The sequence below is a fragment of the Sphaerodactylus townsendi genome, linkage group LG13 (genome assembly GCF_021028975.2).
Source record: "Sphaerodactylus townsendi isolate TG3544 linkage group LG13, MPM_Stown_v2.3, whole genome shotgun sequence".
Lineage (NCBI taxonomy): Eukaryota > Metazoa > Chordata > Lepidosauria > Squamata > Sphaerodactylidae > Sphaerodactylus > Sphaerodactylus townsendi.
Genome location: NC_059437.1, coordinates 18,645,518 through 19,798,950, shown reverse-complemented (window position 1 = coordinate 19,798,950; position 1,153,433 = coordinate 18,645,518). Strand labels below are relative to the sequence as shown.

Below are 1,153,433 nucleotides of genomic sequence, written 5' to 3'. Positions count from 1 at the left end.
TTTCTGTGCTGGCATGGAATCCCTGCCTTCTACTTCTACTCTTCTAAGAATCATTAGGTAACGTATTACCCCACAACAACCCCCATTCCCTTCTCTATCATCCAATCTATCTTTCAAACCTGCTTATATTCTAGGAAACTTGAATGTATGTGCTTTTGTGCCTTATTGTGTGTGTGTATTTTTGAACAAATTTATATAAAACGTTTAAATTCAATTTGGACTCTTGCTTCTCTGTGGAATATTCATTGCCAGAATTCCTTCCCCGTATTATACAGTCTAAAAGATCCCCTCTTGGCCCCTCTTGCTGCCAACGTGAGTGCTCATTCCCCTTTGCTACTTTTAAAACCATATGTGTGCTGTTACACTTTTAGCAGCTGGTGGAGATTCCCTTCAATAAAACCCTTACCCCTGTTAGGCCAGTAACAGTATACCCTTTAATCCTTGCTTGGTTGGTGTTTGCTGCAATACTGTCCTGCTACCATCTGGAGTGATGGCACTGCAGTTCAGTTGGTATCAATGTAGAGCTCCTTTTGCTTAAAAACTAGAGGGAGTAAAGCACCTGGGCATTACTGCCAGAGTCCCTAGTTTAAGAGGCCCTTACATGTTGTTTCTTATTCAGCAACAAAATCTCTGTAGTGGAAGTTGTTACACAATAAGGATTAAATTCAAAATAAATAATTCTGGACCAGTTGAAGCTTCTGGGCCAACCTCAAGAATAGCTCTGTGCAGAGCAAGTTACAGTAGACTATCCTGGAGGTGACTGTTTCACGGATCACCATGGCCTGTTTGGGGTTCCAACAGGAATATTAATGTTTCAGTGATCACAAGGAGTGCCATTGAGCTTCTCATTGGATCCTGTTACCCCACAGGTAGTACTTTTGTCTTATACTGAATCCAGTTATTATCTAAGGTCAAGTCTTTCCTCCATTTCCTTTGAAAGCTCAGCTACTTCTGATGTCAGAAACTGGAAAAACAGCACAGAAAAGAAGAGGTTGCATCCTGTTATTGATACTGAAAGGAAGGCCCCTTTCAGATTGCCATTCTGAACTGGATATTATCCGTTGTTGGCCCAATTCTGAGTTTGGCAATATAGGGAAAGACATTTCATTCAGATTATTTCAATCTAGCTATGATCCATCTATAAAGCACTCTGAAGCACTCTGGCTATTTCAAACAATGCTGTGCTTTCTCCCACACCTTTTTACATCGTGTGTTCTTTTTCAGCTACTTTTTTCCTTCTAAGATTAGTGCTGCAGTGCTATAGCATCATGGCAACCCAACACATTTGAATGCTGGCGATATAGCAATTCATTGCTATGTCACCAGCATTCAGATGCATTGGGTTGCTATGGTGCTATTGTGTGAATCTTAGAGCATTAAAAGAAAGCTAAAAAAGAATTCACTGCAAAAATACATGGGGAAAAAGTGGTCTTTCTTGAAACATTGTGAACATTTTAAACTGCAGCAATTCAAAAGTGCAAAAAAGAAATGAAAATGGGACAAAACCGTTTTCATTTAAAAAATGGCTGAGCCCCAGGATGCCAACAGGACATAAGCAAATATGCCTTAAAAGATCTTTTAAAAAATCTGTTAGCAGCCAGAAGCTAAAATGGCTGTGTTTGAAATGACAAAAACTCTGTTAGTAACTGGCTCCTCAAATGGATTATAAGGACAGTTTGAAAAGGTTCATCGCCTAAGTGGGCCAGATCCTCATGCTATGTTAAAACATTGTGTGCCTTCTCAAGTACACCCTATTCCAGGGATCAGCCAAACAAGAGGGCTGCCCCAGTCACCAAGCCAAAAGAAGGCAAACTCTGATGGACCAGTGGAAAAATAAAGATTTATTGATGGAATACTAAAAAACCTCTACACATTTCACTGTAGCTTCATCAGAGGGTCTGAAACATGATTTGAAAGCAACATTAAAATCATCTGAAAACAGTCAAAATAAAAGATATTAAAATTAAAAGAAACAAAGTATCCCTAATACCTTGGGTATTGAAAGCCTTCGACAATACATTATCCCTAATACCGTTAAACCTGTGAGCATCTTTGAAATGTTGAGAGAAGACAGTGAACACTACGTTAAGATGGCAGTCATTTCTCTTCCAGGTGTTACCAGTAACTAATACCATAACATGTTTTACACACTGGTGAAAAGATACCAGCAATTTTGTTTGGCAAGGCAAGAAACCAAGAATATAATATAAGAATTGACAAGATACAAAAGAGAGAGGAGGTTTAACTCTGCCAAATCTAAAATTGTATTTTGATGCAACTGTATTGGTGTGGATCAGAGAACAGGTGATTTTGAATAGTACTAGACTGTTGGACCTGGAGGGGTTTGATAGAAGATTTGGGTGGCGTGGTTACTTGTGGTACAATAAAGCAAAGATTCATAAAGAATTTACAAATCATTATGTTAGAAGGAGTCTGCTTTGGGTATGGTAGAGATATAAAAGATTTATTGCAAATGTTTTCAAGAAAAGAAGTGAATATGCAGGAGAAATGGCTTGCTTACAGAGAATTGTTGTCATACCAGAATGAGAAATGGGAATTTAAACCACTGGATGAATTAAATGATATAGTTAAAATTGATTTCATTATTATCAATTACTAGAAACATCCAAAGCAGACAACAAAAATACAGGTTTTGCCACACAGATAACAGAATTGGAAAATATTCTATGTATAAATGATAATAAATTGATTACTAAAACATACAAGATATTATTAAAGTGTGATAATGAGGAAGAGGGAGTAAAATCAGTGAGGGTAAAATAGGCTACAATATGGGGAGAAGCATACACATATGGGGAGAAACATACAGAGGGCCACTCCCCACTCACCATAGGCCGCGGGGTCACCTCTTTAAAAGACACGAGGAGGATGGACGTTCCCCACGTCACCAGCGCCCACTGCACAGCTGCCCTTAATTTGCCGCTCTCCCACCTCCTTGTCGCGCGGCAAATTAGGTCCTCTGAAAAGAGCAACATTTTCAAAAACCCCGCAGGTGCCGCAGGGGGGTGGGGAACCTCGGCTGTTTACGCGCAGCTGATTCGCTCTGACGCACAGCTTCTGGCCAATCAGGAAACAGGAACCGCCATGTTGTTTAGGGAGGGTATCCCCGTCAGAAAGTGCTCGGAAATTGAGATGTGTGCACAACAAGACGTGCCAACATTGCTCTTTTTTGCTCTTTTTTGCTCGAGCTCCACTGTTTTGCAGCTTGGCAAAGTGCCGTTGAGCACAGGGTTGTCGGCGGTGTAAACCGAAACCGATATTTACTTTCATTTTTCTGCCCAAGCAATTTGCAACAGGTAGTGACGTCAGCATGTGCAGACGTCTTAAAACAATGCGTTCAGCTTATCCAAACGAACTTTTCGGGTCAGCCAATCAAAATGGAGCCCCGCCTTCGGCTGGCTGCAACTCCCACGTGTAAATGATGCACACGCGTGCCAGCCAATCAGAACGCTCGATTGCCTCTTTGACTCTTGATGTGGAACCCCGCACTATTTCCTGAATGGAAAATTAGTGGGGAACAAATGTCTCCGTTGTCAAAAGCCACGGAGGCTTTTCTACGAGGGGTCGCTGCGGGGTTGCACTCAGACGAGGTAAGTGGGGAGTGGCCCACAATGAGCTAAAATATGGGCAGAAGTGGGAAAGATTATGGAAAAAAAGATTTGAAATGTACACTTGTTATAATAATTGTTTTTATAAGATGATGTATAGATGGTATTTAACACCAAAAAATTGTCTAACATGTACAAGGGAATATCAAACAAATGCTGGAAATGTCAACAATAGGATGGTCCTTTTTCCTATGTGGTGGACATGTAAACAGGCAAAATTGTTTTAGGATATGGTTTTAAAAGAAATGCAAAAGATTTTGAAAATAACAATTGGGAAAAAAAACCTGAGGCATTTCTGTGGGGGTTGATGGTGGAAAGTATTCCTGGTCAATATAGAACACTTTTTATATATATGACAACTGCAGCAAGGATTTTACATGCATACAAACGGAGGGACAAAAACATTCCAACAAAACAAGACTGGATCTTGAAAGTCACAGAGTATGCAGAGATAGCAAGTCTGACGCCTGTTATAAGAGACAAGAATACGGACAATTTTCTGAAAGCAGACTAGCAGACCACTAATTGAAAACATATACAAATAGCAGACTACTAATTGAACTAATACTAATAGCAGACTACTAATTGATCATATACTAATAGCAGACTACTAATTGAAAACATATACAAATAGAGAAACAATGGCAGGATTCAAGACTTAAATGAAAACAGCGTATTAGATTAAGACAACTTTATAAGAAGGAGTAAAAAGAGAAAAATGTAGCTATTAATTATAAGCATGGAGTTAGATTTATGCTTGGATCCTTAGTGAGGTAGCTGGAAGTTACCATATATATGTGTAAGTGTTTATATAGGTGTTTTTTTCCTTTTCTTTTCATTTAGTATTATTATTATAAGGGGGAGGGGACAAAATAGGGATCTTTTCTTTATCTTTCTATGTATGTGCTATTTAGATGTGCAAAATAAATAAAAATTCTCATTAAAAAGATGGCTGTCATAGGGTGGGATCAATCATAATGAGGCTGACATGTTGACTATGTCCCATCTCAAAATATTACAAGGTTCCACAACACATAAAGGGATTCCAACTTAAGCATCTTCCTATCATGGAGGCAGCTGTTTCTGAATGGGTGCTCTGCAGACCCAAATGTGATAACTGCCAGGTTATGCTGAAGTACTTCCTGCTTCACTTAGGTGGAGAAAGGAAAGGGTGATTTCTTTGTTTTTATAAGACACTTTGGGGAAAGAGCAGGTGGGCATCAAAAAGCAATCTGAGGGTGCTTTGGTGCCCATACTGGGATCAACAATTTGATGCATCATTTATATGGATCCAGGTGGATGCCAGTCTTCTTGGATTTGCATCAGTGGGAGAAGCACAACCTAATAATTGCTGCCCCTTCTTACAACTAATATGTAATTACAATGAACATATACACTTCCTCATTTATCACACCACCTCTGTCCTCTTTTTCTATTAATGTCCTTGTACCAAATTTTAGATCGCAAGCAGGGACCTTTTAGTCCATAAAGCACCATACAGATAGATAGTACATTAAAAATAATAATTTGTTTTCAAATTATTTCTATCCAACTTCCAAACCATCCAGTCCTCTTTGACTCAAAAAGGGCTGTACTAGAAAAGAAATCAATTGCAAGCACACAGCAGGCAGAGTGGGAATAGAGACAATGGTCCATTCTGCACAGCTGAAATACAACCTGAGGATGCCTAAAAAAGGGGCCTTGGGAAAGCACTCGGCACAGCCTTTTTCTCACAATGTCCTTAAAAACCCTTATTTCTTTTCAAGATGTCTTTTAAAAAATGCTTCAAAGTGCACCTTTCTCCCCTGAGCCGCCCGCAAGATGTCTCCTGCCTGGCTGTGCAGAATGCAGAACTCAGGAGGCATCTTACGTTTCTTACCCGACTGTTTTGCTCTCTGGTCAGTTTCACCCTCAGTTTGTGCTTGACATTTTGTGTGCCATGGAAGGGATTCTTCCTGCCGCCATTTGCGAGGATGCTTGCTTTGCACAGAAAAACTGTTGTCCATGGAGGGCAGGTCTACCCAAAGCTTTTGAAAGGGAGATAGACAAGTCTTCTGAATGTCTGAGATTCTTCTATTTTTGTCTGCATAGCTACAGAGATAGCTCATTAAAAAAAAAACCTAGAAAAACTATGTATTGCTGGAAATGGCAAGACGAGCTGAGTACAACTATGTATTTTGGGGCTGCAAAGAAATCCAGGATCGGAGCCTGCGAAGCAAACGTCCTGGGGCTACCCTCAGCAAATAGAGGCAGGGAGAATCCCTTCATGAGCAGACAAAATGTTGGGTGTAAGCAGAGGGTGAAATTGACCAGAGACTAAAATGGTCGGGTGGGAAACAACCTCTTTCCCCTCTTATGCCTTTGCTGCACACACTAGGAGACATCTCTTTTTAAGACATCCCCCAAATGTCTTATTTTGGGTGTGCAGAGATAAAAAAAGGCAGTCTTCTCTTTTTAAAAGATGTCCTACAGATGTCTTTTTTTGTGCTGTGAGGAATGGAACAACGAGTAACAACATGGGCCTCCAACATTTTCCCTGCTCATGCCAAATAGAAAAAACCCAATTTATAAATCCAATGAATGAATACTTCCAAATCAAGTCCAACTCTTTAAAAAAAGCTATGTGAAATAATAGTTGATATATATTCATAATCACACATACACAGACCCTACAAAATTATTATATTAACAAGAAAAGGGCCACTGAATCAAATTGGGTCTTTCTAGTTGCATTTGTGTGTGTGTGTGTGTGTGTGTGTGTGTGTGTGTGTGTGTGTTGTGTGATGAAATGTCTTGCCAATTGCAGGTCATATAACAAAATACAAAGGTCCACCTTCATGAGAGGCAAGCACCATCTCACCTACACAAACACATTAACACAGAGACTGTTAGTACAACATTACTCGATGACTTCAATTAAAAAAAGAAAAGAGTGAGAACTAATTTAAAAGGTTTTGTAATTTACCCACCTGCTAAGTATAGCAAGGGGAGTCTTGCCCCAGTGGGCAGCAATTTCACATACCATATGTGTTCCATTACCTAACCACCAACTGTTCTGAATTCCATAATATATTAAACACAACAGGAAAAGATTGTTGTGGTGGTTTAGCCCTCATTTTGAACAGGACTATCTCAAATTCCAGAGGAAGGGCACAGTTCAGAAACAGTGTGACTTCGTTGTGCTTTTTCTCGGACCAGAATGATTTGGCTAATCTTACTGAAATTCTTTCGACACCCCTCGGAAGAATTGCTGCAGATGTGTCTTCTGAAAAGAGTCCTCCAAATTGAGCTCAAATTGCACTCAGGGTGAAATTCAGCAGCAACACAGAAATGTGGCAAACCTCCCTTAAACACAGTTGAATGGCCTGGCAGAATTCCTTTATGCTCTCCTTTCCATTTTTTTTTATGCCACATCCTCACAAAGAATGTTCAAGGAACTCCGCAGTATCCAACAAACCCACTGCAGCCCCAATAGAGAGGAGGAAGACAGCAGATGCTGCAGCAGCATCTGAAAACCAGCTTTTCCCCACCCACCAATCCTCCAGAAGGACTGCAGAAGGCTAGGGGAAGATAACCTAAGGCTGCCTTAAGAACCGAGACCTGGGAAAGGAGTAGCCTCTCTGCCAGCAGTGATTGTTGACCTCCATTAATGAGTTTGCCTAGCAACTCCTTGGAGAGGTTATATCCATCTCTATCAGTACTGCCAAAAGTAGTCTTGTGATTCTGGGATGCTGGACAAAAGTCCAGGATAAAGCCTCTGAATAACTGCCATCCATCGGCAGTCTCCCCCACCCACCAGTCCAGGCAAGGCCCTCACCTTATCCTATGCAAGGTGGACAAGAGGCACTCTGCTGTCAAAAGCTTGCTGCCTGAGCACCAGATGGATCCACCATACTATAAACAAACAGGGAAGGTGCAACAGAAGACCAGAAAAAAAACCCAACCTATCAGCTAGTATCCTAGTACTGGAATAACATAAAACCAAGTGTGAGTTACACAAGCTATAAAAATTGTAGCAAGAAGCACTGAAGTATTGAAGCATCGATTCAACAAATAACTCAGAAAGGGGGGAAACCCCTCATAGCAGCCATGAATCATTTTAAGGGGGTGAGGGCAGACAAACATTGTGGTAAAGGCGGGGGGAACTGAAAAATGTTTTACAAGCATTTTAGGTGAGTTGTGCAGAAAAGGTCTCAGTCCCCTTGCCCATGCTAATTTAGATATCAAGGGATCCTATCAGGACAGACCTCAAACATGATGTGGTTCAGACTCCCTTATAATTTCTCAGGGTTTTGAACATTCCTATTCTTACAGTCCAATCCTAAACAGAGTTACACTATTCTGGGAATTACTCTGCTAAAGGTTGAAATGTGTAATTAGTGGGCTGGCAGCCTTCATGCCTCTCATTCCTTCTCTTATGTTCTTGGGTCAATGTTTCTGCTTTAAATGGTCTCTAATCCTAACACCCATTCTTGGCTCACTGAGTACTCTCTATTCCTGCATCTAGTACTCTAGAACTTGAGCCTTATGGCCTGAGGGTCTAACCTGATAGGAGTGTATATTAGGGTTATCAGTATGAATTTTCAAGATTGACCAGATGGGCCTGGTATAAATAAAATACTCATATATAAATAATAGCATGTAAAAATATATATTTTTCTAATTTTTTTAATTGGTCTTCTGCCCTTGCCAGGACAACAGGACATTGCTCAGTACCTCAGGTGTGTTTGTGTGTCTATTTATTTTAATTTACATCATTTATTCCCTGGCTTTCTCCCAAGTGGAGACCCAAAGTGGCTTACATGATTCTACTGTCCTCCATTTTATCCTCACAGTAATCCTTTGAGGTAGGTTAGGCTAAGTGGGTGTGCCCAACCCAAAGTTGCCTAGCAAGCTGCTGAGGCAGAGTGGATATTCAAACCTGGCTCTCCCAGATCCTAGTTCCATACTCTAACCATTCCGCTACATGAGGTTACAGATCAAGGCCTTATCTGGTTCTCAATTCCATGTGGTCCAAAGCTCCATTAAGTGGCTTTAAGGACTCTATATTGATGCACTTCCAGATTTGAGGACTGCCAGCCACAGACTCAGCATGGACTTGTCAACTCACCCGTTATTGTTTTTTTTCTCCTTTACATTCATTCTTTGTTTAACGCTTGCTGTTCACTAAGAGTAAAAGGACTTGTAACCTGACAACACTAGAAAAGGAAAGTCCCTTCAGCCTCCTGCAAAGTTTAACCATAGGTGGCCCTCTAGCTTGTGCCCTTGAATGAGTCATTGATGTTAAAATATATGAAAAGCTTCAAATGCACTCAAGCTGTTACCTGCAAATAATGAGCAAGACAGCACCATGAATCACAGGAAACCGAGAATGGCACTTCTGACTGTGGAAATATTTGCAAAGCCCTTTTATATTAATTTCCTTTGACTAGTTCCAGCCACAGCTTTAATACAACTGATGGTCCCATGCTTTTATTTTTAGCTAATGGCATGGTTTTATTTCCAAACAGACCCATGGAGTTCCTCTAGAGCAATTATTATCTATCATGTTAATCTGCTGTTAGACTGTTGCAGTTATAAGGAGCTGGATCAAGAAGCACATTCCCAAAGACTTAATCTAATATTTAAGTATGCTTCTTCTTCTTCTTCTTCTTTTGCACATAGGCACAAAGCAATAAGGAACAAAGGAAATGTTGCTTATCATAACCCCTAACTTGAATAATGCCCATTCATAAATATCAGAAATGTTCCACATCTGAACTAAATGATTCCTATATTTAGAAGCAGTTGAAAACCTTCTGATATGCTGTTTGGTTCTAGGACTTCACTTCCTCACTTTGATTTTCTAAACAGAAGAAGAGAAAGAGTTTGGATTTATACCCCACTTTTCTCTTTCGTAAGGAGACTCAAGGAGGTGGGCAGCCCCATCCACACCTGGATGGGATGGCACTCTACTGCCTCCAATGGGGCTTTCCAGTAGCGCAGGGAAGTCGGGAAAGCCCCCAAACTCCCTGCCACTGGAAAGCCCCCATAGGGTTTAAAGGACATATACTACCAAAAAAAGTGGGTATGTCTGAGGGCTGGTGTGCTGTGCAACCAGCCCTAAACCCTGGAAGGGAGCCAACTAACATTGACCCCACCTCAAGGAATACCCCTGCCCCCCATGTTGGAGTCCAAGCAGGATGGCAGCACAGGGCCACCATGGCCCAAATATCCGGGTTTTGTGGTGGGGCTGTGGAACATGCAGCCACCAGTGCACCAACTGCGGGACATGGCCTTCACCAGGGTAAGTGCCTTGGGGAAGGCTGTGCCACTCCCTTAGAGCCCTTTCAGTCCCCCCCCACTTTGGATGGGGCTAATACAAACTCCTTTCCCTTCCTTTCCCCACCACAGACACTATGGCCGTTTCTGCACGGGCCCCCAGGCGCCTCCACGCTGGCAAGAATTCTGCCGGCGTGGAGGCGGAGGCCGTTTGCATGCAAGCATGCGGACGGCCTCTGGAGAGGCCGGCAGATGGCAGGGGTCGGAGGACTGCGTGGGCGGGGCTTCAACAGCCAGCAGGCCAACGACGGGGACAAGGTGAGTCGAACGGGGAAGGGAAACAGCGTGTTCCCGGCGGTGCTGTTCGCACCGCGCCGCCGGGAACACGCTGTTGAGGGAAAAACAACCCTTTAAAGGGTTGTTTTTCAGGGTGGCTTGACACTGCCCTGGGGGAGGGGGAGCGACGCCTGGTCGGCGCTGCTGCTTAGCAGCAGCAACGCCTGTGCGAATGGCTCCCTGGGAATGGCATTTTTACCGTTCCCAGGGCGCCATAAAAAGGCCGTGCGGAAACGGCCTATGTGAGGTAGATGGGGCTGAGAGATGACATTTTTCCTCCTATGGCTTCTTAGAAAACTATTTGAAGGTTTTGTCTGTTGGTTTGGTTTTGTCTGCAAGACCAGTGGCCCTGCCAATAATCCAGAGGCATTTCCTGCTTCTTTGTGTTCTCTCCTGTCCTCTTTTTCCTTAGCTCTGGCTTATGTATCTGAGCCATATTACTGCTTTCAAGATGAGTCCTTGTTGTGGGCCTCTCTCAAGCACATCTTTTTTTAAAAAAAAATCCAAACTTGGAATGTTAGTGAAGGAAAGTATAACAGTAATAATAAGGTAGAAATAGGGACGGTAGAAATAGGGAATGAAAGCAGAAACAAAAAGTGCTGGAATGCCAGGATTATTTTGCCTTTCACAATTTAAGATTCTAAAGGGAGATATTAGCCTTTCCAGGTTGTTCCATGTTCCTTTGCAGCCTTAACAATTTATGACCCTCCAGGCCAAAACTAAGCTACCAGTCATTTGTGGCAGCATATGAGAAGCCAGATAAATGCTCCTGTACCCAATTTTTGCTGCTTGTTTAGGATCATAAAATATGCAGGAAGTCAAGCACATATTTAGGAGACATTACAAGAAGAAGAGAGTGACAGTGGATCCATAGGGTTGAGAAACAATGGATGGGAGGCACACAGACAAGCAAGGGCATGCAGACCTCTATGGGAGATCTCTCACCTGCTGTACTTTCTGCTGGCCGCCAATCAGCTGATTGACAGGATGGAATGCTGGGCAAAATGAGGGGGCATTTATGCTGTACCAATGCTATGATGTCACATCCAGAATAATGCAGAAGTGACATCACTGTATCAGGAGAGACTCTAGCATTCAACCAAAACTTTTATGTTTAAGTCATAGAGTTTGGGATTGATAGTACAGTGAGGCCCCCACATAATGACATCACTTGTGGGATATGCCAGAAGTGACATCATGGCATTTGCGTGATGATGAAAAGGTAAGTCCCCACAGCTGGCAAACTCCCACTGTTTGGCAGCCACAAGCTAGCAACCGATATAAGGAAACATCATAGGGAAAGAAATGAAAAGAACAAAGGAGAAATGGCAGGATTCCCTACCAAGGATGATTACATCGAAGGATCAGACGTTGAGGGAATACTTCCCAGACAGTTTCTTCCTTATCACAATGTCAATGACATTGATGCTTTCATGGGAATCATTTCTTTCTTTCACTTTTGTGTGAAAAGTCACATTGTAACATTTTTAAAAAGCAAAAAACAAAACAGGAGTATGGTAAATCTCAAGGCCCCTGTGCCTACCTCCCATTTCAGTGACCATAGGATTAGACTCTTGCTTGGTAATCACTCTCAGAATTGGTATTTACATTCCCCTTTGTATATGCTGCTGTGCCTGGTAGGAAGAAGGATTATCCCTCACTTTGAATTTTTATACCGGTAGTTTTAAGACTTCAGAAAATCATGTCATGTCCTTCCGTATGAATTATAGGTTACAGGCAAGATCCCAGGCACCACTCGCATTATACTGTAATCATAACTAACAGCACATTACACGACTATGCGTGGGATGAGTCCTTAAGACTCAAGGTCAACCGCTCCTTCACTGGGTCTGCAGGAGTTTGGGAGCGTAGAATCACTTTGGTCTCTCACTCCACTAAATCTTTTAAACCTCAGCACTGTCATTGCTGAGAAATCAAGCCATATTGCATCTCTCAGATACAGCCTCCCTAATGCTTTGGCCAAAGTGTGCTCTTGAAGTGTGGAATCATAAATGTCAGTGTGATCAAAACAATTACTATTAATGTACAAAATTATTTCCCCCCCCCCCCCCCCCCGCTCTGCACACTGGTTTTTCCTTCATCTGAATTCCCTCCCTCTTGCACTAACTTTTTAAAAAATGAAAATTGTGCTTCTCTGTAGACCCATTGATAATGTAGGGTTTTTCACAAGCCAGTTCTGTCTCCCCACTTTCTGATAGGAAGGCACAAAGTGGTTAACATGGTTCTGTAAGTGTTGTGGCTGGCCACGTAGGGTTTCCAACTCAAGGCCAGGTAATTCCTGGAGATTTGGGGATAAAGCATAGGGAGGGGAATGACCACACCAGGATATAATGCCCTAGAATCTACCCTGCAAAGCAGCTATTTTCTCAAGGTTAACTGATCTCTAGAGTCTGGAGACCAGATGTAATTTGGGGAGAACTTAAGGAACCACGTGGAGGTTGGTAACTCTATGGCCACATCTTTTTGAGCCTCACAGTCTGCATTGTAGAAACAGGCAACTGTTCCTTATGTCCTCTGTTTTCATACCTATGCATATTTTGTTAATGACTTTGATTTTGTTTGGTCTGTTGGTTTTAGAGATCCATTTGCATCACAGGAATATTGCAGGGTTTTCACACGGAATAAGCAGTGTCTGTGTGCAGATGCATTTTAAACAAATTGGGATGGATCCAGACAAAACTGGAACTTTCTTCCAGTTATCCCTTCCTGACCTTCCTCACTTCATTCCTCAGTGTCCCCTGTTCCCAGAAACAGCATTTTATGGACATAGGTGGACTGCAATGGGAAAGAAGAGGCAGGAAAGTTTCATTCCTCTGATGAAAATTTTTGTCTGGACCCAGTCCATAACGTCTAGTACTGCTTTTATTGGAACACAAATAAAGCTGGAATACAGTGCAAAAACTCTTCTGTGAGTTCAAATTATACAGAGACAAAGGGGTCTCCTGGTCTAAACAGCAAGATTGAGGCGGTCTGCATTCCCAAGGTGGTTACTAAGTAGACTAGTCTCTGGAGCTAAAAATATTCAAACAGTACTGCCAGGCCTCAGAGCTGGAGGCAGCTAGAAACCCCTTATTTTAACACTGCTCATTCTTCAAGAGAAAAACAGCAGAGGTGCCCAGGTATCCTTCCATGCTAAGAGGTATGGTAGATCATTTTTCTTCATTCACTGGCCTAATTAATTCTACGTTGTATCGGATTTCTTGTTTTAATTCCGAGTTGTCAGACTGTAGTCACTTTTGAAATGATACATTCCACAAGGTTAATTGCATCATGGAAAGACCAATTTTTAGTTACAGGGAGAGTGACTTTTAGCTGATGAAAATGGAAAGCAGAACCTCCTGGCTTCAGCTGAAAGTGCAGGGATGTTCAGGAAGTCTGTACGTCAAAAAAGAGAGAGGATGAAGATGTTTTCTGTCTAATTTTATCTATTAGCAAAACTTCACAGCAGTTCTAGATGGCAGCAGCATCTGAGTGGAAGATCCCAAATGTCCCCAGGAAATGAAAAACAGGACTTCCAGAACCCTGAGATTTTTCAAGGGGAGGTATGTAGAGATAAAACAACACAGACAGAGATCTCTGTCAGCTCCTGGACTGGAAGTTACACTGGCCATTTCAGCGCAACATTTTTAAACATTTTGAGCAGGAAATAAAATATTTCCTCTGAAGAGTTCCACATTGCTTTTTCCCCTTTGGTTCTGAACACATTTTATTTCTAGCCTCAAAATGTTTTCAGTGAATGCCCTTTAAAATCAATTATTTAAGCTGAAATGATTCTTTAAGCTGTGCAGTCCCTTAAGACGTTCCTCATTCCTTTCTGCTGCCCTGGACTTCCTCCTCCTCAGCACCGCTTTGTGAGTTCACCCTCTCCATTTTCCTCTCACCTGTGTCTCCTAGTTTCTGTGAGTTTCTCCTCATATCTGTTATTTTGGGGGGCTAATCCTTGAGGCACCATTATGAATTGCAGCACAAAGCTGTGAAGCCTGAAAGCATAGATTCTTCAATGAATTCCAAAAGGGAGGACATATAATGGCCGCCAGCAGTGGTGTAGAGGGGGAAATGGTGCCCAGGGCAAAATGGCATTTGGGCCCCACCTCCTGTGCCCCTGCAGGGCCCCACCCCCACACCCCCACTTATCCAAAAAGAAGTCAGTGAAAAAGCAGCCTGGCTGGACTGCTGCCCAGCCCTGTAACCTGGCCCTGCCAGGTTGCTCTCGGGTGCAGGGTCTGGCTGGTGGGGTGGTGTTGGACAGGGGCACCCAACAGTTTCTGCCAGGACTGGCAAGGCAGGGTGAGGGGGATTGGAAAGGGGTGTGGGGGTGATTTTCCGCCCCTACATGACCTCAGTCGTGTGCACCTGGGGCGTGGCGGCCCCCTGCCCTGTGGTAGCTAAGCGACTGGCAGCTAGGAATCAGTTTGAGGGAGTCAGTGCATACAAACATCACGCTATAGAGAGGGAAGAAATGTTTTCAAATTATTTCAGGAGATTTGTGCAGAAAGGGCCACTGTGAAGCACCCTACATGTCTCCAGTCATAGGAACTGAAGGGTAGCCCGGAGGCCAAACAAATCATAAAAAATCTTTAGATCTCCTAGGAACCATCCAATGAGGCAGATTGCCAGAAGAGCCCTCAGAACATTTTTTTCTGGGAGTTAGTCCCACTAAGTAGACTTGAACAGCATCCTGAGTATATCCACTTAAAATGGCATTGTGAAGTGCCTGTCATTGCACCTAGTAGTACTTAGTATCTAACTGTCTAGTGAGGGAAACAGGAAGTATTTTTTTCCTGAGGCAAGCTGCTGCACAAAACAAGATGCCGCTGGCCTTTTGACAGGAACTGAATAATTTGATAGGATCAGTGGGAAATAAGAGAGGAATTATTCACATTTGTTTTGCTTACTTATTGATTTATTGAGCTTATAGCCTGTGTGTGAATATTTTTTTATTGTGGAATTCTGACACTTTTTATTTTATTGTGTGGCTAAGTTATATCTTCTGCTGTTCAAGACTAATGCTGCAGTTATGAGGTTGGTAGAAAGTTGCCTCAGAAAGACTGAAGACCGCTTTCCTGAATTTTCCAAATTAGTTGCATTACATTCCCTAGCATGTAATCCAGGTAGAAAAATCATCTAATGAGGAGGAGGCAGATATGGACTGCACTGAGACAGTGGGGAGTTACCTCTTCTCATCTAAACTATTTCCCCCAAGATCCCCCCCACAAGGTGCCCCCTTTTAGGCTGCTTCAAATAGAGAGTGAGAGAGAGAGTGAGAGAGAGAGAGAGAAAGAAAGAAAGAAAGAAAGACAGAAAGAAAGAAAGAAAGACAGAAAGAAAGAAAGAAAGAAAGAAAGAAAGAAAGAAAGAAAGAAAGAAAGAAAGAAAGAAAGAAAGAAAGAAAGAAAGAAAGAAAGAAAGAAAGAAAGACAGACAGACAGACAGACAGACAGACAGACAGACAGACAGACAGACAGACAGACAGACAGACAGACGGAAAGAAAGAAAGAAAGAAAGAAAGAAAGAAAGAAAGAAAGAAAGAAAGAAAGAAAGAAAGAAAGAAAGAAAGAAAGAAAGAAAGAAAGAAAGAAAGAAAGAAAGAAAGAAAGAAAGAAAGGTCCTCATATTGCGTCTGTCTTGTTGCCATTCTCAAGCATTGCCATCAAACATCTATACTGATTGTCCTTTTCCATTCCTCTACATTTTAGTCTTTCCCGCCTTTTATTTCTTTTTTAATATATTATTTTTCCAACTATTCATACAATAAATATATGATAAATAAACAAACAGTTAAGGAAAACCTGTTATTTACAGGCTAGGATATTGCTACATTACATTGTTTGTTCCACATGAAATAAAACTTGAAGCCATATTTTATCAGTATTTTGCATTTCCTTCTCCTTTTGAAGTGTTATGAGTCAAACAAGTATATAATAACCTTTAACCATGTCTATAAATGTTCTTTGTTGGGATCATCTTTAATTTTACTTCTAGTTTCCTCTTGGACCTTTGTCTGTACAGCAACATAGATTACTGATGAAATCTAATACTATTTTGCAACAGAAATGTTGGATGCAGCATTTTAAGTGGGTACATTTCCCCTTTTAAGATTTCTGCATAAGATCAGAATTGGGAAAGGAGAAGGCAGTGCAAAAAAAAAGTACCATAACAACTTCAGGGAAAATTGCATTCCCTTTCCCCTTTTCTAGACTGTACAGACCTTGCCTAAGGCAACTTGTTATTTTCAAAAGCCCCCAACAGCCTACTGTGAAATGTATTTGTTGGTTAAAGGCATAAAATCAATACTTCTCATCACATTGACATGGCACAGTTGTGTAGGTGTGCATGTTGTTAGAGCATCTGGTTCCTTGGTTGGCTCATTAGGTTGCCAATGTGTACAACCTCCAGTCGGTCATATAAGAAAAAGTTCATACCATTCCAGTATAAAATATACCATTGATAATGGGAGACTGGTACTTATGTTGATGCAGTCTTTGATGTGCAAACAGCAACATATGTCCCACAAATTTTCTCTGTAATAAAAATAAACTACTGAATTCCAAAAGTAAATAAGCTCTAAAGTAACTCAGTGGTGGTTTCTGCACAGCACACTAATAATGTGTGTGACATGTTATTGATAAACCCAGTTTCCCCTGTTAGCCTTCACACTGGAGTTTTCACCCCTCCAGGAAGTAATTACAGAGGCTCATTCTGCACATGCAGAATAATGCACTTTCAAACTTCTTTCAGTGCTCTTTAAAGCTGTGCGGAATGGCAAAATCCACTTGCAAACAGTTGTGAAAGTGGTTTGAAAACTCATTATTTTGCATGTGCGGAAGGGGCCAAACAGTTTGGGTTGCTGTGGCACATTTGGGGTCTCCAAAAAGATCACTAGTTTAGCAATTTTTGTAAAATATCGGTTGAGGACCCATTTGGGGGGAAAGCCCTATGCAAAATTCTTCCCCAAAATGGGATAAATACCTCCCTCGGCCCATTATATTTGGGCTGTGTGGATACCACCAGTGATTGAGAAGACAACAAAGTTTACATCAGGCCCAAGAACCATAAGGAAGAAGAAGAGAGGCATGAAATCACTATGAGATTATGGGATTTCTACCCCATCTCGTATTCTTGGTACTAGATACGCTTTCCTTACAGCTACCAATGTACTCACAGGGCAGAGACCTCTGAGATGAGATCACATCTGTGCAATCTGGTTTGCCAAGTGCAGATTGTGATGACCTCTGATTGCATCCATGAGTACAGTATAGCCCCTCCTGAAGAAGTGGAAGTTGAGGATCACTGTGGATCCCCCAAAATAGTCTTGCCAAATCAAAGAAAGAAATGATACCAAAAGAAATCTTCACTCGGGGTTCCCATCAGTCTGACACAGAGGTTTCTTCAGCAACCCTAAAACTCCCATGCCCTTCAGGACTACAGAGGACATAAGTGTCCAGACTACCAAGATTCCTGGGTTCTCCCAACACTTGGAGGAAGATTTGTTGGTGCTAGCCTCCCTCAAGCCTGTTCAGCAGACCAGCCTAGCTGGTCCTTGGCTACCTCTGGATGAACCTCTGGGGGAACAGAGACAGATTTTAAAGACTCTTGACTTACTTTTTCCACCCACATCCCACATTCTTCAGATCTGTTTTTTGTCCACATGACAGCATGTACTCTGGGAAACCCAGCAGTATTCTGGTTCCAACTTCAGCAGAAGTGCCTCTATCATAGGCAAATCAGTGTTCAGTTCTGGTGGTGGGCACTACAACTCCTTTGTACTGTGTGCACCACTTGGCAAAAGGGGTGTCATGTTTCTTGGGCATACTGTACCACAGCTCCAATTCCAATTCTTATGGGAAGTCAACACCAAAACCTATTTGTCTTTAGGATTACACCCTTCATGCCTCAATTCTTCCATTCAAAAGAGTGCTTGAGAGTAGTTCCTGGTTTTTGAGAACCTTGTGAAAGGTCATTAGCCTTATTAAGGTGGGTGCCATGATGTGTTCGAATTCAGTTTTCTTTCATACTACTTTTGATCTTCTTGAGTGCTTCATGAAATGAGAAAAGGATAATAATCTTAAGGCAGTCACCAATCTTGAGACCTTTAACAACAGCTGACTCTGGTTTTAAAAAAAGGTGCCTTCTTTCTTCATTTCCTGCATTCACTTCCTCCAGAAAGCCATGGGGAATAATACCTTGATTTCCTTGAAACACAACTGATCATCTTTGAAATAGAATGACAGTAAATAGAGCCCAGCAGAAGAAGCTTAAGTAGTGCAAAGAACTTTCACCAACCATGCCTTGAATATGCGATAAACAAAGATTGAACCACAAACCGACTGGCTCAAAAGAAAAGAAAAGGGTAATCAATGCTTCTAAACTTTCATATATAGGATCTATAGACCTTTCCCTCAAATATGTTTTAGACTGACATAGTAATTGACTTCATCAGTCTTGAAAATTGTCACTGCAAGTCAGACAGGCTGCCTGCACAGTTCCTGCAGTTAGAAAATAACATTAGCAAATGCTTATTGGTAAATGAAATTTTTAGCTACAATTTATTCCATAGAGGGTATTTTATTTTTATTTTAAACATGCACTCACAAAATGAAATCAGCAGACCAGAAGAAGAGAACATAAAAAGTTTAACTCAAATGAAAAGTTACTTAGTAAGAGGAGATCTACAAAGTCCCTAGGCTCTCACAAGCCACCAGCCAAACATTTCCAAACTAAGAAATAATGGAAACCCTCATGAAAAGTAAGCCTCAACCAGGCTTTGATATTTTTCTCTTTTTTGAAGTTTTTTTTTATGTTTGTGAAATTGATTGCAAAGGTGGTGTAGCACCTAAGAGTGGTGGTCTCTGGAGAACTGGGTTTAATCCCCCACTCCTCCACAAGAGCTCGAATCTGGTTAACTGGGTTTGTTTTCCCTGGTTGTCCACAATAAGCCTGCTGGGTGACCTTGGGCCAGTCACAGTTCTCTGAGAACTCTTTCACACACAAGGCATCTGTGGTGGGAAGAGGAAGGGAAGGAGTTTGTAAGCAATCTTTGAGAAAAATGGGATATAAATCTAAACTCCTCTTCTTCCACCCACCCCCCTCCTCCTTCACTTCTTCTTTGATTAACTTTTAATAACAAGACATAGTATGGAATGCTTAACTTGGGGCTCTTAGCTGCACAGTGTGACTGTTGTGAGATCTCCTCACACTTCTCTGTTCACACACAAAGAGGCATTCACTGCCTGTTTTGCAGCTTGCTTGCTGAAGTCTCAATGGGCCTCTGATTTTCCTGGTTCTCTTAACTTCACCCATCAACTCCCTCTTAAAGGCACAGATCTCATCACACTCAGCAGTTGCAAGAGAAATTGTGGTTATATCAATATACCTGTGATTGTAGTTACATCAATATTGCAGCCCTTTTTCCAAAAATAACTCCCCCCCCCCAAAAAAAAAGAGGCAAAGCAATTCCCTGGACCACACTCGGCTGAAGAAGAGACCATGTCCTAGAACTGATAACTCTGGTTGTTTCCACACAGCGACAGAAATGAACCTCCACCAGCATAAATTATGCCAGTGGAGGCTTGGGCGTGTGAGCATAGCATGTGAGCAGCCCCAACTTTCTACCCAGCCTGAGAGGTGGCTCCGCACAGAGCTGCCTCTTCTTTGGTCCCCTCCACTGCTGCCCCTTCTTTGGTCCCCCTAGAGGGACATGCCTACACTACCCTCCAACCTCCAAGGGTCATAGGGCAGCGTGGGCATGTCCCTCCAGCCCTCCAGAGTGATGCTGGAAGAAGAGGGGAGGGGAGGGGAAAAGCAGTGTCTTCCCGCTGGTGCAGTTCGCACCACGCCGGTTTGAAGACGTCACTTTTTAAAAACCTCGCTCATCGAGCAAGGTTTAAAAGTGGTGCCTTCGCACCACTTGGGGGGAGCCAGGACGGCGCTGCTGCAATGCAGCAGTGCCTCCTGTGCGAACAGCACCCCAGGGACCATTTTGTTCCCATCCCTGGGGTGCTGTTTTTTGGCCGTGCAAAAATGGCCTCTCCCACCCACCCACCCACCCCCCACACACCCTTCCTAGTTTTCAAATGCAATACAAGACAACAATTTTGCAGTGATTCTGTGTTTATATCAATATACTATATAACAAAAATTAAGTAATAACAAATCTGAAAATGGAGAAGGGGAAAGGTGTACATGGGAGTTCATGTGAATAGGAGCGGCAGGTGGTGAGCAGAGGGAAGATTTCTGGGGTAAAGCCGTACTCACTGACAAATCTCCCCCACTCTGGAAGTAAAGAAAATTAGAGTCACGCTTCAAATGATGTCGCTTTATGTAGGGACAATGGAAATTGAAAGTGGGGCTTTGGAATTACATCCATACAAGAAATCTTGGCGCAACAGACATTTGCCCCTGCCCCGCAGCAGATATTTGGTGCATTATGGGTCATAGTCTAAAACCTATAACTTCTTTAGATGTTTGATAACGTTGATGCTTCCAAATTAATTCCCAAATAGGAATTTTCCCTGGCATACACTGTTTCAATCCAAGCTGTTGATGTCATGGTATGAAACTGCAGATATTTTTGACCATTCTTCTTTGATGGTTACCCTACATTTTTAGGATGATGTGCATTACAGATTCATTTGGAGACATAATCATGGAAGTACCATGGAAGTACAAATCTATGATGCAAACATTTCAATTGATAAATGAATCCTATATTTATTACTGGCCAGTTGAGCATGTATTTGTGGCTCAGTCTTCTCAGCCATGATGGGAAAGCTTCAGAGGCAGTGATTAGCCTCTAATATTAATGATAATCCAGGTTAACTTCAAACTGCTGGAATATATAGTTGTTCATTCAGTTCCAGATGTACAAGACTTATGAGTTAAGAAGAAAAGCCCACATCATTTCCTCATGGAACACAAGTCCTTTGGTAATATTTCTTCTGCTTGTCTGGTAGCAAATCTCTCAGTTTCTTATCCAGCTATGTCCTAGAGTATATGCCTACTTCCCTCTATAATTTCCAGCCTGCCTGTACTTTTTTCTATTCCTATTGTACATATTATGTGTACTTATTCCTGGATCACCCTGTTGTACTCTGAAGGGACAATCAAGACACTAATAACATGACTCCTCACACCTTCCACTTAATCAAGGCACTAATAACATGACTCCTTACATAAGAATATGTCAGTCCTACCATGGCAACCTGATTCCACCTGCAGTCATTAAATGATGAATGTATTGATTAATCCATTCCATAACAACAGGAATGCTTCAGAGTAAGAAATATAATAACCATGGTTCATGTTATCCTTACATCAATAGATTGAAAAAAATACATACATCTGCATATTTGCATATATGAAGAAGAAGAAGAAGAAGAAGAAGAAGAAGAAGAAGAAGAAGAAGAAGAAGAAGAAGAAGAAGAAGAAGAAGAAGAAGAAGAAGAAGAAGAAGAAGAAGAAGAAGAAGAAGAAGAAGAAGAAGAAGAAGAAGAAGAAGAAGAGTTGGATTTATATCCCCCCTTTCTCTCCTACAAGGAGACTCAAAGGAACTTACAAACTCCTTTCCCTTCCCCCCTCACAACAAACACCCTGTGAGGTAGGTGGGGCTGAGAGAGCTCAGAAGAACTGTGGCTAGCCCAAGGTTACCCAGCTGGCGTGTGTTGGAGTGCACAGGCTAATCTGAATTCCCCAGATAAGCCTCCACAGCTCAAGCGGCAGAGCTGGGAATCAAACCCGGTACTTCCAGATTGGAGTACACCTGCTCTTAACCACTACACCACAGCTGCTCCTGCTGCTCACATATGTATGTGTGAAAGAGAATTTAACCTCTCATTTTTGTCATCCACTTATTTAAAATCTCCATTTAGCCATGAGGTTAATTGAGTGACTTAGAATCAGTCATTGTCTTTCACCCCAACTGTCCTGCAAGTTATTGGGAGCATAAAGTGTCAGAGGGAGAATGATGACTACTACCCAGAATTCCTTGGACAAACATCCGGATAAAAATGAAATAGATCATCAGATTGGCCCATGAGATTTCTAATGGCCTTATCCCTTGTCCCATTTTACCCAATCCATTTTGTGCACTCTGCATTTTGCAATGAGGTCAGTAATGCTACCTTTCTGTCTTCTGATAACCACACAATTAATGCATGTAATTATTGTTGTTTGACCACAGTGTCTGAACGGAGTCAGAATAATCTACCATTAGTCTTTAATTGCTAAGTGGCTGTATTGTGAAATATGTCCATTAGGAGGAGATTCACTGACCATTTCTGTGATTGTGGTGATGGAAAGTGCCATGAAGGCAAGAGATGTTCAGGAGTGGTTTGTCATTGCCTGCCTCTGCATGGGCTGAGAGAGTTCTGAGAGAAATGTGACTGGTTCAAGGTCACCCAGTAGGATTTATGTGGAGGAGTGGGGAATCAAACCCTGTTCTCCAGATTAGAGTCCCCTGCTCTTAACCATGACACCATGCTGGCTCTCTGTGGCCGTTTCCGCACGGGCATTTAATGGCGGCCTGGAGACGGCAAAAACGCCATCTCCAGGCCACCATTCACACAGGGGGTGCAGCTGCATCGCAGCCGCACCGCCCTCGCGCCGCCTGACCGCCACGAAGCCAGCATTTCCCCAGAGCGCTCGGAAGCACTCTTGTTGGGGAAACGCCGCCTCGAAGCCGCTGCTGAGCGAACGGCAGCGGCTTCGAGATGCCTCCCCCCCCTCCTCACTCCCGGCACTTACCTTGTTCCCGGGCCTCCGGCGCGTCGCCGGAGGCCCGGGGACATGCCCCCCTGCCCTGCGCCGGGTCGGCCGGGCGCCGGTGCTCTGTGACGCCGGCTGCCCGGCTCTTTCTAGGACCATCCGTGCGGACGGTCCTAGCATCGTCGGGTCGGCGTCAAGAACGCCGACCTGGCCGTTTCCGCATTCGTGCAGAAACGGCCTGTTATTGTGATCCCTTTGAATTCAATGGAATAAAGTGACAAGAGTTCTGTGAAACAATCTGTTTACAAAAAATGAGTCTGAATGCTCAGATATTCTCCCTTCCTTCTCTTCCATTCCCATGCTTGATGATATTTAATTTGCCGAGAGGTAGGAATTTAGATGAGGTAGGCTATCTGAAGGGATCCAACAGCTGATGAACATGTGAATAAACTCCACATAAGTCTTCAAGTAAGTTTCAGATCTTCTTGACCCTGTGGAGAAACAGCATCTGCCACCGGGTGGACCATTGATGTAATCTGAGTCCACAGATGCTATCTGTCTACATAAATAATGCTCATGTCACAAGTTTACCTAAACATGCAGCACATCAACTCTGTTTGTTGACTGTAACTTCTCAGACTGCAGGAGCAACCCCAAACCAAACTCAATGTCTCTGCATATAAAGACCGAGCAAATCACAAAAAAGTCTAGAACCCTTTTCTCTTCAATCTTAGTCCCCTGTGTTTATGGTTGTTCTTTATTTGTTGTTGTTTCAAGGGAAGGGGGTCAGGAATCCCATTCTACCTCTCAAAAATCTCTCCTTTCAGGATTCACTTCACTCAGACATTTTTCATTGTAGCTCTACGGTCCCCCAACTGGCAGTCTGACAAAGTCCAGGAACAGTGTTAATTCTGGTGTTAAGTCCTCCACCACTCTCTGGCCTTCCTGTACAAATGTGGTGCTTCGTTTGTTTGACTTGGAAAGGGGCCACTCACGCAGTCTTTAAATGTGCCAGGAACAGAAGTATAAGGCAGCTACAGCTGAAAAGGAACCATCTCTTTAAGAGATGCAGCAGCATTTCACTTCTAGATCCTTCTGAAAGATTAAAACAAAGAAAAGGAAGCAGCAAGCTGGCAACATTCCTGTGCTTCCTAGCCCCGCACTGAACATGGCTCAACCTTTTTATAAGGATCAAACCTTCCTCTACTCCCTCTCTAAAGCCACTATCCCTTCTTTAAGAAAAAAAAATAACAAACTCTCTCAGGTAAGGCTGTGGGAGCTTGTTTTTATCCCTGGAAGAAATTCCACTCCAGAGTTACACAAAAGAAAAGAAGAGAATAACGAAGAGGGATGAAATACTTGTGTTCCTCCCACCCCAGTAATTCAGACATCCAAAGCTATTCTGAGAGAGGCAAAGAATACACCAGTTAGTTCAGAATGCTGTAGAATGAAGTTCAATTCTATAAATGGGGCATTGCTGAGATTCAGATATGTCCAAATCCACAGCTGATGTTAGAACCTGTTAAGGAAAAAAGGGCTGGTGAGTTTGATCTAGAGAGGAAATGGGCTTGAAGCTTAAAATTACATGGCCTTATATTAACTGTTCAAAGGAAATTGAGAGAGAGAGAGAGAGAGAGAGAGAGAGAGAGAGAGATCTTAACCATGTGTTATTTACCTGGTGATGATAGTTATACTTTGACAACATTTCAACTGCCTGTTTCCACATATTAAGCCTCTATTAAAGGGGCAAGACTCCCCCCCCCCTCCATGTTGCTGGGAACCATAATAACAAATGACTTCCTAAATTCTCTGTTGTGTTTCTGAGAAGATCCAGAGTCACATCTCCTATTTGCTGGTGGACTGTTATCTCATTTGATACAAGCTATTTTGCTGGGGTTGAACAAAGAGCCTCTAGATGGGCAGATAGCTTTCAGGTTTTTATGTAGGTACTACAGTATCTGTTTAACCCAACTTGTACATGATACAGATTCAAAGCAATACATATTCTGTGCTTTTTTAAAAAGAAAATCAAAAGTCTACAACAAGGTATCCCAAATTATGTAAGAAGGAAAGCAGAATTCTGCAACTTGTATAAACTACCGGTATTCAAATTGTAAATGTTTCTTGTCTTGCACAATTCAACACCTTCTCCAGCATTACTTATGTGATTTCAAGTATATCTTCACATGCATCAGGGTTAGTAACTTACTTTCAGAAATAAACAAGTCCAGATTCTCAGCTAAATTCTCTGTCCAGTGTGATATTCTGTTTTTTTAAATCAGCATTTCTATAGAGCAGCAGCACAGACACAGCATTCACATGTTGATTGAACCCAAGCAGGCATTGTGCTAAGTAATGTCAACTTAGTTCCGGAGTGTATTGCTATTAATAAGAAGCACTGGAGTTTCCAAAGAGGCTGAGCGGCACCGAACAATTTCCCTGACATTTTTGTAATAAGCAGGAACTTGCATTCCTTTGACGTGGAAAAGAGGTTGTGTCCCTATCAGTGGCTTGCCATGCCTTCTTGCTGCCATCCTCAGAAATTTACCTCGAGGCTACCTCTTTATTAAGTCTGAAATCTCCACTTGCAATTTGTTTTGCAAGGAGCCTCTCTCGTCTAGACCTTGAGGCTCCTGGATTAAAGGTATAGCATGCTATGTAAAGCAATAACTAAAGTTTAAAACACGCACAGTGAAATGCTGAGTTTTATGCTAACAAACTCAGGTGCAAGATGTACACATATGTATATCCTTTCTGACAATATTGTTCTCTTTATGGGTTCCAAATGAAGAAGAAGACCAGGAATTTATATCACTATAGGTGGTTCACACATGCATGTTCTATATGTGATTACGCAATGATCTGAATATGCAAATGGACCTCAGATGTTTCTAACATGATACATAAACTTGTGAGACTCATCAAACATGTGTTTTTCAAGTTTTTCACTTGTTCTGCTGCTAGTTATCAGGCATACAGTAATTGAGGGTGCAAAGATATTCGGTGTTTTAAATGCAAGAAAAACTTGAAGAAAAACTGGAAAGTACCAGCTGGCAAGCAATACAATACACAAAGTGGGGGCCAATGCAGTCAAGAAGCAAAGTTGGAGAACTAACACAGCGATGGAAAGCCCATCGAATTGGATGGGACCTTATAGAATATCTAGTCCAAAACTCTGCTCAATGTAGGAAACTCTGAACTAGAGAGAGTTGTCCAGCCTCTATTTGAAAGCCCGCTGGTAACTGGGTCCACTGGCCACTCACCCTCACTGCAGTTCTTATTAAAAGTGTATGCTCATATGTTTACCCATGAACCACTTGATATTTGAAAATGAAGAGAATCCACATGATGTTCATATGTGTTTAAATAATCCCAAAGATTTCAGGTGAGCCGCCGGGTTGATCTACAGTAGAAGAATAAGATTTTTTCTAATATCATCTTAAAGACCAACAAGACTTCTAGGGTATAAGCTTTTGAGATTGAAAGCTGCCTTCACCAGATACATCTGACAAAGGGACCTTTGATTCTGAAAAGCTTATACTGGAGACATATTTTTGGTCTTTACGATAACACTGGACTTGGATCCCAAAGTCTGTTTAAGAATCACAGAAAAGGCATTGTCTCTGCAGAACAGCCTGCTTAAAACTGCTACCCACTAGGCAATACACTTCAGTTCTGAAACTAAGTAGAAAGTGATCACTTTGTTCTCCTTGGCTGCATGTAATAGAAAAGAAGGCAGCCTCCATGTGACTCTTGGTTTTCTGGTATTGGCATTTTAATAGGACATCCTGAAGTTGCACGTTCTGGTGTGCCTAATGAACATGTGGGCCCTTAAGCACCACCTTGAGCTTCCAAACAGAAAGCTATTAAAATGCTGTTTTGTGAATACTGGGCTCTCAGCAGCCATTATAGCTCAGGTAAGAGTTGCATCTAAAACAGTTGCGTTTCATAACATGATATTTCTTCTTTTGCAACTGTGTTTATTAAACATTCCTAAAAACTATATACAGAGTACCTGAAAGTCCATGCAGTGTTATCTCTCCTCTGATAGGCAAGATACAGGGCTAGCCTCTGCATCTCTCATGGTGTGGCAGCTGTCAATGTCCAAGGCTTGTAGTGTAATCCACTGCCTCTGTACTCCAACCCACATGCCTCCCACATGCCCTTCTCCCACTGGCTCACTCACATGTGAACCCTCCTATATCACCCATGGTCCCAGAAGCACACACACTATTCAGTGTTGCTTAGAGGAAGGGCATGCAGGTAGTGAGGCAGTCAGGGGCAGGGTTCATGGATGGATAGGAGCACATGGACGGATGGGTTGTCACATTGTCAGAAAGGGGAGAGGACTCCATATACACTCTCCCTGGATGGATCCCCCTAAAATCTGAAACTGGCCATGGAAAGATGTGTACGAGCTAAGAGAGATGTGTGGAAACATCATAGAATCATAGAGTTGGAAGAGACCACAAAGGCCATCGAGACCAATACCATGGCATGCCATGCCATGCAATCAAAGCACTTTTGACAGATAGCCATACTACCTCTGTTTAAAAACCTTCACAGAAGGAGACTCCACCATACTCCAAGCAGGGTTTCCTTATAGTCAGGAAGTTCTTCCTAATGTTTATGCGAAAACTCTTCCTGCACTTTGAACCCATTACATTTTGCCTATGGAGAAGCAGAAAACAAGCATGTTCTATCTTCAATATTATATCCCTTCAAATATTTAAGCATGATGATCATATACCCCTTAACCTTTTCTTCTCCAGACTAAGCGTACCTAGCTCCCTAAGCTGCTCCTCATAGGCCATGGAATTCGGAACTTTAACTATTTTGGTCCCCCTCCACTGGACTTGTTCCAGCTTCTCAACATTCTTCTTGTTTTGTGGTGCCCAGAACTGCACACAGTATTCCAGGTGTGGTCTGGTCAATGCAGAATATTACATCCCTCAATCTAGACATTATACTCCGATTGATTCAGCCCAGAATTGCACTGGCTTTCTTGGCTGCTGCATCATACTTCTGACTCATGCTCAGTTTGTGGTCTATTAAGACTCCCAGATCCCTTCCACATGTACTGTTGTCAAGTCAGGTGTCACCCATCCTATATCTCTGTATTTCACTTTTTCTGCTTAAGTGTAGTATCTTCCATTTATCTCTGTTGAAATTCATTTTGTTAGTTTTGGCCCAGCTCTCTAATCTGACCAAGTCATTTTGAATCCTGCTCCTGTCCTCCAGGGTATTAGCTACCCTTCCTAATTTGGTATCATCTGCAAATTTGGTAAACATGCCCTCTATTTCATTATCCAAATCATTGATAAAAATATTGAATAGCACTAGGCCCATGACAGAACCCTGTGGCACCCCACTAGTCACTTCTCTCCAGGATGAAGATGAGCAATTGGTGAGCAGTATCCCCCTACCAAAACAGAAGCATAGCATATAGTATAAAAGCAAAGGTTATAAATCAAAACTTAAAGCACACATTTAATTCGAACCGTTGTTTCTCTGGATTTCTTCTCCTTTATCATCAGGATAAAATACAAAACAAAAGCTTTATCCATCAATCCCTTCCTTTCCCTTGCTCAGTAATTTGGTGACATCACTGTAAGAGTGGAGATCATAATCTGTTGGCCAGGCAACAATTGTGATGACACAGATGAAGTGGGGGGACAGTAATTGCCCAGAACAGGAAATTGTGGCAGGGAGGAGGGATTGTCCGCAGACAGTGAGTATTCCAATGCATTCCCCAGAAAGCACTAATGAAGAGAAACCTGTGGAGAGAGTTGAGATGAAGACACAGAAAGAGTAAATAAAATATGAACAGAGAAAGCTTTGCACATTAACCCTAAATCTACAGCAGAAGGTCTGAAGAGTTTCACTCAAAGCCACTCAAAGACAATCAAAACAATTCAGAACTTCCTGTGACCTCCAGCGTGCAAATGGAGCTCTTGTGGCTACTAGGAAGGTTATAAAATTCGGAGTACATAGGCATTTGATAGAATGGAAAGGTGGGACGCAAATAAGTGTCTCAAATAATTTCATTTCAATGGAGGAATCAGATCACAAATGCTGGACCCAGGCAAGCAGTGGGAGTGACATCATGCCTCTCAAGTAATTATCCAAAACTCTATGTTCACTATGGCCGTTTCCGCACGGCCCATTAACGACGGCCTGGGGGTGCTAAAAATGCCGCCCCCAGGCCGTCGTTCGCACAGGCGCCGCTGCTGCAACGCAGCAGCGGCGACCTGACTGCGCTTCCCTCCCCCCAGGGCAGCGTCAGGCCGCCCTAAACAACAACCCTTTAAAGGGTTGTTGTTGGGTGAAAGCGTCTTCCGGGCGGCGCTGTGCTAACTGGCTGGAAGATGCTGTCTCCCGCCCCGCCCCACTTCACGGTAACCTTGCTGCCGCTTCGTTGGTCAAGACTTCACCCATCGCCTCCGACCTCCAGGGGTCGGAGGGCATGCATGGGCTGCGACACCAGCAGGCGGCGACGGTGACACCGGAGTGGGCTGGGATCGGAAGAGGCTGCTCCATAAGTGGGAGCCGGCCTGCCGCCTGTCGGCCTCCGTCACTCGCTCATGCTAACTCTTACGGGCAAGTAGTTTATCCTGGCCATGCAGAAACGGCCTATGTTCTAAAGAGGCATGACATCTTTTTCTTTTCATTCTCCCACAAGCTGCTGGAATAAATATGGGCAATGGAGTACTAAGTGCTGGAAATGTTGCACCCCTAGTCGGCCTATGACCACCCTAAATCACATTCCTATGTACACTAGAATCTTTGGATGGGCCTGTTTTTTTCCATTAAAACTGGTGAGACAGGAGATCACCTTATACCTACAGCAAATTAGTAGTACTGAGAGAATATGGGTTGGGTCCAGATTAAAGTTTCCATCAGCAGAATGATACTTGCCTGCCTCCCCCTTCTGCCCATTGATCTCAATGAAATGCTGCTCATAGTGGTATGGGAGACCCTAAGGAGTAGCATAAAAGACCTGCCTCAGAAGGGAATCAGTGTAAATAGCCAGTTTAGTCTGCATCCAACTCTTTTTTTAATTGATTTTCTAGGGTTTTACCTACATACAGAAACAATGCTTACTTAAAACAAGGAAGAACAATGATAGGAATCTATACTTAAACCAAGTGTTTGTTTTCAAAAGTGCAAAAAAGTTTGCCAGCAATTATTAAAAAATGGGTTTTGTTGCCTCCCATCCCTTAAACTTATGACTTGTTAATCTCATTCAATACCATGATTTTGAATCCATGTTTTAACACTCATTATTGTAATATTTTTCCAGTTGAATGTTCTGGGTTTTTTGAGCTGCGTGGCCATGGTCTGGACCATGGCCACACAGCATGGCAAACGTTGTATTGCAATGAATTATTAGAGTAAATAATATAACAGAGTTGCAAGTGCATCGTTTTGTAGAAGTTTAATGGGTAACAAATGAAGTTACACTAAATATAAGAACAGCAGACTCTATCTATGCAAGTGCTCAGTCTGTATATCTGTGCAGTCTTACATGTGCCTGTGTGTCTGCCCCTCCTGTTTTTACTGGAAAAAGAAACAGATCTTTTCAGAAGCTCATGTGATTCTAGGCATGTGACTTCAGCAGTTAACTCTTGCTTGACTGAGTGAAGCAAGCACTTGTAATCCTAACAAAAACCCACACCACCCAGTTCATTCCGGCCATGAAAGCCTTTGATAAGACACTTCTCCAGTTGTTTGATATTAGTCTAACTATGTTTATTTGATTATTTTGCTCTATGGCATGCCACATTATTGAGTGTAAGGGTTTGTCCTCCTGTTCCAGAGAGCGGGAAAAGAGACAATTCCTCATATTAGAATCAAAAGGACCTTGTATGTAGTAAAAATTGAATAATAGTGAGTGACATCAAGATACAAGAGGCTTGATGATACTGCCAATTCTGAGACATGCCATCCTATATTATAAGCATCTTGGGAGACGAACAGCAGGAAAGAGTAGAGATTTGACTCCAGATCTTCCACATCCTAGTCTAACTCTGTAGTCAGTAGCTCTCTAGTTTCATCGCAGTGACAAAACATGATTGAACTGCTTCATGGAAATTGTCTGATTGCCCCTCCAGCCTGATGACCCACATTCAAAATCGTTGTTCAAAAAGCATATGAGCCTTTTGAAAAGTGTTTGCTGAGTTTTCTTGTGTTCATCATACATTTCAATACATTCCTCATTTTTGAATACTGGAAACAAAGGCCTTTTGTTTGTAACTGATGCCCAATATAGTGTAGGCGCTTCACTGTTCTACTACACAGCTTACCATTAAAAGTCATTTATGGCTGTCCCCCTACTAGAACATTGGTATCACTGGTGCAGATGACTCTTTATTTAGTACCTGGGGATAAGTTTAGCCATAATATCAGTGATTAATGACACTGGAGAGGAGCTCAAACACAAGAAGCATTTGCATAATATTTGACCTTGTGATCATTTAGCACCAGTCAGGGAACTGAGCACAGCTGTCCATTTGTCCTTACTCACTGGCACAGGATTTTTTTTTTTTTTGCCTTTGGAAAACAGAACAAAACAGGTGAGAGTTTTGTGATCTTTGTCTCACAGACTTCTAGACAGACGAGTTTGCCATTTCCCAGCATGAAGTTATTTACATGGCACAAAATGGAAGTATACTATCTCAATAATATGACAGAGAACTTAATGTCTTTCTGATAAACTCTTTTGGCAGCAATTTAGAAGTCTAGTTCAGGGTCAGATCTATATTTGTTTGATGGGAGGACAAGTGCATTATATATATATATTCTTAATATATATATAGATATACAATCAGTGCATATAATATACATATATAATCAACAACTCTTTAAAACTATAGATTTCAAGGGAAAGTGTTTTTCCCCCATCAAGTCATAGGCCCCTTCCTCACATGCAGAATAATGAACATTCAATCCACTTTCACAACTGTTTGAAAGTGGACTTTGGTATTCTGCACAGTAAAATCCAGCTTCAAAGTACATTGAAAATGGATTGAAAGTGCATTATTCTGCATGTGCGGAAGGGGCCATTGTCAATTCATGGAGACCCCATGGGGTTTTCAAGGCAAGAGACATTCAGAGATGGTTTGCTATTGCATGCCTCTTCATGGTCTGAGAGAGTTTGAAGACAAGTGTGACTGACCCAAGGTCACCAGCAGGCTTCATGGGGAGGAGTGGAATCTAACCCAATTTTCCAGATTAGAGCCGCTTTTAACCACTACACCTAAATCCCATGTCGATTGCATATCAAATCCATGCACACATCAGCAAGTCTACAAATCCTAGAGCTGAAAGGAGAAGACAGAAACCCATGACAAAAATATAAAGGATATAGGGAATTTGGAATCCAAATATCACACAAGATGGTCCTTTGCTTTGACCCAGCAACACCAGTTCTCATCTTCCTAAGTACCTGCCCTTGTCCTATATTCATGTTTCCTTAATTGTTTTGCTAAATCAGTGCAGAGCCTGTTTTGGGTCTATAAAACTTGTGTTCCATGTGTGTCTCGGAGAGAGGAAAAAACACTAATTATGTTCCTCATTTCTGCTTGAACAGTCCCATTTCCTTCCCATACTGTTTTGAACCGGCTCAGTCACGGTACCTGAAGACACAATTGCACTCCAAAGGCTACTATCATGTTCCTACCTTGCACATCCTTCAGATGCCACCCCCCACCTAGCTATAACTTGGTGGCACACATACACATATACATTACTAAGTGCTGATTTATTGATACACACAAAAAGTTCTAACAGGACAGATTCAGGGTAAAGCAATGGAACAAAAATGAATAATTGTGAGATTGATTGGCATAGGGAAGGGGGAAAAAATGTTGAAATGAAGTTCCATAAAATGTTGGAATTGGATTAGGATTCAGTCGAGAGGAAAATTGGGGGAGGTGGAGTTGAAATCATCCCTCATTTCCAACTGTAGCTAGCTAGGTGTCTTTGGAAAACCTGCAAACAGGGCAAGTGTAATGTAGACTCAAATAGGGAAAGCCAGACTAATGGCTCAATCGGAAGGGTCAGTGTGTCTGTGGTTGAATTGCTGTCTGGAGGCAGCACGAGCCTACACTGGTAGATTTGCCCTCCCTGGGGCGTTTGCCCCAGTAGAGGGGCAAATCCACCAGTGGGCAACCACTGTGGCCTGCTGAGATGCTCAGACATGCTGCAGAGCACCAAATTAGCATCCCTATGCTGCTGCCGGCCTTGCCTGCATAGTAGGGGCATTTGGGGGGGGGGGCATGGAAGGTAGGGCTTACATTACTTGGCTTCCACCCCGGGCTTTGCTTCTGGATACACTGGGGTTTGGACCTACACCACCCTTTTGGGTCCATTGAGACCAACGGAGAGCATTTTGGTGGCAGGGAGTTTTTCGTTTATATTTTGTCTTCCTTCGCTGCCAAAAAGCCCTCTGGAAATGGGAGGGCGGTTCCAAAGCAGCACCGGCCTTGGCTGGCGAGGGCACTGGGTTGGGCTGTAATACTGAGAAGGCCCAGGCTAAAATTTCTGCTTAGCCATGAATCTCCGTGAATGCCCAGATCCAGTCGATAAGGCTCACCTGCTTTAAGGCAGTGTCAAAGGGTATCAAGAACAGTATCAAGAATAGTGTCAAGAATTAGTATCAAGAATAGGGGAGAATAGTCATGTACACTGATGAGCAGTCCTTGTTGAATTGGTGGGGTATGAAAAAACAATAGATCACTTTTCCTGTTACAGTTCACCATCCCCTTTTATCCAGACGTATGTAGCTTCTGCACATGGGAGATCAATTTATGAGGGGGTGCTGATAAATTCTATGCCTGACCAAGAAATGAATGTCCTAGAGCCATAAAACTTACAGGCTATTCCACAAAACACTTGTCATATTGTTTCTTCAACCCTTCCCAAAAAAATTCTGATGACCGGTCACTGAAATACTGCTCTGCTGCTACTATTACTTCCAAATCATTCAAAAATTTCCTCCCCTTCAAACACTTTTGGGGGGGTTGGAAACAGCACATAGTCAGATGGGGCAAGATCTGGCATGCACATTGGATGATCTATACACCCCAACCCCAAATTTTTTCAAAACATCAATCATCTTGCCGGTTTTGCGAACAGCTGCATTGCCTGCAAACAGAGAACATCTTTCCGCAGCTGCCCTTGCTGTTTTTTTTTTTCTTTCGATGCCTCTTTTAATTGGCACAGAAAGTTAGAGTAGTATTCTGGATTAACTGAAAGCAGAGTCCTGAATTCATCAGGCAGGCTTGTAGCCAATTAGCAGAGCAGTGTTATTTACTGACCCCAGGAAAAAAAAATCACATTTCTGCAGTTTCGGAAGGCATATCAACACTGGAGGCTTACATCCAGTTTATGTACCAGTTTAACTGCAATGGTGTCCTCCCCTTCCCCGATCCTGGGAATTCTGGTTTGGTGAGAATAATGAGGACTGACTGTCTGGAAGCCCAGCATTCAGCTCTGCACCTGCTACCTTCCAGCTTCATGTGACACTGGGAGGCAGCAGGAATTTTTCGGTTTTGGATTTAATGGACCCATTTGGGGTGGGGGGGAGCCAATATGAGGATTCAGCTGGGGGGGGGAGTTGGTTGGGAGAGGTGGTTTCTCAAAATTTCTGGAAATATTAAACCCCAAACCTGAACAATACTGGGGGGAAATGTGCACCACCCAACTTAGAGGTATCTATTTTCTTTCATTTCCCATTGGCATTCAAATATTTCAGTACCCACCTGGCTGACAGCTTCTCCATATCCAACTGCACATGAATTATAAACCCAACACATTCCCTGGATATGCCTAGTGTCTCAGCAATTGTTTTAGCCAGGATTCGCTGATCTGCCATAATCAGGCCATGAACATAATCAACATTTTCAGGAGTTAAAACTGTTGAAGGCCTCCCAGACTTTGCTGCATGTTTGGTCTCAAAATCTCCATGCTGAATGTTGGCACATCATGTCTTCTGAGCAGAATCTGTTGGACACTTGTTGCTTAATGTCTGCATATACTCATGGACTGCCTTTGGAGTTTGCTTCTGCAGGAATAGGAACTTCATGATGGCCCAAAGTTCAACACTCAAAAATTCCACACTTTTCATTGGCATAGTTCTGTCAATGATCTGAAAAAAGCAAAAAAAAAAAAAACAGCCAGTGCTGCAATCATGCAAATTAACACTTTACAGTGTAAAAAAACACTTAGGCCCCTTCACACGCAAAATAATGTGTTTTCAAACCACTTTCAAAACTGTTTGCAAGTGGATTTTGCTATTCCGCACAGCTTCAAAGAGCACTGAAAGCAGTTTGAAAGTGCATTATTCTGCATGTGCGGAATGAGCCTCAGATTTTGAGAAGGGGATCACAGAGTTTTCAGCATCCCTCATAACTATCATATTATAAACACTGAGAGAACTCTCCTGTATAAATTTACCTATTTTTTAACATCGCCTAGGCTTATCACCATCACCATATCACCTGATAGTGATTCCCATATGTTACTTACACGTTGTATGGGTATACATAAACAACTATATGTTTCTTATATGTTTCTCAAATCTTTGTTGATGAATTGTTAGTGGGCCTGTTTCATTCCTCTGAGCTCTAGTCATTGGGAACGTCAATATTCATAGATTCAAAAACAAAGAAAATGGCAGCCATCTTTCCAAAACTTTAAAAAGCAAGTTTCTGTCCAAACAGTGACAGTGGCCATTTTGTCCCCATCATCATCAGAGAAGTGGAAGCACCAGGCTTTAGGGGTGGGGGAAGAGTTAAGGGTGCCTTGTGCTGTGCAACCAATGAGAGGACTAAGGGTTGAATCCCCACTTGAAATTTGCACGCAGATCCAAACCTGTTCGTTGTGAAACCGTGTCTTCTTCATTGGAGTTTCTCCCTCCCCACTGCAACGAGCACACAGCAGACACACCCAGTTGCAGAACTCTTAGCAATCCCCACTACCAGGCGAGCGCGCTTCGCCAGTCTCCCCTGATTGGCTGGCATGCCTTGATGGGGCGGGACCTTTTCCCACTGCAGAAACGTACATTGTAGGGGCGTGATAAAAAAAACCAGCGTGTAAAAGTTTAACGTTTAACTGTTTAACTGTGCAAACAGTTAATCGTTACCTGACCTGTATAAACCATTAGTGATTCAAAGTTACACGATTGACTGTTTAACGTCTGCGTCCCCTTCTGCTGGCCGATCGCAAAAGTGGAAACGAAACCAAGGAAAGGCTGCATGCGCAGCGCAGCTGATTGGTTGCCCGAATTCCACATCACCCTCCAGGGCAGGAAATGAGTCAGAGTTTCAACCCTCATCCCTCCCCTCGGATCAGCTTTGAACCATGTTAATGGGGTATATGCCACTTGCAACCAGGTCCTGCTGGAACTCAGATTAACGGGGAGAACGAGAAACAGAAACAGAATCTGCCACACAAGCAATGGGGAGGTCGTCCCTCAAACCTGGTTAGTTTGTGTTCTGAAACCTGGCTAAGATGGTAGTGAGGATAGATCAGAAGGCTATTTCCCCTGTTTGGTATGCTTTTCTGCTACAGGGCTCCACCCCTCTCTCCTTACGATTAGCCAGTTACTTCAAGGGCGAGCAGGACTTTTGGGGGGTCCCTGTCTGATTGGCTAGAATAAAGGGCCATTTTTGTCTGCTTCATATTTGTGTTTGGGGAATTGGCTTAACCGATTGGCCTGATTCAGAGGAGTCGATGAGGCCCAAAGTGGGGTTGGCAGGATATGTGCAGCTTGGATGCTCGTTGCTTAATTAGATTGACAAGCACCCAGAGTTATCTGAGGATGTGAAAAAGCACCCAAACCTTCTCCTGATGGCTGCATGGTCTCAGAGGGATGAGGGGGGTAATTCTTTGATGCTATGCATCAACACTTCACCTTTGTACTGTATGGTACAGGGGTAGCAACATGTCTCTGCATTAGTTCAGTGCAGGCAAGGAAAATCAGGCAGAGCTTATGGTCATGTTGAGCTTGAAGCCAAGTGGGTTGTCCAAATGCTCTTAGGGAGCCTACACCATTGGGGAAGTAAGTTTAATTATTTGTGCACTTTGGGTAAAAGTGGAACACTATCCAGTTCAAACTGGATTCTGGAAATCTGAAGTTAAGCAAATGGTATTCCCAGCATGGCAATGAAGTGTGAGGTTCAGAAAGGTAAAATAACACATGAAATCACTGTAGTTTGACAGACTGGGATTACTGTTTTAACCTAACCTGTCTGTTACTGCTTCACTTTCCTTAGAAATCAGTCCAAGTTGCCTTGAGATACTGTAAATTACTGGAAAACATTTACAGCTGCAACTAATATTCAACATGATCATTAGAAAACAGAATCCAAATCTTTTTTTTAAAAAAAAAATTAAACTGGCCTAAATAAGCAATAACATCATCACTTTTTTAAAAAAAGCACATTTTTGAACCTGGATTCCAAAAGAGGGTGATATTTTCTCCTTGGAGAAATTGATTTAAAAAAAATTGGTGAGAAGGAAACTCTCATTCACATGTGCACAAAAATAATAGTGAAGCAGAAATGAAGTGCAGTGATACCCAGTTAGCAAGAGGTGGCCAGAGAATGAATAATCTGATCTATAGGACCAAGACCACAACATCAAATATTTGCCAAAAAGTCTTATCCATCCCCACAGTGCTGCTTTCCATGGAGATCTGAAGAGGTAGCAACATAAGAGAATTCTAGGTATTTGTGGCCATCCATTCCCACTTAAGGGGACTCCTTGTGGGTATGGGCAAGGCTGGGAGTACAACCATCCTTGATCTGTAGTTCTCCCTGCCATACAAATGTAAAACTGTATTACTGGCATAACTGCTGCTGAGGAATGGGGCATCCCATTTCTTCTTGGGAATTGTGAGAGTGACTTCAGCAAGAGCTTAAACTAGGTTAACCTACAACTGAGTCTACCTCCTCTTCTCAGAATTGGCTTGTTAATCATAATAGCTCCTACCTATCAGCCACACCCTTGACTTTATATGAAGTCACTCACTTAGCACATTTTGTGAGGCTTTGGAGCTTTTGGACATAACTGTGGACCAAATTCAGTTTTTTGTGATGATAGGGCAGTGATGACGAACCTATGGCATGGGTGCCAGAGGTGGCACTCGGAGCCCTCTCTGTGGGCACACGCACACAGAATTCGTCAGGGGGGGCCCCGGAAACACACACACACACACACACACACATCTAGGCTGGCTTGGGCCACTGAGCATGACGTGCGCGCACCATGGTGAGCAGGAAGGACTTGGCTGGTGGGCCTGGTGCCTGTGCTCCATGTGGCTGCTGCCCGAGGGGGGGGGGGTCGCAGAGGAGGCAGAGCTGCTAGAGAGGCAGAGAGCGGTGCGCGCGGGACTGAAGGCTAGAGCAGGATGGCCCCTGCTCGAGTGGGGGGGGGAGGAAGAGGGAGCCAACTGTGTTTTTTTTTAAACTAAAACCTCAGCATTCAGGTTAAATTGCCGGGTTGGCACTTTGCGATAAATAAGTGGGGGTTGGGTTGCAATTTGGGCACTCGGTCTCAAAAAGGTTCGCCATTACTGTGATACGGCCACCATTTGTCCCCTTGCTGTATCATATAGCTGATACAAGGGAGTCACTCTTCCTGATTACCAGTAGATCTAGAAGAGATTTCTTTGCCATCATGCTTTATGTTTGCCAGTGCTTCAGCCATGACTATCAGAGCTACACAGTTTCCTTCCTTGAGGATCCTCAAAATCGTGGAACAGGCACTAGAAGTAGTCTTTTGCATGCACAGTTGATGCCAGATTCCTGGCCTGTATTATTCTGTGGTAAAACTTTTATATCCCAAGTCCAGATGTTAGATGCAAAAATGTTCAAAATTCTATGAGTGGATGCCAGTCTTCAGGTGGGACCTGGGGATCTCCTGGAATTACAACTGATCTCCAGACTACAGAGATCAGTTCCCCTGAAGAAAATGAATGCTTCGGATGGTGCACTCTGTGGCATTGTATCCCACTGAGATTCCTATCCTCCGCATGCTCCACCCCCAATCTCCAGGAGTTTCCCAACCTGGAGGTGGCAACCCTACCCCCCAGTTGATGCATCTACATTCATCTCCAACCTTATCATGATTATCAGCTTGGGTTGAATGCATCTTCTGATGTAAATAGAAACATGCTTCCTTATTCAAATCCATCAGTTGTTGGGTATGAGGACATACAAAAATGTCCTTGTTGTGGTTTTTTGTCCTCTCCTTTTTAATGTTTTAAGCCTTTTCATTCTAATCATTTTCATTGCTGTTCCCAAGTGGTTCTGTCTACAGCTTTCTTAAATGTGTGTGCCACTTGGTATATGCCATTTTGATGCCATTTATGTGCTATGGGTGCAAATTTTTAAAGAAAGGCATAGATGTCAGAGGTAACTGGCTTTCGTTAGCAGGGTCAAGAAAAAGAAGGTGGCTGAATTTTTTTTTTTTTGCAAGCACGAAGAACTGATGTCATAGATTGCAATCCTCTAATCGAATGATCTGACCACAAAAGCTGGTAGCATCCCTAATTATGTGTGACTATTCTATCATGGTTACAGCTGGATGGAGGCCTGTCATCTTCAATGCATATCCACGCAAAAAGTCCAGACTGATTGCAATGGCAGCTTGATAGAAATGCCATTACACAACAGCGTAGTTAGCAAAAAGAAGGAAATTGCTCAGAGAACTCTAAGCTCCAGCAGTCAACTTTTTATTCACATGGAGATCAGTGAAACACACAGTTCTTCCTTTAATTTTTTTTAAAAAAAATAAAATTCAAATGTAATCGATGTTGTTCTTACCACCAACCACGATAGCATATGCAATCCTCACCCTCCGGGCCATCCTTTTCCCTCTTATCTTCTCATTGTAGTTGATAACAAACACAGTGTATAATTGGACTCTGATTTTGTGTAAACTCGTTAAGATGTAGCTTCGGGTAAGCCAGTCAGAGTGCTTTTAACTCTTTGCTCTGTTTTTTAGGCCTTTTCTTCCACTCTGAATACAAAAATATCTGGGTCATAACACACCGCAGACAGACAAAATAAGCAGCAGACATTCTGGGGGGCAAAATTAGAATGCTTGCACAGGCCAATATTTTAATGGCAATTGGGAAAATAATCCAAGGTTATATTTACTTCTTGAAGAACAACGTGCCCTATATTGTGTTTTCTTAATTGCCTGGGATGCAAACAGAAAGACAATTACCTGCCCCACCACCACCTATTTGAATTACTGGCTGGAGTGGGCCACGGGGAATATGTGCAGCCAGTTTTGCAACATCTTCTCTGGCTTCTGTGGTTTCTAGGCCCAGTTTAAAGTACTGGCGTTGATCATTAGGGCTCTAAATGTCTGAGTTCAGGATGTATCAAAAGATGCCTTCTCCCAAATAAAACTACATGTTTATGTAAGGTCCTCTGAGGCCCTACTGTGGGTCTCCCACCATTCGAGGTGTAGTGGGTAGTCACGGAGGAAAGGGTCTTCTCAGCTGTGATACCAAATTATGGAGAGAGGATATGGCTCAATAGTGGAGCACAGATTGTGAAGAAATGCCCCCCCTTTGAGGTTCAAAGAGAACATTTTAAATATTTTTTTCTTTTCTCTGAGCAAACTGACAGCCACCCTTTAGAAATGCTAATACAGATAGTGAGAGACAATGGAATGAGTTAAGCCCCATCTCCTTCTCCAAGCAGATATTACAGATTTGGAGGACAAGCAACATAAGGAGGACAATGAAGCCCACAGGAGAGAGCTCAAGAGGGAGGAAAGGCTGCAGGAAGAGAAGCAGAGACATAACCTCAAAATGATGTGCCTGCAGGCTAAGCAAAGCAGGAAAATCAAAGTTACCCCAAAGATTTTGCATCGTACAAGGAGGGGGAAGACCCATTCATATATCTTGCAAATTTTGAGAAAGCAGTTATGCAGCGGGGCTTGTAGAGGCAGAGTCCATGCCATACCTCTGTAACATCCTAACTGGGGAGCTAGCTGCCATGTATCACAGTATGTCTAGGGTGGGTGGGGGGGAGGATAACTTTTAAAGATTTCAAAGCCACAGTGCTTAAAAGGTTCAAACTGGGGGCTGATCACTTGTGAAAGCAGTTTCAGGTCTTATCCCCCCAGCAATGCAAAACTTATTCAGAGTATGTGATAAAAATGAGTGAGATGGGAAGGAGATGGATGGAAGAAGCAAAAGCAACAGACTCTGAGGCTTTATTCCAGTTAATGGTGCTAGACCAGTTCTACTCCAAGCTCCCCAAGGAATTGAAATGTCTGGTAAAGGACAAACAGCCCAAAGATGCTGCTGAGGTTTCAGAAATTGCAGATGACTTGATGCTGAACTGGGAGGGATTGAACTGGAGGACTTCCCAGTTGGGAAGGTGAAGGGAAAGTGTTCCAAGGGGATGGGAAGATGGATTCTCAACCCAAAAGGGAAGAAGCTTCAGCTCATAAGAGGTTAAGAAAGCCCCTGATTTGGCTAATTGGAACTAGCACCAGGTTGGAAAATGCTTTAACTGTGGAGGTACAGATCACTTACAGACTGCCTTTCCACAGTTACAAGCAGAGACCTCCAACTGGTTGCTCCAAAAGCACCAGCCATCCAAAAGGTAAAAGAGGGGTGAGTGGCTATTGTTAACCATGAGTGCCTCTTTGCCACCATGGAGCCTGCAGAGACCTGTGGTGACTAAGTAGAGCCAGTGTGACTGAGAGACCAGTTGAGAAACAGCTCTTCACAACTCTCTCAGCTCGTCAGTCCCGCTTACCTCACAAGGTGTCTGTTGTGGAAAGAGGAAGGGAAAGGTGTTTGTGAGCTGCCTAATTCCATCTGCCAGCACCCCTCACAAAGGTCCACTGTGGATATCACCTGACAGATTCAAGCATGTCTAACAGAGTGTCTGTCCAGGGCATAGGGTAAGCATCTGAGATCCATTAACTGGAGTTACCATGGATTGGACAAAGGATCTTCTGAATGCAAAACATGTGCTTTACCACTGAGTTCAGCACCAATTCCATTTATATGCCTAGGGGAAAAAAGCAGCTGGAGATGGGGGTATATTTTTGTTCTACTGATCTTGGTTAATTTTGCTGGGCTATTAATTCTATTGAATATATGTTGTATTGTAGTTTATTTAATTTTTTAATGCAGTTTTAAATGTTTCACTATGGTTTTATATTTGAGAACTCCCTTGAGGCTCTTTTTAATATAAAGGGTTGGATACAAGCGTTGTAATAAATAAATAGTGAAGGGTCAGGGGTGGGAGTGAAGGTATGCCTTTGGATGATTCCATTTGTCCAGAGTGCCCTTTCCGCACGGGCCAATAAAATGGGGGAAAGGTAGATTACACGAACCTGCCCTTGCCCCAGGCCTTTTGCACAGCTGACTTTCCCGTGGACAGCCAGCCAGGGCATTAGCCGGGGTGCGCGCCTTTGCACGAAGGCACTTTTTAAAAACTTCCCTGCCTTACTTCTTTTTCCCTTCCTCCCCTTCACAGACAGGCAGGACTGACACCCCATTTTCAGTGGTGGTATCCAAAAATTTTAATAACAGGTTCCGATGGTAGTGGGATTTAAACAGTGGCGCCGCCGCACACACGCACCTCCAGGCCCTATTGGGCAGGGAGGTTGCTTTAGTAACCCCTTCTCGGCACTCAGAAAAAATTAGTAACCACTTCTAGAGAAGTGGTGAGAACTGGTTGGATCCCACCTCTGCGTGCTTTCTCTGTGTGGCTTCACAGATGGGAGCTGGGGAAGGGGTTTTTGAGAATTGCATTATGGCAATTCTCTTGTTTTAACACAGCTCACAGCCGTGGCCCTTTGCTTGGCCACGGCTGTCAGCCGCATTAAAATAAAAGAATCGCACATAATGCGATTGTTGTAAAACCCGAGTTGGGGGAAAAAACATGGAGTGGATCCGTGTTAGGATCAGGATCCATGTGAAGTTCCCCCCAACCCTCTGACACCCTAATGATATGGCCCTACTTTTCCCCTGGTTTATCCCAGTTTAATTGACCCATGTGGAAAGAGCCTAAGAGATGTTCTCAGACATTTAATGCATCTCATACATATTTTAGAATTATACCCATTAGCTTTTCAAATTGCATATGTCTTCACCTGAAGCAAACTTGCAACAATTTCCACTGCAGCAATTGATCTAGTCTTAAAATCAGATCACACTTATTTTCACAGACCAGGAATCAGAGACAGGTTGTACTAATCTCATGTCAGCTTGATATTGGGTTGGATCCAAGGGTGTCTTTTATTCATGAAGAAGCTTTGTTCTACTCAAAGAAAAGCTGAACACCAAGTGCTAGAATGTTGCATGAAGAAAATGAAACTAAACCCCAAAGCTGTTCTCACATGTGCACAAGAGCTTCTGCAACCTCTTGCACAAGCTGAAGTGTGAGAATGGTCATACAAGAACCTCTATGAATACTTGCACAAGTTCTTGCACAGATTTTTTTGTAAAAGCTCTCTTTTACAAAGCTCTCCTCTGATGGTTCCTGAAATCCAACACATTGCACAAATAATGTATGGCAAGTTGAAATTAGATGAAAATCCACAGATTACCATTCTGGTAAAAACAGAGCTACCATTTGAGCTTCACTCCTACAATGTTCTTCTGAGGCAAGAGAGTTAACTGAATGCACTGTGAAATGAACTCTCTTTTACAAGTGGACTGTGTTATTATTCCTGTGTTTTATGCATTTGTCGGACCAGCTATCCAGAATCGGTATGCTTCTCTTTGTCTTCACATTTGTATTTTACATATCCAACCTCTTCAAAAGAAGTCACACAAGGCCTTTAATTTTCCCCCTAATGAACATGCCCTTAGAGTACAACATAATCTGAATGTGATAATCTTTCTTTTCTTCCTCTCCCTCCATTACAGATCAAATTGCCTTGAAAACTGCCTGGTGTATGAAGGCAAAACTACAGCCGAAGATGAGAAGAGTGGGAGGAGGAGAAGATAACTGAGAGTATAAATTAGGAAACACTGGTCTGTCTATGAAACACAGGCTAGATGCACAGAGCAGTGCAACTATTTTGTTCTTTACAGAAAGCATCATAAGAGAAAGGATGGAGATAGAACAATGCATGTAAAATAGAAATGGCCCCACAATATATAAGATGATGCTGTTGTGCTGTGCCAGGGGAGTGCTTGTGGCTCAATAAAAGAGCACCTGTTCTACACAGAAAATCCCCAGTTCGATTCCCAGCATCTCATAATAAATGGATCTCAGGGAATTGTTGTTGGGACAAGAAAGAGTGCTTTCTTTCTGATATATTTTAGAGCCACTGCCTGAGAGGGTAGATGACAGAAGGCTAGACGAATTCAATGGTCTGATTTGATATAAGGAAGTTCCATACGATGCCATACTCTATAGTAATCTATCTGGATGAAGGATAGAATATATTTGATCAGTTTCCCCCACCCAAAACAAATGCTACTGCTTAAAACAGCAGAGTCAAGCCAAATTCCCATTTACCTTTCTTTTCAGTAAGTCTTCACAGCGCTGCACATTTTTATATTCCTGGCAACCAATGTTGTGACAAGAGAAAGAGGTGGCAGAACACATAATTCCTGTGTGTATGTGTATAAACTGCCATCAAGTTGTAGCCCACGTAGGATTTTCAAGGCAAGAGACTAACAGAGATGGTTTGCCAGTGCCTTCTTTTGCATAGCAACCCTGGAATTACCAATTTGTTTCCAGTCCCAATACTGTATCCAGGGCCATCCAGGTCAGTGTCAGGGTGGGGAGAGGGAGATTGCTCCTTGTATTCATCTCAGGACCAAAGTAGGTTGAAGCACACAGTATAGAGAGAAGAACAGAATTCAGCACACTGCTCTCAATAGTGTAGCACAACATTATATACATGGGCTTGTACATCTTCAGATCTGCTGAAATCCTGGAGAGTGGCTGCCAGTCCCAATAGACCATTTGCGACCAACATTTTGATAAGCGGGCAGTTCAAGATAGTCTGCACATTCCCTATAGTTTCTTGAATTCGTGCAAGATTGCTTTCTCTTGCAAGAATGTAGCCACCAGTTTGGTCGCCCTGGCAATGGGAAAACCAAAATAGCCAAATTCTCATAAAAATGGAATGCTGCCAGGAATTGTGAACTGGGTATGCATGGCTCGTCAGACTAGTTATAAAGGGGCTAAAGAAAGGAGGACAGGCGAAGGATTATTTTTTCTGGCTCTTCTTGTGTGGTAGGCAGCTTGCTTGCTGGTGGCAGGTGATGTGGGGGACACCTGCTCTGTAAAGTCTACTACCTGAGGCAGCTGCCTCTAGGTGTCTCATAGGCCGTAGTTCACCTCAGTATAAGGCAACTCATATAAACAGTCTTGTGGTTTTATCATGTATTATTATGGTTGCCAACTTCCAAATGAGGCCTGGAAATCCCCCAAAACTATATTTGCAATCCAGGCTACAGCGATCAGTTCCCTTGGATAAAACAGCTGTTTGGAAGAGTGCATTATGTAACATGATACCCCACTGTGGTTCCTCCTTTCCTCAAACCCCGACCTCTCCAGGCTGTACCCACGATGCTCCGGGAAATTCCCAACCTGGAATTGGCAACCCCATGTATGGCCAGCCCCAACACACACATGCACACATGCACACACACACGTGCACGCGCGCGCACACACACACACACACCCTCATTTTCAGTTTCATCTTGCTAATCTCACCACCCCAGAGGGGAGAGCCACACAGGATTATATAAATCCATTCACACCACCGAGATGGAGTGTTGTAACCCCAGAAATGTCTTGCTCATGTCAAATATTCCTCAGATGACTCTCCCCACATTGCTGCGTTTATGAGTAAATTGCTGCAGCCTGATCCAACGGCAACGGAAACTCAGTTGCCATCTTCATAACAGAGAAAGCATTCTGAAGAAGCAGATTTAGCCAGAAACACTGAACAAACTACAGGTGTCTTGTTTCCCCTTAGTGTCTCCTGCCAGCAATTGGAAACTTGGCAACCGTTTCTCCCTGATTAGCTTTTAACTCACACTTGAAGGGTTCAGAACAAAGTGTTTCAAAATGCCTATTTTAAAAATTTCCGTTATCTGTAACTTAGCAAGATCTGCACAGCACTGCTCCTGAAATGTGGCATTCTTTGCACGGAAGGTAATTGGATGAAGCCTTGGATTCAGTCCCTTCACCATTGTTCCCAAATATCACAGATCTTTCTAATTTAATCTACTCCCTTTTGATACACAGAAAGACCTTTCTTCGAGTCCTGGGTGATAATACGGCAAACACAACAGCTTCCTTCCATGCGTGAACCAGCTTCCTTCCGAGCAGATGAGAAACTGCCTTTTGTAAATTGTCTTCCCTCGAGTGATCCAAATGCCTAGCAGTAGGCCAGCGGGGAACTATCAGAAATAAGGGGTGGGACTCCCGGAGCCCGTGCTGCGTGCACAGTAGCTGAAGACCAGAAACCACTTAGCTGTTACATAAGATCAAAAGAGTCAAGCTTCGCCTTCTCTCTGTGAAGGTGAACAAGGGCCCTCAATGAACTTCCATTTCAAAGAAGAAGTAGGTGTTGACACCTTGCTAACACTGCTAGGGTGGCGGTGGAATTCTGGCAGTCCACAGAATATCTGCGGTGCTCTTCTGAGAAGTTTCGGTTTCCCCAGCCCTGAAATGATGACTCTTCTCAGTAATGGTAATCCATCATAATCTTTGGGTTTCTGAAAGCTTTTTTTTTCACCTCCTCTTCACACAAAGTAAAAATAGCAAAAGCACCAAGCGAATGACTTCCTTTTCCCTCTCTTTGTCAGGTGCTCTTTTGATGTAAATTCAAACACGATGGAAATTTGCTGCCGAAATCAGAAGCCAGGGAGCAATAAAGTGCACACAAGCAAAACGGCAAAGCGATCCAGGGAGATGAGAGCAGCAGACACCACAGGCGACAAGAGAAAGCTCAGGATTCATAAATGTATTGCTCCACTCCCAGGCAAAGGCGATCTCAGCAGAGATTAGGGATCATTTTGACTTGCTCAGCCTTGCTGGTTTCAACCTAGAAAACCCAGTTGCAATCTCACTTCTTCTGTGCAAATCCAACCCAGGAAGTCTTGAATCCCCCATAATTTCCTTCTCCTGAGGTTTTCCCCCATAAAATGTACACATTTGTCAGCATTCATGAATCAGCATCGTCTATGATGTACATTGTACAGATACATCATGTACATTTTTTCACCTGGCAAAGATGGTAAAAAACCAGGTGAGTCACATGTGTAATCTGAGCTTCCATTGATAAGGCGGCACCAGGAATCACAAGACTCCTGACAGTCGGGGTAGGAATCAGCTGAATGCCATCAAGAGTTGGCAATTGACACCCCCTTATCTGAGCCTCCCCAACCCATCCACAGGACATCTGTCTTCACTGGCTTTAGCTTCAGATAGCTCTTTTTCAACTTCTCTGCTCTAGCCTTCAGGCAACTGACCAACACACCTGGGGCAGAATCCAGGTGACTGCCCATGGAGGATCAGCAAGCAATATACAAACCTTCCCCCCAAAACCTTTCCCCCCCTATTCAGGCATACTTCTGCTGTCAAAGGTAAGGAGTATTCTGGGAGACAAGCCATGGACAAGGAAATAGTTAAAAGCCTTTCTCCCCCCCTTCCATTTCTTCTGCCACTCCAGTATTTCGGCATCCCCATTACCTGGCAGATATCAGCTTAGGAATTCATGTTTGCCTTTGAATGCACATTTATGCCATGAGAGTGCTAAAACATGGGCATTGTCCAAGTGCCCACTGCGGCAGCTTCTATAATACCTGCTTGACCTGCATATGTCTAAGCATGCGGCTAATTGAAAACAACTCCGCAAGTTCACTTGCCTTCAAATCAAGCTGATCTTAAAAAGGTTTCCCTGAACTTCCTGCCTGAAGAAAATTTCTATGTCATTATTCCACAGTCTTGCTTGTTTATCCATTTCTTGAAGCACCGATTCAGCTTTCGGCACAAAGCGGCTGCCTCTAACTAGTGCCTTTGCTACATGTGTCACTGTTCTCTCCCTGCCCTTTCTATTATACCAACTAATAAACAGAGAATTGGGAGAGGGAGGGGGGGGATCTGCCAAAATGAAAGAAAAGACCACATGCAGCTGTACCCAGAGCTGCCAACCTTAGTCATGAATGCCTTCTGAGTTCTGGCAATGAATTTTTTCTTGGTAACAACAGAGCAGTAGGCATCTTTTAAGAAGCCTTTTGTATTCCTTTAAAAAAATGCTTTAAAAGTTTAGGCTGGTGGCCCAGAACATAATGAACACATGTTTCTAGGTGACAACATAGCGACAAAACGTTAACCAGTTTCTGAACTGCAGACAGACTGCAGAGGGGGAACGGGAGGACATCTGTAATATGCTTGTGAGACTTCCAGCTCAAACTTGCACATATTTGCTCAGAAATAAGCCCAGCTCCATTCCATAGAATTCCCAATCAACAGCCAGGCTAGATGAGGCAGCAGGAGATCTGTAAGCGGCTCTCCTGTGGGGATTTTTAAAGTTAGAAGCAGCTGCAGGAAGAGGGGAAACAAATCAGTGCATATGGTATGTTTTTCCCCAAAGGGAAAATAGTAGATTCAGAGGGGAGAGAGAGAAAAGAGTTTGGATTTATACTCTGCTTTGTTCTCCTGTGAGGAGTCTCTAAGCGGCTGACAAACTCCTTCCCTTCCCCATAGCAGAAAACTTGTGAGGTAGGTGGGGCTGAGAGAATTCCGAAAAACTGTGACTGGCCCAGGGTCCCCCAGCAGGCTTCATGGGTAGAAGCAAGGAAACAAATCCAGTTCACCAGATAAGTGTCTGCCACTCGTGTGGAAGAGTGGGGAATCAAACCTGGTTCTCCAGGTTAGAGTCCATCACTCTTAACCAATACACCATGCTGGAAACCAGGAAAACAGCATGCAAAATAGCTAACATGCTTTCCCAGCACCAGAGTACTGATCTGATAACCACCCCCCACCCCAATTTCACATCTACTTCTTGGTCCTAAGCTTGCGATCACAAAGTTCAATCCTGGTCTCACTGACTCAAAAGTCACCTCCCTGTTCGTTTCAATGAGACTGACTCCCTCTGCAGATTTCAATCTTAATAGTTTATTTTGTTTCTGCATTTCACAAATGGAGATTACAGTTAAATCTTTCTAATGCCATATAAGAGGGCAGTTTGCTTTTGAAATGAAATTGGTCTGAAACGAAAGTAATGGTATTTGCAGGAGAAAGCAGCCTTGGAAAGGCAGTGCTGTGATCTTTTCAAGCAAAGTCTGGATCAAAAGGCACATGGACTGAAGCTCCATTTCTGCGTCACAGTAGCCTGTGGAGTATCCTTCTGGAAGCTGCCAGGTAACAGGAAAATGCCAGCAACAGCATCACCTAACTTGACATGAAGGGAATCCCAGAAGGCAGGAGCCAAAACATTCTTCTTGTTTCATCCCTTATGCAAATCTGACAATCAGCTGGTTTGGTCGTAATGATAGAGAGCTCTGGAATAGTGCTTAGGCATACATCCCTGATTCCCAGTGGATGCCCCAACATCCCAGTGGTGAACGTTACCACATTGCAGATGCCTATCCTTTAGTCCTGATTGGTTCCATAATCTAATTCTCTAGATTCAAAATTGTTTGTCCAGACCAATAATATGTTCTACTCCAACCCTCGGCCTATCAGTGGGGTGGATCTACCCAATCCACCCAACCCACTGATTACATTTAGATATTTATTCAAATATTTATACCCCAACTTTCCTTTGGGCTCAGGTTTGAGGACTTCTTCCAATCTGAAGTTACTTCCACTAACTTAAGTAGCTCTTCCATTGGAGAAAGATCCACTTAAGGTGGAGGGTGGTTCCTTAGGCTGGAGAAAGACCACTCAGAGAATGCAGTAATTTGCCCCAGTGACTGGGAGACCAGCTTTTGACTAGAAGGGAATCTCAGTTAAGGTCTCCAGGGACTCTTTCGAGTGACAGCATCAGGATAAGTTTGTGACACATTGTTCTCCTTTGTTATGTAAAGTTTCTGTTCCATCAGGGCCAGATAAGAAGGCCCCTGAGGTCTTTAAAAAACACATCCAACTCCAGCTCCTTCATGCTAGCCTTTCATGGGAGTATTCTTTATTCACCTTGACATTCCCTTTATTCCTAATAAGCCCCATCTCACAAACAGAATAATAGAACTGGAAATGTTACAGGAGAAGGCAACTAAAATGATTTGGGGTTGACAGTAACATTCCTGTGAAGAAAAGCAAAAGCTTTGGGAGGACTATTTTTAGTTTAAACAGCTAAAATAGAAGTTTATAAAATTATGAACAGGGAAAATACAGAGATTTCTGTTCTGACTCCCATAATGCTGAAGCAGTCAGTGAAACTGCAGGGTTGCCATTAAGTGCTGGTCTGGTTGAATTCCCCCAACTACTACATCCTTTTCCCAGCTGAGGAAGATTCACTTGTGCTTCCTCCAGGACATCATCCTGTTGTGTCAGTGTCCTGAACTGTGTCACATTACTTGCCGTTTCTCCAGATTCCGTTCCTGACCGGTGGCCTCCAGAGATGTGTTCCCCTCACAGGTGTCTTCAAGAACTTGTAAGCAAATTCTTGAATGGTCTTTCAAACACTCTTATTCATCACATTGCAATGCAATTGTCATGTACAGATTGAAGCAGTCACCCTAAGGGTACCAAACAGTGAATAATCAGAGGTCATCATCTTTATGGTCTGCTCCTGGAGCCATCCAGTGGGCCCCCAGAAATAGTGCTGGAATTATTATTATGAGTGCTGTGAATTTCACCAGGAACATGTCCAATGGTTGAACTTACCATGTTTGACTGTGATGATCAGATGCCAGTTGAACTGCTCTCTTCGGTTCACAGAGAATGACTGGAACGCCTGCCAAACAAGTTCATATTGAAACAAACAAACAAACCTGCATATGCACAAAAATGCATCCAATTCAAACTGATCATAGATCAGCAGTCATTAATGTTACTAAGGACTGTTTAGACGACCCCCAAGAAGTAGGATTTAAAAAAAAATCATGACTGATATGATACATGACCGGTTGATATGATTATGACCAACTCAACTATTTGAACAGTTATTTGCCAAGTGGTTCAGCAAGACCCTGGGAAGCAAAACTTAAGCAGGCTGGGTGAGAATGCTCATGTGTGAAAAGCCAGGTGTCCTGTACTGCACTGTTAGGAATAAAGGCCCATTCCGCACAACACAAATAAAAAGTTTTCAGAATGTTTTAAAAAATAATTTTGTGGTGGAATTCTGCAATTTTCTCTGCAAAATGTTTGGAAGTCGTTTTATTTTTGCTCCAGATGAAATTTTTTGAAAAATGCTAATTTAGCGACTTTTTTCCTGAAGTCGCTTTGAAAATGTTTGCTGATTTTTTTGACAAAGAGGAAATGTTTTATTTTTCATGCCTAATTGTCACAGCTCTCACTTTCCATTTATGAGCAGCTCATGCCCACTGGTTCTCATATTGAGTCTCTTCATCGCTTCGAAGATATCTCACTGCAGAAAAGAAAGGAAAAACGACACATATATGGAATCAGCAGTCAAGAATAGAATAGAATAGAATAGAATAGAATAGAATAGAATAGAATAGAATAGAATAGAATAGAATAGAATCTTTATTGGCCAAGTGTGATTGGACACACAAGGAATTTGTCTCCGGTGCATATGCTCTCAGTGTACATAAAAGAAAAATACATTTGTCAAGAATCATAAGGTACAGCACTTAATGATTGTCATATAGGTCTAGTAAGCAATCAGGGAAACAATCAGTAGTAATGAGAACATAAAATGAAAAATCATAAAATAAAATATAATAAACTAAAATGTCAGCACAGGCTATAGTCATACAGTCATAAGTGGGAGGAGATGGGTAATACAAGGAATGATGAAAAAAGTAGTGCAGTAATTATATAATAAATGCATATAATAAATAGTTTAACATTATCGCAGGGAATTCATTTGTTTAACAGGAGTGATGGCATTTGGGAAAAAAGCTGTTCTTATGTCTAGTTGTCTTCGGTGTGCAGTGCTCTGTAGCCACGTTTAGAGGGTTAAGAAGTTGAAACAGTTTATGTCCAGGATGCGAGGGGTCAGTGAAATATTTTCACAGACCCTTTTTTTGACCTGTGCAGTATACAGGTCCTCAATGGAAAGGCAAGGTTAGCGAAAGCAATTGTTTTCTGCAGTTCTGATTATTCTCCTGAAGTCTGTGTCCAATCTTGTTCAGGGTTGCAGAACCAAACCACACACAGTTATAGAGAGTGCAGATGATTGACTCAATGATTCCTCTAGTAGAACTGTATCAAGCAGCTCCTTGGGCAGTTTGAGCTTCCTGAGGAGTTGGTCATGAAAAGGAGAGACATTCTTTGTTATTCTTTTTAGCACAGTGACATTACTGATATTAGGTGACCATTTTAGGTCATGAAGATATGATGGAACCTAGAAATTTAAAGGGTCCTCTACTATTGATACTGTGTTGTCTAGTATTGTGAGAGGAGGTAGGATGGGAGGGTTTCTACCTGAAATCTACCACCATTTTCTACGGTTTTAAGTGTGTTCAGTTCTAGAATTGTTCCGAGTGGCTTTCCCACGAGGCTAGTTGTTCAACCTCCCGTCTGTATCGCGGTTTCATCGTTGATCTCAGATGAGACCAATCACTGTTGTTATCATCTGCAAATTTCAGTATTTTTAACAGATGGATCGATTTGAGAATGCAGAAGTCATTGGTATACAGAGAAGTGGTGAAAGTACACAGCCTTGGGGGGCCCCTGTGCTCATTTTACAGGTGTCTGATGTAATTTTTCCTAGCTTCACCTGCTGTTTCCTATTTATTTATTTATACTTTGGGCTTCTAGACCGCCCCATCCCCGAGGGGCTCTGGGCGGTGTACAGCAGATAATAAATACAATTTTAAAACATCATAAATAGACTAAAACTTATAAAAGCAGCGAAAACTAGCTAAACATTAGCATTTAAATGTAAAATAAATATAGGCATAGGTGCTAGAGTGGTAGCCCGGTGCTAATATTAAATTCTTCTTCACCCCAGGAGGAGCGCAGTGGGTCCTAGATAGATGTTATGAGGCCCAGATGTAGAGGCCAGTGGAGGAGACCAATAGCGGAAGGGGGCCAGCGGAAGGGAGCCAGCGTGGAGGAAGGGGGGGGCACCATCAGCGGACTGGACTCTCCAAGAAGGCAGTGGAACAGCTCCGTCTTGCAGGCCCTGCGGAGGCTCACCAAGGTCCGCAGGGTGAACAGCTGGTGGGAGAAGCGTTCCACCAGGCAGAGGCCAGAGCTGTAAAGGCCCTGGCCCGTGTGGAGAGCCAACCGAAAGCATCATCGAGGGCGGGGACCACCAGATGGAGTGGCCTCTACGAGCAGAAGAGGCCATGTAGAAGAACATATGGGGGGGTGATCTTGCGGTCCTTCGAAGATACGAGGGTCCCAGGCCGCGTAAGGCCTTAAAGGTCAACACCAACACCTTGAAAACTATCTGTTAGGAAGCTTGTGATCCACTTACAAATATGCTCAGGTACTGCTAGCTGATTTAGTTTGGTTAGAAGAATGTCCGGTCTGATAGTATTGAATGCTGAACTAAAGTCAACAAAGAGGACCCTTGCATAGGTCTTTGGCGATTCAAGATGCTGTAGGATATAGTGCAAAGCCATATTAACAGCATCGTCTGTCGATCTGTTTGCTCGGTATGCAAATTGCAAGGGGTCCAACAGTGGATCCGTGATGGTTTTCAAATGGTACATCACTAGCCAAAACGATTCATGTTGTGAAATGCTGGCTAGATGAGCTGCAAGCACAGGAAAGCTCCATGGGAACATTCTGCAAATGGCAGGTGACATCTGACATGGAGAATCCTGAAGCAGCAGCAATGGCAGGTGTGAGCTGCTGACAAACCAAAAGTGAGAGCTGGGGTTCAAGCAGGGGGAAGACAGACAAAACAGCATTTTCCTCTGGAACACTTTTTTTCCCATGCTATGAGGACAAAAAATAGCCAAATTAGTTCTGCAAGACATTGTATTTGTGTTGTGTGGAATGGGCCATAGTGAAGCAATGGGCTGAACAACCATGAATGGGGTTGATAAACAGATGAACATTCTGTTGAAAAACTGGCTCCCCTTTTGCGACTGGTAAACATGATATGAGCCATACTGGATAGAGTCTGGGCAAATATGATATATTTATTTTAAATATGTATACCCTGAACTCCCATCAAAAGTACTTCCAAGAGAACATACTATCATCATTAAAACAGTAGCTAAAATTAAGGCACAACATAAAAATCTTTTAAAATCAGCAACATGGTTAATCTTTAAAAAGAAACAATAAAAAGAGGGCCAGTGACATCTCAACACAATTAAAAAAAAAAAAAGCAGGGCTCCAAGTGAAACCAGCAAATCTAGCCTATTTGGGCATCAATTTCTGGTGCTAAGTAATTTAATTCACACTTGTTAAATATACAACAGTGTCAAGTGAAGAAAAAATGCAGCATTTGGTTAATATTTTTATAAACTTTTAAAAAGACACACTAACTGGGTAGATTTCACAGCTTGAAGGAATCTGACCTTAACTGATCATACAAAAAAGTGCCTCGGGGTGCCATAAACAACGAGAGTTGACGTAATATTGAAATTTGAGTTGAGCTGGGAGGGTTGGGCTATTTGCAAGTTTCTTGACAGCATTGAACCCCCCCCCCCCCGGTCTAATTTGGTGGTTTCTCCAAAGTCAGTTGAAACAGGGCAGAAGTATTTATGCACTGAGAACAAGGGAAACACATCCCAAAGACAGCTATGTTTTTCCAGTCTGCTGTAATTCAAATCATGGTCTCATCCCATTGCCAAGGCCCGTTATGCATGGAGCGTTTTCCTCGGGGCTCTTTGTTCTTCAGTGGGGTCACAGTAGCATCTTCCCACAGTAGCATCTTCTCTGTTTACACCTGAGTAGGTTCCCCAGGGTCTGCTGTGCGGCTTGCAGGCTTCAACATCTAGGCCACTCCCAGGAGTCGCAAGATTGCCAGCTTTGTTTTCAAAATCCTTTAAATTTTCATATTGTTATTGCTGGTTATATCGATATTTCTTTGCTATATTGATATTATAGTGTTATATATATATGTAATATATATATGTAGTATCTGTGTTATATCAATGATTTAATGGCTGGCTGTGTGCTTCACCTGATAGGATCTTTTTCACCACTCTCTCCAGGGCGGAAAATTGCCTGCCAGGCATGCTCTGCTCAGCTCATTCCTTGCTGCTGCTGGTGCCTCACCTCCTCTCTCTCCCTCTGACAGTTCTCTCTTTGTTGCTCCTTGGAAAAGCAGGGGGCAAGGATTTGGGGAGGGGAAAGAGGGGAAGCTCCAAAGCAAGGGGAAAATATCAGGGTTTCCATGCTTTCACTAACCATAAGAACATAAGAACATAAGAACAAGCCAGCTGGATCAGACCAAAGTCCATCTAGTCCAGCTCTCTGCTACTCGCAGTGGCCCACCAGGTGCCTTTGGGAGCTCACATGCAGGAGGTGAATGCAATGGCCTTCTGCGGCTGTTGCTCCCGATCACCTGGTCTGTTAAGGCATTTGCAATCTCAGATCAAGGAGGATCAAGATTGGTAGCCATAAATCAACTTCTCCTCCCGCTAAATCTGTCCAAGCCCCTTTTTGAAGCTATCCAGGTTGGTGGCCATCCTACCACCCTCCTGTGGCAGCATATTCCAGAAGCCACACACCAATCACACGTTGTTATTTGGCAGAAGAAGTGTTTCCTTTTATTAGTCCTAATTCTTCCCCCCCAGCATTTTCAATGAATGCCCCCTGGTTCTAGTATTGTGAGAAAGAGAGAAAAATTTCTCTCTGTTAACATTTTCTACCCATGCATAATTTTGTAGACTTCAATCATTATCCCCTACATTGCCACCTCCTCTCCAAACTAAAGAGTCCCAAGCGGCTGCAGCCTCTCCTCATGGGAAGGTGCTCCAGTCCCTCAATCATCCTTGTTTGCCCTTCTCTGCACTTTTTCTATCTCCCTCAATATTCTTTTTGAGATCGCGGCGTGACCAGAACTGGACACAGTACTCAAAGATGCTTTGGTCAGCACCACTGCTTTATATAAAGGGTATGACAATGCTTTGCAGTTTATTATCCAATTCCTTTTCTAATGATCCCCAGCATAGAGTTTGCCTTTTTTTTACAGCTGCCATGCATTGAGTTGACATTCCCATGGAACTATCAACTAAGAGGCCTAAATCCCTTTCCTGGTCTGTGACTGATAGCGCGCACTGACCCTGTAAGCTACGTCTTAAATGTTAGAGAGTTTGGATTTTTTGCCCACTATGATGTGCATCACTTTTACATTTTGCTACATTGAACTGACATTGCCATTTCTGGGAGCCCACTCACACCTAATTTATCAAGGTCTGCTTGGAGCTCTTTGCAATCCTTTCGCGGTTCTCACCACCCTACATAATTTGGTATCATCCTGCAAACTTGGCCCACCACGCACTACCCACCCTACACCAGGTCATTTATGAATAGGTTAAAGAGCACTGGTCCCAAAACGGATCCTTGGGGGACACCACTCTTGACATCTCTCCATTGTGAGAACTTCCCATTTACACCCACTCTTTGTTTCCTGTGTTTCCTCAACCAGTTTTTTTAATCCACATGGGAGGACTTCCCCTCTTTATTCCTTCACTGCTGAGTTTTCTCAACAGTCTCTGGTGAGGAACTTTGTCAAAAGCCTTTTGGAAATCCAAGTAGACAATGTCCACTGGTTCACCCCTGTCCACATGCCTGTTTACACCCTCAAAGAACTCTAGTAAGTTTGTAAGACAGGATTTGCCTCTGCAAAAGCCATGCTGACTCTTTCTCAGCAGGTCTTGCTTTTCTACATGTTTTATAATTTTATCTTTAATGATAGATTCTACTAATTTACCAGGAACAGATGTCAAACTGACTGGCCTGTAATTTCCCGGGTCCCCCCAAGATCCTTTCTTAAAGATTGGTGTGACAACCCCGGGGCTTCCGGGATCTGTGGTTCTGTGACACAAAATGCATCTGAAAGGAAATATCTGCCCCCTCAAAAAATGCTCCCTCACTACAGGGCAGAGCTGCAATGTATAATTGACCACAGATTCCGGGCAGACAGGATCATAATGGCAAATCCCTCCAATTCACTTTAAACATAACTTAAATCTAAAGGATTTTGTACTCAGATATTCACCCAGATATCCAGAAATAATTCATTGGGCCCAGAATCTGACAAAACCAGTGGTGCCCCAAACATGGTGTACCGAGACTAGTTGATAACGTCATTGATTCACATCACTATTCCAGCAATGCCCAGGCTGCTTTGTGAGGCTTTCTGACCTCTCTCTGGTATACACAAAATGGTAACCTTCTCCAGGATACTGACAGTAAATACTCAGGACTGGATCTGAAAAATGCTATACCTGAAATTCATTTGACTGTGGAAGTGTGACATCTCCACCCAGGTTATTAAGAAAGAGTATCAAAACTGCAGAGGAAGAGGTCCCTGAGACACTATTGCAGAGGGCAGAGTGGCCTGGAATGGTGCTCCTTCCGCATCACTGTGCTGGCTCCAGAGGGGTTTCAGGCAGTTGGGAAGGCCCCAAAACAAAGCAAGCAAGCAAGCAAACAGAAAACCCAGCCACTTGAAAAAAAAATATGTTGCTCAAAATGACTTATGCCAACTTTTGGGTGGCATAAGTTTGCAACCAACGAGAGGGGGATTTTTAAGCTTGAAACCCAGTGGAAGCTGACTAAAGTCATACCTTCAGCCCACCTTCCACTGTGCCGGTGTAATCTTGCACATTGGTGGAACAGCAGGGTTGCAAGTTCCTTCAGGTTCAGGCACCATGGAACTGCATGGCACCCATCTGCCTGCATGTTTGCCCTTTCTGTTTGTGTTTTTTGCCCCTTATGCCAGCGGGGTGGGCACCCATGTCAGCATAAACCTGCACTGCTTCCAAGACTCCATTTGCCGCCTCCCTCTGGACTGGGCTGTCAGATCCCATCCTGGAGACTCAAAGAAACAACTCATAATTGGAATAAAACACATTCTCTTTTCTACCCATATTTCTTTCTCTGTTTGCTGATACTGCACCAGATGCTACACAGATGACCATCTCGGCCTGCCACTATTTTCCATCTGCTTGAAGAACGTCTATGTTAATTTCAGCCATAGATAAATACCAGAAAGACCACTGTGGGGGGAAAAGACAAGATTTTTGCCACTTTAGGAAAGCAAATTAGGCTCAACAATGCAGGTGCATGTGGAAATATGATTCCCTATTACACTATGGTTGTGGTGGTTTTGTAAAGCATGGAGGACCAATGATCAGTCACAATGAGATTTTCTAGGGACTTAATAAGTAAAGTCACAAAGAAACAATACATTTGTTCCTTGCACCAAAGCAAGTAAAGTGGCTGGATTCTACTGCCCGATTGCGGTTAGAAACTTCATTATTATCATTGGACTCCGGACATAATGCCAAAGACAGAATGTGAGTTGTCTGAGCTGTTAAAACCTTTGTCTCTCTCCTAACCTCCATTAGTCCCAACCGCTGCTACTGCTACATCCTCATTTCATTAGAAAATTGCTGAAGAGAACAACTCTAATGAGTGATGCAATTGCTAAACACTGGGAGCAGCAAAGTTTGATTAGATTTATAAAGGGAGCTGATGAGTTGTCCTAAGCATGGCATTAATGTCGCAAGAGGCAAAGTGGTTTCAACGCTTGCCTTTGCTTGCCTCATTGATAATGGAAAGAGGGAAATAATGAACTAGATGTCTTGGACAGTCACGTATGAACCAGACTGAGCAAGGATATAACTGGACTGGGAAAATATCCACCTGTAATTTAGATCATGTAGGAATGGTCAGGCTGTGGAGACTCCAAGTGACCAATCATCATTGGTGTTTTTTAAAAAAATAATAATGGCACCCTTCTGTTGAAGAGGACTGAAATCAAGGTTCTGTGCCTCCTGGTCATGTTAGTTTGTGTATCACTTTTTGGTTTTATGAACATATCAAGATTCATAATCATAATTCATATTTAGCAGAATAATGCAACACAAGCAGAGTCAGCACACTATGAGTGAGATTTTATTTAAAAAAGATTCTGTACTAAATAATGCTAAATAGTGAGGGTATCCATGGGTGGAAAATAACAAATATCTTTTCTAACTACACTTCATTTTAACTATGTAGTGTCTGGTACAAGGGAGATCAGAAGTAAAAAATGACTGTCCAAGGAGAACAACGAACGATTAACCTTTTTCCAAAGCTCCCCTTTTCTGCGTATGTGACACAAAGCACATGTCCATCAATACCCAAAAGTCAAACAAGCATTTTACTAATTATGATAGAGACACCTACATTCTAGAAAGAACTTATAAACTAGATGCCCTATTTGTTACAAGCTAATTTAGCTCATCTAGTTGCAGCAAACAAACAGCAAATTAACTCTTTAATGAGTGAGGGGAAATGGCATTCACAAAATCCAACCTCATAGAAGGAGGAGGAGGAAGAAGAAGAGCAGCAGCAGGAGGAGGGGTTTGGATTTATATCCCACCTTTCCCTTTTGTAAGGAAAAACAAGGTGGTTTACAAGCTTCTTTCCCTTTCTCCCCCCACAACAGACACCTTGTGAGGTAGGTGGGGCAGAGAAAGTTCTGAAGAGCTATGACTAGCCCAAGGTCATCCAGCAGGAATGTAGGAGTGCGGAAACACATCTGATTCACCCAGATAAGCCTCTGCCATTTAGGTGGGGGAGTGGGGAGTCAAACCCCGGTTCTCCAGATTAGAATTCCCCTGCTCTTAACCACTGTCATAGCTCAGGCATTCTGTCTAAGAAGATCTAGTTAACAATGTATGCATATGGGCCCTGGCTACTCTTATTTTCTTGGTTCTCATTCCCAGCTAGGGTAGCTGTAAATTTAATCATGAATGCATTCAGAAGTCAAACATCATGTTTGAAGACATGCACTGACCACTTGGCCAGCTCAGTTCATGCTGAGCAACTGCAAACCCCTGCTGAACCAGTTTGCATCAGATTGCCACAAAAACTGTGCATGCTTAAAGACCAAACTGATTGGTGGCTATTAGCATGGCTGAGAACTACTTAGATGAATACCAAAGGGTAGGGTTTAACTGGCACGACATTTATTTTTTTACTCATTTATATGATTTAAGAATGACCTAACAGCCTATTGAAACAATTACCAGCTCAGCAGAGCATTTATGCAACAAGGATGGCGCATGAGAGCACACCTCTGTGAAAAGCTAGTTGCGCTATACAGCATCGGAATACGGTGAAACAACCTGCTGCACAATCAGGAATTGATTGACAAACTCTTGAACCAGTCATTAAATAAAATCAGGTCCTGTCTGCAACCACACTCTGTCAGCCTAGCCTACTTCACAGGGTTGTTGAGAGGTTAAAACAGTGGAGAGGAGATGTGAATGATGTGAGCCTCTTCAAGATCCTATTGGGGAGAAAGTCAGGATATAAATGACTGAAACAAACCAACCAATCAGCAGACAGGACATGACCCTTAGTGGTGGTTGTTCACGTATCACTAATCTCAGCTAGAAAAGATGGGCAGATGTCACTTACCTCTCTAATTCTGGGATTTTCTTGGAACTTTTGAAAAACACAGCACAGAAATACCCCAGCCACTGAGAACTGAGTCATTAACAACCCAATTCAGAAGGGGGGGAGGACCCATTTCTGGACCTGGTGCAACACTGCGCTGGCATGGCTTCCCATTCCACTAGGACGAGGGGGAAATGAGCAGGTGGAGGGGTGTGGCTTGGGGGTTCTCAAGGACTGGTTGGGAGGTGAAACCAACCTTAGTCAGCTTCCACTACCCACCCAGCTCCCATGTGCCGACAGAGCTGGCATCAGAGATATGCCATGTTTTTTGTGGTGTATCTTTATTATCCCTTTGGTGGATTTTTGGTGGCTGGTTTTTCTTCAGGCTTCCTGCACTGTGGGAAAGCTTTTTGGAGGGGACGGTGTGGCACCAGACCAGTGCTATTCCCGCTTGCCTATCCAATCTAGATTGGGTTGTAAGAATCAAAAAGGAAGATAACCTGATCCTTCTTTTTTCCACTATGAGGCCTGGAAGCATCCCAACTCAACCCCATTGCAAGCCCCCCCTCCCCAGCCTTATTAATTCCCCCTCCCCCAAAAAAACTTAACTCCCAATAACAGTGATAGGAAAAGGTTCTCCAAGCCAACAGGAATTTCTTACTATACCTTGATGGAGTTTCTGAATCAAAGGATACAAAGGATCCTATACTATCATGCTAAGGCACTTACATCTACAGTGATGTGATAGTAAGCCCATCATAATTCAGTGGGATTTAATTCTGTCTTTCAAGAGGTATGGCTATCAAGCCATCTCACTGAGTATTTATTTATTTAAAACATTCATATCCCCATCCAAAGGGATGGGGCGAATCTGCCCATGGGAGTGATGCACTGCCACATATTCTGGCATGCATCCGCCACTGCCCTCCCCGGTGGTCGGCCACAGCACAGGATGCTGTGGCTGCATCCCTGCACCTCCACAACCAGTGCACCAGGGGCAGTCCAGGGTGTAACTGGGGGAGGAGTCAACTGTATTTGGCTCCCTCCTGGCCATTCACCACCCTACACTGGCTTAAGCTGCCAAAAAGGCAGCATGTCTATACAGCCCCATCGAGGCTTCTCGGCAACAGGGCGGCTTTTTCTCTTTGCCAGCCTCCCCAGGTCACCAGGAAGCCTCTCCGGGAGCAGAGCATGGCTGCAGTGCCACAGCTGGCCACCTGGCCATGTGGATGGGGCTGCTAGAGAGCTTCAGAGAACTGTTCAAGGTAGATCACAAAATAAAACAAGATAAGATAATCAAAATGTAATTAAAACTAACCAGCATTAAAATACACCCAATAATATCCAGAAGCATTGCTTGCGTCACTCACTTTCCTAGATCTTCAATACCTGCCACCGTTGTACCAGAAATATCTGCATTTGAGCTTGGAGCCTTTTGCAGCAAAGGGTGTGCTGTATGTCTGAGCCATAGATCCTCAGCTGCCTTCTCCGCTTCCTAATACATACTATCCTCATTCAGAAAGAAAATCACCCTAAATGTAAGATGGTTCCCCTAAAAAAAATGAAATTATACGTAAAACCAAATGACCCTCAATTTAAAGCAACCCCTCCCCCAGATGGGAAAAGTATAACTGTTTTAATTGCACAGTAATCAATATACAATAAGTAATATAGGCAGCAGAAGGAAATGTTATCACTTTTTACACCTCTTGCATTGTAACACTTCACAAATAGTATTGACTCATGCTGTTTCAAATTTTAAAAGGCAAGAGACTAGTTTTTTACCCACCCACCCTGAGCCAAACTTACTAGGCAAAGCCTGTGATAATGACTGACCATCTGGCAGTGCTGCAGTCCTAAACAGAATTATGTCTTAAGCCCAACAAAAGCATTGGGCTTAGAAGGGTGTAATCCTCCTCCTTGAGATGGCACTGTTAAATCTCCACCCGCCCCCCATAATGACTTCTGTAAGGTAGGAATCACACTTCTCCAGGAAAACTGTGTTAGATCACCAATCCATCAATCCCTTCAATCCAGCAAGAGCATTTTTATCCTTCACTATCTGAAATGTCCACAAAATCATGACCACAAATTTTAAAGTGTCCACTAACAGCTATAGCTACTGTGAAAAACCTGGGGGCTTGGGGGGGGGGTCTCTCCTAGGAAGAAAAAGAAGCACTGAACTACTAGGCAACGTCTTATTAAAACACAAGGGAAAAGGGAAAAGCTGAAGTTAAATTTTGAGCCAGAAGTGTGGGTCAGTATCAGCAGAGGAATAAATCTACCTCTGCTATTCCTACTGCTTCTTATTATTCACCAGGCAAAAGACTGCAAATTCCAAAGCCAAAGCGCCCACCCTGTGATGTGCATCAGATTCATACAAGCTGAAAATATACTTGTAAAATTATTGGCATTTTTTAGGTACCGGTAAATTTCGGGTTAGGGTTTGGCCACTGGCCAGATTCAGTTTTTCTACCTTTTTGTTTAGGTTTTAAAAACCTAAACCTGAAAATTTTCAGTTCTCTCCATAATGGCTCCTCAAGTCTACATTGAGGAAAACTCGCAACTGAATGCAGTGTTGGAATGAGCCTAGCACAGCACTGAGATCTCTGTCTCTCCCCCCACCCCCTAACACCATCTCCCAAGTCCCAGAGGACTTGTGTTAAGCAGTGACAGCAAGGAGATCTGAATACTGAACTGAGCTGAGCCTAGTACAGCATCCAGATCTCTCCCCCCACCCCCACCCCACCCCCACCCCCCGCACCAGCTCCAAAAGCAAACAAAGCTGAATCATCTTTGGCTTTTTTCAGTAATTTAAAAAAAACTCAGAAAGGGGGGGGTTAGTTTTTAGTGATTTGGGTTTACTAAATCACCAACCCTAAATAAAGCTGTGCTGTAGTGAATGAAGACTTTACTTTTTCAAGAAAGCAACTGGACTCAAAGTGCCTCCCCACATGCTTGGGAGTTTAGGATCTATGTTTGAACAGAGAATATTTTACTTGGGCCCCAACTACTAGTGCTGCTGCTGCTGCTGCTGCTGCTGCTGCTGCTGCTTCTGCTGCTGCTGGTGGTGGTGGTGGTGGAGGAGGAGGAGGAGGAGGAGGAGGAGAGCAGTAGGAGCTTGAATTTATGCCCCACCTTTCTCTTCTGTAAGGAGAAACAAGGTGGCTTACAAGCTTCTTTCCCTTCCTCCCCCCACAACAGACACCTTGTGAGGTAGGTGGGGCTGAGAGAGTTCTGAAGAACTGTGACTAGCCCAAGTCACCCAGCAGGAATGTAGGAGTGTGTAAACACATCTGGTTCACCAGTTAAGCCTTTGCCACTCAGGTGGAGGAGTGAGGAATCAAACCCGATTCTCAAGATTAGAATCCACCTGCTCTTAAACACTACACCATGCTGGTTAATTATCAGCTTGGGTAAAAGCAATCCAAAAACTGTGCCAGAAAAAAATAAGTGAAGAAGTGTCCTCTCAGATTCATGCATGCACTCACAAAAGCCTCAAGCCCCTGTCCCAGCATGACACATCATGACAAGATAACCCCCTCTTTTTAGGGAACCAAGAAGAGTTTTAGAAAGTCATATTCCCTTTGAATAAATATTGTATATCTTGTTTTTGCTAGCACAGACATAGTTCCTCCTCTCCCTAGCCCTGTTTTAGTTTTTCCTCTCTGTTCTCAGACAGTTTGCAACTATTCTTTAGAATATTAAATTGATGTAAGACTGCAGAGCTGAAAAAAATAAACTGAGCTGACTTATGCATGGGGAACAAATGATCAAATAAGGCTTGTGAATCTAATAATTGAAGGCTTTCATCCTTAAAACCTGCCACCGTGTGAACTGCCTAGGTTTCTGCCCAGCAAAGGGCTGGGCATGATGTTCTCATTCTGCTCACCTTTTGATTTCAGGGAATCAAAGGTGTCCTGTTGAGCAGTGTTCTGTGAATGAGAATAAGGTCCGGAATAAATTGCTCACAAAATCCATGCCAAGCTAAGCCCTTGATGGCTCCCAGCGGCCACATATGCCTTTTATACAAAACTAGGCAATGCTCTGCCGACCTTATGGATCCATCACCCCTTCTCTAAATGGGTCAGCGGAGAACACTCTGGTTTCCCCTTCCCAAATGTAGACTAAACAGGGCATCATCTGTGCCATGCAAATAAACCTTATCACTGCAGTTGTGTTCCCGAGCTGTTGTTGTTTTTGTTGCTTTTCTCTTAGAAAGGCACTTTGACCTGTTAGATTTTTTTTTCTAATGCAGCAGCCAAGCTATTAACTATCTCGGGGACAACCTGAAACAAAACCTGAAATTAAGTAGTAGTAAGACTGACTTGCTTATAAATAACAAGCTCAGAATATGAATTTTCATTGTTTGTAATACACAATAGCCCTGACCTGAATAGCCCAGGCTAGCCTGATCTCATCAGATCTCAGACTCTGGCAATTATTTGGATGGAAGAGTTCAAAGGACTATTGGGGTCTTGGCATAAAGACAGACAGTGACACATCACCTCTGGACATCTCTTCCCTAGAAAACCCCTCCAGGGATCACCGTAAGTCAGATGACAGCAAAAAAAAATGCACAATTGTATTGCAACTTGTGCACTCTTGTGTGACATTCTTTTTCTATTTGTGCCTGAACATGTGTTGTGTGTGGATCATCCACTTCTGTACCCATCTAGCTGGCATTAATCAGACCAAGGAGCATATGTGGGACATGCTCAAAACTTAATTGTTTCTACACTGTCTTAGTCTTGATAACTTGAAGACTCTCTTCTGTTTGATAGCTGACACTGGCCTTTTGCACACATTTGGTTTCTTCAGGTCAAGTATGCATTATTTTTGGGTCAGATTCTCAATTCTGCACGTGCTCCGCCCTCCTTTCAGAACTCACTGCACTGCAGATCAAAGAAGTCCTGTGGTTTCCCAGACCAGAGAAATCATGATTCTTTCCCTGCCTGGTAAGGGAAAGTGAAGCAGAGCAGTATGCATTTTGCTTCCTTTGACTTTTCCACTCCTTCATGCCTTTCCCCACCCACGCAGGTGCAGTTTTGCTGGCATTTCTAAGGGATCAATAAGGCTCCTTTAAAAAAAAACACACACAGAGGCAATAGATCGAAGAAATGGCCATTGATAGAAAAGAAAAGAAGAAACAGCCAGCAAACAACCTTCTGAACCAGGAAGCAGGGAGCAGGCAAAATGATGGTGAGGCTTGGGGAAAACCTCCTCACATGTAAACAAAGAAATACAGTGAGACCTCACTGCGAAGTACACAGCCACACCCAAAACTGTCAGTGCACAAAGGACCATTGATACAATGCAGTTCCATGCAGAGTTTCACCACTCTAAGGCCGTTTCCACATGGGTCAAAAAAGCCAGTAAAACGAGGGTAAAAACAGCATTATGGGCGGGGAGTTCACATGACCACAGCTGCAGAAACAACACTGCAGCGATGCAGCAACGCTCCAGCTGACCCACAGCGATGTATTCGAAAATCGCTCAATGAGCATGCCTTTTCAACAATGGCTCTCCCCAGCCAGCATCGTACAAAGCGCCCGCCACAGACTCGGCCCCCCCACATCATGCTGCAGAGCCTGCCCCCCACAATGGCGGCCCACACTGGCCAATCCTGGCACCAAATGCCCACGACGTCTACCCTGGGGGGAAAAGAATGCTATTTGCAAAGCGCAGTTGTGCAAAGTGCCATGTTTCAGTCGGTGCGCTACATGTCCATGGCGCGCCTCCCCATGTGAACGCTCCGTTGCCGCAGCGTTGCCAATAACATCGACAGCACAATGCTGTAATTGTGCAGAAACAGCCTAAGACTGCTGATTTAAATGAGCTTATTGTGCAAGTAACTCTACAATAATACTGAACTGTTAAGAGCTATGGATTTGCTCCATCTGTGGTCATGGGTTATTATAACAGAAGTACTGAACTGTTGTATAGGTGACATCCTGAAGCTTATCTGTGTCAATTCCTGCCTGCCCTACAATTCTCAAGTGACATTGTGGCAATTCACATGTGCCAGAACATTTTTATAAATCAATATTGAACCATTTTTTTTCAATGATGCATGGAGGAAACACATCATGTGTAATATGAACAACAGAGATTAATCTACTATTGGTGGAAACTTTCTACCAGATAGTGGGCTTAGAAACAATGATACAAGACCAAAACAGATTGCTGTTGAGGTGGCAAACTGCAGGCCAGTGATAGAGTCTAGCTATCAGAAATTCAAAAAGGGGAAAGACCAATGAGTTTGGAAGTCTACAAGGGGAAGAGTATCAACAACCAGAATACCACTGGCCCAGCAGGAATGTTATTGTCTCAGATAGTTGACGGAGCCGATAAATGCAAAGCCAAAATAATATTGTGTGCTTACTGTTTTCATGTAGGGATGATGCTACCAGATTTCACAGCCTGGTTGTTTTGAACTGAAAAGAATTGTTTCTCTCCCATGCAAATCTAATCTGTGGGATCATATTCGTACGTTAAATTTACACATATATGACTAAGGAAGGGGTTGTGTTATTCTGTCTTTTAAATGACATATAATATGCAAAGTATTAAAAGAATGTCAAAATAGCATAAAAGAAACAAAAAAACACATGCTGGGAACATGAGGAACAAAAGTGGGTGCAAAGAAAGAAAGAAAGAAAGAAAGAAAGAAAGAAAGAAAGAAAGAAAGAAAGAAAGAAAGAAAGAAAGAAAGAAAGAAAGAAAGAAAGAAAGAAAGAAAGAAAGAAAGAAAGAAAGAAAGAAAGAAAGAAAGAAACCACCAACCAATCAGGGCATATTTCGACATCCACCATGACCAAGAAACACAACCTATGGCAGAACCATTTAGACAAACACAGCCTTTGTCATGGGTTAAATTTTCAAAAGCTGTGTTCATTTAGGGGGAAAATTGATATTTCATTTCCCAGTGGCAACTCCCACTACCTAGCCACAGTGGTTCCAAAATAAATGAATGTTTTCTACCTCATCACACTATTTCCAATCCTACCTTGCACTGACTATAGCCCTTATGACCTTTACTGACAATACCCCACAGAGGATTTCAAAGCTTCTTTCTGTACACATCCCGTAATGAACAGTTTGCTAATATTTTGTAAGCTGTAGATGCTATTTTTAATTTTCCCAGAAGTCTTTTCTTTAAGAAAAAGTTTCTCCCTGATCCAAAAAACACTGTGCTCATTCTAACAGGCGCTCAGCTTGAGGTACAAGAGTGTTCAGAAACAAAGGGGGGGGGCAGAATAAAGTTCCTCTCAACCTTATTGATGGTCTCAGAGTGCTGGACAGACCAGCAGAAGACTGTTTATCTGTTAAACTACGAATCCAGGGATGCTCTAGAGCAGTGATGGCGAACCTTTTTGAGACCGAGTGCCCAAATTGCAACCCAAAACCCACTTATTTATCGCAAAGTGCCAACACGGCAATTTAACCTGAATGCTGAGGTTTTAGTTTAGAAAAAACGGTTGGCTCCAAGGCATGTGTTACTGAGGAGTAAGCTTGGTGGTAGTCGGGGGCTTTGCTTTGAAGCAACCGTGCAACTCTTCCAACAGGTGAATCACGGCCCTGGGGGATTTACTCAGAAGCAAACCCCATTGCCAGCAACCGAGCTTACTCCCAGGTAAAGGATCGTGCTTTAGTTCTTCGCATGAAAATCAGTGAGATTTAACAGCGCTTAACAGGGTTACCTACACTGCTTCCCCAAAACTAGGTCTTAGGTTTAATGCTAATAATCAAGCCCAGTGGCCCAGGCAAGCCTAGATGTGTGTGGGGGGAGGCACTCTGTTTGCGCGTGCCCACAGAGTGGGCTCTGAGTGCCACCTCTGGCACCCATGCCATATGTTCGCCACCACTGCTCTAGAGCAAACAGCCAGGTTTTTATGCACGGTCATAAACTAGCGATCTTAATTTTGCTTTGCACTTTATCTTTTAATTTTTTTTAATATTTGTAACTTGTGCCATTAAAGGTTATCTATATCTATGAGAAACAAAGACTATGAACTGGTTCTGGTGGGTTTTCTGGGCTGTGTGGCCATGGTCTGATGGATCTTGTTCCTAACGTTTCACCTGCATCTGTGGCTGGCATCTTCAGAGGTGTATCACAGAGAGAAGTCTGTTACACACTGTGTCCAGAGAGAAGGAAATTTCTGGGGTTTGGCTACTCCGCAACAGAAATCAGAAGAGCTTTAAGACCAAGAGAAACCCAGAGGACTGAGGAGAAACAGCCCACCACAGGAAAAAAAAATATTTCTACCATACATCAAAGGAATCACTGATCAAATAGGGAAACTGATGAAAAAACATAACCTACAAACCATCTTCAAACCTACCAGGCAAATACAGCAGATGCTACACTCAGCAAAGAATAAGAGAGACTCCCTCACTTCTGAAGGAGTCTACTGCATACCCTGCAGCTGTGGAAACCACAAAACATAGGAACCACAAAACGTAGCATTCAAACTCGTATTAAGGAGCACGGAAGACACTGTCGGCTTAACCAACCTGAAAAATCTGCAGTTGCAGAACATGTCTCAAACAAAACTGGACATAACATTTTATAACATTTATAACATAACATTTTATTTGAAAACAGTGAAATTCTGGACAATTCAGAAGGATACTTTGTCAGACTGCACAGGGATGCAATTGAAATTCACAAACACTAAGACAATTTCAACAGGAAATAAGAGACTTTGAAATTTAGCAAAGCTTGGCTACCACTACTTAAAAACACCAAAAGCAAACCCCAAGGGCATGCTAAGTTCATGAACAATGGACTCCACCCAAACACAGGATTTGCATTCACCAATACTACTGCTGAGGCAGGGCATGAAAATGTGAATCACTCCCTGGACTGACAAGCCCCACCCGCAATTCAATACTATCAACCACATCTTTGCATAACAAGTTCCAGTCAGACACTTGCTGATTGGTTCCCCACCCTGGGACATGGACAATATTTACCCAAACATTTCCTTCTCGATGGACACAGTGTGTAACAAACTTCCCTCTGTGATACACCTCTGAAGATGCCAGCCACAGATGCAGGCGAAACGTTAGGAACAAGATCCACCAGACCACAGCCCGGAAAACCCACCAGAACCAGTTGAATCCGGATGTGAAACCCTTCAACAAATAAGATGCACCTGAATAACCAGGGGCAGCCATTGCTGCCGTGGTGAGCAACGCAGCAAGATAAGGGGCATGCATGGCCTGGTGGCAAGCTGCAGAACCGGGTGCAATGATTGGCTCCCCCCGAAAAAGGCGGGAGGAGCCTGGGTATATCTAGACGCCTTCCCCGGTCCAGCGCCCTTCCCGGGCGGCGAGAACCAGCAAAGGCGTGGGTCGTGTAATGTTACCCGTCGCGTAAGCGCTCTGGAAGGTGCATCAGCCTTTTCTTTCACCTTTCCTTTCTTAGCTGATTTTTTCCTTCGCTTCCTCTCGGCCTCCTCCGGCTTCCACCGTTTCAAGCCTTTTCTTTCCTTTCACCTCTTCTGGGCCGGGTCTCGCCGCCGCCATGGGGCCGAAAAGGGCCAAGAGCAGGGAGCCTACTGCAGAAGCTGGCGGTGTTCATCGGGCAGAAGCCCAGCGTGCTCGCTGAAGACGGGAATCCGAACCCAGACTGGCCCGGGGACGTCGGACGACAGCCCGGTCTGATGTCGAACGCAGCGAGCGCAGATTTGTCGCGACTCGAGCTTGTCTCCCATCGGCAGGAGGACGGACGGTCGGCATGGCGGGACAGTCTCCCTTAGGAGGGGCCCTCCGCGGTCCCGAGGGGAGTGCAGGCCCCGGCATCTTCCCGGCCCCGAACATGTCGGGCTGAAGTATGGGCACCGGATCCGTTGCGCTTTGTCTCAAGCAACCTGGCGGACACCCTGTTGCATCCTTTCACAAGTCTCGGCGGAGCGGCATGGCGGAAGTCAGACCCCACTCACCCGGGGGTCGGGGCCCCTGAGCCCACCGCGCCGGCGGTGGCATCGGAAAGCTTGGGCGCCGGCGGGGGCCTTCGAGCGGAGCAGCCGGATAGAGCTGCAAAATCTTTAGCCGCCGGTTAAGCGCCCATTATGCCGGGTGGATGCTGTCCGGCTGGCTCCCTCGGGGCGCTGAGGGTAGGAGGAGGAAGCGGCCGCCATGGGCGTTCCGGTTCTCCAGGCGCATCTAAGCTCTTCCGTCGCCGGGTGAGTCTACTGAGGATGATGACGCTAGCGAGGGGCTGGCCTTCGGGGAATTTTGGGTGCGGGGGAAGAGGGTGCCTGCTCTCCCACCCGTGGCTTGCTAAAAGCGCAGAGTATTTCGGGCGACGGCGAAGCGCCATCCTCGCCCAGCTTCAGGGACGCACCGGCGGCTTGACTTCCGGGCCCGGGTCCCACCCTCCCCAGGAAGCTCGGGAAGCGCAGCGCTGGATGGGTATTGCCACGGTGGGACATCTTTAAGTTCCTGCGGCGGGAGGGGAGTTGGGTTTGTCGGGCGGGAAGGCCGCCATAAAACGGAAGGACCCGGCAGCGGCCGAGCGGAATTTTAACAACTGGCTGGGGTGGCTTCACCGAATTCCTGGCCCCCATCGGGGCATGGCGTCTCCAAGTGGGCCTGGCATCTGGCAGCTCACATGGCTCCATAAAAGGCGGGCTCGGGCGCTATTGGGAAAATGCTGCCATCGCCACGACGAGGCTATCCGCAAGAACGCTTCGCGACAAGTGCTCTTTCCGCGACCTCATCCACCACCAAACCTGGATGGTCGTGGTCCAGCCCGCCATGGGAGGGGCTATGGATCCTCCTGTTCTTACAAAACCCGGCATCCTACCCGGGGCGAAGCAAATAAGGGGTTGCCGCAGTCCCACGTTGTGCTTACCAGCTGCAAAAATGTAGATTTGAGCACTCTTTTGCGTTCTTTTGTCCCAAACAGCCACAGCAGGACCAGCTGTCCTTAAGCCGGGCGGATCCTTTCCTCCTTTTCGGCAGGCTCGGTCGCCCGCCAGTGGGCCCTCCCACAAAGATGCCGGTGGCCAGGGCAGTGCTCCCGCCTCCGCGAAACACTGAGATGTCGGCTCAGCTGCAGTCTCGGGCTCCTACAACCGTTCAAGTGGGCCTGCTGTTGGAGCATGCAGCTTTATCCAGACAGGGGGGCTGCGCTACCGCTGGGGGGATGGTTTCTCTTCTGGCTTCCGTGATCCCATACCAACGCCCGGGCGAGGGCTCACTAAGCCAGCAATCTAAAATCTGTCCGCGATCTCCCTGGAGTGGTGGCTGATAAGCTCAACAAATGAAAACCGCAGGCCGGCCGTATTGCCATTCCTTTCAGTCACCCTCCTCTCCCCAACCTCAGGGTCTCCCCAATTGGCGCCGCGCCCCGCAGAAAGCCCCGGGGGAGTTTCGCTTTAATTCAACACCTTCTCCTACCCTCAAAGCGCATCTGCGTGAATCATTTCATTGACCCAGAGGCCAACGGTCCATTACGCCACCCTGGACGAAGCCATCCTCTGCATCAGGCAGGCGGCCCGGGGGCATCCCTAGCAAAGCGTGATCGCAAACCGCCTCTCCGGCTCCTGCTCATTTCCCCCTTGGACTTCGAAAGGGCATCCACTTCGCGGGCAATTGGTATGTGGACAAGGCCATGCCCATGGGCTGCTCCTTTGCCTGCACCGCCTTTGAGACTTTCAGCACTTTCCTTGAATGGGCTTTCAGGCAGCTGGGTGCCCTCCGGGTCTGGTGACCCATTACCTTGATGATTTCTTGTCATCGGCAGGCAGGGCACCCGGGAGCGCGAAAGGGCCCTTCAGGCTGTCCAGGTCCTGGTCGCCGAGCTGGCCGGGGTCCTCTTTGGCTCCCAACAAGACGGGTGAGGGCCCGCCACTGCCCTCACAGCTACCTGCATTCACCTGGACACGGTCCTAGTACGCCGTCACCCTCCCCGCTGACAAAGCTTGTAGCCCTTTCAGCCCCTGCTCCAGTCCGCTTTTCCTACTCTAAAATGCAGGGTGCTTCAACCAGTCCTTTTACTCGGCCACCTCAATTTCGCTTGCAGGGTGGCGGTTCCCGGCAGGGCTTTCTGCTCCCGGCCGGCTTATGTCCTTTGTCGTAATGCAAGTCCCCTGACCATCACATCAGGGTCTCCTGGGGCATGAAAGAAGACCTACAGGTCTGGTTGTCCTTCATCCGAAACTTCAACGGCATCTCTCTGTGGCAATCCGCTTTGCCACCTGGCCTGGAGCCGCAGGTGCACTCCTGATGCCTCTGGGGCTTTTGGTTTCGGTGTGTTCTTCCGGGGTCAGTGGGCGCAGGGCCTTTGGCCCCCAGAGGGGCACGCGCAGGGCATCACCAGGGATCTCCCTTTCTGGAGCTGTTCCCCATCCTGGTGGCGGTGCACATTTGGTACCTACCTCTGGCTTAACAAACGGGTGCCTTTCTGGTGCGACAACCAGGCAGTGGTATGCGTGTGGTAAACAGACAGTCGAGCACAGCGGCCTGCCTGGCCATGCGCTTGGCTCCGCACTTTGGTTCTTACCTGGGCTCTACTCCATAAATATCTCTTTCAAAGCTGCTTTCGCTCCAGTGGTTTGCAGAATGAGATTGCTGGATGCTTTATCTCGCCAGCAGGTGGATCGCTTTCCGCCGCCTGGCCCCCGGGGCGAGCCGCTCCTCGGGCGACAGTGCCGGCGGCCTCTCTGGAGCCTTTGGCAACGAGATCGCCATCACAGGTGTTTTGAACTCGCTGGCACCGCCACGCAGGTGGCAGGCAATAATGCATGGAGCCGCGGCGATTTCCTGAGCCGCCGCGCCCTCTGGGCGCCGGCTCATTCGGGCATGCGTGGACACTGGCCTCCTCCTCGAGTATTTGGTCCGGCTCCATGGGCAGGGGATGCACCTACCAAGCACTTCATGGGGTGCGCACCTGGCGGGCATCGCTTTACCGTGCAAGGTTTCCGGTTTTCCTGACGTCACCAGTTAAGGCTGCTTGTAGTCCTACCGCCTAGTGGCTGGGTGGCGGCGCGGTGGGCAGCACCAGACAGAGGGGATTCCTCAGGCTTTCCAGTCACTCAAGGAAGTGTTGAGGGACGGGTCACTGGGGTACTAGGGCAGGTGCGCGCTTTCGCTATGAGCGCTTTGCTTTTCGCCGCCTTTCCACCTGGCACACCATGCAGCGGGCTTTCAGGCCTGGGGAACTGGTCGCCTTGGCTACCAGGGATCGACCTTCTTCCAGCACTGGCGCTGCAAAGGGAACACCTCGGCCCTGTCGGGGACATGGTCTCACGCCATTAGCCGCCCCCCCCCCCCCCCCCCCCCCCCCCCCCCGGTAGAGAGCGTACCATTCAAAAACCGACTCAAGAGGGCAAGGGGCTTGGGTCACTATGCCGCCCTACCGGCGATGCCACCTGCCCCCTCCCCCCCCTTTATTGAAGTGGCTAATGCACAGGCCTCGGGTGGGTGGCATGCTCTTGGTGCATCGAGGATGGGTCCCCTCACCAGGTTCCAAAATGCTGGCGGTAAGTTCAGGGCATGCTTGGCTCGCCGGGCTACCGGGCCAGCTGGAGTTCGGCCTGCACTCGCCTTTTCAGAATAGGGGCATTAATATAGCCACGGCCGCGAAAGCAGCATGCAGAAGGCAGGGCCCCGGATGATATCCGCAGTTTGGGCAGGTGGCGGTCGGGGGCCTTTCGGGCGTACATTCGCTTCCACACCTGACTTGTTGATTTCCCTCCTCAGTGCCCTCCTCCAGGGGACGCCGCAGACTGTCTATCGGCAGGTGTGGGTCGTGGGGCACAGCCCTCACCGACAGAGTCGGGATTATGGCTGCAAGTCCGGAATGGGTTGGCATCTCGACTCGGGGCGACGTAAGAATTTCCTTGGATGGGGGCAGGGGCACATGCTTTTGGCATGAGCCAGAGAGCTTCCAAGGTCATTGAATACATTTTTCAGCTGGCTGCTAACCGACCTCCCTGGTCATCCACCTTGGGGAGGAAGATCTCCCCGCCAGGTCGGCCTGACTCATGCGCTTTGGCGGTGGCCGCCATCGCCAGGAGGTTTGCCAGGCACCGCCCTAATATGACCTTGGTTTGGTTCCGAGATGGTGCAGCGGGCCCATTGAGCCGAGCGGGTGGATCCCTCTGCAGTGGACAGGGCCTGCAGAAAAGTCAATAAGGCGTCACGCCAAGGTGGTGCTTCGGGGAGCGGTGGCAGAACAATTCGAAATCACCCGGGACGCCATGGACCTCTTTTTTTTCAGCCGGATGGCGTCCGCTTCTGTCCCAATCGGGGCACATGGACTTGTGGCTTCAGTCAGTTCAGCTTTACCCTCTTCGGTCCGGTGGTTAAGATAGAGACAGGCTCAGGCTTTGAGGAGCTTAAGGTGAGCCGCGGGTGGCAGCTGCAAGGCGGGGTGGTTTGCAGCTCTGCGGGCGTCGCGACGGGTTTGGTAACGGTGTCGCATTAATCTGGGGAGATGAACGAAGCCCTTCCGGCTGGGGCTCCCAGGCTTGCTCTATGAGTTTCCGGGGTAATGGCAGGCTACAGGCCGGGCAGGTCGGCCGCTGCCCGACAATCTCTGTGGGAGTGGGTTAAGGTTACCGTTAGGGCGGCCATATTTAGCTGCAGCCCGGTGCCCATTAATTCCCAGCAAGTTAACGGAGGGAAGATCGGCTGGGGCGGCTGCTTTGGGGCTCAGCCGGGTGCCCTGCTCTTCAGCAGGGCGTGGAAGTGTGGAAGCATTCATGAGTATGATCTCTGGGCTTCCCTTCCCGCCAGTTTCCCATCTCTATTGGGATGTGATGTACTAAATTCGCCTGCTTGCCCAGCTCTGATGGCGTTCTTGTTTATATGTTTGTTGTTTAATAAACGGGTTATGCCCATTCCCTCCTTTTCCAGCCTGTCGCCGTTGTGGTGTAATTTATTGAGCCGCAGGGAGTCTCTACCTATCTACAAAGCAAATAAGATGCACCTTGAATAACCAGGGCAGCCATTGCAAGGCGTTATGGTGAGCAAATCTTTGAAGCAGCAAGATAAGGGGTATGCATTGCAAACAATAGCCTTAAGGCTGGAAAGAAAAGAAAGAAATTTTACTAAATTCAGAAAATGGTTAGTATTAGAATATATTTGGGGAACAAGTGACATTGGATATTTTCGATATACTAACCAAAATAAGACGCGGCAAGACAAACAGAATAGAAATTTTGAAAAATATGGATAATATACGTCGGACTGGATGAAAGCAGTTCGAAATACTCCAAGAAAAAAAAAAAAAAAAAAAAATGGGAGAAGAGGCTTACAGCAAGAATGAACTTTACTGCTGCTTGTGTGTGAAAAAACTAAGAAGAAGCAATGGGGGGGTGGGAGGCAAGGGGGAAAAATGTATTGTTTGGAAAATGTGTATGGCGAAAAGAAATTATTATCATAAATTGTAAAATCTTCAAAATGATAATAATAAAAAAAAATTAAAAGATAAGGGGCATGCATGGCCTGCGGCAAGCTGCAGAACCGGTGCATCGATTGGCCCCACCAAAAAAGGCGCTGGAGGAGCTTCAGATATCTAGACGCTTCTTCCCCGTCCGGGCTTCCCGGGCGGCGAACCAGTTAGTTGGCGGCCCACCCACCCTCCCTGTAATTTAGGGTTGGCGGGATTTTCGGGTCCTACCGTCACAGTCCTGGCGGGTTTGCAAACGGTGTCGCGACATCTGGGGAGAGAACGAGCCTTCCAGCTGCCAGCTCCTAGCTTCTGCTCTATGAGGGCCGGGTAAAGGCAGGCTGGCAGGTCGCAGGTCGGCCGCCTGCCCTCGACACCCCAGGGAGGGCTGGCTACCGTTAGGGCTTAGCCATGGGCTTACCGTGCCCGATAATCTCAGCAAGCATCGTGGAGGAAGACAGCGCCTGGGCTCAGCCGTGCCCGCCTTCAGCAGGGGCGGAAAGTGGAAGCATTCATGAGTATGATCTCTGGGCTTCCTTTCCGCCAGTTTCCCATTCATTAATGCATGCACTGGCCACAGCTGTCACCAGCTCTGATGTATATAGTTCTTGTTTATATGTTTGTTGTTTAATAAACGGGCTGCGGCCCATTCCTTTCCAGCCTGTCGTTGTGGTGTACTTATTGAGCGAGGGAGTCTCACCATCTACAGCAATACAAAGACTATGAACATTTTTGAATGGGGGAGAAGGGAGACTGGAAATGGGAGATTAGAACTGGGGACCTTTTTTTGGTTAGCCATTGTTTGTATAGCATGAAGACGTTTGTGATTGGCAGCAAGCAACCCCTTTCAAGATAACAAGGCCATCATACAGATTAATATGCTTTCTGTTAAACCTCTGGATAGAGAAGAACTAGCTGGCAAGCTGCGTCACATACACACCACACATCTGCCATGGATTCCCAGCTGTTTACTGTCTTCATCTATCAAGAAAGCTAAAAGACGGCTAGAAAATGCCTATCTTTTAGAAGCTAAATAAAGCATCATAAGGCATTCAAATGCTGAAGGGCCTTTTGTAAGTTCCCTTTTCACTCCAGGTCAAGCTGGCCTGAGGTGTTGAATCCGTAGTTGTGAGGAGCTTAAGAGAGCTTGTCAGACAAAACTATAGACAGAATGCAAGTGAGGTCAAGGAGCTCAGTGGTAGGCCTTGCTCCCAAACATCACAGCTTCAGTAGACTGTCAGGACAGATCCTTGAACATATTTTATTTATTTCCATCGCACCTTTCTGTTTTTTAAAAAATATTTAAAGTGGCAAACAAATAGGAAATACCAGCATATCTAATTCTCAGTACAGCTCCATCTGTGGATATTTACATCTGAAGATAAATGATGTGAATATTTGTGTTATTTATTTATTTTATTTATTACATTTTTACCCCACCCATCTCCTGACTGACTCAGGCCAGCTTATAAATGAAAACATATAAAAACAATACAAAAATATAAATAGTATAAAAATATAAACACATTGAGCATTGACACCAAGATGGCAGAGGCCCCTTCGGCACACGCAGAATAATGCATTTTCAAACCACTTTCACAACTGTTTGCAAGTGGATTTTGCTATTCCGCACAGCTTCAAAGAGCATTGAAAGCAGTTTGAAGGTGCATTATTCTGCATGTGCGGAAGGAGCCATAGAAAAGGAAAAAACTACATAGTATTTATATGTAACAGATATTTATTTCCTGGATGGGGCGGTTTATAAATCGAAACAATAAATAAATAAATAAATAAATAAATAAATAAATAAATAAATAAATAAATAAATATAGCTGAAGATGCAGGTGTAGATAACAGGTAGCTTGATGGGTGGCAAGGAAGGAAGCAGGGAATAGGTGAAGGTATTGAGGCTGCCAGAAGGAAAAGAGGAAAAATAATGGGAAAGGGGAAAAAAGGGAAAGTGAGGTGTGTCCCCCCCACCACAAATCCTTGTAGATTCCCAACCATGCAACTGAGCCCAGTTCAGCCAGCATGCACAACTGGGCCACAGTTTTCTCGAAGAAAGATTTCCAAGGGAAATTGGAAAGCTAAAGACAAGCAATAGATACAAGTACATTGTTTGGTGGGTGAAAAGGAGAGAAGGAAGCAAGAAAAGCAAGAAAAGGGGAATGAGGCTACGAGGTCTTTCAAGAAAGGTAAAGAGGCAATAGAGGTGAAAATGAGATGCCCTACCACAAGTCCTTGCTATTCCCCCGCTTTTTTTGTAAAATACAGACATCAAATTAATATTATTTAATAGGCAGGCAGCTAGAAGGTGGAGAAGAGCACTACCTGTCTAAAATACCCTCCTTATGGTTGATAAGGTTGCATATGAGCCTTTCCATATCAGTTCCAACTGAATGAGCCTAGGCCAGGAGCAGCACCCAAAATGGTTCTGGTGGGTTTTCCAGGCTGTGTGGCCGTGGTCTAGTGGATCTTGTTCCACCTGCATCTGTGGCTGGCATCTGTGCCTGGCGAAATGTTAGGAACAAGATCCACCAGACCACGGCCACACAGCCTGGAAAACCCACCAGAACCAGCTGAATCTGGCCGTGAAAGCCTTTGACAGCACCCAAAATGTCAACATTCGATTCTGTCAATATTCCATTTTTTTTCTTAATCCAAATCTGTTCAGTGCCAGCATGTTTTCTTGTTTGATAATAGTTCCAGTTTTATTGTTCTATCTAGCTTCTGCTTTTATACTGTTTCAGTATTTATCTACCATCAATTCTAGCCAATTGGTGATCGTATTGAATTGGATGATATCATGATATGACATAAGCAACGGAGGGTAAGGACTGCACTTCCTGGATTAATCACAATGTGATATCATGGGGAGCAAAACAATGACATGATGCAACCAGTCCAAACTGAAAAGTATCCTACTGGCCCCATGCCACAAAACTATCCTTTTCACAACACAAACAGCAGATATTGAAGCACTGGAAAGGCCCTGAAAGAGGCCAATCTATTTTATCAATTGCTCTTCCTATTTTTTCTTTACATGTTATCCCACTGTTGCTGAGTTGAATTGTAGATTTCAGATTAAATCAGAAAGGCAAGGAAACGATAACTCCTGTCATCCAGGAAATTCTGGGCATGCACTAATAACAGCTTCCAGTGGCTGCAATTAGCTGAGAAAACCACCAGCTACCCAGACACAACTACACTTGCTTGTTTCAAACTGTTAACAAATTGCCAGGTAGGGTATTTGATGTGAAAGAAAATGAACATTGAGAGCAGAAGTTGAATTTTTGAGCATTTTATTTTGCAAACATTGAGCATTCCACTGTTTGTATGTAGCTACTAAATCAGCCAGATGTCTGTATTATCTTGTTGAGTATCATGGAAGGTTATATTCCATCCAGTTAAAAATGGGGGTAAATTCTCTGCTTCTATATCAGATTCAAACCAGGAGAGTACCAATTGCCTATCAACTTGCCTAAGCTATATTCTTAGCTTGTGATTGCTTTCCTTCACCACAATATTTTCTGGTCTTCATCAAAATGAATGAACAAACAAACTAAAGTATGCAGCGATACATATGAGCCCTGCTCGGAAGATAATATTTACACCTCTCTCTCTCTCTTTCCATCTCATTTAGTTTTCATTTTCCTTTATAGCTTTGCCATTCTGGTGAATATCTGTATCCTTATTCCTTGTACAGGATGGTATCCCTTCCTCACTCCACACGCAATTAAAATCTCTCCCCTGTATCTGATCCTGCCTATCTTCTCTGTTTCAACAAAAAACGATGGCATAGTGTTAATTATCTGAGAAAGCAGCCAAGGGAACAAATTTATTCCGCTGGGTGGCAGAGTTTTTTTTTTCTCTCTCTCTCTCTCCTTCATTTGCCTTCAGCTTCTGGTTTTAGCTATGTTGCGTATATCTTGGACGGATGCATTTCAAGAATTAAAGAAATCTTCCCAGTTGTTAAAGGAACTAAAGGGCAATCATAAACCTAGGCCGTTTCCGCACGGCGGCGGAAGCGGCTGGGTCGGCACATTTCGCGCCGCCCCGACGACGCTGGGACCGTCCGCATGGACGGTCCCAGAAAGAATTGGGATGACGGTGACGCAGAGCGCCGTCGCCCGGCCGACCCAGCATGTCTCCGGGCCTCCGACACATCGCCGAGGCCTGAGGACACGCCCCTTCGGCCCTGCGCGCCTGCTCCAGCGTCGCAGGGCAGGGGGGCGTGTACCCAGGCTGGGCGGCGCGAGGGCGGCGCGGCTGCGATGCAGCTGCGCCCCCTGTGCGAATGGCGGCCTGGGGATGGCGTTTTTGCCGTCCCCAGGCCGCCATATTCCGCCCGTGCGGAAACGGCCCTAGGAAACTGTCTTATGCTGGATCAATTTAGCAGTATTTTCTTCTCTGGCTGGCCGAAGCTCTCCAAGGTCTCCAGGCAAGAAAAGTATTTCCCAAATCATGTTACCCGATTCCTTGTAATGGGAGATACCAGGAACTGGACCTGAGATCTTTCACATGTCAAGCATCAGGTCTTGCTTGCTATATCACAGCAATGAGGAAAGAACAGCTCAAACTTATGAAATGGCCTTAGGCTGAGTCTAAGCAATTGCTCATCTGATTCAACATTGCCTACTCTGGGCACTTGCCTACTCTGGGCAGAATAATACACTTTCAATCCACTTTCACAATTGTTTGCAAGTGGATTTTGCTATTTCACACAGTAAAATCCAACTGCAAAATGCATTGAAAGTGGATTGAAAGTGCCTTATTCTGCATGTGTGAAAGTGCCCTAAGTCTGTCAGCAGTTCTCTAGGGTCTCAGGCAAAGAAAGATCCTTTCCAACAGCTGCTTTTTCCAGAACCTCTACCTGAAATCTTTTGCATGCCAAACATGTGGTCTATCATTGATCTTTTTTATGGTCCCTTTTATCATCACATTGGACTGCAGTGCGATGCAATTAAGCTTATAAACTATGAGTCCACTTTAAATCTAACCTCAGCAAATCTACTCACCAGGTGAAAAGCACGATCCATGAGCCATTAACTCTCAATCCCCACTGGATTAAACCATTGATCGTACTTATGAAGTCTAAGCAAGGATTCCTGAAATTGTTTCCTGTGAAATGTTTTGATCAGTATGATTGGCAGTGTGAGGATCTGTATTGCAGGGACCAAGGGAGTGGGGATCTGCAATGCCTCCCAGTGAGTTCTTCACCTGTATTTATGTACCATGGAATACCATGTCATTTGCAAAGTGGTTGGATCCCATCAGATTTTCCACTATCAAAAGAAGCAGGTGGGTGCTCTTTCAGTCATCAAAAAGGCTGTGATATAGATTGTGAAAGCCACATAAGATAGTAGTTTTAACAGGGAATCTGGGCAAGGCTGAGTAGGGGGGAAAAAACTCTAGCTGGACCCAATTCATTTACTCATGTGAGCAAATGTCAGCCATTTGCTTATGCAAAAAAAATGTAATGGGCTGTATTTTGAACACCATATGGATACAGTTTCCTGCATGCAGTATTCAAGCAGCAGTTTGATTAACATTTGCTAGAGATCCTTTAGGCTTATCCTGCATTCAACAGGGGGTTGGACTAGATCCGTGGTCCCCAAACTTGTTAGGCTTCTGCTACCTTGGCTCCCAAGCTACATCCCTAATGCCCCCACAACACACACACACATCAATGTACACACACCTTTTCCTTGGTATTGGGTCTACTGCAAATTTTTAAAAATTCTAACACTGTCAACACGCGTGTATTTCACAAATAAAATATGACCTAGTAAAAGTAAACCAATCTATCGAGCTGTTTTAGCAATATGAAAGGGTATGTTTTCATCTCACCTATTATGTCTTCACAGTTTTAATGGGATGAATGTGTTTGGTGCAGGGATATCAGCTTTTCAACTTCAGGCTGCAAGGCACTAAGAAGGAGTCTTAGATTCCCAAATGTTGGTAATTTTCAGCCTGATTCTCTGCTTGGAAAGAAGCTGAGTGATTGCACTGAAGTCCTGCCCTACTAGATATGATGTTGGGAAGGCAGTAAAGTACATCTTGACTTTGTCCCACAGTGAAAGGTACTGGCCAGGAAGGATATTTTGAGAGAACAATGTAAAGAGGGCACAGAAATTGAGTAATAAAGATGTCTTTGCTGGCTCTTTGCCTTGGCTTCTCCCCCATCCTGGGGCGCACAGCAACGAGAGTGCTGCTGCTTTTCCTTTAAAACTCACCAGTCCACCAGGATGGAAGGACAAAACTTTTTTTCCCTGTCAGCTGGCCCAGGAATCCCTGCTCTGCCCTCCTACCACCCCCAATTTCCTTACCACACCCTTGATGTTTCCACACACACACACACCCCACAGGGAGGCAGTACCACCCACTTTAGGAATCCCTTGACTAGATGGTCTATTTGGTTCCTTCCAACTCTATGGCTGTTACTGCACAGGCCAAACTCAATGAACTCAATGAACACCACTCAACGGACATCACTTTGGGGGGAGCCTTCACAGGTGCCACCAACAAATTGATGCGGTGGCACTCTCTCCCCTTCAAAATGACAAATGGCACCGGGTGGAAACCGGCATATTTCTCGTGGCCCTCCTGAATGCCTCCTACCTCCTGCCACCTTCCGTCACTTTGTGGAGGCCAGGGGACACGCCTCCTGGCCTCCAACGCCAGAGCCATTGCTCTGGCCACAGGGGCATGTTCCCTGGCCTCCACAACACAATGGAAGATGGCAGGAGGTAGGAGCCATTCAGGAGGGGCGCAGCCTGTGTGAAGGCTGCACCGCTGGCTGCACAGCCAGTGGGACCATTAATGCAAATGGTCCCAGAGGATGCATAGGCATAAACTGTGCCTATGCACCCTCACTCAGCTGGTCATGCAGAAACAGCCTATGATTCTATTATTGTACAGCCTCTAGGGGTCAAATTGTGCTCTCCTTTTCTTGCTCTCATCAAACAGAAATGAGAATTGTTAAGCAATGCCTGCTTGTTTGATTTTTTCCCCATTACTCTTACCCATGTCTTCATCTGCTCACTTCACTCTGGGTTCTTTAGTTTTCAGTGGCTTTGAAAGAGTCACTTTTCTAGGGACAGCTTCTACAGCATTGTTCAATTTCCCATCTATATGAGCAGGATGCAACTGTGTGGATCCAAGTCGCAAAAATGTGGACAAGGAGTGATTATTTTTTTTCCTGCAAAACAGAAACTAACTTTATCTGCCGAAAATCATGGAGAATTTCTTGCAGTCAAGTCAGTGTTACTGATTTTGATGAACAAGGAGGACCAGAGGGTTTAATGCACTGTTCCTTGAACTGGACCCAAAGAAGGAGAAATTAGCTTATTACAGGGTTCCAAAAAGGAATAATGCAAGACTTTGTAGTCAGCATATACCAGAGAGGATCTCAGTATTAGATACCCCAAATAAAATTAGGAAGTGAGTGAAGGAGAGAAGGTGAGAATGAAAGGATTGTAAACACAAATATTGTGTATAAAATAAAGTAAAAATATAAAGAATCCACATTAACAGTCCTACCCAAAGGGGGGGACCCATTGGCGTAGGTGGCATGGGCCTATGCCAGTGGATTTGTCTTCCCCAGGGCACTTGTCCCACTGGAGGAGTGGATCCATCAACAGATAGCAGCTGCCGCTCACCTAAACAACTAGATGCAGTGGTGTGTGCCACATCTGTGTTCCTGTGCCCCTTCTGCCTATGGTGTCATCATGGTGGCATTCTGGGGGTGTGGCTGTGGCAGAGCCAATGTTAGTTGGCTTTTACCCCTGCTTGCTGCTGGAAACACCAGTGTCCTGCTCCAGGACTTACAACACCTCTTTGGAGCCCTAAGTCCATAGGAGTCCTATGAAGGGTTTTCCATTGGAAGGGCTTGCCTTTTGGGGTGCCACTGGAAAGCCTTCCTGTGTCCTTGTGTGGCTTCGGCACCATGTCCAGCCACCCAGCCATTTGGATGAGGCTGTAACCACCCGAGAACTAATTCTCTAAGCACTCACACACCTATATGCACAAGCACAAAACTGAGAATGGGATGGGGATGAGGGGAAGAGACAAGAATAAAGAGGGAAGGATGTTCAGAACAGTGATGTTACCTCATCCCCTGCTTTTTACCACCACACCATTCTGGCTCTCATGGAAACAGACAGGATGTTTCCCTGGTAGGTTCACACTGATAGGTCATCGAAAGGGATGCCAGGAGCCAAGTGGGAGAGAACTCAGTGGTAGAACTTGGCTTACAAAACATCCCAGATTTGATCCTGACATCTCAAAGAATCTCAGATAGGAAGCAGAAATATTTTTTCTCTCTCTCTTGAGACCTGTAAAGCTGCTGCCAGTCAAAGTAGACAATACTGATCTAGATAGGTCAACGCCTTTATTAAGCTGAGACATGTCTAACTTCTGGTGTTGTCCTCAAAGCTGGTGGGATTGCTTTCCTCCACAAACAGTTATGGTGGAATTGCCTCATCCCATGAGCCTTGTATCGCTATATATATATGTTCAGCCCTGGAAAAGAGATTCTCTGTGCACATCTCACCCTAAAGAGGCTACAAAAAGTTAGACGGCCCCTGAGGCCATATTGCATCATCAATTTTTGTAGCAGAACTCATTGATTTCAGCGGGGTCTTCTGCTTAAAATTTGATGGCACAAAACTGGCCTCAGGTGCCTCATAACTTTTGGAGCCTTATCATGCCTGAGAATGAGAATGAACCTGTGCACATCAACCAGGTCCAAAGATAAAAAGCACATACGTGGCTCCTGTTCAGGGAGAGGGGGGAAGAATAACAGATTTATTACTTTGATGTTTCAGTTTTTTTGGGGAGGGGAAGAGAAGCAGTTTTGCCAAATTATCTCTCAGCTTCAGGAAAAGAAAAAAAAAGCTGCTATGGTATTTCTGCATGCTCTTTAGTTACACGAAGCTCAATTCCCTTTCATCCTGAAAGCATTCTGAGATAACAGAGTGGTATATTACATCTAAAGACTTTGGGTTTATGAAAGGTTGTCATAGGAGAAGCAACCCAAGACTGAAGATTTATGGAAATTGTCAACATTTCCCTATATGCACTGGAATTGAAATAGTTGCTGTTGCACATCAGGCAAATCAGCATCACCAAAACTGAGTTCTATTTCAGAAAACTTGCTGTTTTCTAACTGCAAAGCAGGGGGAAAATGTTACTTGTGATATTAAACCTCCCTTGTTCTAAGCTATATCACTATTTATCTATTGCTCTGTTTTGCTCTCTGGAATTTCTTTACTAGAGATACATAGCTTGGTGTTATCTAACAGCCTTAACCTATAGTTACTTCAGCTGTTATGATCCTAAAGTGATATTCAAGAGACATCGTATGAGTGGTTCAACCAGGCATGGTCATGATAATAACTGCAGCATTTATGAACGAGTCATTACCGATCAAACACAACAAACAGACCCTTCTCATCACCTTATCTGAAATGCAGTGCTTGTCAATGGTGTCATTAAGATCACTCAACTGTAAGTAATAAGGCAAGTTCATATCTACATGTTCCTCATTTGATAGCTCAACAGTGACAGCTGAATTGTGAACTGCATCCCTCAATGAACAATGTGTTTGAGATTATGTCTGTGGTGCTTGGTCTGCAACAGCTCATTCACACATGCAAATCCCTACTTGACATTGCAGTTATCTAGTGAAGAACTTGCGTATGAAGACCAGTTCATGTACTGTTTGCTAATCCGGTCATCTCATTTTGTGCGTGAAAGGAACCAGATTTAAGAATGCTCCCCCAAGTTGGTCAGGCCCTTGAAGTTTCTACCAGGCAGCCAATTACTTAGCAATAAATGCAGAGTTGGTACTTTGCCTTAGTGCTCAAAGTACCACCAGACACATCGAAAAAGGGACAACAGATGGCAACCAGCATCTAAAATGGGGTTTGACCAGCAGCAATAAAAGTCTAGCCTTTGTAGGGGGAAGCATGACATCTTCAGTACTCCATAGCTGGGAAGAACCTAATGAAAGAGCTTCCTTATGTGCCAATTACATCTTTATTTTATTTCATTTTATTTTTAAAAGCTGGAAAACATTCAGTGTCCTTCTGTGTCTTCAAAATTGATCCTTGTGATGCTGCAGATTAGGGCTGGTTGAATTCCTAAAGATCCAGCTTTTTAACAAAGAAAGAATCTCCTAAAGAATCTCCATCAAAAATTTCAAATTTCAAATCAAACCAGTGAATCAGAGAAGGAATAGGAAGGAGTGTCTTCCTGTCCACTATCAGGAACCATTTATTTGAGTTTGTGTTTTCTGTTAGTTATTCCTTTTTGTCCCTACAGGTGCACACGAAAGGTTCATCTGCCTATGCCTGGAACTGTGCAGCTATGTATACTAACACACTGGCTGCTCTTTCAGCATATTGAAAATAAAATGAACTAAGGCATTCAGAAGCTAGACTTTGCATGAAAGGAAGTTTTCAGTCACTAAGAAATAGATGATCAGTTGGAGGAGGAAGAGGAGAACTTTGGATTTATACCCCACCTTTCTCTCCTGTCAGACTCAACTCTTTCCCCTTATCTCCTGTAAGGAAACCAACCCCATTTCCCTTCCTCTCCCCACAACAGACACCTTGTAAAGTAGGTGGGGCTGAGAGAGTTCTCAGAGAACTGTGACTAGCCCAAGGTTACCCAAAGGCTTCATGTGTAAAAGTAGGGAAACAAACCTGGTTCATCAGATAAGATTCTGCCACTCATGTGAAGGAGTAGGATATGACTGACTATAAGATAAGACTATTCCATGTATAACAATGGATTCATCCACATGATATTCCAGGCCCTTTACTTCTGTCAATAGCACAGCTCACCCACCCTCCTGTCCCTCCAGTGGTAGATGTTTCAAAGTGGGAACCAACTGTCAGCAATAAGCCTCCTGAACAATGGCCTTGCCCACTTTTTCAGAACATGGGGGTGCCACATTGAGGAATGGTGTGAAGAAGGACAGGTGTCATGTTCTAGAGACACCTGTGTCTTCCAAGCCCCTGAGTATCACTATCCTGAAGGACAGATTTGCAAAGAGCATACTGAAAAAGTCTCACTCAGAGTGAAGTTTATATTCACATGGCTTCAGATTTAGATCGACGTCTTAACAAAGACTGGTTTACAAAAACAGCAGAGCAGTGCACATCCTTCTAAGGGAAATTACTCTTGGGCATTCACTTGTCACATTCTATGACTGCAAGCTAAAGCTAGATTTTTTTATCACACGTTTCAATGATGCTGATGAAGTTTGCTTGATGAACACATGTTCGTTCTTAAGTGGCGGCACAAGGGGTCCCTTTCTGTTAGCAAAAAGAATGAATGAGAGAAAGGAAAATGTAATTAGCATAACATGCAATTACCATCACATTGTGATGCCACGTTAGTTAGAGCATAAACATGTCAGTAGTTGACATTAAACTGCTCCCTGCATTCTTCTGAAATCACAACTTGATGCTAATGATCAAGCCATTGAAGGAATCTAGGAGTTCCAGTTGCTGATGCAAACCCCCCCCCCCCAAATCTTCACATCATGGCCTCTTTTCTCTTAGGGTTTTGCCATAATTCAGCTCTGTAGCCCACATCTGTGAGGTGTTAGTGGACTCTGAGTGCAGCATTTCTAAGATATGGGTCAAAGAATTTAGACAGCAATTCTGAGCAGGTCTACCCAGAATACTACTTGTCTATTCAAAGGCCCAGAAAAATGATGGCACTATTAGTCTCCCCAAGTTTTAGAGAACTGATATCTGTATAGGGTTAATACAAAGAACCAAAAGGGAAGTGGAGTATAGCGGAAACAGCACAAAAAACCAGCAGAATACATCCTGCTGCTAAATTAATTGCCAATGGGCATAGAAAAAGACATGATATCATGAATGCTCAATTTAATCACAGTAGTACAATCAGGAATGTGACAATCTATATGTATAAAAAGCTAACCGTGAGTTTGATGGGAACAGGTCATCTCCTAAACGGCTGTACCAAATGGCGTGAAATTTTCACATGCCATCCAATATGCCTCCTTCTGTGTTCTTAGCACCTTCCCCCACTGTGGGACCACTCCTGTGCCACGCAAAAACCAAATTTCCACCAAAACACAGCTGTGCATGCCCACCACTCACATTCGAACGCCTCCACCACCCGTCAGGCAAACTCGCCCGTGGCCCGCCACCACCCTCCCCCTCCACCTCACAATGCGCATGCCCAACATCGCATAGCACGCAATCTCCCAATGCACCCGCCCCATCCACTGCCCCTCACTTAACCACCCGACCGCTGCGAGCCACCATCTTTCCACTCCTACCTTCGCTGAGCCATGCGCCTGGGACCGGTCTCTCTCCCCTCAAACCGCCTCCTGCTCTTCCATCCGTGGCCCGCACACAGCCTCCCCCCAACCTCTCACGCTCCACTCACTGTGCAACAGCAACCGCCTCTTCCCCACCGCCTCTTCCTTGCCGAACAGGCCCAGCGCGAAGCTCTCCAACAGTGGCCACCCCAGCAGCTCCCCGGCCCGCTGCTTGCCCACCAGCATGAGCCTCACTGCCCTCCTGCACACTCCACTACCACCTTCAGTGGCACTGACCCATCCATGCCACCGCCGGCCACCTTCCCCACCCTCCCGCCCCCGCGCTTTCCCTGGCCCACCGGGAGGCGCAGCCCACCCAGCCAGTTCTTGCTCTGCACTGCACTGCACAGCGATGCCCCCAAGATCGCTCTCCATCCGGCTACTATCCCTCTGGACCAACACTAATTGCCACCTCCAAGGGAGAAAAGCAGCCCAGGGGTTTCAGGCCCCTGAGGAAGGTAAGATTTAGACAGCTGGGATGTGCTGCCAGATACCCCAACCTTCCCCCCAGCAGCCACACAAACTCATGTACTCTGCAAGATGGAAATGAATTGAGCTTCCAGCAGAGCGGTAGGTCCCACCGGGAGGTTGCCAGCCGCCCTCCCAGCCAGATTTCACAAGCTTAAGGAAGAGCCCCCCCCCCCCCAGATAACACCTCGGGAATCAGGGATGACTTTTACAGGTATTATCCTTTGGGTAGGACTGGCAGGTTCCGTATATTCCACTTGCCAAGCAACTCTTTTCACAATGGTGTGCCAGGGAAGGGGGTCTTTGCCCAGTAGGGGGATATCTGTGGGATGTTCTGCCATAAAGCCCAACTCCCTAAGCATTCATTTTCTCCAGGGAATCTGAACTACTCTGCAGGCTGCATATGAGTTGCGATTCCAGCAGACCTTCACTGTTTTACACTCATACCATGTCACCCCACTGCCCCACAGCAAGTGGTAAGTGGGGTCCTGCAGCAGCAGTGCCAGCGACCTAGGCCCCACATTTTTACCTGTTTGAAAAAAACAGACTGTGTCTCAAATCCTACTCAAGACTGTTCTTGAACTAAGGACACATGCACACATGTTTTTGCATGCAGGCAAACACACAACATGCATGTGAGAACACACATCCCCAGGATGAGATTGTGACAGATAGTGCCAACACAAATCTGTGTAAGGCAGTTTGCGAAATATGATTTGAGACAAGGAAATCTCCTGAAGTTCAAAAAATAATGTGATAGATGCTAATATCATTTAGACTTTGCAAGTAGTGAGTTTTGAATATATGTTCCCACTTTGCAGCGTAAAACAGTGAATACTAAAAACAGGGAATGGGGCAGTGGGGTGTTAATAGTTTGGACCATATTAGGCTCTGTATGCTAATTCTTGGATCTTTTATTAAAGTATGGAATGAACATTAACTATGAAATAAATGTGTGAGACGAACATTAATTGCTGTTACAAGATGCGAGAAAAGGGATGGGGGGAAAATAGGAACGTCCAACAAGATTTAAAAAAAAATCCTTTGCATGAGTTTAATTACAGAAACACTGACACAAGCAATTGGCCTTTAAACAAACAAAATAATCAATCCAAAACTTTACGTTTACAAAATGTCCCTTCAGAAGATGCCCCAATGTCTATGAATCTAAAAACAGGACCTCAAACAGGATGATAAATTAGGAAGCCCTATGCTTACTGTCCAATTTGAATTCTTTTGCATATGTTTACATTGGAAAGTACAGAGGAAAACATAGTGGATAAGATCCAGCCAGCTTTTTCCCTCAAGTTCACCTCATTCGCTTCCTTACCATAGCCATTGTCCCACAGGGCTTTTAAAGAAACAGCACCCATGAACTCTATTATAACCTTTTAGAATGGTCACAGCAGACTTCTTTCTTTTTAACCAGAAAAACTGGTTGGATCCAATTCAGCGAGGAGATGGAATGCCATAGAACATTACAGCATCTAGTTATGTAACTTTATCCATGTTTAATATTGAAGAAAGAAACAGTAGATATATAAATCTTACCCTGACCTGGATCACCAAGTCTAGCCAGTAATTAGTAGAATTAGGATGTTGTGGGTTTTCTGTGTTGTATGGCTGTGTTCCAGTAGTATTTTCTCCTGAAGTTTTGTCTGCATCTGTGGCTGGCATCTTCAGAGAATCATCTTCAGAGAAAATACAACCCAGAAAACCCACAACATCCTAGTGATTCCGGCTGTGAAAGCCTTTGACAATACATTAGTAGAATTTGTTAGTAAGGACTTTGTGCAAGCAATCGATACGCATGTATATAATGCAACACAGTCCAAAAGGTATAGTGATTTCTTTATTTGTATATTGTGAAGCCTTATCACATTTTCTTATCAAATGTGTAGTTTAAATGTGTCTTTGTACATTTTATTTAGAATAGACTTCTTAAAAATGTACTTGGAAGACATTCCTGCCTCCAATGAAGGAGAGACAAAACAAGCAATTCCCAGAAGTTTGCAATGCAGGAGGAGGAAGATGATGATTAACAGTCCAAGCCACTTGGAGGGGGAAGCTTCATGGAGACTAAGGATAATGTGGCAAAGGGGAGTGCTGAACTGCCTCCACAGTGGTTTTGATGGTGTAGGAAGGAGGAACATTCAAAAAAACTTCTGCTGCCCAAGCAACCCCATAGGCCAAACAAGTTTATACCATGCTTTTATGTGGTCTATGTCTGTTACCAGGGTAGGGAGGTGTTCCCATGCTGAAAGGCCAATGAAAGGCAACTAAAGAATGCCCCCAGCCTGCACCTGACTGCGCTGGTGTGCTCTCACACACTGATGGGACTACACGGCTGCAGACTCTTCCAGGTCTGGGTGCCATGGAGCTCCATGGCACCTGCCCACTGGCATCTTTGCCCTCTCTGGTGGTGTAGGTGCCACCTATTCTTGTGGGGTGAATAAATATGCCAGTGTAGACCTGCACCACTCCCAGGACTCATTTCACTCTTTTCTCCTAGACTGGAATGTAAGCAGATTTGATGTTTCCACACAACTGTATTTGTAATCAGTGAAAAAGTATGAACATTTGGATTCCTGTTTGGAGATAGTGTTTACAAATTATAGGTGCACAGTTGGTGTATGTGATGATTTATGAACTGTATTTATATATATATATTAAAAGAAACAAAATAGAATTGTTAGATTTGATTTATTGTATCACAGTGAATACATTTGTGTGTAATTTTGGATTTGGTACAGTATTTTGTCTTCTGATATTGCTAGTAAATCTGTACCAGCCAATCCTCCTTTTTTCTATAGATTTGCTGGTTTGTTTGTAATTTAATTTACAGGCTGCCATTCCATTGACAGCTTACAAGCATGTTCATGCGCAGTTCAGTATTGTAAAATCATAATTAAAATTCCCAATTATTGGTTGAGAATTTTTAGATAGTCAATGATTGGCTGGCTGATGGCTATGTGACTTAAATTGACTATGCTGAGCAGGAACATCCAAACCTACATGTCAGAACCAAAGCCTGACACTTGAAATAGATGATGACATCGACCTGCACAAGGGTGAGAGACGTGGATGCAGGAGAGTTTTCTTTGAACAATTCCAGTGCCACCTCTCAATCCAGGCTACCGTTTTCTACCAGGTGTGCAAGAGCACTTTACTAAAATGGACAAGATACAGATGGTGGGTGAGGGACCAGATTGACTAAAGGAACAGAGATGATGAGTTAAGAAACGATTGTCAAGGAGTCAAAGTGAAGGAACAGGTTTTACGGTTCTTCCAGAAAGCAGCAAGACCAAATGTCATCCTAATTTTCTTGGGTAATAAGTGCCAAAGCCTAAACCTGGCTTCCTTGGTACCCCTTCTCCTGTTTCTTTCTTTCTTTCTTTTTTTGAGGTTGACAGTTTCCCAGCTTATGAGGAATGAGCCATTTTGAAAGCCACAAGAACAGAAATAGAAGTGACCTTTAATGCCACTGTCATCCAGCACTCTGAAGAGCAGTGTGCGGGTCCTGAATTCAACCCACAGTTCTATTGCAGCAGAACACTAATGTTCCCTTAATATCTTTGACAAAAAGGGTGGGGGAAAGAACAGAATGTGGATGCTGCATTTTAGATGAAGTGGAGTTCTGTTAAGGTTGAAATAGGTTTCCCTGTGTACAGTGAGATTCAATTGTCAGTCTGGAAGTCCCTTGTATTTGATTTGCTTTGAGGATTGTGGTGTTTGATAAAATGGGGCACAACCTTCAGGAAAGTCTAGACAGAAAAGACCAGGAGAATGTTGGAGGATAATACAGACGGTTCAGCAAAAGGGTAATGGAAATAGATGTTGAAGCATAATTTGCTGAAGAGCATTCCTTCCACATTATGCTCCCAGAATTGTCCAGAATGTGGAAGGCATCTGAAATAACTTGAGACACAAGCAACATTCTCATCACATGGCTCATAGGAATGGCTAAGTGAAGATGTGCTATTTCTTTTAAAGAGTGGAGGGCCCTCATTTCTTTAGGGAATGTAACTGAAGGCCAGTTCACCCATTGCCAAAGCAGTGTGTCATATGACTTGATCAGCTTGCCTATCATCTGATGACTTGATGTCATCAAGGAAAGACTGAGGCACCAGGCAGCAAGGGATGACTGAGGTACCAGACAAATTGGCCATGCAGCTCCTCCCTAACACTCTCTAATTGCATGCTTGTGTTATTTTCAGTGTTGTAGTGCCAACAAAACACAGCGCCAATGACTATGCTCAGGTGTCAGTAGAGGGCAGGCTGTTCCATTTCAGACATCAATGGGAACAGGGGCGGGGAGAGGGTGCAATGCCCCAGGCATGCGCCTGAGCGGGGGTTTGGCATGGGCGTGGCGGGTCATTCCAGGGTGTTCTGGGGCAGGGACAGGTGGGGGTGTGGCAGGGACGTGGGGCACACGAGTGCCCCTGGTGCAGTTCCCCCTTGCTCCGCCCCTGGTTATTTTGTCCTACATATCACAGCGCCATACTTGCATTAGCCAATTTGCTAAACAATGAAATGCTTTAATTCCTGTTTACTGTGCTTTAAGAAATGTGTTTTAGTTAGTTTTTAAAACATTTAATGAGGTGCTTTTATAATGTTTGTTTTAACTGGGTGTTGTGGGTTTTCTAGGCTGTGTGGCCATGGTCAGAAGTTTTTGCTCCAAAAAAATTTGTCTGCATTTATGGCTGGCATCTTCAGAGGCATGTCAAGGGCAGCTATTCTGAGAGAAAAACAGCTTACTGTGACATGCCCCTGAAAATGTCAGCCATAGATGCAGGAAAATAGGTGGAAAATTTACCAGACTATAGAAACACACTTGGGAAAACACACAAATTCTGGCCTGAAAGCCTTTAACAATACTTGTTTTAATTGCGTGCAGATGGTGTAGCCCCTTCCCCGGCAAATAAACACATCAAACCAAAGCTTGGAAATAGATTGGGCCACAGCCCAATTTATTAATTAGTAAACATCAAACACTTAAGAAGCTGGGCAGACAAACGGATCGCAACATCATGCCGTCCCCAATCTCCATTGGGGCATTGGGCAGGAAGCCGGGACATCAATGCTGGGACATCTATAGCAGGAAACCTGACCTCTCTAGTCAGCATGGGCAATCCCATCTTGGCTCCAAGGATAAAGTGTCTTCAGTTTGCCAAACAGCTTTTTGGACCTGCATACCATTTCTTTTCCTGGCCTTTGCTATGCCTTTTTCTGGCCTGCCTACCATCCCTGTTCACCACCACTCCTCCATGCTGGGTTTGAACTGGTGTAGCTCCATCCTTGAGGACGCCCACTTGCTGATCTACCTGATCAGCAAGCCATGAGACATCAGTTCAGGAAGACTGTCAAGAGCACAGGTGCAAAGCCACTTAGAACATCATATGTTTGAAACTGCAAGTAACCAATGAGACTGTAAGATGTACTCAACTTGAGAGAAAATGGATACTGCAAGTCAGGCAAGCAATTTCCTGGAATGTTTTTTGTAAAAACTGAATTATGGCTAATAGTAATAAACTCAAAGGATCTGGATTTGACCATGCAAAATCTTTTGGGGAAAAATACCATGAGAGCTGGTCATAAGTTCTCATAAAAGGAGTTATTGATATATGGCGGCTTGCCACCATTGGTTAATGATCTGCTTTATCTTTACGTTTCATCTGTAATCAGTGAAATGGTGATTTTCTTTGATGTAGAGAAAGGCTGGCAACTTGTCATGAGATCACCTGGATGGCAGATTATAAGTGAGGCCTCTTTTCTAGCGTTTTGGATGATGGTGCTTGAGTGAGCGGAGCGTTTTTCTTTGCCATTTACTGTCAACAAGACGTATGGCATGTAACAATTACTGTATCCTGAACTTCAAGCAAAGCGAAGCTCTGTCCATTACCTGATGTGTGATGAGTGTTTTTCAAGAACCGAACACTGTGGTGGAGAAACAAGGCTTCCTTGTTGATTGATTTATAGCTCATCTTTGTGCTATTTTCAAAAGTTTTCATTTCAAAGAAATTCATCAATACACATAACAAAAAATAGAGATTTGTGCCTGCCAAGATTTTTGGGCCATGTCTTTATGGGAGTTTTACAATGGGCACAATCACAATAGTTATGGGTGTGATGACAGTTCTATCAGGAATGCTGTTTCTTATGCAGAGGCTTAACAACCAGTCCTATGCCCAAAATTGGCATCTGCACCGATAGATGTCAATCAAATGCATCTGGGCAACATTCTACATGAAGTGATTGTTTTGCATTAAATTGGCCTGAGTGAAAAACAGGTGACATTTAACATTCAGGATGGAAGCGGTGTTCCAGGGAGTGGGAAAATGTATGGTAAATTATTTATCTGTTGACAAACAACCTCCATTAGGAAGAATTACAATGGAAAGGTTTCAGATTGAAATGTAAAAGTTACAAAGCAGCATATAGTGTTTCATCTCACAACAGGGTACCTCTGGAGCCTACAGCAAGTCCACCCCACTGAGTTGTGCACATGAATGGGCTACAAGTGATGTTGACTCCTCCAGCAATGGCTCTCAACTGGAGAGGTTCACCCCCTGCAATCCCAATGTGGCTCAAGGGAATCCCCAACCGTCCACCAGCCTAGCAAGCACCTACTTACCAAACTGCAACAGATTCAGTTTGCCTTCCTTCCCCACAGGGGACATCTGCAGTCCAGAAAACATGAAGCTAAATGAGGGTAAGAGAAAGCAGAATGCAGAAGCCTAAAATAGGCAGAAGAAGGGCCAGGCAGCCAGGCAGTTGCCGCTCTCCCTGCCCAGCCAAATACCATGTGGGCCATCCACCAGCCCTGAGTCAAGTGCCCTCCCCTCCCCTCCCCCCCCCCACAATCCCCAAGTAAGTCTGAGGTCCTGGGCTAGTTGCTGCTATCTCTGATGTCTCCTTTTTTGGAACTGGAATGTAGATTGAATGGTTCTAGTAGGTGGTACATTGTTTTGTTGTCCATATTTTTTGGCATATTCTCATTAAGATTTTGCTGAACTCTGTTTCTGTGGTTTGAAATAGCTCTATTGATAGAGATTCAGATGATTTGTTTTTCCCCAGTTTCTTTGAGTGCAGCTTTCAGTTCACTTTCTAAAATTGCAGGTTTTCAGATTCTTCTTTGAAGGTTATCTGTCTTCTTTTAATCTCTTATTTACAGTTCCTCAGTGCATTGTTCCCATCTTTTCTTTATTTTATTCTGTTCAGTTAATGTATCTTCATGTTGATCTTTCAGCATGCCTAACCATGCTTTAATTTTCCTTTGATTTCATGGATCTTATGGAACAGATATCTTGTTCTTCCTTTTTTGTTGCTCTTTATCTCTTTACACTAGTTACTGTAATAATTCTCTTTGCCTCTGTGGGGTAGTTGCTGAAACACTGCATTTAGACTTCTGGTCTTCAAAATATTCAAAATGCTTTGCATGTTTTCTGAAAAATCCTGCAAGATGTGTCACTGTTATTGTCCACATTGCGCAGGTAGGGGAAGGCTGAGATGTGATGACTTTCTGAAAGTATCCTAGTAAGTTTAAAACCTGAACATTCCATGCACATACATAAGTCCCATCAAGTTGGGCATTCCAGCAATAGGTACATCATGTGATGCTGCTAATGCCAATTGTACTGCTCAGTCCCTGTTCCCCATGCTACTGTCGGAGGTTTACGTGGGTTGATGGAATGAAATCCACACTAATAACTGTATGACATGACAAGTAGATCAGGTGGATGGGGATGAGAAGAACCTGATGGTTCTGATCCTTTATGTGTTTTCCTGAATAATTTATGATTTATAATTAATTCACAAGTAACCACTGGTGGGAATTTAATCCTCAATGATGTTGAGAGGCTGAAGTATGCTTGGTAGAATCATGATTCTCAGAGCAGCCTGCAGCATGAATATTGCACCCACTCTGCCTTTCTGCCAAATCCACTAAGTAATTGTAGGAGACCATGGAACAGGATCTCTTACAGTTTTTCAGGCTTAGAGCCATGCAGAGGTTTCAAGACTTGACTCATCACGGTATGTCAGACAATCATATCATCCCGGTATGTCAGGCATTCAAAATACCTGAGCTGCCTTGAGGTCTTTCCTCATTCTGTTTTATATTGCTGGATATCCAGCAAGTTCATGACTGATCATGAAAAACTCTGGAGAGCACCTAGACCACATCCAAATCAGGCTCTGAGACTGGGTAATCCAGATGTCAGATCTATAGCTAATGTTCTTCAGATGTTCAGTGCAAAGGGAATTAATGAACTTGGTAGGGAGGGAGTATGATCATGGTGATAAATTCTGCCCTAATCTGTGTATGTGTATTGGACCCTATGTATGTTCTACACTCTCACAGAGCTTGGTTCCACTGGAAGATTTCTACAGACAGAAGGGATTTTCATCAGTGGAGAAAATCACCTTGGCCAAGCAATCCTTGACACACTTTGCAGCATTGGTTTGGGATGTAACCAGCTTCAGTTGCTCCACCTGTAAGAGGCATCACCGTGGGAACAGCCTATGGACAGGCTTATTGCAAGACATAATACTTATACCTCCCCATCATGGCAAGCAACCCTGAAAATCATGGCTCTGGTGGAATAAATATGGCACCCCAGGTTGTCCCATTTCTGACCCTCTTTCTTGAGTGAGGGTTAATGAACCTGCCATGGACTTTGATGGTATCACCTTGACTACCAAAGAGTTAGGTGTGGGTAAAAATAGTCTGAGTCCTTGAAATAGAGTTTGCATAGAGTTCTCAATCTTTCAGGTTGCCACCAACCCAGAGGCTGTTTTGACCCAAATCATTGAGCCAGTGTGGGTGATGCCCTCTACCATAGGTAGCTTCACCTGAAAGGTATTACCCTCCTCCACTATATCCAAGAGATTAGCACCTCTGGGAGCCTGGCCTGGTCTACATACTTCTTGTGAGATTTTGCCATGGCTGGTCAATGTTTCATGTTCCACAGAGTCATCACTGCAGATTCATCCTCTAACCCCAAGTCATAAGGAATCGATGCTGCAGACCTTGAGGATACAGGTATTGACTGGCTCCTGTGGGGTGCTTCTTCCTGGGCCAGTTGTGCCCTCTGTTGGTAAAGAGGCCCTGGGGCATCAGCCATGTAGGGTAGAGTGTACTCCCAGTCCACATGTAGAAATTTAGTCCTGAGTCCCAAAGGGTGGAGGTTAGTAGTCAGGTTGATAGTCATGGGCAGTGTAAGTCTCCTAGGGAAGGACTGAAGGGTGCTGATTGCCACACCTCTGGCTCTTGGGGAGGAGGTCACATGCACAGAGGCAGATGGAGAGTTTGGGGCCTTCCTTCCATTCTTGTCTAACATTTCTGTTGTCATGAGGGGGAGTGGAGGTGAGGTGTAAAGATTGATTCCCTTCTCCAACGGGTCATCCTTCTCCTGCTGGAGTCTTTTTGGCCTGGTCATTTGAGGGGATTATTCTGATCCCAGGAGAGCAGGCCTTTTTTGGAAGTCAGCATCATCTTCCAGAGAGCGTGACATGATCATATGCCCAGAATTTGACAAGTGTCTGGTATTCATTCAGGAGGCACTGAAAACTGCCTTCAGTTTTTGGTGGCAGCAGAGGTGGAAGGTTCCACGTCCCTAGATGAACCTTCTGTGGATTCTTCGGGCTGAAGCGCCTTGGTGCAGTGGGCCACTTTGGGCATGGTGGCCTTGTTCTTCTGCACCTTGCTAGAAAACCTGACACATGTCTTGCATGAGGCCGGCAAATGGCCTTCTCCCAGATGGCACCACACACTCTTTGTGGTCATCTGAAGGAGTAAGAGAGAAGCTGCAGGAGTGGCAAGCTTTTGTGGGTGCCATTTTGTCTCTCATGTGGTGGCATCCCAAGTTCTCCAAAGAACTAGCTCCCAAACTGAACAAAAAAAAACAAATAACACAGAACTACTCTAACTGGTAATTGCTAATGAAAAGAAAACCTAAAAACCACTAACTGTAACAAAAATATAGTCTGAAGGTAGAAAATATTGGCTAGGTACAGCTAACTCTCAGAAACACAACCACTCGTTTGCAGCGACAGAGTTCTGAAGTGAAGGAGTAGGCCTCTCATCCCTAGTCACATGATCTGGGTGGGAAAAGCAGATAGCCCAGGATTTGACAAGGGAGGGGAGCACTCACCTAACAGCTACGAGCTTTAAAATGCTAACCAAAAATGCTTCACAGCAAGCCTGCTCAGCGCAGTCCCACGTTGGGATTGCACAGAGACTACAATGATGAACAATCTACTTCTATACAAGCAGCTACTCTGCACAGGTGAAAAGTTGCTTGAGACAAAATTCGACAACCGTTGAAGTGATCTAAACAGAAGTTTGTCGGATGTGTAACCGAGAGAATCAAGCAAGGCAAGTTTGCCAGATAATCATGTTTTGTATCTAAGTTTGCAGCCTGTGGGAAGAGAACCTTCAGGTCAACACAGACAAGAGCGAAAACAGTTGTTCTCCTTTAAGTGACTTCTTGAAGTTATTTTTGGAAAAAAAGTGAACAACTTGGTCAAAAGGATTTTCTTCCCTGAAACACATTTTTTTTCTAATTCTGAGGTGTTATATTCTCTTACTATCGTGCTTATTTGTGTGCTTTTAAGGGACATAATGCTGCTATTTGTCCCAATATGTCATCTGGTTTAAAGCGTTCATATCAGAGATTATAGACTGTCTGCTTTAATTATTTCAGGGATTTTCCACCAGTGCTGAAAAGCAGTTAAGTGGGTAGTATTAAATTTCCTATGCAAAGGTCACTTTTTCTTTCACATGGATGCCCTTTTTTTGTTGAAATATGTACATAAAAATATGAACAAAGGAAATGTGTTACCCAAGTTATTTTTAAAGCAGAACAGGAAATAAGGAGAAAGATCAGTGAGCCGTACTAGCACATATGAAAGAAAACAAGTTTCTAGATTTAAACCCTGGTACATGGACAATTCAGATGGATAAGATGGGTGGTACAGAACAAAGAGACAGCATGGTAAACTCTTTGGTGGAAAGACAGAAACTATAATATGCTAGATGATAAACGGGATGAAACAGGGATGCAATGTAAAGTACACCAAGTAGATACAGGCAGGATGACTGAGGCGTAGTCTGGGTAATAACAACAATGACCATTTCACCCAAAAGCATGCCATAATCTCACTGTCTGTTAAGATGAGGGTTAGCTGGCTTGGATGCTCTTTGAGCAGAACAGCAGGGTACAAATTGCTGACATAAATGAAACAATAAGGCTAGGGAAACTGTCCCCTTGGATTGACAGGTGCTGAAGCACCAAAATTTGGCCTGCTATGCTGGTGGCACCAATGCACAATGGACAGTTTGGTGTAACATGTCCACTCTAGTGAGCTTCTATGGCAATGCAGAGAGTAAGATGGCCACCAGAATCCACAGACTGAAGTTCCTGCTGGCTTATCGTATCCATTTCAATCACAGTTACTCAATGGAACTGAGCATTTCAAACAATCCAAATAACATGGGAGGAGAAAAAACTGTGTAATTCCATTTTTAAACATACTTTCAAACTGGGATGAGGTCCTTACTCAATAGAAACAGAGTGGGTGATTTATGAGGAATGGCCAAGGAAGGAATAGACCTCTTTCTTTCCTCTTCTATCCTTGGACCTTCTTTGGCTGGTACAGCGGACATATTTTTGTGAGCAATTGTGGTAAGAAATAGCCACTGTTGCGCTCTCACTCATTCTCTTGCTGCTATGGGTCCCAAAATGCACAGCCTAATTACACAACACTTGGGACCTTGGTGGACACTTCTAGTGTCATTCTAAACTGGATTATACCCTGAAAAGCTCATTGAAGTCAATGGGCTTACGTACGTGTAGCTCTATATAGGACTGCATAATTAGAGCTATTTACTCTGTTGTAAATGAGTGGCAAATCTCATTGCATGGGGATGTGTGGAGACTCGTTCCAACAAAGACACTGACACATACTTGTTGGAAAAGAAATCGGCCGCAGCCCAAATTTATTAACATATAACAAAACTTTGAAGCTGGGCGAGCATAACAGAGCACATCCTGGCCCCCAGGCAGCAAACCTTCAAATTGGGAGGCCGGTCCCCTCGAAGAGGCCGGTCCCCGCCGACGCAGCCCTTTATAGGCTGCTCAAGGCCCCTGTCACGTGCCGGCACCCGGCCACGTGACAGCCTCAGTCGGCCGGCGGGGAAGGAGGCTTCCACTCGTTCCTCCCCCCTTGCAATGGCGCCTCCAGGCTGAAGCCTGGGGCGCGATTTATATCCAATCTGACAGTCAACATTCATTTGCAAAGTAATTCGAAGCTCAGTAGCAGAGAGGAGAAGAATAAGAAAATAGAAAAGGTTTCCCTTCGTTGCACCTTTGCAGGCTCTCCTTCACTGCCAGTGGGGACACCTGTTTCTTGTACATTCTCATGTATGTTGCCAATCCAATCCCTTCCTAAATCCTGCATCCTCATGAGAATGGATTGCAGAGGAGAATGAGGCTACTAACAACCAGCATGAAGAGTGAGGGTTTTATCTATATTTTCATCTCACTAAACGGCCATATTTCTACAGTACAATGACACTTGTGCTGCCTTCTTTATCACTGTTTTTAGGAGGTCCCCAAGATGGAAGTGGCATTCTTGGGATACATCCTGAGCAAACCAAAACCTCAGTCTTGCATGTATATTTTGGTGCTTCTATGACAGGTCCTTTACCGTTAGAAATAGTGAGCCTTCAAAGGGAAGACGACAAAGTATTGCCTGATCTCTTCAGATCTAGGAAATTTGGTGTTTGGAAGGAAGATCACCAAGGAAGACTCTGCAGAGGAAAGCAATAGCAAACCACCTCTGCTTCTCACTTGCCTTGAAAGCTCCTTGCTGGGGATCACCATCAGTTGGCTACAACTTGACAGCACTTGATTCCAACGGACAGTAAACAAAATATGTGGTCCCTCACATTCAAAGCCAGAAGCTGAAAACACAGATAATCCAGCATTTTGGAGGGGGAAATAACCCCCAAGACTTTTACCGGGTGCCTGTTCAATTCCTCAGCTATCATTCTATGTTATATGCCAGCCAGCTTGCAAGGCTGCAGAATGTAGCTAATCATTTATCAGGAGCCAGCTGGCTTGATGCTGGTAAGATGTTCTTTATTAGATAATTATTAGAAATTATTCACTGGGTCCAGCATGTTGCCCTTTGAGTAAACAGAGCACCCACATTAACATGACAGTGGTCATGATATCAGCTATGAAGAAGATATAAAGCTGGCCTTGATGCTGAAATCAGGCAGGAAGAGAGGAAATGAATATTGCTGCTGAAACTTTAAAGGCTAATGAAATATCTATTTATCTACCTGACTGATTATACGCTGCTGCTCTGCCCCGCACTGAAGGGAGATTCTTTTCGGAGCAGAGCCTCCATTACAGATGCCTTTTCCATTCACTCACACTCAACATGCAGCAATCCCATAATCTCTGCTGTTTGTGAGAGAGGGCAAAAGGGAACCTTTCCCCCTGCTTCCAAGGCCCTTTCCACACGGGCGGAATATGGCGCCCTGGGGATGGTAAAAACGCCGTCCCCAGGGAGCCATTCGCACAGGGGGCGCAGCTGCTTCGCAAAGCCGCCATTTTCCAACCTTGCCTTCCCTCCCCCCATGTCTGGGTGACCTACCTGCCCTGCGGCCCTGCGGGGTGTCGCCGAGGCCTGGGGACAAGCAGGGGGGCATTTCCCCTGGCCTCGGCGACACGCCGGAGGGCCGGAGGGCAGGTAGGTCGACCTGACGACGGTGCAGCTCTGCGCCGTTGTCCCGGGAGGTTCTGGGACCGTTCATCTACGCCGACCCGACCCCTTCCATCGCCGTGCGGAAACTGCCCAAGGGAAGATGAAAGAAATGACTGTGTGTTATTGTTTGATTTGTACTTTTTGGCTCCACCCCACCTCCTCCACTCTACTTCTGCCTTCCCTGGCTCATTCCGGACATGCAGAATAATGCACTTTCAAACTACTTTCAGTGCTCTTTAAAGCTGTGTGGAATAGCAAAATCCACTTGCAAACAGTTGTGAAAGTGGTTTGAAAACGCATTATTTTGCATGTGTGGAAGGGCCCCCTGATGATCAGGAGGGTTTTTAAAAACTTTTTTCAAATTCAAGCATTTGTATCATATTAGATCTATTGAAATAAAGATAGATCTAATACAGGAGTATTGAAATATCCAAGGAGTATCAAAATAACAAGCTTCTCTCTCGCTCTCTCCCCTCCCCCCCCCCCAATAGCAGCAGCAGCAGCAGGAGGTAGTATGTATCTGTGGAGCAGGGATTCAATATCAGTTTTAAAACATGGCCCCCTTCTTCAGAAGAGTGTGGTCCAAGGAATTGCTTTGCCTCTTTCATTGGGGGGGGGGGTGTTAAAGGGGCCATAATATAGATATAATTGCAATAACAGAAATATTGATATAACAGTAATTTAAATAGCTTTAACAAAGCCAGCAATCATGCAACTGTGTGCCCTTATGAGTGAATTGATAGGCAGAGTTAAGAGAACCAGGAAAAGCAGACCCAGGAGACTTCAGCAGGCAAACCCAGAAAATAGGCAGTGAAGTGCTCCCTTGCATGTAAACAGAGAAACGCAAGAAAACCCCTCTACAACCTGCTCAACTAAGAACCCTGCTCAACTAAGAACCCTGAGGTAAGTGTTCCATGCATAATGGACCTCTGTCTATATATCTTCCAAAATAATTGATAAGCTTATCTATTAAAAAACATAATCTAAAATGTATTTCACCCACCAAGGCAGAATCACATGCAAAAACAGATTCTAAATGCACAACCACTGCCAGTACAAATGATTGGTCAGGCCACACTGAACTAACTGAATGCATCTTTCCATGTAGAAGGAGTGTCGCCATCCCCAGCCGTGAGTTATGCTCAATTCACAGACCACGCACGCAATCCTGGATCAGATTAAACGTATGCAGTATACAGGGCCAGACTGTACTTGCTGCTTCTTCGGTCCTGAATCTAGAACTCAAGGCATGTAATTTGACCCTAGCACAGTAAGAAGCAACATTGATTGCTGGGATGGGAAAGAAGGAATTAACTCTTTTCCTTCTCTGGACCACATGCTGCTGAAGAAAGGGACTATGTGATAGATTCCCCCCTACACACACACGCACACACTCACAATCTTTCTCTTTCTGCCCCTGCCACAGCCAGGAAAAAATGTTTTAAAATGCAGTCTTGTTTGAAACAAAGTTGTAAAAAGCCCTCCTGATCATTGGGGAGGGCAGAAGCAGAGTGAGGAAGGTGTGGTGGAGACAAAAAGAGATTCTACTTGTATTGTTCCAATATGAACATTTAGAGAAGGAACCAGCAACGTGGAACGAGGGGGAAGGGGGGAGGCATGAATGGCAGTACAAAGGAGTGGGAGAGGTGGGGTGGAGCCAGAAAAAGCCAGAAAGAGACCCTGCTTGTGTTGTTCCTCTGCAAAGGACAAGGAGAGAGGCTTGTTTTTTTTAAAAAAAAAAACAGAAGCCTGTCTGAAAGAAAGTTCTAAAAATGCCCTCCTGACCATTGCAGGGGACAGAAGTGGGTGAGAGGAGACCAGAAAGAGACTCTGCTTGTGCTGTTCCTACTGATATATCGATGCAAGCATTTAGAGAAGCAGAGGGGCAAGTATGCAAAGCAGTGTGATGGTGTGGTGGGGGATGAGACTAGGCAGGCTGCAAGAGGTGTCGCTTGCCACAGGGAGTATAGAAAGTGAAAATGGGGCTTGAGGAAATACGTCTGTACAAGAAATCTTGTAGCAATGCATATTTGCCCCTATCGCACAGCAGATGCCTTGTGCGTAATTGGCCCATGAGCAATCTTGGCAATAGCTGTAATGGTATGCTAAGAAAAGGCCGTATAGGCAAATGGACAGTAGGTTGCCTCCTGAACCAGAAAATTACTCCAGAATGTTCTTGAAATACTGAACAAACAAATGGTTTTCTTTGATTGATTCCTCTCCACAGTAACCATAGGTAAGTGGATGTTTCCTAGTTCCACCTACCATCAGTATTCCAACCAATCACTACAATAAATATTATTTCTGTTTCAAAAAATAGAACTGTCATCCCTTTTAAATTTCTGTAATGAAGCTGGCATTAAAACATTGTTTCAAATCACCCCTCACCTCCCCCCCCCCCAAAAAAAGTTAGTGTGCCAAGTATATTTACGCTTGGGGAAGAATAGCAACGGGGATTGCATTAAAAAGTATGGGAGGAAAGGGGCAACAACACAGTCAGTGAAAAATACAGAGGAAAAAGATAAAACAGTAGTTTGTTAGCTACCCATAATTATATTTTTGGTTGCCTGTAGAAACAGCTCTCAACATATTAACCAATCGTCCTCATTTTAATTGAATTTTGTATTGCATGCATCTTTTAATCTTTATTGGATAATTAACTGATTGCTTGTTCAGTGGTACCCAAAGAGAATGTCTGGCTTTTAAATTAAAATGCTACAAAGAACATGGGAGCCTCCATTGGCTCCCCCAAAAATGACACACGAGAAAAAGAGGAATCAGCAATAGCCACTGGTATTGGAAAATACGTAATATGAAAAAAGAAAATCACTTTATTCAATTTTGCTGGAGCCAGTGGTTCTTTTATCTTGGGCTCCTAATGGTCGCTGCACATGGTTTTCGTCTGTAAGTGATATACAGGATTTTTGAAGGCTTACAGAAAACAAAGGAATAATGAAATTAAAAATTAAACTCTGAGAAGCACAGAGAGAGGGGAAAAAACAGCACCAAGAAAATAAACAAGAGCTTCATCTTACCCAGAGAGAAGTACCAATAGGCCGTTTTTCATATGTTCTAATTGTACGTTTTGAATGTTTTATCTACCTATTTTCTGCACTCGCCTCCTCATTTGTGTCTTTTATGCTATTTTTGCACCACTCATATACAAGATGCTATTTCATGGTAACAGTAGGAACCAACAATTTTAGTAGTAGAGTTATTTTGGAAACTGAGAAATCATAAATGAAACTCCAAATTTCAAATTGAACCAGAATAGTAATGCAATTCAATGCTCGTCTTTCTTCTAGGATCACAGTAATGGCAGCTTTGCTGGTCATTCAGTCTATCACTCCATTAAATGTGAAGCAGGTGAGTCAAAATAACTTCCCTGTATGATTTGGCACAAGCTAAGTGTTTCAATTAAATCTGGAACTGTGTGAACCTAACTGGCTTGCTAGCACAATACATATAAGAACCGCAAATCTTCTGCATCCAAATGAAGCATACATAGGTTAAAAAAACAGAAACAGATGAAAAGCTTTGTTTGAGGTTGAAGAGTTGGGATTGGAGGTGGATCACCATCTTAAAAATTTGAAGCTTCAAGTTTAATATTTGTCATCAACATCAGCTTAATGCAGCACTTCCTAGATGCTGGGCAATCAGTGCTACAGAACAACTTTAACCTGCTGAAACCAAAAGCCAAATTCAATTTCCATTAAGATTCATACAGGCTTAAAATGGTCTTGATTTTTTTTTAAAGAAACCTCTATTGTATTTGGTGTTATCTGACTGATTTATAAAACCTGTGCTTCTTCCTGAGTGACAAGCCAAGGGAAATTTCCTTCCACTCTCCCTTCCCAGTAGTACATGTTTAGTAGGTTTACACCTCGAGGAATTTAATTTCCCCTCCACGCTGTCATCTGTGTTTTGCATAATCATTTGATATACACTGTATTATTTACCTTACTTTACACTTTCAAAGCTTCAGCTTGATTTCCCACTGCTGGATTCACAGCGACCTCACTGTTGAAAACATAATGATGGAATGCTTGATTGTGTTTCTTTCCCTCTCCCCTACATTTCTCAAGAAGAGCTCAGAACTCTGAACACTTGGAGGCTGGAATGGTGTGGCTTTTGCTGTCAAATGGGGAGAGAGTACATGCTTCAGTTCCACTCTAGAATTTAATTCAGCGGCCTGGAACAGTACAGCTCTGACCCCAAGAAGCAGACAGTATGCCAAGGGTCATTGTGGGGTACATTAATGGCTGTGCCATCAGTAGGAAATGGAAAAGAGGGAGGAAGCAAATATGTTTCTCTTTTATGCTGTAGGCCAACCCTCCCTCCCTTCGTAAGTAAAGATGCTGACAAGCTGTATGTCCCGCAGGCAGATTAGCAGCTGTCTGAGCTGTACTTACTTGGCATCCAGATGTTTGCAACTGTGAGTTACCTCCCTGGAAGCTTCCTCATCAGATTTCCCTTGCAGCATTTGCAAGATAGGAGGGAGGGATGGTGGCAGCCCTTTCCCTCCCAGTGGGCTTTTAGATTACTGTTGTTCTCCACAATTTGGATGACAGCAAAGCTTCAGTTGAAAACAGCAGTTGAAAACAGCAAAGCTTCAAGCTTGGCTTGATAAATACAGAATGCTCATTTGCTGCTATAATAAAAGGGCCCAGTTTTAAATAAGAAAACCTGCATCTTTTGGCTTGATCGTACCGTTTAAGGGTGGATGTTGCTTCTTCAGAAAAGAATGACAAAACCGCACAAGCTCTTATATGTGCAGGTGAATATCATTCCCCACTGGGCCACAGAAAATCTTAGGTAAACAGGGCAGCTGTTTCACCAAGCACAGCAAGACACAAATCAACAGGAAGAAAAGAATGCTTGATGCATCAGAAACTGCTGGGAAAATTAAGACAGCAACATGCAATTACCTCGAGTGGAATTGTCTATGCAATGCAATCATCACCTTGACTATCATCAAAACTACTGCAGGAACTTCCAAGATAAAATGGAATTCTCTGCTCATTGATGACAGAAGACTGACAGTTATGGAGATAAGGAAGAGTGCACAGTCTAAATGGCTTCAAAAATCCAGTCCAGGACAGTAACCCATAAACTGAGATTCCCTGAATGTCTCTTTTTTCAACTGGTTCTTTTCCTAGTCACCATTCATTGTTCCTTGCACATCTTGACCTTTCAGAAGCTGCCAGTACTAAAATCAAGAGCCCATGTCTCAGTGCTGCTGATAACTGAATGAGAAGTCACTGGATAGTTTGCTGACCAGAATGTTCCCCTGGACAGTGAAATGTCTCTTTGTTCTGGAGTCGGCCACTGGCTGCCCCTGAACTTGAAGGGCTGTAAATATTTCCAGGTAACACTGGGAGTTTTCTTGGCCAAAACAATAGTAAGCAGCTCAAGCAGTTACCCCAGTACCATACAATCCTGTGGCCATACAAATATGAGTGCAGGAAAATGTCATATCAGCAAGAGCAAGGAAATGTACCTGTCCCACAGAGGAAATCAAGTCAAATCCTGTCTCATGAAGAAGTAATCAGCAAATGTGCAACTCTTCTGCCTACAAATTGTCTTCTGACTCCATGAGATCACCCTAAATCCAAGCTTGTGAGCCATTTGGCAAATATTTCAGCACATTTAGCAATTTTTGAAAATAATCAGATGAGACAATCAAGCAGCTTTCTTGTATTAATCAGCAAAGTTAGGGACATCTCCTGTCACAATCAGCATATCCCCTAGAGCAGCTCATAATAAAGTGATTTCTATGCCTCTACCAACTTCATAGGACTTTGACAGGGCATGAATGTACAAGATAAAAAACCAACGTTTGGACTGGCCATGTAGGGACAGCTTCTTCCCCAAAACTGTCCTCCACAACTTTACAACATCAGAGATTCAACTCAAAACAGGCAGAGGATGTATCCAATTTCTCCTTCCCCATCATCTTCTCTTCCCACAATCCTTCTCAGCCTCCATGCCAGATTTGCTTTCCAATCATTCTTGTACCATTCCCACCACCCCTTTGCCAAGCTGTCCTTAGCTCTCAGTTCTCTCCCTCTGCTGTGGGATTATCCAGCAGCCTGCATTACTCTTCCTAAAGCATACCCCCATGGATAGATTTGCTAATCCCTCTAGCCACTAGTGAGGGGTGAAGAGGAGAGTTGCCAGCTCCAGATTGGGAAACTCCTGGAGATATGGGGATGAAGCCTAGGAAGACAAGGATCTCTGTGGCATACAGTGCCAAAGAGTCCATCCTCTAAAGCTGTTATTTTATCCAGGGATATTTATCTCTGAAATCTGGAGGTGAACTATAATTCCACAAGTTGTGGTGGGTTTTCCAGGCTGTGTGGCCGTGGTCTGGTGGATCTTGTTCCTAATGTTTCGCCTGCATCTTCAGAGGTGTATCACAGAGGGAAGTCTGTTACACACTGTGTCCTAACAGACTTCCCTCTGTGATACACCTCTGAAGATGCCAGTCACAGATGCAGATGAAATGTTAGGAACAAGATCCACCAGACCATGGCCACACGGCCTGGAAAACCCACCACAACCAGTTGAATCCGGCCGTGAAAGCCTTCAACAATATAATTCCACAGATCCCCAGGTCCCACCTGGAGACTGGCACCCAGATCACCTTTCCCTTCTCTCTGGTCCTGAATTCAGCAGCATGCCTCAAACAGCCTTCTTTGCTGAATCCAACCTCCCCATTTTGGATTTCTCCCAATGTCTCTTCTCTCAAAATGCATACTCTGCAACCTTGAAGGGTGCATCTGCTTTTCTTATGCTGACACTTATCAAGCAGTCCCATGAATACACAAAGACATTTAATATTTTTTTCCAGGTTACTACAAAGTATAAAGTTGGGCTAGTCTTAAATGAATCATTTTGTTGCTCATAACCTGAATCCATTTCTTGTCTGAATCTAGTTGGAAGTATTTTTTCCCTCTACCATTAAACTGTCTTCTGTAGTCAATAAAAATCCCTGTATTGAAATGTCTCCCTTAATTTCCTTCAATATGACTTCCAAAGGCTCTAGTGTATAAACAGACTTAAAAGATCCCCCAACCTGAGTCAAAAGATGCATGTGTGAAAGCCACACATGCCCCCTCCCCCCCCCCCGCAATTTCCTGGGAAATACTATTGGGTTAGGATTAGAACCTAGACATGTCACCCTGTACCTATTTGCCAGTTTGGTTGCTTTCTTTTTTTTAAGCAAGTCTCCAGAAAAAAAGAAGGCAAAATGTAAAACTGTCCTCTGCCTATTTAACACAGTGAAAACAAGCCTGTTCCTCCATCCCTAGCCAATGAAGGAATTCACAAATGTGATTGACAGATAAGGGAAGCAAGCAAGAATGAACGCTTTGCTTCCCTATTGCCATAAACAGCTCTTTCAGAAACAGACTTTTCTCTGTGATATACCTCTAAAGATGCCAGCCACAGATGCATCTTTAGAGAAACGTTAGGAACAAAATCCACCAGACCACGGCCACACAGCCCAGAAAACCCACCAGAACCAGCTCCTTCAGAGTTTGCCTTAGTTGAAGGTCTACAGCAGCAATTGGTAGATCCATCTGTGTTGTCTGCTTGTTAGGATTTCATTATTTTCTAAAAATGAACAGTTTTAAGGAAAAGTATCCCATCCCTTTTGTGAACTGCTAAATTATCCCTCTAAAAACCAATAATGAAATAAAAATATAATCTCTTTAAAAATATAAGCAAATAGTGTTTATCAATTCCTTCTCCAGTTCATCGGTAAGATGGAGAGAAACAGAAAAAATAAAGTGATTTTTTTTCCACATCTGTTATTTGTCTTTGGAAACTGTACTGATTGGAGAGAATCTGTCATATCTAAGAATCTCAGTCAAAGCAACTGCTTTGCATTTGTTTTCTTTCTACACAAAATTTGAGGGTGTTATTTTAGCCAGCATTCAAGAACTTTGAGTTCCAGACTACCTTTGTGCAACTTTATTGTACATCAGGAGGAGACCTTGAAATAAACAAGTCACTGTCTCCCATAGGTGTGCTTTTAAGCTGGCTCGGCTGAAGGCATTCTCATCAAGGGAACTGAGAGGGCATTTTTACAAAACTCCGTTCTTTGATGGCCTATGGGAGTGCATGTCTGGGGAAATAGAGACTTTACATCATCTAATGCTCTTCTGTATGAAGTGGATTAGACCAAGAGTAATCTGGATTGCCCCAGTTCTGTCTTCCCGCTGAGCCCTGGTGGTATCCTTTCTCCTAGCAGACTCTTAACCCTGAGATAACTTATTCAGTTGTGAAATGTTTGGCAACCATGATTGCCTTGAAAGGCTATTAGCTGTCTTGTTTGTTTCCCCTTTGGACTACACTGTTAATTCTGGTTTAGCTGTAATTATCAGTCATTATTAGACCTATTCAAACTGTAATATGAATTATTATTGTTTAGGTGCTTCAGATCTTTGGTCGTAAAAGCTTAATAAATGATGATGATGACAAGCCACAATCAAGAGCCAAACTGAACAAGAGCTAGAAAATAAAAATCTTATTACAGAGGCCGTTTCCACACGGCCATGCTGGGGGTCGGGTCGGCGTACACGATGCCGACCCAACCCCCCCGGGACTGTTCGCACAACCCTCCAAAGCAGCCATTTCCTCGAGAGGAACTGATCTCTGTAGTAGTGATTCCAAGAGATCTCAGAGGCTGGCAGCCATTAACGCATGCTAAAGTGAGAAGAGTGTTAATTAAGTCTAGGGTTTGAAGACTTTAGAAAGAAATAAACAGAACCTTCTACAGAACAACATCTTCTTGTGCTTTAATTGAACTGATGGAGTACCAGACTCAGAGATCAGAAAGCACAGATCTTACTATGACTCCCTGTTTCCCTGATAAAGGTTGTTGTCCCAGCAAATCTTCATATGAGCAAAGGTAAAAGGAAGCTTTCTATGATCCTTTCCCAACTTTTTTTTTGTGTTGATTAATTGAAGAAAGTTCAAATGAACCAATAATGCAAACAATGTATGTAATATGCAAACCATAAACCAAGAATTTCAGTGGCTTGAACATGACCCTTAATGGGTTTGCAGAGCCTAACAGTTCAGCCTAGCCTGATCTTGCCAGAGCTTGGAAGCAGAGCAACATTGGCCTTTGTTAGTTCTTGGATGGTGAAACCACCAAGGGAGACTGGGGTTGCAGTGTAGAGGAAGACATTGGCAAACCACCTCTGCTCATCTCTTGCCTTGAAAACTCAATGGTCCTGGGGTCACTGAGAGTCAGTTGCAACTTGACAGGGCTTTACTATTATTGTTGTTGTTGTTACTGTTCTTGTTGTATGAGAACTAGCATGCCGTAGTGGTTACGAGTGGTGGACTCTAATCTGGAGAACTGGATTTGTCTCCCCATTCCTCCACATGAAACCTGCTGGGTGACCTTGGGCTAGCCACGGTTTTCATAGAACTTTCTCAGTCCCACCCACCTCACAAGATGTCTGTTGTAGGGAGAGGAAGGACATCAGTTTGCAAATCACTTTTAGATGTTTTATGGTTGAGAAAAGCAGGGTGTAACCCAAACTCTACTTCTTCTATATGGATTCAAATCCCACCTCAGTCATAAAACACATCGGGCCAGTCACTTAACCCACTTCACATAATTGTTATGAGACTATAATCGAGCAGTGGAGAGATGACTTCCTTGGAGGAAAGGTCAGAATACAATGTACTGATTAACATTGTGATACATTGTGTCTGGTTCCTGACTGTCGTTCTGTAGCTGCCAGTAGTCAAACTGAATCCTCTTAAAACTTTCACACAAATACTCTACAGTTCAAAAACATCATCCCAAGCAGTGTAAGCAGAGCTTAAGACTGAGCTGAGATACATTGTTTAAGATACTTCATCTGTTTAACCTTTGCCATATAAAATTTTGTGGTATTCAGTTCAGTAAAAAAGAAAATGGTAGAGGCTTTGTCAAAAAGGTTCAGAAATAGACTGTAAAGTAACCAGACACTAAGCTTTATTGAGAGGTCTTATGTCAGATGGTGCGGGAAAGTGCCATTGCATCTTGGCCAACTTATGATGACCCCATAGGGTTTTCAGGGCAAGAGACATTCATAGGTGATTTGTCCCTGCCTGCCTCTACACAGCATCCCCTGGACTTTCTTTGTAGTCCCTCATCCAAATACTAACCAGGGCCAATCCTTCTTAACTTCTGAGATCTGATAACATCAGGTTAACCTGAGCCATCCAGATCTTGACTTACATCAGATGCTTCATTAGAAATAGAAAAAAATATATAACTGTGCCACTGGATAAAAACTATATCAAATCCTGACCAACACTTCTACATTTTTAGGCATTTAAAATATTTTTTTTTAACTGGATGGACAGTGTTGTTAATGAAGTACAGAAGCTGGATATTTGTCCCATTCCAGTTTCCCCCTACACATACCCAACCACTAAACTCATAGCTAAAATTTCACTTTTTCTTGTCTCTTACTGTTGTGTACTAAGAGTTTTGCAAACATTCTGACAGAAGTGTCAAGATGGAGATTTTGGGAAATGTTGTAGATCCCAAGACATCTTCATGGGATCCAACCACTCATGATGATTTTGATCTTCAGGTGGTCCTGCAAGAATGTATTCCTGTTTGCCATGAATCATGCATAAGGATACCCTGAAAAAGCAGCAACAATGAATAAACAACCAACAGCTACATGGTCTGAACTGCTGCAATGGAGACCTAGGTGATTTCCTCACTGGCGATTAATCCTGGTATAGTCACCTGAAATATCCATTTTCTCTTGAGATCTCCTCACAGCCAAACCATAGAACACAGATCAATTTCTGGTGCTCCCCCCCCCCCATTTATCATGGGATTTTCCTAGATCTGCTTGTATATGCATCTTTTTTTGGGGGGGAACACTCCAATGGGAGCCAATAGGAGATGGGGGCTACACATTTGAGGGTCCATAACTTTGGCCCCCATGAACCAAACTTCACCAAACCTGGGTGGTATCATCAGGAGTGTCTCCTAAAGATACTCAGTCATTTTGGTGCTGCTAGCTTAACAATTGCACCCTTGACAGCAGGCATCCCCACAAGGGGCAGGACTAGACATCTTCAGTAGAAACATGCTGCAGTGAGGATGTTGGAACCTGGATGAAAAGGTGACGATTCTTTTGAAACTTTGTTGCATCTAGATTAAATTTTCAGTGGGAATTCGGCCCTAGTCCATCTTTCCCCCATCTTCACAATGAAAATCCATCCCATAGCCTCATCTAAATCCCATAAAAACTCCTTCTCTTTCCTCTCCTCTGGTATACGATCACTCCAGCTCATTCTGGGCCAGTCATGCCAGGTTCTTGAAGGCTTTGCTGTCACTCTGCCCCTTCTCTCTTTTTTTTAACCATTGTTTATTTGGTCAGCCTGACTCTGCCTGTTCTTGCTTGCTCCTCCCTTTCTGCTGCCCCAGTCTATACCAATTTTGCTGCTTTATTTCTTCTCTGTTATAAAGCAGGCAAGAAGTTCAATCCAAGAAAGGAGCATGGGACTTCAAGTGCCAGAGTACACAAGAATTTATGATGCACAAATTTAAACCCATCTCCTTTTAAAGTGTCTTTTCAGCCTGCCCCAAATTTTTTTTGCTGCATGTCACAGTGATCCATTACTAGATCAGCAGTTCTCAAAAGTGTCTTTAGCTGAAGATAAGGTCACAGTGCAGTCAAGTCTCATATAAATGAGTAACCAGTGTCTTGGTAGTCATATAAAATGTTGCTGTATTGAATCCCTGATATAGAGAGCACACATTTATAGAAACTCCATATTCCAGGTTACAGCAGCTTTGCTTTGCTTTTTTAAATTAAGAAATACAAAGAACTACAAAGTGTTATTGGCTTTCAAATGAGATATTGCAAGTTGTGGCATATTAACACTTTTTTTTCATGATGTTCACTGGATTGAAAGCATCAAGCAGGCTGGACTCTCAGACACATAATGAAACAAACAATATAACATGTCTGCAGAACTAATTCCATAGCACATTAGCCAGCAAAGTAAACAAGGATGATTCAAATTCATGAGCTTGTCAAGCCATGCAACTCTAGACATTGGATCTTTGGCCATTTGTCATGTCTCTTTACAGCACTGAATCACAAAAGGAAGGACACTAAATTCATAGCAGACAAATGATAACCAGGAATATTACAATGCATTAATTCTCTCAGGATGACAAATTCAGAGAGACTGAGCGAAGATGGGGATGGATATGAGATTGTGGCCATAGGCCCACCCCTGATCTATGCACACTGAATACAATTTGTGAACAGATACTTGTGAACTGTATCTGTGTAGGCTTTGTGTGTATGATCTGGGTCCTTGGAAAAGCAGTACTAAGAGTGCAGCACATATTTTGTTTTTATAGTGGTTTTTTTACAATGCTTTCTTTTGACCAGTAGATGCCTTTGTGGCCCTGATTGGGCAGATTTTTCTTGACAAATCTTGTAAATCAATAATTGCACTGTTGCCAACTCTGGATTGGGAAGTTCCTAGAGGTTTGAGGGTAGAACCAGGGGATGTCAGAGTTTGGGTAAGGGACCTCAGAAGGGTATAATGCCATGAAGTCCACACTCCAAAGAAGCCATTTCCTCCAAAAGAACTGATCTCTGTAGTCTGGGGATCAGCTGTAATTGCAGGAGAATAACAGAATGTCTGTAATTCCAGGAGAATAATGGGAAAGGGCTGCCAAGCCATTGGATTCTTCTGTCAATCAGAGATGATGGATCATATGGCAGTATAACAGTAAAGAGTCTTCCCCCTTCTCCATTTCCAGGATACAGCACATTTCACACCTTCACTAGAACATTTAATTTTAAAGATAGAAGCTACTTTGAAAACCCTCCATCTTTTACAGAGTCCTGGAAAACTAACACTTTTACTGTGCTATTATCGCAACCTTAAATAATGTATCATTACTGACTTCTACACCCCCCCCCCCCGAAAAAAGTTATTTTGAGTGAGACCTCATACCTATCAAAGGGAATGCACAATCAGATATATTTCTTAAGAAAAAAAATGAAGGCTCCTTTGAAAGTGTTGAGAGAGTTCGCAAATATTTCTATAAATATTTCATACATGTCTAAAGTGGCATTGCAAGAACCCACATTATGAATGTTTGCATTATAGTTATTTTTGCAATTTTAATGGTCATTTTTTTAATGCTCCCTCTTGCCCAATGGACTCATAAGGTGTAACTGTGCTTAGGATGCATTGGAGAAAATGTCCGTGTCCTGGCTTTCACAGAATTCAGATTTCCAAGAGCATGGAGTCAATTTTCTCCATGGTGGTATGCCAACTCTAGAATATATTTACATCAGCAGTACCCCTGGCCATTTCCCTCTTTGTATTTCAGCAACTGGCCAAAACCTTGCCACTCAAGAACCCATTTTATGTGTGCTGAAACCCTTAATTGCTTGATTTAATTTTATACTCACAGTTTCAGGATTTATTTGTTTACACCTGAACATGGAGTCCTGAAACACCCTAATGACCAACAGTTTTACTATAGCAAACACTTTTGTGGCTTCGTCAGATGCATGAAGCAAAATCATAGCACACAGAAAGATAGCGGACAGACCCACAGGGGAGAGGTCTGAATTTTCAGGATAAAGAACATACGATGCAAAAAAATTAATTCTATGAAAAATCTCCAAATGTGCAAGAACAGGTCAATAACCATTCACAACAATAACCATTCACAACAATTGTTGTGAACGTGATTAGGTTATGCAATGTACTGACATAGGTGTCTTGCCTGCTTAAACTGGTTAATCCAGTGAAATATACTGATGCATTCTGACTCAGAAATTTCACACTGTACTTTACCTTTGTTGTTCCTTTGCTGACCAATAGGGATGCGAAGGTTTCAAAATGGATTTGTGAGTTCTATTCGTGGAGGCTTTACACATTTTGTATGTTGTACATTGCTTCATGTTCAGCTTTGCACACTGGAACAATTAAAATGCTAAATGCCTAAATAGATTGAAGGGGAACCATCAACTCTGTTTCCAATTTTACTTTAGGTGAAATTTTGTAGCCACTGTGTTGCTTATAAATATGGATATTGCCTTGAAGATGCAAAGTTTGTATTCAGACATCACACTAAGCTGCTACTTGCCATAGCACAGAAAAGTATTGCTTGTATTCCTTGCACTTGTCTCCTTGCACAAAATACAATCAAGGATTCCTAGCCTGAAATAAACCGTGGTTTCTTGTTACATATAAATACAAGCACATGGGTAGACCAGAATTGGTTTTTATGGTCCACAAATGGTGGTTCGAAACTACAGTTTAATCCTCGTGTCTAATATTGGTTTATGGTGAATTCGCAAGATCCAGTTAATGCATACATTACTAGGAACCAGAGTTAGTTCCTGACCAGGAATCTTTGGTTCTTTGCAAAAGGAGAGGGGCACAGAAGGGATGATCAAGGAGAGCATATGCACACAAGAAAGAAGTCATGTTCTAGTTTGTAAATCCGAATGCAGTCAAGGTATTCTTTTTCTGCCTGTTGCGCTCCCAACCAAGAGTTCTGCAAAAAAAAAAAATACTGGCATTCTCACTCTCTGTCTTTATTGTTCTGTTTTCCTAGCCAACCAGTTGGCAAAAGATTCCTGAGTACACAGAGTATAAGCTTACTCCAGTTGCCTACACATCCTTTGCTTGCACATTTTGCAGAAACATCTGTGTTTGTTCACTTTCTAAATGATCAGCAGTAGTCCCCTGGGTGATCTAGATGTTGTAAAGCAGAAGAAAGAGCAAACATGAAAATCTTCAACAGAAACTGAACTGGCTCGAAATGGCCGTCATTCAAACAAACACACAGCAGAACCTATCTTGCTGCTTTAGGCCTGTGGCTTCTCACAGAGGATTCCTACGTTTCCAGAGGGCAGCTGGTTCCTATTAATATGAGCAAAGCAGCGGTTTCTCAAGGCAAGAGAAATCAGCCACAAATTGGACTGTTGTGCTCTTTGTCAAAACAAACAAAAAAACCCTTACTGAAATCCACATCTACAGATAGAATATCTTTCTGTGTGTTTTCAGTGCTTCCAGAGGTCATTTTGGTCTTAAATTGTACAAGCCATAGGTTTAAAGACCAGTTACAGATTGTGCAAGGGGAAAAAGAAACATAAAGCCAGTGTAATGTCAGCAACAATGGAAGTAGGCAGGTCTGTGTAAATTAACTCCATTTTGGCCCCTCCTCCCATGCAGATTTTGATTGGGTGGTATCACAGCAAACAGGTGGTTGAATTTACCCCCCTTGTTTTAGTACAAAATCCACAGCCCAATTCAGAGTAGGTGGGGACAGCACCACTCCAGCATTGCCCCTCCCTCTCCAAAGTATTTCCCTGCAGTGCAGGAATCCCAAAAAAGAAAAGAAAAACAATTATGCCAGCTCTGTCGGTGTACAAGGGCTGGGCAGGCAGTGGAATTCGACTAAGGACGGCTCTACCCCTTGGCCCACCCCTAGCTTTTGACTGTCAAAAGCTTATACTCTTAAAAAAATTGGCCTCTAAGGTACTACTGGACTCAAGTCTTGTTCTCCTATTGCACACCAGCATGGCTACCCTCCTGAAACTACAGGCAGGAAGTTACTAAAAGGAATCACTTACTACAAACTATATATGATTTTGATGAATGATCAGAAGACTTGGAAACCAATAAACATATCACATTGAGTAGAAAAAGACTGTTCTTATTCAACAGAGATGGCAGGAAAACTCATGTTTTCTCAAGTATGCTGCAGGGCAGGGATAGGGGTCGAACATCTCCTTCCTCTCTGTTCAGATCTTCCTTCGTCATCCCCGGTTGCTGTTCCAAGCAGAGCTCCTTGCCTTTGTCATTCAGGAAGGTCAACAAGGTAGCTTGCCTTCCAAAAGAAAGCAAGAAATCTTGTAATATATCTCTCCAGTGCCACTCCTATTGTTATCTGTTCCCTCTGAGCACAGATTGTAAATCTGAACTCAAACCAAGTCTCCAATATGGAATAAATAGATTTTAATTAAAAATAATCCTCCCAAACAGCCTCTTGCCTGCTTTCTGCTCCTCGTGATTCCATTTTCCTCCCTAGCTCAAAATATCCTCTTCCACTTTCCATTCAACATATTTTACATATATATAAAAAAGGTTGCAAATAAACCTGGGTAAATCTGGAGCTCCTTCACAATGATGTCTTCCTCTGTTATTTCCCATGCACAGCCTTTGTTAACTCACAATGTCCTTGACAGCTTTCAGAGCACACTCACGTGTTACATATCCCCCCCACCCCGATTCATTGATTTATGACTTTATACAATCCATTTTGGTAACAAACTGTGCTGGCTCACACTTGTATGGGTTTTGCTAAAATTGTCACCCACTCTTGAAATTGCACTTGGAAAGGAAAACAAATGCCATGAAGAAATGGAGAAAATGTTTCATCATCTGACACTGTGATCACACAGATAAGTGTAACTGTAATGACACATAAGGCCTTTTGCCATGTGGCTCCAGCCAGATCCCATGCATGGCGAATGGAATAAATCCATTCTGTGATGCTGTCTGTCTGATAATCCTCACATAAAAGGTTACTGTCAGACATATGCTATCTCTAAGACTACAATGCTGCTGATGCTAATGTTGCAGTAACAGATGGCCTAAAATATCTGACTAGAGTCTTACAGGGTGGTAAAAATAAAATAAATATTGGGAATTTTTCTGCTGTTTAGCAATACCCCCAGATATGCCATTTCAGGCATGCTGCATCATCCAGCCCACTTAATTGGTCATCTCAGGTTATATCACCAAGTCCTGCTTCTTTCCAAGCATCATTAGGTAAAGGTCAAAACAGTTACAACATAAAAAAAACCCTGTCCCACCAGTATTTAAATCTAATCTCCTGCCAACTTATCCACAACATCTCCAGAGACTTACATAATAGTATAAGAGCACACCATTGTTCTATATTTCTTTTTTTTTTAGAAATATTCCTGTAGGGGTGCAAGGAAAAGATTAAAAATCTAATAAACTGGCTATAGCCATTCAATTGTGATTGTGAATTTAAGTAAGGGTGCTCAACAAACAAAGAATTCCAAGCTGATATTCTTTGACCAATAGGAACCATGGGGAGAACTATGCTAACACATCACTGCCAACCTGGAGACGACCTGAAGCCGCTTCTACATGACAGACCGGATGTAATGGTGGAAAGCGCAATCAAGCTGCAGTCAATTTATGGCAATTTTATAGGGTTTTTGAGGCAAGAAACAAATAGAGGTAGTTGCAACCAGCAAGGGGCAAAAAGATGTCCTGAAAACAAAAGGAGGCCTAAGCCAGTGTTGCCAGCAATACTGCAATGTCACTTCCAGTGTGCACCAGAAGTGACATCGTTACATTACCAGTGACATGGGATTACTCTGGCATCTGGGCAAAAACTCTATGGTAGAAATTATTTTTTTTCTCTGAGTTTTGCTCAACTACCAAAGCGTCCCCACATTTCTGATGGTGATGAGGCTTTGCCACATTGCAATGCCAGCTTAGGCCTCATTTTGCTCCTGGTGAGCCCTCCCATGGACTAGCGGATTGGTGAGGATGGGAGGCTCCCCAAGTGGGAATTCCCTGCCCCTGGCAGGGACCTGGCAATTCTCAGCTTGTTGTTGCCTGCCTCTGTGTAGCAACCCTAGATTTCCTTGGTGATCTCCCATGCAAGAACTGAAGGGATCCGTCTTGCTTGCCTTCAGAGATAGCCTAAACCAGGGGTCTGCAACCTGCAACTCTCCAGATGGGCATGGACTCCAGATGTGCATGGACTACATGAACATCTGGAGAGCCACAGGTTGCAGACCCCTGGCCTAAACCATTCAGGTCGGAACAGGCCAGATGGATTGATAGCCAATTATGGAACTTTCTTTTTTCTGTCAAATTTAGGATTATGAACTCTGGCTAGGGACATTCCTAGAAATTTAGAGGTGATTCCTTAAGGGGGTAGAACTGACAGAAGGGAGAGACGTCAGGGGAGATAGGATGCTGTAGAGGCTGCCCTTTGAAGCTACTGGTTCCTCTAGGAAACTATTCTTTGTCCTCTGGAGAATAGTTGTAATTCCGGGAAAATTCCAGGCCCCATCTTGCAGTAAGTTAACTGAGTCAAAATGTAAAGTGCACGTACGTAGGAGCTGCAGAAAAGAGCACCCCACAAGACTCAGAACCTGAGGCTGCTATTACCTTTTTTTTAAAAAAAAATCCCTATAATATCTTGTAAATGAGGGAGAAAAGGAGATTGGGGAAATTAAAGAAGGACTGTGGCTCTATTTCATCAGGAAAAAGTAAACAGCTGTAAAAACGCCTCTAATGATTCAGCTTGTCATTTTTATCTGCTTCTTTTCAGACACATAGCTGGAACTGGGATGTGTTATCAAAAAATTAAATCAAAAATTAAAACATCAGGGAGTCTAAATGTCTGGTTTCAGGGACACAACAGTCAATATCATCTGTCTTTTCAATTTTCTGGAAGAGCTGGGTTTTTATTGTAACGTTTAGGAGTTTCAGTATAAAGTTACATACAACAAAAATTATCTCTCTTTTTTGCCTTGATCTTTTGAAAATTCTATCCTAATCAAAGCGCCTTTAACCAAATTAACAATAACTTTGCTTAGGAGTTGGAGAGCTGTACTTTGGAGAGGAATATTTGTTCTCCTGTGAACATGTCCCACTGAGATCTTTAGATGAGCAAATTTCTTATGCTTCCCTCCCCCTCAGAGGTGAGGTGGGCTACAGTAAGGAGTTATCTCCATTGTAGAATACTCTTCTCCTAGCAGTTAATCTGGTGACAGACTAGGGTTTCCAGATCCCTATTGGGGCAGTGGATCCTCTACTATGTGCCCCCCTCCTCCCAGAACTGTCCAGCTATCTGACAGGGGTCTTACCAGGTTTAGAATGAGGCCTAGATCTTGGTGTCACTGGCACAATGACATCCCTTCCAGAAGTTAGGCATTTGCAAGCCATTTTGCAGATAAGGTCCTGTCCCTCCACCAGGCCCTTCCAGCCATGTTTGATACAATAAGGGAACTGGAGGCCCCTTGACCATCTTCTGGTCCTTCTTTGGACCCCTTCAGCCTGCTTGGCCCAGCTGATGTGGAAAGGTCGCTGGCCGCTGTAAGATCTACCACTTGTTCTTTTGATCTCTGCCCTTCCTGGTTGGTGAAAGCCAGCAGTTAGGTGCTTCTGGGCCACCTGCTCCCTCGAGCAAGGAGTTTTTCCAGGTTGGCTTAAAGAGGCAGTGGTTTATTCACTCCTGAAAATACCTCAATTAGATCCTTTGGATCTAGTAAATTACCACCCTATTTCAAATCTTTAGTTTCTGGGTAAGGTAATTGAGCAAGCAATAGCAGATCAGCTCCAGAAGTTCCTGGATGATGCAAGAGTGCTGGATCCCTTCCAGTCTGGCACTGCTGCTGTTGTTAGATCTCAATATGGTAGATCATGACCTTTTGGTCCTCCGCCTTGCTGAGGTTGGTTTTTAACATCACCATGCTCCCCTTGGCAGGTTTGGTCTGGGGTTTTGGGGTGCGGTGTCACCAATATGTGGATGACACCCAGCTTGTGTTCACGATGATGGGGCATTTGACCTTGGTTCTGGGAGCTCTCCAGTTGTTCAGAGGCTGTGGCTGGCTGGTTGAGAGTGAGCCAGTTGAAGCTAAATCTGGCAAAGACTGAGGCTCTGTGGGTAGGTCGGGGAGAGAGACCGGCTGACTTTTGCCTGTCTACACTGGCTGGTGAGGCCTTGCATTTGGCTTCATCCATCAAGAGCCTGGGAGTGACTTTGGACTCAGCATTATTGTTTGAGACCCAGATTACTAGAACTGTCCAAGTGGCTTTCTGCCATGTGCAGCAGGCATGACAACTGACTCTATGTCTCTCCCGTTCTGACCTGGCCACAGTACTCCATTCAATGATCACCTACAGTTTAAATTGTTGTAACTCGCTCTATGCTGGCCTACCCTTGTCTGTGCACCAGAAACTTAAGCTTGTTAAGCTCACTGCAGCCAGGCTCCTTGCTGAAGCATCAAGTAGGGACCGATTACATCAGTCCTATACCAACTTCACTGGCTGCCGATCGAGTACTGCATCATATTCAAGGTGTTGATGTTAACCTTTAAGGTTGTGAGTGGTCTTGGATCTGCATACCTGAGGGACCACGTCTCCCTGTATTGCCCTGAAAGGTCCCTCTGCTCGTCTGTTGGAGGTTCCTGGTCCATGGGATATCCAGCTGGCCACTACAAGGGCCAGGGCTTTTATAGCCCTGGCCCCTACCTGGTGGAATAAACTCACGAGTGAGATCAGGGCACTGTGGGACCTGAATTGTTTCCACAGATGGAGCCTGTAAGGTGGAGCTTTTCTGCCAGGCATTTCCATCTGGCCAGCTGGCATGACCGGATTGTAACTCTCATCGGCCTTCTGTGGGCACAGCGGGGAGGGGGGGAAGTCACCATCTGAGCTCATTTTATTGGTTTTATGTATTTGAATTGTTTTTGTGACTGTTTTATTGTTCGCTGTCCTGAGCCCTGTTGGGGAGAGCAGGACGTAAATAGAAAAAATAAGTGACACATTACATCAGCAATGTCAAGGGAAACTTTCTAGTATTTAGGTAAAACAGACCATAGAGTTTTTGCCCAAATACCAGAGTGTCAATCAATGTTGTCAACATGATGACATCATTTCTGGAAGCGGTGTCATTGTGTTGGTGAAGTCGAGGTTTCGGCTCATTTTAAGCCTGATTACACTTTATTCACCCACCACTTCCTGGACAGTTGCCTGGCAACATTATGCCAAACTTGTATAGCAGCCTGAGAATATGCATAAACAAATTATCCTTCTGTATATTAAATCGGGCCATTGCTCCATCAAGATCAGTGAAGTCTGCCCAGACTGGCATCAGCTCTCCAAGTCTCAGAAGCTCAGAACCTCAAAGACTCAGAGGCCCTTTCCGCACACGCAAAATAATGCATTTTCAAACCACTTTCATAACTGTTTGCAAGTGGATTTTGCTATTTCTGTACAGCTTCAAAGAGCACTGAAAGCAGTTTGAAAGTGCATTATTCTGCATGTGCGGAATGAGCCAGAACCTCAGTCTCTTACATCAGCTACTGTTTGGTTCTTTTAAATATCTGGAACTGTACATGGAACCTTTTGCATGCCAAGCAAATAATCTGCCTCTGTGTAATGGCTATTACTGAAGAACCCTTTTCTTTTTAACCAGGCTTGATTATTTTTAGCAGTCTTGCATCCTTGAGTGCTTTAATTAATCACCCTGATTAGGTAGTGCTTTTTTTGCACTTATTTCTATTTTTTATATATTTTTTATAATTGACCTAGGGTCTTCTCACATGGAAGATTTCCCATGGTTCAAGTGTCAACCGCAGCAGTTTTTCACCAAGCTTCTGTTGTCCCTCTGTAGGTTTTGTCATTTGCTGGTGCTTTCCCACATGGGACAAAAGGTGGTATAATTTGACCACAGAGAAATAACAAAAGTATAGGAAGTCATCAAATGGAAACTGGGGATGTGAGGCTGTTTGGAGAAAATCATCTACAGGTCACTCAACTGTGGGAAAACCTGCAGGGGGGAAAACTTTTGTGTGTTAATGAGAGTTTGTTATGTTGCAAGTATTGTTTTACTAGCATTTTTATTTTGGTTTGTGAGTGCAGTCTAAGACAGAGAGATAATTAAGGACTTAGTTTACAAGTCAGGAATCCTGGGCCTTCAACCAGAAATCTCATTGCTGGATATTAATTTACTTTGCTACTGGAATGCCAGGTCAAGCAGCCAAGACAGATAGTGTAAGAAAAGCACTGAGAAGCCTCTGGATTTGTCCAGAGGTCTAGCATAACAGTGGAGATACTGGACAGCTGAACAGTTCTGCTTGCTTCATCTCAGACTCAAGTGAACAACCTACCGCTCTTCAGACAAAGCAACTGACCCCAGAGATCCTGGATTGAAGAATTTACACTCTGTGTCTAGATTTGGTTACCACCATCCATGGTCCTGACACTTCATTGCAATTGTCAAGTCACAGCTGACTTATGGCGACCCCTGGTGGAATTTTCAAGGCAAGAGACTTCAGAGGTGATTAGTCATTGCCTGCCTCCGTATCACCTCGAGTATTTCTTGGAGGTCTGAACGCAGGAAAAAATTGCAACAAAAATCAAAACCCTTCTTGCTACAACACCCTTGAACAAATATACTTCGACATAAGATTAGATAATAATCACAAACACCCACCCAAGAAGTTGCTAAGGTCAAGGCTGAAAGTATGCGATTGGTCACATATTACATAGCACATATTACATCAAAGAAATTTGTAATTTTAATAGACCCCATTTTACAATGTCAATAATTCATTTAATTATAACCCACCCCCTTCAAATTAATATTACCATCTGATACCTGAGCAAACCAGACAGAGGATACAAAGCTTATTTAGCCAGAATGAGATGCCAAAATGCAAAATATTTCATTTCCTTAGATATACTGGAATTTTACTCAAAGTAGTGCATGTACCCCTAATGCAATTTGTGCTTGTTTTTACATTCCTACACATGTTTCCATTGAAATATACACCTTTTTCATTAAATGCATATCACTGTCATAACATGATATAAACATGAAATATAACATTAAAATGGCATAACTGAAACAGAGCTAGATAAAAATTGGATATTTACCAAACAAAAGAGGCAGAATAATAATGGTGGCCTTCCTGACCATATGTAGGAATAAAAGGAAATGAAAAAAATGCATAACCGTATAACCCTAATTCACTTCAGATGCTGTCACAGCAGGCTCAGAACAGAAGGAGGTGGAAGAACGGACTTCAGTGAGGAGCAGTCTTAGATGAGTAGCTGTGTTGGTCTGCAATAAAAGAATAAGATTTCAGTCCAGCTGCACCTTAAAAACCAACATAATTGTCAGGGTATCTTAGGAAGTGACAAGTAGTCACATATTGAGATGTGTTGTCGGGCTATCTTTCTGCCCATGGCTGGGGAGCGGAGCAAGACCCCCATAAGAATGCATTAGTAAAAGTCTGCTTCTGACAAAAAATGGGGTGGGAAAGAGGGTATACATGAGAAATGGGAGATAGAAAGAGGAGAAAGGAGAAGAATGGGATGCAACACTGTGAAAATACCAGGAGTATGGCAGCAGGCAAACTCAAGAGCTTTTACAACCTCAAGGCCAACCCATAAATACTGCTGACCTGGAAACAGCAGGAGTGAAAGGGTGCAGAGATTGGTGCAATGCTGAGGGAATTCTTCCCATTAGGGTTACAAACTCTGGGTGGAGAATACCTGGAGATTTTGGGGGGTGGAGCCTGGGGTAAGCACAGTTTGAGAAGGGGAATGATTTCAACAAGAAATAATGCCATAAAGTCCATCCTCCAAAGCAACCATTTCCTCCAAGGGAACAAACCTCTCTCTATTGCCTGGAGATCAACTGTAATAGCAGGAGATCTCCAAGCTTTAATTGGAAGTTGGCAACCCTACTTCCCATTCTTGTCCTGAAGTAAGGGTGCCCTTGCAGTCACTCCAGGAATTCTAAAAAAAAAAAAAAAAACTCCACCAAGTGGAGCTGGGGCTAAGCTTTGGCATACCAAGGGAAGGGAAAAGCTCCCATTGAAAAAAGCAAGACTATTCTGTCTATCAGGCAATAGGCCCATGAACTCTATTAAAGAAGAGCTATTCCACCATGAATCATTTTAACTCATCTGTTACGTAAAGTGACATTTCTGTGGTAGCAGCAGGATGGAACCCCCAGGAGAGAGCTTCTCCCAAGACAAGGAGCCATGCAGTTTACAAAGGTAAACAGCTGACACAGGCTTTCCTCTTGCTTCACTGGTAACTGGAAAATGAGCAAATTATTGCATCCAAGCAGGGCAGAGTTTGTCTTGTTCCTTCCCACTCGTACCCACCCCCACCTTGGTTGAGCAGATAGCATTACCCAATCCAAAGACACAGGGAAGACTATAGCATTACCTTTTTGAAAATGCTTCCGTATCCTCCAGTCTTTTTCTGCACTAGTTTTAATATAATCAATCTGTACTCAGACCCAAACCACCAGCCACAACATTTCCCAGATAATCTTCAACATCCTAACAATAGCTTGAAGCATGCACTGTAAACCTCAATTGAAACATAGGGAAGGATGGCAAGAACATATGTTGCTCAGCACAGATAATGATCCAGATAGAATTTCCAGCTTAAATGTACATTTATCACCTATTGTGATGCTCTAAATGCACGAAGATTTCCACCTCCCCCCCCTTCCTGTTATCTGCTTTATATAATGGAGTTTTTATTACAATATGAAGTGGCGATCTATCTAGCTACATCTCTCCTGGAATTTGTAAAGCAGAAAGTAATAGAAAATACATTTACCTTCAAATGTCCTAAAACACGTTAAAATACACATAAATATATTCGGGATGATTTCTTTGGGGACAGTGCCAAGCAGCACCAGGAAAGGGATTCAGAGTCCATCAAGAGATGGACATCATTTGCATTTAAATGCATATGGAGGGGAAGGAAAAATAAGTTCTGATTGCGCCACAGATAATATCCTCTAAAGTTAAGCATGCAAAAGTAAAGGAAGGAATTGATATGATAATATTCCACCTTTTATTGTGGTCAGATTTTTTTAAAAAAATTATGTATTTAGTTGCTGTAAGTCAGAATAATACTAATATATGTATAATACTGTGTTTCCCCGAATATAAGACAGTGTCTTACATTAATTTTTGCTCCCAAAGATGCGCTATGTCTTATTTTCAGGGGATGTCTTATTTTTCTGTGTTCTGTTCGTCAGGCATGCTTCCAAACAAAAACTTTGCTACGTCTTACTTTTGGGGGATGCCTTATATTTCACACTTCAGCAAAACCTCTACTACGTCTTATTTTCCGGGGATGTCTTATATTCAGGGAAACAAAGTAGTACCCTGATCCAGATGGCTCAGGCTTGCCCAATCTTATCATATCTTGGAAGCTACGCAGGATAGGCCCTGGTTAGTATTTGGATGGGAGACCCCCAAGGAAACCTATGCAGAGGAAGGCAATGACAAACACCTCTGAACATCTCTTGTCCTGAAACCCCTGCAGGAAGAGTCACCATAAGTCAACTCCAACTTGAAGGCATTTCCCATATATATTGGTGTATATGGATATTATATGTATTGGTATTTATGGAAAGGCAACTCCTTTCTTTTCTTGCCAATTTTTAGTTGCATTGATTTCTTCCCCCGTTAGTTACACACAAGTGGTGTGTATTTTTTTCTCAGATAGACACTGCAGTGTTGCTTTGAGGCAAATGTGCCCTAACAGGCTGGTAGGAATGTGCCTGAGCCTCACACAAACATGAATATATTTCTGAATGATTTGAGTTTTCTCATCTCTGCTTTTTCCACCTGAAAAATCCCTATTCTAATTTCCTTCTCTGTTGTGCACATCAAGTCTAGGATTCTTCTATTTTCCACCCTTCTTTCATTCCTTGAACCAAATTTTCCTCCCAAATGGATGTATTTTAATGTTATTTGTGCATTTATCAATCGGTATTATACAAATGTTATAGACAGATGTAGCATGAACCTAATGCATAAAAATGTGCACATTGTTATATGAACCAAACAACATACAAACACACTACAAAAAAATCCAAGAAACCCAACATGGAAAGCAGAGAGCAGGAACTGCTGACAGAACTATAAGTAACTATAAAAAGAAATGAAATAATGAGCACTGGCCACCTCTTAAAAGATTCCCCCACAGACACTGGGCATGGACTTTTAAACTTCCTGTTGAACTGGGAGACAAGACAACAATGGTCCTTCCTGCCCATTCCTCATTCAACCTTTGATCCATCCCTTCACTGTAGCACATCTGGAGACCTGATGTGGTATAGAGGTTAAGAGCGGTGGGCTCTAATTTGTAGAACCATGTTTGATTTCCCTCTCCTCCACATGAGCACTGGACTCTTATCTGGTGAACTGGATATTTTCCCCTGCTCCTACAGCCTGCTGGGTGACCTTGGGCTAGTCAAAGTTCTTCAGAACTCTCTCAGTCCCACCTCCCTCACAAGGTGTCTGTTGTGAGGAGAGGAAGGGGAAGACATTTGTTAGTCAACTTGAGTTTCCTTGCAGGACAGAAAGGGTGGGTATAAATCCATTTTTTTCTGATCACCATGAAATATCTTCTTTTATGATTGCACATCAAACAGGCAGATTTAGGGGAGGTGTCTGGAGAGGGCAGAATCTGGTGAGGCAGCTTAGTGGGAGTCCAATGTCATTCCAGGGCTTCCATTTCTTCTCCAAGGCTGCTAGTTCCTCCAGGGAAACTAATCTCTGTACACTGAAGATCAGTTGTATTTCCAGATCTCCAGACCCCACCTTGAGGTTGGTAACCCTACGTCTTGAGGAAGGAAAATGCCTGGATCTTCCACAGATAAATGTGCATTCATTTTTATGCTTCAATACATTACCCAATGTGCATATCTTCCCTCTTTGGACATGCTGTATAAGAATGAGAAGAAAAGGCATGAGCAATTCAGCTCTCTTTTTGAGATTCAATGTGGTATACTGGTTAAGAGCATCAGCCTAGTATTTGGGAGATCCAGGTTCAAATTCCCACTCATGTCATGGAGGCTTGCTGGGTGATCTTGGACAAGTCACACACACTCAGCCTAACCTACCTCACAGGGTGATTGTGAGGACAAACTGAAGCATAGAAGAATTATGTAAGCTGCTTTGGGTCCCCACTGTGAGGAAAGATAAGGTACAAATGAATGAAATAAATCTTTTTTTTCCTTTTGGTATAGAGTGGCTCTTACTGACTTTCCAGTGGAAGCAAATATATGAGATTTTGGCTGACTCATCGTCAAAGCACAAGCTGTCAGTCCACATCCCAAATCTGATCATTGATACTAGTTGAATAATGAATGTGATCAAAATGGGGAAAATGGGGAAAAAATGCATATTCTTGTTGGAAAGATTTTTCCCACTAGCAAGACGTTGCCTTTTCCCATCAAAGGGCTGTAAAACTGTTTATCATGCTCAATAGTTCCTTCCATAGTTCAAAGAAATGTTTCAGATATTTTCTATGCTGGATGCTGTCACAATAAAAAAATTGATTCCATGTCTTTGTGGGGCGGGAGGGGCTATTTCTTCTTGTTTATTGTGGTTGGATTTTTTTTACTATTTCCTGGAGTTTCCTTCTAAAAAAGAATAGCCCTTAGAATCCACAATTGCTTGCACATAAATTCTTTTGCAGGTATTATATGAAGTGAAAGGCTGAGAGACTCTGGTGTGCTGACATTTAGATTCCTCTAATGGTGTTCCCTATCAAAGAGCATCGGAATGCTATTTTAGGTTCAAGCTTCAAATAACAACATCAACAAAAATTTCATTGACATTTGATTGCCTATCAGATTTTTTTTTCATTTCAGACATATTCCCAATTTATTACATACTGAGAAATATATTCTTGATTCCCCGCTCAAGAAAAAGGCCTTGTGTGATAATATTTCATGACAGCTGAATGTCAGTTCAATTGGCTTTTAATGTTAGGATATTAAATAGATAGCTATCAACTGTAGATAAGATCTACCTTTAAAATCAAAGAGTTACATCAGATATAGATATTTAGTGTTATTTCAAATACATACATACCTACACATTTGTTGGGCTCCCCCTGCTCAGTCTCTCCCGCTCATCTCTCTGACATTTTGGTGTGAGCCCTGTGACCTTCCTAGGCTTTAGAAATAGAAGCAGAGGGAGTTGTCTCACCATGTTTCTCTATTCCACAAGGACCAGCTCAAACAGCCTTGAATTAGGCCTGCTGCTCCTCCCCAGCCATCCACAGTAGTCTCCCTTTTAATCTCAAGGGTCTCCGCTCCGCCCTCACAGGTACTCAATCTCAGGCTGGGATTCCTAACCAGTGTCTTGGACAATCCCTGGCCAAAGAAGCCAATGATTTTCAGTACCTCTTCCCTTTGCCCCTTCATAAGAACTGGCCTGCTGGATCAGACCAGAGTCCATCTAGTCCAGCACTCTGCTACTCACAGTGGCCCACCAGGTGCCTTAGGGAGCTCACATGCAGGAGGTGACTTCCTTCTCTGACTCCTACTTTCTTGCAACCAAGGATAGCCACTGGTTCTCTGGACCCTTCCTATCTTGCAGGGAATCTGTCTTTCTCTAGCAAACTCATCCTGGCTAGACTGCCCCCACTGGAACCTGTCTTTGGGGCCTTATCAAACCGGGGTCCATCACACCAGCTCCAGACTTACTGAATGCCTTTTGGTGAGGCTGCTTTGTTCTCTGCCCCACTGTGGTCACCAAGAAGACACACAGGAGAGGCAGGCTCGGTTTGGAGCTATTTCCAGGCTATATATGGTTGTGAAAAACAGAGTCATCATCTGTTAAAGCTATTCCCAGGCTCTCAACTTTGTAGCTATATGTGCTCACTATCACTAGTGATGTAAAATTCTCTTTGGTTCAATTTAGAATCCACTCATTATTCACAAGAGAGCATTCCAAAGAAAAAGCTCACATTTTCTGAGATTTTTCTCTTGTCCTATAATGTAACCAAATCAATGCTGATGGTGCCATGTGTATTGGTGCCTAATTGTATTGTCCCTGGGAACTGTAGTTTCTGGCAACGGCCCTGAAAATCAAAACATTCATATTCTAAAAATGACCTAATGTTGAACATGTAGAACGGTATTAGCTGTAAGGTACAAGTTGGTTTCCCTTAGAAACGTGGTTCAGCGATGCATAACAGAAAGGGTAACAAAGCCAGTTCATTGAGTCTCTTACTTGTACAGCATATATGAAGCTTACATTGAGTTTACGTAATGAGATCCAAATATTTTCACTCTTGACTTGAAATGTGTCTGCCTTACTGCTGAGAATGTCTGACACATTTAGGCTTTTAATAGATTGCTACGATGGAAGTGACAAGCTGGTTGTGGTATGTTCCCCCCCCCCCCTTTGATTATTGTTTTCAGTTTGTTAAAAAAAGCATTTCAAAAGGTCATAGTTTTAAAGAGGAAAATTATCAGTTTGCAACTGAGCACTGATCCAAGAAATGCTAATTAATTGAAACAACTTGGTGTTACAGGAGAAGATGACAAGCAAATAGTGAATGTTTCTCAAGACAGACAGACAGACAGACAGGTCAAGAATTAAGTGAGGGAAAGTCTACTCACCTTTTCCAGTGTCCTTTTTACCCTTTCAGGAAAACAAAGGCTGATTTCTCATGGTCAAAATGCCCCATGGTAGATCCGGGAGGGTACCTGCCATGGCACTTTTTACCCTGATTCTAACTCCCCACTGCTCCCATGTTCTTCCCAGGATTCCCGGCAGGACCTGTGCATTATGCCCCAGCTGTTTCTTCACAAGGCCAGTGCTTTTCCATTTGGACTGCAAGCTCTTCCACAATGTCTTCCACGCATGTGCTGACAACCTCCGTTTCCCACGTTCTCACTTTCACTATTTTAGTTTGGAATGACTCTGAACCCAAAACAGGCACTGAGAATTGGCACCCTCACCACCCCCCCTTCTAAAATCCTTGCGGGGTGCAAGAGAATCGCTGTCCTCCACCCACCTCCTACTTGAAATCCTTGAACTAGAAGTACCGAGGAGTAAATTCTGTACCTTCTGCTTGCAAAGCATATCCTCCATCACTGAGTCATGGTGAGTCCTGAATAGTTCATTGCCAACCATTGTTGTCGGTTTTCTTTTTAAACGGCCCCCAAATGTGTCCATTGTATTCAATTGGACATCACACCAAGGATTGTTCCAAGGCATTCTAAACTTAAAGCTAAAATCATGAAGACTCTCAAATAAAAGAGGAGGAAGAAAAATTAAAAGCAGGGGTTTTTGAACCTAGTACTTTGTTTCCTATGTTTCTGGTTTTATTGATTGGAAGAAATCAATAGGTGACCTTGCTAATGAAAACGCTATTCAGTTACACATCTCAGTTCAATAGTCAGACTGAAAGGGCACATTCTTAGATCCTTTCATCAATGTTTGTATAGTCATCTCTTGCTGGTTTATCTGCTGTTTAGCACTGAGGCTGCAGGAAAATTAATTTCGCCATAGCTTGGAGATGTGTTAAGCTTTGATATCTGTGTTCTTTTGTGATTCATTTCTTCAAGGGGCATTCCAGATAAATTGTGCGCACGCACGCGCACGCACGCACACACACACACACACAAATAAAATCCCTTTTATTTAATCTGTGTATCTTTATTAAAATGCTTACGTTCCACCTTTCAGTCCAAAAAAAGAACCCTCAAAAAGTTGACCAAAATGCAATCAATTTAAAATGCAAATATAAAATGAACAGTGTTCAACCGTCTAAAAGCAATTAAACTTAAAAAATAATAATAACATATAACATGCTGGACAATACAGCTAAATAAAACAGCAAATGCCCCCCCCAAAAAAATTAAAACAAGAATTCAGATGGAATAAATCAGATTTTATTAATAACCCCTGCTAAACAAAACTGCCGTTAGCATTTAGAAAGTGTTGTATTGCAATTAATTAGCAGAGTAAACACTATAGCAGAGTTGTGAGTTGTCTTGTAGAACTTTAATGGACAACCAATGAAGTTATACTAAATACGGGAACAGCAAACTCTGTCTATGCAAGTGCTCAGTCTATGCAGTCTGTGTCTGTGGGTATGCCTCTCCTCTTTTGCTGGAAGAAACAGGTGGTTTCTGCATAGAATCCTAATAACATTTGTAACACATTTTAATTAACCCGATTACCCTTGTTTGCCTTTGCACTGGAGATTCCACCACTCCAGGAAGCGACTGCAAACAGTCCAGGTTGCTGTGGCTCCTTTGGTTTCTTCAAAAAGATTGTTCGTTTAGTTATTTTTGTAAAACCTGAGCTGAAAAAAAAATATAACGGGCTGAATTCATTTTAGGGAAGAGCCCTGTGCAAAGTTCTTCCCCAAAGCAGGACAAATAGCTTCCTCGGCCCATTATATTTGGGCTGTGCGGAAACCACCAGAGAGATCTTTCCAAACGTTCATATGATTCCAGGCATGTAACTTCAGTATTCTATCTATATACTCAAAAGTTAAGTCTTGCTCAACTGAATGAAGCAAGCAGGCACTTGTAAAATCCTAACAGAAATGCTATCAAAAATTATATCAGATGAGCTCATGGGAAGACATCATCATGGAGAAAATCATATTATGTGTCACCACACACAAACTTCTGAAAATAATGAAAATGTCTCCAGTTCATTTCTGAATATGGGCAGGTTCATACTGGAGAGTAGCATGGAACAGGCTAGTACAGTGGAACCTCGGTTTTCATCGATAATCCATCTGGGAAACCTCAGCAAAATCCGAAAACGACTAAAATTGAGGCAAACACTAGAAAGCAATGGAACTGCATGGGTCACCATTTGTTGTTGCAAAACTAGCGCGCTCTCACCTACAAAATCCAATTAAAACCAAAGCAAATAACAAACACCGAGACAAAATTTTCGGGGAAGGAATCAATGAAAACCGACGACTATGAAAATCGAGGTTCCACTGTACTGGCTATCACTATAAGCCTTCAAAAGTGTTAGTAGGCTTAACAATAAGAAATGTTTAGGCCTACTTTGGCCTTTGATCTTTGAAGGAATTACTTATATTTCCTTGCAATAATTAGGGATGGGTGAATACCATCAATGCTACCTTGGAACACATTTTACTTTCTAGAAACAATTTTCAGATGTCTGGTGCTCTACAATTATCCAGTTTCTTATCCTAGGAACCTATTTGTTCTTTCAGGGCTTCTGCATAAAACATTTTTAATAGGGCTTTCCTTCACAAGTAGGTCCTTCCCATTATATTACACTTGCAGACTCATCAGGCAATGTGGGAAAAGGAAACATACGAATCCATGATGTTCATGAGAACTGCAGCTATGGTTCGACATGACTTTGGGTACTTCTTTACGAACTGGAACATCAAGGATCAGAAAGTCTGCTGAGGTCAGTAAGGCTTAAATTAAGTTCTTATCATTAACTGGATAGAGATTGCTTTCCCCAGTACATTCCCCAAAGAACTTTGCTTTCAGCAAATAACAACTTACTGGTGGTCTCTGGCCTGAAACTTGATCAGCTATCCTCAACCAGGGCTGTAGCCTTTTGGCTTTGACCCCAACTGGTGGAGTGCTCTGTTTAGCATGACCAGACTCCTGGAAGACCTATTACAGTTTTGCAGGACCTGTAAGATGTAGCTATTCATCAGGCCTATGGTTGAAGGCTACAATGGTATCCAGTGGACTCCCTTTTCTTCCATTTTGGTGTAGTACAGTGGGTTGTATTGATGTTGTTATCCCTTAGATTTTTGAATGGTGCTGAGATATGTTGATAGGCATATTATTGGTTCTACTTTATTTTATTGTATTGGTGCCTGTAGTATTGTATTGGTACCTGTTGAGTCCTTCCAGGAAAGGGCAGTCTATAAAACTAATAAACAAACCAACAAATAAAATTGTACAGTCAAAAAAAGCATGAAACACTCCATTACAGTCTCGGTTTCTTATATGAATATATGCATGCTATAAACGTCGATGCAAGCCCAATTGCCAGGCAAATATACCTTGTTCAGACTCTCATGTGAACCAAATTCCTAATTAGTTCATCTTAACGTTCTCTAGCAAAGTTCATCATACGCATAGTAGTGCACCTTTGCATCTACACAGTAGACACTTGTGCATTGCAACTTGCAGCTTCTTTTGCACAGTTTAAGAACCTAGGACAGCTGTCTCCAGGGAAATCTCCCTTATCTTTATGTTGTAAACCTTTGGGCATGTATAGAAGATTCCCAATCTTCCAAACAAAATATAAATGGAATGAAGGAAAACCTTACAGTGTATGTATATGTGAATGCATGTGCTCACATTTCAGTCCTCCTTATCAACATCAAACTCCTTCATAATTTATAGGGTTGCCATCCTCCAGGTGGGATTTAGACATCTCCCAGAATTACAACTGATCTCCAGATGACACAGATCAGTACCCCTGTAGAAAATGGCTGATTTGGAGGGTGAATTCTCTGGCATGAAACTCACTGAGCTCCCTTCCCTCCTAGAACCCTCTACCTCCAAAATGTCTAAAAATTTCCCATCCTGGAGTTGGCAACCCTACATAGGCAGCCATTCTGCACTTCTGCTAATGGAGTATTGGAGAAGCAGGTCAGGTTGTTGCAGCCAGTTTATCCTCATCATTCATGTAAACTTGTGAGTCCACACCAGCAAGTCAAGGTTATAAATCTGCTTTATTTGAAGGTGGACTGAACTACTCATTTGCATGGTCTGGCTTTTGGACTTACCGGTATCAACTCTGGCTACAAACTTGGCCAGTGCTTCCATGGTCCTTAGTTATTATTGCCTCCATAGCCATATGTATAGCAAAGTGTCAGGCTTCATACCTTTCCCTGATGTGCTGTTAGATTCCTATGAGTTTCAAAAGATCCCTCCAGCTACAAAGCATGCAACCATAAGGTGGCCAGTACCAGATAACCCCATCAGACCAGATGTCTTAGGGTGCTTCCTGATTAGCCCTACCTATCCTGAGCAACCTATCTTATACCTGCCAAGTAGTTGTGGCCTAACTAATTTTCAATCCAGACATATTTATTTAAAGGAAAGCCCTGTCCACAGAGACAGCATGTAAAAAAGTGGCTATTGGTTAGCCGATCTGGCAAAAAACCAACAACCAGTCCTGCTCTGTCCTAAATATGGCAACTAGCGAGTTCCACACTACCCATAGGAAGCATAGGTGAGTTGGTCATAGTGAAAATGCTGTAGACACGAGGATGCAGCTAAAGAAAGCAGTCCACCACTGTCTCCTGATTGGCTGTCCAGATTTGTTGTGAGCCAGTTTCCTCTCATGCCTCATTTGAAGTTAATAGGGCCAAGGTATAATGTGCTGTGGAATGTCTCTTTGGGGGCTAATTCAGAAAATAAAAATTGGGCTTCCTCATAACTAAGGGTAAACCTGGGTTTTGCCATGTTTTTGTTTGATGGTTTGTTTTGCAGTCAAGACATATCCAACTTATGGTGACCCATGGTGGCAAGACACATTCAGAGCCTCCTTTGCAACCCTGGTCCCGCATCCAAATACTTGCCAGGGTCGACCCTGCTTAGCTTCTGAGATCTGAAGAGTCCAGGCTAGTCCAGACTATCTGTGTCAGGGGTTTACCATGTTACATAACAGGATCATAAACATCTCCAGTATTTGAGAAGGGAGGAAGATCCTTTACAATTTGAATCCCCCCTGTGTACACCTGACAGTCTCAACTTCCCATATATTTTACAGTTAAAAGTCTTCCTGTGCTGTATCTTACAGCAAAGTGGACCATGTGAGCTTTGGAAAGCCGGCAGGACTGACTAAACTGATTTCCTTGGTGACCTTTTCGACTGTCAGCTCAAAACAATTTAGTCTATTTTAAGTCATTTGAGAGTACTGTAAACATTATCCGTGGGGTTCAGGAAGGACTGTCTAAACCCTGACCTTTGAAGCTGGCAGGGGTGGGGGGAAATATTCCACTTTAAGCCATTTTAGAGCAAGATGATAAAGGTCTGTTGAAACAGAGGAATGTATTTTCTAAGAAGCAAAAAAGGAAAGCACAAACAAAGTCATTTTGTTTCATGCACGTATCCATATCTTAAAAACAAACACCACGCTACATTGCCACCACATGTGGCAAAGGCCCTTGCCGCACAGACACTTTAAAATGTTTCGAGGCAGGAAATACAATGCTTCCTCCAAGGAGTTCCAGATCATTTTCACCCTAAAGCGTTTTATTTACAGCCTCAGAATGTTTTAAAACAAGGCTGTGGCTAAACATGTGACAAGGTTTTAGGTGACTTCTATGGAAAAAACCAAAGTCTCCTACTCCTCATTGCAAACTGTTGCAAGGAGAAGGTAATTTGCATCAGGGAAGGAGTGGTGAACCCTTCTGCCAAGTGCTCTCTCCCTTCAGTTAATCACCTACCAGCTTTTCACCATGTGAACTTCCAGACAGGTTTGCAAGGTAGAACTCTATTCCTCTTCATCTTGTTCCCAGGGGATATTGCCCCCTCTGAAGTCATATGGCAGAGGAGAGTTGAACCTGACCAGTTTTAATGCTGGTGGAAAAGGAAAAAAGGATCACCTGTGACCACCCAAAAAGACAATGTTGGAGGCAGAGGTTATGGGACCTGCATATTTAAAAGTCAAGTGGAACAGGAGCTATAGTTAGGAGAGGGTTTGCTGAGACTGAGTAAAAAAAATGGCTGGAACCAATGCATATGTAAAATATGTAAGAGATAGTTGCTGACTACTACTGCTAGTAGAAATATTGTGAATCTCCAATTGGTCTGTGAGTCATTAAACATTCTGCTGGTATGTGGGCACTTCTGCCTCCCCACCCCGCCCCGCTCCGGCCAGCCATGCACTCAAGCTCTTGCTGCCCCATCCATTCTCCCTGCAACAGCACAGCAAGGGGAAAGGACACACAGAGTGAGAGACAGGTCAGGACAGGGGAAGACCCTCTCCACCAGCAAGCAGCCTCTCTGGCCATGAGCCACACAAGATGCGACAAAGAGACCCACATGTGGCTAATGAGCTACAGTTTGGCTACCCCTGTTCTAGATTCTAATCTGGCAATCTAGCCACTGCACCACATTGCCTTAGTTGGTCTCATCTGGGTATTTCAAAGCATGGAAACCTCCTTCCCACAAACCAACCAACAAGCAAATAAAAATCCAAAATCCATCCAGAGCCATGGCCTATAACATGGAGTGTCTGTACTTGCAAGCAAAGGGATTGATTTAATCTACTTAATTATGTTATTTGACCAGCCACTGCAGAACCCACCCATAGGGAATTTAAGTGCACACTGGTGCCCAGCAATCCTATGGTGATTAATAGTGGGAATATCACAGGCAATGGAAATCTGCAACCCTCATAAAGGCAATCTCAAGGGACTGTTCAGCTTGTGGAATGGCTGGCGTATTCACTTGTGAACTAGCATGTTAAGGATTTTATATGCAGATTAGCTATATTCTTGAGGTAACAAAACCTACATTGTATATCCTACGAGTAGCGCAAGACAGCCGCCTGCATTTGATATCAGTCTTTGAAGGGCCATTGAAGTTTTTTTCTTTTCTTTTCCGTCCCCCCACCAACGGTTCTTTTTGATATTAGGCTTTGTCTCAAGGAACCGGCATCACCATAATGATTTTCGCCCAACAAAATTCCCTAGAGACCATATTAGTGGTGAAACAAAATAAGACCTACAACTGTTATCAAAACAAGCTATCATGTAGCATTCAGGAAGCCGTCCAAGCACTTTGCGTTCCATCCCCTCAGTTGCGGAAATAATGAAACCTGAAACTGTGTTCATATTTCAGAGGTTAAAACTGGGGCTTCTTTGGGCCTGAAAAACAGATCCTGCTGGTATGATCGAATGATATTTAGCAGCATCCCCTGACAAAGGGCATTGCAGAACAAAAGCGGAGAGATCACAGGTTACTCTTGACAGCTTGGCTGTGATTTTTTTTTCACCTTAGTTAAAAAATGGAATGTTGGCAAAAAAATCAAAGAAAATGAAATTTTAATTATGTCATCCCAAGGGGAGGGAGGAAAATAAACCACAGATATGTGCAGACAGTTTGTGTTAACAATGAAATGGTGCTCTCTCTCTCTCTCTCTCTCTCTCTCTGTGTGGGGGGGGGGGGTGTCAGGCCAGAAGTCTATGGGTATATTTTGCTGGGTCATTGATTTTTTAGTCCTTTTCAATCAAATGGGGGTACCAGTGATTTTCTTGTATTGGGGGTATGAACAAGGGATTTCCCAAAAAGGCTTGTGTCAGTCAAGAGAAACTGGTACCTGCCTCCAAGCTTACAGGTTAAACATTTATTTGTTTACTTAGCAAATGTATATCCTGTCTCTCCAGAGACCCTGCTCTGAGCTAGCTTACAGCTAAGATAATACAAAAAAGACAAGATACAAACAGGAAGGGGTAGAGGGGAAGAAAGGCAAGGAAGATCACATTGACTGTGCCAGAATGAAGTCAGAACATATAACATCTGTGGCCCAGTTGATCTATTATTTCTAGTATTCTAGCTTGAACGTGGTGGTGCAGCTACCCAGTAGCTGCAAGTCCTCTGTCCCATCCACAGGCCCAGGTTTCCTTCCAATCACTTCTGCAGTCCCTTTCCACGTGGGCCAATAAAAGCAGCCTCTTTGCATGGCTGCCTGTCCCATGGACAGAAAGTATGTTGGCCAGCATGTCCGCCTTCGCACAAAGGCACATCATTTTTGTTCTTCCCTGCTGGCTTCCCCCTGACCCCCTGGACTATGATACAACCCATTTCCCCTGTGTGGCTCCACAAATGGGAACTGGGGAAGGGGTTTTCAAGAATCATGCCATGTGCAATTCTCTTGTTTTAATGTGGCTCACAGCCATAGCTGTTCACTCGGCTGGGGCTGCAAACCACGTTAAAACAAAAGAATCACACATAACACGATTCTTGAAAAACCCTGGTCTGGGGGAAAAGATGGAGCAGATCCATGTTGGATCAGGATCCATGCGAAGCCCCCCCACCCCCTCACACACACACACACAACCTGGGTTTTTTACCGGTGTTATCCCGGTTTAATTGGCCCATGCGGAAAGGGCCAAAGAGATGCAGGAAGAAACACTGTGGTGGCTCATTAAAAGGGCATCTCCTTGAGATGGTCTTTCTGGAAGAGAAAGGCCACAACTTCCCAACAGATATCTGGCTGCTAGAATAATTTAGAGTGCCTTTCTGCAGAATCTGAGCAACAGTTGCCAGTGATACAAAGTGCTGTAAATGTTTTTCCAGATATCAACCATCTCATCACAGCTTTAATGTGTTTCGTGGAACTTACATGTTGTGATTCATAGGTGAACTCACCTTGAATCATAACTTTATATCAAACTGCAAGTAGCATCTTACAACACTTGAAAGAAGTTCAGTTTTTAATCAGATGTTCTAAATTGGATCACAAAGCCTTTGCACATGAGTGTTCTGCAATTAAGAACTATGGATCATGTGTAGGGAAGGTTTTGAAATACCTAGGCAACTTTGTGGTGCCATGTTTACATCATGCATTGTGATGCACTGCCAGCATTTGGGTGATTAATTATTTATTTATTTATTTATTTATTTATTTATTTATTTATTTATTTATTTATTTATTTATTATGGGATTTATAAGCCGCCTCACCCCCGAAGGGCTCGAGGCGGCTCACAGAATAGCTGCACATTCAACAACAATCAACAAAACATATCAAATACAGGAGTGCAGCTTAATTCATTAAAACTTAAAACTATAAAACTTAATAGCAGTTTCAATTACATACCAGTTAAGATATCAAGCGCCCGATCTACAGGCCAACGGAGGGAGGGGATAGGTCGGCCCAAGATGGAAACCAGGGCCCGGCCAGATGGAAAACGGCAGCTTCAGTGGGGGGATTAAAACATCGATCCTGATCCAACTCAGGGTGGACTAAAAGGAAGTACTTATTTACTCAACAAGTAAATTAAATATGGATTTCACTGCCAGGGAATATAGTTGTGGTGATGTTATAAGGGTGATGTTATAAGGGTGAGGGCAGGACAAATTAATAGAAAACAGGACTTCTGCAACTAGGGGCAGAAAAATCTCAGGGTACCAGAGAAACAGAGATATACGGCCTATAGGGACATGGGGTTACCCATATCCCCAGGCACATGGTTTTTGATTATGTGGAGGGGGGCTGGGCCTCCCCATATGACAAAATGGCATGTGCCCCAGCCACTCGCCACTGAGTCCCACCCCTGCAAGAAGGCAGGGGGCAGGGCTCGGGGCTCAGCAGTGGATGGTCACAGCGCCCACTTGGGCCGCCTGCCACTGCTGAGCCCCACCCCTGTCCTCCATGCAGGCTGGCTTTTGTCCTCCCCAGGCCCTGGAGATGGCAGGAGATGGCCTGCAGAGAGATGGGCAGGCAGGGAGATGGGGGCAGGCAGGCACCTGGAGGAGGTTTGCCCCCAGGCACCATTTCCTCTCGATATGCTTCTGCAGAGAAGACAGGCCTTTACCTCCATACCCTGAGGACTCAGCTGGGGACACTTTGCAGCAGGAGAATCCTGTTTTAAAAAGAACTGTGGAGAAAACCCACTGTGAAGCAAACTTCTGTGAGGGAAGCACTGCATGCATAAATGCTAAGATCCTGCCCAGGTAAGCCAGAGGGAGAAACTCTCTGGTGAGGTCTGTTGGCTAGAACCCTGTCCCCAGCTAACCCAGGACAAGCTTGACTGGTCAGGGGTATGACAGGAAGTCAAGGAGGATTGGAAAGGTGCAGAAACCCAGGTGTGTGCAGAGGTCTCCCCAGCCGATATCCTGCCATGCTGTCAGCCCCAGCAAAGCCACCCAATGTTGTCTCATTCATCATCCCACTGGAACACAAAACAAGCCTCAGGTGGGTCTGGAGTCTGCTGGCTTACTAATGCCCAAATCACATTGAAAATGCTTACATCATTTTCTGTATCATCTGTGTAATTAATGTTAACATCATTTTAAGTTAATTCACACAAATGAGTATCATAATCAGGGTTTTCAGGTTAACACACACAAAAAAGTCAAAAATTATCCCTACTTGTTTTAAATTATGCTTCCCCTACCATTCACTATGGAGCATCTACGACTTTGTCTTCGATCCAGAAAGTTCCAAGCATGTGCCAGCAAGAGCTACAGAGTGGCTGCCTACTGGGGTGAAGAATGCTGCCTACTGCACAGACTCAAAAGCAGTACATTCACTTGAAATACAGTGCATTTAAAACTGCACACCGATCAGAACTTGGGCAACATGGGGAGAAAAAAAGAGATCTTACAAGCAGGGGAAATTCAGTTTCTCTGTGCATTATTAGCATGGTAAGTGTGTTTAAGGACTGTCTCCTAAGGGGGGAAAAAGAAGATATCAAGCAAATTCCATTTCAGCATTCACATATATATTTTCCAGATGGCATCCTTTACCAATATTTTGCATTATGGAGATTTTCATGGGGAGCAAGGTATTTTAAACTTGGCAGTTTAAAAGAACATATGGGATTTGTCAGTTTAGTTCTAAAATGTCTTTAAACTTCAAATGTTAAAAATCAAAATGATGGAGCTGATTTTTGAAAGTCATTGCATGTTGAGTGCATACAAACTTTTATTTCACCCACGCATGCCAGCACATGCAGTAACTCAGAGTGTCGTTAAAGCCTCTTTGCTTGATAACTTGCTTAAATACCTTATAATCTTATGGAATGGATCTTCCGTGTTTCTGTCAGGTCTCCCACATTATCAAGTACCATATAAATAGGTCCCAACCCTGTATACTGTCTGTTAGACCTGTTAAAACTGATTATTAGATTAATACAATGCACCATACACGGGGCTGCCCTTATAGTGTATCCAGAAACTACAAGTAGTATAGAGTGCTGTAGCGAGAATGACAGTTGGGACCATATATCACTCAAGTGCTGTTCCATCTACACTGTCTTCCATTTTACTTCTGGGTCCAATTCAAGGTTCTAATATTGGCCTTAAAAACCAAGTATGACGAGGACCAGCATACCTTAAGGACTGCTAACTCCCATGTGAGCCTTCCTGATTATTACAGTAATCTTTAAGGGATTGTTTTAGAAGTCTCCATCATCTGAGTCTAGATGGGTGACCACCTGAAAAAGGACCTTCTTGGTCATGCCATCAAAATGGTAAGATTCCCTCCCTAAGGTTATTCAGCTATCCTCCTCTATCATTACATTCTGACTTTTATTTTATTTGACACACCCTTACTAGTCCTCCATCTTGTTTATTATTTTAATTGTTGTTATATTTTATATCTGTGTCATCTGTCCGTCCGTCCGTCCGTCCGTCCATCCATCCCTATCCTCTTAAGTATTGTCCATCAGCTGAAATCTATGGATCCTTTGGTAGTGTATGAATTTTACAGTGGGGTCATGAGGATAAGGAGCACTTAAAAGAAAATGTGGGGTGCACGTCATGACACATTGAACTTTTCTATGAAATATGGCTGCCATAACCATCAATTCAGCAAAAATGTTCAGCTTTCCAGAGCAAGAGCAAGAAATATTTATCTGATTTAGTTCAGTGGTGTTATGTAGCCAAATATGATTGGTTATATAGCATCACGACAGTATCATGCTGGCCACCTGGTTCCCGATAGAATGGATCTTAGAGCAACAAAGCAGATCCCTCTTTTTGCATTTTAAAAATGATCACCAAATCAGTTGCCAATTGGGGCAGCCGCCAGGACTGAAATTGTGAAGTAGTGAAAATGATTCAAAAAATAAATATCTCAAGCAGATATTGGCTGTTCCCTTTTCTTTTTCCTCCTCCCTCTGTCCTTCACACTTGAAGCATAATTGAGGATTCTTAGTGGAATGCACACTCCATTCTCTGTGCAATATGAATGCAACTGAATTGGATATTGTTTTCTCTACCCGAAGAAGGATTCTAAACCAGGATTAAAACAGAGGTTAAACCAGGATTAAACCAGAAGGGAAAACAAACTCCTATTCAGATGGACATCTGCATTCGTACATTACAAAGAACTGGTGTTTGAACCAAATCAAGAATCCTTAATTGTACTCCTTGTGAGCAGTAAAAAGGGAGGAGCCTGGAAAATGAACACACAGGCATGAGAAACCCTTGAGGGCAAATAAGCCACTTTATGGCTCAGCACATAAAGTTTGCTCACAACATTTTATTTAGTTCTAAGGGGTACCCTTTGTGAAGGCAGGATCCACACATCACAGTTAGTTGGAGGGTAGATGCTTGCACTATTTCTCTTAGAAATGGGTTCATTGAAACAAGCCCCCAAGGGAGGAATAAAGATTAGTGTAGCAACAGACCTCCAAACTAGCATCCAGCTTTTAGACAGCCCCATTGTTTCTCCATTCAATAAACTGTGCAGCACAACGTATTGCTTCTCTATATTTTTTTCTCATTTCCCAACAGAAGTGCAAAGGTCCTTCTATCACAGTCACAGAAACAAGGGAGGATTGGTCTCCTGAGTAAGACAGGTAGGTGATTCTTCTTAATTACTAGAGCCAACAGATAGCCTTCCATGAAGAAGAAATCTCTTTAGCACAGACGTCTTGTGTATCTCAACAGAGGCAATGAAAATATAATTCTGCTGTGTTGTAGAGGCATTCACATATTTGAAAAGAGTGTTGTGTTTTACCCATCTTAATATTATGAGATAGTTCTACTGCCAGTTTAGGAAAATCACCTACACACAAGGATGCATAAATATTTTATTTAAAAAATTATATTCATTTTTGTACCCATTAATTATGAGCATTTCCATCCTGCCCATTTCCTTTGCTAGTTTTACCATTTTTGATTTCTTTTGTGCCATTTTTATGACACTTCATGGCTGGTGTATGTTATGTGACTTTTTAATCTATTGATGCACAAAAACAGACATCAATGTTAACATCCATTTGGTATTGAACTGCATTACTCTGGCTGGAATTTAAAAAATGTCCATCATTTTGTTCTCAGCTACTGTATAAAAAGCATCAAATCAAACTACAGTGTTCATGAAATTCAGTTCCATTGATACTCACATTATTATATATATTCCACATATGAGAAATCTACATGTCTGCTTCCTCATAGGGACACATGGTGACAAACATTTATTTGATCCCATTGCTGGGCATGGATTGATTGTGGTTTGACTCTCAACATGGAACAATTTTCAAATTTAGTTTAGCAGATAGTTCAAAATATCAAATGCTAATGTTAAAAGTACCGCCCAACACAATACTTATTAAAACTGAGGTGTGAAATGCTATTGTATATCCCAATCTTGTCAAATCTCAGAAGCTAAGCTAGGTTGGTACCCGAAAGGGAGACCTCCAAGGAAGACTCTGAAGGGAAAGGCAATAGCAAATCACCTCTACTTAATCACTTGCCTTAAACACTCCACCAAGGGTTGCTATAAATCAACTGCGACATGATGGCACTTCACATGGACACACACAAAGTAAACAAATGGTATGATTCAACAAAGCCAAATCCTAAAATATAATTCAGTAAGAACTGAACACATGACACACTTCTAGCCAATCGCCACATGTTCCATTCTTACTGAATTACATCTGGGACAAGAGAGGTGGAGAAAGAGCAAGCAAGATCGCCTCCTTCCCTCCCTCTCCTTTCTGAGCCCTTTCAAACTGAGACAGGAGAGGCAGGAGATGATCAACACCCCCCGCCCCAGTCTGAGCCATTTTGGGCTGGGACAGGAGAAGCAGGGGGACAGTGGGTGCAATCTTGCATGTCGGGCTTCTCAGCCCAGCTTGCTAGATCACTCCCTTCCCTGCCTTTCTTGTCCCTTCTTTGGAATCAGCTTCAGAGTCCATGTGTCCCAGAGAGTCCATGTGTCCCAGCTTCAGAGTCCATGTGTCCCAGCTTTCTTCTCAGGGCTCCCCCACAACTTCGAGGGGTGGTGCCCAGGGTGAGCCCCAGGGGCAATTTTAGCTAGATATGCCCCTGACTCTACCGATTAAAACAATATATACTTGTAATTATATTTTCTATTTTTTAAATTAGTTTGGAGGAGCCGTATTTGAAGATACACAGACACAAATACAAGAATCTCAACTTTTTGGAAGACCTGTCTCCCTCCCATTGAGAAGCACTGGGTTGACCTGCCCTCCACGGACTGATGTGCTAAGGTTCTTGTATTTGTGTCTGTGTAGCTATGGAGATAGCTCATCGGAAATTTTTTTTAAAAGAAAAACTATATATTACTGGAATCAGCAAGATCAGCTGAGTACAACGGTGTACTTTTGGAGCTGAAAAGTCACCCAGGATCGGAGCCTGCAGAGCAAACGTTCTGTGGCGACCTTCAGTAAATGGCAGCAGGAAGAATCCCTTCAGCTGCACACAAAATGTTGGACACAAACTGATCAGAGAGCAAAACGGTCAGGCAAGAAAAATAAGATGCCTTCTGAGCTCTGCATTCTGCACACCCCGGGCAGAAGATGTCTTGCAGGTGGCTTAGGGGGAAAAGGTACACTTGGAAGAGTTCTCCAAAAAAGACACCATGAGCTAAAATAAGGAATCCCGAGGATGTCTTAGGAAGATAGCTGTGTGCAGTTCCTTCCTAGGATGCCTTTTTAGCATTCCCCAGGATGCCTAATTTAGGTTGTGCAGAACTGACTCCTTTGAGCCTTATTTCTTTTCAAAATGAGAGAGTTTGAAGCAATGGAGAAGTCCTTCTCACAATAAAATATTCTGCATGAGGTTCTGTTGCACTGAAGTGTACGCACAACCTGCTAGAGCAGAAGGAGTCTGAGGCAATGATGAAAAAATGCAGACTTTGCAAATGCCAAATTGGCAGCCCCCATTTGGAATTTCATTGGTATGAGGAGATCATTATACAGCTACATTTGATTAATATGAATTTTAATGGGCAGCTGCCGTACTATTCTATGCTGGTGGAATGCCAAAGAAATGTCTGGGATAAGGTTTCTAGAAGGTTTCTTCGGCACTTAGAGGCTCAATTCTAATAGCTTCCCATGTTAAGCTGTTAGTTTTAGCAAAAAAACAGCATTGCTTTCTGCACAATTTATAGAAGATTGTATTGTTTTTACTTGTGCTGTTTAAAAAGACTTGGGTTCAGGTCAAAACACAGAATTCAGAATGTTCTTTAATGAAGGACAAGGCACTATGTACTTATCTTCCTCTAAAAATGGCTGAGAAAATAAAAAATAGTAGACCCTAAGGCCAATAGAAACAGTATGTCCCCCAAAGATTATTGTGGGGCACCATATCAAAAGGGATAATGGTAAATAAACTCTAATATAAATGCTGTAGCAGGGATAGACTTAGCCAATACACAACAAAGACAGCTGCCCTGGTCTGACCTACCTGAGAGGCTCCAATCAACCATTGTCCTGCTCTCTGACATGGGGCAGTGGGGTGGGAGGAGGAGAAGAAATAGATCAGACTCCTGCCATTTTCATTTGCATCCATCTCGTCTGGGGGCCAGGTCCCCACTCCCAGCAACATTTTCAGCAATGATTTAGGTTTGATTTTTTTTTTTTTTTAAAAAAAGAGGGAACTGTGTGAGGTCGAAATCCTGAACAGAGGATGAGTCCGAGTGAATGGCTGCTTAACTCACCCCATCCAGATGTTTAATTTCAATTTAAGATCTCCTGAGATCATTTTCTGCCCATGCCTGGAAAATATGAAACCTCCTATCTTTCCCCTGCAGTTCAAAAAGCTATTTGGGAAGGAGATTTTTGCACAAGACTGTTAAGAAGCTTTCTGTCTACATGTTTTGTATCCAGGATTCTAACATCCCATAGCTGATTTTCATTACAAAATTTGTGGTAGCTCCCAAACAGGAGTGTCTAACTTTTCATTGTTTTCTCAGGTACTTTCTGAAGTCAGTATGTGGCAATCCTCACATACACCCAATTTGGTTGAATGTGGATATAAACTCCTCCGTGACTTTTGCTGGGGACTTGCGCATAAATTTTATCTTCAGTAGACCCTGAGGTGATAGCTAGCCTTTTCAAAATGTTTGTCTGAAACAAACTGCTATCTCTGGCCATTTGCCAACCACACCTTTTTACAGTGCCTCCTGTTCTCCTGGGTATCCACTGAATCTTACTGAGGTTTCTTTAGCTAACGCTGTTGGTTTCAGCCTTAATCTTTTTAGACGTTAGCTTTTTCCCCTGTCTGCTGATTGCCTGTGGCGAGTTCCTGTAGTCAGGTATACAATTCGGAAGCAAGTGAAAATTAAATAACGCATTGGGTATTACTGAAACAGAAATGACAGGCAGAGCTTGACAGACTACAACAGTCTTTTTTATGTAACCAGAAGAAGTACTGGGTTAGCAAATGTAAACATAATGATCAGTCGTTATTTCAGTAGGTCTTAGGGAGCTAACACATTAGATGCTTCATTAAGTCGCCCCCTTTTTGGAACCAAACGCAGATGATTTTTTTAAAAAAATGACTGGTATCTAAAAAAAGAAGTGATCTCCCCACCAACCTTACTGATACTGCTGCAACCAGAAAAATCTGTGGAGACTTCCATCATGGGTAAATGATGTCATCAGCACATACTACTAAACTAGAGATCTTGGTTCACTGAAAATATGAGAAGTCTTGGGAGTCTGTGAGCTGTTTCAAAGCACCCATGGAAGGCCAGAATCTACAGTCCATGCTGTCAGCTGCTTACAACCTGGCTCAAATAAGCATCATGCTCATTTTGAGAAAATGTTCTTTTGATCAGTCGCAGTCCGACCATCACTAAGATGACAACAGTCGTTGAAAAACAATGTCTAAACAGAGTGGTTTAATTAGATACAAGTTTGGAACATGCTCTACTTGGGTTCTCTTTTCTTGTTCAATGTCAGGGAACAAAAAGCATCATTCACACTTCACTGGTGATATTTTAGACTTAACATTAAATTAAAAGTATGAAGGCTGCCGAATTAGACTGGAGTCTTTAAATAATACATGCCTCCTTTTGGCTCCTATGGTTTAAAATCTACATACCTCCTCCTTTGGCTTCTTCTTGCACCTGTTTAATACAATAAACTTCACTTGCCTTGTACCTTATTGTTTATAAACCTTTAAAACTGGCAGCTATTTGGGAGGAAAGTTTTTTTAATCAGTTTTTTCCCCTTTTATTAAGTCCATTCAAAAAAGGTAACTTTTGGGGAAAACAAAACAAAACAAAACGATTTATGGCAGGTGCCCACCACATCCTGGAGCTCTTTGTTTAATAAATATGTAAATCAATCAATTTATTGCTCTCCTCAGGCAGAGAAGTTGTATGAATTTATGAGTATCACTCCAAAATGTATGGAAGATATCACAAGGTCTACCAAGGGGCAAGCTGGGGTAGCAAAAAAAAAAAGCATTTACAGGAACAGCACTTGGAATCTGCAGATAATAAAATAAGGATGAATGCAGACCAATGACCATTTGTCATCCTCTTGGGTTCAGTTCTCAACTCCTGAAGTAGTGTTACACTTGGAAGTCAATGCCGTGATTTCATTTTTAAAAATATTATTTTAATAGTTCATGGTTACATATCGGGTTTTTTTCCCCTTTTCTTTTGTTTAAATGATGCCTACATGTTGCACTGGACATTTCTTGGAGAAGTTGTTTATTCTTAGTACAAATACATGAAACAAGCAAGCTTTGCAGTGCTGTTCTGGTAGGGGGTGTCACGGGGCACACAGAAGGCCAGATGGGTAATGCCTGCCCCACTGCAAACAGAGTGGTGGGTGATAATGCCGAACATGCCCCGAAACAAAGGCTCTCTGGCCAATTCTGTTTGAAGTTGCTAGAGCCTCACGGTGCATAATCAGCCCAGGTCTCAGCCACTCATGCCAGGTCCACCCTATGCAGTGCAAAGCAGTGTCTTGGTCTTATTGATGAACCTGGCATTGGACAACATCAGCGTGGAAGAAGGGTTTTCAAATCCAGCCCTTCCACTATTGTCTCTCGGAATGGGACAAACGTTAGAAGGGGTCTGATCATAGCTATATCTGGGGCCCCTTCTCTTCATATGCCTTCTCATACTGCTATATCTTGCATACCCCATCACCACCAGAATTCTGGATCAATTCCTCTAAACCATAGAGTTTGGGGTAAATGCTAGTGTGGTGATCATGCATGATGATATCTCTTCAGGGTCATGCTGGAAGTGAAATGACTCTGTCACCAGCAACGTGGCTGTGTCACCAGAGAACTCCCTCTCCACACAAGCTGATAAGTCTCTCCCACCAACTGCCAGCCTCAAGCTGACAACTTTGATTGCCAACTTCTTGCTGATAGTGGTGCACCCTCTCTCATGTTGTTCAGACGGCCAGTAGGAGATCTTATGGCAGTAAACTTACTCTGAGGCCTCCAGCATCTGAAACACAGTGACATCATTTCTGATGTGCACTGGAAGTGACATCATTGTGTCTCCAATGACTGTGGGGACACTCTGGTATTTGGTCATAACTGTGGTAAAAACAGCTTCTACCATAGAGTTTTGCCAGACACCAGAGTGTCCCTGTGATTGTTGGTAATGTAATGGTATCACTTCCTGTGTGTGCTGGAAATGACATCACTACACCTTGGATGCCAGAGTCTTTGGAGTACGTTTGGAGCCTACTAAATTCTCCACACTTCACTGTTTACCAGGACATCCTTGGTAACCCTACTGACAACCTTATTTCCCCAACGTGACAAATCATTCCCTGGTGCTGTTTCAGGTCTGACAAAAAGGCATAGAAGTAGGGATAATAACCTCCTTCCATGCACACTAAAAATGGCATCCCCACATTTTGGACACCAGAGTCTTTGGAGTAAGTTTGGTGCCCTGAGTTCCCACCCCCTCCCTGAGGCCTCACCTCACCAGTTTTCAGAACATCCCTGACAATGCTACTGACAATCCTATTTCTCCAGTATGGCAAATTATTCCCTGGTGCTGTTTCAGGACAATAAAAAGGCTTAGGGAAAGGCATAATCCAACCCCTTCCATGCATGCCCCAGTCCCAATCGAAATTGGCCTCCTACATGCCTAAGAACTGAGTTCCTGATACAGAATTCTCAGACCTTATCTGCTGACTGGATGCAGGGATGGACCTAGGGAAACTGTAATGTGTAACTAGGCCCTCAGCCCTGTGGTCACCAACTTCCTGAGACCTGATCATCAGTTAAAGCCTGTATGTTGTGACCACATATATATGCAGTGGTGGGATTCAAATAATTTAACAACCGGTTCCGGTGGTGGGATTCAAATACCGGTAATTTAACAACTGGTTGTTTACTAGCACCATTTTAACAACTGGTTCTGCCGAAGTGGTGCAAACCTGCTGAATCCCACCACTGCATATATGTATATAGTCACAGAATCTAAGGCATATTCCACATGGGTCAAAAACAGCGGTGTGAAAATGGTGTAAAAGGGTGTAAAAGGGTGTAAAAGGGTTTACACTGTTTTTACACCATTTTCAAACCGCTGTTTTTGGCCCATACAGAATCCACCTAAGAGTCTCAGGTTCAAATCCGTGCTTCACCATGAAGTTCACCAAATTATCTTGGACCAGTCGTACTCTCTTGCCTTAAACTATTTCATGAGATTAACATGAAGGCAAAATGGAGGAGTAGAAACTCATGCATACCATTGTAAGCAAGTGAGAGTAATGCACTATGGGTAGGTAATGCACTATGTGTAGGGTAAAATGCACTATGTGGGTTGGTAATCATGAAAACCTCTCCTTGAGTCTTTCTGAGGCCCTTTCCGCACGGGCCATAAATGGCGGCTTGGGGATGGCAAAATCGCTGTCCCCAGGCCGCCGTTCACACAGGGGGCTCAGCCATGTTGCGAGCCACGCCGCCGGAAGCCAAGCTCATCCCGACGCTTGCGCTTTCCTGGTAGCCGTGCTAATACACTTGTTGAGGAAACGCCGGCTGGAAGTCGCTGCCGTGCGAACAGCAGCGGCTTCCCGGCGCTTCCCCCCCCACTCCCTCCCTGTACTTACCTTGTCCCCGGCCCTCCGGCACGTGGCCAGGGGGGCGTGTCCCCAGGCCTCGGTGACGTGCCGGAGGGCCAGGGACACGCCGTCGGCCGGGCGCTCCATGGCGCCGGCTGCCTGGTTCTTTCTAGGACCATCCATGCGGACAGTCCTAGCGTCGTGGGGTCGGTGTCAGAAATGGCGACCCAAGCCCTTCCGCCTCCGTGTGGAAGCTGCCTGATATTGCTGTCTGACTTTCTGATCCACGTAGATTAGCTTCTCAGAACATGAAACAATCATGTTCCTTGCAGCTTTTTTACAGGCAGACCCTATTAACAAAACATTTTTGGAAAAGGTAACGGTAATAATAAAATGAGTAGAAATACAGAGGGGAAAAATAAGTGTCAGATATACCCTTTTCCTCAGTTAAAGTCATGTTTTTGATTCCGTACAATATAAAGGGCTCAGGACTTGCTTAGAAGAGATGAGTTATTGAAGTATTTAAAAAGACACAAGTTCAATATCAAAGAAAACTTGTCGGTGGGAAGGGCTCCTAATAGGACTAGGGAGTAAAAAGGCTCCATTTTCTTTTCCCTTACAATACTACTCAAAGAACTTAGAAAAATGTCACTCGGATTAAGGTGACAAAAATGTGCTTGAAAAGACAAAGGAATGCTACGAAAGTAGAAGGGCTCTACAATTGACAATGGCATAGATAAGTGGTTTATGTAGTTCAATAGAAAAAAGTGCAGGGATGATGAATAACAGGGGCATTGTGCGCTGAGTGATTTGCTACTACAAAAAAGAATATACACTGAAGAGGCAATAGAGTCTTACCACTTAATACGGTGATCATCACCGCCCAAATTAATATTCTGTGCTCAGATCTTAAGATGATGTTGAGAGTTCCATGGTGTCAACACAAGTAATTTATTATTTCTCCTCTCCTTCCTGCATGGGAGAATATAATTTTAAACTTAACAACAATATGTAATATTGTGGCCTTTCACATTATCACAAGGAACACTTCAACACTCATACAAAGCACTGGTCCATCTGTTTCTACTCAGATTGGCAGGGGTGCTCCAAGTTTGGAGGCAACACTGCTACTTGATCGTTTTTTAGATGCTGATGCCGAAGACTGAATTTGGGGGCTTCAGCATACAAAACATGTGCTGTAGCACTGAACCTCAGCCCCATTCATGATATTTTTTCTTGCTAACATTTGAAACTATGTGAGTGGAGTCAGTATTTTTTCTTGCTAACATTTGAAACTATGTGAGTGGAGTCAGTCATGCTGGTCCTTACTATTCAGTCTAAGAGATTCATATATTGTTCAAGTTGCCTATTTGTTCACAGACTCTCTCTCTCTCTCTCTCTCTCTCTCTCTCTCTCTCTCTCTCTCTCTCTCTCTCTCTCTGTGTGTGTGTGTGTGTGTGTGTGTGTGTGTGTGTGTGTGTGTGAGAGAGAGATTTTTCTGTTGCTTTGATATATGGACCATATTGGTGGTGGCTTGGACACACAATTCCAAAGTAGTGGGCAAGTTTTGCCCACAGCACAGTCTTGTCCTAAAGTGCAACATGTATCCTCTCCTCCATGTATGTGAATGACAATCCTTCACTTATTTTCAGAGAAATATTTGGGGCCACTATTGAAATAGAGGCCAAATGTACCCTTTAGCTATGCGGTTTCTAGAATATATTATTTTCCAATGGAACCGGCATGATATAATGGTCAGAACTCTGGATTAGAGTGTAGGAGTCCCAGGTTCAAATACTCACTCTGCCATGCAAGTCTGATGAGTGACCTTGAGCCAGTCATTCCCTCTTGACTTAAAGGAGAGGAAGAGTTTGGATTTATACCCCACTTTTTCAACCATAAGAAGTCTCAAAGTGGCTTATAAACTCCTTCCCTCCCTGCCCCCATAACAGACACTTTGTGAGGTAGGTGGAACTGAAGGAATTCTCAAAGAACTGTGACCAGCCCAAGGTCCTCGGCAGGCTTCATGTGGAAGAGTGAGGTGAAACCTTTCCCCCTTTGTCCACTAGCACCCTAAGGAAAAACTCCTTTCCCTCCAAAATTCTGTGTGTCACTTTCAGGGCTCACCGAGCAGTCCCTAATTTTGTAATACTGCTGTAGCATATATATGGGTTTCCCACCTTTATAAGAATGGACAATCTTCAACTCAGTATGTACAAAGGGCTATAAAATGTTTAGAGAACAAAACTCTTTTTTCTTTGCTGTCAGACTTTAAAAATTAAAGCACCAGAGGCTTCAGTTCTTTTAAAAGATAAACAAATAAAAAGAAGCATTTATTTATGAGAATAACAAAGATTTGACTATATTTATATGCTGTTTTTTTACACATCAAGGTTTCTCCCAGATAGCTTAAAAAGACATAACAATAAAACACATGGGGAGGAGGGGAATGGTTATATAACCAACAAAACATCATATTACCATCTACAGATTAGAAACCATATAACAGTCCAATGAAAATATTTCCACAAAAACTTTTATCTCAGTTGCCAGTTGACTTCGCTAAATGTCTGCTAGAAAAGAAACATACTAACCCTGTCAAATGACCTCAGCATCTAGCTAGGTTGAAATCAGCAGGTCATTTATCTGCATATTCTTTCTTGGGGTTTTTTCTTGGGTGATATTTTACTGCAAGAATGTGACGGACTCTTAGGAATTAGCTTTTATCGAGATAAATGAAAGCTCTCCAAGATGGTGACAACTGGTATTTGCCATATCAGAAAATCTCTCACCAATGCAGTAAATAAATACCAGTTATCATTACATGGGGCTGACCATTTCCTAAGAAATGCTTTCCATGAAATAAAAAGTAATATCATCAAGATTATATCACATGTAACATGAAAAAAGCTTAACTCTAGACAATGGCCCTTTATGTACTACCTACCCTGTGGCTGTTCGCTTTGTAGTATTCACCACCATTTTTTGTTTACAGCTGGGACTCTCCTTCTGCAAAGTGTCCCAAACTGAGCCAATCCCCCATTTCGTCCACCCTCTGCTTCCTGGTTCTCTCTGTGTACATAGTTTAGCATTCATTTGCTAGACCATTGTTGTATGTCATTTTCAGGGCCTATCATTCCAATGATAGACCTTCAGCATACAAATAAAAACAAACAAACGTTGTCTTGTTCTTCCTTGCTCTCAAGTTGGCAGGTAGTTTGCAAAGCAGGTGAGTTCCAAAAGCTCTTCGATTCATCTCTGCTGGCTTGGGGTGGTTGTGTCTGGACTTCAGGAAGAAATTCTTTTATTTTGGGCAGAGCACCAGAGCCAAGAAGTCACTGGGATTAGCAGAGGAGATCTTTGACTCACATTCACTCCCTGCCTCACCACTTACTCCCTCCTCACATTTTTTTTAATATTTGCAATTACAGTTCGCTGATTCTCTTTCTGTTGGTGGTCAGAAGAACCAGGGAAACTAGTGTTGAATGGACAGGGGGTGGGGGGTGGGGTGGAGAGAAGCAGGAAAACCGGAAGAAAGCAAAACACATGCTGTTTCCCTTCACTCTCCCTGCACAGGAACAGGAAAAGTCATGATTTCCAAAGTTTAAGAAACTACAGAGATTCCCTGATCTGAGGCGCAGTGAAGTTAGGAGATAATTGAGTGCATAATTGAGAATCCAACCTGAAGGGAATGAATGTTCAATGTGAAGGAAACCACAAGTGCATAAATGGCTAATATTAATGAGTATGGCTGCTTACTCCAGTACGGGCAATTCCCAAAGATTTTGAGGTGGAGCCTGGGAAGGACAGGAATCTCAGTGGAGTACAATGCCATGTTCTGATCTCTGCATTGCGGAGATAAGTTGTAATTCCAGTAGATTTCCAGGGCCCACATGAAGAGTGGCATTCCTAATCAATGAACAGCAGATATTAGATTTTTCTCCTTCTAACAGTCCAGCTAGCTGCAAGTGCAACTTCTTATAATGGTGACATATATAAGGCACTATTTGGAATACAGCATGACAGAAATAAGTGCTAAAAACAATGATTTCCAAAAAATGAAAACTCTAAAATTAGATGTTAGTTCTCTTACTGCTTAATCAGTGACATGGAATTGAGAAAGAGTAAAAACTCTAATTAAAAATCACTAACTCACATTTCAGCCAATCTAATCCTTTTCATTTGTCAACCTTTGAAACAACTGCTATCCGCCAGAAATGACACCTAAGCCTGCTAGCAGATTGTAATTACCGTTTTAATTTCTTGAGTTACAAAATTGCAAGTATTTCAGATTTTAATTAAAACTCAGGAGGAAAAGCAATAAGTGTACAGTAAAGCTCTCGATCAAAAATGCATATCTTACTTTGTGGGTGACTGCTTGTCTTTTTAGTAAGTTTATTTTGAGTTATAAATAATACAGAGCTCCCAGCTTTGTTGAATCAGTTCTGTTGAAGATGAGATATATGAGTTGTAACTACAAATAAAATATTACAAAACCATGAAAAATATATCATGTGGTTGATGAGAAGCTTGGGAAGTCTATTTTTGTGCATGGGGGGAAAGGCGTTCAAAGTCATGTTGGTTCAAAGAATGCAGCATGAAATGTCCTCATTTGCCTCAAGAAAGTCACAAAGGAACAGCTGGCATATTCAGGGTAGATTCACATGACCAGTAAGCACATGATAACTGTTTAATTTCCATACTTCATGGCAGCATTGTTATATAGCACGAAGTGCATGTGGAATCATAGTTGACCAGTGTTATATTGCTGTTCCAACAAACAATCAGAATTTGCAAAGCCTACTTCAGGGAGACTTCAAAGAGGAGATACAGAACAAAGTGCAATTTCACCCAAGCCAGATCTTGAAGAAAATGTAACAGTTTTGTCTGCTGAAAAAGGAAAGCCAAAAAGATCAAGCTTGTAACACTTTTCCCACATTTGTCATCAGATTCCCCTTGGAATATGATTTTTCAGGAAAGCCAAAATATCAAGGGGGTTTACACATGTAAAAAGATTTCAAGCGGGTTTACATATCGCTGACACAAATGGTTCCATCAGACAGTATTGGTTGCTGTCATGGACGAACTCCGGCTCCGCTTAGATAGAGGTGGTTTGGCGCTGCTGGTGTTGTTAGACCTCACTGCAGCATTCAACGTACTAGATCACAATGTTTTGTCCACCACCTTGCCAACATCAGGGTTCGGGGGTCAACCTTATACTGGCTAACACTAACCCCTCTGAGACTGGGGACAGCAGGTAACATTGGGGGGAGGGAGAACTCCCAGCGTCGCCCCATGGAATGTGGGGTGCCATGGGGCGATCCTCTCCCAATGCTTTTTAACATCTTCATGTACCCCCTGGCAAGTTTGGTCTGGAGTTTGGGGCTGCGGTGTCACCAATATGCAGATGACACCCAGCTCATGTTCACGATCGAGGGCAGCCTGTCTTCAGCCCCTGGAGCTCACCAGCATTGTTTGGAGGCCATCACTGGTTGTTTGGAGGCCATCGCTGGTTGAGAGTAGCTTGGCTGAAGTTAAGTCCTATGAAAACAGAGGTGCTATGGCTGGGCCATGGGGAGTGACTGATGGACTTTTGCCTGCCTACGCTGGATGGTGAGGCATTGCACTTGGCCTCGTCCGTCAAAAGCCTGGGTAGCATTTCACTATCTGCAGCAGGCACAGCAACTGGCCCCTTACCTTTCCCATACGGACTTAGCCACAGTCATCCATGCAACAGTCACCTCCAGGTTTGACTATTGTAACTCACTGTACATTGGCCTGTCTTTGACTGTGATCCAGAAGCTTCAACTCATCCAACATATGGCAGCCAGACTCCTTATAGGAACATCTAGCCAGAACCAGATCACTCCAGTCCTGTACCACCTTAATTGGCTGCTCATCAAGTGCCAGGTTATGTTCAAGATGCTAGTTCTAACCTTTAAGGCTATAAGCGACCTTGAGCCTGCATACCCGAGGGACCGCATCTCCCCATATTGCCCTGTTAGGACCCTCCGATCCTCGGAGAAGTACCTATTAGAGGTCCCTGACCCAAAACACGTCTGGCTGGCCTCTACTAGGACCAGGACCTTTACGGTCCTGCCCCCACCCCCCTCTGGTGGAACAGTCTCCCTAGAGAGACCAGGGCCCTGTGGAATTTTTCGAGTTTCTGCAGGGCCTGCAAAATGGACTTGTTCCACCAGGCATTTGGCCAGCCAGGCTGAAGAATGTTCCATCATCCTGGCCTCAAGTGGGTTCAGGGAGGGGGGCTTTTTATCACCATCTGTATCCTGTTGGGTTTTACTGGTTTTACATTTAACATTGTTATAGTATAGGTTTTAATGTTATTATTCTATTTTATATTAATGTTGTATGCCATCCTGAGCCCTTCAGGGGAGGGTGACTAATAAATTTAAAGAATAAAAAAGAGAGGTTTGCTATGATCTTTTTGATGATGGCAAAACAGTAATTGGATTATAGATGGAGAACTGCAGTTTATGATGTACAGTGGACTTTAAGAAGTGTGTTCCAGTTATAGATATTATTGTGAACTTACTGCTATTATGGATAATGTTTTGTATTCTTTTGCGAGCTGCTAGAGGAAAGGTAGCATACCAAATAATTCAAATCAATAAATAAAGCCAAGAAGATCAGCTGCAAAGACAAGGTGCTACTTCTACAGAACTGAGGTGGTTTACTCCAGATAGTAACATAGGATTAAAACTATCACTCTGAAAAAGTCTGTGCTAACAAACCATCCTGCCTTTTCTAATTAAACTGTAACTATTACAACCTGTTTTTGCATTCTGTTTAAATAACAATCCACAATCCACAATAGATTCTGTTTCTCTTTACCTTCCCATTTGCTTGAGCACACTTACATTAAGAGTTGAAAAATAGCAGTTGTTCTTCTAACAGGTGCTGTAACACCTGCAACTCCTGTTGCTTTACATTTATTGCACTTTACCGCAAGCAATACAAACCACTGCCATTTTGTAAATATTTGTCAGAGATCTTCTTTTTGAAAATATGGAAAATCTTTCCATCTGCAAGAAACCTTTACAATTGCTTGGTAGCAGAGGGAAGTGATAGATGAGATCAGCCAATGAAACGTAGTCATATTAGCCAAGTTCTACCTATTCTGTCATGAATGCATATGTGTAATTATGCAGATGGCTTTGGCCATTTACCCATCTTTTTGTTTTGTTTTTTAGGGTTTTTTTGCACTTTGCATATATTCTACATGATTGCACAAAAAAAATGGTCTCAGGCCTTAATGAAGGTCTAAGTACAAAGACTGTCTGTCTGAGTGAACATTTTTTGATATGAAAAAAGGAATTGCAAGAGGCTCCAAATGTTTCCAAAGAAAACTTCCCTCTAAGAAAACCCCCAGGTTTTTTTTTGCACTGTTTCACGTAGTTTTGTTACTCTTATGGCATCAATTAGCTGTATCATTTCTGTTGCTGCTGCAGCAAATACAGTCGACAACATAGCAGGTCCCCCAACACATTCCATGCCTCAGCTCCCCAAATTTGGGGGGACTTTTTAAAAAATGACAAATTTCTGGAGGACTATAACATTCTAATGATGTAGCCTCTGCATTCCCAACTTCACATTTTGCCAAATTTCTATCTAGCCCATTTCCTCACAGAGATATAAAGAGATATATCTCTGCAATGAAAAGGGCAAGATACTTCTTTTAAAACAAATACAACAAAAAGAAAAGCTGGCAATTCAGAGAAACTAGTAGATATTTCATCAGAATGTTAAAACACTATAGCAATATATCATTTGCTTTTTTTACAAAAAAGCCTGAAGAAGCCTTCTGATAGTAGGAGAAATGACAACTATGGCAGGTGATGAGGGGGGAAAATGGCACCAATGTACACGGGAGCTGCACAAATGTGTACCTTTCCATCAACATGGCATGCAAACATACTTTGTAGTCATTCTGAAAGAATATGCCAACCAAGTTTGGAAGAGATGGCACCAAAGTAAAAGAAAACATGGAAAGTGTGTGACTGGATGAAACTATTGTATGAATGCACACACAAAAAACATCCATTTTGAATGCCAAAACACAGCAAAACATCTGTGTGCTTTGGTGCCACTTTTTTTAAGGTTTTGTTTTCTTCAGCTAGCCATATGATCTACATCATCAGGATTCCTTTAGCCAACATGGCACCATCATGACACACATACCTAATCAGATCTGTCTCTGTGATAACACTACAAGAACCAGTCTTAAGTCTATAAAGTTGGGCTCATGAAAATCAGGCAGAAAAGAAACTGACTCTACTATCTGCTGCCAACTGTAAAAAAATGCAGTCCTAAAAAGACACACATTGATATGAGTTGATATTTACTACTTAGATGTCTTTGTCTGCTGTCCATGGCTGCCTAAAAACTTAGCTAAACACAGTCAGTGTTTGTATTTGCTTTACAGATTGCTCTGCCTGTACAGGTTCACAAAGCAGAGAAAGATATCATCCCAATCTGTTTATTTAAAGGATGCTTCCAACAGGTGCAAAGAGGGGATGAACTGTTATGAACTGTATCCTTGACATATAAGTCAGTTTAGTAACCTGACTGTAATTCTGGGGGCTATGTTCCAATAAATGAGAAGACTGAATTAAGTTTAGTATTGTTACCTATTATAAAGCACAAGCAGGTCTGGTAGCATAGTGCAAGGAACAGATTTCTCTAAAATGATTAAGGTGATCTGATCAGGAGCTTACCTCACATGTAAGTGAGGGCATCTGATCAGGTTAAATTCACCCAGTGATTATGTTCATGTCAAAGTTTTCAGCCTGTCCACATATAACTGAATATCCAAAGAATGGTCTCAAATCTGACAACAAAATTCAATGGTAGTGTCTAATTTGGCCTGGCTTTATAAGCTGTGTGCCTCGAAGATCCCTTGAGAAACAGCAGAATATAAATGACATGCTGAAAAAACTATTAATTGCCCCTCTTTGCATTCTTATACTTCTGGATGTTGTGGGTTTCCTTAAAGGAAACCTCCACAACAATTTTTCATTTTGCTTCCAGCCTTAATAGTTTGTTCTTTCTGTCACACATTGACTATACTATCAGCCTAGATACCAACAACAGCCTGAGGTCTTTGTAATACTGGTGCAATCCTAATTTATGCTACACACTCAACTGGAAAAAAACAACAACCACCACATAAAATTACACAAAGGTTTATCCTTAACATAAACCACGGGAATTAGTCTCAAAGCCTGTTTATCTGTCTGAATATGAAATGGGTGGCTTCCGATTTCTCTCCTTCCCAAGGGCGTTGTTAGATTTTAATTAACATTTGTTGTTAAGAAATTCTTGAATTAAGAGTGCAATGTAAGTGTGATTATTATTATGGGCTAATTATAACAGCCACTGTCATAATACCAATATTTAATTGCCTACAAATTATTCAAATCGGAATTTACTAAAGCAAGGCTGCCTGTGTTGGTGCCAATTACAGAACAGCTCTGGCTCTGGCTCGGCTTCATTCACAAGGAAGGCCAAGCACGGTCAGCAGACCCAGGCGGCTGATGCTTCTGGCTTGAGCCTCAAGGTCTGATATTTCTCGGGCTGTATCTCACTTGGGGAAGGTGTTTACTAAGCTGGTATAGTAATAGTAGTATAGCAGTTGTGGGATTCAGCAGGTTCGCACCACTTTGGCAGAACCAATTGTTAAAATGTTGCTTGTAAACAACCAGTTGTTTGCCTATTTTAAAAGCCTAATAAAGGTGGTGGTGGTGGTGGTGGTGGTGGTTGAACAACCAGTTGTTAAATTATTTGAATCCCACCACCGGAACCGGTTGTTAAATTATTTGAATCCCACCACTGTAGTATAGTATATTTAAGTTATATACCGCCCTCCCCCGAAAGGCTTGAGGCAGTGCACAACAGCATAATAACAATAGATAAACATAACATTGTAGAACAACCATCAATAATCGCATCAATAACATAGGGTCAATAAACATAGCATCATAAACATAACATCATAAATCATAACATAGCATCATGACTCATAACATTGTTCAACAACCATCAATAGACACATCAATAAACTGAGGATCATAACATCATAAACATAACATCATAAATGTAGCAACATAGACATAGTATTATAATACCAATACAGTAATAATAGAACATATAAAAATCATAAGTACCCTCATGATCTATCCTCATGATCTTTCCTAACCATAGTGAGGCAGTTACTGACATTACCAGCATTGAAGGTCCAACCATTGGAGGATTATTAGAGAAGATCACTAGCTCCAGCTTGGGAAATTCTTGGAGATTTTGGGGAGTGGAGCCTGAGGAGGGTGAGATTTAGGGAGGGGAGGGGTTCCAATGTAATGCCACATGTAATGCCAAAGAGGCCATTTTCTCCAGATGAACTGAATTCTGTTCCCTAGAGATCAATTGTAATAATAGGCGATCTCCAGCTACTGGCAATCCACCAATAGAAGTGAATCAAAACTATGTAAGAACATTTCATTTAATTCAACACTTTTCCATCTCACAATGGCCGTTTCAAGATGATAAGTTAAAAGCGGCTGACCTGGGAGGCGATAAAAACGCGCTGCCTCCCCCAGGCTTCGCCATTCGCATTGCAGGCTAGCGGGCTGCTTGCTTGAAACGTTAGCAGCGCTCGCACCTGGCTGCCCCTTCCTCTCCCACCTCAGGTGATGGCCAGGCGTTAGGCCGCCTTCTAAAGCTCAACAACCCTTTAAAGCGGTTGTTTTGAGGGAACTAGCTGCCTTCCCAGCAGCATCGGGTCGCGAATACCAGGCACTGCCGGGAATGCACGCTAGTTTCTCTTCCCTTTCCCACTCACCTTGTCCCCGTTGTCCTCAGCCTGCTGGTTTCTCCGAAGCCCCTCCCTCACTGTCCCTCCAACCCTGGAGGTCGGAGGGCAGCCTGAGCAGGGCTTCGGAGTGCCAGCAGGCCAACCCGTGACGGGGAACACAAAGGTGAGTGGGAAAGGGAAGGGGGCAGAGGCGACTTCCATGCTTGGGAACCGCATACAATTCGTCTTGTCCGCCCGGCCGGGTTTTCTCCTGAGGTCAAGCACGCGACGCGCCCTAGCGTGCTAACGGCGACTCACGCTACCCACGCACGGGCAAAAATTTCTTGCCGGCGATGGGGGGGTACCTTGAAGGGCCGTCGCGAAAAGCGGGCCAATGTGTTTTCATTGAATCTCTTCTACTAGTTTCACTAGTCCAAATCTTTTTAACTCTCAAATGGTACCAGTAGTGTTCTAGGTTAACTTTGCTGTGGTTTTCAAGCTCTCTGCCTCTACATTCTTCTGATGTAAATAGCATTAGTCCTTTTTTTTTATGGGTGACTGAATGTGGCAGCGTAATTTTGCCTGCACATTGCAAATGGAACTCTTCTTACAGGGCAGATTTTAAATCAATGAGGCTGGGCAAATAGAACTTTGATGCAGAAAACTATAGCAACCTCTGACAGGTCAATTGTTAGAAGCGGAATGAAAGCTGATCAGGTATTCCCTTCCACATTTCTTCCTTGTCTTTGTAGCTGCGTGATTCTTGAATCATTCAGATGTTTGAATTGTTGCCTCGAGAAACTTAAGAAGTTAGATGTTGCTGTACTGTCAGCTTGAGGACAATGGACTTTTGTTGCTCCATTGTGAAAAAAATGCAATTCTGACAATGAGGTACACTTTTCATATTTGAAATGATCAAATTCAAATGAGAATGTGAATGAAGATTATTTTCAGTCTGCTATTGAAATGCTTCTCAGATCTTCCCCCAACCCCCATCCATTGCATTGTGGGTCCTAACTTTCAGAAGTGATGTGGTTGGTTACCGCAAACCTATTTTTTTCCTGTTTAAGGATGAGAACATGTTTTATACTTTCATTATTTTTATAGTTGATTATATTTTTGAAATTTGCAAAGGTACATTCCTAGATCAGACCAGTGGTCCATCTAGTCCATAATCCTGTTTCACACCAGTTGTCATATGGACCAGCAAACAGAATAATGAGGCCCTGACATTGCCTCCTAGCACAAATATTCAGATGTTTAGTGCTTCTAAATACGGACATTTCCTTTAGTCAAGCCAACTAAGATCCACTGATGGACCTCTATGCTACGAATCTCCTTTTAAAATCACCTATGATAGTGTCCAGCATGATATAGTGGTTAAATGCAGTGGACTCTAATCTGGAGAACTGGGTTTCCCTGCTCCTATACATGAAGCCTGCTGGGCTAGTCACAGTTCTTCAGAACATTGTCAGTCCCACCTACCTCCCAAGGTGTCTGTTGTGGGGAGAGGAAGAGAAGGAATTTGCAAGCCTCCTTGAGTCTCCTTACCAGAGAGAAAGGCAAGGTATAAATCCAAACTCTTCTCTTTTTCCACTACTACATCCACTGGAAGTATATTTTACAATTTAATGTCCTGAATCTGAATGCTAGCAAAAGGGAATAGGGAGGAAAAGCTATTTATAATGGCTTTCTCAAGGTCATGCATTTTTTTATATAACCCTCTGTCTTGCCTAATTTTATCAGCTTCTATTTTTGTCTGTAGTTTTGTTTCTCTGATTTTCACTATCGGTTTGGTTAATTCATCTACCATTCATTAATTCCTCACATTTCTATCATACCCTGCTTGGAAAGGAGGGATCACAGGGTGGTGTTTTTGAATTGGCACATCAGTCATTTTTACCCAGGAAGTAGATTAGACTAAGGCTCTTTCCCCACTTTCCTTAAGCCCCGCGCTACTCTCCTCAAATAGCGCAGGGTCCAGCTCCCTTCCCCACTTCAGGGGCTGCGAGAACGCAGCTGCCCCGACGCTGCCTCTCTCCCGCCCCCTTGACGCGGGGAATTCCTGGCGCCTTTTGAAATGGCGCCTTTTGATGACCCCGCACAGAGCGCGGGGTCGTGGGGAAGCCGGGGCGCGTGCCAGGAATTGCCTCGGGCAAAGGTGAGTGGGGAAAGGGCTTAAGATGGAACGATTGACCCAAAGTCTTTCTCTGAGCTTTATGTCCCAAGTTGGAATTTGAACTTGTCCATGTTTCATGTGTGACTGTTCATCTTATATTGTGTATATGTGTGGCGCAGATTTTGTGTGGTATGTACAGTTACAGCTTAATTCATTTTTAAATAATAAGCATAATGTATAAACCTGATTTACATACATGAAAATTCCATTGAAATTTATATATGTTTTATGAGAAAATCCGATGCGAGGAAACAGAAAAGAGAAACCAGGATTTGCATTAAAGGAACAAGGCATGGGGATTGTTATATCAAAACGACAAACATCAGAAATTTGAAATTATTATCCCTAGTTATGTTGTGGTGCTTCAATTATGGAATGTCTTCCCTGCTGCTATTGACCTGGTATGAAGTCTGTTGAGTGTGAGGGGCCAGGTGAAAATGTCTTTAATTCCAACTTCGTTATGTATTGTTGATGGTTGATTCTGTATTATCTTCCTTGATAATTTTGGTGCAAGATGTAATATTAATCCAATTGTTCTGCTGCTGCTCTGAAATGGATCGGTTGCTTGTTTTACTTAAAACTTTTTTTTTGCTGTGACTTTTCCTTGCTGACTGATGCTGTTGATTTTATTGTGTTGGGGTTTTTTATTACTATTTTTTCCTGTTTCAATTGTTCTTAGTGTTCAAGTAAGCTTTTGGCTAAGAGTACAGGATAAGAATGTTTTAAATAAATAAATATCACTACAGAAAAGGACAGAATACTGTTAATTTGTAAACTATTTGGTAATGTGACTGTGTGAGTCCCCAAAAGCCACTCCACTCTATCTGAGCAGGTGTCCTGCGGTTGCTATTACAGGAGCAAGCAAGATCAGGGTGATAACAGCTGTAAAATGCAGGTTAGGGCTCAACAAGAATTTAAAGGCCACTGGCTGAACAACAGGAGAGTTGTACACTGGAACTGCAGAACTAGGCAGCTGAGAGAGGGCCAGAGCAAGGGAGAACTGTGCCCGGGGCACAGAAGCACCCTGCGCTCCCGCCATGCCCCTGTCTGCCCTGGAATGCCCCTGCCACACATTGGAATGCCTCCGCCATGACCCTGCACTGGCGCATGCCCAGTGTGTCGCACCCCCCCATCCCCTTGGTGCTACGCCCCTGAGCTGAGATGTTGCATAACAGCCTCAAAGTAGTAACTTTGTTTTTTGGTTTTTTTAATGTTAGCACTGGAAACCACACCTACCTTGGTACCTCAGTGGAGGCCCTGAACCAGGAAGCACTTAAAACAGTGTCTTGCCACCTGAACCTGTACTGGGGGAAAGGAGGCATCATGTAGTTCATGTCTAATATTTATAGGGGCCTTCCCACCACAGCATGCCTGCTGATCCACATCATGAGGGATAAATCCACAGTGGCTCCTTCCCATGCTTATGTCATCCCTGCCAAAAGTGGAATAATTTGGAGGTAGGAAGTACTTACAATGTAGGGTTTAATGACTTTGTAACATTACATTTCTGACATCTGTGCAGCACATGTAGAATCACACTCATGGACCTTCCTGTGTCATCCACTCTGCATAACCCTGACGGTCCCTTTTCCCCTATAAAAAGCTTCCTTGCCCAGCAGCCAGTGCTCAATATCTGTGAACACCTCTCGGTCTGTGATATTGTACCACCATGTGTTGTTCTTCTGCCAAAGCTAAGTGCGGGTCACTCAGTTCTGTTCATCGGACCATTCTGCTCCACGATCAGGTGACTATAATCCTTACTTCCCCAATTCCCTCATCCATTCCAGACCTATATCCTCACAACTGTTTATATCCTAGGACTGCACGTGTGTTCTGCTGGTTTGATTATTGTGTGCTTGTGTACTCCCATTATCCCTTAATAAAATTGTTAAACTTTATTTGCTGTCCTGCAGGATTTCTGGCAAAAGCTGACTTCTGTAAAACATAGGAAAACAAGATCTCAGGCTTGCCCAGCCTCTTGCTAAGCCTAGAGTCTGTTCTCACTAATTCCCCATTCTAAAAGGGAGAGACTCCCACCACCTTGGGTAACATCCCCAAACCCTAGCCTCTTCAGGCTCCACCTCCAAAATCTCCAGTTATTCCCAACCCATAACTAGCAACCCTACTTGGAATCCTATCAAGTGTCTCTAGACCAAACATCAGATAGATCTAGTTAGATACAATTCCAATTATCAGGAACGTCTGTGCTTAATCAAATCATGATTTGATATGCACATATCTTTGTATCATCTTTATTATTTTATAGGAATCTTTTTTTAAAAAAAAGCCTGGAATATGCAACCACTGTAGATTTAAAAATCTTCCTTTGGTTTTTATCCGTTGTCTGATTATTTAGAAAAGTTAATTAAAATCTTTTACTGATGACCTAAACTGTGGACAGAGAAAGGCATAATTCTTTGCTCAGACACTGAATCTAGGGAAATCCATTCAGGTATATTCAAGCTGACATCAAATCTAGCATTCCATGTGCAGATTCCTTTCAGATCTACAGGCTGTTGAAATACCTCAGCTGTTTTGCCTACGAATTTCTTGTTGTGACTGCCCCACAGTGGTTCAACCAAATATGAATAGAAGGTTGTTTTGTCATTCTGTCCCCCCTCCTTTCCCCATTTTATGTTTTCTGGTTCATCGGCAGCTGTGTGAGAAATAGAAAAAAAACTTTTCCATCTATCCAACCTGCAAGTTAATGATCTAAAAGTATAGACAAACATAGCTATAATCCCACTTGCTTTTTGAGTCCTAATTAAAGGCACAATACATTTGCCTTTTCAGTGGGCATGCTAGATTATCTACTTCTAAACAGGATTTTAGAAAGCATGAATTTGAGTGGTGCATGAATAAACTGGAAGCCAGCCTGATCAGACAGTCTGTCAAATCCCTGTAACATGCACATATCCCATATGCATTTCATGAGTGGTACCTTCACAGCAAACGTTCATGCTCATTCCTTTTTTCTAACCCATCCATACAAACAGTGCTGACTGTTCCTTCTGTACATAACAGAAAATGTATATATGAACAATCTGTTAACCAAGCTTGAAGCAAGCATAGTTTTTAAAGGGAAATTGAACAAATTAATGGAAAAGAAGAACAGAAGAGTTTGGATTCATACCCACCTTCCTTCCCTGTGAGGAGTTTCAAAGCAGATTATGAACTCCTTATCTTCTTCTTCCCACAACAGACCCTTGGTGAAGTAGATGGGGCTAAGAAAGTTCAGAGAGAAGTGCGACTAGCCCAAGGTCACCTAGCAGGATTGAAGTGTCTATCACACTGGCTTGCCTTTACAAGTTCCTGAGGGGAACAACAAGGAGATACATTGGCCAAGGTGCACCTGCTTGTCAGTCTTCTGGCCACTCTGAGGCCCTTTCCACACGGGCCAGTAAAAGCAGGGGAAAGGCAGGTTACATGAACCTGCCCTCACCCCAGCCCCTTTGCATGGCTGGCTGTCCTGTGGACAGCCAGTGTGTTGGCCGGGGTGCATGCCTTTTTTTCTCCAATGCCTGCCTTTTTTTCTTCCCTACTTGCCTGCTTTGCAGGCAAGCAGGACCGACTCCCCGAGCCATGATACAGCCCGTTTCCCCTGAGTGGTTCCACAGATGGGAGCCAGGGAAGGGTTTTTCAAGAATCTCAATATGTGCAATTTTCTTGTTTCAACGCACCTCACAGCTGCAGCCATTCGCTCGGCCGCAGCTGTGAGGCACGTTAAAACAAAAGAATCACACATATCACAATTCTCAGAAAGCCCGGGTTGGGGGGGGGGGATGAAAGTCGGATCCGAGGTAGGATTGGGATCCGTGTGAAGACCCCCTCCCAACCTGGATTTTTTTTTTACCAGTGTTATCCTGGTTTAATTGGGCCATGCGGGAAGGGCCTGAGAAACACCATGCTGAACTGGATGGAACATTGATCTTATCCAGTATGGCTAATTTATCGGAAATGCTCTACTCAGGATTTATTTCCCCATCCTCAAGAATTTCTGTCAATCTTATCTAGAGCCATTTAGGGACTCTCAAAATTAACACTGATGTTTGACCTGGCCACAGTTCTCATAGTTCTACAAACAGAGTTTAAGTAAAATTGGGGGGCTGAGAAGGAAGGAAAGTTGAGGAGACAGGGAGAACATGAGAAGAAAAGTACACAAGAAGAGCACAGCAGGATCAGACCAGTGGTCCATCTAATCAAACATCTGGTTTCACAGGGCCAACAAATAGGGAATAGATCCCAAGGCCTTCGCCTGAGGTTTCCTCCTAGCACTGGAGGTTTGTGGCCTCATCATCAACGTTTTTTGAAATATAGATCACTTTGAAAACATCAAATTCCCTTATCCTGGGAAAGCTGAAGTTTAAAAAAGTCACTTTTGTTCTTTGATGAGACCCTTTCTTCCCGCTGAATATAGACAATTTTGTAGTTGTAGCTGAAGAAGCATCTCAAAAGGCAATGAATATTTTTATTCTGTTTTTTTTCTATTGAAATATTTATATTTGACTTTTCCACAATCCATAATGACTCAAAATGACTTTCAAAACATTGAGGACCAAGCACTAGACACGAGGACAAATAAAATATGACCCTGAATACACAAAACAGGCGTCTCAATATTAATTCATCCCCAAATGGCCAGTGACAATAGGCTCAGCTACCATGTGCCCTGTTAAACAGAACAGATTTGCAATATCTCTGAAACCAGGCCATTATAGGAGCCCTCCTAACCTCCTCAGGGAGGCTGTTTCAGAAGGCTGGCGCTACTGCCAAAGAGACAGTATTTGAACTGTATCAAACCCAATAAATTCATGAAAGACCACAGTCCTTAGAGAGTTCTGAAAACATCTAAGTTGCTGCAAAAGTTCATAGTACCAGAGATGGTCCTTTAACTTTAACTGAATCCCTGGTCATATGGAGGGAAGCCATTTATTCCCAAGGGCTGAGAGGGAGAATGAACATTGGAAATAGAAAGGGGGGGGGGAATCAAATCTCCTTTCCTTCTGACCTTGATTTGCTGCACACAATTTAGTGATTCTTGTGTCATGGCTGTTATTCACTCAGATTAAAAGACCAGTGCACTTACTATTACATCTTTCATTCACCTCATCCTTGTGAGTCCAGTCTGTCAGCCCAGTGATGATCTGTGATGTTTCTGCACATGGGAGATTAGATAGACCTCACATGAGCTCTGGACAATTTTTTCCTCAGTAGCTCAAGGAAATGTGAACAATTCACTTTTTAACTTGCATGGCTCATGAAAAGAATGATTATAAGAGACCTATTGAAAAGCTAACTAATTTCAATGCACAGACATCAACTTCACCCCAAGAGGCTGGACCTAGAAAGACAGGAACCCACAAGGATAATCAGGCACAATAGCTCCAAGACTTCTCTCCTTACTACTGGGCCACACTGGTTATCAGATTATGGAGTGTCTACATTGGATTAACTTCCCTTTGTATTCCAAAGTCACTAGAGGTGCATCCATTAGTTAGACCCCTAAATACCTATGCATGTATACTAAAGAAGATTCCTATGTGAAACTCAGATTAGGAAGACTCCTAGGAACTTAGGCCCTTTCCGCACGGGCCAAATGAAGTGTCACAGGGATGGCAAAAATGCCATCCCTGGGAGAGAGTTCACATGGTCGGCGTTGCTGCATCGCAGCAGTGCTGTCCTGCCTTTCCCCGGGGCGGCGTGAAGCCATCCCTGAAAACCTCGCTCATTGAGCGAGGTTTTCAAAAAACTGTGTCTTCCCGGCGGCACAGTGTGAACTGCACCGCAGGAAAGCCACCCCTTTCCCGGCACTGCCACTCACCTGCCTCTCCAGCATCACTGTGGAGGACTGCAGGGACCTGCCCACGCTGTCCTCCGACCTCCAGGGGTTGGAGGGTAGCGTGTGCGGGTCCCTGCAGCCCTCCAGAATGATGCTGGAGAGGCAAATGAGTGGGGGAGGGTGACCGAGAGGTGGCTCCTCTCTGGCTAGGGAGGGAGCCAGGACTGCTCATGCGAGCAGGACCCACACCTCCACCGGCATAAATTATGCCGGTGGAGAAGAGCTGCCACCGCCGTGCAGAAAGGGCATTAGATTAGGTCTCAATCGGGCCCCAGGACCTTTCAGCTTGTGCTGGAATAAGAAAGGCAAAGATGATGTGGTGTCTGTTTGCAGATCAACACTGGGTTTCAATCTCTAATCTGGCTTTAGGCATTCCATGATGGCCTCAGGACATAACATCTGTGATCAAATGTGTCGGAGTTCACAAGCTTATTTAGTTCACCAAATAAGCCTCCACAGCTTAAGTGGCAGAGCGGGGAATTAAACCTAGTTCTCCAGATTAGAGTTCACCTGGTCTTAACCACTACATCATGTTGGCTCTCTTGGGAGCCATTCCAGCTTCTGCCACAGCTGCCCCCATCTCTTCCTATCAGTACATGTGACAGCTCTTTACAGATGAACTTCTTGGTAATATCTACTCAGATGGGTGGAATTATTTCTCCTCTCCCACAGCCACCACTAGTTGGGAGAAGGAGACACTTTCATCACTGGAGAAATGGACTGCATAGAACCTTGTCTAGTCTGGACAACTTGATAGGTGTGGACAGACCTGATCCAGACTGAATTGATATTGCTCCATTCTCTACCTGTAGCTTCGAAGGATACATCTACCTATGACTGCACCTGTTGCCTCTAGTCCTCAAAACCTTACTGGACTTCTCAGAGAAGCGAGCTCTGTCTCCATTAAACTAGTTTCTTGACTCCGGCCCTTGGATTTTCATTGGATTCCTTGAGCAGACCAGCATCGTCTTCTGACCTCATGACTGTCCCGTGTACACAAGGGTCAGTGTTGAGGGATTTTGACCTACTTCCAAGCCAAGACATTTTTAAAAGCTCCAGAAGCTGAAAATTAACAACTATGTTTCTTTTAAAAGTAAATCACAGAGGAGAAGCTGGGGGAAGGGAAAGGACAGAACCTCAGAAGAGAAGAGATGGAGATCAATAGTAAGAGACGAGGGAAGAATACATTGAACAAACCAGGAGCATTCCAGCAATTTTCTTGTGAAACATGGAGTGATGTGGACAAGGCCATAAGTGCACCACGAGGATTCCGAGTGACATAATAAACTGCTTAGGTGCTATTCTGTAGTTTATTACAATGTCAGAAAAATCCCTTAATAGGAGACTCCTTGTAATTCGTGGCAACCTACAATCTTCTCTCATTCTCTTGGTCATAGATGAGGGACTTGGGAGTCTTCAAGTTACCTTTTGTAGACAGAACTGAAAGATCACTGAGACTGTGATGTCACCCTTGGCCCTAGTAGGACTCCATCCAATAGCCCATTGGTTTTCCTGAATCTGGTAAGGCCATAAAAGCTTGGGTTTGGGGCTGGGCATGGAACTGATCTGCTGAAAAATCTAGCCCTCTTTTTTTGTTGTTTCCTGAATCAAAGAATCAAACCACTAGCAAAAATCAATATAAAAGAATGACATGGGGAATATTCACTTATTCCTTCCGCGGCTCCAGAACCTGTTCCTTTCTGTCCCCTACCTTGCATACTTTTTCATGAGCCTCCAGAGCAGAATCCTAAAAGGAACATAAAATTCCAGCCTAGACAGGTCTACTCAGAAGTACATCTCATGCAATTCAGTGGTGCTTACCCCTAGGAAATTATTCTTGGATTGCAGCCATAGCAACCACCATGACTACACTCTCAATGCATGTGTGTTCTTTAGTCCAGATCAAGAATTTCTGGCTTTCAGGCTGCTCTTTTCAGTGCTGATTTTCAGACTCTCATTCCAGATCAGTATGCCTTCCCACAGTCATCACGGAAAGTGGATATATACCAGAACACTCAATGGGACTTTTGAACTCTGTAATGTATCCAAAATGGGGTATGTAATAGCCTGAGATAATGGGTCCTTAGACCGAAAGAATGTTTTCCAAGGTTATTTATCTACCCAGATTTATCAGCAATAAAATGTCACACTCCTGGACTGCTTTGTTTCAAACTTGTTTGATTTTGAAACAGCATCCACTTACAGCGGCCCCATATGTAAGCTTATATGTGCATGAAACACAAACCAAAGGCATTCCATTTACTCTGCCCTTTTTAAAGACGTTTTTTTCTGTGTGTGAGTAAAAGAGTTTTAAATTATAAACTGATGAATTGTCATGAAATTTTAATTTTCAACTCAAAACACAGACTTTTAAATCTCTTCAATAACCCCCTACAATAACAATCTCTTTAATAACCCCCTACAGTAATAGTCTTTAATTGTGTTTTTAAAGTGTGTTTGAAGCCAAGAGGGGACAAAATTTGTTGCCTGCTTCATTTCAGTTCAAAAGTTAGTTTCTTTTATGGATTCCCAACAACTGAGACAAAACTGTGGGCATTTTTTCTCGATCAGAATCACAATAGTTGATAATAAAATTTACTGATGCCTTGTTTTGCCCTGTTCTGCATATGTGTGTGTGTGTGTGTGTGTGTGTGTAAGTTTGTGTGTGTGTGTGTGTGTGTGTGTAAGTTTGTGTGTGTGTGTGTGTGTGTAAGTTTGTGTGTGTGTGCATGCATGCATGCGCATGAGTGTGTAAATATATATGCCCCCATTTTATTCCAGTTTGAAATAGGTTAAGCTGGCAGAGAGGGACTGGTCCAAGATCACCCAGTGGGCTTTGTGGTTTCAAACCCTAATGTTCCCACCCAAAACTGGACGCTGTGGTGCTAGTAGACATAAAATAAAATGGCATATAACTACTTTCAGAGTGCCATATAAATGATGTAAAATATATAAATAACATTAAAATAATGAACTACAACAGAAATGAGATTCAGAAATTACTGAAGAAAATAGGTGAGGCACAAAATCTCACTTCAAAGATTTGCTACAACTAAATCATATTTGTACCTCTCTAATTTGGAGCCTCGATATATTGCCACTTTGGAACCTTGGGCTAGCCACAGTTCTCTCTGAACTCTCACAACCCCACCTGCCTCACAAGGGACCCATTGTGGGGAGGGGAAGGGAAGACAATTGTAAACTGCCTTGAGACTCTTTAAAGGTAGAGAAAAGCAGGGGATAAAAATCAACTCTTCTTCCCCAGAATGGGATGTCTGCAGAGTTTAGGATCTGCTGTTCAACTGCCTTTGGCTATTAGTGGCTCAGTAGTAATTAAGGGCTGGATAGAATAATCCCTTCTGCCTAGAACATTTGGGAGGAAACAGTCTTTCCTGGATTATTTCTTTTTTGGAAAGTATAGTGCCGTTCATGGACTCATATTGCCTGCAACTCCCCCTAGTGAGGCCACTATGAAAATTGCAGCCATTACTACGAAGTGTCTGAGCCACTTGAATCCCTCTTCTTCATTATCCCTATCTATTAAAATCTCCATAGGCAAAATGCCATTTTTAACAATGCTAGGCAACTGTGAAATACATCATATTCATCTAGGCAATAGGATCAAAAATAGCAAAATGCAACTTTGGGGAAGGGATGAGAAGAGTTTGCAACAGGAGAAATTCCAATTACTGTGATTATTTTCTTTTGACTGCCATTTGATGGAAAGTCAACAATCTCAAGGAAATACATTTGCTTAAAGTTCACAAGCAACTACTCATTTTGAGTAGCCAGAGTTCCTTCAAGGAGTGTGATTTCATTCTACGTGCAAAACACTTTGAAGAAATAAGAACTAAGGGGCAAACTACTGGGACTGGAATATCAGACATTTTTTTCCTGAGAAAGCTACTACGGGAGAGGAAAATAAGAGGTGGGGGAATTAATTCTTCCCCCTGTGCTAGTTCCCTGATCCAAAATGCCCTCGCCCCATGCTGCTTTAAGCAGTCACGGAGGTGAAAGAAGACAGACACAGTATGGATACCTGTTTTTGTTCTTCACCAGGGCATAAAGCAGCTTTTTGGGGGGAAGATTTCCAGATGAGGAACTGACAGAGTAGAGTTAATCTTCCCTTCCATAGCCCTGATGCATAATATCTCCCCTCATACATCATGGCTGCTATTTAAAAACAGTGAAAATTGCTGAAAGTCCATACCCTAGCCATGGCAAATTTGCTTCTCTCTAATTCTGACATTTCACCAGACATAGTTGACACAGTTTCAAACTTAACTACAAAATCATGAGGACTAGAAGTAGTGTTTTTTAAGCAGCCCAATCCAGCTGGGGGAGGGGGGAAGAATGGCCATAGAAGGTGGCATAAGTGGCATTTGCATGGGTCAAGACAGCAAACAGTGTGGCAGGTGGGCATCATGGAATTGTGCAGCATCCAGTCTGCATCCAGCTGCCACTTTCAGAGGTGGCCAAGGCAACTGGGGGCATTTCAGGGGCATTCCCAGAGGCTGAATCAATGTTAGTCAGCTCCCACTGAGTTTTGACCCAGGAACACCAGCGGTGGGGAAGTCAGACTTATGCACCCCTTGAGGGGGGGGGGCATAACTCCATTTTCCTCTATGGAGGGGTTTCGAGTTCCAGAAAGGTTTTTTTTCTTCTGCTTGTGAGGTAGGCACAGTGACATAGAAGCCGTACTGCCCACAGCCACCTCCTGGATCAAGATTGCGTTGTAACAGTATAATCCTAAACAGATCTGCACCAAAACATGTGAAGCTCTGATTTGCATTCTGATGTGGCACAGGAAAAGAAGGGTATTCAGCCTATCCAGTGTCATTTTTCTGATTTGAAAAAAAAACCCAGCAGGGGGAACTATATGTCTCAATGGGACATCTGAATTTGTAGCCTATGCTTACAGCACCCCACCTCAAACCAGGTAAATAGCACATTCTTTCAGGTCAGGAAAATTATGGCTAGGGAAGGATGAAGTTTCGTTTTTCCCCATGCCATGATCTTCATCTGAATCAGGGTCCTATGTACTTAAAATGAGCACCCAGTAGCATGATACGCTGCTGATAGTATGAAAGTTGAGTTGGACAACTCAGACCCAACCTGCAAAAACTGTGTGATCTAGTTGTCCCTTTAATTTGGCTTGTGCTGTAATATGCACAAATTACTGAATTCTGCACTAGATATTAAACACTGTGGCTGATTCAGCATGGGCCAAAAACAGTGGTGTGAAAATGGTATGAAAATGGTGTAAACCCCTTTGCACCATTTTAAACCATTTTACACCATTTCACACCGCTGTTTTTGGCCCATGTGGAATCCGCCTGTGTTTCTACGGAGCAGTTGAATAGAGACAATACAACATGCCTCTCCCTTTCCCTGCTTGTGATAACTATATAACTTTGGGTTTCCATGTGGAAAACCAATCTCAACTATATAATCATATGTAGTCAACTTATGTACTCAACTTATACAATCATGGGGAGGTACAAAGACCTAATGCAAGATATCTTTACCAGCTAAAGAGCAGATCTTATACATATATTATTGGGGGCCTTTCATAACTCAATTTTTGATTATGTAAAGATATTCTGAACGCTCCCTTGACAGATGTTTGTTGGTCTAACATATTACTAAAACACACACACACACTTCTGGTGAGAGAAATATAGCAGTTGCCAGTGCTTTGCACTTGAAAACAAGGGGGAAATATGTGGCTGTTTTTAACAAGGAAACCAAACAAAAATTAACAGTGAGTTGATTCACTATCTTGGGGATGCATTTGGTTTGCAAAGTGATATTTTCTACACCACTTAAAACATTCTGTGGGTTGGTATCTGCAAATGTTTCTTTGAAATATTAAAAGGGTGCTATTTTGTTGAAAAATCACCCAACGGACAAATTCAGTCACGTTGCGAACTGAAAAGATTATCCTGAGTTGACGAAATAGATTTTCTTGCACATTAATTTCATGACCGAACCTTGATATGGTAAACCATTATGGCCCTAGAAGGTCAATAAAGTACAAACCAGAGATGATGGATAAAGGGGGAAGAAGAAGATTCCTTTGCCTTTTTATAAACAAGTCCCAGAACTATGATAATACACAAGTATAGGAAATAAGAGGGAACAAGTCCCAGAACTATGATAATACACAAGTATAGGAAATACAAGGGAACAAAATAAGGAACAGTCAATGGTTATTGAGCTCAAATGCAAAAGTATTGGAACTTCAATGGGGTAGTAAAGGTATATCATTTTTGGTGAATGGTACTGTAAACTGCAGTGATTCCCAGTAGCTTCAGAAGACACATTCCCTCACCAATAACCAAAAAACCTTCTGAGTACTTAAAGACCTGCACACAATAAAATCCAGTCTCATCCCTGGAAACCTTCAGTCTCTGGAATGATGGTCTCCCTTGGAGTAGTGCTTTGTCTTACCTCATACTGAGGCCACTGTGTACAAAGAAGGAGTTCCATCCCAACTGAACCAATACAAGTTTCCACATCACCTGTGTCCTGACAGGTTCTGGCTCTCCTTCTGGACTTGTTGCTTCCTTTTGTCCAAGTTTGGCCTGTTCCTGGCTTGTTACTTCCGAGTTCAGGGCAGCTTAGGGGGTGGGGGTGGGGTGAAGAAGGAGTCGTTTGGGGATTTATTGTACATTGTTTCTTTTTTATTTGGAATATGTGAACTGCCTTGAGCCATGGAAAAAGGCAGGGTATAAATATTTACATACATAAATATAATCTGGTCTGTTCCTTCACTGAATCACAACTACCACCACAGGCTCAGCCTGAAGTTGTTTTGTTTTGCCTATGACACTTCCAGTTCACAGTAACTCACTTCCATAGGTGCACACTGGATGATGGTTAAGCCCTGGAGTAGCTGTGGTGGGCTCTTGATCCCAGGCACATACATTTGGAACACAACTGCACAGCACAAATAAGACATCTGGATGACATTTTAAAAAAGAGGTGACCTTTTCTCCTTCTTTTGTCCAGACAGAACAAATAAAACATCTTGGGGGTGTCTTACCAAAAAAAAAACAACTTCTAATTTTTTGCTTGGACAGCACAGGTGTCAGAAAAGAAAAAAAGGCTTTTCCCCACCCGATAGTTAAGCTTTCTGGTCTGTTTCCTCCTCAGCTTGCGCCTGACGTTTTGTATGCTGTTGAAGGGAGTCTCCCTGTCTCCATTTGCTGAAGGTTACCCCAAGACATTTTCTGCCCTGACATTTGTTCCAATCCTGAGCGCATTTTCAGCTCCAACAGTTTATTAGCTGCTCAGAGGACAGGTCTACCTCCAATTGAAAAGCATTGGGACCACAGAGGGCAGGTCTACCCAATGTTTCGCAATGGGCAATAGACCAGTCCTTCATGGTCCCAGTGCTTTTCAGTGGGAAGTGGGTAAATCCTCAGAGCAGCTAAGCATCTCAAAGTGTGTCTGTGTTTCCTCACAGACACCTCATCAATTAAGGAAAAAAAAAAGGTAAACTATATCTTGCCAGAACTAGCAGGGCGAACTGAGTACAACTATATACTTTTGGGGCTGAAAAGCCACCCAGAATTGAAGCCTGCAAAGCAAACATCCTGGTACAACCTTCAGCAAATGGAGGCAGGGAGACTCCCCTCAACAGCACACAAGCTGAGGAGGAAACTGACCAGAGAGTTTAACAGTTGGGCAGGAAAAAATAAGATGCCTCCTAAACTCTGCACAGCCAGGCAGCAGATGTTTTGCAGATGACTTGAGACAAAAAAGGTCCACCTTTTAGCATCTTCAAAATAAGACAGCGTGAGCTGAAATAAGACATCCTGAGAATGTCTCGTGGGGCCGGGGGGGGGGGGGGGGGGCTGAATGGAGTTCCTCACCAAGACACTTTTTTTTGTTGCAGCCTCAGGATGTCTTCTTATTTGTGCTGTGCAGAATGGGCCTAGGTTTCCCCACAATCAGGTGGATGTACACTCTTATCTTTCCAATGAAGGCTGGAAACTGAATCACAGTTGAGGTTTGATAAATGTTTTGCTCTTGCCAGAACAGAAATTCATCCAGGTTTTCTAGAATTACCAACCCCAAGGACTTCAGAAAATGGTGATTTTCAAAGCCAATCACACCCCTACCAACTGGCTTCTGGGATCTCACTGATGTCCATCTAGGGCCCTTTCCACACGGGCCAATAACAGCGCCCTAGGGACGGCAAAAACGCCGTCCCTTTAGGAGTTGTTCTCGCGATGGGGCATGCAGCGCTGCATCACAGCAGCGCCGCCCTCGCCTCCCCCCCCCCCAGCGGCGCGAAGCCGCTGTTTCCCAACCTCGCTCCCCAAGCGAGGTTTTCTGGAAACAGCAGCTGGAAGGCTACGCCTTATCCCCCTTCCCTAAATGGACTCTATCCTTCCTTGGCAACCTTCCGGCATCATCGCTAAGGCCCAGGCCTGGGGACACGCCCCCCTGCCCTGCGACTCCAAAGCTGTCGCGCAGGGCAAGGGGGCGTATCCCCTGGCCTGGGCGATGCACCGGAAGATCGCAGGGAAGGTATGTCATTCAGGCGATGGCGCAGCGCTGTGCCGTCTTCCTTGCCCCTTCCGAGACCATTCATGCGAACGGGTCAGGGGTGCATCGGCGTTGTGCATACGCCTCGACGCGACCCTCGAAAGCGGGCTACAAGCAGTGAAAATGGCTTCCTTCCAGGGGCTAGGTCACCATTCTCTTCTCAGCAGCTGCCTCTTAGACTCCTGTTGCACCTACAAACAGGGCATGTTTGCTTCTCCAAGAATGTAGTATCAAAAGGTATACTGCCTTTACACATGGGGGTCCCATTTAGCGATCATAGCTAATGCCTGTCAAGTGAATGAATTTGTATATTTCTTTTAAAGCCATCAGTATACTCTTTAGCAGTCAGTTCCATACACTAAATACAAGACAAGCTGTATTACACCATTAGCACTTTTGCTCTGCCTCAACAGCTTTGAAAGGCAGTAGGTCTCCCCCATACCTGACAATGCCAGAGGTTAAACATGCAAAGCACATGCTCAGCCACTGAGCCACAGCCCCTCCCCCTCTGCAATGTGCCATATTCTCTTTTGTCACTCTCGAATTGCTGCCACTCATCCAATCTCCCCATTCACTCAGCACTATTCATAATTTTATAAAACTTCCCTCAAGTCCCCTCTTAGTCATCTTGTTTTTTCCCTGTTCGCTTATATTTGCTCCTGCAGATGAGCATGCATAAGAAGGCAAAAGATCACCATTATAAACAGCTGCCTTTTTGCTTAGGGGGGAAAAATTGGAGCACTTCAACAACCTTTTGTCAATGGGCTTCTTCAAATCAGTGTCTCATTAGGATGCCGCATCAAACTAATCGAGGATTCTGGGCACATCCGCTGGCTGGAGAGTCTGCCTTCTCCCTCGCTTCCTCCACTGCATTTTGACAAAGCAGCTAAGATTACTCTACTTGGCTGAGATGGTATGGATGACTTCCTGGCTTTCACCATCTCCATTGTGCCTGTCAAGAAATCCCTTTGCTATTCGGATCTTGCTTCTTTCATAAAGAAGGGCAGAGTCACATTATTCATCCTCCATATCTGGAGGAGGCACAAAAGTTCTCGAGTCATAATAACAGAGTCGCCAGTTGCCAGTGATGTTGTCTGTGTAGAAAGACAGAAATACAGCAAGCCTCCCATCCACACCTTGCTGTTTCATTTCTGCCTCTGGAGATAGACTACTAAAGGCTATTGTACCACCAAGCTCTTTGTTGAGCATGGGAGGTATGTGTGTGTTTTAACGAAACAGGATGCAGTCACTGTGTCTTTGACATGTCCTTCAGCATGACTAAAAGCTATTCCCAACTGAATATAAGCCGAATAATTATTTGTCTGCTTTAACTAACAGGCATGTACAGCTGGCACCCTCAACACTACAATTTCAAGCACTGGCAAATAAGATCAGAGAACTGTAACTCTTGGATTGTACGCTGGGGAACATTATAGTGGTACAAGAAATTTGTTGGCATGCAATATGAAATAAAATTCGATAATTAAAGAGTTGAGCTCGAAGCACATATATACATAGCAGAGGCTGCAAACAGCATCCCTGCATGTTTTACTGTGTGCCAATCAGCCTCTGAGGGGAGTAGGTCACTGGCTGCATTCTTGTATCAGACTGCATTATGCAGCAGAATTATCTACCTACAAAGGAAGCTGCCTATTGTGTCTCTGCATGAGTCATTATTATGGGAATTTCTCCTTTAAAAGCATTCCCAGTTACTCTCACAGGAGATTCATGCAGAAACCCAGGATGATGGTTCTTCTGAGGACATTGTCTCCAATATTAAAAGTAAAACACTTGTAGATATAAGAGAGAAGAGCATTTCCAATTTTCATTTTTTTTAAAAAAAGGAAGCCTGTCTTAACTGTCAGAAGTTTGAAAGATAATACCTGGAAGTTAGCCTAGAGATGTAACTGGTTACTTGTTAGACTATTTTAATTGCTGTTTATGCCATTTCAAGTCAAATATTTTTGTTACAGTTTGTGGATAATGCTGCTTTTGTGTCCGGTTTTGCTCTGGTGCCACCACCGTGCCCCACCCCCCACTTAATCATGTTGCTGGGCCTTTGCCTACTGGCCCAGTTACCCCTGGAGCGAGGCAGGCACGGCCTCTACTCCTATGGAGAATGGGGCACAACAACAGCCCACAGCTTGCCAAATCACAGAGACCCGGCACAGGCTGCTGCTGCCCCCCCCACCTCCAATGGAACAAAGGCCGCACCTGCCTCTCTCTAGGGGGCCACAGGCCTGCCACCCCCGCCCCCTGGGAGCAAGGCAGGCGTGGCTTCTTCTCCAATGGAGGTGGGGGGCAACAGCAGCTGGCGCCGGGGCCTAGCAACTTGGCAAGCTGCAGGCGGCCGCTGCCCCCACAGCTCCATCAGAGCGGAGGCCGTGCCTGCCTCATAAGAACATAAGAACATAAGAAAAACCAGGGATGCCATTTCCCCAGTCAGGGTGGGAATCTTCCAGCTTGAGTTCCCATTGCTCACAACCACTCGAAGCAGCAACAAGGGCAAACAGAAAAAAAGGCAGTATTATGGGTATGAAGATGTCACTTCTGGGACCTGGAAGTGAAAGCAAGTAGCTCTAGGAATCGCTCTAGGAATCGCTGGAAACTCTTTAGGTTTACCTGACTACTTCCTTGCTGCTTGTTGCCAGGTTGTTTGACTGGTCAACCTGAGTAAAAAGAGTAGGCCCTTTAGTTACGAATGAATTTCCTACATAAATAATAACCAGAATTGTGGAGAATCCTCCATGATGTCCAAACTTTGGAACCTGTGTGACCAGCTGAGTGTGAAATCAAGATTTTATTTTGCTGAGATCCCAGATCTTTTTTGTTGTTGTGACTGGGGTGTTTTATCCAGTAGAATTATGAGTCCAAGAATGTGACTCATTAAGAGCCCCATCCAAAGAGGGGCAAATCAGCTCGTGGGAGTGGAGGGGTGGCCACACCAGTGGATTTGTCCTCTCCAGGGCATTTACCCGAGTGTCATATGACTGCTGCCCCCCTCCCTGGCAGTGGGACGTGATGCGGGATGCTGCAGCAGCATCCCTACACATCCAGCCATCAGCAGCAGCTACAAGTTGACACTTATGCAACCCTTTTGGTGGCTTAAGTGTATTGCACACTATGGCAGATTCTTGGTGGCAGGGAGGCCGTCACGCTTGTTCAGCCTCCAGTGCTGCTGGGTAACCCCTTTGGGAGTGGCAGGACAATGCAGCTGTGGCGTCATGGCCGACCCCCTGAAGCTGTGGATGGGGCTTGAATGTGTGAATCAATCTTTACAAAGCTAACTTTATTCATTGCTTTTCGTGATGAAATATCTTTTAGAAATAATTAAATACCCTTCCTCGAAATTTTTTTTTTAAAAAAAATTATTGTTCAATAAATAATGCACTCTTTAGGATAGATAAACATTGTGATGTTTGAATTCTTAATATTGTGGATCCAGTTGTGAGTCTAGATTTCTTTTCTGGGGGGAACTGCTTGCAAAATCTAATGGCCTATTATGTCCCAGTGATTCTATCTAATTCATTGAGAAAGGCAGGACGGGGGCTGTTATTTATCCAACCCGTGCATTCCAGCGGTGACCAACTGTTGGTTACCCCCAGTTGTTGAAAATGTATTCTGTTCTAGTCCCTGCAGAGGGAAAAAAAGTAATCAAGGAAATGAAAGACATTCTATGGATAACATTTTAAATGAATCTCTCTGTAATTGCTAGGTAGTGACATAATCTTAAACTAAAATAGCAGGTAACAGAATCCTTTCCGATTGAAAATACCTTTTAAAGAAAGAATGAAAAGCATAGGATACCTACAACAAGCTGTGCCTTGTTAGCATGCATTAGTCTGAAATTTATAGCTTCCTTGTAAAAGCTAATTTAATGTTACAATAAAGGTATTGTTTGTTCTAGCATTTTTGCATGTCTAGACTTCTCTTGGGGTCTATTTCTTTCTTTCTTTTTTCTTACCTAAGCTGTGCTGAAAAGCATAACAGAGAGACAATATATTTCCAAGTTCTCTTGGATTGCCATTATTTTACAAGTCATTAACCCCCAAAGACCTTTAAAGATGCAGAGAGCAGCACTGCATGGAACATGCAAAGTTTAAAAAGTTAATTTCAATGCACAATTTGAGTGGCCTTTCATTTCCCCCCATCAAGTGCCTTCAAGCAAGGATTGACGGGGGGGAAAAAGCACCTCTTGCTCTGGGCTGCTTTCTGCCTTGGTTGTTTGACTTTAAAGGCACATGACCTGTTTCTCAGGCCAGTTTTCAATGTTGTCAATTGATTCTCTTGTTTGGTTTGACTGCTGTCTTCAAACTGAGATATAAATGGTGCTGGAACATTGTACCACTAACTAAGCTTGGTTCTTTTGATTTGCAAGGCAAACCCACCTGACAGATTCTGTACCTTTGATCCAGCGATCTAATTCAGCAATATGAGCACTGGGGCACATGGAGAGCTTATCCTCCCACAGAATTCAAGGGGAGACGATGAATTGCTCCTTCCTCTGAAATTAATGTTTTCATCCATGCAAACAAGAGAACCATGTGTGTACACAATGGCACATGGTTTTCTAGATAACAGACATGTGGCCTTTCTCAAAAAGCACATGTCCTTTATGAAAAATAGTCTAAATGATTTATATGACATTGTCATGAATATTATTGTTATGCGACAACTTTATGATAATTGCATTATGTTCTTACATTAGATTTTGTGGATTTTTGCAGTACAATTTTATTTTCTCCTGATTGTGCTATTTTCTCAGTATTGTGAGGTAACTGAGAAGAGTTCTCTTTCTCGAAAAGTAAGTTTTCTAATTGTTCAAAGGGAATAGGATTGTTATGCCTATCCTATGTTACTTTTCAAAAAAATGCAACCTGTGACTTGGGAGTAGGTTGCATTGAGCACATTCTTACATCTGTGTAGAAATGAAGAGAATTGAACTATTAATGTTCCATATCTAATATTCTAAATCCTCTGGATCTAGTGAAGAATTGTAAAAAAAATCCAGTAAAAATATAAATATGAGATTTCACAAGGAAAATTTATGTTAGGGACTTAGTGCTTTCCTTCATAAATGATTTCCTTTGTAAATTCTGTGAGTTGAACCCATGATAATTTCTGTTGATGGCAGAATGGAATTTTCTCACTTCTGTTGTCCTGCTGTAGCCCAAAACATTCCTCCAAATGTTGTTCTTGGGGGACTAGCGACCCTAAAGACCAAGCTACACATTACATAGTATGTGTCCATCACAGAAATTCACAGCCATATTGGAGAGGAGAGTGCCCAGTGGGAACTCCATTTAAAAGCACCATTGAGTACCAGTTTGACTTGGAACTGTGGCTCTGTGGGAGGGACATTCTTACCTTCCCCTGTTACATTTTCCTAAGAGAAACAGAGTTGGGGGCAAAATTTTCCTCATGAGGGGGTCCAGAAGCAAACATTCAGTACACATTGAGATCCTTGGATTGTGCAGATTAGACCACCTGATATCATTTTGGCTTAGGAAAATCATGCAGGTGGAAATCAGAAGTCCCATGCCATGGTCTCAAGATGAATTGGACACACATGGCACTTATAAATGAGGTACCCACCAAAAACTTATAGCTCCAATATGGCTGCAAATCCCCATGGTGGACTCAGATACTTCACAATATATAGTCTTGCCATAAAGAACAGCATTAGAGGTGAAATGGAAGTCAACAGCAGAAAAGGACAAACTAATGAAAATGCTTCACTTTCGATCTTGGGATTTGCCGCTGGATCCAACCTATGTAAGAAAGTTTGACAAAAGAGAACATTTCTGTCTATGTGCAAGCATGCAAAGGTCTCTTAGATATCCCCTGTTGGCAAGAAAAACCTTATATTGGTGAAACAGATTAGAGCTGCTACTAAACTTCTCCCAAAGTGGAATCACTTTGAAACAAATACGGGACTTCTTGTTCAGTCAGGGACAGCAAGTTAAGGGAAAGCAAGTGTGGCGAAACGGGCTTGCTTTTGGCTGGCAGGCCCTATTTCGCACTCTGCACACCCCCAGGAGTTACCGACTTTTCCTGGGGAGGGCTAACTTTCTCTTTGGGTATGCTGCCACCACCTGATCATTTGAGGACTGCCTGCTGGGGAAGATCAGGATTTCCCAGCTTCCTTTCCAACTGCACGAGGCCCCTGCCTCAGTTTCCCCTTGGTTCCCCTCTCCTGGGTTCCACAGGGATTTCACTGGAGATTCCTGGAGGAAAAGCTGCTCAGCCTCTCGCTCTCTCCTGTTTAAATAGCTGCGGTCCAAGACAGTGGGGCATACGTGCGGGTACAGAGAACTCTTTCTCTCCACAGCTAAGGTTTTAAAAAAAAGTATTTATTAAAAAAAGAAAATGATTACCATATGTTTTAGCACACAACCAGATTTAGCAAGGGCTACAAAATAAAAGGAGATAAAAAACGCAAACTCTCTTTTCCTATCACTACAATACATACCCTGGCTAAAGGTGGTAGAACCAGCGAGGGTAGGTCCTTAAAGTTTAAAAATGTTGCCATTGGGTAAAGAGCCTTCTACATTACCTTGGCTGGAGCACATGGTCCAGGAAAATGGGATGCCGCCTTCCCAGTTCAGGCAAGAGCTCTGGGTTCTCCAGAGAGACCTTGAGCCAAGAGACTCCTGGGCACTCTCTCTTCCCTCAATTTATCAGGATCCCAGACCCCAACCTCCTTTGACTAGAAATCAGGCCAATTGGGTCAAGATATCATTTCCCTAGGTCAGGTAGCATTTCCTGATGTATCTCTTGGGATTTCTTAGTCCCTCCCAAATCTCTGGTGTACCTGGCTTTTCTGGAGAAGGAGAGAGGATGAAAGAAAAGGGAAACAGAAGGGGGGGGAAGGGAGCCATTTCTCCACATCTCCCTCCCTAAGATTCACAAGCTGGAGTAGCACCCTATTACAGAAGGGCGCCAGTGCTTAATCCAAGCAACGCCATTTGCAGCTAGATACACATTAGGATACATGGGCTACAGATATTCGGCTTCATGAGAAACCATGTCCTTCCTGGATATGGAAACTAAGCCACCAATACTGTTACGGCCCAGGCAACAAGTCTCGAATCTTTCATGTTGAATTCCTGAATCCTCCATGACCACCTCCTCCTGCAGCTTAGTGTTTGAGTTCCTTCCTCTTCATGGTCTGCAGTCATTGGGAGTGGGATGAATGGTCTGTCAAGAGGGTAAATTCTCAGCCTCCCCACAAGTAAGGTCTCAGTTTCATGTCCAGTGCCCATACAATTGCCAAACATCTCTTTTTGCACTGAAGACAAGTTTTTTCTCCTGCAAGGGATCAGTTTCAAAAAAACATCTCTCAAACCTGTGCAACACTGGACAGGATTATTTCCTTGTCTATAACCGCACACTTGCAGGCCACACCAGCAACTCCCACTCCTGAGCAGGTTCCCAGAGAAGTGGGCCAAAACATCCACTACAGGTGTCATCTGGTTCCTCGCCCTCCTCTCTCTCCTCTAGTCACATTCAACACCATCCTCCTCCCGGCAGGATATGAGGCTTCAGCATATTAACATGTACAACCTTGGTCTTTTTTTCCCAGGACTCCTTTCCAATGCCACTGCATGCAAGTAACATCATCCAGCCTATCCACAATCACATATGTCCTTCCCATGTCAGCTTCAGCTTGTCTGAGTGATAAGAGGCAGAAAACCATCACTTTGTCCTCTAACTCAAAAGTAATGAGGACCTTGTGCTGTCTTATCATACCTAACTGCTCTGTGTGGCTTGGGCCTTGGCTAGGTTTCTCCTGGAACAACACTCATCATCATCTTTTAAGCCGTTTCTCTGAATGACAGTGGGACATAATCAACCACTGGACTCCTTTGGTTCTTCTAGGAATCTTTCTCCTCTCCTCCCACCTTTCCTCTTTAATAGTGATCTTAGCTGCCCCTCTGACCCTTCTTTCCAAACATAGAGTCTGGGTAAAGGGGGAGAAACCAGTAGACTCTTAGTGGAACCTCCCTGTAGGCAAACAACAACTGTGGCAACTTCCTCAACTCCCAGTCCTGGGGTGAGAATCAACATATGTCCTCAGCATCCCTTTCATAGGGTCCCACTTGAATCTCCTCTCTGTGAGTCCATTCAACTGAATAGTGGTAAGCTGTAGTCTCCTAAGATGTTTCACCCCACAACACTTCCACAGACATTCCATCAACTCCGACAGGAAATTGCAGCCTCCCCTGGGTCTGTCAAGATCTCTGTAGGGAACCCTAACTGACAGAAGCGACCTTAACTAGAGCTTCCTCACACTGCTGGGGCATCCGTGGATGCCAGTGGTACTGCCCCTCAGGGTACCCAGAAGCTGCATGGTCCACCTCAAAGTTAGAATGAACTCCTCTTTCCCCTCTCTGTAGGTTTTGGGAAAAGGCCCAACTATGTCAATAATGCTCTACTCCTCCTGGAAATGCCTCTCCCATGATAGGGAGGTACTGGTAACGGTGCTCTTTGCCTTTGCACTCCCACTCTTGCCCACTCTCTGACAGATTGGACAGGAGTTACAATATGCCTCCCTCACATCCCAGCCAACTTAGGGCCAGTAGAAGTTCCAAACAGAAGCCTCTGTCTAAATCTCTTGTTGATACCTAGGATGCCCTGCACATGTGGATGTCATGTGCCAACTCCATAAGTCTCCTCCTATACTTCCTGGCATCACTACCAGGCTGCCTGATGTGGCATCCCCCTGCCAAGCTACCTTGTCTCCGCCCTGTGGCAAACCAAAGTCTATAGTACAACCTTCCCTAAGCTTCCCAGACAACTTGCCTCAGACAGGGACTCAGAGAATTCCACCACCTCTTTGGATCTATAGCCACTTGGCATGGAGGTGTGTTCCAGACTAGGATCACACTGAACCCTCTTTCAGAAAACCCCTTCTGGTGCGTGCACCCAAACATTCGGCCTATCTGCTCCTCTGAGCCAAAGCTAGCCCCAGCCCCTCTAGTTCTGCCTCTTTTGAAAACCCCTCTCAGCTTCCCTGCTGCACCTGGGGAGCTGCCCCCCTCTACCGTGTTACCTCTGTCTTGTTTCCACCACCAGAGCAAGACAGATACTCTTCTTGCCAGAAAGATCCACAGCCTTCCAGCTGTGTCGCTCGGGAGAACTGCCCCTCCTCACTGCTTTGTGCACACCCCACCCCTCAGTTTCTGAGATGGGTTTGCTCCTCCCCTTCCTTGGGTTATCTGGGCTCCCCTTCCCCTGTAGTACTCTGGGGCCCCCAAACCCTCCCCCCCTAGCAGGTAGGAGTCCCTGGTCTCCCTCAGAGAGACCCCTTTCCCCCCCCCACCCACCTCCAGGGTCTGGCACAAGTGGGTTACCACATTTACTGAGTACTGGCCTCCTCCCAGAAGGTCCCGCCAATCAACACAGGGTAGGGCTGGTCCTTTCATAACTCCCATTTCCAGAGGAGGCTCCACCAACCTCTCCCATCTCCACAGGCATCCTGTGCTACAGGACACAGCTCAGGCTCCTCACCAATCCCCCCCTGGATTTGAAATGATGTGTTGGGCAGAATATCAGACTCTGGACACCAGATCAGTTCTCGCACTAGGGTAAACAGAGGAGGAACCTGTGGTGTCAGCATTATTGGTCCCATGAACCAGCTGGCTGTCCCTCAGCCGCAGACTGGCTCCACACATAGTCACCCCCAGGCTTCTGCAGGGTTCCATTGTGGTAAAGAGGCACTCTCATGGTTCACCACAGCCACCCGCCTTCCTTACCTTTTGGGCTGGTTGGTGCTTTTGGAGGCGGTTTGGAGGTTCTACTTGCAACCTCAGTGGGCACGCCACCAGAAATGGTCGGTGCTCCTCACCAGATAAAGCATTTCCTAACCTGAGGTCACTGTTCCACCATTAGCCGTCAATCTGGGGCTTCTTTTAATCTCCTCTGCCGGAGCAGCAAGCAGCCCCCTTTCCCCGGCTTTGGTTGAGACTCCTGCTCTTCCCACCCCTCTGGAACTCCTTTCTCCTTCCCTTTCCCAACTGGGAAGTCCTCCAGTCCAAGAACCCTCCCCTGTTCAGCACCAACTCATCCCCAATTTCTGAGGCCTCAGTAGCATTTTTTTTGGGCCTCCTTTGTCCCTTTACTCAGACATTTCAGCTCCTTGAGGAGTTTGGAATAGAGTTGGTCTAGCACCAGTAACTGGAATAATGATTCAAAAGTCTCCCTGCTTTGGCTCTCTTCCCACCCATCTCCTCCCATCTCATCTCACTTCTATTTTCACCACACATATTCTGAATAATGCTTTGCATTGCTGGGGATAAGACCCGAAATTGCTTTTGGAAGTGGGTTTCAGCCCCCCAGTTTGAACCTTTTAAGCACAGTAGCTTTGAAATCTTTTTAAAAGCTACTTCCCCCATCCGCCCTTTTGGCATGCTATGCGATAGGATGGCAGCCAGCCCCCAGCAAGAATGCTACAGAGGTAGTGACATGCACTTTCGGGCCTCCTGCACCCCCCCACTGCTGCATAGCTGCTCTTTTCAAAATTTCCAGTAAGATATATGGAGGGGTCCTCCCCCCTCCCTGTGGCATTGTGCAAAGTCTTTGGGGGGTAAATACATTTATTTTCCCTGCTGTTGCTTTCTTTCCTGCAGACGCTAGCTGATCTCGGAGGTCATGCTTCCTCTCTGTTCCTCGCTGCATCTTTCTCCCTTTCTCTCCAGCATCTTTTCCCTCCCACTCAGCCTCTCCCAAGTGGCTTCTCTGTCTTCCTATCTCTTGCACCTTTTATGCTGTTCCTCCTGGATTCTCAGCCTCTGAGTTCTATCTCTTTCTTCTGCCTGAGTAGCCCTCAACTTTTCCAGTTCTTAACTCCTGGATCCGGGACTGCATCAGCTTGGGCTGGGGCTTGTTTACGGTGGTGAGAGCTGAAGCTGCCCCTGCTGCCATCAACTTGGTATTTCTTAGCAGGAGAGCCTTCATCTCATCTACAGACTTTGTTCTCACAGGATATATTCTGCTGCTTTAGGCATTCCCTCCTGAAGCTGTTGCTTCGGTCATTTTTTTTAGAATTCTCTACATGCCTCCTCTTAGCTCCATCCTAGCTAAACCACAGTTCTTGACCTCCTACTCCAGTTGGACCTCGAAAACAAAAACAAACTTCCATTGCTCTCTCTCTCTGTGTGTGTGTAAGCAGTTGCTCTAATCTCCAAGTTCCCTGTTTGCTTTTTAAATCACCAGTTCTCTGTTTGTTCTCATCCCACTGGCTGCCACCAAATTCAGCTATGAACGTGGCTTGCTTTTTTGGCTGGCAGGGGTCCTATTTCGTTCTCCTCTGCACACCCCCCCCAGTGAGCCAACTGACTTTCTCCTGGGGAGGGCTTAACTTCTCTCTTTTGGGTATGCTGCCACCACACTGGATCATTTGAGGACTGCCTGCTGGGGAAGATCAGGGATTTCCCAGCTTCCTTTCCAACTGCATCGAGGCTCCCCCTGCCTCAGTTTCCCCCTTGGTTCCTCTCCTGGGTTCCACAGCTAGGTAGCACTGAGATCCTGGAGGAAAAGCTGCTCAGCCTCCCTCCACCTCCTCCTGAAATAGCGTGTGCAAGACAGTGGGGCAGCATGGGTACAGAGAACTTTCTCCTCCACAGCTATAGTTTTAAAAAAAGTATTTACAGCATGAGAAAATGATTACCATATGTTTTTAGCACACACCAGATTTAGCAAGGGTTACAAAATAAAAAAGGAGATAAAACGCAACTCTCTTTCTTTTCCTATCACTCAATACATACCCTGGCTAAAGGTGGTAGAACGCAGGGTAGGTCCTTAAAGTTTAAAATGTTGCCATTGGCAAAGAGCTCACACATTGAGCCTTATTGGAGCACATGGTCTGGTAGAAAATGGATGCCAGCCTTCCCAGTTCACAGGCAAGAGCTCTGCTCCTCCAGAGAGAGACCTGAGCCAAGCAGACCTCGCCCCTCTCTTTCCCCCCTCAATTTATCAGATCCCAGACCCCACCCTCCTTTGACCAGGTCAGGCTGGGTCAAGATATCATTTCCCCCTAGGTCAGGTAGCATTTCCTGATGTATCTCTGGGATTTCTTAGTCCTCCAAATCTCTGGTACCTGGTTGGAGAAGGAGAGGATGAAAGAAAAAGGAAACAGAAGGGGGGGGGAAGGAGCCATTTCTCCACAGCAAGTTCACCTAAATTAAAGGAAACTGGGACATATTTGCTTAGCCAAGCTATCAAAAATGTTGATGGATGCTTTGTTAGGGATGCTTCCAAGAGTCTTGCCATTGGAATTACTTCCTGGATTCTGGAGTTTCTGAATGAAATTATCTTGTTTCTGGACTATAGGTGTTTTAACAAACCATTGTTCTTTTCATGTCTCTGGGCTTTGTTGAGACAGATGCAATGCATTCTATCCTACAGTTTTCAATAGGTACCTCTTTCAGTTCCATTCAATAAGGTGGGGAGGCAAAGATAACTTAGGGAGTGGTGTGGCCTTGTGCTGGTGCATTTGCCATCCCCAGGGCACTTATCCCAGCAGAGATGGCAAATGCGCTGATGGCTGCCCATTCCTCAGCCCCATGCTGCGAAACCTGGAAGTCTCACTTGTGGTAAGGCTGTGCTGCTATCCTGATCAGACACCTGGATGGGGGGTGGGGGCAGGCCTGGATGTTCCTGGGGTGGAGCTGACATTAATCATCTCCTTCCTGGGATTCACAGTGGGTGAGCTGAACCCTGGCCCTCAGACTTATGCCACCCTTTTGGTGCCATAAGTCCTGTAAGCCCTATGGGGCTTTCCAACAGTGAGAGGTTTTCAGAGCTGTTTCTTGAATCTTGTGCCACTGGAAAGCCCTCTTGGAGATGGGTGGTGGTGGTACCACACTGGTGTTGCATCTCGCTGCTTCCAGCTTTAAACAGGGCTGCACTTGAATGTATGCATATGTGACCAGAATGGGAGAACTCTGCCCCGCTCTGGTTAAAAGGACTAGTGAAATATTTCAGGATGGTTTAATATATCTCTAAGTCTAAGGCATCATTAAGATGCTAAAAGAATACATACCTTTGCTAGTCTGGCAAAGGGATGTCTTGTTTCTGCACAGCTGCAATTCAAATCAAGGATGTGCAAGAAAGGTGGGTTTTAACTCTTCTAGTCTTACTGGATTTCAGTAGTCAAAACTGGCTTTTCACACAATTGTTTACATTTGATAGGGGGAGGAAAGGTGTTCAAAGGATATAGCTTTTCTCTCTCTTCAAAACTGCTAGTAAAAGAGAAAAGCCTAATTCTAATTAGCAAAAAGAAAGAAGGCCCTTAAGGGTTAACTCCCCTCTTCCCTTTCTGCATGGCCCTAATGTAAATTGTGGCTGCACAGCCTCACAATGTAGTCTTTACTGAGATATCCATGACCTTTGCCCTGCCTATTTTGGCCCTAAATCAGATGCAAGTCATCTTCCGTTTGCTTCTTTCTCATTGTAATATGTTTTACTAGTGCCCATGCCCTCCAATTGTAGAAAAGCCATTTAGGAATTTTAAAATAATGAAATCATTTGATCAGGGTGCTTTTTGTCACCAACGTAAGAATATGTCAGAACTTATTGAAAGTATAATGTTCCTTTGTTTCTGGTCAGCATAATGCATTTGTTAAGTGGGTGCTGGGGGAAAAAAAGAGTTGTGATTTCTTTGCCGATTTCCTTTATTTTATTTTCTAGAGCTTCATTACTGTAAAGGAAGTGAAAGGTAATTACATTGTCATCAGCTAGCAAGCTCATTTACTTCACAAAACAATGTTTACATTCATGTCCCCCCTTTCCTCAAATATAATTAAAATCCAGCTCTTCGTCATTTCCGAGATGAGTTCTGCAAAGTCTTTGTGAAAATATAGGCAGTGCCATTAGCTCATAAGGGCAGCATCTTTTTGCCAAGTAGTAAGGATTTTTAACCACACATCTTCACCCAATTAGACATCTGGAGAAGTAAGAGATTGGTATCCTTCTCACTATTTGAAATAAGATTGTCTGGTTCTCCTGGGCAACCAGTGGGGAAAGTTATGTCATCACATCATCAATGTTGAGGCCTAGACCTCATGTTAAGCCTGGGAAGACCTCCACCGGCCAGCTGGATGATGCCAGGGCGATGGGGCTCAAAGCACTGGGATGAGGTGGTCTGAAGTAGGGCATCCCTAGTGGAGGTCTGACAACTCTAATTTGGAAGGATGTTACAAGGGTACCTCTGGGCTACCAAAAGAACAGAAGAGATGTGCGGAATCAGACCAAGTGTCCATCTAGTCCAGCATCTTGTTGCCCACAGTGGTCAAACACATGATGCAAAAGGTCTTGAAGGGAAAACATCCAAGCCTGTTCCAATTATCTCTCCTCTCCATCAGCCTCTCCACATGAAGGTCCCATTAGGCCATACTTGTTGATGGCCACCTTTGAGCCACTGAAGTATCTGCCCTGCAGGAATTTTGTGTACTCCCATTTGAAAGCAATCTAAAGATAATGACCATAATTATATACTGTAGCAGTAAGTTTCACAAGCTAATTTGGAACTGTGTGTAATAGACAAGCCCTGAACCTACCCATCTATTTTGCTGGGTGCCCTCATGCTCTCAATATTTACTAATCATCTATCCACAACATCTGATATAATTCTCCTAACCATTTGGAAATGATAGAATGTTGTTACAGATGTGAGCCAGGCAAGGAAACATTGGCAGTGAGTAATCAGCAATGGAATACTACTACATCTGCCCATAAAATGGCATCTACAGTGATGTTCAAGGAATGATGTTTGAGGAATCATCTTTATCATAAATGTTAGAGGAAATTCTAGAGTGTCATGTGGAAACAGCATCACATCATCACCAAATGCCACCCTCTTTAGGCACTGTCCTTAAAAACTTCCAGCATTTGCTGAGGCAATGCTGACTGCCCTATTGGAATATTATGCTGGCAAGGGGATGATCTTCCCTATTCAACTTTGCATGGATGTATCATCTCATATAAACTGTGGGCAATCCAGGTAAAGCAGACATGTGAGCTTCAGCTTACTCAGCATGCCATCATAATACCCACAGGGATGTGAGCAGCTGTTTTGCATGGGTTGCAAAGTAGCAGAAGTGAGATGTTGAGCTTATGCAAAGTAGAACAAAAAAGCTCTTTGCCAGTAGCGTACCATGGCGGAGGACAGAGAGGGCCACAGGGTGTCACATGGGGGGCTGCCCCTTCCACATCACTTGCTGCTTCACTCGCTTGCCGCCCACTGCTGGCCGCCATGCTCGCCAATCCATGTACCCTCGCACCACTCTCCCTTGACTCAGGAGGCTTTGACTGCCCAGCAGAGCAGCTCATCCATCACTTCTTCCGTCCACTGCCACTCACCACTGCTTCTGCCCACTGCCACCCACTGTTCGTCACTGCTTCTGCCCTCCCATTCACTCATCACCAGGGCAACCAGCAGGTGGCATCAGGCAGAAGCAGTGGCAAGTGGTGGATGGAAGAAATGGCAGGCGAGCTGCTCCACTGGGTACAGTCAAAGCCTCCTGAATTAAGGGAGCGTGGTGGAGGGGGAGCAGGCTGGTGGGCAGAGAAAGCTGAGGGTAGGATGGGGAGGAGAATCAAGTCATATCTGGATCAGATGGCTGCAGCCTCCGGTTGGGCTGGGTTTCGCTGATAAAGCATTCGCCCATAGCGTATGCTTCATGAAATGGCCACCGCCCCACCAAACCCTGGTAGTCCTTAGAGCTCTCCCATCCAAACAATAGGCAAGACTAACCCTGCTATGTTTCTGAGATCTGAGAAGATCAGGCTAGCTGGAACAGTGGTGTAGCGCCAAGAGGATGGGGGGTGCTCAACGCACCAGGCACGCATTGGTGCAGGGGCATGGTGTTCCAGGGGCATTCCAGGGTGGGGTGTGGTAGAGGCCCCGGGCACAGTTCCCCCTTGCTCCAGCCCTGAGCTGAAGCTATCAGGTCAAAGATGTCCTTTCTAACCCAAGCTTAATTTTATACACCTCTGTCTTCTCCCCCTCTTACGGATATTCTGTCTATATGGTGCATGTAAATTATGTCTCCATGCCATTGCACACGATGCAATCACATTTACAAAATCTACAGCAATAAGAGAGAGAACAAACCAAAACCAACCAAATAGAGAAAGAAACAAAATAGGCAACGTTTGCTCACTTCCGATCTATATACCATCGATTTATTTTTTCATGAAAAGAGGGAAGGGTAAGACTAAGCACAAAAACACATTTGGAAATCCCAAGATGCAATCTTGAGGCTGATGTAAATTGATTGTAAATGTATCCTCAAAATAATATTAGTAAGTGGGAAATAGGCCTGCTTATAGTAAGTGATGGGATATCTGAACCAGAATGCGTTTCACTGATTTTGTGCAGCACTGAGACTGTAATCCACCCCTCGCTACATGATGAATGAGTAGAAGGGAGGGGGAGTTAATATTGAAAGGAATACTGCTGTTCTTCGAAGGCCTGAGTATGCTTCCTTCATTTTCCTACTTTAAAAAGAATTTTAAATTCCTCTCCTCTGTCAGATAGCAAAGTTCAGACAAGAGAATTCTAAAGTATTCTATTAATTACTTTCTTTCGCAAGCTCTATATACTACAAGCAGATCACAAATCCCGACAAACAACCCCAGATACTCAAACTGTTAAAATAAACACTATCCATTAACTAGAAGCTACAAATCTTTTCTGCAACTGTAATCCCAGAATAGAAAAATGGATGTTTGTAGACGGGATCCGTCTTCTGATACTGAACAGAGCGGCAAGAAAGCACTTAGGAAGCCCCATTCTTTGTCACTCTTGCTTGCAAGTAAATCTTACTGAACTAAGATGTACTTCTGGGTAAACAAGCATAAGACTTGGGCTGTTAGTTTGATGTACTGATGATAGGGCAACTATGTTGGAGGAAACGGTGTGTGGATTGTGACTGCAGCATCATTATGGGCAGAATCCCAAGAACAGTGAGCAGACTTGCTAGCTATTACAGAAGTGTTGGATTACCACTAGAGTTCCCAATCTTCACATGTGACCTAGAGATCTCCCAAAATTACAAATGCTCTTCGGACTACAGAAATCAGTTACCTTGGAGATAATGGCTGCTTTGGGGGGTGGACTCTATAGCATTGTTTTCATTCATTCATTCAATCATTTGTTCATTCATTCAACTTTTACCCTACCCTCCCCTCCCCAAATTCTACCTGCATCAGGCTCCATCTTGAAATCTACAGGAATTTACCAACCAAGAGTTGACAACCTTAATTACTGCCAGGGAGATGCTGGTTCAAATCTCCAGTCAGACATAAAGGTTACTGGATAATGCTGGGCCAATCACCATCATTTTGACTGTCCTACTGCATTGAGCTGTTGGGAAAGTAACATGGAGACAGGCTAATTATGTATGCTACACTGAGAAATTTGGGGAAAGGCAGAATAAAATTGATATAAGGAGATATACATCTGTTTCTGACATGGTACTCTTTCTCCTTGTAGCAACTCATTTTCCCCCAAAGATGCCAACAAGTGTGGACAAAGCTACCAGGTCCCTTTTACATAGACAGGCAGCCTAAACTTGGGAGGGGGCAGCAGAGTGGCAGCTGGGGACAGAGTGGCAGTTCTGCCATCCTGCCTCCCAAGAGGCAATTGGTGGCATAGGTGCCAGGGGAGAAGGAGAAAATCCTTCCTCCTCTGGGGTAGTCCATAGTTCAAAAGTATGTATATCACCCTATTTGGCTGGCTTAAGTCTGCACTGGAGGGTTTTTTCCCTTAGCTGAAAATCCTTTGTGAACTAACTAAAGTTGTCTCTACCTCCAGGAGCACCCCTGGAATCCTTCCATCCATGCCAGTGCAGGCATTTGAGGCAATGGCTAGCCACCACAAGTGCCAGCTTTTGGGTTTGGCCACTGCAGCAGCTGGCCACTGAGATAAGTCCAGTTAGCATGGCACTGGTGGCATGGGAGCCAGCCCAACCCTTCCACCACTTCCAGTGTGGCCTCCTTTGGATTGCATCATTAGTGGGATGTTATTTATTTGCCCTCATGCCATGAAAAGCGTCAACTGCTCATTTCCATACATCCAACCACTGTTACAAAAGCAGAATATTTTGGCCATCCTGCTCCTGTTCCGCATTCTGCTCACACCAGAGATTTCTCCTTACTGCTTGTTCCTGGTTCAAAGCGCAGACCTTGTGGCTTCTGCTCCAAAGTGGGGTGCCCCAGGATACAAGCACATGAAGACACTGGGCCCAAGATCATTCACTTGCTAACAGTTGCTAACAGATCCTCAAATAGAGAAGCTTCAAAGGGAGATTAAAAACTGAGATACCTGAATTTATGTACATTCACAAGTTTAGAGCAATGGACACATCAGGATAAATGAATTCTTATCCCACCGCAGATGATACAGTTCTACCCCCAAGGTGCAAGGGGCAATGAGACTTTGCATACTGACCCTTTCTCCTCAACCCCTCCAACCTTCTGACTGTGATATAACAACTCAGATTTCTGTTTCAAATTGTATCTGACTAAATGAGCTTTGAATCTTTACAACTTAAGGTAAGGTACTGTGTGCAAGCACTGAATCATTACTGACCCATGGGGTGACATCACATTTCAGCTTTACTAGGAAGACTGTTTACAGGGTAGTTGGCCATTACCTTCCCATGTCATCTATACTTTACACCCAGAAAGCTGGGTACTAACTTTACCGACCTTGGAAGGATGGAAGACTGAATCAACCTTGAGCCTCTTGCCTGAACCCAACTTCTGTTGGGATCGAACTCAGGTCAGGAGCAGAGATTGACTGCAATAGTATAGCTTACCACTCAGTCCCATGGGAGTCTCTTTAAAGCTTAGAACCTTTAAAAGGTGGTTGGTCTCTGAGGTTCTATTGGGGGATGTCTTTGTGGGAGCACATTTGTCCAGTGCTCCTCCAGCTGCATTGGCTTCCAGTGGAGTACTGAGTCAGGTTCAAGGTTGTGGTGTTAACCTTTAAAACCCTGTGTGGTCTGGGACCGTTGTACTTGCAGGAGCACATCTCCAGATATACCCCTGAAAGAGCTCTTTGCTCCATGGAGAACAATTTATTGATGATCCCTGGTCCAAAAGATATCCACCTTTCCTTGGTGGAATGCTTTGTCGACTTATCACAGTTATGCAGGATCTGACTGTAAGACAGAGTTATTGTGCCAAGCTTTTTGGTGAGGGCACCAACAGCACTCCAACAGATCTTGCATCACTCTCTGGTCCTCTTGATTTTGAAAATGGTTAAGCTGCCATTGGCTTTCTTAAACATTCTTATTGTATAAGAAACTGTGTGGATTTTATGGTTGATATCCTTGTAAACCATCCCTGAGTCCACCAGGAGAAGGGCAGCCTGTACATCAAACTGTAAACAAACAAACAAATGTTCAAGGATTGGGGAGTTAGATCCAACTACTCCAATGTAGGGTGCCCCTAGCACCAACATGCATGAAATGGTACACTGGCTGAATACAGCTTCTGGCACCTAAAGCTTCTTTTAGAATCATCTACAGCCATTCATTTTCTCGGTATCCTAGGCTCAGCCTCTCAATCATAATTATTTTTAAATCATTTATTGTTCTGTGCTAAACTGTCTGCATCTTGGATGCAACTAAAATTTTGAACAAAGCCATATAAAACATATAAAATCAATTCACCCAATTCTGCTGTTTCCTGTGGTATCTGTGCTTGATCATATTCATAACTGTTTTTCTCCTTGGACAGTGCTTGGTCTAATGCTTGTTCTTAAAGTAGTAGTAGCTTTTGGGGGGTTGTTGACAAGATGTGCCAAAGCCACCTTGGGCTGAGACATATCCTTGCACTGAATACCCTGGGAGTGCAAGGACTTATCTTGAAAGGCCCAAGGAGCATCAGGCTAGTGAGAAGAGTGTGGAGGAAGAATTAGGTCTAAACCCTTACGTTTAAGGGTTAAAGAATATCTTTACCTGTTCTCAGCCACTGGTAGCCATAATGCCAAGGAAGTTCATAGTACAGTTAATTGTGAGCTCTGTATTTCTAAATCCTAGAAAAATGGAACTGCACACTTGTTTCAGATGCTTTTTTATGAACTGCCTATGGAAATTTGAGTCATCTTGGGGGGTGGGGGGAGGGAACATTTAGTCTCATGACTGATGCACAGCAACAATTAATTGAGAAATGGATGTCTCTTACAGCTTCTGCAACCTCTTGTGTTCTATGAGCTCTGTAGTTGCTTCAGTACATCATACACATGCCAGCAGTGGTAATTCTTCTCACAATTGTGGAAGCAAACAAAAATGTTGTCCTGCCAACAACTTTGTATGTGGAGAAGGGAAGACATCATTGTTTTTTATGCGTAGTTGTTTATGTGTTGTGCTGTTGAGGTGGGGAGAAGGGAGGGATATGTTCTTTTTTGGGGGGTGGTCCTTTTGACTTTATGAGCAAGTAAACAAAATGTCAGGATATTTCTTCCATAGATGTTTGAATAAAATAAAAGATAGTAACAGATGAAAAGCTGGAAACTGGGTTTGCAACAGACAGTGTTCTACACGAAGATCTGTCTCTTTAATGTCAGCTTGTTTTGCAGCAATTATCAGGTGATGTTATTTAACCTGATGCCATAAAAATCTTCAATCACCTGTTTCCATCAATCAAAGTCCTAATGTAAGGACAGGATTTTCCCCACCACCACCCCTTCCTAGTTGGTAACCTTAAGTAACAAATGTGAAAGGACAGTAGCTGGAGGCTAGATAGAAAGACTGAAAAGGGTTGGAGGATGAATGGAAGGCTTCCACAGGGTGTAAGGAATAACTCTATTGTCATCTTTCGGACTAAAGAACTTTGCAGGAATATTGTGAAGATAAATGGGAAGTCTGTACAGTGCCCTGAAATCTTCAGAAGAAGGTGATGTTTCTACATGAGGTAAGGAGTAAAAGTATATTGTACTCATAGAATTATTAGACTATGTGTGCTTAACAGCAGGTTATGCTATTTGTTTTCAAAGAATGTTTGGATTGGGTCTGGATAGTTTGAGAGGGGCAGAAGAGATGTTTTAGAGTCTAGGTCTCTGCAGAAAATGAAAAACTAAATGGGATGGCTGAGTACAGAGTGGGTAGGGACAGGGAAATGTAGGCAAGAGATAGGACTGTATCACTTCTGTCCCCCCGCACCCACAACTGGGGACCTGTATGTATTTCAAAGCTGAAGGAATGGCCAAAAATGTTAATGGAGGTTGTTTCGCCCAGCTTTCCATCACAAGGGGAAGTTAACATTGCACGTTTCTGTTGCACTTTTCAAGCAGTGCTGTTGTTTGGGAAGCAGACTCTATGGCTGTCCTTTGAACAACAGTTCTGTGCCTGTGGAGGAAAAAACCCTGCTGATTTTTGTATTGAAAAACTCCATTAAAGGTATAGGTGCACATAGGCCACATTTAGTGGGAAATCTACAGCATTAGTGAAAGTTGCATGCCTTGCCATTAGGACTTATGCATACTGAAAGATATGATAGGAAGGTAAAAATGTTGGTGGCAAACTGAACAGCATCACCATACATGGCAGACAGTGGATCCCAGTTCTGAATGTTTCATAGAATGAAAAAGCGAGCCAGCCTTCACACAGATAGGACACTATCTTCTGTCCCTTTTCTTTGCCTGTCATGTTGATTTTGTTGTTACTACACCATTTTCAACAAAAAGAACTAAGTAGAAGTGTAATTTCATCCGCTACATGGTGGACGGTCTTTGTTTCAGAGTTCTCCGCTTGAGTTCTAGTGCCTACCTAACAGAAATGGGTAGGCACTAGGACCCAAGCAGAGCAAACAAAGATGGTCCAGTATGTGGTGGATGAAGTTACAACTCTACTTTGGATGAAGTTACAATTTTACTTATCTCTTTTTTGTCGAAAAGGAGGTGTGTGTTACATTTCAAGACAGAATGTTCCACCTGCAGTACGATGTATTGCAGTCTTTTCTACTCTTTCAGCATCCTGCTGCCTCATTCTTCCATATGCAGGATTAATGGGTGTTTGTGAGTGTTTGGGTCTCCACCTGGCCTGAAAAACATCAAACAAATGAACACCTGTCTTTTTAATTGAGGCTTAATGTGTGTGGAAATGGACAGTTGAAACTTTTTCATGGCATGAAAACAAATATCCCATTTGGCATCTATTAAAGGGACAGGACACTTATCCAGGCCAGTTGGCAATCTTACTGAACACCCCATTGGGCAAGGGAAGGAGTAGGAATTCCAAAAGGCAAAGCAGAAAAGATTTGGAGTGCTGAAATGGAGATATTACAGGGTGATAAAACAGCAACATTGATGGTTTTTTGTTTGTTGGAAAAATTGTCCAGACCATCTTCCTCTAGAGAAACAGATTCTTTTTTTCTTTGTGTTGACCATGTATCTGTTAGTAGTAGGCAATGGCAAACCACCTCAGAATGTCTCTTGCTTTGAAAACGTTTGGGGGTTGCCATAAATCAGCTGAGACTTGATGGCCTTTCCCACCACTGAAGACGTTGAATGATTTCCTAAAAGGCTGTGATGCCTCACTTCCAGTGTTTGTGGTGATGGGAAGAAGAGTTTGGATTTATATCCTGCTTTTCTCAACTGTAAGGAGTTGTAAAGCAGCTTATAAACTTTTTCCTTTTCTCACAACAGACACCTTGTGAGATAGGTGAGGCTGAGAGAGTTCTGAAAGAACTATGACTAGTCCAAGGCCACTCAGTAGTTCCAAAGAAGTCGGGTGGAGAACCGGGGCATCAAACCAGGTTCTCCAGATCTTCATCTACTGCTTTTAGTCCCTGTACTACACTGACGTAGGCCAGATCATTATACCTGTGAAGGAGGACAACAGGTCTACCCTTCCCAACCTCATGCAAAAACAGCCATCTTAGTGGCTTTTCTTTCACACCTGTGGCTCAACAATGAGCTACAATAATGTTATATTTTAAGTCTATTTTTCCCCCTGTTAAAAATGCACATTGCCATTTTTTCTTTATCAAAAACCACCAGAAAGAGTTGGAGAAGCAGTGTGTAAATTCAGACTTTTGTGTCGAGGCCACCGGCAGAGTTTTCAGGAAACTAAGTCCCCACCAATCTGGACCCAATACCAATGACTCTTATTTCACTCAGATGTTGATAACATTAATGCCAGCTCTGCAGTAAGCTAGAGTGTACCCAGAAGTGGGATCCAACCAGTTCTCATCACTTCTTTAGAAGTGGTTACTAATTTTTTCTGAGCACCGAGAAGGGGTTACTAAAGCAACCTCCCTGCCCAATAAGGACTGGAGGTGCGTGTGTGCAGCGGCGCCACTGTTTGAATCCCACCACCATTGGAATCTGATATTAAATTTTTTGGATCCCACCACTGAGTGGATCCCCCCCTCCAATAGAGTTTTCACCCTTCTATTGAAGTCAATGGGCTATTGCACGGCAAATGACTTTGAAATAGAACAGGGTGCCGTTTCAGCCTGCAATCTTAATCACATTTACCATAAAGTAAGCCCCCTTGAACGTAGTGGGATTTACTTCAGAGTAGACACGCTTAGGGGTGCTCTGCAAGCCTGCCAGATGCAATCTGTAGGGCTGACACGGAAGTAAGGTTGCCAGCTGATCAGGGACAAGGTGCCTGCTTCTTGCTTTTCTGCCACCCACAGGTGCGACGCGGAAACCAGCCGGTGGAGCATTCCAGGGCAGGGAGCTGAACGAGATCACCTGCTTAACTGTTGTCACTCAAACAGCCTTAAGGGAACAGTGACAGTCGCTGGTTGGAAAGTTGGCAACCCTCCTTCTGTGTCAAGATGCCTTGGCTCACGAAAAACCCTCCAGCGCCTTTCAGCGTTTGCCATCCTCTTCCCAGCGTGGAGTCAGCGGTTAAGCAGGTGAATCGGGTTGGATTCCCTGCTCCTCCGTATGAGAAGCAGAGTTTTATCCGGTGATGAAACAGGTCTGTTTGCCCACTCTTCCATAGAAAGGCTGATGGGTGACCTTGGACCAGTCCCAGTTCTCTCGGAACTCTCTCAGCCCCACCTCCCTCCCAGGGTATCTGTTGTGGAGAGAGGAGGGGGAACGGAGTTTGCATGCTGCCTTGAGAGCCCTTAACAGGAGAGAAAAGCAGGATGCACATACAAACGCTTTTTCCGCAGGAGGAGAACTCTGCATACGCCCAGAGGCTTCGCCAGCTCCATCTCCGGCTCAGTAATGCGGGATCTCCAGCCAGGGCCCAGCTTTGCCTGCAGTCTCCTTCCTTAATCCGACGTTATGATTATTTCCCAACGAGCAATCCCGTACTGACGCTTTCCCCCGCAGCTCAAAGCAACGGCGGCGGCTTGCCGAGCTCTTTAAGGCGGGGGGTGGGGGGGTGTCTCACCCCCTCCCTCCTCTCTCCATCCCCTCCTCCTCTTTTCCCCACCGCCTCTCTCATTTGCATTTTCTCTTTTCTCCCCGCCCCTTTTGCAGTGATGTCAGCCCCGGCGAGGACTTGCTGCCAGTGTCGGCGGAAAACGGAGTTCAGACGGCGGCGGGAGCGCGGGACGGAGGCGGCCGCGGCGTGGAGTGGTGGCGGCGGCAGCAGCAGCAGCAGCAGCAGCAGCCCCGGGCGGGCGCGTGCGCGGATCATCAGGCAGCTGAGGGGGCAGAGTCGCCGGCTGAGCCCCCAAAGGGACTCTCCTCTCCTGAGGGAGGACTGGTCTCGCCTCTGCCAGAAGCTCCGTAGGGGGGGGGCCGATCCTGCAAAGAAGAACTTAGACTGGTGGGCACTTGATCACTGCAACCCCCCCGCCACACACAAGGAGGGGTTCTTCTCTTTGCTCCCCCCTCCCCAAGCTTTCCCCTTACTCCAAGTTGCCAGTCTTCTGCAGCAAGTTGGAAGCAACCAGCCGGCAGCTGCTGCCCGGGCTTGGCACCTTCCGTAAAGCACTCCGTTGGGAAGGGGGAGGATTTCGCTGGCTTGCTTCCCCCCTCCTCCCCAAGCTGACCAAGCACCCGACCTCTCCTCTCCCCCCGACTCCTTTCCCCACTAGCCGCCAAGCCCAGGCACACTTGAAGAATTCCCTCAAGTTAGGATCTCCTTCCTCGAAGATGCTCCGTGGGAAAGCGCTTGGCTTCTGATGCTCTCGCCAGCCTCGGGTTCCTCTTGCTTTTAGCCTGTCGCCTTCTCGCTCTCTCTTCTTCTGCTGCTTCAGCCCCTTTCCCCTCATTCAATATTTTTGACCAGACCAAGGATTTTTGTTTTATTTCCCCATGGGGCGCTTGGGGTCGGACTTGAAGACAGCGGGGAAGCATGGCTGAGGAGCTGCCCTAGCCGGAGATTCTCTCCCACGAAGGAATTCAAGGTAAGGCTTGCAGAGTAGGGTGGAGAGAGGGGCTGGGGAGGGTTGGCGAGGAGATTGGGGCTTCTTTTCCCTTCCTTAACCCCCACCCGACACCCCCTCCCTTGGCAATGCCAGCCAGCCATCGGCGGAGATGCCTCCGGAGAATCACTGGGTGGGCAAGGGAACCTCAAGTCTCCTCTGTTGCAGAGTGTGGCTGGCAGGGATGTCTGCAGCTGAGGGTTTTTATTTTATTTTATTGCAACCTTCTAGGTATGGGTGGTACACCAGTGGTTGGGAAGCACCCTGTCGCTTTTGGCAGGAAAGCAGGGAATCTGTCAGCGGGGGCTGCGGAGTGTTTTTGGGTCCTCCAGAGAGCCAGCCTCCTTGCTTTTGCAAAGCCACCCCATCACTCCAGTGGAAGCAGTTCAGGTTAGGGTGTCAGACAGGGTGGTGGGTGGTGGGAAGGCTGGGGCTGGGGGGTGGTGGGTGGGAAACCATATGGAGTATTTTATTGATGCAATTGTAATCTTGTAATGGAGACAGCATTAGATAGGGATTGCATTAAAAACCTGCTGGTGTGCAGGGAGGGAACTAAAAGCTGGCCGCTCTGGCTCTGCTCGGTTGTAAATGAAGTTCCCTGATTGAAGGATTCCCTTCAACTCCGATGATGGGCTTAAAGTTGCTGCGCATTTGGCTTATTGGAATGAGATGCAAAGCAGATCAGACAGGGAGGGAATAGATATATAAATATATATATGGGAAAAAACTCCTCCTGAAATACACACACACACATATATATAAATAAATAAATAGTTCTCATTTCCTTGAGCTTTGGAATTGGGAGGAAGGGTAATCCAGGCACTGCAGGGATTGAGCTGATATCTTTGTATGTGGACACACTGGTCAGGAAAGGGGAAAAAGGGGGTGGGGTTTACCTAGGTGGAGGAAGCATAAACCTGGCTTTTACCCTCATTTTTTTGGAAGTGCTAGAAGAGAAAGAGGAAAGGGAACAAGGTTGGCTTCTAGCATCTCTCTTTTGTAGGTAGGAACTGATCGTGGCTGGAGCTCGAGCTCGGCAACCTGCTGGCTGGTGCAGAGGAAAATGTGTAGATTGGCAGCAGAGCTGGTGGGTCTTCTCCCTCCCTTGTAAGCTTAGCATAATAATAACTTTAAAGAAGTTGTAATGTGTTGGAATGGGGGGGGGGAGATATTAACTTCTGCAGGAATGGGGGGCAGGGAGGGGGCGTGGACCCTGTTAAGACAGCATCTCTTGCAGACAGCTTGCACACTGGTGTTTGAGTAGGTCCCATGATGGAACCCTTGCCTCTTAGGTATGCAACAGACTTGCATCCCAGCCTAGACCAAACCATGAACTGTGGTCATGCTGCTGAAACAGGGGCCACCTCTGATAGATGGTGCTTACGTAGGAACCAATGGCTCAGTGCATGTAGCTGAATTTTGCTGTAAGGGCAAATATTGAACTCCCCTGCCTCCGTGAGGGTAAAATGGAAAGGTTCCGAAAAAGGAAAAACTTGCTCCAAACACACCAACTCGTTTCACATTATGACAAGATGAAAGGATGGATAGAACCTCGAAAGTTAGGAAGGCTAGCAAGTAGGAAAATATTCTTTTGATCACTAACACCTTAGGGGAAGACCCCCCTCCCCCCCAATATGAAGGCAATAGTATAAGAGAGTTTTTTAATGTAAATTTTTTTGGAGTAATCCTGACAATTTCCACACTAGCCAATAAACTAAGGGTCTAATGTTTAAGTTTGCAAGTTAGGCAAGATTCTTCATCGATCAGAGAGTGTAAGCTTGCAAATTATACTGAACTCTTCACTGGGGAAGACTTGAGCAGTAGAAAAATCTCTCCTATATCACTGCCAACAGAGCCATGTAGTTCTGCTCACCAGTGGGGACTGAGTTTAAATGCAGAGACTGCAGTGAATAAATTGAAAGAAAGCTTTACCAGCTTGTCAAAAGCAGTTAGTTTTCACATCTGAAACGTGCACGGGAGCTTGAGTTATGCCTTCATACTCCAATGCTTTCCAAACGGTAAATTTTGCATAAGATCAAGGCAACCGGGAGGAAGGCATGGGTTTATGTGAAGCAGGATGTTAGATAGACATAAGCGGGGGGGGGGGGGGGAAATCTACCAGTATTATATCTAGGGAGAATGTGAAACAAGTCCTGTTCTGTGCGCACGCACGTGTGTGTGTTAATTGCAACGGATGGGCTCAGAATATTAATGATTTAAATCATAGGGTTGCAAGGGTTCGCTTGATAGGCAAAAAAAAAACCTGAGTTCTTGTGAAGAGCATGCTAAACAGGAGAGAAGGTAGATATGAATCAGATCTGGATCAGAAAATAAAACTGAACATTATTTAAGTAAATGAATTGCTTTTTTTTTTTTAAAAAGAAAACAATGTTGGATCATCATCTTTCTTTTATGGGGATGAAGTCAGGTACCAGAGTGCCACTGTTCCTGCAGGAGGTGTGAATGTACTCTTATTTTTTGCCAAAAAAAAAAAAAAACACTTGTTAAGGCGTATGTCTCTTTTTATCCTCATTGCTTATTCAGATCTTGGTTTGCATTTTAATCCCCCTCTCTCTCCCCTCCCCCTCCCTTGCCAAGAGGTCTTGTTGCTTCATGGCTGCCTAGTTCTTCCTGGCAAGTGGCTGCTGCTTCCAAAAGTGAGCAGGAGGGTGCCTCGCTTATAATTAAAGGATAATTTATATTCAGCATAGAACTGTCTGCTCAGTACAGTTGGTTTTATACATCACGGCCTCTGCAAAATGGGTATGATCAAAGATCTGGACCTGTAGTCCTGTTAAGCATTTGTATTCTACGTGGGCCTAAGCAAGGTTCTGCCAATCCCTCTTGCTCTGCTGTAGTTAAGAACACATCAGTCTCCTTCCATTCCCACACCCATTTGTTTATAATCTAGCCCTACCAATTGGGCTCTGAGATTTAACCAGAATTAACTGATGGGTGTCGGAATGCAGCCTGTGCTATATGTGTGCATTCCTGTTTTGTAGGGTCTGTTTTTGATTGGAGGGGGGGCTTGGAAAGGCCACAGGTTAAGGACTTAGGGGTGAGAACGGGGGGGGGGGGGGTAATAGGACCTTTTTGAAGCTTCAGTTCTCTGTATGCTCTATGTATTCGCTTGATCCTAGAGCTGACAAGGCTTGCTGTCACTCGACATGTGCGTGTTGATGCTTTTCTGGGAGAAACAGAGCCATGCTACTTCAATGAAAGAATTAATGGGAGATGGGGACTTCCTCTGGGTTAGTTTGGGTTCACTCCTGGGATTTTGGTGGCATCACTTTTGAATCCTGCCTTTGATACTAAATTTGGGTATCCAAACAGAATTCAGGTGTTTCAGGACAAAGTAACCTCATTTGTGGACAGCGGCAACAAACTTAAGATTGAGAATACTTGGTTGTTGGTGCGCAATGTCATGGTCTCACAATGATGCCGCTAAGGGAGCCCAGCAAATAGTGGAGCTGCTCAATTGGTGGTTGAATGTCTGGATCCCCTTCTAGGAAGCATTCTGCTTGTAGACCTTGCTGTCCACGAGCTGTCCCTGGGGAGCCCTGTGCCTTTTGTTCTCTTAACCTTGCCACACAGTTTGCTAAGCATGTTTACTCTGAGCTCCATCCCCTTGGATTGAATGGGCTCCATATGGAGTGTGTTTTAGGAATGTTGCCTTTTATGGGAAGGGGGGAAAAGTGGAGAGTGACTTATCTCTTCACAGTGACCCTGCAAGGTCCTGTACCGCATCAAGCGAGCTATAAAGAAATGCAAAATGTGGAGAAACCATCTATTTCCTTCTTTGTATGCCTGTATGATCATAGTGGCACCCTGGGGCTTTATGGTGCAACTCTCTATGCATCTGTTTATACAGAAGACTTGCAATAAGCACACTATGGTAGGGATATACTAGTTCTTGGCATGAGGAGTGAGGATTCGGAGCATGGCTCCTTGTCGGTTTTACATAGTTCTTCCCTGAAGTTAAAGGTATGGTGAGAGTATTCCTCAGTAGATGCTTTCTTGCCTCCTTGCCTCCTGTGAGCTGTCTAGAGGTGATCTTGGTAGGTGACAGAGGTAAAGAAGTGTGACCTTTTGTGAGTAACACAAAATTGGTAAAGAACAGTGCTATGTGTGAAGAATATGAACTGCTAGCCATCTGGGATGCTATTTCGCAGGATGTTGTACATAGCCAACGAGAAATGCAGAGGAGGAGTCCATAGCTTTCATTCTTGAAAACCTTTGTCCTTGATGGAACATGCACCCTTGAGAAGAAGGTGATTCTTCGTGTTCAGATTTAGACAAGCAACTTTAAAGTTCTAGTACACGGATCCCAAACTTGTTTGTTTGGAAGTAAGCGCCAAATAAGTATGTTTGGTAACCGTTGTTGGTGTGCTGGTATTCCCATCATGAAGTAAACGGGATGCAAAGCCTCAAGTTGACTGCAGTCTTTCGTACATCTGTATGTGAACAAGTTGGCAGTGACGTCACTGATATTTACCATTTAGCAGCCATGGGGAGGACTGCAGGTATTTTGCTTCCTACAGTGGCAAAGAGCAAGCAACTGAATCTTGCTTCGGCTCTTCTTGAAGGCTCCTATGCTTGGCAGAATGAATGCCTAGACACAAAGGATGAAATATGGAACAGACAAATGTAAATTGGAAAGGTGCATTCCATTATCCCATTGGACTCTTGAAGGAGACTGCTTTTCATTATTCCGAATAGTTTGAAAGTCAGTCGCTTTCAATTATTGTCCGTGAGTTAGGTAGAGTGACTTGACAGAAATTGTATAACTTGCTATTACCTTCTTGCTCTTGTAAAATCCCTGTTAGCAGATTTTAAACCACTTGTAACTCTGTCTGGCATGTTGTGGAATGAATTAAAATGGTCCCAGCAGACTGTCAATTTATTATCTCCAGAGATTTTTTTTCTTTAAAATACACTTTTAATCCCTCCCGTCTGCCATTTTCTTTTTCTGGTTTGATCAAAGAATTTTCTGTAGCAACCCTCCCACATCTCTTTGCAAATGCAGATAAGAAGCAGATATGCAAGAGTAATTTATGTTCTGATGGAGAAACAGCATTCTGACAACAAACAGGAATGTCACCCAAAGGCAGAAGGAGACTGTTGCTAAAGTCATCTTTAAAGCCCATGTAATGTAAAGACTGTTGAAATTATTTCAGCTTCGTTTCTGGTGTAAAAAGGAGTGGCTCTAAATCCAGACATGCTTCCCATTATTAACTGGATGCAGAATTCTAAGTTTCTGGAAAGTTTGACACGGACCTTGATGGACATCTGAATACACTGAGATGTATTGGACCTCCATGAACAGCAACTGTGCTTACAGTTTCTGTTCTTTTCGGGGTGGGGTGGGGGGTGGAAATCCCTAGCAGTTTCTCGAGATGTCTCGCCTGAGGATGAACCTCCACATTTGCTTCAAGCGACAAGCCTTAATTGTGTCTTTGCTGTCTGGGAATAGCAAGCTTCGGTGCATTTATTCCGAGAAGGATGTTACTAAGTTGATACTGCAGACGTTGCTGGAGTGAGCCAGGGCTGCACAATTTAGCTGCATGGAGGCTTTGCTGAAGACAGAAAAAAACCAACCATATGTATAATTAAGTCCTAGTTTTACACTCTGCTGGCTTATTTGGAAATCTTTTTTATGCAGTGTGGACTATTGTCGATGAAATTTAATTTGGATTAAAATACATGGCAGGTTGAATAGCAGAAAACCTGCTGTGGCTCTTGCAGCGCAAAGGCGAATGAGCAAAACGCTGATGGTTGCGCAAAATGCACAGCTGAGAGTGTAGTCCTAGCATGGGGATGCTCAGGGAGTGAATGAGAAGGGTTCAGATTATCTCTGTCATTGGCTCACTCCAACTCTCTCAGATGCATTGCTGCTTGCTATGTGCTGACAGGTGTCATGGCACATAATGGCAGCATAAGAGGCAGTGTGGTATAATGGTTAGAGTACTGGACTAGGGTCTGGGAGACCAGGGCTGGAATCCCTACTCTGCCATGCAAGAGCACTGGATGACCTTGAGCTGGCTGGTCTTTCAATCTAGCCCTCCTCAGAAAGTTGTGTGCATAAAACAGTGGGAGTCAGTGTTGTAAGCTACTTGGGGTTCCCATTAAGGAAAAAATGTAAACTCAATAAATGAGGCCATCAGAGAGATGATGTGGGGGCAAGGACATTGGAATTATCTAAAAAGACTTGTTAGAAAATTCCTCATCTAGAACACCAGATGGCCTTCCATTCTAGTTCTTCCCCTTTCTCAAGGGAGCATGGCCTGCCTTGCGGAATTGTTGTAAGGAACTGAATCCAAAAATAACATGTGTGTCACTCTGATTTCCTTGGAGGAGAAAGGGTAAATCATAAAGTAGTAGAATTCCTGCAGCTTAGCCACTTGAAGATTTGCTGCTGTGGTGTATCAGGGTAATCCGGCTAGAGTGGGTATACAAGTTGGTAGAAAAACAAAGGTTGATTTTTGTGTAGGGGAGATGAAATTAGAATGACCCCCCCCCAATTTTCTATCCCATGAGCTTCATTTTAAAATCTTTTTTTTCTCAAAAAACCAGCTTCTCCAGCACCTGAACACCTTACTGCATCTATAACTTTATTGAATGCTTCGTATTTCCAATCCGGCATCTGGCAATTTCAGACAAATGAATCAATTGGAGTGCATCATCCAAGTTTGTGTTACATAGTGGTTTGCAATGTTGAGAAGTGTAAAGACGTTTTCAGATATTACAGTCAAACAGACCTGAAGCCTATCCTCTGTGCTTAACAATGTGTGCAACCTGTGATCTCCCAATAGGCTTAGTCACCATGTAGTGTCAGCAGGGCCAACATACACATTTAATATACTTGTACTGTCTGAACCCTGAATTTTTTAGAAGTTGTGTTCATGTGGACTGAGAGTAGACATTATGTAATTGCATACCCACTGAGCTTCCTCCCTTCCCATACCTCTGTCCTCCCCAAGCTCTTCCTCCATCTCCAGAATTTCCCAAACCAGATTTGTCCACCCAACCTCACATGTAGGGCATCTCTAGGGCAGTTGTGGTGCTTTGGTGTGACATCATACATCCCTTGGGACAAGGGACACTTGTAACGTTCTCCCTTTGTAATGTTTTTCTTCAGTTTACAGAGTTCTTAATTACTTCATCTTGCTTCCTGCCCTTTCTATGGGGGGGTCCAGTGTTTTTTTGTACAGAGCACTGTGCATATGTAGTTTCTCAGCTCATTTGCATTTCTCCACCACATGACCAATGATTTTTCGTCATCAAATGCACATCAATAAAACACTGCAGAAAAGCAGTCTTGATGTGATTATATGTATACCAGCATCAAGAATGTTTAGTAGTTTGCTGAGATGCACATGTGTTGCTATGTTCTGGAAAAGCTCTGTACAAAAAGACTCTTAATGCAAATATGAATATGATCACAAGATGAATGGCAAAACTTTTGCTGCAACTATTCATACTATCTAGGGCCCTTTCTGCACAACCAAGCTAAAATGTTTTGAGGCAGGAAATAAAACATTTTCTCCAAAGAGTCCCACATCATTCCCTCCCCCCCCAAGTTTTATTTCCAGTCTTAAAAACGCCTTAAATGAATCCTCTATTTTAGCAGTTCTCTTGTTGAAATGTTTTCAAAATGTTTTGACTTGCTAAGTGTATCTCTTTTAAAATGTTTCCCATGCTTCTCTGCAGTCCCCAGATTTCCTTCTTGGTGCCATTTTCTGTGCTCACTTCATTGGCTCACCTATTTTCATTTTTAAGAAGAGGAAGAGGAGACTCAAAGGGGTTTACAATCTCCTTTCCCTTCCCCGCACCCACAACAAACACCCTGTGAGGTGGGTGAGGCTGAGAGAGCTCTGAAAAGCTGTGACTAGCTCAAGGTCATATAACAATAATGATTAGGACTAGTGTACTAGATATCAATTATAAATGTGAAAATCCGGTTCTCCAGATTAGAGTGCACCTGCTCTTAATCACTTCGCCACTGCTGCTCCCTCCAAAATATTTTTTAAAATATTTTGGAGGGTCAAATCTTCAAAGCCTCATGTACACAGCCTAGGACAGTGATGGTGAACCTTTTCGAGACCGAGTGCCCAAACTGCAACCCAAAACCCACTTATTTATTGCAAAGTGCCAACATGGCAATTTAACCTGAATACTGAGGTTTTAGTTTAGAAAAAAAGGTTGGCTCCAAGGTGCACATCACTCAGGAGTAAGCTTGGTGGAAGTTGGTGGCTTTGCATTGAAGCAACTGTGCAACTCTTCCAACGGGTGAATCCTGACCCTAGGAGGGTTTACTCTGAAGCAAGCCCCATTGCCAGCAACCGAGGTAAAGGATCATGCTTTCTTCTTCCCATGAAAACCAATAGGGTTTAACAGCGCTTAACAGGGTTACCTACACTGCTTCCCGAAAACTAGGTCTTAGGTTTAATGCTAGTAATCTCCCTGAAATAATTACACTATTATCACATGATGACCTCTGGGCACGTGTGCCCACAGAGAGGGCTCTGAGTGCCACCTCTGGCACCCGTGCCATAGGTTCGCCACCACTGGCCTAGGAGAATTGCAGCACAGGGCTTTGAAGCAATGTAGCATTGAAGCCACAGGGGAAAAAAAATCTGGAACGATCACAAAATGGTGGCTAGGAATCGTTTCGGGGAAAGGAGGGAGTGTGTGTGGACAAATGGGGAGGAGATTGAAATGTTTTGTAAATATTTTGCAAATGTTTTCAATGAGTTGTTCGGAAATGGCCTAGGATTACCAACTTGATCTTGGGAAATTCCTAAAGATTTGAGGACAGTGCCTGGAAAAAGAAGAATTTGGGGAGGGCAAGGAGCTCAGCAGGGCTATGAGTCCATAGACCTGGATCTCTTAAGCTGCCATTTTTTTCCGTGGGAGCCAATTTGTGTACACTGGAGATAAGTTATAATTCTGGAAGAACTTCAGGACCCTCCTGGAGGTTAGTCTTCCTAACACAATAGTACAGTAAACCTTTATTAGGCATAAATAAGGAGGAACGGCAAAGCTCTGCAAGGGAGCAATGTGCATGTGCACATTGTTGATGGGGGAGAATGTGCAACTTCGTTGCAAGTTTACCCAAGCTATGTACACAATTCTGTACACAATTTGGGATGGAAATCCATTCATCATGTGGCTGCATATATCAAGTTTGATCAAGATGTGCACGTGCTCATCACTAGAATATGATTTAGTCTTGCTGATGCAATCTTTCAGTTGTATCAGTATTTTTTGTACTGTTCCTTTGGTGTGGACCTATATTGATAAAGGTAGAGCAAAAAAAAAACTATTATGCCTAATAAAGGTTAAAGTGTAGTGTAAGTGTAGTGTAAAAAAAACCCCCTCACAGTCTAACTTCAGAATTCAGTTTAGGCATTTCCCCCAGTTTATCTGGTTAGTTTTCTCTAATAGAATATAGCACAGGGTGAAATAAAGGAACAGAACAGGGGGAAATCCAGTCATCCATGTTGCTTTTGATTAGTAAGCATTCTGGTCTCGGTTTGCTAGGATTCTGCCTAGAGAACTCTCCTGTCGAATGGATCAGCAACATGAAGGATGATGCAGTAAGCAGCGTTTTTGTTTTGGCCCACAGCAGTTGGGAATGGAGTTGCAAGGAGGAGGAGAGGCATCTACCGAGCCGGTAGAGCTAGAGGGCCTTTTGCTCTTCATCTCTCCCTCTCCTCCTCCTTGCATTTGCAACATGGAAAAGAGTAAGACAAGTGTGTGTGGGGGGGGGGGGGGGGGGAGAGGAGAGCACTTCTCCTCCTCTTACAATGGAACTAGCCTAATTTTAATCTATTGAAATACTTTAAAATGGCTGGACATATAAGCAATGCCAACGATGGAGGACAGGAAGGGGGAAGGAATGTAAGTGGAACTTTTTTGCGTGTAGTAAAATGTCATCACCGAGTTACAGTTCCGGCTTGAAATGCCAATTTATTACGCTGCAGTGTGTTGAAATGGTTTGGGACTTCCATTCTGCTCATTGTAACTTGACGCAAGAGTTTTCCACTCTCTCTGCATCCACCAGAAGGGGAGAGATGCACTCCTGACAAGCTGGAGACGTGAAGACCAAAAGAGAAGGAGCAGTGCATTAAATGGAGTAATTGCTTTTACTGTGTCAGTCGCTTAAGTGACTCCTAGAATATGTATCTGGGCAGCTGGTTTTAAGCGAGGTTGCTTTATACGAGAGCACAGCAGTAGCACCAACATAATGAAACGTTTCCCTACAAGACTGCAGGAATTTCTCTCCCTTTACAATCCATTTCTCTTCTGTTTGGCAATTCTTACCACTTTGGCTGTGGCTTCTCAATTTCTGAATTCTCCTTCTTGGCTAACAGAAATTGCTTCTGTTTTTGGTGGCTGCTGTTCCTAAATGCCTGGAATACAAATGTACTTAATTAACAGGATGAATCATTTTTTAAAAAAACAAACACTTTAGCTGCGAAGTTGTCAATAGTGCTCTTTACTGCTGCGAGCAGAGGGGGTGGGTAAAAGGATGAGGAACGAGCTGTAAAGATGAATCAGCAGAGTGGTTCAAATTGGTCACTGTTGTGTAAAGGCATCGCAAGCATAGCCCAGTAATGTTCTGGGTGAATCTCCAGTTAGCATTGATCAAGCCGTTCTTGGCTGATGCCCAGCTGCACGAAGCTACTATGGGGTGGTGACCATGTTATTTTTTTTTTCTGGCAAAAGAGACTTTCTGAGAAACAGAGCTGCTTACTAGACTGGGAAAAAACATATTTAGAAGGGTTGCATCTAGCCAGGTTTTCTGTTGGTGATCAGGAGACAAGAGGGTCCCCTTTGACCACCAAAAAGTGCTATGCTGGGGATCATGAGCGATGCATGGACAAAAGCCATGTGATAGTAAAGTGGGAAATTTGAGTTTGCTGGACCAAACCTAGTGATTGTAAGCTTCTTGCTGTTTCTCTGCTCCGCCTCTTCTTACACTGTTCATTTTCGTACCTGACTTGGCTTCTGAATCATAGATAGAATGGGCCATGGCAGATATGAACAGGTACATCCAGTGGTGGGATTCAGCAGGTTCACACCACTTCGGCAGAACATATTGTTAAAACTGTGCTTGTAAACAACCAGTTGTTAAATTATTTGAATCCCACCACCGGAACCAGTTGTTAAATTGAATCCCACCACTGGGTACATTCCTAAAGCTTTACTAATTAAAAGCTCAATGGATAGCAGTTTTGAGGGAGATCTCATCCTGAGACTTTTTAGAGCCCTTGCCAGTTAGAATAGGTAGTACTGGGCATGGAAGATGAATGGTTTGAGTAGACATAGAGCCACCGTGGTGTAGTGGTTAAGAGCAGATGAACTGTAATCTAGAGAACCAGGGTTGATTCCCCACTCCTTCACCTCAGTGGCAGACTCTTATCTGGAGAGCTGTATTCTTTCCCTGTAATAGCTCTCTACGCATGAAGCCTGCTTCAAGGTGATCGCGGTATAGTTCAGGAATTCAGGGAATCCATGCGGCTCTCCAGATACCGAGGAACTACAATTCCCATCAGCCCCTACCAGCATGCGCTTCCAATTGGCCATGCTGACAGAGCAAGCTGATAGGGAATTGTAGTTCCTGAACATCTGGAGAGCCGCGAATCCCTACCCTGGTCAGTCTGATCTAGTATCTCAACGCTATCTGGAAAACTCTCTCAGCCTGTCCAACACCTCACGCCTTCAAATGCCAGTATTCACTTCGGGAGCGGAAGGGGAAGAGAATTTTGTAAAAAAGCTCCTTTAGAGACTCCTTACGGGGTGTTATAAATTAAAACCCCTCTCATCATATGCCCTTCGAGAAAGGCAGTGACTGGGGCCAGTTGCTTTGCAGCAAAGCCATTTCAAACCTCTCTGGCAGTTCTACTGTTAAAGAGCTTGAGCAGCGCAGGTGCGAAAACACCGGGCCCGCTTCCAATAACGGAGGCGGAAGTGGCTGGAATTCGCATGCGATTTTGTGTCCGCACTCGACAACACTGGGACCGCTCTGGCATGTAGATCGGTCCCAGAAAGAGGTCAGAATAACTTGGCCGCCAAGAGCCACGCTCGTCGAGCTAATACTGACCGGGCACTCCGGTGATTCCCCGGCATCGGCACGCTGAGGCCTCCGGAGTGACACGCCTTCTGGCCTTTCCCGCAGCCTGCTCCAGCATCGCAGGGAGGCGCGGTCCTCCCAGGCTTTCGACGGCGCATCGCCGGAGTCCCGGGGACAAGGTGGCGCAGGAGGGAGTGGGAGCTTATGCTTTAGCCACTGCCGTTTCGCATCGGTAGCGTTTCAAGCCAGCGTTGCCGCTGGAAAGTGCACTTAACTTGTGCGCACTCCGGAAACGCGCAGCTTGGTGCTCGGTCGAGGCGGCGGGCGCTGGCTTTCGACGATGCAGCGTAACACCTGCAGCTGTGAATGGCGGACCTGGGACGGCGCTTTGCCAGCCTCCCAGGTCCGCCATATTCACTGCGGTGGAAACGGCCTCCCCTTTCACCGCCTAAAAGCTTGCAGGAACCAGCTACGCCTACTCACTTGGTTTTACCAGTGGTTTGACCTATAACTCCTTAGCAGTCCTTTTATGCGTCTCCACGATGTGACATTCCTATCTTTGAACTCTTGATTTATTTATTGATGGATTGGCTGCCCTTCTTGTCAGTGAACTCAAGTCACATAAACGATATACAAATCAGCCACATCAAGGTGGCTGGCAGCAGTCACATAAACAATATACAAAGCAACCATTCTCAACAAAGAACATCAGCATTATCATTTTATGGTGCCCTAACTAGTGGTGGAGATCATCAGGGAGGAATGCAAACACAAACCCCTCAAAACCTGCTTTTTAATTAATTAATTCCAACCCTGCCTTGTCTGTGTGTGATAAGCCACTGGTGAAGCATGAATTCTGATCCTAAGCAAGCTGAAATGCTGATCTTGTGATTCAGACACATCTTGAACAAAGCTGATTATGCCTATTTGGGGTGGGGTGGGGAAGCGTTATCCCCATCGTGAAATGGGGGTGACTGTCGATATTCTGTCAGTGTGAGAGCAACAGTTTTTGTTTGTTTCTGATGAGGCTGCAAGATCAGGGGAGCTATACCTCTGTCATAGGTTCAGATAGCGCTTATTGATGCGAGTCTCGTCTCGTATAGAGATGCAGTAAGTTTGGAAACAGTTGTAAAATGATTTCCCTGCTTATTGCCTCGCTCAAACAGCCAGTGTTTCTGGGTAATTATATACACCCATTTCTAATTCTGCAGCTGTAGTGTACCAACCGTGGCTTGTTCTGGACAGTAAAACTGCACCCTGCAGTGAAAGTTGCAGCACTGTTGTGGTTGTGGCATTCACCTGCCACTTTCCCCTTATAAGGCTCCCCTCGCTAAATCACCACACTTCCCCAACTCTTCCTTCCATTTGTCACATTGGCATCGAAGTGCTGACCTGATAAGAATCTTGTTGAGCCCTCCTGCATCCTGGCGTTACACCTTTCCTCCCCGGCAGGTGGCTCATGGCTGGGCTCCCTGAGCTGTTAAAGGAAGGAGAAAGCTCTGTTGAAAAGCCAAAGAGGGGGAGGTGAGCAGAAAAGCTTAACATTGCTATTTTAAAAAAAGGCTCTTTGCTGCAGTAATCTGATTCCCCCATTGGCTGCGTGCGGAGCTTTCATACCCATACTCTGTAGTTCCATTTCTCCTTCGCATCAGAGCAAAGCAGGTTTTCCTTTGCCCTGGCTTAAAAAAAGGAAAGTTCTGGGAGTCCCATGAGTCATGTTTAGAAAGAGCATGATGTGGTGTGTAAGGCATGCTGTGTTCTACCTGAGGAGAAAAAAAAAATCCCTGTGTAGAAACAGTCACAGATGCCAAGACCTTTGAAGAGCAGTGGATGTAATCCCTAATATACTGAACAGTATTTCAGCTTCTTGGGGGTTCAGAACTGGATCATATGTTTAGTTATTCATTTAAGGATTGGCAAACATGGCTTTACTTGTTATAAGTTTTCATATTGGGTTAAGGACACCTTGTCATTTTCTCAGCATTCTTAAGTATTTGGTCAAACAGTGTGTGTGTGAGAGCAGAGGATCTTGTCTCATTTCCTCCGCATCGAGCATTCAGGGAGATTAAAGTGAAAGATTCTCATTTCTCCTAGAAACAAGTTATGTTCTGGGCCACCACAGTTGCAAAGCGTATTCATGATTTCAAGCTGTTTCCCTAACTGCAGTCATGTTTTGTTTTTGTTAGCAATTTTTTTTTGATGAAAAGATCAGTGCCCTGGTTTCCTAATGATACTGGATTCCCTTAGGGCAAAACTGTCTGTGGAATTTTCCAACCCCTGTGCTTTAAAATTATATGTGTATATTTGTGCACCTAGCAGTGAGGGAGAAGGACAGTAAGGGTGGTTTTAACAGGAATGCAAGTCTTTTTATATTAACGGTGGCTTTGGTTTTGCAGTACTGCTGTGTAGGAAATACCTCTAAATCCTGGAACTTACAAATGTCTTGAATGAAGCTGGTTTTTGGTTGCTTCCCTCTAACCCCCCCCCCCCCTTTGTGTTGTCCTCAGCACTTGGAAGAAAATATAGTAGGTCTCAATTAGTTATGGTGTGACAGAAATTCATAACTTAGCTCAGATTTTTAAACTGTATATAACTTATTTTTTTAATCTATCCCCTCCTTCAAAGTACTTAGTTCTTTCTGAATCCACTTTATCCCTGCCAGACTGCTGTTAGGTTGAAAGAAAGTTACTGGTCCCAAGTCACTCTGACTTTAATGGCAAGTAGAAGAGGTGAGTGGGATTGGGTGTATAAAATGACTAAACTGAGGCTGTTGTACTTTGGTCACATTATGAGAAGACAAGAATCACTGGAAAAGACAATAATGCTGGGAAAAGTTGAAGGCAGCAGGAAAAGAGGACGACCCAACATGTATGTGTTGGCTCAACTAAGGAAGCTACAGCCCTCAGTTTACAAGACCTGAGCAAGGCTACTAATGACAGAACATTCTGGAGGTCACAAATTCATTGGGTCTCCATTGGTCATAACCAACTTTGTGGTATTTAATACACACACAAAAAGCATATGCTGGAGAAGGGAGACAGTAGCTTGCATCTGATTCCACTGTAGGAAGCATTTAAGTTTCTCCTGACTCCTTGATGGATGGAAGTATAAATTAGGCATGAGTCAGAAGAAGAATGCCAGACTGAACAAAACTAATTTAGGGTTCTTGTATGTTCAGGGTTTAGCTCCTGTTTCTCTTTCTGTTAGCTGTGAACATAATGCAACGCCTCCCCACTTGCATCTGGAATCCTGATGGCTAGAAAGGAAGAGAGGAGGCTCTTCCTGGGACAGTTTCACTAGCTTGTCAATAGCTTGAGTGTGAAGGGGAAAAAATTATTTGAAGTTGGATCTGCTAATTTTTCTTTCTTTCATAAGATCCCAAACAAGGAAGGTTTGGAGACCAAGTTGCTGCATAGGTTAAAATCAGCCGGGTACTCTTTTCAGGTAAATAAGCCACCCTTTCCCCCAGATAAACAGTTGAAACTTGGTGTACTTTTTTGCATTAAAAATGCAAAGTAACTCTTTTCTCACATTTACAGAATGCAGGTTTCAAGCAGAACAATAAACCGTGTCTGAACTCATAGAAATATATACACATAGAGAGATTTTAGTCAGCTGACTTCAGTGACACATAATGTTTCACCCTTTGACTATTCTCCCAGCAATGCTGTCTTGTATGCTAGAATGAAAAGAAAATTCAACAGTCCCTCAAAACTTCATCCTAATGGAAGCAAAGTTACAAATGGGAATATGTTTCTCGTTGAAAGTACTTTTGAATTAAAAATATGGAACGGGTGGCATAATGCTATTGAAGTCCCAAGATAAAAGTTTAAAGGACAAAAAGAACCAGCCCTTAAGAAGTGTACCTGCATACCTCTGCTAGTTTTGCTAAGTTTACACTTTGAGAGACTTGCATTCCTATATTAGATTTAGTATGACTGTGATGAAAAGGCACACATATACACATTGCATTCTGAGTTTTCCCACCCAAAAGGAACCTGCATATAAACTAGGACTCTGCTATCACATGCTGATCAACCAAAACTTAGAAATGTCCCTGAACATTATCGTTGCAATTGAAATCAGTGTTAGTAGTAATATGAGGGTGTCTAACATTGTGTTGGTGTTCTGGTGCCTGGATACCTTTGTTTAGAGTTCAAGAAGCTGATAAGGGTAGAATGTCATAGATATTTTATATGTGACAAGGATGCTAACCACTTATCAGGATTCAGTACTAATCTTGCTACTGAAGAGAATTATAATGATGGGTCTGCTGTATTCTAAAGGGGTGTTTACACCAATCAAACTGTCTAGAGGAGGGCTATGTTCCAGTTCTTTATATTTAGAGTGATTCTTGTTTGCTTGCTGTTGTGCTTCAGCAATCCCAGGATCCAAAGTTTTCCTTTCATGATTATACAGTATTAGGAGATGGAAGCAAATTCTACATCCCTCACCTTAATTGTACTGCACATTGAAGAAGAAGAGTTTGGATTTATATCCCCCCTTTCTCTCCTGCAGGAGACTCAAAGGGGTTTACAATCTCCTTGCCCTTCCCCCCTCACAACAAACACCCTGTGAGGTAGGTGGGGCTGAGAGAGCTCCGAGAAGCTGTGACTAGCCCAAGGTCACCCAGCTGGCGTGTGTGGGAGTGTACAGGCTAATCTGAATTCCCAAGATAAGCCTCCACAGCTCAGGTGGCAGAGCAGGGAATCAAACCCGGTTCCTCCAGATTAGATACACGAGCTCTTAACCTCCTATGCCACTGCTGCTAGCCTCCAGGTGGGACCTGGGGATCCCCTGGAATTGCATCTCATGTCCAGACTATTGTTCCCCTGGTGCCTGATTGCATCTCATTTTGGTCAGCTCCGCTGCTTGATCCATTTCTCTCACTTCTGGTGTCAGAATGTGGCTTGGAGGAGGATGCCTCAAGCACACTAAGATGTGGAAGGTATATAAGGACATTACTGTGTGCCTCTTTAGCATGTGTGAAGAGTGTTGCTCCAGGTTTTTTTTAGTCAACAGGTTGGTGCATTTTTCTCCTTCCCAAACAATGTGTGTGCACATTGCTTACCACTAAGCCCTTAATGAACGATAACATGCATGAGGGAGAAGAGTGGGTTGGTGCCAGCAGGTTCCATATGCACATCCATTCACTCGAGCACATGTATATCACTTATGCATGTATACACATGTCCAAATAGAGTGCTGGTCATTGGGAGGTCTGGGGAAAAAGCAAGGTTCCCAATGACGTGGAGGGCATTGTCTCCATGTATGCACATGCCTGTGTTTTCTACATGTGTGTTTATGCTGTGAACCACCCTGAGCCCTCCGGGGGAGGGCAGTATACAAGTTTAATAATAAATAAATAAATATTGCATGGGGCACTGCTATGAGCCTACTTCTGCCCCCAAATCCGTTGATTGTCCTGTCTTAGGTGGTCAGAAAAAGGCAGATCTGTGTAAGTCGTGAGACTAGTAAACTCCTTTGTCTAGGCTGAAATGTTAATATTGCAAAAACCTGTCCAAGCCAGTGTTTGGTATGTTGTTATTAAGCACACACAACTGCTGACAGAGGAAGATTATTACTCTGGAGTGTTGGCAGGGAAGTGAAAGACAAGGTTGGCCAAGGGGTAGAATTTTTCACAGGGTCTTTGGATTGGGAGGCAGGAGAGACAAGGTGTAGGGAGCCAGTGAAACAAATGAAGAATGACATACCATGGTCCTCGGGGGGTTAGGAGGGCTTCACTGAAAACTCTCTTGCCCACTGCCATGAATATTCAGTCAGCCAGATCTTTGGGCTGCAGGCCTTTTGTTTGGTTCACAACTGCTGTTACCCATCCTGAGCTTTTACATTAAGGCAGGCATAAATAAATAAACAAATAAAAGGAAAATGAAATAACCTGTGAACTCTTTCCCATCTGTGCATGTATCTAATTTGTGTTCCCTGTGAGCGGAAAACAAAATCGGCAGGAACTGGCGCTTTTTTTTTTTACATTATTTTTCAGGCTGGCTGGATTTCTTGTGCATCAAGATTGCCTTTAAATTCACCCAGTAATTTCTCAAAATCTGACCTGGAGATGCCACCTGACAACAGTTAATTAGAAAGAGGCTTTCATTCTGTTGGTGTTTGTGTAACTCCAGTTTTATGTTGATGGAGGTTTTGTGTGCCGCAAGAGCTCAAAGCCCTAGATTATGCCAAGTTCAAACAGATGAGTGCTTGTTCAGCTTCTCCATGCATGGTAGTGACCGAGGTTGTTCAAATTCAGTTCCGCCGACATTCTGCTGGGATGCTTGAGGTTTGAGTAGAATACCGCAGCCCTTCCGACCCATCAGAGCATCATTCTGAATATTCCAGGAGCTATATCCAAGTCTGCAGTCCTTTTGTGGATTGTGCGGTGTACTTCTGTTTCAGGGATGATTTGGGGGGGGGGGGGCTGGGTTATGCTCATGCTGAGGCATTGAAGGTTCTGTACTCTCAGTATTTGTATTTTGTGATGTTTTAGAAACACAGGTGCACACCTTTTGTATGTGTTGCTCCTGTTGTTTCCGTCTCCAGATTCCTACTATTATTTCTTTTCCCCCTTGTCACAATCAAAACCCGCGAATCTCTATTTTTGCATCCTCTTGTTTCTTTATGGCAACTTTTCCTTCCAAAATAGCTTTGTAAAAATAGTTTGTCATATCAGCATTATATATACTCACTGTGTGTCACTCTGTGTATAAACTCCCAGGAAAATACACGCAGAGAAATACAAATAAGCTGACAAACCCACCGGCAAAAGTGGAATATTGCAACCCTTGACAATTGGTGAACATAAAAAGAAATGGAAATCCCCCCCGTCCCCGAATACCTCTGTATGGTTCAAAAATGACTCGACATTACAAGTGTTGCAAATCTCATGCTGCACTGGACACTCGTGACCACTCCTAGGTTCCTGCTGGGTGACCTTGGGCTAGTCACAGTTCATTCAAAAAACTCTCAGCCCCTCACCTCACAAGGTGTCTGTTGTGGGGAGAGGAAGGGAAAGGAGTTTGTAAGCTGTTTTGAGACACTGGGGTGCTGTGTGGTTTCTGGGCTGTATTCACGGCCATACAGCCCAGAAACCACACAACACCCCAGTGATTCCGGCCGTGAAAGCCTTTGACAATACATGTTTTGAGTCACCCTACAGGAGAGAAAGGTGGGGTATAAATGCAAACTGTTCTTGTCCCTGCATGTTATTCTCTGCCTTTGATGACACCAAGTCCTATTTTGTTGAATGACACCAGGACAACATTTGAATTGACCGAGAACTAGTATTTCATACAATGCATATTAACATATGATACTATCTGTCTGAAGAGGTGGTGTCATGATAGCCACTAGTTTTGTTGGTTTTAAAAGGGGGCTTGTAAAATTAGTTTAGTGAAAGTTGCTTTTAACGTTAAAGGCTGTTCATGAAAGCCAGCATGGTGTAGTGGTTAGTATGTCAAGTTAGGATACAAGAGACTTTTGTTTGGAACCAGCTCTTGCTGGAAGAACTTAAGAAGCTGCCTTCTTTTATTTCTTTCATTTGTATCTCACTTTTCACCTCAGTGGGGACCCAAAGCAGACTACAATGTTGTCCTCCATTTTGTTTTTACAACTGCCCTATGAGGGAGGTTTCTAAGTCAGACCATTAGTCTGGCAAGCTCAGTATTGTCTGATCAGGCTGGCATGGGCTCATGGGAAGTTTTTCACATCCTCTGGGCATATGTTGGGGTCACTATGGGAGTAGGGGAGGAAGGTTGTTGTGAATTTCCTGCATTGTTCAGGGGGTTGTACTACATGACAGGGGGGTTGTACTACATTTCTATGTTTCCTCTCTGATATTTTAAAATGGAGATGGGGATTGAAGCTGGAACCTTCTGGTGCAAAAAAAATGCTCTGCTACTCCCCAATGTATTCCCCTGTATGTGAAAATGTTCTTCATGGTTAGAGGAGACTCAAGTGTCTTGTATTTAGGCACACACAAAAAAGTGAGAATTGACTATTGGCCTACCACTGGTCGGCTGATAGTTGGGTATGAGGAACTACTCCTGCCTGTGTCCTTCTGTGAGTAGCTTCCTGTGGCGTCTAACTGGCTAATGTTCGATGAGAAAAGAAGAGGAGGAGTTTGGATTTATATCCCCCTTTTCTCCACCGAAAGGAGTTTCAAAACGGCTTACAACTCCTTCCCTTCCTCTTCCCAAAACAGATACTTTGTGAGGTAAGTGAGGCTGAGAAGGTTCTAAGAGAACTGTGACTAGCCCAAGGTCATATAGGATGCCTTGTGTGTAGGAGTGGGGAAACAAATTTTGTTCACCAGATTAGTCTGCCGCTCTTGTGGGAGAGTGGGGCATCAAACCCAGTACTCTAGATAAGAGTCCACCACTCTTAATCACTACACCATCCTGGGCCAGACAGAGATCTTGGGTTTGAATTAGTGTGACTATTTAACAATTCTTTATGGGTACTGACTGGCCGACATTTTTTTTTCCAATTATGGCTTAGCATTAAAGTATTTTGCCGGAAGCTTCTGTTTGGGTATGCCCTCAGTTTCACCTCTTGATGTGTAATTCATTTTTGAGTGAGCTGTGTTTTCGGGATTTATTGTATTATAAACTTTTTGAAAGAGAACTTGAAAGGAATAATTGGAGAAAAAAAGCTTTAGAGTAAGTGATTTAGAATAGGCTGGCAGGTGGCACCGTATGGCTGTTGCCGGATTAACGAAGTTCTAAAAGCATTGTCACTTTAGAGTATTGGATCTCTGTCATGATCCAGACACAGCAAGGCAAGTAGTCCTCACCTTTTTTGCTGAACAAACGGAAGAAGGGCAGTGTCAAATAGAAAGAGCTGCACTAATTTTCTAATCACTTTTGGACTCTGCGGTGATATATCAGCTAGAAGGGTTTAATTTGCACGTTTGCAAAGAAAGAGCCACTTTTCTGTGCAGTGTGTGTTTTTGAAGGGGGGGAATTAGAGGATAAGGAAGGGTAGAAGATCTAGCAAAATCTCAAAGGGATCATAGGGGATGACGATGAAAGAGAATTTTTAGAGGTCTTGGAACTCCTGAAATATACATCTGACAATCCAGAGTTAGGAGCTGTTGTGTTGAAGCAGCAGTTTATGGGATTTGATGTAGAAGTCCTGGAGGTGGCAGCTGCTCTTCATTTCACGTTCCCCATTCTGCTGGTGGTGGTTGGCTGAGGCTGCGGTTCTTGCCCCAAATGAGCTATTGTGCCATTTCTGTGTGGGAAGGAAGGATTGTAAGAGGTGAAGTGCAGGCTGCCAATTTGTTTTTCCTGCAAAGTGGGTTCTCAGTCTCCCATCCGCCTGGGCTGTGGAAGTGATCGTTCAACAACTCTGCGAAGCAGACGGCTAAGGATTGCTGGGTGAGTATATGCTGCTTGTTTGGATTCTGAAAGAGATGTAAAAGCGCTTTGTCATTTTGTAGCATCATGACGCGAGTTTCCCAGCCCCACTGCACTGGCTGCTACTGCTAAGAAACTGAGCTGAACAATGTGCAAAGAGAAGGGAATACTAAGGAAGGAAGGAGGCATATCCCTACCATGTAGCTATCCATTTAGGTTTGATAGAAGTATCCAACTTATCCTGCTAGTTTCATGCCTTCTGTCTTTTGTAATAAAGTTCCTACTTCTTGGCTGGATGCAGGATTCTTGAAAGGCTTGGTTTACAAATGATGGGGGTAGGAATTGTGATTTGTTCTACTTAACAGCAGTGGAGCTGATGTGTTTCACTGAAGGCATCTTAGTGCTGTTTATATTGTATGTGCCTTGAAGTTGATTGACAGGTACATTATAGAAATGGGAGGAAATAATTTTGTTGCTGAATTTTAGCAAGGTGTTTGACGTGGCATTATGGTGTTTCCTTGAGAGATTGGTGAAGACAGCAGGGGAGGGTGTCTTTTGACATGTTTGAATGGGGAGTTATGGGGGGAAGAACATTTGTGTGGGGTTGCTGAGTGAAAGCATAAGGCTAGTTGCTACTGAGGTGTTTACCAGGATGGGGGTTCTTTCTTCTGAACCTATTTTAGAGGAATTTGGGGGGGGGGGGGTTGGATATTTCCTGCTCCAACTGAATTATTACAAAAACCGTTCAAAGAATTTTCGTTTCCAGACTTCTGAGGGCTAGATCTTTGGAGATGTAGAGACAAATGGGGTTGTGTCCTTTTTACCATCAAAATTATTTCTGCCAACTAAAAAGCTGATGCAGTGTCAAAGCTAAGTGCCTGAGCCAAGCAGCTCCACATTTGATTCTTGCCTTTGGCAATGAATTTACTAGAAGCCATAGGCAATAAGAATGTACAAAATGAAAGAGCTGGATTTGGGTCACTTTTAAAAACTGGAGCCTGACTATTTAATACCAGGATTAAACAGGTCATTCTAAGAAATCAATTGGATGGCTGCTTCCAGTAGGAAACATTTCTCAGTGTCATTTTCCTTTCCACCTGTCCTTTTGGGTCAAATTCTCAGGAGCTGCACTCTTTCATCTTCCAGGGAAGCATTTTACTTATTTATTTATTTGCATCCATACTAGTAAAGAGTTCTGAAAACTTGCATTCTGCTCTGCCCCCTAAGTCTGACTTGTGGGTTTTCCCCTCATGAGAACTTTCTAAATTCCAGCTGTGATGGGGAAAGACAACCTTGAATGCTCAAAAGTAGGTTGGCAATCAAAGAGATTAGAGTTGTATACTAGATATTAATAGTTAGTAGAAGGTAACGTGTGTGTTTGGTCGGGTGATGCAAAAGGCCTACAGTGGTCATGGGGCTCTTTGAGTTGATGGGAACTCTCAGTGCATCTCAGTGAGCTGCAGAAAGACTTTGAGCATTTGCGATACATGATATAGCCCCACCACCATACCAGGTTTCCAGATTAGAACAAATTAGGATGGGACATGACATGATAGGGCTTTGTAAAAAGAATGTGCATGGTGTGAAAAGGGGGGTAGAAAATGTTCTTCCTGCACACCAACATGTTGGAGCATGGAGGCACACTGGAGGTGAAAGGAAGAATGACCAAAGGAAGTACTACTTCACATAATGCATGTTAATATGTGGAATTCACTGCTACATGATATAGTTGTGGCCATTAGCATAAATGGCATTAAAGAAAGTGTTGACGGATCAGTCCATCAATAGCCATTTATGCATTGGTGGTCAGAATCATCAAAATTAATGCTAGATCAAAGATGCTCCACCTGAAAAAAGGCAGCAGGTAGCCTTCCCAAATGGAGAACAAGGAAGCGGCAGGCAGACAAAATGGCTGCTCAGCTAGGGACACTTCACAGGGAGAGTCCCTGTGGAAAAAAAGCGGTAAAATCAAAACCCTGTGGAAAAAAGCGGTAAAACCAAAACCAAAAAACCAGTAAAACCCCACTGTGAAGCAAACAGCTGTATGATAAGTAGTGCATGCATAAATGACCAATTACTATTGTGATGGCTAATTAAAACCTCCATGTTCACAGGTAGCATACCATTAAATACTAGTTGCTGGAGAGGGCAGCATTTGAAAGCAATATATTCTATGTCTGCTTGTGGACTTCTCAGAGACTTTTAATAGACCACTGTGGGAAAAGTCATGTTGGACTGGAGGGGCTATTGACCTGTTCCATCAAGACTGCTCTTATATTCCCCAGATCAGAAAAATGGGGAGACAAGGATAAAATTATCTTGTTCACTTTTCTTGATGCAATTGTTTTTTAAAAAAATCTCAGGCAGGGAAGAATTTCATTATGTCCACGGCAACAGCTGATTATGAAGAAATACCATAGCCAGAGACATTTTGTGTAGGATATGCAACTTTCTTTTGTAGAGATTTAGTTTACTCAATTTACTAGACAAAGAGCCTCATCCAAGGGCGCTGGAATGCCATGCTGAATGCTGTGCCAGTGTCCCTGAGCCTTCCACTGCCAGCATAGAGGGGGTGGACCGGGGGACATGATTACAGTCTGCTTTCCCTTTTTCTGGCCTTTGCCGGCATTATGCCAGTGAGCCATTCCTTAGATTTAAGCTACCCTTTTTGGTGGCATAGGTCTATTGAGGCCAATAGAGGCTTCTCCATGGTGAGGAAGCTCTTTCACTTTTTGAGCCCAGGTGCCTAGCTCTTGGATGGGGCTGCCTGGGTTGAATCAGGAGGATTCCTTTGGACCCAGTTCTGTATTTCTCTGCATTCTCTCCTTTTCCAGACTGGAGAACCCTTTCCATGGGAAGTAAAATGTATGGCATTGTTGGAAATGGATGTTGCCACTCCCCCCTCCCCCCCAAAAAAAACCCCAGATATGATATTAGATTTCTCATTCTGGTGTTTCAGCCTGAAAATTACCATTTCTATCTTGCTTCTCCCTTGTATGACTTAAACTGGTGTTACTTTATTTTCACATCACTTCTTTTGTACCATATCTTCCTCTATAAAATGTAGTCACTTTTCAATGTTATTTATGCATCAGATAACAGGCATTTGTAGGTATAAATGCATATTCCATATCTACCACATGGTTGTCCCTCCCTTTCCTCTTAGTACCTCAAGGTGGTAAGTGGGGCTGTCCTTCGTTTTATCTTTGTCCCTATGAGGAAGAAAAATGAAATGGTGGAACGCGGGTTCATCCCTCACAGCAATTCTGTTTTGTATGCCGGTTTCCCCCCCTCTCGTTCTCCCTGGCAGCCAGACTGGAAACACTACCATAGGTAGTACTCATAGTGTGAACTATGTAGCCCACAGGGAAATTGCACAGTCTAATTTCTCTTACAACAACTTCATTAGAAGGCACTACCAAAATATCATTTGTTGTCAAAGAAGCAATCCCTGTTTAGGTTTTTAATGAATCTCTTGAGAGAATTGGCAGATTAAAAGGTAGAGTATATTGTAAATATCCTGTGAGGGTGACTGTTGAGGGGGACAAAAAAGATGGAACCATGAGTTGTGGGGGGAAGGAAAAGGAGGGGGAACACTCAGAAGTGTTAATTTAATGATCTTTTATCATTTGAAACCTTATGTTCAGTAGTATGTTAAGAAAGATTAAAAGGAACAGATTTAGCCTTTCTCTTTTTATGGGAAGAGGCAGAGACTTGTGATTTAAATAAGGTCTAGAGTCGACTTCAGAAGCCTCTTTCCTTGTTTTCTAGACCAGCAGAAAGCCTCATAATGAAAAAGCAAAACTTCCTTCTTGTGTAGTTCATCAACTTCAGCAAACTTTACTTGGCAATCTCTTTTTTCAAATTAAATACAAACTGAATGAATCGAATCTCTGAGGAAGCAGTGAATAAATCCTGAGAAAATACAGACTAATCCTCTTGCAAGCGAGCTATCTTCTTACTGTTTTAAAGAGAGAAAATGATGACAGATGGCTTCAAAAATCACTTTTTTTTGTTTGGGAAGAAAAAGGCTGTTACTTGATCTTCACTTACAAGGAGCCTTGGCTAGTGTTAACCAAGGTCTGTGTTTTCCTTAATCCAGGGTGGGCTGCTTGCTCCAGATAGAGGAAGAGATAAGTGAGCATGCAGGACACTGGCCTTGAAACGGCATGAAATCTTTTCTGTACAGCTGCCATAGATGCTCTGTATGGCCTGGAAGGACATCCATCACTTTTTAAAGGGATAGCTAGCAATCCTCTCCCTACTGTGGTGAGGTGATTTCAAATGGGAATACAGTTAAATGTTTCATGTGGAAAAAGTAAAGAAATGTTCCAACGTTAAGAACCTATCCCTTTTGTTTCAAAAGCAAATGTTCAGTCTTCCTCAGCTTGTTTATGGCAGAGGGGGGAGAAGGAATCAACACTTACATACCATATTTTGCTGGCATCATTATTTAAACTTTAATACCCTGTAAGCTTCAATGACAGCAAAAGGTGATCTGTGTCGGGTTGCCTCTAGGCCTTGAATGAGGCACAGTGGCTACACATCCAATGAGCTTGGTGGAATTGTGCTGCTTGTAAATAGTTCGAATGAATGACTGTATTCAGAGATCCTCACCTTGAGCCAGTCACACACACTCAGCCTCACCCCCCTACTAGGGATGTGAGATAAAATAGACACGGGGGAGAATATTTAATGCTGCTTTTCTCCCCCTTCTCTCCCATTTGGGGAGGATTTTTTTTTGGGAGGGGTAGGTATCCATACTTTTGGGCAACCATCTTATATCTGTGCATGGAGAGTGCTAATCTAAGTATACAATTCCAGGGGGGAAAGGGTTGAGTCCAGTGGCACCTTTAAGGCCAACAAAGTTTTATTCTCGGTAAAAATATTTAATGTCCATTCACCTTTCTTCAGATACAGTGGAACAGAAGTCACCAATCATTACATTAAGGTAGAGGGTGGGGAGGGTGTTGCCTGAAAGGGCTAGTTAGGGCCAATGTGTATAAGTAACTGAGGGCACTTTTGCACATGCAGAATAATGTACTTTCAGTGCACTTTGCAGCTGGATTTTACTGTGTGAAATAGAAAATCCACTTGCAAACAGTTGTGAAAGTGGATTGAAGGTAGATTGAAAGTGCACTATTCTGCATGTGCGAAAGTGCCCTGAGTATATAAGTAACACGGTGAAACCTGTGAAGCTCTGAGGAGTTGACATCACTGCCAATGTTAACATCATTCAGTTCCTGGGTATGTTAGTAAATTCTTTTATTGTGTGGTGTGCTAGTTTTTGCCCTTCACAAGTTTCACCATCTGCATTTATCTAATCTTAATACTCAGTTACTTATGCATATTGACCCTAACTAGCCCTTCCTGGCAACACTCTCTCCACCTTCTACCTATATATGATGGTTTGGCTCTGTGAGTTGTCAACATTGTGTTTTGGGACCCCCTGATGACTTGGTGTTTCCTTCTCCCTTGCAAAGTAAAATTTCATCATGATCTTCATTTGCTTGGTAGCTACCCTTAAATTATGTTGGAAGTTCTTCATAACTTGTAGTTTCTTACAGAAAGAGCCATCATGATATAGTGATTTAGAGTGGTCACTCTAATGTGGAGAAGCGGGTTTGATTCCACACAGATCCACATGAAGCCTGCTGGGTGACCTTGGGCCAGACACAGTTCTCTGAGAACACTCTAAGCCCACACAGAGTCAGGCAGTGGTGAAGCACTTCTGAGTGTCTCATGCTTTGAAAACCCTACAGGATCTTCATAAATCAGCTGATTGTACACACACACACAGTTTCTTGGCGAGAGCAAGGGCCAAAGAATCACAATTTAGTTTGCCATCAGTAACTGTGAACGATGGGCAGACATTCCCAGATATTTCCAGATTGGCCATTTGCCATTTCCCCACATCTGTGGAGATTTGAATGGAAATGGCTTCCACCTCTGGATTTTGTCCTATCGGTTGCCAAATCATGACATTTGGAGTAAGAACAGAGCATTTTAATAGTGCCCTCAAACAGTCAAGTTTGGATTGCTCGATAACCCTCCACCCATTATTCTCATTTTGGCCAGCAGTCTCGTACTGAGTTAATCTGTTTGGCTGATCCTGCAAAGGTTTAATTCCTTATTCTATGTGCATGCGAAGCACTTTCTGAAATGTTGATTCCTTCTCCCTCCTGTCACAAGAGCTTACAAGTTTTTAGGAAAGATGCCAGAAACTATGCTGGAAGTTTGGCAGCTATAGCCAAGTGTTAAGGTTAACAACTTGCAAATAGCTGCATGTTGCCATTATCTAAAAACCCTGCTGCTTGGTGAAAATGATGAGGTCCTAATAAGATTGCTGTCTCTTCTGCTTCTTTTTAAAACTCTCTCTGCTGCCATGCTGAACGTGAATGCAAAAGCCAAGATTTAAACACTGGGCAATCTCTATTGGGATATGCAATCCTGTTTGGACTTATTTGCATTTCCTCCGTGGTACCATAAAACCACCATTAGATGAGCAAGACTAAAGACTAGTTCAACATTTTGAGAGACTCTCGCCAAGATGCGTTGCAGTGACCTCCCCAGCGATGCATATTGGACATGCTTGCTTCAGTCGCATCCTCCACAGGCTCGCACAAACATACATGGTTGGTGTTAGCAGGGCAGGGAGCCAGGGAAATGTGCAGCCTGGTTCTCTCCAGTTCTTCCAATCAGAAGCTGAGAGGTTATCCCAATGGCCTTTGTGATAACCCAGGGTTCTTGCAGGTGACAGACCATGTCTTGGTGGAAGGGGTCAGGCCAAGCATCTCTAATTGGCAATGAGTCCTCTGCTGAGCATCAGGCTTCAGGATGTGATTGAGCATGCCGACCTCTGATACTTGCCCTAGTCTTAAAGGAATAAAATGTTGCTCAATATTTTGCAGGAGCTGAAAGGTCTTGTTTCATGCTAACATTTTTTTTCAAGCAGAATTTACCATAAACACTGGGCTAGATCAGACCTGTCCAACTCTGCCCCTCCATATGTTAATGGACTACAATTGCCACCAGCCCAGCAGGGCTGATGGCAGTTGTAGTCCATGAACATCTGGAGGGCCAAAGTTGGACATCCCTAACAACTGTTGCCACCAATGCAAATCCATAAATGCTGGTGCAAATGGAAGTGCGTGTGTAGTTCCATGCTTCTGCTTATGCAAAAGCATGTTTGGATTTCATATGCAGCACTCTGGTGTGTGGTGTGAAATATTAATTACTTATATTATTTATAGTCTACATTTCTGATGGAGAATCAAAGTGGATTACACAGTACAAGTCAATACAGCCAATGACTGGGGCATTCAATAAACAATGCAATAGTGTTTGTACTGCAGAATTTGAAAACAATTAGACATTTGAAACAATGTTGAAATAAAGCATAAGCATTTCAACACAGCATGTTATTCAGTGCAGAAATTACCTAGTAGGAACATACTTAGAGCAGCAGACAGCACACTGTCTGTATAATATAGTATACAATACCTATCCCTTTACTGAACCATCTTTTGGAATCATTTCCTTACAGTACACCCCTCGGATCTGTGTTTTAGAAAAACCCATCCTGAATAATTCAGTTTTCCATACTTTATGGATATCCAGGAGAGTAGGAGCCTTCTTAACATCTTCAGACGGGCCGTTCTGTAAAATGGGGGCCATAACGGAGAATGTGTACCTATGGGCAGTTGTTGGTTTTGCCCATTTGCAAGATGGCTTCTTCAGAAGGCCCTACTCAGGTGAGTGAAGCTGTCTTGATGGCACTTAGTAGGAAAGGAAGTTTTGCAGGTATGGGGATTCAGACCATGGAAATCTTTGTGTATTTATAGCCAGTCCTTGAATGGAGTCCGGGGACTGATCAGCAGCCATGGAGTAACTGCAGAAATGGAGTAATATGCAAGCTGAGCCTATGACAAGGTAGGGGGGCATTTTGGGGCTAGGCTGAGTTGGAAGAGCACATTTTTGGTCTCCACATTAACTTTCTTCTCCAGCAGCGATGCTTGATGCTATATTTGACTACAACAGTCAGATAGTGACTCTAGACTTTTATTGCATAACCAAGGGATTTGGATAGCAAGATATAGAGCTGGGTAACATTTTCATATTGATGACATCCAATTCCAAAGCCTCAAATGATTTCTCCTAAAGGAATTCCATATAGAATGAATAACAGGGATAAGATTGTGTCCCATGGAACCCCAGAAGACAATTCACTCAGAGAAGATAGCTTATGTAACCAAAACAGAGCTGAACCAGCAATATAATCTAGTTTAATGCATATATTGATATCTCATCTCTTCATTCTGTGTTCTAGGAAGCAACGTGTCTGTTGTGGTGTTGTTGTTTGTGTGTATTTAATGTTGCTTATATTGTAGAACTGCCATTGAAAAGTATTAAGAAACTTCAACTAGTACAGAATTCTGCAGCCAGAATGTTGACTGGAGTGGAGTACCATACCACTCCAATCTTGGACCTTCCGTGCTGGCTCATAATCTGTTTCTGGACACAATTCAAAGTGCTGGTGTTGATTGTTAAAACTCTACATGGCTTGATACCAGCATCCTTGAAAAACTGCCTGCTCCTTTATGAATGTACCAATCACCCCAGTAATGTTCTGAGACCCTGCCTCAAGTGATTGTAGAATGTATTCCCCCTGATCTGTAGAATCTCATGGCCAAAGTCCTCTTTTAAAGAACTGGTATTGTCAGTTTATTAGCCATGTTGTTTGGTTTTTACAAAACAAACTGTTCTTTAGGAACTTTGAAAGATTTTAGCCATTTTTGTGAGTCACATTGAAGAGATTGGTATGTGAGAGTTTATAATTTCTCAGTAAGGGAAAAAACGTGATTTCTGAAAGTGTTTGCCGATCTGTTGTGTGCTGGGTGGTTGAGTGGAGTGTTTGTGCTTGTTCTTTTGGCTTCAGGTGTGTAAAGTGAAGCATTTGGGAGGTTCTATTTCTTTTTCACTTTGCAAAATGTGGGTGTGCATGCATGGGCACAATTAAGGAAAATAAAGCACAACCCACTTGGTGTAAGGATACACATAGAAAATATGCTGGCGTGACAGATTATATCCATGCAGGCTTGTGTTAACTGGCCATTTTAGCCACACTTTCATCTGGTGAATTACCAATAAGAGAATACAGCAATACATGAAAGGATTGGTAGAATTTGTGTGTTCCTTCTGTTGCTATGGAATAAGCTAATAACTCTTGAGCACCCATGAATTATTACAAGACCAGCTGCGGTCATCTGTATCATATGTTTCTGAAGTGAGAAGCTTGAATGTTTCCCATTTGGTAAACTGACTATCCCCCCATTTCTAGGAAGAACTGGCAAGATGTTTTCTTCCTTCATTGACTTAGTGTTAATTTCACTGGATGTTTGTTTTCTTTTGCTTCCACTTTCAAGCCTTTAGTCTGTGCCTGCCTTTTATGGACATTTCTTACTGAATGTGACCAGAATGTTTCTGTATAGGACAGAATTGCCTTTCTGGAAACCTGTCTGATCCATTGTTTTTGTTCTTACATTGTGTTGTATCCTGCTACACCACTCAGTGTGGAGAGTAGGATATGATCCACAAGTTAATCTGTTACGAGGGGAGAATGGTTTGAGAAGCTGGAGAACAAAAATCAAGGGTGGTCTTTCGCAAACATCAAAAATGTCCTAAGCAAATGGTATGCCTTGTCTTAGAAGCTGGAGCCATAAAAGAATGATACAGAAAGATTAAATAAGCAACAGTGTGACAAAACATGTGACAAAACAACATAGCGTAGTATCTCAAGATAAGGGCCCAAATGAGTCAAGTGCTGGTAGTGAATTTGGAGGAAAACCTTGGTTGAGATCTTGGTTATTTTTAACTCTGTAGTTATAATTTTAAACTTGGAGCTTTTGGAGTAGTCAGTGTAAAGTGTGAACCCCTTTGCAGTTTAGATCTAAGTTAACCACATTTACAGTCATAAGCAGCAGTAATATTTTCCCACAGAAAGGTAAGGTTGCAGCTGCTCGAGCTGAGGCAATGTAAGGCAGCACCGACCTCTAGGCTAGTGTCAAGATAAGTGCTTAGTTTCAAGTCAGCAGCCCTGCCGGCACCTCCATTTTTTAGAGGTTGCTGTGTGAAAACCGTTTTTCTTAAAGTCTGATGTAGAAGAAGAAGAAAAAAAATCCCGGAAAAAACCTGGCAGCATTTCGAATATGCAGCCTTTGTTTCAGCCACTGGGGTCAAATATGCCCATTTACGCTCTTTCTAGGACAAATAACAGTTGTGCGCTTTTTGCTTGATAAAGCTGACAGACCTGGAGGCCTCATACTTGCCCTGTGTAAAGCTACCAAAAACCTTAACTCCCGTGCCTGCCTTCTACCTTGGAGGTTGAAGAATATTAACACTGTATTATTACAGAAGAATGTTCTCTCCAGCAGCAATTTTGAATTTGCCATTTGGAGGTTGGTTCTTTCATTTTTGTTTTCCTTCTATGATGGCACATTTCCAACCCAACACCTGTTAAATGAGTGCCTATCCTTTCAGAAGCCCCCCTTTTCTTTAAAATTGTTTTCTGATGTTTTTCAGGTTTTCTGCTTTTGTGTCATCTGTGTGTGAATGTTTTGGTGGTGGGGGGGAGAAAGACCTGCTTTCAGTCAGAAAATATAAGGCAAGGTAGAAGCGTGTTAGACAAAGAGTGCTCTGCAACTGGGGTTGCAAACTCCAGGTAGGGAAATTCCTGGAGATTTGGGGGTAGAGCTCGTGTAAGGATGGGAAGAGGTCTCAGCAGGGCACAATGGTATAGAGTCCACCCTCCAAAGTAGCAATTTTCTCCAGGGGTGATGATTAATGTAATCTGGAGATCATTTTTAATTTCAAGAGGCACTGTGGCTCAGCGGTAGAGAATCTGCTCTGGCATGCAGAAAGTCTCAAGTTAATCCATAACATCTCCAGCTTAAAAGGGTCATATATTATTATTATTATTATTATTATTATTATTATTATTATTATTATTATTATTATTATTATTATTATTAATTCAATTTCTATACCGCCCGATCCCCAAAGGGCTCCGGGCGGTGAACAACATAATATATAAAACAATAAGTAGGAGCAAATCCAGTACAATACAAAACATAGGCTCCGTCAATAAAACATCTTAAAATACATAAAAACAGCGGCTAACAATTAGCAGATTAAACAAGAGGCGTCCAAGGCTCAATTAAAACCCACCCCAGGAAGGGGGGACGGCAGGCCCCTCAATATGAGGAGCTCTGTTGTACCAGTGCCAGAGCAGGAGCAGTGGGGGGGGGGGCACCATATCAGCGGCTGGACACTCCAAAGGCCCGGTGGAACAACACAGTCTTACAGGCCCTGCGGAACTCACCAAGGTCCCGCAGGGCCCGGACAGTTGGTGGGAGGGTGTTCCACCAGGCCGGGGCCAGCGCTGTAAAAGTCCTGGCCCGTGTGGAGGCCAGGCGCATCATTGAGGGGCCGGGGACCACCAGCAAATTGGCCTCTGCTGAACGCAGGGGCCAAGTAGGGACATATGGGGTAATGTAACAAGTGATGTGAAAGATGTCTGCTTCAGATCCTGGTGAGCCCGGATCGTACTGATCTTAATGGACTAATGGTCCATAAGGTAGCCTCATATGGCCCCACCATATCCCACCAGTTTGTCCTATTTGTCAGTCTTTGAGCACTTTTGGGTTTATTATCTGCTGTACTATAAATGTGTGGCTAAAATATGGAGTACAAGGAAAAATGAATGTGAGTGAAAACACATGAGAACACGATCGTAGGCAGTGTTTCTGGGACTCTGAGCAAAGCTGATGTTGGAATTTGAGCCAGAAATGGCCTTGGTCACTCTAACTGATGATCTTCCTTTGCAAATTGACATACCAAGTGTGTCCCTGTTGATTTGCTTGGATTTCTTGGCAGGATTGGATACCATCAACTATGGTGTGTGGCACTCCTTTCTTCTGTGGTATAGATAGGGATATATGATGCTTGATTTGTTTCTTCCTTGCCACCTCCTGGCATTGCATATTTGGGATGCACATCCTCAGAGATACTCTGATGTTTTCATAATGTGTATGTCGAAATCCTCATGGAATGTCCCATACAGACTATTTAAAGGTAAAGTTTGTCCTCTGTGCAAGCACCAGGTCCTTACTGATCCATGGGATGAAATCGCATCATGGTGTTTACTAGGCAGGGCATGTTTATGGGGTGGTTTGCTATTGCCTTCCCTAGTCATCTACAATTTACCCCCACTCATTTTACTGACCTTGGAAGGATGGAAGGCTGAGTCAACCTTGAGCTGGCTACCTGAAACTGACTTCCATCAGGATTGCATGGAGAACTTTGACTGTAGTGTTGCAGCTTAGCACTCTGTGCCACAGGGCTCTTACAGGTTACTTACTATTGACATAAGTGTGCCTCATCTTCTCCATTCCAAAACACTGACATCTTCAAGTAGAATAATGCAAATTAGAATCGAGGTTGCAAATTGACCGGCTTAATTACATACACTTCCTCCCCTGTTCCCTCTTGGCAATAGTCTCCAGCTTGCTTCCTGTTTGGGACAGTTATTCATCACAGTGAATACATCGCTTTTGCACTGGTAAAGGTTGATGGCAGCATTCACATTCAACATTCACAGCATGCTGAATGATTATCAGTGAAAGCCATAGAATAAAGTCAGGCACGGAGCAGTGATTAGGTTAAATTTCTGCTGTGACAGTCTAGGCCTCAGCAAAGGTGGAAGTTGGCCTAAATTCACTGTGGCTCAGCTCAGCCTGAATTAAAGTTGTCTCTCTCTAGTCGAGGTCCGGGAACGAGACTGATGGCAATTTGCGTGTGAAATTGTGGTGATGTGAAGTAATGCACATTTGTCATGGTTCAGTGTGCTGCACAGGAGAAAATACTCCCTGTTTGGCTCTGTGTGTCTTTCTGGTCTATCAAGGCTGGTAAATTTCCCATTTTTGATACAATATGGTAAAAATGGAAAGCATTTTATTCACAAACACCCTCCTCCCCCATGTCTGGGTACATGAATAATTTAAAAAGGTTGCAACCCACAAATTATAAAATTATTTTACCAACACCTCCTGGAAAAGTATGCCTACTAGTATCAGTGGGGGAAAAATATTTATCTGTTTTTGCCAGGACAGTGATCAAATGTATCTGTTAATGTTCATTAATTTGCATTATTCTTCTGGAACTGTTTATGGAATATAATTGACTTGACTGTGGAGGGCTGGATTTGTTACACAGTAACCATAGTAACTTCTTACACTTCATTAGCACAAAATTCCAACTTATTGATAATTTCTCCCTTTCTTATGGTTTGACAGGCATATCTGTTCATGTACTTTGATGGATATATCTGTAGTTGATAAAAGAGCCTTTCCTCCAATTGTTATTCTTCAGCCACTTGTAAAGCGAAGCCTTTGCTAGATCTCTTGCAACACTAATACCATTAAATACATAGATACACTGGACTTCATGCAACAATCATCCATGTCTTGTCTGTTACACAAATGGATACTAGTAATTGTTGGGATACTCCCTTTCTCTCCCCTCCCCTTCTTTAAATCTGCCTTTCTGCTGTGCGGTGTCCCAAGTCCATTATTCCTTATGTCAAGCACCAAACGTGATGGTCTTCATTTATCAGGGCCATCAGCTGGGATCTGGTGGGACAGAATTCTGAGATCCCAGTCACTTTTAAGTCTTGGAAACCAGACAGAATTTTTATGTTTGGCTAGACGTTTGAGCCTACGGTAGTTTGCAAGTTATGTACTATTCATAATAGAGATGTGCATTCAGGAAAGCTGAACTGAAAAACAACAACAACTGAAACAATGCCTTACTGGTATTTTTTTGGCTCATGTTTCAACTGAAAAATGGTGTTTTAAAATGTAGCCAACAATCCTGATACTGAAAAAACTGAAAAAGAGGTTTTTTAAGGGATCATTTTGGGATTGCTGGCTACATCAGTAGAAAAGGGAGAAAAACCTGTTATATACACAATGCCTTTCCAAGAACCAGCACAATCCCAGCAGAACCAAACCAGAACCCAGGAATCCAACAGAACCACAAACCAATAAGGGAAAGCTTAATGAAACCAATATCCAACTGGAGAATCTCCCCCCCCCCAAATCATATTGGGGGCATTTTTGCTGGCCCAAACAAAGAAAATGCGATGTGCAGATGCCCTCCAAAACCCACTCTGGCAGTGAATGCCCCATAGAACCATTGTCAAACTACAGAATGCCCACATTTTAACATTTGTTTGTTAGTTTGTTTTCCCCTCATTTGGGAGTAATGGAGGATAAATGGGGGCTTCAATTTTGGAGGCTGGTAAGATTGGACTCCATGACCCAAACTTCATGAAACTATGGATTTCTTGTAAGGAAAGTCATTTGTTGTTGCCGTATATACTCATGTATAAGTCGACCCGCATACAAGTCGAGGCACCTAATTTTACCACAAAAAACTGGGAAAACTTATTGACTCGCATATAAGTCGAGGGTGGGAAATGCAGCATCAACTGAGGCATCAGTAGGTTAAATGTTTTTGAATATTTATTTCAAAGAAAAACAGTAAACTGGCTCTGTAAGTGGAAAAGAGGGTCAACAAGAACAATATGGTATCAACAATAACTTTAAAAGTACAAAAACCTTAGCTCAACCAGCAACCTAAGCTAAAAACACAGGAGTTAAAAATCCTTCAAAACTGGATTCCTCATCATCATCTGTATAGTCCAAAATGTAACCCAACTTAGATTTTAAGAGGGATTATTATCTGTAGAAATGAAAAAATCTACTATTAGCTTCCCATTGTAAAACAATGGGGGGATGGGGCATCCCCTTTGGGGGTCAATAACTTTGGATCCCCTGACCCAAACTTCACCAAACCTGGCTGGTATCATAAAGAGACTCTCCTGATGGGACCAGCCAGGTTTAGTGAAGTTTGGTTCAGAGGGTCCAAAGTTATGGACCCTCAAAAGGTTAGCCCCATCTACTAATAGCTCCCATTGAAAACAATGGGGAATGGGGGCACCTCCTTTGGGGGTCCATAACTTTGGACCCCCTGAACCAAACTTTACCAAACTTGGCTGGTATCATCAGGAGAGTCTTCTGAGGGTGCCCTGAAATTTTAATGCCTCTAGCATAAAAACTGCGCCCCCTACTGGCCGGAAAAGTAAAAACACAAAAAAAATTAATGACCCGTGTATAAGTCGAGGGGAGCTTTTTCAGCATTAAAAATGTGCTGAAAAATTTGACTTATACATGAGTATATACAGTACACAGCAAATTGTGCCCCTCTATATTAAAAAGCCCCCCTCCCCGAGCCCAAGAAAGATTTCTTATAGGCCATAATTGAGATGATCTTTTTCTGGACCACCCCCCACCCCAAAAAAATTATACTAGAATGGAAATTCAGGAGTATTTGGAAATCACAAAAAAATGGATCCAACATACCTGGATTTGCATCCCCTGTCTTTTTTTTTTTTGCACAACCGTAATCTATACACACTATGTGTCTTAGCTTAGTTTAAAGTGCCACAGAAAATTATTTCTCCATGCACACATTCAGCTGAGGGCCGTGACGGTGTACTGATTAAGAGCAGTGGACCCTAATCTGGAGAATTGAGTTTGATTCCCCACGTCTCTGCATGAGCAGTGGACTTTAATCTGATGGACTGAATTTGATTCCTTACTCCTACAGACAAAGCCTGCTGGGTGACCTTGGGATGGTCACAGTTATGTTAGGACTTTCTCAACCCCACCTACCACCCGAAGTGTCTGTTGTGGGGAGAGGAAGGGAGTTTGTAAGCTTCTTTGAGACTCCATACAGGAGAGGAAAGCACGGTATAAAACCCAACTCTTCTTCTTTTGATTGTTTTGGTCCGGTGTGTGTGTGTGTGAGTATAAGTTTTGTTTCTTTGTTCCTCTCTCTCGCTCTCTGACATTTTGTCAATGTGTGTTAATGTATTTTAGATTATACATGCACACACACATACTGTTTGTGTTTGAGGGTTCCCATTAAAGTTATTGAATGTTCCATATCAGGGAACAGAGAAATGAAACCTATATTTACAAACAAATGACTGCGAAGTTTTTAATTATTTGGAAAAGTTTGCAGGTATTAGGGTTGATGGGGCAATGCTGATTGGACCACTAATTGGGAGACAGATGTGCAATATCTGGGGAAGGCAAACAGAAAGTAGGCAGAGGTTTCCTCAGCATCAAATTGTCCGTACAGAAGAAATGGAGCAAGCTTGGGACCCTTACAGCAGCAACACAATGGGTCTGGTTGCCTTGGGGTCCTCTGATGTGCAGGATTCTGAGCTGAGGAGTCTGTCTCATTGCTTGGAACTTCCCCTTGCCCTCTTTGATCTGGTGGCTCAGGGAGTGGGCTAGTTAATGTCATACCCAACAAGCTTTTTGCTTCTTAAGAAAGATGATCCCAAGGATGTTGCTCTTCAGTTCTTCTTTTCTTTTTCCTGCAGAGGTTCTACTCTTTGCTTTCTGAGTAGGTTTCAAGGGTAAAATCTGAAGCCCAGCTGTACAAGAAACAGAGTTCTGTATCCTTAGCACATCACCTTAACCTAAGAAGGCTTTTTAACAAGATTCAAGGCCATTTGCCTGCAGAGTCTCCTTCCCATTTTGTGGCTTCCAAAGTGGGATGCATATCAAAGGACATTAAAAATAGATGAGTTAAAATGAGAGAGATTAAACTCTGTGTAACTACAGGCCTCTGATGCTTTTAACAGGGCTACACACAGAGATCAGCCACAGTATGCTAGAGATATTGTGTTATGGAAATTTTGGTTGATCATATTACCAGTAATATTACTTAGTGTACTTCCCTTGTTAGAAGCCCTTCGGTATTTTATATTTTCATAATTTTTACAAGGCACCTGGAAATCAAACCAGTATTGCCCTATATTGCAGATGGGGAAAGTAGCTTGCATAGCGTCATGTAAAATACAGTCCTAACCAGCACTGCACCGTTCTAAGTCCATTAAAGTAGATGGGCTTATAAGGGTGTAACTCTGCTTAGGACTGCACTAAAAGAGTTTATCGTAAACTTGAAGTGGTGGTACCATTACAGAAAATGGTTAATTCTCTCAACTAAATTAGCCAAGTGGCTATCTAGCACACAGTGCCTACCTCTGCCAGCAACCTTTGGGTTCACTGTCATGGTCACCCAAAGCCAAATGTGGGTGATTCATTGAGGGATGTCGTAGTTTTGTTATTGATTGCTAGATGGAGTGAGTGACAACTGAAGGCTGTGGCAACCTATGGGAGTCAAATCAATTGTTTGCCCATTTCCTCGCCCCCTATCCCTTGTTCTGTGTTAGGTGCCACTCTAACAAACTCTGTGTTTTATAGTGGAGTGTTGATACTGTATGCTGTTGTGATGCCTGGGCTCTGTTGGTGGGTTTTCAGTCAGGTCTGTGGAGAGGTGTATAGGAATGGCACTTTTGATGAGTCCATTTGGACTAAAAACTATTGATGAGACTCTGAATGGCTGCTGTAACTATCTGTCTTTTATGGACAATTGTTTTATTGTTTTATTGTATTTATTGTATTTTGGAATGCCAATAAAGGCTATCATGACTCATGACACAAAAAAAGTGGCTATCTAATGGTATAAATAAGAGAAAGAATCCAAATGTCTATGAGAAATACATTCTTGTGTGACCTGTGTTTCCACATAAATGGCCACTCCATGATATACTGTCAGATCTAAATGGAGACAATTAAATTCAGTGTCATTTTAACTTCTCCTCCTTCTCCTCCTCCTCCTCCTTCTCCTCTTCCTTCTCTTGGGTGAGAGGTTGCCTAAAATGTATTAGAACATATGCATGTCCTCCCACCACTGACAGGTTCAGCTTTACAGTTATTTAAATGATTGCATAGGTATAAATATGTAATTGCTGATCAGTGCGTGAATATAACATCTCTGTTGAGCTCCCTTCCTTCCCAGGAATCCAGGAATTTCCCAGCTTGGAGTTTGTAAAGCCTGGTGGCACAGCCAGTTCAAGGTGTCGCTTCCCCACCCCTGTTGTTAATTCCTCAATTTGCAGCTTTCTAGGTTATAAGTTTCTTTTATTTTTAATTTCTGTAACAGGAAATATACAATACTGATTATTCATTGCAACAAATCATAATGCCACGGCTGAGCATATATTAGCAGCTGTTAACAGTTGTTTCCCATCCTTGTAAACACAAAGGAGTGTTGTGGCATGGAGTGTTGTGGCACCTTAAAGATTGACAGATTTATTATAGCATGAATAATTGTGGAATTAGAATTTAACAGTAGATTTAATTGTGTTAGCCAGGCCTTAAACTGACACAGCTACAGCTGTTGGGCTACCGTAAGTCTTTGAGGTGTCACAATATTTCTTTTTATACAGCAGACTGATGTAGTTATCTGTCAGGAAGTAAGTTGTTTAATGTCTACCAAACCCTTCCATCAGGGCCTAGTGCAGGATTTTGTTTTCATCACCAGTGCTGAGTACTTAGAAGAAAAGGTATCTTGAGCACTTCAGGTATTTTCCTCATTACGGAATAACTGTGGTCTCTTGCTTCCCCACCCATTTAAGAACAAAAGAGCAAGTTGCCTCTGAGCAGCCACGGAGGGGGCGTTTTTAAGCTAACAATGAATAAACCAATTATACTAACGTGTTGATATGTCAATTACTGATTTAACCAAAAAAACCTTGCAGTACCACTGTGGAGAAAATGGCCACTGCAGGGACGGGGGCAAAGAAAATGGTGCCGATGTGGGTAGGATGAGGAAAATCCAGACTTCCCTGACCACATGGTAACCATCCTGGCTTCACCACAATTTTCCCCAAAGCATTACAGAAAGGAATGTTTGGTAAAGATCACAGGCAAGACTGGGAAAGCCAGGGAGGTTGAGGAAAGCACTTTTAATGTTCTTTTTTTAAAAAAAACAAACCAACCTTTTACCTAAATGATTCTGCTGGGCGGTCTCAACCTTTTGATTGTTTAAGGAAAAATAAATGGTTGGTGCAACAGTACTTGTGGATATTGTCCTGTGCTGCTAAGGTTGCCAACACCAGCTTTTTGAAATTCGTGGAGATCTGGAAGCAGACCTCAGGAAGGGGGAAGAGCTCAACACAGACATGATGCAGTAAAGTCCACCATCTAAATTTGCCATTTTCTCCAGGGGAACTCACCTCTGTAATTTGGAGATGAGTAGTAATTCTGGGAGAACTCTAGGCCCTACCTGGAGGTAGTAGCTTGTGTTCTCCAGCACATCCCTGTCTTGCAACATTCTCTTACCAAAGATCATTGCCCAAAGTCTTTCCCTAGCCACCACTGCCCTTGTATGAAAGCTCTCCTCCATCTGCTGTTTTGTTTGTATTTATTTACTCCCCAATAACTTGTCCTGCACTGATTTAAAAGCTGAGAGGGTGTTTGTTCATTGGGTTAACATAATTGTCCTACAATAGGTTATCAATAATGCAAGCCATACTTTGTCAGCTTCTGTGTGTGAAATATCATTGTGCAGTGCACAGCCTGCCTTAGTGGTCTCCTATGTTAATTTAGATGTACATGCACTGGAGATGCATCCTTGCCCTACTTGGAGATTTAACTGCTAGAGGCTAGGAAAAGGGACTGAACTCCATAGACTGAAAATTCTAGCAACCTGCACTAACACAGCTTTTAATCATCCATATTCCTAATGCAGAAAATAGGGCAGAACAGAGGAAGTGTACACCCAAGAAATAGGGGCAGTAAGCTAATCAGCTGTGTATGTCTAAATGGCCATAATACTTGAGGCAATGTAATACTGAATTTCAGTGTACTGGGTCAAACCGTCAAATTTAACCTGAGCTGGCCTTTTCTTTTCTTTTTAAAGAAAACTGTTTTCCAATTTTATTGCTAACTGCATTAATGAAAAAAGATCAGTAATTATATTTTCTATTGTAGTCCTTACTAAAGTACTGGTGAGTGACCCAAAATGTACTCTTAGATAGAAAAAAAATACTTTGCACTCTGCTTTCTCACCTCTGCCTTCACATATTGTAAAGTTCTCCTTTTTTATTGCTATCTACTGCAAGATTGTAGAACGTGAGCATTTTCGTAATAGACGTACTGATAAATGATAAATGAAGTGAACTTGAGAAAACAAACTGACTTGTGGTCAGTGTACCTATGAACTACCTGAGCAAGACCAAGCAGTTTCTAGTAGGTTCAAAAATCAGTCTTTTGGCAAGCATGAGGATCTGATAAACTATCGGGTTAGCTATTTTTTTCCTGTCCCCAGCTTTGATTGCCCACCAGAACTCCAGTAAAACCATAGAGTTTCTTGTGATACTTTGTGAACACTGCCAAGTTTTCTCCAGAAGTGACTTCATGCCATCACCTATCAACATTCTTCACCCCCCCCCTTCTGCACTAACTGGCACCCCTGCAGAACAAAGGCCTTCTCAGTGGGCATAAGAGACCCAAACCACTTCCAGGTTTGGAGGTCCCTAGTAACATGGAGGCTGCCAACCTGGGGATCCCCCGGAATTACAGCTAATTCCCAGACTGCATAAGTTGGTTCTCCTGGAAAAAATGGATGCTTTGGAGGGTGAACCCTGTGGCAATGTAAGCCACTGATGTCCCTGTCTTCCCTAGGCTGCATCCCCACATCTCCCAAGAGTTTCCCAACCTGGATCTGGCAACCCTAACCCTCCCCATTACATTAGGGCCTCTGAAGGGCCTCTGAACATGGACACTGTTGCTAGGTCCCATTATGTAAGCTATCCTGATGCTGTCTTGTCATGCATAGGACTGTAGGAGATGCCTTGCACTGGGCTGGAATTCATACATCTCAGATTATGGGTCAGATGTTGGTCTACATGCATAATGTTCAAGGATAGAGCATAACTGAGGGCAGGGGAAAAATAGGAAAACATTGGTGTTACAAACCATCAGTTTTTGCCAGTATCCCTAATATTAAAGTCCTGAACCCCTAGCAAATACCCCAATTTGCCCGTGGGGCCAGCTTGACCTGTTACAAAGGGGTTCTGCAAACTGCGGGAAATCCCCAATTTTGGAGAAACATCTTGCTGCTTTAACAATTTAGATACCCCCTCTGCTGGAAAATTTACCAACAACATCTACCCCTACACAAATGTAGCAAAAGAGGAAATGGGAGTTCAGGTGCAAGGAGACTCTGGTGAGGAGGTGGTTGCCATGATAGCAAGCAGTTGGCCACCAAAGATGTAATAGGTCTTCCACTCCCCTGCACTTTTCTTGGAGGTTTCCCACTTATTAACATTCTCCTATAGCAGTGGTGGCGAACCTATGGCACTCCAGATGTTCATGGACTACAATTCCCATTAGCCCCTGCCAGTATGGTCAATTGGCCATGCTGGCAGAGGCTGATGGGAGTTGTAGTCTATGAACATCTGGAGTGCCATAGGTTCGCCCCCACTGTCCTATAGTTAGAGTTTCCAGTCTCCACGTGGTAACTGGAGATCTCCTGGAATCACAACTGATCTCCAGGCTACAGAGATCAGTTTCCCTGGAGAAAGTGGCCTGTTTGGAAGGTGGACTCTGTGGCATTATATCACATTGAAGTCCCTCCCCTCCCTCTGTAGGTTCTACCCCCAAAATCTACAGGTATTTCCCAGCCCTTGATCATAGTACACTATTTTTAGTCTACAGTAACTGCTGCTACATCATTACATTTATATGCTTCACACACATTTTCCCAACTCCAGTGTAATCTAACCATTAGGCTGCTGTATCAAGGTTGGGAAGAGCAGAGTTCCAATCCATCAAAACATGAGGCTCACTGAGTGATTTGGTACCAGTTACTCTTTCTTTCTGCTTTCCTTCTGTCACCAGATAAAATGCGGGTTGGGATATTAATGTGTGTTGTCCCAAAATGCAGAAGGGCAGGGTCAGTTTGTCCAGTACACTGCATTGGCTTATGTTGCTGTTGTGTATATGTTGAAGGGGGGTAATTGGTGGAGGCAATCAAATGGAAATGAAATATGAGTACAGATGGCACATGAATCTTAGAAATAGAACTGTTTTGACACATTCCTTGTGCAGCATGTTCTGCAAAAATGTGTTTATCACAGTTATACACCGGCTGCCCCCATTCTTTTACTACTTTATTGTCTTTTATCTCTTTCTACCTCCCTGCTTTCCCTTCCCCTCCCACCCTAGTCATGCCACTGAATTTTGCTAAAATACTTGTTGACATCCATGTACATGTGCAAAAATATAAAAACAACAGTTAAAGCATATGGAGGATCACTGTGAGAAGAAGGATCAGTGAGGGCATGCCATACAAAATAAATTCTTTACCCACTGGCAGAAGCTGGACACTGAAAGGGACAGGTGAGTCTCTTTGGGAAGAGAGATTTCCAGAGTTTTGGTACCATGAAAGAAAAGGCCCTCTCCAAGGTGGCTGCCTGAAATGGAGGAATTCGGATTTTTCACCACTTTTCTCAACCATAAGGAATCTCACAGCTCAATTCAGGGGGGCATCAGGGGGGGATCTGCCTATGGAAGTGGCATGGGGCTGTGCCAATGGATGCTCTCCCTGGGCAAATCTGCTGGAGAGTGGCTGCTGCGAACCTCCACAGTGTACAGACATGGTGCGGCATGCTGGTAGGCCCTTTTGCCCCTCTGCTGCCTCGACCAACATACCGGGGGCATTCTGGAGGTGTGACTAATGTCGGCTCCCACCCAGCCTTTTCCTTTTGGAATGCTGGAGCCATGGCTTTGGGCTTATGCCACCCTTTTGGATGATGTAAGCTTATAGAGCCCAAGGGGTGGGGTTGGTTGTGAAGAAGCATTTTCTTGCCTCCCTATGCCACCAAGAATCCCTCTGGGAGGCGGTGGGGCAGCACGGATGTGGCATTGCATCCTGCCACTGGGAGCTCTGGATCGGGCTGCCCAAGTGGCTTACCAACTCCTTCCCTTCCCCAAAGCAGGCACCTTGTGAGGTAAGTGGGGCTGCGAGAGTTGTGAGAGAACTGTGCAGTGGTGGGATTCAGCAGGTTTGCACCACTTCGGCTGAACTGGTTGTTAAAATGGTGCTTGTAAACAACCAGTTGTTTAATTATTTGAATCCCACCACTGGAACTGTGATTAGCCCGCAGTCACCCAGCAGGCTGTCTGTGGAGGAATGGGGTTCTCCAGGTTAGAGTCTACAACTCTTAACCACTATAACACACTGAAAATCTCTCTATTTCCATTTCATCATCAGAAAAGTTGTCAGAAGCCTTCTATTGGTACACACAACCTTATTTGTAAATTTAACAGAGTCTGAAGGGTAGAAATATAAAACAGTCCAGGCTTTCAAATATATTTTCAATTTGAGATTTTTGTGTACAAAGAAACACTGAACATTGTATCCTTCCCCCCCCAAAACAACAACAACAACAACAACGAATAACATTTATGACCAGATTGCCACTGCGTACCAACTTTGAAAGTCTTGGAGACTATGAATAGGTGGGTGAAATAAGGGGTCACTTTAACAGTGAGTTGCAATCCCTAGGAGCTAGGTTGAAGTTGAACAACATTTGTGACACTACAAAAACATATTTTGTTCCCTTTCATGCCTTATGAGAGTGTAAAGCGTAAGACCAAGGATGAGACCATTTTTCAAGTTTGTACCATTCATGTCTACACAATGTTTGGCCCCTGAAGATACTAGAAACTAGACTATTTCTTAGGAAACCCTTCACTTATTTCTCTGTCACTTTAAAAAAATTCTCCAGGAACTCTGGCAGGTATCCATTTTATCCTCACAACTAACTGGTTAGGTTGCACGAAAGGGACTTATCAAAAGTCCCCCAATGATCCTTGTGACTGTGAGAGGCCTTGAATCTTGGGCATCTGTGGTCATAATCTGTAATTTTACCACTTCACACTATCACACACAAGTGAACAGAAGCATGAAAAAAAGTTCTTTCAAAATTAGAGGAGGATGTGATGATTAAAAAAACAACAATAACAGCAACAACAACATGCTGTCATTGTGCACAACTCTCGCCTTAAACCAAAAATGAAACTGCCCACTGTGCTTTACTCTTCCCAGTCTGGCAAGTGCGGGTTGTTTCTACATTGCCTTCTGCTTTTAGTAGTGTGTGAGCATCTTGGGGGAAAGCAAACATTGCCAGTGATGCATATGTTTTATTACTATTAATAATACCAATAATAGTGTTGCCTCTTTTGCCAGATTTGCTAAGAGTAGTATTTATAAAAGGGTGATGTTACTGGAATAATGCATTTGGGATACAGCTCATTACATTGTTAATGCTGTGATTGCGGGTACGGTCTGCCCCATGATTTATAGCCAGCTTCAGGCTTCTGGGGTTCAAGTAATTATGGTATAGATGCAGTGACAACATTAGGACAAGACTAGAATACTCAACTTACTGTCTGTTGTTGGTTGCTTCTAATACTGCCGGACTCTGCAAATCTTTCTAGATTTACATTTAATGCCATTAGATCTTAATCAAAGTACTTTGAATTTCTGATAAGTTGAGCCATTCCACAATTGTACCAGAATCTTATTTGGTGATATACATTTAAAAATCCATCTCATCAGTGTGTCTCTTTGACTGCAAAGCACACATTGATTGATGCACTACTACTGACTTCCAAAACTTCAGTAGGTTCCCATAGCAATCTGTCTCTTCTGTTCTTTACCCCTTTAAGCTTGATGATGGGAGTGGAAGGTTTAGCAGTAATGTATTTTAATCTGGTGGTGGTGACAGCTCTGGCACCCTGTGTGGCGAGTGGATATAGCTAATATATCCACAAATCAAAGATCCATCATGTGACATTGAGAGGCTTTGCTGTTTGTGTGTGATGTGGCATCAAGCTGAGATTCTGTTTTGTATAATGTCGCATGCTGTTTGTTGCTAATTTCATCTGTTAGGTTTTGCATGCTGATTTTATCAATACGTATCAATATCTATACTTGTGTGTGTATATATATATATATATGGAGAGAGAGAGGTCAAATAGTTGACCATTTTCTCTGAATTTGGGTTGATTTAGAATGCAGCTTTCCCTGGTTTTATAATACAGATTTTCATAGCTTGCACAACTTCAGTCCAGAAATTATGAATATTTGATAACTTGTGGAGCTGCTGGAGATAGCAAAGTCCCTGCCAAACCTCTGGCATGTCTCAGTTAAACCCTTCCTGCAATTCTAGTTTTACATATGCAGAGGGTGTTTTTCCCTTGCTCTCCTTCCACAGGCTTAAGGTATGTGGCCCAGGAAAAAAATGTACCCCTTGTATTCTGTCTGTGGTATACGTTGGGCATTCTTTGGAGTTGTTGACTGCCAGAGAAGATGGTGAATCCAGTCATGACAAGGCTTTGGTTCAAAAACGCTTCGGGTAGTACTGTAAACTGTGCCTGGATTATAAGGAGTACTTGAAGACAGACCAGACACTGCCTCCTGGTAGGAGTTCTGCTTTGCTTTTTAAATGCCACCTCCAAACAGTTGGATACATATGCTGTAAAGTAGAAGAACAACCCTTAGTTTGTCACAGATATATAATGGAACTACTTTCTCTGTGCCACACGCTACAATGTATGTTGCACCTGACATTGTGTCAAGCATTTCTCTGCCGGTGTGTGTCAGTGAAGAGAGGTGTCTCTTAATGCTAGATGCATGGAAATATCAGTTAAAAGTCTCAGTAGTCTCTCTCTGTGTGTACACACACACACACACGTATTACACATATTAAAGTCACCTCTTGTTCACAGTTTAAGGTCCTTTCTGCACAATCCAAATAAGACGTCCTGCACATGTCTTTAAAAAGCTGCCTCTTCATTTTTTGTTTGGACATCATGGACAAAAAAGGCATCAGAGTCAAAAGAAGCCTTTCCCCCTGCCCACCATTTCCTTCTGCCCGAGTTCAAAGCTCTCGTGCCTGACATTTTGTAGTCCTGCAGTGATTCTCCATGTCTATAGCCATTTACTGAAGGTTTCCCTGGGATTCTTGCTCTGCAGGGTCCGCTGCTGGGTGTCTTTTCAGCCCCCAAAGTACATGGTTGTACTTAACTCATCCTGCCGATTCTGCCAAGATATAGTTTTCCCTTTTTTATTTTCGATGAGCTGTCTTCAAAGACGTGCAGACACAATATGAAAATCGGCATGGATTCTGAAATCATGTCTGTGCGTCTTTGAAGATAACTCATCAAAAATAAAAAAGGGAAAACTATATATTGCCAGAATTGGCAGAGTGAGCTGGGAACAACCATGTACAACTTGGGCCGAAAAGGCACCCACCAGCGGAGCCTTCAGATCAAAATTGCCAAGGAAACCTTCAGCAAATGGCTTTAGGCACGGAGAATCACTGCAGCACCATTAGATGTCAAGTGTGACCAGTGAAGGAAACTGACAAGAGAGCTTCAATAGTCAGGTGGGAAAAATAAGATGTCTCCTCAGCTTCTGAGCTCTGCACAAGAAGCAGGAGATGACTTGCAGAAAACTTCTGAAAAAAGGTCCACATTTTAGAAACCTCAAAAAAACCCCAAACACCCCATGCCTTGAACTGAAATAAGGTGTCCCGAGAAGGACTTGGGGAAAAAGGTGTGCAGAGCTCCTCTCCAAGACACCCCTTTCCTGTCCCCAGAACATCTTTGTGATGTGAAGAATGGACCTAAATGTTTCATTTTCTACCTCCCCCCCCTTTTTTAAGCTTCCTGCTGTAAGAATAGTGGGTGTTTCCATGTAGAGGTTGCTTTATTAAAACATAAAAGGTGAATTGTAGTTTGTTTTTTAAAAACCCTTCCAACCCCTTCTCACTCTTGTTTAAAAGCCAAAGTGTCTATGGATGCATAGCTCTGGTCCCTTCCGCACATGCAGAATAATGCACTTCCAATCCACTTTCACAAGTGTTTGTAAGCGGATTTTGCACAGTAAAATCCAGCTTCAAAGTGCATTGAAAGTGCATTATTCTGCATGTACAGAAGGGCCCTCTGTGTATGTTCTTTGACTGCAGAATGTATCCGTGTCCATACATTTTATTTAAAAACAAAAGTAAAACTGAGATGCTAGTAGTGAAGCCTGCCTGGAAGTTTGGACCTGGTCTACTTTAAGGCTTTCAGGGCAATACAGAGCAAGAGGCTGGATGGGTGCCCACTGGAGTGAGTGTGTGGATGCAGTTTGCTTCAGCTCAAGCAGGATTGACCAAAGATATCGTTTGATTTTGGATAGCAAGGGAGCTGTTCTTTTCCAGCAATGCTGAACCAAGGAGGTGAACTGTGTATGCTTCATGCAATTTCATTCGCCAGGAGGAAATTCATATGCCATGCATTAAAATGCCAGAAGAAATATTCAGAGCTAGAATAAGTTACCCAAGTGTAGAGATGGGAAATCAAGGGTTTGAGGCAAATGCTGACCCTCTCTCTCAAAATGTGCCCTGTTCCATAATGGCAAAACCATCTTGACCCCTAGTAAAGTGACAATACAAAGACCCAAATGAAGAACCACAGTTCTCATTATTGCACTTCTAAGTTTTCAAAAACCAGGAAATTACAGACTGAATTGAGTTGTTCTGACTTGGAGGCACTCTCTTTTTTCTGCTCCCACCCCATTTCTTTTTGTTCAGTTATGGAGTAGCTGATATTGTTAGAATCCTGACGCTGAACAGAATTGCAGGTTTATCTTGGCCCCCAAACTTAATCGGATGGCTCTATGTCAGCCATTAGGAAGCATTATTAGAATAAACCTTGTGAAGTGTGGCATTTGCCTTGAGAAACTATGTGGGTGCTGACTTTGTCTTTTGTAAGCATAGATTTCCTGCACGTGACCCTGCTTTAACAGGGCTACAGTTTATCAAGGCACACAAGCAGGTTCTGACATCAGTGGGAGCTACCTGTGTTCTTAATCTTGGACTCTTGCTAGAGATTAAGAGCTTAAACACCGTAGTGTTGATAAGAACTAACTAAGTTGGTTGAACACTGATTGGGTCAAAGGGGGGGGGCAGTTCAGAGCATGCAATTTCCATTAATGGGGTAACCCCCCCCCCCCCAACAATAATCTGTTACATAAATGCGATCAACCTGTGAACTAAAGATCAGTCTCTGAGGTTGGTGGATTAGTATGAAAGTTTATTTGGATGCATAATTATTTGTTTCCAGTATTTATATGCCAAAACGATGCGTAAAATAATAATACTAACCTGTATTTCAGTAATCCACTTGTGGCCACATTCTCGATAAGAAACAAACGCCGGAATTTTTCCACCAGACACAGATCCTTTATGTGCCTTCCTACCTCAGCTGATTCACCCAAATTGGTTTGAGCATCAATTTGAGTCATTCTGTCTCCATCCCATTTGAAAAAACCCCAACAACCTTAGACAACCTTATTGAAATTCTCTGTGGGGCTTGCCATTGGAGTTCAGCTATTCAGGCATCTTTTTATTTTGACTGTCCTCCTCAAGTGGCACTAATAAGTTTCTCATAGGGTCCTGCATGTGATAATACCATGTGCAGATGCTACAGATGAGGTAAGAAATATATAAATGTTAGTTCCTGTGTGTAGTGCTAGGGTGAGTAGGACCTAAGATAGATGAGAATTCCTTCATGATGTATCTGTTGCTGGGCAATAGGGACTGAATGCCTCCCTGCATATATTCAAAGCTAACTACAGCTTTCTAAACCTGTCAGAATTCATCATGACTAATTGGAGTAGGTTGAAGACTTAAGTTTTCAGCCTTGGCATGCTGCACAAGGCGAGAGAAATGGGAGGCTGGCAATTACTAAGTTTGTGCCAGTCACAAAGACACCCAAGTTTGTTCATGATTCAAGTCTTTCCTGTGGCCTATATATGAGAAAGGGATATTTAAGTCAGAATTCTAGTGAAGTCAAAACCCTGATCCTTTTTTATTCCTGATTTTTTTTGTTACCTGCTGTGCTGGTGCAACATCCTTTCAGTGCTGGCTAACGTTCAGATGTGTGTGCTACCCTGAAGCAGCGTGTCTTAGCAGCAAACCCTCGGAGAACTAATTAAAAGCCTTTCTTGGGGAAAAAACCTACCATTCCTTCAAATAATTGGGGTTGACTGCTTTTTTCCTCTCCAAGATAAGGATTTACAAGTGTAACAATAGTGAGGACTAGCCCATTAAGAGGAAAGTAGTTTTCTCATAATTTGAGGAGATTGGAAATTCATTCATGGTCCCTCCCCCCCCCAAAGTAATGCAAACAAGTGCTATGCACATTGGCCTAGTTGGGAGGATGAATGGGAAAGTATACCTTAGAAATAAGAGCTGAATGTGGTGGGAATGCATCTTCAGGAAATCGAGTTCTTGAAATCTTGATTCATGATTCCATTCCCAAATGGCATTGCTTCCTCCCCCCACCATTCTATGGGAAATGCATCTTTAATAATCCGTGTAAAAGATGTATGTAAAGAAAGTGCTGAGGTCCACAAATATCAACTGAAAAATGAACACGCTGTTTGCTAAATAAACGGTTGTAAATCAGTTAAAATGTTTATATTAGTGGGTTTTCCCCTTGCTGTTCCCAGATAACACTTCAGATGAATGAATTGGCTGTTAACTTAGATGTAACAATTAGCTTGGGTGCCATTTTGGTTGCATTAGGTTATGAAATGAAATAGATTGAGACTTAAATGCAATATTGCTCAATTCTTACCACATTATTCCTTAAAGAGGGTTCCCCTCTCCCCAGAGTCTGAGACTCAGCTTTGTTTTGTATTTTCAGTAGAAGTGAAGTGATCAAAGGTGTGTCTACAGAGGTCTCCCCCCCCCCCCCCGTCATTAGTTTACGGTGATCTAAATATTAAGTTTCCAGGTGTCTTTTTGAGGGGACTTGCTCACTGATTCCTCTGATAAGGGTTTCTAATGGAACAAGACCTGCCAAGTGCAGCTTTAGGCTTGAGATGACAACACATCTGGTATATCCCTAATTAGAATGCAGAAGTCCGTTCCAATGACCTACAAGCAACAATATCACATTGAGTACTTCTGAGTACAGCAATGAAACATTCTCAAATGGCTAATGGGTGGTTAAGTTGTGAAAGATTTCCTGGATGAGTGGGGTTTTTTATCCTTATGATAGCATGTGCCAATGATGAAATGGTAAATCCTGATGACCTGAAAAGGGTTCAAGGGCATTCTTATCATTGTCTATGGTTCTTGGTTGTTCAGTTGTTTTTTAGAGGAGAGTTTGGATTTATACCCCACTTTTCTCAACTGTAAAGGGTTTCAAAGTGACTTGCAAACTGCTTTCCTGCTCTCCCTACTACAGACACCTTGTGAGATAGGTGACTAGCCCAAGGTCAGTCAGAGAGAACTGTGACTAGCCCAAGATCACCCAGCAGACTAACGTAGAATTGTTTGAGCGTTTCCTGGGTGTTATTCAACCCAGTCTCAGCCCTCCCTTCAGAGGATGGCAGGGTAAAAAGTCCAATAAATAAATAAATTGAGGAGTAGAGACAAAATCTGGTTCACTAGATGTCTTGCACTCATGTAGAGGAGTGGGGGATCAAACCTGGTTCTTCAGAGATCATCTGCTCTTAACGACTCCACCTCACTGGCTTTCACTTCAAATTGACTTCCTGTCAAACCTGTGTTTAATAGTTTTGAGACTTGAGCTTTTACTGAGGCAGAAGACCCTTGGGATGCCCAAATATGCCATTTATTCTCATTTCTTTTAAGTTTCTGTACATTATAGTTGAGAGAGGTTTTTGTTTTTTTTTTGGCTGTGTTTTCTCTGCTAGTTTTCCCCTTTTGCTTATTTTATGTGATTTTTTTATGATACGGCAGTTTTATGACTTTTTTTGACAATTTGTCATAATTTTTATGTAAAACCAGGCATCAGTTTTAGCATCATTTAGGCTCCTTCCACACATGCAGAATAAAGCACTTTCAATCCACTTTCACAATTGATTGCATGCGGATTTTGCTATTCTACACAGTAAAATCCAGCTGCAAAGTACATTGAAAGTGGATTGAAATTATTTTATTCTGCATGTGCGGAAGGTGCCTTATTGTAGAATTGAGTCGAAAAGATGGTTACAAATTTGTCCTGAACACTTAGGAGGTGGCAGGGGTGCGGGGACACTGCCACAGTGTTCAACGCAGCGTTCCAGCACCGGGGAAGGGAAAGCGGCAGTCGCGCGCCTGTGGAATTGCCCCTCCACCAGGGTGTAACCCTCCTATGTTTTATCCGCACAACAACCTCGTAAGGTAACCAGCTGTTGTGGATTTGCAGGCAGCGTGGGTTTTCTGAGCATTGCATTGCCAACCAAAGATGTAAGCGAACCATTTGGAGCAAAAACAGCCAGACCCCAACCACGTAGCCCAGAAAACCTACTACAGCTGGTTAATTCCACCCATGAAAATCTTCTTCAGTATACTTGTAAGGTAAGCTGGGATGAAGAGACTGTCTCATTGTCTTCCAGTAAGCTTCATAGCAGAATAAGGATTTGCACTTGTGTTTCCCTGTCTTACGCTGACACACTAACCACTATGCCCATTGACTTGTATGGCCCCATTATTATTATTATTTTGCCTCTTTCCTTGCAGCATGTTTTTGTCTTTGTTTTGTTTCATGTGGGGGGAAAATGGACCATGGGGGTTCTTTTTTCTCCAGGTTTCACATAATTAGTAAACCCTTAGAATACTCATTATAAATAGATCAAAGCTTTTCAATTCTTCGTTACAAAAGCAGTCATCTTAGATCTAACTTGAACTGCTACCTCGTCCTCCCCCCACTGTAAGCCCCGCTGTTTTGCCACTTTGTGTTCCCTTAAATTATTAACGTTGAAAATCTTAAATTATTCAGCATGCTAAAAAATCTCAAGGAACTTTGTTTCAGCAAAAAGAACTTTCACACTATTCAAGCCCTCTTAGCTTAACTAATATGCCTTGATTGTGGCTGTGATTTCTTTCCTATGTCTGATGTGTTGCTAACCTCTGCACACAGTGAGGAGACACTGCTGTGGGCACACTGAACCCCCTCTCACCCCAGCTGAAAGGAGACTGCAGGCAGGAATGCAGTGGGACCATCCAGTGGCTAGACTCAGTGACTTCAGAGCTAATTCTAGGTCTTCTGAAAGGGAAGTCTCACTGGTAAGAGCAGGATTGCCAATTCCTGGTTGGGAAACAGCTGGACATTTTTGTGAAGAGGCTTGGGAGGGTGGGGTTGCAGAAGGGGAGACATTTCAGCAGAGTATAAAGCCATGGAATATACTCTTCAGAGAAGTCATTTTTCTCTATATCTGTTGTCTGGATAACAGCTGTAATTCTGTAACACCTGGAGGCTGGTAACCTTAGGGACAGCTAGTTGAGTTAGAACTGTTTTTTTATGTAGATATATATGAGACTGATCAGCCCATTGTAACTTGCTTAGCTGACATCAAGGCTAAGGCCCCTTCCACACATGCAGAATAATGCACTTTCAATCCACTTTCAATGCACTTTGAAGCTGGATTTTACTGTGCAGAATAGCAAAATCCACTTTCAAATAATTCTGTTTGTGCAGAAGGGGCCTAAAAACAAAAAAAAGGAAAACAACACATGTGCAGGATCACTAGGCAAAACAAACTTTATTCATCTACTTTTTACAGCAAAATCATATCCAGATGAGCTGCAAACAAGGAAACCTCCTTGGGGAATCTTCACAGAGAATTTGCTGTAGCACTCAAAATGGCGGGCATGAGCAGCGAAAATGAAAGTGAGAGGTTTGGATGGGAGAAATAAAGAGTTCCCCACCTGCTTGTGTTTGCTCAGCAGGCAGGAAACATTTTCAACCTGGGTTGAGGGGGAAAAGATATCTAGTTTAGCTATTTTTGAATAACCTGGGTTGAGAAAAATAAAACAGTCTGAAGTTGTTTTGGGGAAGAGCGCTATGTGAAGCTCTTCCCCAAAATGTTTTTTAATAATGTCTTCAGGATGTTATATTTATGCTGTGTGAAATCCACCAAAGAAACACACAATTCAGTTGAGGAGAGGGCAGCCTTTATTCCCCTGACTTGAAGGTCCTGCAAAGCCTTGTGGAATACTGAAGATCCACACCTCACACTTTTCTGGGTGATGATTCCACAAGTATGGGGTGGCCACCAATGTAATTAATACAATGAGTATTGACAGAGGAGGCATAGGTGATAGATCCTTCTGGGTTCTCAGGCCCAAAAGCAAGCCTGACTTGAATATTATGTTAGGATTTAGACATTAATTCAAACTGATGACCCTGTGGTCTTTTCAACTGGAGACACCAGAAACTGAACTTGAGACCATATTCATATTCTGTACCACTGTGCTGTTGCCTCACTCCTAACATGTAGTTTTGATGTAAACCTAGAGGTTTGTGGATGGGTACATGCCGAATACCCACTTGATAGTTCTCAGGCTTTGTTCCAGACTTGCTAATCTGAAGTTCTGTGAACAGCCTTGGGCTCTTCTCATCATACCTCTTGGCTACTCATTACTCTCTCTCTCTTTCTCCTGGAGCCGGCTGACCTAAATAATTCAGAAGTAACATTGTCTGTTGGCATACATGACAAAACTTTGTGTGTACATACACTTTTCCATGATATATTGACTTTAATTCTTCATAGTAAGCGAACAGAGAACTAAGAAGCTATAGACACGGTTTATGTGTTTCAAGAAAAGTGTTTCTCTTTCCATGATAGGCAATTCTTTTCATGCCCATCCAAAGGCTTGCATGTGTCAAAAGAGCTACAATAATAAGTGCATGTAAGAATGTTGCTAAACGTTTTCCAACATAGTTCAAGCAAGACTGAATACAGGTTGAATGAAGTGTACAATGCATAATCGCTTGTATGTGTTCTCTTCAAACCCTTGTGAAGGACCTACAATGGTTGAAGTGGGGTGTGCTCATGTTTTCTGCGGAATGCGGCTGTTGAAATTCCCTTTAAAGTTCCCTTTAAATGGATAATAGGATATCTAATTGGACCTACCTGGAGATGTAGCCAGTGATAGAGTGTTCTAAAAATATTTAATCTGATGTTATTTGTACTGCCCCAATAAGTAGTGCTGATTTAACAAGCAGTACGCATAGATGCCCACACCACCCTAAAGAGAGGGAAGCATGACGCAACCCACCCTCCCTGCTTTTCACTGTCCTTTTCACTGGCCAGAAACAATCACAGGCTGACCTGGCCTAGACAAAAATCTAATGGTAAAACTCTTCTTGAACAATACCACTATATTGGTCGCAAGTTGGCTATCTCATTCAGTTTTGCCACCTCCAGTTGGCATCAACCCTTCAGGTTGATTCGATTACCTTCTACTTGAGTGGAGATGCCAGAGTTTGGACCATCTGCATACAAAAGCAGGTGATCTACAACTGCACCACATACCTCTCCCATCAATAAGACGAATAGGATAGAACTATTTTCTCTGATAGCTTATTTTCTGTGGTGGATTCTGCACAACATCAATATAGCAACTTTAGAACATTTTAGAAAGATCCATTTTGGCATTTTGTGTGCCTGCAGTGCATTGCCAGGCAAAACGGATCTTTTTTCACGCCTGCTGCACAGAGCTCTTGTCAGTTTTACAGTTGCGCCCACCATTTTGTGTGCTGCAGCAAATTCCCTGCGAAGATTCCCCGTAGAGGTTTCCTCTGCTTGCATCAAATCTGGATGTGATTTTGCTGTAAAAAGTAGATGGATAAAGTTTGTTTTGCCTAGTGATCCCATGCACGTGTTGTTTTTTTTTCCTTTTTTGTGTGGAGGGGGATTTTTCGAAACTATAGCAACACAAATATGCACATATTGCAGCTTTGATAATCATGTTGTCATAGCTTTGCAGACATCCCCCTCAAAACAAACAAACAACAAAGGGAAAACAACACGTGCATGGGATTGCTAGGCAAAACAAACTTTATTCATCTACTTTTTACAGCGAAATTGTGCATGGATGAGCTGCAAGCAGAGGAAACGTCCATAGGGAATCTTCACTGATAATCTGCTGCAGCACACAAAATGACAAGTGTGAGTGGCAGAAACAAAAGTAACAGGTTTCGATAGGAGAAATAAAGCATTTCCTGCCTACTTGTGTTTGCTCAGCAGGCAGGAAATATCTTCAACTTGGGTTGGGAGAGGGGGAGAAGATCGCTACTTTAGAGATTTTTGAAAAACCCAGGTTGGGAGACTGACCTCGTTATAACATCCTAAAGATGTAATATTTGTGCTGTGCTTAATCCACCTGTATTCAGCAAGATGGTGGATATGGTGATGTGCCATTTTTGTTGGCTGCAATCTTTTGGTGTCTCAGGAATGGTTTGTAAAGGAACATCATTGGTAGCTCAGGAGAACTAGATTGGATTTCCTGAAACTGGCTTTTAATGCCAATTTTTTTTTTAAGCAAAGCTGTGATACTGCTACAAGGGTGGGAAAAACCCTTCCCTCTAATACTATGTTATCTCTCCTGTTGCCTATTTATATTGTGTTGCTAAGTGAAACACAGCAGCATGGGTTTTTTTGAAGTGTGCATCTTACAGTTTTCTCTTCTTTAGAACTAGAAATTGCTTAACATTTAACTGGAGCCTCTATTTAACTACAATTCACAGTTTAAAACAGGCATTCCTTCTGTGTTGTAATTTATGGAAGCAGATCCACTTGATATGAGCTTGGGAGTGAAATACATTATTATGTGGGGAGATTGGTAGGTGGGGCTTGTTTAACAGACCATAGGCAATGGCAGTGTCTTATATAAATAAATAAAATATTGCATTTGCAAAAGATATGGTTAATTGCTAAAGATGGAGGGTACCAGTTATGGTGATTATTTTGTACAAGAACAGATAATTCATCTTCATGGCCTCAGTAGGGAAAGTGGTTCTACAATCAGTACTTACCGGTATATGAGCAGTCCCACACCTACATCCTCTAGTAAGTGAACTTGCTACTCTCCCATGTGGGACTGCACAGTGACCACAAAGATGAAAAACAGGGTTGTACTGACCTGTAATTGTTGCTCATCAAGTGGTCTTCTGATCAGGCACACATTCCTCCCTTCTTCCTCATTGTGGACTTCTGGTGATGGACTGACAGTGATTCCTGGGTGCTGATAGGACCGTGGTGGCGAACCTTTGGCACTCCAGATGTTATGGACTACAAGTTTCGCAGCATGGCCACTGGCCATGCTGAAGGGCTGATGGGAATTAGAATCATAATATCTAAAGCCAGCCTAATTACTTGTGATAGGAGAACTGACAGAGGAATGCTCCTTCCTCCTCTGTCATGTGGCTGTTTGGGCAGGAGAAGCCTCTGAGTTTGGAGTGAGATGGGGGAGTGGGGAGCACTACATGAAGTGCTTTGTTCCAGAAGCTCAGCCAAGGAGATCTGAGTTGTCAGCTTCTTGAACAATCTCCACTTCTCTCCATTTCATACCAAACTCAAATACTTTTTCTGCCCAACTGGCCACATGACAGAGCAGGAGGGAGCACTACTCGCTCAGTTCTACTATCACCACTGTGGAACCACTGACAGCCCCATCACCACAGTCCACAGTGGGGAAGGATGGAGGAATGCATGCCTCCACAGAAGGCCACTCAATGAAAAACTGTTACACCTAAGTGCAGCTCTGTTTATACATTGTCAGTACGCTTACTGGTGATGTGATTGCAGAGTATTTTAAGGAGTAAGCATTATTTTACCTCTTCCTAAAATCAAGAATCTGAACTACAGGGATAGCATTGAAACCAGGATGTTTGGATCAGAAGTCACTTTTTCTGGTCCAAACTGGTATCCTGATCCAACCCAAGGCATTTTCCTGAAGGTTGATTTGCAATATTCTTTTTTGTAATAGACCCAAGTTTCTCAGAGTATTTTTCCCCAGTCAGATGAGGTCAAGTGCATCCTAAAAGCACTGCAAGGGATGTGTGTTGAACCTGCCATTTTATACAAATACAGTCTCCGTACCTTCTCTTTGACCTGCTAACATCAAGGAAATACTGAGTGACTGCTAGATATTCCTTCCACATTTTCATGTTTGTTGTTGTGGTATAGATTGGAGTTTTGTAGTCCTTGTATGAGGAATGGGCATTACCCTTGGCCACACTAGCCTTCATTTGCAAATGCGTTAAATATTCTTGCTTTCGTCTGATTTGCTGCATTGCTATGAATCAAAATATTATAGTGTAACTTCCTGTCTCTGAGAAAGATCGATTTTATATGTAGGAAGGCACTGAATAGGAATGTACAAATAACAGTGCAAACCTAAGGAGGGGCTTGCAGCCGTGGCGTAGCCACCCCACCTTCTAAGAAATTTGCTGTGCCACAGCAAGCAAGCTGACAGGGTTGTTCCCCTGAACCCCCGTGGAACTGCTCTGTGTAGCAAAATGGGCTGTGCTTACCTTTTCGCCAGAATAAGAAGCATCCAATTTTCTGAATATCAGATTATCAAATGAAAATGTTTGAGAAGCAGTCTGCATTATTAAAAAAAATAAGAAGTACTAATCAAGACCATTTTAAATAAATTGTTTGTTGCAAGAAATGGTCCGCTTTGCTTCAGCCTTTGGCACTGCTAATGAAGGCATCTCAACAATTTAATCAGTAATGCACAGGTAGGCAGGAAGAACAGAAAAAAAGAGATATCTGCCACCTTATCCGCAGCAGTTAGTTAATTTGAACACTGGCTCTAAACACATGAGAAATGTACAAAGGAAGCCACAACCAGAAATTCCTTTATACAATCATATCAAGGTACTACCAAATTTTGCAGAGCATCTTTTCAGAGCTGACAGAAATGGGGTTGCTGCTAAAGTATTCTGTATTTTTCTCCTTCCCTGTCTCACTAGCTCAGTATTAGAGAAATTAAGCTAATGTATACCCCTAAATTAAGCAAAAAGATTTATACCTGCCGCTTTTCCTCAAGCTTCTAATTTTCCATCTGTGTGTAAAGATTGCCACATGGTTCAACAGTCTTAGGTCCCTCCAGGGCAGCAGAGAAGCTTTGCAATATTGTGACTTCCAGGGCTCATTGCTGTACTTCTGATTATGTATTTTACCCCCATTGCTCAATAAAGAATTAATTAAAAAATGGAACCAATGCACATGTTGTTCACTTTCTGCTCTTAAAACCTTCCTTGCCTTCCGCACTAAGGGTTTCATAGATTAGAATTAACTTCTAGTTTGTTGTGATGTCAGCATCAGGTACCCTATGATGGAGTGGATCCAAACTAAATTTCTGCTGAATCCATCTTTCCACTGCAGACTCCCTGTTTGGTCCCCTGTTTCTGTTGGCCCCCTGTTAATTATACTCAGAAAGTGGCTGCAGCTGTTGGCTGTCATGTAAATGCCAAGTAGATTTTGATGATCAGTTTACTTACACTGACAGGACATAGGTTTCATTGCTGGCGGGGGATGATGGGAACTGTAGTCCATAACATTTGGAGGGGCGTGAGTACCTAAGAAGAACATTTTGCTCAGATCAGAGGATTCGGGTTCAGTGGGAAGGGGAAGGCAAGAGATTCCTGTTCTGCTTTTGGAAAACTTAGTTTGGATCCAGCCTATCAGTTTGGTGTTTACCCTCTACATCAGGATTTTAAACCCTGATTAACATAAAATCTGCAATCCTCCTTTATTGACATCTGATTTGGATGTCAGGACCAACTGTGGTTAGATCTAAACCCATTAATCTTCAGTCTCTGCATGGGAAGAAGGAAGGAAGCCTGATCGCTTTCTGGGTTGTATTTTTTTTGGTCACTCTTGCCATGTTCTGTTTCTTGACATCTCCGTATGACTAGGGAGTCACATGGGGCCTACTCCATGCCATTCATGTGAACTGTGGTGGAGAGGGGAGAGACCCATTCTTCCTATGGCTGGAAATAGTGACCTTTTCCCTTAGATGCAGTAGAGATTCTCCAGTCAATGGTCAAGCTTTCCATAACGTAAGGATGCACTGCAGATTGTTTGTTTGCTTGCCTGTTAGGGTTTTTTTTAATAGGCCACCCTTCCCTGTTTGACAAGCTCAGCGCAGCTTACACCAATCAAGGCAACGTAGTAAAGACAATTGCAATACTAGTTTCAGCTAATGATAAATCAGCCAGAGGAGGAATAAGAACATAAGAACATAAGAACAAGCCAGCTGGATCAGACCAAAGTCCATCTAGTCCAGCTCTCTGCTACTCGCAGTGGCCCACCTGGTGCCTTTGGGAGCTCACATGTAGGATGTGAACGCAATGGCCTTCTGCGGCTGTTGCTCCCGATCACCTGGTCTGTTAAGGCATTTGCAATCTCAGATCAAAGAGGATCAAGATTGGTAGCCTTAAATCGACTTCTCCTCCATAAATCTGTCCAAGCCCCTTTTAAAGCTATCCAGGTTAGTGGCCATCACCACCTCCTGTGGCAGCATATTCCAAACACCAATCACACGTTGCTTGAAGAAGTGTTTCCTTTTATTAGTCCTAATTCTTCCCCCCAGCATTTTCAATGAATGCCCCCTGGTTCTAGTATTGTGAGAAAGAGAGAAAAATTTCTCTCTGTCAACATTTTCTACCCCATGCACAATGGTGGTAGTACTGTTCAAAAGAGTAACAGGCAAAGTTTCCTTGGCAAACTTTAGGCTACTTTGAATGGCCAGTTGTAATGCTAAGCTGACTTGTTCCACCAAGCCACTGTTTATAGTGGTTAGAGTTTTGTGCTAGGTTCTGGGAGACCCAGATTTGAATCCCTACTCTGCGATGGAAGCTTCGTGGGTGACCTTGGGCCAATCCCACACTTTCTGCCTAACCTACCTCACAGGATTGTTGTGAGGATACAATAGAGGAAAAGAGAATGATGTAAACTCCTTTGGGTCAGTGTTGGGAAGAAAGGAGGGGTAGAAACAAAAGTATGAATTTCCACAATTGTGCAGTGCAATCTAGGAGTGAAATCCTGACAGAATCATAACTTGCCAAGACAATTGGTGGAGTAGGCTAGATCCTGGCTTACTGGATGGTGTATGTCAGATCCTGGGCTATTAACAAAGGGATAGAAAAAGATATTTCGGAACAAGTATGAGGTTGTCCCTACAATTTGAGTAAGGATGGTCCTTGATGGCTGTTAACCAAGGCAACCCTGAGATGCTGTACCCACTTAGTCTTGCAGCACCTTGCCCTGCAATTCTGAGCACATGTCAGCAGCTACTGCTGCAGTCATTTGTCTAGTGTGATGATGATTGCCAGTGACTGGGCAGACACACAAGTAGCGTATAAACTTGAAGAACAGCTTATTTTAAATTGCAAACATATCATCAGTATGAGTGCTTTGGGGGTTTGACTAGAGGGGAAAGAAAAAGATTATGTTTTTTTTCCCCTGAATGCTATACTTGCTAGTGTTGCATCACCACTAGCTGTGAACTAGAAAATCCCACAGTTCATTGTGTTGTAGTGGTTACAGTGTCAGATTAGGATCTGAGACCCAGATTCAAATCCCCCCCTCTGCCTGGGTAGCTCACTGGGTAACCTTGTTCCCAATCACCCACTTAGCTTAACATACCTCTAACCTGGATGGTGCAGGCTAACCTGAACTCATCAGATCCAGGAAGCTAAGCAATGTTGGCCCTAGTGAGTACTTGGTGGCAAGACCACCAAAGATGTCCAGGGTTGTTTTGTAGGGTCAGGTGGTGACTGACCACCTCAGTTTGTTTCTCGCCTTGAAAACCCTACAGGGTTTACCATAAATTGGCTGAGGCTCATTCATTCATTCATTCATTCATTCATTCATTCATTCATTCATTCATTCATTCATTCATTCATTCATTCATTCATTCATTCATTCATTTGATTTATATCCCGCCCTATCCCTGAAGGGCTCTGGCCAGGTAAAAAGCCCAAACTTTTCACCACCACCTTAGATTGCTGTGTTGAGAGCAAAATGGAGGATGAAATAATGTTAGCCACTTTAGGGCGCTTTCTGCACATGTGCATCATGCCGGTGGAGGCTCGCTGCGAGTGGCCCCGACTATCCCCTCAGCCAGAGAGGCGACTCCGTATGCAGCCACCTCTGGTCGCCCCCCTCCACACACCCCTCCACCCCCCAAAGGTGCTTTGAATACTTGACCTTGGCTATGTAAATTAGTGAGGGTGGGGTTTTTAAAATTCCCCCCCAACACACACACACAAAATATTTGTCAGAGCTAAATAGCCTAGGAGCTGATAAAACTGAATATTATTTGGCTTTATCAACTGAAAGAGCTTCAACTGAATGCTGGACTCCAGCATTAATTTTAAGCTCTCTCCCCGGCGGTGCCCATTCCCAAGTCCCTGTGGACTTTGACTTGCGAAATGGCGAGAGTGATATTTCCATGTGAACTTGAAAAGCAGCAACAGGGAGAACTGATTTTTTTTCACGTTTGGGTTTTTAAAACTTAAAAAAAATCACAAAAAACCTAATAAAAGGTATTAGCCAATAGGTATCAGCTTTATTAGGCTTTACTGAAAATTTCCAGCTTCTAAGAACCCAAACCTAAAATTTACCAAGCACAATTGTTTGTGCTCAGCCATAATGTAAATGCTAGGAAACACTATTATCATTGTTCATTCTGTCATCGGTTTAAAAAATCAACCTTCTCAGTCGCAAGATGTGTGATTATTTTGTTGCAGGTGCTATATGAACCCAACAATGGGGGAAAAATAAATGCTACATTGCATAAAGCATGCTACTAAGGTTCACACTGCAGTGAGGGCGAGGGGAACAAAGGATTATTTATTTTGAGTTTGATTTCTAGCCCACCCATTTCTGACCAAGCCGGGTTCAGCGTTAAGTCACAACATAGTTCAGATTTCTAGATTATGATTAAAAGGTGCACATTGTGTAGTACCAAAACCCTAAAACATCCCCAGTGCCAATATTCTCATAGTGGGGTATCAGAGGAGAACAAGAAGGAAACTCAATACAGGGAAAGGAATTAATACTAAATTTGTAATGCTTAAAAAAGATCAGCAAGTCTAGTTGGCTGTGCTTGAGGAAATATGTTTAACATTAGGGACTGCATCTGTTACACGGTTTCCGTAACTCAGCAAATATGTCCAGTAATCAATTATTTAATTAGCATAGTTCTATAACTAGGCATATTTCAGCAAAAATCAATAAAGCAGCCATTGTGCATGCTAATTAAATACAGATCATTATAGCTCCAATTGTTGATGGAAACAACATGGTTGGTGAGACGGGGTGAGTTGGTAAATGTCTGAAGTTATCACCAGTTCATAGTAACTGGCAGGTCAAAGTTGATGATTATGAATGGGTGAGATGGGTCCCTTGGGGTGGGGGAAGAATGTGGGAGAAGATTTCCATGCCAGCAAAATCATTACAGCTCTTGTTTCTGCCGCTGTGGCCAAGCAATAATTTAGCTTTACACAGATTGCTAACAGGGGTCAAACATTTTACCCAGAAGAAACTAACAGGCTTCATCATTTTGCTTGTGTACACATTAAAACAGCACTCCTCTTCTTTTTCTTGCCTCCCTCCCCGGCTGAGGCTGCCTGCCCCAGGCCACTTACAATTGCTTTGAAAAGAAACATACCTGAGAAACACTGTATGCAGGGCCTGGCCCAGCTGTAAACAAAATGCTGTCTTCAGCTGATGTGGCAAAGTGTGTCATCTAATCTAGATGCATGATAATCCTTTCCAATGCTGCCAGCCTCAAACTTTTAAACAACATTGTTGCTGGGCATTATAAAGAAAGGTTCCAACAGAACTGGCTTGATGGGCTAATTCTCGCTTGTGTGAATCCATGTTTGCAGATAGAAAAACAATTTAGTCCACACTTTTCTCAACAGTTAGGAGTCTCAGAGCAACTTACAAACTTCCCTTCCTCTCCCCACAACGGACACCTTGTGAGGTAGGTAGGACTGAGAGAGTTTGGAGAGAACTGTGACTAGCCCAATGTTACCCAGTAGGCTTCTTGTGGCCAAGTGGAGAAACAAACTGGTTCACCAGATAGCTCTTATCCAATGCCAAAGAGTCTACCTTCCAAAGTGGCCATTTTCTCCAGATGAACTGGTCTCTGTCACCTGGAGATCAGTTGTAATAGATCTCCAGCCACCGTCTGGAGGTTAGCAACCCCATTGGGTAGATGGTGGGTATAACTATAGGGCCGTGGTGGCAAACCTTTGGCACTCCAGATGCTATGGACTACAATTCCCATCAGCCCCTGCCAATTGGCCATGCTGGCAGGGGCTGGTGGGAATTGTAGTCTATAACATCTGGAGTGCCAAAGGTTCGCCACCACGGCTATAGGGGTATCGCAGACTTCTGCAGGAAGTTGGAGGGTATGCTGAGGTAGGACTGAAATGGGAGGAACATTCACGATATCATTTCCTGGCCACTTCGTGAGTACCTGGAAAAAAGTCTGTAAGCAGGTGTGAAAAAAAATGCTTATTCAAAGTTCAGAGTAAATAGACAACCCAGGTTTCAAAACCATTGAGTCCCAACATACCTTCCAAATGACTCTTCAGCAGGGAAATGTTTAATTACCAGATCAACAAGACTTATAACACATTAAAACTGTGTTTAGCTTATAAAATGTGAAATGCCATAATTTCTTTATTTTTATATGTGTTTGTGTGTAATAACCTTGAAACATCAGTACTGAATGCAAATGAAACATAAGCAAATGTGCAAAACAAGATGTGCTAATTCCCACCCCCATTTTTGTTTGAAATCATGCTGTCTTGATGCCATTATTGTTTCTTATTTGTAACTTTTTTGGGGAAGTGAAAAGTACAGATGCTTCTGCAATCCACATTCTTGGATTTTGGAGTTTCAAATTGATGCTGTTTGCAAAATATAATTACTATATTGGGATTTCTCCACTGGTCAATAGTTTTAAAATTCCCACCTTTGTTATATAACTCTGTACACGCTGACTTGAGATTTTTCTGTTGATATTGTTCAGCATGTACAGCAGATTGGCAGAAGACAGAGAAGAGGATAAATTTGATTCTATAACTTCTGTATTTTCAAAAGAGAGCCTGTCAGTGTTAAATGTTTGTCAATACAGGGAAAGGGTTTAATCAGAGTGGCTTCACTTATTTCTAGCTCTGCAAATATCAAAACTGCTTTGCCTCTATTGTAATGGGCTGAATAAGAACAGATAAGGTTTCCCTATCTACCATCTACCTAAGGTTGATCAAAATGAACAGTGGTTATTTAGTCATGATACTGGTATTTGTGATCTTAACCAAGCTGGGTCTGTGTGAGATTTATATTTGTGACCTTGTGCTCAGTTCTGGTGTCTGCAGTTTGTTTATTCAGTTTTGTTATTTATACCCCACTTTCCTCCCCAAGTGGCTTACCACATTTCTTTCCCTTCCTTCATTTTTATCCTCAGAACAACAACTCTGTGAGATTGGTTAGGCTGAGAAAGAGTGACTGACCCAAGGTCACCTAGTTTAAAAAGATATTTGTTTAATGGTGAAATTTTAAATACAGAATTCAGTGGGGTAATGAGAACCAGGCATGAGACTTTTCGATTTTGAATGGGTTGCTACTGTTTGCATCTTTTCTTCTGTTCCTTCATTCATAGTTACATAGGCTGTTTCCGTGCGGCAGAATTATACCTGCGTAGAACCAGTTCCTTACAGTCCTGGTCTGTTTTATTCTAGCTTGTCCATTCGCATGGATGCCCATTTTGTGAAGGAATCCATTGAAGACTGTGAGGAAATGCTTAAGCTTGTTTTGCACAAGCCCGGGACGTTTATATTTATATTGCAAGCCTATCTGAGCATGCCCCTTGCGTCCCATGTTCTAAATCTGGCTGTTGTTTTGGATACGCTGCCGTAAGCTTATCTTGGAGCAATGCCCGGTGCCCTCGCGATTCTGGTTGGCTGGTCATTGCGTTTTGAGTGGCAGCTTGGAATGCCAATGTCGTGGTAGGGAGATCTGGCGGCTGGGTGGGAAGAATGAACTGGTTCTGCTCCCGATTGGTGTTCGCATGGTAGAAGACTCTAGCAGGGTCACCTTGGGATTTTTGAAAATAATCACCAATCTGGCTGTTTTTGAATACCCTGGGATGAGAGAAATATCACAGGGCAAATCTACTTTAGTACCGGGAACCGTGCGAACATCTTGGCTGCACAGGGATATTTTTCTTGCTCAATTCAGGATATTTTGATTTTGTGAAAACAACCTATTACTTTCTCTGTTCCTGAAGAACTTCATAGTTATTGCCTGAAACTAACTTAAACCTGTAAAGAAATTACTCAATGTGTAATTAACCTTTTATAATCTTTTCTTTTAATTAACACATTCACCACTTGTTTGACGATCTCCTTTAGTGTTTTAAAGAGAAACCACAGCTGTGGGAATGAGTGAAGTGCTTAATCTTTTAATTTCCCCATGCTTTCAATCATACCTGTTTGAGCTGTGCTGTTGTTACTAGCCATTTAAGGAAGAAGGGAAGACAGATTCCTGGATTGGTTTGCAAAACTGTGCTGGAATCAAACGGGTGAACATCTTCTTGTATGGTCCTGGGATATATCTTCAACCATCTTATCATTTGGCTGTAATTGTACTTCATAAAATCTTGGGAAGATCCCAACTGCTGTCCCAACATCTTGCCAGTTTTAACCTGGAGTGGAATTGTGCAGATCCTCAGGCACTGTTGAAAGGTTTCTCCTTCATTCTTTGTTTAGCAAAGAATATAATAGTAGTTTAAGAGCCGTATTACAAAGTTAAGTAAAATGTAAGATTTTATTAGTCTGTCTTAGCTGAATTGCTTCCTATAAACCTGTAACTCCTGTTCAGTAGTTCTATCTAAAGTTTATGTGGCTTTGTGTGCTAGCTCAGTTCAGTCTCTGCCAGCTCCCCAAGTCTCTCTTTGGTTTTCTGTATTGTTATGTTCTTATTCTTCCCTTTCTCTTGTTTCTGGAGCTCTTTGTTCTGCAGTGTTCGGTTTCAGTGGCCTCCAGGTCATGTCTCTCCTTGGAACTGTTTTGGTTTCATCTGAAACAGCTTCTAATATTTTTTTTTTCAGCAGGGTCATCTTCTTATCCTCATTGTTACTTTATCTGAAGAAGCATTTTTTTTAAAAAGGTGTAATTAAAATATATCTTCATGTGCACCTCAGCCATAAAGTGACTGCATTTAGAAGTCCTCCGGCAGGTGCAGCACCATTCTTTTCCATGCATTGCTTATTATAACTTTAGTGCTCACTTGTAGACCAGGCGCTGTATCTCATCAGCCTTTCCACTGGGGGAGAAATGGAGAGGAGTTTGACCACAGCACAAAAGCCAAATGGGGTAGGGAGTGTGGTAAGGAGGGGAGTTAGGTAAGGTTGGTTGGATCCCACCCCGTCTTTGGACTGTTACTCTGTTCTAAGACCATTGATGCTATTAGCTTCTGTCTGAGAGATGGACCAGTTCATAAAAGATGGGATGGAAATATCTTGAAGATTGTTTTAAAACAGCACAAATGAAACACAGTTCATTGTAAAATGTTGCTCATGGAAGTGATTCTGAAGTGAACTGGATCTAAGCTTGGTAAAGGGGTAATTGGCTGCCTCTTATTCTTCCTTCGAATGGTCCCATAGAAGGCAGTTGGAAGCTGGTGAGAAGGGTGCTCACTTGGACCTATACCCGATCCAGGAATAATGGTGATATGAGAGGAGCCATGACCTAGTTGGTAGAACATCAGCTTGGTTCAATCCTGGACATCTGCAATTAAACAAAAAGTTTTAGGTGGTAGGTAGTATGAAAGACAGCTAACCAAGAGAAAGCTGCTGCCAGGGCAGACAAGATTGACCTAGATGGACCAATAGTTTGATTCAGACAACTTCATGGATCCATGTCTATCATACATAAGGCCATAGCTAACTGTTGGCCTTATATTCTAGTTTTTGATGCATTCTAGTTTTTTTTTTATGGGGACTCATTCAAACTTATGATTTTTCTTAAGTTTGTATAGTCTAGCAAGAACTTCTGCACCTTACAATTCCTCCAATGGAGCAGAGAAACATAAAATTGATTCCAGCTCCAAGCCCTTTGCAAATGTTATGCCATATGCCTTGATGATATAGAATTCTAAGAAACAATGTGTTGTGCTTGAAAACAGGGGAGAGAAGTAGGAGAAGAAAGAAAAAGGAACTGGTTACTATGCTGTCTTCAATCTTGATTATTTTCCTGGGCATCACTGGAGAGGGAAATAATGTTAATCTGGAGCATCTCATCTATATCTTACAAAGGAGTGACAAATTCATGTAATGTGCCATAATGGTGACAAAACACACTCTCCAGTCTTATGGGCAAACACTGTGTCATTTTTCCCAATTACCGGTCTCTTTATCGAATATAGTGAGGGATGTAGAAGGTAACAAAACACAAGAAATAAAGCACAAACTACATATTTTTTCTTCAAAAACTACTCTTTGTACATCATCTGATTCCTTTGTAGCACATATCAGCCCACTGTCTGATTGCACTAAAATTGTTTTGATTCCCTCTTGTCTGTAATGAGGCTTTTCAGTGTCAAGCTTTTCACAAGTTTGATTTTTTAAAGGGGCAGCAACACCTTCATCTGTGGTTAAAACAAAGTAGCATTGACGCCATAGGACTGTATTAAGCCATCTACATTTTCCACACATGCAGTCAATCAAGGTCTGTGGTTGGGCCTTCTCCACGTTTTTGGATGGATTCTACTGAGCCTACTCCTTAACCATATATACTTGCTTATTTCTTCCTGGGTTGCTTCCTGCTGCTGTCCAGAGTGGAGCACTAAGAGAAGGCATATACTTTTCACTACTATAATTAATTACTCACATGAAGAGGACAATCATTAACTTCAAGGATAAAAGCCAAGGTCAGAGAGCTTAAGGAGGTGACCTTCTGTTGAGTGGTGGGTAGCGGCTGGTGACAACCCTGCAAAAAGATTGACAAATGAAGGGAGTATATTGGAACAAGATGGAAGTTCTGCTGCTAGGCAGAATGCCTGACATGGGGTTTGAGGTGCTACCCATTTCAGATGTGGTGCACTTCCATTGAAGGAATGGGTTCATGGATCTATAACACAGGTGTCAAAACTCACGTCCCTCCAGATGTTATAGACTACAGTTCCCATCATCCCCTGCCAGCATGATGCTGGCAGGGGATGATGGGAACTGTAGTCCATAACATCTGGAGGACCGTGAGTTTGACACCTATGGTCTATAAGTCCATTGTCTAGGGGTGCTCTTGGATCCAGGCCTACTGCTTAGATAAGCAGGTGGTATCTATGGCCAGGAGTGCCTTTTCCTTGCTTCAACTGGCTAACCAGTTTGGCCTTTTTCAGACAGAGAAGAACTGGCTGCTATCTGCATCTAGATTAGATTATTGCAATTCATTCTACATGGGATTACATTTGCAAAGAGTTTAGAAACTTCAGTTGATGTGGAATGTTGCAGTCAAGGTGTGTACTGGAATCAGTTGTATCTCTCCAGTCTTGGCCCATTTCCACTGTCTCCTAATTTGTTTCCAAACAAGTTCAAGATGCTGTTCCTGACCTTCAAGGGCCAATATGGTTTGTGGCCAACATGCCCGAAGGGTTGCCTGCTCCCTTATAAATGCACCTAACATTATGGTCATCTTTAGAGGCCCTCCTTCTGGTACCTCTGCCTGGTAGAAACCCAGGAGAGGGCCTTTTTGGTCATGGCACCAAAGCTCTGGAATTCTTTCCCCAGGGAAATTACTCCATCTCCTTTTGTTGCTATCATCCACCAGTGCATGAAGACTTTGTTTCATTTGGCATGATCTCTCTTCCCTAACCAACATTTCATTGCTTTTTAAATGTCTTGTATATATTGGTTATAAAAATGTACTACTGCCTGTTAAATGTTCATGCACTGTTCAGAAGGCCATTTTTTCCCCTTTATTTCTCTGGGAAACTTTCTATTCTGATTTGTTTATTTAATACCAGCTTTGCAAAGAAAGGTGTCAGTTGTAATTTTTTAAAAATACATATATGCAAATGAATCAATTGCATCTGATAGCTATGTATAGTGTAGTGCATTGCAATGTTCTCTACTGTATATCTTTTAGCTTCCTCATTGAATTTTGTGTGAGGGGCAAAGGGAGAATCAAAGGAAGAAGAAAAGGAGATTTTAAATTCCTTCTCTGTAGCTTTTTTTCATGTTCCATTCCATTATTACTCTGGGATTTAACCCGATGCTGTGATCCATTCTTTTTCAGTTGTTCAAGTAGGGACATTTCTAAAATTGGCACCTGTAACTTTTCCCCTAGTTTTCAATTCCATCAGTATACATTTTCGTTGTTACTTCCACTATATTTTCTACAAACATGTCTGTCAATAAACTATTCCATATGAGCCATCAATGTGAAATTATATGTAGAAAAGCACCAACATGTTTTTTTTAATAATTTGTGGATTTTTTTTAAAGTGATGTGCATAGATAGTCCTGTACAGTAGTTAACCTTCACACTACAGGCAATATGAGCATGCTGGGTGACTTTGGGCCAGTCACGTGCTATAAGTATTGTTGTGAGGATGGAATGGAGGAGAGGGCAACAATGTCAGCTTTGGGTCCCCACTGGAGAGAAAGCTGGGATATAAATACATTAAAAATTACAATTGAAGAATCATGTCACAGTTGTTCTCTTATAGTATTTCTTGAACACTGATGAAAGGAATGTGTACTATAACTTTGAAAACTGAAAATGATGGCAAACTGCCTTCATAGTGTGAAATTTGGAAAGAAAATAAAGTTGAGGACTCTTAAGGCATCTGTTCTGTTTTTTAAGCGAGTACTTTGGAACTTCAAAATAGAAATGGGAATTTTTTGAGGCCTGCCCTTCGTATTTATCCTAAATAACACTTGACCATGAAGAGAGGCTATCAGTCAAAGTAACTGACTGAACAGGAACTTAGACTTGGATCGCCCATATCAACACATGGCAATGCTTCACACTTGAGAAGGGAAATAGCTTCATGTTCTGAGGTTGGGAAAATCTTAAGAGACCAGATGGAACAAGAAAGATGCTCTTTTTTCATTGAGAGAACTCCCACTCAGCCTCGTTGCTCTGTAGTTTCCCATCCATATTTGAGAATACCAAGGATGCTGGTTTGTAACTGTTGTCATCTCCCGAGGAGAAGGAGTGTGTGCTCTACCTTGAGCCTGATTTCGGTCAGGAATGGTGGGATATAAATTTAATGAAACAAATAAAATAAAAATAAATAGTACTTTGCATTTATACTCTGCTTTTTTCAACCATAAGGAATCTCAAAGCAGCTTACAAACCCCTTCCCTTTCTTTCCCCCAACAGGCACCTTGTGAGGCAAGTAGGGCTGAGAGAGTTCCAAAGAACTGTGACTGGACCAAGGTCACCCATCAGGCTTCGTGTGTAGGAATGGCAAAGCAAATCCAGTTCACCAGATAAACGTCTGCTGCTCATATGGAAGAGTGGGGGATGGAACCCAGTTCTAACAGATTAGAGTCCACTCTCAATAATCAACCACCCCTTTTGCCTGTTTTACCACCCTCTGGGAGATGCTAGGTCAAGTTAAGAAGGTGTTCCAGGTCCCCCCTCACCCCCCCCCCGGGAAAAAAGAGCGTAGAAACACATCCCCATTCCATTTCTAAATGGAGCAGCTCCAATTGAAATGCTCAGCCATGAAATGGGCATGTGCACATTCAGCGAGGTAGTTCTGAGCAATGTTTCCTGAAGGCAGTGTGTAAACTCATGTATCTTATGGTAATTGCTTTGCCCTATTCTGCCTCCCTGAAGTCTTTGTAATTGCTCTTCTTCCTTTAAAACTAATGATGAACACCTGCAGTTTTAAAAATACTTGTTGCTGAGGTTGTTAACCCCATTGGGAGCGTCCTGTTTTAGAAGCTTACATACTTTTAGAAGCTTACATAGTGATTTCGTAAGAAGCAGCTCGTTGTCTTTCTTTCCTCGCAAGGCATCTGTCAAAAGCTGCTGGTTTGTGGACACAATGGGCCGAAGTGAGTGAAATGTTGGGGATTTTGTTTCTCTTTTGACATCTGTTGTCAGCTCTGTGTTCCTGCTTTTTTGCTGGCTGTTTTGAAGATTTGTATCGCGTGTGCATTTTGTACGGTGTTAGGATGTGAAATATTGATGCTGATACTTTCAGTGGATGTCATGGATTTGTATGTTATGATCTAGAGTATAGTGCTGATTCATAGATGCACAGATTAATGTTTTTAAAAGTGCATGTTTTAAGAGGGTGAATGGTGCTAGTCAGTGGTGCAAGAGTAATAAATTGCCATGCTGTTACACACAAAGGAAAATCAAAATCAAAACGGGGAGTTTGTGGCTGAAACTGCAGGGGTGAGGAATTGCAAGTCTTCTGTCATATTGGCTGATGGCTTAAAGGGAGGGTGGGATTTGGGTCTTAAACTTATATCCTGCCTTCCCAGGGCAGAGCTGACAACATAATTTTAGCCCCAAAGCAACCCATGAGATCACATAGACTGGGTCTTTCTGAAAGGCACTCCGTATGGGGTGGTTCATGCTTTACATAGTGTGCTTGCTGTAGCAAGATTGTTAAAGGTTGAAATAGAAACATATGTTTTCATATGGAAACCTTGGTTAATGGGATCTGAGATAAGCCCTGGGGTTTCTTCAAGGTTTTGTTTTGTGTGATGCAAATTTAGGAACTTGTATCATTAGTCACATAGCATGTGATCTGTGTGCTCACCTCTTTGATCATGTCATGTAACTGCATAGAGTGACACATCTTGATTGCACCCATGTTTTAAGGTCCTTTTTTTTAAAAAAATAACCCTGTATAACTTAAATTTACAGTATATGTATCTATTTATTCCCAGTCACTGGATAACCATGGATAGCTCTGGCCCATCTCAGTGTTCTTCCATCTGCTTTATTGTAAGAGCAATACTGTAGTGTGCACTTCAGGAGCATTTATGCCTTTGCACTACAGGGGAGATTGAATCAGATCTCTCTCTTTCTCTCTCTCTCTCTCTTTCTCCAACTGATTCAGTTTCCATAGTATATCTCTCTCTGTGTGTGTTCTTATAGCCACTCAGATCATGTATGTTTTGCCCTGCTGGTTTATTATTATTTTTTTAAAAACCCACCAAAAACAAATATGCATCAGATGGGCCAATCAGGAAGCTAACCTAAGCTGACTTGGGCACCTTTTAGTTGGCATCAAAGGAATTGCCATGAAAAATGTTAGTTCAAGTACATGAGTAGTGATTGGGTATTTCAACAAAAATCCAGGATGAGGCTACGGATTCATTGCTTACTCCCTGCCACTAGGGTCCAAGCGAAGAGTGGGTTTTCCCCATGTAAGACAGGTAGGAGATTCTGGTACTACTGGAAACAGATTGACTGAGCCTCAGAAGGGGCAAGTGTGAGTGGCCATCCCCACCAAGCTGACTGCCTGAGTCTCACAGACAGGCATGAGTAGTTGCTGCTGGCTGGCATTGTCCGTCAGATGAATGGGGTTGAGAGCAGGTGGGGCACAGGACAGGGGCAGCTTCCCATCTGTGTGTGTTCATTTTTTTGAAGACACCTCAACACCCAGGAGATTTAAAGTTCATTGATTTCACACTCAACCTGACTGAGTCCAGCTAGGAGCATTTGTATTTAAGGGCTCTATGTGAACTTTGTGCCATGATAGTGACTGTAAAACACTGAACCCCAGATTGGGCATTTATTTATTTGGCTTGTAGCTATTTAGTATTCCTGTTGGTCTCTTGTATATATGGTTAAGGGCATATGCACACTTATCACTTCATTTCTCTGTTTGCACTCACAGCTTTGTTAATTAAATAATTGCACAAGAGCCAGAAGCCTATTTTTTTTAGGTTTCAATTCAAAAGAGGAAACTTGCATGAAATTTACCTTCGCAGATGGCAAAACGGGCCATTTTTAAAAGTGACTGTGAAGAAAGTGCATCTTTTCCTTTAAATTTGCTTAGAGATCATTTATTTCGTATTTTTGGGTGTTTTATGAAGCAACCTTTTGGTTTTGCTATGTGGTGCTATTCTGTAGATAACGGAATTGGCTTTTACAAGGTCACATTCTAAACCAGACAGATAGTCTCAATTGCTCTAACCCTCATTGACTCTATTTGACACCTCATTGGTTAATTACTGATCAAATGGTCTAGATGAGTGAGTTCTATAAAACCTTTGACATCATTTTAGGGAGATTCATTCTAAAGAGATTCATTCATAAGGGTTCTCCTTAAGATTTTCTTATTGTTGTTCTTGCTATTATTCTCCTTTAGGCTGAATAGCCTTGTATTGTATTATTTTCTATACTTCGAACTGTCTTGAACTGTGAGAGAACTGGTTTTATTATTTCTTTTCCCTTCCTTTAAGTAAAATTTTAAAATCTCAGCTGTTTGAGAGTATCTGGATAAAGAACCCTGGTTTCTGTGCATTACTGGTAAGGTACCTGGCTTTGGGTAACCTTTTCACACTGTACTATACAAAAATTGATAGCAAAAGATATACTAGTAAACAACAGAGCCGAAGTATTCATGTTGACAGTGGATTTCTAAAGCTATGATGATGATTTCAGGGGAAATAGAAATGAGCTTGCAGTTATGTGCTTTCCTTGTTATTTTTCAGTGTTTTCTCTGATGTCTGCCCTCTTGGCCATGAGTTGCTGGGAAGGGTCACTTGTGTTTTTTAGCATCAGTTCTGGATCACAGTTCCCATGGCTGCTCAAAGTCAGCCGTTGTAATTAGTGTGGAATTCTGAGGCCATTGTGTTGTGGTTGTCACTGTCAGGTCCAACAGCTTTTAATTATCTTCACCTTTTTTCCCTTTAAAATGATCAGCTTTGTCAGAGCTGAATATGCTTTTATCCCTTTTTTTGTTCTCGAAATGAGGTGGCACTTTTAATATATGGTTAACTGCAAAATGCAGTTGAAATCTCTGAACGGTTCTTCAGGTTTCTCTAGATTGGTTGAACACAGCAGTCAATTCACAGTGCTCAGATTTGCCTTTTCTTTTCGCTTTGAAACTGTTCTTCAGTTGAAACAGCTTCCTGTTCTCTTTCATGTCATTCTACCCGCTTTGTAAAAGGAGTGGGCTAATTAAGGTAAGTTCATAAAGAGCCAGAATGACAGACAATTTCTGGATGCTTCATTGGACCAAGAGGGAAGGAAGAGTTTTGATCGCAAACTTTGGTAATTTGGGGCGAGAGCATGTCTATACAATTACGGAAAAAGCTAGGAAGTTTTGAAAGTCTGGAGACTTGCAGCATTTCAGCTTTGCAGAGCTCCTTCAGGACTGCAGTGATTCTTGCATATCATCTGCATGAAAACAAAACTAACCTGCTCCCCCGGCCAACTCTTGGGCTTACCCCTCCATTTTTTCTTTGCAGTTCTTTTAAAAAGAGCTTTTGTTTTAAGTTTATGTGCTGCCTTTAACTCTATTTAATGGCAATCCTGTTCATTAGACAACCTACCAGTACATGTTCGTGGCACAAGCACAGATTAAAAGAAGAGTTTGGATTTCTACCCCCTTTTTTTCTCTCCTGCAAGGAGACTCAAAGGGGCTTACGAACTCCTTTCCCTTCCTCTCCCCACAACAACCGCCTTGTGAGGTAGGTGGGGCTGTGAGGGTTTGGAGAGAACTGTGATGGGCCAAGGTCAACCAACACACTTCATGTATAGGAGAAGGGAAACAAATCCAGTTCACCAGATAAGAGTCAGCCATTCACGTGGAAGAGTGAGGAATCAAGCCCGGTTCTTTAGATTAGAGTCCACCTGCCTTTAGCCTCTGCACCACACTGGTCATGATGAACATGAAGTTCATTGACCATATTCTTGATGAGAGTGAAGTGCATGAAACCTACTTTTGAAGTAGCCGTTTGAGAGTATGCATGCACCAAGTATTTGCCATCCGCTTTAGAACATCTGATAAAAAGCGAACATTTTGTCAGCTGCTTAAGGAGGTACTTGAAGTTTATGATCAGTCAGGTGGAGGACCTGGTAGAGTCATGGAGTGAGGATGGAATCCCAGGCCCCCCTCTGTTTCCCTCACCAGATTGTTCACTCATCAGCTAGCCCATCTGCCTGCAGCACCTCTGCCTGTGAGATGCTCTCTCTCTTTAAAAAAATGTTTTGAATTTTTCTGCACACCTGCAGGTTTCTCAAACTTGCCATGAGATGTTCTAAGGCAATTTTTTTTTTGGGGGGGCACTCTGGGCAGTGGAGAACTGGGCAGGAGGTACACGCTCAATCTTTGTGCCCACTGAATAAGTTTCCAGTCTATTGACCCTGCCCTTTCATATTCCTGTCAGCTTGGTCAACGTGGTCTTTCAAACATTAGTTCCAATGGAAGTTCAGACTATCTTGTTGCAGTGCCGTCCTACTGCTCTTCAAGGAGCCTGACTGGCAACTGGAAGGTTTACACTCCTAAATCTGCATTCACATTTAATTATATATTTATACCCTGTTTCTTTTCGAATAGGAGATCTAAAGATGCTTCCAACGTGGGTCGCCTTTCTTCTGTTTTATCATCCCTGGGAGGTAGATTAGGCTGAGAATGTGTGACTGGTCCAAGGTCACCCAGCAAGCTGCCATGACAATTCAAAAATAGGTTTTCCAAAGCCTATCTCAAAATAGTAAGCACTGTACTACAAACAAACATGCACTATGTGTGTACTCTCCTGCTGTTTTACTGGAACTAGGCTATTACTTAATATGCTGTGAGGGGAAGAACAGCTTATAAATTAATTAATTAATAATAATAATAGATTTTACTGCACATACATTCCCCTTTTTTGCAATGAAGATTTTTTGTTGCATAAATACAGACACTTGAAAAACAGGGGTTCTTATGGCAACCTTCATCTACACACTTCTAATGACTAAAAAATAAAAAGCAGAGGTCTGGGGGGAGGGGGGAGCATCTCTCTCTTTTGCTGGTTCTTTTCCTGTAGCCATTGTCTGAGAAGCGTTGTGTGCTGGGGTTCTGAAGTGTGGGAGAGGTTGTTATCCCAAAGTGGGAGCAACAACAGATGGGTAAGAACCGAACAGATTCTCGTAGTGCCTCAGTGCATTATGAAATGGCCCAGGAAGGTGTGCAAAAACAGAAAGAAAAAAGGATTTTTCTAATGGGTGTGGGTAGCCTCTTGAGGGAATTTTTTTTGCGTCATTTGAAAAGTGAACAATGTAAACTGTAATGTGTCAAAATTGCTTGGGCTAGGTTTTTTTTTAAAAAACCCTATTGTCTGGAAGCTTTTTCCCGAGGCAAATATCTTGCAGCTTTTTCCAAATGGAACAATTATGGCTGGGTTGTCTTTATTCTTCTGATGCACAACTCACTGCCTCTAAGAGGTGGGACGTAGGCTGAGAATTTTTCAGAAAGGTAATTTCCTTTTTGCCAGTGGAGAAGAAATAACTACCGGGGGTGGGGGGTGGGGGTGGGGAAAGAGACTGAAAAAAAATCTAAACCTAAAAAAAGTAATTTTGGGGGCATTCACTTGAAGTGCTGATTGTTGATGTTGCTGAAAGCTTGGAGAGGGGACAAAAAACCTTATTCAATTGAAGACGTCTGCCCTAGTTACTTTAATATAAATAGGAAATGCACCACAGTAAAAGTGGACAGAGTGGACAGAGTTCATATACACCTGCGATGGCATAAAAACCATTTTGCATGGCATGGGTTCAAACTACATTTGTGTCTGCTTATGTGTGCATATAAACATTAACTACAGTCTTGCAGGATAGATCAATTGTCTGACTTTCCCACTCTGCAGCTGTTTGGGGAGAAAGGCAATCTATTGCAGAGATCATTCTCTTTCTCCCCTTGCCATGTGCACAAAGAAGGTTCAGATCTAGGGAAGTGCCTCCCACATTACTGCTCATCCCATGAAAGGAGTCAGAGGAACAGAATATTGCAGGTTGGCCCAGAGGATCTGCTTTTGAATTGCCAGTCAGCTGTGGCACTCACTGGCCTTTTCCACACAAGCCCCTAAAAATGTTTTCAAAACATTTTCAAACCCCTCCACCCATTTGTCCAAACTCACCCTTTCAATAACACTTCCCTGCCACCATTTTGTGGTTGTTCCATTTTTAAACTGCTTCTTAGATTTGTACTTATGAATCTTGTACCTATGAAAGCCTCCTGCTGCGATTCTCTAGGGGTCATGTCTATGTGGCTATGCAGATATGACCCCCCATTTAAAAAGTATTATGGAAATACAGCACGAGCTCAGAAATGGATGCTGACGAGGAAGTCTGGGGACTGTGCAGAGTTGTGGGAAACATTTTAAAAAGAGATTACACAGCAGGTGAAACGTTTTAAAAAAAGAATCGCTAGGTAACAGCATGCAAATAAAATGTTTTCAGGCAGGAAATAAAACATTTTGGGATAAAACCTATGCGGAACTCAATGAAGGAAACATTTTATTTCCTGCCTGAAAAAAATTATTTGTGTTGTGTGGAAAGTGCCACTAAGGGATCCTGGACTGGGTATTCTCCAATCAAAGCAAAAGAGAAGTCCAGTGGCACCTTGAAGACTGTAAGTACTTAATCAACATTTTGAGAATCAGCTAGATTATGCTGCGATAAATACTGTTAGTGTTTACTTTTGCTTTGTTTTGATACAATGGACTAACGGAGCTATCCCTCTGGAATTCTCTGATCTGACCTCACTTGCAGGTTATAATGAGATAATGAAGTAATTTAAATTAATCAGGGTAATTTGTATTACTCAGGTGGGTACCCTTGGGTAGCACACTTCAGAAGAAGTGGGCATGCACATAGAAACTTATCCCAAGAACAAAACTTTGTTGGTTTTAAAGGTGCAAGTGGGTTCAAATTTATATTACAGTCCCGTGCTCCTGATATGGCTGATTGTTTCTCCACACAGAAAACCAGATATTTGTAGGGTGGGGGAGTGGGGACCTTTTTTATATGCTGATTTTCTACTGCAGAATGTTGCTTGTTTGTTTTGAGGTGCATTCAACTTTTGTTGCGTCGGCTTGCTCCTTCATTACATCTGTATGAAAAGTGCTGTTACTTTTGCCACTGAATTCCATTGCTCTCTTGGGAGGAATAAAAGACTACTGTGATTCACACCCCTACCCCCAAGTGCTGAGAAACCTTTAAACAAATTGTGACTTTCAGATCAGTCAAGAGCAGTCATGAGATACGGTATCATCTGTATTTGAAAACCAGATTGCCAGATAACTGCTCTTTTAAATAGGACCTCCTTAGTTTCGGAAGATTATAACAAAACAGAATCTGATTCTCCTTTCTTCCGTATTTGTCACAGTTTCCTATAGGTCTTGCAAGTTTCATATGTTTGCCAGGATTGTAACACATCAGTCGAATTTTTTTTAAGGAGAAGTTTAAAGGATTGGGGGTTATTTATTAAAAAAAACCCTCAATAATTACTAAGAGTGGCAGTACAAAGTGCACGCTATTTATTCCCTGACTCTCTGATGTCGGTTTTTATGCTCATGTGATTTAATGTCAAATTAAATGTAGCCAAGGGCACTAGGGGGAAAGTATTTTGAACTCACAAAGAGTGCCATTCATTATCCTTGGGCTGTGAGGTTGAACAATTAGTGCTCAAATTCCATAATAGTTATGCGAAAGCTTTTATTATTATTGCTGTTATTACTTAGTAAACAAAAACATTAATAATCTAAAGACATTTATTTTGTAGCCTTTACAGTTGTGTGTAAGTTGCCATTGATTATTTCCCGAGTGCTCTTGTCATGTTTTGTACAGTAATAGCAAAGAAGCGGGCTTGCGATGGCTCCCTTAGGGAAAGGAAGACTTAATTATTTTTTTGCTTGCTGCTTGTGTGTATTTGCACTGTTCTTTGCAGGAGGACCACTGAAGGCTCACATCTGTGCTTGCATGCCAGCGCTTAGCCCTCAGATCAGCTCTGAAATGCTAGTGCCAGCATTTGTCTCTGTGTAATGTTGGTGTAATTTGGTGAGGCCCAGAAGTAAGAATTGATAGATCTGGGCTAAGTCCTTATCTTGCTGGTGCGGCAAGTCTTAGAACTGGGCTGCAGCATTCTAAGATGATTTTAATAATCCAGGGAAGATGCTTCTTAATGGCCTTCAGTTGTTGTTGTTCTGCTACATTTCAGGAACCCTCCCCTCTAGCAAAAACCTCATTACGCAGCATTTGTTTTTCTCTGGATTTTCCCCCCACCATATTTGTGTTTTTTGGTTTGTTTTCATTTCGCAAGGAGTCTGACTTCAGTTCTTATGTTTATTTCGATGCCTTTTCTGTTGTACATTTACCGTATATACTCACGTATAAGTCGATCCGCGTATAAGTCGAGGCATCTAATTTTGCCTTGAAGAACTGGGAAACCTTATTGACTCGTGTATAAGTCGAGGGTGGGAAAGGTCCATGGGGAGGTGGAGCGCTGAGCAGGCAAAGGAGCCGCAGTTGGGGGAAAGGAGCGCCCCAGAAGCCTTTGGGAGGCTTTTTAAAGAGGGGCAAGGTGGGTCTGGGGAGAGGGAATAAACTAGGGACCTTGGAGTGTGAACGGTATGGGAGGTGTTGGTGGAAAAGGCAGAGGAGAACGAGGCACCAGAAAAGCTGGCTGAAAGGGGCAAAGGCAGAGAAAGCACCGGTAGAGAAAGAAGCGGCAGAAGTCACTTCAATCAGCACCCTATTTCCTCCCTTCACTTCAGGCTGTAAGACTTGATTTCAGAGAAGCTGCCTGTTGGGCAGTCTGCCTCTGTGGTTTTTTTCTTAAAAGGGTAATGCTCCAAGGTTGTTGCTTAGAAGCCAATCTTTGCAGCATTGCCCCTTTAAGAAAAAATCATAGAGGTGCAGGCTGCCCAACAGGTGCAGCTTCTGGAACCAAGTCTTGCTACAGCCTGCCGGGAAAGGGAAAAAAGGGGTGAGTTAGTGAGGGGGCCTGCCAGTCAAAAGTGAAACAGAAAACTAAGCACAGAGAATGGCTGAAAGAGGGGCGGCAGAGAAGAAGGCAGATCAGAGCGAAGAAAGGACAGGGGGAACACCACCCAAAGAATAATTACCGTAGGAGTGGGACCTGGCAGATAAGTCGAGGGGGGCATTTTTCAGCCTTAAAAAAAGGCTGAAAACCTCGATTTATGCGCCAGTATATACGGTAGTGTGCCTGGAATGTTCAGTGTTTCAATCTAACCATGCCAGAGTTGTTGTTGTTTTGGAGTTGCGGGGCAGGAATAGGTGCAAGGTAAATTCAAACTACATTCGACCCTGAATAGCTTTTGGTTCTCTGGGAGATTAATTCATGTCCATATTCACATCAGCACAGGTCAGATACAGAAGTCAGCAGTATCAGCAAGATCTATGTGCAATAGTACCAGCCTTGAGTATAGATTTGCTTATTCCCCTCCTATCACTTGTACTGGAATGGTTTCAGAAAAGCCAAACTTGATTCCTCCTCCTCCAAGCAGCCCACCAAACCCGTCCACTCTGGCAAATTCTAAACCTCAATCCTTCCTTTCTATTTACTCCCACTTACATGAAGACTATGGTACTTGTAAGGTTGCTGGCCAGGTAACGTAGAGTAATTCTCCTTCCTTTGGATATTCCTACCTTGGATACTATTTCAGTAGTGTTTGAGGCATACCCTGTCATCAGGGGTGACAGGGTATGCCTCAAACACTACTGAAATAGTATCCAAGGTAGGAATAGTATCCAAAGGAAGGAGAATTGGTGCCCCAATCATAGGATAAGTGAGGGGAATGTTAAAGCAGTAATATTCATGCTGAAGGTAAAATAAATAGTGGACCAAACTCATACACTTGGTACACAGAGAATGCAAAGATTACATCTTGGCTCCGTTAACATTTCAAAAGTCTTCCTGAATGAAACCCAATATAAGTGTCCAAGGATCTGCTTTGGAGTAGGTTGCATGGTGATGTGAACCTACTCTCCCTTCTGCTTTCCTCTAATATTGAAATATGCATGACTCAGCCTTCACTCCTCAGTTTTTTAGAGGATGAAGTGAAACTTCTGTTTTCCCTGCCTCCAGGAAGGGTTGAAGCTCTCATCCCTTGGGTTTATACAAAAAAAAGGAAGAAATGGGATCTGACTTGATCACCAAGCCCTTTGAGCATTACTAAATTTTGTGTATCCTTCTGGATGAGTCATCAGCCTACTGCAGTGCTATTAACTTTGCCCGGTGGCTATTTAAAAGGCATTATTTTCATCCCTACTTTCAAAGTCTTGTGGAAGTGCTGTTTGCTTAATGATCTAGTGAGTGATCATCCATTTTGACAAGTTAGAAGGGCTGATAATATGGGATCTTAGCTGACAGTGGTCTGTTCTACACAGCACAAAAAAGACCTTTGTGGAATATCTTAAAAAGAGGCAACTGCTTCTTTTTACTCCACACACCAAAAGTAAGATGTCTGGGGGATGTCTTAAAAAGAGGTGACTGCTGGTTTGATTCCAGTCAGAAAAGTCATCAGAGCGGAAAAGAGTGTTTTCCCCACCAGATGGTTTTGCTCTCTGGCCAGTTTCATCCTCCACTTGTGCCCAACATTTTGTGTGCTTATGAAGGGATTCTCCCTACATCCATTTGCTGAAGGCACTGCCCCAGGATGTTTGCTCTGCAGGCTCTGATCCTGGGTACCTTTTCAGCCCCAAAAGTACATATATAGCTTTCCCTTTGCTTTTGGAGGAGGAGCTGTATTTGAAGATACACAGACACACGGGGAGAGAATCTTAGACACTCGAAGGTCTCCCATTAAAAGCACTGGCACTGAAGAGGACAGGTCTACTGCCCATTGAGAAGCATTACCCAATGTTGCTCAATGCGTGGTAGATCTGTCCTCCATAGTCCCAGTGCTTTTCAGTAGGAGTAATTTGAGCAGCTAAGATTCTCCTATGCATGTCTGTGTACCTTTGAATATTGCTTCTTCAAAATAAAAAAAATTAGAAAAACCTATATATTGCCAGAATTGGCAGGAAGTGCTGAGTACAACTGTGCACTTTTTGGGCTAAAAAGGCACCCAGGATCAGAGCCTGCAGAGCAAATGTCCTGGGGCAACTTTCAGCAAATGGAGGCAGAAAGAACCCCTTCACTAGCACACAAAATGTTGGGCGTTAGCGGAGGGTGAAACAATGTCGGGTGGGAAAAGTTAGATGCCTCTGAGCTCTTCATTTTGCACATCCAGGCAGGGGACATCTTGCAGGTGCCTTAAGGGGAAAAAAGTGCACTTCAAAGCATTTTCAAAATAAGATGGCTTTAGCTGAAATAAGCATCCTGAGGACATCTTGGGAAGTAAGCTGTGCGAATTCCTTTTCAAGATGCTTTAAAAAAAAGATTTCAGGACATCCTATTTGTGCTGTGTTATCCTAAGCAAAGTTACACCCATTGGAGTCAGTTGACTGTTGAACTCAGTTTCACAAGCTGGGGCAATCCCTGTAAGCCTCAAAAATGTGAAACCAAGATGGCTGCCCAGTAGCCTATTGAGTACCATTCTCAAGAAAGCCAATAGGAAATCCACCCACACAGGCTGTCCGATTGCAGGGAAATCCCTCTCCCCTACAACTGAAACCTTTGGACAGTACCCAGATGACCTTTGTAGTACCTCATAAACCCAGTCTTAGATATGTATACAACTCTGGAAGTGTTGAGTGCAAGATTCTGGGGAAATGGTTCATTCATGGGAACCTTTTGGAGGGAACCTTTCACAAACACTTTCCTTTCAAAATGGTTGATTACATATCCCACCACCCTCTTGTCTATGTGTTTGTGCTGTCAAGTTATAGCTAACTTATGGTGACCCCATAGGGTTTTCAAGGCAAGATACATTTGGTGGTGGTTTGCTGTTGCCTGCCTCCCTGTGGGCTGGGAGAGTACCGAGAAAACTGTGACTGGCCCACAGTCACTCCTAAACAAAAATGAGCTAGCAGAAGACCTTTCTCATGTTTTTCCTATGTATCTTTGAATATTTGGCCTGACTCACAAAGACCAAAGAATTCTGACAAGTTTTGAACTAGCTTAAACTTCTTTTATTTTGCTATCTTAAGTTCTGTGCTTCCCTTCCCCACTTCCTGATGCTTGTCAATCCTGTGTATGCTTAGGATATGGAATATGTATTTCTTCTCTTTGGCTTCCTTCCACCATGGGCTTGCTGCTCAACTAACACCATTTTACATGTCGGAAAGATTGAGAAGGAGGAAACAGTTGCCTTACTGGAGACAAAGGATTTTCTCTGTAAGGCACAAATATGCATATGGTCAGCTGGCTATTTGGGGGCAGTAAGCCAAGATTACAGTTAACATCCCACCATCACCAGTGATGGTAGTTTGGCCCAAAATCAGTGGATCCAAAATAGTAGGTATTGTACTTAAAACCTTGATAATCACCTGCAATTCACAGTGGATTCAGCATTCCTTTACATACCGGTATTCATTTCCCTTCTTTCCAAGCATTTAATGCAGTTCTAAAGTTTGATAAGGCAACTAATCATCAGTAAAATGCATCCAGTGTCATTGGTTGTCTTCTTAAGAGCTGGAGACATACATTCTCTTGTATATTAGCGCACCTTTGTAACCATCATTCACATTCCATTTACCTAGAAACACTTGTAGCATTTGATTCTGCTGATCTCAAATCTGGAAACAAGATCTAAGTGGTCATTAACTTCCCTAAGCAGGTTGAAGTCTATAATTTCCTTACTTTTGCTTCAGCTACTGTTGGTTTAACTTTCACAAATCCATGTTCCAGGAACAGTTCAAATGAGAGTTGTGGAGGATCTGAATGTCTTGCTTTGTTAGGAGGGACACTGGACAGATTATCTTGGAAGTATTTCCTGAGGTTTTTTTATACAATTAAAATATGTTGTCTTTCAAAGCTTAAATATATAACTTTTTTTAGCATCTGCCTTGCAAATACTGACGTGGTTACTTTATTCTGTACAGGAAAACATTATTATGTAGCTTATTAATGCATAAAGACAGAGCAAAACACGTCAAAAGGACTCAGTTCTCAAATCAACCTATTACCATATTGATGGGTCCATCTTTTCCTGACAGCCATTGCCTGTTTAAAGTATCTAAGCAACTTTATGACAGGTGAAGGTTATGATTCAAAGCCAAATATTCACAGGCAACTATAATTGGATTTAGTTAAACAAATCGGTTAATGGGATAAATTGTGTTTGTACTTTAAGAACTGCTTCATCTCTTATTGCTTCTAGTTTTGGCAATTCAACAGTTAACCAAAATGCTATTTTTGGAAAGTATATCCTGCTTTTCTGAAAAACAGAATTAATCAATATGAATGTCAAATAAACTTTAGGTCTGCTGAATTATCTTGGAAATGTTGCCGTATATCAAGCTGTTAAAATCTGCTTGCTTGCTTTTTTATTATTTTTAATTGGAACTTTAAACAGTCTTTTCAGAATCAAAGCTAGAGTCTATATACATATTTTATATATATATAAAATCAAGGTTGGATTTGCCACAGAACATCCTGTAAATAAATCAAACTTTGAGGCTGTTGCCTAGTAAAAGCATCAGAAGAAAAAAGGGTTTTGATCAGTAATGCAATTTCATTGGATAGCAAGGGTTTGATTCGGTTGCTTCATTCTAATTCTTTGCTTGAGATAAGGTTTACACAAACTTAGAGACACCAATGCTTAGCAACACCTTTGGCTATGAGTAATTTCATCAGTAGATTTCCTATGAGCTTTGCAATTATCATCTGTATTAGTGGGGAATATCCATTCGAAATCATATGGCATTTACACTGTGCATAGTATAGAGTTGGGTACGCTGTGCTTTGATATTCAAAAACAGCTAGTGAACCACAAGTTCTAGCAGTGGGAGCAAGGAAAGATATACTTATAAGTCCATTTGGGGGGTTGTAACATTGATAGGTGAACAGCTTAGCATTGAACAGGCAATTGCAGTAGGGGTCTGGGTAATGAGATATGCCAGAAAAGATTTCTTTTGGTGAATGGGAATAATTAGGAAAGTGGGGAAATGGTGGAATATTGAATGCAGGACTAGCTTCCCATTCTCAGACCTCATTCTGGTGCAATGTAAAGCTTGCTGAGATAACTTTCCAAAATAATGATGGAATTGTGCATTTGAAAGTAAAGTTTGTGTCACAATGCATTTTTCTAGGTTTTATTTATTTGGAAAAATGTGTGTATATAGTTCCATGATATCCCACCCCCCCAAATGATTTTTCTTTTTGGTGGTCATCAGTGAAAAACTGGTTGAATCCAACCCATTGGAAATCGTACTAGCTGGGATTTAATCTAGTTTGTGGGATATAGGAGGGGGCTATTACAAAATTCTAAGTGTTTAGCAGTTGTCAGTCTGCCTGGTTCCACATTTTTAAACATGCTGTCCCCCGGTAAATCCTTTTCCCTTCCAGATGTTTAGATGTGTCTCTTTATCATTCAGTTAAATTTTAAATTTCCCCTTTCACTTAATTCTATGCTGTGATGTTCTGTGTGTTCTTGCCCATGTCCGATATTTCAAGGCTTCAATTTGGGAGCTGTAGATAAGTGAGGGTGCTACGATACATGGGAATGACATGGCCCTGCCAGCATGTTTTGCCAACACGCACGAGAAACTTGATTTGCAATTTCGAGCCCATCCTTTGCAATAATTCCAGCTGCTGTTCTTAGTTTGAGTAGAGGGAAAAAATGAAAAAAAAAGAAATAAAGAAGTGTGAAGTACAGGAAATTGCAAGCGTATAAGGCAGTTTGGAAGACAATGAAAATCCCATTTCAGAAGAGATTGCGTCTCCCTTGGTTACTTTAACAAATGGACTACACAGGTTTGCAGTTTTGTTGACAGTATTTTTTTTCTCCTCATCTCTGCTAAGGTAAGTCCTTCTTTGAGAGAAGGAAGGGGGAAAACCATTCCAACTCTGATAGTGATGTGTCCATTTAAACAGCAGCAGCAGCAACAACAACAAAAATCACACTTTACCCAGGGAGGGAAAATTGTTTGGGTCTGACTGTTTGGAGAAGTAGGGAAGGATGCATACAGTGGTGGGATCAAAAATTTTTAGTAACAGGTTCCCATGGTGGTGGGATTCAAACTGTGGCGTAGCGCCAATGGGGCTGGGCGGGGGGGGGGGGCATAGTGGAGAGTAGCCAGGCATTCCGTGGGCCGAGGGCATTCCTGGGGGGGGCAGGGCTGTGGCAAAAGGATGCAGCTGCTGCTTGCTGGTCCTGTAGGCGGGAAGCTAATGCTGCCTTGGCACAGGCTGCCACGCACGCCGGTGCACCTCCTGCTAGACTGCCTCAAGTTCTGCGCGCTACTGCTGAGAGGAGGGGCAAAAATCACGTGGCAAAATCACCAATTAGTAACCCCCTCTCGGCACACACAAATAATTGGTAACCTACTCTCGGGAACCTGTGAGAACCTGCTGGATCCCACCTCTGGATGCATATGTGTTAAGTTTGATGTACCTGCACTAGTTTGCTGTACCTGCACTAACTATAGGTAAACATGGACAATCACCCCAATTGTTTAATTAAACCATGGTTTTAATTGATACCTATGTCTGGCCTTCACTAGGTTATATAAACCAGTTTCAAATTATGGCTTCAATGTATAGTCGACAGCATAACCATTGTTAAAAGTTCAGAAGTGGACCAAAACACCCACACATAGTTAATGATATTCTCAGTTTGAAAGCGTTAATGGCACTGAGGAAGGCTCGCGCCAGACCTTGCTACAGTGTCGTGTTCTGTAAGTCAAATGGAGGAGCAGCATGTTTTGGTATCTGTGGTTGTGTTATAAATGGTTACTTCAAAACATTAAGCATATTTTTTTCATAAGAGTGTGTTATTTTGCCTGGAGGCTCAAAAAACCTCAGAGGATGACCCTGAGAGAACTCTTCAGAATGTGACCATGAACAAAACACATGCTCCAAATCTCCCTCCACGGAAACTGTCAAAGTACATGACTATGTCACTGAGCCAAACTGGATCAAGTTGTAGCTATCCCAGCGCCCCAGAGAAAGGAACAGTCCTTCCGAATTTCAGTAATTGCCTTCTGCCCTACCTCAGTTCTCTTGCCCTGGAATTTCAATTGGATAAATTATTTCTCGATTCTTTTCCCAAAGTCACTTTAGTGCCCTGTTGCTGGCATGGAATTTCAGTGATGTGAGAAACAATTCTGCCACTTAGAGCCTATAAAGCACTTTGGGGATCTTTCAGGACGAAAGGTACCATATACTTAAATGGAACTATTAAGCAGGAGTAGTTGCGATATGGTGCCAGACTGTGGGTTTTTTTTAAAAAAAATGTCTATTGAAGAGAGGTGAAAACTTAACCTACTTTCCTTTCATTAGCTGCAGGAATAAAATTATAGATGAAAATGGAGCACAGTTTATTATAGGCAGTCTTTCCAATATGTTAACTAGAGGATCTTATATTTTTCATTTAATGAAAGGGAAATTATTTCTAGAGTTTCAAATCCTTATTAATTCCACCATCACAAATTAATGCAACATTTCTAAATAAGACCACGTACCTTTTAGGATGTTTTAAAAGCCTAATGAAGGACTAAAAATCTCATGGGATTGTCTTGATGGATTCATCCAGATTTTTTACATCTTAAAATGTCCATCTTGTTTATGCTCAGTTTCACTGTGTCTGCCATCATCTTTACAACCCCTAGTAAGAATGGTCACCAGTGAAGACATGGGGTTGATTCCTTCCAGGTTTCCCAGTTACAAAGAAGGGAAGAGAGTCCCATTTTGACTTCTGAAGAAAGGCTTTGCTGGGGAACATGCCTACAAAAGCCATGGAAGCCGGGGCTGCCTTGAGGTTGGAGCTGGACTAATCCCTTAGAAATTTTGGTAGGCGTCAACCTAATTTGTCCTAGATCAATTTATTAGAAATATTTCTTGAACAAATGCAGTTTTAATGGTGACACAGCAATACAAGAAAATCTGGAGATAGTCCATAGCTTCAGTTTAAGAGATCCTGAAAGTGTGACTTGAGATATTGACAAGTTGATTGGGAAGCTCCAACAAATGATGGGAACAAATATCCAGGATGTCATGAGAATTCATAATGAGGAATATTCAATAAAAGCATCATATGACTTATCCTTAGGCAGTCACTGCAGTGATGTAGTGTCAATTCAGGACTTGCTTTTCATGAAGAAAACACAAGTTTAGTGAAGTCAGCTGAAGTAGAGATGCTGCAAGCACATTAGTTGTCTTTAAGAAAGAAGAGTTACTGCTAAGTAGTATGAAGGAATACCTTTCTCCAGTACTGAGCATCTTGTGTCAGGTTTTCCAAGGGGAAAAAAATGGGACTTTGTACCAGGAACTTCCCACTCTGCACAGATACTCACAATATGTGTGTGATTACAATGTTATCTGAACTGGGTGATTAATGTAATTTTCTTTTGAGCACTTAACACGTTGCGCTTCAGCATGTCCTTATACGCAGCCTGGGGATTTTTTTAATGAAACTTTTTTGTATGCATATACTGAGGCCATATGTGGGTGCAAATGCTTGTGTTCCCTTGTTCAGACAACATGGAGACCATGCTAACATGAGGAACATAGGTGGCACACACTCCTGCTATGTATGGCTGCTGAGTTCCTAATAAGCATAGAAATAGTGGTGCAAAATGGTTTCTATTATAGATGAACATTTCATAGTAACAGTATAAATTTAATAATGACATGCCCGAACAGTTTTTAATACCATGTATTCAGATAAGGAATAATCAACTATTCTTTTTTTTGGCCTCCTTTTTGTACTTATTTTTGTCAAAAGATCTGGTTCCCCATTTTTCACTGTTGCTATGTTTGGTTTCATATGCAGTGAATACAGTATTTATATGTACAATGAAATCCAGTTTTTTATACCTATGACATACGTGTAATGTATAGGCCTGAATTGGTGATGCATAAAAATCAACATTGAAAATGCATGCAAAACTAAATGCTGTGAAATATCATGGACTGGATTATCTTGAAATCAAAATGTGAGGGAGGGGGTACAAGAATGAAACTCTTGAAATCACCCCAAATTCAACCTAATTAAAAAAATAGTTGTGTCCTATGTACTACACATTTCCTTCCTTGACTTCTGTTTCCTAAGGAGTGGCCAGCTACATTCTTCAGGGCAGGTTTGGAGGGCTGGAGATTATGTGGTAGATGCCTACATGGCCACATGGTGCTAGGTGAGAGGGAAAAGATGCCTGCAATGTCTGATCAGTTAAGCCTTGTGTTGTTGCTACTTCATCCTATCTCCTCCAAAATCTGTAGAAGATATGGATGGAAGTATAACATGGGATCTAAATGTGTGGTCTTTCTCCATACATAGAGGAATCCCCGAAGCTATCATTGGTTGCTTTGTTGCTTATAGACATCTGAATGTTACCATAGTCTTCATTGTCATACTGGATTCAAAAAGTTACTAAGGAACATTTGCAAAACTAAAGGGGGGGAAAAGACACACACACCCCACACTAATAAATCAGACTAATAAAATATAACTGGGAAGCAAAGAGCAGATGAAATCTAGAACAGCAATAGCATATGGTGATAAAAAGCTGATAATATCAGAGGAACAGATACTGACATCTATTGCCGATCCAGTGCTCTCCCGGAATGAATTGTTTTCATTTGCCAAGTGATGGCTATTAACCAAAGGCAAAGCAACAAGTTCTCAGGGAGGGAGTTGCACTGTGTCAGAACTTCTGTGGGGGGGGGGGGAACCTGTTGAGGGGGGACATCTTTGTTGACCTTGCCTTCTCTGTAGGTCCAATAATACAGCCTTCAACTTGTTCTAGGAATTAGATTTGATGCTAAGTTATGTTAAGTAAGCATGTAGTTCCTAGGGATACATATGTGTTACTTATGTGTTGAGTGAATAATCATAATGCTTGAGACCAGCTGCATCTTTCTCTACTCCTCCTTTCCCTGAAATAATTTTTTTTAAAAGATCATTGAGCCCCAAGGAAAAAGTTTTTCAGAGCCAGATTATTGCTCTGTGATTTGCAATGTGTCCTAATAAAAAATCTTACAATATCTTTTCCTGTTCTGATTTTAGGAGAATCTGTGGGCATCTAATTAACAGAAATGATTTGTTGCTTAAAATAATGCATGCAAGTTATTTTGTTTTATTTATTTATTGAGATTTATACCCTGACCTATATGGCGGTCTCAGGATGGCTTACAAAATTAGAAACCATAGTAAAACAGGCTGTCTTCATTTCATTGTTGATTTCTGTAATTTAGGGTGGGTAGGATGCTTTTAAATGACACAGTGATGCAGTGCATACATATGTGTGTATGCATGTATGTGTTTACATATGTATATATGTGTGTGTAAGTGTGTATGTGTGTATGCACTGCGTCATTGTGTCATTTAAAAGCATCCTATCCACCCTAAATTACAGATATATATGTAATAGAATAGAAAACATATATGTGTGTGTGTGTGTGTGTGTGTGTGTGTGTGTGTGTGTGTGTGTGTGTGTGTGTTTTCCATATTTCATTCTGAAAGAAATCCTGGACATACCAAGCAACTATGTGTAGATGATTTGGTCCATTTCTGAACTAAATAAAGGGCTTGCTTTTCATGTCCGTTAAAATTCCATTATAAGAAAATGCTGTAGCAGAGGATTGTTCCCTATGTATTGTCCCTGGATGCACTGTGTGTTTCATTTTAATAAAATAAAATAGAGCTCCATTTACTGGGCATAGAGAGAGGCTTTGGTAAAAGATTTGTTTAATAGTGAATGCAGTGAATGTTTCTTGAGCAGTGTATGTTTTTCTGGCTTACTACTTCTACATGTTCCTGCTTCTCCCAATGCAAGCTGAATTTGAGTGTGTGAAGGAAAACTAGAAGTCTTTCTCGCCGTTCCATTCCATACCAGCTAGATTGATTATCCTGATCTATCCTTAAATAGTATGTGGCCATACATGGTGGCTCAAAGAAGTGGTCCTTCTACATGGGTCTCCGACTGTGAAGAGCTCTGTTTCAAACTCAACTTTGAGATGAATTCAGTAGCAAATAAGCCACTGGTGAGACTGACAAAATAATCTGTGTCATGGGTATGTGTCTCTACTTACCGCATGGACACATACATTCAGAAATAGTTAAAGCTGCCAGGTTACTGCTAAGGTGTACTCTCATGTAGAATACATTGTAGCAGCCAAGACCTTGACACTTACAAGACATATATCTGGCCACGCATAGATTGAAAAAAGAGCACTTTTTGTTACTGTCATGTCAAGGCTGACTTATAGCAACACCGTAGGGCTTTCAAGGAAAGAGACATTTGGAGGTGGTTTGCCATTGCCTTCCTCCCTGTCACAACCCTGGTATTCCTTGGAGGTCTTCCAACCAAAATTTTGTTGGGGTCAGGACTGAGAATGTGTGATTGGCCCAAGGTCACTCAACAAGCTTCCATGACACAAATGGGGATTTGAACTTGGGTTTTCCAGACCCTAGTCCAAAACTTTAAACATTGCACCATGACAACTGCTTTTTAAAGAGCAAGCCAGATTCAGGAGTACATCTAGGCTCTTCATTTGTTCTGGTAGGGATACCAGTTCCCTCACTGGAAAATCCTTAGCAGAACTGTGGCATTCGCTTCCTTCTCTTCTGGATTACATTCAGCTTCTTTCTAGACACACATTAGAACATAGCTGCAATCCTCAATTGCTCAAAGTTCCAACATTCCAGTGTTAGCTATTTTCTGTCGCTGGCTGTTAATGCAAATGTTTATTTTATGTGACTCTATACATATGCCAGTGTATTACATTTTTGTGGTCATAGCATTAGTTGCCTTGAGTCCCTTTGGGGAGACATTGTTGAATGTAAATGTTAAACAAATGAAATACTAATTATTTAGATGTGCACCGTATGCCATTATCTAGAAAATTTGGAGCAAACCACAATTTAAAATGCCTGTAGAAAGCAAAAAAAAAAAGTTGTTTATATTTGTTGAAATTTCATTTGAAATAAGAGTGGGATACCACACTAAAAGTTTGCCCTAGGCCATTTCTACATGGCACAGTTATACCAGGTTACAATCGGTATTTTACAATCTGGGTCTATTTTATCCCAGTGTGGGGATAGACCTGAATGTATGAAATTTGTATTTAATCAAGGAGGATTAATTCACGCATGAATCCGGCGATTTCGGTTTGAATCCGTACGGCTCGTGTCAGAGTGACCAGAAGCCTGCATCTTATCAGCTTACTGTAGCAGAGATGCAAACGACTAAGAGAACTCAATGATCTTTTGGAATCTTGTAAATACAGGTTGACTATATGACAGAAGCCATATAAATTTATGACCTTTGTTTTGAAAACAGATGGGATATGGACCCGCAATATGGATAGTTTAAATCAATAACGGTGATTAGTTAAATTATTAAAAAGTGTTCTTCTATATAGTTAAATGAAACACAAACATGAAATGTAGTAGTGGAGATTTCCATATTTGCTTGTATGTTTGATCATGAATTCTATTGTCTTAGAATCGAAGGTATAATTGTTGTTTGAAATCTATATTTGTAAATCTATTTGAAGTTAAACTCATTTCTACAAATGGTAAAGAAAGGTTTATGATCTCATAAGTATGTTAAAGCCCTGGATACTACAGAGCCACTTAACTCTCTCTCTGAGAGCCATAACCAAGAATAAACAGGGTTATTGCCTGAAGATGTTTCTTCACTAGTTGCCCGCCCTCTCAGAGTATAATAGAGAGAAACAGCACGCACTAACAGGCACTTTACAGCGATGCAGATGGCGTAGAATATAGGCTGTCTTTATTAACATTGAAACCAGGAGTCAGATCTGAATTCAATGAGGTTCAACATGATTGTATCACGTGAAAGAGGCATGCCGAACTACTGATACCGTATGTGACGCTTTGTAATTTTTTGTGCCTATAAAAATTGGTCCCTTCGAAGCAAGGGGGAACACTTCTTAGACCTTAAGGAGGATTTTATTCCGGCCAGATTCTTATGCTGTCCAGTAAACTAATCTTCTATTTCAAAACTGTTTCTTGGGTGTTTGTTAATTCTAAGTTTTTCTTAAAACTAACTCAGCTGTGTAGGACCAGAGACTCACTTCTTCTGGCCCCACACCAGTTTCTCCCTTCACATGGTTGCCCATTTCTGTGACGGAATCGAGTGAAAACCGGGAGGAAATATCCAGTTTGTTTTGCACGAGCCTGGGTCTTTTGTATTTACATCACAAGCATATCTGTGCATACGAAAACATCCCCAGTGTCCTGCATTCTGATTGGCTGTTGTTTTGGGGCAGCAGCAGGGAGAAAACGAAGCCCCCTTTTCCAGTTCTGGATAGGGCCTGGCGTAGGCCTCAACACAGCAAGTGGCAGCAAAAAACAATGGGGCACAGCATCACATCACATTCCAACTCTCATTCTTACATTTTTGTGAAAAATGAGAGACTTCCCCCCACCCTGCCCCATGATATGTCCACTAACATTTGACCCACAGTTTACATCTTCCTAGCTATGTGCTCCAAGCAACCAGTACATGTACAAAAAAGAAAACAGGGACATTTTGGGACTTCACTCCTGATTAACCCAGGCGAAATGGCACCCAGTTGATACCATGAGCAGAAAATGTGCTTGGGGGACTGTTTCAGGAAGGGCAGGCTGCAACCATCATCAGCTCAGCAGAGTTTAAAATGGACATGACATCAGATGTGGAGATCAGGGAGTCGGGCAGCTGGGCAGGAAAAATAAACTGTTTCTGCTCCCGTGGTGTTTTCACGGTAGCGGGTCCAACCCAGGATTTTTGAAATGAATTTTCCAAATTGGTGATTTTTGAAAATCCCAGGATGAGGGAAATATGGAGCAGACCGTGTGAACTTCTTGGCCAAACCGGGATATTTCCCTTGCTCAACCTGGGATATTTGGACCGTGTAAAAACAACCAAAGCTCACCCTATAAAAGCTTTAAATCATGTATTTAAACTGAATCATGTATTTAAGAGTCTTTAGACTGAATTTAGTTATTGGTTGATTATGGCATGCAGAGAGCAGGACCAGCGGGCAACATTCCAAAGCCCAAACAGTTGAACCTTTTTAATGAAGTATTTCATACCATTGAGGCTACATAGACCACCGGAACCAATAGAGGAAGCAAAACAATGATGCAGTAGACATGACAACAGGATCTGCTCCTAAAGCTGCTTGTTTTTTAGTACAATAGGTTCCGCAGCACTGCATCATGATCACTACTGGGAAGCGTCCAACAGAAAGGAAGATCTTAAGTAAGTCAGATGCATACTCTTTTTTTTGAGTAGTGAGTGTGACAGGCGTTTGACCTTGAACCCTGTGTGTAAGCGACAATAAAGTAGAATATGATTCCAGAGTCTCATACCAGTCTCATTGCATAGCGCATAGCCTGAAAGGGTGGCGGCCACCCTGCCTTACACGGGTTGATGGGGTGTTATTGCAACGGCCAGCATCGCTCACGGAGCTCAATGCCACCTTCGCAGGTATTGAGCCCCTTATTACCAGTGTAGGTGATGCCTAGAGCTTTCAAAGGAGAGCGTCCGGAAGCCCTTTCGAATAGGTGTTACTGTTCGGCTCAACAAAACCTTCGTGGCATTACAACGTATGCAGTCCGCCAACCCAATGGAGGCTGAAATAAATGGACCCAGTGAAGGCTGATGTTCAGGATCATCCCTAAAGCGTTGTTTTTTCATCGCAGTTACGAAATTTGTTCCATAGTTTACATCACTGCTGGGCGCAACAGAAGGGTGATCTTTTGCCGAGTCGGATGCATACTCTTTTTATAGAAGGTAACAGGTGTTGACTCGGTCCTATTAAAGTGGACAAGAACAGAATATGATCCTCGAGTCTACAGTTTATTATATACCTTAGGTGGTAGGGACTTTTAATGCTATCTCTCGATGGCTGATGGGGCATTACTGGCAGACCCTTTATCAGCTCTCTGGGCCTGGGCAGTTATCTGGTGCACAGGTGTGAGCCTGTACCCAGTGTGGGGCGTTACCCACAGAGCTAAAGGGGAAATATAAGTCGACCTTTTGAATAAGTTGGCATTCACCACATCTTGCTGAAACTTTCCTCAGTTCGTGTGTGCGATGTGAATTTGCTAATATCGCCATTATTGTGAATTGCAATACTGGAGGCAAGGATGTTTCAGCTAACGTTCTCCATTTCTGCACCATTTTTCCCGATTTGTGGTGGTTCCTTTTCCGAAGATACCGCTATGTTGGCTTGTTGGGGATACTCACAGGTATTCTTTTGGGGTTCTGCACTGAGACACGCAGTGCACCCCCACCTCCCAAAACTGTTCCAGGCCTCAAAAATGAATGCAGTAGTCTAAAGTCCTCCTGATATGCTACAGCTGTGAACTAAATTAAGCACAGGAGAACTGAGAAGAACCTATGAGTCACGTGTTAATGTTGCACAAGACACTGGGTGGGGACCCTGGACCCAAACAATATGTGAAGAGACTTCCTGGGAAGAGAATCGAATACTGTATCCTTGGTCTAGAGATGGGCTATTCCACAGGTGGGGCATGGGAACTGTGTCTCAGGAGTGTTTAAGACCTTGGGAAAATGTTGGCTCATCTGAGATATATTTTTTTTAAAATCTTCTTCCTCGCCTCACTTGCAGAAGGATGACCAGGATGCAGCACCGCTTCAATTGGCGAAATAGAGCAGAATCGCGACTTTACCTTATTCCCGCAGCGCTCGTCGCTGTAACGCATCTCTCCCCACTCCTCATCTCCGCGAGTCAGCCGGCCCGAAACTGCCCTGGCTCAATCACCGGGCTTAGGAGCGCCTGATTCCGCTCCAGGTGAGGATAGCCAGACGGTGACGCGCCTTCACACGAGCCAGATAGATCACGTACCATTTTACGATTCTCCTATCCTCCGCCTCCCGAACTCCCCCCCAGTCCTCCCTCCGCCACCGACAGAGTTAACAATAAAGTGCCAGAACGACGAGACGTTAGGGAACAATTTTATCGCCTCCCGCTGCTGGCTGGTCTCCACAGATGTTACTTTCCGCGCTCGTCTTCGCTCTTACGCTTTAACGCGCACCGCCAGCTTGCTGCAACCTTAACTGAACTCCACCCTGCTCACCGTAGGCGTCGCCATACCAAGTCCGCTTTTGACTCCCGGCGCATCCAGGGACCACCAAGCTGGGTATCGCCTCGTCCTCGACCGGCGATCCAGAAGACACGCCCCAGGACACTTCGTCCGACGAACACCCGCGAGGCGGTGAGCTTGCAAAAAGCGGTGTTTGGTCGCCACGCTGCATCGGAACCGAAGTTTAACTAAAATGCGCAGGTCCCCTGAAGAGAAGCGAGCCGCGAAATTAAGCCGTCGAGGAGATTGTGCCTGCGCCCGCGGAAAAACGGATGGGGGGGGATATTGGAATCTTAAGGATCGGGGAAAACATCGACGACAATGCCTGACCCGGTCACCGCCTGACTGTCCGCCCCACGGTTCCACGGTTCATGAACCATTGCGCCCCCATCCTACCTCACAGATACCGGTGAGATACAGTTCGGCCGTCGGCACCGCCCCTGAGCTTGGCAATATTCTACCAGCTCCAAGAAGTACGGACGGAGAGTCACGGCTCACGAGGCTGGAAGCCACCATGAAATCCACCGGCTCCAGGAGCACTGAAACCATACCTTTCAGATGCTCCCGGTTTCGCACCGTATTCGGGTGCTTGTTCGCTTAGCAATGCCGCAACAGAGCGCCACTCCTGGCGCGCCTTCACGCCACCAGCTTTACGTAAGCTGGCTGCCAAACCAACTACTCAGATTGTTCCCGCTCGAGGCCGCCCTTTACGGTCAGCCTCGGAGGCACGGATCGGAAGCCCCGCACGCCGCCAGCCGCACCTAGAAAGTTTTCCTCCATCTCTGGGTGAAAGCCCTTTTCCGTAAGAGCCTGAAAGCGAATTTAGTACCAGCTCCAGGAAAAGCCAAGAAACAGGTAGGAGGCGAGAGCCCAAAATGAGCTCCCCAAAGGAGTAACGCTTCCATGGAGCGCCGAAAGTACCACACAGCAAGTCCCCTGAACCAGCCGGCATGCTGGCACAGCTGCATGGCTGGCCCCTCCGGGCTTGACGCCTGTGCCAGCTGAAAGCACTCTCCACCGGGCGTGGGAGACAGTCTCAGATGATTGCTTAACTGGCATCCATACTTCCTCGGGCGGAGGAGGAGTCTGGGGCTTACAACTCCTGAGGGAGTAGGGTCTCCCCTGAGGAGAGGCGCCACCTAGGAACTCAAAACACGCTGTTAAGGAAGGCTTTTGGCTGAGAAACTACTGTCTGCCGGGAAACTCCCACGGGCCTTCCTGTGCCCAGGACTAAGGAGGAGTACAGCAGACCCCTAAACGCCAAGGCTCCTGGGTAGCTAAAATCCATTCCCTCCTTGCAGAGACCCACAAGATGCACCTTTGCAGCCCAATTCTTGTTTCCCTCTACTCTAGGTTCTTGCTCAAATCCCAGTATGATTTTGCCTGGTCCCACTGTATAATTGCCGGTGCTGCTAAAGTGCTCTCTGCCTGCTTGAACAGGGGACTGTTCATCGCCCCCGAGACTAATTTAACACTGACCCATCCACCTCCTGAAACTGAATAAACATCCCACAGGAGTCAAGTTCACGAGCCTAGCCATGCCAGCTGATTCTTTTCTGGTTCTATGCTGTCTGCTAAGCCCACCCATGCCAACAGCCCTACAGCCAATATGGCGTGAGGCCCACACCACTGCTGCAGCTGGAGACACTTATCGGAGCTCCCCAGCCCAGGTCTGGAGCTCATGTAGAAGGATGTGGGAGTTCAGTGCCGGTGGACACCATGCGCCTGATGCGACGCCTATCAGGAGCAGCCGAGGCTCCACCAGTGCCTACCTGTGCTTGCTCCCACACTGTGTAGAGACAAAGAAGCGAGGATGGAGCTATCCCGCCCGCTTCTGCTTCAAGTCGCAATAGCTCAGGATCAGAAGCCACAGTCCTCCCATCTGCCTCAGAGCATCCATGCTCACCCTGTAGCTATATCCATGAGTTTGTGTGTCAAAACCACTCTTGGACCAGATGGTAAAGCCGCCATTTGATCACATCTCACCCTCCACTGGTTGTTTCCTAATTTCCACAGGAGAAACTGGCTTCCTCCCTCCCTTCTCTCTGTTTCTAATTAGAGGCGGAGGGCCACCATTGATCAGTCTCCTGAGACAAAAATCTGCCCCTGCCCCGATACTGCGAGACTGCTCTGTGGCCAGGTTCTAACCAGGGATGCCTACCACCAACGCACAAACTGCTTGGCACCCCAACAATGGCTACCTGTTTTCTGATCTCTATTCCTGCTCCTGGTCAGGGCTCTCGCGCAGTTTTGCCCGGGCGGCGGCATTCCTCAAGATAATTCGAGCCTGCTGCACCTTGAAGCACCATCCAGCCTTATTTAGCCACTGGCACTGGCAACTCCTCGGTGAAAGAAACCTTTCTCTCAAAAGGCAAAATTTGTCTCTAATTGCTCAGATTGCTTCATCCCTGATGCAATTCCATCCCCTGTAAAAGGTAGCTCCTTGAAAGCCCTCAGCAGCAATGACGCTGGGCCATCACAACCCCAGGATCAGCTCCCTGTCTCACCTTCTTCTGAGGTTCTAGACCCTCTACTTGACGCGACTCCCACATTTAGGCTGACTCCCACCAGGGTTCTTCACCTCCTGCCTCCCTTGTCAAACAACTTAAAGAAAGTGAGGAGCAGTAGGCGCCCTTGAGGTTTGCACATGCTTAACCCTACAGGCTGTAAAATGCCTTTCCTCCCATATTAAATCTCAAACATCAATTTATCCCACCTCCTCACATCCCGCTTCTGTAACTTGAGCTTTGATGGACCTCGCTCCCCCCTCAGAACCTGTGGTGTTTTAGTCCTTCCCAAGAAGCCCCTGACCTGACTGCCATGAGATAACAAACCATGGAATGTAGTCGGTGGAGGAAACCAACCCCATCCCGATAACCGACTTCGAGATCCTTCCGCCGGATCCAGCGAGGAACCGCCAACGCCTTAAAGATCCCAATGGACTTTGGGGAGACGCTGGCGCGCAAACCACCAGCTGTGGTTCTCAGCCGCTGAGCCGCGCCGAAGCATTCCACTCCCGAGATAATCCGAGAACCTCTGTGTCATTTCTTTATCATCACCACCCCAAATCACATCAATTATCCTTTGTCTTGCCGCCGCCTCCCGCCGGACATTACCCGCCACCCCCGGCAGTAAGCCACCGCATCCAACATCTGAGCAGTTCGCCGCCAACGCCTCATTCTTCGCCTGGCTAGTAACCAGGTGGTTGAGCTCGGTTGAGTCTTTGTTCGGCCCCCGCCCAGCAACCCTGAGATCTCCTCATGAATTCGGCCGTTCCCTTCATGAATGCCTTCCCATCCATCAGATACTTTGCGAGTTACCACTGTAACTGCTCGTCTAAACCCTCCGGTTGGCGCTTCTTCCTCGTCATCAAGACGTCGCCAAATCATTGAACAACGCTTCTCGCGATCGGCTCGCAGCTCGAGTCGGGGAACCTACCGCCCATTCTGTTCGGGTTATTGGAACTTCGTGTACCATACGGCGGAAGATGATTCCCAGTCGGAAAACATCCTGCCCAAGTTGGTTCTGACTCATGGAGGACGCGAACGTTATCTCATCACCTCGTCGGCACCCTTTATGCCGCTCAGTCGCCGCCCATTATCCCAAATACTCCGGTGGTTCCACCCCGAGCCCCGGATCGCCGCCGCTTCCGCTTCTGCTCTTTTCAATTCTCCTGCCCTTTACCGCGTTCGCTTCTCCTCCTGCTGCGAGTTCGCCCCAAATCTCCAGCAGTCCCCGACCTTCATTAACAAGCAGATCGACACCGGAGCCGGTCTGCGTTCGCTAAGTCCATCATCCCATCTCCGCTTCTGACGCCCGGCCTCCCAGCAGGAACTTCACTAAGCGCCACCCTGCACAACGTGGCCGCCATTATTTATTTGCTGTTGCCGCACCGTTAAGCAGATGAATCGCATGGATAATATGTAGTTGTTTTAATCTTTCTGATAATTCCCGTGCCAATTCACATGGCACGGAGCTGCGCGGCTGTATTCCCAATCTGAAGTGGCGATGTTTTTGTTCATTGTCAGCCCTTCGAGCTGGCTTTTCTGCCGGAGTGATGGCTGGAGTGCCAGCCGCCAGCTCGCAATTTGGCGAATTAAAGCTCGCCATTTTGATCTGTTTCCGTTTCAACGCGTCCATTGCCGCCCGTAACGGCAAAATGAAACCCCAGATTTCTACCCCAGAATCCTACCTGTTGCACGTTGAAAGCCAATAACTTGACTAAAACGGCGGAGGAGATGTGTCGCCCCCAACGCTTCCTTAGCTTCGCCCCCCCTGCCAAAATGTAAAAGGAGGATGGGTAGTGCACGCCGACCAGCAGTGCCAGAGTAGAACTGCATTAACGGACCCGCGCCTTGCCGGGTCGTATCGCACCCCTCTATCCCCCCATATTTGCTCAATCCGTTCGCGGTCACTCACCGGCCAGGGATACCGACGATCTTGTTCCAGGCGAGGATTAGTTCAGATCGCCAGACGCTTCTTCTCCCGCGACGAGCCAGATTGAGATCATGCATCATTATGGATGCGATCTCCCCGGACTCCTACCGAACTCCCCAGTCCTCCCGCCACCTGGCGAAGTACAAAGTGCTGTGAAATCCCGCAGACGGAGACCCGGCGAGGGAACACGGACTCCGTCTCCGCCGCTGGCGATCTCCACTTAGATGCTGATTCCCGCCTCTGCCTTTCGCCTTGATTAGTTCCTGGGCCCAATCCCGGGATGTAGTAGTGCACTGCCGACCCAGCAGTGCCGTGGTGCAAAAGTGGGGCATGCGCCGGACCCTGCTGAAGGCACTGCCGGTTGCAGCCGCACCCCCACTCCTCAGCCCCCACCATGAGTCCGCGGTGCGTGGGCACTGTCCCCGAAGCTCAATCTGCGAGGCGCCCAGGGACGATGATCTTGCCTGGCAGGACAGATTGAAGCTCCACAAACAGCGTGCGGCTCTTCTCCGCCGCGTAGCCAGATGGATCGGCATCACGCTTGGTGATCTCCCGACCTCACATCTCTCCGGAGACTCCCCAGTCGCCCTCCGCTGCGCCCCGATAGAAGTAACAATAAAGGTGCCAGGAACCGGCGCATGGTGGGAATTCGCTAGAACCACGGACCTCGGTCTCCAGCTGCTGGCGATCTCCCACCAGATGTTATCTCCACGGCGTCGTCTGCATTCGTTCTTGCGGCTGACAGCGTGGAGTGGAGCTACAAGCTGGTGCGGAAACCGGGAATCCTCGAACCCTCGCCCTGCTCACGCGTGCACCAGGGGAAGGGGCAGCGATACCCGAAGTCGCTGGATAAAGTAGCATCCAGGAGTTCCTGCGTTTGATGGTATCCTGTCCCTCTGGATGTCGAGCATCCAGAAGTGCCAGCGTCCTAGGACACTCTCTCGTCAGCGGAACGCACCCGGTGAAGTATGGGGAGCTTGCAAAAGCGGGGCTTATGACCTTAAGCACGTTGGCAGAACTGAAGCGTTAACGAGAAATCGGCAGGGGTCCCGGTAAAGAAGGGAGCTGCGCAAGGATTGGTTGAGGAGATGGAAGCTCTGAGTGTCCATAGGTACCCAGAGGGACGTGAATCTTAAGGACTGGGGAAACGCATGGGCGCTCTTACGCTGGAGAGCCTCCGTGGCGCCCGATAATGGCTACTACTGGCGATGGAGACAATGTTTTTGTCGCCATCAGCCTGCCTGAACCCTCTGACTCTCCCCTTGCTGTAGGCGTATCCTTCGATCTTTCACCTTCGAACTTTCGATTCTGGAATTTTCTCTGTATATCCACACTGGTGGGCCATGTCCTCCCTTCTCGCCCCTCGGCTCCTTCACCCATGTTCAAACTCTCACAGCGACAATTGCGCCCCTCCTGCTCCGCCTGCCTTTTCGGAAGCCACTGCACCTCCGTCCAGCGCCCGCGTAATGGCGGGTTTCAAAAACTCTGCGCCCAGAGCAGTATTAGCCAGTCTGCAGAAGAAAGAAACCCTGGCCGGAAGGCGGTACCAATATTCTTGCGTTATTGCCCCATCCACTTCACAGATACGAGGGAGGATGGATTCGTTGACTGGCCGAATTACCCGCCCCCCTGGGCGCTGCAATATCCTTACCCGAGGCTCCATAGCAAAGTAATGCGGACGTAGGAAGTCACCGCTAGCCCCTACGTAGAGGCATGCTGGAAACCATCGCCAAGGAACCACCTAATGGTTTCCAGATGACTGGAAAACCACCTTCGCGTGCTCCTGAGCCCTCTCGCAATTTGTGGTCTGGGAAAGTGGGTTCATGTGAAATGCTTCAACAGAGCAACCACCTCTGGTGGCCTACACCGCCCGCTCAGCTCTTCAAACCCGATGCTTTTGCCAACCCAGCGACCAGATTGGCCTGCCTGAGGCCGCGCATACGCGATTAGCCTCTGAGTCGCTTCTATAAGGCATTTATCAAAGGGACCAGTAGCGCCCGGCCAGCCGACGTTAGGTTCTCCTCCATCCGGCAAAGAAGCCCCAAGAGCCCTATGCTGAATTTGGCAGACAGGCTGGGGAAGCGCTCAAGAGGCGGGTAGATGGCGGGAGGGCCCAAAAGCGAGCTCTCATCGCCTGGCCCCACTACCATGGAGAGGCAGCTTCCATGTGGAGTGCCGCGGGGGGCAATCCGCGGGCCTATGGGCAAAAATCCTGAACTGGCCGACCCATGCTTAAAAGGCTTGCCAGGACGCGTGGGTCCTCCAGCCCACCAGGCTAGCCTCCTGCGCAGCACTCTCCACCCGGCGGAGACGGTCTCAGGATGACTGCTTTAACTGCGGCAGACCGGACACTTCGAAGAGAGTGTAGAGCAGCCAGGTGGGGGGGCCTACAACCCGGTGGAGAGGGTCCTCCCCCCCAGGAGGAGAAGGCCACCTAGAACCCGGTGCCGCACGTTGCCAGAAGGAGAAGCCATTGGAGAAAGCGACTGCCGATCGGAAACTCCAGCCAGGCGTCTCCCCAGCCAGGACCAGGAGGGAGGAGAGTACTGGAAACCTTGGATAGCCAAGCGCCAAGGCCCCTGCCAAAACCACCCCCACCTCTGCGTGGCATCTGGCTGGCATGCACCAGCCCATCTCCTTTAAGTTTCCCCCGCGAGGTTCTTATGCGGCTGGCCCAACCCAGTATGTGGCAGGCCCATCCCTACCCGGGACAATTGGGCTGAAGATTGCTGCCAAAGAGCCTCTGCCGCTGAACAGGGACTGTTCATGCCGTCCCCAGTGATCGACTCCACGCGCAAGGACCCATCCACCTCAGGTCTGGACAAACATCCCACAGGAGCTGCCGGCGGGCCAATGCGCTCAGCTGATTCTGCTTTTTATCGGCTGCCCGCTGCCGACCCAATAAAGGCTACGAGCCCCAGCAGCCAACATGGTGCAGCGTACACCACCGTGCAGCGGTGCGGAGACACCTATCGGGGAGCTCCGTCCATATCTGGAGCTTTCGCGTATAGAAGCGTCTTAAGTTCAAGGGGGGCCTGCGTGGACACCGGCTGATGTTACCGATCATCGGTAGCAGCGGTGGCCCGACCAGTGGCTTGACCGAAGTCAGCCATCTCTGGGGGGGGGTGGGGAGACAAACAGCGGAGACGGAGCATCCAGCCCAGCTCACGGTCAACAACCCAGGTTTCGGCGGCAGCTGCAGTCCGCCATGGTTCTAGACATCCATGTCAACCTCTGGGGAAGAGACCTCGGGAGTGAGGTTAAAAGCGACTCTGGTCTGCAGGATGGAGTAAAGCCGTCCGCGGATCATTGATTCCAATGGAATGCCTTCGAAGTTGCCTCCCTGAATTTCCACAGGAAAACTGTTTCCCTCCCCACTCCTCTTCTCCTTCTGTTTTACCGACCAGTAGAGGCGGGAGAGCCAATTGGCTGACTGGCCCTCCCTGGATTAAAAATCAGGGCCCGTCCTGATACCCGTAGCTTACTGTCAGGACAGACCTAAACTAGAGGATGCTGCCGCTTTTAAATTCACCCATAAACCGGCCAGGCACCCCAGCAATGTTGCTCTCCGGTTTTCTGACTTTATTCCGATGGCCGCAGCGCGACCGCTGGAGAAGGCGGTCTCCGGTGACGGACTGATCCCCAAAGATGAATTCGATCCACAAAAATTTTTAGCACCATCCAGCTTCCTGCATTAGCCACCAAGGTCGCGGTAAAGGTTGCTTTCCCCTTGCAAAGAAACCCCCCCTTCCTTTCTCCTTTGTTGTTAATGCGAGAATTTGCCTCCTAATTGCCTGATTGCTTCCCGGTTGCACCCATCCCCCCCAAAGGTGCTTCCAAAGCCCCCTTTGTGTTGCTGATTAAGCATGCATACCCACAATCCCCAGGACTCACCTGTTCACTCCCCGCCGAGGCTCGGATATTTTCAAGCCTTGGCCTTACCCTGATGGCGGCTCTGAAGCAATTCCCACCAGGGTAGCATACCACCTCCTGCCCTCCCTGTTAAAGCAACTAAAAGAAGAGAGGAGTGTGGCCCCAGGAAAGGTTTCGGTAAAGAAAGCAACCTTCACGGGCTACAAAACAAAGCCTTCTTCCTCCCATATTCAATCTAAACACTAACTTTCGATCCCAATCTCCGGCATCAGGCTCTAGGGCAGGCTTGGCGGGACATGCCCGTAACCTGGAAAGGGGTGTGTGTTTCAGTCCCTCTTCCTACAGGTTCCCGTGGACTCCGATTAGCCATGAGCAGGCCAACCCATGGAATGGCGCCAGGAAGAAACCAACCCCATCCCGGAGATGGGCAGCATCTCTAGAGGATCCCTTGTGATCCCAGCAGAACGCGCCGGTAGCCAGCGCCCAAAGATCCCGAATGACCTGGGGGGGAGGCATTCGGGCAGCCACCAGCCAGGCCTAAGCTCTGCTGCGCAAAGACCACCCGAGACACCCGAGAACCTCTGTGCGCTCTCACTGCGATCATCACCACCAGCTCAGCGACCACCATCAGCACGCGCAACTGCTCTGCCTGCCGATGGCGATCGGCCTGCCCTGTGGCTTTTCCGCCAGACCAACATCTGGGAGCAGTTAAGCTGCGCTGCCAGCGATCTCATCTCTTTCTGAGCCTGGGCGGAAGGTACCTAGGAGTTGGGAGCCTGCTGAGCTCCTGCCTGCTCCCGTCTGCAAAGCGCCGGAAGACTTCTAAGCCGAGGTCTGGGCTGAGCCTTGTCATGAATGCCTCATCCATCAGATATTCTATGGCGCTACCGACTGGGGACCCGTCGTCCAAACCCTCCCGGCTGGCGCTCTTTCCTTGTCTCACCAAGGTGATTAAGCTAACCCAACCGCGGAGTCCAGCACCTGCGCCAGCATCACCGGCCTTGGCCAGCGGGGAACCGGCCCGGGCCCACGATCGTCGGCTTCGGCCAGTTTGGAACTGCACACATGGAGGACATTTCCCGGTGTTGAAACATCCTGCTCCCCAGGGGTGGTTCTGAGACCTCGCGAGGGGAGAGGACGTTTAACTACATTCCGCCCGACTCCCTGCGGAGGAACTCTTTTAACTTGCCTCAAGTCGCCTCCACCATTGTCCTACAGGAAAACACACCCGGGGAACCCGGACGCGCCGCCGCCCGGCTCATACCTGCCTTTCGACCCTCCTGGCCAGACGACGGTGCCCTCTCGAAGCCGAGTTAAAAGTCTCCCCTCGCCAACTTCCCCTGAGTGGGAGTCCCGGTTCGCTTCCTGTCAATGCTAAGACTATTGGCGGCTGGCCTGTGCCCTGCGAAGTCCATCAACTCTACCTCCACCGCTCTGGATGCCCTGGCCGCGCACTTGTAGGCAGCAGAACTCGTCAGCGACCCACGACATTCGATGCAGCTATTGATTATTTGTTGTTATTTACATCCACCGGAGGTTGTGAGAATGTACATAATATGTGTTGTTTTTAATCTTTCTGATATTAATTTAGTTGATCCACATGCAGAAATTGTGAGCTGCAGAAGTTGTATCTAATCTGAAGTACGATGTTTTACACACCCCGGTGGTGGTCAGCCCTCTCTGGAGCTGGCTGCGGGGAGGATAGTTGAGTGCCATTGTGCAGCTCTGCATTGGTTTAATTATTGTGCCTTGTTATGGGATCTTGTTTTAGTTCAATGGTGTCTAATATTGCACTGTATAGCGATGTGTAAACCTCTAGCATTTCCCCTTACCCGCAACCAAGTTCTAATGTTGCACAAGCAACAGCCAACCTTGACCAAGCGGCGGAGGAGACAAGCGATCCCTTTAAATGCCTGGTAAGCGTTTTGACCCCGTTTTCTAAAATGTAAAAAAAAAGGAGGAGATGTAGTAGTGCACTGCCGACAACCCAGCAGTGCATTAGTAGAGGCGTTGGGATAACCAACCGGACCTGCCGACGCAAGTGCGCTGTCGCACCCACTCCTCTCATCCCCATGAGTCACGAGATTACCGGGAACTGTCACCAGGCTCTCCAATCACGAGAGTAGGAACAATGATCGCTTGCCAGGTGAGGATTTAGGCTCGAGCATCGTGCGGCTCTTCTCCGCCGCAGTAGCCAGATAGAATCCCATGCATCACATGATGATGATCTCCGACCTCCCATCTCCAGACTCCCCAGTCACTCCCTCCTACCGCCCCGATAGAGTAACAGCAAAGGTGCCAGGAACCCGGCAGGCGGAGACTTCGCCGAACCGCGGACCTCGGTCTTTCCGGCTGCTGTGATCTCCACAGGAGGAAATCGTTATCTCAGCGTCTCGTCTGGGTCACCGTTCTATGCATGACCCGGTGAATTAGAGCTACACTGAACATTGCTAGAAAAATCATTAGACTCTATGGACAATTCCAAGGTAAGTAAATGGCAGCCCATTTTTGCTCTCTTAACTGTGAGGTGTCCCATAGGGACTGTGCCACTGTTAATTTTTTCCTATGCTACTCTTCTCACACTCCGCAGAGTTTTTTTAAGAGGAAATAGATGGCACGCGTGACATTTCACTTTCTGTGAAAGTGCTCAAAGGGAAGACTGTAAAGAGAGGTGGTTTCTGTCAGAGAAGGGAAATCTTAAAACGTTCTCATTCAGAACAGCCAGAGAGCAAAGGACATTCCTCATTAGCATTTAAATGAAACTAAGGTTGGGGGGAGAAAAGTGATCTTTTTTTAAAAAAAAATTATACACTTATAATGTTCATTTGGGACTAATGAGATTAGAGAAGAGAGACAGCACTGTTGCTTTTCCCCCTTCACAGAAGGCTGGGTTGCCTAAGAACGTGGATCATGACTGTCCAGTTCAGATTTTACCACTGCTGTAACCTTGCTTCATTAGTCACACCAGACCGTGAATTTCTTAAGTATGCAGAAAATAAACACACAGAATCCAAAATACAGTGTATTAGAACCACACTGGCCTCATGCGTCCTTGGTAAACAAGAAATATAACAGTTGTGTGCACTTCATACAACAAACAAAAAATCATCCCATAAACCTAGACCCATGTAGTATCTTAGATTCTATGGGGAAAAAAACAAATAATCCCTGCTCCCTGGTTGCCATCTTGTAATTAACGGTCCTATTTTCCAGGACTACAGTAAGAATGCCCAAAGTAGTAGCGAAAGTACTTTGGGACATTTGAAAGTGCTCCCGTCTAGAGATTCCCATGGGTTGGCAGAAAATGTTTTTTTAGGCCAAGTCGGTGAGAGGGGAGCAGCTGCAATTGACAATGTAGCCCTGTTGGCTCAGGAGAGGCAGCAGCTTGCACAGAAATGCTATTGTTAACAATAAAAAATGGACACTGTGATTACTTGAAAATGTGTTGCTAAAATGACCTCCTCAACACTTATGCAGACTGAGTCCTAAACCCTTGTTCATAAAACATCTGTGGAAGATGTTAAGCTTTGAAGCTGGGCAAACTTTGAGAGAAGCCTTTCTGAAATACGGTGAACAACCATCCCTGCTTGCTCCTGGTTCATTTAAGAGGTGTAATGTGATGGAGCAGAGAAGATTGTCGAAGTGTTTATGTATAGTGATGGGCAAAATAAATTATCAGTAGTTCTGGGGTTCAGGCTTATTAGACCTGAACATTTTTTAAAACCTCCAAAAAGCTGAACTGGAGGCTCGGACTGGCTGGGTCCAGTGTTGAACTGTGGCCTGTCTCCTTAGGCCCCATGTACTTTGGAGGTAATGCATGCAGTTAAGTGCTGGGCCTGGACAGACTGCAGTTAAGTCAGCTCTCACCTGTTGTCTGAAGAGGTGGCATAAAGATTCCAAAAATGGGCAGTGCCAGGCCTTTTGTCAGGGCATGGCTGCTCTCTCCTGAGCTGGTTTTGCCTCTTGACTGAAACCAGTTCTGGCTTCTTGAGTGGGGTTTCTGCCTTCCTGTATGGGATATCTGGAGTAATACAGCCAGATGCTGGAGCTGGTTCTGAGTCAGGGCACATGGAGACAGCCCGGCACACTGTGGTGTTGCAATGCAAGGGAGGGAGAAGGGGGTGCAGGATGAGGTGAGTAGAGGCAAGTGAGCGAGAACCCCCATTCCCCCTTCATGTGGCTGCGAGGAGAGGCTGTGGAAGGAAGGAGAGAAGAGGTAGGAGTGGGGAGTGAAAGAGGGACCAGCTACAGGAGGAGTGGAGTTGCTGGTGGAGGATGGAGCAAATTCAGAAAGGTGGGAAGAAGCTGGGATCTGAAAGTGAGATTTTTGGGCAGGGTGGATTGGTGTGTATGTGTGGGGGGGGGCTACTGAAGACAGGGCTGAAAAAGATGGGATGGGGGAGTATCTCCCTCTTGGTGGGGTCAAATCCTTTAAAAGGAAGGACATGAGCAGCCCTTTGCTGTCCTTAGCACAAGACAAGGTCCCTAAGTTAAGTATCCAGCCTACATCATTGCTACCCCATTCTACATATGAGACAGTAGACTAGCTGGCCATTTGGTATGACCTCAAACATCTACTCTTGGTTTCTTGTATAGTCAACCTCAGTCAGTGCTTGTCTGCTAGCTCTTCCCTTCCACAATTTTCTGCTGAATCTTCCCTTCCACAATTTTCACATCCATTATCTGTGATATCATCAAAAAGCTTCCAAGTTCAGCAGAAGTTTTTTTTTTACTTTTTAAAAAATGTTGCAACTTTGAACACACAAAGTTAAATGTAACGCAACTAAATGTAGCACACTCTCCCACTCTCTCTCTTAGTTTTCACTGGCTTTCCTTTTCCAATAATGGGGAAGAACTATGAGATCTGGTTTCTTCGTGGGGGGACAAGAATTGTGCCAGGCAGATTATCAATAATTGAAAAGATTCCTTGGAGTAGAGATGTCTACTGTAGAGATGGTCTTCTTTTTGTGCCAATGCTGCATATGGATGGAGACATGTGTTTGTGTAAAGGTATTTCAAGGAACACTGGGTATTGCTTTGGTGCAGTTATCTAAAAATGGGTGACTGGTGTTTTTTGAGGGGGCAATTTTAGTTCTTTCCCCGGGCACCATTTTCTGCAGCTACACCTCTGATGAAACCTATTGTTCTGGAACCTAATCTGCCTTGGAAAGTTCTGCAAAATGGTCTATTTGTTGAATACCATTTTTGTGATTATCCCAGTACTGTAGGTTAGACTGTGAGATAACGATTGACCCATAAAAATTCATTGAGTTTCATTACAGAGAGGGAATTTGTATTTGGCCTTGCCACATCCCACTCTGATACTCTATTAATACTGATGCCACCTTGGCTGTTGCTCTTGGCAGCGTCAGGCAGGCCAAACGAAGCAGGCTTTTCTCACTGGAATTGAGAACCTCTGATTCTGGTCCTTCAGAGAGACAGCATCTCTCTAAATAGCAGTTTTTAACTGGAGATACAGAGGAATAGATAGAACTAAGCCCTGCTTGTTGTGTGTTCGGCGTGGCCGAGCCGAGCCAGCATCATAAACGTGAGTCTTTAATTCACTGTCTTGAGCAGATGAGAACAAGGGGCAGCAAATGATATGCACAATGTGCTCATTTTGAAAGGGACTTAAGATGACTGGAGCAAGATACCGATATTAAAATACATTTTTCCTAACAGTATTACAACTTCTAATCTCTGAATCGTATTTTAGAGGGTCAGCTTTGTCATCTGTGCGCGCTGCAAGTCAAAACCTCATTCAGCTGAGTTCCAGCAATTGTCCTCCCCCACCCCACATTTTTCAGCTTCACATTTTCTCTTGGCAGCCTGTTTTACAAATATATTACATGCTGGGAAGCTGCTCTCCAGGTAGGCAAACGGATATCTGTCATTTGTACTGGTGGATTTGAGAAATAGATGCTGCAATTTAAAGGAGTTTTTGAGTAAAGAATGCAGCTAGCAAACTGCCTTTAAGCTGTGATTAGGAGTCTGAAAAACTGAAATCTTAAGTTGTGAATGCTAAGACACAATCCCTGGAGAACAAATATCTTCTCCTGTACCTTGCTTGGAAGAATAGTTACAAAGTGTCCCAGAGTGAACCAGGTTTCTTAGACCAAGCTACACTTGCAGTCATTAATATCTTATTCTTGTTCACAAGATTTAGAGGCATATTTTTCTTCTACCCACTATTTCAGAAGCAAAATGTCATTAAAAAGCTTTTTGGTTAAACAGGTGTGATATTTGTGATATGTGATATTTCTACACACATTACTGACTGTGATGCTTGTAGTGCTGGATTTCCCCTTGTGTATTTTCGTCACTTCAAGATCGTTTCCTCCATTTTTGGTGGTTTATGTTGCTTATGCCATTGCAGTGCAAACAGCTTTCGCTACTAGCAGGGCAGTGTTTGGATTTAAAGGGAATTGTGATTATATAATTATCTGTATACTGGGAAAGAGTGAAGGATCGGATATGCTTGCTGGCTAAAAAAAAATAGTCCACAAGAAAAGGCATGTGGAGAACCTGCCAATCAGAGGGAAGTCTTGGACAGTTCAGATTGAAGGCTGACTCCTGCAATTGCATTTCTAAGGGTAAAGCCATCATAATTTGGTTTTTCTGACCCACTGAACTGACCCACTGAGTATTTCAATATGTGTCAGACTTATGGCTTGCGACTTCCTGAATATCACTGAAGTGTGAGCATGCAAAACTGGTCAGTTTCCACAGAAATCCCATCTGGTCAATTTCATCCATATTCCAAATTTATACTGCAGCCCTGCCTTGAGCTGTGGATTCTTTCTTGCATTGTGTGTTGATGCCAAGCTGTACCGCTCCATTGGTTTAATTGCTATTGGTAAAGTGCTTCTTTTTTAAAAAACGCACAAACACACACCGATCAGTGCCATTTTGCTGTGTTATGGAGTTTTTAATGGACTGTAGTTTTTCCATCCAGGTAAATTGAAGTAGACATCTTATCATCAGGGGGTGCTTCACCTTTTCTTCTATGCTTTTTGTCCTCATTCTGTGCATCTGATGCTCAGGCATGGGACATGGCTATTTACTTGCTAACGTGTGCTGCCCTCTATTTTCTGAGTGTTACTGGTTTATCGGGGAAGTTAATGTAGCATGTGATTATGAAATAAGTGACAGTCATAGTATATCTGAAATATTTGCACCTTAGTCACCTTCTTTTCCCTAGACACTGAGACGTGGCTGCATTGAGGAGGGTGTGGAGAAAATGAATGGCCTCGTTATCCTGAACACATCTATTCTGATGCAAGTAACATTGATTCAGTGAAGCGTGCGTTTATGGGCATGTGCGTAGGTCCAAGGCCCAATAGCTTATTTCTGTGTGTGTTTCTATCAGCCTTTCCTCTGCTGAAATCAATACTGTTTCCTTTCAATCAAGTGCAACTAGATTTATAGCATTAAATTTTAGGAAGATCCAAGCATATCATGTGCCTCTGTGATCGATACCAAGAGAACACAGAACTTGGTTGGGCGGGAGGGAGGGAGAATTCAACAGTTTGCACTTCTGATTATTACAGTTATCGGGAGAAATGGCAAAGTTTCAAACCTGGAAGCTCCATTCATAGGTCAAGGTGACAGCATGGGCTTCTTCCTTTGAAAGATGTTTTACCCTAGTTTCCAGGAGTCAAGGATGGGCATTATTCAACAGGTAAGGAAAGGAGCCACAAGTATAATATAAGATAGGAACTTGGAAGCCAAAGGTGTACGTGTTGTGATGGAGGGCTAATCAGGAGCTCCATTGGTAGGGGGGCAATTTTGATGTATATTGAATGAAGGGGTGTGTGTGTGTGTGTGTGTGTGTGTGTGTGTGTGTGTGTGTGTGTGTCAAACATTTCTATAAAGGCTAGTGGGATTTTTTCTTTTTTTTTTTGCTTTTTTTAAGGAGCCCGTTTTTTCTTAAGTCTGAGCTTGTGCAATCTCTAGATACAGTGTGGATGAAGTAGTTACAATATTGGGCCAGGATCTGAGTTCAGGTCCCTCTTTTGCTATGAACTTTGCAGGGTGATTTTTGGCCAGTCAATTTTGTTTCCACCTCACCTGTTTCACAGGTTTGTTGTGAGTATAAAATGGGAGATGGAGAACACTGAATACAACCATTAATTCCTTGGATGCAAGACATGGTACATGAAAGCATTCAAAACAACAGATACTTGCCCATCTTTCTTTTTCTCCAACTCTGGGATTTTAATAACTACTTTACTGTGAATTGGTTCTGTGACTTGTGTTATTTTTAGATACCCACCCACCCTAGCCCCTGCAAACAAATTCTGCTCGATCAATCAATCAAAGCATAATTATTCCTGTCTTCTGGGAAACAGATATCTTGTGCCTTCCCCAGATATGTCCTATGCAAATTAATCACATTAATTCTTGCTCCCCAGATGTTTTGCACTTTTCCCTCAATTCATTCAGGTGTATGAGATCATACCTTATTCCTGCAAAACCTTACTTTCCAAAGCTTCCCTTTTTGATGGGTGATATCTCCAAAATTTTCCCTTCATATCATGTTACCATTTGAGTGAACTAACTTGCTTGAAGTCAAACCTGTTCAATAGCCTGCAGGTGGACAATCATGGAACTCCTAATTTGAATAGCTTTCAAACAACTCTCTCCCAATTGAAACTGTTTGAAAACCTACCTGGGCTAGTTTCTTGTTTACACTGAGGTTCTTTTTTTAATGAGAAGGGAAATTCAGCCAGAATACCTTTGGTCTCATTCTCAGGTTATCCACCTGTCACCTTGAACCTTCTGAGAACTTACTGCAGAATAGTCCTGGCCAGTCATGTTGCATGTGTACATTATAGACAACAGGTTTAGCATTTTCCAACTCTAATTCATTGAATGACATTTGCCAGGACCAAGTGAACTCACTTCACCTATTTCTTTGACAAGACATCATGAAGGAAAGGCAGGTTGTAGCCAGCCAGATATTCCACTAACTTCTTGAACCGATTTGGGTGTCGGGGGGAATATCTTTTAATTAAGAAAATCTAGTAAATATTTGAGAAGACAAGAGGCTAGTCTCAGTTTGTAGACATCTAATTCCATCCTGGCCCAAGGACAAATTTTCCTCTTTGATTGCTGGTTTGGGAATGAGAGCTGAACACTGACGCGTGTTCACTCATGAAAACAGGTGAGCCACTTAAATAAAACATGTGATCTTTGGCGTTGGCAAACAGCAAAGTTTGTTGCTTGCAGGGAAACCCCTATTAATTTACTCAAATAAACCTGAACCTTTCCAACACAGGAAAAACTGTTTGTGGAATAATACCGCTAGCACCAACTTTCCTCTTTCTTTTCATTCCTGGATCCAATCCAAGAGGCATCCAAAATATATTCTATACTAAAGCCTGAATTTGACAGTATTGGATGCCTATGCCAAAATAACCCACTATTGCAATTTTAGTGTATGTGATCTTTGTGGATCACACATAGAGTGTTTTAGGAGATCAGTCATGGTGACATTTGCCCATAATTGGTTTGCCATTTATGTTTCTTGTGGAAGCATCCCCAAAGTTAGAAATAAACAAAATTGCCACAATCTACTTCGAAGCCAGTCTGTTCAAATACTTGGTAAAACCTAACCATCAATTTAACCATCAGCAACTGCAGGACAGTTTAAGGGAACATAACAGAACCTTTGGGTAGAGATGATGGTGAGGGGGGGACAAGGAGGTGATGTTATTGTTGTTTGGATCTATACCCAACCTTTTTCTCCTGTAAGGAGTCTGAAAACAGCATGCAAACTTCTTTCCTTCTTCTCCCCATAGCAGACCCCTTGTGAGAGAGTTCTCAGACTTCATATGTAGTAGCAGGAAAACAATCCAATTCACTAGGTAAGAGTCCGCTGCTCATGGGGTCAAGTGGGGAATCAAACCCAGTTCTTTGGATTAGAGTCCACCACTCTTAACTACTACACCATGTTGTATTCTGCATGGTGTTCTTCATTCAGTGAAAGGGAATAAATCCTAGACAGTGGTGGGATTCAAATAATTTAACAGACGATTAATTTAACAACTGGTTGTTTACAAGCACCATTTTAACAACTGGTTCTGCTAAAGTGGCGCGAACCTGCTGAATCCCACCACTCCTTATAGACCTTCCAAGTTCATGTGACAGCTTGGCATTCTTATATATTGTACTAAAATATTGTCCAGCCCAGGGACTAGTGAGGGGTGGGTAATAGATATACAGAAAGTAAGCAAGTAAATGGATATATAAATACAAACCCTTTGTAAAATACCGCCAGGGTCTGTCTGCAGCTGGTCAACTGATGATTAGCAGGAACATCATATAGAATCAGGCCAGTTCTCTTTGTCCCCTAGAACAGGGGTAGGGAACCTGCGGCTCTCCAGATGTTCAGGAACTACAATTCCCATCAGCCCCTACCAGCATGGCCAATTGGCCATACTGACAGAGGCTGATGGGAATTGTAGTTCCTGAACATCTGGAGAGCCGCAGGTTCCCTACCCCTGCCCTAGAAGAACTGGAATCCTCAAAACCAAGTCCCTTCTAGGGAAGCCACAAGCTCTCCATGCATCAGCATTTTTGCTCCTTTCCTTCACTGTGTGAACTCCCCTCGACTCTTTTTTCACCATTACCGTCTCTCCATCCTACGTTATGAATATCTTGGTCTCTCCCCCATCCCTTGTTCTGCATGATTTTCAACCTCTTTTCTGTCTTGCTTATTCCATGAGCCATATATCTAGCATTGCCACCCAATTTCTTTTTGAAGCAATACCAGAGGAGGAATGTGAAGGCTCCTGTTCACACAAATCATCTCTTGTAGTTTGGAGGGCTGGGGGAAAAATGATTGCAGGTTGCTTTGTTAAGCAAGCCATTTGCAAGCTGCTTTGTGCACTCATTGAGCCTAAAGCGGGGTGTAGACGTGCTATTTTTTCCCCTCCAATGGGAAATAGGGTCGCTCTGTGGAGTGTTGTCTCTTCCCCAGTACTCAGATATCCACAGAGGCATAGCTCCAAGGGGGCGGTGTGTGTGTACATGACACACCGGGTGTGTGCCCTTGTGGGGTGTGGTAAGAACGTTCTGGGGGCGTTCCGGGGCAGAGCGGGGACATTCCAGGGCGGGAAGGGATGGAGGACGCACCAGTGCACCAGGTGCTTTCTCCCCCTTGCTACGCCTCTGGATATCCATAGCTATGTGACTGGTCACAAATCATGCTTTCCCCAAAAGTGGGTTAATGCTGCTTTGCTGATATTGTGCCTTTCTTCCCTAGTGGAACTAATGGAAGAGGTAAGAGGGCTTTTTGCACAGGACCAGACAAACCTTGCCAGTTAAAAGCCTGTTCTCGCTTCTGTTGACAGCAATCCCCTGCCTGCTAACCCCTTGCATTTAATCAGAGCAGCTCTGTGCATGTTGGCACTCTGAGGCCACCATGTTATAGGTGAGCAGGTCTGCTTCAGTGGCCAGAGCTGCACCTGTTTCATAAGCGACTATTAAAAGTGCAAAATAGTGAAACAGAAACAACAACACACATAGAAAAAACACATACCCTGAACTGGAGTTGGGGAGCGGGAAGGAGCTCTTGTTCCTCCCTTAATTCAGAGTTTTCTCATAATTCAAAGCAAGACACAGAACTTGGGGCATGTGATCTCTGAGGTTTCAGTAAAAGCATATGTAGGACATTGAAGTCTGAAAGTATTTCAATAAAAGCAGCAAAATGTTTTAGGTGGGGAAAAAGATGAACACCTCTGTAAGTTTTTCTTGCAATTAATCCCACAGGTGGGATATTTTTTTCAGAAGTCACAACTATATTGAGTGCCCCCCCCCCAATTCTTTCATCTAGCAACTGGTACCCTGTTTCTAGATAACAGTTCCCTTTCCTTCTTCTCCTTCTGTGGCCGTTGGTCGATGCAGAAGCGGCCGCAGACACAGCAACTCCGGCTGTGGAAGTATTTTTTTCCAAGCGTTTCTCTCTTCTCCCCTGGTAGTTAAGTGGGCAGCTTGCATCTTGTCACAGTTGACACTTAAAGCATCTTGGCTGTGGAGAAGTCAATTGGATGAGATTGTGCCCCCCCCCCCAATTGAACCTGTAATCGTTGTTGTGTGTCAACATTCTTGACCTGCAACATGCACGGTGCTCTAATAAAAGATCAGTCTCAAGTCAATTCTTGCAATAGACTGGGAGAGAAAAGTCTCATGCTTTAGATCAACATAGCTCATAGAAGGTCATATTTGTATTGATTTAGCAATGTAGGTTCAAGATTAGTAACACAAACACAGGTGACCTGGTCTGGAGACTTGTACTGCAGGCAAAAGGCTGTTGGGTTTTCTCTGGAAAGAGCATGATTGCCTGTGACCCTTTTGCCCATACAGTCACACTGCCTGCAACGTCCTATTATGCAAATGAGGATGAATTACATCGTTAATTTACAAGCAAAAGTTCAAGCTTCCGCAAGAATTCCTGTGGGATGTCAGTCTAAAAATACCAAATGAGTCAATGGAAACAGAATTCATCACTGACTAGTCCAGTTTAACACCTTCTCATCTCTTGTACCCTATGCGGACAAAAGCTTGATTAATGTGGATTTTGGGTTGAGTGTTTTAATAGCTCATATTGCAACTGCACTGTGTCATGTGAATATATGAGAAGTATATCCAGCCCACAATGACATTGTGCTGTTTCAGTGGGAAAGATTCAAGCGCATGCTTATGTTCTGTCACACTGTAGAAAGCTGTAGAAAGCTGTAGAAATGGTAATTACCTTTCTGGGTTGATCTCTCTTTCTAGTAAAGACTCCTTCCTCACAATCATTTACCCCCGTTTTGCCTGTCCTTCCCTTCCCCTAATAAATACTACAACTATATGAACAAGTTGTATGAACACCACTTGATCACCGGCAAGTTAATAGGCAATTCTATATTTGTTTACTTAGGTGAAGGTCCCTAATTGGACTTATTATTCAGTATGGATAGGCTTGTACCCCACAACCTGTAGTCCTGAAGTTCTTCAAGACTCAGGTTTGTATTTAGGAGGAGATTTGAGCCACAAGGGAGAATGTCTTGGTAATTGCCTGAAAGGTGGGTGCTGTACTGGAGTCTGTAGTTTGCCCAGAAAGCATGACTTTAGAATTAACTGAGAACTGAACTTTTCACTCATTTTGATGGTCTCCTGTCTGGCACATGTTTATCCCATCATTCTTCAAGGGGTCAGAACAGTATCTGTGGCTTTCCTCTGCTTTCCAAATGAGTGGGGATTTGAACTGGGGTCTTCTGGATTCTTCGACTACTACTGTCTCCACTTGATTGCTACCCCATCACTTGCACACACAAAAAGTCATACATGTGTGGGTGGGGGTGATGCAGTTTATATTCTAAATCCACTTAAGGACTGGGAGGATCTTTCTTTCAGTAATCCAAGCCTTATTGCGATCTCTGGTGCATAAACTTAGGACTCTCAAGAAATCTTGTCTCCTGTTTTTCCCTGTGCAAATATCTGACAATATGATGCAGAGGCATGCTCTTGTTCTCGCTTCTGTTGACAAACCTCCAGTGCCAGGCGGCTGTGGTTTATCATCACCAGCAACTCTCTCTGGGATTATAGTTTTATATTATAGTGTCTGGTTCTACTTTCTTCATTTGAATTGGGTAGCAGGAGCCTGATTATCGTGTGTTTTGTTTTCTTGGTGTTTCCCAGGGAGCTTGTAATAATGCTGATTTTTTGTTAACATGAACTTTCACCCCCCCCCCCCCCCCTTTCAGAAACTAGGAGATGAGAAAAGGTAATATACATTTAGTGTGTACACACACACGGCCTAGCTGGTTTTTCTGCTGGTGAAAATGGAAGGCTTATGGTAGGGATGAAAGGACCTGCATGACAAAAAAAAAGCCACACGAGGCTAGAGATAGAGCAAAAAAGCTGGCTGGGTCCAGATCCTAAATCAGATGCACGGATTTAATAATTGGTATATCCTTGGTATATCTTTTTATATGTGGGATACAACAGTTCTGTGTAATGTGCAGGGTTGATGCAGGGTGACCGTGACTCTTGCCTACCTTTTCTCTCTCTCTCTCTCTCTCTCTCTCTCTCTCTCTCTCTCCTGGTATATGTGGGAGCATTTATTTCACTTCTTAATTTATTGCAGTTGTCCTATTCTTCCTCTAAGGAGCTCAGAGTGATATACATGGTGGTTTATCTCATTTTATCCTCCCAACAATTCTGTGAAATAGGTTAGCCTGAAAGAGAGGCAAGAGACTGATCGCCTCAAGGTCACCCCACAAGTTCCATGGACGACTGGATTTCCCCCTTCTGCTGTTGTTCCAGAATTTTTCTGTGCACTGCGTCCCACTTCTCAAAAATTTCTGGGATCAGATCGCTTGCAGTTTGCTGTATCTTTCTATTCCTTGAGACTGTTAGCACTTCTCTTCTCATGCTGTTGGTGCAAATGAGTATGATGAGAGTTGCCAGCCTCCAGGTGGGGCCTGGAGATATCAGGGTATTGCGATTGATCAGTTTCCCCTGGAGAAAATCGCAGCTTTGGCAAAGGGACTTTATGGCACTATATCCAGCCAAGGCCCTTCTCCCCCATCTGGGACCTGGCAACCATATTGAAATCACTGCAAAAAATGTCTTGTGATGCATCAATAACTGTGGTGGTTTATTTATGCCTATGTGTAGTCCTGTGTACTAGTAAAATGCCACCCGAGAAGAATCTTCATACTTCTGCACTATGCCATCATATTGAAGTTGCCTTTTTGCTATTTTTTAATTATTGGGCATTCACAATGGGTACCAAGAAGGTAACAAAAATAAAAGTAGTGGCAAACTGCCCATGTAGTGTTTAGTACAAAAAAAAGGGAATAACAGAACAGTAGACAATTTCCCTTTCATCAGTTACACTTTTGATACTAGTCAATTCACAACTCCAAAAGCCAGGGGGAAATTCAGAGGTTGGACATATCCATGAGTGATCAGGTAGTCGAGGCCCAGTGACTGATCAGGTAGCTGAGGCTCAGATCCAAGTCTAGTATTCTCTGTAGCGTTTTTGCCCAACACAAATGTTTCTCCTACTGAGGTCGTTTTTTAAAAAAAGAATAAGAGGATTTTGAATGTATACCTTGCATTTTTCTTCTGTAAAGAGACTCAAGGTGGCTTACAAACTCCTTGTCCCAAACTCTCCTCAAAACAGATACCTTGTGTGGTAGGTGGGTCTGAGAGAGTTCTGAGAGAACTGTGACTAGTCCAGTGTGCGAGATTCATGTGTGCGAGCAGGGAAACAAATTTAGTTCACCAGAGAAAAATCTGTAGCTGCCTGAACAAATTGTTAACAAATAAGATTTTGATATTTTATAGGTAGCTTTGAATATATTAAAAATGTTATAATTAAAATGCATGAGGAAGTATTTTGCATTTCATTTTCCAGTCTCAACACATTTTTGTTTTTGTTTCTGGTATTTCTGTATGTGCCACGTGTTGCTCTTCATTTTGGTATACCAGGTAAAACCCATAGCATATCCAGCTATATGATGTCAGGTAACATTGTGGGGAACTGCTATCCTTTTGGGGGGCTGTGTCGTTTCCGGGCTGTATGGCCGTGTTCTAGCAGCATTCTCTCTTGACGTTTTGCCTGCATCTGTGGATGGCATCTTCAGAGATGCCAGCCACAGATGCAGGCGAAACGTCAGGAGAGAATGCTGGCTACAACCCATGACAGGCTGTTTTAATCTAATGATTCCCGATACATACAATACATTGCTATCCTTTTGTGAAGGTTTAAGAATTGGATCCTATGACTTCTTTCCACTATGTGGGATATGATGGTATTATTCTGCTAAATCTTCGTTCAACACAGAAAGATTTCTTTCAACATAAAAAGGATTTCACTGAAGTCTTTCTTTGTAGACTTTGGGTTTTTTTTCCCTGTTGGACAAAGACCTGGTAGATTTGTGTCATAGAACCAACTTAGTGGGAAGGTGGCATGAGATCCAATCCTGATTTCTTCTGTCCATAAAATTTCAAACTGAGCATGCCTCCTATTGATGCATGATGCTGATAAGATGTGGGCATTTCCCCTCACTGCCATCCTTGCAAGGTAGGCTAGCACACTGGTGAACTATTCACAGAGCTAAGAAACACACTGAGGTTAGCAGTTTCCAGCAGGCAGACTTTAACAGCAAGCAGTTTACAGCACTCTTACATACTTCTCATTCCTCTCCCTACTTTCCTCCCTCCCTGACTTCCTCCCCTGTGTCCTTTTATCCCTCCCCAAAGGGTTCCCACCCACCCCTTGGGGCTCTCTGTTCCAGATTATTAGTGGTTGGCAGGCTGTCTGTTGAGCCCTGCCGACTCACGATTGCTCCCCCCCCCCCCCCCCCGGGCTCTGCACCCTCCTCCATAATTGCAGCCTGGCTTAGGCTGTGCCAGCCCCATCCCACTCTGTGGAAATGCTCTGTTGATTGCAGCTGGGTTGGGGCTGTAGCAGCCCCACCCTTCTCAGCTGAACAGCTTCTGAACCTTCTGCCCAGGTAGTCCAGCCAGTTCTCTGCAGTTTCTCCTGGCTTCTCACTTCCAGGAGATTCCTTTGTTTGCTGGTAAGAAGGGTTGCCAGTCCCTGGGCAACTGTCTGGGCAAGGGAGTGGGGTGGGGAAGACTGCAGAGTGATGGCAGCCCCATCCTCGGACATGAGTTTTCAAAAGCTTGCCTGTTTTATACTCCACACTGGCAGCTAATCCAGAAAACATATTGGAGAGATGACAAGATATGGCTGGCTGCGGTGGCCACAAGGCTGTGATAGGTTCAACTTGGTGATCACAGATTAGAGAGGCCTGGAAGAGACTGAATTGTTGATGGGCCACTGTGATGATTTGGTGTAAGGCAGTGTAAGGAATTTGGGTTTTTTCCCCCCTGCTTTTGCACTTTGTATGAAAGGTTTAGTTCATTCTACTGGCCATTCCACAGTGGTGTGGTTTTGTGACGGAAATCCAGGCCAGTCCAATCTCATCAGTTTTCAGAAGCTTAAGAAGACTCGGCGATGGTTAATACTTGGGTGGGAGACAGTCAAGGAAGTCCAGAATTGCTATGCAGAGGCAGGCAATGGCAAGCCACCTCTTAGCATCTCTTGCCTCAAAGCCCCTATCGGATCACTATAAAGCCATTTGCAGATCGATGGCATTTCACACACAGAAATCTCTATCTACAATTCAAGGTTCTGTTTAAAGACAGGGTTGCTATGTCTGCATTAAGAAATTACTTGCATTTTGGCTCTGAATCCCTACTCTGAAACGTCTGCCATGATTCCCATAGCAGATCTGCAATTGTTGCTGAGGCAGTTCATTTCTAAAAAGGTCTGGATATTTTTGGTGGGTATATATTACTCCAAATATAATATACAGCCAAATGGGGATGAATCCACGACAGATATGCTAGCATGAACTCTGTCAGCACCGCTCTGCCACTTAAACGCCGATTAATGCAGCACTTCACATCGATAAATGGCTGCCAACTTTAGTTCAATATTTTAAACTCACATTTCACACAATGATGGATTTTAAAAGTCTATGCAGCCTATTCACCACTGAATTTGTAACACAATGTATAAGTGGGTGTTCCACAATGAAAAGGATACAGATAAGACAGAGCTACATAAATTAGAAATTAGAGTAAAAATGATGGTTTTAACTGTAAATATTTACTTGGGTGAGAGAGGGCTGTTACGGCCTTAACAGGAGTAAGGGTTTTATTAAAGGGATTCTCCACCAGCTGCTAAAAAGTGTAACAGCACACATATAGTTTTTAAAAGTAGATCAATGGGAGATAGACACTCACGTTAACTTGGCAGTGAGAGATTTAGGAGATCTTTTAGAGCTATATCTACGAGAAGGGGAAGGGAATTCTAGCAATGGATATTCCACAGAGAAGCAAGAGTCCAAATTGAGTTTAAATGTTTATATAAATTTGGAACTTAAAAATACACACACAGCAAGACACAAGAGCACACACATACGATTTCAAGAGTTCCTGAGATACAAAAAAAGGTTTTAAAAGATAGATTGGATGATAGAAATGGAGGGTTGTTGGGTAATACATTACCTACTCGATTCTTGCAGGAGGGTAGAGAGTAGAAGGCAAGGGATTCCCATGCCAGCACAGGAATAACCAATGAAGAGGAGACAGAATCCATGTCTCAACACCACAGCAAGAGAACATGTGGCAAATGAGCAAAGAATATTCTTTACTGGAATTAAGCTGAACCTAACTATACCCTTTTGCCCAGGAAGAGGCGGGAGCTAGTGAGTTTTCCTTTTTTTTTCTAAATTCTCTGGAATTTCCCATGCTGGGCTTGGGGGGTGCTGAGGTCATTAGTCAGCTGGTCTACTGCTAAACCCGGGACAATGGGAGTCAATTGGTCCTAGATTAAGTCAGGAAGCACAGAATGGCTTTATGCAAAGTAACTCTGATTTTGGGCTGAGACATTAGACCGGGGAAAGGTGGGTGCTTTAGGAAAATTCATAACAATGGGAAGAGGAGATGCAGAGAAGCAACCATCTGTTGATGACTTGGTTTCCAGAAGAGATAGGGAAATGACAGTATCTGATCCGTATTCTTTGTTAACAGTATCTTTGCAAGGTGAGGTAATCAAGCATTCTAGTGACTCAAATGAGGCCTCCAAGTTATGCTGGAGTAACTCATGATCTTAGCTTTTGTTAAAGTAGTTTTGACCTTTGGACATGCTGCTACCTACAACCCATAGGAGTGCTTTTGGCAACTAGCTTTTGCCAATATGATTTTAAAGCAGAAATATATATAAATAATATTCTTGGGGTCCTTTGGGTCGTTACAGGGCTGTGCAGTTGGTTCCATATACTATGCAGCTCCCCCTATGTAAATTATTCCTGAAAAAAGATGTTACTGCTAGAAGCAAATTACCGCCAAACAGAAGCAAAATTAGGAGACCTTGTCAAGGAAGGAAAGCTACTTTTTCATATGGAAATTGGAAAGAGGGGGCATGCTTTGAACAAAATCTGCCATTCTTGTTAGTTGGTAAAATTGCTGTAGGTTTCGCAGGTTAGCCTGTACTTTCCTAGGAAGTAGCTTTAAAGGTGATGACAGTTATGAATATGTTTTCCTTGCTAGGGAGGAGAGACACCTGTCACATCAACTAGATTTGATTGAGAAGGTGGCATTCTGAGCAGGTTGTAGGGAACAGACAAACCCTTCCGCCATTATAAAGCAATCCACTGTCACTCCTACCTATTGCTGATGTCACAATTGTCGCTGTTTTATTGTCTAAGATTTGCATTTTTTAAAAAAAATACAAGTTTGGTAAAAAGAGAATTCTTATGCATAAGGCAAAGGAAATGGGGAAAAGGCAAAAGAAGCATTGCTGGGTATTGTCCAGAAATTGAAATATGCATGAGCACTCAGTGCAGTACCTTCGAGACATCAATATGGACTTGATCATTGAGAACTTGGGCAGGTACCAAGGCTAGCTCTTAGCTCATGATAGCCGATTGTGGTGGCAAATGCACTTTAAAGATTAAGTGCAGGCTAAATAGGAAAGGTGATGAGTGCCAGCCTGTGGCACAGGGCAGTTGTGGCTGACTCTCCAGTGGTCTCACATCTACAGCAGCTGATAAAGGTATTTCCTTCTTAGATGCGGGCTAGCCGATTCCTTGTTTGACACAAAACCACTTGCTCTTTGTTCCGCCCTTCAGAAGCTCCATCTATTACTTACTAATGCATTTCATCTGCTCTTGGCTGAGTTCTGCCAGACGGACGTCGTTCTGATTAGCTTTCCTTGCCAGCCGTAGTTCTCATATGAGAAAGCAGACAGAACTATCTGTGCTTTTACAGCCAGGAAGCAGTTTTGCTCTTGATAATCTTAGATGAAAGATGAAAAGGAGGAGTCTCTTTTTGAGGAACCTCCACATGTGCAAAAGCATCTTTGCAGAAGAGCAATAGATGGTGGATGGGTTGTCTGTGGAGAATCATCTGGTGTTGGGCAGGGCCCTCTGTCCATGGGCAGGACCATAAACCCTTTACGGATTATGTTATGTAGTCTGGATTATGGCACTGCACAAACTGAGAGCAACTGCACTGAAGACATACAGACTTTCAGTGCAATCCAAAGGGAGGAAAGGGCTGTGCAATTAGCACAACACCACTAGCATAGACGCCACTCCATGTAGCATAAGTAGCATCTACATCAGGGATGGAGGCACTTATACTGGCACCAGGGAGCCATGTAACTATGTGTCATTTGGACTCGAATGTTGCTGCTATGCTAGTGTGTCCTCTGGTGCAGGAAACTGTACCAGCACTGATGGGGGTGTTCCCAGGGATGGAGCCAACTATAGTCAGTTTCCTGAAGGCTTTCAGTCTGGGAACACCTCCTTTGGCTGTGGTGTACATAAACCACCAAAAAGGTGGGATTGCATAGGGTGGTTTACTATTGAGCTGGGGAAAGTTTACTTTCTTTTTCCATCACAGGAAAATGGCATCACCACAGATAGAATGGCTGCATTCAATCCTTGAGGAGAGTGGGCCATCAAAGGTGTGCAGGGATCATGGTGTTCCTTTCTCTTCAGTGTGGAAGTTCAAACATTCTGCTGTTTTCCCCGTCACCTTGACTGGCTGGCAACAAATGGTGGTTAACACTTTTGGTTACTAACCAGCATTAAACTGAAGCTCGTAATTCTATCTTTGTAGCCAAGAACACAAACTGTAGTCTTGAAGCATCATGAGAATCTGAGGAGTTTGGAGCATGTTTTTCATGGGCAAGGTTAATTTGTGAGATGTGAATTTAGCTGGGTATTCAGTGCAACCTCAGGACAGTCCTGTTGGTGAACAGAGTACCTTTCATACCATTCCTACTTCCCAGAACTCAAAAGCAACATGCATAAAGTTCTGAGGAATCATACCTTTATCAGACAGAGGTTTGCTTAGGTTGGTCTGTTTCCCTGCCAGTCATACCCTGGGATCTGAGGGAACTTCATCATTTCCATATTAGGTTGAAGTTCCTACTGTTGCCAGTGGATTGCACATGTTCAAAGAGCAATAGCTTTGGCTGGATATTCAACTGGATTGTGCTGGAAGCCTTGTGATTCTAATTTTTCCCAGTCCATAAAGCTTTCTGTTCAGGAAATCCATTTGTAGAAGCTTTGCATGGCTGTTCCCCCACCCCCACCCCCGGTGTACTAATGTTGATGGTACAGACTGTCCTGACCTGATTCACTGTCTAAGTATTTGCCCACACTTAGCCTTTCTCCCCTTATCCCCTTTACAAAATCCATCTTCTGGTTGCTGAAATTTTTGCAATGCAACTCTTTTTAATGAGCTGATGTGTCTCCTTTTTATTTTCCAGTTCTCCTTGGCATTTGGTTAGACAACTCCTTAGCCATTCTGGAGATGGACTTGCTTTCCGGGACTTACCTCTTGGCAGTCTTGTTAGCCTGCATCGTGTTTCAGTCTGGTGCACAGGAGAAGAATTACACAGTACGGGAAGAGCTGCCAGAAAATGTCCTAATTGGCAATTTGCTTAAGGACCTCAACCTGACCCTGGACCCTGATGTGCCCCTCTCTTCGCCTCTTCAGTTCAAGCTTGTGTATAAGACTGGGGACATCCCGCTGGTCCGCGTGGAGGAGAATACCGGAGAAATATTCACCACTGCCAGCCGCATTGATCGAGAAAAGCTTTGCTCTGGCATTTTAAGTGAGAATCGGTGTTTTTATGAGGTAGAAGTTGCTGTCCTGCCTGATGAAGTCTTCAGGCTGGTCAAGATCAGGTTCCTGATTGAGGATATAAATGACAATGCTCCACTTTTCCCATCCACGGTCATTAATATCTCCATCCCCGAGAACACAGCCGTCAATTCCCGTTACTCTGTCCCATCGGCAATTGATCCTGACATTGGAGTGAATGGCATTCAGCACTATGAACTCCTTAAGGTGAATGGTTCTCTCTTTTCAAAGGTTTTGCTGTGGCCTATGTTTCTTTGTGTCTCTCTTTAAAGTTTTTTTTTAAATAATGCAATTTACAGCATTGCTTATATATGCAATATATTATGCAATAAACAAAGGGAAGCGTTGGGAGTTAAAAAGTGGTGAGTGAAAATAAAAGATGGGGGAACTTAGAGAAAATAGTACATGGGTGTGAGGGAGAAGGCCAGTGATGAAGGCCATGAAGCAAAAATGATGAAGGCCATGAAGCAAAAAACATCTCTCATGTGTCTTAAAAATGTAATGTAATGTCCAATGTGCATCCCCCCCTTGCTTTTCTAGCAGTTCTGTATCTGAGACACCCAGAATGGTAGACCCATTTCTGATTGTCGGCTGCACCAAAGGAAAGGTTCATTTGCAGGTGGGCACATGAGCATTCTGCTGTTCATACGTAAGCAGCATGGTCTAGTGGTTAATCTGGAGAACCAGGTTTGATTCCCCACTCCTCCACATGAGGCCAGCTGGGTGACCTCAGAACTCTGTCAGCCTCCCCCCCCCCCCCGCACCTGACAAGGTGCCTGTTGTATGTGTGTGTGTGTGGGGGGGGGGAAATGGTGATTGTAAGCCATTGTAGAGAAAAGTGATGTACATAAAAAAACTAACTCTTCTTCTACATCTGAGACGTATACAGTATGGGAGGGAGAAAAGCATTCAAGACTCCCCTTCCTACCGTCATCATTCATCCTGCAACTTGAATTCCAATTACGCTGCATTTCAAGATGCAGCTCTCCCTTTCTGTGTATGGGGGGGAGGGGGGGATTATGATCCTATAATTTTGAAGTGTAGTCAGCTCAACCAATATGGGCAGTGTTTCCTTTCATCACTAGTTAGTCTACATATGCCGAGCCGTTGGACCTGTAAGAGCTGTGCGCTCAGACAGTTTTCAGACTGTGCAGCAATTTTGTATTTGTCTGTCAAGGAGAAGCCAGATGTAGAAATCTACTTAGTGAATGTGACCAGCAGCCCTGGCAGCGAAGCATATGAAAGCGAACATGGGAGCCCCGTGGAATAGAGATATGCACTGAAGCAAATTAACATTCTCGGAGAAGCAAAGAGGAGGCCCTCTGTCTGACTGGCTCGATCAGTCTGCTTTGGTAATGTTTGGGTAGGTTAATAATAAAGGGAAATGAAAAGTTATTCACACACAAAAAAGGCAACTGTAACGATGAACGTTGTCTAGAAACAGGCAGAGCATTTGACATTACAAATAAGAAAGCTTGCCCGTCTTGGGGCGAGTGGGGACAATCAGTTTCTTTCTTTTTTTCTTGATGAGGAGTCTCTGAAATGCAACAAATGGATTAATGGGAAGGGAAGGAATATGTTATCACCATGGAGAGGAAAGGAAACCAGTTAAGAAGGGCAAGAAGTAATTCTGCTTTTTTTGACTTTTGTACCCAGAAATCTTATGTGCAGGTTATTAATTATGTATTAGATCTGCTGATAGAATCTACTGCCATGTTATCTTATTTATGTATCTATTTAAAACATTTCTGTGCTGCCTTTTCATCCCAATTCAGGGTCCCCAAGATGGTGACCATTAAAACATTGAAACTAAATATCAAAACATATCTGACATTTAAAAATATTTAAAATAAACATATATATTTTATTTATTGAAAATATTTATTAGCTGCCTTCCTTATATATGGACCTCTTACGTTGTAGAAAAAATACAATAAAATATATAAAGTCCATATAAACATTTTTAAAAATTGCAGTTTAGGATAACTAATACATTAATCAAATGTTTTCCTAAACAAAATCATCCTCAGCTACCTCTTGAAGATCAGAAGTGAAAAGGCCAAGTACACCTCCCTGGTGGTGAGGTTGTTTCATAATTGTGGGGCTGCCACTAAAAAGGCCCTCTCTTGTGTACCCAGCAAACAGGTCTTTTTGATTGATGGGACAGTGAAGAGGGCCTCTTCCTGTGATGTTTCCCACGATGACTCAGAATCAGTTCTAAAGTTTATTTCATGTTCCCAGTCCATAAAGCTTTCTGTTCAGGAAATCCATTTGTAGAAACTTTGCATGGCTGTTTTTTTCCCCATGTACAAATGTTGATGGTATAGACCAGGGGTAGGGAACCTGTGGCTGTCCAGATGTTCAGGAACTACAATTCCCATCAGCCCCTACCAGCATGGCCAATTGGCCATGCTGACAGAGGCTGATGGGAATTGTAGTTCCTGAACATCTGGACAGCCGCAGGTTCCCTACCCTTGGTATAGACTGTCCTCACCTAGTTCACTGTGTATAGTGTTCTGACCACGGTGTGTGTGTGTGTGTGTGTGTGTGATATCATATAACAAACAACTATAGGTGTGCAGCTGCACAAATTGGTGGGTGATTACCTGCCATTAGTGGCCAGCTGAACACTTACCTCAGAAGGTGATAGCTGTTGGAATATAATGGAGGAGGAGAGAATGATGGTATATGGTTCTTTGTGTCTCCATTGGGAAGAAAAATGGAATATAAATAAAGGTCGAAGGGATTCTTATTCATTCTAAGGGGAATAAAAAAGGAAGTGGGGCATCCATCTCTTTCTGTAATTAACACGTTTCTACAACTGCTGGCACCAAAGCTAGGCTATACATCAGAGAAAGTTTTATTTTGATGAAGGAAGCATTTTCCCTCCTTTTTTTTGCATGTACAGACCTGCTTCCTTCATTGAAGTGAATGGAATAACTAGCATATGATGCCATTCTGGACATGCCCACACATGATTTTGACTTCAGGTGATTTTTTGTTTGGGTTGTTGTTTTTGAGGAGCAGTTCTTCCTAAACACTGTAATTTGTCAACTTATTCTTGAACCATTTTTTTAAAGTTCACTTCCAGATTTTAACTCTGAGAATCTTTTCCCCCTCACATTGCTAGCTGGATACTAGTTAGTTACAATAGACAGTGATGATCAGATAGCTTTTTTAAAATATCCCTTTATAGAGATGTAAGACTAGTACTTTATAAAATCTCCAATGCCAGTCACGATGAAGGAGCACACCCATAGCCCTGTGGGCAAGCAGAATATAGGTCTTTTAATATAGAAAAGGTAATAATGGGGAGAGCTTTATAAAGCATTGTTGTAAAGAAATCCCTTGGCAAAAGCAGTGTTGACAGAGTGACGTTTCTTCATCCAGAGGTCACTGTGATGGTTCCAATATTTTTTGAGAAAATGGTTAATATGTGAAGTTTGCAAATAAGTGGCATGAATTTTATTTTATTTATTCCCTCTAGAGTTTTACAGGAAAATGCATCATTTAAAAATTGGTTTATTCAAAAGGATAGATACTTTGGCATCATTGGGTAAAAATGTAATTTATCTGAACTGCATTTGATAAGGCAGGGTGGTCTCCCCGTTCTGCAGCTGCCCAAGACAGATTTATCCGGTACCAGCTGAAGGTACAAGAGGTCCTTTTTCACAAAGGAAATTCTATTCAGGAGAAAGTTGAGCCATTTAATAACTGAGGATGAGATGACATTAATGAGAATTCTGAAATAGCTGAGCTGCTAGATTGTTCTTTTTTTTTAAAAAAAGTTCTGACCTTTTAACAAGCAAAATAAAATATACAATGTGGGTATGTTAGAAGACGTGGAAGATGTTACCAACAGATGCAGAAGGGAAATTGGGCAAGAAGGTGTCTGTTGTGAGGATGGGAAGGGAAGGAGCTTTTAAGCTACTTTGAGACTCCTCAAGGTAGAGAAAACAGGGTATAAATCTCTTTGAACCAACACCAAATCTGACTGTGAAGATTCTGTCTTTGCTTATGGTGAATATGTTTAAGCTTGGACAGGATGCATGGATTGGAGATCAGTGGACTATATCTTGTTCCTCTGAGTCTGGATACTATGAAGTTTAGTCGGATTTAGGAGCAGAATATATCCTAAAAATGAACAACAACCACCTTCTTTCCCCAAAACCTCAACTGTGATCCAAAATTCACTGAAGCAGTGTTTTATTATCATTGCTTGTATCAGCACTATGGAAGCTCCTTACAAGTGCCTAGCCAGCACATCTAGAACTGTATGCCTCGCCTCCCGCAGCAGACTTGGTTGCCTTGCCAATACTTAACAAATGATGAACTTTTCAACTCATTAGCATCTCTGGAGCATTTTGCAACCAGTTTTTGTTTACAGACCTTCCTACATACTTTATCAAAACATTTTTCAGAATAAGTGTAACAGTACTTGCTGCCAAATGCTCACGGCTGGTGTCTTGAGATGGCAAACAGTTTAAGATGGGGCATGGTCATTTTGCAAGCCAACTGGAAATGTGCGTGCTCCCCAGCTTGTGTGGGCATGGCCTTAAACCGTCACATTGTCTTCCTACCCTGATCTCAGTGGCCGGAAATTGGGCCAGGTCACTGGATAGCCATTAACAGCCTATTTGGGATTTTGCTAGCAGAGTGTCAATAGGCACTGTTGCCTGCCTCCTTTATTCACACAGCATTTGCACATGTGCCCATGCCAGTCTTAGATTATCAGGCTGTAACTATAGGAAACGATCAAGGCATTTGGCAACATGTGCCCACTGGGAAACAAACTTCATTTGTGGTAAGAGAGAGAGGGAAAGCATGATTAGAGAATCGAGGCACACAAGTACAAAGCAATTTGCAAATAGTTCCAAAATAAACAACAATGCAGATTTAACTAGATCGTCTTTGAACTCATGTCAGCTCATTTGAACTGGGAAAACCACTGTGTCAGTCTGTGAGAGAAGAGAAGGAAAAATTTGGATTTACACCTCACTTTTCTCTCCTGTCAGGGAAACTCCTTTCCTTCCTCTTTCCACAAAAGACAACTTGGGAGGTAGGAGGGGCTAAGAGAGTTCTGAATGAACTGTGATCAACCCAAGGTCACCCAGCAGACTTCATATGGAAGAGCAGGTAATTCTGCAGGGCCTGTAAGACTGAATTGTTTCTTCAGGCCTCTGGTTGAGGACAGCAACAGTTTCCATCCTGCTGGCCCCCTCTTCCTTTTTTCTAGAACTGTGACTAGCTCCAGGTCACCCAGCAAACTTCATGTAGGAGCGGGGAAACAAATCCAGCTAACCAGATAAGAGTCGGCCGCTCATGTGGAGGAGTGGGGAATCAAACCCAGTTCTCTAGATTAGAGTCTACTGCTGTTAACCACTACACGTGCTGGTATAGTGGTTAAGAGCAAGTGGACTCTAACCTGGAGAACTGAGTTTGATTCCCCACTCCTCCACATGAGCGGCAGTCTCTAATCTGGAGAACTGCATTTGATTCCCCTTTCATCCACATGAAGCCTGCTGGGGTAACCTTGTGCTAGTCACAGTTCTCTCAGAACTCTCTTAGTCCCACCTACGTGAAAATATATCTGTTCTGGGAGGAGAGGGGAAGGTGATTGCAAGCCGCTTTGAGGCTCCTTAAAGGTTGAGAAAAGTGGGTTATGAAAAATCACCTCTCTCTCTCCCCTGTCCCTCCCACCACTTCTTTGGAATGGACAGGTGCAACCTGGAAACGAGGCATCTATTTATTTATATTTTGCACTCCTTAGTCTAGCTCCCAAGGCTGCTACCAATCAGAGATTAAAAACAACAATCCCAATTACATTGGAATCAATAATTAAAGAGCTGTGAGTCCAGCCATAAAACATGGGAGCCCAGTATAAAATCAATTACTCAGAGTAACTTAAAAGCCAGCAGCGTTCTCTTGAAACAAGCTGAATGCCAAAACACAGCAGATTCCCGCCCTAACAAAATCTGCCCAAATCCTGAGAAAACAAAAAGTGTTTTCACCTGGCGCCTAAAGCCCAACTGGTTTAGAGCCAGACAAATCACGCCAGGATCAATGGTCAGTGTGGGGTTGCAAGAGAAGGCCCTACATTTGAAATCCATCTACCTTTTCTTCCACCTTCCAGCTGAATATAGAAAAGAGCTTCTTTTAACCGACAGCCATGTAGGCATAGACAACATATGCAGACATAGAGGAACTTTCAAGTATTCTGGCTCCACAGGATTTTAAAGGATCTATGGCACTTTTGAATTTCACTTTCAAAGAAATCAGCAGTCAGTGCATATTTTTTCTAGGCTGGAATAATATGTTCTGCATGCTTTAGCCAGCAAATCGTCCCTGTGTTCTAGGACTAGATGAAACACCTGAAGAATCTTCAAAGCTAGCCCTCTATGGAATGTCTTGCGGTAACTTAACCAGAGGAGGGAAGGTGACATGGTTTAGCCCCATCTTGTCAGACTTTGGAAGCTAAGCAGGGTCAGTACTTACAAGGGAGACCACCAAGGAAAGCTTTGTAAAGGAAGACAATGACCAACCACATTGGCTCATTTTGTGCCTTGAAAGCCCCTTGCGTGGGGTCCCCATTAGTCAGTTGCAGCTTGACAGCTCTTCACACAGACACAGTATAACCAGGATGTAATCAGTGGATGGATCACTATGGCTTCTGCGGGCAATATGGCATACTAGAAACATTAAAATAGCATTGTGACTTGGAGGGAAAAACAATGGCGTACCTCTCCACCAGAAAGAGTTTCCTTCATTTCTGAAATCTGTGAAACCAGAAGGGTTTGCGATCTAAAATTATTTTCCTGGCTTTCTGTCATACTTTTGCACATGCAGAATAATGCACTTTCAATTCACTTTCACAATTGTTTTCAAATGGATTTTGCTATTTCGCACAGCAAAATCCAGCTGCAAAGTGCATTGAAAGTGGATTGGAAGTGCATTATTCTGCATGTGCGAAAGTGCCCATGAATGATCAGAATTTTTAGGGTTTTGTAACTACGATGTAATGATAGATGCTGGTTTAAGTGGCGTATTCACAAATAGCAGCCATTATAGCTAAATAGAATCTTTTACTGTATTTCTGGAATCACTTTCATCCCCCACATGAATGTCCAGTGTTCACTATCTTGGTGATGCTGCAAAGAAAAAGAGGAACTAGATGGACTTTAGTCTGATCTGGCAAGATAGTTGCTTAATTTGTTCTTAACTCAGGAAAGATGTTCTTGATGCAGGAACCCAAGGTAGTATGACTTGGGCACTTTCCCCTTATCTAAATATCAGACTTGGGCTCAGTTCTCTTTTAAAAACCTCTCTTCTTTAGCAAAGACTTTTATGTACAATCCCTTATCTCCTTGCATGTGTTTCTTCCTCTTCGTTGGCCTCCCTGATACTCATCCTCCATTTCTGAATGCTGCTTTCCTACTTAGCCATACAGTCTTCCAGTCAGAATCAACTCTTTTCAGAGCAAGCCCTGAAAAAGTGCACATCCTGGAATCCTCCCTGTGTTTCCCTTTTTCAAGTCACAAGCCCTTATCCTTGAGAATACATCAGAAATGCACAGTACTATATCGGCTGGGTGGATTTCTAGTAGCTGGGAGATGTTGTGTCAGCAGCCTACATGGCTCCTTGCTGCTCCCCATGATTAGTGGAAACAATAAAGGGTGCAAACTAAGTAAGTACATTTGCTTGACGTGCACAATTAATGTAGGTTGCAGAGTTCAACCTTCTAGTGGGTTAGAATGTGTGCTGCGTTCATTCAGAATGCTTTTTAAAAGGGAAAAATACATTAAACGTAGAATAAACATTACCCTTCCTTTAACTTCTAGGAAGAATATTTTGGGACAGACAGATAAACACAACCAGTTGTTTTTGTCGTGCCTCTCTAATTCAATCAGCAATATGATTCCCCACAGGAATATGCAGTAGACTCAATATATTCATGGACAGGCATGTCATGCTGTGATATCAATTCCCCACAATGATTATAACAGCATTTTCTCTTAATTTGAAGGATCTGTGCATCAAATTTATAGCTCCACTTGCAACTTTGTGCAGTTTTCCATCTCCAGGATAATTTTTTTTCCAGTGATGCTTTGAGCTATTTTCTAAGTACAATGCTGGCCCAAAGAGCTGGAAATAAAAGTGGCACTTTGCTTATAAAAGGATTAATTTGATTGCCTATTATACATTTAATATATTTATATATCTATATCTATATTGATTTATTGTTGGTGGTGGAACGTTTCTTGGCAGCAAGGCACCTTCCACTGTCAAAAACAAAATCCCTTAAGCAGCAAAACTCCCAAGGGATTTCTTTCAGTTTTCATATTTCTGCAAAAAAAAAAAAAAATCAGTTGATTTTCTTTGTGTGTGTGTGTGTGTGTGTGTGTGTGTGTGTGTGTGTGTAGGTGTAAGTGTAGGGCGGAGAGGTTCCCTCCTGTGGGCGTGTGTATACTCCATCTTGCTAGACTTTTATGCCACAAACTATAGGGTTATAATCTGATATTAGAACTCTTCCAGAGCTCCATCTGGACATGTCATTTGAATTGTCACTTGGGCAAAAAGGAAGAGAAGCAAAAAATGACACTGATATAGCATGATGGAAAATTCTGTTGTAGTACTGAGACAAGTTGTATCTTAAGGCAAAAATGACAAATTAATAATGTTTTCACACTATTGCCTTGGTTTTCATTGACTTTCCATTCCCTTGCTGACCCAAAATGATGGTTCAGTGGTAGAGTATCTGCATACAAGAGGTTCCCGGTTCAATCCCTGGCATTTCCAGTTTTCAAGGAAAATCAAGAAATAAGTAATGTAAAAGATACCACAGAGCCAATACAAATTAGGGCAGACATTACTGACCAGGATGGACCAGCATCAGTCATGTAACAGGTGAAATTACCCTCTCATACAGGAAACATTCCTTTTAAAACAGACTAATGGGAATGAAGGGTCTCTTTAGCTTTGACTTGTATTGACCATTAATTCACACAGCTATGTTGAGATGGCTTGTCAATTCTCTGTCTTTATAGGTTACAATTTTTTGAAGAAAAGTCAAGAGTTTATTTAATCCAATGAAATTTATTTATTCCTGTGTTAAGTGAAAATGTTGTATCCCGGCAAAACGGCATTCATGTTTATTTTTTAAAGATTCTTATTTAAAATCAGTTCAGTTGTTCATAAAGTGAGTGCATATGGTAAAACTACAATGATATAAAAATGTATTTGCATATGTAAATGAAATCAGAATTGAAAACCTCTAGTCTGTCTGTCTGTCTGTCAGTCTGTCTGTCTGTCTGTCATCTCCAATCTTGATCCTCCTTGATCTGAGATTGCAAATGCCTTAGCAGACCAGGTGCTCTGGAGCAGCAGCAGCAGAAGGCCATTGCTTTCACATCCTGCATGTGAGCTCCCAAAGGCACCTGGTAGGCCACTGCGAGTAGCTGAGTGCTGGACTAGATGGACTCTGGTCTGTTCTTATATTAAATTTAAAACAAAATACAGTTTCTCGGATTCTCACCAAAGTGCTTTCAGAAAGATTAGGGATTCAGGGGGGTTTGGAATGTGACTATGTTGTATAGGCTCAGTTACATGAAACTCCCATGACCTTATCAAAACTTTTTAAAAGGTAATTGCTACTGCACAGAGTTTACTTTGAGTCTGCTTCTAGCTGTTTTGTTTCAGGTGTGGACATGATGGTCCACATCTGTAGAGAAGCAGATCATAAGACTGTTTGGAAATTTAGCTTAAAATAGCCATTTGGAGTAAGGGAGCTCAGTGTAATCTTACTGCAAATAGTAGGCATCTTGGCTGTAATCAAAAAAATGATGCTTGGGCCAGTGCCTTTTCATGAAGTTGCCTTCTAATGAGTCAGACCATTGGCCTGTCATGTAATTATTATCTACCGGTATCCTGATTGACAGTTTCTACTGTAGGTGGGGGACATCTTAGATGGGTGTCTTCTCCACCAATAGCAAGGAGGCAGGAAGTGATGACATAATTTTGCCGTGTCACTTCCGGTTAGTCATCTCAAGGCCATTTTCCGTCAGTATTTTTTCCTGCCTTGCAGGGAGTGGTAGTGTAGTGAGAGGCTACTGAATTCCCAACATGTGTATGTGCGTGTGTTGGAGTGCTTGGTGACTTAAACAGACCAACAGCCATTATTAGGCATCCCAACAATAGAGAGAACTCCAATCCAACTCAAAGAGCCGGACAAGAAGATCAGTTCCCGCCTTTTCTACTTAAGACACAGACGCGCCATGGCCTCGGGCTCCTTTACCCCGCTGCGACCGAACTTCGCCAAGTCGGCAGCTGAGGGAACGCGAGCGGCAAAAGGGGGGAAAAACACGCCCAAATCGCTCTCCCCGTCGAGAGCGCTCCAGCACAAGAAGCGGAAAGAGCAGCGGGGCGCGCGGAGGGACCTCCGGCGCCCAAAAAGGCCAAAAAGAAAACGCTGCTGGGGAGCTCGGCGCCTTCCAAGGGCGCGGCCACAAATGGCGGCTCCCAGACCAGTTCCTCCAACCCCGTCAGGGCTGCAGAGTGCTGGATCGATCCAATGGCGGTCCCGTCGGTGACGGACGCCCAACGACAGAATCAGGTACCGGGGCCCCGGGCAGACAACGGGGAGGGGAACGACGCAGCTGCGATGGAAGTTCCCGCGCATTCTCAGGCCGCTAATAGCGACGACCTGACGATGTGGCAACGGGCGCCCCCTGCTGTCTTGGCCCAGTTCCTTAGAGAACAGATTGAACAGGCACTAGACGCCAGAGAGCAGCGTGCAGCAGCTTCCAGACCCAATGAGAGCACTCCCAGAGCCATCACCAGCTCTGTAGGGGAGGCTGCCTTAACCCAATATAGGGATCCTCTTGCTCTCCAAGAGGAGGAAGAAGAGGAGGTAGAAGGGGAGGAAGAGGAAGAAGGATCTAGATTCTCAGATAATGAAGAACCGGTCATTGAAAAAAGTGACCCTTCACCTAAGTTCTTTAAACAAGAGGATAGTCAACTCCTCATCAATAAAACCATCTCTGCTCTGGACCTCCAGGACCAGGCAGACGCAGAGGAACCGCCTGCCCCAGACAACACTAACAATCCTTCCAAACCCATTAAAGGGTATCCCAAGGGGAATACTGACTACTTCCCACAGGACCTGGAAACACAAAAATTCTTCCCGGTTCCTGAATATTTTGTCAAACGCATTCAAAGAGAATGGCTCAACCCTACCAGCCGCAAGGGACTGCCACCAGCATATAAAAAAGTTTATCTACTGCCACAACAGTTTCATACCATGCTGAAAGTCCCCACTGTAGAAGCCCTGGTTGCAGTCCTACACTCAGGTGCTCTAGTTGCTAAAGAGGGCGAAAGCAATATTAAGGACCCCTTGGATAGGCGCTCAGAAGCCGCCTTGCGCAGATCTCATGACTGGTTAGCAGCAGCAATCAAGGCACTCACCCCAGCATCCACGGTGGCCAGGGCATCCATGGTCTGGACCAAGAGGAGTTTAGATATGATACCGGCAGAAAACACTGCCATTAGAGAAGGCATAGAACGGGTACTAATCGCTAATGCATTTATAGCAGACGCCACCCTGGATGCCATTGCTATGGTAGCCAGAACCATAGCCTCTAATATGGTGGCCAGACGTAATACATGGCTACGCCCTTGGCAGGCAGATACTAAATCGAAAAATGCGGTGGCGGCCTATTCCTATTATGGAGAACAGGTGTTCGGGAAGGATCTAGAACAGGTTCTAATACAAACCAAGGACCAGAAAAAGGCTATGCCAAAATCAGTTAGACAGGACAAACCGACAGGCTCCCAGGGAGCCGCACGTAACACCTTCAGAACACAGAAAAGTCTGCTTAGATTCAACCGAGATGTCAATCGTAACACGTGGCAGAATCAAAACACCTTTCGCAATAAGAATTCCTTTCGTCCCTTCCAACGACAGGGCAAGAACTTTAAAAATGATAAATCCAAACAATGACTACCAGGAACATCTGGTGGGAGGGCGCCTTGCCAACTTCCAGCCAGCCTGGCAAGGCTCACACATAGATCAATGGACCAAACAGGTGATCAAATCGGGCTATGTAATAGAATTCCTGGCCTTTCCCAGGCCCACCTTCGTCCCCTCCCCACTCTCATCGAACACCAACAAGGCTCAAAGGGCCATTCAGGCTGTAATACACCTACTGCACATCCAAGCGGTGGAGCCGGTCCCTCCCCGGGAGAAATTCTCAGGGACATATTCGCACTTCTTTACAGTCCCCAAACGAAATGGGGACTGCAGAGCAGTGTTAAACCTCAGATACGTAAACAAATTCATTCGGTTACCCAAATTCAAAATGGAATCCCTCAGATCAATCACAGTAGCCCTGAGACACAAGGAATTCCTCACATCATTAGACCTGCAAGAAGCATACCTACATGTTCCCATACATGCAGCACACAAGAAATTCCTCAGGTTCACGGTAGGGGAAGCCCATTTCCAATTCAAAGCTCTCCCATTTGGACTAGCCACAGCCCCCAGAACCTTCTCCAAGATGCTACTAGGGCCCATCATACAACACAGAGAGGAGGGATTCACATACATCCCTACTTAGATGACCTGCTGGTAAGATCACAGACACGCCATGCGTCTGTCAAGGGGCTTACTAGACGTAGCAAAAGTGCAACAAACATTACACGAATATGGATTCCTCATAAACCTCCAAAAGAGCTCACTACTGCCAGCACAGAAAATTGAACACCTAGGGGCGATTATAAATACCAGAACAAACACTCTATCCATCCCAAGGGAAAAATGCACAAAATCCAGAAACAACAAAAATTCTGGCAACGCCCCGACCAAACCTCCTGCAACTAGCAAGCCTGCTAGGTCTGTTCATATTGGTCATAGATCTAAACCAATGGGCGCGACTCCACGCCAGACTGCTGCAGTTATTTCTAAGATGCTTTCAGCTAGACATCATCCTGAAAAGAGACAGGAAAATGTACCTCACACCGCAGGTCCGAGAAAGCCTAAAATGGTGGACCCGCCTAGACAATCTCAGACAGAGCAGATGCTACATGCACGAAAAAAGATTACAAATCTTCACAGACTCCAGCCTGTCGGGGTGGGGAGCCACCCTCAACCAGAACTATGTACAAGGGGCCTGGACAACACAGGAGGCATCTCTTCCCATCAACGTACTGGAGACGAGAGCGGTTTACCTGGCCCTTCAACATTTCCAGAAGGAAATCCATCTACAACATCTGATAATAAGAACGGACAACATCTCCACAAAGATGTATATAAACAACCAAGGTGGATCGAGATCCCCAAGGCTACACAAGGAAGCCCTGAAGGTGCTCAACTGGTCAGAACAACACCTATTGTCCATCGAAGCCCAGTATATTCAAGGAGCAAGAAACAACAAAGCAGATTGGTTAAGCAGACGACAGGTACAAGAGGGTGAATGGAAACTCAAACCTCAAATATTTCTGGAGATTTGCCAACAACTCGGACAACCCGAAGTGGATCTGTTCGCCACAGCACAAAACACCCAACTCCAGAAATTCATGTCCAGATATCACCATCACCAAGCGATAGAAGTGGACGCCATCACAGCCCCATGGCCCAGATCTCTACTATATGCATTCCCACCGTTCCCGCTGATCGCTCGACTACTACAAAAAATCAGGTCAGAAAGGGCCCAAGTCATACTGATCACACCAAGATGGCCCAGAAGGCCGTGGTACTCATCAATCATCGAAATGTCAACATGCCAACCTATAACTCTATCGGCACACCCGGACCTCCTGACGCAGGGCCCCATCAACCATCCGAACCCAGAATGGCTCAGGCTGACCGTTTGGCGTGTGAGCGGAGAAAACTAAAACAAAGAGGATACTCAGATAAGGTCACAAAAACTATCTTGGCCGTCAGAAAAAGGTCAACCATCAATATTTACAATGCCACGTGGAGAACCTTCGTCAAATGGGCGCAAATACGAGAAATTGACCTGGAAAATCCCTCTATAGGGAATATCTTAGACTTCCTCCAAAAGGGGTTTGACAGGGGTCTCTGCTGCGCGACACTAAAAAGACAGATTTTGGCCTTAACGACAGTATGCCAGTCCATCAATGGCACACCGATTGCCAACCACCCAGATGTTTCCAACTTCCTGAGGGGAGTGCAACTCTCACAACCTCCGGTCGCTCATCGGTTCCCATCCTGGTGCCTACATGCAGTATTGACGGCACTGACAAAACCTCCTTTCGAACCCATACAAAGCATTCCTCTGTGTTGGGTACGAATGAAGACCCTGTCCTCCTTGCAGTTACTTCAGCGCGCAGGGTCTCAGAACTTCGAGCACTATCAGTGAACGCAAAACTGTGCGTCTTTCACAAAGACAGAGTGGTCCTCCGTCTGGACCCAACCTTCATACCTAAAGTTTGCTCAAGGTTCCATCTTCAACAGGAAATTGTGGTCCCGAATTTCATACCTAACCCATCTCATCCCAAAGAAAAAGAATGGCATACATTGGATGTACGCAGGGCCCTCAAGGCCTTCATCATTAGGACCGAAGCAGTGCACAAAACAGAAACCCTCCTCATTAATGTTGGCCCACCTAATGTAGGCGCACTCATGTCTACAGCAGCTATAAGTACTACCTTAAAAGCTACAATCATCGAAGCATACAAAGCTGCTGCCCTCCCAGTTCCCCTGAGCATCACAGCGCACTCAATACGCAGTGCAGCAACCAACGCAGCACTCCGCAACCGAGCATCAGTGGAAGAAATATGCAAGGCGGCCACGTGGGCCTCCATATCGTCCTTTGTGCGCCCCTACAAAATAGACTCCTAGCACTCGGCGGAAATGGCCTTCGGACGCAGAGTGCTTGAACATATTATCGGGGACTTATAGAACCCTCCCTAATTGGGGACACTGCTTGGGGAGGCCCCATCTAAGATGTCCCCCACCTACAGTAGAAGGGTCCATTGAATACTTACTGTGAAGGGTCTTTCTACTGTAGGTAAGGGGGACATCTTGACCCTCCCTGGTTCTCATTAGTCCCCGATGGTGAAGTTCGGTGTTGAATGTTTGGTTGGGTTTACTCGGAGCCTCATATAGTTGTAAATAAGTTGTGTTAATTGTTTTCTATAAAGTTATTAGCCGGTCACTTCTATAACGGTTACATAGACTGCTAGGTCACGGAGGTACTGACGGAAAATGGCCTCGAGATGACTAACCGGAAGTGACACGGCAAAATTATTTCATCACTTCCTGCCTCCTTGCTATTGGTGGAGAAGACACCCATCTAAGATGTCCCCCTTACCTACAGTAGAAAGACCCTTCACAGTAAGTATTCAATGGACCCTTCTCTCCCCGATCCCAGACTGAGGTCTTTCACACTACCTGATCCTTTTGATTGAACATACTGGACACTGACCCTAGGACTATCTGCATGAAAAATAGATGCTCTATCACTGAACTACAGACATTCCTCTTTTTGTTGATTATGTACTGTGGCTTTAGGCAGAGAAGGATGTGATTAATTTAGCTGGCATCTATTTTTCTGTTGCAAACAGGTTACAACTGGCAGATGCAGTGCCAGTCGGAAATGAGGGTTGTCAGGTAAACACCCCAAGGTAGCAGCTTCATGTGGAGAGGTTATCTGCGCTAGCTTTTAGAAGTGTACTGGCTCGTGAGAATGTGGTGAGAATCCACCCCTAAGTCTGTGGAAGTCTCATTAGCAACCAGACTTTGTGGTAGGTATACTGATGGGGCTCTCTCTGTACACCTGTGAGACATTAGGATCATTCAGTCCACTGGTCTGAGTCTTGGAGCTGGAATGGAGTTGCCCATTCAAGGAGATCAGCTGGGGGATATTTCACAAGCTCTCACATAGTTAGATGGGATAAGGGCACAAACTGTGAGAGTTCAGTTCAGATTTATATTTATATTACCTGTTTCAGTTTAGATTTATCTCAATAAAATTGTGACCCATACACAATCCAGCTGCCTATGTTTCCATTCCAGGGTAGTGGGGAACAGTTACTGTCAAAGGAACAGTGGTGCCAATGGTGTGTTGTGTTCTTCCTTGCACACGTAGCTGGCAAGCAACAGCTTTATGTAGATACCGAGCTGGGATTATAGACTGCAACTGAGTTTGTGGTTAAATCTAACTTTATAACACCTCAGTTATGAAAGAAATCACTGTTTATGAGCCAAGCTTGCAACCCTGATTCAAATTGATTGGGCAATGGAAAATAACAACAGTGGAAAGAAGAGAGAGGGACATACAAAATTAATTTTTATGGCCTAGAGGATGTGATTTTTCTTCACCTTGCACCATCATGGCTCAGAGCTATGTATTGTTAATATCTGAAAAGGGGGAGGGAGAGGGAACAAAACAGACAATGGATGTTAGCGATTTCAGTTGAAAACACCACCCCTGTGGCATCCGTAACAGCCTAATGGAATAACTCTACTCTGACTTGGAAATAAATTGAATTCCCTTTACAACAGGCCTAATGTTTTTCCTCGAAACCTGCTGCCATTCCAACATGGGAGTATGTTTCAGTCTCCAGCTATCAGAAGGGGCAGAGGTAGCGAGCTGGTTGGGTCAAAAGAGAATTCTGACCATGGCTCAAACTGCCCCACTGGGAATTCATACAGGTGAAGTATCTCCTTTTGTACTGTGAACAGCAGAGAAGGGACAATGGAGTAGCATGCTGGCCCTTTAAGTAGGTCACCAACAGCCCAGGGTGGTTGTTATCAGCGTCCACCTTATGGGGAAAACAAAACCTGTCAACACAGAGCTCCCTCTGCTTGTAAACAGGCCCTTATTAATGCTGGCAGGACTTATTGAAAATTATGGAGTTTGACACAGATAAGATTAGGTAACTTCTGACTTCATTACTTCAGCGCTATCAAAGGCCTCCGGTAAATATGCAATCACCTGTTAATACCCCAAATATTATGCACTGTGGGATCCCATTGCAAGTAATTCTTTTTGAGCTTTCAGTGAAGGGCCTGTGTTCCCTCTAATGTGTTCAAATGGCTGGCGAAAGCACACACACTCTTCATATTGTCCAGAGACGGAAATGAAGATGAAATATATTTTAGGTTGTATTCCTTCGGAGCAACAGACGTGGGATTTCTACGCTGTCCTACTTTTTGAAATGAGACATCAAAAGAGAGGAGGAGTGTGTGTCCAGTGTGGATAGTACCACCTGGGGACCTCACATGACTTTACTGAAAATGATAATTCTGCTTCTATGAAACAGACAAAAAGAGATCAAAATTGCAGTGAGGCATACCTGTCAGCATAAGTCCTGCAGGAAGGCTGCACCGTTTTTAACCTCCCAACTCACGCACGATATATTGTGACTTACTAGTGCTGAAGACTGTCCCCATCGGTAACCTTGCAGCTCCGGGTGAGTCTGAAGTTATTGCGTCTGGGCTGTCCTGACTAGTTGGGGTCTGTGTTTGCCTCCGTGTCTCACAATTTGTGCAGGCTCGTCCTCTAGTAATGTTTAATGACGTTCACTGGTGTCCATGTGAACATGTTCTGTGTTGCAGAGGCCAAACGAGTGCCTCATTACAGCTCCAAGTTTCCATTCACAGTGCCACAATTTGGGCTCGCAGTTTCAGATTTTGCCACATCGCTTGTGCTGTTCTGACATGAATTTTTAAAGGGCCATTATTGGCTCTTGCCTGGCTTGTGAACTGACTGGTGCTGTGAGCAATTGAATGAGCTCTAGCAAAAGGAGCAGGGAGAGTTTCTTACTAGGTCTGAAAAATGACACCTGGAAGACAAATGGGAACTGTCACAGCCAAGCCTCCAAGGAATGCCTCACGAGCAGAATGGCTTTACATAGCTAAATCTCAGTGTGTTGCATCAAAAGGTTCATGCCCCGAAGGTGCTTGCAGGGGTTCATGCCTCTGTCAGGAGTCATAGCTGCTGCCAATCATAAACATCTTTCTCTCCTCAAGGGTCTGGGAGTTGCAGAGCAACTCAGGTCGGTTTAAACTTAGTGTGCCCGAAGCGGTGGCCGCCACATTTGGCTAATTGTAAGCTGTGGATGGCAGAATATAGGGGCTGGTCAACCAACATCTTTTCCTTTTTGAGAATGTTGACATACTTGAGCACGTTAAAATGAACCTCCACAATCAAAAAGGCAACTTTCAGTGGTTTTGTTTTATTGAAACTTAACACAAGGTCCCCGGTCTTATGCACCTTCTTTAAGCCTCATGTCAACACTTTGTCAAAATGATATGAATCAACATGGAGTTTCTCGTCAAGGACATTTGTGATCATCCCTTCTCTGCCTTGTTCTTTGAAAAATGAGATAGGACAATATGGCCTTAATTGAGAGTTTGCAGGGGATTTTTAGAATGTGTACTTACTGTGCTGGTTCTTAAAATTGGTGTATTTTTAAACCTATAGGTGTTGAAAACTTCTGCCTTAAGATGTCATCTGTGGCAATTGCTCATCATTCTGTTTTTAGAACAGATTTATGTAAAGGAGCTTCTCTGTATCTGTACATACAAGCCTGTTGGAGGGAGACAGTTGTATAACGTTAGGGCTTCTATGCTCTAGAACATTTCCCCAGAAGGGACACATTGATCCTGCCCATGCAGCATCCGTACAGTGCAAGGGGGTTGTGAATAATGCATTTAGCAGATATTTAATAGAGCATATTGTAATTTCCTCTGTTCATTTGACCACTTCAATGGATTGGAAGATTTGAAACAACCTGTTTTCCCAGTGATGCAACTCTGTGGAAACATATATTCTAGATGGCCCAAAAATATGCAACAGCACAGGTCAGGCAGCTTAAACAACCCATACCTGTAGCGGCATTTTAAATTTAAACAGTCTAGTCGTAGGTAGCCAGTTCTACACTTGCTCTGTGGATGTTAATATGTTCCTCAACACTCTGGTTGAGTTGCTCTTTTTATTAAATATAATATATGAACAATGAAACATAATGTTTGTCCATATGTCAATTTACCATGATTGCTCCTTGCTGTGTTTATCTTGTTCAAGTGTGTGTTAATGATAATTAGTGCTAACACTATAACACTAAAATATAGTAATTGGAAGTCATCATTTTACCTCCTCTAAATCTATCCATAAAAATTGAGGGGGGGGAGGAGTCCTGTCAGTGTTTTTCAGAGCTGAAAAACAGATCCCGAAAAATACCGAATAATTGATATTATTCCAACCACTTCAGCCCCTTTAAAAAAACCTGAGAGGAATCCCCCTTCCCTCTCCCCTCACTTCCGTGCTGGCTGGTTGGGTCTCAGAGGTGACAGGCAGCATGGAGATGAGGGCTGGGCTCGCCTCCAAATTCCATGTGACATACAACTGTTTGCCACCTGCTTTCTCCAAAACCAGCAGGGAGTTTAGAGGCCTCCGGAATTTTTTTTGAGTTTGGGCTTAATAGACCCCCCCGAATTTTGAATATCTGAAAAAGCCACCTCCCCACCCCAGAAGTATTAGTGTGGGGATTCAGCTTTTCAGCTTTTTTGAATATTTTTAAGTCCATTAAACTTGAATCAGAAAAATCCTGGGGAGGGATGGTACACACCCCTAAACGACAAATCTCAGCTACGTGAGCTGAGCGGCTACCACTAATAACTGTAGATGTGATGCATGCAATTAACATGTATATATGCACATAATCTGCATAAATGTAGTAAAATGTCAGACTTCGAGGGGTGAGTCAGCTGAAAATTAGAAGCCATGCCATTTTGAAAACAAAATGCAGTTCTTTTAATTTGCCTCCTTGTTTCAGTGTTTACTTGCTGCCAGCATCTGTTGTAATGTTCTGCCCTTCCCTTATCCATCAATGTTATCAAGTGGTTTTCTGAGCTTGGAGCAGCCTTCCTTGTTCTGTTCCTTCTCCTTGTTTGCCACTATGGCTGCGAAGCCCTTTGTCTAGATACAGCCTTAGAACCCGGAACTTAGCTCTCACTATTTGAAAAAGGGTTAGTGAAACACATGGGTGGTAAAGTTAGGGGACATATGGTTAGATGAAGAGGTGAGGTATAATGAAGCAAAAGTACCCATGATAGGTATATAAAAGGATCAGTTTTACACTGCAGTGCCAACATCTTTTGTCAGCAGATAGATTAAGAAAAAGAAATAGGAAAGGAAAGGAAGAAAGAAAGAAGCCATGTTGGAGAGCCTCTGCTTCAGGCTCCCACCACCACCAGTCACATCTGGCTTATGGCAGCTTCATGAAGTTTTCAAATTAAAAGACATTCAGAGATAGTTGGTTGTTGCCTGCTTCCATGTCATAATCCTAGTACTCCTTGGAGATCTCTCATTGAAATACTTGGCAGGGGTGATCCAGTTTTATCTTCTGAGATCTGGGGAGATCAGGCTAGCTTGGGCTATCCAGGTCAGGGCCAGAAGCTGTTTGTTATTGTTCTAATTTGCCATGCAGATAACTTATGGCAACCACTAATGGGGTTTTCAAGGCATGAGGTTAAAGTTAGGAAATGGATTGTCATTGCCTGTCTACATGTCATGGCCCAGGTATTCCTTAGAGGTCTCCCATCCAAATTCTATCCAGAGTCAGGATCAAGAGAATTGACTGGCCCAAGGTCACCTAGCAAGCTTCCATGGTGCGAGTGGGGACTTGAACCTGGGTTTCCTAGATCCTACTCCAAAACCTTAACCATTACACCATGCTGGCTCTTTGGCTTTCTTTACTGACCCCTGTATCAGCTGAGACCCATGGCTGCAAATGGGGATATATAAATGTATATTTTAAAGAAGAAAATGTGGCAGGCCCTTTTGATTTCCTCAATCCCATTTCCTTGTGTCCCAACTTGAAGTGTAAAGAATTGAGATTTTAGCCAGACATTTAAACATGGCAGTGGAAAGGGGCTTGGTGGTTGCTACAGGATAAAGTCAAAGGGTATTACCAAATTTCACAATGACTCAGAATCAGTTCTACAGTTTATTTCATTTAGCAGGATTTTTGCTCTGCCTTTCGGCCCTTACAGGGCCACCAAGGTGGCTAACAAATTAAAACTTACAAATTAAAACCTCTTCTTACAAGCTGTTGAAGCCAACACAGAAACATATCATTAAAACAATTTAAAACTAGAATTTAAAATAAGGATTATAGATTAAAACAGCTGAAACACTGAGGAGGAAGGAGGAATGACTGAGGAAATGCCAAGCAAAACAAAAGTCTTGGGCTGCTGCCAGAAGATGGCATCAGAAGGGAATAGACAAATCTCCCTGGAGAAAGAGTTCCAGAGCTTTGGTGCCATGATCGAGATGGCCCTCTCTTGGGTTGCCACCCACCCAGAAGGTGGATGCACCTGTAGCAGGGCCTCCAAAGATTATTGTAGTGGTCAGGCAGGTTTGTAAGGTATTAGATTGATCCCAAACCAGCACCAGTACCTTGAATTGTGTCCCAAAACAAGTTGGAAGCCAGTATAGATAAGCCAAGGCCGGAGTGATGTGACCCCTACAACTAAATCCAGTCAGTATCCTGGCTGGATCTTTCTGCACCAATGGAGGTTTCCATAAACTTTTCAAGGGCAGCCCCATGTAGAGCACATTGTAGTAACCAAAGCTAACTGTACCCAAAGCATGTATTACAGAGGCCAGATCTTTTCTTCCCAGGAAAGACTGCAGCTGGCTAACCGGTTGAGGCTGGTAAAAGGCACTCTTGGACACAAAAGGCACTCTTGGCCACCTGCTTGTCCAGCAGTAACCCTGTGTTCAAGAGCCCACCAGACAATATACTTGGTCCTTCAAAAAGAGTGCATCCCCACCCAGAACAAGTGACCCCCCACCCAGAACAAGTGAACCCTTAACTGCTGAATCAAACCTTCCACTCACCAATAGTATTTCTACCATGTCAGGATTAAGGCTCAGTTTATTAGCCCATATACACTTCAACACTGACTCCAGGTAGTTCAGATTTTTATTTATTTTTTCATGCTCAGGGCAAAACTATAGGTTTTTTTTCCATCTTTAACCATGGTAGTAGAATATGACAAAAATATTGCTGTTCAAAGTGATCCCTTATTTTTCTGTATCGTATTAAAATTAAAAAAATGGTTGCATATCACAGAAAAAAAAGAAATGAATGAGGAAATGGGAAACTTGCCAGCAAAAACTGGCAGGATGAAAATGGTCTTCCCAGCTGTGCACAGAAATTAAAAGAAATAACAACAAAAACCTCCCTCCATCTTCACCCCCAGTAAAGGCTCCCAGTGGTAGAGCACAGTGACAGCGGTGGTGAATGATGTGCATTTGATTTTCTAGAAGAGCTACAGCATCCATCTCTTGCTTACTTATGCTTTTTTTGTACCCGCTGTAGCAAATACGAAATTTAGTTTGGGGGTGAGAAGTTGTTCACAAGGGAAGGATTTTGCTGAAGGACAACATGGAATAAGAATGACTCCTCTTTTCTCATTAGAAAAAAGGACATCCACATTTTGGGGGTAAACTCTACCTCATCTAGCACTTCAGATCACTGAAGTGCAATTTATACAAGCAGAAAGGAATCACATCCATATATAGCAAATTCCACATTGGTTTTGGGTGTCTTGCTTCCTCAGCTGAAGAAATGGGTGTCTTTTACAAAGTAGAGGGCCCCATCTTTGTGGATTGCTGTGAAGGAAGGAAAAAGGTTAGTGGTAGCTGAACAGAGTGTGCTGCCTTAAGTCTCCCTCCCCAAAAGTCACCTCTTTCTGCTCCTGCGTAGCAGCTAATACTCCTTCCTGGCTCCATTCCCAGACATCATGAAGCAGCGTGGTAAGCTGCACATGCTGCCTTGATCTGCCTTGAATCTTTTTGCGGAAGACAAGCTATAAAGGCTGCTAAATACATGTCCCATGGGGCTTCTCAAATGTTCTAACAGAGTTTAGAGAAACCCTCTTCCCTAAAGAATTGACCCTATCTCTTATGGAGGCAACCAACATGTTTATTTCACATATGCCTGAGGCCTAGAGGTTCTAACTGCAACCTCTCTAGCAGCCATCTTGCAAACCCTTCTCCAATTTTTCCCTTCCCAGGGGATAAATGACCTCTCTTCCAGATACACATTCTTAACTCTTGCAAACCGAATCCTTTCAAATTAGAAAGCCCTGTTAGTTTTGTTTTGCTTTGCCCCACTGTCTGTCTGCACCCCCCCCACCCCCACCCAGAATTGACTGTATGAAGCCGCTGAATCACTTCACTGGACTTTGGATAAAAAAGGGTGACTAGTCAGAAAATAGTATGTTGAACAGATGTCATCAGTCCTCAGTGACATCACAATTTCAGATTGCATCACTCTTTTGAAGGATGAATGTAATGGTTAAGAATAATGTTTTTTGGTTCCAAAACCAACATGGAGGAATATTTGGTACCACTTTAAATGAGACAGAGTAAGCTGACAATGATGGCATCAGGCTCTTGTGGAAAAGAGGGAAGATTTGTTTCTGAAGCAGTCCCTTTGAATCGTATGGCTTCTCCTTCTCGCCAAGGCTATCATAAGGAACTTTGTCCAGACTTGACAGTACCGGTAGTGTGGGTTCATCGAGTCAGGCATCATAGTAATTGCAATTCATGCTTCTTGTCACTTAATACTGTGGTCCTTAAGGGTGGCTTAAGGCATCACAGCGGGGCAAACAGAAAAAAAATCTCATGTCAGATTCTATTATTTTAACATCCCTATAGGGTCCTGTCTAAAGACTGCAGTGAAAAACTTGGCTTTCAGACAGGGAGAGTTCAGGGACTTTGGGCAAGGGACAAATCAGTGTATCTTCCAACTGATTTTCACACTAACTGTCAAGGAACCAGAGTGTGTGGCTTGTCTTAACGTAGGAGAGGTGATAGGCCAAAGCTGGAAGGGACAACACTGTCAAGTGGAGAACCTTCAGTTCATCTATCTTATGTAGACATGGCATTTTGCCAATGTCCAGTCAGATCAAGTATACTGGGCATTATAGTTATGTTGATCTTTCCCAAGTGCAGTTGCAGGGGGAAAAAAGGTTTCTGTGCCAAAGTTGCTTGTAATTTAAATATATGAACTTTTCTGCATGGAACCTGTTTTTCTTTTTAACCTCCTAAAATTGGATTAAAGCATTTGTTTCCTCTGCAGGAAAGGCAAAACAATCAATAACAGCAGCATTGAGGCCCACACCTATAAATCACTAGGAAAGCCTGAACAGAAAACAAATTGTATGATACAACAGAATGATAGTACAATGGAGGGGTGTGTGTGTGCAGACATAGCCACTGACTTTTAACAACTGTGAAGTGCTGTTGCAAATGAAACATCATCACACAGCTATTACTTCATTTTTATCCTGCTCTCTGTCAAGGGTAATGTGACCATGAATACCTCTCCCTTCTGTTATCCCCCGATTTGGAAGATTGAAGGGGTATGGAAAGGGTGCCTGTCAACCTTGAAGTGGTGTGTGATATCTCCAAGAATCATCAGAAACTGTGGTAAAATAATAGAGTTTCCAATGATTCCTGGAGATGTCACTTCCTTCTGGGTCTTCCTGAAAGTGATGTTATGTGGTTGGCCCACCAGCCTATTCATTATTAAATAGGAACTGGCAGCCCTAGCTGTGAGGTAGGTTAGACAGAGGAACAATGACTAGCCCAGAGTCACTACAAGAGCTTTGTGGCTGACTTGGAGCTGAAACTGGGGTCTTTCTAGTCCTAGGCCATGACCTCAACCACTCTGCCAAACTTGTACAGCTTGGTGTATAGAGTTTAATAAAAAGGTAGACTTTGAAGTTGTTAGAAATTAATAGGTGAAGAAAAAAGAAGAAAATGAAAATTACTACACACTGTTAGTTTTCTATATTTTCTTCTACTTAGGAAAAAAAAAAGTTCTGAAATGTGCTTCCGGTGTGCATTCTTTTTTTTCCCTAGGGGAGCTACTGCTTGTGTAATGAGAAAAAAATGGTTTTGTTTTAAACAGAGTTGCCACATCGTTTAAACAAAAACAAAACAGATCAAGGCTCTGGACTTTACTCAAAGCCTAACAGTGCTTAAGTGTATGGAGGGGATTATACAAGAAGAAAATTGATAGGAAGTTTGAATTTTTGTTGTTGTTTTAATCTAGAGGCAAACTCTTGATATAAGCCATAATGGGTAGAATTGATAAGGCCTGGGGGAAAATGTGATTTTGTGCTGCTGCTGTTCAGTTGAATGGGTACTGACTGTTCAGTCTGCAAGAGAATTTCTTGGACATGGACATTTGACTTCGCAAACCGCAGTTATACAAAGGATTTTGGGGGGCGGGGGGTGGAATCTATTACTGCTTTTCCAGTTCCCTAAACTTTGCATTGCTGCAGTGAGTTATAGGTGGCTCCTTCATCTATAATTGTGGTGCTTTAGCACAATGAGTTATTGACAGTTTTTCCAACTGGTAACAGCTTTAGTGTGTTGTGCTACTGTGAGTTATTGAGAGATTTTCCCTGATAACTGCTTAACTCCCGGCATTTCGGCCCAGTTTATCAATGGCTGTTTCATGAATAACTGTCCGACTCTGCCTTTGCCATTGTAGTTATCAGCTGCTCCTTAAAGGGATAACTGCCTCCTGTGGCACTGCCCTGGGAGTATTTATGGCCCTTTCATTGATAACTGCCTGCCTTGTTTTTTCTTGGAAGGATTGCAAGCACGTGTGACAAAGGGGAGCTTCCATCATTCAAGGAGTGATGGATCTCGTTGTTCCAGCGCCCTGGACTTCTCTCCCTAGTCAGATTGGAAGATTTCTAACCTCAGATGAGACATCCAAGCTACATTTAACTCACAGGCATAACTTGTGATCTTTGGCTCTCTTTCATACTGTCTCCTGCACTGTCAACATTGTAAACTTCTTGAAGTGGGACTCTCTCTGCTGATGGAATTCCCTATGCACAATGATGACATTGTGTGAACAATAATTTTACATGAACTCTTTTAATCTCATTTCTCATGATGCATGCCTCATTCATTTCAACAAAATACTAGAAATTACAGTGCACTGACTATATTCCCCTCTGTGTGCATAGACTTACAAATTTATTGGTGGATCCCCATGAATTAGATTCCCATAAATTAGATCTTCCCCTGTATGTGACTTGAATACCACCACCACTGTGATCTTCAAAAATTTGTTTCCTTTATTGCACCAGAGACTTTGGGGGCTTCTTTAGACCGTGAACTGCAACGCTTACTGCGTTGCATAATGAATAGTCAGACTGGCACTGCCTCTCAAGTATTTAAGGTACAGGTCTTTCATATCACCTGATCTTTTTTAACTGGAGATGCCAGGAGATTGAACATGAGAACTTCAGCATGGAAACAGATGCTCTGTAATTAAGCTACAACCCCTCCCGAGGGGAGAAGTTTTAGCCAGATGAGAAATGAGAGGCATGCAAGGAGCACTGAATACTAATCCTGTCACCACGCTCAGCATTTTCATATCTCCTGTCTTTGCAGAGCCACATGTGCTATTGCAATGGATATTATTTTCTGGAAGGTGAAGCCTAGGTGCCTTGCTGTGCCTAGGATTTTGGAGAAGCCTCGCCCTTCCTTACTTTCAACTGCATTTTGTGAGCTGTCTTGCCAGAAGTTGCTACTACTGAGAGCAGAAGCACATGCAGGATTCAGCTGTTAAATAGCACAGGCCTACTCTTTTCGACGGGTCACATCCCCTCTGCGTGTAAGGAATGCACACTTCACCAGGAATCCAGCAGAACCATATACCTCTGCCCTCCAAGGGATATAACATCTCATGGCTGGTCTTTTGCCAACATTCTCATATTAGCAGAGCCCTTAGCACTGGATCCTGAGCGGTGGTGGTGGTTGTGGTAATTGTTGACAGTTGTTGGTACTTGAGGGTGGGGAAGGGGAGCAGTTGGTGGCTTTATTTATTCCAGTTTATTACTACTTCTTTTGAATCTGTTTGAGGCAGTTCTCACATGGAAAAAAATCATGGCTGTTCACAACTCTTGGCACCTCTGTCAAGGGAGACCTGGGCCCTGCAGGATGGAGTTGTTCCGCCAGGCCTATGTTTGACACAGCAATAGTATCTATCCATCAAGTGTGTGTGTGTGTGGAAAGGGAGGAAGATTTGAGTGGCTGCTATTTGAGGAATTGTACTTAGATTTTCTGGAAGTACCTGAATAGCAACAGAAAGTCTCCTGAGAAACTGCCCAGTCATTAGATACCTGCATTTGCTTAGTGTCCCTAAAGAGCTACTCAGCAAAAGCAGTGGACAAGAAAGATTAATCATCATAATGTGCCCCATTCTATCTAATCCAGGAGGAAATCCAGTCCAAAATTTTCTGAACTTTGGCTAGCATAAGAGAGTGATTCATTAAGAGATTAATTTCTGCACCAGGACTGTTCGTCTGTTTCATGATTGCTATTGATCCATGGTCTGATCTGAAGCCCACTGAAGTTGAACAGAGCATTTTGGCTACTTACCAAGGGATTTTGAGCTGTGATTATATTTAAGAATGATATTTTTTTTGGCGTTGTCCTGGCTGCCCACAGATTCTGAAACCGGAGGAAGCATTAATGAATAGAACCTGCAGTTTATTTTTTTAAGGTATAAATATTTATATCACTTGCAAGGTAGTCAAGACCATTTGTCAAATCCTTCAGCAGGAAAATGCTGCAATCAAGATGGAGGGATTGAAAGCTTGGAGTAATCCATTTTCCTGTGCTCTTGCACAACTTCATTCAATGCTTCATCCACACTTGTTACCATATATTTATTTATTTATTTATTTATTGTTTAAACTTTTATACCGCTCCCATCCCCGAAGGGCTCTGGGCGGTGTACACACAAAGTATAAATACAGGTAAACACATTGTTAAAACCCTTAAAACAGCGATAACAATAACAATAAAGGCTCAAAGCCAGCCCAATTTAAAATTCTACCCAGAAAAAAAAGAGAGGGGGGGAGGTGGAGAGTCATGTTGGATGGTAAGCCCAGGCATAAACCGGTTAGGGGCCAGCTGGGGGGGCACCATCAGCGGCTGGGTCCTCGAGGCCAGCGGGAACAACTCCGTTTACAGGCCCTCGCGGAACTCGTTAAGGTCCCACAGGTGAACAGCACCGGAGGAAGGTGTTCCCACCAGGCGGAGGCCAGGAGCCATTAAAGGCCCTGGCCGATGTGAGAGGAAACCAACCCATCGTGGGGGGCCAGGGACCACTAATAAGTTGGCCTCCATAGCGAGCAGAAGAGGCCGTGCAGGACATATGGGGTGATGCGGTCACCGAGGTACGAGGGTCCCAGGCAGCGTAAAGGCAGGTCCAACACCAATACCTTGAAGATGATCGGAACTCCACGGGAGCCAATGCAGCTGGCGCAGCACAGGCTGAATATGGTGGTAAATGGGCTGCCTGTGAGTAAGCCAGCGCCGCTGCATGTTGAACCAACTTTAGTCTCCGGTTAAGCGCCAAGGGAAGGCCAGCGTGAAGAGTTACAATAGTCTAACCTGGAGGTGACCGTTGCATGGATCACAGTGGCTAGGTCTGCTTTCGGGAGAGAAAGCCAGCCGTGGGGCCTATGGCGGAGGTGGAAAAGCAACCAGGTTGTATGGGCCACCTGGGTCTCCATTGAAGAGACGAATCCAGGTGGACCCCAGGTTGCTGCCCAGTGGCGCCAATATGGCCCCTCCCGCGGCTGACTGAAAAACCCACTCTCCCCTCACGGCCAAAACCAGGATCTCCGTCTTGATGGGTTCCAGTTTAACCTGCTCTGCCGCCAACCAACCAGCAACGCCTCCAAACAGTGCTGGAGAGCGCGGGAAGCGGTTACGCTCCCCCCCTCCATCCCAACAGAATGAGCTGCGTGTCATCAGCGTACTGGTGACAGGTCAGCCCAAAACTCCGGTACCAGTTGGGCAGGGGTGCAGCATATAGATATTAAATAGCGAAGCGGGGATAGTAAAACACAAGGGTACACACATAATCAGCGGGCACTTCGGGGAGGCCAAATCCCGCTACCTCACTTGCTGGCCTTCTGACCCGGAGGAGCGAGGCAATCCACTGAAGGACAGTGCCCGTGCAGGAGGCAGCCAGGCGGTGGGTCAAAGGTCGTAGTGCGACCACATCAAGCGGCTGCGGTAAGATCTGCTGTACCAGCAGCGCCCGATCCTTCGGTCAAGCTGAATACGGAGGTGTGTCTGTGGCGAGAACTGATCTCCGTCCCACAGCCTGCAACTGCGGAAGCGGACTGGAAGGGCCGAAAGCGATGTGTCATCCAGAAAACTTGAAGCTGCTCCAGCACCACTCTCTCAATTACCTTCCCCAAGCGAAGATTTAAAAGCAGGTGGTGGCCAGATCGGATCTAACGATGGTCTTTTAAGGTGGAAGGACCACTGCCTCCTTCAACCCATCCGGGAGACTCCTTGCTTTCGAGGGGAGCCATTGATGATACTCAACAGATGATTGTTAGCTCCTCCCTGCAAGGTTACAAGCCAGGAGGACACGGATCCAGAGGACAGGTAGTTGGTCTAACAGCAGCTAAGGTCCTGTCAACAGCGGCTTCAGAGAGCAGGGAAAACTGGGCCAAACAAGGGCCTGAGGAATGACAAGGGAGCCTCCAGTTAAGCTGATTGTAGCTAACGTGGGGAAAGATCCTGGCGGAGGCGGCAGGCACCTCCATAAAAGAGCTCATAAAAAAGCCTCACAGCTGATACTCAATTGTGAATTTGAGAACCTCTCCGATAGAGGTTAAAGTCGAATTATCTGAAATAATTGTGCGAGGCGAGAGCTGGCGGATGCGAGGAGGAGGAGAAGAAAGTCCTGCCAGCCGCCGTGCATGCATCTCATCAAACTTTCATAAGCGTCCACATAAGATGTTGGCGTGGCCTCGTCCGAGATTCCTCCACACTCGCTCTAGGCGTCTAAGCACCCGTTTCGTGGCGCAACTCCTCTGTATACCACGGAGCCTTGCGGGAACGAAGTAAGAAGAGCGCCGGGGGCAACAGCCTCGATGGCATGGGAGCCAGGAGGTTCCAGTCCTCCACCTGCTCATCGGCGTGCCGGTGGTACAGGGTCCATTAGAGCATTCGGGAAACCAAGTGGATCCATAAGTCTCAGCGGTGAACATAAATCAGCCATTAAGCCTGTAGACAGGAGTGTTGTGGCATGTCCATCCAGGACCCTCAGGGCATAATGGTGGGACCATGGCACTCTATCAATAGAGGATCACGACAAATTAACCCCGACCGAGATACCGTCAGCGTATGCCCGGCTTCATGGGTGGGGCCAGAATTTACTAAGGAGGCCACAAGCATTAAGCCATGGATGACACTAGGTCCGTAGCCACCGTACACGAGGCGGCGTCGACATGGACGTTGAAGTCACCCAAGACAATAAGTCTGGGGAACCCTTAGCCTTGATCTGGCCACCACCTCCAGCAGCCGTGAGCCGTCTCGATTAAGCTAGGCGACCCGGTACACCGGGAGACTGACCAACCTCAGGGCCAACCACTCGAAGCCGACGCATTCCATGCCGGTGATCTCCGGGACGGGATTTGTTGGGGCAATATCAGAAATTGTGGTCCCTTAAACCCCATAGCAACCATCATCAGTTTTTGTAATCCTCTGTTCTGAAACAGGTTGCAAGACTGAAACAGTTTTCTGATGGAGAAAGGGACTTACATTAAATAATTTCAGGGGTTTTTAATTATGGAGGGGCTGCTGAAATGTCTTGTAGCAAGCTCCTTCCCCAAGACAAACCCTGAAAGCTAGGTAAACAGGCAACATGTAGATGTGTCTTGGAACACCTTACCCCCTGGCAACAGAGGAATCTTAAAATCCAGTGGACCAGAGATTATGCTTGTGGAATATAAAGGAAACATCCAGAAGGACAAATTATATGTGAAAATTAGGCCAGTGAATAGGGTTGCCAGGTCTTCCCTGGTAACTGGTGGGGGATGGAGTGGAAGGGTTGCCAGACCCAGGTTAGGAAACTCCTGGAGTTTGAGGAATGGAGCTTGGGGAGGACAGGGATCTCAGTGGGATACAATGTCTTAGAGTCCACCTTCCAAAACATTCATTTTCTCCAGGGGAACTGATCTCTGTAACCTGAAGATGAACTGTAATTTCAGAAGGACCCCCATAAAATATGTTCTTATGTTCTTAGAGGAAGCCCATGTGCAGGAGAGAAGAGGGGGTCATTAAAAATACACCTCGAAAGGGGTGAAAGACAATAAAATATTGTGAAGGTAGCTGTCATTGAAACCGTGTTCTTTTAGTCTGCTTAGCGAATCAGAATTTCAGTGGCCAATCAGGAGCCCAGGTGGGCTAGAGACCCACCTGGTCCCACACACTTTCTAAAAACACTTGGTGGGTACCAAGGAAGATGTTGGCAGGTACCGTGCCCCCCATGGGTGCCTTGCCAGGGCCCCCTGGTTAAGAGGAATCTTCAAATACTATTAGTAAAGCTCATTGTACAAATAAATCTCACAATACTAGAACCAGGGGGCATTCATTGAAAATGCTGGGGGGAAGAATTAGGACTAATAAAAGGAAACACTTCTTCACACAACGTGTGATTGGTGTTTGGAATATGCTGCCACAGGAGGTGGTGATGGCCACTAACCTGGATAGCTTTAAAAGGGGCTTGGACAGATTTATGGAGGAGAAGTCATAAGAACATAAGAACATAAGAACAAGCCAGCTGGATCAGACCAAAGTCCATCTAGTCCAGCTCTCTGCCACTCCCAGTGGCCCACCAGGTGCCTTTGGGAGCTCACATGCAGGAGGTGAAAGCAATGGCCTTCTGCGGCTGTTGCTCCCGATCACCTGGTCTGTTAAGGCATTTGCAATCTCAGATCAAGGAGGATCAAGATTGGTAGCCATAAATCGACTTCTCCTCCATAAATCTGTCCAAGCCCCTTTTAACGCTATCCAGGTTAGTGGCCATCACCACCTCCTGTGGCAGCATATTCCAAACACCAATCACACGTTGCGTGAAGAAGTGTTTCCTTTTATTAGTCCTAATTCTTCCCCCCAGCACCTTCAATGAATGCCCCCTGGTTCTAGTATTGTGAGAAAGAGAGAAAAATTTCTCTCTGTCAACATTTTCTACCCCATGCATAATTTTATAGACTTCAATCATATCCCCCCTCAGCCTCTCTCTCTCCAAACTAAAGAGTCACAAACGCTGCAGCCTCTCCTCATAGGGAAGGTGCTCCAGTCCCTCAATCATCCTTGTTGCCCTTCTCGGCACTTTTTCTATCTCCTCAATATACTTTTTTATATGCTGCGACCAGAACTGGACACAGTACTCCAAGTGCGGTCGCACCACTGCTTTATATAAGGGCATGACAATCTTTGCAGTTTTATTATCAATTCCTTTCCTAATTATCCCCAGCATAGAGTTTGCCTTTTTTACAGCTGCCATGCATTGAGTTGACATTCCCATGGAACTATCAACTAAGACGCCTAAATCCCTTTCCTGGTCTGTGACTGATAGCACTGACCCCTGTAGCGTGTATGTGAAGTTTGGATTTTTTGCCCCATGTGCATCACTTTACATTTTGCTACATTGAACTGCATTTGCCATTTCTGAGCCCACTCACCTAATTTATCAAGGTCCGCTTGGAGCTCTTCGCAATCCTTTGTGGTTCTCACCACCCTACATAATTTGGTATTATCTGCAAACTTGGCCACCACGCTACCCACCCCTACTTCCAGGTCATTTATGAATAGGTTAAAGAGCACTGGTCCCAAAACGGATCCTTGGGGGACACCACTCCCGACATCTCTCCATTGTGAGAACTTCCCATTTACACCCACTCTTTGTTTCCTGTTTCTCAACCAGTTTTTAATCCATAGGAGGACTTCCCCTCTTATTCCTTCATTGCTGAGTTTTCTCAACAGTCTCTGGTGAGGAACTTTGTCAAAAGTTGATCTCTGGCTACCAATCTTGATCTTCCTTGATCTCAGATTGCAAATGCCTTAGCAGACCAGGTGCTCAGGAGCAGCAGCAGCAGAAGGCCATTGCTTTCACCTCCTGCATGTGAGCTCCCAAAGGCACCTGGTGGGCCACTGCGAGTAGCAGAGAGCTGGACTAGATGGACTCTGGTCTGATCCAGCAGGCTAGTTCTTATGTTCTTATGTCCCACCTGGAGGTGAACATCATTCATAGGGGAGATAGGGATTGAACCAAGGACGCTGTTTTAGTTGGGGGAAGTGGATTAGTCCTGGAATGCTGAACCATCTTCACCATTAGGTTTTCACCTAATTCTTAAAGTTTTGGTTATGTCTCCCAGAAAATCAAAATAAGAGACTAGAAGGCACCCAAGACCTAAGACACTCTTAACATGGGAATATTTGCTAGGCTCCTTGGATTTCACTGCTTCTACCTATGAAAGAATCTTATTATATTCCTTGGAGAGTCTAATTCTGAGCAAGTTTAACACTAGGAAAAAAAATTGCAGTTGATTAGTCTCCCTATTGTTGGAACAGTAGTATGAAGTTGCCTTTTATGGAGCCAGACCCATGGGATGGATCCTACACTAAATTTCTGAGGTTGAATGAATTTCTGTCTGCAGAGCTTCACTTTCTTGACTCTTCCTTTCCATCACAACCCACAATGGCCTCATTTGTCTTGTGGGGGACAGGGGACTCTCAAGAAAGCATCAGGGAGAGAAAGAGAGAGTTGCAACAGGAGATGGGAACTGATCCTCACTGCTGGCCTCCACCACAGATTACTACTCATGGAAATCTTTCATAGAATCAAAACTTACAAATCTCTCTATCCTTCCATTTTTATCTGTTTGTATATTAAGCTGATTCAGATGTTTTAATATAGTAATATTGTAATGGCCTGTGGATCCACAATAAAGTTGACTTGACTTGACTCTATCCTTCTACTGGATACTCTAATTGGCAGCTTTTCAAAGTCTCTCCCAGCTTCCTACTTGGAATTTTTTTTTAAGTGGAGAAGCCAGAGATTGAATCTGGGACCTTGTGTGTGTAAAGTGCACCTTCTGACACTGAACTATGGCTCCTCATTCTGCACGTAAGAGGGAAACCTTACTCTACAGATTCATTTTTCACCATGAGTCAGGACAATCCATTTTTTTTGGGAAACTGACAGCAGTATCAGCAAATGTTGTTACTAACCTTCAAGATCAAACAGATATCAAAGTTAAAATTATTTGGCTGTTATACTTTGTAGGGAACAAATATGCTAGAATCCATCTGGCATCTCTCTTCAGCATCTGTGGTTTCTGTCTAGCTAAGATGGGTTCTTTGCAAACCTTAACTGTTTCTTTTTCCTTCTGCAGATAATAATGTATAACTGCTCAGAACCAAATCAGAGCAAGTCTTTCAGTAAATGTGTGGGTATTGCACCCTTCCCTTTTATGGTTTCGGATCAACAAACCCTAGAGCAGGGGTGTCAAACTCTGTCCCCCCCAGATGTTCATGGACTATGATGCCCTCTATTTGGCAAGGGCTGATGGGTATCATATTCCATGAGCATCTGGAGGGCCAGAGCTTGACACCCCTGCTCTAGAGTTTATTTAGAAGACACCTGACAGTTACTTGTTGAAGTTGGAGAAGTGTGGATGAAGTCAGTGCCCAGGTGAAGTAAAAATGGAGAGATCATGATGTTGGTGGTTATAAATCCAAATATAAATTATGGGAGACTCCCAGATGTACATGCCCGAGATCTATAAGGAAAATCCCATGGGCAGTTCCCTAGAATGGATCCTTCTGCAGAACAGTGTTCATTTTTCTTTGTTCATTGGAACATCAGTTGCCCAGAATTCTTTCTGCAGAAAGCCCTCTGATGGAGCACATTCATCTCCCCACTGTTTGGATTGTGATATGGGGGGGGGGGGGTCTGCCAGGAATCTCTGCTGTGGCTCTGGCAATTCTCAGTCTAGCTCTGTGCATGGCACAGACTACAAGTATTTGTGGATGAGGCTCTGCTGTGTGATCGGAATTTTAATGACACTAACCCATTTCAGAAATAGGCCATTTGTTTCAGTTAAATAGTACCGACTACTTCCAATTAGGCCTTGTTACTGTGATCAAAGATTTTATCTGTCTTGTGTGTGTTAAGGAACCCCCTTCAGCATTTAAAAGTTAGAAACTCTTCGTCTTGCATTAATGGTGGGGAGTCTCCTATTACTGCTAATCTGATTTTTATTTATTTATTCAGAAATTAGCAAGCTTGGAATAAATAGGGGTGGGCGGGATAAACTCTTGAATTGCTTATTGTGCGCACATCCAGCGCACAAATTTATAAGACCAAATTAACTGGAATGCTACCGACAAGGATTGCATAACAGAGTCATTTAAAATGTAGGGAAGGGCAGGATATAAATTGCAAAATAAATAAATAAAATAAAAATAATACACAATTAAGTAGGTGATGGTATTAATAGAATTCTGGTTAAAAAATTGGGTTTTGTAGAATGTATGGGATTTTCTTTTTTAAAAACAGACAAAGAAACAAACACACCCTCTGTATGCAGTAAGTTACAACCTCATAAAGAGAGTTTTAGGTAGCCCAGTCTCTGATGCAAGGATTTATTATTTGACAGCGCTCCATCCTGCAGTCAATATTACCAGTGGCAGTTGAGTCTCAGCCACTGTGGTGCAAATGAACCATCTTATGAAGCAGAAATCCATCTTCTCTGAAAGATGGAAGAGCACAGCCAGTGCTGGTGCCTACTTGTCTGAGACCAGTGAGGTAATGGACAAGGTCTCTGTGATATGAGGAAATGGCTCCAGGAACAGAATGATAACTATAGTGAGTGGAGGTACTCTGTCATAATATGCCTACCAACTTCCAGCATACTGCAGCTAAAACCTACTCATCGTAGGGAAATGGGTTATAAAGTCTTTCTTTTCCCTTCGATTGACCAATTGTTGAGGGATAAGGTCATATTCCGTAGAGTCAGTGTGGTATAAGAGCAATGAACTCTAATCTGGAGACCATTTCTGATTCCCTACTCCTTCACATGAGTATTGGACTCTGATCTAGTGAACCAGGTTTGTTTCCCCACTTCTCCACATGCAACCTGCTGGGTGACCTTGGGCTAGTCACAGTTCTCTCAGACCTACCTACCTCACAAGGTGTCTGTTGCGGGGAGAGGAAGGGAAGAAGTTTGTAAACCCCTTTAAATTTCCTTACAAGAGAGAAAGGTGGGGGTATAAATCCAAATTATTTCAGGTTTTTGTCTTGTTTTTGTGTTTTTAATTTGATTGCAGTTTAAAAAGAAAATTTAGAACTTAAGCAAATACATACAATTATATCGGACATACTTGTGCGTTCTTTTTTTATAGTGTTTTGGGAGTACAGACCCGAGACCAGTGGTAGGATTCAGCAGGTTCGCACCACTTCGGCAGAACTGGTTGTTAAAAAGCCAATTGTTAAATTATTTGAATCCCACCACCGGAACTGGTTGTTAAATTATTTGAATCCCACCACTGCCTGAAACCTCTCTCGGTTGAATTCCTTCTTCTGCCCCTCTTCACTGAATCTAGCTCTTAAATTTGAACAATACACTGCAGCATCCCTAGAGGTTAATGATTGTGCTTCTTTTCACTATTCTCTGTTAAGAGGGTAAAATAACCCAGGATCCCATTTTTTGCAGCCTGCTTCCTTATTCCATTGGGTAGATTAGATCCAACCAGCTTTTCCATTATGACCGCTAAAAAAAGGCTATACTGAGGATTATGGGACCTGCACAGACACAAGCCATATGACCTGGGAGTGGAACAAGAAGGGGAATTAGGTGGGGTTTTGAGTGAAAAATCAGGCTTGATCCGACTCTGTGTATGCCATTTGTTTATCAGATAGTGAAGCAAGAGGTGTGCAGGATGCATCCTATTGCCATGCTAGGTCACCCTGTCCTGACCTGGATTACATTAGCTGATTTTTAGCTTTCAGTAAAGCTGTGGAACATTTTTATGAACTACAGGGGGAAAAAATGGCAGTTGGCACCACATACTATGAAAGCTATTCTGCAGCAGTTCTGTTTCTGACTTGCTGGAAGGAGAGGTTTTCCTCTGGTTGGTATGCAGTGATGCGACTGGCGGCATACGAGTTACAACAAAGCTGTTCAGAGATAACCCAAAAATGAGCTACAGAATTCAGGCCATGAAAGGGAGCTGAGCAAGAGTTTGACCCAGTTGGAGTTCCAGAGAAATGACAATAGGCTTGTCAATGAGATAATATCTGATTCCATCTCTCTGCATGTGTTTAAGCTTTGAAAGGATGCAAGGGCATTTTAATAGCAGGAGAATGGATGGACGGACAGATGGACAGACAGACAGACACTCTCTCCTGCACAGTAAATGTTAGCGTTTCTTGGTGTAGAAATTTTCTGTATTCAGAGGGAGCCCCCACCCATGTAGTCAAATGTATTCATAGTGCTGCAAGAATCAAAGCCCATCTATTTCTATTTATTGCCCCCAAGGTAGTGTGTTACATTGTCCTTCTGCATGATTCTGCAGGTCACCATATGCAGTTCAGGCTGTGCTGAGCTGCAAACAGAGACTGTAGATTGCCTTTTTTTTTAAAAAAAAAGCATCAGCAGAGCAAACGGCTCCAGAAAGAGAGAGCGAGCGCACCAAGTTGCCCAGTGGGGAGATCCTTTCTGTCATCAGGAGGCAACATGGGTCTGAAATGGACCTTCATCTTCAAAATTCTCTTTTCCCTGAGACTCACCAAAACCTGAGCCAGTGCCAATTCCTTATTCAAATGCTTTTTGCTGGGTTAGGATACAAGAAAAAATATCACACCTCTGCTTATCCCAGACCCTTCAGATAGAACAAATTATAAACCCAGTACAGAAACAGAACTGAGGCTCTTTGGCTTTGAAGAAAAGGGAGATGCTGTTAAAATTGTGTTTGAATCAGCAGATGCTGGGGATGCAAGTATCTTCTACTGAGTTGCCTTTGGTGGCAGATACTGGCTCCTTTAATGTAGCAGGACAGTATCCCATGGGCTAGTGCCCTAGAGGAACAAGCGCAACTGAGCCACACTGGTGGCAGACATATCAGCAGCGCCTTCTGTGAGCACTGATGTGCCCCTTGTCACTATGTGCCATGTGTGGTTACCAGTTCTGCTGTGAGCATGTTTTTGCACCCTCCTCATGTCCCAGTCCAGCTCAACTGGAAACGTTCTCCTGCACTGGAGCATTCTTTCCTTTTGTCACACCTCATTCTCCATTCCACCCTCCCTTTATGCCCGCTGTTAGGTGAATTGTCAAAGGTTTTCACGACTGAAATTAACTGGTAGTTTTTGCTCCTAACGTTTCACCCTCATCAGTGGCTGGCATCCTCAGAGGCATGTCATGGTAAGCCTCCCTCAGGCTATAAAGGGAAGGGCAGCCTCTAAATAATAATAATAATAATAATAATAATAATAATAATAATAATAATAATAATAATAATAATAATAATAATAAATTCCATGACACAGTTATTGAGACGTGCCCCTGAAATGCCAGCCATAGATGTGGACAAAATGTTAGGAGCAAAAACTACCAGACCATGGCCACACAGCCTGGAAAAACCTACAACAGCCTTTGCATGATTCTCCACCAGGGTACTGCTGCCATACCTGCATTCCTACAAAGCTCCCCACCACTGCCTCAGACTAAACAGAAGGTTCTTTCCTCCCTGGTTCTTATCTCTGCCGTTTAAATAGAAATGTCCCTTGCACAGCACTCGCAAGGGTCCATTCATCTCAACAGTGTAAGCCTACACAGAGGTAGCACTTGCAGGAGGGCAGCCTTACTCGCTAGCAGGTTGGAAAATGCTGATGATAAAAGGACGGGCAAAATCTGTTATCTCTCGTTATCGTCAAAAGCAGGCAATAATAGAAACATTAAATGCAGACATCAGAGAGAAAGAGCCATTAATCAATGCAAGGAGAGCAGGTTTCCTGCTTTTAATTTCATCTCGGGAAAGACCTTTTAAAACCACAGTTTGGGGATAAAGCCAATTAATTTGGCCAACACTGCTGCTTTTTGCTTCAGGAGTGCTTTATAAAATATGTTTCAGACTTGTCAAAGAAAGCTGAATGCAAATGGTTTTAAACGAAAACATCCAATATATTTCAATAAATTGGCATGTAATTGTGTATCTCTGTGTAAGGTAGGTGAACCAAGGTGTGTGTGTGTTTGTCTTGAACTTACTTATCTATCCTCCAAGGTGCTCCAAGCAGCATATGTGGCTCTGTCTATCTGTCTGTCTGTCTGTCTGTCTCTGCCTCTCTGGCCCCTTCTGCACATGCAAAGTAATGCACTTTCAGTTGACTTTCAATGCATTTGACGGCTGGATTTTACTGTCTGGAATAGCAAAATCCACTTTCAAACAATTGTGAAAGTGGATTGAAAGTGCATTATTCTACATGTGTGGAAAGGGCCTCTGTCTCCCACACACATAATCATTTGGTCTTCATAATGATTCTGTTAAGTAGTCTGGGCTGAAAGTGATTGGCCAGAGGTCACCCAGAGAAGTATCATGAATGAGCAGAGGTGTTAGCCTAGCTGTACCAGGCACTGTAACCATGAGAGATAATCTCTCTCTATCTTTCTCTCAAGCGTACATATATTTTCCAGACTTTAGTGGATGGAAGTTCTGTTGTCTAGGGGCCAGGTTTACTGAACTCCATTCCATAATAGGAAGGTTTGATGTCCAGAGTCTAGGTCAGTGGTGGCAAACCTTTGGCACTCCAGATGTTATGGACTACAATTCCCACAAGCCCCTGCCAGCATTGGCAATTGATGGGGCTGATGGGAATTGTAGTCCATAACAGCTGGAGTGCCAAAGGTTCGCCACCACTGGTCTAGGTCTATCCACAGTGATTTTCTCTGCAGGCAGACCACCTGCAGACCACTCTGGAAAGCCAAGCTAATTATAGAGTTAGAGTACAGCGTGATTGGCTCTCTGAAGCCCAGGTTACCCAGACTCAAGGTCTCAACCTTTCTGATCAGACTTTGTCTTGGGTCACTTTCCATCCAGGGAGACCATGCCTACTTCTGTTCTGCAAGAGGGCCATGAGCAAGCCTTGTCCCATAAGAAAACATATCTAGAGCTCGTCAAGAGAGAGATTGCACATAAGGTGTCCCTGGTTGGGGCCGCTGGCCTCAGTAATTTTATGCCAGAGTATAGATTCTTGTTGCCAGATCATCCTTTTTTGAAGAATAGACACAGATTAATAGGGCTAGTGTGGTGTAGTGGTTAAGAGCTGCATACTCTAATCTGGAAAACTGGGCTTGATTCCCCATTCCTCCATGTGAAGCCCGCTGGGTGACTTTGAGCCAATCACCGGTTTTTCTCAACCCATGCTGACAATGGCAAACCACCACTGAAGTCTCTTGAAAACCCTACGAAGTTGCCATATGTCACCCATATAACTTGACAGCATGCACACACACGCATACACACACGAATTATCAGCTGAAGCTGATTAAAAATGCTTCTTGCTTTGGAAGAGACTTGAGCCTCTAAACAAGGGCCAAGATACAGCAGCATCTGCAAGCTATGAACCTGCTTTTTGGGGGGAGTGCAACCTCCTCCAGGACAGGCAGACTTCTCAGTCCTTGCAAAACCAACAACCAGCAGCACCTCAGTCTTTTCTGGACTGAGCTTTAGTTTAACTGCCCACACATCATTCCCATTATCTTCTTCAGCAACATGTTCAGGACTTCCACAGACCAACTGACTTGGCTTTTAAAGAGCTGGGCATCATCTGCATACTGGTGGCACATCACTGTAAATCCCTGGACAGTATCTCACAGCAATTTTTTTTAAACAGCATCCTTCGTTTCTATGCTTTCAAATAGCATAATTTCCATAAAGTTTGGTTCACAGCTACATAACCTGCATTTTATAAAGGTTTTGTGTCTGTAAATGCGTCTGATAAAAAGTGCAAGCTAGCATTGTGGAGGATTTTTGAAAGAGATGGCTTCCAGGCTAAAACAGGGAAGGGGTGATTCTGAATCATTCACTTTCAATGTCTAAGTAAACTTTACATTTATTTTCATATGGTTTCAGCTGCTAATGCGAAGTGTGTGTTAGTTCTATGACTTTCCAAAGTCAGAGTATTTTTTCCTCCCGCCCCCCCCCCCCGTTTTAGCCAAGTACATTGTCAATTTTATCTCATCTTTTTCTTCTTTTCAGAGTTTTTGTGACATGACCCAGCACTTTTCTAGGCATCGTCTATAGAAAGTCATCCTGTTCCATTTTGTTTTGTCCTTTTTACTCCATTTTTACAGGTCAAGACATTAGAAGTCTAATCCAATCTCTCCCCCTCCCCATTTCTAATAGGCTCAGCCTGAAACCTGTCTTTATTCTGAACCCAGAGTTAATGGCAGGCTTACAAAAAGATGTAGGGAGCAACATGACGATTTGTCCTAATGTTAGAAATCTAGTACTGGATGAGATCTGCGGAAAGTCCAAACTGAGCCATCAAAGCACAAATTAGAGCTCCACAAATCTCATAGTGACTTAAAAAACACACACCTTTGATTTATAATTTTTAGGACTTTAAGATCTCACATGGACTTCCATATGCTGGCTAGAAGTTAAGAAGAACATCTACCCTAACTCTTTACATAACAGTCAAGTTTACATGGCCTGTTTGAAACAATGAGAATGTGGTTTAGCATATGCTATTTAATTCTGCTGACATTTTCTACATGCTTATCACCTATGTACCCAAAAACCATGTGGTCTAGACCAGTGGTTCTCAACCTGTGGGTCACGACCTCTTCGGGGGTCGAATGACCCTTTCACAGGGGTCACCTAAGACTCTTTGCATCAGTGTTCTCCATCTGTAAAATGGATAAATGTTAGGGTTGGGGATCACCACAACATGAGGAACTGTATTAAAGGGTCGTGGCATTAGGAAGGTTGAGAACCACCGTTATAGACAGATATTACCTTCTTTACATGTAAATTTTCATAAATCATCACTGCTCTCTCTACAGCTAGCTCTGACCTATGTTCACACATATGTAAAGATTTGTTCTAGCATTGTGCAGCTGCTTAACATGATTATAAATCATGCAAGTACCAGACCTACTGAGCAGGTTTGGGGAGAAGTCTTCACACTGGTTTAGGTACATGTGGGAACAACCCCAAGGTGACATTTAAGCATTTTTAATAACTCCTTCCTTTATTAGTGTCACCCATACTGGTGATGCTGACATGAGAAAGAATGACATTATTCTCCCCCCCACCCCAAAGTGTTCCTCTGTACAAACCTAACTTCATATGAACCGTATCTATATTGCTTTGACAACTATTGCTACTAAGTCAAGGAGATCCTCCTTGATCTGAGATTTAGTAGACCAGGTGCTTGGGAGCAGCAGCAGCAGAAGGCCGTTGCTTTCACATCCTGCATGTGAGCTCCCAAAGGCATCTGGTGGGCCACTGCGAGTAGAAGAGCGCTGGACTAGATGGACTCTGGTCTGATCCAGCCGGCTCTTTCTTATGTTCTTCTTATGTTTGTTTGCTACTGGCATCCCCATGCACAGTGCACAACATTGTGCAGATCTTTAAAACTTCTCTCTACTTGGTGTTCTCAAAGCTGAGAAATGATGCTCTCTTTCCTTTATGTTATTGTTCAGCCAATGCTTCAAAATAAAAGCTGGACATGAAACAAGAGAGGTTATTGCCAAAGAATGAGACCTCATCTTTGGTATAAGCACTGGTGATAACCCTGGTATAACTCTGAAATGCATACCAGGAAGACTCTGGTGTCCCTTCCTGTGTCCCTAGGGGAGTAGAGAACGAGAATTTCCTGGTTGAATTGAGCGGCACAATGGACGTTGGTTTATTGTCTTGCTTAAAACTAGGATTCTAATGAAAAGTCCAGTAGCGGTTTGGAATCTTTTTTTTTTACGCAAACAAATAAACTAACGTTATCAATTTACTTGATGTTGACACTGAAGCAAGCTACAGTTTCCTACAAACTAAGGATTCTTTGATTCTCTATACTACATGTGGAGCAGAAGTGCCATAGGAGGTTAAGAGCTCATGTATCTAATCTGGAGGAACCGGGTTTGATTCCCAGCTCTGCTGCCTGAGCTGTGGAGGCTTATCTGGGAATTCAGATTAACCTGCACACTCCCACACATGCCAGCTGGGTGACCTTGGGCAAGTCACAGCTTCTTGGAGCTCTCTCAGCACCACCTACCTCACAGGGTGTTTGTTGTGAGGGGGAAGGGCAAGGAGATTGTAAGCCCCTTTGAGTCTCCTGCAGGAGAGAAAGGGGGATATAAATCCAAACTACTCCTCCTCCTCCTCCTCTTCTTCTTCTCCTTCTCCTCCTTCTCCTTCTCCTCTTCTTCTTCTCCTTCTTCTCCTTCTCCTCCTCCTCCTCCTCCTCCTCCTTCTCCTTCTCCTTCTCCTTCTCCTCCTCCTTCTCCTTCTCCTCCTCCTTCTCCTTCTCCTTCTCCTTCTCCTTCTCCTCCTCCTCCTCCTCCTCCTCCTCCTCCTCCTCCTCCTTCTTCTTCTTCTTCTTGAGCATCTGCTTGACATGCAGTAGGTCACAGGTCCCTGGTATCTCCAGGTGATAAGAAAGAGGTGATGCAAAAGATCTCTGCCTGAAGCCCTCAGGCCCGTTCCACACGTGCAGGATAATGCACTTCCAATCCACTTTCACAAATGTTTGCAAGTGGATTTTGCTATTCTGCATAGTAAAATCCAGTTGCAAAATGGATTGAAAGTGCATTATTTTGCATGTGCGAAAGAGGCCTGAGAGTTGTTTCCCATCTGAGTAGACAAATAAGATGCACCTGAATAACCAGGGGCAGCCATTGCTGCCGTGGTGAGCAACGCAGCAAGATAAGGGGCATGCATGGCCTGGCGGCTAGCTGCAGAACCGGGTGCAATGATTGGCTCCCACCGAAAAAGGCGGGAGGAGCCTGGGTATATCTAGACGCCTTCCCCGGTCCGCGCCCTTCCCGGCGGCGAGAACCAGCAAGGCGTGGCCCCCCCCCCCCCCCCGTAAATTAGGGGTGGCGGGGTTTTTTTGGGCCTTACTGTCGCAGTCCTGGCGGGTTTGCAACGGTGTCGCACATCTGGGGAGAGAACGAGCCTTCCGGCTGGGGCTCCCAGGCTTGCGCCCTATGAGGGCCGGGGGGTGGGGCGGGCAGGCTGGCAGGCCGGCAGGCCGGGCCGCTGCCCGACACCCCAGGGAGTGGGGTTGGGTTGGGCCGTTAGGCGGCCATGGGCTTAGCCGGTGCCCGACACCCCAGCAAGCACGGGAGGAAGACGGGCTGGGGGCGGCCTTGGGGCTCAGCCGGTGCCCGTCTCCTCAGCAGGGGCGGGAAGTGTGGAAGCATTTAGGAGTATGATCTCTGGGCTTCCCTTCCCGCCAGTTTCCCATTCATTGGGATGTGATGTGCGACCCGTTTGCCGCCCAGCTCTGATGTAAATAGTTCTTGTTTATATGTTTGTTGTTTAATAAACGGGCTGCGGCCCATTCCTTTCCAGCCTGTCGTTGTGGTGTACTTATTGAGCGAGGGAGTCTCACCATCTACAGCAATACTGACCTTGATGGACCAAAAGTCAGATTCAGTGTAAGGCACCTTTCATTTATTAATGTGAAGGAAAGGAGAGTGCAAGTGGGCCTGGCTCCATTTCCTCATAAATGTTCATTGCGTCTGGGTGTCCTCCGAATGTATTTAAAAAAATGTGCATGAAGTACAGCTGTGCTTGCGACTCTATCTAGAAGGAAGACTTGAAAGGGGAAAGAAATCTATTCATCAAAATGTGTTTTAGAGAAAAGTGTGCTTCTCTGTCTGAAAGATTCTGTCATCACTTGTCAAACAGGTCTGAGTGACTGCTAGTGCATCCTGTCAGTAATCTGACAGGATATCTGAAAGGAAGTGGACTCGCAAGCGGATTCCCTGCGTATAGTAGCTGGAAATAATTGGATGATTTATCATCTCAATAGAGGTATAAGAGCCTCCCCCCTCTTTAATAATAATAAAAAAACCCTCCAACCCTATTGGAGTATTGTCTGGTAAGTGGCAATGCCGTGGATGGATTGTTAAACTAGGACTGAGGTTCAAATTTCCATTTAACTGTGACACCCCCTGGTAACCTTGGACCAGTCATTGGCTGATCAAGCACAAGGTGTTTGTTGCACAATGGGGACAAATGTCCATTGTGGCAAGATTTCTTGTACAAACATGTTTCCTCAAGCCCTACTTTCACTTGCCAGTCTCTTCACAACAAACAAGACCACCTCTAGGGTGACTTTCAATTTGCTTTGCTGTCAGAGTGGGCAGAGTTGCCAATGAGCACAGCTTGTTCCCTCTGGCCACGGCCAGCCTTTCCTTCGCTCTGCCATCCATGCCTTCCCCCTCACCCCTATTCCATGTTGTCAGCTCCCCTTCTTCATCAGCTTGTGGCCCAGGGAATCACTTTGCCTCTCATTTGGGTGGGGGAAGGTCATTTTTGGGATGGACTTGAGTATCCATATAACTTCAGCAACACTAATATCAATCCAATAGCAATGTAAAGGCTTTTACAAAGCCAGCAGTTTTGAGGCTACAGGGATGATGAGACCTTTAAGGCTGAGATAATGGGAAAAGTTAAGAGAACCAGGAACTGAGAACGTGCAGAGTTCAGCAGACAAGCTGCACTGCAGGCTGTGGGCTGCCTTCTCACATGTAAATAGAGAAATGTGAGGAGACCCCACTACAAGTCCACTACACAGTGCAGAGCCCCGAGGTTGGTGTTCCATGAATAATGGGCAATTTGTCATCCTAATATTTTTAAGATGATTGTAGAAGGGGCAAATCATAGATGCTGCCCTGAGGTCCTTGGAAGAGAGGTACAGTAAAAAGAGTGTCTCAAGCATAATGGGATGTTACCTAGGGAGGAAGGGAGCTTTCTAGGAATGGTATCTTAAGGAGCAACTCCCATGCTTTTCCTAATAATGTAATAGAAATTAGTTTGGACCAGGCAGGGACTCAAAACCCCTGCAGTGCAGACAGTGCTGGCCTTATCTTTTTACTTTCATAATGAGATATATATTTTGGCTCATCGGAGATTCTACAGAATCGATTCAATGAAAATCAGTCACTAGGCAGCCCATGTGAATTAGGAATTCCTAAGAGGTAAGGAAGTGGTGCACAAAAAGGGTATTCAATTTTGATTTTAAAATGCTGGCAGATCAAAAAGTGTCATTTTTTAAGAAACAAAGGAAGTCCAAATACTAATATTCAGAGTGTTATTACCTCTGAACATAGAAGTTCCATTTAGTCTAATGCCTCATAGCCACTGACGGATGTCGCTTTCATGAAATAGACTAAACTCTTTTTGGAGTCAATTAAATTAGTGGACATCAAAGCAACTTGTGCAGTGAATTCCAGTAGGTAGCATACTGTTTGGAAATACTAGGTGATTGGACAGTGAAGTGACACCCGGCCTATGTAATGTAGATTACTCTGGAAATCCACAGTAGTAGGATACGATTAGAAGGAATATCACTGAATATTGCTGTATTGAGAGGGGAGAGGAGAGATGATTATCTCCAAATGCACATTAAGCTTAAACCAAAAAACAGCAACTTGCAGAGCCTTGCTATGCTTTCTATCACTGCTGCCTTTCTCCACCCCCACTCTTCCTTGTTCACCTGAGGGAGTTCTTCCCCACCCACACACACCATTATATTGTTAGAAGATAGATAAAATTCCCTTTGAAAATCCCTCTTACTTTTCCAGTTCTTGCCCAAGAGAGTTCTTTCCTTTGACACTGTAAGGCTGAATATGGACCCTGTAAATTGATGTGTTCGTAGAAAGCTAAACCAAGCTGGAGTGGAAATGTGGCATTCCCATTCCCAGTTCTTGAGTGGCTCTGAGAATCTTTTACCTTGATTCCACTGTCTGCTGGACAAACATAGGTCAACTGTAAAGGCCTTTACTGCAATGCAAGAAAGATGGTGAGCTAAATTCTATTAGTCTTTTTGATACATGTGTCTGTGGGATGGAATTTTTAGTTTTTCCTTTTTCAAACATCTTGTAAGATCTTCTTGTACAGTATCCTGGAAGACTGCAGTCACCAATCCCAAGGGCCTTTCATACAGCTCTAAATGCATGGTTTTGCCCCCGGGAGCTTTTAGTATAAAATTTTAGACCAGAAAGACAAAGAAGGCAGTAGAAGGAGGTGACAATTACGGATGAACAGGGAACCATGCTCTTTTTGCCAGGTTATATGTGTGCAAGATTTTCTGGAGGAAAGTAGGCTTATGGAATTTTGTTCAAGACTCTATGGGTAGGGTGGCATTTGAGCAAGGACTTAAGAAAATTGAAAAGTGGCACTTCTAGTCATATATCCATCCTCTCAACCTTCCCTCCTCAAGTTACCATAGAAGTCTGAAAGTGACTTCATTCTATGCCAATTTTAGCAAACATATTTCAGTCCTAGTTTGTGTGGTAAACTTATTTGCAGAACCATTTCCCAACCAAAGCCACCACCATATCATTATATACCAAACTTAACTGGGAAGTAGATCCACCCAACTCTTCTGCTGGTGAAAAGGGGAGGCAAGCTTTCTTTGACCAACCAGGAAAGGTTATGCTAAACGTCATGGAATCTGCACAAACCAAAGCTGTGTGGGAGGGGGCTGTAGTTTGGAGCAGAGTGGGATTGAGTGGAAAAAATGGCTGGATCCAATCCTCCTCCTTTATCCTTCAGTGTTTTGCAAGACTGGCCTCCCCCTTAACTGTTTGATCTACAAAAAAAAATCTGCAGTATGTGTTAAACTAATCACAGGTCAGATAATGGGAGTGTGACAGTCATGACATTTTAAAACAAGCTGTGGTAATGCTCTACAGTTAAAACCAGGCCTGGCTTTTCATGGCTGCCCAGAATTAATGCCTGCAGATATAGGATGTTTCACGTCAGTGTTGATGAATGTGTAACCCCATTAGAGAAAGTGGCCCAATTAATTGCTGAGCTTCTCCGGGATGAGAAGCTTGTTTATTTGAGACTCTTATCCTTTTAATATCATTTGGCAAATCTGATTGGTTGTGCATGTCTTTCCCTTTAAATTACAGCAGCCACACATCTTCAGCAGATAAATCTTTCTTTCTTTCTTTCTTTCTTTCTTTCTTTTTGGCATAACAGCAATTATTCCATTGGAACTCTTATATGATGGCTCCTCCAAATGCCCAGATGTGAAATAATTTCCTGTGCATAATTCTAAAGCCTTGGATTAGTGACTCTCTGGCATTGAGACAGATGCAGACTGAGTAATGCTAAATCAGCCATTAATGTTAAATCAAGATGCAGTGCAGTCATATTGCTACCCTTTATCCAGAATCTACCCCTATTTCTTAGAGAGATTTTGGAAGAACAAAATCAGGGAGTCTTTTGGTTCCCTCCTCTATCAAATCTTCATTTCTACTAGAGCTTCTATGCTGAGGCATCCTCTAGATCAGGGGTAGGGAACCTGCGGCTCTCCAGATGTTCAGGAACTACAATTCCCATCAGCCCCTACCAGCATGGCCAATTGGCCATGCTGACAGAGGCTGATGGGAATTGTAGTTCCTGAACATCTGGAGAGCCTCAGGTTCCCTACCCCTGCTCTAGATTATCCAGTTAAAAGCCTTTTGTTTTGGTAACAGGATGCTCAGATATTAGCACAATAATGCAGAGGGCAAGTGCCATCTTATTCTGCCTTCTATTTTGCACAGGAAGGGACACTTCTTTTAAGATGGAGACTGCTGTGCTAACATGCACAAATTGTCTAAAAGCAAAAATAACCTCCTTTTTTCTAGAAAAGCCTTACTTTCTGTAAAGCAGATTTATGCATATTTAATTAATTATTTCACTGAAACTTGTAGATTTGCTGAGCGACAGGTTATTTTTTTGAGTCAACAATTTGAGTAAGAGGATCATCTGGTGAAACAGACCTGTCTGTTCAGTAGTAGTTGTGTAAATGTTTCACAAAACCATTCAGTCATCCACTGGCCATCCAGGAACTTGTCAGGTCTGCTGATACACAGTCAACACATAGCGATGGTGGCTGAGCTACTGAGAGAGTGTGGATCTGGTTTTTGAAGAAAGGTAATCTGATTATATGAATTGACTATTGGCAGGTAACATATTGGGTCAGAACCTGCAGTTTAAAGATCTGTGCTACAAATACTTGGTCTGCTGAGATTGTGGGTTGAGCTGTTTCCCCTGCACTGTGGGTGCCAGCATTTTAACCAATTCTACTCAAATTCTACTTAAATAGTGTTTGAACTACTAACTCCAAACCTCCTCTGTGAATTGTGTGGTGAGGAAGGAGATGATTCATCACTTGGAAACGGCTGTGTAGAGTTGCCTAAAATTATGCAGACTCTGCAAGGGCTATGAGTGGATTGCTTGACAGCAGCGTCATTGTTCAGTCATTTTGCCTTTTCTTTGTTTTAAGCAACCTGAAATCACTTTTCACTATTTAAAAAGTGGTCACGGTGTTTTGCTGTGACAAAATAAAGGGTTAAAGTATCCTTTGAGCATGTTCTACCTGCAGCCTTGACTGCCTGTGCTGATAAATGCCAACTGCACAAGCACGAAAACAGGACATCTATTCAAAATGCTTCTCATTATTAATTTACAAACATTATCAGAGTTCAAGGGAAGGGCATAATAAAAATGAGCATTATTATGCATGTGAAAATGCCTATTATTCGCCTGTTGTTTGTTAACCTGGACGTCATCCACTCACCATTGGATTGTGCTGTAACATTCTTTTGCAACTGGATTGTCCTGTCTGGAAAAGCCAGTCCAGTTGCAAATTATTTTGGTTGTGCGATGACACTACAATATGTAGAATCAGCCTGTATCAGCATTGCTATACTTAACTTAGGCCTCCCCCCTATTCACTAAAGTCTTCCTCAATGCAGGGACTGCTAGGCCAGTATATAATTAGGTGGCATCTTCTGAAATGGAATTGGAAAGGTATGCTTTTTGTTGAAGGAGAGGCACTTTCTGGGGGGTGGGGTACAAATCTAGGACCTGCTGTTTGCAAAAGATTTTTTTTTTCATTTTGATTGGCTTCAGGAACAAGTTGAACAATGGCATGTACTGACCTCTGGAAGTGCCTGTAGCGTCTCCACATACCTATTTGTGTTTGGGGAAAAAAGGAAGAGAAGGTGAATGGAGCTATGAAAAAGTGACTTTGTTTTATTTCATCCCTCCCCCACCCGAGCATGTGAAAACCACTCTTCACAAATGAAGACAGGAGTCTTGTCTTAGGATTGCGACTTAAATCAACATGACATGCAGTGAAGGTTATAAGCAGATGAAAGAAGAAGTAGATGAACAAGGGTGACAATAATCTCATGTATTGTCACTACAAATCATCCAGGTGTTTTTGTTGGAAAGAGAAAGAAATAGGCTCTTGTTTCTTGATCAGGAACATTGGTCTTGAAATAGACCAATACAGACTGTAAGTTCCACACACGGAGATGTGTGCCCCAATCCAGCAAGAGAGTTTCATAGTACAAGTACTCTGTATGCAATTCTCTAATGTAAATCTGGAGCTATGTTGGGATTCTCATCTGTGTCCCAGTGAACTGGCTGCGTTTGCCTTTTGATGTGGAAGGGGATACATATCTGTGTTGCCAGTTGGACACAAGTAGTTTCCCCCAGGTACACTTAGGTTGGCTGTAAGAAGAATCTGAATTTGCAGAATGCTCAATTATGAAAGCAAAATGCTTGTTTTCACAAACTTTAGGGCAATTCTGTTTTTATGCAGATTTTTCCTAGATTTGCATTGTGGAAATCAACACTTGGACATTAACAGCACAATCCAGATCTGAGGCAGACGGGGAGCCGCTCCACTTAATCCACAGGGCTTTCCTCCTTGATAGGGGAGAATAGAGATACGTCGTGAAAATCGCAGAGTTCTCTGCTGTGATGTACTGGGGCTGAGAAGGGTCTGGAGGCTGACTAAGCTTGACCCTATCCCATGGAACCCCCCTGGTATGCTGTCATAGCTGGGCGTGGCATGCAAGCCGAGCATCAGCCAGGTGGTGGTGGATTTACCCCTCTGCTGGTGTAAATACCCCAAAAGAGGGCGCTTACACCGGCAGAAGCCCGCACCACATCCAGAGGGATTCCCCCCCCCCCCTTGATTATGCTGTAAATCTAGGGCTTATTCTTAACATCTGAGCAATGCTATTGTAACCTGAAAATCTCTGTGGCAATTTAAAGTTGCTTCCATACGAGGTGTTTGGTCCAGCTTGGCTATGAAAGCGAAATGTACAGTTTCTGGCTTTTCCCTCTGGTTTTGCAGTGATCTTTAAAAATTGTTTTACTATGTTTTTATCTGTCTGTTTGTAGTTGTGGAAGTATAGCCAGGTGGATGTTATGTGAGTGGTATTGACTGGATATTTCCAAGTCCCTTCCAAATTGCCACCATTTTCCTTGCCCCAGTCCCCATGTTAGCTATACCTGCCTACCCTTATGTTACATGGAAGAGCTTTGGGAACTTTTTTTTGGAGGGGATTGACATATGACTTTTGTGTTATATTGCTAAAATGGTATCAATTGATTTTTTTTAAAAAAAAGAAAAACCCTTAACTGATGGTGTGTGTGTAGGGGGGAGGGAGGACACTGCAGAGAACAAAGCAGGGAAAATGCAGGGAAACCTAATGGTGCTACTTCAAATGCTTCTTAACAGCATTGGTGAGAACTTCATTGCCTTATGGCTGCAACTTATCTTGTGGTGTAACTGAACCTGCAGTTCTTTATTTTGTGTCATTTTTCCTCATTCTGAACTTCTCCTGTTAAATTGTATGTCATTTATATTTTTGTGCCAGTTGTACATAAATAGCATGCAGCATATAAATGGGAAAAAAACAAACTTATGCAAAATGAAATAAAAGAAACAACAAATGGGGAATAACTTCACTGTTAAGGAGAGGGAAACAGATTTCTCACAGTGTGCTCTTAAAGAGTTAAAATTGTTTGTGGCGGAAAATGCATCCACGGTTTAAACCCCACCTGACTATTATGGGGAGGGACAGTGGCTATTGGTAGAGTACCTACCTCACACTTGAAAGATGCCCAGCTTGATCCCTATCTTCTCCAGTTAAAGGAGCTTTAGTAGAAGATATTAGGGAAGGCTTGTGGTGCTGGAGAGTCAAAGTACACAGTACTAAGCTGGAAAGACCAGTAAAGGCCGTTTCATAGGTCATAGGTTTGCATATGTGAAATGGGGCTTCATTCCCAGAGAGGAATTCCTCCCCCCCCCCCGAAACTCTGTGCATACGCAGAGCGTTTGTTTGTGTTTAAGCCAGATAATAGCTGCATGGGGTTCTGACTGGAAACTACTACTCTCCCTAGTGGGAGAGGAAGGAGGGGAGGTTAACCCTTCCTTCTACTTTCTGAAGGAAATAGGGTTGCAGTAAAATGGGATTCTTCAGCAGCATGTGTTTTTATGACTGCAATCTTGCTGTAGTGATTGCATTGTTAGTTGTATGTAGTTTCTTTCTTTTTACAGCATTGTCTTGTAACTGTTGTCATTCAGGGTTGTTGTGGGGGGTGGGGGGTTTGCACTGTTTATGCTATGTCCTAAACGTGTGTCTGTGTCTGTGTGTGGGCATATTTTATAATCTTCCTTGTGTCTGGGCAAGAAAGGCCGTCTGTAAAGTAAATAATAACTGAAACCTTCTTCTGTAAAATGAAGCAGAGGAGAATTATGTAAGCTGCTTTTCTGTCCCTACTGGGGAGAAAGGCAGGGTATAAATGAAGTAAATAAAATAAACTCGGTTGGAATTTCCTCCATGTTCATATTTATGTCTTTATTTATTGCAATTTAGTTGTGAAGAGGAGCACAGGGCAATTATTTATTTAGGTGTCCCACTTTCCTTCTCACTAGGAACCCAAAGCAGCTTATTTATATTCATTTTCATAAGCTGCTTTATATATTATGGAAACATACCTGATCTCATACAGTCTCCGTCCAGATCTCATACAGCTGGTACAAACATTTTTTATATCCCTTGTAGGCTTGTGAGCCTTCTGGTAGGGCTTGGAGGTCTCCAAGAATTACAGCAGCTCTTCAGATCAGTTTCCTGTGGAAAACGGCTAATTCAGGCCCCTTCCACACACGCAAAATAATGAGTTTTCAAACCACTTTCACAACTGTTTTCAAGTGGATTTTGCCATTCCGCACAGCTTCAAAGAGCACTGAAAGCAGTTTGAAAGTGCATTATTTTGCATGTGTGGAATGAGCTTCAGATGGAATTATACCCTGCTGAGGTTTCTTCTCTCCCGGGACATTCCCTCCTCAAGCTTCACCTCCAAATATCCTGTAATCTCTCAACCCCAAGTTGATAACCCCAATTGCCTGCCTGTCTGTGTAGGTAGACAGAAATTTAACCATTTCCTCCTCCCCCCATAGAAATATTCTTGAACTGCTTTCATCTACACTGGAGAAAATTACAGGGACCTATACATTTTTTTCCAGTAGAAGTAAATGCAAAACAATAATGATTTTTCCCCTTTAACTATGTCCCCTCCTGCCTGTTCTTTTTAATAAAGCTGTCTTGGCAGCTAAAATCTCAAAAGAAACAAAAAAAATGGTTTAGAAAGAAATCCTAAGATGCAGTTGAGGCCTAACACTCATATCAAGTACATGATTCTGAGAGAAAGGAGCTCAGCACCATAGACTACAGATCTGACAGCACCCCTTAGACTCAGAAAAATACGGGGTACTTTTAAGAAGATGAATTTTTAGTGATATCAGATTATATTTGGGACATGAGAAAAAACAACCAGTTAGTTGGCCTTTTTGTGAGTCAGGTACTTGAAGTGTAAAAGAAAGTTTATTTTTTCCCTATGTCCCCAGCATTCTGTGATCACAATAGTAAACAGCCTTTATTTAATCAGTTTGTAGAATTCAATCTCATTTTGAAGTATTTTTAGCACTTACTGGTAACTCGGTGCCTCTTCTGGGCAATGTTATCAGATTTATAACTTTTGAAGCGTTGTTATTTATTATCTTCCAAGAGGCAGCCGAGTGGCACCTTCCAAGGAATATGTCAAGAGCCAGCTAGGCACATCAGATGATTCCTTCCTAAATAAATGGGGGAAAGTGGTTTTTTTTTTCACTTGCCTGACTTGAAATGATTTTCTGAGAAAGAGGATTTTCAGCATATGGTTTCCTTTGTTTATATGTTTGATTGAATTTTGCAGAGAGTTTTAAAATTCAAAAGTTTGCCGTGATGCTTAAACAATTATCAGTGTGTGCATCCCATAATGTTTACAAACTAGAAACTTCCTGCATCTTACAGTTCGCTTAATTTGTTTTATAATGTTGCAAAAAGATAGGTTGGTATGAATCTGGCTGTGTACACATGTCCATATGGCACATACATATACATTCTGGTAGGGCTACAATATTCTCAGGAATGTTGTCTTTGAAGGTGTATTGTTTGGTTTCATGCTTCTGTCCATAATAATTAAAGCTAATTTGTGTCAACATGTCACCCCTCCCCCCCCCAACTTCTGTTCCCTGGTGAAGAAGACAAAGTTTATTATGTAGAATATTTCCAGGGAAAAAAATCCAGAGCTCCCTCCCCCCACCCCCAGGGAAAAAAATCCTCTTTCATTTGGAAAGATTAACTATTTGGTAAAATTAATGGCAGTGAATGGATATCATTGCTATTACCATAAATATTGTTCAAGCTTGAGAGTTTTAAAATTGTGATTTATATTTGGGGGCAATTATCCCTAGGAATTGTGAGAGAGAGCACAAGGCATGGGGGCAATAAAATCACAACTACATATTGTAATCCAAATTTTTTAAAAAATATTGTAATCCAAATAATTTTTTTTAAAAAATGAATTCACCTGATTAACTGCAAAGGTCAAATCAAAATCAAAGCAGAAACAGCATAGTTGTTAAGAGTGCCAACTTGAAACCTTGCTTGCTTTAAAGCTCACTATAGTATGCCTTCTTAAACATGGTGTTGGTTTCAGTAAGGTGAGATCATCCATGACTTGAAGATTCCACATTCTCTGATGATCTCACCTTGTGGCTTCTTAGAGATGCCCAAGAACTTAGTGTGTAAGACAGTTTCCTGTGGAGGCTTCGAATAAATGCCATGGGCCAATTACGCATGGCAAGGTTTCCATGACTTCAAAAGAACTGACCAGGGAGTATTTGTTTCAAGGCATGTTTGGCATTATTACCCACTGCCCTGTTTGCAGCGGGGCAGGCATTATCTATCAGCTGTCTTTTTGATGCATCTGGGTTTTTTTCTTCCCCTTCCCCTTCAGGTGTCTAGTCCTTAATAGTATCGTTAATAGGGATCAGGTTTACGTTATGTCAGCTGGGATGCATATTCTATTTTAGAGATCCCTAAGTCTTTCTTTCTTTACAGCCTACCTCTCACAAAACTGCAATTTCCACCCGGTTCCTGGGAAGACAGATAGCTGCTAAACCAGCCTAAGTCTGTAATGTGGATAAAGCTGCCTTCTTGCCCAGTAAGCAGTGAGGGCAACACAAACAGCAAATCACACAAGCAGTAATAGCAACCAGGAACAATTAATAGGTTTCTAGGAGTTTACCTCTTACTAAAGAGCTGAAAATATTAACTTTTCCAGAAATTAAAGAGTGCTAAATTGTTGATATATGAAATGCAAACATCTTTAATTGCTTTACATATACATAAAAAGAGGGAGAGTTCAAAACAGGAGAACCAAAACACTGCATGCAAAATATAAACATATGCTGTATAATTACACATTGTTTGGTTTTGTGGGAGATGCAGCGTGGAAAATCTTTCAATAGTTTAAGGTTGCTATAAACTTTATTTGCTCTCCATCTCAGCCCTCTTCCCTGAACTCACACCATTGCATTGAAATAAACTTCTACATAATCCCAGAGAAAGCAAGAAATAGGTAGGTAGGTAGGTAGGTAGGTAGGTAGGTAGGTAGGTAGGTAGGTAGGTAGGTAGGTAGGTAGGTAGATAGATAGGTAGGTAGGTAGGTAGGTAGCTAGGTAGCTAGGTAGCTAGGTAGCTAGGTTGGTTGTGTTCATGTCTGGGTGTCAAAATGTCACTGCAAAAATCTTGCAACGTTTCTGCAATAGAAAAAGCTGAGAAAAAAATAAATTGATCATAGTTCATGACTTCACTAACAAGTGGGATAAAAATAATACACACACACTCACATATGTATACACATACATGCATATATATATACACACACACCCTCCCCCACCCCTAGCCATTCCTTGCCACCCTCCCTCACCCCAAGCCTCCCCTTACAACCTTCCTGCCATCCCAAGCCATTCCGTTCCATTCTCTTCCACCCCACCCCTCACCGTGCTGCCTGCCCTCCTCACCCCAAGCCACTCATCTCCATCCTCCTCCTATCTCAACCTACCCCAACCCACACCGCTCCAGCTTCTCCCACATCTAAGCCACAGACCCACACCCAGGTAACTATTGCACTGCGATCAGGGGGTCGGGGGATTCTGCAGCCCCTGTAAAGCCCATATATATATGGAGAGAGAGAGAGAGAGAAAGAGAGGGGAAATCTAAGTGGTTCGGAATGATATGCTGTTTCCCTAGTTCTCCTCCATTGCTTATTGGAAGTCCTTGTAGATTGGCATTGAACTTCTTCTTCTTCATAATAATAATAATAATAATAATAATAATAATAATAATAATAATAATAATAATAATAATAATAATAATAATAAAGGAATGCACATTCCATTTTGGTGAGAACAGCAGGCTACAAATGCTGTTAAATAAAATGTCTAGTACTTTTGTTGAAACATTCTGTCAACCCTACCTAGCTACAGAACTGGCTCCCTTGGGAAGTGGTTGCTTTGGATGAAGAACTGAATGCTGTTTGTCCCTTTTGAAACTTCTCCCCTTCACAGATTTCATCCCCAAATCGCCAGGAATTTCCCATCCTGGAATTGACAATCCTGTATTTGACCATACATCAAGGCCAATGAGTGAGTTGCCTGGTGATCAGCAAGGATGCCCTGGGACCTTCTCATTCAGGCCCCAGAACCAGAATTAAGGCTCTTTCCTGGTCCAGTCTCACCTCTTCTTGTGACAGAATGACTTTGAGTACGGGCAATATAATTTATATAAACATTAATGTGTTAATATCAAGTGTACACTACCAATGAGAGAGTTTGGATTGTCTGGAGTCCCTGCGAATGGACTTCCTGCTGCCATCCCTCCCCCACCTTTTGCCCAGCACGTCGCCCATCCCAGTTGCCCACAGGGCCCTACCTGGGAAGGCCAGGCTTTGGAATGGCTAGTAGAGTTATCCCAGGAGCATCCTGGGCATGGAGAAGAGTGACTTCAGCCTGTGTGCCTCAGAAGCCTGCTGTCACTGGGGAGTAGTGACCCTAACACTCTCTTCTCAGTGCACCATGGCTGGAGTGAAGCCATAGATGCTGGAGGGAGGGGCAGGACAGGAAAGGATCCAGCAGCTTCCCAGGTCCTAGAGCCAACGAATGCCACAAGCAGCAAAGAGCAGCCAGACGAGGGACTGGGGTTTAAAACCCTTCTGGGAGGAAGGGCCAGGGTGCAGGGGCAGGGGCCAAGGGTGGAAGCCAGGGGATGGGGAAAGCAGGAGGGTTGGGCTATAAGGGGTCCTGATGTTTGGGGAAGAAAAAGCTGGCTTGCTGTTGCCCCCGTGAGGGCCCTCTTTGCAGCCAATTGGGTTGCTTCCTCAACTCAAAAGAAGGCATCATACCCTGACTGAGGCCACAGAAAGTACCCCACATGCCACAGCAGGTGCACTGGGGAAGAAACAGGGGTCCCTGGGTGTGACACGGATTTATACCCCACTCTTCTCAATCATAAGAAGTCTCAAAGCTGTTTACAAACTTCTTCCCTCCTTCTCCCAACAACAGATAACTTGTGTGGAAGGTGAGACTGACCCAAAGTCACCCAGCAGGATTCATGCGGAGGAGAGGGGGAAAAAACCTGGTTCTCCAAGATCAGTGTCTGCCACTCATACATTGGAGTGGGAAAACAAACCTGGTTCCCCAGATCCGAGTCCATCTCTCATGTGGAAAATGGGGTGGGTGGGTGTGTGTGTGTCAAACCCAGTTCTCTAGATTAGAGTCACTGCTCTTAACCACTACACAATCTTGGCTCTCAAGTGGTATGCTCAATTAGCACCCATCGATTGAAACTCAGCTTGTCCATCTTTTTATAGCTGGCAGAGCAGGAGACTCTGTTCTGCTTTAAGTAGGCAAGTGGCATGACGTGGCCTCATCTTTCAGAATGCATGAAAATCCGAATTACACACTGGATAAATGACAGCAGGCGGAGGACCTGCAACCTTTATTACCATTGCCACATTCATGCTACTCTTATTTCGGAATGTGCTCGCATTTAATCTATTCCCGGCAGTCACTTGCTAGTGCTTTACAAATTGCACATTTTTACATTCACTGCGCTAATTTTGAATAAGGAAAAAAATAGATCTAGCCCCCTTCTCTTGGTAGCAAAATATAAGGCAAAAATCATTTTCAAATTGCAGCTGTTATGTGCATTGTTTTAAGAACCTGTGCTGTCAATTTTTTGATATTGCTCCACGTTACTTTTACTACTGCATTTGTTTGACACTAAGATGGAGTGCAATGGGTACAAAGAGCCTGAATGAATGTTCAAAATATTCCTGGTGCTTTCTACCTCTGTATTCATACAAATGTTTAGAAGCCTGTTGACATTTAAGCCCCTGGAACTGACCTTACCTGGAAAACCTACAAAACGAAACACTGATGGGTTTCCAGAATGTGCCAGGTTCCTCAAATGTGCCGGTGCAGCTTCCTTGCAATTGGGCACTTTTACACCTGCTGAACACCTGCTTTCAATCCCCTTTGTAACCAGATTTGACAGTGTGAAATGGTAAAATCCACTTGAGAACGATCACTAAAGTGCATTGAAAGTGGAGTGAAAGTGTACTGAAACTGCATTATTGAGCTTGTAAAAGAAATAGCTAGCAGAAGGGTGGATGAGAAAGAAGCTGCTGTTATAATATGTTGCCTGCCAAAGAGTTTTGTCAGGGGGGTTCCAGCAGATGTGGCCAGAACCACAGATGTTGAGGTTCGAAGGGGGCACAATTCAGATGGTCCTGGTTGCTTGGAGAACAGGACAAAGTTGCTGTTGGGTGCAGCTGGAAATCCAGCAACCTCTGAAGTGAAGGAAAGGAGAACTATGTGACCTTGTCCTTGCCACACTCTCTCTTAGGCCCCTTCCGCACAGGCAAAATAATGCATTTTCAAACCACTTTCACAACTGTTTGCAAGTGGATTTTGTTATTCCACACTGCTTCAAAGAGCACTGAAAGCAGTTTGAAAGTGCATTATTTTGCATGTGCGGAATGAGCCTTAGCCTAGCCTACTTCACACAATGGTGATAAAACAGGCCCTGAACTCCGTCAAAAAAGAGCCAGATATAAAGTGACAAATGAAGTGACAATAGTGGAAGGTATTCATTAATGGAGCCAACTTGTAGCTTGGGTACCAGGAGGAAGGAATGGACTTTTGGCGATTTGAAGGTTCAGGCTCAGGAATGGACTTTTGGCGATTTGAAGGTTCGATTACCTGCCCGCAACATGTGAAAATTTGGGGGCGATCCGTCCAGCCGTTTCCACGTTAGAGCATGAGTAACAAACTCATAGTTAGTTTTATATATATATAGATTGGTAGCTTTCCCCAGAATGGATTATGGCTGGCTTGCCCCCTTGGCAGCCTCTAGAAATTTTCATTGCATCCCCTTAAGTTCCATGGAAGTAGAAGGGGTATGTAATAAAAATGTTGATGCTAAAATGGTCAGTCCAATCCAGAGGGTGCCATGGCCAGCAATGACTCTGCTGCTGTGCTGCCAAGACTCCCCAGAGGGCTTTCAGGTGGCACAGGGCAGGGGTGTAGCCATAAAGGGAAAAAAAACCCTTGCTGCTTAAAAGCTCTCCATTGTACTGAATCGAATGGGTGGCATAACTCTTGAGGCCCAGACCACAGCATTCCCTGATCTGAAGACTGGAAGTGGAAGTGACTACAATTGGTTCCATGCCCCATGTTCATCTGTACTGCAAAAGTGCTGATGTGGTGTTGAGCACTGCATTTGGGCATTGCGTAGGTACTTTTGCACCTCTGTCAGGGCATGTGCCCCAGGAAGGGCAAATCTGCTGGCACGGGCCTTCACTGCATCTGGAAGCTGATTTGTCTAACCTGAATAGCTTTAAAAAAGGCTTAGACAGATTCATGGAAGAGAAGTCGATCTATGGCTACCAATCTTGATCCTCCTTGATCTCAGATTGCAAATACTTTAGCAGACCAGGTGCTCAGGAGCAGCAGCAGCAGAAGGCCATTGCTTTCACATCCTGCATGTGAGCTCCCAAAGGCACCTGGTGGGCCACTGCAAGTAGCAGAGTGCTGGACTAGATGGACTCTGGTCTGATCCAGCAGGCTAGTTCTTATGTTCTTATGTCTCCCACAGCCGGATTGGGCCATTAGTCATATGACTTGTTTTTTTTTTATGCTTGTATACTGCCCTCCCCCAAAGGATGATTGTGTTGTGTCAGAGTGAGGGCACTATGTGTCTGTGTACAGCGGTCCTTAATGGCTCTTGGCAGTTCTGGCTGCAATTATTTCCTACTTCCTAGCTGTAGAAACTTTTAGCATTCCCTTGCAGCATGGGTTTGTTGCCATAGTCACAAAAATCCCATGCTGCTGTTGTGCTTCATACATGAAGACACTAGTTGTGGATTCATTTATTGCAGCACAGGAGGTCACTCCACAGGCATGCAGAGGGCCTCTGTGTGCTCTAGCACCATTGTGTGCACAGAGGTAATTGGAATGGAGGCCATTGAACACTTGTTAAAGGGAAATGTTCAGTGCGCTCAGCAATATGCATTCCCAAGTAAGTGCGAATTGGTCTGCAGATTCATGGAACTGTTAGATATAGCCCTAATGGAACTGGCCTAGTCAGCATAGACTTAAGACTGTTGGAATCTGGAGGCTTTGTAACTTCGTTGGGTTTCATTTGTTGCAATTTAAATGTATGGTCAACTGACTAATTTAAAAATGATAAAGGTGTAGAGAAAAAAAAACTGATTCCCAAACTCCAGCATCATTCTTATAACGGATGTTTAAAAATATTTTCCCGCATTGCTAAATTCTATTTTTGCCAGGCTCTGCTGATTCTCTGCTTGTGAGATTCATTGCAGGATACAGCCCCCTGCACTTAATATTGAATTTTTTTTAAAAAAAAAATAGAATCATAAAAGTTGTGTAATTTCCTTTTTATAGTTAAAGCAATATTCTACCTACATACTGCTATCAGTATTTTATGCAGTTTCTTCTACTAAAAATTGAACAAGCAATCCAATGTGTTAGGACTGCACTTACTTCAGTAATTCCGATCGTCCATCAGATTCGATAGACCAATTATGTTCTATTGACTTATCAGCTGGTAGCTTAGATCCCCAAATGGGTACTTGATGTAACCAACCATTTTAATTGCACTTCTTCTAAGTCAATGCAACAATTTTTATTCAATTATTTAACGGAAGTGTTGATGTCCTGCATTTGGAACAAGAACTTCAAGTTCAACATGAATCAAAATAAAACCTCAAATTATGTTTCAAAAGCAACACAAAATAGTATGCACAGTAAATTGCTGAGGCCAATCAAGGCAGAACAATAAGAGGACACAAATTGGGCAGGTTCTGACACTGCAAACTAGAGTTTGTTCATTAAGGTTGTGTTTATGCACTCTACATCCACCAAGACTGAAGATCTTCAACAAACTCCACTCTGTTATGACATTCAAATGTGGGCACCCTGAGAAAGTGGGGTTAATTTCTTTCCCAGTAACAGAGGCTCATTCCGCACATGCAGAATAATGCACTTTCAAACTGCTTTCAATGCTCTTTGAAGTTGTGCGGAATGGCAAAATTCACTTGCAAACAGTTGTGAAAGTGGTTTGAAAATGCATTATTTTGCATGTGCGGAAGGGGCCCCAGATTTTTAACCAGGAAAAGAAACCGTTGTCAATTTCACTTCAGTCTTGCCTTGCCATATGAGGGGAAGGTGCACACAAATGTGAAAATGTGCCAGCAGGTTCATACCAACCACAAATAAATACTGAGTTCTTTTTGCACACTGTTTAAATTGAAAGAATATCAGCAGAAATCTATATAAAGGCAGCTATGGCATGCCTGCATTGGTAGAGTATCAACAAAAATTCATATCAAGGCAGCATGAACTCTCTGAAAAAAACCCTACCTTAACCCCTGAATATTTCCTTTTCTTCACAGCCTTGTCCTTTCCCATTTTGTGTCCTTTGGATTACTTCTGGGTTAATGGATCACACATAACACTAAACCCAGATAGGCAGATGCATTAGGATTTGAGAGGGTAGGAAGGTGTGATCCATCAAAGCAGTCCCCAACTATGGTTCCGTTGTATGACTGAATGGATGTCCATGTTTAGTCCAGCGTATATTTCTTCCCAAGGTAATATTGCACATCAGCATGTAGAGTTTCTTTACCACCCCCAGTGCAAGTGCTCATTACACTGAAGTGCTGTCAGTCTTACAGTAGGGTGTTGCTACTGGTAGATATTGCAAGCCCAGCCTTACATCTTAGCATGGCTGTTTAAGAGAGAGGGAAGAATGGTTTAAATGTTCCAGGCTAAGCCTGTTAGATTCTGTTTTAAAATATCTGATTTTAAAATATCTGATTTATTGTAACATTTTTAAAATATCTGATTTATTTAAAATATCTGATTTTAAAATATCTGATTTATTGTAAAGCATCTAAAGAAACTTTTTTCCCCATTTTTTATTTACATGGCAGCCCAAAACAGCTCCGAAAAGGACCTTTGGATCCATTACAAATGAACAGGTAAATATACAAAGATCTACGAAAGCTGGAAGAAATTTCTTGAAATAAATGTGTAAAATCCCTTTTGATTTTTAGTATGCAACACTTTGTCAAGGTACACTGTAGAAATTGGATCTTATTTCACATTTTGGGGTTGTGATCTGGAGCCTTGAATGTTGAAATGTGTTTTGAAAGGCAAAAATGTTATTAAAACGATATCCGTAAGAGATCCATATGTCAGTGTTTATTATCATGTTTCACACCTTCCATATTATTTGATTGTTGGATTTTGGGTTGCCTCAACCATATGCCTGGTGGAACAGCTTTGACTTTAGATGGTGCAGACTCCTTAAATCTTATTTCTGCTTTTGTGTGAATCATAGGTAACATTAATGACATTATGTTAAAGATACTGGTACTACTCTTTGTCAGATGTGTGTGTTAAGAGCCATCAACTTGCAGACAAGATTGAGCTATCCAGGGCTGTCCAGGTCAGGCTCCATTATTATATAGGCTTTTACTAAGATGCCTTGCGCTGGATTTAAAGCAGCATATTTTCAGCCCCTTTACTCTGAAGGAAAGGAAATAGCTTAAGAGAAGAAGCTGTCCATTCATCCCCCCTGCCCTGCTTTGATTGTAAAGCCACTGAAAATCTATATGCTGCTCTCCCCCCAACCTCTAGATTGGCAGAAAAATATAGCAGAAGTAGAGAAGGAGGCACACGCTTCCCTCATTTCTCTATTTGCACACAACTTGACAGATGCGCATTGATTATTCTGTCATTAGCTTCTGCAACTACAACACACAGATTTTTAATTCATGCAAAGACATACTCCATTTAGCTTTTCTTCAACAACCGCACATGACAAGAGACACATTTTTTTCATTACAATACATAAAATTTGATTTCAAAGAAAGCATAGCTTCAGTGCACTCACTGTCACTGGAAAGGTTTAAAGGGTAAAAAGGGGTGTGTGGGATATAAGAACTCTTGATGAAAATTCTTCATGCTCTTCTGTATGGAGACATGAAATAGGTTACTAGTAGACAGTCTACCGATGCAGGTTTTGAACTTAGCAAAAAACACAGGCCTTTGCATTCTATTGATATATCAAAATATTAACATGGAGTGCTTGGAAACAACAAACCTGTGTGCTCCAGCAAAAGCAGCAGGAAGTGGGGCATGGGGGTGAGCGAGTAATATGGGAAAAAATGAAGTTGAAATACTAAGCCAGAAATCTTGACTATGGAGTGTAATGAGATCTGTGCCTTTAAAAATAAGAATAAGTGCCTTTAAGAATAAATTGATGGATGGAGTTAAGAGAAGCATGCCCAGGAAGTTATCTGTGTGCACAGAGAAGGGAGTGCATCCTCATGTGTAAACAGAGAAATGTGAGGAGAGCCCTCTGTACAGAGAAGAGTCCTTCCATGGGCCATACTTTCTCGGAGGCAAAACTTAGTTTCTCAGGGGCCAGAGGCTCTGTGTTGCTATGCATAGATAGTTTAAAGCATGGAACAGTGTCCATGCAGTCTGTTTCAGAGCATTCATTGTGCAGTTCACAATGGTCTAGAGGACAGGTTCTACAGGGTCAGTACATTTTTGGATTGGAAAAAGCTATCTCTCTCACCAGTGATTCTGAAATTCTGTCTTTGATGAAATAGCCAAGAAGGATAGTGGTTACTTGAGAGAGTTTTTGTTTGGTCCCTCCTCCTGATATGCATTGTATCCCTTCTGCATTGTATCCCTTCTGGCCTACTTCAAACATCTCTCATCCCCATTACTGAGATGCTTCTTTATGCAAGCTCGTCTAAATGTCCTCCCCTCTGCAGTTCTCCATGGCAGATTCCTGCAGGTCCCATTACAAGCAAGAACTTGTCAAAGTAGAAACAACTGCTCATATACTCTTGTATTGTTCTTGCCACGCAGAACTCAGGAGTCTCTACATTGAACCTCACATTAATTCATGTCTTGCCACTTCTGACCAAGACAAGCTACGTCTGCTTTTGAATGACTGCTGCACTAAAAGAACTGCAGACATAGCAGAGTTTTTGGCAACAGCTTTATCAACAACTGTGCACTCCTGTTGATCACCTAATAACCTTTTATTGTTGTTATTGTTCGTCTGATTGTTGTTTTATTCTATGCCTAATCAAGGTGATGAATGAATGAATGATATGCATTGTTAAGTAGACCAACTGATGATGCACAGAGAGTTCCAAAATCCTACATCCATTGTAAAAGTACGAGATTAAGGCCTCTGCTCTAGAAACAATAAATCAAGTAGGGCATCCATTGGTTATTGATCAGGTCATCATTTCACATGCTATGTTAGCAACAATTAATAGGGACTATTGTAAAACCCACAGAGCCCGTGTTGATTGTTCAGAATCTAGATTTAAACCTAGGATTCCCGGTTGATTAGCTCCAGAACTGAATTTAGGACACCAGATATTATTATTTGCACACACCAAGTAACAGAAAAATATACCTGTTGAACATGTACAAAACCATTTTTGCTTCACTAGTGAGTAACTGCTCTATCTTCCACCACACACACTGTAATTAGAGTTGGAAGCCACCAGGCAGAGGGTGTATAGTCATTTTCACCGATAGGGTTTGAGGGTGGGGAGGAGTAGCATATTAAACCTCATGAATAAATAAATATTTGAGTCCACATGCAACTGGTTTTGATGCATAGGGGAATCAGAAGAGAGGCATTTGTAAATTAGTGTGTGTACTGTCCAATGTAAATTAGTGTGCGTACTGTCTATATTTGCATTGAACAATGCTTTGAGCACACAGTGTATTCAGTGAAAATACCCTTGTCATGTCACAACTGGAACTGAGTCCTCATGCACCAGCCCTACACGTTACACTTGAGCTTCCTCTGATCTGGGTTACAGGTGCACGCACACATAACCAACAGCTGCTGGTGTTCTTGAAAAGCAAACGGGAAATTGAATGCCCCTTATTGGTTTGTTGTCCAGCTCCAGTTCTCCGCCCCCCCCCGCCCCAATCCCTAATGCTCAGCATTTATTGCTCCTGTTCTCGCTTCTGGTGAAGTAGGGCTGGCACCGTTCCCTTTGGTGCCTGTCAGCAGCATTTTCTGTCACTCAGAGAGATTGCTATTGATGAATGCTAATCACTTCTTCCTCCTTAGGGGATGTATTTGCTGTTTCTTTCTCCTTTTCCTCCCCCATTGAAAAAAATCACATGCTCAGGGTGCCCAAAGAGATACCATCTCACTGGAATCAGAGTTGATTCCCCCACCAGCTGGATTCAAGCATCGTTTTTTTTTTGGCGTGCCCTGTGCAGAGAAAGATGTGTATTGTGGTGTCTATCTCCATGTCCATGCATTTGTTTTGCTATAACCGGGGCATGCGGTGTTCAACAAAACACATTTTGGGATCCTTATTATTCAGTGTGCAAATGTAATGGTTGCCTTATTTTTAACTCTTGGAATCTAATTTTCACTGCAGCCATGAAATGGGTTATGATGAAAAGAGAAACACTGAATTACCTTGATCTTGATTTGTTTCTAGTAATCGGTTGCAACGTGGCCATTTCTGAGTCAGAGCATAAATTTAAAGGCACAGGAATTAAATGTTGCGCAGAGGGAGATTCTGCTCGTGTCTGCTTTTTTGTTTGTTTGCTTGCTTTTGTTTTTGACCATTCATCTTATCACTGCAGCACATGAAAGAGGCAGATACATGATAAGAGAGAATGATCCGGGATGGGGAGAGCTGAGATAAACCTGACACAGAGCTAACAGTCCACACAGGTGCAGTTCATAATGTGCAAAGCTGCGGGAATGCTAGGGACTCTCACAACATTAAGCATTCAGCTAATAGCTGTGGATGGCTGAATCAGATCGTGGCTTTCCCCCTGCAGCCTTTCCCTGATTCAAAATGACTCCTCTTTCTGGAATGACTGTTTTCTTTGTGAGATTAAAACATGTGACTGCTAGCAGAGTACAATAATATTTTCGAATATGGAGCAAATGGCCACAAGAAGGGGCAATTTAAATAAGGTAAATAGCATTTCGGGTGGATAAGGTATTTCCCATTTGGGAGGGGCTGTGGTTTAGGGTGCTTTCACCCATGCCAAATAATGCACTTTCAGTTCACTTTCAGTGCACTTTGCAGCTGGATTTTACTGTGTGAAATGGCAAAATCCACTTGCAAGTGATCATTAAAGTGCTTTGAAAGTGGATTAAAGTGCATTATTCAGTACGTGTGAAAGCCCCCTTAGTGTTAAAGCATAAGCTTTGCAGGTAGACGGTATTAGGTTGGGCCTCTAGAACAGGGGTAGGGAACCTGCGGCTCAAGAGCCGCATGCGGCTCTTCTGCCCTTGCACTGCGGCTCCACGAGCCGAGCCGCTGGCCCCATCCTTGCCCGCCCTGCAGGCAGCAGGGCGGGCGCACCAACTGCCTGCGGCTGGATGGGCCGCACCATGGGCTTCCCCTCGCGCCTGCCCCGTTGGAGCGGGGCGGGCGCTTTCCCGGCGGCCAGCAAGGCCGAGCTGCTGGCCCCATCCTTGCCCGTCCTGCTGCCTACAGGGTGGATACATCCATGCGCTTCTCAGAATGAGCGGAGTAAAAGGTAAAAAAACCCCTATATATATAGTGTTATCTTTATTTCAAATGTCAAAAATTATTTGCGGCTCCAAGTGTTTTCTTTTCCCATGGAAAACGGGTCCAAATGGCTCTTTGAGTGTTAAAGGTTCCCTACCCCTGCTCTAGAATCACAACTTAAAAGGATTGTGTAATGTCAAACACCTCCACAAGAAGACCGGAAAATGGATTTTTTGCCTGTCAGAATAGACAGTACTGACCTTAATAGACTTTGAACTGTCTAATTCCATATCAAGCAGTATCACGTGCTTGGTGCCACATCCCAACCAGAGGGACTTGGTCTCAGTCAACCGAGGACTATGCTGTCAGAGTAACTATCCTATCTAGTAGGGTATCTCTAGCATCTGGATGGGATCTGAGTGTAATTGCAGGACCATATAAGGAGTATTTATAGTGTTTTAAAAAGGTGTGTGTGTGTTGTGCTGTGACCATTGCTTTAAGGCCAGGAAGGAATTCTAGCTTTGCTGCATTTAAGTCAGGCAAGGAAATAAATGTTAGTGAGGAAGTTTGGAACTCCCATTACGAAATTGCTGAACTACACACCTACCATGTAAGGAAGCAAAGAGTATCATAGCTTTCTGCCCTAGCATCTTAACTGGTCTTGCACAGAAGCCTTCATTTGGATAGTAATCTATTTTGTAGTACAGCACAGCTTTTCTTCCCAATAAGATGATCCTAGTGTCTTATCCCAACAAGGAAGGGTGAGTGGAGAAGATGTAAAACAGTCCCTCTACCATCCCCCTTATCTAAACCTTATTTCACACTTTACATTGTTTCACAGACCAGCTGGCATTTGCTGCACTATAGGTAATGCTTGTTTTCAGAGGCTCAGGAACCCCCGGTAGAGATGCTCAGTGGAGATGTGTTTGCTGACATTTAAGTTTCTTACATACTTCCTACACTCTTAGGAAGGAACTATACATGGCATGTAGTCCCATGATACATTTTACAGGTGGATTTTAATTCTATATGTTGTAACCACTGGGGCTTTGATTTAAAGGGGGAGGCCAACACATGGGGAGAGGGTGCCTGCTCCTTTCCCACTGGACTGATTTTCAATAAAACAATGATTCAATGCCCCTAATTTCTTTCCCTGTAGGCATAAAGTGTTGACATTCAGTAGGCAAATATTTCCAGCAGCTGCATTGTCAAAAGAATCACAGAACTACCTGGAACATATATTTCCATCGGCAGTACACAGTAGGGAGCGGGGGTGGAAGATTGATTTCTGTAAGTCTCCCTCAAGATTGGAGCAGTTTTGTTGAAAGACAATAGTTGAAATGGTTCTACTTAACACAATTCAAGATAGTTGACTGGTTGTGGTGGGTTTTTCCGGGCTGTGTTGAATCAGTTGAATCCGGCCGTGAAAGCCTTCGACAATACAAGATAGTTGAGTTTCTGTACCCAATTTCATTATCTCAAATCACTGATTCTGTCCATTAGCATTTTTGAACACACTTTCTAGTCATTTCCTCCAACCAGCAGCACCAATATCTGTCAACTTCAGCCTTCACAAATGCCAGGCCACTGGGAATTTCGACAGAGTAATCCCTTTGAAATTCCTTCTCAGTTGAAACAGCAAGACCAATGGAGGAAGAACCTCACAACACCAGGCCCCTCTTTGAATACAAATTCACTGGGTAAACTGTTGGCAGAATCATGATGGTAACTGAAACCCAAAAGCCATTGGTTTGGTCCAAAGAAGCCTGAAACTGTGATCCTATTGCACAGATGAACTTAAACTTAATCAGAAGTAAATCCCATTCATTTCAGTAGGATTTACTTCTAAGTCAGTGTGTGTTGTGTGTCTGGATAAAGTGGAAGATGGGAAAATGGTATGAGCCGCTTTGTGTTCCTACTGGGGAGAGGTGATATATAAATGATGTAAATAAAATCAATGAAATATCCACCCTTAAATGTTCAGATGAGCTGTAAGTGGAAATATGTAGGTATTACATAGGAAATGTGGGTGTATCTATCCAAGATCTCTTTAATAATCAGTTCTCCCTGTTTCATTCTGTCTTCCAGGGTCAAAATGTTTTTGGACTTGACATTATTGAGACTCCTGAGGGAGACAAGTGGCCCCAGCTGATAGTCCAGCAGATCCTTGACAGAGAACAAAAGGACACTTATGTGATGAAGATTAAAGTGGAGGATGGTGGAAACCCACCGAGATCCAGCACTGCCATCCTCCAAGTTACAGTCACTGATGTAAATGACAACCGCCCAGTGTTCAAGGAGAATGATATCGAAGTCAGCGTTCCTGAGAATGCCCCCATTGGCACATCGGTTTCTCAGCTCCATGCCACTGATGCTGACCTGGGATCAAATGCTCAGATTCACTTCTATTTCAGCAGCCAGATCTCCACTTTGGCCAAAAGACTTTTTGCCATTGATAACACCACTGGCCTTATCACGATCAGAGAACCGCTGGACCGGGAGGAATCTCCTGTACACAAGTTGACAGTCCTGGCAAGCGATGGCAGTTCAACCCCCTCGAGGGCAACAGTGACGGTGAATGTCACAGACATTAATGACAATATCCCATCAATCGACACCAGGTACATTATCAATCCTGTGAACGGGACTGTGCTTTTGTCAGAGAAAGCTCCGCTTAATACTAAAATTGCCCTGATTACGGTAATGGATAAGGATGCTGACCTCAACGGTAAAGTTACCTGTTTCACAGACCATGACGTGCCATTCAGGTTAAAGCCTGTGTTTGATAATCAGTTTCTGTTGGAGACTGCCATGTTCCTAGATTATGAGGCCACGCGGGAATATGCTATTAAAATAGTGGCGTCTGATTCAGGGAAACCACCCTTGAACCAGTCTGCAATGCTCCTCATCAAAATCAAGGATGAGAATGATAATTCGCCACTGTTCACACAGCCCATTATTGGACTCTCTATCCCTGAGAACAATGCGCCCGGAACCCAGCTAACCAAGATAAGTGCTACAGATGGAGACAGTGGACGCAATGCTGAGATCAGTTACATGCTGGGCTTGGATGCACCCCCCATTTTCAACCTGGACCGCCGTACAGGCATTCTGACTGCCGTGAGAAAGCTGGATAGGGAGAAACAGGACAGGTATTCATTCACTGTGCTGGCAAAAGATAATGGCATGCCACCCTTGCAGACCAATGCCACTGTGACAGTTTCAGTCTTGGACCAAAATGACAACAGTCCTGCTTTCACACACAACGAGTATAATTTTTACGTGCCTGAAAACCTACCCATGTATGGCACGGTTGGACTCATCACTGTGACAGATGCAGACTCAGGGGAGAATGCGGCAGTGACCTTGTCTATATTAAATGGCAAAGATAATTTCATTATTGATCCCCTCACTGGAGTCATAAGACCCAATATTACCTTTGACAGAGAGCAGCAAGGGTCTTACACTTTCCAGGTGAAAGCTGTAGATGGAGGAAGATTACAACGTTCATCAACTGCTAAAGTCACCATCAATGTTGTGGATGTTAATGACAACAGGCCTGTGTTCGTCATCCCTTCGTCTAACTACTCTTATGATTTAGTTCCGATGTCCACCAGTCCAGGCTCTGTAGTGACTAAAGTGTTTGCCATTGACAATGATACAGGGATGAATGCTGAACTTCGCTACAGCATTATAGGCGGAAACTCCAGGGGCTTGTTTATGATCGACCAGTTAACAGGCAATGTTACTTTGAAAGAGAAAGTCATTTCATCAGATCATGGATTGCACAGGTTGGTTATCAAGGTCAATGACTTGGGGCAGCCTGAGTCTCTATATACTATAGCCTTGGTGCATTTATTTGTGAACGAATCTGTCACCAATGGATCCTACATCCAAGAATTAGTGCGCAGGAATATGGAAATGCCAGTGGGCCAGAACGTTGGGGATGGCGAGATAACCCCCCAAACCAATGATTACATCAAGATAATTATTGCTATAATTGCAGGCACCATGACAGTAATCCTGGTCATTTTTGTGACTGCTTTGGTACGGTGTCGTCAAACACCCAGGCACAAGGTTGTCCAGAAAAACAAGCAGAGTGGCGAGTGGGTATCTCCAAACCAGGAAAACCGACAGATCAAGAAGAAGAAGAAGAAGAAGAAACGCTCCCCCAAAAGTCTTCTTCTCAACTTTGTAACAATTGAAGAATCTAAGCCCGATGATCCTGGCCATGAACACATCAATGGCACTTTGGACATTCCTGTAGAGTTAGAAGAACAGACTATGGGAAAATACAACTGGGCCACCACACCGACAACCTTTAAGCCTGACAGCCCAGATTTAGCAAAGCACTACAAGTCTGCCTCACCGCAGCCCACCTTCCAAATTAAACCTGAGACTCCAGTGCCCCCGAAGAAGCACCATGTCATTCAGGAACTGCCTCTGGATAACACCTTTGTGGTGGGCTGTGATTCACTCTCTAAGTGTTCCTCCAGTAGCTCGGACCCTTACAGTGTCTCCGAATGCAGCTGTCAGGGAGGATTCAAGACTCCAGGCTCTATCCACACCAGACAGGTAAATGGCAAAGGTTTTTTTCCCCTTTTCACCACTTCCTCTTCCCCCCCCCCCCCCCCACTCCAGTCCAGACCCTTTTACTTTTTCCTTGTTCTTTCATTTCACTGTGCCTCTAGATTAAAAACAAAATCCTGAATGTTCATGCTTGGCTGACGCACTGAGAAGTAAACAGTTTGTGATTCATCAATACTAAAAGGATGAGAATGAGAATGAAGTGACTCTTGGCTGCGAGGAAATGTTGATTGCCGAGCGAGTGTATTAGGGGTAATTCCTGTCTGCAGATGGCAGTGTGGCACTTCTCGCTTCACGGAGTCCATACAGCAGATTTGCAGAACAAAGAGAGGTTACCAGCCTGTTCCTGTTAGCTAGCATCACATGCTCAGGAATCTAAGTAATCTAGGCCAGGTGGAAAGCAATAAAGCTTTGTAGGATCTGATAAGTGGTTCTTAATGCTAATGGAGTCTGGAATTGCAGACTTCATTTGGTCAGAGCTATACCTCAAGGTCTCTAAGAAACAGGCAAGATTCTCGCCTCTTCCCCCATCCTGACCTTACAAGGGATTGTGTGCCAGTTTTCCAGGGTAGAAATATGCCCTGCTATGTCCGTTCCTAAAACACTGGGAGCCTATCACAATCAACAACATAAGACAGCACTGAAATTAATAGAGGGCTGTCTGTCTGTCTGTCTGTCTGTCTGTCTATTTGATCGAGGTATTACAAATGTTGTCCAGCCCTTGCTGGGAAATGCACTGTAGATTGAGTTTCCTGTGCTGTCTCCCCCAACATGAATAGTGAATGGTTAAAGCACAACTGGAGCTATTATCTAAAGGTGCAAGTACAAAAATAAGATCATATTTTGCTTTTCAAACTGTGAAAGATAATGTGGGGGGCTTAGCTCTAATTTTATTTGTAATTCTTTAGTGGGATCAAGGCATCAGAGGGGGTGGTGGCATCTCTCAAACTGAGTGATTCTTTGTACACTTCTAAAAGAGACAGAAAAAAGAGTATCTGTCACCTGCTGCAACACTAAAGGCGCACACAGTTCCCCTTCAGAGGGGTAGATAGGTATCATCTCCACTTCAGCTGAGGTGAGTCAATGTGATCTTCTCTCTTCAGAGATGCTTCCCCTTTGCCACTGTAGGTCAAGTGAAAGAGGCCTAAAAGTACATCCTTCTTAACTTTCAGTATACCTTTTATGGGTGTTGAAAGCGGAGTGGGGCCTTGTCACCTCTTTGTCCAAAATACAGTTTAGGTAGTAATTGTAAGAGCTTGCAGCAATGCTTAGTGCAACTGCTTCACTTGAAGTTGACTGTTTTGTCAGCCATTGTATGGGAGGAAAAACAAGAGAATAACATGCTTCTTAAATGCAAAAGAAATGTAATGCTGTCCTTTTAATAGCACTTTCTTGTGGATAGATTTTGATAGTAGTTATGGAGTGCAAATAAACTGGTTATCTTCTGAATGAAGAAAAGTTTGAACATGAAATTGGAACTACGTAAAACTTGAAAAAGGCACAAAGATAACTGAGGCCCATTCTAGAAACAACACAGAATGAGGTGGTAGACAAAGTCAAGTGAGAAAAGATGGCAGGCAAACAGTAATAGGTCTTCCGAGTGATCTTTGAAAAGCATTTCAGTCCCTCAGATCCTCCACTGGGATGAGGCCACATGGGGAAAGGAAAGAGGACTTAATTCTTGCATGCCTACGTGGTTTCTGTAGTCAAAGTCACAATTACCCATACACAGTTGTTAGCCCTTTTAAAATAAAAAAGTGGCACTCATAAAGACTAACAACATTGCAGGGGAATGTTTTGATTGGTGAAATTTCACGGGCTGAGGGATGGTTAAATGCACACAGCGACTCTGCAATCTGAATCATGGCACCACATAGCTGTAACTTAGCTTTAAAATACACTGAGAAGATCCTCGCTCGGATCCCCCCAGTTTCTCATCTATTATGAAGCCTTTGGCAGATGAATTCAGAGTGTAACGTTTTATACCGCAGATGCCATGCTTTTAAATTGCTCTCTAGGTAAAGAGATTGCTTTGTGTAGAAGACGGGTATATTGGATGGGAAAGTTTTTCACAGTCCTCTCTCTGCAGTGCTGGTTTATTCATTCAGGAACTTTTCCTTATGTGGAGGAGCATTAAAATATGGCCCTCGCAAACCTGCAGTCTGACATACAGTTCATAATGCTGCCGTCTGATTCTGCATAATGTAAACCTGATCAATTCATGTAGCAGCCTGAGGGGATGGGTTGCCAATGAGAGTCTGCTTCAGATCGCAGATGTAGACCTTGTTTCTTTAAAAGCACAAAGAGAAACCGCCTTCCCTCCAAGCGAAGGAAAACAAAACAGAATTTTGTGTATCGTACAAAAAGAGAGGTTGTCATTCAGCCAATTCCTTGGTGTGCTTGTTTCTACTTTCAGTTAGTATCAACCCAAGAGAACATTCAAAAGTAGGAGTCTGTAATCTGAAGTGGCACAGTCTGCTATCTTGTAACTCCTAGGGCACTTTCACACGTGCAGGATAATGCACTTTCAATCCACAATTGTTTGAAAATGGATTTTGCTATTTCGCACAGTAAAATCCAGCTGCCAAGTGGATTGAAAGTGGATTGAAAGTGCATTATTCTGCATTTGTGAAAGTGCCCTTACATCTCATTTATCTTCATGTGTGTTTGTAAAATGAATCCCTAGAGCTCACTTGGTAGGGATAGCCAGCGTTGATGCCTCCAGAATTTGGGGTGGCTTTGGGGAACCTCAGATGGGGTCCATGAGTTTGCCACTTTCATCTCATTCACACACTCTCTTTGAGCCTTATCTACATTGTCACCCTGAGAGGGAAGAGAGAATGATCAGCAATAGCTGTGACTTCTTGCCCTTTTCAGGGTACCCTTTCAAGTAGAAATAGTTGCAGGCCAGAGACCTCCAAGGGTTAGTGCACCATGCAATTTACACAGGCTTGCATAAGTGGAAACGTAAATAGACCTGATGCAGTTCTGCTTGTTCCAGATCTTGTAAAACACAGAGCACTTTCCTTCCTAGAAGGTATAGCACTGAGATATAATATAGCTGCAAAAGAACTTGCACAAGTTGAAATGCAAGTGGGAACACAATAATTTTGACTTGGTGCAATTGGCTGCCATAGACTTTTTCTTTGTATTTCTGCTAGCACAGGAGCTCAGGGTGGGGGTGGGGATTTTATTCTGGATCAAACCTATAGCCAAGACCTGATATAATTGAGAGGCTAGAAGTAAAAATAAATAAATAAGCTTTATATATTTCACAGACCATGTGTAGCCAGTGTTCACATCTGTGCATGAGAGATGGAAATAATAATTAATGTTGCCTTGTCTTAAACAAGCCATTGCATAATAGCCTCAAGAACATTTTGAATTAGGATACGGTGTTTTCCTTTACAATGTGCTACAGATCATTTTGGCCCTTCAGGCTTACAGATGGCTCCTAACGAATAGATTATAATGATCCCCAGCCAGTATCTCAGCTATTGATTTTCTTGTGAGGAGTTTGAGGACCCAGTTAGATATGATGCTGGAGATCCATGATTAGTAAGGTGCCATAGCAGTAAGGTGCCATAGTTTGGAGATTGACTTGAGTCCAGTCCTTGCTACTGATTTGCACCCAGGATTTGCCAGCATCACAGCGGATTATTGACCTGAGTCTCCTTTAGAGTGACTTTTTTTTCCCCCTGGAGAATCCTGAAGTCAGTAAGGGTAGGAAGTTTGGGCAAAGTTTTGAAAATTTCTTATTAACATCTGAGAGTGCTAAATCTGTGTCACATTCAGGTTTTTTTTTTAAAAAAAGAAAACAATGTCTTTTTGAATCTGTGTCTCTAATGGACAGCTCACACATGCAAGACTGCTGCTTAGCTTCCTAGTTGGTGGAAGTTACAGCTGACTGTACTGGTGCAAACTCGTACCAAGGGATGGTTGTGAGAGGTTGTGTTGGAAGTCAAAACAGACAATTTGCATGAGTGAACTGGGCCCTGGAGTTCTAATTTGTGCAGATTTTCATCTCTGTCTGGTTTATACTGAATGTTCTTTAGGAAAATACAACCTATAGCATACTGTTCTTGCTATAAGCAGGGTTGAAACACAGACTGTTGTGACTTTTGCTCCCATTGGTCCTCATTTCTGTGGGTAATTTTGTCATATGTACTGAAAAAGTCTGTTTTGGGCTATTCTTTACTATTGTAGTTTATCATACAACCACCCTCATTAAGCCACCATGATAGGAGAAAGTTTTATCTTGATTCCTCTATTTTGCATCTGTTTTTATTCTTCTTTCTGTATGCCTTTTCTTCTGTCATTACTTTCAATAGACCTTAAAAATAGACCTTGCTGAGGTGTATCAACAGTCTACAGAGTCACTCCTAAAGTAAGAGTCTCATAATGCAATCCCAACTCAACTTGTATCAGACATGTGACTGACAGTGAGATAATCATATGCCCCCCTGCCCTTTTTTAGTATCCAAAAGGCTTGGGACGGAAGGGAGGGACGACTGAGGCCCCTCCTCCTGCCATACTGGGCTGCAAAGCAGAATGGAGCATAAAGTACTTTTAAAGGTGAGTCCTCAGTCATATGTCTGACATAAATTGGGCTGGGATTTTCCCCAACACAACATGGATCAAATGTCTTGTGTAACAAGACCCTATGACTAAAATGTCTTTGGGGTGGGAATGTTGCTTGTCAAAATGTTTGTTTACCTCCTCAACTTCAAAATACTTTGTCAGGGGTTTAAAGGATGAAGCAGAAATGCTCCAAGTTCAAAATTACACTTAGCATTGCATTTTAAAGTAATAGAGTTAAATAAAACTTTGAGCCTGCCATAATTCTTGTGATGGAACCTGGCAGGGCTACATTTATTCCCTATGGGCATGTCTACATAGCAAAACCATGTTGCTTTTAAACCAGCTTACCTGTCATGGTTGCTACAATTATTCTATAGGGAACTATAGTCTGATGAGGGTGTCAAACTCTTTTTAAGATGTTATAGAACTGCAGTTCCCAGAGATGCCTGGGTAGAGAAAATGCCTATTAACACTGTTAGTTTACTTGTCTACTAGTAAAGAAATACCCTTTAATAGGGCAGCTTGGGTAGATCAGTGATCTGTTGAGGGGGAGCCTAAGAAAATCTTGTAATTTTAGCATGCCAGCTGTTGACCTGGCTTTTTTTTTAGGGTCCCTCTTAAATCTGAACTGCTTAGGTTATCATTTGCCTAATATTACCCCGGCAATATTAATTTTTTAAAAGTGTGGGAGATGGGATGATGAAGGCAAGGGCTTTTCTCATGCTGTTTCTCTGTTTGCCAGCTCTGAACGTCTTCGCATCAGCTGTTAAGTACTGAAGTCGTACACAATGATGTTAAGCCAGCAAACATGAAAATATGGAAATAGCACGAGAAAGCCCTTTGTCCTCTCTCCCTGATTGCCGGAAGAATTTTGTCGTCTGATCTCCGGAGGGGTTTTCGCATGGCGGTGAACTGTTCAAGCTGCCCTACTCAAAGGTATCCAGGGCGAGAACATTACAAAGAAAAAAGAAAGAGATAAAGAAAAAGAAAGAAAGAAAAGAGAGAAAGAAAGATGACAAAGAGTGACTTTAGTGCATTGTGCTATAGCTGTTCGACAATGTAGTTTTGCTAAGACGAAATAAGTGATATTAACCATCGCTCGGTGTGAATGGTGGTAACTATAAATCTTTTAATCTCTTAAGTTGCTAGTGACCACTTTGTCCTTCATGGACCTGTGCCCTTATTTATTTATGTTCAAACATCTGTTGTCCTCCCCACCCCCCACCCCTTATCGATACTGAAAAGGAGCAATAACTTTTATGCATACACATTAAAAAAAACCAATCAAAAGCAAAAACAAATGTAAAGTTCTTTATACTCCCTGCATTTTTTCCCCAATAGAACACATCACCTCATGTGCTCCACAATGAGAAGTCACAGTTATTTTTAGCTGTTTCTGTAAGCCGGAGATGGTGTTTTAAAGGCTAGCTAGATGCAGGCATTTCTCTGTGGTTGATTGGAATGTGTTGGTATGGCTTGGGTCACACACTTAGCAGGCTGGTGATCCTCTGTACACAATAGGGTACACCCATTCTTTCCACCAGGCACATTGTGTGCCATGCAGAGGTGCTGTTCCTTCGAAGGCTGCATATGCAGAAGCTCAGATCACAAGCTTTTTGCCCATCCCCCCAAAAAGAGAGAGATAAAGAGATAGAGGAGTGAGGTCACAGAAGCCAGGTGTAGGCGGAACACTCACTTCCCATTTTATGTCTGTGTGGAAGGGAAAAAGTCTCTTCATCCTATAATGGTAATTATCTCCAGCCTCCTAAAGATATGCATCGGGCTGGAGAAATAACCTGGCTCCTGTTTTCATATCCACATATATGTACTTGTAGCAGTCTTCTGTCTTTCATTTTATTGAAAGCAGTTCCTTCAGCTTTTTGGGGACACATTTCATTATATTATGTTGCTTAGTAATTTTATGAAGACCGACAAAGGCACAATTTGCATTTCCCCCCTGAATTTGTATACAAAATGCCTTGCATTTAGTGTGATAAACTGACAAATATATATTTAAAACATGACTATGCGTAGTGCAAATTGAAGTAACTGCTGTCTGGCATTAAAATGGCTGCATTTTTAGACAACTTGGCAAAATTACCTAATTTTCTGTTAACATAAGAGGTACTGTGTTCATTCTTTGTTGCTTTTTATGTATTTAAAATGTATTATGTCTATCACTGTTGCATTAATGTATTTTGTTTTGTCATCCTTTGGGCAATTATGCATAAAAGAATGTACACGGTGTGTAACAGTATTAGCGCTGAGCGCAACGTAATGGGTTCATTCCTCTTGGAACTCTACTACCAGCACAGGGCCCATTGGAAAGTCAGAGGGCTTCGCCAGGACACAGAAGTGTTTCTTTTCTTTCCAAAGTGATGCATTAAGCCCACATTTCTTACTTTCTTTGTGAACAAAACCAAAAAAAACCCCACATATATTAAAAAATGTGGATTAATTTTTTGTCATTGTCAAATGCTAACGTAAAGTTAGCATCTAAGCATCTCTGTGCCTGGATGTGCAAGAAACTTCTCAAATAGGACCTTTTTTTTTTTTGCACATTAGGTTATGTATTTTTTTTGCACATTAGGTTATGTATGTCAGAAAATCAGGTGCACAGATGGCATGAGTTTCTAGTCTTTGTCTCATGTTGTCTCATCTGACTCTGATTGATTCCCCGCCCCAGATAGGACAATACACCGCAAAAGTGAAGTGCATGTCACAGACACAACTCTCTGTTACCATATGCCGGGTGCAGAATAGCCTGTGTTAAGCACTTTTAAATCCTATTGATTTCAGATGGACTGTTCAGGCCTAATGGAAGATGCATGAATAGCTCTCCCACGTTTGTTTTTAAATTAAGAGCAGTAACATGGTCCTGGGAGGGGAGTAACCTTTCCCCCTTCTGGCCGCTTTCTACTGCATATGTTACTTGCCTCATGGAGCAAATGACAGTTGCAAGGTGGGTGAGATTTACAATGAAATTGTTCAGTGAAGCAAAATCCTTTGAAAACCGTAGACTCTGGAGTTAGAAGACTGTAACTCTGCTTGGGATGGCACTGCTACATGAGGAAAAAGCTGTCACGAAGAGAGCTTAATATCTTCCCAGTGACGCAGCCCTGGCTCAATCCCCCACCTACCTTTTGAAACTTAAATAAGAGGCAGATCTGATAACAGATCTCCTTCTTTTAATCTAGTTTTTCTCATTTTTTTCTGGCAAAATTTAAAGGACATGAAAATGCTTAATGTAGACTGCATTGTGCCCACTGTAACAAGTAAAAGATCTTCCAGCACTGAAATAAATATGAAAGTCATGGTGGGCAGAAGCATTTTAAATCTTTACATTCCCACCCCCCCTTTTTTCAAGCCACCTCTGCACAGTACACTTACATTTTAACTGGCAGTATTGAAAAGAAACAAAAATATTGAGGATCCATCAGCTAGGCTTCAGATTAACAAATCTCACGTGCTGTTGTATATCCGATGTAACTGTACTTCAAGCAGTCGCTTGCTGTGGTCCCACTTTCTCACCTGTCAACCTGCAGATTGTCAGCAAGGACTTTTGCCTAAAGTTCCCGTCACATGTTTGCTGTCTGGCTCTTTTGAAAGGAATTGCTTATTTGACTCTTTCTGATCTGTAAAGTATAATAAATCCTATTTATAATGGTGTATTGCAATTTTACCATATTGTACTATGCATTTTCAGATGTGGCTGTTATATTGCAGGGTGGGGGTGGTGTTAAATTTCATACAAGAAATTTCCCCCTCTATTCCTCCCTCAGAAATAACATCAGTGATTAAGAAATGTCTTCTCTTTTCGTCCTCTTCCTTCCTTTTGCCGTGTTAAACATGGCAAGCATCCTTAATGGTAGTAACAACACACAATACACATTTTGTGCAGTGTGCATGGAAGACAGGATTCTTAAATCCCCTGAGCCAAATGGTCTGTTTGTTTGTTTGTTTTAATTTATTCATTGTATCCCTGGGCTACCTTTCAAGCATGTCAAAGCAATATGGGGAGGGGGAGGAATACATAGGGAACAAAAACTCCAAATCAGCCGTCTTATAGTTAATAACACAGCAAAAGCAATAAAGGAGCAAGTTCCAGGAAACAGCAATTTCAAAGGTTATTCTTGACAACAAATAGTTTTCTGATTTCTCTGAAATATCTATAAATGAGACAAGGTGGATTTCATTCAAGGAAAAGTATATGGCATATTTTTGTGGCAGCCATATAAAAGGCCCCATTCAAGGCTGGTTTTTGTAATGAGGCACAGTGAAAGGATGGCCTCAGGCCCTGGATTATGGGAGGTGGGATTCCTTACTGGAACCCCTGTTTTACACCTCAACTTTTACCTTGATTCAGAAGGTATGGGAATTAATAATCCCTTCTTCCTCACTAACCCAAAGCACAGTAAGTTTCACGTATCCAGGAGGATTTCCTGAACTGAGGTTGGTTAGTCCTATTGAGCATCCAATGTGTGCAATGTTTTGTTTAAAGACTCTTGGGCAGCAAAGAAGAAAGGATGGTTGATGGTTCTGGTTGTAGATTGTTGTCCAGGGAGGGCAGTCTGAGGCATCACTAGGTATACAGCCATTCATGGCTCAGCTGTGTGCATAAACCAATTGGGTTTTCCTGCAGAATGGAATTTTTGGAGCAGGGCCATTCCTTGCATACTTGCATTTCCCAAGACTAACAACTACAGAGCATTGAGAATGGCAGGTTCCAGGGACTAATGAGGACAAGTTGTCCAGAGGCTGGGGAGATAGGCTAGGATAAGGGCTATAGCACAGAAAGGAATCTATAGTATGAGCCACATTTTCTGAGACTGAATGGGCACACTCAAGTATGATGGAACTGGACAGGCCAGGGAACCACACTAGGTGCAGAATTGAAATATGTTGCATGGGACTACAGAAGGGTATCAGCTGTCTCTCAACAACAACAAGAAGAGTTTTGATTTATACCCCACCATTCTTTCCTGTAAGGAGACTCAAGGCAGCTTACAAATTTCTTTCCATTTTTCTCCCCGCAACAGACAACTTGTGAGGTAGGTGGGCTGAGGGAGTTCTGAACAAACTGTGACTAGCCCAAGGTCACCAAGCAGGAATGTAGGAGTGGGGAAACAAATTTGGTTCACCAGATGAGATTCTGCTGCTCATGTAAAGGATCAGGGAATCAAACCTGGTTCTCCAGAATCGAATCCACCTGCTCTTAACCACTGGACTACACTGGCTCTCAACAACTTGGCCAAACTTAGGGTGAATAGCCATTGGATTTATGCAGCAGGCAGTGGTTCCTATATCTCAGCAAAAACATTGCAATTGCCTACTCAACTCAGTAGTAGCATATTATGCATAGAGTTTGCAGTGGTTGACACAACAGCGATAATGACTCCATCGTGAAATTAATATGGAAGAGAATTGAGGAAAAGATAGCTCGTGAACTGGATGGCCCAGCGTAGCCCGATCTTGTCAGATCTTGAAAACTATGCAGAGTTGGCCCTGTTTAGTACATGAATGGGAGTCTGTCAAAGAACTCCACGGCTGCTACACAGAGGAAGGCAATGCCATGAAAACTATGGGATGGCCATGGTTGGCAGTGAGTAGATGGCACTTCCTTTTCCATGCAGCTCCTGTGTAAGTCATTTGATTAAGTCCCAGACTTTCTGAGATTGTTTGGAATTCATTTCTCAATCTTATGGAGGGCTAAAAGCTATTTACAGTTCATTTTGGGAGGAAAAATCCCTTGGTTTATTCAACTCCATTCTAACACAAGCCCAGAGAACTAAGGCTGTCCCTATTAGTGGCTTAACTAGCGTTAGTGGTTTAACTCCATTGAATGCCATTAACACAGGATGATTTGCAGTGAGATGAGCTACAAATGCTGATCAGAAGGGAGTCAGGCTGGCTTGTGGGTGGCCATCATGGAACTGAGAACCAAAGTGTGTGCTCCCTAAATCTTAGGCCAGTTGCTGAAGCTTCTGCTTGTAAGGGAGTTCTGTGGTCAGAATTGGCCAGTTTGTACATCTATCCAGAAAGTTTTCCTCTGGACCACCAAAAAGACAAATAAGTGAGTCCGAGATCAACTCAAGCCTAAACTGTCCCTAGAAGCTAAAATTACTAAATTGAGGTTACTGTACTTTGGTCACTTGATGGGAAAAGAAACAATGCTAGGGAAATTGAAGACTGCAGGGGAAAGACAAAGACCCACCATTAAATGGACTGACTCTATAAAGGAAACCATGACCCTCAGTTTGCAAGATCTGAGCAAGGCTGATAATGATAGGACATTTTGGAGGATGTGGATTCATTGAGTCACCATAAGTCGAAAGTGGCGGACAGCACTTACACACATTATTAAATAGAAATTAATAGCTGATAATCCTGTCTTTCTTTCTTTCTTTCTTTCTTTCTTTCTTTCTTTCTTTCTTTCTTTCTTTCTTTCTTTCTTTCTTTCTTTCTTTCTTTCTTTCTTTCTTTCTTTCTTTCTTTCTTTCTGAAAAGGAAATTGCAAAAAAAAACCACCCAAAACTAGAATCCAGACAATTTCTGACTCCTAAGTTTCTGCTTCAATTGCATTTCGTCTTTTAAAGGAAGAAAGATAAATGGTGCAGCCCTTCCCATTGTCAGTGCAAGTGGTACGGCAACATCAAAGAAATTATGTTTGACTTTTCACATAAAGGTTCTGTCATACCAAACCATCAGCTGAATTATCAAACTGAATCCCAGCTTTCAGCCTCACTGGATATTTCCTTCTTTTTTGGTAATGAGGAGGGATGTCCTTGACTTGTCAGCCACCTTTGGCAGAGCTCCAGGTTCCTCCATCCCCCATAGCCCACCCCCATCTCAGCGTGGAGACCTTTTTTTCCTCAGCAGGGCTTATTGTCTTCATCATTATTCAGTCTGCACAAACAAGGGTGAATAAAAAGTACTCCTGTTTCACATAAGGTTTGTGAACAAATTCCTATTTCCCTCATTAATAATTCTGTACTGTTTCAAAAATAAAAATAAACCTGCTCGTTTTAGAGAGAATTTTGAATATCTTGTTGCTGCTTCTGTAACCTGGAAGTCTCTATGTGATGTGACATTTCCCTTTTGATCCTGTCATTATTTTTGTTCCTTTCAGTTTTGACACACCACATTTTCTCCATAAAATGGAGACACGTTTTAATAATACCTGTGCATCAGTTAGCCAGTATATGTATGATCAGTAAGTCACACTGTGTTTTGAACAATATACATTTTGATGTATGAGTTCCATATAAACTGCTTGCAAAACACACACATTAATACAAATAGGGTTGCCATCTCCAGGCTGAGAAATTCCTGAAGACTCGGGGGACAGAGTTTGGGGAGGGACCTTACTGGGTTACAGTGCCACATAGTCCCCTTCCAAAGCATTCATTTTCTCCTAGGGAATGGATTACTGTCATCTGGAGCTCAATTGTAATTTTGGAAGATTTACACACTCTACCTGGAGGTTGGAAACCCTAAATAGAAACACAAATGTCAAAAAGCAGACAACCACAGTAGCTGACATAACATTTTTTAAAAAGAGAAAGAAATGAAATAGCAAACATTGGCTCATCCCGACTTTGTTTACATTGCTATCTCTCGTTCCTAGTGGATTTAACTTTCTTTTAGTATGGTACAATGGCTAAAAGGCTGGACTTCTCCCAGAGAGACCTGCATCAATGCATCCCTTGCCTGTGACTTTCATGGTATGCCTTTGGGCCCCAGCTACTGTCTTTCAGACTAACCTGTTAGGATTGTGATAGTACAAAATGAGAGGAGGGAACCATATTGTGCCACACTGTTTAGTGCAAATAAATCATGAAAGAAAAAAAAAAGTGAAGATGATTTGGCCAGATCTGATTGGCTATTTAACTATTTTCTGTGTCAATCTGTTCACTGAATGATCCATGCAAATGATCCAGGGAGGCCAAGAAGCATCTTTCAAGGGAGAACAGAATCCTAAAACAGCAGGAGACAATCATAGCAAACAGGACTGAAAAATAAGCCTGTTTTAACAGTCTAGGTACATATTTTTACCCTATTGGAACAGCTATTTTTTTTTCCCCAACTTAAACTGCAGAGTATTCAGTATGGTATTGTCGAAGGCTTTCACAGCTGGATTCAATTGGTTGTTGTGGGTTTTCCGGGCTGTGTGGTCATGGTCTGGTAGGTCTTATTCCTAGGAACAAGACCTACCAGACCATGGCCACACATCCTGGAAAATCCACAACAACCAGTATTCAGTATAGACTTAGCCAAAACACTTTCCTTGGAATCCAAAGAAAGTCAATTGCAGACAATTCAGAAACCTGAGAACAAAAGAAATGTTTTCAGAACTGTTTCTGTGCATGTCCCATTTATTCCAGTGGGATATATGTGGTGCACAGTGGTTCATGCCCAATATCCCTGCTTTTGTTTTTATATAGAGTTTCTGTGTCAATAGTTCAGGCAATACTTGTGCTGTTAATGGCATTTTCCTCTGTCACATTCACTGTCTCCTCTGCTTATAAACTTCTCTTTCCACAAATATGCATCAAACCAACAAGCACTTCTGAATTTTATTAAAGCACAGCAACTCTGAGCCAGAGAGGACAGTTAGAGGTTAGAGAAATTTAGATTATTTAATTTTAGTGCATGTAAGCATACGCTTGACCATGAGCCTACTAGAGAATTTTGCAATATGTTGAGTTCCTAGATTTTAAAAGCTTTGAGTCAATAGTGCAGATAGATGAAAGAAACATAACTTTTTCCCCCTTATGGATGCTCTTATCTTGCAAAGCCACTCAAAGAAGAATATTAGCTCCGGGCATGAACAAATAAGCCATTTTAAGCATTGGGTTATACATGCTTAAAGGTAAACATTGATTAATTACTTTGCTAGCTTGGGGAAGTAAGGTTGGTAACTAAGGTTTAAATCCTTTCCCAGCTGTGGCAATTCGTCTGCTTATATTAGTTCTTCACAATTAGGTCTTAAATCTCCACACAGAGACTACTACCAGCATGGCTATATTCAATATTTCTCCTCAGTCAGCCACTGGAGATTGAACAATTACAGGGTCTTGGATGCTTTTAAAAGATTGGGGCTGCATGCCAGGCACCCTGACTGACTCAGCATGGATCCATCCTATGCCAAAAGTTGCAGGTAACCCATTCAAGATGGGGATTTGAGACTTCAATTCTTCCTCTTGAATGAGTGGTCATTCCCCCACTGAGCAGCCGACCCTCCAGCTTCTGAAACAATGTTTTAGAGCAGCTCTGAACAATGTTTCTCTTTGGTGGAGGGCTGATTGTTGGGTACAAAGGGGCATTCTTCCCATCACTTGAGAAAGCAGCCAGCAATAAATTGCTTTGAAAATCTAAATCTGGGTATCTCTGTCCAGTCTGAAAACATAAAAATGATGCAAGTTTTAGAATTCACTCTTTTTTAATAGAGTGTTGAAATAGTGACATGAATTCTTCCATCAAAACTAATTCGTATCAAATACAGCCAGTGTAAAACAACAACAACAACAACACAGTAGCTTCTTTTTTTGGACTTGTTATTAAAACTAGAATGTTTTAAGGGTAGGAGGAATGACTTGCCTTTGGCACATGGTAATAGTCATATTTATCTGAGAGGGGAACACAACTTTTTTGGAGGTTTCTTATGAGGAAAAAGAGCCCTTCTGGATCAGATCAATGGCTCATTTAATCCATCTTCCTGTTTTAAATGATGGCCAACCAGTTGCCTTTGAAGGCCAACAATCAAGGCATAGCGATGTAGGCCTTTACTTGATGTTGCCTCCTAACACTGGTATTCAGAGGTTTGCTACTTCTAAATATGGAGACTCCCATTAATCAGCATGACTGTTAGCCATGGATGACCTTCTATGCCCCTTTTAAAGTCAACCACACTTGTAGTGATCATCACATCCACCAGTAGAGTCTTCTACCATTTATTTAATTACTTGTGGAGTAATTAAGTACTTCCTCTTGACTATCTTGAATCTATTGCCCATAAACCAGTGTGGATGCCCCTGAGTTATACTATTATGGTAGAGAGGAAAAAATATATCTGCCTACTTTTTCCATTCCACATATATAGGGATCAGCTGGCTTTTTGGATCACATAATTCCCAGATCTGTCAATCCTTAGCAGCAGCACAATGACATAGAAACTGGCTGGGATCTGTAGCAGTGGTTCCTAACCTTCAATCCCCTATAATCACCTGCCATAAAACCCCTCCCCAATGTATTAATTAAAATATTTATATTCAGTTTTTCCCCACTCGCTGTGGTAGTTCAAGGTGACTTACAAAAGAAAGCTACCAACCCTCAAGGTAACTGCCAAGTAAAATAAAAAGGCAAGAAGAAACACAGTTAAACAACTTTCCCTCACAACAATAGTCCCCTTATTAAATGAATTGCAGAATGTTTTTTTAAAGAATGAACATACTTTTTTAAAAAAAGAAAGACAGGCAGCGTGGAGGTCCACTGCACCTCCTTGTGGAGGGTACACCAGGATCCTGGAACTGTCGCTGAAAGAATAGCAGGAATATTCTGTAGCCAAACAGAAAGGAAGGGCTCAACTGGAGCCTTGGAGGCTCTTAGTCAGTGAGTAGGTTCATAACAACAAAAATACTTTACATAGGTGTATTTATGATATATGCATGCAATGAGGATGCTTAAGTAGAGATGCCAGTTTAAACCTTATGGATGCCAAGTATGGGCCCTGTCGCATCAGGGAGACTTTACATAGAGAAGACTTTACATGGGTGTCTTTATGACATATGCATGCAATACACAGATCCCAGGTATTCAATGATACCTTTGTGCTTGATGGCCATCAGACTATTCCATAATGTCTCATTTGATTCCTGTTTTTTGTATTCTACTTTTTGAAGGACTTGAGAGACAAATCTAGTAAGAGTCCTTAAAAAACAAGTTTTCTGGAAACCTATTCAGATGATCCTCCCAAGTTCAGAAGCCAGTGGCCTATCTGTATCAAAATGTAAGGTGGATTGGACTCATGAAGACCTTAACTGCCAAGGGGATCAAAAAGATTGTCTTTACCAGTGTGGATCTGCCACATAGATTCTTTTAGATACCTTCCCTGGGACTCTTTGACTCTTAAGATAAGGCAAGTTGTAACTGGGATGGGACGTTTTCTGCTGTGATAACCACATCTTTGGAGATCTTCTCCGTGATGTGACAGGGCCCATACTTGGCACCTATAAGGTTCCAGATTCAAACTGGCATCTCTACTTAAACATTCTCAGGTAGTTACTGATGAATAAGACCTTTTAACTACCTCTAAACGGGGAGGCACTGATAAACTATGGACCAATGGTCTGGATCCCTGTAAGATAGCTTCCTATAGTTATTTCATATGCCCCTCCAGGCTACCGGTACTTTGTTCTTGGCGTTTAGGTACCAGGCAAAGACCTTTTTACTCTTGTCTGCCTTTAGTTGCCTTCTTTCTTTTGCATCATTTTATTGGTTCCTGTTGTCTTCTCCTGTGATTAATGTCCTGCAGGTTATCTTTTACTTGGATTTGTGATTTTAAATTGTACTGATTGTATCCTCATTGTCTCTGATTATATTGCCATTCATTTTGAATATGATTATTATTTTTAAAGAAAAAAATGGACTCCAAATAATTTTAAGAAAAAAAACCCACACATTTAGGGTGAGGAGATCACAAGGAAGGGAACTAAATGTTGTAAACCCATGATATGCAGGAACAAAGCAAATAAACATGGGAAGGGATAATGCAGTTGCCTGCTAATCCTTGTTATTGATTATCAAAACTTAAAGTAGGATCCTTTCTTCTTTTTTATTGCAAAGTTCATGTCCCAGCAGAGAATTAAAAATGAATGTGCCACCCACATAAACATATAACTCTGGACCTCCTCAAGGAGGCCTACCTCAAATGCCAATAATCACTCCTATAAATGTTTAATTTGCCTAACTATGTGAAAAATGCCAATTAACAGCCAGCCAGCTTTCAATGGATCAAAGAAAAAGAAAAAAAGTGATAGCCATTCAGGACTGAATTCTGTAGGCAGATCAACAACAAGGAAGCTGTCTTGTGAGGGCCTGTTGGAAATGACAAATGCATGCTGGCATGTCAGGGAAACGCCATGCGTTTTGATGGCTGTCAGGCTGGAAAGTGTGCTAGTCAAAATTGAAGGGGTGCGGTATGGAAAATGAAGAGCTGCCAACCCACTTTCTATTGCCCGCTGCTTTCTGTGCCTATGGTGAAAACCTCCGGATGGTTAATATTTCTTTTGATGAGTAGAGTAAGTGTGGGTCTGTGATCCTCTGAATGCTTTGCTAGTAAAAGCTCTGCTCTCTGAGGATGTCTTGCTTGCTGAAAAGTTCAGAGGCTCTCATCACTTTAAAAAAATGCTCAAGATTGTATTTTCAGGAGCCAATTCCAGTCCAATTGAAGAATTATTCCCAAGAATGGCACACTTTGCTGAACACATACCAAAGTCGTGCCTGAGGAGTAAATTCTCTGGAGAAAATCTGCCTTTGTGATAAAGCTCCTCAGGCTGATTTTTTTTGTAAACAGCAGCAGCTTGGGAAAGGCGTGGCTTCACCTAGGGAAATAGGGGTGGGAAAAAGCTCTTTTCCTACCTGCATTATAACTACAGCTCTCCCCTTTCCCCAGTTACTTTATAACTGGTGTTTTGCTGTTCCCCTGTAAAACCACACCCTCATGCAGTTGCTTTTGATGTACCAAAAATGGCTAGCTGAGCTTCAGTGTATGCTTTTGTCTTAGACTTTAAAATTGTGGCTGCTTTCACCAGTGGACAAAAGAGGCAGTTTTTAAGGCGCTACCATAAGAAGCAACGAGCCAAAAAATAATGCCCCCTCTCGATTTTTCCTCTTTTCTTAATAAAAGAAAGGGCATAGCCAGCAAGTGCTATCAGCCACCACTGTAGCCACATCTTTGTGGCTAAGGAGAGTATGTGTGTGTGCTGGGGGGGGGGGTAGGCTTAAAAGGAACCATACCTGCCTCCTGGGTTGTTTTGCCAGCTGCCCACTTCATACAGGTGTAAGAAGCTGAGCATTCAGTCCAAGGCATAGAGTAGAGGTAGCCAACTGGGTGGGAGTTCAGCAGCAGCTGATGGGGCCAAGGCCTTGACAAGGCCAAGACATGCATTAACAACTGACTGGGCAGGCATCCAATGGCTGCTAGTAGAGCCAAGTCAGTGAGGCTTCTCCCAGGCAAAGTGGCAGCAGATAGAACTTGAACAGTACTTCAGGAGACATATCCCATAGCTGTTAGTGTCACTTTCAGTCAACTGGCCACTACAGAGGTGCCCTGCTTCAAGGAGTAGTGGACCATGTTGGGTTGGAACATGGGTCTTCAAACCATGGCCCTCCAGATGTTCATAGACTACAATTCCCATAAGCCCTACCACTTGGCCATGCTGACAGGGGCTGATGGGAATTGTAGTCCATGAACATCTGGAGGGCCATGGTTTGAAGACCTCTGGACCGTTGGAAGATAGTTGCACCTGAGATTAAGTGGAGGGTAGGGAGATGGCAGAGACAGTACTTTGTAGAAAGGTGGTGAGGTGGGCGACTGCCACCACCAGGTTGCAAATCAAATGCCTGCCCTAAATGGACACAAAAAGGCAATGAACCTGCTGTTCTGAAAACCTAAACATAGCCTTAATCTCAAGAGAGGCCCTTCTCCTCATACAGCAAGTTTCCCCTTTTAAAATGGCTATTTAACTTATAGGGAATTTTCCCAGAGGACCAGTGCCTTAGAGTGCCACTGGTGGCCAAGAATAAGTTGAATCAAGTCCAATAAACTGCACCAACATGTCAGGGACACTTCATCAACAATGACAATTGTGTCAGCTCACAAATTGTTTCCTCCTCCACAACTACCAGCTTGAAGGAGAGTGCAATAGGTGAGCTGTCCATCCTTTTGAACAGGAAATGTGTAATATGTAATGAACCCAACGACCAATAATAATATATAATGTACAGCAGTGATTTGTACCTGTTACAAAATGAAAGGAAAAAAAACCTTGCACATCTCTTTCGACTAATGCAATGAAGAGCTGTGCAAGTTTTTTCAGAACAGGTACAAATCACTTCTATACATTATATACTATTATTGGTCATTGCATTCATTACACATTTCCTGCTCAGAAGGATGGGCAGCTCTCTAAGCAGTATAATGTCCAATTGGCACATTACACTCAGAAATGGCTCTGCTGTTCTTTGGTACCCAGACCTTGTTACCACTCCGCTTCCCCTTTTTTTTTTGCAGATCAGCCTTTAATTGTTTGTTGTTGTTGCTGAAGACACTCATCTGCAATGGTGAATGTTTTTTTTTCTGGATTTTTTGAGGGAGGTTGTGTCACAAATGGAGGAGAGATTTAAATTGTTTCTGATCCGGTCAGGTTTTTTTGTGGAAGAGTTATGCATCTAATTTTGCACATGCACACCTCCATACTTGGTGGGATGTGCATGAATGTTAGTGGTGAAGAGTCTGACAGAACAATCCTAAGCAGGTTTACCCAGTGGTGAGTCCCATTTTATGTGATGGGACTTGCTTTCGGATTGCACCAAGAGCTACAGAATCTCTGGTTTGAATATCATATATGCTGCGAACTTACTAGGGCCCTTTCCCCACTCACTGTTTGCTGCGAGCTACTCTCACTGAGTAGCGCGGGGTCCAACGGCACTCCCCACTACAGGAGCAGCTACAACGCAGCCGCCCCGACTCTGCTGCTCTTGCGCCCCCTCAGCGTGGGTCATCCTGGCGCTGCTCAAAATGGCGCCTTTTCATGACCCCACGCAGGGTGCGGGGCAGTGGGGAAGCCCGGGGAACATGACCCTCACGCTAAAAAGGTCCTGGACCAGATGAAACGGACGTCATTTTAAAAGTGGGGAAACGGCCTAGGTGGTCTTTGGAAAGCCATTTCTTACAACTGGGTTGTTGTAAGGAGTATACTGTGATAATACATATAATGTGCTTTGAACACTTAAAACCGTTATATAAATATGTATTATATTATCATTATTATTTTTATCGTCATGAGAATCACATTGTGAAAGCCTCAAATTAGTAAAAAAGATCAGTCAGAAATTGATAATGCACCCAAAGATGAGTGGGAGAATTTACTTAAGTGGGAGGAAAATGCACACAAATCTTTGCAATACTCTGTGTACAAGATCTAAGACAGCACAATTATCATCTTGCTTTGTTAGCAGCCAGGAATGATTGATTGGTTACACTTCTTTGGTTTTGAGACTCTAAACATGGCTAAGAGGAGCGGGTGCTCAATTTGTTGAAGGATTCCAGCATCTGTGCCAACAATCCTCTTACAAAAGGCAGGGACAAGGTAGAGACAAGGAATCATTTTGGAATTAGCAAATGGCAGCATGGATTTTTGACGTGATTAGGAAATCATGCAGATTATGAATCGGGGGGAAAAAGATTCTTGCTCTGCTAACCCCATTTAACACTTGAGTAAGTTAAACTATTTTTTCTCTTAATGTCTCAGATGGTATTGAAGACTATGGCAGGGAAAATGAAAAGAGTAAATGAGGAGCCTGAAGATCGGCCAAAGCTACATTTGCTATATTCGCAAGTGATATCCAGTCAACGTGTGTGCAGTCTAATATCATATCGTAAAGTAATTCTGCTGGTGAGGCCATGTACCTGGTGCAGGGTAGGGGTATGGATTTCTTATTAATGTAAAACATGGAATCCTTTTAAAATATGTGCACCTACTGGTTGTGACATGGGTGTTTGCCTTGAAGTGTGCTTTTCCCATGGCTTTCTGTTTGCAGGGAAAGTCTCCTCCTGCTGCAAAGTGTCCCCAGCTGTGTTGATCCAAACTGCCATTTTGCCAACCTGCCACTTCCTTTGTGTAACCTCCCTCTGGATCACTTTTTGTTGTTGGTGGTGGTGAGGGTGTTATCTTGGGTCTATCAATAATATAATAGTCAATTCCATGGCTCTACTGCAGAATCATAGACCTCACCTGCAGCAAAGGAACAGAAACAGACGCAGAACAATTTTGTTTTTTTTTAAACAGCCCCTTTGATCCTGGCCGAAAGAGCTTTTTTCTGGGGGGGGATAAGGTGGAGTGGGGGACTGGAAAACATGAAGGAAGTGTGACACATCCTAATTCCTTTCACCTTTACTGCAAAGGGGAAGAAAAATCACACTTTGTGTTGTTTCAGAAACCATGGGGGTTCTCTGATCTGAGATCACTGAGATTTTTGAAGAGGCCAAAATGAGTGCATAATCAAGAATCCAACCAAAGAAAATGTGTGCTTGAAGTGAGGCAGAGCACAAATGCATAACTTTGCCACAAGAAGAAAAAGGAGAAGAAGAAGAGTTTGGATTTATACCCCCCCCCCTTTCTTTCATGTAAGGAGACTCAAAGAGTCTTACAAACTCCTTCCCCTTCCCACAACAGACACCCTGTGAGATAGGCAGGGCTGAGAGAGTTCTGAGAGAACTATGACTAGCCCAAGGTCACCCAACAGGTTTCAACAGGCGAGAGCCAGGCGAGAGTCAGTGGTTAAAAGCAGGTGCACTTTAATATGGAGAACTGGCTTTGATTCCCTGCTCTGAACCAAGATTAGCTTGTGCACTTCAGCACATGCCAGCTGGGTGACCTTGGGCTAGTCACAGTTCTTCCAAGATCTCTCAGCCCCACCCACCTCACAAAGTGTTTGTTGTGAGGGGGGAGGGGAAAGGAGATTGTAAGCCCCTTTGAGTCTCCTACAGGAGAGAAAGGGGGAATATAAATCCAAACTCTTCTTCTCTTCTTCATGCGTGAAGTGGGGAAATTAATCCAGTTCACCAGACTAAGAGTCTGCTGCTGATGTGCAGAATCAATGTGGAGAATCAAACCTGCACAGAAAAACTAAGATGGTCCATGGAGGGCAGGTCTACCCAGTGCTTCTCAATGGGTGGTAGAGCAGTTCTCCAAGTGGCTATGATTCTTGTATGCGTGTCTGCATAGCTAAGAATACAGATCCTCTAATTTTTTTTTAAAGGAGGAAAACCATATGTTGTCGGAATCAGTGGGGAAAGCTGAGCACAACCATGTAGGTTTTGGGCTGAAAAGGCGCCCATGATTGGAGCCTTCAGAGCAAATGTCCTGGGGCAACCTTCAGCAAATAGAGGCAGGGAGAATTCTGTCAGCAGCATACAAAATGTTGAGTGCAAGTGGAGGGTAAAACTGACCAGAGAGCTAAACAGTTGGGCAGGAAAAAGCCTCTTTCTTCCTGTGATGCCTGTGGGAAAAATATGAGAGGTGGCTTTTTTTTAAAGACATCCCTAGGACATCTTTTTTTGGGTGTGTGGAGTAAAATTAAGAAGTCCCCTCTTTTTAAGATGACTTTTTGTGCTGTGTGGAATGGACCATAGATGAACATTTTCAACCTTGTCCTGACAATTCTCTCATGCTTTTTTCTTCTTCTCAGTACGCCTGCTGAACATTCAAAAATGTTTAGACTATAGATGCCAATATGATGACAAAGCGAGTGAGCACAAACACAAACAAAGGTCCCATGTATTTTTTTCCCTTCCATCCCCCCCCCCCCTCTGATCCACAGACCTTAACGGTCTGAGCTGGGCAGGGGAGCAGCCTGTCTATATTTTAGGCAAAGGATTGAAGACAGTAATTCTTTCACAGGATGACAATTATTCTTTCCCATCAAGTATTCTTTCCCAGAATGACTTTGTGCCACTGTTGATGGGAACCTTAACTATTTCAGTCTCCCAAATTAAACTGGAAGCCAAGGGAACTACAATTGCTATCAATTCTGAGAAGCATTACTTCTGACCTTTGCCCAATGGCAGCTGCTGGCTGGCTGTTTATCCAGCGACAAATGCTGCCACATGATTTGCGAACATCGAGCATCACTGACAGGGTCTCTGTCTCACATGTACATTCCTTTGGGTATGCATATAGGTTAGGTTTGCACATACTTGGATCTGACTGATAACTCTCCTTGAGGATGGAAATGATTTCTTGCCCAGTCTTTGTTGGTGAGATGTCAACTTATTGGCTGATTTTTTGAGACATTTATTCTGCACTCTTCGTACAATATAGCCTGGTTCATATGATTTTGTCTTTTAGGGATTAGTTTTGATGTCCTTTTGTTCTGTTTCTGCTTTTTGATTTGACATACCATGTACAGCTGTTTATTTCAAAGCGTTGATTCAATAAACATATATATGGCAAACACATCTACGCACCTGTGCATACAAATATTACCAAAACCGTTCACTGGTTCCATATAGACAGAATCCTAGCATAATTACAATGCATCAATAAAGAAAAATGGTTTTTGACTTGAGTGCCTTTATAGTCTGTGAATTGCAGTTCACACCTCTCTAGCAGTGCAAGCAATTTTTCCATTTCTTCTAATGCCTTGAAAATTATAGTCTTTTTCTCAACAATAAATCTAAATTACCATCTTTCTCCTGCCTCTGTCTTGTGCCTCCATCCCACACATGGCTCGTAAAAATCACTTCTGGAAATTTCCAGACTCATTCAACAGTGACCAGTGTAAGAGCTACAACAATTTTTGTGTCCCAGAAGAAGAGGTGGTGCATGCTAATACTTTGTACTGCTTGAAGATAGCTTTAAAAAACAAAAAAAAGCCATGGAAATTGTAGTCTGTTGAGAGAACAGGTGTGTAACTTTATAAGCTAGGCTTTGAAAGCCATCGGAGAGAATTCAGAGTGTAGGGGGAGGAATGCCACATGCTCTGGAAATTGTATGCATGCCCTTGGAAATTTCATTATTTTCCTTTTGACTGTGGTTTCCCACAAGAACTCTCAAGGATATTTCCCATTTCTCAGTTGGTAATAGACATGAAATAACTTTTTTTTTCAGGGAAGGAGGAGCCTGAAGCACATTCTTCTAACTAAATGTGTATGCAGAAGGGTCTCTTGTGCCTATAGCACGATGGAGAAGAGAACAGTCTGGATTTACACCCCACTTTTCTGTTCTATAAGGAGTCTCAAAGTGACTTAGATATTCCCTCCCTTCCTCTCCCCACAACAGACATCTGGTGAGCTAGGTTGGGCTGAGAGAGTTCTGAGAGAACTATGGCTAGTCCAGAGTCACCCAGCAGGTTTCATGTGGAAGAGTAGTGAAACAAATCCGATTCGCCAGATAAGAGTCTGCTGCTCATGTGGAGGAGTGGGGAATCAAACCTGGTTCTCCAGAGTAGAGGCCTCCACTCTTAACCACTACACAACATTGGTGATTGAGAGTTGGGGAGGGGGTGACACACTGAGGAATAATGGTTGGGAATAATACTGGGAAGGGCAGCAAAATCTTAAAGGAGTAGTGGTGTTTGCACACCCTTATGGCACTGCCAGAAATCCAAAGTGATACTGGGGATGTCTCGTCTGGTATAGCACTGAATTTTTTCAACGGAAGTTTGGATATTACTGGCTAAGTTCTGTGCAGATCCCTATCATAAAACATGACAACCCTGTTATTTAACATAATTTTTGACATCCATTATTCGAAACATTACCCTGGGATTTATCTGGTTTTAAACTGTCTGGGTTGGTATGAACAAAAATGGGCAGATCTGCGGATATCCAAATCAATGGATTGCAGCTGCACTGAGAAACAGGAGATTTGAGAGACACACTGGAGGGATCTCCAGACACACCCCAGATCTGTTTTGTTCACATAATGGCAGTGGCTGTCCTCTTCTCCTGAGTCTCATTGGCTAGCTCCTATGCCCTTCGGCTGGTGGCTCACCAGTTGGCTGGCAGGCACATCAAGGTGGAGGTTGCTCAGCATGATATAGACTGCACAATTGTTAACAACTACAGATCCAGAATGCTGGAGACTGAGCAAGGCTGGAGGCTTAGTCTGCCTCCACCATGTGTCAGGTGCTGTACAGACCTGAGCCACGGATGGTCGTTCAAATGGAGGTTTTTTGAAGCTGTGACTTTTTAAAGCAATGAATCAGGTATGAGGCTAACAAAAATGTATAGAACAGATGAGTGCTTTTTTTTGTTAGTATGCCACTATTGTTCTCCACATCACAGATGGATGTTTAGTGAGTGTTTAGCTTTCCAAGCATGTTTAGTTTTTCACCTGCTGGACAGTGATGCATCTACCCTTGGAGAGCTAGCGTGTTGTAGTGGATAAGAGTGGTAAAGTCTAAACCGGATAACTGGGTTCGATTCCCCATCCTCCAGATAAAGGCTTCTGGGTGATCTAGGGTCGGAGCGAGGGGGAACTGCCCCCGGAGCACGCGTGCGCCCTCTGCCCTAGCCACACTCCCGCCCACCCCGGAATGGCCTTGCCATTCCTCTGCCATGCCCTACACCAGCACACGCCTGGTGCATCATGCACCCCCCCTCGCCCCTTCGCACTATGCCACTGGGGTGATCTTGGGTTAGTCACACTTCTCTCAGAGCTCTCTCAGCCCACATAGAGGCTGGCAGTGGCAAACCACCTCTGAATGTCTCTTACCTGGACCAACCCTATGAGGTTGCTGTAAGCTGGCTGGGACTTAACAGCACAAACACACTTCTCAATACAACATCCTTCAGCCAATTCCTTTTTGTCTTGCTGGGATGGGCTCTGGAGCTCAGGGCATGGCTATTCCTTTCTATTCAAAATCTCAAATTTTAATCCCAATCTTTTTAAAAAGAAAGCATAAAAACAAAGTGTGCCATACTGTTAGAACTCACTTTAAAAGCAGCACGCTGTCCCCTGCCCAGCGTTCTAGTTGGGCCAATTTTCACATTGGTAGAAGATGCATTACTTGTTTTTTTTCCCCTCAACTTGCAAGAAGGACATTCACAGCCCCTGGCATATTTTGAAAGAAAGAGGTGGGGGGAGCCTGGTCTGATCGCACACTTTGTAGTGGATACAGCTCATTAAAATTTGTCATTTTCTCTAACAGGACAAATGTCCTGTCAGTGGCACAGGGCACACTTTAATGCAGACTGATGGATGATTTCCTCTGAAAGGTTAGCTATAATTATAATAGACATCCTTTGGAACTGAAACTGAAACACTGCAAATAAAGTAGTTTTATCATGCGCTATTGTTGGGGGAGGGGACTCGTTCTCTAGCCACCTTCTGTGGTTTGATTGGCTGTAATGTCCAATTTGTGATAATTTCATTTACGGGAATTTCCCAGCTGATTACCTGTTGCTTCTGATGAGGCCAGGGAGGACGGAAAAAAAAAACTTTTTTTGGAAAGCCTGAACTCACTTTCTAATGATCTTAAAAGTGCCACATTAAAATGAGGCATTATCCCAATAGAAATTTCTCCTCCGTAAATGTATTTGAAATGAATGAGATTTGTTCAAGGATATAGGTGAATTGGAATGAAATTGACAACTAATTGTGAAACTACCTACAGCTTGGATGCCTGGGATGCCCCTCCCTGACTTGTACTGCAGGAGCTACGGCTTGAAGGACTGCAGAGCTTATATAATAATATTAGGAAACATAACTTCCCTGTATTGGGAGCCCTGAGCCACACACCACAGAATTAGATGTATTGATGCTGAGAAAAATTGTATGGACACAGTGGTACATCTTGTCCTCACATCTAACTGTGGTAGCCATGACGGGTGCAAGCCCACCAGTTAGAGCCCATTTACACAGGCCAGTACTGAAATGCTTGACGTCGAATGTTTCCATCAAGTCACAGCCAATTTAAGGCAATTCTGCAGGACTTTCAAGACAAAGGACTTTTTGAAGTTGTTTGTCATTGCCTGCCTCTGTGTAGCAACCCTGGACTTCCTTGGTGGTCTCCTATCCAAGTGCTAATCAGAGCTGATCTCACTTCGCTTCGCTTCCAAGAGCTGATGAGACTGGGATATCCTGGGCCATTCAGGTCAGGGATGTTTCCTTCTGATAACAATGGGGTCCATATGTCCCAATCTGTGTGTTGCTCAGGTGTAGGGTCCTGTGGTGCAGAGTGGTAAGCTGCCGTACTGCAGTCAAAGCTCTGCTCACAGATGGAGTATATTCTCGATGGAAGTTAGTTCCAGGTAGCTGGCTAAAGCCTTGTATTCTTTCAAGATCACTAACATGAGTATCCAGCTTGCTGGGGTAGATGACTGGGGAAGGTAATGGCAAGCCACCCTATTAGCAAAGTCTGCCTAGTAGACACTGCGACGTGACATTATCCGATGGGTTGGCTTGCACAAGGGATGCTTGCACAAGGGATGGATGGAAAGTGGCATGATATAGCCCGATCTAATCAGATTTCAGAAGCTAAGCAGGGTTAGGAGAACACCAAGGAAGACTTTGCAGATGAAGCAACCCATGGCAACCCAACTCTGCTTCTCAGTTGCTGTGAAAGCCCCTTGCTGGGTTTGCCATAAGTCAGTTGCAATACAATGGCACTTTACACACACAAGTGAGGGAGTACAGGATGCTTACCTGCAAACTTATCAAAATCTGATTTTAAGAAATCAGCTGCAAGGAATCAAAAGTCTTTCAAGTGACAGAAGAAATAACAGCTCTGCCATGTGCTGCCCCTTCCCTCGAGTCACCTAAGTCTTTCTCCTTGAAAAATGAACCTGAGAATACACTTTATCAGATAACATCACGACCTTCATTTCCTTTGACCAGCATCAATCAAGTTCCTCCTGTAGATAATCTAAACAAAGTAAGGGTGTCTGCATACCCATCTCTACTTTAGTCTCATTAAGATGGAGAGATTCTGTCAGGGTCTGATAAAGTTTGGGATGTGGTGACTGTAAGGGGAAACAAGACATGCATATCGGATGCATCTGCAAACTCATCATAATAGAAAAAGAGCAAAGCACTCTATCTGGATGAAATCCTGATAAAAATGCCATTTAGCTTTGATTTTCTAGCCAGTGAGGGCTGAGAGCACCCATGTCGGGAGAGCAAATTATATTTAATAGAGTTCATTTGTGTGGCGCGAACTTCACAGCCGGTCACTCCGCTTTTAGTTTCTTTTCTAATGTGAGGAGGGAAGTATGTTGGCTGACCTTGTTGCTGAAAATGTGAAATAGCCTTTTCTTCTGATAGTTCGGTTGTCTGTATATCCCAACATAAAGACCTGTGTGGTGCTCAGATGGGAGAATCCAGGATGCTTTGTTTTCTGGATGCTTTATTTAGAGCAGCAGTTCTTAACTATGGGGTGATCTGTACATCCTGGTGGGGTGGGGTAGGGGGGGGGCTTCAAGATTTTAAACAGTTCCTCTCCATGTTTGCAATTACTCTGACAGCCGGCAGAGAAAAGCGATTGTTGCATGTCAATAACCAGGCGAGCAGCAAGGGTATGTTAAGATTTACTTCACACAATACAACCCCACTATAATTTCAACTGACTCAGGCTGCACAAGTGAACTAAACCACTGACTATGGAAACCCACTCAGTTCAAAACACAAAAGCACTTTTCTACTGATTACCTGGCCCTGCAGATAAAATCCCAGATCCTTGCTTTCTCCTCTAGGTCATTAATGAAGTGGCATACAGTAAAGAGGAATCAAATGGAAATGTTCCCTCACTGTTCAGGCCAAAGCAGTAACAGAACGTAATGCTTCCCCATCCATGAGGCTAAAAATGTTGAATAAGTTCCAGAGAGAAAACAGCCAAGGGCCACTGAAAGGGCATCAAAGATCAGGGAGAATCAGGCTCTCCAAAAAGTGCAGGAAGGGTTCAATTTTTTTTAAAAAAACACTTTAGGGGGAATATATTTCTACGCTGTCTGCATATATCATAATTATAAATAAATATGAATAAAATCGCCTTTTCTGGAATGCTGTTTTTTTGGTCCTAATCTTTTATTTGTGACTTGGGGAAGAGATACTTAGTGATGCTGTTGAGTATACTTAGTGGGTGACAGTAGACACATCCATGTGGCATGAATACATTCATCCACTTCTCTGCCAGTTGTAGTGGCTTCTGGTATAGTACCAAGTCAGGTTCAAGATTTTGGTATTAACCTTCTAAATCCTGAGCAGTCTGGGACCCTTGTGACTGCAGGACTGCATCTCCAAATACACCACAGGAAAGCACTTCACTCCATCGGTAACAACCTATCGGTTGTCCCTGGTCCGAAAGATATCAGGGTGTCCTTGACCACAGCCAGATCTTTTTTGGGCTGTGGCCCTGGTCTGGTGGAATGCTCTGTCAAATGACACCCAGACCCTCTGGGATCTATCACAATTCTGCAGAACCTGCAAGGCAGAGCTATTCTACTGGATCTACGGTTGAGGATAGCAATGGTATTCTAACAGACTTGACCTCCCTTTAAGCCCCTTCCATTTTCTCTTCCCCCCCCTCTTTTTTCTTTTCCCCTTTTCACTTTCCCTTTTTGTCTTGTCCCTTGCCTTTCTCCATTTTTTCTATTTCCTTTCATTTATCCCTCTTTAGTTAGGAATAGATTTTATGGTGGCATCGGGCAATGCACTGTGGGAACTCATTGTTAACTTTAATTATGAATTTCTGTTGTAAGCCACCCTGAACCCAGCATGGAGAGGGTTGAACAATCAATCAATCAATCAATCAATCAATCAATCAATCAATCAATCAATCAATCAATCAATCAATCAATCAATCAATCAGTAAGCAAGCAAGCAAGCAAAGCAAAATAAATAAATAAATAAATAAATAAATAAATAAATAAATAAATAAATAAATAAATAAATAAAAGGACCATAGGTTTAGAACAGGGGTAGGGAACCTGCGGCTCTCCAGATGTTCAGGAACTACAATTCCCATCAGCCTCTGTCAGCATGGCCAATTGTGACTGGGTGTCATTTGACAGAGGGTCTGGGTGTCATTTGACAGAGCCAATTGTGACTTTGGCTGATTCCGCATGGGCCAAAAAACAGCGGTGTGAAAACAGTATAGACCCTTTTACATCGTTTTAAACCCTTTTACACCATTTTCACACTATTTTCACACTGCTGTTTTTGGCCCATGCAGAATCAGCCTTTGCTAATCAGTGGCAGAGCACATGATTTATAAGCATGAAGTTCAGCTGCTTTTTCCAGATATAAAGTTTTAGACAAACAGGTCAGCCAAAAAGCCTGAGATCTAGCAGATAATGTTGTCAAAAAAGGACGTACTAGACTTGGTAGCTCAGCAAGCCAGGCACTGCCCCCAAGCTATTCACTGTAGCTTGCCAAGTGCCGGACTATGTTTTTTTGCAATCCCAGGCTGGCAACAAAGCTAGGAGCTTCTGGTGAGAATTGATCTGCTGGTGAATGGCACTTACTTTGATGGGTCACAAGGTTTTCATGTCTGCTGTACAGTACAGAAGCTTCAGATATACTTATGCCAGCGGGGTCCAGTGGAACAGCTGAAGCCTTAGAGCTGAGGACATTCATTGCCTTTCATAAGGTTTTATCTTTGGCAAAGTGCCTGAAGGTGCTCAGGAAGATCGTCTCCATTCCCATTTGTGTACACATCCCCACAGCCATGAGTTGGTGCTCATAATGACAATGGGTTGCTTGTTTAAGGGCTGCCGCTCCTTTAATTCCAGTTTAATTGTGAAGTGAATGGGGTGAACTTGTAAATATTGATGCAGAGTTTTAGAATTGTCATTGGGAATTTGTCCCACAGCAAAGCCTAGAGCCATGTATTCATCCACACTTAAAAGGCAAAATATTGAAATTTCTTCCTTGAGCAGTATGTAAAAGAAATGGTAAAGGGGGCATACAGAATTGTATTAGTAGATGCCGGTGATTTCTACACTCGAGTGCTTTGGCGTGGCTCAGGCCTGAAAGCCGAGCAGGTGTTTGTTTATGTCTTTCACATGGCATCGTAATACATTTGTGCACCTTCTGGCTTTTCTTCCACTTCACTGTGATCTTTCATAATCTTGCTTTATTACAGTCCAAGCAGGATGGATGCCTTGTGGATGGGAAAGTAGTTTTTTTCCTGCCCTCTGTGCCACTGTGCCACTGTTTCCCCCTCCTTGTTAACTGACATATTATATTAGAGCAATGTGTCAATTTTCTTGCTTTTTGAAAACCCTCTTGTGATGGGCAAGGGGCTAGTAACCTATAGGGAACTGGAGCAGCAGGGAAAGTGTAGGCCTTTCATATGAGGAAGACATCCACCTTTCCATTCACAGCCACATTGCCATGTGAAGCCACCCACAATTGTATCTTGCAAATGAAACCAATTCAATAAGTGCAAAACCACCTGCAGACCTGCAACTTGAACGATACTGATATCCAGCAAGGAAAACTCTGGCCCTCAAATGGATATGCCAGCACCAAATGGATATGCTATGATTAAATAGTCTGGTTTTGGCAGTATCCCCATGGCGAATATAGCATGTCCATCAGCTCTCAAACTTAGAATGCAACCCGCTTGTGCTGGCAGGAGAAAGGAGTTCAGGGAGGGGACAACTAGCGCTTTCCTTATTCCCGCAACTATCCTCGTCAGTCCCATTAGTGCTCCACATATTAGCAGAATGGTCCTTTGACAGAGAAGATTGTGAAAGACCTCTCTTTCTCAGCTGTCGAGATAGGAAGGGCCATCAGTCACCCTCAAACGCTTTCTTAAATTCGCCACCATATAGTATCTGTCACCTTTTCATAATTAAGATGAAGCTGAAGAACTCCAATTTAATGGAGAGGTATTCTCTCAGTTCAGGTTTCATCTCTTGCCTTTTAAAATTCGGATGATGGATAGATCCAACACATGCATCCGTAATAGCTCCACTATGACAGTTAAATAGATGTGCCTCTGTCTTTGTTTTGCTTTGTGAAGCAAAGGCACCACTTGCATATATAATACTGCTGAGTGGAAACCAGTCCACGGCTTCCAAAGCTAAAGAAATCTCAGATATGCACAGACTTGGCAACTGGCATTTTGAAGGGTGACCTACAAAGGGCCTTTTCACAGGAGCAGTCATCAAAGCAAGACATTTAAGCAAAAAGCCTAGGGTAGGAATTATTAAGTGCTTATAACCCGGTTCAGTGTTGAATTGCACGTTCCACACTGGGGCTTAGACCTAGGAGAAGGAATAAGAGCAATCAAGTGCTTCTGAGAATGTGCCGAATGCCTCAATGGGCAGATCAGAAAAAGGAACTTGCAGGAGATTTGAGTCCCAGCACCCCCACCCCCACCCCTCCCTCTCTCCCTCCCTCCCTCTCACTCTCTCTCTCTCTCTCTCACACACACACACACACACAAACACATACACACACACACAGGTTGTTTTTCTGTTTGTTAAAAGTGCTAAGGCTATAGAGGGATTGGAAGCAAAGCCTTTGTTGTGTGGGGAAATAAAACTCTGTACATGGTTGAGAGCACCAGTTTTTTAATGTACTTTTTGGCCAATATAATTTTTTTCCAGCTTATGGATGGTTAGATAGGCTTGGATTCATCAACTGCAATGTTATACATAGAAAAGTGTGTCAAACTAATGTCCATCTAAACCACATGGATATTGCTTCTGGCTGTGGCCAATCAGGTTCCTAGCAGGTAATTAGGGTTTCAAAAGGGAGGAGACACTGGCAGGCACTTTGACTAAGTAGCAGAATATCTGCTCTGCATGTAGATGTTCTCAGATTTAATCTGTGGCATCTCCAGCTGAAAGGATCAGGTGATAAGTGATGTAAAAGTCCCTGAAGAACTGTTGCCTGTCAGAACAGACAATGCTGATCTTGATAGACTGATGGTCTGATCTGATATATCACAGCTTAGTATTTGTCCTTTGCTACCCTTGCATTTGTCCTTTGTATCTGGTCTACAGAGGTTTACCCTCTACAGTGCTGAGAGTATTTTTGACTTCAAACTTTTATATTCCTTTATCTTGCAAAAAAAAAATCATTATTATTTTTTTCACATTCAGGCACTACAGACAATACTTTTCCAGCTTCTTTAAAACCCTAGCTTTCTCAATACTACAATTTTCACAATTAAAAAGAGAGAGAGAGAAATCTGTCATCCTACCACCCAGACAAATACATTTAAAGGATGTATTCAAGTCTACGATACAATGTTTTCATGGGGGTGGGAGTGGTGAAGAAGAACCAAGGGGAAGAAGGTGGGGGGTGGAATGAAGACCTCCATTAAAAACTTTAAAATAATTTCATTTACAATTAATGGCTTTCTTCTCATCTTATTAAAAAAGAGAAAACATGTGCTGATTTGTCCGCTGTAGCTGTCAGTTTGGTTCATTTAACTGAGATGTGATTGCGGCGTCCCATTTAGACAGAAACCTGGCCACAAGAGATCTCAGTGAACAAAAGAGAGGTTTTCTAATTTTTGGAAGAGTCTACTGTAATCCTTCCTCCCTCATTATCTTTTTTTTATCTTTATTAACCTTTAATAGGCATAAATAGATCAGGATTTACACAGACACATTCTTCAGTCTCAAGTATAGTTCAGTAGCCAGGAAATAGACCACATAACTTGACGGTTGACTTCAAGGGGTTCAAATCACTTCAGATTTAAAAAAAAAGAAATAGCCAGAGCAAATGACAATAAATACCCCTACACATCAATGTAAAAATACAATCTAATATAAAATTGCAATAAAAATAGATCTGTTTAGCAAGTTAAAAGCAAAATGATACAGCAATAGGTATCCTACCATGCAGATTAGACAGATTGGAGACGATACCTATCTTTTATAAGAAGTTCTACGTTTGTTTTATGTATATGGGAATAAATTAGCACTTTAAAATGGTTGTCAGGTATAGAGCTACCATACGTGTTGTATGAGCATTGTAATCTCCAAGAAGAAAACGTATGGCAACAGTAGGGTTAGAAATTTTCCTCCCTCATTATCTATTACCTTTTTCGTTAATCTTTTGGCTCAGTGGAGTGCATTTTGTCTTACAGAGCTGTCCTTGACACGCTGTGGCTGTAGGGAAAAAAAAAAGAAAATATCTTGCTATCATTGACTTGAAAGGAAAATGGTGAAAGAATATAGGGATATTTTGTATGTCACCATGAACCAGTATGCTTCCAAAACACTGACTCTGTGCAAATGTGTGTCTGCTGTCTGATTTCCGGTCCTGAGGCAATTTTTACTGTGTAGCTGCTCAATTATCATCATGAAGAACATTCAAAGGGCTTGCTTGACAGCACCTGCCTTGAAAAACCAGGAGAAGAACCCTAGTGGGCCCAGCTCCATGGTGGCTGTTAATTTAGCTCAGGGGTAGGGAACCTTTAACACTCAAAGAGCCATTTGGACCCGTTTTCCACTGGAAAAGAAAACACTTGGAACCGCAAATAATTTTTGACATTTAAAATAAAGATAACACTGTATATATTGGTTTTTTTAACCTTTTACTCCACTCATTCTGAGAAGCACATGGATGCACCCGCCCTGCTGCCTGCAGGGCGGGCAAGGATGGGGCCAGCAGCTCGGCCTTGCCGGCCGCCAGAAAAGCACCCGCCCCGCTCGAACAAGGCGGGCGAGAGGGGAAACCCGCAACGCTGCCCAGCCGGCTGCAGGCAATTGGTGCGCTTGCCCTGCTGCCTGCAGGGCAGGCAAGGATGAAGCCGGCGGCTCGGCTTGTGGAGCCGCAGTGCAAGGGCAGAAGAGCTGCATGCGGCTCTCGAGCCGCAGGTTCCCTACCCCTGATTTAGCTCATAGCCACTTGTTGTGAATACACATTGGCCCAAATTGACATGTATCTGAACCTTGTTCCGTGAAGGTAGTGGTTCCAGATAAGGATGCACCAGGGAAAGATAATTATACCCCTTTATCAATTTCTTTTTTGTTCCTGTAAGTTGTCATTGTGAATGGTTTTGGTCCAACCATTTCCATCATAGCTATTGATTATTCCTTAAAAAAATCATTTTATGCACTTTGCATGCATTTTATATGACATTTTTGCAAAGGCAATTCATCATGTATACACCTCGGCCCCTTCCACACAGCACAGGGAGAGCGGGTTGCAGACGGAATAAAGTAACCTACTCTTTTGTTTTCCCATTCACATGCCTCCAGGCAGGCAGCGAATGGAGCCCACAGAAACAATGTGAGTTGCTGTCGTGCCTTCACATGGAGGCACAGGGTTTTTTGTGCTCCTCACAGCCATTCTGCCTCACAGCCATGCTGCTTCCCTGGGACCCCACACAGCTATGGAGCTGCAAGGTGGGGACCTTTAAAAAAACGGGAAGTGCAGCCGAGTAAAGTGCTTCCTGGGGCAGCCGGTCGCTCATGAGTGGCTGCAACCCGCATTAAAACCAAAGAATCGTGAATTGCACAATTCTTGAATAACCAGTTTCAGGGGAGATAGCATGAAACAACCTTGCTTTAGGGGCAGGCTCCCCCCCCCCCATGGTTTTTTTCCCCGTCCCCAGCCTGGGTTTGTTGGCTCGTGCAAAAGGGGCCATAACGTGGAACATGGACAAGTAATATTGAAAAACTGTGCATTTTGTGGAAAAGGGTAGGCTTGGGAAAACAGAAAATGTTGCAAAATAAGGTCTAATTGATTTGATGTGTGCAAAGGAAAACCAAAACCAAAAATGAGGATATTTTAATTGAACCAATGATCTTGTGAGGTGTGATAGCATGCCTAATTTGCACTAGCCACATCTATCATGTTCAATTTGGTTGTGCATCCAAATCAGTGCTCTCAGAACTCCCCACCCATGCCAGTGTGGGCATCTGTGGTGGAAGAGAGCTGGCACAGTGGCAGCTTCCATATTTAGAAACTGTGGAACTGTATGGCACCCAGACACCAGCATATTTTCCCCCAGCGTATTTGTTCCTCTTCTGGCATAAGGGGCAAACACACTGGCACATCTTCATGCCACATCCACAATTATTTTAGCCCTCTTCCCCCTGGGATTGCAGTCTTATTCCATGACCAGGATAGCCCAAATTAGCCTGTCAGATCTTGGATACTAAGCAGAGTTCACCCTAGTTAATACTTGGATGGGAACATCGAGACAGTCCATGGAGACAGTCCATGGTTGCTACATAGAGTCCAAGCTAATCAGCCTTGGAATCTCCAAAGGGTCACAAAAAGTCAGCTTCAATTTAAAGCACTTTCCACTGCCACATCACATTTATTCCAGTTTTCCTCCAAGGAGCTAGGGCAATATTCTTGGTTCTCTTCCTCCTGAAACTATCCATGGCCTCAACTTTGAATATATTTAGATGAATACCCATCTTTCTCTCCTCCCATTTGCAGAATGGGGTAATTAATACTGACTTCCTTGTAGACTTGGCTTTTATGACACTGATGAAGGGGAGGGAAGTGGAATTTGTTTTTTATATCAGTTTCTCAATTGTTCTCCAGCTAGTTCTCAAGCTTGACCTTGAACATCTTTATATAGATTGGGTAATCTCACTGTGAACTATTGGTGCAAAAAAAGGCTTTGTTCTTTCTTCTGACCGGTCTCTCTGCAGTTCTTTCCTTTGACCAGAACTACATAGGGGAGAAAGGATGAAATCCCCACCTGGCAGTCCTCTAGGTTGCCCATTCAATTTTGTTGAACATTTTGTTGAACATTTTGTTGAACATGTTGAACTGTGAACATCAAAACCAGCAACAAACAGTTCTTCAAGTACATCAAAAGCAGGAAGCCAGCAAGGGAAGCGGTAGGCCCGTTAGATGACAAAGGAACAAAGGGTGTGCTAAAAGATGACAGGGAGATTGCAGAAAAGCTGAATGAATTCTTTGCATCTGTCTTCACCCAAGAGGAGGTGAGGAAAATTCCTGCACCTGAACCAAGCTTCTTAGGAGGCGAATCCGAGGAACTAACAAAGATAGTGGTAGACAAGGAAGAAGTTCTGGCAGCCATTGATAAACTAAATGCTACCAAATCCCCTGGCCCAGATTGCATTCACCCAAGAGTTCTTAAAGAGCTCAAGCATGAAATTGCTGATGTTCTCACTTTAATATGCAACTTATCCTTGAAATCAGGCTCCATCCCTGAAGACTGGAAGATGGCCAATGTCACACCAATCTTTAAGAAAGGATCTAGGGGGGACCCGGGAAATTACAGGCCAGTCAGTTTGACATCTGTTCCTGGTAAATTAGTAGAATCTGTCATTAAAGATAAAATTATAAAACATGTACAAAAGCAAAACCTGCTGAGAAAGAGTCAGCATGGCTTTTGCAGAGGCAAATCCTGTCTTACAAACTTACTAGAGTTCTTTGAGGATGTAAATAGGCATGTGGATAAGGGGGAACCAGTGGACATTGTCTACTTGGATTTCCAAAAGGCTTTTGACAAAGTTCCTCACCAGAGACTATTGAGAAAACTCAGCAATGAAGGAGTAAGAGGGGAAGTCCTCCTATGGATTAAAAACTGGTTGAGAAACAGGAAGCAAAGAGTGGGTGTAAATGGGAAATTCTCACAATGGAGAGATGTGGGGAGTGGTGTCCCCCAAGGATCCGTATTGGGACCAGTGCTCTTTAACCTATTCATAAATGACCTGGAAGTAGGGGTGGGTAGCGTGGTGGCCAAGTTTGCAGATGATACCAAATTATGTAGGGTGGTGAGAACCACAAAGGATTGCGAGGAGCTCCAAGCGGACCTTGATAAATTAGGTGAGTGGGCTAAGAAATGGCAAATGCAGTTCAATGTAGCAAAATGCAAAGTGATGCACATAGGGGCAAAAAATCCAAACTTCACATACACGCTACAGGGGTCAGTGCTATCAGTCACAGACCAGGAAAGGGATTTGGGCGTCTTAATTGATAGTTCCATGGGAATGTCAACTCAATGTATGGCAGCTGTGAAAAAGGCAAACTCTATGCTGGGGATAATCAGGAAAGGAATTGATAATAAAACTGCAAAGATTGTCATGCCCTTATATAAAGCCGTGGTGCTACCACACTTGGAGTACTGTGTTCAGTTCTGGTCACCACATCTCAAACAGGATATTGAAGAGATAGAAAAAGTGCAGAGAAGGGCAACGAGGATGATTGAGGGACTGGAGCACCTTCCTTATGAGGAAAGGCTGCAGCGTTTGGGACTCTTTAGTTTGGAGAGGAGACGTCTGAGGGGGGATATGATTGAAGTCTATAAAATTATGCATGGGGTAGAAAATGTTGACAGAGAGAAATTTTTCTCTCTTTCTCACAATACTAGAACCAGGGGGCATTCATTGAAAATGCTGGGGGGAAGAATTAGGACTAATAAAAGGAAACACTTCTTCACGCAACGTGTGATTGGTGTTTGGTATATGCTGCCACAGGAGGTGGTGATGGCCACTAACCTGGATAGCTTTAAAAGGGGCTTGGACAGATTTATGGAGGAGAAGTCAATTTATGGCTACCAATCTTGATCCTCTTTGATCTGAGATTGCAAATGCCTTAACAGTCCAGGTGCTCGGGAGCAACAGCCGCAGAAGGCCATTGCTTTCACATCCTACATGTGAACTCCCAAAGGCACCTGGTGGGCCACTGCGAGTAGCAGAGAGCTGGACTAGATGGACTCTGGTCTGATCCAGCTGGCTTGTTCTTATGTTCTTATGTTCTTATGTTGCTTATTGTGGTATGCAGAATATTTCCAGAGACTCTAAACAGCCAAGAGGACGTTGTATGCTTGGTTCTTTCTTCCTTGATTTGGGGCAACTGGACTGTTCAAATCTATACCGAAAATATAAAATAATGTGAGTGACTAATTCCCTTTCTTGATAAAATATACATCCAGCGTTCAAATACCCCCACCCACCCAACCAATTAGTAACTGTGAGTTCTCCAGTCCCACTGTGATTCAGCAGTCAGTTTGGAGACTTTTAGAGATGATAAATTGCATTGAAAAACTGTTAGAATGTATATACTTATTTATTTAAAGAATGCCAGAGGGTATAGGTTTCTTCTTTGATAGGATTTTGCAATGTTGAGAGTATCTTCTTAGGACCCTTCCTGAAAGCATTTCCCTCTTTAATTCCAGCTGTCTGGCTCCTGAAATTAAACAAACAAATAAATACATTAAATCCTAAAAAAAAAAACTGAAGGAGAAAAGTTGTGCGAATAACCTTTGGGGCAGTGTAGTACAGTTGGAAAGAAGGCATCTGGGACTTCTCAGGAGGTGCACTGGTTGAGCAATTAAAGAACTTGCAATCTTAAAGGGACAAATGGGGCAACAATATTCACAGACACCGACTAATTTCCTGTTCCCTCTTTGCTCTTTTGACTGGCATTTCTATTTGGATTACCTGTTACGTCTTCTAAATGGTTAGAAAATGGAGCTTTTGCCTTCTGGAGCTCAGTTAGCTAGACAGAATGCAAACATATGGTGCAAATGAATTGAAGGTTTATGATTCAGTTCTTGATCATTGTTCCCCAATATGGTGCTCCAGAACACTGTAAGTACATCCCTGTTGCCTACTGAGCTTTTAAGAAAATGTAAGAAGCCTTTGTTAGACAAGGCTTGTTTTTAGCTGTCCTCATTCAAATGAAAGGGTTTTTCGTGGGTGCAGTGGCAGCAGGCACCAATGGAGGTTGAGCAGGGCTAGCAAGCAGATTTTCTAGCAAGCAGATTTTCCTTTTTTTTTTAAAAAAAAAAGCCTTTCTTTTCCTCCCTTCCTTTCCTTAGATTTCCCTTCATTTTCCTTCTGAGATTCTTCTGCACAATGAGGAGGGAGGCATTTTGTTTGACGGTTTTTCCTGTGGCAATGGTTTCGGGTTTAGCTCCACCTCCTACGGCAGCCATTTTGGGGTGATGAGTGCCTCTCCAAAGGTGCCCTCAAAAATGTTGGGGACTCCTAATCTTAATCAATGACAAAGCCACAAAAATGTTGGAGTTAGATTTTCTTTCAAGAGGATGCTTTTCCATTGAAGGCCTGCTCTTTGTGCGGTCACCTGCTGGCCTTTTCAGCATTTGGCTCTTTGTTATTGGACTGGTTTTTTACCTTGAGACTCACCTGGCTTCTACCTTTCTGTCTTTTGGGTACTAGGCCAAAACACTTCTATTAATCCATGTTTTCAACTCACTTTTTTGTTATTTGTAGCTGGTTTATGTTTAGGATCTTGTCCTAAATTTTTCACCCTTTGATGTTTTATGGCTTGGTTTTGTGCTCTCAAAATCTATTTTCATGTCGGTGGATGCTGCACAGAATGTTTATAACCAGTTGCAATCATTATAAATAAACTCATTTTCCCTTTTTTTTTGTTTGCATGGGTGCCTTCTACCAGTTCAGGAATCAATTTGAGCTCATGAAGATATTTCAGGTTGTTTTGGTGCGAAGATATTCTGCTCCTGTAACTCCAATCAGCTGGAAACTTTAGCCCATTGCCTCTTCCATTGCACTAAATATAAGAGAATTAGGGGGAAATATGCAAATGCTCTTCTCTTGAACTGTGACAGGACAGCAGATCTTCAAAAGATCTTATACTTGCTAAATAATTCTGATCCTGTAGTTTGTAAATTGGTGGCCAAGTTTTTACTAGAAATTATATACCCGGATAGCTCTGCTCTTTTTAATTTTGTAGTGTCACTCTGTTATTAAGAGATTCTCTATTATTATTTTCTTTGGGGATTGTTTTTAAAAATGGTATCCTACCTGTATCATCCTATATGCCCATAAAAGCTTGGCTGTTGTTGTTGGTTTTTTAAAAAAAGGTTGTTTTGGCCCCTTCACTCGAAACCATGTTTTTAATTTTTTTCTGCAATGCATGAGTAGCTTCGAAGCTTCACATTTTCAACACCCAATTAAAAAAAAACAGAGAGAGAGAGAGAGAGAAAGGGACTTTCATGCAATGACCAGGAAATAGTGGATGGGTTACTGTAGATCTGTGAGTGAAATGAAGAAGAAGAAGAGTTTGGATTTATATCCCCCCTTTCTCTCCTGTAGGAGACTCAAAGGGGCTTACAATCTCCTTGCCCTTCCCCCCTCACAACAAACACCCTGTGAGGTAGGTGGGGCTGAGAGAGCTCCGAGAAGCTGTGACTAGCCCAAGGTCACCTAGCTGGCGTGTGTGGGAGTGTACAGGCCAATCTGAATTCTTCAGATAAGCCTCCACAGCTCAGGCAGCAGAGCGGAGAATCAAACCCGGTTCCTCCAGATTAGATACATGAGCTCTTAACCTCCTACGCCACTGCTGCGGACACAATTGTTGCCATGGGGAGAAAATGTGTTTGGGGGCTTTGTAAAATGCAGGTGGTCAGAGAATCAGCCTACAACTTGCTGGACAAACTGCACAAAATGGTAGGTGGGCAGAATCATCCTGAAATGGTGAACGCAGCAGAAACAAAAGTGGAAAGGAGAAAAGGAGAAAAGGAGGGGGGATTGGCCAGCTAGCAACAAATATAACGCACCTTCTGCCGGTTGTGTTCTTCAAGCTGAGTTTTTGAAAAAAAGATTGCTAGTTTAGCAATTTTTGAAAAATCTGGGTTGAGAGAAGTAAAATAGGTCGCAGTCATTTTTGGTAAGAATGCTATGTGGACTTTCCCCCCAAAAAGTGTTTTATAACAACCTCAAGACATTATTCCTTGTTGAATCCACCAATGATGATTTCACTATGGTGGGATTAGATTTATTACATTTCTCTACGGTTTTAGGGATTTTCTGTTTCTAGTGATTGATTTCTTATTTTTGTTAGTCACTTCTAGTTGGCCTCAGGAGCGATTGTTGCCTGAACTGAACCCAGGCCTTGGGTCCCAATGGAGGTTTGGCCATCCTGACTTTAGATTGAGCCAAGATAAGGAATAAGAATCTTACCGGTAGGTTTAAAGTTAACTGCTGTCATGCTTTGGAGGGGAAAATTCAGAAAGTACCTTGATTAGGTTATTATGAGTCTGAACTGCATGGACACAAAGACCCTAGTGAGACAAAAATGTAATTAAGGGTGGAGGACAACTGAGAGCCAGTGTGGTGCAGTGGTTAAGAGCAGGTGGATTCTAATCTGGAGAACTGGGTTTGATTCCCCACTCCTCCACCTGAGTGGCAGAGGCTTATCTGATGAACCAGATGTGCTTTCACACTTCTACATTCCTGCTGTGTGACCATGAGCTAGTCACAGTTCTTCGGAACTCTTTCAGCCCCACCTACCTCACAATGTGTCTGTTGTGGGGAGACGAAGGGAAAAGAGTTTGTAAGCCACCTTGAGTCTCCTTACAGGAGAGAAAGGTAGGGTATAAATCCAAACTCCCCCTCCTCCTCATTTTCCTCCTCCTCCTCCTCCTCCTCCTCCTCCTCCTCCTCCTTCTTTCTTCTTCTTTCTTCTTCTTCTTCTTCTTCTTCTTCTTCTTCTTCTTCTTCTTCTTCTTCTTCTTCTTCTTCAAGTCTGGGGAGTGCCAAGTTTGGGGTAAGGAGGGTGCACAGCAGGGACGTGATGCCATAGATGCCTACCCTCCAGAGCTTCCAATTTTCTCCCAAGAAATTAATCTCTGTAGTTTTGAGATAAGCTAGAATTCTGGAAGAGCTACAGCCCCTGCCTGGAAGTTAGCAACTGTAGTTGTAGCATATATTTTAACATGAGCAAAGTTTAATTGGGAAGTAGTCTTAAAGCTGGCTCTTGAAAATGTATTTCCTTAATGTTCACGACTGGGGGGGAAGTTGAGTTGCTGCAGCCTCTGCCTCTTCCTGAGTTGCCAGTCTGCTTGAGTAGCTGCTGTATGATTTAGAAGAGGAAAGACCTAACTTGGCTTTTACACGGGCAGTGGTTTCCTCTCTTGGCATTAATGAAAGGTCATGGAAATTTTGGCCTGAGACAAAATGTCATGTGGAAGCATGAATCATGTCTCTAGGGCAAGCTACCTGCTTACATTAAAAAGGTGCTACCAAAATGGCAGCAAATGGGAGCATAAGCTGAATGCAGTGATCTGGCAAAAACAAAATTTGGAGGGTCTTTAAGAGAACACTTGTTCTCCTACTTAAAACAACCCTTTTCCTGCCCTTCAAATTGTGGCTCCTAATAGGGTTCTATATGTGTTTAGCACTTTAAATAGTGAGATATTTATTATATTAGTAGTTTGTACAACATCGCTGTAAGTTGGATCTGCGTTCTTCATCCCAATATTAATAGGAAGAGAGAGTTGATGTGGCTGAAAGATCATAGCTTCTCTAGGCCACCTAGTGAGGTTTGAACCAAAAATTTCTTGGCTCGTCTCTCCATTTTTTGAGCCAGAAAGGCACAAAGCTCTTGATGGCCCTTGGGAGCAAAAGTTATCACTAAGCAGTCTCACAATACAAAGTGACAATGACTCTCTTTAGGGAATCTGGAATGGGTTGTCACCTGCTGGCGGGGGCACAAAGAGGCCCTACAAGAAGGCTGATAGGAGATGAGAAACATACAATTAGGGGATCTGGAGGCAAGAGAAAAGGACTTTGAAATGCAGCAGGGGTCCACGGCTGTCTGCTGTTCAGAAGCTGATGAAAACCTCCTGGGTTACAATCAAGTCTCCCAACTCCCACTCGGCACTATAAATAATGAGGCCATTCCCACTGAATCTATCAGCTCACAACTGACTGTTTAAATGTCAGAACTGTCAAGGACAGTTGGCACTGAGTGGATGACAACACCGGCTTTCTATCACTTAGACTTAATCTACAAATTAAGTTTGAAGTCTTCCAAAAAAGATTATCCTTCCTCCTCCTCCCCTTCCTCACTTGCCCCTTTTCTTTCCTTTTTGAATGGATTCTATTACAAAGGATACCGTTTTGGATTTCCTAGGGAAAGAACAATGTGGGTTCATTTAAGTTTACAAGCTGTCGACACTTGTCCATTAAAGCAATTACATTAACGGACTAACACATCAACCAGGGTAGAAATCAATAGTCAAGAAATGTACATTCTCCTCACGCCTTTTTAAAGAGAAACTTCAAGTGCTCTTAAGACAATCCCAATTTGATTACCAATCAATCAATAAAAATCATGCTCAGGTTTCACACATATTTAAAAAAAATGCATGACCAAAGGGTATGTCAGTTGCAGAGTCAGGGTTGCTGAACACAGATTAAAATAGCTCATGGAAATGGGTAGTTAAGGAAATCAGGGAAAACTTGTATTCAAACTCTTCATTGTATCCTAGGTTTGCTTGGTTACAGGTAGACTGCATGTATATCTCCTTGACGATGTCTATATCGCTGCAGTTAGATTTTATTTGCACTGTCTTGCATTTCCACAGCGAGGACAGACAATCTGGATTCCTTTCATCCTTTTGCAAAAGTAAGTGTAAAAGTAACACTAATTAAAACTGTTTCTACTGAATAATCTATGTGCATCATCATCCAAAGTCTAGCTTGAGGGGGTCCACATTGACAAAAAACACATTATATTCCTTTCGCTTAATTTCATTAGTGGGACTTCTCTTTGACTTTGTGGAAATGTTCTGATTTTCCTCCAGAGCATGTTAGAGCACAGAACTATTAACAGAGCATTAGAAGTACCCACAGCTTGGGAATAATGCGAAGACGCCTTAGGGCGGTACGCAAGTTCCAGGGCAATTTGGAGATGTTCTGTGCAATGGTGTATAAAATAGGGATGCTCTGCATTGTACTGGAGGCACTTTCTCGGGAGCTCAATGCCAAGTTCCTGATACGCTAAATAATTCAAGCTTATATTTTCCCTTTACTACAGCAATTCTATGTATATCAGCTTAAAACAAAAGAAAAGAAAATGTGTCTTTCTTTCTTTCTTTCTTTCTTTCTTTCTTTCTTTCTTTCTTTCTTTCTTTCTTTCTTTCTTTCTTTCTTTCAAAAAACCCTCACAGGTGATTTCGCATTTCACTCCTCCCATTTAGTGAATGACAAAATCACCATGCGTTGGTTTTGCAAGGTGCATCATTTCCTGAATATTTGAGCACAGCTCTGAGACAGATCAGAGACAGGGGCAGATAGCCCTTATAAAACCTGGATCCTGCATCCGGTAGTTGCAGTTACATTTTTTTGCAAGCAATGCATACCTGCTTCTTGCCATTCATTTTGGCTATGGTGGATGGCCAAGCTGGGAACTGTAACTTTAGTTAATCTTGGTTGTCTGTGTCTCTAATTGCATATTAGTATTCATGCCTTGTGGGTTACAGGATTTATACCCCACCTTTCTGTCAATATTGGTGCTCAAGATTACTTGGAAACTTTGAACTAAGGAAAAATGCAATGCAGTTACTGTTTACTAGGGGCTAGAGCAAGCTGATGCAAAATTTCCTCCTCTGTGATGCTGAGAGGATAGGGACTGGCAAAGCTGACTGAATTCCACATCGGTAGACTTCAGAGTCCTGTTGCTCCTACTGCTGTTCTATCTTTAAGACCTGGTTTGAGCCCAGAGGAATTAGCCTACCACCTAGTGCTAGTTAATTGCTGTTGATTGCAACTAGGGCAATAGCGGGAAATCTACCAGCAGCAGTCCTTGAATTCTGTTGATTCTCGGTAAGTTGGCCGGGAAAAAAATTGCTTTTGGACTGAAAATGTGATGTCACTTCTGGGCTGAACCCAAAAGTGATGTGGTTGCATCAGTGCAACACCTTAGCACTCACTGGAAATTCTTTGGTAATTTTAGAGTTACTGGTGAATAGTAGAATGTTGTGGCAATGCAATGATATCAATTCTGGGTTTTTCAGCACTATGATGGTGCCTCCCATGAACTTGCCCCTAGTCTTCTGCTGGGTTCCATGTGTCTCCTGGAAACACTAGCTACAGCCCCAATACTATTTTGTGATGTTATGTATTAGAGGGTTCAGGTTCAGGCTATTACTGTATTTAACACATAGGAGGATAGCCCTGAATATAAGATGATACCCCTACAGAAAGTTATATAAAAAGTCATCAACATTGCACCATCTTTTCTGGTATGTACTGGAAGTGATGTCATCATGTTTCCAATGATGTTGAGATGCTCTAGTATTTGGATGAAGCTCTATGGTAAAAACAGCATTCCCATGTCAGTGGTCCATGCTGAAAGTGACACCATCATGTTGCTGATGACAGAAAACTATGCCCCAGTTTGCTTCTCATAAGTTCCCTCTGCTTTTCTCCCACCAGTTACCAGGGGGATCCTGGCAGCCCTAACTTTGGGGCCAGCTCTAAGGTTATGCCTAAGGGGGTTGACTTGAATCTACCACAGCAATGCAGTCTCCCTTGGAAGTGTCCATATGGTTCTGGCTTGGAATGGCATGCAGATCCGGGGCTGGAAAACTGTCCTACCCTCACAATTCCAAAACTGTTTGTTGCCCCCATAATTTGCTTCTTGATACAATGAGTGGTTTTTCCTCCTCCAAAGGGTGAACTTCTATGCAAAAACTGAAGTCCACTAATGTATGTCTCAGCAAGTCAATTTGCCATTTAATGGCTGGGGAGGTAGGCTGTGGGAGGGAGAGCGGCTGGTGGAAGAAAATGCTTTAAAAAAGAGGCTACATGGCAGGAAATATGTAGCTGACAAAAGAAAAGCATTGACAGACCATGATCAAAATAACTCTTACATATATCCAAACTGGGGGGGGGGGGGAGAAAAAAGCTTGCACCTTGAGTGAAAAGAACTTAACCAAATGTACCACGTGTTAAGGTAGCTTGCAGGTAGGTTTCACACTGTTTGGAAAAGCTATTCAAGCTTTTCGGAAATAAAACTTTGAAGGCGGAGGGGGGTTTGTGGTTAGACCCAATCACCCACCCACACACACACACACACATTCTCTGTGGACGGTAGTGTCTGTCATTCTTAACTTTCGGTGACTTTTCTTTTTCTTCTTCTTGGTCTGTTCTCTTTGTGCATCGCTCACCCCCACACACAGGACTGCCAACCTCCAGGTGGCACCCGAAGATCTCCCACTATTACAATTGATCTTCAGGCAATGGAGATCCGTTCCCCTGAAGAAAATGACTTATTTGGAGGATGAGCTCGATAGCATTTTCCTCTGCTGAAGTCTCGAACCCAGGTTCCACCCCACAAATTTCCAGGTATTTCCCCACCTACAGCTGGGAACCCTGCCCACGCACTATGTGTGACGCCTCTAATAGGGCCTGCCTTAGTTCTGTTCCTCCTCTTGAGACACCCTTAAATGATGGTTTGAGAACCATCTTATAGCTGATACAACACAAACAGCTTCTGAGTCTGTGCAATGTGCACAGAGGAACAAAGGAGTGAAACTTTGGTGAAGTTTTCAAACCTGTCCCTGTTCCGGAAGCCACAAAGTCACTTCAGCTGCTGTCACATATTAATAAGGCCATGGGAAGCCTGCCCTGTCACAGTTCTGGCGTTTCTTCTGGGTTCATGTTGGGTTCATGCTTTTTATTGTCTTTTCAGTCATGATCCCTACTGGAATTATACCCTTTCTTTATCAAAAGAAATGTTAATCCTGAAAAGATGTGTCAAACAGAAAGAGGGGAAGGGGGCGGGAGGGGAGCCTGCTGTCGGTCTGGCCCTGTGTGAGTCTCTTTGGTGTGCTCTTATTAAATAAAATATAATTAGGAGGAACATAGATTGGATTATTAAGGGAAACATCAAAGAAGAAAATGCTGCTAGCTGCGCTGAACATTGAGATTTCTTAAAATCTTGACTGTTTTTCAATGGATTGATTGTACATAGATCCCATCACAGTGAAATGAACTCTTGTGGCGGCCTGAACAGCCACAGGGGGAAACAAAGGAATTAAAACAATCATAATATTACAAGGGGGGGAAAGAAGGGAGGGGAAAACTTCTCAGTTAAATCAGTGCTTACAACCTGCAAACAATGCTGGCAGTTCAATTAAAATCAGCAACGGGCTTTACCTTTCAGGGAAACAGAGGCCAATGCTACCTTTTTATGAGACTGGGACGTGACCTAGAATGAATATTTGGGGTACACAAACTGTCCTAAAAGTTGGAATTGTAGAGGAACACCAGACATAGTCTCCAATGCCCAACAAAAAGCTCATATGACCCATTTCATGAAAGCTTCAGAATGTCAATTTGCAGGCTCTGTCAAGTAAATCAGGAAGCCAGCATGGTGTAGTGTTTTTGAGTATAGACTCTAATCTTCAGAACCAGGTTAGATTCCCTTTTCCTCCACTTGGGTCGATTCCGCACTTGGGTTATCGACCTAAGTTCGAGCTGCGTTCGACCTAAGTGCTCCACACAACCACTGGGATCGATGTGGTTTTGTACCAGATTCGCCCCGTGTAACAGTCAAATTTCCGATTCCAGTTGGGAACTACTACTTTTTCAGGGAATCATGCTCGAACTCAGCTTGATTCCAGTAAAGTGCGGAATCTCTGGTGCCAGGAGTCCCCCATTCAGCCAATCACAGCTGAGTGTTTCAGGCATGCGTACAGCTGGCCAAACAAAAAATGCCACCTTCGTCCCTCCATTCCTGTGGCAGTTTTTTTTATAACGTGTGTGGGGATAGACGGAACATGGCCGTAGAACAGTAGCCAATCGGAATGGAGCGGCGAAGAGGCACAGGATGATTCCGCCCTCTGAGCTGGGATCAAGCTAGTTGCAGTGGGGAACAACAATGGCTTCGACCTAGGTTAGTACCCTTCTCAGGGAACTGGGTCGAACCTATTTTACTCGTGTGCGGAATCGCCCTTGAAGCCCACTAGGTTACCTTGGAGAAGTCACAGTTGTTGAAGAACTCTCTTAGCCCAAAAGGAGGTAGGCAATGGCAAACCATGTCTGAATATTTCTTGCCTTGAAAACCTTGCCCGGTCACCATAAGTCAACTTTGATTGGATGGCACTTTCCACAACCGTCAAATGAACCATCCAGAGCCACCAAGATCTGGAGTGAAGGGGCACAAAATTCTGGGCTCCTATGTTTATCTAGGCGCTGGGGAGCTGAGCATTATCCACTGGGGAAAGTATAGCATGCATACTTTAATCAAGCATCTTGTGTGAATTATTCTAAATATAATGTGGGACATAGGAAAGACGCACCCATTTTATCCTGGAAAATTGAACTCTGTAGTCTCGCTATCAGTTAAAAAACCTTTATCTGGAACATATACAGACATAAAGACACCAGTTATATGACACATCTTATTTTTTTCTACTTTAGAAAAAAAAAACTTAGGTCTGGGGTGCTGTGTGGTTTCCGGGCTGTATGGCCGTGTTCTAACAGCATTCTCTCCTGATGTTTCACCTGCATCTGTGGCTGGCATTTTCAGAGGATCTGATAGTAGGAAAGATGCCAGCCACAGATGCAGGTGAAACATCAGGAATGAATGCTGCTAGAACACGGCCATACAGCCCAGAAACCACACACAATACCCCAGTGATTCTGGCCATGAAAGCCTTCGACAATACAATCTTAGGTCTCTTTGAGAGACTATTCAACATGGTCTTTATTGTATCCATGATCTTCTGTTACTGAAGTATTTAATAAATGTGTGTGTGTGTGGGGGGGGGGGGGAGTGTCCTAAAACGGTAACATTTCCCGTCAGCCTAGACTCAATTGGAAGACTAAATCACATTTCTATTCCTCTGCAGTCTGTCTGCAACTGTTTATATGCTAGTCAAAAGAACAATTTCATTCTCAGCTTCTCCTTACTGTCCCTAAAGAAGATTGTCCTGACCAAATCTACTGACCTTCCCTTTGTCCCCTAAAATCTATACCTGTTCAGGAATGTATAAGCTCTTTAGCTGACATCTTAATCGCTATAATCCCATCTGAAATTCTTAATTTACTTGCCAAACAAGAGATTGCGCAAAAGGGATAAGGGATTGCCAGGGTTTTGTTTGCACCTTGCGGAAAGCTCAGGCCCGTAAGCAGAATTGCCACCTCCGCTGCAAAGTCATCTCTGTTCCACTTTTAAGCCAAAGGGAAGAGAGCATAACAAAGCAATCTGAGCAAAAAAGCAGATGGCAGAAGATGGTGGCATTAAAGTTTTCTGCTTATCTCATGAGAATAAAAAAAAGAAAAGTTGATTATAATCAACATTGTTTATTTCGCTGCTTGACTTCCTAAATACCAGCGGCTGGATTATGAGCTTGTCTGCGGATAATCAGGGAGGCAGCAAGAATTGGGCCTGTTTTGAAAATCCTCTCTAACCAGTTGGGGCAGGAATCTGTGCCTCATAAAGCCGATGCTCGCTTTTAATTCCTGATTAGTGCTATTTGAAAAGCTGGAGAAATTAACTGGGCAGACAGTAATCAGAAAGCACAAAGGAAAACAGAGTGGAGGAGAATGGTGGGGAGATAGTCTGTGCCGGTATTAGCCTGATAAGTAAGACACTGCCTGCATCCCTATGTGATGACAAGGTGACATAGGTTTTTAGGGGGGTGGGGGAGTCCTCAAGGAAATACATGCATCTGCTATTGAAAGTGCAACTTTTTAAAAAGAAAATGCACAACTGAAAGTGCTTCTGTATGAAAAGCAAGAAACAAAGATTTGATTTAATAGAAGTTAGGGCTCTTGGGAATGTAAGGGTACATTCACGCATAGCCTTTGTTTCCCCATGGGCAATTGCCTGTCATATTATGTTGAAACATGTCCCCTAAATCATCAACTCAACTCTTTGTACTTCCCAATGTTTAATTCACCATGCGGCACTCTGAGGGAAGTAATTCCAGAGAGGTGGTTGTGTTAGTCTCTTGCAGCAAAATCGAACAGAAGGCCAGTGGCACCTGGGGAAAGTAGCCAGATTTAGTTCAATGTGAAGTTTTATAGATTGGAGATAACTTCATCAGATAAATGTGTGCATCCTTAGCATATGTGTATATACTCAAAAGTTAGAAGCAATCCAAATGTGGGGGTGGAGAGATGTTACAAAAGAGAGGCCAGTTGGAAACAGTAGCCAACATAATTTGCTCCATTCCAAAAGGAATAGAACTGCTCCTGACAAAGTTTGTGTGTAAGTTCCGTCAAGGTGCAGCCAACTTATGGTGATCCCCTATGGGGTTTTCAAGGCAAGAGACTAGGGCTGTTTCCGCATGGCCAAAGGCAGCGGCTTCCCACTGGCTTTGATGAAGCTGGTGGAGCGTCAGGACCGTTCGCATGGTCCTATGCAGGCAGTCCCGACACAGCCGCTGCCTATAGGGGGCGGATCCACATGGAGCTTCCCAGGGTGTCTGCAAGGAACTTACCTTGCGTTCCTCTGCAGCTCCAGGCACCTGGGAAGACACGCCCATGCAGCCCTCCAACCCTCAGGGGTCACAGGGCAGCGTAAGTGTGTCGTTCCAGCCGCCCGGAGCTGTAGAGGAATGCAAGATAAGTCCCACGCAGACACTGGAAGGGCCAAAAGTGGTGCCCTCACGCTGGTGCGGTTCATACCACGCTGGCAGGAAGATGCCACTTTTCAAAAACCTCACTCAATGGCGGTTTTTCCATCACTAGGGTGCTGTTATTTGGCCGTGTGGAAACAGCCTAACAAAGGTGGTTTGCCATTGCCTGCCTCTGCATAGTGACCTTGGTATTCCTTGGTGGTCTCCCATCCAAGTACAAACCATAGTTGACCCTACTTATCTTCTAAGTTCTGATGAGATCGGGCTAGCCTGGGACAGTCAGGTCAGGGCACTCTTAATTATAGAGTGATAAATGTGAAATCAAGTCAATCAAGCAAGGCACAGTGTGAGACATTATAAAGCTGCCTTCTGCCAAGTCATATAATTGGTCCATTTAGTTCAGGGATAGTGCCCCCCCTCCCCAAGTACTGTGCATGTACAGTAATATTCTGGACCATTTTGTTTACCACACAGGGCCACATCAGGGTGAGCCCTTTAGCTTCAGCTTGTTCCCAGTATATCCAGAATATGGAGTTGGGACTTGGTGCAACATTTTCCCCTTCCCTCAGAAGTCTGGATCCAATGGAGGATTTTACAGAAATAATGGGGTGATTTTGTGTTCCTTCTTGTGTTCCTGGGGGCGGGGGTACTCTTACTGCAGCCCAAAATACTGTTGTTGGGGGACAAATGCTACCCTTCAAAGAGCTTGAGATGGAAGTTGTAAAAACCATCCCATTCTTTCTTTGAAAATCCTCCACTGGCTCCAAACTTCTCAAGTTCGGAAGTGTTTTCCATTCTGGCTACTTAAGATTCTTAACTGGAGATGTCAGTGATAAAACTAGGACTTCCTGAATATAAACATGTGCTCTTTCCCCATTTTATGACCAGTCAAATGAAGAAACACTGCCAAGGGACTACCTCTTTAACCTAGGGATATGAAGGAGAGTTGAGGCGATTTCTCATTAATTTCCAACCACTCTGAAAGTGAATAACCTGAGGAATGAAATATGAATCAGCAAATGTGAATCTTATGCCTGATACAGCTACCTTTTCAGTTCAAACTTTGGGGTGCTGGAGACCTCTGTAGCATAATAGCTGATGAACAGGTGGGATAGGGGAAAAAAAAGAAAGAACAGGAGCCAAGGAAGGCATACAATCCATACTGCCAGGTAAAGACATTGCAAAATCCTTTTGTTCAGAAGGCTTTAGAGAAAAAGCTAGCTCATTATGATTTAGGTCATATCTCTCTGACAAGAAGAAGACTTTCCTGGTGTGTTAATTAAGACAACAATAGAATTCATTTAGCCAGGCGGCCTATTCTTTCTTAAAGGACAGTTAAATGTTACCCATCTGAATAGGGCATTTGAAGCTTTGTTTTTCATTTTAATGGGGAATTCTCTCCTGCTGTATGCTGCATCATGCTTTATAACTTCCTTAATATTGCAATTCCATATTCCTTTTGTGTGTATGCATGTTGTGGGGAGGGGAAGGGGAGAGTGGGTTATTGGCATTTTAAATAGCAATTCCTAGAAAATGAATTTGCTTTGAAATAAATTTATGTTTCCAATTTTAATATTAATTTTAAGACAAAAGAATCAAGTGTGAGATTAGTGGCAAAATGGCGGGGGGAGCCTTGAATTTGTAGATTCAGTCCCTCTGGAATGATATCAGAGTTCTTTCATTTCCAATAACTGAGTAACAAAATATACTTAGTGTCTAAGATTTGGCATCAAGAAAATGTCTACACTTGAAAATAAACTATGAAAGCATTACATTGTGGTATTTTTATAGCTTAGGGCAGTTAATAATATGCTAATTCGTTTACCTTAAATGCTGTCATGATGACCACCAAAGGTCAGTTGAAATCAAACTGTGTGCTGGTGCAAGATAGTGTAAGAATTTGTTGAATCTGAAGAAGTGAATTCAGAAATTGAAGTTCAGCTTGCAACATCACTTCTCTACATACCCTTTGATGCACAGATGGTAAGCTTAACTCAAACATTCTTGGTCTTAAAGATCAGAGTTCAAAATATGGGTGGAGGTAGTAACTATGGAAGAGCTGGGGTTGTGTAGTGGTTATGAGTGGTGGACACTGATCTGGAAAACAGAGTTTTATTCCCTACTCCTCCATATTAAGCCTGCTGGGTGACCTTGGGCCAGTTACAGATCTCTGAGAACCCTCTCAATCCATGTGGAGGCAGCCAATGTCAAACTACCTCCCAATGTCTCTTCCCTTGAAAATTCAAGGAAAAATCTTGGAAAATCTTGAACTGCATACTTCCCATCTTATGTGGATTCAGTGACACTGAGAACTTTGTTGCAATACCACCTGCAGACATAATGCAGAACAATAATGCAGAACAATAATGCAGAAGAAGAAGAAGAAGAAGAAGAAGAAGAAGAAGAAGAAGAAGAAGAGGAGGAGGAGGAGGAGGAGTTTGGATTTATATCCCCCCTTTCTCTCCTGCACGAGACTCAAAGGGGCTTACAATCTCCTTGCCCTTCCCCTCTCACAACAAACACCCTGTGAGGTAGGTGGGGCTGAGAGAGCTCCAAGAAGCTGTGACTTGCCCAAGGTCACCCAGCTGACCTATGTGGGTGTGTACAGGCTAATCTGAATTCCCCAGATAAGCCTCCACAGCTCAGGTGACAGAGCGGGGAATCAAACCCGGTTCCTCCAGATTAGATACACGAGCTTTTAACCTCCTATGCCACTGCTGCTCGAAGTTATTATCTTAAGACATTGATATTAGAATTAAAGTTCATCCAGTTAAATGTTTTGTCTCTGTGCAATGTAAAATATCTCTTTGGAGTTAAGATCTCCAATTGTAAAGCCAATTTATGTAATCAAAGCTATTCCAGTTGCTGCAGTTATAGGGATAGACTTCAGGAAGTGGAACCTGTAATGTGCTGAAAGCCTTGTCCATATAGTAGATTCTCTGAGTGAATACATCACCAAGGAACATTTGTGTAAAGACAACATTAACAATAAATAACCAATCTTTCATAGACTTGAGAAGAATGGAAAGGAGCCCTTGGCCAGGTGAGTATCCCATGGAAACCCTAGCAGGTTCCAGAGTCTATGCCTAATTGATGTGGTTGCTGATGGTTTGTTGAACTGATTCCAGAGGAACTTCCACAAGGGCTTTTGCTAGGTACCTTTCAACTAAAAAATAATTGCTATCTCAATCAGCTGTCACATGGTGAGGGAAAAAAAAGAAAACCGGTTTTCTCATAGCAAGCTTTTGCTTAGTTAGACAAGATTCTCCCTTCCCTAACAAGTCACTTATCCTTCCTCACAGAATATTACACTTGAATCTCAAAATATGCGTAGCTGCAGCGGAGAACATAACAGTTGCACCTGTGCCCTAACAGGATCCTGTTATCTTTTTTTTTTTGAGGCGTATTTTTGGCTTGCAGGCTGCTGGTTATGTTGTGAATGGAATTAGTTTAGAATGCCATGTTAAATGAATTTTTATGACTTTTCCGTTAAGCCACAGTTCTCCCCCACTGCGTACCACTCAGAATTTTTTGTTCAGTGCCTGTAACAGGGGAAAATGCAATGACCACAGACAACATCACTCTGAATGCAAGTATAATCACCCAAGTAGCCATTTGTCGTGTAAGCTCTTGGAAAGAGGATCAACTATAGCATCTTTTCTTGAGTTCAGGTGGATTATTATGGCTCAGAGGTAGAGCATCTGTTTTGAATTCAGAAGGTCCCAGGTTCAATCCCTGGTACCTTCAGTTAAAAGGATTAGGAAGTAAGTCATGCAAAATATCTCTGCCTGAGATTCTGGCAGTCATGGTAGACGGTACTGACCTTGATAGACCAAAAGGCAGCATCGTGAGTTCATTTTATAATGTATCTATAGTGGTCTTCTAGAGCAAGAGAGAAGTACAATTCTCCTTACCATCTGCTGGGAGATGCTGATGGTTCTATTCAGATCTTATAGTGTGTGGGCCTTGGAAGTGTACAGGTCTGCTGATGGGCTTGAGGTCTGGCATCACATGCATGAATCATAGAAACATAGAATCATAGATTTGGAAGAGACCCCAAGGGCCATCAAGTCCAACCCCCTGCAATGCAGGAACACACAATCAAAGCATTCCCAACATATGTTCATCCTGACTCATTTTAAAAACCTCCAAAGAAGGAGACTCCACAAGTCTCCAAGACAGTGAATTCAACTGTTGAACAGCCCCAATGGTCAGGATGTTCTTTCTAATGTTAGGTGGAATGTCTTTTCCTGCACCTTGAATCCATAACTCCGTGCCCTGGTCTCTGAGGCAACATAAAATAAGCTTGCTCCCTCTTTGACATGGCATCCCTTCAAATATTTACACATAGCTATCATGTCCCCGCCTTACCCTTCGCTTCTCCAGACTGAACATCCCCAGCTCCCTAAACCTCTCTTCGTAGAGCATGGACTCCAGACCTTTTACCATTTTTGTTGCCCTTCTCTGAACCTGTTCCAACTTGTCAATATCCTTCTTGAAGATGCCAGTAAAATTAATGTAATCTTGTAAGGATTAACTCTGTGGTTACCATCATTAGAAAAATGTTCAGATCATAGTGGCCTTTTAAACAACTTCATCTGTTGTTGCCTCTCACAAAGAGTACCTCCATGTTCATGCTGATGGGCTTCAAGCAGGCCAGTAGCCTATAATGCTGGTAAATCATCTGTATGATGGCAACCATTTGTTTTGAATCAGAGAAGACAACTTGTCAAGTGGCCGTCCTTATAGAAGTATGATGAATTGGCATGGCTTGGTCGAGAGTAACAATATTGCATGCAGAAGACTTCAGTACAATCCCAGACATGTCTATTTCAAGGACCTCAGACAAAAGATGCTGGGAAAGAGTTTTACCTTTTTGGGATACTGGAGAGTGTCCATCAGTCAGCTACCTGGACCACCAGTGGTCACTCAGTAAAGGGCATCTTCATCAAATAAACGAGGAACCAATATGGAATGCTTTAATTATAGTACTTTGGTTAATTGTCTTAGGGCACTTTTAAAGATGATAATGAAGTAATGTTGAGGAAGGTAGTTTGTGCCCTTTGTCTCTGAAAAAGACAAATCACCACCTGAATTTATCAACCTATGGACTGCTCCTTAGACCTTCTGGTTGTAACAGACTTGATATAGCTACTGCAAAGATAGCTGCCTTCAGTTTAACAGGGGAGAAAAAGATTCTAAAAACAGTATCACTATAATTAGTGGGGTAGGATCTTTCCAGTCTTGTTTTTGCAAGAGTCAGAATGCCTTATCTCTCCCAGGTTAGCATCCTAGCTGAAGACTGGAGTAGAAGATGGGAATGGGAAACTGGCAGTATTCCACCATAAAGCTGTAATTATAATAAAATGTTAAAAAATAATAAGTTCCTGCTAAAGCTAGCCCATTTCTAGTACCTCCTCTCCATCTCCCAGACATACAGTCCTCATAGCCATTTCTTCTGCAACAACAACAAAAATGCTCCTAAGAAGGTGGATTCTTAAAGTAGTTCAGAAGAAAAAATCCCACTAGTATTCTAGGTGTTTCCACCTTAAGGAAAATGGACTACATCAATAAAAGTTGTCTCCCACTAACAGTAATGTGTGACAATTAGGGGGCTGGGCTTGCATGATACAAAAACATCTCGTTTCCAAAAACTGAAGCAGAAATTTTCAAAAAGGGGCATTGGGGACATGACAGAGACAGTTGCTAGGCTGTTACAGTGAATATATTGAAAACAACTACAACAATGTGCATTTTTGCTATATTTAGAAGTAGGCTTGAGGAATCACATTTATTTGAAGCCAATTTTTGAGTAGTGACTCAGTCCTATACTGATGGAATGCAAGAGACACAATCTAATGAACATCACAAATCTGCAAATAGGAAAAGAGAGGGTATTGTGAAATTTATGTTAACTCCTTCAGGATACCAGAATAATTTCAACACTCCCCTTTTTTCTGTTTGTTTTAAAACTATATAAAACAAATAAAGAGATAAAGGCAAAAGATGGAAGAAGCTACAATATAGTTGACAGAGAAGGATTTGGGCAGGAAAGCTTATATAATTAAGGCTAAATAATTGATGAGAAAGAAGCAATGATTTGGGGAGGGGCACCATTTGGAGCTGTAAAAGGAGAAGGTGGAGTGACTGCAAAAAGAGATCCAGAGATCAGTGAAGTTACCCATTGAGTTAAACCATTGATCCAGCATTCTCATCATACCCTTGGTTTCTCGATAGAGCAAGGCCTTTTCCATCACCTGCTACCTGAGGTCTTCCAACCTGAGATGCCAAGAATGAATCTTGCATTGACGTTAAAAAACTAAATTAACAGCCTTTAAAAATAGTCTCCAGACAAGGGTTTTGTCTAAATGGGCACCAGATCACTTCAAATCTGCAGGCTTAAAATTAAGCAGTATTGCATGTTTAGGCTCCATCATTCACTTATGTGGAGAGGAAGCAGTGCTTTCATGCCAAGCTACCATTGAAGAAGGAAGCTCTATCAAGGACTTGTGACTAAAAGAGTTCTCTGGATCATGGGTTGCAGCAGTTCTATGGAAATGAACAAATCTGCATACTTTGTCTTTTTACCATTGCCTCAGGAAACCTTTGTACAACTTATACATGCTCATATGGGCAGTGATGTCCAGTCATCTTGCAAAGATGGCCCTGTTACCAACCATCCTAATGATACTTTCAACATGAACTACTAACAATGTAATCCGAAAATCATTTGTCTCAAACGATTAAATAAATAGGCCTGAGTAGGATTCTGAATAGATCTGCTTAGGAAAACAGTGGATCCTCATAGCTCTGTCCCATTTTTTTCAGCTTCATTCTGTGGTGTTTTTTTTAGTTGAATTAGAACTGCTATGTGGATTTACAGAAGTGGAGTGCCAACCTTGTTTTCCTATACCACTATTAGCTCTGTTCCCTTCTCTGTTTTTTCACATACCCCTTCACTTTCCATTCTATGTGCAGATGTATTCAGGATAGGGTTTGTGGTCAGGATTCGTGCACAGCTTAAGAATGTTATTCTCGGACTTCAGAGAAGAATGGAAGTGGCTTAGATCACATCCTTAGTTCTCCTCTTCCTTCCCAAGAGTAAGGTCCACAGCCTGATCACACATACAGGAAGATCTTTTATGTCACTTTCACAAACTCAGAATAAAATGGGCTTGTGCAGACCCTACAGGAATTCTACCTAGCCTCCTCGGGGGTCCCTGTTCTTCCTATGGTCACAAGTGACAACTCCATTCCCAGTGCCAGGATGTCATGATATCATCTGAATTATGATGTCTTTCTTCAGTGATGCCTCTTGGGTCTGCTTGTTTTAGTTACTTCTTGGCATTGGCTCATTTGCACCGATCAAGTGGCTGTGACTTTGGGCTTTTCCATGCAAATATTCAGGGATTGGCTTACCTGTGCAATAAAGACCTGGCCAGAGCAAGAAGCACTTCCACTGATAGAAGGGTCTGTCAGCCAGAGGAATGCTCTGCTGTCTGTAGAACTGACCTATCAGATCTAACAATTTTCACATAGGCTGCTCATTTGAGTTCCTGCATCAATAAGAACCTCAACAGGTGCTAAGAGCAATCATGCATCAAAGCCTTTATGTAATAAGAAAAAAAATCAACACAATTGATTGGAAGATAATTTTATTTCAGGAATAATGTGTTGGTGAGAGAGACAGACTTTTGAGTAGTGCCTAATAACATGGGCCATCAATTAGTGCTAATCATTAGCAATTACTGTTTTCCCAAAAAATAGTTACAGTTAAGGCAATATCTGGGAGAAATACAGAAATTGGGCTTCATCAAAAGGAGAAATGGAACAGTATTGAAATAGGAATTGTTCATGATCAGGTAATTTACTTCCTTTCGAGTCTTCTCTTGCTTTCTATGAAAGATGATGATGATGATGATGATGATGATGATGATGATGGTGATGATGCTTGTTTATTCCCCCTATTAAATATCCTATATGCAGAATGAGACATAAGAGGATCACAGAGGTAATTCTAATATCTATCCAACTCATATAGGTATTACTTCCCACCCACCCACCCACCCATCTATTACCTATACCTGGAAAAGTCACAACAGTCTTTCTGGTTTAGGGCTTTTCTCATTAATGTGGTTTGAGTTTCCCATTGTTATCTGGCAGATTAAATAACCGACAGTCCTTTTTCTTTTTTACCAATGCCTGCAGCCTAATTTTCTTTTGCATTTTTGACAGTTCCTGTGAATTGTTTTGCTTTCAATGTCATGGTCATAGACTAATTGTAATACACCTCCAAAACATGGGGAAAAATGGAGAAGGAAATACATTTGAAACCAAAGGATGTAACGATTATCTATAAATGCAACACAATTTGGATATCTTTTCTAAAAATAACTGCTGTCTTTATTTGGCTTATTGTAATTCTTTGTATTCCATCTGAGGAAGCCAGAATCAAATGGGATGTGAGCTACTTGGATGAAGATTAGCCTCCTGTAATCCCTGCATCTCCTGTTCCTTTGCTCGTTGTTTTGTTTGCTATTGAGGATTATTTTGAATTTCTCATCTCTGCTCTTTGAATCTGAAAATCCCCGTTTCAATTTCATTTTCTCTTCTCTGCCCACTGTGCAGACATTGTTTTCATGTTGTCGGTTTCCTTGCATTGAATCTATCCTGTAAAATATATACATGTTTTTCAGCACTGTATGTCAATAAGCTAGGCGGACTGCATCCACATTATACTGTCTGTATGAATGGCATGTATAAGGGGTTAGGATGTGTACATAAATACCATATGAATTGCATTTATATGATGTACTGCATGCTTACATGATACAAAGATAGATAGATAGATAGATAGATAGATAGATAGATAGATAGATAGATAGATAGATAGATAGATAGATAGATAGATAGATAGATAGATAGATAGATAGATAGATAGATATGGTGGGCTTCTCTCATTATATTCTGTGTGTGTGTGTGTGTGTGTATGTAGATCCATCTCTCTCTCTCTCTCTCTCTCTCTCTCTCTCTCTCTATCTTTCCCTGGCTTTTCTCTTTAGCGGAGTCCCAAAGCAGGATTAGGTAAAGGTGCAATCTGCTTTTCAAATACATTTTAAGATGTAAAGCCCAAGTACTGCAAGTGACTGCACCAGTAGAAACTAACAAAAATAAAACAAAAACAAAACCCTAATCCCAGAGTGGGTAACGAGAGGACAAGATACTTTCTAAGGATCATTGGACATGAGGGTCATAACATAAAATAATGGCTTGAATCCTGTTTAAAAAGGAGTATAGCTTCCCTCCCCTCCTGTGGCAACCCAAAAGACTCCTTCTGGAGGTTGATGTAACAGCATCAAGGAACAGTGTTGGGGGCATCAGCAGTCCACAGCAGGGAGTATTGACAAAAATCCCCTGCCTTCCATTAGTGGAAATGTCAGGATCGAACCCAGCATGTTAGACTGTGAAGAACAAGCAAGCCAGAGCCATTGTCCTTGCTATTAGGGATGTCCTGAACCCCATTGAGAAGTGTCTCCCTTGGAAAGACCTGGCTCCCTTGGAAATTTCTTCAGATGTTCACCTGAGAATTTCTTTTTTCCCCTTTCCAATTTTGCTGTAGGTTAATTTGAGCCTCCCCTCAGCCCAAGACAGTTAGACAACAATAAATAGTCATTGCTTAATCCATAAAACATCCTGGTTTCAAATTAAAATGCTGACAGATGCAGCCTTTGTCACAAAGGAAATAGAAAAAAGCAACATGATTTAAGTGGCATTGTTAATTCAATTATCCGTCGCAGCCTCTTCTTGGCAGCAAATGTTACAAAAGGCCTCCCCTGTACTGCCCAGTGCTACTGGGAGCCAGTGTTGTCAGTTATTTGTCCAGGATAATTTTTCCTCACCTAACTTTATTTCCACATGCAAATATAACCTTTATGTCTCGATCTCTTGAATTAAATTTCATTAAGGCTGCTTGTCTGGCTCAGGGAATTGGTTTGGAGGGAAAAAAATGATCATTGGAAGACAACTGACCAATTGGACAATTGCAGTCCAACTCCAAGAAAAAGGGAACATTTTTATTTCATGAAGTCTCTCCTATTGCAACTCATTTGTCCTTTTCACAGTGACTGTCTTCATCTTTAGAAAGGTCTCACAATTGCTGACTTGAATCCGCCAAGCCAGTGTAGGCATTAGATACAGTAGATGCATGGATTTTGTACAGTCCATTAAGATATTTCTTTAAAAATCTAAGTAAGCCTAGTTATTACTGTTATTTGAATGACTTCACAATAAATTAGTTATAGTGTAAAATGTAAAGCAATATCAGAAAACACTGTGATAAAGAGAAATCCATAGATGAATCTATGTAGTCACATCAGTCTTGCTCTACCTTTTTGTTCAAATGCTTTCACTGCGCTTGTTTCACCAGATGCCCCCATGAAGCTTAACAGCACAGATGCCCCCATGAAACTTAACAGAGGTTAACAGTACATGTGAAGCCCACAGAGGCCAGCGCAGAAGAGGCGGCTCCTCTTCTGCATCCCTCCCACTCACCTCGTCCTCCAGCATCGGTCTGGAGGGCTGCAGGGACCCGCCCATGCTGCCCTCCGACCTCCAGGGGCCAGAGGGCAGCATGGGCAGGTCTCAGCAGCCCTCCAGACCAACGCTGGAGGATGAGGTGAGTGGGGGGGGGCGGGAAAGTGGCGCCGCGCTGATGGGAAGGCGCCACTTTCCAAAAACCTCCCTTGGGAAGGGAGGTAGAAAGTGGCACCTTCATGCCGCTCGGGGCCGCACAGGACGGCGCTGCTGCATTGCAGCAGTGCTGCCTGTGTGAATGGCTGCCCAGGGACCGGTGTTTTTCCATCCCTGAGCCGCTGTTTTTGGCCCCATGCAGAAAGGGCTGGAGTATAGCAGTGTTAGCAAAGATCAACAAATTAGTCTACGATAGTGATTCTTTTGATATGTTAACTTTCAGTGAGTCCTTTGCCCTCATCAAGGAGCGGCTACTAGAAATGGACTACCAAACATTACAGGGACTGGTAAACAAATCCTACTCACCAATGAATGTAGAAATCCCATTTGTACAGGGAAACCCAGCCTATTCTTGGCAGTGCTTACCAATCCCATTCATAGGTGAGCATACACGCTGGCTAGATTCAACATTCTGCCATCCCCGCTCCATAGAGGAAGACTCAAGGGCTTACAGAGCGATAAGAGGTTATGTTCCTGTAACCCGGGGCAGCTGGATTCTATTCTGCATATCCTTCTCCACTGCCCATTATACCAGGAACCAAGATCCAGATTGTTAACTCAGGTCATTGATCCTATCGAGGCCCACCCAGAGCCAGACAAAGTAACTATTCTTTTAAACTGTAATGATTTTAATGGTTGTCTTGCAGTGGCAAAGTTTCTGGCTGAGGACTGTAAACTGAATTCTTGACCGATGTGAAGTTATCTTTACCATTTTAACTGTATTTTAAATTAGTCTGTTTTGTATGCTAATAAAGGCTATTGAATCATGAGTCCAAATAGATGCAACCATTTCTGGGCAAGATCTCACAAACTGGTTTGCTTGGTTCTTGAGGTTCATCAATTAATTTCCGATTCTTGAACCAGTAGGTGATTTCTGGGTGTTTCTTCTATATGGCTCTTAATTCCATCTAGGATTGTAATTAGATATGGACAAACTGTTGTAATGGCTGGAGGGGGGTTTCTTTGGTTGAGTTTTAAGGGTGGAAGTGAAATCCAACCTCCTTAGTTTGTCCTCATTTGAATGAGAGCTCCCTGTGTGTCCCTCCCGAAGCTGTGCTCTCGGTGGAAAAGGATGACCATCCCAGATAGAAAGAGTGTACCGTTCTTTAGTCAAGGGTATGTGATAACAAAAACAAGTAATTAAACACACTGCTAAAAACATACTGAAACAGTTCATTCCATTAGGATTTATCATAGATTCTGTGAATAACTGCTTTCCTTTGCTTGGTTAGAACATCTTGAATAGTGGAAGAGGTGAATATTAGAAATTATATTTCCCTTATGTAATAGAGAAGTGTCCATCTAGCAACCTTTTTGTGGTTGTATCTGCTGAAGACTTTGCTTGTTATTATTATATTTTTACTTCCTGTATTTTGTCTTCCTTAAAAAAGTCCCACAGCAAATAAGCAGTTCCAGATATGCGGCATTCATTTGCCAGAGTGTTTGTATCTTGTTGACTATAATTGCCTCTCCATGCTATGCTGTAGACTTCTGTATTTAATACTGATTTAATACTGATCATTCTTAATAGTGCTGTGAACATCTCACAAATAACATCAACAGGCCAGGGCTATGCACTCCCAATGCTAAATACCAGCATCGAAGCATCTCCGTTACCTGGGTCAGACTGTCAGGAATTCTCTTTAGCAGGATTAACAGGTAGAGATTTCTCTCATTGTGTTTGCAGTCCACTGTGTTGAAGTAGTTCCTTGACATTTCACTGGTCTGTAGTTTGGAATAAAGCTGAAAGCAGTATTTCTGTCATTTAATGTCATGAGAGAACAAGGAAGTTCCAGTTTTAGCTAACAAGTGATCATGGGCTTTAGAAAGAAGGGGAAAAACGGCCTTCCAGAAGACATGTATCAGGTTGATATAGAAATCATCATTTATATAATGATAACTTACTGTGGCTTGATTATTTGCAGCGCACATCTCTCCTTGAGTCATATTGGTCTACTTTGGCACATTGTTTGGGAATCCCTGATCTAAATGGTAACAACCAACTTGGAGTTCCTGTATAGGCCTCCATGCTCCGAGGTTTCCATGCTTCAAGTTCTGGCTTTACAAGGTCCTTGTGTGACACTTGGTAGTCTAGAAATGATTAAAATCAAATTTGTCATAGAAAATGACATGCTTGTACAGCAGTTATATTGTATATCACTCCCATGGCTCTCAGCTGTAATGTCTACATTATATATAATCTCGCAATATACAGCTCTTCTGTGGCAACACTAATCACTATCCCAAGCTCTACAGATCTGAAGAGAATTAATCTCTTGCAGGTTGGTTGAAGGGGAAAAGAATGCTAGACAGATGGCAAAAGGAAATAATGTATGAAGTTTTATTTTATAAACTGTGATTAATTCCACTTTCATTTTAGAACCTCGGAGGTCTGAAGCTTTCTTTTAAATCCCCAAACCTTATGTGAATAAATATGGTGACACTTAAACTTCTAAACTAGAGCATGGTGTCAGCTGGTAATATTTATGCTGGCACGTGTATATATTCAGGATCAGTCAGGAAGCTTACGACTTGCATATTGGATACACACGCAGACTTACAAATGCTTGTCTGGCTTTAAAAAAAGGAATGAGGCAACTGCAGAGAGGATCCTTCCTTCCATGGCAGTTAGACATCATGGTTCCATGGAGGTCTCCTGTTTGGGCAAAGTGTCTGATGAGGGCCGAAACCAGCAAAAGTGTCATGGTTTTTGTCCTATTAGCAGCTTCATGGGGGCATCTGACTCCTGTTGGTAGGGGGTGCCGTTGATTTCCCCAAGCTTTTGATTTTGAATCAGGCATTCCCAGTTCTGTTTTGCTCCCCCCTTGAATCCATGAGTCTTTATTTGTGCACCATTTAAGGTTGTCAAATGCCCATTTTCCCACTGTACACATTTTTAAGCATTAGTGTACACCCCGTTGTGATACAGAGTGATAAACTGCAGTACTTTAATGGAAGCTCTGCTCATGACTTGAGTTCAATCTTGACTGAAGTCACATTCAGGTAGAAGGCTCAAGGTTGACTCAGCTTTCCATCCCTCTGAGGTTGGTACAATGAGTACCCAGCTTGTAGGGGATAAAGTGTAGACAATTGGGGAAGGCAATGGTAACCCACCCCATAAACATAGTCTGCCTGGTAAAGGTCATGAAGTGAAGTCACTCCATGGGTGTCAGGATCTTGCTTAGATGTTACCTGAATCTAACCTGTGGTTGAATGTCTGTAACCAGCCTTGATATATGTAGCCCTTTATATATATATAATGTGTGTATATGTGTGTGTATACATACATACATACATACATACATACATACATACATACATACATACATACACACACACACACATATACACATACACATACACATACACATACATATACATACACATACATATATATATACACACACACATACACACACACACACATATACACACACACATATACATATACATATACATATATACATACACACACATATATATACATATATACACACACACATATATACACACACACATATATATATACACACACACATATACATATACATACACACACATATATATACATATATACACACACACATATACACACACACACATATATAACCATCTTTGATATATGTAATCACTGCCATCTATGCATTCTCTCCTTGACCTGAGTTTTATGGCTTTGCTATGCTTGTTAGAGAAGAAGGCCTCCCCTGCCATGCCTGGCAAATGGAAAAGTTATTGATGTTACCTTGTCGCAAGCAGGCAGCCAGGTGGCTCCAGTGTTATCAGCTGCTGACCTTGGTGCCAGGCACAATTATAGTCTAAGTACCAAATGTTTTCTATGGGAATCTGATAGGGGAGACCTAGGGGAATATATGGGGCTAACGTTCTTCAAACTGTACCTGATCTACCTCTATTATAAAAGCTGCTGAGTAATATACCAGAGTCTGTTTATTGAGCAAAGGATCCAGGGATCTTACAAAGGATCAGTCTGGTTTATAAAGCCAGATTGTAACATTGGGAATGGAAAAGGTGGGTGGGGCCTAAGTGCAGCTTTAACCAATTGCATTCTGGGTAGGTCACGCAATAGTGGAAACTCCACAGAAGTTATTGGGGAGAAACTATATAGAAAAATCTGTGAAGGCTACTGGCTATAATGTCTCTGTTTCCTGACCCACAATGGCAAGCCCTGCCCTGCCAGCAGAATTTCCCAAGAATGGGTCCAAAGTAGAGTAAAAGGTTTTGTTGGGTGCTGCTTCCCCACATTTATATTGTCAGCAGGCAGTGGTAAGGGAGTTTGTGCGACAGCAAGATTTAATTTGAGGATTCAAAATAGCATGGGTTGCCAGGTGGAACCTGGTGGAGAGGTGGGAATCAAAGGAACTTTGCCAAAACCAGGAATTGACATGAGAAGCCAGGTGTCGGTGATCATCTGTGGTTCTATTTTCAATCTGACAAACTCACCCCTGTCAAAAGGAATCACGGTTACATGTTGTGCCTGAACTGAATCAAAAGACATCTTGTCCATAGGGTGCTTTCTCTCTGTCTGCCATATCCCTTGCAAACATTATCTTCTCTTTATAAGCCAGATTGTAACACAGCTTGATCTCCATTGTTGTGAAAACTCTGCATTTATGTGTGTGAATGATGTGCAATATAGATAAAGATGGTAGTTGTGATCAAATTGCCTGACATAAGAAAAGCTGTTGAATGCCAGGAGGGGCCTGACTTTTTCTTCTTCTTTCTCTCTCTCTCTTGTTTTTTAGGTTAAGCTTCAAAGTTAACTTTACCCTGTTAATCATTTAAATCTTTAAATAATTAGCATTTGCTATTCACTGGGGCTGAACATTTAGCAGGCTTTAGCGGCAATTAATTAGGTGCTTTCCCCCAAAGTTCATCAAGCTTTCAAAACAAAACTTGGGGGAAGATGTATCTCATAGCATATTCAACTGACACTCCCAAACAGATTTCATTTGTTGGAAAGACAGATATTTTCCCTACAGTATCCGTGCGTCCAAATGGTGATAATTTATTTTGAAGAACTGATCGATACTCCTGGGTCACTCTTCCCAGCTCTTTCTTTCTTTCTTTCTTTCTTTCTTTCTTTCTTTCTTTCTTTCTTTCTTTCTTTCTTTCTTTCTTTCTTTCTTTCTTTCTTTCTTTCTTTCATCTTACCTTTTAAAAATATTTATGTTTATTCAAATGTGTCTAGTTTCAGATCTTTTTTTTGTCCCTCCTTCTAAAGTTTGACAGGTGACAACCTTAGAGGAGGGACTTCTTTATTGTTGCACTAAAATTATGGCACTGTCTCCTGAGTTGAAAGATTGCATCTCCTTCCTGCCCTGTTTTGAGGACTATCTTTGCATTTTTACATATGCATTTTAGTTTTGATTTTAATTGGTTTAATGATGTTCCTATAATGCTCAGTTTTAATTATTAACTGTCTTGGGGATCAGGAAAAAAGATAGGATATAAAATTTGTAAATCAAATAAATAAATAACCATAGCATAATGAAAAGAGCAGAGAGGAGGGAGAAAAGGGTACAAAGCAAATAAATGAAATATTCCAGGAAAAAAATAGCATCCCTTCCCAATCTATTGCTGAATATTGGACTCTCCAAGCCCTCTATCAATCTTTTGTTACCATCACCAAGTAAAGAGGTCAGATGTTTTTTCTTACAATTGATAGCGAAGGCCGTTTCCGCACGGCCGTAAGGGCGCCTCCACGCCAGCAGGAATTCCGCCGGCGTGGAGGCGGAGGCCGTTTGCATGCAGGCATGCGGACGGCCTCTGGAGAGGCCGGCAGATGGCAGGCGGCTCCGCATGGAGCCACCTCTTCCCCCCTTCCCTTTCCCATGTACCTCTCGTGTCGCCGTCCTGCTGGCCTCCTCAGCCCCGCCCACGCTGCCCTCCGACCTCCAGGGGTCGGAGGACAGCGAGGGAGGGACTTAGGAGGCCAGCAGGACGGCGACACGAGAGGTACATGGGAAAGGGAAGGGGAAACAGCGTGTTCCCGGAGGCGCGGTTCGCACCGCGCCACCGGGAAGACGCTTTCCCCTCAACAACAACCCTTTAAAGGGTTGTTGTTTAGGGCGGCCTGACGCCACCCTGGGGGAGGGGGAGCGCAGTCAGGTCGGCGCTGCTGCGTTGCAGCAGCGCCGCCTGTGTGAACGGCGGCCTGGGGGCGGCGTTTTTACCGCCCCCAGGCCGTCGTTTTTGGCCCGTGCGGAAAGGGCCATAGCCTGTAGAAAGTTTATCTTGACAGCCATCTTCAATGTGATGAGTTTAAAAAAGAAACCCTTCCCAAATTTACTTGTTTTATTCTTCCTTTGAGATAACTAATTGAGAAGTTCAGTGCCTGCTGCCCTTAAAACTCTGTATTTTTTCCTACCACCATAGTGTCAAGATGACATTTTTAAAGTCATGGTGTATGTGTGTGGGGGCCGGGGGAGTGTTCTACCTGTAGGCAACTGAATAACATCATTTCTATTGACACCCTATTTCATAGAATTTAATAATGCTTCAACATGATCTCTTCAGAAGCTGGCCATTTTGAAGTACCATAACGTTTCTCCGGTTCCTTAATTTTGATGCCATTCATAGTTATGAATTGGAGAGTCCTCTCTCTACTGTTTTGTCACTATCTTTAAAAATCTAAAAAGAAGCAAATCCAAGAATAGATTGTTAAAGGACATGCATCAGCCTGATTTGGTATATAATTTTGAAGAAAATGCAGAACCAAAGAATTAAACAGTAAAATGTCACCTATAATAAAGAAATACACTTATTATTATAATCACACAGGTATGGACATGATCTTCAAACTTGCAATGCAAAAACACAAACAAAAACTGCTTTTTTCTACAAATTAATCAATTTGTAGATTAATCTACTTCCTTTATACAATGCCAGTTTTTCCATAGCAGTGATTGCATTTGCTTGTGTTGTGTTAAGGAGATGAATTGCTTCATAAGGAACAGTTTGCTAAATGATCATCTCTACTTATCCATTGCAATCTGCGATGGTGAATACTCAGTGATCCAGCGGACACCAAAGCACCTATCAGTGGATTTTCTGGTTCCCAAAAACCTCCAAATCCTGGCTTTCCCTCAACTTAATGGAGCAGGAGGTATTTCAGAAGAATCCAGGAAGAAGCCTATTTGTGTCACAGGTAATACCAGTTTAGAAGCAGCTTCCCCTGAAGATATGTGGCTTATAACCTCCCTATATATTGACTCTACATGAAATAAATACATTTTGTGATTGTCCCCAGCATCCCATGGACACTATTTTGTGATGGTCCCCAGCACCTGTTCTCAAAATTTTAGAAGTTCTCACAATTTCTACAAAATTGGGGACTCTCTGGCGTGAACTATTAGCAGACAGGGTTTACTTGAAGGCTTGTATACTAAACAATTGTTATTGATTTCAATCCTCTTTAAGATTCCAAATAAAGGAACCTGGGGAATTGTAACTCTGTGGGCATTTTCACACATGCAGAATAATGCACTTTCAATCCACTTTCACAATTGTTTGCAAGTAGATTTTGCTATTTCGCACAGTAAGATCCAGCTGCATGCTGCAAGTGAATTAAAACTGCATTATTCTGCATGTGCGAAAGTTCCCTTGGAAAGAATTCTTAATCTTTTTTTTTGAGCCTCTATTGCATGTGAATAAGGTGATTGGAATAAAGTAGATTCCTTTGAAGTGTGATGTTGGAAAGAGAGTGTTGAAAGAGAGTAAACCACCAAACTTGCACACACGTGCACCCACACAAATAGATCAAATCAAGCCTGAACTGTTCCGAGAAGCTAAAATGACGAAACTGAGTTACTGGAGAAGACAGTAATGCTAGGAAAGGTTGAAGGCAGCACGAAAAGGGGAAGACCCAACTTGACATGGGTTGACTCTATAAAGGAAATTACAGTCTCCTCAGTTTGTAAAACCTGAGCAAGGCTGTTAATGTTGGGACATTTTGGAGAACATTGATTCATAGGGTCATCATGAGTCAGAAACGACATTGACTGTGTTTAATGCACACACACACACACACACACACACACACACACACACACACACACACACACACACACACACACATTGAAGTATTGAATTATGCCAGTCATATCTTTGCATCCTCCGTCCAAATCTCAACTCAGTCATGAATTCACAGTAATATGGAGAGAATAATGGTCTATTTAGATGGCTGTTATAAGTATAATTGAGTATGGGTGTGCAATGATTTGTGTCCTTAACATTTACAGAACACTTTCCCTAAGTATGATTGTTGGTGCCATTTTTGCCTCAGAAATAACATTTGATTCTGAAGCAGTGTCACGATGGAGGTTCCTGCTTGTCTAAACCATGCGCTTTGCAAATAAATAAATAAATAATGAGGGCTGCTGTAATATTGCACTGTCTGTGTCGGCACAAGAATGTGCACTTTTATTTATTGCTTTAAATCAGGGAGGCAGCCTTGCATCACGTTTAAAATGGAGGCCGTCAAGTTGTACCTTAGCATTTAGGACTATGTGACAATATGAATAATTTACCACTTGCTGAGAGTTTTTTTTTCCCCCGCTCCCTTCTTTCTTTATATATTCGTTTTACAGAAAAATGTAATTGGATTTGCTGCTATTGAGAATGTGGCAGGATGGTAATTGTAGGTACGTGAGGCAAGGGGTGGGGGAGAAGAAGACTTTAACTCTGTCTGGTAGCCGTATTGGAAAATGGTGTGGAATTCAGAAAAGCTCTTGCCTGTTGGATGAGAAACTAATTAGCAGCATTGTTAGACAAAGAAGGAAAAGTCTTTCCATTTCAATGAAGTCAGGCTATCTTATTCTTTGAACATGTCTCCCTCTGCTTCATGTTCAGTTACGCTGAGTGAATGTAGATGGCCATTTACTATGTGGCTGAATTTCTACAGCCCGCCACGAGTTGAAGAGATGACAGGAGATTTACCACTCTTCCACAGATTTCATCCCAATGGTCGATGTGATGGAAAGCGCTATCAAGTCACAGCTGACTGATAGCAACCCCACAGAGTTTTCAAGGCAACAGATGTTCAGAGGTGGTTTGTCATTGCCTGCATCTGTGTGGGCTGAGAGAGTTCTGAGAGAACTGTGAGGTCACCCAGCAGGCTTCATGTGGATAAGTGGGGAAACAAACCCGGTTGCAATGTAGTCTGCTTCTACATTGGTTCCTCCTCTTTTGGTCTGGCTCCACCAGGTGTGCCATCCCTCATTCCTCTTTCCTGGGTGGTGTGCAGCCCATCCTTGCTCCTGGTGGTTAAGGGGCAGATTATCATTCCTTTCACACATCCTGAGCCCCTGAACCAGGCCCCATTGACCAGCCTGCCTCAGTGGGCTGTTGTGGGCTGCTGGCCTAGGTTGACTACTCAGGCCCAGGCAGGATCTCAATGGCCCAGGTCATGAGGCCTCCTCACACCCATGGCTCACTCTCTCACTCCCTTTGTCTCTCTCTTGATCACTTTCTGTCTCCCTGTCTCACTCTCCCTGCCTCCTCCATCTCCTTCCTCTTTTACCTCCTTCCTGTCACTTCTTCTTCCCTCCCAGTCCTGCCCCCTGAAGACCCCCCTCCCCCAACCTTTCCATTGGGCCACAGACCATCTGTCTGACTGGGCCAGGTCCCTTGTTGGTTACCTGGCATGTGGCCCCACCTCCCCTTTTATGTCTGAGAAGTGCAGTGACTGCCTTCTCCTTTCCTAGCCATGGCTGTACCAGCACCAGTGATAAAGAAGGCCTGGACCTCACAGTTTGCCTTTACCTGCCACCAGCCCTGCCAGTCTTGCTCCCACTCCTCCTGGAGGCAGACTGACTGTGGTGATCTTCTGCGGCTCACCATACTCAGTCTGGGCCATCCCAGTGGTGGCTGTGGTGGAGTTCTGGTTGGGTGCAGCAGCAGTGGCAGGCCCTGGGCAGGTGCCAGATTCCAAAATGGTGACTGTTCACTGCATTTCAGGAATATTTTTGTGGTAATAAATACTGCCCTATTGTTTCAGTCTGTTTCAACACAATTCTCCAGCTTGCATTTTGACATCATCCCATTGACTGAGCCACACTTGGCTTGGGCTGCTGGTGTGGCTGATTCAGGATGGAAATTTCTGAGGCAGAAGCACACATTGTCTCAGAGATTTATATTTAAAACTTCATTTCTAATCTGCCTTTCCCTCTGAGGCCAATTATATGCCGGTGCTCTGCCCTGCACTGAAGAGACATTCTTTTTGGAGCAAAGCTTATGTTATGGATACCTCCCCCCACCACCCCGCCACACACACAGGGCTTACAATACAATATGGAAAGGGGCTACAATATTGATATAAGTCTTACCTAAGAAGGCTGGTTTAACTGTTGTACAAAAAAAAAACTGAATTGGCTTACTGGTTCTGGTGGTTTTCCGGGCTGTGTTGCTGTGGTCTGGTGGATCTTGTTCCTAACGTTTTGCCTGCATCTGTGGCTGGCATCTTCAGAGGTGTATCACAGAGGGAAGTCTGTTACACACTAAGTTGGCTCAATCTGTTTTGTGGAGGACCATTCTTAAGTGATAAATTGTTTTAAGCCAGTTCTTAAAAAGACAACCAAGGATAACATCTATCCCTTCTCTCTCTCTGTCTCTCTTTTGCCTTCTTTGCTAGCACGCAACAAGTTCAAATAACAATGTGTGCTAATGAGACAGGGAGAGGACTAAAGCTCCGTACCCATTTTTGGTTCTCTCTCTTTTTAAAAGAATTTAAGATACTGAGAAAAGCTGAGAAGCTCTGATAATTGTTCTGAGTCTCAGAGTTCAGAAAGCAGACAGAGACATCTAGCTAACACGACTTTCCAGTTCCTTCATCATCATTTACATGTGAAAGATAACAATGTATGTGTGTTAAGTGCCATCACTTCTGATTAATGTCAACCCTATGAATTAATGTCCTCCGAAATGTCTACTATCAACAGCCTTGTTCAGGTCTTGCAAAGTGAGAACCCTGTGCCAATCCATGTCATGTTGGGTCTCTCTCTTTTTCATTAGCATCATTGTTCTTTCTGGTGAACCTTGCCTTCTTATAATGTGATCAAATTACGATATCCTCAGTTTAGTCATTTCAGCTCCTAGGGAGAGTTCAGGCTTGATTTGATCTAGAACTCCCTTTGTCTTTTTGGCGGTCCACAGCACCCATAAAACACATCACATGTCAAATAAATGAATTTTCTTCCTGTCAGTTTTCACTGTTGTCCAACTTTTACATCCATACATAGTAATGGGGAATACTATGGTATGTATTACCCCATTCTTAGTCACTTGTGACACATCTTTATGCTTTGGAATCTTTTCTAGCTCCTTCATGGCTACCCTTCTCAGTCTCAATTTTCTTCTGATTTCTCAGTTGCAGTCTCCCTTTTGGCTGATGATAGAGCTGTGGAATAGAAAACCTTTAATAATTTCAATTTCTTCATTGCCAACTTTAAAGTTGTGTAAGATAATTGGCGGGATGGGGATATCTTCCATTGTAGATTTATGAATGAAACAACTGTGCAGCCATCCACAAATGGATAGGACTGTATTTAAGTTAAGGTTTTGGACCATGGACTTGCTTCCTTGCTATGGTTTGGGCCAGTCATGATTAAGAATACCTGCAGGGTTTTTCATTGGTTACATTCACTCCTCACTTTAAACTGTGGTTTGTTTCCTTATTTTGAAAACTGAGGTGGTTCCAAACTAAAAGAGTACCTCCTGTAAAGGGGTTTGTACACACACACACACACACACACACACACACACACACACACACACACACACACACACACACACACACACACACACACACCACTTAACATTCCTTTCTCACAGGACACAGTGTGTAACAGACTTCCCTCTGCGATACACCTCTGAAGATGCCAGCCACAGATGCAGGCAAAATGTTAGGAACAAGATCCACCAGACCATGGTCACACAGCCCGGAAAACTCACCACAATCTGGATATGTTGATCAGTTTTGCTCAGGGGTCCCCAAACTACGGCCCGGGGGCCAAATGTGGCCCCCTGAAGGTATTTATCCGGCCCGCCAGGCATGGCGGCGATGGCTCCATTCATGTGCGGTGGGGGCTCGAGGGAGAGGAGGAACTGGCCTTAACGGCTGTTGATTGCAATTACATGATGGCACCCCCAAATCTCCATGAATTTTCTGACCCAGAGTTGGAAACCTTACATGTGGCAACGCCTGCTCCGCCCTTCCCTCTCATCTACTCCATGTGTTGCTCTCAGGCTTTCTGTTCCGCCTCACTCCCATTGGCATCAGCCAGGCTGGCGAATCGCTCGCTGGCTGCTAGGGAGGAAAGAACCCAGGAAGATACCTGATCCTGGGTTAGATGGAATCCTTCATTGGGAAAGTTCTGCTTTTTTTTACAGGGGAAGGTATTCCACAGCCTCCCCAACAATATTTGGAGCCCACCCTGTACTTGACATACTTTGGTCACTGTTCTAAAAGTAGACCATGACAGAAAGGCTGAAAGGTGAAATCAAACATTTTACAATCATTTGCGCATAGGAATTTGTTCATAGTTTTTTTTAGTCCGGCCCTCCAACAGTCTGAGGGACAGTGAACTGGCCCCCTGTTTAAAAAGTTTGGGGACCCCTGGTTTTGCTTATTGGAAGGCAACGAAGCACCTAGCTTATAGAAAGCCGGTTCTGGTGAACCTGGATTTTGATATCCCCTTTATTCAGAAACAACCTCCCTCCCATTTTCCCAAAGAATGTGAGAAAGAGTTATTTTGGAGCCAGGACACCCCGAGGGCAGCAACAGTTAGAGATAAAGCCACCTGGTTTCCTACCCCATGGAGCTATGGAAACATCCCGTTTCCCATGGAACAGCAGATGTCAGGGGGTAAGTATCTACAAAGTGTGTGAAATTGTAAACCAAAGATCAAGGAAAAAATGCCCCCTTACAACGTTGGTAACATATAGCAGGTTGAGTACATATATCTTGTAACCATTACATTGAAGCAGGAATGCATCTCAATCAACTAGATACAATCATTGCCCATATATTTTGAAGCAACCACATTAGGCTTCGAACGCATCTCAATCAGCTAGGTGCCATCCCTGACAAAGGGTCATAGCTAAGTGTGACTGATCCTATTTATTTAAACTGTTGTTTATTTTTGGTGTTTGAATGCGGGCATTAATTGCATCTTTCCTTTACGGAACATAGCTTGTTCCATCTGAATGTCCAGGAATTGTTGTAGGATATCTGAATTGTTGTAGGATCTCTGAACTCTTTTTAGGGAATAATAAATAAACTATCTATCATTGTCAAATAAACTCTAGAGGGGATAGCGAAAGTCACTTAGGTTCATGGCTTGTGCTATAGATTTTGATTTCCCTTTCCTCCTTATGCAGACCTGCAAGCCATCTATACAAGGTCAAAACAGAAGTACAGATGCAGTTTGACTAATTAACTCTCCACAGTGGTAGCCTTCTTAAAGATGGTGGTGTCAACATCTTGGATTTTACCAATCCCATGTATTAGATTGCTTAAGGGCGAGTGCAACTGTGGATAAAATTTATGGTGCTCTTAGTGTGAATTGGTAGATTTATAATAACTGTATTCCTTCAGTACAAGTTTTAGAAGTTCCAGGTTACCTTAGACGAGGTAGTGTCAGCTTGTTATTAGGTGGCAAAGTGCCTTCAAAAAGGGCAGCTGGTGGTACCAGGAAATGTCAAGGACTGTTGGACCATTCCAAACCAAACTGTTGACTGACTGAGTGCCTGGCCAAAGGTATTAGAATTGGTGGGGAGGAGAGTGAAAATAGGGATACTAGCTGGTGAAATGGGACAGTGAGCTAGGACAGCTAGGTCTAATTTAAACCGCGTGTGTAAGGTGTCACCAAGTGACAGCTGATTCATGGCAAGCCCTGCAAAGGACTTTCAAGACAATTGAGAAGCATAAGTGATTTGCCATTGTCTTCCTCTGCAGAGCCTTCCTTGGAGATCTTTCTTCAAAGTACTGATGTTGCTTAGCTTCTGGGATCTGCCAAGATCAGGCAATGCCATGCTTCCTTTGCTCCCCTAACCTAAACTACTTAGGGAAAAAATCCTGGACTTATCTGACCTTACTGGAGAAAGATATACCTGGGCCAGGTCAGCAAGAACCACAGGGTTTGGCCTAAAACCATGTTGCTCCTTATTTCTTCTACATGATATCCTGAAGGAGCTCCAGCATTTGAGTAAGGACCTATAGGCTGATTGGGGAAGTAAATACATGATTAATTCTTGATTGCGTGTGGGTGGAGTCTTTGTTCATTCTAGTGTACTATTTTTAGTGCTGGTCTCTGAGTTGACACCTATAGACACCTAAAATTAATGTTGACTTTGTTATCTGCATGAATGACGGCAATAAATTAACTCTCAGTGCAGTGAACATTAACTTTCCTATTCATCTTGACAGAAATGTTGATTCTATTAATACGGATGACTAGAATAAATTGCAGGAAGGGTAGCGCTTTGTTCATAATGACATTGTTTTCAAGTGAGATGCTTAATACATATTTATTTACTCTGTTATTGATGGCTGCCACCACTCAACTGTAATGGGATTCATATTGCATTGACCATTTTCATTTTATTTAAGGTGTCTCGGAAAGATTATTTGAACAAAATAAAATATCATTGGTAATTTCAATAATTGCCCAATCGTTTTAAGCATGTTTATGAAGCCATCAAAATTCTCATGAACAGTGTATTTTGCAATAGAAATGACACGGTCTCAGTGCAAGCTTTAATCAAGAAAAAATTAGTGTCACAAGCAACATTAATTTGATTGTCAAGTTGAATTAAATTCTTTTGCATGATTTCTTTCTTTTTACTAAACTTAACTAGCAGTGTATATGCTGATGAAAACACAGGTGTATGTTTGCTTTTTTTGACTGGTCTGATTTCATGTTTGACACATTTTGTGTTGAACAAGTAGCTAAAAGTAGAGCTCATGAAAGCTTGTTTAAATTTAATTTAAATGTTGCTGAATATTGCTAGATTTTATGGGTCACTGAATACATTCAGACAGTGTGCTTCTGTTTTTCCTCCAGCTGTCTTTGAATATAATGTCAGATACTAAGCCTGAAATCTGAACATTGCTTCAGTTTTTTTAAGTCAATTTAATTTTCTTTCGTTTTAGGTATTGTGGCTTAAAGCTTTCATATCTCTCTGTGTGCATATGAAAATATATTTGTAGGATACCGAAATCCAAAGGAATTTGCCATCAATTATTTGTATTTCTCTCATTTGTACTGTGCCTTTCTTCCTAGTAAGTGCCCAAAGCAGCATGCACCAGCATGCCCATGCCCAAGTTTTATCTTCACAACAATCCTGTGAAGTCAAGCTGTGGGAGAGTGACTGATTCAAGGTTACTCAGCAAGCTTCTGTGGTAGAGTGAGAATTTGAACCTGGGTCTCCCCAATGCTAGTTCAACACTCTAACTTCTGTACCTCAATGAGTTTCATCAATTGCCTCTGGCATTCTTACATTGCAACCCTAAGCAAAGTTACACCCTTCTGAGCCCCATTGGTTTCAGTAGGCTTAGAATGTTGAGACTCTTTTTAGGACACCATCTTTAAATAGCTTGTAGTAGTAGTAGTAGTAGTAGTAGTAGTAGTAGTAGTAGTAGTAGTAGGGATTTATTGTCAGCCATAGGTCATCACATTAAATAATTAGTAAGTGTAGACAAAATGGCCAAGATCCACTGGGAAATCCTCCAGTGTCTTCCCTGTTGAAATTAATGGATTTGGCATAAGACTGTGCTGAATATGTAAATTTGTGATTTAACTTTTAATAGAACTGCCTTTCCTTTCCCTCCCTTCCTTCTGTCAATAGCTGGGATTTCCCTGAGGATGAATGTCTTCCACCTTGTGTCAAAATTTAGATTGACAGCTTACCAGGACAGGAGCCTGTCTTTAACTTTAGAGTATCCTGTAAATCACCATGTATTTTAGATATACTGAATGAAGCTAGTCACACAGGGAGTTATAAAAACCCCATCTGAAGACTGCTCCCTTCCAGTTCCCACCCAGTCTCTGGAGTGTGTCCAAGACCATTCCTGCTAAAAATCCATTTCTGTCACAATTTTACCCTTTCTTGTTTCTAAATATCCCAGTATTTTCCTTGAGGTTTTCTGAAAATGTGCAATATATGCCTGAGCACTTTCCTTAACAAAAGAAAATAGCTCCATAGACAAATATCCCTTTTTTTATTGTTGGCATCCCATTTCCTTATTTAAACAGTGACTTTAGATTCTCCCAAGCTGAGAAATTCAGAGTTTGCAGCAAAGGGCTGTTTAATTAGAAAGAGGTAAATCTTGATTACATAATATCAGCTGTCTTATTCTTACCCAGAGGAATTTGCACTACTTTATTTTATGCAATATATATATGTTTTGAGCCTGTTTCTGTTGATTAAACAAGTGGCCACTATTAGAAAGGGCAGTTTAATTATGCAAGGGTTTAGTTGAATCTGGAGAGCAGCTCTCTGCACGCCCGGGGGCAACATTTTGAAAAAAAAAAGTTTCCACTTGTCAGTGCATTTTTCTGCTATATAACGAAGGGACCCGCACTTTTAAAAAGTGCTTGCAACTGGCATACTGTTCATTTTTCTTTTTAAAAAAAAAAAATTCCTCCCATTAAATGAGAAGGATTAAGTTCTTTCTTCTATCCTCTTTCTTTTCTTAAAATAAAAGTTATATTCTACAGTTTCCTCATCCCCAGCACAGTTTGCAGAAACGCTAATGCTGATGATGCCTGCCACTCAAAAGAACCCTTTTCTGGGCTGCATAGGGATCTTCCCTGTATAATTTATTAATTTTTATTTCCATCCCCCCCCCCCCCCCTTTCTCCTCAGGAGGACTCAGAAACTGTTTACAGCATAGTTCTCTCCTCCTCCACTGTATCCTTACAAACACAACCCTTTCAAGTAGATAGGTTGGACTTTGAAAGAGTGATTGGGCTAAGATCACCCACTGGTGTTCTATGGCAGAAGAGGGATTCCAATTGGGTCTACCAGATTCTAACTGAACACTGGCTGTCATAACTATGTTCTTGCCAACAGGAATTAGCAATAGTAGCTAAATAAAATGCATATGTTCAGAGTGTTTGATCAGAAACGAATGGTTAATGTATGAGACTGGAAATGCTTACTGGGTTGCCTTTGGGCAATCTCTCTCTCTCTCTCTCTGGCTAACTTATTTCACTGGTTTGTTGTGAGAATAAAATGGGGGATGTGAAAGACATATGTTGCCCAAAATGCTTAGACAAAGACAAAGGGAAACATGTGATATAAATGGATATAATAAACAAATAAATAGACATCACTTCTGTGATGGTTACATGACTGGAGGAAAGCAGCAGGAGACAGCAGTCATCTGCTTTGCTTGTGAGCTGTCCAAGGCTTGCATGTGAGCTGTCCAAGGTATCCATGAGAATAAATATGGGAATAGGTCGATTTCTGTGTGGTTCTTATGATCTATGGGGAGCATAAACTTGTGCTAGCTTACTGCACATCTGGAGCCCCATTTTCCATGCAGTTTTAACAATTTGGAGAGTACATCAAGCAAAGGAATTTTGCATCTGCATGTATGGTGAAGCTGTCAATATACCATCTAGTTTGTGGGCAGCCCAATCCACAGGCCCAGGCGGATAGGGTGGCACTGTTGCTGTGCCACTCTCCCAGCCCCAATGGGCTTTTTGGTGGCATGGGGAGGGCAAAACAAACAATAAAACAAAACCTCTACCACACTGTTGTTAGAAAACCCTCCACAGGGCTTAATGGACTTACATTGTGTTGCAGCTGCTGCAAACCCGAGGTAGAAGCTGACCAAGATTGGCTCCATCCCCAGGAAGGTTTCCACCATGCCCTTGCTGCACCAGCAGGGTTGACAGTGATGTGGGAGCACTGTCACAGTTCTCAGCACCACACCTGTCCATCCTGGAGGACCACAGTTGTTACCTGCTGGTGTATTTGCCCTCCCCTGGGGTAAGTGACTTAGGGAGGGAAAATCTAGTGGTGTAGGCCTGCAGCACCTCCACAAGTCTCTTCAGCCCATACATTCTGAATTGGGCTGCTATTTATGCCCCATCTTTCATTCATAATGTTCATGTCTAAAAGAGAAATCAAGTGGCACCTTTAAGACTAACCAAGTTTATGCCTGCATAAGCTTTCACGAATCAAACATCACTTCTCCAGATGCATTCAAAATTGATATATCAGGCAAATTTTTATAACCAAAATCACAGAAGAAGGGGGGAAGAAAGAGGAGGAAATGTAGCAGAGGGAGACTTATAGTAGCTCCTGTTGTAAGTTAGTTAAACATTACATAGAACTAAAACAACAGCAGCAACAAGAACAAGAACAACCAAGAAGCTAATAATTCAGAGTATTCAAAATGTTACCTATCACTGATCAGAGATTTCCATAATTTGCTAGTAATATAGCAGGACTTTGCCACTGTATAAGAGGTGGTAGTGTTTTTTATCCACAAGCAAGCATTTTACTAAGGCATTTTCATCAAATCTAGAAAGCCTAGATTTGGCAAAATTAGGCATCTCCTAATTCTGATAGAATTCTCAGTGAAGTAAAATATGATCAGTTGTCTCAATTGTAGAAAAACTGCAAAGGCATGGTTGACCCTCCACAGGCAGGTGCTGAAATCTCCCACTAAGCAGGCCCAATGGGAGAACATTACATTGGGCTCTTGAAAAAGCCCAACAAACTGTAGAGAAACTACTGGTAATATGAGTTAGGTATGGAACTGTGGAAAATCCCACCCAGGCACTTTGGAGAATGCCTTTTCATTCTGTAACTTCATATCTATGACTCATTGATGAGCCAGCTTTCTTTTCTCTCAAGTCCTATTTCCAGTCAATGATCAGGAGTAGGCCAATAGGGAGGAGCTTATTAATTACCCTCTGACTCCAGGAAGGTTGTAAATTGACTGGCAGAAAGAAAGAAAGGTATAAGGCCTGCAGGTTAAAGGTAGAGTTTCAATCAATAGTAGATTATAACCAATCAGGGCCTAGCCTCTTCTTCTGGTAATCCAGCCTCTTGCTGAAGGATTGCATTGGGGGTGCAGTTTGGATTACTGGATGGGTCCTGAAGGAATCCCAATTTATTTATTTTTTCTTAGGGAGTAAAATTAGTGTAGGGGACTAATTTTGGCCATGTGTGAGTTGCCAGACATAATTTGATATTTAGCTAGATACAATTTGATAGCAGCAAAGATAAATCCATTGCTCTTAGCATGGTAAAAAGATTTTAATACAGCTACTTTGCTCTTTTGCTCTGAATCTGCTACCACTTTGATATGAGCCGTGTGTCTTCCATTGTACTGAAGGATCACACCAAGCTATTAAAAGCATTTCATCTACTCAATATATAATGTCCACCAATGATCCTGGTAAAACATTTTACCGGCTGTTAAAACACATTTTTTTTGGCATTGTTAATAACCAGATGTTCATCTTGACAGTGCAGTGCTAGGACTCCCAAGGCTCTTTTCATCCCCGGTTTGAGACAGAACCACCAGATCATCAGCATATAGGAATACTGAGAGCCTTTTGTCAGCTAATTTGGGAGCATGGACATCTGTGTTCAGCAAGTGCTTAATGAGCACATCAATATAAATGTTAAATAAGAGAGGTGCCAATATACAGCTCTGTCTCTCACCCATCCATTGTAAATCGTTCCGGTGTAAGTCCCTTTGAGGTGATGTGGTTGTTACACTTCATGAGAGAGGCCACTGTTTATCTCTGGAACAGAACTCCATGGGAGGTTAGACACTAAGTTTATAAACAAACTCTGAGCTAGGAAGGTTCAGTGTAAGTGTTGAAGAAAATGATTATCGTTTGATATAGCATACACTATGATGGCAACAGAAGAAAAAGGACCAGTTGGCATCTCTAAAGGTTGGGTCATGCCAAACATGCTGTTAGCAAATCTGGCTAGCTAGGAAACTCAAGTTCAAGACAGAGGGAATGTGGTATTTAATTGCACGTAGCTTGAAAATATTGTTGGACTTGAAGGTGCTTCTGGACTCAAATTTAGTTCTACTGTGGACAAATATTGCTACACTATGTAATATACACATAATGAGAGAAGGCCACCATCTCTCTCTCTCTCTCTCTCTCTCTCTCTCTCTATCTATCTATCTATCTATCTATCTATCTATCTATCTATCTATCTATCTATCTATCTATCTATCATCATGGAAGAACAGCAAATCTGGATGCTTCAAATGTTGGTGTCTGTGTTCATTTATTTCATTGTACTTCACTTTATTTGTGTTTAACAGCCCATAAGCCATTCACCAGTGGGTGGGGCATTTAAGAGTTAAGAACAATGACAAAGAAGAATCTAGCTATACCAAATGTAATATTTAACAAAAGTCACTTGGAAATACTATTATGGCTGAATATTTTGATAACCATTTTGCATGAAATTTCTCTCTGGCAAAAGTGTGTTTGGAACAATAAAAGAAAACATGTTGTAATAAATCAACCTTTGACAAGGAACAAACACATAAAAATATTCCGAATTAATCCCAGTGAAATACCCCTTTGACTGTGCTCTACATTACAGTGGTAAAATATATTTGACTGTCTTAATTTAGGTATTATCATCATATAAAGATAGAATGGGAATTCAAATCTAAGGAACATTTCTATACAGCATCTTGAAATAATAGGTTCTAGTCTTTTTTGAAAAAGTTTCTTAATAGTACTCTTTCCTTCTCTACCAAAGAGATGGAACATCTCAAATAAGTCATTTGTATGATTATGAAATGCATGGTTTTATTCCACCAAGACCAACAGCACTCTCAACTGAGTGAACCCACTGATAAGCATCAGGAGGTTTCCATTTGTTATGTTATGCAGGATTTGCTCTGTTGGTCCCATATAACTAGTAGAAGGGCATTGTTTTAAACTGAATGATGAAAAAGTAGATGTGCCCAAGATGGTATGGCTGGTCCTGTGGAAATATCATGTGGGTCTATATGTAGACAACGTTGATGAAAAATGGTGGTGAAAAAATGATTTCAGTTGGAGGGCTTTCTTTAAGCAAGGTATTTAAAAGAAGCATTTTCATCTAGGAAAGGCTGCAGGTCATTGATGAGGCATTTAGCTGGTTTGAACTGTAAGCTGTAGTGACAACAACTTACCATATATACTCGTGTATAAGCTGAGTTTTTCAGCCCTGTTTAAAGGCTGAGAAAAGCCCCCTCAGCTTATATGCAAGTCACCATTTTCTATCCATCACAAGGAGGCTGGGGGCGGGGCCGAGACAACCTCCCTGCAGCCCGGAAGCTGCTTGGGGGAACCCCGAGGCACCCTGGCTGACTGGGCTTGGTCAAAACCCAGAAGGCAGAGGGAGCTCCTTATTTGGGCAGTGACTCCCCCTGATGTCACTGCCCAAATAAGGAGCTCCCTCTGCCTCCCGGCTTCCCACCCTCTGCTTATACCCGAGTCAATAAGTTTTGCCAGGTTTGGGCAGTAAAATTAAGTGCCTTGGCTTATACACGGGTCGGCTTATACATGAGTATATATGGTATCCACTTGCTTCTCATTCAGTGTAATATATGCCATCACATGCCAGCACAGTGGGGGGAAAGGTACAAATGGATTGAATGCATCCAAAGCTGTTCCAAACTTGGCATGCCTCAAGTTGATTTTAGAAACTTGGTTAAACTATTTGTTCAGGAAAAATTGAAGAGTGGAATACAGTGCAGACAGCAACTCCAGAAAAAAAAATGAAGGATGAGAAGAATTAGAAAAATTGGCTCATCTCTGCTCTGCATGATTCCTAAACAAGTGGATTAATCTGCATTCAAATATGTTGAATGCATTTCTGCGTTAAATTGGTAATTGGAGACAGCGTGGGGGTGGGGGGGAGATACCTCCCTTCACTGATTTTTTACCATTAAGGATAACATTAAAGAAACAGCAGGATCAAACATATATTTCAAGGCAAGTAAGAGAGGCTTTCTTTCCTGTCTGATTTTGCACCTGGGGAATTTTCTTCATCTCCACGTTCAAAAGTTACCAGGACTTCATTTACAATCGCCGGAGGGTTATGATAGCAAAACAAAGACTTGTACATTAGCATGCTTTGGGAAGAGTTTGTAAAGAAAAGGATGGGTAACAATCTAGCCGGGCTGCTCACTTGGTATTTTCTGGAGACAGATGAAGGTTGGGGAGGACATGGCATTTCTGACTGGATTTTGGTTTGATCCATGTGCAACGCATGGAAGGGGAACCAAAAGAGGAAAATGTGTGAAATAGGGATGATTCTGGTCATCTCCTTATGTAGCTTAATCTAGGGATGCTGTGGATTGTGCCCCAAACCTGTTCAACAATCACGTTTGCCATGTCTGATTGTGACAATCGGACACCAGCAAATCAGAAAGTCTGGGTTTGGCACCAAATAACTCAAACACCTGTTGAAATAAATGGCATTAAAAATAGATAAAAAGTGTATGTGTGAAAATTTGGCCAGTCCAAATAGGCTGCCATTATGGATTATTGAGAGGGACATTGGATAATTGGATTTAAAACATGTGTGCACGCGCGCACACACACAAAGTATTTATTCATGATAGATAGGTTTATATGATTTGTGACTGGTTTATCTGGCAGCAGTACAGAGAGGATGAAGGGAGTAGAACATAGGCTTGTGGGAACACCCATATGTTTAAAAACCATTTGGATTCTGCTGCAATGTTGAGAAGAAACAACTGAAGAAACGTACTGAGTGGTGATGAGTGGGTCTAACTAACAGACCTTCAAAAATCTGGCTCCCTGTTTGCAACTGGCAAACACAAACTGAGCCACTGGGTGTTTGCACACCCTTAGTTTTGACCCCATGTTACTAATCTCTGCTTCTCTTCGTGCAGACTAAACCCATGGTTACTCCTACCAAATTTCTGCCACAAAATGTATGCATTTCTCAACATTATTTGCCCGTGAATAAATTATGATGTAACAAAATTTACAAAAAGTAATAGCCCTGACCAGGATAGCCTGATCTTGTCAGATCTCAGAAGCTCAGCAGGGCCAGGTCTGGCGAGCATTTGGATGGGAGTCCTCCAAGGAAAACTGAGTATGACATGGAGACAGGAAATGACTAACCACCTACAAATGTCCCTTGCCCTGAAAACCCTAATGGATCACCATGAGTCAGCTGTAACGTGACAGTACTTTCCACCACAATAGCGAGAGAGAGAGAGAGAGAGAGAGAGAGAGAGAGAGATGAAGTGGCTGATAAAAAGATAAATACAAACACTCTAAAGGTACATTCACTCATCCTGGTGTAGGGTATAGTCTCCTGACTTTTAGCTGGTGGGTTTAGTAAGATTTAAAAGCAAGATGCTGAGAGATCCTGGCTGCAGAAGGCTTGTCAGTTAAAAGGATAATGAATCCAACCTGGAAGATAAATTGTTCATTGAGAAGAAGGTGGCTGAAATTTTTATACAAGTGGCTGTATGATCATGAGAGCTTTGTCTGTAATGATAACACAGCTGTTACTTCTTGAAAACCGAGCTACCTCACCTTTAGTGGGCCATTTGTCTTCTTGACTCTGCACATTATCCCTGTAAGTGACATATTTTTTGCCCCTGATCTGTAGGTTCTCTTGCAGAAGTTTGACAGCCAACTGGATACTGTTGAATGAAGGCTATTTTTTACTCTTGCTTTAAGTCATTCTGAGCAAGGTTGTTTTGCTGGGTCCTTAGTCATTTCAATGTGTGGTTGGGAACAATTTCCAGTAATAGAAAACACACCGATACCATTTAAAAAAATACTTGTGAAATGCTAGTCACCTTCTTTCTAAAAAGTACTTATGGCAACTACCATTTTTTTTTAAAAAAAGGATTTGCACAATCAAACAACAATACAGCAGTAAATGGTAAAAATAGCACCACAAACCGTTATTACAGTAAAGACCCCAGGCCAAGTTTAAAGGTTCTTACTCATAATGTTTTAATGCCAAAATGTGAAATAGTGCGATGAGACTTCATGCGTGCCAAACCTGAGGAGCCACCACTGAAAATGTCCTGTCCCTGTAGGACCACCCCAGTATCAAATAGACAATTGGTTCGTATGGATTATCACATATTTACAGATTAAAACATTATTTGTGGCCAGGCTCTGTTATTGAATAGACTTCCATTTTCTCTAGCAGGAGAGGTTTCAAATCATCTTCTAGGAAAGCTTGGGGGAAAGCTCATTAAAGTAATCCCCCCTTGTTGAAAATACCTGTACTCTTACAGAATTGCATCCATGGGGGCGGGGGGGGGGGGAAGGAATGAAGTTGGATGTGTTTAAGTGGTTAGCATGCTAGACTAGGAGCTGGGAGACACAGATTTTAATCCCCACTTTGCCACACAAGCTTGCTAAGTGATTTTGGGCCGGTCACTCTTTTTCTCTCCACCCAGAGATGCTGTTGTGAGAATAAACAGGAGAGTCAAATGATGTTGTAAGCCACTTAGGATCCCCATTGGAAAGAAGAACAGGGTATACATATCTAATATTTTGAATTTTATGGTTCGTATTCTGAAACAGAATTTTTGCTTATGTTTCCAAAACTTGGAAAATGCATAACCCACCCTGTTATTTTCCTTCCCCTCCCCCTTTGTTCATCATACACAATAGATGTACTTTAAAGTCTCTCAGACTGACAAAAACAGGGTAACAGGATGACAGACTAACTGGACAACCAGTCCATATGACATGAAAGGAGGTAGAGAGAAGGGGAGGCCAGAAGTTTGAAGGCAACAACAACAGCTGAAAAGTGAATCTTTATTATAAACAACTTAGATGTCAAAAGAAGTGGGGATATGTGACTACTTGGAGTGCCACATTGTATTCCGTATACCGCACTCTGTCTGGAAGTGGGACAACATCTGCTGGTTATAAAAGCCTGGCTGGTTACCTTGAAGTTTTTGATCCGCCTGTTCTTTTACTCGGACACTGATAGTCTTATCTATCTTATCCTCCCCCATCTTCATGAATCTAAGTGGTGGCAGGCAGTGGAAACTAAAATACTTTCCCTGGGATTTTCCTGGGAAGCCTTGCAAATGCTGTCTGCTTCTGAAATCTTCTCTCAATTAAAAAGGCAACTGTTAGATCAAGAGTTTCAAGTTCTGCAGGACAAGGCGAGAAGCAATTGCTCCCCCCTCTTTTTTAACATCAAATTTAAAATCAATCATATGGCAGATTACCTAAGTTTACTTCAGGAGTCCAAGCATAGATGAATAATTACTAGGGCTCGTTGTAACTCCTTCCCTTGCTGTATGGTCGAATCCCCACTACCGTCTTGGCCAGGTTTCAGAACACAAACTAACCAGGTTTGAGGGACGACCTCCCCGGTCGAATCCCCACTACCATCTTAGCCAGGTTTCAGAACACAAACTAACCAGGTTTGAGGTCGTTTGTGTTCTGAAACCTGGCTAAGACGGTAGTGGGGATTCGACCGGGGAGGTCGTCCCTCAAACCTGGTTAGTTTGTGTTCTGAAACCTGGCTAAGACGGTAGTGGGGATTCGACCTATGTTACAAGGGAGGTTCCGAAAAACTGACCTGCAAGAGCGGAAATGTCCTCATTGTATCACAGCGATTCAAACCATGGAACATATATTGCTAGACTGCCCCAAATACGAGGGATCTAGGACTAGACTTTTTGCTCTTTGTCCTGTAGAGCTTAATGAATACTCCACTGTGGGGAAGATTACGTTTCTACAAAACAATTCCGCCCCTGAGGATTTTAACTTTTGTAGCTAGGTTCCTTATAGAAACTTTGGAATTATTACCTGTGATGGTTCTTATGTATGGGATACTTGTTCTGACAATGTTGGCTGTTATATTAATTCTATGCCTAATAAAGGTTTATATATATACAACAACTTAGATGTCAAAAGAAGTGGGGATATATGCCTACTTTGAGCTAAACACTGACATTTGGTTTGGGACTTGTTGGCACTCGAGGAAGAAAATGAAAGTGTGTGTGTTTTAATGGTAAAACTGACATTAAAATAGGCACCTTTTTGTATGTGCATGCTGTAAAAGTACAATATTATATATAAATTGCATTTTATATATACAGCTGAAAATGTAAAATAATGTGGAAACTACCAAATAAGACAATGAAAAGAATTATTTACAACTGAGTGCAGAAAGTAAAGGATGTAGGAGGAAGGAATGACATTGGTGTCCATCCCTAAATGAAAACTGGGGAATCCAGGAAGTGGTTTCGAATACCATAGGTTGCTCCCGCCCCCCCCCCCCACCGAAGATGGGCTGTTGATCAAATCAAGCCTGAACTGTCCCTAGAAGCTATAATGTTGGATGATGTCATACTTGGGTCACATAATAAGAACCCAAGAGACACTGGAAAAGACAATAATGCCAGGAAATGTTGAAGGCATCAGGAAAAGCGGACCACTCAACTTGAGATGAAATGACTATAAAGCTAGCCATGCCCCTCAGTTTGTAAGACCTGAGCAAGGCTGTTAATGATAGAACATTTTGGAGCTCATTGATTCAAAGGGTCGCCATGAGTCAGAAGTAACTTGACAGTACTCAGCACACACATACACAAGTGATTTGGGAAAGTCTTCCAATCAGAGAATTGTAGCTCACCTGATTTCAAATTTTAGAAAAGACCAGGTGTGGAATATGCAGTGCCTCCTAGCCTATGATGCTAGAGAGGCAGACATATAGAAGGCAAAATGTGTGTGCATATCTATTTGATGTTCAGAAATGGACAGTTCTTACACATGCAGCCATCATCTTGTGAGCAGCCACTGACAAATAAGTTCATGAAGGAAGCCTTCTGTATGAGCACCAGATCTTGTGGAGGTCAAGCTCATAGGGTCTGCTTTTTTGATGGAAGGATTGGAGCTGCTGCACAACAGGGTAGCTGTGTAGGGCCTGGTCCATGTTGCTGTCACTCTGCATGGCAGAGAGTTTTGTGCTTCTTCTCCACCATTCTATTTGCATTGTTGTCCTTGCTGAATGTACAAAGTAATATTAGAAATAAGAGCTACTTCTGGTTTCTCATTTTCATTTTTAAAAAGCAAATTGCTTCTGACCTGAATGAAAAATACTCGATACATTTTATTATGAATATCTCATTGTTAATTAGAGATACTCGCAACAACACTTGTCATTTGTTAGCATGCTTAATCAGTGCTTCACTACATTCAGAATATGTACTTTGCCACTGATTGTCTCATTTTGTCGTCTGCTTGCCACTGCTTAATTGAATACATTGCTTAAATAGCTAGTGGATGCCCTACAAAACCAGTCTTCTAAAATTGGGTCACAAGGACCATTGTAATGAGGGCAAACAGGCAGTGACGTAGGTATAGATTTTTTATGGGGTGGGTTCGGTGACTGAGGGCTTTCCAGCTATTCCATTCCATGCATTGTTTCAAGCAAGCCGGACATGTAATGGGGGGGAGGGGTTGAACCCGAGAACCCCCCCTTACCTACATCCCTGCAAACAGGGGTTTGGTATAAGCAAAGGTAGCTGGATCAAATAGCAGAAGGGATCAAGACTGGGTCAGTATTAGGGGATCCATTCGAGGGACTTAAATATAAAGCTTGAGAAACAGAAAGGGCAACCAGAGAGATGGGTAAAAAGCTACAGGACTAAGAATGGCCATTTGTGTAGATTCTTACAATCTCCCTAGCTTCCTTTAGCAACCTTTTCACTCCTCTGTTGTCTAATGGCCCAAGTGCTTTCTTGCTTATAATGTGTGTTTCTTTTAAAGCTGTTAGTGATATTTTCCTCAAATTCTTGTTTTGCTTGCCTTGCCATAAACACACACGGATCTAGTTACCCTTTCTCACAGGCCAACCCAGTTTACAAAATTACAAAGATAAAAGAGTGAAAGCAGAACTATGCAGTGATCAATGGCATTTTGGGGCACCCTGGTCTCTACAAGTATGTTTCCTGATGCCTATTTGTTTTTTGTTTTTTAATATTGGAGATACAATCCAAAAAGTTTTGAGTGAAAGGGAGGGAGGAGGGAAAAACAAGAAATTCAGGTTGTTTCTTGCCATCTGACTAACTAGCAAATCACATCCTCCTGGGCAGGTGTGTCATATCTGTATACCTTCAGTTTGGCTACAGACACAGACTTGCCTTTCCCTGTGGCTATGCAGAGAGCACATTCAACCCTTTCTTTTGAAACTGAAACCAATCTGTATCTCTTTCCCAAAGCAAAGAGCCACAGCTCACTTTCCCCATCCTCCTTGGTGCAGATGTTTTTTTTTTAAGAAGAGCTCTGGGGGCATTGCCTTTTTCTTACAGGAAACACCAATTTGAAAGCAGTCACATCTACTGTTGGAGGACGCTTTGCTTGAAATCTACCAAATTTGTGTGATTAGCTTTGCCTTCTATGGCAGTAATTCTATGATGGGCCACATCACATGGCAGCCATTTTGCCATGGTGTCACAACCCTTTCTCCAAACTACCTGTCATATCAGCAAGGTTGGTGACCCCTGCTCCAAACAATTATTGGTGTGGAACACCTGTTCTTAGGATACTCATACAAATGAAGTGGGGGGTTTCCCCTTTTTGCTTCATACATTTTCTTTTTTTTCCCTGAACATCATGATTACAGAGTACAGGCGCTTCCTTTTTTTTACTCCCAAGGTCCTTCATTTTTGTGGTGTCTTCCATGGAACCCTCAAAGTCTGGTGCTTACACTGTATTTTTAGAAAAGTTACATAAGTTATATCCAGGAGACAGAGCAATCAAAGAAAGTGTGTTATATGAGATGCCTCTTCCAATAATCAAAATCCCAATTTTCAGCCAATTGTCCTCAAGAAAATGTATGGTCCTTAATAGTTCTATATAAATTAAGTTTGGCAAGACAGGAAATTATTTCTGTGTCACTAAATTCAAGGTGTTCTGTTCTGATGTTGGGTTTCCCCCCTTAAAACTGGTCTTGTGATTCAAGTCAAATCTATGCCAAGGCAAAAAAAAATCTTGTTTTTCATGTCTTTATCAATTTTCTTCTGCTTATTTGGCTGGGTTCCATTTTTAAATGTTCTGTATTTCTAAAAGGAAGATTGAAATGTTTGACAGATGAAATTGAAGGTTTTTTTTTTTTTTGGCATGGAGATCTTTATTTCCATTTTTCATCAATTCACTTCCCCTACCCCCACCCGCCCCCACCCCAAACCACAGGACAGATTCTCCTCTTCTAAATATATTTCATCAGAAAAAGGGCGGCTGAAGAGTTGCAGATGGTATGATTATGGATATATACCTTTTTAAAAAAATTTTGCTTCAGATTAAATACATTCCCTAAAGAGGATTTAAAATCAGGGCACAAAAGAACAGATGATGAATGAGGGGAGAGTTGACACAACTCCAGGAACTCAGAAATATAATTCTTAATTTTACTTCTGTTGTTTTAAAAGAGTTTGAACCGGCATATTGAAGAACAACGAAGGTGTCAAGCATATTGGCAGAAAAATGTATTTTTACATTGGACTAAAAGCATTGTTCACCAAAACTTGACATTCTCACACCTTAATTTCTGAATGAAACTCTGTTTAATAATGATGGCTTTAGGAAGTGCCCTCTGTAAAGGATTCAATGGTGTTGATGAGCTGGTCAGCCGCCTGGCCTTGACTACATTCCACAGCCCAGGCGAGGGGCCAACTTCTCCGGCGGAGACCTTATCTCTGCGAGGGAGATGAGACCTCCGTTCCCATGGGAATCCGGGAGGGGGGATGGGATGGACAGAGTTATAACCTGTGCTTCTGGCGGGAGATCTTATTCCTGCCACTGCGTGTACGTGAGCTTTCTAGGATGTCTGAATAAACGGTCTTTTACACCCAAAAAGCCTTTTATTTCTGCTTCTATGGAATTCCTTACATTGTGGCAGGAATCCATCGTTCATCTATTTTCTTAGTGCAGTGGACCTCTGGTGTCTCGGCATGGAGAGGTTGAATGTTCCTGTGGAAGGTTCGGTAGCCCCCAAAGAGGGCTCCGAGCTCTCCCTTCTGGATTTAGAGGAACCGGCGGGAGAGCGGGTCTCGCTGGTGACTCTTTCCCGCCCTCGTATCAGCACGAGCCTTCCCTTACTCCGTTGGAACGAGGGACGAGAAGACGACCATGGGGACTTACATGAGTCGTTTGGGGCTGTCTATGGATCGAAGGCCTGTGGATCGGGTATCTACCCGTTTTCGTATGGATTACAAACCTCAGATGCAACCTGTCACGGAGGAGACAGGCCTGACCACCTTTCATGCGGCAACACAGGAGTCCATTGAACGCATTCCTGGACTCGTATTTTGGTGATGCTCCCAAAGATCCACCGTGGCATAGCACTGGGGCCCGTCCCGGCTAAGACCACCGGTGAAACTGGGACTATACCAGGGATTGGGAGGGGTATCCGTACCGTCTTTCGATCGGACCCCCCAGATCCCGGACCAGCGGCTGCACCTGAGATGCCCCGTGGAGCCACCGGTGGCCATGACGTCCTGCGTTCAGATGAAGAGGAGACCGGAGAAAGCCTGCACTCCCAGCCGAAGCTCATTCCCCCTCCCATCAAAAGAGAGCTGGGATGAGGAAGTGGGCCGACCGCGAGATGCCCAAGAAGCATGGGCCCGTGAACGCCAGCTATGGGAAGAGGAACGAGAACAGCTGCAGCAAGAGCGTGAAAACCTGCAAAGAGACCGGGAACAGCAGCGCAACGAAATCCAACTCGAATTGGACCGTGCCAAAGACGCGCTGTAACGGCAATATGTGCAGAACCTATCAGTCCATGATAAAGTCCTGGAACACTCCAAACTGGACTTCTACAGCGTCAACGCGAAAGCGTTCAGGCCTATACTTACGCAAAGTGAACTAACTGCAGCTGTTCAACGAGACGTAATTGGCCAAATTGGAACGAGAGAAAGCAGCTTTGCATGCGCATCTCAGGATGCGCTGACCATTAAGGAGAGAGAGCTGGCTGCCTTGGAGAGGGAACTGAAGAAGCAGCAGAACAGGACACCAGAAGTTGGAGTCTACGCTGTCACTGGTACAGCCGGCGCCAGAGGGGCGACGCTGCTGGGTCCTGCCACCTTCCAAGGACCAGATCCCACCAGAACGCCAGCGGCACCAGCGCTGATACCTCCACCTCCACCGATTCCGGCCCCCCCTGCGCCGCTGCCTCAACCTGCGCAATCGCCGCCCCAGCGGGCGCCAAGGGCCGTGGAGAGGGGATATTACAGACCTCCAATACCTGCCCGTTTCGATGGGACCGCTTCCAAACTTCCCTACTTCATCTTGCAACTCGATGCCCACATGGAGGACTATGACGATTTATACCGGTCTGAGCGAAATACGGGACATCGGCTCAGTCCTGGATGGGGGCAGCAGCCGACTGGTTTGTGACTCTTTTGAACCTGCAAGATGAAGATACTCGCGACGGGTGCCCGCGTTCCTCCAAGCCTTAAGGGCTCGCCTAAGATCCGGTGCTGAAAATGAAGCTATCCGCACCATCAAATCTATTCAGCAAGGCAACCGCCGTTTGCAGAATTTGCCTGCGAATTTCAGTGCGGCGTCATCTCGACTCCCTCCTGAGTGGCCTGAGCGCATGAAATGTGAATACTTCTCGGATGCTGTTGACGGCAAGCTGCGTGAAACGGTGTTTTTAATTCGGATCCCCGCACTATTGCTGATTGATCGCATTGGGATCCCAGGTGGCGCCTCGTTTGAGTACGCTTGTGCCGGGCGGCCGCTTCACGCCTGGCAAAACCCGCCACTACGACCACCAAGCCAAGCCCAGCCGCCCCTACCGAGACCACCTCCCGAGCGCCGTCGCCGACTGGGATTGTGTCTTTACTGCGGAGGACCAGGTCATCTGGCCAGCCAACTGCCCGAAAAGCAGAAGCCAACCGCTCGCCGCGTGCACCCCATCTGCCAAGCCACCACGAAATCCGGGCCACCCCCAACAGGCTCGTCTAAGGCAGTTGTCATATGCACCCAGAGGAGGGGGAAGCAGCTGTTTGCCTTTCTTCAGCCCCCATGGATATGGGTTCGACTCCAGACGCGGTGAGTGAAGGCAGCGCTCCCATTACAATCCAAGCGTTTCTGGCCAACCCCGCTAAGCATACTCGTGATATAGCCTCAGCCATTGTGGATTCGGGCTGCTCCCATTGCTTAATGCGACCCCAAGTGGCGGAGGAGCTAGGTTCAGACCAAGTCCTGGCTAAGCCCATACCATTCACCCAAATGGACGGCAGTCCTCTCGGGAGCAAAGGACCGGCCCAGTTCAAAACGCAACCGGTTCTCGCGCACCATTGGGAGAAAATTAGTTTTATTCTGGCGCCAGTGGCCAAACACTCCATAGTCCTGGGCATGCCATGGTTGTTGTTGCATGAACCAAAATTCATTTGGAAAGAAAGGATCTTAGAATTCACTGACCCTCCTCGCGGTGAACACATGAATTGGGGGGAAAACTCGACTTCTCCTGACACACCCCTGGCTTCTTCAGCGATTGCTCCCCGATTTTACCCGGCATTCCACCCGGCTTACCAAGATTTAGCCAGAGTGTTTCAGGAGCAAGAATGCGATCAGTTGCCACCCCATAGAGACACTGACTGCAAAATTGTAATACAGCCAGGGGCTTAACTGCCTAAAGGGAGAATCTACCGCATGAGTCCCAATGAGGAGAAGGAACTTCGGTGCCTTCTTAGACAAGAACCTCGCCCGCTGGTTCATACGGCGGCTACCAAACACACGCATGCTGTTCCTGTATTGTTTGCAAAAAAAAAGGATGGCTCTCTACTCCTCTGCACAGATTACCGATGATTCAATGCAGTCTCCCGTCCAATAAATACCCTTTGCCTTTTAATCAAGGATCTTTTAGACGCATTGGGCAAGGGACGCATCTTTACTAAGTTGGACTTGAGAGAAGCTTACTACAGGGTCAGAATTGCTGAAGGCTATGAACATTTGACAGCATTTCTAACACAAAGTTTGGACAGTTTGAATACTTAATAATGCCATTCGGGTTAAGTGGGGCCCCCGGAGCTTTTATGGCCCTTATCAACGAAGTTCTCCATGATTTATTGTACAAGGGAGTAGTGGTGTACTTAGATGACGTTTTAATTTATTCACAAACCATAGAGGAGCATGAAGCATTGGTTCGGGAAGTATTGGAACGCTTGCTCAACAACTCCCTCTTTGCCAAACTTTCCAAATGCTGTTTCCACCAAACCTCTATTGACTATTTGGGTTACCGGATCTCGCCCGAGGGCCTAAAAATGGATCCTGCTAAAATTGATGCAGTCCTCCAATGGCCTGCCCCTACCAGCTTCTAAAAGAACTCCAATCTTTTCTAGGTTTTGCTAATTTCTATCGTGGACTTTATACCCCAATTCGCTGAACTGACTCTCCCACTCACAGACCTTTCATCACGCACTAAGGGTAAAGACCATCCACTGACTGCCAAAGCTTCCGGGCCCCTTCCTGGTCTCGAAGAATGCTTTTCAGACAGCTCTTTCGCAGCTTTTAAAAATCCGCTGGCTTTTACCACTTCCGAACCTATCCTGAAGTAATTCCCTGACCCAGAGCTCCCGCTTGTAGTTCACGGATGCCTCGGACAAAGCGCTTTGAGCAAGCCCTCCTGTTGCAGAGAAATAAAGATGGTAGCGCTGGTTCCGTGGTGCTTCTTATTTATCAAAGAAATTCTCCGGTGCTGAACTTAACTGGACTGTAGGGGATAAAGAAACTGCGCTGCCATCGCAAACGTAGCACTCTCCACTTGGCATGCCACTTGGCTGGAGGGGCTAAACACCCTTTCAAGTTTGGTCGGATCATCAAGAACTTTTGGCCGCCGCCTTTCCACCCCCCTCAAGATGTCCGCTGGCGTAACTTCGCTGGCAATGCCGATTTCTTTTCTCGTTTCTCTTTCACGGGTCCATTTTTCCCCCGAAAACCAATAAACTGGCTGGATGCTGCTGCTGCCTTACACCGAGAGGGGTGGAGCTGCCTTACGGGACTATATCCACGCAGACTGGTGTTCTCTCCTCCTCCTCATTGGGGCTGGCTGTCACCCGCCTCAGACATCCGCCTTCCTCCTCCTCTCGCCCATTCCCAGCCTGGTCTCTCCTTTTCCTACGGGAAACTCGAGGAGGCGGGGCTGCGCTAACCCTCCGGCGGAGGAAGGGGACCGATTCCCAATTGCGCTTTGGAGAATGGCGCTTTGGCGGCGGGGGGATTGTTGGTACCGCTCTCCGTAAGCAGGTTCTTGAGGCCTGTCATGATGCCTCGGGCCGGCTGGGACATTTTGGCTTTCTAAAAACTCTGCATTTGGCCCGCCGTAAGTTCTTGTGGCGCCAGCGATGCGCAAGCGACATTGGAGAGACGTTTATATTGTAAAGGTTGCTCTGTTTGTGCAGAAGCCAAGAACGCTCCGGGAAAACCCCATGGTCTGTCATTGAAACCTTCTCCCGGTGGCCTCCTCGCCTCTGGGAAGTCATCTCCATGGGATTTTATTACAGATTTACTCAGAAAGTCATGGGCAACACGGTCTTGTGGGTGGTGGTGGACTTATTTTCTAAACAAGCCCATTTCATCCCAGGGGCTTCCATCCTCTCCGCTTCCTAAGTTAGCTTTGATCTGTTCATTCAGCATGTTTACCGCCTACACTCCGCGTTAAGGTGGTCTCCACCGCTGCCCTACTCCATTTCAAAGTTCTGGAAAGCTTTAGGTTGTTAGGGGTCGGGCGGTTGCCGCCCCTACCACGCTCAAAGTGACGGTGAGACAGAGAGAACTTAACAGAACCCTAGAGCAGTATTTACGCTTGTTACACCAACTACCACCAAGACAATTGGTGCGAGCTAATTCCGCTTTGCAGAATACGCCTATAATAATGCGGTTCATAGCAGTACAAAACCCTTCGAAATTGTGTCCGTCGCCCTTTCCCGCCGTTGCACGAACTGCCCGCTCAAGATGCTTTGGATCCTCCGGAGTTTCAGCAGTGGATTTCATCTCTGGCCGAGGGGTGGAAAATGGTCCAGACTGCCTTACAACAGGCTAAAGACTCCCAAAAGCTGCAAGCGGATAAGCACCGCTCGGATTTCCTCTCATGGGGTGTATTTGTCTACCAAAAATCTCAGAGACGTGCATAAATTTTCAAAACTAGGCAAAAGATTCATAGGACCTTTTCAGATTACTAAAGTGATTAATGATGTCACTGCCCGATTGGATTTGGCTAACTCTCTTAGTAATATCCATCCTGTCTTCCATTCCAGTTTACCAAGGAGGCTCCTGCTTCCGATGCCTGGCACGAATTCCGGCCGGAGAGGCCCCCACCGACTATTATTGATGGCCACAAGCATTACGAAATTGACGCCATCCTGGACTCTCGCTTTAATCGCAAACGCTATAATATTTAGTCTCTTGGGTGGGGTATTCCTCTGGGTATAATCAATGGGTTTATTCAAAATATTGACGCCTTCTCATTTCTGCTTTCCACCCGCTTCTTTCCCCGCACAAACCTGGGGAGAGGTCTTTGTTAGGGGAGGCAGAGTGTAAAGGATTCAATGGTGTGGATGAGCGGGTCAGCCGCCTGGCTTGACTACATGCCGCAGCCCGGCGAGGCCAACTTCTCCGGCGGAGACCTTATCTCTGCGAGGGAGATGAGACCTCCGTTCCCATGGGAATCCGGGAGGGGGGATGGGATGGACAGAGTTATAACCTGTGCTTCTGGCGGGAGATCTTATTCCTGCCACTGCGTGTACGTGAGCTTTCTAGGATGTCTGAATAAACGGTCTTTTACACCCAAAAAGCCTTTTATTTCTGCTTCTATGGAATTCCTTACACCCTCAAATTGTAGCTGTTATATGACAATCCTGTAAGGGTTTTTAGGCAAGAGAAAACCAGGGGGGTTGATGTTACCTACTTCTGCCTAGCAACCATGGACTTTCTTGGTTGTCTCCCATCTAAGGACTAACCAGAACCAACTCTGCTTAACTTTCAAGATCTGATGAGATTTAGCTCACCTGGACTACTGAAGACTTGATGCGATTTAGCTTTTTAAATGCTTTTTTCTATGTTACTATTCAAGCCTTCTCATTTTGCCCATTTTTGTTGCTTCTTTTACCATTTTAACACCATTTAAGCCATGTATTTGTTATACACCCTTTCCACACAGCTGGGGACAAAATAACATTAAAATGCAAACATCATGGGTAAAAAATGCCACGAGAAAGCTGAAAATGTTGCACAAATTCAGTGACTATGGAATTTATCCTATGTAATAATCTACAGAAAACTCCTTTGGGTTATTTTATGTGATATCGCATCACAGAGAAACTGTAGCTCAGTGAATGAGCATCTGTGGACTGAAGGTTGAAAGGACCAGGCAGTAGGTAATGTGAAAGACCTCTCTGCCGGATACCCTAAAGAACTTCTCCCAGACAGGGTAGACAATGCTGGCATGGATAGACCAATGTCTGATTCAATAGAAGACAATTTCATGTGTTTTTGTGTTCATCTTCCTGTGTTCTTTTCTCAGTTAGTTACCATCAAGTCCACCACTAATCCTCATAGGTATTAGGTTGTTTATCACCATTTTGATTCAGTTAACAATTGTAATTGGTTGGAATGTTTTAACTTTTTAATTGTTTAATGTTGTCAACAACTCTTCTTGACAATACTCTTTTTTCTACACCCTTCCTCCTTTCTGACTTGGGTGTAAGATCTCAAGGATCTCCAGTCTTACTTGTATGGAATAAAGGGAGTTTTGACTGGCAAATGCATGCAGCTTGAAAATGTTGTTGGACTTGAAGGCGCTTCTGGACTCAAATTTATATCTTCTACTTACTGTGGACAAATACTGGTACACTCTGTCTGTCTGTCTGTCTGTCTGTCTGTCATCTACCTGCCTGCCTGCCTAAAATCAACTTCTGATAAATCTACCATTTTAAAGAATATATTAGTTGCCCTGAGCTTCCTTGTGATCATGTTCACTATTTATGTACCTCCTACCAGATAAGAAAGAGATCAAAGCAGAATTCAGGTCTGATCTTGACCAATGATATGCTTTGAGTTAGTCAGTTGAGACTGAGTCCCCCACCCCCAGCCCCTGGCAGATAAAGGTGGAAAGATCCTGTTGTTCAGAAGAAAGGCAATACTTTTGAAGGACAATAGCTCAGGACTGGCCTTTCAGTTTGTGAGGCTCACACATTCATTAAAATAATGAGCATTCCAAACAGGCAGCGCTGTCAATTGCGGCACTAACAAATAGAAGAAAATCAGCTTCTCATATCTCTCGTTGCATGATTGTGAGAACAGCTTTAATGATTTCTAGGCAATATTTATGATGAAAAACACAGTTCAACTAATTAGGCCTGCTGATTTGTCTAAGACAAATGGGCTGTGGATTTATGATGTTTCATTTAAGTCAGAACATTCCAACTCTGAAGATGCATCTTGAATTTCTTAACAGTAAATGGATTCCATAGGGAAAGAGCATCCTCTGTTGTTTGAAACAGCATTTAAAATTGTGTTGGCTGTGCAACAGGCAAGTTCCTATTTCTTTGTTGATGTGTTTTGTTTTGTTTTGGGGTACTTGCATTCCTCCCTTCAGCCAATGCTCCCATGCCAACAAAGAGGCAATATAAAAATAACACCCCTCCCCACAAAAAATGTATTATATCAGTACATGCATGCCTGATATACTTGTCTGTATACATTTCTCATAAAACCAAATTTGCTCAAGACATATAGATTTACAAAACTTGCTGCAGAAAGAACCAAAACTACTGATAAAGACGGTAAGAAAAAACAAAACAGGAAACCTTTGCTTCTCTCACATTTGTGGGTCCTACTCAGGCGAATCCTGCAAGAGACATTTGAGGGAAGTTCTGAAACTCTTGTTAAGATGTGCAACAACAGCAACATCAAGTGAAGCTAGGCCCCTTCTGTACACGCAAAATAATGCGTTTTCAAACCACTTTCACAACTGTTTGCAAGTGGATTTTGCTATTCCGCACAGCTTCAAAGAGCACTGAAAGCAGTTTGAAAGTGGATTATTCTGCATTTGCGGAAGGAGCCCTACTCATTTATTCTGGTCATCTTCAGAGGTCCTGCTTCAGTTGCCTGCAACATCTGGGCACCCAAACTTTGGAACTCCTTCCCTGGGGAGATTGATCTATTGCTATCTTCTGCCACTGGGTGAATGATTTTTTTTTGCTTCATTTGGCAAACCCCCCCCCCCCCCATAGAACAGTTACTGGCCGCCCCTCCAAGTTCTAGTACTGTTTATGTGTTTTCTTGAATTGTTTTATCATTTTAAATGGTTTTTTTATTAGTCAATTTTTATGTTTTCAGTTTCACCACCTTTGAAACCCTGAGTGGGTAGAAAGGGGGCATAAAAAGGTTGTAAATAAATAAATATTGCTAACTGTTTGAGGGGGAAAATGAGAAACATTTATTAAACTTTACAGAAAATCTTGGGAGAAAGAAGTTCAGTAATCCCTTAGAGATCAACGTGAACCTGAGATTCATGAGGAATATCGTGAAACCATCACATGGATTTGCAGTATCTTCCAAAGAGGAGAAAAGAGCACCCCGCTAGTAGAAAAACCTCACATTCATCTATGCAGCTGCTTATCTGTTGTCACAGAGGCAAGCTCTCTCTTCCCTCCTTTTTGTCTGCATTCCCTCCCACTGACCACCACTGGCTTTTATTTCCAATTGGCCGTCAAGGTGTTCCATGGCCTTTTAATCTCTCCTGTCTGTTGTTGATGGCCGTTGAATCTAATTTATCATCCAATCCATTATCTTACTAGCATTTCTCTTCCACGATTGTGTGTCATCATTTATCAACATCTCTGGGATCTCTGCTTTTTTTCCCTCATCAACCTTATGACAAAACATTCTCAGGCATGTTCTTCTGTTGCCTATCTTTTTATCTGAACCATGTTTCATAGTCACAATGCCCCAGACTGCTACCTCATAAGCCTAGTTCACATGATACAATGAATGCATATATATCCTGCATCTATGCATGGACATGTGTTTGTAACAGAGAGCAGCTGAAATTCTCTTCAGTGTGTCTGTGTAGCTACAAAGATAGCCCCTTGATTTTTTTAAATAGAAAAACTATATATTGCCAGAATTGGCAGGACCAGCTGAGCACAACTGTGTTTTTTTTCAGACTACCAAGGCACCCAGGATCAGAGCCTACAGAGCAAATGCCCTGGGGCAACCTTCAGCAAATGGCGACAGGGAGAATTCCTTCAGCAGCACACAAAGGCCACTTCTGCATGGCCCAAAAACAGCACCCTAGGGACTGTAAAAACACAATCCCTGGGGTGCTGTTCACACAGCTGCCGTGCTCACCCCCCCCCACACACACAAGTGGTGCGAAAACGCTGCTTTCAAAACTTGCTCAATGAGTGAGTTTTTTGGAAATCATCATCTTCCACCAGGTGCTGTGCGAATGGCGTTTTCCCCTCGCCACTTCCCCCCTTACCTCCTCTTAGCTGCCATCCCTGGAGGTGTCACCATGGCCATAGGGGCATGTCCCCTGACTTCTGTACAGCGACGGCAGCCAAGAGGGATAAAAAGTGATGGGCCCTGTGTGAAGGCAGCTCCACAGGCCACTGGAACACCGTGGCCATTCCAGAACAGTGTACCAACGGCCCCAGGAGGGTGCACCAACTGCAAGTATGCCGGTGCACCCCCGTTCGCCCGCCCGTGCAGAAAGGGCCAAAATGTTGGGTGCAAGTGGAGGATGAAATTGACCAGAGAGCAAAAGGCAGGAAGCATAAGGCACCCCTGAGCTCTGAATTTGGCACAGTCAGTCAGGAGACATCTTGCAGGTGGCTTGCAGGGGAGGTGCACTTCAAAGTATTTTTTATTTTTATTTTTTAAGACACCTTGAGCAGAAATAAGACATCCTAAGGACATCTTGGGGAAAAGGCTAGTGGAGTGCCTTCCCAGGATGCCTTTTTTTGCATCCCTGGGATGACTTATTTCAGCTGTGCATAACAGACCATAGAAGATGCCCTAGTTCAATACTCTGTTTCAAAGAAAGGCTAGCAGACAGGATACAGAAGTCAAGAACTTTTCACACATCGCCTCCTAGCACTAGCATTCACAGATGTACTTTCAGTGGATGTGGAGATTCCCTTTAGTCATCTCTGCTAGTAGCTACTAATAAACTTACCATACATAAATACTCTACCCGCAAATGTTATTTGTGCAGCAGTATATCAATATTGCATATATATAATTTTAATGTATATATGTATTAAAATATACAATACACACACACGTGTGTGTGTAATACACACATATATAATATACATAGATAGTATGCACTGTATATATAAGCACAATGTACATTGTACATTGAAGGGAGGGCAGACAACAGAAAGGAATAAAATACATATAAATCTACAAAACTCGCAAAAAAACCAAAGAAACAAAAGTGTTGAAAAATATAAATAAATGTACAAAAGAGTCACAACAGGGACAGTCATTAATCTCTAGCCTTAGATTTTGTCATCTCTTGACTCTCCTGTGAGCGATCCATTTGTATTTTCTCACTCTTGTATCCTAGTGTTGTTTTTCTATACTTATATCCTTCATATGTCATCTCAAAACCATATTATCAGGTATCATAAAAAAACAGAAAAACAGGAATGCATGCCAAAGTAATCTCTGCAGAGGATATATCCTTATGTGTGGCCATTTGATGCACCACATGTTTCGGAGAAAGGCATATTGCTAGGGTTGCCAACTATGGTGGAGAAAATCCTGGAGATTTGGGGGTAAGTCATTGGGAGGATGGGCTTTGGGAGGGGAAGGACTTTAGAAAGGTGAGCTTTGGGAGGCAAAGGTATAACATCATAGAATCTGTAGTCTGGAGCTCAGATGCAATTCTGTGAGACCTCCAATCGCTGCATGGACATTGGAAGCCATGCCTTTCATGAACCAGAGGTACCATAAACATTACTCAGCCTAGGTTGGGGAAAATTCAACCACCAGTATGGTGAGTGAAGTAAAACCCTGAAAATAAATTGTCCTGGGCCAGAAGTCCACATTAGGGTTCTCTAAGTGGGATCCCTCATAATCAGAAAACCAGTGTGTCCAGGTCCAATCCCTCTGGCCTACTCAGATGACCCTTACAGCCACAGCCATACCTCCAAGCAACTCCCACATAGGCTGAGAGCCTCCAGGGGGGGAAATGGGCCAACAGAGGAGCTCGATGAAGCAGGCAGCCCCACAAATGGCTACAGTGGCTCTCACCTACCCTAATTCACATCTGCTGACCTACCCACTCCAAGCCATGGTTGACCTTCCCAGGCCTCACCAATGATCTGGTCAGATCAGAGAGGTATGACCTGCAGAAACTCACAGATGCTTAGACCTAGGGGTAGACCAGAGGATGAGGAGCCGAACCAGAGGCCTGACTGGCCCCACAGACTACCTGCAGGCCATTGGGGGCTTGGGGTTGGTTTTACCCAGCCAGGCACAGGATGATGGTGAGGCTTGGGTTGGGTGATTCGGGAGGGGAATAAAAAGGAGGTGGAGGAGGACACAGGGGGTTGTACAGTAGAGGAAGCAGCAGCAAGAGATAGAGCACAAGATGAGAGAAAGATGAAAGAAGTGTGAGAAACAGGAAGGACAGTGGAGAGGAGGAAGCAGTGTGCTACTATCTCTGAATTCAGACCAGTTTACTTGGAATTACCATATGTATGTCTGGCTCTGATTTGGCTGATGGCTTGCTCCGTTATATTGGGTGTGATTGGCGGAAGCCATCCTACCCCTGAAAGGAAGTTCAGCCTCAGATGAGCCCTAGGAGTGCTGCTTTATGAATTGAAGTCAGAGTTGTGTCCTGTTTGTTTCAAAAGGGTGGCCAAGCTCTTACAAGGCCAAGGAGGCCTACCTGCAGTACTGATGGTTCCACGGATCATACAAAGAGGAAGAGTTGATTTTTATATTTTTTCTCTATTGTAAGAAGTCTCGAAGTGGCTTACAATCACCTTCCTTTCTCAATGTCACAACAAGCATTATGTGAGGTAGGTGAGACCAAGAGAGTTCAGAGAGAACTGTGACTAGCCCAGGGTAACCCAACAGGATTCATGTAAAGGAGTGGAGAATCCTGTCCGGTTTTCCAGGTTAGAGTGTGTGGTCCATGTGGAGGAGTGGAGAATCAAACCTGGTTCTCCAGATCAGAGTCCCCCTTTCTTAACAATGACACCACACTGGTCAAGTTGTTCGCTTATGAACATCTATAACTCCTTACAGCAGAAAACCAATTTATCCTTTGATGCCAAAATATAATAACTCTAAAATATCTGTGATAGAGACATCATTCAAACATTCCGGTTCTCGTTGCAACACATCTGTTTTGTTGCTTTCTACTGGGATATCTATCATTTACAGTTAGGGCAACAGATGCCTCTCTCCCTTTCAGCTGGCTTCAGTCCTGAAGACTGCATTTCCATCAACGCTTTCAATGCTTTGCTCAAATTAACTTATTTCAGAAATGTTAGCCTCAGCATCTCGACTAAAACCTTTTAGCAAAAGATTTCTTTTCGGAATAAGACAGGAAAGGATAGAGTCTGAAGGAGCCAGGGATCCTCCGGGGAGTCCAACAAAGGAAATGCAGACGAGAGTAGTCATTGTCATACAAGTCGGAAAGTAGGAAGCAGAGAGCAAATGGTAAAGAGCAGAGAAAGGAGATCACACAAAAGGAAGGAAGAATGAAAATTAGTCACTGTGAGGAGAAAAGGGAGAAAGAAAGTTGCTGTGTTGGTGAGAGCTTTGAGGGGAAGGGCTTCATAGGCAACTAATAAGGTCAGAAGGTGAAAACTGCAGTGGCGAGTGGGGGTGGAGAACAAGCAAAAAAACAGATACACAAGCAAAAATGTCCCAGAATCCTCTGCACTGTCACAGGATCCTGGGTGTACTATAATTTGCTGTGGCATAGGATTATCATAGAAATTGAAAGCCAAGATACTGGCATTGCATTTAAGTTGGGTGGAAAATGATAATGAAAAGTGCAATCAAGTCTCGAGCTTATGGCAACCCCCTAGACTTTTCAAAGCAAGAGGTGCTCGGAGGTGTTTGCCATTGCCTGCCTCTGCATTGTGACTTTTAATATCCTTGGTGGTCATTCATCTAAATACTTTGAGGACTGACTCTGCTTCCGACATCTGACAATATTGGCAGGACCTTACTGGGCCTGTGTCAGAATGATGATTTTTAATTTCTCATCCCAGCTGTTCCAAGTCCCCATTTCAATTTTGTTTCTGCCTGGTGCACGCATAATATGTGGACCTTCATTCCTGCTTTTCTGCATTGATCTTTACTCATATGCCCATTATGCAGCAGGTGTCTGCTGCACAGGAGGGGCAAATGTCTGTTGCTGCAAAATTTCTTGTGCAGATGTATTTCCTCAATCCTTGCTTTAAATTTCCATTGTCCCTATGCCAAGCAACACCATTTTAAGTGCAACTGAAATTTTATTCACTGCCGGGGTGGGGTGGGAGGGGGGGTAAGATTTGCCAGTAAGCACAGCTTTTCCCTGGACATCTTCCCTCTGCTCAACCCCAGACCCCCCTATAGCCATGCACACCTCTCCCCTTCTGCCTTTTCAGTTTTGTTATTACTTCAGTGTCTGTTATTTCTTATATTGATATAAACAGAGAAGCACTGCAAAATCACTGTTTTTATTGCATTTGAAAACCATTAAGTAAGAGAGAGAGAGAGAGTGTGTGTGTGTGTGTGTGTGTGTGTGTAGGGGTGCAGGGAGAGATATCAGGGGGATCTCTCTCTCTCTCTCTCTCTCTCTCTCACACACACACACACACACTCTGCATGAGCCCATAATGCAAACAGGTCAATAAAAACTGACAGTGAAACAGCTAACAGATAGCTAAATGAAGATAAAAATAAATGAAATAGGGAACATCCATTCCTGCCTACTGTGACCTGGCAACTTCCTGAGTACCTGTTGGCATACAGGAAGAGTGGCCCTCAATATGTACCATTCTGCTGGTGTCCATGGCAAACACAGCACTGGAAGAAAAGTTTGCTACTATCTCCGTTTTTTATTGCATTGGGTGTAACAAAACATGCAGAATGGGACGGAGACAAAACCTAGAGGTGCAAAACAAATCCCAACAGTTCTGCATCAAAAAGTAGCAAATCACCTTATGAGACTAGCAGTGAAGTCCTTAGCAGTGTTTCACCATTCTCATTCCATTGGCTTCAATGACCTTACAAGGGTTTAACTCTGCTTGGGATTATACTGTAACACTGCCATTTTCTACCATGTCAAGGTGTTCATGACTGAGGACTGTTTTCTGTACCATGGCTGACAGGAGATCAAGGCAGGTGAAGAATGAGTGTTACTCTCTGTAATAAAATCTTCATTACCTCAGCTATCACTCAGGGAACCCTCCGTTTTGCCTTCTACTTTTGACGTATGGGGACAAAACAAGGAATGATGCGGCACTTGCAGTCTTTCCCCTTCTTGTAGCACTGATTCCTTTGACTGTCCTAGGGCCATCTAACCTCAGACAGGCTCTTGAGAACATGATCAACATTTTATTGTTATCCACCTGTAGGGTTATTATTATTATTATTATTATTATTATTATTATTATTATTATTATTATTATTATTATTATTATTATTATTATTATTATTATTATTATTTATTGGGTTTATAGACCGCCCTCCCCCGAAGGGCTCAGGTTGATGAACAACATATAACAGAGCACAATAATAAATTAAAATCCAATAAATATAAGTTAATATGGCTCTAATAATAAACCCTATCTTATTAAAAATGCAACATTATTAAACTTAGCATTAAACTAACATTAAAACAAGATGGCGCCAGCTTCAGTTCACCCAGAGCCCCAGAGGGGGGATGAGGCGGTGGCTCCACTTGAAACAAACACACACACTAAAAGACTGCAATTGCCTTTTCAAAACAAGCATAACTCTTCAGCTGAACAATGGAGAATGTGGTAGTTTCTCTCCAAGTATCATATTTTTCCACACAATTCATGTAAATCATTTTGAGGCAGGAAATACAATGTTTCCTCCATGGAGTTCTGCATTGCTTTTATCCTAAAACGTTTCATTTCCAGACTCAAAATGTTTTAAATTAATCCCCTTTTAAAGCGATTTTCTGGCTGAAACGTTTTGAAAACATATCCAGTTGCTGTGGGATCTATGAAGTATGTTCCCCCCACTTCTCTGCTTCTTTGAACTTCCTCCTCAGTGTCATCTTCAGAGCTCGCTCAGTTCCCCCTCACCTGTTTATTTGCAGCATTTAGCTGTTCTTTTATTTTTGAAGGGGACAACCTTTGAAGCATCGAGTATACAAAGAGTAGAAAATGCAGCATGAGACTGTGAAGGATTGAAGCACAGAATTTTTTTTTTTTTAAAAAAGGGAAAAATCATATAATGGCAGCCAGGAATTGTTTCATGGGGGTGAGTGCGAACAAAAGGTGTGGGTGGGGTTCTAAACGTTTTACAAACATTTAACAAAAAAATTAGGAGATTTGTGCGGAAAGGGTAAGGATGTGTATATGTATTATGGGAGCAACTCATGTTGGGTTCAACAGTAATGAAAAAGGAGGCAGTTTTTTGATGGACTATTTATGGCTGTTTGACAGGTAGCTTCACCTTGTTCTTTTTAACAGTGTAATACAACAAAGTCGGCTTTATTGCACTCGCACACAGTCTGACTGAGTGCTCCTTGTCTTTGCTGCTCTGCTCTGCTTGGCAGGCAGTTGTTTCAACAGACAGTTAGATCTGGCACAAATCATATAACTCAGAAGTAAATGCTGTGATTAAAAAAAAAAACTTACTGTGTTGTGTTTGTCTGAGTAGCCCCATGGTGCACAGTGTTAAACTGCAGCACTGTGCTCACAACCTGAGTTCAGTCTCCATGGAAATTGGTTTCAGGTAGCCAGGTCATTCTTCCGAGGTCAGTAAAGAGAATACCCAGCTTGCTGGGATTAAAGTATAGACAACAGTGGAAAGGCAATGGCAAACCACTCTGTAAACAATATATGTCTGGTAAACATGATGTGATGTCACCCCATGGGTCAGTAGCCTTTAGCCATTTTAGTGGCTGCTCTATCAGCTTGGGTTGGCAGCAATTTTGTGCATGGCAAATGTAGAAAAAACACCCGCTACAATCTTGTTCAGCCAGCATTTGAGTTGGTCAATGCTGGTAATTGGCTCATGTCCAATTGCTGCAGTTGAGCATGATATGTTTGACAGTCACACATATTTAACACAAAATTCACTGCATCCCTCGGGCTAGAAAGCAGTATGGGTGTCCGGAACACCAGGGTGAAGCTTTTCTAGTTGTCTTCAATGTTGTCCTTGGAGTTTTACATATGGATTGGTAGCCATGTTGGTCTGCAGTAGAAGGTGAAGATAAAAGTTCAGTAGAATCTTGGAGTCTGGGTAAATTTCCAGGGTATAAAGAGTCAAAGTCATCAGATTCCTTGAAAGCATATACCTTGAAATCTTGTTGGTCCTTAAGGTGCTTCAGGACTCAAAGCTTGCATATAAAGATTTGAAACATCTAACAAACTGACAGCCCCATCCAAAGGGGGTGGGCGGGGTGGGCAAGAATTTGCCTGTGGAAGAGGTGTGTGGCTGCTCTGGCAGATTTGCCCTCTCTGGGGCACTTGCTTCAATGGAGGGGCAAAACCACCAGCATAGGAGCCACCATCACCCTCCCCAGCACTGGGATACAGCACAGGATGCTGCAGCAGCATCCCTGCACCTCCACCACTACTGGCATAATGAGAGAGATCCAAGGGCATGGCTGCAGGACTGTAGTCTGCTCCCCCCTGGGTGTTTGCCACCTTACATTGGTGGCAATTAGAATAGACTTAAGCCGTAAGTCCATACATTCCCATAGAGGCTTCTCGGTGGCACGGAAGCTTTTCCTCTCTGCAAGTCTTCCCATGCCTCTAGGCAACCTCTCTGGGAATAGCTGGGTGCCACGGCACCACAGCCAGCTGCCTGGCCGCTTGGATGGGGCTGCCCATTGGCATAAGAGGCTGAACTTTTCGCATCTACCACAAAGTCATTTTCAATCTCTGCAAGATTGGAATGACCCTCTTTTTGCCCAGTTGAGACCTGCTGGCTCCAATGTAATGGTTAGAGTGTCACACTGGGACCTGGAAGGCGCAGGTTTCAATCTCCACTCATCCGTGGAAGACTTCCTAGGTCAGTGGTGGCGAACCTTTGGCACTCCAGATGTTATGGACTACAATTCCTATCAGCCCCTGCCAGCATGGCCAATTGACCATGCTGGCAAGGGTTGATGGGAATTGTAGTCCATAACATCTGGAGTGCCAAAGGTTCGCCACCACGGTCCTAGGTGATACTGGGCCAGTCACTGTCTCCCAGTCTAACCTACATCACTGCTGTTCTGAGGATAAAATGGTGGATGGGACAGCAACATTGTAAGCTGACTTGCGTTCATATTGGGGAGTATCATGAAGCATAAATATTTAAATAAATGAAATGTGGGTGAGAAAGTTTCCCACTGCTCCCTGCAACATACCCACAATGGGAGTGGGGGGATAGAGCCCCAGAGGTAATTGAATGGGAGGGGGAGAAAAGAGTTGCCAGGGAGGATCCTGTGGACATGAACTTTTGAAGGGGTGGAGCCTGAAGAGGGTGGGGTTTGAAGGCTCAGCAGAGGATAATGCCAAAGTCTCCATCCTCCACTGCAACCATTTTTTTCCAGGGGAACTGATCTCTGTTGCGTGAATTACAACTGTAGTCTTCAGGACCCACCTGAAGGCTGGCAAACCTAGCTGCAAATCTGTGGTTGTGCTGTATGTCCCATGTTAAATGTTCTTTTTGAAAAAGAGCCGAGTGCTTTGCACAGTCTGTTTGAACTGCAAGGTATGCAATTAATTCAACACAAAACACTTCGCGGGGGTTGTTATCCTTTGTTTTTTTTGAGAGGTAGGCCTTTTTTTCCTTGTTGCCAACTTGAAATCGACAAGACAGGTTTCCGTTTCTTTCTCTCCTGCATCATACAAATAATCCACTCCTAATTACAGTCATCAGTTTACAAACAGTAATCACATTAGTGGGGATAATTATAACATGCATCACCTGAACCTGTATTTGTTTTAATATGTGGAATCAATAATCCTCAAGTGTAAGGCTGATTATGTGTTCGAGTGATCAGAGATTAGTTGTTGTTGATTAAACTTACCATTTAGGGGGGAGATCTTTTCTTTAAAATAACAACACAAAGTATTTTATAATTCACAAATAAATTCAAGGTGGTTCTTATATACGATATATACATCTCAGCAGCATTAATAACAACCTTGTGTGATATAGTTGGGGGAGGGAAGATAGCAAGGTATAGCCTGATCTTGTCAGATCTTGAAAGCTATGCAACATCAGTGCTTAGAAGAGGGGCTACCAAGGAAGGCAATAGCTAACCACCTTTGCTTCCCACTTGCCTTGAGAGGCCTGTGTTGTTTGGTTGGTTGTTTGGTTGTTTGGTTGGTTGGTTGGTTGTGTGTATAATGTGGAATCCTGTATATGTGGCTGAATGCAAACAACTCTTAGGCACTGTTCCTTGTATGTATGTGTGTGTGGCAGTGTTGTCAACTCTGGGTTGGGATATACCTGGGAATTTTGGGGTGGAACTTGGGAATGCAGGGCTTTGGAGAAGGGTGGGACCTCAGCAGAGTATAATTCTGTAGAAATCACCCTCCAAGCAGCCCTTTTCTGCAAGAGAACTGACTCTGTAGTCTGGAGATCTGCTGTAATTCAGAGAAATGAGGGCAGTAGAAGGGATCCTGTTGCTTGCTGGTGGATTGATAAAATTTGATGGAGTGACTCAGTGTTAGAAGATCCCTAATGTGTTTTGTCTTAAAGACAGAGGTTTGCTTAAAGCTACAGAGGTGGCACTCTGCTTCTGAATGGCCTATGGGTGGTAATAGAGGCAGAACTGAACTGAACTACTTAGGTTGCATTCAGATAACACACTAAACTATGGCCAATTATTCACTTGTGCTCTGCACCACAGCAAGGGTAAGTTTCCTCCGGGGCAGAGATTTCTGTACTGACATTATCTCACTTGCAGTGCCAAAGGTCCCACAAGTCCCGCAGTTAGAAAGAGCGGGGAAACCTCTATGTGCCCCCTTTGCTTCAGGGTTTCACTCCTTCCAGGTAGCTCTCCCATCCAACGCAAGATTGAAGAATGCTATGGGGGTGGGGTTTTTTTTGAACCCTTTAAATGTAATATTAATATTCCTTATTGTGAGGGCTGCTAGTTTTGTTTTTGTCTCCTCCCCCCACCCCTCGCTGGATTGAATGCTGGTATTTTCCTAAAAAATCAGCATGCACAGTATCAATGTTTTGGATTGTGGAGTGTTCCATAAAGGGAGGAAGGCAATCCACACAGCAGGAAGTGGGGCACCTCTTTGTGTGTAAATAAGGAAATGTGAGGAGACCCCATTGCGAAAGCACTGTGGGGTGAGGTGCACTGTGGGAAAGGTTCCATGCATAATGGGCCTATGGCTTGCTACAGTAGGCTTAAACATGGTTTCTTCCATCATTCAGATGGTTACTGGATCCAGACACTTGTTTATTGGCATAGCAGTCAAGGGGAACACATATTGTGGCCAAGATCTCATTGCAAGCAGCAATAATTTTCAAATTTATGTTTCTAGAGAATTAGATATTCTTTTTTGGGCATTTTGCATCTAGCTATTCTGCCTCTAAAAAAAAAAACAAGTTTATATTAGATTTATGTGTCAAACTCTAGGCACTGAAATGTGATGGAATTAGTGATGGTTTTGCTGGAGCTTAAAGCATATTTAGTGTGTCCTGTAATTGTGGCTAATAAAATTCTGTACACAAGGTCTAATTGACTGAGGAATCATTTGATGTTCTAAGCAAATTGAATTGCACCCCTTGAAGAAAGCATGTCAGATGGTGAATTTATAAATAGAGTCTACGGGTGTTATTTAACAAAGAAATCTTTTTGAAAAAAAAAAGCATTACACATACATCTGACTGAAAAGTACCAAATAACATAAAGTAATTCCATTCCTGAATATTTCTTGGTCCTCTAGAAATCTGTTCCATTTGAAAAGCAGGAGAGAAATATATATTTGAAACAGTTTATCTCTATTTCAAATTAAAGAATATTTCACACAGATCAACTTTTTAAGTGGATTAATGGGCCTGTGTAGGGTTAAAGATGTGGAAAACCAGTTATATAACCTGACTTGCAACTCAACCTGCCAGAAGCTGCTGAAGATGTGCAGAGTAATGACATGGAGCATTATATGACACCTTCCACAGCTGTGGTTAGTGTTGTGTTGCCCAAAATGGGGACAGAAAAAACATGAAAGTAAAAAAAGAACTATCAGGAACTATCAGGAAAATAGCAAAAGCAGAAACTGCAGAAAGCACGAGTGATGTGAGAGAAGGTGGCCATAGAATCTCACCAGGGGGTGTTCTTGGGGGACTTGGGGGGAAAAAACCTGGGGAAGATATAGATGCATATGTAAAGGCAGCACACTTCTTAGCCATTGGGACAATTACGATATTGAGGAAGACAGAAAATGCATGAAACTGGCATCTGCTGCGTCAGACCATTTTCCTATCAAAGTCAGTTTGTTCACTGTGACTGTCAGTGGCTCTTGATGGAGGTCTCAGGTGCAGGTCTTTCACATCAATTCAGGGGTGGAGTCTGGCTTACCCTCCATTGTAAGGGTGAGAGTACTGATGGCACAGTAAACCATAGTTCCGTATCAACTGGGCTGGGGGTTGCATTAAGATGTTAAATAGCATCCGGGAACGAATGGCTCCCTATGGCACCCTACACCTGATGGGGTGTCTCTTGTATACATCCCCCCTGGATATAATCTGCAGTCCCCAGCCCTGGAGGGAAGAGTGCAAGGCTGTCCAGCGCAAGGCTGTCCCTCTAACTCCGATGTCAGCGAGGTACTGGACCAGAAGTTCATAGTCTACTATGTCAAGTGCTGTGGTAAGATCTAATAATACCAGCAGTGCAGTCCCACTTCAGTTCAAGTGGAGCCGGAGCTCATCCACAATGGCAAGTAGCACAGTGTACGTCCCATGACCAGCACGGAAACCAGAATCCAACTCCTTTGCGTCATCCAGGAAAATCTGTAGCTTTTCTGTAACTGCTGTCTCAATTACCTTATCCAGGAATGATACATTTGAAACTGGGTGGTAATTGGCCAGATCCGAAGGATCTAAAGATGGTTTTTTTTATGAGCAGGTGAACTAGTGCCTCTTTTAACCACCCTGGAAATACTCCTTGCTCAAGGGAGAAGTTAATAATTTTCAACAGAGAATCCTGTAACACTTCCTCTCTGGCCTTCACCAGCCAGGATGGGCAGGAGTCAAGGGGATAAGTAGTGGATCTAGTAGCAGCCAGAATCCTGTTGACATCAGTGTGGTCAAGCAGTCTGAATTGGTCTAAACAAGGACCAGAAGACGAGCAAGAAGCCTCTAATGTGCTAAATGTGGCAGGAAGGTTGCGGTGGAGAGATTAGATTTTATTTGCAAAAAAGTTCACAAAAGCCTCACAACTAAATGCCAATCCCTTGAATCCCTGTGTTCAAGGTCGTAAGTGTCTGAATTACCCTAAACAGTTGTGCCAGGCATGAGCTCGCATTGGCAATAGTACTGGCAAAAATATTATTTTTGCCTTCTTCGTTACACTCTCGTAGGCTTTCATAAGTATCCTAAACAAGTGTCTCAATTCCTTGTCGCGAATATGCCGCCATACTTGCTCCAGTCGCCTCAGTTACTGTTTAGTCCTCCTCAGCTCCTCAGTATACCAAGGGGCTGATTTGGACTGGGGATGGAGAGGACACTGTGGTGGAACAATCTTGATTGCTTCAGAGAGCTTCGTTTCCCAGCTCCCTAGCTCTTTGAGAAAGTCGCCGGCAGGTGGTAACTCCCGCAGGATGTTCTGGAACCCAGTGGGGTCCATAAGTCTCTGAGGGCAAGCCCAAATATGCCTGTCACCTTAGCGGGTGGGGGGGATAGTGATTTAAATCCAGACCTTAAGAGTGAAGTGATAAGACCATGGCACTCGATCTATAGAGGATAGAACCACATGCACACCTGCCCAAAATATTAAATCCAGAGTGTGGCCTCCTTAATAGTTGTTCTCTGGAGCAGAGCTTCTTTAACTGGAGATGCTTGGAACTGAACCTCTGTTCCTTTATGTGCTGAGCACATGGTCTTGCACTGAGACACAGCCTCTTCCAAAGGAGGAGTAATCCTGGGTGCTAAAAGATGCAGCATCAAGAGTAGAGCATCATGTAATTCTTTTCTGACTGTCTTGTCTCTTGCTCTTCTCTAGCTGCAAATACTGCTGACAATCATAAAAGCAGAATGTCTTTAGAAGTATAAAAGGGTTAGTTAATTCTATGATTGGAAGACCCTACCAGTTTGTAGAAGATAAGCATCAGGAGGTGTATTTTACACTTACGTTGCAGGGCTCTGAAGCAATTCACACCCTAAGCTATGAGACATAATATGAGCTGTGATCTTGATTAGAAAATATACAAGTAACCATCAGGCATGCTCTTCCAAAAAAAACCCATTATTTTTGGAGGGTCAGTTTATTGTGCAATCCAAAAGGGAACTGAAGCTGCACTGGAAGCAGTGGAAGGGTTGTGCCATCACATGTGCCACCAGCACCATACAAAGTGGAACAGACACCAGGCCAGAGGCACTTACGTTGGCAGCCGGCGCCCATGACACCCAAACCAACCAGTTTGGCTCTATGGCAGTGGGCCTCTGCCACAACTGCCTCCACCAATATGAAAGAGTGCATTCTAGGTGCATTCCCAGGGCATTCCCAAAATACTGTTGGCCCAGGAACACCTCCTACACTGGCAGTTGATTTACACCACCAAATGGGTGATGTAAATGAGTGTTTTCTATGGAACGTTTCAGGCAGCTAAGCTTCCCCCCCCCATTTTCCCCCTTCTCGTGCCACCTGAAACCCCATGCCACCATGTCATCCCTGGCTGCTGCTCTACCACCTTCTCCCCTTTGGATCTGGCTGAACTGGGCTTTAAAACTGTGCTTCCAGTCCCACTCTCACCAATTTGGCCTGGTGTAGTGAAGTCCTTGCTCCTCAGCTGAAATTGTCTTCAAGTTCCTGAAAATACTAATGGAGAATGATAATTATAATTAAAAAAATGTTCTTAATGGACCCAGAAGAAGGAGTCAGCAGATCCAGAGTCCTCCTTTGTTCAAATGCACTAATGTGCCTACCCACCTTGAAGTTGTTTATTAGCAAATCTAACCAGCAAACAGCCCCCCTTAGGCATGCATGGTTGGGTAAGCTTGTGAAATTAGCATCATTAGATGGTTAAGGACCGAGATGCACGAATAGTCTGGTGAGATTTATTTTGAGTTTTCTTTTACCGTAACTCTGGGTGGGGGTGATTCTGAGGTTTGCTTCCTAAATGTAAGCATGTGCATGAATTGCATATTTTTGCAAACCTATAATGTGGTGTGATGAGGTCATTTTGTGAGAATTTCTGTTTAATAAACTGAATGAAATGGAAATCCTGTTCATCAGATTTGTATGGTGGTTTGTGTGGTGGTATGTTACCTGGTCTGAATGGGCTTGCATTTCCCTAAAGCATCAGCTCTGCAGCTTGGGGGTGCTTTTAGATAAGAATTCATCTTTGCACACTTGTGGCTCAATCTGCCTTCTAACAACTTCAGCTGCAGAAGCTGAAGTGTCTTTCTTGCCCTTACTTGGAACAAAAATATAACATTACTGCAATTATCTATGTGCTGATAATAGAAGGGTTAGATGCCCTCTTTGGGACTGTCTTTGAAGACCTCATGAATAGCTGTTCCAAACTGCTGTTGCAACAGTGCTGAGATATAGTGACCTCAGTACCAATATGATTTTAAAAAAAAAAACTTATTTGGTCCCCAAATTGTTTCTGGGTGCAAATTAAATTGCTGGTGTTGACTTGTGAATGCCTAAATGCTCTGGGCAATGGTTATGTGAAGGCATCATCTTGGTAGGAACTTGCTCGATCACTAAGGCCGTCATCGGAGGCCCTTCTTGAAGTACCTCAGCACAGAAAAGTGAGGCAGGTGGTGACCAGCCATAAGGTAATTCTTTCTTTACTTCATCTATAATCCACTTTCTTCCCAAACAGGACCCAAAGTGCCTTACGTCCTTCTCTTCTCCACTATGTGATTTTCACAACAAACTTGTGGGGTAGTTTAAGCTGGGAGTGTGTGACTGGCCCAAGGTCACCCAGCAAACTTGCATGGCAGAAGGGGGAGTCTAACTTGCATCTCTTGCATCTAAGATCTTAGTCCAATAGACTGGCTGTATTTTATTTGCATTGTTTATAGTCCACGTTCTCAATGAGGTGGACAGCCCAATCCAGAGCCCCTGTTGGCAGGGTGCAGCCCTGCGGCAGTGCTGCCCTAGCCTAGCTCCTCCAGGAGAGCTTCTCAGCAGTGTGAGGAGGCAAAACCCCCCAAAACAATCTTCCCCGCTGCCAAAAAGCCCTCCGTTGGGCTCCATAAGCTTATGCCACCCAAAACAGTCCATAAACCCAAGTCCCCGGCACCAGTGTTCTGGCAGCAAAGGCCAAGTGGAAGCAAGTATTGTTGGCTCCACCCCGCCCATGCCTCTGGAATGTCCCTGCTATGCCAGTGGAGGTGGCAGGAACACAGAAATGCTAACAAAGTGCTCTGCACCATGTCTGCCCACCATGGAGGTTCACAGTGGCTGGCCTTCAGCCCATTTACCTCTTCACCAGGGTACCGGTAAGTGCCCCAGAGAAAGTAAATCCACTGGTGCAGCCCTTTGCTGCCTCCATAGACTGATTCAGCACCCCCACACAAAATTGGGCTGTTATTGTGTTGCAGGACAACATCCCTGCCTCACATATTCTCTTTCTTTCTATGATAGCATTTAGATGCCAAGCTAAACTTTTTAGCATTATTTGGGTGTTTTTTTTTTCTGTCCGATTGAATCTGTCCATTTAAAAGAGCTGCAGTTTAATTATGCTGGTTTTTTTTAAGTTTCCATGTCAGCTTTGATTGATCTGCAGCTGCCTCCATTTCATTTATTTTTTTATTGGATGTTGTGTTAATTTTCTGATGTTGTTGTACAAATATATTGATGAGAGTGACTCTGGGCAATATTTTGTTTTGAAAAGATGAGACAGAAACATGATTAATAAGTAATCATAAAGTACACATTGCAAAGTGAAAGGGAGTGAATTTGACATGGGGATAACATTTTTGGAAGTATCCTAGGCTGTTTCTGCACAACCAGGAGCAGCGGCGTCCCACCAGCTTAAATGAAGCCGGTGGGGCATTGGGACTGCTCACACGGTCCCATGCGGGCAGCCCCAACGCCGCCACTGCCCGCAGGGGCTGCTCCACACGGAGCCACCCAGGGTGTGTGCAAGGCACTTACCTTGCTGTCTCGTTCAGCTCTGGGTGGGCTGCACAGACATGCCCATGCTGTCCTCCGCCCCCCGTTGAGCTTGCCTGGAGCTGAATGAGACGGCAAGTTAAGTGCCTCGCACACACTGGAGGGGCCGAAAGCGGCACCCTCACGCAGGTGCTGTTCGCATAGCGCTGGCCCGAAGGTGCCACTTTGCAAAAACCTCACTAGTATAGCAAGGTTTAAAGCGGCGCCTTCGCGCTGCTCCGGCGTGGCCAGGACAGCACTGCTGCATCGCAGCAGCACCTCCTGTGCGAACAGCATCCCAGGGATGGCATTTTTTCCATCCCTAGGATGCTGTTATTTGGCCATGCGGAAACAGCCCTAGTGACATACAGAATTTTTAATTGTGCCTCTGAAGTTAGGACTCTCTTAAGGTATGTCTCATGGATACATACAGATGTCCATATAAGAAACATATGGAGGATTGTGCCCATCCATGATCTTGCTAGCCTTGCAACAAACAACTGTGGCCTTTATGTGAAATTTACATGAGATCTTGAACATTTAATTAAACAAACAACAAATCAGCCCTTAGTCAGAGCCCAGAGTCTTCTTAAATGGGGGCAGTGGGTTTATGAGTGAATGAAGTTAGTTACTTCAAACCAATGAGGGTCAAACTGCACAGTACAATTTTTAACAAATTGGACAATGGGAAGTTGCTTCTCCTGCAACCCCATAGCAGGTGCAGGGAATGTTTTAAAGTCTGTGGTGACCCAGTTTGGCTTGGGTCATTAATATGGGGGGAAGGCAGAGCCAAAACCCAATATGTTAAAAACAGTGTATGATGTACTTTGGCAGTGACCCAAAAGGGAAAAAAATACAAGTAGTGTCTTGTATTTTCTAGAGAACTAGGGTTGCCAGTCTGTCAGTGGTGTCTGGAGATCTCTCAGAATTACAACCAGATCCCCATGTTACAGAGATCCATTCCCCTGGAGAAAGTGGCTGCTTTGGAATTTATGGTGTTATACCTCTCTGAGGTCCTGTCCCTTCCCCAAAGCCCTCTGTCCACAATCTCCATCACCAAAATACCCAGACATTTAATAATCTAGAGCTGGCAACCTTAAGTGGAGACTGAATAAAATAGTGGTTCTCAACCTTCCTAATGCTGTGACCCTTTCATACAGTTCCTCATGTTGTGGTGACCCCCAACCCTAACATTTATCCATTTTACAGATGGAGAACACTAATGCAGAGAGTCTTAGGCGACCCCTGTGAAAGGGTTGCTCGACCTCCAAAGGGGTCCCGACCCACAAGTTGAGAACCACTGGAATAAAGTATATCTGGATGGTATTTCCCGTGGGAAGTACATTCATTTTCTTTCTCTATCCAGATCTCAGCTACTTCCCCCAACAGATACTTTAAACCTGTTCCTCCACCATTTCCCACAAATTCCAAATATTCTTCGTTAATACTTATGCCAGTCATGGCAAAATATAATATCTACAAAAATATTAGTTCTAGGATGACAACAACAATTGCATGCAAATAGATGCATTTGAAATGGTTTCTTACTACAGAATTTGAATCTCGCCTCACAGTTTGGGAAGGGTATTTTTAGATCGTATTTCTAGAACCCTATGACCATAGTCAGTCTCATAATAAGGGCATGATGAAATGTAATTATGCACAGATGTGAGCAATTCATTTTGCTCAAGGAAACATATTAAACTGGTCATGAGTTTGTAACCTCCAAGCAGATGGAGCATATGTCCTATTTAGCTGTCTATCTATGCATCCTCCCCCCTCCAATGCTTTCCAGTTTGTATTTGCTGAAAGGATCCATGAAGCACCAGACCACCCAAAATAAATTATCTGGCATTGCCATGCTTAGATGTCTGCCAAGCTTTGGGAAAATCTACATGGGGTAAAAGTTATAATGTGGGTCTGGGATCTGGAGACCCAGATTTGAATCTCCATTCTACCAGGTTGCTGGGAATAGAATAGAATAGAATAGAATAGAATAGAATAGAATAGAATAGAATAGAATCTTTATTGGCCAAGTGTGATTGGACACACAAGGAATTTGTCTCCGGTGCATATGCTCTCAGTGTACATAAAAGAAAAATACATTTGTCAAGAATCATAAGGTACAGCACTTAATGATTGTCATATAGGTCTAGTAAGCAATCAGGAAACAATCAGTAGTAATGAAAACATAAAATGTAAAATCATAAAATAAAATAAAATAAAATAAAATAAAATAAAATGTGTCCTTAAGCCAGTCACCTACTGTCAGCCTGACCAACCTCATAAGGTTGTGAGGGGAGCAGATGTCCTGTTTCAACCCTGGGTATCCTGTTAAAGTTGTTTGAGGGCTTCCTTTTAAAACAGTTTATTCTAGTTTGGCTATTTAACCAAGTTACTGCTTAGCTCTGCCTGTCTGCTTTGCCATTTGCTTCTAAACAGAGATCTAAAAATATACCCTGTTTTCTTTGCCCCCAACACATTAACTTGACTCCTTTCTTTCTGCCTGTTTTTGTTGGTCTTTCCAATTAGTTTGCTGCTTTGATACCATGTATGCATTATTTGCCAATTATATACAATTGGTTTTTATTGACACCATTTATATCTTTCTTTTCTTCCTAATGGAGACTTAAATTGAATTACGTAATTCTCTTCTCCATTTATCTTCACAACAACCTTGTGAGGTGAGTTAGGCTGAGAAAGGGGGAGCAACAAAGTTATCCAGCAAGCTTCCATGACTGAGCGGGAATTTGAAGCTGAGTTTCCTAGCCCCAGTTTGACATTTTAACCACTATACACCGTTGCCTCTCAAATGAGATTGAGAAACTGGTACATATACATTACTTTATACTATATGGATCAGTCAGTGACATAAAATAACGTATGTATAAATGCCATGCACATTGCTTTTAAGAAAGTAGTGTGTACCAAGTCCAGGAGACTCAAAGCCAAAAGCAGAGAACTGAAATGATTTAGAAATACATACATAATTATAAAAAAAGAATGAAATAGGGAACACTCACTTGCCCCTATAATCTGTCAGTATACCGATACACACAGAAATGTACACACTAAGATATGTGAGAGGGGGGAAAAAGGAAAATGATGTTAGCCTACTCTTTGTCTCGTTCATCCATGAATATCTAATGCATTAATTATGTCTAGAGGGGCATTCCATGCATAAAAAGTAGTTGTTACGGAGCTGGAATCATCCTATATTTAAAGCATGCTAATGTACTTAAGAATCGGTTAGCTTTTCACATTATTCCCATTTTTCGGGGGTTTATGACCAAGCTCTAAAAAAATCATTGCAGGGTGAAATCTTTCTCTTAACAAATACAGATGTGAAAACTCTGTGCTTTCTTCACTACTATAGTATTGGCCTCTTATTTAGCATTCTGTAACATGTGCATGACTTCTCCAGCCCCATCCTAATCATGGTCACATGGAGGGAAGTACCATTGAGCTCAATAGGACTTACTTCAACAGCATAAGTGAACGCTTATGCTGTTTTGTTAGTCTGCCCTTCACATATCAACTTGAGTTCAATGTGTGTTTCGTAAGAGGAATTCAGCTAATCTCCAGGTGGGGTCTGGAGTTCACTTGGAATTGCAGTTGTATCTCCACATTACAGAGACCAGTTCTCCTGGAGGAAATGACAGCTTCTGAGAGTGAACTCTATGGTCTCACATCTCTACTGAGCTTCCTCCCTCCCCAAACTCTACCCTTGCCATCACAGCCCCTGAATCTCCATGAATGTACCAAAGCAGAGTTGGCAACCCAATTTTATCCTTTGTCTTTTAGATATTTGAACTGATAAAACAGACAGAGGGGACCATTTTAAGCATGTCTACGGAAAAGGAAATCCCATTTTATTTTGTAATGCGTGTCCCTCCCTTCCCCGTGTGGGTGTGTGTATATGTATGATACACACACTGAGGGAGAAAGGACCTAACCCTATAAACAGGGATATACAAATATCTGCAAAAAAATTCTGCAAAATTTCAGCAACCTAAAATTCAACATTCTTTTAAAGTCAAGTTTCCAGTCCTTATTCAGGTTGTAATGGGGGCAATGTATGTTTAGGTCACAGTAGCTAGAGATGAAGCTGAAAAAAAGTCAGGACTAAAAATGTACCATAAAGTATACAAAATAGCAAAAAAGTCTAATTGTACAAATGAAAAATTACATCAGTTGCACAGCTCCTAGAATTCTTCCCCCCCCCCCGAGTAGAATTAAATTGTAACATCTTTGTAACATATGTTTTTACCGGTTTTTTTGTAACAGATGTTTTACTAGGCTTGGTGATTCAGTTAAAGCCGAATCACAGAATAACATGAAAGCAGCCATATTGGCTTTTGGGGTTTTTTCATTTACCAATAAACCCCCCCCCCCCAGGTATATTTGAAAAGCCGATAACACCTGGGGCTGAAAAAGCCAAATAACATTTGGCTTCTTTGGCTTTTAAAATCATACCACCTTGGGAGCTGACAGAGCAGAGGAGAGAGAGAGAGATCGCCAAGCGGGGCAGCATGGAGCTATGTCCCTCACCCATGTTTTCTTTGCCCTTTAGGTCTTGGAAAGAGAAAGAGATTCTCCATACTCAGAATCCCATGGACATCTGTGCTCCGGCAACACTTTCCAAGGCCTCTGGGGCTCGGGAAACAACTGGCAGGGGCAGTCACCTCCCCCTTCACCAGGGCTTGGGAAATGGCCCAGAGAACTGAAAAAAAAATCAGATTTGTGTTTTAAAACGCAAATATTTTCAAGAATAGCGAAACAAAGCTGATGCATATTAGCATTATTCAGCTTTACCGAACATTTCAAAGTAAAAAAAAAGCGGAACCCAAAATTTACCAATAGTATTTATTGGTATTCATACCTAGTTTTCACCAATAAGGGAAAGTAAACAAATGAAACAGAGAATTATATAGGATCACAGATCCTCTTCCATCACCACCACCACCTCCCTCCCAGAGTACCTGACTTTGGGACTGCACAGCACAAACATAGGGAGGAGATTCAGGACTAGGAAGATGCAGGAAGAAAGTTTTGGATATACTTCTAGGGACTGAATGCATATTTTGTTTTGGCATAAACCTGAGCAACCACGTTAACAAATATGTAACTGTATTTATGTAACAGACATGTAACTTATTTCAACCACATTTTTTGCTGCATCTTGCATATCAACATCCAAACTTGAACTGTTTTTTTCCCCTGCAGGAAGTGCAATGATTTTTTTTAAAAAAAGTTAGAAGAATTTAACAAATACTCCTAAGAATGAGATTTCTCCCCATGTGTATTGTCTGCTTTTGTTGTGAACAAATACACTCATTACAGGTGATTCAGGATACTGAAATGGTGGCTTCTTTCACTTGTGCCCAAAGGGGGAACTGATGATTTCCATTTGATCTTTCTTTTTTCTTCTCAGCACAATGAAGAACAGTGCCCCCTTTGAGATGTTGACATTTGAGCCAGGCAAGGTGCTTTTACAGCATTCTGCAAAATGATGAAAGCTTAATGAAAGTTATTTTCTCATAGTAGTCCCAAATTGATTCTGTTTCTCTGAGCAAAGCTGGCCTGTGGATTGGGTGTGAACTCGTGCCCCGTCCTCAGTAATCCAAAAGTGGTCACGCCAAATGCATAACACATCCTCAATGTGAAGCTTTGAGGGAATCCAGAATTTATAAAGTTGATTTGCTTTAAATTTGTGTCACGCTATTTTCATGGGGGGTGGGAGAGAAGGAATATTATCATAAAGGGGGAAAGCACCGGAATGCCAAGCTGTAATCCTCTGAAAATCAGTAATCCAAAACTGTTCTAACTCAACAGGCTATTGAATTCAACTGTTCTCACTGAACAGTTCACAACTGACAAGCAATGAAGGGGAGGGTCTGAAATAGATGGTCTGGGCTAAAGCTTTATCTCTTATCAAAATTGGGACCTCAACTAAGTCTTGGCATAAAACTCACTGAAATGTGCCACACTTCTTACCTCCTGATGTTAAAATTAGCAGCACGGGAATAAAGGAGGAGAGCACCCATGAATTGCTTACCTAGCAGAAAAAAAAGTTAAGTATAATTAATAGACCACTTTATAGTTCAGAGTTCAGAGTTTTATGGCTTCATCCTGTTCATTATAAATGGCATCGTAAAAAAGACAATAGAATCTATTCACACCTTGATGCACACACCTGCACTTCATTAGCAAATATGGAAATTCTGCATGTACATTCAGGGCCTGGTAGATTTGGAGAGCAGTAACCTGCAGCTTTAGGAATTAGACAGAAATGCAAGTTGAGCATGTATAGGGGAAAGTAATAAACGGATTCATCTGTGATTACTGACTGCATAAGATTGTAAGTATATTATTGATGTGGCTCATAAGTAGCCCTCACCATAGTGTGCATGCTAGGTTCTGTCAAGTCACAGCCAAAATATGGTGACCCAGTAGGGTTTTCAAGGCAAGAGACTAATAGAGGTGGTTTCATTGCCTTCCTCCGCATAGTGACCCTGGTGTTTCTGGGAGGTCTCCCATTCAAATACTAATAGGGCCAACCTTGTTTAGCTTCTGAGTTCTGACAAGATCAGTCTTGCCTGGGCCATCCAGGTCAGGATATGCCTCGCCAATAAACTGCCAAATTGAGTTGCTAGATCATTTTCTCCATTTCTCCCCTTCCCCTTGTTTGTTTGTTTGTCTGTCTGTCTGTCTGTCTTTCTGTCTGTCTGTCTGTCTGTGTCTCTGTCTCTCTCATTTTTAGTTTATTTGACTTTTAGGCTGCCCATCCCCATATGGGCTCAAGGTGGATTACTGCAATCCATACAAAATATTAAAATCATTAATAATAACTTCGGATAGCATCTCAGCGCCATTCAATCCATTTGGGGGGTGGAATATCCCAACCTAGCTATTCATGTTGTTCAAAAGGATGGGAGAGAGAAAGAAATGAGAGGAGATGGAGAAAGGGAAGGGAATGGGAAAGGAAAGTGAAAGAAGAAAGCCTGCTAACTGGAACAGTTCCACCTTACAGGCCCTGAAAAACTGCAATAAGTCCTTGACAGAGTGTTTTACCAGCTCTGGCCCTCGTTAAGGATGAACAGACAGCTTTTGGACCAGAGACCACCAGAAAGTTGTGACTCACTGAATGAAGGGCTCTTTGGGGTATATATGGGGAGAGGTGGTGATAGAATTCTCTTCTCCCATTTCATTTTCAACACAAGTCTGTGGCCCCTTCCGCACACGCAAAATAATGCATTTTCAAACTACTTTCACAACTGTTTGCAAGTGGATTTTGCTATTCCGCACAGCTTCAAAGAGCACTGAGCAGTTTGAAAGTGCATTATTCTGCATGTGCGGAATGAGCCTGTAAGACAAATTAGCCTGAGATGCAGTGTCAAGTCCAAAGTCATCCAGACAACTTAATGGCAATGTTGGAAATTTGAATCCTGGTGATCCAGCTGCTAATTCAGCTTGCTGCCCATAGTGGTTCTTAGAGAAACTTAAAAAAAATGTTTTACTGTGATAACAAGAAAAAATAACAACTTTGAAAGGGTAATCAATTTTTTTAAAAAAATCCTGATATCTCAATGGTGATTATTACAGTTTGTTCATAACAATGGAAATCTACATGTCACATTCATGTTTGGAAACTTATGTAACCATCACAGTGTGGTGTTCCTATCAGTTCACTGAGCAAATTTTATTTCCTTATTTTTTTTGATTAAAATATGTATACCTCATCTTTCCTTTGGCTCAAGTTTAAAGGCTTCCTCCAATCTAAGAAGGCTTCCTCTGATGTAAGTAACTCTCTTGCCAGAGGAAGAGCCACTTAATTCAGAGAAAGTTTCCTTGGACTAAAGGAAAGCTACTTGGAAGACTGTCGGATCTACCCCAGTGTAACTGCATCCTAAGTCCCATATTGCTATCTTTGCAGCTCAGAATCCCATTCAAAAACTGATGATACACAATCAGTTTTGCTTCTTTGAAAGTTCAGCTGAAACGGGATCAGGTTGGAACGTTGGACAGAACTCTTACTGAAAGATATAGTAGATGCCATTAACTTTCTGAAATATTTAGCTGTCACTTTAATGTTGTTGGTGTGCAGATGGAAAGCAGCCCAGATAATCTATTTATTCCCCTTTCTGTATCATCATCTAAGGACACTGGCATGTTGTTTACCCTATTAGACTCTGATTGCCCTCATTTCACTCTGAGCCTCTTAGTTCATTCCCATTAGTGGATGTCAATCTATTTTTCACTCAGTGTTGTCAGTGCGACTATATAGCTGTTTTGGCAAAATCAAGAAAATTAGGCTACTAATCATTTAGTACATTTATCAGTGCAAAATTCTCATCTTGCTTTTAAATGAGAGGGTCAGTCATTTTGCAGCTGCATATATTCTATGACTTCCAGAAACAATTTTTCTTTCTTTCTTTCTTTCTTTCTTTCTTCTTTCTTTCTTTCTTTCTTTCTTTCTTTCTTTCTTTCTTTCTTTCTTTCTTTCTTTCTTTCTGTAACTTGTAAATATTCATTTTATTTACCTGTATTTGCATCATCTTTGTTCTGAGGAACTTGGGACTGTGTGCATTGGCGCACTGAGGTTGATTTGCCACACTGCCTTTCAGAAAGGCATAAGGCATAAGTATAACATCAGTACTGCACTGCCAAGTTTTTGCCATGCATCACCAATTTCTGGTTTGAATCACCCACACATTGGAGCACTTTTTGGGTGGCTGCTTTGCTGTTCAGATTTCCCAAAGCAAACTGGACCCTAAAGGACCTTCAGTAGTCTGGTGCTGCTGTCTGTATGTGTATCCCCATATTCTCCATCCATTCCTCCAGTGAAAGATGGGGTGAAAGGCTGCCAGTTCCAGGTTGGTGAACTCCTGGAGATTTAAGGATGGAGCCAATGAAGGACAAGGACATAAATGGAATATAATGCCATAGATTCCACCCTTCAAAGCATTCATTTTCTCCAGGGGAACAGATCTCGGTTGTCTGGAAATTGGATGTAATTCTGGGGGATCCCCAAGTTCTACCTGGAGGCTGGAGGATTTATTTTATGCAACAATTACAAGATGGTTGCCTATTATCCCTCAACTTGTTCCTTGTGTCATTAAAATATATAAATAAATTTCAGAGACAGGGATTCCAGTCTAGCCTTTCTCTAACAAGCTGCTGTAATGGAACATTTTCACCATGGTAGAATAACACACACATGACATTTCTTACATGTTATTTGAAATGTAAAGTCAAGAGATAGTTTTATAGCATTTAAAAGAGGCCTGAGAGCCAGCGTGGTATAGTGGTTAAGGTGCCAGACTAGGATCTGGGAAACCCAGGTTTGGATCCCCATTCTGCCATGGAAACATGCTGGATAACCTTGGTTCAGTCACACACTCTCAGCCTCAACTCTAACAAGTATTTTGGATGGGCGACCTCCAAGGTGACTGAGGATCCTTCCGCACATGCAGAATAATCCACTTTCAATCCACTTTGCAAACAGTTGTGAAAGTGGATACCAGCATCCATTTATGAAGTGTGCAACTAGATAGGGGAGGGGGGCAAGCAAGCAAACAAAAGATAGAATGCACTAAAATGCTTCTTATTTAGACCCACATTCTTCATAAATTGTTCAAAATGGCAGCATAACACAAGATGAAACTGAACTTCCTGAGAATATATCTTGAGTTGCCTGATGATATGTAGTGGATAATTTTATTTAACATTGAACAAATACAGGAATTGAATAATTTATTCAAATCCGGCTCTTTTTGATTCAGGATTTGTCCTTTTTAGAAGTATTTATTTATTTATTTATTCCAACTAATGAAATGGATGTGAAAAGAATTCAGCAGAACCTCATTGGAATTGTGACAAGGTAATTCTGACAATGACACTGTCTTTTTAAATTTTATTTTCACTGTTAGGAGCCCTGACTTGAAACTGTGAGGAATACATTTTGTGCTGTTCCACAGTCAGGAAGAGCCCCCTCCCCTCCCCCCGCAAATCATTTATAGTCACACCAGCCGACCCCCTCTTTAAGATTAGTAACAAATAGATAGTATTTTCTGCATTTTTATTACATATGTGAAGGAGAATATTTCACAAGGAAGCAAAATGTCTGCCACTTTGAGAAATGTTATCTAATGTTGGCACACAATGTTCCCTAGTCATCCAACATTCTGTCACAATTTGGAGTGACCAAGCCACATGGATTGACAAGGGCCCTTTCCGCACGGGCCAAAAACGGCGGCCTGGGGACGGGAAAAACGCCGCCCCCAGGCGCGTTATCTTTTAAGCGGCTGCTGAAAGTATGCAGCGAAAGCCAACCTGGCTCCCCTTCCCTCAGAAGTGTCAGGCCGTCCTCCAGCTTTAAAGATTGTTTTGAAAAAACAAAGGTATTCCTCTTTGGGCGTGCAAAATTTTACAACGCTGCCGGGAACATCGCTGTTCCTTCCCTCTCATTACTTACCACTTTTTCGTCACCATCATTGGCCCTGTTGTCTTCTAAGCCCTGCTGCCAGCTGTCCTCCGATAAAGCTGGGGCGGGAAGCATACCCCAGGCAGGTTATGGCTGCTGAAAGCGCAGCAGCGCCAGCGCAATCTCGCTTCCTCCCTCAGAAGCGGTGTCGGGCGTCCTCAAAACACCAACTTTAAAGGGGTGTTTTGAGAAAAACAGCGTGTTCCTCGCGAACGTCTGAACAACTGCGAAGTGCTGTTTCTCCTCTTAACGCACCGTGCAGCGTCATTAAGCCCTGTTGATATTTCATGCGCCCGCTGTCCTCCATTTTGTACCTCCACCCCGCGGTAAGCCAGAATTCTTGCCCGATGGAAGGCACTCTGGACCTGTCTGGAAAAGACGGGAAGGTAACTTGGGAAGAGCAGCAGAAGTATGTTTCCACGGAAAGAAGATGCTTTCACAGGAAGAGGGGTGGAAAGCTTGGAGCGGTAGGAGAATGAAATGAAAAAAAAAGGATTGGGGAGGGTGAATCGGTATCTCTCCTTCTTTGTATACACTTTCGGAGCCTGTTGTTTTGGATAAATGGGTTTTGCTGAATTCTCTCACTCTCTGGTGTGACTGAGCTTTTGAACCATGTATACAGAAAAATAAGCTCTGCACCAAATAGGGCAGATTCAGTTCTCCGTGAGTAGCGAGACCTAACGCTATGAAATTCAGTTTAGGACCGCTCAATGGGGGGGGGGGACTTGTCCATTTTCAGACATTCACCAGACTAGATTTATAGTGCCATCCGGAAGCAGAAACACACCTTTCTAAAGGCCGCTTTCGCTGCGAAGTGGCAGCACCTCCACAGGCATGGATTATGCCAGTGGAGGTTTGAGAGGACTCCGGTACGCGGTGGATCGCGAGCAGCCCTGATGTTCCTGGCGGGGAGCTGGTCGGCCCCTCACTCACCGTCCCATCAGAAGTGTCACTCTGGAGGTTTCAGGACCTGCCCACACTACCCTCCAACATCAGGGTCAGCGAGAGGGCAGCGTAGGCAGGTCTTTTAACCACTCCAGGCGGCGGCTGAACAGGATGGTGAGTGGAGAATGTCTTCCCGCTGGTGCTGTTCGCGCATCGATGGGCGGCACTTTGCAAAACCTGCAGCTGTTTGAAGCGGTTAAAAGCAACCTTCACGCTTCGCGAGCAGCCAGGATGGGTGTAGCGTGATTCGGTGAGTGCCTCCTGTGCGAACAGCAGCCAGGGACAGTGTTTTGCGTCCTGGGTGGCGCAATGTTTCAACCGTAATGGAAGGACCCTGAACTTTTTTAATAATTAAGTAGAACTATTTAGCATGGTACTTCTAGCACCAGTGGTGGCGGAACGCGGCCTCAGATGTTTATGGACTACAATTCCCATCAGCCCCTGCCAGCAAGCCGTTGGCCCATGCTGGCGAAACTGACGGAAGGTAACAATCTCTTTATCTGGAGTGCCAAAAGGTTCGCCACTTATGTTCTAGCACCTAGTTTCACAGTGTTTCTGACCTGCATTTTCTCCTTTATAAGTAAATGGCTGTTCTTTCTTCATAAGAGGAGACATTATCTTGTGATAGGCCCTTCCACTTCCAACACCCTTGGTCACCTTTGGATTATTATTACTTTATTTGGCAAAGGTTTTTCCACTGTGGTCAGAACTGGCTCAAATCTCAGGGTTATCTGATCTCAGGGTTAATTAAAGCAACTAACTGCACAGAGAAAGGGTTCATGCAATTCATAACCGCAGCATCAACCAAACTACCAGGGTAACATACCCACTGGCGCCTGACACTACATCTGTTTGTTGTCTTTATTTTTTAAATAGAAGGGGAAGCAATAGCGAACCCTTCCTGTCCCTTTCCCAGCAGAGAGAGTTATTACGACAAGCACTTGTGCAATGTAGTTTTGCAGTCTTTGAAAATTTCAGCCGAGGGGATGCAGGCAGAATAAGACAGTGCCTAGTTCACCACCCACCCTAGTCCTCAGGTCCTTCAGTTTTTACCTCTTTCCACCTCCAAGCAGAATTCCTGTTAGAAAAGGAGAAACAAAGTCTATCTTGAAGAAGTTCAGATGCTGCTTGCAATCCAGTAGGATTATTTTCTGTTTCTTCCTCTAGCCACGCTAGCACGACTTGTCTGTCCAATCCAGTGGTTTGTCTTTGTTTTGTTTCTGAAAACTGACAAGGAGGCATGATAGCAACATCTCCGGTTCTTTGTCTTTAGCATCTGGTACTCAGAGGTATCCAGCCTCCGACACTGGAGGTTCCATTCTTGGCTATCTGATTCATAGCCTCTGATAGACCTCTCTTGCTCATGAATTGTCTAATCATGTTTTGTTTGAAAGCTGAGCTTTTATTTTCAATTGAAGTTGAGATTTTTTTAAAATTCTCACATAGAGTAAGCATTGCCCACATCTGGGCACAGTGCAGCAACATTTTTTCCTGTTGGCTTTTATTTTAATTCAGTATGGCTTGGTGGGGGGAAAAAATGAAAGGTAAGCATCCACTAAAACATTAGTCCCATATTCATAAGGAAAGAAAGGAGTTGTGCATTCAAATTACTGAATGTTTCTTTTTATAAATGTGAGTAGCTCCTTAATTATGAACTATTATTGTAATAAATGTTCCAATCAGCTCAACATTTGATTTCAGCCCACTAAATGAAACCCTTTATACAGGAGCCAAATGGATTTAGGACTTTAGGCTGTGCTATTCATTTTTTCCCCCAACTATAACTGAAAAGTATAATAAAGAGCAACAATTAAGTTGAATGGAGAATACATTCTTCAGTAAATTTTCTTTTGCATTTCCAGCAAAGACCTTCTGTGCTTTTCATGGGCTAGGATTATTTTTCCCCCAGAAATAATATTAGAGTCAAAAGTTAACCTGTGTGAATGGCTTGATATAATGATAATAATTCTGTGTTCATGATGCAGGACAAGGATTGTAGGTGTAATGTAAAAAAATAGGATGACTCAAACTAAGGGGGGTGGGGAGGACTACTTCACAGCATCCTTCTTGCTTACTATGAATGCTCCTAGTATTCATGCTTCAAGCTCTGAACTCATAACATTAACTGTTAAAAGTTGTGGCGAAACAGGTTTGCTTTGGGCTGGCAGGCCCTATTTCACACTCTGCACACCCTCAGGAGTTGCCAACTTTTCCTGGGGAGGGCTAGCTTTCTCTCTGGGTATGCTGCCACCATCTGATCATTTGAGGAATGCCTGCTGGGGAAGATCAAGATTTCCCAGCTTCCATTTCCAACTGCGTGAGGCCCCTGCCTCAGTTTCCCCTTGGTTCCCCTCTCCTGGGTTCCACAGGGTAGACTGGAGATCCTGGAGGAAAAGCTGCTCAGCCTTCCTCTACCTCCTGTTTAAATAGCGTGTCCAAGACAGTAGGGCATAAGTGGTACAGAGAACTGTCCTCCACATCTAAGGTTTAAAAAGTATTTATTTTAAAAAGTGATTACCATATGTTTTAGCACAGCACTAGATTTAGCAAGAGTTTCCAAAAGAAAAGTGATAAGCATAAAATCCCCTGCCCCTATTAGCCAAACATACCCTACCTAACATGAGTGTGTTGGGAAAGCTTTGATTTTAGGTCCTTGAAGCTTAAAATGTTGCAATTTGCAGAGAACTCACATTACCTGGCTGAACACATGGCCCAGAAAATGGCTGCTGCCTTCCACAGCTCAGGCATGAGGTTTACACTCCAGCAGAAGGAAGAAGAGAGCCTCGCCCCTTCACTTCTGCAATTTATCAGATCCCAGACCCCACCCTCCTTTGAACAGGTCAGGCTAGGTCAAGATATCATTTCCCCTTAGGTCAGGTAGCATTTCCTGAGGTTTCTCTGGGATTTCTAAGTCCTCCAAATCTCTGGTACCTGGTTGGGGAAGGGGGAGGAGGCAAAAGAAAAAAAGGGGGGGAGGAGCCATTTCTCCACACAAGTCCATTTGGATCTAATATGGACAAGATCAGTGGTTTTATTCAGAGGAGCTTATATGGGACCAGTTGGCAAAATCCCAGCATGAACAATATTAGCATGCCAGAAGGACTGTCCAACTACCCTTCTCATTGCTACTAGGGGTTTATTTTAATGTGTTGGAAGTAGTTTATGGAGGAACATTGAAGCATTAGGCCTCCCATCTCAATGTAGTATGTCTTCCTTTGCTCCTCCATTTTATCTTCACAGAAGCCTTATCTGGTGGTTTAGTCTAAGAGCAAGTGAGCAAACCAAAGTCACCACTGTCTTTCATGACAAGTTGAGATTTGAATGCAGGTCTCCCTGTTCCTAGTCCAACCTTCTAGCCACTTTATAATGAAGAACATGAAGTGGTCCTTTAGTCCAGCAGTAGATTCTATCCCTGAGTCTGTTGACAATGTCTTCCAACTCTTAACTTGGATCTCAGAACAAGGAGGTAGGTTTTTCCTGAATACCTGTAGAAGGTGGGTAGACTGTTGAGATGTTCTTTGACATGCCAGAACAGGACTTGTTTAGGGTAGTGGCTATAGTGTCAGACTAGGCTTGGGGAGATTTTGATTCAAATCCTCATGCTGTCATAAATCTCACTGAGTGACTTTGAGATAATGACTGTTCTCAATATACTTCTCAGTATGCGAGGGGTGCTATTATAAGGAGGAGGTTCCAAATGAAACATACACATCCTAAACTATTGGGGGGTTAATGTTTTGTGTTAATTATACTGTGCTTCTTCAGTCTCATTGCAAGGGAGAAAATAGTGCATAAGATCAGACATTATTAATGTATTTATTAATTTGGATTTTTACCCCACCCATCCCCAGAAGGGACTCAGGGAAGCAGTCCTCCCCCCAGGAAATCTACCCCCCAAAGAAATTGCTCCACAGTGCAACAGATACTAGCAACCAATTTTATATGAAATGGTTCCATTTCCCAGTTCTCTGTAATCCAGAAACCTTAAATATTATGACAGTTTCATTTCATTGAAATATCAAGGGAAAAGCTTAACTGCTAGATTCCCCACCCCACCCCGGATCTCACATTCAGAAATATTAGCTTGGATCCAGTCAGCTTTTTCACTCCATCTCATTTAATTCCACTCCTTAGTAAAGTCCCCGTTCCATGTGGCTTTTGTCCATGCAGGTCCCATTATCCCCAACATAACCTTTGTGGTGATCAATGGGAACCTCTCTTTTCTTTGCACAAACAGAAAGTGTGGCTGAATCCAAACCACTGATTTATGAGAAGATTTCTGAAGTCTGAGTAGTCTTTCACTGACAGGCATCTCCAATAAAATGTGTATCGACTAACTGGCTGAAAGGGTGACTTTATAACTGATTCGGATGCAATGGAGATTTTAAAAAGAAAGAAATATCCCCACCCCTGGCCCCAAAGGTTTACATTTGTATATCCACTACTTCACTATTGTTTATCACAGCACCAAGGTGTTGCTGAGATGTGTAAACATCATGGAACTTTACATCATCTCAAACATATTCCGTGAATTCATTAAATATTCAATAATTAAGAAATTAGAAGTCAAGGAAAATACACAAATCCCCCCCCCCTTTCTTTCTGTCACATACACACCAAGGGATTCTTCAAAATTTATGCCATGCATTAGGTATTCTCAACTGCTCTGTTCCTTCACCCCAGGATTTGTTATGGTGCTGAGTTTGTGCAGAGTTCCATAGTTTGTAGTTCTCCCCAATTTTGTGTATTTTCTTTGGCAGATATTACTTGCGGGTATCCATAGCAAACCTTTTTTTAAAGTTGCGTAAAAAATCTTTTTGTCTACAGTTTTTCAAATATACAGCAACCCATATGTATATCTGCAAAACAATTCAGCTGCACACCCAATGATGTCAAGATGGCTTTATTACAATGTTTTATAAATACACTTGTCCACATATGCGATGTGGACATCTCTAATGCCTTGAACCACAAGGAAAGGTCAGGTAATTTTATATATACACACACACACACACACACACACACACACACACACACACACACACACATACATACACACATATATATGTGTGTGTGTGTGTGTGTGTGTGTGTGTGTGTGTGTATGTATGTGTGTGTGTATATATATATATATGTATGTGTGTATGTATGTATGTATGTATGTATGTATGTATGTGTGTGTGTGTGTGTGTGTGTGTGTGTGTATATAATACACACACACGCATGTATATGTGTATGTGTGTGTGTGTGTGTGTGTATATATATATATATATATATATATATATATATATATATATATATATATATATATATGTATGTGTATACATATATATATATATATATATATATATATATATATATATATATATATATATATATATATATATATATAATGTAGTAGAAAAGGCAAGAAGATACAACTGAAAGCATGCAACTGTACATGCTTCAATTCTAGAATCATAGTCAGAAGGTTCTATCTTACGTCTTTCATCCACCTTCCTATGGCCAGCACTAGAATTTGAAAGGTCGTGTATTTCTGTTGTGTATTCCTGCATGACAGGGGATTGGACTTGATGGCCCTTGTGGTTTCTTCCAACTCTATGATTCAATCCTTAACAGTCCATCCTCTGCTTGAAGACCTCCAGTTAAGGCAACTCCACTGGTTCTTCTATTACCACACTGTTCTTAGTTTTACAAAGTATCTTCTAATGTTCAACTGAAATCTCTCTTCCTATAAATGAATCAGTTTTCGAAATTATGCTTTAATAATCTAGTGGAATCCAACACCCTCTGGCAATACATGTCACTATAGTTACAAAATCTTTATCTAAATCCCCCTTCCTTGTGAACATTCTCTTTTTTTTCAGAGAAGGGAGGAAATAAAATTAAATGTTCAGCTTTATGTTTTGAAACAATACTTGATTTATACAACATAAACTACTGAAGAAGCTTTGATTCAGAGCAGAGCTTTTGCTAAGAGACCCCAAGTTCTGGAACTCAGTATAGTTTTTCCCCTGTTCTTTCTTTCCTTCTCTCCTTCTCTATATCTCACACACATATCTTACTTCAGAGAGATGCTAACATAATCAAAATAGAACGCCTCCACAGACATTCAATGAAACTAAGTAAGAAAATGAAGGAATATTGGAATGAATATAATGACAATACAAAGCAGTGATAAAAAGAAAACTGCAGAATCAATCTGATGCCTACTGATCCAAACAGCATCCAAATTGTGCTTGGGGTAAAGGCAGTCACAAAAGGTGGCGATCAGATGCTAATCACACATAATGTATACCTTTGCTGAATGTGGCTGAATAGTGCGATTAACTGAAGCCTCGTCATTGTCAGCCTTTTCATATAATGGGAGAAGATGGCTTCTCAATAGTTCATGGGCATCTCATCTTAATAGCAAAGAGGAAAAATGGCAATAAAGAATAACATTTTTTTTTAAAAAAAATGAATAAATGTCTGCAGTTTGAGCAGAAGAGTGGATGCCCAGCTAGGAAAAAGTCAGCATATTTAAAAGTACAAAAGCTTTAAAATGTTTTGAGTCAGGAAATTAAATGTTTCCTTCGTGGAGTTCCACATTTTTATCCCCAAATGTTTTATTCCCAGCCTCAAAACATTTTAAATGAATCACCTTTTAAAGGGATTCTCTGGCTGGAACAATTTGAATACACCTTAAGTTTCTGTGTGGTCTATTGACTATGTCTCCCACACTTCTCTGCTTCCCTGAACTTCCTCCTCAGTATCATCTTTTGAGCTCACTCAATTCCCCCTCATCTATTTATTTGCAGCATTTAGCTGTTTGTTATTTATTTGGGGGGGGGGTCAATCTTCAAAGCATCAAGTATGCAAGAAGCAGGGAATGCAGCACAAGGCTGTGAAGCATTGAAGAACAGAACTAAAAAAGGGGGGAATCACAAAATGGCCGCCAGGAATAGTTTCAAGTGTGAAGAGGGGGATTGAAAACATTTTAGAGATTTGCATGAAAAGGGCCACTATGAGGCAGTAACGTCAGGAAACAGATTTTCTCTTTCAGGTCCTTCTTACAGTTTTCTTTCATCTTGCTCTCTTTTAATTCATCTAGAGATTATTTCGGCCCTTTCCGCACTGCAATGATGCAGGGGGGTGTCGGCATAAACAATGCCGATGCACCCCCCCCCCCGGGACTGTTCGCATGGACGGTCCCGGAAGGGCGGCAGGCGGCGGTGCAGCCTTCACACAGGCTGCGCCATTGCTGAATGCCTACCTTGTCTCCGGGCTTCCAGCTAATCGCAGAAGCCAGGGGACACACCCCCACAGCCTGGAGCGACGGCTCTGGAGTCGCAGGCCAGGGGGGCGTGTCCCCTGGCCTCTGCGACAAGCCAGAAGCCAGGAGACAAGGTAGGCATTCGGGAAAGGGGGGAATGGTGCCTTTCAGCTGCTACTGTTCGCACAGCAGCTGTTGGAAGCCGCTGTTTCTGAAATACCTCGCTCAGGGAGCGAGGTTCGGAAACAGTGGCTTCGCGCCGCTGAGGGGTTGTGAGGCCACCGCCGCTTCTGTGATGCAGCGGCGGCGGCTGTGCGAACCCCTCCCCAGGAACGCTGTTTTTAGCGTCTTTGGGACGCTGTATTCCTCCAGTGCGGGAACAGCCTTTAAGTGTGTAATCCTGGATGTTTTGACCAGAACATTCCAAATTCAGTTTTCCTTCTTCCTTCCACAAATTGAACCTGTAATTTTTCATGTCACTTTCTGTTACCTCACACCGTGTTTTCCTTGTTTCACGTTCGCAGTCTTTTAAACAGGTTGCATCTAGCACAATAATTTTGTCAGTTCCACATGAGAATCCCCAGTCTTTGTTGCTCTCCCCTTCACATAACAACTATTTTTGACCACCAAAACATTTATTCCTTTCTGCTTCTAGGGTTTCTAGCTTCCTGGTAGCACCTATAGATCTCCTGGAATTACAACTGATCTCCAAACTACAGAGCTCAGTCCACCTGCAGAAAATGGTTCCTTTGAAGGCAGACTCTCTGGCATTATACTATGGGTGATTCTGCACAGCACATTACCAGCAGAGCTCAACTTGTGTTTGACTCGGGTAGTCCGCACAGCCGTAGATCTCGACGCAAGTACGACTCTGCTTCGAGATCCACCTCAGCTGGATTTTCTCGATCCTGCTCCTGAGCTAGTACTTTCGATCTCATGCTTGTGCCGGTCTGTTGAGCACGACTCGCCCCACCAGCCAATCGCATTGTTCCTGTCTCTGCCCAATCAGGGCTTAGTTTCCCTTTAACCAATCACGGCGCATTTTCAGTCAGCCAATCATAATCGACCATTCAGAGCATGTGAAGAGCTGGAGTTTGTAAGCCCCTTTGAGTCTCCTTACAGGAGAGAAAGGGGGGTGTACAAATCCAAACTCTTATTCCTTTCATCCAAATGTTCTGCAGCAGCCCACCTTGATGGAGACTTTGTGTTTGGTGAAAGATTAGCTCCTGAGAAGCTGGTAGATGCAGTGGATGGGCAGGAATCCCCTCCCTCCTTTCCTTGGTCCCTTTCCAGCTTCATTTCTGTCCTTTATGTGTTGCCTTGCCAGAAAAGATATGCCAGAGCTCTGTCATGTCTTTCCTGTTTATGACCGCTTTTCCACCATTTGCTATATTTTTGCATCCTCATCCCAACTCCACAGGAGCCATACTCATGCATGGAAAAAGAGGAATTTCACGTTTCCAGCCATGGGAAGGGAACCAATCAGGAGCAGAGGGAGTGGATGACGCTTTTACAGAGTTGGACCCCGTCCCACTGAGCTACGGTGCTAAGGAGAGCCGAAGGCTTCGGCAGTAATGTCTCGGATTAACGGCGAATCGAGAGCCTCAGGTGCCAACTTTTCGTGGCAGCAAATAGAATACGACACAGGAAGAGGCGTGCACAGCTCATCCGCGCCTCTGAGCTGTGTTCGGCTAAGAGGAATAACTTGTAGCTTTCGGCGGCTGTGCTTGAGAGCGAATAAACGAGTCGACCTCATGAAGAAAAATTCCAGCGGACCCGAGTCGAGCTCTACTGAATGTACTGTGGGGAATCACCCTATGAGTACAATTTCTTAGGGTTGGCCACATTTCTGTGTCGGTTGAAGCTTCCATACCTGCAGAACCCTTTGGGGGTGGGTGATATAACAAGTCAAACAAATAAATAAATAAGGGGTTACTGGAACAAGGGACTGGCCAATTGGATTATTTGTTGGAAGTGAGGAATAGGGATTCTTCCACTCAGGGCTTCAGCTTTGCATTAAAGGTCTGGCATGCATGGTTTAAATCAGTGAGTAATATATATATAGCACCACACTGGCATATTTCCTGTTATCTCTGTTAACATGTTGTTTCAGACCCCCATAAATTAGGTGCATACAGCACAATCTCCAGTGTTTAGATTATCTATGTACAGAGCCAACTGGATATTTTATACCTTCAAAATAGGATCTTTAATGGTATAGTCCTAAGCAGAGTTACATACTTCTATGTCTATTGATGTCAACAGGCTCAGAAGGGTATAACTGTGCTTACTATTGCACTGAAAATCATGTATGCCCTGAGCCAGTCCCTTAATGACTTCCTTCTCTGTCCAGAGATGTGCAGGTTCTAACAATTGTAAGAATTTTGTTTTACTGGAGCAGTATCAACCTGGACTGATTTTAAGCCAACATAGATTGATTTACCCTGTTTGATGTATTATAAATCACACAGGAATAAAATCACAGTGAAAATTCCATTAAACTTCTGAGGCAAAAAGGATCCATAAATAAAACAGAACGAAATGCTAGACAGCTGTGATATGCTGTTTCTTTATCTTTTAAAACTCTGATTTTAAGTTTGTTGCCATGACCAGTTTGAAAAGTATTTTTAAAGATACATATAGAAACAAGAGAAATAGAGATGAATAAATATATACTTTCTCAGAGGTTTTTTTCCTATCCAGAAATAATGTTTTGCAACACAATACACTGTAGTGACTATTTGTCATTTGCTCCCAAACTGTCATAATCCCAGCTTCTGTTATAACATAGTAATTAACCAGGTGAATGTCCAGATGCAAGACAATTCCCACTTGATGATGCTGGCTTAATTTTTTTTTAAAGTTCATGCATAACACTTTTGAGTTTTTAAAGTACTTCTGAAAGATTGGAGCACCTTCCTTATGAGGAGAGGCTGCAGCGTTTGGGACTCTTTAGTTTGGAGAGGAGACGTCTGAGGGGGGATATTATTGAAGTCTGTAAAATTATGCATGGGGTAGAAAATGTTGACAGAGAGAAATTGTTCTCTCTTTCTCACAATACTAGAACCAGGGGGCATTCATTGAAAATGCTGGGGGGAAGAATAAGGACTAATAAAAGGAAACACTTCTTCACACAACATGTGATTGGTGTTTGGAATATGCTGCCACAGGAGGTGGTTATGGCCACTAACCTGGATAGCTTTAAAAGGGGCTTGGACAGATTTATGGAGGAGAAGTCGATCTATGGCTACCAATCTTGATCCTCTTTGATCTCAGATTGCAAAAGCCTTAGCAGACCTGGTGCTCAGGAGCAGCAGCAGCAGAAGGCCATTGCTTTCACATCCTGCATGTGAGCTCCCAAAGGCACCTGGTGGGCCACTGCAAGAAGCGGAATGCTGGACTAGATGGACTCTGGTCTGATCCAGCAGGCTAGTTCTTATGTTCTTAACTGGGGGTTGAAAAGTTCACATGGTTAAGGATGGTAGTGAGAAGAAAAATCACACAATTCCACATAAATGCCATCCACAGTTCCACTAAGGACGGACAGGATATGAGTCTCTGTGTGTGTGTGTGTGTGTGTGTGCGTGCGTGCGTCCGATTTTTATAAACAGATAAATGATAACCCCTAGCGCAAATTTTTATATGGCACATTCATGCAATAATTTGTACACATCCATGTAATACACCCAATTCTCTAGGCCTTCCACAGCTTTTTAAAAGATGGAAGTTGGTTGAGTTCTATTCTATGCAGCACTGATATGAGGTCTGGGGGTTAAAGCCAGGCCACAAGGGATTGTCGCTGGGCTGGCATTCCTTAAGCCAATATGACTTCAGAAATGAAGAAGATGGAGGAATGTGCAGGAATAAACAGCAGGGGGTAGACAAAACCAGCTGACCATAATGTGCGGCACTGAGTGAGACCCTCCTTTCAAGATTAAATTGAGAAGATGACTCAGAAAAATGACCAGCATATGTCACAAGGCAGAGGTTTTTTGATGGCATTTTCAGGAGGGCAACAGTAGTAAAGTACACATACAAGGGGTAGATTATTGAACTTCTCATATTTGTACCTTCACTGATGGCCATGAAGTTTCATGTTCCAACACTTTTTTTCTCATGGGTGAGCCACTTCCTCTGCTGGCCATCTCTGCAGGGTAGACCACCTTGGCTTTGTAGGAGCTCGGCTATCCTTTTAGATCAGACAAGATACAACATTGGCTTCTGTTCATGAGCTCTTTACTTTTTCCAGGCAGTTAACAGCACTCCTTCAAGCTTGAACCCCTGCACCACACCAATCTCTTCTCTCTTTTCCTGCCTCCCTTTTATTATTATTATTATTATTTTATTATTATTTATTTCATTTCTGAACCGCCCTCCCCCTAGGGGCTCAGGGCGGTGAACAACAATGATAAAACAATTTAAAAACATACCATAAAACTGATTCGCAATAATAAGAATAAAAACCGGAACTATATCTCGTCAGATAACGTCATCCTCCCCCCTCCCTACCTTTATGCCCACAGGAGGCCAGATGAAATGGCAGCGATGTTTTTAACCAGGCTGGCCAAATGCCTGGCGGAACAGGCCCTGATCTCCCTTGGAAGCCTGTTCCACCAGGTAGGAGCCAGGGTTGTAAAAGCCCTGGCCCATGTAGAGGTCAGCCTGATAGCTTTAGGGCCAGGGATCACCAGAAGGTCCTCCTCCGATGAACAGAGGGGCCTAGCCGGGCGATATGGTGAGAGGCGGTCTTGTAGGTATGCAGGTCCAAGGCCATGAATGGCTTTGAAGGTCAAAACCAACACTTTAAACATGACCCGGAACTCAATCGGCAGCCAGTGCAGCTGGTATAGGACTGGAGTAATCCAGTCCCTGCTCGATGCTCCGGTAAAAAGCCTGGCTGCTGCGTTCTGTACAAGTTTCAATTTCCGGATCAAGGCTAAAGACAAGCCTGCGTAGAGCGAGTTACAGTAATCTAACTTAGAGGTGGCCGTTGCATGAATCGCAGTGGCTAGATCAGGATGGGAGAGGTACGGGGCCAATAGTCGTGCCTGCCGCAGATGGAAAAAAAGCTGACTGAGCCATTCAGGTGACCTGGGCCTCCATTGATAGTACTGGGTCCAGAATCACCCCCAGGCTTTTGGCGGATGAGGCCAAAACGTCCCTCTCAGGCATTCCCTCCCTTCTGGGAGCTCCCCGCTCCAGTTTCCTAGTGGTTGGAGAGATGACTGTTGTACCCTGCTGACCTGGGACTGGCTGGTCAGCTTTCCTGGCCCTCCTCCTTCATTGCAGCCTAGTTGGGGTTATGATGACCCCATCCCCCTCTCTGGGGCTGAAGAACTGCTGATTGCAGTTTGGCAAGGGCTGTGCTGCCTCCACCTTGTTCCCTGGAACTACTAAGACATAATTTTGCTGCTGAGACCTTCCTGCCATTTCTCTGCAGTTTCTCCCAGCTTCACACTTTTTGAAGGATCCTTCTCCTGCTGGTAAGTCCAAGGGTGGTTCTGCCAGTTGTAGGTGCTTTAAAGTCTCCGGGAGGTCAACTGTGGCAAGGAGAGGGGTAGAACAGGCTGTTGGGTGCTGAGAGGCAGTCCTGTCCCTGGATATATATGATCATGCACACCAGCTATAAGGATAGTTTCAGAGGGTAACCAGGTTAATCTACAGTAGAATAGCTACATATGAGTCACGTAGGATCAAAGAGACCAAGAGGGTTTTTTTTTGGGGGGGGGTGAGCTCTCAAGAGCCAAAGCCCCCTTCAGAGTTCCCATCAGATACAATGGGAACTTTGACTCTCAAAAGCCTATATCCTGAATCTTTTCTTGGTCTCCAAGGTGCTACCAACTATTAAATCATATGCAAGCCAAGTTCAGCTGCCTGAGCAAACATTCTGAACTACTCCTCCCCCCCCCCACAACACTTCCAATTTACTACACTTATCTTTGACAGAAGTGATAGATCAAAATAAGCAATAGCCACTTCTTCTAGTCTATCAAACAAATTCCGTGACTGAGCAGAAATTCAAATCTCAGTCTTCCATGGCCAACCTCAAAAGTCTTTTTCATCAATCCACCATTACTGTATTTCTGAAGCTTCTGGAGTTCATATCACCAAAAAACAAAACAAAACAGAAGTTTTCTGAGCTCCTGCGCCTCTGCACTGCAGGATGAAATGCTGCTGAGGCACTGAAATGAAATTTATTGAGATAAATTCATTAAGATAAAATATGAGGCTAGACCATTTTGAAGTTAACTCGAACTTTCTTCCTTTCTTCTCATTCACCAGCTTCTTCTCTCCCGCCCCCTCGCCCATGGCCATAAATCCCAGATACACTCAGACCGCTTCATTACACCTTAACCTCTTAAAATAAGGCATAAGATTCTCATATTGGGTTCATTGGTAGCATTAAGAGATGGCAGGGCATAGTTTATTGCTTAATTAATCCATGCCTTGGGTGCAGTGTAAGACCAAAAAAACCCTGCAAGCTGGCTATCCAGCTAGCTGGTGTGTATGTATTAATGGAGCCCTAAAACATACTCTGGAGTGTTTTAATGGTCTTAATGCTATTGTAATATGGCCATTAAGCTGAACATTTTATTTTGTACAAGTGACCAAATATCTTAAAATAATTTGAGTTTTAGCTGGCGTTTTTCACATAGAAAGCATCTGAACAAGGCGTCTGCAGCAGGCAGCCATTTTGTGGCCACCAAGAGGTCTCTTGCGAAGGGAGCTTTGACTCTCAAAAACTCATCCCCCCCCCAAATCATGTTGGTCTCTCAGATGCTATCTGTTCTATTGCAGACCAACATGACCTGTCCTCTGAAACTATCTACCTGGTGAGTGCTACCAAGGATGCATTTGTCTGGGGATAGATAGCACATCTTAAAGCATCAGCAGTAAATCAGTCTCTCTTGCAGGCTCCGTAAATCTCATATCTCTGTCATTCTATCTTGCCCCTCAGCCCTGTCATGTAGGGTTGCATTGTACCCATTGTACCCACAGAGGTGGAGCTTCCACGGAGCAGCCTGGGAATAAATGTCCTGGGCAGCCACCATTCAGTCATGTGGGAGGGGAGTGGGGCATGGAAGAGAATGGTGGGGCATGGAGTGCAGGAGCAGGGTAGGAAGTGCTCTTGGGCAGGTGTTGCCCCGGGTGCCATTTCCCCTCCCTACACCTCTGCCCACTGACAACTGGAGAGGAAGGGGGGGTCTTACCATCCTTAATTTGAGGTCTAGGCCATGATGCTGCTGATGCAAAGGCATCACTTCTGCAAGTGTCATCACTATGTCAGTGACATGGAGGGGAACACTCTGGCATTTGGGCAAAAACTCTGAGGCGGAAGCTATTCGTACCACATTATTTTGCCAAAATAACATCTTTCTCATAGTTGCGAACATGTTGATGTCACTTCTGCAAGTGATGTGGTTGGGCCAGCAATGCCAAGCCTTTGGCCTTATCTTAAGTCTAGCAAGAGCCTTGCCAACATCAAAAGATCGGTTTAAATTTCGCAATCGTACTTGTTTCATATTTGACCACTGATCAGTTGTACTGTATAAGAACAATACATAAATTTTGATCAAGTAGATTATCCATCTGATGGCATCATTTCCCCTGCCCACATTGTACCTCCCACTGCTGCCAGTATTGACAGTGGGCTTATTGACCAGGAGGCCCCGGTGGTAAGAAATCAGATGTTTCAGTGACATCAAGTGGATCCTAGTGGTACATGTATTTGGTAGCTATCATGGATCAGAGGTGATGCAGCAATCACACTGAACAGCCACACCTCAGTTTCCAAAGGGGGAGTCCAGGGATTAATTTCAACCAAGTGAGGCTACTAAATTCACAATGCCTTCCTAAGCAGAGTGACATCCTTCTAAGTCAGTTTTAGTGAGTGGGCTTAGAAAGGTGTATCTGTTCTTAGGATATCACTGTGACAATCTGAGACCAGGTAGAATTCCACTAAATATGTCCACACTCTGTTTGCATCTGAGCACCCATGACTGTAAAGATTTTCAGGGTATGAGCTTTGGAGAGCTAAACTTGCAAAGATTCCTTTTCAAGAATGTTTTGTTGAAAAATGCCCCTACATGAAGATTGCAAGGTTTAATATAATGTGAGCTTCAACTGTTCTTATATCTATTTTCCCACATTAAAATTGCATGTTGTATGTTGGGGAATGGGAAGCTCCTTAAAATAGCAATTTTCATTATGTCTTCTTCTCGGGAGGAAGAGAAATACTGAAAGGAGAAAATAATTTGAGAGCTGAGATTTTTTTTATAAAAAAAATATTATATTTCAAACTAAGCTACAATTTTATGACCAAGTTAATATAAACCCCTCCAAAAAAGCACTTTCAAATTGAATCACTGGCAGTCTTTTAATTACAGCTGTGTGACTTGCATCCTAATGAAAGAATCCAGGATACTCACATTCAACCTGCAGATGAGGGTATGTGCTCAGATCCCATTTGAGATCACTTCTCATACATTCCTAAGTGAACTGAATATGGGGAAAATGCTTCCACCGATACACACCAGAAGCAAAACATGCACTTCCTTGTGGGGGAGAGGGAGCACAGTGAGCATATTACAAGTTTTAGGCTGACTTGTCTGTTAAGGAAGAATTTTATTTAAATTAAAATATTAAATACGAGTGTTATGTTTGCTTTCCTGGTAGGAATGTTAAACATTTGCGTCTGAGGGGTCTTTTGTTGTTGTTGTTGTTGTTGTTTTTTGTTAAAAGTCCCGTTCAAGCTGTGAAATGAAACCTGAATGTGAAACTCTGCTTGCCAGAGCTGGGAATGTGTATGGTGTAAGCGCATCCAACTAAATGCTCTATAAGCTCGACAAGTGCCACTTTCAGGCACTCGAAGCTCCGACTTATTTTCATAACTCCTAGAGCTGTAGTTGCACTTCAAAACTAAAACTGCAAAATTAAACACTCACGCAAGGTATTTCCAAGAATTTGGGCAGCTGCTTGCTTGAAACTGCATTCCAGATTTCATGTAAAAGTAAGTATATTTATTGTGAATCTGGAGTGTTATTCAACAGCAAAACCCTGAAATGCACACACATATTCACAGACATTCCTGGAAGATGTGACAAAACACCACCCCCTTTTAAAATAGCTTTTAAAACAAGCTTGTCATTTAACCAAATTGGAAGCACGGGAATCAAAAAGGCTTACATTAATCCACTTGACACGATAGAAGGTCTGGATCCCTTCACCCATTTCATTAGGAAAGGGCCCAAGTCCAGCTTTGATAAGAAGGGAATTATGACTCAGCTATTTCTTGTTTTGATAAGAACAGCACCATGACTCCACAATTCCTTCTTTTAATGAGAAAGGTGCCATGACTCTGCAAATTCTTTTTTTTAATGAGAAGGGCATTATAACTCAGCGATGTCTTCTTTTCATGCAAAAAACCCCAACATCCTGCCTCAGTGATTTCTTATGAGGCTAAGATGTATGCTGAATCCATCGGAAAGTTCAGATGCAAATGACATACTATGCATATCTAATGATTTATCCTTGTCATCAGGTAGTCTTTGGGGAACAGATCAACCCAGGAGATCTGTTTACCAATTGGAATGGGCACGGCTATCCTTCTTGCTCAGGAGGTCAGCAGCCTTTTATAATTAGAGGTCCAAATGACACAGAAGCCCTTTCTGCATGGGCCAAAAACAGTGCCCTAGGGACGGCAAAAACGCCGTCCCTAGGGAGCTGTTCACATGGGGGGCGCTGCTGCATTGCAGCAGTGCCACCCTCGCTCCCCACCAGCGGCGTGAAGCCGCTGGTTTTCCGGAAACAGTGGCTACCAACCGCTGCCATGGGAACGGCAGAGGCCAGGGGACACGCTTCCCTGGCCTGCGACTCTAGAGCCGTTGCTCCAGCCTGTGGGGGCGTGTCCCCTGGCCTCTGCGACGAGCCGGAGGCCAGGGGACGAGGTAAGCTTTAAGGGACGGCGCAGCCTGTGTGAAGGCTGCGCCGCCGCCTGCCGCCCTCCCGGGACCATCCATGCGAACGGTCCCGGAAGGCTGCGTCGGCGTCTTTTATGCCAACACACTCCCACACCATTGCAGTGCGGAAAGTGCGAAAAACACCCTTAACATTATTGCTTTCATGCACTGGTGTAAATTTGCACTTGGATTACTGGCAACTGTTCACTCTAATAATCTCACTTTCTTTTTGTCCCAGACTATTTCTCTTTCTGCCATTCCTTTCACTTGCTGGTTCTTTTAGCAACTCACCTACCCCTCCAATATACATTCATTTAATGATTATTTCTTCTTCTTCTTCTTCTTCTTCTTCTTCTTCTTCTTCTTCTTCTTCTTCTTCTTCTTCTTCTTCTTCTTCTTCTTCTTCTTCTTCTTCTTCTTCTTCTTCCTCTTCCTCTTCCTCTTCCTCTTCCTCTTCCTCTTCCTCATCAAGGGCTGTATTCGTTTCTTTCCTGAGCCTTCTTTGGGTCTATAGCTACAGGTTGCAGACTTTGTATAATCCCTCCTTCTGCAAATCTAGAACTGTTTATTTCAGTGGACTCAGAGAAATCATGCCTGTAGATCTGTTCCTTCTTAAAAAGGGGGGGGGGGACCAGGAAGTGGAAGCACAGATGTTCTGTGTAGCCATGTGGGGTTCCAGATTCAGGGGTCCTTGGTAAATCAATATTGCATGTATTATCATCACACATCCCTGCAATCCAGAACTAAGCTCTTTATTGATAGAAACAGCAGTAATTCACATCCAACTGAATGTGGGCTTTTTTTTTTAATCTCATGTAATTTTAAGGCAGGTGGTTAAAGAGAAGTGTTTAAAAACATGAGGCTCAAGGGCCTCCGCTTACAATTAAAACTCTGCAGCTGTTAATTGTGAGAAGGGTGATAGGGACTATTCAACAGAAGGCAAGAGACTGTTCCTTTTGCTTCTGTCGTGATGGCATACAGAGGCAGAGAATAAATTTAATCAAAGCTAATGAGGGAAAAAAAGGCCCTGGAGGAATTGGTCCAAGGACCCATTGAGGCTGGCCTCATACATGCCCCTCCCCTAGTTATTCACCCTCCACAAGCCACTGGTACGCAAAGGTTGATTGCTCCTTGACATGGATGTTCCATTTAGCTCTCATGTCTAGTAACCATTAATACGCCTGGCCATGCATTTGTATTGCCCTATGTAAAGCCGGCAAAGTCAGTAGCCATCAACTCAGCTGGTGGAAAAGAGTTCCACAAGTTAATAATGTAATGTATCACTTTGTTTGTCCTCAGTCTACTGGCTATCAGGTTTGAAAGGCATCTTGAAGTTCTAGTTTTATGAAAGAGAGCCTTTAAAAAAAAAAGAAGCCAACTGCGGTTTCCTTATTACACGGCTATCAATCATGAGCTGCCAAGACTTTTGACCACTGTAAGTACTACATAAATATTGAACAATATTATGATAGATTATATGCTGGCAATTTTATATACAAACTAGAGACTGTGATGGAAGACGTGTGAATGGATCCCCACTTCTTTTTCAAATTTAAAACTGCAGATATGTGCGGGTTCTGCCTTGGATTGGAATTGTGGTAAAGAAAAAAAGATGGTTATCTAAGTTGTCCCCCTCTTCAGGGCAGCTCTTTGCCCTGTGCTGTATGTCTTGATTCACAAAAGAAAAGAAAGGGCAGAAGAGAAAAGCAGCCTCCAGCAGAACTACGAGTCTACACTGAAATATCATCTGGCTTCACTTCACAGTTTAAAAAGCAAGATTGTTCATGCATGATCTAGAGTAGCAAGCTCTGGGTTGGCAAATACCTTCAGATTTGGGGAGTGGAACTTGGGGAGGGATCTCAGCAGGGTATAATTCCATATAGCTTACCTTCCAAAACAGCCATGTTCTCCAAGGGAACTGTTGTCTTTTGATCAGTTCCAATACCGAGAGATCTCCAGTTAGGGTTACCAGACCCCTGCTGGTAGTGGGGTCCTACTCTGATGCTCCGCCTGCCCTGACGCCATTCAGCAAGCCAATGGGAAAATTTACCAGCCATGAACTTAGGCTGAGGCATCTGCAATACAACAACATCATTTCCAGTGTGCACTGGTCATGATATTATCACATCGCCAACAACCGCGGGGACACTCTGGCATCTGGTTTGCAGAGTGTTGGCTGGGAAACGCTGTTTCCAAAAAAATCGTTTATTGAGCAAGGCAGCGTTTCCCAGCCAACACTCTGCAAACAGCACCAGGTTGGAGGCACCACTTTTAAGTGTCTCCTGCTTTCCCCACAGTTACCTTCTCTCCCTGCTGAGCTCCACAGGGATGAGGAGACATGCCCACACTTCCCTTCGACCCATGGGGATCAGAGGTCAGCATAGGCTTGTCTCCTTGACCCTGCCACGCTCTGCAGGGAGAGAAGGTAAGTGTGGGAAAACAAAATGGAGGCGCCTCCATGCTAAGGTGCCTCCATGGGCCACGGCCCTCTGGGGCCACTTTCACCTTAGTGTGCGGATGGCCCTGGGGCTACACAGGCGTGCCACTGCTGCAGGGGCCCGTGCAGAACGCACCAGGGGCTCACTTGGCCCTTTCATTACATCCCAAAGGAGAATTACTCCTTCCCCACTCCCCCAACATCCACTCACCAGTACTGTTCCTACCCAGAGCAGGAGACCGACTCTCTGGCGAGCTGCCCCAGCCTTCGTCGCTTCACTCTCTGAAGTAATTGACTCTCACCTCCATGCTGGGGCGCACCTCCCTCCAGCAGCTCTGGGCTGCAACTGGGCTGGACCTCACACACCTCTCCCCAGTGGGATGTGCCCTACCTACCCTGACCTAGACTGATGGAGGTAACCAGCTACCTGCCATGGTGGGTGGACCCTCAGACCCGCTCAATGAACGGCAACATTTTTGTCTGCATGGCATCACTATGTGACTATGTGGCTGCATCCACCCTCCAAAACATCTGTTTTCTACAGGGGAACTGATCTCTGTAATCTGAAGAGAAACTGCAATTCTGGGGGATCCCCATGTCCCACCTGGAGGCTGGTATCCCTATCAGGCACATAGGGATCTATTCCTGATCTGAACAGTGGCAAATAGAGAGGGCGGCACCCTTTTTCTTAACCTGGAACAGCTCTTGGGAACTACACATTTACTCCTTGTTGTGCATAAATTTCCCCATTGACTATGGATTTATTCACTTTGGCCAGGGATCAGACACTGGATTGATAGATGGCAGAACTTATTTTGTCTGATCTATCCCAGGCATACAAAAGGGGATACTGGAGGTGAGCCAAGCATTGGTTACCTCTTTCAATTTCTTTTTATGCACCTTTATTTTTTTTATCAGCAATTTCAATTCTCTGCTTCTCAAAATTGGGTTTTATTGTGTAGACCCTTTTAATGCAGTATATATAAAGATATGCCCGTGTGTATACATATAAAACATGCATTATGCCTACGATTCATATACTTCAAAATCAGTTTCACTGATGCACAAATAACTTTTTTGGGGGAAGTGTATAGATAACAGATAACCTGTGATATAAAGAAGCGGGAAATTGCCTGAAAAAGAAAGATCATGGATTATGTTTATGCCAAGAAAGGAGAACTGAAATAGGAATGTTTGAATCTATATGATAGGGAGGAGAAATTCAAAATAATTCCTATGGATGAATGAAACACATAAGCAACCCACCAAACGAGGTCCAGTCTCCTTGCTCCCTTTTCTTTCATAGTGACAGATTACCTTGCTAGGCTGCTGGGATTATTAAACCCGGATAAAACACCACACTGTCAGCAGATAAAGTTAAGAATACAGCCAAATCCCCTTTTCCCTGGTGCTTGTTTTAAGTCTGTCTTGATATGATCCGGGGGGTGTTTCTTTTTTTAAAAAGGACAGAAAGGTGCACAGGGAACTGTCAAGTTGCTGGCATTTCAAACACCTGATTCCGGCTTCTACTCTGAGTTCAAACTGTTGTCAAAAAGGACACTAAAGTGAGAGAACATCTCATATCCAGGACAGCAGCATGAATTCATGTTGTGTTATCAGAGATAATGCCAAGGTTTTGACACTTGGCTTGCCTGGGTCCACTCAGAATGTCTATGAGCCTGTTCACAAATGGGCTGATCAGTCAGTATGTACATGTGAGATTACAGATAAGCCTCATGCAAGCATTAATGAGATGATAAAATGAATGTGTCACAAGTGCATCTTCATGCCCCACCCCTGACCTTCACATGTTAAATTCGCTGCTTTCATTGACACTAAGCCTGTAGACCTGAATAATTCTAACAGCACTTTCCTGGAAATAAACTTCAGGGAATAAAATGGGACTTAACACTCAAAGTTCCTATGCAAAATCATTTCTCTGCAGAAACAGATTTCTGACATAGGCTTTGAAAAGCTTACACTCACTATAAAGTGGTGCATGCCCCATAGGGTTCCTCAAACTCCCACATCTTGCAAGAGTACTAGGAAGTGCTGTTGAGCATGCATAAACTGGACAGAACTAGGTGTCCCTGTTCTTGCATGGGGACTGGAAGTTAGGAGTCCATGGCAGGTGTGGAGTTAAGTCAAGACAATGGATGGAGGCTGCTGTCCCCCCCCCAAATCTGTTTCCTGACATTATTGCCCCACAGTGACCCTTTTCACACAGATCTCTAAAATGTTTTCAGTCCCCCTCTTTTGTTTTCACTCATTCCCTTGAAACGATCCCTGGCCACCATTTTGTGATTTTTTTTCCCCTTAGTTTTGTGCTTTGATGCTTTACAGGCGAATTGAGTGAGCTCAGAAGATGGTGCTGAGGAGGAAGTGCTGGGAAGTAGATAAGCATGGCAAACCTAGTCAGTAGGTCACACAGTAACTGAAGATGTTTTCAAAACGTTTCAGCCAGAGAATCATTTTAAACAGGGATTCATGTAAAACATTTTGAGGCTGGAAATGAAACATTTGCGAGTAAAAACAATGTGGAACTCTATGGAGGAAACATTTTATTGTGCGGAAAAGTCCTTTGCCAGTCAGCCAGACTGACAAATACATGCTCATTCATTTATAACCAGTAACTGTGTGAATGACTCACAATCTGTCTGTTGTCACAGATATTGTTTCCATATCATGTCAAAAACCACACTTTTGAAGAATACAGGAAATCATCCGAAGGATAGTAGCCTAATGCCATGCATGCATGTGTGATTCAGACCATTGACTGCTGAACACACGAACCAACTTTAATTAAAAGCATTATGCTTAGGTTTATGTAAGGTATTGTTATGCCTGGTTTGAAATCTGTTCCCACATGAAAGTCATCACTTGATGCTGCAATCATCAGCTGAAGGGTGTGTGAAGAATTGCCAGCTCTGGGTTGGACAATTCCTATGCTGATTCCGCATGGGCCAAAAACAGTGGTGTGAAAACGGTGTGAAAATGGTATATAAACCCTTTCACACCGCTTTAAACCCTTTTACACCATTTTCACACAGTTTTCACACTGCTGTTTTTGACCCATGCGGAATGAGCCCTAGATACTTGGGTTTGAAACCTGGGAAGGGGCCTCAGCTGGGTATAATGCCACAGGGCCCACCCTCTGAAGTGGCCATTTTCTCCAGAGTAATTGACCTCTTGATCAGCTGTAATTCCAGGAGATGTTCACACCTCACCTGGTGGTTGGCAATTTTAGGGGTATGAGTGTAAACCAGGCTATAACGTTTACAATACTGCAGAAACTCTTTAGAAGGATGTGTGGATTTCTCCCTTTTAACAATCTCAGAGCATTTTGTTGACTACGAAGGTAGCTGTAAACACCCTTAGTTACATCAACACAGCCTGGCCTTTGTATGGTTCAGTGTTGGGGGTAATTCAATCTAAATAAAGTTGAAAGATTATAAATGTTAACTAACAGTTTCCACGGATCAAAGCAATCATCTTGAATAATTTATTTACAATGAAACACTGAAAAAGAGTCCTCATTATCACAAGTCTAGGGTTTAGATATCCTAATTACCACCCTGGAGAATTAAGATTATCTCTTTCTGTCAGTACTGATCTATTTATTTTTTTTACCCATGGGAGAACAGCCCCTTGACCTCCTCGTATCCATCAACAACTTGGTCTGACATCCAGTCGTAGTTTCATTTCTGACCTTTTTATATACCTCAAATTATGAGTTACTAGGTTGACTGGCGATGTCTTTTGATTTTTTTTGTTAATGGGCTATATATTTTCAGTAAGCTTTTCTGGTTGGACAACAATTAGATCTTTAAGAATTGTGTTGTTTTCTGTGACAAAGGGGACGTCCATTTTCTTTCCCTGCATTCTCAACATTCCTTTTTCATTGATAGGCAGTGGATCCCCAGTAGTCCATTTTGTAACTTCAGCAACCTGAACCCCATGAGTTGGATTTCCATTTCTTTTCCTTTTCTTTTGTGCCTCAGAGTCTCCTGTCTCCCAGGAATAGCGTTTCGTGGAAATAGACTTTCCATGTTCTATGTGGGGTTGGAGATCTCCAGAAATTACAACTGATCTCCAGACTACATACTCCACTTTCTTTCTTTCTTTCTTTCTTTCTTTCTTTCTTTCTTTCTTTCTTTCTTTCTTTCTTTCTTTCTTTCTTTCTTTCTTTCTTTCTTTCTTTCTTCCTTCCTTCCTTCCTTCCTTCCTTCCTTCCTTCCTTCCTTCCTTCCTTCCTTCCTTCCTTCCTTCCTTCCTTCCTTCCTTCCTTCCTTCCTTCCTTCCTGTCTGTCCTGGAGAAAATGGCTGTTTTGGACAGTGGAGTGTATGATATTATATCCTTCTCTCCCTAAAACCCACCATTCACAAATCTCCAAACATTCCTGAACCCAGAGTTGGCAATTCTGTGTGAAAATCAGCATGCTGCAGTGGAAGGGAAAAGACAGTAATGTGCCATCCCACTTATGGAAAATGGTTCAAACCCCATGTGGTGAATTGAAGACGAACCTTCTGCAAGGTCTCCAGATATGGAAAGTTCTATCATATATGTGCATAAAACGTTAAATACACTTTTGGCTGAACTTGTTGAGGTTGATTGTGGAGAAAACAGACAGCATTCATTCTATTACCATATTAACCAAATAAATGATTAAATCTATTTCCAGATCACTGCAGATTTGGTGTCCTGAAAATAAAATTGCTGTGTATGTTTAGCAGAATTGCAAATCAGTGGTTCTGAATCCACTACCACCTGTAAGCACATAACATTATCATTAATTTCCCATATTTATTTGGTTTGTTACAATATTTATATACCTCCAAACCTGGCAGCTCCATATGGCTTACAAAAAAAGACAAAACAATCAGTGATTATTTTATGACAAGGGGGGGTATCATAGCTGTACACCTTTTTCTCAAAATATGCTTTCTTATGAAATTAACCGCAAAACTGTCATGTAGAAAAAAACAGCCTTACATTCCTATTGGAAGGTGCGAAGCACTGAAGCCCTCTATTCCTCCTTGGGGATAGTGTACCAGTATTAAAACTGTCACTGGAAATAAGAATGGTCTTGTGCAATGGCTGACCGGCCTGCTTACAGGGAGATGCAATTATATCCTTTTCAGGATAAAGATAACAGGAAATGTGTGAATTCGTCCACCATTTCCTGGACTGTCTTTGTTCTAGAATGCTCTGCTTGGTTTCTAGATCCTACCTAGTTCTGTCCCCAAGGCACTAGGATGCAAGGTGAGCATCCTAGAACAAACATGGTCCAGGAAATGGTAGATGAATTCACAAATCTCCTGTCATCTTTATCCTGAAAAGGGTTTATAGAGAGAGGCCTTGACAGGATCTGAGATGGTTAGGGGTTGCCAGCTCTCAGTTGGGAAATATTTAGATATTTGGGGGTGTACAATGCCATACAGCAGCCTTTTCCTCCAGGGGATCTGGAGGTCAATTGGAACAGCAAGAGATCTCCAAGTGCCTCTTGGAGGTTGGCCACTGTAGGACAGGCACTGAAGAAGTTTTTAAGAAGAGGCCATTTTTAAAGAAAAAAATAACCTCTCCAATAAGGCAGCTGTAATATCTCTGCGCAGGGATTAACCTAAGGAAATTCTTGCACTGGATGGCCCTTAGCAAACTGCTTAGTGTTGGTTTATTTATTTTATTTATTTTTTAAACTTTTATACCGCCCCATCCCCGGAGGGCTCTGATTCTGATTTCTATTTGCTGTGCTACTTTTAAAAAAAGACTTAGGGGAGAAATCTGGAACCTGGGGTTTTATACTCGGTACATGATCAGCAGGATAAAATCACTCTTGTCCACCACCTGTCAGAAGCTGAAGTATAGTCAAGTGACTGCCTAAAATTCCAGCATCCCAAATACCCCTTCTTTTGAGCTCTGAATGTCCGTTCAGATTAATATCATTTCCTGGGAACCTGGATGGGGCCTATTGAGAATCACTGTTGCAAGCGGTGAAAGCAGTAATGCTGCTGAATTCTCTGTCATTCTTTGTTCCTTCCTTACTGCAAGCTGAACAAATAACAATGAGAAGCACAATCATGCTAAATAAGTACATGGATGCAAATTTGCTTACATTCTTTGATTTATTCAGATTACAGATTTAGACTTTTCCCCCTCAGGCAGCAGGGACCAGAGACTTTGGTGTTGAATTTGTATTCTTTGGGCAATGAATACACAAAGCTCAGGATAGGAGTGAGCCGAATTCAAATGAGCTGGCGTTAATAGTATTAATATCACAGAGCTCAGGGTGGGTTACAGAAATATCCATTTAAAGGGCCTACAATTAAAACATCTGGATCTGTTACAACAGCAGGCACAGGAGAGATGGGATTTTTCCTCCTCCTTCCACCGTGCTAGGATTTGCATCCAATCAAGGCAAAGGGGCAGTAGAGACAAGAAAATCGTTTTTCACACAGCACATCATTAAATTATGGAATTCTTTGCCACATAATGTAATGATGCTCCTTGCGTTTAGAGAGTGTTGGAAGGGTTCTAGCCAAATTCATGGTGGACTGGTCTATCAATGACTATGTATTTAGGAAAACAAAATATTTATGCTAACCTCTCCAGGAACCTGCCTGAGGCAGCTTACAAATGAACATGTATATTAGAAAGGACAATTCAGTGGAACCCCCTTTTTCACAGGTCAAGTACCTCTCTTTACCTGTTGCTGGTGGGCAACAGTAGAGCATGGCTTTGGTTTCCATGTCTTGTTTGTAGTAGGTAGTTTGCAACTATGTGCAACAGGATCCTGGGCTAGGTGAATCATTGGTCTGATCCATCAAGGCTCTTCCTATTTCCATAAGGGTATGGAGCTGGTTGTGTGAATTCAACCACCCATAGGCTTCACAGATCAGGACTTTCCTGTTTCCGCTTCTGGCAACAGCCCATTTTGTCCATGGGCAGCTGTGTGACCAGAGTCAGGAAAATAAATTAGTTCCACGGAACAGTTACATTCTATAAATGTTGTGGAGCAATGAGACTGTAAAAAGTATTAACTAACTGTAGGCCTTCTATTAAAGGCAATGTTCAGAAAAGAATGATGGTGGCATCACTTCTGTCTGGACCCAGATATTAAGTCAACAAGACTTTTTGATTTCACCCAATCTTTAGGGTAAACCTTAGGGATGGGGAAGATTTTTAGGACAAGGAAGGGTTGGTGGGAATTTACTCAAAAGCAGGCAAATGGCAAGCCTAATACAAGAATCAATAGGCAGAGAAAAATAAACACAATGAGAAACAGAAAAAACAAACAAGCATTCAGCAAGCTCTGAACAGTTGAAAGTACATGTTATAGTGTTAAAGAGCACACATAATTAGTGAGTTTTTAAAAGTGCAGGTCTGTCGGAAGGTCAGATTGTTTACATTAAGCGTGAGGAAGGAAATATCTTAGGAACAAGGAAGTAACCTGATTGGTTGGAATAATTTTCACTCTGATTTGTTAAATTTGTAACACATATAGGGAGGAGGATATCTCCCTGTGAAGAAAAATGCGACGGGCTTTTGGATCTGGATGCCTGTGAGTGAACAGCAACTGCCTTATGTTTATTGATGGTTTCCAATGGAGTCTAGGCTGAGTGAGAGTACTGTGTGAAGTACCAGGCCATGTTAGACCATGTGTAGTAATCCATTATCCAGCAACATCTAAAGTAACTATACCATCTTATGACATCTAAGGTAATTGCAACTGACTCAAAGAAACTAAATAAGCCTGTGTCTGAAACCAAAAACTGACTCTTTACCAAAGCTCTTTGGCCCTTTCCGCACGGGCCAAAAACGGCAGCCTGGGGACGGCAAAAATGCCGTCCCCAAGCTGCCGTTCGCACAGGCAGCGCTGCTGAAACGCAGCAGCACTGACCTGGCTCTCCTTCCCCTCCCTCAGGGCGGCGTCAGGCCGTCCTCAAAAACACCCGTTTAAAGGGGAGTTTTTGAGTGAACAGCATGTTCTCGGCGGCGCAGTGCGAACAGCACTGCCGGGAACATGCTGTTTCTCCCGTCCCTCTCTTACTTACCTCGTCGCCGTCGTCGCCCTGCTGTCCTCCTAAGCCCCGCCCACGCTGTCCTCCGACCCTTGGAGGTCGGAGAGCAGCGTGGGCGGGGCTTAGGAGGACAGCAGGGTGACAACAGCGACAAGGTAAGTAAGAGAGGGACGGGGAAGAGGCCTCTACTGGGGCCGCCAGCCTCTACTGGGGCCGCTCGCACGCTTGCGTGCGAATGGCCTCCACCCCCATGCCGGCAGAATTCTTGCCGGTGTGAGGGCGCCCGGAGGCCCGTGCGGAAAGGGCCTTTGTGTATGTGCATGTTCCTCCTGCTTTATTTGCCTTATCCATTCCTTCTACCCAAGTTATTTCCCCTCTCATTTCTTCTAATAAACTTTGATTTTGTTGTGTTTAAAATCTGTCTCAATATTATTTGTTTGCCTTAAGAATGGGTCTGCCCAGAAAGTAAAATTAATGAGCTTCCTTTTACCTTCTGGAAGTGTTACAGGGCTGAGTGAAAGTGCTCTTGATTTTACTTCACACTACCATTTTAGCAGCTCAGTCCCTGAGGGGGGAAAAGCAGGAAATCTGACAAGCCTGGTCAGAGAAATCTGACAAGCCTGGTCAGAGAATGGTTATCCCACCTCAGTCAGTTGGGAAGGTGAGGGGATCCATCGCAGCATGTATTACAACTGTCTCTTAGAGTAGAAATGGACTAAACATATATTTTATGAGTATATGCATTATTCAGATTGCTTTTATGGTGACACCTTTCCAACAAGCAGACCCTCACAAAATGACATAGAAGATGAAGTAGGGGTCTGCAAAAGGAGGAGATAATTGATGGAGATTGCTGCCGTTCTTTTGGTACAATTATGTCATTAGAGACATTTCAGTTGAAAGAGAACAATATTTATATAGTGGTTAAGAGTGGCAGACTCTAATCTGGAGAAGAGTTTGATTTCCAACTCTTTCACATGAATGGCAAACACTAACCTGGTGAACTGGGTTTGTTCCCCCATGTTTACACATGAAGTCTGCTGGCTGATCTTGAACTAGTCACAGTTTTTTACAAAGTTCTTTCTTAGCTCCATCTATTTCACAAGTTATCTGTTGTGGAGAGGGAAGGAAAGGTGATTTTGAGCTGCTTTGAGACTCCTTAAAGGTAGATAAATGTGGGGTTATTCTTGTTGTTCTTCTCTGGAGGCTGAATAATTTATCTTCCCATGGTTATTATTCTCATGTTATTTATACCAATTCCACTGGTAAGGGAACATAGTTTATTTGGAAAGTGTGGTGCAATTTTCTGTCTGAGGCACCACATCTTTGATAGGCCATTCAGCACATCACTGAGCCAGGGCTGTTGTAATCCAGTATCTTTTCTTAAGGACTGTGGTATAGTAGACTCCTTTGCTACTTAGTAAAATTATCTCTGAGAAGACTGAAGGTATGTTCCCACTTGCTTTACAGCTTCTAAGGGGGAAAAATGACTGTGAGAGTTAAACAGTGAAAGGGTTGGCTATTATAATGTAGGATCTGCAAGCAGATCTGAAGTAAATCAGTATGCTAAATACATTATAAAGCAGAGCCCTGAACAAATCAGGGACCCTGCTGTGTGATACAATTGTCTGACTCTTTCATTGATTTACATTGCTGCACAGAAGTTAAGAAATATTGGCTGAGCTTTTTATAAAATGGCAGTTAAACATTATATGCAGGCATGTAGCATTGCATAAAAGTGAAAGTAGTTGAAGAGCAGTTATAAGCTGGTCCTGCAAATTCTTAAGCCCTGGCCCATGCCAGGAATAGAGATGAGCAAAACCACTTGTTTGTTCCCCAAAAGATTTTGGTGAATAGTGGAATGGATTTATTCTATTCTGCTCAAACCAGGGTTACACACTTTCTGTGGACATCAATGACCTGTCCCACTGATATAGATGTTACTTATTGGAGACATTATGTACTTCCATCCCATGAAGATTCTTCAGTCCATATCTCCATATTAACCTTGTGTTAAAGGGACAACCCATTGTCCTCCAGGCCTGTTGGCAATTATTGTCCAAACTCAGTCAGTAGAGGATCATGCAATCTGGTATCCAATATCCATGGACTGTGTTTGGTTCCAACTTCATACACTTCAAGGTTTCTTATGTTCTGTAGGGCAAGGACAGTGCTAATGCGATACTGGCTCAGTTCTTATAATAGCTCTGTTCCAGTCAGAATCAGCGGTTCCAGGTGAGCTTCCACTTCGTTGCAACCCCTCCCCATAAGTCACCAGCTTGATTTCTTGATGCCTCAAAACATTCTGCCAAAACGTCTTTGCACAGTTCCGTGCAGCTTTTGGGAAGTATGCAAGTCTGTGCAGCTGGAGGCAGGAATCAGGTTTCATTTTGAACAGACTTTGTTTTCAATGCTGACAGTTAAATTTCATTCTTACTTCTCAATTCAGAATTTTTGATTTACGATTAATGACAAAGTTGTACTTGCTTGGTATTACGGAATGCATACCAAGAATGGTCTGAGTGGCTTCTCACAATAGTAATACAGGAATGGAATTGCCTGGTACAGTCTGGTAACTGGTGGGAGATGGGGGTGGGTGGGAGCTTATCATATGAGGGGCGCGATCAGTATCCTTGGCATAATGATGTCAGTTCCAGCATTGTCTGGAAGTCATATCTTCATACAGGAAGTGTTCCATTATTTGTCCCGAACTCTATAGTTTAACCAATTGCCCCCCTTCCCGTGGCCCATTTTGCCTGGGAATTTCCTCCCACCACCCAGCTGTACAGTGGTGAGGAATAAGAGGTGGTGGTGATGGGGGGCGTTGGGAGACCTCCCCCACCCCCAGTGGAAAGCTGCCAACCCTATTCAGGAATCAAGTGAAGGTTTCAGTGGGTTTGGTTAACACCCCCCCCCCCCCCGGTCAAATGTATTTTTGTCTCATGGCATTGCAAGCCCCCATCAAGACAAAAATAATGGATTTTACAAGAAGCGTCCTGCCTCTTCTGCAACTGTTTTCATGTTCCTCTGTGTATGCTGAATCCCATCTTCCTGTAATATGTGCTTGCCGTCGCCACACACTGAAATGAAGCTCTGAAGTAGCATTGTAACATAATCTTTATAAATTATTCAAATTCCTTATCATAAATTTTAATTTAGTGGTGAACTTCTAGCTAATCTGAGGAGATGTTAAGTATCTTTTGCAAAGCACAGTGATGTATGAAATCTGGCATTTACGTCATTGAACATCTTTATCAGTGTTCCACTGGTATCCCATCTCCATGGGTTATAAGTGGGGCAGGCTAGCATTGCTTGCATTATAGTCTGATGACTGAACTCCCAGAGTCCTGATTCTACAATCTTTTTCAAAACATGTCTCTTGGTGGTGGTGATGGGGGGGGGGGGGTTATAAGAAATTATGAGAGAAGCTTTCAAAGGTCTGTATTTCCCAGCTTGAGCAGTGTTAATAATTTCAGCAGAAAAGTTTTTCCTTAGAAAAGAAAGTCCATATAATATGTAGACTTGATGTTCCTGTGACAATTTTGCACTTGAGCAAGATCCCACTTTTGCTTTTTCGAGGTTGCTTTCTGTTTGGCATGGGTATGTTGGTGCAGTTTTCCTGGCCAGGGTTTTTGAACTGGGTGTCAAACTGCAGCTGTATTGCTTAAATTAGCAGCAGTGGTGTAGTGGCTAAGAGCTGCTCTGCCACATAAGCTGTGGAGGCTTATCTGGGGAATTCAGATTAGCCTGCGCACTCCCACACACGCCAGCTGGGTGACCTTGGGCTAGTCACAGCTTTTTGGAGCTCTCTCAGCCCCACCCACCTCACAGGGTGTTTGTTGTGAGGGGGAAAGGGCAAGGAGATTGTAAGCCCCTTTGAGTCTCCTTCAGGAGAGAAAGGGGGGATATAAATCCAAACTCTTCTTCATCCCCTGCATCCTCAGTCCTGTGAGAAAAGAATTATAACTGTTATCTTGTTGTGGGTGGTTCCAGCGCTACGTGTTGCTGATCTTGGGGCAGTCTCAGTTCCAGGGGCTGCCTCTGGGAATTTGGGAGGGGGGATCTATTGGGGAATACATGGGTCTGCAAATGCCAGTTTCTTTAGAACTGGCTTTTGCCTGATTGATACTTCAGAGCAGTGACACAGGTATAGATTTTTTATGGAGTGGGTTCGGTGACTGAGGGCTTTCCGGCTGTTCCATTCCATGCATTATTTAAGCAAGCCAGACATGTAATGGGGGGGGGAGGTTGAACCCGAGAACCCCCCCCTCCTCTTACCTATGTTCCTGCTTCAGAGTCTGTTTATTGACTTAAGATTCCGAGACCTAACAGCTATATCAGTGGTGGCGAACCTATGGCACGGGTGCCAGAGGTGGCACTCAGAGCCCTCTCTGTGGGCACGCACAAACAGAGTGCCTCCCCACACACACATCTAGGCTGGCCAGGGCCACAGGACTCGATTATTAGCATTAAACCTAAGACCTAGTTTTGGGGAAGCAGTGTAATTAAACTTGTTAACTGTTGTTAAACCCCACTGATTTTCATGGGAAGAACTAAAGCGCAATCCTTTACCTCGGAGTAAGCTTGGTTGCTGGCAATGGGGCTTGCTTCTGAGGAAACCCTCCTAGGGTTGTGATTCATCCATTGGAAGAGTTGCATGGTGTGCTTCAAAGCAAAGCCACTGACTACCACCAAGCTTACTCCCGAGTAACGCACGCCTCAGAGCCAACTGTTTTTTCTAAACTAAAACCTCAGTATTCCGGTTAAATTGCTGTGTTGGCACTTTACGATAAATAAGTGGGTTTGGGGTTGCAATTTGGGCACTTGGTCTCGAAAAGGTTCGCCATCACTGAGCTATATGGTGAAGAAGCATGTAAATATAATAAAGAATAAGATTTATCATTTATGCTGCTGAATCAGGTTTTTGGTTCATTTAGTTCAACATGGTCACTTGATCTCCTAGATCTCAGGTAAAGAAAGGCCTTCCCTAGCACCACCTATCAGAGAATGCTGAACAGGAGATGGTAGGAACTGAATCTGAGACCTTCTGCGCAAGCTTGTATTTTGTGTATGTAGATAAGGATAAGTACTATCATTATTTTTGTAGCTACTTTAAGAGCATCTCATATCGGCTCATGCATCAGTGCATATTTTACAGTGCCATTTACAATAGGAAGATTTAATTTACAAGTGCATGGTCAATATACCATTTCCCCAGGCCTTGAGAAACTGCCTTTCCAAACTGGGTGAGGAGAAGACCAGCCTCATTTTTGTCTGTCTTCTGCCCCATGCTCAAAACACACAAAACTGTTTAGAATACAAGTCTGCAGTCTTCCGTAATGATAGCACAAAGAGTATAATTACAGGAAAGAGCTGTCCAGATTCAGCATAAATCTCCCTCTCTCTTTCCTAAACGGAGTAAGCCACATTTTTAACAAATGGAGGTAGATTTAAGGGAGTCGTACTTCACCTGACAGGAAATAAAACCATAACAAGTGGCTTTAATTGCTAATGCACTTGTATTAACAGAGCAATCTGAGGCAATTGTGCTATCAATAATTACTGAGATATGGTTAAGAAACAGAGCACAGGGATGGCGGTTTCCAGCCAAATGGAGATCCAGTAATTGTCTGCTGTATCCAATTGTAAAGTATAATGTCTTCTGAAGGTTGAGGTTTATGAGAGCGGTTCATTATGTGTGCCAAACAATGCTTTAGTTCACTATTGTTTCTCCTCTGAGCGGATTGCGAGTTCGGCAGCTGAAATTGGGCTCAGGGGAACTAGTGTCTACCAGTTGGTTAACCTTGTGACATTCCACTAAAAAGCGCCAGCATTTTTTTTAAAAAAAATACATAATACATGAACTCCTCTGATTGTTTAGCATTGATCAGCACTTGAATAAATTGAGTCGCTGTCATATTAACATAAGCAGCAAATGCTTGGGCGAGGATATTTTTAAAATATATTTATATATATATAAATTCCCCTTGTAGCCTATCTAGCGGTTTAGGACTTTCTTCTGAAACAGAAAGTCAATTTAGATGGCGGCAGGGTTACAAATCCCCCTGCAAAAGATGAGAAAATGCTGTGAAGCTGCTTCCTTTTGACGGCACGCAACACTCCATTTTGCTTCCTAGATGAGGCTGCCAGTATGGATTTGTTTTCAGACTTCTTGTCTTCTCTGTTGTCAGATCTGTCTGTCTTTGCATTTTTTCTCTCTGCGCTGAAACCCAGGTAGTCTTCTCTCTTAAGGTAATTGGACGGTGTGTCAACAGGCAAAGCAATATAATTTGCCTCCTTTAGTACTCCACAGGGGATGGCATTAAAGATTCCAGTCGTAACTCTGAAAAAAAAACAAAAATGCAAGTGTGTTTTTCCCCCCAAACGTAAAACTTTGTTTATTTCTCTTCATATGCACTCAGAAATGTACAAGTACATCAGCTGAGCCAAAATTTACCAGAATTCAGCTTCACGTCACATTTTGTAATGCCTGAACTCAATCTTGTAGTCTCCAACATAGTGAAGGAATAATGCCTTTGAACATGTGCAGAGTTTTCCCCCCTTACTGCAACTGCTGAAAACTGATTAGGAATTAGGAGAGTTTCCCAGTCTGATCTACGAAGGCCTCCATCCCAGTAGTTCTTAGCTAATTATGTTCTGTTGTCAGTATTCTGTCTTACTTATATTGGCTTTTACAAATACCAGTTTGATGTAGTCACTAAAGCTTTGCACTCGGATCAGGAAGATCTGGGTTCAAATCTCCACTCAAATCTCCACATAATAAGCAGAGTTACACCATTCAAAGTCCAGTGAAGTCAATGGACTTAGAAAGGTTTAACTCTACTGTGAATTGTCTTGTTGGTCATACACATTAGTACATAATTTGGGATCAATTTGATAAAGAGTTCTGTTTTTTTTTTTTCATAGACAAGTACTTCTGTACAATTTTGCCCTGAATCAGTCATTTGACCAACATGTGAAGCTTTTCTTTCTTTCTTTTTAATGGAATAGTTCCCAGCCTGTCTTGAACCCTCTGCATGCATGTGCGTGCAGAGTACATAGAGACAGTCCCAGGACAGCAAGAGACAAGAAAAAGAGATGGAGATGAGGACAAACGTGTGAACAAAGTTTTGTTAAAATATTGCATACTTAGTTGGAAATAGAAAGTTTATGGTAGTGAAGATGGTTGTAAGGACTTGAGCCTTCTCCTTCGCACTCTGCTACAGGTCAATCTCCTGTCTTTTCTTGTAATGGAGAAGCAACAATACACAAGTGACTCACTATCAATGTGGCTGCACCAAGCCAAAAGAAGACCTACCACTGTCAACAACTGAAGCCTGTGTCCACCCGGGTGGTTACAGGGGCCCTGTCCCTAAGGACTGCCCCCACCCCTGGAAGGATTAAGTCTGCCCACTCCTCATTCTTTCCTTGGCATGGTTGCTTATGCCCCCTTCTACGCCTGTCCTCTGCCCACAGAGGATAGCAGAAGTGGCTGTTGCATTGTAGCTGGCTATTGTCTCCTTTTATGTCCAAGTGAGCAGCGATGACTGCCAGGAGCACCCAAAGCAGAAGGGCAAAGGATCAACTAGCAGTGGCTACTTCTAACATGGTCGGTGACTTTTCCTAGACCCTTTGGTGAGCAGTCCCTGGAAGCTGTTTCTGTCATTCACTTGTCACTGCTTCCAGTCTGTTTCACAACCAGACCTGGCCACTGTTGGACAGATTCTTAAGTATGGTCCCTCAAAGCCTGACTGCAGTAGGGCACACAGAATGTTCTCCTGCTACCGACTAAGCCTTGGATCTGCTGTTGTTGAAGTACAGAAAATGGAATACTGAAGTGTTCAGCTCTGACCTTCTTCCCCCCACTCCCTGATGTAACATAATAGTTTATAGGCTGTGAAAACAGCATCCTGAGATTCCGTGTTTAGCATCCAGATGCTCCATCTTCTCTGCTAACTGGGTGATCCAACCCTTCATTGCTTGCTTGCTTGCTTGCTTGCTTCCTTCCTTTCTTCTTTCCTTCCTTCCTTCCTCTCTTTTTCTCTTTCTTTCTCTTTCCCCCAAAGAATAAACTAGCATTGAGAGTATTTTTCAGTAACATCCCGAGTTGCTATTTCTGGCTTTCTAACAGAAATAAACTTCCCCCCTCCCCTTTCATCCTACGTAACTCTTGACTTTCACAAAACTTTTCTTTATCGCTGCTCCAAATGTGCTCAGAGAACACTGTGACACATGATAATGGAAGCAATTTCTGCAATTCAGTCATTTTGACTTGTGATGAAAGGTTAAATTGCTTTCAACTTGGCTGCTTGAAGAGTCGTCCCCCCCCCCCAGCTTGCTAAAAGACTTCAATTCTGTAAATATGTATTTTCCCCCTTCCTCACATTATTTTGTGTTTTTATTTTTCCTTCTTGGGAATGACAACTCTCAACCCAAATCTTTTCAGTGCATCAATCATGATGGGTCAGGATGACGCCCAAAACTCTACTTAAAATGGAGACCAGCTGTGCTAACTGCAAGTTTCAGTCCATATATTCAATCCCTGTGTAGGCAGGTTTCACCCCTGTATCTTCTACAGACGAAATATAATGTCTGGAGACAACAGCAGCCACGGTTCCATACTCCTCCACCACCCTCCTGAGAGCTGCCATCACCACCACAGCTACCTGATGGTCTGCCATCCTCCCCTCCCCCTTCCCACTCATCACAGGCTCCTGGGCATTCTGGAGTGAGAATGCTGAGCTGGAGAAGGGGAAGTGAGGCAGAAGGCCCCAGCATCCACCAAAGGAGGGCAGCAGTGGCCCAAAAGGCAGGCAGGCCAGCAAGGGCCCAAGATGTCCAGAATATCCTTGCCCCCACATTCCACCCCTTCCCACAAGGCCAAACACCTGGGCCACACCAGCCTGACCATGGGCAGAGGAGGACATGGGTCCCACCTTGCTAAGCAGAAAAAAGGTGGAGGGGGTCACGGGCCAGGAGTCCAACCAGGGCTCCTTGACTCAATGTGGAGCTGGGGAAGAATCTTCAAGGGGCAGGAGTAAGAGGAGGGAAGGGATAAGAGGCAGCTGGGAGGGGGTCCAGTGGTGTTTGAGGAGAGAGCACAAGAAGGAGATAGAGAGATAGTGACAGAGAGCAAGAGAGACAGTGGGAGAGAGGGGGGAAGGAGAGAAAAACAGAGAAAACTGCGAGTGAAGGGAGATCTCACAGCCTTAATTGGTGGGGCCCTGCTCAGGCCGGAGCAACCTGCTGTAACCAGCAGCCTGACACTATCCACCACAATTTTCCTGCTGATGGGACTTGACCCGGGTCTCCAAGAGGCATAACCAACTATCCCCCAATCACTGGGAATAAGAATGAGTCAAACACCACCCAGGAAAAGGGGAAGGAGTGCTCACAATAACTTTAATTTAGGATATAACCTGAGTGTCTTTCTCTATGAGACAAATACGTCTATCTGTTCCTTTTAATATTATGTGTGTGTTTTGTGAGGTCAGCTGTGAAATACGCCTGTGTCTCTGTTTCCCTAAGGAATAGGTTTGTTATGGCAAGGAGAATTCTTTTCTTCTCACAGAATTAACATTTTAAGATATAGCCACTGGTTCCTCTCTCTCTCTCTCTCTCTCTCTCTCTCTCTCTCTCTCTCTCTCTCTCCTGTTGTAAAAGAGGGAATTCTCTTTGAGCTCCCTTTGAAGAGAAATCAATGCACCCTGCTCTGGCAGTTGTTTTATGTTACATAACGCAGGGTGATTCTCGAGCAAGAGGGTAAGAAGGTTTGGGGAGATGTTGCCTGTCTCTGAGCATCTATAGAATGACATTTTGAGATTTTGCTTGCTGCCCCTCCCCTCTTCAATTTTCTCTTTGATCATGTTGGAATTGATTAGAAACTGTCTCCAAATTCTGCTCCCAAAAGTGGCAGAGAAACGGATTGCTGGATTTCCGGGAGAAATTGGGTAAAGAGGAGTGAAAAAGAATTTCTCTTAATGACTCTTCTCTGGAACAGATGTGTTCCAGAGGGATTGGTTCCACATTTTTCTTTCCCCTCCAATTACTCTTTACCTTCTGTTGAATCTCAGGCAGACTTTTCTTCCTCTGGTCTCCACCTAATATCAAAGAAATCTCAATAAATTGGTGGGAAGAAAGGACAATGGTCTAATAAAGGGTTAAAAGTGAAAACACTTGGTAAAGATGGAAGGGAAAGCAGACCATGACTGATAGAAAAAGAGTAAGAGGAGAACAATATCATTTGTGTTCTAAGGATGATTCTTATTTTTGTGTACTACTCTGCCAATCGTACGCATCCTTGGGAGCCGCTTCAATCTAACTTTGAGAAGCAGGATATAAACTTTTAAATAAAGATGAAAACCCATAGAGAAGCAAGCTGGCTGTTAGAGACAATTTGCTGGACTAGATGGACCACCTGTCTAACCCACCAGGATTCATTTTTATGTTCTCAAATATTTAGTCAAACAGCCACATCAGGATGATTTGCAGAAATTTGATATGCATGGAATGATAACCCCAGTGTATGGTCAGTTTGTGAACTTCATCTAAGCCAACTACTGATACAGTTGCTCTCAATCACTTGGCAATCCTAGAAACTATAGCTCTCTATAGTTGCTGTAGAGAGCTAGGTATAGCTAGGTATCTGTAATGGACAGCTAGGTATCTGTAATGGAGAACTCTCAGCACTGTTAGATTTGTATTCCACCATTTAGATTTGTTAGATTTGTATTCCACAATTTAGGGAACCCAGGGTGATGTATAAGATTTCCCCCTTCTTTTATCCACCCTTGTTAGGTAGGTAACCTTTAGAAGTAAGTAAGGCAGAGAGTATGTGACTGGTCCATTCTGTTTCCAATGGTGGCTATTCAAATAATTCTAGAATGCTTACCAGTAGGGCATGAAGAGTCTAAGCTTCCTTTTCTTTCCTTCCCCAGCATCTCTTGTTAGGAGGCATCTTATCTTTGAACATGGCAATGATGTGTCACTAGGGCCAATTCTACACAGCAAATGTATGACAGGTTGCAGCAGTGATGAATGAACCCATTTTCCTTTTTTACCGTTCACATGTGTGCCGTGCAGGCAGCAACTAGAGCACACAGAAACTATACAGGTTGCTTTCATACTTTCACATGGAGATACTTCTCTCTCTGTCTCTCTGTCTCTGTCTCTGTCTCTGTCTCTCTCTCTCAATTTCCTGCAACACATGCATAGCTATGCAGGTATGCAGAAATGAACACCCAAAGCCATGCCAATCACCCAGTGGTGGGATTCAAGTAATTTTAACGACTGGTTATTTACAAGTACCATTTTAACAACCGGTTCTGCCGAAGTGGTGCGAACCTGCAGAATCCCACCACTGCAATCATTCCATGATACGGCCTGCTGCACCTGCATAGCCACACAGATGCAGCCTGCAAAATAAAAGAAAAAAAGGGGTCTCCCTACAATGGCCAGGCCATGGCAGGAAGGCAGATTCTCTCTGACCATGGACAGCACAGTGGAAGGGAAGGAAATAAAGCGCCTCCTGCCTGGCCGTTTGCATGGCAGTGGCTCCAACCTGGGATTTTCCAAAGGATCGCTGGTGTAGCTATTTTTGAAAAACCCGGATTGGGAGAAATAAAACAGACCAGGCTCATTTTAGGGATGGGACTTGTGTGAAGTCCCCCCCCCCCCAATGGGTTATGTAGCATCCTGCACCCATTATATTTGCCCTGTGCAGAATCAACCCAGGATGCCTAATAGCCACTGATGGATATACTTTTTTGAAGGTTTTTTTTTAAATGAACCAAGCTATTGTATAGTCTTCTCTTGTCAACAGCAAGGCATTTGTATTTGTGGGGGAGTGAGAATGCTTCAGTGGCTTTGCCTTCAAGATGCTATGGCTTCTCATGATATTATCTGCCCGGAGCCCTTCAAAGAAGGCAAGTTCCATATACATGTTCATTGGCAGACTTTCTTTCTTGTCTCAGGAGTTGAGATGGAGCATGGGAGCACTGGCTTTCCTTCCCATTCCTCCTCCTCATGTCCCATTGTTCTGTCTTCAAACTGCCCACACAGTTTTGCCACATGTCTTTCCTTCCACCTGCTGTCTCCTGCTGGCTCAATCCCTTGTATTTTCTCCTCATTCTCCCTCCTGCTTGGATCTCCTGCTGCTTTCTCTCCCTGCCTTCTCCTTCACTTAGCAGCTCCTGCTGTGGTTTTCTTTGCTTCCCCGTTCATTAAGCATCCAACATTTCTTTCTCCTGCCCCTCCCTTTTAAACAGTCCTATAACTGTGTTGCTTCTATTTGTTTCAGCTGTGTCCTTGCTTTTTTGCTTGGCTTTGACAGATACATTGGTACACATTTTCCATCTCTTTTATTTGTTTTAGCTATTTGGGTTCTGGCCACCAATGCACAATTTTAGTGGATGTTGCATCATGTAAGATGTGGAGGTAATTGAATGGGTCTTTCAGAAAATTACAGGACATCCAATAAGGCCCCTTCTGCACATGCAGAATAATGCATTTTCAATCCACTTTCACAATTGTTTGAAAATGGACTTTGCTATTCTGCACAGTGAAATCCAGCTTCAAAGTGCATTGGAAGTGCATTATTTTGCATGTGCAGAAAGGGCCTAGGAGCCAGATCTACTGGAATTTTTTTTCCTAAATCTGTGGACATCTAGTATGTCTTTCATGTAGTTGGATAGCTAGTAGTTAAGGGTCATGTTTAGAATAGGGGTTTGAAACAGGTAGCTTGTGCACAGTAGCTTGCACATCCCCTAAAAGACCTAGGAAAAAAGATAGCAAAAGATCTATTATATGCATTTTTTTACCATTGAATTCATAACCCCCCTCCCCCCAGTGTGCTGCTTAGCTGATAGCTTCATTTTTGGTGTTCTTCCTAGTCCACACTCTGTTCCAGGACAGAACAAAACATAGTCACATGCTTGGCGTGGGGGGGCATGAAAACAAAACAACCTCCAAATATTTTTTTTCATTCCTTAGAAGTTGTTTGTAGTATAGAAAATATTTATTTATTTATTCATTGAACTTTTGGACTGCCCTCCCCCGAAGGACTCAGGGCGGTGAACAACATTCATAAAAACAATGAAATCACAATTTGATATACAAATATAAAACAGATATTCTTTAAAAACAGACTGGTTCAGATGGCGACAGTTTCCCACCCCCTTACCATACCCATAGGAGGCCTAGATGTTATAGGAATCTACTAATCAACCTGGCTGGCCAAATGCCTGGTAAAACAGGTCCATTTTACAGACCCTGCGGAAACTTTGTAAGTCCTGCAGGGTCTTGGTGGTCCTTAGGGAGCCTGTTCCACCACGTAGGGGTCAGGACTGTAAAAGCCCTGGTCTTCATCGAAGCCAGCCGGATATCTTTGGGGCCAGGGACCTCTAGTACATTCTCCTTTGAGGAGGGGAAGGACCTGATGGGGCAATATGGGGAGATGTGGTGCCTCAGGTATATAGGTTCAGGGCAGTGGTGGAATCCAAAAATTTTAATAACAGGTTCCGATGGTGGTGGGATTCAAACAGTGGCGCCACTGCACACATGCACCTCCAGTCCCTATTGAGCAGGAGGTTGCTTTAGTAACTCCTCTCGACACTAAGAAAAAATTAGTAACCACTTCTAGAGAAGTGGTGAGAACTGGTTGGATCCCACCTCTGGTTCAAGGCCACTAATATTGGAACCTTCTGATTTTGGACAAGAGAGTTTCTAGACATAAATTAAACTTGAAACTGAAACTTGAAATTAATGGCTGTAATTAAGGCTGCACTGTTTAATTGGTCAGATATTGCTAACTGCCGGGAAAAAAACTGTTTGCCAAATGTAGTAGTGTGGTGGCTATAGTGTTGGACTAGGATCTGGGAGTTCCCTACTGTACCATGGAAGCCAGACACACAATCGCAGTCTAACCTGCCTTACTGAACTGTTTTGAGGGTTGAATAGAAGAGAGGAGAACAACGTAAATCACTTTGAAGGGAGGAAAGATATACATGAAGTAAACAAATAAAAGCAATTTTAACAAATATACATTATTAGATTGTGAGTTTTTAAAATGTACATATTGCTTATTTCAGTTTGATTTATGATAGCCAAAAAAAATAGTTATAAAGCCTCCAACCAACAAGCACCATCAATGCCTATTCTATACTATACTATTCTATACTAATGCCTCATAGTAATATCCGCAGATATCAGATCTGAGGACATGTTCGCACACTCTTGTGTGATCAAGAGTGCTGGATTCTAATCTGAAGAACTGAGTTTGATTCCCCACTCCTCCACAGGAAGCCTGCTGGCTGATGTTGGACTAGTCACAGTTCTCTCAGAACTTTCTCAGCCTACCTCACAAGGCGCCTATTGTGACGAGAGGAAGGAAAAGTGATAAATCCACTTTGACACTTACAATAGAGATAAAATGGTGTGTAAAAACACCATTCTTCTACATCAATTGGATTTTCTCTGTGTAGAATTATACATATATAATCAGTCTTGTACATTATTATCCAATCCTTCCTTCGAGAAATCCATGGGAAGATATGGAATTTCCCCCTTCCATAGTTTATCCTCACAGCAGCCCTATGAGTTATTTATCAAAAGATGAAACAGTTCAGCAGCTACTAAAGTTCATAACACAACCTTGGATGAACAGCATATTGTTCATTTATGAACCCCTGTGATGCTTCCCTTGGTCAAAGTCCAGATTGTCCTTTCTCTGCCATGACCGTCCTTCCCTGCAATGGAGGACCTGCGTGGCCTCAAACTGAAGATGAGTGGAGGTTGCACCACCTTTTCCCTTTCTTTCCATACCCTCTGCTCTTACACACTCCCTAGGAAAGAAAACTTTTTGAAAGCATAATTTATTGTTTTTTCATAAAGCATAACAACATAAAACACAAGAAATGGAATGAGATACTAACATGTAAAAAATGGATAGTTCAAAAAACCATTCAATATAAGGAGTAATAATATTTTTTATTTATAAAATAACAAATCTTCCCTGGAATCCTGGAATTACTTAATTTACAATTACTTATCAATATTAGTAACTATTTACTGTTAAGGAGATACACGTACATTTGTACCCTTAGATATTAAAATCATAATAACTGCTCTCAAAATTGAATTATACTTTATAATACTTGGAATAAAACTCCTTTTTTAAAAAATCATGTACCACTTTTCTGTTCACAAAGTTGGTTAGTTTTGCCATAGAGTAGTATTGTCTCGTTTTTTCTTCCCAGATCTCTGCAAGGGAATGCTTTCCATTCTCCAAGTAGAAGCAATGATGATTCTTGCTGTTGTTGATAGGTACAGACATAGTTCGTGATGCTTTTTTGGGGTATATGGTTGGGTAAAATGCCCAACAGCATAGCTTTTGGGTTTATTTGTAATTTGTTTTTGTTTTTTTGCATTTCTGTGTGGTTTAGTATGCAAAAAAAGTGAATCTTATTACAAGTCCATCTTTTACCAATTTTCTTTCAGTGGCTGACTGGTAGTGAATTTAATATTTTTTGTCTGTAATGTTTCCCTCTGCTGAAAATTAATCTCTTCTTGAAGGTTTTGCATCTATTTTATCATACTATTATTGTTCAGTTTCTGGGTCATATTTAACTAATATCTTATACATTCTTCTCATTTAGTGTTGTTTTTTGTTGATCAGTTTCTTTTTTGAATTCTGACATTTCTCTCAAAACGCCTCCTGTGGACTTTAGATTTGAAAGTATGTAATCTATTGAGTATTTCCCCCTTCTTTAACTTCTTGCCATGATATAATTTCCCTTGATTGTTAATCACATCTTTGTATAACATAGGATCATTATTCTTTTGAGTATTCACATCATAATAGGTTTCTTTGGGAGCTATTATAGGTGAAATTGGCATGCTGAGATGTTTATGTGTCTTTATCCGTATTCCCTTTTCTTATTATATGTTTTTCTTCAAGATATGTTTTTATCAAGTATTATGGCTTTTCTGGCCATATTTAATTTTGTATACCTGCCTTCAAATGATGTCTTTAATTTAATTATTCTCCGTGTTGGATTTTTAATCCAATTTGTAATCCAAACCAGGATGGCTGCCTGATAATAGAGCTTAATTATTAATTTTGTAGCCAGAAAAAGATCTCAATATCTCATATATCTAAATAATTTCTAGTATTATCTTTATTAGTAATAGTAATTATGCTTGAATTACTTTAATTTTGGAATCTTGTTTTATTGTGGATGCCATCATTTCTAGTACCAAACAAATAACAGTGGAGATAGAGGATAACCTTGTCTGGCACCCTTTTCAATCAGCAGTTCTTTGGTGAGAAGACCATTTATTAAAATTCTTGCTGATTGTTTAGTATATATACTCATCCAATTATGGAATTTATATCCACAATTTAAATGTTCTAGTCAACATAAAGTCCCAAGAAATGTTATCAAAAGCCTTTTCAGCATCTTTTTTTTAAAAAGGTGGTTTTAATTTTCTTTGATTTGGCATATTTGAAGGCATTTATAGCAAATAATATATTATCCTTCATAAATCTTTTGGGAATGAACCCAGTTTGATATTCATACATTATTTTATTCATGCATCTTTTCAATCTGATTGTCATAATTGACATGAAGAGTTTATAATCAATACTCAATAATGAGGTGGGTCTAAATGGTTGTGGTGTTTCTGGGTCATTGCCTTCTTTATACATCAGTGTTATATATGGATTTTTCCATTCTTCCAATAGCTTGTTGGGAGAATCTATAGAATTCAGCACATCTAATAATGTTAGACTTAATTATTCTTCTATACTTTTGTAATATTTTGCCTTCAGGCTATCTGGACCAGTTTGCCTTTTTTTTAAAAAAAAATCAATTGCCTGTGATGGCTAAACAAGAAAACTTTTCCTTGACCTACTGAAAATCTTCTTTAAAATAAGCTGTTTTTCCAATACTCTCCCTTGCTTCTCTCCTACATCTTTTCACTCAACCAGAAGTGTCCTGTATCCCTGTATCAACTGCAGCTGCCTTCTAGGTTGCTCTTTTTCCCCAAGCAGAGTTTGATGATGTGACTGGCTCACCCTCACTTCCAGTCTTGACAGACTCAATTATTAAACTCAGACTCTACACCTCATTACAGAGGCAGAGCTACCAGGGGGCTGGGAGGGTGAGCGTTGCACCGGGCATGTGCCTGGGGGTGCAAAAATTCAAGTTTTTTGTGGTTTTTTGTATTTTTTAGTGTTTTTTCAGTTTTTGGGCTGCAGGGGGTGCAGTTTTTAGGCTAGTAGCACCAAAATGTCAGGGATTGTTTGGGAGTCTCTCCTAATGATACCACCCAAGGTAGGTGAGGTTTGATTCAGGGTGTCCAAAGTTATGGACTCCCAAAGGGGGTGCCCCATCCCCCATTGTTTCCAATGCGAGCTAATAGGAGATGGGGACTACACCCTTGAGGATCCATAACTTTGGACCCCCTGAACAAAACTTCACCAAACCTGGGTGGTATCATCAGGAGAGTCTCCTAAAGATACCCTGAAAGTTTGGTGCTGCTAACTTAACAATTGCACCCTGACAGCAGGCACCCCCCAATTTCCCCAGATTCTCCTTTTAAATCCATCCCCTTCGGCATGGATTTAAAAGGAGAAGCTGAGGTCCTTGGTTTAAACATTGAAAGTGATGCTGCTTCAGGGTGGGGGAGAATCCACCCCAAAACAGCATCACTTTCAATGTTGTTTTAACTGGGGACCCCAGATTCTCCCTTTAAGGTGGATTTAATGGGAGAATCTGGGCTCTCTTGTTTAAACACCATTTAAAGTATTGCTGTTTGGGGGTGGATTCCAGCATCACAGCAGCCACCCATGGGGGGGCACAAAACTCAGATTTTGCATTGGGCTCCATTTTTCCTATCTATGCCTCTGCCTCATTCTATCTTTTTTGAGCACATTCTGCTGTTGCAGCTGCAGTTGTGCATGATTTGTCACAACCAAGGTGAGTTACCCCTGCAATCTCTGACCAACTTTTTTACTCATTATTTAAACAGTTGCTGAGGGGGATGCACAAAGAAGACAGGTCCATGGTAGAGGAAACAAGGGGTACAAACAGACAGTGTAAGAATGTAAATGTGTGAAATGCTGTTTATGGCATAGTACTATTTGAATGCATGGATTCATAAACCACCAAACAGGCTCAAACTGCTTGCAAATAACTAAACTGTTGAATGAACATGATCTGAACCAGTAGGAGCTAGCAATGCTGGTTATCATAACACACACTAAATTCTATCACGTGTGTATTCACACATCACTTTCATCATTGGTCAGAAGGGTAGCAGAAGGAAAATGTGCTGGAAATTGTAATTGCTCTCGTACTATGACATTACTTCCAGGGCATGCCTTTGGAAGGGATGGGTGGCACAGTAGCGGCACCATCCCTGCCCCCCAGCCCAGTCTGGATTGGACTGTCCATCTCCCAGATCCTAGCCAGGCACTTCAACCACTATAACACACCAAGTTGTTTCAATTATGCCCCTATATCTAACAAGCATTTATTACTAGTAAACTATAATGAGACCTCCTAGCAACAGTTCTCAGTTTTTGTTTGGTTGGTTTTTTAAACCTAATATTATAGAGATTGTTCCTCTATTAGGCAATATAGTGTTGCAAATATCATTATATCCAAAGCTGTGAATCCTAGGTGGATCTTCATAAAAGTACCTGAATAGAACCAAACCAAAATATGTGGCTTTTTGATATGAAATCTGTTATTCTGCCTTAATACAAAACACCAAGATAAAAATCAACAAGTGTAGAAGGATTTGTCCAATTAGCATTTCCCTCGACACCAAATTGCCTCTGGGCAGCGGAATTCTAGTCCTGAAGAGAGAATAAACATAATTGTCAATCCTCCAAGAGAAAGTACAAGTATTTTTTTTTAAAAAAATGCATTGAATGGGAAAGTCTATCGTTTTAATCACTTCATAGTAACACCATTGTGTGGGAGGGTTGTAGGAGAGTTGTTTCAAGTTTATGTTAAGTGCATTATTGTGTATTATTTAAGAATAACACAGAGATTATTGAAAACCTGAATTGTAGCCAAATTTCTTTATGGGATCTTCAAAAAATGTATCAGATCTTGATACACATTAATTCTTTAAGTCTGTCCATTTCACAGTGTCCCAATTTCTGTAACTGCTCAGTTGCGTATGTCAGATCTGTGTAGTTGCAATAGCTCTTTGGAGGGATATTATACAACGTCTTGTCCTTAAGTCTTGTCCTTAGGTATTTTCAGATGCCCAACTGAATTATACTTGGATGCTCGATAAATGTACTTTGTAATGTTACAAATTATATCTAAGATTTTATGTCTGAGCTGCTTGCAGTACATGTAAGGCTTTGGGATTTAGATTGCTTTTGAAGATGTGTATTGTTGGAAAGAGAGGAAAGGCGGCATGGTATAGCCCAGGGGTCTGCAACCTGCGGCTCTCCAAATGTTCATGGACTACAAATCCCATCAGCCCCTGCCAGCATGGCCAATTGGCCAATTGGATAGCCCAATCTCATCAAATATTGAAAGCTAACCAGGATCAGGACTTGGAAGGGGGACTGTCAAGGAAGAATCTGCAGAGGAAGGCAATGACAAACCACCTCTGCTTCTCATATGCCTTGAAAATCTCACCAGGGTTCTCTATTAGTCAGCTGTGACTTGATGGCACTTCACACAAATAATGTTCGAAAAAGGAATGACTCTTGCATAGCCCGTCCATGTGCAGTGGTCACAAAAGATGGGAATCAAGTGAATGTTTATAAAGTTAAGAGTGAAAATACATAACAAAGGGGAAAAATAGGGTTCATGGACAATGGAAGGTGGAAGAATGCAAATGTATGTGCTGCCTTCCAGGGTGGATCAGGAATTTAATTTAAACTAGTGTAGGAGTAGGTCGACTTCTGTGGCTTGTGTCATCTCCTAGCTCAGTGATGGCGAACCTTTTTGAGACCGAGTGCCCAAATTGCAACCCAAAACCCACTCATTTATCACAAAGTGCCCACATGGCAATTTAACCTGAATACTGAGGTTTTAGTTTAGAAAAAACGGTTGGCTCCAAGGCGTGCGTTACTCGGGAGTAAGCTTGGTGGTAGTCAGTGGCTTTGCTTTGAAGCAATCGTGCAACTCTTCCACAGGTGAATCACAACCCTAGGAAGGCTTACTCAGAAGCAAGCCCTATTGCCAGCAACCGAGTTTACTCCCAGGTAAAGGATCACGCTTTAGTTCTTTGCATGAAAATCAGTAGGGTTTAACAGTGCTTAACAGGGTTACCTACACTGCTTCCCCAAAACTAGGTCTTAGGTGTAATGCTAATAATTGTGCCCAGTGGCCCAGGCCTGCCTAGATGTGTGTGGGGGAATCTGCACGTGCCCATAGAAAGGGCTCTGAGTGCCACTCTGACACCTATGCCACCGGTTCACCACCACTGTCCTAGCTGGATCAAAAGGTTTTGTGATTAATTGTTCTGTTTATAGCATTGAACCTCAAGATCTTTTTAAAATTATTTTCTAGAAGAAAGGATTGTTGAATTGCCCTGAGAAATATCTTCAACAGCGCATAAGTAGCTGTTCCACATGTAAATGATAATTGTTCTATTGGCATCCAGGGAAATGCGCTGTAGCGAAGTCTGGAGGCCACGTCTGCCCACTGAACATAACGGACCTTTCTTGGCCAATAACACTAAGTCCTTGATCAGTGCTACAAACTGTGTGCTGAAAAATCAGCATGCAAGGTTTTTTTAAAATAATAAAGAGTTTCATTGGAATTATACCAACCATGCAAGATTATTATGGAGACTTGACTGGAGAGACAATAGGCAGCAATAGTTTTTAAAAGTCAATTTTAAGCATATTTATGAGGATTGCAGAAATGCTAGCAAGCTGCTAGATCCTTTCTGGTATTGTCATATGTTTGACTGCCATTTGCACAGCATAAAAAGCATTGCTTGCATTGTGCCTTGGGCACGGAGTATCAATATATTTTGCTTCTGTTGAGCCCTTTAGGCCATCTGACTGAAGAGGAGGATCATTTAAGCTCTGGTTTTATTTAGTTTTCCATCTGTTGTAGCATCTCTGTGGACTTCAAGAATATGAGACTAAGCCCTGTGCTAACTTTAAACTTCTTGAGCTGGATTTAAATAATTTTAATACTCTAATTTTCCCTTAATTATCTCACCACTCCACCTACTTAGCAAGTCAGCATGTTTAGTCTCCAAGACACCTGAGGGCATTATTCAAAGTGATGCTGCTGCAAGCTAGACATGTCCTCATCTCCTTCCTCACCGAAACATACAACCTTGTTCCTATTGGAAGTCTACAGGGTGGTGATTTTAAAGGCCAAAGATGGAGTCTTGGTTTCAGATCTTTCATCATGAGCTCACTCTTGCCACATAACTAACCTTCTGTTAAACCTGGGGTGTCCAACTCTGGTGCCCCGGATATTCATGGACTACGATTCCCATCAGCCCCATGCTGGCAGGAGCTGATGGGAATTGTAGTCCATGAACATCTGGGGCGCCAGAGTTGGACACCCCTGTGTTAAACCAAAATCAAATCCCTCCCCCCAAGCCAGGGGCGTAACGAGGCAGCCCTGGGCAAACTGTAGCCCTGGGCAAAACCTGAGTTGTATGCCTCCACCCCACCATGGGCGGCCACTCCACCACGACCAATTTTTTTTGCACCAGGATATTGGTGCCTGCAGGGGGTGAAGTTTTTAGACTTATCAGCACCAAAATTTCAGCATATCACCAGAAGACTGTCCTTATGCTACTCCCCAAGTTTGGTGAGGTTTGGTTCAAGAAGTCCAAAGTTATGGACTCCCAAAGGGGGTGCCCGTCCCCCATTGTTTCCAATGGGAGCTAATAGGAGATGGGTCCATAACTTTGCCCCCCCTGAACCAAACTGCACCAAACCTTGGGGGTGCCATAATGACAGTCTCCAGATGATACCCTGAAATTTTGGTGATGATACGTCCAAGAATGCTCTCCCTGCAAAAACATCCCAAAATTTGCCCAAGAATCTTTGTTCTGCATTGAGTTTTCTGCATTGCTGTCAATGGGGGTTGCAGGTTGGGGGGCACATTTTTGAAGGCACAGTCTCAAAGCTTTCAGGGTCTCATTAGGAGACTGCCCTTATGATTCCCCCCAAGTTTGGTGCAGTTTGGTTCAGGGGGGCCAAAGTTATGGACCCTCAAACTGTAGCCCCCATCTCCTATTAACTCCCATTGGAAACAATGGGGGATAGGGGCACCCCTTTTGGGAGTCCATAACTTTGGACTCCCTGAACCAAACCTCACCAAAATTGGGAGGTAGCATAAGGACAGTCTCCTGATGATACGCTGAAATTATGGTGTCGTTAACCTAAAAACTGCGCCCCCTGCAGGCCAAAAATGGAAAACCACTAAAATACCCCCAAACGAACCCAGCATTTTGATGCCCCCCACAAGGTGATGCCCTGGGCAGCTGCCCACCTTGCCCAATGGGCATTACGCCAGTGCCCCAAGCCTTAGTTTGAATTCACTGTTTTGGAGTTGTACACTTTTCCTTTGATTCCCCCTCTTCTAATACACCTATGTTCTTCAAATGAGATTCTCCCAGCACTATTAATATGCTTAAACATGATGCTAGTTCTTTCCTTTGAACTATTGATGGGTCTGGTTGCTTTGTGTGCATGTGTGTGTGGGTTTGGACGAGGCCAAAAGTGCTTTCGGTTCCTGTAAATCAATAATTTTAGTGGAGTGTATGAATGAGAATCTCACTAATAGTTAGTGATTGATTCAATACTGAGGGAATGCAGAAAGGCAGTTTAATTCATTGTATGGCAGCACAAGCAAAGGGTTCTATGGATGGGGAGGTTAGTGCAGTGTTTTGGGAAGGGATGCTGTATAGCAGAAATGTGGACTTAGCAACTGAAAGGTTTGAAGTTCATCTGGACTCCTTTTAGTGCCTGTATATCTTTTCTTCACTCTTGACTCCTTTCTCTTCCCATGGTAGAGCAATATCCGCATGGTTTCTACTCCCGAGGATCCAACTAGGAATTTCAGATGGCCCCACAATTCCTATGCCTTAAATGGGGTACCCTAGCCAGAAAGGTCCCTCTTCTTTCCTCCTCTCCATAACTTACTTGCTGATATTGAGATACTGATAGTGGTAGCCAACCAGCAGCCATCTGTCAGGGCCAAAAAGAGGAATTGGAGCATCATCCTGTTTCATCAGCAGCCAAGGTCTGGTGCACTCTAGGAAATGTAACTCCCAGGACATTTGACTTCTGAATGTAAGCCTTCTGGCAACTACATTTTCCAGGGTGCACTGGGCACCCCAACTATTGGGTGAAATAGATAAAGGATGGGAGTGGGAGGAGATGTTTTTAAGCTGGCACACTGACTGGCTGAACCACAACAACAGCAGAGCAAGAAGTAAATGGATTGGAGTTGGCGGGGCGGGGGTCTATGATGATTTTAGTAATGTTAGAGGCATCTGGAACTTGCCAAGTGTCCCACTCCCCATGGAATAACTTGAGCTATGTGCCAGCTAATTATCCTGGGGGATAACTACTAGTTTTAATATTTTGAATTATAAAATGTATAATTCTTTCATACATTTGTACCAGATCAATTAAAAATATTCATTTGCACTTGAGGAGGTGTATGTATAAGAGAGAGAAAGCAATTTTATTTCAGAATTGCTTGGGTATTGATTTGAAGTGCTAATTGATCTAGGTGATTTGCCCACTGTCAGAGGGCAGTTTACCTGCTTCCTGACATGGGACAAAATAAGCATTTTGAAATAATGTTATTTTCTTTCATGATGATTAGTGGAAGCTAGCATAGATAAATGGAAATAATGAGGCCTCCTCCAAAGCCATGCAGACAGACTATACCATCACAATCCTGCCATTTTCAGAATTTGGTGAAATCTCTTCTGGTAATCATGCAAAAGACTGTGCCTCTTTCTTAAAAAAATAATAATGAAAATAATTTCTTTGGAGAGCTCTAAAAAGCTTGTGATATTAACAGTACTACTCCAAACCCACTGAAATCAATGAGCATAGACTTGAGTAATACCCCTTAGGATTGCATTGTAATTAAAAAAAGAAAATAACTGTTTTAAGGCTGATGGGTTTTTTTATTATTTTCCCACAAAAAAAGAAAAGTCTCCCTCAAAATACAAGACAAATGAAAGAACAGAGTGTGGTTGGAATGTCTTATTGTGGTTAAGTAAAACAGGTTTTGTTTTGTTTTTCACAATTCAAAGAACTTCATGCTCCCTATCTCAGCAGTACTTACACTAACCCTTCAGGGAGGGCCACAACTCAGTGGAAGAGCATGTATGAAATCCCAGCATTGGTCACCAGCATTTTCACTTCAAAGAATTTCTGGAATAAGGATGAGATAGATATCTACCTGGAACAGTGGAAACTGCTGGCCAAACGAGACAGAGTAGAGCAGGTTCATACATTTTTAAGGGAGGTCAGCATTCTGGTCCCCATATTGATGTAGCTCATGTCTCATAGTAAGAAGCAGTGTAGTACAGCAGCTGAGGAGAATGAGAAGTAGGGATGGGAAATCCTAAAGTTGCCATCCTCTGGGTAGACAACAGCGTTCTCCCAGAATTACAATTGATCTCCAGACTACAGTGGTCGGATTCTCTGGAGAAAGGGCATTTTGGTGAGTGGACTCTAAGACATCACATTTCTGATGAGCTCCTTTCACCCCTAAACACTATCGTCCCCAACACCACCCTTAAATCACCAGGGATTTTCCAAGCCTGAGTTGGCAAATTCAGGCAAATTCATTCTGTCTGATTCAGATCTGGTTTTGAGTTCAGGAAAACCAGTGACATTCCTAAAATCACAGGGAACATCACAAGGTTTCCAAAAACCCTCAACCAACTCATTTTTAGCAACTGATCTGTGTCAGCAAGCCCTGAGGAATGAAAAGTCCTCCTGTCTCTCATTTAAGCACCTCTAGAACTGCTTTGACAGTATTGACATTCCTGGAACCCCTCAGACATGTAGTCTGTATCACACTGCCCCTGGTTTGAAAAGGCTGCTTCTGCCAAGTTTTGGGCAGGTGACCTTAGGCAAGTTGATCTTGTGTTTGCAAAAAAACAAAGAGTTATAAAGATTTTGAGTTGATGGCTCTGAAGTAGTTTGGGACCACAGTTCAGTGGCAGAGCATCCGCTTTGCATGTAGAAAGTTGTAGCATACCATTAGTATTATGACCAGTGTCAAAATTATGGAAACAGCACAATCAAAAAGTTTAAGAGTCATATTCCAAGTTCCTTCAAATAGCTCTAACACTGCTATTTGATTCAAGGATGGTATGGTCATGGTGATTAAGCTGTGAATCTCTGTATGTTTATATTGGTTGAAACTAATATTTTCCCCTAAGCCAGGGGTCTCCAACCAATGGCCATCCAGGTGTTCATGTTCCCATCTACCCTGCCAGCACAGCCAATTGACAGAGCTGATGGAAATTGTAGTCCATGAACATCTGGAGGGCTGTAAATTGGAGACCCCTGCCCTAAGCAATTTATTTACTTACTATTTCAGGATACATTTGTCTCCCTATGGTTGAGAATGAGGAAAAATAAGATGAAACAAAGTATAGTAGAAGTGGAAAGACAACATGATTTGAATAGAGTTAAAATATTATGTTTAACACAAGTCTCCTTCACAGGGTAAGTAAGATGTCAAATATTAAACAGTTGAATAATCCTGAGTACAGGAGAGCTTTTCTCTTGTTGAGATATAATGCATTCTTTTCTGCTATCCTTGAGGGTAAGTACAAGAAGAAGCTACTACAAGTGGTTTCCAATCTTTTTTTTTAACTCACATACCCCTTGGCAACCCATTTCCATAAAATTGTACCCCCACGTTACCTGTTTTTTTATATCCCCCCCCCCAAATGCTCTGCTATGTATTCCTGGATATATGCATAGCCAGGTTAGGAACTACTACAGTAGAAGAATGTGTTTGTCCATGTGGAGATGGCAGATGGAATCTCTGGAACATGGTTTTCACTATGACATTTATAAACATATTCTAGAAGTCTTGATTGCTCCTATAATTGAAGCCATCCCAGGGAGAAATCAAGGGTTTTTTTTCTTTCTTTTATGTTAACAGACAAAAATCAGGAGATAACTTTTCCGGTGGCTTGCCTCTAAGATAAGGATATTGTCAGACAGCCAGCACTGGGATGTATTTTAGTTGTATTTAAGAGTAGGTTGTAAGTTCAACCTCTAATTGAAAACTTGAAATTACCATGTATTCAGTGATATGAATGATCTGTGCCTGAGACCTTGGAAAGCCACTTCCAGAATGAATAGGCAATAATAATCTTGATAGGCTTTAAAGCAGCTTCATGTATGTGACCATCTAATGTACTTTATAGATGCTAGGTAGCATAATGCAGGCCAACATATTGAGGGTAAAAGCCTTCCGAGGGTCACCATGTGAATTCATGGTTAAGATTATCTTTGAACTGTCGATCTCAGACTCCCCATTCACTTTACACTGCAACATAACAGCCATGCGTTCTATGCAAGGGGAGTTCATCTTTTTTGTCCCAGTATTTTTCAGACTGGAGTTTATTAGATAAAAAAAGTTTCAGAAAAGCCCAAAAAGTGGAATACCTGCACCAGTAAATGGGGATGGGTGGGTGAATGGGTTTTTGGGATATCTGAAAATGTTCAGCTCCATTGAAGTCTATAAGAAAATTTGAGAGGGGGTTTCTGGGGGATATTTTTTAAGGTAGAGAGACCACAGTTGCAACATAGCTGCAGGTGACAGTTCCTAAAAGAACCCCCAGTATTGGTGAAGTTTGCATCAGGGAGTCCAATTTAATGGGCCCTCAAAGGGGCCGCCCCATGTATCCAACAAACTTTTCAGTTGTTTCTACCGAGCAACCAGTTTTTCTCCATTTGGGCGTTCATAGAATCAGAAGATATGGTGGCCCTTTTACCAGCCCAGATGAAGCTGCAAGCCAATCCAGTTGAACCCAGTTCAACATACTCTGGCAGCCCAAGCCCAACAGAACCTATGTCCAACCACACAATGCCAAATAACTGGAGGTGGGGGGGATTTTTTTCAACTCCAGACAAAGCAGCAAACCAATCCAACACACAGCAGCCCAGCAAAACCCAGGTACACACTGGCAACACAAGGCCAACAGAAACCATGTCCAACCACACAAGGCCAGACAGCTGAAGGTGAGGGGGCATTTCTGCCAGTCCAGACAAAGCCCCAGACGAATGTGCAGGTGTCCAGCAAAACTCCAGTATCTTCATTTTCCTGAGGAAGGAAGCCCTCAGAAAGTGAGTGGGGGGTGGTTCTGTGTGCAGCCTGATCCTTGTTTCTGTACAGTTTCACACACCATCACAGCCTCAGAGGTTGAACCTTTGGTGCTGCAGCTGCCTTTCATCATTGGCTGTCCTTCTCCCGCCTCCCACCCATAGATGCCACAGGTACACTTCACAAATAAAATAACATAAAATAAAAATGAACCAATTATTTCAAACTGTATGACATCTTCTGCAGGCAGCAAGCAGGCAGCAGGAGTCCAACACAGACAGAGAATCATCCAAAACTTTCAGCATTCCAAGCGCCAGCAATTCAGAGGGAAGAGCAGAAACTAAAGCCAAGCTTTTCAATGAAGTCTCTCAAATCTCTGTTTGGAATGGGATCTGCTGGAACCAGACTTTCTTTTTGTGCTCTTTGGCCAAACACTGAACATTTTGAAAGAAACTGAGGCAAAAAAATACCTTACTCTTCGGGTTTGACCGAAGAGCAGTCTCTAACTTGAAGTCCTGTTGACCACCTGAACTTTCTGCTTCCACTTTCATTCATCTCTCTCTAAAGGCCAGCCCGTTTGGCCAGCCGGGATGATATCAACCGCGATAAAAAGCAAACATCTGGCCTCCCGTGGGTTCATAAAAGGGGGAATAGAATAGCTGAAGCCATCTCTAGTTTAATATTTTATGTATTTTATGTATTTTAATTAACTTATATATATGATGTTTTAAATTTTTATTTTGTTGGAAACCGCCCTGAGCCTTCGGGGAGGGCGGTATACAAATACAATAAATAAATAAATAAATAAATAAATAAGGTTGTTGCAATCCACATTAGGACTGTGGCAGCTTATCATAAAAACAATGCAAAAAGCATTGCAGCCATTTGCCAAATAGGAAAGCACCAGTGAGCACTCCTATGTGTCCTCTCAAGATGCCTCTCCCCCTCCCTCCTGTTCCCCCGGAAAGCAGCCTAAGGCCCCTTCCGCACACGCAGAATAATGAATTTTCAAACCACTTTCACAACTGTTTGCAAGTGGATTTTGCTATTCCGCACAGCTTCAAAGAGCATTGAAAGCAGTTTGAAAGTGCACTATTCTGCATGTGCGGAAGGAGCCTAGGAGTAAGAAAAGGGCAACAAGAGATTGCTGTTTCCAGAGCAAACCAGCAAAGGCAGGCCCCCCTGCCAGCCTGGCAAAACCCACCTGGAAGCCTAGCAGGGCATCATCCAAGGTAAGTTTAAAGGGAGGGAGGAATAAAATGTAAAACCAAATCACCCCCGTCGTGAATAGGCTTAATTTTTATTTTGTTTTTAATTTCATTGTGCCCTTCGGTGGGCCATGAGAAAGGTCCCCCCCCCCCCCCACATGCTGAAAATTTTCTGGCTTTTCGGCTTTTTTACTTCATTTGAATTGATGCTTTTTTTCTGAATTGGAAAGAAAGGCTAAAAACCTTTTCTTTTCTTTTTTTTCCTGTTCAGCATACCTGAATGCACACCCCTACTGATATCTCTTTCTGGAGAATACCCACTTTAGTTTTGTTTTTTTAGAGAAGACCGAACATAATGTTCAAACCATATTTTGAAAGGAAGCTCAGCGGCAGGTTGTGACTGCCATATGCCATTTCATTTTCCTTTAAGAACAGATTTATATATCTCAGAGACCCCCCTCAAAAAAAAAACCCTCTTGACAAACCATTCTGCATCACTCTGCACCACAAGATGAAAGCGGTTTAAGCTATCCGTGAAAGGCTCGTCAACCAGCTCAGACATGTGCAAAGAATGTACAGGTTCACCTTTGCATATTAATGAGCGGCATATAATAACATTTATGGCTCTCCCTACTTTGTACACCATGAGCATTGAGATTACAGCTGGGTTATATAAGTGTCAGAGAAATTTATGGTGGTGTGCACTTCTAAAACTGTACTTTCTCAACACCCACCAGCGTCCCATTTAAATGTAGGCACTTTGCACTTCTCTAATGTCAGAAAATTAATGACTGAATGTCCTTATGATAAAAGAGAGGGGGGGTCTGTTTTGAAGGAGAGTGGGCCTTTCATATTACATGTGTTTTGGCAACCTTAATCTATACATCTGTCCCAAACTACCAACAGTACCCAGGAGTGGCTATTTCAAGATTAGAGCTGGTAGCCAAAGCCAGGGTCTGCAATAGAAGTGGCTTTCCGCACAGCAGAGGTGACCTAGGTTTGACTCATGTCTGCGGAAATCGTTACCTGAGCTTGACTCTTCTGTTATTCCGCACATCAGCCGGGTTGTCTCTCCGGACCCGAGTTCAGAGGGTGGGGTTACCTCCTCGCGTCTTTTGCTCCTCATTCCCGATTGGCTGCCATTCTGTGGCGGGAAATGTGTGTGCACATCCCTTTTTTTTCATTTTGCCACATAGGCGCTACGTTGTGACAATGTCACAAAGCGCCGATTTTCCGCCTGTCACAAACTGGCAGGAATCTGCATTTTTGCGAGTCTTCTCTGTTGGAGCAGAATGAGCAGAGCTGAGCCATTGCTTTGTGCATGAGAAGGGGGTTTTTTTTGAAGGCGCGCTTTTCACCACCGTGAGTTTCCCATTCTCCGCATGGCCAAAATAGTGCACTGTGATTGGCTGTCCGGGAGAGTTGAGGCGAGGGAGATTCCACACTGTGCCGACTTCGGCTTGAGTGCAACCCGGGTTTGGCAAAAAGTCATACCTCCCAGTCGAGCTCAAAAATTTGACGGTGAGACGGGGGGAGCAGAGACAGACACGAGTCAAACTCTACGGCTGTGCAGAGTACACGGGTCGAACCTACGTCAAACTGAGGTTGAATCCTAAAGTGCGGAAGGCCTCGAAGACATTTTTTTTGAGCTAGAGTAAATCATTGTTAATATACTCTTTGCATGCCCATCCTAGGAGTCATACATCCCAGTCATCAAGGCAAAAAATGCATCTACCCACCCATTAAACAAGGGAGGGAGGAGAAAAGAAAAGAAAATTTCTTACCATCTGTGGCCATGCTTTACATCCACAGTCTGTGTGTCTTATTTTGGGCCTATGGCACTGGAACACAATTAGAAAACATGCATGAAAATCAGAATTCTGCACATTTGCTGGATATTGAGGAGGATCTGCACAGACAATAAGCATGGCGAGAGGATTTTTCAAGGTGCTTGGTAAATGGCCTTAATTTCCAAATGAATCTGGGGAACATGCGTAGTTTCATAACATAAGCTGGGCATTTCAGGAGGCATTTCAGGCCCTTTCATCATTTGAAGAAGATTTTTTATTGACTAGAGCATGTTTAACATCTCCGGTTAATGCTTCTCATTTGAATATATCTTTCAGATGCCTAGTGAATGTGCACAATAGATGATGCTTATGCACATTCTCCATCTATAACACATCAACTTCAAGATACGTATAGTGCAGATAACTGTCTGATATATTTCTTATGGGTAAGAGAAGACAATGAATGATCCAACCACATGACATCAATCCCAGGTACATAACTGGAAGCGACACTGTGACTTGGCATACTGTGACATCACCCCTGCCTTTCCCGCGAAGCTCTCAGGGACTGGCAGCAGATGGCGGGCAACCCTACAAGAAAGTCACCCCTAGATTTCTGATGTGGAATTATTCATGAAGCCATTCCACTGGTCCTGAGTCGCAGTTCTAGGAGGCAAAGCTGCAAGAGAAGTACATTACGCTAGGGAGTTGAATTTCCTTTGGTGTAGTGAAGCATGCTAATTTTTGTTCACATTCCTGCAGAAGAATATCCTTTCTTTGAATAGATGAAGCTTACAGAGACAGCTTCAGTTTTTTTTACCAACTTCTGTTTACTCTTTCACTTTCAAATCGACATTGTAGTTCCCACTAAGAGATTACAGGCTGTCATATGGAGGGAGGGACACACAAAAGGATCACATGCACAAATGTGTATGTTTGAGGAGATCTCACTCTCCTTGTTTTGTTCAATTCTGTACTGGGTCTTCAGTGAAGATTGTGATAAAATGCTCAGTCTATAGGTTTACTCCTCTCTCTTACTGGCTACAGTCTTTTTACCCCAGTAATTATGCCCTCTGTACTTCAGCTTCCACATTCTCTACCTTGTGTCTCATGCTCAAAAGAGTATCTAAAGAAAAGCTTGTGGAACTATTTAAGGACAATTATTTGTTATGGGGGGGGGGGGGGAGCAACAGCATTCACTTTCTTCCCTAGTTATTCTTTCATGTCGAACTATTATTAGTCATTTTCACTGGGTAATAGCATATTTAGTGCTGTTACTCGCTCACTAGACCATGCTAATAAACTGTTCTTTGTCTCAGTTGACTAATTTTTTTTAAAAAAAGTGAGAATTATTCCTTCTTCCTAAGGTGTTATGAAGCTTTAACTTGTGCTTTTTCCTCTAACATACTGCTTGTTTTCATTGTCTGGGATACAAACAGAAAAAAAAGTGAGTGTTTGTGAACTAGTTTTTGTGCCATTAAGATTTCTGCCTTTGTCAGCAGTGTCTCAAAAAGAAGAAAACATTGTGATCAGGCATTTTTTTCTAAATTTTAGGCATGCAAGTGGCCCACATTGAAATGCCAAGCTCATTGTTTCTGTCATTAGAAGTAAATGGGGTAATTTGATTGTAACAGTTAATTTAATACTTGTTAGCAATTTATTCAGCACATTTAAGGATGCACAGAATTAACTCCACAAAACGTTCATATTTGGTGGAATTTGTTGTAATGCACATTGAATTCAGAATTTTATTGCCCGACAACATAATGTTCATAATACTTCTGGCGTAGATGTATGGCGTCGACTATCAGCATTCTGTAGCTGCATAAATTAATGGGGATACCAAAATGGTTTAAGGTTTTACAAAAGGGAGGGGGGGACTAATAAAGGCAGTTGGCAATGGCATTAATTTTTATCCCCCAAATATATCTCCCAAATTAATTAAAGTCAGTGGGATGAAACAGTGAGATGTCAGATTGTACAATACAGATTTCTATGTGAAGAATAATTCTGTGTAGTTGAAAAATATGCACAGTCCTTCTTTATCCAAACAGCTGGTTCAAGATGAAGTATGCAGCATGAACTACCTGCGGTCCAAACCATGCTTGAGCGAGATTGTGAGTAGGGGCTGCTGATTAAAATTGGGAGGAGTGTGTCAGCTATATATGTGATACCCGATGGGATTAAGTCCCATTCCATGATCTGGGGAATGGTCATAAAGCTCCGTAGTAAGAGCACAGCATTTGCATGCAGAAGATCCTCAAAAGCAATTTTGGAAAGAACTCTGTATGAGAACCCCATCTCATCACCGTCTGGAGCAGATGCTACAGTGTTGGGTGAACAAATGATCTAATAGAGTTTAACGGAGCTTCAAATGTGGATGGTAAACATTAGGGCCTAGAGTACCTTTGTCACTAAACTCCACCTAAGGTGTGTAGGATATTGGGCAGGACGACAATTGGTGTTGTGGTTTCGATGGTAGATAGCTCAGAAACTTGCATAAGTGTGCATGATGCAGCTTTACTGAGGAAGCAAAGACTGTCTGGCCATGCTGGCTGCCTAAATAGAAGAAACCCTGGGAGCAATATGTAAGTGGGTAAGAGCTCTTGTGATAAAAAAGCATCATTATGAGCATAATAAATAATATAATGGGTTGGTTGGATTCTCTCTTCTCTCTAGTAGCGAGGGTTGGAGTTTTGTTTTTGTTACTGGGGTGAGGGTTATCGTTGCATCACACATCTCTTAGTATTAATTTACCTGTGCTTGAAGTGTCTCACTGGGCCCATCATTGCAATTATCAAATGCAATCCAAGTGTCTGAATGCAAAAGATGGGAAATAAATGTTGCTGAAGATGAATAAAGCGCCAAAGTTCAATTTTTGAAGTTCTTCAACAGCTGAGTGCTTATCGCCCTTCTGACTCCCATTCAGAATTAATGTCTGCAATGTTCTGTAGGAACCTCCTGATAATAATGGGAAGTGGGAGAATGGCCTTTTGAATTCGCCCATAAGAAGTCTTTGCAACAGAAATATGATTTCCTTCTTGGCAAACTTGTGGTCTAGAATATGGTAGGGTTGGAAGGTACTAATAGTGTGCTTGAAACTCAGTCTCATTATCAACTGCTGCACTTCCTTGTTGCTGGGTGAGCAGCATAGGAAATCAATGGAGTAATTATTGAAAATATTGATCACCTGTTGAGGTTTGCAGTTCTGCTGAAATTACAGCTGCTCTCCAGACTACATAGATCAGCTTACCTGGGGAAGGTAACAGCTTTGGAGGGCAAATCTGAGCTGTGTTCCCATTCTAGGCACTGCCTCCAAATTTCCGGGAACTTCCTCAGCTGGATTTGGTAACTCTATAATGGGACACGATTGGAGATGTTATGGCAGACTGGAAAAAAAATCTGAAAGGTATATTTCTTGTATTAGTGAAATATGTCAGTGGCAAGAAAAGATTTGTTGTTGTGTTATAAATTTGTTGACAGCTGTAAAAATTATCTGTGCCAGTTCTGGATGTTAGTCACAGTGTCATCATAGAGAGAAATGTAAGGAAAAGTCTGGTAATCTGTATAAATGGAGGCATGACTCATATGAGGGTCAAAAAAGACCACTCATGGGAAGATCCATGAATGCCAACATATTGTGTTTAAACTGTTAAATACTAGCTATGGGAAACCTTGATAGAAGTTACATGGAAAAGGGGGGTAAGCTCACATCTTCAGTGTCATCCTTCCTTAAACAGCTATCCCAACATAAATGTTTGCCTCTCTGAAGATTAAAAGTGATTTGAATAACACATACAGCCATGCTTCTGAACATATGTTTACTTTGTCGTATTCTATTTAGGGTTGTTGTGGCAGAAAAGTCTAGGAAAGTTGATTTAAACCAAAGAAAATAGTGAACCTCCTAAAATATCAGGAAAGATTCTAGAGCAGATCAATAAACAGACAGTCTGTGAGCACTTAGGAGTGTCTGATCACTAAAAGTCAACATGGGTTTATCAAAAAGAAGTCATGCCAGACTAACCTTAACTGTTTGTTTGAAACGTTAGGAACAAAATCCACCAGACCACAGCCACACAGCCTGGAAAACCCACCAGAACCAGTGTTTGTTTGATTGTTTGTTTGATAGAGTAACAAGCTTGGTAGATGAAGGGAATGCTGTGAAGCTAGCATACCTTGATTTCAGTAAGGACTTTGACAAAATCCTCTATGATATTTTTGCAAGCAAGCTAGTAAAATGTGGGCTACACAAAACTACTTTTAGATAGGCTTATAATTGGTTTACTGACCTAACCCAAAGGGTTCTCACCAATGGCTCATCTTCAGCCTGGAGAGAACTGTCTGGTGGGGTGTTACAAGGACTCAGTGCTATTCAGTATTTTGTCCTGGACTCCATGCTATTCAATATTTTTATCAATGACTTGGATGATGGAATAGAGGGCATGCTAATCAAATTTGCAGATGACATCAAATTAAGAGGGACAGTTAATACACCAGAGGACAGGGTCAAAACTCCAAATGACTTGGACTTAGCAAGCTGGGCCAAAACTTTCAGCAGAGATAAATGTAAGATTTATATACTTAGGCAGAAGAAATGAAATGCAAAGATATATGATGCGTGACACCTGGCTTGACAACAGTACATGTGAAAGGCATCTGGGAATCTTAGTAGACTACAAATTGAATATGAACCAGCAGTGGGGTGGTGCTGTGGATGCTTTAGTGTCACTTCTGAAGTCATAGCTCTCACTATACTCCAGGAATTTTCCATATATCCTTTGGTAAAGACCATAGAGATAGACTTTCTAGAGTGAGGCATATACTGTGACATCATTTCTGGGTAACTGCCCAGAAGTGACATGGCAGCATCTGGGATGTCACTCTCACTTATTTTTTGCCCACTGTTCAGACTGATTGAAAATGGGCAACTGAGGGTGATGCTGAAGCTCAACCATCACAGGTGGACCCACAGTAAGCTTAAAAGAGCCTCAAATAGCAAAAAAAGCTAGTATTAAAAGTGTTTGTTGCTGTCCTGAAGAGGCAACATACACTTTAAGTGTAAAATGAATCTCCATATAACAATATGGATTTTTCCTCATGACTGGTTTCCTCAATATGGTTTCCTCTTGGCTGGGGGCTTTTTTTGGGTTAAGGTTCTCCTCTTCCCCACCCCCCATACGCATATGAACATCAACAATTTATGAGAACAACTGGATCTTGCAGCAACGTCCATACACATAGCACTCTTTGCAATGTTATATGTGGTTTCTGTTTCTGTTATATATAAGGTCCTAATAACCTTGACTCAAGGTGATTCTCGTGGATATAGCAAATGTGACTTGATCACATGTCAGTACACTTTCACAGGACCACTGAACAAACATAGAATGGAAACATCACCATCTGGTGAATTGCTGCCTTAAAAAAACCTTATAAAGCAGAGCAAACATGGCCAAACTTAGTCGGAGTGCAAAATGTATCGATGTGTGCCATCAAGTCTCAGCTGACATGTGGTGTCCCTTGGTTTTCAAGGTAAGAGACATTTAGAGATGGTTTGCCATTGCCTGCCTCTGTGTAGACTGAGGGAGTTCTAAAAGAATTGTGACTGGCCCAAGGTCATCCAGCAGGCTTCATGTGGAGGAATGGTTTATCAGATTTGAGTCTGCTAGTCATTTGGAGGAGAGGCGATCAAACCTGGTTCTCCACATTAGACTCTGCCACTCTTACTGACTATATCACACTGGTTCTCTGAGTGCAGTTTGCCCACAATCAAATTAGAATGCAGACGTTGTTGTTGTTGTTCTGCACAAGAAGTGTGGTTTGTGTAGCTTACTTTGGCAGCCAAGCCATTCATTGTTGCTACTCACCCATATGACAGTACAACCAAACTGTTTTATTCTTCAAGACTTTTAGATCTTTGGATTTTTACATTTGCAGCAGCTGTCCCTAAAATCCTTGTCTGTGGGCTGTTTTATGCAAAATAGAGGTTAATGGGCTATGCAAGAAAAGGCAGGGGTCTGGTGGGCTATGCAAGAAAAGGCAGGGGTCTTGTTTTACATTTAAAGAAATTTTACTAACAGAGCTTAGATCCAAGTGAGCTTTCCTTGTTGGTGGTGTTTCTGTGTTTGTTTAAAGGCAGCCCGTCTGCCAATATTGTTCCAAATATCTCAAGAGAATAGATGCTTTATGTGGTTGCCAAGTAGCATCTCTTTGATTAAACACATCAATTAATTCTACTGTAATCTAAGGAAATGGGATCCCTTTGGCTTTAACCCTGCTTAATGTGGTATGTCTGTTTCAGATAGGAATTCATTTTGTGTGTTGAGAAAGGGAAAAAGGTTGTTCAGTTATAAAAAAAAACATACAATTTCATTGGGTGGGGAGGAGAGATAGGACTAAAATCAATGTCTTAAATTCATGGAATATTAACCTGAAAAATAGTTTTTGTTTGCACAATCTAGATAGTTAATGTGGGCACACTGCTGGTGGACAGACCAACAATGTACCATCTATGAATGATCAAAGATAATGCAGATCACTAGTTTTATATTGTATGATCTGTCAGATATTGGGAGTATAAGGTTGTCAACCTTTAGGCAGGGTCTGGAGATTACAACTCATCTCCAGGCTACAGAGAAAAGTTCTGGAGAATATGTCCATTTCAGAGGGCAGATTCTGCAGCATTATTCCACTGTCTCCAGACTCCACCTGCCAAATCTCCTGGAATTCCTCAACTTGGGACTGGAAACCCTGGGGAGAAAGGAATTCTGCTTTTTATAGTGCAAAGCAAGAGAAGTTGACCTTATTGTCCACTCTGCTGGAGAGCCAGTATTGTGTAGTGGTTAAGAGCAGTGGGCTCTGATTCCCCCACACCTACACATAAAGCCTGTTTGGTGACCTTGGACTAGTCACGGTTCTCTCAGAACTCTTTCAGCTCCACCTACCTCACAAGGTGTCCGTTGTGGGAAGAGAAAGGGAAGGCATTTGTAAGCCCCTTTGAGACACCTTACAGGAGAGAAAGGTGGGTTATAAATCCAAAATCTTTTCTTCATTCATGACTGTTGGATTGTGATTGGCTCGGGAATCACAGTCACACTTAATGGACAGTATATGTGCTTTACTCAAAATCTGTGGTCAGCAATTCCAGAGTGTTGTTTGGTCAGCTGCCCAAACTTCTCACCTGCAGCAAGAATTGCTGGTCCAGTCTCTCCTGCACTTCCTCATAATAATCAGTAGGGGAACCACACTCCATGTAGAAGAATCTAATGATTGTTTTTGAGATCAGTTGATTGAAGGGTCAGTGACTTCTATCCTAAATGTATGAACTTGATGCTTCCATTTAAGGCCTTCAGTCTGAGCACCTCTTTGGTAGTATGTTAGTATGGGACATGGCCTCTCCCTGTATACGACCTGCTGTCTCACCTTTGTCCCAGACTGCCTCACTAACTCCAGTTCCTCATTTGATCTTACCATGCTTCTCATTAAGACCAGACTACCTCTCATGGACCTTGACTTCCACTGACCTAACCTTGCTTCTACCATACCCTGCAGACCGAGTGTCTGATTCTAATCCTCAGTTCATCTGATCTCTGGTCTGACATAGACTTCTCTAATCTGTCTGAATAACCTCACTTTTTTGGCACCTGTCAACAGTTTACCCTGTCTCACCTCATACAGTTAAACAGAAATGGTGTTGAAATAAGATAGCCAGGGTGCAGCTGTCAGAACCCTCTTCCCTCCAGGTTTGTAAACTTGTTCATGGTGAAAGTGGAGGGGGGAAAGCGAATTTTATCTCCTTCCATAATATGTAAAATCCATAAAAGTATAGAATCCATAAATGTGGATTTTATTTCCTTCTCCCATAAAATCACCCAGTGCATTTGATGGGCAATAGATTCAGGATGGGCCAAGGAAGTGCTAATTATGTGAAAGTCAATGTGGTATAATTGTTAGATTTTAGAACTTGGATCTGTGAGACTCGCCTAGATTTGAATCCCCACTCTGTTATGCAAGCTTCATTGGGTGACCTTATATACTGGCTTTTTTTTTGTACAGGTTTCCTAAAACATTTGCAAATGTTTTTCACCCCCCTCCCCCGATTTGTCCACCCTCGTCCCCTTAAAATGATTCCTGGATGCCATTTTGTCATTGTTCCTTTTTTATAAAACTTATTCGTGGATTTGATGCTTCAGTGCTTTGTGCTGTGATTCTCCTCAGCTCATGTAATGGATGCTATGTAAATTTCACCTCCCCAATATTTTTTTTAAAAAAACCAGAACTGACGAAAATAAACAGGTGAGATGGTCAGAGCAAGCTCAGAAAATGGTGCCAAGGAGGAAGTCCAGGGACTGTGGAGAGGCATGGAAAATGTCCTAAAGGGGTTGCTCAGCAATTCAAAACGTTTTGGAGTTTCACCAAAAGAATCGCTAGAAAAGAGACTGCATTTAAAATATTTTCAAGCTGGAAATAAAACATTTTGAGGTAAAAAACATGGTTAAACTCCTTGCAGGAAATATTTTACTTCCTGCCTCAAAACATTTTAAAGCATTTTGAAGTGTCTGTGCGCAAAGAGCCATTCTTGGATTGTCAAGAGTATAAAATGGAGGAGAGGAGAATAATATTAGCCGCTTGGTGTACCCTTTGGCAATACTCAGCAAGAAATTGAATTGCATAATTAAGTGTCACAGCTCACTTCATCAGATGCACATGTTATCCATACATAAGAACTGTATTTATGCCTAACAATTTAACATCTATATGCGACCCCTTGCTCAGCTGGTACGGAGCTTTGGGCTGGAGTGCCATCAGTATGCTGATGATACCCAGCTCATTCTGTCGATGGAGGGGGGAGCAGACACCGCCCCTGCAGCTCTACAGCATTGTTTGGAGGCGGTTGCTGGTTGGTTGACGCAGAGCAGGTTAAAACTGAATCCAGCAAAGACGGAGATCCTTTGGCTAGGCCGCCGGGGGGGGGGCTTTCAGCCGCTGGTGTGGGAGGGGGTCTCATTGGCACCGGCCCCCTCGGTTTGCAGCCTGGGGGTCCACCTGGATTCGTCTCTTTCTATGGAGACCCAGGTGGCCCATGTAATCCGGGTTGCGTTTTTCCATCTTCGCCAGGCCCGGCGGCTGGCCCCCTTCCTCTCCCAGGCGGATCTGGCCACAGTGATCCATGCAACGGTCACCTCCAGATTAGGATCTATTGAAACTCGCTCTACGCAGGCCTACCCTTTGAGGCTGATTCAGAAATTGAAACTGGTCCAGCACGCGGGCGTGCTCTGCTTTGCTCACAGCGGGAGGTGCCTCCTAGAGATCGGGCTAACATCACTCGTGTTGCACTGTCTGCACTGGCTCCCAGTTGAATCTCCGAATTGTCTTCAAGGTATTGGTGTTAACCTTTAAGGCCTTACGTCTGGGACCTCGCACTCAGGGACCGCTTTGGCCCCATATGTCCCACGCCGTCTCGCGCTCGCAGAGGCCAATTTGCTGGAGGTCCCCGCCTCTATGATGCTGCTGGCTCCACTAGGGCCAGGGCTTCTACGCCCTGGCCCCTGCCTGGTGGAATGCTCTAGCTGTCCAGGCCCTGCGTGGGACTTAAACGAATTCCGCAGGGCCTGTAAGACTGAGTTATTCCGCCGGGCTTTTGGGGAGGCCGGCTGCTGATAGGTGCCCGTTAACAACTGAGATCTGCTGTTCCCCTCTCAGAGTTAGAGGAGTCAAAGGTTGAACGCCATCTGTTTTAAATATTTATGAATCTGGAGCGCTGCATTTTAATCTGGTATAAATTTTAGCATTTTATTCTGTTTAGCCACTTATATGTATTCTATGTTGTAAACCGCACTGAGCCCTTTGGGGGAGGGCGGTATAAAAGTGGAATAAATAATAATAATAATAATAATAATAATAATAATAATAATAATAATAATAATAATAATAATAATAATAATAATAATAACTTTACAAGCAACTTTGTACATACTGTTGTACATACAAGCTACGAAGGATGGATTCTCTTTAAATGTGATGAGGTGAGTATTGACTCACGAAAACTAATGCTGGTGTCACTGGGCAACCATATTTATTGTGAAGTAGAGAGATCACTTGGGAGTATGGAAATTATCAAATAGGACATCACTAGTCTAGCAGTACATTTGGGTAAGGCAGCGACAACATGATAGAGTGATATGTCATATGAATTATTCTTCCTATCAGATTGTTTCACATGTTGCAGGTGTGTTACTAGGGATGATTTCAGTTTTCTCATCTTGTGCCATGAAAACCTGCCCTTTGATATAGTTACTCCCTTGTGTGCATAGAATCAGTCATGCTTTATATTGCACCAGCCTATGTTTCTTTGTGGCAACATTTCCTGTCAAAATTATGCATTTTCTAACATTAGTTGTTAGTCAATTGATGGGCATGGCATTATTTTCTGTTCTTGTTCATACAATCTTTTTTAAATGAGATTTTCATTGATTTTATAATAGATTGTTCATACAATCTAAGACTTGCATAAGTAGCATGTATGTGTAAATACAGTGCAACTGAATACAATATAAATGGACTTAGGTTGTTGTTGTTTTTTAAAAAAATGGCATAACAGCATTATTACACCACACAAGTACATTTATAAAGCCAGTGATTAAAACCCTAGAAGAGAAGCCACTTTCAGCCCGATACAAAGGGGAAGGGGGAACCTGAGGTGCTGGCATTTGCCTACCTGTGGTGAGCAAACTGGGAGGCAGCCTGCTGCCATGGATCTTCGTGGCACCGGACCCAGAAGGGAGGCTGGCTGTCAGAGCTGCATTGGCATCCAGGAGGATGCTGGCACAACTTGGAGCATTCTAGGGATATGCCTGGGGGCAGAGCTTTACTGCCAGGAATGTGGTCCCCAAGGCCTTGGGGTTCATTCTTCATTCCAGGCAATGGAGGGCTTCCAGGTGGCTGGGGAATTTTTATTTCTCTCTGTCTTGCTGCACTGCCTGAAAGCTCTCTGGAGATGGAGGGGCAGCATAGTAGCAATTCTGTCCCTAGCTGCCTAGGGATTTGTATTGGGCTGCCTGCCTCTTAAGAAGGGACAGACGGACAGACAGACTGTTAGTTTTCTTCAATAGACTTCTAGTCCTCGTCATGCTGAGATATTTTGCTCAGCATCCCATCCCAGTTTGTTGTTCTGTTAGCAAGTGTACTTTCCCAACAGTGCCCCGGCATACATTGGCTCTTTTGTGTTGAAATTGAGATGATTTTTTTAACATTTGGCACCAATCCAAATCTGTCAGCAAAAGGGGGGAAGGGGCTTGCCAGATCCCTTCTTTGTAGGGTGCACAGTAAAGCAAGCAGACATGCCCACATCTGGACTGCAAAGGGGCTGGCCTTTTGAATGCTAAAAAGAATGGAATGTGGCTTTACAAAAGAGCCTTTTTCTTTCCTCAATGGATCTCAAAGGGATTGACAAAGTAACGAGTTAAATACTGGTAGCGACAGTGACTTGGCAGGCAATTGGTACAGACATTGTGAACGGAACAATAGTTCACTCATTGCCTTGGACATTAATTACATAAACTATTCTGTTTTTTGAAGGGGGGAGGGGGGTGTTGGCTGGTAGAGATACTGCTTTGTATGCAAACCCAAATAGATGCACAAGTGTGAGTCCTGCCAACTCAGGGAGGGAAAAAAATCCATCAGATGTGGAAGTTTGCATGCATTAAGCAGGAGCCAAATTGAAAGAGAATTTTCCATTGGAGCAATTTCCCTTCCAGATCCTGTTCACCTATTTATTAGTGAGGCTTCTGTAACCAACATTTATTCCATATCATTCCTGTTCCAAGACCATGCTTGAGGCTACTACTGATTGTAGCTACTGCCATTTTACAATATCCAGTCTTCTTTTGGGAGAAACCAACAAGGTTAGTCTTGTATAACATTTATTTATTTATTTATTCATTTATTCATTTATTTATTTATTTATTTATTTCTGTGTTTGTTTATGTATGTTTTTATACCGCCCTAGACCCAAAGGACTCAGGACAGGTTACAGCATAACATTCACATAAATTATAAACTCAAATACAACTAACATAATTACAGTGTATAAACAATTCTCTTAACAGATTTATATTACAATAAAACCTTTTAAAATCATAATACTAATAAAAACAGTAGGTGGGGGAAACCATTTCTTCCGCCAAAGGCCAGGGAAAAAAGTTGTGTCTTTACCAATCTTGTAGTAGCATATAAAGAAGATGCTTGACACACTGCAGGGGGAGATGGTTCCACAGTCTCAGGAGTCCTCTCTGTTTTTTAAATTTTTGAGGCACTATCTTTGTAGCTACACAAAAATATGAGAACCTTAGCTTCTTGGAGGACTACTTTACCTCCAGTTAAGAAGCATTAGGTAGACCTGCCCGCTGTGGAGTGAGAAAAAAACTGATAGACCACAGAGGATAGGTCTACCGATTGATTCTCAATGGGACATACAGAAGTCATCTGAGTGGCTAAATTTTTCTTATGCCTGTCTGCATAGCTACAAAGATAGCTCCTTCGCTTTTTTTTTATAAAAGGGAAACTGTATATTGCCAGAATTGACAGGATGAGCTGAGTACAACTATATCCCTTTTGGGCTGAAAAGGTGCTCATGATTGGAGCCTGCAGAGCAAATGTCCTGGAGCAACCTTCAGCAAATGGCGGCAGGGAGAATACCTTCAGCAGCACACAAAATGTCAGGCACAAGCTGAGAATGAATCTGACTAGAGAGCAGAACAGTCAGGCAGGGAAAAGTGTACTTTCCCCTCTGACCCCTTTGCTGTCTAGAACCAAACCAGCAGCTGCCTCAGATGTCTTATTTTGGGTGTGCAGAGTGAAAAGAAGCAGTCACTTCTTTTTTAGACGTCTCACAGACATCTTTTTTTTTTATTCTGTGCATAATGGATGTTGGCTAGCTGGACCACTGATCTGATCCAGCAGAGATCTTCAAAGATTCTTATCTGTTAGATCCCTGGAGCTTTGTCCAATAGACTCTGGTGTATTGATCAGTATTCTTTATTATGGAAACACAAGCCCAGAACACTTGGTCAAAGCCAGCCCTGCCAAATATGCCTTCTGGTTACACACTTATCCCCCTGGAATCCTCCCTCCCTTATTCTCAGAGCAGAACATCTGCTACTTGTTGAATCCGCTTGTACCCAGCACCAAGGTTATACTATCAGCAGCAGATAACAACGTGAAGCCGCCTGGCTGCTAGCCCAGGGGTCAGATAACTCCTTCCCATGGCACCAGTATGTCAGGGGAGACCTGGTTGTCTAGAAGTTACAGAGCAGTCATAAATTCAGGTCAAGCCAGCAATGGTTACATATATCAGAAGCACAAAGCATGTGGATCCAGCACATACCAGGCACGACCCTGACATATCTAAATAAAACAGAACACACACTATTGTTCCTTGCACTGATTTGTTCTGCAAATGGCCTTTCAGGATTGGAAGAGGAATTCTCTATGTTGCATTCCCGTTCAGCAAAGTGACCCCATCACTGTGACTGTCTTTCAAACCAGCCTGACCTCTCAAGGCACTTTATGATCTCTCCCCCTGCCCCTATTACCTTGAGGCCTTGATGCTTTCATTGTGGTTCATTTGTAGCGACCAAAAGAAAAAAAATGATGAAAGAGAACAGTGGGATGCTTGGTTCAATGCTTACCCTGAAGGACAAGCCCCATGAATATATGGGGACTTAATCATCCAACCGTTACAGCAAACGGTGAAGGAGTGGGAGGGAAAGAGAAAAGCTGAAATTCATTGATTTTATAAGGCACCAGGGCCCTGGGGCATTCCCCGAGGTCTGACATAGCCAAGCGAGGGCTGTACTGCCGATCAGAGGAGGAAGACTTGCCTGCCTAAGTCAGCCGAGCCGAGCCGTCCAACTATTTGCTTCTCTCCTGCATAAGAATAATGCATTTAATTAGATGTTCATTGTGACAAATCGGTTATGATGAGGCGGGGGAATCTCCCAGGAGAGTGATGCTAATTCCTCTTGTAGTTTTAAAGTCACTGATGTGTGGGCACGAGACAGATCACCTAGTTTATCGGGAGCTATGAGGAATGGTAGGTGGGGATTTCTCCTGTAGAAAGTTGCTGTTGGATTTTGGCTTCTAGATAGGAAATTCCTCCCAAATAAATAAAATTAGGCAAGCTGTCTCAAAAGTAGGGGGAAAATGATTATTTGGGTGTTCTCTAGGTTTGTTAACTCAGATAAATGATGAAAACTCAGATGTGAATGGCAATCATAACTAATAGGATTTTGTTCTATTTTTATGTACATTCCCCCCCCCCACTTCTTCTGTGATTAATCTGTTTAATTATCTGCATTCTGAACAGTGGATCATGCCAAATAATCTATCAGCTGCTTTGGTAGTTCATTAGCCTTCTTTTCGGGCTTTGCAAATAGATGTTGATTTATTGTGTGTGTGTGTGTGTGTGTGTGTGGGCAGCACTCATTTGGTGGGATTTTACTTTCAAGGAGAGAGCTCGCCTCCACACTGTTTGCCCTTGTAGTGCCCTTACAATGTTTTCAAGACCTCATGCTCCCACCTGGCTTCCATTTCTCTGTTCCTTCAGCCATATTCTATGGACTGCAAGTCATGGACTGGAAGCCGGGTTTGGCTTTGTGTGCTAGAATATGGGCCCTGATGAAATGGGAGTAAGGATGTACTTCAATTCAAGATACCATATGTCTGGTCACTCAGATGCTGCTGTTACTCCTAAACTATTCCTTCCTGGAGCAGCAGCAGAATAATAATTTGGATTTATACCTCACCTCATTCACTCCTGTAAGGAGACTCAAAGGGGCTTATTAATTCCCTTCCTTTCCGCTCCCCACAATACATAACCTTGTGAAGTAGGTGGGGCTGAGAGAGTTCCAAAGAACTGTGACCAACCCAAGGTCAACCAGCAGGAATGTAGGAGTTCAGAAACAAATCTGGTCCACCAGGTAAGACTCCACTGCTCATGTGGAGGAGCAGGGAATCAAACTTGGTTCTCCAGATTAAAGTCCATTGTGTAATACATACTGTTTCAAAGTCAGATATGAGGGGTGAGTTTTCGTTTCCCATGCATGAAGTGCTCAGTTTGGAGTGTAACCATAAGGTATGTGGGAAATGGGTTCCAGTCTCCCTGTACCATTTTCCTGCCTTAAAATGGTCCATGCTTCATGTCTGACTATCATGGTAGCATGGGGCAGGAGCACAGACATAACAAGTACATAAGAAAGAGCCTGCTGGATCAGACCAGAGTCCATCTAGTCCATCACTCTGCTACTCACAGTGGCCCACCAGATGCCTTTGGGAGCTCACATGCAGGTTGTGAAAGCAATGGCCTGCTGCTGCTGCTCCTGAGACCTAACCAGTATACTCCATAGTATAGATAGAGGACCACTGATCATTGTCATATCCTTGGACATAATTCCTTGCTATGCTGCCTTCTCCTCTGTCCTTTTCCCTCCTCTTTTGTCAACTCCACCTCCATCTTTAAAGAAAGGGGGGTTAGTTCTGTCCCTCTCTAGTTCCTCAGTCTGAGAGTAAAGCAAACCAGCTGGTAGCATTGGAGAGGGTTTCTCTCTTTAGAAGATTGTATTTCCATGTGATATGCAAAGCCCTGGCACTTTTCTTTCTTTTCTTTGTCTTTTAAAACAAATCAAAGAATAATCTTTGAATAGGGATGATTTGTTGGTGAGGGACCCAAACAAATGCTTTGTCTCCCCTGTTGCTGCAATTACCAGTCACCTTTTTGCCATGTAGTTGCAGCACCAGCTTTATAATACACATTGTTAAGAAAGTAGTTTGATAATTACTGTGGCTGAATTGTTTATCCCACTCGCCTTCTGGGATATCTGCTCCCGTGCCAGTGAATTTATCGTATTATTAGAGCCATCTTGATGGATATTCCAGAACATGCAAACTATGTGCTTAATGAGGTTTGATTACTGCTTTGCTGCTGAAATGACTGAGCTTAGGCAGGATTTTTCATGCTCTAATGTGTATCTTAATATCAATCTATTCATGGATGCATGCACTTTCTGTGTGGTCTTGTACTCTTCAATTCTTTTAGAAAATACTATCACAGTCACAGAGTCCCTCTCTATTACTTATTTTTCCCCATTTTTGTTGAATGTAAGGGGTCTTTTTCAATCAAGGGAAGGAGGTGAAGGAAAGAATATCCAGGTTTATGTTCTGAAACAAAGAGGTATACAAAAACAGATTAATCCACTTTGGAGTCCTTTATTCAAAGTTCCTCCCTCCCACAAATAGAGAATGTTAATAGAGAATCGGTTGTGGTGGGTTTTCCGGGCTGTGTGGCCATGGTCTGGTGGATCTTGTTCCTAACGCTTCACCTGCATCTGTGGTTGGCATCTTCAGAGGTGTATCACAGAGGGAAGTCTGTTCCTTCTGTGATACACCTCTGAAGATGCCAGCCACAGATGCAGGTGAAGCGTTAGAAACATGATCCACAAGACCACGGCCACACAGCCCGGAAAACCCACCACAACCAATTGAATCTGGCCGTCAAAGCCTTCGACAATACATTAATAGGGAATGTTTGCTAAAGTATTGGAAGTTACAGAGATGGATGCATTTTTCTTGCATGTGTGCACATGCCAGGAAAGGATTGTAATCCAAACCATGTGGTTAGAACCAAAGGTGTCCTCCTTGTGGCAGAAGACTTATTCTGTGATTGAAAATTCAGCAGTGGAATGATTATAATCATTCTAGGCATTATGAAGTTATGGAGGGAGGTAGCAGATGAAATACGCTAATCGCCCCCACCCTCCACTCATATACACATTTGTTTTGATTAAAGGATCAACCCATTGATAAAAGGATTAACCCACAATCAGTGTTGTAATATGGAGGGACACTTGAATGCTCAATAACAACAACAAATGTTTGTGTCAGGTCAGGGACTAATTTTGGTACCAAATGACACCAATGCTCTCTCCATTGGCAGCTTAGTTGAGAGCATCCCTCAGAGGACCATATGTGCCCTAGGGTTGTCACTTTTTCTCATTGCAAACAATGTTTTTTTTTCCAGGTTTTTGTCTTTGTTATTGGAATTCAGCTGATGGTAGTGGCTGTGGTGGTGAAAAATGCCCAAAGTCACAGGTGACTTGTGCTGACCTTGCAGGGTTTTCAAGGCAAGAGAAGAACAGAGACAGTTTGCAATTGCCTGCCTCTGGGTAGCAACTCTGGACTTCCTTGGTGGTCTTGAAGAGTATGTAATGTAAGCAGCTCTACTTCTCTACGTGTGTGCTGGCTTCTGTGTTGAACAAGGTTTTGGTAGAGTAGTGCAATCCCTGCTCAGCATCATGGGTGACATTGATGCACACTCTCTATCCCTCCTGAAGTCACCAAATTGTGAGGATAAAGTGGGGTCGGGACTGAAAGGAGCACACTTTGTGTACTTGAAAAGAAAACAAGGGGGTTTATTTCCACTTATGCCATCAAGAAAAAGAAGTGATCATCTCAAATTGAGACTAAGGTTACATCAATGTCTATAACCTTTTTTGACATTCAGAGTCACCTTCCTTTGGAGGAAATACAGTAATAGCCTAAATGTCTTTATTTATTTATGGAATTTATACCCCATCCTATACAGAGGTTTCAGGGCAGCTTACAAAATTAAAAGTAACATTAAAAACATCATTGTATAAAACAGTCCCCAAAACCATAAAACTGCCTACCCACCTACCCCCACCCCATACTGGCAGCCTCCAGGGCATCGAGTGGGTCAAAAACCAACACCCCCCCCCACACACACACTCAACATGTGCTCCCAAAGGCACCTGGTGGGCCACTGCAAGTAGCAGAGTGCTGGACTAGATGGACTCTGGTCTGATCCAGCAGGCTCGTTCTTATGTGCTCAGACAGGTTCATATTGATGCAGGTGCTCCTTCAGGTAAGTGGAACCCTAGCCATTTAGGGATTTAAACATTAACATCAAGACCTTGAATTGGGCCCAGTAACTAACAGGGATCCAGTGCAGATCTTTCAAGATATGGCTCTGCCAGGTTGACCCTTCAGCAATCTGGTTTCTGCATTCTGCACCAGCTCCAGCTTCCAGACCATTTTCAAAGGGAGGCCCCTGTAGAGCTCATTGCATTAGTCAAGGCAGGAGGTTACCAAAGTGTGAAGCTCTGTGGCCAGGTGTCCTTTGTTCAAATACAAATTAAGCCAGCAAACAAACCAGGAGCTCCTGACCACCCTCCAGCAATGCCTCAGAGTATCAGAGTAGTAGTTTGGTTTGCAACCAAGATGACAAAATGTCTTCAGCAGCTGTCTCAGTGGAGCAGGGTAATTCCTCTGGAGAAAGGGTAGGATAAAAATGTAATGCACAGTATTTTATTTCTTAATTACATTTCTATCACACCTTTCTTCTGTCATGGAATTTTATGCAGCTTAAACATGATTCCCAGGATGTCTCCCATGAGATCTTCTTAGCTTCATCAAGCTTATTTCAACGTGTACTTTCAAAATATACTCTGGGGTTCAGTCTAGAAGAGGGATGGTTCTTGGATATGTATTTTGAAATACGTATAACAAACTTACCCACACAGAAATGTCTCCAACAAGCCCAGAGCATATCCCCAGCATACACATAATCTCATGTTTGGATAGTGCATGATAAATGTTCCAAACACATATGTGAAGGGAAGTAGTTAAAAAATGCCTCACACAATGTTGAGTTTGTCTCATATGCTTTTGAAGTCAAAGAGCTGTGAGAAGCTTGATGTCTACCATTTTCCCCCTGCACTTTTAGCCATCAAATTAGTCCAGGAAAAAAAATTCTCTTTGAAGCTGCTGTGTATCTCTCTGCATGCTGTGGCAAACTGAGTTGTGTGGTGTCACTGAGCTGACTCCTAAGAGGAAGAAAATACAGATGCTTTCAGGCCTTTCTTCTGTTAAGCTGCACATGTTGAAACGGAGTTCTATGGCTTAGATAGCAGCACTTTTGCTAGAACTGTGCATTGGGAATTTCTGATAGATAATGCCAAGGAATTTTTCCTGCCAAATGATACTGCTAGCAATTCTCAGGGGTGGAAGTGTTGCGCCTACCTAGCTGCATGTTTTCTTTTTTTTCCCCTACCAAGAGAAAAATGGATGGCTTTTCTGTGACTTCACTGTTTTGCTCTGATTTGGAGAACCAATGGAACCAATGAGGCAATTCTGAATGTATTCCATCATGGTTTTGCTACTACTCCAAGTTATTTTGACATAAGTTCACGCCTACAGTTCTTACAGAGTTGTGAGTGTTTGGCAGAGCTCTCTCTATCCCAGAACTACTACCAGGTTAGAGAAAGGGCTGTGGCAACTCTGCCAGGGCACATCTCACTTCAGAAAAAGATGGTGAGGTTCATCAGAGAATGAATGAATTTAAACCTACAATTTTAATCTGGAAGCTGACCATGGTTCTGAAAATAAAGAGTGTTGTGGAAATTAAGTAAATGGCCTTTGACAGCTTTTGTGTGTGATATTTAAACCAGGCCTTAGGGGTCTAAATTAGAATAAGAATGTCAAACACCATGCTAGTAATGATTTATATAAGAACCTTTACATGCTGTCTGACTAAAGTCCTGCTTGAAGTGGCTTACACAAAAACAGTAAAATAAAACCATCAAAGCAAGCCACTAAAAGCAAGCTGGACAAGACTTGTCAGGGGATAAAGGCTGCATAAATCACACACCAAGAGGCAAAAAGATGGAGATGAAACAATTTTCAAGCCAGAAGCAGATCAATTAAAATGTATTAAAGGATGTAAGAGGAAAGGGATATTTTGGCCAGCACTTAAAGCAGGGGTCCCCAAACTTTTTAAACAGGGGGCCAGTTCACTGTCCCTCAGACTGTTGGAGGGCCGGACTAAAAAAAGCTATGAACAAATTCCTATGCACAGATGATTGTAAAATGTTTGATTTCACCATTCAGCCTTTCTGTCATGGTCTATTTTTAGAACAGTGACCAAAGTATGTCAAGTACAGGGTGGGCTCCAAATATTGTTGGGGAGGCTGTGGAATACCTTCCCCTGTAAAAAAAAAAAGCAGAACTTTCCCAATGAAGCATTCCATCTAACACAGGATCAGGTATCTTCCTGGGTTCTTTCCTCCCTAGCAGCCAGCGAGCGATTCGCCAGCCTGGCTGATGCCAATGGGAGTGAGGCGGAACAGAAAGCCTGAGAGCAACACATGGAGTAGCTGAGAAGGAAGGGCGGAGCAGGCGTTGCCATGTGTAAGGTTTCCAACTCTGGGTCAGAAAATTCATGGAGATTTGAGGGTGCCATCATGTAACTGCAATCAACAGCTGTTGGGGCCGGTTCCTCCTCTCCCTCGAGCCCCCACTGCACATGAATGGAGCCATTGCCGCCATGCCTGGAGGGCCGGATAAATGCCTTCAGGGGGCCACATTTGGCCCCCGGGCCGTAGTTTGGGGACCCCTGACTTAAAGGAATGTAAGGTAGGTAGCAAGCAGGCCACACAGTAGAGGACATCCCAGAGGTGAGGCACCACTGCTGAAAATGCCCTGTCACCACTTGCCTCACCTCCGGATGGAAGACACATAACAGTGACCTTAACTGGTGGGCTGCATGATATATGTGGAGCCAGTCCCTCATGTATCCTGGACCCAAGCTATTTAGGGCCTTAGAGGTAAGAATTAGCATTTTGAATTGGTCCCAAAAACAGATGTTCAGTCAATGCAGATCTTTCAAATGATACAGTCCTTATATCCAAACCTAGACTGTAGCTTGGTCTCATTTAGAACCACGTAATGCTTCTGAATAGTTTTCAGAGGCAGCCCCACATAAATCACAATACAGGAATCTAATTCATAGATTCTCATTTGCAACATTTGTGCCTGACACAAACAGTGTGTGGGAAGTTTCAATGCTCTTTAGTTTTAGTTTCACATTTTTTTTAAAAAAATAGCTTTAATCTGTTGTGGATGTTCAGCCTCTTCTAGTGAGCCACATGTAACAGTAGTAAAGCTAACTTGGATCTCCTTGTTACCTAATAAAGCTATCCAACCTTGTGTTCCTGTAATAAATGCTCTTCTTGATTAAGTTAATAATTTATGTCCTGGGCTATTCTGAGAAGCTTGTCTGTTCTACATTTTTATCCCTCTGGTTTGGTTGACATTCTTGTAACTACATTGTTTCAGGAAGTGCTGGGAGGAATTGGCATATCCAGGGTTGATTTTAGCAGCAAAAGTCTAGGTTTCCTGCCAGAATCTCAGCTATTCATAGCTGGCAAATTTCCAAGTTGTTATTGGGTGTGTAAATAATTGTTTGTAGAGGCAAGATAACTAAATTTCACTGTTGAAGTGGATGAGCCTAATCCCCATCTGATCTGGATAGCTATAGGTGTGCTTTAGCAAAGATAGGGAGAAACCTCAAACAGGCTGGGTTCGGTCCAAGACATTGTCATGAATCCATGCCAAGACCTTTCAGTAACTCGCTTTGAGACTGGAATATGGTTTCATAAATAGCTTGTTTTACTGGATACTTCAGCCATTTTCCACCCCAACCCCTCATTTTTCAGGGTCCAAACAGTTGTAAAACTGATCACATTTGCAAATCAGAGCTTGTCACGATTTTGTGACTGTGATTTGACTGATTGCTAGTTCAGCAAATAGGTATGGGAATGAGACGAGGTATTTAGTTTATTAAAGTAAGGACAAGACATAGCTGTGAGGGATTATCAACTCCTCATTTTTGCTGGGCAAGGACATTTTAATTTAGAAAAGTGAATCCGTAGGCCACATATGAAAATAAATCTTTCTATCCCTCCAAGATAATTGACTTGTCTGTGCTTTCTGTGCAAATTTAGCATGGTAATAAAAACTTAAGGGTGATGATCAGATGTTCCCAGGGGTCTTCCTTGGAGTAGACTCTTCACAGAGTAGTGGACATTGTTAGGACAAAGTGTTGGGTAGCTATCAACAGGAGCTGTGGGACACAAAGAAGAAAGCGTTACCACAGAAATATTCATAAGTGTTTTTGGTGTTTTGATCTATTTGGCTCTTTGGATGTGAGTGTTTGCTATATTTCTGTTTGACACTGGAAACTGCTTTGAGCAGCAATGAAAAGCATCATTAGGTTTATCTTAAAATGATTTTATCTTAGAAAAGGGGAAAGGAACCGAAACCCCATGTACCTGTAGGATGAGAGTCACTTTGGGTGTTGAGGTTAAAAGGTCATACTTAGACTGGAGAAGGAAGCTGCTTCAAAGCCCTGCTAAGTAAGCAAGTTCCTAAGTAATCTTTAGTCAATCATTTTATCTCAGGCATATTTTAAGGATTGTTAGAATGAAATGGAGGAGGGTAGGGAAGAGCCATTCACAGCACTCCTTGAGGAAAGGTGGTATAAAAATGCCCTCGGTGTGCCATTTTTCATTGTGTCAAAAAAGAAAGTAAAACGGTTCTGAGACTGGGAATATGAAGTTAAAGATTGCAAAAGGGTTGATGGACATGAAAACATTTGTGTGAGGATTTTGTGTGATGCTGTTTTTATCACTGTTGTCTTCTTATGCGCCTGCTTGCTTTCTACCTGCTTACCTGAACACACAGGAGATATTATAAACCAAAATGCCCACATGTCTCCAGTCCTCCCTCATCACCCTATATAGTTGCTCTAAAGTTTGCTATGGTTTGCAAGATTGAAAAAAAAAATGTGATTTTCTCCCTTCTCATTCCTGTAGTCCCTTGCGGTTTGCGGGTGGGGGCTTGGTTCATCTCAGAGCAAAGAGTAGGAAAGAGATAGAGAATGGAACTCACATGAGACCAGTTTGTGTGGGACATCTTCATGCACCCAAAGTGGAGCTGTTTCGTTTATGATCACATTGGGAGCACTTGAGGATCTGCCCTACATATAACTGGAACACACCAGCTGTTGATACTGTGGGGAAAAATATGTGCAGTCCCCAAAACATCCTGCATAATGCACTGTAGGCTAAAGCACAGGTTGAGGAGTTCTGTATGAGAAAAAGTTACTTCACTGAACTAGAAAAAAAAATCAAGGATTATGGTATGTGTGGGGAAGTATTATTCTAGCCTTATACATCTGACTCAACAAAGCTCAGCCCAGCTGGCTATTGTGATCTGTCAGGGACTGTGTAAACCAACCGTTTTTACTCTTTAAGAATGAAAATATGCTGATTTCTCCAGTCATAAGAGGTGTGTGTAAAGTACCCTCTAGTTGTAGCCAACTTACCGTGACCTTTGCAAGGGGTTTTCCAGGTAAGTGAGAAGCAGAGCTGACAAGTCTGCAAGGTCTTCCTTGATGGTCTCCTATCAAAGTACTAACCCTCCTTAGCTTTCAAAATCTGACAAGGCCAGGCCATACCACCTTCCCTTCCACTCTTTAATTAATTATTGGTGCAAGATTCTACAGAGATTCTGGGACTGTTTTCCTTCACATTTCCCACTAAAATCTTTATATAATTTATGTCACTCTTAAGCACAAAATAAAACACACTCAACTTCCTGGCCTCTGTTTTCAGTACTGACTTTTTCTTGCCTCAAGTTGAGCAATGACAAACTTCTAGGGCAAGCACTTGAATAAAAATCGAACCCCAGAACAGGCTTGTGTGAATGGGGTCATGGAAGCAAGTGAAAGGGAGAGGGAATACACCCTCCTTGGTCGTGCCCCTTCTTGGTCATACTCTATGGAGGAAGGCCTTGCTGGTGACTAGAATTGTGGTGTGAGGGGTGAGGGGAGGAGAGTTCTTATCTTGTGCAGGGCTGCAGTCGGCCAGGACTTTTTCTGTGGACTTAATGATCAATCTTTCCCTGCACTGGAGGTTGCAATACAATAGGTAGCAGACCATTTGGCTTTGTCAGACTATAAGTTCCCCAGGGTTTTTGCACTGGGTTTTTATTATTAGTTGCATTCCTGTCCTGTTTTCCTTCCACCATGGAACTCACGGGAACATACACAGGATTCCAGAGAGTCTACTAACTAGGCAGTGATCAGACAGGCAGTAATCAGAACCAGGCAGTGATCAATGATCAAGGCTAACATTTGCACTGTGGGCTTTCGCACCAGATCCTGGGTTGAAAGATCAGCCAATTTTTCGAAGCTAACACAAAGCTCAATAAAGGGAGGCAGGAGCTTGTTATGGGAATGCCACGCATTAATTTGGTTGTGAATTTTAATCATTGATTAATTATGTCAGTTAATCAGTTAGGGCTTGTAGTTCTATTAAAATTGATCCTTTGGAGGTGCAATATTACAGTGGAGGAGACCTCTCATCAGAGAGGGAGAGTGTGTGCATGCGTTTTGGAGAAGACATGAACGTTCTTTTAAACGTCCCTCCCCTACTTGCAATGCAAGCCTCACACGACCACACTCAAATGACAAATATTTTGCCAAGTGAATATTCTCTAAAATATAGGAGGTTTTTTGGTGAAGTGGCTTTACTTTTCCCTTTCTGAATTTGGTTTTCCACTGTTCTTGAGCAGAGTTGCCCTCTTCAAGGATGCTTTCTGACTCTGTAGAATTTTTCACCGCTCTGGAGACTCAGGCCGTTTCCGCATGGAGGCGGAAGGGGTTGGGTCGGCGTAGTCCACGCCGACCCGAACCCTCTGGGACCATTCACATGAACGGTCCCAGAATTGGCCGAGACGACAGCGCAGAGCTGCGCCGCCGTCAGATCTACTTACCGGTCCTGCAGCCCTCCGGCACGTCACCGAGACCAGGGGACACCCGCCCTGCCCTGCGCGACCGCTCCAGAGTCGCAGGGCAAAGGGGGCATGTCCCCAGGCCTCGGCGACACGCCAGAGGGCCGCAGGACAGGTAAGTCACCCAGCAGCAGCTCCAAGCCGCCGTTTCCCATAAACCTCGGTTGCCAAGCGAGGTTGGAAAACTGCGGCTTCGCGCCGGTCGGGCAGCGTGAGGGTGGCGCGGCTGCGAAGCAGCTGCACCCCTTGTGCAAATGGCTCCCTGGGGACGGCGTTTTTGCCATCCCCAGGGCACCATAATTCGCCCGTGCGGAAAGGGCCTCAGATAAAGCCACAGCAAAGTACATGTTAAACTTGAGGGAGGAGCAAAGAAGCAGTAGCGTGTGAACTCATCACAGCATATTTGACAGTGCTTGCTGAGCTTGTTTTAAAACTGTGTCAGCACTCCCATAAATGGGGGAGGGGCTTGGCTCAGCAGGAGAGCGTCCGTTTGGCACTCCGAAGGTCTCAAATTCAATCCCCAGACTCTTCAGTTGAAAAAATACAATGTAGCAGGTTATGTGAAAGACCCTTTTTTGAGACCATGGAGAGCTGTTTGTTGTCTGAGTAAACAGGACTGGCTAAGGAGGGTGGTAAGGAGCAGCAGTGGCGTAGTGGTTTAGAGCAGGTGCATTCTAATCTGGAGGAACTGGGTTTGATTCCCCGCTCTAGCGCTTGAGCTGTGGAGGCTTATCTGGGGAATTCAGATTAGCCTGTACACTCCCACACATGCCAGCTGGGTGACCTTGGGCTAGTCACAGTTCTTCTGAGCTCTCTCAGCCCCACCTACCTTACAGGGTGTTTGTTGTGAGGAGGGAAGGGCAAGGAGATTGTAAGCCCCTTTGAGTCTCCTGCAGGAAAGAAAGGGGGGATATAAATCCAAACTTTTCTAAGGATGGCCAACTTTTTTCAGTGTTTTTCAGGTTTAACAGATCTTGCATGCATGATCACCCTCTCCTGCCTTCTTCCCAAAGTCTGGGGGCCTTGGAAAGTGAAGTGGGGAGGAAAGAGCTCACGGGGGTGCCTATGGAGATGGAGAGAACTCTCCCCATCTTCACAGGTGCTCTGCTGCCACTCTTTACAAAGCTGGGATCCTGACTTTGCAAAGGGAAGGGGAGCCAGCAGGGTGCATGTGAAGGTGGAGAAAGTTCTCCCCATCTTCGTAGGCACTCCCCATTTCCAAAGCCAGAATCCCAGTTTTGCAAAGGGGGGGGGGAGTTAACAGGGTGCCTGTGAAGAAAGAGAGAATTCTCCTCAAACCCATAAGCACCCCCACCCCATTCGCAAAGCTGGATCGAGACTTTCCAAAGAGAGGGAGCCAGCAGGTGCCTGTGAAGCAGGATGGGGAGGCCGATCTTGCCTGCAGGAAGAAGCTAGCTCTGCCCTGCATACAAAATCATGCTGCCTTTCCCTCATCCTGCTTCTCAAGGCCTGGGGGCCTTGGAAAGGAGGGTGGTGACAAGACAGCCCAGCTTGCAGTCTTGTGGCTGCTTGTCTCCCCATCTTGCTTCCCAAGGCCTGCAGGTCTCGGGAAGGGAGGTGGGGGCCCAATACTGCATGCTGAGCTCAGCAGGCAGGATTTGACTCACTTCTTTCTCCCACCTCACTTCCTGAGGCCTAAGGTCTTGGGAAGGGAATTGGGGGCCTGGGCCTGGATTTTAAGGGACAGACTTCAACCAGTGGGCACACAGAACTCATTCATGAGTCCAGCACATCTATTGACTGGGGGTTCATTGTTGGACATTCCTTAGCAAATTATGTATAAGGATACCTGAAGAATGCTCAAAGAGGTCTGGGCCCTTCCAAAGGTTTGATGGGAGGCTCACAAAAGGTTCTCAGGTCCTCACTCACTTCCCACCAGTACCTCCTTTCCCAAAATGTCTTCATCTGTTGAAGTTAACAGAGCTGGGTTGTGCAGGATAGCTGCAGCCCAAGGCAACTTTTAGCACTGCAGTGCAGATTTCCAGGTGTGTGCTCGGGAGAGAACTGAGCCGGAAACATCAGGTGGGTTGTCGTTTCAAATCTGTGGCAGTCAGTATGATGAAAACAAGTGTTCTCATTGTACACTGGAATTTCTGTCCTACCATGAAGACATAATGGATCATACAGGAGAGCTGTCCCACCTTGAGAGCCCTTCTGTCACTGATGTGTTTTGACAGTTCAGCTCTGTAATGAGGTAGCAGAACACCCCAAGATAGCTGGACCTCTCTCTGGGCTACTCCAAAGACATTGTAAGCAATTAAGACAGTGCTCAAACAGCATCCTTTCCTGTCGCTTCCTGAATAGTTAAGAATTGTGGATAAGAGGAACATGTGCCTCATTGAAAGGAATCCACCTCTGGGTGAATTAAAATAACCAGACACGGCATCACATTTTACCTGAAGGGAATTTTAGTTGCAGATATGGAGGCTCCAGCTAGAGAATATTGTTCCTTGGATTGGAGGGCATTCTGCTCAAATTTGAAAAACTTTTTTCAGGTTTAGATATCCTTTCGATTCAACTTTTTTTCTCCTGGAGGTAATTGATAGTCCCTATCAAAACTAATGCCAACAACCCAACTCCTGTCTCCCAATATCAACCAGTCATTGCACAGCAGCCAAAATGCTGGTCTTTCAAATTCACATTTCATAGAAAAGTATGTAATTTACCAACAAACACATTCTGTTCTCATCCAAATTTGCATATAGGTAGCACTGTGTTACTTTCAATGAGATGTAAATCTCCATCCACATTATGGTGCAGTTTAGTACAACATTCTGGATCAAGACAAAGGCAAGAGGCTGTGAGCCTGGTTCCCTCTGTGCAAAAAAATGCATTCTGTTCAGTGCAACATCTTGTCCCTTGAGTACGATTCCAAATGGGTGGCCCTGTAGGTGTGTCACAGCCCCACCAGCAAAAAACATGGTGACACCTCTCACTCTGTTTCACTGATTGTGACAAATGCTGCCATGTACTAAAAGCCTTCACAACCGAGCAAGTGTGTACTGGCTCATGAAAGTGTATGCCGGAAGATATGTGTTGCAGTTTAGTCCTTAACAGAGTTGCATCCCCTTAAGCTCATTGACTTCTGTGAAATTAGAAGGGTGTAACTGTGTTTAGGACTGTGCTGTTGGTCTCGAAATTGCCACAATACTGTTGGTTTGCCTTGTGAGTAGTGGCAGACCCTTTCACCAAGGCGTGCAAGCCTTGCTGGAAAAGGCAGGATGTTTTATAGGATAGACATAGCTGTGAAATGCATGCCTTGGTTTTGACAGTGCTAATTACAACTCAAAGCAAGTGTAATTACATATTTATGGAGAGAGAGACAACATTATGTGGAATGGCATTTTCAGCAACCTTTTGCTTGTGCCATCTTGAATACTGAATTTGCAGCTGCATATTGGAGGGGGTAAATCTATTTCCTAAAATCCAGATTTAAATCAGTGTCTGTGTTTTGGGGTTTTTTAATCTCTGTCCATCTAACTCTTTATTTCCCGCCCGTATTAAACATTAATTATGTCATAGTCTCTTCGCTTTAAATGTAGTTCTCTTCTAGAATATTTCTGCAAAGCATCCACATTTGGCACAATAAAAGTAAGCATTCCCTTGGATTTTAGCTTTGTTTTATTTATTTACTTATTTTCTTTAGATAAGGAGACGGCCTGCCTTTTAACTGCTCTCTTTGATGTCAGCTTCCCGGAGATGGCATAGAGCTTGGTTTTAAAAATTAAAAACCCAAACATAGAAATGCAATTAAATTTTTTTTAAAAAGTAATCATTGTTCAATACTGGAATGGAGCAACGCCAAGAGGTATACTGGATGATTATGTAAATATGTGGGAAGACCAAAAAAGTGATATGAGAAGCAAAGAGAGTTAGATATTCATCCTTCTTATCCAGGGAGTTTGATCAAGCTGCCTCTTGATGATTTCAAAGACCCCCCCCCCCCTCCGGTCCAATCTGTATGTATGTTAAGTACCGTCAAGACACATCCAACTCATGGCAACACTATGAATTAATGTCTTCCAGAATGTCCTATCAGTTACAGCCTTGGTCTTGCAAACTGAGTGCTGTGGATTCCTTTATCTCATGTTGGGTCTTCCTCTGCTCTAGCTGCCTTTAGCTTTTCCTAGCATTATTTCTTTTCCCATGAGTCTTGTCTTCTCACAACATGATCTAGAACCCTTACCCCATATGTCCCTGCACGGCCTCTACGTTCAGCAGAGGCCAATTTACTGGTGGTCCCCGGCCCCTCAATTATACGGCTGGCTTCCACCTGAGCCAGGGCCTTTACGGCCCTGGCTCCAGCCTGGTGGAACGCTCTCCCACCATCTGTCCGGGCCCTGCGGGATCTTGGAGAGTTCCGCAGAGCCTGTAAGACTGAATTGTTCCACCGGGCCTTTGGGGAAGCCGGCCGTTGATGGTGTGCGCCCTTCCTGTTTCTCCCTCTATCATCTTGGGAGCCTATAACATCTATACCGCCCCCTCTCCGGGAGGGGTCTTTTTATCTATAGATAGTTTAATACTGGACGTCATGTGACTTACATGGAACGCTGTAATTTTATGTAATTTATGTATTTATTGATTTTAAATGTGACTGCTTGTTGAATTGAATTGTTTATGATGTTTGCTGTCCACCGCCCAGAGCCCTTAGGGGATGGGGCAGTTTACAAATATAATAACAAATAAATAAATAAAAATAATATATATGGCTGGTAGTGAACCACTGGCTACTTACCATGGGACCCCAGAAGAAATAGGGATATGATGGGAGTGAAAAAAAAAAGAATATTCCACCAGTAATATTATGCAACCTTCTTCCTCCTTAGTATGTGCCTGTCAGCAGATGAACCCTGGATAATGAGGATAGTAGCATTTGAAATTGGAATGACAGGGTGGGACCCCAACACAACCTAGGGACAACCTAGTAGATTGTCACCCGTTGCGCCTGCTAGAGAACCAGGGTAGTTTAGTGGTAAGATAATTGGAGTTGCAGTTGGAAGTCCCACACTGAAATCCCTGTTTGGCTTGTAAGTTCACTGGATAAACTTGAGTCTGTCTCCTCTTTCATGGGATGGTTGTGAGGTTGACAAATAGGAGGTAAAGGCCATGTAGGCTGGCTTTCCTTTAAGGAAGAAAGGCAGGATACAAATGTGATACATACATAAACTAGGTGCCAGAAACTGAGTGCACTTTAAACCAATAGCTTATTTGTTTCCCTGGTGGATTTCACTGGATTGTTTCTTGAAGTAGTGTGTATTTGTTCTGTCCTTCCTCAAGTTAAGGCTTTGGCTTAAACCTTTTCTCTCTTGGGCTCTTTTTGCTTTGGTTCACTTTAATTCTAACCACAGTTGTAGACCACAGGAGGCTGGAGATCAGACAAATGGAGGTGGGTCAACAAGAAAGTAGATTTACTGTGCAATCCAAAGGTAAAGGTAAAGTTTCCCCTTCAGTTGTATCCGACCCTGGGGTACCACTGCGAGCAGTGCAATCCAAAGAGGAGGGTGCAAAACCCCATTGGAAATGGTGGAAGGATTGCACCAATGCCCATGCCACTGGCACCATGCAAAGTGTCATGGACACCGGCACCACGAGACTTACCACAGAATGTTCCTCATTCCCATTGTTCCTCTGCTGTGTGCTGGCATTCCAAGGAGTGTTCTTTGAAACGGAGCTGACTTTAGTCAACTCGAAAAGGACTTTCAGCCTGGGAATGCCCCCTATGTTAGACTGCTGACTTATGCAACCAAAAAGAATGGTGTAAGTTGGTCTTCCCAATGGGAGTTTTCGGGTGACCAGTTTTTTTCCTTTTCGCACCACCTGAACCCTCATTGGAGGCAGTGGTACCATCCATGATTGCCACACTATCTCCTCCTCCCTCATACTGAGATTTAGAGAACCCAGGTGGGTAGCCATGGTAGTCTATAACAGTGAAATCACTGGCATCTTTAAGTTTTAATCCAGCATCATTTTTGAGTGAATTTTCAAATGTGTAGGAGCATAAATACATCAGACACAATTAAATTATTATTTAATTCATTTGTTTCCTACTTTTCCCCCAAAGGGGAACAAGGTGGTTTACACAATTCTCTTCTCCTCCTACATTATGGATAGAAATAAATTAATGAAGAAAAAGTATTTAGCACAAGATGGAAAGTATGTAACCAGAGATTTTCTTTAAAGGTAAAGGAAGATCTGTCTGCAAACACTAAGTCTGTTTCTGCATGGGCGGAATACAGCATCCCAGGGACGTTAAAAACAGTGTCCCTGGGGAGGGGTTTGCAAGGGCGCCGCCTCTGCATTGCAGCAGTGGCGGCCTCGCAACCCCTGAGCAGCGCGAAGCTGCTGTTTCCGAACCTTGCTCCCTGAGCGAGGTTTTTCAGAAACAGCAGCTTCCAACCGCTGCCATGCGAATGGCAGCGGCTGGAAGGCACCATTTCCCCCCCTTTCCCGAATGCCTTACCATCCCTCTGACCTTCCAGCGCGTTGCCCAGGCCAGGAGACACGCCCCCCCACCCTGCGACTCCAGAGCTGTCACACAGAGCAGGGGGGCATGTCCCCTGGCCTGGGCGACGCGCCGGAAGGTTGGAGGGACGGTAAGGCGTTCAGGGGATGGCACAGCCTTTGTGCAGGCTGCACCGTCTTCCCCACCCCTACCGGGACCGTCCATGTGAACAGTCCCAGGGGGGTGCGTCGGCGTCTTTTACGCCAACGCACCCCCACAGCATGGCCATGCAGAAACGGCCTAAGTTATTACTGACCCATGTGGTGACATCACATCACAATGTTTACTAGGCAAACTATGCTTATGGGGTGGTTTGCCACTGACTTCCCCCCAACAAACTGGATCCTCATTTTACTCAACCTTGAGCCAGTTACCTAAAACTGACTTCTGTCGGGATTGAACTCAGGTTGTGAGCAGAGCTTGGACTGCAATACTGCAGCTTACTGCTGTGCATCACAGAGCTCCATGATCAGAGATGTTTAAAATTTGGGAAGCTACACACAACCCACACACAAAGTATAGCCATCAAATATCTCCACTGATGTGACCTATAGAAGATCATTATGATAAGAATGTGATGAAATATACTGATTTTATAATATATGAAGATATGAAAGACACTCAAGGAGAAATTAAATCTTGGCAACAAATAAAGGGCATAGTCAAAAATACAATGGCTATTATATTTTCAACTAGCTTCAAGATTAAGAAAGGAATTTAACACAGCAAGAGGTGTAATAAGAGGACTGATTGAATTGAAAAGGTGATTACTCAGCAAAAAGAACATTTATTAGGAAGAATGTATAAACTATTACTTTAATTTGATACAGAAACAGAACAAGTGAAAATATGCATGGTTAGATAAAAAAAACTTTAAGAAAGAAATATCCTTTCAACAATGGGAAACTTATGGACAAAAGATATAACTTTCACAGCCAGTCAAATATTGAGAGAAAAGTAGTATAAGATGTTTTAGTTATTCATTCAAAAGATACTGAGTATAATATTGAGTATAATATTGAGATATTGTAGTATAAGATGTTTTAGAATAATCATTCAAAAGATATTGAGAAGATTGATAATAATTGCAAAGTCCAATGTTGGAAATAAAAAGAAGTGGATCACGGTTCATTTTACCATATGTGGTGGATGTATAGAAAAGTTTTAAAAATTGGAAAGAATTTCATGTAGAAATTCAGAAAAAAAATCAAATTGGCAGTGGATGCCAAGGCTATGTTAGGCGTATTGAAAAAAATCCAAAAATCTCAGTACTGTTTCAATATTTGATAATGGCAGCCAGAGTAGTACTTGCAACAAAATAGAAGGCAGAAGAACTAGGAAAATAAATGAGGGGAAGATTCAATGATGGCAAAATTAATGAACTTTGTGAATAAACAACCAATTAAAGGATAATAAGTGACCTACTGCTAATCCAGGAGTCTCACCATGGTGACATGGCTACCATGGCACTTGCTGATACCTTTCCTGCCACTCACAAAGTAGATGTGGCCAGGTTGGGCTTTTGCCTAGCAAGAGTTCTGATTAGTCATTGGAAATGGGATTGATCATGTAGAATTAAAAACAAATCTTGGGCAGTAGCGGCCACCACAGCACAAGAATCTCTACTTTGCGACTGAAGAAATGCTGCAGCAGCTATTTTGTCACTGGTTCCACCTCCTGAAGCAGTCATTTTGAGACTGAGTCCATCTCTCTGTGCCGGAATTCCAAAGATACCCACAGATTTGGGAAAAAGTTGGGGACCATGATTCTAATCAGGAGAAATGAGAAGGCTTTGGCTATGTTGTATGTAAGACAAAGAAATGGATGAATCTGGGGAGGGGGGTTAAAGGAATATGGGTGGATGACTTACAGCCTCATTCAAATGGGGTGGCAAATCCACTGGTAAGAGTGGCTTGTGGCTGTCCCAGCAGATTTGCCCGCCCAGTGGCACTTGCCCCAGCAGAGGGGTAAATTCATTGACATGCGGCCACAATGGCTCTCCCCGGTGGCGGGACACTGTGCTGAATGCAGCACCAGCATTCCTGCATTCCCATGGCCACTGACAGAATAGTGGGGGAAGACCAGTGGAAAAGCTGATGGTAGCTGGCTCCTTCCCAGCCATTGTTGCCATTGCACTGGTGGCTCAAGCTTGGGACTCACATGACCAAAAAGAAGGCATAAGTTCATTAAACCCAACAGGGACTTCCTGGTAGTGGAAAGGCTTTTTCACATTGCAAGCCTCTCTGCACTGCTGGGAAGCCTCCATGGGAGCAGCAGCCCAGAATGGCTATGGCACTGTGACCAGGTCCCCCACCCTTGGATGGGACTGTTCAACATGGATAGTGGTAGTGGGAGAGAGATAAGCATACCCAAACTGGAGCCAACAGCAAAAGAAGACCTCCCTGATTTGTAATTGGTTTGATCACATAATAAATTGAAATGTGAAAAATGAGATGGAGAGACCATTTGTGAAACCAGATTATGCAAAAAGAACAAGATGTTTTGTTAAGGGCATAAATGAACAAGTAAAAACAAGCATGATCCTTTGTAATGAAACAGGTGTTCCAAAGTTGGCACTGTGGATTGCCAAGTGTTCATTTTTTTTGTCTTTTCATTTCTGTAGAGAAGGTGTTGTTTCCTGTAATCTGCATTCGAAGCTGATAATAAGTTGGCACCTATGTTTATTCTGACCTGGCAGCCTTCCTTATAAATGGGCATGATGCCTGTCTCACAGATGTGTTTTGGAGGATATAGTCCAGGAAACCATTGTGAATAAAACCACTTCCTGGGCTAGACTTCGGTGCTCATGGAAGTGAAAATGTGCCATGAACTCAACACCAGAGAAATCTGCCCTGGTAGTCAGTGGAAGAAACATGCTGAGTTTCCTTGTTCTTGATGTCTTTGGATCAGGCCATTCTTTGTGTGTTGGTCGGTGCATTGTCCAAACAAAGCATGGTGCTTGGATAAGCTCATGTCATGTATGTTCACTGGAGGTTGATTCACACCCTGTTCAAATTGAGGGCATCCAATGAACCCTTCTTGATTAGACCAAGTATTTATTGCACTGCACCAGTTTCTGAGTGAGGAGCCACAGTGGGAGGAGCCTAGAATGTCAAAGGGGTGATCTCTTCACATTTATCTATCTGCTCATTTATATGCCATCTTTCTCCCCAGTGGTGACCTAAAGCAGCTAACACTATTTTGTATGCACAACAACTCTTTGAAATGAAATAGGTTAAGAAAGAATACCTGACCCAGTTCCCCCAAAAACTTTATGGCAAAGTGGGGATTTGAAGTGTATTTGTTCCAGTTACAGAACCCTGAAAGGGTCCCATATTGTTATTTTTCATCATTACCTCCCCTGAGTCAGGAGTGGGTAATTTGTGTGACTGCTGCCTTCCTTGGGTGTGGTAGCCATTTCTGAGGTGCCCTGCCAAGAATCAAATCCTGATTCCTCATTCCCTTGGGTCACTATGGTAGGCACAAAAAGGACCATCAAAGGTTGATAGGACAGATGTTCAAATGTGTCCTCATTGTCATGGGATCATGTGATCTGCCCCTGGCTGCCAGCAATGGACTTGCCCTCCCATGGATCTCCATTAAAAGTTTTAAGGAGTACTCATTCCTATTACAAGGCCTCAACAGAGTTCTGTATTGTTATCTTTGGTCACTACCTCCCCTGGTTGGGAGTGGATAATTTGTGTAATTGGATATGGTAGCCATTTCTCAGGCTCCCTTTCTAGATCTGAACCTGGGTTTCTCAGATCATACTCTAAGCATTGTACCATACTGACAATTTGTGTCATCCTTGGATGTTGCTTTCTTGTTCAAGTGCTTCCTATTAATGTTAAGTGCTGTACAGATTTACAAATGAAAAATTCTGGCTTGTAGTCTGTTGAGATTTTCCATACTAAATCGGGGTATGTTTTGCCTATGGTAGCTTCTGCTGTCTTTCCTAAATGTTCTGGCTACTGACCTGTTTATGGCACTTTTGTCAAGCAATCAAGAGGTATTGATATATTCAGCTCTTGCTTTGCATTTTTGTTTGGGAATACTTTGAGTTTATTTGGCATACATAAATGCACATATCTCTTATCTTTTCTTGTCAAAGAACATGATATTCTAGCAAATCTGATATGCTGTTTGAACAGACTATCTCTCTCTCTGCAGACATGCTAAGTAAAAGGGGCGCCTCAAGCTTTGAAAACTAAGCGAGTGATGCTTTATATTGTTAACTGTTATTTATTTGCATATTTGGCTTATATTTCTACTAATAGGAACTCAGTTCCATTTGTAGCTTGCAAACTTGCATTCTTACAAAAATGGGATTGGGAAAAATAATTGGTTCCAGGGCATCAATGGGTGTTCCAAGGAAGCAGAAACAGTATTGCCTTCTGGACTACCACTGGATAGGATTGAAAGGCATAGCCTGGCAACCAGTGAGAGAACTTGGGTGCTGTGTGGTTTCCGGGCTGTATGGCCGTGTTCTAGCAGAACACGGCCATACAGCCCGGAAACCACACAGCACCCAAGTGATTCCGGCCGTGAAAGCCTTCGACAATACAGTGAGAGAACTGCCCCGCTGCCCAGCTTTCAGTTACAATGTGATGTCACCCATGCTTGGGAGTCTCTGGAGATTTTTAGCATAGAGTTTTCAGTCACCGGTTTTAGCATAGCTTCCAGTAATTCCTGTTAAGAACTGAAATCGCTTTAAGTTTTTACCTCAGAAGTGAAATCATGGTCCCCTCTCTGTTCTAAAAGCAGTACTTTTCATTCTTTGAAAAGGGAGCTGTTATGTCACGAAGGAACAACTTATTTGTTTATTTTTATTTTAGGCAAATCAGTGTTTGAGGTGAGGAGGCATGCTGCTTATTTATATAATACTAGTACCCTCTCTTTCCTTTGTAGCTCAAGGTGGTTTTCAAGATCAAGGTGTTTTTTAAAAAAATTTAGTGTCAATAAACCCCCAAATAATTTCTCTCCCAAATGCCAAATGAAACGGTCTAGCAGCTGCTCTGAAAGTATGATGTTCCTCCTTCAACTTCTCAGCCAGCCCATTCCATAGGATGGGAACAATAGAAACAGAATGAGTCCTTGCCAGAAAGTATACTTTAAGCTGGAGATTGGCCAATTCGTGGCAACATGAGAACCCTAATTGACTCAGAGGAACATGTGAGATTATCTCTAACCCAGTCAGTGTGTTTTATGTTATGTCTGCTGGAAGAAAATTTAAATGGCCAGAAAAGTGCCATTGTATTGTGCTGGTAGCGAGCTCTCAAATATTCTTCATATTTATTTTGCTTTCCTAATCACATTTGGCCTCTGAATCAGACTTTTCCTCAGTCTATTAGATTTCATTCTCTCTGTTTTCTTTAGTCAAATCCAATTTGCTGCATGTATACTGATTTTTATTCCTTTCACTTTTTTGATGTGGCAGGGTTTTTTTTTAACAATATAAACTTAAATCCTTACCCAGCTACTACCATCATCACAAATTAATTATAATGACTATAATGGACAAAGGGGACTTTTATGTAGCTCTATGACACCGTGGTTATCAAAGGCCTTTATAACTTTATAGTATTTTGGCACTCAAGTGATCTCCTGACAGAACAGTTGAATATAGCAATATAGGGATATTGTTTACTCACTGGCATGTTTCTCAACCCAGCAAACCATAATTAATAATCAGAATGGGTGGCATGGGGCATGTGATAGTTTCTTATTACTTGCGTCCTTCCTTAATAACCCAGTTATTCCAACAGCCTCAAAGCTGCCCATGTCCTCCTTGGGTCCTTTGTTTAAACTTTTGATTTTCTTGAGCCTGCCTTTGCTTGCACTATTATTTCAATTCTTGCTTTCCCTATGGAGTGCTTTACCAGGTTTTATTTAGACCTTGGACAGCAGACTAGAGATTTAAATGAACACATGAAGCTGCCTCATATCGAATAGGACCATTAGCCTATCTGTGTCAATATTGTCTACGCAGACTGGCATCAGCTGTACAAGGTCTCAGGCAGAAGTTTTTTACATCACCTATTATCTGATCATCTTAACTGGTGATGTTGAACCATGCTCCGTGACTGAGTCACTGCCTGATCCCCCTCAAAGCAAAATGTTACTTTCCCGATGAGCTTCCCTATGCAGATCTCAAAGGAAGTGAACCTTACTCACTGGCCTTGTTCCAGTTCCAACTAGGGATGAGCTAGTGTTCTTTGTTTAGTGTGTGTGTGCGTATGTGCATTCCATATTTATTTAGTTTTTATGTGCAAAATTTATAAGACAATATCAACATTTATGCACAAAATGTACATTTTTTGACTAATGAGTATTAACAGATATCCAAATAATGTTCAGTGATGTATCCCTTTCATAGGAAAAGTTTTATACAAGAATGAAAAGCCAATGAATACTAAATAAATAAATAAATAAATAAATCCACAGGTTAAACTCATAAAAGAGAGAAGTAGAACTGAATGGAAGACTGAGGGAGTGGGTCAAAAGAGTTGGGGTGAGATATTCCAAATCATCCCTAACCCACTTATGATGATTTCCCATGGCTTGATTGGAAATGTATTCCTGGGTTGTTGAACCAATTGGAGTTCCTGATCCAAATGGACCTGGTGCCTCTTAATTAGGCTTTGCCACTTCTGGGAGTTAGAGACCTGCATTCTGGCATTTATTTAAAATGGGATTTGGGTAAAGAAAGGCAGAAAGACCCCCAGGGGGAGCGCATACAGCCTATCATGTAAATCCTCCTTAGTTTGAGGATTATAGAGCTGATACAGCGCAGCGGCTCCCTCAAAGCCATTGCAAGTCTATTGTGTCAGTATGCATTAGTGACAGCAGGATTAAGGCTGTGCGCTAAGAATCCACAGGAATTATTTTCTTGACACTAAATAGCATATGCATTTCCTCAATGACATAACTTATGATTTCTTCCTCTCTTTCTTTTAAATACCCAAAGGCATGAGTCAACTTTAAAGGCCAAGTGACCTGATTATTTTTTTTTCTCGTACTTCAACATTTAAGAAGACTGGGGAAGAGGGAGGTAGTAGTTGAGGAAGAACAACAGATGGGGTGTTCCCTATTTATTCCTTCAAGTTGGGGATTTGCAGCTACGATATTTAATAAACAGGAGTTTCATGCCAAACAGTTTTATTGCAGAATAAGCCTTCATGGACTAGAGCATCTTTCCAATACTATGATTAAAATGAATGTATACATATGTAAAAGGAATACAGAGGGAAGATCCACTTATAGGAACTGAAGAAGTCTGTGAAAGTTTATTCTGGAATAAAATTATGCTAGTTATGCAGGTCCCCCAAGACTTCTGCTTATTTTTTCTGCAACCAACTTACAGCTACCCTTCTGGAATTATCATGGAAGGAGCTGTTCTTTGGTAACATTTCAAAGTTCTGTTTTACAGGCCCTATGGAATTGCTCAAGATCCTGTAGGGCCCTAATAGATTGTGGTAGAGAATTCCACCGGTCAGAGCCAAGGCACTGAAGGCCCCGGCCCAGGTGGAGGCTAGCCATATCATGGAAGGGCCAGGGACCACCAGTAAACTGGCCTCCACAGAGCGCAGAGGCCGAGAGGGGACATAGGGGAAAAGATGGTCCCTAAGGTATGAGGGCCCCAGGCCGCAGTGTGCCTTGAAGGTTAAAACCAGTACCCTGAAGGTTATTTGGTATTCCATTGGGAGCCAGTGCAGCCAGGGTAGCACAGGTGAGATATGGTCCTGTTTAGAGCTCCTGTAAGTAGTCGTGCCACTGCTTGCTGGACCAGCTTCAACCTCCAGATCAGCCACAAGTGAAGGCCTGCATAGACTGAGTTGTAATAGTCTAATCTGGAGGTGGCCATATCGTGGATCACAGTGGACAGATCTGTCTGAGAGAGGTAAGGGGCCAGCCGCTATGCCTGATGCAGATGAAAAAATGTGATCTGGGTTGTGTGGGCCACCTGGATCTCCATAGATAGAGATGAATCCAGGTGGATCCCAGGCTATGAGTAGAGGAGGCCAGTGGTAGAGAGACCCCCTCAAGTAGTGGCAGCTAAAACTCCTCGCCCCTTCCACAGGACCTCTGTCTTAGATGGGTTCAGTTTTAACCTGCTTTGCTTCAACCATCCAGCAACCACCTCCAAACAAGTCCTGCAGAACCATAGGGGTAGCGGCCAGCCAAATGAGCTGAGTGTCATCAGCATATTGATGACAGATCAGCCCAGCAGAGTGATAGGATTTACCCCATAAACTGGGAATGCCACCAAGTTCTAAACTAGTCTTTCAGGATACCAACTACCATGTAATCCATATTGTTTGTAACAAATTTTCAGGATTCTGGGAAGGTTAAACTCACATCTAGTTTAGCAGCATCTGAGGAAGAGGTATGATGACATTGAAGCTCCATGATTGCCAAGTTGGTCAAGGAACTGACAGCAAGTTCAAGAACAAAACACAAGCAGCTACAATGGGTGAGAAACAAACATACCAGGGGGGAATGGCATCTGGGGCAACACCTGCTCAGAGTGCCCCCTGCGCCTCACTTACTTTAACCAGCGGAGAAGGGTGGTGGCAGTCCTGGGCAGCCTGGCGGAACCAGGCCTGACAGGCACCCAGCTCGGTGGTGGGCAGCTCAGGTGGGAGCTGCTGGGCGGTATCTGGGTTGCTGCACTGGAGGAGAGGCTGGGCGCAAGGACTTGGCTAGTGCTCGGTGACCCCCCCCCCCCGTTACCAAATGGCATGTTCCTGGAGACATGTGATACCCCATGTCCCCATGGGCGGTACGCCACTGGAGAGAGAGGGTAAAGGAAGACTTAGCAGCATCTGGGCAAGTATGATATGTGAAAGACAGTGTTTCAGCAGAAGGATAGACTACCAAAAAGAGTGAATACAACATAAGGATGAGTCGATTCTCATTTTGTTCCAGTTGTTCAGCATTTCCACAAAGACCTGGGTGTGAGTTTTCTGGTCATCTTACAGAAAGAAGAGATTTTTTTGGGGGGGGGGGCCCCCGCAAAATTCATAGCATGTTACAGGCAAGAAGAAAGTTTATTTTATTTATTTATTAAACCAAGGGCCGGGCTCAGAACAGCACACATAATTTTTTTAAGTCTGCAAAATTATTATTACACCAACTCACCTAACATCCAACAAAGTACAGATGGTGAAAAACAGCATGTACAATTGCCTAACTTGCCTGTGCCCCTGAGCCAACTGTCCAAAGTGGGGGAGAAAAATAACATGTCAGAGGGTGGTGCAACATGATAGACACACATAGGTGGTAAGTTATCAGGAGCCGTCTCTAAATTGCAACAGAACAGGGCTCTCTATTATTGATTCTGCACAGGCCAAATATAAGGGTTCAGGCGCCTTTAAAAAGTGTTTTGAGGGGGAAGTTCACACAGAACTCGCCCTCCTCCACAAATGCTTCTAACCCCATTCTATTTGCCTGATCCCAAGTTAAATGAAAGTTGCTAAATTAGCCAGGTTTCAAATGCTTCCTGCTTGCCTGTGCAAACTATGGCAAGCAGGAAGCATTCAATTCCTGCACCCTTCTATCCATCATTAGGGTGGATTCCCCAGGTGGCCACCATTAGAATGGATTCTCTAATAGGCAGCCGCCATGTTGTGCCAGTAAGTCGAAGGGGGGGATTCTTGGGGGATGGATTCTTGGGGGAAAGGGATTCTTGACTGCAGGATTTGCATGAAAACACAGCATTACCTGTGCGAACAATGCTGCCTCCTGCTGCAGGGATCCCAGAAATCCCAGTGGGCCTTTGCATTTGTTGTGCAAACTTCAACACAGGCAACAGAAACAAGTTACATGAACCCGTGTTTCCTTTGCAGAATCAGCCTATGCAACATAAAATAGGAGAAAATCTTCCACACTTAAACTTCTGTCTGCCAAAATTATTTTAACATTGTTTTCAATATGCTACAGATTTGTGTGGAAATGTTTTCTATTTTTGCTTTTTGGTTTGTTTGGTTTGTTTGTTTGTTTGTTTTGCTTTCATCTGTGCAGAAGAGGGCAGTTGGGTTCTTTTAAGACCCAATGGTCAAGAAAATCTTATACATTATACATAAATAAGAATTTCATGCGCTGGAAGATTGATTAAATAAGCTATTCAATATTTACCATCTAGGGATCCTGCTGGAAGTTTTAGTCGTGCCGGGTTAAGTGAAACTTAGTCAACTTTTCTCTTGACTGTACTAACAAAGTTGTACATAAATTGATTGAGTGCCGGTATATTTTTTATTCTGCTCTTTCCACAAGGAGCTCAGAGCTGCACACAGGATTCTCAGTATTTTAGGTAGAGAATTTCTGGCCCCAGATCACCCAGTAAGCTTTATGGCACAGTAGAGGCCCAAAGCCAGGTTTTTTCCCCTCTTCAACAGCACTCCTAACATTATAACACACTGTTATATAGCTGCTTCAAGTGTGGCATGAGAGAAACAAATGAATTGAGACCATTGACAATAAAAAGTGTCAAAATGAAAAAGCTGCTAGTAAAAGAATAAAACTGAAAGGCACGCTCATGCTTCCTTGGTACAGTCTCTCACACAGAAGTTGAATGCACAGGGCTGGATCCAGACTGAATCCCCGTTCACACAAGACACTTCTGCTGGTGGGACACAGTTTTCCTGCATCCCTTCTCCAGCTACACCCCACTGGCTTCTTCAAAATGCCCTTTCCCGGGGACAGGGAACCTTTAGGAATGGCATAAAAGGCAAATCAAGGGTCTGCAGTAGCACGGAGGAATTAGCAGAAATTACCCCTCTCCCCCCCCCTTTTTTTTAACAAAATTTAATCTGGATCCAATCCTTCGGATTACTTTGGTCTTCCCTGGTGAGATATGCAAAGGCAACCGCTTTAAAAATGCACAGAGGCTTTTAAAATATGGAAAGTCTGACAAACATATTCATACTCTTAGAGAACATCATCTCTACTTCATAATAGTTTAATTAGCCTTTGCTTCCTGTCATGTAATTCACCTTCATTTGTGTAATTCTCTTTAATTGTGATAATTCATCTTCCTAATGTACGAAACTGAAACTCTCAGAAAGCTGGTCTTAAGTAAAACCCAGGATTGTCCAATTGACCCATTTGGATCATGTAACTCTTCATCACTTTAAATGGTGCATTTCCATCTTAATCCAATTATTTCAATTCTCCACTACCAGATTTATGGATTAAAAATGATGTTTTGATTCATATTTCAATTGTTAGCTTCCCAAATCTCATTTTACAGAGCTTTATAAGTGCATCTGTTAGGAATATAGGGATGCACTGGTTTCTCTTGAGAAACTTCCATGTTCATCAACTCTCTCTGATAGTTGTTCTCGGAGGAACATTACAAATTTTGAGTATTGTGGCAAATCTAATTCCAGGTATGATCTCCTGAGAGACATCTATTCTTGTAAGAGACAGCTGTGACTCATACCAGAGCTGAAACAATAGCCTATCTTAGGTCAAGCTTCCTCAAGATCGTCGCCCAAAACGCATGGCCTGGGGCGGTAAAAACGCCACCCCCAGGCCACCCTGCTTCGGCACAGGCAGCAGCTGCTGCAACGTAGAGCAGCAGCTGCACTCGGACTGCACTTCCTTCCCCCCCAGGGCGGCTACCAGGTCGCCCTAAACAACAACCCTTAAAGCGGTTGTTGTTGGGGGGAAGTGCCTCCCGGGGCGGGCGCCGGGTGCGACCAATCGCTACTGAAGACGCTGTTCTTTCTCTTCGCTTCACTTCACGATGTCTATCGACAAGCCTGCTGGAGCCGTGGAAGCCCCCCGGCCACACTGCTCTCCTCCCACGACTCAGGGGTCGGAGGGCAGCGGGCGGGGCTTCCAACGGCCAGCAGGCTAATTTCCACACGGGTGACATTGTGAGTGAGGGGCGGAGAAGGTAGGGAAGAGGCATGGCTCGCGCGCGGAGCCGCCTCCTCCTGCAAGTGGCTTCTGCTTGGCCTGCTCAAGACATGCTTGTGTGCAATGATGTTACCCCACGCGCAGAACTCTTTGGCAAGGCGTGGGCGCATGGCGGCCGTGCAGAAACGGCCTTAGTATTTCTTGGAGATCTCTGCTAGGAATATGAAGAATGTCCAAGGAAATGTTACTGGTCTTACTGCAACTGTGGGTTTTCTGACGGGGAGGTGGGTGAGTTCCTGTTCAAATTGTTTAAAGGTTTTGTTCAAAGAGACCCCCTTTAGGTTTATTTATATTCACACAAAGAACCCCCTGTAGGTTAGTTTCAAAATTTCACTTTTTGAGAAATTTGGGAATGCCAGAGAATATAAAAATGTTACTTTGTGTTCATGTGATCCATTTACATTGAGTCAAGAACTACCACTAGCCATGCAAAGAAAATGGCCTCCAGATATAGTGTTGTGGAACTGAGGAGTCTTGATGCAAAATGGACTGATAACCCTATCTGCAATACAATGCTCTCAACCATACCTTTGCATAGCAAGTTCCATCCAAATACTTAATGATTGGTTCCCCACCCTGAGACATGGACAATATACCACACTAAACTCTTCCTTCTCACTAGACACAGTGTGAAACAGACTTTTCTCTGTGATACACCCCTGAAGATGCCAGCCACAGAATCAGGCGAATCATTAGGAACAAGATCCACCAGACCTTGGCCACACAGCCCAGAAAACCCACCAGAACCAGTTGAATCCGGCCGTGAAAGCCTTTGACAATATTTGATTTATCCTTCATCAGTCATCTTTTTATGAAGTGATAAAAATAACAGTTCTATATTAGGTTTTATCATTGCGCAGAGTGGGAAAGTGAAATGGTTCTTTTCAAAATAATCTGAATTAAACTGATTTTTAAATGTAGTGTTTTTCTACCATTATGGTGTCTGCCAGGCAGAAAAGGCAATTTACCATATGTTAAAAACTAAAATGAATTCTGAGTTTGGTTTTCCAGTCAATATTACTTTGGCAGAAACATTTATGTTGATGTGAAGCTGTTTTAAAGTTCTATTGTGATATCCTCCCTTGGGAGGGGAGATGTTCTGATTAAAGTAAAGTAGTGATCATCCCCTACTTCAAAATGATGTAATATTTTTGGAATAAACCATTTAATCAGATTCAGTGATATGATTCATTCCTGAAAGGAATGAAATATTTTACAGTAGTGATTGGTGTGAAATAGGCAGTGAGTCTAGTGTTCATATTGCCTACAGAAGTACTATGAAGTAGCAAATAAGGATCTTTCTGAATGGTAGGAGGGAAAGCAGCCTTGTGAAAGCTAAGCAGGTCTCATCAGTGACTGGATGTGAGACGGGTTCTATGAGAGCAGAAAAGTAGATTTGTGTTTTACAGATTACTATTATTACTATTATCTGGCTGCTTTGGGGTTTTCTGGACTGTGGTCTGGTAGTTTTTGCCATGAGGAGAAACATATCTTACTGTGACATTCCTCTGAAGATGCCAGTCATAGATGCAGGTGAAACGTTAGGACCAAAACTACCAGACCATTGTCTCACAGCCCAGAGAATTCATAGCAGCCAGTTGATTCTGGCCGTGAAATTCTTCAGCAATATGTTTTGTTGTTATTATTATTATTGTTGTTGTCATCTAGCCTCCACAAGGTTACCAAGGCAGCTAACAAATTGAAACACACAAGGAAATCATTAAACACAAGGAAATCATTAAAACAAGTACAGAAGATTTAAAAAATACATCATTAAAAGTACATCATTAAAACAAGTACAGAAGATTTTTGAAAAATAACAACAACAATTAAAACATTGGGAAGAAGAAAGGATCATGGAGGGAATGCCAAATGAAATAAGTCTTCACCTGCTAGTGGAAGATGGTGACAGAAGGTGATAGACAAATCTCCTTGGGAAGAGGATTCTGGAGTCTAGGAAGGCTTTCTCCCCGGTTACCACCCACCTAATTGAGGTGCACCTTTGATGTTTGCCCATGAGTCCAATTAATCTTGCAGTGAGACTCTGAGTTCTCTTCACAAATAGATGTCCTTGGCTAAATTGGCACAATCTGACTGTTCAGGTGGAAGGAGGGAAAAACTGAAAGTAATTCACTGCAGTAAAATTAGATTAATTTAAGAATCCTATAGGACATGAGTTCTTTCTCTGGTAAATTAAATTATTCAGTTTGTAGATTGGACCAAAGCCTTCAACTTAGCATGACACCATGCTTGATTTGAACTTGAGAGGGCGTATCAAGATGAACTGTTTCAGGAATTCACTTCATGTGTAAGCAAAGGAACATGAACAAGGAAGTTCACATAGTGATCATGTTCAACTCAAAGTTGCCTGCATATCTAATCAACCCAAATTAGTGAAGGGGTTTTTCTACAGCCTGCCTAGAGCAACACCTTGAAATTCAAGTTATGATAGTTTTCTGGCAGTGTCAGAGCCTGATTCTGTGGTTTTGCTAGTTCCCTATGGTACAAGGGATAACTGGATGCCACTTTTTGTTGTTGTGTTCTTGCAATTTCACCTAATGCCTGTGTTTGTTGTGCTTACCTGGGCTTTTGGATGAAGACAACCACCAGATGGGAAAGGGTTCAGTCCTGACTCCTTTAAACTCAGTTGTCTTATAGGCTGGGCTGATGGAATGGGCTTACAACCAACACAGTTGCCTCTGGGGCTCCAAACAGAGGATATTGAACCTCTAATGATTCCTGGATTGTTTTTATCTGACTTCTATCAATAGAAATCATGGTTCTTGACTGAAACATTGGGCTCTCTATTGCATGCTACTTGTCATTTTTTAATTTTTTTTGGTCGCTTGAAAGGTGTTTAAAAAGCTTCCATTCTTAGACACAGGATCCATTATGTATATGATATCACACATATGCTGGGCTAAGAGAATGCAGTCTGCAAAGATGTTGAAGGCAAGAGATGACTGTGATAATGCAGTATGTGAGCACTAGAATTATGTAAGACCCTACATTTCTGCTACTCCAATGTAATTATACCCATTGATATAATATTGATTTAAAAGCAATTTTAGAAGCGAGTAACAGCTCTCCCTTGAGTAGAGATACAGAATGTAATTGCTTTCTTCATGTAGTTGTGTCTCTCTGTGTGTTTTTGTGGGGAGGGGCTTCATGCTTGGCTCTTTTGGGGACAACATGTAGGTGCGAGTAAATAGGCCCCAGACTTTTGTTAGCAGGTACAAAATGATTTTGTTTCAATGGCATTTCACCGGTTCCCTTTGGGTCAATTTCCGACAGTCTTAGAACATTGATCATTTTTATGTGCCTTGAGGGGATTTTAAAGAGTTAATGTTCAAAAGAAAAAAAAGCATCAGATTGATCTGGTTGGATCAGACCAACTAAACACTCTCATTTAGAGCGGTCAGCTCTTTGGCCTGGAAAATTCATGAGTTGGGCAATGTGATTGTTGCCATCTATGATTTTTTTCAATCAAATATGTTTTTGTCAATCCTAGGAATATTGCACAAAAGATGCATATTCTATTTTCACATATTGGAACTGCCTTGAATTTCTTTAAGATTGGATCTAGTCCTCCTGCTCCTCCCCCTTCTCCTTTTTTAAGACATTGGTGCTGGGGCCAAAACCATGTTTTTCAACCACCTCTGGAAGTTAAAACTAGAAAAAAATTGAGCAGAAATTTGGTTACTTTTGCAAAAGTTTGCTTAGACAGCAGTTAACAGTATCTATGTAACCTGGAACTGAAAAATGTTAGCTTGTGCCCCATCAACTAATTGTATGTGCAGAGATAGTAGCTGAACCAGCAGGCAGACTTCCTTTTTTTTTTTGGGTCCCTTTCTCCTCAAGCGACGTGGTGGTATATATGACGCTCTGGGATGTAAGTAAAACGCCATACGAGTTGTGCCGCTTCCTCGCGACTCGCCCGACCGGCGCGAACTCCGCTGGCTCGAAAGCCTCGCCAGTGGAAGCGAGAGTTTTCGGAAAATCGGCAAGTTGGAGCCGCTGCATGTGTGAACAAAGCAGTGAAGCTCCAAGGCACCCTCCTTTTCACCCCTTCACTTGTCTTTGTCTCCGTCCGTTCATGGCGTAGTCGCCGAGGTTTCCTGGGGACACCCCCCCCCCTGCCCTGCGACGCTGGAGCAGTTGCGCAGGCTGGGGTGGCGTGTTCTCCAGGCCTCGGCGACGCGCCGGACGGCCAGAGAGACATCGCTGGTCGGTTTGGGTGACGGCGCCCCGCGGTGCCATCTTCCCGGCTCTTTTCTGGGACCGTTTGTGCGAACGGTCCCAGGGGGGCTGGGTCGGCATGGAATGCGCCGACCCAACCCCCATCGACGCCGTGCGGAAACGGCCTTTGTTAGTATGGATTATTCACTATTTTCTGATTAACCTCTACAAAAACAGTTTGTCAGGGTTGCTGTGTAATTTTATACAGTTACCCTACTTTATGCCCATTCACTTTAATGTGTTGGGACAGGAATAACTATGCAAATCAAATCAAATTTAATGGATACGGTCTTGGACCAGCAGTATAAATATAATACCTAAAAATGGAGAGCACATCGTCACTACATACTGTTAAAATATTTGTAACATTCATTACCAAGTTTAGGAAGTCTGGAAATAGCTATAATAAAATATGTATGATCCTTTATGATAAGACACTTGCCTTCTTGTTTATCACAAGACTACATTTGTTATATGCAAATAAACAGAATTTTGCCACAGCATAGGAAATAGTAGGGTCCTTATCCTCAAGTAAAAGTTTAGTCGCTAAGAGATCTGTATTGGTTGGATGAATTTGGGTAAACCAATTTAAAGGAGGGAGGGGGGAATCAATTGTTTCTTTTCCTCAATGTATAATTCACAATGGAGAAGAATATGTGTGATTGTTTCTATATCTCTTGCACTGCAGATGCAACGACATAACTCAAGCGGTATATTATGAAATCTCTCCAACAGTACAGTCAAGGGAAAGGCACTGAAGCAAGCTCAGTGATATTTAGTCAGGATAATAGAGGATAGATAGGGAGCAGAAGAAGTACCTTCCCAAGATTTTAAAGATCTGTATAGGGGAGGGAGGAGAGTAATTTCAGATTGCATTGCGATGCCACTGGGACAATGCGAAATCTGGGACTTGGCTTTACAGTGACTGAGTTCCAATAATTGCATACAATCCAGCCTAAACTTTTGAATTCCCCCAGAACACCATGATGAATAGGGTGTAGCTGACAAGAACTGGGGTAAACTGAGAGGGCTCTTGGAAGCAATGGGGCCTTGCACCAGCACATTCACCCTTCCCGGGGCATTTACCTGCCTCTTCAAACTGCTGTTGATCAAAATGGAATGGGTTAAAAATAGAGTCCAAATTCTTTTTAAAAAGAATTACTAGGGAGAAATTGGATATAGAGGAATTAAAATTTCCCCTCCCCCTTAACAATGTTAGCATGCACCTATTGACATGTTTGTTGTTAGTATGTACCTGATGACATACTTGTACTGTGGAATTTATTCAAGGAAGAATTAAGGAGCCTTTCTCCCCTTGATATGAAGAACTTCAGTTTTATGCCACATGCACTGCAAAACTATCCAGGATGATTAAATAGGCTCAAAAGAAGCATTAAATGCATCCTTTAGGTTATGATACCAAGCATTAAATACCAAGCTTCATATTGTGTCAATGTCTCTGAGTTTCCATCTTTTTCATAATAGTCTAAGGGATGTTTCTGGCTACTCCTACCACTTGATCATAAATGGCAAAGCAAGCTGGGGCCGGGAGTGGGGGGAAAGTCTGTTTGCTTTTATTTCTGAAAAAAAGCAATATTAAATAGGTCAGAAAACACCTAATAGAGCGGTGTGCATTCTTGGCCAGATACAAATATCCTTACCGTCTGGGTTCTAAGAAATTCATACCTAACAAAAGAGGCAATTAGTTTGCTGAATGGCAACAGGAAATGTCACCACTAGCTGTAAACTATGACTCTATTCATTATTATGTTGGCGACTCTCATCATTAGGAATATCACAATAATCAGTTTCCTGTCACTGGAAACCTGCACTTGCATCCCCCCCCCCCCAACACCTTAATTTTCCTTCCTATGCTGTATCACCTTTGTGTGTCCATCTCCCCATTCTTCCTTTTTCCTCTCCTGGCCCTGAAAGACAATAATCTCACATTTCTAGTCTAAGCATTTCCCATAATAGATTGTCAGGTGTGAATGTTGACATATTACATCACATCTTTGCTTCGCTAGATGTTTTCAGGAGGGGAGGATGTGGAATGTAGGCAAATAATGGTGACAAGGGGAGAAGTTTTAGAAACATACAAATTGCAAACTAATAAATCACCAGGACCTAACAGTATCCATCCTAGAACTTTCAGAGTACTATAGGCATCATTACCACCACCATCATCAATTTATTACAGTCAATGACCAGTTCAAACAAACAATAATCTACATTACAGTCATTTGTCAGTATCAACAGAAGTACAGTATATACAAGAAATTAAGACTCTAGCTTTGAGAAGAATGCTTCCTTAAAAATCCTATTAAAATTCTGTTTTTCAAGCTAAAAAAACCCTATATTTAGTACTGTGTGTAATTATAATATAATTAAATAATGACCCACCCTTTAAAATCCTATCACAGATCTTTTAACTAAGAGGACTGGAGTGTGACGTTTATTATGTTTTCTTAAAATTCACGTGCGCACACACACACAGAGTAATTCAAGAGCTGCACTGTCTTTCTCTTGTCAGTTTTCCTTCTTTTCTGTGTATCTTTGTCACTTTTCTTCCTTCCATCATTGTTTTTATACTTTCATACTGCTTTTTCTCATTTTTCTCTTTTGGGTACATTCAACCAGGTGGCATTAGTAGTGATGCACTGAGTGCATCAAAATGAAAGGGAAGAGTGAATAGAATAAGGATGAAGAAAGCATTATAAAACTGTGGACCCTATAAGCATTCTATACTGTGATGCTGTTAGAAGGTTTACAGGCTAGTAGAGGACACTGAAAGGAGTGAAATGCAGACAAGCTTCTGTACAATAAAGGTGAGAGCATGACCCAAAGCCATTGCAAGTAGGCCTGCAAGAGTTAATAAATAGGGATGAGCCAATGCTGATAGTTATGTTTCTTCTTAAATTTGTTATAGTTTCCTCAACCAATTTCATTCTTTAGTTTTTTGCATTTGTTTTTGTTATTTTTTGTCTTGAATATGCATCTTGTACTGTTTTATAGGCAATTTATACATAGTTTATGTGTGAACTGTTTACAACGTGGATTTACTGATGCATACATAACTTTGAGAAAAGATGAACTTTTTATGGAGGCAGGCTAAGAGAAAAAATGAAATAGGATATTAGAGTCAAAAGAGTAGGAGTAAGAAATTTGAAATCATTTTCACTAAGATGAGCAGATCAATTAAAACCTCTGTATTATTGGTCTAAGTCTTTTTCTGTGCCACATTTTCAAAAGCATGTTCTAAGTGAATTGGTGTATATATGTATCTATCTATGTATGCAGCAGCAGCGTGCAGTGACAGACCTGGATAGAGAAGTGGGCAAAATTGGCCTCGGGGTAGGCACTGATAAATCAGAGATCATGTATGTTAGCTCCACAGCCTGAACAGAGGGAATCATCATTGGATCACAGTAGCTAGAGAAAGTGGAGAGGTTCACTTACTTGGTCAGTGTGATCTACCAGAATGGATACCAGTGTGATCTAACAGAGGCAGATGTCAGGTGCCACATTGGGAAGGTTGCAGCTGTTTTTCGGCAAATGAACAAGATCTGGTGCTCATCAACCATTGTCCTAAAGACCAAGCTCCACCTATTCACCTCCACTGTGTTCCCGACAGCCATTTATGCTAGCGAGAATTGGAAAGTATCAATAACAAGCTTGATGTCTTCCAACAGAAGTGCTTATGTCAAATTCTGAGGATCTGATATTATGACCACATCACTAACAAAGAGGTGCTCTGAAGGACTGGCAGGTGCAAACTCCATACTATTGTTGCACGCAGAAAACTTCAACTGGCTGACCACATTCTGTGCATGGAGAATTGTTGGATCCCAAGGACAGCAATGAGGTGGATACTTCCTGATGCCAAACAACAGTGAGGACGCCCCTGAAACACCTGGTGGAGAGCATTCGGGCAAGACCTGAAGGCACTGAATATTGCATGGGAAGAGGCTAAAATATTTGCCCAAGACCGGAACTGCTGGAGAACGCTTGTTGCCTGATATGCTACTTAGCATGGGAGAAACTCACTCACTCACTCACTCACTCACTCACTCACTCACTCACTCACTCACTCACTCACTCACTCACTCACTCACTCACTCACTCACTCACTCACTCACTCACCCCCCACCCCCCTCTCTCTCTCTCGAGAAGATGGAAGGAACAATCTTAAAAGATTGATTTTTTTCACATAGGAAGTGATAATTCACAGACTATGCTTTTTACGATGTTCATGCTCATAATCTCAAAACATAGAAAGCACTTTTTTTCATTCTGAACTGTTACATTATCGGTATGCAAATACATGCAAGTTAACATTAATCGAGCACATAATGTACAAATAGTGAGGTTTTCTTAAATTAGCTGAATTCCTTTTTATCCCATTGCCAGCAGATGTTTTAACTTTGTCTGTGTAGTTCCTTTTGGGGCATCTCTCATCAAGTGTTAAATTCCAAACTATTGAAGATTATAACACATCAAATGAATGGTTAGTTTATATAGACTTTTTCAGCCTGTGTTAATGGCTGGAATGTTTGATGGTAGTTGGCATAAAACTCTGCATTTAAGTTGCCATCTCCCCACCCCTTGTAAATGGTGGTAGATTGCCATTCCTTGCTTTGTCACTTCTTGAGTTATCTGATGTGTCTGATGTCTGATCTGACTTTCGTCATCCAAACAGCACACAGATGACTTGCTGAAGTGTTACATATCCCCCAAAAACATACCAGCTACATTGTTATAGATGACTGCCAGCATGAGACTGGAGGTGGGGAGAAGCAAACAAATCTGAACAGTAATTAGCTAAATACTTTGGCAATAACTTTCTGGACTTGGTTGCGAGGTGAATGGCAGTAAGTGGACTTGACACATCATGATTTAACTTAACTTTTAAGCTCAACTTGAAAGCCTTGGGGCTATATTTCATCTTTAGCACCCTCATTTTGGAAATGAGGCTGAAGAGTGACAAGGTGTCATCTATAGTCTTTTTCTCACTGATCTAATGTGTAGCGTACACAGTCGCCAGAGGGGTGATAACAACAAGTCCATTCTGTCCAGTTGAAATCCCATCAGTAAGTGTCCCATCAAGCTTATATGGGTGTGCTGTTGTAGTTCGCTCCATTGGTACCTCAGAGTCTGTTGGAGTAACTTGTGAGTGCTTAGCTTCATCTCCAGTTCATGTCCTCCCTTTTCAGTGCTGCAGTATTGGACAGTATGCTTTGTGGAAAGGTGCTAGGCTCTGTGAAGAAACTGATGTGCTGTTGCTCTTTCTTGGGTTGGTTTATGAGGAAGGAGAAGAAGTGTTTAAATTTATACCCCACTTTCCCCAACTTTAAGGAGTCTCAAAGCATCTTACAAACTCCTGCCCTTCTTCTCCCCACAACAGACACTTTGTGAGGTAGGTGGGACTGAGAGAGTTCTGAGAGAACTGTGACTAGCCCAAGGTCACCCAGCAGGCTTCATGTGGAAGAGTGGGGAAACAAATCCAGTTCACCAGATAAAAGTCCGCTGCTCCTGGGAAGGAATGCGGAATCAAACCCGGTTCTCTGGATTAGAGTCCACAGCTCTAAACCACTATACCGTGCTGGCTCTCTTGACAAACTTGAATAAGTCTCTGTTTGAGAAATTCGAGTTAACTAAGATGGCTACCTAGTCCTTTTAATTGGCGATGTCAGGAATTGAACCTGAGACCATTGTGCGCCAGCCCTTTCTGAAATAGAGTGAGGTGGCTGGGGGGGGGGGCAGGGGGAGGTCAGTGTGAGGAAAGAGAAAATGGCTTTAAAATGATGATGTTGATTATCACAGTGAAAAATTGAAATTAGGGTTTAGGGATTGAATAAATGAATTAGAAAGTCAAAATCCTTAGGAGTAGCAGTGGCGTAGGAGGTTAAGAGCTCGTGTATCTAATCTGGAGGAACCGGGTTTGATTCCCAGCTCTGCTGCCTGAGCTGTGGAGGCTTATCTGGGGAATTCAGATTAGCCTGTACACTCCAACACACACCAGCTGGGTGACCTTGGGCTAGTCACAGCTTCTCGGAGTTCTCTCAGCCCCACCTACCTCACAGGGTGTTTGTTGTGAGGGGGGAAGGGCAAGGAGATTGTAAGCCCCTTTGAGTCTCCTACTGTTCTTCTTATCCTTATCCCTGGCCCATCTTCCATTTTAGATGCTATAGCTGTTAATATGAGACCGTACACCCTGACTGGAACACTGTCAAATGATTTGCTGCTGGCCTGGTTTTTTCCACATAACATATTGGGGGTGATTCATACATTTTAAAGGCATAGTTGCATTTGAAATTTATTTAAGGTGTCTTTGTACTCAACCTCTGGGACTGCTGATCACAGTATATTTATAATGCCTCTCCTCCTTTTATTTCATGAATGCCATCGGTGGAATCCAGTGGTGCAGCTGGAAATTTCAGCCTTGTATGTTGCTGTTAACTTAAGACAATAATAAACACACCCAGGTTGTACTGACATGAGCTGTCTGTACCTTTTCAGTCACTTCAGAGAACGCTTTTTTAAAGAGGAACACATCCATTATTCATCTATAAAAGCTTTAGCGTCAGGCGAAAACTTGTAAAGAGAAAAACAAAGATTACAAAAAGGAGATTTCACATAAAAGTAGGCCTGTGAGGAAACAAAGCTTAAGCCAGTGAGTGTCTCAGCCTTGTGCTTTCAAGTTCGTAAAGCCTTTGTATTTGGGGATGGAGTATGAAATGAGACTTTTTTTGGGGGGAAGGGGTATATAAAGCACCAGCTGAAAATTGGATCTTTATCTTCTGTGTTCTAAGATGTATTTATTAGCATCCTCTATTCTGGCCTGGCAATATCCAGATAAGTGTGCTTCATTCAAGGTCTCCGATGCCATGAAAAGAGGGGACATGGTGCATTGGTTGGTCTTTGAGTTTTCCCTTTAGGTTTTTTTTTTTAAGCATGAATTGCTTCAGGTGGCTTTTTTAGAACAGTGAACCTTTGCTTCTCTCCAGTGTTGCAATGAAAAGCTGCAGTTGTGTATTGGAGTCTCAGCAATTCTTTTTAGGTTCGTGAAGTCAAACAGCAGACAATGTTCTTTGGAGTTACAGAGACCAAACAACAGGCTACTCAGTCTCACACACTCCAGATTAAGGGATGTTGGAAAAATGAATGTTAAAATGCTGATCCCCCCCCAAAGGAATTTTTTTTAAAAAAAATCTGTTTCCAGATATATATTTCAGGACATGTGTGCTATTCACCCTCCCCCATTTATCCTGAAAACAGCCCTGCGTGGTAGTGAGGCTGAGACAGACTGACTTGTCTAGGGTCAGAGTGGTAGCCATGTTAGACTAATGTCGCAATGTAAAACAGAAATCTGGTAGCACTAAAGACTATGAACATTTATTCCAGTGTGAGATTTCCTGAGGCGCAGCTCACCCAGTTAGTTTCAGAATTGAGCAGGGATTTGAAACCAGGTCTTCTCATGTAACAACCTGCTACACTGCAATGTATCTCAAATCAGAAGAAGATAATAGCACCCAGAAGGTGTTTTGGACAGTGCAATCCAGATACAGGGGAGAGAGCACTGTGGTAGTTGGGGACAGCTTGATAATGGTGGTGCTGGGTAGCCTCCAAAGATACTTTGTGCAGCACAGAAAGAAGGGAAATTTGAAAGCCCTCCTGCCATCTGAATCACCCCATAGCTGAAACAGGCTTATGCTGCACATTGGGTAGTGTAAGTCTGTGGACTCAGAGGGTGGTGTTCTTGGGTGGAACACTGATGGACACCGACTAAAGCTGTCTTCATCCTCAGTAATGCTCTGCCCCCCTCTGTTCTGGCATCTGCTCAGTTGACCCCATAGCTCCGTGGCAGCACCCACTTCCTGGTTTGGCTGCCATGGAACTGTGGGGCTTGGCTGCCGTGGAGTTCTGATGTCAGCACAGTTGCTCCCTCTATCAGACTCCAGATTAGAGTCTGCCACTCTTGACCATTGGCTCTCAATGCTTATGCATGATAAATATTTTTACCATTGCAACTTATTCATCAACCCTATTCTGTTTTGTGGATAACTTTTCCCAACTGGCACTAGTAACACAAAGTTTTTGTTTGTGTTCTTCTTAATGAGTTTGACAGTGCAATCCTATGCAGACCAAAGGCGTAGCTATAAGGGAGAAGGGGGTGCATTGTGTACCGGGCGCATGCCAGTGGGGGTGGAAAATTGACCCCGACCCCTCTCCCTCCCCCATTGCCCCCCCCGCCCGCACTTACCTTAGTTTAAAAGCAGCCTGGTGGGAACTACCTTAGTTTCCAAGCAGCCTTTACAAGCAGCTTGGTGGGAACTGCCCAGGTGACCTTGTGAGCCCCACTCCCTGCAAGAGTTAGGGGGAAGGGGAGAAGCAAGGCAAGGCCCTTTTTCCCCCAGGCATCACCCCCCCCCACTCCTCTGATGCAGACACACCAGTCTCAGCTCTTTGAAATCAATACACATAGTCTGGTGTAATTCAGCATAGCATTGTGCTGTGTATTCAGTAGTATGAAGTGGCTTGTCTACTAAGAAATAGCTAAACTGTTTCAAACAGGATTTTCTTAGTAGAATGCTGCTTGCTATGAGATGTTATTTGTGGAGATGGGGCGAGTGGGAACATTGACAAGTAGTCTATAAATCTTCCCATTCCAGTTACCCTCTTTTGTAACACTTTCCCCCCTACACACACACACACCTACAAATACACCAGTATGAACCCAACTCACTCCTTGCTGGTCATCAAACCCAGAAATAACTTGGAATAGAGAAAAAATGATACCAGGGAAGGCTTCTGAATTATCAATGCTGTTTGGTAGAAAAATGGTTAAGCATCTTATCCTGCCTGTTCTGTCTCATATGTCCCCGCTCTATCCTCTCAAGTTATTTTAGCTCATGCAATAGAACATTTGAGAAAAAGATGAGGAGGAGTAGTAGTTTGGATTTATACCCCACTTTCCTCTACTGTAAGGAGACTCAAGACAGTTTACAATCTCGTTTTCCCTTTCTCTCCCCACAATAGAGGTGGGTGGGGCTGAGAGAGTTCTGAAGAACTGTGACTAGCCCAAGGTCATCCAGCAGGATTCATGTGTGGGAGTGGGGAAACAAATCCAGTTAACCAGATAAGAGTCCGCCACTAATGTGTAGGTGCGGGAAATTAAACCCTGTTCTCCAGATTAGAGTTTACTGCTCTTAACCACTGCACCACACTGGAGAGAGGGGGATATGAACTGACACTGGCCTTTGTTGAAAGACATATAAATACCTATATTTATTTTAAAGACTGAAAACCTGACTAAGACCAAGAAGAGTAAGAGTAACTACATTGTAGGATATGCATTACAAAAAAGGTTTGTTTGAATGACTGTTGCTTTAAGTGACTGCTGTGCTAATGGATGTTGTCGTGAGATTTCTACCTATCATGCCAAGTACCAATTTTCCTCTTTAAAATAAAGCAAATCAACAGTAGTAGTGCTGTGGGTGCTAAATAATGTTGTACCAAATACATGTTAACTTTGGGAGCCTAATGAAGTTGAAGGGCATCAAAGTCCTAACATACAAGACATGGTGGTTTTTCATGCAACATGTAACTGGTGGGTGGATTTCAGTATCCATGGGTGTAGTAATGTACAATAAATTAAATGAGCGTCAAGGAGGATGTTCGGGTATGGCTATTGCTGTTGATGGCTGAATGAGTCATCCATGTATAGGGACAGAAAACTATTGAATGCTAGTTGGTTGGGACCCAGCTTGTGGATTGTCTAAAGTATCTAGTTGGCCACTATGGGATGTAAGCTACTGAACTAGAGGGACCACTGGTCTGATCCAGCATGAATGCTTTTTACTCTGTATTGCTTTTGCTAAAATAAGAAATAGTTGCACCCTTCATATTATCATCGTAGCTCTAAACTTTTTCAAAAATCTGTTAAGAGAAGCTTTTTTAAAAAATGTTAATCCTCAGGTGCAGTGAAAATGGTTCCTCGCCCTTGCTAACAGCTAAAAGACTTTTTTTAAAAAAATAGCCAAACATTAGTTAATGTGTCCTTTATTGTATTAAACCTGTTCAGCAGAGGACTGCTTATTCTCTTCCAGTCTAGCATTAAAGTTGTCTGGCTCTTTCATCAGAGAGAAGGAGGGATTCTGGATTACAATAAAGGGAAACTGTCAGTCAGAATATCCAGAGGTTATGACAAGCTGGTGTGGGGAGGGGGGCACTCCTCTGGCAATTCAAAGTTCAGAGCATGGTCAATTTACACATCTTTTAAAATAAAGATCCAACAGCATTCACAAAGGGTGGCATGCCACACTAAATAAACCATGCAGTGCCAACCTGATCAGAGTTGTCCCTTTCAAAGCCCACTGACTTCAATAGATTTTTGGAAGGGTGTAACTTTGCTTAGAATGACACCGCAGAGCATATTGAATTGTGAGCTTCTGACACCTCTATCCAGAAAAACACGTATGATTAGGCAACGGGGCAACTTGATGAAGGCTTATAAATGCACAAGGGAAGGTGGACTGAGCAAATGAAAAAGGCATTATTAGGAAGGGGATTATTAGGAAAGGAACTGGAAATAAAGTGGCCAATAATGTAATGCCCCTATTTAGGTCTATGGCATGGCCTCACGTGGAGTACTGGGCACAGTTCTAATTGTCATATATCAAACAGGATATTGCAAAGCTGGGAAAACACAGAAGGGAGGGAATTAGGATATTTAAGGGGTTGGTGTACCTTTCCTACGAAGAAAAGACTGAAGAATCTGGGTTGTTTAAATTTAGGGGAAATCTGGGTTGTTTAAATTTAGGGGGGAAGTGATGGCAGAGGGGGAACATGATTGAGTTTTATGGAATTATTCTTAGAGCAGGAGAAAATCTATAGAGCAAGGTTTCTCAACATGGGTTCCATGGCAGGTGCCAGCATTTTTCCTGGTGCCCAAATGTTTTGGCAAAGTGAGACAAGTATCAATTTTTGAGTTTGGATTTTGGTTTATAATTGCTTATGGTATAACACAAACAGTGGCTTTTTATGTAAGGAATAATTTTTCCTATTGCATAAGTGCAATCAGTATCTGCAAAATAAAGACGGGTACTGCCAGAGGAGGGCTTCTTAGTTCAATATTATTTGTATACATTCAATGCAGCTGATGGGCGATAGTTTCAGGACAGCCAAAGGAGAGATTTCTTTACTCAATTAGTAATTGCATTTTAGAATTCACTGCCGGTGAACATAGTGATGTTTAAAGTGGGATTAAACATATGCATGGGGTTTAGATCCATCAATGGTTACGATCTATGGTGATTAAAGGGAACCTCCACATTTAGAAGCCGTAAACCTCTGAATTCAAGAACTAGGAAGCAACATGAGAGGAAAGGCAAATGTTTGGTCACTTTTGAAGCAGGAACCTAGACCATATCAACCACTGGTCTGATCCACCTGGGCTCTGCATTTATGCCATTCTGTTGATCAAACTGGGTGAATATATCATCCGCACTGTAAGATTAGGTCTGATTAACTGGTAAATAAATACAGATTTTGGCCAAGATTTCTGTAAATATTTGAATTTCTGCACAAAGCATTTAAAACGTTTGCCAAAAATTTTGGAAACATTTTGAAAAGAATCGTTTCCATGGGTTCTGCCCACATATCTCAGAACAATAGAGCGTTTCAGTCAAAATGGGGTAGAAGAAATAAAATGCTTCCTGATCTTTCCACGTAAGCAGAAAATATTTTGAAAATGTTTTGGGAGAAAAGATCACTAGTTTAGTGGATCAAAATAAAACGTTTTAGAGGTGAAATACAACATTTCCAAATTGTTTTGGGCCAAAGACTATGTGGAACTCATGCAGGAAATGTTTTATTTTCCTGCCTTAAAATGTGTTGTTTGTGCTTTTCGGAAACAGCCTATGTGAGATTTCTCTTCTGCCCTTTTGACCTTGCAGATGCTTCATACCCTTATGGCCAATGGGAGCTCAACAAGAGGTATCATTTGAGGCCACTGCCCCCAGCTACCCCTTGTTGCCATCAGCACTTTCCATACCACACCACCCAGGAGCAGATAACACTCCTTCTGTACTCATTCCACAAACATATTCTTTGGTGTTAAGAAAATTGAGGAATCCTTCATGGACATGTACAGCTTGCCACACTGCATTTCAAGGCTCCTGTGAAAAAGAACAGAAGGAGCATAAAGTGCTCTGACTCCTTGGGAAATGGGGGAAAGGGTGACAGTGACAAAAAATCTGCCAAAATTTGCTGCCTTCCCTGATATTCTTTGATAGATGATTGTGCCGAAGGTGGTGGTGGCCCCACAACCATGGGCCTTTCCCCACTTACCTTAATCCCCCCTATGCCGTGCGCTGCTCTCAGCATGCGGCATCCCCATGACCCCTTGCTCTGCACGAGGTCATCACAAGGTGCCGTTTAAAGGAGCGCCAGGGATGCCGCGCACTGAGAGGGCGCGACAGCGGCAGCATCGGAGCGGCTGCGCTGTCACCGCCCCTGTCGTGGGGAGTGCCAGGGGACCCGCGCTACTTTCGGAGAGTAGCGTGGGGCTTAAGGTAAGTGGGGAAAGGTCCCATCTTTCCCAACCAATAGCATATAGGATCACTTGGAGGTTGCATTCCAATTGGCTCTCCAGCTTTCAGTGCAGTTCCCTTTCAATGCCCTTCACTGAGCTCTTACTTCTTATCCTTGAAGGATTACCACACCAACTGAGCACCTTACTGATTCTTATTAGTTCTTCCCTCTAATGTCACACAATACTTCCTGCCCCTAGTTTTTGTGCAGAGAATGACACAGTGGTTTACCTTTACCTGCAGTGACTATCTCGACATTTCATAGCTGATCCTTTCACCTCAGAAGTTAGAATGCTTGTTAACATTTCACAATGTCATGGTAGTCCTCAGCTCTCAGGAAACAGACACAAAGCCTTTATCAGTGCAGTGTTATACCTTGTTAGGTATTCTATTTGCAGACGCAGATCATGCAAATCTTATTCATTGTTACCTTGCAAAAATGGTTGAATGTTGCACATGGAGGGTGATTAATAAAATGTGTGTTTGGAGGAACCAGAAATAAACAAAAAAACAACAACACCCATGTTTTACTGAAATGTAATCATCTTTGGCAAACACACACATACATTTGCACATGGTAGGAATCAAGAGCTTGTATATGTCACAGTTCCAATTTAGCCTTATTTGCTTGTGATATCTTTAGATTAACCCCCAGCATGTGGTGTGCATATTTTCACAATACATTGGTGTGGTGCCCTGCCAGTCCAGGTTTGCTCCTGAGCCAGGTAGGGAGGCAGGCAGGCAGGGACTGGTTGGAATGTGCGGGGCCCACTTCTAGCCGATGGGCATGAAGGGCTCACATTGTCAACTCACGTTCCAGTTCCTACAGAATTATATGTAGGCTCTTGCCATCCCTTGATTTCAGGCCCATCTTACAAACATTGGAATTTGGTTTTAAAGAAAGGAAAATTCTGCACCCTGGTTAAACGTACACACACTACAATACTTATCCTTTAATGCTGATGAAAGCGACAGGAACACACAATTTGTATCATTTTATAAAATAGCTCCACTGGGAAATTTCACAGCTGAAAATCAGGAATACATCCATCATCCATAATGCTAGACAAGAGGATAGCTCTCTCACAAGAAAAAAAATGCGGAGAAAGAAATGATATAAATGAGTCATTTGTTACTTTTAAAAGAAAGGAAATATGGAAAGGTATGTGTGAAAGCAGGATCAAAATAATTTCCCCCTTGGGATAGCTGTCTCTTATTGCCAGTGTGGTGTTTCATACAGTGTGTAACTTTTAAACGACTTATCAAGCACCTGGAATGAATGGTGTTAAATTTCTGTAAATATATCTGAGTCTGGGAAAAAAAATTCTCCGTAAAATGTGATGGATGACCCAGTTTTCAGTGTTTTGTTACAACACACTACTTGCATCCCTGGAGCATTTTTAGGGGGGACCTGTTGGCTCAAGATCACCCGTGTGGCCTTTACAGAGTTTTTAGTAATGCCATTTTACAGGGTTTTTAGTAATGCCATTTCTAGATATGTGAATCTGCCTCAGTCCATCTCTCATCTAGAAGAAGACAATGACTCTGGATTAATACCTCACCTTCCTCTCCTGTAAGGAGACTCAAGGCAGCTTACAAACTCCTTCCCTTTCTCTTTTCACAACAGACATCTTCTGAGGTAGGTGTGGCTGAAAGAGTCAGCCAGCAGGCGTCATATGTAGGAGTGGGGAAACAAATCAAGTTCACCAAATATTAATCTGTTGCCTGTGTGGAGGAGTGGGGAATCAAACTCGGTTCTCCAGGTTAGAATCCACCACTCTTAGCCACTACATGTACTAGAGGGAGCATGGGGAGAGCAGGGAGATAAGGGGAGTCCCTACCCCAGAGGTGGGATCCAACCAGTTCTCACCACTTCTCTAGAAGTGGTTACTATTTTTTTCTGAGTGCCTAGAAGGGGTTACTAAAGCAACCTCCCTGCCCAATAGGGACTGGAGGTGTGTGTGTGCAGCGGTGACACTGTTTGAATCTCACCACCATTGGAACCTGTTATTAAAAATTTTGGATTCCACCACTGCCCTACCCCCTTGTGGCTAACTGACTAATTGCATCAGGATTTCAGTATACCTTTGAGTTGCAACAAGCCTTGCTTTAAAAAGGGAAAACATTCAAGCAAAATATGGGTCAAGGTCTCCCACTGGAGTCTGAAACTTCCTGGCTTGAAAGCCCCACTACCTGCTGCCACTTGTCAAAGAGTTGTGTGTGGGGAGGAAAGGGGGGAGAATGAAAATGGGAAGATCATTTCAACATTGCTCCACTGTGTGACATTGCTTCCCATTCAAAACTGGAAGTGATGTCATCACATTGGGAAACTCTGTAGGATTTTACCCAAACAAATCACAGAATGCTGTGTGAAGTCTAGAGTGACACCCCAATGTGATAGCATTACTTCCATTCCCCCTCCTCTGGAAATGATGTAGCCCATTAGTGCAATGTTGAAAAAGCTTGCCCTTGTCCCCCAAATTCTCCTTCTACATTGTCAACTGGGGGTAACAATCCTATAAGCAGGTGTGCTCAGAAAGGAGTCCCATTTGATTCAGTGGAGATTGCTCCCAGGATTTTATTGTTATTATTTTAAGGATTATGATGTGAGCATTCTCTCTTTTCTCTGGGCAACAGGTCTGTGAACTGTTTAGAATGTGCTTAGGCCTGAATGTTTCACCGTGCAGGCCACTCACGCTGATAGAATTCATGGGAACTACAATTCTATCAAACACTGGGAGAGTCAGCATGGCCAATTGGCCATGCTGATAGAGGCTGATGGGAATTGTAGTTCCTGAACATCTGGAGAGCCGCAGGTTCCCTACCCCTGGTTTAGGGGAACTTATTCTGTTTGATGATAAGCTTATTTAATTGAAAAAGTGTTATTTCCATTGGGTTGTAAGCAGGCAGAAGATGGCATCGCTCAGACAGGAGGTGTATGTAACATGGGAACCTTCACAATGATTAAAATAATAGTTTCTATTCTGCATTTGAATGTTCAAAATATGTCGTATCAAATATCTCAATAGTGCTAAGTGACTACTATGTAGATCAGTGTTATTGCTACTGATTGGAGAGGAGGCAGGAAAGAGACAGGGTAATTTTTAAGTCTGCCACATGAAGTCATTTTTCACATCAGATTTGAACCAGGGTTCCCAAATTTACAACTCAGACAAAACACCAAACTGCAATTTGGATCTGTAAGAATGAACATAATCTTTCTACGCTCCTTTCTACTTCCCTTTGTATAGAAAGAAGAAGAAGAAGAGTTTGGATTTATATCCCCCCCTTTCTCTCCTGTAAGAGACTCAAAGGGGCTGACAATCTCCTTTCCCTTCCCCCCTTACAACAAACAACCTGTGAGGTGAGTGGGGCTGAGAGAGCTCCAGAAAGCTGTGACTAGCCCAAGGTCACCCAGCTGGCATGTGTGGGAGTGCGCAGGCTAATCTGAATTCCCCAGATAAGCCTCCACAACTCGAGTGGCAGAGCTGGGAATCAAACCCGGTTCCTCCAGATCAGTGTGCACCTGCTCTTAGCCACTACGCCACTGCTGCTCCTTGTACAAAACAGACCCTTTTTACACGACACAAATAAAGCATTTTCAGGCAAGAAATAAAATGTTTCCTTCATGGAATTCTGCATGGTTTTTAGCCCAAAACATTTTGTTTCTTGTCTTAAAATGTTTTATTTGCATTCTGTTCCCTGGCAATTCTTCAAAAAAACCCCCCATTTTCATTTACTGTGCAGTCTCTTTAAAACGTTTCCCGTGCCTCTTCATAATCTCCCAACTTCCTCATTGGCTTCAATTTCTGTGCCATCATGAGTGGTATTCCCATCATAATAATAAAAAAAAATCGGGAGGCCTGGTCCCTAGAGAATCACAGCATGAGGCTTTGAATCCTTGCAGCATCGAAGCCACAACATTTTAAAAAAGCAATGGAACAACCACAAAATGGCAGCCAGGAATCACTTTGAGTGGATGATTGTGAACAAATGGTGGGTTTTGAAAGTTTTGCAAATGTTTGCAAAACGTTTTCAGGGGCTTGTACAGAAAGGGCCATACAGTAAAAAAACCTGAAATGGCAAACTGTAGTTTTTGCTCCCCTAAATCAAGAGTGATGCCTGATTTGTTCACGGCTTACAGGCCTGGTTTGGATGGGAGGTACCATAGCTTGGAGGGTTGGGTGTAACGCCAAATGATGGCTTGCATGAGAGCAAAAGATGTTAATTGTCTCTGACTTGCTGATGGGAAGGTAAGCATGCAAGCAGGGAAAGAGTGCCAAATTGTGTAGTAGTGTTACATCTGAATGATATCCTGGGCTCTTAGGTATTGTGCTGTGCTGGTTGATATGAGCAGATCTTTATATTAGCACCTACCAAGGTTGTTAGTTTAGTATAAGGAATGAAATTAACACAGGGGCTTCTTGTTTCCAGTTTTACGGGATATATATTTGCTTATTTCATTTTAATAATACTGCCTCTGGGTAATATGTACAAAAGCAGACAATACAAAATTGCTATTAAATGTTAACTAGAAAAAATATATTAGAGTATAAATATCTGCCCAGAGGTGGGGTGGGGGGAGCATAAGTAAATTGATGTGCTTTGAATAATACCCTGCAGCTTAAGGGAGATGATTTATTAATAGTTATCAATATTGTATAATGTATGGGGGAAAAACAAGAAGAAAACAAAATGTGATGCTCTTAACATTTTTGAGGAGCTCTCAGCCGCTGCAGGGATATAAAGCTAGGCAGAGAATATCATAGAAACATTACACAGTTGCATTTTGTAAATAGTGCAGTTTCTATTTCCTCCTCGTAGAATCTAAATTTTCATACGTCCCAAAGACATTTCCCACCAACTCAATTGGATATTTATTTAGACAATTTGTATGACACCTTTTCAAACCTATTTGAGGTGGTTCAGTTATAACAGTAAAAGCAATAAAGAGTAAATCACATTAATAACATCAAACAAAGAAAATCAGTGCAATTAATAGGAATAAAAACATGGCCAATTAAAACAGCTAATAAAAGCAAGTCAGAGTGTCTTGGCCAGGGAAAGGAGGGAGATTAGTGAGGCCGTGAAAGGTTACGGGGGGGGGGGTTCCTTATGTCTTCCACTGCTTAGAACGACATCTTTAAACATTTCCTCAGGAACCTTTAGCTCCCATTCCTCCTCGCTTGCTATAGTCTCCTCCGATTAACAGCTGCAGCTTCCGCCTTACCAAGAGCTACAATTTCCTTCTGAAGCTGGGGCCTCCTTCTTCCTCCCCGCACCCCTTAGTAGCAGCCTAATTGGGAGAACAGGGTATGTGTGCTGCAGAACGAGGTGCACACAGGGAGTAGAACAAGCTATTTCTTCTGGACAATTGTACCTTTTCCATCTCCTAGCACCAGACTAATTGGGGTGTGCATAGTGCAGAACAAGCCGGATAATTGAGCCTCCCCCAACTCTTTACCTGCCACCCAGGGCACTTGCCCCTCCCCCCCCCGGCCCAATCCAGCCCTGACTGCATTTATAAAGATCTTTGGAATTATTTGTGCGCTGCCTGAAGCCTGTCTTAATCATCAAACCATTTGTAATAGGTTTTCCCCTTGGTCCATAACCCTGTGTGCACTATACTGTGGTTTTTAAATGCTGCTGATCGGGTTTAATACCATTGTTGCTTGACTATTTTCACTCTGTTGGGAACTATTTCAAATTCCTGTTGAGGAAGATGGGTATCATACAATGCTTTAAAATGAACAATAAAGTAGATGCTGAAGGTTCGTGCACGATATCAAAACCTGCTTTCTGTTATACATAGCTCTGAATCCCTCGTTGCTTTATGCCAGCCCTAGTGAAGATTATGTTTCATCCTTGTGTGAAACAGATATCCAATTATTTATTGTTGTCCTCTTTTCTATTTTGTAGTACCATTTTCCCCCTGTGCAATGCACACATTATTTTCAACGGTATTTGTGCATCAATAAATAAGCATCGTATGCACATACAATTATTAATGTCACACATTTTGAATCCAAACGCTGTGTAAATAGTGTATGCAAAGCAAACAGTCAAAACCAATTGTGAAAAGTGGAGAACCAAAACTGCTTTGAAAACTTGACACAACTCGAGAACAAAATGATATAGCAGTTTTTTTTTTTTTTACTCATCTGCAGATTAAGGGAGGTGAGGAGAGAAACAAGCAAGCATAGAATGAATTTCTTAAAAAAAACAACCCAACATATCCTTTGTTTTCTTCCTTGTTGTTGAGAGCCTGTTTTGTGTGTTTTATACCTTGCAAGCTAACAAAACTTCCTCAGGTTCTGAAGCAAAAAACCCCCAAAGCCTGTCAATTTTACGTTCAGTTTATCCCATCCTCCACATACAACTTTGTACCTAGTTCTGTTTCAAGGGTGGAAAATGTTGCTTTCCAGATAGTTATTAAATATGGTTAGCCACACTGCTGCTCTCCTTGCAGATATTCGTTCCAGCATGAAAGCACCTAATATGTACCTTTGGCTTACAAGACTCGGCTCGATGTCCAAGGAAGCAGAAATGCTGACATGAAAACGCCTATCAGGGTTTCACACAGCCCCTCTATACACTGACTTTCTTTAGCTGCGACGCATTGGAAAATAGCAGTGTGATGATAACAGTGCAGCACACGGTACTTCTCTATAAAGAGCCGACATCGTATCACTTTTTCAAATTCTTTCAGAACACAGTCAACCTGATTCTTGGAGTGGGATCTATTCTGTGACTCTCCAACGTGGGTGGAATTCATGAATCAGTGCTAGGAAAACCGCAGATCTTTCCCAATGATGAAAAGGCTGAAATATTTGAGTGGGATTTTGCAGTTAATTTGGCATGACAGAGATTACAAAATTATGTGTGGAATGGAGAGACAGAGCTTGCATTTCCCCCCTTTCCCCAAGATACTAGAGCTCGGGACATGCAAGCTGATGAACATTTGCTTTAGGAAAGAATGAAAGTATTCCCATTCTTTCTTGAATGCACCCACCTATTATGTCGTTAAAGGTTGTATGTATGAATATGAATACAAGCACCCAATTAACTGGTGAAGCTTGCTGCAGGTTGATAACTTGCTGCAGGTTGATAACATGGTAAATTCATGGAGAACAGAGCTATCCATGGTTATTAGTTCCAACGGATAAGTGGAACCTCCATGTTCAGAGGCAGAAAACATAGGACAATACCAGGCTGAGAACTTGGGATTCCATGCGTTGTTTACAAGCTACTGGGAGGGGGGGTCTCACTGGCTTCTTCAAGGTGCCAATTTACTAGACAAACTGTGTTTACTGGATGGTTTGCCATTGCCTTCCCCAGTCATCTACATTTACCTCACCCCCGCTCGCAAGATGGATAATCATTTTATTAACCTTGGAAGGATGGAAGGCTGAGTCAACTTTCAGCCAGCTACCTGAAACTGACTTCCACTGGGATCACTCTTAAGTCATGAGCAGAACTTCGACTGCAGTATTGCCGCTTGCCACTTTGTACCATAGGGCTCCTTTTCTCCTTGTAGAGCTCCTATTTACTTAGAATATATATTAATATCGATGGATGGATGGATGGATGGATGGATGGATGGATGGATGGATGGATGGATGGATGGATGGATGGATGGATGGATGGATGGATGGATGGATGGATGGATGGATGGATGGATGGATGGATGGATGGATGGATTTGTTGTTTTCATATTAAACCACTGACTGAACAAAAAAAATCACAAAAAACCCCACCCTAGATTTATTTGACATCCCCATCTGGACCTGGCACACCTCTTCACTCCCCTCCCTTACATGCCACCCCTCCCTCTTCTCCCCCTTCCTCCACGTCCAGATGCCAGGCCCCCTCCCCTCCCTTCCCTCCCCTTCTCTTGCTTGCCACCCCTCCCTCCCCTCTCCCTCTGTTCTTTAGGTTGGGTGGGCCAGATCCAGATGCCGGGCCCCCTCCCCTCCCTTGCATGCCACCTCTTACTCCTTTCCCTTCCCTTGCATGAGACCCCTCCCTCCCCTCCCCCACCCACCAATAGGGTGGGTGGACCAGGTCCAGAAGGATGTCAAATAAATCTCAGTCAGAGGAATTGTTTTTAAAAAGGAATTACACTTTGTGTGCCACCAGATGCTAAGAATGAAAACACTTTTTTCATGTTTTCTTTTGTCAATACTAGATCAGTGACCCAGCTACCACAATGAAAATACAATAAAACTAAGAAAATATATTGTCAGTTTCTCTGCTAATGTCAGATTCCTTGCCAACAGAGCTGGGGATCAAAATGACCCCAACACTTTCAGGGATACCCTGCAACTTTTAAAAGTAATCTGCAAATGAAGGAGACACAATTAAACATCATTAATCCACATGGTGTTTAATTGTAGACGAATGAAAGCAACTTTATTATTTTTTTTCTCCAGTTTTCCAGATCAAATGGGTTTTACTTTCTAGGCAGGTCCTAATATGTAAAGATATCCAATTATACAAAAGGGTGAACGTGCCAAACATGCTCATCTTTTAGGATAATGTATGAACTGGAACATGTCCTGGCAGGAGGCATCCACTAAAATAAAGTATGACCCTTAATGGGGCTCTCTGGTTTGCAGTGGGATTTCCTGCATCTGTTTTATAAGCTGTCTGTTTCAGTCAGTAAAGAAGAGAGTGATGGCAAGTGGTGGTCAGTCGCTTGAGACCATGTAATAAAGTGTCGGCTGTTCAGCCTGCCCTTTCTGCAGCCATCTGATCCCTGTGCGCAGAGAACATCTAACAAACCATGTGCATTGCCACATAAATTTTTATGGCAGTAGATGCTGTCATGGCTTCCAGAGGCAGCCCAGAAAAATTGTCTGTCAGATTTAACTTGTAAACCTTTCTGCATTTATGAACCCTGGACAGTGTTCTTATGTATGCCAAACAACAGTTGTGTGCTGTAGTGGTTAAAAGTGATGAACTCTAATCTGGAAAACTGGGTTTGTTTCCTCACTTCTACACACGAAGCCTGCTGGGTATCCTTGGACAAGTCATAGTTCTCTCAGAACTCTCTGTCTTACGTACTTTGCAAGATGCCTGTTGTGGTGTGAGGAAGGAAGGTTTTTATAAGTGGCTTTGAGAATCGTTACACTTGAGAAAAGTGGGGTATAAATCCAAACTCCTCTTCTTTTAATGAAATTGAAGTTCCGCCCAAACACTTACTGATTGGTTCCCCGCCTTGGGACATGGACAATATATACCCCAAACCTTCCCTTCTCTCTGGACACAGTGTGTAACAGACTTCCCTTTGATGGCAGCCGCTGCCCCAAAGCAAGTCTTTTTTGCAGGTCTGCAAGCTCAGCTGGACAGAAGTCCCACCTGCTTTCCAAAAACACTGGGTGGGGGCCAAGAAAGGTGCTGGCAGTGGCTGTACCCCAGGGCACCCTGTGTGTGGGGGCATTCCTGCCACCATGGGCTCCAATGGTGCAGATTTCCCAATGAATATGGCTCCCTAGCATTCATGGAGCTTCCTGGCCTGAACAAAGGATCTGTAACATATACATTTAATATTTAATATTCACACCTATTCACTGAATATTCACTGTGAATGAAGCTACTGGCCACCTGTAGTGCAGTGAAGCAATAGCCCAAGGCTTACCTGGGAGGTGCCTTTGTGTCCACATAGCAGGGAGCAGGTGCAGAAAAACACCCTCACTCCCAGCCTTTTTTCACTTGCCACCTGTTCCTCCCACCCGTTTGCCACCCGTTCACTCGCGTATAAGTCGAGGGGGGCTTTTTTCAGCACAAAAAATGTGCTGAAAAAGAAGACTTATACGCGAGTATATAGGGTATTTAAGTAGTGGTGGGATTCAGCAGGTTCGCACCACTTCAGCAGAACAGGTTGTTAAAATGGTGCTTGTAAACAACCAGGTGTTAAATTATTTGAATCCCACCACAGTATTTAAGTGTTTCTTGTGGTGGGCTCTAAGCTGGTCTTCTATCCAGGTAGCAACTAGAGCTGGCTCTGTTTAGCTTCCCTGATCTGATGAGATCACGTTACCTGGGCCAATCAAGTCAGGGTAATATAATATTTCCACCTGTTAAATACAAAACTTTTTTTAAAAAAAATAATGTTAGCTACATAGTAACTTGTATAATATTGATGTCAATGCTTGGGGAAATAAAACTAGTCTCCCTTTCAGATAAATAGCTTGCATTAGTTCTTGCACTAAAGTCCTCAAGTTAGTTTGAAGCATATGAGGGGTCTGAGACTGCATTTAATAAGCTGGATTCAGGTACTTGCTCTTGTCATTGTGAGAATTCAGTTTACACATCTTCATTTTTGCACTCTTTTCTTGGGTTTTTGTACCCATCTGCATTTACTTTTTGCATATGGGAGGGGGAGGACATACAAGTGATATAACCATGTAGCATAAAAATGTTGAGCATGTATATAGTGATGTTAAAAAGATAAAATCAGTCACAGCCACAAAAGTGAAGCAAAGTCTACTGACAGTAGTTACAGCAGACAGAATAAAAATGAAATTAAAATAACCATATTGGCTGATCTCTGCACATAACATGAAAATAATAAATGTACTATGGAAGAAATGTCTAGATAGTTAAAAATGAGACTAATTAGAACAACACTATCATTACACTTACCCTTATTTAATTTTGAGTTGTAAAATACTATGATTTAGGGGGGGAAAAGATATGAGGACATATGACTGTGTAAGAAAAATATCAATGTGTTTATAAAATTTTGCCATATGGGTTTTGATTTTGTAGAGGGAAACAAGGGAATCAGGGTTTTAAACTGTGATGCACTGATTTTATAGTGTGTATTTTTAACCATTGGAAGCTGCCCTGAACTCTGCTTGACAGGGAAAGGTACAAGTTAAAAGCTGAATAGCATCAATAAAAATACACTTTGGATCTACCTAAATGAGTGATATCACTAAAAATATATAACAAATTAGAATCTGCATTTCCTCTACATAGGAACGAGTTGCTCTTTGCAGAGAAGGGACTCAATTACGCATGACACACATAGGCCCTTTCCGCACAGGCACTGAGCGGGGGTGCATCAGCATAAACAATGCCGATGCACCCCCCAGGGATCGTTTGCACAGATGGTCCCAGTAGGGGCGCAGGCGACAGCACAACCTTCGTGCAGGCTGCACCGTCCCCGAATGCCTTACCTTCGTCTCCTGGCTTCCAGCACATTGGAGAGGCCAGGGGACACATACCCCTAGCCTGCAACTCCAGAGCTGTCACTCAGGCCGGGGGGGGGTGTCCCCTGGCCTCTCCAACGTGCCAGAAGCCAGGAGACAAAGGTAAGGCATTCGGGGAAGGTGGGGGGATGACACCTTCCACCTTCTGCCATTCGCATGGCAGCGGTTGGAAGACGCCACTGTTGAAAAACCTTTCTCCTGGAGTGAAGTTCTTTTTTTTTTTTTCGCTTTGATAAATTTTATTGGGTTTCAAGTAGTTCATTTGTAGTCAACAATCTATATGGTTACATTAATAAAAGTACATAATAATCCAAGTGGTATTCATACAAGCTAGCGCGTAGTGAGACGGTGCCAAGGCGCAAATGCCACCCTAGGGATGGGGTGCGAAAACAGCCCGTGCGAAAACAACCATAGTTTAAGATTATGTATAATGTAGCATTTGTTTTACATGAATGGGACATGGACTAACCATGCCGAAGAATTAGGTTATAGAGACCTTTGTTAGTAGAATGGATCATTACCTCTTGAGGTTCTGTAGGGTTGATCTTAGTTGAGTGTTTTTGTTGTAACCTACATACATATATAGGTTGATAGTATTGTATTGCAGGTGGGGCTTATCAGTCCAGAAAATTCACATTTTCATGCCCTGCAGCAGCAGCAGTATTGGTGAATGCAAATCCTGTGTTTGGGTGGAGTCCAATGGACTGATAAGCCCCACCTGCAATACAATACTATCAACCACATCTTTGCATAACAAGTTCTACCCAAACACTTACTGATTGGTTCCCCACCCATGAACATAGACAATATATACCCCAAACATTTCCTTTTCTCTAAACACAGTGTGTAACAGACTTCCCTCTGTGATACACCTCTGAAGATGCCAGCCATAGAAGCAGGTGAAACATTAGGAACAAGATCCACCAGACCATGGCCACACAGCCCGGAAAACCCAATAGAACCAGTCTTCTTCTATTTTACCATGCTGAGAATGGTGGAAGTACATACTAATTAATCCAAAAGAAACCCGCTACTATCATGTTCTGCTGACCACAGAAACATCCCTATCAGTTCTCTCAGTCATAATATTACACATTTGCAACTAGAGGGCCAATACTTTGACCACATTACCTTCATTTGCAAAAGGTTAGTATATGCTAATAATTTTCCTGAGGTGATATATTACATTACATAATATATTGAAATAGTCAGGGGACATATCAAGATTTAGGAATGTGCAAACCTCAAAGAAACTTGTCGGGGATTATAATAATGGTAGCTTGAATCTCTCTGCAATTATTTTTAAAAGTTCATGGACATTCTTGCACAATTCCTTGGTCTTTTGAGAATCCTTACACCTAGATTTCCCACGTGTAATGTAAGAACAAGCCATCATTTCTGTTTCTGAATTTCATCTCCCCGCATCAGAACAGGGCGAGAATTAGAAATCATATGTGGTGGTAGAAAGAATAGATGTCATGGGAATTCAATGCCATTCAGACTAAGTGATAGACTGAGGCTCTCTAAGTTTTGATGAAAATCTAGGAAAGTTTTGATGGAAGAGCGGCAAACCATCTTAGAAAAGAGTTCTGTGTTGGTCAGTGCAAACCAATAACAAAGGCAGAATTGCCCAAAGCTACGGCTAGTTTATTCACTATGCTCAACTCTCTTTAGAGCATAGGTCTCCAGGTGAAAGACAGACCTTAGTATTCAAGAGATTTGCAATGTACACAAAAGGATGTAAGTTTTATTTAGGGTGCAGCATGTTTCTTTAATATTCCCCATTATTCAACTGTATATTGAAGATGTAATAAATTACATGGCCTTCCAAATTGCAAGTCTTGTAATCCAATGCAGTCTGTGATTTAGAATGAGCTGTAGGTGTTGCAAAGAGTATAATAGAACAATCCAGTAGAAGCACACCTTAGCATAGAAAGCATGAAGTAAAACTATTTTTAAAAGGCTGTGTAAAAATAGTCATTGTGGTTTCCATCTGCATACACAGGCAGAGTTTTGCATGTATGTAGGGTCTCACCCATGGTGCAATTTGTAGATAAAATAATATATCAAAATGTTACTAAATATTCAGAAAACATCAAATAGTACTTCATTGGGACAAGTCTCTTTCTTGAATCTGAGGACCATTTTGCTTTCTGTCCCTTGTTTCTGTAACACATTAGAGTTTACCTGTACTTTCTAAGATTGTGTTTAATGTGCATGTTCTTTCAATCTCTTGCAATTAATATGTATGCATCTACTTTCACCTCTTTGCTTCCATCCAACCCTTGCAGGCACACCATTTAATTTTGTTCACTACTAATTGGAAACCCCAGTGTGCTAAAGAATATCATTACTATTCCCATTTTTCTGTGGGAAGAACTCCCAGAGAGACCAGTCATGTTCCCCTGATCAGCCAGCAAACCCATGACTGAGTAGGGGACTGTGCTCAGTTCATCTAAATCTTAGTCCGCACACTGTCCTCTGCACTGCTTTCGTCTAGTAGAAATGATTTATGAGCATAGGCTATTGTATGACTGGTTTCTTCTAAGCATGACCATCTCTTGATTTCCTTGCATCATACGACTGCTCGTGGCCAGCGCAAACTGATTCAATTGAAAATAATTGTGTTTGAGATCATCTTTAGCCATAGGAAAGTATTCTTTGTGCATATATACACAAACATCATTGGCATTCTAGACATCAGAGGATGACACAACCGTGTGAAGTAATCTGCAGACTTTGCAAACAAAGTGTAATATTGGTTAGATTGTAGTTGTGTGGACAGGCATGATGGTGGTGGCATATTCAAATGCCAACTTTGACATTAAGTTCACTGAGTGATCTTAGTTCATTCTCTATCTCTCAACCTAATCTCTCAGGATTGTCGAGAGGATTCAGTGGGACAGATCATATACACTGTCCTGAGCTTCTTGAAGGGACACTGAGATAAAAATAATAGAATAACATCTTCCTTCCTACCTTCCCCCACTGTTTACATAATACTTAGGTACGATTAAGTCTCAACAGATATGGCGACCCCAGCAAGGGGCTTTCAAGGTATGTGAGAAACACAGGTAGTTGTCATTGCTTTCCTTTACAGGGTCTTCTTTGGTGGTCTCATATCCAACTACTGGCCCTTCTTAGCTTTCAAAATCTGATGAGATTAGACTGTGCCATGCCAACTTCCCTCCTCTTACTTGATCTTACTTGATCCCTCCTCTTTACTTGATCTTCCCTCAAAAGTGATGCCAGGTCATGAAAATATAAAGCTTGGGTCAAGGCAGTATGTGGTGGTATGCAAACCTTTACCTGGGGCCCACAGCAGCTCTTGGTAGACCTTCCTATTCCTGTTACCCTTGGCTATGCTGATTGCCTTCACTGCAACGAAACTTAATGGTCAGATCACAGTTATCCAAGTAGCATCAGTTTTCCTGAATGCTTGTAGACTGGAGAGTTGCTGATGATCTCACGGGATCCTTTTATGGTAGACAGTAGCAATGTATCAAACCCAATTAGAAGCAGCGGGAGCTCCAGTCTTCACTGCCAGACAGAGCTCCATCCTCCAATATATTTACAAAACACATCCCCCCCCCCCCAATCATGTTAATAGTTTTTGATATAAAGCTTTGGACGCATTGTCAAAAATGGGGATCTCGGCTAACCAAGTCTTTAAAAGGCAAATGGCTTCTGCTCTAAATTGGATTATTCATTTTGGGGTTTGCCCATCTGGTCTTGCTGTGGATTGCTGATACCACCCAAGGAGCAACTGGCTCTTGTTTACTTCACCAGCTCAGCTAATGATTGCCAACGGCATTGGAAGAATCAGCAAGGTGACTCTCATTAAGAAGACAAATCACTTTCCCTCCCCTATAATTTCCATTTGATTGTGTATTGGAGTGGATATAATGGAACAATAATTTCCAAACATATTAAGAGCAGATTGTACCTTTAGGCAAAACCCTGCAAGTGGTGGTGCTAGATGTTCATAATCCAGTGGGGGGAAATGGGAGGGGCTTTGCTATCCATTGGAAACAAGGTAATTTCTCTGACAGTTCTACCGTGAGCACCGTTTTAATGCTCTGTTAGGCTCTGCAGAGAATGCAGAAACAGAAGAGTGAGTTTGCCGAAGGAATTACAACCTATAGTAGTGGAACAAGGTGATGAAGGCATGGTTCATGCATGATGAAAAGAGGAGTGGAAGCGAGTAACGTAGTTGGAGTGGAGCGGGGGTGGGGAGGAGAATGATTCAGGGAAAGATTTCTTCAAGCTTTGGTTAGATTTATGTGGATGGGGCTGTGGAATGGTTAAAGGACCTCTGCTTTGTTCGCAGAAGGTCCCAAGTTCAGTCCCAGATGACTCCAGTTAAAAGGACAAAGCGGTAGGTGCTATGAAAGACTTCTGCTGGAAGTGCTGGAAATGGTCTAAGACAGCTTCACCTGTGTGTTCATTTGAGAAGGATGGTTGACAGATGCATACAGACAACTTGTATTGCAACCCTAAATGTTGTTACATTATTACTTCTAAACCCAACGACTCCAGAACTGCTTTTTGCGAGGTAAATGAGGAAACATGTATCTTTCTCATAGTTCCTTCCATAGTTCCTTCCTGTATTTTCTATAAAGGGCTGAGGAGATGGTATGGTGTGATGGATAGAGTGTTGAGAGGAAAGGAGACAGCCCACACTCAAAATCTCCATATTCAGCTGTGAAGATTACCTGCTTAAGACAGATGAATATATTTATTTGTTGGGAAACAATTACACACACACACACACACACTCAAATATACATCAAATTGCAGCTGACTTCTAGAGACCTCAGCAAGGGGTTTTCAAGGTAAGTGAGAATCAGAAGTGGTTTGCTATTGCCTTCCTCAACAGAGCCTTCCATATGTGTCCGTCCGTCTGTCCGTCCTATTCATTCAGTCTCATTCCGTCTCGTTCAATAATCATTCGTCAATCATTCATTCATCTCAACTGTCTGTCCGTCCGTCCATCCATCCACACAAACATACAAGTGCATAAGAGTCAGGGCACCCAGGCCCCTTCCGCACACGCAAAATAATGCGTTTTCAAACCACTTTCACAACTTTTTGCAAGTGGATTTTGCTATTCCGCACAGCTTCAAAGAGCACTGAAAGCAGTTTGAAAGTGCATTATTCTGCATGTGCGGAATGAGCCCCAGAGTTTAGTGAGTGTTCCTTTTTGTGCTACTTTTTAAAACATTAGTTGGGGTTTATGTGTGTGTTGGGTCAATCGTGATTTTTTGCTTTTTTCACTTGTACTTTCTTATCTTTCTAATCTGAAAGGGTTCAAAACAAATTTAAAATGCATACAATGCAACTGCAAAATGCAATTGCAAAATGGAATAACCACAAAAATATCAGCTCATAATAAAACATCAAATAAACACACAATCTGTGCTTATTTTCCAAACCAGGATTATGAACCATAGTTTTTAAGTTGGTTTGCCAACTGAGAGCTAGTGTGATATAGTGGTTAAGAGCAGGTGGACTCTAAACTGGAGAACTCCTCCACACGAGCAGTGAATTCTTACCTGGTAAACCAGAACTGTTTCCCCACTCCTACATTCTTGTGGGGGTACCTCGGCCTACTTGCAGTTCTCTTAGAACTCTCTCAGGCCCACATACCTCACAAGGTGTCTGTTGTTGGGAGAGGAAGGGAAGGGAGTTTCCAAGGATCTCTGCGTCTCTTTACAGGAGAGAAGGAGGGGATATAAATCCAAACTCTTCTTCTTGCAATCTTCAGTTGGTGGATAAGTACCAACTATGGTTTGATGGTTCAGTTATAACTCAGACTTGTGGCCTTTTCAAAAGAGCTAGGCTGATTTAATAACTAGTATTCATAAATTCCATCCATGCCACAGATCTATTTGGTTGCATCTGTTTCATTCAACATCTTGTGCACGACACAAATACCAATGTGTGTTAATCACCCTGCCTTGTTGAACTAGAGCACTATTTTTAAAAAGTCTGGTTGCCTCAGCTCAACACAATAGTATGTACAGGCACATCTAGATTTGTCCTCATTTCAGTTTTCTCATCACATCATAGGATCAGGTTCCGGAGTGATATCTCTGAGACTTTTTCATCTGTCATTCTGAATCACAGTAGAAAAGAATAAATGTGGCCTTCAAGATTAGTGTCTATTTTAATTTTTAATACCATGTACAATTTCTAACATTCCGCCCGAGACTCGAGAAAGAAAATCCTTTCTCTCAGCTTAAGATGGGCAGGATGCAATTAAGCTAAAAATTGTCCATGGAATATAATGTTTTCAGGGTAGCATTCAGCATCATTTTGCCCCACTGCCACTGAGTGATTTCGATCAGAACACAGGATGGGTTTCTGCTTCGGAGTTGCTGGTTTATGGACCCATTAAGGAGAAGAGTTTGCCGCCTGAATATTCCTCAACAGGGGGATTTGCTGGATCTCTGAATCTAAAGGCATTGTTCTTGTCAGGATGACCTCCTTGCACAAAATGATCATTTTATCCTTCTCAACATCATTATGTTTGCTGTGGAAAGGAAAAAAAAAAGGGGGGGAGAAAGAGAAAGGGGAAAAAGCCCCGCTGGGCCCCTTCATAATAACGTGTAATCTTCTTGCTCAGTTTAGCTGTGCTTTAAGAAGGCTCTGTGCATGGAAGCAGTTTTCCGAATGTCTGATTTATAATTTACTAGAATCAACCCGGCAAAAGAGCAAGAGGCTTTAGCGGAGGGATATAACTCTTAAAACTCTTAAATGAAGATTAGTTTAAAGTTTGACAATCCACCACAGAACCATCTGCCAAATCTCGTGGTGAGTTCTGTTAAACCTTTTGTGACGTTACAGGCATTCATCTCTTTCTCTCTGCTTCTCCCCCATCATTGCCGGTTACTCCTCCCCTGAACCACAGATTGGTGCCATATTTGAATACAGCTGCATAAACCTGCAATCCCCCTCGCCCAGAATTGCCAAAGGATTCAATTTTAAACCAGAGGCTCCATCATACTGCAGTCTTGCTAGTTGCCAAGTGATTTATCCCCTCCCCACCCCCCAAAGGAAGGTTCTCTTAGCTACAATTGACGGGAGCTTTTGAGGTTAAACTTGTAGATATAAAACTAGGTTAGGGTAAATGAGAAATTTTATTGCAGTTTTATGTTTTCTAGAAGAGAGATGTATAAGAAACATCAGGAGATTTGGTCAGATTTTGAACAACTATATGTCCTGAGTTAATCAGAGTATTTTGATGCTCGCTGCCCCTTTTCTTTTCTTTTTTATTGTGGAGTGAGATATTTGCAGGTCCAAGGAGGGTTAGGTGGAGAGACATGGGGGAAGAAGAACACACGCACAATTTTGTTTAGTAAAAATTTAGGCCATAGCTTGTTTATTAAATCCAGGGAAAAGGAACATGGTCACATGAGAATGGATCTTGCAGTCAGATGATCCACATATAGCCCAATGAATCATCCTTTCCAGCCTGCTTGCTAGAAGAAAACTCCTATTTATCTGTTACTCTGCCTAAATCCTGCTGAGTCTTTTCTAGAGCCCGTTTTGATACCTTTACCTTGGCTGTACTATCTGGAAGGTTTCATAGGAGCAGCAGTACTGTAGTGGTTAACAGCAGGTGTACTCTAATCTTGAGGAACCGGATTTGATTCCCTGCTCTGCCGCATAAGCTGTGGAGGCTTATCTGGGGAATTCAGATTAGCCTGTGCACTCCAACACACACCAACTGAGTGACCATGGTCTAGTCACAGTTCTTTGGAGCTCTCGCAGCCCCACCTACCTCACAGGGTGTTTGTTGAGGAGGGGGGGAAGGGAAAGGATATTGTCAGCCACTTTGAGTCTCCTTACAGGAGGGAAAGGGGGGGATATAAATCCAACTCTTCTTCTTCTTCATAAAGTACTAATTGAATTGTGTTGCTGCCTCTGCAATGGGATATTGAAACAAACATAGAAATATTGTTCTAAATTGTAAACTTTATAGTGAGGAGAGGAACCATCTAATTTTTCCAACCTCCTCTCTGTTAACTCAGTTTAAACAAATTCACACAACTGATACATATATTTTGTTTTGTTTTATCAAAGTTTTGCTCCGGAATAAGGACCCTAATATCTCCTACCCTATGGCAAAATTATGTTCATTTGCATAAAAAAACACAGTCTCATGCTAAACAAGTGGGCAAGTGTTTCATCATAAATGGACATGCAAATTATGTTGTGTACTGTTAATACAAGGTAAGAGCCAAGGATGAAGTTTATAGTAGTTAGTCATTGTCAGGAGTTAGTTGTTCTCTTTTAGACTAGAGAAAAAGTCCTACTGGGTTCTTGTGACTGAAAAATGCTGTACACATTACTGTATCTGCTGTGATGCTCCCATAAATAGTGCCATGTTTTCTTCTTCTTGTCAAGTGAGTTGTACAAGTCCTTGAGTCAACACGGCCATTTGGGCATAATATAGTGAGGAAGGTCCCTAAGGAATTTTGAGTGCATTATTAAAATCTATTTCTGTTTTGCTCATTGGAATTCCACATCTGTTTTGTCTGGATAAGAACCCCCAGCCTGGACATGAACCTCTGAAGTCACCTTGCACTTCCAGTTTTAGTCAGAATTCAAAGATGGGTGGCCTCTCCCATAAAATGTTACTAGCCTCATCATTTTTTTTAAAAAAAATATTCTCAAAATTCCTTGATTGTTTCATCCCAGCATGAAGCTGGGATGTCAAAATTTCATTTTAAAAACTCGGCAAAAAAGCAGTCCTGGTTGAGACTGGCTGATCAATTGTATCAAGTTTCTCACTGGTGAATTCTGTGCAGCATAAATGTAATGTCTTTAGGATGTTATAAAAAGTATTGGGAAAGAACTTTGCAATTTCATGGCATTCTTCCCCCAAACAACTTCAACCTGTTTGATTCCTCTCAACTAGTGATTTTTTCCCTCCAACCTGGGTTAAAGATGTTTCTTGCCTGCTGAGCGAACACAAGCAGGCAGGAAACGCTTTATTTCTCCCACCCAAAGCTCTTACTTTCATTTCTGCCACTCACACCTGCCATTTTGTGTGCTGTAGCAAATTCTCCATGAAGATTCCTCACAAAGGATTCCTATGCTGCAGTGCACAAAATGGCGAGCACAACCGTGAGACTGACATGAGGCCCATGCAGCAGACGGGGAAAAAAGGTTAGTTTTGGCAGGCCATGTTGTGTTCTCCCACAATGTGAAAACACAAAATGCCAAAAGGGATATTTTTATAACATCCCAGAGATGTTATATGTATGCTGTGTGGAATCCACCATTGTGTGGTCCTTTACCGCTGCATTGGAATGCATGTGGATATCAATAAACATCACACAAAAATAATAATGATAGGACTTTAAAAAAAATGGTAACGGAGAAGAATTGGGGGTTCCAGTGAGCTAAAGAATACTGAAAGCTGCAGAGAACTGTATGTTTCCTTTCTGAATTGCATTTTAGACATCTTCCTACTTAAACCGGGGTGTAAGTGGAGTGGGATTTAGCACAAAACAGCTTCCAAAGCAATATGAAAATGGAATCAGAGATATGCTCTCATCCTTGCTTTTTATAATTTAATTTGCCTTTGTGCAATGTTGTAGGGTTGTTGAGCAGAGAAATGAGAGCACAAAGGATGTTTTTGTGCAAACATGCAGTGTACAAGTACTTGGTTAAGCAAATTCCTTTAGTAGCCGCATCCCTGAGGCATGCAGTTTAAGTCTGCAAAGCTGTTCCACGTAAATAAATTGATTACCATTTCTTCTTCTTCTAACAATTTATTCTTGGTGAATAATACCCCCCAACAAAAGCAGTGACTGCGAGGAGGCAGGATTTTCAATGCATGTGTTTTTATGATATCTTTAATTTTCTGGTCAGGGGAGATCAAAATAAGCACATTTCCCAATGGAAGCAGGGGGTATAGAGACTCTCTGTCAGAATAGTTGCGGACAGTGTATGAGTCTGTAAATCTAGGCTGCCTTGGCTGAACAGTTTTGAGTCGTTTTCTACCTGTGGTGATAAGTTGTGTACCTCTTTACAGGCTAAATAAATGGTATTTGTGTTGTCATGAGAACAGTTAATTTCAGTGCAGATCCAGGTTCGTTCACAGAGCCATTATTGGGATCAAATACTTTATATTTTCTTTGATAATTTTTGTGAGGTAAGGGTCCCTATAGCTGCATTAAGGTCTCCTACTTATATTAAGGAAAAAGCAAAAACCTTGTTCCTGAGTTTATACACATGTATCACTACTTCACCCTCCTTCTTGAGCCAACAATAGTACTTCAAAACTAGTTCTTACTACCTATGATAATGAAGAAGAAGAAGAAGAAGAAGACGAGGAGGAGTTTGGATTTATATCCCCCCTTTCTCTCCTGCAGGAGATTCAAAGGGGCTTACAATCTCCTTGTCCTTCCCCCCTCACAACAAACACCCTGTGAGGTAGGTGGGGCTGAGAGAGCTCTGAAGAACTGTGACTAGCCCAAGGTCACCTAGCTGGTGTGTGTGGGAGTGTACATGCTAATCCGAATTCCCCAGATAAGCCTCCACAGCTCAAGCGGCCGAGCCGGGAATCAAACCCGGTTCCTCCAGATTAGATACACGAGCTCTTAACCTCCTACGCCACTGCTGCTCCTTCTGATGTACAGATGTGTGGGTTTCCCCGAATTAGTTTTTCTCCCACTAACCAGAATCCCAAGCCTGGGTGAAACCCTGACTAAAGAGCAGAAGAGGTATGTGTGGCATACAGCTGTAACAGTAGCAATAGAATATCAGGGTTCTTTTTTCATTTAGAAAAGAATTATGATCACCCACTCCCCATCTAATTCGGAAACGATTTGTTACGCATCAATTCACCGAGGAACTACTTATCAGAGTTCAGTATGAATCAGTCTTTTAAACAGATTTGTTTCCAAATGGCAAGGACATTTTAGAGGCAATTAATTTGTAGGGTTGCCATAAGCTGGAAGTGAGTCAATAGCACATAACACACAAAGGCCAGGTTGGTTCTGCTCTCAAAGCCAGCACCTGGAATGTGACAGCAGGTGTAACACCCTGCCTTCTTCCCTTAGCCTTGGTCGCCACCTTGGAATGCCACATAAAGACAGGAAATGCCCGTGTGGCATGGGCTCTGTGGAAACAGTATCTCATGTGTTGTTGAATTGTCCCTTTTATGAGATAGATAGGAAGAAGTTCATAACCCCCTTCCTGCATGGAAGTGAAGGAATTACGGATAACCAGAAGGTTATCTATCTTTTAAATAGCCACTGCTATGAGTTGTTGGAAGCAGTGGCCAAATTGTTAAATGGTGTTATTATAACTCATCTGACGTTGTAACTAAAGGCTATTGTTACGTTGTGATGTTGAACTATTTATATGCCATTAAAGGTATTTGAATTGAAAAAAAAATCAAATGTGACAGAGCCTAGAAGTGCCCTCATATCATGTGACATTACAAATACCTAGCCCTGCTCATGTCACAGTGACTGTACATCCTTCCTGACTGTACATGTACACATTTATTTGTAAGAGAAAGCCAATACACATCCACTTTACAAATGAAACTGGGGACCAGTACCTGGATGAATATGGAGACTAAATTGCATGCTCAACAGTAATACGTTGGATATGATTTGAGAACTGCTTGACACCCTTATTAAAAAAAACACGAGTACACTGGACAACAAGGTCCCCCAGTGTGCTGCCCATTAATGCCTTGGCACCAACCATTGTTCCTTGTAAGCCATGTGGCTGTACAGCTGCACAGCCACCATATTGGCACCATGCAGATAAGGGACCACGCTGCAGGGGGAGCTCTCCCAGGTGGCTCCATTCCACTCAGTGTCTGCAACATTCTGCAGCACTTGGGAACAATTAGAGGGACTATTGGCACCAACCAAGCTTTTCAGGAAGTGGATGGGGCCATTGGGAAAAGGGCATGTTAATCAGAGGTGGGATCCAACCAGTTCTCACCACTTCTCTAAAACTGGTTACTAATTTTTTTCTGAGTGCCGAGAAGGGGTTACTAAAGCAACCTCCCTGCCCAATAGGGACTGGAGGTGCGTGTGTGCAGCGGCACCACTGTTTGAATCCCACCACCATCGGAACCTGTTATTAAAATTTTTGGATCCCACCACTGATGTTAATGGCTATCTTTCTTCAAAGGAAAAAGTTTTCCACTGGAAGATCAGAAGAACCGGTAAGGGCCTGGACTTTTCTTAGCCCATGCAGTTCCATTCCACATTTGGTCTTTCTGTCTTCCCAGAAAGTGAGAAGAGGAAGCCATTCAATTTGACCTGCCACAGAAGCCATTTGGGGTTTGGCTGTGCCTTTTGTGGAAGCCATTTTTAGGGTGGCACTCACCACCCTTTCTGAAAATTCCAAATGTGCCCATGGGCTCAAAAATGTTGGGGACCCCTGCTGCACACAGTTTGCGCATTAATGTATTGTAACTTAAGAACAAGGCTACTTCTCAACAGATTTACTAACCAGAGTGATTTACTAACCAGACTGATCTCATTTCAGATTTTTTAAAGGCATTTACCCAAATCCATTGGATATCTTTAAGCTCACTCAAGGTCTGTCCCTTTCTAATTGATAAAATTAACATTAATTCTATTCTTTTTAAAAAATCTGTTGGCTGCATGACTATTGAAAAAGGGGAGGATGTGACTATCTTGCCTAAAATGGTTGGGTGAAAAGACCTTTGCTTCTGTAAGCTGCAGGAGCTGTCTTGCACTCAGTTTTCTTTCTGAAGTCACTGATGCTGAATCTGCTCCCTGGCTATGCTTGTAGGTTATTCAGAAGGACTGCAGTTTTTAAAAGTTACTTGAGGTTTAGCAAAGCATGCCATTATGTGAGCCTGATTTCTGCTAACAACCATGCCTGGCTGCCAGGGAAATTTTTATTGGTTCTCAGATAGGGGCTCTGGGAGCCGTAACTGTGGCACTGAAGCCATAATGTAACATTCAGACTGAAATCAATCATAACATCTTCATCTCATTATGGATTTAATTTTCTTCTGTGTATTAAGTTTAAATGTCAGATGGATGAGAGTAATAGGAACATAAACAAAGGATTCGAGAAGGGTGTTCCCAGAGCTTCGTGCTTTCGGGAACAGAATGTTTAGTGGGTGAGTGTGTTTGTGTGTCTGAGATGGAAGTATTCATTTAGAGAAAAGTGTGCTCACTTTAAAATAAAGAAACAGAGTAAAGGATAAATGGCAAAGAGACACTTAGGTACCTCATTCTCATTGACTTTCAATGGAATATGGATGCCCAAGTGCCATTTATGCTGCTGGAAAGCTACCTCTGAGACACTTTTAACAGTGATAATATTTTCCTTTTTGTACTAAAATAAAAAAGTCATGCCATTATGTAGGGAAATTTGACACAGTGTTATAGGATCACACCCATGAAGTAGTTTTTCCCATGCAATCTTGTTTAGAAAGGTGTTATATTACTGTATAGCAACATGCCACAGGAGTCTCTCTGTGTGTATGTGTGCTTGTGTGTGTGTGTGTGTGGGGGGGTCAGGTGTACCATCTCATCTGGTTTCATCTAAGTGCCAGAATCATTCCCCCCCTCAGGAGAATGAGAGCAGATCTTTTGTTATTTGGTGCTCACATTTTTTTAAAAAAAATCCTGTGGTAAAACTGTCTTTTGAGCGTAGCGTTTCAAGTGTTCATGGTGGAGGGCTGGATATTTTTTTTAAAAGGGAGGAACTGTGATTTAGTGGCAGAGAACTTGTTTTGCTTAAAGAAAATCCTAGATTCCAACTCAATATGGGGAAATCCTAGAGATTTAGGAGTAGAGCCTTTGTAGGGTGGAACGTGTGTGGGGACTCAGCAGGGTATAATTCTGTAGATTCTATCTTCCATTTTCTACAGGGAAATTGACGTCTTACATATTCAGGCCTTACCTGGAAGTTGACAATCCTAATTCCATCTCTGGTGGCACCAGTCAAAGCATGTCTACTAGCACAGTGGTGGCGAACCTATGGCACGGGTGCCAGAGGTGGCACTCAGAGCCCTCTCTGTGGGCACGCACAAACAGAGTGCCTCCCCACACACACATCTAGGCTGGCCAGGGCCGCAGGACTCGATTATTAGCATTAAACCTAAGACCTAGTTTTGGGGAAGCAGTGTAATTAAACTTGTTAACTGTTGTTAAACCCCACTGATTTTCATGGGAAGAACTAAAGCGCAATCCTTTACCTCGGAGTAAGCTTGGTTGCTGGCAATGGGGCTTGCTTCTGAGGAAACCCTCCTAGGGTTGTGATTCATCCATTGGAAGAGTTGCATGGTGTGCTTCAAAGCAAAGCCACTGACTACCACCAAGCTTACTCCCGAGTAACGCACGCCTCAGAGCCAACTGTTTTTTCTAAACTAAAACCTCAGTATTCCGGTTAAATTGCCGTGTTGGCACTTTACGATAAATAAGTGGGTTTGGGGTTGCAATTTGGGCACTTGGTCTCGAAAAGGTTCGCCATCACTGTACTAGCAGATGCCGGGCAAGACCCCCATGAGTTCCTACCAGTCAGAACTGACAATACTGACCTAGTGGAACCTCCCTCTCTCTCCCCCCCCCATCTCTCTCCCCCCTCTCTCCCCCCCCCTCTCATATATATGTCTTGGAAAAGGCTAGGGTATGGTCTGATTCTCACACTTCTGGGTCCAGAAAGTATATTATAAAATGGGATGCAGATGCATGAAGTCCTATAGTCCTCTAACTGTTACCTTCCAATGCTCACATGTTCTAAGAGAGATAGATTTCTGAGGAAAAGAGGAGATGAGAGCTTTCTAGAAAGACAGTTCTGAGGGAAATGGGAGAAGAAAGCCATTTGAGAAGAAGGTGTCTTCAGCAGCACTTCAGAGACTGCCAGTCAGTCTGTAGGAAGACTGAAAGAGACTTTCAGAAGAAAGTAAAGAACAGAAGAAAGCATAAGACTGTGTCGATGCAATCTTAATCAGATTATATCCTTCTAAACCCATTGGTGTCAAGGGTATAACTCTGTTTAGGATTCCATGGTTTGCTTAATTTATGGTGCTTAAGTTAGAGCCTTTACCCAGGTGTGTCCTCTTTTCATTCCCTCCCCCTTTTGTTCTTAAATAAACTCTCCATATATTTCAGGTCTATTTATGAAGGTTAAAAGAGTGTTAGAGGGTCTATGGAGTTATTTGGAAACTGTATTTTCCTTTCATAAGCCTGCTGGTGATCCCATCCCACCCCCACCCCCCTTCTCGGTCAAGAACAGTGGAAGTCATTGGCCTGGAAGCTCCCTATTTTATTCTTTTCAATCCTGGCTCTTTTCTGATCTGAAGTTGGTGAGAGAAACTGGGGTTACACTAGCAAAGGACAGAACTGCATCCCTGCATTGAGGGACCTGCACTGAAGAATGTAAAAGAACAAAATGCCCGGCACCTCTCAGCGGCACTGCCATTAATGAAGTGTGCATTTCTTTACAATGTTCCAAGACAGTCCCTCTGGGAGACTTTTATCAATTATTATTGGTGTATCAGTCACTACATGAGGATAGATATATTTATTTACCCATTTATCTCCGGGCTTTATCTAATGCTTCCAGCTAACATATACATGGCTCTTTAGCTTTATTGAAAAATCCTAGTCGATGCCCTTCAGGAAGTCAGAGGATGCATTTGCTGTTTACCAAATCTATTATCCCACTGCACTGAGCCATTTAAAAATAGGCAGAGGACGCTGCTCTGTGGTGGAAGAAAAAAGCAATGTTTGCCATTTATCTTGAACAGGTTTCTACATGGGTGGGTGCAATATACTCACACACGAATGTGGTAAAGATACCCTGGAGGCTCCAGTGGCACCTCCGTCCCTGTGCTCATAAAAACCTGAGCATTTATGGGCAGAGTAGAGCAATCATTATGCACATTAGCAGATTTTGCAAGGTGGCTGGGAAATGAGATGTAATTTGAGCAGGGTGGGCAAACCCAGCCTGCGTAAGCAAAATCCATTTATTTCAAGGCCATTTTAATGCATCCCATGACAATATTTATTTATTTTTATTTGGTGGGGGATAGAGGAGAGATCAGTCAGAGTTTAAGATGCCTTCCAGTTGAAAGGCCAAGTCAGCTCTCTGCTTTCACACCTTCTTCAAAATATTGGGAGTGGGTTGCTTTTAGGAGGAAGGAGAAATAGGTGGGTACTTCTCAGTGCAGTCAGCATGCAATTAAGACGAAGCAAAGGCTCCAAAAATTGCTGGCCAAATGTAGAGTTGCCTACATGACAGTAGCTGTGAGCTTCCTAGTTCATTCCACCCTTTAGTATGCTAAATATAAATAAACAAACATAAACGTTTGGGGGAAAAAACTGAAAATGTTTTTAAAATCTTCAGACCCATGTATCACACTTTCATCCTACTTTGTCTTCCAAAAGCATTTAAAAATGCAGTTTTTCATCTGTGCTATGAAGTGGTGTTATGCCTTCTACCTACTTTGGTGTCTTCTGCCTACTGTTGCCAACTCTGGCTGGGGAAAAAAAATAGTGATTTGGTGGGTAGTATGTGGCAAATGGGGAGCTTAGGGTAGAGAGGGAGCTCAACAGGGATGTGGTGACCTGGAGTACTTCAAAACTGCCATTTCCTCCCAGTGAACTTTAGGCACCACCTGGAGATTGGAAACTCTATATCGACCACATTGTGTTGGTATTTAGACCAGACCTAAGCTGGTCTGGTTCTGGTCAGTGCTTGAATTGAAGGCCTCCTGGCAACCTTAACATACACCACCATGGCTGTAAAGATGGAAGAGAAGTGGGATTAATACTTGTTGAGAAAATATGGAATCGATCCACTGAAGTTTCTTGAAGTTTCTTGTACATCAGTCAATAATTGAAACTCTGGAAGGGTTCAGTAGCTTTTATTGAACTGTGTCAGTTACCTTTGCTGCAGAAAGCCAGAGCTAATGAGCCTAGTTTCTTCAGTCACATTTATTTCCAACATTTTCTGCTTACTCTACCCCCCACTCATCTTCCCATCGTTTGACAGAACAACAGAGTAAGGAAGGGAGATTAGCTTTGTTATGGGACTCGAGTATCTCAAGGACATGTAATAGACTTTGCTCCAGGGCCTGTATGGGGCTGGGGCGAGGAAACCTGATTCACTTTGTTACTAAGTGCAGTAACAGGACATTTACACTATGTTACTAAGTGCAGTGATTAGGATAGAAAAGGTCCACTAACATAGACAGATAACAGCAAGTCCGATGCCAGGTAAGGCAGGAGCCATGCCTGATACTATCACCTCTTCCACATGTTTAAATAGTACCTGTAGACTGTGGTGGGATTCAAATAATTTAACAACCAGTTCCGGTGGTGGGATTTAAATAATGTAACAACTGTTTGTTTACAAGCACCATTTTAACAACCAGTTTTGCCAAAGTGGTGCAACCCTTCTGAATCCTACCACTGCCTGTAGATATCTCTATAAATAACCTATAAGGTCCAGATTTGTTCCCTGAGTGGAAAACTCTTACACTCTTCCCTTGGCCTGTCCTATAAAAAGAAGCACGTTCACTCGAGGTCTCTGTTAAACCAGTTCCTTCAGAAAATCTTGGTGTACTGTGATTTTCTCTGCAAATGCTGTGTAAATAGGATTTCCAGCTTCAGATTGGGAAATCTATTGAGATTTTGAAGGTGAAGCCTGAGAAGAGAGTGGCTTGTGGAGAGGAGGGACTTCAGTGGAGTATAATGACAAAGAGTCTACCTTCCAAAGCAGCCATTTTTCTCCAGGGGAGACAATCTGGATTTAGCAGGCTATTTACAGTTGTCGATCAAATTAGTCCAACTAGGAATGTTATTGAATCCCAGGCTCATTCCGCACATGCAGAATAATGCACTTTCAAACTGCTTTCAGTGCTCTTTGAAGCTGTGCGGAATAGCAAAATCCACTTGCAAACAGTTGTGAAAGTGGTTTGAAAACGCATTATTTTGCATGTGTGGAAGGGGCCTCAGAGCCCCACTGATCCAGCTCAGATGTTTATTTCTATTTTCCCTGCTCCTCAGAGCCCCACTGATCCAGCTCAGATGTTTATTTCTATTTTCCCTGCTCCTTTGTACAAATCAAACTCATGGGGCATCATTCCATTCCCCTTGCCAGTTTGTTTGCTAAAATTGTCCCTGTTAAATGTACACAATTATTAAAATTATTTTTGTTACTGGAGTGATTGCAATAAAAGTCCGAGATCAGGCCATGGCTGTTCTCTGTAATGCAATGCGAAAAGTTGCAACCATTCCTGAGGCTTTGCTTTTACACAAATTAGACATACCAACACTGAACATTAGCACAAAACTCACAATGACAGCATACACAATCACAGTAAAACAGAGGATATAACTGTGCACCTGTAAACGAGTGTACTACATCTGTCTCCAGATTAGAACAAATAGGGATTTGCTAGTCTCTGTTAATTTTATTTATTTATTTTACTATAAAATGCACTCATTTATGCTTTTAGAAGCTTATGCCAACAGATGTGCTGGCTATACAAGTAACTAATGGTTAGCATTTCTCTTCCTTTTCCAAAGCATTCAAAAGAAGTGGGAAGACCACAGTCTCCGCTGAAAGAAACAAGTATAGAATCATGGACTCAGCCACAGGTAGGAAGCATTTTTAATCACCCTATTCTTTTTGCATATATTCTCCTGTAGAATAGTGTATGTATCAAATGTTTTGGTTGGCAGTTATTATTTAACATTTTGTTCAGTAGTGTGGTTAAATGAAACTCTTTAAGAATGCCTCCTTTCGGTATAGAATCATGGACTTAGCCACAGGTAGGAAGCAATTTCAATCACCCTATTTTTTTTTCATATATTCTCCTGTAGAATAGTGTATGCATCAAATGTTTTGGTGGACGGTTATTGTTTAACACTTTGTTCAGGAGTGTGGTTAAATGAAACTCTTCAAGAATGCCCCCTTTCAAGAATGCCCCTTCTTAGACTGGTCAAAGCTAATTGTATCCCTCCACCCCAGAAGAAGTGGTGATGTTGATAGAAGGATGGAGTGGCTAGGGTTTGCCTTCCCCCTGCTGAACTGATCACACACACATACACACACAATGTGTGATATTTCCAGGATTTTTAAAAAAATAATCAACTGGAGGGAGAGCTGATCAATGTGAATTTTATGACTGGGCACCCTAAACCAAGGCAACTATGTATTTTCCCAAGTCAGGGATAGTCAGAGAAATAGGAACTTGGTTCCCGCTGGAAAACTAACTCATTTAGTGTGCCTGCCAAAGGAATATAGGACCTCCATTGATTTAAAAAAAAAAAAAACCCATGTTGAATAGAGACTGTGATGCATGGTTGACATCACCCCCCCCCTCAAAAAAAAAAAAAACCCTCCACACAGACATGCACATCTTGGATGCATAATAATCCTGATAAATGGATCAGCTCAAGTCTATTTACTGGTATATCTCTACAATTTTGTCTAAATACCCAGAAAGAACAAACCACTTTTATTTCTCTTTGTTTCTTGCCAATAGCCCCAGTGAAACTACCTTTAAGGTAGCAAGATTCTGTACCATAGCAGAAAATTGTTGTTCAGTTTTAATAACCCAGTATTTCATTTTATATTTTAAACATTGTATATGATCTACATGGAGTATTGCTTAATACGATCATTGCATCCCACATATCGTCGCTGTGTTTGTTCTCTGATCTTGGATGGTAATAAAGATTGAGTTTGACTATGTGCTGTTTCATTTGATACCAAGAAACATGACTCTGGACTGTGTCTGTTCCTGATCTCCATGTGTTCAAATGTACTCTTTCCCTGGTGTTTGCACTCAGTCTGAGATTATATAATGGTGGACCACAGTGCAGGGACCCTAACATAGGGACATTCAAGTGCACATACATGGTTTTTAGTGCAAAATTTCAGTGCGAGTGGAACACTACCCTTTAACCACAGGTTTTGTGAAAGCGGTATACTTGAATGGGTAGCAGCTGAAGATGGATGGAAAGGATGCAGCCCCGGTCATATCCCTCCACATATTTCATTTCTACCAAACTGATTAAATAAATTGGGTTTCAGATGGTTGTCACAAAAAATGAGCCCTATTTTATTTTTACCCCCATGGCTGCCTATTATCACCAGTGGGTGGGAAGGTGGATGGAGAGCGACAGCCGCATGGGTAGTGGTCATGTGAATTGGCCCTTAATCTGTACTGAAGGCAAATTGCAATGGCAGAAAAGTCTGTAACAAGCTGGTGACAAACGAAAATGTACAAATTAAGTCAGTGTCTGTGGAATTATGAGCAGCTCATTAACTCTGGAGATGGAATTCTATTTAAGTCTGCCGAATGACAGCTTAAAGGGTGAAGGCTGATGAGCTGAACATTTCAGAATCTTAAGGTCCACTAGTTTTGACCCATCAGAAAAGAAATTATGTTCTTTCAATTCAAGGGATGGAGAAACTGATAAATGAGGACATTGATGCACAACATTTAACTTGAAGATCATATAATACTTTATAAGAGAATGATTTTTGATTGGCTACAGTGCTCAGTATTCTGACATAAAGCTTAGGATTTTTAAAAAATTCTTTTGTACCTTAAATACGAGAAGAAAACCTGACAAAATACTTGATTTGAACAATAACGCCTTACTGTTTTGGCAGGTCTGGTGGACTTTTTTTTCCGTATGGTGACTAGATTTGAACCTGGTAATTTGCACAGCTGGTTCTTTTTCTGTCCTACTCTTTTTTGTGGTTTAACACTTAACTTAAGATAGTTAAGACCATCTTCTATACGTCACACTAGTACTGAGAATTTTCCTTTTAATACAAATGCTGTAAATGACCACTTTCTCTAATTATCGGCTCTGCATTTTAAAGATGGTGACACTTTTGGCAGTTTCAGGACTTCTAGGCCACAGATGGGCACATCCCTGAACAGAAGGTCTCTGTTGTCTGAGAGCTAGATTTGCCAATCCTCATCTGGCAATCCCCAGGGGACTGGCGGTGGGGTTGGAAGTGGTTGGAGACTTACTCAAACAGCATCCTATAATGCAGCAACATCATTTCTTGCTGCATAACCAGTAGTGATGTCACAATATGGAACACTCTAGTGTTTCTCTGAAACTCTGTGATTTTACAGTTCAGTGATGTGGTGGTGTCACATTGCTGGATGCCACCTCCATTTTCTTCCCATGGCCCACTGAGTCCCAGCAGGAAATGGGGTTTTTGAAGGCAGGTAAATGACACCCCTTCAGAGAGTAGGTCTGAGGCATTATGGGCCAAGCAGACAGGGAGAATCCCTTCAGCTGCTCACAAAGGTTTGTGCACAAGCAGAGGATGAAGCTGACCAGAGAGCAAAATGGTTGTGTGGGGAAAATAAGATGCCTCCTGAGCAGAGGTGTACTGGGAGAAAATGGCACCTGGGGAAACACCTGCCCGGGATGCCCCTGGGGATGCCCGGGTACCCCCCAGGATGCCCCCCCACTTACCTCAGTCAGCTGAGGAGGGTGGCAGTGATCTTGGGCAACCTGGCGGGGCCTAGTCAAGGGGCGCCTGGTGGGCCTGCAGCAGGCTCCTGGCCCGGCTTCCCTTTAGCTGGCAGAGGAGGGTGATGGACAGCAGAGGTCATGGACAGCAGAGGGACGAGTGCCAGGCAGGAGGCACTTCTCCATGGGAGGGGTGTGGGTGATTTTGTGCCGCTGGTTTCAATTGATCCCCCATGGCTCTCTGGCAGATACGCCCCTGCTCCTGAGCTCTGCATTCCACACAGTCAGGCAGAAGATGTCTTGCAAGTGGCTTAGAGGGAAAAGGTGCACTTTGAAGCATTCTCTAAAAAAAGATGCCTTGAGCTGAAGTAAGGCATTCTGAGGACATGTTGGGAAGGAAGCTGCATGGAGTGCCTTCCCAGGGTCCCTTTTTAGTGTCCCCAGGACATCTTATTTAGGCTGTGTGGAACAGACCTATGTTTCCTTCCTTCCTTCCTTCCTTCCTTCCTTCCTTCCTTCCTTCCTTCCTTCCTTCCTTCCTTCCTTCCTTCCTTCCTTCCTTCCTTCCTTCTGGGGGGGGGGGTGGGGGGGGGGGGGGGTGGGGGGGGGGGGGGGTGGGGGGGGGGGGGGGTGGGGGGGGGGGGGGGTGGGGGGGGGGGGGGGTGGGGGGGGGGGGGGGTGGGGGGGGGGGGGGGTGGGGGGGGGGGGGGGTGGGGGGGGGGGGGGGTGGGGGGGGGGGGGGGTGGGGGGGGGGGGGGGTGGGGGGGGGGGGGGGTGGGGGGGGGGGGGGGTGGGGGGGGGGGGGGGTGGGGGGGGGGGGGGGTGGGGGGGGGGGGGGGTGGGGGGGGGGGGGGGTGGGGGGGGGGGGGGGTGGGGGGGGGGGGGGGTGGGGGGGGGGGGGGGTGGGGGGGGGGGGGGGTGGGGGGGGGGGGGGGTGGGGGGGGGGGGGGGTGGGGGGGGGGGGGGGTGGGGGGGGGGGGGGGTGGGGGGGGGGGGGGGTGGGGGGGGGGGGGGGTGGGGGGGGGGGGGGGTGGGGGGGGGGGGGGGTGGGGGGGGGGGGGGGTGGGGGGGGGGGGGGGTGGGGGGGGGGGGGGGTGGGGGGGGGGGGGGGTGGGGGGGGGGGGGGGTGGGGGGGGGGGGGGGTGGGGGGGGGGGGGGGTGGGGGGGGGGGGGGGTGGGGGGGGGGGGGGGTGGGGGGGGGGGGGGGTGGGGGGGGGGGGGGGTGGGGGGGGGGGGGGGTGGGGGGGGGGGGGGGTGGGGGGGGGGGGGGGTGGGGGGGGGGGGGGGTGGGGGGGGGGGGGGGTGGGGGGGGGGGGGGGTGGGGGGGGGGGGGGGTGGGGGGGGGGGGGGGTGGGGGGGGGGGGGGGTGGGGGGGGGGGGGGGTGGGGGGGGGGGGGGGTGGGGGGGGGGGGGGGTGGGGGGGGGGGGGGGTGGGGGGGGGGGGGGGTGGGGGGGGGGGGGGGTGGGGGGGGGGGGGGGTGGGGGGGGGGGGGGGTGGGGGGGGGGGGGGGTGGGGGGGGGGGGGGGTGGGGGGGGGGGGGGGTGGGGGGGGGGGGGGGTGGGGGGGGGGGGGGGTGGGGGGGGGGGGGGGTGGGGGGGGGGGGGGGTGGGGGGGGGGGGGGGTGGGGGGGGGGGGGGGTGGGGGGGGGGGGGGGTGGGGGGGGGGGGGGGTGGGGGGGGGGGGGGGTGGGGGGGGGGGGGGGTGGGGGGGGGGGGGGGTGGGGGGGGGGGGGGGTGGGGGGGGGGGGGGGTGGGGGGGGGGGGGGGTGGGGGGGGGGGGGGGTGGGGGGGGGGGGGGGTGGGGGGGGGGGGGGGTGGGGGGGGGGGGGGGTGGGGGGGGGGGGGGGTGGGGGGGGGGGGGGGTGGGGGGGGGGGGGGGTGGGGGGGGGGGGGGGTGGGGGGGGGGGGGGGTGGGGGGGGGGGGGGGTGGGGGGGGGGGGGGGTGGGGGGGGGGGGGGGTGGGGGGGGGGGGGGGTGGGGGGGGGGGGGGGTGGGGGGGGGGGGGGGTGGGGGGGGGGGGGGGTGGGGGGGGGGGGGGGTGGGGGGGGGGGGGGGTGGGGGGGGGGGGGGGTGGGGGGGGGGGGGGGTGGGGGGGGGGGGGGGTGGGGGGGGGGGGGGGTGGGGGGGGGGGGGGGTGGGGGGGGGGGGGGGTGGGGGGGGGGGGGGGTGGGGGGGGGGGGGGGTGGGGGGGGGGGGGGGTGGGGGGGGGGGGGGGTGGGGGGGGGGGGGGGTGGGGGGGGGGGGGGGTGGGGGGGGGGGGGGGTGGGGGGGGGGGGGGGTGGGGGGGGGGGGGGGTGGGGGGGGGGGGGGGTGGGGGGGGGGGGGGGTGGGGGGGGGGGGGGGTGGGGGGGGGGGGGGGTGGGGGGGGGGGGGGGTGGGGGGGGGGGGGGGTGGGGGGGGGGGGGGGTGGGGGGGGGGGGGGGTGGGGGGGGGGGGGGGTGGGGGGGGGGGGGGGTGGGGGGGGGGGGGGGTGGGGGGGGGGGGGGGTGGGGGGGGGGGGGGGTGGGGGGGGGGGGGGGTGGGGGGGGGGGGGGGTGGGGGGGGGGGGGGGTGGGGGGGGGGGGGGGTGGGGGGGGGGGGGGGTGGGGGGGGGGGGGGGTGGGGGGGGGGGGGGGTGGGGGGGGGGGGGGGTGGGGGGGGGGGGGGGTGGGGGGGGGGGGGGGTGGGGGGGGGGGGGGGTGGGGGGGGGGGGGGGTGGGGGGGGGGGGGGGTGGGGGGGGGGGGGGGTGGGGGGGGGGGGGGGTGGGGGGGGGGGGGGGTGGGGGGGGGGGGGGGTGGGGGGGGGGGGGGGTGGGGGGGGGGGGGGGTGGGGGGGGGGGGGGGTGGGGGGGGGGGGGGGTGGGGGGGGGGGGGGGTGGGGGGGGGGGGGGGTGGGGGGGGGGGGGGGTGGGGGGGGGGGGGGGTGGGGGGGGGGGGGGGTGGGGGGGGGGGGGGGTGGGGGGGGGGGGGGGTGGGGGGGGGGGGGGGTGGGGGGGGGGGGGGGTGGGGGGGGGGGGGGGTGGGGGGGGGGGGGGGTGGGGGGGGGGGGGGGTGGGGGGGGGGGGGGGTGGGGGGGGGGGGGGGTGGGGGGGGGGGGGGGTGGGGGGGGGGGGGGGTGGGGGGGGGGGGGGGTGGGGGGGGGGGGGGGTGGGGGGGGGGGGGGGTGGGGGGGGGGGGGGGTGGGGGGGGGGGGGGGTGGGGGGGGGGGGGGGTGGGGGGGGGGGGGGGTGGGGGGGGGGGGGGGTGGGGGGGGGGGGGGGTGGGGGGGGGGGGGGGTGGGGGGGGGGGGGGGTGGGGGGGGGGGGGGGTGGGGGGGGGGGGGGGTGGGGGGGGGGGGGGGTGGGGGGGGGGGGGGGTGGGGGGGGGGGGGGGTGGGGGGGGGGGGGGGTGGGGGGGGGGGGGGGTGGGGGGGGGGGGGGGTGGGGGGGGGGGGGGGTGGGGGGGGGGGGGGGTGGGGGGGGGGGGGGGTGGGGGGGGGGGGGGGTGGGGGGGGGGGGGGGTGGGGGGGGGGGGGGGTGGGGGGGGGGGGGGGTGGGGGGGGGGGGGGGTGGGGGGGGGGGGGGGTGGGGGGGGGGGGGGGTGGGGGGGGGGGGGGGTGGGGGGGGGGGGGGGTGGGGGGGGGGGGGGGTGGGGGGGGGGGGGGGTGGGGGGGGGGGGGGGTGGGGGGGGGGGGGGGTGGGGGGGGGGGGGGGTGGGGGGGGGGGGGGGTGGGGGGGGGGGGGGGTGGGGGGGGGGGGGGGTGGGGGGGGGGGGGGGTGGGGGGGGGGGGGGGTGGGGGGGGGGGGGGGTGGGGGGGGGGGGGGGTGGGGGGGGGGGGGGGTGGGGGGGGGGGGGGGTGGGGGGGGGGGGGGGTGGGGGGGGGGGGGGGTGGGGGGGGGGGGGGGTGGGGGGGGGGGGGGGTGGGGGGGGGGGGGGGTGGGGGGGGGGGGGGGTGGGGGGGGGGGGGGGTGGGGGGGGGGGGGGGTGGGGGGGGGGGGGGGTGGGGGGGGGGGGGGGTGGGGGGGGGGGGGGGTGGGGGGGGGGGGGGGTGGGGGGGGGGGGGGGTGGGGGGGGGGGGGGGTGGGGGGGGGGGGGGGTGGGGGGGGGGGGGGGTGGGGGGGGGGGGGGGTGGGGGGGGGGGGGGGTGGGGGGGGGGGGGGGTGGGGGGGGGGGGGGGTGGGGGGGGGGGGGGGTGGGGGGGGGGGGGGGTGGGGGGGGGGGGGGGTGGGGGGGGGGGGGGGTGGGGGGGGGGGGGGGTGGGGGGGGGGGGGGGTGGGGGGGGGGGGGGGTGGGGGGGGGGGGGGGTGGGGGGGGGGGGGGGTGGGGGGGGGGGGGGGTGGGGGGGGGGGGGGGTGGGGGGGGGGGGGGGTGGGGGGGGGGGGGGGTGGGGGGGGGGGGGGGTGGGGGGGGGGGGGGGTGGGGGGGGGGGGGGGTGGGGGGGGGGGGGGGTGGGGGGGGGGGGGGGTGGGGGGGGGGGGGGGTGGGGGGGGGGGGGGGTGGGGGGGGGGGGGGGTGGGGGGGGGGGGGGGTGGGGGGGGGGGGGGGTGGGGGGGGGGGGGGGTGGGGGGGGGGGGGGGTGGGGGGGGGGGGGGGTGGGGGGGGGGGGGGGTGGGGGGGGGGGGGGGTGGGGGGGGGGGGGGGTGGGGGGGGGGGGGGGTGGGGGGGGGGGGGGGTGGGGGGGGGGGGGGGTGGGGGGGGGGGGGGGTGGGGGGGGGGGGGGGTGGGGGGGGGGGGGGGTGGGGGGGGGGGGGGGTGGGGGGGGGGGGGGGTGGGGGGGGGGGGGGGTGGGGGGGGGGGGGGGTGGGGGGGGGGGGGGGTGGGGGGGGGGGGGGGTGGGGGGGGGGGGGGGTGGGGGGGGGGGGGGGTGGGGGGGGGGGGGGGTGGGGGGGGGGGGGGGTGGGGGGGGGGGGGGGTGGGGGGGGGGGGGGGTGGGGGGGGGGGGGGGTGGGGGGGGGGGGGGGTGGGGGGGGGGGGGGGTGGGGGGGGGGGGGGGTGGGGGGGGGGGGGGGTGGGGGGGGGGGGGGGTGGGGGGGGGGGGGGGTGGGGGGGGGGGGGGGTGGGGGGGGGGGGGGGTGGGGGGGGGGGGGGGTGGGGGGGGGGGGGGGTGGGGGGGGGGGGGGGTGGGGGGGGGGGGGGGTGGGGGGGGGGGGGGGTGGGGGGGGGGGGGGGTGGGGGGGGGGGGGGGTGGGGGGGGGGGGGGGTGGGGGGGGGGGGGGGTGGGGGGGGGGGGGGGTGGGGGGGGGGGGGGGTGGGGGGGGGGGGGGGTGGGGGGGGGGGGGGGTGGGGGGGGGGGGGGGTGGGGGGGGGGGGGGGTGGGGGGGGGGGGGGGTGGGGGGGGGGGGGGGTGGGGGGGGGGGGGGGTGGGGGGGGGGGGGGGTGGGGGGGGGGGGGGGTGGGGGGGGGGGGGGGTGGGGGGGGGGGGGGGTGGGGGGGGGGGGGGGTGGGGGGGGGGGGGGGTGGGGGGGGGGGGGGGTGGGGGGGGGGGGGGGTGGGGGGGGGGGGGGGTGGGGGGGGGGGGGGGTGGGGGGGGGGGGGGGTGGGGGGGGGGGGGGGTGGGGGGGGGGGGGGGTGGGGGGGGGGGGGGGTGGGGGGGGGGGGGGGTGGGGGGGGGGGGGGGTGGGGGGGGGGGGGGGTGGGGGGGGGGGGGGGTGGGGGGGGGGGGGGGTGGGGGGGGGGGGGGGTGGGGGGGGGGGGGGGTGGGGGGGGGGGGGGGTGGGGGGGGGGGGGGGTGGGGGGGGGGGGGGGTGGGGGGGGGGGGGGGTGGGGGGGGGGGGGGGTGGGGGGGGGGGGGGGTGGGGGGGGGGGGGGGTGGGGGGGGGGGGGGGTGGGGGGGGGGGGGGGTGGGGGGGGGGGGGGGTGGGGGGGGGGGGGGGTGGGGGGGGGGGGGGGTGGGGGGGGGGGGGGGTGGGGGGGGGGGGGGGTGGGGGGGGGGGGGGGTGGGGGGGGGGGGGGGTGGGGGGGGGGGGGGGTGGGGGGGGGGGGGGGTGGGGGGGGGGGGGGGTGGGGGGGGGGGGGGGTGGGGGGGGGGGGGGGTGGGGGGGGGGGGGGGTGGGGGGGGGGGGGGGTGGGGGGGGGGGGGGGTGGGGGGGGGGGGGGGTGGGGGGGGGGGGGGGTGGGGGGGGGGGGGGGTGGGGGGGGGGGGGGGTGGGGGGGGGGGGGGGTGGGGGGGGGGGGGGGTGGGGGGGGGGGGGGGTGGGGGGGGGGGGGGGTGGGGGGGGGGGGGGGTGGGGGGGGGGGGGGGTGGGGGGGGGGGGGGGTGGGGGGGGGGGGGGGTGGGGGGGGGGGGGGGTGGGGGGGGGGGGGGGTGGGGGGGGGGGGGGGTGGGGGGGGGGGGGGGTGGGGGGGGGGGGGGGTGGGGGGGGGGGGGGGTGGGGGGGGGGGGGGGTGGGGGGGGGGGGGGGTGGGGGGGGGGGGGGGTGGGGGGGGGGGGGGGTGGGGGGGGGGGGGGGTGGGGGGGGGGGGGGGTGGGGGGGGGGGGGGGTGGGGGGGGGGGGGGGTGGGGGGGGGGGGGGGTGGGGGGGGGGGGGGGTGGGGGGGGGGGGGGGTGGGGGGGGGGGGGGGTGGGGGGGGGGGGGGGTGGGGGGGGGGGGGGGTGGGGGGGGGGGGGGGTGGGGGGGGGGGGGGGTGGGGGGGGGGGGGGGTGGGGGGGGGGGGGGGTGGGGGGGGGGGGGGGTGGGGGGGGGGGGGGGTGGGGGGGGGGGGGGGTGGGGGGGGGGGGGGGTGGGGGGGGGGGGGGGTGGGGGGGGGGGGGGGTGGGGGGGGGGGGGGGTGGGGGGGGGGGGGGGTGGGGGGGGGGGGGGGTGGGGGGGGGGGGGGGTGGGGGGGGGGGGGGGTGGGGGGGGGGGGGGGTGGGGGGGGGGGGGGGTGGGGGGGGGGGGGGGTGGGGGGGGGGGGGGGTGGGGGGGGGGGGGGGTGGGGGGGGGGGGGGGTGGGGGGGGGGGGGGGTGGGGGGGGGGGGGGGTGGGGGGGGGGGGGGGTGGGGGGGGGGGGGGGTGGGGGGGGGGGGGGGTGGGGGGGGGGGGGGGTGGGGGGGGGGGGGGGTGGGGGGGGGGGGGGGTGGGGGGGGGGGGGGGTGGGGGGGGGGGGGGGTGGGGGGGGGGGGGGGTGGGGGGGGGGGGGGGTGGGGGGGGGGGGGGGTGGGGGGGGGGGGGGGTGGGGGGGGGGGGGGGTGGGGGGGGGGGGGGGTGGGGGGGGGGGGGGGTGGGGGGGGGGGGGGGTGGGGGGGGGGGGGGGTGGGGGGGGGGGGGGGTGGGGGGGGGGGGGGGTGGGGGGGGGGGGGGGTGGGGGGGGGGGGGGGTGGGGGGGGGGGGGGGTGGGGGGGGGGGGGGGTGGGGGGGGGGGGGGGTGGGGGGGGGGGGGGGTGGGGGGGGGGGGGGGTGGGGGGGGGGGGGGGTGGGGGGGGGGGGGGGTGGGGGGGGGGGGGGGTGGGGGGGGGGGGGGGTGGGGGGGGGGGGGGGTGGGGGGGGGGGGGGGTGGGGGGGGGGGGGGGTGGGGGGGGGGGGGGGTGGGGGGGGGGGGGGGTGGGGGGGGGGGGGGGTGGGGGGGGGGGGGGGTGGGGGGGGGGGGGGGTGGGGGGGGGGGGGGGTGGGGGGGGGGGGGGGTGGGGGGGGGGGGGGGTGGGGGGGGGGGGGGGTGGGGGGGGGGGGGGGTGGGGGGGGGGGGGGGTGGGGGGGGGGGGGGGTGGGGGGGGGGGGGGGTGGGGGGGGGGGGGGGTGGGGGGGGGGGGGGGTGGGGGGGGGGGGGGGTGGGGGGGGGGGGGGGTGGGGGGGGGGGGGGGTGGGGGGGGGGGGGGGTGGGGGGGGGGGGGGGTGGGGGGGGGGGGGGGTGGGGGGGGGGGGGGGTGGGGGGGGGGGGGGGTGGGGGGGGGGGGGGGTGGGGGGGGGGGGGGGTGGGGGGGGGGGGGGGTGGGGGGGGGGGGGGGTGGGGGGGGGGGGGGGTGGGGGGGGGGGGGGGTGGGGGGGGGGGGGGGTGGGGGGGGGGGGGGGTGGGGGGGGGGGGGGGTGGGGGGGGGGGGGGGTGGGGGGGGGGGGGGGTGGGGGGGGGGGGGGGTGGGGGGGGGGGGGGGTGGGGGGGGGGGGGGGTGGGGGGGGGGGGGGGTGGGGGGGGGGGGGGGTGGGGGGGGGGGGGGGTGGGGGGGGGGGGGGGTGGGGGGGGGGGGGGGTGGGGGGGGGGGGGGGTGGGGGGGGGGGGGGGTGGGGGGGGGGGGGGGTGGGGGGGGGGGGGGGTGGGGGGGGGGGGGGGTGGGGGGGGGGGGGGGTGGGGGGGGGGGGGGGTGGGGGGGGGGGGGGGTGGGGGGGGGGGGGGGTGGGGGGGGGGGGGGGTGGGGGGGGGGGGGGGTGGGGGGGGGGGGGGGTGGGGGGGGGGGGGGGTGGGGGGGGGGGGGGGTGGGGGGGGGGGGGGGTGGGGGGGGGGGGGGGTGGGGGGGGGGGGGGGTGGGGGGGGGGGGGGGTGGGGGGGGGGGGGGGTGGGGGGGGGGGGGGGTGGGGGGGGGGGGGGGTGGGGGGGGGGGGGGGTGGGGGGGGGGGGGGGTGGGGGGGGGGGGGGGTGGGGGGGGGGGGGGGTGGGGGGGGGGGGGGGTGGGGGGGGGGGGGGGTGGGGGGGGGGGGGGGTGGGGGGGGGGGGGGGTGGGGGGGGGGGGGGGTGGGGGGGGGGGGGGGTGGGGGGGGGGGGGGGTGGGGGGGGGGGGGGGTGGGGGGGGGGGGGGGTGGGGGGGGGGGGGGGTGGGGGGGGGGGGGGGTGGGGGGGGGGGGGGGTGGGGGGGGGGGGGGGTGGGGGGGGGGGGGGGTGGGGGGGGGGGGGGGTGGGGGGGGGGGGGGGTGGGGGGGGGGGGGGGTGGGGGGGGGGGGGGGTGGGGGGGGGGGGGGGTGGGGGGGGGGGGGGGTGGGGGGGGGGGGGGGTGGGGGGGGGGGGGGGTGGGGGGGGGGGGGGGTGGGGGGGGGGGGGGGTGGGGGGGGGGGGGGGTGGGGGGGGGGGGGGGTGGGGGGGGGGGGGGGTGGGGGGGGGGGGGGGTGGGGGGGGGGGGGGGTGGGGGGGGGGGGGGGTGGGGGGGGGGGGGGGTGGGGGGGGGGGGGGGTGGGGGGGGGGGGGGGTGGGGGGGGGGGGGGGTGGGGGGGGGGGGGGGTGGGGGGGGGGGGGGGTGGGGGGGGGGGGGGGTGGGGGGGGGGGGGGGTGGGGGGGGGGGGGGGTGGGGGGGGGGGGGGGTGGGGGGGGGGGGGGGTGGGGGGGGGGGGGGGTGGGGGGGGGGGGGGGTGGGGGGGGGGGGGGGTGGGGGGGGGGGGGGGTGGGGGGGGGGGGGGGTGGGGGGGGGGGGGGGTGGGGGGGGGGGGGGGTGGGGGGGGGGGGGGGTGGGGGGGGGGGGGGGTGGGGGGGGGGGGGGGTGGGGGGGGGGGGGGGTGGGGGGGGGGGGGGGTGGGGGGGGGGGGGGGTGGGGGGGGGGGGGGGTGGGGGGGGGGGGGGGTGGGGGGGGGGGGGGGTGGGGGGGGGGGGGGGTGGGGGGGGGGGGGGGTGGGGGGGGGGGGGGGTGGGGGGGGGGGGGGGTGGGGGGGGGGGGGGGTGGGGGGGGGGGGGGGTGGGGGGGGGGGGGGGTGGGGGGGGGGGGGGGTGGGGGGGGGGGGGGGTGGGGGGGGGGGGGGGTGGGGGGGGGGGGGGGTGGGGGGGGGGGGGGGTGGGGGGGGGGGGGGGTGGGGGGGGGGGGGGGTGGGGGGGGGGGGGGGTGGGGGGGGGGGGGGGTGGGGGGGGGGGGGGGTGGGGGGGGGGGGGGGTGGGGGGGGGGGGGGGTGGGGGGGGGGGGGGGTGGGGGGGGGGGGGGGTGGGGGGGGGGGGGGGTGGGGGGGGGGGGGGGTGGGGGGGGGGGGGGGTGGGGGGGGGGGGGGGTGGGGGGGGGGGGGGGTGGGGGGGGGGGGGGGTGGGGGGGGGGGGGGGTGGGGGGGGGGGGGGGTGGGGGGGGGGGGGGGTGGGGGGGGGGGGGGGTGGGGGGGGGGGGGGGTGGGGGGGGGGGGGGGTGGGGGGGGGGGGGGGTGGGGGGGGGGGGGGGTGGGGGGGGGGGGGGGTGGGGGGGGGGGGGGGTGGGGGGGGGGGGGGGTGGGGGGGGGGGGGGGTGGGGGGGGGGGGGGGTGGGGGGGGGGGGGGGTGGGGGGGGGGGGGGGTGGGGGGGGGGGGGGGTGGGGGGGGGGGGGGGTGGGGGGGGGGGGGGGTGGGGGGGGGGGGGGGTGGGGGGGGGGGGGGGTGGGGGGGGGGGGGGGTGGGGGGGGGGGGGGGTGGGGGGGGGGGGGGGTGGGGGGGGGGGGGGGTGGGGGGGGGGGGGGGTGGGGGGGGGGGGGGGTGGGGGGGGGGGGGGGTGGGGGGGGGGGGGGGTGGGGGGGGGGGGGGGTGGGGGGGGGGGGGGGTGGGGGGGGGGGGGGGTGGGGGGGGGGGGGGGTGGGGGGGGGGGGGGGTGGGGGGGGGGGGGGGTGGGGGGGGGGGGGGGTGGGGGGGGGGGGGGGTGGGGGGGGGGGGGGGTGGGGGGGGGGGGGGGTGGGGGGGGGGGGGGGTGGGGGGGGGGGGGGGTGGGGGGGGGGGGGGGTGGGGGGGGGGGGGGGTGGGGGGGGGGGGGGGTGGGGGGGGGGGGGGGTGGGACTTCCAGCATGGCCAATTGGCCATGCTGGAAGGGGCTGATGGGAATTGTAGTCCATAACATCTGGAGTGCCAAAGGTTCGCCACCATGGTTCTAGTCAGTCCTGGAAGGGAAATGCACAGCCAAGTTCACACATGAAGCTGCCTTATACTGAACTAGACTGCTAGTCCATCAAGGGCCCTTTCTGCACAAATCACTTGCAATGTTTGTGAAATGTTTTCAATGCCCCCCCATCTTTACCATGATGTTTGTCCACACTTATCCCCTCAAAAAGATTCATGGCTGCCATGAGGGGTTGCCCCCCATTTTTAGTGAGTTGTTGAATTGATGCATCAGGACTTCCATGTTTCTTGCTGCAATTCTCTATAGCTCATATAATAGGTGCTTCAAAAAATTCATCCCCTCCCCCAGTTTTTTTTAAATTCACAGAAATTATGAAAATAAACAGACGGGGGGAATGGAGTGAGCTCAGGGATGTGACAAAATGGTGCCGATGAGAAAGTTCAGGGGCGGCACAGAGGCATGGAAAACGTCGTGAATAGATTGCGCAGCAAGTGAAAACATTTCAGCAATGTTTCAGGCTAAAGGATTATTTTAAAAGAGGATTCGTTTAAAATGTGTTGAGGCCAGTAATAAAACGTTTTCGGAATGTAAGGGTGCAGAACTCCATGGAGGGAACATATAATTTCCTGGCTCAAAACATTTTAAAAGGTTTGTGCAGAAAGGGCCCAAGGTCAGTGTTGTCTAATTAGACTGTAAGCTGCATTTTGACGTCTCAGGCAGACAGCTTTCTCATCCCCATGTCCTTTTAAATGAAGATGTCTGGGACTGAACCTGGCATCTTCTACATTCTAAACATAGGCTCTTCCACTCAGCCATAACTTCTGCTGCTGTTAAGTTTTGACACCTTATCCTTTTGCTGTGGCTTTCCCTTGTATAAGTATGACAGGAGTTGGACATTATCCTAGCTTCCCAGCTAACCTATTTGTGTATCAATGAACCAGCTATTATAAATGTAATTAACACATGAAGTGCCTTATATTGCCTGTCAGACCATTGGTCTATCAGGGGAAATGCTAGGCCAAGTGTTTATAATGGAGAAAAAAGTTACGGTCATGGTAAACAGCATGAGGTAGTGTCTTAACATCTGTGATAAGTGTACTGGGTATATTGAAATATTAAATAAGAATGCATCATTTCAGTTATTTTCCCCATTGCCCTGATTAAACCTTTGGCTGGTAAGTTATGTCCGAGTTTGCAAAGCTGCCTCGGCTTGCAGTTAAGAAGACCCATAAACAGTTTCAATTTTACAGAGGTCAGTTAGCTTGACTTATTCCGAGTCTGTCTACAGTTATTTCAGCTTGGGGAGCAATCTCTTTTACATTCAATTTTCCACCGTTGTGTCTTGGATTCAGTGATCAAAGGATGTCAATTCAGACCTCGGTTTCCAAAAAGAACAAATGTCAGGACAAAGTGAGTGCATAATGTGCGTAAGCGCATAATGAATCAAATGTATTTTGTTGCATGTAAGTGGTCTCGTTTGCATACTATGTAGGGATAATTTAAAAATTCTCATCCTTGCTGCCTTGACTCCATTGCTCCTCCCTTGCATTAATAGAATACCTGATTCTTTACTTCCATGCTGTTTTGTCAGTTGTCACAAACATCTCCTGATGAAATGTGCCCTGTTTTCATTTGAGTATCAGTAAACCAGTACTGCAGGTATGATAACACATGTTTTTCTTATGTCGAATCAAACCATAGGCCAGCATGGCGTAGTGGTTAAGAGCAGGTGCACTCTAATCTGGAGAACCGCGTTTGATTCCCCACTCTGCCACTTGAGCTGTAGAGGCTTATCTGGGGAACCGATTAGCTTGTGCACTCCAACACATGCCAGCTGGGTGACCTTGGGCTAGTCACAGTTCTTTGGAGCTCTCCCAGCCCCACCCACCTCACAGGGTGTTTGTTGTGGGGAGAGGGAGTCTCCTTGCAGGAGAGAAAGGGGGGATATAAATCCAAACTCTTCTTCTTCTTCTGTAATGGTCAGTATTCAGAATGGTAGTTGCTCTACATCACAGGTGTCAAACTCGTAGCCCTCCAGATGTTCATGAACTACAATTCCCATCAGCCTTTGCCAGTATATTCAATGCTTATGTTGGGAGGGACTGATGGGAATTGTAGTTCATGAACATCTGGAGGGCCGTGAGTTTGACATCCCTGCTCTACGTGGTCTCACACTGAAGTCTTTCACATCATCTCCCACCTGACCCCTTTTTCAACTATAGATATCAGGGATAGAATTTGGAAGCCAAATTCTACAAGCCAAGAAAATGTTCTACTACTGAGCCCAAATGAAAAAGCTCATATCCACTGAATTTAACAATATCAAAGTCACAAACACAGTACGAATCAGTGTCCGCAACCATGTTTGAAATGCACAGACATTAAACTGTCAAATCACAATACAAACAAACCATCCCAGAAGAAGGAACGTTCATTCATCTCTAATATTTAGGCTGGAACCTAGACTTGGCTCTCTTTGCTTATGTTACTTCGTCATACACAGTTTGTTTGTCTTTTGAGACAAGTGAGGCTGAGGGAGTTCAGAGAGAATTGTGACTAGCCCAAGGTCACTCAGCAGGCTGCATGTGGAGGAGTGGGGAGTCAAAGCCCATTCTCCAGATTAGAGTTTGTCATTCATATGGAAGAGTGGGGATTGGGAATCAAACTTGGTTAACCACAAAACCACACTAGCTAAACCACACTTAAATTCTATTCTCTCTCTCTCTCTCTCTCTCTCTCTCTCTCTCTCAAACAAGTTAGGATTTATGGAAAAAGTGCTGCAGACAGAAGGTCCTTTGAGGTGGGCATTGGCAGTTTTCTCAGTGTGGCCAAACAGAAGCAAATCCTTCTTGCTTGAACATATTTTATTCTACGTTGTTAATTTTTTTTTAACCCTGCCCTTTTCCAAGCAAGTCAAGCTCAGGGCAGCTTCCATCAGAGAATAAATATAGATACAGTATAATATGGGTTAAAAACAGTGAATTGCAATTATATTAATTAATTTTTGATATTCTTCCACCTATTTGTATTAAATGGGCAGCTCAGTTTTAAAAATGGGCATTGTGGAAGCAGCTAGAACGGTAGAAACCCTTGCATTCCAGTACATTTTCAGTAGTCAGTTCAAAAGGGTAAGCATACCTCAAGCCAAATTGACTTATCCATTTCAAAAGCCCCATTCAATACATGCAGTACTATATGGGTTCTTTTGTCAGCCACTATATATCCAGACACGACTCTTGAAGTAAAGCCAAGAGATAGGTGACCCTAAAGGTCAATATAGTCCATTCATAAATACTGTCAAAAGGTCCTTTCATAGTGGTGTTAATTGTCCTGTGATTAAAGGCTCATTTGGACTAGCTATTACACATCTGTGAAAATTTAGAGGCTGAAGTTAAAATGCCGGATGTTGGTCTTTAATTAGCATCTGTATGTTCAAGTGACCAGTTAGTAACACGGTGCTGTGAAGAAGTAGAGGAGGCATTATAGACACCAGAAAGTGCTTTGACATGAAGGGACAAAATCACAAAGCAAGATGACCCATAGAAGTTTTCTTCCCTGCCTAAGAGGTTTGGTGTACAGCTATCAAAAACAGGGAATGCATTGGAACTTTTAGCCAAAGCAACTGCATCATGCTGGCACCTCAACTTTGATTCTTTGACTAGTAGGGATGATTTCAAATTTCTTATCCCTGCTGTTTCAGCTAGAAAAATCAGTTACATTGATTTTGCTCCTCCCTTATGTAACTGATGTTTCTTTGTATTTACATTATTTTATGTTTTCTTGCATTTTCCTGAAGAAATTTATATAGTATTCAATATTATGTATGCATCAAGAGATCAGCTTTATACAAATATTATGAGTTGGATCCTCTGAATCCATTCTGCTACCCTTGATCTTTCCACCAGAGAACAGCACCTCAATATTGGAATGGATCCAATATGCATGATGATGTACAACAATTCACAAACTGCATAGAAACTGCACACAATGTGAATAAATCTGAAATATCACCAGTGGAAAGCAGAGGACCATTACAGTTCTTAAAATATTTGAAATGGTTATAGGAAAAAAAGTAATAAGGAACATTGTTCATCTCAGTAGGCTGGCTGACTTAATGTGGGTTGAACTGCACAGTAACAAGAGAAGCACAAGATTCTGAATCATGTACTTTCCTTATAACACTAATCTTAGGCAAGGGCATTTGCTGGATGGGAGAAAAACTGAAGTTGGGATTGTGGCTACTTGCAAAGAAGAACTCTCAGTCATCTTTCAAGTGTTTTTCCCCATTATCGTAACATTCAAACTTATGTGGCAAGCATGGATTTGAAAGTATGTGTTTGCTGACATACTGTACACTTGCAATGTGAGGTGAGCATCTGTGATGCCAGACCATTGGTCCAACTACCTCAGTATCAATCTGTCTTTATTTGTTATCATCATAGATCAGCCGAGATTGACACATAGGGAGAGTCATCAGCCCCTCTGCATACAATACATATTCAGATCTATATAACATTCTGATTTCAACAGTAAATATATGATTAATTATAGATGAAGAAGAAGAAGAAGAAGAAGAAGAAGAAGAAGAAGAAGAAGAAGAAGAGTTGGATTTATATCCCCCTTTCTCTCCTGTAAGGAGACTCAAAGGGGCTTACAAACTCCTTTCCCTCCCCCCCCCACAACAAACACCCTGTGATGTAGGTGGGGCTGAGAGAGCTCGGGAGAACTGTGGGCCCGAGGTCACCCAGCTAGCATGTGGTGGAGTCCACAGGCTAAACTGAATCCCCCAGGTAAGCCTCCACAGCTCAAGTGGCAGAGCAGGGAATCAAACCTGGTTCCTCCAGATCAGAGTACACCTGCTCTTAACCACTATGCCACGGCTGCTCCTCAAAATGCTCAAAAAGGTATGCTCAAAAAGGAAGCAGCTGGTTAATTCCTTTAATTAATTAAAGGAGTTAACCAGCTGCTTCCTTTTTGAGCCCACCAAGACCCATGATTTCACCACCTTAAAGATGGTTTCATTAAGAACAATATGAGAGGAGGGCACATATAACACACACACACACACACATTCATTCACTAGGTCTGCCTGGAAAATTTAATAAGATTGAAGTAATATATAAAGATCTAAAGACAAAGGACAATATATGAACACATGCTAGCTCAGTATTGTCTACCCTGACACACAATTGAACTCCACGATCAGGGGCGGAGACAACCTTTTCCCAACACCTGATCCTTCTATCTCGATATGCAAGGAACTGAACCTGGGGTTTTCTACAATCAAAGCAGATGCCCTGCTGCCAAGCTGTAGGTTCCCACAATAGCATATGATGCTGTTTTGTACCAATCCAGTAATTTGTTCATATAGTTATTGACAGTGGTTCTCTGGGTCTCAAAGAATTGAGTTTCCCAAAACCTGCTACTTGACTTCAGGTATGATATTGAGGAACCTGAGACACTCTACATGCAAAAGTTGTTCTGTACCAACACACCACAGTCCTTTTCTGAGACTCTCAATTCTAGTTCCCTTTTAATGGAATAGTGAGCCAATCAACAGATCCATTATGTGCACAACAGTTTGTATATGGGTAGCAGTGTCCAAAATTTCTGAATATTTCTTTGCTAAAGAAATTACTCCAATTGCCTAGGAGCTCAAATAGTGCAGAGTTGAGCAAAGTGCTCAACTTCTATACAATGGTGGAAATGTCTCAAATGTGTGGACATAACTGTATAAATTTGCTTCGGTCTCCAGTTTTTAAAACACTTTTCCAGTGACTCTAAATATATGCAAATATGTTAAAATAAGTTAAAATGTTGACAAAGTTACTGAAATTTCTCAGTGTATGTGTGTGAATGTGTGTGTGTGTGTGTGTGTTTAGATCAGCCATTAGCTTAGTTGCACAGATTGAAATTGGAAGCTAATTTGGACTAGCCCACTCAGTCTTAAAACAAAACAAAACACTATAGGCATTTTGTTTGTTCCTATCAGTTTCTAACCCACCCAGTCCTGACTAGGCTGGACTCAGAAATCAAAATAAATGAATAAATAAATTTCATGTGAAGTTTACAAAAAAAGATTGGCACTTGTTTTGACAAAGAATAGTTACAAAGTGATTTTGGAAAGAGCCCAAGTGAACTGCTAGAAAGTTGACTTCTTTTTTTTAAAAAAATGAGAAAGCTAAATAAGTAGTTAAAAGTCAAATCCTAATTACCATCGACTGAGGATAACTTTGTTTTCCTCTTTTCTCATCTTTACAGAATCACGTTGTAATCTCAGAGCAGTGGATAACAACATCCCTAATCCAATATTTTAACAGTAAATAATTTGATGATGGGAATTGCTGCACTAATCTCTTAGGCCGCCAATGGAACAGTTAAAGAATCCACAGGGGTTTCACTAATCAGTTTTTTGTAGAGGAAATCAGCTCTGGCAATTTGTCTACACTCAAAATAGCCTGCAGCTGGAGAGCACTAGGCAGACAGCTTTCTCTTTCTTTTCTTTTTCTTTCCCTTCAAGGGAAATAGAGGTTTTCTGCTCTATTTTTTTCCTACAGAAGTGGCAACAGGAGCTTTAGTCAGTTTCACTTCTCTGTAACAAGTTTGTAACATTGCCCCATTCCACATGAGTCAGGAAATAAAAAAATAATAATACAAAAACCCATTCAATTTCTGAAATCACATGGGTAGACTACCCATGACTATTAGTCTGCTCGAAACCAGGATAGGTCAGTGGGATCCATAAATCATTTTCATAGATCATGCATAGAGCCTGACTCTGGATCCAAAGGTTCACCACACTTACATCTCTTTGGGATAGCTCACATTGCCTCTTTGAGGAATAGCGTGACTGGTCACGTGAGTGTTCTTCAAGAGCTTCGATCTGGTAATGTCTTATAGGGCAAAGCCAGGGATATGTAAAGGGTCTTAGGGACTGACAGTGCCACAGTGTGGGTTTTAGTAAGTACTTTGTGCCTGGCTTCTCTTAACTCTACTCATCAACTTATTCTTAAAGGCACAAATCTCATTACACTTGGTAGTCAAGATTGCTGGATTAGTTTTTAAACTGCACTTTTATCAACATTACTGTTTTACAAATAACCCACCTCCAAATGAAAGAGCAAAGCAGCTCCCTGGACCACACACTGATGAAGAAGGGGACCATGCCTTTGAGCCAATATTCTCCCAATCTGCTCAATCCCTTCTGTTGCTGCTGCCACCAGAGTACTGAGAGGCTTGTTATTTCCAAGCACTCTCTGTCATTATTATGTTGAGATATCAGCGTATCCGTGCAGAGGATGAATTAGCTTCTTTTCTTTCACTTGAAGTAGCTGGCAATATGGAAGGGGGGTGAGGGGGAAGGCATGGATGGCAGTGAGGGAGTAGGAAGGCTGGTGGTAGGCAGAGGGAAGATGTCCAGGGCAAAGCTGTGCTCACTGGCAAATCTTCCCACTCGGTCTGCAAAGCAAAATTTAAATTGTGCTAGAAATGATCCTGTTTGCCACAGAGAGAATGAAAAGTGAAAGTGGGACTTGAAGAAATATGTCTGTGCAAGAAATCTTGCTGCAACAGACATTTGCCTCCACCACACAGCAAAACATGTTGGGTGTAATTGGCCCTGCTGTGTTAAAGGAATCAGCTTTTTAAATAATGGCATAACCACAGCACTATCATTCTCACATTGTTTTTCTTCCTTGTTTTATGCTGAAATTAAAAAGTTCAGTGAAGGGTGTTTTCCACCTATATTTCCTGGGAACTCCCACAGCAAAGTTATTAGTTAATTTTAAACATTCATTAGTGACTCTGCAGCAAAACCCACCACAGGCATCTGAAAGAAATCCTAAGGTCACCTTTGTTGTTGCCAAAGGTCATTAGTCTAAAATGAAATGGCTTTGAGTAATATAATCCATTTCACTCTTTAGAATAATTAAGAGAGAGCCAATTTCAAAGGGATTTGTTGCATTGTTACTTGAGCACGTCGGGTGTCTAACCTGTGATCAAGGTGGATTCATTTTGAGAAAGTTCGTCAACTCTCTTAATACCTTAAGGATCTCAGAGAGGTTTTAGACATTTCTCTTCCCTTACCACTCAAGCCAGGGTGGAATAGAAGCTGGTTAATTGTGTCCCTGTTTTTATTCTTATCTGTATGTTGAGTACTGTTTCATTTGTTCCAGAAGGGGCTTATTATCCTAGAAACAGATACGGTGCCTCAGTCAGAAGCCTCAGCAGTTGCTAAACAGTACACAAGCATTGCCTTGGAAGAGCTGATACTGGAGGAGAGGCCCTAAATATAAAATTTCGAGCTGAGGTAACAGGTGTATTTGAATACAGGGATAATGAAGCATCATGGTTACAGTTCTGGGATGCAAATTGTGAAGAACTGAGTTCAAAGCTGAGCCTTTAACTCCTTGAGTGGCCACATACAAACCACTCAGCAGCAGTTGGAATACTAATGCTGGCCTGCCTAGCAGGTGGTGATGAGTGACTGTTTTATCAGTCTGTCAGTTTTATCAGTCTGTCAGTAGTTCTGGTACTCTGCTTTTTTGTTGTCAGTTTTGTAGATTTTTTCCATGGCATAAGTATGCTTGTGTGTGTGTATGCTTGTGTGTGTGTGTGTGTGTGTGTGTGTGTGTGTGTGTGTGTGTGAGAGAGAGAGAGAGAGAGAGAGAGAGAGAGAGAGAGAGAATGTGCAAGCACCATCAAGTCACAATTGACTTTGGCAACTAGTGGGATTTTCAAGGCAAGAGACATTCAGAGGTGGTTTGTCTGCCTCTTTATCGTAATCCTGGTGTTCCTTGGAGGTTGCCCCACCAAGGACTAACCAGGGATGACCCTGCTTAGCTTCTGAAATCTGATGAGATCAGGCTAGCCTGGGCTACCCAGGTCAGGGCAACTGTGTTCCACTGTGTGTTATATTCCATTTATGTGGTCTTGGTTGAAGGACTGAAATAAAACAACACAGAAAGATGGCCTTGAAAAAGTGCCTTTGAAAGTCACAGGGAGGAGCCACTGGCTCAAAGCTACAGCATCAGTTGTATAAACAGAAGGTCCCAGATTCAGTTCCTGGCATCTCCAGTTGAACAGTGGTATGAAAGATTCCACCTAGGGGCCAAACTAAATATGACTGCATCTTTGTGGTTGCCAGAAGGATGCTGCCACCATTTTAAAGTCCTTTTAAAATGTTGCGCAGTCCTGATCCTGATCAACTCCGCACTGCAACAGGCTGAGGTGCTCTTACCTCCTGCCCCCGTCCTGTGTGTGCCTTGTCAAGTGCTGAAATAGCCACAGATCCTCCCTCCATGGCTGTTTTGGCACTTGAACAGAGGCAGAGGAGGGACAAGAATGCCATACTGCAGGTCTGATCAGAATTGGGTCCCTGCAGCATTTTTACAGGGTGTCCCCAAGGACACCATCATGTCTAATTTGGCCCTGCTACCAGTCAGGACACACGGTACTAACCACGATAGCTTACAGAAGTCTCCCTTAGCAAAAAGCAGCTTCATATTTGGTCTTACTCTGTACATCATGTAAACACGGGATGCATTGTTATGCATGAATTACACTGAAATGGATCTGTTTTGCAAGAAATATTGAAACAAAAATCAAAATGGAGATATTTTGGGGCTGAAATAATAAAGATGAAAAACTGTACATCATCTCTGCCTGCAAGGTTGTTGTTAGGGCTGCAGAGACAATATTTTTTACAACCATGTGAGTGCCAAGCACTACCTGACTATTTTATTATTCTGATTTTTCTTCCAGTTATTTAATCTTGCTCAAAACTTAAACCGTTAAGAAATTATGGCCAGACCTCTGATATATATGTGCACATACAGTGAAAGGCAGTGAACAGCCTCTATAATTGACATGTCATAGCCCAAAGTGGACTCCTGTGTTCATGACTGCTGGGTTCATAGCAAAGTCGTTACATGGCTTTTCCGTCTCCAGGGCTAGATTAATTTTCAGGACCTGGTGATGATTCCACTCTTTAAAAAATGAACTGGCCACAAGATGGAGCAGTCAGATGATAGTTCTGGCTGGCCAGACAGCTGTAACATGGCTTGAATTTGCTGGGTGTTGGTGGGTGTGATACTCTGTGAAGAATTTCACTCCATACAAGATCCCAATTCCCAAACCCATAGTCTAGCCCTCCTTCACCCCAGATACTGTGCTTGTTGCAAGCATAGAACAACATTAACCCAATATGGTGTTAAAACAAATATATTATTAAAAAATGATGAGATACTGTTTAGATCAGAGGGAAAAAAAACGTGAACCTGATGGATTCATTATATGGAAATGTATAATGCAAAAGAGCATATAAATGGAGCTATGCAAAACAAATGCCTTTGAGAATGGTTATTTAAGAGTGATAGATGTGTTGTCAGCCTCCTTTCTGGGAACAGCAAAATATGTATGTTGAAAAGAATCACGGCGGAGGGGTGAACAAATGCAAGAAGATCAATCATAGCTGTAAAAGGTTTAAAGATTGGAACAATATCTCCATTATTATGGGGACATTCAAGGTAAAGTTACAGTAGTGGCAATTCTTTGCTCCTGAGTTTATTATAATGCTGTTCAGAAATCTGTTCCCAAGCTTGAGCATTATTCTTTTCTCTGTAAAGTGCTACCAAAAGTTTGACCAATTCAATTCTGAGCCTTCCTGGGGTCTGGGGAAGAATCCTGATGAGAAGCTGAATCACACAGATGTTCACCTATAGTTGTAGTCCTATTTGTTGCTATTGCTTTCGCTCCCTGAATAGCTGTGGTAACCAAAAAGTTAAGTACTTGGACAGTTCTCTGTTAGTCATGGAATGCTTCAAAAGTAATGTCACTGAGGACAACTGAAGCCAAGGATGGGTAATACTCTGGAGTAGGGCTGGAATTAGTTTTTTAAATATTCTCTTTAATTTTCATATGCTATCTTGGTCAATGGTGTCGGTCCATGTCCTTTAGAGTTGCCAATCTTCAGGTGAGGCCTGGATATCTCCCAGAATTACAGCTGACCTCCAGAGAACAGAGACCAGTTCTCCTCGAACCTTGAGGTAAAATGTCTCCTTCGAAGGTGGACACCATGATGTTATGCCCTGCTGAGATATCACCCCTCCCCAAACCCTGGCTTCCCTAGTCTCTACCCCCAAATCTCCTCCCAACCTAGAGTTGGCAACCCTGGCTTTTATTGCTGGTATTGATATTTTGGTTGTTGTTATTTAATCTTATTTATATACCAGAGCAACAAATGCACACTTTGTGTTGACAATGTAGATTGTTTATAGTGAGAACCTAATGCCATTGGGAAAATACTTATATTTTATGGTGCCAATCTCACACATGAAAACAAAAATTAACAAAAAGGGGAGGCTCGGATCCTTAGTTGCTGTTCTATTCAAATAATAATAGACCCACAGGCAGAACAACATGTGTTTATTTACTCTCCATCTCGAACTCTTACTTTGTCTTCTATACTGCTCCTGGCTGGCCAAAGACCCTCTCCCCTAGAATTCATATTTGAAGGTCACAGAAATTTGCAATGGAAGAGGGGAGGTGGAAAATTACCAGTCTCTGTTGTAACTCGACTGATGTTTCTTTGGGATCAAAGCTCAAGACACACAACACAAAAGAAAAATAAGAACAGAAGAGATTTGTTTGTTTCTTTTTGTTGAAGATGAAGCTGCAGGAATTAAACATTCAGCACTAGTTTTGTGACAAGAACACTCTATACATTCAACAGCATTATGGCCTTCAAATTTAAAACTAAATTTCATCAGAATTCCCAATCTGCTGTGTTTTTCAAACACCCAACCTACTAAATATATAAATAGGCAAAGGGTTTTTTGTTTGTTCATGAATTCCAAGTATGGTCTTCTATTTACTCATTTATTAAAATATTTATATTTTTCTCCTTTCTGGATCAAGGTCAAGGTGCTTTTTAATTCACAGTACAACAGCACAATCCATTTTAAAAAATTCTTAAAAAATAACTTGCCTGAGTTTTACAGAAAATGAAATATTGAGACCCATTTGTGGAATCTTCCTTAGGGAAATATTGTGAGGAAATTCAAAGGAAGCAAAAAAGGAAATAGGTTGAGGTAAGAGTGGCAACATTTCTCAAACCAAAGTCTGCCCATTAATACCTTGGGTGGGCTAAAAAAATGTTGTTATTGTTTTATATCACAGCTGCCAGTTCTTCAGCTGGTTGTTGGCCTTTCATTACTAATTTGAGCCTCACCCAGAGGCCTAGGATGTTGTTCACAGGTGTCAAACTCGCAGCCCTCCAGATGTTATGAACTACAGTTTCCATCATCCCCTGCCAGCATGATTCTGGCATGATGTTGGCAGGGGATGATGGGAACTGTAGTCCATGACATCTGGAGGGCCGTGAGTTTGACACCTATGGACATAGTATTCGTGCAGATCTCCACAAGGCTGCCTTCTCAATCTGACCAATGTTGATTTTGTTGATTCAAAGATGCTTCAAGTGTTACCCTAGTCCAGGGGTCTTCAAACTATGGCCCTCCAGATGTTCATGAACTACAATTCCCATCAGCCCCTGCCAGCATGGCCAAGTGGTAGGACTCATGGGAATTGTAGTCTATGAACATCTAGTTTGAAGACCCCTGCCCTAGTCTTTTCATAATGGTGCCAGTTACCACTGGGATGACCTCAGCTGGTTTGTGTCATAGTTCCAGTATCTCGATTTTCACATTGTGGTATTTAGTGATCTGTTGTTGTTGTTGTTGTTGTTGTTGTTGTTGTTGAACTTGCTGCTCAACCTCAACTATTGTTTTGAAAAAAAAACACACGTACATCCTAGATGAGGGAGTGTGCTGTAGGGTGCTTCCTATAAGTATTCAATTATTTATGGTGCCACCCCTCAGGAATATTCTTCAGAAAAAATGGTGTGCCTGTGTATTTTTAGAGTGTGAGAGATCACATGATTCTGCTGGCATGTTCTGTTCCATTGGTCTTCCCACTTGCTTTCCCCAAGGATAGTCTCAAGTGGGTTCATAGGTTGAGATGTCAGGGCTGGTACAATTAAAGAAAGTCAAATTTGTCCTAAGAAGTTTGAGAAAGGTGGGAGCTGGGGGCGGGGGGCGGGGAGGATGGTATTTGCAACAGTGGGTAGCCAGCAGCACTTTAGAATCTCCTACCAATCTTCCCATATCTTTAAGGGGAAATAAGTTATTTTCTGCTAGTGTGAGCACTAGATAAAAGATTATTTTTCTCCGATATCATTTCCATGCATTTCCCCCCTTTTATCTGCCTGGATGTTTCTCTGCATGCTGCTAGTGAGTTATGGGAGACTGGTTCACATAAAGACCTTTCTAGCATAGACTCCACTGGGACAGAGGCTAAGGCTAGAAAACAAAAGCAGGTCGCCAGTAACACATTCACACTGGCTGTCTCCATCTAAGCTATCCAGGGGTGATTTGTTTTAAATGGATATTATTTTATTTATGCAGGTATGTTTGATTGCTCTTGATCTGCCTAGGCACACAGTGCGTTTGATTACTGAACCACTTGGGAACGTCACAGCTTTGCACAGGGGATTTTTCAACTCTGTTCCCAGTTTGAGGGAAACTTTTTTTTAAAACTTTTCTGGTTCCATGTACATAGTCATCCTTTTTCTAGGCTTAAATTTGAACACAGCCAAACTTAACATGCCCACCACTAGCTTTCAACAAATAGGTTAGAGTTCTCAGTTAAGATGTCACATATGTGCTTTGAAACATAACCCACGCTTCTCTGGCCCTTTCCCCACTCACCTTTGCCCGAGGGTTGCTGCGGGCAATTCCCGGCGCGCGCAATTCCTGGCGCACGCCCTGGCTTCCCCACGACCTCGCACTCTGCGCGGGGTCGTCAAAAGGCGCCATTTCAAAAGGCGCCAGGAATTCCGCGCTTCGAGGGGGCAGGAGAGAGGCAGCGTCGGGGCGGCTGCGTTCTCACCGCCCCTGAAGTGGGGAAGGCAGCTGGACCCCGCGCTACTTGAGGAGAGTAGCGTGGGGCTTAAGGAAAGTGGGGAAAGGGCCTCTGTCACATCAGAGTTGAAGGAACAGGGACATGAGGGGGGCATTATGCATGACATAATTTGATGTCATTTCCAGAGAAAACAAAAGCTTTTACTTGAGGTAAAAGTTCTGTGTTCACACTTATGGACTGGTCGATAAATTTGGTGACACAAAATACTATCCTAAAGGAAAACAACTTCAGACAAGAGTTGTTCATAAAGGCTGGTGTAGAGAGTCCGTGATTGGATAGCTGAGCTCAGTCACTGGAATGGTTTGGCAATGATGGTCTGGTATCAGCAAAGTCTTGACCCTTCTAATGAAATGTAGACCAAGCTGTCTCTCTCAGTGCTGATTCTGGAAGCTCCTACCTGTTGGATTCTAATCCTGTGGAAGCTGGTTGGTTATCAAGGCAGACTTTTGGTCTTTTAACAGTGGCCCTTCTGCACATGCAGAATAATGCACTTTCAATCCACTTTCAATCCACTTTGAAGCTGGATTTTACTGTGCGGAATAGCAAAATCCACTTGCAAACAATTGTGAAAGTGGATTGAGTGTGCATTATTCTGCATGTGCGGAAGGGGCCAATATCAGTTTTCCAAACAGATCTACTTCTTGGAGCAGGTGGAACAGTATCCACAGTCTGTCATCAGAGCTCAGAAATGACTATCTTTGCTCTCAAAGCAGAGCTTCCAGTTCTCTGTTGCTGTAAAACAAAAAAAAACACTAAACAAAGCAGCTCTGGTAACAGAGTAGTATGTACTCTGCTTTCTCTGTTGGGAACAATTCTTCAAGGTCTATGTTTGGCTATCTATCATAATCACAGTAGAACACATCCACACTCAGTCATGGCTGGTCCATGAGAAGCAGATAAGGCAGTGCCCCACCAACTCGGAATTCCCCCTCCTCCTCCTGAATGCCTCCTTACTCTCCAAGGGGTGGCAGACTGCAGGGGTGGAGTGAGCAGGAACTGCACTCGGGGCACCACCCACCCCCACCATGCCCTGGAATGCCACCTCCATGGCCTGGCCAAGTCTCTTCCACTGCTCTGCCCAGGGCATTGTGCCCCCCATCCCATTGGTGCTACACCACTGGCAGACTGGCAGCCCAACTAGGGTTTTCAGCCTGTGGTTGGTATCTTGTATGAGTTGAAGGAACAGGGACATGAGGGGGGCATTATGCATGGTATAATTTGATGTCATTTCCAGAGAAAACAAAAGCAATGTTATGTTCTGTAGGAAACTCTGTGGTAAAACCCTTCTGCCTTCCCCAGGGAGGAAAAAGGGGCAGAAAAAAAAGAGCAACCAGGAACTCGAATGGAGAATTCTCATGACCCAAATAAACTAATGTCTGTTTAAATCCTCCATTTCTTCCTATTCAGAATCAGCTCTATTCAGAAGGATGAATCCATTTTTAAAAATGCATTTCCAGTTCACTCAAGACATTTCGCCTTTTCATACCCAAGAAAAGGAAGAACCCATTTTCTTTTAGTAAGAGGGGAAAGTTTGAAAAATCCTACCTCCTAAATTAGTCATCATGTAGCTTCTGAAATTCTCTCTTCCTGGAACCGGCAATCTTTAATTTGGTTTGGACTGATCATATGTAATTAATTGCCTAATGGCAAGGGGATACTTCCAACCAAGGCTTAATTGCTTTGTGTTAGTATAGAACAGGGGTAGGGAACCTGCGGCTCTCCAGATGTTCAGGAACTACAATTCCCATCAGCCTCTGTCAGCATGGCCAATTGGCCATGCTGGTAGGGGCTGATGGGAATTGTAGTTCCTGAACATCTGGAGAGCCGCAGGTTCCCTACCCCTGGTATAGAAAATGAGTTCTTGAACAAGTGGTTCAGTGAGTTCTGGATCAAATTAAAACCTGTAGCACTCATTGCCTTCTTAGTCTTCTGAACTGTATTATTCTGAGTAAGGGTTTGAGTAATGAATTTTAGGGAAGGGAGTATGTGGCAGGATTTATCTCCTGCACCAGGTATTTCTGCTGTTGTTGCAAACACAGCAAAAGAAGAGCTTGTGTTAGGTTGCGGCCTCCAATAAGGATCTCTGTCCCCATTTTGTGCAATTGAGAAATGTTTCTAGAATGTTTTCTGCATGTCATCATCATCTTCTGCAGTACTGGAAGGGAGGGAGGTGAAGACCAAGCCAGATTTCTTGACTCTGAGTCTTTAATAAGGGCCATACGGAAAATAGGACTCAAACTTCACATTAAGGAGTTGGCTGATGGCCATCAAGCCCAAGGTCTCAAATGACTGTATGTCTGAAATCTGGGCATACAATGCATGTATCATAAATATATATAAAGTTGCCTTATTTTGCAGTGCTGTCTTAACGTCCTTTTATCCCCCCAAGTGGTATTCAGTGACAGGCTCTAATGCATGAAAGTGGTCTCATGGGGCGGCATGGACTGCTTATAAAATATAGGCTATCTAGATACAGTGCTGTGTGTGTGTGTGTGTTTGTATGTAAAGTGCCATCAAGTCACAGCAAGGGGCTTTCAAGTCAACTGAGAAGCAGAGGTGGTTTGCCATGGCCTTCCTCTACAGTCTTACTTAGCAGTCTCCCTTCTTAGGTCCCTTCCGCACATGCAGAATAATGCACTTTCAATCCACTTTCAATGCACTTTGCTGCTGGAGTTTACTGTGCGGAATAGCAAAATCCACTTGCAAACAATTGTGAAAGTGCATTGAAAGTGCATTGTTCTGTATGTGCGGGAGGGGTCTCAGTACTGACAGTACTTCGCTTCTGAGATCTGATGGGACAGAGCTGTACTGTACTACTTTTCCTCCTGTGTAGTCCTTTGTTTCAAGACAATTAATTTAATTTTACTATTTGTTTCTTCCTCTTTTAATGTTTCTTCCTCTTCTTCCCCCAGCAACCACTAACAAAACCCTTGGTTCACAACATTGCATTCCAGAGCACATATCAAACGTACTGAAAGAAACATGCTTAACTTCTGCCATCGTGAAAAATTGGCAGTACGGTGGCTGTTTTATTGTTTTAAAAATGTGCTGTGGCACATCAATGGGAATGCTTTTGCACACACACAAAAACATGAGGTATAATTTCAATAACGTTGAGCTTAAATAAATAATTAAAATTTAGACCTTGTGATCTAATACAAACTATTGACTGTTCATTTCTTGCCTCCCAGGGCCACAATGCACTCTCTGTACTCTGTTCCTGTTTCAGTCCATTTCTCCTCTCTTGCCCCCCGCCCCCCCCCCCATTTTTGCTTTGATTTTATCATTAAGGAAGCAGGACTCAGCACTGGTTTCTATCCACCAAGCTTTGGTTGGCCCCTGCTGCACAGTTTGCTGGACCATTAGAGGTTGCCTTCAGAATAGTCCTCTTCCTTGACAAGAAGACAAAGGGGCAAGAGGTTGACTGTTCCAAAAAGCAATTCTGCTGTGTATAGAGTGAGCCCAAATTCTCACTGAGTGCATTCAAACAGTAAGCCTTAAATAGCTGCCAACTACAGAACCAAGTGATTGCTGATCAAACAGTCCCAACTTTACAATTCACATTGCAAACTGTTTCATCAAGTTCCAGGGCTCTTTTGTACATTTTAGGGCAGGTGAGGGGGTTGGTGCTTATTTGGTTTTTCTGCAACGTAATGGGTACTCCCCACCCCCACCCCAAGGGCTTACATTTCATTGCAAGCTGCTTGAAGTAATGTCTGCTCATTTTGCAACAGCCTGATTAATTCCTTGCATAGCACCTTGTGGAAATGGAAGCCTATGCTTTGAAAATGCATGTGCTCCGGGTGGTGTTCATTGGAGCAGACTTGCAAATAAGCAGTATTCATGGGCAGTTATGCATGCAGATGAGTGATGCTTCAGATCAGTGATTCTTCCAAGAATTAATCAGACGTACACCTTTCTGAATGCAAACAACATTTCCAGCCATATATTGTAGTGTAGCTGTACTCTGTTCTCCACCTTATGTGCCAGGGAGATACACATTCTGCAGTTAGAATAAATTATGCAAACAAGGTTTTGATTGCTAAACATAATTCTGTTGTAATGAATCTGAACACATTCACATATAAACAAGGTTTGTAATAAAGGAAGGAGGGAAAGGTAGAAAGTTTGAAAAAATATATATGGGAGCAGAATCTGGAGGCTTCTCTAGCATTATGAGAGCAGGAAACTTTTTTTGTTTATTTTCCAACAAAGATGGCACAAAAGCAACATTTACTAATACAAATAGTCCTGACAAAGAAGAAGAGTGACTTGAGAAACTGCTTAGCATCAGAAGAACAGATCCAGTTCTAAGTTTCAGTGGACTGCAGTCAAGCTGGCTGACCTTGGGCTAGTCAAAGTTCTTCAGAGCTCTCTCTGCCCCACACACCTCACAGGATTTTTGTTGTGGAGGGGGGAAGGGAAAGGAGATGGTATACGCCTTTGAGTCTCCTTACTACTACTACTACTACTACTACTACTACTACTACTACTACTACTACTACTACTACTACTACGAGTCCATCAAGGAGTGATGGTGTCCTGCTTGACCAAAAAAGGAGCAACCTTTTCCTATCTGTTCCATATGTGGTGCTTTGGATCAGTACTAGAACATCTGCTGTACATGTGGAAGTTCATGGATACGGTTGCTGGCCCTTTTCGCACAGACACTTGAAAACGTTTTCAGGCAGGAAATAACATGTTTCCTCCATGGAGTTCTACAAAGTTTTTAACCCCAAAATGTTTTACATCCAGCCTGAGGATGTTTTAAATGCATCCTCGATTTTAGCAGTTCTTTTGCTGAAAACGTTTTCAAAACATTTTGAGTTGCCTCTCTGCAGTCCCCAGACATTCTCCTCAATGCTATTTTCTGAGCTTACTCCATTGTCTCACCTGTTTATTTTCATCAGTTTTTTTTTTATTTGGGGGGAGGTTAAATCTTCAAAGGTTTAAGTGCACAACCTAGAAGGAATCGCGGCACGAGGCTCTGAAGCATCGAACTTATAGAGATTAAAACACAGAGACATACACACACACACAATATGGTAGCTAGGAATAGCTTGAAGTGGGTGGATGCAGACAAATGAGTAAATTAAAAAAATGTTTTGCAAATGTTTTGGGGACTTGTGCAAAAAAAGCGCCTTTATTACCTAGAACTTAAAAGGGGCAGGTAGTAAGTGATGTGAGAGACCTCAACCTGACATCCTGAAGAGCTGCTGATGTCAGATTGGACAGTACTGACCTTCAGCAACCAATGGTCTGACTCAGTTTAAGAGAACTTTATGGGCCCATGTGCTTGTCTGCTCAGGGACAATCAGTTTCCTGGTTGACTTTACTGGGATGAGCATCAGCAGTTGTTTTCAGTCGCTCTGGTCATTTCTGCAGCTTTTGGTTTTTGTTTTAATTAATACCTGGAAACAATTTCACAACAAACAAGTTACAAAGATTACAAATATAAAAAGTTGCATTTATCTATAATATGGACTGCCAGTTTTGTCTGAATCTATCTATAATGTGGACTGCCAGTTTTGTCTGAATCGAGTATTAATTCCAAGAAATAATACCTCTTGCTTTTTAATAACAAAATCAAAGTTATATCTCTATAAAATTACTGATAAATTGATTAACATCACACTTTTCTCAATTAAATCTTAATTTTTAAATTCATTCGGCTTCAAAACCCCTAATCATATTTTTTGCATATGTATTCTATCATAGGTTTCCAGTTACCCCAAAATTTATTCAAGTTTTCTTTTGTAAGCAACAAAGTAAACTAATTCTGCTAATTCTAATACCTTTACCCACCATTCCTCAATTGTAGGAAGAGCTGCAGTTTTCCATGTTTGTCTGCATGTTATTCTTGCTGCTGTTGTCAAATATAAAAACAAAGATCCATGTTTTCTCTACCAAGTTCTATGCATAAGTCCCAAGTCTGATTGCATTTGCACATTCATCTTTAAAAACAGCCCTGTAGCTCTTGATAAATGTGCCTTGCAGCCCCATCCAAAAAGGGGTGGGTGGGAAAAATGGCTTGAGGCAGTGGCACAGCTTTATGCCAGTGTGTTTGCCCTCCCCAGGGTATGTACCCTGGCATAGGAGGCAAACACAACAGTGGCTATCTGCCCCTCAGCCCTGCCATCACAAATCCTGGAAGTCCAGGCCTTGGGCCCGAGGCTTAGGGCTGGGAGTGCAATTCTCTGATTTATGCAAGCCGTGTGGAGGGCTTTCTGGTGGTGAGGGGTTTTTTTTTTGTATTTTTGCTCCCTTTGCTGCCAGAAAGTCCTCTTGGTGTCAGTGGGACAGTGTTGTGGCAGAGCTGCATCCTGCCACCAAGGGCATTGGATGGAGCTTCCCAATGGCACTTAGAGATGGTGACCCCTGATAATCAGTCATGAAGAAGGGTGCTATCTCCCTGTGGTTTTATTGCCTGGGCTATGCCTTCTTTCCTCCCACCACATCTGGACTCAAGGGTACTTTAGGCAACACAGAACTTAACTTCAAACATTTTCTCTCCTTGGCTGCTGAAATACTACTACGTGCTTTAATTCACTGGTGAAGAAGAAAACTAGCTGTTATTTGTACTGAGTATAGAAGGCATCATATTGGAAAGAATTTCTGTCTAAGGGGACTGTACTAGTTCCATTACACTGCTAAATCATCTCTCCTGTGTCTTCCAAGCTTCCCTGGGGAATATGAAGTAAACAACTGCTAGATTACCCAGAAAAAAAAATCAGCTAAGCCATGGCTGGTTAAAAGTGAACCTTGCAATGCTAAGGATAACAACGATTCCCTCTGCTATGGTGAAGGTTCTCTGAGACTCCTTCTTTTAGAGATTACCTGACCCTCGGCATGCAATGAGCGCTCTAATCATGGACATTATTAGGTTCTTAAAAGCATTTTTCCCCCTTCAGAAAGAAGAGGAAAGGAAAAAAAATCCTTTCACAGTTAACCTGACTGTCCTGGAGTAGCTTACATTCTTATTTTTGCATACATTATGAAATTTCCAGAAGTGAAGCTCATTTTAAAGCATTTTATGTCCTCTGGATGTTTAACTGAATTGTTAATTTACACATTTGGGGTCTTTCAGAGATTAGCATGAAAACGATTTCTGTTTTCTTTTTTGCTTTCCTTTGCTCTTTCCCTGCCCCCCTCTCCTCTTGTTTTCTAGTGAAGACAAAACAGGACAAGTGAAGCCTTAAGGTTGAATGGCTAACGATTACAACTCTCAGCAGACATGTTGTGGATTCCCCCCCCCCCGCCCGCCGCCCCTTTTCAATTCCTGAAAGGTTGTCTGTAATAACTACAAACAACTGGCAGAGCACACCTATAATATCTGTGCTGTGAGGACCTGCTTAAAATTCTGTCATCTGCCGTGTGTTAATCAGAGGAGACCTGTTCTCTTGCCACATTGGCTCCTGATCGGTGACAAAAAAACATTCGCCTTTCATTCATAGAAATAATGTGATGGCATAAGGAAAGCTGGCCATGTGGAGACTGAATTAAATTCTTCTGATTAGGAGCAGCTGCTGACAGTCTTTTTTCTATGGCAGCATAAGCCATCATATGGCGCAGCTTATAGTACTCACTGTGTGGCTGCGTGTATACCCTGGGGAAATGAGTCTCATCACCCTTATTGACCAACCTTGGTTCGCACCGCTGATGTATGTTTGTGATTTGAACGAAAACTATGAGATGAGAGACCAAGGTCTGATATTTTCTTTCCAGTCACCTGCTAACAAGGATCTGACAGCTTGGCTTCTGCAAGCTGGCCAGTTTGGTCGAATTCTACTATTTAAAAAGGTTAGACCCTATCTTAGAACCAAGCCCTAACATCTTGAAACCAGACCAAGACCAGAACCCATCACAGGTGCAGACTATCTGCAAAGCACTCATTCTCTTGATGTGTCCAGCACCGCTACCAGAGTCTCAAAGCAGCTGGGTGTTTGGAATCCCTAGATCCAAAGCATAGATATTCCAAAGGTTATTTTTTTTAAGTGTGTACTGAAGACCTTTTGACTCATAAAGCAGAAAATTTGAACGGTACCTGAAAACAATCCACCATGAAGTTATCTGGTGCAAGCTTTCTTGAATTTGACTGTAGATAACATCTTCTTTTGTGCTTTTTTTAATTGATAGAGCCGGTTTTTCTTAAATGATACCTGCACCTGTGTGTGTTTGGTTTTTTTTATCAGATGAGAATATGTTTCAGAATACAGGAGTACTTATAGAAGGGGTTGTACTCCAGCTATAGCACAATAATAGAGACATGGTTTGCAGGCAGAAAGTCCTAGATTTAATTGCAGGCACCTCCAGTTTACATGATGATGGAAAAGGCTTTTCTTGGCTGGAGTGATGCGGTCAGTCAGAATAATAATCTAGGTTGACCAATGGTCTGATTTGATACAAAGCAGTTTTATAAGTCCCTTGTGCCTTAGAAATATTTACATTATATATATAGAAGCATTTATATTGTATATAGTAGCAGAGCCAATTTGGTGTGGTAGTTAAGAATGCTGGACTCTAATCTGGTTTGATTCCCCATTCTTCCACATGAGGTATGGACTCTTGTCTTGTGAACTGGATTTGTTTTCCCCCTCCTACACATAAATCCTGCTGGGTGACCTTGGACTAGTCACAGTTCTCTCAGAACTCGCAGCTTCACCTATCTCACAAGGTGTCTGTTTTGAGACGAAGGGAAGGTGTTTGTAAGCTGCTTCGAGACTCCTTCAGGACAGAAAGTTAGGGTATAAATCTAAACTCTTCTTCCTCTTTTTCTTCTTGGTTGACCTTAGCTTCAAAACTCTTCAGAAACTAGTATATTCAGGTGCAGAGAACTCCATAATTTGCTGCTGCCGCAGAAGATGCTGATATATCCACTGCACTTTCTATTCTGTCAAAAACTTTGCCACAAGGTAACATAATTTCTACTTGTCAGTTCGAGGGCTCTTTTTTGAGGAACAAAGTAGGTCATTTTCCCCATGCAGTAATACATAGTTGCATTATGTAGGCCAGTTGATAAATGCCAGGTTCTTCCATCTCCCCCCTGAGTAAGAAAAGTACAAATGCATGACACTTTAATAACATGCAGTTCTAATATTCAGGAAAATCAATGTTTCCCTTGAGCTCTTCTATACAAAGGTTCCGTGTTTTGAACTTCTTTTCTACTTTCTAAAATGAGTCTACATTTGTGTAAAGGGAAGGCCCGTAATTTCATTTTTACCATTTGAATGGTGATGTCTGAATGATGTTGGTGATTCCTAATATAAAAGAAATAATCTTGTGACAAGTCGCAAGTGAAGACTATCTGACAACCATGCACTCTCTTGAAATGAGCAGCTCTACCACCAGGGTCTTAACACAGCTAGGGTCACAAAGCTGGACTGAGTTATAAATCAGCACATCTGTGTTCAGAACACATGAATTTGTGCGATTGTGACCATGACTCCATGACTACTACTTTATAGAGATACCTGTCAAACTAGTGTCATGAAGTGATCTCAGCTGTGGAGTAAAATGACTGGCAGCTCAACATTTCTGGAGACCACTGATCATTGTTTAGGTTAAATAGTTAAAACATTTTACAGAGAGCAAGTCTCATCCAAGATCAAAGACTGCTTAGTGATAATCTCTTTTCTGATGGATCTGAGCATCTTGGATCTGTTTCGGGTGAAATGAAGGATGTTAGTTCCACCCAACCGATTTTAACCATTTGTAACTCAATTACATATCACTTTGTTACTTAGCATATTACAGTATTTCCAGACAGCCTGAGACATCATGCTTGCCTTTATCTCATTTGTTCAATGACCAAATGTCTGTCTGAACAGTGTAATAGAACCCTTATAGCACTTTATTATTCTCTTTCATCATGCATTGTGGTTATTTATTTACGTTGGTAACACAATTGAGCTCCTTTCGGCTCATGCTGAATGGTGAACTACATCATCATTCACTGGGTAAGATATTTCTTCTTCCCTGTGAGACCACAGTTTTTGATTATGATGAATTAGTGAGCATTAGACCCTTCTTTCATGGTTTTGGAGCTTGTATTTCCATTATAACAATATCAAATTCATTTTCCTAATAATATTATTTTGCAAAAATGGATTTCATCTTTCTACCTTCAGGGAACTCTTCTTTCATTGACTGGTCTGCGTTTGAATTTGCCAAGGGACCACTGTGCATTACGGAAGATACTGAGCAATGATGGGTTTTCTTCCCCATGGCTCAATTCATAGGTTGTTCAGCCTCTGTGAGTTTGTTAGAAATATTCAGAAACTTACTGTTTTTTTTCTAAAAGTTCTCCAAGAAAACCCAGAAAAGCCAGCCATATGGGATCTCCCCTCTCTCTCTGCTGTCACCAACCTCCCTTTTCATTGTTTCATTTTGTCTGAAATTTTCCTTGCACAAAGATATGGTGACGAAGTTTCCCACCTTCCTACCAGTAACAGATGCTTCAAAGTATGCTTGAGAGCCTACAGTCCTACTTTTTGCCTTGGCTGCTAGGAAATTATGATCCAAAAATGCCACTAAGAACTCCATCTACAGTATAAAATTTCTATGAACTGAACACCATTTACCATGCATTAGTGTGCATTATTGTATAATTTTCTTGGATATGTTATGCTATGTATATGCTCTGTATTTTATATCTTCAACTTTTTAATTTTTGTTCTATTTTGAATTTTATCTATTTTGACCTATTGTGATGACCTACAGCCGTATACAGTGCATTACTTCTTCATTTCTTATTCCTTCATTCTTAATTTTTTCACTAGGGGAGGCAGGAACTGTAATTTTCCATTCCTTCGTTCTCCAGAGAAACCATCATTTCTAGAATTCCTGGTAGCCGTAGATAACCTCTGTTATTACAAGCTTTCCATTTCTCAAGTTTGGATAGTGCAGAATCAAGCCGATTATAAGCAAAGCCAGACGATTAAGATTTTATCATAAGATGTAATGTGGAATCTGAAACCCTGATATCATCATTGTAGCTTCTGACCCCACCCCACCCCCCATCCCACAGGGAAAAAAATAGACTTGTATGATCACTGATTGGTGTAGCCAGTTGGAGTGCTATTGAACATCTTCATAATCCCATATGGATGTAGTGTATACTCTTGAGTACATAAATATTAGACTGCAAATTGGTAGAGAGATTTAAGTGGTGAGCAAGTTCCTCCCCACAGGAAAGTGGGGAGGAACTTGTTAAGTGGTGAGCAAGTTCTTCCCCACAGGAAAGGAGTTTACTTTACGTTCTTGTTGAGGGAAGACTGAAAAGCTTCTAGAAAAGCCAGGGTTTTCCAAAATGTTATTTTGAGAACCAGTTCTCTCGAACAAAAAGATCAGCTCATTTTTTTGTCCTCTCTTCTGGTTTCACCCTCCTATACAGCAAGTCACATAATATGTCTGTTGTGCCATTGGTTCATGCTTCTCACCCTTTGCATGGCATGCCCTTCCTTCTTTTGAAAGGCACAAGGCAGAGCTTTTTAAAATAAATATGAGCAATCATTGTGCAGGCTGAGTTAAGGTATTTTCTAACCACCTAGCAAGGAGCATAAGGCAGACTTGCTACCTGATTTTGTCTCTACAATGGTAAATTTGGGTGTGTGTTTTTTAAAAAAAAACGCTGAGATTTTTTTTTTCATTTTACAGATGTGATCTCAATTTGATTATCTTTGGTCTTTATTTTATCTCTGACCTCTTAAATCTTGTTTTCTAACTGACAAACCTTTAAAGCTAGCTGGGGGGAGCATGAAGCTGTTTATTATTATTTAATGTCTCCATAGCACTCATAGGTCATCTATGTCTTTTCTCAGACACAGAAGAGCTGTGGTTTTGTCACTTTTTTTTTTCCAGGAAGGATACTGGTGCGTGATGTTCTTCAGCAGAGGACATACTGTCTGTTAATCACTACCTGGTGTGTTGGGGGGGGGGGGGGGGGGGCAGACAGGCAGACAGGAGAAAGAGGAGGGGGGAAAAGCAAAATGTACCATGAGATAAGAACGGCCCACAAATAGCTATAAATTGAAAACAAAAGCAACAAACTCAGGCCACTTCAGAGATAGCAAACTATCTTTTCAGATGGCCATGACCTCATGGTACATTACTGCGTTTTTCTTCAAGGCGACCAACCAAACAACCATATTATCTGTTCAGTGTGGTTTCTAATTTTCATTAATGCACAAGAAAAGTGGTTTGTTTCCAATGTTCAAGGTTTGCAATCGTTTGTTTTTGAAGATTACGCCAGGGTGGCTTTGGTCATATTTAGGCATGATAAACTGTTGGTTTGTAAACCATGGTTTGATCAAACCCAAGCCAGTTATGACAACCTGCGTGAGTGGTCCCAAAAAGGTGTCTATTGTTTTCACCAAACTGAGTTTACAATCTAGTGTTCATTTCTGGTTTCTTTTCTACAGTTTGTACCAATGAGGTTGTCTTTTGACATCAGAATTTTACATGTTTTTTTTTTAAAATAGCCCTACTGGTTGCCTGGTCACAGATACATCTGTATGGGAAGGGTGTCCCCCACATCTGATTTCTAGATTTCAGTGATCATTTTGTCTCTACGACCTTGCACAATGGATGTCCTTTCCTTCTTTCCTTCTTTCCTTTCGTCCTCCTTTTTTCTTATTCCAGCAAAAGTCTGAATGAGACACTGGGCAGAATTTACCATAAGGTCTTATTTGGGAGTGTCTGTTGGGAAATAAAAAGAAAAGAAAACATTATAAACTCAAAGCTCACAATGAGATTTCATATTCCTACTACCTGTATAATATGCAAACCAACAGAGTATCCAACAAGTTCTTAGTATTCAACCATTCAGTGCACAAAATATAATAAGTTGCTGAGCACTCTAAGAAGTTTTCATGAAGTTTGATCTGTCTGCATTTTTTTTTCTAGAGCACTGTCTGCTGAACATTGTGCGTAAATGGCGAAAGGCCCTCCTACAAAATCGATGTTCCTCATTTGTCAATGTTAAATGCTGAGCTCTTGAATGGTATTTTGTATATTGAATTGTGGAGTACTGAATATGTGTTTGATACTTTGCACATTGATTTATTCATTATGTGTGTACTTTCTGTACTATGGATGATTTAGACCTTTAAACTTGGACATTTCTTCTGCTGGAGCTACTGTTGTTGTTTTCCCCCCTTGAGAATGCAAACATTACCACTTCTTGAAATTCTCCTCCTTTTTGAAATCCAGGTGAAGCTCCTTTCATCAGATACTAGCAGCAGCATCACAGTTCTACCACTTTTTAAATGCTTCATTCCATATAGACTGTCATTTTAGTTGGATTTCAGCAATTTGAGTGGTTTTTGTATATACTTCAAGATGTGCCCAGGAGGTAATTCAGTAGTTCCTGGTTATCATCTCTCTCTCTGACCCACTCCACATGGGCAATGCAACACAGGTTTAGAACAGGGAAAAAAATCCATTTGGGGGGGAGGCACTTTGCACAGATCCCACCCCTAAAGTGAGTCTGCTTCGTGTTATTTCCCCCAAACCAAGAATTGAACTATTCATGAGTATTTTGAAAAATCCTTGGTTTCATCTGCTTGCGAACAAACGGCCGGGCAGGAGGCGCTTTATTTGTCTGCGTTTTCCTTCTTAAAAAAAAATGCTGCTTACATCTGCATAGCCACACAGGCGCAGATGGTTGTATCGTGGTATCGTGAGATGTCAACGTGGCTGTGGGGGTTCATTTGTGTATGCTATGCATTGATGGGAGGTGAATAAAAAAATTGATGTGCCTCCATATGAAGGCTCGACAGCAACCCACATTGTTTCCATGGGCTCCAATCGCTGCCTGCACAGATACATGTGAACACGAAAACAGGAAAGCGCATTACTTTATTCCAACTGCAACCCATTGTACATTTGCTGTGCAGAAAGGGCCTCTCTCTCTCTTTAGTTAGAATGTTTCAGACTAACCAGCTGTATATCAAAGATATTCATCCTGCTACCAATAATGTTCATTTCTAAGTTTAGAGTCCTTTTAAGGTCTTTTCTAGAGGGGGAAAGAGAACCAAACCAGGCTTGCCTTAATTCGTATTTCTTATTTTCACATGGTTGATGTTATTGTTTTAATTCTCACTTGGTTGCAGATTCCTTTCACAGCCAAGTATGACTCAGAATTCTATGACACTTAGAAGTGATGTGACTCAGAAGTGTATTTCAGATGTGTAAAGTTTTCTTTAAAGGTCAGCATGTACACAGAGAGCACTGCACATTAATATAACATTAAGCAACCAGGGGATTAAGAGTTGCTTAAACTGTTGTTCAACTTGACTGCAAATATGAAACTTTCTTATTCAGAGCACTGAAACAATAATATTGTTACTGTGACAGGCAAGGTGTCTGTAGGGTCCCTGGGAGAAAAGGTCGTTCATAACACCTGATGTCCTTTCAAATGAAGATACCAGGGACTGAATTTGAGACTTGCTGCATAGGAAGGAGATATTCTGCCAATGAGCCCTGGCCACTTCTAAAGGTCTAGAAAGTGACAGAGTTGCGGATAAAGTGGCTAAAGACTTTGAGCTGGATACAGGAAACTGAGATTCCAGTTTTCACTTTGATGGGAAGTTGAGGAAGTTACTAAGACTAAAATGTGACTCCAAGTTTCTAAGAGGGAAAGAGATTGCTAAAAAGTTCTGAATTACTCATTACTCATGAATTACTCATGGCAGGATATATTCCACTGTTACGAATACTTGTTCTGATGGGCTTGAGTGCCGTGTTGCTGTTTTTATAGTTACACTTTCAATTTGTTTCAATGGTTTTATTGTCCCATCACATATTTTTGTGCATTCATAAAAGCAAGTTTTGTTTTATTATTTTAATTGAATACACTACACCCCTGAAATGTTTTATTGAAAATGCAAGTGGTGGAATTTTACGTAAATAAATGGCGTGTTTGAGTTCAGATCAAGAGGGCCAACTTCCAGGTGGGGTCTAGAGTTCTCTTGGGATTACATCTGATCTTCAGATTATCCTGGAGAAAATGGCGGCTTTAAAGGTAGACTGTACTTCATTGTACCCCACTGAGCTTCCTCACTTCCCCAGACTTTGCTTTTCTCATGCACTGCCCCCAAATCTCCAGGAATTCCCCATGCTACTGGTGGAAACCCTAGATTAAATCATTTTCTCCTCACCCTTGGTTTACTGCCAACTGTCTATTGACCCTTCACCACAGAATGAAGACACAAGGCTATCATGAGAGTTATACTACTTTCAGTAATGTTCAATGTACATTATTATTATTATTTCTCCCTCTTTTGATTTGGGTTATTGCTTATGTGGACCAACCTTTAGTGGTTGACAATATTTGGGCAGCTGTAGTCCTATCAGGTATTCTTCTATTCATTTTTGGGCTATGAGAAGGTCTTGTCCAAAGGTGTGAGACCCATGGTCGCCAGCATCAGACTGGGAAATTCCTGAAGATTTAGGGGTGGGGAATAGGGTTTGGGGAGGGAAGGGAAAGAAGGGGACCTCAGAGAGATATAATGCCAGAGTCCACCACTCAATTCAGCCATTTTCAACAGGTCAATTGATCTCTGTAGCCTGGAGATCAGTTGTAATTTCAGCAGATCTCCAGCCAACTGTAATGAGGACCTTGTATGAAGGTTAAACCAACCTGTAGTGAGAGCTGAGCTGCATAATCCCACAAAGGGAAACATAATCTAAACATAACATCAGCTCTTTCCCAATCTGATTGGGATACTGCTGCAAATAGAAGCCTATTCACTCCCTTCAACTCTGGTGCGAACCACTGAAGAACATTTGCTGGTGAGCATTTAATTCCTCTGTGGAATTAATTCCTTCTTGTGGAAATACTTCACTTTCTTCAGTCCACAGAACTTTAGTTCCTGTAAGTGTTCTTTCTCCTGTTCACATTTTGAAAGACATTGCTCCAAAAACTTGGATCCAAAGTCTTTTTTCCCCCGAGTTTCTGAAGGAGGCTTGTACTATTCTATTTCCCAAACAGGACTCTGTTACTGGATTTAAAATAAACAATCTCCAGTTAGGCATGTAATCCTCTTACCAGTTTTTTTTTAAGTCTTAATCAATAGACCTACCCTTTAAAATTCACAGAACCCTTATGTAGGGATGTGTTTTGTATTTAAAATCGTTGGAAAGAAGTCCTTTTACTCAGTAGCAATCATATGAGTGATCCAGTGATTTTCAGTACCTAGAACCTCAGCCTGTTGTAAATGTTGTCATTCACACAGAGCTAACCTTTATCTTACCTTTCAATAACATGGGAGTTTTGTTCCAGCCTGTGGTCTCTTCTCTCTCTCCTTCTCTTTCCCTTCTCCTATTCCATAACCCCCGCCCTTGATCTATCTAGGGTCCTTCAGTTGGAAAATATTTTCTTTTTTTGCAGCGCTTTGGATGATTAATACTGAGCTGGGTGATGAATGTGAACAAAAGGGTGGCAATTACAATTTCATTAATCACTTAATAATTGGGGTCTGTGGCTCAGTTGTGACTTCAGGCTTTTGCTTCCAAAGGAATTAAGAAGAAATTCCTATTCATCACTGGGTCACTGGCCCTGACAAATGCCCGTTGCTAACAATAGATCTAATCATTTCGAGATGCACTACAATTAAGAAGCTGTGTGATAAAAGAGCCACGGCACTAGTCCCACAAGGCCCAAAGAAGAAGGAACCTCTTCGCTTTATACCACTGATTTAGCATTAAATGCCATCCATTAAATCCCTGTGTCTCTGGAGGTTTATAAATGTTTAAAGCCTTTAATAAACTCAGCTTGGCTCAGAAGACAGCAGCAGCAGCAGCCAGCCAGTCTCCTATAGACAGGAACATTTGTTGTCCATGCTAAGGATCAGGGGGGGAATCAAACTTGTTTTCAAACTCTTAAGCACATAACAGTCAAGCACATATTTTGAACAGATGACACCATGGGCGACTGCAAATAAATGCAAATGAAGAGCAAGAGATAGACCGTGAGACAGATCAGTCAAAAGGTTTATCTACTCCTCCAGTCTAGTGGATCTCCATATGCAGCAGAAGTGGGTGATACAATGGACTGTACCAGATTACAGTCCAATGAGTTAGGGTTGCCAAACTCCAGGTGGGGCCTGGAGATCTCCCAGAATTATGACTAATCTCCAAACTACAGAGTTCAGCTTGGGAGAGTGGCGTTCACTCCCCAAGCCCTGTATTCTCCAGGCTACATCTCCCAAAAACCTCAGGAATTTCCCCACCCAGAGTCTGCAGCCTTGCCAAAGGAGTCCACTTTGATTAGTGGTTCCAAGCATTCACAAATCCTACCAGTAGGAAACTGGAGCAGCAAATCTGTGGCTGTTTTGGCCTGGTGGGTACCAAGATGTGGAGTCCTGCTAACTGGTGTGGTGAGCAAGTCAGTGAATAAATCCTGTGGCTGAGTTTGCAGAGTGCTGCAAACATCATCCAATTTGCTGAAATGATCAATATGCATTCATAAATAATTCTTTTTTAAAGTGAAAGAAAAAATTAAATGTATGCATTAAAAAGCACCCATCTTGCAAATATTTTGGGTGTGTGTGTGTATGTGCGCGTGTGCGTGTGTATGTGTGTGTGTGTGTGTGTGTGAATATTATAACTGAGATAGACAGCCTTTGAATGATTTAGGATTTTGATTACTATCCCCCCACCTCATCATGTCTTGAAAAGCATATATGTAGATCAGAAGGATTGCATAAGATACTTAAGAAATGGACTGTCCCTTTGCTACTTCTGCTGTTGGGCCAAATGTTGCATTTTGTGCAAGCTAGAATGAGCAGGGGGAACCTAGTAGACATAGCAAAGGTGATTAGATACACCATGAATTTAATGTTAATTCCTTGGTTATATTTCTAACCTTACGGATGGATTCCTACCAATAGCGTCATATGGCCAAGAGCAAGCAAGATCCAGCTGTCACCACTGCTCCATAATATGGTCCAAAGAAGCAAAAGTCCTAACAAATTGGTACTTAGCCTGTCAATCAGGTTTAAATTGGTACTTAGCCTGTCAATCAGAACAGAAATAGGGTAGGGGTTTTTTCCCATTTGCCTTTAAATGGTGCACCACCACCAAGTCTTATGATGAGATTTGTATCAGACTATATTTACTTTCACTCCTGGATGTTGTAGAGATGTGGCTGGCATGTAATAGTATGACTCCATGCCTTATTTCCACATCTAATGAATCAAGTATGGATAGTCCTGTGTGTATCAGGGGAGGGTCAGGGAATGAGGAGACTATAATTTCCCAGGTGTTCAGTGTTCAGGTCCAGGGTTCAGGCGAAGGTAGCACCTATCACCCTTTAGCAATTATCAATCAGTTATCTGCCATCTTGATAACATGGTGGGGCTGGCACATTTTTTTAAAGGAAGATCTACAATAATATAGTCATTCAACTACATTGGAGAAGTATCCACAGAAGCAAATCAGTGACACTTGTTCTTCTCTGCTGACAACAGGAGCTGTTTGCGGAACATATATTTCTAATTATTCCTATTAACCTTGTGTTCAGGCACTTAGTGGAGTTCATCGTTGTTGAAACAGCATTGTAAAAACTGCTTAATGACTGCAGGAGTTGATCTGAATTTAAATAAAAAGCATGCTTATCCCAAGCAACATTGAAAACTTTGCACCACCAGGACATCAGAATATTGCAATCGTTGGTCCATTTCACCCAGCACACACACACAAAATGTCTGTGGAACATCTGTGGAATGCCCAGGGGGAGGTCTTAAAAAGAGGCGGCTTCTGGTGTGCTTTCTCGACAGCAAAGGCATCTGCGGGAAAAAGAGGCTGTTTCCGGTGCTACCATTTTGTTCTCTGGTCAGTTTCATTCTCAATTTGCACCTGACATTTTGTATGCAGTTGAAGAGACTCTCCCTGTCACCATTTGCTGGTATATATTTAAAGTATGTATTGCCAAAATTGGGAGGACCCGCTGAGTACAACTATGTTCTTTTGGGGCTGAAAAGATGCCCAGGGTCAGAGCCTTCAGAGCAAATATCCTGGAACAGCCTTCAGCAAGTGGATGCAGGGAGAATCGTTTCTACTGCACACAAAATGCTGGGCACAAGCTGAGGGTGAAACTGTGCAGAGAGCAAAACATTCAGGCGGAAAAAAATAAAATGCCTTCTGAGCTCTACAGGGGTGTAGCTGCAGTGGGGACATCTGGGGTGTCTTGCCCTGGGTGCTGCCAGTGCATTCAGATATCTGTTGCAGGGTCGGGGCATGTCAAAGGCATGTTGGGGCGGGGGTGGGAGGGGGATGCAGGCAGTTCACGCCCCAGGCACAGTTTCCCCTCCCTTCATCACTGGAGCTCCGCATTCCACACAGCCAGGCAGGAAACATCTTGCAGGTGGCTTAGGTGAAGAAAGGTGCAATATGTAAGCCCCTTTGAGTCTCCTTACAGGAGAGAAATGGGGGATATAAATCCAAACAATTCCTCCTCCTCCTCCTCCTCCTCCTCCTCCTCTTCTTCTTCCTCTTCTTCCTCTTCTTCCTCTTCTCTTCTTCTTCTTCTTCTTCTTCTTCTTCTTCTTCTTCTTCTTCTTCTTCTCCTTCTTCTCCTTCTTCTTCTTCTTCTTCTTCTTCTTCTTCTTGCGTAAATGACTACTTTTGTTCCTGGCTAACTTGGTCCTCAATCTTTTTTTAAAAAAAAATAACCTTGGTGTGAAATATACATTGGCTGAACTGTTGATTGGCCATGTTGTTTCTAGATCTCATTACTGACTTTCCATGTTTGACCTAACTTGACCTGGATGGCCCTGATTAGTCTAATTTCATCAAATCTCAGAAGCTAAGCAGGGTCAGTCCTGGTTAGTGATTGAATGGGAGGCCACCAAGTCCAGGGTTGTTGCATAAAGTCAGGTTGCTTGTCTTTTGCCTATAAAACTCTAGCTGCCATAACTTGGTTGCAACTTGATGGAACTTTCTACTGCCTTTACTGAGCCTCATCCTGATTGTGTCAGAACTGTCCATCTTTTGGGATGAATTTAGGACAGCATGAAAGTTCCATGTTTCTTTTAATATCAATTAATATGTTCATCAGTTATTTCAGTTTTCTGCTTTTTGCAATGGATTTTGTAAATTCATTTGCATTTTATTTGTATTTGTATGCAATGTTGAAAAATGCATCCATTTTACAGAGAAAATAGGATACATCAGAGAACTGAATCAAAATAAAGAATCATAGGAGTTATCTATGAAAAAAGCAAAAATGAAATGAGGGTTTCTGGGTTGAAGGCAGGGATGCAAGATACTTTCTAACTGAATCCTGAAAAGACAAATCTAGGTCCTACTCAAAGGAACTGACTACATTTCCAATAATAGAGGCATTGTTTTGCCCTTCCCCCACTCCCCATCACAGAAGTATTTGTGACTATGGCCTTGTTTTGAAACAATTTCTAGTCATGTACCAGTTGCGTGTTGAAGCATCAGACATCATTTTATCACTCCATCACATACATAACCTGACAAGAACAGAAGACGTGATCTCATTCTTCAGATACCTGAAAGGCTGTCATATAAAACAAAGCCAGTGGTTGTTTTCTGCTCTTCAGAAGGAAGATTAAATTGAATGGACTCATGTTACAGTGCAGTAGCTTTCAGAAGAACATTAAATGAGCTTTCTAATGGAGAAAACAGTTCAACAATGGGACCTTTACTGGGGAAAGGGTGGCTTTCCATTGGTGGCAAACCCCAAGCTAGAGCTGCCAGGCCTCCCACTTGGAGCAGCTGCGAGATAACGTTTTTAAAAATGGTGACATTGGCTGCATCACGGGGTCACTTTTGGGGAAAACCCAGAAGGGCTATATCAATGCAGCCAATGTTGCTCACTTCATGGGTTTACTATAGAGTTTCCATCAATTCCTTGAACTACCCTGTACTATTTCTTGGTTTTCCCCAGAATTTTCATAGCAATTCAATCAGTGTTACATATTTTGTGTCCGTGACCCTCTCACTTGTTGGTAGACTTAGACTGGCAATCCTACAGCACACAACCTGAATAACCCTAACTTAGGATATCTTACCTTTAGCAGGCTTGGGTTGGTCTATGTAGCCTATGAGAAACCTTACAGCTGCAGGACTCTAATGATTCTTTCCATTCAAAGTGTGTGGGTCTGCAAGTTGCGCTTCCATGTAGAGTGCCCATGTTCCAAATTATGAAGATTGCTTGGTGGAGGGGAAATGAATTTATCTACTCCTCTCCCATGCATCTCTCCATCTTGAAAATATGTATGAACAGGTCTGTGTCCACAAATATTTCTGTTCTGTGTACATCCTGTGTGCATCCTTAGTTTTCTGATTGGTATATGTTGCTTTGTACAGTGCTCTGGACAGCAGATATTCCATCTTCCATTGTTTCTTCCGTGATACTTCACGAAAATGATAATGTTGTGACTTATTCTCCCTGGAGTTTATTTTTCATTATCTCTGGGTGCCGTCTTCCTAACAACTTGGCATCAGGCGAGTGGGAGAGAATACAGATATTTCGATAAAAAGTAATTCTTGTGTCAAGATTTGGGCATGTCAGTGGTTGTAAATTTATTTTTATTGCTAACTCATGCCAGACAACTACTTGCTGGTCTGTGCAATTTCTTGCTAATAGTTTCTCAGCTGTTATTTACACAATTAGGTGCATAATTTCCATAGAGAAAAAGATAAAACTTTGATTTTTACTTTGTTTTTTAACTTTCTGTGTGCCTAGCTTAAAATCCATAGAATGACTTTAAAAATGTAAGAGCTTGCATCTGACTTTTCTTTTTTATCCTTTTCAAACAGCACATGAACTGTAAAGTAAAGCTCAAGCCTACAAAATGGCATCAAAATAGAATTTTGTACAAACCACAAATGTGGTGATGAATCTGCCACATCAAAATGTATTTCCTTTTTTTTTTTTTGTAATTCAAAATGGTCAGATGCCAGGTGGTGAATTATATTTCTGGGAACAAGATGTACTTTTGGGTACAAGAATTAGAGAGAAGCAAATGTTGGTGTGAAGGAGAAAAAAATCCACATTGCTCTATGTAAGGGAATGCGAAAATTATGTCCCAATCCAGAGGGGAGGGTGAAAGGAGTTGTGGAGGTAGCAGGACACTATGCCAGTGGATTTGCCCTCCATGGGACACTTACCCAAGCAGAGAAGCAAATCTGCCAGTGGGCAGTCAGCCACTGCAGTCCTCCATGATGGCTAGTTGCAGTGCAGAGCACTGCGTCACAGTTGTCTATTTTATCCTCACAGCAATCCTGTAGTGTCAGGCTTAGATAGAGTGACTAACTCAAAATCACTTAGTGAGCTTCATGCTGAGTACAGATCTGAATTTATGTCACCCAGGCCCTAGTTTGACACACTAACCGTTGTGAGATACTGCCAGAGCCTTTTCTAAAGAACAGCAAAGACAGTGCAAAGTAGTGAGTTAGTTTTTGAGGTCACAGGAACTGTTTGTTCCCCCCAGGCTCAACGTTGGGGTAAGGAGAACGAATCAGGAGTGGAAAGATCTTTTAGGGCTTGATCTAAAGTCTCCAGGCAATACCCAAAAACCAATGAGAGCTTAAAGGTGGAGACACAGGGGTTTGTGGCATTATGTATATCATGACATTCCATCCACACTTTCCTTTGAGATCAGGTAGCTCTAGGAATTGCTGGAAATTTTATGGTAAAACCAGAGAGTTCCCAGCAATTCCTATAGTTACCTGACATCATTTCCAGAATTTCCCTGAAAGTAATGTCATGGCACACAGAACACTGATGTGTTTCTTTTCTCTCTCTCTTTTACTGTTACTCAGAGCAGCAGCAGGCAACAAGAACTGCAAACAGTTAACACAACAAGAGGCCTAGCAGTTGTAGCTGTCCTTGATACAAAAACAAAACAAAGGCGGCTCAAATTGGCCTCAAGAACCACAGAGACAAAGACACAATGAGTTTTCCCTTTCGAAAGTAGCAATAAAGTTGTGGAGGGGGGGGGGGTTCCTATAGATTCCTAAGTTGTCCCCTTGTTTCACTTACAGGAAAAGATCAAGGAAATTTCAAGTCATTTCAGTAAGATTAGAAAATACGAGGGGCACAAGGGCTACATATACCTGATACACAGAAACTGATGAGAAAGGAAATGAGAAATTGTCATTCTGGGGACTGAGAGGAAGTTGGGGTTGTTGGAGTTGCCTGTGTTGAGTTATTGGTGAGAGAAATCCAGTACAGAAGTGCGCGCAGCTTTTGCGAGCGAGGTAGCCAACAACTCCCTCATGTCTTGGGGCTCTTGATGGAGGACTGTTTTCATGCTGAGTAGCTCATTCTTTGTAGCCTTGGAGGCATGGAGAAATTGCAGACTTTTTTTCTGCCTGTCTTTGGCTCCTGGCCAAGTAAGATGAGAGAACATAGGTTTACAGATTTTATACATGTTGGAAATTGAGATTAGAAAGCAGGACTTCTGTCAGAGATTTGGTGCCGGGGAGAAAAAATTTGTGTTCCTCCTCCCAAATGTAGACCAAAGGAGCAATAAAGGGAAAAGGAAGAGCTATGCCATTTCACAGGCTATCTGCCTTCCTTTGTGACAACAGCAAATAACACCGAACAATGGTAATATAAAATAGGATAATGTGATAGTTCAAGTCCAGGGGGCTCATGTTTGGGTACTTGCCATGGTGCATAAAGATTTGGGTTCCCAGTTGGGGTCTGCGTGCGCGCGCACACACACACACACGGGTGTTTGTTTGTTTTTCAGATTCGGGTATATTAGTCTTTTCTGAAGTCCCTCCCTTGCCCCCCAATCCCTCCTCCTCAAGCTGCACTCCTTAAAAACGTTTGAGGTTTGATTTGCAAGTAGGCTTTTAATATGGGGCACCCTGGAGGAGTCCATATGAGCACCATGCTGATTGACTTAAAGTCAAACTTTGAAACATATATGACTTTATGAGGAATTAAATATTAACTAAAACATTCATAAAATATGATTTAATGAGAGCTTTAAAACATATCTAATGAAATATAGATTTTCTGCCCACACAGTTTTTATATAGATGCACGCACATACACACACTCAGAGGTGGGTGGTACTCTCCCGGTTTTATGGATGTGAGTTGTGCCTACACAGTGTACTGTGTAAAGCTTCAAAAGCTGATGATTGAGAACTTGTGCAAGCTCTATAGTCATTCTTTTTAATGTAAGAAGAGCAATTATCTTTGTCATTGCAACCATAATAACAAAATGTCTTGTGGCACCTGAAAGATCAACCAGTCTGTTGCGACCTGCACTTTTTTGAACTGAAGCTCATTTTGTCAGATGCTTCCTGTCAGTTCTGTTCTTATTTCCCTTCACGAAAGAGAGAGATACAGACAGAATCCTGAGACTTCAAATGGTTGGATTGATAAGGCACAAGACGGCTTCTGCATTGCCCATATGGTAAAATATCTCCTTTTAAAATATGCTGGTAGACTATCCTTGAAAATAGATCAGAAACTGCCATTTGGTATAGAATGTCAAGTTTGGGACTTGGCAAACTGAAACTATAAAGAGAAAAGTTTGTCATAACTGTGGAACCCCTTTGTCCAAGATGCAAGACTGGTGCTGTCTCCTTGAAGAGCAAGTTGAAAACATTCATATTGTTCTGAGTCATGATGCATAAGGGGGTGATTAGCTGCCTTGAGGGCCTGTAAAGGTGGCATATTAATGTCCTAAATAAGTAAACAAACTCCTGGATCAGGTTTTTGGAAAGGGTAGAAGAAATAATTGTTGGGTATTTATGGTCCCCTGCTCCTAAAGACAAATTTGATTTCTCATCCTGAGGTGAATTATGTGGAACAATTGCATGTGTATTGGAACTGTCTGTTATTAACCCTAGCAGCGAGCAACACAGACATCTTATTTTTTTTTCATCGCAAGAAACTTTTATAAGACTGGAACTGCACATGGTATAATATTTCTTATTCTAGGTATTCTGGTAACATTCACACGTCATTCTGATTGGTATGAAGGCCTCTACATCCTTAACTTTTTTCCCCTGCTTGTCTGCTGGTTGATGGTATTTAAAAGCCACTCTCTTCTCCTCTACCTAGACTCTGGTACAGCAATTTGTGCTAACTACATCCTGTTTCCCTCCGGGAGCCCCAACTCCACTCTATATGCTCTCTTTTAATAGAAATATTGGATACTGCATCCCCAGAGAAGCTTGGAAAGCTTGCAGTTAAATGGAAAGTATAATACACTTGAACCAGTGTCTTGCTGGGCCTGAAAAGTATATCATGTGAGTGTTATAAATAAAATATAAATGGTAAGGGTAATGGAAAAGGGCTGCTTTAACTTTGCTTTTCTGTCCTCATAAAATCAGGCATCCTTAAAAGAGAATGCTAGCGAGGAGTTCTTTGTGTGCGCACACTTTAATGCCAACTATTTAAGTACATTTAAAAAGAGGGGGGAGGCACTCTGAGCAACAATCGAGTTAAAACAAATTGCTTGGGTCAAAGCCACCTTTTTGTCTGGCAAATATGAGTAGGCTAAAATCTCAGCACTTTGTCTTCTCGCTTGGGTGTGGTTTGGGCTCTGCCGAATACCTTGGAGGTGGTGAAAGGTTAACATAATACATAGTAGTTAAAAAAGGGTATTCAGCCCAACCCCCTGAATGTTTTGTGGGTCCTTATGCTGGACCTTGATTCCAGTTTTTTTAATGGGATTTGTACAAGTGGATGCTATGGTGCATGCATTTTATTTAATGTACTGTAGGGTACTTGCTTAGGTAAAGGATATAAAGGGGTGTTTGCCAGAATGTGGTGTGTTGTCATTTGATGAAATCACCATATAAAGATTTGAGTCTTCCTTTCTCTACACAGGATCGTACACTTTGGATGGGCCTAGAATGCATTTTCTTCACTTATTGTCTGTAGCATCCAATTATTACCTACATATGTCAGTTAGATTTGAGTTCAGCTTTGGCTCTTGAAAGCTTATACCCCCCCCCCAAAAAAAAAAAAAAAATCTCGTTGGTCTCTAAGGTGCTACTGGACTCAAATCTAGCTGTTCTTCTGCAGATCAGCACAGCTACCTTATAAAACTAGCAACATATGTCAATAAGCTGTCACAGACATAACTTTCCAAGGGAGGAAACTGTCATATCTACTGATGCCTCATCCCAGCTAATGACATGTGAGGAATTCTGTCCCCATGTTCATCAAATAAGGCATAACCATGAAGTAACCAGACCTGGATGGCTAGCAGCTGAATATGAGAACTTCCTGTACTGAACTTCATTGTGCTTGTGATGATTTGAGAAGGCATGGAAGTTCTGTCCGTGGCAACATCTCTGCCATAGTTCATTCACACATCTAGGTTTTTTTCTTGCATTTCTTAAATGATACATGGACCAGCTTTTTGATGTAATATAAGATTCAACTGAAATTTTAAGAATGTACTGAAACACTTGTGCTCCTGAAAAAGGTATAAAATAATACCTGAAGCTTTTATTTATTGCAGAGGAAACTGACAAAAGACCATTAAGTTTGTTCATCAAAAACTGGTTTTTACTTATATGGCACCCCCCACCCCACCCCCACCCACAAGTTTATTGTTGTTTTTGGGCTAGTTGCAGAAACTTGGATGCAATTTTCCCATTCTGATTTATTTATTTTTTAACCAAGTTTGTCTACGGTGCAAAAATAACATTGTGCTGACACCATCGTTTTTGGAACTCTCCTGTAATAGTTATGTTATGATAAATTTCAGCAATAAAAAGGGACCATTCTGGTGTCAATTTACCATTTAGCCATGACAGCAAAACTGTAGTAAATGGAAAGCCTTAAAGTGATGGCTTTGTGGTATAAAATGTCCTGCATATGGTTCTCTAAAATCCATCTTTGCAAATTTTCCACCAGCATGTTATGGTGGTCCCATTTATGTGTTAATTGTTTATCCAGTGCTTCCTGGCCATAATCTTTGTGTAATGTATGCATGAGTCTCTAAAACAGATAATGTTATCCTAGCATTTTTCATCAAAAGAGGAAAAATCAGCTTGTGACATCCAGTAGAAAATAATAACCCATCAAGTGTGCAGGTACAAAGGCTGGGAGAATAAGGCAGGCAAAACATATGCAGGTAGTCGGACAGTCATGAAAGATAGTTCGGTGGCCTCAGACAGTCATGAAAGATAGTCCTGTGCCGTGGTGCCACAGAGGGGGTGAGATCCAACCACTTCTGGGAAGGAGTAAGGGCATGGCTGGGCCTCGTCGTGACATGTGCTCGCTGCCTGGGCAGGCCTTAGACACGGCGGCACGCACATATTGCACCGAGGCCCAGCCACGCCCCTCCTCCTTCCTAGAAGTGTGGGGGTGATTTTTCCACCCCCACATGACTCCAAATGCACCTAGAGCATTTGTTCATGGATGTCCCCATGGCAGTTATGCCACTGGTCACAGTTATCTCTGAACTCTCTCAGCCCCACCTACCTCACCAGGATCCACTCTGCATGGCCCTGTGAAGCAATGGCACACTGGCATACATGATGCCAGTGGAGCCCTCGGACCATTCACACGCTTCCGTGCAGATGACCCCAGAGCCACCGCAGCCCGTGGAGGCCCCTTCACACAAAGGCACCTCTGTTTTGTTTGTAAACTTACCTTCTGTTCCCTGCACAGCTCTGGAGGGACAAGGGGACATGTCCCCATAGCCATGGCAATGCCTCGCAGGTTGGAGGGCAGGAGATGTGTACCCTTGTCACTGCAGAGCTGTACAGGGAAGAGAAGGTAAGTTTCTGAACAAAACGGAGGCACCTAAAAGTGGTGCCTCTGCCGTTTGCTTGGCACCAGGTGCAAAATGGTGTTTTTCAAAAAAACTCACTCATTAAGCAAGTTTCAAAAACAGCGTTTCCCTGCCGATTGGTGAGAAAAAGCATGCTGCTGCCTCATTTCAGAGACAGCAGCCATGTGAAGTTCTCCCCTGGGAAAATGTTTTTACCATTCCAGGGGCACTGTTTTTGGCCCGTGAAGAGTGGGCCCAGGTGTCTGTTGGGGTGAGAGGAAAGGAAGGCGTTTGTAAGCCCCTTTGAGCCTCTTTGCAGGAGAGTAGGAGGTATACATCCAATCTCTTGTTGTTGTTGTGTTACTCCTGAACAGGACCTTCCAAATTTAGTAAACTTGGGCAGGTTGTTTCTGTCTGAATGTGTCTACCGTATAGTTCGTGGAAAGCATACTGAGGCTTATATGAGCTGTGCATTCTGCATTGCTAGCTTCCCACAATAGAATGTGTCTCAATTGTTAAAGATCTGTCTTCCCCATGGACACTTTTGGGTTTCCTTATGGTACAATAGTGCAATGAAATTGCAAAGCAGAAACCGCCTTCTGAATGTGTTTCTACTGGACTATACAATTTGTATCCACAGGGAGTAAAGCAGAAGAAATTGCAACCACAGTTTTGTTTTTCGTTTTGCTATGTTTACATTTTTTGTGCTTTTGGTGAGATGTGTATGTTTCCTGAAAGCTAGTCTAGCTATAGTTTTCTGCAACTTTCCACCTTTATTATTGCAGGTAGTTTTGATTCTCCTCTTTCAGGAAATCAGTCTTGGTGAAACATACATACAAAATACCTTTCCATTAAAATATGTACCCTCAAGGTTTAACTGTCTTTAAATCTGCACACTTGCACAATTGTCTGTGGAAGGTACACAAAGTAAAATGTCAATTTGACGTTAGCCATAGGCAAGACACCTACAGTCTGCTGTGCTTCATCTGAGCCTCCACCCAAGGCCTGCTGGGTTGCCTGTGGCCAGGGCATTGTGTGACCTTGAACAATGTGTGTGTTTTTTTTGGCTTGTGCACCAATGATAGCCTAGGACCATTATGAGACAATACCTTGATTTATAAATGGCTGGCACACAGGAGCTTAATTAGTTGTATGTATACCTCTCCCAATGATTCATTAATGACACTTTCTTCAAGAAGGGCATGACAGAGAGAGATCTTCTGGGATAGCAATTCCCAAAATGTCATACCTCTTATAAACCAGTAGAAGATCATTTCTAAGACTGAAGATAGGATTTTAGAGTTATCTCCCTTTGTGATGAGGTTTTTCTCTTCAAATGCGTCAGGAACGCATTGGATTGTAGGGTGGGCATGTAACATGGGAGAATATGGGCAATGGTTCTGTTGCCATGTTTCACAAAGAGAGACTGTTTCCACACAGGTTTATCTGACTAGGGTTTGTTTGTTTGTTTGTTTAATGTGAGGGAACATTTAGAAACAGTACTCTCACCTGCAGTCTGAAGTTATATAGTTCATTTCCCACTTCAAGATTCTACACTTCATTCTGTCTCTGTGAATTAGCCTTTTGTGGCCACTGGATTAGGATACCAACAATCCTGCTTTATGATTGGAGGGCATCAAATTTCATAACCTTTTTGACGCTGTACAGATCCAGGCCCACTCACTGCCTGAATGGGATACCCCTTAGTAACTTTATATAGCCCACTTTGAATTCCATGAGGAAAAAAAGGGTAGGATATAAATAAATACCGGTACATGCCCATATGGAAATAGGAGGCAAAACAAAAAAGACTGGGCAGGCCAAATCGGCTCCTTTACAACGGTACCAATTTCAGCTCTCCTAAAACACACATGTGCCTGCTATATTCCTTTCAAGTTGAAAACCCTTTCCTTGAAATTTTATGTTCTGAATAAAAATTAATACACTCAAAATCAGAAGTACCCAAAGTTTACCAGATGGCAAAAACAGCAGGAATGCTGCCTTCTTCATTGCTTGGATTCATCAGTATAGCTCTGTTAATAAAGAAGGCAGATCTGAAAATAGATACTTAAAGATCAGTGTTCTCCTTTAGATTTAACGTTCTGTATTATAAAGTACAAACCTGTCTCAAGCATGAACAAATTACATAATTTAAAACTCCCTCTGTGCCAAGCAGCAAATGTAACAGAAAAAGGTTTTGAAGAATTGTCCTTGTTGCTACCTCCGCTTAAAAAAAAATACTGTTATTTTATTTATATATTATTACATTTCCTAGGATTGGCTGAATAATTGTTCTCAGTTTTAATGCTGTTTTTATAACCAGTGCTGTGATTTAACTTACAAATGGTTTTTTTTTTATCTCTCTGATTTCTCCATTTTCCATACTTTTGATTACTAAGGCATCATATTTTAGGGGTAGAAGAGGTAAAACTGGAAGACTATCTCACTTATAGTCTCAAAAAAGATGCATAATGCATATTCTTGATCAACTCCTTGTACAGTGGTAAAATGCCCTCCATCCAACTGTAGGGAATTAAAGATGGCACAAGTTCTTCCTTCCTCCTATCATTCAGGGGTTATTCTCTCCTGTGAACCATCCCATTTCTTAAGGGAACATTAAAGATACAGTTTCAAGTGGAACCCAGACCCCTTCCACACAGGCCAATAAATCCAGACCGGGGATGGGGAAAAACCCATTTCGGGGGAAGGGCGGACTTTGGGGGAGGGAGGCACTTTGCACGGCTCCTGACCCTGAAGCGAGGCTACCCTGAATTCCCCCCCCAAAAAAATCACAGATTATTCAAGGATTGTGCTATCTGCGGTTCTTTCATTTTAATGTGGAGTGCTCGCGAGCGAACGACTGCCCCGAGAAGCACTTTATTTGGCCACACATCCCAGTTTTGTGCAGTCCCCACCTCGCAGCTGCACATGGGGTCACAGGCACATCAGCATGACTTTGAGGGACCATATCTGCCTGCGCACATAATTATGCAGCAGAGGTAGGTAGGTAGGTTAAAAAAAAGCTGAGCCTCCATGCAAAGCCATGACGGCAACACGGATTGCTTCTGCGGGCTCTGTCTGCTGCCTGCACGGAGGGATGTGAATGTCCCAACAGCAACAGGGGGTGCTTTCTCCTGACTGCAACCCGCTGTACTTTGCATGTGTGAAAGGGGCCCCAGAGTTATGTATGTATGTATGTATGTATGTATGTATGTATGTATGTATGTATGTATGTATGTATGAATGAATGAATGAATGAATGAATGAATGAATGAATGAATGAATGAATGAATGAATGAATGAATGAATAAATAAAGCAAGCAAGCAAGCAAGCAAGCAAGCTTTGTGTAAAAAAAATTATCCTGGATAATAAATCCAATATAAAACAAATTAATGACTTCTTTTTTTAAAAAAAAAATGAATTATACCTACAGTACCCACCAGTGATGTAGTAGAGATTTGGGAAAGAATGAGCCTTGGGATTTTAGAAAACCCTAAGTCACATCTCAAATATTAGTCTAAAATTATTTAAACACCACCACCACCAACAACGATAATTTAATGAAGAGGGAATAAACTATCATTCCAATGAAGCAGTAGGACACAGTGCACATTCAGATTGTTTCAAATGGGGATAACCCAGCAGCTATTTATGGATACTGACTGGTGCTGCCATAAAGTATGCAGAGCAGCAATTTCAGATGAAAATATGCAACTTCCCTTCCCCCATGTTTTCTTTTTTTACATTTTGCCTTTCAGCAAACACAGATGGATCCATAGGGAAGACAAGTACAGGGAAGCAATATGTAATTATGTATACCTAGTTGCCTTCCCCTCAGTTGTTTATATTTGATGTGTTCATACACAAATTAACAATGTGTTGAAGGTTTGGCTTCAATGAATGCTACTTGCAAGCAGCCCATGAGACGAAACAGCAGGTGGCAAAGAATTCCCTGCGAAAATTCTTCTCCTTTTCCTCCTCCTTGTTGTTGTTGTTCTTCTTGTTCTTGTTCTTCTTCATCATCATCGTCATCGTCTCCTCCTCCTCCTCCTTGTTGTTGTTCTTCTTGTTCTTCTTGTTCTTCACCATCGTCATCGTCATCGTCTCCTCCTCCTCCTCCATATCCCCTTCCTACGCCTTCTTCTCTTTCTCCTAGAAGCTTTGGAGTGAGGCTAATCAATGACTGAAAAGCTTACTTGATGATTTTTTACTTCTATTTTTTCTTGATTTTTTTTTAAAGATATCGTTTATGGTGTTTCATTGTTGGTGTATGGTGTATCATTTATGGTGTATCATTTTTGGTGTATCATTTATGGTGTTTCATTTTAACAGCTTTGTTTAGAATTTCTGAAGTCTTCTTAGGATGCTTAGTATGTTAATCGTTTTAACTTGATGATGAGCTACTTTCATTCATAACTGGTATAAAAATTTGGTAAAATACTTACATAAATGCTGTCAGCCCAATGGTGATGGGCCTGTCATGCCTGATTTAAATGTGTTGGTTTGGCAAGCAAATGGTGGCTTGGCAAAACAAATGACTTTGCCCACAATCACTGTCTCATTTCAACTGGGCTGCTCCCTGTGTGAAAACTATGCTTTCAGTCTCAGGTCTGTAAACTCAGCATGGCTTGCAAACAGCAGGTAGGATTGCCAACCATCTGGAGATCTCTAGCTAATCATTGCTCTCCGGATGACCAAGATAATTCCTCTGGATAAAATGGCTGCTTCGGAGGATGACTTCTATGACTTTATACCCTGCTGATGTCCCTCCCCCCAAACTCTGCCCTCCCCAGGCTTCACCCGCCTCCCAATATTTTCAAGTATTTCCCAATCCAGAGTTGGCAACCCTAACAGTCAATTCTCTCGCTCCTGCAACTGCCGGCTTCACATTTAAGTCAAGTCCTAGTTGAAGAAGCTGCAGCATGGATTACGTCAAGGCTGTTTTGGGGGAGGATTGCGTTGCTGCGTCTTTATGGGAGGAACAGCTATATTTTTTTAAAGATCCCATTTTTGAGCATAGAATGGCAAATGCGTATTCAAGATGGCAGCACAATTTTTCAGGTCACAGACCAGCTCTGGTTGCTGCTATTAGTTTGGAAATCGCTACACAAGGTGCTCTCCCTCCCTCCCTAGCGTATTTTTAGATATTGCTGTTCTTGCAACTTAACTTGATACCATGGAATGTAATTAGATAACCTTTTCTTGGCAAAACGTATTGGTCATTGGGGTGACTTGAAACGAAACAAATTTGGACATGATGGCATTTTAATATTTAATAAAGTTCAAATCAAATAGCAAATCAATAGTAAATAAATAAAATATCCCATAACCACTGTTCCCTTTTTAGTGTTGGATGGTTGCGACTGTGTTTGGCAGTTTCTTCAGTTGCCTTTCTCCAGTCACTTGAGTCAAATGTGAACTTTATTGAAGCATTGTTTCATTTTTTTAAAGCATTCTATATTTATACTTTGTTTCAGATGTTGACGTTATCTGTTTAAAAATTAAGCTGGTTTACTATCCAGTGAAAGCCTAGACCAGGGGTAGGGAACCTGCGGCTCAAGAGCCGCATGCGGCTCTTCTGCCCTTGCACTGCGGCTCCACAAGCCGAGCTGCTGGCCCCATCCTTGCCTGCCCTGCAGGCAGTAGGGCGGGCGCACCAACTGCCCGCAGTCAGCTGGGCCGCACTGCGGGCTTCCCCTCTCGCCCACCCCGTTGGAGCGGGGTGGGCACTTTCCCGGCGGCCGGCGAGGCCAAGCCACCAGCTTCATCCTTCCCCGCCCTGCAGGCAGCAGGGCGGGCGCACCAATGGCCGGCAGCTGGCTGGGCCACACCGCGGGCTTCCCCTCTGGCCGGCCCGTTCGAGCAGGGCAGGCGCTTTCCTGGCGGCCAGCAAGGCCAAGCCGCTGGCCCCATCCTTGCCCCCATGCGCTTCTCAGAATGAGCGGAGTAAAAGGTAAAAAAAATCCCAATATATATAGTGTTATCTTTATTTTAAATGTCAAAAATTATTTGCGGCTCCAAGTGTTTTCTTTTCCCGTGGAAAACGGGTCCAAATGGCTCTTTGCGTGTTAAAGGTTCCCTACCCCTGGCCTAGACATAAATGTTTGCTTAGCAAGGACACTGCTGGGGAGGGGCAACCCCCCCCCCCCGTTTCAGATCACATGTGATTAGGAGCATCCCCATCTGCTAATTCATTAGTTTTAAAAACTGCTCTTTTAATCAATGAATTGGGCTGATTCACTAGGTCAATTATACATTTATTAAAGGGGTGAATATGGTTGCCATGCATTAATATAGTTTATAACTATTATGAAGTCAAAGGACTGAAATTATTTGATGTGGTATAAAATTAATCACTGTAAATACTCTCAGAGTATGCCTTTTCAAAAATCTAGTGTTTTATTTATCTAATAGCAGGCCTTTCAACCTTGCTGTAGCACCATTTTCCCAATGTAATAATTTCTTGCAAACTAAAATCCAAAATGGAAACCCTGTTCAATATAAACACCCTCTTAGCCACAACCCTTCAAAATTACACTTGGGCCTACTCAGCCCCATGCTGGCAGGTTTTTGTATAGTACAGCTGCTCTATTCCCCATCTTTTACTAATGTCTGAAACCTAAATTGCCCTCAGGCCTTCAACAAATGGCCAGCCTTGTAAGTGAGTGTTCACCAAAGTGCTAAACTAAAGGTGGCAGGAGCTAAACCGAGGGGGATTTCTGCAAAGAGTGCCTGTTCTTACTTCACCCTATTTGCCTGAGGTGAATTTAGAAAGTGGCTTCTATCAAGCTTAGGCAAGCAGGTAACTGAAATAGTAACTTTCATCATTGTTAATGTAAAAGTCATCACCTGCCTCTAGCCATTCTTCTTCAGAACAGCTGTCACTAGTGCAGTAGGTGGGTTTGTGTTGAACATGAAGGTGTGCAGGATGTCTGAGTGTTTGAGAGAACATCTGTTAGGCCAAACACATTTCATTTTACGTCCTAGGGTCATATGTTGTGCTTGTTCATTCTTTTTGTAAGTCATGTTCTCAAGACTTTTGATATGAGTCCACGTTTTTCTTTGATAATAAATAAAAAATAAATAAATCATTTTGTTGTCATTGTGCCTGGTGTTTCCTAAACTCCCAGGAATAACCCTGTACCATTTTTTGTGCTATAGGAAGAGGCAGTTGTGTTCACAGGAGAAATGGACAGATACGTCTTGCTTCAGCCAGTGTGAAGGGCAGTACTTCCTTGAAGCTCTAACACTGTTGTCATGTCAATTGGATGGAGGAGTCAGAATCAAAATCAGCCCAAAGGCCTCCAACATCTTAGTGCTTCTACCAGATATAGGCCCATAAACTACAGAATACCTATTATTCTGCCAAGGTTATATATTCTTATAAGTATGCCTCTATAGTCCAAGCTATCAACAGACACATAAACATTCCCATTGGTGGCTGGAGTTTTGCAACAAATCTGTTGTGGAACATGCTTCCTCTTCTGCTAGTATTTCCATTTGCACACAGTCAATGGTTTTCCGCAAGCCTTTGCACAAACAGTGTTAGTGAAGTGTTAGTGAAGTGTTAGTGAAAAAGGAAGACACAGACTGCCTTGCACACACAGAACTCATTTAAAATGCCGGCCTCCAAGTGGGTCCTGGCGATTTCTCAACAGTTTGGTCCCTGTCCTCCCAAAGCTCCGTCTCAAAATATCCAGGTGTTTCCCAACCTGGATCTGGTAAGACTGAGGGATTGAGTGCATGGGATAATACACTGGGGAAATGGTGGTGGTGCTGGAATCCCTCTGGCCCTTTCCGCATAGGTGATATACAGTGGCCCAGGGTCGGTAAAAATGCCGTCCCTGGGTGGCTGCTCACACAGGAGGTACTGCTGCGTTGCCGAAAGCGGCGTGAAGCCACCACTTTTAACCTCGCAAAACAATCACATTTTTTGCAAAGGAGCATCTTTTTCTCTGCTACCTCCACTGACCATCCGCTAGGGGTAAGTCAGCTTGAGGGCTGTGGAATCTCCGCCCACACTGCCCCTCCTCAATCCTGGAGGTCAGAGGGCAGCGTGGGCAGGTCCCTGCAGCCCTCTAGGGTGACACTGGACATGACAGAGAGTGGAGGGGGCTGTCCAAGAGGCGGATCTGCACGGAGATGCAGATCCGCCTCTCCGGCTGGGGGGGAGTGGGGGCTGCTTGCATGCTAGCGTGCGAACAGTCCCAGAACCTCCATCGGCATAAATTATGCTGGTGGAGGCTCGTTTCCGCTTGTGTGCGGAAAGGGCCTCTTACTCCATGGAGAATATTTCATCTTTATAATTGGTGCAGACTGTGCAAACTACAAGCATAGCAGTTTCTGTCAACAATCTGAACGTTAACTAATATTAGACAACGCAGTGCCCTAATAATTTCAGAATAGCCATGCATTTTCTCCTTCGGTCATAGCATGATATATTATCGGTCCTTTAGCAACATCTGCTTCACAAATTGCATTACAATGAAGTGGAATTTCCCTGGGTTCACAGCCTCTCAGTTCACTTGACCTATTTGCTACTGTTCAAGGGATGAATCCCAATTTTACCAAGTCCTTTTCAGTCTCAAGTGATCTTGACCCTTCTTTGACCCTGTGACAAAGATTTTCGGAAACAGTGGTAGGATTGTTAATGGGAAATCCCCCCACATAATTTTCATTCAGAAACCACTGAATGGCTCAAGAAACTATCAAAAGAGTTACTGCAGCAGTACCATGGGATATATCCCAAAGATGCAGGCAGGAGTTGTCTCAAACAGGATAAGAATGCATGGATGTTTGGATGTACTTGTAAAACATTTGATTTCACTGCAATGGATTACCATTTGAAAAGAACCATAAACATTTGAGAACATTGTCAATATCCAAAACAAACCACATACATAATCGTAACTATCTTTGCTACAACCCACTAAGGTGGACCAGTACCATGCCTCTAGTATTGCTGATGGAGGCTGAGGTTACAAGAGCATGGCTTGTTGAAGGCTACCCAGTGAGGCCCCTTCCGCACATGCAGAATAATGTACTTTCATCCACTTTCAATGCACTTTGCAGCTGGATTTTACTGTGCGGAATAGCAAAATCCACTTTTAATCAATTGTGAAAGTGGATTGAAAGTGCATTATTCTGCATGTGCAGAAGGGGCCTGAGTTTATAGCTAAGGTGAGACTTGAACAGACAGCTTTTCAGATCTCTTAGCCATGGCGCTGCCAGCAGCTGGTGGTTTAATATGAGAACTGAGTTCACTGGGGAAATAATGGTGTGTGGTGACATGAAAATTCTTTCCATGATGCTATATTTGCTACGGCTCATTCACCCAAACAGGTCATTGTCGGATGCTATATGAGCAAGGCTTAAATTGTGTCACAACGTCCTCAGGGATGTACTTGTTTGCATGAAATCACACCCTTTCTGTTTCTTTCACAGTCTTGTGTTTGGGGTGGGGGGGAGAAATGATTGAGGCAAATAGTGCAATTGGGCCTTGATGGGATTTTTTGTACCGGAAGAGTTTGCAGTGGGTGATCATGACACTCTAAAAAGATGCTCTCATTCTAGCAAAGAGCTATTTTTGAGTCACGGCAGGAAAGGGAAGGAAAAAAGACATCATAATAATGGGGATATGGGAGGGGTAAGGAAACAGAAATGTCCTTGAACCATATAATATAACCACTTAGAAAATATTAAAAATAGGGATGTGTAGACAGAAGAAGTTACACCAGAGATTTCAATGCTGACTGTGAGAGAGGAAATGAAAATCATGTCAAGAAAATGTGAATTGAACAAAAATATTTGAATTCTCAAAATGGCACAGACAATCCAAGTGGGAACAGTGTCTTTCGACCACCAGAATAAGGAAGAAAATGATCAACCACACAGCACCCAAGATCAACTGACAATTTGCAGAGTTATATTGTCAACTCAGTCACAATGACTGAATTCAAGTAAAAAAAAAATTCAACTCGTAACACAAGGTCATCAAGATGGAATGGGTGGGTAGTTATTTTGTTCAAACCTTTGGGAAAGTGGATTTAAACTGTAACTTTACAATTAAAAAAATACACTGATTGCCATCCTGGCATTATTGATTAAACTGAAATCTGCCTAATCAAGGGATTATTTCAAATTTCCCTTCTTTGCTATTTCATCAAACTGCCCCATTTTTTATTTCACCTCTCCTTTACACAAATTGAACCTACAATCCCCATGACAGGTTGTTTCCTTGTGTTGAATGTTCCCTGTATAATACTGTCATGCATACAATATACATATGCAGTCCAAACAAATCTACAGACTCAGTAGTGAAAAGTGGGGACCCAGAATGGTTGCCAAAATAGCAATACATTTTTAAAGATGTTAAACAGGGTGCATTTGACATGTGATGCCTAGTCCAATCCATCAATTGATAATGGGACTGATGATGCCAGCTACCACTGGCCCAATACCCCTATTTCCCCCACTTCCATTTTTCAGCATCTATTATTCAGAAAGGTAATGCTGTTGTACATGGCGACTCTGACAACAATCTCTCTAGGATTCTTCCGGCACAGAGTATTCTGTCCTGGGTCAGAGGTATGGCCCATAGGGTCCTTTTGAAGTCGATTCTGGCGGAGTGAGATGAAGGAATAAAACCAGCTAGCTTGAGCTATTTTGATAGATGTCTTCGTTGCTCACATCTGCAATGTGCATAATACATCCACTGTGTGGTGCCTGGAACTTTTCCTACATGGGGCCCAACAGAGCCGTTCGAGGTGTATATTTATTGTGTGCTGCAATCCTCTGTTGTTGTTTCTTGTTTTGCTGGCAGAGAATGATACTATTTTCATCGCAGAATCCCTGGTTGGTCATTAACACCAGAAGTACATCCATATTGGAGAACTTCAGGTAGTTATACCATCAGTGCTACAGATTTCTGTTCTTTGTTTTTCTTTTTTTCCCCTTTCTTTCTTTTTTGGTGGGGGCAGTGATTTTTTTCCCAAACAGCCAGTCATTAGATATTTATGTTCAGGGTCTCTATTTCACACATACACTTATGTGCTATTACAAACCCCATGTCAATCTACGTTAGAACTTAGAAATTCTATAACTAATTAAGTTTCTCTGTGCAGAGAAATTTATCAAAATAGCACATGTTCTAGGTCTCTTATATTTGGAATGCCAGCCTCCAAGAGGGAGCTGATGACCCCCCAGAATTATAGTTTATCTCCAGACTACATAGGTCAAGAAAATGGATGTTTTGCAGGGTGGATTCTAAGGCATTGCACCTCACAGAGGTTCCTGTCCTCTTCAGGCTCCACCTTTAAATCTCCAGAAGTTTCCTAACTTGGATCTGGCAACTGTAACCCTTAATCACCTGCTGGAAGCCACGGGGGATCTGCCATGATTTGGATTCTGCTCTTTACCTGAGTCTATATTTATATGCTGACTTGGGCGCTCTTAGCAGACTGCAGGAACATAAGAACATAAGAACATAAGAACAAGCCAGCTGGATCAGACCAGAGTCCATCTAGTCCAGCTTTCTGCTACTCGCAGTGGCCCACCAGGTGCCTTTGGGAGCTCACATGCAGGATGTGAACGCAATGGCCTTCTGCGGCTGTTGCTCCCAAGCACCTGGACTGTTAAGGCATTTGCAATCTCAGATCAAGAGGATCAAGATTGGTAGCCATAAATCGACTTCTCCTCCATCCATCTGTCCAAGCCCCTTTTAAAGCTATCCAGGTTAGTGGCCATCACCACCTCCTGTGGCAGCATATTCCAAACACCAATCACACGTTGCGTGAAGAAGTGTTTCCTTTTATTAGTCCTAATTCTTCCCCCCAGCATTTTCAATGAATGCCCCCTGGTTCTAGTATTGTGAGAAAGAGAGAAAAATTTCTCTCTGTCAACATTTTCTACCCCATGCATAATTTTATAGACTTCAATCATATCCCCCCTCAGACGTCTCCTCTCCAAGCTAAAGAGTCCCAAACGCTGCAGCCTCTCCTCATAAGGAAGGTGCTCCAGTCCCTCAATCATCCTCGTTGCCCTTCTCTGCACTTTTTCTATCTCTTCAATATCCTTTTTGAAGCTGTACCTTTCTCAGACCCTATCATTCTAAATCCAAAACATGCCTGCTGGGCATGGTCAGGTAGACAACGACTCCAAAGCAAGTGGGGGTAAGAAATCTCTGCAGGATTAGTTCATTGTGTGTGCAGAAAAGTTCATCACACAGAAAGAGGGGGGAGGGAGAGAGTGCCTTGGCAGTTCAGCAGTAGAACACTAGTTTTATATACAAAAAATCCAGAGTTTGGTCCTTGGCATCTCCAGTTTCAAAAATCTCAGGTACTGGAAATCTTTACAAGCCAAGAACTCTGGTAAGCCACTAACCTTTAGAACAGGTAGTGCTGATATAGGATGACCCAAGTGGTATAACTCCATCTGTCTTTCTTTGTTTACTGGGAGCCAGGAAGTAGAAAGTGTAGCTTTCTAGCTGGCCAGTTGAATAATGGTAACATTTTAATGGAAATACTCATCCATCCATGGTTGTGTCATACAAAATGTAAGACTTCTTGCACATATATGGGGCTTTTGGAACTGCCACACTAACTGCATTTTGTATACCTAAAGGGCCAAAATAAGATGATCTTTTTTTTAAAAAAAGGATAGTAGGTAGAGGTGCCACAGCCTGGTTCCCCGGGATGATTTGGGGGGAGGGACTAATGCATCAATTCAGCCATAGAGTTTTATCAAATCTTTTAGTGCCACTCCCTATGGACACCATGATATCACTTCTAGTTTTCTGTAGAAGAACTGTTGTGGACTGGCATTATGCCAGAGCATCTACTCCTTTTGCTCCAAATCCCCCCACCCCCCGCAAGCCTTTGAGGTGCTGGCAGGTGATGAAGGGAATTGTTGGGAGGTGTCTCATTATGGCAGGTGAGCTGGCATCCCTAATAGTAGCAGCTATATACTTCCCCAGTTTAGATCAGGGCTGCAATGTGATTTTTTCAATATTAGTCAATCTCCCCTTTCCGTCAAGGATAATAATAGAACAGCTGTGTAGCCCTCTTACAGGCCTTTAGAGTGCTGATGTGAGATATTGGTTAGTGGGAGACATAGGTTCAAATATCCATTTTGCTATTATACCCATTTTGGCCAAGTTACTCAACCTCATATGTTTGATAGGGTTGCTGTGAAGACAAAATAGAGGCAGAGGGAAAACCATGTTTTTCCTGGGAAGAACAGAACAAAACAAGTTGTAGTTACTGGGAAAAAGGGTATGGAATTAGATGGATCAGGGGCTGATGGCAGAGGTGGAGCGAGGGGGAACTGCGGCCCTGCCACATCCCTGTCCGCCCCTGCCCCTGTCCCCTGAACACCCTTGCCACGCCCCTGCAGGGGTGCGTGCCCGGTGTGTCGTGCACTCTCCCTGCCCCCTTGGCGCTACGTCACTGGCTGATGCAGTAGTGCCTTTTGTGTGGAAGTTGGTTTTGATGGGTCAAATTGTGCTGGCCAAAGGGTTAAATATCCCTGTTCCCTGACCTGAATGGGGTCTGGGGACCTGCACAGTTACTGTTGTCCATCACAAATTATTGGGAAAATCAATCTGGGGATCTTCTGGAAACTCCTTCAGTTTGGTCCTAAGGACTTATAAATTCACAGTTAAAAAGATGTACTCGTGTGAATAATAGCACTGTTTGAAAATGTGTCGCTTATAGATCGATTTGTCAGAGAAGTAGGATTAACTGCAGCTGCTCTTGAGTGTATGCTTGCTTTGTTGCTGTGATAATGTGTGAAATGGCTCTTAGCTTACCTCATTCTAGCTCTTTGGGCGGGGAGGGGGGGAGGATTAGACTCTTATGTATGTTCAGAAAGCTCCTAGTCAACACAAACACAAATGCTCCTGAACGAAAGATTCTGAGCTGATGATCTAGCATTGGCATTTTAAAAAAATATCAGGTGCTTTTCAGCTCAAACCAATTGCCTATGTCCCATTGTCTGTTAGGGAAATATTAAGGATAATGGTACTTTAATGCAGCATCTTCTCTTATTGGAGGCAACATTTGATGCTGCTTGATGAAATATGAAAGCAAGAAAAGCGAATCGAGTGGTTCCACAGGGTGATAAAACTGAAGCAAATGGAAGCTTATTGCTTGTTTTCACTTGGCTTGGGAAAGGAGTCTGGGTAAGCAGCAAGTGCGCTAGGAGCAATACTCCTTGAGTATTTTGAATCTTTGTGCTGTGTTTAATCTCTGTGTGCTACCTTCCAGTAGGCAGCACAAAGCTAACAACGACGAATAGGAACAAAGAGAAAAAAAATGCAATGAAAAGCTCTTCTGTGTGGGGAGTAGCAATATAGCAATTCAATAAAGGCCCCAAATTGGAAAACTCAAGATATGCTGCTCTTTTATACTTCCTGCCCCACAAAGGTAGCAGCCAAAAGATACCTCTGCAGGAAGCAAATAAAGAGGGCACAGGTCATCTAAAGGTAGGGGATGAAATGAGGGCCCAAAGGATATTGTGACATCAAGACAGCTGACCAGTGTCACTTCTAGGGCATTTATGTTGCTAGACTTGCAAGTTAAAGATTTTTTTTTAAATGTAAGAAACAGCAAATACTGACCCTGGCTGATTAGGGGTGGATGATAGAATATGTGCTGTGACCAGAGCCTTGATGTAGGTTTTTCTGCCCTGGGCATAATAGTAGCACTCAAAATGGCATCATGCAGTTCCGCTTGTGACTAGGAACCTTGGCAGATTGACTCATTGTCACACAATGCTCTAGAATTTCCCCATGGTAGAAACCATTGAGATAAGGAATATCCCTAGTCATAGCAAACAAAATAAAAACACTTTAAGATGTGGAATGGTAGGGAGACCAGCAATGATGGAACTGATGCTGCCTCAATCATAGACTTTGTGGAACATCTCCTTCTACTGGGGGGTGGGGGAGACATCTTGCTGGAGATATGCTCATCATTGCTTGCAGGGAGGCAGGGACCAATCAAAATCTTTTAACTCAACTTCCTGTCGTGGTCCTCAGGGGCGGAGCCCCTCAGTATTGTTCCTGCCTCTGCAGGGTGCACAGCGTGATTAGCTAGGCTCCACTCGCCTCACCTGTGTGTGATTGTCTAACTGTGTTGTGAGTGTACGTTGCTTGTCTGTCTGTCGTTTGGGTGCTTGTGTAGTCTCCGCGACTTTGTGCAGAAAAAAAAAAAAAAAAAAAGCTTTCAACCACAGCACAGGAGCACACTCCGACAGATACAGTATGGCCTCTTCAGGGTCCTTTCACTCCCCCCCGGGAGTCCTTCGCCACGCTGGCCAGCAGAAGGCACGAGGGGCGAAAAGGAAAAGAAGTAGATCGGGAGCGCCGCTTTTCTCCCGAAGCCGGAGTCCAACGACGCTTCTAACAGCAACGTGGCAGGGCGCCGAGGAGGGACCTCCCGCCCAAGAAAAAAAAAGAAGAAGGAAAAGTCAGCGAGGAGAGCCGCTACCCTCCCAAGGGCGAGCTGTAACAGCCGGCTCCTCGACCGAGCCCTTCCTCCGACTCCCTTTGGCGGCCAGCTGAACACTCGGGTAGTTGGATCGCTCTTCAGCAAGTTTAACGGGCCCCGCCGCTCCAGCAGGAGCCTTTAACAGTCGACCGATCCAACAGGCAAGTCCCGGGCCCCAGTTCAGACATGGGGGGAGGGGCCGAGCCGCAACAAATGGCAGGAAACGGGGCAACTGCTAGTTCCAACCCAGCAGCCCCCGCGGGGGAAGATCAGGTTCCTGCCAATTTGGCCCTAGCAACTTGGCAGTCAGCTCCCCCTGCTGCTTTTGCGGAGCTACTGCGGGCAGAAATAGAAAAGGTTTTAACTGCCAGAGAACGCCAAGGAGAAATGGCACGACAGGGAGAGAGGTTGCAAAATCAATGCGCCCAGCCCCAGAACAGAACCATTCCGCCCCAGCTTAATCGGGGGGGCGTTCAAGAGACCCCATTTCCTTCCCAGAGGAAGAGGAAGGGTCGGATGATGGAGATAATGAGGAAAATGAGAGATTTTCAGAGGGAGAAGACTCCCTTGAGGAGGTCTCTAAACAGTCCACAAAATTGTTTAAAAATGAGGATCTGCAAATGCTGATTTCAAAAACCATATCAGCATTGGACCTCCACGATAAACCTGATGCAGGGGGGAAGATTCCTCCAAAACAATTAAGGGTTTTCCAAAAGTTAAAGGACACTATTTCCCAGAGGACTCAGGAAAAGAAAAATTCTTCCCAGTCCCGGATTACTTTGTTAAGAGAATTAAGAGGGAGTGGCTCAACCCAGCTGGCAGGAAGGGCCTTCCTCCCACTTTCAAAAAGACATACCTGATGCCTACCACCTTTCATACCATGCTACAGAACCCTCCAGTGGACTCACCAGTGGCAATTCTGCACTCAGGCAGGCTTGTAGCTAAGGAGGGAGAAGGCTCCATCAAGGATCCTCTAGACCGCAGGTCAGAAGCTGCACTACGCAGATCTCATGACTGGCTGGCTGCCCAAATTAAAACACTCTACCCCTAGCCTCCACGGTAAGTTCATAGGAGCAGCCAACCGGAGTGCGCTTACGGGGATTTTAGAGAGGCTCCTCAGCAGAGGAAACGGCCCTGGAGGAGGGGGAGGGGGGTGGAGAGAGTCCTTATAGCCACTGCATTCATTGCAGATGCCACAATGGGACGCTTATCACCTTAGCAGCCAGGACCAATGGCCTCCAACATGGTGGCGAAGACGGAATGCCTGGATTCTTCCTTGGCAGGCAGACACTTCCCCATCTAAGCACGTAGGTAGCAGCCTACTCCCTACTACGGAGGGGCATTATCTTGGAAAAAGAACTAGAACAGGTACTGGTAGAAACAAAAGACAAAAAAGAAAAGCAATGCCCAAAACCTTTAAAACCGGAGAGAACATTACAGACGCTCAGGCAGAACCACCTTTAGGAACGCAGGAAAACCATGGCTAGATTTCCTAAGGAAGCGCTTTCCACGCTCTACCTGGCAAAACCTAAATTCCTTTCGAACAAAGCAAAAATTTCCAGCCATTTAACAAGCAGGGAAAAAACTTCAAAACCGATCGTGAATAATGGGGCAATGACGGTAAGGACTCCCCAGTGGGGTCATCTGGCACACATTCCAGCATCAGTGGTGCAGGCTGCTACCAATAACGGACAGATGTGGTACTGGATGTAATAAGAAACGGTAATACACAATAGGAGCTGTTAAAAAAATGCCCAGGCATCATTTTTTGTACCGTCATCCCCGCTTTCCAGGAACTCCACTAAAGGCCAGTGGGCAAACCTTAGAAGCAATAGAGCACCTTGCTTTCGATCCACAGGCGGGTGGAGGGAAGTCCTGAACCAGGAGAGGTTCTCAGGTGTGTTCTTCGCAAGATCTCATTTCACGGTACCCAAAATCGGGACTGCAGAGCAGTACTGAACCCTCAGGTTTCTCAACAAATTTGTAAAAGTACCTCAAAGTTCAAGATGGAAACATTAAAAATCCATCTCCCTGGCCATAAACCACGGGACTTCCTCACCTCCTCCTGGATCTGAAGGGAAGCTTTACCTTCTTCACATCTTAGTTCATCCAGCTGCCATTGCAGGCTGCCTCCTCAGATTCAAGAAGTAGGGACAAAAACACATTCGGTAATAGCAGGAACGCTTCCATTTGGTCTGGCCACAGCCTCCACCTAACGTTTCAAAAAGTTTTGATGGCAACCCATCATCTCTTTCCTACAGAGAACGGGATACATATATATGTCCTGACTTTAGATCTAATTCTTAATACGGTCCAGGTCATACAGTCAGGGGATGAGGGATGTGGAAGAGGTACAAAAGGTTCTACAGAGTCAATGGGATTCCTAATAAACACAGAAAGCTCTACCGATTATTCCCGCGCCACAATTAAATCACTTAGGTGCACTAATAGACACCAACAAGGACACCCTCTTCATCCCAAAAGACAAAAAATTACAAAGCATTCAGGAAGCAGCCATGAAAAAAGAGAGAGATCGCATTGAGACAGCACTCGCTACTCCAGCTCTCGCAGAAGTCTTCTACCTATTCATCTCCAGTGGATAGACTCTATCCCAGTGGGCCAGATTCCATGCCAGGCCCCTGCAACTATTCCTGAGAAGATATCAAAGAAACATAATCCTAAAAAGAGACAAGAAAGTAAACATGCCCGACACAGTCAAGAGCAGCCTACGCTGGTGGACACAGCCCAGCAACCTATCAAAGGGAAAGAAGTTTCTGCACAATCACAGACCACAAATATTCACAGACGCCAGCCTCTCAGGATGGGGAGCCACACTAGATCGCCAATTTGTTCAGAAAACCTGGTCAGCCCAGGAAACCAGGACTGCCAATAAACGCCCTTTTGGAAACATCGGGCAGTCCTACTGGCACTCTCCGAACATTTCCCGCTGCAGGTCAGAGGTCAACACGTCTGATTGTGGAGAACGGACAATATATCATCTGCAAAATGTCCATAAACAATCAACGAGGCTCAAGATCCCCACGATTACATCAGGAAGCGTCCGAAATCCTCCATTGGGCAGAGAAGCACCTTCGGTCACGCTGGAAGCTTCTCCAAAGCATATAAAAGGAGTACAAACAAAAAGGCAGACTGGCTCAGCAGACAGCAGATCCAGGAAGGCTTAATGGCATGCTCTAGATCCTGAGGTGTTCCAGCAAATCGCCAGTGCGATGGGCTACCCAACAGTGGACTTTGCTTTGCATCTCCCAACAATGCCCAGTGACAGAGAGATGTTCATGACCAGGTTACGCACCCCAGAGCAATAGACACGGATGCGCTAACCGCCCCCTGGCCTCCGGGGATCCTTTACGCGTTCCCTCCATTCCCAGTGATAGCGCGGCTCTTAAGAAAAATAAAACAAGAGAAAGCTTAACAGGTAATAATTGGTGGCGCACGCTGGCATTAAGGAGGCCGTGGGTTCCCTCTTCACAATACAGGAAATGGCCATAGCACCGCCTTCTCATGCGACTGAGCCCGCCCCCCGGACCTCCTTCGCGAAGGTCTCCATCTACTCTTCCTAATCCAGAATGGCTTTCTAGTATGACCATCGTTGGTATTTGGTGAGAGGAGACACCTTAATTAGAAGAGGTTTCTCCACAAAAGTGACAAACACCATATTAGCGGCACGTAAGAGGTGCACCGTCAATATAGATATAATGCATCACATGGAAAGCTCTTACGTAAGGTGGTGCAACTCCGTCGCGCGGTGAATCCAGAATCCACTCACACCCAAGATATATTGGAGTTCTTACAGAGAGGATTCGATATGGGCCTCCACAGTACCACCCTTAAAAGACAACTAGCTGCTATAGCCACGGTATACCCCTCCATCGATGATTCTCCCATCGCCAAACACAGGGATGTCATGAACTTTTACAAGTTGGGTTAAACTTTCACAACCCCCCCCCACTATCCATAGATTCCCTTCTATGGAAGCTTTGCATTGATCAATTCCTGGACGGCACTAACAAAGCACCTATTTGAACTGATACAATCGGAACATCTGAGGTGGGTTAGGATGAAGGCGCTATTCTTGATTGCCATAACATCAGCTAGGCGGGTTTCTGAGCTGCATGCGCTCTCAGCGAACCCGAGACTGTGCACATTCTCAAAAGATAGAGTGACCTTGAGAACAGACCCAGCCTTCATCCCAAAGGTTAACAGTGTTTTCCATCGGCAGCAAGAAATTACCCTATCGAACTTCATGCCAAATCCAAAACACCCGAAAGAAGTTGCGTGGCACACATTGGACGTCAGAAGAGCCTTGAAAGCTTTTCTCATTAGGACAGAGGAGCTGAGAAAATCAGAAACCTTGTTCACACAATATTCAGCCACCAAAAAAAATGGGTCTCTCCTATGTCAAAGGCAGCTGGTGGAGCTCGACGCTCAAAAAAAAAAGCGTACTTACATCATAGAGGCTTATAAGGCCAGCGGCCTCCCACTGCCCCTAGGGGTCACCGCTCACTCAATCAGGAGCGCAGCGACCAACGCAGCTTTTAGGAACCACGCCTCAGTGGAGGAAATCTGCAAAGCAGCGACATGGTCATCAATGTCATCATTTGTCAGACACTACAGACTAAACTCCATAGCGGCCACGGAGGTGGCTTTTGGCAGGAGAGTTCCCCTGAAAGCAATCATCGGAGATTGATGAGACTCCACCCTATTAAGGGATTACTGCTTGGGAGGTCCCCAGCAAGATTTCTCTCCCCCCCCCCCCCCAGTAAAAGAGTCCATTGGATACTCACCTGTGGAAGGGTTTTTCTACTTGGAGTGGAAGGGAAGACATCTTGGCCCCTCCCTGGTTTCTATCATCCTCCGATGATGCAACTCCACTGATCAGTGCAAGAATTGAGAGGGTAAAAAGGGGTGTGACTGAGTCGTTGCTGTTATTCAGTTGATGTTCAATTGTGTTACAATGTTATGTGGTTTTATGTGGAGCTAATAGTTTTAGGTGGTCCTCAGTTCTACTATGATGACAGAATGTTTACTGAGGGGCTCCGCCCCTGAGGACCACGACAGGAAGTTGAGTTAAAAGATTTTGATTGGTCCCTGCCTCCCTGCAAGCAATGATGAGCATATCTCCAGCAAGATGTCTTCCCTTCCCTCCAGTAGAAAAGCCCTTCACGGTGAGTATCCAATGGACTCATCTGACAAGGCCTGTGGAAATGAGTTAAATCCTTCAGGGCCCTGATCTCGGCTGACAGGATTCCACTAGGCTGGGGCCAAAGCTGAAAAAGCTCTGACTCCAGTTCCAGGTCAGGGACTAGCAGATTACTAGCAGATTACTTCCAGTAGTGTAACATTTTGCAGGGGTTGTACTAAGAAAGACAGTGCCAGAGGTACGATGGGCCCAGACCATTTAGAGCTTTGAAGGTTAATCCCTAAACCTTGAACTTGATCCAGTGTTCAACTTGTAACCAGTGCAACTGGCAAAGTACAGGCTGTATCTGTGATCTTAAAGATGTTCCTGTAAAAACCCTCACCTCTGTGATCTGAACCAGCTAAAATTTTCTGGAGCAACCTCAAGAGTAGCCTGCCCAGAGAGAGTTACAATAGTCTAATCTGAAGGTGACCATCACATGGATCACTGTAGCTCGGCCAGTACGAGGCAGGTAGGGTATCAGAAGCTTAGCATAGTGGAGATGGCAAAACACCACTCTGGCTTTATTTGTGATGTGAGTCTCTGTAGAAAGAAAGGCACCCAGAAGCACATTCAGTCTTTTGACAGTTATAGGTGTCAGTTCCATCCTGTCCAAGTTTGGCAGTTGGGGTCCCAATTCTAAGACTCCTCCACCTAGCCACAGGACCCTCATCTTTGATGGGTTGAGTTTAAGCCAACTTTATTTCAAACATTCCACCATGATCTCCAGACACCTGGCCAGCTTGTCTGGGATGGTGTCCAGCTGGCTTTTCATCAACACATACAGCTAGGTGTCATCTGCATATCGATGACAACGCAGCCCAAAACTCCAGACCAGCTTTGTGAGGCATTGCATAGATAATGTCGGGTAGAGGACTGCCCTCTGAGGGACTCAGAGGTGTACTGGAAGAAAATGGTGCCCGGAGACATCTGTTCTCTGAATGGCCGCCGCTCCGCCTGGGGCGGGGACCACCCCCAAGCCCCACCCCTCCTGGTTGCCAGCTTGGAGCTGGCAGCCAGAATGGGGTGTGGGGATTGGGGAGGAGTCAACAGCTGCGAGGGGGCAAGGCTTGACGGGCAGGGCCGAGGGCGCCAGAAGATGACAAGGTAGCAGGAAGTCCTTGCCGTCTTCCTGGTCACGTGAGGGCCGATTTTGCGGGCCCCCATTGTGACCAGATCAGTGGCACCTGGGGACAGAGGGTACCCCCTGTCCCTAGGCTAATATGCCACTGGAGGGACTCCACACACCAGCAGGTGTCATGGTGACACCTGCTCTCCCAGTGCCACTTTCTGTTCCTGATCCTGGAGGAATGAGACTGTTCACTGCAAGAACTGTCCAACATCCTCCAGAAACAGCAAGGGAGTGGGTCAAAAGATCTTGAATGGCTGTGTCAAATGTTGCTGGCAGATCTAATAACAACAGCAGCACTGACCAGTCCTGATCCCTCTGCCTCTGGAGATCATCTGTGAGGGCAATCAGCACAGTTTCCATTCTACAACCAAGCCAGAAGCCAGACTGCAACAAGCCTGGAGCTGATGTATCCTAGAGAGAAAAAAAACTTGGAGCTGCTCTTCCAGTGCTCTCTCAACTATGTTATCCGAGGTTCAATTCTGGGTGGTAGTTGAATGGATTGCCACAAGCACGCTGCCAAACTTTCTCCAGCCATCTTTGTTTCATCATCTGAAGATCTATGGTATACCAGGGAGCTAAGGTGATGTGGAGGCTCAGAGAGAGGTGGGGAGTGATCTTGTCTATGACTTCAGAATGGCAGGTATGCCAGTCTTTTAACCTGCTCATGCATATAATTTATAATGAACAGGTTGGCTGACAATTCTTAACATATGGCCAGAGTGAGGAGTTTATTTCCCCTGAATTACCTTCTCCACCCCCCTCCACCCACACTCAGAGTTATAATATAGAAATAGTCTGGTCTGGAATTCAAGTGTTCAATAACCTCACCATACTCGCTGTATTTTATTTTATTTTTTTACAAAAAAGGTCTAACCAAGTAAGATGCTAGAAAATCCATGAACGGAACTCCAAGCCTTTCTGAAAGATAGATAACCATGTGATTGGGGCTTAAACTGTTCCCACTTTTCAAAATGAAAATTAACATACACCTTCCCCCCCCCATCAATCCTAGCTGATATTGTTTTTTGAAAAAGGGAGATTTAAAAATGCAATGTTTGAAAAATTGAAAAGGTGTGAGGAGAGCAAGAATTCGTCAATGCTACATCTGTGCAGCCTTTTAAAAATGACTCATTTTTGTCTCTAAAATGACCATGGTGTCCCCATGGCAGACATGAGGATGCTGTCACATCTAGATTGGCTCTGTTGGAGGCAGAGTGCTGAGCAAAATTGATATTTGTTCACATCTAGCAATGTAACTCCTGTCTTCTTATGGGTTTTATATTAGGGTTTTTTTGTTTTGCCAAACATTGGCCAATGTATACATGCAAGTCAAGGTCCAGTCTTGAATTCAGCTTTTCAGTGGGACCACAGCACAGAAAATTTGAGGCTAAACATCTTGACCAACACTGAAAATGTCTGTCTTTTCTGCTATCATGCCTTTTAAAATTTCTGGCCATGCTTACAGTCTTCATTGCTGGAGATGAGGGTAGGTTAAATCTGAAATTTACCTGAAAACAAGTTCCCCATCCTTCAATTGAAACTGATACACCATCCCCACACTTACATATTCTATCCAGCTAAGAAATACCTTGCACAATGGTCCTCAGTGACCATTGACAGAAAGATGGCTAACCTAGCCAACATAAATATATGGGGTCACTGTCAGATGAGAAAAGTATTGTAGATTAGAAATTGAAGGGTTTTAAGCCAAGGGTGGTCACTGCTGTGTTGTGTTCTCTCCCACGTACTTCTGAAATCCAAAATTAACAAAATTGACTTGATTACTTTTAGTTCATGCATTATTTGGACTGAAGCCCAATAACTTCATCCTGTTTACGACAACCTTTTTTTTTCCAGGAAGACATTGGCCAAGTACTTTCTAATTAAGCTTGGCAGCCCCCCATTATCCATAATCTTCTTTCAATATAACAAAATTTATCTTGATTGTATGCCGTAAATTTCGAAAAAATCTATTTTATGTTTAAAGGTTGCTAAAATGCAGTTTTATATGACTTTGTATAAACAAATTTTAATCATTTTTAAATATTATATTATACATTTTAGTACCAAATAGGAGAGAAAATTTAAATAATTAATTTACATGTGCTATTTTAGCGCATGTTAAACAGGATTTTAAAATGTTCATATAACCTAAAACACAACTCTGTAGCACACCATATTATGTTGCATTGTTGATGTACAAAGTTTGGCTTTATTGTTATAACTTTTACTGGTCTTTGACCGTAATAAATCCAATTTAGCTTCACCCAAATGTTACCTCAGAACACATTTTGGCATGCCAGAAAATCTAGGAAAGAATTGTATTAATGGTTGGTCAATACATTCATTTATGACATCAGTCAGAACCCAATTGCCATACAGAATGTGGGGAAATTGGTGTTAAACATTTTAATTGTTTGAGGCATAACATTTCCACCATGAATATTAAAGAAATGAATTAAGATGTTGCTGGATACTTTCACTTTGTGTTTGATTTTTTTTTTTTCAAGTGTAATTTCCAGCTTAAATTTGCTGGACAATTAGTGTTTTTTTAAGCAAAATAACCAGTAATCTTTACATGATGGTGGTAATATTTGTGAGAACTGGTGCCTCCACACTGAGGCTATACCACTTCTTTTGGGCACAACCAGCCTTCAGATGGATGCTAATAGCTTCTTCATGAGTTTACTGTAGGGTAACCACTATTATACTGAACTGGACTATGAGATGTCTGCTGTCACAATCACATAGCTAAACATTGACATGCATAGTGTGTCCTTAAGCAAAAGTAAACCCATCTAAGATCATTTCACTGGATTTAGAATGGTGTGACTCTGTGCAGGATTGCCCTAACAGGTATTTCTGTTTGTTGCATAGACTTATCTTAGACTTAAAGAGTTCTGAAGTTTAGATCGAAGATATCTTCAGGGACATAAGCCCTCACTCTTTTCCCTCCCTTTTTGTCATATGTACAGGTATAAATGCTATCTAAGCTTTCCTGTTGAAACAAAGGAATATCTCACCTGTTCTATGTGATAATGACAGCACTTGATACCAAAGGCAAATCAAATTATCCTAGGAACGAAGGTCTGTCTGTTCTCTCATCCCTTTCCCCGCCCCCCCCCCGCCCCTTGTACCACTAAACCAACTGAAATAAACTGTACTGATCTGTGTGCTTTTGAAGATTTTGAAAATGCTTATGAAATCAGAATAGTAGGTGGTGAAACTGGGTTTTCAAAAATGCTTTATCCTCCCCCTCGCCTTTTAAGATGAAATTCATTACAGTCAAAGCATTAGATTGTGGCTGTTTATCTTGGGCTTCACACAATGAACAAGCATATTAGCACTATGGCATCAGAAGACTGACAAGCCTGGAGATTACTTTGCTGGAAGATCAGAATGTAACATGCCATGCAATTATCAAGCTAAGATCCTACATTTTGGCAATCTAGTGATACAAAGGATAATCTTTCTCCCTACTGACTGTAGGGTAAAGGAAGCAAGCAGTGACTGGGACCAGGCTGTTATCAGCCAATGGATAGAACTTGTTTCCAAGAATTTACTTGTGTTGGAGAATGAATGCCCTGCATGGACACCGCTCCTCCTTTCATGTTACAAAAGAATCTGTATCATTTGCTGCCTGTGTAGGTGATGCAAAGCACCCAGGCTTTGAATTCCACCAGTATGTGCATGAGCTGAAATAGATATTAATGTTTATGGTACATGAAATTGTATGCTCGCTATTTCCTTCAATAGCTTGTATAACCTATTTGCTTGCATTTCATAGACAATAAGCCAAGCCTCTTGTCCTCTTCCATAGAAGTTGAAGAGTGTAGCCACACTGGCTCAGAGCTTTTCAACATGAGCTACATCCTCCAGGTTTGATGCTAAAGGGAGGTGAGCTTTTTCCCATTTTCCTACAGCATTGCAATGCATTCCTGCACCTGTCATTCCCCACCCCCCCCGGCTTTTGTCTAATCTTTCATAAACCTGTTTTGCTGCCAAGTTTTGGAAAGCATTGCAATGAAGCTTGGGTGACTATAGCATGGGCAAGGAAATTTGGATTTTTCTGGTCCTGAACATGTAACAGCTATTTTCCACACTCCACTCCTAGTGGTGAATGTTTCCTACCACCACCATCACCACTAGGGGGGCTTTCATTTTGGTTTTAATTAGAAACTGTATATAATATCATTATAGCTTCATAGTTATTTGTCTAGAGGGGTTAGCTAAATTCCCAGCTTCCATCCTTTAAAATGGCAAGATGGTAGCCCATTTTATTGTGGAGTGATGCCTTTCCCCGATAGCTGTGCAATAAAAAGGGCTAGATTCTTATTGAAAAAGAAAAGAAAATTGGGAATTCAAAGAACCCAGTTCACTTTTGTTTTTAACATTAAGAAATATTTAATTGCTGATTTTTTTTAAAAAATGGAAAACCTCCAGTGGTTTAGGTGAGGGGTGGGGGGTGGAATGGCTAATGTTGGGAGACTGTTAATAGGGAGAATATGGGGAAACCTGCCATGCGGAAGCCCCATTGCTGCTGTGCTGTTTCAGCCACTAAAGAATCAATGGAGAAATTTCATTTAATTATACCTTTATTGGCATATTAACAATGGGAAATGACACAAACCTGTTATCATGTAGAACCCTCCTCAATTTATTTTAGACCCCATACCCTTTTACCATTGCTTCTCTCAAAGTAGAAACAAATACATAAATCAATCAATCCACCCTTTTAGTTCTTATTTTTGTGTCATTTTCTTTTTCTCCCATCTTCAGTGCAGAATGTTTCCTGTATTTGCACTAAGTACATTGAAACAGTATGTTAATGGCAGGCAAATGGTGTGTGCTATAGAAATCGAGGTAGATATTGTTTAGAATGGCTAAATGAAGCAAACAAATTGGGAATGCCAGGAAGAACAATGGGTGGATCACAAAGGGTTATGATGAAAACATATAACATAACAAAAACAAATAACAACCCCCAAAGGGTATATTCATAAATCCATAGTCGTCTTTCCATTGTTTGTTAGCTCTGTCTCCAATGTACTGTCATTTTCCCCACTTGTTCTTTGAACTGAATGTGTTGCAAATAAGAGACCTGAAAATACTGCAAATCTGATTTGGTTCAATATGTAGCAATCTCAGATTCTCAAAACACACACACACATGCACAAATCCAGATCTGGAACACGATTTTGTTGGTTTTACAATCATATGCTAGCAATAAATAGGAAAGTAGGTTAGCACTTATGAAAGGACCAGGAAGGCTAATAGGAATAAGAAATCTTTTCTGGTGGCTGTCCATTTTGTGTGTATGTGTGCATGTTTTCCTTCAGCTTGTGGTGAGTGACAGCCGCTTCAGATGTGGAAACTCCTGTGATAAACATGAGGCTCCAGGGACATGCTCTCTGACCAAACATCTGGCAAATTTTGAAAGGTGGTAAAAGAATGTCTGTGGGATGTTTCACAGTACTTTGAGAACATCGAAGGTAACTGCATATAAGACCTCTTGATAAACGGCTGCTGAGTGCTCATCGCTCAGTTGTATGAGTATATATGTTGTACAGGCTGAAGTTTCCAATGTCAGTCATGAGTGCCTCTACTTTTAAAGAGATCACAAGTAGCAAGACCAGAGAAAAAATTCTGCTTGAGATCCAGGAAGCTATTGATGGGCTGAGGAAATAGTTCTGGATTCACAAAAGAATATACTACATTAGGAGATGGTTGCATAGTGTATTGGAATGTCTTTTGAAGTGCCTCTTTTGCAAGCAGAAAGTTTGAGATTCTGTGTAATCACTTCGAATGCAGAGTTAGTACCAAGCATAAGCTCTGTCCAGTGACACCTGGGCCCTCCAGAACCTGATATGTTTTGTATGTTTTGTATGCCAAATGTCTCAGGCTAGCCTGCCCACAAGATATTATTGCCTAGGACACCAGTGGTGGAGGGTTTCAAGCAACCCTGTCGCTGCCACGCCCAATACCCCATGGTGTTTGGTCTGCTGTGGCAAGGAACAGACCTGGGGGCGTCTCATAGGCACAGTGGGTAGTCCTTTGGAAGCCTGCTCCTTTCCTCCCTGCAAGGGGGTGGGAAAAGGACTTGCCTTTCACCTCCATAAGGTGAAATGTGGGGCAAGCAGAGCAAGAAGCTATTTTGGTGCCTGGGACACCCAAAATCCATGACCAACTCTGCCCAGATTTATTTGTTGCTGTCTCTTGTCACAAAGAACTCAGGTAGCAGATTGGGGGGGGGGGTTGCCTCCCAGAGATCCCGAAGAGCCTCTGCAAGCTTTGATAGGCAATGCTAAATTAAATGGACCAGCATTCTAAATCAATGGAAGGCAATTCCATACATTCAAGGGGCTCTAGATGTATGTCTTTCTGATCTTACTGAAATGTTGAGCTTCCTCCAAATTTCATCGGCTGTTTCTAGGAGAGGAATCTCCAAATTCATTTTGAATCTTGCTTTAGGTGTAAATTCCAACCCAAACTAGGAATATGGGAAAGCTTATTTTCAGTAAAATTTTCAAAACTGTTGCACAATGTTAGCATGATGCAAAGCACCAAATTTATATTGAACAGGTGACCCTGGCAAAATTTCAGTACAATTCTAGTCAGATTCTAGTGGCTCATGCAACCCCAATATGATACATTCCCCCTGTTTTCTTAACATGCTGTTAAGGTTGTGTGAGACCCTCCATTTTAGAATCTGCAGAAGAAATCATATGGCTAAATTCAATACATAGCTTATTGCATCTAAAAGCATACTAATGAACTTCTAGCCTTGAACAGGAATATAACAGCCACTTTCTAAAGCAGGTAACTGTGTGAATCGGCCACCTTTCTCTTGTAAGCAATTAAAATCATGGTGCCCTGTGAGAAATATAGAGGGCATTATAGCAGCATAACAACTGGATATCTTCATGCAAATATTTCGAATCAGGGCATCAAAACAATATTTAGCACCTGCCCTGTCATATTAATCATGTTTACAAATGCATTTAGTTTTCACTTAAATGAAGGCACACCTCTGCTGCCTATTGCTAGAACATTGCCATCATAATTACTTCCTTACACAACTTTATTAAACTTAATTTTGTTGTTATCTCACATAATTATGCATTTCCAATTATGTTTCCCCCCCGCCACACAACCACAATGATTATATAATTTGGTGTAATTTTAGGGAGGATCTCACAAGTTGAATATGTTAGACTGCAGATGGAACTGAATACAAAAATCTGAAATTGTATGGTCTGCTTTCATAGCATACCATAGCGGACCCAAAGCCTTCCTCTGGGGGAGCTACCAATAGTGTTTTGACCCAGGACTCATCTATTGACTAAAACTTTCCTTGAATAGTACTATCTTGTGCTGATATGATCCATCCAGCTGAACACTTGTGACTAAGGTAAAAGGCTGCTCAGCAGAACAGTTAGTTGCCCTTCCTCTTGCTGGGGAGAATGTAGAAGAAGAGGTAACTGAAAGAGACTAAAAAAGTCTCTTTCTGTATGTGCATACATGTAAACCCCAACACACACACACAATTATTAAAAGGGTCAAGAAGCCAGTGAATCCTTCTGTTTGCTACAGAGAGAGATGTAGACAAAAACACGTTGACAGGGAAATCATTTTTTCCCTCACCTCTGCCATTACCAGCCTTACCCTTGGTGGGTGAGGGAGCATCTGTTTTAATATAGCAGTGTTTCTACCCATCCTGCCAACCCTTGGGGTGACTAGCAGTGCTGTACCAAAATGGGGAGCCCGTTCTCTGCGTTGGTTAGTGTAACCATAGGACACAGTAAAATCTTGTCTAGACTTGCCCTCACCCCATGTCTGCCTTGCAAAATCCCTTCCAAAAAGGATTACAACAACACCCCTGCAACAGAAAGCATTCCCATCTATAGTGCTGAACTATCCATCCTGCAAAGACAAAGAAGGACGTGTTACTGCATTTGCCAAAGTGTTCCTGCCAGTATTGTATTAACCCCCAAACTTTTTGCTCTGACTAATCTCTCTCTAACAACCACCTTATTTACATTGTCATTGTTTTATAGCTATGATTGACTCAGCACACTACCCACCTTTGGGCACTCACAGATTAGACCATCAGGCTGCGCAATCAAATCATTAGATTAATGACTCAACTCTTAAAGTTTATGTCTGTCTCTTGTCTTTTCCCGGAAAGATTTTCCTGGGAGATTAAGGGCCACTCTGTATAACCAGGAGGGTTCCTTTTTACCTAACAGAAGCCCCCTCTCCCAGTAGCCATGGTTCAATATCTCTGGACACCTCACAGTCTGTTGATACTGTCCCCTATCAGCAGAGTAGAGCGGAGCTACCCTTGAGTAGGTCCAGTAGTCCAACTGCATACACTCAGCAGCCTCCCATTTTTTTGGAATAAGACTCTTCACACTAGATGTTCTTTCCACAGAGAGGCTTTACTTGATAGTTGCAGCATAACACAATACTATACACTATGCAGAGTTCTAAAGCTACACAGGACTAAACAGTAAGAACTAAGTTAGAACTAAGACTAAGAATACATACAGAGTTCTATACACAGCTTTATAATGTTCAAGCTAGCACTTTACCCAGCAACAGTATTTCCATAGGAACAAAGTCACAGTCTCTTGCACCAATCATGTTAAAGGTCGACTATCACAAGTTGCTTCAGACTTTCTGGCTCCGGGTCTGTTGCTGACCCAGCTGCCAAGGAGATGAACCCTCTTCTTTTTCACATACCATGACATCCCCAACATGTTTTTCTTTTTTTTTGCCAGAGCTGGTGCTGGTCACTCAGCATTATTCAATGGACCTTTCTGCTCCAAGATCAACTACAACCCTTATTTCCAAAATTCTTTTAATCTATTCCAAACCTATATTCTCAACACTGCTTATATCCTAGGACTGTGAGTATGCTCTGCTGCTTTGATTATTGTATGCTTGTGTATCCTATTGCCCCCCAGCAGTGGCGTACGTAGGCAAACTGGAGCCCTGGGCAAAACCTGAGTTTGATGCCCCCCCCATGGGTGGCCACCCTCTCCCACTGTGACCAAACAATGATTTTTTTCCACCAGGTTGTTTCAAAGTCACCATCACATTATAGAACATGCCCCAACTCATCAAATCTCCACACAGCAGAAATATTTTTTTAAAAAATTCAAAATGTTTTCAAAATGTTTTATTACTGCTATGAAAACATTTTATGGTGTTGTATCCAGTCCCCCAACTGGGAGAAACAGCATCACTTTCAATGTTATTTAAACTGGGGATCCCAGATTCTCCCTTTCAGGTGGATTTAAAAGGAGAATCTGGGCTCCCTAGTTTAAACCCCCAAACAGCATTATTTTCAGTGGTATTTAAACTAGGGAGCCCAGATTCTCCTTTTAAATCCACCTTAAATGGAGAATCTGGGGTCCCCCAGTTTAAACAACACACACACACACACACACACACACACACACTCTAAATGAATGTTGGTGGACAGTGAAATTAAACTGTGGGGCCAGGGCCGCTCTCTGGTCCTACACAGCTGAGTTAGTTTTAAGAAAAACTTAAAGTTTGAAATAAAGCAAAATACATTAGAAAACAAACAGACAGTTTTACTTAGCAGAATTTAGATCAGTTTACAGAATACAAACTCTCCCGAGGGAGGGACACGCCCTTGTGCTCTCAATTGAGAGGCACGGCAGTTAGAACGTTACAGAATACAGATAAGTTGAAGAAGGTGACCTCTCCCAAGGGAGAGGCACGCCCCAATACAATGTTTAGAATGTTACAGGAGATTGCCCTCTCCTGGGTGGCTCTCGACGGAGGCACGCCCTTGGTGCTCTCAAGCGAGAGCCCCGCCCCCTTTAGGGTGGCTCTCAAGTGAGAGTCACACACAGTATAGGAAGACCTGAGTTTTTGTAGATGCAAAGACGTCACACAGTCCTCCCCTTTTGTTCCACGTATTATGATCCATACCCCTTAAGAATCTCAGTGGTCAGATCTATCTCCCTGGTCACGAATAAAGACAGCCCCTTACGTATTACATTCCAACACTGCATGCTATGAGCTCGTGGCCCTCTACCTCTGCGCATATACCAAGGGCAGCTTGCTGTCTTTCTTGTTTCCAAGAAAAACCTGTTCTGCTAAGTTGCTCCCAGAGAGAGAGCTGTCCTTAGGCTATGCCTCTAGGCTATGCAGCATTCTATAGGATTATAAAAATTCCTTCTCCCAACATGATTCTAACAATTCCCCAGTTTGAAATGTTAAAACATGATTCTAATACTTATACAATGATTCTAAGACAATAGAATTATAGTAAAATACAAATACATGTGAATCACTTATCATTTATGTGTTCATTTAACTATATAGAAAAACACTTTGTAATTTAACTAATCACATTCATTTCTAACTCAAAAACAAGGTAATAAAATTTATATGGCTTCTGTCATATAGTAACCTGTAGTTACAGGATTCCAAAGATGTCATCTGTAGTTGCCTGCATCTTTGCTAGCAAGCTGGTAAGATGCAGGCCTCTGGTCACTTACACAGAGCCATTTTGATTCAACAATCCTTGGTTCATGTGAATTAATCCTCCTTAATTAAATACAAATTTCACACATTCAGGTCCATTTCCACAGTATGCAGAATTACTCCAGTCTGAAACAGTTAGAATGGAGCAACTACACATAGCTGCACTGTTACTGTCCTAGAACCACTCATAATTCCAGAGATATTTCCCCAGAAGAGTACCCTCCAAATTCACCTCATATTTTACTACAGGCAAAATTTGGCAGCAGACCTGGCTTTGAGCATCCACGAAAATTAAAGGCACTGTGGCTAATAGAGATTTCAGCCAGAGTCCAAAGGTGGGAACAATCGTGCAGGCCTTCAGCAGGGAAGATCTCACCTAAGTAATTTGGCAGGAGCTTACGGACATGACAGATGCAGCTGACAGAAGCCAGGGAGAGGGCTAGAGAAGACTGTGCATTTTTCCCTGGGCCATGTCAGGCTCTTGGCAGTGTGAAGAGCGATTTGGAGAGGCTGGAGACACTGCAGGAAAAATCAGCATCTCCATCCACTATGGAGCCAAAGTTATTTATTGAAAATTGTAGCCTGGCCTTGTCCCGAAAGCTGTCAACCATGGTTTGGCCACCTCTCTGAAGACTCAGAGCTGATAACATCATTTAAAAACAATTTATTTTAAACATGTAATATATTAAAAATTGAACCTGCCACTTAAGAAGCCTTGTTCATTCTTGGCTACTGAATTCTTGGCCTAGGATCAATGATAGGACATAAAGCCTGATTTTATCAGATGAGTTCTAAAGCTGAGAAGGGGTTAGGGGCATACTGGAAATGTCCTTCTTGATGTCCTTGCTGCTCTGACTTGACACAGAGGACTCATCATAGCTACTACCAAAGACCAAGTGTTTATTTTAATCAGATTTGTAGCCTGTCCTTTCTCTGAGACGCTCAGAATGACTAGGACAATTTAGGGTCTGTATCAACCCCTCCACCCATCACAGACCTCTCAATGTCTAACTAGTGGAAGGTAGCACAAGGTGTGTTAGCAAGTGATCAGTAAAGCTAAATGTAGACATTAAGAAGGCTGGATAACTCATTGACATTATTGTGTGGATCTATGGATGACAGCTGAGATCCTTGGAATATTTATCTTTCCCCCTCTGTACCCCTTTTCACAGACCTCTGATTTCAACCACACAATATGATTTTATTGCCTCTTCCACAAAAGGGTTAACCAGCTTGTTTTGGTTGACAAGTAAAATGTTGTAAAACATTCTGGTTTTAACGGTGATCCACAATTCACTTAGAAATCACTACAGTGTCACACTCATGCAAGATTACAGAACTGACAGGCTACTTCCCCTGATGAGAGAGATTGCATTTGGAATGACTATCTGAGAAGACTCACTGCACACTAGAATGATCTTTTCACTACTGCCTTCACCATGCTGACAGATACAGGAAGTGTGGATCCTTGCCCAGTCTGGTCGCCCATTGACTTAGACTCTGAAGATACAGTTAGCTGATCTTTCAGGATTCTCTCCCCCATCCCTGACCTAGTACATCTCTAAGATAGACTAATCTGCCTAACACAGGATACCTTATCCTATCTCTGTCTAACCCCTCTTTGTCTGAATATTTGCCAGATCCTAACTGACAACTTGATCTGCTTTCTTATCTTCCAGCATCCCTCTGGCAGTCTTTCTCCACTCTCCCACATTAGTTCCATGGCCCATCATTGGCTGGAAATGCTAAGAATCTACACACACACCAAACAGGGTTGCCAGCTGTGGGTTGGGAAATGTCTGGATATATTGGGGGTGGAGTCTGAGGAGGGTGGGGTTTAGGGATGGGAAGGACTTCAGTGGGGTATAATACTATAGAGTCCACCTTCTAAAGTGACCATTTTCTCCAGGTAAACCGATTTTTGTCACCAAGAGATCAGTTGTAGTGGTGGGACATCTCCAGCTACCACCTGGGGTAGCAGTCCTCACCCCAAGATCAGTAATTTTGTCGAAGGCTTTCACGGCCGGAATCACTGGGGTGCTGTGTGGTTTCTGGGCTGTATGGCCGTGTTCTAGCAGCATTCTCTCCTGATGTTTCGCCTGCATCTGTGGCTGGCATCTTCAGAGAATCTTCTGAAGATGCCAGCCACAGATGCAGGCGAAACATCAGGAGAGAATGCTTTTAGAGCACCCAGCGATCAGTAATTTGTTGTGATCTTTGGAGAGAGGAAGTGTTATCTATCCATCACAGTGATATAAAACAAGATATATTTGTACATTTTTGAAATAACTTTGTGGTTACCCAGTGAGAGAATTGCTTACTCTAGGCCACCCAGAGTTTGTTATGATTGGCTCACAATGTGTGTCTTCCTAATTCAAATATGCTACTCTGCTACTCTGTCCAGTTCTCCTACCAAGGGAGTGGCCAGTCTGTGTCAGGATGCTGGCTACCATGACACAAGCAATGTCACAATGGAGTTTTTGTAGAACATGTGAACAAAAATAAGGTGGGAACAAAGATCGAGGGTCAGGCCTTCGTTTCACCTTACTCCCAAGCTCACTACACTTGGGGGGAAAGAAACACCCAAAAGCACAGACTGTAGCTTATGAATCTTTTATTTGTTTGTTTTGGACATCAAATCGAAAGTCACCCGGCAAGTTTCCATGGCAGAGTGTGGACTTGGGTTTTCCAGATCCTACTCCAATCCTTCAACCCCACTACACCATGCTGGCATTATGAGTCTTAGATGCTATTTCAGGTTGGACTTGACTTGTACAATGGCCCATTCCACACAACACAAAATGTCTTGAGGTTGGAAAATAAAATGTTTCCTGCAGGAGTTTCACACAGCTTTCAGGTTAAAAAAAAGTGGAAAACATTTTGTTTCACCCTCAAAATGTTTTATTTGGATACACTGTGCTAGCAATCATTTTGTCTGAAAATCTTTTAAAATCTCTGCTGTGCAAATATGAGGAAATGTTTTATTTCTCCTGCCCTATTTTGAAGCTCTCACTTTCGTTATTCTGCTGCCTGCCATTTTCTGCCTTCAGTGATTCTCTGCACTGTGGGCCATTTGTTGAGATTTCCTGTGGACGTTTTATCATCTAGCATTGCAGCTGCCCACTATTTCTGTCATTGCTGAGCACTAATAAACTCAGTATTGCCTGCTGATTATGCAGATGTGTTGTTTTCCTGTTTTCAATAATTTTATGTGATGTATATCTGATGCTACATAGACACAATGTATGAAGTGAAAAGACTTTGAATATCAAGTCTGCAAAACTTTGAAGATACAACAGCTTTTTTTGTAAGGGAAAGAACCATTTTTGCTGGAAACATTTTATTTTTCCATGCCATGTGGACAAAGAACCCCCCCCCCCCAAATGGTTCTTTTAAAATATGTTTTTCCCCTTATCACTTCCAGCTTCGCATGTGTAAAATGGGAATTGCTATGAAAATGAACATTGTGAAGACCTTTGCAAATCAAACCTGCTAAAACAATTAGCAGGATTAATAATAATGATGATGGTAATAGTAATAATGATGATGATAACAACAACAACAACAACAACAACAATAATAATGCCCTACAGCTAGTTCTGATAACATTCATGCTCAACATTAAGTCAAGCATTGTGCCCCTGTATTCTGCTCTAGCTAAGACTATACATCTCAAACAATAGATCTGATACAGCATCTAAGATGCTGTTGAGAAAGATGAGAAGAGGAAAATGGTAGGGAATTGGCCTGAGATGTAGAAAGGAGGGGTGAAAAACTGGACTGGAACTGAACTTCAGCCTATTTTGCTTTTCTTACAGTTTGAAGGGGTCTGTTGTTTCCTTGTGATCATACTCATTCTGTGAAGGGGTAATGGTAAACACTAAGCAGGAGAAATTATGACTATGGCAAAATACACCCCCAGCTCTTGGGTGTGTTTTTGTTTTTTAATCCAACAAGACTCAGCACAATGGAGTAGACAGTGTTTGTGATTGAGACAACTGACTCTAGGGATATAATCTTGTTGTCAAGAGAGTGCTTTAGCATCCCTCTCCCACTTTTCTTGGGCCATAGCTCCCCCCCCCCCCACCAGCTTCCTAAATTCAGACCAAGTCTGTGTTTGCTACTTTATCTGTGCTGAACATCAGCTTATTTCTCCTTCCTCTGTGTACTGTAAAAAATTGTGTCAACTTGTCTTTCTTGCACTTGGTACCAGAAACGAATTGCTTCCATTTCCACTGGGATTTAACAGCCTGGCTGATCGACCCAATAAGATAGCAGTGGGACTTTGGTCTGACACGTGCAAATAGAAGCAAATTAAATTGTGTTTTCATAGCAGTCTCATCTGTGGAATACAATTTACTCTTTTCACATAGTCAATGGCAACCCCTCCCCTTTGTTTGACTGACTGTTCTTTTTCCATCAGTGCAAGACATGATTTTAAAAAATCAGAGCTGAATTGTTGCATTTGGAGTAAGCAGTTATGAGGAATACAGTGAACACTGTGAGGGACCCAGAACAGCCATTTTGCTATTAGAGTGAAGGTCCTTTTGTTAAATATCTGAGTCTTCTGCGTGCATAATTGTATAACGTTTGCAATAGAAAATGTTGCTCACAGGGCCCAAGTGTAAGGTTACCATATTCCAGTGTTTCAAACCCAGGCAGCTTTGTTTGCATTTTATGTAAATTGTTTGCTAGTTATGCAAATCAAGCACACTGATTGTTGCCTTGTCTGCCTTGTCTTGCTTTGTGTCTGTTGCTGGCAACTGTCATAAAAAGTTGGGGAGAATCAGAGGAAGCGGTTTTTTTAGGTGACTATTTGCTTATGCCAGAATGGGTTCATGCTTTCTTTGCAGATGATAGCAAAGCTTGCCAGGGAGAGATGTCACTTGTAATGGTCTCTTCCCTTATTGGCCAGAAACAATGGATGGTGTGAGTAGGCCTATTGTTTGTTCAGCACAATTCTGCCTGTACCTTTTCCAGTCTCTGGAAAACTAGACACTTACTCTCTCCATCTTTTAATGAAAACTAGGAACCCAGGCCAGCTAATGGCTTAATCAGACATTGGGTACTATGCCCAGAATCCTGACAAAAAAGAATCTGGATGGCTAAGTTTGGCAAGCCTACCCAGGAATCAATGAGCAGAAACACTAGGTTGTGTTCTGCAAATAGTTCTGGTGAGGGGCAGAATGGTTTGTGAAACCTGGCTGAATGGCTGAATGTTGAGTGGAAGGGTTCGTAAGAAGTTAATCCCTTAGTAAGTCAAAAGACACTTTTTTAAGTTCAACCCTTTCCTCTCCATTCTTTAGTATACATCTTCAGAGAGAGTTTTTTGCCCCATTGTGAGCCTATATTTTCCCCCAATGTGGGCAAACAGACGCTCTGGCAGACCCTTTCAGAGAACATAAACTGGCATGGTTAGGCTTGTCAGCCTTCAGGTGGGGTCTGGAAATATCCCGGAATTAAAACTGATCGTCATACTGTAGAGATCAGTTCCCTTGGAGAAAATGGTTGCTTTGGGAGGTAGATTATGTGGTATTATTCTCTTCTAAAGTTCCTTCCCTCCTCAAACCCTGCCTTCCTCAGACTCTAATGTCAAATCTCCAGGAATTTCCCAACCTGGAGCTGGCAACCCTAGGTGTGATAGAGCAAGGATTGTTGCAGAGGGCTGCTCTGGGACTTTCTTCAAACCTAAAGCAATAGTGTCATCAACCAGAGCTCATGGAAGAGAAAAGCTTCTGGAGATCCTTTTTAAAATATAGATGTCAGAGGCTAAACTTGGAACCTTCTACATTCATAGCATATGCTTTCCCATTAAGTCATGGTCACCTAAGAAAATAAGAAGAGATCAGTCCAGTGGTCTATCTGGTCCAGCATCCTCTTGTCTTACACAGTAGCTTATTGGTTATTCCAGAAGGTCCTCAACAGAACACAGAGTTCTGAAGTCAAAAGTTCTCCTGTCAAAAGTTTACTGGTTCCTACAGTAGAGCTTCCCTTTAGATTCTATGACTAGTAGCCAAAGACAGATCTGCTCTCCATGACTCTGTCTAATTCCCTTTTAAATTGGTCTATGTCTGTGGATATCACTACATCCTGTGACAGGGAATTCCACATATTTATCTCTTATATTACTTTCTGTCCAACTGAATCTACTATCCACCAACTTTATTGGATGCCACTGAGTTCTAGTATTTTGAGAGATTGTGAAAATGTTCTATCTGTTTCTTTCTCTACGTCATGTGTAATTTTACAAAACTCCCCTTAGTTGTTGTTGTTATTGATCTAAACTGCAAAGTCCCAGAGTCTTCAGCCTTTTCTCCCAGGAACGATACTTTGACTCCTTAATCATTTTAGTTGCTCTCTTCTGTACTTTTCCCAGCTCTTCAGTGTCATCTTAGAATCATAGGCCCTTTCCGCACGGGCCATATACGGCGCCCTGGGGACGGCAAAAACGCCGTCCCCAGGGAGCCGTTCGCACAGGGGGCGCAGTTGCTTCGCAGCCATGCTGCCCTCGCTCCACCCGAGCGGTGCGAAGCCGCTGTTTTCCGACCTCGCTTCCCCAGCAAGGTTTTCGGAAAATGGCAGCTTCGAGCTGCTGCAGTGCGAACGGCAGTGGCTCGAAGGCGCCCTCCCTTTTGCCCCTCCATTCTCCACATATCTGTGTCCGTTCAGCGCAGCGGTCACCAGGTTTGGGATTAGGCCCCCCCTGCCCTGCGATGCCAGAGCACTCGCGCAGGGCAGGGGGGGCATGTCCCTAGGCCTCGGCGACGTGCCGGACGGCCACAGACACAGCAGGTCAGCTGGGCGATGGTGCTCCGCGGCGCCATCTTCCTGACTGTTTCTTCGACCATTCGTGCGAACGGTCCCAGGGGGGTTGGGTCAGCATTGGATACGCCGACCCAACCCCAATCATGGCCGTGTGGAAACGGCCATAGAGTTGGAAGAGACCAGAAGGAATCCAATTTCCTACCATGGAGGAATTCACAATCAAAGCACTCCTGACAGATAGTCATCCAGCCTCTATTTTAAAAAAAAAAAAACACCAAAGGAGACTCCACCATACTCTGAGGCAGTGTATTCCACTGTCAAACAGCCCTTACTGTCAAAAAGTTAATCTGAATGTTTAGGTGGAATCTTTTTTTCTTGTATTTTGAATCCATTACTCCTTGTCCTGATCTCTGAAGCAGCACTTGCAAGGCAAGTGAGGAATTTGTTGGACCTTATAGTCTTGGCAGAGTTTGATTCCCAAGAAATATTAGGATAATTGAAATCTTCTATTACTACTACTTTTCTCCTTTCTCAATGTTTGGTCATCTGTTCCAGGAATGCATCATCCAGCTCTTCATTCTAGGCTGAGGGTCTGTAATAGACCCCCACAATGAGACCACTGTTGTTACTCTCCCCTTAATTTTCACCCAGATGCTCTCAACCTGGTTTCCAGGATTTAAGTCTTTTGCTTCTGTGCCTTTTCCTTATCCTCACTGACAAGGGTGAGAACTTCAGATAGATTTTGTAGCTTCCAACACACAGAATGTTCCCTGGTTCCTCTACTTCAATGTGTCACATTCCTCCAATTGCCTACCTCCTGTGTTTGAGAGCTGCTGTCCTCTTCAAAGAGATCCCTGGTGTATTCTCCACCCAGTACCACCGGCTCCACTCTGTCCAGGAAATCCTCATTCTTCCTGACAGTTTGAAGAGTAGATACTTGCACCTCAATCTGCTGGATCTTCTCTTCCAACAGAACAGCCAACTTTCACTTGCAGGTATACCTATCCACTTCTCCTGGCAAAAAACACCCCCCCCCCCGCCCCATATTCCACAGCTGTTGCAGGTGACAGTAGCAACTCCCTGACCCTCCATATTTAGTAATCTTAAATAGTACAGAAACAGATCTCTGGCACTCCCTTTCAAAAAAGTTCCCTACTGAATTCCTCCACAAAAAATGCCTCTGCCCCCAATCAACTGTCACCTTCTACTCTCTCCCAAAAGATTGGTTCTTAGTGATAAAATCCTAAATGCATAGCCCAACAATGCTTTTGTGATACTGAATTGTAGACTGAGTTGACACTGCTTCCTAAAATGTATAGGAATTTAATATCTTGGCCCAGGAAGGGCCTGGCTTCCTATTTATCTAATATTACTTCACCTCATTTAAGATGGACTTTTTCCAAAGCCTAATATGATGCTCTGCCTTCTGCTGTCCTCTCTGGTAGATTTTGACATTAACCAAGAGAGATGTCTATGTCTATGCACAGCAGAAGTGGACTGTGAGCTCTGTTCTGAGATTAGATGATTTACTATTGATCCTTGCATACATCACTTCAGCTACTTAAATCACTCTGTTGCCAATTGGAGCTTAATTATTAAATTACTGTTGGAAGACAAAAGGCCTATGCTTTAGTGAAATTTTGCTTTATAGCCTCAAAGAAAAGGAGTGTTTTGTTGCATGTGTTCATGTTAATAGCTATGCATTTGATGACATATGATGTTATCTAGTATGGCATTTGGTATTTTCCTGTTACGAGTGTCGGGGTGACATTGTATGTGTATTCCTTTTTAATACTGTGTACAGTTATATTCACATTATTTTTTTAATGCTGGCCAAAAGTGATAACCAATAAAAGAAAATAAGCTCCATCATCAAAGGAAGGGAGTCCATCTAAGGCAGTGGTGGCAAACCTTTGGCACTCCAGATGTTATGGACTACAATTCCCATCAGCCCCTGCCAGCATGGCCAATTGGTTCGCCACCACAGATCTAAGGTATCATGTTAGCCTGACACCTTCTGGTCTTGAGAACCCCAGTTTCCACAACATCAGAGAAGTCAACCAGAAGTTTAACTGTTCTATTAGGTTCCCGAATGTCTTGTCCACATACCTCTCTCTCTCCCCCTCAGCTTCTCCAAGTTGGCAACTGTAGCCTCAACCCTAGCCTGTTTCCTGAAGGCCAAGAACTCAATAAGGCCAAGAACTCCATATGTTGAGCACACAATTTGAAACCAGTGGACTGATAATCATACATGTGGCATTTTGTACAAAACACTGAATAGCCTCTTAACAGCCCTTCATAACTAGCTTGTGCTTAAGGGTATTTTGTGGTTGAAATAGGATGCTTACCAGAATCTGTGCTGATTTCATTATTGGGGGGGGGGGGGCGAACTTTGTTGATGGAATTTCTATGCCATTGATTTTGGAAAACTCTGAATTTGGGATTACTCATGCTTCCCCTTGAACTCCCAAGCTCAAAGCCCTTGTCCAACATCCATGTTCAAGTGCTGGGGATACAAGCCCTGAGATGGGAACTCCTGAGAAAACTGTGTGCCTTCCTACAGAGTCAACGATGAAGACAGTTCCTGTGAATCTGTTTGTGTATGGCTACAGCAAGGGAAAATGTAGGATAATTTGTGGATTGTTCTATACATTGAATTTGAAGACTGGAGAACCCCCCCCCCCCCCCGGCACAACCTTGACAAATGCTGGAGTTGAACAAAAAAAGAACCTCCAACAATATTGTTTAAAAATGTGTTTGATATTTATGCAAATACAGTGCCCTTTTCCCCCTCATGAGAGAGCCCAGCTCAAGCAAATGCGGAGTCTGAAAAATATTGAACCTCCCTGTTAAAATGTGATAGCTGATACACGATCATGTAGCTGTGTGTGAAAACACATTAGGAGGAAAGAGAAACGATCCTTCTGGCTCACAAAAAGTACTGTGCAGAGCTCACAGCTGGAACGGAATACAGATTGTTAGTCACCACAAAGCAAGTAGTCATTCCCCAGCAAGGCGGGGATAGTGAGGGCAGGGAGGGAGAGTAATTTGTCAGGCACGTTCAAGGCACTTCTGCTACATCGTGCCGCTCCTTGCCTCATCTATTTCTCTGACTCCCTATCTTAGAAAATTGACAAAGGGTAGGAAAGCTGTTCCAACTCTACTATGACTATAGGCAGTAGAGGGAGCAGAGAGTACAACCAAAGGAAGGAACTAGGTTGTGAGGGGAGAGAAAGGGGTGGAGGAAGCTCACAAAGACCTTGAAATAGTGAAGGAAGGATATGTCCCCACCTCCTCTTTTCTCTTAAAGGACTGGTTTCTACCTGCTTAGCACTGTTGTATTTAGGGTTGTCAGCAGTGGCATGGGGAATTCTTGGAGTTTTGGGGGGCAGTGCCAGGGAATGGCAGAGCTTTGGGACCAGAGGAAACACAGTGGGGGTATGACATCACTCTAAGACTTCCACTTCTCCACCCCTGGAGTTTCATTTCCTCCAGGGAAACTGATCTCTGTAGTCTGGAAATCAGTTGAAATTCCTGGTCCCACTTTGACACTGGTAATCTCTAGTTATGTGATCAAAACAGGTTGTCCCCCTAATGAAACAGCCAAGCATAACTGACATTTAGGGTGCTAATAAGGGTAATATGAACCTAAGGTATCTGTAAGGTTAAAATGGTTGGAAGAAAATAAGGAACAGAACACAAGATTGAGTCAATGGGTTATTGCTCTAATTATATTATAAGTTCCAAACTAACACTCCTCCTGGCTCAACCACAATAAGATAAGCCCTCTTTTGGCCTGAGCCCTTTCATTGTCTGTAGTCTCTTTATGTCTTCTCCTGTCTTTGTGCTGTGTCTTTCAGTACAGAGGATGCAATTTGAGCAAGGTGTCCATTCTGCTGCTGTCCTGGTATTCCAGCTTCCTGAAAATATGTTCAGAAATTGTGGCATAATATGATACCATGACAGAATCACTCTGCCTTGGCCCGCTGCACCCTGAGGCTGGGCAGCCCATGCAAACCTGCTTGAGATTTGGGGTGGAACGAAATGAGCAGATGTCCAGGTGAGATTTGCAGACCTTCTGGACCATAAATTGGATTTCCTCCTAGCTAGGGGCCTTCTGGAACCAAACCAAAGGAATTGGTGGTATTTGTTCAAGCTTGTTTGAACCTAAGTAGAAACAACTGGATCCAGATCAAGGCTCGAGTGAATTTTTCAGAGCACTTCTCAACTTATGCCAAGTGATTTACCTTCTTTTGCATACATTGCCCTCAGCTTGTGTTGTTCGTTAGCATTTATAGCAAGCTTACACACACACACCTCTCTCTGTTAGGTGTATTTAAAGGCAGGCATTGATGCTTAGGCATTATAAAAGAATACTTTTTAAAAAAAATTGATCTGTAATACAGAAGAGTGTCAGGATACAAAGGTGACATGCTATGCTTTGGATCAGCTCATCAGTTATCTGTTCTGAAATTACCATAAAGAAGTCAAAGCTGCTGCAGGGATGTGGTCTTAATGTACTTTTCCAAGCTGGAATGAAAACTGTACCTTGTGATGGTCAATCATGTATGTGTCCGGGGCCCAGGCCTCTGGACTTCCCCAGCTCCCCCAGCAACCCTGCTCCAAGCCACTTACCAGCTGGACTTGGCAAGATGCAGCAGCCTAAGGAGGAAGGAGACCCAGGCAGCAACTATCTCCGGCCAGGGCCAGCAAAGGCAGGACTTGCCAGGACCCTTTCCTCCCAGGAGCCAAAAAGCAAAGGAAGGATCAGCAGAGCTTTGAAGGTGGAGGCCCAGGAAGGTCCTGGTCAAACGGGTGGGGTAGCAGGGAAGAAGAAAGCTATGAAAAGCCTCAGGGAGCCAAAAAAAACAGGGAGGAGAAGGCTAATTGGTGGCTGCCTGCTTTCTCGATGAGAAAGGTAGACTATGGGCACTTTTACACATGCTGAATAATGCACTTTCAATCCATTTTCAATGCACTTTGCGGCTGGATTTTACTGTGCGAAATAGCAAAATCCTCTTGCAAACAATTGTGAAAGTAGATTGAAATTGGATTATTCTGCATGTGCGAAAGTGCCCTATAAATAGTACAAATAAAATAATTGTACACATAAATACAAACAGGTAAAGTTAGTCCCCTGCACAAGCATCAAATCATTAGTGATTGATAGGGTGACACCACACAATGATATTTACTAGGCAGACTATGTTTACGGAATGGTTTGCCATTGCCTTCCCCAGTCATCTACACTTTACCTCAGCAACCTAGGTATTCATTTTACCAACCTCGGAAGGATGGAAGACTGAATCAGCCTTGAACTGGCTATGTGAAACTGTCTTCTGTTGGGATCAAACTCAGGTCATGAGCAGAGCTTGAACCGCAATACTGCAGCTTACCATTCTGTGTCATGAGGCTCCTTATATACATACCACATTGTTGTTTTTCTTTTACCCAAACTTGATAATGCATTACTGCATTAACGAATCTTAGTGCCCAGGCAAATAGCCACTATGAACTGACTATATTTTTGTTAGTTTGTTAAAATGATGAGCCACTGATTGCACTGGAGCATTGAGCCTCGGATCTTGTCTTTAGCAATGCTGAAAAAAAGGAAGACCGTACCGGTTTACCAGTTAAGAATTGCACTTACGTGTGATGCTGTTCTCATTAACACCAGAAATATAACAATGTATCCTTCAATCTTCATTAAATGCTAGTTGGAAGGGAAAACATTGCATTCTTACTGACTCCATTGTACTCTCCCCCCAGCTGCTTCTCCTTTTGCAATTACAGAACATATGCAAAGCAAAGAAATGATTGATTTAATTCTAGAAGAAGGATGGGTTGGGAGTTTATTATAATGAGGCATAAGTGTTTATGTTGGTGGATGTGTTTCTTTGCACTTGCTTTTAAAGAGTGGTACAATCAGAAAGGTGGGAAGAAACAGATCTGCCAATATGGAACAAATGTGCTCATTCTAGTGACATCGCTTTGCTCAGAACATTTTGGGCAGCTCCAACCACTCAGCATGATGCCCCAGCTGCACTGCCCTGCCGTTCCCAGGAGGATTTTCTGGTGATGCAAAGAGCCAAAAAAGCAAAAGAAACCCCCCAGAGCCAAAAATCCCTCAATAGGGCTCCTGTGGACTCATGCCAAAAAGGTGACATAAGTCCGGGAGCCAGGTACTGGTGTTTCTGGCAGAGAAACAAGGGTGGAAGTCATCTAATGTCAGAACCGCTGCTGGCCATGCCTCCAGACCCCTCACTGTGCCAGGGTGGCATGTGCTACCATTTCTGCAGGCTGCAGCAGTTGCCTGTCAGGGCAAGTGCTGACTTGGGTAGAAAATGTGCTTCGGAAACACCTCATCCCTCCTCAGATCTACAGTGGAGCATGGGAGCAGAAGGACCACTGGCTGTCACAGCTGTAGCCCACGGCACCTCTAGCAACACTGCCTAACAGTTGGTCAGTGGCTACAACTCTTGGGTTGTTCCTCCTGTCTGACCTATGGTCTCTGTAGACAATTGGCCACAGGTCATGCCTCCTGCACATATCTACCTGGCCAGTTGTATACTTGGATAGAGAGCCACTGAAGAGCGGCAAAAGAGTCAGATGTGTTTCCAGAGCCACATGTTGCAGACAGAGGTGGGATCCAACCAGTTCTCACCACTTCTCTAGAAGTGGTTACTAATTTTTTTCTGAGTGCCGAGAAGGGGTTACTAAAGCAACCTCCCTGCCCAATAGGGACTGGAGGTGCGTATGAGCAGTGGCGCCACTGTTTGAATCCCACCACCATCGGAACCTGTTATTAAGATTTTTGGATCCCACCACTGGTTGCAGACCCCTAGTCTAGAAGATACTACTGGACTCAAATCTAATTATTCTACTGCAGCTCAAAATGGCTTCCCTCTGAACAATTAGAATGCTTGGTTTCCATTCTTAACTACTTTTTTTGAAAGATACAAAGATTTCCTCTTACATCTCTGCAATGAAAGGGACTGGAAATGAAATGAAAGCAGGGAATTCACTGAACCAAACACAGAAACAGTTACAATATTGGAACAGTATTCAGTTGACAATTGAAAGAATCACAAACTTTTAAAAATGTTGGTGGGGAGCTGCTGTGGAGGCATTGGGTCAGGGAAATGGCAAGGAAACCTTCCATGTGGAAGCTCCATTGCCAATGTGTTCTCTTGGCAGCTGCAGCAGAAGTAGGGGAACTGGCACGAGCCTGTCCCCATGTGGAAAATACTAAAGCTAGCCTGCTTCACTGAGGCCAAAATTAGACACTGTGATAATAAAACTTAGCATTTAAATTGTAATTTAGAGTCTACAACTGCATAAAGGATTATTGGTACAGTTAAATGTCTACATTAAATTATGGAATTCATTGCCAGTTAACATAGTGATTCTGATAAATGCAGATAGTTTTAAAAGGGCCTAGGAGAAAGATTTATGGAACAGAATACCATCAAAGGCCACAAGCTACCGGGACTAAAGCAAACCTTCATATCAGGGCTTAGAGGTAGTTTCAGGGAAATGACATCTGGTTGGTTGCTGGTATAGACAGACCCCTCATGTAATACAGCAATGCTCTGGTTATTTTTAAAAAAATCGTATGTGGGTCTGTCTTTTTAAACCCTATATTCCAGATGGTTATGTAAGAGAGTTGCTCTTATAAGGCCACTGAGTAAGTTCATAGCACAAATAACATTCAAATTAGGATGTTTGCTGGGTAATAATTTGATCTCTTAACGGCTTGATATACTAGAGTCGACTGAAGGCAGAATTGATGTTTATAGAGTGTACCAAGCTGAGTTTCCATTGCATCTACTATCTATGATGCCTTAGAAACCTGACTCAGTCGAGCCCTGTAGATCCCAATATAAGAAGATCCAATTTTCAGCCATGTCTGGGTAGATTGTTGCAGAGCTCTTTATATGCTAGGCACTTTGATACATTCCATTGCAAATAAATACGATGTAAATATATGCTTATTGAGCATATATATTCACATAGCTGGAAATTAGTTTCCTGGGAAATAAAGGTCTCCATTTAGGGTTTCATTATCCTTTATTCTTCAAGGCCCTCTTTGTAATTTGTTTTTCTGTACTTTCTGCCTTACTCTTGCCCTAATCAATTATTACAAATGAGGCTAGGATGTGCAATCTGAAAATGTTATCCTACACTCCTTGATTTCTCTTCCAGGAACTTCAAATCCTTTGAGGTTTAAAACATTCTGCCCCCTTCCCCCCTTTAACTGACTACTTTCAGTAGTATATTCATTGTTAATCAGATGGTTTTTAGGTTTTCTCTCTCTTTTAGATAAATTGTGCGTTTTGATTTGTCTGCATTCCTGGGTGGTCTTTAAAGTAGCTAGAGACCCTTGCCACATTTGAGCTGGTGCCATTTTGCCATCCATCCAGAGGTCAGCCAGTTTACTATTAGTAAGACTGATTGAAGTGTTGTTGGAATTATTTTCTCCCCTGCAAAATACTGTTAGCCTTATCTTTAAGGGAGTCCCTTTGGATTCTGTTCTACGACGCTGTGCTAATGTAAGTTATGCTCAAAGACCCTGGGTATTTGAAGACATTGTAGAGTGTAAGCAAAGGGGGAAAATGGTCCTTTGTGTTTGCCTGTGTAAGCAGTGAGAGCGGTGCTGTGTAATTAAAGGCAGCATAAGGCTCCATGGGAATCAGTGCCTGCCGCCTCTACGTGCCAGGTTTTGAACTTAACTCCCTGGAATTACTGTTAATCTAAACCACTTATTGACTTGAACGGGGACGGAGTGTGAAGGTTAGTGGCTAGAGGCCTGAAGGCAACGAATCAAAAGCAAATTTATTTTGCTCAAATCAAAGCCGATGGACATGAATGTCACTGCTTCTGCCGTTTTTGCATTGCTTACCTTTTTTTTCCCCTGTCCATTTTGGAAGGTGAGCCTCAGCATGTTTAATGATTCTTTTAAAGGGCCCATTGAAAATGCAAATCATTATGGAATCTTATATGAACAGTGAAAAATAAGGATCCTAAAGGATAGGAAAGTGCTGTCAGAGATCTGTGGTTGGATTCTCTGATGTGCAGATGAGGTACAGATGTCGACCACAAGGGACAGTATAACTCTTATCTCACCCAAATTGGTTAGGTGTGCCTTTTGGTATAATGGGGGAATTACCAAGAGGCTGACTGGCTATTTGAGAGGTGAGTAAGAGATCTAACACCTATGTATACAGTGATCAGTTTACCAAGAAAACTACTCAAACCCAAAGTTGCATCAAAAGAGATTACAGTTGTATTAAGGGATCAAAAATAATAAAACTAAACACAGAGAGAGAATGAAGAGGCCTAAGAAATAAAGAGATGAGCAATAATAGAAATATGTTAGAGCAGGGATGTCCAACTCCAGCGCCCCATCATGATGGGAATCATAGTCCATGAATGTCTGGGGCACCAGAGTTGGGCACCCCTGGGTTAGGGTATTAGGAGAACAATAGTTCCAGAAGTGGAGATTTCCAAGAGAGGGTGAGAAATGGCTGGTATTTCTGACAGAGAGCAATGTCGAGTTCAAGGAGCAAGTCCAAGTGCAAAGGTTTTTGGGGCTCTAGTAATAGGAAAAATGGCCCCTTTGTCAATTATAAGAGGAGCAATTTCTTGGGACAATAGAAAGGTCTGTTCCCAGACATGGACAATGCCACTGGAAATTATTTGATGAGATTAAACCTGGGAGAGCCCAAGACATGATGAGTTTGGGGCAGTACTGATGAGATTAAAACAAAGAAGCTCAAGGAACTTGATGGCCTTTAATTGTTGGACAGAAGGTTTCCAGGATAAGGTTAATGTTCCTTATTCTGATTGAAAGAGGCTGTAGGGTGGTACAAGAGGTTTGCTTATGAATTTAAAGATGCAGATCTTCACAAGTTCATTGTAGGACTGGAGCCAGATGCACATTATCAAGGTTGTTGTTAACCAGATATGGCTATGCCCTTAGTAGAGGCATTGTTAGAAGCTGTACATTCAGGAGGAGGAAGAATGATGTCATGTCAGGCTGACCCTCATGATACTGTGCTCTCTCTTCTAAGCCGGATCCATTTTATCCTCCTGACACTGTTTCCTCAGTCCAGACTTCTTATGATATCAAGGTCATATTTGGAAGGACACTGAAGCTGCTCCCAGCTTAAATCCCCATTTGATGATAGGTCTACCTGGTATCATTAGATTGTAGCAAAGTGTAACTCTGTACTGAAACTGTTTTCTCCTCTGTGTCTTGTCACCAGTAGCAAATGCCCTTTAAGCTCCAGGACAGAAAGGAAAAGAGGTCACCCCAGTAGAAAGAACCAGGAGAGCCAACATAGTGTAGTGGTTAAGAGTAGTGGACTCCAATCTGGAAAACTAGGTTTGATTCCCCATTCCTCCACATGAGTGGCAAACTCTAATCTGGTGAACTGGATTTGTTTCCCTGCTCCTATGAATGAAGTTTGCTGGGTGACCTTGGCCTAGTTACAGTTCTCTGTGAATTTTCTTAGCCCCACCTATCTCACAAGGTGTTTGCTGTGGAAAAAGGAAAGGAAAGAGTTTGTAAGCTCAAAGAGACTCCTTGCAGGAGAGAAAAATAGGATATAAATTTAAACTCTTATTTTCTTCTTCAAAGCTATCTGCTCGGAAACCTGTTGCTGTCTCATACCAAACTAGGCATTAGTCACTGCGGATCTTTGGAAGAGAAAGGTCTTTCTGCCAAAAGCTGTTTTTACTGGAGATGTCAAAAATTGAACTCAAGGTATTCTGCATGTGGAATATATCTTCTGTTTCTGCCCCCCTTCTTTATACAGTATTACACATGTCCCCCCCACAATTAATTCAGGTTACAGATATTTGCTTTGTCTTCTCTTTAAAGAAAAAAAGTAGTGCAGATGGAAAACTGTGCAGAAGAAATAACAAATGTGTAATCTTAGACTTGAAGTCTCTTATTTTCCACTCTGGAGCAGTGGAGGGATACTGGAATTGTTGGCTGATGCTTCTACAGCAGAGAACCCCTCCAGTGAGGCTCCGTTAGCTTTGCCTAATGGTTGCAAGTGGAACTGCTGGTTCTGTCTCTCCTGATTTGTTTTCTTCCTTTGCTTGCAATTGGGGAAAGTAAAGTAGCGGGGAGAGGAGATGCATTATAATGTGTGACAGGATTTTTCTCCCTCCAGGGTGTTCACCTGCCATAAAGCATATTTCACATCTCTCTTTCCCCCCTTGTGTAATGAGAGGTGCTAAGTTTCTATCCTTCACTGAGATGCTGCAGCCCCAAACTGTTTACAGTTCACTGAGATTTTGTCGCCCCCAAACTGTTCATCTGGCCTGAAGCTGATACATCATATTCTATTAGGCTAGCAGGCAATGGAACTGTTTCTGGTAAGAATGAATGGGTAAAAAAAAGACAATGATAATGGCCAATTACCCACCAGTGCTCTGGCGCACAGTGGGACAGGAAGTGAGTCGGGGCAAGAAAACTTGTCCCAATGCTCTTCCTGTTTGCGGCGCACCGAGAAAGAATGTGCATTAAGGCAAGAAATCTTGTCCCGATGCACTTCCTGTTTTCAGCCCACCAAGAGAGTAGGTGCATCAGGGCAAGATGTCCTTGCGTTTGGCAAGCTGCTTCCTCTCTTTGCCCTCGCAGAGTGCTTCTACCGGGCTTTCCCTGTAGAAAGTGAGGAGTAAGCCCGTACTACTTTTTTGTTCCCCTTGGAGCGGAGACTGGCGAGGCTGGGGAACGCCCACAGTGGGTAATCAACCAATATTTGCTTCCTGGTACCAAATGTCCTGCAAGCTTTCCTTCTTATTTGCAAGGTTCTCATTCTCATATTATCCAAATATATATGCACTTAATTCCAATATTGTGTTGGTGAGCAAATAATGTTATTTTAAAAAATACCACCATGCACATTCTTAAAAAAGTTACAGGAAGTACATTAAATGGATCTCAGTTTAGCTGCCTTTAAAAAAACCCCTCAAATGGGTTCTACTGCCATGCCTTTACAGCTGTTGAACACGAAAAGCATAGCAAGTGAAAGTTTACCTCTTGTCACTGTGCCAAAAAACATCCCTCAGTCACTATATAACAGAAAGACCTGATTGATGATTTCTGGGAAAACTATTACTATAGATCAATAGGAATGGAAAGTGTTGAAAAGCTGATCTTTTTGAGTTGTCCAGCTCTGCTTTGGGCAAGGAGGCAGTGATTAGAAGTGAGGTGAAGGAGGTGCACCTGGAATGACAGTTCTATGGGACAGAGACCAATCAGAAGCTCGCTAGGGGTCACTTATTGCTGCTTGATCATGTGTGACAAACTCACATCATACCTTTTAATGGTTATGATCTTTTCCCCAGCTCTGCTTTCTCTGCCCCTTCCTGCAGAGGTGAGATGAGTAGTAGCAAGAAACAAGCTTCCCGGCAGTGTGAGGAGACTTAAAATGCAAACATTCCTCCCCACCGCTGGGAAGTCCCTATTGAGCTTACTGGACTTTTTGGTGATGCAAGTTTGAAGCTCGGGCCACCGGCACAATGAAGCCTATGACAGGGAGAAGTTCACTAGTGTGTTCTCCTACTCTAATGTATCCTCCCAAAGATCCTGTGAGGTAGGATAACCTAAGAGAGGGTAACTGGCCCCAAATCATCCCACAAAGCATTTGATCCTTGGGTCTGCCAGATCATAATTTGTCACTGCATCATAATTAGATTTGAAGTTTTAAGATCCATTACAATGCAGACTTTGTTGACCTCCTTGTTGTATGTGTGTGGGTGGGTGTGATTTAAACAGAAATGGAAAACAGGGAAGGGACAAGCTACCTGCAATGTTTCTGCTGGGATTCATCCTCTCCTATGTCAGCGTGCCTCTAAGAGAAGCCTGCAGTCAACACATCATAGCTCTTGGTGGACTGTTATTTTGCAGATGGTTTACCAATGTCAGTTCATGACTGGGAGACCACTTTCTGATAGGCTGGTGATATTGGGTTATCATTCAGAATCTGGGTAGGGTCATCCTCCATCTCACAGAAGAGGAGAGAGAGAGAGAGAGAGAGAGAGAGAGAGAGAGAGAGAGTAAGAGTGTGTACATTGGAACAGCCACCTGAGTTAAGAAAAGATATAGTGAAAAGCAGATCAAACTGTAAGTTGGTTTCAGGACAGACTTGCTGCCCCGTAGGAGTGCTTCTTTGCCTCCACTCTATTCTACTTGAGTCGTTGTAAACAGTGGTGGGATCCAAAAAATTTAATAACAGGTTCCGATGGTGGTGGGATTCAAACAGTGGCGCCACCCGCACACACGCACCTCCAGTCCCTATTGGGCAGGGAGGTTGCTTTAGTAACCCCTTCTCAGCAGAAAAAATTAGTAACCACTTCTAGAGAAGTGGTGAGAACTGGTTGGATCCCACCTCTGATTGTAAGTAAAGCAAAATGTTACAATAAATCCTAACTTTCTCATCCAAAGGAATGCAAAGCCAGGTATAGCTCATGCTGATACTTTTCATTGTCCAAGGAAAGGGCGGGGGGCTCATAATAATATTTTGCATTTCACTTTCACAAACACAGCAGACATAAGAAGACTTCCTGACATTGCTTTGGTGAGAATGGCAGCTGTCAGGGTTTTGATATATTTACTAACACATGGGAATGTATCACTCCAAGAGGGCTGGAACTTGTTCGTGTGTGTGGATGCATAACAGCGTTTTAAAAACTATCCTCTTCCTCTTCTCTAAAATGCAAAATGGGGGGAAATGACATCATTATTTTAGTAAAGATAGGCACCAGAAAATAGGGACTCCCCCAAAGGGGGGAAATAATGGTTGAACTATCTATCACCCTAAAACTTACAGAAAGTTTTCAGCATAAAAAGTTGCCTTCTAATGATCTTTAGTCTGTTTAGTCCAGTCCTGTCTACTGTGAATGGTGATACCTCTACGAGACCTTCAGAAAATGGCTTCTCCCAGTTCCGCTAATGATTTTTTTTAAGTTGGAGGTAGCAGGCATTGAACCTGTGCATTTCAGCCTGAAATACACACACATACACACAAACAAACAATATAAAGAGTCAGGAAATAGATTTATATATGACCTTATCAATAAATTATCAGACTTTTGTAGAGGTTCTTCAAAATATGCAACCATTTTGCAGATACAGACGTGCATGCAACATACAGGGCAAGTTCATTTCTAAAACCACTGAGAATTTTGTTATTGAGTGGATCTGGGATACTATTGTTCCTTGCTGTTGGGAATCAGTGGATGTGCTGATAGATATTTTAATGCATATTCTTTTTTTAAAAAAGAAATATTCTGTATGTAAATGCTTGTCCCCAGAGGGAATTGCAATGACCTTTGGTTGATATAATAAATTGTTTGGCTGGTGAAGCGTGTGCTCAACTACCGAGCTATAAGCAAAGTCGATCCTTAGCTGCAGACAGACTGTGTCTGTACTAGCATGCTAGTTAAAAATTCATTTTGATCCTAGAGGTCAGTGATTCAAAGCTGAACTGAACTATAAATTTATTAGATGTTTTTAGGCAGGCTGTTCTCTCTCAGCCTCACTCCTCATATTCAGTATTGGGATAATACTAGCCTATGTGGTGTAATGGTTTAGAGCGGCGGACTCTCATATGGAGAAACAGGTTTGATTCCCCACTCCTCCACATAAGGCCTGCTGGGTGATCCTGGGCTAGTCACAGTTCTCACTGAACTCTCTCAGCCACACCTACCTCACAAAATGTCTTTGTGTGCAGATAGGTAGAATTCGCTTTGGCAATTAACACATAACTCTAACTTGGAATAAATTGGGCTGCAGCCCGTTTATTATAACATAACATAGCATACATCAACAGAAGCTGGGGAGCAAGAAGACCTCATCCTGCATCAGACCAGCATCCCCCTGCTAAACCCGACATCGTCCCCAATCCATGATTGAGGATGGGACAGGAAGTTATTGGATGCCACCTGGGTGCAAACCCATTCGTTGCACCCCTTCCTGCTGGGGTGTCAGGCTCGTTTGCAGGCACCACAGCCTCCCCCTTGAGCCCGCCCCACCCCAAGCCTCTTAGGGAGGCCCCCAACTGCGGAAAATCCGGCTCGCAGGCTTGGTTTTCTATTAAAGGTTGAGGTCCTCTGCCCAATACCGCTAGGCTGTGACAAATATATATAGCAACATTAAAAGCTTAACCGCTTAGGGAGGCAGGGTGGGGGGATTTTTGATCATGCCGGGCTCATGCGCTGCCCCGCCCCATCCCAGCCAGGAAGAGAGGAGCCAACCGTCTCCCTCCTGCCACAGTCGCGGCCCCCGTTAAGTCTGGGGCCGCTATTTTGTGGGGACATGAAAGGAAGGAATTTGTAAGCTGCTTTGCAACTCCTTGCATTTGAGAAAGCAGGATATAAATCCAAACTCTTCTTCTTCTACCTGTTCATAAACTGTTGTGAATGCTGAAAGTGTTGCGTGATATATCTACTTAGGATTTATGTTGTTGGCAAATGGCTCTGAAAGTGCCATGTGGCTTCATCCTGAACACATTTTGTACAGTAATTGGACTATTCGGATGTAGACACCTCCAAACATCAAGTGATGCAGGAATGATTGGACAGGACTTACCTTTGAATCAAGAGGGCATTGTATTCAACTGAAGCCTTAGTAAGGGATCAAGTAAAAAGGGAGGCTGTCCAGGAGAGAGCAGTCCTGAATGAGTCACTCTTCCCACAGCCTTGGGGGGGTCTAACAATGTAGGAGGTGAAACTGAGCGACCCCAACTTTCTTGCTTCAGGGGATTGATGACTCTCAGTTGCACCTTAGCAAAATAGCACCTGGCCTGAAGGAAGCTTGGTGCAAGTGTAACATTTGGGAGTTTGGATGTATTTGGCAACAACTGGCCAGTTGATGAGGGTCTGCATACCCAGCAGAAGTGAGTGCCTCAAAGGCAGATGGTACTCCTCAAGGCACTAAGTTCCGGCAGACAGCCTATTGAAGAGGTAAACCTCTTCCCTTCCTTGTTGAGGCAAATGGAGCTTAGGATGACCACCAGGTTTTTCCTCAGGGCTGCAACTGTACTTTTTCTCAGCCCTGAAAACTGATTCTATACTGTGTTCCACAGAAAGGTGATAATTCGGTCAGTTGCAGTGCAGTGATTGAAAAAATTGTATGCTTCCACATTAGAATATAGTCCCAAATGAATATGGGAATTATCATTCATTTTTACATGCTGCCTTTGTCAAAACCATTATTTTATGCATTATTGAACCTGGTACTTTGATACAAGAGCATTTATGCCAAAATGTATTTTTACTGTCATACCTTCAAAGGGACGGGGGAGCAGGGCTAGGTAGGCACTTTAGGACCCAGGGAGAGTATTCTACAACAAAGAAGGACCAGCATGCTTTGTTCTGTGATGGAGGAATATACAACTCTGCTATCATCTTTCTATGGAATAGAGTATAGTGTTTCAAAAAGTAGAAAACTTGCTGGTAAAAAATCATAGACTGAACAGAATGGTCCGTGGCATGGGACAGTTAGATAACTGAAAAGCAGTCTCCTGTGCTTCTACTTAGCAGGACAGATTGCAATGAGAGTGACATATGCATAGCTGGGTAGGAGACTACAGCCCATGTGGGGAAAAGAAATGCACAGAAAATCCCTTTCAGGAGGTATAGTTCAAATATTTGTGTCAGTCTTCCTTTGTCTTTTCCTCTGTCCCTCTGAAACCCATCTAGTCTTTCACTGATCGGATGGCCCATGCTCCTGGATCAATGGTTGGCAATTTGCAGGCTGTACTGCAGATAAGGTTGTCACATTTTGGCAGTCTCATCACTGCCAGTCAGCATTAAAATAGCTGATAGGTCCGTTTCAGATGAAGGAGATAGAAAAACTGGCAAAGAGATGGCTTGAGGGAAGGCTGGCTTGAGAAAGAGAGAAAGAGAAAGATTGCAAATTGCAAATCTACTGCTTTGCAATTTATTTGTGCATTTTCCAAACAGCATCAATTGGAATGCATTTAGATGTGTTATGGAAAATCTGTAGCCTTCCTTATAAGGGAGAGCTATGTGATAATGTCATTCTTTCAACAGCCCGGCTTTCCTTCCACAAAAGGACAGGAGCTGGCACGAGAATGGAGCTGTTGTAAATTGGTACAGTCAGCAGTAAGGAGAATAGGTGAAGCCAATCTAAATCCAAGAAGTCAATTTGCACCAAAGAGAGATGTGAAAACGAGAGGGCCCCCATCTCCACAATTTGTCTTGCCGAGAATGGAAACTGTAATTGCAGGCATTGACTGCAGAAGGGCTGGTTTCAGTGTTCTGCAATGAATGTCTAATTGATGTATCTCAGAAAGAGGATTTCATTGATGGGGGAGACAAAGACAGTGTGATGGGGAACAAAAAGAGTAAAATAAGGCATTAGGGTCTCCTAACTGTCTCAGATCATATAAAAAGCCATTCTCTCCTTGTTTTTAGTGATCTTTTCATCGTTCTCCATAAATCCTCTTAGCCTTCTCTCCCCACTTCACTCAAAACAAAACTATGCTTTCCTTTTGAGGTTGAGGTCATGAGTGGTCAAATGCCACTCACCAAATGTATACTGCAACATGAACACTACTAAGGATGGAATCACCCTGAGCCGGTCCAGGCTATGCTGATTTCATCAGTACTCAAAAATTAAACAGGGTCAGCCTGCTTAATAATTGGATAGGGGACCACCAAGGAATTCTAAGGTCACTATTCAGCCTGTTAGTCTCTTATCTTGAAAACCCTCTGGGATTGCCATAAGTTCTCTGTGAGTTAACAGACCTTTACATACACACACAGATATGGAATCAAAGTATGCCATGGCTGTAGGCTGTGTGTGGGGGACTCTGTTGTGACTAGTCAAGGACTGAGGGCCACGTTTAGGGAAGAGATGTGCATATTTTGCTTTATCCTTATTATAAATATAAAAGCTAATTTATTTTTGCCCATTCATTATCATTCCCATTTGTTTTGTCACCCTGGCCAACATTAGGGTAGCAGGGTTCTTTATTTCTTTCGGGAACAAATGTGAATTCCTGTTCTACTTGAAGCCAATTGTTGGAAAACTCCTTGAAGTCAATTTCATTTTCATTGGCTCTCTTCCACCTGATATCCTTCAACTCTCTAAACCAGACTGCCAGACACCAAGAAACAATGGGATGTATTCATTTGGGTACATTAGTTGTAATGCCCATTTTTGGTTCCCCCAGCCAGCATAACAGATAGGATCTTTTTCCATTTCATTTTTTGTTAGCTTGAAAATGTCTATGCATCTCTAGTGTGCAGATACATGCATTTCTTCTAAAAGCTGTTGGAATTTTGTCATATTATCTACAAGTCTGTTGCAAAGTTTCCTTCAACATTTTAAGACATTTTTTTGCACAACACAAATAAAACATTTTGCAGCTGTTTTGAAAAAAAACATTTTGACTTTTTTTGGTCTACACAGCATGAGCAACAAAAGTGTTGGCAAGGAAAGTGGTTCTTTTTCCCGCCTCCCCCCCAACACACTCTCACTTTCAGTTTCTGAGCAAGCAGCTTGTGCCCACCATTTTCTGCTAGCTTTACGAGCCTCCATCCAGCCGCCATTTGGTTTCCTACAAGAGGTTTCCTCTGCTACCAGCTCATCCATTTGCTATTGCCCTGTAAAAAGTTTGTGACTAAAGTTAGTTTTCCCTGGCGATTCCGTGTACTTGTCATTTTTTATTTTTTTGTTTTGGGGGAGGTGTCTTCATAGCTGCAAGAACATGATATGAAAGTCACAACTGTTTGGAAGGCTGATATATCCACAATTGAAAGTAATGCTTATTTCTTCTACCCATTGCTTCTTAATGGGAGGGAGACCAGCCCACCGAACAACTGTGATTCTCATACCATGTTGACTTAGTTATGAAGACACCTCCCTCAGTGATAAGAACAAGTACACAGAATTGCCAGGGAAAACTAACTTTAATCATGAACTTTTTACAGGGCAATAGCAAGCGGTTGAGCTGGTAGCAGATGAAACCTTTGTAGGAAACCTTCACCAAATGGCGGCTGCATAGAGGCTCCTGAAGCTGGCAGAAAATAACAGGTGCAAGCTGCTTGCTCAGATACCAGAAGTGAGATCTGGGGGTGGGGGGAAGTGAGAAAAAATAAAATGTCTCCTGTTCTCCGCACAGCAAGCAGGAGACATTTTCAAAGCAACTTTGGCGGGTGGGGGGGGGGGGGCGGGGGTTGCTAGCTTATAGTGTTTTCTAAATACAACAGCTTGAACAGATACAAAATACCTTAAAAACATTTTGGGGCGAAAGCTGTGTGGAGTTCCTTCCCAAAACACTTTTTTTTAACATCCTCAGGATGCTTTATTTGTGCTGTGCAGAATGGACCAAAAACAAGATTTAACAAAATGAAACATGGAAAATACACCATATTCTTGGAAATAAAAATGATTATGATATTCTAATAAAACAGCAATAACAACTGCAGAACAGGATTGCCAAGTACCTGGAGGGGAAAAAAATTGCTCTTTAACAGAGACTCCATGGGATATTATTTATCAGAAGATGATGTTATTTACCTCCATGCCATGAAAAGCTTTCAGCTTCCCATTTTCACACATTAACTCTCTCTATTATTGTGGGGAGGGGGCCTTGTTGGCAGCCATAGCTGCAAACTGTGTTTGGGGGGGAATAAATCTGTTCTGTTAAAAAAAAACAGATAGAAGACACTTTCACTGTAATTTGGAGAAGAGAACGATTCTGCCATCTGCAAAACAAACAAACAAACAAAAAAACTTTGAGGAATAAACCTAGAAGAAGAAATCACATTTTTTTTTACCCAACTATTTTACTGATTGTAATTATAGTGGTTGAACACTTTTGTTAGTGGCATGGTTCTTGTACTTTCAACAATACCATGAACAGGTGTTTTTTTCTGCTCCATGTTCTTGATATCAAAATCTTTATTTACTTAATTTCTGCATCTGAGGTTGTTGTAAGGAACACAAGCTGTGTGTGTGTAAAAAAGAAAAACAACAAAAATAGTCTTTAATCAGTGAAATTCTCCATTAGTTTGATATGTCTGATCCCTGGTTCCCAATGAGCAGATATAACAACAGAGTTCTGTGGTTTTCCTGGTTACCTGATCCAATATTTGGCAGACCTGCTGCTTTTTGCATTTCCCACCTTTTTGGTTTCTATCTTCCCCTGAGCTTCGAGACATAGGCCTCTTCTGCACACGCAGAATAACGCACTTTCAATCCACTTTCACAATTGTTTGAAATTGGATTTTGCTATTCCGCACAGTAAAATCCAGCTGCAAAGTGCATTGAAAGTGGATTGATAGTGTATTATTCTGCATGTGCGGAAGGGGCCTTAGCTGTGGCTACAGCCGTCTCATGTAGGTCCTGAACTCCAGGGAAGATTTATAACCCTTCTCTTCATGTACTCTTTCTTGTTTGTGGAACCATCCTGCATGTGTACTTTATGACCCACCCATAGAACAGAATATCCTAAGAAAGGGTGGATTTTCTTCTTCCAGGGACTCTTTCCATTTTTACAGATTAGTTCTAATTTGAGCTTGCTAGTTGTAGCCATATGTATACCTGAGAAACACTGAGTTGGAAAGAAAATGTGAGGAGGGTATTTTGGGGACAGCTGATCAGAGATGGCAAGTTATTGACATATGGATTGTTTATTTAATCCCTCCAATTTGTTCACATCAGTAAAACAGAGAAAGATTGTGAGTGGGCACTAATGAACAAGAGAGGTTCTTTCAAATGGAAGTGGTCTGGGCTGCTGTATGTAGTGAAAGTTGATGGGAGTCTGCGAGTGGGGATAATCCAGGATTTTATTTTAGAATATTATAATGACAAATCTTGTGCCAGTGAATTGTCATGTTGACTGTGCACACATCTCTGTGATGTATTTTCATTATGAATGGCTGAAGGACCCCAGACTTAACCTTTGACGCTTCAGTAATTACAACTGTAGTCTTTCCCCACTCTGACCCTTCAACAGTCGTTATAAGACAAGGGGAGGACTTAACTTCAAGATGCAGTTTTGTGTAGATATTTGAATAGAATCCAGGAGAGTTTAAACAGGATAATATTGTTTCATTCCTTGCCAAAAGAGAGAGTCAATGTGTGTGTGTGTGTATGTGTGTGTGTGTATAAAACACTATATACATACATACATACATAAACACAAATTATATATATTTATATGTGTGTGTGTGTGTGTGTGTGTGTGTATGTATGTATGTATGTATGTATATATATGTGTATGTGTGTGTGTGTATATAATTTGTGTTTATGTATGTATGTACGTACATAATATATGTATGTACATTAGTGTATGTACATTATATATATATAAACACAAAACCAGTATGTAAGACTCTCCTTTACTCTAACTCCAGAGTGCTTAGGAGCTTTGCAGTGGTGAGAGCAATTACTGAACAGTGGTATTGTCCATATTTCAAGGTTCATTTTGGGTCCACTTTTGATTATACTCTCCTAATCTTCTTCCTGCACACAGTGAGGGACGGTGAGATAACTTTTCTTTTCATCTTGCTCACCTGATATGCTTCCTACCCACCAGATATCTATTTATGCACATTACCTATCCCGGATAATATAATTTCATCACCTATATGATTTGGTTCTACATGCATTGAATTTCCTCTGCCTGCTCTCTGTTCCGAAGGTACATCTATGCATGGAGCCTGTGCAGGAGATAAGATAGGGTCATTGACTGAGAAGGAAGGGATAAGTGAAATTTCACTACCCCACTACACAAAGGAGAGAAAGTATTGTCCAGCCGAGGCCTAGGTCAAATTTATGTGGAATAGAATTGAAACTAGAGGATGATTCTATTAACTGTGAGTTTTGGGCCTACTGTTCAGTAAAACGAAATGGAGGAAAACATTAAAAAGCAATTTCAGGGGGGGGGGTCTGGCGGGGGGTTGTCCTGGGGGAAAAAAAACCATTCAACTGAGCCAAATAGCCTGGGGCTGAAAAAAACTGGATCAATTTCAGGTTTTTCGCTTTCTTCACAGGCAGCCCTCCCTTACCACTTGTGGGGACAGGCACAATCCCTGCATTCAGCTGTACTTGGCTAGTATTTTTGGGGTTTGGCTTTTTTCAGTTTTCTTGAAAATTTTCAAGACTTTTAAAGCCGAACCCAAAAAAAATCAAAAAAGGTGACCTACATAAGAGCCTAGGCACACTCCCTCCGATATGGACCTATTGATTCTATTTGGTTTAGGCTGGCATAACTCATAGAATTGAATTGCATTACAAATATCTGATAATGTTCTTAGACTGTCATCAGAGATTCTTATTCCAGTAGAAATGCTACTGAATTTCATAACCAAATGCCGGTCGCGCAGGGCAGGGGGGCATGTCCCCTGGCCTGGGCGACGCGCCGGAAGGTCGCAGGGAAGATATGTCAATCAGGTGATGGCGCAGAGCTGCACCGTCTTCCCTGCCTTTACAGGGACCATTCGTATCCGCTGACGCACCCCCCAGCGTGGCTGTGCGGAAGCGGCCAAAGTGACTTTACATCTCTCCTTGAAAATAGCAAGGTGCAGGTTCTGTGTACTATCAATGGCTGTACATTCTATAGTATAGGAGCCACCATAGACAAAATTCTGGATTTGGTTGTCATTGGTTGTCATTGGTTGTCATTGGTTGTCATTTGGTTGTCATTGACCTCTTTTCTCTATATGCAGCAAGGCCAGGCTACTTGGAAAAGTCTGTTTCAGAGACATTGTGCTGTCTTAGGCTGACACATAGAAGGGCAGGATACTCATTTCCAATACAATCACTAAGTCTATATATATATATATATAAGTCTATATATATATATGGAGCCTATGTATTTATATTGTATGTGTGTTTTGCTCCTGTTGTCTCTGAATTTTTGCTGTTCACCGCCCGGAGCCCTTCGGGGATCGGGCGGTATAAAAGCCGAAATAATAAATAAAAATAAATAAATAAAAGTCTCAGTACAGTATGGGAATTCTTGCTGTTAGCACTGCAAAATCATTAATTTGGTTGTAATTTCTCAAAACTCTTGCTTTAGTCTTCCTGAGATGGTAGAGAGACATCTGCTCTCTACTGTCAAACACAATTTACAGGGGAAGTTCTTGATGCCTGTTTGGAAGGCTCAGCTGGTGCTGAACAAAATGGTAACGCCTCCACAATCTCTGTTGACTTTTGGGCACCGAGCAAGATCTATAAGCAAAACTGTATATACACCAAAACGCTGCAGGAAATAGTGGCTATAGATCAAGTCCAGAATGTGATATTTGACATAGAATTCTTCTTTCTCAGAATGCTGGCTTTTATTGTTTATGACTGTGAATGTGTGTGGACATGTCTGTGAAATTTCTTTCCTTAATTTTCACTACATGTCATTCTAATACCACAAATGAAGTGGTCTTGAGCTTGCTATCAATGTGCCAAGTCCAGCCAGCCAGAAGATACAGTATTGATGGCTATTCCGCAACCATGAATCACTCATCTGCCAAAAACACATTGAATAATAAGCAATGGCAACCTGTTTATGTATTAAGATGATCTGAGGTTGCTAGTGGATTGTTCATTCATGAATATCAGCTTGTTGACTAGGGTTGCCATCTAAGAACATAAGAACATAAGACAGGGCCTGCTGGATCAGACCAGAGTCCATCCAGTCCAGCACTCTGCTACTCACAGTGGCCCACCAGGTGCCTTTGGGAGCTCACATGCAGGATGTGAAAGCAATGGCCTTCTGCTGCTGCTGCTCCAGAGCACCTGGTCTGCTAAGGAATTTGCAACCTCAGATCAAGGAGGATCAAGATTGGTAGCCATAGATCAACTTCTCCTCCATAAATCTGTCCAAGCCCCTTTTAAAGCTATCCAGGTTAGTGGCCATAACCACCTCCTGTGGCTGTTGCTGTTAAACAGATAAATGATGCTTTGGGGTAGGCATTTCTCCTTATAGGAGAAGGCCCCATAGCTCAGTGACAGAGTACATGATTTTCATGCAGAAGGTTACAGACCAAATCTTCAGCATGAAATAATATATCAGCAGAATTGGCAAATTCTCTCTGCCTGTGATTTTGGACTGCCAAGGCCATTTCCACTGATCAGTCCAGAACTAGTTTGACTAGTGAGCTAGCTGAGGAAGTTTCATATATTTCTGGACATAAACCTATAACAACTAAAGGAATTTTGATCCGTTTCCTTACAGGCAACTCTAAAAGGGGATAACTAGACTTTCTAATTTTAAAAACTCTGTTAAAATAGATGTTAACATTCACAAGGTTAAAAATGCAGTCTTAGATTGATGTTTCTTATGATAGATAGCCATTTCTGATCTTATCACATATGCATCAGCGAATGTTGACAGTCATGTTTGGGTAACTGTCAGTATCTGCAGGATCCCAAATCAGGACATTCATTGTCATATACAGTTCAACCTACACATTGATTCTGCTTCTTTGCAATATGCATGAAGATGGGCTTTGTGAAACAGGTGTCATCATCTTTACATCCCTTCTTCACCCCTGCCCCTTTGACTTTTCATGTTAAAAAGGGTTTTATTTTTATTTTTTAACTTCCGATCCTTTAGAACTGGGTGCATTCCTCAGTGTGCGGAGCCCTACCGGGAATATGACTGTAAGCTTGGAAGGCAGAGAGACGCCTGTCATTTCTAATTGAGTGGTTCTCTGACATGTGGACCTGAACTCAACAAGTCCAGCATCATTGTTAGCAATGAGCTGAAAGCCACGCTGCTGCATTCACATTCTCTGCCAGAGTTGCACATCACCTCACACATATGGTTTATTCTGCATGAGCAAGCTCTGAAATCAAGGAAGGCACATGAGCTTTGCAGAGTGATTCCCTTGTTGATTTACCATGTCATTTATTTAACAGTATGCTCTATCATATGTGGAAGAAAGTACACAAGAATTGGGATTAAAGAGACCATCTCTTTTTTTCTTATTTTTTTTTAAATGAACACTTTTTGACCCTGCTTTGGATATGTATGAAAAGAATCTTTTCATGATTAAAGGGCAACTGATCCCTTAAGTTTTACTGTTTTCTGTTTCAGAGGTAGGTTTGCAATGTTCCCCTTTTTTAGAGCAGTGATTTTGGGGGGGGGGGTGGTGGTGAACAAAGCCAGCATGGTGTAGTGGTTAAGGTATCAGGTTAGGATCTGGGAAACCTATGTTCAAATCATAACCCAGCCTTGGAAACCTGCTTTGGGCCACTCATACCCTCTTAGCCTCAATTCCACGAGTATTTGGATGGGAGACCTCCAAGGAATACCAGGTGTGTGATGTCGAAGCAAAAATTGGCAAACCACCTGTGAAGTCTCTTGCCTTGAAAAACCTACAGGGTCATCCGACGTTGACTGTGACTTGGTGGCACTTTACATACAGAGAAACAGAAAACAAGGTCAAGGGATAGTTAGCAAGAGTATGCAGTAGAATAATTGATTGAAAACCATACATCACATCCCAATTTCCAGTACAAATGCATAACCTTAAACTTGTTTTGCTAGAACCTGACTTGAAACAAGTTCATCCATTTCATCTGCATGTCCATATTTGCTTTGAATTTTATGTCAGGAGAAAACTGAAGACATGATTTGGGATGTACGGACCCCCTTGAGTCTGTACCAGCACGACATTATGGCTCTCAATCCATTTGTAAAAAGCAGATTGAACACACGAGCCTGCTGTGGATCAGAGCTACACAGGAGGCAGAGGGGATTTAAAATTGGAACCCTGATCATTTTTGTGAATCAAAGCTTGGCTCTTAGCACTTTAAAAAAAATCCCCCCACACACACACACTTAATATTGCTCTAAATAGCCCAGTAATCCTATGTATTTTTCAAAAAAACAAAACTCAACTAAGCAGAGTTTGAAGAGTTAAATTCCCTCTTACTTTACCTGGCATTCCCAGTCCAAATCACTGGTATGCATACATAAAAGTCAAGGTAACCCATCATGGGCTGGATTATTTATTTATTTATTACATTTATACCCTGCCTATATCCAAGAAGTCTAGGCGGCTACAACATTTTAAAAAAACCATGCGTAAAATCATCTCTTAAAGCATTGCCACATATGGTAGTTAAAATCCCAACCCTAATCCTCACCCCCACAAGAGTCTGAGGACTAGTAATAGGCCACATCCCTTCAAGCAACTCCACATCCTCTAATTTCAAGATTGAAATTGATCCAACGAAACAGGACCAGACAATGTTTCAGACACCTCCCCAGGACCCTGTTCAACCGTGGATTCCAATCCTGTGTGGATCTTAGCAATTTTATCCTTACAATGCACACCCAAATTGTCACAGCAACTACCAGGAGGCATTCTGGCACTGTCCTTTTAGCCATGTACTACTCTAAATAATTGCTGGACAGCTGCTTGCAGAAGCAGTGAGGACAGAGAAGTATTCCTTTGCCATTGCCACAGCCACTTGGTAGGCACAACTATGGGCTCCCGCCGGAGTCCAATCAGATCCACACTCAAGTTGTTGCCTTTCCTGCTGCATTGCCTTCAGCTCCCCAATATACCATGGGTCTTGGTGGACTCAGTGGGGAGAAGGAGCTCAGGAGAGATAATTTTGATTGCTCTTTTGATCTTATCATTCCAAAGTGAGATAATGGCCTTGACAGGACCGCCAACTATGTTGCCCAGAAAATCTGCAAGAGGATCTCAGGAATTCTTGAGATTCCATCCTCCTTGGGGTTGATCATTTTAATTGGGCAGTGTGGGAGTGGCACTGGAACCCCAAACTTTACCAGACAGTGATCTGTCTATGAGAGTGAGGGTGATGGAATCCCTATGGACCACAGCCACTCTTCCACCTTGCTCCACCAATCTTGGCTATTACTGTATACAGTAACCCAGGGGCCAGCTCTGGGTAAGTGCTGGGTCCTCCAGCTTACCCTCCCAGGTCTTTGTGACACATGCCCTTTCATCCCCCCTCATCCCAGATTAGATCCTGGATGATGAAAGATATATTTTTGGACCAACTTGGTGTTCAGAAGCAGCACCACTGAACCACTGGGCTGGACAGCATGTGCCCCTACTTTCCCAAGGTTGGGGAGCAAAGTGGATGGGGTGATAGCAGGAGGACATCTAGTACCCCTTCTCTGCAACCTATCTTTCTGTACCCCAACACTATACTTCCCCCTGCCCACAAGCACTGGAATATTTATTTATTTATTTATTTTATATATTATATTTATAAACCACCCTCCCCCAAAGGGCTCAGGGCGGTGAACAACAGAGATAAAACAGTATTTAATCAGAAATCAAACAATAATAAAGCCCAGCAAGATAAAACAGCAATCAGTATAAAACCCACCAATTCAGATTGATGGGGACTGAACCCCCACCCCTACCCCCCACAAGAGGCCTAGATAGAATGGAGATATACACTCAACCTGGCTGGCCAAATGCCTGGTAGAACAGGTCCATTTTGCAAGCCCTGTGGAAGCTTTGCAAGTCCGGCAGGGCCCTAGTCTCCCTAGGGAGCCTGTTCCATCAGAGAGGGCCCAGGGCCATAAAAGCCTGGCCCTCATAGAGGCCAGCCAGATGTCTTTCAGGCCAGGGACCTTTAATAGGTTCTCCTCCAAGGAGCAGATGGACCTGGCATGGGAATATGAGGAGACACGGTCCCTCAGATATGCAAGCCCCCAGGCCACCCCTCATCCTCCCCCCTGAGGCCCATGACTCTTCTTGATCAGTCAACCTCCTGACTTTAAACAATAGGCCCCCAGATTTCACACTACTTCATTGCACTAGCCGGCAGGCAGGAAGAATCCATCTTCCATCTGGAAGGGGACACAGATGGACCTCACTCCCATCTATCATCTGGGAGTACAATCTGCTCCTCTCTCTTCTTGGGCTACCCTCTCACTGAAGCTCTAGGCACCTTCACACTATCCCACTGACTAACCCAGTGGTGGCGAACCTTTGGCACTCCAGATGTTATGGACTACAGTTCCCATCAGCCCCTACAATTGGCCATGCTGGCAGGGGCTTATGGGAATTGCAGTCCATAACATCTGGAGTTCCAAAGGTTCCCCACCACAGGACTAACCCAAGCAGCGAGGGAGGGGCTGATCAGGGAGTCTCCCCTCTTTTTTCTACTACTGGCTAAAACCCCTCCCCTCAACTCCCTGGAAGAAGAACAAATTAAAAATTCACACACATCCCCAATGGGCACCCCAACGGACAGTGCCCTTGTTCCACCACCCTTCAGCCACTAGGACCTGAGCTGGAAAGCTTCTTATGGACCTGCAGCCTGAAAAGTCCTTGTCTCAGGACAACTGTTTTCTGTCAAAGGTGGGTGTGGCTCTCCCTTTTGCAGAGGCAACAGCAGCATGCAGCCATCTCAGCAGTGTAGTCTCAGAATGGTGGCAGATGGTTCCCCCAGTCAAAATCAAAACAGCAGGGATAATCACTTCAAAGTTATTCTCATGCAGGGCTTCATGGGGCACTTTGGAATGCATACCCTCACCAAGAAAAAAATCTAGTTTGGCACATAGGTATTTAAGCTTTCTTAAAGAAATCTATCCAGTTCAGGAATAGCTGCTCCCTGACGGAACTTGTTCCTTCCTGAATGACTTGGGTGAGAAGTATGCTTATTGAATGCTTTTTTTCCAGTATCTAAGCACATTCTGAGCTAAACAACACTTTCAGTATTTCTTCCCACTCTATAAATAGTTTCACATATGCTTGGCACCTGTGGATATGTGACTGTAGATATTTATCTTCCTAAGTGTCTCCCCTCAACAATGTTAAGTAGTGATTAGTTTCAAATGCTGATGGCAAAAGGGGAAACCTCTTAATTCTCTCTCTCTAACATGTTCATTGAATGTTCATTTTATGGGCCTATTTTTTGTCTAAAGAGCCATCTATAGTTTGTGGAGGTAGGTCTTCTATCATGCATCTGTAGGAACTGCCAGAAGCTCTATGGTAAAAACATGGGGTTTCCAGCAACTCCAGGGAATTGATATCTCACTATCAGAGGTGTATCGGGGGGAAATGGCACCTGGGAACAACATCTTCTCTGGGTGTCCCCCTGCTCCCCCTGTGCTTGGGGGTGGGGCTTAGGGGCATGGCTCAGGGGCAAGGCAGCTTAGACAGGCACGGCAGCAGCAGGCCGGCTCCTGGGCAGCATGCCGCCAAGTCCCGCCCCTGACCACGGCACCCCTCCAAGCCACGCCCGCCTCGAGGGCCTGGTGAAGAAAGGAGGCAACTCAGACATTTTCAGACATATTTTATTTTTTCTCCCACCACTGCTCAGAGCAGCATCAGGATATGAGAGCTGGGGGAGGGGTGTAAGGATGTTCCACCCAACCTAGGGAACTAGCAACCCTATGCTGTAGCCAATGGTATGTGTGGGGCAGGAGGCCAGATAAGCTTACAGAGCCCACACCTGGTTCATTAGTGTCTTTGCCAAAAAGCTGTTCAGATCTTCCCGCCCCTCACCACTACCTTTACCATCCACCTAACACTTCAGGACTGCTCTGTTGCATGTTGCTTTGGGGCTGCCCTCTCCATTGACTAATATTGGCCTGAGGAGTTTTAGTGTACTGTAATCTGTGAAACTGGATTGGCTAAGATACTTGGAAATGCTAATTATTCCAAATTGGCAATTAAATTGGTCAGCATTGGCAAGGATCTTGAAAGTGACAGGAAGTTAATGAAGGAGGTAAATTCTATAGAGTAAAGTAGTGTTCTGCAAACAAGCTTCTCAGGCCCACTGAATCTGATGATCCAGGGTCTCCCCCGAAAGTGCAAGGATCCCCCATGAAAGATCCCAGCCCAAACTGTTTTGTGTTTCATCTAGATAGATAGGTGTTATTTTACAACTTCCTGCCCACATTGGAAGCATTTTTCTGTTGTCATGACCTTGTGGCTAAACCCAAATAGATAGGGGAAAAGAGAACTCCAGCTCAGAAACAACAGGTAACCAAGAGGGCTGACAAAAAATCTAATAATAGACAGAATAACAATGGTTACATAAAAATAACAAATTAATTTAAAAAATCAATTAAAATCAGGCACATTTTGACCAATAGGTCTTCCTCAGTAGTATAAATTATTAAAATACACACCATAAAGTGCAATAATTTCAAATGTAAAATACAATTTTGATCAAACTGTAAACATGTATAAGAAGTAGGGGGCAGTTCATTAGCTAGATAATCCCTCTTCCTTACTGGAACAACATAGGACCATCCAGTATAATTTTCAAATAGTATTTATTATTTGGTCCAAATCTCTCAGTAAATAAGGTCAGCATAAATCCTATCTCTGTGGTTTGTATACATCCCAGTGTTGCTTGCTCAGAATTGTTGAATTTTATATTTGGAATGATTATACTTCTCGGTGTGTGTGTGTTAATAATTTACGCCACTGAGGAAGGCCTATTGGCAGAAATGTACCTGGTTTTAATAGATTTTTTTAATGATTGACAATGTATTAAAGTTTTGTTGTTTGCTTACTTATTTTGCATGTAACCTATTATTATTCTGTCTAATTTGACGTCTGACTGCCATTTATTCCTCCTGAGCCACTTGGGAACTTTTTGCTAGCTTTTTAAAATTGCTGAATCACTACAACATTATAGTGTACACCATCCCATCCACAAAGAATGCAAATCCACATGGACTGTAAACTTCCAGCAAAGACTGTAGCTAAGCAGGTTTCAGACATATAATAACAAAGCATGGATAACCCTGGAAAGTGGATGATTGGAGAACGCGCTATTGCAGTTTGAGAGCCAAGACAGAGCATAACAGCTGTGCAGTTGTAATCCCAGATACCTAGACCGTGGAATTCCATAAGGGTGATGTGAGAAAATCACCTATGTCCCTCAAGATTTCACTGATGATCCCTGTTCTCTGTTACACCCTTACCAATGTCTCTTCCCTCAGTGACCAATAATAGTAAGGCACGCTACCCCTTCAAATCACCCAATGTCTTGTAGGAGAAAGGCATTTTAAAAAAACCCACAAAAATGTGTCCCTGTACTCCATTTTTGAAGAAAATTTCTAATCAGTCATTAAAACAGCAACCAGAATATTTTTTATGCTCCTCAGCTAGAGGGAGAGTGGTTATTTTGCTCCCAGCCTGAATAGAGTCAAATGTGGGGACATAAATATCCCACCTTGAAAAGTTTCTGATTGGCTAATAATAGGTCATACAACCCTCAGCTGTGTTGAGGCCCTGTCCTTTTCAGTAAGCTGCACCCCACACTGATTCCAGAGGCTGGGAGATAGGATGGGACTGCAGAGGAATTCTGTCTTTTCACGTTTATCTGCTCCCCACTGTGTCCTATTTCCCATGTTGTTAGTCCAACGTGGCTTGGCTACCAGCAGCTTGGGAGTGCAAGTGAAATTTGAAAATAAAACGACACCAAGGATAGATGCTTTTGATTCCCCAAAGCCAACGGAAGAATCCTATTGACGTCAATCCGATTTCTCTCTCTCTCTTATTTTTTTTTGCAGCAAGCATGCATCATCTGTAAATCAGTGACAAATGTCTGTTCTTGCTGTGCAACAGTAAACAATGCTGAACACCCTCATCTGAAGGTGATTTAATGGAGTTTGTCATTTCACCTGCTCCACTGCAAATGAGAGCAAGAGAGAAGAGCAAACATTTGAGATTCAGCAGCGTGATGTCGGCTGTCATCTCAAATATGTGGGAGGCCTTAACTGTTTTTGTTTTGCAGAGGAAAGAGCAAATTGGCAGTGCAAAAAAACCCCATAATTTCTATGTTTTTAATGCACAGCAAAGAAGTACAGGCAGTTTTTTTTTTTGGTTGGTTGTTTAATACAAAGACAAAAAGAAAAACCATCCTTGCATGGTGTCCATTTAAACAACAGTGTAGGTGGAACATGCTAGCTCTGTTTGCTGGTATTTTCTTTTACCTTTTCTTCCAAAACATTAAGCCTTTACAAGCATTACTAGCAAAGAAGGAGTACAGTGTAGAAGAGTTGCAGAGCAGTTGCCCAACCTAGCTACATGAAGATGAGGCAAGATGAAGTAAAGGTGAAGCGGGGAAAAAGCAGCAGGTATAGCTTGTGGGTTAGATCTCGACAGTTTTTTAGCTTAATTCTCCTTTTTTTATGAAATCCCTGGTACTTTGTGGCTTTTGTCAATGCAGATCCCATGATTGCTGGCATAGCTTTTGGGGGGTAGGGGTAGGGTGGGGAGGGGTGGTGGACAGAGAGTACTCCCTCCTCCCCTTTTCACCAGACAAAAAGGTGGTTGGATCTAACCCATTCGGTGAACAAACCCATCCAGGAACCTTCTGTAGCCATCAGAGAGCATCACCCGATCTGTTGGCCCATAGAGGTTTGGTTGATTGCTATGTTAGGCCTTCCTTCAGAAGTGTTGCTAAGAATCATTCCTGCCCAAATTTTGTCAGGGGGTCCAAAGTTATGGACCCTCAAAGGTGTAGTGCCCCCATCTCCTATAAGCTCCCATTGGAAACAATGGGGGATGGGGCACACCCTTTTGGAGTCCATAACTTTGGACCCCATGAACCAAACCTCACCAAACCTGGGTAGTATCATCAGGAGAGTCTCCTAAAGATACCCTGAAATTTTGGTGCTGCTAGCCTAAAAACCACACCCCCTGCAGGCCTAAAACTGAAAAAAACCTAAAATACAAAAAAACACAAACTTGATCCCCCCCGGCACCTGCCTGGTGCAATGTGCACTCCCTGGTCACCTTGTAGCTTCGCCTCAGCAGACAAAAAAAAATTTTATGTCTGCAAGATGTCTTATTTGTGCTGTGCAGAAAGGATCTATCTATATCTATTTTACCTATCTGATTCTGATTTATTGATGTGCTAAAACAGATTAAAACGTGTCTGCTTCATGGTGTGGGGGGGAAACAGGGCGAAGGAGCAGAATTTGTATATATATGTGCTGAACCGGGGAGTTGTCAGTTGAAACAGCAGCAATGAGAATTTTGAAATCTTCCTTCATGTAGATCTCCCCCGACACCCCAAAAATGTTGTTTGTCATATCAAAACTCTTTTTCTACTTCCCTTGCAATTCTTGAGACTCTTGCCCAAGCAGGAGCCTTTTGATTCAACCTTGAAATGTCACTTTAAGTGACATTCAGAGTGGCAAATCTAATGATCGAACTTTAACATCATGCTTCATTTCCATTTCCCCTCACTCTTACACACATTCATTTCTCTTCTCTCTAGCATCTTGCAGTGTTTTCTCACAGTGCCATTCTCACCTTGGCCCTCTGTGCCAAGGGAAGACAAACAGCCTGGAAGAGAGGCTTTTGAAAACAATCTCTTAAATCTACCAAAGCAGCACTTTATGAGTTTTGCAGATGTTTTGGGTTTTTTTTCCTTTTTGTTTGTTTCTATGGATTGCAACTCTCTGGATGGCCAACATAAATTAGCAGGACCTTAGCCTTCCCAGTAGTGACACAAAAGTAAATTCAATACAGACAGACAGATAGAGATTTTAATATGGGTATATCTGGTTCTCTTAACCTGCCTGTGGATTATGTGATAAATGTCCTAAACCTACACAGGGTCTATGGATTTTTACATCCATATTGTGTAATTATGTATATGTAAAGCATGTTTCCTGTGTACTGTTCCACTACCCCAAGTGGCCATCGGTGGGACAAATGCACCTCCAGTTCCCCGCCTCCTTCTGCAGGATAATGTAGCTTCCAGTATTGGGACAAAGCATTTCAACAAAGAATTAATGGATGATTCCACCCTTTCATCCTGCCCTGTGTTGGCAAGAAGGCTCTCCCAACTCCCATTTAGCGAACTCACCCCATTTGGGAAGGTACTCCATACTTTAAACACCTTCCAACCATTCTGGAACTCATTTTTTTCACCTGACCCCATACCCAGATCATGTTGTACAACATCTTGATCCCTTAGCTGGTAAATGGTTCTGTTCTCACTTGGGGAAACCTATCTTCTGCTCTTCCAGATCTTTTGGTGTGTGTTTTGGATCTCTTCCTTGAGAAAAAGCACTTCAAAGCACCTTATAACTCAGAGTCAAGACAAGTCTGGCATGGGCAAGAGTCATGTGAAGAGGAGACTGCATCAAGAAAGGGAATTGAGCAGACATAGGGAGTACCATCCAGCTCATTGCATTTTTCTTTCCTTGTAACTTCAACTTCAAATATACCCTGTTTAATCAAACCAAATACTTTTGTTGCATTGACTCAAACCACAAACTCAGAATTTTGTTTAATACTAGGAATGAGCGGCTGCATATAAGGATTTCTTAGTTCCTTAATTTGCATATGGGAGGACTTAATTTATTTTTAGAATTACAAGAAGAACAGCACTTGAGAGTATCCTCAGCATTACAGAACTGGAGGAGACTGGCCCACAGGCTGTGAAAATAGTTTTTGAATAATTTAGTACCCTTATAATCTAGTTCTTACAAAGAGATGCCTTCCTTTCCTCCTCTTATTTTCCTTGATAGTTTTTTTTTAATCGAAGGCATTCATATAAGCTGGTGCAGAGAAGCTTAGTGAAACTATTAAAAAGTGAGTAAAGTGCTTTTGGAATCTACCATACATAATATTTATGAAGTGTTTGTTTATCACAATGCACTGGGCTGTTAATTGGTTGGTTACTCGCGTAAGCAACCAAATAACTCGTGATGGGTTAGGTTATTACTTTGAGATGAGAGATGAGAGATGGAGCTGAGCACATGCTATCAATTTTGGGCAAATAGTCATTCCTTGTTGCTTCAGGCGTTTTGGAATACCTGTGACCAAAAAAGAGACCACCTGATAAACTGAAGACAATAACATCACCGGAATAGAACATATTATCTACAAAGAGACCACACAAGTTGAAACCAGTAAGTGTCATGATTTCAGATCCCTTCAGTCACTCAGTATCTCTTAGCCTGTTTTTCTATACACCATTTTGGCCTTAGACCCCTTCTTAATCTCTCAGACTTTCCCACTGAGTGAAGACCACCCCACCAACCATATGAATTGTGAAGTGTTGCCGTGGAGACACAGCTGTGTAGGCAGCTGTAGTAACTGTATCTGGTATTTTTTTAAAAATGTGCTTTATGAGATGGGAGAAGAGAAAAGGAATTTCAGAGCGACTTGGTCTCTGACATTTTCTGATACCATATCACTTTGTGGCAATACGCTTGACAAATTGCCACAGCTGGAGAAAATAATAGGAGAGAAAACTGCCTGCCTACAGAATGACCACCTGAACTTTTTGAGAATCAGCTGTTATCTGTACCCAAGACTTCTTGCCCTCTTAGAAAAATGAAAGTTCTGGTACCTTCCCACCCCCCTTTAAATGACTGTAAACTCAAATAATATTCTCAGAAATGCTTTGGTGGTCGATCAGTGACAGAATAAAGGATACATAATTTCTAAGCAGGGCTTTGTTGAGAGGGCCCGGGCCTCAGTTGCAGAGTCTATGTTTTGCAACAGAAGGTCACATATTTGATCCTCGTCATCTCCCATTTAAGTATCTTTTGGAGCAGCTTCTGGGAAAGACCTTTCTCTGCTTGAGATTCTAGACAAAATGATAATTGCTGAACCAGGTGAACCAATGGACCAGTGCAGTATAAGACATCTTCATTTGTTTGCATCTGAAGTGGATGAACCAATATTCTGATTTAGTATAAGGCAGGATTACATGGAGAAGTGTTTATGGACAAGCACCCTCATACATACAGTTTGGCTGTGAAAGGGTGGACTTTGTGTCTCAAGGTCTGTAGTCCACACCAGCACATGCTATAGTCGTAGAAGTTACACGATCCCATCCAGTGTAGCAACTTTGCTGTCCGTTTTAGGCTGCAATTGGAAATTCCCCAGAAATCCCTTATGGAAATCAGTGCAACATGCTTTCAAGTAGGCATGGTTGGTATCATGGTGTCAATAACCCTTCTGTGTGACAAGACCACCCACTACCATTAGAAAGTTTTCCTGTCCTTTTCAAAATGGTTTTAGCTTCCCTTAATTTTTTCCACCTGAGTTTCATCTAAGGTAAAACACACCTCAACATGTGAAACTTAGAAAAATGATTATTTAGGTAGAACTTTCATTGCAGTTATAGAACTTGCCGCCAAGAGTTGATTCATATAGTCATGTTTGGAGAACCACACCAGAGAACATTCATTTCTGGTACATTAGAACCAGCCACATATGTTGCTGTCACAGCAGTTGTTGTTCAAACCCCAGCAGATCTATCATTTGAAATGCTTAAATCTGGCATGTGTTTGCCTGTATATGGGCACACACTTCCTTCAAGCCAAGGTACCTAATTGCTGCAATATTTCCAGGCACTATACCTGTCAGCTGCACAGGTTTGGCTAGCATAGCACTATTTTATATGGGTTTCTCTCAGTGAAGGGATATAAATAATAGCATGATGCTTTATTTCTAACACATTGCTCCCCAATGTACATGCCAGCTGTGGAGGGTGTCCATTTCTCTGTTGTGCGACAGAGAGAAGGAAAGACTATGGAATATATTCATCCTGGTTTTCTCATTTTTCCAGTGCCCAATGACTTTGGCAGTCACTATGATTGTATATAATTACTTCTGTGGGCATTTTTAAAATATTCTTAAACTTTCCTGTGTTTTTTATTTTGTCATTCACCACCTTAGTTGCCCCACTGTAGAACCATCAATGGACAAATTATCTTAATGCATTTTAAATAAATACTTCTCTTTCTACTTCATCTTTTCTCCAGGGCACCAATACAGCCTCCTGTTTAAAAAATAATTAAAAAAATGTAATCCAGTCTACGTTAAATTATTAAAAGCAGTCAGTTCAGACCATCCATTGGGAGAAAGAGTACCCCCCCCCAACAACAGTGTACCAGTAAAAGATAGACTATGGATAGACTATATTGGTGATTATCCCATCATTAAAATTGTTACCGCCAGCCTCTTAAAAGTCAAAGCTTGATGTAAAATATTTTTTTGTTGAAAAGCACAAATCTGATGGTGCTAGGTTGGCCAGGGGACTCTGAATATAATGATCTCTGAAGCCATATACCTATGTTGTCCATCCCATTCAGTGAACCTGGGTAATCCATCCCATAACTTTCAATCCCAGTCTATTAGGCTGTAAAGGTTCAGCACCAGTAAGAAAACTCCTGAACTTATATTACTAATAAACTGTTCATTAGTATAGTGCTTATATTCATTTAAATTCCTACAGCTGTGTAGTAAAAAAAGACAAAGCAAAGAGGGATCTCATCTGCTAGAAAGATCACAATGCCTAGCACTCTCCACAATGGCTTAAATGCTTCTTTGCTTTAGGCCTAATACAATGATAGAACGTTTCCCCTATGCATTTCTCCCACAGGAATTGTTAAAGAACACACTCCTGTGAGTGGTTGGTGATGTGTTCTACCCCGTGCTTCCATCCTACACAGAAACTAAATTACCACAGAAGGTAAAACAATGAATGACAAGGCCAATAGCGTTACAATGAAGCAGCCATTGAAAAAAAAATACAGAGGAGCTGGCATGTTACTCTGCTGCAGCAAAAAGTAACAGGAGTAACTACGAAGTAAGATTGGCATGGACCTTCGGGGAGTCGATGCTACTTTTAAAAACATCTCTCTCTTTTCTTTTATTTTTTTTAACTGCTGGGTCTCTTGTTCTTGTGAATTTTAACCTACTGTTTCTTATACTGTCTAAAAGCCAATATGCTATGTTTAAGTTTCAATTCAACTTATTTAATTTAAGTTTCAAAAAGTCTCAGAATGTAAGTGGTGTTGGGCTTACAGCAGGGGTGGAGCAAGGCGGAAATGCTCCCGGGGCACGGGTGCGCCCCTGCCACACCCTCACCTGACACCACCCCGCCCTGGATTTCCCCCACCACACCCTCACCATGCCCCCGCAGGGGCATGTGCCTGGTGCATCAAGGGCACCCCTGCCACCTTGGCACTATGCTACTGGCTTACAGACCATAAAATTTGGGGATTTGAATTCTGAATATGGATTCTGTTCTGCTAAGCCCCATTGCTGTTTTTGATTAATTGCTTTAAAAAATAAAGGGCTGGCTCCACCTAGAGAAGCAGAGCTATGGCAGCACACTTGCTAAGGGGTGGACCGATGTCCTGGAATAATGAGGAGGAACCTCAGATCTTATCACCACCATTTTGAAGGCAACATTCATCTCCACTCCATCTCCACCCTCAAAATGGCTTCAGGCAATGTTCTGCCTGCAGCTGGCACACCATTTCCCCTGTAAATCAGAGCTGTTATTTCCAGTTAACATGGAAGATTCCGGGAACCCCATGAACCACGCTTTGAAAGAGTGTATTGTTGTGTGGAAATATGCAAATAAATCAGGGGCATGTTGTATTCCACTCAGAGAAAACAGACTCATGTGTGAAAACAGATCAGGATTCATACTTCAGTGGCAAATGATATACCCTGCAAAATGAGTGTGTGACCTTGAAGTGTAAAGTCATGGAACAGAAGAAACTGACCAGTCAACCAAGTCATATGTAACTCTGACATTCATCTCCGTTTGCAGCCTTTGGTAATACATAACCCAATCTAGAGCTTTCAGGTAGGCGGGGACAGCATTGCTCCAATGCCACCCTCGCCACTCCACAGGGCTTTCCCATGGCATGGGAAACCCTAAAAAGTTTTTTTTAAAAAAAAAATCTGAAGAATACCCCATGGTGGAGAATAGAGATATAATCAAACAAAACCCACGAGTGCAACACAATGACCAGGCAAGGACAGGCAAGGAAAGAAAGAAGACATGTTGCCTGTGCAACACGTCTTCTTTCTTTCCTTGCCTGGAGAATAGAGATGTGCCATGAAAATCATGGTGTATCTCTCCTGGCAGCTCTGCTGGCACACAGGGGCCAATTGGGCACTGGAGGCCGACTGAGGTTGGCATAGGAGAAGCTACAAGGGGATGGGGGGTGCACCTCGCACCAGGTGCATGCCTGGGGGGGCAGAATATCGCCATTCTCCCACCCCTGTGACCCACCTTCACGTCCCCCCACTTACTTTAGTTCTTAGTTTCAGGTTTAGTTTCATGCTGAAAAGTGGTCTGTTTCGTTTAGGCTGAAATGGGCCCTTGTTGGAACTACACTACCCAGGAGACTTTGTGAGCCCCCAGGGCTCCTGGGTAGTGTAGTTCCCACCCAGGGTTTTGTTCAGCCTGAACTGAACAGGCTGCTTTTCAGCCTGAAACTAAGCCTGAAACTAAGAACTGAGGTAAGTGGGGAGGCCGTGGGGGGTGGAAATGCAGAGTTTGCACCGGGCACAGTTTGGCCCAGCTACACCTCTGAAAGTTGGCCCTGCCCCAGTCTGCCCCCTGCCATGCTGGTGTAGCATTTTGTGCCAGTAGGCTGGGCAATGAGAGCAGCTTCTTGACCTGGCACTGCAGAGCTGTGCAGCTCCCAGCTGCCTGGGTAAGTTGCCCCTCCACCGGCGCATTTGCCCGTTGTGTCAGTGGAAAAGGCATTTCCACAAAGGTATGCCAGCTCCAGAGTGGGATTCACTATTCCCTTGGATTGGACTGACAGTTTCCCATCTTCAGTTCTTGTATCTGCAATAGGATGATGAAGCTACCTTACCTTACTCGTTTGTTGCAAGGATTACTGAGAGAAGCTGTATGAAAGGCTTTGGACACATTGAAGTTCTATACAAATTTGTAGTTGTCATTGTTACCATAGTTGTAGTAGCAGTCATAGTGGTAGTACTGGTATTGGTATTGATATTATTTATTGAGAGGGAAGATGAGCAGATATGGACCTACAGAAATTTCTGTCAACTAGAAGGAAGGACATTTAGCTCAAGTGCTTTAAAAAAATAAACTTTGATTCTGTGAGACTGTTATTGGAGAAGTAATGTTTACTCGCCCCATCTCTCATTCAGTGGTGACTTCTAACAGAGTTTATGGAAGATGTTTACAGTGCTCAAAAGCAATTACTTTATCTGGAGAAACCAGACTGATTTGGAGCACGCACACATCCCATAGAGACCCCACGTCCCATTTTTATTTGGATTTTCTGGCTCTCTCAGGCAAAACCTTGCCTTTCTATTGTGTTCCCCATATTTAATACTGACATGAGCAAAAACAACTATGTACCCTCAGTTGTTTATCTGGACTTACTTGTGCTAATAAGGACGGCAGATAGTAAAAGAGAGATCTTCGAGCCATGGCTATGACTATAACTTGGATGAATGTTGCAAAGTTGCCACCCCAATTTACCCAATAACAATAAACTGTGAAGCAATTGTGGTGTTCTTTCTTTGGAGTGCAAGAGAAGATGCATATATTGCTGCACCTAATCATGAAATACTCCCCACCGCCCCGGGGAGACTCATTATGTCTTAGATGATGACCATTAATCTATGGAGACAGGGATGGTTGACATCATTAATGCCCTTTAAAGTTTCTGAATATTTAACTTTAATGCCTTTAAAGTTTCTGAATATAGTCTTTGTTATTGTCTCTTTCTAAGTGAATAGAAAGGCTGTGACTCAGTGGTAGAGCATAGGCCTAGGTAGAGCATTACAGAAGGTAACAGGTTCAATTACTGGCATTGCCACTGAAAAGAGCTGGGTCACAAGTGATGTGAAATACCTACTTGAAGCTCTGGACAGCTGCTGCCAGCCACAGTAGGCGGTTGTGACCTCGATAGACCAAGGATCCGACCCTGTAGTAGATAGCTCCATGCATGTGTTGACACCATCAATACATAAGTGGCATGCATGCTTTTATCCATTTCGTATAAAATGTTAAATGAATGTTGTACCAGTGCTGGTCTGAGAATTGTAAATCTCGTAATGTATAATTAATATTGCAATCACGTGCACACAATTTCTTGAGCAGGCACCAGAGTTATAAATATTTCCCCTTTATAAGAATGGCTAAAAACAAATTAACTAACTAGCATCACTCCAGTGCTGGTATTGAAGGTCAGTGTTGCCAGAAAAAAAAAACTGCTGTGCGGATGCTCCATTTCACAGAAGCAGTGAAAGCTAATTGGAGAATTGCTGCTGTGTGTTAGTGGTCCTGGTCATCAAGAACCCACATTTGCAAAGACCTGACCACCCCCAAAGAATGTGATTGTACAGGGAAGAGCTGATGTGGTCTGGTGTTGGAATGACTGAGCTATGAGTTAGGAAGTTTCTGATCCAGCCTGAATCCTGGAGGTGGTTTTAGACCTAGGGTTGCCAGCTCCAGATCGGAAAATACCTAGATATTCTGGAGGTGGAGCCTGAGGAGGCAGGGTTAAGGGAGGGGACAAACTTCAGTGAGGTATAATGCCATAGAGTCCACCCTTCAAATCATACACTTTCTAAAGAGGAGCTGATCTCTGTCCCCTGGAAATTGGTTATAATAGTGGAGATCTCCAAGCCACCACCTGGAGGCGGGCAACCCTATTTTAGACCAGCCATTATCTCAGGTTCATCTTCCTTCATCTAGAATATGACAATAGTAAGTGATCTTACCGGGGTGGTATAAAGATGTCAACAACATTCAGTGGCGTACCTGCCTATGGACAAGGTGGGCAGTTGCCCACGGGCACCTCCTTGTGGCGGGCGCCAAGAATGCAGGTTCGTTTGTGGTTTTTCTGGTATTTTTAGTGGGGTTTTTTGAGTTTTGGCCTGCAGGGGGTGCGGTTTTTAGGCTAGCTGCTAGCAGAACCAAAACTTCAGGGATTTTTCGGGAGACTCTACTGATGCTATCACCCAGGTTTGATGAGGTTTGGTTCAGGGAGTCCAAAGATTTGGACTCCCAAAGGGAGCGTTCCCATCCCCCATTGTTTCCAATAGGAGCTAATAGGAGATGGGTGCTACACCTTTGATGGTCCATAACTTTGGACCCCCTGAACCAAACTTCATCAAACCTGGGTGGCATCATTAGTAGGGTTTCACAAAGATACTTTTGGTGCTGCTATCTTAATAATTGTATCCTGACAGCAGGCACCCCCTAAATTTCCCCAGATTCTTCTTTTAAATCCACCCCCTTCCTGCCAATGCTTGTTTTCTTTCTTTCTTTTATTCTCTCATGTGATGATGATTTAGAAATGACCTGGTGGGGGGAAAAAACATTGTTTGGTCGTGGTGGGGGAGGGTGGTCGCCCATAGGGGAGCATCAAACTCAGGTTTTGCCCAGGGCTCCAGTTTGCCTAGGTATGCCACTGACAACATTGTATATGTTGAAGAACTTTAAACATTGGAAGACAATACGGTATTGAACTTTGTTTCTGGCACGATCAGGTGGTTGATAGCTGAACTTAAAAATCAGACTTTGATTTTAAAAATCGCAGAAGATCGTCTTTTTATTAGACAGTACAAGCAGTGATGTAACTGATTCAGTAACCAAATTTCTTGACTTATTTATAGAGTTCCAAGGGTAAACTTGATTTATACCTCCTCCTCCTCCTTCCTTTTTTATGTTTATTTTATTTTATTTTCTCTTCTCATTCTTCTCCTTTATCTGGCCTGACTGAATTTGTTTATGGAACTGTATTGTTATGCAAATAAAGGTTGTTGATGTTAATGTTGATCAAAAATCGTTTGAAAGGGCTATCCTTTAAACTCTCATCTTTCCCCAGATTTGCAAATGTCTAGTCCCAGAGCTAGAGAGGAAGCTTATGCTGCGACCAGTGAATTTGCAGACAAGCCTGCAGTGAGCACATTTCTCCACCTTGGGGCTTATTAATTATTTGCTACACATCTGAGGATTAGCTTCATTGTAGTGTCATGCAGAAAATGCCATTAATATGCAGCACAGATAAGCACTTGTAATAAACAAACGGTATTAACAAAGCTATTAAATATCTCTAGTGACCAGTTTCTTTACATATACTGTTTTATAGGGAAAACATTGCTTAAGATCAAATTCTCCTATGTCTCTTCTATAGTTCAGAGTTTACAAGGGCATGAGCAATATATACTGTGAACATATAAGGGTTCTATATGGTCTGTGTTTCTTTTTCAACTTATGTGGAGATGTTGGTCTACTCAGGGAGATTGCATCTCACCCTCTTTAGTTTTGTAAGGATCTGCCTAGAATTGCCAACCTTCAGGTAGGGCTGGGATATCTGGAATTACAGCTGATTTCCATCAGTGGCATTATGAGGGGGTGGGGGAGGCTGGAGCCCTGAGTACCACTTTCTTGGGGATGCATTGCATGGCCGCACCCCCCACCCACCCACCCCCGTCACAACTGTGTGCCCAGGGTCTGAACTCCCTGTGGAGTTTAATGCCAATGAACAGGGCTCACCCCACCCCTGAACTCCATGTGAAGCTCAGGAGTGCAGCCAGCCAGGCTTGCCTACCACCAGTCTCCATATACGGCCGTGGTGGTGAACCTTTGGCACTCCAGATGTTATGGACTACAATTCCCATCAGCCCCTGCCAGCATGGCCAATTGGCTGATGGGAACTGTAGTCCATAACATCTGGAGTGCCAAAGGTTCGCCACCACTGATATATGGTAACCATCTTTGTTGTAAGATTCTCTGCCACCACTCATCCACAGCTTGCTTCAAAACTAATCAGCCTATGAAAAGCTTGTACTTATGTCTGTTGAGCAGGATCCTTGCATCTATTGTTGGACTGTGCTGTTTCAAACTACTTATAGGGTATTAAATATTTTAATGTTGCTGTGCATATAAAACGTGTGTGTGTGTGTGTGTGTGTGTGTGTGTGTGTGTGTGTGTGTGTGTGTGTGTGTGTGTGTGTGTGTGTGTGTGTGTGTGTGTGTGTGTGTAAAACATTAGAAATATAACCTTGCCTGTTTCCATGTGCCTTCATCATCCAAAGTTTGGTGGGTAGCCGGGTGGGATCACAGAATCAATGCATAGTGCTGTACTATTTCCAGTGATACCACCAAGACTGTATAACTCTTCCCCAGAGATATTTTCCTTATTCCTTCACTGAACTTTTGGCTACTAAGAACATAAGAACATAAAAAAGAGTCTGCTGGATCAGACCAGAGTCCATCTAGTCCAGCACTCTGCTACTCGCACTGGCCCACCAGGTGCCTTTGGGAGCTCACATGCAGGAGGTGAAAGCAGTGGCCTTCTGCTGCTGCTGTTCCCGAGCACCTGATCTGCTAAGGCATTTGCAACCTCAGAACAAGAAGGATCAAGATTGGTAGCCAAATTGGTACTCCTGTTAAATATGTCAGTTCTTACTGTTATTGCATTTCTTCTATTTGGTGAAAGCTTTATTGGTTTGTTTCCTTTTATTAATTTCTGGGGGGGGGGTAGTTTCATATACTTTTTCTGCTTTTAATTCCATGTGAACATTGTACCTTTGATCCTAGCTCAGTATGATCTACTCCTGCTGGCAGCATCTCTTCAAGGACTCAGATGGGGCGGGGGGGGGGGGCTTTCTTCCAAGATACTGCTTCTGGAGATTAAATCTAGAGATCCTGCAAGTAGACTATACATCCCACCTATATTAAAAATGGACTCAGAGAGGACACAAATCCGCATCCTTTCAAATGTACCTTATAGGTGTCCCCCTACTTTCTTGCTATTCATCACTTACAACCAACTGATTGCAACAATTGTTACAGTTTAATGGGTTAATTTATTTTTAACCAACTGATCACAACAATTGTTAATTTAAATTTGTTAATTTAAACTGGTTGGAAGGCAGAAAGTAACTATTTGAAACTATTTGTTTAAATCTCACACCTCTCACAGTTTTACATTGTACAGCTCAGGTACAATTGGGTTATGTTAATTTTTTTCTGCATTTCCATATCTGAACAAAATCCAAATAATTGTATTTTTATTGATTTAGGTTCACAACACCTTCATATATTTCTCTCCCCTTCCATAAGGTGAAATAGCTCGCCCCACAAAATATTTTGTGTTGTCTCCACTGTAGATCTGGGTAAATATTCATTTATCAAAGAGGCGCTGAAGACGACAGACAGACTGGATTGCTATGGAAGTGTTTATACATTTTAACTGAATCCATAAATAACTGTGCTTGATTGTATTTATGCATATTCTGTCTGAAGCATTAGAGGCCCGCACTTGCAAAGCAGTTTCACAACATAAAACATCGCCAATTCCATAATGTGGTGGTTTGTAATTCCACTCATTAAGTGGCATCCCAGCTGTATTTTCCTTTTGTCATCCAGTCTGGAGTCCTCTCTGATTGTCTCGCTAATGTTTATTGTTGTAATCTGCATGAAACAAATCAGAAGAGAAAAGGGAATCTGCTGACTTCCAGTGATGGGATTGATTGTTCATGCTTCAGTTGTAAATGGATGGACTCGTCTCTCTGACTGCCTGCATTTCAATGAGTCAGTCACACCTGACCAGTGGGCAAGAGAATCAGACCTAAGTGGCCCCATTAAAACAGGTTTCCGGATGCTGTGTTTGGAAGTAGGGTTGCCAGGTCTACCTTAAGTATTGGCAGGGACACAGGGTGAGGGTTAGAGTATCATAGCTAAATCTAGATTGGAAAATTCCTGGAGGTCTCGGGATGAAGCCTAAAGAGGACAGGGACCTTAGTGAAGTAAAATGTCACTGAGTCTAAAATGTCATTGAGTCTGGAGATTAGTTGTAATCCCAGGGGATCCTCAGGTCCCAAATGGAGACTATCATCCCCAGCTGTAATTTTGAATTTTGCATCTCTCTCTCTCTCTCTCTCTCTCTCTCTCTCTCTCTCTCTCTCAATGTATACCCTGCCTATATCCAAGATCTCTACAACCTTAAAACTGTCTCCATACATAATACCGTCTCTTAAAACATTGCAACATACAATAGTTAGAATCCCAACCCTAACCCTCACCCCTGCCCCCAAGATGGCAGCATCACAGAGGAGTATCCAGGGAGACTAACCAAATGCCTGAGTGAAGAGGAAAGCCTTTGGCCCATTCTGCATGGGCCAAAGGAGCGGCTGCACACTGGCATATATGATGCCGGTGTGGCCCCGGGGCCATTCGCAGGGTGAGATTTTGTTTCCCCATGCTTACCTTCTCTCCTTGCAAAGTTCTGCAGGGACAAGGAGACACACCCACTCTGCCCTCTGACGCACAGGGAGCTCCATGGGGAGAGAAGGTAAGTGTGGGAAAAGCAGGAGGCACCTACAAGTGGTGTCTCTACCCCGGTGCCATTTGCATGGTGCTGGCTGGGAAACGCTATTTCCCAAAAACCTCACTCATTGAGAGAGGCAACAAAACAGCATTTCCCCACCAGTTTTTTTTGGGGGGGAAAGCACAGTGCTGCTTCATTTCAGAGACAGCAGCCTTGCAAACAGCGCCCCTGGAACAGTGTTTTTACCCATGCAGAACAGGCCTTTTCTAGGCATCTAAACCCAAATAATGTAAGCACCCATTAAACCTCTGAGGGGAGATTATTTCAAAACCTGGTGGCAATCACAGAGAAAGCCCTCCCAAGTGCCCTTCCCCCTGTATCTTGTCAGGGAGTACCACAAAGACAGCCTCTCTCTGTGACCTCAGTGCCTGGGCAAGTACATACATATGATCTAAGGCAGTGGTTTTTGAGCTGTATTGTAGATATTCCTATATTTTATGACATCTTATAAGGATTTCACAATGAGAAGAAGATCGGTGCTGCAAACCAGTCTTGTTGAAAGGCAACTGCTAACCCTACACAGTCAAAGGCTGGGTGACCAGGGCCACTAGGAATTGTACCATGTGACATCTGAGATTCATGTTCAGTCACAGTCATGTGGTTTTAAAGATGGTTCACCAGGGAAGATAATTTCTCTAACACCCTCCGAGTTTGGCTTGTGTCCTGCTTGCCTGTCATGATCAGTGTGCTGATTGGTTGCAGGCTTATTCATCTTTGTTTGCTTACAGGCTGCTTTTCTCCTAAGCTACCCAACCATTTCCCAGTGTTAAATTTTGCATAGTTTACAATATATATATATTACTTACTTTATTAGCATTTCTGTCTGCTTTCCGCACTATCATTTAAAGTGATGGTTGTTTTCTCTGTCAATGTTTTAAAAGTTTTGTCTGCTCCATTATTTTGTGGGCAGCATTTTTTTAAAAAAAATACTTTCCCCCTCTTTTTTTGAAATATGAAGTATTTTGCTTTGTCTGTTGAACTTTCATTTTGCAATGCAAATTTCTCGGTAAAAAGAGAGAGAACTCCAGCACTACAGATATAAATGCTGATTAAATTGGGTCATGTTGATCAATAAAAACCTTTGGTGTCTGCCTTTGAAATAAAAGTTATTGCCAGAAGAGCCCATCAAAAGTTGCTGTGAATAGAATCAGGTTAATTTCTAAAGAACAATTGGATTGATTCCTTAAACTAGAAAAGAAGAAAGAATAGCATAGAAAGACTGATTTGGGATAGTGAGGTTTACAGAACAGGAGTAATATCCATTAGCACCAAGAATAGCAAAGAGTAACTAAACTGCCTAATAGGAATAGTTTTCCATGTGGAAAAGGAGAGACTCCAAATTATAGGTAATAATAATAATGAAAATCCTTTGATGTATCTGGAAAGAGGAAAAAAAATACCCAGTTAAGACACCAAAGGGATTTTTTTTTGCATTCACATACATAAATGAATACATTTTAATCAATTATGGAACAGATGATTTAAAACTGACAACTTTAAAAAAAGGCCACAAAAATCAAGTACCAAAGGAAGTTTACACTAGAGTAGAATAATCACTGTAATTTAAATTTTTGATGGGCAGTATAAATACAGGAAATGCAGGAAGTCAGACTACAGTGGTATGGCCATGTCATGAGAAGAAAACCAACATCAATAGCTCAAACAGCACTACATTTGATTAGACAGCCCAGGACATACACGACCACATGAATGACAGAAACAGAATGGATGGACACCATCAGCGAGGAACATGCTTGCTGCCAGCCCTGAGCCCACATGGGGATGCCTTGAGATATATGGAAACAACAGTGCAGTGCCTCATGGAAAATAGCCTAGAAGAGAGTATAAATGGGAGGAGGCAGCATGGTATCCAGATGGATCTCCTTAGATCTCAGGAAACTAAAGCAGGAACCAGTGCACTTGGATAGGGGCTTTAGAGAGATTCTGTGGAGACAATGGTCGAGCTATTGCTGCTTCTCAGTTGCCTAGAAAACCTGTTGCTGGTGTTGTTGTAAGTCAGCTGTGATTTGACAGCACTTTACACACATTATTGCACACATTTTAAATAAAGGAATATATAAGAGACTTGTCGGGCTCCATTCTAAACATTTAATCCCATTATGCTAGCATGGATCCACCATCCCAAACTTTGCTGTGACACCCTCTTGGCTGGGCATTCCCTTCCTCCACCCTTGTGATTCTTATGATTAAGTATTTGCCTATTTTGTCTTTCAGGTTAAAGTAACAATAATTGTTTTCTGTTCTCTTCTGACATCCTGCCTAGTATACTTGCTGTTATGCACAAAGATTTCCACTGAAGTGGAAAATGAGACTCCTGAGGGTATTCCTGGAAGCATGATTCCTGTTTGACAAGGCAATGTGTTGCTGCCAAGTCTAATATATGAATTAATCAGGTGCCCTGTCACAAAAAGTGTCCCTCTATTTGTGGATTGCAGGATCTTTAACTTCCATATTGAACAGACCCTTGGGAACACAAGAGGTTCTCTGGGGCTGTTTCTGCACAGCCAAGGGAGAGAGCCTGCATCGGCATTAATCATGCCGATGCAGGCTCTGGGGCTGATTGGACAAATGGCCCCATGGGATGCGCAGCTGTTGGAGCAAGCTTCGCACAGCCGCATATTCCCCTCCCCGGCCCCAAATGCCTCCTTACCTTCTGCTGACAGCCATCGCTCTGTCATCGCTCTGAGGAGGGAAGGGGACACGCCGCCATGGCCAGAGCGACGGCTGAAGCACCGGAGGCCAGGGGATGGTCCCCTTCCTTCCTCGTAGAGTGACATGACTGTTTAAGCGATGGCAGCTTCAGCTTTAGAAAGGTAAGGAGGCATTTGGGACCGGGGAGGGGAGGGGAAAACGCCGGCTTCCACCTGCTGCCGTTTGAATGGCAGCGGATGGAAGCCAGTGTTTGAAGGGAAACTCGCTCCCCAAGCGAGTTTCGAAAACACCATTTTGGTCGGCACAGAGCGCTGCTGCATCGATTTGGCAGTGGCGCCTGTGCGAAGGGTCCCCGCCAAAACAGTATTTTACCGGACTGAAGCTGTTGCTTTCAGCCCGTGCAGAAACCACTTGGGAGTCTCCAAGCTTTCGTAACAATTTCCTAAATAGTTTGTCAAACAAAGACAGAACAATTCACACAATGGTTCCCTCCACGTTAGGTGACATGGAAGGTAAAACATTAACAATAAAGCACAAGTGTATTCTTTTTCAATTCCACCTGTTTCCTACTTTATTATCCTGAGCATTTTAAAAAAAAATTGGTTCACTTTTTTATGTTGGTGTTCCACATGTGCTTGTTTTTTTCTCTCTAGCATTTCTTCGCTATTTTTGCAATGTTTATATGTTCTTTGCTATTTATATACAATGAATGGGAAGAAAGAAATTTAAAATTGGATAAATTCAGCACTGTATGAAAATAAAGGGTTTGATGTGCACCAGAAATGAAATCTCAAGGTGAATCAGTGGGTTAATTACCTTTCCCTTTTTGAGACTGTGAAGTATTGCTACCAATCAGAGAAGACAATACTGAGCTAGGTAGACAAATGGCCTGACTCAGTATAAGGCAGATTCGTATGTATGATGACTTAATTGACTTGCTGGAAAGGGATGGAGAGAGAGATAAGAAAGTTAATGATTCTCTGTGCTTTCCCATTCTCATAAAAGTAAATCCATAATGGGATTATTGTTTGGCTTTTTTAAAGTTTTCAGCAGCTCTTCCCTCTTGGTAGTGGAATAATAAATTCACAGCTGTTCACCTTAATGAACAACAGATTGGGAATATATTATTAACTGGGAAGGGGGAGAAAGGGGGAGTTTGCATATGTTGACAGAAATTTGTTTTTGATCTTTACAAGCATGGGCTCATGTGACTTAATCAATTAATAATTGATTAAAGGTTTCTTCCTGTTTCATCATTTCTGTACATCTATTTATTTACTCTCCTTGGAGGACTCAGCACTCCAGTCAGTTTCTGGGTGTCTCTTGAAAAAAACACCAGTAGTGTTTTTGATTCAACTATGTTTCCCTGCCTCCATTCCATCTTGTTAGTGGCTTCCAGTAAAGGTTGATGGCAAGTGTTATAATAGCAAGTGTTGGCATGGTAGGTTATGCTAACTTGCATGTCCCTCTGGCTAGCATAGCATATTACCTGAACCTTGATGATTGTCCAGAACTGGTGCCCAAGCTGGACTCCCACACCTACTCACCAAATGCTATGCAGCTTCTCTGTTGCCTGGGGGACACTGGGGCAGCCAGGAGACAGATAGCACCTTACCTGGAGTTGGCAGGTAGGTGGGAAACATGTCTGGCAAGGAAAAATAAGGCCAGGTTGTCTAGCAGCAAGACACCCAGAGTCTTCCCAGGTACAATGACATCTGCAGAAACATCATCTCTGCAGTTGACAGCAATAACCAGCATCAGGAAGGCAGAGAGCTTGCTAGCACCTCAGGAAGAAACCCATCAGAGACTGAAATCAATGGGGAAGGAAGCCACCATCCAGGGCAACCCTGAGAATGGGACAGCAATTTATCTATCTACACAGTCCCAAAATTATAGGGGGATATAAGGTGCCACAGAACTGGGTGGGGGTGGGGTTAGGACCTGCAGACAGGAGTGGGATCATGGGACAAGAGGGAAAGGAAAGAGGGAAAGGAAAAGGAAAATGAGGGATAACAGACAAGTCAGCTTCAGATTGGTCAGTTGCCACTGGTAAAGGTTTTCCATGGCTGGAATTGGTGCAGGGTGGAGAAGAGGGGCAGTTAGCTCTAGTGTTGCTAGATCCTTCCTAGCCATCATCAGGGCAGAGCTGGTCAGGCTAGAAGTGTGGGGCAATTTTCCACTCCCCACATGACTAAATGATGGCCACCTGGGGACATAGGTCTCCATATGTCCCTGTGGGCAGTACGCCCCTGCTTTTTTGGATAGTCTCCAGCTTGTCAATATCTTTCTTTAATTTTGGTGCTCAGAACTGGACACAGAATTCCAGGTGAGGTCTGACCAATGCAGAATACAGTGGTACTTTTACATCCCTTGATCTAGTCCAGGGGTAGGGAATCTTTAACACTCAAAGAGCCATTTAGACTAGTTTTCCACGGGAAAAGAAAACACTTGGAGCCGCAAATAATTTTTGACATTTAAAATAAAGATAACACTGTATATATTGGGGTTTGTTTACCTTTTACTCCACTTATTCTGAGAAGTGCATGGTTGCGCCTGCCCTGCTGCCTGCAGGGCAGGCAAAGATGAGGCCAGCGGCAGCCTTACCCGGCGGCGGAAATACCCTTCGAACAGAAGGGGGAAGTCCGCGGCGCAGCCCAGCCAGCCACGGGCAATTGGTGTGCCTGCCCTGCTGCCTGCAGGGCGGGCAAGGGTGAAGCCGGCAGCTCGGTCTTGCCAGCCACCGGGAAAATGCCCACCCCGCTCCAATGGGGCGGGCGAGAGGGGAAGCCTGCGGCATGGCCCAGCCGTACGGAGGCAATTGGTGCGCTCGCCCTGCTGCCTTCAGGGCGGGCAAGGATGAAGCCGGTGGCTCGGCCACGCCGTCCGCTGAGAAAGCACTCGCCCCTCCCCAACAGGGCGGGCGAGAGGGGAAGCCCGCGGCGCGGCCCAGCCGTCCGTGGGCAGTTAGTACGCCCGCCCTGCTGCCTGCAGGGCAGGCAAGGATGAAGCCGGCAGCTCGGCTCGTGGAGCCGCAGTGCAAGGGCAGAAGAGCCGCATGCGGCTCTCAAGCCGCAGGTTCCCTACCCCTGATCTAGTCCTATATTCCTACTGACAGTCTGAAATTGCATTGGCTTTCTTAGCTGCCACATCACAGTGTTGACTCATGTTCAGCTTGTGGCCTACTAAGACTCCCAGAGCCCTTTGACCTCTACAGTTGTCAAGAGGAAAAAAACAGGGCCTGAATTGAGATATTATTTCATTTTATACTATCACTGTCCCATGGCAAGAGTTTGCAATTGGATTCCCTTGCCCTCACAGGACAATCCAGTTGCAAACAATGACTATAACAAACAGTCACTATAACCACATAGCATAACATTAAATGATGTGTGGAAACAGTCACATATTACTTCTTGCAGGCTCACTTTAATCTATACCCACATGCATGCACCACAATCTTGTTCTAAAAGGTGTAACTACCCTGCAAAGTAAAGTAGTATTTTTATCCCTCTGTTAGAAGTGTGAGAGAGCAGAAACACACAGCAGTTCGCCAAACATGAAGATCTAGCAAAACCCTGATTCCAGTTTGGCAACATCTTTGGCCATGGTTCCTGTAATTCGATCCTCTCTCCTTTTTTTTGGCAAGGAGCCCTAGGCTTTGAAAGGCTTAATTCCTTCCCCATCCCATGACCTTGTTTCTTAAGGAAGATGTTCCAATCCCTTTCTGATGGAGTTATGTAAGATGACTCAGCAGCTGATAGCAGTCTTATCCCTTTTTTCTTTGAGGTAGGTATAAGGCAGCACTGCTGTACTCCAGCGTGACTCCTTAATTTGCATTCTAATGCGGCATGCTTATGCATCAATCCCTGATCCATGCTGTTTGGTCCATTCTTTGACAAGACGCATGAGCTGATTTTTGACCCAGAAACTTTGATTTCCATTCTTGAGTCAAAGGCAAGAGGTAGGGGAGAGAAAGGCAGACAAAAAAAAATCTTCGAGGGTTCAGTTCAAAGTCTCTGCTTTGAGCCAGCTTGACTGTAAAGAAATTCAAACAGAACAGGATTAAATTATACTGTTCAAAGGGATATGTAACATCCTTTTTATCCGTTTTTTTCTCTCTTCCTGATTATTGGATTACTTATTTTCTATACTCTGCAGTAATTAAGCTGAAAATTTAGCAAGCTTTTGAGTTAATTTTTTAAAAGGAGAAAACCCTGCGTTAATGAAATAATGGTTCCTTTTTAATCGTACCCATTAAGATGTCACTGTTTGCTAATGATTTGCCTGAGCTAAAAGCCGGCAGAGCCTCTTGATGTGGATAGGCTTTATCTTATTTTACTTTTTGCCTTATGAATGAAAACTGCGACTTTTCACTCTACTGGAGTGAAATCGAAAATCTCTCTCTCTCTCTCTCTCTCTCTCTCTCTCTCTCTCTCTCTCTCTTTTGGTACCGGTACAAAAAGGAATTTAGTGCAATTTCACTATTGTCTGGATTTTCTGACAGACCTCAGAGCTGCAGCAGATCCTGATTTTCTGATCCTTGATGTTTTGAGTGAAAGATCCCTTTTTAGTGGCTATGCAAATCAAACTCAGGTTTATTTTCACACCATTGCTGGTTTCCTGTGCCACACTGTCCCTTGCCACATGTAATGTAACCACTGGCAACATCATCTGGACATTGAGAAGTGAACACGATATGTTACGAACAAGGGGCACAAGAGGAACTTCTGGAGGAGTAGAAATTCCATCCTCTACTTCCTCCATGTGCTGCTACCACCTTCCGCTTTTGGCCTGCTACCGTTGCCATTGCCGCCTCCAATTCCCCCAATCACTACCACCTTGTAGCTTTTTCCTTCCAGCATGATGTAGTGGTTAAAAAGAGATATTTAACAACAATATGCCAGTGTGAGTCATGTGCCACACCCTGATCCCTGTAAATGTTTCCAGATCAACCCGGGTTGCGTTTTTCCATCTTCGACAGGCCCGACGGCTGGCTCCCTTCCTCTCCAACGCTGACCTAGCCACTGTGATCCATGCAACGGTCACCTCCAGGCTAGACTATTGTAACTCGCTCTACGCGGGCCTTCCCTTACGTTTGATCCGGAAATTGAAACTGGTCCAACATGCGGCGTCTGCCAGCTCACAGGAGGCAGCCTTTCGGTATCATATTTTTACCCTGTGTTGCTCCGCTTGCATTGGCTGTTTTTTCACCGCTTGAATTCCGAATAATCTTCAAGGTGTGGGTGTTGACCTTTAAGGCCTTACGCTGGCCTGCACCCTCGTGTCTCTTCGGGACCGCGATACCCCATATGTCCCGAAGACCTTCATGCCTTCAGCAGAGGCCAATTTTACTGGAGATCCCTGTTCCCTCAATGATGCGGTTGGAGCCCACTCGGGCCAGTGGCCTTTTACGGCTCTGGCCCCTGCCTGGTGGAACACTCTGCCACTAGCTGTCCGGTCTCTGCGGGACCTTGGAGAGTTCCGCAGGGCCTCCAAGATCGAATTGTTCCACTGGGCCTTCGGATAGACTGCTCTGCCAGGGTGTCTTTCCTGCTTTCATCCTCCCCCCTGCTGTATAGGGTCCCCAACATCATCGGGACTCCGCAATTCATTCTTCTTGGGAGGGTTGCAAATATGGGTTCGTGGGATACTTTTAGGAATGTACCCCCGAAACTTTTATATGTTTATGTTTATATATGTTTTATATTGTTCACCGCCCTGAGCCCTTTGGGGATAGGGCGGTATATTAAATCAAATAATAAAATAAATAAATAAATAAATAAATGATTGCTCACTCATCTGAACAGCAAGGTGGCTTGGCATCTAATGATCCAAGTTGGTTCAACTTAGTGAAGCACCAGAAACATTCTGAATAGATGCAATCTGATGGCAGGTAGGAAAAAGATGTGTCATTGCAATTCACTTCATTCATACCCTGCCTTTCTTCTTAAGGAGAAAAACAATTTGGATTTATACCCTGACTTTCTCTTGGTTTGCAACCACTTTAACAAAAAAAAAATTCCGATGTAGAAGGCCCAGTAGTGTGTTTAGATGGCCTGCAAAAGGACTGCAACAAAGGAATGCCTCCTAATTGAGGAAGTTCTGCCACTGCTGAAGGGCACTTCCTGCCATTTCAGGCTGCAAATTTGTTGGGGAAGAGTGGAATAGCAGATTTCACAGTGGAGCAGGAAGAACTCTTGGCCGCTGGTAGGAATGTCTTATGCAACCCAGTTCCATCCTTTTCAATGCTGTGAAAGAAAGATATCTGGCCTTACAGTCAACTATGCAATTAGTGATTTTTCACATACTCTTTTTATTGTAAAAAACAAAACATGATACTGTGTGTGTGTGTGTGTGTGTGTTTGCCATCCAATCCCACTGATGTTCAGAGGTGTTTTTTAATTGTGTTCCTCCGTATCATGACCCTGCTATTCCATGGAAGTCTCCCATCCAAATACTTGTCCCATCAATACTTGCACATTCACATCAACAAAATTAAATTAGTATTCAGTTATCTTGGATAGAACATCTTGCCAATGCAATAATATAAGCAAAAAATTGAACTACTCTTCAAAGTTTTTGCTGAGTTTCATATACCAAGCAGCTCTAAAATGTGCACTCTGTTGTTCTGGGGATGTCATCTTACTATATAATTGAGCAGTGTGTGAGGCCAGACCCCGTGTCTGGTCCTGCACAGCTGTGTGTTATAAGGAATGGTAAGGAAATAAACCCACAGAAATCAAAGTTTGAACAGAAAGAGCTTTACTGGATAGCATAGGTATCTGACCAGGGTGTCCCCACCAAGAGAGGCACACCCTCCCATACAAAAGACTTCATTTTTATGGATATAAAGAGTACATATGTCATATTTCATACCTGTAATTGTATCCCACATAATCATTCCCCTTTCACGTGCTACAAGCATGAACCTTAAAATCCAATTGGCTTGTTCTTTCCTCATGTCCCACTGCCCATATACAAAGGGCAATAAACTAAATTCTGTCTTTCGGGTTTTCCAGCATTCCTAAGTTTGCTCCCAAGAGATAGATTTCCCCAAGCTAAGCACATTTTACATACATTCCTAAGGGTGAGGCATTCCCAGGGAAATACATCTTATTACCTTTAAAATATTTTTAAATGATTTTAACAATTATACAAACATTGATTCTACTAGAATTGAATTATAGTAAAATGCAAGTAATATAAATCTCTCGTATCATTTCTGTGTTCATTAAATATGGAAAAACACTTTTCAATTAACTAATCAGAGTCCTTCCTATTCAAACTTCTGATTTCTTTTATGGCTTTGTTTATTCATGTAGCTATCCCCTGCAACTAGTTCTGACAGACAAGTTCATAAAATATATGGCCCCTTCTGCACGGGCGGAATATGGCGCCCTGGGGATGGCAAAAACGCCGTCCCCAGAGAGCCGTTCGCACAGGGGGCGCAGCTGTTTCTCAGCCATGCCGCCCTTGCTCCACCCGAGCGGCGCGAAGCCGCTGTTTTCCAACCTCGCTTGGGAAGCGAGGTTTTTGGAAAACGGCAGCTTGGAGCCACTGCCGCGCTAACGGCAGCGGCTCCAAGGCGCCCTCCCTCCCTCCATAATCTCGTCGCACCTTACTTCCATCCTGTGGCTCTTCCCGGTGCGTCAGCCGGTGTCTGGGATTACACCCCCTCTGCCCTGCTACTCCGGAGCGGTCGTGCAGGGCAGGGGGGCGTTTTTCCTGGCCTCGGCGATGCGCCGGAGGGCCGCAGGACAGGTAGGTCGCCCTGACGGTGACTCAGCGCTGCGCCATCGTCCTGGGAGATTCTGGGACCGTTCATGTGAACAGTCCCAGAGGGATCGGGTCGGCGTACATGACGGAAACGGCCATAGTCTTCTGTCACATCCTTAGCCCTTAGTGAGAAGATCTTAAAGATTAAATCTTTTGCTTGCCTGCATGACTGCTACGTGTCTGCTGACCTGCTGTTCTCTATACAGAAACCCCATTTTGATTTTACAGATGGTTGGTTCATACAAACCCCATGTTCCTTGATATCAAATACAATTGTTAGGCCTATGGCCCATTCCCACAAGTGTGTTCCTGACAATGGGTTGTGAAAGATCCTGGGACATGTAGTTCTTGAAAATCTTCAGATCCCATCTGGATGCTGGCTACTTACCTTAAAGATGAACAGAATTAAAGGTGAAGCAGGGAAGAAAAAGGTTTAGATTTCTCACTGATTTCAACTAACTGGATTTTTTTGCAGCCCTAATATAGTTAATCATCTGTTTTAGAGAGGAGTGAATTGGAAAGGGTGATTTCTGCTACAATAAGCTAGGTTTTTGTAAAGCAAACATGAAGCCTATGCCTGAAATATCTGTTGACAAACCGATCATTAAATGTATTCTATAACCTGAAAACAATGCATCCTTGATACCTGAATGAGAGGAGGGGAGAGGGGAGAAAAGCTTTGGAAGTCTAGTTACTGACACTTGGAGTGGTAACAAGCTGCTTGCTAAAAAAAAATAGCTTACTAAAAATTCTGTTGTCTTTCTCTTATTTTCAGGTTTCTTACTCTCAGGCCTTGTCTCTCTATTAGTTAAGGAAGAGATTCCCAGGGCAGTGTTTTCTGCGTATGCATTAGCACCAGAGCAAAACCTTGCACTGGCAATGAATCTGTAGCTCGTATGACAGATCAGAGATTAAGTTTTTACACCTTCCATGACATTTTAAAGTAGACCATCTTTGTTGTGGGAAGATGAAGGGAAGACGTGAGAAAGGTCAGGGCTTTTTTAAAAAAAATCAGGCAGTCATATTTTTTTTGGATAATAGAAATGTCTGCTTAATGTCACTGAACAGCCCAGATGGAGATGCATAGGTTGCTATGCAGAACCAAAGTATCCTTACTGCTAACCAGTGCTCCGTGTGATGTTAATCAATATGGCTGTATGACCTCTGAACTCAAAATGCATACCAGTCTTTGCATTTTGCAAACTCTAGATCAAAGGTTTGTGTTTAAATATGCCAAACAAAACAAAACACACCATTTTGCTTTGTTTTCGGGATTTGGGGGGGTTGGGGGTTCAGGAGGGGTTGAAAGGCACCATCTCAGTGGAGCTGAAAAGGCAGATCCCCCCCAAAAGCAATTTTTATGTTTTTTAAAGGTTCATTGTACCCTAGGGGAATCTTTGTGGGGCCCCAGGAAGCAATGTTTTGGGGTAAATGTACCAGACTTTCAGTGTAAATTCAGGTACACTCCAACTCTATATTCTTCATGAAAGCAAAGGATGAGCTGAGTTCTAGTACCACATAATGAAAATGAAAGAAGGTGTCTATGGTTAGCTAGTAATATTGGTACATTATGAATATCCTGTTTTCCTTCAAGAAGTTCAAGACATTGTGTGTAGTCATCTCCCATTTTACCTTCACAGCATTCCTTGGGAGTGAGAGCATGACTTACTCATGGGCCATGTATGCATGCAGTACTTACCATGTGGTTGGGAAGCAGGAAATTCTCAATCTTTGCTTCATAGTGATTTTTTTCCCTGCTGGTTCCATCCTTTCCCATCCATCTTTTTCCCATTGTCTTGGTCACCCTTCCTCGATATATCCCTATGGCTGATCCACCATTTTACTGCCAGCCATCATTGCCATGCACTTTGAGAAATTGCCTGCTGGTTTTTGGATAGGAGGCATCCAGTTTGACAATAGTTCATTGACCAAGGGGAGAGGAGAAACCCTCAAGCTTTCTATTTTCTTGCTGCTAGCCCAGTCTCATCAGGCCTCAGTAGTTGCTGTTGCACAGAGTCACACTGCCCTACAGGCACCCTGAACAGGTTCACAGTACTCTGCAGTTTTATGATTAGGGGAGGGAGACTGATGTGTCTGGGGTGGTTGGCGGTGACAATGTCATTGGGCAATAGTGTACAGAAACACCCCTTCTGGATCCTTCGGAAAAAAAATGATAGGGTGCTCCTCTGTGCTCCCCCCCCCATCCTCTCTCTGCCCAAATCCTGAAAACTCCCAAGGACTGGACCCAAACGACAACCTCCTCCCTGACCCCAGTCAAAGCCAGCCCTTCTGCCTCCTGCCACCAATGGAATATAGGAACCAGCCAAAGTCTCTAGTGTGACATTTGGAGACTGGTTCTTGCCAGCCTCTTTCTCTGCCTGCTGCTCGCTACCTGGCTGCATCCTGGCATGCCAGTGAGTGAGCAAAGTCAGCACCCTCTGCAGCCCAACCTGTATGACCACTGCTTGGAAGGGGCTACCCCCATCAGGTCTAGGATTCATTCAATGACAGACACAATTGCTACCTTCTTCAGGAGGCTGCAATGGAAGACAGGGTGTATAGCCCTTAAGTTTTTTTGGCAACTCAAATTCATAAGCCACCTGGTTAATCACTTTGACAATTTCAAAAGGACCAATATATTTATTGCTCAGTTTCTTGCAGCTGATATCGTAGGTTGATAGATAAACCCAATCACCTACTGCATAGGTTACCAATTGGTGCTTTTTGTCTGCTTGTGCTTTATGCGCTGCTTTGGCTTTGGATAATGTATCTTGGATTACCCCCCAGGATTTTTGCATAGTAGTGATCCAATCTTGGAGCTCCCCAGACTCTGAGGATTGGTGGCCAAAAAGTGGGAATGGCTTAGCATGCTTCCCACTAATAACCTTGAATGGGGTTTCACCGGTGCTACTGTGAACTGAATTTTTATATGTGAACTCTGCAAATGGAAGCAGCTGAACCCAGTTGCCTTGGTGATAATTTATATAGCATCTCAAATATTGTTCTAACAGAGTGTTGGTTTTCTCAACCAGACCACTGGTCTGCACATGGTACCCTGGTGAAAGCCCTTGTTCTACCCCCAACAACTTCAAGAATTGCCTCCAAAACCAGGCTACAAATTGGCTGCCCTGATCCGAGATTATCTTTTCTGGGGCTGCATGGAGGTGGTAGATATGCTGAATGAACATGTGCTCTAACTTGCTTGCCGAGGGGAGCCCTGAACAAGGTATAAAATGGGCTTGTCTGGAGAATAGGTCCACCACCATCCAGATCACTGCCTTTCCCAGAAATTGGAATGAAATGTCTGGGCTGAAGTCAGTGTCAAGCTGGATTCTGGATGATCATTTTGGCTGATCTCTGCATTTTGTTGTCCTTGGGGACAAACCCCTTTTAGTTCTTTCATAATCTTTGAGAATTGGCCAGTTCCACTAAGTTCCCTGCACTAACGATAGACAGAATCATGACGAAAACCCCCCAAAGCAAAACAAAAAAGAGAACCAATTGAGGGAATCTCCCCAGACTGCCAATCTCCTCAAAATAGAGGAGGCAGGAGAGGGAGGTGGGTGGTGGAGTGGGAGGAACTACTCTTATGTAGAAGGGGAAAAAGTGGGGAGGAACAAAAATGCTAAAGGAAATATTTAAGCTTAGGGATCATTTTCCCTTCAAGGGGGGAAAAAGTCACATTTACAGAGCATGCACAAAATGTGGGGAATCACTGGCCTGAAAGCAGGATCAGTGCCAAAGTAGGCAAAACATGTACATAAACAAAGATAAACCTCGATGGGAATGTGCATTCAGAATGAAGAACATGTGATAATGATAATTTATATATTGCAGTCATAGACCATCCTTAAAACTTAGAATAAACCAATACACATTCCAGTATATAACAAATAATTAGCATTCAGAGGAGCACTGATTCACATATAATATGTGACTCAAGAACTAGGACATAAAGACAACAACTTGTTAAAACTTTAAAACCAATTTCAATAAAACCGATAGTTATTCTCAAATATTAATAACATTAAATAAGAAAATATATGAGTAAAATTGTTATAAAATCTATCACTTTTGTACTAATATAATGCAATCAATTTAAAAAGAAGAACCTGGGTGTAAATGGCCATGGTCCCCCAGTAAGTTTAATGAGCAAAATCAGGGTCTTTTGAGGTTTTGTCCAAATAGGAGAATCATTCTGGTATAGTTTTTGTAGTGTTGATACTGAGATGCAGTTTTTAAACCCATTTGGCCATGAAGCTTGCAAGGCGATGTTGGGACAGCCACTCTTTCTCAGTGTAGCCTACCTCATAGTATCACCATGAGAAGTACATTTTTTTTATACGAAGAGGATGAGGAATTTGGAGACCTTTCTCCCAGGGTCATATTTTCCTGTAACATAGTCTTCTCTTAACTTCTCCTCACACTGAGTTTTGTGATGGCAACAGCAACAGCAAAAAAAGAAGGTTATGAACTCATAACATATACTGGCTCACTGGCACCTGAAACAAATCTTCTGATGTTAGTTAATATTGCTCAATAGGATTCCAATGGCTGAAACAACTTTTGCTTTCTCAACACAGCAGTCTAGATCCAGCCTTCAGTTCAGACTCCTGTAGTTGACTGTAGGGATGCTGGAAGGTAATTCCACGTCTGCTTTCATGTGAATCTCTGGTTGCAGCCTGACCCTGATAGAGACATACCTGACTTGTTTGTTTCATTCTACGTTTCAATGTCTTTGCCCTGCCTGGGAACTAGAAAACAATATCTTTGAGAACATGTCTTCAAATAGTTCTTTAATCAGAGAAGTGAAGCGGAATGTCTTTTTCTGTTCTCCTCCCCATTCTCCTTCATTGGGAATTTCTGTTCATATTTTTTCTTCTTCTTTGAACCTGAATAATTCTTTGCAGATCAATTACTCTGGTAAAGCAAGGTTTTGTTCTGTTCTGTAATTTTAAAGACGGTGGAAAAGTGAGAAGGATTTATTGTTTGGCAGCCATGGTGGTATAATTGTGGCTCTAATAGCTTGAAGTTTTATTTTACAGTTATGTAGTGATGCATTTTTGAGGCACTGTTTTCTTTCCTCTTCAGAGAAATAAAGAGAGAATTGGTTCATTGTAGGTTGCCGATGGAAATGCAAGTCCACTTGTGTGCATTTTAGGACCCAGGTTTATTACTAGCAATTTTGCCATCTTCACAGCTAATGCTCTTACAAATCAAGCTCACCACGCTCCGAACATCTGTTTTCTCTTGAGTTGATCTTTCACTCTCTCAATTTGTCGATATGCTCACAGTAGCACATTCTGTATTTTTGTACTTTTTCCCAGCTTCTGTTCACCATCACCCAACACAGTCAGTCAACAGCCACTGTTGGGAGTGCTCTAAACTTACAGGATTGTGGCAAAGTCATCCATGTGGGCAGGGTCACGGGGCAGGGACTGGGGCAGGGCCACGTACAGTTTAAGGCGAGGTGCATTGTGAGTTTATGTACTGTGATTGTAACTGTGCAGTTGATTGCAGGCATCATCAATCTCTTGGCAATCAGCCAGTATCTGCTGTCAGCCCATGCTCACAATCATGGGACAAAGTGTTGTGATATCTGACTTTCAACCACAGCCAAAGCGGGAGTCAATCTGCCATTGGGAGTGGTACAGGGCCTTGCCAGTGGATTTGCCCTCCCTGGGGCAGATTTGCTGGTGGGTGGCCACTACGGCCCTCCACAGTTCTGGGACATGGCACTGACTGCTGCACCAGCGTCTCTGTGCCCCCTCCACTGGCATAGCAGGAGTGGTCTGGGAACATGGCCTGGGAAGGAGATGATGCTAGTTCGCTTCTACCCAACTGTTGCCCCTGTTCTGCCAGAGTTTGGGACAAATGCTACCTTTTTGGTGGCATATGTCCATCAAGCCCAAGCGGGACTTTCCAGCTGAAGGGAGGATCTCTCTCTCTTTCTTTCTCTCTCCTGTATTTTTAGTCTCCCCACACGTCTGGGAAGCCTCCTTGGAAATGACAAGCTGGTGCAGCCACTGTGCCATATACAAGCATCTTAGACTGCCCCTGTTTGTTGAGACTGGCCAGTGGCATGTAAGACGCCCTCTAGGGATGCCTGCATGCTTCTCTGAAGTATCCTTAAAAGGTGGAGGGCTCCAGAGAAAAGAGGGTTTTTTTTAAAAAAAATACCATATTGCCCCGGATAAGTTTAGTTATGGAAGATTTCATACATTTGGACTCTGATTTTTTCTTCTTCTGAAAGACAGTGTGATGTAATGAGAAGCAACATGGTGTAGTGATTAAAACCGTTAGATTCTAATCTGGAGAACTGGGTTTGATTCCCCACTCCTCCACATGAGTGGTAGACTCTTATCCAGTCAACTGGATCTGATTACCCACTTCTCCACATGAAGCCTGCTGGGTTATCTTGGACCAGTCACAATTCTCATCGCACTCTCTCAGCCCCACCTACCTCACAAGGTAGTCAATTAAAAAAAAACAATCGAATTAAAATTCCAGTTAAAACCATTCCAGTAACAGACTCCAACCTTAACTCTAAAAAAAATCAGAATACAAAATCAACAATAAGGCTCACCAGAGCAGTCTACACAACAAGTGTGTACTCCAAGGATGGAATATGGTATGCAGGGGATGTCACCTTCAACAGCTGAGGGAGGGAGGGGAGGGGAGGGAATGAGGGGTGGCATGTAAGGGAGGGGAGGGCCCCCAGCATGTAAGGGAGTGGGAGGGTCCCCAGCATCTGGACATGGCCCACCCACCCTAGCGGAGGGAGGGGAGGAGTGGCATGCAAGGGAGGGGAGGGAGGGGATGTCTGTTGTAAGGAGAGAAAGGGAAGGAGTTTGTAAGCCACTTTGAGACTCCTCCAATTGAAAAAGTGGGGTATAAATCCAAACTCCTCCTCCTTCCTTTTCTCTCTCTTTTTCTCCTCCCTCTCCTTCTCCTCCTCCTCCCTCCTCCTCCTCCTTCATTCACTTCTTGCTTATGTAAACTGAACTTGTGATTCTAACTGTTTTCTGTATCTATACTTTTTTTTTTCCTGGTGAAAGGTATACATTTAAAACATTCATTTATAGCTGCATGTTATCCGTAGCAGTGATGCATCTTACAAACACACTCACGCTATAGAAATTTTATGTAAAAAAAAGCTACAAAAAAGGCATAGAAGGAAACAGTCTACAATATAAATGGAGATAAAAATCATACAATAGACAAATCATACAATGACAAATTTAGCTAATATTGTAACACTGATTGGACACGGCCCTTGAGCCCAGTCTCCATAGCTACCTAGTCAAGGACTTTCAGTCCCACAATACCTGAAATTCTGTAACCAGAGATTGCAAGAATTATACCCATGGACTCTGTCCCTGGCCTGTGACTTCATGTCCATCATATGCATCATCACTCAGTGCTAGCCATTAAACTGAAGTGCAAACTACTCCTATGAAATTTCACAGACTTTAGCAAAACATTGAAATTTCTCTCAATTTCCTACTTTTGCCTACCAGTTCTTTCCCCACTAGTTTCTGCAGAGAGCAGGTAAGATGTTGCTCAAATGTGCCTAATCTTTCTGTTACTCCCAGCCAAACACGCATGAATGAAGTGTGTAACCCAAGTTGCCATTCTAAATAACAATATCACATTATTTTCAGCAATAATTGCCAAGTGTTATTAAATAAGTAGTGACTGAAATATCTCATTCAGATGGACAATAACCCATTAAGTAATCTTAGAAATGATAGGAAATTGCATGTTATTACTTGTCCATGGAGTTTGGTTTAAATGTGGGAACTGATGCCAAAAACATGACGTTAATGGCTCCTAACTACTACCTTGCCCTCTGAATGCAGTTTTTTTTAAAAAAAAACATCTAGCCTCAGAAATAATTAGGCAGTGTTAGTTAAGGTCTTTGTTAATCTAAAACGTTAAGGAAAAGGAATATTTAGAAATAGAAAGCAAGGCAGTAATTTAAAATATGTGCTACAGCAAAGATTTGAATCAATTCACTCTGGAGAATCTTGCATTAAATTAAAAAAAAGACAAAATATTCGGTGTATTGTGGAGCGTTACACATACTTAATAGTAGAAGTCAAAATAGAGTTTAAAACGATGCTAATAAAGTGGCTGTATACACCACCTAGCTGTTAGAACTGTAATTTGAGTTGCTTGATATTCTTTTGTTCATATTGCAAACAGTACCTTGAATACTCCCAAAAAGTGCACTTTTATCTGAGTGCTCAGAATTGCTCTAAATAGTATTTTGAATGTGAGCGCATGACTGACCTTGCACTTCACCCTTTGGCTTTCCTAGTCCATCCAGCCAACAGGAAAGTGACTTTACTAAAGGGGTGTTTCTCTTGCCTGTCTTGTTCTTACTGGGTTGGGGAGCAATGTGACGTGGCACACCTCTTCATTATTCCTTCTTAATTTCACCTTTTGACACACAAAATGAAGCATGTTTATTGAAGCATTTCCTACCTGAGTGGTTTATGTCATTTCATGCCATAACATGCCTCATTTTTCCCCATGTGTTTATTTCTGTTTACTTTTTGAAAAAAAATTATTGTTTTTCTCCAGGTTCTTTTCCAAGTACTTTAAGTTTTTTTCTGTCTGATTTTGATCTGGCATTTAGTGCATGAACAAAATTGCATCCCCCCCCTTTTTTTTTTTTTGCTCAGCCCCACCAAATACCCAGCCAGAACCCATGCCCCCTCTGGAGCTGTGCAGAGTGACTGCTCAGTCCGACACTGAGCTCAACCTGGCTAGGTCGAACTTTAAACTGCAGGCTCGAAGCTGAACCTGGCCAATGGTGAATGGTGAATGGTGAGCAGGCCTTTAACTCTACATGAAGAGTGGGACAAGACTGTAGTTCTTGCCTTGGGCAACACTTTCTACAGATATGCCTCTGCCATTGGGAAAATCTGTGGTAAACTTGCATGTGGAAAAGTCCCAGGTGTTCCAAGTTAAAATGCAAATTATTATTATTATTATTATTATTATTATTATTATTATTATTATTATTATTATTATTATTATTATTATTATTATTATTATTATTATTATTATTGTAGATTTCACAGCTGCCATATCTTTAGCAGGTTGTTGGCTTTTCATTACAATGCGAGCCTCACCCAGAAGCCTAGGAAGTTGTAATGTATCGGCGTAGTATTCGTGCGGATTGTGTTGGAGAATCTCCTCGTAGAGATTACACCTTCGCACAATGAGCAGAGTGCAGAGGCTTAGCACAGCGGATCATATCCCGAACATGCGTGTGAGCTTAGGCACAAAGAAAAATGGAGTCATTTGCAGTTTCTAATTTAATAAAAAGAGTATTTATCAGTGAATTCCATTCTGGATAGAAAGGTAGATAGATAGGTTAACTTTTTTATTTTAGTCTAGCTGGGTGGGAATGGATGCACTGAGCATCCATCCTCTCTATGCACATGGTGCTGTAGATGGTTGGAGAGCAAGATGGAGAGTGAGAGAGAGAGTGAGAGAAGTGGAAGGAAGGAAGTCTCTAAGAGTGTCAGTCTAACATCATCAAAGGGATAGTGCCAGCATGACAATCTCTAGGTCCCTATCTAGCATCTGGCTTATTAGTAAACCCCCCTCTGTGGTTGAGGCAGGAAACAGCGTAAAGTCCTTCTCTTCCAACAGATTGTAGGAGCAAGTCTGTTACACAAACCCAGTACACAACATCTCCAGCTGCCAAGTGAGCATCTGTCTTTAAAAAAGCCAAGGGAAGAGCTGCTGGGTGGTAGCAATGTCTCTGCTATGTGCCAGTAGCACTGATTTTGCTGTGCTGAATGATGAGTCTCTTGACCTGACCTTGGCTTGTGCTACGGCGCCTGCTTGCCATCTGCCAACCTGACCTTGTGCTAGGTTTCTGTTTGCTGCCTCCTGACCTGATCTTGGCTGGTGCACTTGACAGTATTCTGGAGAACAGTTTTAATACCAGGAGATCGCCTGGCCCTGCTTGGGAGTTGGCCACCCTGCGTAGGGTCCCATGGGGTTGAAAGCAAGTATGTTGTTCCTGCTAAGACAGAATGTCAATCACATTTGCGTCCAGGTTTACAGCATCTGCACTCGTCAGCCATTCTGACAATTCAGCTTCTTCTCCTTCAGACCAGAGGGGCTTGCCATCACTTTCGGCCCCTCTGCCATCTCTGGATTCAGCAGTGAAGCTTGTCAACCACTTGTTAGGGCACTAATGTCAACGACTGCATACAGCAGAAACCAGAGCAGTGTTTTGTCAAAGACTTGTAGAGCTAACTTTGACAGACAGAACTTTGTTGCTTTTTATTTTCCTTTCACCTGCTTCATTTATTTCACGAGACTGCTTTTCTTTGGTGCTCTTCCTTTAAGGGCAACACACTGAGTATGTGTGATGTGATTTGCTGTCATCTGTATTATTTCGCATTCATTTTCAGATCAAAAGACATAAACGTCTCACGGACTCCTGGGGAAGCTTTTAATCTTCTTAAGTAGAGAATAAGATTTGTTGCCAAGGGTGGGTTTCTCCCCCCCTCCTTTTTATTTTTAGGATAAGCATTAAAGATTGATAATTGTATTAATTATTCTTCCATGCATACTGTTTGCAGTCAACAAAACAGTTGGTTAAGGATTTTGACAATGGGGGGGGGAATCAAGTTTGGGTCAATACTGTTATCAAACTAATTTGTTTTAATTGGATGAGATGATTATTGGTGTGCATAATTTAGAGATGTACTGTTGCGGTGCATGACCTACACAGGAGTGTACACCCACATATACACCTACATAAGATACTGCGGACAAAAATTGTGGTTTTTGTCCTGCTTAAGTCACAGGTTCTCCAAATTCTCAAGAAATTTAAATTAAATTACAGGATTTAGTTCTGAGGTCCAAATGAATCTCATGGATACATCTATTTGGACTTTCCCCCCCTAAATATTATGAATAATTATGTCTATATTTATGTACATAATAGGACTCGCCCCCACAGCCACAGCATCGCCCCGGGGGGTCGCAGGGCAGCATGGGTATGCCTCCTCATTCCTTTGAGCTGTGCAGGGAGAGAAGGTAGTTTTTTTTAAAAAAAAACAGGAGGTGCCTAAAAGTGGTGCCTCCAACCCTGTGCCGTTCGCATGGCACCAGGTGCAAAACACTATTTTTCAAAAACCTTGCTCATTGAGCCAGTTTGAAAAACAGTGTTTCCCCAGTGGTTGGGGAGGGGGGAAGCACAGTGCCATTCAAACAGAACCCCAGGAATGGTGTTTTTACCATACCCGAGGCATTGTTTTTGGCCCGTGCAGAGTGGGCCTTTGACCAATTCTGTTACTTGTACCTATTTATCTATCCTAGCTGCTTTGATGTAGTCATGGCTTCCTAGTTATACATCCACAACATTCCTCAAGGCACAACCTTGTTCTTCCATTTGAGAAAATCCTGCTAACCAGGATTAGCTTTTCACCACATCACTGGAATATACCTCATTTTCTGCATGTTTCTAGAAAGTGCCATCAGAGATATACCAAACAGCAATGCAGTATAACTCAACAGTACCAAAATGATATATAGCAAAGTGATAAACAGTCAAGTGCCATCAAGTCTCAGCTCACTTATGGTGACCTCAGCAATGGGTGAGAAAGAGGAAGTTTGCCATTGTCGTCCTCTTCAGAATCTACCTTGGTGATCTCCCTTCCAAATACCAACCCTGCTTAGCTTCTGAGATCTGACAAGATTGGGCTATACCATGTCACCTTCCCTCCCCCATATTTTGCACATTTCTATTATCTTCACAATCTTTTTTGGCAGGGGGAGGGATTTTTTCTGGTAAGAAAAATGCAACCTCATAGTCATTACTTCCCCTTCCTCATTCCTGCCTTTTAGGTATAAATTAATTTTTATAATTTCCTTTTTTAAATATTATTTATTGTTGAAAATGCATTTAGATGTCTACTTTTTGCTTTTGCTTTTTTAACTTGAACACATGTTGTGCAGTTAGTATATGGTAAGCATAAATATATGGGGTGTATGTGTGTGTGTACACACAAACATGCACATATTCATTCATTCATTCATTCATTCATTCATTCATTCATTCATTCATTCATTACCTTTATTAGGCATAGGATAAAACAACAATCAGACTAACAATAACAACAATAGAAGGTTATTAGGTGATCAACAGGAGTGTGCAGTTGTTGATAAAGTTGCCAAAAACTTTGCTACGTCTGCAGTTCTTTTAGTGCAGCAGTCATTCAAAAGCAGACGTAGCTTGTCTTGGTCAGAAGTGACAAGACACGAATTAATATGAGGTTCAATGTAGAGACTCCTGAGTTCTGCGTGGCAAGAACAATACAGGAGTATATGAGCAGTTTCCACTCGGTTGAACAAATTCTTGCTTGTAACATGCACATAGATAGATAGATAGATAGATAGATAGATAGATAGATAGATAGATAGATAGATAGATAGATAGATAGATAGATAGATAGATAGATAGATAGATAGATAGATAGATAGATAGATAGATAGATAGATAGATAGATGCATGCATGCATGCATGCATGCATGCATGCATGCATACAGTATACACATTTGGTACACATAATGTATAATGTTAATGTATTGATGCACAAATATTATTGGGAAGTATGTATGTTGTATGGAGAAGCGGCACGTATGTTGTATGGAGAAGCGGCACAAAATTAAAGGGTCTTGGGTTTACTTTGCATAGTGGAGAAAATGACATTGTAGATTTGGAGATTGATATGGCTGAGAAATTCAAAATCATCTTTGTTGTCTGCTTAATTGTGAACCACTTTAGAAACTGAGCAGAACACTTCTAAAATTAACAATATGGGAGGGAGAGAGAGGGGGAGAGACAGCGAAAGAACCTGCCGGTTGATTTCTAGCTTTTGAGGAACCCACAAGAAGCAAGATATTTCCTTGTGGTGATAATGAGCCTATTGTTCGCTCAGGCTTAGGAGACAAAAATCTCTAATTAGATGTTATAGTGATTCATAACACTAAAATTATCTTGACTTTTATGAGATTGACTTTAACCTTTCTGCAACTGGTTTTCTTTACTCCTATTTTCTTTAGACCCTGTGCTGTTGAAATAAAGAGTGTTTTGCATTTCACTGACTCCCAAATGGGATGTTTCATACCACATCAAACAGGCGGACTAACCATACAGTCAGATTTCTGTTGAGAGTATCTCAGCTCTATCTTTTAGTGCCGAGAATTCTCTTTTAATGAAAGTGGTAAGATGTTACTTAACCTGTTTTAAGCTCCATGCTCCTCTCACTGTTCATCTTTTGGGCTAGTAGATTGTTGAATGTCACTGTGTGTGTGTAAAATGCCATCAAGTCACAGCTGACTTGTGGTGACCCCACAGGATTTTCATGGTGAGAGATGTTTGGTGGTGGCTTGCCATTGCTACTTTTGTATGGACTGAGAGAGTTCTGAGGGAACTGTGACTGGCTCAAGTTTATCCAGCAGGCTTCATGTGGAGAAATGGGGAATCAAATCTGGTTCTCCAAGTTAGTATCCACCGGCCCTATGGTGTCATATACTGAAGAGAACACCTTCTCCCATATAGACCTTTTTGTACATGAAAGTCATGTTCATAGTTTTTGTGCCTCCACTGCATAAAGTGCAGTGAATAACTACGAGAGAGAGAGAGAGAGAGAGAGAGAGAGAGAGAGAGAGAGAGAGAGAGAGATTTAAAGAAACTTTTACTCCCTAGTTCATGTTAACATGACGGTTACCCTATATCAGCTTTCTTGATATATTGGCTTCCATGATGATGAATCCCATGGAGAAAATCAACAAGGTGAGCGTTGGCCACATACAATGTACACTTGAAGAAATCCACTAAAAGGATCTAGTCAAGACTGTTTCTGAACATGACTTGAACAGGGCAGGGGATACTTAGATCCTTTTAGAATGAACAAAACTGCTGTCCAGATACAAGGAAAGGCCATCCTTCAAATATGTGGGCCCGAGGTCATAAAGGGCTTTAAAGGTGAACACCGATACCTTTAACAGGACTTGAAAATAATCATTATCCAGAAAAGGCACATCACAAAAGGAGTGACATAGTCCTGGAAGCAAGCTCCAGATAGCTAATACGCTGCAGCATTTTACACCAACTACAGATTCCAAAGGCCGTTTCTGCATCTGCCACCTCACTTCATCGCCATGAGTTTCGGCCAAGGTATGGATTCGTTCGCATCGAAGCGCGGCGAAAGCAGGCAACACGGAGGTGTCGGTAGATGGGTGGTGCCCGGCATCGAGCCGCCAATTTCTTCATAGTAGTTTGCGTCAGTATTCGCCATGCTGCCTCCGACCCTGGAGTGTCGGAGGACAGTGTGGCGGGCTACGCACGCCGCAGGCTTAATGGCGAGGACATGGTGGCATGGGAGGAGAGACGCCTGGGCGGCGCTGTTCTAATCGCCAAGAAGACGATCCTCTCAACAACAACCCTTAAAGGAAGAAGGTTTAGCGTTTGACGCCTGGGGAGTGGGAAGGAGCCAGGCTGCCGCTGCTGCATTGCAGCGGGCGCTTGTGGGATCGGCGCCTGGGGGGCTTTGGCTTCCAGGTCGTTGGTAAAAAAAATGGCCGGGCATAACGCCAAAGTGTTTTCAAAGGCAGCCCCTTGTAGAACATGCTACATTGCTCTGAAGCATGGATCACTGCGATCATACTGGTGCTGAAGGTGACAGAATTTGCATGAACAACTGTGATCTGAGTCTATTCCAATCTGCGGCCCCTTCTGCACATGCAAAATAATGCGTTTTCAAACCACTTTCACAACTGTTTGCAAGTGGATTTTGCTATTCCGCACAGCTTCAAAGAGCACTGAAAGCAGTTTGAAAGTGCATTATTCTGCATGTGCGGAATGAGCCTGCGCCAGATTCCAGAAGGCTGGAGTAGCTCTTTTTAGGATTGCATTGCAAATTCTAAGGTTATGTGATATCACTTGAAGATATCACTTGACTTTCTGTTGTTTCTGAAACCTCCTGAGTTATGTAGGCTTCTTTCAGAGTCTCCCCAGATTGCACCAGGCCAACTCCTGCCATACATGGCAGTGGAGAATTAAGTTCACAGACACATTTCCTTTTGAAAGGCAGCCTCAATGGTTTCAGTAAAGTAATCTATCAAAAGGAAAGGTTACTGTGGTGTGTTATTATCTCACCTGATTGCGGCAGAATTATTCCCCCCCCCCCCCATGTAAAGTGTAAGTAATTTTATTCCAAGTAGAAATAATTATACAAAGAAAGACTATGAACTTCATTATGGAAACTGATATATCCAAGGTGGAATTATAAAGACAATTTTACTGTATTAATAAAACATGCCAAAGATAGCTATTTCCCCACTCTATCACTAATACCATCAAAACAAGCTTGCATTATTGCAGCAACAATAAAAGAGTGAATGAGCACTCAATGCAGAGCAACTGAGCACGCTGGCATTTTCCCAACATCTGTGTTGCCATCAATCTGCCTTTAGGTATGCTGTTCAATGTGCATAATGTTGTTAACAACAGACATAACATTATAAGACTACAATTAAATGAAGGTGGTTGGAGGACCCATTAAAATGTCATCTTCTGTTAGAGCACTATTTACAGAATTTTAATAAGATCTGAATGGAAGAGAGCTGGAATTTTGATTAAAATGTCTATTTAATTAAGGGAAAGCCATGAAGCATTTTTCACACTGGCTCTGTACAAATCTAAGAACTGCCTTGTTGGGTCAAACTAAGGTGCATCTACTCCACTAGGCTGTTTCCAAGAGTGAAGGGTCAGATGTCTATGGAAGCTTGTCAATAGCTGTTTTCCACAGTGTTAAGTGTTCAGAGGCACACCTCTCCCCCATAGATGAAAGATTAACCTAACTTTCATATTAGTGTTTAGTTAGCCAAGAAAAAGAGTTTGACTTTTATACCTTGCGTTTTTCTACCTTTAGTCTCAAAACTGCTTATAATCACTTTCCCTTCCCCTCCCCACAACAGACACCTGGTGAGGTAGGTGGACCTGAGAGAGTTCTGAGAGAACTGTGACTAGCCCAGTAGGCTTCATGTGGAGGCATTAGAAGAAGAGTTGATTTTAATATCCCCTGTTTCTGTACCTTAAGGGGTCTTAAAGTAGTTTACAATCACAATCCCTTCCTTTCCGCACAGTAGGTACCTAGTAGGAAAATGGGGCTGAGAGTTCTGAGAGATCTGTGACTAGCCCAAGTTCACCCAGCAGGCTTCATGTGGAGGAATGGGGAAACAAACAAACCCAGTTCACCAGACTGGAGTCCACTGTTCTTCACCACTACAACATGAAGGATCTCTTGTCAAGTAATACAAAGAGAGGAAAAGAGAGACTGAATTTGTAAAGCCAGAATGGCCAAAAACAGTTTTGTTTGTTCATTTTTTTTCTGTTTTCTATTTGGGACTCTGACAGCAGTTGAAGCCACGTCCTGCTTTTGTCTTTTGTAGATGACGGGAGGCAAAGTCATAGCATTATTCAGAAATATGGCAAACTATATTTGCTCAGAGATTGTCCTGTAGCTTCCCATGATGCACCAACCCACCATCAAGGACTATGAATACATATGAACATGTGAGGCGGTCTTATACTGAATCAGGCCATTGGTCCATCAAGTTCAATATTGTCTACTCAGATTGGCAGCCAATCTTCAAGTGTCTCAGGTGGAAATCTTCTGTATCACTTCCTTGTACCCGGAGATGCTGAGGCCTGAACCTGGGATCTTGTGCGTGTAAAGCAGAGGCTTTTCCACTAAGCCACAACCCCTCCTCATTTTAAAAAATTATTGGTCTTTGAAATGAATGCAGGGTGGATTCTAACAGAACTGGTTCAACCGTGGTCCAGAGGTGCCACTATATTGCAACTCCCAAATCTATTCTCAGAGTGGGGGAGGTTGCTAAATGAACTGATAAATTCTGGGATCATTCTTTCCTAATACCAGATTTATTTTTTTAAGGGGGCTGTTGATGCAACTCAAGTTTGCTTAGAAAACATGTCGTCCGTTTTCATCTTAAAAGAGGATGGGGGTATGCAGGAGTGAGTATATGCTGGCATTCAATTTCAGTTCCAGGGTTTAGCCTTTTAAAAGAGAAGTGATGTGTGAATGATTCAATTCACATTTGCCTGGGCAGCAAACTTATATTTTGGAATGCGAAGACATGGAGGGATGCTGAAATTAAAACAACAACAACAACAACAACAACAACAACAACAACAACAACAACAACAACAACAACAACAACAACAGTGAATCAGTAGAATGTTGCGATTTGGCCAGAATCACATCAATCAGTATATTTATAATAAGGAAAAATGCTTTCTAGTGCAGCTGATGTGTGGAAAACAATTGAATGTGTGACCTCATAGGGGGTTCTCTGTTGGGCACTGAATGATCCAGTGATTGGGGCTGAGGGTGGGGATTGGAGTTACCAATTCTGGCCAGATCCTGGAGATTTGGGAGGCATGACTAAGGAGGGGGGGTCGGGGCAGAAAGGGAGCTCAGTGGAGGTGTTAACCCATTCAGTCTACCCTCTGACTCCAGAGGTGATAATTTCTATTATCAAGAGATCACCTGTAATTCTGGGAAAATTCAAAACTCCACTTTGAGAATGGTACTCCATTGACTTAATTTACACCCTGTCCTTCTCTCCAGTAGGGAGCCAAGGTGACTTGCATCATTTTCCTCTCCTCCATGTTATCCTCATCGCAATGATGTGAAGTAGGTTGGGCTGAGATCATGTGATTGGCCCAAAGTCACCTATCAAGCTAGCATGGCAAGAGTGGGGATTCAAACCTGGGTGCCCCAGATCCTAGCCTATCATTTTAACAACTCCCAAACACTGGTGTACAGCAATTTGTTAGTGTCAAAGGGTTAGTGATGTATTTTGTTATCAACTGCTGGTGCTGACTTGTGTCCAACAGTAATGGCGCAAGTTTGATGAATTCTAATTTTCTGTCTTAAGCGCAGCCAGTGATTTAATCATCTAAGGGCCCTCATGGGCAAATGCTTAATACTTAGTTTCCTGTAGTTTTAATCGTTGGGTAGAAGAATGGCATTCACCAGGTGTACCTATTAAAATCTCTTTAAAATCCTATTAAAAATACTGCGAATTGGACTCGAGAGCAAATCAGTAGCCACTGCCAGTGTAAGTCCTGTAATATCAGTGTCCCAAACTCCTGATAGCTGGTCCTGACCAGCAGTCCAGCCATGGCATTCTACACTAGCTTCAGCCTACAAACACTTTTCAAGGGTAGCTCCAAGAAGAGTCCAAGCTAGATGTAACCAAGGCAAGGATCATTGATGCTAGATCTAACTGAACTAGCCCGAGCTTATCAAAGTTTGGAAGTTAAGCAAAGCCAGTCATGGTTAATATTAGGGTGGAAGAACACTAAGAAAGATCACGGTTTCTATTCAGAGGAAGATAATGGCAAACCATCTCTGCACATCTTTTGCCACTGAAAACCCCATGAGGGATTATAAGTCAGTTTTGCTTGATGACACTTCATTATTATTTGAGTTGAATTTATGACCAATAACATTCATTGGATGAGCTATAGTGACTTGAAAGAGTCCCAAACTTGAACAAGCACACAAAATATTAGATGAGAAATAGGACATTATGTCTTAGGATGCTCCACAATCTGATACTTGACTCTGAAATAGTGAGATTTGATTTGATTGGTCTTTTGGAGTAAAAAAAGTAAAACATTGTCTGTGAATAGTTAAATATTTGAAAGCTTGAAAGCAAGCAAGAAAGATTAGTGATAGGCTGAGCCGATACAGTTTAGGGATGATTCTGAATTTTCATATTGCTATTTTGACCAGAAATTGCCATTTTGATGATGCTTCTCCTTTGTGGAAATTGAACTCATGATCGGTGCTGCTGTTATTATTATTATAATTATTATAATAATATCTTTCCTGTAAAAATATGTATTTTCCTGCAAAATATATGCTTTCCTGTAAAATATATACATTTTCCCCGATATTATTGGTGCATCAGTCAATGCTATCCATGATACCTACAGGTATAAATGGCATACATTGCATGGAGAAAAGCTGTACAAATGGTATACAAAAGCTGTTTAACAGATATATAACATTCAAATGGATCTACAAAACTAGGAGTAGAGAGCCTAAACCATGGACAAAAATATAAATGGAGATAAAAAAGAGTCCTTTCAGTTTCCTGAGATAGCTCTTAAAGAAATCTGTGCTTATGCTTCTTGTGTTGATCATATTTTTCAATATTCAGCATTGCAAAAAACAGAATGTGGGAACAGGCATTAACATTTGAACTTCTCTTCAAACAACCCCTGGGCATTTTGTTTCTATTGTTGCACTTTTCAGCGAGCCAAAAACAAAAGCATTTAAGAAATGAAAGGAAGCCTCCTGTTGCCTCTCTTGATTAGACCACCAGGATATCTTTCTGTTTCAGTGTATCTGATAATCACTTAAACTTCGATTCACTAAAAGAAATCCAGTGAGATAATCAGGGTAGCTGTCTTTGTTCCACAGGCCTTTGATGTGGTAGGACATCATTTCTTTCCTTACAGAACAGCCTTGTCATTTACAAGCAAGCTGTGCTTTGTTTCAGTTGCTCTTTTAAATGGTCCCATTAACAGCACTGGAGTGCCCTCAAGTCCATGGGAGCATCATTTTGGAAATGGATCAATGCAGGGTTTGTTTGTTTTTTTTACACTTTGTTACTCTGGTTGGTGATGATTGACTTTAAGTCTGTGTTTCTTGTTTACTGTTTACTTTTAGCAAACTTGTTGTATCATATACCTCCCAACTTTAACTTAGCCACAGTGCCAGATTAAAACCGCTTCTGCATGCATTACTACACGCTGGGGGTGGTTGGTAATGCGGTGTATAATGATGGCAGCCAACACAGCGATTTCCTCGGGACCATTCGCACGAATGGTCCCGGTAAAGACAGGGAAGACGGCGCAGCGCTGCACCGTCGCCAGATCGACTTACCTTCCCTGCCACCTTCCGGTGGGTTGGTGAGGCCAGGGACACGCCCCCTGCCCTGGGCGACCGCTCCGGAGTCGCAGGGTGGGGGGCGTGTTCCCAGGCCTCGGCGACGCGCCGGAAGGTTGCAGGGAAGGTAAGTCAATTGGAAAAGGGGGGATGGTGCCTTCCAACCACTGCCGTTCGCACGGCAGAGGCTTTGCGCCACTGGGGAGAGTGAGGGCAGTGAGGCTGTGGTGCAGCTGCGCCCCCCATGCAAACAGCTCCCTATGGACGGCATTTTTGCCGTCCCTAGGGCGCTGTAAAAGGCCCATGCAGAAAGGGCCTAAGAGCTCTAACGGGCCTAAGCACTGAAACAATCATGGTACCCCCATATGGTATATATGTACTCCAAAATAAAAGCAATAGTAGAATACATATATTCTAATGAATAAATATCATTATTTGTATGAAGCAAAACACCTATTATTACATTGCTTTCTTGCCACACAGATACATAGCATTTTAACTTCACGAATCAAAGATGCCAAATAATTTTTACTGTTGCTTTCTTATAACTTTGCAGCCTCAATGAATTTTAACTGCATCCTCTTTTGTACCAGTTCTTTTGGCTGAAACATGCCTAAAAAGGCTTCAATTGTGTCCTTTAAAACTTCATTTTGTGAGTTCACTCCTTGCCTGCAGAAGCCCTTTGCCCTGTTTTTTTTTCTGGGGGGGGGCATTTCAGAGTGTTTTTGATATTGTTGGGGGCTTCATCTTCTCAGCATCGACTGCAGAAGACTCGGGTAACTGCAGCATGAGGCTTTGAAGCATGAAGCACTGATTTGTCCGCGCAAGGCGGGGGGGCAGTAAAAACAGAAAATGGCAGCCAGGAATTGTTTCAAGGGGATGAATGTGTTACAAAAAAGGGGGGCAGGTTTGAAAATGTTTTACAAGTGTTTCAGGAGATTTGTGTGAAAAGGGCCATGGTGTACCTGTCTCTTACACCTGGGATTCTGATTAGTTGATGCAGGACTGGATAAGAATAGGCCACAGGCAGTACCAGACTGAAGAAATTACTATTAGATAGTTATTAGATAGCAAGTAACAGAACTGTACAGCTTGTTAAGTCCGCGTATTACAGCTTTTTCACAGCTGCCGCTCCTGTCAAGTCTCTGTCCATGAAAGCGAACTATTTTACAGCTTGCTCTATGGGTTTTTAATGCCTCCTTCCTTTTGTTGTTTTGTTTTATTGGGAACACACTTCCCCCCCCCCTTTTGTACTGCCAGCATTGGTGCTGCCTGACCTCTTATCTTGGGCTGACAATATGCTCTGAGGCTTTTGTTCATGCTGGGTTTATGTTAGTCATCATGTGCAAAGCGATTATTCTTTCGTTTGGGAAGGCAAGCTTTTGTTAGAAGCTTGTTTCAGGGAAAAATATTTTAAAATTGCAGGTTGATTTAGGGCTTAATAAAGGACAGAAATATTTAGTCCCCAAAGTTGCTGTCTCCCCTTTGCATCCCTGAATTCATGCCAAATGCACTTTTCAGGGAGCAGGCTTGTATAAACCCATTATGCATAAAACTTTTTCTGGAAGAATCTTTGTAAAGTGTGTCCAACCGTAGGGAATATTTTTTTCTCGACCTCACCTCTCCCGACAAAGGGAAAGCTTTGAAATGTATTAGCTGTGCATTCTGTTGTTCCTATTTTGAGGGTTAGGGTGAGGGTCTGAATTTGGACTGTCAAAACATTGCACAAGTTTTCCCAAGTTGCTGTTTCATAATCTAGTACAATCACTTTGATTACTGTTGCTCGAAAGTTATACCTAACTTTTGAGAAAAGAAAGAAAGGCATTACAAGTCTAGGTTGTAGATTTGATGTAGCCTTGCCAATCCCCCCCCCCATTCAAGCTTTGATCCCCATAATTCAGGGAGTTTAAACATTTTAGTTGCTAAGGATTGGACCATGGACCTTCCAAGTGCAAAGCACAAATGTTACCGCTTTCTAGTTCCTCACCTTAATAGTCAAACTATAATTGTATTATTATCAGTCATATTTTTGTTATCCTATTGACTTCAAACAGCTGTGAAAAAAAGCCAAGTAGGAAAAAAATGCTGCTTTTATGTTTGTCATATTATTGGCTACCTCAACAAACATCCAGAACTGTCGATCTGCAGCAGTTCTGTGGGTAACTCCTCTTAAATCAGCAGTAATTCTAGATCTGTTTCCTGTCTCTCAGTTACACTGGTCAGGAGTAAATCTGATGATGCCAGTAAAATGATAGTGTGAGATATAAAAGGAGAGATGAAAGAGAAGTCTGGCAGATAGAAGCCTGAGCTTTGAAAAGGCATAGATTATTCAGTCTGTCTTTCAACAAATACTGGACCATTCCCCAAAGGGCACTTTATTACATTATTTGTCTCTAGCCTCCCACAAGCGTGCAATCAATAAAGCAAAATGAGGCAAACATGAAACAGCAAAGTAAACCAAACCATATTGAATCATCGGTAGAAGGACGATCCCCGTGCTCTGGCATATATTGAGCAAGGAGAAAGTGTGCCAGAGCAGACTGAGCACAGGACCAATTTGACAAATTCAGCTGCCTTTTTTTCTGCTCACACTGGGGCACTTCCATTGTTACAAACTGGTAGTTAGTATTGCCCAATGCATAGTTCATGATGACAGAAATGGTCCAGTCAGTGGTCCATTGGTCTGTCACAAGCTCAGAAAACTTTCATTTGCGTGAAGAAGAAGAAGAATGTGTGGCCAAGATGACAAGTGGCCCATTTGGGTGAGCAGAGCGGCCCATCCCCACCCCCCTTTGTGTTTGTGTAAAATGTGGCCTGGAATCTCATAAAAGCTTTTGGAATGTCTGAAGGAATGCTCAAGTTTCCAGTCCTTCCTGAATTCTGCTTTATGCACTCCCGGTTTCAGAATCCAACCCTTTTATCTTCAGTGGGTACCAGATTATCATGATGAGATAGCTTGTGGGAGGGGGGAATTGGATTGAGGTTGCAATAATATTGGGTGGGTTTACTTTTCCATTGTAGAAGAAGAGTTGATTTCTATATCCCCTCTTTTCTTTACCTTAAGGGGTCTCAAAGTGGCTTAAAATCACAATCCCTTCCCCTCCCCACAGCATGCACCCTGTGAGGTAAGTGGGGCTGAGAGAGTTCTGAGAGAACTGTGACTTATGTTTGTCATATTATTGGCTATCTCAATGACCATCCAGAACTGTCGATCTGCAGCAGTTCTGTAGCTAACTCCTCTTAAACCAGCAGTAATTCTAGATCTGCTTCCTGACTCTCAGTTACACTAGTCAGGAGTCACCCTGCTGGCTTCATGTGGAGGAATGGGGAATTAAGCCTGGTTCTTCACATTAGAATCCACAGCCCACGTAGAAGAACAAGGAATCAAACCTGGCTCTCCAGATTACAGTCTACTGCTCATATGGAGGAGTAGGGAAATCAAACCCAGTTTTCCAGATTAGAGTCCACCGCTCTCAACCACTACACCATGCTGGGACCGTTTTTACCTAGTGGAAACAACAACTTAATATCCTGTGTTCTGCAGGCAGCCGGTCAGTCAGATGTCCCTGTAGCAAATCCCTGATGTCTAGGTAGCAAGACATGGGTGCATCAATAGGTGCTGGCAACCAGGATATAATGCCATAGAATTCACCCTATAAAGCAGTCATTTTCTCCAGAAGAGCTGATCTCTATGGTCTCGAGACCAGCTGTAATTCTGGGAGAATTCAGGGCCCTACATGAAAGTTAACAAACCTATTTCCCTTTGACTGCCCCACCAAATAGGCAGTCTGGCTGTATACCCACACCCAATCAGAGCACATAACTGCTTCTCTTTCTCCATGCTGAGAGAATGCTTACAAGCACCTAATTGGCCACATGATCATCTTCATCACCGCAGGCTCCCCCTCTTCTTATTTCCACAGTTGTTTTTATGCTCCTTCACGAAACTCAGTTCCCTTAGAGACCTTTAGATCCATAAGCCGGAATTGCCCAAATGAGAGTAGTTATGATCCCACACTGGAGATGTCGTGGAAAGTGATGCCGAGAGTCTGCATGAATATTTAATCTGCTAAGAAGGCCTGAATTATATGCCACATAAAGCATCCAAACAGTTTAAATTGCTAAACTACAACTATATAAATTTACTTATACAGTTGGGTTATTACGTGTACCTTTCTTGGGACTTGGTGGTTGGTTCGATTTCCTTTTACAGCAGTACATTAGTATTGTGTAAGGCTAAGGGAGCATCAGTGTGGTGAACTAGATAGGATGCTGAGTAGGATGAGGGGAGGCACTCACGTTTTAAAGCTGCTGAGCTACAGAGTTCTAACCCTGTTGTGGCAACATTTTGGAAAATGAATATTATATGTATTAGCTAATATTTACCTTAGTATAGTAAGAAGCAATGAACTTTGACATACTTTCCCTTTCTCCCAGTAACAAAAGACATCAGCAAGCAGTTACTGTACTAAGACTGTATCTATCGTGTCAAATGTGCTGAATTGGTGATAGGGGAGGCAGAGGAAGAGAGTACATTAATCATAGCTTCTTGAGGGTGTTTTGGTAACATTTGAATATGCTGTTTTCCCTCCTCCCCATCTGTCAAGGATCCCTGCCTGCCTCCTGTCCGTGAGTTCTCTTTTTTTTGAACCAACACACAAACAATATTCAAAAAATATATTTAAAATGTATTAAAAGAAACAAAAGGAAAAAACAAGGCAGGCATAATACAATGGCACATGGTGCAGCAAATTAATGAAAAAGGTAAAGATAAGCAAATACCGGTATACCAATAATTGTCTGGTCCTTAAATTGTGCGTGGCATATTAGTGTAGCCTTAGTTCTGAGGAGCAAGCAAAGTCCTTGAATAACTCTGATAAAGTGAAGTCAGTACAGGCTGATAAGCAAATGTCAAAAGAGACAGGACAGGATCAAGATCAGAATAAGAATGAATTCTTGATGGTAACCTAAGGTGAAGTTACAAAGAAATGGCTCTCACATCAGGTAATTACTGAACACCAATCAGGATCCAAATTAGTCGGACCACACCAGACTTCAATTACCTTTTTATTCCCAAACCTTGAGAAATGACTTCACCAGTTGGGAATCATGGCCAATTAAGAGGATCTATAATCATCAAGGCCATATCAGCCAAAAATTGTGAAGGCCATTCCCCTTTACAAACATCAGTTGCAAGCACTAAACCTTCACAGAAGCAAACTAACCTCTGAAATGACATAGAGCCCAGTATTCAAAAAATGGCTTCAGTAAGGCTAAGTACATTTTTAAAGTGAAAAGCATACACACCTCTTTGATACCATCTTTCTCTTAGAGCCATTGATAAAGAGAGAAGAATGGTACACAATATGAATGGTTATTCTTTGTGGTTACTGGCTTGACATATCAGATGACAGCATGAGATACATGGGATAAGACTCAGCCAGGTTACCTAAAGTTCTCATTAAAATACTAAATTCTCCTCCTTCATTGCTCAAACTCCAGCCTCTTTTCAATCATACATTGTATGATATGAATTTTACTTGTTCTTTATGAACTGGGAAGGGCCAAAAATGATGTAATCAATTATGCATTTTTGCCTTTCTATAAACTACTGTAAAACATAGAAACTTGTTTTGCTCATTGTGTCTTACCTTCTGAACTGTGAAGGTTCAGTTATTTTGCTGCAGCTAAATAAATCCTACAATTATCCATGCCTCTCACATCTAAAGTTTTTACTGTCTATTGAACTTAGGGTTCTAATATCTGATACTACAAATGTGCTGTATCACTGTGGCTACAAAGGGTGTAGTTTTTCTATCAGTGTTAAATTCATTCTCAAATTCAAACCTGTGAAATTTATTCTCAGGGAAGTTTGCCTCCCTCCTGCCTTAATATTTAGATGCTAGGTAATTAACAGCTCAAACCAGAACTGTCATGCAGGTGGAGAGAGACAGCCCACTTACTCCAAAGGGCCTTCCGTAGTCATGAAAAGCCCAAAAAGTATAAGACAAAATCCTCACTTTTATGTCCCCCATAGGGGGAAGCAGAGATAGGCTGTGAAAATCACTGTGTATGTCTAAGCCCAGCTCTTCTGGCTCAAGGGGGCTAAACTGGCAGAGGAAGCTGAAAAAGGTTGGCTCAGTTCCCGTGAACACCCCTGCCACAGCAGCCAGGTGCCAGTGTAAGTGCCCCTCCGCTGGCATAAGTTCCCCCATGAGGGCACTTAAGCTGGTGGAAACCTACACCACATCTGCACCATATCCCTCCAACCTCTCCCTTCTCCCCGTGGATTGGGCTGTTTAGGTGCTTATTAGAAGAAAGAAGAGGAGGAGTTTGGATTTATATCCCCGCTTTCTCTCCTGAGGGAGACTCAAAGGGGCTTACAATCTCCTTGCCCTTCCCCCCTCACAACAAACACCCTGTGAGGTAGGTGGGGCTGACAGAGCTCTGAAAAGCTGTGACTGGCCCAAGGTCATCCAGCTGGCATGTGTGGGGGTGTACAGGCTAATCTGAATTCCCCAAATAAGCCTCCACAGCTCAAGCGGCAGAGCGGAGAATCAAACCCGGTTCCTCCAGAATAGATACATGAGCTCTTAACCTCCTACGTCACTGCAGCTCCTTTAGGAAATCCTTTTGGATGGTCAGTTAGGCCCTTTCCGCACGGGCCTTTGGGCACCCCTACACCGGCAGGAATTCTGCCGGTGGAGGGGTGGGGGCCGCTCGCACGGGAGCATGCAAGCGGCCCCCGGTGAGGCCGGTGCGGGAGAGGCGGCTCCGCACGGAGCCACCTCTTCTCCGTCCCTCTCCCACTCACCTTGTCGCCTTCATCGCCCTGCTGGCCTCCTAAGACCCGCCCACGCTGCCCTCCGACCTCCAGGTGTTGGAGGACAGCGAGGGAGGGTCTTAGGAGGCCAGCAGGGCGACGAAGGCGACGAGGTGAGTGGGAGAGGGATGGGGATGGGGAAAACAGTGCATTCCCGGCGGTGCCGTTTGCGGTGCCGTTTTCCAAAAATCTCCCTCCAGGAGGGAGGTTTTTGGAGGCAGCCTGACGCCGCCCTGGGGGAGGGGGAGGGGGAGCTTCAGGCTCGGCTTGCCAAGTTAGCGTATTTTCGGGCAGCGCCGCCTGTGTGAACGGCTCCCTGGGGAGGGTGTTTTTGCCGTCCCCAGGGCGCCATAAATGGCCCGCAAGGCGGAAAGGGCCTTACATTGATTTGCTATTGTTGTTCCAATTCTAATAGTGGTATCTGCCCTCTCTGGTAATGATTTGTTAAAGAGCACTATGAATTTAATGTATTATCAAAGGCTTTCATGGCCAGATTCAACTGGTTGTTGTGCGTTTTCCAGGCTGTGTGGCCGTGGTCTGGTAGATATTGTTCCTAATGTTTCACCTACATCTATGGCTGGCATCTTCAGAGGTGTATTACAGAGAGCAGTCCGATTTTTGCTCTCCCCTAACTGTTAAAAAAAAGATTGGTGTAGTGGATTTTGACACAATGAAGGCAGGTTGCAAACATTTCACATAAAATAACTAATAAGGAGTTAGCAATCTGAACTTTGACTGTGGAAGATGGGAGATGAAGAAACCTAGTAAACTACAAAGAGATGCTTCTTCAGTTATGCGTATGCAAGTTTCCTTTCCATTGAGTGAGAATAATTTACTTTTTTATTGTTAAGACTTTTTAAAGACAAACAAAAAGCAACAGACAAGAACAAAAATCACACTTCATGGGGAAGGGAAAGGGGTGGGCTCCTGACTTCCTCTGCACCAAATATAAACACAATAAACATTTACAAGATCATTTATGATCAGGAAGTAAGTCTGGGTTAATATGCCTAGATGGTTCCAGTGTGCAGCTCTAATGAGGGCCTCTTTTTCAGCAAGAGATGGATAATTACCGTGAAGAGGAAAGTAATACTAATCCTTTTGCATATGTGTGTGCCTTCAAGTGGGAATGGCACCACTTGAGTGCTGCTCTGCCCGCTCCACAAGGCTTTCCCATGGCACAGGAAGCCCAAAAATTTGTTTTTTAAAAAAATTAAATTTAAAAAGAAACAAAAAACCTCCTACTCCCTCGTAGGGGAGAATAGAGTTTTGCAGCATATCTCCATCAGCATCTCTGCTGGTGTACAGGGGCCAAGAGGGGTCTAGGAGCTGAGTAAAGTCAGCCCTGTCCCCCAGAATGCCTCTGGAACACCAACATAGCTGGGGGTGCCATGCAACCACCAGCACAAGGCCAGGAATTGTGGCTGGGTGTCATGGGGTGCCGCAGCCACCAGGCACTGGTGGATTTGCCTCTCCACCAGCGCAAGTGCCTGGAGAAGGCATTTATGCCTATGGAAGCCTGTGCTGCATCCATAGGGAGATCCTTCCCCCACCCCCCGGGTTGTGCTGCCCATTTCTTAAAGTGCTGGTTTCAGGGGGATTTCAAAGGCTGGGTTAGTCTCAGCTGGCCTGGGTTTTCTGGACTTCCGAATACTTGGTAGATAGTGATGCAATGAATTCATATTATTGCAAATATTTCCAAAGTTCCTTTTTAAAAAGACGAAATTACTGCTGGGGACTCCTCCCCCAGTAAGAGCAATCTAGAACCAGGACTATATGAATCTAATTGTTCCAAGAGTTGTTTCGGCTTCCATTTTGGGTTGGTAGTTCTTAGTAGCAGAAATTAAGGCTGTGACATTTTTGAATTGTTGCTTCAAAATGTCATTACGAAGTAAGGCTAGAGCATCAGCACAAAAGAAGAAAAGGAGGAGAGGGGGGGGTTGTCATGGATGACATCCCAGCACCATCAGGAATAATACATTTTTAGCAGTTGCATGTGGAATAAATGCAAGAGTGAAGGAGGGAAAAACCCCAAAGTGATGGGAAAAAGAGAGGTGCACGGAATGATTTTACATACAATGTTTACAAGAACAAGGTTTGACCGCTGGGAAAAATGTAATAAGCTTTGCATGGAGAAAATGTCAAAGACTTGGCCTTTTCAACAGTGACCTCAGCTTGCATGAAGAAAGGAGGAGCTCACCACCACTTTAGGTAGCTGTTTCCACTGCTGGACTACTTTCACTCTAAAAAAAAGAAAATCTAATGTCCATACAGTATTTTTCCACCCATAATGTATACCCAAGCTACACGGTAGAGTGCAGATTTGAGCCTGGGTCTGTCAGATGCCAGTCCTGCAACATTACAACCAGTATATTACACTGACTGTCTTCTTCTGTGTTCCTTTCTGTTTCCTCGCCAAAGATCCAACAGAATTTGCAGCTTGTTATTGGAATTATTTTGAAAGTATGATTTTGCATAGGCATTCAGTCAGTGCTGTCAGCTTACAGACAAAGTGGTCGGATCTTGAATTTTCATCAGCTGCCATGATGCCAGGGAGAAGCTAATAAGGGTACGCCAAGCTTTTATCCTTTTTTTCCTGTATATAAGAGTTATTCATCCCTTGGTTTTTTTCCTCATCCCAAGCTTTTCTATTTTTGACAGACACTCAAATTATATATGTATATCAAAGGAGTAAACACACTAAATAAATTGTGAGGTGTCTAAATTTTCTTTTATTTATGGGTGTTTCTATCAAGTTAATCACTACAGAGTTATCAGCTGTCACTTAGTCAAGAAAAACAAATGTTATGTCAGACAGTCGGCCATACTAAGATACATAATTTAAATTTGTGGATTTATCTTACTTAAGAAGTCTTCACTAAGTTGCTTTAATCATGCTGGGATGCTGAATGAAGGCTCGAGCGGAGTTTACTGTTCTGATCCCAAAATATTTACTTTTTACTCTGTTTTAATTACCTGTTCTCAGATGGATGCATCTCTGTGTTTCTGCTTGTGTTGCTATACTGAGCCCATGCCCTGGTTAGATAGAGGCAAGAGACAAGGCATTGACTCATGCAAAGTCACAATGGACAACCTTCTTTTTTGGACGTATAATTCAGGGCACGACTGAATGATTCATTCATACCTCATTGCCATTGACAGTGGAGAAGGGCAAGGAGGTACAGTAGTAATTAAGTCATGCAAACACAGTGTGTTTGCCTTGTTAATCCAGGTATTACTGGGTTCCCCCAGTGGGCCACTCTGAGATGATCAGGAGCTAACAGACTCCGTAGCTTGAAAAATTGAACAGGTCAGTGAACACATGCTCAAGGTAACATAAGATGAGGTGAAATTCATGAACAAAAGGAAAGAATGGGGAAAGAAGGAATGGGTGAAGGCTTATCCGAGGCACTTCATGAACAGAGGAGAGGCAGACTTGGTGAACTGCAAGAAAAGTATTTGGAAACATTTCAAAACAAAGCCCAATGATGGCAGATTGTTAGATCGTAATGTAATTGAGCCTTCTAGTCCTTATAGAATCAAACCTTCTAGTCTTTATAATATACTTGTTCTCATTGCAGTGTAGTCTTAAGCAGAGTCACACCCTTTTAACTCTGTAGACTTCAACAGACTTCGAAGAATACAACTCTGCTTAGGATTGCTATATGAAGTTGCTTTAAGTTTGCAAAACAGCTCTCGTAATTACCCCTCAGAGAACCCAGGAACCTTTGGTTGGAGAGCTAACATCCTGTGGCTGAACTGGATCAATGCATATTGACCGAAGGTGTAAATGACCTCTTTCATCCAGAGGTTGTGTTGTAAGCTATTATGTTAGTTAAGAACTTGCTACTAACTTCCTTGTCTTCAAGCAACTCTTCAGATGTTTTTCGGTTGCTAAAACAGAAATTTGTAGCAGCTCCTTTCTGGCTTTATTCTGTTCTTTTGTTGATTCGGTGAAAAGAATTGTTGAAATGTACTAAGTATATGTGAGTCTTATGAACCCAGATATATATATGATCATGTCCTATATTAGCCACTGAGAGCCTCTCATGCCTCCCTCACACTGAGACCACATTGAGTTCCAGAATTCTCTAGCCACAAATATAAGAAGTGTGGGAATAAAATCCATCAAGATTCATATTAAAACTCTAAAGCAAGACAGGAATCCCCCTCAGGTGCTCTCAAAATGGAGTATCCAAAAGTTCTAGCTCTATGGGGTATGTTGCCATCACATGTTCATTGGGTGAAGCTCACTTTAAAAGCTTCCCAGTCTCCCAGTATGGTTCAGAATGTGTTGGGGGAGTGAAAAAACTTCTGCCTTCACTCTTGTGCCATTTTTCCTAGTGGAAACAGCCATGAGTGGTCCTGTTTGCCCCTTTCTTGGGCTCCATGTGTTACATGATACCACATTATATAATTCTCTTCCCCTCCATTTTACCCTTGCAAGAAGTCTGTGAGAAAGGCGAGTCTAAGAGTGATTCCACACAGCATATTTATGATGAGTTGCAATCATTATAAATGAATTTGTTTTCCATTTATAAAAAGGGAAAATAAATTCATTTATAATGAATGCAACTTATTATAAATATGCTGTGTGGAATCCACTTGAGTCTATGGCTCATTCCGCACATGCAGAATAATGCACTTTCAAACTGCTTTCAGTGCTCTTTGTAGCTGTGCGGAATAGCAAAATCCACTTGCAAACAGTTGTGAAAGTGGTTTGAAAACGCATTATTTTGCGGGTGCAGAAGGGGCCTATGTAACTATCCTGAAGTCACTTAGCAAGCTCCTATGGCAGAGTGGGGGGAGTCAAACCTGTGTCTCCCAAATCTTAATCTAACTACTAAATCACTTAGTTTATGCAAGTGAAAATGAAAACTGAAAATAGTACTCATGGCTTTGAAACAACAGAAATGTGAACTGTGAAATTATCCTTATATTCTTTACATAGAATGAAACGTTGAATAGGTATATATTTGGTAAGGATTACTACCTTGAAGGTGGAGCTGGGAGTTTTGGAATTCTGGCCTCCAGACTACAGAGATAAGTTCCTGTGAAGGAAATGATGCCTTTGAAAAGTGGACTTCATGGCATCACATCCCTGATGATCTGCATTATCCCTCTCCAAACTCTGTCCTTCCTAGGCAACACTCCCCCCCCACACACACACAAATCTCCAAGAATTTCACAAGTTGAAGTCGGCAACCCCTAGAATCAGTTTTGTCTGTGTGTTTTTTCACTAAGGCCATTTCCGCACGGCCAAAAAACAGCACCCTAGGGACGGTAAATACACCGTCCCTGGGGCACTGTTGGTTTTGAAAAACCTTGCTTCCCCGAGTGAGGTTCAAAAGCGGCATCTTTGCGAACCAGCATGAGGGCACCACTTTTGGCCCTTCTGGTGTTTGTGAGGCACTTAACTTTCCTTCCTGTGCAGCTTTGGATGGCTGGAAAGACATGCCCGTGCTACCCTTCAACCCCCGGGGGTCAAAGGGCAGCACGGGCATGTCTTTCCAGCCATCCAGAGCTGCACAGGAAGGAAAGTTAAGTGCCTCGCAAAGTGCCTCTGCTCCATGCGGAGCTGTCCCTGTGGGCAGCGGTGGCAGCAGGACTGCCCGCATGGGACCATGCATTCAGTCTCAATGCTCCACCAGCTTTATTTAAGCCGGTGGGAAGCCACTGCTCTGGCCGAGCGGAAACGGCCTAAAAGAGAAAATAGAATAATCAACATTGGATACCAATGCAGAGGAAATAAGGTTCCTTTGACCCCAGCCTTGCTTGTAAAGTTTATTGGATTGGGGAGTTAAAATAAAGGTAACAAACATATTGAATACTTTGTTTATATGGTCCACAAGTGAAGAAGTCAAAAGAGGGAAGCCCGTTCTACATTCTCTTTTTAAGATCCCTTAGCTGAAGTGAAATGTATAAAGGCATCCAGAATGAACCATGCTGCTTATGTTGTTGCAACCAAATAATTATTTATTTTATTTGCTGTAAGAACCTCAACTGTAAGATAGTTCAACATTTCATAATTCCATGCCAAAAGTTCGCACGCAGGATGTACGGGCCATGGTCAATCCAAAATAAAGGCTGATAGCTCTATAAACTGTACCACTGCTGTAAAGGTTGTTTTAAAAATATATGTTCTTATAAAAAGATCAGTGATCTGACTGTTTAAGGCAGCTTTGAATGTTCTTAATAATGCCAGTCATTTTGGGGTTTTTTGCCCATCTGGTTTGAACTATGGCATTTAAGGACCTTCGTGCTTTTTGTCAGAAAGAGTGATTAATGATGTGATGTGGCATGTGGTTAGGATGTTGGAAATGTGGCAAGAAAGGAAAAAGGAAGCTAAAAGATCACTTTAGTTATATGTAATTGTCAGTTGGGGTGTCTGCTGCAGAAGATAACTATGGGAGAAAGAGCAAAATGTTGATGGTCCCAAGCTGAGATGGTACAGAGAGACAATGTGATGTAATGGTTAGAGCACTGGGCTAGGATTTGGGAGTGTGGTATAGTAGTTAGGAGGGGTAGACTCTAATCTGGAGAACCAAATCTAATCTGATTTCCCACTCCTGCACATGAGCAGCGGATCTTTATCTGGTGAACTAGATTTGTTTCTCCTCTCCTACACATGAAGCCTTCTGGGTGACCTTAGGCTAGTCACAGTTGGTTTGTAACACTCTCAGCCCCATCTCACAAGGTGTCTGTTGTAGGGAGAGGAAGGGAAAGGAGATTGTGAGCCCTACAGGAGAGAAAGGTAGGGTATAAATCCAAACTCTTCTTCTTTGAGGGCTGCCACATCCCATGATGTAGGGACCAGCCTCATGCTGCCTTAAGCCATCTCTCACATGACAACAGCTGAACTTTCAGAATGGTGGGAGAGGCTCCAATTCATCTTGCACTGGGTCACTCTTCATAGTGTTAGTCTTAACTCACTTGGAATTGGGATGGCTACCTGTCTTTCCCATTTCCCATTCCTTGGGGATAGGGCGGTATATTAAATTTAACAACAACAACAACAACAACAACAACAACAACAACAACAACAACAACAACAACAACAACAACAACAACAATAATAATAATAATAATAATAATAATAATAATAATAATAATAATAATAATAATAATAATAATAATAATAATAATATTGCTAAAGGTGCAGATGGATAAAATGGATGGTTGGAGAATGAGGTGCATCTCATTGGTGGTATCTCAGGGAAGTGGTGGTATCTCAGGGACACACATTGATGACTGAGTGTGTGACTACTATAGAAGCTGCTTATTCTGTTTATGTCAATTTCCCATGTATCATAAAGCAGGCAGGATTTTAAAAAAATCATTTGATACACATGTACATACTCTTAGTGAATTCCAGACATGTACAGCATATCACATTATGCAAGAAGACACCTGAGCTGTTCTGATAGGTGTGAATTCTCTTAAGCAAACAGCTAGTGTATGGGGGAAGGGTTTTATCCTGATGTTTTAAATATTAAAAGTGTGAAATGGATATCATCATTAGGAAAACACAGAGTTGTATTGTACATAATCAGATCGCAGGTCTATTGACAGTGCCTTCCTAAGATCACTTTCCTGGGAGTAAGCCCCACTGAATATAATGAGGACTTACTTTTAAGTAGACTTTCATAGGTTTCCAGCCTCCAGGTGGGGCCTGGAGCTTTTCTGGAATTAAAACTGATTTGCAAACTACAGAGATCAGTTCCCCTGAAGAAAATAGCAGAAAATGATTTCTGATGGAGCAAATGGTACACCATGGATCCTTGGGCCACTTCTGCATGGCCACGCTGGGGGTTGGGTCGGCGTACATGATGGTGACCCAACCCCCCCGGGACTGTTCGCATGAATGATCCCGGGAACAACAGGGAAGATGGTGCTGCGGAGCCCAGTCCCCCGATCGATGTATCTTCCCTTCAACCATCTGGCGTGTCCCCAGGGGACATGCCCCCCTGCCCTGCGTGACCACTCCGGAGTTGCAGGGCAGGGGGCGTGTCCTCAGGCCTCGGCAACGTGCTGGGTGGTCGCAGGGAAGGCAAGTCAATCGGGAAAGGGGGGGAGAGGATACATGCCTTCCAGCCGCTTCCAAAACTCGCTTGGGGAGCGAGGTGGGAAAATGGCGGCTTCACGCCTCTGGGGAGGAGTGAGGGTGGCGCGGCTGCAATGCACCTGCGACCCCCATGAGAACAGCTCCCTTGGGACGGCGTTTTTGCCATCCCTAGGGCGCTGTATCCGGCCCGTGTGGAAAGGGCCTTGGTGACATTCCTCTCCAAATTTCTCCCTCTACACCCCCCAACCACCGGAAATGAACCCCTGAAGCCACACCGATTGTCCCACAATCTGATAACCTGTGTAGCTGTGCATGTGCAACACATTAAAAAGAAAAAGGGATCTCCCTGCAATGGCTGGGCAATAATTAACATGTTGTAGATCTATGGCGATTGTACTCGCTACCATGGGGAGAAAACATGCTTCAGGGACTTTGTACACTGTTGATCACTCAGAGAAACTGCCCACAGTGTGCTGGATGACTTTCACAGAATGGCAGCCAGGCGGATTCTCCCTGACAGTGGATAGCATGGAACCTAGTGGGTAGAAAGGAGGGAAATAGGGTGTTTCCTGCCTGATGTGTTTGTGTGGGTTGCCTCCAATCTGGGATTCTGCAAAAGGATCACTGGTCTAGCAATTTTCAAAAATCCTGCGTTGAGGGGAATAAAATGGGCCAAACTCGTCGTGGGAATGGGACCTGTGTAAAGCTCCCCCCTCAAAACAGTTTATACAGTGACCTACACCTGCTATATTTGTGTAGAATCCACTACAGTTACTTGCTCTACCAATAATGTCCAAGGTTCAGGGGGGATGATCCTGGCACAAACAGAGCTGCATTTTGAGGTTCTCCAATATGTTGGCTGCCATTACTTGACAAATGCAGGATATACTGAAGTGGCTTCAATGTTGCTGAAAGAATGCCAGAAAGAGTCCTTAAATTCAAATTCTGCTGGAGCGCAATTCACATTTGCTTAAATGGGGTTTTGCAAATAGCTTTTATGACGGTTCTGCAAAGGGGTTACTGGGACTGTTATGAGCATGGACACATCAAGGGAAATATCTATAAAGAATAAATTTCCTTGTCTGCATCATGGTCTGAAATCATCAGGAACAGTAATTGAAAATATATCTAAAATCATTTTTTGTTATTTTTTTAAGCTCATCTCAATCACCCTTGGAAAGTATCACTGGCACAAATTAAGTTGTTGAGCCTACAGGAAGCAGCATAAGCCTTTCATCAGGCTAGTTTAAAAGTCAAATGATGTATAAATTCCAGGGAGCAAAATAATAGAAATAAAATTGGGTACCACAATGCCATCCGTTGTTTTGAAATTGGCTTGACCTGGCTTGTCATGCAGTGTTCCTAGCCTTTGAGTTAACTGTGAAGTTGCTAGATTTCATGACCCTAGAAGCAAATAATTGCTTCATTTCCCCTTCACTTGCAACAAGGAGAGTTTGAAATGGATACTGAATAAATTAATGGTGGATGTTTCTGGTGTGTGGCTGAGAAGAAAGAAAACAAAATACAAACCAGAGCCACACAAGCTAGCTGTGATACTTGAAGCATTTTTATAGAGCTACTGGGTAAAGTGATTTCCAACAACATAAACACCTGTCATGATGATATACAATGGATGATATATGAAACTGTCTTATATAGAGGCAAATCATAGGTCCAAATGGCACAGTAATGTTTTCTTTGACTGGCAATAGCTATCCAGAGTCTCAGAATCCACCAAATTTGCTACCTGAAATGGTGGGAGTCTGTCCTTTTTAGAGTAGGGGAACTAGTGATAGCAGACTCATGGCAAGCTCAAGATCTTTGTTGTCTATGTATATCAAAGTCAACTTTCACAGGAGAGTAAAATAAAGTTTAACAATTTTATTAAGAAATAATAGAGGTACACATGCACACAACAATCAAATCAGCAGAACACACACACAAGCATAATGTCCTTTAACAACAAGTAAACACATCTTAACAGGCTCAATATCAGTCCTCACCAGACTCTGGCCGTTTCCACATGGGCAAAAAACATTAAAAACAGTGTTATGGGCAGAGACTTTGCACAGCTGCCACTGCAGATGCTGTAGATATACAGCAACGCTCCAGACGCCCCGCAATGGTGTATTTGAAAATTGCTAAACTAGTGTCTTTTCAACAATGGCGCTCCGCACTTCGTGTCGTGTGAAGTGCCTGCCAGGAATTGGTGTTGCAGAGCCCACTCCCACAATGGTGGCCCACACTGGCCAATCCTGGCACCGAATACCCGTGATGTCTACCCTGGGAAAAAAAGAATGCCATTTGTGAAGCACAGCCATGCGAAGTGCTGCAGTTCAGCCAATGTCCACAGTTCAGCCAATGTCCACCTGTCCACAGAGCAGTCAGCCATTGCCAATAACACCGATGGCACAATGCTGTAACTGGCTGTGCGGAAACAGCCTCCATTTCAATTTGTTTGTTTTTCTAAAACCAACCTTAGGTGGTAGGGTGCAGCCTGGAAGTGATCTGACTATATGCCAATGATGAGCAATAATCCTCAGAATAGTATGAGATCCTGGTGTATAATCCAGTGCATACACTAATCTCTTCTCTCTCTTAGATAGAGATCTTTCTTGCAAAAGATCCTGTCTAGTGATGAATTGTACTTTTTTTCCAAGCTGACTCCAATATATAGTAGGGTAACCTCTGCTCTTAAAGTCCAGCAACAGTACCTTAGCTTCTCCATTGAAATCAACTTACCTGGGTTAGCATACTGATATCTATTGATGTTTACATGTGACCAGCTTATCTCTTTACATGGTATCTAGGTGAGATCTGGCAACTGGAGTACTTCAAGCCTCTATTATCAGAGCAACAAGCAACCTACTATTTGGATATTCCAATGTTTTGAAGAAGGACAAACATTTTCATTTAAGTGAATTTCATTACTGGAGGTCTGCTTGATGTTTACAATTGAATTGAAAGGTTTTCACTGAAGGGATATTATTTATACAGAGACTCATTATGGTTTGTGCATATTTTGGGATCCCTTTTCTGTCTTGTTGTTCATGTATTGCATTATTGTTTCCATTGTTGATATTTGGGTCATTGGATATAGTCTTTTTAATCATTTCTACTAAAGTTTATGGTTTTATTGCTGTTCGTTTGAGCCTGATTGCGTGACTTCCCAGAATGGTTCCTATTTCTGTATATTGGAAGCAGGACCAAACTGACAATTTGGTTGGCTCCGTGAATGCCTTCCTTGTTGAATGAGCCATTCTCCTTTTAAATGAAATTCTCCTGACTGCAACAGAACCAATAAAATTGTATGCATTGTAGTGCCTAATCTTCTTCATCCTGGTTCCTTCCAAGGCAATTCAATATTCACTTAGACATTGAGACAGTCTTGGAAGGGGGCTGTATAGGAAGGGTCAGCATCTCTTGGCTGAAATAGACCTGTTTCAAGCAGGCTCAGTTAGCTCTAATGAAGTTCTTGTCAAGGTTGCAAGGCTACGCCGCTCTGTAGCAAAAGCCTCACTGATCAGGCGAGGCCGGCTTTTCTCAGTTCGAGGAGTCTCTCCGCTCTAATTTGAACAGTTCCGTTAATGAAGTGATCTCTGTTATGCACAGATGCTGCATTTGGCAGCGAGCACTCTCGGCAGCAGCCAACTTCTCCATCTTGTTAGAGCAGATAAGATCATTATTGTTCTATGAGTTGCGCACGCAGGTGTGTCTTAGGAGAAGGTGCTAATGGCGTCTTTTGAGGCCATATGGCGGTGTGGAAATGGACTGAATTATGATTCAGCACACTGCCTACAGGCTAATGCTAACCCAGCTAGGCAGAAAGCGGAGTTTGTTTGAATGATTTTGCTTGGTTTATTTTCAAGCTTTGTGCTGAGCTGCCTGCCCTGCATTCCCCCCTCCCTTCAAACAATATTTCTAAGCCATTGCCAAGTGAACATGTGCATGGTCTGCATTTTGGCAATGCACCCCACATCAGAAATGCGTGTTCTGTTCTCAACAGACGGCCTGTGAAGTGAGATGCCGCTTATATCAAAACCCTCCTGATCCACAGGTGCATGTTAACCTTGTTATGGTGACTCTCAGAAAGTTAAAGCTCTGAGGTGACAGGAAATATCAGACCCACTACATGGTAAAAGTTCAGCATATAGAAACCGCTGGGGGAGTCACCTTGTTGCGCCTTTCTCAGGCCTGTATGTGCTTCCATGTGACAATAACTGCATTGCAATGGCAATAATCGCTTGCTAAACTGAATCAATAAAAGTGTTCTCACCTCATGGCAGAGAGTTGTGTGAAACTCATTCTTCCAAACAAAATTAGAATGGCCCTCAGCACAGCACCCTTTCTTCCACCAGATGCCTTTCACTTTGTGGCGGGCAGTTGATGGAGTTATTTATGCTCTAAATGTTTTGGAGGTCCTGTTAGCCAGTTTCCTCTTAAGGAACTCATAGGCAGAGGTGGGATCCAGCAGGTTCTCACAGGTTCCCGAGAGTAGGTTACTAATTATTTGTGTGTGCCAAGACGGGGTTACTAATTGGTGATTTTGCCACATGATTTTTGCCTTAGTTACGCCCTTTCTCTCAGCAGTAGCACGCAGAACTTGAAGCAGTCTAGCAGGAGGTATATAAAACGGGACAAAGTTTTAAAACAAAACAAGGTTAAGAAATACAGTTAAAATTGCCCAGCCCCATTGGCGCTACACCACAGTTTGAATCCCACCACCATGGGAACCTGTTACTAAATTTTTTGGATCCCACCACTGCTCATAGGGCCATGTGGGATGTTTTCAAAATCTGGAGAAACAGGCAAAATTACTCCTCTACCCCAGCAAATTTCAAATATGTGTTATATTTTGACCTAATGGTGATATTTCTGTGCAACAGGTTAGCAGTTCAGTCCTGCTCTTATCCAAGCTCATTAATTTCAGTAAGCTTGAACTAGAATATCTCTGCAAATGTAGGCTGTCAACTCCAGGCTGAAAAACTTCTGGATATTTGGGGGAAGATTGTGGGGAGGGCAGGATATGGGAAGGAGAGGCCTCAGTGGAGTATAACGCCATAGAATTCATCCAGCAAAGCAGCCGTTTTCTCCAGGGGAACTGATCTCTGTAGGCTAAAGGTGTGTTGTAATCCCAGAAGATCTTCAGTCACCACCTGGAGGTTGCCAATCATACTGTTGCTGCTTAGCGCCTCCATTGTCATGACAACAGAGGAAGCAGCAATGGCTGTTAACAGCAGCAACAAAAACATAGAAGAAAAGTTTGAATTTATACCCTGCTTTTCTCACCTATAAAAAGTCTCAAATCGACTTACAAATTCCTTCCCTTCCTCTTCCCGCAACAGAAACCTTGTGAAATAGGTGAGGCTGAGAGCGTTCTGAGGGAATTGTGACTGACCCAAGGTCACCCAGCAGGCTTCATGTGAAGGACTGGGGAAACAATTCCAGTTTATCAGATTAGAGTCTGCCACTAATTTGGAGGAGTGGGGAATCAAACCCAGTTCTCTAGATTAGAATCCACCTCTCTTAACCCCTACCATGCTGTCTCACCAGGCAATTGTGTGGTGTCAGTTGTTGTTCTTTAATGCTACAACTTTTTGCTTATCTGAGCTGGGCAATTTTGGAGATTTGGGAACAGTGTTTGAGGAGGGAAGGGAACACAGAGAGGACAGAATTCCATACAGTCCATCTTCCAGAGTTACTATTACTTCCAGGGAACGTAATGACTGTAGTCTGGAGATGTCATTCCAGGAGATCTCCAGCCTTCACCTGGAGGTTGGCCATGTAATGGAAAAGATTACCCTAAATTGATGCCAGCATTGAAACTATATTTCAAATCATTGTAGAAGTCTTGTGCAGAAATACTAGTCGGTAACACCTAGTTTCTGTGGGTTATACATTGTTCCTGTGAAACCCTTCCTTCCATTTCAAAGAGTCATTTGCATGGTTGGGACACCTGGGTTGACTGACATCTCTGATGAGAGATAAGAGAAAAGCTTTCTGGTAAGTGCAACTTTGTATCAATATCATTGACAAAGAACTTCAAAAAGTTATAATTTGCTCGAGCGACAGCGGAGTTATTGATTTGGGATAGCAGCTTTTTCTTTCGGGGCTGATCTGTATTTTCTATTTGCGTGTATGTGTGAGTGTGTGTGGGGGGGTGTATCCTGGGGCACAGCTGTAGTTGGGAAGGAGATAGTATTTTGTTCTGCAAGTGGATCTGCAGTCTTTAATTGTGAAGAAATAATGATCTTTTTATTGACACTAAGAATTTACCAGTTATTGAATAGGAATCAGCTGGTGGCTTGGCCTGCACATATGGTTCCAAAATGGTAGAAAATGTTAAAGTCTGATGATTAAGAATAATAGATCAGGGAAAATTATTATGCTTTCTGGAAAAAAATATATAGCAAGGAATTTTACAGTGCCATCTGAAGCAGCATTGCATCTTTATAAGCTCAATGGCTGGACAATAATAAACATGTTGCTGTAGATCAGTCATACTCACAGCCATGGGGAGGAAACATGCTGGGGTGACTTTGTACCCTGTCAGGTGCTCAAAGAATCTGCCCACAGCATGCTGGGTGACCTGCACAGAAAGGCAGGTGGGCAGATTCTCCCTGACAGTGGACAGCATGGAACCTAAAGTAAACAGATAGAAGGGAAAGAAATAAAACGTCTCCTGCCTCTGACATTCACATTGGAGCACCTCTAATCCAGGGTTGTTTTTGCACGGGTGGAATACAGCACCCCAGGATGGCAAAAACACCGTCCCTGGGGAGGTGTTTGCACAACAGGCATGGAAGCACCTAAGTGGCACGGAAACACCACTTTTGAATGAGCGAGGTTTTTCAAAAGTGGCGCCTTCCACCCGCTGCTGTGCGAACGGCAGCGGATGGAAGGTGGCGTTTACCTCCTGCCTTCCCCAACCAGCTTACCTGCTCCTGCTGGTTTCCATCGTGTTGTGGAGGCCGAGGCACATGCCCCCCCCCCGTTGCCTCCATCTCCAGAGCTGTCGCTCTAGCCAGGGGGGCGTGTCCCCTGGCCTCCACAATGCAATGGAAGCCAGCAGGAGCAGGTAAGCCAGTTGGGGAAGGCACAGCCTGTGCAAAGGCTGAGCCTTCCCCTGTGCCCCTACCGGGACCGTCTGTGTGAATGGTCCCGGGGAGGGTGCATCTGCATAATTTGTGCCGATGCACCCTTGCTCAGTGCCCATGTGGAAATGGCCCAGGATTGTGCAAAATGATTGCTAGCTTAGCAATTTTTGAAAATCCTGGGTTGAGGGGAATAAAACAGGCCAAACTCATGTTTGTGTGAAGTCCTCTCCCCAAGCCGTTTATATAATATCCTACACCCATTATATTTGGCCTGTGTGGAATGTATCATTGTCTATTCAGAGTGACAACAGCTCTCCAGGGTCTCCGTTGGTGATCTTTTACATTATGTACTATCTGATCCTTTTTAACTGTAGACTGAGGGAATTGAACCTGGGACCTTTGACATACTGAGCAGATGGTCTTCCACTGAGTCATGACCCCTCCTCTGATCTGGGCCAGAAGGATCTGGGGTAGCATCTAGTCTGATACAAACTTTCCTGCCGTTTGAGATCAGCCAAAGATGCTCTGCTTATTTTTTTAATGCATTGCATTGCAATTGTTTTACATTGAAAAAATAATTTAGTTGTCTGAATGTTTTGATGTAAAAGATGCATAGGAGTCCAGCAAGTAAAGAAATGCAAATCTAAAAATAAATGGCTGGTCAAGTTTTATAACCAACATGAATTTTATGAGACAACCAAGTGTTCCTTTTAAAATAACAATAATTAATGATTCCTGTCTTCCTTATGTGCATTCCCAAGACCTTCATATGTTCTAAAAACAGAAGCTATGGCTTTGTTTTCAGCCCCATCAAAATGACTACCAATTATCATAAAGCACATGAAAAAGAAGAGTTTTGATTTATATCCTGCCTTTCTCTCCTGTAAGGAGTCTTAAAGCAGCTTACAAACTCCTTCCCTTCCTCTCCCCACAACAGACAGCTTGTGAGGTTGGTGGGACGGAGAGAGTTCTGAGAGAACTGTGACTGGCCCAAAGCAGGCTTTGTGTGAAGGAGTAGAGAAACGAATCCAGTTCACCATTATAACAGCCACCCATGTGGAGAAGGAGGGAATCAAACCCAGTACTCCAGTAAAGTCCACTGCTCTTAACCACTCCACCAGTGATGGGAAATGGCATTTCTTCCCTTGGAGTTGCTTTTGTCTTTCCTCTTGGAAACTTTATATAGGAAATTACATTCTATAAGTGAAGCTGTTAGTTATGCCAATTATAATGAGCTTTGTTGCCCTAGAAGTCAAGGAGGGCAGATTTAAGGGACCCAAATTCAGCTCCCTGTGGGAAACGGCTGTGCTTCCAATGGCTTGGTTTCTCCCTTTTAAGAAAGAAAACGGCATCATAAAAAGGGCCATAAAACAGTTGCAAAGTTCATCATGAGTATTACTTTCCTTTAATTCTCTGCAAGCTGCCAACATGTCTTAAATGAGCCAGGGTTATTTTGGAAGTGATGATTAGCTCTTGGTCTGGAAGGTGAACTTGAGAATGTAGAATTAAAAAATAAACTTTGTGGCGGAGCAGGCAATCAACAGTGCGCTATCTGGAAGCAGCTTTCCACCCTTTTTGCAGGATTAAGAAACTGGTAGCAAGATACAGAAAACTGGAGCTGCATCTAAGATCAGCACACTTGTTAATTGACTGGTTAAATACTGTCAGCTGGGATGGGGCATGGCTAATTGCTTGGTCTGCAGACAGTCCCAGGTTCAAAACCCAGCATCTCCAATTGAAAGAATCAGGTATTAGATGATGTGAAAGAATTCTCGCCCGAGACTCTGGAGGAGAACCACTGCCAGATAGAGAAGACAGTACTGATGTCGCTAGACCAATGCTCCAATTTAGTATAAGGCAGCATCATGTGACTGCCCACAATATTCTTTGAAATTATAACAGCCAGCCATGTATCCAGCAGTTTATCATAAGAAAATGTGTTGCTGCAGTTTTTACAAGTCATTTTTGGAAACAGGTCAGAGGGGCTCATCTATGTAACTGAGTGCTTTGTAAATATGGCAGATATGTGGCTGAATGAGGTGTTAATTGAAAAAAAATGCATAGCTGGAAAATGTAGAGAGAACATCTGGAACAGGGGAAGTGTTGAGCTCTGCAAATGAAAGGAAGCTGACTCCAAGTGTGAACCTTTTCTTAAACCAGGTTTTCCGGCTTCCTCCCTCTGCCCCACCAGCCAGAGTAATGTTACTTTGACAGGCAGGGTTTGACAGTTGTAGTTATGTAATATTTTTAATCAACTCTTTAAATGTACAGAGTTTGGAAAATTGCACTTTTGATTGTGAAAACATTATTGGGGATGGCATATACATCTTGTCTCTCAGACTGTCTATCTACTGAAACTCATCCTTCCAAATTCTTAAGGTACTCACAAGTGAAGCAAAAACAAAAGGGGGAATTAATTTGCAGCAGAAAAATAAACCAAGGGAAAAGGTTAAAAAAACTATTTTCTTTCTGCTGTATTTTTGCCTTAAAATTGTAGCCCTAGCAACTACAACCTGTGTACTACATGTTGACTAAAAGACTTCCAGAAGAATGTGTAACAAGTAATTCTGCACTAAAGATTTGCTGTTAAAAAAAGAAAAGAAAAAAGAAAAAGAGCATCTAAGATTTATGCAGCTAACATCTTCTGCCTTCAGTTCAGTACACAAAAGAAATGTTTAAGTTCTTGTAGCCCCTCTGTTTGTTACATGTACATTAGTATCTAGAGTCTGTTTCATTCAATGCAAATGGTCTAGAACGTTGGAAAATATGCATGCCCTGGGGAAGGAACACCTTTGCCCAGTGTAATGCTCCTCTGATGTTCCCAGAAACACAATAGCTGTAGATGATCTTCATCTACGAAACACTCATGCTCAAGTGCCCCCTGTGTGAAAAAGAGCTTCATGGCTTGCATGGTCAAAGAGGAGAGGCTTTGATTCCCACCAAATCAAATAGCCCTATGAACTTCAGCCTGCCATTGAGGTGGCCTTATGCATTTAATAACCAAGGAGATGGGAATATAGAATCGCTTGAACATGTTGTTCTTGACTGTAAAATGTATAAGCATATTTAGGAAGACTTAATTGTTCCTATAATGGAAAGACTCCCAGGGAGAGATAGAAGGTTTTACCTTTCCACCGTGCTATCAGATAAAAACCAGGAGGTAACCTTTAAGGTGTCAAAAGTTGGTTGGTCAGCCTGTAAGATAAGGAAATTGGGGAATAGCCAGGCCCAGGAAGTGTCTTGGTAGTTATATTTTAATATTTCAGTTGTATTTTAATACCATTGTATAGGACTCTTTTAATGTTGTGAAATTATATATTTCACATTTGAATGTAATTATGAGTTTGTCTTGGACCATATTTAATCTACTGCTGCTGCTGCTGCTGCTGCTGCTGCTGCTGCTGCTGCTACTACTACTACTACTACTACTACTACTGTGTGGAAGAATTATTTTTGCCCAGTGCAGATTAGCATTAGCATAGAGGGCCAAACTGGCAATGGTGGAATGCTATCTTTCAGGAAAGGCCAGAGGAAGGAGGAGTATTAACCAAGTGCCTGTCTAGATCCAATTAAAAACTTCATTCCATCAAGTTACCACTGCTATTGACACAGGGAACACTAGACAGCCTACAGGATCCAGCTCCAACTGCCACTGTTCTTCTTCCCCATTGGTCTGGGAAGAGAAGCAGAAGCTGGGTCTAGCACCCTCTGAATCTAGCACCCTCTGAAAGCTCCTTGCTGAGACCAGAGGAAACATAGGCAACAACCAGGGCCCACTTCAGCTGAGAATTTTCTTCTTCCTTCAGACCGCAGCTCAGATAAATTAGGTTCATTTCGCCAGCATGGCCAATTGGCCATGCTGACAAGGACTGATGGGAATTGTAGTTCCTGAACATCTGGAGAGCCGCAGGTTCCCTACCCCTGTCCCAGATATTACTGTTGCCTTGACCTGGATAGCCTAAGCTAGCCAGATCGCATCAGGTCTCAGAAGCTTACCAAGGGGTGGTTTCTACACAGCACGCTAATAATGTCTGTAACTCGTCATTAATGAACCCAGATTCCCCAGCTTTTCTTCATGCTGGAGATTTCACCCCTCCAGGAAGTGACTGCAAACAGTCTGGGTTGCTGTCACTCCTTTGCATGAGAACACCCCCACCACCATCACCAAGGAATGCATAGCTATGGAGGTAAGAATCCTCCATGTGTCTCTGTGGCTATGCATTGGTTACACCCAACATAAAAAAGACACACACACCCCCGCTGGGACATTTAAAGGGAGCTCAGTCAGCAAATCCCTCCCCCCTGATGCTGTGGGAAGAAGAGTGGTGGACAGAATCATCTCTTGCAATGGCAGACAACTGCAGAAATGAAAGTAAGTGTGTGGGCCATCACACGGAGGCGCAAAAATTGGGCAGCAGGTGGGAAAAGTAAAACGGAAGCAGCTTCTGTGCTGTTTGCTTGGTAGCAGTTTCTACCTGGGTTCTCCCAAAAGATTTCTGGTTTAGCAATTTTTGTAAAACCTGAATTGAGGGAAATATAATGGGTGGAACCCATTTGGGGGAAGGGCCCTGTGTGAAGTTCTTCCCCCAAAACAGGATAAATAGCTTCCTCAGTCCATTATATTTGGGCTGTCCAGAAACCACCAGGGTCAAGTTTTTGGATGAGAGTCCCCCAAGGAATACCAGGGTTGTAATGTGGAGGCAGACAATGGCAAACTGGAGGTGGATATAGCCCTCAAAAAGTGTACCATCAGTGAAGAAGAAGAGCCAAGATCTAGGCACTGTGCCTGGATCCAGCTCAAGAGCTCCCCTCCTCTGGCTGGCCAGCAGTCAGTCTTCTATTAGGCCTGGTCTGAGACCACACTGCAATTGTTACTTTGATCCTTGTGTTAAGTTGGGCAGCCCAATTCAAAGAGCAATGGCTTGGGATGGTGCCACCATGCTGTTTCTAAAGAGACAATCGGCAGCGCAGGCACTTAGAGAGAAGGAGAAAATCCTCTTCTATCCCAGGGAAGCCCATTATTGTGAATGACTTATGCCACACTTTTGGCTGGTGTAAGTTTACATTGGTAAAAGGGGGCATTCCCAGGCTGCAACTCTACTGGGTGGGGAATAAAGATGGCCCCATCACCGAGAACACCCCCTTCTTCATGCCAGCACAGGCCCCCGAAAGAACATGACAGCAAAATCCAGCCAAATGACAGCAAAATCCAGATTTGGTGCGGCAGTGCCATTCAGAGCTCTGCCACCGAGGTAAGTGCCTTTGCACCAGCATCCATGCCAGTTTGTGTGGCTTGGTGGCAGTGGCAGCCAGCACAGAAGTCACACCACTTCCAGTGCAGCTCCCCCCCACCCCCCACCCCCCCACCCCGGTTTCAATTTCACAGTTAATCTTGCCAATTTCCATGAGAAACCAGTTTTTGCAGGGGTTTAAAAGTGGGGTAGAAATGTATTAAATAAACTATATCATCCACCATCACTGCTGTTTTCAACAAAGACACCCTAATAAACAACCAAGTAAACCCCAAACTTCCCCACAACACATGTTAACAAACCACTCCCTTCTAAACGTAGCAAAATAGTGCATCCCTTACATCTTTGGCCATTTACACCATGTTTTTAGATGGTTGGAAGAGAGGGGCTGGCAAACTGTATCATCATGGAATGAATCTGGGTCATTATTTGGAAAAAGCAGCCAGGAAGGTCCTAAACAATCAGGGCTGGTTAATGGCTATATTTTGTGAAGTCTTACATTTCAGCCTAGCACTAAAGGATTATTGCGCAGCTCTGGCTCTGTTGGGACCAAAACTGTATCACCCATCCCTTCTTGTGCTCTAATTTGTTCGATTTTTTTTTTCATTTATAAATGTCTATTCTGGGCTTTAAGTTTAAAATGTCTTCAGCAGAAAGGAACACAGCTTTCCTTTTGCATTTTAATATGTATTTCCCACCCTAAATGGCAGTGAAAAACATATTTGGCTGATAAATTTGCTTAAAGATGCATCGTTGGGCAGGGTATTTGTTCAGCATTGAAGAATGATGCTTGAATAAAAGGTTCTGTTTTTCTTTCTTTGTAGTTGACTGGAAAGGAAATGGAGTGTAGCTTGCAGTGAAAACAACCCTGTATTGTCAAATGTTGGCTGAAGAGTGAAGTGCAGGGTGGACAACCCCTTTAACTTACTGGGAAATGTCCTAGTGGGCTACTTCCCTAGGGGGTCACTAGCAGCCAACAACAGGCTGAGTCAAGTGGCCACTGTAATATTGGAAGTACTGTAGAAGTTGTTTGTGTCAACTCTCATCCACAACAATTATAACAGATGTAGGCTGTCTCGCTCTAATGAACTAGGCAGTGCTGTCCTCCACGGTGAGCCAAGAAAGGCTCTGCAGTATCTACTTAGCTCAGCCTGCCCCAGAGCTATTGTAATATCCCAGTTCACCCCAGCCTAATACCTTCCATTTCCATGACCTGACAGTGAGTCCCTCACTCTCAAATCCCAATCTCATATCCTTGAAATATTGAGGAGTGGGAGAGAAAAAAATGGTCTCCATAATGACCTCCATCTTTACCACAAATATTATAGTATTTATTTTTTTAAAACATTTATGTCCTGTTTTTCCTTGTAATTCAAGATGGCTTACAATAGTAGTTTAAAAGATTTTCAGTTAAAATCAGAAATAGCAAGCCTCAAGGAAGGGGCCTCTTCACCTCTTGTGGGAGCCCATTCCACAGAGTCGAAGCCATGATGAAAAAAGCCCAGGCCTTGTCAATGCCAGGCAGGCCACCCCAAGTGTGAGAGGAATTCCTAGTGTGTCATTGGGAAGGGCCATAACATCCTCTTCAACCTCTGCCTTCTCAGGATCCACTCTGAAATTCTGAAATTGGAGGTTCTGAAATTGGAGGTTCCATTTAGCTGCAGATCCTGAATGTTGGAGGAGTGATGGCAATGGGCAGAACCTTTAGGTCTGACAGTAACACAAGCTACAACTCCCAAGATCTGTGCACATATATTACAGGATGAGATTGTAGTGGATTGGAGTTGATTTTACACAGATTTGTGCTGTGGTATGAAGGAGGCAAAGCCTTAGGAGACCCAAGTTTAAATCCCTGCTCATCATAAAAGTCAATGAGTAACTTTAGACCAGTCTTCTGTGGTGTGATCTAGTTTTTAATATTGCATGGACCAGTGTCAGTGGCAGAGGTCCTATGTGCTGACATTCTTATAGCCAGGTCTGAGATTATTTTCCTTCTAGGTGTTCTAAAATGCTGAAGGGGGCAATAATTGTATTCCATACAGTATTCTCTGTTAAATGTAAAGAAAATATTTCCTCTTTCCATACCCCATCATGTTGGGTGACATTAGGGTTGCCAAGGTCCAGTGCTGTTTGCAGGACATCGGACATAGTGAAGCAAGGTCCAAAGGTGGAACAGGATCCAAAGGAGAGTTGCCTTCAGTTGGGAGGTCTAGTTATAGGAAAAGTTAACCCTCTGTTTCTAGAAACAAACCCTCTGTTTCTAGAAACAAACCCTCTGTTTCTAGAAACAAAGCAAAGATCCATTCCCAGGCAGGAACAATGCTATGGAAAAAAGGTCCAATTGGGTTAAAAACTGGGAGTGTCCAACTTCTAATTTAGGTCTAGGCTGAATTGATTATATTAGAACCACGGGCATTCTAAGTCAGGATGAGCCTGGAAGGCTAAACAAAAAAAACTTTGGAAGATTGATGATTCTTTGATAGTTGGACAGGTTTAACATTAAATTAATACTTGGGGAGGATGGTTCAGGATGGAATCAGGGTATGAGGCATTTGCATGTTCTTTATGAAAGTGAGGACAGGTGTATCTTCTTGAGGCTGTGGCTGTGCTGCTGTTATCCAGATCTGAGTGGCTGAGCCTTCAGGGAAGGTCTTGTCTACTGTTATGCATACATGACTGGCAGGGGGAAAGCATGTTCAGGCAAACCCTTCTTGGTATTAATGTTCACAAATTAAGATGACATCCCTCTTAGTCTGATATGCCTATGATACCAAGATATGACTAGTAGGGCATTTTAGAAAATTGGCCTCCCTATCCTGCTATGGGTTTGCATGCCAGCAGTGTGGCACATAAGTTTCCTGCCTAGTTTCATGGATATATTGCCAGAGAAAACTCCTAATTTGCACTGAATTGTAAATTATACAAAAATGCATTGGCAACTCTGTTGGCAGATTCAGTTCAAATGTATGTTATGATTGCCATTTTTCTCATTGAAGCAATGGGGGTCAATTTCTTGGCTGTCCTCCACTCTCTCCATGACCCCCACAATGAAAATCTTTTACCACAGCCAAAAGAGAAGAAGAATGGATAGAAATATGCCATTTGAAAAATGAGGATAACTTTATATCGGGTGTACAGATGGGGTAGTTTATGGAATTATATTCCTGAATACATCATTGAAAAAGCTTTGACCTTTAAATGAAAAATTAGGGGACAGGAACCAAACAGAGCAAATTGATTTTTGATCAGCTGTTTCCAACTTCTTCCATATCCCCAGAGTCCTCTTGCTTCATCATACAGGCACTTAATGGTCTAACCGTGAGTTTAGTGTGAGCGAAGGACAATGAATAAGGGATTGCAATAATTTATACCATTTTGTAAATCTGCACCTACACATGGGAAAAAGGAAAAAGCTACCTGCTTGAAACACAATTGAAAAATCTCATTTTAAAGCTGATGCCATCATAAATAATACAGCAGATTTATGAAATGTAAATTCACACTGCTGTGCATATACAGGGAGAAAAACAGAAGGTGAAGTGGATTTACCCCCCCCCCCTTCAATAAGGTTCAGTTGATGGCAGCTTATGTTCTTGAAACAAATACTTCCAACTGGATAAAATTCTAACTCCACGGAAACTGACAAACTGAGTTATTTGACATTCAACTCCTAGCTTGTGTTCAGTGTTGCTCGGGTAGGGTTATTCTGATGGGAAAATATTTTGTTTCCTGGTTTGTTGAAAAGATGACCTATTTTACAGCATCAGAGATTTGGTTGGTTATTCCAAACCGATACATGAAGTTCAAAACCCATCTCCTGCTCAGATAGAAGAATAGTCTACATATAGCTATAGCCATTTATTTGTTTACTCTAACCCGTCCCATTCAATGATATCGTATTACTTTTCTACATACATTTTAAAGCCACCTTTCATATGAGAAGCTTCAGTTTTCCAGTTTTAGTATTGTGCAACCCCTCGTAGAAGGTTAGGCTGAAAGAGAGAGACTGGGTCAAAGCTAAGTGGAACTTTGCACCAGGACCTCTGTAATCCTAAAAGGACTCTCTAACAAACCTTTGGCTTTCAGGCTTGAATTTTGCCTAGGCATCAGTGGGAAGGAATTCCATCTCTGTTTGAAAGAAGAGGGAGGGACATTCTTGATGGCTTCTTTTCTCTTGATATGTAGATGGCAATCTTAGTGGAAATTGGAGTCAGCCATGTAGCTAATTCGACCAGAACTTTGGGTCATCTGGTCACAATTTATCATATTCTTAAAGGCATGTTTTCTGGGTTAGATTGAGAGGGTTTTTAATTTATTGTTCATTGCATTTTGCAATGATATACTGATTGACATCAGAGTGGTGTGGTACAGAACATAGACTGGTGGCCTTTTGGTCTAGGTTTATGTGCCCATTCACTCATGTAATCTCTGGCTGCATTCTGACATTATGAATAAACTATTGTTTGTGACAAGAACAAGCCTGCAAGTCATGTCATCCAGGTTAAAAAATCTTAGTTAGTGGCAAGAAACTATAGTCACACCTGATCCAGATGTGTATCTGGAGATACCTCCTGATTGTCTCTCTTTCTTGTGCTGACAAAGCCTTACTTGGGTGTGACCTGCACAGTGTCCCAGGGGAGGGGGGCAGAAGTAAAAACAGCCAACAGTAGCCTTATCCAACAAGGCCAGCAGCAAGATTGGGATTGGTGGGTCAGATCCAGTATTGCAGAGGTGGAGATGATGCCACAGGGGCAGGCTCCAATAGGGGACAGTCCAGCCAAAAGCTTGCTGGAAGCAACAGGAAAGCAGGGTCACTGCAAGGTGCCAGAAACTCAGTATCCTTCTGGGTATTCTGCTTTGTTGTGAGCAGGAAGCAGGAGTCAGAGAAGGACAGAGCAAGGATAAGTGTGGGTAAGGAGAAGCCAGGTATTGGCCAAGGAGCCAACTGGGTGGATTGGGTGCCAGTGGGGAAGGTACGGAGGCAGCAGAGGTTAACAAGGAAATTCCAAATGATGGCCAGGAAGAAGAAACAAGCTCAGCTCAAGGTTTTGGGAGCTGCTGCCTGTGGAAGAGAGAAACAAGGTCAAGCTCCTCTGCTTCCCTGCCTGGGCAAGACACAGGAATCATGGTGAGATGGTGAAGAGGCATCTGGGTGAGACTGGGCAGCATTTACTACATTTACTAGGCAGATTATATTTACAGTGTGGTTTACCATTGCCTTCCCCAGTGGTCTACAAGTAACCCCCCAGCAAGCGGAGAGCTCATCCTCCTGACCTTGGAAGGGTAGAAGGCTGAGTCAGTCTTGACCTGACTACCTGAAACTGACATCTGTTGGAATCCAACTCAGGTTGTGAGCTGTGTTTGGACTGCAGTTTACTACTCTGTACCACGGGGCTCCCAATTAAAAGGTTAGGAAAAAATATGTGTTTTAGCCTGGAGCCTGAAAGTAAGTGATACAGGAGTCAAGCAAGCCTCAAAGGGGAGACCATTCTGAAGGCCACCACAGAAAATATCCTGTCTATAGTTGCCATATGCCTCACTTCTAAAGACAGGAGTACAGAGAGCAAGGCTGGAGGAGCAGATCTCAACCAGTGGGCTGGGTAGTATTCAGATTATTAAGTAAGCTAACCATATGTATGCCTCTTTGAGTTCATTTTGAGGAAATGGTGAGATAAAAGGTTTGGATTTTTTAATGCCGTTTTTAACCAGGCCACATTTGACACCTACTGTCATAACTTGAATTATAAAAGTAAGGAATTGAAAAACAAATATTTATTCAACTCTGGGCCCAATCTGTGCACTATACGTCACTGATTTGTGTATCTTTGTAAGCAGTTTCAAATTAATCACATGCCAACGTGAAATATTGTATGCACATTAAATTTTAAAACCTGCTTTTAAGTCTTATTTTGACATCTAGTTAGCATACAATAACTGCCTTTCAAAAACCAAGTTAAGTACTTTTGACACTTTAAATGTTGCTTGATTCCCCCCTTCTTTTTTTATTTGCTCTTTTATTTCAGTTCAGCGACTCTTTTGTGATGTTGATAAGTGTGAAAGATGATAGTTTAATTGGTAGATGTTGTTAGGGGAAAATGATGATTAACACATCAAACATGTTCCTGTTTTGCGGCATGAAAGGGAATTAGAATGATCTTGAGGTGATCCGTTGGCTTTTTCTCATAAATCATTGAAATTCATCTTTGATCAGATTCCCAAACAATGAAAGGCAGAATGAAGATTGTGTACCTACTGTGTGTGACATCTGTGGCGGTTTCATTACTCGAGAATATCATTGATTTGAGGGACCTGGATAATGCTTAAGGCTAGTGAATTTTGCTACAAGATGGAGGACAGCTCCCTAACCCTGCTGACCTTTAAACAGAAGACTCTGATACCAGAGTGTGATCTTAGCATGCGGGGGAGGGGAGAGATTTTTTGCTCCTGTTCTCCAACAGCTGCTTGTGGGAAATGTCCATAGTTGGGATAGAAAAGGTCCAGAACAAATCTCTGATGTCTCTAGTTAAAAGGACCTTCAGCAAAGTTTGAGAACTCTTCAGTAGATCAAAGACTTTATATACATTATCCACTTGTTGACCAAATGAAATTCCTCAAAGGTAAGTTGTGGTCTTCAAGGCTACCTCTCCAGTGGGATACCACTTGACAAAGGAGTTAAACAGGGTTGCATCTTGGCTCCCTTACTTCTTAATTTATGCATCAACTCCCTGGTGCAACCCCTAAAAAGACCAATCTTTCATTGTCCAAAGCTTGAATCTAAAATGATTCTTGAAGAAGAAGAGAAGAAGAGTTTGGATTTATATCCCCCCTTTCTCTCCTGCAGGAGACTCAAAGGGGCTTACAATCTCCTTGCCCTTCCCCTCTCACAACAAACACCCTGTGAGGTAGGTGGGGCTGAGAGAGCTCCGAAGAACTGTGACTAGCCCAAGGTCTCCCAGCTGGCGTGTGTCCAGGGGAGTGTACAGGCCTAATCACGGGAGTTCCCCAGAGGTTTTCCTCTCTACAGTTGTGGGTGGCAGAGCTGGGAATCAAACCCGGTTCCTCCAGATTAGATACACGAGCTCTTAACCTCCTACGCCACTGCTGCTCCTCTTGCTGTCCTGTATGCAGGTGACACTGTCATTCTGTCTTGTTCACAAGTGGACCTTAGGAGAGCACTTTGTGACTTCACTGCATATTGTAAATATGTAGAGGGTACAACAATGAACAAATAAAAATCTTTAAATATCTTCGTATTGCCTTTCAGTCACCTGGACATTAGAGAGCTCAGGCACTGCATGTGGTAGAGACCGCCCATAGAGCAGCCTCCACAATTATAAGATTCTGTTTCACAAAAGGGGCCTTTTTTATCTCTGCAGAAATCAAAGTCTTTCAAATAAAGATTATTACTCAGCTTCTGTATGGCTCCCAGCTCTGTTATACATAAGGAAAGGTGCCTCTGGAAACTGCATAATCTCAGTTCTGATGAAAGATTTTTGGAGTTCCTGAATGCATTCCGAATGTTCTTCTCAGACTAGAGGCCGGGGACACATGTGTGGTTACTGGTGTTCACCTAATGGCTAAAATCTATTTTCAGTCCTAGGATTCTAGGACCCTGGATTTCTAGCAACAGGTGCTGTCCAACCAGCAGGTTCTGTGCAGAAGCACAGACTTCCTCACCAAGTTCTATTGTGCCTTGGATCCCAAAAAGCAAGCAAGCAAATAAATAAACAAAACAGTGGCTTTGGGATCATGGCATATAATCAGATAGTGAACAAATACAAAAATATCCTGTTGTTTGGCAGTGTACCAAATATTTTCAACCAACAGACCATATTAGGTCCCTTGAGATCCCCAGATAATTTTACACTGACACAGTTTAGTGCTTTACCCTCAGCCCTTCTGGAAGTCATATACCACTGTATCCCACTTTCCCAATGACTCTGCCCATGTAATACTGGGAAGGTAGAGTCCACTGAGCATGTTCTGATGCACTGCTTATTTTATAATGATATTCAACATCAATATATCATTCCAGCTTTGCCAATCATACTGGGAAAATCTGAACGAATGTATACCTTCTTTCTTCTTGCTAACTCTTCCCAGGGAAAATGTATAAAGTGCAACATTTTGCCTGTGGGCCTGTGGGATATAAAAGTTGGGTATTTGTTTTGTCTGCCATCTGCTTTGTCTACCATTATTAAAAAACACCAGGACCGAAAACCAGGGGACTTTTCAAACACCATTCAACAGTCAATCAGATACTATAAACTCCTTCCCTCTCCTCACCTCTTCTCACTCCAGTTTCTGAGATGAGTCATACACATTCAAACCACCAGGATACATGTAAATGCAATTACACATGAGTTCTACCCAGAGGCATACAAACGCACCTTCTCCCCCTCCCACCCAGTAGATGGACAAAACAGATACCCAACTACACAAAACACTTCACATTATGTCACGGAGAGAAACACATCTTACTGTAACATGTCTCTGAAGATGCCAGCCCTAGATAGGGGTGAAACATTAGGAGCTAAAATTACAGGCCATGGCTACGCAGCTCTGAAAACCACAACACCCAGTTAATTCCTGCTGTGAAAGTGAAAGTCTTCGACAATACACTATTAAGATGTCTATAGACATGCAGGTGACCTAGCCTATGGAAGAATAGAAAGAGGAGTGAAAGTGACACCCCAAATTCAGGGCTCTGAAAGGAAAGTTGATAAGTATTACTTTCCCTAGAAAAAACCAGTCAAATTACCTTTTTCTTGAGGGGGAATAAAAGGGATATAAAGAGCCAAGACCCACAACTCCTCCTTTGCTCTCTTAGCCAACTGCTCAGACATCAGATCCTCCCACCCCGAAGTGCTGACTATGTGCAGCTAAAAAAAGAATGAGAAAAGAAGAATGAACAAGAATGCTTGCAGATCCTTTCAGAATGCTTGCAACTCTGAGAATTAAGGACCTACCTCTGCCTTGGGAACGAGGAAAGAACAAATTCATTGGTTCAGAGGGAGGGGGATGAAGTTGAGTCCACCAACCCCTGGGTGCATTTCTGCATCTCTTAAAAGGCTAAAATTGGAAGCAACACATGGGTTCAGATGAGGGCTAAAGAAGAAGAATTCGGATTTATACTCCACTTTTTTCAACTATAAGCAGTCTCAAAGTGACTTACAATTGCCTTCACTTGCTCTCCCCATAACAGACACATTGTGAGAGTTCTGAGAGAACTATGACTAGCCCAAGGCCATCTAGCAGACTTCATGTGTAGGAAACAAACTTGGTTCACCGGTTGGTTCTGGTGGGTTTTCCGGGCTGTGTGGCCATGGTCTGGTGGATCTTGTTCCTAACGTTTTGCCTGCATCTGTGGCTGGCATCTTCAGATGTGTATCACAAAGGGAAGTCTGTCACACACTGTGTCTAATCTGCTGCTTATGTGGAGGAAAGAGGAACCAGATTGGAGTCTACAACTCTTAACCACCAAACCATGCTGGCTCTCTAAAGTCCTTCAACAGGAGATGCATCTAATGAGAGGAAATAAAAATGGGGAGGCAGGAGGGAAAATCAAAAGCGGAGGGAAAATCAAAAGCGTTTTTCCTCCATGAGCAGAAATTGGAATTGCATGAGCTGTTATGCCACACGCAAGCACGCACGCACGCACACATGGTAGGGTTATCAACTCTGGTTCTGGAAATTCCTGGAGTTTTGGGGGGTGGATCCTGGATAAGGTGGAGTTTGGAAAGAGATGCAATGTCTCTGCCATAAAGTCTACCCTCCAAAACAACCATTTCTGCCAGGTAAATTGATCCCTGCAGTCAGGAGCTGAATTGTAATTCCAGAAGATCCCCAGATCCTGCTTGGAATCAACATGCCTAATCGTAAAAGTGTATGAATTGTAACCATACAGGTTTTTGCTGTGTGGCTGTTGTTTTCTGCTCTATCTCACCTAATTCTATTCCTTATTGCAGTCTTTGTCCCATGTGGCCTTTGTCCATGCATGTCCCATGATGCCCAGCATAGCAATTCAGGCGTTCATGCAAGTCTGCCCTTTCTTGCAGGTGAAGAACGTGGTTGGATCTAACCCTGTGGTTGCAGTGTTCATTCAAATGAATATACATTAAATGCTGTATCATGGGGTAACAAAAAATGTGTATTTTAAAAATGCGTAATTTCAGGAAAAACTGGAGAAAAATCTAAAAGGAGGAGAGAAATGTCAAGAGAAATATAATGCTATGAGAAAGCAATCAAAGAAATGATGAAATGGAGCTGGGGGTTTGCTCATCACTGAGTATAAGATGCTGTTGTACAATTTTCTTGAAAAGGTGTCTCAGCTGTAATGTGGGGGGGAAAACACTGAAGCAATTATATTAGAAACTGAAGTAGGCAGTCACAGAACTGATCTTGCTAGATCAAAGTGCATCCATCCCAAATGTTAGATTTATCAGAGAGCTTAACCATGTTCAAGAGGAAGGATTCACTGGGGATGGCTTGGATGTCGCAGCTCTTAGCTTCTCATTTAGAAAAATGCTCTAGACTCTCACGGTTTCCCCTATCTCCCCACCCCCACCATGCACTTTTCCCAAGATGAGATTTGGCAGTGGCGAGGAAGGAGTGTTGGGGCTTGTGTGATTGCTAATGGCTTGACTAAATACCAGAAACCCCAAGAAAATTAGGGGACAGTTTGTGAAATTTAGTACCTCCGACAGCCTGCCCCCAGTGGAATAGGATATCTTTAGATATAACTGTAAAGTGAGTTTTCAATGTGGGTCTCTGTGTATGTTCTGAATCTGGAATAAGAAGGAAGCAAATATATGTGATTTGTTGGGTCATTCTTGTTAGGTTATTCTCCCTTGCTCAAAGTGGCCACGACTTGGGAGAAAACTATTAGGTTAATGGCCATTGTTCCATCCTCTATCAAGGAAATGCTGAAGCTTATTCCACAGAGCCAATCTGGAAGACTGAGCTACAAATCAGGACCTCTCTGGTTCTGATCTCATCTCATCTGCACACTTACCAGACAACCTTTTGCAAGCCACTCCTTTTAAGTCTCAAACTCTCCCTAGCAATATGGGGATGATCACATTGGCCCATGTTATATGGTTGATATAATGGCAACAACCAGATAATACACACACACACACACAAAACAATTAAAACATTCAATATCTACAAAAGGTAATAAAGCCAAGTGGCATTCCAGTTCCCAGTAAAGTAAAATTTAGATAGACAACAATAGCACCAAGGGTCCTGATGGACTAACTAATAAAGTTTTTAGTCAGAGACTGAAGATTGGAGGGGGAGGCCTAGATGGTTAGCCATAAATGCAATAAACAACAACAGTAGAGGGTGTTGAATATAGAACACCTAGAATTAAACTCCGTGCTTCTTCCAGCCTCTCATGTTAGCAGCTGCTTAAGGCTATTTAATACTTGTATGTTCATACCTTGATGGGTGGAAATACATCAATATGAGAAATGGCCTTTGCAGCAATAATGACAAAGGCACAATTTTTATACTTGACAGCAAGCATGGGGGTGGGGTCCTTACACCTTCTCACCTTGTTCTTTTCAATAGACAACAATGCATTCTGAGACATGGAAACGGCACTAATGCTTTTTGGGTCAGTTTGTGACCTTCTACTTGCAACGGTTAAAGGAAAATTGGAAAGATTCCATATCTGTTACCTCTAAGAAGCATTTAAGCCCAACAAAGTAAAAGTATTCTCACCCTACCATCCTTTCTAAGAAGAACTGCCACTTTCTGAATTTATGTAGACATCACTTCTGCAATCTCAAGCAAGACACGCTAATACAATTTTGCCAAAAGCAGGGACTTAGCTTCTGTCACGTTTATTTTTGAAACTTCTTCCTTGAGGCATTTCAATTTGAATTTATAAGATTACCATATATCCGCAGATTCCAGCTGTTTCCTCTGTTTCTTTCCAAAGGGAGCAAGTGTAGATAGTCACAAAAAATAATAAGCATTGTGACATGTTTTATTAATTTGATTACAACACCTTGTATGGTTGGGTAAAGGGACAAGTCAAGGCAGAAGTCTGAAAGCACAGAAAGGCAGCAGGGCATTGACAGAAACCAAGAAATAAGTCCAAACCAGGAGGAAACAACTTGGTGGAGGATGAATCATAGGAATATGGACAATGGCTTACCTAGTGGGGACAGATGTCCCAGGTTCCATTCACCTGGGTCTCGTGGGGTACACATTTTGGCCCCTGGCCCCTCCTTCCCTCCCGCTCCAGCCCCTGACCAAGCTGCCCATCTCCTTCCACCATGATCTGCACCCCCTAGCTGAACTCCCCTGCCACACGCCTCCCACAAAAATGTTGCATTCGTAGTCCTGGGGCACACCAAGACACAGGAGTCAGGGAGTCAGCTGCTGCACACCCCTGTGCTAAAGTGCCTGTGCTCAAGCTGCAGCCTCAAGTGGGGTGGGTAGGAGGAGAAAAGGCAGGCTCAGAGCAACTCTGAATTCCTGCAGTCCAAAGAGCTAGAGCTGGTGTGAGCCACAGCCGCTCCCTCCCTGCTCCCCCCTCACTCACCATGTATGCTCCACGGGGCTGCAGCCTGGAAGTTGCACCCTTCCCTGGGTCAACTTGGCAGTTCTGACTTGCAGAGTGGGTTGTGCCCCATTTCTGACTGGTGAAGGGAGGCTGAAGGGAGATCCACAAGGTGCTTGGCACACTTGACTTCAAAAAAAGGTTTGTTGGTTTTTTTAAGTGGGGGAGAGAGAGCAGGGGGGAGCTTGGCCAGGGGCTGGGTGCAGCAGATGGGGGTGGGAGGCTGTGTCATTGAATATGGAACAGTAAGGCAATCCCACCCATACCATCTCTCTTTCATTATGATGAAGCCCTCAGGTTTTGGTAGGTTAATTTTGCCCCCCCCCCCTCACAAACACACTTTTAAAACAATCTGGCTCTCTTATACCACTTGGGTCTCCTCTGGAAAAAAAATCTGGGTGTAACCATTTATGACCTAAATTACTCAATCAGGAAACTCAAACAAACTGTTACAATTCTAGTTGGGGACACAACTGTACAACTTCTGTTTTCATTCTAGGCTTCCCTAGTTTTCTGGACAGACTCAGTGGGCTTTTGTGCACTTACTGCTTGCAGCATGACTATATGCTTTACAGTGGGGTTTTCCCATGGTTTTCTGTTGAAAAGGGAAGTCTCTTGCTGTGAAGTGTCTCTAGCCATCCCAATCCAATCTGCCATTTTACCTTGCTTTCCTTTCCATGCAATCTGGTTGCTTGCCACCTTTTTTGGGCGGGAGGGAAGGGAATATCCCATCTTTGGTCTATTGATAATTCATAGATCATGTCAATTTCACTGGTCTGTTGAATTATCAATAGATCAGCAGCATGAAAATAAAAAGAGCAGTGTGACCAAAAGAGCTGTTGGGTATGTTGGGAAATGCAGGGAGGAGGGAGAAAACCCAGAGAGAGAGTAACAATTGGCCATCTCCTTTGCTTTCCCAGCAAAGGCAGGAAAAAGTCACACTTCACACACTTTATGAAACCATGGAGATTCTCTGATCTACAGCGTGATGAGTGAAAATGTACGCTCACTTTAGAGCAGCCCGCAAGTGCATACAAGCCAGTATTTGTTCATACAAACATTTAAGTGCAAAACTCCAAATATTTGGTGCATGCATATTCTTGCACTTACTGTCACAGTGCCCCCAATTAACTCATCCAACATACCTGAAGGACAAGGAGTAGCTTACAAATGAGAGCCACCATGAGTCTTAGTGGACAAAGTGAGTTATAAATAAAGTCAAATAAATTGTTTGCATGGTTGTATATGTCATACTAAGGTGAGAGCATGCTTGGTTCAGTTTTGCCTGTCTGGCTGCTAACTGTCTTTTGATCCAGTGGCTTCTGAGCATGCACCAACAAAATGAATGCCACCAATTGTGGAATGCTGACCCAAAAGTAATCTAATCACTGTAGCTGATTTTTGAATGATGCATATGCTGTTTAGGATGATCTTGTGTGTGTGTGTGTGTGTGTGTAAAATGATGTCACATCACATCTGACACCCCTGGGAAGGGGCTTTCAAGACAAAAGAAAAACAGAGGTGGTTGACCATTGCATTTCCCTGAAGAATGTTCCTTGGAGGTCTCCTTCCCAAGTACTGACCCTGCTTAGCTTCCAATATCTGATGAGACTGGACTATAGCATGCCACCTTCCTTCCCATAAAATGGTTTTATGGTTTACATAATCCCAACCAAGTTGATAACAGATCAGTCTCCACTAGCAGCAGCCACCATGCATGTGGAATTCCACCACTGTGCAGATACAGCAAATTCAGTTTGATTTAAAAGGCAGGTAGTTCTTCAAAGTGTACATAGGAGTAGTTCAGCTCAATGTTTTTGAACACCTGTTCTGTGAACATCAAATCAATTCCAGTCATTCGAGACTCTGATTAGTATTTGAATGGAGGTGAACAATTTAGAGCTCAATAAAGCGTCTGACAATTTGCAATTATCGTCTTATCCCAAGCAACTACCCCAATTAAGACACCAACTGCACAAATACATTGGACTTGCACAAGAATGTGTGTTCTTCCCTAACCCTAATTTGTTTCAATTAGGATTGTGCATGAATTTTTCCTGGTTGAGCATACTTCCTTATTTGACATCTAACACTTCTTAGAAAAATTGTCATCGGACTTTCAGAATCTATGGGAACAAAAGCAATTTCCCTTTTTTATTAACAGGAGAGGAATTATAACCATTTTGAAATGTCAGAGAGTTGACATGTGTCTTTGAGAAGCTTTAAGAAAAGTGATTTCCTTTGTAGGGCTGCAGTATTTAGTCAACTAGTCATTTAGATGAATTGATTAATACCATTTTGATTTATTAAACTGCATCCCTATTATTTGGGCAGCATATTTTTTTAAAAAAAATTCTGCATATTGTTTAAAATGTTGAAGTGTGAGAAGAAAAATGAAAGAGCAAAACCAAGTAGCCTTTTTAAAGTTTTTTTTAAAAGTTGTCTGGGAAAAGTGGCATTAAACACTGTCATTCTTACTGATCTCCAAGTTTCTCAGCTCCTAAGATCTTAAATAACATTTTTATGTGAGATGTATAAAAATAATCTGACTGTAATATGATGTGGATTATCTTCTGAGCACAAAAGCCTTCACTTGGTTTATTTAAAAGAGGATGTTTACATCCTTCTCATTATTCTGTACGGCAGATTCAGTGTCAAGTATGAAAAGCTTGCTGTGGCAGAATCTTGAGAGTAACTTTGACAAAATAAGGAATGGGGCTCGCCAGATTTTTTCCTGTTCTATAAGATTTTCATGTTCGGCTGTGCCCAGTTTTCAGCTTGGCTGGTTTCCTGGCTCTTTTTAGAGAATTTTGATAATTAATTTTGGATTTGCTTCAGACATAATTTGCTCTTGTTGCCACTCTCTGCTTCTTTTGCTTGTTCGTGTGACTTCCTGCATCCATCCTGTTAAGATTTGTATACCTAACTAGATCCACAAGCTCGTCTGGGTCCCATTTAAAAGAAAGAAATTTCAGTTTATGCACAAATAAACAGAGCTTGTTTAACAGAAATCAAGACTGGTAATTAACAGTGCCATCCAAAACAAAATGACATGTTTCTAAGTTCATTGCAATCAACAGGTGTTATTATTTACTATCGGGGCACGGCCACGTGTTGCTGTGGTTTATTGTGGTGAAATGGGAAAGGAACAGTAGCAGCAAATCAATTGCAGAGGCCAGCAGTACATGCTCATGCAAACACGCAGCCTGATACTGTGCGATGTCAGTTATGTGTGTGCCCGCATTCTTGGGGGGGGGGGGATGGAAAGGTACCCCTCCCACACATCTAGGCTGGCTGGTCATGATCCTTTATCTGGGAGTAAATTTGGTTGGTGGCAATGGGTGTCGCTTCTGAGGATACCCTCTGAGGGGCGCAACGCAGCCATTCAAAGTATGTCATGGTTGCTGTACCGAGCTTACTCCTGAGTAATGTGTGCCTGGTTTTCTTAACAGTAACCGCAGTATTCAGGGAATCTAGGGTGCCTGGCCCCTCCATCCCAGCCCTTGCATGTCGCCCCTCACTCTCTTCCCTCCCTCACTTCTCTTCTCTTGCATGCCACCCCTCCCACCCTTCCCTTTCCCTCCGTTAGGGTAAGTGGGTCATATCAAGATACTGGGCCCTCTGCCCCCCTCCCTTGCATGCCATCCCTCAATCTCTCCCCTCTCTCACTTCTCTTCCCTTGCATGCCTCCCCCTCCATCCCTTTCCTCTCCCTCCCTCTCCCTCCCCCACCCCCTTCCTTTCTCTCTCCCTCGTGTGTATGTGTGTGTATGTGTTTCACTTCCACTCGAGTTACTGCCTATGTACTGTTTTCACTGCTCATATCTGGCCATCTAAATGAACATTCTTAGCTGCACGAACAGTAACAAAAGCACTGTCAGCTTTTTATATATATATAGATTTATTTATCTATCTATTTATTATTTATTTATTTATTTATGCATGCTGTCAAGTCACAGACAATGTATGGCAAGCCTGCAGGGTTTTCATTGTTTGCTGGCTCTGCCTAGCAGCCTTGGCAATTTCTTGGTGCTCTTACATCCAGATCCTAACCAGGACCAACCCAGCTTAGCTTCTACAATCTGACCAAATTGGGCTAGCATGGGACATCCAGGTCAGAAGGCTTAGAAGGGTAGAATTGTGCATAGGTTTTCACTATTAAATCTAGAGAGGTAATTCACTCTGTCTGTGGCTCACTTTAATGTTTTTCTTCAGATGGGTATGTGCACAAACCCGTGCTGTAACAAGGGAGTCCTTACACATTCAAAGCCAACACCTTTTTTTTTATTTGGGTGCAATACATTTAGTATCACAGGTGAGTTGGAAATTACAAGTTGGAAAATGACCAGGATGGTTACTATTGGCTTAATTCTTGTTGAGCTAGGGCAGAAAAGACTTCGGTTGACAGAGTGAGTCTGTCTTATATTCTTATGTTCTTACATTCTTATATGCATGTTGTTGCTCATATAGGCACCTGTGAGTATCAGCCCTGATGCAGATAATAAACTGGCATTGCTTTCCCTTCTCCCTCCCCCCAATTTTCTCAGCTTGCTCAGGAAGCAACAGTCAACCCAAGCCAGCCAGCCGAGGCAGAAAGGTGGTTTTGTTCAAAGGAGCATTTGTACACCAAATCAAACCACTTTCACAGCCATTTGCAGACTGCATAAAGACAAGCAAAAGGAATGGCAGGAAGCCAATGCGTCAATGACTTTCTGCAATTGGGACTAGGTAAATTGGAAACGCTAAATCCACTAGGAGAGATATTTGAAGAGATGGAATCGGAATGACATCTCTTTGTTTATACGGTGTGTCATTGTAATATTTGTTGACACACACACAAAAGTGGGAGTGTGTCTGCTTCAGAATATTTAATATAGTGACCTGGATCCCTAGGTTGTTGAAATTTGAATAGTACCCTTTGACTCTTTTTGTAACTAATTTAATCTGATTTAGGACCAAAACAGATGAAATGCTGGGAGATCTATGATTGGGTCTTGTCAGTATTTGGGATTTCTTTGATTTCTTTAATTTCTTTGATATAATGATTCCCAGCCTGGAGCCCAAAGTTATTGCAAGGAGTCACACTAATTCATATGCTTACTAAGCATTATATTTTCACCTTTGTTGTCATTGTGTATTTTCTCAGTCAGTAGTTCAACTGTCATGTGGAGGGTCCACATTTTTTTAATGTTAAAAAGGGGTCTTCATGCTTGAAAGGGTTGGAAACTGCTGCTTTGGCAGAAACTGTTCTCATGCTGAGATTCTCATTTCAGAGTGAGCCTTGCCATGCAGGGAGAAGGGGTTTAACTATTTCCATACCAGAACCATGCCATATAGGGAGAAGAGGTTTACCTCTTTCCATCCCATTCAGTTCTACTGATTGAAACCAACACTCCTCTCTGCACTGTTATTAGCCATAGAATTAAAAAAGGGGGAAACACCCTATTGTTTCATTTCCCCCTTTTCCAGAGCCACAGGTGGGGGACTACCTTTGACTGTAAAACCGTGCAGAACATGTAGAGGTGCTCCTCTTCAATTGCTATTTCCACTATAAAACCAAAAACACTAAGCAGATTCATTATAGTCCTGCTTTTCTGATTTGACCCTGTATTTACTAAGTGTGGGGATGTGGATTTGTTGGGGGGGGGGGATAGTGCAGATGAAATGCACAAAATGTTGGCCTCTGAGATAATGTAACACTTCCTAAACTGCACAGTGATGGAGTTCTGCAAGCTCTACATTACACTGAGTTGAAGGTTTCTTCCTAAATAAAAGCATATTAAATAATCAGATGCAGCAAAGTAAAAATCACTGACCCATATCACATCATGACTTTTCTAGGCAGACAATGTTTTCAAGGTGAGTGGCCATTGCCTTCCCCATACGTCTGCACTTCACCCCCAGCAAGCTGGGTACTTGTTTTACTGATGTTGGAAGGATGGAAGGCTGAGTCAACCTTAAGCTGATTACTGGAAACCAACTTCTGGTGGATCAAACTCAGGTCATAAGCAAAGATTTTGGCTACAGTACTGCAACTTACCACTCTGTGCCACGTGGAGTAAAAAAAATGCACTCGGCCAGTTTCAATACATTGTGTGGGACAGTGAGTGCACTGATTGAATGCCTTGCTGTGTCCTTTTTAAGTTGCCTTGTCATCCTCATTTATCAGAGTTAAACTTTTGATTGCCCCATGCTGAATTATTTCAGTCCCCTTCTCGTTTTTCTCTTTCAGTTGGCAAATTTAACATTAGAAATGAGAGAGGTGCACAAAAATCCAGTTCAAAATTTCTGATTTATGGATTGTACTGATCTAATTTTATTAATCTGATTTTAATTAATCTAATAAATCTACTTTTATTAATGGTGCTGTATGTTACTTCAGGCACTCTCTGGAGAATGTAGGTAACATCTTAAATGTATTAAAAGTAAGATACATCAGAGCTGACCACAGTTCTAGTCTTTTAATAGAGTCTTGTGTTTCCCTTCACTTATCTTCCTTTTTTTCTGATAATAGATTGTACCTCTTTCATTTTGAGACATTTAAGGGCAAACCAGAATAAAGAGATTCTCCTCCCCAATCAAAATCTATAGAACAGAGAAATAAATCCAGCCTCAATAAGTGGTTCAGATCACTATATTGATTTATAAAAATCCATCAGAAGCTTCCAGATTTCCCCTGAAGGACAAAGTGGATGATTTGGGTTCTTACAGTTCAGTTCAAAACAGAATGACACTCCTAAAGTCAATGGTTGTAATTAGAAGGTTGTAATTCTGTTTATGATTGTGCTGTAAATTTATCACTTCCCTAAATAAGGAATTGTGTGAAACTAAATTTATGGGAAAGATGAGATGAAGGAAGCATGAAAAACGTATGTGCTTATCATACATAAATGTAAGATTTTCCTGTGTAGCTAAAGTAACACATTTCTTACACACACAAAACTTTGTTTTATACCAAGTCAGGTTGCAAGTCCATCTAGTTTATTATTATCTAGTATTGCTGTGGACAAGAGTTGTTGTTTATGATCCTTTAACTGGAGACATCAAGGATTGAACCCGGGAACCTATGCAGACAAAGCTGGGGAACTGTCTCCAGGCTGTAGTCTGTACCCAAACCCCTTAGTTGAATAGATTAGGCATTGACTTGGCAAGCTTGCTGAAACTATGCAATTTTCTTCCCTCCTTTGCAGTCACAGCGCCGAGTCACGTTTCATCTACCGGATGGCTCTCAGGAAAGCTGCAGTGATAGTGGGCTAGGAGACCATGAGCCCAGCAGCACTGCCAGTACATCACATCCGTTACCGCTTGGCTTCCCACAAGAGGAGTACTATGAACAGACATCACCTAACAGTCGGACCGAGGGAGATGGCAATTCAGACCCAGAATCCAGTAAGTTCTTTGCATACAATCATATTGGGCTTGGAAATGCCATTAAGCCAAGGTGTGCATCCCTTGGGATTGGAAAAATGGGAACTTAAGATGGTAGAAATAATGTATTTTGCTGCAATTTCTAGAGTAAAAGGGGATGATGGCTCATTCTCCCCAGAGATGAAATATTGTAATCCTCCCCTGGCTGCTTATAACATTTTGTGTTCAACGTTAGTATGATATTCAGATGATGGACCAAAATGCATATTGTTTCTATTTAATTGTCTTTGGTAAGCTTGGTCAATACCCTAGAAATTTGGTAAAATTCAGATTCAGATTTATTTGGGCATAAACTTATCTGTATGCCTGAATAAGACAAATAGCATATTCGGATATACCCGAATATTCGTCTGATTTTTTAAAGTTTTTGGTGTTTTTCACGTTTGTGCATGCAGGGGGCACATTTTTAAAGCTAGCTGCACCAGAATGTAAATGTATCATCCAAAGACTCTCCTGCTGAAACCAAGTGAGTTTGGTGAAGTTTGGTTCAGGGGATCCACAGTTATGGACCCCCAAAGGTGTGACCCCATCCCACAATGTTTCCAAAGGATTCGTTCATATTTGGGCTGGACATATTCAGGCCAATTGTGGCCTGAATATGCCCGAATGTGCCCAGATTCGGGTCGATTTGCACCCAAATCTCCCTAGTCTTTGGCACATAAACTCCCCACTTCAAAGGAAACATACCCTATGATGTTTATTTTATCATTAAATTGTAATATGTTCCCCCTCCTCTCAAATTATGAGGAATTCTGATATATTAATGCAATTCCAGAATATCATACAGTCCATTTCACTCAAGATTTTAAAGCCAATTTTAAGGCTCCTTTCCAACATTTCATATGTTATCATTTTGATGACTTGGTGAATATTGAATTCATTCACAGAATTGAAATATGATCAAGATCAATAAAGCTGTAAGACCTACTTTCATATCTAATATAGAATTTGTTAAATATTAAGCAATACCCAGCTTTGGGAGTTTATGCTATAATTATATGACTCTTTGCTTGGTAGAAAGGAAGTCTGAGACTTAACATTACTGGGCAAACAAATTAGTGCCGAAACTCTCAACACAGAATTTACAGAAACACAGAATAAAATTCAGGAATTAATGCTAAAGCAAAATGAAACCTAATGATCTACAATATACTGTTTTTAAGTGGCATGGTTACAGAAGTTGACTTTGAGGTATAATTTTAGAGACTTCCATTTATATTGGGACAAAGCAGAAAGTACAAAGTAACTGATGAAGAGCTTTTCTTTTTAAAAGTAGCAGAAGAAGAGTTAATGGGTTAGTTAAACTTTGAAGTGCTTTCCACTTTTATCAAAAATTGACTAGATTGTGCTTGTGGAACACCCCATATTGTTTCGTATTAGGCAAATTTTGAATATGTGGAAAAAACCCTGATTCAACAAAGGTTCCAAGGTCCATGTAACTTGAAACATTCTTTTTCCTTGACCCATATGTTTGGTCAATTTTAGATGTTTTTACTCAGACAAGGGCCATAATATGCATAATGTAAAATGACAAGTCCATTGTAAAAGCAATATCCTCCTGATGCTAGGGACCAATAACAAGAATTACTAATTATAAATACCACCTTGAACCAAGATAGAATTTATGATGCATACCTGCATTCTTGCATAAAGCATCTGATACACACACAGGTGCACACTCTCAACCTTAGAGCTGCCCCAACTATCACTCTCTATGGTTTTGAAACCACAAAGCTGTGCTGTGGTGAGCTCAGTATGGTGTCAGTTCTTACAAAGTTGCTCTGATGAAACATACAGGTGTTCAGATTAAACCTAAAATCTTAAGCTGTGTTAGTTGTTTCGTAATGAACCCATCTTTCAGATTTCTTTTTTTTTAATTCTTGGAGGGAAAAAATGTGTTCCATCAGAAGCTTATGCAATGTTAGTTTGATCCTAATTAAATCCACTCTGACAAGGCAATCCTGTTGACACATCTCACTACAGCAGAGCTGAACAGGCAATAGATGTCTTTTTTTGCTGTGAAAAGTTTGCAGGGAGTTTAGACTCACCTATTTTTCTTAGATGACTAATTATCTGACAGCTCAGGCTGAAATCCAATACTAAGAATAATTAGTGCTTTGTGGTGTGAAGATGCATCCTCCACCTAATGTAATTTCGACTTCACTAGCGCTACTTTGACATGTGTAATTGATGCTGAATCCCATGATGTTGGCAGTGTGTAGAGAATCACATCTGGATGCCTTTAACTGTGTGCTTGATGTAGATCTTTAGACTATTCTGCTTGTAAACAGAAAACACCCAGGATGATCAGACTGTAGTGTAGATCTCTCTCTAACATATGCAGGCTAGGAAGGAGATTTGCAGGAAGCACTTTTTTTAGGTTTTAAAAAATATATTTCAACAGAATAATCCATTGTATATGTGTATGTTTCCCCTTTTAACACCTTTTTGATACGACGTATGAATAATTCATGTAAATCTTTTCAACCATCTCTTTTTTGTACCCCATTTGCAAAGAATAGAATAAGTAGCATGCTTTCCATTTATCTTTAAATTGTTTAATTGGTCTCTTTCAGCACAATCTGGGGCGGGGGGCAAATCCCCTTATAGAGACAGTGCAGGCTTACACTGGCAAAATTGCCTTCTCTGAGGGACTTACGCCAGCAAAGGAGCAAACCCATTGGTGCCTGACTGCAGTGGGGCCCTGGAATGCATGGCCACAGCACCCAGTTCTCTCCTGGCATCCTCACACTGCCCAGAACTACACTAGAAACCCAGGAGCATTCCAGAGGCATTCCAGGGAGCAGGGCCAACCTTAGTCGGCCTCCAGAGCCCTCTCAGCCCCTGTATGCCAGCAGGACTGCCAGCAGAGATAAGCCACAATTTTCACTGTTTACCTCTATTCTCCCCTATAAGGCTGTTTCAGGTGGGGATTTCTAAAAACCTTTGGAGTAGGTGGACGGGCACTCAAGCAGCACCATTCCCATCGGCCCAACAGCTCTGGATTGAGCTGTTATTCACACAGTTTATTAATTTTGTTATTACTGCATATTCATCTAGTTTGGTTTTCTAGCCTTCCCAGTTTGGACGCTTTTCTGCTTTTCATTTTGTTGCAAGTGCCATTATCATATATCTAAACAATTTTTCAAATATGGGGAAATATTTTTGTCAGAATGCACAATAGCATCCTCAACTTCCATAGTCAGTTTATTTTTTAAAACAAAATTCTGGATTTTGGCATGTATTGCTTTCCATACTTTTTTGTCTGTTTGCACATTTGCCTCTTTGTATGTCCAACATTTTCCTCTTACAATTCTTGTCTAGGTTCTTGATATCATTGGGAACAAAATCTTGCAAGTATGGCAGACACATTTTTGATGTGAATGTCTTTATAAGGATTGAAGAACTCTGTTCCCAAGTCCACATTGTACTGATTCCAATATAATAGCAGCCCTTGGTTTGGTCCTCTGTGAACAAACCTGAAAAGTTTTTTTCTCATGATATACAGTCAACAAGTTAAAAAATTTCTGCAACTGGACTTTTTTCTCAACCTTTTGGCTAAAATCAAGTGTAGTGTATGTGTTTAAAAAAATGGAAAGGAAAATGGAACAGAAAAAAGCAAAGAAAAAAACTTTTCAAAATATATGAATAAAGGCAAAAAATATAATAGTGGTGGTAGATCTTCATATTTATACATTTCTATAAATGGTTTCCAAATATCTAAAAATAAGTCAATTCTTGCACTTAATCCTAGAGGAGTCCAATCTTACTACTACATAGCCCAATAACGTAATTAAGGCTATTTTTGAGCAGTTTTAAAGATGAATGAGAGTTGGTGTATAAAAACTTCCCTCACTACAAACTTCACACTCCTCATATTTGATGTTGCAGACCTATTCCCGAACAGGCATTGATTTTGACAATGACATCTGTGATTGATGCTAGAGGCAAAGGTGTTTCCAGCCACATGGGATTGGAGGAGTGGGAAGTCTTGCATAATGTAGAAACTGCATATGTAGAAACTGTTTGGGATATTTGTTCAGCTGTTCCATGGAGCTTGGGTTTTTTTTTCTTTGTGAAGGAGCACAGAGTTTCAAACTGGCTTCCTGCCCTTGCTTATTGTGCCCAGCATCCTGGACCCTTCAAATGATCAACTCCAGAGTTCTGCATAGCTGTCTTGGAGCACTGTTTGGTATTCTGAGCAGGGATGAAAAAGATAGAAGTGTTTGTGATTGCTCTGTGTGTGATTGCAGTAACAACATCCAAAAAACATGAAATTAAAATGAAAGTTTTTTTAAAAAAAATCAGTTTTAAATAACTGGTTGGAACCAGCACACCATTTCTGCTTATGCTAGAGTTCTTGCATAAGCAGAAATGCAAGGAAAAGTGTTTACTTGTGCTAAGTCCAACGTAACAGCCACCGTGGTGTTGTGGTTAAGAGCAGGTGGACTCTAATCTGGCAAACCGGGTTTGATTACCCACTCCTCCACATGAATGGCAGACTCTGATCTGGAGAACCAAGTTTGATTACCCACTCCTACATTCCTGCTGGGTGACCTTGCACTCATTATGGTTCTCTCAGAACTCTCTACATGGTGTCTGTTGTGGGGAAAGGAAGGGGAAAGTGTTGTTAAACCCAAAACAGGAAAAGGGTATGAATCCAAATGTTTCTTCTTTTTCTTCTTATTGTTATTTCCACTTACATTTCCACTTGTACAAGATTTTGTGAAACCAATGTCTGGTTTCCAAGGGAATTTCAGGGTGGGCCAGCAACACACAAAATTATAAAATCCTGAGAAAGAATAATCAGTCTTAGTAGCTGCCACTAGTTCCTTTCTATACCCAAATAGTCAGAAGCCAAGGGGCAAGCTTCTAATCTTCATGGGTTAAAATCAAGAAAGCAAGGCAGGCCACCTTCAGAGTGACTTTCACAAAACAATTAACCTGGAAGGTATTGCCACATAGGCATAGGTACTGGAATTAAACTGAAGACAAAACACTAAAAGATATAATTAATATGATTTATTAAAATTGTGCAAGAATATTTCCAAAAACAAATAGTTAATAGTAAGGATTAAAATAATGCAGGTCAAATCAAAAGGACTAACTGCACAGAAATAACATTAGTCACCCTTCCATCTGAAATCCTCCAGTATTCAAAGTCTACTCTTTGGACCTCTTTGGACATCTTTCTGGCTCGACATTGGTCCACTGGCTCTGAAGCTGGTCCTACTGTTATTGTTTGTTACTGTTTTCAGCATTAAGCACTATGTTTATTCACCAAAAAATGTGTTTTGGGTACGTTTTTTGGAGTGCCTAGAATGGATTAATTGGATTTACATTGATTCCTATGGGAAAGTTTGCCTCGGTTTTCATCGGTTTCGGTTTTCATCGTTTCTTTTTGGACGGATTACCAATGAAAACCGAGGTTCCACTGTAGTGTATAGGGAGGGAGAGAAGCAGCAGGTGTTGCACAAGATCTTGCAAACGGAACCGTGAGAACAGTGTACTGCTGAGGAAGGCTAAAAATCCTTCAGGACGTGGTGCTAATGTCGCTGTGGCATAAGTACTCTTCAGTGTGGGAGCCCAGGCCAGCACCAAAGGGAATGTCCTCAAGAGGCAACTTCAGTTGGCTTACTCAGCTTGTTTGGCCTGGGAACACCCCCATTTTTCTGGTGGAGACTTACACCAGCAAAAAAGTAATCACAGATGCAAAGGACAGTTCCAAGGGGATTTGGGGGACCATCTTTATTGGCTTGCTGGCCATGGGCATGGTGTAGCAAGCCTCTTTGGAGGCAGCATGGCTGCACCACCCCCACACCATCCCAGTGCAACTACACCCCCACCCCCCCTTTAGGACTTCACTGCCTGTCTGCTTCTGCTTGCTTATTGCTGGTTCCAAACCTGTATATATGTAGTGGGCAATAATGGTTTCGTGACCTGCACTGCAATAATAATAATAAAATAAACCCTATGTATTTATTTTTGTGGATATGTGTCTTGAAAATTCAATGCTAGAATATGAGGAGGCAGATAATATCCATGGAAATTAAACAATAGGTTTACTTCCCATCAGATTTTTTTGAGTTTATGCAGTTTTTTTATCCCATTCTTTTTCTTACAATCTTTCAAAGTTGTGTCGCCACCTTTTTTTTTTTGTTAATTCCTGAACAACTTGTGTGTCGCAGGACTGACATTTATCTTGAAAGGTCCTGGAGTAGAGTAGCATTGAATTCTAATAAAGCAAGGTGCTTGAATCCAAGGAGTAGACATTATTATCGAAGCATATGAGAGTAATAAATCTCCATTAGACGAAGACATGTTTCCCTTTTGTGTGCCTGCATGCACACATGTGTCATATCTGTCCCTGACTCTTTTCTTGAATGTACTGGATTTTTCCATCTTCAAAGCTGTATGCTAATAATTAATTTGCAGACGGGTTGAGTAATTAATCTTGCCAAGACAGTACAGCTTGATTGATCTTCTACCTTTAATCTAATTAGCCTGCACATAGGTGGGAGAGTGTAATAGCTGAACACTTTTCTATAAGGCTTTGAGGAAAGTCAACCTTTTTTGACAACCTGCTGAGAACATTCTGGTACATCACTTCTGGGGTAGTCATTAGCTGGATGTTTGAATTAAAAGCTGGGGAAATCGGTGAAGATAAAAAAAACAGGGGTAGGTTGAGCATTCACATTTTAAATAAGTGTATCCCTTTGTATACTCTTAATAACGTATCATTATAACTTGATAACACTGTATCAAAGGACACTAGGGGGGTCATGATAGCTAAGGGCTAAAATCAAAGCTGTTGCAAATATTTTAGATGTGCCCAAACTTTCATATCACTGGGAAAGAGTTGAGAAGCAGTTTCGTGATATGAAAATAATAATAATGAATTGTAGGTTGCCCTAAAAATATTTTACTGAGACTTGTTCAGAAAATTTATTACAGGTCAAAGTATGATTCTTCTCCTCAACCCTTACACCATAATTTGACCTCCTCTTGAGAGATCGCCTCCCCTTCTGGAGATGGACCCTCATAGAATAACTAACAAATACCCTAACTTTGTACCTTTTTTCTTTAATATATTTAACATAACTAATCTGGCTGCCGAAATGAATGGCAAGCAATACCTTCAACAAACTTTCTGAAATATTATTTTTGCACATTTTGTCCATTTTTCACATTTGTGATTTAGGGGGAACACACTTCATCTCTGATGCTGGCAGATTCTATTTCTTCTCCTCTGACCCCCAGCTACAGTGGCATAGCACCAAGGGGATGGGAGGTGCACAATGCACCAGGCATGCACTAATGTGGGGGCATGGCGGGGGCATTCTGGGGCATTTCAGGGTGTTCTGGGCATGGAATGGCATGGCAGGGCATGGGACGCATGCTTGCTCTGGCCACAGTTCCCCCTCGCTCCAGTCTACCCAGCTCCTATACCAGAGGTAGCCATATGTTGAGGACAGCAGTTTATAATATTCTGAATGGAGTAATCAAGTTAGAAGATATATGGGACATTCAGCTTCAGGCCTTCCATTTCTCATTCATGATGCTGCTAGATTTTCCAAGACGGTGAGTGGAGGGGGACACCCGAGAAGCAGCTCCAGGAGAAGTCAGGGCTGTGCGCAGACTAGTGTGCGAACAGTCCCTGACCCTCCACCAGCAAACCTCATGCCGGCAGAGGTGCATTTCCACCCATGTGCAGAAAGGGCCAAAGTTAGAAAAGGGTTCTTAGCTTGCTAGGCAATTCCTAGCAAATGGTAGAAATGCCTTTGAATGGGAAGGGGGCAGGGGGAGGGGGGCAGTGTCAGCTTGGGAGGCATGAAAAGTCTGGTTAACTCCACACACCCCACCCCCATAGAGGCATAGGTGGCTCTAAGAATCACCAGAAACTCTGGCCGTTTCCGCACGAAGGCGGAAACGGCTGGGTCGGCGTTTATGACGCTGACCCGACGACACTGGGACCATCCGCATGGACGGTCCTGGGAACACCCGGGCAGCCGGCGCCATGGAGCGCTGGCGCCCGGCCGACCCGGCATGTCCCCAGGCCTCCGGCGCGTCGCCGAGGCCTGGGGACACGCCCCCTGGCCCTGCGCGCCTGCTCCAGCGGCGCAGGGCAGGGGGTGTGTCCCCAGGCCTCGGCGATGTGCCGGAGGCCCAGGGACAAGGTGAGTTGCCGGGTGGGGGAGGCGGCGTGAAGCCGCTGCCGTTTGCTCGGCAGCGGCTTCACTGTGGCGTTTCCCCAAAAAGAGCGCTGGGAAGCACTCTGGGGAAACGCCGGCTTCAGGCCGGGTGGACGGCGCGAGGGCAGCTACGCCCCCCATGCGAATGGCGGCCTGGAGACGGCGTTTTTACCGTCTCCAGGTCGCCATTCATTGCCCGTGCGGCAATTGGCATTGCAGGGTTTTCCCCCCTCTTCTTCTACTGCTCAGAGTGGTAGTGGGCAATGGGAACAGAGCAATGCCATCCTGACTGGGAGATTTACAGCTATAGGTATAAGGCATATCCTTCTTAGGTTAGACTTCTGTAAGAGGGTATTTTTTAGCCAGGAGTGATGAGGGAGGGACCGGGAAGAGGGGGAATTGGGGAGGGGACAAGTCAGTTGGAGGACTCCAGAAACCTGGGTCATGCTTCATTCAGCTGAATGCCCCCCAGTTGATGTAGCCATTCCTTCAGTGCCACTCTGGGCTGGTGAGTCTTTGCAGCTCTCTAATTGCATGTTGCCTATTTTGAAGATAACCTGGTTCAGGATATTGTAGTTCCCTTAATCTTTGACACTGCAGTTCCCATCATCACTCTGGGGTTGGTGCCCAATTTTCCAATGTGTAGCATTATTTTTTTGATGAGGTTTGCCTGTGGCAAAAAGTCCTCTAGCTTCCTTTGCAAATAGCACAGGGGCGGGTGTCTCACCTGGGCCAAGATATTTTCATGCCATTCAGTTTTGACTTTGGAATTAGCACAATCACCCTGAAGTGGGTGACCAATGTTACGTCCCCTCATTTTATTCTAGGTCTTTTTTATTACTATAGGTTAATGGTAACAGCCAGGCAAATGATTTGTCTTGTTATGACCTTTGTTTTGGGTCAAGGTCATGCAGGAGTCCCAAGTGGAATTATTTTGTGAGAGCCTATGGTGGCTCTTGGTAGCCTTGTTTTTAGCAGTTTCTGGTGTTTTATTTGTTTGTAAACCACTATGAAATGTTGAGTGTGTTTGTGCGTGTGCATTAGCTATCATTAGTCAACCTGAATCCTTCCTGAGGGAAAAAGCAAGCTATAAATATCATAAATAAGTAAATGTTTTTAATAACTTGTTTCTACTGCTGCCCATTCCAGTTGTGAAACTGCTGGACATGTTTTTTTTTGGGGGGGGGGGTGAGCAAGGTCTAATTTGGAGAACTGGGGTTTTTGAGGCAGGTGCAAAGGCACGATGGTTGTTATAACTCAAAATATCCAAGGGAAGAGGTCATTTTTGAATGAATGAATGCTGAAGGTGTTGATAGAGTTCCATTTATGCAGGCAGCTTTGAAGATGAGTTTATCTCTGGTATCTTAAATCCGGTATGGATTAGGCTGAGGGCTTATCACAGAGAGCAGGCTGCTCTGAGTGAAGGGACTCCTTATCTTGTCAATTCTGTTTGAAAATGACAAGCATACGAAACCTGGTACCTTTGGCCAACAGAAAACTGATGATGCCAGGTCAGGAAGGTCACGAAGCATGAATAACCATTCGCAATGAGAAAGAATAGGTAGCCCTTCTCTTCACAATAAGCATTCTTTTGCTTCTCTTTTCTTCCCTGTCTCTCTTTTTAAGTAGGCCAACTACACCATAAAATAAAGTTCAATGACACTTATATTTCCATTATTTATGAGGGTATGAGGCAATCTTTTTATGACCTTCTCCCCCTCCCCCACCTATTTTAGTTTAAGCTGTTCTTTCTTGCTTATCATTTGAGAATGCAAAAATAGAGTCTTTTAGAGCTGGTTTCTTTTATTTCTTTTCATAATTCAAGAGAATTGGGAGAGAGGGGTTGCTTCCCCTCCTGGCACACTTCTTCATGTCCTCAAAAAAAGAAAAGAATCATAATACTTTGATTTTGAAAGTGTAACTGGGAAGCAAATTATTAAATGAAATCAATAAGGTAGTGTGTCCTTATGTCAGTCAGGATCCAAAGAACCATTCAGCTACTTTCCTGTAGTTGTGAAAATATCAGACTTCTTTTTGTGATCTACCAACCTACATGGTAAACTGTTTTTGGAGATTTACAGTTGACTTACATTTATTTATTTTATTTATTTTATTAAATTTCTATACCGCTCAGGGCGGTGTCCATCATTCATATAAACAATTAAAATCCATTTCACCCCAATCCCAGTTAAAACCATATACAAATTATAAAATTCAAAGTTGAGATGGCGATTAAAATTGTTTCCCGTTCCCCATTCCTACCCCCCACAGGAGGCCAGTTTGTTCCACAGAAGTGAGATGTTATCCCGGCTGGCCAAATGCCTGGTGGAACAGGTCCGTTTTACAGGCCCTGCAGAAACTCTGTATGTCCCGCAGGGCCCTGATCTCACTTGGGAGCCTGTTCCACCAGGTAGGGGCCAGGGCCGTAAAAGTACAGGCCCCATGTGTAAATTTCTCATCATGTACACCAAGTGAGATACTATTTTTGACAGATTATTTATATGATGGCTGAGAGAGTCTACCTTAAAAACCTGTACCTAAGCCACTCTGAGATTCTTGGATGAAGAGCACAGATAAATGTCAATATGTTAATAAAAATGGTGATTTAAAATACGTGAATGATTTGGGAGATGTAAGTTGATCAGTAACAGTTTTTAGAAGTCACCTATGGAGCTCCTCTTGCTCGTACAGCTGCCTGGGATGGGCATTGTTTCTCAAAGACCTTAAGGAAATAGCAAGGGAAGCTTATTTACTTCCCAGAAGAGGAGAAGAGCTTGGATTTATACCCACCTTTCTCTCCTGTAACAAGTCTCAGAGCAGCCTACAAACTCCTTCCCTTCCTCTTCCTAGAACAGACATATTGTGGGGTAGGTTTGGGCTGAGAGAGTTCTGAGAAAACTGACTAGCTCAAGGTCTCCCAGCAGGCTTCTTGTGAAGGAGCAGGGAAACCTAGTTCACCAGATCAGACTTTGCTGTTCATGTGGAGGAGTGGGGAATCAAACCCAGATCTCCAGAGTAAAGTTCACCGCTCTTAATCACTACACCTATAGTTTTCATCTCTAGAAAAGCACTTCTATCAGCAGCACAGAATTTTCCTGGCTCTCCCCTTCCACTGCAGCCCACTGACATCCCTGATATGTTGCTTCCGGGGGAGCAAGGGGCATTCAGGAATGGAATGGGGGACAAATTGGAGGTCTGGAGAAAAAAAAGGAATTGTGATGGTCAGGAAGTTGCCATGCCCCTAAAGAGAAAATCAGCCACTCAGAGGAGCCCATAGGAACGCTGTTCCAGCATCCAGTCACTTTTAAGAAGGGGGATTAGATGTTGGAGAAAACAAAGGTGAAGAGGGCATTGAGTGTTGCCCCAGGGAGAGAGCAGGGACAACTCTGGTCTGACTCAGGAAAAACAGCAGAGTGTGAAGGTAGCTCTGCTTGGTAGTGAGGCAGAGTAGTTCAGCTCCATCTCTGGGAGAGAAGAGAGTGTTCAATTGTTAGACCTCTCTCTGGTGATGAGCAGACCTTGTACAATTTAGTCTGATTTTGAAAGAAAGTCAGGCTTGTGCGGGTGGAAGTGGCTAAAGTCTGTGCTTGAAAGCACTGTAGAAAAGTCTGTGGGACTGGCTGAAATGCCTTATAATTGTATTTGATACCAAGGAATATGGAATTTGTAAGAACCAGAGAAATGATTTTATAAAATCAAAGATTTGTTCTGAACCAAGGATTTGTTGAATCAAAATGGGGTTTCTGTGTATAGAGACCAGCAGGTCAACCTGCATGTCAGCAAACTGCATGTAGCAGTCATGCAGGCAGGCAAAGATAAGTATCTTTAAATTATTGTCAATAAGGGCCAACGTGACCGAATACATACACTTTATAACTTTGTTTTCAGCACTAGCTTTATGGGATGCCTAAGGGAAATAAAGAGATCAGATGTTTGAATAGGAAGGACTTTGATTAGTTAACAGGAAAAAGTGTTTATATATACATATGTTAAATGAACACAGAAATGATAATGACAGATTCATATGTACTTGTATTTTACTATAATTCTTTTGTGTTAGAATCAATGGCCCTTTCCGCACAGGCCTCCGGGCGCCCTCACACCCGCAAGAATTTTGCCGGCGTGGGGGTGGAGGCCGTTCGCACGCAAGCGTGCGAGCGGCCCCAGCAGAGGCTGGCGCAGGAGAGGCGGCTCCGCATGGAGCCGCCTTTTCCACGTCCCTCTCTTACTTACCCCATCGCTGTCGTTGCCCTGCTGTCCTCCTAAGCCCCACCCACGCTGCCCTCCGACCTCCAGGGGTGGGAGGACAGCGTGGGCGGGGCTTAGGAAGACAGCAGGGTGACGACAGCGATGAGGTAAGTAAGAGAGGGACGGGGGAAACAGCGTGTTCCTGGCGGTGCTGTTCGCACCGCGCCGCTGAGAACACGCTGTTCACTCAAAAACTACCCTTTAAACGGGTGTTTTTGAGGACGGCCTGACGCCGCCCTGAGGGAGGGGAAGGGGAGCCAGGTCGGCACTGCTGCATTTCAGCAACGCCGCCTGTGTGAACGGCGGCCTGGGGACAGCGTTTTTGCCATCCCCAGGCCGCCGTTTTTGACCCGTGCGGAAAGGGCCAATGTTTGTATAATCTGTGAAAGTAAAATCATTTCAAATTGGGAAAAGGGAAGTTGAGCAGAGTCTGTGGAGTGAAGTCTCTGGGGTAAAGGAATTCTGGTCCAGCTCAGATAGCTGGCAGGATTCTAGTGACTCTCCTCAAGCGAAAGAAGCTTGTGACAGGAAAGAAGGCACTGGCTTTTTGGTGCAGAGTGAAGTGTCGGCCAGAGGCTTGTCAGTAGACACTGACCAGACCTAGGAGTCTGTCCAGCCCCTGTACCATACCAGTCTGGGAAGCCCCAAACCTCTTGGTAGAGAGGGTTTGGTGTGTGTGAGTGTGGGAGGCTGTGTAATGCCTGAAACTCACAGGGCCAGGACGATGTGTGTGTGAAACAGTGGGTAGTGGAAGAAATAAGGTCAAGGGTGTGTCTGTGAGGAAAATTAAAGTATATTAAAGCCAAGTCATTTCTGAGAGACACCTGCGTGTGTCTGAGTGTGGGTTAAGTCTGAGAAACCTAAGTAATATCTAAAGCTCTGTAACTTTTAAGTGAAAAGAACCTCTCTGAAACCATCAAGCATTAGTACCTCTCTGTGCCAGTTTGAGAAGCCTTTCTTTTGTTTTTAAAATAAATTTAATTCGTTGTGTTCAAGTTACCCTCGTGCCAGCCTGCGTTTGTGTGTGAGAGGTTGAAGAGTGCCTGTCTGAGAGTCTAGAATCCCAGCCAATTTTGAGTTTCCTCCATTTTTGTATATGGGACTCTGAAGGACATTCCCCTCAGACCAAGAGCGAATGTGAGGTGGGATCCTTTATTATATTTGGCAGCCAGAGGCCAGTTTTGGGACTCCTAGTTCCTACTCTTTTATGGTGGCAGCAGAGTAAAAAGAAGATCCCTGAACACTAGCCTGGGATATTTTGGGTGGCAAAGGAAACCCCACTGGTCAGTTTAGTGGGAACCTTGATTGCAGGCCACCTGTCCTGTTACAATTGGTAGCTAGTGGTGGGATCATATCTCTCCCTCGCCCTTGAATATAAGTGTCCCCATTACATCTCTCTTTCGAGAGCACCCAGAGTGTGCCTCTCCCTTGGGAGGAGTCACCTGTCAGAGATCTATATTCTGTTCAGTAAAACTTTCTGTTGGTTTCTGATGTCTGATGCTTTTTTTGGGGGGGGGGGGTGTTTCCTAACCTATCTTTTCTGAAGACAGCTGTGCAGGCCGGACATGGGTTCTGGCCCCACAAGTCTAACTTCTCTCTGAAGTCTTAGCCAGCTTCAGTACCAGTATGTGTGCCTCAACTTCGTTACCTGGAGACTTGTGCTGCTGTTTTTTTCCCTTTAAAACTGACCTGTCAATAAATTAATCTTCTTAGTTGTTTGTATATTAATCCAGCCTCAATGATCTCAATAACCGTCTTGTGCACCACAAAACTTGCAGCAATGACTTCAAAGCCTATCCACTTGCTACCTGCAAAACATCAGGAAACTGAAGGGAAGGTTTGTGGTTCAAAATGAACCTGGAGTCCCAAAAACTTAGGAGGATGTGTGCATCTCCTCAGTAGGAAAGGAAAAGGTTCGGACTGGGGTTAGCAGAAATTACGGCATCCCTTCCATTTGTGGAACATTTTACTCAGGATCCAACTGAATGAATAAGCATTTTCTCTTTGGCTCCTGGCACTGTGGATTTGAATCCCCACACTTCCACATGAGCTCATCTACACCTTCTTTCTAATAAAGGGTCAATGGCCAAAGAAATCACTTGAATTCAAAAGGTGGCTTTTGTCTCTTACAGACAGTAGTAAAAAAAATAATGAATCAAACCCCAAAGGGCATGGAAAATAACTCCCTTGCTTGGCACAAAAGTTTCCCCATTTTTTTTAAAGAAAAAGAGAATGTTACAGGGTTAAAAGTGTAAGGGAGCAGGAGGAATTTAGCAAATGATAAAGGTGTAGAAAAAGTAATAGCTTTGTCTCCAGAGCAAGTGAAATAATTGTTCTTAGTGCCTTTTCCTTTAGCATGATGTATAAGGGTCAACCTCCGCTTGTTATAGATTTCCTACAGTGCTGAACGATAAATACATCTTTCTTTGAAGCTAATAACAATTTGTTCCTTGTTTCCCCCCACCATCACCCCCTGGGCATCAGCCATTACTTCCAGAGGACCCAGGAGATTTGTGGCATGATATCTGTACGGGCATGCATTTTAATCTCGTTCTATACCAGTGATGGCGAACCTTTTTGAGACCGAGTGCCCAAACTGCAACCCAAAACCCACTTATTTATCACAAAGTGCCAACATGGCAATTTAACCTGAATACTGAGGTTTTAGTATAGAAAAAATGGTTGGCTCCAAGGCGCAAGTTACTCAGGAGTAAGCTTGGTGGTAGTCGGTGGCTTTGCTTTGAAGCAACTGTGCAACACTTCGAACAGGTGAATCACGACCCTAGGAGGGTTTATTCAGAAGCAAGCCCCATTGCCAGCAACCGAGCTTACTCCCAGGTAAAGGATCATGCTTTCGTTCTTCCCATGAAAATCAGTAGGGTTTAATAGCGCTTAACAGGGTTACCTACATTGCTTCCCCAAAACTAGGTCTTAGGTTTAATGCTAATAATCTCCCTGAAACAATTACACTATTATCACATGACAAACTCTGTGCACACGTGCCCACAGAGAGGGCTCTGAGTGCCACCTCTGGCACCCGTGCCATAGGTTCGCCACCACTGTTCTATACCAATAACTAGGTGGGCCAAACAGAGACTTCTTTCAGAGCCACAGAAAACTTGGAATGATGCAGTGGACTTCTGTTTTGTTTTTGTTTTCTGAATTAGAATTTGTACTACACATGTTATTGTCTTACCTACTTGAACAGTGTACTTAATTTTAAAATTAAATGTAAGCCAAACCCTGTGATGAGTGAGGGAATGTTTTCTGTCACTTTTTAAAGGTATACTTTGCCAGTAGGTATGATTTTTCACTTTCTGCTACTGGCTTGGTAAATTGGTTGGTCTTCTGTTTTTTTTGTACACAGTCCAAACAGTAATGGTAAAATCCAAATGACCTTGAATAAATATCAATGTTTTTTCCTGTGGAAAAATTGCTGCAAGGATGCAAAATGGTGGCAACCTAAAAATCACGAATTTGATTTGCACAAAGGAGATACAAAATCAAAATGGGGATTTGGGGATCAAAACAGCAGGAACAAGACATTTTAAAGCACCCTGGGTTCTGCCTTTTTAAGGCTTAAGAAAAAATGTTGGAGGAAAGCAAAGAGTCGCTGAATACTGTAGTACAACCTTGTTGTGTCTCTTTTAGTAACTAATGGCCCAAGCCAGAGAAGGAGTGGAACAGGCTTTGGGTGTGCCAATGTGTTTGCCCCCTCTGCCAGCAGAGGAGCCCCACAGCTCCACAGAGGCCAAACCCAAGGGGCAGGCTGGAGCATCCCAGGGTGGATCTGACTTTAGTTGGCTTTCACCTGGGTTTTCAAGTCGGGAATGCTTCAGGGCAAGCCCTGAAGTTATGCCACCCTTTTGGGTTGCATATCTCCATTCTGTCCTTCAGAGAGTTTCCAGGTGGCCAGTTTTCCCCCCTCCCCACGCTGCCTAGAAGTCTATGGAGGTGGCACAGCAGCACAGCAATGGTGGCATCTCCAGCCACGAGAGCCCTGTAGATTTGGCTGTAATTTTCCTTAGGGGTTTGGAGTATTGCGAACAGGAACAATTATCAACTCAAGAGTACAGATGTTACCAAATTCTTTGATCCTACTGTTTTGTTTCCTTTACACATTCAGCTGCTAGTGGAATTGACACAAAGGTTTGACATAGCATTTAAGAAAGAACTATATCCCCCTTAAAATCCATCTCCACAGACAAGATCTTCCTATTCATCTACTTGGAAGTAAACCCCCTTTAGCAAATATTCTTGTTCTTCCTGAAATTTCACGCTTGTACCAGTGTTTTGGGATGAGATTTGATCCACACATAGATCTCAGAAAATCCAAAAATCGAATGAGCATAACATAATATGCAATGATGTGCTGCTGTTGCTCAATTAATTACCCCTTGTTCTCAAAGGCCTTTAGGATTCTCTCCCTACATTCATGAATAAATGCTTGAGTTATCAACCTTTTTGTGAGAATCAGTGTATGGTAGTGTTCCAGGTGTTAGGCTAGGATCTGGAAAACACAGGTTCAAATCCATGGAAACTTGCTTGGTGATGGTGGACCAGTCACACACTGTCAGCTCTGACTAGTATTTGGATGGGAGACTTCCAAGGAATATCAGGGTCATGATATGGAGTCAGGCAATGACAAACCATCTCTGACTGTCTCTTGCCTTGAAAAAACCTATAGGATTGCCATGTCAGCTGTGGCAAACATCTCTTTGGGCTGGGAAAATGGTATTTGTACTTTTTTTAACTTAGTAGCAAGCCAAAATCACTGAACAATTTTAGACCATTATTTATTAAAACTCTATTGTAAAATAATGAGATCCAAATGAATTATCCCCTGGAAGGGCATTCTAGATGGTAAGTATCACAATGCGAAGAATCCTGCTGTACTGAGGGATCTACTTTGTCTTATGTCAACCAGAGCCATGTTTTTCATTAGAACTTAGAGCAGAAGGCAGCCTATGCTGGATGATGTGTTGCACTTTCCAAGGGAAATGAATGGTTTGCACAGCCAAAAACATTATATATAAATGGCATTGTTGAAATTCCCATGGCTTCCTTTTTCAGGTAAATCATTGTATCGGCCTGATCAGTCCCATTTGAAGCTAAGAAATTACTCTTGTGAAAGAAATGACTTTAATACTGCTATTATGGGAAGCAGAAGAGACTTCTTGAAAAACTTCTTAATGGGGCAGAGTTGTCTTCTCAAAAATATTCTTGGCATGGGGCTTGAATAGGCAAATTGCAAGCCAGGATGCATCATTAGAAAGTCAACATTTTTAGCACCGTTTGCGTGCCATATTGCTCTAGCCACCTGCTTATTTTCCAGCTTCTTCTTCTGTTCTTGCTTATCTTTTCATGATGCCCATCTTCCTCCTCCTCCTGTTCCTTCACATATCTGCCCAGCCTTCCTGTTACTCCCTGTTGACACCCTCACTTGTCCTTGAAACAATCAGTTTTAAAGCACCCATGAGTACAGCAGTGATTGCTTATCCAAAATAATCTGTGGACAATGGATTATACCTTATTCTGAAAGTGGAATGCATTTTTAAGCTGACGTAATTGAAGAGAGGGATGCTGTGAACATACATCTGCTGTGACTTGATGGCACACACACACACAAATGACAAAGTGTGTATCGTGTCTGCACTTGGGTGGTCAGTGGTATTTGTTAGTTGTCAGCATTCGTCCTGTTGGTGCCTGGTCAGAACTGCATTGAAGTACAGTTCCCTCGTGGCAGTGCAAAAAAGATAAATTCAGTGGAAGCTGACATGAACCATCTCTGCTTTGGGACTCTGGATGGTAGACAGAATGTAAAAGGGTGGAAATATAATGAGATTCACATTGCAGCTTCCCTGCTCCCATTTCACCAGATTCAAGCCAACCAAAGAATGTACTTTGCTATCAAGTTACAGTTGACTTATGGGAACTACAGCAAGGAGAAGCAGAAGTAGTTTGTATTCCTCTGCGGCTAGTCTCCAATCCAAGTACTGACCCTTCTTAGCTTCTTAAATCTTACAGGATCAGGCTACAACATGCTGCCTTCCCTACCACATCCAAAGAGCCAGCATGGTGGTTAAGAGCAGGTAGATTCTAATCTTGAGAACCAGGTTTGATTCCCTACTCCACCTGAAAGGCAGAGGCTTATCTGGTGAACCAGATGTGTTTCCGCACTCCTACATTCCTGCTGGGTAACCTTGGTCTACTCACAGTTCTTTGGAACTCTCTCAGCCCCACTTCCCTCACACAGGGGCGTAACGAGGCAGCCCTGGGCAAACTGTAGCCCTGGGCAAAACCTGAGTTGGATGCCCCCCCCACCCGGTTGGCGGCCACTTCACCACGGCCAAATTTTTTTTTGCACCAGGACATTGGTGCTGGCAGGGGGTGCATTTTTAGACATATCAGCACCAAAATTTCAGCATATCATCAGGAGACTGTCCTTATGCTACTCCCCAAGTTTGGTGAGGTTTGGTTCAAGGAGTCCTAAGTTATGCACTCCCAAAGGGGGTGCCCCATTCCCCATTGTTTCCAATGGGAGCTAATAGATGGGGGCTACAGTTTTGAGGGTCCATAACTTTGGCCCCCCTGAACCAAACTACACCAAACCTGGGGGGTATCATCTCCTGATGAGACCCTGAAAGTTTTGAGACTATGCCTTCAGAAATGTGCCCCCCCCAGCCTGCAACCCCCATTGACAGCAATACAGAAAACTTAATGCAGAACAAAGATTCTTGGGCAAATTTCTAGGATGTTCCTGATGGGGGCGCATTTTTGGATGTATCAGCAACAAAATGTCAGGGTATCATCTGGAAACTATCCTAATGGGACCCCCCCAAGTTTGGTGCAGTTTGGTTTAGGGGGTCCAAAGTTATGGACCCTCAAATGGGGTACCCCATCCCACATTCTTTGCTAAGGAGATGGGGGTGCCTTTTGAGGGTCCATAACATTGAACCCTGAACCAAACTGCATAAGCTTGGGATACCATCATGACAGTCTCCAGATGATACCCTAAAATTGTGGTGCTGATACGTCCAAAAATGCCCTCCCTGCAAGAACATCTTGAAATTTGCCAAGAATCTTTGTTCTGCATTGAGTTTTCTGCATTGCTGTCAATGGGGGTTGCAGGCTTTGAGAGAGCATTTCTGAAGGCATAGTCTCAAAATTTTCAGGGTCTCATCAGGAGACTTCCCTAATGATACCCCCCAGGTTTGGTGCAGTTTGGCTCAGGGGGGCCAAAGTTATGGACCCTCAAAACTGTAGCCCCCATCTCCTATTAGCTCCCATTGGAAACAATGGGGGATAGGGGCACCCTCTTTGGGAGTCCATAACTTTGGACTCCCTGAACCAAACCTCGCCAAACTTGGAGAGTAGAATAAGGACAGTCTCCTGATGATACGCTGAAAGTTTGGTGCTGCTAGCCTAAAAAACTGCACCCCCTGCAGGCCAAAAATGGAAAACCACTAAAATACCCCAAAACGAACCCAGCATTTTGATGCCCCCCCACAAGGTGATGCCCTGGGCAGCTGCCCACCTTGCCCAATGTGCATTACACCAGTGCCCTAACAAGATGTCTGTTGTGGGGAGAGGAAGGGAAAGGAGCTTGTAAGCCACCTTGAGTCTCCTTACAGGAGAGAAAGGTGAGGTATAAATCTAAACTTTTCTTCTCTTCTTTTTTAAAAGGATTTCTGAAAATACAACAAATGTATTTCATTTTGTCTCATTATATTTCAAGATTGTAGAATGGGGTGCAGGCACTACAGAACAACCCATCTTTTCTAAGCAATTGAGCCTCCCCCATCTCTTAACAGCAGCCTAATCAGGGGAATGGGGTACATAGTGTAAAATGAGCTATCTCTGCTAGGGCTGTTGAGCATCCCCCATCATCTAGCAGCAGTGTAATCAGGGGAATGGGATGCAGGCTCTGCAAAACAATCAATCTCTTCAGTGCAATTGAGCCTCCCCCACCTCCTAGCAGCAGCCTAATCAGGGGAATGGGATCAAGGCACTGCAGAACAGTCTATCTCCTCTATAAAATTTAACCTCCCCCGCCGCCTAGCAGCAGCCTAATCAAATAAGATCAATGAGGGGAATGAGTTGAGTACTACAGAATAAGCCATCTCTGCTGGGCAGTCAAGGCTCCCACACCTCTTAGAAGCAGCCCAATTGAGGGAATAAAGTGTGTGCTCTGCAGAATGAGCCATCTCTAGTGGGCAACTCAGCCTCCCCTACCACCTGCTTCTCCTCCCTCTCTGCCCATTGCTTCCCCCTCCCTCAGAAGTGGCCCTCAAATCTTGTTCCGTGGTAGAACACTCAATAAAAAAATACATACAATGGTGTATGTGAACAAATGCAACCTATCCAAGGTTGTTTCCACACCATTTTTCTGTTAGGTAGAATACAGAATGCCGATTGTGTTTGGGAGCTTCCACATTACACTCTTCTCGTTATAAACATGATTCATGAAGTACTGGACTTCTCTTAAGCCACAGCAAAGGAAAACCTCCTTTGTTCTGACTTACAGAGAAAAAGTCATGCTAGCTGCAGCTAAGGCCTCTCTCTGGCAGCCCTGCCCACAGCCAATCTGGAGGAGATGGGAAATTTAGCACTGTCTCCAGATTGTAAAACTCCGCAGAGCTTGCAAAACCAAACTATTCCCTTGGGCATACAGTTAAAGCCAAGATAAAATCATATGAACTCTGTTGCTCCCAACATCTACTCCTATACCCAAATAAGATCAATGAGAGTGGGTAGTTGGGACTTACATGGGCGAATAATGTAGATTTACACCGCCATCAAGGTTTTATGATATGCTTTAAATGGTTTATACTAATTGTTTTCTCTAATTATTTAATTTTATCTAATTATTCAGCTGCCTTGAGCCAAGCTAAGGCTGGGGAGGCCATACTATCAAATTTGATTAAATAATGATATAATAAATAATAAAATAAAGGTATATTAAATATCTGATGAAGCTGATGCTCCTTGCATTGGAACCAAACATTTTTCATTGATCTGTCCCAGCCTCTGGGCATGGACGGCATTGGCTTCTAAATTGGCCATGCTTTGGAGGTGGAAGTGAAAGATAATCTCTTTTACCTACAGAGACCAATGGCAAATGAAATTTATTGTTGAGTGGAACCCAAGTTTAGATAGACAGCAGTGGTTTAGAAAGTTTAGATAAACAGCAGTGGTGCTTAAGGAAATCAAATGAGATGAGCCAAGGCAGGAAAAGGGCAGGGGAAAAATGCAGTCCTTTGTCAGAGAGATATTGATGGATGCTTCTAGGGTTATCCATGCCACTTAGCAGCAAATATAGCGGGAGCTGAGACAGGTAGGGGAAGTCTGTGAATAAACAGAGAGAGGTGTAAAAGATAATCAAGGAAGAGAGGCATGTGTTAAGAATAAAATAGAAGGGACAAAAATAGTTCCAAGAAGATGCTACCATAATAAATCCAAGCAGTGGATGCAAAGTTATATTGTCTTAAACCACATGAGAATAAATCTCAGCAGTAGGTTATTGGCAAAAAGAGACAGCAGGCCATGGCAAAGCATGCTTTATTGACAGAAGAGATGATTGTAGTTAAAATAATGAAATTATTTGGCCTTATTATTAATGGGAGAAGGCGGAATGATATGCCACTGGACTAGGTTTATAGGTTGAAAAATATTGTTCCTGTCAAATGAAGCTGAGCCTTGTCAAGGCCCTGTTGCCAGGCAGAATTCATCTCACTGACTTGGAGAACTTTTCATGATCTTAGAGAGCCAGGGTCATAATGAACGTACAGTTTGCATAAGGCTCACATCAGCAGCTGTATGTGTATATGTGCATGAGAGATAGGAAAGGTGATGCTCAGCAATGTGAATGTCACTAATAAGATGATAAGACGAATGTGGATTTACACACCACTTTTCTCAGCTGTAAGGAGTCTCAAAGAGGATTCCAAACTCTTTCGCTTCCTCTCCCACAACAATCTTTTGAGGTAGGTGGGGCTGAGAGATTTCTGAGAGAACTGTGACTAGCAAAAGGTCACCCAGCAGGCTTCGTGTGAAGCAGTGGGGAAACAAATGCAGTTCACCAGATAAGAGTAAGCTGCTCATGTGGAGGAGTGGGGAAGCAAACCTGGTTCTTCAGATTAGAGTCCACCGGTCTTTACCACTACACCATGCTGGCCATGTTTTCCTTTACATGTTCATGAATATTTGTCCTGGAGGGAAATGTTAGCTAATTTTTGAGGGAATTTTCAGTAAATACTTGATTGCTGATAGATTTTTGTTTCAGTTTCTCTTAAGCATATATTCTGTCTCTGAAACTTCAAAACAACTGAAAATAGTTGCCGTTACTTGCATCAAACATTTGCACCGCATCTTTCTTTTACTGCATGGGTGATCATTCTTCTTTAAGGTGTTAAGTGGAAAAGGACTGTGACTAACATTCCCGAATAGGTTAAAAGGGTACATTTTGTGGGCCTCTGCATTCTCTCATCATGCACCAAAAGTATAAACTCCTCTGGTTCTTCTCACATTACCCCTATACCATTGCAGGACAGAAATGTTATGTGTATATTGTCAAGGGGATAGTATCTACGTGACTGAGCTGCGTTCCAAACTCAATGTAACTGGTTGAAACAACAAATCAATGCTGCTAAAAGGTATATGTAACCAGGCTACTGTATGTAACCACTGCCATCTGATGCATTCTTTCCTTGATCTTTACTTTACGGCTTCACATTTTTTGTAGACAACTAGGCTTCTCCTGACACCCTGGTTCCATGAGAAAAAGAGTTACATCTATTATCTTGTGGGACAGGAAACCAGGTGGCTCTTTCTTACTATCTGCCACTGACTTTGAGGTGTCTCAGCTCCAGGGACTGTTTTCACAGCTTCTTGGGAAAGCAGGAGGGGAGACTTGCAATGGGGATAAAGGGGATGGCAAAGGCCAGGTTGGTCAGAACTGGCTTTGCTGAGCTGTGGTGCTTTGATGCCTTATCAAAAATGCTACTCATCATTATCTCAGAGTCCGTTTATTGGCTTAAGGTTCCAAGACCTAACATGCACTCTCCTAGACACAATCATTGGGTTGGATCCAGACTAAATTGGCAAATTCTACCTGTTTTCCCTATCTGCCACAGATTGCCTTCATGACGTCTATGAATGCTCCCAATCTGCCAGGACTAGCATTTTGTGGAGATCAATGGACTGCAGCAGGAGGGAGGGAAAGCAGGAAAGGTCCATTCTGACAATAGAAAATTTACTTTAGACCCAACCCATTGTTACCCAGCATCATTGAAACCCCATGTAGACCAGAAGACCCAGCGAGTGGAGGACCAAACACCAACGAGTAAGACCTTCCATGAACATATCGAACAAGCCAAAGTGGCTCACAAGGTCAGGCAATCATATCAAGAAAACCAGCAATGTGGGAATAGTAGCTTTCTGTTTTGGGGTACAAGACAAGTTTAGAGATGGAAGGATGCATGTATCAGTTCCAGCTATCAGTTCCAGCAAGAATTTTTTTACACTTAAAAGAACTGGAAAAGATGAACAGAGTTAATTACACAGAGAAAATGCACAATAAAATTAAGGCCTGAATCGTGGTGTAATCCAGGGAGTCACATAGCAGGTAATGAAGTTTGCAGTGATTTATATCAAGTTACAAGGTAATAAATCAGTTTTCTATTTTCTTCACAACATCCTGTTTATAAATTAATGCATTTTTGATCAATGAAAATTGTTTTAAAGTATTTTTTTTTAACCTTGAGGTTAACAGAGAAACCTCAGCGTGAAACTAGAATGCTGAATGGGGTTTGGCTTCTACAAGTGCTGATTCATTCTGAGTCAATGTCTAATAAAAGATGGCATTATTGTCGCATGAAAATTCTTGCAGCTAAATTTGCAGAAGGGGTTTGTGGGGAGGGGAGCTTTAAAGCTAATGAAAAGATCTCATTTCATTTCTCATTCCTTTCCTAGCCAGTCTTGAACATTGCAATGCTGGCAATGCTGATCATTTTCAAGTGAGGGTACAGAAATTATTCAACAATTCAAGCTAGAGTTTCTGTGGCAAAGATAAGAGTCATAACAGAAATATTCTAAGTTTGCCAAATTCTAGGTGAGGTTTGGTGGTCCCCTGTCTTAAAATGGTGTTGTCCCTCTGTCTTAAAATGAGGTTTATGCTTTCCTCCAATTTCATCACAGAGTGGGCAATAGAAGAAAGTGTGCTGTGCAGTTTGTGGGTATCTCAGCTTACAGGGGCAGAGTCTTTCTACATAAGCTACATTTTGGAATCTTCCACAGAGGAGAACAGATGGTAAGGAGTTTAATCTGGCCAGGGAAAAGGCATTTCTATTATTTAATTTTGTTTACTATCACAGCTGCAAGTTCTTTAGCTGGTTGTTGGCCTTTCATTACAATTCGAGTCTCACCCAGAGGCCTAGAACGTTGTAACGTATCAGCATAGCATTCGTGCGGATCCCAGCAGGGATTCCTTCTGAATCTGACAGATGTTGATTTTGTCAATTTGAAGATGTTTCAAGTGCCTCCCTAGTGTTTTCAGAATGGTGCCCAGGGTGCCGATTGAGACGGGGAAGAATTCAGCTGCTTTGTGCCATAGCTGCTGAATCCTGATTTTCAAAGCATGGTATTTAGTTACCTTCTCATGTTCTTTTTCAATGACTCTTCTGTCACCAGGTATTGCCAATAATGATGGTGGTGGTGGTGGTGGTGACAATTATGATGATGAGTTTAATATCACATCTACCAGTTCTTTAGCTGGTTGTTGGCCTTCCATTACAATTTGAGCCTCAACCAGAGGCCTAGGACATTGTAAAATATCAAAATAGTATGTTTGTGGATATTATTTTTAATGTCACAGTTGCCAGTTCTTTATCTGGTTGTTAGCTTTTTATTACTATTTGAGCCTCACTCAGAGATCTAGGAAGTTGTAATGTATCAGCGTAGTATTCATGCAGATCCCAGTAGGGCTACCTTCTGAATCTGACAGATGTTAATTTTGTTAATTTGAAGATGTTTCAAGTGCCACCTAGTGTTTTCAGAATGGCGCCTAGGGTGCCAGTGATCACTGGGACTATCTCAGCTGGTTTGTGCCAAAGTCAGTGAATCTTGATTTTCAAATTGTGGTATTGAGTGACCTTCTCATGTTCTTTCTCAGTGACCCTGCTGTCACCAGGTACTGCTATGTTGACAGTGATCACTTTCCTGTCCTCGATCACTGTGATGTCCAGTGTATTATGTGCCAATACTTTGTCCATTTGAACAAGAAAGTTCCACAACTTCCATAAGGAACTTCTTAACATTCATTCACATAATTGGCCAGTGCATGTTTCTCCTCCTCCACTGCAGCAACCTTCTGCCACTAGATCTCTGAGGAAAGTATAGTCTATTAGTATCACTACGTGGATGTAAGGCGTAGTGCATTGTCATAAGCTTCCAAGTTTTTTCTGTCCAGTGCATCCAGATCAGCCTGTGTCCAGTTTACAATTCTGGTGATACCTGATGATGGGTATGGCCCAGCTATTAATGACCTTGATGGTATTCTTGCCATTTAATTTGAATTTCAAAATTTTCCTGGCACGCTGGGTGTATTCTCTGCTGACCACAGTCTTCACTTGCCAGTGCTTGATGTTATCTAGCTGCAAAATGCCAAGGTATTTATAGGCTTCCTTTTGGTTGAACTTGATTAGTTGGCCATCAGGCATTTCTATGCCATCACTCTCAGTGATTGTGCCCCTCTTGATCGTCATAGTGGCGCACTTTTCCAGGCCAAACTCCATCTAAATGTCTGTGCTGAATATTCGGACTGGGTTCACCAGTAACTGGATTTCTGTGTCTGATTTTTGTTTGTTTATTGTTGTTGCTGCTGCTGCTGTCAAGTCTCACTAATTTATAACCACAGGGTTTTCAAGGCAAGAGACATCAGATCTGCCTCTCCCTCTTTTGCCATAGGCAATTTGTGGCTAAAGGTAGTCATTGAGTTATCCTCTGCTCTTTCAGACTTCCAGTGTCCCTGACATCCAGTGTTTCAGGTAGTTTATTTTGGCAACTATGTAGGATTTTCAAGGCGAGAAGTGAAAAGAGGTAGTTTCCTATTGCCTGCCTCTTTGTAGAGATTCTGATATTCCTTCCCATCCAGATACTAACCAGGTCCAATCATGCTTAACTCCTGATATGTGATGAGATTGGACTAGCCTGGGCTATCCAGGGCAGGAGATAAACATTACAACTACAGATTCAAAAGTACATTAACAAACATTCTGATTTTTTTTCTTTGCTCTCAGCAGCAGGATATTGCACTTCTGCTTGGGCTCTGACTGCCCCAGAAGCTTTTCCTGACTAACTGTTTGCACCCTTGCTAGGAAGCCAGGAGAATAGAAACCATTACTCAGGTCTCTTCCCAGGAGGCTGTTTCAGATTCATGGGGTAGCCACTGAAAAATCTAAACCTGAATTGTTGCAGAATGTGTCTTAGGCAAAGGGAGAGCTGACGATTGTCCCTGCTGGTAATTCCTCTTCTATGAAAAATTCCACTTGTCCAGGAATGCCTAAATAATACTATTGTTTATATTATTCTCTGGATATTATTGGTAGGGTCCATACCAGCAGCAGAAATGATGGAGTACCTGGATAATTACTAACATTCAAAAAAAATACTCATAGAAATTCATTGGGGAAGGAGGGGCAAAAAGAGAGAAAATGGTAGACATGATGTGGGAGAGAAAGAAAACGGGTGGAAAGAGGAAAAAAGCAAGAGACTGAAAGAAATGGGGGGAGGGGAGGGAGAAGCAAATGTTGGGGGAATGGGATAGCTGCTCCTGCAAGTTGCCTGTGGGTCCCCACTTGTTTTATACATAATTGAATTTCATACAAAAATTATTATCATCATCATCATTACAGAAAGTTTATACTTTTTAGTACTAGGTGCTGTCACCCACATTCTATCTAACTTCTGACACTTGGAGGGGAAAAGGTTGGGCCATTGTGTTGTAGTCTGCGTAGAATCTGATTAATTCTTAATGTGTCCATAAAGTTCCATATGACTTTTATTATGAAATCCCTTGTCAAAATCCCATCAGCTTACCTGGCTGAAGGCGCATAAATGAATAATGATGACCCGTTACAATGTATAATCAACTGTGATCTGATACATTATTAAACGTTTGCACTTACCTAGTGGAGATTTCTGAATGCCAGAGCATTGGGCTGAATAGGAGGTTTGTTAGCTTCGTAGTTTGGAAGCTAATAACATTTTGTCATTGGATCAATGAATTCTGGTGTCATTGAACAGCCCTTCTGAGTGGTGGATCTTGTAAGAGCTTGTTGATCACTGTTGCCAATGAATTTGCTGACCATTATAATGAAATTCACTTTTTAAAAAGAATCATTCTGGCTGCCGAAATAGATGCTTAACGGATGCCTCTTTTTCCTTTGCAAGAATAGTTAAGGTAGGATAAGGTAACAAATGTTCTACCATGGATTTGAGAGCTCACCCGGAGCAATTAATTTTCTTGTTTCTTCCACACAGCATTAAAATCATGCATTTTGAGAAGTTATGAGAACAACCCATTAAGAGTTTGCATACAGACAAACCCAGACCCAAGATGGGAGGTCTGCCATAACAACGTGCAGTTTTCATTGATGAAATAATGAAATTTATTCTTGCTTTTCAGCCTGGTGGACATCTATAGGGAAAGGAAAGAAGATTTTTATTGGTATAATAATAGGCACATAAACCTGGTGTTGGTTGTCAGGGATAGAAATCCAAATTCTTCTGAATTTTTTGTAGCAGAACTTCTTTCGGTTTACAGCTGCCAATAACACAGCATTTATTCTATTCCATCTCCAGTTGAGAAAATAATGAGTAATGCCTTCAGGAAGCTTTGGTTTTCTAGGTCTGTGATTGTAAGGGCATGTTTGCAGGAAATTTTGCTGGCATCACGAGGCTGGAACAGAGCCTTGTGGGTCAATTACTGTTTCCTAACTATCTGCCTCACTAGACATAATAGAGATCATGCTCATTTCCTCGCAGAATACAAACAGCACATAGTACACCCCCCTTACAACTCTCATGATCCAAAAGACACAATCCTACGCCATGGCCTACTGTCTGTATATTGTTTGCTAAACTGGGGAAAATCATTTGAGGGATGCCCTTAGTACTTCCAGGCTGCTTCTTTTCTGGCTTTTTTTGATGTTTTGTTTCTCTTTTTGCTGCTTTGCCTGAATTGTTTCAGTTTGCTACTGTGTACCAGTTTTCCAGCAGAAGTTCTCCAATGGACAAGGAAAAGTCAGTTGTGAGAACTGTGTGTTATGTGCTTCTGACTTACAGTGACCCCGTGAATTCACTACTAGCTTGTTATAAATATGGTTAGCTTGTAAAGTCAGGATTCCACCAACAATCACATTCTATCAGTAACCACCTTGCTCAGGACTTGCAAACCAAAGGTTATACTTGCCATCTTATGTTGGGTCTTTTCCTACTGCCTTCAACTTTTCCTAAAGTACAATAGCCTCAGTTTAGTCATTTTAGCTTCAATGGAGAATTCAGACTTTATTTGATCTAGAACTGACTTCTTTGGAATGTTCTTTCTTTCTTTTTTTGGTGGTCTGTGATATTAATAAAACTCTCCTCCAACTCCACATTTCAAATGAATCAATATTCTTCCCTCCAGCTTTCTTCATTGTCCAGTTTTCATACTCAAACATAGTAAAATAAAGGAGAATAAGAGTTTGCATTTATACCCATCAATTGTCATTTTCTCACTTCAGAATTAAAGCGGAGGCAGACCAGGCTCATAAGAACTGGGTGTTCTTGAGCGCGGGTTAATGTTCCCCACTCTAGTTTGTCCATTAGGGGAACTCACCTTTCTGCTGCGGTTTTTTAGAAGCAGCACTCCCCACGGCTCCGCTGTTTGCAGTGATCGGCAGGGCAGGTCTTTGCCACGATTGGTTGGAGTCCTGTTTTGGAGGCTGAACCTTTATTTTTTTTATTTTTCCTTCCTGGAATCAACGTTGAAACGTTCCCATATGCACACATCATTACAAAGCTGCCCAATGTGATTTCCCTGCTTTTGGTGCTGGCTTTTGATTGGCCAGCATGCTGCGGCGCGAAAATTTGCTGAACTTCCTGGTTGTTCATTTGTGACTTCATGATAACGCTGAAGACAGAAACTGTGGGGATTCATTGTGCTGTGTTTTGAATTAACCTAAATAACAGTGGGACCGATGCATCAGAATCTTGCTGCTTTCAGCCCAAACAGAAAAACCTTGTCCTGGTAAAAAATCAGCCCCAATTCCTTCGTAGATGATTTTTTTTCTTTAAAAAAAATTAGTCGTCCCTGGCAGGACTAGAACTCATGAGCTTTCACATTGTGGCACAAGCAGACAGAACACTGCATTAGCTAGGTAAGCCACAGCAACTCTAGTAGAAGATATGGGTAAATACTAGGCTTTCATTGAGTGCTCCCTTTCATTGCTATGTAAACGACCCTATGTTGCAACATAGGGTCAAATACATGACGATCTCTTCTCCCGGAAATAAAAAAAGGCTGTGCACATTGCGCACAGCCCACTGCTTCCTTATTAGGCAAAAGGCTACACGTCACTAACAGGGGCGGGAAACTAAAACCCCGAATTCACCCCCGACCTTCCCCACCTAAAGGTGCTCTTTCATCCAGGATCTTAAATGACACGCGCTGAGGAGTAGGAGAGCGGCAGAAACAGGGGGGCTGTGTTGTTGCCGCTGGTGTAATGGGGAGTGCAGCCGGACCCCGGGTTATTTGCTGCCAGTAACCCGCAACAAATGGTGAGTGGGGAAACGGCCTTTATTTCCTCATAGTCCCAAAATGGCTTACAACTTCTGTTCCCTTCCTCTCCTTACACAGAAAGGTTGTGGAGTCAGTGGGGCTGAGAGAGTTCTGAGAGAACTGTGACTAGCTCAAGGTCACCCAGCAGCTTTCATGTGTAGGAGCAGGGAAACAAGTTAAGTTCACCAGTTAAAAGTTGGATACTCATGTGGACAATGGGGAATCAAACCTGTTTCTTCACCATTCTTAACCACTACCCCACACAGTTCATCTCTGTGGCTCAGGTTAGCATCAAATGAAAGCAAGGTTTAATTTAACTATGGTTGGCTGATAACATGACTGCTAGCCTCTCCCCTAACTAAGGTTATTTAGGATTTTTCTAACCATGATGGGAAATTGCTTAACAACACTTATAGTTCAATTCTATGGGGTGGGTGAATGGGCCTATGGAGGAGGCACAGGGCTGTGTCAGTATGTTTGCCCTCTCAGTCAGAATAAGGGGCACCCTTGCCAGCAGAGAAGGCAAAGATGCCAGAGGCCATGTGCCCTTCAGCTCCACAGTGGCAAAACCCAGAAGTGGGTGCTGCCATGGAGAAAAGCTGGCATCTGATTGGACATTAGTGCATAAGAACATAAGAACTAGCCTGCTGGGTCAGAGCAGAGTCCATCTAGTCCAGCACTCTGCTACTTGCAGTGGCCCACCAGGTGCCTTTGGGAGCTCACATGCAGGATGTGAAAGCAATGGCCAATGCATGGGGGCAGGCTGAGAATTCCTAAGGGTGGAGCTGATTTTAGTCAGCTTCTACCCAGCCTTTAAAGCAGGGAATGCCATGGCCAGGGAAGCTTGGCCTGGAAGTGGGGGGAATTTTGAGAAGGTGCTGTGACACCTATCAAGTAGTAATATGGACTACTTTGTTTTCGTGGTGCCAGAAAAATGTCATTGTTTTGAAATGGCTTCTGATAGTAAGTCACCCAGTCAAAGTACAATATTTTTTGTTATTTCATTGTAAAGACAAAAAAGGTCAGAGGTATTACATAACTATCTTTCCCTCAATCATTTCTTTCCCATTTTTCTTTTCTTTTTTCTTTCTTTTTTTTGGGTGTGTGTGTGTCAAATTGTGGTGGAGTTATGGTGGCCTCATACAACTTTCAGGGCAAGAGATGTTCAGAGATGTTTTGTCATTGTGGCCTCCCATCCAAATACTAAACAGGGCTGACCTTGCTTAGCCTCCAAGATTGTGTCAACCTGGTCTAGCAATGTTATGAATCAATGTGCTCCAAAATGTCCTTAGCAACCTTTCTCAGGTCTTGGAAACTGAGGGGCATGACTTTCTTTTTAGAGTCAGTCCATCTCATGCTGGATCTTCTTCTTTTCCTGCTGCCTTCAGCTTATCCTAGCATTGTTGTCTTTTCCAGTGATTCTTGTCTTCTCATAATGTGATGAAAATATGATAGACTCCATGTAGCCATTGTAGCTGCTACAGACAGTTTAGGCTTCAGTTGATCCTGAACCTACACTTTTGTCTTTTTGGTGGTTCATGGTATCTGCAAAACTTTCCTCCATCACCACATTTTAAAGGAATCTACATTCTTCTCTTCATCTTTCTTCATTGTCCAGCTTTCACACTCATACGTAGTAATAGGGTATGAATTAAGTTGATTTTCATTGCCTGTGACACATCCTTACACTTAAGAATCTTTTTTAGCACCTTCGTGACTGCCCTTCCCGTTCTCAATCTCCTGATTTCTTCAGTCTGCCTTTTGGTTAATGGTGATGACAGAGCCAAGGAATAGAAAATCTTGAAAGAATTTCAATTTCCTCATTGTCAACATTAAAATTGAGTAATTACCCAGTAGTCGTTACTTTTGTCTTTTTAATGTTCATCTGTAGTCCTGTTTTGACACATTCTGCTTTAACTTTCTGTGTTTACCTTTTTTTAAAAAAAAAAGTTGCAACGTCTCATCGAAATGATAGCTTTGGTGAAGTATTGTGTTTCTGGATATCTCCACAAATATCTGAGAACTAATATGTATCATTTTTATTTATGATTTATTGCAATGGAAGGAAAAAGGCAAGTGTTTTGGATTTGTCTCTGAAGGGTGTCCTTATTTACATGCACAGGCTGATTTCCCTCTGAACATAAGAGGCACCTGCTTTGCAAGCTGAATTGCACCATAGATGTTGCATCTAGCCAAAAAGGCAAAGGCTACTCAAGACTGGCTCTCAGTTTATCCCCCTCCTCCAACTTGGTGCCTCTGACGGCTGATTAGAAGTACTCTTAGCAAAACAGAAATCAGCATGAAGTACTCCAGTTGCTTTTCAAAATGAAAAGTTCTTGGTTCTGCATTCGGGTCCCAATAGGCTTTTAATCAAGGTTATTGGAAAGTCCATAAACTTTCTGCTGAATATTTAACAAGCTCGAGGTCACAGCAAACACAGCAGTTCCAAGGACAAGTGAAATGAGATTGCAATCAGAAGAGCAGAGAAGACCCGGTGTTAAGTAGGTCTTTGTCTCCAAGATAATATCTGGCAACACAACTATCAAGCAGACACTTCTCTCTCCCTCTCTCTCTCCCTCTCTCTCTCCAGGTTTCTTTTGTGAGACTTAATTTTCGAAGCATAAGCTGCCAATAAAGCAAAAATTGATGGATAGGACTGGGTAGTTCGATTGATTTTAGTCACTGGCTTTTCTTCAAAATCTTGATTGAAATCCAGGCTTAACAATGCTGAAGTAGAATGGGATGGAACAACAGTGTTACATGCAGTCCTTTGTGTATTTTTTTTTCTGCATAAGCAATTTTAGAAAGGCTGGTTTGCACTTATTGGAGTTTGGAGGGATAAAGAAAGAATCAAAGTCAGATCTTGTAAGCAATGTTGGAAGCTAGATAATTCTAGCTTTCAAGCAAGGAGCAGGTGTCACAGAGTCATCAGGTAGCCCCTACAATATGCTCACTTCCCATCTGAGATGATTGTTTTAAGCTGTTGGGTCATTGGATTATTTGAAATAAAGACTGGCATAGGAAATAGTTTTGTCTCCACCCCTTTGAATGGGATATAAATCCAACTCTTCTTCTTCTTCTGAGGGAATCTGAGCTAGGCATGGCTCTGTGTATTTCCAGCCTTAGCTCTAAGACCCCTTCCACACATGCAGAATAATGCACTTTCAATCCACTTTCAATGCACTTTGGATCTGAATTTTACTGAGCAGAATAACAAAATCCACTTGCGAACAATTGTGAAAGTAAATTGAAAGTGCATTATTCTGAATGTGTGGAAGGGACCAAACAGTACCACATCTGGTTTCTGAAATGATGCTGGGGAAGGTTACTGCTTATAGTCCTTTTCAAACATTACAATCACATATGTCAAGGGGCCTTGGGATCCTCCCAATACACTTGGTGTGTGTGAATACAAAGCCTGAAAAATCCAGTGTTTGGTTTCTGCATACTGAAACTGTGCATGTCACTCCTGTTCATACAACATAATAACTTGGCATATCAGGGAGAATCACTGGTAATGCATAGTCCTGCCATCCATGCTTGGTGTGCTCCTGATAGCGTGATTGTAATATTGGAAAAGGTCTTGTATGAGTTCTTTATTATTCTTTGTAAGAGTAACTAAATATCATCGGTCCTTGGTTGATTAAAAGCTCAGCTGCTACTCTATATGGCAATTGTTGCTTTTATTTATTTTTTATTTTTAAAGGCTATCTTCCAAACAGCATACTTGGATCCACAGGAAATGATAGATTTTGGATTATGTTACATGGCAAAGGACAAAACTGTTTGCAGTATACTATGTATAAAAAAGCAATCTATAAAAAGATAGCAAACTGCTTTTCTTTTTTGCTAAACTTTCTGTTGCAGAGCACAAATGGTATTCTGTAGCAAATTTCCTTCCAGCAAGCTGCCAGAGCCAGCATGAGGAGCAGCCTCCCTAAACTATGCTTTCCCCTCAATCCAAATGCATGGACTAGCCAAAGGCAAAGTTAGTTGGAGGGCATGCAAGCTGTCTTCAGCATAGTTCCTCTCTGCAGGACTGGTAAATACAACAGGGAGAAATCCGGGAAGCGTTGTATAGCTACTGGACCAGCCATATCTGGAAGGGAAGCTTCAGGATAATTTGAAAGAGAATGTCCAGCAGGAGTGAACTGCTTCCTACGAGACAGTTTTCAAACTTTACCAAATGCTGATTTTTTCCCCCAAAAGGATCTTGACAGCTTGTTGTTTTAAAAGGCGTAGCGATTTTTCATTTTGTACAGTTTTGAGCATTTATGCATTTGTCAGTTATGCCGAGGAAAGGAACAGCTATTCCTCAAAGGTTTTCCAACCAAACTGTGTTGAGGTGGTATTGCAAGAAAGGAAGGGATGAAAGGAAAGAGAAGTGGTTGCCTTGAATAATCTAGAACTTTCGGAAGTGACCATTTCCGTTCTCTTTTTTCCACATCCTAATTAGCTTCTTCTAAGCAAAAGAAAAAGAAAACATCAACATTCTGCCAAGCTCAATTCAGGGTTTTTTTTTACATTATTTCATTAGTGAATCGAGATGATCCTATCTAGTCCTTGATAGCAGACTATCAGCTCTGTTCTCCATTTTCTTATGTGATTCCTATTGCAATGAGAGTGAGATTCTGCATTGGGAACTGAAAGGTATCTGTCTTGTGACAGAATTATAAAGAATTATAACACACACACACCCGAAGCTATTCTGGATACATTTGCTTCTTTTTTTTTCCTTTGGACTTTGCACATGAAAGTGACTTTTAAAATGTAAGACAACTGGACTAATTCATTGTGAGGTTGTTAAGAACCATATTTGGAGGCGACTGCTGGGGGATGGGATGACATGTCTCTGTTTAGTTATTTGTTTTACTAAAGACTTCTACTTTTGCTTTTCTGTTGTTGGACCCTCAAGGCAGCTTGTGAATTAAAAAAAAACACAATGAACACTATTATAGAAAAAAAACTGGTTATTAAAATAGTTACGAAGCAGTACAACACTGAATAACTCTAAGCCTGCAAGGAAATACAAAAGGAGGGTGAATCCACCAGCAGATGCATATGCCACTTCCACTGCATGATTCCCCCTCTTTGGATGAAGATGCTGGTCTTCAGTGACGTATTTGCCTAGGGACAAGGAGTACCCTTGTGAGGAATGAGGGTCCAGGGCAGGAGGTTGCCTGCTATCATCAGGAGGCATGGCTGCCCTGTCCAAGAACATAAGAACATAAGAACAAGCCAGCTGGATCAGACCAGAGTCCATCTAGTCCAGCTCTCTGCTACTCGCAGTGGCCCACCAGGTGCCATTGGGAGCTCACATGCAGGATGTGAAAGCAATGGCCTTCTGCGGCTGTTGCTCCCGAGCACCTGGACTGTTAATGCATTTGCAATCTCAGATCAAAGAGGATGTGCCTGAATATAACACCTGAAAGGGGCTACTGTCTTTCTGTACTCTGTCCTTTTCAGCATTCCAATTAAATACTTATGGGCCAAGTAAAAGCCAGTAGGGACCACACATTGGATTTCAAAGAGACAGCAGAAAACCACCCGTTCTCTTCATAGCCTCAGACCAAAATGTTGTCGCTGCATCTATACAACTCGTTTAAATATGTCATTTTAAGTAACAATGCTATGTGGGGTTCCCCCCCCCCCTTCAAAGTGAGCAGAAGAATCTTTAAGATTAGTACTGAGATCAGTTAGGTTAATCTGTACTTAGAAACAAAGGATAATGTGAACCAATTAAATTGTAGTGAAGTTTCATTTTAGCATTCCTGCTGCTGAACAGATTTTAAGGTCACTGATTTAAAAGCTCCTTGAATGATAGACAAGCCATCCTAGTTAATTTGAAGTGAAAAGCGGGAGGGTTCTTCATAATCACTTACAGCTTCCGCTGTAGGCAGTTACAGGCTATTTAACCAGTCGCATAGAAGAATACATAGAAAGATATATAAGCTGAGCTGTATGACATGAATATGGAACTCCTGATTGCTTTCAGTAACTAACAGGCAAGCCATATTTGCAACTCACACAGAATGCAGATTGCTCCAGGACTTGGACTCTAGAAAAAAAAGTACTTGGATCCAATTCAATGGTTTAGATTTGACACCACATTTATTTATTTGACAGCATCTTTATACACTTAATAAATATGCCTATTTATTCATTCTCTCTCTTAAAAGCACTCAGATGTGCTCAAATCCAGCAGTGCCATCTTACAAATGCTTTTTCTGGAAGTCAGACACACTGCATAGACTTGAGTAGGATTCTGAGTAGATGTGCTTCAAGTTGCTTGCTCAGTTGCTAAAAAGACTTTTTAAAAAATGCTGCATATATAGAAAAAAGATAAACAATACAAGTGTCAACAGTCCTGTATCATAAATATAGAAGTGTTTTTAAAAGTACATTAAAATCTAACGGTAGAACCAGAAACTGCATGTATATATATATTGTCTCTTGCCTTGAAAATCCTCTGGGATCACCCTAAGTTGACTATTGATAGCACTTTCTACCACCAAGGTGAGGAAAAATACGCTCACAAAAGCCCTTTTCAGCTATTACCCCATGTGTAGTAGGAACCTCTGAACTGCACGTAACCCACCCTATACACACAGTATCTAAACATCAGTTTTGCACGTGCTTCTTGGATGATACAATTTGCATGTTAACCTTTTCCCTATGGTGAAAGTTTATTTTTTTCTCTAAATGCATTCATTTTTTATCTTTACTTCATACTTCCATGCTATGTAACTTTTTAAAATTATATAGTTTTTTCTAAATCTGACTTATTCTCATACATTTTTTCTAATGTTGTTCTTGTGCTTTTTAAAAATGCTCTTTTGGTTTCTTTTTAGTTACAAAGTCTTCTTAATGCAAAGTATAACAACAAAATTTATTGGGCTACATTTTTATAGTTTCTTTAAGTACGCACAATTTGGCCACTTGTTTTTCAGGGTTCTGGTTCATGTGCCTGGATGCTGTACACACAAACACAATATGTTTACCACTGTTCTTCAGAAATATGGTTGCCACATAGCTGCAGAGCATCACAAATAACTCTAGCATCCATGTAAAGGACTTATTTAATCTAAAAGGTTTGCGTTTTTATGTTTGCTGCAGAATCACCAGGGATGGAGCGAGGGGGGAAAGCACCCAGTGCACTGGTGCGTCCTCTACCCATGCCACGCCCATGTTCACCCTGCCACGCCCCCAGAACACCCAGAACACTCTCACCACGCCCCCACAGGGGTGCACGCCTGGTGCATCACCCTCCGCCCCACCCCCTTGGAGCTACTCCTCTGAGAATCACAGTTAACTTATGTTAACTCCATAGGGTTTTCAAAGGAAGAGACTTTCAGAGGTGGTTTGCCATTGCCTGCCTCTGTGTAGTGTCCCTGATATTTCTTGGTGGTCTCCCACCCAAATAATAACCAGGACTCATGCCACTTAGCTTCCATAATCGAAAAAGATAGCCTGGGCTGTCCAAGTCACAGTTCAGTTTCAGTGCAGTTCCTAAAGTGCAGCTTCTTTTCCCTCCCATCTTAAAGCCACAGTTTAAAGGAAGCTATGTTACATGATTCCATCCCGTGTGAAGATTAATACAAAGCAATTAAATGTTGCATTACTGAACGTTTAAAGTGGTTCATTGATTGATGACCACACAGAATTACAGTGGGTCTCAAATTGGGCTGAAGGAACCTGAGTTCAGATCACTCACTGTTCAGCTATGGAGCTCATGAAGTGATCATGGGCTAATCTCTCATCATGACCTTCCGCACAGGATTACGGTGACACAAGGTATAAACATGTACTCTCTCTAGATCTCCAATTTGCACCATCATATATTGAAACCATACCTATGCGGGCTTAGGTTCCTGATTGATTTCAGGACTGTGCCCTCATTAGACATGTTATTAAGATGGGATGTTCTCAAACAAGCGTTATTAAGTAGTGCATTTCTTTTCTCCACCTTTTCTGCGACACCCTTTTCTGCAATACTTTTGAAAAAGTGCCATCTTCAACCACATCAATAATTTATCATCTGCAAAGGCAATAAATAAAAGAGCTGGAATTCAACTACGTAGGCAAGAAAGAAAATGTGATCAAGGCATAATTGATTATTTTTGCCTGAACCACCAATTTGCAGTGCAATAACGTTTCGCTTTTTTAAAAAAATGGGAGGTGCATCATATTAGCAAAACATACTCATTGCACTATGGCTTGGTATGAGTGAAACGGCAGCTCTGTCAAAATGGGGAAATTTTCTAATAACAGGGTAGGGATGGAAAGTGCAATCATATTGCAGCCAACTTTTGGCAACCCCATAGGGTTTTCAAAGCAAGAGATTTTCAGAAGTGATTTGTCATTTTTTGCCTTGCCTTTACAACCCTTGACTTCCTTGATGGTCTCCCATCTAACTACTAACAGGGTTGACCCTGCTAAACTTCTGAGATAAGATGATACTAGTCCAGAGTGAACCATAAGAACATAAGAAAGAGCCTGCTGGATCAGACCAGAGTCCATCTAGTCCAGCACTCTTCTACTCGCAGTGGCCCACCAGATGCCTTCGGGAGTTCTAAAACCATCTAGATTAGGCAGATAATAGGAGGGGGATAATATTTGCCAATTCCTCCCCTTGTGGTATAGACTTCAGGCTTCCCTATCATGCTGTTCCTGGGTGGGGTAGGGGTCTGTGGACTAGATGTTTGTGGTCCATCTACTACTGGAGGAAGCCTGAAGTGTGCAGTTTGTCAGTGCACAAATAAAGAATCCTGTAACCTTTTCTTTGGGGGGAGGGGAACGTAACCTATAAATTATAGCATACACTTCTGAGGCCACTTTGTCAGCTGGATGAAGCGAATTCTCACCCAGAAATGTTTTAATACACAAAGAGACGCAAGCAAATAAATTGTGTTAAAGGCCTGGGTTGTGACATCTCTATGCAAAGCTCGCTAGTTTTCAGATAAGCCTGGTGATCCATGACAACAGCCCTAATTGCTGATAACACAGACTATGTAGCTATGTTAGTTATGTCTGCAAAGGAGAAATTAATATTTTGGGAGCTCCTATGAGCTATTAAGGGATGATTCATACATTTTAATCCAGTGACCTTTCATTATCTGTGCTCTTCAAAATGATAGTGCTATCCCTTTCGTTATCTGTGCTCTTCAAAATGATAGTGCTATCCCATTCTCTGTATCTTTCTCTGTGTCTCTAATGTGTGTGTCTATTTATCTCTGTATATATGCATATGTATTTATACATTGCTGGAGGTATGCGAGAAAATAGGTGAGGAAAATCATCCCTTCTGTATTATCTATTTAGCAGCCTGGTCTTTTTATGAGTCTATCCAGTATGTCATATGCTCATGCATTTGTGAGTAATAATTCATTTCATAATTTGTTTACTGGGGGAAGGCCTGACAGACAAATACCATTTCATATTCTAAGGATCATAAGACAGTAACCCAGGGTGTAATTGGTACAAGTGCTAACCTTTTCTCTACAAGCTGTTTATTACAAAATTCTTTGTTTGCTCAACATCTGTACCTGCACACTTTCCTTCTGGTCAATCTTGTGTTTGGTTTGATGGGGTAAGAAAATAGGGAAAGAGCTTTCCTAGGTGGTGAAAAGTCTGCTCAAACACTCATTCCCCATTTAACTTTGCATGGGGGAATGCCTTCACATTTAATGTGTAAGTCAACCCAAGAATTTATCTGTAATGTGTAACGTGCTCTAACCTCAAGGGTTTGAATTGGGAGCATTACATTCTCTGGAAGGTTTTTTAATATTTGGAAGATGTTTTAAATTCTTGGCTGCTGAGCCTTTTCTGATATGGAAACCCATAAGGGTATCTGCGGGAAAGGAGGAGGCATGAATTCTTTCAACTATGTTTTTCTTCAGTTTTATCTCCCTAATGCAGAGGAATCTTGGAGAAACAAGCAAGAATGATCCCATTAGCATCTCATTATGCTTCCTCAAAACATGGGGTTGGATCCAGCAGAAGGAGTTAGCAGAATAGATCTTTTCCTACCATGCCCTCCCCAAGCAACCTGAAGATTGCTCTAAATATCCTTTTGGATGGTCAGGAAAGTACAGAATGCTATAGCAACAAGTGGGAATCTACTATAAATGTCTCCCCCACTTCTCTGCTGAACCATTGCATATGTTTACCATTAGGAATTTCATCCTCCAGGTGGTGGCTAGATATCTCCTGGGATTCCAACTGAATTCCAGGTGACAGAGATCAGTTCACCTGGAGGAAGTGGCCCCATGATACTAGTCCAGACTGAACCATAAGAACGTAAGAACATATGGAAGGTGGAGTCTATAACATCATACCACACTGAGGTCTCTCCCTTCCCCAAACCCCACCCTCATCAGGTTCCATCTCTAAAATCTGCAGGTATTTCCCAACCTAGAACGACAACCATATTTACCATACATGTAGAACTTTGGCACTTGTGAATGCGAACCCTGAAAAATTCAGTTGCCAGTTTGCACATACTGAAGTTGAGCACACTCTTTAACTATAGCCCATTATACATGGAACACGTATCTCAGGGCTCTTAGCTGTGCAGTGGGGCTGTATTGGGGTCTCCCCGCTTTCCTCTTTTTACATGCAAGGAGGCAGCTTTTCTGCAAGGAGGCAGCTTTTCTGCTGAACTCTGGTTCTACTGGTTCTCTTAACTCTGTCCATCAACAGCCTTAAAGGCACAGATCTCACCATACCCAGGAATCTCAATACTAGAGCTGATATTCTCTCCTCCTCCCTTCCCCTTCACTCCCTCTCTCTCTGTCTCTCTTGCTGCTGCAAAAAGAAATAAGAGAGAGGCTTGTTTTAAAACATCTCAGTTATCGGGGAGATGAACTTAGTGGTGGAGGTGGGGTAGAGACAAAAACATGTCCCATGTATTGTTCCTTGCAAAAGTCCTCTGTGTTATTATATCAAGACATTGATTGCTCGATATGGGTACTTAGAAAAGCAGGAAGGTGCCAGCAGCACGAAAGGAGGGGGGAGAGGGAAAGGGTGCAAAGCGGCCTGAGGAAGTGGGAAGGTTGGCTGTGGGCATAAGGAAGATGTCTGGGGCAAAGCTGTGCTCACTGGGAAATCTGCCCACTCTGGCAACAAAGTAAATTAAAATACATGCTAAAAGTGCTGTCACTTGCTGCAGAGAGAATGGAAAGTGAAAGTGGGGCTCCAGAAAACAGATCCATAAAAGAAATCTTTCTACTACAGGCATTCAACCCCATCGTACAACAAACTCTTTGTGCATAAATGGCCTGTGAATGTTTGCTCCTGTTTATACATCCTGGAAACTGCGTATATCAGGAGGATCATGAATAGTGTGCACACCTATTATGTACAGCTGACAAGCTTCTGGTATTCAATCAATCAATCTTTATTGGCATAAGATATCTACAAAATAATTTATCTTGTTTCTGGTATTCATGATTATAATATCTAAAAATGATACTGTGTGAGTTGTGTGAAAGCACAATGGCAACATAGAATCAGTCGTATGATTCTGAGGACATATTACAACTGAAAATATGGAGCATGTTTGTTAATCTTTTTTATTCATGGCTATCACTTATCTTATTTACCTATATATTTGGGCTAAATTTCCTGTGCTCATTTTATCCAATATTTTAATTCCAGTGAGTTAGAAGAGGCATTCATTCAGTCCTTTTCTCTGCATTTTACCTTCACACTTGGAAATTATACTAAGTTGAGAATGAATTACTTAGTTAGCTTCCTGGATTAGCAAGTGCTCGAATGTAGGATGCCGCAGTCCTAAAGCAACACTGTAACTGCTACACAACTCTCCCTCTTTATTGTCAGTCTCCATGTTAACTTTAGAGGAGTAAATTTGGCTTTGATGCAGCTTTGGGCATTAATGGGTTCTTGGATCTTATTTCAGGGACTTATTCCTTCTTCAGATTTGTACCAACATCTGCCAAGAGATGATATTCTTTAAACCACGATCAATTTTTAAAGGGGTATCAGAGCCTTTTTATAACTCTTTCTTTATGTTCCATATTGACCTTTCCTTAAAGCAGTAAAAAATAGGGAGGAAAAATAGGGACAGCTATATTAACCTTATATCCGTTGAAAACTACTGGAACAGTTTCTTGTGTGTAGGGTTACATCATAAACTTCAGATAACATAGCCTATTAAATATGAATATATTCTTCATAAATGTAATGGGAGAGTGGATACTTCAATATTTTCAAATCCTGCAGATGTCTCTTTACTGCATTAATACACTTCCAGTGATTGATTGCAACAAAGAGAGTGTAGCAAACTGATAGTAGCTGATAAAAACTGCTCAGAGAAAATGCTTTGCATGCAGAAGGTCCCAAGCAGGTTGATAAACGAATCTCTCTTTATTCCTTCTTACTCACTTTCTCCCTGAAATCCATAAATCCATTTCTTTTTCATGTTTTCCCATGATCACAAATCAGAATACCTATATTGTAAACATGGTTTACATATAAATATGTCTCAGCCTAGCCCTGAATGGACAAGGATAGCCCTATCTCATCAGATCTTGGAAGTTAAGCAGGGTCAGCTCTAGCCACAAGTTGCCCATACCATGAATCATCCATAGATCCAAGGATGTAGGTAAAGGGGGGGGGTTCTCGGGTTCAATTCCCCCATTGCATGTCCAAAGCTAAGCCCCTTGTTTGCAGTTTTTTGTATTTTTAGTGTCTTTTGGTTTTTGGCCTGCAGAGGGTGCAGTTTTTTAGGCTAGCAGCACCAAAATTTCAGGGATTAGTTGGGAGGCTCTCCTGATAATACCACCCAAGTTTGGTGAGGTTTGGTTCATGGGATCCAAAGTGCCTTTAAAGTGGATTTAAAAAGAGAATCTGGGCTCCCTAGTTTAAACACCATTGAAAGTTATGTTGTTTGGGGGTGGATTCCAGCATCACAGTGGCCACCCATGGGAGGCCGGGGGTGCAAAACTCAGATTTTGCACTGGGCTCCATTTTCCCTAGCTATGCCTCAGCCAGGAGCCCAGCCAGGGAGGCGGGGCAGGGAAGTCTGTTGTCCCTGGCCTCGGAAAGCTGCTTTGATAAGCACTGAGGCAAGGGGCAGGGCATTGGGAGGCATGGCCACATCCCCAAGGGTGGGTGGGGGTGTGGCCTTGCCCCCGAACCCTCCCCCATAAAATATCTATATCTATGTCACTTCATAGATCTGATGTCTGTTTATCAGTCAATCCTCCCTGGGGCTCAGAACTGGGGCTCCAGGAACACTCTGAACCAAGAAGATTCTGAACTGCTATGGAAGTATCCCACTGTGATATGCCTGTGGGAGTGTGCTTCAAGCCATCAGCCTTGGTGGCACAAATGCCCTTTCCGTAAAGGCCAATAAACATGGGCTAGCCACGGTATAAAACCCATGTTGGGGGAGGGGACACTTCGCATGGATCCCACTTCTAACGTGCGTGCGCTCCACGTTCCCCACCCCAAAACTTGGATTTTTCAACAATCGCACTACCAATGATTCTTTAGTTGTCATGTGGATTGCAACTGCAGCCAAGCAAACGTCTTCCCCGAAAAGTGCATTACTTGGTTGTACTTTCCTTTTTTTTAGTCCCCCTTCTCTCTGCTGCATAGCTATGGAGGGGTACAGGGACAATAGCACGGCTGGGGAGGTCCATGCCTGCCTGGCTTCACAGCTACACAGTGGAGGAAGGTGAGTGGGAAAAAAGTGCCTCCGTGCAAAGGCACGACAGCAACCTGCATTGCCTCCATGGGGTCCATTTGCTACCTGCAAGGAGGCATGCAAACACCCTGATGGCAACACGGGTTGCTTAACCCTGACTGCAACCCCCTGTGTTTTGCATGTGCAGAAAGGGTCAAAGAGAAGGGCATCTGCAGCTGACGTTAACTCAGTCCTCATGGAGTTTGACACTTGATTGAAATATCAATATCACTTGACTGGAAAATCAAGTTAACTCTTCCTACAGAGATTCATCACATCCATGACATATAGTTCTTAATGATTGTCTAGTGGACAGCATCATTATTTCTTCATTATCTCTAGGATAAACAACAGGTGGAATGGGAGATTGGCTAGAAACCATATGTAAGCTGCTCAATGGGAAAATACAAATAATAGCAACAGCAAAAGCAGTGTTTTCACAATCTGAATGATATCGGAAGTTCAAGTTTATGAAAAGTAATCTAACTTAGATGCACCTGCTCAGTCACACACTAGTTTGTTCATGGGAGACTTTGGTCAAAACAGCAAACAAGCTTATTTTACTTTCCACGTTTACAGTAGAGGTCAGGGTCGAAGTCAATGGCAACACAATGAATGAAAGCTCACCCTTTGGCTCCTGCATTCTTTATTCCACTGCAAGTCAGGTTCTGCTTGAGTTCAATTTCTAATGCTCCCTGACCCACACTCCACTATAAATAATCAGAGATATTCATCAGATGACAGCAGAGCTGTGAAGAAAGATGAGGTTTGCTTGGCAAAGGAGAAACAAAAACCCACCCTTATATGAACTAGCAAAACAGTGTTTCTTGTAACCTGATGATTTGAAGAACCTGTTTAAGGCAGGGTTGAGTGACAGAGACAATGGTAAACCTTGCAGCATGGAGCCATCTCTGACTATTACAATGTGCAATTCAAGGTTATTGGATTCAGGAGGAGTCTGGTACATCTCGTTAGGGAGGGAGAGAATGAAGAGGCATGCTGGAATCCAAAAAGTCATGGTGCTCAGGACCCATTGTAGATGGGGTAATCCACTCTTGCTTTTAGTGATAGTGAGGTGACGTTTCCTACATGTTGCAAAGTCTGGTAGAATTAAATGTCCAAATTCCACCCTATTCCAGACAAGCAGAACCCTCCTGAGATCCATTTTAAGTACTTTTTTTTCTTTCTTATCTCCCTGTATGATTTAATGAATGCAATATATAGCCATCAAGCTGTGAATAGTGAAATAAATGTGTGAGAAACATCATTATGTATATTTCTCCTCTGTGTGGCTTGTCTGGGTGTCCTCATTCTTCGACATAATGGTTGATTACTGTCTGCTTTCAGATTCCTTCATAAAAAATAGACAGTGTGACTTCTGTTTGTTTGGGGAGGTCAGTATGAGTGAGAATCCACATTGATCTAAGACCAGTGTGTCGATAAAGAGACACAACGGGTTTGTGCAGCAACAATTTTACTTTGATGAATGGACAGCGCCTTCATTTGGTTCATTCTGTAGAAATGTATCTAAGGTTCTGTGAATAGCAATGGAATTGATTTTGGCATGCTTGCTTCAAGCAGTTTCATCTTCTGTGTTCGTAGACTCTGCTACCCTTCCCCAAAGAAACAAAGTAAAACATTGCACTGTAGATAAGAATTTGATTTTTCCATTTATGAGCATGAAATTATTTTATTTTCTTATTTTCCCCTTATAATTTAAAATATAGGACAACATATCTCTAAAGATGTGAGGAGGAAGATTTTCTCATTTCATTTTCGCAGTCCTATGAAGTAAGTGACTGTTACTGTTTAAGGTACTGTTACCTTTGTATATATTGGAAAATCAAGCTTAAATATACAGCATGACTCCAGGGCATTGAATAAGTTTAGGGCACTAGATTAATGAATGCAAAATATCACTGGCTATTAGTTTTTTGATAAAAACAACCCCAAAAACCAATGGCTTCTGTTAGGAATATGAAATCAGACTATTTATTTTGTTCATACACCACTTTTTTCCCCAGTGGGGATTTAAAGTGGTTTGCAACAACATTTCCTTGTCCAAAGGCTTTCTCAGCCAGAATCAGTTGTCTATTGTGGGTTATCTGAATTTGGTGGCTGTGATCTAGAAGGTTGTACTCTTAACATTTTGCCCACATCTATGGCTGGCGTCTTCAGAGGTGCCTGCCATATATGCAGGTGAAACATTAGGAGCAAAAACTACCAGACCCACAGCCACAATGCCCAGAAATCCCACAACAGCCATTTTTTTCCATTTATCCTCACAACAACTGCAAAGAAGGTTAGACTGACAGTATGTGATTGACCCAAGACCACCCAGCAAATTCCAAGACAGAGCAGGGATTTGAGTCTGGTTCTGTCTGATCCTAGTCCAACACTCGAACCTCTAAACATGCTGGCAGCCTAGACCATGGATCCAGCAGGACTCTTCTTATTTTTTTCTGAAATACTGATTAAACGGCATAATTGATTCTTGATACATAAACATGGGACAACCAGGGTTGATAGCTGGCTGAACAATCTACATTACGGTTTATTGCAGTTATTCAAAGATCCTTCATTTCCCTTTGTATGGCATGTTAATGGTTCCCAGATTAAGGGACAGTAAAAAGCACAGAAACTGCATATAACATTTCAGAACAACAAAGCAAAAACAAAAAAGTGCTAAAACACATCTTTTTTTCCTGTCAATGTCTTTTGTGATGTAGAAGTTGTGCTTTCCATTAGCACATATTGTTGTAAAGTAACTCCGAAATTCTCTCTCCCTCTCCAGTTTGTGATAGGAACTTGGCTATTCACTGGCTCCCAGGTGAAGATTACCTCTAAATTGCTGCACACTCTGGTGGTGAAAAATGCTGTTGTCACAACCAGTTTATGATGACCTCATAGTGTTTTCAAGTCAGGAGACAATTAGAGGTGATTTGCTATTGCTTGCCTCTGGGTAGTGACCCTGGTCTTCACTGGTGGTCCGCAATCCAAATATTAACCAGGGCTGACCCTGCTTAACTTCTAAGATCTGACAAGATTAGGCTAGTTTGAGCCGTCCAGGTAAGGGAATTCTTTACGCTACCCAGACTAAACTCAAACATTAAAATGAAAATACATCACATGATTTGCCCAGCTGTACCACTCTGTCAGAGACCAGGGTCCCTGGAATTTTGAACCCCTGGGGGGAAAAAAAACCTTGTTACTCAACTGAGTAGTACAAGTGATGTAGGTTGATGACAACTGTGGGAAGACTTGTCCCCTTTTTTCAATGTGTAATGGAAGGGGTGGGGCTAACAGAAAAGATAAAAAGCACACACTCTAAGACCCCATTCCTAAATCTGTCCAAGCCAAACTATGCTCTATCAGTTTATCCCAAAGTATTATTGAAGAGTTACTGAACAGACTGTCTGTTGTCATTTCCACCTGAATCCTGCCCCCACCCCCATTCTACATAAACAGGAACTGGGATGATTCACTATACTATTCTTGTTTAAATAATTTTCTGGGTTGCATTTTTTGTGAGTTGTCTAGGCCTTGAAAACATTGAGTTAATCCCCCTCGAACACTGATTTAAAAAACAGCAGCAAAACATTGTTTACTACACGCAACATATTCTTTCATTAGACATTTACTGGGCATATGCAACCTTTTCCATTATGCAGAGAAACACTTCCAGTGAGATTGTGAACATTGTATTATATATCAAGCAACAAATGTGAGATTCAGAATCTCATTTGGGTGCATTTGCTGCCAGATCCTTTTACAACGAGATATTATGCATTGTTAAGTTGGCTATTAAATACTACTTTTGATGCTTGTCTTTCAGTTTTCAAAGCTCCAGCTTTGTAAACATGGCAGAGGCAGAAATTAATACTCCAATTATGAGGGAAATGAATTCCATTACTGGTTAGCCACAACTGTTTCTTCAAAATGTAAATCCCTTTTCAGCCAAATACCAGTCTTTTGTTGTAAAATGGTAGGGATGGATCTACATTTTTGAAGGGGGGCAAAATGACACTCCCATATATATTCTTGATATGTATGCACATAATCAACACATATAACTATTTTGAATAGTAGAATACATTATATTGACTTCTATGAACTGTTAATGAAAAATTACACTTTTACATTATTTTCCTTATTTATGAAGATCGTAGGAAAAAGAGGAAGGCCTACCATAAGAACATAAGAACTAGCCTGTTGGATCAGACCAGAGTCCATCTAGTCCAGCATTCTGCTACTCGCAGTGGCCCACCAGGTGCCTTTGGGAGCTCACATGCAGGATGTGAAAGCAATGGCCTGCTGCTGCTGCTGCTGCTCCTGAGCACCTGGTCTGTTAAGGCATTCGCAATCTGAGATCAAGGAGGATCAAGATTGGTAGCCATAGATTGACTTCTCCATAAATCTGTCCAAGCCCTTTTTAAAGCTATCCAGGTTAGTGGCCATCACCACCTCCTGTGGCATACCATGGGATGTAATGATTCAATAAAGGAAACCACAGCCCTTAGTTTGCATGACCTGAGGCCATTGATGAGAGGACCATTCAGAGATCATTGGTTCATAAGACAGGAGTGACTTGATGGCACATAACACACATGAATAAGCTCTCCATGCATGTCTCTCCCTTTCCCAGGGTGTAAAATTGGGCTCTGGGAGGGAAGGCCAAGCCTATCAGGATAGGGAGCAGGTCTACTCATGGCCTTTGGCATGCCACAGCTTCCAGTTTTAAAGTACTTTTCATCCCGGTTGTTGTGACCCCCAAATCCCTAATTCCAAGATATTCAATCTCTTTCATCATGAAGTTGAAATAATTCAAAGATTCTTATTTTTGAAGATACAGCTGACAAAACTTTTATATATGTCTGACATATACATATGTCAGAAGATACATGTGACAAACTTTTATATTTTTATGTAGAAATCGTTTGGTTGAATCATTCAACTTTTGAATAGTGTTTGTTCATAGACACATCTCAAGTGTATTCTGAAGTATCATGCACACCCACACACCCATACTTCCAGAATGCGGTTGGGTGTGATATTTGCTCAAAAGGGTTTTTTTCTTCCAACACATTTATGTGTTAATGCTCTAGTATAGTTTGCACTCTGGTAAGCACAGCACACTCCTCAGAACCTATCCCTGTGGCAAAGCTTGCAGGGAAACCTTTGTACTTTTTTGTTGTAGTTGGCTTTCTGACATTTTAAGGAAATATAACACACTTATCAGGGCTTAAGGGAGTTGCACAGATATCTGAAATGGTAAAAAAAATGAGTGGAGCATTTTGCAGATAAGTGGATTGGTCCAAGATATGTTGGTTGTCTTCAGAAATGCATGCAAACAGTCCGGAGGCAATCTGAGACCTTTTTTGCCTCTAGAGAGTTGATGCCCTCCACTGGATCCAGCTGCCAAACAGTTAGGCTGGTTTTACCCACCCACCCCCCCCTTTGCTTTTCACAGTGGCTTGCACAGAGAGATATGTTCTCATCTCACTTCACTTGGTGACAACAAAATAGTCCTTTGGCAGGGACTCTTTCACCTTCCTTCTTGGTAGAAATCTTTACCAAAAATACAGTTCCATTCTGAGCCATCTATGTAATAAGAATAAATGGAATAATAAGAATAAAAGAATAAACTGCATATTCTTTTCACCTGTTTTTCTTTATTGTTCCATAAGGTTTGGATTGTTTTGCAGGGAAGGGATAGGAAATGGAGTTTATATCACTGGATATTTATATTTTAGATGTATACAGTGTAGAAATCTGAATTCTGAGAATTGAAACTGTTCCCATATTTATTGGGTTCCCAGAACAACTGGCTGCCTCTTATATGCACAGAACGTTAGCCCCTCTCCAGCCATTTCTCTTTGAATGTCTAGCTTGCCATATGTTGCTCTCTTAGGGTTCCCAACCCTGCCTCTGGCAAATTCTGGAATGTTTGGGGACAGTGCCTGAGGAGGGGGTAGTTTGGGGAGGAAGTAATGTCATGTCTAGGTGATGTTCTAGGGTGTCTTCTCTAGTCTCTATGATCTTTACAATAAAGTCTAGGAGAAATTCCTACAGCATCACTATGGCCCTTTCCACCCAGGCCAATAAAAGTGGGGGAAAGGCAGGTTACATGAATCCACCCTCGTCCCAGCCTGTTTGCACAGCTCACTGTCCCATGGACAACAAGCATGTTGTGTTCACATGAAGATGCATTTTTTTTCTTCCCTGCAGCCTCACAAACGGGCAGGACCAATCCCTCAGGCCATGATATGGCCTGTTTCTCCTGTGTGACTCCACAGATGGGAGCCGGGGAAGGGTTTTTCGAGAATCATAGTTTTCACAATTCTCCCGTTCGAACACATCTCGCAGCCATGACCATTCGCTCGGCTATGGCTGTGAGATGTGTTAAAATAAAAGAATCACAAAATGTGGAAAGGGCCTATATGGAAGCCATTTTCCTTATTTCCTCTGAGGTGAGAGATCAGGACTGAGAATGCGTAATTTCCCACCCTTGGTGGGTAAATGGGAAACCTATACCTGGCTTGATGTGGCCCCCTTCATTCTCAGAGACCTAAGGAACCAAGATACTGCCCTGTAATGGTTGTCATTAATCTTAGCTAAAGTTAAATACTGAGCCATCTGATCTTTTCCATATGCTCACATATCATTGTGTATTCCCGCTATTGAAATTAGGATTGCCAGCTTCAAGTAGAGGTTAGAGTTCTCATGCAACTGCAACTGATATTCAGATTACATAGATCAATTCCCCTGTAGAAGTGGCAGCTTCAGAGCATAGATTCTATGTCATCACATCTTTACTGAGCTCCCTCCCCAAGTTCATCCCGCCCTAGCACCACCCTCAAATCCCCAGGAATATAAAATGGAGTTGGCAGCCCTAACTGAAAAGCACTTGTATTCACTAGTATCTTGAAATGCTCTCTGCATCCTTGTTTTCTTCACTTGTAAGTTCCTGTTTCTTCTGAGGGCAACGGGCAGGTCAGTTCTGCATGTGTTTTGCTTCCTCTAGTGGTTGATTTGATGTGGCACAGGTTTACGTGCAGCATATCTCCCCGCAGGTTTAAACTGCAGGTTTCTATGCAAACACAAACCTGTGTGATATTAAATCAATCATTATAGGGAGCAAAACATTTGCAAAACAGGAATCGCCCCACCCGCCAAAGAATCAGGAATTTGCAAACAAAAAAAAATGAGAATATGGAAAGGCCTGAAGAGCAACAGAGTTGTCATAGTGTGGAGGGACTTCAGTTTCTCAGGAAGGGGCCTGATATTCTAGTCACCTTGAGTCCTAGGAGATAAGGTGGGGTAGAAGTGTTTTAAATCAATTAAACATATTAGATACATTCTAATATATTTGAGGAAACCTGTATAGTTGCAGTCTTCTAAGTAGAGGTTCTCTTCATAATATTCAAGTAGCCCCATCCAAAAGCCGGGCACCTGGCCACAACGCTGAAGCTGCACCACCCCACCACTCCCAAAGGGGCTTCCCAGGAGCATGGAGAGGCTGCAAAAGAGCAGAGGGCTCCCCACTGCTGAGCAGGCTCTATGGGGCTGTCCAGACTTAAGCCACCATTTTCGGTGACTGAAGTTTGACTCAAACGCCGCTGGCACACTGGGAGGGAGCCGACTAAAGTCAAGCCCTTCTCCCACCACATCCCCATACCACTCTCGCTGCACAAACAGGTGGAAAGGACACAGGAATGCTGGCGCTGTGGTCGGCATCATGTCCCAGCGCTGTGGGAAGGTTGCCACTGTACACTGGTGAAATCACCCTTCTGCTGGGATAAATGTCCTAAGGAAGGCAAAACTGCCAATGTGGCTGGTGCACTGCTCCCACAGCGGATTCAGCTCCTCATTTGGATGGGGCTCTGAGCCTTATTATGAGACAACTATTCCTAATAATATTCCTACTAAATGTTTCAGATACATGAGCACAGATGCTAATGTGCACCTATATCTTGCTATCTTGCATCTTTTAAACTGTTAGCTGCCTTGGTGCCACTTATGAGATCAGAAAGGGAGGATATCAATGTGCAAATAAATAAATAAATAAGATCTGTAAATAAGATGTGTTCCAATAAATGTTTGCTAGGGGGTACTGTCATTGCATCCGTTCCGTCCTTGTTGTCATAGTTCTACACACTGACAAACAAATTCACAAGTGATAGGTGATTATGATTCAGTCATTATGATGATTCAAACATGGTAATCTTAAAAAATATTGGCTTTTAGCAAATGAGGTAGACTCTTTTCTTTAAAAAAATAGTTTAGATCAATCTATTCTTCTAATCAGAATGAGGAATAAGGGGGATTTTCTTTTCCCTAACATTAAAGTTCTTTCACATGCTTACGCACGGTTTCTCAAGAGTTCAGATTTGTTTCTGAATGCCTGACATGAAAGACATTTTCTTAATCAAATATTTAATGACTCTGCATCTCAGTGGGCAGCACTGAAAAATAGTAATCATTCTGAAGAAGACCCTTATCTTCTCTGAGGTCCTTAAGGCAATCAAACATTCAAGCAAAAAATCAGGATATCACATTTAGAGGTCACAACTCAATTTGTTTTATATCAAACGCACACAGAAAGAGAAGGCTGTAGATACGACTCCTGTTGAGGTCCAGGGTGAATGGAATTCCACAGACACATGGGGAAACTTTCCTTTTCTGATAGCTGAGGATAGTGAGTCCCAGTTGATCATACAGGATTGTATTATCATCAGATTGTGACAGTTGTCAAATAATAATGGTAACTTTCCGGCATTATGTAGAAGCACATGTTACAAACTAAATATGAGGTGTGGAGTCTTAGAACACTTGTGAATTGATTGTAAAATTAAGAACTGTTTTGGTAAGGGAAAATTAGTTTAGTTCCTAATCACAGAGGCATATTTTGGAATGGTTCTTGACTGCTGTTTTTGAAACGTAATCTGTTCTAATGTTTTTGATTAGGCTTTAAAAATAATGACCTTTTTTTGATGCTGGGGTTTTAATTGCTAACATTTATGATTTATATTGTATTATATTTTTACCCTGATCTGAATTACCCAGGCTAGCCTGATCTTTTCAGATCTCAGAAGATATGCAAGGTCAGCCCTAGTATTTGGATGGGTGACCATCAAGGAAGTCTAGGGTTGCTATACAGAGGCAGGCAATGGCAAATTATTTCTAAATGTCCCTTACCTTGAAAACCCTACGGGGTCACCATAAACGGGCTGTGTCTTGACAACACTTTCCACCCCGGCCATGTTTTATTTTGTGAGTCAACTCCAGTAGAGACATTTTCTAAACAAGCAAATAAACAGTTTACAGCAGTTTTGGGTGGCTGTAGTGGTAGGGAAAAAAAGGTCCAGTAGCACTTCAAAGGCAAACAGCTGACTTGGCTGAGCTCCCTCCACCCACTGTCTCTAGCCACTGATGGGTTATTCTGGCTTTCCCAGCATGCTAACACCTACCTCACTAAAACATGCAGCCTTTCATGGATCTGGTCATTGGACTAGGAGGACTAGGGGGCATTAGAGGGCCACATTTCCCAGGAGTTGGTTGCACCCAGCATAATATGATTGCAGCCTTTAGAACAGTGGTTCTCAACCCCTTTGGGGGTTGAACGACCCTTTCACAGGGGTCGCCTAAGACTCTGCACCAGTGTTCTCCATCTGTAAAATGGATACATGGGGGTCACCACAATATGAGGAACTGTATTAAAGGGTCGTGGCATTAGGAAGGTTGAGAACCACTACTTTAGAAAGAAGGGATGCAAGGCAGAATTAGCATTTTGTTGTTTCTCTTTCCCCACCAGGTTACCTCAGGGATGGTCAGATTCAGGAGTTGGGAGGATTGGGAGGTCAAAGGCTGATCCTGCCAGGTCTCAGTACAAGTCCAGACCAAAATTCGAAATGTTTGGAGTTTACCTCATATTAGGGGGAACGTATTTAGTGTGGGAGAGCATTATTTGCATGAAACGTTCAATCGTGATTTGCATTGCTGGTTGGGCAAGGCAGCTCATCGCAGTCTTTGAAATGTGGCAAGTTTGAAACAATTGTCTTTAAATGATGCATTTGAGCTGCTTGCTTCTGAATGCTTGCTGTACATTTGAACTTGATTTCATTCTCCACTTACCACATTAAGCTGTGTGCGTGCGTGCGTGTGTGTGTGTGTGTGTGTGTGTGTGTGTGTTAATTGGATTGTTTTCCCGTTAACACTCCATATGGTTTGCAAAACGTCTTATCACTTGGACTGTTTTTGTTACTCAGTAGGAGACAAGTGAGTCATCGGATAGCCAGTGGCTCCAGGGAGAAATCAGTGCCGGTGTTTAAAAATATAATCTGGCAATAGGGATTTGAAATAACTCTGTCAACAACAATAAAATAAAACCTCTGTGTAGGTGTTGTCACTATTTATAGTCTTGGGTACAGATCAGCATTATGCATCATGCCACAGTTGAGTGTTCACAAAGTGTCATCGTTGCGTGTACATATTGCAAAAATCCTTTGTCGAGCAACTAAGTGGAAACCCAAACAGGGACTATAAATTGTCATCACCCGCCCCGGCTGCTGCTTTTGGTTGAACTGGAGATTAAATGTTGTCGGTATATGAGAAAGCGCTGCTAGCCAAGTAAAAAAACATGCAAGTGTAATTGCTAAATAGAAATGGGTACTACCATACTGATGGTGACATTATCTGTTATTGCTGCTTGGTAACCTAAGTTTTATAATTATACCAGCAAGTGCTTAGGAGAAGGGAGGAGGGAATGGGACACAAGGGAACTTACCTGGCTAAGAACTTCACAAGTGTTTTTTTTATCCCTAATTTAATTAGAAGCCATGAGGGAGATTAAATAACATTTAACGTTTACCACTCAATCCTGGACTATCCAAACAGAAACAGCAGGAAAATCCTGTCGAGACAAACACCTGCCCGCTTTGGCCATAATGTGAATTTTGTCACCAGACCCAATTGTTTCCAATTAACAAAAGAAGAGTTTGTGAATGTTGGCTGGAGTCTTTACACCCATTCTATTCAACAATTTGTGTTTAAATGGCATTTTTTCTCTCTGTATTCTAATCTCTCATCGCCTTTGCCCTTAATATGCAGTAGCCAGCAGAAGCGTGGGGTTTGATTTTCCAATCAGCAGTGACTTTCAGATCCCTTTTTTGAGGTTATTTTATTTTTAAAGGAGACTTGATGTAGAAGACTTGATGCACTACATAGCTAAGGAAACAGGAAATACTGCTTCAGTGCTGACCGCAACTGTAAACATAGCTGTATGTCTAGCCATACAAACATTCTTTCTTCATTTCACCTTTCCTTCAGGGTGCCTGAGGTGGTATGTATGGCTCTCCCCTCTCCCATTTTATCCTCACATCTACCCTGAGTGGTAGATTGGGCAGAGAAATTATGACTCAGTGATTGGCTGCCAGGAAGTCTATGCAAATAGGACGATTATAATTTATTTTGGTTGTCAGATGTTGTTGGGAGTCTTTTTACCCTCCCCACATTTCTGCAGCTAGTGTTTCTGACCCATTCCTTTCTTTGAAACCTTTTAATGTCATTTTTACACCATTTTCCTGCCAGTTATATACTATGTATGCAGCTGAGGTCAAAACAACATCTATTTTAACTGCAAAAGTGCTATTCAGATTTTGCTAATGTGGTTGAGGGGGAAAGATAATTGTAGTTTTATCCCAGGCAGGAAAAAACACACACACATGAATGAAAGTGTGAGTTTCAAATCAAAATAGTATGGTCTCAGAACTGGTTGTCTGTCAGGCATGAAACATTAACCTAGATTAATAAAGCTTGTAAAATTCTATGTGTGTGTAAAGAGGAATAGGATCCCTGATGCCCTGGATAAAGGTAAAAAAAAATTGTGCTAGGGTTGCCTGTCATTCTGGCTGGAGCAATGAAGAGGTGCAGACATGGGATCTGGCAAAATATGATGTTGCTTCCAATGCAACAACAGAGGTGATGCCCTTCCCTCAGGGCAACGCTCTAGAATTTACCCCAAACTCTGCAGTTAAACCATATAGTTTTGGGTGACTTCTAGAGCTTTGATGCCGCTTCTGGCTTTGTGTCAGAGATGACATTGTGAATTGGTATGATGCTGAATCTCACCACAAGGACTGAGACTGGGGAGGGGGTCCCCCAGTGCTCAAGGCCACAAAGTCTCCCATAGCGGGAGATCCGGCTTCCCTGATCAATGCAGAATATGCACAGATTTTGTACACTTAATAAAGAAAGCAAAAAGTGGGTTTTGTGCATGCATACAAGGACTATAAGTATACATACATTTTGTATGCACAATCAAGAAAGTAAAAAGTTTGTTTTGTGTGCATGCATACAATGACTGTGAGCATACATTTAGGTTTCCTTGCAGTTCTGCATCTGTACACAAGGAAGTAGAGCAAGACCCAGTGTGTATTATCTTCATCCTGTTTATGTACATAGAAGTTATCTGCATGGACTGGCTGAACTATGGAGATGGAGACTGGGAGGAAGAGGAAAAACTTTGGGCTGGGAGGTGGTGGAAACAGGAGGAGGCTAGCAAAACCACACACATATTACCATGAAATATCATGATGTTTTAACAAGTTCATAATTATTTCTTATTGCAATCTGTGACTCTGGTGCATCAGGCACTGGTGCTTAAGCAAGCCACTACTGGAGTGTGATATCCTTAACTCTAATTGTGAATGTAATGTTAGGAAACATCAGTCTGCATGCTTTTGCTTTGAAGTTTCATATGTTTCGTTCTTCAACTGCTCCCATCGCGTCATCACAATATCACAAAGTCTTTAAGCTCATAGTCACCATGAAAATATTAGCAAAAGCTGTTCAGAACATGCACACATGGCAGTAGGTTTTTGTTTGGGAAGGGTCTAATAATTTAAAAAGAAAAAGAAAAACAGCATTAGGGCTTTTCCTGACATGATGATTCTTGGGAAAGACATGCTGATTTTCAGTGTGACTGTGGCTTTATTGGGATGTTGTTCAGTAACAGATGTGTCCCCTGAAGGAGTGAGTGATCAGCTGCTTAAAACATAAAAGGGAAAAACATATTCAGTCTGATGACACATCCCTGTCAGCAGATAATGGCACAAATATTTAATACGCTTTAGATTTTTAAAAAATCATCATGAGATGGGGCTAAGCATTTAGAAAAGCCCTCTGGATCAGTTTGTTTGATTGCAGAATGTTCTTTTTTTTAATGTTGAGGTCATAAGGAGGTAGGTTTTTGATGGACTTTAATGCTCCATTTTGAGATAACTGCTCGACACATTCAGAACAGATGCATAATTGTCTCCGGGGAACAAAAACAACTCATCTGGCAGTGGTTAAATGAGAAGCATTGATGGAACAATCTATACACCTACTTTGGAAAGGCAGCCTGCTAGTCCCTAAATACTGTAAATAATCAGAGTAGTTCACGCAAAAGCTAGGGATTCTGGTAGCAATCTGAAACTTTCTGATCGGGTTTCCAACCAAGAACATGTGGGGGTGGAGACTAGAGAAAATGGTGTTGTCCCAGTTCTCTCAGTTGCAGTGAATGAGGACAGGGGCAGGAGTGTGGGGATGGGTAAGTCTACTTGCTGGAATGAGACAAAACCTTGATAAGTATCATAAATAATATCTTCATATAAGGCTACAGGCTACACAGTTGCCACAGTATGAATCCTGTGAACCAGTCTTTTCACTGATCATCTTAATATTGTTGTTGTAGAGTGGGAGCAGGTGTAGAAAAAGGAAGGCCAAATGATCAAGTGGTTGGGACTACTTCCCTCCCATTTACCCATCTCAGATATGGAACTATCTGGCTTCTACCCCAATTTCTTAGCCTGAGGAATCGAAGAACGTGAGACGAAAATGGCCATTACATATTGACACTCAAGGAATTAATTCAGTCTCTATGGTGAAAGTCATAGAGACTAGGGGAGACAACCTAGAACATCATTCTAATGTTGAAATCATAAGAAGGTAGCAAATAAAGGTAGCAACGAAGATGATTGAGGCATTGGAGCACCTTCTTTATGAGGAGAGGCTGCAGCGTTTGGGACTCCTTAGTTTGGAGAGGAGACGGCTGAGGGGGGATATGATTGAAGTCTATAAAATTATGCATGGGGTAGAAAACGTTGACAGAGATAATTTTTTTCTCTTTCTCACAATACTAAAACCAGGGGGCATACATTGAAAATGCTGGGGGAAGAATTAGGACTAATAAAATGAAACATTTCTTCATGCAACACGTGATTGGTGTTTGAAATATGCTGCCACAGGAGGTGGTGATGGCCACTAACCTGGATAGCTTTAAAAGGGGCTTGGACAGATTTATGGAGGAGAAGTCCATCTATGGCTACCAATCTTGATCCTCCTTGATCTCAGATTGCAAATGCCTTAGCAAACCAGGTGTTTGGGAGCAGCAGCAGCAGAGGAAAAAGACCATTGCTTTCACATCCTGCATGTGAGCTCCCAAAGGCACCTGGTGGGCCACTGCGAGTTCTTATCATGTATAAGTGGTATCATAGCTTATCTATTCTACTGTATCCAGGCACTGCCCTCAAAGCCTCCCAGCATTTGCTGATGTAGTAGTAGAAACCCTACTACAAATAAATGCAAAATAGTTTGGGGACTTTTCAGTTTAGGAAGAAAGTATAACTAAATGAAGATATGATATAGGTGCATAGCATTATGTTTAATGTTGAAAAACCAGATTCAAACCCCCACTCAGCTGGCTGGGGTGACCTTGGACCTGTCACTTTCTCTTACGGGAACAAAATGGGCAAACTGTGCCAGTGTAATTGCTAGCCAAGTCAGGAGCCACAGTGGAGTTAACATAGTCATGTGACAACTGAGCTCCTTGGCGGAAGGATGGGCTAATCACAGATAAATTGTTTAGCTCTCTCATGTTCATTTTCAAGGCTGAAATTGGTGCTATACATACTTATATTGCTCGAGACTCAAATGGCTGTAGTTTTACAAGTGCTGCTGACTTAATTTATTTACATGATCTATTATTTTAATGCGTTTTGTGATAGCAGTTTCCAATATGTTTGTAAGCAGCTTTCAGTGCCAGGAAAATTGGGTATTTTTAAATAAAAAAAATAACTGAATCAATAAAAATAAAGAACATTAAAGAACAGTACAAAATTGAGTGAGCATACTTGAATAAAGCGGCAGAATAAGGCCCAGATGAATGCTGCATGTAATGCATGGGGCTAAATAAATGCTCAGATAGTTCTTTCTAAAAGCACCACTAATGTGGGGCTTATGCCAAACTCCTGGGAACCAACAATGGCAGTTTCTTTCGCTCCTGTTTAGATTCTTAACCCTCTGAATAGACTGGCAAATTGCAGATGGATTTTTTTAAGCCTTGACAGAATTATCCTGCATATTTCCCTTAATGCTCCTTAGGCAATCTTTACATAACTCATGCTAATCTGAATTAAAGTAGAATCTCTCCTGTTGGAAAAAAAATAGATTTCAATTGAGCAAATGAGGAAAAAATCGTTTATAGGATTCAATTCTATTTTCTCTCTTTTTAAAAGTTGCATGCAGGGAATTTCAGAAAATGTACAAATGGATTTCCCATTTTATTGAAAACTGATGGCAAGTTAGAGGTGGGGAAAGGATACCATTGCTGGAAAGATGGATTGTGGCAGAAAAATGTAGAGATAAGAATCATGTCGATGTACAAATTCCAATCCTTCATGTGCAAAGTCCACCTTAAGTGCTAATCAAAACTCCAGTTCGCATAAAAACATGACCTTTATTTTAACAAAACCCAAACAAACATAAGAGCTCAGCATTAGCAAAGCAATTAGAAATATAAGTATAACTTCATTTAGTTATACTTTCTTCCTATTTGGTAGTTCTTACCAGGATCTTCTGCATGCAATGCAAGGATTCTGCCATTGACAAATATGTAGTCTTGACCAATTCTGCAGAGTAGAGTCCTTGGCCAATCTGGTCTGTAATTTTTTTTTTCTAATCAGTTTTAGCTTATTTACCATTAGCTGAAAAAAAATGATGTCCTTACTGACATCTTTCAAAGGTGATACCTTTTTGGTGCAACCCACACACATGTTGAAAAGTCCTATTTGAGGTCTACTGTTAGAGGACAGTTGAAAGCTGACAGTAATAAGGCTAACGCAGAGTTTGCGTTCAGCAGCGAAGTTGTTTGCAATGATGGGCTGCGCATTTGAAATATTTGGCTCGCAGTCTGACCTCCTGAGGCACTGAATAAAGTCTGCAGTGGAAATTAGACCTACTGAGCTTTTGCCAGAGCACTCCAAGGCTCAGCATGAGATATTACTAAACAGTGTGGCATCCAGTCCATCTGTTTTACATTTAGGCCAAGAAAAATGACATTTCCATAAAAACAATTTGACAGTCCTTATAGACAGTGCTTGCACAAGCACACAAACATGCACGTATGCTTGATACCATTCAAATGTTTTCTGGTTGTGTACAAGAATCTGGACCACCTTTTCAGGTTAATTCCATAGTTGCAAACTTTTTTGAGGGTTAATTGATTAATAAACAAAATATGAGTCTGGCAACTGGTTGGAAGGTTGAAGGTGGGCACGTGGAAGAGTGGGTTTTCCCTGGAAGTGATGTCATAATCTGCTGTCATAGCTGTTTTTTAATTTTATTTTTCTCCCACCGCTGCTCAGGGCAGTGGGCAAAGAGGGTTGCCAGTAGGAGCTCTTCTAATATAGCCCAAGGCTTGGTAGCCCTACTCTAGGAGGATTGGACTGAACTGGGTCTGCAGTAGAAGAGGATAATCAGTGAAAATGGCACCCTTTCAGTAGCAGAAATCTATCACTAGATCCAACCCAATGAACTGTATGGCAACGAAAACATCCAGTACCAGGACTACAAAGGCAGAGAAAGGAAAACAGGAATTCAGTCCTGGTCTCCTGGCTTCATTACCTTTCATCATTGCTGTTTTCTCTCTAGTTGTTAGAATGAATCTGAGCAGGTTGCTTCACTTGGACAAGCATGGTCGCAGTGCTTCCTTGGGTGTCTTTCCCACTGCTCTCTAACACTACATAGAACAGTAAGCACAACTGAATAAGGCAACACTTTGTATGCAACTGGTAGAAAAGAGTGATGAATTTTCAGTGGCATCAGCAAACTGTGGAATGCCCTGTGCCACAGAGCTTGTTTGACACTTTCCACTGCGATCTTGTCAAAGGAAAATAAAATGTATGTATTCTACTTATACCTGTCTCACAAAAGATAAATGCTCAATTGTGACCAAATATCCCTCTTCTTCCTGTGGAATGGGCATGGCTCTTCAGGAGCAGACCAACAAGGGAAGCATTCCACAGGAAGAAGAGGGATATTTGATCACAGTTGAGCGGCTATCTTACGGTGAGACAAGGTTTTTACTAAACCTCATTTTATTGTTGTTAAACCTAGGTCAGAATTCTATATTGCTTCATGGCTTCTTGTGAGCTTTTTAACATTCACTTTTGGTTGATTTTTACACATTGTTGTGTTATTTATTGCCATTTATTGTTGTTATTACTCTTTGTCAGTATTTTGATGTTTGGTAAGCCATCTTTGGTATATGGTGTACTATAAAGTAATTCAAAAGTGTTTCAAATAAATAAATGGGAAATGGTGTTTGAAAACTAGCTACCATTGTGATCCTAATTTTTCCTGTCCTGTGGGTGAGCTAGTTATATCCATACTATTTCCCCCTTTTAATTTTTTTGTATATTTTCATGGATTTTAGCAGCAGTGGCATAGTGGTTAAGAGCAGGTGTACTCTAATCTGGAGACCCAGGTTTGATTCCCCGCTCTGTCACTTGAGCTGTAGAGGCTTTTCTGGGGAACTAGATTAGCCTGTGCAATTCTACACATGCCAGCTGGGTGACCTTGGGCGAGTCACAGCTCTTTGGAGCTCTCTCAGCCTCACCTACCTCACAGGGTATTTGTTGCAGGGGGGCGGGAGGGAAAGGTGATTGTAAACCCCTTTGAGTCTCCTTACAGGGGAGAAGGGGGGTACAAACTCTACTAAATTTTGTTGCTGTTGATTATTTTGTGGTTTCTTTTATGCAATTTGTGTCCCATTTTGAACACAATGAACACACGGAGCTGCCTTATACAGAATCAAACCTTTGGTCCTTCATGGGTCAGTCTTGCCTACTCAGACTGGCAGTAAGTCTCCAGTATCTCAGATGGAAGTCTTTCACATCATTTCCTACTTGTTATTTTTAACTGGAGGTGCTAAAGATTGAATGCGGGACCTTCTGCGTGCAAAGCAAATGCTCTACCACTGAGCCATGGCCCCTTCCCAAAACGTATGCCATTTGTATGCTCTTGCAAAAAAAAATACATTACTTTTTAAAATAAAATGTTTTGATTTTTCACAAAACTTAACAAAAGAAAAAAGATACAGGAGAAAAGATAATAAGTATACAAACACACAATAGCTGGATCTTCACTGATGATCAATTATACTAAAGGAACATTTCATAGTCTTCAAGTACCTTAAAAATCTTGTTATATTGCAGATTCAATAGAAGAAAAAGGGGGAAAAAAGAAGCTTGAAAATGAAACTGAGAAGGGGGGGGTATGAAAAAATGGAGAGCCAGATTCTAATACAGAAGACAGCTCGCACTTACTGATCCTAGATCAGGGGTCTGCAACCTGCAGCTCTCCAGATGTTCATGGACTACAATTCCCATCAGCCCCTGCCAGCATGGCCAATTGGGGCTGATGGAATTTGTTGTCCATGAACATTTGGAGAGCCGCATGTTGCAGACCCCTGTCCTAGATGTTTTCAGAACTAGTGGGTCTAAGATAAGTCCTAGCTAATTCACCTGTCAAATTTGAAGGTATCCCGAAGTTCAGGAAAAGCTGGAGTCAGACCCAGTCTGCAGTAATGCCAGTAAGCAACCCCTTTCCATGAAGGGCAGCAAGTTCAAACCAGTCGAATAATCATGTTCCCCAGAAGTCTAAAATACTTTATTGTTGATGAGAAAAACTGGTGTGAAGAAGACTCATTTTACAAGGGGTGAAATCCTAATTGGGATATTCTATCCAGCTGGAGAGCTTTTGAAATTCTGCCCACATGCAACTGATGCCACTTAGAGTGTGTCAGGGACCTCCATTGTGTATATAAGTACCCTCCTTTTGGTGACTGCTTTCTGTGTAAGGTCCAACTGGGCAACCTGACACATGCTATTGACTGTCTTTTGAAAAGTGCAGCTCAGAGTTGGAGTTGGAATGTGGAATTGGTCTTTACCATTTTTCAGGGCTCAAACACTCCGCAATCTATTTAAGTACAGTAAAAATGAGTCCTTATTAGCTCTGCAATCAGCGGGAGATGTTGTAGGGTGACTTGAATTATACATCAAGAGGGACTGCATATTTTTGCACCTGTGGAGGAATGTTATTAAAATTAATATTACTCACCATGCAATTGTATCCAGCCATTATTATGGTACTTCATGCTTCAGAATGTATTGTTTTTCATTCTGATTTTACAACACGTTTTGACCTTCAGTACAAGAAATGTTCTGCCTGAACAGGAGGGAAAACTGTTCTGAGGGTTAGTTCATAATAAATGAGTCTAGAATGTAAGGAGGGGAAAGCAAATTCAAGGCTCGTCAGCAAAACCCTGCGCATGGAGGTTTTTAGGAAGCAGGGAATGAGGCTCTGAACAGTGCAGATTCATAAACACACTGATTTTGTTCGCTGAAGAATCTGAAACCCTGCTGCCTGGCTTTTGGCTAGGCTGAATCCAACATAGCTTTCTTTTCAATAGGAGTAATTTCTGATTTAAAAAAAAATAATATTCAACAGCTTGTGTTGTTGGTTGCCCAGGAGGAATGTTACGGATTTTTGTTTGGCAAAATAGTGGATTCCTGCTCAAATTTCTTTTCTCCATATCCGTATGTGGGATCAATTTTGCTGCTCTGGCAGAATTTTTCCAGCTACTATTTGAAGGCCAGCCTGGTTTTCATTATGCTCCTTCCCTAAGTAAAACAATTGACCAGCCATCTCTCTGCTACTTATACAAACCACTTAGCTACATAGAGGCCAGTTTGCTTACTTCACCATGTGATTAATTTATAAAATATCGTGTTTTCTGCCCTCCGCTTCAACTCCAGGCATAAAGACTAGATCTTTGACGACTGAATTAATTAAGTGATGTGTGTACACTTCATCTTCCATAGAAGCAGGCCCCCCCTCTCTTTTCATTTATTTTTTGTGACCTTTTCAACAATTAAGCCAGAAATATTGTATGTGTGTGGGCAATCACTGAGTTCTGTCCCCGGATGAAATTGCAGTCGCAGTGATGAAGAGCTTGTATAGGCAACACTCTCGAAGGCTTCGTCATCATTACCCTTTGACAGTTTTTGCCACAGAAGTGTATATAAAATATCAAATAACTGGTGCAGCAATAAAATGCTAATTCTTATGGAAATAAACTGGGTCAATAAATGTTGATAAAAAGGAAGAAAGTGGAGGGGTTTGGGGTTTTTTTAATTGGGGGGTTGCTCATCCCCAGATGAAATTAAATCATTCTGTTTCTTCCCTCCTTCCACTGGGATATTTGTTTTGCATGGCAAAACTGACATATTGTCAAATAAAAGTGGAGCCTGTTACTTAGTTTAGCCTGTCATGTTCTTATATGCTTGGCATCCATAGAAAATCACATTATTCATAAGCCAAGCATTTATGCAGTAAAGGAAGCAGGTGTATCGCCTTTTGCTGACATTTCTATAACGTTCTGTGTGTGCGTTGCTTATACCATCATTAATCCTGCTGTAGTTTGGATTATTATATGGAATTAGCATACTGTCTTGAGAGTTATCTGCCTCAAGTGTTAGATGGCATTTAAAGTAGGTGACAGGAGGACATACATTCTGCATTCTGCATTTATTATCTTATCCCTCTGCTTCACACACATCCTCTAAGGTGATATCCCTCTAGCCATATTTTTTCCAGACTGTGGAGCTTCTTCATTGCAGCCTGCTTTGACAGAAATCCTGAGATTGGGTCTGTTCACAAAATATGTCTTGTTCCTCGCCCCCGCCCTGGCATGATGACTTATTTATTTTTTATTTATTTTATTGGAAACTTTTATACGCCATCTCTTTGGAGGCCTGCTTCAGGCATCTCACAACGTAACAGATAAAGTCGTAACACATAAAAAAACATTAAACTTAACAGCCATTAAAACTAGCCAGTAAAAAACGGGCCATAAAATATTTGGTAGCCTAGCCAATCCCCATAAAAGTCTCAGGACCAGAAGCAGATTGCAAAACCAATTATAAAGATCAAACCTGTAGTCAAACGCCTGGGTACAAAGAAATGTTTTGGCCTGGTGCCTTAAAGAGAATAGCATAGGTGCTGGGTAAGCTTCAAGAGGCCTTGAGAAAGAAGACATTCCACAGTTGAGCACCACTAATTCTAACTGGGGGGCTGTCAATGACCTGATCCCGTCTTTGGGTGGTTGCAATGCCTGGGCCCTGAACCAGTACTCAAAACTCAAAAGTAGTTTTTAGAATATTTTTATTACCGGCAAATGGAATAGCTGTAAAACAGAAATTTAAAAAGCATGCAGTAAACACAAAATTATAATGTGCATTTCAAGTACACAGTAAAACAACAAAGGATATAACTTACAAATAATACTTGCTGAAAAGTGACTATAGAAGTCTTCAGTACATGTGCAAAGTTTATTAAGCAAAATAGAGACTGAGCATTGACAAAGATGAAGAAAGGAAAAGGAAGGGATAATTGGTAACACTGAGTAACTAATTTATACCCCTAGCTAGCCACCTCAGATGATCATTTACAAACCAATCAGGTTATGTGTTGGTCTGAACCTTCTCGCAACCAGCTCACTCTTTCCCCCTCCCTCCAAAACCTATCCAATTAAGAAACCAGTTGCATCTGAAGGAAAATAATGAGGATTATCTCAAACCAGCTAATTGGACTGATGACTTTGGAGTGAAGCCCCCTGATCTCCAAACACCAACTGCAATTTGAGCTAGGTGAAATGGTGGGAAAGGAAAGGGATTTTTGGTAGACCTGTCAGTGTTCAAGATTTTTTTGGTAGACCTGTCAGTGTTCAAGATTTCTCTGGTAGTCATTCTCTTGGCAGGAACTTCTAAGCATTACATGGGAAAATATTTCACATTCCTTGAGGCTATCTGACATTTAGACAGGATGCATAGCTGGACAGTGTCTCTCAAGAATCACACTAAGAAATCTTTAGGTTGCAAATCTCTGGATTTTGGCTTCAAAGCCAAATCAATGAAATGATTGATCAAAGATCCCATCTTCTTAATAACTTGTTAACATGATCTTATTTATCTGTTGCCTTGATGACTTTGGTGACAGTTGTGCTCTTTCTGACTGTTCCCATTAAAATTACCATCTCGCAAGGTGATCTGATCAATCTCATCCCATGTGTACCTTCTCAGTGGACCGAAGGAGATTTCCTTCTGTGTTGAGTGTTAGGAGATATTATAAGGCAGTGCTGTTTAGGTGGTTTCTGATGATAGCAGTAGGCAGTATGTGATAGATTTTTGAGTCTGTTATGATGTTTATGATTGTCCTGATTTTAATCATGTTTAAACATTTGATGCAATACTTTTAAGCATATTTTTATCCCGCCTTTTCTCCAAGGATGTCAGAATTGTCTGTGGCATGCTCCATTTTCTCCTTACAAATACTCGTGAAATAGGTTAGGTTGGAAGATGATAACTGCCAAAGGACTCCCATGAGATTTTCCAGAGCAAGCAGGCATTTGAATTTGAGTTGTTTTAGAATTAGTCCATTATGCTAACTACTGTAAGACTCTGGCTCTCCCCGGTCATCAACTGGTGCCACACATTGTTTTTTATGTCTTCCATGAATTAGTTTGGCATGACAGCAAAACATTCTCAGTTTTACAAATCTTCTAATATTTCAGTGCCAGGCTCCAGCTAGTTAACTCTTCAGTTTACTATATTTGCCCAAAGCCTTATTCATCTATATTCATCTGTAGTTTGGAAAGCTGATGGCATGTATTGAGAGCATTTTTTGTAGTGTGTTTGAGCTAAACTACATGCTGTCCCTCGATCATATGTAATTGCTTTGTTTTTTTACTGAGGTAGCAAAACGGGACCTAACATGTTATCACTTTACATTACAAGGGAAGGTAACTTACTGATTTTTTCCATCACTGATAACATGCCTCTGCAGAGAAACCTGTCATATAAAGGAGAAGGATTCTAGCTTACTTTCCTGTTCCCATGCAATAGAACCTCACCATTCATGACAGTCTATTCCTGGGGTCATTATAAATTACACAATCTGCCAGTATTTACAAGTATGGCTCTGCTTCTCCCAGTAGCAAAACAACCAGTTTTCCGACAAAATTTAGTGATTTTAGTGATGACAATGTGGCAGTAAAAATAGGCTGGAGACTTTGACGTGTAACAAGTCCACAGACCATGAAAAGTGAAATTGTGATTCACAAATCCATAAATGGGGTGGGTCTACGGAACTAATTGTCAGAGTCCAATGATTGGCCTTTGTGTGGAAGAACATTTAATCATGAGAATCCCCTCTGGAAGCCTGAATGGGCACAGGCTGGATACACATTTACCACTTTGGTGAGAATGAAGCCTCTGTGCCCAGCTTCCAATTCCCCCATGCAAACTGGTGATGTGAGGGTGCAATTTGCAGTGTGGAAACTTGGAGAAAGAAGTAAATGTCCTTCCTTCACCCATCATTTCCTCTGTAACACTTTTCTGCTGGCTGCTATTTTCATGACAACCATAGGTTGGAAAATTGAGCCAAGTTACAAAGCAGCTGCTTGGGAATGTGTAGGGGTGAGCAGCACGAAGAGCCCAATACTGTCTTTCCCAATCAAATCTTACCTCCCCTCCCACACACACATAAACACACTTCATTTGTGAAGCAGAACCAATGACTGGGTTTTTATGACATGAAACTGAGACCTGTTTTGCCTGAAATGGGCCATGCTGACAGAGGCTGATGGGAATTGTAGTTCCTGAACATCTGGAGAGCCGCAGGTTCCCTACCCCTGAGCTAGCCAAATGGTTCAGGACCCTGGACAGCTACCATTGAGTTGGCAGTGGTTCTATACCATTATCATTTTATATATATATTAAAGGTGGAATGATAGAAGAATTGACAAAGTTGGGTACTCCAATCAAATCCTATTATAATGCTTATAGATTTTGTTAATGTACAATTAAACTCTAAGTATGTGATGTGCTCCCATTAGTGAAGATAGAGTCCTTGAATCTTGGTTGGGAACTTGATACAGCCTTTATTCTGTTGTTGGTTAGTATGTTGGCAAAAGCTTTTAAAAATAACTTAATTTCTGGATGCTGAGAGTAAATCTTAAATGTAAAATAGCAGAGTGTTTACTTGGAAGGGAGTGGTCCCCCCCCTTTCTAAATAAAAGAACAAATGAACGTTAACAGATATTTATTGTCCCAGTTAACATTTTTGCAATTGGATAAAAAATTAAGATATTATTAAGAATCCAGCAAATAATCCTGTAAAGACATGTTTTTCCAGGATGTCCATTAGGGCAGAAATTGTGTATTTGTGTGTGTCTAGCTCCATCCTATTTTTTGTTCCTATGACAAACTTCAGTTCCCATCACGCTTCTGAGTAAAGTCATGTAGGGAGGACGCCAGGACAGAAATAGGCAAAAATTGGTTTTTGTATGACTCCAAACTGCATCTTCCATAGAGCTTGTCTATTTCCATGTAAGAATCTGCTTCAGCAGTGCTACAATAAGAAAAAAACATGAAGCACTAACAATCCAGCGCCCAGTCAATAAATAAATATGAAAAGTTTCATTCTTTACTTGACACTGTGCTGCACATTTTTTCCTTTCTAAAATGAAATATTTTAAAATTAAATACAAGTCATTCTGATCCCTTCAATAAGTTTAAGCTCTGAGTAAGCTGATAGGAGAAAATATTCTTTCCACCATTAGCAACTAAGCCAAAATGCTGCAGAAGGGTTTTCTACCAAGGGTGGCATGTCCCTCTGACACTGCTCTAAGGCAGAAAGTAGAAATCCTAGCTGTGTCAGATATTTCTCTCCTCATTTTGCCTCTAGCAGAAGGTTTCATGTTGTGATACTGGCAGCTTTCAAGTTCAAGCAGGTTGGAGAAGGTCAGCATAGAGGCCCTAAGGAGACTCCCCAGTTCTTTTAGGAAGTAGAGTTGAATTCTTATCAATGGTGTTCAACTTTGATTCGGATCATTACATTAGAAGTCCACATTGCACAGATGGTTGTAAAACAAGGTCCTGGATGACTGAACTTTTGTCATGCTTGGTCTCAACCTCAGGGTGACTTTTACTGGCAAAATGAGCCCAAAAGTCAGTTTAGCAATGATCAAGTACATGAATATATGCCCCTCACCGCCATGTTCCAGCTGAAATGTTGAATGCAGAAACCTGTGAAGCTTGAAATGCCAAATTTGTCTTGTGTAATAGTTTTTATGGAAGGATGAAAAGCAGATGAAAATGACTTCAGGTGTAGGTCAGCAACAGAAGTATTCTTTCCCACCCAATCAATTTTTCACAGGAAAATCCTGATTTCAGGAATGATCTATTGGTTGTAACTTAGTGTCACACAGTGCCATATTTTCTGGAAAACTGATCTACAAGATAAAAGGCTGGGCACAGGTGGCAGAATCTAATTATGGTCACTCCTACTTCGTGCAAATACAACCCATCCTTCTTAAATTCAGATCCTCCTCAATTTTTCAACATTGAATTTCTATATACAACGCACACAATTTTTCAACATTGTTGGTTCATCAGTAGATCAGCATTATACATACTATTGATGTATAAAGGATGCACACTGTACATATTAATGATGTATAGAAACTGTATGATGTGCATATACAATAAAAACAAATATACAAAATGTTGAGGAAGTGAGTCAGGCACACACCTTCAACTGAAAACTGCTTCCGGTATACCTATACTGAAGATATAGATTAGAAAAGATTTGGGGGTAAGATTTGGTTGTGGTGTTGGTTGATAGTTTCTGCAATCCTGAAGACACAAATTGTGGAGTCAGTTCCCATGTACCTTATGGGTTCTTACCAGTTCAGGATTGTGCTGTCTATGTACAGAAGTCTCTGAGGGGTAAGCATCAGGGTTCTGTTCCACTGGAAGCCAATTTCCTGATGTTACTTGTAACTATAGACCACTTCCCCCAGCATTCAAAATTGTATTTCTCCTGAATCTCCCATTGTCTAGTGATTTCCTCATTAGACACTCCCAGATGTTTTGAAGGTCAACCTGGCATATGTCTCCTGACTTCTGTGACCTCTCATGGCTAGTCTTTTCCCAAAATAGGCCAGGATAGCTTTATCAATGGGTTCACATTTCTGTGACCCACTCCAAACCACTGCCAGCCTGTTACCAGACAGACCCATGGTGGGTAGGGGAGGCCTATTTTTACAGCAGAGTGTCCACCTATCCTCCCAGTCTTAGAGGTAGTTAGCAGTGCAGTGTCAAGATGGATGCCATCCCTTCATTGGCTCAGTGATACCAATAAGGACAAGAATATAGTCTGCCAACATTGACTTGTAGATAGCCAGCCCCATATTTCCTAAAGCAGTTGGGGGGGAAGGAAAGCCCTAGGCCTGGGAAATGCCAGTTCCCACTTTGACCACAGCACACCTGCCTCCATGAAACAAAAGTTATGTTAAATATTTTCATCAAACTTACTTTCAGACATTCTCCAAACTCATAAATCCAATCTCTTTGTTTCCTGGCTAACCTCTAGATAAGACCACATCCATTTGCATTTGCATTATCCCACAGCTGTAATTGTATCAGCTCCAATCTAAAAGCTAATCATCTTCAAATGCTTCCTGGGCTTAGAAATGTTAAACTTAAGTATTTACCTGTTGTTCCCCTTGGAGGACAAGAGCCACCTTTGTCCTAGGAAAATTGGATCTCTTAGCATAGCCTGATATCCCTATTCTCCCTATAACTAGACTGCCCACCCTGCACATGGTGTTCTGAATTTCCTGGACTGTGCTTTGGTCTAGAGATACTGTTCCCAGTGCTGCTTTCTACCTCACCTCTCTGAGATCAGAGTGGGTAATTGAACTCTGCTTATTGGACCATTCTGCTTCTAGAACAGGTGATTATCACTTTATTCCTTAAACCCCCAATCTGTTCCAGATGTTCACCTTCACCTCTTTCTAAATCTTAATACTGTGTAAATTCTCTCTCTGTGTTTTTATCATATGTGGTTTTTTTAAAAAAAAATTCGTGTTTTTAATAAAACTTAACTCCTGATTCCTGTGGATTTCTTGCAAAAACCCACCTTTATAAACTCTGGTGGAAAGGATCTCGTATTAGTTGCCCTCTCTCACTATGCAAAGTCTGCTTTTTCCAATTCCCCTGCTCTAAAAAGGGCAGACTCCAGCATTTTGGGTAACAAACCAGCTGTATTGGCCCCTTCATTTCTTTCAAAGGGGCAGTCTCCCGGAGTGTTCAACTTTGGAATAGACATCTGGCATATTCATAGAACTTCTTTGTCCTGATCTAAGTGAGAAAAATATCCAAATGGACACAAAGCATGTCAATATACCATTATTTTTAAGTTGGGCAAGATGGAAACCTGTTTAGAGTCTACTACCTACCATTTGGATGGATTACATCACGGAGGTTTTTACAATGACAGTGAGTGACATTCAAACCAGTCTCCATTTGGGATATATCAACTGATTATGTCAACTAATTCTTGTGTTACATACTTTACATGTCTTCTTGCATGTAGACATCTGCGTTTATGGAATTGCAATGCGAGCATAACCCCTCACTTGGATTATTGCCCATTGCCTCTGAATTTGCAGTTCCTACAAAATCTTTTTCCCGCATTTAAAAAGCCTCCTTAGCAAAGAATATAAAGAATGACCTTCCTTTATCTTGGGTGACAGCTACAGCAAGATCAAAATGTCCAGGTTGAAAGCAGTTTTTCTGATTTTTTTTCCTGAGATGGCAAAAAAAAAATCCTTAGTATTCTTACGAGACATATGGCAGATTACAGATAGAACATGGCTAGCTAGCTATTTTAGCACATACTGGTTGACTCCACCAGCTCACATGTCCTTCTTGTCATATCCAAGTACATCAATGTCACTGCCTTTGCATAACACTTTTCTAATTCAGTTACAGCCCTTTGCAAGGATTTGTGGTTACATGAGAGTTGGCCTGTCCTAGAGAGATATCATTACAATGAACTTTTGACATGATCAGAATCTCATGGACTTTACAGGAACCTCTGCTGTCATCTTGAATCACATCATAGAGGACAACTGCAAAGAGAACTTGCCCACAGATGCAATTCTTCATGACCAACTTCTGTTACTAACATGCCCTTGAACTCTCCGAGTTCTCTTCTCTTTTCTTGCTGTCAGTTCTGGAGCAGCTTTACACAACTCTTCCTGTAACTTCTCCAAGATCCTGTCATACCAGCAGTTTTTTAAAGTTCTTTCTGGGGTATATATTTAAAGAAAGAAACAGAATCTTTAACATAAACCATCTTCACAACCATAGCTTATAGAGGATTTGTTCTTCCTTTATGCAGAAGTAATGAGGCAATTCATCCATATCTCTTTAATACACCTTCAGTTCTTAGAAATAATCACTCTTGTACATGGCTGTTGCAGACACAGCCCAAACAGAGCCCATGTCAAATATAGCAATAATCCTAAATGATACAGTGTTATGGAGACAAAGGCTGAAAATATTTAAAGAGTGTTGCTCATTACCTGATGAATATTCATTATGGGAACAGCTACAGCTGATTGGCTTTAAGTGGCAATAAAGGTTATATTTCACTTGCAATGTCAAAATGGGTTGTGGATTTCCAGAATGTGTCTCTGGAGCTGCAAATAGCCAGACTCTGATTGCTCCTCTGGGGGATTACCTTTGGTCAATACAGAGAAGGAACTGCAGGGAGGGAGATGGTTCCAAAAGAAAAATAAATTAATTAAAACAAAAGGAATGTGATATTTTTCCATTACTGATTACTTCTTATCCTGCACTTCCTGCATTTCTTGTCCTTTTGATTCTGTTTCTTACAACTTTTTTTTCCTGCATAGCCTTGTGTGTGTGCATGTGTGCCTGCACATAAACATGTATATATGCACTCTCTCATAATAATCTCCTCACATAATTAAACTACCTGATCTGACTGCTCCTGCCATGTTTTGTACCCAGTAGATTTGGGAGCATTCTCCTTGCTCTTCTGAGACAACAAGTGAGTGGATGTCTCCCAATCCTTTTATTTATAATTCCAGAATTTCACTCTGTGCTACATTCCAGTATAACTAGGAATGGTATATAAATCATAGATAGATAGATAGATAGATAGATAGATAGATAGATAGATAGATAGATAGATAGATAGATAGATAGATAGATAGATAGATAGATAGATAGATAGATAGATAGATAGATAGATAGATAGATAGATAGATAGATAGATAGATTGATTGATTGATTGATTGATTGATTGATTGATTGATTGATTGATTGATTACCTGCTTCTTTATATGGTGTCCTTATGTGGTATTCCAGCTAGTTTGCTGTAACAGTTCAGGGTTCTCAATATAATTTTGGGATTCTACCCAGTTTTCAAGATGGTGCAAACCGCAATAACATTTGTATTTGGGCCAGCCTCTTTTGATCTTTGTTTTGCATACCTTTCAAATTCCAATATAATTTTCATTGATAAGATTATTGTGGCAAGATGTTTATGCTTTGCTATGGGCAAAGCTGGCAACAAAGTTAGCCACAGAAGTCAGAAGGCCTAGATAAATGTTGGGATGAGATATGAATATTCATAATCATACTTCATATTTAGCAGAGTAATGCGACGAAAGCAAACATAGCCAGCACATTGAGTGAGATTTCATAGAAAGATTGTTTAATAAATAATATTAAGTAGGAAAAATATACATGGGTAGAAAATAATAAACCAGCTTTCTAAGCTGCATTTTAACTACATCGTGACTAGTACAAGAATGTTCAGAAGTGAAAGTGACTAGGGAAGCAAAGAACAATATTTTTACCCAAGGTTCCCTTTTTTTCCTGCGTATGTGATGCAAGATACATCATCATTGATACACAATGGTCAAACAAGCAGTTTACTAATTATACAAAAGGTACCTGCATTCTAGAAAGGACCCTAAACTGAGGCCCCATTTGTTGCAAGGGAATTTAGCTGATCTGGGTGCATGCAAACAAACAGCAAGTTTACTCTTTCATGACTTAGGGAGCTGGCACTCACAAAATTCAACAAGAAATATCTAATTAAATGCTTCTAGAGGTTCTAAAATGTGTTACAAGGATTTACTGGGGATATAGGTTGTTGAAATGATTTTACACAACTCACTGCCTGCATTCGAATAGCTGGTAATTTGACCAGTCCTGCCTAGTTGTAGTTTATTTAATCAGGTAAATGCACAATGTTTGGTTCTTCTTGAACCTGTTCAAAGGAATGTGCTTAAATGTCCATTAGTGCATCAAAACAACAACAGTACTAGGATTCAGACTCCGAAAGGTTCACTTTCTTACCAGCAAAGAGCTATAATTAAAACCATGCTCTAAACTGTAATCTATCATTTAATGCACAAGGGCTCCCTCCACTCTTCTGGAAGACATAGCAGCAAAACCCAGCAATAGAGTTTGGTGTGGGAGGCTTTATTCATGAATCCATTTCAATTTAGGTTTTTAAGACATGAACACAAAATGCTGAAGGCTGAGTCTGCAGAAAGTCTCCAAAGGAAAAGAAAACTTGACTGGTGAAGATGCAGCTTCTCAAGTCAGGAAAGAGATTATTATCCAACTCCCCTCCCCCAGCTAGATTTTTTTAACTTTTTTCTCTTTTGAACATCCTTAGGGGAAGTCCAAAAGCATTCCCAGTATGGAGTAAGTTCGGTAGAGTTTCAAATCAGAAATAGGTTAAGAAAGTGAAAGCATAGCAGGTCTGTGTTTGAAGGAAGGAAGCATCCTCCGTCATGACCTTGCTGCCAGTGGATGCATTGTTCATGCCTGAATGGCACTTCTGACAAAATCAGCATATAATCATGAACCATTTATCTGAAGTTCAGTTGAAGAAGATACCGTCACAATGAGCCTTGACGGGGTCACTTTGAAAAACGTGTTCTGGCATTTCAGCATAGGGATGTTGTTCAAGGATCAGGTGCCTCTCCCAACAGGTAACCTACACCTCAGTTCATAAAAGTTTAAAGCTCAGATTTAAACCTATTGAAGTGTGCTGATGTCACTCTGATCAATGCAGATATATCCGAGTACTTCAGTTTCTCTTAAATTGCTAGGTCAATGTTAATGAGACCGGCAAATGAACAACTCTAATCTACCTCCCATGGCTGTCATGTCCCTCAGGGGTTTCTAGTGTCCTATTCCCGATCATCACATTTCTTTATATTGCAATTCAAGTTGTTCTCCACAATTGAGATTTTTAAATTCATATCTTATTTGTACTCCAGAGTGGCAGCTCTATGGGTTTGATCCAGCCTCCTTTTCTCCTAATCAAAAAGGAACGTGGCCACCTGAGGATTATATGCTGGGGATAATGGGCATGAATGTTTAAACATCATGCTGAACAGGGACTAGATTAATTATTTATTATGTATATATCATCCACAGATAAGGTAAACTTTATCATATCCTATAGAGTTTTCTTTTCGGGTGGATTTCCAGGATGAGTTAAATTAGTGGCCCCAAATCTCATTGAGCTTGAGCACACTTTTGAAATTTTGAGAATGGATGCTATCATGAAATGGCTGCCATGGGTGACTAGCCAGTCACAGAATGCTGGGTGGCCGCAGGCCAAGTATCCTCTTATGAATAGGGAGGATGTTTCTGAGTGGACTGTTCCAGTAAACATAAAGGTGATGCCCCTTGGGTTCTTCTGAAGAACATTATGCTTCAAAGAAGTGGAGAAAAGCTGTGACTAACTTTTTGTTTTGAGAGAAAAGACACTTTGGAGAAGAAGCAAATAGAAGAACCTATCAGCTGGCATCACAGTGTCCTATGGATGCCACCATGGGGATCACTGGATTACAGCAAGGATTTCACTCCACGTGTCAGTCCATTAAAATGTTCAGTATAGGTCAGTGATTCTTCTGAATTCTCTTCAATGAGAATAATCTCTGCAATACAATATAATGATCCCAGTTGTCCATGTCAAGAACAGAACTGCAAGGTTAATCTCCATTTTCCACTGGTATGTTCTCAATATTTAATGGGAGAGGATATGCTTTGGATATGCACTTTGATAACATTATAGTTTGAATTACTGTGGAAATGTGGATTGCAAGCTATACTGAATATGTATAAAATGTTATTGAATTATTCATCACATGTTCAGACAAATGTACAGAAATTCACAATTGATCAACAGAAGGGTGTAGTACCTGATGCTTGGTGAGGCAAATTACAGACAAGTTTAAAATGAAGAGATTGACATTCATCCAATCCTAATGACATTTATAAATAAAAAAAATTCAACACCATAAGTCTTAACACATAAAATGAAAAATTGCTACCAGGGAAATTGTGTAGGGCATTGCCCCATTCCAGAATAGGTCCCTCACAGCTATTATAGAAACTATTGGGAGATCTGATAATGGATTTCCCATGTAACCTATAGTTTGATGCTTATTTATGTTCTGTTTAAGGATGTTGAGAGTGGTTGAAAAAACTAGGAGAGGATCAGCTACTGTAACAGAGAACACCTTGATTCACTTCTTATTCTTCTCTGGACTAGGGTTGTCATGAACTTATCAGGCAAAGGGGTCTCTCACATAGGAAGTGATGTCAGCCCATTGCTGGTAATGCTTGGGACACTCTATGACTTAACCACAGTGTTTTGCCTAAATACAGAGCATTCCTGTTGTCACTTTTGATGCACATGGGGAGTAACATCAGCATGTTGGGAGCTGTCAATGGTACCCATTTTAATGTCATTTACTCCACACTTACCAGCTGAGCAGTGATGGGGAGTACCTGCTGGAAGTAGGGGATCCCTGCATGTGAGACTAAAGTTTGGGATTTCTGGATGTGTGAAAGTTCCCTGAGAATTTTTTATTGGTTCATTGAAGTTTTTTGGGTTCTCCTTCAAACTTCTCAAATTGTCGCCCACAGGTGAGGTTTCCAAATTCACATTTTATATTTTTACTGCAAAGCAGCAACACTATAGGTTGGATACGGCCACCTTTGTTGCTAATTAAAGAAGAAGGTGGCCACCCAAAGACTCTATGCTGGGGATCATGGGACATGCATGTTTAAACATCATGCTGAACATGGACTATAGTAAAGAGGGGGTTTAGGTGAGACTGAGAGAGAAAAAAACTGACTGGATCCAATGCCATTAATGGATAGAGCTTGCTGGTAAACCACATGGTCACTCTGGTTTAGTGTGAACAATCCCTAAGAAATGAATTCATAAAGTGTCTGGTGATATGGATGTCAGTTTATCAGTTTCATTTTCACCGCTTGCAGAGATTTTTAAAGTATGTCTTCCAATGAACCTAACAAGTAATTGACACACAGACAATGCACGGGCACCTATTCAAAAATGGCACCAAGGCCACTATGGCTCATGAGAAGCAACACAGGGAGCAGCTGTTAGCATCTCAATATATTTCTACATTTGCAACAAGCAGGAATGTGCAACAGAGATTTGAAATTAGATTTTTCCGTTGCCTTTTAGAAATTTTTAAAAAATGCAGTGTTTTACTCTTTTCAGCTTCCTAACCACAGCAGGCCTTCTCCTTTCTCCCGGCTTCTGTTCGCAGACTAATAAGCAATTAACACCCTGTTAAGCTCTCCTTTTTAGATAACTTTTAACTACTGATCACTGCACCATCCCCTGCTTACATCGGGCAAAATCGTATGACCCTACCCTGACCTTATTGGTTTGACATATAACCTCAAGACTGTGAAATTCCAATCACAGCATTCAAGGTATCATTCCTGGACTCTACTCCAAATTTATCATATAATAAAATCCTTCCAGTTGATTAGAGTGTGCTCAGCAATTGTTTGGATATTTTTATTTATGTATCTTCTTTATTTTATATATTTCTCTGTGTTACATCTGTTAACAGTCTTTCATACGTGGTGGGAATGTGATGTGATAACTGGCTACTGAGCTTAACGTTCACATGAAAATTGGGAAAGAAATAACCCAGGACTGTTTCCACATCAATGTGTTGCTCTTCCTTTGCTCCCAAACTGGAACATGTTTTCTTTTAGCATCCACACAGTATTATTCTCTAATCTATATTCTAGGTTCCCCCCTGCTTTGCTGAAACCTGCTTTGCTAGGATGTTTTTGAAAGAATAGAGCAAAAGTCCCCAACCTTTTTGAGCTTGTGAGCACCTTTGGAATTCTGACAGTGTGGTGGGCATGGCCACAAATTGACTGGCACAAAATGGCTGCCACAGTTTACTTTCAGTCATACAGTGAACATTATTTTGCTTTGGTAACAGCTATTGTCAAAGCAGAGTTTTAAAAAGCCTATCTAGTCAGTGAAATCTCCAGGGGCCAATCAGAAGGCTTGCTGGGCAGAAACTTTCTAAAAACATTTGATGGGTGTCAGGAGTGGTGCCAGTGATTGCCATGGCACCTTCCTCACTACACTGGGATCCCTGAGGCTTCTTATGCAATCCTAAGCAGTTACACTCTTCATATCCCATTGATGGACTTAGAATGGTGTAAGTTTAGGAGTGCACTGCAGGTGTATTTTCATGCTGTTTGGAGAGAAAAGAGCATATTTCTGAAGGTCCTGCCCACATCAGTGCCATTTCCCTTGTCAGTCTCATGTGATAGCCATTTTTCATTGGGTACCACTGGAAGGTTTTAACTTTGGGGGGGGGGATGATTGCTATTCTGTAATGTGATAAAATATGATTCATCCTTCTGAATTCCTAGCTTTGTTGTAAAATAGAGTAAGTCTCTAGCTCTTTTTCCTTGTGGCAATATAAGGAGACAGGTGTATAGGATGATGGGAATGAGGTAGGAATTGGTTACTAGATTATGAGGATGTTCCATTGCATTCACAGTGGATGAAAGCAACGTGGATGATTGCCACTGAAGTCATTAAAGACATAAAAAAATTACAAACATGTTTTGGGCTCAGATTTCAGGGTGAGTTGAGTAGCTTTCTCTTGTACCTCAAACATCAATAGTGAAGACATTAGTACTATAGGGCTGAACTTCTGAGATACAGATCGAGCTTAGCTGTGTTTGCTACTGAGTTACTGATGGCCCCATCCAAAGTGTCTGTGGACAGGGTGAGAATCGCTGCTCAGATGCAGTGCAGCCTCATGCCATCATCCTTGCCCCTTCTGCCCATAAGGGGCACCTCTGCCAACATAGAGGACAGGGACACTGGTGGCCTCAGCTTCACAGTACTGAAACCAAGAAATTGTCATTGCTGTGGAGCTGTGGAAAGGTCATTGCAATTGGATGCCAGTGCAGGAGAGGACAGACTGGGACATTCCTGGGGGTGAAGCTGACTATAGACACCTTTTGTGCCATTTAGTCCCATGGTGGACTTTGGGTGGCTAAGGAGGGTTTTTTTTGTTTTTGGTGCCTTCCCACACTGTCTGAAAGCCCTATGGAGGTTTGGTGGCAGCATGGCAGTGGCGTCATCCCTGGCCACCTCAGGCTTTGGATGGGGCTGTGAGTTACGGGGGAGGGGGAGATTCCCTGTTCATTTATGCTTATCTTCCATTCTCTGTGGTTCCTTGTGGGGTTCCAGCTTGCAAATTGTAAAATCACCTTTCACAGAAAGGAGCCCCTTTTGGTCTGGATGCTGGTGGGGTGAATCAATAGCACTGTGAAATATATGAGTTACTTCATACTAACAAGACTTTCTGAAGACATCTGATTAATGGATCATTTCCCCAAAGTTCACATCTTGATAGATAACATCAGAGCCATTCATTAGTGGAAATTTGATCCAATGAGAGACATGTCTTTTTTTTTAAAAAAAAAGTCTTACCCATCACTGTGTGGTGTTCCATCATATTTTGAATAGAACAAGAAGCAATGACATTTCAACCTTGTTTGCGCAATGAAGAATTAAGAGGGTGATATAGAAGCCAGTTTTGTAGGCCAGTACAATGCTGAAGGATTTAGGATTAAAAATAAATGTAGCAAAAATCAATGTACAGACCATAAAATAATGTGCCATATACTGCTGTTTGAATAATCCTTAGTTTTCCATTGATGGTACAAATAATGTTGGGGGGTGGTTTCAAAATAGAAAGGCAAAAACCTGACATCGATGGGAAAGGCCTGAAATATTACATAGAGCATGGAATGGAATCAAATGGTTAGGAAAAAAGTTATAATTTTACCTTTACCTTCATGGCAGATGTTCAGATAAGCCGATGGCACATAGGGCAACAAAGAGGGAGGAGTCAGCGGTCAGCCTCCCCAAAAGGCTGGTGGAACAGCTCAGTTTTACAGGCCCTGCGGAACTCTCCAAGGTCCTGCAGGGCTCTGACAGCTGGTGGAAGAGCGTTCCACCAGGCAGGGGCCAGAGCTGTAAAGGCCCTGGCCCGGGTAGAGGCTAGCTGCATCATATAGGGACAAGGGGCCACCAGTAAATTAGCCTCTGCAGAGCGGAGAGGCTGACTCGGGACATGTCAGTAGTCTTAACAAAACACATAATCATTTGATAATTCATGGATGCTTTGCCTTAGGAGGATCCCCAATGAAGTTGTTTTTAATTTCACTTTACACAAGAATAATGTTTGCTTTTAGGTGGAAGACCATACTAAATTCTTATCATTGTATTATCCATTACTTGACTGAGCTATGAGATTAATGGCTCAATCTTGTAGAGTGGGGGGTTTGAATCAAATTGTGGAGCCAGCATGGGAATGTGCCAACATGTTGGCTAGGGTTGAGCAATACCAGAAATATTCGGTAAAATTCAGATTCGGGTTTATTCAGGCATAAAATTATCTGTATGCTCAAATAAGATGAATATCATATTTGTTATATATTCAGGTATAACAAATAATTCAGGTTCATCTGGGGCCTCTGCCACTGCTCTGTCCGGGGCATCGCCCCCTGCCCCATGGGTGCTACATCACTGTCCCTGAATACATACAAGCTGATCTGAATACTTACTATTTGGATCGACTCATATTTGAGCATAATGTATTTGGGACAAATATTGCCTGAATACTCCCGAATAGACCACAATTTGGGTTGAATAGGTGAATCGTTTCATCCGAATCACCAACCCTAGTGTTGGCCCCCTCCATCAGCACAAGCGCACTGACATCTGGCCCTCAGATCCACTGCAGTGAAACCCAGAAGTCAGGATTGCCACAGAGCTGCACTGGCGTCCAATTGGAAGCCAGTACAGTGGGGTGGGTAGGGGCATTCCCAGGGGTGGAGCCGACCCTCCAGGTTTGCAGGTAGGTGTGCCTCAACCCAGGGCTTTAACTTATGCCATCCTTTCAGATGATGTAAGTTCATTCAGCCCTATAGAAAGCTTTCCAGCAGTAAAGCTTTTTTTGCATTTTCTGCCTTCCCACACTGCCAAAAAGCCCTTTGTGGGCATTGGGGTGATGCAGCAGCAGCACTATCTTCAGCCACCTTGAGCTACCTCAAGTTATGAGACAGATAATTGTTATTTCCCTGATGAGTAGTCACACCTAGCTTTGGCTGAACCACAGGATGCTATTTCTGGTTTAGGTTGTATTCATAAATTCAGATGTACCTACAGTAAATCAGGAATATGTTTTTAAGTGGGGCAAACCCTAATTTGACACTGTAGGATTAGCTGTTTTTAAGTTGAGCTCACTGAAGAAAAGAGAAATTGCATTTTAATTGCACCAAGATAACAGTTAATCTGTTTCGTGGTGAATCTAAGCATGCATCTGGTGCTAAGCAAACATTCTATTTTCTTCCTTTTTTAATAAATTTGTTCATAACACTTCCCTGTAGAGACGCTGACTTTATGGTTTTCCCCCCTCCCCTCCCTTTCTACTTCATTTATCTTTGACATTTAATTTCCAGATGGGTTTGTAATTTGACGGATACTTTATTTCTTAAGGTATCCCAGTAGTGAAATAATTTCAGAGAACCCAGGAAGCTGATGGCTGTCAAACAGATAGTAAGCCTCTTGTATTTTGATATGTTAACTGATTGTTCTGGGTTTGTTCAGCAGGGTGTGGATAATGGCAGCTTAAGATCATGGGTTTGGAGGAATCCATTTTCTTGCATGGTGCTATGTAAGGATGCAGAGACTCTTCTCTATTGCAGAAGCTAGAAAATGATGAAAACAGTGCTTTTAAAAAGTCATATAATTGTACCAACTCACTTAGCATTGTCTGCTGTGATTGGCAGCAGATCTTAGACCGACAAAAAACAATCTTTCCTGCTACCTGCTGTCCTTGAACTACAGATGCCAGCCAGTACTGATTTTAGGACCTTATGCATGCAAAGTATGTTTTCTTCTGCTGATCCACCATGCAGTTCCAACTTATGGAAACCTCATAGGTTTTTCAAGGCAAGATTTTTTTTAATTCCCTGATTCTACACACCAACCTGGGACTTCATTGGTGGTCTCCAGCCCAAGTAGGGCCAATCTAGCTTAGGTTCAAAGATCTGATAAGACTGGGCAAGCCTGGGCCCCACTCCCCCAAAACCAGGTCAGAACTACTGTAGACCTGGGTAGATTTCCCAAGACCTAAAAAGTGAGACTAATAACCAATAATTTGAAATATTATTTTTGTTTGATTTTTGAAGTTGTACCTGCCTAGTGGAAGATGGACACCCAGTAAATTGTCAGTACTAAATACCTTTGCATTTTATCTATTCAGTACTAACCATCACTAACACATCCATAATTAACTACTGTCAGAAGTAAAATATTAATATGTGTCACTCATCAAATACTGTCAAATCAGAAATGCCTTCTGGTATATTATCCAATACAATCTCATACTACTCTCCTGGGAAGTCATGTGGTGTAATGGTTGAGAGCAGTGGACTGGAGAAATGGGATTCTCCATTCCTCCACATGAAGCCTGTTGGGTGACCTTGGCAAAGTCACAGTTCTCTCAGAACTCTCTCAGCCCCACCTACCTCACAGGGTGCCTGTTATGCGATAGGAAGGGATGGAGTATGTAAGCCACTTTGAGACTCCTTATGGTCCTTTGGTATACATGCAGAATCTTCACCTCTTCTTATCCTATTCAATATCATATACAGAAATCTAGTATTATCTTTAAGTACTGGAATCATATATCCAAATATCAACCACAATTTTCAAAGTTACTATTTGGCAAATAACAGGGAATTATGGGAATATCTGGAATAAAATCAATACAGAAATTCATTTAGATAAAATTTGAATTTTGGAGAGCAAACTAATTCCACTTTTATTCCTTATACTCGGTTATAAGAAGATAGGTATTTACTTTTTATCCTTCAGCTAACTGTTCTTTTAATTAATATTTAGTGCCATAGACTATTGGGAAGATAAAATGCCAATTTATGCTTTATATGCCCATCATTTTGTGCCTGCCAGAGAATATGCAAATGCATGTTTTATGATCTCCATCCCTTTTGCATATTTCCCCCCTTTTCCCTTTCAGAAAGTATTACCTTGTTTTCAATTCTCTGAGGTTTTTAGGGCGGGGCTCCCCCTCATTATCTCCATGAATCTAAAAACCCAAGGATTTTGAAACTTATTTGGAAATACTCTTGCAAAGAAGATGGAGAAAGCTTGCATAAAAAGGTTGTATGTTGCAGGTGGAATAACAGAACAGTATAGTCAATGAAAAAATAAATAATTGAGCCATAAATGAAGAAAACAACTTTCCTCTTGCATCTTTCTGGTTTTATAGAGTTTCTGTACAATTATTTTTTCTTTAATAATGTATGAATAGGTGTACGGTACTCTGCCATGGCTGCCTTGCCTTCCACTCCTTGTGGCCTGAGCAGATGTCTCCAGGCTTGCTCCTGGTCAGCTGTCTCAGAAAGGGACGTAGAAGTGTATGAATCTGACCCCTTTGCTCTCCCACGATGGCAAGTCCCCCATTGCTTAAGAGTGTAGTGGTTAAGAACTGCCTGGAGGACTCTAATCTGGAGAACTGGGTTTGATTCCCCAATTCTCCATATGAGTGGCAGACTCTTATCTGGTGAACTGGATTTGTTTCCCCACTCCTACATTCCTGCTGGGTGACCTTAAGCTAGTCCCAGATCTCTCAAGAACTCTCTCAGTTCCTCCTACCTCACAAGGTGTCCATTGTGGGGAGAAGAAAGGAAAGGAGCTTGTAAGCCCCTTTGAGTCTCCTTACTGGAGAGTAAGAGGAGTATAAATTCAAATTCTTATTTTACCTATCCACCATTCTTCCTCCCCAGCCGTGCCTGCTGGGCTTCTTTTAAAATGATTTGTCCATCTCTTCTCCCCTCCTATCCCAATCTGGCTCTCTGGGATGCTCCCTTGCACTTCCCTGGGGTCCTTGGTTGGCTGGGCCCTCCTGTCCATCAGGTCTTGGCCCTGCCTATGCCATAATTTCCCCACACCCACCTCAGTGTTCTTGGCCAAGGCTTCAGTTGCCACATGGCTCTGCCCCTCCTGACAGAGTGGGCCTGACCTCAGTAAAACCTCTCACTTTGAGGCAGGTCTCACACCACCAGCCTTTGGCAGCCATTTCGGAGATGCCATGGGGCTGCTTTGGCTGACCCCATTCCCTGCCTGCAAGGGCAGTCCCACATACCTCACAATGTGTCTGTTAAGAGGAGAGAAAGGGAAGAATTTTGTAAGTGGTTTTGAGACTTCTTATAGTTAAGAAAAGTACGGTATAAATCCAAAATGCTTCTTCTAGACAGCACTGATTTTGATGGATCAAAAGTCTGATTCAGTATAAGGCAGTCTTAGAATCATAGAATCATAGAGTTGGAAGAGACCACAAGGGCCATCAAGTCATCATGCCATGCAGGAACACACAATCAAAGCACATATGTTCATCCAGCCTCTGTTTAAAAACCTCCAAAGAAAGAGACTGCACCACTCTCCAAGGCAGTGAATTCCACTACCGAACAGCCCTGATAGTCAGAAAGTTCTTCTTAATGTTTAGGTGAAATCTCTATTCCTGCCACTTGAATCCATTCTCCATGTTCTGTATGTGTTCATGTATGTCAGGTGGTAGTTCATCTCAGAAATGAATTATGTGTAGTATGAAGAACAGCTTCCTTTCTCTGTCCTGTGCCTCCTCTCAGCTTCAAATTCTAGTGTGCCTGCATGTGTGTGTTTTGGTGGGGGTATCCAGCAACCCAATTTTAACACACTGTTCAGGGTTTTACCATGCTCACTTCTGCTAGACATCTTTTTGTCTAAACTGACCCCATTTAGCCTTTACAATCTTAGTTGTGCTACTCTAATTTCATGTGTTATGATTTTAAGCTCATTTGCACCCCAGTTTTCTCCCAAACAGGAACTTCGAATCTACTTTGATGGAGTGGGTGGATTCACTGTTGCCCTTTCCTTCATTTTATCTTCACAAAACCCCATAAGGTTAGACTAGGCTAGGCTGAGGGTGTGTGACTGGCCCACAGTCTCCCAACAAGCTTCCATGGCAGAGATTTGAATCTAAGCCTCTCAGATACTAATCCCACACCACTACACCAAAATGACTTCTAGAGTCCAGAAATGGTAAATCTGACAAAAGCTGAACAGTCAGACTGAAACATTTCCCCACAAGACTTCTCAATGGATTTAAGTAGCCTGGATAAAGTATGTCTGTTCAGCAACACTTTCTCCAATGTGTATTGAACTAGAGAGATGAAAAAAGGAATCCTAATTCTATCTTGACACTTGTGTGTATGTCCAACTCATGTTTGTTTAGCCGAATTTTCCCAAATGTTTTCAGTCTGGAAAGACAGTGAATAAGGAAAGAGGTAAGGAGCATTGTCTCAATTTGGCAAGAAGTGATTTTGTTTTATCTTGTTTTATTTTTTTCCACCAGTTAGAGAAACAGCTACTCTATTTGTTGTTTCATGCTGTGAACTGTCACACCACCATTCTGCCTAATGTTAGCAAAGTAATGAAGTGTGTACACTGACATGGACATTTTAACCTTTCATAAATATACTCTTGAATTATTGCACAATTAACCTTGAGAGCTGAGCTGCAGTTAAGGACAAATTTGATGCGTGTGTCTTTACAAAGCAGAGAGAGCTTGCTCCAGTCTCAATATGCTAGTAGACTTACAGTATTTCTCCTGACTTTTCTGTATCTATTTCTAAATATATCACTAGTTAATACTTGAGGTTGGATTGGTTCCAGACTAAATTGTTCACTAATGGAAAGGGTGTGGTCAATTCCCTTCCTGCTGCAGAGCCTCAATTTGCCTCTTTTGCAACTTGAGAAGCATTTGTAGAGAATAAGTGGGCTGCAGAGAAAAGGGGATCCACCTCCTTTTCTACTGCAGAAGGCTTTGCATAGATGAACATTTTAGTCTGGACCCAACTCACTACATTGGGAATTTTCTTGGAGAGTACTTAAGATACATTCTGTGATACTTTATGACCCTACCGGATTATTGTCAGTGAGGGCTGGGATTGTGACAGTGGTTCAGTTTCAGGGATAGTCCTTGGTCTCAGTGCAATGGTATCCCAAAGTTTTTCCCATTGGAATGCTTGGCAGCTAGTCATCTGTATAAAGGGATGAGACCAGATTTAGAGAGTGAACAGGATTTAAGTACCCTTTTAGATGTCCAATGCATGAAATGATCTTTGGTTGAGCGAAAGGGAGTGCTGGAACCTATATCACTGTTGTTGCTGCCTTGAATTCCTTGGATAAAGGGCAGGATGAAAATGTGATAAAAAGATGCCCTGTTTTCCTCCCTTCCTCTCCAGTTCCCATTGCCCGGCCTCTGTTCCTGTATGGTGTGGCTGAAAATTAGAGTTTTGCTCGCTCAAGCATGCAGGATGGAAGGAGGGGCAATGGAAATTAGGAAGAACTAGTATAGAAGATCATTTCAATAGCCTAATAAAGAGATGCATGAATTTGTAAATTACTTAAAGCACATACATACCATGCTACTTCTCCTTTATGTTAATGCCTTTGCTATAATAAACAGCACCAATAAATCTATTTCCACTAACAAGATGACCCTTTGCACCTCAAATAAAGCATACAGGTAAATGTGTTAATTACATTTAGACATGGGGACATGGGTTAAGTGATTATATGGGTTTTCTGCAAAGTTCACATGCGACAGGAACCTGCTTTCTGCTGCATTTTTAGACATCTACAAGAAATAAACGGAACTGTGCTGCATTACCCATTTCTATATATTTTCCCCTTCTTAATTGCTTCTAAGCTTTCAAGTGACCTCTTGGAGAATTAGGAGTTGCATATATTTTCTTCAGAAAACAGCAATAAAAATTTGATCAGGCTTCCGGGCACTGGAAGACATTGGAATAATCTGTAGGTGGTTGCCATGATAGTTACAGACTGTGGTGATCAGGAGCAGAGAAGGGGTTCAGATTGGTGCTGAGTGATGTTGACTGAACAAGCTTGAAGTTGGGTTGTGCAAAACTGCACAAGCCTGACAAAGTGCTCCAAACAGATTGCCAGCTATTAACATCACTGACGATGTTAACAGAACTTTCTTTACCTACCTCTAGATTGCTAAGAAACAAGTTTTGCTGCAGTCTTGACATGCTTAAATATAAGTCTGTATCTCTCTGTGTGACGTTTTATTGACATTGACCACATGCACGTGTGCATTGGCAAATAGTGCATGAAACTAATTTTCCATCTATTGCATTTTTATCTTCCGTTTCCTCTGAGGAACTCAGAATGCCATGCAGAGTTTTCCCTTTTATCCTTACCAACTCTTGTGAGTTGTGTTCAGTTGACAGAAAGTGACTGGCTCAAGAGTCTTCAGGGAATTTCAGGACCAAGTGGGGACTAGCATCCCAGAGGCTCTATCCCAGTGGTGGCGAACCTTTTCGAGACCGAGTGCCCAAATTGCAACCCAAAACCCACCTATTTATTGCAAAGTGCCAAAACGGCAATTTAACCTGAATAGTGAGGGTTTAGTTTAGAAAAAATGGTTGGCTCCAAGGCACGCATTACTTAAGAGTAAGCTTGGTAAAGCAACCATGCCACACTTCGAATGGGTGAATCACGACCCTCGGAGGGTTTACTCAGAAGCAAGCCCCATTGCCAGCAACCGAGCTTATTCCCAGGTAAAGGATCATGCCCAGGCCAGCCTGGATGTGTGTGTGTGGGGGGGGTGATTTTCCACCCCCCACATGACGAACTCTGTGCATGTGTGCCCACAGAAAGGGCTCTGAGTGCCACCTCTGGAACCCGTGCCATAGGTTTGCCACCGCTGCTCTATCCCATCATACTAACCCCCATACCACAATGGCTCTTAATGCAAACCTATGTGCAATCATATCAAGATTATGTTTCATGGGGTAATATTGTAGAAGAGAAGAATGATAAAGCTAAAAATATCAGAACATAAATTTGGATGACAAGAGTTTCATAAATTTGCTGTACTTGATCTGGAAATTGTTTGTTTTAAGTTTCTTTTCAGGTGTCATCATTTTTAGCATTTCCCCTACAGATGATTCTGATTTTTGTTGCCTTTGCATTGTTGGTTCCATTTATTCTCCCCGCCCCACAAACTACTTACAGTTAACACAAAAATATAACTGGAAAATTTAAAGGAGGGTAATTTAAGAGGATCACATTTGGTATATACTGAAAATAGCACAAAAAATGAAGTCTCACAGATGTAATAAGGTAAAAATTAACTCAAAATTGAGATTTCCTTTGAAATGAACTATCATAAATGGGAAACTCAATAGTGTTGCCATTTTTTTCATCAGGCACAGGTTTTCTTCTGTCCAATGAAAATATCTTTCAGTAGTCTTCAGGAATTGATACAACATAAGGCTTAAGTGCTGTGTTAAGTGCTGTCAAGTCCCAGTCAAATTACAGCAATTCAGTAGGATTTTCAAGGCAAGAAACTAACAGAGGTGGCTTGCTGTTGCCTTCCTCTGCATAGCAACTCTGAAATTCCTTGGTGGTCTCCTGTCCAATTAGTGACCAAGTCCAGCCCTACTTAGCTTCTGAGATCTGATGAAATCAGGTTAGCCTGAGTCATCCTGGTCTAGGCCATTTCAAGGTTGGTCCTCTGGAAATCTCCAAAAAAATGGATAGGGATGAGAAGCTAATGGAGTAAAAACATAGTTCATGGAAATCAGGGTAGGAAACTAGGGGTATATCTAATTACTGACAGCATGAAGTGTCATGGATAATGAGAACCAGAGTCGCATAAAACCAAAACTGCATCTAAGGGATTCAGGCAATGGGGCCTGAGAATGTCGGCTAGAGTAGTTCATTTCCAAACATAACCTTCAAAAAACAATGAAGGGAGCCATATATATGTGCAGGAATGGTAACGAATTTCACAAACTTGTTAATTCAATTTGAATAAAGCCGGGAGTCTTCATTTTTGCAAACTTTTGCAGATTCTTCCCAAAGAACAAGTATGTATTTTCCATCGTTCTTTTAATTATTTGTATACAAATGCCATTACAATCACAGATAGACATAAAAAAGCATGAATGGCATCACAACAGTATGAAAACCCCATAAGGGGTCACCATAAGTTGGCTGCAACTTGACGGCACTTACACACAAACATTGTCAGGAGCAGTTCTATTCCATTTGGAATGGAGCAAATTATGTTGGTTACTGATTCCAACTGGCCTCTCTTCATCACCAAACAAAAGAATCATCAAGAACAAAATCATCAGCAATTACAGGAACTAAAAATGACTCAACCTATCCAACTGCCAGAGATGTATTGATGACTGGGAGTGCAGATGACTTTAAGAGAAGACTAGAAAGAGGATAGGTTCATCAATAGTTTCTAGCTGTGGAGACTAAAGGAAACCTCTTAAGTTCAGCATCTGAATATCAGTTCTAGGAAACGGACTCTATGTCCTATCTATTGGATCTTTTGGTTGCTCTATTTAGCAAGATCCTTGACACCAAACAAACAATGGATATAATATGAATATAATATTTTTGTTTGTTCATTTGAAGTTTTTTTTTCATATTGAAGTGGATCTAACCATCCTCTTAGGAACTTTCCTTCAGCCTAAGGGACCTTGCTTCTACTCAAGAGTCACTCAAGTTGGAGGAGGGGCTCCTTAGCTGGAGGAAAGTTTCCAACTGTTCCCAGTGGAGTGAAAGAATTGGGGAAGGATCCACCATGATGTTTAGGAAATATGTGACCTTGTTCAGAAATCTTTGGCTTAAAAAATCACTGTGTAAATTCTGGCACAGCGGATATAGGAAATAAAACAAGAATAAGCTAATGTTGCATGATGTAAATCAACTTCTCCATCTACCATATTTTTTTTCTGAACTGAATACAATATCTCTTTCAGAGCAGTACCATACATACTCGCATATAAGTCGAGTTTTCGGCCCTTTTTTAGGCTGAAGAATGCTCCCCTCGACTTATACGCAGGTCCCCCCCATGGAGCCGCAGCACTTACTCACGAGTCACGAAGCCTCATCCCACTAACTCACTCACGCTTTCTTTCTTGCAGGCTCTAAGTCTGAAGCTTGGCTTTAGGGAAGTTGCCACTCGGGGCAGCCTGTCTCTATGGTTTTCTTAAAAGGGCAATGCTCCTGCATTCAGCCGCTTTCCCTCTCCCCAGACCCACCTCGCCCCTCCTTAAAAAGCCTCCTAAAGGCTTCTGGGGCGCTCCTTTCCGCCAGCTGTGGCTCCCTGCCTCCTGATGGACCTTTCCCACCCTCGACTTATAAATGAGTCAATAAAATTTCCCAGTTTTTGGAGGTAAAATTGGGTGCCTCGACTTATATGCGGGTCGACTTATACGCGAGTATATACAGTATCCCTTTAAGTATAATATCTCTTTAAGAACACCTATAGTATTATGTATAATACAGGGGCAAACCAGATACTCCTAGAAGGCCTTCATAGGACATGGAAGGTAAAGTGTCCCTTTGTTTGACCCCAACCTTTATTCAGAGGTCTAATTCCTCTCAAATGAAAATTCCCTTTGGTCATCATCACTGTAGCTGATAGCCATTGATCCACAAACTCCTATATGAAGTCAGTGTTCCTGACTTTGGCCTTCTCTCAGTATTGCTTTGCCATTTTTTTTTCATTAAAAGGCAATGATTACATTTTATGAGAGCTAAATTCACTTTAGTTTGTCTCAGATGTGTCCACTTCAGTTTCTTAGTATTGCATCATGTCATTCTTTGCACTAAGCCTGGCTGCCGTTTAACAAACCAATAGCTTTGCCTGGTCCTGATAGTTCCTTCTCAATAGTCCTAAAACTCACAAGAATGGAGTTAGTTGTAGGTCTGAGTATTGAAATGAAAATGCTGACAGGCGCCTTAGCTTGGGGAGGCACAACAACATCTGATGTGTATCCATCACCATGTAAATCTTTCAAACTGTAGTTCTGATTTGTTTCAGATGGTTAATAATTACTTTACCAAATGCCTTTGTTTACATTAAGAGTAGGAGGACTGCCTGATGTTATTCCTCTGATGTATAGATAATTGCAATTTACCACAAAAAAATATGTGCAGATTTAAATAGACATGGTATGCATTCAATTTAAAATCAGCAAGACAGCTATTAAAATCCAGATTTCTGAATAAAAATAACATGGATTATGTACATTCTCTGAAAATTTAACCATTTGGGTATCTTTGGAGTCATTGTTTTGCTGTACTAAACTGTGCTGGCTGCTTATATATTTTCAGATTCAGTTCATGGAGCTGATTTTAACATTCAACACCCTTTATGACTTGGTGCGCACATACCTGCTGAACTACCTATCTCTATATAACCCCAGTCACCATTTTAGATTGACTCCAGACTTTTTACATATGTTTAAGGAATGTATCTGGTCCTTATAATAACTTTACTACAGAAAGAACAATTCTAAAACCTTTTGCTGTGTGCGCAAGTGAGCTTATTCCTCTTTCTCCTTCCATCCTCACTGCCTTCCCTAGCCAAGTCAGTTCCTTGTAAGTACACACTATCTGCAGCTGCTGCTCTCTTGCCTAAACAATCAGCTCATCTACAGTAGTCCAGGCTACACCACTATAGGCTGTGTACTAATGGAGAGAGACAGACAGACAGCCCCATCCAAAGAGAGGTGAGTGACTGGTTGTTGTGGGTTTTCTGGGCTGTGTGGCCGTGGTCTGGTAGATCTTGTTCCTAATGTTTCACCTGCATCTGTGGTTGGCATCTTCAGAGGTTTATCACAGAGAGAAGTGCATTAAACACTGTGTCCATGTGGGTGCATTTGCCAGTGAATTTGCCAGTGGGAGCTACATGGTACATCCGCTACATCCGCACCAGCAGATTTACCTTCCTCGGGCACTTGCCCCGATTCTCTGCCCTATTAACTCTCAGGAGGCCGGGGGCTGGAGTTAGAGGAAGGATCTGCCAGTGGGGCCAAGATTCTGCCTACCAGTGAACTTGCACTTTCCCTCCCTACTCTCCAAAAACTGGAAGACTCCCATAATTCCAGGATATAACTTTCTGTTACTCTCAGAATTCTAGGAGCACTTGGGTTACTTCATTTATCACCAAACCAGTCCCAAATAGCTAATTGTTGGTTAGTGTTGGCTCAGAAATACTGGAATGAAGACCCCTCATTCAGTCCAGAGTTAACACAATCTGATAAATGTGAAAATCCACTTTTCAGACCTGTATAGTGTTTTTTTTTTCTTGAAAAATATTTGGTCCATAAATATAGTTCACAAATTTATTTTCGCTGCAGGAATTTTGAAACTGAAGGGGATCGTTATGCTAGCTTAAGAAGTTGGCAGTCTGTCTTCATTAAATATGTTCTGAAAGCACAGCACTCTTATTTTATGGTTATGTTTGGCCTTTGTAGAAAGGTGCATTCCAATTATAGTTATGATTATTATGAATTAATTTTCATCCTACAGAATTCAAGTCCAGTAGCACTTGGACCAGCAAAATTAATTAATTAATTAAAATCCAGGGTATAAATTATTGTGTGAAGGGAATGCAGCATGAAATACCCCAATCTTGTAAAATCCTGGAAGATAAGCAGGATTTGTACTTACATGGTAGACCACCAAAGAAAATCACCTCTACTTCTCACTTGCCTTTATTGGGCAGAACTTTCTATGGGATAAAATTCAAGTGTCTCTTTCGGGGTTATTTGTTGGTTTTGTTTTGTTGCTTTTAAGTTGGTGCAGGAGGGAGGGTGGAATGGGGAGGCTTGGAGTGAGGGAAATGGGAGGCCTGGGGCAGAGGAGTGTTGAATGGGGAGACATGGGCCGGGCTGGGAGAGGGTGGGCAATGGAATGGGGAGGGTTGGGCCAGGACTGTTACCTGAAGTGGTGGGAAGTCTCTCCTTTTTAGAGTGCGGAATTAGCAGGAGCATTAGGAAAGTGGGCTTCTTATAGGGAAAAACAGACCCTCAGGTTTTTGCAGAGTGATTCTTAATCTCCTTAGACAAAGAAATTTCCTGGCATTCCTGTGACGGACAAGAGACAAACATCAACCTTAATGTCTGGGTCGCTGGGTTGAGACATCAGCCTGAGGTTCCAGGTTTGGGAGTATCTCCAAAGGGGAAGTTAGCTAATGAAATTACAGCTGTGAAACAATGGCAATGCAAAATAAGGTGGTAATTAAAGGTATTAGACAGAGGAAGAAACATTAGTTAATACAACACTAGGCAGGTAAGCACATTAACACATCCATTGTCTTCACCGGGGCTGGAGACAAAATCTCTCTCCAGGGCAAGGTCTTTGTGTTGACTTAATCCCATCAGGAAGGGTGTGAGAGAAGCATTGTGCAAGTTGCTTTGGAGGGAGACCAGACATAGTCATTGGGTGGGCTGAGCCAATGCAGGGAATGGACACCCCATTTTTGGCACTGCACTGCTAGGCACCACAAGAATTGGCTGAGGAGTAGAGATGCCACTGTATTCCAAACCATGGGTCGGTCTGGCAACAGGATGGGGAGGCAGTGCACAGCAAGCTGGCACTGCCCCACTGACCTGGGTGGCTTTTGGGACCTGGGAGGGGGTGGGTGAGGGAGTGGGGAGAATTGGGCCAGGCCAGCAAGGCAGCACATAGCAACCCAGTGTTGTCCCACTGACCCAAGTGGTTGTTTGGAGCATGAGAGAAGGCTGTGGAGGGAGTGAGGTGGGGAGGGCTGGACTGGGCTGGGCCAGTGAGGCAGCATGCAGCAATCCAGTGGTGGCCTGCCTGCTTGCTTGTGGGTTGGGAAAAGGTGGGTGGAAGACTGAGTGGAAAGTTTGGACCTTTCCACCAGAGGGCATGCAGGAGTGAGTCCTGCACACCGATTGGTGGGAGGAGGTCCCTAGCAAATTATGTGTAATGAAAAGGAGAAATAATAGAGAGAATTTTTCTTTATCCCTAATCATGTGTATTGGGTCCCTGCCCTTTTGTTTCCGTGTGATGGGAATAATCCATTTTCCCTACTGTTTCTGTGCCAAATCCATTCATCCAACTCCTCTGGCAAGGATATACAGGGTTTGTGAAATCTATCCTTTGTACTACACTCAGCATAAAGTGTTGCTGTCAGTTTACCTTGTGAGAAATGAAGTATATCTGACTGCGGGTGTCATTCTGTATCTATAAACAATTTCCTGACTCCAGTTTGTTTACAGGGAAAGGTAACATTTAATATATGTTAGACAGGCACCATTTTTATCATTACTGAGTTTATAGGCCATTGTACTAGTCAGTAATTCCTTTCCCCCCAGTTTATAAATCATTACTATCTAATATGTGTTTTGCACATACATATGTGTACAAGCATGGGACCCATGAGACTTGTGGGGGTAAGGTCGGAAAGCATTCTTCTCCGCTCTTGATCACTACAATGTGATGTAGTGATTAAGAGTGGTGGACTTTAATCTGGAGAACTGGATTTGATTCCCCTCTCCTCCACATAAGCAATGGACACCAATCTGGAGAACCAGGTTGCTTCTCCAGTGCTACACATGATGCCTGGTGGGTGACCTTGGGCTAGTCACAGTTCTCTCTCACAACTCTCAGCCCCACCTACCTCAGAAAGTGTCTCCCTCAGCCCACCTACCTTACATGGTGTCTGTTGTGGGGAAGCACTAAGTTTGTAAGCCACTAAGACTCCTTGTGGTTGAGAAAATTGGGATATACTCCAAACTCTTCCTCACTTCTTATCCTGTTCAATATCATATAGAGAAATCTAATATATTTATGCATTGGAATAAAATATCCAGATAGTGTGGGGAGGTGAAGGGACGGGATTTGTAAGCTGCTTTGAGACTCCTTACGGTTGAGAAAAGTGGGTTATAAATCCAAACTCTACTACTACGTCTTCTCTGGATTGTACAAGTGTAGACAATGTTCCTTTTTTGCAGAATTGAACCCTGTTCAGTTTTATTTTTCACATTCTTCTGCAAACTTCACACACACACACACACACACACACACACCCACACACACCCACCCCCCGGGTCTGCAGAAGCACATTCCTTTCTGAACTTGGTTCTATGAGCCGGATCTATTGATCTGAACATGGGTCATGCTCAGAATTAGCTATAGGATTTGCCATACAAATATCATATACAGTATGTAAAAATACTGTATACAATGTGCATAAATATTGCACAACATAGGATAGGCAATAAAAATTAATTAAGAAAATTAACACTGAAAGTGAAATTTGACAAGTAAGGCTCTCTTTGTATGCAGAACATGCCCCAACCTGTGTTGCTTTCCCTCTTTGTATAGATGTTTGAATGTGAACAGTATAATGATGCCTGAACACCTGTCTCATGGACTCATCTTCTGTTAGTCAGTGATTTTTCATTGAGCAGTAGGCTGTTCATGAGCAGTTTGAACACTGGGTTCCTTTTTGCTAACTACAGTTGTTCAATATAGTGCAACTGGCTACATTTCATGTGGGTCTGACCTCCTACACCCAGATGGGACTCGGAGTTTCTGCCTTTCCTCATCCCTGTTGTAGCTCCATGCTGCTGTGTAGCCAATTGTGAAGTACAGAGTGAGCATATCAGTCAGTCGGTTTTACGTCTTAAAGAGTTTGGTGTTCATTGTTTTATTGATTTAGCTTTACATAATTGGAATTGTCGTGAGACATTTAATTACCTCCCCCAAACAGCCATGATCCTGGGGAAAAATCTCTTCTATCTGCTCCACTGATGTAAATGTGATGACAAGCAAAAGGACGTGAATTTCCACCACCACAACTACTGTGCAGCCGTAGTATTATTTGGTCCACTTCTTCAGTTGGGTTGCTATCAGTTGAGGAGATTTGAGGCTTCACTCACTGGTGAGTAAAGCTCTCGAAAATGGTATGGTTGCTGAAAGTTTGTTATCACCTCTAGAAAAGTTCCCTGTCTGTTGCTGCTTCTGTGTATTCTGGGACTGCTTGTCCATGTAGGTTTGTCCACATAGGTTTGCTGTAGTCTCATGCTAGCTGCACATTGTCTAAGGAAGCAAAATTTATAATCATACCATACGAAGAGGCTCCTCTATTTGAGAGCCTTTTCCTGAATACCTGTGCCCTGAAATCCTTTCATGTAAGACTGAACCTAAAATGTTCTGCATGCAAAACAGTGTCTCTCCCACTACACCTTGTTCTGTTCCCATATCTTCTGAAATTAAAAGAAATGAAATGCATACATTTATCTCTGCATGGCTTCCCAGAGAAGGACAAGCTCGAGCTCTTAGGAACACTTGAAGGAGGCAGACATTGGTAATTGCATTTTTATTTTATTTTTATTTTGCTGACTGAACATTTACAGTTTTCTTTTATAGCATGCCTTCATAATATATAATTTAATGGCCATGTTGACAGACCCTTAATTCTTTGGAGTATAGTGAAAAAAAAGCTCAAGCTGATGTCAGGAGATAATCTACTAAAAGTGATCGGCAGTTTACTTCATGTCATTAATAGGTCTAGTAAAAATGTCCTTGTTTACAGGAAGCTCCGGTCAGGGACACCAATGGGCAGATGTCCAAATTGATTGCCCAGCTAAGTGCAAACATCCTAGAGTGTGAAAGTGAAGCAATAATAGTATTTATCACTTTTCAGAGGACAAAGGAATGCATTTAATTTGCAAAATAAAGTTTCCCGAAGGTGCCGTAAATAATGTTTAAAATGTATTGTTCCCCACTACCCCAAATGAAAAGACATTTGAGAGGGGCAGTCATTTATGGGATCAGTTTCCTTCAGGCTGATGGTGCTTTTATAATACCTGTTTGCTTGCAAATGTTAGAGCAGAATGTAGAAGTACTCAGACCTTTGCGGCTGACTGCGTTCCACCTAAGGGTGATTTTGAAATTTTCATCACTGCTGTTTTGACTGGAAGGTCACCATCCCAATGTTTTATTATTATTTTCCTGAATTTATAGTATTTCCCCCACAAAATGTACAATTCTAATCATTGCTTGTGCATGAAAAACTCAGGATTATGCATTATATGCATAAACATACATTACTAGTTGAAGGCTTTCAAGGCTGGATTCAACTGGTTCTGGTGCAGTAGTTCTCAACCTTCCTAATGCTGTGACCCTTTAATACAGTTCTTCATGTTGTGGTGACCCCCAACCCTAACATTTATCCATTTCACAGATGGAGAACACTGATGCAGAGAGTCTTAGGCAAACCCTGTGAAAGGGTCGTTCAACCCCCAAAGGGGTCCGACTCCCAGGTTGAGAACCACTGTTCTGGTGGGTTTTCGGGGCTGTGTGGCTGTGGTCTCTAACAGACTTCCCTCTGTGATACACCTCTGAAGATGCTAGCCACAGATGCAGGTGAAATGTTAGGAACAGGAACACCAGCACCAGACTACCAGGAACACCAGCACCAGACTACCAGGAACACCAGCACCAGACAGGAACACCAGCACCAGACTACTGCCAGACAGCCCGGAAAACCCACCAGAACCATTCATTACTAGCTTTCCTAATGCAATTACATTATATTACTAGCCTTCCTGTCCATATTCCGCTTTCCCAACTCAAAACAGCAGCAAGATTTTTGCCTCTTTGGGGGGAGCTGGCACCATTTCTAGTTGGGAAAATGGCATAGAGTGGGAAACATGACCCCTGCTCCCCCCTTGCCAAAGTCCTGACCAGAACTGGGCCCCTGTGGTACTTCTAGGAGTTCCCATAAAGAACGCTGGCATCTTGCCGCAAGTCCCAGTAGCAACCAAGTGGCAAATGTATAATATGGCTCCAAGTCTTATAGCATCAGAGTCAGGTGTCAGGAAGTGGGGGAACCAGAGTTGTAACTCTACTGGTGGATAGGGGGCTCCATGCTTCATGCATGCATGTAGCGTTGGTAGACTGATAGGAAGGGGCAGGCTGGGACAGGACAGGTTTAGTAAAGGGCAAGATAGCAAAGGAGACTTAGTGCAGCAAAGTGTATTTGCACCTGCTTGTACAAAAGAAGCAGGAAAATCCCTGAGTGTCCTTGGTTTACTGTCCTGGTGCTCTTCTCAATTAGTGTGGAAGAAGAGAACTGACCCCTTTCTCACTCTTCTAGGACATATTCTTTCGGGTGCACAGCTGACAAACAGGACCAGCCAAGCCTGTTTCCTTATTACATATGAACCAGGAATGAACTTAGAGCAATACCCAATGCTCCTGAACGTATTACAAGGGAATAGCATTGGCAAGCAAACAGGCTTTGTCTGTTTATTTCCTGGAAGCTTGTTTCTGTACTAGGGAATCCTGGGTAAGTTTTGAAGGAGTCCTCAGCACCAGCTTAACCTACTTATGCAGTCAGACTCCGCCAGAACAATGTATTTCTGAGTGGTACTGAAGGTAACCTATTTGCCCGGTTATTGCAGTCACCATTCATTTATAAGCACCCATAGGATCCGGGCTTCCTCATACCACTACCCCAGCCCTGTGATTATGTTAGACAGAAAATTATGTACCTTTTTAAAAAACATATATTTTAACCCTACATATTTTTTTTATTCACTTTTCTCGGGAGCCTCCCGAGGAAGCAAGACATATCGAAATTTAAAACAGCGCCAAGAAAATCGTTTACCGAGGTGAAGCTGCGGAAAGCAGAAGTGACAGCAGTTATAGGAAGGAGCTTCGGCTCTTGACGTTAAGCTGTTCTGTCACATACCATCAATTGGGCCATTATGTGGCACACGAGAGCTGTAATAAATTGTCAGATTTGCTTCTTAGTCAAAATGACGGGATGGAAATTTGCAGTCTGTTTGAGGATATAGGAAAGGGGTGGAGAAACGCACCCAGCAGCTGATTTTCCCCACATGCTTGACCTCACATTTTTCTGTATTGCTGGCATGAGGTAATTAAAAAAATGGAAATAAGGATTGGAGAGTTGCTTCCACCTCTAGTTTTTTTATTGCTAAAGAAAGAGCTAGGACAGGCACGCATAGGGCCACAGCCATCTCCAAACCTCTGAGTGTGTGCATCACCAGCCCTGCAGCACCAATTCAACCTACCTCAAAATATTTTTATGGCATTTCCATTTAAAGAAAAAAAGAGCCTTTCCTTTCAAATAAATAACAAAGTGGAAGCTTTGTGCCTCTGATCGCAAAAGTTCTGGCTCAAAAAGCCTTCTACCACAATACATTTAAGGTAATCGTATATATCTTGTTCCTAACGTTTCGCCTGCATCTGTGGCTGGCATCTTCTGAGAGAGAAGTCTGTTAAGTCTGTTATGCACTGTGTCCAGTCAGAAGGGAAACTTTAGTGGGGTGTATATTGTCTATGTCCCAGGGTGGGAAACCAATCAGTAAGTGTTTGGGTGGAACTTGCTATGCAAAGGTGTGGTTGACTGCATTGTAATGTGGGTGGGGGTTTTCAGTCCAGGGAGTGATTCACATTCGCATTCCCTGCAGCAGCAACAGTCTTAGTGAATGCAAACCCTGTGTCTGGGTGGAATCCAATGCCTGTGAACCCACCATGCCCTTGGCCTTTGATTCTGGCATTTTTTAAGAACCGGCAGCCCAGTTCTGTTAATTCTCAGAGGCTCTTCCTTCTTGTTGAAGTTTTCTTGTTGAAGACTAGCAAATTCCACCCAAACACTTACTGATTGGTTCCCCACCCTGGGACATGGACAATATATACCCCACTAAACTTTCCCTTCTCACTGGACACAGTGTGTAACAGACTTCTCTCTGTGATATGCCTCTGAAGGTGCCAGCCACAGATGCAGGCAAAATGTTAGGAACAAGATCTGCCAGACCATGGCCATGCAGCCCGGAAAACCCACAACAACCAGTCAAATCTGGCCGTGAAAGCCATTGATGATACACTAAAATGAGAGGTTTCCTGAGGGTCATATCTGGCTCTTCATCTCATTTTGAGCACTTTAAGTTGGATTCTGCCTTTTCCAATACCAGCAGTTCTGTGTCATTTCCAGGTGAATGAGATGTGTCAGGTAACTATTAGAGGCTGTTGCCTGATGTGGACAGAAGCCCAGAAGTGATCCAGTTTACCATTCTGCCACTCTAAGTTCCTTAGTATACATAATAGTTTTGGTTAAGACTGGTCCAAAGTGTTCATTTCCCTCACCACTGAGTAATACAGAGAGTACGTGCAGAGTGGGGATTGGGGAATAGCATACCGAAGAGAGTTCTGGCTTAGGAAATTCCTGGGGATTTGAGGCAGTGCCTGGGGAGGGACTTCAGTTTATCCTAGACTTTATGGTATAACTTAAACCACCCTCCAAAGGTATATTTTCTCCAGAGGAACCGATTTTTGTAGTCTGGAGATTGGGTGTAAATCCAGGAGAGTGCCAGAGCCTAAGAGAGTAGTAAGTAACCCTGCTGATGATCCCAGATAAACTTGTTGTTTTTAAGTATTAAGCACAGCTCTCAACACTTTAGTCTTCCCACCTTTCAAGCAGTTTTGGAACACTGGTATGTCTCTTGCCACAGGGCACACAATATTTCCAGCCCTTTGGATGATTTCTTGAGCTGTGAAACCATTTTCATGTGCCATCTGCTGTGTGAAGGACATATTAAAGCCTCCTCCATTTGTTCAAACCATCAGCGCATTGATGCAAATTCCTCCCCCCCTTACCTGTACATCAGAAGGTGATGGAATGATATCATCTGCACAGTTCACTGGACTGTACAGTCTCCTTTACAGGAAAAAGAGGCCAATAGATCTCCCAAAAAGTTTGCTAGCTCAGATTCTTTCAGTATTTTCTCCTGGATCAGATCTTGCTAGCTGGCTTAAAGGGGTTGAGGGAAAGTAGCATTCATTTTATTCTTGCAACAATGACAGTTCATCCCATTTTCTTCAGTAGTGCTGGCTTCTTCACAAAGTCTGTTTGGGAAACTTGTGCTGTAATATAGGCCATTTATACACTTTTGTTCTGCCTTGCAGTGAGCTTACCTTTCCTTTGCCGTAGACTTTCATTTACACATTTTTCTTAACTTCTCCCAAAGCCACCATGCTGAAGATCACAGAAGCTGCACAGTTTTCAAATATTGGCAAAACACAATATTTCCTATAGCTTCCCTTTGCCTGCAAAGTTAATCAGCCAATTATAAAGTGTAATTCTTCTTCCAGGTTTTGCGATCTCCTAGAGGAGGCAAGCAGGAAGCTACAGATGGGCAAAATGTGGATTGGGGAGGAGGAAGCCTCCACTTTTAAAGTGGAGAGCCATTGGGGGAGGGGGGAGAGAACCCACAGTGAAGTACCCAGCACGCTGAGGAAGTTAAGCGCACAAAAGGCCATAGACCGTATTCAAAGCAAGGTGACTACTAAAACAGACAGTCTGCAACTACTAATTCTGAATGGTGTTGTTCCTAAATAGCAAATTTATTCCAAGGTTGTGTCACCTTCAGCCAGCTGTTACAAAAAAGTAATACCTCTCACTTACTAAATTCAAAACAGCAGCAAACCATCCCTCATGTAAGGACCACTACAGTCAAATGACTGGGAACGGAAAGTTCCATTTATAAAGGGGCAGCCGTTCCTTTTGTGGCATCAAGTGCTAGGTTATACAAAACAATAGTGATAGGCATATTCACTGTCAAAATAGTAATTGCTTCAAAGAAAGACCTTTTTGTAATTTGAATGGTTTCAAAGTAAGTACCTTTCAAACACTTGGTATAGAACTCAAGTGAGCTTTTTGAAAATCTCTTCCTTTACTACTTGATAGCGTCAAAAACCCTGAAATACAGTAAGCAAGAGAAAGAATCAGGGTTCTTTTAAAAATCTTTTTAAAAATATAACAACACATACAAAAATACGAAATTTATAAAAATATATAGAAAAACAATACATACTTACGCCAATAACAATAGACTGGATCTTGATATTAGATCCATTTTAAAAATAGACAAAAATGAAAAAAAGAAGAGCGAAGAAAAAAATCTCAGAATGAAATGGAAGGCGATCTCTAAATGGTGTTTCTGCCTGATCTTGAAGTTTTCAGGAGCTCAGGGGCCCTACCAGAGATACCCAAACCCCACTGGTAAAATTTTAGGTCCCCAAAACTGGGGAGGGGATGGTAAAAGACACTCACCCTCAATCAGCATAAAATGCTCCTCAGTGGAAAGTTGCCAGGATCTTGTCTGTGGCTCATTCTGCACATGCAGAATAATGCACTTTCAAACTGCTTTCAGTGCTCTTTGAAGCTGTGTGGAATGGCAAAATCCACTTGCAAACAGTTGTGAAAGTGGTTTGAAAACGCATTATTTTGCCTGTGTGGAAGGGGCCAGAGACTCCTTAAGCGAGGCACCATATTCTGGAAATGACAAGAATCTGTGGTTCTAATTGCGGTTCCTTGGAAGATTATAATAGAGGATGGATGAATTCAAACATCATGACAAACCTTTCTCTATTTATAATGGCTATGAACACAGCTTCAGATGGGTAGCTGTTTTTGGTCTTCAGTAGAAAAGCCTGATTCAAATCCAGGATACAAGTGAGAATGGAAATATGAAGAATGGAGGACACAAGTGAGAATAGTGGTCCTTGAGCCTTTATAGTCACCTTCTGATTGAGATATAAGGGCTACATGCATCTGACAAAGAAAGCTTTGAGCTTCAAAAGCCTGTAACCTGGAAATCTCATTGATTGTCAAGGTTCTACTGGACATGAACATAGTTTAAGTACTATGTGCCCTCTTGCCTGAGGCACATAGTTCGAAGAAGACATGAGACAACAGCTTGGCTTTAACTAGTATCTTTAATTAAATTTATCTCCATCATTTAAATATGCTAATATATTTAAATGGTGGGTAGGCTGCCTTTTCTGATAGACCCAACCTGGCTCCAAACACAGCCCGCATGCTTATCATCGCCTGCCAAGAAGCGCGCAACCCCTCACCTGGTGTGTTGCACAGCCACTGCGAGATTCAGAAGGATGCTGTTCAGCACCAAGGGCCATTCCTTCCCAGCCACACCCCACCAAACTCCTAGTGATGTGCTGTTCCAGACATGCCCTCCGCCACTTTTGCTTGCTGATCATCATGATCAGCTCTACCTATCATGATCACACAAGAGGCTCAGCCTAGATACGGTTCACCTTAAAATGGTACTGTACCACTGCTGCTTTCATTTAAGAATTACTCTAATAAACCCACATAGCTATCTGTAATCTTTACAGGTAGCAGACATTCTGCATACTTACAAACCAGAGTACTTAAAGGTGGAATGTATTTCTTAAGTAACTGCATTCCCTTAGAAAGCAATGTCTAAGGAATCAAGAGGCCACCTTTTGATTTTTTTTTCAGTCCAATTCAGTCAGTTTAAAAGAAAAACTGATATGGAGTTTCAGCTGGAAAGCCTCTGCTCACTGGTGACTGAAAACTTAAATAGTTTGAATACTTAAAAAAAAATCCCCCATACTGCCTACGGCCATTCCTATCAAACAGCAGAAGAAACGAATCAGGTAACAGGCTGTAACAAACAAGGATACATCTTGAAAAAGGTTAGCTGTGGGGTTTTTGTGTCTTTCCACATTGATTTTGCTAAATGCCACAGGCATATTTTCTTTCATTTTAAGAAAATGGTTCCCTAAACAGTGATGTAAAGCTTAGTTCATCAGCATAAAAGTATTCCACTTTCTGTAGAAAAATGAACACTGGGCCCATTTCCTAGGAAGCCTTTCTTTCGCATGCCCATTCTGTTTAAACCTCATTGTACTTCTGTAAACTTCCTGACTTATTCTTCCAGTGTTGACATGCGTAATATACATGCTGTGAGCATGCCATGGACACAATTATCAGGTGAAGTTACATGCTTGATCTCCCTCAGTTGCAGTCAGCATCAGCTCCTGACTGGATTACCTCTCTGCTCTCCGGAGAAGTTTGACTCAACATTGCGCCATGTCGGGCAGCTTTGTACTTTGTAGCCCCTTATGCTACATCTTCCAGCAGTTTTCACACGGTCTTAGTATATATCACCCAAGGTCAAGTTTGGGTCGTTAAACTCACCAACTTGTGTAAAGCATGGAGTCACTTGCCATACATTCCTTATTTGGACCAACACAATCAGATGTGTTCCTTAAACTCACAACATTGGCTAGACTGTGTTGTTGCCTACATTTTTTGTATAGGCTCAGCAGTTGCCTACTTTTTTTGTGTTTGCTCAGCAGCATCCAATTGAAAATGAGCCCAGAAACTGATTATAAGATTAGCTGGTCCATGAGCAGATATGAAAGGCACACAAAGATACCTCAATAGTAAGTCTCAGCACAACAATATCAGATGCATTTTTCACTTATTCATTATGTTTGGAGGTGATGGCAGGAGGAGCAGTGGCAAGAAAGTTGTTCAATCATTCAAAGAAATACTAAGTTAACACATTCCAATCCATTCAGATGCATGCAAGCAGTTTTTCAGAACAAGTGGTTCTGTGTTCATGACAGCTAGCAGAATGTGAATCAAACACACAAATAATCAGGCATGACTGCACACATATACAAATCTTTTTTTCTGTTTTCCTTTAACATAAATTTGGGGACAAGAGGCTTCTTGAACTAGAGGCTACTTGATCATGAGCATGAAGGTGCAGTATATAACATGACAGATATCTTTTTTTAAAAAATCTTATAATTTAATACATTTCATCAGTTAAAGTTATTTCCAGAGGCACATCTGCTGGTGTTCCAGTTTTCGGCAGTTAGGTGAAGGTCTGCCAGAAAGAGGATGGTTGTATCATGTTTAGGAAACTTGCTCCTGATGAATGTTCATCTATAGGTTGGATATATGTTTGTCTGCTTTTCAGACAATAATTGATTTTTAGATTGACTCATGGAAATTAGAATCACAAAATAGATATGAAGCATTCCTTGGGGAGAAGATTCTGCTGAGTTTCATCCAGGCATATAAAACTGACTATAGTGATTCAGATCATTAGTTCATTGAGTTCAGTCTTGTCTACTTTAATTGGCAGAGCCAGTCAGGTCTCTTTCTGCTGCTTTTACAAACAGGAGATGTCAGTAATTGAACCTGCATCCTGCGACCTTCTGTATACAAAATGTGTCCTAAGAGGGGGGTGGGCAGTTGAAGCCACACTGGAAGCAGCAGAAGACCCACTGAAAACTGTAGCATAAGCCACTTTGTGCAATGGGTTTTCCTGGGAGCCACATCCTCAAACACCAGGGTGAGGGGTGGGGGGTGGGGTGGGGGGAATCTTTAGGGACGAGCCACCTGCTTTTTCACTGAGTCCTAGCCAATTCTTCTAGTTATTACAATCTTTATCACACATGGCTTTTGTCTGCACAGGTCATGTGATCCCCAGTTTAGGCTTTTTTGTGGCCAAAAGAAACCCTTCCTTCCTTCCTTCCTTCCTTCCTTCCTTCCTTCCTTCCTTCCTTCCTTCCTTCCTTCCTTCCTTCCTTCCTTCCTTCCTTCCTTCCTTCCTTCCTTCCTTCCTTCCTTCCTTCCTTCCTTCCTTTCCTTCCTTCCTTCCTTCCTTCCTATACACAAGATGCTCTTCTTAGTTGTCTCAATACTAGTGTGGGGGGGTGGGACTTGTCTCTTTAGTATTTCATGCTTTTTCCATTTTACCTGACAAGATAACTGTATTCTTCTCAGTTAGATCACAACAACATTGAATTTTTTTATACTCTCACCTGGGTACATGAGCATGAACCAACATTATGACTATATCCAAAAATGCAGTCACAAAATCAGCATTCTTACCTGAAATTGTAGGAATCTCTCCCTTTAAGAGTAAGGAATTAGCGAGAGCATACTCCAAACTTAGCAAAAGGTCAGGCAAGCTCGGGGTTTTTGTTGTCTGTGTATACCGAGATCAGCTTTTGCAAGAAATTTCACAGGAGAGCAAATAAAGTTTAATAAGTTTATTTAGGGATAATGGGTGTACACAAGCACACATTAACTAAAACAGCAGTACACTCACACAGTCCTAGGATGTAAGCAGTGCAGAGGGGTTAGTTTGGGAATTGATGGAATTCTTAGGGTTGATACTATACCAGAAGTGGCTTTGGGTCTATGAAGCAGAGCCCAGTGACCTGTACTGGGCTCCAAGGAAGCAGGATAGAAAGCAGGTGGCATGCAGCAGCAACTAAACCTCAAAGGTAGGCTCAGAAGTACTGAGTACTGGGCATGGGTGCAGGGAGAGGGAGGCTTCTTGTAGGGAAAAAGGGACCTTCAGGGATATGAGGCCCTTAATTTCCCTGGACAAAGAGGAATCCTGCCTTTCTGCAAAAAGACAAGAGACGAACATCCACCTTGATGTATTGGATTGTTAATCTAATGGGTTGAGGCATGTGCTTGATGGGTCAATCTTGGGAGTGCCTGAAAGAGGGAAGGTAGCTGATTAAATTACAGCTGTAAGACAATGAAGTGCTAATAAAGTGGTTGTTGGAGAGATTAATCAGAGGAAAATGTTCTTGGCTGCTGTTGCTCGAGGGGTTGAACAAACAAAACGTGGGAAAAAGGTAAAAGTGCAGTACTTGGCAGGAACACTCAAGGCAAACACATTAAGTAGTTCTTTGTCTCTGCAGGGCTGCATAGTCCAGTGCTGGAGATACTGATGGAGTAAAACAAATCCTCAGGGCAAGGGTATTGTGTTCTCTTAATCTTTTCCGAAAGGGTGCTGCAGCTATTTGTAAGGCAGATTTGGGCATGGGCAAGTTCAGACAAGTTTTTCTGTGTCCTTGAGGATACACTAGCCCATGTAGAGAATGGGCTCCCCATTTTGGCACTGCACTGCTAGGCACCCAAAGGGGTGGCAGAATGAGTAGAAACACTGTTGTCTTAATAGCAGGGTTTCCCCAACCCACAATGGGTCAGTCAGGCAACAGCATGAACAGGTGACATATCACTGACAATGCTTGACTTGACTTTAGGACTGTGGAATGTACATAATCTCAGCAAGCCAGGACATTCTAACCATTCACCAACAGTGAATGGATCCCATGCTAAATGTCCCATACTGAATGTTGCCATTTGTGCAGATTCAAATAATTTGACTTACTTTTTCAAATTATGAACAGATCATTGGTGTAAGAGTAGCAGGTGTTTGACAAAAAAATGACAAGGGTTTGATGCTCAAGTACATTTTCATGAACATTGTAGCTGCCCTAACTATGTTTGAGCTTATTTATGAATTTACAATACACAGGTATATCTGTAGGTGGGAACTATAGTGATTGTCCTTTCAAGATACTGCATATTGTGAATTTGCTCTTGATTTTTTTGTCTTCCAAATTAACCAATTCAAGGTTGTTCATGACTGATGAAGATTCATACTTTGAAACAGAAACATGGCAGGCCTGGCTGTTGCGTTCTCTTTTCCAACTTGTTAACCTTTTTATAGAATGGCTGTATTGAAGCTTTGTGTGAGATCTGTATTCAAACTGTGAATTGCTATATTAGCCTTGTAAATTCTTTTGATACAGTTTCTAATTGCTGCCAGTTTGACTTGTGGATACATTATAGCCTTGTACTTTTGTAATCATAGTAATGATTCTCTGTAATTTCTTTTATGCGTTGTAATTTTTGAATTCCATATATACCTCTTGTATTTTTGATGCTTCTATCATTTTTACACCTCTGATACTTTGTTGTTGACAGGTTTCCTCTCTCTCTTTTTGTTTTACTCCATCGGTATTCCATACATTTAACCCCTCCTGCGTCTTCCAATATAAAGTTGGAGACAAATCCAACTAGAAATGAGTGACTCTTTCGCAGCCTTATGGCAATACTCATTCTGAGTTGATTTTGATTTCAGTGTTGCTTTAGCTGGTAAAGCAAGATCACTGATTCAAAGGCTTAAATGTTCAATGCAAGCCAGTTCTAAACCAAAGTACTTATACTGACAAATGCCTGTTCTCTATACCTCAGGCAATCTCCACCATATAATAATAGGAGCACTGACTTGCTGTTCTGTTTTTGTGATTAGAGGTCTAAGCTTTGGAAATAGAGCGAAAATTAGAAAAATAGCAGATTAATCTCTTTTTGGCTGTGTAAACAAAATTCTGCATATTGAATTGAGGGGGTTGCTTAATCCTTTCCAATCATGTTTCTTCCAATTAACTCACAAGCTTTAAATACTTTCAATTGCAAGCAGCTGAAGAAGCATGTGTGTGAGCATGAAGAGAGAGGAGGGTGCTAATCCTGAATTAAAGTCATTTTCTTTGGCACAAAGGCAGGTGGCAAACAGAAGTCCTGAAGTGGAGGCATTTGGAAAACAAACCAAACAATAAAGAAAGAGTTCTGAAAAGTCCATAATGATTGGAAGGAAGGAGAAGAGTGGCAGGACAAAAAAACTATCTGGCATTTTCAACTTGGCTCGTTTGGTTTGTGGACTCTTCCCTGTTAATAGGGGAATGGAGCAAGAGGGGTGGGGGGAAATAAATGAATGGACTTGCAGGTACAGAAATTCTTTTGGAAACAGTGATTATTCCACTATGCTTTGTTGCTTATTTAACACATTGGAGGAGCAAAGAAGTTTATAACCAGTATACAATCTGTTTGTTGTTGTGAGATTGCAATCTTAGAGGGTGTGATTTTGACATCCCTTTTACATGCATCCCAAATGGCTTTAGTGCAATGGTGGCAAACCTATGGCACGGGTGCCAGAGGTGGCACTCAGAGCCCTCTCTGTGGGCATGCGGGCACAGAGTTTGTCATGTGGAGGGGGGAATCACCCACACACACACATCTAGGCTGGCCTGGGCTGCTGGACATGACGTGCATGCACCGCAGCAAGCAGGGATGACTTGGCTGGCGGTCCTAGTGCCTGTGCTCCGGGTGGCTGCTGCCCAAGGGGGGGCAGAGGCAGAGCAGGTGGAGATGCTGGACAGGCGCAGAACGGTGCACACGGGGCTTGCTGGAGGTTAGATCAGACAGGCCCCTGCTTGAGCGGGTGGGATGGAAGCAGAGGGATGGGGTGGAGGCACTCAGGCAGCGCAGGGCAGAGCGGTGGGTGCACACAGGACCTGTTGGAGGCTGGAGCAAGCTGGCTGCTGTTGCTCGAGGGGTTGAACAAACAAAATGTGGGGAAAAGGTAAAAGGCGAATCCAAATGGATCCGTCCCATGTATACCGGGGAAATGCTCAGACCCAAGTTTTTTGCCAATCGCCTGGCCAGATCAAGCCATTTCAGAAAGTTTCGGAAAGCAAAAATTTTACTTCCCTCTCCCTGCAAACCCCTCCCCCTTTCCCTGCCAGGCTTCCAGTGTGATAATAGTTTAATTATTTCAGGGAGATTATTAGCATTAAACCGAAGACTTAGTTTGGGGGAAGCAGTGTAGGTAACCCTGTTAAGCACTGTTAAACCCCACTGATTTTCATGGGAAGAACTAAAGTACGATCCTTTACCTGGGAATAAGCTTGGTTGCTGGCAATAGGGCTTGCTTCTGAGTAAACCCTCCTAGGGTCATGATTCACCCATTCAAAGCTTTGCATGGTTGCTTCACCAAGCTTACTCCCAAGTAACGCGCACCTTGGATCCAACCTTTTTTCTAAACTAAAACCTCAGTATTCAGGCTAAATTGCCGTGTTGGCACTTTGCAATAAATAAGTGGGTTTTGGGTTGCAATTTGGGCACTCGGTCTCGAAAAGATTCGCCATCACTGCTTTAGTGCTACCTGCAGCATTGTTACTTACCCCAGGTCGAGGTCCCTTTGTGTTTTTATGTGGATCATCTCTCCCCATGTTCAGCATGCCAGGCAAATGACTTTTCTACCTTATGACTGAGTGCAACTTACATAATGTGTTATAAGAAACATATTATTAGATGTATCATACGGGAGAAGCCTTCGTCTGAATTTCTTCCTAGATTTTCAAGTCCTGAATTATCTCTTTTGTTTCTAAAACAGAATATTTGTAGTAGGAATCCACTATTGCTTCATTGCATTTTGGAAATTTGTTCAAAATATCTTGCATATTTTCCCAACCATACCTTCCAGTTCTTTCAATCTATTTATCAATCTATTTAAATAACAAGATAGCTTTGATAGGACTACATTTCTGATTACATTGGTATGCTTTTGTGTGTGTGTGTGTGGTTTTCTCTGAAGATCTATGTACACAAAAAGAATTTTGATGTAGTCATACATATCATTCACATTAAGATGTTTGGAAGTGGTTGAAGTTTTTGTAATTTTGTTTCCTTTTCAAACCTGGCTTTTACCCTTTTATACCAGTAATAGTGTAACTGAGCAGAGGTTGGAAGGTTAAATGCCGTCTTCCCTTCCCAGACACCACAATCTGAGTTATGACTCTGTGTATAAGAAGTTTACCTTTAACAGACCTGTGGTGATCTATGGTATCAATTTATTATATTTTATTAAACTTAACACTTCACTTTTTCCAGCCTAACAGTCAGACTCAGAGCAGCTAACACATCAAACATTATCAATAAAACAATTCACAATTTTAAAGCAACATCCAAACATTAAAATGCTGTCCCAGAGGGCGATTTCTTCTTTAGATTACGTAAACTGCCAATAAGATTATGTAAATTGCCTCCTGTCTCACATTAGTTATATTTATATCAAATCAAGGAAGGGGGGGGAGGAGGAAGTGGATGTGGGGGTTCCAGTAACACTCAAAAGATAGCCATCACTGGCCTCAACCAAACACCTGGTAGAACATCTCTGTCTTGCAGGCCCTGCAGAACTAAACTAAGTTCCTGAGAGCTCTGGTCTCAGCTGACAAAAAGTTCCACCAGGTTGAGGCCAAGGGCAAAAAAGCCCTGACCTTGGTCCAGGCCAGCCAAATATTCTTGGGGCCAGGGACCACTAAGAGGTTACTTCTGACAGAGAGTAATGCTTGCCAGAAGCAGTACCAGGTGGAGTGGTCCCATAGGTTTGATAGTTCCAGACCACTCAAGACCTTAAAGATTAAAACCAAAACTTTGAACATGATCCAGTGTTACCAAGCAGGCCTGTTGTGGACCAGGGGGCCTGTTTGTAGGATAGTGCTCTACCGATCCCATCTGAAGGTGCCATGGACAATGCAATCTAAGATGGATGACATATCCTGGGTCTGGACAGGAACCTCAGTTCTCTCATTAGTATACATCCAAGCCGGCTACACCTTTCCTATAGTCCTGAATAGCTCTATTTGGATTACAACAGCCATAGCCTTGGGAAATGGCCACAGTCCTGAACACAACATACCTGCTCTCTTGCTCACAAAAGATATGCTAAGCACCACCCAGCCTAATACAGTCAGTCTTCCTGCCAGCTATTCTTACCTCACATGATCCTATCACACCTTTCCTGCCCTCCTACTGGGAACCATTCAACCTCACTTTGAATTGGAAGATCCTGGAATTGTGATTTTATCCACTTCACCTAAAATCTAATCTAATTTCCTATCCTAAAAGGAGCAGACCCTACTATTTCAGACCCTACCATTGAATTGCAGTATTTCGTGTAATTCCGAAATTCAGCCGGTAACCATTGCAGCTGGCAAAGCATCAATTTCAGTCCTGAGCCTCACTTTTCCACTTATCATCTTGAGTCATTTGCAGGTCACCATGAGATGATTCACACAACCTCCTTTCAAGTGGAAGAGCAATTAATGTCATAATATTTCTGCCATAAGATAGTATTTGGGAAGGCTCACAAGTTTCTATATTCTCAAATCAGTTTCCTTTAAGGCATAGTAGCCAGTGATTTGAAGTGTCACCTGTATGCCCTCACAATGTTAACATGAAATCCTGCATCTAAATGATGCAAGTCTCCGGAAATCTGGGGCGTCTTTAACCGAGCCAGACATTTCATGATTCTTGTGTGAGTGATTTTTAATTAAGTTGCTTAAGTGATAAAGTTTAATGAACTAAAACTTTGTGCTCCAGGGGTGTCCTTCAAGGCGCTGTATGCATAGTTAACCTTGTTATCCTGCCATTGAACTCCCTTTCATTTCATGTTACTCTCGAAGTTCTCTCACCTGCCTCTTGTGTTTAACCTCATTATTTTTGAGAGATACAGCCTTATTTTCAAGTGCTAGATAATGTCAACTTTCGTATCTCCCCGGTGACATCTTCCCCTCCTCTGGATGTTGTATTTATAGCTGTGCACTGGGCAGAATATTATGCTTAGGAAAACATTGTGTGTGTGGGGGGGGGGATAATGCTGTGATCCTGGCAAATCATTTCAACTCCAAAGTTAGCTTGCTCACAGTGTCCCTTTTCTTTCAAGCTGAGCACCCAGGTATCTCAAACTGGTGATTTGTTCATAACGAAAAATAACCACTTGCTTCTATGTTGATTTCAGAATTCACCTCTACGCAGACAAATGGACGCGACAGTCGGTACATGTTCTGGGCTAAATGAATGGCTTAGAAATTGTAATTTTTGTGATCTAACATACAGAAACTGCAGCTCCTATCAACATGGATAGGATATTATTCTGGGTTTAGGCTTAGGGTTTTTCTGGGGAGGAATGGTAAGAGTAATGTATGGGGAGGGCCTGTATCTCACCTCTACTGAAAGACCATGCTTTAAATTTTTTTTCTAGCTTTGGAAATAAAAAGTGTGGTGAGGAGAGAGGCCAATGGGGTGTGCGTGCATGAGTACATGAATGCTTTTTGAATATTTGCAAATAGTTCTTGCAAGAAAAAAAAGTGATTGATTTTGAGTTGAGCACCAGAGCATTTCTCCATCACTAGGTGAAATGTAAAACTGACATGAATTCTACAGGAAAAGCGTACCAGGTATTAAAATTAATGTGGCTTTTCAAATTCAACTTTTAATATCCAGTGCTGAACCCCCACCCCCCACCCCCGTCCTTATCTGACAAAGAGAGCTTGACTCTTCAGAGCTTATACACTGGAAATCATGTTGTTTTTTAAGACTCCACTGGACTTCAATATTATTCTTCTACCTCAGACCAATGTGGCTACCCAGCAGAAACTATTTCCCCTGTAGGAATTGTTCCTGTTGAAGCAGATAGTATGTTTAGATGACAAATACAGCTAAACCTTCATAAAGCACCACAACTTTCAGACTTGACAGCCAGAGTGTAGTACCTTGCTTCCTGTGCCTCCATGGCAGGGACAGGGAGCTACTGATGCCTTAAGCCTGTTACGGAGTGATCTTCAGCACGGCTAGAAAGAGATATTACAGTGAAAGAGATGACTGGAAAGAGATATTATAGTGTCATTTTGAGATGCGCCCAAAAGAAAGCTCATTTGGCTCAGCAGTTTCTTGGGTTACCTGCCAGTAAACCAGTGAACTTGTAGTGATGCTTCACCTTTCCAGTAAACTCCGAGTTTGCCCTGTCTGGCAAAAAAAAGTCTGTGTACTTGCATTATTCTCCTTTCCTGAAACTTTTTTGATTTCTCAAGTTACAGCTTGCTGCACGTCTTGTGGACTCTCCCTTGTTTGCTGTGCCAGTTTGCAATACCAGTTGGCAAGGCCCCTGCTTTGGTGTCGAGAGCCAAGGAAAGTTATCGCAATTAAAGTTAAGAGCTTGTGCAGTTGGATTCTCGTTAAACTGTTTGCTCTGTCCTAGTTGGCAAACAAAATGAGATAATTAAATTGTGTTTGCTGCAATTAGCGTTTAACAATGTGCAGAGATGGTTAATACCAAAAAAGGAAATACCTCCCCTGCTGGAAAATCCTAAAGCCTATACGTAGCAACGGAAAGATTCTTGCGCGTTGAGAACACATATGCCCACTTAGGATGATAAATGGCCATGATCAGAGCCTGCTCGGGCTGTCTGCCAGGATCATTCCTCGGCGCAAGATTCCTGCTGAGTAAGTAGGATTTTAAGTGTGCAGCCAAAATCTCATTGGCAGCCAAAGTTTCATTACTAGGACTACATGTTGGGTCTTGCCCATCCCTATTTGTTGTTGAAAAGGGCCAAGTCACTTATTAGGACTAATTCATACATTTTGTTTTTGGAATGCTGAAGTCTTCAGTTGTTGTTGTTTTTTCTCCATCAAGTCAAGGCTGACTTATGGTGACCCCATAAAGGTTTTCAAAAAAACATTCAGTTTGCCATTGCCTGTCTTCACATCACAACCCTGGTATTCCTTGGAGGTCTCCCACCCAAATACTAGTCAGGGTTGACCCTTCTTAGCTTCTGAAATCTGACCAGATCAGACTAGTTGGAGCTATCCAGATAACTCGCTATGTAGGAATCTACAAACGTTCCATTTTTGTTGTTGTTACTTTTTGTTTCATATATCGTCATCCTTGTCCATTTATTTTTGCTGATTCTTATTCTAGTGTTCTCATTTTATTTGTGTCTCTTATGGTGCTTATCCACCAGTGGCACACACACTGGGTTGACATTGGTTTGGCGAATGTATACTGCAAGGTGACAATTAGGGTAATGATTAAACTGCCAGACCAGAACATAGGAAACATGGGTTCAAATTTGCTGTCAGACATGTCATTCTTGGCCTCTAGGCTCATTACTCAGCTTAGCTGAATGTATGAAACTTTTTTGAGGACAAATAGCAGCCATCGAGTCACCGGTGGCAGCCATTGCGGCAGAGGTGAGCAGCACGAGGCAAAAGGGATGGGGCAGCCAGCTCTGAGGGCGAGTTGCAGGGAGCTGCAACGATTGGCCCGAGCTGCAAAGGCAGGAACAGCAGAGTACTTATAAGCGCCATGCCCCGAGCCTCGGCCTTCTTAGCTAGCCAAGGCTCAAGAGCGACATGACAGCGTTCTAGAAGCGAGTCACGTCCTAGCTTTGGCACCAGGAGGAATTGCCTCTGCGTGCTTGAATAGAAGTCGTCGTTTCATCATACAGTTAAGGCTGTGGTCCTGCGTGAGGGGACCAGCCGCAGTACGAGAACAGCCGCAAAGCCAACCCCCCCCCCTCCAGAGAGGGGCGTTAGAATTTGGCAAGCGGTTTTCCCATGGGAGCAAAGAGATTTATCTCCAAGCATTCAAGAAGCAAGGGTCCAGCTCCGGGAGATTGGAGGGCTTCAGGCAGGGGCAGAGCCCTGTTGAACAGGGTGCATGCCCAGACAGGCCTGTCCATCCACAAGGCTGACCCAATAGTGGGTAGGCTTGGCACTAGCGCTAGGGCTCAGTCAGCGGAGCGCGAGGTGGCGCCATGGCGGGCTCCTGTTGGGAAGATGTAGGGAGACGTAGGGAGAAATTCATTGGTACATGGATGGGTCATACATGCCTGTTGAAGATCTGCCTGTTACATAGCTGTTAACAGTGCAGAAATTCTGTCAGAAAAATGCCAGTAGTCCCATAAGCATAACTCTCGAGGCTTTAGCATCTATATGAGTGTTTAGCCATAGCACCTTTATGGGGTAGTTTTGACTGTGTTAATCCATTACAGTAAAACAAACTAGTATATTAGTGGCATCTTAAAGAGTGATTCCAGAGTAAACTTTCAGAATTCACACCTTACTTACAGAGATGTGTGCAGTGCACAATAATTTTAATGATAATAATATAATTAACGATGAGAAAGGTCAAATATTCCAGCTCTTGTGGGGCACAGATAAAGCAAGATCCGATCAAAATTCCTTCAGAATTTTAAACGGCATTGAAGCATCATGAGAAATCTTTTCTAAAGTATCTTTTCTATACCTGTCAAATATACTATGGAAATTAATTTAAACATTATTTACAAAGGAAATATTGTAAGGAGAATCCTCAGCAACAGCAACAGAAATGTGGCAAACTTACATATCAACATACAAAATACGAAGGAAATGAAAATGGCCATATCAATTCACCCCATCTTATTGTTCAGTGTTTTTTTTGTCCTCTTGTACTTTGAGATGCATTGTTTCAACCAAGCTACAAATGTTCCTCACAGCCAGCAGTAGCATGGATTCTAGAAGGTTCTGATGGTGATTTTGTCTCAGTGTTAGTCAAGGGAGATAGATTCAGCACAAGCACATAAAGCTACTTTATACTGATTCAGGCCATTTTTCTATCACGATCTATATTGACTTCTTTGACTGGCAACATTTCTTCATGGTTTCATACAAATATCTTTCACAGTACTTACTATCTGATCTATCTGACTAGAGATAAGAACATAAGAACATAAGAACAAGCCAGCTGAATCAGACCAGAGTCCATCTAGTCCAGCTCTCTGCTACTCGCAGCAGCCCACCAGGTGCCTTTGGGAGCTCACATGCCAGATGTGAAAGCAATGGCCTCCTGCCGCTGTTGCTCCCTATCACCAGGTCTGTTAAGGCATTTGCAATCTCAGATCAAAGAGGATCAAGATTGGTAGCCACGGATTGATCTTTAGGTTTTCAACATGTAAAGCAGATTCTCAACTACTTAGGATCTATATCATAAGAAGATAAGAAGAGCTCTTCTGGATAGACCAGTGGTCCATCTAGTCCAATATTCTGGCTTACGCAATGGCCAACCTTATCCTTGAAATATGGAATCTAGTGACAAAAACTGATGAAGTGCTGACTGCTGTTTCATCAAACACCTGGAATCAGGATGTCAGCACTTCATATGTGATGCAGGACAGAGTTTCTGCATCTCCTTTTCACAAGCATGTCCTACCCACAAGTTAAAGTATACTTTGGCCTCCAAGCAAGAATCCGTCACTCACACCACCACCTGTTTGTGTTGAGAGTTTGAGGATACCATGCTCAGAAACAGACCTGCAGTAAAATATAATGCCATCAGCATTTTCATTTTCTAGGATTTTTACCCATTTTCCCAAGAGAGATTCAAGATAATATAATTCACAGGTTTGTAACAAAAATAGAATGTGTCCTGACAGCTGTCACAGTCACCTGGCAGGGAACATGAAAGTGTGAAACTCACACTTTCCATGTTTGGTTAACAGAGCTTTAGGTAGCCACAATGCTGTCCTGATGGCGATGATTGTGATTGGTTTCTTTTCTAGGTTCAAAAAGATAATGTGTTCTTAAGCACTTTTAGGTAGGTTAAAACCATGGAATTGAATGGTTTTAATAAAAAAAAAACCTGCATAGAGATAATGACTGGACAAAGGCCCAATGATATGCAGTTTATAACTGCAGTTTCTTGCAATAATGTTGACCCAATGGTGAAACAATAATAAAAGAGAACTGATTTCTTTAAAAATTATGCTTTGTTTCTTAGTTCATCAGCCTCTCTCCAAGGTGACATATAATCTCTAAAAACCAATTAACAGTAAAATCCAGTAAAATCCAGTCAAATGGTAATAAGAGGTACTACTTTTTAAAAAAACAGATCACAAATGATTAAAATGAAGGTGATAGTTGAAGCAACCCAGGCTTGGTGCTAAATGTCAGTCCCGTCCTAAACCCTGAAGTCAATGGGCTTAGAAGAGTATAGTTCTATTTCGGATCACAGTGTAATTACTTGTGGGGGAGGGGTTGGCAGATTATTCCAGAAATGGGAAATCACCATTTGAAAAAAAAGGCCAGTATTTGGTTGACATAACCTGATGACCCACCTGACGCAGTCTCAAAGGTTTTTAGATGGTAATGGTGATGTAAATTTTGTTTGTTTGTTTCATACAGAAGACCGTTCTTTGTGTAAGGTCCCCAGTGATATGGAATGACAAAAATCTGCCAAGGATCAGCTCTTCATATTTTAAATGCTGCCATGTGCAAGATTTTCCAGTAGTAATCAATAAGGCCTGCAAAGGCGTGCATAACTTATGAGTCCCCGGTGCAGCCATCTATCTTATATGGCGGCCTGCCAGATGTTTGGCGCCTCCTTGTGTTTTGCAATCTCTTGCAAACACTAGACGTTTATGTGGCTAGTGAACTGGCTGTGGCTTGGAAGCTCTTAAGTTGTGAAAGCATTGCACTAGCTATCTGTTTCACTCTTCAACAGTTTCATGATATTGTCTGTAGCGCTTCCTGTTCCATAAGTTCTGAAAATTTGTAAAAAAAGAAGAAGATATTTTTAACTATCTAGGCACACTTTGATGATGATGATGAAGAAGAAGAAGAGGAGGAGGAGGAGGAGGAGGAGGAGGAGGAGGAGGAGTTTGGATTTATATCCCCCCTTTCTCTCCCGCAGGAGACTCAAAGGGGCTTATATCTCCTTGCCTTTCCCCCTCACAACAAACACCCTGTGAGGTAGGTGGGGCTGAGAGAGCTCCAAGAAGCTGTGACTAGCCCAAGGTCACCCAGCTGGCATGTGTGGGAGTGTACAGGCTAATCTGAATTCCCCAGATAAGCCTCCACAGCTCAGGCGGTAGAGCTGGGAATCAAACCCAGTTCCTTCAGATTAGATACACAAGCTCTTAACCTCCTACACCACTGCTGCTCCAAAGTGCTGTTTTAGGGACAGCAACATCTAATCCTATATATATACTGTAGAGGATTCCATACAATTTGATGGGGGAAAAGTCAAAGTGCTGTTTTAGGGACACCAGTGGAGTGGAAGACAAACAATAAGAACAGTGTCCAAGGAAGCAGGTAGTATATAGAACTGTGATGGTCAGTGGTTCAGGAACCACATATGACATTTTAACATTCTTCTTGTGGTTATTTTGAGGACTGTTTCCAATGTGGCATTGCCTTATAGTATAGGATAATGGTCAAATTTAGGTATGTGCACCATTTTGGGTTTGTTTGTTTTTTGGTTTGGCTGTAAAAGTTCTGAAAATTTTCAAAAAAGCTGAACCCCCATACTGGCTTTTTTGGCTTTTTCAAAGAATTTCATGTTTTTCAAAGCTGAATGTAAAAAAGTCTGAACCACAGAACTGAGTGCAGGTATCAGCTGACCAGACTCTTGCAGCCAGTTCTGCTGGCTGCCCTACCACCTCCATAGCCCAAGCAGGATTTGGGAGGCGGGGGGGGGGGAGCTGAGTGCAGAGTTCGACTGAGCCAACTCTTGCACTAAGCTCTGCACCCCCATTTTTTAATGGCAGCAGAGCCAAAGCCCCGCAAAAGTGCCAGGAAAAAAATCAGCATTTTTCGGGGTCTGTTTTTTGACATCTTGATATTGTTGACCAAAATAAGCCCCCCCCCCACCCAAAATGACTTGGGAGGGGCAGTATTTTCAGTTCAGATTCTTCCAGATGGATAGCTCTAGGCAAGTCCATTGCTCAATAGAGCTTGTGGTTGGCAAGAGGTTCACATCTCAGAACTCCTGCTGCCCAAGCAGCTGGAGGACTGGAAAGCTTCCAGCTCCTTCAGATGCAGGTACATCCTGTCTAAAACTCCCTCCACCAGCTTTCTCTGCAGCTTTTGTTCTGTCATCCTAGCATCCAGGTAGCTGTCAACCACCCAGAAAAACAGCAAGCTGGTCACAAAGGGGGTTATGATGGTTTTTGCTCCCCTTTCTCTATGACCAGCTTGCTATCTTCTGGGCACTGTGGCAATCCCTCTCTCTCAGCTGAGTTACCATACCTCAAACTGAGGGAACAGCAAAAAGGCAGAAAATGGAGCTGGTTCCCTTTCTCCAGGATCACAAAGATAAGCTAAGATTGAACAGTGGTGGGGAGATAGAAACCTCCAAGCAGAGGGGCATATATATTAGCATTGATAATTGTATCTTCTATTGTTGATTGTTTCAGGTTGATTCAGATCGGGGTGGGGGGTAGGAGGGATTCTTTACTGACTACCTCGGACTTTAAAGGCGAACATGGGAGGGTAATTCGTAAGGATCTCCTAACCTTTGTGAAACGTTTCCTACAAGAGCTAGACTCTGGCCTTTTTAATTCCTAAAGGTTGAAATGTTCCAGCAACCTTGAGTCACCCTTTCACAATGAGCCATGAGCAATTTCCCTTCTTAGCACCTCAAATATAGGAACTTGTAGAAAGGGTAAACTAATTTTACTTCCTCTGATGTCAATTCATTTGTTGTGTCCCAAGTGTTAATGTCATGCATCTTCAAAGAGATTACATTGAGAGTCTGAAAGGTCAGGTCAAATAAATGACCTTTTCTCCCTTGCCAAGTCTATACCACAGTGGTAATTAGTATAAACAGTGTCAAATGTCCATTCCAAACACTTGATCACATAGACAATTTTCACTAGCTTTGCAAAATGATGTTAGGTGAATTCTTTTGCAAAAGGCTGTAATTTGCAAGCCAAAACTTTCCCTGGGCATTGTGTGAGCTAAGCTCCAAATTTTAGATTGGACCTTGTAGATTTGTGTTCAGATGCCTGGCTAACTGGGGTGGCTTGGACAATTCAGGGTCATTTGTCCTATAAAGTGATAATACTAGGGATGCTACCAACAGGGTTCTGGGGGTGCTAACCGCACTGAGGCCCCTTCCGCACATGCAGAATAATGCACTTTCAATCCATTTTCACAATTGTTTGCAAGTGGATTTTGCTATTTCACATGGTAAAATCCAGCTGCAAAGTGCATTGAAAGTGCATTATTCTGCATGTGCAGATGGAGCCTGAGCCTTACAAATAATGGCAGTCTTAAAATTAGAACTGAGCCCAGCATTATTTATTTATTTTTATTTTATTAGATTTGTATCTTACCCTTTCCGGCTTGAGGCAGCTAGCAATTTAAAATAGGATAAAATAATATACACAATATACGAAATACAGTTTAAACTGTTACCACATTTTTTTAAAAAAAATATACAATTGGCACCCTATCAAGTTAACAAATTTATGCACAATATTTTTAAGATGTTTAGGGATGTCTTACAAAAAGTCTGCTGCTTTTTCATCCAGACAGCATGGACAAATAAAGTGCTAGAAAAGACAGTGGGGTTTTTTTTTACTTTTCTTTTACCGCTCACTGTGTGCAGCTGGAAGCCATTGGAGCACTGGTGGAGCACTGGCTGTATATGTGGTCTCAAAGATATCTCCACATGCTGCTGTATTCTGGGCCAGATGAAGTTTCCAGAGCAGTCTCAAGGGAAGCCCTGCATAGAAGGATTTACAGTAGTCTAAACTGGAGGTGACTGTTGCATGGATCACTGTGTCAAGATTACAGCAAGTCAGATAAGGCATCAACTTCTTATATATTGTCAAAGGCTTTCAAGGCTGGATTCAACTGGTTGTGGTGGGTTTTCCGGGCTGTGTGGCCATGGTCTGGTGGATCTTGTTCGTAACGTTTCACCTGCATCTGTGGCTGGCATCTTCAGAGGTGTATCACAGAGGGAAGTTACACAGTGTGTAACAGACTTCCCTCTATGATACACCTCTGAAGATGCCGGCCACAGATGCAGGCGAAATGTTAGGAACGAGATCCACCAGACCACGGCCACACAGACCGGAAAACCCACCACAACCATATCAACTTCTTAGCCTAGTGAACATGGAAAAATGCCACTCTGGCTATGTTTGTGACCTGGACCTTCATAGAAAAGAAGGCATCCAGAGGCACCTCCACGCTCTTGATGGTTGGTGTTGATATTTAATTCACCCCATCCATAGTTGGCAGCCAGTGTCCTAAACCTGGATCCCCCCAGTCCAGCCACGAGACCTCCATCTTAGATGGATTTTATTTCAGCTGACTTTGTTTCAACCATTTCGCCCCAGCTTCCAGACACCAGGTCAGTGAATTTGGGATAGTATCTGGCTGATCATCCATGAACAGATACAGCTGGGTGTCATCTGCATATTGATTACAACTCAATCGAAAACTCCCAGACTAGCTGGAGAAGGGGCTGCATGTAGATGTTAAATAATATTGGGGAGAAGATTCTCCCCTGAGGACTCTTTTTGCAAACTCTTTTGGCATTCGAGTTGATTTAAAGTCTGTGAAGTGGAAGATAATTGACAGATTTTCAAGATGAGAAACACAGATGGGGTTTCCTTGTTTCTGTCTTTTAGAAAAGGCAAGCAACCATTTCTTTGCTCTTGGGTGGTTAGTTCATGCCAAGATGTTTTTGAGCCATAGGCTTCTAGCAATGAATTACCATTTCCTTCATGGCTTTGAGTGATATTTGAAGAATGAAACACAGCTGTGACTGTCTGCATTCAAGCGATAATCACTGTCCATCGCAACTCTTGATCAATGTTGAAGCCACTTCAGGTTAATTTTATTGCGCTGTTATTTATTGGCATTCATACATTTTGATGAAGGACAATAGCCTTGGCATGCCATCCATACATTGTAATGGATCAATGGAATGAGTCAATCTCATTTGGCACTGTTCTAAATGCAACAGTCCAGTTGGGCAGGACCAACCAGAATGGATAAAAAAAGATGTTTATTGTTCATAAGCCAAGTAATATTTCTTCCCTATGATTTATCTGATGACTGCTTTTGTTATTATTCTTGTTTATTGCATACAGGTATGCTTTTGTTCTGTTGCGTCTGAACATTAAGTTGTCCAGGATCTTTTTGCTGCAAACTATTAGTGTTCTAAATCACTTTCTTCTTTTTTTTTGAATTCTCACATTAGATAGTATGTTTGAAACAAAACAGTGTCATTAGACAATAAAAAGCAGCATCAAAAATGGAATTCCTCAGTTATAAGTTTAAAGAGAAATATTTTTGATCTGGTACATTTTTACTGTAAGGATCACATCATTCCATTCCATCTTAACTGGTTTTCAAGCTTTTTCTCAGCCCAGTTAAAGGTCCTGGTGGCGGAATATGCCATCAAGTCATAGCTGACTTTTGGCAACTCCATAGGGTTTTCAAGATTTATCATTGCCTACCTCTGTGTGAGCTGAGACAGTTATGAGAGAACTGTGACCAAGGTCACCCAGCAGGTGTCAAGTGGAGGAGTGTGGAATCAAACCTGGTTCTTCAGATCAGAGTTCACCACTCTTACAGCTGTGGCATAGGAGGTTAAGAGCAGGTGCACTCTGATCTGGAGGAACTGGGTTTGATTCCCAGCTCTGCCGCTTGAGTTGTGAAGGTTTATGGGGAACTCAGATTAGCCTGTGCACTCCCACACACGCCAGCTGGGTGACTTTGGGCTAGTCACAGCTTTTTGCTAGAGCTCTGCCGCTTGAGTTGTGGAGGCTTATGGGGAATTCAGATTAGCCTGTGCACTCCCACACACACCAACTGGGTGACCTTGGGCTATTCACAGCTTTTTGCTAGAGCTCTCTCAGCCCCACTGTAATCCTGGCCTCCATCCCCTGCCTTATAAAATATTGAAGTTCATATTATTTCTCATACCATGTGCTGCAAAAATGCCAGTTTCCATGTTTGTATGGGTGGATAGCAGAGTGTCCCAGCCAAACAGCAAGCCTTAAGGAAAACTGCCTGTTTTCAGAAAACTAATCTATGAGTTACTCCAGGCAATTATCTGGACATCTCATAACAAGGACATGGATCTTTGATTATCTTACCCTACCAGAGTACTTCTGTGACATAATGGAATCTGCACATCTCCTGAACATCACACTTCACTAAGCTGTTTTTGGAAACTCCCTGATACTGTGCTTTTAAAAAACCTTTCACCAAACCATTGCTTTCTCCCTGCATTTTCTCAACCTATTGATACACTTTCACTAAAACCAATCAATCCCTTCCTAATCTGATGCCTCAGCCAAATTTGAATAACTTAAGAAATAAATAAGTGGAGGTAACTCTCAAGTGTTACTCTGCATAAAGCCATTCTGTGCTTCCTGATTCAATCTAAGGGCAATTGACTCCATTGTCCCGGGATTTAGAATAATAGATAGAGCTTTTTGATTAGCTCAAGCCAGCAAGTCCAGCATGGGAAATTTCAGAAAATTTAGGAAAACGAAACTTAAACTTACCTGTTCCCACCCCTACCTGCGCAAAAGGGTATAAAAATACTGTGCACCCAAACTCCAGTGCTCAATACTGGCTTGCAACTCTTTTGGTCTAGTTAAGTTGAGACACAATATCGTCCTTCGCTTGGATTCAGATGCTGGTCATTTGAATCCTTGCCTTCTACAAGATCTTCTTCAGATGAATTTAGGTAACGTATAGTCCTTGCTTCCCCAACTCCCTGCGCTATCATCCCACCTATCTTTCCTACCTATCTATATACTAGGAACTGTGTGTGTCTTAACATCTCACTGTGTGATTGTTTGCAACCAAAATTTATATAAAAAATATTTAAAACTACAATTTGGTCTTTTGTGAATTCTCTGCAGATACGTTTCAAGCCGTTTCTGGTATACATAATCTTAAAAGATCCCTACCCAGCCTGCCTCTCGCATTGCCAAGCCGAGTTATTTTCCCCTACTTTGCTACCTAAAATAGTTGTGTGCTGTTACACTCTTAGCAGCTGGTGGAGATTCCTTAGAAATTAAAGTTCACAACCTGTGAAAGCTGGGTAACACCACCCACCTCACAAGGTGTTTGTTGGGGAAGGGCAAGAAGATTTTAAGCCCCTTTGAGTCTTTTATAGGAGAGAAAGGGGGGATATAAATCCAAACTCCTCCTCCTCCTCTTCCTCCTCTACTGTACCATGCTGGCTCTCATAAAGGTGCTGGTACTGACCTTTAAAACCTTATACGACCTTGGGCTTGAATACCTTAAGGACTGCCTACTCCCATATAAACTTACCCAAGCATCATGATCATCTTTATGGGCCCCACTTTGAGTGGCTGCGTCATCTGAGGCTGGATGGGTGCCAACTTGAGAAAAGATCTGTAACGTTTCTCCAGAACTATTCTATTTCCTCCCTGGGGAGATGCATCTATTCCCTCAATCATTGTTTTCAGACAGTGGTGAATACTTTTCAGAGATTGGTGTTTCCTTATTGACCCTCCGACAGCATGGGAGTAAGTGGCCCAATAGGGGAGTAGGAGCTGCTTGCACCAAGCAGGAGTCAGGATGGGACTTCTCCACCCCCCCACAAGTCTTGAGCATCCCTACTTGTAGTTAGATCATTTTGATTCAACAGGTTCTGCTAATGAAAGCACTTCAGGCCAAGTAGAACAAAACTTTGTGTAGTGCTTCGGCCTGACTTCCACATCTACTTTCTTCACTTTCATCATTGAAATAGCAAGTTTTACAGGCATATGTGGTTGAGCCACCAAATATTATCTGATAGTATACCATATTACTGCTTCCTGGCGCCTGAGATGATCAAATGAAGCGATTTTTAACATAAGTCATTTCTCATGTTCAGCTGCCAGACATCAAATGACAAGGGATGAAGTGCATGCATTATAATGAGATAATTTGACACCTGCCTTTTAACTTTAAAAATCTTCAATGTGGTGTAAGAAATCAAAATGATCATGTATTTTAAAAGTCTAGCAAACTCCTAGCAAATTAAGTAGAGCTCCAGAAAAGGAGGTGAGATGGGATGAAGGAGCCAGGAGAACAACAAGGACTTAACTTAGTGCCTAAAAGAATGAAAAGGCTACAAGAATACTACACATAGGGTGCTGCCATAAAAAAGGCCCTTTTTCCTTTCCTTGACCTCAGATACGTAGATGTTGGAAGTGCTTTGATTGTGTGTTCCTGCATAGCAGGGCATTAGACTTGATGACCCTTGTGGTCTCTTCCGACTGTATGATTCCATGTACCTAGAACAGGATCTCAGAAGATGACCCCCAAAGAGCAGACATATGAGGGCAGATATTTCAGATAACCAAATGTGAAACAGCCCATAATCTATAAATCAAGGAGTTGCTGAATGTGTCTTGTAAGTTATGCTCTTCACCTGGGTTTCTCCTAATCCTATGTTTGCTCATGTCTCAAGGCTAAGAAATTCTAGACATGCACAGTTTCATGGTTGTAATTCTTGGTAGCAGGACTCAGTCATAATGTTTTCCTTTCTTTGGCACCACTCTGAAAATGTGGCATTATACACTGTCCTTTTCAGTGAGTGTCCATAGCTAGACCCACATATCTGGATAAGGACTGAGGCTTACAGATTCAAATATGTAAATTTTCAGTTATGTTTGAGGTCTGGCATCTTATTTTAAAAATGGAAGACAATTTTTGTCTAATTCTTGAAATCTGTTCCCTCTTTTTTAATCCAATTAGGGATGCTTAAAAGTCCATTGTTTTGGCTGACATTCTTTTCACCAGTCACAAACAGGGAGCTGATTATTCAATTATTGGTTTGACTGTTGATATCCTTGCGTCTGTTAGTAGGTTGCTTTGCTACAACCCCTCCTAACAATGCAGTACAGAGCAATCAACTTTTTGCACATGCAGTCATGTGCATTCTCATGCCACCAAATTGATTTATACCCTCCCACTCCCCACACACCATCAAACCATCCTAGCTGCATAACTACTCTACTCAATAGGCAATTGTTTAAATAGGCAATGAAATCAGTCACAAATTTTATTGTATGCTAGATATAACCACTTTCCACTGCAATGTTTCACTGCAGGAATGATTTCTGGGTGCCAATACTATCCCCTCTCCATGTAGGACACTGAAAATTGACATTGGCTTTCTACTGTGTTTTACTGGCAGTGACTTCCAAGTCTGGTCTGGTTATTGTCTCTATTTACAGGTTGTTTCTAGACTGTGTAGGTGGAAGCCACTGTTCAGCCCAATGTCATAAATGGCTTCCTACAGGGGTTTAAGAGGCTTATAAGGTTTACAGGGTCTTCTTCAAAGCTTCCCACAGCTCAAAAACAGTGGTACCATCTGGAATGAAGAAAGCTGGGATGGAGTTAGGAGGAAGTTACACTAGAAGCTATAATGAAATAAATAGGGGAAAACTATGACAGGGACTACCTGGAAGAAAGACTTTTCCCATGAGCCAAAGAATATTTCAGCATTAGGATCTTGGATAAAAATGGCGTTAGAAAACAGCCTTTTGTAAGAGAGAGAGCTTCTTTTGATTAGGTCACTTGCACTTCCACTGTCTGCCAACCAGGAGGCAGGCTTGGGATGATGTTAACAAGCTAAGGAATGCAGCAATACTGGGCTATTTTTAATTTGTTGTAAATAGTTCAAGCAAAAAAAAGAAAGAAAAATAGAACATTATTGTTTGTTTGTTTGTTTTGAAAGAACCTCACTGGCTTAAAGCCTTAACAAGCATCATTGGCTCCACTATGGAAAGGGAGAAGCTGTATTTCACAGTCATACGTAGCGTGAACCAAAAATACCCAACTGTTACCTTTGACTCTATAATCCACCTACAGCTATGATGTCAGTGAATTCTCACAAACAATCTAAGAGGGACGGTGGTTGCAACCCAACATTTATATTCACACAGAAGTGGAAATTTTGGGTTGGGAGAGTGAACATTAATACACACAGATACAATATGAGCTGTATGCTGTCAGGTAGAGATACAAAGTGCAGAGATAGATATCCTTAGAAAACAGATATTTGAGGTAGGAAAAATGTATGAAGACAACTCAGAGTGAATGGGAAGTGGAGAGATCCAGATTAGAATGTCTGAAGGAAAACAGATGAGATGGAGGTGAGGTGAGAAATGAAGGACTAAGGGAAGGAAGGCAGAGACCTGATGAAAGGAGAGTGAGAGGTAGTTATTATAAGAAAATGAAGAACCAAAGAGAGATAGGAGCTGAGGGAAAATCTCATGCCAGGCCAAGTCAAGGGGGATCAGGGCAGTTAGTGAAAAAAATACCAGTGTTGAAATTCTGTATTGTCTCCTTGAGCAGTCATTTCCCCCTATTTTTAAGATTGCCTCCCTCCCCCCATTTTTCTGTTTCTTTAATGCTAGTCATGAGTAAAAGTGCTGTACTGAACAGATGAGGAGAAAAGACTGCTTCCCAGATAGCTGCCCAACTAAAGCTGAAAAGCCAGACTAATTACAATGGAAAAGGGACCACTGAAAATCTGTGGATTCCATTTTAAAGCAGTAGACAATGATTCATTTTTATATAGGGTAAGAATCATAAAATCATAGAGTTGGAAGTCCAACCCCTTGCAGTGCAGGAACACATAATCAAATGTATAGCCTGGCAACCACCGGGAGTCTATGGGGACAGAGACATGGAGGTGGCAATCAGTGGCAGTGTGATGTCACTTCCAGAAAAAAACCCAGAAGTGACAACACCTCTCTACCAGTTATTGGGAACTCTATGGTAAGATCACAGAGTTTATGGCAATTCCTAGAGAGGACTGACGGTACTTCTGGGTTTCCAACAGAAGTGACATCATACTAACAGGCCAATCATGCATTTTTAACATGCAGGAACCTGTTTGTATCCCATCTGGTACTACAGTTCCTTGAAAGATGTTGGTGGTTCTGATGCCAGCTGCATTGAAATTGATGGCAATTGCATGACAACAGTGCTTACCGGAATGTTCTAATTGAGAGGGTGGCCAGTTAATTCACATAATTAGAGATCGTAGATCCATTCTCCATTAGTGATACTGCACATGCAAGATCAGCATATCACCTTTTGCCATGAACTCTAATGGATTAATCCTTTTATATTGCTTGGTTTAATAGCAGCAGTTCAACTCTTATTTACTTTTGACTTCCAAGTGACTTTATGAATGTAGTTATTTGCCTTGCAGGAGTCCCCAAGGAAGAGCAGTTACTGTGATATACCACTCAAGTAACTGTAGAAGCTTTAAAAATGCCTCAAAAGCTATATGAAGAATGACTACAGCTATAATTTAACTTGGGTTAAGTGCCAGAAATGGGCTCGGAGTCTCCTTAATCTAAGTAAGGATGAGTCTATACAAGCATCTCATAATCTGGTATAATTAGTCTTGGACTGTGCCATCTAATGCTGCAGGAGGAGATCACGCCTCCATTCCTTTAAAAGCAAATTCCCTGGTATGTCAGACGGATTCTCCCAGCTGTCTTTTAATATGGGGAAAAAAATCATATACCTGATTCCTATCCCTGCAGTGGGCTTCTGATAGTCATGCAGTTTGACTCGACTCAGCCTCATAGCCATGATGCTACCCTAGACAAGACCGTCCAATGGCGAGGTAGGAAATGCAAGTCTAAATTGAAGGAGCTTGTAGAATAGAAGAAAGAAGAACTGTTGCAAGTGTAAGTAGCAGCAGGGGGGAGGATCTAAAGTTAGGGACTTCAGCTTGAAGGAGCGAAAGACAGAGAGGTAAAATAAGACCTATATTACAATGACTGTCAAACTGTTTTTAGCTATAATAACAAGAATAATCTGATCTGTGCAGAATCATGATGGGATGGCAGAAGAATTTGGGGATGCCCTGAAATGGAGGGAGGAAGAGTATCAGTTTCCATACTGGGTTTATCAATATTTAATCTCCAGAATTTTTCTGTTCTTCCCACTATCTCATTTCTTGCTGCATTTATCTCATGGTCTTCTTCATAGTGCCTTACTTCTGCTTGGGTGGCCTCCACAAAATTCCTTGATAACTTCCTTTGAGCAACCACAGACCAGAAGTTTGACACAAAGGCTGATTGTGACAAGGAGCCAACAAAGTGACTTGCTTTATCAGCAATACTCTTTAACCACCTCCTGCAATTTATGCTTCTGTCTTCCGAGCTAGGAACATTTGTGTGTGTGTGTGTGTGTGGAGTAATGCCAAAACTCCAGTGAATTCTGAGATAAGGCGGAGGATACAAAATTCTTCTAGAAGTTTCCTTTGAAGCATTGACATGATGAAGCTAAGTGCATCACTAGAGAAGATGAAAGTCAAATAGCAGAGGAATAAAATATGGAGGCTGTGTTGCAATATGTGTGAAAGTTTGCTCTGATCTTGGAGCTCTGTTTCATCTACAAGCCAGCACATTGATTTCAGAAACTTCGAACATTGCAGTTACTTCACTTCACTGAAATGTTTCGTGTTTTTTTTAAAGTAAAATCTCAGTAATGAGACTTTTGACCAGCATCCATCCATCTTTCTATAGATAAGAAACCATACCTTTAAAAGATGAATCACTTGAAGAGGTTCCATTTTACTAGCGAGAGAAGTGGCCTGTGTATAATTTTGATGTTAAATAGTGATATGTTGATTGAAAAGAGAAGAAGAGAAGTTTGGATGCCTACCCTGCCTTTTTTTCTCCTAAAAGGAGACTCAAAACATCTTCCTCTCCCCACAAAACACATTTTGTGAGGCAGGTAAGGCTGAGAGAGTTCTGAACAAACTGTGACTAGCCAAAGGTCACCCAGCAGGAATGTAGGAGTGGGGAAATAAATCTGGTTCACCAGATAAGAATCTCATGTGTAAGAGTGGGGAATCAAACCTGATTCTCCAGATTAGAGTCCACTTGCTCTTATCCACTAGACCATGCTGGTTCTCTCAGAAATTATAAGATCAAATGTACAAAGTTTAACAGAGACACAGACCTACTCCGCACTGGCCAATAAAACCAGGTTGGGGTCAGCATAAACACCATTTTGGGCAGGAACTTCACATGGTTCCTGCCCTGAACATGACTCTAAACCTTCCCACAACCCACGCTATCCGCCTCAGAGTGCGTACGAGAATTGCTCAATGAGTGATTCTTTTGTTTTATTGTGGAGCACAGAAAGGGCCGAGCGAACGACCTCAGCTGTCAGCCGCTTTAAACAGACCAATTGCTCATTGGGTGATTCTCATATTTCCCTCTCCCCAGCTCCCATTTGCAGAGACACTGGGGGAAAGAGGGCCACCCCTTGGCCCAGGCAGTTGGCCCTGCCAGGCGAGCAGGGATGTGGTGGGAGGCGGCGGGGAAGGGGACCACAGATGTGCCTCCATGTGAAGCTGCAAGGCCACTAGCACAAGCTTCTGCAAACAGTCCCAGGGCTCCATCAGAGTCAAGTACACTGGTGTGACCATGCGTCCCCTGACTGTGTGGAAGGGGCCACCATGTAATATTGTTAGATCAGAAATATAAAAAGCAGAAAAGCCACTCTTTATCTGAAGTCCCAGATTGCAACTCTGTGCATGCTTACCTATAATTTAGTGTAATAATAAACTTTTGTGTGATGTTGTAGTAAACAAACAGTACAATTCACAAAGGGGGAAGAAGTGAAAGAGCTTTGGAAATGGTGTGTCCTTAGTGCCAGCATCAGTGCCACATCAATGCTGGCACGGGCGGCACTTATGCCTGCTCTGCGGAGCCACACAGCTCTGTGTTGCCTGGGCATGCATGCTGCCACTTCACCAGCACACCTCCAGTGCAGTAGCCCATGCTGGCCCTGATGGGCAGAGCTGACTTTATTTAGCTTCCAGAGGCCTTTCAGTCTGAGGTCTTTCAACCTTTTGTTGGTTGAAATTTATGCCATTGGGCAAGATAAGGCCTTTCAGCATGGTCCACCAACCTCTTGGGAGGTGATGTGGCTGCCCCAACCCCGGCCACCATTCATCTAACACCCACCCCCATGGATTGGGCTGCCCAACCTCAGAAATGAATATGAAATGAATCCTCTGTCTAATTTTTTTAAAATCCAGTGTAACTTTGGGCTAATCACACTTTCTCAACCTAATAAGATTGTTGTGAAGATAAAATAGAATGGGAAGGAGAGAACAATGTTCACCATCCCAGTTTCCTGGGAGGAAGATACAGGTAGTACAGCTGGGATAGATGAATGGCCAACTAATAAAGTGGTGCTTCTTTCCTTTTGCTTAGGATCGCACTGCTATTCTGTTCTTCATTTCAAATATTAATTAAGGTCTTTCACTAGAAAGTGGGTGCAAATTAGTTTGGAAGTGGGGTTGCCATCCTCTGGGGGGTGGAGAATGGAGTGGTGATCTTCAGAATTAAAATTGGTCTCCATACAACAGGAGAGAATGACCACTTTGGCAGATGGACTTTATGGCATTATAACCCACTGGGGTTCCCCCTTTCCTAAACCATCCACTCCTCAGGTTCCACCCACAAAATTGCCAGGTATATCTCAACCTGGAGCTGACATTTTCTTCTCCTCCATTATTTCCTCTTTTCCTTTCTTAAAAGGCTCCAATAGCCTCTCTTCTTTTCTTACTTTGTTCTCTGTCTGTGGGGTGGGGTGTTTTGTCCACTATTTTAGCAATACATGTTGCAAAAATGGTGTTGGGGGATGGTTGAGAACTGAAACATCCAGTAAACAGGAGTTCTTGTCCAATGCTGGAGTGAGGGGAGTGAGGCATTGAGAATTAATAATGTATTTCTCAGGCATTTTCCCCACGGACAACATATCCTGGGATAAGGTGGTGAAACATCCTGCTTAGGGCATAGCTTTCACATGGCTTTGGGGCCATGTCTGCGAGATTTTTCTTATCCTGTGACTTGAAAAAATGATGAAATTGGAGTTATTTTGAAAAAGGCCATGCTGCTCCTGCTCACATGCAAACACTGTGGGAGATGAGCCAGTTTATTTTTCCGGCTTCGACGCCTGCTCTCCCTGCCCCTTAGCTGCAACCAATCAGAATTGCTCTCTCTGTCTGCTCTCAACGTCTGCTCTCCCTGCTCCTTCAACGCCTGCTCTCCCTGCCCCTTAGCTGCAGCCAATCAGAATGTAAGAAAAATGAAATCTATGTAAACTACGTAAATGTACGCAAACTATGTAAATGATGTAAATGTAAACATTCATGTGGAAAATGAAATAACCCAGGGGCTCATGCATAATTCACTAGAGTTCTTCCTCCTGGCCTGTACACACTGATGGGCAGCTGTGAGAAGGGAAAAACCAGGATAAAAACACCCTGGGATATATGATTCCAGATGTATCCCAGGATATTTTGTCTGTGGGGAAAACACCCCAGTTCTCCAAAAAAAAAAAAAAAACAAGTAACCTGGAATTCTGAAATGTTGATAGAAATTCAGACAAAAAGAACTTCGGAAGATACTCTACTTGTTGCTCACAATCTGTTCTGAATAATGGCCATTCTCTTCTGAGCTTGATCAGAAAACAGCACCCCAATCTAAGTATTCATTCACAAGCTTTCTAAAACCACAGATGCCATTAACGTAAAAGAGGATGCAACACAAAGGGAATAGGATCTCTCCGAAGAAAAGAAGAAATATCAATCACAAATAAATTTCACTTTAGGATGGACAAAAGAAATATGACATAAAAAAGAAATCACCATGTTTTTAAACTAAAACGCATTCAAGTAAATTCACAAAAATATAGATGGTATCTCTGATGTGTTTATGTGTGGGCTCACACACTATGATGAAAATCATTGTTTGAAGAACATCCTGTTTGTATTGTGTTCTCAGGCTAGCTTAGGAAAAAAAGCCTCTAATGTACAAACAGGGGATAGCCAGAATCTCTGTCACAATTTTTCTTTAATGGCTTTGCCTTGTTAGGTGACTGTTCTTACCTTCCAACATGTGAATTACCTTCTGTCAGCAACTATACTTGGCATCTTTGTTAGCCAGGTTGTAGATTAGCCTCCTTTCATGAAAGCAGGTTTATGAAAAGATTCTTTGGGAATTTGTTAATTGGAAATGCTTTTTCCCCATTAATTTCTCATTCCATTTCAGTTGTGGTGGGAAGACCCTTCTCTCTCTCTATCTTTGGAGATAGCCAGTAATAGAAATCAATTGCACTGTATCATATGTGCTAGTCTCTGTGTAAATTCAGTAGTTGGATGTCCACCAAAATAATGTGTAATGAACTCAGGGTGAGGTGTGAGCAACACTTTGCATATTGTACAGAGATATTTTTATTGCTTGCAAGTTGTGACACTGTGTCTGAAGGGTATTACAGTGTCACTCAGTGCTCCACTCAGGTGTTATCCTGTATTTATCATAAGAGTAATTAGAAAAGTCTTGATGTTAAATATGGCTGAATGGATTTCTTAAAGGCCACCGAGTGTGATGGAGGTCATCACCTATCCCTTTGTAACAGCCCTCGCCTATCTCAGGACCAACTGATCCATGTTCAGCTGCTGTTCACGTGGAACCCTTCTCCACTTAGACCTTCAAAGTCCTACTACCACCAACATCGGCACCTGTGATGATTCCATCTGGCCCTGCATCATAGGCTTCAAGGCCCACCATGGCAGCCCTTTTACTCATCACGGTGTAGCCCTGATGACCCACGTTGCCAGCAACGTCTGGTTATGGGCCCGATGCTCCAGCACCATCCATTTTCAGGGTTAGTTGGTTTGGCATCCGAGTTGTTACACACTCCTTGGCAGATTCCGACTTCCATGGCCACCATCCTACTTTCTACATCAACCAATACCTTTTTTGGGGACTGATGAGAGTCAGCATTGGGCACCTTCGTTCGGTTCATCCTGCAGCACCAGATCTGCTTACCAAAAGTGAACAGCAATTGAACATGTTGGTCCTGACAGAGAGACTAGTGCCATTCCTCAGCCTTCAGTGGCCTTCAAGTAATCCATTCAGCCATATTTAACATCAAGACTTTTCCAGTCATTCTGATGATATATGCAGGTCTTGACGTCTACTTATGAACCTCTACATAGCAGGCTTTTCCTGCTTCTTGTGGACATTGATTTTGTTTGTATATCTTGTTTGTTGCTATGTTTGGTTATTTAAGCTTCTATGTTCACTTTATCACCTTAATGCACATCATATTGCACCCCGTATTTTGCTGGTTTTTGTTTCATGCCTAAGCGCAGTAGGTTTCTTTCTGTTTAGTTTTTGTTTACTGGTACTCTGTTCTTTGTTGCTGCTTTTGAAAGAATAATAATGAAGCTTGCAGGGATGGTAACATAACATGATGATTATTTTTTTTTTTGCACAGTCCATGGCCAGCACAGCATTTAGCTTCAGCAAAAATCTTTTAAACGGACACAGCACACAGTCATTAGTGTTGCAACTGTTTTGAGAAAATTAGAACAAGTTGAGTGAAATGTATTATTGTCCAGCAATTCAAATTAAATCGGTTATCATCTGGCCAGCTCTAATTTTTCCCCCATGGTAGAAAACATGAATGTTGGCAAGTGTTGTTCTTTTTTCTCTTCCTCTAGAACAATTAAGTCTCAAGAAGTGCATTCTCTTGAATGTGAGAATGTGTACCTAACTTGTATCAAGTTATGCTAATATCAGTTATGGCTTGGATTCTGCGCTTTCATTCTACTTGTCCAGCTCAGAGCATATTCCTCTGGCACTTGGTATTTTCTGTGGATGTGGGATGCTTGCTGTATGAATTGTGTGTGCTTGTCATGTGTCATTTGAAAAAAAATGGAACTATGAATAAGTTCAAATGCATCAGTTCTGTATTAGAATCAATACTGTCTGAAATTCTATTTGTTATGGGTGACCACTGATCCAAAAGATCTGTATGGGTAGAGAGGCAGCCCAGCCTAGAGTGGGGGGGGGGGTAAAGCACAATTGCAGAGTGGCGCAGTCCTGTACCAATGTGTTTTTCCACCCTTCTCCTATAGTAGGTATGTATGCCCACGGGAAGGGCAAACAGGATGGTGGGTGGGTGCCATGGAGCTGTGCAGTCCCAACCCATGAATTGTTCTTCATGACAGTGTCAGTTCAAGTATATCTGTAAGTTAGTTAAAAATCCATTTCAAGCATGTTAGCTACTTAGAATGTTCTGTGGAAACAAACCAGCAATGCCTCCAAAAAAGAAAGCATTTCCTGACACAGGTGCAAGAGATGTCAGCTTGAATCCTACTCAGAATTTCCATTCACACAAAGATTTCCATCAGCAGGGTCGGACTTCTTCCCTCCCCTAAAGCTCAAAATTCCCCTTGAAATGCCAGTCCTGGAGGATTGAGGATCCTTGGGAACGTCATGATTGGGGGGGTCAGATCTGCTGTGGAAGGTCCGTTGTGGGTTGCTGCTTCAGCAAAAAGGATTGCAGGATCCAACCCATAGCATATTTCCTGGAACTGACACTCCCATGAAGAACAATTGTAGGTATAAGCAAAACCGATTTGTTGCTGATTGAAGACAATTAAAGTATTGTCTTTAAATTTATTTGTATGATGGTAATGTAGCGGTATGACGTTTTTTTCTCTCTCCCGCTCTTTCGGTTGGGCGTTGTAATGTTAGCTTTGATAAGACAGAAATAAAGGCAGCTTCTCAGAAAAGGGGGGGCTTGTCCATTGTGTCCTGTGTATTTTGTTTGTCAGGGATATAAAAAGCACAAGATTTATGTGTGTCTACTGAAACCTACCCCCGAAACATATTGTACAGTCATATAGGTCTAGACCTGTAGCTTGATGTAGCTGCAATATAGGTACAGCCAGCTTACAGCTAGAATCAATAACTGAAGAAATCCTAACAATAATGAATGACTATTGTGGCTGTCATCTTGGACTAAATCAATTAGGTTTTCCAGGTGCTCTCATTATGACTGTAGGAGAGTACATTTGTTTTCAATTTACAGGAACTAAAAGTCGTCACATGAATCTTTCTTCATTTTCTATTGTCCATTGGTCTTCTTCTACTGACATCTTGTAGTGGGGAGGGAGGAGTGAAGGAATGGAGATTCCAGTAAATTGATGAAGTGATTTTATCAGTTCAAGACCCCTTCATAGGAGACTTGCAAGGTTTGGGCCACAGCCAAAGAAACTTGCAAAAAAATTGGATGGCATCAACAGAATAAGGAGCAAAGGAGTAATGAATTCACATTTTTTGCTGGCAATCACAGCACTGCAATCATTTACAGATGGACAGACAGAAGTGAGCTATATTGCCAGTTAGGTAAATGATAATGCACATTTCCCAGCAAATTATTCTGCAAAAAGTATGTCCCAAATTATACTAAAGATCTACAATAATCCAGCTTTCTGTTTCAGCCAGGCTTAAATACTTTAAGTGCTGTGTATCTGGCTGTATGGTCGGTTCTAGCAGCATTCTCTGACGCTTTCGGCCGCCCGTAGCTGGCATCTTCTGTAGATCCATGTTGGGAAAGCAAGTGGAGTATATATCTGTTGGAGTGTCCAGGGTGGGTGGGGAAACCTTGTCTGTGAGTAACAAAGGCGGCAACCAGGTCAATAGTTGAGGGCATCTGAATAGAAGTATGAGTAACAACGAAGACTATAGCCTGGAGTAAACTCGTAGATAGCAAGGTCACTGGTGGGAGCTTCTGAATAGAAGTATCCTGGTCTTTGTTTCTTTGTCTATGGTCATCCTGTGTTTGTGTGGAGCTGGTTTGACACAGTCTTGACCCTAGTATTTTCCAACACTGGCAGCCAAGTTCTTGCTCCATTTTCATAGTTTCTTCCTTCCTGTTGTTCGTCCATGTGCTTATGGATTTCACTGTTTCCTCTGTGAAGCCCACTTTAGTGGCTTTCAGACTGGTCCAGAATTTCTGTTTTTTCAAATAATATTCTATGTCCAGTTTGGTTTATCATGTGTTCTGCTATTGCCGATTTTTCTGGCTGAAGCTATCTCAAAGTGCCTTCGTGGTTCTTGTTTCACGTCTGCGCCATGCTTATGGTTCCTATGTAGACTTGTCCACAGCCGTAATGGTGGCGACAGACCCCGCAGTAGCTAAAGGATCCCTCTTTATCCTTTGCTGAACGTAGCATCTGGTTGAATTTTCTTAGTGGGTCTGTAGATTGTTTGTAGGTTGTGCTTCTTCATCAGTCTTCCGTATGCGGATCAAGTGATTCCTTTGATGTATGGTAAGAACACCTTCCTTAGATGGCTCTTGTATCTTTGTTCATGTGGTTCTGTTCTTGGTCTTGCAGCCCCTTCTGATTTCTGGTATTAGAGCAACCATTTGTAGAGCCCTGTTTAGGTGATTCAATCTATCTTGTATATGGAGGTTCACAGATTCTTAGTTGGCGATGTTCAAAGTTTTATGGTGCCCTTTTGCCCTGAATGGTGATTGGAGTTTTGCAGGATATTCGTCTCGTGCGAGTAGGTTTTCGTATACTGTGTGTCCCAATTGCTGGTTTGGTTTACATGACCAAACATCTAAAATGGGTGTGCTTTTCCTTCATTTTCTTTTCTATAAATTGATGTTTGGGTGGGATCTGTTGGATATGGTCCAGGAACTTATTTATTCTTTCTTCTCCGTGGCTCCAAATGGTGAATGTGTCATCCGCCATAACGGAAACCATATGGTGGGCTTTTGGTGCTGCTTTTCAGGGCTTGTTTTCAAAAATGTTCCAGTGTACTCTGCTATTACAGGCCAAGAGGGTTCCATGGCTGGAATTCCATCTTCTTGTTCATAGTATCTATTATCCCACTGGAAGAAGCAGTGATACTAAATGTTGAAACAGGGCTGTGATGTCTTTGGAGAATTTCTGGTTAATGAGTGTCATGGTGTCTGCTATGGGACCCAGAATAGGACACCACATCAAAACTGATCAGTTTGTCATTGGGGTTGAGTTTATTTTGCTGATTTTCAATGAAGTGAGTTGAGTCCTTAATGTAATGTAGTAAGTCCAATATGGATTTGCAGTTGTGTGGCCAGGAACTTTGCCAAATCGCATGTAGGAGATCCAATTGCACCTCACAATAGGGTTTGAGGGAGGGAGTCCTTTGTGGATTTTGGGAGTCCATAGTCAGGGAGGGTGAGCTCTCAGATTTGCAGAGACGTCAGCGGCATCGATTGGTTCAATTGAGGAGTTTTAATCAAGGTGTTGGTTTCCTGGTGATTTTGTTAGTTGGGTCCTGTTTTAACTTTTGTATGTTGTGGGTCCGTTGTCTTGATTTTTTGTATTGGTCTGTTTCCATGATAACCGTGGCATTACCTTTTATCTGCTTGGTAGAATGATGATTTCTGAATCAGAATTGAGATCTTTGATAGAACAAAGGCACTGTGACTATTTCAGCCAGAAAATCAGTACAGGCAGAACACATGAAAACCAACCTGGACATAACATATTTGAAAAAAAAATAGGAAATTCTAATTCACCTGAAAGCTACCGCCAGACTGCTAACAGAGAAGCAATTGAAATCCATGCTAATACGGACAATTTTAACAGGAAGGAAGAAACTATGAAAAATGAAATTGCAACCATTGCCAGTGTTGAAAAATACTAGGGTCAGGGACCGTGTCAAACCAGTTCCACACAAACACAGGTGATTTAATTCATAATAAAAGAAACAAAGGCCAGGATTTCTATTCAGATGCTCCCCACCAGTGACTCCTATATCTACAGGGTTACTCCCAGGCTATAGTTCCCATTGTTACTATACTTCTATTCAGATGCCCTCCTAACTATTGACCTGATAATGCCTTTGTTACTCACAGACAAGGTTTCCCCACCCACCCTGGACACTCCAACAGATATATACTCCACTTGCTTTCCCAACATCAGATCCTCTGAAGATGCCAGCCACAGACGCAGGCGAAACGTCAGGAGAGAATGCTGCTAGAACACGGCCATACAGCCCGGAAACCACACAGCACCCAAGTGATTCCGGCCGTGAAAGCCTTCGACAATACAGGCTTAAATAGTTTGATTGGCAAAACTTATGGGGCAATTCTAACATGGGTTTCCCTCAGCATCTGGTACATGGAAATATACTGTCCTTGTCCATGGAACTTCCATTTATTTACCTTATTTAATTGTCACCAATAAGCTATTTGCTATGAATTTCTCCAGCCACTTAAAAAAACCCTACCCAAATCATTGACCACCAACATAGCTTCCAATAACATATTGTAACATTTAATTAATTTTTGTAGTTAAAATGAGTGTTTCCCATAGTCTGGTCTTCAATTGAATACAAAACATCTCATTTAGCAATTCCAAACTTATGAGAAAAAGAATTTCATAGACTGTGACCCCAGAAACTTTAATGAGGCCTAGATTAAAATAAAGGTAAATATTAAGGTAAATATTAAGTTAAGGGCAAATTTATTTATTTATTTATTTACAAAAATATATATCATAACTTTACCCCTGCAAAGACCACTAAGATGGCTAACAAATTAAAACATTCCTTTAAACATCACATTTTAAAACTACGCCCCCTCCCATACACACACTAATATCCCCAGACAATGCAGTACAGAGCTGAACCGGACTGGGACAGAGCTACTACAGTGCCATTGCAACCACTCCACCAGGCTTTCTCATGGTACAGGAAGCCTGGGAAAGTTTAAAAAACCCCAAACCTCCAACTCCCCCATAGGGGAGAATAGCGATATGCCATGAAAATTGCTGCATATCTCTGCTGGCAGCTCTGCAAGTGTATGGGGGTCGAGAGGGGTCTGGAGGCTGACGAAGGTTGTCTCTACCCCCTGAAACACCCCTGGAATGGCAGCGTAGCTGGGGGCAGTGTGCAAGCACCAGAGTGAGACCAGGTGTCACGGCTGAGTATTGCATGGTACTGCAGTGAGTAGGTGTTGGTGGATTTGCCCCCCCCATTGGCATAAGTGCCCCTGAGAAGGCATTTACTCTGGTGGTAGCCCACACTGCATCCAGAGGAGGATTTGGCCTCCCCTCTGGGTTGCACTGCCCAACAACTAAAAACAGAACTAACCTACATACCAAGAAATAAAAACAATTAAAGCAGTTAAAACATTGGGCAGGAAGGAGGGACCAAAGAGAGAATGCCAGATGAAACAAAAAGTCCTTACCTGCTGGTAAAAGACAGTAACAGAAGAATACAGAGAAATCTTCCTAGAGAGAAAATTCTAGATTTTTGTAGAGATTCTTCCTAAATCCAGGATTAAAATACTTTTCAGCTCTTAAAGGTCATGTCTATATGGTAGCGGCCTCCAGGATGCAAGATGGCGACGCTGGGGAAGGATGCCGGCAGAGCAGCTCCACAAATACTGTAAATTTTTCTTTGATCCTGCTCGCTTGTTTTTTATGGTTTTAAAATAATTTTAGCTTGCGTAGTTAACAAGTGAATTTAGAGACCTTAGTTAACAAGTACCTGCAGTTTGAGAGCTGTCGGAATTTGTGCTGAGGAGAACTGCTTTGTTAAAACAGACTGAGGAATCTGTGGAGCCTAATTGAGTACCTTCCTTTAATCATTATGTGGGCTGCCTGGTAGTGATTTATGCTTGAGAGCTGCCTCCAGCCTTGCTTTGGACCTTAATGTACTAATTTGTCAATGTAGATTTGTCTCAGGCCATTTCTGCATGGGCCAAAAAAGCCAGTAACAGGACAGTAAAAAAAGTGTTGTAGGCGAGGAGTTCGCATGGCAGTTGCTGCAGAAACGACACTGCGGCAACACTCCAGTGAGCCCACAACGGTTTATGTGAAAGTTGCTCATTGAGCGTGTCTTTTCAACAATGGCGTTCTGCAGTCGGTGTCATGCAAAACGCCCACCAGGAATCGTTGCCTCAGAGCCTGCCCCCCACATTGATGACCCACACTGGCCAATCCTGGCACCAAACGCCTGTGATATCTACTCTGGGGAAAAAAGAACGCCATTGGCAAAGCGCAGCCATGCGAAGTGCTGGGGTTCAGTCAATGTGCTACCTGTCTACGGAGCGCCCGCCCATGCTAATACTCTGTTGCTTCAATGTTGCCAATAACACTGACAGCACAACTCTGTAATTGGCTGTTCAGAAACAGCCTCAGTAGGTATATACCATCTCTGTTGATGTGGAGAGGATTTTCCCAGCTATTGTCCATCTCTGCCTAGTCCATCAGCCTGTGCAGGTTGGATCATGAAGGACTTTGAGTAGAGAAGGTGAACTGTCATGATTTGCTTCAATGAAGTTACACCAGCTGGAAAGAGTTTTTGTTACAGTTGTTCCTTTGCCTGATCGCAGTGGAATAGTAGTTTGCAAGATAGGGCTCACACACAGTTTCAACTACACATGTGGATATAGGATTACAGTGCTATCAGCCTAACTGGACAATTCAAAGCTGAAATCCAAACAATTGAAAACATGTTTCCATTAGTAATATTGCTGACTGAGCTGAACAGAATATCCATGAATTTTCTATGCCGTATGACTATTGGTAGGCCCGCTTATCCAGCAAAAACTCCAGATTCCACTCGGAAGTTATTGCCCTTTCAAAATGAGTCATGATACTCAAATCTGCCAATCTGTAGGAACTGCTGATTCACACTTGTGCCTTTGGTAGGTATAATGAAATCAGGATTTTTGTCCGCAATTCCACAGCTCTTAAGCATACTAATAACAGATACATTTTCGTGGAATGGAAGTGGGCAAAAATGTGCATTGTATCAGTGTTATCTGATATCCCAAATCCCTATTCACCACAAAGCCCTGATGGAATCCTTGAACTGCTCATTGTTTTGCACTTGTATAATAAGGATGCTGGAGGTCTATTTCACAGGGTTTATTCCGAAAATAAGAGTTGGTTTGTTTCCTTTTCCATTTGTGTTGACTTCTGTGTTCACTGTGTATTATACAACTTTGAGACTACCTCATTATGAATCTTAGAGTGGTTCATCTAGCCCAGTAGAGTTCAGCTGGCAAGTAAAGGTCTTTGCAGAGGTCTATCCTAGTCTTCCTACCTTATCAGCTCTTTCTAACTGATGACGTTATCAGCTCTTTCTAACAGATTCTGCATAAAAGTGTTCTTTGCTGTTAAGAGCAAGATGTATATGCCAGTGGTTACAATATCTGGTTTCATGGGTGGGGTTTCCGACAGGTCATGATCAGTGGGTTTATGCTACAGATGTCCACACCCCTATTCTTGTTACTGCTTTCCACAAGGCATTTCCTGACAAACCCGGGAGGGGGGGGGAGGTTCTTAGGAGAGGTGGAATGTCAGGATGATGTTGATGTGTGTTCTGTCCTTGCAATTTTCCCACCTGTCAGCCCTGGCTCTCTGCCTGGACTGGGGATGTTCTGCGTTCACGTTATCTCGACTTGACTGTGTGAAACTATGCATTGTTGATTTTCATTTGGTGGGAAGGAGTTTGCTACTGTGTTAAAATATTATCAAAGTTCTGAGGATCTCAGACCCCGCATTACCTGTATTCGACTATGACTGCCAGTGCAATAAAGAACTAAAAATGGTTACTTTTGTCTGGACTTTACTAGTTCATTACAATGTCCCTTAAGACAGTTTTCCTCATTTCATACAAACTCTGCCTGTTTCACCTGCACCTACACATTTAGTGGCAGCTATCTTCAGTTGTACTAGACCAGCGGTGGCGAACCTATGGCACGGGTGCCAGAGGTGGCACTCAGAGCCCTTTCTGTGGGCACATGTGCACAGAGTTCATCATTGGGGGGGGCGGAAAATCAAACCCCCCACACACACATCTAGGCTAGCCTGGGCATGATCCTTTACCTGGGAGTAAGCTGGGTTGCTGGCAATGGGGCTTGCTTCTGAGTAAACCCTCCTAGGGTCATGATTCACCCATTCGAAGCTTTGCATGGTTGCTTCATCAAGCTTACTCCCGAGTAACGGGTGCCTTGGAGCCAACTGTTTTTTTCTAAACTAAAACCTCAGTATTCAGGTTAAATTGCCGTATTGGCACTTTGTGATAAATAAGTGGGTTTTGGGTTGCAATGTGGGCACTTGGTCTCAAAAAGGTTCGCCATCACTGTACTAGACCAAGTGTAGTTTTCTTTTCTTTTTAGCTGAAAGTGCTTTCAGATTCCTCTTTTATGGGAAGTTGTCCTGATCTCAGCTGACTACATTATGGTATAGAACTTTACATGCATAATGTTTTTGTCCTTTTCTTTATTGATGAGTGCTCTATGTGTTTGTGTGTGTATGTGTGTGTATTAAAACAGTGTGAATTTGGATGTATACTTCTGTTAGAGAGTTACTGTGGTGGTATGGACTGCAACACCTATCTGATAAGTGTAAAATCTGTAAGTGCACTGTCTGCATCTATACAAAATTCTCAGAAATCCACAGTGGATTATCAGAAGGATGCCAATGAAGTAGTGATTTTTAGGAGGGTTGGGTTAAAATCAGGATGGTTTTAAAGTATATGTTATGATGGTTTTAAGATTGTATTATGTGTTTTATAACTGTACCCTGCCCAGGGACTTCAATGATGGATGTGTAATAGATAGATTACATAGATTGATTAGATTGATAAGATTGATAGATAGATAGATAGATAGATAGATAGATAGATAGATAGATAGATAGATAGATAGATAGATAGATAGATAGATAGATAGATAGATAGATAGATAGATAGATAGATAGATAGATAGATAGATAGATAGATAGATAGATAGATAGATAGATAGATAGATAGATAGATAGATAGATAGATAGATAGATAGATAGATAGAGTAAATGCAGTAAAATTATGGAACAGGGTGGAAGAAAAAGTGATATTTGACCAATCTAAGATTTAGCCAATTTCATCTCAAGCATCAGAATTTTTTTTTTGCTTTAGGCAAAATTCCTTTGACAAGACTTGTTGAAAGTCTAATTAGATCTTCCAGAAAATTATATATCTTTTAACATTGCCCAAGGCATGGAAAATATAAACCTTATTGCACTGGGGAAGAGGGTACTTTCCAAAGACCATTGAAAAACTGAAAGAGAAAAGTCACCTTCTGAGTGACAAACCTGATTTTTAATCAAATTTGTTAGGTGTCTTAGTGAAAATAAAGTATAGCAAAAGTGCTTACTTTTCTCTGACTGCAATCTGAAAAAAACAACTATCAAGAAAAGGAAAAATGCCATAGAAATGAAGGATCTTACACTGAGCAACATATAAACAAATAAAAAATGAATCCAATGCAGCTAGTGTTTTCCTAAATATTGTCTAACACAAGCATTTTAACACTCGCACCGGTCAAAGTTTCTTGTTATATTTAATTTAGTATATTGGGTTTAATTTTGTTGCTAAGGATTGCTGACAAACATCTGGAAAGCACTGGCAATTTCTAAATTGCCTTTCTCTTTCAGATAATATGGAATTGAGTGTATCTAATTTTGTTTTAAAGCTACCCCTTTTTGTTTTATTTTATTGGCACAGCATCTTTTTATATAATGGAATCAACCCATAATTGATCTTGTTTTCACCTTGCTGTGCTTTCATTTCCTGCTGCCATTAAACAGCTCCTTCAGTTTTGCAGCTGAAGGGATGAAAAGTATCAGGAAACTTACATCACTAGTAAAGATCTGTGTATTGAGACAGGGGGAAAATCTAGTCCTTCTTAGGCCTAGCAGGCACCCACTCTGACTAGAAGAGGGGAAAGAACACATTTGTGTCATGTATGCTGCAACATCACTTTTTGGGAAAACATGGAAGTGAGGTCTGATAGCTCTAGGAATCATCAGAATCATCTATGATTTTGCCTGGAAGTAATGCCAGAGGCGTAGCAAGGGGGAAAAGCGCCTGGTGAGTGCATCCTCCGCCCCTGCCACGCCCCGGAATGCCCTAAAAACAGCCCCTTCCCTCACATGCTCCCAGCATTTAGAGGAATGCTGCCCCGACCATGGGATTTGCATATAGGTATCACAGATAAAGGCAATTCAAAAAATGTATCATCATAAAAGTATATGAAGTTTGGGGTGTTGTGTGGTTTCCAGGCTGTATGGCCGTATTCTAGCAGATGCTGGCATCTTCAGAGGATCTTTTATATATATTTCAAATTTATATCCCACCCTATCCCCACAGGGCTCAGGGAAGATCACAACAATCAATAAATACACGAGTAGAGAGGAAGGACGAGTACTCAGATTCTCCAGTTAGGATTCGATACTTCATTAGTCTCCCCGCCAGCATGACCACCATGGCTGCTATAGGCTGTAACATGGGAATTGTAGTCCACAACATCTGGAGTGTCAAGGTTCGCCACCACGGATCTATAGCAGTGGTGGCGAACCTTTGGCACTCAGATGTTGTGGACTGTTCATGGCTGCCAGCATGATAATTGGCCATGCCCCGGCGGGGGGCTGATAATTAGCAATCCATCTGAAATTCACTCCTGGTCTATAATTATATAGTGGTTAAGAGGAGCAGAACTCTTATCTGAAGAACTGGGTGTGATTCCTCATTCCTTTACATGAAGTCTTCTGGGTGACCTTGGGCCAGTCACTAGGATTTCCAGCTCCAGGTTGGGAAATGCCTGGAGATTTGCAAGAGGGATGGAAACTGAGGGGAACATGGTCTGGGAAAGGGAAGGATCTCAATGGGGAATAATGCCATGGAATCCACCTTCAAAAGTGGCCATTTTCTCCAGGAAAAGAGATCACTGTCACCTGGAGATCAGTTGTAATAGTGGAATATCTGCTGCCACCACCTGGCAATGCTATCAATCACAGTTCCATCAAAACTCTCTCAGCCTATGCAGAGTCAGTTAGTGGCAAACCACCTCTGAGTGTCTCTTGCCTTGAAAACCCTACAAGGTTGCCATAAGTCATAAGTGACTTGATGACACACACACATGCTCTGGAAGCATGTGGTCTTCACTATATCTTTTAGCAATGAATTCTGAGTGTTAATTGTGTTTTGAGGGTGAGGAAATCATGTGGCTGGCCCCAACCAACTAGTTTTGCTGGAAAAAAGGAAGGACCATCCCAAAAGACTACACTAAGAATCATTGGACTTGCATGTAGAAGGAAATTCAGTGAAATTGAATGAAAAAGCTGGCTGAATCCAGTCCATGGCTGCCATTACATGGTTTTTCCCTTTTTAAAAGTTTGTTGATGAATCGATGCTTCCATGTTTCACAGCTTCATACTGTGATTCTCCACACTTTGCCTAAAAGATTACCCCCCCCCCCCCATCAATACAAACTCACTTTAGAAACTCGCAAAAAATGATTAATACACAGAAGAAGGGGAACGGAGAGCGAGCTCAAAGTGGCACCAAGGAGGAAGTTCAGCAATGGCAGAGAAGCTTGGTAAACATTTTAAAACGATACGCACAGGAAGGAAGCTGTTTTGAAAATGTTTCAGCCTCAAGAGTCATTTTAAAAGGAGATTAATTTAAAACATTTTGAGGCTAGAAATAAAACAGTTTGGGGTGAGAACAATGTGAAACTCCACAGAGGAAACATTTTATTTTCTGCCTCAAAACATTTTAAATGAATTGTGTGGAAAGGGCCATTGTCTTGAAACAGGAACTTGACCCAGCCTGCTATGTTACTGCAGGCTCTATGCTTAGGCACAAAAGGAAGAGGAATTTGTAACAGTGACAGGCAACATGACCCTTGGGGATTGCTTTGGCCTATTTTATAAATACTGGATGTGTGGTTTGTCTGGTCCTCAGAGCAGTACCTTCTGCCTGTTGTTCTTCAAACTCTTGAATTCAATCACGCAGGAAGCCTAAACTGGAGAAAACCACTTACCAAGTTTACTTTCGGCATAGCCATTCATAGTCCCAGTCTGGTTTTGATAAATATTCATGTTCGCAAATTTCAAGAAGCAAGTGCTACAAAATAGTTTTGAGATGATTTCCCCTGCTTCCTCCCCCCAAAATATTAGGGATTAAACAGATCTTGCAATGGTTGCCTTTGCAACAGCGTTGCCAAGATGCCCTGATAAACTGGTTGAAGAGTGAATATACAAGGCGTGAGGGGATTAGGGACAGACGGATTAAGATCTATAATAAAACCGTGTAGCAGCAAGCTTCTGCTATAAAACTGTTGCTTGAGGCACTTGTTTGATATTTGGGAGAGGCGGAAAAGAATTCTATTTAAATGCAGATTAGACTTCCTACCTAGGAGTACAACTTTTTTTTGTTTGCTTGTTTAGAAGCTGTAGAAAGAAAATGGAATGTAATCCCATTTTTTTAAAGAAAACATGTTGGCAGCTATACCATTACTTGCTCTCAATATACATGCTACAATGGCAGAAATTAGGATGGTGGATTAATTTTGGCATGCAATTTGTGGCAGCCAGATAGACTAATTTCCTTCTGTAAAAAGAAAAGGCGGGGAGAACCATCATTCCAGTTTAGAGGTGACCGCAAGCAATATGGCTGGAGGGTTTAGCTCCCTCTGCTGAATGGGAAATGCTAGGACTTCAATCTAGCTGGATTCTGAACTGGTTTAGGCCTGCAAATAGGCTGGTGAGCGGACAGATTAGTATGTTGAACAACGGGGCAACTAGGTAGGTTGAACTGAAAGAGCGAGAGACTCTGTCTAGGAAACCATGCCAGCGTGACACAAGAATAGGAATTAGGGTCACATGATGTGCTGCATTAATAGATTGCAGTACCTGGTGAAGTGTTGTAATGGCACCCCCCAAAAAAACAGAAAGTAAGTCACACAATTCTGAGAGATCTCCAGACTGTACCTAGCAATCCTTATGACTCCTTATTGGCTGTCCTGGGATGTCTTTATTGATGCTTCATGATTTCTCACCCTTGTACAAAGCACAAATGTTCTAGCCAGTGTGGTATAGTAGTTAAGAGTGGTGGACTCTAATCTGGAGAACCTGGTTTGATTCCCCACTCCTTCACATGAGCAGCAGACTCTTATCTGGTAAATTTGATTTATTTCTCAGCTCCTGCACATGAAGCCAGTCCTTCAGAACTCTCTCAGCCCCATCTACCTCACAAGGTGTCTGTTGTGGAGAGAGGAAGGGAAGACATTTCTAAGCTGCTTTCAGACTCCTTACAAGAGAGAAAGGTGTGGTACGCATCTAAACTCTCCTTCTCCACCTTCTAGTGTGAAAGGGAGGTGAGCAAAAAATATAGAGAAAAATATAGAGAAATATAGAGAAAATGTGGGGAGAACCATCATTCCAGTTTAGACCTGACCACAAGCAATATGGCTGGAGGGTTTAGCTCCCTCTGCTGAATAGGAAGTGCTAGGACTCTGTGATGTTATTGGTAGCAATAAGCAGTCAGCACATGTTAAGTTCCTTTGTAAAATATGGCTGATCTAGCTTATAGTTTCACCAGTGGCGAAGCCACCAGGGGACAGGGGTGCGTAACACACCAGGAGCACCGATACTTATCTAGTGGGGGGTGGAAAAATCCCCCTGCCCCCGTTGCCCCCTGTGCTTCCCCGAGGCACTCCCGCCCCCCTTCCGCGGCACCCCCCTGCCTCACCATGGCGCACCCTCCCCCCACGGCACACACACCCCACTTACTTTTAGGAATGGAACATCCCAGAGAAGAAGCCTGCCTGCATTGTCTGGCTCCTGGAAAATGTAGTTCCTACCAGGCCCAGGCAACGCAGGCAGGCTTCTTCTGCTTGCTCTTTTCCTAAAAGAAAGTGGAATGGGGTGCCGGGGGCGGGGGCGGGGGGGCGAAAAAGCCAAAGTGTGCACTGGGCACACTCTGGCCTAGCTACACCTCTGAGTTTCACAAACAGTGCTATATGCCTTCACCTTGTTTCTCTGTTGTGATGGGAAACATTCTGTTCATTAAAAGAATAACTATGTTCTTTATTACTACTAGTGATACTTTTGAAATTTTCCTAATGTGCATTTTCTCCTGGATATAGGAATTCTCAACTAATTGATTTGATTTTCAACTTGCTTCTGATGCTTTAGAATTTCTCCATTGTTACATTTTTATTTTCCAGTTTTATACTGAATGCTGAGCATGTACTTTGTTAAAAGTGTTCCTCAATTGTACCATTTCTTCTCCTTTTGTATTAACCGTGTGCACATCTGCATTGACAAAACACCCCCACAAGATTAAACTTGGTGGAATTGTACAGTCATATCAATATGTTTTTCTCCCATGCGGTGTTGTACCAGTGTGCAGGAGTTTATATATGCGTCAGGAAAGCATTGCATAAAACGGGTCTTGATGCAGTAGCTTGCGTGATCAAGTCAAGATTGTTTTATGGATTTTTAACAAATCAATGTGTGCATACATATCAATAACATTGGGGGGATGCAAATGGATTGATGGAACAAGAAACTGCAGAGAACATGGCATGACAATTCTAGAATTCATTAGAAGTTCTTCTAGTTATACTAGAATCTGAGTGAAATGTAATACTGCACAAAATAAAATGTCGGGAACGGTAATGGAATGAAAATGGACTCATTTGCAATAGTCTTCTGAAATGTACTCTAGAAGGGAAAGTCTAACACTCAAAGTACATTAGGGTTGCCAGTTTCCAGGCCAGGGCTGATCTCCAGCCTACATAATTTCTATTTATTTATTGAAGACATTTATTCGAGTTTTGCTGGAGAAAATCAAGTGCTTTAAAAAGGTGGACTGCATAGCATTTCACTCTACCGAGATCCCTCCCTCCCTAAATTCCACTCTCCTAGGCTGCACCCGGCATTGGCAAGCTTAAACATATCCTGGGGTTTAACTCTGATTCTGATTAAGCCTCTACATTTCTCCTCCCCCAAGCAGAAATATTACTAATTTCCTATACAGGAATTTAATCTGATGTACTCCACCGTTGTTCCAGAGTTGCATTTTTAAAGTGCCATTTCAGTCTCCCTCTGGAAACAAAGGGAAAATCAAAGCAACTGCTGGAGTTGGTCGTACTAGAGCAGCGCAAAGGGATTTAAAATGATCTGAAGTCTTTTTAAGTTAAAACAGTCTCTCTGTAATGCCCAAGAGCTCCAGACAGAGGACTCCATGTCAAGAAGAGGATGATTCCCATACTATGAATGGTTTTATGCGTGTTGTGCATATTGTCAATGGACACTGCTAGGAAAAACAACCAGATTCCTTCCCAGAGTGGTGGGGGTGCCGGGTGGGGGATGTTGTTGTTTCATAACCTTTTATTTGTCCTAGTATTTTATCACAGTCTTTGCCAATGACAATCGCTGAACGTGTCAAAGCGATAATGTGATGTTTGTCCTCCACCCCAACTGAAAATTCCATGAATCTCAACCTTCCTGTTGAAAGGGATGCTGGCAGAGTCTGCCTTTTGCCCTTATTTAATTCTCCTCTCTTGCCTGCCTTTCTTTCTCTGTGAATTATTGACACAAGTGATGGCATAAGTCCAACATAGTGAATGTCACACAATGCCATTGTAAGGGAATCAGTCTGGTTGGCTACAATGAGTGTTGCATTCGGCTTGGTAAGACTAGGTTCAAGTCTCCTATCCATTCACTTGTAGAATATGCCTTCCCAAAATGTGTTAACCACTAGCTTTGATTGCTTTGGAATAACTCAGAGGACAGCAGCATGATGGCTGTTTGCATTCAGCGGCTCTCAACTCCCCATGCTAAGTGGCAATAAACTTCTGAGTGTTGGTGCTGGAGGAAACAGTAACTTGGGAAGCCTTGGCCTTCTGCCTGGACTTCTGAGGAACACTCCACAGAACAGGATATTGAACTAGATGGCAATTAGTTTGACCTAGTAGAGAGCCAGAGTGGTGTAGTGCTTAACAGCAGCAAACTGTAATCTGGAGAATCGGGTTTGATTCCCCACTCCTCCACATGAACAGCAGACTCTGTTGTGAAGAACTGTGACTAGTCCAAGGTCACCCAGTAGACCTCATGTGTAGGAGCAGGGAGACAAATCCAGTTAACCAGATAAGAGTCTGCTGCTCATGTGGAATAGTGGTCAATCAAACCCAGTTCTCCAGATTAGAGTCCACCTGATCTTAATTACTACACCATGCTGGCGATTTAGTTTCCAAATATAGTCCAGGACAATTCTTCTTATGTTAGAACCAATGACTCACGGCTTCACTCATTAACCATGTCAACATGCATTCCTACAGCTCATTTGTTTACCATATGTTTCCATACAGAAGGTCTCATGGTCAGTCCCTGGCATCTCCAGTTAAAAGGTTCTCAGGTCACAGTGCTGGGACGGTCCTTTCTCTGAGATCTTGGCGAGCCTTCGCCGGCTGGAGCAGACAATCCTCGGCTAGGTGAGTCAATGGTCTGACTCCATAAAGGGCAGTTTCACATGTGTCCAAGATAAGGTCGAATTTTCAATGTGCTCATTAGTGCAATTGTGTATGTAACTTGCCCGCATGTGAACTTAGTTTTGAATGGTCCGATGGGTGAACATTACTTGCTATTTTTTTAAAAAAACGATCCACTCTTGCACAGATGGTTCTATTACTACAGTGTGAGTCCCCAGGGTTTCTTTATGGGAGCACAGTATCTTCTGAAATGAGATGGGGGCTTGAGAGTGAATGTTCAGTATGGAGATAGTTGCATAATTCAGATATGGATTTTTACATTTTTTTAAAAAACCATCTCCAGTTAATGAAACACAAGACTGGATTGGTTCAAAACATAAAGCAAAACTATAGTTCTGGGCTATGTGAACCTTCCACTGCAAGGCCATTTGTGACTTGGACTTCAGCTCAAAATACAAGCCCTGATCCCAGCATGTAGGGTCTACATGTGAACAAGGAATCACCATCAGGCCAGACTCCCCAGATGAATTTGTGTACAAATGAATTCTGCAACAAGCTCTATACCTGAGCATACCTACGTAGGCTCATCTCTGCTATCAAAACTGCTTTTGCAGAATTCCATATCTAAGCATTTCCTATCCTGTCCTTCCTCTAAGAGGCTCAGGGTTGATATACATGGTTTCCTTTCTGTCTTCCCAACACCTATGTGAACTGAGTTGGACTGGGAGAAAGAGAATGACTGACCCAGATCATCTGGTGAGTTTCATGGCTGAGTAGGAATATGTACCTTGATCTTCCAGATCCTAGTTCAATACTCTATTCACTACATAACACTATACTCTATCACACTATGTAGTCCCCTTTGTCATTGCATCACACATTTTCCTAGGGGTGCATATGTAACCTTTACATAGGAATTAAATTTGCCAGGAAAGGGTGGAGCATCTAGAGGCAGAGGGGTGTTGAATGTATGGAAAGCAGAAGAAGGAAGCCAGGCTACCTGGCTGGGAGCTGGAAGTTTAATTATAGGCTCTTAACACCTTGTTTAAAGGCTATGTTTATTCTGCAAGAGCTATCTTGGGACCTTCATCTTTTGAGGCCGGTTCACCAACAGTTCATCTGGAGACATCCTGGGCCATCTAAAAGAGGAAAGAAATGGGCTTGGGGTTGGCAAGCTGTGAATAGGGGGAAAGTTAATTGTTACTTGAATAAGATCATCGTTTATTGTATTACTATGTTCTATGTTAATATATGTTAAGTGAAAAGTAAAAAGAAAATTTGTTTCAAATTGTTTTGCAAGATTCCTTCCAAGTTCTGCCCCACAGAATCCACAAGCTGGGGTTACACATACAAAGAACTTTTATACACATCTGTTTGTGTGTGTGCAAAAAGAGAACCAGTGTGGTATAGTGGTTAAGAGTGATGGACTTTAACCTGGAGAACAGGATTTGATTCCTAACTCCTCCGCAAGATTAATGGACTCTTATCCGGTGAACTGGATTTGTTTATCTGCTCCTACACATGAAGCCTACTGGGTGACCTTGGGCTAGTCACAATTTCTCAGAACTCTCTCAGCCTCACTTACCTCACAAGGTGTCTATTGTGGAGAGGGGAAGGGAAAGGAATTTGTAAACTACCTTGAGACTTCATACAGCTTCTTCAAAAAGCTTGTAGAAAACTATGGGTGGAGTCAGCAAGTGTGAACCTTCTTCTCTTTATGCACCTAGGGCATACAGGTTTCAAAAGGCTGAATCCAGCTATAGCTTCTATCCAAAGAATGCAAACTGGGTCACCATCAGTGCTAGATTTATCTATAGGCTTGGCAGACTGAAGCCTAGGGCCTCAAAATCTAGGGGGACCTCTGGCCAAGGTGTACAATATTTTTTGTCATGGGCCTTTCCTACACATGCTGTCATAACACACTGTTGTGTCTAAACAAACTTTTATTACGGTAATTTTCCTTTCAGTCCATTTCAGAATAATACTGTGTTAAGCTGATAACTCAACACTAGCATTGATTTCTGTATTGATTTTGTCCTTCCAGGACTTCACTGAAGTGGACTCCATTTTGTGACCCCATTTTGTGGGCCCCATCTTCCTTTAGTCGTGAGGATGGGGATTGGGAGGGGCCTCACAAGTAAAATAGCCTAGGGCCTCTCTTCACCTAAATCTGGCAGTAGTCACAATCTAATGTTATAGGTGAAGTGCCATAGTTTGCTGGTTCAGAAATAACAGTGGTCAAAATAGAAAGTCAGTAACTGACCAGAGAATGAGAGATGTAGAGTGCATGACCTTGGGGGCCCATTGTTTAGTACCAACCCATGCTCTGAATCAACAGAGTGACTTCCTAATTACATGTTGCTCTTATATCGCTCTTAATATTGGTTGCTCTTAATATTGATCTTGAAAGTATCCAAATAACTGGTGTCCCAGTACTTAAACAAAGCAAAAAATGAGTCGCAGTATCCAGCTTAACCTGGTGAGTGAAGAATGAAGGTGATATTGAAAATGAAGCTGTGAGTTTTCAAGCATGACCATATTTAAAATTTCCCCAAAGTGATGCTATGCCCAGTTCTTATAACTAGCCTAGAGAACAGCATCTTCTCTCCCTTTGGTAGGCATGGAATTACTTACCATGTTGGAACCCTGATACCATGCTGGGATCCAAGCAGATCCCTTTCATCATTCTAATACAAGTGTGGTGAATGGGGCAGATAATCCTTCAGGGGTTTGTTTACATGAACAACCAACTCTGCGGGGTCCATTTACAAGGGCTGCTAATGGACACCACCTGCAAGCTTTGAGCAACTTTTGGAGCTTCACACAAGCCTCATGCTCTTCTGTTTATTTCCACCTACCCTTAAAGAGCTTTTTTGCACAGAATACTCCTGTCATTCTTGACTTTCCGTCATCTCTTTGGATCACAGAGTTTCATGTCATTTTGGGCTGTTGCATATGAAATATGAAGCAGAACACAACACGCCCTGTAGGCCAATGCAATTGGGACATTTGTCTCATAGTCCAGCATTAGACTTCATGTTTTTCATGCAGAAGGTCACAGGTTTGATCTCCAATAAAAAGGACCTCACTCCTGTTTGAGTATCAAATTCAATATGTTTGTGGAAGATTTTTGATGAGCTCTTCCCTACTTCTGTAGGGATAATTGTCTTTTTTAAAAGCATGTAAATATCTGATTGCAAAACTCCCACAATCTTATTGTTTAGACCTGAAAACTGTTAGAGGATACAATACAGTCTGACTCATATAAGTTAAGTTCAGAGGTCACAATGTTGTGTGAATGTGCTGTCTATGAGAGAAAAAACACCAAGATTTCTCTCGCACCTTCCGAAAGATACAACAGATCTGTGACTAGATCTTTTTTCTAGTAGGATTCTTGTGTGTTTTTTACATATGAGAGTGGCATTCTTCCTTTTTCCCTTTTTGTAACTCTGAGCTAGGAAATATTTCATGCTTTATGTGTGGTACATCCTAGAATCCAGGTATGCTGCTCCTCATACATCCCTTCTCTCAATACTTTCCATTTATGTTCCGGTTTTCGCAGATAATGCATTTATACAATGGAGTAGGTAAATTTCTCCTTTCAGCACACACACAGACTTGTTTAGTGTTCTGTTAACCTTTCTGACATTCACCGTCAACACTGCCGCTTTCCCTATTCATTGTGATTCTAATGATTTTGTTGCCATATCTATCAGCAGAAAGTTGATTGCAGCATAGAAACAGAATGCCTTTTTCATCTACCACCACCTACGCTAGCATATCAATGGGAGATGACGGGCAAAATTCATATGAGAGAGGTGAATCCACATTGACTTTGTGCAATAAATTCAGGCTGTCTTAGTTGCGAGTACTCTGTTTTGCTATACAACGTCCACTGCTGAAGGAGTTTTGCAGATGGCAGTGACTTATGAGATGGGCATTTGTCAAAGTGATGCCCAGTTGGCCAGACATAAGTCCAAACTAGACATAGCATTTCATATGGGATAGTCATGGGGACTTGTAGTCAGATAACAGCTGGAAATACCTTGTGGAAACTCAGTTCTCAAATACCACTAGGGCTTCACTGGAATTGGGACCATGGCACAGGGGAGAATCATAGAGGTGGAAAGGTCCATACAGACCATCTAGTTCAGGGGTAGGGACCCGTTTTCCACGGGAAAAGAAACACTTGGAGCCGCAAATAATTTTTGACATTTAAAATAAAGATAACACTGTATATATTGGGGGTTTTTTTAGCTTTTACTCCGCTCATTCTGAAAAGAACATGGATGTCTTCCTGCTACCTGCATGGTAGCGATGAAGCTAGCTGCTCAGCCTTGGCCGTCAGCTGGAGGGCGCCCGCCATGTCCAATGGGGCAGGCGAGAGGAAGTTCTATGCGGCCTCCAGCCGGGCTGGCAGGCCCGCCCTGCTACCTGCAGGGGCTGGCAAGGATGAAGCCAGCCCGGCTCCAGCCTTTGCCGTCAGCCAGAGCGGCTTCCCATGCTCCAATGGGGGCAGGCAGAGTGTAGGCTTCCTCGCAGCAGTGCAGGCCTCCAGCAGGCTCCGGCCTCTGCTACCTGCCGGCCGCTGGGAAAGCGCCCGCCATGCTCCAACGGGGTGGGCGAGAGGGGAAGCCCGCAGTGTGGCCCAGCCAGCCGCGGGCAGTTGGTGTGCCCGCCCTGCTACCTGCAGGGCGGGCAAGGATGGGGCAGGCGGCTCGGCTCGTGGAGCCACAGTGCAAGGGCAGAAGAGTCGCATGCGGCTCTCGAGCTGCAGGTTCCCTACCCCTGATCTAGTTCAACACCCTGTTCAATGGAAGAAGAGCCTAGAGCATCCCATACTTGTGTTTGAACAACTGCTGCTTAAAGACTGCCAGTGAAGGGGAGCTCACCACCTCCTTAGGTAGCTGATTCCACTGATGCACAAATCTCACTGTAATTTTTTCCTCAATATCCAGTCAGAGTCTTTCTGACCATAATTACTATCCTGTGCTGCAAACAGGAACAGCTGCCTGCCCTCCTCTAAGTGACAGCTCTGCAAATACTTAAGGAGAGCAACCATCTCTCCCTCCCCCCCCCCGCCCAATTTCCTTTTCTCCAGACTAAATATCACCAAGTCCCTCAGCCTTTCTTCATAGGACTCATAAGCCCCTTATCATCCTTCCCCATTGCATCATTTCTCTGAGCAATCTCAGGTTAGGAATACAGTACTGGATCGAAGGAGAAACCCCTTGCCTCCTTTCCGTGGTCCCAATCCAAATCAAGGATCTGTAGCATTGGAATGGTGTTTCCATGGGGAATTTGCAGTTGCCGTCTGATAGCAGGTCCCCATGGAGGTCATATGTTAAATTTCTAGCTTGATCTTTAGATATGATAATGTTCATGAACAGATCCTTGCTAATTTTGGAAGTTCTGCTGCACACATGTGGAAACTTGACTCAAATTGAGCTGCAGTGGGAAGGAAAAGGGGCTGAACCTTTCCCTTTTGCATCATCTTGAAATGCTCTCCTCAGCTGTTACTTTGGAGAAAACATATAGCGTATATTGAAGTTTCTACATTTTTAATCCAAAGAAGGCATAATACATTATATGTATATCATACATATAAATTCCAACCCTTTTATATGTGCACTTAATAAGCTTTTTATATTCTTTGCTTTTAAAGTATATGGAAGACGTACAACAATCTATATAAAATAAATGGCAAAACACAGAAAACACCTAAATGGCTGACAAAAATATGAACAAATAAATAGGTGTTATTTTGGAGAAAACACATAATATATACTGAATTTTCTATATTTTTCAATCAAAACTAAACATAATACATTTTTGTATATTATATGCGTAAATGACAAGCCATTTATACACATAAATGGCAACCCTTTTATATATGCACTTAATAAGCTATTTATACACTCTTCCTTTAAATTGTACAACATGTGTAGACAACCAAAACGAATCAGTATAAAACAAACAGCCAAGCACAGAGAACACCAAAATGATTGACAAAAATGTGAACAAATATCTATAATAGAATTTAAAGAAAATTTCTGTGTCCCTAGAATATGCCTTAACTTAAAATTCAACAAGCCCAACATCAGTCAGAATAAAAACCATTAATTTCTGCCTCCTTCCCCGCCCCAATCACCTAGAAGAAACCATTAACAATTTAGCGTTGACAATGTTTGATGCCTTTGATTGTGTTTAAAAGTAAGCCGATCAAATTTTATACATGCAGTCAGCTATCCCTCTGCCCCAAATCTACTGCATTTGATAACAGAGAGTGGGCCTTATTACATTCTGATCTGGTTGGCAGAATAAGAGAGTGCACAGAAGTTCATTAAAATTAGAATAGTCATGAGAAATTTGGATATTGGTTTACCAAATAAGAACTTTATTAAGTCATGGACTTTAATTAAGTTCAGGTTCGTTATATCTCTAGGAATTCACCGGGGTCTGCTACGAATATCTACTCATCTGGACTCATTTACTTGAATCCTTTTCTAAAGTGACCTTTATTAAAGTAATTGATTAACTCTTTGTGGTTAACAGAGCTTTTGCAGAAAGAGGATTAGGTTTCCAGACTCATTTATAGGATTATTAATGACTGTGAAAGGCAACTTGGGCTTGTTAGTGTGTCAATTACAAATAGACAAAAGCTTAAAATCAATGAAAGGCATTGATTGTTGCAGTTCAAGGGTCTCTTTAATTTAGCCCAAACCCATTTAGCATGGACTCTGCTAGGAAGTGTGTTGCTCTATATGGCAGATGGGTTGAGAGTGAGGATTGAGGTTTTCTACAGTGAGCTGGTGCAAGAATTTAGCAAATGGCGAGCAAATAAGACTGAAATTCAGAGTTGTAAGAATTGTGTGACTGCCATCCAAAGCACCAGGTCTGATCTTGTCAGCCTGGAACATCTGGTAGCCCAAACCAATTCCTTATCCTTGCTGTTTTGATCCCCAAATCCCCATTTCAGCTTGCTCCTCCGTTCTGTGAATCAAAGGCTTATGCTTATTGTGATAGAAGGATGCAGGATACATTGATTAAGGCCATTTATGCATGTGCTATTCTCCCACAGCTGAGATACAGTTAATTCTTTATGCTTCACAGTGGGGTTTCCCTGTTTACACCATTATTTGTGTCCCTGTGTTTTTTTTGTTTACACAGCTTACTCTCTAGTGAAGTGTCCCTATCTGAGCAATTGCCATTTTGCCCACCTACCCGCTTCCTTAAAGTTTCCATATAACCTCCATTTGGGGAGATTGCCTGCTGCCTTTTTTGCCATCTTTGGTCTATCATTGCTTTATTAGACCAGCCTTGTCAATTTTGCCAAGTTCACTGCTCCAGCGATAAACCTTCATTGTGATTTTTTTTAAAGCCCTTCCAATCATTCTGAAATGATGGCTTGAAGAATAGGAAGAAGTACTGTTGTGTGGACTGGGAAAGGCAGGGAGGAGTGAAAAAACCTGAGGAAAGCTTAACACATGGTCATCTTCTTCGCTATCCCTGCAAAGGGAGAGAAAAAATTGCACTCAGCTTTTGGAAACCATGGGGATTCTCTGATCTGAGGATATGGTGAGTTCTGAAGGAGGAAAAAACATGTGCATAATTGAGAATCAAACCCAAAACAAACATATGCTTAATGACAAGGGGATGACATGTGCGTAAATGACCTAATACTCAGGGAGACTGTGATCTCAGACAAAACATTTCATGATTACAGAGCAATAAATGTCTTGTATTTTAATTTGAACGATATGGGTTTTCCTTTAAAAAATTTCTATGCCACCTTTCCATGCAATTCACCCAATGGAGGAGGACTAATAAGAGTTAGCAAATCTTCTCCTGCTGATGGAAAATAATGATAAAGGAAGACAGATGAATGTCCCTGAGGCTGGGGTTTCAAAATGTTTGCACCACAACCTAGAAATCTCCTTTTCAGACTACTGCCTGTCTAGACTCAAATGGTAGAGAAACCATAGCAGGATCTTTTAATATAACAGTAATGGTTAGGTAGATTCATATGGGAGTATGCAGTCCTTCAGATATGTTTGCCCCAAGCCATCTAGGGCTTCAAAGATCAGTACCAGTGCTTTGGGAATGTGAAATGGTATATTATAACCCAATCGCACACCTGATCTTGGAAGTTATTCTGGGGTGGTATTTGGATGAGAGACCACCATGGAAGACTTTGAAGAGGAAGGCAGTGACAAAAGGGAAAGATAGACGACTACTTGGATGTCCTCAGTTGGGTCATAAAAGTTTGGGGACCTGTATGCTTGGGAGAAGGCGTAAGGAAGCACACATAGGACTTAATACACAGTTTCAGGATAGGTAAACATGAACCCTCTGTATTTGGGATGAGGAGGAGAAGAAGAAGAGTTGGATTTATATCCCTCTTTCTCTCCTGCAAGGAGGTTCAAAGAGGCTTACAAGCTCCATTCCCTTCCCCCCTCACAACAAACACCCTGTGAGGTAGGTGGGGCTGAGAGAGCTCAGAACTGTGACTAGCCCAAGGTCACCCAGCTGGCGCATGGGCTTTAAGAGCAGAGGTGCACCAGATAAAGGTGCACCACTTTTTTTCTTTACTTACCTCCTCTGCCCTGTGTAACTCTGCAGAGATGAGGGGGCACGCCCCCATGTCCATGGCGACGCCTTGGGGGTCAGGGGCAAGGAGGTGTGCTCCTCGTCCCCATGGAGCTACAGAGGGAAAAGGAGGTAAGTTTTTTAAAGGCAGTGTTCCGAAAAATGGTGCCTTACATCTGGTGCTGTTCACTTGGCACCGGGTATACGCCGCTGTTTTTGAAAAGACTCGCTCATCTCAAAAACAACGGCAGCGGGGGAGGGAGCGCAGCACTGCCTTGCTGGGGATGCGGCGGCCATGCAAATGGCACCCCCAGGACAGTGTTTTTGCTGTTCCGGGGGTGTGGTTTATGGCCTATGTGGAATCTGCCTTTGCTTGGTTATCTCAAAACAATTTTCTATCTTCATGCTTGAATGAGAACCCAAAAGTCCAATGTTTCAAATCTATAGAAATCTATGGCAGTACTGGAAGGTAATAAAATTTGTCTGGATACATGGTTTTTTAAAAAAAAAAATTAAACAGCCATGATTTCAGTCTCCCCTGGCTTTTAATTTCTTTCTTTTTCTCCCCCTCTGCAAAATCTCTCCCATCAGTATATTTTCATCTTGGAGCTTTCAAATAGCCCAGTTGGTGGGCAGCTTCTTCCCAGCCATGATAAATTATTCTCTGTCAGAATCTAAAATCTGCCTTTTCAAGTCTCATCATTTGTGATGAATATATTCTACTAACATGAACTTGAATTGAAGCATCGGGGCTAGAATGAATTAATTCTAGCATATTAATGGCATTTTGAGAAGGAAGATGAATGAATTTTGAGGCTAAAGGGGTGGGAAGCACCATAGCAGACAGGTGAATACTTTAATGGACAGAGAATCTTCAATTTAATGCCTGGCCCTTGTGCTGAACTTTGAGAAAGGCAAGTCATTTGGTTACTTGGGGTGCTCGAAGTTTTTAAATTGCTGTCATACTCTGCTAAAGAGAGTGTAAAGTTCACAGGTCTGGATAGGTCTGACACCAATAAATTGGATCATCCTTGAAAGGGAGTGCTTGTTCTGAAGCACTCCTTAAAAATTTTCCACGGACAGAGTTGAAGTTATAAAATGTTGGACTCAGAACAGAAACTTCCCCTGTTCCCCTGTTCATAATCATTCTTCGTATTAAGACTCAACCCCTGTGCCCTGAAATTAAATTCATAATTTAAAATGAAATATATTTTGAGCTGTTTAAAGGGTGTGGTTGGAGGTTCATCAGAATAGACTGTTGAGGCCAGTAGTTGTGAATGGTGTGTGCTCAGAAGTTGATTGCTTGACCTAGTGAAATGCTCTGGGTTGCAGGAATTTCTTATGTTTTTATGTTCTTAATTGACTTGAGTACAATGCTGTGTGTCAAGCAATTCTATCATCTGGCTGTTGTGGCTTGTCCAGGCTGAGTGGACATGTTCTGGTAGTTTTAGCTCCTAACAGCCCCTTCTACACATGCAGAATGTCACACTTTTAATCCACTGTCATAATTGTTTGCAAGTGGATTTTGCTATTCCGCACAGTAAAAATCCAGCTTCAAAGTGCACTGAAAGTGGATTGAAAGTGCATTATTCTGCATGTGTGGAAGGGGCCATCTCTGTCTTTCCCTCTCCTACTCATTGCCAGCAATGACTGGCAAATCTATACTTGCCTAAACACCCTCGGCAGCGACTCCTGGAGGACATCCACATTTCCATATGGTGGCGACGGAGGAGGTGGGGGCTATTGCAGAACGAGCCCGGTTGCAAGTTAAGACCTGGTTATATCAGCAGCCTCCTTCAACCCCCCCCCCCCACGGAGTGGCAGCGGGGGTCAGTGGCAGAGTCCCTTGACTGGCACCCTATAGGAAACCTACTAGAGTCTACTGCTGAAAAAGAACTACTTGGCAGCTGCAGAACTCTTGGCTATTTGTTGCCAAGGGAGGGGTTAACCCATATAAGTGTCCAATCAAGGGGATAGAGTTAGAGTAGTTGGTCAGATGGGAGTTTTCCCTTGGTTAGTGTATATATCGTTTAGAGTTAGTGGTGAAATTGTATATAGTAGGTTGACAGTGTTAGTACTAGATTTGGATTTTGTATTAGGCTTAGCTTTGTAAGGTTAGGAGGGTGGGTTAGTGTTAGTGGCTAGGCTGGGTTATTATATTTCTTTTGTATCAGTGCTATTGTTAACCTGTTAAGTGTGGAGGAAATTAGTTTGGAAGAAAGAAGTTGTTCGCCATCTGTAAGTGTTTCTGGTATTTGATTTTTGTGTTTTCAGTTTCAAATGTATAAAGTTGTTTGTATTCTATCGTATTTGAATGATGTTTAAAATTATTATGTATTTTACTGATATTTAATCGTTTCATATATCTTGCTATTTTGTATGTTATATTGCTTGATACTGTAATTCCTATATTTTGATTTATAGTTGTTGATGTTTGCTATTCTATATTGTTATCGCTTTTTGCTGTTGCTCTTTTTGTTCGCCGCCCTGAGCCTTTCGGGGGAGAGCGGGATATAAATTAAATATGAAATGAAAATGAAATGAAGGTCAATCTCTGCTCTTGAAGACCTGGCAGCAACAACCCAAAAAGCTTTCATAGGTACAGGTGGGTTTTTTTTTCAGAAATACTAATGTAGCAAATATCATAGGTAGCATAAAAATGAGGATATAGAAACTTTGGGAGAAGAGTTGGGATAATTTTCCTGAAGATTGTCTCAGGAATACATTTGTGCAAAGGGTCTTGGCTTCTATTTGACAATGCCTGACCACTGTGGTCAGACGAAAAGGTCCTTGCAAGCATTATTTTTAGAACACATAGAAAATCAACAAAAGTTTTCCTGTGGAAAGACCAGTTGAGTACTCACTCCTTTTGAGAATAATACATACCTACTCAAACATCGCACATTGATCTATATTTTATTCAGGAAACTGTTATATCACATTGAGTGTGATCGGAGCACAATGGAATCTGGATTATCCTGCTTTAAATTATCAACCATTTGGGGGTAATTTATCAAACTGGGTAAAAATGACAGTCATTCAAAACATTTTACCTCAAATTGATGTGAAAATTGCAGTGTTCATAAGATTTCTATTTTGTCAGTTTGACTAGACCTCTTTCCTTAAGAAACACAAGATAGATTTTTCAATAAAAAAAATCCTCCCCAAATGTAAGGGTTTTCTCTGTACCTATTTGATACAACTATCTAATAATGAACATAAACCTATGTACAGAGGCTATATTTCTGGATATAAATGCATTAAAGAATATTTATTTCCCCCATGTTTTTCCTTTATCCAAATTTATTCTGGCAAGAAAATTGGATTACATTCAGATGCAGTTGTTTATACTAAATAACAATTTAAGCCTTCATAATGCTGAAGTTCAGACTGAGGTCATGTAATACACATGGTGGCAATTTATGAGAAGAGAAATAGCAACAAGATTCTATTTTTCCTCCATTTACTTTGCATTTTATCCTGATTCATCTAAATGCAACTAAAATTCAGATTTGTGATTTGTTTGTTTTTTTTATTCATAGGGAGTAATCTTACTGTATATCCTTCTTTCCATTTTCTTCTGAAGCCTATAGTGATTCAGGTTAATTAGAACTTTTATGAAGGCAGCCAAGTATGCAGGAGATGAGGGAGGACAGTGTCAAACTACATTTTATTGATGAATGTAATATAATTAATTACATATTTTGCTGAGAGCTGAAGTGTTTGACTTATGAGCGCACTAAGCAGGTCAGAAATGGCGGAAGTGTTGGAGTGCTAGGCCCCTTGGTCATGAAAGAGTTACTTGCTGGGGTTTTTGTTTGCTTTTTGCTGTAACCAGAGAGTTACATTAGTTTATAGCAAACAGGGGTTCAAGTGTTACGGTCCTTTGACCACTGGTTATCGGTAAACATGTGTCCTAAATCACGTATGTGAAAAGGGGGAGTTTGGGGTATTACTCTTTGTTCTCCATTCAATTTTGCTTGTAGTCTTCTTGTCTAGTCCTAATGTAGCTAAGATGCATCTTACATAGTTAGAAAGTTGCTTTATTTGTTTTCATCCATCCGTACTCTTCCTAATTAGTGTTATTTACTACAGTCTTTTTATATAAACTCACAGTGTGTTTTCTCTGCTAAAATGAATTATGATTATTCATATTTGTCCTAGCCCTAATTCAAGGGGTTGCTTTTGAATACATGAGCACATATGAAACAGCCGTGTAGGAATGAGACTTTTGGTCCATCTGTGTCTGTATTGTCTACTCTGTCTGGCAGCAGCTGTCCATGGTCTTAGACAGAGATCTTCTGCATCATTTACAATCTAATCCTTTCTTTATATGGAGATGCTGAAAACTGACCCTGAGACCTTTTGCTTGCCAGGCAGATGCTCTGCTACAGTACCACACCCCTTCCCACTGAGCTACTTTAATTAAAGTAGTGTTAAGTAGCTCAATGTTGTTTGCTGAATCCCCAGTGATTTGGTACCATCACTTCTGTTTGAGCAACAATGAACAAAAGGTGATAGTTTATTTGGTGTTATCCACATTTATACTAATTAATGGGTGTTTTTTACAACCCAATTCAGGTGGGGGCAAATCCCCCTCCAGAGGCAATGCGGGCTTATGTCTCCCTGGGGCAATTACTCCAGTAGAGAGGCAAATCCACTGACATCCAGCCACTGCGGTGTCCTGCAACAGCCAGTTATGGCATCCAGCCTTATGTCAGTGTTCCCATGCCACCCCCAGCTGTGGTGATGTGGTGGGGGCATTTGGGGGGTGTTCCAGGGGTGGGGCTAACCTTCATCAGCCTCCAAAGCCTGATAAGCCCTCCCTTATTTTACTGTATGAGCCAGGACAGATGCTAGGAATAGACCTGGTGATGAGCAGATCTAGCCAGGTGGTGGAGAGGCAGGATTGCATCTTTCCCTTGTCATCATTTCATGATATCTGGATGCGTCTGACATGGCATGTTGTTGTGGCAGTCTCAGGGTACCTGGCATTGTTTAACATACACCAAATCATGGCACCTCAGACTGTTAGAGCAACCAGGATCCAATATTTTCTGCTAGTCTTTGCCTGTGTTGACCAATTTAGTGGAAGCAATCCAACCACTTGGTAAGGACAGGAGGGGGAAAGGAGGCACTTAATATGAATATATAAGTAGGATTGATAGCACATTTAACAAAATAAATGCTTTTTAAAAATAGGAGTAATCCAAAGAAGGACTGGTTTTTATACCCTGTTTTTCTCTTTCGTTAAGCAGCTTACAATTGCCTTCCCTTCTCCTCCTCACAACAGACTCCTTGTGAGGCAAGTGGGGCTGAGAGAGTTCAAAGAGAACTGTGACTGGCCCGAGATCACCCAGCAGGTTTCTTGTGGAATAATGAGGAAAACAAACCTGGTCTAGATTCTACTATTCTTAACCACTATACCACTCTTGCTCTCAGAAACTTACCATGTAATATGTGTGTTTGTATACATCCCTAACAGTGAGCATTTTTGTTTACTTAATAGTTATAGTGTCAGGGCAGAGATGGTATAAAAGCAGACTTGGAACTATCACTAAAAACTGTATCCCTGTATCCCAGTAACACTTAGTGAAAGTCATTATGTTGTCAGTTTATCTATCCCTTCAGAGGGCAGCCATTGATTTGGAATCACAGAGTTGGTTTCACATCTAGTTCTATCCTCCGGTAGCTGGCAAGCCACTCACTGTAAGGTGCTGAAGGTAAAAGGTGAAAGATTTATGTAACCTGAAGAGAAACCAGAGTGATAAAATTAATTTTCCCAAATCCTAAATCTCTAAAAATGAGACAAAAATCCACAAAAATCAAAGAACACCATTAATAAATTAAGCAAATGTTGAAATATTAGAAAGGATTGGATCAACTATATTTTGAAAGCCTATTACATTGTACATTAAGTCTGCATGGACTCTTGGGCCCTGATACTTTTAAAAAGTATTAGGGATAATAGATGCTCTTAATTAGGTTAAATGCTGAACAAGTTTAACATTTCTCATTTTACACACAGAAATGAATGAACTCTCCTGATTCTGTAGAAGTGCCATTATTTAGTGAAGAGACTATTCTCACAGAGAACAATTAACATTGCATTTAAAAAAACCATTACATTTATTTTCTCTTTGTGAAGTACAATTGAGAGGTCATGACTGCCCAATATAATGGTCAATATTGGAGGGTTTTTTGTTGTGTGCTGTACGGTAGTGGAGCTTGATCAAGAATGCAGTCTACTATTTTAAGGGTACTTTTCAAAAATATTGCCCATTTTTTAAAAAAGCAATGACATCACACATGTTACTGCTTATAAAAATCTTCTTAGAACCCTCTTAGTCAGTGTCCATGAGACATCTGCCTCTTAGTGGAGCTTGAGTGTTGCCTCTGTACAACTATTCTTAAGTGCACAACCAAGTTGTATTTAAAGTTTGGGAACAGTACCCTATGGAAGACAAGAATTTGAGACTATTTTTTTGCTTCTCCTATATTTTCTATGAACTTTGCCTGAGGTGGAACCTCTAAACTATTTGCTTTTGATGTTCATTGTAGATGTGGTTTAGTTAAACAGTAATTAAAATGACTATGGTACAGACATCGATGTGGCCATGCCTGAAGTTAGTGATATAAGAACAACCAGAGAAGCTGTATAAAGTGCTTGCTGTCTGGATGGGCAGGATTCATATGAATATTTAAATATGGAATGACTGCAGAGAGTGGAGGGGTTAGGTTGGGCTATCATCAGCATATGAATTGCTCTGGGACATTTGGCTGACTACAGTAAAAAAGTAACACGAATGAACCATTTATAATGTTGCCCATCTCCAGATGGTTACTGCAGATCTTCATCTATTACAGCTGATCTTCAGGCCACAGAGATCAGTCCAACTAGAGAAAATGGCCACTGTGCAAGGCGAACTCTATGACAGTATACCTCTTTGAAGTCCTTCTCCTCATCAAACTCCATCCTCCTCTGTCAGCTCTGAGTGGGAAATACCTGGAGATTTTAGGGGTGGAGCCTAGGGAGGTGGGGTTTAGGGAGGGAATGGAGTTCATCAGTGTACAATGCCATACAGTCCACCCTCCAAAACAGTCATTTTATTCAGGGAAACTAAACCTATCTGGAGATGAAGAGTCCCATCCAAGGGGAGGTGCTGAATCTACTTGTGGGAGCAGCGTGTGGCTGCTCCAGCAGATTTGCCCTTCCTGAGCACTTGCTTTAGAAGAGGGATGACTTCACCAGCATGCAGCCATCACCACTGGCACTGGGACACCACCTTGGGTGCCACATCAGTGTCCCAGAACCCTTGCTGCTACCAGTGGCATAGTGGGGGCAGGCCAGGCAAAGGCTTGGCTAGAGGCTCCCTCCTGGACTTTGCTGGTGTTACACTGACAGCCTGTACTTCAGTCTTCAGCCACCCAAAAGGTAGTGTAAGTCTATTGTGCCCCATAGAGGTTTCTTGGTGACAGGGAAGCTTTTTCACTTTGCAAACCTCCCAAATGCCTCCAGAAAGCCTCTGCAGGAGGGAGGGGGGCCTATACATGAATTTTGCCTGTTTTTGGTACTCCTGGAATTTAAAAGCAGTCTCAGGAAGGTCCTTTCAGTTGGAGAAAGAGCATATAAGGCAAATATTAATCCCCACCCACTGTACATCTTATCTTATGGATCTTATCCATAACAAGATCCCCACTACCATTAATTTTCAAATTGCACATCTATTGTTCCAAATCAAAGAAATTTAATGTCATACTTAGCTAAACCTTCAGAGATGCAGTAGCTCTCTAACCCCCTTTCTTGCCACTTTCTTGCCAGTGTGAATTTCATTAGAAGTCACTCAAAGTGTTGTATGTATCATGTTCTTTACAGTTCAATTCTGTTTGCTGCAGATGGTGAGACTTACTTGCACAATAAATACACCACAACGACAGGCTGGAAAAGGAATGGGCCGCAGCCCGTTTATTGAAATATCAAACATAACAGCAATAACTATATACAAAAGAGCTGGGTGGCAAACGGGTCACACATCCCATCCCATCATATGGGGGACTGAGAGGAAGGAAACCCCAGAGATAACACTCCTTGCTTCCACCTCTTCTCCCACCCAAGCTGAGGAAGGCCGGCGCACCGGCTAAGCCCCAAAGGCAGCACACAGCCCGATCACTCCTGCCTTGCTTAAAGCTGGGGTAGTCGAGGGCACCCGGCTAAGCCCATGGCCACTCTACGGCCCGACCCAGCCCCACTACCCTGGGGTGGCCGGGCAGCAGCGACCCCGGCCTGCCTGCGGCTGCCATTAGCCTGCCCGCATGCACCCCCGGCCCACTTAACAGGGCACCACGATATTGCCTGGGAGCTCTAGCGGAGGGCTCGTTCTCTCCCCAGATGTGCTTAACACCCGTTGCAAACCTCGGCCGAGCTGGCGTACGAGTAAGGCCCCAAAGAAAACCCCGCCTTTCTAACCCAGTTACAGGGAGGGTGTGGTGGAGCCACGCTGCTTTGCGTTGGGTCTCACGCCGCGGGGAAGGCTGGTCCGGGAGAAATGCGTCTGCCTATATACTCCAGGCTCACTCCCGCCAAAGCGGCTGGGAATAATCAATGCACACCGGTTCTGCAGCATGCAATTCCCTACCTTGCAACCCCTTATTTTGCTGCGCTGCTTTCACCCCAGCAGCAATTGTTGCTGCCCCTGGTTATTCAAGTTACATCATCCTGATTTGCTGCAGATGGTGAGACTTTACTTTGCACAATAAATACACACCACGGCGACAGGCTGGAAAGCGGAATGGGCATAAGCCCGCTTTATTGGAAATATCAAACATAACGAAAGCAATAACTATATACAAAAGAGCTGCAGGCTGACAAGCGGGTAGCTTTACATCCCATCCCATCATATGGGACTGGCGGGGAAGGAAGCCCCAGAGATAGCACTCCTTGCTTCCACCCTCTTCCCGCCCTTAAAGCTGAGGGGAGTGCGGGCACCCGGCCCCAAGCTTCCCATGAGGCACGCGACACAGCCCGTCCCCTCCTGCCTTAGCACTGCTGGGGTGGCCGGGCACCGCTGCTTCCAAGCCCTTGGCATCGCCCGGTTCAACCCTTACTTCCCATGGGGTGTCGGGCAGCGGCCCGGCCTGCCTGAAGCTCGCCAGCCATGCTCCGCACCACCCCGGCCCTATAACAGGGGCGACAAACACAGGGAACCCTAGCGGAGAAGGCTCGTTCTCTCCCCAGATGATGCAACACCGTTGCAAACCCTTACCGAGCTGCCCTCCCTGCGCAGCTCACCGCCCAAGCTCCTCGAAGCCTGAGCTCTGTCCCTATCCCAACCACGAGGAGAGTAAGTGAATGGACTGAAGCCGTCCAAACCCTGGCTGGTCGTATGGACGCTTCATCCGCTCGAAGAAGTCTCTGTTGTCCCCGGAGATCAATCAATCGTGAGTGGTCCGCCATGCCGCTCCCCAAGGAGGAGGACCACCTACCTAGGCTGACGCCTTGCTTTGACCTTTCTGCAGGTATCCTGTCCCGCGGCGGTTAGGATCCACAGCGCTCTCCCCTCCAGTGTGGACCCTAAGCTACGCGTAAGCATCTCAGACCTTCAAACCAAGGTCGCGCCCACAAGGGCCGCATGCCCTGGCAAAGCTCCGAAGTGTTGGTGGTGGCAATCGTCGCACACTGCGAGGTCAAGGCCCGACCTGGCGGGAGGCCCTCCTCCCCAAATGAATGACCAATAGGTCGGTGTGGCCCGACTGGAAAATATATTCCAATTATTTTTTTGGGCTCCAGCTCATTGCCACAGCATGTGCCCTGCCCCATCCACAGATGTCCTCACGTCGCTTGAGTCGAGAGATAGCCGGCCCCCAGTCCAGTGCAGGCGTATTCTTCAGCGGTTGGCGGGGCTGTGCCCCGACCCACGCCTGTCGATAGACGGTCTGCGGCGTCCCTGGAGGCACTGTGGAAAGAATTAACAAGTCAGGTGTGGAAGATATGCGCCTGAAAGGCCCCGGACGCCACCTGCCCAAAGCGCCAAATGTCTTCCTCGTCCTACCATCCTGTGCGGCGTGGCTCCTATCCTGAAGGATTGCAGGCCAAATTCAGCGACGGCAGCCCAGCGGAGCCAGGCATGCCGAACACCGCCATGAACTGGAACCTGGTGAGGGGACCCATCCTCATGCACTAAGAGCATGCCACCGACCCATAATAGCCTGTGCGAACCGCGCTGATGAGTGGAGGGCAGGAGGCGTTGCCAATTCAGGAGCTGGCATAGTGACCCAAGCACCGCTGACCCTCCTGGTCGGTTTTGAAAGAGCCAATACACGCATAGACCATGTCCCCAGACGGGACTAGGTGCTCCCCTTTGCAGCCCGGTGCTGGAAGGCCGATCCCTGGTAGGCGACCAATTCCCGGGCCTGAAAGCCCCATGGTGTGCCAGGTGAGCGGCTGTGAAGAGCAAAGCTCATGGCGTGAAGCGCGCACCTGCCGCCCAGCGCAGTGACTGCCGAAGCACCTCCCTGGTGACTGGGCCTGAGATCCCTCTGCTAGGGCCGACCCTGCGCCAACCAGCCACCAGCGGCATACGGCGAACACCTTAGTAGCGTCCAGAAACCGGGGCCTACAATAGAAAGCGATGCGCCAGCTGCACCCCATGGTGCGGGGTGCATCCCTGTCCATGGAGCGGACAAGGTACGCACCGAGGAGGAGGCCGATGATGTCCCACCCGCCCGCGGACATCCCGGTGGTCACCAGTGACTCCGCGAGAAGTCCCACCGCGGCTTCGGTGGTACCTGCATGTGGCTGGTGCCAGCGAGTTCAAAACACCTGTGATGACTGCTCGCTGCCAAAGGTTCCAGAGGGGCGCCCGGCACTGTCACCGGGAACAGCTCCGCCCAGGGGGCCAGGCGAAAACGATCCACCTGCTGGCGAGAATGGGGCGTCAGCAATCTCATTCTGCAAACCTGGAATGAAAGCAGCTTTAAAGGAAATGTTAAAGAGAGGCAGGTAAGAACCAAATTGAACCAGCGCTGACCCGTGCCGACTTGGAGGACTGCCTGTTCCACCTCCCACGAACCACAACCTGGATTTATCACACCAGAAAAGCACCCTTCCAATTTTGCCAAAGGTCGTTATGAGCGTTCCGCCACCAAGATGGGAAACAGCTCCAGAAAAGAGTGAGATCCCTGGTGATACCCTGCGAATGCCAGGCGGGGCCAGAGACCTTGAGCCCACCCGGCCCTGAAGTAAGCAAAAACCAAAGGCACGGGCGTCCAGGAGTGCACCTGCAACTCCAAGCGGGTTCCAGAGGTGCTACCGGGGAATGCCGTTGAAGCCCGAAGCCAGCGAACCTGCAGATCCTCAGCAGACCCCAGGATACCCTGATGCGGTGATCAGGGGCTTGCACAGCCGACAAGGTTCGTAGCTGAGAGCCAGAAGCCACCACCCTGCAAAGCGAAATAAAGTGACCCAGTAAGGATTGGACCTGGCGAACCCACCATGTTTTTTTTTTTTTAATGGAGCACAGTTGCAGCAGGTGGTGAGGGCCAGGAGCTTATCCGCGGGAGTGAGGAGATGCCTGGAACCAAGTCAGGTGGATGCCCAAATAGCGGGGGCAGTGGAGGGCCTCTGTCTTGTTGGGAACCAAAGGGGACCCCAGCTCAACCCGGCAGGGCCTGGAAGCCTGCAGGCAAAATCACGATCCCTGGTGCCCTGCCCACCGATTGAACAAAAAAATCACCCAGATAATGAGTCACCCGCCGGAGATTTCCTCTACTGAGCAGCCCATTCAAGAACGTGCTGAAAGGTCTCAAAAAAGCTGCACAGGCAAAGAAGGCAGCCCATGGGCATGGCCTTGTCCACAAACCAGCTGCCTTGGAAATGGATGCCCAGCAGTTCGAGAAGTCCAGAGGGAATGGGCAGGGCGAGCAGATTGAATGTCATTTTGCCAGAAGGGCACCAGTGCCTGCCTGCCAAATGGAGGATGTGGCCTGCGTCCAGGGTGGCATACGAGCGAACAGACCTCAGGGTCTGTGAAGTGATAAAGCGGAGTTGCCCTGGGGTTGGAGAGGTGTTGAATTCGCGATACTCCCCAGCGGGGGCTTTGGGCACCATGCCAATTGGTGAGACCCTGAGGCTGAGGAGGCGGGATGGCTGAAGGGGCCCTTCTCACGACCCGACCCTGATTTTCTTGGCAAGTTTGTCAGCCACCCAGCCAGGGGTTCTTGGACGACTTTAAGTTGTCCGCCTGGTAAGCCCTAAAGGGCCACCGGTAGAGGGATTAGAAAACCAGAGGAGAAACCTTCCCCAGCGGAGCGCGGCACGCCTGTCTGGGTAGCAACCACACCAGCAAAGGCTGAAGGCGAACAGGTGTAGAGGAGCCAGCGACTGCAGTTGGGAAAAGTCGTCAATGTTTTGTGGGGAAGCGGGGGCACTGCTTTGACCACGGAACTTTTGTGGCTGGGCCGGAGCCGGGGCGGGCCTGCCGCCAGAAGCCCCGCCCGTGAAGCTTCAGCTCTACCATGACTGCCAGAACAGTTGGAACAAACATGCTAAACCTGCACTTGGGCGCTAGCGCCGGTTGAATTCCCAACAAAGCCCTTTGCCCCGCCCGCCCGGAAGCTCTTGCCCAGTTTTTTTGGGGGCAGATGGCTTCGACAGCCCCTTCATGGCGGCTGGGCGGCGACCATCCAGGTTTGATGCCGTGGATGAGATCCCAAGCGGAACCCGGCTCTTGTGGGGCCCAGCGTTCTTCCGGATGGCTTCATGGTAGGCAATGGCTGCTGGCTGCGCCCGGCCAGCGCCCGAGCTTCAGCAACCATGGGACATGTGGGCGCCAGGTGCCAGGCCCGCGGGGGGGGTGGCCCGGCCCGGCGAGGGCCAGGAATTCAGTGAAACCCTGCAGCCAGTTGCTAAGAAATGCAGCCGGCTGCCGCCCGGGTCCCGCCGCTTTCTGTCCGCTTTCCCCGACAAGCCATATTACCGCCCTCCCGCCCGAGAGCTTGAACTATCGACATAGGTACCCGTGGAGTGCCCGCTCCCCGAGACTTCCAGGGGAGGTGGGACCCAGGCGGAGGGTTGCGCTTGTCGTCCTGAGCGGGCTGGGAAGGTCGCCTCCGCCCCAAAGCGCCTGCATTTTGCAATCCAAAATGGGAGGCCGAACCTGTTCTACTGGAACCAAAATTCCCCCCAACCTGGGCGCCGTGGGTCCTCGGAGGACTCACCCGAAGATGAAGAGCTGGGAGACCGTCCTGGAGGGCCGGGAGCGCCTGGCCCGACCGCTTCCTCCTCCTGCTCTCCCGAGCAGCGGAGGGCCCAATGGATGTGTCCACTGATGTGGGCCAGCTGACTGGCGGCGAGAGCTGGAGGGCCTCCATACGCCCAGCTCAAGGTGCCCACCTGGAGCCACGCAGGCAACCGCTGACGTGGAGGGGCTCCGGCTCCCCTGCACCCAGCAGCGGGGGGGATGCGAATCGCCCAGCCACCGCCGAGGCCTCGCGAGAGGTGCATCAGCATTATCCGCTAAGTTCGCATTACCAGGAAAGGGATCAGTGCCTGCGTCGCTGGCCCGGCTCCGTGAGGAGCCGCGGGAGAGCCCTCCCCGCCGGGAAGGGTTGCTCCACTGGGCCAGCCGGGCCTGCCCGGCCATGGGGGACAGACCCAAAGCATGGCAGCCAGCGTCTCTGCACCAATCCAGCCCTGACCACCCGGGCAGCCTTCCGGAGACCCGGGCAGGTCTGAACTAAACCAGCCCAGAGGGGCCGAACTCTGCCGAAGGTTCCTTGCTCTTGGCCGCTTAGGACCCATGCGGCTAGCGAAGAGACCGGTCCGTCCAGCAGGAGAAGAAGGAATAAAAAGTGAGAACAAGCAAGGTGAGGAAAAGTCAGAAAAAGGAAAAGAAAGGCAAGTTTAGAGGCGCAACCAGTCCCCTTCCAGGCCTTATGCGCAGGCGCCAACCACACCAACACTTGCTGGGTCGCCCGCCCGGGGAAGGAGGCCGGACCGGGAAGCGTCTATACAGGCTCCTCCGCCAAGCGGCTGGGAGCCAATCAATGCACCGGTTCTGCAGCATGCAATTCCTACCTTACAACCTTATTTTTTGCTGCGCTGCTCACCCCAGCAACAATGGCTGCCCCTGGTTATTCAAAGATTGCATCTTATATTTCAGTCTAAGCCTTTGCTCACTGTTTTGACTGTTTCATGGTTCTAAACAGGAATGAGCAACAAGTGGCATCATAAAGGGATAGTCCTTGAGACTGTCCCTCAAAAGTACTGGGGTATCATGTTGATTCTATCCCAAGGCTGGGTTTGAAGTTTGAATTGTTAATAGTTGTCGAGCAGATGTGTCCTCTGTCACTTCTCTTATGTTGTTAATGGTTTTCATGTATTACTTTGAACTGTTGACATAGTTCGTTTATATTGTGTGCACATCTCACTGAGTTTTATATGCATTTTTTAAAAGTATCAGTGCATACGATACATCTCATTTATACATACAACATGCAGTGCTGATTTATTCACCCACAAATTATGTTGAAAGCAGGTATACATTATATACGAAAACATTGCTGCAAGGAAACAGAAAATGGCATGTGGACAACAGGGTCAATTTCCATTAGAAAGACACAGAATTGAAGGGGCTTGAAACAGCAGGGTAAATTTTTTTTAAAAAAATAATTCTTAGCTGTTAAATATCAGAACTAAAAAAGAAGCTGATCAATTCCTTCCCAAAACATACAAAATTCAGCAAAGGGAAGCTCTTCAGTGGATGACAATCAAGGTCTTTCACCCGTGAAAGAAATGCTCCCAACTGCACAGTGCGATTCATTTCTAGCTGAGGGATTCATGAGGATATGTCTAGTTTCAAGAACAGAAAATGCTGCCTGATGTGTACAGATATTGTAGCTGTAACCTGATTATGGAAATGGCACTGTTGGATAATACCCCATTGGTGGTGCCTTATACACCACTTGCTGCCCCCTTATGTTTATCGATAATTATGAAGCAGATTGGGATGTCATGTTAACAATAAATGCCAAGTGTCCTTTTTATCCTTTGCCATGAATATGGAACAGTGGTTCTTTTTTGTACCCTCCAATGATTGTTCCATTTGTGCTGATGACAAATGGCATCATTCTCCTTGTAATGTGCCTGCAGGGTTAAATGACTTTATTATTATTAATGAGTCATTGCTCCTGCTGCCCAGAAACAGGGGAAATAGAAAACATAAGAGACTGAAGTCTAAGTAATTACTAGTCTAATTATTACCTTTCAAATTTCATTTATCCCGTGGATCAGAAAGGTTGTTAATCAAACCACTTGCTTTCTGATTCTTAAATGTATTACAATATAGATGTATATGTAGAGATACACAAACACATGCATGTGTTTATGTATATAATCATTAATACATAAAGAGCATACGAGGCTGTCAAATCCAATTCAATCAAAGTTTATGTTAAGAATGAGCAATCCCATTGATAGACGACATGCAGCTGTGAAACCGATGCATCCTTCATACTTCAACCACATGATCTCTGGAAGGCTGTGGGATTTGTCAAAGTAAATGTATCCTACTCTTTCCTAAGCCATTCAATGTGCATTAGTACAGATCTTATTTTTTACCATTTAACAAAAAAACCCCACTATAAAGCATACTATAAGGGCTCATGAGGTCATATTGGAATAACTGTTCCAGTATTCAATAGCTACATGGGAAGATCAATTTGTACATAAATATTGAACATTTTATTATAAGAATTTCTATTACTATTTAGTTTGAATATGTTCTTGATCTGAACTACGTCACATATGAAAAAACTAACCTTCTTTGGTTGCTTGACCATCTTAAAACATTTTTTCTAATGTTCAGATTAAATAAAATTAAGATACCAGAAAGAAAAAAATGCCAAATAGCTCCAGACATACCACTTTAAAGACCAACATATCTTGTTTGCCAATCACTTGGATTGCCAATCACTTGGATTGTTCCATATCTTCAGTGTTCACGGATGTGACATTCCATTGCAAGAGTCTTTTGTGACAGTTCGGGTACCACAGAGATTGAAAGACAAATAGTCCCAGTTTAATCTCTACTGGTCACATACTATGGCCAACCTGACAGATTCCCCACATTGTTGATAATTGAGGTGTATGGTAGACTGGATAATTTAATGGTGGGGAAACCTGGCTGCAGCCTCAAGTGACATACACATATCCTTTTCAGCCCTGGTCTAGCTTGATGGAATGTTCTGTCGAATGAAGACCAGGGCTCTGCAGGATCTGGGTACCGTTCTGTCGAACCTGCGAACCAGAGCTATTCCACCAAGCTTATGGATGAGGATGGCAACAGTATTTGGCCTCTCCCCCTTCCCAATATGAATGGGGTTTGGGGATACAGTATTTTAATAACCCTTCCCTTCAATGGATTTTACAGCACCTATATTGTTGGAAATGTCTGCATTTTTATTGTATTTCATGCTGATGTTGCATGGCAGCCCATAGGGAAGGGTGAATCATAAATTAAAACACACATACAAATAAATAAATTGGTGCATGTCATTTCACATAGCAAAGCTGAAAGAAAATCAATATACATCACAAAACACAGCACACTTTAGCACAGTTTGCGTAGATCCGCGTTTGGTCCCTTTACTCAAGGAAAAGGGGTCTGGAAATCTATGGAGAAGAAAGTTGCTTCTGATGACAAGGTATGTCCTATATTCCAGTATTTCCTCCTGCCAGTTCGTTCTCTCTTTTAAGGTTGTACAATATGATTAAGCTGCCTAATGTGCAAAACAGAATTGAAACTCCTCCAACCAGTTTATGAGAATTAAAATGTACTTTCCATTAATAAGTTTGATCTGCTGACCCCTACTAATTATGCATGAATGCATGAGCCTTTTTATGGGATTTTCAAGGTTTTAGCTGGAGGACAGAGTTCTCATCTCCTTTTTAAAAAAGACTCGTTATAATGAGAAGTCACAGTTTTGTACCTGGATGAAAGATCAAATTTGCTGAAGTTAGTTCTTGGGATATGTGCTGCTTCTTATGTGCACTCATTTGAAACTGGCACATTTTTGTAGAAGAAGATACTTTCTCTGCAGTGATATAATCATAAATTTGGAAAGCTAATTGCAGCCAAGGTTACTTTCCATTGGGATGTGTTTTAGTGAAGTGCTTTGAATTTTGATTTGAGTTTTGAACAAGTTCTAAAACAAAATTGGGAAAGTGCAATTGCACAAGCAGAGGACCTGTGAGGATTCACAGGAGGAAATCACAGGTTAGTTCTGATGGTCCTCCTCCCCACTCTTTCTTTCATTTTCCTTCTAGCAGGTTCTGTAGTCCTCTCCCCTTTCCTCACTCCCCTCCCATCTACCTTCCTTTCTCCTTTAGTTATTACCAAACTCATCAATTTTCCCTCCCTTCCCCTCCCTTATTTTCTCTCCCTGAGATCCACACAGCCTCTTCCCTTTCCATTCCCTTCCCTGCCTTCTCACCCCATCCTACATTTTTATGTCCATCCTTTGCCTTCAGCTCCCTCTTTCATCCTTTCTTTGGTTCCCTTCCCTTGCTGTGTTCCCTCCCCTCTACCTATTTCTTTAATACTCTTTTGGAAGGCTTATCAGGTTTTTTGTGAGGTGAGGATTGACTGGTACCCCAAAATGGCACCAGATACTTCATGATCTCATGTAGTCTTGAGAGATCTTGGGCCATCCAGAAGTCTCCCTCATTATATGGATTTAAAACAACAACAACTCTGTGCCTTGGAACCACATTTAGAACTGTTAATAAAGGTAAAGTTCCCCCTTGTCATGTTTGACCCTGGGGTACCACTGCAAGCAGTGATTTTATAGGCAAGCTATTTTGTGGGGTAGTTTGCCATTGCTTTCCCCAGCTACTCTTTACCCCCTAGCTATGAGCTAGGTGCTCATTTACCGACCAAGAAATGGATGGATGGCTGACCATAAGCCAGCTGCCGGGATATCTGACCCACAGGGGGCTTGAACTCCTGACCGTGTGAGTGGCAGTGCAAGCACTTAATCACTATGCCACGCGGCTCCTACAGAACTGCTAATATGATCTGACAATTTTAAAGAGACCCCAAACTTTAATTTTGGACCAAAAATCCAGTTCCCCTAACTCTACACACACACACATTTTAAAGGTGTACTTTGACTAGATCTCCCCTTATTAACATGTATTATAATCAGTTTCCAAAGTGGTAACTGTCAACCATCTCTCGTTTTACAGTTTCTCTCCCCTGCTGTTTTATTCTGACAATTCCTTTTAAAATTTGCTATCTGTCGTGTATAAATCAAACTTGTATATTTTATTTTTGCATCATCTTCTGTTTTCTTGCGCTGAATTTCACCACCTCATATGCACATTTTGCAATATTATTTGTGCACTGATAAAACAGTCTTGCAAACTATATATATATAATCTATACACAAACACAAACAGTAGAGATACACACACACACACACACAAACACATATACATAGAGAGAGAGAGGGGATAAAACTAAAATGCATAGGTGCACAATACAAGCAAATCTGCAGTCTCAACTGAAAACTGAAACAGTTGACAAAAAATATAGAGAAACATTTTTTAAAGGAATGTTTGATCTTTCCTAATGATCACAAGGGAATGTTAGCAATGAAATGTCACACCTGTGAACACTGAAGGTATGGAACTATCAAAATTGAATCTTTGACAACAGCAGCCTCCACCCGGTCTGTTTCTGTGTTTCTAGAACTTCAGCCAATAAACACAGAACTGTTGTCCTCATTCCCTGGTGTTTTGCATTTTGGACATTTACTGGAGAATAAACAACTTCTCCACACTCCATTACTATATTGTAAACTGCTTGTGAAATTCCAGTCAATTTCTAGAGAACTTTGCCTTGCAGCCAGGAGATAGGAGGCTGTTGTTCAAAAAGAAGAAGAAAATTGAGAGCCCCTGTGTACACAGAAATAACTCTTTCAGTTTTGACTAGAACACTGACATACAGAGCCAGGATTCCTAAGTGATGTAGCATATTAGACCAAGTGGCCACCAGATCAAGATTTCTGGTGGTTGTTTCTTTGAGTGTATCCAAGGTGACTCCTGGTTTTGTTCCAACTCCCAAATTGCTTAGGTTTACCTTTCGTGGTCCCACCCTTATGGCATGGCCTACCCAGGGAAATCTGGAAAACCTCTACCTCTATCATTGTGCTGAATGTGTAAAACAGAAATGTTCAGGAGGACGTTTTTAGAAAAGGAAAAGGGCTGCAGTATAATGGGATGGTTCAAGAAGGTCGGTTATAAGAGTACAGGATAATAAAACTGCAAAGATTGTCTACCCATGAGTATAGCAGGAAAAGCAGTGGTCGACCCATGGAGTACTGTGTCCAGGGTTCTAGTGCGCCGCATCTCAAAAAGGATATTGAAGAGATAGAAAAAGTGCAGAGAAGGGCAACAAGGATGATTGAGGGACTGGAGCACCTTCCTTATGAGGAGAGGCTGCAGCGTTTGGGACTCGTTAGCTTGGAGAGGAGACGGCTGAGGGGAGATATGATTGAAGTCTACAAAATTATGCATGGGGCAGAAAATGTTGACAGAGAAATTTTCTCTCTTTCTTACAATACTAGAACCAGAGGGCATTCATTGAAAATGCTGGGGAAGAAGTGGGACTCAATACAGGAAACACTTCTTCACACAATGTGTGATTGGTGTTTGGAATATGCTACCACAGGAGGTGGTGGTAGCCCACTAACCTGGATGAAAGCTTTAAAAAGCGCTTGGACAGATTTATGAAGTGAGAAGTCGATTTATGGCGGCTACCACTAATCCTGATCCTCTTTGATCTGGAGATTACCAAATGTCTTAACAGACCAGGTGATGCGGGAAATGCAGCTTGGCCATGAGGCCATTGCTTTCACATTCCTGCAATGTAGGCTTAAAGGCAATTCCTGGTGGAGCCACTGCGAGTAGCAGAGAGCTGGACTAGATGGACTCTGGTCTGATCCAGCTGGCTTGTTCTTATGTTCTTATGTTCTTATGTTGTAGTCTGTTACACTGTTTATGTACATTATTTTCTACTGCTTTGTCTTCTACTTTTGTGGTCTATTTTCTGCCCTGTTTATGATATGTCATGCCTTAGGTTATTTTTTTCCTGCATTGTTTTTTTAATTTTGTAAATATAGTCCAGTTGCATTACAAGCATTGCCAGCCTTCATATCATGGCTGGAGATCTCCCACTATTACAACTGATCTCCAGGTAACAGAGATCAGTTCACCTGGAGAAAATGGGCCCTTTGGAAAGTGGACTCTATGGCATTATACCTTATTGAAGTCCATTCCCTCCCCTAACACCATCTTCACCAGGCTCCACTCCCAAAATCTTCAGGTATCTTCAACACACAGTAGGCAAAAAGTATGTGTTACTTGTCTTATTGGATATCTTGTGTTGTCTGGATTACATTGTCTTGATATTCTCTGTAATCCACCTTTTTGAGAGGTGAGACTAGAAATGAAATAAATAAATAGCCATGAAAAGGTTGGAGAGTCAGACTAGGACTGAGGAGACTTGAATTCCAAGGTCTACTCACTCATGAAGCTCACTGGGTAACCTTGGGCCTTTCAAACTAGCATAAGGTATCTCACAGGACTTTTGTAAGGATGAAATGGTGAGAAGATATCATGTATGCTCTTCTAAGCTCCCTCGAGAAATTGTAGGATTGCACAACATGACAGACAGACTGCTTCCTTAAGTCTGATTTTATCACACATTCAACATAGTTGACAAGAATAATCACTAAGAGCTCCCATATCTACATGTGGAAACTGCTCTCATTTAACTGAAAGCACATACCATGTTGCCAGTGACTCTTGATTAAATAAATAATTGAACTTAAGTGTATACACATCTGTTTAATTGGTGCTAATTGGCTCTTATATGCTTGGTTAATGAGGGGTGGAGCCATCCCATTGCAAATTCGTTAAGGGGATATAAGTAATGCTCTTTCACAATGGCCAGAGTTACCTTAATTTGGTTAAGCAGCTTTCAGTTAATTAGCCTTTGTTTTCCTTCCAAAGTGCCAACTTTGTATGCCTTTTCTGAAATAGCCAGATTGGAGTCCACTTGACAAGCCACTGAGAAAGCAAAAGTCATTATTTCTGCTCCAGGCTTTCTTTAATCTAAACAGCAGGTTGCATCCCATGAAACTACAAACGCATTTCCTGGTGGTGCAAGACTATTATTAATTTGCCAATATTAGGAGAATTTAATGCAAATTATATGACTTTTGTCCAACAAGGGAAGTTTTTTAGTGCGCATCGTTAATCTTTACAATTTGGCCACCTGCGTGTCATTTTTAATGCTGGTAAACCCTGTTGGGATGCCACAGACCTATTTTATTTTTTTGATTTTTAGCTTTCTCAGGAGTCCAAAGTAAACATTAAAAGCATCACAAACAGAGGTGAATGTGAAGAAAGGGGAGCACCAATGCTGTACCCATTGCAGCTGCAGACAACACAGTTGTCCTTGTGATTGTTGCTGATAATCTTGTGGTAGTCAAAAGTGCTCTCAAGTTCAAGGTGCTTTCAAGTCACAGCTGACTTATGGTGACTCCGTAAGGTTTTTAAGGCAAGAGACATTCAAAGGAGGTTTGCCATTTCCTGCCATTTCCCACCTCTTGTTCTCTGGTTAATAACAGCACTGGTATTCCTTAGAGGTTCTCAGCCAAATGGTAGTCAGGGCTGACCTGCTTAGCTTCTGAGATCTGACAAGGTTGAGTTAAGCTGGGTTGCTAAACTGTCATTAAATATTAGTTTTTGATCTAGAGCCGTGGTGGCGAACCTTTGGCACTCCAGATGTTATGGACTACAATTCCCATCAGCCCCTGCCAGCATGGCCAATTGGGAATTGTAGTTCCTGGCATCCTGGAATATAAAGGTGCTGCCCTGCCACCAAATAATCTAGAAACAAACCACTCCCGGCTTTAATATGTATGTATGAGAAATTTTGTGAAGACTGAAGATGGCTGTCAGCTAAGAACTCAGCTTCTCTAAAGGGTAGAATCCCTTTTTTGTCTGGTACACCCTACCAGCATGGATGGGATTGCATGAAGAAAACTTTTCATTTGCACGTGTTAATGTTCCATACACTCATGATGGTGGTTGCTGCAATTCTAGATATTTTTTAAATTATCATTAGAAGAATAAAAAGCACTGTATACATTACCTGTACAAAATGTTGAATGCATTCCTTTGCATAGGGTCCAGATTGAACCTAATTTCTTCCTTGCAGGGATGTTGGCTTATCCCATTTTTCTTTGCACATTTACCATGTGGTGAAATGTTACTGGTGCAATTTTTGATCATTTCTGACACTGGGCCAATTTTAGGATACTATCTTTGATTGTGGAATTTGGGGGGGGGGGGTGATATCTGATTTAGGAAAAATTGGAATCCTATCTGTTGTTGGTGGATTTGAAGTTTGTAAAGGTAGAGTAGGAAATGTCTGAAAAGGATCATAAGGAAGGAAAGGGGAGTGATGGGAACTAAGTGAGGTAGTGGGGAAAATGTGTAGTGATTGAGTCGCCTGAGTGGCAAACCTGATCATTGTGATTTGATTCCTTGTTATGGAAGAAAGGGACAGAGGTGCTTTTGCTTGCTGATAAACTTCTTTACACAAAGGGTTTTCTGGAAAGCATCCTTGTAACCAGCTGCTACCATTCAGTTACCTCCTGAGAACATCTAGTCTGACCTGCTCAGAAGGCATATTTCTAGTAACTGAATGGTAGCAGCTAATTGAGATACTAGAAACCTAAGGAGTTTTCTGGAAAGCATCCCTTGTAACCAACTGCTACCATTCCGTTCCACAGAGAACATCTAGTCTGACCTGCTCAGAAGGCATATTTCTAGTATAATACTAGAGCAACCACAAAATAACTAGGTAGAAACCCTAGAAAATGCCCTATAAAAAAACTATGTAGCATCTGTGAGGTTCAGAACATGGGGAAGAGATTAATAGAACTATCCCATACAAAGCCCTACAAAATGTTGCTATCAACATGTATAAAATTAGAAAATACAAATAGGTCTTTTTTAAAAGTTTATTTTCAAGGAAAGAGGGAAAGAATGAAAGAAATGGCTGGTTTCAAAGAGGGCAAAACAAAATACAGGGAAAAGGTAAAACAGCACAGAAATTTCCAAATAAAAAGTAATAACACTGAACTAACTCAGCTAAACACATGTTACATAAACTGTAGCAGGTTCCTCAAAGCATGTGCTGAATTCCTTGAAGTAACAAGATGCCAGAGGAGTCTTTAACCTGTCTAGGACCCTAGTTTCCTCTGATGATGAAAACAAAGGGAATTTTATGCCAAATGTGAATATATGTATAGTCATGTTCTTAGTGGAACCCGAACTAGACATTCTCAGGAGATGGTGGTGGCAGCTGATGACTAGGCTGTTTTCCAGGGGAACTTTGGTCTAAGGGTGTTTACAAGCAAGAAAAGGCACCTTCCCTGTCCATCCCTCTCTATTCCCCTGGGCCACATATAGACTCAAGAACAGGCTCGTCAGAGGATAAACAGGAGGAGCTAGGGAAGATCAGAAGGCTCAGGTGACTCCGAGCACTGCTACTGTGAACCTAGAACCCCAGAACTGAGGGAACTCAGCTGATGGGCTTGCTCCTGATGCTTCAGTTCAGGCAGAAACTGTCAGCTTGTTACACCTTGAGGCAGTCACTCCTCTCCTCTGTAGGGTGAGACCTGAGACTACCAGCATTCCACGTTCTCTCCCACCCAGCAGGAGCAGTGGAGATGCTGTAGACTGGAGTGGAGAAGCAACATGGTACAGCACCAGATTGGCCTGAGGTTGTCCTCAAAGAGTGAGTAAACTAATCAGTGGTTTGGCGGTAAGGCCCAGGTCCTGATGCAATAATACCAGAAATGCCAAATCCTCACCCGGTGGTGGGCTACAACTCTAGCTTCCCTTATTTACCCATGTAAAAAAATAGCGAGACGCATCCCAAAGATGTGGCTGGCGTCGTTATTTAATCTACAAAGGGTGATATTACTAATCCAACTTCAAACTATAGATCCCACAAGCCTATTATCTATGGTGGCAAACTATATACAAAACTACTCCTTAGAGTGGAAGATTGGGTCGAAACAAGTGAAATGTGGGACCCGGAGCAAATTGGATTCACTAAAAATAAATCAACACTGGATCATGTAACAGTTTAGCACATAGCTTCACCAAAGTATAACTCATAATAACCGTAAACTGTTTGCAGCCTTCCTGGATTTAAAAGGGGCATTTGACTCCTTATCTAGAGCCCTACTGTGGAAAATTGGCGTTACATGGACCCCCAGACTACTGTTTCTTATAAAACATCTACACACTCGCACTAGCTGCCGAATAAGAGCCACAACAAAAGGACCGCTCACAGAAAATATCATCACAACCAGAGGGTCAAACAAGGCTGTACATTGGCCCCACTTTGTTTTAATATATTCCCTTAGTGATCTAGTGCCAACCCTCAAGAGGCCAATGGGCATGTTCCCAAACTAAGCACTAAACCGTTACTTGTACGTTACTGTATGCCCCAATGACACCCGTTCTTCTTTCCACACTAAGTTAGTCTCTCGTCTCTTAAATTGCTGTGCCAGATATTATTGTAAGAGGAGCGAACTGGTAATTAACTATGAAAAAACCAAAATAATGGTCTTGACTAGAAGACCCCCTGATCATATGGACCATCAATAACAGACCCATAGAACAAGTTAACCAGTTCAAATATTTGGGCATAACTCTTACTAGCAACTTAATTGGGTAGTACATAGGAAATTAGCACTTTCGCTGCAGCTAACAACAGTGCCCTAGCAATTCAGGCGTTTCTTTTTTTTTTTTTTTTTTCACTGTGAATACCAGTATACCATCCATTGAAGGTGTTCAATGCTAAATCTCGTCTCAGCTCTCTATGGAGCACCTATTTGGATCGAGACTATAAACAAAATATAAACACAGCCCAGTCCGTTTCTTCCACAAAATTATGGGCTTACCAAATTGTGCTTCATATGCAGCCTATGTTTTGGAACTTCGGGGCAAATATCATATGCCAGTAGCCCTGGCTGAGAACTGTCAGATACCTTCACGTATCCACTATTTACAGGATCACTCCAGTTTGTTACACCTCATGCTTTCACGACTATGCAAATTCTAGGTGGCTGAAAACTAGTTGAGGGAAAAATCAACCTCTTGGCTTTCATTAGAGTCGTTAGTCCCTCTCTTTTCCCTATCAGAAGCATATAGCTGCTTGAAAGCAAGCTATTAGAACAAGGTATGGGGATATGATAACAGCTGCGAGGAAAGCGTGTTCCCCCTGACCCCCTACTTATTCCAATTGAACAAGGACACATGGCCAATTATTTGGTGGATCACCAACCTAAATTAAGAAGAGCTTCCAACACTGGCCAGCTGCAATCTTATGCCTTCTATGCTGCTCTATGGCAGATATCAACAATTTGATAAACAGAGGGGGCTATGTCCATGCAATATGGGTCCGGGTGGAGACACTATCATACCCTCTTTCATTGTGGGTTTGCAAAATCAGAATATCACAATCTGCACTTATCCCATTTCTGTATAACAATCTAACTGATGCTCTTGAATACCTAATAACTTGAACAATGGATCCCACAGTGTGTGAGAATGTAGCAAAATTTCTGCCAACAATAATAGGCGTGAAGTCTAGATGAATACCAACCAAAGTCTATGTATTATGACCACATATAATGACAGTAATTTTTCTAGCTTCTGTCAGTATCCGATGACGTTTAAGTGAGTTAACTTAGCTGAAGGAATGTCCTATAGTTACAGAAGGACCATGTATATATTTTAGTATTTAGTATTTTAGTACCAGTGTCTATAATTGTGAGCAATAATGGGCAAATTTTGTATGCTGATTTTGTATGTTTATTTTATGCCAATAAAGGCTTGTGATAGAGCATGGTAGCAAAGAAATGCCAGCATTACCACCATGTGGCTGGCACTGAGCCCCTGATTGAGACAGAGTAGCTAGTTTTAAAATGTTTTTAAAGTGATGCACTTTAAAACATTTTAACAGTGATGCAGGCAGAGGGAGGAATTCAACCTGTGTTTCCTGGATCATTGTATAAGAAGAGAAGAAGAGTTTGAATTTATAGCCCACTTTTCTCAGCAGGGAGTCTCAAAGTGGATTACAAACTCCTTCTCTTCTCTCCCCACAACAGACATCTTGCAATGTAGGTGGGGCTGAGAGAGTTCCTGAGGAGCCGTGCTTTGGTTTCAGCCACCTGCAGTAGGTGTGGATGAGTGAAAAATCAAACCCAGTTCTCCAGATTAGAGTCCACCTGCTCTTGACCACTACAGCACACTGGCTCTAACCACTGTACGGCTTTTGTGTCTGTATGTAAGATGGGGATCTCTTGATGGGAGACAGATTTTAGGATCAAGATTTTTATTTTTTATTTTTAAGCATGAGCTGATCTGTGGTGATGACAACTCATGTATCTGCAACATATTTAAAGCCTATTCAGATGGGCAATTAGCGCTATACATCTTAACAGCTTTCTGCGTGATGAAGTGTAAAAATTTTCTAACAAGGTCATTTAAATTATCTTGATATCTTCCAGTTACAGGAGTGCCCATAAAATTGTCCTTTTAATATTTGATTGGTTTAAAGATCGCTGTTGAAATATCATCCATTTGCATCCAAATAATCTTGCTTCACATCCCGAGCCGTTGTAGTGTTGCTTGAGGTAAAGCCTTATTTAAATAAAAGAAGCCCCTATCAATGTTTTAAGAAGGAACAGTTCAAAAGTGAGGCTGCTAATGAAATATTAAACCAAAGCTGTTGTTATTTATACCTTAAATCTAGCACAATACGCCACCTTCACTCTGATTACATATGCTTTAGGATTTGAGACGTAGATCAACTTCTCCGTAAAATAACATGGCACCACTCATTACACATTTGTGTTTAAATATTTAAGGATTCAAGGGGGGTGGGGTGAGAAATGGTTTTCATGTTATCCCCATGGGAAATATTAGATTCTAAGGGACCTGATTGTGTGCTATTTCTAGGAAACTTTAACAGAATTGCCCAATGCTGAGATGGGAATGTATATTAATGGAACACAAACTTTTGAACCAACGGGTTTCTTTTTTCCTTAATGTAAACTTGTTCACTTGTCCTAGTTTTTTTTTTTTAATTTAAAGAATGAGCTCTTTATAATAGGCCAGGAAGTTAAAAGAATCCTGTCAACTACTAACATGCGTTCTGCTTGGTCTATGATTAAAGAGCTGCGAAGATTTGGAACTTTTAATCACACTCCTATTTTTCCCCTTCAAATTTATTTAAACTTATATGGAGAAACTAAAATATTCATGGCAATCTGCTCCCACAGGCATTTTATTATTAAATGAAAAAAAAAGGTACAGTATATTATAACAGCAATCATTTTAGGGGGTTCTACATTAAAGCGTCTTGGTGGTGACCTCATTAAAGCAAACCCGACTTATACTAACAGATGACTTTTACTTTGTTCTTCATTTTACTGTGTTTTGGGTCCCTTCCATGCTTCGCGCTGCTAAATTATACTACCAAGTGGCTGCAGGGCCACCAGAGTAATTCGGATCCATAATTTCCTCACATTAGGCCTTGCTTCCCGCATCGACAGGAGTACAACCTCTAGCAAGGAACCGGCACATTTCTTATTAGCTATTGGCCCCGACATGAGCAGTTAAGCCAGTCCTGGCATCACTCGAAACAAGTTCCTGCTGAGCGGATAACACCTGGTTGCTGGTGGAGCTGTTTAATAAGAAATGCTTCAGCAACTGAGAGGCACTTCTGGCTGCCGACGCCACGATGCTGGCACCGCCAGTGACGCATTCATGTGTGTGTTGTGTTGGGAAAATACAAAAAAGCAAAACAGCAATGGCATAATTACGGGCAATTTGCTTAATTGTGTGCTAATTGTTGCCTGCAATATGATGAAATAAGAGTGTGCGAAGTAGAAGGTTGGATGGTTCTCGTCCAAAAGTGTGTCAAACTTTGGACTGGCTTTTGTTGCGACTTAGCTAGACTTCATATTAAACAACAACAACCCCCCCCCCCAAAAGCCATTATTAAACGGTTTCCACCCCCATCCTCCCCATGTTTCAGAGAGACAGCTGCACTTCAGTGGCCATGATCCAAGACCTTACCAGCATAAGAGATTCCCATTCTTTATTCATAGAATTGCTCCGTGGGGATGCGAAGGGATCCCACATTATCCTTGTGGATTGTTCCTTGGTTTGAAAAACAGACCAATACATTCACATCTGTACACCTACATTAGGACACCCAAGTATAGTTGGAAGGTTATGTATTAGGACTAAAATCCAATGAATGTATTGGACCATGGAAGTGAATGTATATTTTTGTCTATGTTCAGCCCAGGTTATTTCAATATGGTTAGAAGAAGAAGAAGAAGAGTTTGGATTTATATCCCCCCTTTCTCTCCTGTAGGAGACTCAAAGGGGCTTACAATCTCCTTGCCCTTGCCCCCTCACAACAAACACCCTGTGAGTTGGGTGGGGCTGACGAAACTCCAGCTGTGACCCAGCCACGGTCACCCAGCTGGCATGTGTGTGGGAGTGCTCAGGCTAACCTGAATTCCCAGATAAGCCTCCACAGCTCAAAGCTGACAGAGATCAAACCCGGTTCTTCAGATTAGACTGCACCTGCTCTCTTAACCACTCATACTGCTCTCTATAGATTGCATCAAACATTACTTATATGATGGGCTAGCAACAAAATTCTTGGTTAGATGGCTTTTTTCTTCATGTGTTGAGTTGTAGGTATACAGTGGCTAGTTCAGGAAAGCTGGATATGTTGGTTCATTCCTTTTATACTCTGTTTCCAAGATCACCTCAAAGAAACGGGGGGACATGATAGAACTACATTTTCTGTCTTTTACAATTCCATACTCTGGATATTCATCAACCTTATAGAGGCAGGTTGCCCAGTTTTTTTTTTCAGGCTCTTCCTGGATTGTAATTTTTTTATAGGATGTGGAAACTAAACTTCAGTGTATCCTCTCTAAATGTGGGGAGACATTTTACCCTCAGAACTTGCATGAGGTGAAACTAAGATTAGGATGAAATCCATTTTCTTATATGTTCCCCCTGGAGTCTTCGCTGCTGATCTAGGTTGCCAGTTAAAGCCAGTGGCAACTGGTTGGAAAGTTGTAGTTGGGATATTGGGGTGGGGGAGGTCATACCAGTGTGGCATCATGCCACTTCTGGTCAAAAAACAGCAACAAAAGTGACACAGGTAGTTCTAGGAGTTTCCAGTGATTCCTAGATATACCATATGTCAGTTCCGTGGTTTTGTTTGTTTTATCAGATGTGATGTGGTACCACAAATTATTCTGTGTTTTTCTCCCTAGTTTTTTCCCCAGGAATATATTTGGGGAAATTCCCTGCTCCCACTGGGGAAATGGGGGCCCTATGCTGTTATTTTTCTTCATCGTCAAAGACAATTTTTATTCAAATGATTAATTCCTTACCTGTTTTTATATCATGTGTATGGCTGTGAGTTTCTCTTCCCCATTAGCAGACCTAGGGAGGGCTAGAGGGGTCAGACCCATGCTAAGGTGTCATGTGGAGGGCATACTGAGCTGTCCTCCCCCCTCCCCCCAAGAGCAAGCAGCTGCAGCTCACCCACCCCATGCCCACTCGCTGGCTGCTTCTCTCCCTGCCCCCCGCCACTGCTGCTCACTGCCACTGCTTGCCACTGAATGCTCCTCCACTTCCGACCAGAACACACCCACCACTTACAACGTGGGTGTGACACTGGGAGAACAGGCAAGTGCTTAGCACTCCTAGCCCAGCTCCCTGTTGGCAGTGTGGCAGCAGGGTAAGTGAGTGGGGGACACTCAGGTCTAGCTGTAAGGTGGACACAGTTGTGAGTTGGGAAAGAATGGGCAAATGAGTGAATTGTGTGAATATGTGACCAAGGTTTATAACCATGGAAGTCCCGCTAGTAAGGGGTAGGGACCACAAAAATATTCTCTGTGGAGAGTACTATCATGTAGGCCCATGGAAAATACCATCATGTTGAAATACCATACATCTTATATACATATATGACATATTCTGTTGGCATCTCCTGTATTGCATTTAAAGATCCACATGCAACATGTTGATTTTTTCCAGGGAGATATTTGGCAAAGTTTCAGACACTGCAGATAGCAACATATCCAACCTATTTTGCTACACATAAATGCAAGCCAACTTCACTAGTAAACTACAGCCTGATTTACACGAAGAAGGGGATATATTTGGTATATCTGATTGGTGCCATCTGTTTAGGTTTAAGTATACTGATATGTTATTTATGGAAGTACGTATACTTCACTCCTTCCCACCAGAGAACCCAAAGCTGTTTACAAATTTGTTCCTTCCTCCCTTTTATCCTCACAACAGCTTCATGAGAAAGGCTAGTCTGAGAGAGAGAGAGCGAGAGAGAGAGAGAGAGAGAGAGGTCTAAGGATTTGTAGTGAGATTCCATGGTGGAATGGGTGTTTCAGGCTGGGTGTCCCAAATCTAGTCCAGCACTCTACACTACACCATGCTGGCTCTCTTCACACTGGCTCTCTGAATCAACTAGACTTCAAACCAAAACTGCATCCCTCAGATTTGCCAGTCTGCTTTCTGTTTGTTTGCCCCATGGTGGATTGAGGCAGCAGTATTATTGGTATTAGGATTCAAGTGACAGCATACCTGTACAATATAGCAGAATTAGCAAGTTTATATCCATGTTGGAACTGTCAAATAACAGTGGTTTAATATCTTTCTGTCGTGACTTGACTATCCAGCAAGGGGAACAATCTCACTCAAAAAACACCTACAGATAAAATGAGTATTACCTCGTATCTTCACAACCGCAAAGCAGTATAATTTTTTGAAATATTGTTTTTGGATTCTAATTTGCATATTCATAGGGCAACACCCATCATGTCTGTTAATTAGAGATGTCTGGGTTCCTTTTACCTCTCAGGAGAGAAAAAAAATACTTTGCCGAACTCTTTGTTCTACTATCATCTCTTATTCCTTTGGGATGATAATATACCCAAACCCCATTTGCGTTTGCAATATGTATCCTTTGTCTCTGATAAAAGCTTCCCTCCATGGATAAGAAGAAAGATTTAGAGAAAGCAATCAGGTTAAATGATTGGTTTTTGACTGAGCGGTAGCTACTGGCGATATTGCTGCAGTCCCGGTGCTCATCCCCAACTCCACTTTTATATAGGATTACTAGAAATTCCTTTAAACTTACAGATGACACAGGCTGTTGAACAACGAATAAAGCCTTTTAATTATTGCACTTCTAAGTCAAACTCAGATGTATGTATTCAAGAAGACAAGAATTCACCTGACAGTCTTAAAAATACAGTTTTTTTTTAAAAAAAATAATTCTGGGGCAGCCAAATTAAAGAAACATGATCCCACTGTTTGCTCCCCGAAGCAATCTGCAGTTCAAATAAGGATGCAAAATGTACTTTCATTGCACTTGTCTGTGATCAATGTAAAATAAAAAAGGGGACAAATGTATTCCTAAGCCCAAGGTACTCAGCTTCTCCTGACCCTGCAAATAATGTTGGAATTTGATCAGGGGTAGATACTGTGGCTGTAAAACAAAGTCACAGCAGGTATATGATGGTATGATCTTTCTTCCTTCCCTTCTACTTCCACTGATAAATTTAGGAGAAAGGAACAAAGAACAAACCTTGTTTCTACCAGTACAACCAGCTGTGTTATTTGATCATGGTGTGGGTTGGATCTAGCCAGCTTTCAATCTCAATCTTGCCCAGTTCTAGTCCTTATTACACCCCTGATCCTCTATGGCTTTTTGTCAATGGAGGTTTCTTGTTCACCGGAAAAGCTTTTGTTGGAGGGCAGAGATAACTCCCTCCTTTTTTGCCAACTGAAAAGGTGTTTGGATCCAGCCTATTACGTTCCCTATGAAAAGGATCCCCAAGTGATCCCCATCCCAACAGTGCCAACTACAGATGCTTTGGTGGGGAAGAAACACATGGTGGCATGGGACTGCCACAGAAATCATTCTAACTCAGACTGAGTCTCACGAGCTGCTGCCAGGGCAAGGGGAAAACTCACCAATGGAGGGGTAACTTACCCAGGTGGGTGCCCAACTCAGAACCCACTATCCTTCTTTAGGCCAGCCAGTGCAGAAAGCTGCACTGGAGTAGCTAGGAACATTTTTGTGGGGTGGGTCAGGGGATGGAGCATTAGTCAGCTTCCATGGCCCAACCAACCCCCGTGCGCCGACAGAGCCAGCCTTGGAGATACACCACATTTTTCATGGCATGCCTTTATTATCCCCTAGGGGGATTTTTGCTGGAAGTTTTTTTTTTCCCCAGGCTTCCCATGTCACAGGTAAGCCCTTCGAAGAGGGCAGGCTGCTGCCAGAGCAGCACCAGCCTTGCTTGCCTGTCCAATTCGAATTGGGCTTTTAATCTCTCTGAGATAGAAAACTAAAAGTAGGACCAGTTAAAAAACTGGTTTTTGTCTGGGTTCATATGGGGGAGTTAGTGGATCCTTTGACAGTAAAGGGCTATAAAGACCAAAACCAGCATCTAGGATTAGACTTGGAAACAAATTGGTAATTAGTACAGTTGATCCCATATTCTAGTAATATGAATTATCCAAGCATATCTTTGGCTATTTATGCATGTGAGGACTCCATATTGAGCATACATTCCCTTCAGGTTTGATTCTTGGATATGCATATGTTTCCCCCTCTTTAGCAGTCATCCCACCTTCAGATCAGAGAATCCCTGCAGTTTCTGAGAGCTGTGAAAGTGCAACTTTTCCTCTCTCTCTGCAAGAAAAGGGTAGGAGACCATCCTTCATTTAGCTTTCCTTTGGTTTTCTCACTCTTTCCTGCCTTCGCTGCTCACATCACAGCAGCTCCTCCTATTCTTCAGGCCACCATTCCCCCCCTTTCTTTCTTGTTTTTTTTTAAATGCCTGTGAAATTGACAAGAAATTGACATGGTCTAGCAAACTAATGTTAGACCAAAGATTGGGGGGGGGGGGGAGGAACCTCGACGAATGGAAGTTGCACAAAAATAACAAGGAAGTGGCAGGTGGGCATAAACGTGGATTGGCTTGGATAGGGAGTTTGCAGGAGGCGAATCCCTATGCAAACAAAAATGGTGGGGAAACCCTACCACAAAGCAAAAACTGCAGGGCAAGTAGTGCTTGCAGGATTTCCCCCTGTCAACAAACATGCTGCTTCAATCTGAACTAATTGTTGCCTCTGAGTTGTCTTCAAGGACAGTTCCATGCACTGTACATAGAAGTAACCTAGTCTTAAGATTAATGCAGCATGGATCAGTGTCTCCAGGTTAGCTGTGTCTAAGCAGAAATAGAGGTTGTTGGGTTTTTTTAAAAAAAATTCCGATTTAATAAGAAAAAACACTCTTTGCAATGTATTGTCGAAGGCAAACAAACTCTTTGCAATATTAACACCTTGCTTCCCCATCTGTGGTGTAAATGGAGCACCTACAGACTCTTCTTTGAACCCATTTATATTAAAGGCACTCTCTTTGAAGTTGGCCCAGAAACTGGGTAGAGCAAACATGCACACAATAGAGTGCTAGACTGGATGTGTTTTGAATCTGACCCAACAAGCCCACTCTTATACAAATATGTTTTGCTGCATTTCTTTTGATACTTGACATGACAGAGTGTACCATAATTTAAGTGCCAACTCTGCAAAGACTTTGTAGTGGTGAGTGAACACATAACAAGTCCTCTCTAAATGACCTAAGTGTACTTAGTAGAACCATAAATAATATTGTTGCTGTGACGAAAACTAATTCAGAGCTTTATTGGAAATAAACTGAAAGACCATGGAACTGCATCAGTATTGGCCAGCTGACCTTTCTGTGGTATGTGGAAATATTCTTGGGGTCTTGTTGTTGTGGGAGAATTGCAATTCAGGTCAGACAGCAAAAAAATAGTAGAGGGATAACAAAACTTAGATAGGGAAAGACAAATGGATAAGATCAGGAAGGAAGCAGATACATTACAGTCCTCGGAAAAGCAGATAGTGAAGATATGGTGACTGGTGCATATTCATGAAGAACAATCCCCACATATCATGCTAGTCAGCCAAGTGTTGATGAATGATATTCCAATGCTGCTTATTTCACTGTGCAAAAAATTGCAATATTTCATTTTGCTGGGTAGTTTTTCCCCCTCTCCTTTAACAAATTCCTTTAGCAAACTCCACTTTTTGATTGCTAGTTATCTTTGCTATCCTATTTATTGGTCCTCAGTGTGAGGTCTATGGGTGGAATTGTGCCCACTGACACCTTTTATGGCACCTGCCAAATGTTTTTAGGACTTGAATGGAGTCAAGTGGGGCATTTGCCCAGGAAGGTTTCTGATTGGCTGTTCAGGTTTTTTTTTTAATGATGATGCATTGACAGCAGCTGGCATCATAGTACAAGGTAAGCTTTCACAATCAAGTTGAAGCTGGGTCTGCCTCCTATGGCATCAATTTGTTGCTGCACCCATTATGTGTGTCAGAATTCCAGACGTGCCCAAAGGCTCAGAAAGGAAGGGGATCCCTGGTCTATTTTATTACTGATGGTTAGTTGCTGACTGTCAAGAGTGGTTTCCTCCAACCTGTCTTTAGAGGCCAAGAGTGGGGATCTTTCCCACTTTTCATTCTATATGTTCACTGCTGTACTTCAATTACATTATTTCCTCTGGCATTCCAAGTCTTCAAATCCCATGTTAATCACATCCAAGTATGAAAATTTTTCTCCTGTAGAAAGGTGATTGAAAGGAACTGCTTGTTTATGGCTTTGGAGCTGACATAAGAAAATGGTGTACACAGTATTAGTGAAATGTAGGCCCTTAGTATATGTGTGGACTGGGCTATTATTTTAATCAGTGGGCTCATACTGGAATTAAAATTTGGTTAGGAATGCACTGTGAGTCCCATTGAAATTAATTAGATTTAAGCAGTTGAACTGACTTCAGGCTTGCAGCCTTCGCCTGTTTTTTCAAAAGTTATTGGAATCACATGAATTAACTTTTTATATTGCTGTCTTTTCTACTCAAACCTGTGCCTACTAAGTATGTAGACTGATAAGTTTTGTTTAGCGAGTGTGAGCGAGACAGCAAGAGGCAGCAAGATACATTATTATGTCTGCATATTGTTTCTATGACAGTTGACAATGTTACCTGTAGCATCAAAGTGCAATTTTTATATGCCTTCAAACATCATTCTCTTTGATGCAAATGAGTATTCAGATATGAATAAGAGCATCTAAATTTAGGGACCATGAAGAAACACGGAGTGAAAATATTTTAAGTTTTCTAAAAGTTATAGTAGGCTGTAATTCATTGATGAGTTGAGCTGATTTGGTATTGAACCATCTGCTAGACACTCCAAAGCTACTTCATTTAAAACTGGGCCCATTCTGAATGAGCCCCGTTATATTACCAGAGTTCCATATAGTGCTGGATGTTGCCACAAGGTTTATAGCCAGTATTAGGGATGTCAAGAATCACAGAACCTACATTTCTCCACAATTATCAGTGTTACTGCACATGCTCATGACAATGCCATGACCTAAGTCTAAGCTCTGGTGGTACTGGAAAGTGCTGTCAAGTCACAGCTGACTTATGGAGACCCTGTAAGGGTTTCAAAGCAAAAGACTTCAGAGTGATTTGCCATTGCTTGCCCCTGTGTCATGACTCTGGTATTCCTTGGAGGTCTCCCATCCTAATATTAACCAGGGGCAACCCTGCTTAGCTTTTGAGGTCTGATGAGATCAGGTTAGCCTTGGCTATCCAGGTCAGGGCCTTGAAGCTCTACTGATATTTATTTTGTTTTATTTAAAACATTTTATGTTGCCTTTCCACACAATTTAGGCTCTCCAAGGTGGTGAACATTAAACACACACACATACATAAACACGCATATATATGAGGGGCCACCTCTCCCCATTTTAGCCCTTTGTGGGAGAGCGGTTTATTAAGTCTAATGATGATGATGATGATGATGATGATGATGATGATGATGATGATGATGATGATGATGATGATGATGATGATGATGATGATGATGATGATGATGATGATGTCAAATTCAGAAGGCAGACCTGCTGGGATCTGCACAAATACTATGCTGATACATTATAAGTTCCTAGGCCTCTGGGTAAGGCTCGAATTGTAATGAAGGTCAACAACCAGCTATAGATCTGGCAGCTGTGAAATCTACCATAGTAATAATAATAATATTGCCCAGTTAGGACCCTCTGCTCATCAGAGGAAAATCTATTAGTGATCTCTGGCCCAAACGATATCCAGCTGGCCTCCACAAGGGCCAGAACTTATTATGTCCTGGCCCTGACCTGGTGGAATAAGCTCCCAAGCGAGATCAGGGCCCTGCAGGATTTGAATCAATTCCACAGGGCCTGTAAGACAGAGCTCTTCCACCAGGCTTTTTCAGGAGGCCAGCTAGGTTAAGACCTAATATTATTGTATCCCATGCGGGGGGGAACTGGGGTTGAAGTTGCCATCTTTTATCTGTTTTGGGTTTTACTGCATTTTAGAGTTACTATTTATTGTTGTTTAACTTATATGGCTTTTATTGTGTTGTATGCCTCCCTGAGCCCTTCGGGGTGGGGTAGAAATATAAAAATAAAATTAAGAATAAATATTTATTTATTTATTTATTTATTTATTTATTTATTTATTTATTTATTTATTTATTTATTTATTTATTTATTTATTTATTTATTTATTTATTGTTTCGATTTATAAACCGCCCCATCCCCTAGGGGCTCTGGGCGGTGCACAACATTCACATAAACAATTAATTAAATCAATAACAAACAATATAGTACTAAAATCCATTAAAATCTACTTAAAACAGCGGTTAATATCACCATGACAGTTGCCCTATAATCCAGTTCATTAAGATCGCCCCAACAAAAAGAAGAGGGAGGGGCCAGGCTCCTCTCTAGGAGGATAATAAGGTAGTAAAGTGCATCAGATGGTAGGCGCAAAAAAACAAGGGGGGAGGGGGGAAGGGGGCGCCACTCAGTGACTGGACACTCCAAAGGCCCGGCGGAACAACTCGGTCTTACAGGCCCTGCGGAATTCACTAAGGTCCCGCAGGGCCCTGACAGCTGGAGGAAGAGTGTTCCACCAGGTCCTGGCCCGTGTGGAGGCCAGCCGCATCATTGAGGGGCCAGGAACCACCAGCAAATTGGCCACTGCTGAACGCAGAGGCCGAGTAGGGGCATATGGGGTAATGCGGTCTCTCAGATACGAGGGTCCCAGGCTGCGTAAGGCCTTAAAGGTCAAAACCCATGAAGCAATGAAGCAATATATGAAGCAATTAAACAAGGAAGATTAGCAGGCCAGTCAAAATAAGGGAGCACAAAACGAAATAGAAAAGCCTTTGCTCGCTGACAAAAGATAATGCTAGAGATATTGATGATCCTTCCCCACAGGTACCACTTATTTTGGTACTTTTGGGGAAAGGGCATCAAAATGAAGAGGATCTATTTAAGGTCACACCCAATGGCAGAAAGATTTCTGAATGGACAGGGAAGAAAGACCCATAAAACCTGTTGCCCAAGCCACCACATTTTAGATTTTCCCCCTCATCATCAGGGTACACTGTTTAACACAGGCATTTGCCTGAGGATGTGTGCTGAGGTTTGTTGTCCCATCAAACAAGCTGCTGTCTTGTAATGTGGTATTAGTTCAGAATCATCAACTGTGATGTGTGCTGCCATTGCCAAATTATTGAACCAGAAATTATCATCAAAATTTAACTTGCACATGTCATTTTCTTTCATTGCACCCTATCTCTCAGGAATGTTAAGAAGGGAAAACATAAGAACTGAAAAACTTTTTGGTATGCTAAAGAGTACAATGAAGCTTTCCTCCCTCCACCAAAAAAAAGGGGTCTTGACTTCTAATATTCTTCTTCTTTCTTTTTTTTTCAAGCCATTGAAGTCAACCTCCAGAAAGCTCTAGCTGAAGCCTCTGAAACCTGCACACAGGAATGCCTCATCCTTGGTCATTCTGACAATTGCTGGATGCCTCCGTCCTTGACACAGTACCAACAATCCAACCCTCCTTTGCCATCCTTTGGTTTCCAGCAAGCATGGGGAAGAGGAGCCATGCCAGAGGGAAGACATACTCTAGGAAGGCCCATTCCTAAAGATGATAATGACAAAGGCCAAGGAGGACCCAGGCCTCAATTCTACAACACCTGTGAAAGACATTGTACCAGCGAAGACCCAGTCAAAGTTATTCCTCTTGCAAACTTCATTCCTGCCCAGGTGACAGTCATGCCTGGGAGTAACACCACTTTGATCCATGAGCACCAGCTATAAAAGCATATCTTGACAAATCCAAGCTATTTCAGGCTTTAAAGTATGAGTGTATATAGTCTCAGCTTAATGCAATTTTAATGCATTTGCAAACCTGTTAAGGTTTGTGAATATTTATGTACATAGGATCTTGAATTGAAGCTGAAGAGATCTATCCTAAGTAATGAAGAAAAAAGAAAATTCAGCTTATTCCGTAAATAGTATGCAAAAACAAAAGGAGTCGAGGTGGGGGGAACAGTGTCTTTGCCTAACGTTGGCACAAAATATTGTTTTAGGACAAGGTTGGTCTTCCTTGTACTGGAAATTCTTTCGAGTGTTCTAGAGATCAACCCAGTGATAGTAAATAGTAAACGAAAGGAGGGCTTTCAAATCGACTCTTTGGTTTCATGTCATTATTATATCTCGTACATTATCCAAAGAGGCTAATTAGTATATACTTGTCCAAAAGCCTTGTGATTCTTCATAAGAGAATCAAAATAGAGAAGTAATTTGTTGTTCCCATTATATTTACCACTGGCAAATCCCATTACAATGTTTTGGAATAATGGGGGGAGCAGATATGTTGTTGCACATACAGCATGTGACACATCATGCAGACTCCTTGATTCTCAGATATACACGTAAAATATCTAAACAGAGCACTTGCAATAATACACATTCCCACAATCTGCGAGGCTTAGAGCCAGGGATGAATTATTTATGTCTTATATCCATTGGTTAGACTGATGGGATGGGTGGGGGAGAGAGGTGGCTATTGTTGTCAAAGGGAGTTATATGGAGTTTGGGGGAGAGGACTGAATGACTTTATATGGCACAGGACTGTAGAACATCTCTATCTTCCCCATTTCAAATCATGGAGAATTCGTTATAGTCCACTCCCTTCCCCATTCCTGCCACAAAACAAGCATTGAAAGTTTAGTGCTGAATCAAAAGGTGGAACAAGTTTTATCATTTTATTTTGTACCCTCTGAACATTATCCAGAGGAGGGGGCACAAAGATATTTGTTGGGAGGATGCATCTCAGCTGTTTCAAGTGTCAGACCTGATCATAGCACCAAGGGTGATTCTTGGTAACCAACGTAGAGGAAACCACCTGATTTCTTAGGTAGTAAACAAAAGACTATTTAAGCTGATCATGGGAGAAAGATGATATTGCTGTTCATTCCATCACTTTTTATAAATTGCTCTCTCCTGCCCATTTTTATCAGCTTTTCAGTAATATCCCTCAAACACATTCATATCAAGTAATTTTTTAAAAGAAATTAGTTTCAGATACGTTGCACCAAAGCCTATTTTCCTGCAAGGAGAATTACTCTCAGAAAGGTGTCATTTTCCAGCCATGGATCCAACATTAACTTATATTGTTTTAACCTGTCGAGAATGTTTTTATGGATGGCCAGAAAAAAAATCTCCTCCCTCTTAAAAATCAAAACAAAACACAGAATGAACGAAGGAGGTATTGCCTTGGCGGTAAGTTAGTGTCCTCTAGAAAACATCGCAGTGATTGTTAATAATATATGTTGTCAGTTCCAGTAGGTTTCACTATATAACCTCACACACGACACGCTAAACCTTTATAGGCAAATGAACTCTGGACGCTTTGTCTTAGCTTATATTGAAGCAAATCACTGAATTAGTCTAAAGAAGGAGAGAACTGGGAAGCAAATGACTGACACATGTAATTATGAAATCCTCTGTCATTATATTATTATTTAGCAGCTCAAGGTGATGTACCGGGAAAGATTAGACATTTGTGACTGGTTTCTGTTCACTAGCTTTCATATGCCCCAAAATGAGCACTGAGCAAATCCTATACTGGGTACAGAGAAGATGTCTTTTTTAAAAAAAAGACAAATAGTCATGAGTTCCTCGTATTTTGTTACTCCCCAGCCTTTGATTTATACACAGTCCTGTCTGTTTTGCAACTGAACAACTTGTCTTTATAACACAATCAGATCACTTTCCTAGCTGCAATTTTACCATAGACAATCAAAATTTGATGGGGAGAAGGAAACAATGTGCGATTATTATTATTTTTCTTTTCCTGTGAAGAGAATTCTGTGTAGGCTCATCAATGTTACTTAAAATCTGTAATTTATGAACAAAACTTGGTGTGTATAATTGCTGTAATATAAATTGCTTGTAAATCTATAGAAATTCCCATTGTTGAGGGTCCCAATGAATGCTAAGAGAGCTTCTCTTCATTATGTGCCCAGCAGGTATAAGTAGCTTTATATATTGTTGTCCCCACTGTTAATCTATTCAGAACACATTTTGCTTTAATGTGTAAAGTTAAAAAAAATAACAAAAGAAACTTCACTTTTAACCTTCCAATAGTATAGAAATGAAACCTCAGGCTATTGAATAGTATATCTTTCCTGAGTTTTCCAAAGTGTTTGGGCTGAGGTGTGGCACTCTGGGTTCAGCTGCATGCAGACTCTGGAATACATGTTAATCCTTCAGATACTGACACTATTGCACAATGTTAATTCAGGCACAGTTAAAGCATTCGGGAAATAAATCCAGAGCTAATCTATATGTGCAAAATGTTTCAAATTATTCATGCCAACGTTGGAACCCACAGTTCAAAGTTTCTGTGTTGTTTTAATAAATAATTTCCATTGGCCTGAAGTTGCATGTTTGTACAGAAACAAAAGGTTAATAAATAGATAGATATAAAGTCAGATGAACTTAGCAGACAAGAACCAACTTTTCCACCAAAAAAAGAGATAGCGGGACACAGGTAGATAAAAGTCATTTGGAATGGAGGCTGCCGCAAAAAGGTCGGTAAGATCCAGTCCAATCGTCTTATAAAATTTATCCTAGGGGGAAAAAATCAAGGATGTTGTAAGCTAAGGCCCCTTCCGCACACGCAAAATAATGTGTTTTCAAACCACTTTCACAACTGTTTGTCAGTGGATTTTGCCATTCCGCACAGCTTCAAAGAGCATTGAAAGCAGTTTGAAAGTGCATTATTCTGCATGTGCGGAATGAGCCTAAGATTGCAGATACGAGAACTGATCATGTTTCTGACCCTCATTAGCAAGTTAAGATCTGAATTCATTCAAATGACACAGTTTGGTCATTCCTATCCCCTTAAATGAGCTTTGAGGGCAAAATGCTTCAACTGCTATGTGTCAATGCTTTATGCTCAGCAACATACGTCATTCTTGAATCTGCTGTTTGAGATTGTAACAGAATGCTGGAATCAACCCAAAGATCTCAATTCATCTTAGAAAGCAGCATCAGAAACCTATATGAAAATGATGGCTTGATCTCATCAGAACTTTAATCCACTCCATACAAATGAATGAAAAACCACATTAATTTCAACTGAACCTACATGTATTGGTGAATTGTAGATAGCAATTTCCCTTTGTCTAGATAAATATGAAAATCAGACACAAATATTCCCTTAGTTTCATGGAACCCAGTCCACCCACTAGTTCTGTTACGTGTGTGCCATGTGTGGAATCTTTGTGTTAGGTTCTGGTAGAGCTCTGAAAATGTCTTCATTTTACTAAGAGTTACAATGGAGAAGTTTGTGGCAAATTTTGCCCTTTGGTTCCTCCAACCATGACTACAACTCCATCAACCTTTGTTAATCAAATGCCCATGACTTCTCATGCACATAAGAAGCCCTGTCTTCTGAACTCTGATACAAAGATGACAGATGGCTAAATCATGAAAAATCATTGGGAAAAAATAGGGTTTGGAAACCTAGCTCTCTCATATCCATTTGCACAGTTGAAATATTGGGCTAATTTTAACCATCCATCAGGATTAAGTGGCTCCATTTCCTAATGGCAAATTGAAAGTGCTGTCATGGAAAATCAATACAAAAAAGTTCATAGTTACTGTGTTTGAAGGTGGACATGTTAGGTATTGCCAGGGTCATGAAAAAGCTGTAGCATAAATGGCCTTTATGGGGCTTTTAAGAAGAACACGAAAGAATTGAATGCAGATCCAAAATAGTCAGAAGCATTACCTATTATTGGGTTATTACTCAAACTTTCTAATGGATACTAATGCCACTGTGACAAGCCTTTTCTTCCCCTTACTGTGGGAATGCCCACAGCCTCTGAAGATTTTGGGGATCTAGGTTCGTTTTGGACTATAAACCTTCCTCTCAGTTTACAGGTGTTCTCCAGATAGCAAGTGTATAGGCTTTGGGTTCAGTTCTGCAAGGTAAGTTTTGTGGTGCACAAGGAGAATATTGAGATCACTAAGGCCGAATTAATACATAAACAACTAAAAAGATTTACTTATTTACAGGGTGGTTTTAAAGGAACAAACAGCATAGGTTTGTTTCTGGGTAGACAAAGTAGAAACCTGGCTGAGGCACAAAAATGTAAACTGGTCATATGACTTCAGAGCATAGTGAGACTTTTCTACAATACTTTCAAGCACAAACATATTTTTATTAACTAGCCAGTAGGTTGGATCCTTACTCACATACAGGATTCCACTTTCACCAGCCTGCCCTTTTCCCCAGACTAAATTGTGCAAGGTCTGCTCAACACCAGAAACAGGCATAACAATTGAGTACTTCTCTCCCAGAGATAGAGCTAAATTGCTCTGCCACACTACCAAGCAGAGATACACTTCACTCTCTCTGCTGTTTTTCCTGGGTCAGACCTGAGTGTCACCGCTCTTTCCCTGAGACTAAACTCAACTCTCTTTTCTCTTATGCCTTCTCCAACATCTTAAAGATGATTGGATGCTGGAACAGCACTTCTATTGGCTGATTTTCCCTTCAGGGGCAGGACTGCCTTCTGCCATCATACCACCCATTTTGTCCATGTATCTATTACTAGTGTCAAAGAAGCTCAAAGTAGTGCCTATAGATTTTCTAATAGTTCCACAATGTTCATGTTAAACAGATTAGGCTGAAAGATAGTGAATGGTGCAAAGCCAACCAAGATTCATAATGACCGAGAATGCGAATTAAAAGACTTACTGCAAGACCAAAACTTCTGTGACTATGTTACATAAATTCTCCACCATTAAGATTTTTTTGTGTTCCTCTCATCTCTGCTGGCTGGCAGTTAGCAATTTTACAGAGTAGAATTGAGACTAATTTATAAGTCTCAATTTTTTAGAAGCAAAAATAAGATCACATCTTCTCAAATTTCAGTTGGATAGGGAAAGCACATGGTTCATGCTTATAGTGGAAGCATCCAACATTAGTACCATCACAAATTTAATGACAAGCATTAACAAACCAACTCATATGGTCACACATCCTAAAAACCATGTCAATTAACAAAAAAAGTCTCCACAGTCCTATGTTTATATCCCCCCATTACCAATCCAGGCTTGGGTTACCAATGACCTATGTCTCTTGGTTATTCAGTATATGATAACTTCCAACTTAACATGTGGACTCACTACCCAGCAATGCATATTTGAAATGATATGAAAATCAGATCTGTGTTTCTTTATTTTGATTAAAAATGTTTGTAACCCCACCTTTCTCCTAAACATCTCAGGCAGGCTTGAGCTGGATATCTCATTTACATATGAAGTCACTGTTTGATGGCTAAAGTGTCACAAATATGCATGTCTGAACTACTCACAGAGTCAGACGGAAATTCCTTGATCCTTTAAGATGTCAGAAGATCTGCTACAAAGAGTGGAACTCCCCTACCAAAAAGTTAGTAGCATCCTCCACTCTTTCTGAAGTAAGTAACTGTTTTCAGAAGCTTCATGTACATTCTCAAAACAGCAATCAAAGTGAGCAGTGATATTTCACGGGCTTTCTGACTGGATGCACTTGTTGCGCATGCGTCTATAAAATAAGGGAAAGATGTATAGTCTTTGGGCAAAATAACAGACCAAGAATCTATTAGATCTTAAAGGATCTGCAATGGGAGAGAAATTCCTCTACTTTGTTATTTATCTTCCCAGATCCCAGGTGCAAGGACAAATTAACTCAGACAGTTGAGTTGTGTCTGTCTCTGATAAGCTCACTTTGTGGGTAGAGGTGTGGCCCTTCCTGCTCAGGTAACCCATTTCCCAATACTTAATTAAGACACCAGACAACGTTATTGTGTGGGTAAGAAATTGGCCACAGCCGAAGAAAGCACAGGAATGCAAAAACTTGGCGCAGCATGGGGACGTGATCCAGCCTCTGGGCTGTCCCCCAGAGAAAATGATCCAGCCTGAGTGCTGTCCCCCAGAGAAGATGATTCCTCCAACCCGCCTGCTGGAGGAATAAGCCTTAGCGCAGGGGTAGGGAACCTGTGGCTCTCCAGATGTTCAGGAACTACAATTCCCATCAGCCCCTACCAGCATGGCCAATTGGCCATGCTGACAGAGCTTTGATGGGGTGCTCCTAGTACCTCTGAAACCAAGGATCTATGGAAGATTGGAGAGAGGTGTTCCAAGCTGGCAAAGTGCCCATGACTGGCGCCCCCTCCAACTCTTGTTGGGGGCGCAAGCTTCTTAGCCCCCTGTGGGGCATCCTAACCATGTGCTTGCTCCCCCTACTTCTTAAGGAGGTGTACCCAGGGGGGGCAGCTCCCTCAGCCCCCCTTTCATGGAGGTGAGTGGGGCGTGTGCCACGAGGGGGCCTTCTATAGGCCCTGCCAGGCCCCCTTGGACGACATGTTCTCGTGACATCACAAGAGCACATTGTCCAACCCTGGCCCGGCTCCCACGCTGGCTGGGCCTGACTCTTCCCAGCACATGCGCATGCTGGCCCCTGACGCCACACACCGGCCCTTCAATGGGCAGACGGTCCTCGCTGGGACCATCTCTTCCTCCCGCAATGGCAGTTGCATCCTAGGTGCGGCCACTCTTTGCTCTGAGACCCAAAATAGGTTCTGAAACCATTCCTGGTTTCTCACAGCCTCAAATCAAATGTGCTGATGGAGGTCTTGACAAGCCACTGCCTTCTCAAACCACTTTGTCCCTGTGATGTGAGCCTGAACATTCTGGGTCAACTGAGAAGAGCTAAACCCAAAGCTCAAATAACCAACTAATCCTGTACTGCAAAAGATGGGTGCTGAACTGGAAAACCAGTATAACCAGGGTGGCAGGCATAGGCACTTTTAATTTGTGATGCCTACATCCCATTGGCCAAACCTTCAGCAGGTCAAGTAAGGGACAGGGCTTACTATTCATATCCTTACCACGCGTCTTCATATAATGTTGCCTGCCCTGTATGCCAAGGGAAGAGAAAACACAGGCTAGTATGTCAGAAGCAAATGTTTCCTTATGTTTCCTTAAAGTCTGCTGGTTAGTTTTGTGCTGATTTTTGAACCCCTTTACCACTTCTCATTCTAATTTTGATTTTTTTCCTAAATATTGAATATTGATTTTTCAAAATTAATATTCTCTTTTGTTTGGAATTGGTGTCATGGCACATACATTTTTCAGTTTGTGCACTCACGGTCTCGAGTGTAAACTCTGAATACATTTTAGAATTCTCTTATCCTGTATTGTTTCTGAAGTGAGTCTGTTCTTTTGGAGACATCAGCATAAACTGATACAGTCATAAGAATAAAGGAAGAGCCCGTATGGGTTAGACCTGTGAATTAGTCTAGCATCCTGCTTCACATAGTTACTCTGGAGGGCCAACAACACATCCAATGCCTTCTCCTGATGTTTCTTACTGGCACTGATAAGGAACTGTTCACTGCCTTTGAATGTGGAGGACCATTTGTTTTGGAAAAGCAGACCAAAACAAAATCCATACATGGAAGTATAAATATCAAATTTAGCAACTGAACACATTTCATGAGACCTTTGCTATACTTTGTAAGTTCACCTTTTCTCTATGGTTTTGCCTCCCTTGGAATGAACATCCTTTCTTCCACCCATATTAACAAATTCTGATAAAAATATTGACAGGTGTTTTAACTGACATCTGTTTTATATGCAACAACTGCACATAAATGGGGTTACTGTAACAAATAAAAAGGGAAACATTCTAAAGAAAATATATGGGTTGAAAGTGGTCTTTCTTATGACGTGCAAGAACTAAAAGAAATGGGGAAAATACACACTAGCTATAAACCTCATTCATAAGGCCTACCTGACATAACAGCACATGAGTAGCATAGAGGTCTGATGGGTACCTTGAGGGGTCCCATCTGTAAGCAGCATTCATCCATCTAAATGGGGAAAGATAAACTGAGTCTTTCCATTAGTTCAGGAGCACATCTGCTGATGTACATGCAGGAGATCCATGTTTCTATGCACATGGACCTTTGGATCCCATAAGAAAACTGTGCCTGGATTAACCAGTAACAACATAGAAAACCAGTTTTTTAAAAGTGTTTTAGTGCTGATACCATCATTGACAATTTACAAATCCTACCATATATAAACAAACTATCCAGTACCTTTTGAATGCAATCTTATTTTAAATTGTTTACATTATTTCACTTTATTTTTGTGAAACTGCATTTTTAAAGAACCTCAGAACGATATACTGCATTTCGTACTGTGTAGCTACACAGATTAGTCTCGTGTTATATATGATTTTTTAATTTTTTCTTCCTCAGTTGAGTGGAATGCATAAAAGCAAGAACTGATTTTGAATATGACTGTATAAGCCATTCAGCAATCCAGGTCAATTCACACATGTGTGTACATCACTTAAGTTGGCCCATTTTATTGCACACTTGCCAACACACAGTGGAATGTGTGGTAGCATTGGGTGTGATAAGAAGGCTTCATACAGTGTGGTAAATCTGTGAGGCTCATTCACGTATGTGTAAAAAGTGCTGTCAGGTCACAGTCAACATATGGCAACCCAGCAGGGTTTTCATGGCAAGAAACTAACAGAGGTGGTTTGCCATTGCTTTCCTCTGCACAGTGACCTTGGTATTCCTTGGTAGACTCCCGTTCAAGTACTAACCAGAGCCGACCCTGCTTAGCTTCTGAAGTCTGACAGGATCAGGCTAGCCTGGGCCATCCAAATTAGGACCATACACATATACACAGAGCTTTTTTGTGTGATGGTCCTCACCAGTACTCAGGAGGAAAGCGGGGGGCTCTCCAAAGTCATAAAAGGGGAATGGGTGGAAATCCATGATAACCGGTACCATTCCATTTCCAACAAGAGAACTTCATGTGCAAATCATCCCTTGATCACGGGGCCATCAAGGGATGTACATCCAAGTGTGAACTGTTCCTTAAAGTTACAATGAGAGATTGCTTGTACATGTGGGCATTTTTGCTTCATTGGAAAGACAGGATTTCAAAGAAATGAATCCTTTTAAAATTCAATTTTGAAGTAAAGCCAGTCTACAATGTTATACTTAGAAGGATATTGCAAATGTTCTTTTCTTCATTCTACATGGTTTCATTCTGATGTGTGAACAATATTCTGCCAAGAGAAAAGCAACAGCAGTGGAGAAAGGCAACAGTCTGTTTGGTTGCTTAGTATAATAGGAAAGTCAGATTTCATTTGGCTTTGTGGAAATGTTTTAAAAAGCATGCCATCTTTTTGACACTGTTCATTCCTTGACAATTTCCCATTCCTCCTTAGCAACAATTGACTTTTTATTCCAACTCAGCATCACTTGTTTAACATGCATTGTTTTAGCCAGACAATGAGAATCTATTGTCAGCCGTTGAATAAGATGTGTTGACTCCAGCAAAATGAAAAAGACTTTTTGGGATGTTGATGTTCTTAACAACAATTTGTAATTATCCACAATGGACAAAGGAAAACAATCTCTGTAATATCTTTCTGTTTTCTAAAGAACTAAGGCAGTAATAAGGATCTTTGCACGAACTCCAGCAAAGTTAACAAAAATCATGCCAGAATTGTTTCCTTCGTCTCATACCTCAAAATGATCCGGCCAGATAATAATGCACCAGTTAATTATTAATTACAGTCTTAACTGTGCAAACAATTAAACTCACTCCTTTCCCATTTATGTGGGCTCCATAAAAGCCTATTCATATCAGGTTTGCCAGCATTTGGCAACCCATCCTGCTTCCAAGCTGAACATAGCGACAGGCTTTGTCTTACCTGCACCAAATGGGTGCAGAGAGAAGTTTCCCACCAATCCCACCTTGCCATCACACCATATGGCACACAAGTTCCAATGTTCATACACAGTACTGATGGATTAACACACATGCCCCTCCTTTGGTCCATTCAGCTGTTAGTAATTGGTGCGGATGCCTCCTTGACACCAGCATGGTGTAGTGGTTAAGAACAGCAGACTCCAATCTGGAGAACCAGGTTTGATTCCCCACTCACTCACTTGAAGCCTGCTGAATGATCTTGGGCTAGTCAAAGTTTTCTCAGAACGCTCTCAGCTCCATTTACCTCACAACGTGTCTGTTGTGGGGAGGGGAAGGGAATGTGACTGTAAACCACTTTTGAGACTCCTTAAAGATAGAGAAAAGTGGATTAAAAGAAACAACTCTTCTTCTTCTGGGATTCCTCAAGGTGCTCCTCAGCCTAGTTAAATAACAAGCACATTAGTCACACAATTCATGCCAACAACTGTTAAGGTCTCAACAATCTCTTTTGAAATATAGTGACTGCAAATGTGAAACAGGTGAAAAACATCCAGTATTGTATCCAATCAGATACTGACTTATAGCAACCCCAGTAAGGGGCTTTCAAGGCAAATACAAAGCAGGGGTAGATTATGATTGTCTTCCTCTGCAGAACCTTCCTTAGTGGTTTCCCATCCAAATACTGATCCTGTGTAGCTTCTGAGATCTGTCACGATTGGGCTATACCATGCTGCCTTCCCTCCACATCCATCAGCCAGGCAGTTGTCATTTCTCCCCCATGCCCCAAGGCAGGGTCTTGCCATTCTCCAAGTAGGATGGGAGCAAACCTGGCCCTGCTGCTCTCTGGGCAGGAATGAACATGTGCAAATTACCACACATTTCAGAGGTTTCCTCCAGAAAGTCTCCTATGAAATTGTACTCTGGCCTCCATTTCCCCCCTCTTCAATGGAACTTAGAGATTGCAATCACAGGTAAACAGGTTGAAGACAAAGATTCTATTTGGTAAATGTTAGGAAACAAACCTATGTGTATCTCATGTTAACCCTAGTTATGAAAGATAACTGAAATGTTTTCTTTTGTAAATATCTGTATTTGAGTTTGTACTTCAGGGAGATTTTTTTTCCACTCTGTGGCATACTACAGGATTTGAAAGTGATTAAGTCTGTGTATTTGTACTGAAACTGCCCTAATCCATGCTTTAGAATTGTGCTGCTGGGCAGTCTACGTCATTAAGTCCAATAGCACTGGAAAGGCCAGTTAAACCCACTGTAGTTCTATTTCAGGTTATGTACAGCATGTTGTCTTGTTAATTAAATGCTTATTAATAAATCAGAGTCACAAAAACAAGCAAGTAGTCTTTTTTGTGGGGGAGAGAGAGGGTGGGTTACTCTGAGTTATGAACAATGTTTTATAAAGAAAGTAATAAAACAACCCTCACTGTGTCAATAAATGATTTGCTAAAGATGTACCGTAGCAACCTCATTTTTCACCCTTTTTACTTCACATATCCACAGAAGATGTGGCTGAGGTCATTTAGTGAGATCCTTCCTGCCTTTCCATTGGTGAAAACAGAGGGGGAATCCCCCTTGAGCACCAACAAAGCTATGCCAGGGATAGAGGGACCTACATGGATCAAAACCTCTTAGATGGAGGTTGCAATTAAGAGGGGACTCAGGCAAGACAATGTAGAAAATCTGATAGGATCCAGTCTCACAATTCTAGTATTTTTTTAAAATTCATTTCAGTAAACTCCACAGAATAATTGAATGTTTCCTATAGTTTTGGGCCCATTGCCCACATGGATCACACACTCTCAGTGCTGTGTGGGGTTACAACCCCAAATGGGATAGTGAAACTGGGACTGATTTTGAATTTGTCATTCTAGTTGCTTGGACACCCATCGCCCCCCTCCCCCGCTCCCTGTTTCAGTTTAGTTGCTCACTTGAGCAAACCAAATCATGTTTTATTTTTGCTTCATTTTCTCACACCTCATTTCCCCCATAAAATGAGGCCTTTTTCAAAGTTATTTCTGTGTCAACGAGTCAACATTATACATATATTTAATAGCATCTCTTGTGCTTATAAACACCATCTAGATAGTATATAAAAACCAAGTTTGTGCAATGCAAATTTATGTGCAGAAGTGACTTGAGAAATATAGATAGCTCTTATCTCTGATAAAAATATAAAGGAAGAAAAAGTAAATTGGGCATATTTGTGCAGTCTTAATAGCTGTGTATGCACACTTGTGTCTTGTTTAGTTTACATGCTCCTCAATGTATTGTTTTATGGTCCAGTCCACAAGCTACTTCCAAGAGCACTGAAGATTACCAAACTCACCCCATGCCAGGAAAGAAGGCTCTATTTGGTTTCTACTCGCATGCTCCCATACAAACCAAATGGCAAAAGACATCTCATTCTTTTCTTTTCTCCTTTCAGACAGATAATGTTCAGTAAAATACTTCAAAGCTATTTTTTAAACGATAGCCCTAACCTGCAAGACTTTTTTTTTTAAAAAAAACATCTTTTTTCAGTTTGTAGCAGCCCTGGGAAGTGACAAATTTAAGTGGTCTTTGCTTGATCTAACTTCCACAGGGAAGACTGAAAAAAAATCCATTTAACTATCCAAAAATATACACTTGTGATCTTTCTCTGGTATTGTTGCTGGTTCCTTTATCATTTCAAAGAAAAAAAAACAGCAAAGTTTGCTATACAATACAATATTTAGAGAAAAGTGAAGTCTTTCTCCTTTAAAAATGTAATTCATATGTGTGGCTCTGAGAGAGATTTGGAAGAGAAAAAGATTATCAAATTGTGAAACATGAACTTGAAAAATTAGCCTTGACTGAACTGACAAGTGAGTGAAATGGTATTTCAGAGAAAAGGTTTAACAAGATATTGCAATAATTAAAAAAAATATGGCCCACTTCTCTGGAAAAAAAATACAGAAGGAGAATGTCTTGGCTTTGATCAAGACATTGTTTGAATAGTGGACTGATTCTCCCAGGCATTCACAAGCAGGACAGGAAGGTGATGGAATTTCCTTTTTACTATGCCTATACACGGAGTTTCTATTTAATTGTGACAATATCCACTGATGTGCTTATCTTGTAAGAGTTCAGCTAATCATTATGCAAGTCATCTAAAGGAGTGTCCTGTGAACCTGAACCTTTGTAGTGGACAATTCAGCTCCAGTACTGTATTGAGGGATAGGCGTTTTGCTTTGGACTGATTGGGGACCTCTGCTTCCAGGTCACACACTGCCACACAAGAAGATTTTCACTGCTAGACCCAAGTGGCAGATCCCAAGGGCTATCAGTGTGGCTAGAGATTCTTTCTGTAAAACCCCGTATTATTGGAGCCAGTTTATAAGATAAGTTTGCCAGAATGTCAAATTGACACAGTTTTATTTGGCTGTAGCAATGTTTGTGGAGTAGCCTATTCCATTCTGTTCCAAAAGAGACCTGCCACTCAAATACATCAACCATTCCAAACATTTGACATTCAGAAGAAAAACTTGGCGAAACTTTAAAGCTCTAATTTGAAGACCATTGCACCATCTGTGGTAATAGTACAACAGTCTCCCATCATAATTACACTGAAAGGGTTTAAAGCTTTCCACACTATATGCTTCACAGTTTTGAAACTGAACAGACTATTTCTAAGTCAAGCTACTGACTAAACTAGCCAAAAATATCCAACTCTCATTCTACTTGAAAACTCGAACTCAAAAACCAAAACATGCTGTACCATTTCTCTACCAAGTTTTTTTCACAATTCAAAGGGAATTGAACTGAAAAAGATATATGCTCTGATACTTGCTACTTCTCAAGCCCATCTCATTGATGTGGGAAGTTTCCACCTCATTGTTCAACAATTGAAGGTTGTTCCTCCTCATGTTCATCATTAATTCATTAATTCGTATTTATGTATTTACTGCTTGCCTTTCTCACTGAGGCTGTTTTCGCACAGCCCAATAACAGCGCCCTAGGGACGGTTAAAACACCAGCCCTGGGGTGCTGTTTGCCCAAGTGGTGCAAAAACACCACGTTTGAACCTCAGTTGGGGAGCGAGGTTTTTATAAAGTGGTGTCCCACACCCCATCCCAAATGCCTCCTTACCTCCTTCTGGCTTCTGTCACTCTGTGAAGGCCACGGGACATACCTCCTGGCCTCTGTCCCTGAAGTTGTCGCTCTGGCCATGGGGGTGTGTCCCCTTGCCTCCACAGAGCGATGGAAGCCAGGAGGAGGTAAGGAGGCATTTGGGATGCTGCACGGCCATGTGGAGCCTGCTTCACCAGCTGCGAAGCCAGTGGGGCCATTTGTGCAAACAGCCCTGGGGCTTGCATCGACATGGTTCATGTTGATGCAGCCTCTCTACTCTGGCTGTGTGGAACAGCCAATGACTCCAGGTGGATTACAAGGTAGATCAATGCAGTCAGAAGGATGTGACATCTACTAAGCCATGCAACTGGACTAGGATTGCAAAAATTTGAAATAAAGCCAAAAAAGTAGAAAAAAAACAATGCAGATAATTGGTATTACTTAAGTAGAAGAAAATGTAGGGGAGCAAGACAATTCATATCAGGAGTGGGCACAGTTTATTGATGCCTTGAGTTTGTCAAGTTGGCTAAATCTGAGGATTCTTAAATCAGGGGACTGTAGCTGTTAATTGGCAAGACATATCTTTCTACAAACATCTGAAATCTTGGGAAACCTTCCTTCTCCACCAGTAACCTTCTTTCTCCAGCAGTAACCTTCCTTCTCCAGCAGTCCGGTATAACCCCCATGCTGTTAACTGAGTAAGCAAGTGTCCGTTGAACCCCAGAGAAAGTGAGAAACACAATGACCTTCAAGACGTGTGTTTTTCAAACCATCTTGTTTGGAAAATAGATCTCCATCTCCATCTTGTTTGGAGTCAATACATTTATTCACTGTTAGTAATTTAAACACAGGAGTCACATAGTGGCTCAAGACTTTTACTGCACTGCCACAAGATTTGGCTAGAAAGATATAGAGCTGAGTGTCATCAGCATATTGGTGGCATTCAGTTATAAAAATGTGATTTTCCAAAGATTTTGCATAGAGATTGAACAGTGGGGTGTGAGGTGTGAGGGAGTCTATGTAATAGAAGATTGAAAGGTAACTCATAAGACACTTTTAATGTCAAACAAATTCTGCTTTTTCATCTCTAAATATATACTTAATATTCTTATTTTTATTCTTCTTATTTTATGAGTTCAGCTGGACAATGCATCACAGATGAATTCAACAAAAAATATGTAGAGGTGCCAAGATTCAGTAGTGGAGCATATGATTTGCGTGCAGAAGGTCCCAAGTTCAATCCCAGCTATTAGCAGGTGAAATGTTAAGGAAGCAACTGTTGTTAAGGATGTTTCTTTGAGATCATGGTGAGTAGACAATATTTGACCTTAATATACCAATAATCAATTGAACATCACATATAAAGCAGCTTCATGTGTATCTGTAATACAAATGGCCCAATCACAGCCGGTTCTGATTTTGTTGTGGTATATAATGCCATTTATATCAGGATCAAGCCCTTGGAGAGTCTGGGCATCCATAAAACTCATTTCTTTTCCAAGGGCATATAAGGAAAATAGCATCTAGTCACTATTTAGTTCATTAGTTCAGCACCATGGACAGTGCTTTATTTCCCTTGTCTCCCCAGCATAGGCACAAATTTCAGTTGCACCATAAATATTTCACTGTAATCTTGTCTGGTACTGAAAAGGGTGGATGGATAGGCAAGATAAAAATAATGAGTACCTAAGCAAGTCAAGGATCATGGGCATCACTGGCCCCAAGGACAGAGAAGCTGCATAAGAACTATTTGAATTCAGTCCAGGTTCTAGCTGAGTTGCTGGCTGATCTATCAGTATAAGACCAATTGAAGCAGAAAAAATCAAGATGCTTTTAACTGTTGCAAAATAGCTGCTAATATTGACCACAGGTTCTGATCAGTGTATATTCTTTTTTTAATGCTGCTACAGAATATTCCAAATGGCAGTTGCATGTTGCAGAATGACTCTGTTGATGGGATGTCCAAAGCAGCAATACTACTTTCTTTCATGTTCAAAGGAATTTTTGGCACTGGGAAAAAAATAGTAACTCCTTGAAGATCCTGCACAACCTCTGCATTTGCATTTGCTGTTTTCCCTAGACATGCTGAAGAAAACATCTGCTCCATTAGAACTAAGTCTTCACTATTAGGTAACCCTATTAAACAGCGTGATAATATATAAATGTAAAATCAGCAACCACAAGGCTTCTACTTTAGAACTCTTTCCGGTAGTTAAATAGATAGTATTAAAAACCTTATTAAGGGTGCAAGATCATACTAAATCTTGTATGAAGTAGCAGCAGTGGTGTGATGGTTAAGAGCAGGTGTATTCTAATCTGGAGGAACTGGGTTTGATTCCCCGCTCTGCCGCTTGAGCTGTGGAGGCTTATCTGAGGAATTCAGATTAGCCTGTGCACTCCAACACAAGCCAGCTGGGTGACCTTCGACTAGTCACAGTTCTTCTGAGCTCTCTCAGGCCCAACTACCTCACAGGGTGTTTGTTGTGAGGGGGGAAGGGAAAGGAGTTTCTTAGCTCCTTTGAGTCTCCTTGAACCTTGAAAGGGGGCTATAAATCCAGCTCTTCTTCTTCTTCTTCTTCTTCTTCTTCTTCTTCTTCTTCTTCTTCTTCTTCTTCTTCTTCTTCTTCTTCTTCTTCTTCTTCTTCTTCTTCTTCTTCTTCTTCTTCTTCTTCTTCTCCTCCTCCTCCTCCTCCTCCTCCTCCATGGGAAGTTATTCCAAGTTTGCTGCTTTCTTCAGTACCACCTTGGTTCAGATCTTGCTGGCTGCCAGTACAAAGTCATTTTATAACATTAAAAACAGTCAGTGTCTGAAAGCAGAAAGTTTAATTTATCTAAGTCAGAATAAAACTGTCATAGTTAAAATCCTGGAAAGAAATTTAGTTCTTGGTTGTACATACAGGGGACAGTCTAAAAGGTAATTTGGGAGGTTTTCCACCACTCTTTTACAGATACAGAGATGCTGTTCTAATGTTTTTTTAGAATACTAACCCACCCCCCCATTATAAGTAACACACTGTCAACACTCTTTGCATACCAACTGCAAATAAGTGGCACAGAAATAGCAGAAATGGTGCTAAATGGTGTAAAAATGTTGTGTATATATAAAGTGCATAAAATTGACAAACACAAGCAAAACAACCATCAGTGACAACAAAGTATGAGGAGAAGCAAAATGGATGACAATGCCAACATACAAAACAGTAATGTCATATCAGCTTGTAGAGAGTTCTTTAAGCATTAGTGCCACTTAAGAAATAGAATCAGATTGTTCAAAATGCCAAAATTCAGGAACAAATTCAGAGAAGGAAGTTTTCAGATGCATCAGTATTTTTATGTTTAAATTCTATGAAACTTACAATAGCGAGAGTGAAAGATTCTGTCTCACACCTGCCTCATAATTGTGAATTAAAACGTCTTCTATAAGAAATTTGGCTCCTTGGCAGTCTAGTAATATACATTCATTGTTGTGGCCTCTGTGCAGGCACATGTTGGGGACAGCACTTGTGCAGGCCAGCCACAGAGCAATTTAGACAGTTTTAAAAGAGCTTTTGCTATATAGCAAATGCTCCCCTCCCTGCAGTCAGATGCCTGGGCTAGCTACTCTTCCCACCCAGGGTCATGTGACTAGGGGGAGAGGGGTGCATAGTCCCTCCAGTTTTCTCTTTTCCACTCATGGAGCAGAAGCATGTCTGCTTATTGAAGCTGGATTTTTTTTTAACCCCAGACTTACGTTGCCATGTTTTTGCTTCTGGTACTAGTTAGTACTATTCTATACTATTAGTACTAGAATACAAGTTAGTACTAGTTTTCTAGTACTAGTTAGTACTATTTCTTTACCATTTAGCCAGCTTAGACTTGGGTTTTGTCCTCATTTCTTTTATTTTTGGGGGTAAATTCAGGACTGGCAGCCCAGTAATATGCATTACCCAGTAATGTACTTGACATCTCATAAGATTAGAAACACTGAGTTCACTGCCTCATGAAAAATACACTCAAAGAACTGGCAAGCAAAATAAGACCCTGGGATTTCAAGCTAGTATTTTAATTCAGTTGAATAATCCAGCGGGGTGTATTAGGGGCTCATGTGCTGTTACACAGTCTAATTCATACATTTATGAAGCAAGGCTAAAGAACTTCTTTATTTGATCGGATTGATCATGTTTTACAAGCCTCTCCCTGCTTTGTGCATTTGTTTTTCTGCAAAAGCGGAGCAAAATTCCTGTCTCCCTGGGTTTTTTTCACATTTTTTTTGCCTAATATAAAGGTGTATTTTTTTTCTGAAGAGTTTCATTTGACAACTTGAAAAGTTTAAGTTCTCATTTTAATATTTTTTGATTTATGGTGGATTGAGGGATGGCAGTGAGAGTTGTGCGAACTGTTTCCAGTAAAATGGTTTAGTGAGGGTTTTTTTGGATGCAGAAAGAAAAGAAGATTGGAAATTTGAGGGAGTGATGACGTTATATGAAGCTGCTTTGTACTTGATCAGATCACTGGTCTATCCTAATCCCATTATTGTGTCTGCTCTGAATAATAACACTAGCTCTTTCTCTCAGGAGGAGAAAAGGCCATAGGTGCCAGAGAAATTGAACCTGGAAACTTTTGCATTTTTAAGCATCTAGTCCTACCACTCCAACCATGGCCAGTTTTACTTGATTCTCCTACATTATTGCTTTATGAAGACATTACTAGAACTACCTGAGTTCAGACCAAACAGAGGCAATTTCAATACTGAAAAGGACATTATGGAGATACAGGGGACACCCATTCTTTGAATAAATCACTTGAGAAAATAACCACTTCTGGTCCAGTTAGTAATGAAATTCCCAAATTGGATTATGTATATGGATGTCTGCTGATACAGGCCAACACCATGATTTCCTTTCTCGAATGGGCCAACACAAATACAACATTCTTAGGTTTAATGAAATCCTCTCCTAAAGTAGCACTGGGCATTGTTTTTCATCTTCAGGTGCTGCTAGCTACAGAATGACAATGCTCATTTTTCTTTGATTCTACTGATTTCCTGAGCATTATTTGTATTTTTCACTTCCAGCTGGGATCACTTGCAAGGAAAGAAAACACAGAGTGCTTCCAGCCAATCACCTTTGGAGACAAGCCACAGAGAGCTGCAGTTCTTTCTCTCCCCTGCTTTGTGGGAGCAGAGCTCTTTTGTTTTTGTTTTTTGGTTCTTTTTTGCAAAGCCTTTGGCTGGAAAAAATATGTCTAGCATTGAGGCACCTTGTTCAGAAGCTTGTATGTAAGATCATTACCCTTTGCACTGCCAAATTTGCTTTTAAACTTAGAAGTAGTTTACAGGACAAGCAGCATTGACTATTCTGCAATTTTCATTTAGGATCTAAAACACAGAGGCTGTTTCTGCACAGCAGTGGAAATGAACCTCCACTGCTCAGCATAGGAGCCGCCTCTCTTTCGGTCCCTCTCCACTCACCTGCTCCTTTCAGCGTTGCTCTAGAGGGCTGGAGGGACACACCCTCACTCACCCTCCGACCTCCAGGGGTCAGAGGGGCAGCATGAGGTGTATCCCCTCCAGGAAAGCGATGCCTGGAAGGAGGAAGGGTCGAGCTTTGGAGGAGGAGCCAGCAGCACCTCCTAGTGTGAACAGCACCCCAGGGACGGCTTTTTCCCCATCCCTGGGGTACTGTTTTTTTGTTGGCAAAAGTCTTGTGGCGGAAACGGCCATTGAGAGAGAAATACATATTTCCATGACATGTCTCTAGAAGATGCCAGGTGTGGGTGAAATGTTAGGAGCAAAAAAAGCTTCTCACCAGACCACATCCACATAGCCTCAAAACCCACAATCACCCAGATATTGAGAATACCTTTGATTAATGTACACATAAATGTATCTGATTCTGCAGGTTTCCAACCTTTCTTAATTTTGTGTAAAACATCTATGAGAAGTATATGCATTTTGGCCTTCAATAGACATTGCCTTCAATACACATATATACATGCACATGCAAGCACACTGTTGTTCAATGCTTCCATTCCATTTTTGTAAGCCACAGAAGTAGATCCCAAGGTGATTGAGCAAAAATGCTTCTGCTTTTACAAACCAAGTCCAATATTATTGAATCTTTTCCCATTTTTTGAAAACCACAGGGAACTCTCCAAAAATTTTTGTAAAACCCATACTTCCAAGATTAGGGGAATTAGCCATCCTGTACAATTAACATCTATACTGAGATCATTATTGTAATTATAGTTAAACTAGTAATGTTACATAAATAATCCCAAAGAGCAGATTTTTATAAAGGGAATTAACATCTATTAGCAAGCATCAGTTAGGAACTTGCTCCAAGCCACCACCCTAAGGGAATGGGAATTGAGCCATCCAGCACACAGCTGCAAGTTAGGAAAAAAATAGTTAAGATGTAATCCCCTAAACCACCTGTTTTTTCTGTGAGTAAAACTGTTTTGGCAATTTTGGTCTGTAGCCCTAAAAGAATCCCAAATAGAATCCACGCTAAAATTAAAGTTGAGCCAGCAAAACCAAAATTCATCCAGCTACCCCATTCTGTATCCTTCTGATGATCTGGTGAAAAATTCTTTGAATGCAATCTGGGTGCAAGTGAAGATCACTTCAATATTAATTTTTGTAAGGATACTATGCATAATCAATTCATGATACATAACACTTCCACTTAAAAGGTAAAACCACACATTTTTATAAGTGTAACTGCAGATTAAGTACAGCAAAATAGACCTGCAGAGAGCAAAACAAATGGAAAAATGGGGTTGCAGGGGAACATGCACATGCCAGAGTCCACTCAATTTTGTGGGGTATATAGGAAACTGAAATCAAGGGCCATATATATTCTGAGAATAATTCCTATCAGTTGAGGAATTCAGAAGAATCCAAAGAAGTGTTCACAATCTATCCAATCTGTGACAAAAGTAATAAGAGACCTAGCTGATTGGGTACTAGATCAAGTTCATTAATAGGAATGTAGCCTGAAAAAAGAGTAACTTTGCTACTACTATCCCCATCCATTTTGTATGCCAGCATGTACCAGGCTAGTGCTGTTTTCCCTCCCTCTCTTCCCTGCCAGACTTCTGTCAGTGGGCTATTGAGGTGGCGAAGACCAGGATCTGCATGCCACCAAAAGAACAAAAAGACAATGTATCTTTCATTAAAAGCTACTGCAGCTGGCAGAGAGTCATGTTTTTGTCTGGATGAGAGCTTTGCTTAACTAGTGCAAATAGGCAGCCACACATACTCATATGCATATATACACACACTTGCACATGCAAAATGTACACCTGGTACATACAGCTATTCATTCAAAAGAATCATTACAAATGCAGATACAATGATACATGAGTTCCCAAAACTACTTTTCCCAGCTTGTCCAATTTTGCAACTGGCAAACAACTTTGTTTTACTGGTTGTTGTGGGTTTTACTGGGCTGTGTATTATTGGTCAGAGTGGTCTGGTAGATCTTGTTCCCAGCATTTCACCTGCATCTGCATCTGTCAAAGTTGTAACTTTCCTACCATTTAGCTGATGTATGTTGAAATGTCCATTAAAACAATAACTTTAATGAAGTATGGTCAGCTGGTAGTCTGGGAGTTAAGAATTAAAATGATATAAAATGACCCCCGGAAGCCCTACACGAATTTCAATCAAGGGTAAAATACAAAAAATTGTCCCACAAGATTTAGCTCACAAAGGAACATAAAATTACTTCCCAAATTATAGATGCTTGAGAGACTGCTGAACGGAAAGGCTGCATTTGGCTCAAAAAAAACATTTGTAAGGTGAAAAGCCTCATACTTTCTCTTGGTGAGGAGGTTTCCACGGGTGCTGCCAGAAGGGGGCACCAGAAATGGGCAAAGGTTCCATACAGTTTTAGCAAGGAAGCTATTCAACATTTTACATTCAATGTCCTTTTGAATTTTGCTTACAGTGCTCTGGCAATGGAAAATAGTAGTGCTTCATAAGTCTGCTAGGGTATGCTGAAACAGGATAAAGCAAGAGTCTGCAACCTACAGCTATTTAACCAACTATGGCTCAATACAGAACCAAACACAACTCTTGGGAAAAAAGGGGGAAAAAGAAGACATTCAAGTGGAAGTATGTTGAAGGGGTAGGTGGGATGCTCAAATAATCCAAATGTGCAAGGAATGATGTGGAAAAAACCTGGATGGAATGAATGGGCTTCTTAGAAATGTATACAGATAGGAAAGTGAAAGAAGTAGTTGCCAGTAATTCAAGTGCATGCCATGCTCAAATGTATGTGCCTGTGCACTAAATAGCGGCCCTAGAGTCATCTAGGCCATAATTACGACTGGGGGCAGGGCACATGGTGAGCTACAGTGGGAGAGCATGTGTGCCCTGGGCCAGCCAGGTGGCTGAGCCAGACCAGGTCCTAATCGCGTGATACACATGAGCTGGAAGGGTGGAGCACGCTCTCTATAAATTAGGCAGCACGTGGTTGCTCCGACCTCTTCACCGCCTGGAGCAAAGTCTGTCCTCCCCAAGATGGATTGGGGTGGTCCCCGGGTCAGCCACTGACCGGGCGGTGATCAGATGTGCTCCTCTTGCACGTCCAGCTTTCGCCTTAATGATGTAAATATAATAAAAGGGCTATGGCCCAATTTTATTCCAAGAATGTGTCCTGTGGTTATTCACCAGAAAGCATCTGCCCATCTGGATGCAAAACAATTGCGAAGGGCACTCCTGTTTCTATTATTTGTTGTGAGATCTTGTGTGTGCCACTTCCTAATACATTTAATTGAAAAAGGGTGCTGATCCCAGGGACAGAGACATACATTTGAGCCCAGCAAGGAGCTGGAGGTTATGACAACATGTAAACTTCCCAGCATTAATGTTGGGGTGCAATCATATATCATTCCAGCTGAGTGGAATTTAAAGGAGGCACAAAGGCTCACTGAGTACTAGAAAGATAGGCAACCAGTAAGGAGGCCTGACTCTTCAGCTTATATTTTGGGTGCACCTCCTCAGAGCAGGCTTTTGCTACTGGCTGCTACAGACCAGCTTTCCCCTTAGTCAACACAGGTCAGTCCAGTTGTCAATGCGGCCAAGCAGGGATTTTTGGGTTTTCCCCTAACTGGTGTTGGGGTGCATTTTTTTCCTGCTTCATGATGTCAAGATGAGGAATGGTTAAAGGATGAGGCCTGGTCATTGACTGTGTAGTCCCTAACTACTTTTGACAGGGTTTGAGTGAGTTGGCAGGGTTTGAGTGAGCAGCAGTGGCATAGGAGGTTAAGAGCTCATGTATCTAATCTGGAGGAACCGGGTGTGATTCCCAGCTCTGCTGCCTAAACTGTGGAGGCTTATCTGGGGAATTCAGATTAGCCTATATACTCCCACACACGCCAGCTGGGTGACCTTAAGCTAGTCACAGCTTCTTGGAGCTCTCTCAGCCCCACCTACCTCACAGGGTGTTTGTTGTGAGGGGGGAAGGGCAAGGAGATTGTAAGCCCCTTTGAGTCTCCTGCAGGAGAGAAAGGGGGGTATAAATCCAAACTATTCTTCTTCTTCTTCTTGATCAGGATAGGTCAGGATGATCAAAAAGCACCTGTAGATATTGAAGTGATGGAGGGTGTGTCCCGAACAGCACATCACTGGCTGCATGGTGAGGTTCAGCTGGGAAGGAGAGGTCCTTGTTGTTGTGCAACATAATTTTTGGCCCTGGTAGAGGGTGTGTGATACATTAAGTAAAGGGGCTGGGCACTTCTTGGCACATTGTGTTCTGGTGACAATTTAAAAAGTCTTCAGAAGAAGAGGGTGGCTGTGTGTGGACTCATGAATAGGTTTGCCAGAAAAGGCAGTCCCAAGCCGGCTGCCTTAACACAGTCCACCCATTCAAATGTGTTAGCATATTTAAATGACACAGATCAGTTTAATTAATTAAACACATTAGTTAAACCTAAGTTGTTTTCTTGGGTCTTCTTTGAATGGGCGCCTGGGGCAAATACTTAAAGCACGGCCACGCCTTACCACGGCCGCCATTGCGGGGGTGGGGCCCGAGGAGGGAGGCTGCTGACTCGCTGCTGGAACAATGCGTCCGGATCGATGCGGAAGGCTTCCGCGCGATGTGCGCTCGGGTCGGGCGCATGCGCTGTTGGTCGCAGCTTACGCCGGCTGGCCTGTTGGGAGGGCCAGCCGAAGTGGCCGTCGCGCTTGTGGACTCGGGCTGCTCTCACGCCAGGAGAGAGCTGGCGCCAGTCAAGGGGGCGAAGGGCAGAGCCTTTAAAACCAGCCAGTATTTCAGCCTCGGCACCAGCCCCATTCAAGCCTGGCAAGAAGACGGTTTTCCCTCCCACCCGATGTCCCTGCTTTGTTGGGTTGTATTTTACTTGTTGTTTTGTCATAGCCATTGGCGGGTTGCACATGGGGGATGATCTGATGGAAAGGGGAGCTGGGGGAGCTCCCCTGTTTTGGCACAACTCGTTTGGAGGTGGGGGTGGAGCAAGCTCAAGGAAGGGATGCGTCCCTCCTCCTCTCGGAGGTCGCTCAGAAGCTTGGCGCCCTTAGCGGGTTGGATGGGTCTGCAAATGTCCAGCTTTGTGGGCATTTTCCGGACTGGACATTGTCTCACTCCAATCTTTCGTTGCCGGTTTTATTCCCTCCAGCACCGTTAAGGAATCGGTTTGCCCTGGGGTCAACACTCAAGGAGGCCGCCGTTTCAGAGGCTTGATCACCCCCCATGCTGCGCCATCTATATTTCCTATGCTTTCTGTTAATAAAGTTCTTTGGCTATGGCCATTTACTTATCCACTTTAAAATTGTGTCGGTAGTTTCTTTGGGGGAAGCATGACCAAGCGGGAGGGCCACCAATCCACCCGCAATTAACCACAGTTTGCCTAAAGCAGTTGCCAGCCATTGCTGACAGACAATAAAGGTTGGTTCCTCTCACCTTTTCTGCTCAATTTTGTTCAATTTCCCTGCTTACTGCAGTCCCTGTTCCATGTGATTTCTGTCCTCATGGGTCCCACAAACACTGGCCTTGCATTTTTGGAGATCAAAAGGAGACATCTGTTAAGAAAGAAGCCGAATTTCCGGAGCTGTCTGGTTTGTTTCAAGAATTCCCATATTAATATACTTCCTACCTTGTGAGAACAAACCAAAACTAGAAGAGAAAAACACACAGAACACAATTCACACCCCATTCTAAAGTCCTATGTGTGCTCCATTTCAAATGCTGTCAGGTTTAATTTGGATACCCCTCATTCGATTGTGTTTCTCCCTTGTATGAAAAAAAACCTGCTATGAGTTTTCCGTTTCACATTGGTTTCCATTTACTGAATTGTTCTCGCTAAATGAATGTATCCTTCAACATTATTTTTCTCTGATTGTTTATTAATCACATATAAGTGACCTATGCTGAAGAAACAGTGCATAAATACCATATGTGTGGCATAAAGCTGTCATAAGATATTTTTTAAAGATTAAGCTATGAAAAAGATATAAATTAAAATCAGTGACAGCACATGAAATAAAAAAGAAATTTTAAAGGTTCAAGTTGGTATACTGAACTTTTCCTATACATAGTTATCAGCAAGGATTATTTGTGGGGGTTTCTGGGTATCCAAGTCCACCTAGTCGATTCTATTGCTCTCCCTATTACTGAATATTTTTCTCTGGAATATTTATTTATCTCCTCTTTTACTCCCCCTTTCTCTCCCCCATGTTACCAATCCTTAAATTCTCCTTGGGTCCCCTAAGGGATAACCCTTAAAATATGTTCCCTTTTCAAATGACAGCTTAAAGTAACTCCATGGTTCCTTTATCTCCATTCAGGAGTCTCATCTCCTTGCATATTTTTATAGCTTTCTTTTTTTTTAAAAAAAAATGCAGCTTGAGAGCAAAATAATGCATTATTAATGCTACATGTCATAAAATAATATAAATACTCATTTTTTGCCAAGTCTGATCCACTAATCAAGAATAAATGAATGTATGTGAATTATTCAAGTCGTCTCAAATACTGCAAATTGTACTCCAATTGAATATTTTGAGTACTCTATTCTAAAATGCAACAAAAGGCATCACCAGTCATATTAAGCACTCTTGTTCTTCAAAAAAAATCCTGCACTAATTTTGCTCTAGACATGTAAGAGAAACCCACCCATACATGCATAATTAAACTGAAATCTGAGGTGATCAGGCCCTGCTGCAAATCCCTGACATGGATATAAATGCCAGATAGCTACTAGCAGAGACATCTTAATCAGAGTTACAACTTGTGGGCTAACCTCACATACAATGTCCTCGATGGACCTAGCTACAGTTGCCAACCTCCAGGTGGTGGTTGGAGATTTCACACTATCACAACTGATCTCCAGGCAACAGAGATCAATTCACCCAGAGAAAATGGCCTCTTTGAAAGGTGGATACTTTACATTATACCCTATTAAAGTCTGTCCCCTCCCCATACCCCGACCTCTACCTCCAAATCTCCAGATAGGTCAAAACATAGAGCTGGGAACTTAGCATAGGAGCTGAATCAGTTGGACTCTGGCTTTTAGCTGGGTCACAGCATTGGTCTATCGGTAATGTCTTCTGTGCTTGGTAACGGGTCTCTAGAGTCTAAGGTAAAGCTCAGGGGTCCCAAACGTAGTGCCCAAAGATATCATGGTGCCTGCTGACACCTTTTCTGAAGCAAGGTGGGGCTTTTAATTGGCTATTGGAGATTTGATTGGCTGTGCAGATTTTACAAGCATTAGTTTGGCAAAAGCTGCCACCACAGCATAAGGATCTTCACTGTGTGACTGGAGGTAAGCTCAGCCATTTTGTGATAGGCTCAGCCTCCTGTGACATCCATTTTGTGGCTGTGCCTATCGTACTGTCAAAAGGACAAATGTGCCTGCACCCTCAAAAGAGTTGGGGGCCTCTGACTTAGCTGGCAAATTGTTACTGAAGATGTTTAGGACTCAAGCAGGGACCTTGTGCATTAAAATCAGATACTCTGCCATGCAACACGGCTTCACCAAAACTGTTAGAATGAGCTAACTATGGCCCTTTTCTCACAAATCATCTAAAACATTTCTAAAATGTTTTCATTCCCTCCCTTTACAACGATGTGTATCTACACTTACCTCTCAAAGTGATTCATGGCAATTACATGATGTTTTTATTTATCTATCTATCTATTTGTTTGTTTTTTTGTGTTGGATGGATACTTCAATGCTTTAAAGTCTTGTGCTATAGTTCTTCACTCCTTATATGCTCGATGCTTCAAAGATTGCCTCCCCCCAAAATTAAAAAAAAGAAATGCTGCAAATAAAAAGGTGATGGGGAACTGAGCTGTGAAAACGGTGACAAGGAGAGAGTTCTGGGAAGCAAAGAAGTATGGGAAATGTAGTCAATAGATTGCACAGGAACTGAAGACATTTTCAAAATGTTTCAACCAGAGAATCATTTTAAAAGAGGATTAATTTAAAACGCTTTGAGGCTGCAAATAATTGGGGATAAAAACAGGGCAGAGCTCCATGGAGGAAAGTTTTATTTCTGGCCTCAAAACATTTTAAAAGGTTTGTGTGAAAAGAGCCTATTTGAATACATCAATTGTTCTGTGGTACACAAATTTTGGTTTCGCTGCCACCCACAAAAAATCAAAATAGATCCACCCCAGTGACAGATAAGGGGGCGGGGTGTGAGTGCTGTGCACAGGGCATGTGACATTGGGATGGAAAATTGCACCTGCCCCCTTCCTCCCTCACCCCCTCCGCTCCCCCCGTGCCACCACTTACCTTAGTTTTTCCCTCCTGCTCCTTAGTTCCTCTCTCTTCCCCCTTACTTCCTCTTTCCTGCAGCCTTGCTCCTGGGATAAGTAGTTCCCACCAGGATGTAGGAGAGAGGAACTTCCTTGCCCCACCAGGCTGAAGGAGAGAGCAAACAAGGGGCAGGAGAGAGGAACTAAGGTAAGTTTTATGCCTATTAAAGGTTAATAAAGAACTAAGGTAAGTGAGGGGGCAGGGGGCAGGGGGCAGGGGGCAGGGGGCAGGGGGCAGGGGGCAGGGGGCAGGGGGCAGGGGGCAGGCACAACAAGGGGGGGTGCAGGGGCAGTGCTGGGTGCCATTTTGCCCCCCTATGCCTCTGATCCACCCCAAATACAAATACAAATCTTTTACCAGGACTTTAGGGCTACTCAGCAATGCTCTTTGTAATGTGGAAAGCAGACAAGAATGATTTTTCCACCTGATAAGAGTTACTCCATGAAGAAAGTCATACAAGAAGATTTTACCACTCCTATATTGCAAAATTTCAGAGCAGCAGAAGATCCTATAATATAGATTTCAGTTCTTACTTGCAAAGATAAGTGAGAAAAGGGGGAAATCCCATTTTTGATTTGGCTTTGCATGCAAGATCCCTGGGGTAAGTGCATTGCCAGTTTATATTTCAAAGACCATATTGACAAAGTCAAGAAAATGTCCTGACTGCATGCAAATTTTTGCATATAATTTAAATCTCATTTGCATCTTTCGACAGTATTTTTAGCAAATGTGAAGAAAAGCCATTTCAAAGCTGTATGTGTGAGAAGTGGGGGGAGGGGAGTCTTATCTAGCCTTTCAGTAGAAAGGAAGTGATATAGTGCATGCTACAGAACGTGCCCTGGCGTAGGCTGAGAGGCTGAAAGCAGAGCCAAAGAGAATATATTACACTGTTTGTCACATCTTCTCTCCAATCTAATCTAATCTAATCTATTTTTGCATCAACATGTATTCATCATAAATCTAGCTAAACAAATTGCAAATTCACAGGCAGGGTAGCCTCAGAAATACAAGGAGATTTATTCTTCAAGAAATAGGAGATTTTTTTTTCTAAAACTCCCAAGATTGCATTCCCTTCTGGCCCCAAGGCAAAACTTTCCATGCATTTTCCGAAAGAAATTTTTGACAAAATGCTCCCCTGTTTCAAGCATGGTAGGGAACCAAGTGACTAGGGCAACAGGATCGCATAAAAGAAAAGGTCAGAGTATATATTTTTCCCCTCAGTGAATTTTGCTTCAAGACTACTAAGCCTGCACAAGTTATTGCAGGCCTCATGTCTGAAACTCTGTATTTGATCACAAGCCCCATGCTTTGCTTCTGGTGTAACCAGCATAACTTGCTGAAAATATCAATCAAGAATGGGGCAAATGTTCTACTAATGGTGAGCATTTTCATGTTTGCACATGCAAGATTAGACAAACATTCATGGGGATAAGATGACAGTGAGAAAACTAAGTGCAGGGACAGTTGTGTACAGAGGTTGGAACACTATTTAGTTAGTTTCTTGGATGGCTTCTTGAATGCCTTTCTCCTAGCATTGCTGGTCCCCTGGTGGGGCAGGGGACTTTCAACAGCTCCTCTTCCTTCCTGCTGCCATTGGAAGTGGCAGTGCAATATTTTTTTAAAAAAATGGCTGCTCAGCTGATGGAATGATGTCACTTCCAAAAAAATCTGCTGCTGGTCACCTCCCCATCCCCGTCAAAGGTCTCCCACAGATATAGGTCTTTCCCACCTACTACTTCTTTAACTACCGGTGAAAGGAATTAGACCAGAGATCTTTTTAAAATTATTAAGACATTTTTGATCACTTTTCTCCCCAGAGATCCAAAGCAGCCTACATAAATAAACAAAAAAAGCAACATAATTGAAATAATCAAAACCAACACAGCCTCAATAGGTCTTGCTTCACTAGCCTATATATTGAAGCCTTCTGCTTGGATCCTGGTGCCTACTTGGTTCTGTCCCCAATGCACTAGGACTCAAGTGGAGCATTCTAGAACAGTGGTCTGTAAACTGTGGCTCTCCAGATGTTCATGGACTACAATTTCAATTAGCCCCTGCTAGCATGGCCAAGTGGCAGGGCTGATGGGAATTGTAGTCCATGAACATCTGGAGAACCACAGTTTGCAGACCCCTGTTCTAGAACAAAGAACGCCCAGGAAATGGAGGATCAATATAAAATTTTGGTGTTATCTTTCAGTGAGACAGAGTATAGTACAGTTCCATCTGAAAAATAGTTACTTGCATCTTCTGGTGCTATTTCAAATGGATTCTGAAACATTCTTATTCCCTTTCCATGCTTATAACCATCAGGGAATCTGTTCTGGAATTCCGCCTACAAAAGGTTCAGGCCTTTGATGTATCTTTCAACACTGAATTATGAATTCCTGTCCTTCTCAAATTTTAGCCCACTGCAGCATGAGAAGTTTGAAAAGTTTCACTAATATGCTTCACAAAATGTTTAGTTTTGCTTCAAAAGCTTTCAGTTCAGAAAACATGTCACATACAGGCTTTCCTTTTCTCTACAACCTTAGATTCAATGTGTTCAGATGCTTTGTGATATCAGTTAAGAAAGCCAAATCAAAGATTCAGAAAGTACTTATTTGACTTTTCTCCTTGAGAAAGACACCAACTTCATAATGGAGACTGGAAAAAAAGTTTGAGGACTTTGCCTCTGCTAAGTCACCTGACTTCTGCATAGTACAATAACTTTCCATATTCTGCATCCATCTTTGAGACAAAAATTTGAAACTGACAATGAATAACGCCATGATGCTTGATGTAATTAATGCTGGATACAAGAACACACATCACACTTTTTCAGTGAAGAAACTTACTACACAAGCCTTATTGATGGATAATGCAATGAACTTGCATGGGAAGTGTGCCATTTACATTCAATATCTTTTCACTGATTCTTGCAACTACAGCAGTTTTACTTCCCACCATGTTTCTTGTACCATCAGTTGTGATGCTTTTCAATTCATCCCAGCTTTAGACCACCGTTTTCCACTGATTTGCACCTATGTTCTCTGAAGTATACACTTCTCTTTTGTAATTCTGAAGTTGGAATCTATCTCCCTGATAAATATTACTAGTTGATGCCAAAGGGAAATGCCAAAGGGGGAAAAATCAAAACCTTTTTTCCTTGGCAATCAGTGACATATGCAACTGTTTGTACAATTGCACCAGTTTTTACAGAACACTGCAAAAAAGCAATCCAGACAACTTCAGCAACTTGATCGGGAGATGTGTATGATCTGTAGGAACTGAAAACTGCTTCAGATAATTCTATAGGGATATAAAACAGACCGCCAGATGATTCTTAAAAGCGTTTGTTTCCATTTTGGAAACCAGACCTGCTAGAACTCTAACCTCTAGAGAGAAATTCAGATGAAGATAAATTTGAGACACGTCTCTAGCAGGTATGCCAACAGAGGTATTTCTGCTGAACAACTTTGTCAATAGGAGATCACTTTACACTCCTTGCAATCCCTGAATGTTCTGGGAAGCAGTTTTGCCAAAGTGCAGATGAGCACTTGAAGCTTGAATCTGAATCACTCAAGGATCCCAATCTGTAGTAATTTGCTGAGTTCCCAGTGTTGCTAATGAGCGAGGCCTCAGTCACAGTATTCTGCTTTCTTTCAGCTCTTTCAGCTCCGTCCTGTCAACTGAGATAGGTAGCTCACTTTTGTTATCAAAAAGCTTTCTTTACAAAGAATCCCAAAAGAATTTATATCATTCTCTTCAACATCTTTCAGATCAGTAGTGTGAAATGTGAGCTTTTGAAGACTCAAACGCCATTGATACGCATCTATACACACCTCATCCATCAGGAACAGACAAAGCATCAATCGGCCTGCCTGTAAGGTTTGACCATAAATAAGTCAGTGGATGAAAAGTAGTTGTTTCAGGCCTGCATAGGAGAGAAAATAACTTTGAGGGACTTTATCTGTCTTCTAACGCATTAGTTACAAGTGTCCGATCATGATTCAGCAAAGAAGAAAGTTATATATGGTGTGTTTGGCAAGCCATTTCCCTGTTTCAGCATTGGTCAAGGATCTATATACCTCATTAGCAAACCAGAATAGTAGCTGAAGATAGGGCATAGAGATCTTGCTGAGCTTAACACCTTTACAGAATAGAGGACAAATGAATAGGAGTATGAATTAGCAGTGTATGACACTGACAGGAGGAATTCTGTTTGAAGTTTGAACAAGTTTAAATTTCTTATTCCTGCTATTTTAAAAAATCATTCTGATTTTGTTTTTCCTTTTTGAAAACTGATCCTGAGGATTTTTATTGTCATGCCATTTCTATTTCCTTGCACCATGTGGTTTTGCATAAACTATACATATTTTCCAAGTTTCATCTTGTATCTCTGAACTCAAACCTACTTCCTATAAAGGAAGTATCCCCATAAGCCATTTTCAAGTGAAAATTGTTTAGAAAGGTTTGAAACTAGCCCTTTTTTGTAGGCAGAGTTTGAGATAATTGTGAGTTCAAAATTAGTTAAGATCATAATTTGCTGTAATATAGTACATGTGACAAAAGGTTACGGTTTAGCACATTTGGGTCAAAGTAAAACTGATTATTAATGTACAAGAAAGCAATGCCTAGCATGGGTCATTTCTGGGGGGGGGGGAATCGTGGGACTTTCAGAATTTTAGACAGCATTTGTCCCCTCCTTGCAATGGTTTCTGAGAGCAGTTTCTGAGAGAAGTTTCTTTGTATTATTCACTCCCACCAAAGGACAAAATTCCAGAACCTAGACCATGGCCACACAGCCCAGAAAACCCACCAGAACCAGATATCTGTTTTTTTGCATTTAGCAAATATCCAGAGTCCCTGGAAAAAAGAACCATGAGTCAAAAACACTTGATCTCTAATAAGGCATCAACAGTTGAGCAGGATAGTTGGGTAAAAGATGAAATGTCTTTTGTGAGTCTTCCCCCTCCCCCTGCCCATTTAACTGTTTGCATAAAATTGCATCTTTGAAGTGCTCAGCATAAACCAAAATTAGACCTTTCATTCCTGAGCAAAAGGAGAAAAATAACACCTCCTGTTCATTCTATTTTTGACAGAAGAGCAAACGAAACCAAAACAAATGCAGAGTATATATGGATGGGGAGAAGCATAATGCAATTAGTTTGGGTCGTGCCTCTTGTAACTGTACAGATCAGCCATGCATAACACTTGCAGACATGTATTTCAACTGTTTTACATCTAGCTTCCACAAACAGCCTCGGATGAGGTCTGCTTTAATAAGTACACTTCTCTTTTGTCTAGAGAAGTATTTCCACAGCATATTTGTTGAACTGGAATCTGGCATGAATTTGGAGATTCCTGCTCAGGCTACCTACCTGAGACATGGCAAGGGAAGCTTAAAGATTTCTGTAAGGCTATTGTTGGTGGAGTCAGCACAGCATAATAACAGGTTGCATCCGTTAGTTTTGAATCTGGGTCCATTTTTTTCCCTTCATGTGGGTGCCCATTTTCTGTGAAGGAATCAACTTGAGGTCAGGGGAAATAATCCTTTTTCTTTCTGCCCGTCACATGAACCCGCTATTTTAAAAATCTTTTTATGACAGTGCATATGTAGCTACACAGGTACAAACATCCTGTTTTTCCTGCATTCTGATTGGCTGTTCCATCATCACAACCCTCCCACCCATTCCCACCCTCTACTGAGGGAATACTTCCAATTGGTGGAGAATCTACAGCAACCCCGGCAACCCATGCAGTATCTTCCTCTCCCATTTTTCCAGTAGCCTCATTTGTTGTGAGTGCGTTCCTGTACGCATATGTGTGAAATGGCACTCACAATTGCTGTCATGGGGAGAAAACATACTTGGGAGATGTTTAGGAAATGGCAGGCTGTGAGTCACACCAGCTGGCAGCTCAGAAGAAATGAAATAGAAATGACGTAAGGTGGGAAAACAGGTGGTGGGAAAAATAAAGCATTTGGCACCCATGCTGTTCACTCAGGAGCAAGTTCAACCTGAGTTTGGGTATAAAGAGTTTAGTGATTTTTGAGAAACCCAAGTTGAGGGAAATGCGACAAGCCATTCCTGCTTTGGGGAGCAGCCTGTGCAAAGTACTTCCCCAAACTGGGATATTTCCCTTCATCAGCCCATGATATTTCTACTATGTGGATTCAAAGGTCCTTTTACACATTCCCTAGATAGTCAGTGAATTTGGTCAAATAATTATGTAGGTCTACATCATTTCATTAAACATGCAAAAAAGTTTACATGGATGGACTGTGCAAGACTGACTGGCAATGGCTGCCTTTGATGGGCAAACTCACCTTGACTCCAAACTCAGTCCACATCTTTTGCTGGCTTTGTTTATCATTCCATACCTACAGTGAACTAAGAGTTGCTTATCCCTTCTCCTGATGTACCACACAGCCACTATTAGGTTGAGAATGATGCTGATCAACCCAAGGGCACTCCTTCCCAGCCCCACCCTGCCACATGATCAATGATGCATGGTTCTGCTCATTCCCTCTGTTACTGCTGATGTCTATTGTCATGAGCCCACCCTATCCTTGCCACAAAAGAGGGTTAGCCTACCTTAACCCCCTTTCCTCACCTGTTGACTATGAAATCCTGCAGGCCCTGACATAGATCTGCCAAATAGTCATTGCACCCTTCTGGAGAAAATGCACACTATCCTCCCTAAAAAAGGTGTGACATAATATATCCAACTTATCTAATGGAGCTGTGCAATATGCATGCACCAAACTGTTAATCTTGGCCTTTGTGTACTTTATCTGAACAGGCTTCAGGGCTCCCCTCCAAATCCTCCCCTGTAGAAAATCAGACCAAATGATAATGATAACAATTTTTGCTTGTTACTTGTTTTAGGTCCCCATTAGGTGCCCCATTTTTTTGTCCATACTAGGTCATTTTCACCACAATATTGGGATACCTTACTTCCCTCAAGACCTGGTAGAAGAAGGCAACAGCTGGCTCTGTAGCGTACCCTGAAGGTTGCACTAGTACTTGAAAGGGTGACCATGAAGGAAGACACTGCAGAGGAAGGCAAACCACAGGTTACTAGTGATAATCCTTACACCGAAGCTAAAAAGCTGCATTAGAACTTACAAATGTGAGAAGTCACAAGGTGAAACAACCAAGCTTTTCAAGAGAAATGTCACATTTTCTGTGGGCAGGGGAGGCTTCCAAATATTTCTGATATTATTTGGAAATTTGAAAGTTCTTCTTGCACAAAGTATCACAGCAAACTTAATTAGATTTCTTAGGTGCTTTTTCTTTTATAGGATGGAAAAGTATGATCACTGGAAAACTGCAATACTGAGACACTGAAATGGATGAGACAAAGATCACACATCTTGCTCTGGTCATGAAATGCAAAAGGAAAGCTCTCACAGCCTCAGTTTGCCTTGGCGTCATGTAGGGCAGGGAGAAGGTCTTTAACCTTTTAACAGCCACTTGGTTCCAGTATTTGAAACCAAATTCCTGTATTTGTTTTTAGGATTATAAAGGGGAAAACTGATCTAAAAGGATACCTCTTTCCTCCTTCAAAATGAACAAACTTACGTCCCTAAGGATCAAAATGCCTGTATCAAAGCAAAGGCATATTCCCTCTTCATCTACCCATACCCCCACCATGCCAAAGTAACCCCGTATAAAGGACTCAACTCTAATCTAAAATCTTCATTTGGCAAAGCTCAATTACTCTTTCTCTAAAAGAATTTTTTGCAAAAATGCAACTAGCCAACATTCCTCTGAGCTTTTTCTATAACAAGCCATGGGATTTTGGTGCAGTTGTTCTGTTCCATCCCCCGCCCACTCCCCATTTCCTGTTGATTAATTATTACAATGATCTATTAGGAGAGTTATCAGCTATAATTGAAGTTTTCATGTGTTTCCACCTTGGATGAGTAGCTTTTGATTTGCCGTAAGCTTGTCTATATCTCAGGCCCCTCTTGGAATTAGTTTCTGTAAAGCTCGGAACTTTTATCAGATAATGGAATAGTAAACAAGCCTTTCAATTTGGAGAGCATGTACCTGATTAAGGCCATGAAGATTCTGCTTTCCATCCATGCTTCTCTATAATGTCTTTGATTTAAAACAAACTTGCTGATTCAGAATTCACTCAAGAAATTGCACTATAGAGTAGATTTTCTGCATTAACTTAGCCTGCATCTAGATTAAAATAAATGTAGAGTATACAACTTCTTGCACAGTTCATTTGGCATTCCAAACAAAGTAGCTGCTATCTTAAAAGGAAATGCATTGCGGATTTTTAAGCATATGTATGTGATTACTGTCTTTCTCTATATGAACCTGTGCTCCAGTTACATTCCTACAACCAGACGGGTTAGTTTTGTTAGTCTGTTGCAGCAAAAATAAGCAGGAGTTTAGTGGTGCCTTAAGGATAAACACATTTGTGTTGCCACGTGTGGTTTTGTGGATTAGAGCCTACCGCTTTAGATGCTATGAGTGGATTCAAATGTTTTTATGGGGAGGGGAATTTCTTTTTCCGAAATCCATTTTAAAAAAAGATTTAGCCATTGATTCTGTAGTCTTGGCAATAAATGGAATGGCCATTTCATTTTTCTTTATTTCTTTTGGAAGAGAAATAAATACAGCCTTTCGTAACATCAGACTTTGCAGTTGTTTTGTGTTACACACCACAGGGGGCTGCTCTAGCAGGAGGATAGAAAGGTTTAAGATGACATTGCCTGCCACTGAGCATCTACATAGAGAATTTCTGAATTTTCGCAGAGCCCCCTTCCCACCTCTCTTCTAATTTCAATTTGCTCAAAATGTAATTGATTTTTTTAAATTCTGTGTCGATTTATAACCCACCCTTCCTCGCAGGGCTCAGGGCAGTGAACAACAATAATGATAAAACATACAAAACAAAATAATCATTAAAGCATAAAAGCATAAAACAGTTTAAAACAATAACAGTAGATGGCGCCATCCCACACCCTTAACACATCCCTGGGTGGCCACAGAAAACAATTTCATTCAGTTCAGACCCGGCTGCCCAGATGTAAAAGCCTGGTGGAACAGCTCTGTTTTACAGACTCTGTGGAAACTATTCAAATCCTGCAGGGCCCTGATCTCACCACAGAGCTTGGTCCACCAGGTAGGGTTCAAGACCGTAAAGGTCTTGGCCCTTATAGTTGCCAGCCGGATAACTTTGGGGCCAGGGACCCACAGCAAAAAAATTAACGGGCAATACAGGGAGAGCAGGGACCATTCCCACAGGTATGCTGGTCCAAGACCGCTCACAGTCTTAAAGGTCTGAACCAGAACTTTGAATATGATCCGGTACTTGATTGGCAGCCAGTGCAGATGATACAGGACCGGAGTAATCCGGCCCCTATACCAGTGATGGTGAACCTATGGCACAAGTGCCAGAGGTGGCACTCAGCCCTCTCAGTGGGCCCATGCACACAGAGTTCTTCATGTGGGGGGCGAAAAATCACACACACACACCCACACACATCTAGGCTGGCCTGGACAACTGGGCACAATGCCCCGCAGCAAGCAGGGAGGACTTGGCTGGCAGGCCTGGTGCTTGTGCTCCAGGTGGCTGATGCTCAAGGGGGGGCAGAGGAGGAAGAGTTGCTAGAGAGGCACAGAGTGGTGCGTGCGGGACTTGCTGGAGGCTAGAGCAGGCTGGCCCCTGCTTGAGTGGGTGGGGCAGAGGCAGAGTTGTGGGGTGGAGGCACTGGAGCAGCACAGGGCAGAGCGGCAGGTGCATGAAGGACTAAAACCTCAGTATTCAGGTTAAATTGCCATGTTGGCACTTTGCAATAAATAAGTGGGTTTGGGGGTTGCAATTTGGGCACTCGGTCTCGAAAAGCTTCACCATCACTGCCCTATACGATGCTTTAGTAAGGAGCCTGGCTGCTGTGTGCTGTACACGTTTCAATTTCCAGATCACAGACAAAGGTAGGCCAGTGTAGTTACAATAATCCAGTTTGGAGGGGACCGTTGTATGGATTACTGTGACCAGATCGGAACGGGAGAGATATGGTGCCTACTGCTGTGCCTGTCGCAGATGGTAGAAAGCTACTTGGACAGTGCTGATAACATGAGACTCAAGTGAAAGAGCCAAGTCTAAAGGCTCTTGATGGATGAGGCCAATTGTAGGGCCTCGCTATCTAGCGTAGGCAGACCAAAGGCCACCGGTTGCTCCCTCTGACCCACCCACAAAATCTCCATCTTCTCAGGATCCAGCTTCAACCTGCTCACTCTCAATCACTCAGCCACAGCCTTCCAACAATGCTGGAGAGTCCCCAGGGCTGAGGTCGGGTGGCCAGCCGTCATAAAGATGAGCTGGATGTCTTCCGCATATTGGTGACACCGCAACCCAAAACTCTGGACCAGCCTGGTTAAGGGCTGCATGTAGATATTAAAAAGCATTGGGGAGACGATTGCCCCCTGCAGCACCCCACAAACCATTGGGTGGTGCCTGGAGTTCTCACCACCTGATGTCACCCGCAGTCCCCTATCGCGAAGGAACAAGGTCAGCCAGTTCAAGACTGTCCCCCGAATCCTGATCTTGGCAAGGCAGCGGACCAAGAGGTCATGATCTACCATATTGAATGCTGCGGCAAGATCTAACAACACCAGCAGTGTCAAACCACCTCAATTAAGCTGGAGCTGGAGTTCGTCCACGATAGCAGCCAACACCGTCTCGGTCCCATGGCCAGCGCAGAAACTGAACTGGAAGAGATCCAACACATTAGGATCATCCAAGGACCTCTGGAGCTGCTCCACCACTGCTTGTTCAATTACCTTACCCCAAAACAAAAGATTCGAGACTGGGCGGTAATTGGCCAGATCCAATTGATCTAACTGAGGTCTTTTTAAGAGTGGGTGGACCACTGCCTCTTTTAATCACCCCGGAAAGACTCCTTGCTCAAGGGAGCTATTGATGATATTCAACAGGGGACCCCCAAGCTGTCCACATTCCTAATAAGAGGGGGGGGAGTGAATTATTGAGCCCTGAAAGTTATTCTGATGGTGTCACTTCCTTTCATGAGGTTATACAGCACCAGGTGCTATCTGGTGACCTCATCTACCATGGAAATCTATACAGAAGGGGCATTGCCTAGGAATGTTAAACCCCAGTTGTGAAGTGTTTTAACAGTGCAATCCTATGCAGACTTATTCACATCTAAGTTCACTGATTTCATGGAGTAATTCTTTATGAGATGGTACTGTAAGTACCAGCAAGTGAAATGCTACATTTTTGTAGATTTTATTGGGCCCCCCTCCCCCTTTTACTTCTATTCTGGCTTTATAGTGGTTCTTGCTGCTGATTTCACAATTGATTTTATAGATTTGAGTCTTTTATTATCATCTAGGTGGTGCTACAGTTATTTAGAACGTGCTTTTTGTTACCAGATTATATTGCTATTTTATGGATCCTGTTCTAACAGCAAGGTTGAAAGCTCGTTCAGACTCCCATGCATGAAGTGTGAGAGAAAGACAATTTTCAATAAATACAAATAGGCTAAACATTCTGTTGCAAAGTACAGCTGCTATTACTGTGTTAGCACCATGAAAAAGAAACGCTAAACAAGCAATACCACTTACTGTGTACCTAACTCTTTGTGAGCATTCAGAATTGAAGCTGTCTTAGATTAGGCAAGTATTGTATTTTTCATGTTAGTCAAATTCAACTTTATTTTATTTCAGGTCACTTCAACCAAAGGTTGGATTATTGGCAAGACTACAAACGAAAAAATACAATAAAACAATAAATAGTAAGATCATTTCGAAACAAATGCAAAATACCTGGCTATAGCTCTTAGCCAGCCTATGTTATTCACAAATCATAGTTTCAGTGTAACATAATTGCTCAAACACACAACACCGGTGTTAATAAGGGATCCCAGTATATCATGCCTGGCTTCTGCAAATAATGGACAATATAGCAACATGTGTGAGATAATCTCAATGGCACCAAATGCACAGGAGCAGTTTCTTTCAGTCTTGGGAATACCATTAAGCCTTCCTATATATTCAGCTATTGGGAGTCAGTTACATCATGCAAGAGGAATTAAACATCTATGTTTAGGATTTTTAATGGTGATGAAATAATTAGCAATTGTAAAAGGGGTTGCAGGGAAGTAGCCATAATACAAGGGAAAACGCTTCCTATACAAATCAGTTAATAACTAAGACCAATCATGTGTCCGAAGTGCTTCTGGTATGGTTTCCATGTTAGTCAAGAAACAGTAATCAACATTAACTTAACCTGAAGGACTGGCTCCGCCCGTATGTCCCTGCCCAGGTACTGAGATCACAGGGTATGGCACTCATGGTAGTACCTTTCCCTGCCACAGCTGGGGACAGGGTCATGTGGGAGGGCTTTTTCTGTGATTGCCCCCAGACTCTGGAATTGTCTCCCTTCAGAGCCTCACCATGTGCCTACACTTTATGATTTAAGTGCATGGTGAAGACCTTCCCCTTCACCCAGGCATTTGGTAAGCTTCCCTGGAAACCCCTCTATGGTCTGGGTGGTGGTGGTGGTGGGGGCTTATTTGATGTGATTTCTATTACTGTTTTAATTGTTATATTTTATTCATGATGTTTTTATTGTGGTTTTTAATTGTTTTTTTAACCTCTGCATTACACTTAGAGATGGTAGTAGGAAGCGTGGTATAAATACCATCAAATAAATACATAAATTCCCTGTCCTTAAGCTTAGAACAACCCTTTGATGAATGACCAGCATAATCCCATCCCCACCAAAAGCATGTATATTTTTAAAAGAGTCCGTCTCCTAAGTATGCACCATCAGCGGATCCTTCCTTTTAAACGCATCTTTTCATTAAGACAACATTTTTGATGGCATGTTGTTCAGAGAAAACCTATGACAAGGCTCCAGGGCTGCCATAGGAGTCTGGAAACTCACATGTCTAGAGGTCTTCTCTGTATAATGTGGAAGAAAAATTCAAGGCTGTGAAATTAATGAGGGAAAGAAATCAGTAAAAAAAAATCAATGACAAGTCAATGACAATCCAATGCGGCACTTTAAATGTGACCGATGCGAAGAGCTGTCTCAAAAAGCTTCAGCCTGAGAATTAATCTGAACTTTCTGAACTCTTCACTTATATTCCTGCTCTTTTTCTTCATATATATCTTATCCCTGTCAGGAAAGTTTTTTGCTCTTCCAACGGCTTTAAAGGCTGTCTTAAAGAGTAGTGTAAACTAGTAAAAAAAAATACAGTACTGCCTTTCACAGAGGAAACTTTAGAGTGCCATCTGGAGTTCTAGAAAGATGAAACAGGGTTTTTTGTTCCATTTTTAAAGCAAAAACTCTTTTGAAATTTTAATTTGGCCAAGTGTTCGGTGATGCATTCATCATAGGAAGCATTTCCAGTTTACAGAGGGGGATGGGCAGAGGTCAAGGGCACGTAAGACCAGTTCAGGGCAAACCTGACCTCAGATTTTTGTCACTTGAAAAGAAATCAAAGGTTTGTATAGCAAATCAGTGTCATTCTTCAGAAGTTTTGAGATGAGACTGTGCATTTCAATGAAGATGTTTTACTGATGGGGTTATTGTGATGCAGAAGGTTACAAAAAGACCTAGCACCAATTTAACTTACAGAGGAATCCTTTTCCAGTTAACTGTCCCACAGACTCAGGATAAGAGACCTGCTAGCCATGGCCCTCCTGTATTTTACATTGAGGATAGATAGCTAGGAGACAAAGTAGAAATCTACTCCCAGGAGACCCATTGAATCATAGGCCCTTTCTGCACAGGCGATATACAGTGGCTCAGGGATAGCAAAAATGCTATCCCGGGGCTGCTGTTTGCCCAGGAGGCGCTGCTGCATCGCAGCAGCGCCGTCCTGGCTGCCCGGGAGTGGTGTGAAGCAGCCACTGTAAACCTCGCTCAATGAGCAAGGATTTTGCAAAGCGCCGTCGGCGCGGTGCGAGCAGCACCGGCGCGAAGACGCGGCTTCCCCCTCTCCTCCACTCACTGTCCCATCCAGCGTCACTCTGGAGGGCTGCAGAGACCCGCCCACGCTGCCCTCCGACCCCTGGCTGAGGAGGAAAGTCTGGCTGAGGGGGAAGTCGGGGCTGCTCACATGCTAGCATGCGAACTGTCCCTGAGCGGTGGAGGTGCGTTTCTGCGCGTGTGCGGAAAGCACCATACATATGATGAATTGAGTTCTGGCTCCTGAAAGCATATTGCACATTAATGTTAGTATTTTACATGATCTCACATTTCTCACTCTTTATAGAAATAATGAAGAGCTGGAATTAGAATTGGGAAACTTACAGTGCAATCCACGTGTGTGTGTGTGTGTGTGTGTGTGTGTGTGTGTGTGTGTGTGTGTGTGTGTGTGTGTGTGTGTGTGTGTGTGTGTGTGTGTGTGTGTGTGTGTGTGTGTGTGTGTGTGTGTGTGTGAAAGGGTTTTGGTGCCAGTGTGACCCTGATGTGGTGTCATTGCTAGTACACAGGAACTTACACCAATGAAGGGGGCACTTATGCTGGTGCTGGAGAGCCACATGACTCTGTGTCACTGAGCACCATTGCAGTCATTTCACCGACACTCCTCTACAACAGGAGCCTGTGCTGGTTCTGATGGGGATACCCCAGGGACAGAGCTGACTTGAGACAGCTCCCTCATGCTTTCCAGCCAGGGAGCACTCCCTTTTACTGGGGTCAACTTATGCCACCATTGGGCTGGATAGGGCCCTTTCAGCATGGCAGGTAATTTTAGTTTTAATTTGACCTTGATGCACTACTGGGAATCTCCATGGAGATGGCACACCAGAGCTGTTTCCATGCACCATCCAGCAACCCGCCCCCTCCCAATGGATTTGGTTGTCTGACACGAATGGAATGCTTACTATGTTTTTAAGGCCAGTGTAAGTATGGTGTGTCCAGTTCCATGTGTGCAAAGGCTTGGCATTTCCAACCTAGTATAGGAAATGTCAAAAATTGTTTGTGATATAACATGCAAGTCTGCTGTTTATAAGGGAACAATATCCACCGAGCTGGTAATTAGAAGCATTAGAAATATGATCAGTGACATATGATCCCCTGACTCAACATTTTTCAAATTAGGGAATTCTTTCATGAACAAACACCAGCAGCTCTGTTTCAATTTTGGTGCCTCTAGCTTGAAAAAAAAGACACCCACAAACCTCTGGATAACTTCCTTACAGGCCATAATAGAGCCAAATAATTTCAGATTTCAGAATAAAACTTGGAACTAAATACTGGTATTGGGATCCCCCAAAGTCAGAAATATTTATTTTTCAGCTCCAATATACTTGAATCCAAGACATATCATCTTTTTTTTTTAAATAGACACTCCTAATTTTTAAATTCAAGTTTCCTCTAAAATACTCTGGTCAATTTGACCACGATTAATATGAGGAGGGGGAAATGAAATGATACATAAGGGTCACAAAGCTGTAATAATTCTCATTTAACAGCAAGTTTATGTTAGTCCACAATTAAAATAAGAAAATGTTAACATCAAAAAGTAGGTGTTCACCCTTTTTTTGATGGTGGACAAAGGCTAACATTTGAGGGGTCTGTGAGAATCCTTACTGACCAACGGATCATTATAAATTCCCAATGCTAACCTTGTATCACCAACAATAGTCCTTGACATTCTTTATGATATGAATATTAATCTGGGATCATTGTCAAATATATTTAATTACTGTCATTTATACAGCTATAATTTAACTGGGCTTGGATACCACTCTCAGATCAACACATTGCTTTTTATAACCATGAGAAAGGTTACAAAGGAGAATCCTAACTCTGCTTCCAGAAAACACCAGCATTACATCAAAATAATTGCTAACAAAATGTGGCAAATGTATTTATTTCACTTGCAGCATGCTCAGCATGTACCCCTGTGCTGTAACAGGCATTCCTATGAATGTCTTTTTCAAACAGTTTTGGCTGAAGCATGCTAGAATGGCAACAGCAGAAGTCTTGATTACAAGCTGACCAGAGAACAAAGAAATTTCTCTGCCCATATTCATCACTTTCTACTGGGCTCAATATAATTTTAACACATCTGATGTTCATTGCTGATGTTCAAGGTTACCGTCTTTTCCAACTGTGGTCACAAGAATTTCTCTTTTGCGCTTCTGTCCATGATTGCTTGGCAGGCAAAGTGGAATGAACTTCTGGCTGAGACTGCAGAGAAGGTACTTAATGCTACAGAGCCACTAAATTTGGTCTGATTATCTCTGCGGCACGGAAGAGAAAATCCTGCTTTGAATTTCAGGACAGAATTCTGGCAGGGTTTCTTTTGTTCTTTCTGACAGGATTTATATGGTGGCACAATCCAGATTTTCAAATTATTTCCACACCTATTTTTTTTTATTGTATGTTTTGACTTATATATTGTATTGTATTGTATGTATTTTGTTGGAAGTCCAGTCTGGCTGGGGAAGGGTGAGATATAAACAATAAATAAATAAGACAGAAAGACTGCATTATAATTCAAAGGTGATACTTCAAAAGACGTCCCATGCTTGGCTCAGTCCAAGGTATTACTAAGGGCAAATATTTGCACTGGGAGACATGAAGCCTTTTGTTGAGCCTGTTACAAATGGAGATACACTTGTCACAGCATCTTAAAGGTTCGAGATTCTTCTTTGAGGTTAGACAGATGAGGAGAAATGAGGAGCTGTCCAGTCCTGATAAGAGGAACCTGTTGACATGGGATGTAGTCCCCCACCCCATTTTATTCTGTACCTTACAGTATAATGGTTGTTTTAGTGAACTTGGAATGGAAAGATCCAGGTTCAACTCCACCCATAGCTACAAAGTTCGTGGATGAAGCAGACCCAATCACAGTGTCTCAGCCTGAGCTGTCTCCATCATTGTTGAAAGGATAAAATGGAGGTAGAGAAAAATGCACCGCGCTTTGGGGGCTTTGGAGGAGGAGTGGAATAAAAATGAGATTTTTATTTCAAATAGACATGATTTTTCTCCAGAGTACTTGTATATTATTATTATATACTGTAATGGGCTTAAACCCTCAGCAAAAAAGGCAACCCCTCCCCCCAAAATGAATTGTTTCAATAACTATAGCATTTTTATTTCACCCTTCACATAGATCAAAGCAGCATGTATGGTTTTGCCTGCTCCATTTTGCCCTTAGTATGGTTCTGTGAGGTAGATGAAGCTGAGGGACTGGTTACCTGTAGCCCATTTATGGCTGTGTGGGGATTTTAATCCAGATCTCTCCCATCTTAAACCTTTAACCACTACACCACACTGGCTTTTTCCACACAATTCATTCAAAAAGTTTGGAGGCAGGAAATAAAATATTTTCTCTGTGGAGTTCTGCAATGTTTTCATCCCCAAATGTTTTCTTTCCAGCCTCAAAACATTTTAAATGAATCTCCGTTTAAAACAATTCTCTGGCTGAAACATTTTGAAAATGCCTTCACTTGTTGTGTGATCTACTGACTACATTTCTCACTCTTCTCTGCTTCTGTGAAATTCCTCCTCAGTGCCATTTTCTGAGCTCACTCAGCTTCCTTTCACCTGTTTAGTTTCAGCATTTCTTTGTTTTATTTTTTTATTTTTGAGGCATTTGAGTATACAAGGAGCAAAAAAATGCAGCATGAGGCTGTGAAATATTGAAGCACTGATTCAAAACAGAACTCAAAAAAAGAGAAAACAAATTACGTAATGGCAGCCAGGAATCATTTTCAGAATATGAGTGTGAACAAAAGGGGGATTGAAAACATTTTACAAATGTTTTAGGAGATTTTTGCAGAAAGGGCAACTGGGTCTTACTATGTTATGGTGAAATACAAAAGGCAACACCTAATTTTAAGTGCTTTAAAAATAACCGTAAATTTATCCTGGTGTAGAATTTTGGGACTAAGCTTAGCATCGCCCCCTAAAATATATTTGTAACCCCAATGAAATAAAGCCCCGGGAGTTTACTGTTGCCATAAGCTTCAAGTGTAGACTCAAGATCATTTAGCAGGTGCCTTGGCCAAAAGTATACAGTAAATGCACCAAACAGATATGTTGTGTGCTAGAATAAGACTTGCCTACCTAAGGAAGAGAAAAGTGAAATTTTCACAGTTTTGCATTAGAAAAATAATAGCCTTCTCTCTCTCTCTCTCTCTCTCTCTCTCTCTCTCTCTCACACACACACACACACACACACACACACACACACACACACACACACACACACACAGAGAGAGAGAGATACCATGCCAATAACCTTTGAAAACCCAACAGATTTCTTTCTGGAAAGTACTTCAAATCTTCCTCATCCCTGTTCTTAGGCCCTTTTTGTAACAACCCTGATGAAAGTCTGATTTCAAAAGCAGTTTGACAGACCAGGTGTGCGTGGACAAAGCAGCCAGGGAAAGCCTTGCAGATGGTTTTATTTAGTGTTTATAATGGGCTTTGTGTAATAGTCCTTAAGGCCTTTTGGAGAGGGCAGGAAATACTGTAGTAGTCTATTTTTTTTTAAAAAAAATTGACTTTGAAAAAAAATCCATTTTTTTTCTTTTCTTGACACAAGGAGTCAAATTAAAAGAGAGAGAGAGAGAGAGAGAGAGAAGCCAGGGCAATCTTTCTGGAAATAAACCATGACAGGAAGGGCTGTCAGAATGCAGAAGTGAAATAACAGAGCAATTGTTGTTGGGGAGGTACAGACATACTCCTTTTATGATATCAAGCAAGTTGTGCTGTTCTGTAGTGTTTCCAGCAGGCAAAGCCTGTTTGATTAAAGTTAGCAACAAGGCAAAGGGAGGGAGGGAGAGAGAGAGAATCCTCCCACAACCTTCTTTTAACAGTGATTCTCAGATTTGGCACTTACATCTCCCAACAGTCTTTGATTCCGACCTATAAACCAACTGCCTTTTTCCTGAGGGGGAGGGGACAGAAAGGGAGGTGAAGGAGGAGGGGGAGAGGAGGAGGAGGAGGAGGAGGTGCCGCTTGGAGTAGGCCTGTGAGAAAGGCATCAATGAGGATAGCAGAAGCTGGACACCAAGTATCAGACGCTTGAGGTAGAGACTGGATCGAACAATATGGAGTGTGTTAGAAAAACCCTTGGATGCAGTACCTGGACCCTGTGGATTCTGACTGCTGAACTGGCAAGCAAAACAGATCCAGTTAACGACTCCTCCTTGGAACCCTGTTACCTCTTACTCCCCTTATGTGAAACTCCCTTTACCTATTAAGGCTCTTGTTACTTTTAGCAATGTGTTACTGCTGTGGTTGAAAAAAAACCCTACTCAGGTTGACCTGGAAGTGCTAGCCCTGTTGTGTCTTCAGCACTTGTCTCAAATCTTTGCCCAGTCATGATTCTAATGTATGCATTTTTCTTGGAAAAGAAATCAATACACCCTTTCATAGCATCAGCCCTTTCACTTTCTTTACACACCTTTACACACCAGAAGGTGGTGCTCTAACAGAAAGGCAGGTTTCAGAAGACATTATTTGTCTCTGATTATCTGCAGAGTGAAATTCTGAAAATTTACAGAACCTTTGGTTTTGCTTCTCCTTTCTCCACATTTCTCTTTGATCAAAAGAGAATTGATTAGAAACAGGCTCCACACTGATTCTGCACAGGCAACACTAATGGAATAAGTGAACCCATGTTGCCTGTGCCGCTGTTTGCCCAGTGGGTGCAGGGACCAGCCAGGATCACTGGGATCCTGGTGACAGGAGGCAGCACAATGTTTCCCTGCAAACTGCACAGCCAAGAATCCCCCCAACCCAAGAACCCACCGCCACCTGAGAATCCCTCCCACCCACTCACTGGCACTTCATAGTGGCCACCTATTAGAGAATGGTGGGCTGCCTGGGGAATCCACCCAGTGGTGGACTGAAGTGGGTGGGAATAGAATGTGTTCTGTTTGCTGTAGTTTGCACAGGCAAGCAGGAGGCATATGAAACCTGGGTTGAGGGGGGGGGGGAAGTAGCTAATTTATCCACTTTCATTTAACCTGGGTTCAGGCAAATATAATGGGTTAGAAGCATTTGAGGGGCAAGTTTTGTGGGAACCCATAACATTTTTTAAAAGGGCCTGAACCTGTTGTATTAGGCCTGTGCAGAATCACCCAGTTTAATTTCTCTTAACACCCTCGCTCTCTGAATAATCTGCTATTCTTTACAATAGTGACATACAGTGGCTAGCAGGTGATAGTAAAATACATTAATCTCTGTTTTTCCCCACCTCCAAACTTTCTGTTATTTCTTCTTGGAATCAGCCCCTCTCTCCACCCCACCTTTCAGACTTTCCTGTACTTCCAAAATTTAATACTTTACCACTTGTGCTTTATGATCTAACTGTCAGGCCCTTAAAACAGTAACGGTGTGTGTGGTGGGGGGGAGAGCTGGCCCACAATTGTTAGCAAATGACCTGCCGGGAATGACAAATGATAATGCAGAAGTATTTTAGCTTTTCAGCTTCACGTCAGCTGCAAAGGAGATATTCTTGTATTGTCACCCAGCATCTCATTATAGCAAATGACCCTGCCATCTTCTTTCTGCAGAAATGTTTCTTTTCCTTTTTACTCCAACTGTACAATTAGCTAATACCTCTGGATAGAACAATGCTGAAATTACCATTTTGATTTGTGGCTAATCTGTCCTCTGTACTGTTTTTATAAGCCTCCAGAAATAAAATACATATTTGTCTGTTTGCAACCAAACCTTCGGATTCCCTGCTTAATTGGCAGTGATATTTCCCACCTCCCTAGGTAGAGATGTTTTAAATGTGCATAATTTTTCACTCCTAGAATGAAAAATATATTGTTGCTATTGCAGATAAATGTCCTGAATAAGGGTTTGTAAATTTTAGTGTCAGATCTATAAAAAGAAAACAAAGTATTAATTATAAAAGCTCTCATCTATCATGTTTTTTCTCCTGTTGCTGCTCCACAGAGCTGAAAGCATGATGCATCATTTTCCTTCCACATTACCCTCACAACAACCTTGTCAAGTAGGTTAGGCTCAGACAGATTGGCCAATCCAGGGATCCCCAACATTTTTCAGACTGCAGGCACTTTTGGCTTTCTGGCACAGCGTAGTGGACACAGTTGCTACAAAATGGCTGCTGTAGGAGGTGGCGCCAACCACAGAATGGTTACCACAGCTTACGTTCAAGCACACAGTTAAAATCCTTGTGCTGTGGTGGCAGCTCCTGCCAATGGGGCAGTATAAAAATTCATAGCCAATCAAATCTTCAGTTGCCAATCAGAAACTTTGCTGGGAAATTCTGTTTTAATCTCTGGTTTAATTGTATTTACTGGCCCTTCCCTCACAAATCTCCTAAAACATTTGTAAAATGTTTGTAAAACATTTTCAGCCTCTCCCTTTTGTTAGCGCTCACCGCCTTGAAAATAATTTCTGGCTGCCATTTTGTGCTCTCCACCCCCTTTCTTTTTAAGTTCTGTGTTCAGGTCATGCTTCAATGCTTTGCAGCCTCATGCTGCATTCACTACTCCTTGTATACACAATGCTTCGAAGATTGTCCCCCCCAAAATAAAAGGACAAACAGGTGATATAAATACTGCAAATAAACAGGTGAGGGGAAAGTGAGTGAGCTCAAAAGGTGGTGTGGAGGAGAAAGTTTAGGTAAGCAGAGAAGAGTAGATAACATAGTCAATAGATCACATAGCAACTGAAGACATTTTCAAAATGCTTCAGCCAGAGAATGATTTCAAAAGAGGATTCATTTAAAACATTTTGAGGCTAGAAATAAAACTTTTGGAGGTAAACATAATGCAGAACTCCATGGAGGAAACTACCTCAAAACATTTTAAATGAATCGTGCAGAAAAGCCCAGCATGTGTTGGAAACCTCCCGGAGAGCACAAGGGCAAAGGTAGCATACCAACCAGATTAATTAATTGATTGATTGATTGATTAATTGATTAATAAAAACTTTAGATGGCCATAACCACTTTCTAAAACACTAGGTGGATACCAGGAAAGGTGCCAGAAAGCTTATGTTGCCCATGGGCACTATGAGTAGAAATATAAACCTGCATCTACTCAATTTTAGCCCAACCTTCTAACTCTTACACCACACTGGATTTTGCCTCTGCAACCTCAATTCATATGTGTACTCAGGACCAGTATCAGTGTATCCTCAGGTGAGGCAGTTATCAGGGCCAAAGGCTCCTCTGGACCTCCACCCACACACTCTCCTGCTATTTTCATGCATCCTCTTCCCCATCTGTTTGCTCGAAATGCTCTTCACTCATTCTCCCACTTGTCCAGCATCATTGGGGAAAGGCATGTGGTGCCCAATGGTGATACTGCTGGTGATTATGACAGCAGCACTCCCATCTGCACACACTGAGTATAAAACCATTTCTTGCCCTGTGCTGTGGTGGAAAGGGTGTGAAACTGATATAGCCAACTGAGCATAAGCATTGGGTGAAGATGGCAGCCACACAGATGAGGGGTGGAAAGAAATGAGGAGAGGGCATGGTGGTGGGCAAAGGGGCCGCTGTGCCCCTCGAAACCTGGAACCGAATCTGTTTATACTTAAGGGCCTTTGAAAAGGAACATTTTCTGCATCTGTGGACAAAATAGCCTTCTAACACATAACAGTGGTCAATTTTGCACAGGTCAAAAGTCATGGGTATAGGATGCTATATAACCAGTTTTGGGGGGTAAGATACTTTGCACAGGTGCCATCCCCAAACCAAGCCTGCCCCCATTTTATTTCCCACAACTCGGGATTTTCAAAAATCATTAAATCAGTGATCCTTTTGAAAAATTTAGGGGTTCCAGATGCTCCCATGCGAATAACCAGGCAGGAGGCACTTTATTTCCCTTCCTTCCACTACACTGTCCACAGTCAGGGAGAATCTGCCTACCATTGCCCTACCATGGCAGGGAGGCCCCTTTTTCTTTATTTTTCTTTATTGGCTTGCATCTGTGTAGCTTTGTAGGTGCAGCCAGATGATCACTATGGATGATCAGTATGGCTGTGGGGGTTCATTTCTACATGCCAGTGTGTTGCCAGAAATTAGAAAAAAGAGAAGCATCTCTGTGCAAAGGAGCAGACGCACAACCCAGATTGTTTCTGTGGGTTCCAATCACTGCCTGCACAGCATGCACGTGAAAGGGGAAAAGGAAAAAGGGTTTGATAATGACTGCAACCTGCTGTACATTTGCTGTGCAGAATCGGATAGTGTTTTGTAAGGGATCTGCACAAATCACATACCCAAACACACACCATCAGCAAGGAACAGAAAGAAAATATTAGACGTATTGTCGAAGGCTTTCATGGCCGGATTCAGTTGGTTCTGGTGGCTCCCAGTACTTAAAAAATGACTGATAACCCCATTCGCAACACAATGCACTCAACCACACCTTTGCATAGCAAATTCCACCCAAACACTTAATGATTGGTTCCCCACCCTGGGACATGGACAATATACCACACTAAACTTTCCCTTCTCACTTAGACACAGTGTGAAACAGACTTTTCTCTGTGATACACCTCTGAAGATGCCAGCCACAGATGCAGGCGAAACATTAGGAACAAAATCCACCAGACCATGGCCACACAGCCCGGAAAACCCACCGGAACCAAAATATTAGACATTTTTTTTTAAAAAAATTATGCTTATCCTTAATTTTAAAAAAAGAATCTAATGACACGTTTTAGTGCAAACTGAAGGACACGCGGCTTACGAATGGCAGAAGATGGCAGTAAGTTAGTGCAGTGGATCCAGGGCCGGTCAAAGATGTAGTTTATTGTAGGGATGCTGTGAATTTTGCTGCAAACCCATTTGACTGTCAAATTTACTATGCTTGAACATGGTGATGAGATGTCTGTTTGGTTAATGGCAAGCACCTGCAAGCACCTGCCAAAACAGTTTCTTTGAGCTTTTCCCAAACAGTGCCTGCTTAAAGACTGAGCTATGACAATTAGCATCACTAAAACTACATAGACATGAAGAAGAAGAGTTTGTTTTTATATCACGTTTTTCTACACTTTTAGGGAGTATCTCTACGTTTAGACAGTTTACAATCACCTTCATTTCCTCTGCCCACAGCAGAAACCTTGTGAGGTAGCTGTGGCTGAGAGTGCTCTGAGAGAATTCCCCACAACAGTTCTGAGAGAGTTAGAATCATAGAATCTGAGACTGTTTCTGCACTGGCGGCAGAAGTGGCTGGCCACCGGCATAATTCATGTCGGTGGAGCCACGGGACCATTTGCACGGTCCTATCCCAAAGCCACCACAGGCCCTTTCTCCCTGCGAAGCTCTGGATGGTGGAAGGGACAAGCCCACGCTGCCCTCCGACCTCCGTGGGCATGTTCCTCCTGCCCTCCAGAGCTTCGCAGGGAGAAAAGGTGGGTAAACAAAACAAACTGACAGCTCCTAAAAGTGGTGCCCTCACACTGGTGTGCTTTGCACGGTGCTGGCGGGAAGACACCACTTTCCAAATAACTCACTCATTGAGCTAGGAAATGAGCCTTTTTCTGCTGTTTTGGGGAGGCAGCTGTGTGAACAGTGCCCCACAGATGATGTGTCTACTATCCCTAGGGTCTGTTTTTGGCCTGTGCAGAAACCGCGATAGAGTTGGAAGCAGGGGCGTAGCAAGGGAAAATGGAGCCTGGAACAGACTCTGAGTTTTCTGCCTCACATGGGCCGCTGCACTGCCCCCCATGCCCCACTTACCTTAGCCAGCTGCGGAGCCTATCAGGGTGGAGCCAGGCAGGGGTGCATGCAGCAGCCTCTGCCGGCACTGGCAGGAGGGGCTGGGGCTGGGCAGGGGCATGTGCAACAACCTCCGCTGGCCATGGTGGGGTGGGGCTGGGCAGGGGTGCTCAGCAGTGGGGGTAGGGTACGACAAGGAGGAAAGGAGGAAGGGTGTGGGGGAGATTTTCCACCCCTATGTGACCCAACAGTGTCCGCTCGGGGCACCTGTCCCCACCCCTTCCTGTGGTAGCAATGCCACTAGTTGGAAGAGACTACAAGGGCCATCAGGTCCAACCCCCTGCCATGCAGGAATACACAATCAAAGCACTCCTGACTGTTGGCCGTTCAGTCTCTGTTTAAAACCTCAAGAGAAGGAGACTGCACCACACTTTGAGGCAGTGTATTCCATTGTCAAACAGCCCTTACTGTCAGGAGTTCTGTGAGAGTTCCCCACAATAGACACCTAGTAAGGTAGGTGGGGCTGAGAGAGATCTGAGAAAACTGACGAGTCCAAGGAAACCCAGCAGACTTTATATGAAAGAGCAGGGAAACAAACCTGGTTAACTAGATTAGAGTCCACCACTCTTTACTACGCCACACGGGCTCACCAAAAAGTAGGAATTTATTGAAATACAGCATTTATTGAAGACTGGTTCATATGATTTGTGAATGATCTGTCTATTCAAATAATTGAGTAGAGCAGTTTTGAATCAAGGTGAGCAGAGGGGTAGGACAGACGGTGTGAGAAAGCACCTACATAAAAAGCCCAGTGGTTTGTACTGCATGGTTAGTAAGGAGCACAGTAAAACAACCTATAGAATACTCATGAACAGACTGTTGAACTATTGAACTGCTGGTTGAAAAATCAAGTCTCTGTTCGCAGTCAATGAAAAGGCAGTGAACTGAATCAGCAGGTGTTTATTATACTAGATTATTGTACCTGTTTTGTTAGTTCATTTAAATTGTATTTTGTAAGCTGCTTTGGATCCCCATTGGGGAGAAATTGACTTAAAAACTGCATAAATAATCACCCCCATTTAGTGATCTCTTGCTGCTGTGGGGAATTTTTCTGTGATATATACATGGAATTATCTCACTTCAAGGGGTGTACCATTCATTTCACTAGAGGATGCAGCTACATCGGTTTAAAGGAGAGCATGCATCAGCTCCTGCAGTCACTAGGTAAAGAATGGAGGAGTTGGCATGTGCATTTCTTTTGTCTAGTCTTATTCGTCTCAATTCACCTTAACATCATTGTAGTCATCAAAGAGCCTCTTGTTTCTTTGATGGCATTTTTGCAACATTGATAACATGCCATCTTTATGCCATTTCTGTGCCATGTGTTTGCAATGCACACAGCATAATGTGGAAGAATGTATTTTTAATGGGGAATTTTCTTTGTGGGGAAATGAAAGAAATTAGGGCAAACAAGAAGACTCCCAGATTTGGTTTTACAAGTACTGAGCCAGACTTTTCCTACAGCTTTGGGGTTGTGTTAGAGTCTTGGAAATGCAAAGCACTAGGAAAGATTAATATAGATGAATTCCATTTGCAGTTCTTTAAGAGAAAATTTGTCATTTTTTTTTTAAAAAGCAGCAATAATTCTTCCCCTCTATCAAAGGGTAAAAAAATGTATCAAGATTAAACAAACAAACAGACAGATCATTTTTAACCTTATTAAGGTCTGGTGCTTTTCTGCTTGGAGGATTTAATCCTTTAACACACAGCTATAAAGAACAATTACATTTGTTTGTAGATCACAATTATATTCCGTCATGATTTACTGTTTGGCTAATATCCTTGATGAGCTCTCGGTTTGCTAATTGTGCTATTTGTTGTGGCTGCTGCTGTTGTGCTCTCTTTTGTACTGTCTGAAAATGCCTTCCTTTGCTGGCATTCCTTTTGTCTCAACAAGGAATTCATGTGGTACATTGCTATTGGCTGTAGACATAACCTTAAGACATGCACTTTTCCCTTCCAATATGACATTTGCAACCTGATCCCGCGTTTATTTATTCCCAAGCAAATGTTTCTATGATTGTAGCATTAGGATAGTATGCCTACATGGATAGTATTGTCTGGAGCATAGGTTTTGACCTGCAGTGCTTTATTTACTTGACTGACACTGGAGTGGTTCATCACTGTTGTATCTTTTGCCAGGAGCCTAGTATTTCTCATGTTTTTGTTTTGAAACAACATGTACAGACATATGGAAGATGATGAGACAATGCATGAGACAAAGGCATGAGACAAAATCCACTCTGGGTTAGATGCCAGCTTGAATGTATGTCTAGATGATATACCTTTGGCATCTGATTGTCTGATTTATACAGATTATTTTCAGCTTGCGAATCCAGAGCATGCGGAAAATATCTCCAATAGGTAAGACCTACTTAACCCTTACTCTTCTCAGCTTATTAAACCTGTTAGAGGGGGACTGGCTGAGCAGGTAAGTAGAGTGGTAAATGCTTCCTTGAGAATAGGAGTTGTGCCACTCATACTCAAGGAGGCAGTGATTAGTATGCCTATATGGATAGTATTGTCTGGAGCATAGGTTTTGACCTGCAGTGCTTTAACAGACAGTTTTCCTCCACCATAACTACTCACTGAGCCACCAAAAGGCAATCAAACTCCATTGGACTTCTTGACTCCAAAAAATGATTCAGACCTTTCCAGATCAGGGCAGCCTTCTCAAAGGTGGCATAATAAGAACAATACATCTCCATTAGGGGCCATTAAAGTTCCCAGTCATCTAGAGATTACTTGAGCAATGGTTGGAACTCTATGTTTGCCAAAGCTCTTGGTGGTCCTGATTGTGTCCCCAACAGCTGCCAACTCTCCATAAACTTCTGCTTTGTTTTGCCTTACCTTGCAGATGGCAGCCTAACAGGGGAGCAATCCTGTTTCATTTAGGATCAAATATCAAGGTGAATTTGGAAGTGATTTCTAAGGCAATTCTTTCAAAGAATTCCTGCCTGATGGAGTCAATGGTCCTTTCCATTGAAGTCACCAAAAACATTTGCAAAATGTTCTCAATCTCCCAACCCCTTTGCCTACACTCACCCTCTCATATGATTCCTGGCCACTATTCTGTGATTTTCCTGGTTTTAAAAAATTCTTTCTTCGATGCTTCAGTGCTTTGTGCTGCAATTCACCATAGCTCATGTACCCAATGCTTCATAGATATCA

At 43.2% G+C, this 1,153,433-nt stretch overlaps 1 protein-coding gene, 1 long non-coding RNA gene and 1 other non-coding gene across 7 annotated transcripts; all 3 read left to right on the top strand.

Moving 5' to 3' along the window:
* Nucleotides 1-65,200: 65,200 nt before the first annotated feature.
* Nucleotides 65,201-75,827, top strand: LOC125442395. The gene is made up of 3 exons (XR_007245993.1): nucleotides 65,201-65,216; nucleotides 66,946-66,952; nucleotides 75,721-75,827. It is a non-coding gene; the product is annotated as an uncharacterized LOC125442395 (long non-coding RNA).
* Nucleotides 75,828-204,137: 128,310 nt separating this feature from the next.
* PCDH11X (protocadherin 11 X-linked) lies at nucleotides 204,138-1,100,324 on the top strand. Of its 5 annotated transcripts, none has more exons than XM_048514060.1 (7): nucleotides 204,138-204,967; nucleotides 332,128-332,711; nucleotides 395,330-395,377; nucleotides 402,020-404,506; nucleotides 680,623-680,694; nucleotides 898,597-898,795; nucleotides 1,097,305-1,100,324. In XM_048514060.1, exons 2-7 carry the CDS (start codon nucleotides 332,172-332,174, stop codon nucleotides 1,097,694-1,097,696), a joined length of 3,738 nt encoding a protein of 1,245 aa, XP_048370017.1. In that variant the 5' UTR covers nucleotides 204,138-204,967; nucleotides 332,128-332,171; the 3' UTR covers nucleotides 1,097,697-1,100,324. The 5 variants fall into 5 exon arrangements, with proteins under 5 accessions (XP_048370017.1, XP_048370019.1, XP_048370020.1 ...); XM_048514061.1 differs by lacking the exon at nucleotides 204,138-204,967 and adding an exon at nucleotides 257,713-257,849; XM_048514062.1 differs by lacking the exon at nucleotides 395,330-395,377.
* Nucleotides 458,817-458,893, top strand: TRNAS-UGA. The gene has a single exon. It is a non-coding gene; the product is annotated as a tRNA-Ser (tRNA).
* Nucleotides 1,100,325-1,153,433: the final 53,109 nt, after the last annotated feature.

What these genes read in the sequence shown, in the direction of transcription:
- PCDH11X (XM_048514060.1), top strand. Translation starts at nt 332,172, where the DNA reads ATGGACTTGCTTTCCGGGACTTACCTCTTGGCAGTCTTGTTAGCCTGC. An exon ending in AGCACTATGAACTCCTTAAG is followed by an intron (nt 332,712 to 395,329) that starts GTGAATGGTTCT and finishes TTTACATGGCAG; the next exon opens with CCCAAAACAGCTCCGAAAAG. An exon ending in GCTCTATCCACACCAGACAG is followed by an intron (nt 404,507 to 680,622) that starts GTAAATGGCAAA and finishes CCTTTTCCAAAG; the next exon opens with CATTCAAAAGAAGTGGGAAG.